A 1,153,433-nucleotide genomic window follows, 5' to 3' on the forward strand; every position below is an offset into this window, starting at 1 on the left:
CATAGTAGCAGAACCAAAATGTAATAGTATTTCATGCATTTGTGTCTGTTATATTTTTTGCAGACATATCTGTGATGGTATTATGTATGGAAAGATTTTTGCTTAAATAATGAAAAGATTTTTGCTTAAATGTTGGCACTTGTAGACTCCATTTTTCATTGTAAACAAATAAATACTTTAAGTCCCAGACTTTATAGTAAAAACAGCAGACTGTAACACTATATTACAAATTTACATGTAAAAGTTCTCAGCTATGTACTAGATACCCTTTAGTCACAGTGTAGGTTTGTTAGATAAGTAGTGGTTTAAACATGGGTGAGGCCTAGTACTGCTGAGCTTGAGAGTGTAGTTTTAAATGTCAGTTAGACTTGGCAGTAGAAAACCTGCTTGAAAAGTCTTAAACTGACCTCTTACTGCAGAAAAGTCACCCCTTACCTTTGCTGTACGTATACCATGAGCCATAATGCTATGTGATTAAAAGGTGACACATGTCCTTGAGAGTGTCACTGAGTTATATGTGCACTGGGAGACCGCTATGCCCAGTTATATATACAGAGTCCCACTCATACTGCAACTCATTCACTTACTTATAAGAGGATAGAAACACTCAGACACACAGTCAGACGTTGCAAGAGCCACTCATACACTCATGCACATTTCCAAACAGCAGCTGTGCATACTGCAGTTTCAGAACCAGTTGCTGATACAGTCAGTCACAAATGTAGGCAACTGCTGAGACAACCTAGTCTACCATCCAGAATGGTAGTCCTTTAAGCATGAATCAGGCCTAAAACACTTGACATTGACTATGTTCCTTTTAATCCTCCGCTTGATGTGGCATTATAAAGCATGCCTGACAACTGTTAAAGTGTCACTGTACTACAGAAAACACAACCAGTCAAATGAGAACATTGGATAAAATAGTCTTGACCATGAAGAAGAGAAGTCAAAAGAAAATATTTGTAAATTTACTTATATCCTGCACGTAACTTCTGCAAAATCTTCTCTTCTTAATGGCAACATGCTTCCAGTACTGAGCCTTTCTTTAATGATGAAAGCTACTTCTAAGAGAACGCACTAGCACATGCATTTGAAACATCTGGATAATGTTATGAGATAATGGATGGTAGCCCTATTCCAAAAGATGAGATGGTATCTAGAAATGTAGAGGAAGTGATAGTTGAAGAAGTAAAGGGAAGGCATAGACAGGGACCTGTCTATAAATGGAACTGTAGCAGTGTTTGCAGTATATGGCAGGAATCAATTGATTTATTTGACGTTTCCTTAATTAATTTCTTTGCAAAAGGTTAAAGAGTAAAATAGGCATATTGCAAAGATTAGATCCATGCAAAGTAAGGAAGTACACAAATGCACAAGGACATTCACTAGCATGTCTCTCAAAGAAAGTGTGCCAGAACATGTTTCATCATTTTAGAATCTTAGCTGTACACAATCAGGAAGACAAACATTTATTAGGAGGTTTCACTTTGTGAAAACACTAGCCCTATCTTTAGGAGAAATTAATAGATTTATTTTGCATGGCACAGTAGCTGAGGTAGAAAACATTTGTGAGGATGTACAGTTTTGTTTCTTTTTGTCCTGAACAAGAGTGTAGGGAAAATGAGGAGCTGGTGATGAGGGGGAGAGGAACAGGACAAGGGTATTCGTGTTGCTAACTTTAGAGAAGAAATCAGGAAGTTTAGCACTGTTTCTTCTGAGAAACCAAACTGTGTTTATATGTTGTCAATGTACTCACTACAAAAGTCAGACTCGTAATGTGTTTATTTGTACTCAAAACCTGAAGAAGAAAACATAGATAGGTGGCAAGATTATCTGTTTGTGGAGAAACGGTTTGATTTGGCCACACAGCACTGCTATGATAAGTTATAGGAAAATAAAATGCAAGCTAGAGCACTACATAGCAAGTTAAAAATAGGTCCACTACCACAAGAACTTCAAGATTTAAGTGTTTATGAATCTATTCTTCTACAATGTGTACATTCTTTCTAAACTATTGTTCGTGTAGAACCGAAAACACATTAATTACCCCCAACAGTGCCTTAGAAAGTTCTTAAAGCTAGAGTTGTATACTTGCCATTAGATTTTAAAAAGAACATTGAAAACTGAGGGGTACAGAAAGATTGTGAAGATTCACCTTCATAATTTTAGTGAATAGTGTGCCTACAAAGAGCAAAAGGATATGGCAAGAATTAGTAAATGCTGATAAAGTAGAAAAAAGCAACATTATACCTCTAACAAAATAACATTTATTGCAAAAATGCTGATATTCTTCTGGACATAAAGCATATAGAAGATTAAAAATTACCGTCAAGTGGTCAAATATAAAAGGTGGATTCATCAAGATCAGAAGAAATTCATGAACACTACAGCATCAATCCTTTTAATTCAAAAGCAGTTACTGGTGATGCAATTGATAAATGCAAGCTAAAGGAACTCCTATGAGTGTCTGGAAAAAAGGTTAAGAGGATCGCTTTTTTTCTACAACTGTTTCCCACTGGAGAAGTTGGCCACTTTGATGACCTTCCTGTATGGATATCAGCAGCTAAGTACCGCTCAACGAGATTATATTTAGAAGGTACTAGATGTCACCAGTGTATTCCCTATATGTTTAAACTTCTCTTTGAGAGTGACTTGTCTGGACTTTCATATGCTGTGGATCATATACTGAAGACAGGAATAAATCTTCAAAGCCTTTCTGCTAAGCTGGAGTTTAGCCTATTTAATTTGATGGCTTGTCAACGTAGTCCCAATGAGTATTGGTACCATCGTAATGGTGAGCTGAAATGTAGTTTAAGAAACCTAGGTGTACCTACTTGGTTCCTGGCATTCAGTTGTGCTGAGTATGCGTGGGATGATCTGCTTGAATTCTTGAGAGAAGCAAACTCCAACATTAAAGTAATTGAACTGAAGACAGCAGGAGAACTCTGTTCATTGGTTCGCACTAATGTTTGCAGATACTTCAACCATCAATTTCAAGCTATGATGTCTTTCATCTGCCACAGGACAAACCATCTTCTTTGTGAAGTAACTGATTTCTTTTGGCGTAAAGAGTACCAAGCAGGGGGCGTGGCCAAGATGGCGACCGGAGCGGAAGCATAAACTGCAGCTCTGCTCCCGGCTGACTGAAATATCCTACAAAACGGCAATTGCCGGTCTTTTTGGATCGCATGACTCCCCACTGTCTTAGTTCCTCCGGCAGTGTCTTAGACCCCGGGGGGCCAAGGGGTAAGGAGCTGTGATGCACGGAGCTCGGCCTAACGCTCAGGAAGGAGTGACCAGAGACACGATCGAGCACCCTTGCTGTTAAGTGCACTAGGCTATATCGCGGCGACGGGGGAGAGATCCGGCTGTCTTGTGCCGAGTTGCCGGAGTGCGAGGGGGCTGAGTACCGCCTCCCAAATGCAAAGGGAGCTGTGTGGAACCATGCGGGACTGCACGAGGCCCTGGACGCCGAAAGTGGCCCATTGACAATGCATGTTGGTCTGCGCTACATGCGGGCTTCTTGGCGCGTGCATTCCTGGTTGGCTACGCCCCCCTTATGATATCTGATGGCAATACTGAGGTGAGAGGCAGCGTAGAAGTGCTGCGCTGAGTACCCGTGCAGTGGAGCAATGGATTTGAAGTCTGCTGTGCAGATATTGGGGCCCTGGATTGAGTGCAAGTGGCCCTAGACCTCCTGGTGCACTCTGCAGGACACCCTACATGATCACGGGTGGGCAAGGTGGGCCCCATGTGAAATCAGTGCAGCAAGATAGTGCATGGAGTCTCTGCACAGCCCCACAGTTGTCAAACTGTGCCACACCTGGGGATTTGCCCTGTTCAGCACATAGCAGGTACGAGTCCAGCAGACCACAGATCGTGATAATAGGAGACGTGACCCTGCTGTCTCTACAGTGGGCTGCAGACCGGGACACTGGATGTCCTCGTCCCCCTGTATCGTGCCACCGGGTGTGGTGATTGCCAGGAGACCTTCATCACTGTCCGGGAGATCAAATTGGCAAGCCAAAGGCGCCAAGAGCACCCACGGGGACCATGGACACACCGGACGCCCCATCTAAAGAGCAGGACATGACCTTTCATGCACTGCACCAGATGGAACTTACACTGTGCAATCACACTTTGCAGTTGGTGAGGGTGCTGCAAGCCATCGTGGACACCAAAACTACCCTGGAATCGAAAATCGGCGAAGTTATAAGGGATGTCAACTTACTCCAGATCGACCACCACACTTTGGTTGATAGGGTTACGGATGTGAAAAAAGACTTGGTTGAGCTCTCCCCAATGGTTCGCACACTGCAAGAGAAGATGCTGCATCTATCGAAAGAAGTAGCCAGGCTGAAACGCAGGGCCGAAGAGGGTGAGGGCAGATCGAGATGAAACAACATTCACCTGGTAGGGATCCCGGAATGGGCAGAGGGTCCTAATGCCAACCTCTTCGTAGAAAAATGGCTGTCGGAGACTGTCCTGCAAGACAAAGTCCCGAAATTATTTTCGATTGAACGTGCCCACAGAGTCCCGGGTAGACCACCACCACCAGGAGCACACCCTCATCCCATGATAGCCAGGCTACTCAATTATTGGGACAGAGACCAAATACTGCAACTGTTCCGCAGGTCGGGCCCTCAGCCATTTGAAAATGCATCAGTCACGGCTTGTCCGGACTTTACTGCGGAAGTTCAGAAGAAGCGCAGCTCTTTCTACCAGGTAAAAGAGCGCTTCCATGAACACAACATCAAATTTGTGCTCCTGTTCTCTGCCAAGCTGCGGTTACAGGATGGGGCTAAGGTGCATATCTTCACTTCTCCTGAGGACTCTTGGACTTGGCTCCATGCCAAGGGCCTGGCTCAACCCACGCGTCTAGAGGCTGGGAAGAGGGGTTGGTCATCTCCCAAGGAGAAGCGCAAATGCCGTTCGTGCTCAGGAATCAAGCCCACACTGGAGCAAGTGGTGGAGGAAAGCTCTCACCTAATACGGGAGGCAACGCATTTTGCGACTGTCCCCCCCTGAGGTGACGTCGAATCAAACTGAAACTGACCTTGAGCAAGAGGCCCACTCCGAGTCGGCGGACTCCCTCTCGGGTCCGGTTCTCACCCCGCGTTCAGCTGATGACATTTAGGCTGCACCGCTCGCTCCGACACTAAAACACTTCGTAATGGGCTGTGACCTTCGGTCCCCAACGCAGATGGCTGCAGACACCTGTGGTACCTGACAGATGTGAGGTGTTGGACACATGGCATTCATCCGAGGCCACCACTGCCGGGGTGCTAAACAGTGGGTTGAACATGATCATCCGTAGGGCAGGGAACCTGAACTCCCAGAGTTGGCTTACATCACCCACGCCCCGTTCCATATGGACCTGTTCAACCTTATGCCTGCTTGCAGGATTTGTTTTGCTTGTGCATATTTAGTGCTACTGTTCAATATTGTTGTTTTTTGTTTCTTTTTCGTTGTTGTTCTCAAATGGGGTCACCCCACTGTTCTCTCATAAGATTGTTATACTATTGCCACATATTACACTCCTCCTAGACAACCGCGTACATACCATAGACACTAGGAGGCGAACACAACGATGGAGGGATATCCTGGATGTTAGTCAGGGGTCATCACAGGCTGGGTTCCATGCGCTCCCCCACCAGCTAGTGTTTTCACGTTTCCATGACCATACAGACACAAACACACGCCCCAAGCTATAACGTGCTCACATGGAATGTGAGGGAGATGGCGACTCTGCGTGGGCAACAGCGCATACACGCATATCTGAAACGACACCAGGTGCACTTCGCTGTGCTCCAAGAAATACACCTGTCCGTTGCCACTCTAGACAAAATGCGTACAACTTGGAGGGGGTAACTGTTTGGCACTGTGTCCTCATCCTCTGCCCGTGGGGTAGTGATTTGGATCGCCCCGGGAGTGCCCTATTTGTCACCCACACGCAGATTGACCTGGATGGCCAGTATGTGGTGCTAAAAGGTAACCTGGATGGTATGCCATTGTCATTAGTGGCACCCTATACACCCAATACTAATCAACACAGCTTCTTGCATAAATTATTAGCGGGGTTACTTCGAGACCCTGCAGTGGATGGCATCTGGGGCGGGGACTTTAATTGTGTCCTGGACATTCACAAAGACAGATCCTTCCCTCCGCTCCCGACTGCCCCGAGTAGTCGCATCTCGTGCGAACTGGAGGCTTGGGTGTCGAAGAATGGCTTATGGGACGTTTGGCGCAAAGGACACCCAACACAGTGTGAATATTCCTTTTACTCCCCTGTCCACAGTTTACAAACAGTGTTGGGATGGGGTAGACCACGCACTCAGATTCCTATATGGCGACCGCAGTTGGAAGCGCTATCTGACCCCACCTTTTGTACTGACATACTTTAAATTGTTGCAGCATTCAAGCTGAATATAATCCATTTGTAGAACTTCAAAAGGTGCAGTTGGTGTAGCAAACCCTCCCGCAGGAGTACGTGTCCCTTTTCCAGGATTGTATTTTAAACAGATCAAACAAGACTGTACTACTCTCTTAGCTGTACTGGAAATTTCTGGATGCTCCCAAACTTGCGTAAACAACTTCGTTATTGTTGAAGCTCCAACATGTGCCAGCCCATGTGCCATCTGAACCATAGGTTGTACAAAAGCTAAAGGCAATTTCCATTTATCCATCTGCTTATTCCGCCAACAGCCCTTATCATCAAATTCTCCATCTTCAGACCATTGCTCACATTCTTTCACAGAAGCAGATTTCTGTATATCTGATATGTCTTGTCTAGCATTATGCCAACGTTCAGCTTGTGACTTCACTACATACATAGAAGTAGTACTTCTCTGCATCGCAGTCTCACGTGCTACGCGGTCTGCAAGAGCATTACCTTGCCCTATCTTATCTGTCACTTTCTTATGTGCACTACATTTCACAATAGCTAGTTTCTTTGGATATGTCAATGCAGTCAAGAGGTTATGCACTAATTCTCTGTGCAATATCTGCATCCCGTGGGTTGCGAGAAAGCCTCTCTCCTTCCAAAGCAAACCAAAATCATAAGCCACTCCAAAAGCATAGCGGCTGTCTGTATAAATGTTCGCACATAAGTCAGTACTAAGCTCACATGCTCGTGACAAAGCTATTAGTTCAGCTGCTTGAGCTGACTTCTGTGGTATACGAGCTGTCTCCACTACCTTGTGTATTGTGGTGATTGCATATGCAGCTGAGGTCGTACCATCTGGCAACTTCAAACAAGACCCATCAACCCACAATTTCCCGTCTACATCTAAAAGGGGCGTATCTTGTAAATCAATACGACCCTTTGTCTGTTCTTCGGTAAGGAATATACAATCATGCGTTTCTTGTGACTGAGGCTGAGTCACCGGATATGGCAACAAAGTGGCTGGATTTAGTGTTGCACATCTCTTCAGTGTAATGTGAGGAGCCAGCAATGTCAACTCATATCCTGTTATACGGGCGCTAGTTAAATGTTGTGTCTTTGTTGATTTAAAAGAGCATCAACCGCATGGGGTACTAACACCAACAGCTTATGTGACAAAACTATCTCTTCACTCTGACGTATTGACACAGCTGTTGCAGCAACTGAACGAAAACACCCAGGCAGCGCTCGAGCGACAGGATCAAGTACTGCTGAAAAATATGCTCAGGGACGCTGCTTATCGCCATGTGTCTGTACTAAAACTGACAATGCACATCCATCTTTCTCATGTACGTAAAGTGCAAAAGGCTTCATGTAATCTGGAGTACCTAACACTGGTGTCGAACAAAGGGCTTGTCGCAGCTGCCTGAAAGCAGTCTCACATTCATCTGTCCATGGGAGGGGCATTGGAGTATCTTTAGTCAAAAGTGCTAGCAAAGGTTTGACAATGTGTGAAAACCCTAATATCCATTGCCTACAAAAAGAAGTAAGACCAAGGAATGCCAGAACATCTTTCTGAGTAGAGGGTACTGGTGTGTCCAAAATTGCTTGAATACGATCTGATGTAAGTGCACGGCCCTCCTTAGACAAAAGGTGACCTAAATAGGTTACCTTTGGTCTACAATATTGCAATTTCTTTTGTGACACTTTACGATGGTGTGAAGCAAGAAAAGAAAGTAAGGACAAAGTGCACTTTTCACATTGCTCAGGTGTATCAGCCGCCAACAAAATACCATCGACATATTGTATGAGAGCCACACCTTCAGGCAAAACAAAAGAATCAAGTTGTTGTTTTAACGCTTGACTATAAATACTTGGACTGTCCATATAGCCTTGAGGAACTCTGCAAAATCTATATGATCGTTTATTCAAAGTAAAACCAAACAAATATCGGCTGTCAGGATGAATAGGGATCGAAACGAAAGCATTCTTTAAGTCTATCACAGAGAACGTAGTTGCTGTCGGGGGAACCAAAGCAAGGAGTGTTGTGATGTCAGATACCACAGGATATTGTGGTATCACAATCTTATTGACTTCTCGTAAATCAATAATGAATTGGTAAATCCTAGTATCAGTATCCTTTTTCAGAATAGGAAGAATCGGACTGTTACAAACATTATACAGAACTTCCTCAACAACTCCAACTGCAATAAGATCATGCACAATTCGTGTGAGTGCTTCTTCGCCCTCCTGTGAAATTTTGTATTGAGGCAAACGTGGCAATACAGCTCCCTCCTTGACACTAATATGTATCAGTGGAATAATCATTTGTCCCACATCAGTATCTGAAGTAGCCCACAAAAGTGCTAGGGAGTGAAGCTAATGCAATATCCTCTTTAACAAGACAAACTCTTTCCATCACAGGATGATTATCATTTAAAATAACAAGCACCCCTTCAGGAGAGCATCGTATTGTAGCCCTGAAATACTTGAGCATATCAAGACCCACAATATTGTCTGGTGTATTTGGAGAAAGCAAAAATGGACATGAAGCAGTACATTTATCAACATGGAATGCAAGTGGTTGTGACAATGGGCTAGGGGAAGGTGTTCCATCGAAACCTATCGATGTAATGGTTAAGCCAGACAGGGGAGCCCTTGGAATCAATTGTTTAGACAAGGCGCTACGAGTAGCTCCTGTATCAACCAGAAACTGATCAGTAGAAACCAAAACATGTGCTGTAACATAGGGACCCCTATGATCTACTGGAACTTAAACTGATTCCTTACCCCATCCTAGGCAATCCTATGCATAAGCAGAATCTTGGAAATCAGGCTGCACATAGTTAGACATCTGGTATTGGTTCCGTCTATCAAAAGTGTTAAACCCATCCTGCTCTCGTACATTAGCATCAACCCTAGCATGATTATTCGTGCTTCTTCTAGGTCCTGAATATCCTGAGCGATTTCTCATTTGTCCCTCACCAAGTGAACACTGCTGAACACGTAGTGCTGGACAATCGGCAGCCCAATGCCCAAATTTCTTACAATACGCACACTGATCAACAGACAAATTCGAACGAGTGTAAGAAGAACCATAAGATCCACGTCCACCTCTATCACTACCTCTAAAAGGCGGACCATAAGCTTGAGCCAACATAACCTTCGTCTTTAATTCTTTAATCTTTTTGTCCTCGCTACCTTTTGCTTCTAATTCCTGACATTCATAATACTGAGCCATAGTCAAAAGAGAAACCGGAGTAGAGGTAGTCCATGAACTTTCACTAGCTTTTAGACGACTAGCTATTCCTGGTAAAAGATTTGCAACATATTTATCGACAAACAAATGTCTGCCCGCATCATCTGACAATAACTGACCGCTAAAATCATGAAATGCTTCTTCAAAGCGTGTAAAGAAATCAGAGACCGATTCATCTGCCTTTTGCTTACAAGACGCTAAAACAGTCCAATCTATCTTTTTAGGGAGAATAATCATTTTTAACTTAACTAATATGGCTGCAGGATGATCTAGAATCAACTGATATGGCTTTTTCGCAGGTTCCCTATCTCCGTCCATCTGTTCTAATTCTTTCCATGACGCCCCAAAAACTGCACGATCATCAATTTTACGAACAGTTCTCCACATATCTGGCGGTAATATCAATCCGAAAAATAAATTAATGTCAGCCAAAGTCATAGTAAAAGAAATAATTGCTCCCTCAACTTCCTCATAAAAGGCGGCTGGATTTTTCCGCGGGTCAGGTAATGCTGTTTTAAGTGCCATTACATCTGCCCTATTCCAAGGAGCATACACCCAATTATAAATAAAATAACCCTTAGCATCAACAGAAGTTTTATCATCACTTGTACCTAATCCTTTAGGAGCAACATACAAAGGTGCGGCCTCCCGCATTGGTTTAGCGTGAACTATCATAGTCTTATCTGTTCCGAAGATGGAAGCTTGCACCCCACCGGTCTGAGATGTCCGTGCAACTACATCCACAGCCCTTTTCTCCTCTTGCAAGCGGACTGCCGTAACACATAATTTCACCAACCTCCTGATTGCATCAGCCACCTGGGAGAAAACAAAAAGACCATTACGCATTTGCTTATGATCAGCTGCTACATCATCGGGCTCTAACTCATCAGAATATTTCCGATATAGTTCAATAACTTCTGAGGCAAATGCCTCAGTAAAATATAGCTGCTCCTTTTCCGTCCACCCTTTCATGTTGTCTAAAAGTTCAGAAGCAGAGACAACGCTACGAATTGTTTTACAAGCAATAGATCTAAGCTCAGACGCACGGTCAGCAGGCAACATAGAGCGACTGTCTCGCATCTTCTGTTGCTCCGAACTGGAGACCTTAGCTAACTCATGAGGGGCAGAAGGAACGACATACGGATGTGGAGGGCGATCTAGTAACAAAAAATCATTGTGTGGTTTATTAAGGATAGGATAGAGAGGTTGTCTAACGGAATATTGTCCAGTTACCTGTAATTTACGTTCTTTCTCTTCTAGCTCCTTTAAGTCATTTATTTATTTATTTCTCATTTCCAATGCTTTCACATATACATTCTTTCGCTGCTCTTTTTCAAGCAAGGCTTGCTCACGCTTCACTCGTCCACGCACTTCTTTCTCCCACATTCGTACACAGTCAAACATATCTTGCCTAGACTTTCGCTTACACATACATTGTTCCACATACTCAATCTTTCGCAAATCAAATGACCCATGCATAGGCCAACGTAACTCAGGATCCACACAAGTGTATTTATTCCTTAATGTGCTGTACATTATAGAAGAAACACCGTGTTTAACATACATATCTCTATTTGGCGTCCCCTCTGGGGGTGCCGGTTGCGATTCTTCCAGTCTCAAATTGGTACCAATACAAAAGCAACACATCCTACCAAGTGTGCTAAAAACAGGCATGCCAAAAATAGTGCAGAATATGCAGTATTATAATCAAAGTAGCACTTAAGGTTTCAAAGTAGGGCAAGACTACATTATCTCCCTGTTGGCTGTAGTCATTGATTTTGTGCATGCCTTGCCACTCCAAAGCTGATAGCTTGACAATCCAGCTATATCATAAGAAAATTGCACTCCTTGAATCTTATCCACTATACACTCTATAAAACCCCTTTCAGATACCAAAATCCCATGTATGATTTTGACTGAACTAATTATAAAGTGTTGACCACAGGGCCTGGCTGCAGGACAAACCCTGTGGACAGCCAATGCAGTGCACAGCCGTAGGCCATGCGCTGCTGTTGTTGGTAAAACATAAACGTATTAAACTTGCTTTACGCTCAAAAACCCCCAGAAGTTCACTGAAAAAAACAAAGGAACATTGCAGTTAAATATTGAATTTACTCACACAAAATAATAGCAATTCAGCAGTTTTAGTTACCAGCCCTAACTATGAGTTATGCCCCACAATGCACTGCTTATGACCTCACATATTACATCACTCCTGACATGGTCAGTGACATCACTGATGACATCTCAAAGAACACCACTGATATCACTGATGACATTGTCTACCTACAGACACTCAGACCCCATTCACAGGCCCATACAAACCTATCATAAACCCACGCTCACACTTATGCAACTACTCACATACTGTGAGAAAAGGTCTCTTTTGACATGATAGCTCTCCACTTTTTGCCTGGAAAATTAGGTGGTTTCAAACTGTGAGTGCCCTGGACCCCTGCTAAAGAGGTTCCTATATACTGAGGCCAGAGACCACAAGCCCGGTGCACCCAATAGGGTAGTAGTGCCCAACAGTACAGAGAGCTCAGTCTATCTCTAGCACATTAAATTTCCCTAGCTGGGCATCTGGGCCAAAACAAAACCTGGAGCAGGCTAGCTAATCACTTTTAGTAGCCTGGGATGTCCCAGAAGGTGAAGGATTTTTTTCAGTCCTGTATCTCCTGTCAAGCTAGAGGTAAGGCAGGAGGCCACCTTATGTCCCCCTTAGTCCCACTACCTAAGGTTGGGGTGTCCTTAAAAAGGACAGGGGTTGACATTGTTGGGTCCCTTGGCCATCATTTAGCTTCAGGAAACAGAGATAGCCTAGTGGTAGTAGATCATGCCACTAGATATCCTGAGGACATTCCTGTTAGGACCAATACTGCCCCTGCAGTGACCAAGGCCCTCCTTGGTATTTTTACTAGGGTTGGTTTTCCTAAAGAGGTACTATCAGACAGGGGTTCAAACCTTATGTCTGCATACTTGAAACACATATGGCAGGAATGTTGAGTGACATATAAGTTCACTACCCCCATACCATCCACAGACCAATGGACTGGTTGAAAGATTTAACCAGACACTGAAAGCCATGATTGGAAGACTCCCTGAAAAATGATGAAGGGAATGGGATGTCTTACTTCCATGTCTGCTTTTTGCATATAGGGAAGTGTCACAAAATGGGTGCAGGATTTTCCCCCTTCAAATTTTTATTTGGCCATCCTGTTAGGGGTCCATTGAGTCTTGTAAGGGAAGACTAGGAGAGGCCTCTCAAAGAACACAAATAAGACATTGTGTATTAGTACTTGGCATTCGTTCCAGGATGTCTGAATATATAGAAAAAGCCAGCAAAAACCTCCAGGCCGGCCAGGCGCTCCAGAAGGAAAAGTATGACCAAAAAACTGCTATGGTGGAATTCCAACCAGGGCAGAGAGTTTGCTGCTCCTAGGGCTCTCCCAGATAAGTGGTCTGGGCCCTACCCTATACTTGAAAAAAGGGGGAAGTCACCCACCTGGTTGACATTGGTAGCTGCAAGAATCCCAAAAGAACGATACATGTTAACCACGTGAAGCCCTATTTTGACAGAGTTGATACACCCATGCTCATGGTTACAGATGAAGGAAAGGATGAAAAATATTGAACCTCTCCCTGATCTCCTCTCCAGCAACCAACAACATGGTTCTGTGAATGGAGTGGTCTTGTCCGAAATTCTCACAGGACGACAGCAGGCTGATTGCATGCAAGTCCTCAACCAGTATGCTGACCTATTTACTCTGACCCCTGGTAGGACTAACTGGTGTACCCAAGATTTGGACACTGGAGACAGCTTGCCTGTCAAAAACTAAATCTATAGGCAGTCAGACCATGCCAGAGTACCATCCAAGGTGGATTCAACAAGTTGCTGGATTTGGGTGTTATTGAACCCTCTGAGAGCCCCTAGGCCAGCCCATTAGTTTTACTCCCCAAACCTCATGCCAAACAAGAGAAAAAAGAAATGAGGTTCTGTGCACACAAAGCCTTTCCTGGGTGGAGGTGATACACCTCCTCCCCCAGGGAGGCGTTACACCTCCTCCCCCAGGGAGGCACCCTGCACCAGTGGTCAGCTTCAAAGGCTGTACCACCTTTGAAATCTGACATCCACCTCTGCTGCTAGCTGCAGATGGCCACCCAATTGTTTTGCCTCCATTTTAGGTGTAAAATCAGTGGGAAACCTAGCAAGGATAGGAGGAGTGGCCATCCCCTGCCTGCACCACCCCTCAGGTGTGGCAGGCGAGGTGACCACTCCATTTAATTTTCCTCCATCTTGGATGGTAGGAAAATTGCCAATCAGGGTTAGGGATGTGACCCCTTCCACAGGAAGTGGTCACTTATTTGGTGTAGCCACCCTAGGGTAGGTGGCTCATTGGCCAATACAAGGCAGTCCCACTAATGGCCCCTAAATGAAGTCTTTAGAGGGCCTCCCTAAACCTAGAGATTAGATTCAATGGACACAACAAAGACCAGTACAAAGAAGACCCAAGGTTTGAGAACTGAAGCCCTGCTGCAGAAAGAAAAAAGAAGCCGAACCCTGCCTGCTGCCCTAGGGACTCAACAATTGTTGCTGAGGTGTCACCTGGAAACCTGAAGGACTCTGCAAAACCCCAGAACACCTTCAGCCTTATACAAATTGCCAAAAAACTCCTTTGAGAGAAGGTATCACTCCCAGCACCCTGCAGGCAAGGAACCAATGAAGTCCGGTAAAGTGACCAGCTCCTGACCATTGACCTAGACCGAGAAGCCCAACCAAATTTTGTACAGCAACCCTTAAGGACATGACCTGCCACCATGCCAAGGTTGGTGGCACTATGACTCTCCAGGGCTGTGGCATACTACTACCAGGGTACCTAATCTCCAATTTTGTACACCCAGAAGAAAAGTTCAATCCAGATTGTCAAAAGTCCAGAAGCAAGCACCAGCCGAGGAACTTCAGGACACATAAGAACCATCCCCAATAGTGGCCCTGGTGACGTGACCCTCAAAATTACCTACTCCTTACTCCAAGGACTCCAAGATGCACTACTCCTAGCTGACCTATCTGCGTTGCATGTGGGTTCCCTGGCAGCTGCATTGACAAATCAGCTGTGCTCTAGAGGTCCCTAACCACTTGTGACCACCACTCTTGAAGGGGACCTATCAGACTTACCTTTAAGTCCATCTTTTCAGTGTGTTTCCAAGTGGTCCCCTTCTCCTTTGGGTGTCAGCTCGAAGACCTTCAGCCCCTGCTCCCGCTTGAACCGGGAACCACCAGACATTCTCCAGCTGGCCCATTATACACTTCAATGACCTCAACAACAGAACAGAAGGTGACAGAGCATTGCCTGATTTTATATGCATTTGTAAAGTTTTTCCATTGGATTCCTTTGGTGCTTAATTATCCACAGAAATGCAACATTTTCTACACTTTGAAAAATCATAACTAAAAAAGTACTTACCCTATATTGGCGATCTTGTTCTTATTTTTTTTTTGAAAATATGAAGTATTTCTTAAATTGGTCTTGAGTTTTTACCTCTGGATACCAAGGTGGGTTTGCTTGCATTCTTTGCACAGTTCCTGTAATTTATGCATACTATATACAGAGCCAGACTCCTGCACATACCCATTCACACACTCATACAAGTACACTCAAAACAATCAATCATTGCAAAATGCAGTCACACACCCATTCACTAACTCATATAGCCGGTCACACAACCACTCAATCTGCAATGCAATTACTCACACACTGACTTATATACTCATAAAGCCATTTAGACAATTATACAGCCATCTACATAGCTTATACAATCTTCAGCACGTATTCTCATACTAACTGACCCACTCAAAAACACCCATACACCCACTCATACAACCACTAACTCATCAATACAACCACACACACACACAGTCGTACAGACACACAACCACAAAGAAAAAGAATCACTCACCCATACAACTACTTGTACACCCACTCAGTCACATATACAAAACAATAACACAATCACTCACTCTCCTACACAGTTACTTACACACCCACTCACTTAGGGCCCCATTATGAGGCTGGCGGGCTGGCCGTCGGCCTACCAGCTCTATGGAGAAGAGACCACTGCAGACCTGACCATCTCCCAGACTGGATTATGTCATCAGTGATATCATTCAAGATGTCATCAGTGATGTCACTGACCACGTCATGAGTGATGTAATATGTGAGGTCATGAGCAGTGCATGATGGGGGCGTAAATTATAGTTAGGGCTGGTAACTATAACTGCTGAATTTCTATGGTTTTGTGCAAGTAAATTCCGTATCTATCTATAACGTCCCTTAAACTTTTGTATTTTTCAGTGAATTTCTAAGGTTTTTATAATTCTATTTCCTGACCATAATGTCCCTGTAAGCTTCAGTGATATGTATAATTATATATTCAAAAGCGTTTCCCCTGTCAAGGCATCTTATGGCGCGGTTTTCTCCTTTCGTTTGGCGGTGCTGGTTTCTCGTCTGGGGACTCCGAATTAAATCAACAAAGGATTCTTTCCTTACTTATCCAGAAAAGACATAAACCACACTCAGAGGTCACACTCTTGGCATATATTTATTTAGAAAATTGCTTGTTCTGGCAGAGAAAGCGCTTTACGTGTTTCAGTCTCACCGACCTTGTTCACAAACATACTTTCACAGTCCGTCACCAGTGTTTATAAATCGTTACCATTACTTAAACAGAAATTACAATGTTAAGGAAAAAGGGAAAAAAAAAAGAAAAAAAGCCCCTTGTGTTGTGTTATTTATCTAAATGTGGTGAAAAAAATAATGACTTTTAAAATAACTAACATTGTCAGCAATAATTTAATGTTATAGTTTCAATAATTTTACGCTTCATTTGATGACTTTATTTTTTTTTGCCCAATGTTTCGGGGTGTTTGTGATGCATTGTGGGTTATGTAGTGCCAGACATACATGTTTATCTTTATGAGAACATTTTACCCTCCTTTTGATATTGTCTGTTACATTCGCTTAACATTTACAATAACTTTATATTTAATTTATCCACTTGGTTTTCTTCCCCAATATTCCCGTTTGGTTACAGTGCATTCTGGGTTATGTAGTGCCTTATATGCTTAATTACTTTTATTAGAGCACTTTGCTTTTCTCTTATATATCATTTTATCACCATAAAAAGATGATTCCTTGCACCCATGTTGGCTACACTTTTTATGTGCCGTTTGTTATGTTTTTAACTCACCAAGTGAAATTGTTTATTATTTCTACATGTTATATTTGTGTCTCATAATTTTTTTATGGCATACTAGAACCTTTTTCTTCCTGAAAACATCACATGTGGCTTCTCTGTTTTTCTGTTTAATCTTAACCCCACTTTGTCAGATGTTGATCTTTTTAAAATTACTTAAATATTAGTGTATGTTGCTGCATTGTTATATGACAAACTCTTACTTTGTGAAAAACCATACAACACTCATTTTTTTCATTACACTCCAATTATGAATCTCAGAAACAACAAAAATACATTCCTATACAATGATCTTATGTGCCCATCATAAATGTCCATATAATTTTTCATCGGAGTTCAGTCCCTGGGGCATCAGGATCTGTAACTCTATTACGTATTTTGATTCTTTTTGGCAAATTAATTTTTCATGGTCCCCACCACGTACCGTTTTTGGGACATGATCAAATGCAAAATATTTTAATGCTTGCCAATCGCTCTTATTTTCCAATTCCTTATGTTTTGTTACTGCATAGCTCCTATCCAAATTGACAGAATCCTTTTTCTTGTTTCACAAATCATGATCCCTAAGTATTTGAGTCCGCATGGGCACTCTTTAATATAAACAGAAAGTCTGCTTCTGCATGTTATGTGTTGCTTAATTTGTTTGATCTTTACCATTCCTGTTGTGTATTCCTTTTTGTTTATTCCAATAACACAGGCCTTGCACTTAATCCATTTCCAAAAACCAGGTTGTGTAAGCCATGATGCGCCTACATCTTCAAAGTGGCTTCTCACCAAACGATTCTTCAAACTTGGGGGCATATTTATACTCTGTTTGTGCCGAATGTGCGTCAAAAATGTTGACGCACAATCGGCACAAACCGTGCACCATATTTAAACTTTGAGGCCCTAGGCCGCGAACGCCAAAATCCCGGCGTGTGCATCATTTTCTGGATGCGGGAAACCGCCTTGCGTTAATGACCTGCAAGGTAGGCGTTCCCGTCCAAAAAATGACTTAAACACCCGTGTGTCTTATTTATGCTCCGCGCAAAAATGACGCAGAGTCGGAAAATGACTCACAACCCGATAAGCATAAAAAAATAATGCCTGGGTCAGGGCAGGCGTTAAAATGGGGCAAACACACCTGTATTTAATGAAACCACACAGAAGCAGCAGCAGAGCTCCAAAAGGAAGACATGGAGGTGCTTTTCATCCAGCAGGCACGCAGACGCAGAGCACAGGAACAGCAGCAGCTTCCATAACACCAGCAGGGACCCCAAAGGCAACGCAGAAGGCAGGAGAGGATATTCCGCACCAGGACAACCCTTATGGGACTCCGCCAACAAGACATCATTCAGAGATACAGGCTGAACTGGCAAGCCATTCACCAGCTGCTGCGCAACATTGAGCCACAGTTGGCACCCAGCTTGCAGACACCTCGCACTATTCCACCAGAAACCAAGCTGCTAGCTGTACTACACATGTTGGCAAGTGGCTCCTTTCAAACCACTGCCGCCCTGGTTGCTGGGATCTCACAGCCATCATTCTCCGCCTTCCTACCCAAGGTACTGGATGCCATCATCTTACTCATACCCCACCACATCTGCTTCCCCAACACACAGCAGAAGCAGCAGGAGAAAAAACAGGGGTTTTACCTAATTAATGGCTTCCCACACGTCCTTGGTGCCATTGACTGCACACATGTACGCCTTGTGCCACCTGCTGCAACCGAACATCTATACCGCAACAGGAAGCACACACACTCCATCAATGTGCAGGCCATTGTTAATCACCAGTGATTGACACATCCGGCACACCAAGCACCAGTAAAGGTAAGTGCACTATTGAAATGTAACCCCATATGTGTATGTACAAATGCCCGTTAGGAATTAGCAAGTAGGGCAAAGCATTGTGAGAAGTAGTCCATTCCACATCTTAGAAGCGGCACAACAATGCCTTATGCGAGTGGTAGTCCACAAACCAGAGCTGAAAGTAGCACATGGAATGAAAATATGCAGAGCGACACCCAGAAGTACACAACACCCACAACATTGTGATGAGAAGTAACTGTACATTTATTACCACTGTGTGACCTTTGGTGATACAAACATAACTGACATGCTGCACATTGTCGTTGCAGGTGGCCCAGGCTCAGCAGTTTCTGCAAGTGCCGTTGTGCACTGATGCAGATGCACTGGTATGCAGGAGTCCTAGCCCCAGCGTAGCACAACACCCCACAGGAGGCCTACGTATGCAGGTGCACAGCCTATTGAAGCAGGAGAGGGACCATCAGTCTTTGTTGGCCTGGAATCTGCTCTGTTGAAGCAGCAGCGCCTGCAAAACAGAAAATCTCTGGCACACAATTCAAACATGGGGGGGCTGCATCAGCAGTTGGAGTGCCTCAATTCGAACCTCACTAAACTGCATGAGGGACAGATCCAAGCATCTGAGAACACCAGGGAGCTGACGAGTGCAGTGAGGGAACTGTGTACTGAGCTGCGCCACGACAGAGCCAGCCACCACAGCAGGGGAGACATTTTATGGGGATGTTTGGTGATTTTTGTCGCTCAGTCAATCGCCTTGCAAATTCAACAGCCCTCATATCACGGCGTGCTGTGGCCACACAGGTGGAGGCAGCGCACAGCAGTGGGGATGTGGCACAGGGACTGGTGCAGATCACAAATGTGCTTGACAATATGCTGGGTAACCGCTCCGCCACACCAGTTGAACTGGGACTGGGGGACACTGAGGACACATCTAGCCTCAGCAGCTTAGCAGTGCCCACAACTGATTCTAGGCATCGCAGTGCCAGGCACAGCACTGCCACTGAGGCAGAAAACAGAGGTGCCAGTGAGGCCACTGCACACTTGAGTGGCTTGCGTGGCTGTAGAAAGTGAGAGTAATGGCCACAGGGGACTGTTTATCTTTGTGTCATACAGTAAACTATGATTGAATAGTGAGATACTGTTATCTGCTTTTGTTTTAAGTTAAAAAATCTTATTTTTGCTGCTAGTGAAACTGATGTTACCTGACATTAATGTAATACATTTACTAACTACAAGTACAAATGTCAGTGGAGTTGTGTTATTCTTACTTACATCTGAAATGGTTGTGCGTGATGTCAGCACGCCGTGCCTGCCCTCTGCTGCACTGGTCCTGTCTGATGGCTGTAGGGGTGGTATGGGATCATCATCCTCATCAGATTCAGAATCAGATATTTCCACAGGTATGCCCCTGGTGGAAGCTATATTGTGCAAGATTGCACAAGTAGCCACTATTCTACATGTCGTCTCCGGGATGTACTGTAGTGCACCTCCACTTTTGAGGTAGGGCATCATCATGTAGGTGCGCACTGCGTAGGCACTGTCTCCTGAAAGGAACAGAGGGTATGCTGAGTAAGTGAGCCATCTGACGTCACCATGCCATCAATGCACCAGTGTACAGAGGGTCAATACCTAGTAGATATCCTTCTCCAAACTCCCCAGCTAGCAGTCTTGTGTGAATCCCACTGTGGCGAAAGATGTACGAATCATGTGTGCTCCCTGGGTACCTGGCCACAAGATCAGTTATGATATAAGAGGCATCGCATATCACCTGTATATTCACGGAATGTTGGTATTTACAGTTGCAGTACATATACTCTGTGGGCGATGGTGGACAGATTGCAACATGTGTCCCATCTATGGCACCTAGGACGTGGGGGAACTGTGCTATCTGGTAGAAATCAATTTTTGTCTGCTGTATTTCCTGTGGGGTGTGGGGGAATCTGATGGACTGGTGTATTCTGCTCAGCATGGCGTTGATAAATGCATTGAAAAATCTAGAGAGGGCACTCTGTGATACCCCCCCCAGCTGCTGCTATGACCCCTTGATAGCTCCCTCAGGCAAGTAGGTAGAGGGAGCATAATACCTGCACATGGGTGGGTATGCTATTTGTCCTGTGTGTTGTGCGTTGCAGTATGGGTTGTAGCTCAGCTATCAGGTCAAGTATCATGGCTGAGTTCAACCTGTCCTTCTCAAATATTTCCTCCTCAGTCTGTTCAAAAAGGGTAATGCAAACTCTGAAAATGCGCTCCTGTCTCCTCCTCCCTCTCCTCAAACCTGCCAAGATCCTCATTCTCCTCGCCATTACGTAGAGTGCAGCCACTGTGGAAAAGAGCCCGAGGCATTCTGGGCCTCTTTATATAGGTTGCACTTGGTTACCACCTGGTTTCACTTAGTGGTATTTTGCATGTGCAAACAGCCATTCTGCGAAAAATTGCAATTTGCGAATTTTTGGTGCATCGGATTGTGACTTGGTTTTGCGTCTTGCATTTTGCATCTCTCAATTTATGACTTGAAATACTGAATCGCTAATTGCAATTCGGTATTTCATGTCGCAAATTGCGAGACACAAAATGCGACACGCAAAACCAGGTCGCAACGCAAAAAATTGATATTTTTACGATTTCTTATTTTTGGTCTGCGAATGCCCTTCATGCATCGCAGACCATGTTTTTGCATTCGCAAACAGCCAAATTTAGCGATTCTCACCATTTGCAAATGCAATTCCATTAGATAAATCTGGCCCAAGGTTCATTTCAGCATATGGCATACAACTAAGACACCATCAGTCAACAATGGAAAAAAAATCATCATACATGAGACAGTGGATGTTCTATTGGATTAGTACAGGAATGTATGACCAGACCCTTGACAGCAGTAACTGTTACATCACCTATCTTTGTAAGGACAATGTGTGACTAGATTTCCATCCAAGCAGCAAAGTCATAGCACAAGTGCCCCAGGTATGACAAGCATTGCTCACATGACATCCCCTGCACATGTCAGCCCATGTCCTAAGTCCTGACACACCCATGTTCCCGGTCTCACCCCACCCTTCTTCAGAGGTCCCTGGAATGGTAATATGTGTACCCAGATAATCCCTCCTCTACCCACTCCCAGACTCACAATCTAAATCCAGTGTGCTTCACCCTTTAGTATGGTATGCCATAGTCATTGTACTTCTGTCTGCATGGACATCACGTTAAATAATGCACTGGCTTGTAGTTTCTAAGACCTATTATCACTTGTACAGGGATTCCCATGTGAAAGGTACTGTTGGTCCTTTGAACTTGAATCTCACATACAGGACTTGTGAGAGACTGATGCTGCACACACCTGTGAGCACCTCCATGGAGATCAGCCATTTGAATATGCACTGCCCTTGCTGATGCTTGGAAAAGCATAGACGCTGCCATTTTATCTATAACACTGTTATGCCTTGCCGTTTAATTCAGCTGTGTAACACAGTCCTTGGGTTAATGTCTTACCTTCCAAAACACAGGACAAACACAGTTTTACATTTCAACTGTCTTGTTCCTCCTTTGGCCAGTCTCAGTCTGACCACTGTGGATTTACCTTGTGAACTGTCTGGATCCTGATTGACCCTGCATCCTGTTAGCCTGACTGGCTCCTGTCTTTGTGTTACCCTAAAGGTTCCTTGTGGCTACATTTGTATCATAGTTGCTTTCCCAAACCTTATATTCCTCCTGGGGTATTGTGTCAGGTGGGTCTACAATGCATACTCAAATACATTTTATAGCATAATCATTTTATTTATCATACCATGGATGGGAACTTGTCTCCAAATACCCGAATCATGGCCTATCCCTTGTCTGGGTCTCATGTATGCATGAGTGACAAATTGTGACAGTGTACCATGGCTGTATGCAGGGATTGGGTATGGTGCCTCCAGCAGAACCAACAATGTCAGATATTGTGCATGAAATGTCTATACATGTTAGGATCCTGACAGTCCACACGCTGATTCACATTGCTCCCAACATATTAATGGGGCGTGCATGGTGAATGGCTGTGAGAATAATCAGCACAGAGGCAATGATATTCCCAGGTGCAGTGGGAATTTTAAAGGCCAACCTGTGTACAAATGTTGTGATCACGCCAGCTGGTACAATAATCCTGAGATATTAACTGTATCAGCATACCAAGGCTGACCTGTTGACAGTCTCATAACATGTCTGCAGTGACAGGGTTGGACCATCCCCATGTGTGTTTTCAAATCCTCATTGGCTTTTCTTCTATAGATCTGCAAAGGATACTTTGTAGATACAGGAAATGGCGCCACAGACTCATGACTAGACCTGCACGTAACTGTGACAACATAGATCCCAATAATTATACAGGTGAAACATTAGCCCACACAAGACACCTCTGTGCATTTGACCACTGGAAATATGTGAACACGTGCTGCTTGGTCTGCTGGTCCTCCGCTGCCACAGGAGAGACATGGCTCAGTTATATGACCTCAACTGTGGCGTAGCAATAAAAATGTGGTTTATCTTTGGTTCTCCGTGTCACAAACACTGTACCCACATAGTATGTACCCGTGCCTGACTCATGGTGGGTCAACAAACAAGTGCCTAGGAAGTAGTATCCAACATTCCAGGACATGTGATGGCCACGTTTTGGACCATTGACATGAACAACCATCTGCTATCTATCCAGTGCATGCTTTGTCATTTATGGTGTTTATGTTACAAAAAAACAAGAAAGTGCATACAGGAGTTGTTGCTACATGTATGACTAAGACATGCCCTGTCTCATTTCCACACTGACTTGCATCTGAGGGTTGGACACAATGGGGGTCATTCTGACCCTGGCGGTCAGTGTTAAAGCGGCGGCCAACCCGCTAACAGGCTGGCGGCCTAAAAATATGAATTCTGACCCTGGTGGGAACCGCCAACACAGGCCGCCGCTTTAACACTCCGACGCCACGGCGGTACAAACAAACAGCACGGCGGTCACCGCCAACAGGCAGGCGGCAGACAATGTACCGCCCACCCTATCACGACCCACCAATCCGCCACCTTTTCCGGGGTGGGAGCCCCGCCGATAAAAACACGGCGAAAACAGACATCTCCAATGGAAAACGCTTACCTCAACACACTCCACGCGGAATCGGAACAGCATGGAACCCGAACTCCACATCCTCCCAGCCATTGCCTTCCTGCTCTTCTTCCAGGATCACAAACCTCGCCGCAGACGACAACGGTGAGTACTGCACCTACGACACAGAGGAGGGGGGAGGAGGAAAGGTTACAGGCACACACATAAGCCACACACCCACCCCCACCCTCAACCCCACCGAAATACCTACACACCTATGCAGATAAAAAAGTCAGAGTGACACCCCCAACCCCCCCCCAAAAAACAAAGACAAAAGCCAATGAATGTAAAAGTAGAACCATATAATTGCAACAATAAAGTATAGCGACCTTAGCAATATATGAAGAATGAATACACATCTAGAACTCCATCCATACAAGCAGCAAAAGTCCGGCCCACTCAATCAAAGTCCAAAGGTCCGTGGGCCAATCTGCAGCAACACATGGGCAAAGCCCACACACGAGATCCAGTCCATTGGAGAGAACACTGCTGGGGCATCACTAAAATAAAAAGACAGGCACCTCAGGGGGAAGGGAAGGGGGGGCACCTCAGCCACATGAGTCCACGACGCCAGATCCACGAAGGGCCTCCATGCCCACTGTGCCATCCTGGGGAGTGCAAAGCCACAGTCTCACAAGTCTCTACAGGGAGTGCAAAGCCACAGTCTCACAAGTCTCTACAGTGGGTGGATTGCCCACTGTTACATCCTGGGGAGTGCAAAGCCACAGTCCATCAGGTGGATTACAGAGACCACTGGTCATGGAGGAGGCATGGTGGGCAGAGTGCGTCGTGAAGGCCTGCCCGACACAGAACCGGGACTGCCAATGGGCCAGCAGTGCTTGACAGGAATGGCCCAGCGGAGCGGTGCTTGAGATGAAGGGCCCAGCGGAGCGGTGCTTGACAGGAAGGGCCCAGCGGAGCGGTGCTTGAGATGAAGGGCCCAGCGGAGCGGTGCTTGAGATGAAGGGCCCAGCGGAGCGGTGCTTGACAGGAAGGGCCCAGCGGAGCGGTGCTTGAGATGAAGGGCCCAGCGGAGCAGTGCATGACAGGAAGGGCCCAGCGGAGCGGTGCTTGAGATGAAGGGCCCAGCGGAGCGGTGCTTGACAGGAAGGGCCCAGCGGAGCGGTGCTTGACAGGAAGGGCTCAACGGAGCGGTGCTTGACAGGAAGGGCCCAGCGGAGCGGTGCTTGAGATGAAGGACCCAGCAGAGCGGTGCTTGACAGGAAGGGCCCAGCGGAGCGGTGCTTGACAGGAAGGGCCCAGCGGAGCGGTGCTTGAGATGAAGGGCCCAGCGGAGCGGTGCATGACAGGAAGGGACCAGCGGAGCGGTGCTTGAGATGAAGGGCCCAGCGGAGCGGTGCTTGAGATGAAGGGCCCAGCGGAGCGGTGCTTGACAGGAAGGGCCCAGCGGAGCGGTGCTTGAGATGAAGGGCCCAGCGGAGCGGTGCTTGACAGGAAGGGCCCAGCGGAGTGGTGCTTGAGATGAAGGGCCCAGCGGAGCGGTGCATGACAGGAAGGGCCCAGCGGAGCGGTGCTTGAGATGAAGGGCCCAGCGGAGCGGTGCTTGATAGGAAGGGCCCAGCGGAGCGGTGCTTGACAGGAAGGGCCCAGCGGAGCGGTGCTTGAGATGAAGGGCCCAGCGGAGCGGTGCTTGAGATGAAGGGCCCAGCGGAGCGGTGCTTGACAGGAAGGGCCCAGCGGAGCGGTGCTTGAGATGAAGGGCCCAGCGGAGCGGTGCTTGAGATGAAGGGCCCAGCGGAGCGGTGCTTGACAGGAAGGGCCCAGCGGAGCGGTGCTTGAGATGAAGGGCCCAGCGGAGCGGTGCATGACAGGAAGGGACCAGCGGAGCAGTGCTTGAGATGAAGGGCCCAGCGGAGCGGTGCTTGAGTTGAAGGGCCCAGCGGAGCGGTGCTTGACAGGAAGGGCCCAGCGGAGCGGTGCTTGACAGGAAGGGCCCAGCGGAGCGGTGCTTGAGATGAAGGGCCCAGCGGAGCGGTGCTTGACAGGAAGGGCCCAGCGGAGCGGTGCTTGAGATGAAGGGCCCAGCGGAGCGGTGCATGACAGGAAGGGCCCAGCGGAGCGGTGCTTGAGATGAAGGGCCCAGCGGAGCGGTGCTTGACAGGAAGGGCCCAGCGGAGCGGTGCTTGACAGGAAGGGCCCAGCGGAGCGGTGCTTGAGATGAAGGGCCCAGCGGAGCGGTGCTTGACAGGAAGGGCCCAGCGGAGCGGTGCTTGAGATGAAGGGCCCAGCGGAGCGGTGCATGACAGGAAGGGCCCAGCGGAGCGGTGCTTGAGATGAGGGTCCAGCAGAGCGGTGCTTGACAGGAAGGGCCCAGCGGAGCGGTGCTTGACAGGAAGGGCCCTGTTCGACGGTTCTGGTCACGGCGGGGCCCTGTTCAGCGGTGCTTCTCACGGCGGGGCCCTGTTCAGCGGTGCTCCTCAGGGCGTGGCCCTGTTCAGCGGTACTGGTCACGGCGGGGCCCTGTTCAGCGGTTCTGGTCACGGCGGGGCCCTGTTCAGCAGTGCTTCTCACGGCGGGGCCCTGTTCAGCGGTGCTCCTCACGACGGGGCCCTGTTCAGCGGTTCTGGTCACGGCGGGGCCCTGTTCAGCGGTGCTTCTCACGGCGGGCCCTGTTCAGAGGTGCTCCTCACGGTGGGGCCCAGTTCAGCGGTGCTCCTCACGGCGGGGCCCTGTTCAGCGGTGCTCCTCACGGTGGGGCCCTGTTCAGCGGTGCTCCTCACGGCGGGGCCCTGTTCAGCGGTGCCTGTCATGTGTTTCCAGTGAACCACACCTGGCCAATACTTGCCGCTCACTCTGCATCGGACCTTTCCGTTGCGGGGCCCTCCTGTGATGGAGTCCTGGGGCCCTGGCTCTCCTTCGATACCCCCGGAATGGGGCTGGTGGGGCCCTCATGGCCAGGTCGGCTGCTCCCTGCCTTTTGCTCCTTGCTGCCCTTGCCCTCCTTGGCAGACTGTCCGTGGCCCTTGGCTCCCTTACCCGATGTGGCAGGTGACGGTGCAAGGCTACCCTCCTTGGGGGCAGGCGTATCAGGCCTGCCGCGCCTGCCCTTCAGTTTTTTGGTCCTCTTCCCAGGGGGGGTGCTGGCTGTGCCTTTGCTGCTGGACGATGTCCCAGCCCAAGGAAAGGGCGGACTCCAAAAACCAGGCACGACGTTCTTTGGAGTTGCTGGGCTGGTGGTGGCTGAGGTGTTTGTAGAACTCTTACGGGATGGAGGGGGTGGGTCAGGTGAGGAAAAGAGGTCCACTTTAGAGTGGAAAATTTTCTTTGGAGCCATGGGAAGGGTGGCTGGAGTGGGTATGGGAGTGGAGGAAGAGGATGTGGTTGTAGGAGAGTCAAGTGTGCTGTCTTTGGGTGCAGGTGCTTGGGCAGGAGGCTGACGTGAGGTGGATGGCTGTTGTTTGGGTGCCTGCCTGCGTTTGTGTGGTTGGGAAGCGGGGGTGACAGACACACTGGGAGAGGACACAGGGGACGTGTACATGGCAGTGGGGGTGGTGACTGCACATGTGCGGACTGGTGTGGAGGGTGTGCTGGTGATGGGTGCAATGGCTGATGGTGGTGTGCTTGCAGGTGTGTGTGGAGACGTCACAGGGAGGGAGGAGGGAGACGAGGAGGTGGGGGACACAGATGAGGTAGTGGCTGTTGGCATGTCTGCATCTGGATGTTGCTTGGGTGAATGCTTGTGTCTCCTGTGGTGCTTGTGTCTGGATGAGCTGCCCTTGGGTGTTGAGGTGTGTGCAGGCTGGTCTGTAGGTGTGGATGGGATAGGCAGAGGAACAGGGGAGTGGGACTGGGTGGAGGGAGTCAGAAGAGGGAGGCTGGAGACAGGGACAATCGCTGCCGTCAGTGCTGAGGCCAGAGCGTTGAACGATCGTTGATGGGCAGCCTGACCCGAATGAAGGCCCTCCAGGTATGCATTGCTTTGATGCACCTCCCTCTCCACACCCTGGATGGCATTCAAAAGGGTAGACTGCCCAACAATGATGGTCCTCAGGAGGTCAATGACCTCCTCACTGAGGGCAGCAGGGGTGACTGGGGCAGGGCCTGAGGTGCCTGGGGCAAAGGAGATGGCCGGCTTCCTGGCCTTGCGGGCACGGGCCGAAGGCCGAGGGGCTGCTGGGAGGGCGGAGCTGGTGCGCTGGGTGGCGGCTGTACCTGTAGTATCGGTGGGCACGGATGTTGCCGCCACCGCAAGGGAGTTCCCTTCCGAGGACGTGTCGGTGTCGCTGCCGTCTCCACGGGTCCCCGTGGTGGAGCCCCCCTCGCCTTCCGTCTCACTGGTCATGTCGGAGTCCGTTGCATGGCCCTCCGGGGCCATGTGAGATGCAGCTCCCTCTTGCGCCGATGCCACTTCTCCTCCACCTGATGATGCTAATGCACACATTCACAGAAAAACAAAGAAAATGGGGGGGTGGTGGAAAACATAAAGACAAGTTGAGTTCATGCATTGGGGACACCGTTGGCGGAGAGGACAGACACAGAAGCCCCCTGCACTACACTGCGCACTTGGGTTCCACTACTCATTCAATGGGACATGCCCTACAAGCCTATGGGCGACAACTGCCCACACAGTAGACACTGGTCCATGAATCGCGTTACTAGGCACCCTACAGAGGTGGGGGGCGGGGGCACAGGACCATACTTCACAGACGGGCCTATCCTACAGAAATCGCCTTGGCCTAGAGATACCGACAGCCCTCCTCCCCCACCCAGGCACCTCCACTGCGCGCAAAATAGCTGAATGTGCTGGTACTCACCCCCTTGTGTCTGCTGTGATGTCCTCAAGCGCCCATCTAAATCGGGGTAGGCCACCGCCAGGATCCGGGACATCAGGGGTGTCAAGGTACGACTGGCACCACTGCTAGGTTGGGAGGCCATCCCCAGCAGAGCCTCCGCGGTCTTCCTGCTCCCGCGGTGGATGTCCTCCCACCTCTTGCGGCAGTGGGTGCTCCTTCTGGTGTGGACCCCCAGGGCCCGGACGTCCTTGGCGATAGCACGCCACATGTCAATCTTCTGATGGGCACTGACCTATGTGACATGTACAGGGGGGGAAGAGAAACATCATCACTTTTCTGCATGCTCGATGTGAGTGCCCCCCCCTCCCCAACCTTGCCATGTGGCACATGCTCTCATCTGTCGTGCCATGCATTCGTCATTCGCTGCCCTCCCCTCCATCGTACATCCTCCCCACTCAGCCCAGGCATTGGGCACTATGCATTGCCCCCCGTGTACTCACCTGTTGGTCTGGAGGCCCGTAGAGTAGCGCATACTGGGGGAGGACCCCGTCCACGAGCTTCTCCAACTCCTCGGAACTGAAGGCGGGGGCCCTTTCCCCAGTCGCAGCAGCCATTGTCACTTCCAGACCGAGGTCACAGCAGCACTTGCAGTATAGGTCCTCTCCTGTGGATGCTCAGGTCTCGTGTGATCAAGCAGAGAGAAAATGGCGGTTACGGCCGCAGCAGTGTGTGCCGCGGCGGTGCGTGCCGTGGCAGTGCGTGCCGCGGCGTGCGTACCGCGACCGCCGGCGCTCACCGCCATTGGCTCCTGAAACCCATAGGGTTCAATGTTGTCCAATGCGGCTTTGCGCCGCGGACTGCGACCACCTACCGCCACGGTGTGCCACGCTTGCGCAATGACCTCACTTCACATTGTCACACTTTACAGGTCAGGCAGCCGCCATTTCAAGGGCCCACATGGCTTCATTCCTACTGCGTCACACATAGCTAGGCCTTGCACCGACAATCATACTAGCCATTCAATCCCGAGAGATTCGTGTACTGGGCATGCTGTGGGCACTTACCTGTGGGTTGTTTGACTCCGTGCTCCATGTTGTCCTTCCTAGGCATCGTCCGCTGGGACTTGCAAGGAGACGGAGGAATGTTCCCGTGTACAGACCGCTGGTGGACCTGTCGACAATGGAAGAAAGACACGTCATACTCACCTACAGACTCAACCGTGCCACTATACAGGAACTGTGTGCCCAGCTGGAGCCAGACCTGATGTCACCCATCCGACAACCCACAGGGATTCCGCCTCTAGTGCAGGTGCTGTCAGTACTGCATTTTTTGGCAAGTGGATCATTTCAAACTACCGTGGCCATTTCATCTGGGATGTCTCAGCCTATGTTTTCAAAGGTGTTTTCCAGAGTGTTGTCTGCCCTGATGAAATACATGCGGAGCTACATAATTTTCCCTGAGGTGGGTGACTTGCCTACAGTGAAGGGTGATTTCTATGCCCATGGACACATTCCCAATATCATTGGTGCCATTGATGGTACCCATGTGGCTTTTGTTTCCCCAAAAGACGATGAGCAGGTGTACAGGAACCGTAAGAATTTTCATTCGATGAATGTCCAGGTGGTCTGTTTGGCTGACCAGTACATCTCCCATTTAAATGCCAAGTTCCCAGGGTCAGTGCATGACGCGTACATCATGCGAAATAGCAGCATCCCTTATGTGATGGAACAGCTACAGAGACACCGTGTGTGGCTAATTGGTGACTCTGGTTACCCAAACCTGCCTTGGCTATTGACACCAGTGAGGAATCCCAGGACCAGGGCAGAGGAACGGTACAATGAGGCCCATGGGCGGAGAAGGAGGGTGATTGAGCGGACCTTCGGCCTCCTGAAGGCCAGGTTTAGGTGCCTGCATATGACTGGTGGGTCCCTAATGTACTCACCAAGGAAGGTGTATCATATCATCGTGGCCTGCTGCATGCTTCACAACCTGGCTTTGCGACGCCAGGTGCCTTTCCTGCAGCAGGATGGTCCAGATGGTGGTGTTGTGGCCGCTGTGGATCCTGCGGAGAGTGAAGAGGAGGAAGACGAAGAGGACGACACAGACAACAGGGACAGAGTGATACTGCAGTATTTCCAGTGACACACAGGTAATAATCTACTCCAGCATTGTATTATATCTGTAACTGTAGTGGCTCTCTACTGTCTGACCTTTCACCCCAATGTATGGTAACTTAGTTGTGTATATCACTTCCTATTTCAGTGATCTGATCCCCACGGAGTGCCCTCTGTTTTTTTTCCCCATGGACTACCGCTGTGTGACAGTGGTATGTTGTCATCACAATGTAACTAGAAATGTTTTGTTGGTTATATCGAATACATTTGGTATAAATAAATAGATAGCAGAATCCAGTTGGTTGATGTGCAATAATTGTGTTTATTGAAGTTTAAAAATAGGTGTATAGTTCAAACAGGGTGATGGTGGAGGCATGTCCATGGCAGTGTCCAGACTGTCGTTCCTAAAGGTCCATTGTCCATATGCCTGTGGAAGGTGGAGCAGGGGCAGTTCAAGGTTGGACAGGGCAAACAAGTGGGACAGTGGGATGACATCCGGGGGTTTCCGTGCATGGCGGGGGTCTTGACATCCTACTCTGTCTTCTTCCTCGATCTCAGGCCTTTCTTGCGGGGTGGTTCTTGTTCTGCAGGGGGTGGGGTCCGGGAGGGCCGTTGCTGTTGTGTCGGGGCCTCCTGACCACTAGCGCCGGCGGAGGTGGTGGGCTGTTCTTCCTCCATGCTAGTGGCAGGGGCCCTTTGGGGGGCCACATGGTCCCGCAATGTGGTGACAATCTGGTTGAGTGCCACCACGATTGTACCCATTGCGGAACTGATGGTGCGCAGTTCTTCCCGGAACCCCATGTACTGGCCCTCCTGCATGGCCTGGATCTCCTGGAACCTGGCCAGGACCGTCGCCATCGTCTCTTGAGAGTGGTGGTACGCTCCCATGATGGTGGTGAGGGCCTCTTGGACAGTGGGTTCCCTAGGCCTGTCCTCCCTCTGTCGCACAGCAGCCCTCCCAGTTCCTCTTTGTTCCTGGGCCTCTGTCCCCTGGACGGTGTGCCCACTACCAGTGCCCCCAGGTCCCTGTTGTTGTTGGGGTTGTAGGTTACCCTGGGTGCCCTGTACTGGTAGACACACCGCTGCTTGACCTGTCCTGGAGACAGAAGCATGGGCCCGCTGGGTGGGTGCTGTGCTGGTGTTTCCTGAGGGGGGTAGGTCTGCTGTGGCCTGGGACTGCCTGAGGGTAACCGACTGTCCAGAGGTCCCCGATGGTCCGGGCTGGTCATCAGGTTCTAGGTCGACAGAGCTGCTGTCATCACTGGGGGCCTGTTCTGGGGGTGGGATGGACAAATCTGGACCCTCCTGGACGGTGTGTTGGCGTTCGGGCCCTGCAGGGGTAAAAGAATATGGTTATTGATTTTGTGTGTGCCGTGGCATGCGATTTGTGGGTGCCCTTGTCCCCCAGTGCTGGCAGTCCCATGTGGGAGGAGTTGTGAGGGTGGTTTGGGGGGGGGATGGGTATGTGCAGTGGTCATGCTTAGGTGATGGGTGTCCATGGTTTGTGTTGACATTCAGGGGTTTGGGTTGGGTTGGGTGGGTTGTGCTGGTGAGACATTAACAGGGAGTATGTGTGCTGGGGGGTTAGGGGTGAGGGTGGGGGTGTGGGTGTGGGTTGGCATGCTGGTGGTTGGGGGGGGTGAAGTAGTTGAGATTTGACTTACCAGAGTCCATTCCTCCGCCTACTCCAGCGAGGCCCTCAGGATGCAGGATGTTCAAGACCTCTTGCTCCCATGCTGTGAATTCGGGTGGAGTGGCTGGGGGTCCGCCGCCAGTCTTCTGCACAGCGATGTTGTATTTTGACACCATCGACCGCACCATCCCCCACGCTTTCGGATGTCTTCCCGATTTCTGGGATGCTGTCCCACAGCGTTGACCCTGTCGACGATCCTTTGCCATAGCTCCGCCTTCCTGGCTATTGTGGTGTGCTGCACCTGTGTGCCGAAGAGCTGGGGCTCTACCCTGATTATTTCCTCCACCATGACCCTGAGTTCTTGGTCCGTGAACCTGGGGTGTCTTTGGGGTGCCATGGGGTGGTGTGGATGAGGTGTGGGGTGGTGTTTGTGGTGATGAGTGTAGTGGTGTGTGGTGTTATGTGCGTAGATGTGGTGTGGGTGATGATGTTGGGTTCCTGTGTGTGTTGGGGTTTGCATTCCCTGTGCTCTCTCTCTGTGTATTGCGCCTTGTCTCGGAATTTCGCTTTGTGGGGGTTTGAGAAACTGGGGCTGATTGCAGAGGCCCCATAACTTTTTGCCCCCATTTTCCACTTTATGCTGGTGTTTTCCTGACTCTGATGGTGCCCTGGGTACTGCTAACCAGTCCCAGGGCCTGTGCTCTGTGTAAAATGGATATGCAAATTAGGCTAATTATAATTGGCTAAGTTAACCTACCTATAAGTCCCTAGTATATGGTAGGGCATGTAGGTTTAGGGACCACAGCATAGGTGGTGCACACCTAGGTGCATTGCTGAGGTGCCCAGTGTCATTTTAAAAGCAAGCCTGCCTTGCTGGCTGCTTTTAAATTAAAGTTATATGCAAATTCGACTTTGGAATTAAAGGTACTTCCAAAGTCTTAAACTACCTTATTTTTACATATAAGTCACCCCTAAGGTGTGCCCTATGTGCCCCTAGGGCTGTGTGCCATGTAACTATAAGCAGGGACTTTATTAAAATAGATTTATAAGCCCTGGTGAGGTAAAAACAGCCAAATTCGTTTTTCCCTCATTGAAGTAAATGGCCTTCATAGGCTAGAATGGGCAGATTTTATTTTAAATTTTAAAGTCTCCTTAAATGTTACATACCAAGAATTTGGTATCAAATTGATTGTTATAATAAATCCCACAACTTCCAGTTGTTGGATTTAATATAACCAGTTCAGGTAAAAAGTTTAGACTTTACCTAAAAAGTTGCCAATTTCAGCTCTGCATTGTTTTTTCTGCTGTGCTCTGATTGGCCAGCCTGCAGCAGCTTCTGCCAGGCTACTTTAATGAGGTGTGAAGTGGCCTGACTTCACACAAAGGAATGTGCTTGGGGGAGAGAATCTCCCCTCAGCAGATGGTGAGGCAGGAAGGGGGAGGGCTTCCAAACTGGTCTTCAAAGGCAGAGAAGGACATTTGCAGCACCCAGCAACACCCCCACATCCTGCAACCCCAGACAGCTAGGTGCCCCCTTGATTAGATTAGGAGAGGGCAGGAGAGGGGTCTGTTTATGATTTTTAGCCACACCAGTGGGTGGGCTCAGCCAGATCTCTCCTCCAAAAATCAGATTCATCCATTTTGGATTTTTGGAGACTGTTGCCTTCTGGGATGGATTTTTGCCACACTTCCCAGGAAGTGGTCATCACAGGGGGACGACCCTGTCCCTGATTGGAGAACCAGGGCCCCCCTGCTTTTCACCCAGGAGCAAGGATAAAACTGGCAGACCTGCACCCACGCCTCAGATCCCCTCCAGAATTCAACAAGAAAGGAACTAAAGAAGAAGAAGGACTGCCCTGCTGGACCCCTGGCCTGCACCTGGACCCTGCACTCAGAAGGACTGCACCAGCTGCACACTTGGGCTTCACCACAAGAAGGACTTTGCCTGGCTTCAACTGGTTCAAGGAGGGACTCCCTGTTTGCTACAGGTGAAAAATTGCTAACCAGAGTCCCCTGCACCAACTCCTGAAAGAAGCGACCAGCTGACCACTGCCCAGTGGCCAAAAAGGAGTTTGCGCCAGGTGCGTTCTGGGAGTTGAAGTCCGCACCCCCAAGGACCATCACAGAACTTCTGGACCCTTGGGGTGAGCTGTGGACCCCAAAAGAACCTTGAAAGAACATCTGGGTGAAGCCCCAGAAGTTTGGAAAAGATTGGAGAATTTTTGAAAAAAAGCTCCATAAAGTGACCGACCCGACGGGGAAATTCTAGCCGGCTTGCCTCAACCGCGACCCGGCCTGACTTCGTGGTTCGTCCCGGTAAAGAAAAACATCCAAAAAAGAGACTAAGTCCGAATGTAAAAAGTTGACCGGGACCTCCCAGCCATCGTATCCGAGAAGGGCTCCATGGACGTCGGATCAAGATCCAGGTTTACCCCGGTCGAAGGATTTTCATCTCGAAAAAACGACTAAGTCCGAAGGTAAAAATCACCACCGAGGAAACCGACTTCGCGTATCCGGACAAGGGCTCCAGGAGGTCGGATTCAACTGGCAGGTTCGTCCCGGGGAAGAAAAACATCAAAAAAGAGACTAAGTCAGAAGGTAACTTTTTAACCGAGGCCTCCCGCGACTTGCAGGGCTCCATCGCGGTCGGCCTGAAAGTTTGACTTTGCCCCGGTCCTGGTGCAACCAGATGACCCGATTGGCGCTTTTTGTTTCTAAGCGCTAGAAAATAATAATACTTTAAAAATTCATATCTCCGGTTCCCCTGAACCGATTTTAATCGTTTTTGTGTCATTTTAAAGATAAAAATATAAGCTATTTTTATAAATTGGTTTTGGATTTTTAAACTGTTTCCTGTGTTTTATTTAATTACTGTTTTGTGATATTTGAATGCTTTACACTTTGTCTCCTAAGTTAAGCCTTGACGCTCGATGCCAAGCTACCAAGGGTAGAGCTGGGATTAATTTACTGAGACCTAACTGTACTTATGTGGAGGTTTGTGGCTTGTTGCTAGGTGTAGGTACCTACCTGCCCTACCAATAACCCATTTTCCAACATAATTGGAAGCAGCGACGGGATCCTGTACTTGTGTTCAATATCACGTTACAGTTTTAGATAAAACAAATTAAAAATCCTTTAAATTGTCCTAGTGCAAAAATTGTTTTTAATTTTTTTTTTTTTTTTTTTTTATTAATTTGGATTAATTTCAATTATTGAATTTTTGTAATTTTTCTAAATTCTTGTTACCAATTTTTGCAAAAAGTTTTTGTTGACACAAAACTAGGGAACCATGGAGCTTGATCTGGCTAGCCTACCCACACTGACAGTAGTCCAGCTTAGGGGGTTGTGTATTGAGAGAGGGTTGCCTGCAACCACTGATCTCAGGAAGCAAATCCTGATTAAATCCCTGACAGCATGGGCTGAGGCCCAAGGGCTAGGCACAGAGGAAGCTCCAGAGGGGGAAGAAAAAGGGGAAGATGCTAACTCTAACCACTCAGGGGAGGGAAGGCATCTGAGCCTGAGTGAGGAAGAGGAAGAACGGTCCTCAGTAGATACAGTCACTAGGGGCAGACCCAAAGCTAGTGGTGGGAGAGGGGTCCTTTCAGGAGGAGAGAACCCATCCATCAGAGAAAGAGAGCTGGAGGCCCAGCTAGCATACATAGCTTTGGAAGCAGAGAAGCTGGCCCTAGAAAAGCAAAAGTGGGCATACAAAGAAAAAAGAGATGGAAGCAGCGATAAAGAAGCTGAGGTGTCCATGGGTGGGGGAGTTTGCCCCAGATTACCCAAGGGGGTGGTTCCTGCTTATGTAGAGGGGGATGACATAGATAAGTGGCTAGGGGCCTTTGAGAGGGCACTCAAAATGAGAAGGGTTAGGCCTCAATACTGGGGTTCCCTTTTGTGGGAGTTGGTCCCCAACTCAGGGAGGGATAGGCTTCTGACCTTAAGGGGGGAGGAGGCAGATTCATACCCTAGTATGAAGAGGTGCTTAGTCAAGAAGTTTGGTCTGACCCCAGAGCAATATAGAATGAAGTTCAGGGACACCCAGAAGGTCAGTACCCAGTCTTGGGTTGACTTTGTGGACATTTCACTAAAGGCACTAGAGGGCTGGATTATTGGCAACAAAGTAAATACTTATGAGGGGTTATACAATCTGATCATGAGAGAGCACATCTTGACCAATTGTATCCAAGAAAGGTTACGCCAGCATCTAGTGGACTCTAAGCAGACCAACCCTAGAGAGCTAGGGGAGGCAGCTGATGAGTGGTTGAGAACCAGGGTGGTTGTCAAGTCCCAGGGGGGAGACTCCAAGAAGGGGGGGTCAGGTCCCCAAAAACCTAAGGAGGGAGGTGGTAAGCCCACCACAGAGACTCCCTCTGTACCCCAGAACCCTAAGGAGGAGGAGAGAAAATCCCACTCCCACTCTGACAAGCAGAGACAGGGAGACCCAGGGTTAAAAAAACTCTTGGACAGTAGGGCTTGCTTTGACTGTCAGCAGACAGGTCACTTCAGAGGAGATGCAGCCTGTCCAAGGAAGGTGGTTAGCACTGGGCTGTCCAGTGTAGCCATAGAGGAGGATTCCTCAGATGATGAAGTCCTCCTAGCATTGTGCTGGGAGACAGGACCAGATGGTAAGCTGGTGATCCCTGAGGGTGGGAGTAGGCACTTCCACCACATTCAAGTGAATGGGATCCCTACCACTGGCCTGAGGGACACCTGTGCCAGTCACACTATAGTGAGTGACCGGTTAGTGACCCCAGACATGTATGTCCCAGGAAAGACAAAGAAAGTCAGGATAGCCACAGGGGAGGTCACCTCCAAACCTGTAGCCATAGTGCCCCTAGAGAGGGAGGGTATCCTTGACTGGATTAGGGTGGTAGTCAGTGCTGACCTCCCCCTAGATTGTATCCTGGGCAATGACCTCCCAGAGGTGAGTCTGGTCACAGATGGGGTGGTCGCCCAGGGCGCCCCCCCAACCCAAAGTCCTGGGGAGTCAGTCCCTACAGTTAGGAGACAGGGGTCCCCAAGAAAAGGAAAGAAGAAAAGGAAGGGTAGGCCACTCTTAAAGAGAGTTCCAGGGAGCCAAGGGCCTTCTGCCCCAGTAGGGGGGGAGCCCAGAGTTGGCACTGGTGAGGCCTCACCTGACCCCAAGGAAGTCCTGAGTAGTCAGGCAGCTGTCCAGATGCAAGGTGTTGCCCCTGCACTGACAGAAGGGAGAGTGGAAGGAGGGTGTCTGCCACAGGAGGTGGTAGCCCCCCACTCTAGACAGCAAGAGGGGTGCCAGGACCCCAAAGATGCCCCTAAAGCAGCTCAGCCACCTGTCAGTGGAGAGCTTAGGGTGTGGTTTTGGGTACTGACAGCTGTCAGTAGCCTCTGCTGGGTGCTAGCCTTCCTGGCAGCACTGTACTTGGCCTGGGAGGCAGACCCCAGGGCCAATAGCAAAGTAGGCCTCCTGACCCTATTGGTCATGGTGGGGTTGCTCAAGTGTTGGGTGACCTCTTTGGGTAAGCTAGGTGTTGTCCTAGCAAAGTTAGGAGTAGGGGAGGTGGGCACCTCACTACCCAAGTTGGCAGAGAGAGAGGAGGAAGACCCCCCTAGAGGGAAGTTTCAGTTTGAAATGGGTCCTTTCATTGTTGGGGTGGGTTCACTACCCAGAGGGAGAGACCCTGACAGGAGGATGTAAGGCAGAGTAGGCCCTGCAAAGGGACAGCCAGTTTTCTTCACTGTCTTCCTCGCCTAACAAGCCAGGAAGACTCTCCCAGGGTTGGGTTGAGTCTCCTGGGCGTGTGGGCTGGGGGGGGTTGTGTGAGAAACTGGGGCTGATTGCAGAGGCCCCATAACTTTTTGCCCCCATTTTCCACTTTATGCTGGTGTTTTCCTGACTCTGATGGTGCCCTGGGTACTGCTAACCAGTCCCAGGGCCTGTGCTCTGTGTAAAATGGATATGCAAATTAGGCTAATTATAATTGGCTAAGTTAACCTACCTATAAGTCCCTAGTATATGGTAGGGCATGTAGGTTTAGGGACCACAGCATAGGTGGTGCACACCTAGGTGCATTGCTGAGGTGCCCAGTGTCATTTTAAAAGCAAGCCTGCCTTGCTGGCTGCTTTTAAATTAAAGTTATATGCAAATTCGACTTTGGAATTAAAGGTACTTCCAAAGTCTTAAACTACCTTATTTTTACATATAAGTCACCCCTAAGGTGTGCCTATGTGCCCCTAGGGCTGGGTGCCATGTAACTATAAGCAGGGACTTTATAAACATAGATTTATAAGCCCTGGTGAGGTAAAAACAGCCAAATTCGTTTTTCCCTCATTGAAGTAAATGGCCTTCATAGGCTAGAATGGGCAGACTTTATTTTAAATTTTAAAGTCTCCTTAAATGTTACATACCAAGAATTTGGTATCAAATTGATTGTTATAATAAATCCCACAACTTCCAGTTGTTGGATTTAATATAACCAGTTCAGGTAAAAAGTTTAGACTTTACCTAAAAAGTTGCCAATTTCAGCTCTGCATTGTTTTTTCTGCTGTGCTCTGATTGGCCAGCCTGCAGCAGCTTCTGCCAGGCTACTTTAATGAGGTGTGAAGTGGCCTGACTTCACACAAAGGAATGTGCTTGGGGGAGAGAATCTCCCCTCAGCAGATGGTGAGGCAGGAAGGGGGAGGGCTGCCAAACTGGTCTTCAAAGGCAGAGAAGGACATTTGCAGCACCCAGCAACACCCCCACATCCTGCAACCCCAGACAGCTAGGTGCCCCCTTGATTAGATTAGGAGAGGGCAGGAGAGGGGTGTGTTTATGATTTTTAGCCACACCAGTGGGTGGGCTCAGCCAGATCTCTCCTCCAAAAATCAGATTCATCCATTTTGGATTTTTGGAGACTGTTGCCTTCTGGGATGGATTTTTGCCACACTTCCCAGGAAGTGGTCATCACAGGGGGACGACCCTGTCCCTGATTGGAGAACCAGGGCCCCCCTGCTTTTCACCCAGGAGCAAGGATAAAACTGGCAGACCTGCACCCACGCCTCAGATCCCCTCCAGAATTCAACAAGAAAGGAACTAAAGAAGAAGAAGGACTGCCCTGCTGGACCCCTGGCCTGCACCTGGACCCTGCACTCAGAAGGACTGCACCAGCTGCACACTTGGGCTTCACCACAAGAAGGACTTTGCCTGGCTTCAACTGGTTCAAGGAGGGACTCCCTGTTTGCTACAGGTGAAAAATTGCTAACCAGAGTCCCCTGCACCAGCTCCTGAAAGAAGCGACCAGCTGACCACTGCCCAGTGGCCAAAAAGGAGTTTGCGCCAGGTGCGTTCTGGGAGTTGAAGTCCGCACCCCCAAGGACCATCACAGAACTTCTGGACCCTTGGGGTGAGCTGTGGACCCCAAAAGAACCTTGAAAGAACATCTGGGTGAAGCCCCAGAAGTTTGGAAAAGATTGGAGAATTTTTGAAAAAAAGCTCCATAAAGTGACCGACGCGGAAATTCTAGCCGGCTTGCCTCAACTGCGACCCGGCCTGACTTCGTGGTTCGTCCCGGTAAAGAAAAACATCCAAAAAAGAGACTAAGTCCGAACGTAAAAAGTTGACCGGGACCTCCCAGCCATCGTATCCGAGAAGGGCTCCATGGACGTCGGATCAAGATCCAGGTTTACCCCGGTCGAAGGATTTTCATCTCGAAAAAACGACTAAGTCCGAAGGTAAAAATCACCACAGAGGAAACCGACTTCGCGTATCCGGACAAGGGCTCCAGGAGGTCGGATTCAACTGGCAGGTTCGTCCCGGGGAAGAAAAACATCAAAAAAGAGACTAAGTCAGAAGGTAACTTTTTAACCGAGGCCTCCCGCGACTTGTAGCCGAGCAGGGCTCCATCGCGGTCGGCCTGAAAGTTTGACTTTGCCCCGGTCCTGGTGCAACCAGATGACCCGATTGGCACTTTTTGTTTCTAAGCGCTAGAAAATAATAATACTTTAAAAATTCATATCTCTGGTTCCCCTGAACCGATTTTAATCGTTTTTGTGTCATTTTAAAGATAAAAATATAAGCTATTTTTATAAATTGGTTTTGGATTTTTAAACTGTTTCCTGTGTTTTATTTAATTACTGTTTTGTGATATTTGAATGCTTTACACTTTGTCTCCTAAGTTAAGCCTTGACGCTCGATGCCAAGCTACCAAGGGTAGAGCTGGGATTAATTTACTGAGACCTAACTGTACTTATGTGGAGGTTTGTGGCTTGTTGCTAGGTGTAGGTACCTACCTGCCCTACCAATAACCCATTTTCCAACAGGGGGTTTGTGGGTGATGTGGGTGTGTGTTTTATATGGTGATGGGTGTGTGGGAGTGGTGTTTGTATGTGTATCAGGTGTGTGTATTTCGAATTGTCCAATGTGGCTGTGTTTTGTAAAGGTGTGTCTATTTTGAGCGCGGCGGTGTGTACCGCAAATGGAATACCGCGGTTGAAAGACCGCCGCGTGGATTCGTGGGTCGTAATGGCATGGGCGTGTTTGTGTTGGCGTGATGGTGGAGGTTTGGTCATCTCCAGTTTATCGCTGACCGCTGATGAGGCGGACTTCAGTGGATGTCGGGTTTTTGCCGGTTTGGCAGTTGTGGGTCAGAATGACTGTGGCGGTTTACCGCGGCCGCGGCGGTATTATGGCGGTCTTCTGACCGGCAGTAAGTGCCTTTTACGGCCAGGGTCAGAATGACCCCCAATGTCTCCACATGCATACAAGCATATTTACTACAATGCATCTTGTGATGGTCACACAGTGGGTCAACAACAATAGTAGTAGCCAAATCACACACATTGACCCATAGGCATTGACTTATTGTACTTATGTGTGTCACCTTGCCATCCTCTCTTGACGCCAAACATGCCCAAATTCGGTAATACATATTTGTAGCCCACACGTTTGGCCATCTATTGCGTCAGTGAAGAGTGAAAATCCTGTACACCAAGTAGCGGATCATGGTCTGCAGTTGCATGATCTGTCACATGTGCCCATACACCGTAATGCCAAAAGTGGGTGCAATCAGCCTATCTCTGTATTGTCACAACTGTCATGTACGATTAAAATGAAAAATGACCCAAACCCAGTTTATGTCAGAAATTAAATGACGTACATGCGTCTAAAAATGATGCTTATGCTTAGAAATATGACGCACAATGCCCTGAAACATCCATTGGCCCTGAGCGGTAGTTTCCACACTGTACCCCCGGAAATTGGTTAAGTTGGAAACATTTTTTAACCATATGGATGCAGGGTTAATTCTACTCATGTGCGTAAAAAAAAAATGATGCGCAAACTGTAAGCGTCATAATATTTTGACGCATTACAATAAAAACGCACCGTATTTGTGGCAGGAAGTGATGTAATAGGATATCCTGTTTACGGAATTGGTACAGTGGGTGTACTTTCACTTTCACTTTGCAGTCTGTGATATTTCCTGACTGTGTGGCTGTGTCTAGAATTGTCTCTCTGTGCATTTTGTAATTTTGTCTCCAGTGTGGTCTTTACATTGTCTTTTTGTGTTTCATAACTGTCTGTGGTATCCTGTCTGAGTGTTTTTGTGGTCATTTGTGTTGTCAACATTTGTCTTTGTTGTGTTGGGAGTCTGTTGTGGGTATAGTTGGGCTTTGTTTGTTGTTCTTTTTTGCATTTTTCCTGTCCTACTTTCTCTCTATTCTCCGTTTTTTCCCATTTATCCCCTCTTTATTTTTCTGATATAATGTTGGGTAGGCCTCGTCTTGGCAGGATGGGAGAGGAGGACCTGGGTGGGTTCATTTGGCTGGTGTGCCATTTCCTACCCCTGATGATTGAGGCAGGTGGTCGTGTGATCTAAGGTTATCACACAGAGGCACGGAGGCTCCGGTGGGCAAAGGTGTTGCACCATCTGCAGAGGATATACAACACACCACGAAATGACCACCAGCTGAAGCACCGCTGGGCTGACCTTGTATCCAGGGAGCAAGATCTTCTGGACCACCTGGGCATTGTGATTGGTGGCTTGTTGGTGAGTACAAATCAGGGTAATGTGCACGTTTAAATGCTCCGTAGTGACAGTAGCTGATTTTTTCGTAATCTGCTGGCAATGTTTTTGAACATGTGGAATGCTAGTGAAACATACAGGGCCATATTTCTACTTTGTTAGCACCGCAATTGCAAGTTGTTTTGAAGCAAGAGCAGCCCAAACTTACAAAATACAATTGTATTTAGTAAGTTTGCACCGCATTTGTGTCAAACAGCCCCACAAATGTGGTGCAAAATATGTTTAGATTTGGGCCACAGTTGCCTGTGAGGTGTAGAAATTTCTGACACATTACCGTCATTTGTTGATGCAACAGCTACACTAACTTTATAAACACAACAGGAGCCAGAAAATTAGTGCAGCCTTCACGTCAATTGATGATGGCAAAGTGGCGCAAACATATGTTTCATGTGTGGTCGGTGAGTGTGTCAGGAAACAGATCATGGAATTCCCTAAAAGTTTCAGAAATATTGTGTCCCTCCATTGTTTTCAGATACATGTCTGAACTGGATTTGGACACATACGTAACAAGTTATAGCTGCTCCCAGCTAACATCTTAGACTGATATTTGGAGTTTGTAGTGCCACATTTCAATTAGGGATGGCTGACAAAAGGAATGCACATGGGTTCATATCTCTATGGTTGGTGCAACTCACCATAGCTGTGTCACATCAATTGAAGAAAATGATACAAATTGAGGGGTAACAACTGTCCCTGGCCCTCTGTACATTGTACCTGTGTTTCTAAAATTGGTCTTAGTCACAATGTCTGGGTGACTGGTATTGCAGTCCTCACGGAAAGTGGCTTTGGATGTCTCTCATGGATACACATGATGAGAGGAATACACTCCATGATTTTCTCTGCTCACTAATGAAGGAGCATGTTTGCCACCACATGATAGTTAGGGCTACTGCATGTGTGCAGATATGTGTGTATCACTCACTGGAGTCCCCGGATCTGTACATGTTTGCAGTGGTATGTAGGATGCAGTATCATCATGTCTGAGAGGCTTTACTTTCTGAGTTCACATTACACATAGTATTTGTATTTTGAATTGTTGTACAGCGCACAGACATTGAGCACTTTTCTCCCTTCCATGTCTTACAGGTGGACAGGCACCCTAAACTATTGGAGAGGTGGCTCGATTTGCGGACCCAGACATCTCCAGTAAGTGTTGATATTTATGTTCTGTGTTGTGTTAGCTGATGATGTGTGATTGACTCCTGTGTGTTGGACACATAGCAAGGTGTGATGTGCTGGTCAATCATTTGTTTTGTTCTATGAGTGGAATATCATTTTATCACCATGTTTGAGTTGGCCGATCCTTATCGTATAATCATAATTTGGGATTCTAGGTCAGTCCTGTAGGCACGGCAATGTGAATAGGGATGAGTCATGTGGATAAAACTTGAATCTAAAAAAGTGGCAGTGGACCATATTAGTGAATTAGTCAGCCAGTCAGACCCTGATTCTCCCAGAATAGGGATGCCAAAGTCTTAGCCACAGACTTCAGCTTCCCTATTCACTAATGAACATGTTTGACTGTATGTTAAACTTCCTAGCAGCATGTAGCTCCACATGTAGTGCTACGAGTATGAGGCACTTGAGTACAATGGCCTAGGTGTGCATGCAGCTCATGGCCAGAGGTGTGCTTGCATCTATCTGTATGTTGAAAGTCATGGCTTACTGGTAGTAACTGATGTGGACAAAAGTATGCATTTCCAAAGATAAGTGTTGTCCAAGGTTTAGGTGTATCCTATTTGGAGTTCCTCCTTACCTGTGGTGTGCTGGCCAAACCCATCTACAGCTTTCCAAAGCTTCCTGGGAGTCCTAGTTCTTAGAAATTATTAGTTGATTGTCCACCCCCCTCAGACACAGGCGTAAGGTTGGGAATAGGGTACCTAGGACTGATGATCCAAGTTTGGTACACAGACATGTAAATCAGTAAATCACTTGTCCAAACCTAGGGTACCCACTCATGATTAGCACATGCTTCACAGATCTTGTGGCCCTAGATTGCCATCCAGTACATAGAAATTTGTTGGCCTGGCAGTGGTGGAGGATATGCAGCATGATTTTTACCTGACAGCTGGTAGAACTATGATGCCAAAATCATTCCAGTTGTTACCCATCTTGCAGGGTTTGGATGTGCTATTTGATGATAGGACATTTGTAGGCTAATTTGCCATGTACTTCCTCAGGGACTGTCAGTGATCTGTATGATGATATGGGCTGTTACAGATACATTAGATCTAATGTCTGATTTACTTCTTGAGCCATTTCACACAATGCAGTACCTAATGTTTGGTTTTCTATTTGTCCTTACAGTTGCAAATATGACTCCCATCCAGATTCGGGAGTTTCAATGCCGGGCAATGCGATACTCCCACATTCTTGATGTTGAGTCTGGGTACTGCAACATGGCAAGAAGATATCACCATGAAAGAGCCTCCGGAGCGTGGAGGGCATTAGCACAAGGGGGACCCTCCATGTCTACCACAGCCACTACCACCAGCACCACCACTACCAGCCAGGTGGCACCAGCAGCAGCTGGGACCTTTGCGGGACCATCAACTGCAACAGCTCCCGGAGCAGTCACAGCACCACCTGCCCCGCAGCCTACAGACATTGCACCAACAAGGGACCATACTTCCTCGGCTGGCACCCAGACCACCCCTGCTGCAGCCATAGACCCTGCAGCTTTTGCAGAGATGCAAAGGAAATTGGAACGTGTCCTGCAAAAGATGACCAGATTGCAGCAGGAGGTGGCACCGGTCAACCGACGGGTGCGTGCCATTAAAAAGACCCTGAGGATGGCCAACCTGTAGGCATGAATGTGGACCTGATTCCCTCCCCTCCCTCCTCTTTCCTGGTTCTTAAACTTTGTGGGTTTAGGGGGCTTAGTGTTAGGTTAGTATAGGCTGTTAGTTTAGTTAGTAGTAGTGGGTTGGGGCGGGGGTTTCAGATTATTTCTACAGTTTTTTATTATGTGTGTCGGGCAATGTTGGGGTTTGGTGTCAAAAAAAAAAAAAGAAATTACAAAAGAAAATTTACAAAAAAATATATATTTGTTTAGTATAAGATAGTATGCGTTTAGGTTAGTATCTGTTGTCCTCCATGTGTCCCGTCTAATAAAGGGGGTGGGGGGGTTGATGTTTAGATCGTTTTGTTAAATGTGACAAGTAAGTTTACCTTAGGTTAGTTAGGGTCAGTTGTGGGTAATGTGTAGTTAGAGTAGATCAGGTTAGGTAAGGTGTTTCCCCTAGTTTTAACTTCTGTTTTTACTCTTTAATAAATATGTAGGTAACCCTTTACAGTATGTGTCAAATGATTGTAGATCAGGGCCTTGCCATGAGTGAAAGTGTCTCTTTTGTATAAGCTTTTGTGTCCCATGCTGCAACCATATCCCAACTGAGCTGATACATTAGCAGCTACCCCAAAGCTACTTAGCTGAGATTCAGCATTCAATGCACCCACCACTCACGGTTACTATGGGTCCCAAAGTGTGGTTATTTTGTGATGTATGTTTTCAATGTCACCTACTGTGCTACCAGAATTGGGATTGGGGACACTGTGTTAAGTCTGCCTGCAGCCTGATGTTCAAGCAATTACTTATAAGGTGAGTGGTAGTATGCTCTCTTGTAGTGTGGTATACATAACTCACACATATCAATTGTTACAATGTGCAGCATGGTTACTTATTTGTATGGAAACTCATACACATCCATTCATGCAGTTTGGTGTGTGTTAGGTTAAAATTGCGACAAATGTCAAATACAAATGTTTTCACTTTCAGCAACAATTGAAGGCAGTATTTTCTGGCTTAGACATCCCTTGAGGATGCGTTATTCTGTCCAACACAGCATTATACTGTATAGTTTCTATTTCCCTCAGAATTAACCCTCAGAAAGGGCAGATGATGGTATAATCCAGGCCACTGTGCATAGTTATCAGCCCACATTATTTCAGGGCAGTTGTATTGACAATCTATAATAATTGACAGGAGGCAAACATCACTGATCTACCGCACGGTTGATGTGTCACATTACACAGAGACAAAGTGGTTGTGTAAGTGCTATTTATTTTAAAAGTGCTGTAGTGCTTTATGTACATTGTCCATGATTGGGAGTCCATTATTGTGACATCTTCCATTGTGATCAGACACATGTGCAAAAGGACATGTCATTGGACAGGCTGGGGTAAAGTGTCAGACAGTGCAGAGGACAGGATTTGCCAATGAGTTAATGAGAGACAATCACAGGGCAGGCTGACAAGATAAACAGTGGGTTGCAGAACAGTGCTTGAGTACAGTTGTTGCAAGACTGGCATATTACAAAGCACAGGACCTTGGTAATATGTGGCCATGTGGCAGGGACTAGTGCTACCGGGTACTCTTACGTGTGAAGGTGAACTGCTCCATGTCTTCATCTTCTGATGTATGTGTAGTCTCCTCTGCCCTTGGTGGTGGTGGTTGTGAAGGGGCAACACACACCTCAGTGTTTGAAGACGTGGAGTCAGACATCCCTGTAGCTGCTAACTGTGGGGGTCTTAAGGGCAGTACTGCAGCAAGGAGGATCTGCTGGTTCTTAAGAATACCAGCCACATCACGGTGGTAGGCAGCCAGGTCGGCCCTGAGGGGTTCAATGTTGCATTTGTGCACACGTTGACAGGATTGCTGTTGTAGGTGTTGGGTCAACTGTATTACGGCTGTGCTGATTTCCTTCAACCTTTTTTCGACTTCCTGCTAGATAGTTGTTTGCCCTTGCATAGCTGCTGCCTGTTCTGCAGATGACATCATGCACGAACACACCCCCTCAAGGCTGGCTGCCATATTTTGCATCCCCACCGCACCTCCTTGGACAGCTCCCGCTGTACTCCAACTACATTTCTCTCAAAGCTGGTGCCAGTTTCGTCAGAGTCCTCAGCTGTGTTGGAGCTGGCAGGTCATACAATTGATGTTGTGGGTGGGTCCTCTGTGATGGCTGCTAGTTCTGTGCTTCTCCTTGTGACTGAAGGTGAGGTCTGGGGGGGTTCCAAGGACCTCTTGGAGGGTCTGCTGGCTGATGTTTGTCAGCTCATCATTCATGCCATCAGGGTAGTCCTGGACATGCACATCCTCAGGAGATCCATCGTCCTCTGCAATGAGATATGGTACAATTAGTGTGTCAGTGTTGTGGGCTTTGTAATGTGACATGCCTGCCTTCTGATTATTTTCACATTGTGATCTTGGTTCCTGTTCATTGTTCCTGCCCTTCAGATTGGCATTCTCCCAGGCCTATGCCCCACCTGCATGTCACATGTATTGTGGTCAGTTAGTGGACTTTCAGCATCATATCCTCTAGGTGTTGGTTCTGGCCAAATTGTGAATTGCCCCCTTCTTGTCCTACTCAACCCTCCGTCTATTTCCATTCTCATGGTGAGGCCTTTCACTGGCTGTGGGTGCTCTGATGGCACTAGCACCACACGTAACAATCTGGACCTGCCCCAGTCTCTCATCTTTCACATCCACCTATATGTAGTTGAGATGTAGCATATACTATGTATAGCATTGTTATGACACGATATGGATGTCAGCATTGGTAATGTGTACTGCTGATGTTGGGGAATGTGTGGTACATTGGATTGCACTGATAGTCGTAGCAGTGTCCTATTTCCTCCTCTGACTGTGCTGGTGTATTTCTGTGAACAGTTACATGTGTCCTCCCCCTCAATGCTGTTGTCTGAGCAGTATGACATTTGGGATGTTGCATGGTGTCATTGGAGCTATAGTGACCCAGGCACAGGAGGACCCTGACATATACAGCATGGGTATGACAGTAGTGCTGTGTACCTCCTAATGTTCATGACAATGGGTGAAGTTTGTGGCAACTTTTGGCAATCACATTTGACAGGACTGGAACATTTGTCTTGATCTCAGAGGATTGATAATGTTGTCATCCTGAACCCTCTAATTTGGGTGTGTTTGATCCATGGGGACGTTACTGCCATTAGCTACTTGACCTGCACACACAGCAGAGGTCGTAGTGGCAACTGTTGTCAATGTTACATTCCACTTGCAGGTATGGCCAGAGGTTGTTAATTGGGCCCTAGTTAATGTAGGGAGTATACTGGCTGACGTGTGACGGGCTGCCAGTTTTATGTTGTACCCTGCCCTCCTGACCTGGCTTAACCTTTGCAACATCCTTGGCATGGCAGCATACCCCCATGCAAAGGTTGTTGGTGTTGTGTAGTGGTGTGCCCCAAGTTTCCTCAGTACGGGCCATGCCCCTTGCCTTGCCCCTTTACCCATTCCACTCCCTGAATATCATGACTTACATGCATTGTGTAGTAGGTATGTCCACCCCCCCGGTTGCAGTTAACATTAGTGCATTTTAATTCCCCATGCGACTTACCCTGCATATGCGTTGTCTCCTGGTAGTCTGCGCTACCATGGTAATGTCTGTTTAAGTAATGGTAACAATATATAAACACTGGTGACGGGCTGTGAAAATATGCTTGTGAGCAAGGTCGGAGAGACTGAAACGCGTAAAGCTTTTTCTCTGCCAGAACGAGCAATTTTCTAAATAAATATATGCCAACAGAGTGACCTCTGAGTGCGGTTTATGTCTCTTCTGGATAAGTAAGAAAAGTAAAGAATCCTTTGTTGATATATATATATATATATATATATATATATATATATATATATATATATATATATATATATATATATATATAAATATATAATTTTTATAACTATTTATGGATGTTAATTAACAGGGTCAAAGCTGTGTGTAGTACAGGTTCAGCCACCTATGAGGGCTTGAGTGTCTCCTGAGAGAAGACATTCCTTGTGGGATTACCCACTGTGCGAAGACCATGTTCAATCAGAGTCCTGCTGAGCCGTGTGGAGTTAGTTTCCCACATGGGGTTTTGCTGTCCACAAAGTGTTCAGAACCAGGAGAAAACTGTGGGTACCCGAGCTTCAGCCATCTAAAGGGGTTTGAGTGTTTTTGAGGGAGTGGGCTGGCCATAAGGAGCTATGCACAGGGTGCAGACCATGTGCAGCTGGGGCTTGCTCACTCTGTGTGGTTAATTGCCCACAGGGAATTGGCTGTCTGCAAAGGGTTTGGAACAGAGCAAAAGCTGTATTTAGTAGGAGCTCTGCAACCTACGTGGGTTTGAGTGTCTGAAGGGAATAGGCTCTTGGTGACAAGTTGTGTACAATATAAGACCTTGTGCAGCAGTGACTTGCCCAACCAGGTACTGTTGGTTTACCACAGGGGATTAGCTGTCTGCAAAGGGTTCAGAACAGGGCAATAGTAGTGCATATTTGGTGTTCAGCCACCTAAGGGGGCTTGTGATGGAGGGAATAGGCTCTCTGTACGGGGTTGTGCTCATGGCGAAGACTGTGCACACTAAGGGCTTGCCCACTAATGTGTGGTTGGCTGTCCACAAAAGGTTGGCTATTAGCAAAGGGTTTGGTGCAAGGTCAAGGCTGTGCATGGGAGGTTGGCTGCATAAGGGGACTTAGGTGTCTGGAGGCAGTGGGATCTCTGTGAGGGGTTGCATAGCGAGACCTTGCCCACCCATGTGCTGTAGGTTCTCCACAAGGAGTTGGCTACCCCCAAAGACAAAGCCAAACACATTCCTTCTGTTCCTTAGATTGGAATGGGGCTAGTAAATCTAACAACTCAAATTATAACACTTTCCTGTTATAGCTTACATTGGAGTGGAAACAGTACATCAGTCCCCTCTAAAATCCAACACTTTAACTCATTTTCTTATGTTGTAGTGGTAATAATAAATCTGAGCCCTTCAAAGTCCAACACGTTTCCTAATTTTGATTACATTGAAGTTGTTAAAATAGTTCTGACCCCTTTAAAATCAAACACCTTTCCTGCTTTTGCTTAGACTGGAATGATAATAGTAAATCTGGCACCTCCACATTTCAACACGTTCCTTACTACTACTTATTTAGCATTGTTAATATTTATTTCATTTTATTTTTAATATTGACTAAACAGACCATAACATTAAATTATTTTTATTTTTTTATTTAATATTTTAATTTTTTGGGATTTGTTTTTATAGTTTGCTATAAGTTTTGGTTATACAAATGTTTATTCAATTTTACTTATTTTTTTTATTACTTGCTTAAATAAACATTTTGCAAAGTATTTATGTTGTTTACAATTTTATTTTGTAATTATATGAAACATAATTTAAATAATTCTAATTATATTATTATTTTAAAGTTATCTAAATTAAATTAAATATGATTAAATATTTTTAGTAGTTGTGATCAGTTTAATTATTATATTTTGATCATTGTTTTTGCAGTTTTATTTTTAGTTTTAGTTGGTTTATTTATGAATTAATTTAATAAAAATCATTTTCTTTTTTACTTCAATTATCAGTGTTCATTGTGGAGTGTAGGGAGGATTCAATTTATTTTTTTATTTGTATATCTGAAATGTGTATTTTTGAAATTTAATTTTATTTGTTTTGTATTATTTTAAATATGTTGTAATTGTTTTAGTCTGTATTTAAACATCTTGTTTAAAAAACTTAGCAGTGGGAAATAGTAAATCTGACCCCTCCAAAGTTCAATGCTTTCCCTACTTTTGCTTGTGCTGGATTTGGAATAGTAAATTTGAGTCCTTCAAAGTCTAACACTTTGCCCACTGTTGTCAGATTGAAATGGGAATAGTAAATCTGACCACTCCAAAGTCCAGCACTTTGCCTGCTTTTACATACCTTGGAGTGGAAACAGCAACTCTGACCCTTCCAAAGGCCAACACTTTCCCTCCTGTTGCTCAGATTGGAGTGGAAATAATAAAGTTGACCTCTCCAATTTCCAAAACATTCCCTACCGTTACTCAAAATGGAGTAGGAATAGTAAGCCTGGCCACTGAAAAGTCCAACACTTTCTCTACATTTGCTTATGCTAGAGTTGGAATAATAGATCTGACCCCTCCAAAGTCAACATATTCCCTACTGTTATCATTTGTTTATTTTTGTATTGTTTTTGTTACTTTAAATAATAATAATGTATGAACATTGTTTATTTTATTTCTATATAACTTGCTAATCATTTTTGTAATACATATGTATATGAATGGTTCTTGTTATTATTAATATATAATGAAATTTGTAGTTATGGTTTAAATTAATATTTTGAAAGTATATATAATGTTTAAATTTTATATTGTAATAATTCTTAAAATAAAATTAAAAATACTGTATTACTATGTACATTAAATCCTATATGCCACAACATTTTTGTTTAATTATTTTTATAGTTTACATACAAATTATGTCAACACGATATTCTGGCTCATGGAATTTCTTTGCAATTGATATAGATCACAATATTTTTCTTCGCAATATTTTGTCATACAATCAGTTGTCATTGAAACAGCTCTGTTATCGATTTCCTCATTAAAGGAGCGCAGAAGATATTTTAAGAGCTAGAGTGATCCTAAAGGAGTTAATCAGCTCTAGCCTTATTTTCAGATACTGCATCAGTCATGTCACATGATTCAAGCACAGCATTTATGCCTATTTGTCATTATGTCCCCAGTTCAATCACCACATTTGAGCCTCATTTACTTTTTTCAATTCATTACTATATTCAAAAGAATTTCTGAATAGTTGAACTTTAAAACTGAGCCATAATCAGTTATCAGATGAATGTTAATGCAGTTACAGCTTTCAACAGCAATGAAAGCCATATAAATATCCAGCAGGGACCTAAATTAATCTATTCTGTTTAACACTATTTGTAAGTCAAGCCTACCTGACAAGGCAAGCTGTCTAGTTGCAAACAACCAATTGTTAGCTTGCCAATATCTTGCAGTGGGCTTAAAGCCTGCTCATTGCTTACAATTGGTTGACTTTACTGTAACTCTTATTTGCTTGATTCTGATTCAATGGTTTTTATTGTCCAACTTTTTGTTTGTCCCTAACCGGAGCATAACCACTCTACTTCAGTTTGTTTGCTCTTCGCTTTTAGTGAACTACTCTTTGCTTTTTGCTTAGGCACTCAACAAGAGTGTATATATTGTCCAGTTGTCTCCCTCATGTGTTCCTGTCCCCTCTCACCCCATGTTGCTTGCTCTCTCGTCCATTCTTTTTTTCTCCCTGCACTGCTTTCTCTTGTATCTTTTTGCTTAAACACTCAATGAGTGTGTTTTCCAGCTGTCTCCCTTGGGCACTTTCACTCACCTCCAGCTTCATATTGCTCTTGTATGTGTGTGCTTCTCTCTACCCTACATATTCCTCTCTCTTCCATGTGCTTTTCTTCCCCACCCTGCATGCTACATATCTCTGTATCAACCATGTGCTGATGTTGTGTTCTCTCCCTCTTTTGCTTCTTCCTTGTCCTCCTTGTGCTGCTTTTTTCCTGCAACACACAAAACAAACAGCGCAGTAACCGTCCATTCATGATCGCACAAGTGCTAGTGTTCTGATATTACTATGTAGCGCTACACCTCAGAAAAAGGCCCCCCCACTCACTAACCTCCCAACATACAATGAAAACAAAATAGGGAGCACTCTCCAAATAATTGCTGATGCATTGGAATAGTATCCATATTGAGGACAGAAAGAGAATTTAATCATATGAAAGTCCATTCAGATGGGTACCGAGATTCTTCCATTTAGTTAATAAAACACACAACTAGATGTAGAGGTGAGTCTTCAAAACATTTTATTCTTCACATATTGAACATTCAGCCCAGCCAATGTGTTTCGCCCCTGAACAAGAGCTTCATCAGGGAATACAAATATATTTCTAATAATATCACATGTGCAGTATTATACTTGCAAGGTACAATATTCCAGATCAGGGATGGTCATAGGACCATCAGTGATTATTTGGAGACCTATTCTGCTTTTCCCTTTCCTTCTGTCCACCTCCTCCACTTTTACCCCACACATCCCCAACACCTGTGGTCCATTTTACTCAATTCTCACTTTCACGCTAAAAAAACTTTATTTTATATTTACTGATGGAAATGATGTCCACCATCTTGGATTGGTAAATAAATAAATGAAAACAAATGGCCCCACATCCCACGCCCTTGCCCATGCGTCTGACACAAATGTGTGCATCAGTGAAATGACATGATTGCCATCATGCTAGTTCTTCTTTGTTTTTGGCAATGCTGCACAGTAGTCCAACTCTGTACAGCACCACCAAAAGCAATTGGCAAAGTCAGTAGGTCCCAAAGGCAAAAACTATTGACTTGAACAATGCTTGTTTTGCATGGTGAGAGAGACATTAGCAGGGAGCTTTATGGTGGTTACATATTTCTTTATAATCTCTGAGGTTCCCACTTCAAATCAACTATGCTTATTAATTCTCTCTAATAGTTTTAACAGTATTTGTCACGTGCTTAAGTTGAAACTGGAGCTACGACCTCACATAGTTGGTATAAACCCTTCAGTCATGATGTCCCAAGTATGATCTAGCATCAGCACTTACCTAATTTTCTATCCCCATTTTCTTTTTCCATTAAGCTCTTTCAAACGTATTTCTCAAAAGTTCAACTTGAAAATGAAGCCAATGCATTTTCAGCTTATAGCAACACAGAAAGGCAATGAAATAAAAAGCTGGCACACACAATAATTCATTCTCTTTAATTGCATCTTTACACTGTAAAAGAGATTGTGTATGTTTACTATCTAGAAGGCTGTGCTTATTATTTTTCTAATACTTTTTAAGAGTATTTGTCAATATTATAATTTAGAAAAGAAGCCATGTTATAGGACAGTGGAATAACATTTTGTGCAAATATTTGTAATTAATCACCAATAAAGCTGCGAATGTTCTGATTACTTATTACTTGCACTCTACCTTTGCTTTGTCAGATGTCTGAATAAAAAAGAAGTTACTTATTCTTTGGCTATACCCAGTATCATTAAATCTCTCAAGGAATACCCCATTTTCTTCACAAATCCTTCAGGATCTCCTTCCTTTGGGGGACCCTTCGTTTGTTTTGGATACCTTTGTTTAACCCCTCCTCACCTATACAGATCTCTGTTGCTTGTAGAAGAATCATAGGTTTGCATCTTGATTAATTGGGTTCTCTAGTACTGAAAAACTCCAGTAATCTTACTTGCATTAGTAATGTACATGGATTGTAAAGTAGCCACTTCTCTGCACTGTGAGGTCTGTTGGTAGCCATGTGCTTTAGAAGTGCCAAAAATAGAACATAATTCTCTCCCTCCATGTTATTCACAGATCTCATGGTGTTGCCAAGGCCCAATGTGTAATATATTTTTTTGATTTGTAACATGCTGAGAGGTCAGCAGATTTACTATGCATCACCTACAGGAATGGTTCAAATAGTCAATTATCAGGCTTAGGCTGCTACACAAGCTTAGGTTCAAAGCTCACATTGAAGATAGTTATAGCTGGAAGTTTCAGGGTCAGCTTATTCAAGGAGAGGGTCCTAGTCTAAAAATATAGGGTCTGCTTATTAGTTGTAGGATTCTATGGACATATATTATTTTCTGCTTTATGATTACCAATTTAAATTTCACGTTGTACAATTGCATGACAGTGCAATTTAACCAAGCAACTATTTAAACAAGCAAGTAAAAAAGGTGCTCTTTCCAGTGCACATTGAAGGACTACTCAAAGTCATCTCTAGTAGATTACCACCTTGACGGTGTCTTCCTAACTGTTGAATTGGCAGCCCAGCAGTCAGTCCACTGAGGTCGTAATCACAGCCTTAGTAATTTAAAAAAATGCTTTCAAATCTCCAAATGAGTTTAGTACATTAGAGAAAGAGGTTTAGCATTCATAAATCCTCTGGTTTACTGAATCCCAGGATCTGTGAACACAAAAACCCTTTATACATCTGGCCCTTAGTTTTTCATGCACACTCTCATTTCAAATGTACAGTTTAAGTTTATGTTATACACCATGTTAGAAATGGGGTCTTTGGTTGGCAGTCAAGTTGCCCCCCGTCCAATCAGGGACCCTCACTGTAGTCAGGGTAAAGGAGAATCACACTCAGTTAACCCCTGCTCACACCCTTGGTAGCTTGGCACGAGCAGAAAGGCTTAACTCAGAGACAATGTGTGAAGTATTTGTACCTACACACAGTAATACAGTGAACCACTACAAAATGGCACAACACAGGGTTAGAAAAATAGTAAATATTTTATCTAACTAAACAAGACAAAATATGATAAAGAAATCCACAATCCACAATAAAAAATATGACCTTAGAGCTTGGAAACACAAAAATAGTGCGCAGAGGCACAAATACTGCAATTTGATGCTAAGTGGCATCGTGACAGAGCCATTTCCTACACTGCGACACCGTTGGCGCCGTTAACAGAGTTGTATGGATCCCCAGGTTCAGTACCATAGTAATACAAGTAGAATACAGGCCGGTGCACAAAGTCAGGGAGCAAGGTGTCGCTGAATCAGACACAGCATTGGTTCCGGTACTGTGGGGTAGAGGAGCAGAAGTGTTGTGAAGAGGCGTTGGGTCCATACTGCAGAGCGGTGGAGGTGAGGCGGCGTCAGTTGCGAGGTGTTGGTCCCTTCGTTCCGGCAGATATGAAATCCGGTAAAGTCACAATGCTGTGTGGGGACCTCACTGGATCGCAATAATATCAAAGGGCCACAGGTGATGCAGTGGCATCGGGTGTCATGGACTTCAGACTTACGACACTCTCATCTCAGCAAGGTCATGCGGGATCAGCGGCTGTGGTGATCTGAGGAGTACAGAGTTGCTAGGGTCGTCACGCCTCTGTGAGATCCACAGCTTCGGGGCAGGTGGGTTTGCGTTTTCCGTGCAGCTGGCAAACTTCAAAGGAAAGTCTCTGTTGTTCACAGATCCTGCCTTGCCAAGGCCAAGTCTCAGACACACACCAGGGGGTTGGAGACTGTATTGTGTGAGGGCAGGGACAGCCATTTCAGGAGTGACCACTCTTCCCTCCACTCTAGCACAGATGGCTCATCAGGATATGCAGGCTACACCCCAGCACCCTTTGTGTCTCTTTCTAGAGGAGATGCACAATCAGCTCAACTGTCAAACTGACCCAGACCAGGAATCCACAAACAGGCAGAGTCACAGAATGGTCTAAGTAAAAACAAAAATGGCTACTTTCTAAAAGTGGCATTTTCAAACTGACAATCTAAAAAACATTTTTACTAAAAGATGTCTCAAAGGGAATCTGCACTTTAAGAATATTTAAAGGCAGCCCTCATGTTAACCTATGAGAGAGAGATAGGCCTTGCAACCATGAAAACCAAATTTGGCAGCATTTCACTGTTAGGACATGTAAAACACATCAGTACATGTCACACCTTTAACATATACTGCACCCTTTGGGCTACCTAGGGCCTCTCTTAGGGGTGCCTCACATGTATAAAAAGGAATGGTTTAGGCCAGGCAAGTGGGTGCACTTGCCAAGTCGAATTGGCAGGTTAAAACTGTACACACAGACACTGCACTGGCAGGTCTGAACCATGTTTATAGGGCTACTAATGTGGTTGGCACAACCAGTTCTGTAGGCCCACTAGTAGCATTTGATTTACAGACCCTGGGCACCTCAAGTGCACTTTACTAGGGACTTACTAGTAAATCAAATATGCCAATCATGGAAAAGTCAAGTACACATGGGTAGCACTTGCACTTTAGCACTGGTCAGTAGTGGTAAAGTGTCCAGAGTAACAAAAACAGCAAAAACAGAGTCGAGCACACAGAAAACAACCTGGGAAGTAGAGGCAAAAAGTTAGGGGAAACCACACCAAGGATGTCAGGTCTAACACACCACTCACTGTCTTCATTTTACTCATTCTGAATTCCTATGAAAATATTTATACAAAGACGAAAATAAAGGGCTTGCAGATTACTTAAAAAAATGAATAACAATGATAGCTAGAATGCATGTGTTAAAAAATGCATGTGTTCTGAAATGTACTTATTTTATACATAATACTTGGCAATAACAACCCATAACATGTATTTATTTTTTTGCTTAGATTAATGGTGCAGGATAAAAAACACAACCATAACTAGAATAAATATAAAATGTTAAGCCCTGTATTAGGAAGTGCTAAACAAAAAAAGGTCCCTCCTGGGTGAAATGTGCCTTTCCTTCCCTGAACAACAAAGATCATTGGCATGATTAGGTATAAACTAGGTCACTGGGTTATATGCCCTAGGTAGGCCAAATTATGTGACAGGTTCACTAAATTAGCCTTGAAGATTAGGCAAATTAAGAGGCATAATTCAGCACATTCTGTGGTGATATTATTTCACTATTTTCTCATTTGGACATCACATCAAACAACACTCAGTTTTTATTGAGATCTGAAAATTGTTCAAAGGATTATGGAATACATGACAAAAGCTGTAAAACCATAACAATGTTGATAACACCACAGCTGCAGAATTGTATTTGTCTCCTGATCCTGGGTATAAATCATGGGAGGTGAACTTAAGAAAACATCTTGTCAACTCATTCGCTATTGCAGCACAATGTGTGCACACCCTCAGGTGCTAGATGGTATTCGCCATAAGCAGTAGATGGTGGAAACTGTTCACCATAAGTAAGGCTTATAAGCAAGCTCCCGATGACATTTCAATTCTGCTGACATTGTTTGCTTAGTTTCCAGGCCTGGATGGAAATATAATTCCACGCGCGCAGTTTGCAGCATTCAGGTAACTTCGTGTTATGCGTGTGACGCTTAGTTCCTGTTAAATTCTGCCATCCAGCGCATTGCAAAATTATATTCCTCTTGGCCCAAGCAAGGCTCTGTACACGAGCACTCATGTGCACAAATGAGATTTGCCTACTGCTAGCACGATATCTGATCGCCAAAGAGCCTTCCAGTGCCAATTTGTGGCTTTGGCGATCACAAGCGGCTGCGGTTGCTTCTTGAGTAGAGTGTCTACTTGAAAAGCAGAAAAATCAATTCAAACATACATTTTGGAACTGGTATTCTCCTAGAAATTACCTTTCAATTTGTTTTTTAATGCAAAGAGCATTTTTTTATTTTACTACTTTTTCTACAGGAAGTAAGTGCCCTTGAGACTCCAAATTTCTGTCCAGAAGGCTCCTCCCAGTGTTTCATCCATCCCCTGGTCACTTTTCATTTGGATTTTAACATAAACAGAGCACTCTCTTTGTCTGCAATTCCGGCTGCATGTATACTATTGGATTTTCAGGACGTTGTTTTTGTGACAAGTAAATTAAAAAACTTTAGGATAAAGGTGAATGATAGAGAGCAGGCTCCAGTAATTTTATTTGTACTTTATTTCAATTTCTAAATTAGATTTTGGTTGTGGTGAGTGACCTGGAGTTGCATTAAGGGCTTAGGGCCTGATTCCGAGTACAGCGGAAGAGATGACCCGTCCGCCAAACTTCCGAAGGGGAGGCTGCTGCTATACTGACTACCTCTCCCCGGGCCCATTACGAATTTCCTGCAGGGCTAATGGGAAGAAAGCAAGATTTCCGCTTGTCAGCCCAATGGGAAAGTGGCAGCAGCTTTGTCACTGGCTTGCAATGCTCACTGTCTGCACACTCGCAATGCTCACTGTCTGCACAGCAGACGGTGAGAATTGCGAGGGTGCTGGGCAGGGGGACCCCTGCACTGCCCATGCCCAGTGCATGGGCTAGCAGGGGCTCCCATTTGGCCCCCAGCACCTGTTCTCCACCAGGCTTTTCATGGCAGTAAAACTACCATGAAAAGGCTGGCTGAGAACCCGGTTGTAATCAGCAGGGTGTTGCTGATTTCAGCGCCGCCCTGGCTGATTCCGGCTACCATCAGCCCATCGAAGTCAAGGATCCCAGTGGAGACACTGGCAGGTTGGTGGGCCTGCCCGCCAACCTCGTAATGTGGTGTCAGACTGCCACACTCGTAATCAGGCCCCTAGTATTTTTTGCATTTCATTTTTTATCTTTAATAAGGGAAAATGGATGCACTGTTAAGTCATGTCATCCAAGTCTGTTAAATTTGCCCTATTCATTTATCTTACCAAACGGTCTAATCTGCACATGGGCCATCCAGCCAGTAATAATCATGGGTATATGAAACAACTGTATTTGTGATATGGGTTGTTTTAAAGCAGTTATGATTTAGGCCATGGATGGCACTGAATTAAATTACTTTTTTCTGCGTTTCTCTTTGTTTTTCTGCAAAAATGTATTTTGGTGGGTTAATATCATGCCTAAGCAGGATGCGTGTTGAGAAAATGTATATTGCTGAGTTAATTTTCGCTTTTGGCATTACCAAATCAATTGTAGTGATTTCTTTGTTTACCATGTCCTCCTTTGGCTAACTAGAGTGTGTCTCTGTATATTTGCCATGGGTCTCCATTTTTTCTTTGTTCTCCATGACATGTGGCTGGTGTCCATTTTTTCTAGTCAGTCTCCATCCATAGGCCTGCATGCCTTCTTGTTGTCCATGCCTCCTTGCTTGTTGTTTTTGTTTGGCCATCTGGCCATTGGCCATTTTGTGCAGCTAGTCAGTGTACTTTTGCCACAGGCCTGCATGTGTTCTTGTTCTCAATGCCTTCTTGCTTGCTGTTGTTGTTTGACCACCATGTGGCAGGTGGCCATTTTGTTCAGCCAGTAGGTGGGCTTTTGCCATAGGCCTGGATGTGTTCTTTGTTCTCCACCTCCGTTACTGTTTTGTTTGACCACCATGTGGCAGCCAGCCATTTTGTGTAGGCTGTCATTTTGCTTTTGACATAGGCCTGCATGTGTTCTTGTTCTCAGTGCCTTCTTGCCTGCTATTGTGGTTTGTCCACCATGTGGCCAGCAGCCATTTTGTGTAGGCAATCAGTGTGCTTTTGCCATAGGCCTGCATGTGTTCTTTGTATTCCATGCCTCCTTGCATGCTGTTGTTGTTTGACCACCATGTGGCCAACGGCCATTTTGTGTAGGCAGTCAGTGTGCTTCTGCTATAGGCCTACATATGTTATTTGTTCTCCATGCCTCCTTGTTTGCTGTTGCTGTTTGATCACCATGTGGACAGTGGCCGTTCTATGCAGCCAGACATTGTTCTTTTGCCGTAGGTCTGCATGTGTTCTCTGTTCTCCATGCCTCTTTGCTTGCTTGCTGTTGTGGTTTGACCATGTGGTTGGCAGCCATTTTTAGCCAGCCACGTAGTCTATTGATCTTTTTTTCCAGTTTTTCAAAGCCATTTTCTAGGGAGTTTGATAATAGAGGTCTATTCCATCTTATGTTCATTTTTTTACTTTTTTCTCTAATATGATTTTAGTAGGCTTGAGGATCATTGTAGTATATGTATGAACAGCAATGAATGGCAATTCAGTGCAATTGGGAGGCAATGAATTGCATCTCAATGGATATTTCATAGTCTCTAGTGATACACCAGCAATTTTATTTTTTACATTTTTCCTCCACCCAATGTCTGCCATAGGTCTTCTTCTCCCCCAGGCCATACCCACACATAAGCATTCATTTTGTAAGGATTGTGTCATTTTTCCATGCACCACTTGCCTGCCATAGGCACACAGTAGCATTAATTTTTTAAGGATTATGGGCCTCATTACAAATACGGTGGTTCATGGACCGCCGTACCTGCGATGGTGGTCAGACCGCCGCAACCTTGGCGGTCCAAAATCCAAATTATGATACTGTCAATCAAACTGCCAGCACATTGCTGCCACTAAATGGATCAGAGATCCCGATGGGTTGGTGGAACTGTAAGTCATGGTCAGCCACGGCAGTGCCCAGATCAGCATTGCTGTCCTGATCACGACTTTCCTTTCCACCAATCTGTTCATGGTGATGTTACCACCATGAGAAGGCTGTCAGAAAGGCAGACTTGGGCCACAGGTGGGCCCCTGCACTGCCCACGACCATGTCATGGGCAGTTCAGGGGCCCACGTCAGCACTCTGAATGCGCACTGCCTGCCATGAGTTTGCTGTGTGTGGCCGCATTGGCCTTGGCTCTCTCTCGGGGGAAAAGCCAATGCCGTCATATTGTTTCCAGCCACCCAGTAGAAATCTTGTAATATGCTGGTGGGGAGACTGCCGGCTTGGAGGCGGCCTCTCCATCGTCATATCAGTGGTCCAGCATTTGGATCACTGAGACAGTAATGAGGCCCTATGTCTTTTTTCCCTGCATCCTCTGCCCAATAGGTGCATGCCTGCATTCATTTTTAAGGATTATGACATTTTCTCTGCACCCATTGCCCACCACAGGTGCACAAGCCTTCATCTTTTAAGAATTATTCCATTTTCCCTGCACCCACCTGCCTACCATTGGTGTTTTCCCGTAGATGCACATAAAGAAAACAGTTACATCTGCATGTTATTGTCCTGACTGAAATAATATGTCATGGTGTGGATTTGAATCAATACATTATTGTTGTTAATTATTTGAATAACCTAACTAAATTATATTATATGGTCTGTACTATGAACTCTGCCTTCTTCTTCAGCCAATTGGCATAGCTTGAAGATGGCCTCAAAAAAGGTGTTACTGCCACAAAAGTGGCCAGTGAGGATGAGAAGAAGAAGCAGATTTCCACAACTGGCTTGTCACCCTCCACCTTTTTCACTAAACACAGTTGGCCTGCTCCACCATCCTCCAAGCAGCAAGCTGAGAGAAGCCCTCCCATATCAACATTGGCACCACCCCAGCATAAGCCGAGGTCTTGTCTCTCAGTGAGGCAGCCACTTCAATCATGGCACCAAGCTGTCAGTCTGAATTGGTTGGCTCAGCCTCAAACTAGGATCTAATCCTTGCTGGAAACCGAGCAAAGTGGACAAAAAGAGCCACAGCTAGCAATTGTTCTTCCTGAAGTAGGAGTAGAAAAGGGGGTTGATCTTCCTGCTGAACAAGATGTACCTCTTCTTAAACCATTGGTTTCCAGATCTCCAGCAAGCAAAAGAAAGGGTACTCCACTGTCTTCTCAAGGTCCCCCTTTTGGTGATCTGGACATGGACTGGGCCCTGGCTGAATCTGAGACCCACCATGAGAGACAAGGTAAAAATAAAGTTTCTGAAAGCCTTAGATTTATTGAAGAGGAGGAGGGTGAGCCAGCCATTGTCATCAAAGCTGGCTCAGATAACACTGGCATGACTCCTCATATTCATCATGCTCAGAGGGATGTGGCACTGGTTCCACCACCAGCTCCCCTAGCTTTCATATTTGTAAGGTCCCCACTGAGACATGCATCTACCACTACCTCAGTCGAATTCTGCACTGCAGAGAGGCAATCGTCGACACACCTACCTAACTCCAGTTCTTCGGGCATTGGCCCCGGTGGTACACTAACAAAGTTCTTCTACCCAGTTTGGCACTTCTTCACAATTAGCAACCAAGAGGTTAACAGTGCAATATGTTCTATTTGCCACACAAGCAAACACAAGTGTTCGTCAATGTAAGCCTAGTTCACACTACGGTACTGGTGGCCAAGAAATTATATGAAAAAACATCAATCTGGTGGGAGGAACACCTTAAAAAATGCCGCAGGTGGTGCTGGTGATGTGTGAGTGGAATCAGCTTTGATCATAGTGGGAGGTGATGAGGAAGAAGAGGGTGACAGTTTTACACAAAACAGCCCTACCTCCAGCAGTGCATAAGCATCAACCTCATCACCAACCTTGAAATGGCACAAAGATCAGATGGACATATTACCGCATACAGTGACTGCGCCAACATGCACATTTAGTCTACCACCTCCTGGTTCTCACCTGAAGATGCCTGTGTCAGTGGCACCACAAAAGATAAAAATCCAAACTACTTATATGGGCATGTTTAGGCAGGAGGGTCCCTATGATTTCAATCACCCAACAGCACATTTGTGCAACTGGAAGGTGGGTAAAATGTTAGCGCTGGACCGCCTTCCTTCTTCTTTTGTGGAAAAAGTGACACAAACACTACTTCCTTTTGAGATTTTCACATGGGAAGTCAGCAAGGAGGACATTATGATGACCCAAATGATCCCATTGTTGCATCTGCCACATGACCAGTTTAAAAAGATGCCACAAAGGTTTGCTATGCTAGGAGAAATGAATGAGGTGGTTAAGAGTTTAATCCTTTGCTTGACTGTTAATCCAGGGCTGCAAAGAGAGATGATGTCCTCCAAATAGCACAGCTGTGCCACAATAGTTGATCCACAGTACAAACAAATACTGGCCACTTTCATTTCTATTTCAGAAGGTTATGTTTCACCATACAAAATGTGCATTGTTGAGCAAGCGGGAGACCTGGAAGAAGAACAACTGAAATTTAGGGTGCCAGGCAAACGTTCTGGTGTGCAATTTCAACCTCCAGAGAGGGCAGTACTTTTATCCCACATCAGCCAATACAAGCAACAGCATCAGCAACAACACCAGCAACAGAAGAATCAGACCCAACCTCTAAAATGGCTTGGTTTCATGTGGTAGGGTTTAAGTTGAGTATAGAGGCAAAGGGAACAGAGGTCCAGCAAGTGGCATTTACCGCCATCCAGAGGATGGACCAAGACTATCTGGACGACCCAAAAGAGGTCTATGTCGACCAAACCCCATTGGTCTATTGGTATAGGAAGAGCTCAGCAGGCTGGCAATAAAGTATCTGTCATGGCCGGTAGCCAATGTGTCTGCTGAGTGTGTGTTCAGTGCAGCTGGCCCAGGTGTCATAGTTAGAAGTACCAGTCTCGCTCCTCAAAATGTTGAGAGATTGGCCTTGATTACATTGAACTAACACTTCATACCACACGATTCCGCTGTTCCTGAAACACCAGGGGAGGAGGATGAGGTCAACTGGTCTCACTCAGGTACATTAGCCGATCAACATCTGGGAGAACCCCCTGAGTTTGGGGACAAACCTTACTTGCCTGACTGACTAGGCAACCATAGAACTTTCAGATGATCATCAAACTGCTTTTCAAACAAATAAATGCACATATCTAGAGGAACATTATTATTTTGTGTCTGACTTATGCAGCCCCACCATTTATTCACATGATTTGCTGGACTGGAGTTGGACCATTGTGTAGTGAAGAAGCTGCGCCATTCCCTTCAATGACATTGGAGACACTGCCTGCCTCCGTCTCATGCCTATCCTTCTTTTTTTCATTCTGTAACGGGGCTGCCCAAGCAAGGATCATTATTTAACAAGACTGCCAATGTGTTGCTTCTATGGGAAATGAGGAGCAATCATAGGACAATTGTGTACCTACCACTGTGCTTGGATTGGAATAGGTAACCAATGAGTGATATCTATTGAGTGAGTGTGAGTTATGTGGTGGCAGACAGTATGAGTGTTCAACTAATTTGTAAGCTTGATTATGAGGATTTGCAATGTTTGGAGGCTGATGGGAGATTTTGCCTGAAGGTGATTGACCCTTTCACAGTTAGCTAGATTTACTTGCATGGTCCACTCTTTGCTGTACTTTTCTTTTTCAGATCCTTCAGAGACCACACTAGTTAGTTTAGTTCACAAATACAAATCTACACAAAATGCTCAAATTCCTTTACTCTTCTTGTTCATCAGTATCAGTGCACTACAAGTCTATCTCTCTTAATCTCGTTAGGATGGGGAGTCGGACTGATTTGTTATTCGGAGTCAGGAGGACTAAGGGCGGGACGACCGCGACAGCCAGAAGAAGAACATTATCTACTTCAAAGGGAAACCAACATGATGACAATTGTAAGAGTCCCACTCAGCCCTGTGGACGGGAGAGAAAGGCATTGATTTGGGAAATGATGAGTAGCAAGTGTGCTGGCTCAATTTTCAAACTCCTTTATTATGTGGTTGTGGTGGGAAGGCTGTAACTGGAGACAGATGTGTAGATGTCAGTTGCATCATCACATGAGTGATGCACTCGGGTAAATATTATGACAGTTGTGAGATTGATCAGCCAGGTACATGCATCTATTTGTGTGGGATTAGTTGTAAAATTCCTCTCAGTTATTTGCACATGAGTCATCCTGAATAATTGCAGCAGCCTATGTTCTTGCTCTGCCTCTTGGCCCATTCTTAATGTAGCTTGCCTTTTGTCCTAGCTTCTCCTTGAATCTACAATATCATTATTGTTTTACAATACACAGGCCTTCTCTTCTGCTACATGAAATGAAAGATGAAATATCCATAATGCTCCTGCTTAGTGCATACCTTACTTGACCATTTCACCACGCACCCAAGACGGACATCCCAGGAAGAATGCAGATGCACCACCCAATCTGACATTTATATATAGTTTTTTTTTTAACAATCATAATTTTTGGACCTGTGTGGGTAAGAGAACATTTAGATATATAATAACTTTGGTCTCTGGGGCTGAAGGACTGCTTGCACTTCATTTAATTGAACTGTGAGCTTCATTTCCTTCCACAACAGACTTGACTATGTGCTGCTCATCGACCTGAAGAATATTGATGTAGTGTACTGTTTGTCTTTGTCACACCTTTCCCCAACTCCCTGTTCCCATCCATTCATCAAGCCCCTAACTCTTGCCCCAGGCTGTGTGATTTATTAAGATGTGACCTAATTTATACCATGAATGGATCACACATTGGTGGGGTGGAAGTGGTGAAAGCAACACCAACTCACTGTGGGATTGTCTTATCTGAACAATACAATAGCCCACACCAGCTCCACTTACACACCCAGGCACGAAAGCGATAATATAATACCACATCATCATAGTGTCAGAACAATGTCTGACTAGTCCAAGAGATTTTTGTCATGGTGTTCTGGTCTAGGGGTGGGTGGAACATGTGGAGTTTTTGCTCTGCAGAATTCCACAGAAGTACATACAAACTCCACGAGATTCCACAGAGTTCCTCCCACCTCTAACAAATGCAATGCATTCAATGGAAAATAAGGTACAAATAACTTAGATGTGTTGTGGTTAAAACACATCTGACATTTTCACTCGTAGCAATAAGCTCAGTGTATTGTAATTTTGGCTTTATATTTTGTTTTATTCAAATTATATTGTTATAATACTCACTTTCAACACCATCCGATAGGGGAAAAAAAGTTAAAAATGAACATGAAATTATAAAAACGTTATATATTTAAGAATGTGATATCAACGTTGTTCATGTTTCCAATTTCCTAAATCTAGTAAATGTAATGAAGCTTCTGAAGTACAGACTTCCTGCAAGTCAGGTTGGGAAGGTGCCCTGTGTCACCAGAGAGGTGACAGAACATAACTTGACACTACAGAGGAGCCTTCTTTTCAAATATACAGAGGGAATCTGGTTCTAAAAAAAGCGGACATCAATCTTGCAACTGTCCTTCTCATCCATGTAATGGAAGTGCTTTTATGAGAACAGCATCATGTCACTTTCTGGAGCAGCATTTGTCGCTTTTTTTATTCATTGAGCAAACAATTTCGAAATATGTCACTTTTTACCATGTGGTTGCTGCATTAAGCTACGCAAAGTAGGCAAAAGTTAAACGGGGCGCAGAGTAAACTGAGTTAGGTAAATAAGTGTTTCAGGCAACAACGTAAAGTTTTCCACAAGGGAATTTATTGCCACTTCAAAGAGGTGCCTGCCCAGGTTTCACTGAGACATACATTGTAGGAGCAGTAGTTAGGCAAATCCTGAACCACTTGATGGTGATGGTCTGCAGGTTATATTACAACTGCCACTATGAGAGCACTCACCAAAGTGGATCCAATGTATTAATCAATTCATGAATCAAGTCAAATGAATATTACAAAAGAACACAGCATGCACACATACATAAAATGCCACCAGCAGTCAAAGAATGGTTTAGGATTTCCCAAATGGTATTTTTTTTTTAAAGATAAAGGGCCTGGTTTAGAGTTTGGTGGATGGGGTCATTCTGTGACAAACATGACGGATATCCTGTTCGCAATATTACGATTCTGCTATATCTTACAGAAATCATAATATGGCAGACAGGATATCCATCACCTTTGTAGGGGAGTCACCTATCCGCCAAACTCTAAATCAGGCCCAAAGTAATTGTTTCCAAATTATTGGTTCCAAATAAAACAAATATGCTCCTTGAACTACAGGATTACTTTGACACATAATTGAATTTTGTCAGACTTCATTTGAAAATCCATACCAAAACATTTTGCACACCTTTATCTAGGGACTGCGTGACGTTTCTATGGCTCTCTAGACATCATGACATACCCTGAAGCATGAACTCCGGCACCCCACTAGTGAATGAACTTCCACTAGTCTGTCAGAGACATTAGCGCCATCAATCACACTACAATGGCACTGGTGGTTAAGAGGAGCACAATAGGGACAGTGTAAAGGTCATAATAAATTACATAATAAGGATATTACAAAGCATAATGGTAACTTTATTGTAAACAAAACAGAAGTTTACAACATTAACATTTCACTTATTTTAATAAATGTCAAGTTTTTCTCTGGGAACTCTAGTAGTTTTCATAGTTCACAGTAACGTTTGCTTTATTTACCACTGTTTTCAATAAATTTTATATCTGACTTTCCACCCATCCGCTCCTAAAGGGAGCTGTATGCCTTGTTACCTTTTCCTTTGTCAGTACTGGGTGGGTTGGTATTGAAGTCAGCTGATTATAACAAGTCACTGTTTCCCACAAATAAAAGTATGCACTGTATGTCTTCGTGTTGAGCCTTGCCACATCACTTGTCAGGAAGGCTCTACCTTTTATCCAAGCTGCACACACCTAAAAATCATGTGTGTGCCACAGGCTAGCACAACTTCCCTCGGCACCTCCATGATCGCACTTTTTGATAATCCAATGACTAAACATCTTTCACGAGCATCAGCCCAGCAATGAACAGACCTAGCCTCTTCATGGCCACAGCTCTACTAGGCATATCAAAGGCAAAGCTGTCTATCATCATGCGTGATTTGCATCACTTGTTCCGCCACCCTACCAACAGGAGAAATGAATGCAGAGCCAGGCCCAGCTTAGTTTACATTATCAAATAATTAATGCTGATTAATTCCACCGGCAGAATTTATTACTAATTCTGCACTACAAGAGTTACCTACAATTACTAAATTCCTCCAATTCTGCTGTTGAAATAAAAAATTCTGCCCATCCCTAGTCTGGTCTCAGTCTTTGCTAATAGCCCCCTAACTCTGTGTTTTGTTTCAGTCGAGCTGACTGTAATGGATAAATAATCTTTCTGATGAATCCAACAGTTGGAGTCCACCTCACTGGAATAGGTAAGAGTGGGACCTGTCTTTGTGATGTCTTCCCTTGTAGCAGAAGAAGAAAATACTAATACCACCAACATTCATAAGAAGGCTCTTTTGGGAAACCCTGCACTAAGGTTTGTGAAGATTTTCAAGCGGTACCATTGCCAAATCAATTCAGGTAAGAAAGACCTAGAAGAACTTGTTAAATTAGTAGTTAAATATGCTTGCCTATGTTGATAGACCCCCTAATGGGCCAATACTTTCAGGTGAAAGAACAAGGGCAGATACTACATTAACTGCTATTATTCTACTGTATACTATATAATTGATTGGTGGCTGGGGGCTGCAAAACCTCATCAAATTAAATTGATTTAAAATTCACCAGTTTTCTGTTCCCAGGCAGTGTCACGATGGAGGCGGGGTATAGCTGGACTGCAGGAAGAGGTAAGTAACCTGGGGCCAGATGTAGCAAACATTTGCGAGTCGCAAATGGCCCGAATTGCAATTTGCGACCCCGCAAAATCGGAAATGAGATGCAAAAACCCCATTTCCGAATCGCAAATTGCGACGTGAGCCATTACTGACTCGCAAAATTTGCGACCCCATTGTGCGACCCGCAAATAGGTAGTCGCAATTTGCGAGTTGCAAACCATATGGAAAAGCCACTCGCAAATTGCGACTAGTTGCAAAAAGCCCATTTTGCTCACCCAAATTACCACTAACTCAGAGCAGGTGGTAACCAGAACCAAAGTATAAAAGGAGACCCAGAAGGCATCTGGGTTACTCAAAATGGCTGAAATATATGTGATAGGAAGGAGGAGGAGAGTCCACGCCGCACAGCAGAGGAGGAGGAGGAGCCAGAGACAGGAGAGGATATACAGAACCAGGCAGTCACTTTTACAACAAACCGAGGAGGAGGTTTCTGACAAATACAGACTCAGCAGCGCAGCAATCTTAGAATTAATTGATCTACTCAATCCGCAGCTTCAACGCCAGACTGTGTGCGGCAGCGCCGTCCCCACACTTGTGCAAGTGCTATGCTCACTGCACCTCTTGGCCTCGGGTAGCTATCAGGTGGTCATTGCTGTGGCAGGTGGGGTATCCCAAAGTGCCCTCTCAAGATTCTTCAGATCATTCCTAGATGCCATACTCACACACATGTCCAGATACATATACCTACCCAGGAATGAGGCAGAAATTGCCAACTTCCCATGTGTAATGGGGTGTGTAGACGGGACACATATACAAATATGCCCTCCTGCAAATCTCGAATATCTGTTCCGCAATTGGAAGTGTACACACTCACTGAACATCCAGGTGGTATGTGACGCCCATTATGTCATCACTGACATGGTAGCCACATTTCCAGGGAGTACACATGACCCTTACATTTTCAGGCACAGTGGGATACACCAACGCCTAGAACATGGGGAGTTTGGAGACGGATATCTCTTAGGTATTGCTGAAGACACCCTGAAGCCATACACACAGGTCACTGTAGAAACCATCCATGCCCTGCTAGCATTGTTAATTTCTGCCACACAGGTGACAGTGCATATGCGCTATGACCATGGATACTAACCCCGTACCTAACACCCAGCAATGAGAATGAGAGGCGATATAACAGTGCACATAGGCGGACCAGAAATGTCATAGAGAGGACCTTTGGACTGTTAGAGGCAAGATTCCGATGCCTCCACAGAAGTGGAGGTGCGCTCCAGTATGCCCCAATAACAGCTTTTAAGAAAGTTGGCGCATGCGCTATACTGCACAACATTGCCACCAGACGTGGGCTACATCTCACCTCTGAAGACCAAGATTCGGAGGATGACGAGCAAGAGCTACCACATCGACAGCCCGGGGATAGAAGCATTGCAAATCAAGGCAGACAGAGATGGGACCACATTGCAAACCAATGCTTTGGAAGGTATGTGGCAACTGTCACCACGCACACTTATGTCACACACAAAGAGCCCAGTTGTGAAGTGGATCAAACAATACTTTTTAATAAGTGAACCAATAATTAAAGAACTGAACTGTTGTTAAGGGGCTGCACATGTCCACCCTCAATGAGGACACGTTAACTCCATGTGCCTCATGTGTCCTGCAGTGTTTGTGCCTAACACCTCCTCCTGGTACGCCCAGCATGGCTTGTGCTAGGTGGGTCAGCAGACCCCTGACGTGCACTGCCACTCCGCAAGACACATTTGTCTGTGGCAGATACGCTGCTGATGGTGGACCCCTCCTCACTGTCCTGAGGTGTCTCTGCCGTGCCCCTAGCCACCTGTCTGGCCTCCAGCATGTCCACAGCGTGGCTAATGAGTCCCAGTCCCCATGCCACAATCCCTGCAAAGTGGCCCAGGTCCACCTGCAAGCTCACAGTACGGCGTGACAGCCCTGTGGTGTTCACTGCTAGACGGACAATGGATGCAGCCATGCGGTCCAATCTCTGTACCAGTTGGCGCTCACGGCGCCTTGCACTCTGTCTCTCTAACACCAGTTACGTCACCAGTTGCCGTATAGATAGTGCTAGGTCACTGACATTGTCATTCAAACGTGTGAACTGTGTGTTCACTTCTGCCTGGCCATGTGTAAAATTGTGCTCCATCTTCTGCATTGCCCCAGAAATAATTCTCAACTGCCTAGTTTGCCGGCGCTGACCAGATATGAGGGATGCCTCTGCTGCAGACATGGATGCGTCTCCTATATCCTCCTGGGACACTGCGTGGACATGGAGTCTGCGTCTGCAACGCGGTGGTGCTTCTTGGTCTTGCTGTCTCACACTGTGGCTGGGACCAGGTGCTGTGTCTCTTTCCTCCATGTCCACTTCTTCAGCTGGAGGGAACTGTGGTGGTGTGGTGCTGGGCCCTGTAGTGGCAGCTGCAGCCTCCTGCCCTGCCTGTGGCCTGCTTTCTTCACCCTGGATGGTGTGGCTGGGGGGAGTGTCTTGTGGGAGACCTGTGGGACATAGGGAACATACTGTCAGTATCTCAAATCTTTTGTATGCCTCCTAATAAACATTTGCCTATATGCTGCCTACTGTACTACATTGCCCATAATGCATCATTCTGGTGGTTGCTAGTCTGGAATGGAGCTAGCCTGGTTATGCATGCTGCTGTGTACTGAGTGGGTGCGGGTATAGCATTTATAGGTGTACACGCGTGTTTCATGGTAATCACTTTTTGATGTCCCTTGTGCTGACGTGTCCAGTACTCCCATTCCTGACACTGCCTCAGGCTTCAGGGTCTGTTCATCCAGTTCCTCCATGGCTGTGGGTGGTGGGATGGTGGATGGGCCTCCTCCTGTTCCCCTCATCTCCCTGAGGCACTCTGCCACCCTCTCCTTTGTCCTGGAGCGCAGGTCATACCACTGTTTTTTGATTTCCTCTATGCTTCTGTGGCTCACCCCTATGCCATTTACCCTCTCCTGGATGTATTTCCAGATTCTCCTCTTTTCAGTGTCTGGGTCACTCAGGGCAGCCTTTCCAAACAGCTGGTCATGGTGCTGGCAGCATTCCTCTGTCAGAACCTCAAGTTCCTTTTCAGAGAATTTCAATTTTCTCTTCCTGCCTGCACTGCCTGAGTCTTCCATTGTTGCAGCTGTTCCTCCAGGTAGTTTCTCTGCAGTTTGAATAGGGTGTGGTCCTCCCTCCTCCCAGGTGTATTTAATGACTTCCTGTCAAAAGCGACCTCGCAATCTGCGGTGCGACATCATTTGCGAGTCGCAAATTGATGTCACTTTTTTTGTAGGATCCCATTTTGCGAGTCGGAAATTGCGAGTCGCAATGACTCGCAATTTCCGACTCGCTAATTTTTTGCTTCCTACATCTGGCCCCTAGTGACAAGGGACTTCAGGTAGGGAGAGTTTAGGGGGAGCAAAACAGTACCCTCAACAATGCTATAATAAATTACACTGTTCCAACTAGCAGTAGAGAGACAGATAACAAATGATTATAAAGAAAAAAAGTAAAGCCCATTTATTTTTAGAAGTCATCCTCTTCACCCACAACATACCCACCCTCCAAGCCAAAAGTCCCAAAAAATTCATCTAAATTTGAAAAGCCCAATGTAAAACCCTTTCCCTAACTCTGTGCCCCACCCTCTCCGCCCACACCATGCCCTGCCACTAAAACAAAAAAATCACTAAAATAGGGCCTTGAGGGCATCAAGTTCTTGGGCCACATCCTGCTTTCCTTGCCGGAGCAGTGCCCTCTCGTGTGTAAGGTGTGCCATCCATTGTAGATTGTAGTGGAAAAGAAGGTGTATTACATCAGAGGAGGGGAGTGCTGTGGTCGTAAGGGTGGCAGTGGAGGACTCCTAGCTTTGGAGGTGGCAGTGGCGTGGCCGAGTTGGAGGGAGGCCTGGCTGGTGGCCTGAGGTATTCTGATGTTGGACTTGGGACTGTAAGTCCTGCTTCTCAAGTTCCAGGCCACCAGCCAGCAATATTCACCAGCCACTGGCTCTTTTACTGCCTCAGCCAGGTGGTGATCTCCTGCCATGTTGGTTGGTGGGCCGGTGCTAGTTGCCTCTAGCCATCAGCAGGAGTAGCTATATCAAGAAAGTAAGAGAAGAACAAAATACAAAAACACAAATTGTGATACTCACCTCAAAAACTAGTTTAAACTGTCTGAATTGACACTGCGCAATAGCAAAACATTGCAGTTTCTCTAGAGCCATTGGAATTTTAATTGGATGTGATGATTGATTAACTTGGTATTAATCAGTCACGCTCAACTTGGGCCAAGTTTTCTTCAACCATACATCACATCATAGCTTGGTAACAATCATCGCATTGGCTGCAAGGAATAGTTTTAAGCCAGAACACCAATATATAATACAAAAGAAAGAAAATATACCATGATTTGTTTGACAGTATTTAATTTAATAGTGATACAGAACACACACTTTGGGGGTCATTCTGACCCCCGCCGGCGGCGGAAGCCGCCGGCCTGGCGGGAACCGCCAGAAGACCGTACCGCGGTCGAAAGACCGCGGCGGTCATTGTGAGTTTCCCGCTGGGCTGGCGGGCGACCGCCAGAAGGCCGCCCGCCCGCCCAGTGGGAAACCCCCTTCCACGAGGATGCCGGCTCCGAATGGAGCCGGCAGAGTGGAAGGGGTGCGACGGGTGCAGTTGCACCCGTCGCGATTTTCAGTGTCTGCCACGCAGACACTGAAAATCTATGTGGGGCCCTGTTAGGGGGCCCCTGCAGTGCCCATGCCAATGGCATGGGCACTGCAGGGGCCCCCAGGGGCCCCACGACACCCGTTCCCGCCAGCCAGGTTCTGGCGGTGGAAACCGTCAGAACCAGGCTGGCGGGAAGGGGGTCGGAATCCCCATGGCGGCGCTGCTTGCAGCGCCGCCGTGGAGGATTCCCAGGGGCAGCGGGAAACCGGCGGGACACCGCCGGTTTCCCGTTTCTGACCGCGGCTCTACCGCCGCGGTCAGAATGCCCATGGAAGCACCGCCAGCCTGTTGGCGGTGCTTCCGCGGTCGTTGGCCCTGGCGGTCCATGACCGCCAGGGTCAGAATGACCCCCTTTGTGTTTTACAATATTTGAATTGTCTTTCCTGCCATTAATAAGCAAGGCAAATGAGCATGCATGCTGCACAATTAATAATTGACTATGCAATATCATGGAGCCATGCTGGCGGGTCTCACTACTCTCCAGCATGTTTTTGGGGTAGCCCAGATGTAGCATGTTATGTCAACTTATAATTCTGATGGCCCTGCTCTTCTCCAACTCCCTCCTCCACTTTACTACCCCAAGTCCAAACATAGGTTAAGGCTTAGGTTGATAGTCTGGCAGATGGGATACATTTTGTGGATAACGGATATCCCATCCACTGTATTACAGTACACAGTGCATAGAAGAATAAGATAAAGTATAGTTCAACAAACATAGGCCCTCATTTTGACATTGGCAGTAATCCCACTTAACGCCATGCTGACTGACATATTATGACACACACACACCAATCCGTCAATATTCAGCCACAGACACAGTTCGCTACACCAAAGGTCAGTGATAAATTGGCTGTATCCAAACCCACACCGTTACGCCAACAGAAAAACACCCACTTCATTATGACCCACGAATCACCATGGCGGACATTCAACGGCGGTAAACCATTGGTGGTACACACCGCTCAAAATACACACAAACATACAAAACAACACCACATTGGACAATTCAAAATACACACACCTGACACACTCACACCACACCCACACCACTATAAAACACACACCCACATTACCCACAACCCCTTACAAACACAAACCATTGCCAGCAGACTGACATCACGACTACAGACAAGACTAGAATGACATAACATCATCACCTATACACCACCAACGCACCTTACATCACACACCCCAACACATCACCCTATACACCCTCACCCACACTACTCATACAAAACACATGGCACCACAAAGACACCCCTGATTCTCAGTGGAGGAGCAAAGGGTCATGGTGGAGGAAATCATCCGGGTAGAGCCACAGCTATTTGGAGCACAGGTGCAGCAGATATCCATTGCTAGGAAGATGGAGCTATGGTGGAGGATCGTAGACAGGGTCAACGCCATGGGACAGCACCCAAGAACCAAGGATGACATCAGGAAGAGGGGGAACGACCTACAGGGGAAGGTACATTCCATTGCAGCAAGACACCAACTCGCTGTACAGAGGACTGGCGGTGGACCCCCATCTCCTCCCCCACAACTAACAACATGGGAGGAGCAAGTCTTGGCAATCATGCATCCTGAGGGCCTGACCGGAGTAGCAGGAGGACTGGACTCTGGTAAGTCAAATCTATACTACTACTACCCCCATTCCTGCATGCCATCACATACCCCCACCCTCACTCCCATCACTCCACTCCATCCCACACACTCCGCCATCACATCTCACTCATCCCAATGCCAAGCCCTGCATGCCATACCAATGCATGGACACTACTTACAGACCTGCATGGACACCTTTCACCAAAGCATGCACACTAGATAGAATCAGCTAGCCCACCACATACCAACTTACACAAGTAAAAGCTGCCAGGGCAATAATAATCAAAGACGGCAACCCACCAATGCACAATATGTCACACACAGAAACAATAACACTACATTCACATCCCCACAGGTACCCCGGCCAATGCCACTGGAGAAGTGGTGCCTGCAATATCCAGTCCTCCCACAGAAGAGGCCCACAGTGATGACAGCTGGATCAGGATGACCATCAGGGACCTCTGGACAGTCAGTAACCCAGCCACAGTCACACACCACCACAGGGCCTCCCCCATCTGGAAACACCACCACAGCACCCACCCAACATACCCATACCTCTGTCCCCAGGACACGTCAATCAGCAGTGTGTTCACCACTACAGGGACCCCGAGCATACCTCATATCCAAGACAATCAGGGACCTGGGGTCAGTGTCAGTTGGCACACGGTTCAGGGGACAGAGGCACAGGACAACAGGGAACCTGGGAGGAGTGCTGTACACCAGGGGGAGGACAGGCCCAGGGAATCGACTCTCCAGGAGGCACTCACCAAGATCCTGGGAGCATACCAGGATACACTGGGCCGATGCTGGCCAACGTGCAGGAGAACAGGTGGCTGCAGGAGGGACAGTACCAGGGGATCAGGGAAGACTTGCAGGCCATTAACACCACCCTGGTCTCCATTGCAGGGGTGCTGGCAGACTTGGCCAACATTATGAGAGAGGCAGCCCCACAACAGCGGGCCCATGCCACTAGCCAGACATCTGAACTGCCTTCCACCTCCACTGCCGCTAGTGGACAGGAGGCCCGCCACAGGACCAACAGGCCACCAGCACCCCTCCCCCTGCAGAAGGAGAACCACCCCGCAAATGTTCCATGCGATCCAGGCAGAAGCCAGAGACTATTGCCAAGACCCCCGCCAGGAAATGAGACTCTCCTTATTGTCACCCTTGTGTCCCACTCTGTCACCCTGTCCACCTTGAACTGCCATTGCTGCCCTTCCTATGTCCCCTTGGACAATGCACCTGTGCTACAAATAGACTGGAACTATACCCTGGACTTTCTTCCATCATCACCCCAGCCCAATAGACTTGCCCCCCTACTCCTTAGCACTTAAATAAACACCCTTTGAAAAAATACAAGTATGGAGTATTTCAAATGATTGAAGTATGTAAACGTTTAACCAGATTCAAACATTACATTTGAAATGTACAGTAATGTTCACATTGGAAAGACCTGTAGTTAGCTGCAGTGATCACACCAGAAGCGATAGTGGGGCACCAACATATGCAAAATGAGTTACCAAAGGATACAGTGAGTGGGCATAGAAGTGGAAATAACAGCATGCCAGTGACAAAGATAATCTAAATAATGACTATGAAATGTGAAGTAACACTGTCCTACCTGTGTGTCATTGGAAGTATTGTTTGATCAATGCAGTTCTGTTGTCCTCATCTTCATCCTCTGCCTCCTCATCCTCATTATCCACAGAGTCCATTGCTGCTTCACGGCCATCTTCCGCCTCCTCCTCCTGCAGAAAAGTCACATGGTGTCTCAAGGCAAGGTTGTGCAACATACAGCATGCCACAGTGATCTGGCACACTTTCATGGGTGAGTAGCGCAGGGATCTACCTATTACATGGAGGCACCAAAACCTGGCCTTCAGGAGGACAAAGGTACGGTCTATAACCTTCTTGTACACCCATGTGCCTCATTGTAACGTTCCTCTGCCCTTGTCCTGGGATTCCTCACAGGGGTCAGTAGCCATGATAGGTTGGGGTAACCTGAGTCATCCTGCAAATATGGAGGGACAACATTTAGCCACACACCATCCCATATGGCCTACACCATACCCATACATCAACATCCACTGGGTTGGAACCAGGGCTCACCTACAGTATTAGCCACACCCTGTGCCTCTGTAGTTGGGCCATCACATTAGGGATGCTGCTAGTCCTCAGGATAAAGGCATCATGCACAGACCCAGGATACTTAGCACAGACATGGGAGATGTACTGGTCCGCCAGGCACACCATCTGGACATTCATCGAATGATAACTTTTTGGATTTTGGAATATCTGTTCATTTTGCCGGGGGGGGGGACAAATGCAATATGTGTTCCATCAATTGGGGATATGGCCCATTGTATAGAAGTCAGCCTTCACTGTGGCCAAATCATCCACTTGGGGGAAAAGAGTGTAGCTGCACATGTGTTTAATCAGGGCAGACAGCACTCTGGTCAGCACTATTGAAAACATTGGCTGTGACATTACTGCTGCCAAGCCCACTGTCACTTGGAAAGAACCAGTTGCCAAGAAATGGAGCACTGATAGAACTTGCACATGAGGGGAAATCCCAGTGGGGTGACAGATAGCAGATATCAGGTCAGGCTCCAGTTGGGCACACAGATCCGTTATTGTGGCCCTGTCAAGTCTGTAGGTGAGGATAATGTGCTTGTTCTCCATTGTTGCAAAGTCCACCAGGGGTCTGTACACGGGGGTATGTCTCCATCTCCTATTCATCCGCAGCGGTTGCAGTCTAAGGGACAAAGGAGTGAGGAGCCGGTCACAAACTGAACATTGTAGCCACAACAGTACAATCCATGATGTCAATTTTAAATGTATAAGGGCATTTGTCCTGTGTGTCCAATTGTGAACTGTGATGCAGTTATAATTCAGGGCCTGCTCCCCCCTGAAATGGCATCTGCCTGCCCTGTGTGGAGGGACAAGTGGAAGTGAGGTAATTCTGCTGACGTTGTGCCCTGTTGTAGGAGCGGTCGGGAACCACCGTGCAACTCCTCATTAGATAACATTGGGGTACAGTGGCCAATTGTGATGTACGCCGGCGGTGACGGTATGCACCGCTGCAGACGTCACCGCCATTTTCTATCTGTTCTTTCACTTGCTACCTGACCTTCAACAGGAGAGGACCTACACTGCATGTGCTGCTGTGACCTGTGTCGGGGATGTATCATGGTGCTTGTGACTGGGGAAAGGGTCCCAGCCTTCACCTCAGAGGAGTTGGACTGCTGTATGGGCCCCCAGGCCAACAGGTGAGTACAATGTGAGCACAATGCATGGGGCATGAATACACTGGAGTGGTGTGTGTGAAGGGCTCGTGTAGGGGGTTGGTGGAAGTCCCCTGGGCGGCGCACAGCTTGTGGGCTGGGCCCCTTGTGTGCAAATGGCAAAGTGAAGGGATATGGTGGGCCATAAGTGTAACAGACAGGACTGTCTGACTAATAGTTTTCCCTGTGTGTATTTCTTTGCAGGTCAGCGCCCATCAAAAGAGGGGTATATGGCGTGCCATCGCCAAGGACGTACGGGCCCTGGGGTTCTATGGCAGGCGGAGCACCCACTGTTGGAAATAGTGGGAGGACCTGAGACGCTGGGCATGGAAGTCTGCGGAGGCCCAGCTGAGGAAGGACTCCCAAAAGGAAGGGGTGCCTGTTGAACCCTGACCACCCCGATGGCCCGCATACTGGTGGTGGCCTATCCTGAGCTGGATGGGTGGTTGAGGGCATCACAGCAGCCACAAGGGGGTGAGTACAGAGTCCCGTCATTACAATGTACGCCTGGTAGGGTGGTATCCGGGTGGGGGATGTGTGTCAGTGGGTACCCCTAGGCCAGGCCTGACATTACAGAGTAGGTCCCATGTTGGGCAGAGTTCTGAAGTGAAATGCCTCCTACCTAGCTTGTAGGCATCCTCTACTAGGCAGGGCTGTGTGGGTCCCAGGTATACTGCAATTGGCAGGATGTGTCCCTCTCCATACCCTGGTGGCTAGCATAGGTACTGTTAGTGATTTGTATAGTGCGTAGGCCTGTTCCCTGTGTGTGAGTGTGGTATGTATGCCAACAGTGGTGTTGGTGCAGCCATTGACCATGTGTATACTTTGTCTCTTCCCCCGCATTTTGTTTTGTCATCCTGTCCTTCTGTGCATTAGCATCATCTGGCAGAGGAGCAGAGGCACCAGCGACGGGGGGAGCTGCATCTCACAGGACCCAGGAGGCAGAGTCCACCAACCCTGAGGGCACCAGTGGGAAGGAGGGCGAGGGGAGCACCACAGCGGAGACAGTCAGGGACAGTTCGGACACAGATACCTCCTCCGATGGAAGCTCCCTGGTGGTGGCGGACACTTCTGTGACCACCCCAGCAACAGGTACATCCGCCACCCCCGTATCAGCACCGCCCTCCCAGCAGCCCCTCATTGAGTTGCCCATGTCTGCTCACGCAGGAGGGTGGGCATCTTCTCCCCAAGCACCTCAGGCCCTGCTCAAGTTAGCCCTGCTGCCTTGAGTGAGGAGGATATTGACCTCCTGAGATCCATCTCTGTCGGGCAGTCACCCATTGTGAATGCCATCCAAAGGCTGGCAGCCCAAATGCAACAGACAAATGCATTTCTGGAGGGCATTCACACTGGCTTGGCGGCCAAACAGAGATCAATCTAGGCTCTGGCCTCCTCTCTGATGGCAGCCAATGTCCCTATTTCCACTCCCCCCTCCAACTTCCTCTTCCCAATCCCATTTCCCTCAACCCCAACCTATCCCAAGCACACAGGCAGACGAGTATGCACACAGGACAACACACAAGAGTAGACATGGCAAACACAAACACCACACATCATCCCACAGACACTCACACAAACACCATCCAGATGCAGACATACCAACATCCACTGCCTCCCCTGTGTCCCCCTCCTCCTATTCCTCCACATCCCTCCCAGTTGTGTCTACACTCACACCTGCATGCACTACACCATCATCCACTACCAGCATCTCTACCACACCTAGCCGAACACACACCTCACTCGCAGACACCTCCACAACAGCCACACACACTTCCCTGTGTCCTCTCCCATTGTGTCTGTCCTCCCCCTCCCAAGGCACTCAGACACCCAACAGCCATCCACCTCACAACAGCATGCAGCCCATGCACCTGCACCCAAACACAGCAGACAGACACCTTGTACAACCATTCCCTCTTCCTCCACTCCCAAACCTTCTCCTCCTTCCCGCTCCAGTGTCCCTAAGAAGCTTTTCCTCTCCACCATTGACCTCTTCCCTACCCCTCTCCCCTGTCCTTCAAGTCTGGCCAGGGTGACAAAAATCCAAGCAAGCACTTCAGCCACCCAGTCCATGGGCACAGTAGTGTCCACACCCATTTGTGGTGGTAAAGGATCCAGGGCACCAGGCAGCCTCAAATATGGGATGCCATCCCCAAGTGCTGCCGGCAGGGAAAGGAGCCTGCCCCAAGTGCTGCTAAGATGGACAAGGTGCCATCCCCAGATTCTGGCAGGAAGGAGCCTGCCCCAGCTGCTGCCAGGAAGAGCAAGGTGGCATCCCCAGCTGCGGCCAGGAAGGGCAAGGAGCCTGCCCCACGTGCTGCAAAGAAGAGCAAGGAGTAATCCCAAGCTGCTTCCAGGAAGGGCAAGAAGCCTTTGCCAACAGGCTGGAAGGACAAGGGGCCTGGTGCTGGGACTCAGTCAGAGCCCCCACCACCAACCATAGTTCTTCGGCCATCCAAGGCTGCAGGGGATGGGCAGGAGCTTCCCTCCACAACCGCCACCAGCAGCAGCAGCACCACCACCACCACCAGTGGGCAGCCATCCGAGGCTGCAGGGGATGGGCAGGAGCTTCCCCCCACAACCGCCAGCAGCACCACCACCACCACCACCAGTGAGCAGCCATCTGAGGCTGCAGGGGAGGGGCAGGAGCTTCCCCCCACAACCGCCACCAGCAGCAGTAGCACTACCACCACCACCAGTGGGCAGCCATTCAAGGCTGCAGAGGATGTGCAGGAGCTTCCCCCCACAACCACCACCAGCAGCAGCAACAGCACCACCACCACCACCACCACCAGTGAGCAGCCATCTGAGGCTGCAGGGGAGGGGCAGGAGCTTCCCCCCACAACCGCCACCAGCAGCAGTAGCACTACCACCACCACCAGTGGGCAGCCATTTAAGGCTGCAGATGATGTGCAGGAGCTTCCCCCCACAACCACCACCAGCAGCAGCACCACCACCACCACCAGTGGGTAGCTATCCGAGGCTGCAGGGGATGGTCTGGAGCCTCCCCCCACCAGCAGCTGCAGCAGCACCACTACGACCACTGAACAGCCGTCACCACCAGCGGATGGTCTGCCTCCATGGGTTGTTGTGCGGCCTGCCCCCTGCAAATCCTGTGGGTATGACACCCTCCTTAGAGACTGTGACCTTGCACTCCCCAGGATCAGAGGCACAGGGCACGATGCCCCCTCCAGAACCTATGGGCAAGTTACCCGCTTGAGAGACTGTGGCCTTGCACTCCCCAGGACCAAGCACAGGGCATGTTGCCCTCTCCAGAACCTATGGGCAAGTCACCCACTTGAGAGACTGTGGCCTTGCACTCCCCAGGACCAAGCACAGAGCAGGTTGCTCTCTCCAGAGCATGTGGGCAAGTCACCCACTTGAGAGACTGTGGCCTTGCAGTCCCCAGGACCAAGCACAGGGCATGTTGCCCCCTCCAGAACCAGTGGATTTTTTACATCCGCCGGCTGAGGTGCCCCCCGTTCCCCGTCTCCCTGAGGTGCCTGCCTATTTTTCAACAGATGCCCCTGCAATGTTCTCTCCGTGTTGGTGCAGGAGACAGGTGGGCCCTTGGACTTTGTCATGTGGCCCTATGGCCCACACACATTGAGGACTGGGCAGTGTCCCTTGAACTGTACATATGTACATACTTTTGGATTGACTGTTGGTGTTTTTACTGTATTATATTATTACACTCACTTTCATCTATTTGTGTTGTCCTTGCATTATTCCTGAGGGGTACAGGGTGAATATGTTATCTTACTGCATCTGATTGTGTGTATGGTGTTGGGGGTGGAGGGCTGTGTTGTGCGTGTCTGTGTCACTCTCTTTTTCCTCGCCCCTCCCTTGTGTGCTAGGCGGCTGTACTTATCGTGGTTGTCTTCGCCGTCGTTGGTGTTCGTGGTGAAGCAGGACATAAAATATCATGGGAAATATTTGCAGCTCGGGCTCCATGGCATCATGGTTCTTCCCATTTGTCTCCAAAGGTGAGTTCTTTCCCTTCTGTGCTCTGTTTCCGCCAGGCTTTTGATGTCGTTGGTACCGCCACGGAAAAGGTGGCGGTTTCAGGGGTCATAAAATGGTGGGCGAAACTTTGACTTCAGCCTGGCTGCAGAGGGCTACCGCCGTGGTGCCTGTTGTTTCCGCCCTGGCGGTCGGTGTGGTAAAGTGGCTGTGATCTTTCCGCCATGGTCATAATTCACGGTAGTTACCGCCAGCCTGTTGGTGGTATTACCGCCACTTTATCACTGGCCACCAGAGTTGTAATGAGGAGCATAATCTTTTATTTGTCACTGAGTATCCCATCCACCAAAATCTAAATCAGGCCATTAGTCCCACATTACACCCAGGATTCCAACACAGATTATTCTCAAGAAATACATCACTTGACAGTGGGGAAATTGATCCACCGGGAGGTAAGTGTATGGGGATTGGGCTTGGAATAGGTTTAGCTATGGAATGGTTGGTTGGGTGTCAATAAATGATCATGTTCTATGGATTATGGTTGGTTCAAGTAGTTTTCCTCCTATCAATCAATGTGAAGAACTTCAAAGTCACAGTGATCGATCGGAGGAAAAATACTGGAACTGACAATCCGTAGTGGAAGATAAGTTCTCTTGGGCAGAAAAATGTGCAACAGTCATCACATGCCGAGATAGATTTACTTTTATAGGTAGGCTTTGACAGACAGACAGAATAATGAAGTGAAACACAAGTATGCAACTTGCCTTTGGTTTGTGGTTTGAGCATTACAGATTTTTGGCCTTATTACAAGGCTGGCGGCCCAATGACCCCCAGCCTCACTGTCGTGGTTAGACCGCCGTGGCTGTGGACGTCTGACCACCACATTACGAGGTTGGTAGGCAAACCTTCCAATCTACCGTCGTCCCCTCCAGGATCAGAGATCCCAACAGGCTGACAGTCGTTCTGGTTGTAATCACCCAGGGCGGCTCCCTGCTGATTACAACCTAGTCCTCCACCAACCTTTTCATGGAAGTTCCATCACCATGAAAAGGCTGGCAGAGAACAAGTGCCTGGGCAGTACATGGGTCCCCCTGTCCAGCATCCTCTCAATGCAGACAGTGCACAATTTAAGGGCGCTGGTGCCCCCTACATGCAGCAGCATTGCAGCCGGCTCAATTATGAGCCAGCGACAATGCTGCCGCTCCTTTCCCACCTTTTCTTATAGTGAAGGGATAGGGATCGGGATGAGGAGGATTCAGAAATATAGGAAGGGCATGAGATAAGACTAGGCTATGATTCTATGAACAGATCCTGCCATGCTGCACTCTCATGGAAACTACTAGTATAAGACATCATTGAGGGTCCATGACTATGATGACTAGTCTATGGGGGTCATTCTGACCCTGGAGGTAATTACCGCCATGGCGGAGGTCGGTGGTAGCACCGCCAACAGGCTGGCGGTGCACCGCTGGGCATTCTGACCGCGGCGGTTCAGCCACGGCCAGAAACGGAAAGTCGGCGGTGTACCGCCGACTTCCCGCTGCCCTTGAGAATCCTCCATGGCGGTGGAGCGCGCTCCGCCGCCATGGGGATTCTGACACCCCCTACCGCCATCCTGTTCCTGGCGGGTCTCCCGCCAGGAACAGGATGGCGGTAGGGGGTGCCGCGGGGCCTCTGGGGGCCCCTGCAGTGCCCATGCCAATGGCATGGGCACTGCAGGGGCCCCCGTAAGAGGGCCCCACAAAGAATTTCAGTGTCTGCTTTGCAGACACTGAAATTCGCGACGGGTGCAACTGCACCCGTCGCACCTTCCCACTCCGCCGGCTCCATTCTGAGCCGGCGTCCTCGTGGGAAGGGTGTTTCCCGCTGGGCTGGCGGGCGGACTTTCGGTGGTCGCCCACCAGCCCAGTGGGAAAGCCAGAATGACCGCCGCGGCCTTTTGACCGCGGAGCGGTCTTTCGGCGGGAACCGCTTGGCGGGCGGCGACCGCCGTCCGCCGCGGTCAGAATCACCCCCTATATCTGCCCGGCTGTTTGTTTGATTAAGAAAAAAAAAACTTGGCTGTGCGATCCTCTTTGTGTTACCACAAATCCTTTCTCCTCTAGGCACTATACAACAACAAGGCAAATTATTGTTAAAGAGGGGCAAGGAGAAGCTTAAATAAAAGAGCAGAAGAAAGGTACAGAAAGGAGAAAAATAAAGGGAAATGCAGGGATAACAAATGTCCAACATGAAAAAATAGTATGTATACAGAATGCTATAAATTTAGTAGTGGGGGATAAAAACGACATACGGGGCAGCAGAACCATTGGCTGATGGCCAGGTGGTGTGGGTGGTAGGGGTAGTCACACAGTGCTGGTGGTACCCGGAACTGAAGATGTCCTCTTGCCCTTGGGTGATTTTAGGAGGCTGGCCTGGCTTATAGTGGGTACCAATGGTACTTACACCTTGTTCCAGGTCGAGTTATCCCTTATTAGTAGATTAGTAGTGCTCTAGCGGCTTAGGCTGATAGAGGTAGCTACAGCAGAGCAGCTTAAGCTGAACTAGGAGACGTACAAAGCTCCTACTTTACCACTTATAGCATATAGGTACTATATCATAAGAAAGACAATACTCAGAGTTACTAAAAAATAAAGGTACTTTATTTTAGTGACAATGTGCCAAAAATATCCCAGAGGATAAACTCTCTTTGTAGGTAAGTAAAATACACAAAATATACACACAAACCAAAATCAAGAAAGTAACACAGTCAGAAAGTAGAGTAAACACTGTAGAATACAATAGGATGCAATAGGCCTGGGACAACACAAACCATATACTAAGAAAGTGGAATGCGAACCACGAATGGACCCCTAGGCTAGTGTAGTGTGTAGAGGGTCACTGGGAGTGTGAGAAAACACTAAGGGTGTCCAAGATACCCCACCGCAAGACCCTGGAAAATAGGAGTAAAGTACTACTATTTCCCCAGAAACACACTGAAGACGTGATAGAGGATTGTGCAAAGACCACAACAGACTACAAATCACTAAAGACAGATTCTTGGACCTGAGGACCTTCAAAGGAAGGGGACCAAGTCCAAGAGTCGTGAAAGTGTCCAGGGGGGCGGGAGCCCACTAAACCCCGGATGAAGGTGCAAAATGGCTGCCTCTGGATGGAAGAAGCTGAGGATTCTGCAACAACGAAAGATGCTAGGTACTTCTCCTTCATGCAGAAGATGTCCCAAGGAGAGCTGGAAGATGTAGAGTTGTTTCCTTGGAAAAATACCACAAACAAGCCTTGCTAGCTGCAAGAGTCACAGTTGAAGAAAAAGGGTGCTGCCCGGGCCCAGAAAGGCCAGGATGTTGCCACTTGGGAGAGAAGACAGAGGGGGCCCTCAGCGATATAGGGAGCCCAAGCACAAGAAGGTAGCACCTGTAGAAGTACTTGAACACAGGTTCAAGAAGTCTGAACATGGCAGTCATCTCAACACTGCAAAAGAGGGTCCCACGACACCGGAGATCAACTCAGGGAGCTGAGCATCGCAGGACAAAGTGCTGGGGACTTAGGCTTGGGTGTGCCTGGAGGATTTTGTGGAAATATTCAAGGAAGTCCTTGTAGCTGCAGTTCACATGGTGCATAGGATTACTGTCTGCAGAGGGGAGACAAGGACTTACCTCCTCCAAATTTGGACAGATGGACCACTGGACAGTCTGGGTCACTTGGGTCCACCACCTGTGTTCCAGGGGCCACGCTCGTCAGGATGAGATGGGTCCCAGAGTACAGGTGATGCTGAAGTTTGGTGCCTGCTGAAGCAGGGGGATGATTCCATCAACCCACGAGTGATTTCTTCATGGCTTCCAGTGCAGGATGAAGGCAGGCAGCCCCCAAAGCATGCACCACCAGGAAACAGTTGAGAAAGCCGGGAGAATTAGGCGCTACAATGTTGCTGGTAGTCTTCTTGCTACTTTGTTGCAGTTTTGCAGGCGTCCTGGAGCAGTCAGCAGTCGATCCTTGGCAGAAGTCAAAGAGAGAGGTGCAGAGGAACTCTGGTGAATTCTTGCAAGTCATTATTTGAGGAAAAGTCCACTGCAGAGACCCTAAATAGCCCTCAGAGAAGGATTGGCCACCTAGTCAGGTAAGTACCTATCAGGAGGGGTCTCTGACGTCACCTGTTGGCAGTGGCCACTCAGAGGCCTCCAGAGTGCCGTCACACCTCTTGATCCAAGATGGCAGAGGTCTGGGACACACTGGAGGAGCTCTGGGCACCACCCCTGGGGTGGTGATGGACAGGGGAGTGGTCACTTCCCTTTCCTTTGTCCAGTTTCGTGCCAGAGCAGGGACTGGGAGTTCCCTAAACCGTTGTAGACTGGCTTATGCAAGGAGGGCACCATCTGTGCCCTTCAAAGCATTTCCAGAGTCTGGGAGAGTCTACCCCTCCCCTGCTTTTAACACCTATTTCCAAAGGGAGAGGGTGTAACATCCTCTCTCAGAGGAAATTCTTTGTTCAGCCTTCCTGGGACTGGGATGCCTGGACCCCAAGAGGAGAAAACCCTGTCTGTGGGGTGGCAGCAGCGGTAGCTGCAGAGAAAACCCCAGAGAGCTGGTTTGGCAGTACCCAGGGACCATAGTGGAGCCCCAGGGATGCATGGAATTGGCTCCCCAATACCAGATTTGGCATGGGGGGGCAATTCCATGATCTTAGACATGTTACATGGCCATGTTCGGCGTTACCATTGTGAAGCTACATATAGATATTGACCTATATGTGTTGCACACGTGTAATGGTGTCCCCGCACTCACAAAGTACGGGGAAATGGCCCTGAACTATGTGGGGGCACCTTTGCTAGTGCAAGGGTGCCCTCACACATAGTAACTTTGTACCTAACCTTCAGCAAGTGAAGGTTAGACATATATGTGACTCATAAGTTACTTAAGTGCAGTGAAAATGGCTGTGAAATAACATACGCGTTATTTTACTCAGGCTGCATTGGCAATCCTGTGTAAAGGTTTGTCTGAGCTCCCTATGGGGGGCAAAAGAAATGCTGCAGCCCATAGGGATCTCCTGGAACCCTAATACCTTGGGTACCTAGGTACCATATACTAGGGGATTATAAGGGTGTTCCAGTGTGCCAATTGAAATTGGTAAAAGTGGTTACTAGCCTATAGTGGCAAATTTAAAGGCAGAGAGAGCATAAGCACTGAGGTTCCAATTAGCAGAGCCTCAGTGACGCAGTTAGTCACTACACAGGTATACACATTCAGGCCACAAACTATGAGCACTGGGGACTGGCTAGCAGGATCCCAGTGAGACAGGTAAAAACAAACTTACATACATGTAAAAATGGGGGTAACATGCCAGGCAAGATGGTACTTTCCTACAGTGATTAAGAAAGAAGACTATAAAAAGTGATACTTTGTACAAACACATTTTTTCACATACACGGCTGTTATTTTTCAATCAGATAGTCTATCCCTTGTTTGGTAATTCTAAACCTCAAACCATAACATTTTTAACTATTCATGCATTCTAAACAATGGCATTTGCGTCTCCACCCCCTTTTTGATGAGTCAAATGATTCCTCTTTTTGCGTTCTGCACATCCAGGAGATAGGGACTATGAGCTGCATAAAAAGATGAAGTCTCTGAGAAGAAGGCAAGTTAGTTACATGACAGCCCTGATATACTTTACTAACATTGTAAGAGCCAGTGATGTGATGACTAGTTGACAATCATGGCCTAAATCGTCCCCGGCAAGCACCTGCCTAGTTCACACTGGAACAGAATCCTGGCAGTATCATTAATTTGACTTCCACTAAAATTCTATGTTCAGACCTTCTTACATCCTCCTGGTCAGGCTGGCACCATGCCCCACTACTGTACTCTATCAATGGTTTCTGTTGCCCTTGTCTCTAGGGATTGTTTTTGTGCAGGGAGATGCCCTCTCATGTTGCAGCCAGCCATTCAGGGCCTTGCTTTTCCCCCAGACTGGCGGATTCTTCGTGAGTAAATCCAGGATGTTTTCACATCACTAGATATCTATTTTTCTTTTTCCTTTAATAATTTCAAAACTACATAAGTGATTAACACCAAACTACAAAGAGAGATCTTTCGGGTCCAAGGTCTAGCTTGCTGCCAAATTTGTTGTAATTCCGTTCAGCAGTGTAGGCTATAGTGATGTCTAAAATCCCTTAGAGAAATTGCATGGGGAAAATGAGTTTTGGGTCACTCCTCTTTTTCTCAATCCCCACTTGACAGATCACTCCGAAACTTTCCAGACAGCAGTTAAAGTGACCAGGACACTAGTTTAGAAAATTTCGTGAATATTTGTTAAATGGTGCCAAAGCTATTAGCAAAACAAAAAACTTTCTTTCTATGGAAACTAGATCCTAACTATAATTACCTACTGGCTATCACCAGGAAGTGTTGGCAGCCATTTTGGGAGTTTGACTCAACTGAATCCCAAAAATAAAGTAAAAAATAAAGAAAAAGGGTGCTGGGGTCAGCAAGGGAGCCTGCTAGGGATGAAAAGCATATTTGTAAAACGTTTCCTGCAAAACCACAGAGGATCCGCAGCTCCTGGGAATTTGTTTTAAAAAAAACAGTCTATCATGCTTGTTTAAAGTTTAGCCCCCTGGTGGGACAGGTCTCGGAGGCATGCAAAACTATCATTTGTGTGGAGCAGGTAAATGCAACCCCTCTCCTGAGGCTTTAAGATCCCCCAGGTACCACTACCTCCTTGAGGCTTCATTTTTAAATTGGACGGGGGCAGCGCTAACCCCCCCTCAAAGCACAATAGAGCCCCAAGGACCACCCCCTCCCCAGGTCTTTGTTGATAAATTGGAGGGGGCACTCATACCCTCTCCTGAGACTCTTAAGAGCCCCAGGGACCAACACCTCCCCAAAGCTTTATTACTAACTTAAAGGGGGCTGTGCAGACCCACCCTTGGCCCTGTAGGGCCATGGGAACCACCACGTACCTGGGGGCCAAATATATAAAATAAAAGGGGGGCTCCCCTCCTTGGGACGGGCTCTAAAATAGAAACGAGGGCATGCATGCCTCCTCTCTTGAAGCCATTAATGGCCTTGTAGACCGTCACCCCCTAGGGCCAGCTCCATATGTCCTGAGGTGCCTGCCCTTTTGACATAGAAGTCTGCTGTCACTTGGCAGGAGCCTTGAGAGCTCCTGCCAAGCGAGAGCAAACTGTAAGTCTGCTCCTAGTGGGCGGGAGCAGGAAAACTGCTCCTGCTCACGGGGAACAGATTTTTCATCAGTTTTCCTGCCCACTGTCAAGTGGGCAGAGACACAGATGAAGCTATTGCTCCCATACGCAAGAAGCAGCATGTCTTGCTGGCTGTCTCCACAGTGTACATCCAATCTAGTACCAATGTTTATGCATCAATGATAGATTGGAGTACAATCTTTTCTGCAGCGACTGTGACAAGCAGGATTTTTCCTATCCTTGCCTGGTGAGAGCAGAGTCCACCTTTCATCCTTTTAATTATTACAAGTATGCAAATGCACAAAATGACCTTGAAGCTCCTTTTTTTTGGGCTCCGCCCCGTATAGCTTAGAGGTATGTATTTTTCCTCCCATATAGGTGGTCATTACAACCCTGGCGGACGGTGTTAAAGCGGCGGTAAGACCGCCAACAGGCCGGCGGTAAAAAAATTGGAATTATGACCGTGGCGGAAACCGCCAACAAAGACAGCCACTTTAACATTCTGACCGCCACGGCGGTATAAACAAACAGCGCGGCGGTCACCACCAATAGACAGGCGGAAGACAGTGTACCGCCAACAGAATGACAACCTACCAATCCGCCACCTTTTCCGGGGCGGATTCACCGCGGATAAAAACACGGCGGAAACAGACATTTCAAAGGGAAAACGCTCACCTCTTCACACTCCACGAAGAAGGAGGGCACCATGGAGCCGGAACTCCATATTCTGCCAGCGCTAGTCTTCCTGCTCCTCTACGAGGATCATCAACACCAGCGGCGAAGACCACGGTGAGTACTGCACCTACGACGTAGGGGAGGGGGGAGGCAAAAACACAGGGACACACACAACCAACATCCCAACCCCCACCCCGACCCTCATCCACTACAACACACACACCAATGCATATCCATACATTACAGTAACACCCCCCAACCCCCCCGGAAGAATGCAAAGACAAAAGGAAATGAGTGGAACCATTGTAATATATCAAAATACATTAAGCAAAGATATACACATATATATATATACACAATAAACAAAATACACACCACGATTAGTAGTGCAGGTATTGCACAATTCATAGTCCGTGGACCACTGGGCCCAAAATGCATGGGAGAGGCCCACTCAAGATACCTGATCCAAACGGAGAGAACACTGCAGGGGCATCAGATCGAAATACAACAGGCACCTCAGGGGGAAAGGAAGGGGGGGCACCTCTGCCGGATGAGTGCACCACGCCAGACCCACGAGGGGGCTCCATGCCCATTGATGTATCCTGGGGAGTGCAAAGCCACAGTCTCTCAAGTCTCTACAGTGGGTGGGTTGCCCACTGGACCATCCTGGGGAGTGCAAAGCCACAGTCTCTCAAGTCTCTACAGTTGGTGGGTTGGCCACTGTTCAATCCAGGGGAGTGCAAAGCCACAGTCTTTCAAGTCTCTGCAGTGGGTGGGTTGCCCACTGTTCAATCCTGGGGCGTGCAAAGCCACAGTCTCTCAAGTCTCACAAGTGGGTGGCTTGCCCACTGTTCAATCCTGGGGAGCGCAAAGCCACAGTCTCTCAAGTGGATGCAGGACTCCACTGGTTCTGGAGGGGGACTGGTGCCCAGAGTGCTTCATCCTGCCAAGGACAGACGGAGTGGATGCTGTTCTCCACTGGTTCTGGAGGGGGACTGGTGACCAGAGTGCTTCATCCTGCCAAGGACAGACAGAGTGGATGCTGTTCTCCACTGGTCCTGGAGGGGGACTGGTGCCCAGAGTGCTTCATCCTGCCAAGGACAGACGGAGTGGATGCTGTTCTCCACTGGTTCTGGAGGGGGACTGGTGCCCAGAGTGAAGCACACACCCCGTGACGGTCCCAGTTGCATCACTGCCCCTGCCGCAAATGGGCTAGCGGTGCATTCCATGGCGGTCTTTGCCCTGTTCAGCGGTCCTTGGCCTGTTCAGCGGTGCTTGAGTTGCCAGTGTCAGACCTGTTCAGCGGTGCATTCCATGGCGGTCTTTGCCCTGTTCAGCGGTCCTTGGCCTGTTCAGCGGTGCTTGAGTTGCCAGTGTCAGACCTGTTCAGCAGTGCATTCTATGGCGGTCTTTGCCCTGTTCAGCGGTCCTTGGCCTGTTCAGCGGTGCTTGAGTTGCCAGTGTCAGACCTGTTCAGCGGTGCAGTCCATGGCGGTATTTGCCCTGTTCAGCGGTGCTTGGCCTGTTCAGCGGTGCTTGAGTTGCCAGTGTCAGACCTGTTCAGCGGTCCTTGCCAAGGCTGTCCTTCATTGCCCAGCAGGGCTGTGGCTGGCGGTCCTTCATGGGTCAGCTGGGCTGTGGCTTACGGGGCCCTCCTGGCCAGCTGGGCTGTGGCTGGCGGTGGCCTCATGGGCAGTGACTCTGGCAGTGGCCTCCTGGGCAGTGACTCTGGTTGTGGCCTCCTGGCCAGTGACGATAGGGCTGACGGTGGCCTCCTGGACAGTGACTCTGGCGGTGGCCTCCTGGCCAGTGATGATGGGGCTGACTGTGGCCTCCTGGCCAGTCACGATGGGGCTGACTGTGGCCTCCTGGACTGTGACTCTGGCGGTGGCCTCCTGGCCAGTGACGATGGGGCTGGCGGTGGCCTCCTGGGCAGCGGGGATGATGGCGGTCTTCTCGGCCATGCTGCTCCTCCCAGACTTTGGAGATTTCTTCTGCCCCTTCCCCACCTTGGGAGGAGTCACAGCTGAGTCGACACTCTCCCCGGGACCCCTGTGAGCGGCTTTGCTGGCTGGAGTCTTCCCCCTCTCCCGCCGGGCACTGTCCAACTTCTGGTGCTACACAGGGGGGAACTGGCTGTGCTATGGCTCCATGCCACACTGGCTGGCCTGGTGGCCTGTGCACTCCACATACCTGTAACAACAGGCACCACTGGTCCCCGAGATTTTTTGGCTGAGGTGCTAGTACGGGACCTATGAGTTGGACGGGGGGAGTGGGGGGAAATAGGTTAAGGGTGGAGAGGAAAAGTTTTTGGGAGACACTGGGACGGGTAGCTGGAGAGGGCTTGGGAGTGGAGGAAGAGGTGGTGGTTGTAGGAGGTGTAACTTTTGTGGATTTGGGTGCAGGTGCATGGGCTGGAGACTGTCGTGAGGTGGATGGCTGTTGGATGGGTGTGTGCCTGCGTTTGAGTATCTTCGGAGGGGGGGTCACAGACACACTGGGAGAGGACACAGGGGACGTGGAAATGGTAGTGGGGGTGGTGACTGCACATGAGTGGGGTGTGCTGGTGGGTGTGGTGGGTGTGCTGGTGCGGGACGTAGTGGTGGAGTGGTAGTGCATGCAGGTGTGAGTGTAGACGAGACTGGGAGGGAGGAGGGAGGAGGGAGATGAGGAGGAGGGGGATACAGTGGAGGCAGTGGATGTTGGTGTGTCTGTATGTGTGTGATGCTTGCGTGAGTGCCTGTGGGATGTGTGGTGCTTATGTTTGCCTGAGCTGCCCTTGTGTGGTGAGGTGTGTGCAGGCTGGTCTGATGGTGTGCTTGGCATAGGCTGGGGTACAGGGGATTGGGACTGGGTGGAGGAAGTTGGAGGGGGAGGCTAAACACAGGGACAATGGCTGCCATCAGTGCTGAGGCCAGAGTTTGCAGGGTTCGATGAAGGGCAGCCTGACCAGAATGAATGCCCTCCAGGAATGCATTTGTGTGTTGCAACTCCCTTTCTACACCCTGGATGGCATTCAAAATGGTAGACTGCCCAACAGTGAGGGACCTGAGGAGGACAATGGCCTCCTCACTGAGGGCAGCAGAGGTGACAGGGGCAGGGCCTGAGGTGCCTGGGGCGAAGGTGATGCCCACCCTCATGGGTGAGCGGGCACAGGGCGAAGGCTGAGGGGCTGCTGGGAGGGCGGTGCTGGTAGGGGGGGGTGGCGGCTGTACCTGTAGAAGTGGGGGGCACAGATGTTGCCGCCACCACAAGGGAGCTCCCATCGGCGGATGAGTCCGTGTCGCTGGTTGCAGATCCTGTGACCCCCGTGGTGCTCCCCTAGCCCTCCGTCCCACTGGTGTATTCTGAGTCCGTGGTGTGGCCCTCCATGGCCATGTGGGATGCAGCTCCCTTGTGTTCCGGTGCCACTGTACCTCCGCCTGATGATGCTAATGCACACAAGAACAGGGAGACCACAAAAAGTGGGGGGACGACAGAAGAAAGACTGGTTGAGTGCATGGCTTCCCGCTACAGATGGCAGACAATACAGACACAGCAGCCCCCTGCACTACGTCGCGCTGTTGGGCTCTACAGATGCAATTCCTGGGAAATGGCCTACTTGGCTATGGACGACATCTGCACACATAGATGACACAGGGGCATGAATACCTGTACTTGGCACTCTACAGTGGTGGGGTGGAGTGCCACATGGCCTGCATTACGGAGGGGCCTAGCCTACGGAACTCGCCCTGGCCTAGGGAAACCCACAGCCCTCCTCCCCCACCCAGACACCTTCACTGCGCGCAAAGTCTGCTGAATGATAGTGTACTCACCCCCTTGTGTCTACTGTGATGCCCTCAAGCGCCCATCCAACTCAGGGTAGGCTACCGCCAGGATCCGGAACATCAGGGGGGTCATGGTTCGACGGGCACCCCTCCTACGTTGGGAGGTCATCCCCAGCTGAGCCTCCGCCGTCTTCTTGCTCCAGCGGCGAATGTTCTCCCATCTCTTCCGGCAGTGGGTGCTCCGTCTGTGGTGGACCCCCAGGGCCTGGACATCCTTGGCGATGGCACGCCAAATATCCTTCTTCTGGTGGGTGCTGACCTTTGTGACATGTACAGGGGAAGAAGAGAAGTCATTACCAACTGCACCATCAAAGTGAGTGGCCCCCAAGCCTACCCTTGCCATGTGGCACATGCATTCACAGTCCTTCATGCACGCAGAACTGTGCCCCCTTCCTTCTTACAACCATCCCTCTCCACACAGGCATAGCCCATACAACATGCTCCCTGTGTACTTACCTGTTGGTCTGGAGGACCGTAGAGTAGCGTGTACTGGGGGAGGACCCTGTCGACGAGCTTCTCCAACTCCTCTGTAGTTAAGGCAGGGGCCCTTTCCCTAGACGCACGAGCCATTGTCTCTTCCAGACCGAGGTCATAGAAGCAATTGCAGTGTATGTCCTCTCCTGTCGAAGATCAGGTATCGAGTGATTGAACAGATAGAAAATGGCGGTCACGTCCTCGGCGGTGACATCCGCGGCGGTGCGTACCACCACCGCCGGCGTACATCGTCATTGGCTCCTGGGACCCATAGGGTCCAATGTTAACCAATGCAGCATTGCGCCGCGGTCTTCGACCGCCTACCGTGACAGTGTACAACGCCAGCGCAGTTACCTCACATCCCATTGTCCCAATTTAGAGGTCAGACAGCCGCCATTTCAGCAGCCCACATGGCCTAATTACCAACTGCGTCACACATACCTAGGCCTTGTCTCACAACACAAATACAGGCCACATTTTGTGTATGAATTGTGTTCTGTGTAGACTGTGGGTACATACATCTGACTTGTTTGACTGTCTGGTCGCTGTTGTCCTTCATAGGCACCGTCCGCTGGGACATGTGAGGAGATGGCGGAATCCTCCGTTGTACCGACCGCTGGTGGACCTGTCGACAATGGAGGAAAGAAGTTTGATCATCACCTACAGGTTTGACCGTGCCACAATCCAGGAACTGTGTACCCAGTTGGAGCCTGACCTGATGTCAGCAATCTGCCATCCCACAGGAATCCCCCCTCAAGTGCAGGTGCTATCAGTGCTCCATTTCCTGGCAAGTGGGTCATTTCAAACAACAGTGGCCATGGCATCAGGGATGTCCCAGCCTATGTTTTCCAACATGTTGTCCAGAGTGTTGTCTGCCCTTCTGAAACACATGCCGAGCTATATCATTTTCCCTCAGGTATAGGACTTGCCTACAGTGAAAGGTGACTTCTATGCCCTTGGACATATCCCCAACATCGTAGGTGCCATTGATGGGACCCATGTAGCTCTGGTCCCCCCCCACAGGAGTGAACAGGGGTACAGGAACCGGAAGAGTTATCATTCCATGAATGTACAGATGGTATGTTTGGCAGACCAGTACATCTCCCAGATAAATGCTGTGTTCCCTGGCTCTGCGCATGACGCCTACATCCTGCAGAATACCAGCATCCCTTATGTGATGGGTCAACTCCAGAGGCACCGGGTGTGGCTAATAGCGGACTCTGGTTACCCCAACCTGTCATCGCTACTGACCCCAGTGAGGAATCCCAGGACCAGGGCAGAGGAACGCTACAATGAGGCCCATGGGCGGACAAGGAGGGTGATCGAACACACCTTCAGCCTCCTGAAGGCAAGGTTCAGGTGCCTCCATATGACAGGTGGATCCCTATTCTACTCACCAAAGAAGGTGTGCCAGATCATCGTGGCATGTTGTATGCTTCACAACTTGGCTTTGTGACGACAGGTGCCTTTTCTGCAGGAGGATAGTCCAGATGGCGGTGTTGTGGCAGCTGTGGAGCCTGTGGACAGTGATGAGGAGGAAGCAGAGGAAGAAGACATTGACAACAGGGACTCAGTCATCCAGCAATATTTCCTGTGACACACAGGTGAGAAAACATTCCTGCCTACTACAAGTAGTTTAACACTTCTACCTCTATCCTGTCTGTCGATTTCAACCAGTATATGGTCACTGAGTTGTACATTTCCCTTACGGTTTCACAGGCGTGGTTTCCAACGTGTGTCATCTGCTTAGATTCCTCATGGACTTGAGATGTGTGACATAGGTATGTTGACATTAAATCTGAAAAAGCATTTTGTCACTGTCATTGCTAATACACATTTTCTAAATCACAGACTGACTCCAGATTGTTTTGCGCTTCAAGGGTGTTTATTGAAGTGCTCAATATTGGAGGGGGTTGTAAAATGGTGAGGGGTGATGGTGGAGGAATGTCCATGGCAGAGTCCAGTCTATTAGTCTCACAGGTGCATTGCCCATATGGGCATAGGAAGTGGAGCTGGGGCAGTTCCAATATGGACAGGGTTACAAAGTGGGACAGCGGTTTGACAATCAGGGTGGTCTCATTTCTTGGCGGGGGTCTTGGCATCGTGCTCTGTCTTGTTCCTGGATCTCAGGGACCGCTTGCGGGGTGGTTCTCCGTATCCAGGGGGTGGGGGTGCTGGTGTGGTGGTCCTGTGGCGGTGCCTCCTGTCCACTAGCGCCGGTGGAGGTGGTGGGCAGTTCATCGTCCATGCTAGTGTCAGGGGCCCCTTGTAGTGCCACAGTATCCCTCCTGGTGTTAAGTATTTCCTTCAGCACCCCTACGATGATGCCCAGGGCGGAGCTGATGGTTCTGAGTTCCTCCCTGAACCCCAAATACTGTTCCTCCTGCATGCGCTGGGTCTCCTGAAACTTGGCCAGGACCGTTGCCATCGTCTCCTGGGAGTGGTGGTATGCTCCCATGATGGAGGAGAGGGCCTCGTGGAGAGTGGGTTCCCTTGGCCTGTCCGCCCCCTGTCGCACGGCAGCCCTCCCAGTTCCCCTGTGTTCCTGGGCCTCCGTCCCCTGGACCGTGTGCCCACTGCCCCCAGGTCCCTGTTGTTGTTGGGGTGGTGGGTTATCCTGGGTTCCCTGTAGTGGTGGACACACAGCTGATTGACGTGTCCTGGGGACGGAGGTATGGGCCCGCTGGGTGGGTGCTGTGCTGGTGTTACCAGAGGGTGCAAGGTCTGTGGTAGGCTGTGGCTGTGTGAGGGGAACCGACTGTCCCGAGGCCCACGATGGTCAGGCTGGTCATCTGGATCCAGTTGGACAGAGCTGCTGTCATCACTGTGGGCCTCTTCTGTGGGTGGGGTGGAGATGTCTGGACCCTCCTGTCTGGTGACGTTGGGAAGTGGTCCTGCAGGGGTGTAAAAGCATGATTATTGCATCTGTGTGTGTCATGGTGTGCAATGGGTGGGTGGCCGTGTACCCCAGTGCTAGCATTCCTGTGTGGGGGCTTCTGTGATGATGGTTGAGGGGGGTGTTTCGGGTATGTGCAGTGGGCATGCTTTAGTGATGGGTGTCCATGCTTTGTTGTGTCATGCAGGGCTTGGTGTTGGGATGTGTGGTTTGTGTTATTAGTACATTTGTGAGGAGTTGGAGTGATAGGGGAGGCGGCGAGGGTGGAGGTCTGTTATAGCATGCAGGTAGGGTGGGTGATATGATAGATAAAGGTTTGACTTACCAGAGTCCATCCCTCCACCGACTCCTGCGAGGCCCTCAGGATGCAGAATCGCCAAGATCTGCTCCACCCATGTTGTTAGTTGTGGGGGTGGAGGTGGGGGTCCGCCCCCAGTCCGCTGTACCTCCAGGTGGTGTTTTGAGACCATGGAACACACCTTCCCCCGTAGGTCGTTCCACCTCTTCCTGGTGTTGTCCCTATTTCTTGGGTGCTGTCCCACTGCGTTGACCCTGTCGACTATTATTCGCCATAGCTCCATCTTCCTAGCTATGGAGGTGTGCTGCACCTGGGATCCAAATAGCTGTGGCTCTACCCGGACGATTTCCTCCACCATGACCCTGAGCTCCTCCTCCGAGAACCTGGGGTGTCTTTGGCGTGCCATGGGGTGGTGTGGGTGATGTGTGGGGTGGAGTGTGTGGTGATAAGTGTGGTGATATGTATTGGTGTGTGGAGTTTTGTACGTGGAAGTTGTGTGGGTGATAGTGTTGAGTGCCTGTGGCTGCTAGTTTGTGGATGGTGGTGTCTCTCTCTGGCCTTCTTTCGGATATTTTTGGTAGTAGGGTTTTGTGGGTGATGTGGGTGTGTGTTTTATATTGTATTGAGTGTGTATGTGTATCAGGTGTGTGTATTTGGAATTGTCCAATGTGGCGGTGTTTTGTATGTGTGTGTGTATTTTGAGCGCAGTGGTGTGTACCGCCAATGGAATACCGTGGTTGAAAGACCGCCGCGTGGATTCGTGGGTCATGATAGCATGGGCGTATTTCTGTTGGCATGACGGTGGAGGTTTTGTTTTCGCCAGTTTATCACTGACCTTTGGTGTGGCGGACTTGTGTGGGTGTCTGGATTTTGTCGGATTTCGAGATGTGGGTCATAATAGCTGTGGCGGAATTCCGTGGCCACAGCGGTGTGTTGGCCGTCTTCTGCACGGCGGTAAGCGGCTTTTACCGCCAATGTTGTAATGACCCCCATAGTGTTCAAAAATGTTTTAGAAATTCACTGCAAAACAAAGGTTGCAGGGACATTATAGTTAGGAAATAGAATTAAAAAACCTTAGGATTTCACAAAAAAAAACAAAGGAATTACAATTTATGGTCCTGGATAGGGTCGTACTGAAAGCAAGAGGTGGTAATAGGATGTTGGATTTAAGAAAATAGGAATCTAGGTTGATTATTAGTTGTAACACAATGGAAACTATGGGTCTGAATAAGGATGAAGAATTATCGGTGCATTTACATTGACTGATTGTGGAATATAGATGTATTTAGAATTCAATAGGTTTGAATTATATGTCGAAGTTTTGCTGTTCATTAATTAATTTTACCCCTTTTTTTCTTTCCAGATGATGTAATTAAATAAGAAGCAAAAGAGCTATTATATCTCCAGGGTACTGCTGGATTACCCACAAATACATGGATATAAATAAGATGAGTATTCTCATATGAGGCATGACTTTGTGTATAAGTAACAACTGGTTTATAATATTGGTAAATGAATAAGTATTGAGAAATTATAATTGAAATATTAAGACATGTGTACATATATATTTAGGTAGATTGTATTAATTCATAGTATAAGGAGGAGTAAATAACATGTAGTAATTAGTGGGTTTCAGTAAGGCACATTAAGTTTAATTTTAATTTTAGTTACACTGGTCACTGAAAGATAAGGTGTTAAGATGGCTGCCACTGTTTTCAGATAGTAATTGTAGTCCACTTTTTATGTTTATTATGTTAGTTATAATGGAAAGGGAAAAGGGTTTCTGAATATCTCTGTGATCAAGGGAGCAGAGTCTCCTGAAACGCGTCGGAGAATTTAAGTTTTGTCTTTTATAGTGCTTATCTGCTTGAATAAAGAACACTGGGACTGTAGCAAGTAAGTGGGTGCGACATTGTCTTCTTTTTAAGAAGTACTTTGGATGATTTAGGGGTTTGTGACCGGGTCGCAGCCTGCCGTGATGGATGCTGACTTACACAATTTTTTTAAGTATTATATGTATATACATATGTATATATATGTATATATATATGTATATATATATATATGTATATGTATATATATATATATATATATATATATATATATATATATATATATATATATATATATATATATATAAGCTTGAAATCCATTGCATTTTACATATACTTTGTATTTCGTGTAGTACAAAAATGGCCATCAGAATTTGCTGAGATTTGGTGCCTTTAGATATTAGGATACGCAGATGATTCTTTTGGTACTGCATAAGGGTGGGAATGTTGTGATTTTCTCAATCGTAGCTTAATTACAAGAGGGATTTCATCAACTTAATTACAATGCGTGTTATCGATTAGTTTCCAAGAGTGAAGTAGAACCATCTAATGCTAAATACTATGGTATGCTTGTAGAATAGAGAGAACAAAGTCTTATTGAGTGGAAATAGTACTCATTCCTAATCAATTTATTCCCAAGAACACCACTTCTTTACTTAATACCAAAACTACTTAAAATCCTCCTGGGAGACCAAATGCTTCCTCCATAGTATCTTTATTGGAAAAAACATCCAAAATATTGATCATTTCCTACACCCATTTGTTTCATCCCATCCTTCCTATATTCAGGATAGCAGGATTTATGATATTCCATGGGAGACTAATTATATCTTAATCACTCTTGATGTGAGCAGTTTCTGCACCAGAATTAAACACAGGGATGGGATACAGGCACATAAATTTTTTGAGGCCATGCTTGCTTTCTCTATTATTCCACACAGAATGTATCCTCACCAGGATCAATTTTTGTCTACAGAGTAATTGTTTTATTTTTGTCAACAAAATAAGTATACAAATTCAGGGCATGGCTATGGGCACCTGTTTTGCCAACCTCCTGATGGGGTGTTGGGAGCAGCAGGTGTCCAAAGCCTTGGGGGACTACAACACACATATTCTGCTGTGGTTACACTACATTAATGACCTGTTGCACATCTGGAAAGGTCAGAGGGGAACAGGCATCCAGTTATATTGCTAAATTGAATGACAGCACATACAACTCAAAATGTGAAGGGAGACATCAGTAATATGAGCATAGAATTCCTAGATATCAAAGTAATGGTTGAAGCAATAAACTGATATCCAAGCATGGTTGGTAACACCCTGTTGCATGCACAGAGTAGTCACCCCAAAATGCTGATAAATAGCTTCCCCTATGGGGAGTTTCTGTGGTTCTGTGGTTTCTTGCAGTTCTGATGCCACATTCCTACCGGAATGTAAAGTTAGGACTTTCAGATTTAGGAAAAGTGGTTACAAGGAATCTGTTTGAAACAGCAAATTAGAGAAAGCACAAAATGTCTCTAGATATAACTTACTAGCCCACAAACCTGTCTTCCGTATCAAAGCCAGAGTATTAGGGACACTCTCAATAGACACAGTAATATTTAGAAAACTGTAAAATACCCTCTCAGATATACCAGACAACCATTCTAACATCACCTTTAGGAAAGGGACCTTTTTACAGGATAAGCTATGCAATTATGAAGTTGTAACTAAGATCAACAAGCCTGGTGTAGTACCGGAGGGTTTTTATAAATGCGGAATGTGTAAGGCTTATAAATATAGCCACAATGTGAAACAGGACTTTTTGCCACTAAGCGGTACACAAAAATATATTGTACTATATGACATATTGCTCCACTCTACAACACTCTCCTCCACTGTACTGAATGACACTCCACTTTATGATACCCCTCTCTATGACACTCTACTTCATCCTAATCCACTCTAAAACATTCTACTCCACTATATGACACCTTACTCTACTGTTCAACACACCATTCCACTGTACAACTCAGTCCTCCAGTCTCCGATACTTGACTTCACTATATGTGACGCCATGCTACTACATCATGTACACTGTACAAAACTCTATTACACGCTACTCCACTTGTTTCCAATCTACAATATTTCAGTCTATGACAATAGACTATATACCACTCTTCTCCATGGTACTGTATAGCACTCCACATAATAACTTTCCACTTGTGACACCGGACTCTACGATTTGAAACACATTTTTATTAAAAATTAAAACTAAACATTCAATAAAAAAACTAAAGTTAAAGCTTAGTTATAGTTAGGAAAATGTATTTTTATTATACGATCCAAGTTTAAACTACACAAACTTTCAAAATGATAAATTCATAGTTATAACTTTCATTTACAATTTATCCACCACCTTCAAATTATTATATTCAGCGGACCTTGTTACACACTCTTTTCAGCCCTGCTTTTGTTGTGCTGTGCAGTCAGTACTTTGAAATGCAGGGTGAGCTAGAGCAGGACCTCTGAAGTATAAGGCATGCATATCTGTGCCTGTTCATGTATCAATTGCAGGATCTTGTAGCTACTCGTATTTTCATTGAGGCTTAAGCAGGTGGTGAGTAGCCCCTTCAATGCCTCATAGAGAGACATAGGCTCCATTGCACCCAACAGCTCCTTTTTCCTGCTTTACACCACTGATCAGTTCATCGGCCATTGTAATTGCATCCCTAGATAGTAGGTTTCATAATTTTGAGAACTAGTGCCCTCATAGTCCATCAGTTTTTTCCCACATAGTAAGCTCCACCCATGGCCTACCTGGTTCCAAAATCAATTGGCAGAGTAACACTACCATGTCTCAAAAGAATCACTTTGGTAAGAAAAGAGGTAATGGTGTGAAATAGTAAAGAACCCTTGGTAATATTAGCACCTTGGCTATGGTGATGCTGCCCACTGGTGACGGTGGTAGTGCATCCCAAAATGCCATGGACTGTCGGGCACTAGTCAGCACATGACCCACACTATAGAGCTGAGATGTGTACCTCCAGATATCAAAACTTTTCTGCCTCCCATGGTTTTGTCAAAGTAGGTGCCATCACGAAATCCGTTGCATCATCTTACTTAGTAGGAACAAGCATGATTTGTTCTAGTTTACTGCCAGCCTGGAACCCTGGCCAAATCTCTTCAATAGTTTCATCACCTCTGGTAGAGACCACTCCGGATTGCAGAGATACATCAGTGTGTCATCCACATACAGAGAAATCATGTGTGTGGTGTAGGATAAGCGGATGCCCCATCCTGGGGTCCTCTCCCAATTTGCCAATGGTTTCATCACTAGGTGAACAGGAGGTAGATAGAAGGCATCCCTGCCGGGCCAACCTCCTTATCCACCACACCCAGAACACAGTCCTGTGAGTGCAGACCCTCAGCAAGGGGTGCATGTATAACATAAGATATTGGGGCCCAATCCGAACAGGAACATCTGGAGGAATGCCAACAGATACAGCCAGAGGACCGTGTCAAACGCTTTCTCTGTGTATGTTAAGAGAATGACGGGCGTGTCCTCCTTGTGTGTTGCTTGGTCCAATACATGGGATAACAGTTAGAGGTTCAATGCCATGTGCAGCTGGGTGTGAAGCCCCCATTGATCCATAAGCCCCAGCGCAGGGAGGTGTTGTTGAATGTGAGTGTCAATAGTTTCACCAAGATTTCCCCATGGGTGTTGATGAATGACAGTGGGAGATACGACTGCATGTTGGTGGGGTAAGAGGCCATGATGAGTAGTGTCTGGACTACTCACATCTTATATGACAAATAGAATTCTGCTGGGAGGCTGTCGAGCAAGAGACTTTCCCCTTAGGAAACTATTTGATCACCATCAAAGCTCTTGCAACATTGTTGGGGCCTCTACAGCCATCTTTTGGGAAAGCTTGCGTAGATGTATGGTCTCCAAGTACCGAGCAACCTCTGATTTGTGGCAGTCAGTGGAGGGGAGTGTAAAGCACACAAGACATCATAAACTTCAGCCTGTGTATGTTTAAGCTCCCCATAGCACCTTGAATCACAACAATAGTGGGTTTAGTTTGTTCTGACTTGAGAAGCCAGGCACATAAGCATCCCGTACTATCATCCTCATGGGAAACAGCCATTACTACGCAACCGCTACCATACTTTACATTTACAATGCCTTTGGTACAACACAGTTACCGTTACAACGCATAACCTTTAAAAATGCATGTTTTAACAACTGTAATGCCTTTAAAATGCAAGTTTGTACAACACATTTCATTGTAAAAGCATGAATGGTAAAGGCATATGAGTGTTGAAGGTTTTACTTGTGAAGGTAAGTGTTTTGCAGGTAAGTATTAAGGAGCAGATTTAAGAGCCCCTAGCGTCTCGTTGCGCCACATTAGCATCATTTTTTAATGCTGAGGTGGCCCAACAAAGCTAAAATCACTTTGCCAAATTTACAAAGTGGCACAATGCATGCATTGTGCCACTTTGTAACCGTTGGCGCTATATCATGCCTGCACCAGGCATAATGTATGCAAAGGGGGTGTTCCCCCATTAGGGGGGCCGAAAACATGGTACCAAAAATATGAGAGATTTCTTTGGCTCATTTTTTTCGACACTTTTAACGTCTGTTCAGAGTAGGCATTAAAATTGTTTGCAATGGGCCTCAATGGGCTTTGCAGGATTAGTGTTCAAATTTTTTTACGCTAATCCTGCAAAGCTTTTGACGCTAATCCTGCAAAGCACTGAAATAACCTAAAAAATTAGGATGCTATTTCCCTAATTACCGCCATTGTGTGCCGTATATTAACACATGGTGGTGTTAGGGGTGCACTAAGGGGCACTAGGAAAGTGGTGCTGCACTAGGTGCAGCACCATTTTTTATACATCTGCCCCTAAGTGCTTTAAATATAAATATATATATGAATCCCCTGAGTCTAGCAAAGGATAGGGTCCACTAATGCAGCAGTCCATGCCAGGTGCTGGTTACCTAAAATATTATACAAAATTACTCCTTTTCGAAAAGGGAACAAAGCATGAACTCCAAAGTCCAGGAAAATGTCCAATTTATTGCATTGGCTTCACCAATGTGTTTCGGCCAGAGCCTTGATCACGGTTAGAGGTCCCTGGATTTACAAACTTTTAAAATGCTTCTATAGTGACATCAAAAAAGGACTAATACATAACATACAACAATGGGCGCCATCTTGGAGTGTATAACAAAAACATAATAATTAATTTTCTTACATGAATCCTAAAAGTCATGTTATCAATCCCCAAATATCATTTTACCCATAATTCATTTAGTTATATTTACAACCACTTGCGTGCTCATGTAGAAATTACTCTGAATTTAGCAAACAATATACCAAAGAAATATATATGTAGCAGACTACGATATGATATTTAATCGTGGTTAATGGCCCCTCATTGTACAAACTTTTGACTGATTGCTTTCAAAGTAGAATCAATGGGAGGCGAACATGTGACATGCAACAATGAGCGCCATTTTAGAGTGTATATTGGAAGCATGCAACAATTGGCACCATCTTAGAGTGTATATCGGAAGCATTCATTATTTTTAATTTTTAATTTCAATTTTACCAATAAGTCCTTTCGTAATATTGACAATTATTTGCATAGTCATGTAAAGATCTCTCCATGTTATCTGAAGTTATTCCAATATCCATTATCTTTAGGCTCAGTAAAAGTCATCATACTGACGGGACAGAGAAGTATGGAGAACCAAATCGACGAAATGGCAGAGGAACAAACAAGCCAAGAATAGAGCAAAGAAACAGAGACTCGCCTGTGGGAACAAGGACAAGGGACAAACAATCAACCAGATGAATGTGGTAAATCTTTCAGAACGTCTCCTTTCTAAAGAAGAAATATAACTTTTAACACTAGGTTTATCCTTCTGTCCTCTCACTACTATGAATTTTACACAGACCGGGGTAGACCTTTTTTTCTTTATGCGAAAATTGAAATTGAAAAAATGGTTTGTTACTCAAGTATGATCAGAGTCTTCAATGAAAAAGATACTGGTTCTCAGTAATTTATGTATTGACGACATTGAGACATTACACACTTTGACAATGTTAGATGATTCCTGTGAAGCTCATGATGATGCTATTTTGAATTTAGTCAACTGTGGCATTGATCCTGGGATGAGTCAGGGAAGTCATTTTAAACCCAAATCTACATTTACACCACAAGTACATTGTGAAATACTTGAGGTTTGAGAAAAGTGTCCTAGGGACCTGAAAAAACGAAGACATAAAGAACGGTACGGGCTGTGCAGGGCAAACCTGGGGCACAGCACAACACTACACCAACAACCTTTGCATAGGGGGACTCAGCCATGCCAAGGATGTTGGAAAAGCAAAGCCAGTCCAGGACAGTGGGGTACAACGTAAAACTGGACTGCTGTCACACAACAGCGTGAATTGTTGCTACATGAACTAGGGCTCAATTTCCAGTCTCAGGCCATATACGCAAGTGGTATTTACCATAGACAAACGTTGCCACTAACACCTCTGCTGTGTGTGCAGGTCAAGTAGCTAAAGGCAGTTCTGTGCCCATGGATCAAACACTCCCAAATTAGAGGGTTCAGGATGACAACATTATCAATCCCCTGTAATTAATATAAATGTGCAAATCCTGTCAAATGTCCATGTCATAGGCGCTACAAACATCAGGTATTGAATGTAATGTTATGAGGTGCACAGCAGTAATGTCATACCCATGCTGCACATGTCAGGGTCTACCCTGTGCCTGCGTCACAATAGCTGCAATGCCACCATGAAACATCTCAAGTGTCATAGTGCTAAGACAACAGCATTGAGGGGGAGGACACATGTTTCCAGCTAGTGAAACAGACCAGCACAGTCATAAGAGGAAATGCAACACTGCTATGACCATCAGTGCAATCCAATGTAGCACACATTCCCCAACATCAGAAGTACACACCACCAATGCTGACAACCGTATCGTGCAATGACAATGCCATACATAGTATATGCTAGGTCTCAGCAACATATAGGTGGATGTGAAATATCAGAGACTGGGTCAGTTCCAGATAGTTAAGTGTGGTGCAAGTGCCATCAGAACACCCACAGCCAGTGCAAGGCCACACCATGATAATGGAAGTAGAGGGAGGGTTGAGTAGGACACGAAGGTAGCAACATACAATTTGGGCAGAACCTACACCTAGAGGATGTGAGGCAGACATTTTCCCAAACTGCCTACACTACATGTGACATGCAGATGAGGCATAGGCCTGGGAGAATGCCTATATTAATGACAGGAACAATGAACAGAAACCAAGATCACAATGTGCAACTAATAGGAAGTCAGGCACCTCACATTACAAATGCCATAACACAGACACACTAATTGTACAATATCTCATTGCAGAGGATGATGTCTCTCCTGGGGATATGCCTCTCCTGGACTTCCCTGATGAAATGGATGATGAGCTGACAAACATTAGCCAGCAGATCCTCCAAGATGTTCTTGGAACCCTCCACCTTCAGTCACAGGGAGGAGCACAAAAGTAGCAGCCATCACAGAGGGCCCACCCATCACCCCAATTGTACGACCTGCCAGCTCCAACCCAGCTGAGGACTCTGACAACACTGGCACCAGCTTTGAGAGGACTGTAGTTGGAGTACAGCGGGAGCTGGCCAAGGAGGTGCGGGTGGGGATGCAAAATATGGCAGCCAGCCTTGAGGGGGGGTGTTCATGCATGATGTCATCTACAGAACAGGCAGCAGCCATGCAAGGGCAAACATCTATCCTGCAAGAACTTCAACAAAGTGTGAAGGAAATCAGCACAGCAGTAAGGGAGTTGCCACAACATCTCGCACCCCAAACCTTTCCCTGCGTGCACGAATGCAATAATGACCCCGTCAGGGCCTATCTGGCTGCCTACCACAGTGATGTAGCTGCTATACTTAAGAACCAGAAGCTTCTCCTTGCTGCAGTACTGCCCTTAATAGCCCCACAGTTGGCAGCTACCGGGATTTCTGACTCCACGTCTTCAAACACTGAAGTGTGTGTTGCCCCTTCAAACTCACCACCACCAAGGGCAGGGGAGACAGCACACACATCAGAAGATGAAGACGTGGAACAGATCACCTTCACCCATAAGAGTACCCAGTTGCACAAGTCCATGCCAAATGGGCACTTATATCCTAGGTCCTGTGCTTCTTAAAATGCCAGTCCTGCAACAGATGCTCACATGCACTGTTCTCCAGCCCACTGTTTACCTTGACACTATGCTCCATGATTGTTTCTCACTACCTCATTGGCAAGTCATTTTCCTCTGCACTGTATGATACTTCACCCCAGCATGTCCAATGGCATGTCCCATTGCACCTGTGTAGTATCACAGTAGAATGCGTCACACTAATGGACTCACAATCCTGGACTATGTAAATATTGCACTACAGCACTGTAAAATAAATAGCACTTACACAACCACTTTGTCTCTGTGTAATGCGACACATCAACTGTGTAGATTAGTGATGTATGTCACATGTCAATGGCCATAGAATGTCAATACAACTGCCTTGAAAGATTGTGGGCTGATAACTATGCACTGGGGTCTGGATTGTATCATCATCTGCGCTTCCTGAGGGTTATTACTGTAGTAAATAGAAAACTAACAGTATAATGCTGTGTTGGACTGAAAAAGTCAGCTTCAAGGGATGTTTAAGCAGAAAATCAATGTGTTCAAAATTCCCTTCTAGACAATCTTTATGTATGTGACATCTGACTATAAACTTTCCTCATACACACACACCATACTGCAGGAATGGAAGTGTATGAGTGTATGGACCAATATGTGACCTGGGAATACAATGTAAGAAATGATAGGTGTGAGTTATGTATACAATACTACATAGGATTATACCATCACTTGCATTATCACGGTTCACATGAACATCAGGCTGCAGGCAAACGTACCACAGTGCCCAAGATTTCAAATCGGGTCTCAAACGATGACAGATTGAAAACACACATCCAAACTGAACAACAAATTGGGAACCATAGTAACCTTGACTGGTGGGTGCAATGGATGGTAGATGCATAGAGAAGTCTCTTTGGTGTAGCTGTCAATGTAACAGCTCAATTGGAATTGGGAATAACCATGTCAATAATGGGATTTGGATACAGGATGGAACTGCTTCCAAATCCCATTATTGACAAGACTTCCAAGCTGTTAAAATAATAAGAAAGAGTGTTGTAGATGTAACTCCCTTTCTTCTCAATTAACTCTCATACATCAGAAAGCATAGGCTAAGTTCATTTTAACAATACCAGAATCTCTAAAGCCCTACAAAATATGAAATTAGAAACCATCTTTATCAGTGTGTTAGCCCATGTTCTTTAAATAGCTCTACTAGTGACATTGAGTACTTCATTCATAATATGTCCACTTAGACTCCTGTATATACCAGTGTAAAATCTGCATAAAGGAATACATACACAAACTCATGAAACACGTGAAAGACATACAATCCACAACTAATTTGAACATTTTGTAATTCTAGAGCTGGCATCCCATTTAATAAATTGATTTCTGAACCTGCAGCTTACTTTTTTATAGTATCAATGTAGATTATTGTTCTTAAATACTTTTTCATCTGTACCAGGGCAGTATTCTATAGTAGTCTATAGTTTTCCAGAGGTACCAGTGCAAATGTGCCCCAGCTTTTCTTGAGTTCTCTGGTGCTGGCATAATATTGCATTGATACTGATGAGTATCAAACCAGGTTTTTTCACTGATCATGCGATCAGAATTCTTTTTTTACTGGAGCATGTCTTTCAAAAGTGACGTTTTGGCAAAAAACATCACTGCACAGGTATATTAGCAATCCCATGTAATATTGTTTTATTAGTCACATGATTTCCAAACAATTCTTTTGGCATTAGCCTAATTGGAACAATACAATCTTCAACAGGTACTCAACTGCTGTTGTATTATCTTTTCCCTGAATCTCACAAATGCACTTATTGTGCCAGTATGACTGCTTTGTATATTTATGGCATGATTAAAATGCCTCTTAAAACATTCTGAACTGGTCAAGGCGTAAACACAGCAAACTAGTTACCACAAAATTAAAGACATTTTCTCAAAGGGGAAATGAATGTCTTTACAGAAATGATAAGCTGCATAAGCGTTTTTGCAGAATATATATAATTCGGATGTTAGGGTGATAATTCTTGTTGAGCTGGAGACACTGCTGGTTTTATTGTCTTAGTGCAAGAGGACACTTTCTGCTATGGACATTTAATGACTCACTAGTGGTATTTATATAATCTGAAATGGTTTAATGGTATTTGAGGGCTAAGGGTATGATTTATATGTTGGTGGCATGTGTACTCCTTCACAACAGCAACATAGTATACATATGCCAACATGAAGCTCCGCCTGCCCAATTTAAATGCGGGCAGAACTTCAGTTTGGCTGCAGCGGAGGCTACTCTGTCTTTGCCAAGGTCATACTTCTCAGACAGCTCAGCAGACTAAGGGTCATCAGAGAAGTAGCTACATATCCGCCCACCCAATTTAGTTGGTCTGACATGTAGTAATTTTTTTTATTCTTTCTTACTGCCAGGTAAAAGAGGTATAGAACAGTAAAAACATTAAAAAGCTCCTCCCGCTATGGGAGAAGAGTTCCATGGTGAGGGGGCATTATATTTTTTCTTTGCAAAAAGAAAATCTCATTTTGGGATTTTCTTTTTGAAAATAAAAATTAATACTCTTTGTTACAAGGCTGCATTCTGCTGATGCAGTCCTATAGCAAAGAGTAAAATGCATTGACAGGAACCACCATGATGGCGGTCCCTGCCTATGCTTTTTATAAATGACCGCCTGCTTGGTGGCCATTTTGAATTAAGCAGGAAGTCCCTTCATCATGGATTCCGTGTAATTCACTCTGTCCCCATGCAATAGCAGCCAGAGTCAGGGAAAGGTACTGGGATGGGGAAGCAATAGGTAAACAAACAATAAAAGAACTTACCTGCCGCTCGTTGTTCACCGCTTGCCACTCTTCATTCTTCCAGTGTGTGTGCGCACAGGCTAAGGCTCCCAGAGTCCCCTCACGTCAATCCAGATGCTGCTCTAATGCAGGTAACACCCATGAGAGCATCATAAGGATTGGACATAGCGGGTTGATTTTGTGCTACCAGGGGGACTGGGAGCCTGTGCCTGCTGTTGTTCTCCACCTAGCAATGCAGCTGGATTGGAGTTATGTCACTGCGCATGTTGGTTTGGCTGGTGCAAGACGGCGGCCAAACCGACATGCACACTGACTGCAGTGCACACCACTCCTCCACCATTTTTGTAACGACACCTAACAAAAAATTAAATCATAATGAACATGTTATTTTGTTTGCCTCTGCTGGCAGGGGGGCGATGCTCTTCCACCTTAACAGAGGAGCCACCCTTGTCCCCATGGCTGAATGGTGGGCTGTCCACCTACCGATAAATTACCCCCTGAGTCTTCACAGCTGTTGCAGTCTGAGAGCCACACCTGCTATATGGATCTGTAAGGTCTCTGAAAACTTAGCCTATAATCTCTGTCTACCTCAAGGGCTAGCTCTAATGTCTGTGGCCAGAATTTGGAAGATACATATAAGGATTCTCAGGATGCAGAATCGCCAAGACCTGCTCCACCCATGTTGTTAGTTGTGGGGGTGGAGGTGGGGGTCCGCCCCCAGTCCGCTGTACCGCCAGGTGGTGTTTTGAGACCATGGAACACACCTTCCCCCGTAGGTCGTTCCACCTCTTCCTGGTGTTGTCCCTATTTCTTGGGTGCTGTCCCACTGCGTTGACCCTGTCGACTATTCTTCGCCATAGCTCCATCTTCCTAGCTATGGAGGTGTGCTGCACCTGGGATCCAAATAGCTGTGGCTCTACCCGGACGATTTCCTCCACCATGACCCTGAGCTCCTCCTCCGAGAACCTGGGGTGTCTTTGCCGTGCCATGGGGTGGTGTGGGTGATGTGTGGGGTGGAGTGTGTGGTGATAAGTGTGGTGATATGTATTGGTGTGTGGAGTTTTGTACGTGGAAGTTGTGTGGGTGATAGTGTTGAGTGCCTGTGGCTGCTAGTTTGTGGATGGTGGTGTCTCTCTCTGGCCTTCTTTCGGATATTTTTGGTAGTAGGGTTTTGTGGGTGATGTGGGTGTGTGTTTTATATTGTATTGAGTGTGTATGTGTATCAGGTGTGTGTATTTGGAATTGTCCAAAGTGGCGGTGTTTTGTATGTGTGTGTGTATTTTGAGCGCAGTGGTGTGTACCGCCAATGGAATACCGTGGTTGAAAGACCGCTGCGTGGATTCGTGGGTCATGATAGCATGGGCGTATTTCTGTTGGCATGACGGTGGAGGTTTTGTTTTCGCCAGTTTATCACTGACCTTTGGTGTGGCGGACTTGTGTGGGTGTCTGGATTTTGTCGGATTTCGAGATGTGGGTCATAATAGCTGTGGCGGAATTCCGTGGCCACAGCGGTGTGTTGGCCGTCTTCTGCACGGCGGTAAGCGGCTTTTACCGCCAATGTTGTAATGACCCCCATAGTGTTCAAAAATGTTTTAGAAATTCACTGCAAAACAAAGGTGACAGGGACATTATAGTTAGGAAATAGAATTAAAAAACCTTAGGATTTCACAAAAAAAACAAAGGAATTACAATTTATGGTCCTGGATAGGGTCGTACTGAAAGCAAGAGGTGGTAATAGGATGTTGGATTTAAGAAAATAGGAATCTAGGTTGATTATTAGTTGTAACACAATGGAAACTATGGGTCTGAATAAGGATGAAGAATTATCGGTGCATTTACATTGAATGATTGTGGAATATAGATGTATTTAGAATTCAATAGGTTTGAATTATATGTCGAAGTTTTGCTGTTCATTAATTAATTTTACCCCTTTTTTTCTTTCCAGATGATGTAATTAAATAAGAAGCACAAGAGCTATTATATCTCCAGGGTACTGCTGGATTACCCACAAATACATGGATATAAATAAGATGAGTATCCTCATATGAGGCATGACTTTGTGTATAAGTAACAACTGGTTTATAATATTGGTAAATGAATAAGTATTGAGAAATTATAATTGAAATATTAAGACATGTGTACATATATATTTAGGTAGATTGTATTAATTCATAGTATAAGGAGGAGTAAATAACATGTAGTAATTAGTGGGTTTCAGTAAGGCACATTAAGTTTAATTTTAATTTTAGTTACACTGGTCACTGAAAGATAAGGTGTTAAGATGGCTGCCACTGTTTTCAGATAGTAATTGTAGTCCACTTTTTATGTTTATTATGTTAGTTATAATGGAAAGGGAAAAGGGTTTCTGAATATCTCTGTGATCAAGGGAGCAGAGTCTCCTGAAACGCGTCGGAGAATTTAAGTTTTGTCTTTTATAGTGCTTATCTGCTTGAATAAAGAACACTGGGACTGTAGCAAGTAAGTGGGTGCGACATTGTCTTCTTTTTAAGAAGTACTTTGGATGATTTAGGGGTTTGTGACCGGGTCGCAGCCTGCCGTGATGGATGCTGACTTACACAATTTTTTTAAGTATTATATGTATATACATATGTATATATATGTATATATATATGTATATATATACAGTATATATGTATATGTATATATATATATATATATATATATATATATATATATATATATATATATATATATATAAGCTTGAAATCCATTGCATTTTTATTATACTTTGTATTTCGTGTAGTACAAAAATGGCCATCAGAATTTGCTGAGATTTGGTGCCTTTAGATATTAGGATACGCAGATGATTCTTTTGGTACTGCATAAGGGTGGGAATGTTGTGATTTTCTCAATCGTAGTTTAATTACAAGAGGGATTTCATCAACTTAATTACAATGCGTGTTATCGATTAGTTTCCAAGAGTGAAGTAGAACCATCTAATGCTAAATACTATGGTATGCTTGTAGAATAGAGAGAACAAAGTCTTATTGAGTGGAAATAGTACTCATTCCTAATCAATTTATTCCCAAGAACACCACTTCTTTACTTAATACCAAAACTACTTAAAATCCTCCTGGGAGACCAAATGCTTCCTCCATAGTATCTTTATTGGAAAAAACATCCAAAATATTGATCATTTCCTACACCCATTTGTTTCATCCCATCCTTCCTATATTCAGGATAGCAGGATTTATGATATTCCATGGGAGACTAATTATATCTTAATCACTCTTGATGTGAGCAGTTTCTGCACCAGAATTAAACACAGGGATGGGATACAGGCACATACATTTTTTGAGGCCATGCTTGCTTTCTCTATTATTCCACACAGAATGTATCCTCACCAGGATCAATTTTTGTCTACAGAGTAATTGTTTTATTTTTGTCAACAAAATAAATATACAAATTCAGGGAATGGCTATGGGCACCTGTTTTGCCAACCTCCTGATGGGGTGTTGGGAGCAGCAGGTGTCCAAAGCCTTGGGGGACTACAACACACATATTCTGCTGTGGTTACACTACATTAATGACCTGTTGCACATCTGGAAAGGTCAGAGGGGAACAGGCATCCAGTTCTATTGCTAAATTGAATGACAGCACATACAACACAAAATGTGAAGGGAGACATCAGTAATATGAGCATAGAATTCCTAGATATCAAAGTAATGGTTGAAGCAATAAACTGATATCCAAGCATGGTTGGTAACACCCTGTTGCATGCACAGAGTAGTCACCCCAAAATGCTGATAAATAGCTTCCCCTATGGGGAGTTTCTGTGGTCTCAAAGACTTGCAGTTCTCATGCCACATTCCTACCGGAATGTAAAGTTAGGACTTTCAGATTTAGGAAAAGTGGTTACAAGGAATCTGTTTGAAACAGCACATTAGAGAAAGCACAAAATGTCTCTAGATATAACTTACTAGCCCACAAACCTGTCTTCCGTATCAAAGCCAGAGTATTAGGGACACTCTCAATAGACACAGTAATATTTAGAAAACTGTAAAATACCCTCTCAGATATACCAGACAACCATTCTAACATCACCTTTAGGAAAGGGACCTTTTTACAGGATAAGCTATGCAATTATGAAGTTGTAACTAAGATCAACAAGCCTGGTGTAGTACCGGAGGGTTTTTATAAATGCGGAATGTGTAAGGCTTATAAATATAGCCACAATGTGAAACAGGACTTTTTGCCACTAAGCGGTACACAAAAATATATTGTACTATATGATATATTGCTCAACTCTACAACACTCTCCTCCACTGCACTGAATGACACTCCACTTTATGATACCCCTCTCTATGACACTCTACTTCATCCTAATCCACTCTAAAACATTCTACTCCACTATATGACACCTTACTCTACTGTTCAACACACCATTTCACTGTACAACTCAGTCCTCCAGTCTCCGATACTTGACTTCACTATATGTGACGCCATGCTACTACATCATGTACACTGTACAAAACTCTATTACACGCTACTCCACTTGTTTCCAATCTACAATATTTCAGTCTATGACAATAGACTATATACCACTCTTCTCCATGGTACTGTATAGCACTCCACATAATAACTTTCCACTTGTGACACCGGACTCTACGATTTGAAACACATTTTTATTAAAAATTAAAACTAAACATTCAATTAAAAAAACTAAAGTTAAAGCTTAGTTATAGTTAGGAAAATGTATTTTTATTATACGATCCAAGTTTAAATTACACAAACTTTCAAAATGATAAATTCATAGTTATAACTTTCATTTACAATTTATCCACCACCTTCAAATTATTATAATCAGCGGACCTTGTTACACACTCTTTTCAGCCCTGCTTTTGTTGTGCTGTGCAGTCAGTACTTTGAAATGCAGGGTGAGCTAGAGCAGGACCTCTGAAGTATAAGGCATGCATATCTGTGCCTGTTCATGTATCAATTGCAGGATCTTGTAGCTACTCGTATTTTCATTGAGGCTTAAGCAGGTGGTGAGTAGCCCCTTCAATGCCTCATAGAGAGACATAGGCTCCATTGCACCCAACAGCTCCTTTTTCCTGCTTTACACCACTGATCAGTTCATCGGCCATTGTAATTGCATCCCTAGATAGTAGGTTTCATAATTTTGAGAACTAGTGCCCTCATAGTCCATCAGTTTTTTCCCACATAGTAAGCTCCACCCATGGCCTACCTGGTTCCAAAATCAATTGGCAGAGTAACACTACCATGTCTCAAAAGAATCACTTTGGTAAGAAAAGAGGTAATGGTGTGAAATAGTAAAGAACCCTTGGTAATATTAGCACCTTGGCTATGGTGATGCTGCCCACTGGTGACGGTGGTAGTGCATCCCAAAATGCCATGGACTGTCGGGCACTAGTCAGCACATGACCCACGCTATAGAGCTGAGATGTGTACCTCCAGATATCAAAACTTTTCTGCCTCCCATGGTTTTGTCAAAGTAGATGCCATCACGAAAGCAGTTGCATCATCTTACTTAGTAGGAACAAGCATGATTTGTTCCAGTTTACTGCCAGCCTGGAACCCTGGCCAAATCTCTTCAATAGTTTCATCACCTCTGGTAGAGACCACTCCGGATTGCAGAGATACATCAGTGTGTCATCCACATACAGAGAAATCATGTGTGTGGTGTAGGATAAGCGGATGCCCCATCCTGGGGTCCTCTCCCAATTTGCCAATGGTTTCATCACTAGGTGAACAGGAGGTAGGTAGAAGGCATCCCTGCCGGGCCAACCTCCTTATCCACCACACCCAGAACACAGTCCTGTGAGTGCAGACCCTCAGCAAGGGGTGCATATATAACATAAGATATTGGGGCCCAATCCGAACAGGAACATCTGGAGGAATGCCAACAGATACAGCCAGAGGACCGTGTCAAACGCTTTCTCTGTGTATGTTAAGAGAATGACGGGCGTGTCCTCCTTGTGTGTTGCTTGGTCCAATACATGGGATAACAGTTAGAGGTTCAATGCTATGTGTAGCTGGGTGTGAAGCCCCCATTGATCCATAAGCCCCAGCGCAGGGAGGTGTTGTTGAATGTGAGTGTCAATAGTTTCACCAAGATTTCCCCATGGGTGTTGATGAATGACAGTGGGAGATACGACTGCATGTTGGTGGGGTAAGAGGCCATGATGAGTAGTGTCTGGACTACTCACATCTTATATGACAAATAGAATTCTGCTGGGAGGCTGTCGAGCAAGAGACTTTCCCCTTAGGAAACTATTTAATCACCATCAAAGCTCTTGCAACATTGTTGGGGCCTCTACAGCCATCTTTTGGGAAAGCTTGCGTAGATGTATGGTCTCCAAGTACCGAGCAACCTCTGATTTGTGGCAGTCAGTGGAGGGGAGTGTAAAGCACACAAGACATCATAAACTTCAGCCTGTGTATGTTTAAGCTCCCCATAGCACCTTGAATCACAACAATAGTGGGTTTAGTTTGTTCTGACTTGAGAAGCCAGGCACATAAGCATCCCGTACTATCATCCTCATGGGAAACAGCCATTACTACGCAACCGCTACCATACTTTACATTTACAATGCATTTGGTACAACACAGTTACCGTTACAACGCATAACCTTTAAAAATGCATGTTTTAACAACTGTAATGCCTTTAAAATGCAAGTTTGTACAACACATTTCATTGTAAAAGCATGAATGGTAAAGGCATATGAGTGTTGAAGGTTTTACTTGTGAAGGTAAGTGTTTTGCAGGTAAGTATTAAGGAGCAGATTTAAGAGCCCCTAGCGTCTCGTTGCGCCACATTAGCATCATTTTTTAATGCTGAGGTGGCCCAACAAAGCTAAAATCACTTTGCCAAATTTACAAAGTGGCACAATGCATGCATTGTGCCACTTTGTAACCGTTGGCGCTATATCATGCCTGCACCAGGCATAATGTATGCAAAGGGGGTGTTCCCCCATTAGGGGGGCCGAAAACATGGTGCCAAAAATATGAGAGATTTCTTTGGCTCATTTTTTTCGACACTTTTAACGTCTGTTCAGAGTAGGCATTAAAATTGTTTGCAATGGGCCTCAATGGGCTTTGCAGGATTAGTGTTCAAATTTTTTTACGCTAATCCTGCAAAGCTTTTGACGCTAATCCTGCAAAGCACTGAACTAACCTAAAAAATTAGGATGCTATTTCCCTAATTACCGCCATTGTGTGCCGTATATTAACACATGGTGTTGTTAGGGGTGCACTAAGGGGCACTAGAAAAGTGGTGCTGCACTAGGTGCAGCACCATTTTTTATACATCTGCCCCTAAGTGCTTTAAATATAAATATATATATGAATCCTCTGAGTCTAGCAAAGGATAGGGTCCACTAATGCAGCAGTCCATGCCGGGTGCTGGTTACCTAAAATATTATACAAAATTACTCCTTTTCGAAAAGGGAACAAAGCATGAACTCCAAAGTCCAGGAAAATGTCCAATTTATTGCATTGGCTTCACCAATGTGTTTCGGCCAGAGCCTTGATCACGGTTAGAGGTCCCTGGATTTACAAACTTTTAAAATGCTTCTATAGTGACATCAAAAAAGGACTAATACATAACATACAACAATGGGCGCCATCTTGGAGTGTATAACAAAAACATAATAATTAATTTTCTTACATGAATCCTAAAAGTCATGTTATCAATCCCCAAATATCATTTTACCCATAATTCATTTAGTTATATTTACAACCACTTGCGTGCTCATGTAGAAATTACTCTGAATTTAGCAAACAATATACCAAAGAAATATATATGTAGCAGACTACGATATGATATTTAATCGTGGTTAATGGCCCCTCATTGTACAAACTTTTGACTGATTGCTTTCAAAGTAGAATCAATGGGAGGCGAACATGTGACATGCAACAATGAGCGCCATCTTAGAGTGTATATTGGAAGCATGCAACAATTGGCTCCATCTTAGAGTGTATATCGGAAGCATTCATTATTTTTAATTTTTAATTTCAATTTTACCAATAAGTCCTTTCGTAATATTAACAATTATTTGCATAGTCATGTAAAGATCTCTCCATGTTATCTGAAGTTATTCCAATATCCATTATCTTTAGGCTCAGTAAAAGTCATCATACTGACGGGACAGAGAAGTATGGAGAACCAAATCGACGAAATGGCAGAGGAACAAACAAGCCAAGAATAGAGCAAAGAAACAGAGACTCGCCTGTGGGAACAAGGACAAGGGACAAACAATCAACCAGATGAATGTGGTAAATCTTTCAGAACGTCTCCTTTCTAAAGAAGAAATATAACTTTTAACACTAGGTTTATCCTTCTGTCCTCTCACTACTATGAATTTTACACAGACCGGGGTAGACCTTTTTTTCTTTATGCGAAAATTGAAATTGAAAAAATGGTTTGTTACTCAAGTATGATCAGAGTCTTCAATGAAAAAGATACTGGTTCTCAGTAATTTATGTATTGACGACATTGAGACATTACACACTTTGACAATGTTAGATGATTCCTGTGAAGCTCATGATGATGCTATTTTGAATTTAGTCAACTGTGGCATTGATCCTGGGATGAGTCAGGGAAGTCATTTTAAACCCAAATCTACATTTACACCACAAGTACATTGTGAAATACTTGAGGTTTGAGAAAAGTGTCCTAGGTACCTGAAAAAACGAAGACATAAAGAACGGTACGGGCTGTGCAGGGCAAACCTGGGGCACAGCACAACACTACACCAACAACCTTTGCATAGGGGGACTCAGCCATGCCAAGGATGTTGGAAAAGCAAAGGAAGTCCAGGACAGTGGGGTACAACGTAAAACTGGACTGCTGTCACACAACAGCGTGAATTGTTGCTACATGAACTAGGGCTCAATTTCCAGTCTCAGGCCATATACGCAAGTGGTATTTACCATAGACAAACGTTGCCACTAACACCTCTGCTGTGTGTGCAGGTCAAGTAGCTAAAGGCAGTTCTGTGCCCATGGATCAAACACTCCCAAATTAGAGGGTTCAGGATGACAACATTATCAATCCCCTGTAATTAATATAAATGTGCAAATCCTGTCAAATGTCCATGTCCATAGGCGCTACAAACATCAGGTATTGTATGTAATGTTATGAGGTGCACAGCAGTAATGTCATACCCATGCTGCACATGTCAGGGTCTACCCTGTGCCTGCGTCACAATAGCTGCAATGCCACCATGAAACATCTCAAGTGTCATAGTGCTAAGACAACAGCATTGAGGGGGAGGACACATGTTTCCAGCTAGTGAAACAGACCCGCACAGTCATAAGAGGAAATGCAACACTGCTATGACCATCAGTGCAATCCAATGTAGCACACATTCCCCAACATCAGAAGTACACACCACCAATGCTGACACCCGTATCGTGCCATGACAATGCCATACATAGTATATGCTAGGTCTCAGCAACATATAGGTGGATGTGAGATATCAGAGACTGGGTCAGTTCCAGATTGTTAAGTGTGGTGCAAGTGCCATCAGAACACCCACATCCAGTGCAAGGCCACACCATGATAATGGAAGTAGTGGGAGGGTTGAGTAGGACACGAAGGTAGCAACATACAATTTGGGCAGAACCTACACCTAGAGGATGTGAGGCAGACATTTTCCCAAACTGCCTACACTACATGTGACATGCAGATGAGGCATAGGCCTGGGAGAATGCCTATATTAATGACAGGAACAATGAACAGAAACCAAGATCAAAATGTGCAACTAATAGGAAGTCAGGCACCTCACATTACAAATGCCACAACACAGACACACTAATTGTACAATATCTCATTGCAGAGGATGATGTCTCTCCTGGGGATATGCCTGTCCTGGACTTCCCTGATGAAATGGATGACGAGCTGACAAACATTAGCCAGCAGATCCTCCAAGATGTTCTTGGAACCCTCCACCTTCAGTCACAGGGAGGAGCACAAAAGTAGCAGCCATCACAGAGGGCCCACCCATCACCCCAATTGTACGACCTGCCAGCTCCAACCCAGCTGAGGACTCTGACAACACTGGCACCAGCTTTGAGAGGACTGTAGTTGGAGTACACCGGGAGCTGGCCAAGGAGGTGCGGGTGGGGATGCAAAATATGGCAGCCAGCCTTGAGGGGGGGTGTTCATGCATGATGTCATCTACAGAACAGGCAGCAGCCATGCAAGGGCGAACATCTATCCTGCAAGAACTTCAACAAAGTGTGAAGGAAATCAGCACAGCAGTAAGGGAGTTGCCACAACATCTTGCACCCCAAACCTTTCCCTGCGTGCACGAATGCAATAATGACCCCTCAGGGCCTATCTGGCTGCCTACCACAGTGATGTAGCTGCTATACTTAAGAACCAGAAGCTTCTCCTTGCTGCAGTACTGCCCTTAATAGCCCCACAGTTGGCAGCTACCGGGATTTCTGACTCCACGTCTTCAAACACTGAAGTGTGTGTTGCCCCTTCAAACTCACCACCACCAAGGGCAGGGGAGACAGCACACACATCAGAAGATGAAGACGTGGAACAGATCACCTTCACCCATAAGATTACCCAGTTGCACAAGTCCATGCCAAATGGGCACTTATATCCTAGGTCCTGTGCTTCTTAAAATGCCAGTCCTGCAACAGATGCTCACATGCACTGTTCTCCAGCCCACTGTTTACCTTGACACTATGCTCCATGATTGTTTCTCACTACCTCATTGGCAAGTCATTTTCCTCTGCACTGTATGATACTTCACCCCAGCATGTCCAATGGCATGTCCCATTGCACCTGTGTAGTATCACAATAGAATGCGTCACACTAATGGACTCACAATCCTGGACTATGTAAATATTGCACTACAGCACTGTAAAATAAATAGCACTTACACAACCACTTTGTCTCTGTGTAATGCGACACATCAACTGTGTAGATTAGTGATGTATGTCACATGTCAATGGCCATAGAATGTCAATACAACTGCCTTGAAAGATTGTGGGCTGATAACTATGCACTGGGGTCTGGATTGTATCATCATCTGCGCTTCCTGAGGGTTATTACTGTAGTAAATAGAAAACTAACAGTATAATGCTGTGTTGGACTGAAAAAGTCAGCTTCAAGGGATGTTTATGCAGAAAATCAATGTGTTCAAAATTCCCTTCTAGACAATCTTTATGTATGTGACATCTGACTATAAACTTTCCTCATACACACACACCATACTGCAGGAATGGAAGTGTATGAGTGTATGGACCAATATGTGACCTGGGAATACAATGTAAGAAATGATAGGTGTGAGTTATGTATACAATACTACATAGGATTATACCATCACTTGCATTATCACGGTTCACATGAACATCAGGCTGCAGGCAAACGTACCACAGTGCCCAAGATTTCAAATCGGGTCTCAAACGATGACAGATTGAAAACACACATCCAAACTGAACAACAAATTGGGAACCATAGTAACCTTGACTGGTGGGTGCAATGGATGGCAGATGCATAGAGAAGTCTCTTTGGTGTAGCTGTCAATGTAACAGCTCAATTGGAATTGGGAATAACCATGTCAATAATGGGATTTGGATACAGGATGGAACTGCTTCCAAATCCCATTATTGACAAGGCTTCCAAGCTGTTAAAATAATAAGAAAGAGTGTTGTAGATGTAACTCCCTTTCTTCTCAATTAACTCTCATACATCAAAAAGCATAGGCTAAGTTCATTTTAACAATACCAGAATCTCTAAAGCCCTACAAAATATGAAATTAGAAACCATCTTTATCAGTGTGTTAGCCCATGTTCTTTAAATAGCTCTACTAGTGACATTGAGTACTTCATTCATAATATGTCCACTTAGACTCCTGTATATACCAGTGTAAAATCTGCATAAAGGAATACATACACAAACTCATGAAACACGTGAAAGACATACAATCCACAACTAATTTGAACATTTTGTAATTCTAGAGCTGGCATCCCATTTAATAAATTGATTTCTGAACCTGCAGCTTACTTTTTTATAGTATCAATGTAGATTATTGTTCTTAAATACTTTTTCATCTGTACCAGGGCAGTATTCTATAGTAGTCTATAGTTTTCCAGAGGTACCAGTGCAAATGTGCCCCAGCTTTTCTTGAGTTCTCTGGTGCTGGCATAATATTGCATTGATACTGATGAGTATCAAACCAGGTTTTTTCACTGATCATGCGATCAGAATTCTTTTTTTACTGGAGCATGTCTTTCAAAAGTGACGTTTTGGCAAAAAACATCACTGCACAGGTATATTAGCAATCCCATGTAATATTGTTTTATTAGTCACATGATTTCCAAACAATTCTTTTGGCATTAGCCTAATTGGAACAATACAATCTTCAACAGGTACTCAACTGCTGTTGTATTATCTTTTCCCTGAATCTCACAAATGCACTTATTGTGCCAGTATGACTGCTTTGTATATTTATGGCATGATTAAAATGCCTCATAAAACATTCTGAACTGGTCAAGGCGTAAACACAGCAAACTAGTTACCACAAAATTAAAGACATTTTCTCAAAGGGGAAATGAATGTCTTTACAGAAATGATAAGCTGAATAAGCGTTTTTGCAGAATATATATAATTCGGATGTTAGGGTGATAATTCTTGTTGAGCTGGAGACACTGCTGGTTTTATTGTCTTAGTGCAAGAGGACACTTTCTGCTATGGACATTTAATGACTCACTAGTGGTCTTTATATAATCTGAAATTGTTTAATGGTATTTGAGGGCTAAGGGTATGATTTATATGTTGGTGGCATGTGTACTCCTTCACAACAGCAACATAGTATACATATGCCAACATGAAGCTCCGCCTGCCCAATTTAAATGCGGGCAGAACTTCAGTTTGGCTGCAGCGGAGGCTGCTCTGTCTTTGCCAAGGTCATACTTCTCAGACAGCTCAGCAGAGTAAGGGTCATCAGAGAAGTAGCTACATATCCGCCCACCCAATTTAGTTGGTCTGACATGTAGTAATATTTTTTATTCTTTCTTGCTGCCAGGTAAAAGAGGTATAGAACAGTAAAAACATTAAAAAGCTCCTCCCGCTATGGGAGAAGAGTTCCATGGTGAGGGGGCATTATATTTTTTCTTTGCAAAAAGAAAATCTCATTTTGGGATTTTCTTTTTGAAAATAAAAATTAATACTCTTTGTTACAAGGCTGCATTCTGCTGATGCAGTCCTATAGCAAAGAGTAAAATGCATTGACAGGAACCACCATGATGGCGGTCCCTGCCTATGCTTTTTATAAATGACCGCCTGCTTGGTGGCCATTTTGAATTAAGCAGGAAGTCCCTTCATCATGGATTCCGTGTAATTCACTCTGTCCCCATGCAATAGCAGCCAGAGTCAGGGAAAGGTACTGGGATGGGGAAGCAATAGGTAAACAAACAATAAAAGAACTTACCTGCCGCTCGTTGTTCACCGCTTGCCACTCTTCATTCTTCCAGTGTGTGTGCGCACAGGCTAAGGCTCCCAGAGTCCCCTCACGTCAATCCAGATGCTGCTCTAATGCAGGTAACACCCATGAGAGCATCATAAGGATTGGACATAGCGGGTTGATTTTGTGCTACCAGGGGGACTGGGAGCCAGTGCCTGCTGTTGTTCCCCACCTAGCAATGCAGCTGGATTGGAGTTATGTCACTGCGCATGTTGGTTTGGCTGGTGCAAGACGGCGGCCAAACCGACATGCACACTGACTGCAGTGCACACCACTCCTCCACCATTTTTGTAACGACACCTAACAAAAAATTAAATCATAATTAACATGTTATTTTGTTTGCCTCTGCTGGCAGGGGGGCGATGCTCTTCCACCTTAACAGAGGAGCCACCCTTGTCCCCATGGCTGAATGGTGGGCTGTCCACCTACCGATAAATTACCCCCTGAGTCTTCACAGCTGTTGCAGTCTGAGGGCCACACCTGCTATATGGATCTGTAAGGTCTCTGAAAACTTAGCCTATAATCTCTGTCTACCTCAAGGGCTAGCTCTAATGTCTGTGGCCAGAATTTGGAAGATACATATAATTATTTTTCATCTTGTCCTGTCATAATTAATCTCAGTCATACCATACAACTGGGAAGAGGGAGGGTAAAAGACAGTGGGGAGTAGAAATCAAGGAAGTTCTGTGTAAGCTACACTTAATAAAATGATACGAATGCATGTCAAACTGAAAACGTAGGGCCAGATTTAACAGAAAATGACAGAGCACGGCACTGTGCCAAATTTGGCAGCATTACCCACCGTCATTTTCACATTGCAGGGATGAGCTGTATTTACTAGAATACATGGTACACCCTGTGTTCCCCACTGCACTAGCGCTAAATTTGCTGCTGTTAGCCAACGCAGCCATCCTTGCACCATAGTGCAAGGATGGCTGTGTTGAGGGGGAGATTGTTTTGGCGCAGGGAGGAACATCTTCTTTCACAAAAACAATCTTAAATGCCGATTTGCCCTTTCTATGTGTGCTGCAGAATGCAGCACACATAGTAAGAGGGCAAAACGAGGAGAAATTAAAGCATTTCTTCTCGTTGTGCCATGCTAACATCTCCCCTGGCGTGGCGTTAGATTATATCGTTGCCTCAGGTTTATGAAAACTTGTAAATCTGAGGCAGCGTCAAAATGCAAAGGATGGTACTGTGGCAACCCAAAGCATCACCTATTGCACGCCCCTTCCACGAAAAGTGCTGCACGTGAAGGGGCCGTATTTACAAGGTGGCATTAAGCCACAAAAAGTGCCTTAACTAATACAACCATGTAAATACGGCACAGGGCATTGTGCCACCGGCGGGTCATGAAAAGTCACGCTCGGGTTGCGCTAGTGGCTCTTAAATATTCCCCTTAAACTTTTAGAAATGTCTTCAAGAACAATATTTTTAGATACGTTTTACATACCTGGTGCTGGAAATGCCTTTGTCTTTTTTCTTGGGTGTGTAGCTCTCCAAGCATCTCTGGTAAAGGTCAGATTTCTCAATTCATACCATGAAAATATTAGAATGCTAGAACTTTTTATCACGTGTACTTGAATAGTTGGCTGTAAGCTTCTCCGTTTGGTCCCATTGTTTCTACGTTTTCTTTTAGAAAGAATCGTCAGAACTAATTGGGTGGAAAATGAGCTTGCTGTCTTCGCTCACTTGCATGTGTCAATATAGCCAACGATTTCTGCTCTGCCACCGGAGGTGGAAGCGAGGAAAGGATAGTAGATATGATAGGGTATTAGTCGAAAGGAGGAGCAGCCAGTGGGTGGTCTAGATAAGTGTACGCAAGGGGAAGAGATAGCATCGCCACCAGGAAAGAGCGTAGTGTTTGTTTAGCTTCTATAAACAGTGTAGGAGAAAAGTGAGAGTATTTAATGAAAATTACAGCCTAATATTGGAAGGCAGAATTAGTTAAATTACTCAAAACAATAAGTTCATTTTGTAACAGCATGAGTGTATTTATTGACAAAGGCAGACAACGTTTGACAAAAAATAAGCATTGCCAAACAAAAATAGCTTCATATTGAATTGCTATTTCATCACTCATTTGGTGGCATTTTATGATTCATGGTTGGTGCAGAAATTCAGACTTGTTTCTCTGAGATTCTTTTGCTTAGCTATCGGGTATTCTGATGTCTGGAGAATTGCGGTATCCTAAGCTATCTAGAGAGTTGGGATCTGCTAAACAGCTTACAATAGAGTATCCCTTTGTTGAAAAATTAATACACTTTTGAAAATAAATTAGCATATTTTTCAGTTTGTTAGGACAGTCATATTGCATGGATTGATGGCTCAGGCCGTGGAAAGGAAAAAGCAAAGCAATGTTTTTTTAATAAAATACCAGATTTAACTAGGAGTGGGCGTAACCGCATAAATTCGTGTAGTGAAATCACGTGAAATGAACTAAGAATTTCGTGAGATTATTTAGAATTATGCAAGAAGTGAAATTCTGCATTTAGAGCTATTTCTTACCGTAAAAATGCCCCTGCACCTCCAAAATGGTGATGAGTGCAACAGAAATGAATAGCGAGTGAGAACAACTCCTTGCACTTGCAATATTTTCTCTTTTGTAGGATTTTTTCCCAATTTACTCCTGGCATTTAGTTCAATTTTCGTAGCAAAAACATGCACCGTGACCTCCAAAGCATATTTGCACTAAGAAATAGAGCTAAATGCAGCAGAACATGAACAGCAAGTGAAAATGGCCACTAAACACCATATTTATACTTTTTTAGCGCCGCATTTGTGTCGTTTTTTGACGCAAAAACGGCGTAAACCGACAAAATACAATTGTATTTTACAAGTTTGCGCCGTTTTTGCGTCAAAAAATGACGCAAATGCGGCGCTAAAAAAGTATAAATATGGGCCTAAATGTGCTCTTGCTGTAGTATTTGTTCCCACTAAATTACGAAAACAGGATTAATCTTGTAATTATTAGTAATTGCAAGTCAGAGTAATGCAGAATTACGAAAATTACTCTGATTACTCTAATATAATTGAAAACATCCCCAAGCCTAGATTTAACACTTTTGTAAATGAACTTAATGATTTTATGCACAACAGCCAATGTTTAAGTCTGTAAATTTGGGATTATTATTTGCTTCCAAGAGTTTGTCATGCCTATTGAAGTTGTGTTGGGTGTAGGAATCTGGAGCCAACTGACTTCCTGTATTGTAAACGATTTATTTAAAACATAATTTAACTAGCTTCTGTTGGGAAATAATAAAGAATCACTTGAAATAATCTGTGTTTTGTTCTATCCAACTAAGGCTACATAACCTCTGTAACAATTTAGCTAGTGAACAAATGTTTTGCTAATTTGCCTCCAGCTAAGTGTCTAGTGCAGGCCGCTACAATGAGCAGCTCACGAGTTAATGGTAGCTTTCCAGCCACCTGTATGTATCTCTCCTGTGTGCAGCCTCATCAACTAAAATAGAAGCTTGTGATTTGTTGAATTAATATATACATTTGGTGGTCACTGATGTAATCTTGTCTTATTTGGTTACTACTACATCTCTAACAATACAAGTAGCGAGGTAGGATTTTCACTGAACATAAGTAGCTCTTAAAGAAAAGATTGGAGACCCCTGCTCTAGTGGCTCGGAGAATATTAAAGTTCTTTGTACCTCCATCATCATTGGATGGTCAAGTGACCAGCTTCAAAGTATTTGACTCTCTGTGTGAGTTCAATCAACTCCCATGACTCGTCCTCTGTCAATTACATCTATTGTTGGACCGGGCACTTTCTGCAGGATCACACAAGAATTTTGCCTTCTTTTGCTAATCCCATTTTTTTGGGCTTTTAGGACTCTGTACATTTTACTCCTACTAATCAGTGGTAAAGTGATTGAGTTCTACCTTGAAAACATAGTAAAATCAATATACACCTCAGTGGTCCATATCATTTACTTATACGTCTCTAGTATATTGCATCCCATGTACCCAGGTCCTATAAACTAAATACTACTAATGGGCTGTAGCATTCATTGTGACACGTGTTGTGTTTTGCAAGTTATTAATGTAGAATGTAGCGTTGGAATTTTGAGTGGGAAGGTTCTTCCTTTCGGCAGTTGATGTTGGAAGTTTGCTTCGGCTGGTCATGTTGTTTATCCTGGAAAAAAAGTAGCTTTGACCAACAGCATAAGTTCATGATATGATTGATGTAAACAACTTTTCAGTGGCGACAAGGATGAGTACATACTCAGCATGATGGACTAGCCCACAGACTGCAGATTATATGGCGAGCTGTGAGTTTTTTATTTTTTTTCCCGCCTCAAAATGTATCAAATCCTAAGTAAATATAACTGGGAAGCGCCTTTTTTGGATGCGCATTAAATCAATCCAGGATGCTTTCCAGCAAAACAAATTTTAACAGTGTAGAGTTACAAGTGTATGCCGCGCGAGCACCATTGAACAAACATGTGCACCAACGAAGGTGTGGAAATCAGTGTACCCCACTTGTGTATAATGGGCATATCAATATTGGGAGGCAACGGATTACACCCACTGGCTGAGTATGCACTGCCTGAGTTCACTTATGATCCGGTGCACTTCTTGTGATTTTTTTCTTTTGGGCTTTGGCGACACAGGCACCTGAAGAGCACCAAATGTTTAAGTGACATCTCTAATGGTGACCACCTTGGTTGGGCAATATTCAGGATTCACCAATGGCAGCCATCTTACTATCCATAACCTACAGGAGGAAAAAAAGAAGGTTTGAAGACCATCACAAGTTTCTTAAGGTGTGACATTTCTAGCAGTGGCCATCTTGCTTTAGGCAACATTGAGGATTTGCCAACACTGGTAATTTTACCTTTTGCCACAAAGTGGAATTTGGGCACTGTCATCAGGAGGTGGATTTAAAAAAACAAAACAACAACAAACACTTGATGAGAAGGGATGTTTTGAAAATTACATTTTACTGAATTCAATGGTCTTCCAAGAAAACTGAAGCTTGTATTCTGGAACATGTGCGACATCAATTACTTTTTTTGTTATGTGAGCTTGTTGTTTCACTCGGTCGGACAACAGTAACTGCTTTTGTTGTGTAAGTTTGTAATGTTGAAATGAAAGGAAACAAAAAAAGGAGACCTGCTGAAAGAATTGAAAAACTATTTGAAGTTTAAATATATTTACACATTTGCTTGTACTTTATTTTGGGAACCAACATTCAATTAATTGCACTGATCATTTTGTAAAAGGGAGGTCTGACTGTGGAAATTAAGAAATGTAAGTTCGCTTTGGAAGCAGTGGAGTATTTGGGTCATAATATTTCCAGTTTTGGCATAAGACCAACGGTTAAATTAATGGGAGCTATTGACAAGGCACCATATCGTTAACACAAGGATCAACTGAGATCTTTCTTAGGTCTGGCAGAGTAGTATGCCAAATTTGTAGATCACATCTCAGATAGAGTTCAACAGAAGAGAGCATTGATGAAAAAGAGTCAGAAGTTTGAGTGGATGCAAGGACCATAAAGAACATTTGAGGTAATTAAAAAATGTAGAGTAAATGCTTTGGAACTCAGGGCATTTGATGCACAAGAGCATACTCTTGTAGCCACTGATGCCAGCTTGCATGGGCTGGGTTCAATATTGATGCACTCAAACAATCAAACAAGGGCGTGAAAGAATAGTAGCTTTTCTCTCCAGAACTCTGAGAGGTGTGGAGGTAATTGAGAAAGAGGTGTTAGCCTGTTGGTGAGGTGTGCAACATTTTAGAAATTATGTTTGGGGAACGGAATTTGTATTAAAAAAAGGACATAAACCTCTTATGGATCTATTTATTTCAAAAGGAGCAAACAAAGCAACTCCACGGATTGCAAAGTGGCTGTATCGTATTCAATAATTTTGTTTTGTTCCCAAGTACGTACCTGTAAATAGTAAGGTCAATCCTGACTGTCTTTCTCAGTTGCCAGTGCAAGAAGAGGATGTTGAGCAAGAAGATTGTGGAACCTGATAGTGTGGTGGCTGTAATAGAGGATGAATGGCAGAAGACTTTATCAAATGATGTAGTCATTCAAAGAATTATTAAGTTATTGTCTCGAGGATGGACATCATCTTGGAGTGACAGGTTGGAGTTAATTGATTATAAGTCTATTTAGTATGAGCTGTCTTATTAAAGAGGTTATTTGAGAAGAGGCAGCAGATTATTGATGCCAGTGGAATTGCAAAATAGGATATTAGAGATGCTGAATGAGGGGTATGGTGGCATGTCTGTTATGAAAAGGAAGGGTCGTGAAGACTTTTGGTGGTCCGGTTTATATCGTATTGTAGAAAGGTTTGTAAGGGGATGTGTAGTTGTGCATGTAGTAACATGGCATAAGGCAAAAGAAATACCAGTGGTACCTGTTAAATTTCCTGAGAGGGTATGGCAAAAGGTAGTCATGGATGTGTGCGGTCCACTTGAGTTGTTCAGCATGGGAAGGAAGTATGCCATTGTGCTCATGGATTACTATTCTACATGACCAGAAGTCAGCCTAGTTTATGAAGTGAGGTCTAAAAACATAATTGAATTTTGTGAATAAGGATTCAGAAGGGAGGGATAGCCTTAGGAAATGGCCAACGATAATGGTCCTCAGTTTGTGTCTGAAGAATTTGAGAATTATTTGAAACATTGTGGTGTGAGACATCAGAAAACGGGCGTGAGTCATCCACTCAAAAATGGTTAAACAGAGATGTTTAACGGGGTGTTGAGAAAAAATGTGCAACTGTCTTTGCAGAGTGGTTTGAACTGGTGTGAAGAAAGTAAGATTGGATCTATAGAACGACTTTCCACTCTAATACCGGGAAATTGCCATTTGTGCGGATGAAGGGTTGCAAGCCTTGTACGAAGGGAATCCCAGAGTGAATGAGCCATGGAAAAGGACGATGTGTCAAAAAATCTGATTTACAAAGCAAAGTACAACAGAGTAAAGAAAGATACACCACATGTGATTCTAAGAAGTTAGAGAATGAGGATGGTGTGTTTAGAGAGGGAGATTATGGCCCTCATTCTGACCTTGGCGGGCGGCGGAGGCCGCCCGCCAAAGTCCCGCCGTCAGGTTACCGTTCCGCGGTCGAAAGACCGCGGCGGTAATTCTGACTTTCCCGTTGGGCTGGCGGGCGGTCGCCTTCAGACCGCCCGCCAGCCCAGCGGGAAAGAGGCTTCCACGATGAAGCCGGCTCGGAATCGAGCCGGCGGAGTGGAAGCTGTGCGACGGGTGCAGTTGCACCCGTCGCGTATTTCACTGTCTGCGCAGCAGACAGTGAAATACATGTAGGGGCCCTCTTACGGGGGCCCCTGCAATGCCCATGCCAGTGGCATGGGCACTGCAGGGGCCCCCAGGGGCCCCGCGACCCCCCCTACCGCCATCCGGATCCCGGCGGTCGGACCGCCGGGATCTGGATGGCGGTAGGGGGGGTCGGAATCCCCGCGGCGGTGCAGCAAGCTGCGCCGCCGTGGAGGATTCAATGGGGCGGCGGTACACTGGCGGGAGCCCGCCAGTGGTGCCGGTCTGACCGCGGCTTTACCGCCGCGGTCGGAATCCCCATTGGAGAACCGCCGGCCTGTCGGCGGTGCTCCCGCGGTCCTCCGCCCTGGCGGTCTTTGACCGCCAGGGTCAGAATGAGGGCCTATGTGAGTAAAAAATGGTTCATCTAAATGGTAAGTACCAAAATGAGTGTGGAAAACTGATTAGTTTACATTTATGTTAGAGGATTACAAGAGATGGAATGTGTGAAATATTGTGAGGTGTGAGGAAGTAGGGCTGAAGAAATGGAGTGAAAGAAATGACCTTTTCACAAGCTTAGAATGGCAAGTTCCTTCTTCTGGTGGTGGAACAATAGTGGATTCTGAACAATGAACATCTTTGCCATGTGAACAGGTCAAATCAATAGAACAAGCTGAACTGTGAAGAAATGTACGTCAAAGGAGATTCCCATCAAGGTTTAGGGATTATGTGTGATGTTATATATTTTAATTTTATGAGCTGGATTTTATGTGGATGACTGAGTTTGAGAGGTAGCGTCTTCCATGTTCGAGCTGCGAGGTAGGATAAGGATCCTCCTCCTGCTGTGCTTTTCCAGACCTTGGGAAGGGGCTGCAATGGCGAGCTGGAAAGTACGGAGATGTCTTTTGGTCTCTTGGGTATGTAGAAGGCGAGGCTTGGTTGAGATATGCCGGTCCTATGTTGTGTAGTGCCTTGTAGGTGTAGATTATGAGTTTGTATTTGATACACTTGTTGACTGAGACCCAATGTAGGTCTTTGCGGTGGGAGGAGATGTGGCTGTGTCAGGGGATGTCCAATCTGGCTGCTGCATTCTGGATTCTTTGCAGTCTCATTCTTGGTGATGCTGGCATTGAGTGCATTGCTTTAGTCCAATTTGCTAGTGACAAGTGCATCAGTGACTATCTTCCTCGTGTCGAAGGGGATCCACTAGAAAATCATTCGAAGGAGTCAGAGGGTGTGGAAGACAGACGATGAGACGGCATTGACTTGGTGGGTCACGGATGGAGAGGAGTCCAGGATGATGCCCAGATTGAGTGTGTCATCTGTGGAAGCGTTTCCCAGTGTGGTGGGCCACCAGGAGTCATTCCAGGCAGAAGTGGTAGAGCCGATTACAAGGATCTCCATCTTGTCCGAGTTGAGTTTCAGGCAGCTGACTTCCATCCAGGCGGCAACTGCTCTCATCCCGTTGTGGAAATTTCTCTTGGCCTTTGCATGGTCATTTGACAGGGTGAGCATCAGTTGGGTATCGTTGGCGTAGGAGACTATGTTTAGCCTGTGTTGTTGATGATCTTGGCTAACAGGGCCATGTAGATGTTGAAAAGTGCCAGGCTGACTGATGATTCTTGGGGCACTCCACAGCATGTGTCTTTGGGTTCTGACATGAACGGCGGTAGTCTGACACTCTGGCCCTCATTATGAGCCTGCCAAATTCTGATACTCAAGCACAAAACCAACAGAAACCAGTCACAACAACTATTCCGCCAGGCCCAACAGAGACAAAAAACTGTCGGACACACCACCCTCCCTGCCATGCCTGCAATACACCACCCTCCAAATTATGGACCATGAATCACCACAGAGGACACACAACGGTGGTCATCCATTAGCGGTGCAGACTGCCGCAGTAGAATTGGGCACCGAACACCAACAGAAGCCAACATAGGCCAGATTGAAAAACCCACACCTGACACATGTACACACACAGTACACACCCTCCAACAGCACTATAAAACACACCCCCACATAACCCACAATCCTTTGCAAACACGAAAAAGTAAGTATACCTTGCCACCAAAAGATAATAAAATAACTGCATACAAAAACCACAGCCACCTATTCACCCTTCACGCATCACACACCACACACCATACCCCAACACATATCGCACTCTGCACAACACACACTACACCCACCACACAATAGGCATGTCCCGACAGAATAAACCCTGTTTCACAGATGAGGAGTTGTGGGTGATGGTGGAGGAAATCTTCAGGGTAGAGCCACAGCAGTTCGGTGCACAGGTCCAGCAGATAGCCATTGTCAGGAAGATGGAGCTATGGCAGAGGATCGTGGGCAGGGTGAACTCCGTGGGAAAATATCCAAGCACAAGGGAGGACATTCACAAGCGGTGGAACGATCTAGAGGGGGAGGTGTGTGCAGTGGCCGTCAGGCACCATGTTGCCATCATGAAGACTGGCGGTGGGCCCCCAGATCCACCCCCACAGTTGACAGTATGGGAGGAGAAAGTCTTGCCAATCCTGCATCCTGAAGGCCTCACTGGAATCACTGGAGGGCTGGACACTCACAAGTCACCATTACTACCCTACCATCACAGATACCTGCATGGCATGTCACCCCCTCACCCTGACTCCCTTTGCCCCACTCCATCCCATACAGTGAACCACCCCCATAACCACCCTCAATTGTGTACCCCTGCATGCCCTACCCACTACAAGCACACTCCTCCCAGCTCTGCATGCACACACAACAGTAATGCATGGGCAGCATGACGTACTACCAATCCCACAATCCACCAGCATACACTGACCAAAGGTGGGAGGACAACACCCAACCCATAGGGAAATCCAGAAATGCTGAATATGTGACAAACAATGATTGTAATATATCTTGTACATGTCCAAAGGTACCTCAGCCAATGTCAGCGGTGAACATGCGCCACGGCAGCCCAGGCCTTCACCAGAAGATGCCCCAGTGATGACAGCAACTCTGGGTGTCCCGATCTGGATGATATCCCTGGCCCATCTGGGACCACTGGTCGGTCAAACACCACAGCCAACACCCAGTCTACCACAGGGGCTCTCCCATCCAACTCCAATACCGAAGCAGCCACGCAACATCCCCAAACCTCAGTCCCCAGGACACGTTGATCAGTTGTGTGCCCACCTGTACAGGGACCAAAATCGATACCACACAGGCAAGACGATGAAGGTCCTGGTGTAAGTGGGAGTGGGTACCTTGTTCAGGGGACATAGGCACAGGGGGCCAGGGCCAGTGGGAGGTGAGCTCTACACCAGAGGGAGGCACAACCCAGAGAACCGACTGCTCAGGAGGCACTCACACATGTCCTGGGACCCTACCAACAATCCCAGGACAGGGTGGGCCAGGTGATTACCATCTTGCAGGAGAACCAGTGGCTACAGGGGCTACACCATCAGGAGGTCATGCAGCAGTTGCAGGGCTTTAATGTCAACATGGCCTCCATTGCAGGGGTGGTGTGTGACACGGCCAACACAATGCATGAGTACACAGCACACCAACGGGCCCCTTCCACTAGCCAGTGTACTCACCAGCCAACGACATCTGCTGCAGCTATTGGACAGGAGGACCTGCCACATCACTCACGGGCCACCAGCACCCCTCCCCCTGCAGAAGGTGAACCACTCCACAAATGTTCCCAGACACCAGTGATGGTTGCCAAGACCCAAACCACTGACAGGAAATGAGCCCCTACTGAATGTCTCCCGTGTGTGCCACTGAGACACCTTGTTCACTTTGGACTGCCATTGCTCCTTTGCCCATGGCCCCATTGATACTGGACCAGGGCTACAAACCAACTGGGCCACTACACTGAAGATTTTGTCCACCTTCACCCCGCTCAATTGCACTATCCCTTCCTTTTTGTCACTTCAATAAACACCCTTGAATACAACTGAAGTATTTGTGCTTTATCATACAACTATATGCAATGTCATGACCTGCATTATCCTGTGCAAATGTCCTGTAATGTTTAAATCCATCCAACAAATGTGTGTAAGCAGTTTGTAGTCATCACATCAGTACACAGTTGTGACCACACCAACATCTGCAAAAAGGGAAAGCATAAGTGACAGTCAATTGAGAAGTAAAGGTAGTGCTTAGCACAACACACCAGCCACACAGTATTTAACTGTAATCGAGGTATGAACAGAAGTACAGTCTTACCTGAGTGCAAGTGGAAGTACTGCTGTATCATATGTGTCCTCTTCATCCTCATCACAGTCTTCAGTGTCCTCTGCTGCCACAGGTGCAGTGTCTCCCCCCTCCTCCAGCAGGTAGGGAACATGCCATCTGAGTGCCAAAGTGCACAGCATGTAGCAAGCCACCACTATCTGGCAGACCTTCTTAGGGACATAGAAGAGGGATATGCCAGTTACATGGAGACACCAGAACCGGGCTTTCAGTACCCCAAATGCATGTTCAATGACCCTCCTTGTACACTCATGTGCTTCATTGTACCAATTTTCTGCCCGTCCTCGGATTCCTCACTGGTGTCAACAGCCAGGACAGGGTGGGTAGCCAAAGTCACCTGGAAGTGACACACATTACTCATATACAATGGCACAGAGTACTACTTCAGGTGGCATACAGTGGCATACAGTGGGTGAAGACTCAAGCTCACCTACGATACACACTCTCTGCCTCTGGAGTCGTGCTATCACCTGTGGGACGCTGCTATTCCTTAACACATAGGCATCATGCACAGATCTAGGAAACTTGGCAGTGACATGGGAGATGTATTGATCTACCAGGCACACCACCTGGACATTCAGAGAGTGGTAACTCTTCCTATTCCTGTAGACCTGCTCATCTGCCCTGGGCGGGACCAAGGCAATATGGGTCCCGTCAATGGCCCCAATCACATGTGGTATGTGTCCCATGGTGTAGAATCCAGCCTTCAAAGTTGGCAAATCTTCACTCCAGGGGAATGATATGTAGCTGCTAATGTGTTTGAGCAAGACAGCTAAAACCCTTTCTAGCACAATAAAAAACATTGGGTCATATTTATACTTCGTCTGCCCCGAATGTGCGTCCAAAATTTGGACGCATATTCAGCGCAAACCTTGCCCCGTATTTAAACTTTGACGCCCGAGCCCGCGGATGACAAAATTCCGCCGTGTGCGTAATTTTTGGGATGCAGCAACCTGCCTTGCGTTAATGATATGCAAGTAGGAGTTTCCCGTCCAAAAAATGACTTAAACGGCCGTGTGCCGTATTTATGCTTTCGGGCAAAAATGATGCACGGCCGGTAGGCAGAGCCGGAAAATTACGCACAGCCCGATTTACGTCAAAATTTAACGCCTGGGTCAGGGCAGGTGTTAAAATAGGGCAAACATACCTGTATTTAATCAGAACACACAGAAGCAACATCAGAGCAGCAAAAGGGAGACATGGAGGTGATTCTTTTCCAGTGTGCACGCAGACGCAGAGCCCAGCAGCAACAACAGCAGCTACCACAACACCAGCAGGGACCCCAAAGGCAGCGCAGAAGGCATGAGAGGATATTCCGCCCCAGAACAACCCTTCATGGCCTCAGGGAACACGACATTATCCAGAGGTACAGGTTGAACTGGCAGGCCATTCAGCAGCTGCTGCGCAACATTGAGCCGCAGTTTGCTGACAACCCGCACCATCCCAACAGAAACCAAGCTGCTTGCAGTACTTCACATGCTGGCAAATGGCTCTTTTCAAACAACTGGTGCCCTGGTTGCCGGAATACCACAGCCATCATTCTCTGCCTTTTTGCCCAAAGTACTGGATGCCATCATTGGACTTACACACTGCAGAAGCAGCAGGAAACAAAACAGGGGTTCTACCTCATTAGTGGCTTCCCACACATCCTTGGTGGAATCGACTGCATACATGTACGCCTTTTGCCACCTGCTGCAACTGAACACCTCTACCGCAACAGGAAGCACACACATTCCATCAATGTGCAGGCCATTGTCGATCACCAAGGATTGATCACCAATATCGTGGCCAAATATCCTGGGAGTGTCCATGACTCATTCATCTTCCGACACTCTTCCATCAATCAGCACTTCCAGGATGGACGATATGGCAACGGACTACTTATTGGTAAGTACAGAAACCTACTTATATACACACACTCCATAGCAACCCTCTAGGACACACAACACATTCTCCACAACAGCAAAATGTCGACAGGAACACACTGAGGTCGTTACACCGCGAGGCATGTTTCTTAGGTCACCATTGAACCTGTCACACATCTGAAACTAGTGTACAGTCTAATGTTAAGACGTCAAAGATCACAACGTTTGGAGTGGGTCGCCTAAATGTCACCTTGCAAATAGTAAGTGTCTCAATGATGTTTACATTAATCCATTACATAAGTCAAAGGTATGGGATGTCCAGGGTACATTGATATGAACGTGTTAACAACACTGTCAAATTTAACCTGTGTATGGAACTATCATCTCACCCCCACTGAAGACACAGGGACACCTGTATCACAAGTCACAATGCTAGGGAGGGCACACTGTACTGCAAATCCCAAAACATACTGCTGACAACCGGTTAGCAGCCAAACACTAGTTCAGCCAAGGAAACAACACAATGCGGATGGTACATCCTACAAGCTTAGGATGCGACATAATAACACAAAAGAGTCAAAGACAACACAAGACAACTACTGCCATGAAAGGACATTTCAATAGGGCTAGCTACATCAACATGCTCCCCTTCATTTTCTCTTGCAGCTGATCAGGGGTATGGCATCCAGCCATGGATAATGACACCTATTGACAACCCGAGTACTGCAGCAGAGCGTGCCTACAATGACGCACACAGGAGGACACGCACCATAGTCGAGAGGACCTTCGGCATCCTCAAGTCAAGGTTGCGGTGCCTTGACATCACTTGTGGTAGCCTCCTATATTCCCCGGAGATGGTCTGTAAGATCATCCTAACATGTGCTATTCTGCACAACATTTGCATAAAAAGGAACATTCCCCTCCTGGAACCTGAGCCACACATGCCTGAAGAGGAGGAAGAGGAGGATGGTGGCCTGCAACATGAGGGGGAACAACAGAACACAGCCGCTGGTTTACGCAGGCGGCAACATATCGTGAACAATTTATTTTAAATATAATCACCATCAACACTTTATGAACTAATTTAAATAAACACCTATAATAATCACCATATCATCGTTTGGCTATTCATTTTTGCACACCTTCATCTCTAACTATCAGAATAAGAGTGTTGCCTCATGGAGCATTGCTGATATACCGATTAGGACACTGAAAATCCCAGAGCTAATGTGATGCGTTTCATACAATGGTCACATACACACACACTGTAAATGACATATTTCCTGTACATTTCACATTTGAAGGGCAATAGCAGAGGACCACATCTATTTCACACATACATGTTGAAATCATGGTTCAACGCAGCATATGGCACACAACTAAGACACCATCACTCAATAAGGGGAAAACAAGCCTCATACATGAGGCAGTGGATGTGCTTTTGCATCAGTAACAGGAATGTCTGACCAGACCCTTGACAGCAGTAAGTCCAACTGCATCCAATATTTGCAAGGACTATCTGTGACCAGAGTTCCATATAAGCAGTACATAGACAGCACAAGTGCCACACATATGAGCAGCATTGCGCACATGACATTCCATGTACATGTCAGCCCATTTCCTAACTCCTGACGCACCCATGCACCTGGTCACAACCCACCTGTCTGAAGAGGTCCCTGGAATAGTAAGATGTGTACCCTGATATTCCCTCCTCTACACACACAGCTTGTCAATAGCAATCCAGTGTGCTACACCCTTTCCTATGGTATACCATTGCCATAGAACATCTGACTGCATGGACGTCAGGTCAATTAATACACTGGCTTCTAGTTTCCAAGCCCTGTTAGCACCTGTAGATTTCTTCCGGTGTGAAAATGTCTGTTGGCCATTAGAGTGCAAATCTCACCTACAGGACTTGTGAGAAACAAATGCAGCCCACACCTGTGATCACCTCCATGCACACCACCCATTTCAACATACACTGCCCCTGCTGATGCCTGGAACAGCATAGGAGTTGCCATTTTGCCAAATACACCGCTAAGCATTGATACTAATTAAGCCGTGCAACACAGCCCTTGGGTTCATTTGTCACCTTCAAAAACACAGGACATACACAGTTTGACATGTCAACTGTCTAGTTCGTCCTCCAAACAGTCTTAGTCAGACCACTGAGTATGTAACCTGTCAAATTGCTGGATCCTGATTCACCCTGCATTCTGTCAGCCTGACTGGCATCTGTCTGTGCGTCACACTAAAGTATCCCTGTGTCTACATATGTACCACACTTGCGTTAGCAAACCTTTCATTCATCAGAGGGTATTTGGGCATGTGCTTCTTCAATGCATACCCAAATACATTGTATAGCATTTTCTGCCAAATCCAAAATTCATGGCCCATCCCTTGTCTGGGTCTCATTTATGCATGAATGACAAAGTGTGACAGTGTCCCAGGGCCTTATGCAGGGATTGGGTACGGGGCCTTCAGCAGAACCAGCAACCTCTGATAATGTCCATGAAAAATCCACACATGTCAGGACCCTGACAGTTCACACACAGAATTACATTGCTCACAACATATTGATGGGCCGTGTGTGGTGAATAGCTGCGAGAATAATCAGCACAGAGTCTATGATGTTCCCAGATGCAGTGGGAAATGCAGAGGCTAACCTGTGTACAAATGTTGTAATGATACCTGTTGGAACATGATACATTATCCCACTCAGCACACCAAGGTTGCCCTCTTGACTGTCTCATCACACGTCTTCAGTGACAGGGTGGGACCATCCCCCTGTAGGTTCTCATGTCCACATCCACTTTACTCACTTTGATCAACAAAGGATACTCAGTAGATACAGGAATAGCTGCCACTGACTCATAATGAGTCCTGGACCTAACTGTGACAAATTACACCCCAAAAAATATACAGGCTCAAGATTGGACCACACACATGAACAAGACACCTATGTGCAATTGATCACTGGAAAAATGTGGACACGGGCTGCCTTGTCTGCTGGTCCACCACAGCCACTTGAGAGGTGTGGCTCAGTTATATGACCTCAACTGTGGTGTCATCATACATTTGTGGTTCACCTTTGTCTGTCTGGGCAAACAACATGGTACCCACTTCCTCAATGCATGTGTATGACTCATTGTGGGATTCACCAACTAGTGCTTAGGAAGCTGTTACCAAAACTCTAGGACATAGGATGTTGAAAATGTGGACCATTGACATGAACAAGCGTCTGCCATCCATCTGGTGCATGCTTTGTCATATGTGGTGTCTACGCTACCCTAAATCTTAGAAGTGCACATAACGGATGTTGCTACATGTATGACTAACACATGTCCTCTCTCATTTCCCCAATGACTTGCATCTAAGGTTTGGACACATGGACTTCACATTCATACAAGCATATGTGCAATAATGCATCATGTGATACACACACACTTGGTCAACAAATACATTAGTTGCTACAGCATACACATTGAGCCAAAGGCATTTAGGTATTGTACATGTGTGCTTCACATTGCTATCCTCTCCTGATGGCAAACATGCCCAATTTGTGCAATACATATATGTAGGCCACACATATGGCCATCTAGTGCGTCAGCCAACCGTTAAAATACTGTGAAAGAAGTAGCGGATCATGGTCCGCTGCAGTATGATGTCACACATGTGAACATACACCATCAACACCATAGTGGGTTCCATCAGCCCATCTCTGATGTGTCCCAAATGTAACATAACATAAAAACAGAAAAAAAGCCCAAAACCAGTTCATGCACGGAAACTTTGACGTTGCTAGCGTTATGCGTCATTTTTTGTACACCAATACAGAATTTACATCATTTTTTTGGACGCACAGGAGTGAAAATTAGGCCGCATCCAGATAATTGTACAGGCTATTTACTATTATTTGGATGCGGGCTAATTTTCACTCCTGTGCGTCAAAAAAAAATGAATCACAAACTGTATGCGTGAAAAAAATATGACACATAATGCGAAAAAGTGCGGACATTTTATTCAGGAAGTGATGTAATAGGATATCCTGTTTACAGATCATGTACAGTGGGTGTACTTTCACTTTCACTTTGCAGTCTGTGATTCTCCTAGACTGTGTGGCTGTGTTGAGAGTGGTGTCCATTGATTTTGTGCTTTTGTGTCCTGTGTGCTGTCTCTATTGTCAATTTGTGAAATAAATATTGTTGGTGTATACTGTCCTACTGTGTTTTGTGTACATTTGTCCATTTTTTCAGTGTTTTTGTTGTTTGTGGGAGTCTGTTGTGGGTAGTGGTAGTTTGGGGATAGTTGGGCTCTTTCAGTGATTAAGTTTACTTTTTGTCTATATTTGTACCCCTACTTTCCCCCTTTTCCCCTTTCTATTTCTTTAACCCCTATTCCCTTTCACATTTGTGCAATGTCTGGTAGGCCATATCTTGGCAGGATGGGTGAAGAGGAGTTGGGGGGATTCATATGGCTTGTGTGCCATTTCTTGCCACTGATGATCGAGGCAGGGTGATATAAGGGTATCACACTGAGGCAGGCAGAATCCAGTGGGGAAAGGTGCTGCATCACCTGCAGCGTGTGAATGCCAGCCAGAGGAGTGACCACCAGCTAGAGCACCGGTGGGCTGACCTCATCACCAGGGAGCAGGATCTCTTGGACCACCTGGGAATCGTGATTGGTGGCACTGTTGGTGAGTACTAATCATGTAAATGTGCACGATTAAATGCTCTGTAGTGACACTAGATGATTTGTACAATATCTGCCAGCTAAGTTGCTGACTGTGTGTAATGCTGGGAAAACATACTGGGTAATTGATGCACTATGGGAAGGATCACAATAGCCAGCTGTCAGGTAGCACGTGCTCAGCAAACTTACAGGATACTTTTCCGTTAAGTAAATTGGTGCTGCCTTTGTATCAGACAACCAAACAAAATGGGAGCCAATCATGTCTATATAGGCAACATTTACCAGAGAAGTAAAAATGTGCTAACATATTGGCTAACTTTGTTGACGCAATAGCTAGACTGACTTTAGAATCAGTACATGATGCAGAAAATGAGTGCTGGCTTCACGTCAATTGATGATAGCAAAGTGGCCCAGACATATGTCTCATGAGAGTCTGGTGAGTGTGGAAGGAAAGCGTTCACGGAAGTTCTATGAATGTTAGGGATTATTGTGGTCCTTTATCTTTTTGGATACATGTCAGATCTGGATTTGAAAACATTGTGAAAATGTGTAAGGTGCCCTCAGCTAACATCTTAGAATGGTTTTTGGAGTTAGTTGTGCCATATTCCAATTGGGGATGGCAGTCCAAAGGTATGCACATGGGTTCACATCTCCATGGTTGGTGCAAATCACCATAGCTGGGCCACATCAAATGATAAACTGTAACAACATGAGGGCATACAAAAGTCCCTGTCCCTCTGTACATTGTACCTATGTGTAATAAATGTGTCATGGCCACATAGGCTGTTTAACTGGTAATGCAGTCCTCAAGTAACCAGGCTTTGGATGTCTCTCTTGGATGCACATGATGAGACGATTACACTCCATATTTTTTTCTGGTCACTAATGACGGGGCATGTTTGCCACCACATGATAGTTAGGGCCACTGCATGTGTGCAGATATATGTGTAACTGTCACAGGAGACCCTTGCTATGTACAAGTTGGCCGTGATATATCAGATGCAGTATCATCATGTCTGAATGGCTGCCATTTCCTTATTCAGCCTACACATTGTGTATGTTTATGAAATTGTTGGTCAGTGCACAGATTTTGAGCACATTTCTTCCTTCCATGCCTTACAGGTGGACCGGCAATCTACACTGTGGGAGAGGTGGCTACATTTGAGGACCCCGACCACTCCAGTAAGTGTTGCTATGTCTGTTATGTGTTGTGTTTGCTGGTTATGGACTCCTGTGTGTTGAACGCATAGCAAGGTGTGATGCGTTGGGCAATCATTTGTCTTGTTCCATGAGTGGGATTTCAGTTTCTCAAATGTTTTGAGTTGGCCAATATGTATCCTATTGTATTATCTAGGGATTGTAGGCCATTCCTGTAGGCACCACAGTGAGTACTGTGGTGAGTCATGTGGATGACACTTGTATCAACAAGAGTCGCACTCGAAGTCAGCTCAGATTTAGTCAGCCTGTCAGACCCACATTCTCCAAGATTGGTACAACAAATTGCTTTCCAACAGACTTCTGCTTCCCTATTTACCAAGGTACTTATTAAACTGTAGGTAGAACTTCCTAGCAGCATGTACTTCCACATGTAGTGCTACAAGTATGGGGAACTTGAGTGCAATGGCCTAGGTGTGCATGCTAATCATGATCATGGGTGTTCTTGCAACTCTGTGTCTGATGTAAGTCATGCGTTACTGGAAGTATTTGTTGTTTACCAAGCTCTGCATTTCCTGACATGTGTGGCGCTATGATTGGTCAAGGGTTTGCAGACTCCTATTTGTTGATAGACCTTACCTGTGGTGTGTGTAGAGCCAAACACGTGTGGAGTTTTCTATACACTCCTCGGTGTCCATGTTGTTTGGAATTGATAGTTGTTTATCCACCCCCCCACCCTCAAACACAGGCATGGGTTTGTGAATAGGGTACCTAGGACTGATGCTACCAGTATGTTACACATACATGTGAATAAGTGACTGTTTGGTTGGAACCTAGTATACACACTCAGGTTTGGCACATGGGTACTATACTGGCAAGTCTTGTTACAACTTGCAGACCATGTGGCTTTAGTTTTGCATTCCGTACACTGACATTTGTAGCCCAGGTATTGGCGGAGGATATGCAGCATGATTGTTAGCTAATAACTGGCAGAACTCAGATGGCAAGTCAATGCCAGTTATTACCCATCTTCTAGGTTTTGGATGTGCTATGTGTGATGTGACCTTTGTAGGCTGGCCTGCCATGTACTTACTCAGGGACATTCAATGATCTGTATTGTGATATGAGCTGTTACAAGTACTGTAGATGTATTGTCTGATTGACTTCTTGTGCCATTTCACACAATGCAGTTCCTAATGTAGATTATTTGCATTTGTCTATCACAGCTGCAAACATGACTCCAGACCAGGTCCGTGAGTTCCAGCTGTGGGCCATGAGATACCAGCACATCCTGCTGGTGGAGTCGGGGTTCAGGAGGATGGCCCGTCGATACCGCCATGAACGGGCCTCCGGGGCATGGAGGGCCTTCCCACAGGGTGGCCCTACTTTGCCCACCACAGCCACCACCAGCACAACCACCACTTCAAGCCAGGTGGCCCCACCCACAGCTGGGACTGTTGTCCCTACATCTGCCGGACTTCCAGGCCCCAGCATTGCTACAGGTGCAGGACATCCCACTGGCCTTGGCTCCACACACACACAGACCTCCTCCACCGGTACCCAGACTGCCCAAGCTCCATCTGTTGACCCTGCAGCATTCCACAACATGGAACGGAAGATGGACCGTGTGTTGCGAAAGTTAAGCCATCTGAGCCGGGATGTTCGCCACATTAACCAGCGTGTGAAGTCCATCGAGAGGACCCTCCGGAGGGCCAACCTCTATACTTTTTGATATGGACATGATTCCCTCCCCTCCCCTCCCTCCTCTTTCCTTGTTCTCATACTTAATGGGCTTAGGGGGCTTAGTGTTAGGTTAGTATAGGCTGTTAGTTTAGTTAGTGTTAGTGGGTGGGGGGTCCTGATTCTTTCTATTTTTACTTATTACATGTGTGGGTGGGTGGGGGGGCTATGTTGGGGTTCTTGTGTGTTTAATAAAAAAAACAATAATAAAAAAAATATATATTTGTTTAGTATAGGATAGTATGTGTTTAGGTTAGTATGTGTTGTCCTCCATGTGTCCCGTCTCATAAGGGGGTGGGGGTGGATGTTTAGAATGTTTCGTTACATGTGATAAGTAAGTTCAGCTTAGGTTAGTTAGGGACAGTTGTGGGTAATGAGTAGTCAGGGTAGATTAGGGTAGGTGAGACTTTTCCCTCAGTTTCCTCTTCTGTGATTAGCATTTAATAAATATATAGTTAACCCTTAACAGTATGTGTTAAATGCTACTTGATCATGGGCTTGGAATTAGTGTACAGGAATGTGTTTCTATTACATTTGTGTCCTATGCTACAAACAAATCCCAACTGAGCTGTAAGATTGGCAGCTACCCCAGAGCTACCTTGCAAAGTTTCCACCATTCGTTGCAACCACCAATCACTGTTAATATGGATCCCAATGTGTTTCTGTTGATAAGTATGTTTTCTATGTCACAAACAGTGCTTCCAGACTCGGGGGTCATTACGAACCTGGCGGTCGGAGACCGCCAGGGCTAAAGTGGCGTCCGTACCGCCAACAGGCTGGCGGTATGGAGACCCATATTATGACCGCGGTGGTAGCGTTGCGGTAGCACCGCGGTCGCACCGCCAGGGCCGGCGGTTTCCCGCCGTTTTAGCCCCGGCGGTGATAATCCGCCAGGGCAGCGCTGCCCTGGGGATTATGACTCCCCTACCGGCAGCCTGTTTCTGCCAGTTTGCACCACCAGGAAGAGGCTGGCAGTAAGGGGAGTCCTGGGGCCCCAACATTTTGCAGCCACTATTTGATGACTTAGATATCCCTTGAGGAAGCATTATCCTGTCCAGCACAGCATGATGGTGTATGGTTTCTCACTACATCAGAAATGTCCCTCAGGATGGGCAGAGTATGATGCAATCATGGGCACTGTGCAGAATTATCTGACTACATAATATTAGGACAGTTGTATTGACAAGCTACGTAACTTGACAGTAGGCCCATTTCAGTTATCTACTGTACAGTTGATATGTCACATTACTCAGAGACAGATTTGTTGTGTAAGTGCTATTTATTGAAAAGTGCTGTAGTGCTATATGTACATTGTCCATGATTGTGAGTTCATTAGAGTGACATCTTACATTGTGATCCTACACAAGGGGTTACGGAAATGCATTTGACATGCTGGGGTGATGTTTCAGACAGTGCAGAGGGACATGATTTGCCAATGAGTAAGAGAGAGACAATCACTGGGCAGGCTGACAAGATATACAGTGGTAAGCAGAACAGTCATTAAGTAGAGTTGTTGGAAGACTGGCATGTTACAAAGCGCAGGACCTTGGTAATAGTTGGCCATGTGGCAGGGACTTTTCCGGGTGAATGTGATCTGTTCCATATCTTCTTCTTCTGATGTGTGTGTTGCCTCGTCTGTTCTTGGTGGTGGTGGTTGTGAAGGGGCAACACAAACCTCAGTGTTAGAAGACGTGGAGTCAGACATCCCGGTCGCTGCTACCTGTGAAGGTCTTAAGCGCAATACTGCTGCAAGGAGGATCTGCTGATTCTTCAGAATAGCAGCCACATCAGGATGGTAGGCAGCCAGATCGGCCCTGAGGGGGTCATGATTGCATTCGTGAATTCAGTGGAAGGTTTGGGGAGCGAGGTGTTGTGGCAACTCCCTTACTGCAGTGGTGAATTCCTTGACAGTTTCTTGTAGTCCTTGCAGGATGGATGTTAGGGCTTGCATAGCTGCTGCCTGATCTGCAGATGACATCATGCACGAATGCACCCCCTCTAGGCTTGCTGCCATAGTTTGCATCCCCACCCGCACCTCATTGGCCAGCTCCCGCTGTACCCCAACTAAAGTTCTCTCAAAGCTGGTGCCTGTGTTGTCTGAGTCCTCAGCTGTATTGGAGCTGGCAGGTCTTACAATTGGGGTGGTGGGTGGATCCTCTGCAATGGTTGCTTGTTCGATCCTCCTCCTTGTGACTGAAGGTGGGGTCTGGAGGGTTTCAAGGACCTCTTGGATGGTCTCCTGGGGAATGTTTATCAGCTCATCATCCATGTCATCAGGGTACTCTGGGACAGGCATATCCACAGGAGATCCATTGTCCTCTGCAATGAAACGGGGTACAATTAGTGTGTCTGTGTTGTGGGATTAGTGATGTGACATACCTGCCTTGTGATGAATCCACATTGTGATCTTGTTTGGTGTTTATTGCATCAGTCTTTCAGATGGGCATTCTCCCAGGCCTATGGCCCACCTGCATCTCACATGTATGTTATTAAGTTATTAGACTTGTCGGCATCATCTCTTCTAGGTATTGGTTTTGGCCAAATAGTGAATTGCCACCTTCTTGTCCTACTCAACCCTCCGTCTACATCCATTCTCATGGTGAGACCTTTTACTGGCTGTGGGTGTTCTGATGGCACTGGCAGCACACTTGACAATCTGGACCTGCCCCAGTCTCTGATCTTTCACATCTACTTAAATGTAGTTGACATATAGCATATCCTATGCATAGCAATGTTATGGCACGATATGGATGTTGGCATTGGTAATGTGTACAGCTGATATTGGGAATGTGTGGTACATTGGATTGCCCTGATAATCGTATCAGTGTCCTATTTCCTCCTCCGACTATGCAGGTGTATTTCAGTGACCAGTTACACGTGTCCACCCCCTCAATGCTGTTTTCTGAGCAGTATGACATTTGGGATGTTACACTGTGACCCAGGCACAGGATGGACCCTGACATATGCAGCATGGGTACGTCCTTAGTGCTGTGTAGCTCCTATTGTTGTTGACATTGGCTGATGTTTGCAACAACTATGGGCATTGACATTTGACAGTACTGAGGTCTTTGTCTTTTTTCAGGGGATTTTTGAAGTTGTCTTCCTCAACCCTCTAATTTAGGTGTGTATGATCCATGGAGAGGTTACTGCCATTGGCTACTTGAGCTGCACACAGAGCGGAGGTGGTAGTGGCAACTGTTGTTGCAGTTACATTCCAGTTGTCGGTATGGCTAGAGGTTGTTAATAGGGCCCTAGTTAATGGAGGGGGTATGGTGGCTGACTTGTGCCGGGATGTCAGTTTGACGTTGTGCCCTTCCATCCTGGCGTGGCTTTCCCTTTGCTCCATCCTTGGCATGGCAGCATGCCCCCATGAGACTATTGTTGGTGTAGAGTAATGGTGTGCCCCAGCTTCTGTCTGTGCAGGCCATGCCCCCATGCCATGCCCCTTTACCCATGCCACTCCATGTATATGATGACTTACATGCAATGTGTAGTAGGTATTCGCCCCCCCGCTGGCAGTTAACATTAGTGCATTTTATTTCCCCATGCGACTTATCCTGCATATGCGTTGTCTCCTGGTAGTCTGCGCTGTCCTGTCCTTGAATCCCTGTGACAATCTCCTCAGGGATGACGGCTGCGACCATCTCCTCCATGTGGTACAGGGCCTCCTGGTGTTCTGGACTCCCACCTCCAGTCTGCAGTGCTGCCTTCCTGTTCCTGGCCATCTTTTCCTTGGTCCTGCGCTTGCAGTTATGAAAGCGTTTCTTGAACTCGATGACTGTTCTGCCTACTTCTGCCACACTGTTGATCTTGTCGACAATTTGTTGCCATATAGCCTCTCTCCTACTAATTGGCAATTTAGAGGTGACAAACAGTTGGTGCTGGTGTTCCGTCACCTCTTTAACCAGAATTTCCTGCTCCTCTGCACTGAAGCGACACTTTCTTTTCTTCTTAAAAGTGTCCTGGTTCTTGTGTGGGTCCTCCTGGCTGGATCCTGGTCTGTTGTCATCTTCCTGGGGTCTGTAGTGGCATCTGGGTTCCATTTTGGCTCTCCTCTGCTGAAATGGCAGTGTTCGCTGGGTTTTTAGATGCTATTGCGTCAAAAAACGGCACATATCCGGTTTGCGGGGTCGAAAATCGACCCACAGTCATTTCCACCGCGTTAACGTCATTTTGATTTACGACTTGACCCTGCGGTGTGCGTCAAAATAAATGACTCCCACCTGTGGTTTGCACCGCCGTGCGTCAAAGTATAAATTTGACGCCCGCACGGTGCACCAAAATGGCATTAGCCGGCGGTATTATTTTTTATGCAAAACTGCCCCGGTGCAGTTTTGCGTCAAAAAGTATAAATATGGCACATTGTCTGTGACATTCCTGCAGCCAAGCCCACTATCGCCTGGAATGAACCACTTGCCAGGAATTGGAGCACTGACAGTACCTGTACTGTAGGGTGTATTGCTGTAGTGCTACAGATAGCAGGAATCAGATGTGGTTCCAATTGTTGACACAGATCAGTAATTGTGGCCCTGTACAGATGATAGGTGATAATGATGTGCGGTTCCTCCAGGGTAGCCAAGTCCACTAGGGGTCTGTACAAGGGTGCTTGCCTCCTCCTCTGCAGTGGTAGGTATCTAAGTGAACCAATCATGAGATGTGGGTGACTACAGGAAGGATGGACACACAATATCACTGTACACAGAGCAGTCACATCCGATTACACCAACAAGATTATAGCGTGCACTGGTGTCTTGTACCTGCAAACCGACTTCCTCAAATACACCAATACTTTTCATTGCCCATTGTCTCACAGATGTAGTCGGAGCTGTTTGTCATGCTTAGTATCATCACATTAAAAATGTCCTGTCAATTACTCTGTGCAGCAGTGCATTGGTATGAGAATTAATTTGAGTGCCGGAGTCTACAAGCAAGCCAAAGTATGTAGCAGACTGAAATTGTCTTGGTGTGTACCATCGGCATCTATGAAGCACATTAAATTGTCCACAGTGACTACCAGCATTAGGAATTGATAATGTGGGATCCATGCAGTATGTAAACCATTTCTGTTACAGAATGGAGTGTTAAGTTCATGGTGTACATTCATCTATGTTCCCATTATAGGTAGGAGCCCATCAGAAGAAAGGGTTGAGGTGTGCCTTCGCCAAGGACATGCAGATCCTGGCACCCACTGCAGGAAATGGTGGGAGGACCTGATACGCTGGGCCCAGAAGACTACAGAGGCCCAGCTGGGGATGGCCTCCCAACGAGGGAGGGGTGCCCTTCTGACCCTGTCCCCCCACAATGGCCCGCATACTGGTGGTGGCCAATCCAGAGTTGAATGGGTGCTTGATGGCAGCACAGCAGCCACAGGGGGAGAGAACACAATGTATGGTATTCTTTTTTGTTGCCTGCCGTGGTGTTTGGGTGCAATGTTCTAGTCAGTGGATGGCCCAAAATTCCGGTTTAGCTAATCTTGTGGAGTCCTGCTTAGCAATGTAGGGTGGTATGTATTTTTGGAATTGGCAAGTAGCTGGCATACCATGGTAGACATGGCTTAGTGAGTCCCAATAGGTGTGCATATGGTAGAGTTTGTTTTCATTTCTGCTGTTTTTCCCAGGCAATGGTTTGGCATGGTGGTTCATACTGCACAGTGTTAGTCCCAGTGAGTGATTGTGATGTGTATGCCATATGTGCTGTTGTTGCTGTAATTGACCCTGTGGCCTTTATCTTTCTCCCCATTCTTTCTCCTTTTCTCATCCAGTCCTTATGTGCATCAGCATCATCTGGTGGAGGAGCATGGGCACCGACTAGTGGGGGAACTGATGCCTACTGAACCCAGGAGGCAGAGTCTACCGACGCCAACGGGACCAGTGGGTTGGAGGTGAGGGGAACACCACGGGGAGACAGGAGGTACAAGATCTGACTCTGATTCCTCATCCGATGGCAGCTCCCTGGTGGTGGCAGACCCCTCTGGGACCACCCAAGCTACAACATCTTCTGCCACCCCCGTACCAGCACTGCCCTCTCAGTAGCCCCCCACCCAGTTGCATGTGCCCACTCACCCAGGAAGGTGGGTGTCTCCTTCACCCCAGGCACCTCAAGCCCTGTTTCAGTCACCCCTGCTGCCCACGGTGAGGAGGCTATTGACCTCCTGGATCAATCTCTGTAGGACAGTCAACCAAAGTGAATGCCACCTAAGGGCTGGCATCCCAGATGCAGCAATACAATGCCTACCTGGAGGGCATTTACAGTGACTTGGCTGTCCTACAGAGATTGTTTCAGGCTCTAGCCTCCTCTTTGATGGCAGCCAGTGTCCCTGGTTCTTCCATCTCACCTCCAACTACCTGTTCCCAGTCCCAAAGTCCTCTTCCCCCACCCATCCCATGTACGCAGTCAGACCAGCATGCACCCAAGACAACAGACAGGACTCGCACAGACAGGCACAGACACCACACTTCACTCCACAAGCACACACACAGGCAAAACACAGAAGCATGTACAACAACAGCCACTGCCGGCACTGTCACCCCCTCTTCCTCCTCCCTCACAGTCATGTCAACACTCACACCTGCAAGCACTGCATCTTCAGCCCCAAATCCTGCCACCTGTATAGCCTGGCCCACAGTCACCACAACAGCAGACACACAGACTAGCACCTCATTCACCACATGTGCAGTCACCATCACCAGCATCACAACCACATGCAGCACACCCACCTCACTTGCAGAAACCACCACAACATACATACACATGTCATGTTTGTCCTCTCCTACCCTGTCTGCCCCACCTCCAAAGATACATAAACGCTCCCACTCAGACACTCAGCAGCCATCCACCATACACACGCACACTGCACATGCACCTGCAACCCAAGTCCAGCACACCTACTCCTCCTACAACCAATCCCTCCACCTCCGCTCCCAAACCTCCTCCCACAACCCGCCTCATTGGACCTAACAAACTTTACCTTTCCCGCCTTGACCTCTTCCCTCCTCCTTCCGCCCTGCCCGAAAAAGGAAGGTCCCTCTCCTACAGCCTAGTACCTCCAGCTCCCGGTCCACTGATGTCTCTCCCCCTGCAGCTAAACCTGCCACTAAGGGGCATAAGAGTGACACTCCAGCCCCCTACTCTAAGCCAACACCTCCACCCCCTAAACAACGGAGCAAGGACCAATCCTCCCAAACCCAAGTCCAAAGACCCCTCCACCCCTTACACCTGAGGTGCCTGCCTACCATCAGCATGATGCCCCTGCCCAGTGGAGTGACTTGGGCTGTCAGGAGTCACCTTGGGCCTTGGACGTAGCCCTGTGGGTTTTCCCATTCACTGAACTGGCCAATGGCCCTTTCTGTATATATTTCATTTATTTTATTGTGGTCGCTGTTCCCACTGCATTACAGTGGTTGGACCAAAGGTATGTATCCTGGCTTTCTTTACTCCTGGCTTATGTTGTTGTTGAATTTCTCTGCAGACAGTTCTCGGTGTGTGTTGTGTCTGTATGGTGTGTGTTGTGCGTGTGGATGTGTCACTCTCCATTCCCTCCCTTGTGTGCTAGGCGCCTGTACTCACCGTCATTGTCGTTGCTGCTCCTGGACTGCCATCACTTGGTACAGCATTGGCAGGACTTCCATTTCAGGTTCCATGTCGGCCGCGGACTCCTCTGTGTCCTTGGAGGTGAGTGTCTCCTTTATATGATTAGTTTCTGCCAGGCTGTTCATGGCGGTGGTCCCGCCCTGGAAATCTTGGCGTTTTGCTATGTCATAATATGGTGGGCGTGCTGTGGTGTTCCGCCAGACTGAAGATGGAGACCGCCGTGGTCAGTGGACGGGTCGCACTGGCGGTTCGGGCGGTACTTTGGCTGTATAAGGGAGGCATCACCACTGTGGTCATAATAAGGTGGTCTTCACCGTCAGCCTGGCAATGGACCTACCACCATCGCCAACGTGGCAGTCAGGTGACCGCCAATGTCATAATGACCACCCCTGTGTTCTTCCGGTCAGGAAGGACCTGATCCAGTCCAGTGCTTTATCTCAGATGCCGGAATTGTGTAGTCTGGTGCAGAGGGTGACGTGGAAGACGGTGTCAAACGCAGCAGAGAGGTCAAGGAGGATGAGTGAGGCCATGACTCTGTGATCTAGTATGGTGCATATGTCATTGGTGGCTGCTAGGAGTGCTGTTTTGGTGCTGTGGTTGCTTCTGAATCCAGATTGGGATGGGTCTAGGACTTGGTGTGTCAGCAGAAATTCACTGAGTTGCTGGTTGATGGCTTTTTCTGTTACTTTGGCTGAGAAAAGGAGCTGAGGGATGGGCCTGTAGTTTTTCAGCTCCCTTGGGTAGGCAGTGGGTTTCTTGAGCAATGGGTTGATATTGGTATGCTTCCAGTCTGATGGGAAGGTGACGGTCTTGAAGGATCAGTTGACAGGTCGGCAGAGCCCAGGTGCTAGGGTGGCGCTGGCTAGGTTGAAGCTATGATAAGAGCATGGATCCGTGGGTCCTTCCAGATATGGGGACAAAGGAGACATGGGTGTGCGGCATGGTATTCCTCTCCTGAGAAAGATGTCTTGGGGCGGGAGGTATACTCAGCCCTTAATCAGGTTCAAAGAGTGCTGTACCCACTCCCTCCCTAACTTCTAAGGCTTCCTACCATGAAATAACATAAGATATGTATTTGCAAAGTGCATGTTCACCCAGAAGGGTATCTTGTGCTGAATAATAGATGTTTATTCCTCCCCTGACAATGAAAAATGTCACCATCAGAACCTCGCAGCACAATGCTCTGGACCTGTGGAAGATTCAGAAGAAGTACTTCCCTGCTGCCTCAAGGAGGAATACTGGACCTGCTTGCCTCAAACCCACTCTCCCCAGAAGGGACTGCAAGCATCAGTTGGCTGACCTCCTGATTGAGCTACAAAACAAGCTTCCAGAGGCCTTTTGTGCACCAGGCCATCTGTGGGACTCCAATGGTCAGTTGTCTGGAACCTTGGCTGGCATCGGCGTGTACTTCTACGGCCCCAGAACTGAACTGCAGATACAAATCCAGACATTTGGGGCTCTTCGTGACCATGAGTGGGCTCCTCGCATCAGCAACAATCGCCATATGTCTGGCTAACATGAAGTTCTGATGGTGACCTGTTAGTACCATCAAACATCGACTGCCCCAAACTCACACCAACTCAAAGGTCCAGCAGTGACCTGCTCTTCGAGGTGACAATTAACTCCTTGCAGACATCGCCAATGCAAACTCTGGCTGACACTCCTAGTGCAGAACTGGACTGATAGAAGGCAAACTGTTCACTGGTTCGAACCTGGTCCCCGTATCTAGCTCAGCCTGAACTTGTGACTTTGATCCTTTTCAGCTTGACCAGATAACTGGGAGTGGTGCTTTCTGCTTTTTGGTGCTGTTTTCACCTAATAGTGCCAAAATTCATAACTACATTTGTACTTACTAGATTGTTGTCATTTTGGTGTCATTTTATTTAGTAATATTTATTATATTTTACTAAATTAGTTAGGATTTTTTGTGTTGTGTTTTCACTTTATTACCGTTTGTGTGCTGTAGAAATATTTTACACATTGCCTCTAAGTTAAGCCTGGCTGCTTTTTGCCAAGCTACGAGAGAGTTAGACACAGGTTTATTTGGTAACCTTTGTGGTTGATTCTTTTCAACTAATAACTCAGTGTCTTACATCTGTGATATATTTTTCTTTAAGAGAAAAAGATCTAATAAATTCACAGTTAAAACTGCTGAAAATATGCTTTGAGGAGAAAGCTGTTCACAATAGGAAGAGAAGAGTGCCTACTTGCTGGAAGATTTCAACCAACCAGGTGAATTACTAGCCATGGTCTGTGGCCCATGCTTATCAGTGTATGTCAGGTGGGCATGGATCTGTGCTTCAGAAGTACACAAGCCTTCTGCTGCAGAGGAGGTCAGCTGTACATGCAGAGAGCCACTTGTGAGAGCCTTTTTGGCTGCGATGCTTACACTACGTGAAACACATAAGAGCCAAGACAAGCTACATATCCCAGAATGTCTAAAAACGCTCACAATTCACAACAATCGCAGCCATCTTAGATCCATACAGCACGAGCTCTTTTTGTTTCAAAGTGTTCCTTATCAGGCAATTGTGATTCTTAGGCCCATATTTACACTTTTTGATGCTAACCAGTGCCGGCGCTGGTTTGCGTCAAAAAATTTACCGCCGGCTAACGACATTCCAACCCCCCAGGTGGGCTCCTTATTTATGGATTAACATTAGTCGGTGCTGCGGGCTGGTCAGAGTAAAAAATAATTACTCTAACCAGGCAGCGCCGGCGTAGGGGAAACAGGGGTTGTGCGTCAAAAAATGGTGCATGTCAGGTTAGAGTAAAAAATCATGGCTCTGACCGGACTTGCACCATTTTGTGACACACAACCCCCATTTAAATGACACCTGTCTTAGCAAAGAAAGGAGTCATGCCCCCCTGCCCAATGGCCATGCCCAGGGGACTTTTGTCCCCTGGCCATGGTCATTGGGCACAGTGGCATGTAGGGGTGCCTAAGTTAGGCCCCCAAATGGCAATAAATAATGAAAAAAAATACTTACATCAGCTTACCTGTACTTACCTGGGATGGGTCCCCCCATCCACGGGTGTCCTCCAGGGGTGGGTGGGGGTGGCAAGGGGTGTCCCTGGGGCAGGAACGGGCACCTGTGGACTTCTTCCATGGTCCGAGACCATGGAAAGGAGCCCACAGGTCCCTGAACACCTGCCCTCACCCAGACGTAAAAAAACGGCGCACATCAGGCTAGGCACCGTTTTTTAAGGCCCGACCGCTCCTCTGCGTCAAAATGACACTGGACTATAAATAAGGCGCACAGACCTTAAAGTCATTTTTTGGGCGGGAACCTACCTTGCACATGGTTCACGATTTGCGCTGAATGTGCGTCAAACTTTATGACGCACATTCGCCGCAAACAGAGTATAAATATACCCCTTTATGTAGTATTCCTACAGTGGCTTGGAAAATTGCCAAGAAACGTCACTGTTTTCTTGGCTACTGCTAAAATAGTAGCCAAGCAAAAAGCAAAAATACATTATTATCTACCTGGCCACTGGCTGAACAGCAGAAATGAATAACTATTTAGCAGGTGGCCTTGCAAATAGCAAAGAAATATCAATACATACTGGGCTGCTGGGTAAATAGAAGACATTGGTGGTCATTACAACCCTGGCAGTCAGTGTTAAAGCGGCAGTAAAACCGCCAACAGGCCGGCTGTAAAAAAAATGGAATCACGACCGTGGCGGAAACCGCCAACATAGACAGCCACTTTAACACTCCGACCACCACGGCGGTACAAACAAACACCACAGCAGTAACTGCCAACACACAGGCGGAACACAATGTATTTCCCACTGTATTACAACAGGCCAATCTGCCACCTTTTCCGGGGCGGAATCACCGCGAACAAAAACACAGCGGAAACAGGACTTGGAAGGGAAAACGCTCACCTCTACACACCCCACGAGGAACCAGGACGCCATGGAACCCGAGCTCCAGATACTCCCAGCCTTTATCCTCCTGCTCCTCTACCAGGAACACCTATGACACAGGGGAGGGGGAGGGAAAAAAGAGTGACACACACGCAACACTCCCACCCCAACCCTCACCCACTACAACACACACACAAGTACATGTAGATTCATTACATTTACAACCCCCCTGGAAGAATGCAAGGACAAAAGGAAATTAGATCAAACTTTGTAATCTATTCAAATACAGTAATCAAAAATATATATATAAAAATATTTACACTATAAACAAATATATACACCAAGAATACAAGTCCAAGGTACTCCACCATCATAGTCCGTGGACCACTGGGCCCAAAATGCATGGGCGAGGCCCACACTCAATACCTGATCAAAACTGAGAGAACACTGCTGGGGCATCAGATAGAAATACAACAGGCACGTCAGGGGGAAGGGAAGTGGGGGCACCTCAGCCGGATGAGTGCACGACGCCAGATCCACGAGGGGGCTCCATGTCCACTGCTGTATCCTGGGGAGTGCAAAGCCACAGTCTCACAAGTCTTTCCAGTGGGTGGGTTGCCCACTGCTTTATCCTGGGGAGTGCAAAGCCACAGTCTCACAAGTCAAGAGTGGGTGGGTTGCCCACTGCTGCATCCTGGGGAGTGCAAAGCCACAGTCTCACAAGTCTTTACAGTGGGTGGGTTGCCCACTGCTGCATCCTGGGGAGTGCAAAGCCACAGTCTCACAAGTCTTTCTAGTTGGTGGGTTGCCCACTGCAGTATCCTGGGGAGTGCAAAGCCACAGTCTCTCAAGTGGATACCTTACTCCACTGGTTCTGGAGGGGGCATTGTGTCCAGAGTGTTTCATCCTGCCAAGGACAGAGGTAGTGGATGCCTTTCTCCACTGGTTCTGGAGGGGCTTTGTGCCCAGAGTGCTTCATCCTGCCAAGGACAGAGGTAGTGGATGCCTTTCTCCACTGGTCCTGGAGGGGGATTTGTGCCCAGAGTGCTTCATCCTACCAAGGACTGAGGTAGTGGATGTGATACTCCACTGGTTCTGGAGGGGGCTTTGTGCCCAGAGTGCTTCATCCTGCCAAGGACCGAGGTAGTGGATGCCTTTCTCCACTGGTTCTGGAGGGGGCTTTGTGCCCAGAGTGCTTCATCCTGCCAAGGACTGAGGTAGTGGATGTGATACTCACTGGTTCTGGAGGGGGATTTGTGCCCAGAGTGTTTCATCCTGCCAAGGACAGAGGTAGTGGATGCCTTTCTCCACTGGTTCTGGAGGGTGCCTTGTGCCCAGAGTGATTCATCCTGGTCGTGGCGGCCTCAGTAGAGTCGGAAGCTTTGGCGCTCATTGACCTGCGGTGCTGGTGGCGGCGGTGTCCTGTTCAGCGGTGCTGGTAGCAGCGGTGTCCTGTTCAGCGGTGCTGGTGGCGGCGGTGTCCTTGGCAGCGGTGCTTGTGGCGGCGGTGTTCTTGGCAGCGGTGCTTGTGGCGGTGGCGTATTGGCGGCTGTGTCCTTGGCAGCGGTGCTGGTGGCGGTCTTGTCCGCTGTGCAGGTTTTCGCCGACTTGCCTGTTTTTCTGTGCCCCTTCCCCACCTTGTATTGTGGCGCAGCTGTCTTCCCACTCCAAACTGTACTCCTGTGAGAGGCTTTGGTGGTAGATGTTTTGCCTCTCTCCCGCCGGGCACTGGCCAACTTTTTGTGCTTTTGAGGTGGGGGACTGTCCGTGGTCTGGCTCTTTGGCACACTGGCTGCCCTGCTGTATGGCGCACTCCAGAAGCCGGTTACTACTGGCACCATTGTTCCCGCAGATGTTGTGGCTGAGGTGCTGGGTTGGGACCTGGAAAGGCAGGCCCTAGGAGACTGAGGGGGAGGTGAGGGGAAGAGGTCAAGGTTGGACAGGAAAAGTTTTTTGGCCACACTGGGACGGGTACATGGAGGGGGTTTGGGAGTGGAGGAAGAGGTAGTGGTTGTAGGAGGTGTACGTTTGCTGACTTTGGGGGAAGGTGCATGGGCTGTCGGCTGTCGTGAGGTGGATGGCTGTTGGGTGGGTGTGTGGCTGCATTTGTGTACCTTGGGAAATGGGCTCACAGACACACTGGGAGAGGACACATGGGATGTGTGAATGGTAGTGGGGAAGTGACTGCACGTGAGCGGGGTGTGGTGGTGGGTGTGCTGGTGATGGAGGTAGTGGCTGAAGATGTAGAGCATGCAGGTGTGAGTGGAGACTAGACTGGGAGGGAGGAGGGAGACGAGAAGGGGGACACAGTGGAGGCAGTGGATGTTGGTATGCCTGCATGGGTATGATGCTTGCGTGAGTGCCTGTGGGATGTGTGGTGCTTATGTTTGCCTGGGCTTCCCTTGTGTGTTGAGGTGTGTGCATGCTGGTCTGATGGTGTGCTTGGGATAGGCTGAGGTACAGGAGTTTGGGTCTGGGTGGTGGAAGTTGGAGGGGGGAGGCTAGAGACAGGGACAATGGCTGCCATCAGTGCTGAGGCCAGAGTCTGAAAAGCTTGCTGTTGGGCTGCCTGACCAGAATGAATGCCCTCCAGGTATGCATTGGTCTGTTGCAACTGCCTCTCTACACCCTGGATGGCATTCAAAATGGTAGACTGCCCAACAGTGAGGGACCTGAGGAGGTCAATGGCCTCCTCACTGAGGGCAGCAGGGCTGACTGGGGCAGGGGCTGAGGTGCCTGGGGTGAAGGAGATGCCCACCCTCCTGGGTGAGCGGCCACGGGGCACACGCTGAGGGGCTGCTGGGAGGGTGGTGCTGGTGGGGGGGTGGCGGCTGTACCTGTAGATTCAGTGGGCACAGAGGGGCCTGCCACCGCAAGGGAGCTCCCATCAGAGGAGGAGTCTGTGTTGCTGGTCTCAGCTCCTGTCCCTGCTGTGGAGCTCCCCTCGCCCTCCGTCCCATTGGTGGCTTCTGACTCCGTTGTGTCGCCCTCCAGGGCCATGTGGGATGCAGCTCCCTCCTGCTCCGGTGGCGCTGCTCCTCCGCCTGATGATGCTAATGCACACAAGAACAGGGAGACCACAAAAAGGGGGGGGGAGACAGAAGAAAGACATGTTGAGTGCATCCAAAACCACTACTGTTGGTGGACACTACGGACACAGAAGCCCCCTGCACTACGGCGTACTTAGAGTTCCCTAATTAATCACAGGGACATAGGTTACAAGGCCTATGCTTGATTGCGGCACACATGGAAGTCACAGGAGCCTGACTAGGTGTAGTTGCCTCTGAACACAGGTGGGTAGGGTGCCACAGTGCCTGCCTTAAGAAGGGACCTTACCTACTAAACTCGTCCTGGCCAAGGGGAACCCACAGCCCACCTCCTCCACCCAGACACCTACAATGCACGCTGAATCAGCAGAATGAGAGTGTACTCAGCCCCTTGTGGCTGCTGTGATGCCCTCAAGCACCCATCCAACTCCGGATACGCCACTGCCAGGATCCGGTACATCAGGGGTGTCATGGTGCGACGGGCACCCCTCCCACGTTGGGAGGCCATCCCAAACTGGGCCTCCGCCGTCTTCTTGCTCCAGCGGCGAGTGTCCTCCCATCTTTTCCGGCAGTGGGTGCTCTATCTGAGGTGGACCCCCAGGGTACGGACTTCCTTGGCGATGGCACACCAAATATCCTTCTTCTGGTGGGCGGTGACCTACATGAATAGTACAGGGGAAAAGGAGAAGATATAACTGTCCGCACCGTCAAAGTCATTGTCCCGCATCCCTACCCTTGCCATGACGCACATGCACTCACTGTCGTATCATGCACGCCTCATTCTCCCCCCCCCATCTTTCATCAACACCACTCCACACAGGACCACATCCACTAGTTTCTCCAACTCCTCCGTGCTGAAGGCAGGGGCCCTTTCCCCAGACACATGAGCCATTGTCTCTTCCAGACTGAGGTCACAGAAGCACTTGCAGTGTAGGTCCTCTCCTGTCGAAGATCAGGTATCAAGTGATTGAACGGAGAGAAAATGGCGGTCACGTCCGCGGCGGTGCGTACCGTCACCGCCGGCGTACATCGTCATTGGCTCCTGGGACCCATAGGGTCCAATGTTAACCAATGTAGGATTGCGCCGCGGTCTTCGACCGCCTACCACGACGGTGTACAACGCCAGTGCAATTACCTCATATCCCCTTCTCCCACAGTACAGGTCCGGCAGCCGCCTTTTCAGGGGGCCACATGGCATTAATTTTGACTGCGTCACACATATCTAGGCCTTGCTTAAACACTAATACAGCCATATATCGATTTTCAAACATTTTGCTATAAAGTTGTGTTTACGTACCTCAGTGTTGGTTGACTCTCTGCTCGCTGTTCTCCTCCATAGAGCACGTCCGCTGGGGCAGGTGAGGAGATGGCGGCATCCTCCGGTGTACAGACCGCTGGTGGACCTGTCAACAATGGAGGAGCGACATGCAATTGTCACATACAGACTTGATCGTACCACATTCCTGGAACTGTGTGCCCAGTTGGAGCCAGACCTATGTCAACTATCCGCCATCCCACAGAAATTCCCCCCTCTAGTGCAGGTCCTGTCAGTACTCCATTTCCTACCAGGTGGGTCTTTTCAAACAACAGTGGCCATTGCATCAGGGATGTCCCAGCCTATGTTCTCCAACGTGTTGTCCAGAGTGTTGTCTGCCCTGCTGAGACACATGCATAGCTACATCGCTTTTCCTCAGGTGGAGGGTTTTCCTACAGTGAAAGGTGACTTCTATGCCCTGGGACATATCCCCAACATCATAGGTGCCATTGATGGGACACATGTGGCCTTGGTCACCTCCCGCAGGAGTGAACAGGTATACAGAAACCAGAAGAGTTACCATTCAATGAATGTGCAGATGGTGTGTTTGGCCGACCAGTACGTCTACCATGTAAATGCCAAGTTTCCTGGCTCAGTGCATGACGCTTACATTCTGCGGAATAGCAGCATCCCTTATGTGATGGGGCAACTCCAGAGGCACCGTGTGTGGCTATTAGATGAGGACATGGACCCAATACAGTGTGACTAGGTGTCTGAGGATGTCCCTAAGAGTTAGTGTGTGTCTAACAGTTGTCCCTCGACATTTGCAGGTGACTCTGGTTACCCCAACCTGTCATGGCTACTGACCCCAGTGAGGAGTCCCAGGACAAGGGCAGAGGACTGCTACAATGAGGCCCATGGGCGAACTAGGAGGATTATAGAGAGGACCTTCGGACTCCTGAAGGCCATGTTCCGGTGCCTCCATATGACAGATGGTTCCCTGTTCTACTCACCAAAGAAGGTGTGCCAGATCATCGTGGCCTGCTGTATGCTTCACAACTTTGCTTTGCGACGACAGGTGCCTTTTCTGTAGAAGGATGGTCCAGATGGAGGTGTTGTGGCAGCTGTGGAGCCTGTGGACAGTGAAGACGAGGAAGCAGAAGAAGAGGACATAGACAACAGGAACAACGTGATCCAGCAATACTTCCAGTGAGACACAGGCAAGAAGACAACACTGCCTGCTACATCTGATTTAATTCTTCTACCTCTCATCTGTCTGTCATTTTCACCCAGTGTATGGACACTGAGTTGTCACTTTCCCTTTCGATTTCACAGATGTGAGTCCCACTGTGTGACCTCTACTTTGTTTCCGCATGGACTAGAACTGTGTGACATAGGAATGTTGACATTACATTGGATATATTATTTTTCCACAGTTATGGCAGATACACATTTTCGAAAGCACAGACTGACTCCAGAGTGTTTTGTGATTTAAGGGTGTTTATTTAAGTGCTAAATAGTGGAGGGGGTTGTAAAATGGTCAGGGGTGATGGTGGAGGAATGTCCATGGCAGAGTCCAGTCTATTAGTCTCACAGGTACATTGTCCAAAGGGGCATAGGAAGTGGAGCTAGGGCAGTTTAAGTATGGACAGGGTGACAAAGTGGGACAGAAGGATGACAATCAGGGTTGTCTCATTTCTTGGTGGGGGTCTTGGCATTGTTCTCTGTCTTTGTCCTGGATCTCAGGGACCGCTTGCGGGGTGGTTCTCCATCTGCAGGGGGTGGGGTGCTGGTGTCGTGGTCCTATGGCGGTACCTCCTTCCCACTAGCGCCGGTAGAGGTGGTGGGCAGTTCATCGTCCAGGCTAGTGTCAGGGGCCCCTTGTTGTGCCACAGTGTCCCTCCTGGTGTTGACGAGTTCCTTCAGCACCCCTACAATGGTGCCCAGGGTGGAATTGATGGATTTGAGTTCCTCCCTGAACCCCAAACACTGTTCCTCCTGCAGCCGCTGGGTCTACTGAAACTTGGCCAGTACCGTTGCCATCTTCTCCTGGGAATGGTGGTAGGCTCCCAATATGTTGGAGAGAGCCTTGTGGAGAGTGGGTTCCCTGGGCCTGTCCTCCCCCTGTCGCACAGCAGCCCTCCCAGTTCCCCTGTGTTCCTGTGCCTCGGTCCCCTAACCGTGTCCCCACTACCACTGCCCCCAGGTCTCTGGTGTTGTTGGGGTGGTGGGTTAGCCTGGGTTCCCTGTAGTGGTGGACACACTGCTGCTTGACGTGTCCTGGGGACAGAGGTATGGGTCAGCTGGGTGGGTGCTATGCTGGTTTTTTCCAGAAGCTCTGCCTTGGCCTGTGCCAGTGTGGGGGAAACCGACTGTCCTGAGGTCCCAGATGGGCCGTGCTGGTCATCTTGATCCAGTTGGACAGAGCTGCTGTCATGGGTGGAGTGGACATGTCTGGACCCTCCTGTCTGATGACTTTGGGTAGGGGTCCTGCAGGGGTGTAAAGGAATGATTATTGCATCTGTGTGTGTCATGGTGTGCAAGGGGTGGGTGACCCTGTACCCCAGTGCTTGCATTCTTGTGCGGGACCTTCAGTGAGAATGGTTTAGGGGGGCGTATGGGTATGTGCAGTGGACATGCTTTGGTGATGGGTGTCCATGCTTTGGTGTTGCATGCAGGGCTTGGGTTTGGGATGTGTGGTTTGTGATAGTGGGACATGTGTGAGGAGTTGGAGTGATGGGGGTGAGGGCGAGGGTGGGGGTATGTGATAGCATACAGGTAGGGTGGGGGATATGGTAGTTAAAGGTTTGACTTTCCAGAGTCCATTCCTCCAGCTACTCCTGCGAGGCCCTCAGGATGCAGTATAGCCAAGACCTGCTCCTCGCATGTTGTTAGTTCTGGGGGAGGAGGTGGGGGTCCGCCGCCAGTCCTCTGAACTGCTATCTGGTATCTTGAGACAACGGAACGCACTTTCCCCCGTAGGTTGTTCCACCTCTTCCTGATGTCATCCCTAGTTCTTGGGTGCTGTCCCACTGCATTGACCCTGTCCACAATTCTGCGCCATAGTTCCATCTTCCTAGCTATGTTGGTGTGCTGCACTTGTGATCCGAATAGCTGTGGCTCTACCCAGATGATTTCGTCCACCATGACCCTGAGCTCCTCCTCAGAAAACCTGGGGTGTCTTTGCAGTGCCATGGGGTGGTGTGTATTGTAATGTGTGGGGTGATATTTAGAGGTGTGTTGTTTGATGTGCGTGGATGTTGTGTGAGTGATGGTGTTGAGTGCCTGTGGATGCTAGTGTTGTTTCTGGTGGTGTCTCTCTCTGGCCTTCTGTCTCAATTGTTGTCATAGGGGTTTGTGGGTGATGTGGGTGTGTGTTTTATATTGTATTGGGTGTGTGAGAGTGGTGTGTGTATGTGTATCAGGTGTGTGTATTTCAAATTGTCCAATGTGGTAGTGTTTTGTAAATGTGTGTATTTTGAGCGCGGCGGTATGTACCGCCAATGGAATATCGGGGTTGAAAGACAGCCGCGTGGATTCGTGGGTCATGATAGTGTGGGCGTATTCCTGTTGGCCTGACGGTGTCGGTTTTATTATCGCCAGTTTATCACTGACCTTTGGTGTGGCGGACTTGTGTGGGTGTCTACATTTTGGCTGATTCCGAGCTGTGGGTCATAATAGCTGTGGTGGAATTCCGCGGCCGCGGCGGTGTGTTGGCAGTCTTCTGCACTGCAGTAAGCTGCTTTTACCTCCAATGTTGTAATGACCCCCATTATGTACTATTTGAATGGCAACATTGAGATAGCAAGGAAATAAAATTATTTGCTCGTCCTCTAAACAGAAGAAATTATCGAGTATTTGGCCAGCAACTGTTCAAATAGCAAAAACACTCATTTTTCTTGCTGGTGGTTGTGTAAGTAATTAATAGTATGCACAGTTTGGCAAGTGCCATTGCAAATAGCAGAGAAGCTTCGTCATTTAGTCCTCTGCTGTCTAAAGAGCAGAAGGTATGTATTATTATGCCAGACTCAGTTTTCAACAGGCACTTACTATCATGTAGAACTCACTAGGCACCCATCTCCAAGTTAGTGCTTAACAGTTTTGAATGCAATTTGCACCAAAACAGCTCGACCTAACATGTCTAAAGGTCTCAATGACCATTTAAGAGAATGTCTGAAAGTTTCCAATTAATTTCAATCACATGGCACATAATGCTACCCCATTATAGCAAGGGCCATGACACAGCAATGTGGAATGCCCATTATGGAGCTGTCAAGTATTCCATTAATGCTCCTGCTACTTTAGGTTAACCTGAAGAGGTAGTTAGTGATAAAGATGCTTAGATCCTTTGCAAGACTAAGTGAAGCTGTTAGCCCTTCTACAGCTATTTCCACGCTCGTACTCAGATAATCACAGCAATGTACCAGGGGCCAGATATAGGGCTACCAAAAGGCTCCAGTTCTTCAGAACACTTATTTTCCTTCCTTGAGTTTTCATTAAACAAATCATTGCATTGTGGCATTAGTGAATCGTATTCATTTCAATTGAACATATCATACTAAAACACCTAAAAACAATGATTCTGTAAAATAAATGCCAGAGCTGGAAATGTTGCATTCAAGGGAAATGATGCCATCTGATATTTCAGGTGATCTTTTTACAATGCAATCAATTGCTTATGGTCCCTTATGCAAGTCGCCAACATAGTACAATTGAAAGACTTCATCCAAATCTTACAACAGAAGGAAGAAAATTATATATAAAAAAAAATAGAAGCCAGCTCCTTACCAACTGTCAGTCAAGGTTTTTTGTCAGGTAACTTCACAACTATGTTTAGTAAAAAAAATATATATATGACTAAATGACTGTTGGTGGTGATGGCATTGTCATTCAAGTCTACATCCTTTAAAAAGAAGTGTCTAGAATAGTAGATCAGGAAACTATCCTACATAATCCAATTTCTAAACATGTGATTCTTAAGGGAGCATTTCCTTCTTAGGACTGTTGACACAGTTAAGGTCCCAGACTTAGAGGTGTTGATTTTCTTCATGTTAAGTGCATTGTAGTTGTTCTTAACAAACAGTGTAGCACTGATTATATACAGAAAGTATTCAGATAACAGAGTCAACAAGTATAGCCACATAGGTGCTCTGTGGTTGAGTCTCAGCACTTCTTATATTTTCTGAATGTAAATAGGATGCATGTAGTTTTTTACCAGTCCACCTTTTGTGTTCCATAGACTGACAATGAAAATATTCTTCAATCTCTACACCAGTGTTGTGGGACTTGGTTTTAACTTAAGAATATTTGGGGGAAACTTTTAGAAATATGTGATATTTTCTCTGATTAATCATCATAAGAAGTTGAGGTAGTAAAGAGTGTGATTACTTTATTTCATTTCACTTCCAAGACTTGAAAGGTCTAACTAAATTAAAGGGATTTTAATTCCTCCACATTGCTTGAGAAGGCAATACAATCTTACCCTTTCAATTATTCCTGGGTATCCCTGTCTTCCCTCCCCATTCCCTCACTTGTCTGTATCCTGTGCAAGTGTCCCATTCATTTCCTATATTTTTCTATTTGGTGGGGCTCTGATGACTAGGGACACCCAAGTTCTGCCCATTCTGAATGATATTGGCCACTGGCCAATCAACCAAGGCTATAAAGTGACAGGTCCTAGAAACAGCAGATTAATATTGTATGGCACAAGACCTTTAACCTGTGTCACTGTGAGGAGATTGGTGATTGGCTCTCCAGATTCCCAAATGGTTTTCTCTTGCCTTTGTGGTGCATGTGTTGTGGGTACACTAGTACATCCAAGAGCTTGATTAAAGTACAGTGCTGTTGCTTGCAATATTCAGACACATTTGGGTATATTCATTATATCCTTGAATATTACATTTGCAATAACCAATGCTTGTTAAATGTCTCATTTATTATAACCAATGATTGTTGATGATGCACATTGTATTCCACCTGCTCCAACTGTAACTGCCAAAACATGTGCCCTTCACTATGTCATCTGTATTGAACATGTGCCACAACCAGAGGGATAATTGCTCATTTCCTTAACAAGAAAACAATTTCCTGTCCACCTGCTCCAACTGTAACTGCCAAAACATGTGTTCTTCACAATGTGATCTGTACTGAACATGTGCCACAATCAGGAGGATTACTGGTCATTTCCTTTTCAAGCAATCAACTGCCAAAAGGCACATGTGCACATTTGATTATTTAAGGATGCTTGTAAATCTGAGGCATTGCTTGGCTTCGTATCTATTGCTCTAATCACCTGTATCCAGTCAAGTCCCTTGACCTCCAGCCTGCCTCCAGTCGAGTTCCAGTGCAAGTCAAGTTCCTTTTTCTCCAGCCTGCCGCCAGTCAAGTTCCAGTGTTTCTCATTCTCTGACCAACTTTCAGTCGAGTTCCAATGTTTCTGGTTCTCCTCTTCCATCTTCTGCCAATGATCCTGTATTTCCTGTAAAAGAGAGAAAATAAGAAAGGTAAAAAACCCATTTTGGGTTATTATGAAATTTTCAACCAAGTAACTTTGTTGTGTAGCCATTTTAGCTGTAGTTTTAGACACGTTATTTTAGCAAACTAGACCTGCCGCTGTGCACTTTAACTTAGATATGTTTTATTCTCGCTTCATTATATTATTTTAACAATACCCACATTTGCGTCTTGTTTTATTTTCTCTAGCTAGTTGTTCTTCACCTAGGTCAACACTGCGTTCTTAAACAAGACATTTCTTTCACTCTGTAGTTTCTCAAGGCTGCAGTGAGATACGTTGCCGGCAAAAGTGGTACGCTTTGTCTCCAATGTTCACAGAGACATGTATACTCTAACGTGGGAATCCTTTCTTGGAACTTCAGCTGTTTTATTATAAAAACACTACTTTGACCCATGTACATTGGAGGGAGATTCCAGACAGATGACCACGACTGTCTGCTGATTGGTAAGTGCTTCGCTGCAGCTACATATGTAGACTACAGGCCTTTTGCTCAGATATGAGGGATGATGGCTTCCACGGGGGAACCTGAAGGGCAGAATTAGAGCTTAACATGCTGTTGTAAAATGGGTTATTGGTAAGGGCAAGTTAACTAAGGCTTAACTTAGGGGACAAAGCATAAGCATTCAAATATCACAAACCAGTAATTAAATAAAACCAAGGAAACAGTTAAAAATTCCAAAATCAATTTATAACAATAGGAAATATTTTTAGCTTCAAAATGACACCAAAATGAATACAATCGGATAAAGGGAACCGGACATATGAATTTTTAAAGTAATGCTTTGTAGCACTTAGAAATTAATAGAGCCAATCTGGTCATCTGGTCACACCTCAACCGGGGCAAAGTCAAAGGTTAAGGCCGACCGCGATGAAGCCTTACTCGGCTACAGCCCGCGGGAGGCCTCGGTCAAAAGTTTACCTTAGGACTTAGTCGTTTTTCTGGAGATTTTCTTCAGCGGGACCAAGTCGCCAGTCCAATCCGACCTCCTGGAACTCTTCCTCGGATACGAGTTGCGGAAGCGTTCGGTGGAGATTTTTACCTTAGGACATTTTTTTGAGGTGAAAATCCTTCGACCCGGGCAACCCTGAAACTTGATCTGACGTCCCTGGAGCCCTCTTCGGATACACTGCCTGGGAGGTCCCGGTCAACTTTCTACGTTCGAATGTAGTCACTTTTTCAGAGATTTTCTTCACCAGGACAGACCTGCAAATCAGGCCGGGTCGGGGTTAAGGCAAGCTGGCTAGAGTTTCTGCAACGGGTCGGTCCCTTTATGGAGCTTTTTTCCAAACGTTCTCCAAACTTCTCCAAACTTCTGGATCTTCTTCCAGATGTTCCCTTAAGGTTCTTTTGAAGTCCACAGCTCACTCCAAGGTTCCAGAAGCTCTGAGATGCTCTTTGAGGGTGCGGACTACAACTCCCAGAATGCACCTGGTGCAAACTCCTTTTTGGCCACTGGACAGGGGTCAGCTGGTCAGTTTCTTCAGGAGTTGGTGCAGGGGACCCTGGTTAGCAAGTTTCGACCTGTAGCAAACCGGGAGTCCCTCTGTGAACCAGTTGAAGCCAGGCAAGTCCTTCTTGTGGTGAAGCCCAAGTGTGCAGCTGGTGCCGTCCTCCAGAGTGCAATGTCCAGGTGCAGGTCAGGGGACCAGCAGGACAGTCCTTCTTCTCCTGTAGTTCTTCCTTGTAGGGATCTGAGGTGTGGGGGCAGGTCTGCCAGTTTTATCCTTGCTCCTGGGTGAAAAACAGAGGGGTCCTGGTTCTCCAATCAGGTGCAGGGTCCTTCCCCCTGTGATGACCACTTCCTGGGAAGTGTGGCAAAAATCAATCCCAGGGGGCAATATTCCTCAAAAATCCATCATGGTTGAAAGTGATTTTTGGAGGTTACATCTGGCTGAGCCCATCCATAGGTGTGGCTAAAAATCTTAAAAACACAATTCTCCTGCCCTCTCCTAATCTTATCAGGGGGGCACCTAATTGCCTGGGTTTGTAGGATGTGAGGGAGGTGCTGGGTTGCTCCAAATGTTCTTCCCTGCCTTTGAAGACCAGTTTGGCAGCCCTCCCCCTTCCTGCTTTTCCATCTGCTGAGGAAAGATCTCCTCCCCCAGGTACATTTCTTTGTGTTGATCCAGGCAACTTCACACCTCATCAAGGCAGCCTGGCCAGGCTGCCAGAGGCTGACCAATCAGAGCAAAGCAGCAAAACACTAAAGGGCTAAAATTGGCAACTTTTCAGGTAAAGTTTAAAACTCTTTACCTGAACAAGTTATATTAAATCCAAAATTTGTAAGTTGTGGGATTTATTATAACAATTAATTTGATAACACACTTGTGGTATCTGTCACTTAAGGGGACTTTATAAATTAAAATAAAGCCCCCCCCCCCATTCTAGCCTATGAAGGCCATTCACTACAATGAGGGAAAAACAAATTTGGCTGTTTTACCTCACCAGGGCTCATAAGACTATTTTTATAAGGTCCCTGTTTATGGTTACATGGCACCCAACCCTAGGGGCACATAGGGTACACCTTAGGGGTGACTTATATGTAGAACAAAGGTAGTTTAAGACTTTGAAAGTACTTTAAATTCCAAAGTCAAATTTACATGTAACTTTAATTTAAAAGCAGCCAGCAAGGCAGGCCTGCCTTTACAATGACACCTGGCACCTCAGCACTGTACCTATTGGTGCACTACCTATGCTGGGATCCCTAAACCTACATGCCCTACAATATACTAGGGACTTATAGGTAGGTTAATTTTGCCAAACTTTTATTAGCCTGATTTGCATATCCACTTTACACAGAGCACTGGCCCTGGGACTGGTAAGCAGAAATTTGGGGGTGCCCAGGGCAAAAAGGATGACTTTCCTACACATGCTGTACTCCAACATAGCCTAGGTAGTAACTATTCTTAACAACTGTAGTGGTAGCATTATTTTTGTGTTTTACTCTCCTTGTCACAATCTTAATCTTGTTGTGCTTCATTGTCCTAGTTTTTGCAATACATGCCTTATTTTCTAAGATGCAGTTATTTCAATAAAACCTTATTGAACTCCACTCTGCCCCTGATTGTCCTTGCATATGTGAGACTAATGTAACTTGTGTCATTTGTGTCATGCGCACGGTTGCCCAATCATCCCTGCTCTTGGATGGAGATGAGGCACTGCTAGTTAGCCGGAACAAACCTAGATTAGGCCGACAGGTGTCACGTTGTGTGGGATTAGTCTCAGTTCCCAGCAGTACAGGTGATTCTGCTGCCCAAATCCAATAGTCTCATTAGGATAATGAGAACCTACGTGACAACTTCATTTCAAGGTAAAGAAAAATTAATCGCTTAATTGAAAAAAACAGAGCTCTGTTTTTTAAATAATTTATGACAATAACAACTAGTGTGATTTATCGTTGGGGTGAGAATCCAAGATACCACTAAAAAGACATTAAGGAAAGACGTATTTCCTGTAAAAAACACTCCACTGAACATTAGGAGATTGGAAATGGAGCAGTTTATCAAAACTTTATTGGCAAGAAATTATGCCTGAACACATAGAAGCCATTTAGTCAAACTGATTGTTTTTGAGTTTGCACATTGTTTCAGACTCTGAAAGTATTGTAAAAAGTGGAAGAGACTTGTTTAGTCTTATAGAAACGTATGCACAATGTGTCAACAATAGCTGACATTATGCAATGTACAATAGTTTATGCAAGTTCAATGTATTACTGAAGTAATTGTTTTGCAGCCCTAAATCCTAGAAAAACCAAGAACCCAGTATTTTCATAAATCATAAGTCTTGATGCCCAACATGGCACACAGTCCACAGTCCAGCAGTCCAATTCTGCAGTCCACAAAGCAGAAGCTTATATTTTCTCTTTTTTTCTTCCCAAAACCCCTTCCCCTTGAGGACTGGTGAGGTACATTTGTGCCGGGGTGAATGTCGCACAGGTTGATGACCCACCAGCAGTGCCTTAATGCATGGTGAACAAGCTGGTGTGAGCTTACTGCATCCTAAGCCCACCTCCCCAAAAGCAGATATTGTTGGTGGATGAGGAGAATGCTGCCAACATAGTCCCTTTGTGACATTAGCTTTCCTCCTGCTCTATTCACACCCACCTATTCCCCACTTTCTATATTGCTATTTGTCTCTGAGATCATGAGAACGGACGGAGAGGGCTATTTGGTCTGGAATCAACAGAAAAATATTGACCATTCCTTACTGAGCTATCCTGTGAGTCTTGTTTTCAGAATCAACAAAAGAAAGAAGCATTTTGCCAGGGGTGTACTACTTTGTATTGCAAGATCTGTATAGTACTTGATGTCTTTGATAGGGCACCAAAGCACTTCTAGGTTATCAGCTATCAGTGGCCTATGTAAGAAACATTGAATATCATGCTTGACAGTGGGAAATGCACTCCAATCATTTGACAGCAAACTAGTGGTTGTGCCTAACCATGAAGCAAAGCAGGTAGCTCAGGAGAGAATGAATTATTTTTTCAGAAACACTATGGGCCACATGTACAACAATCTGGTTTTGCAACTCGCAAACTGCTAGTCTTAGCGACTCGCAATTTGCGAGTCTCAAAACCAGATGTACAACAGTGTACTTTACACTGTTTGAGATTCCCAATGGGGGCGCAAATGACCTACCACATGAATATTCACAAGGTAGGTCATAATTTGCGAACCCATTGGAAATGGCCGTCCTCACAGGGATGGTGGCCTGCTGGAGACAGCAGACCACCATGTCTGTGACTGCTTTTAAATAAGGCAGTTTTCTTTTTTAAATGCAGCCCGTTTTCCTTAAAGGAAAACAAGATGCATTTCAAAAACAAAAATTAAAAGTTTTCTTTTCAATTTTTCAGAGCAGGCTGTGGGAGCACTGCCTGTTCAGAAAAAATAATTTTGCTGCCATTCCCGTTTGAGAATGGGTTAGCACCAGTTTGAAACTGGTGCTAACTGCGATTGTTTTGTGACCGCATTCACGGTCACAAAGCAATGCTATACCCCGCTGTGACCTGCAATTAGGAAGGAAACGCCCCTTCCTAATTGCAACTTACAAACCTATTTTGCAATTCGGTAAATAGATTGCAGAATCGCAAAATAGGCTCTGTACATATCAAAATGTTTCTTTCCTGTTGCAAACGGACCGATTCTGCGAATCGGGCCGTTTGCGACAGTCAAAATGGTACGTACATGTGCCCCTTAATTCTTGGTGGTTGTGTTTGGTTGGTAGGTTGTGCATTTGTAGTATTAAGTAACATGTATTCAATCGTCTGACAGATCTAAGGAATACATAAACATGGAGTGTTGCAGAAAGTATAAGATAAACTAAGTCAAACTTGTGGTTATGTACCATCATACTCTAATCTTAGCCACGTCTGGTCATCTGTGTGTAAACCGCAGGTGTAATCTTTCCAATAATAACTAGAACTACACCATGCCAAATGCCAGATTCCTTTACTGTAACTTCAAAACAGAGAGCTTCCCACATCAGAAAGTGGTACTACCTCACCAACAATACCCTTGCCATGACTTGGGTTCTCAACATAGACAATCAAAGAATGTGATGTTACAGACGAAGAATAGCCTGGTATTAAACCAATTACACTGCCTGAATATCTCACAGTGACTGACCCAGCTTCTCCCCTAGTCCTCAGCTACCTTTCCCTTATTATGGCAACCAATATTAGGTAGTAAATCCATTTTCGGAAAAAGGTTGATATTACGACTGCTCTCTAAGTATTAGCCTAATTATTCAGAATATTCAACTTGTTGTTTTGAGGGAGGACTTCAGAAACATCAACATAGTTGATAGGACATATCCAACTATTTCATCCCCAACTATTGAATAGATAATTTTCAAAAGTAGAAAACCAACGCTTTTCAAAATAACTCTCTTTTATTGTCATTATTAACATTGTAGTTGCAAACCCAAACCCATTTAATGTATGCAGTTTATCGGAAGCTAGAAATCATATTCATATTTAAATGCAAGTACTTATTAAATTTGGTAGACATTATAAGTCACTCATTTTCCTAATAAAAAACTCTCAGAGCACAATAGCTCAGAGCTCAACAGCCAACCAACAGACAAAACAATGTATTGTTCTGCCATGTACTTATTTTAGTAAATTGAGAGAACTTTAATCCCCCAGCAAAATGAAATACTATAAAGTTCAAGTAGGAATACAGTTATCAGGCTGTAATCTCACCTACAAATCTCAGTGAAGCATTACACCACCTACAGCACATTTTCCCAGGCCTAGGAGTCCTAATGTCTAAGGTCACTCATATGAAGTTGGGGCATAGTCATCTACCAACTGTCTAATGCGTGGAGCAGTTCAACTTTTCATACCACTACGAGGCAAAGTCCACGGTTCCTATTGGCAAATTTGCTTCTGTGTGTTTCCTTTCTCTGTCTTCTGGCTCACCCCTGTTTAACCAGGTCTGAAAAGGTGTGGTTATTGTGGTGTTGGAGGGTCCCACCCTGTCCTTTCACCAGCGACTTCAATGATATGGGAGCATGAAGGCATTTTAACTCACAGCAAGAGCTGCTAGTTGGGAATTAGTGCAATAGGCCTGTTCAGAGGGTGCTAGTCTTCGGCAAGTGTGTGTTGTGAACTGGACACAAACAAGTGCTTTGTTTTAACAGTTGCAGCTCACAGGCTAGATCTCCAGTAGGTGTGTCTTCAGCAGTTGTGTCCTCCAAGTACAGATCAGAGCAGGCAGTGGTGCACCAGTCTCTTAGTGAAAGGCATAGATGACAGATGAAACAATGTTGCTCCTTAGTTGGATGTCTTGACTTTGTTCAGTGTGGGTACCATTCAGGGAAAGTGGGAGTCCCTTTATGACACATGTTGACTCTTGGCTTTGTTCCCTTCTAGTTGTTTCTGATGCCAGGAACATTATGGTCTCCTCCACAACAGTCTTTCCTACTGCAGGGCCAGTCATCTTCCTTTTATCTCTGAGAACGCAGGCAAAACTTTAGATATTAGGCAATTCATCATTCCCTCCAACAAGTGTTGCAAACTTCAGGGGATGTCATCTCACCTCCGGGACACTGGCTGCCATAGAGAGTCCAGCCCTGGTCATATAGCAGCTTTTGGGGAAATCTGCAGGCACTCCCTTCTTTAGGCTTGAAGAACCTAGAGCATGAATAAAGTGCGGTAGTTTGAGTCCCTCTGACATGAGTTAATGAAGGTCTTGCCAGACAAGAGTCTTGTCTAGTAAATGTAACACCACAGCAAGATACAGCACACATACAGCAGTGTCTCAGTGGAATCCAAAACAGACACTGCTTACTGTTTTGGTTAAAACCCACAGAACGGGTTCTTAGAGTCAACACTGATGGGCAAGACAGCAGTTTCTGAAGGGTGGAGAGGAAAGCATCCCCAAATTGAGACCAGGCTTCACAAAAGATGGCGTAGTGCACCACAGTACTCCACAACTAAACCATCTTTCCTTGAGCTCTTGTCCAGCAATGGAAAGACTGCCAGCACATAGGAGCCAGGCTTTTAAGATTGGGGTGGGGGTTAGAAGAAGGTCTTAAGGCTGATTGCCCAGTCTAAATCCACAGGATGTTAGAGCCATTTCCTTGAGCTGGAAGAATCAGGCGCTTTGGGCCCTCTCTGACCCTGTTTGAACTTCACCCTACAAAAGATGAAAGAAAAAAATTGCAGAGTGGGGAATATTCAAGTGATATGTCAGAGATGACTACTGCCTCTTTTTCTCTCAAGTAGTGTTTGCCAAAGGAAATAAAGGATGTTAGAAGTTATTCTTAAGGAGGGAGGACAAGCATTTGGGTTGCACACCAACAATGGCCATTTCCTCATCTTTCTCTCAGGACAGGGAATACTTTCTTAAGGAAGGTTAAGAAGGGAAGCATCTGGAAGAGTGAAATAATCAACACCACAAATTCAACTCATGTTTAATATCTTCTTTACTAGCGAAGGATAGGAACTATAATTAATTGAACTGAATGTCATTGGAAATATTTCCAGTTAATAAGACACAGCCATACATCAATCAAAGACACAGAACAAAAGAAAATGACAGGGCTTCTTTAATCATGGAATTTATTACAAATATTACAGGAAATAAGACACTGTGACTAAACAGAGACTTTTCTGTTACCTCCATTCTTGTGACCTACAGATCACTCATTTCACAGTTACACTTTTATACTTGTTTTATAGTCACTTACCAGACATGGGACATGGATCCACTGTCTAAGGTTTTCAGAACTAATTTGGGTTGATTGTCTTTAAAATGTTGGTTCATGTAAGTATTACAGATAGCCTTTGTACTTTGAACATATAAAAGAACACTGGTTATCATCAATGTTCCTGAAGCAGTCATCAGGCAGAGAAAAACTTTATCACCTGCAACAGGTGAAACCTCTGACCTACTGCTCCCTCTTATCATCTATGTTATGTCATCGCTCAGGAAGAACTTGTCAGCAGGTCTTTACTAACAAGGAACTCACAGAATTTCTTTTTATAGCCTTTTCTCCATCCTCCCTCACATTAGCGTTGGAGTCTCGAACGTCCACCCACAGGGATGTAGTCAGAACACTTCCACTGCCTGGAGAAATGGTACCTACTCTTCATCACAAGCAATGATGAGCCAGGGGCCACGTAAATTGCAACCCACTGGTCTCAGCATTGAGAACTTCACCACATAATGAGTCTTACCACTACACACTTGCTATACATCAGTGGCACATACACACACACACACACACATGAAAGGTTAGTACAAGGTTCTGGGAGTCACATAGACTAGTTTGCAGGGCCAGCTTTAGGATGGTGCAACCAGTGCAGCCGCACTGGGCTCTGGCCTGGAGGGGGGAAATGATCTCAGGGTGGGGTTCTGTGTGTAGCAATAACTCAAGATCTAAAAATATCTTTTGCTCAGTTTCTTGTGCATCAGCTTTCAGACAGCAATAAAAATGCTAAGTTAACTCTTGTGATTAATGTGACTGCTAGAGAGAGAGTTCATAATTTTGTCTAGTGGCAGTTTTGACCCGTCATAACATAGCACAGAGGGTTAATATGCCTGCAGGAAAGAACAGATCTGTATTTTATGTTCAAAGCTGAGTGGAATAGTAAAGCTGGTCGTTAACAGTACTTTAAAGCAAATGAAACATATGTGAGAGAAGGGCTGTGGAAAAATGAGTGGCACTTTTACCAGGTGGCAGTGGGAGAATCCAAGGAGAAAGTCATGGGGGGTGCCAAAAAAGATTGCTGCACCGGCACCACCAGCACTAAAGCCGACCCTACTACTCTGCTGGTCTTGAAACTCTGTGCTTCATTTCTTGTCTTCCAAACCCTTCAGCCTCATATGTATCTCCACCACCCTTCATCTAGCCTTCAGAGATTTACAGACCATTATTCAGGTGTATCACCACTGGTCCAGCACTAGCATAGCTGGCAATCAGGGATGTTTGTTACTCAGAAACCCTCTGTTAGTCACCTCTGATGATCTAGTTGGATCATTGTAGGAGGCTGGCCTGGCTTGTAGTGGGTACCAAGGGGTACTTACACTCTGTACCAGATCCAGTTATCCTTTATTAGTGTAGAAGAGGTGTTTCTAGCAGCTTAGGCTGATAGAAGGTAGCTATAGCAGAGCAGCTTAGGCTGAACTAGGAGACATGCAAAGCTCTTACTATACCACTGGTGTCATATGCACAATATCATAAGAAAACACAATACACAGATATACCAAAAAATAAAGGTACTTTATTTTTATGACAATATGCCAAAGTATCTCAGTGAGTATCCTCAGTATGAGGATGCCAAATATACACAAGATATATGTACACAATACCAAAAATATGCAGTAATAGCAAAAGGAAGTAATGCAAGCAATGTAGAATTATAGTAGATTGCAATAGGAGCACATAGGTATAGGGGCAACACAAACCATATACTCCAAAAGTGGAATGCGAACCACGAATGGACCCTAAACCTATGTGAGCTTGTAGAGGGTCGCTGGGACTGTAAGAAAACAGTGAGGGTTAGAAAAATAGCCCACCCCAAGACCCTGAAAAGTAGGTGTAAAGTGCACCTATATTCCCCAGAGAGCACAGAAGTCGTGATAGGGGAATTCTGCAAGGAAGACCAACACCAGCAATGCAACCAAAGTGGATTTCCGGACGAGAGTACCTGTGGAACAAGGGGACCAAGTCCAAGAGTCGCGACAAAGTCGAGATTGGGCAGATGCCCAGGAAATGCCAGCTGAGGGTGCAAAGAAGCTGCCACTGGATGGTAGAAGCTGTGGATTCTGCAAGAACGAAGAGGACTAGGAACTTCCCCTTTGGAGGATGGATGTCCCACATCGTGAAGAAGCTTGCAGAGGTGTTCCCACGCAGAAAGACCACAAACAAGCCTTGCTAGCTGCAAGGGTCATGGCTAGGGTTTTTGGATGCTGCTGTGGCCCAGGAGGGACCAGGATGTCGCCACTTGGATGAGGAGACAGAGGGGGCGCCCAGCAAGTCAGGGAGTCCTCACAGAAGCAGGCAGCACCCGCAGAAGTGCCAGAACAGGCACTACAAAGATGAGTAAACCGGAGCTCACCCGAAGACACAAAAGGGAGTCCCATGACGCCGGAGGACAACTCAGAAGGTTGTGCACTGCAGGTTAGAGTGTCAGGGACCCAGGCTTGGCTGTGCATGAAGGAAATCCTGGAAGAGTGCACAGGAGCCGGAGCAGCTGCAAATCACGCGGTACCCAGCAATGCAGTCTAGCGTGGGGAGGCAAGGACTTACCTCCACCAAACTTGGACTGAAGAGTCACTGGACTCTGGGAGTCACTTGGACAGAGTTGCTGAGTTCCAGGGACCACGCTCGTCATGCTGAGAGGGGACCCAGAGGACAGGTGATGCAGTCTTTTGTTGCCTGCGGTTGCAGGGGGAAGATTCCGTCGATCCACGGGAGATTTCTTCAGAGCTCCTAATGCAGAGAGGAGGCAGGCTACCCCCGGAGCATGCACCACCAGGAAACAGTCGAGAAGGCGGTAGGATCAGCGATACAAGGTTGCAGTAGTCGTCTTTGCTACTTTGTTGCGGTTTTGCAGGCGTCCTGAGCAGTCAGCGGTCGATCCTTTGGCAGAAGGTGAAGAGAGAGATGCAGAGGAACTCTGATGAGCTCTTGCATTCGTTATCTAAAGAATTCCCCAAAGCAGAGACCCTAAATAGCCAGAAAAGGAGGTTTGGCTACCTAGGAAGGAGGATAGGCTAGCAACACAGGTAAGAGCCTATCAGAAGGAGTCTCTGACGTCACCTGCTGGCACTGGCCACTCAGAGCAGTCCAGTGTGCCAGCAGCACCTCTGTTTCCAAGATGGCAGAGGTCTAGAGCACACTGGAGGAGCTCGGGGCACCTCCCCTGGGAGGTGCAGGTCAGGGGAGTGGTCACTCCCCTTTCCTTTGTCCAGTTTCGCGCCAGAGCAGGGCTGGGGGATCCCTGAACCGGTGTAGACTGGCTTATGCAGAGATGGGCACCATCCGTGCCCATCAAAGCATTTCCAGAGGCGGGGGGAGGCTACTCCTCCCCAGCCCTGACACCTTTTTCCAAAGGGAGAGGGTGTAACACCCTCTCTCTGAGGAAGTCCTTTGTTCTGCCTTCCTGGGCCAAGCCTAGCTGGACCCCAGGAGGGCAGAAACCTGTCTGAGGGGTTGGCAGCAGCAGCAGCTGCAGTGAAACCCTGGGAAAGGCAGTTTGGCAGTACCCGGGTCTGTGCTAGAGACTCGGGAGATCATGGAATTGTCTCCCCAATGCCAGAATGGCATTGGGGTGACAATCCCATGATCTTAGACATGTTACATGGCCATGTTCGGAGTTACCATTGTGACGCTATACATAGGTAGTGACCTATGTATAGTGCACGCGTGAAATGGTGTCCCCGTACTCACAAAGTCCTGGGAATTTGCCCTGAACGATGTGGGGGCACCTTGGCTAGTGCCAGGGTGCCCACACACTGAGTAACTTAGCACCCACCCTTCACCAGGTCAAGGTTAGACATATAGGTGACTTATAAGTTACTTAAGTGCAGTGTAAAATGGCTGTGAAATAATGTGGGCATTATTTCACTCAGGCTGCAGTGGCAGGCCTGTGTAAGAATTGTCAGAGCTCCCTATGGGTTGCAAAAGAAATGCTGCAGCCCATAGGGATCTCCTGGAACCCCAATACCCTGGGTACCTCAGTACCATATACTAGGGAATTAAAAGGGTGTTCCAGTATGCCAATGTGAATTGGTAAAATTGGTCACTAGCCTGTTAGTGACAATTTGTAAAGAAGAGAGAGCATAACCACTGAGGCAGTTAGGCATCACACAGGGAACACATACATATAGGCCACAAACGTATGAGCACTGGGGTCCTGGCTAGCAGGGTCCCAGTGACACATAACAAACATACTGAAAACATAGGGTTTTCACTATGAGCACTGGGCCCTGGCTAGCAGGATCCCAGTGAGACAGTGAAAACACCCTGACATATACTCACAAACAGGCCAAAAGTGGGGGTAACAAGGCTAGAAAGAGGCTACTTTCTCACAATCATCCCTCACTGCTGCTTCTACTCAGCGAAGTCTTAGTATCATTCTGAGCTCCCCTTTACTGATTGCCATAACCCTATGACCTTCTATGTTAGCCACTAATAAGTTTGGCTGACTTTAGCCCTCTGGTGTTCTCAAACCCTTTTTGCCATCCTTCACAGTCCATATTCCTTACTGCTCATCCACCTTTACACCCCTCTGCCAACTTTCAGTCCCTCTGCCTTCTGAGCCACCCTCAGACTACTATGGCAACATCAGACAGTGTCTGCTAAAACTCAGAGGTCAGAGTGTAACAGTCATGTCTTTCTATCTATTTTGCATGCTCTAATTTTCCAGCAAATGCTTACCAGATCTTTAAGTGGGCTGAAAAAGGTGGGCATTTCTACGAGTTGACAGCATGAGAATCATGAACAAGAACTATTTACAAAAGAAATATCCTGATACATGTGTCCTAGAATCACATTAATGTCATCCTACCCTCTATCTTCTTGCTCCTCCTTCGAGTCCTTCTATACTTCTGGTATTAGTCTTACTCCTTTTCTAAGCTCCCCTTTTCTTAGTTGTTTTGGTTCTCCTGATCCTTGTTCCAGCTCTGGTCTGACAAGCTATTATCACTCTGGTACTGGTTTCTGGAATCTGGTGCTCCTGGTACTAATTATTCTTGAACCTGGTCCTCCTGGCACTGTTACTAGCCCTTCCACGTATGGGCCCTTCCTGGCCCTTCTAAACATGGTACTACATAGCCTCCCAATGCTGAAGATGTTGGTCTGCTGGGCCCTTCTCCTAATGGCTATGTGGCCCTTGTTCTTGTAGATGGGGCATCCCTATCTATCCTGGTTTGGCTCATCCTAGCTGTCCTTATCCTGGACCCTTTCTCCCTGGTACTGCATCCACTGGTCCTGGTCCACATTATTAGATCCTCCCAGGCTATGCCTGCTCATTTTGATCATGATCTGGTGCTTGTGGTTGTCCTGGTTCCCCTGATCCTTACCATCTTTGTCCTGCATGCCCTAGTTGCTGATCCCCCTGTTCTGCTTGGCACATCAGGTCCTGGTCCCTTTGGTTCTAGACCGCTCATCCTATTAGCCCTATACCTGCTTGTCCTGATCATACAAGTCCACCTAATTCTCCTCCATGAAGTCCCTTGTTATAATGGCCCTACTTCAACTGCACCTGATCTGAATACTTCTCCTGGTCCTCCTCCATCTTGTGTTGACACTTTTGGTTCATCAAAAAATAAAGGGATTCGGAGGAGTTAAGGTCCAGTGCATACCCTCCAGTAACAGTTACTAATAATATAATGCACTGTTCCTACAGAGCAATAAGAAGAAGGCAGGGTGAGTACTAGGGAGTCCTATTCAATAGGAGCAAGTGTCCTCACACACCCAGATGGGTGTCATGCTTCATCATCGGACCAGCTCCTCATCAGACTGGCGCTGCAATGTCTGACGGGCACCACCCTTTCGTGGGGCTCTTTGCCGGAGTTCTTTTATGATGCCGCACTATCCCTCAGGTGAGTAGGGAAAACAAAAAAGGGGGAAGAAAAGGAGAGCAAACAGATAAACAGGGAGTAAAATTGGCTCAAAAACCCTCTATAAGAACTATCTTTATTGATACGGGGTGCAGGCCAAGATTAAAAACAATTACCAGGAGAGTAAGGTCGACGTGATGCTCGACCACTCTCAAACTGTATCACACAAACTCAGGTGGTCAAGAACTACAAGACCCACCTCAAAATCGGGTCGACATGTTTCGCGTCTATCCGGTCCATATAGGATCCAATGACGCTTCCTCAGGACCTAATGAAATAATGCTTCTCCAAATATAAACTCAAACTGCTCTTACCTATAACAGCTGACAGTCAAAAACAGGGAGATTAGTATCGTCAGTCACTTACATAAGTCCATTTTGACCCAGTATGTCATTCCTATTCGTCGCCCTGAAAATGTATGAAAATCATAACATTGATTAATGCTCTGGTCAGTGTAGAAGAAATCTAATATAGTAAGGTGAGTATTAAATAAAATGGCACAGGGTGATCGTGAAAAGGTAGCACGTCATGCCAGTGTAGTAAACAGATTATGCTTACCCTCCCAATTTGAGACAGGACTTCATGGGATCACGCAGACCTTAGGCCTGGTCCACCTAACAGGCTGCATGTCATATAGAAAAACATATAGTAACAGGACCGATGTGAGAGTCAAGGAAACACATACTTCAACTATCTAGAAAGGGTACCCAAGAGTCAGATACCCAACACTTAAAGGTACGTAATCAAAAAAGAGAGAAATAGTCAATGGGGAGAGAGTGGCCCCACTTAGTTGCGCATACACTCATAAAATGTAGTCGTCTCAATTGTAACAGAAAATCACGGTTTAGTAGGTAATTATCGTAACTAAGAATAGTACACTTCTAGCAGTATCCCTCACAGATACATTCAAAATCCACCAAGTCAGGGAAGACCGAACTGTCCGGTCAGTGAAAGGCTTATCTTGTGAACTGTTTGCTTATTGTTAACAGAATCAAGGTTATCGTGAGACAGTCCAAGTAATGATAATTCAGCCGAATAGCATACGACTAAAAAGTGTGTGCGAGTAAAAACGTATAAAAACGTGTAGCCCCTCGGGACTGCCAATGTGCAGTAAGCTATTACCCAATCACGCACCTCAGAAAGCTATTACCGGACACTCACTTGATTAGGGCTGGCCGTCGGGAGTTGCTCCTACCCCGGGTCGTGCTCCCGTAATGACGAGGGAGGCGTGGTCGCGGGAAAAGAAATAGAGCAAGACCCGGAAGTCGGCTAGCTCGCGCGTTGCTAAGCAACGAATGCGAGTCTAAAGATCTGCAACAACATAGTAGCAAAATCGAAGACGGACTCTGAATCGGCTACCGGCTAGCTAGTACGGCAGCCATAATGGAGTATCTCATTTAGAGATAATCCATAATGTAGGTGAATACATGAATGGAAAGGGCGCTTCCAATTGAAGTCACCCTCAGTCCTCCCCAAGCAAACCAACACTTATGTAATGAAATAGAACCGACAATAGCCGTCATAAATCATGAATATTCCTGCATTTAGGTCAATGAGTCATTGGCATCAGTACAGATGGATTTGTGTACAATAATGCTATTATCAAGAAAAGAGGTCACCTCAGGGGTAACGCTATATGTTACAAGATTGTTAGTGAATAAGCAATCTATATGCAGAGACAAAGAGAGGAGGGACAACTGGTTACATCAACACACTTTTATGTGGAAATGTTTTCTTCTTCATGGAGAGTACCTCAATACTGTTGTTATTTCAAGGGGAAAAATTGATCCATTGGATGTCATCATTTAAACCCTTTCGGTGGGTCCCAAGTTTAACCACCCAACGCTGTTCTAACTCTAATATAGTAAGGTGAGTATTAAATAAAATTAAATAAAATGGCACAGGGTGATCGTGAAAAGGTAGCACGTCATGCCAGTGTAGTAAACAGATTATGCTTACCCTCCCAATTTGAGACAGGACTTCATGGGATCACGCAGACCTTAGGCCTGGTCCACCTAACACGCTGCATGTCATATAGAAAAACATATAGTAACAGGACCGATGTGAGAGTCAAGGAAACACATACTTCAACTATCTAGAAAGGGTACCCAAGAGTTTTCCCTACTCACCTGAGGGATAGTCCAGTATCATAAAAGAACTCCGGCAAAGAGCCCCCCGAAAGGGTGGTGCCCGTCAGACATTGCAGCGCCAGTCTGACGAGGAGCTGGTCCGATGATGAAGCATGACACCCATCTGGGTGCGTGAGGACACTTGCTCCTATTGAATAGGACTCCCTAGTACTCACCCTGCCTTCTTCTTATTGCTCTGTAGGAACAGTGCATTATATTATTAGACACTTTTGGTTCTCCTGCTGCCTGTCATCCTGGTTCTACACTTACTAATCCATTTAGTCTTGATCCCCATTTACAGATCATCCTTTTCTTAGCCACCTGGCTTGGCCATCCTTGGTCATCCTGGACTGCTGTCATCCTTGTTCCCCTTGTCCTAATTGTCCTTTTCCTCTTAATTCTGGTCTTCCTTAACTGGCATATCAGATTTGAATACTCCTGAACCTCCATGACTTAATCTTCCTGGTCTTCTTGGTTGTGGTCCCACTGGTCTTCCATGCCCTGGTCCTCTTGGCTGTTGTCCTGCTCACTTTCGTTGCCTGGCCATCTGCTCCTGGGCCTGTATTCCTCACTCTTGGTCTGCTTTGCCCAGCACTGAACTTCCTATTCCTTCTCCTTACAGTATATGTTCTCTTCCTGATTCTGTGCCCACTAGCCTTGATCCTCTTGCTTCAGGCCCTCATTGTTTGGGTCTTCATGTGCCAATTCCTCCTGATCTTGGCCCTCCTGGCCATCCTGGTCTTTCCCTTCATCTAACTCTTCCTGATCCTATCTGGTCTTCTTGACCCACAACCTAATCCTTTTGATTTTATTTACACTATTTACCCATTTCTTAGTATACCAACTCCTGATCCTGCTGGTCCCCTCATTCCACCTGGCCTCTTGTGTCCTAGTCCTTTTAGACCTTTACTTTTTAGCACTTGTCCTCCTGGTTTGGACCTGCCTGGTCCTCCTGGCCCTGGGCCTTGTCATCATTATACTTCTGCCACTTCATCCACTAGCCTCGTCCCCATTAGTGCTGGCTTGTTTGGGTCTTCCTGAGATGTGTCATTTTGGTTCTGGTCCTCTTGGGCACGCAGTTCCGGTCCCCTTAGTCTTCCTGGCTCTGGCTGTTCTGTCCCCCCTGATGTTCCTTACCATGGTCCTGCTACCCCCAGCTACTGGTCCTTCTGTTCCACTTGGTACTCTAGCTCTTTGTCGTATTGCCACAGCCCCCATAGTACTCTTAGGTTTGTTGCCGGTTCTCTTGGTCCTGATCCTTCTAATGCTTCTTGCTTTGGGTCCTGATCCCCCGGGCTCTGGTCCTGGTATCCTTAGTACTGGCTCCCTCCCTTGATTATTCAGGTCCCCTTGTTTTAATGGTTATAATTCTCATACCCCTAATCGTCCTATTCTGCCCTGATCTAGCCCTGATCCTCCTGGCCCTGGTTTTCCTGCTCCTTGCCCTCATGGTTCTATGTCAACTGGACATGGTCCTCCTTGTCTGGACCTGTTTCTCATTGTCCTGGCCATCCTGTTCCTAGCCATGTATACTATTCATCCTGGTTCTGGTGCTCTTTAACCAGATCTTCCTGGGCACCCAGGTCCTCGATTTCCTGGTCCTCTTAGAGTGTATACTTCTGGCTCCTGTTGACTGGGTCCATGGTCTCACATCCCTCGTTCTCCTGGTCATGGTCCTCCTTTTTTTTAGTTTTTCATAGATGTTGTCTTGTTTGTGATTTTGTGCCATTGGTCCTGAACCTCTTGTTCCTGGCCCTTATAGTTTGCCTGGGCCTACTTCCCCTAGACCTAGTCCACTAGCCATCTTAGTATTGGTCACCTTGGCACTGGTCATCCTGCTCCATTTTGTCCTGTTGTACTGTTCAATATTGGCCATGTCTTTTAGACATCCTGGCCTTTCTTGGTTCCCCCAAACTTGGTCCATCCTGGCACTGTTCCTTTCAGATTCTCTTGGTCTTGATCATCGTGTCCTGAAGCTCCTAACCCTGAAACACCTAACCCTGGTTGTTAAAAAATGGGTTTCTGGTTGGCACAGGTATGCACCCTGTCTAAGCAGGAACCACAAGTTTAGTCAGGGTAAGTCACAAACACACCCTAAATTAACCTGTGCTCGCCATCTTGTATCTTGGCATGGAGCAGTAAAGCTCAACTTAAGAGGTAATGTGTTAAGTATTGGTGCAACACTTCAAACAGTAAAACAGTGAAAATAGCACACAAATAAATATCACACCTGGTTGCAAAGCTAGAGCTTCATTTATTGAACAAAACAAGACTAATACGACAAAAGTCCAAAAAGTAGAAGTCGCAATATGAATTTTTAAAAAGTAAACTTGGTTGTAGTTCTTAGAAGCATAAAGCTCCAATGGGGCTATCTGGTCATGCTAGACTGGGTTGAATCTGAAAAGTCAGGCCAACTGTGGCAGAGCATGGGCCAGGTACAGGGATTAGCCTCAATCCTGAAGATGTAGGCAATGCATCAGCTCCAAGCAGTGCAAAGGCAGACATGCATCAAAAATGGAGGAAAAGCATTGCACAGTCTGCAATGTTGTATTCCGGATCCTTGTCACAGCAGCTATGTGTCAGCGTCATTGGAAAAGCGCCAGTTCTGAGCAGCGCAACAGCTTTGATGTGAGGCTTTTGGACTGGAGCACTACATTAAACCTACTTTGAAGGGTCCAAGGCTGGATTGGTGCCACTTGGCAGGGCAAGACTCACAGATGACAGAGTCCAGTTGTTCTAGGTGGTGAGCTGGAAATCTTGTGTCCCCGAGAATTCAGAAGAACAAGAGGAAAGCCAGAAAGCCCTTGGAAGTTCTTGGTTCTGAGTTGGAGAGATTCAGGATCAGTCCTTCTTACTACCAGACAAGGAAGGCAGCAGGCAGCAGGGCAGCACAGCAGAGCAGGAGTCCAGATGAACCCAGCAGGGTGACAGTCCTTCTCCCTGGCAGTGTGTCTACAGGCCCAGAATTGTACTGTGTTGGTGGTGCCTGAGGGCCAATACCTATACCCAGCTGTGCCTTTAAAGTGAGGGAGACTTCTAAGAGATGCCTTTGAAGTGCTCAGAGTCCCTGTTCTTCCTGTCCTGGCTCCAGATCTATAAAGGGGGGCACACAGCTGTTTGTTTGTGGTCAGGACATAGACCATTCAGGTGTAAGTGTCAGCTCCTCCCTTCCATAATGCCCAGGATGTCCCATCAGGCTGTGGATGGCCTATCATTCTCATTTAAGCAGCCCTTGTGTGTGGATGTCTAGAGGAAATGCACAAGTGTCTAAAATATGAAAATGCCAGCTTTCTAAAAGTGGCATTTTCAGAAGTACAACTTAAAATTTGACTTGGCCGTAAGGTGTGTTTTTACATTGTGATTCCAGAGACACAAACTTGGGGGTCTCATCTCTTCACAATTGGAAACTACACTTATAAAATGTAGGAGTTTTTTTCAATACTAGGACACCTAAAACATATAAGTACATGTCCTACTTTTAAAATAGACTGCACCCTGCTCTTTGGGTGACTTTTATGTATTAAAAAGGAAGATAAGGGCCTGGAGAGAGGATTAACTTGCCAGGTTAGAGCTGCACACACAGGCTCTGCAATGGCATTCCTAAGATACTGGAGAGCAACTTAAGTAGGTGGCACAATCAGATCTGCAGGCCCACTGGTAGCATTTAATTTACAGGCCCTGGACACAGATAATGCACTTTACTAGGTACTTAAAAGTAGAATAAACATGCCAATTGTGGATAAGCCAACATTACCATGTCTTAGGCAGAGAGCACATGCCCTTTAGCACTGGTTAACAGTGGTAAAATGCCCTGTGTCATTAAGCCAGCAAAAACGAGGTCAGCAAAACAGGAGGTATCATGGCAAAATAGTTAGGGGAAACCATGCCAAGGATGCAAGGTCTAGCAATGATACTGCACGCCCTGGTCCTGAAGGCCCCCTTAGTCCATCTAGCCTATTGTGTCCTGACCCCTTTAGTCGTACTTCACCTGTTTTGGGCTGTGCTGGTCTTCTTTGTCCTACTGGTAGTGTTTCCACTGCTCCTGGCCCTCTTGGTCCAGGTTCTACTTTTTGGGCTCCTTCAGCACCTGGTTATTTTGTTGCTGGTCGTCCTGGCTATCACTGTCCAGTCCCCTTCGTCTTCCTGACTCTGGTGAGCCCTCTTAGAATCTGATTCTTCTCACCATGGTTCTGCTACCTGAGATGATTGAGCTGCTCCATTTAGTAGGCCAGGTCATGGCCCCCTAGGTCCTGAGCTTCATGCACTAAGCCCTGTTACCTTTACTTGTAGTCATGATCCTTTTGGTCCGCCTAGTCCTTCTTACTGTGACCCTCTGAATATCCTTGGTCTGCTTATCTTGGTCTCCTGGTCCTAATGGCCACTGCCCTCCTGGACCTCATCTTCATAGTCCTCCTCATTCTGGTCCTGAACCTCCTGACCCTAGTCCTTCTGCTTCTTGTCCCCAAGGTTCTGCAATAACATATCCTCACCCACCACAAATCACGGTAGCCTTCCTAGTTCTGATGGTCCAGTACTCCCAGTTCATGCTAGCCTTAGAACCTCCTGGCCTATACATCATGGTCCTAGTCTGTCTGTTTATCATTCTTATGTACTCCTCCTCTGGTCTTCTGGAACTCGGGTGTCCTGTTTTACTGACTCATGGTCCTATATCTTTTCACCTTCCTCACTATATTTCTAGTAACTAATCATTCTGCTTCTAGTCTCCATGGTCCATGTAGTCTGTTTCTCCTTTGTCTAGTCCTCCTGTATCGGTTCTTCTTGTGCTGATACCACTGGCCTTGTTAGTCCTCCGCCTTCCTGCCCCATGCTAATCTTACAAGTCCACTTGATTTGCCTGTTCCAGGATGTTCTCTGTACTGGGGGTGAATGTTTGACATTGTTCAGCATTCCATTCATCACTTGTTCTTTTTGCATTTGTCGCCCTAAGTGGGAAGGGTATGCCCAGACGTGGGTCCCGTGCTTCCCGTGCCACTGGATTCAAGCTAGACTGGCTGATGAAGGGTGAAACCCCAAAACCGGTCCCAGGATGCTTGTTTCCAGTCCAGGGAAGACCTGGCCTGGCAGTTCAGGCTGGACAGTTCCCAAGAGGAACAGGGTCAAGACTGATTTGCATATGGCTGGGTCCAAACTGGAATGGCATGGGCAGCCCAAAAAACGATAGATTTAGGCCCAGATCTCTGTACTGGGGGGGAATGTTTGACATTGTTCAGCATTCCGTCCATCATTTGTTCTTTTTCCAGGATATTCTTGTACATTTGACCCTAGTCGCTTCCGTTATGATCCTGCTTGTAATGGTCTTTCTCAGTCTGGTTTTCCTTATCCTTGTGGTTCTGGGCCTCCCAGTTTCCATGTTGTGGGTCAACCTGCTTCATGTACCCTTTATCAACCAATTTAGAGTTTAACCCTCATGGTCCTTTTAATCCTGGTTCCACTGGGTTTTGACTTCTGGCATTTATAATCCTCCTGTAATACTGTTCAAGTGTCTCCTGAGCCTGAAATCCCTGATCCTTTCCAGTTGTGGCCTTCCAGGTCCTGGTCACTTTGCTTCTACCCCTTAATTCTTCTTGATATGATCTCTATGGTACTGGTCCTCCTGTCTCTGGTCCTTTCTTCCATTGTTCTCCTGGAAATTTGGTTGGCCCACCTGGATCTGCTGCTCCTGGCCCTGGTCATCCTCGTTCTTCTGGTCCTGGTAATTGCCCTCTGGCTTCTTGTTGTGCTTTTCCGGAGCCTTCTGCTCCTTCTAATCTGGTCCTTCTGTTCATCAGGCCCTCGTCCACTGGGTCTTGATCCCACTATTTAACATCCTCCAGTCCCACCTGATCCTTCTCACCTTAGTCCTGGTAGCCCTAGCCATAGTCCGCCTCTTGTTTGTCTCTACTTTCCTCTGGACTAGGTAACCCTGATCCTTGTGGAATAGGTCTCCCTGGTCCTGTGGCTCAGGTCATCCTAGCCCTCCTGGTGGTCCACCTCCTGGTCCTTAACCTCCTTCTGATCATCATCATCATCACCCTGCGTGTCCTATTTCTTCATTCCCCAGGTCCCCCTATTTTGGCTTTCACATTTCTTTGCTGAGACAACATGGACATAAACGAGGGCCAAACATAAACTGGGCCTTACCCAACTGAAATATTTTTTTGCATATTAAAACAAAACTACCATTCCCAAAAAATATTAGGCGTCTGATTAAGATGTCATTGTGGCTGAAGGGGCCACTCATGACATGGGACCAATAAGCATCTATGCATGAAGCCCATTCTGATGGGTGAACAGAATGAACAAAGCATGTTTGTTCAGCTGGCAGCTGAGGGACTAACATTTGTCTTATGATATACCCAGATGCACTGCTTACTGGTCTCCTGCTTTCACTTCCCCTATTCCACAGAATCTTAATTTTTGTGTCTCACTCAATTTACCTTCTGAAAGTGTCCCAAAACAGTGCCCCAGTCGCTTTATGTAAGTGCCCCTCCCTCTGGGGACCACATACCACCAATGTCTCTGCATTGACTTGTTGCTTCTGGTGAGCCCGGCTCTCAAAAACCATCAAAAGGAAGTTCATGAAAATTAATAAAATACAGTGTAGGGTCTCATCGGGTTAATAATCTAGAATCTTTTAGACCATGGCACAATTTTAGTGAGAAAACTTGGATCTAACCTCTCTTAGCTGTGGCACAAAGCAGCCGGTGGTTCCAAAGAGAAAAGTGTGTTAAGTATGTATTCAGTACTAAAGCAATATTAGAGTAATAAAACAATCAAAATAGATTTCCAAACCTATTCAGTAAAAAATGGCAAAACATAACCAAATGACACCAAAATCATCAAAATCGAATTAATAGAATTGAAAATATTCGTTATTTCATTGTTTAAGTCATGAAGAAGCTCAAAGAAAAATGGGGTTATTAAAGTGAATGTTAGTCTATGTTCATTACCAAAAGTGAGAACCAGGGTCCATACTTGCATGAAAAATTAAAAGCAGTTACCAGAACTGAACTGCATTATAGCAGCTGGGAGGACTGAGTACCCTGATTGGCCAATGCCTTCTTCCTGGAGTTTTTTTGGGCTCCAAAAAGATTCATGGGAAACCGAGATCTCTACCCTTTCTTCCTGCTACTGCCAAGAGCTCTAATGTTCCAGATGCTAGATATATTTTTCCTGGTCACTCATAAAGCTCCCAGACTACTATGGAAGGCTTTCATAAGACAAGACCACTGATGACAGAGACACAAGCTCAACCATTCACCTCAAACAGGAGTTCTACATTTCATTTTGTGGTAAATTATCAGAGGAACCCTTGCTCCGGAGGCTGTTTAAAAATAGATCTCCACGGTCTATATTTTAAGCACAGACTTCAAACCAAGGGATGCCTTATTTATATGAGAGAACCTCCCCCTTGAAAACCAACCAAGCCTATTTCTAAAGTCAGCTCACCACCCCTTACTGCTAACAGAGAAAGTGTAGCAAATGGAGCACGTTAAAAGACATCTGTGCCACTACAACACTGCCTTCCTTGAAAATGTTACTCAACTAAGTTCCAGGCAGTTGTTTGTCTCTTTTTCGGGGCCATTTGATTTTCCATTTTACTACCCTTTTGCAAATTCCAAGAAAAGTAGCCATTAAATAATTGCTCCTTCCACCCTTCCTTCCAGCAAGTCGAGTGGTTTCAACACCTCATCAAAGAGAAAATTACTGTCATTTTAGAGAAGGGATCCTAGCAGGACTAAATAAAGGAATGAGCAGAATCTTGAATCTTTTCTAGAAAAAAATGTTTTCCTAAAATCATCTTTGCGATCTGTTTAACAAAAATATATGTCCACCACTGAAGTACATTTTTGATAAATATGACAATGTACATAAATTATCCCTATAGCTTCTTCCAATCCTGACCTGGGGAAAAATATTTGTACTCTCAAGCAGACATTTATCACAGAAAACAAAATACTAGGATAGCATAGGCAATTTAAATGAGCTCGTGAAATGGTTTCTCTGTATGGAAACATCAGTTTAACTATTGGGCATGCCCTACCTTTCGACTTTATGCACCTGAGACTTTGCAGACATCAAGGTACTATTTATAGTTAAATAATGACAAATGTAGGCTTTTAAAAATGTCCAAAAACATTTCCTTTGTGTAATGCCTTATGTAGTCTCACTGACAGTGCTGAAGGCAATCATTTAAATTTACTCATGTGGGTGCATCTTGGGGCATTAGTGAAACCTCAAAATACTCCTTGACAGAAGGTAGTGATATACTCTGGACAGGGAACCTAAATGTGAAGTTCCAAGTATTGTGTTTGTTCGTATACTTCACCAAAGTTAGCTCTGCTCAAATCAGTAAGGGAATGTTGTTTGAGAGGTGAGCGGCTAGGCTCTTAAAGCCCTGTCTTCATTTTATTCTTAGCTTGGGGGATCTCAAATAAGCAGGTTATTGATATCAAAGATCATGTATTGGCATATTTTTTTATTTGTTTTGTAAAGAATCTGCTGTTTGATTTACTGACAATTGGGGGCGGGGGGACAAATTTATTTTAGACCATTTCTGCCCCCCCTGGGGGCAGATCGGCCTATTGTCATTCGGCCGATCTGCCCCCGAGTGGCAGAAACCTCTAGGCGCCAGGGCAATTTTTTTTTTTTGTGTATTTTTTTTTTGTTTGTTTGTTTTTTTAGAGATGGGGAGCGACTCATTAGGCAAGGGTCGGTCCCCTGGGGGGCAAATTGTATTCAGACCATTTCTGCGCAGATCGGCCGATTTGAGGGCAATCTGCCCCCAAAGGGGGCAGAAACAACTAGAAACTGGGGATCTTTTTTTTGCGCCAATGTCATGCAAGGGGAGCGACCCCGTAGGCAAGGGTTGCTCCCCGGTGGGGTTGGGGGGGCAAATTTATTTTAGGCCATTTTTGCCCCCGGGGGGGTAGAACCCTCTAGGCGCCAGGCAAATTTTTTTGTGTGTTTTTTTTTGTGTTTGTTTGTTTTTTTAGAAATGGGGAGCGATCCATTAGGCAAGGGTCACTCCCCTGAGGGGCAAATTGTATGGGGCAGATCGGCGATTTTAGGTCAATCTGCCCCCAAGGGGGGCAGAAACAACTAGGCACGGGGGATCTTTTTTTTCCGCCAATGTCACACAAGGAGAGCGACCCCGTAGGCAAGGATCGCAGCCCGGTGGGGTTGGAGGGGCGGGGGGGCAAATTTATTTTAGGCCATTTTTGCCCCCCCCAGGGGCAGATCGGCCTATTGTTATTAGGCCAACCAGTAGGCGCCAGGGGTAATTATTTTTGTGTGTTTTTTTTTGTTTGTTTATTTTTTTAGAGATGGGGAGCGACCCATTAGGCAAGGGTCGCTCCCCTGGAGGTCAAATTGTATTTAGACCATTTCGGACAATTTTAGGTCAATCTGCCCCACGGGGGCAGAAACAACTAGGCACCGGGGATCTTTTGTTTTTTCCGTCAATGTCACGCAAGGGGAGCGACCCCGTAGGCAAGGGTCGCTCCCCGGGGGGTTTGGGGGGACAGGGGGGTCAAATTTATTTGAGGCCTTTTCTGAACCCCCGGGGGGAAGATTGGCTTATTGTTATTAGGCCGATCTGCCCCCAGCAGAGTGTAGAAACCTCCAGGCGCCAGGGCAATTTTCTTTTAGTTTTTTTTGTTTGGTTTTTTTTAGGCAAGGGTCGCTCACCTGGGCAAATTGTATTTAGACCATTTCTGCCCCCCTTGGGGGCAGATCGCCCAATTTTTGTTAGGCCAATCTGCCCCCATGGGGGCAGAAACCACTTAGGCACCAGGGATTGGTGTGTGTGTATGCGTGTGTTTTCTTTAGGGGGGCAGCCCCTTGGGTAAGGGACGCTCCCCATGGGGGCACATTCCGTTGGCCATATCTGCCCCCCTTTGGGGGCAGATGGGCCTATTTTTGGAAGGCCCATCTGCCCCCGGGGGGGGTTTGCAGAAAGCACACCAGAGGCCAGGAATGGTTTTCTTTAAAAAAATAAGAAGGTGGGGGTATGGCCATACCACCACCCCAAATAAATGGGACCAAAGTTTTTCTGCCCACCAGTGGGCAGATGAGGCAATTATCCCTGATCCACACCCCGGGGGGGGGCAGAAAGTCTACTAGATGCCTAGGAAATTTAAAAAAACAAAACATATTGGGGTCGTGGCTACCAATCAGTATGGGTCTGGTTACGCCCCCACCTCACCTGAAGGGGGTAACATCAGCTCTCCGCCGCACTCTAAAAAATCTTATCCCACAGCAAGAAAGAAGACATTTGATTATTTTGGGTTTTAGTTTTACATTTGGGCCATGAGAACTTGGCTTACTCTCAAAATCGTCCCACTTGGAATGGTGAAGGCTGCACTTTATGGATTTTGGGGGACGCTGCCATGTAGAAAAATCCACAAGACCTAGACTCCTGAAAACTAAACATCTGGGTGATTCCAGGGTGGTGTGTTTCACATGCACCCCACACCATTTTTGTACCCACAAACCCCTGCAAATCTCCAACTTTAGTGGAAATCACACATTTTCCCCACGTTTTTGTGATGGAACCTTCCAGAATTTGCAGGAAACCACAAAATTCCTACTACCCAGCATTGTCTCATCTATACCGATAAAAATTCTGCTGCTCTTGTAAGCCTAACAGAACATGGTCAGAGTCCCACAGGTCACCCCATCTTGGATTCCCCTAGGTGTCTAGTTTTCAAAAATGTGCTGGTTTGCTAGGTTTCCCCAGGTGCCGGCTGAGCTACAGGCCAAAATCCACAGGTAGGCACTTTGTAAAAAACACCTCTGTTTTCTGTGAAAAAATGTGATGTGTCCACGTTGTGTTTTGGGCCATTTCCTTTCATGGGCACTAGGCCTACCCACACAAGTGAGGTACCATTTTTATCGGGAGACTTGGGGGAACGCTGCGTGGAAGGAAATTTGTGGCTCCTCTCAGATCACAGAACTTTCAGTCACCGAAATGAGAGGAAAAAGTGTTTTTTTGGCCAACTTTTGAGGTTTGCAAAGGATTCTGGGTAACAGAACCTGGTCAGAGCCCCACAAGTCATCTCATCTTGGATTCCCCTAGGTGTCTAGCTTTCACAAATGCGCTGGTTTGCTAGGTTTCCCCAGGTGCCGGCTGAGCTAGAGGCTAAAATCAACAGGTAGGCACTTTGTAAAAAACACCTCTGTTTTCTGTGATAAAATGTGATGTGTCCACGTTGTGTTTTGGCCATTTCCTTTCGTGGGCCCTAGGCCTACCCACACAAGTGAGGTACCATGTTTATCGGGAGACTTGGGGGAACGCTGGGTAGAAGGAAATTTGTGGCTCCTCTAAGATTCCAGAACTTTCTGTAACCGAAATGAGAGGAAAAAGTGTTTTTTCGGCCAATTTGTGAGGTTTGCAAAGGATTCTGGGTAACAGAACATGGTCAGAGTCCCACAAGTCACCCCATCTTGGATTCCCCTAGGTGTCTAGTTTTAAAAAATGCGCTGGTTTGCTAGGTTTCGCCAGGTGCCGGATGAGCTAGAGGCCGAACTCCACAGGTAGGCACTTTGTAAAAAAACACCTCTGTTTTCTGTGAAAAAAAGTGATGTGTCTACGTTGTGTTTTGGGCCATTTCCTTTCATGGGCGCTAGGCCTACCCACACAAGTGAGGTACCATTTTTATCGGGAGACTTGGGGGAACACTAGGTGGAACTAAATTTGTGGCTCCTCTCAGATTCCAGAACTTTCTGTCACCGAAATGAGAGGAAAAATATTTTTTTTGCCACATTTTGAGGTTTGCAAAGGATTCCGGGTAACAGAACCTAGTCAGAGCCCCACAAGTCACCCCATCTTGGATTCCCCTACGTGTCTAGTTTTCAAAAATGCGCTGGTTTGCTAGGTTTCCCCAGGTGCCGGCTGAGCTAGAGGCCAAAATCAATAGGTAAGCACTTTGTAAAAAACACCTCTGTTTTCTGTGAGAAAATGTGATGTGTCCACGTTGTGTTTTGGCCCATTTCTTTTCGTGGGCGCTAGGCCTACCCACACAAGTGAGGTACCATTTTTATCGGGAGACTTGGGGGAACACTGGGGGGAAGGAAATTTGTGGCTCCTCTCAGATTCCAGAACTTTCGGTAACCGAAATGAAAGGAAAAAGTGTTTTTATCAGGAGACTTGGGGGAACACAGAATAGCAAAGCAAGTGTTATTGCCCCTCATCTTTCTCTACATTTTTTCCTTCCAAATGTAAGGCAGTGTGTAAAAAAGACGTCTATTTGGGAAATGCTCTGTAATTCACATGCTAATATGGGCACCCCGGAATTCAGAGATGTGCAAATAACCAATGCTTCTCAACACCTTCTCTTGTGGCCATTTTAGAAACACAAAAGTTTTCTTGAATTGCTATATACCCGGTATAGAATAAAAACCCATTGCAAGGTGCAGCTCATTTATTGGCTCTGAGTACCTAGAGTTCTTGATGAACCCCCAAGCCCTATATATCCCCGCAACCAGAAAAGTCCAGCTGACGTAACGGTATATTGATTTAATAAATCTTACATTGCAGCAAAAAGTTACAGAGTAGAACGTGGAGAAAAAAATTGCAGTTTTTTTCACCTCAATTTCAATATTTATTTATTTCAGCTGTTATTTTCTGTAGGAAACACTTGTAGGATCTACACAAATGACCCCTTGCTGAATTTAGAATTTTGTCTACGTTTCAGAAATGTTTAGCTTTCTGGGATCCAGCATTGGTTTCTCATCCATTTTGGTCACTAACTGGAAGGAGGCTGAAAGCACGAAAAATAGTAAAAATGGGGTATGTCCCAGTAAAATGTCAAAATTGCATTTAAAAATGGGGTTTTCCAATTCAAATTTGCCTGTTCTTGAAAGCTGAGAAGATCGTGATCTTGCCACCGCAAACCCTTTGTTGATGCCATTTTCAGGGAAAAAACCACAAGCTGCCTTCTGCAGCACTGTTTTCCCATTTTTTGAAAAAAACTAAATTTTCACTGTATTTTGGCTAATTTCTTGGTACCCTTCAGGGGAACCCACAAAGTCTGGGTACCTCTAGAATTCCTAGGATGTTGGGAAAAAAGGACGCAAATTTGGCGTGGGTAGCTTATGTGAACAAAAAGTTATGAGCGCCTAAGCTCGAACTGCCCCAAATAGCCAAAAAAAGGCTCGGCACAGGAGGGGGAAAAGGCCTGGCAGCCAAGGGGTTATCATGCCAAAGTATACATTGGCCAAGCAAGTTTTGACCACCTTGCATTGGCTTCCAGTAGGGAAAATAATTAAGTTCAAATCTTTGTGTGTTTTTCATAGAGCTCTATATAATAGAGGCCCCCATCAATTAAAAACCTTAGTTTCATTTTATGCCCCCACGAGAGCTCTAAGATCTTCTTCTAAAGCTTTAGTCGTGCTCCCCAAAGTAAAAAAAAGCAAGTTGGGGTGGTAGATCGCTGAAATATCAGGGAGCCAAATTGTGGAATTCGCTTCCCCTTAATATTCGGGTGATTAGTCAGGAGTTGGAATTTCGGAAGACTATTAAAACCTGGCATTTCTAATTCTAATTCAGTATTTAATTCCAAATATTATTCTTGATGATCCAGTATTTTCCTGCTTGCTATGAGGCTAGTGTCCTTCTTAGCGCTACAAAGCCTCCGGGTAGTTTGGCGCTATACAAAATACAATAACATAACATAACATCGTGCACTACCCATGAGGTTAAGCACAAGCGGTTTTAGCAGAACTTTGATCACCTTCTTGGTCACCATTTAGCTACACAACAAACCAGAGTATCCAACATATTCCACAGTGTTATATACCTAAAAGTGCACCTACAACAAAACATCTCAGAATACCAAGTCTATATACTTAATATCTCTCTGTCTATTGGTGAACTAATCACAGTTTCTGTTACAGAAATGCTGTGCAGACCATTCAGAAAACAGAATACCAAGTCGACAAATTTCATAACTGTCTGTGTAGTGGTGAATTAATAACAGTTACTGTTACAGAAATGCAGCAACAGGATTAATTATCTGCTATTCTGTGACATCCAATAACATCTGATTCTTTCTACTTCAGAACGAAAAACATCCAAATAAAATGAGAAAGTCTGGAAAACAACATGATATTGAACTTTCTGGATGTCTCCTATCAATAGTCAGACATGAGAATGCAGCCTTGTGATGAAGGTGTTCTGCAAGTAGAAGTGTTTACCTTGTGCCAAACAGAAGAATACATTATGGCCCTCATCACAACCCTGGGGGTCGGTGGTAAAGCGGCGGTAAGACCGCCAACAGGCTGGTGGAAAAAGAAATGGAATCGCGACCATGGCGGAAACCGCCAACATAGCCAACCTCTTTAACACTCCGACCGCCACGGCGGTACAAACAAACAGCATGCCGGTCACCGCCAACAGACAGGCGGAAGACAATGTACCGCCCACACCATTATGAGAGGCCAATCCGCCACCTTTTCCAGGGCGGATTCAACGCGGATAAAAACACGGCAGAAACAGGACTTGGAAGGGAAAACGCTCACATCTACACATCCCACGAGGAACCAGGACGCCATGGAGCCGGAACTCCAAATTCTACCTGCCATTCTCTTCCTGCTCCCCTACCAGGAGCACGACCGATGGAGGCGACCACCACAGTGAGTACTGCACCTACGACACAGGGGAGGGGGGAGGGAAAGAGAGTGACACACACACGCAACACCCCCACCCTCACACACAACAACATACACACAAATACATGCTGCAACATTACATTTACACCCCTCTACCCCCCTGGAAGAACGCAAGGACAAAAGTAAATGATTTGAACGATTGTAATCAGGAAAAATCCATTAGTCAAAAATATATATACACTATTAACAAATATGTACACCAAGATTTCAAGTCCATGTACTGCTTGAATCTGCGTCTGTCTGAAGAACCTGCTGCGGATGGGTATGTTGAGGTGATGAGTGCTGTTCACTCTACAAGGGGATAAGGTTGTACAGAATGGTTGCTGAGAATTGTGCTTGCTCCTCCCGGCCTTCTCTCCCCCTTTATTTTTGAAGTTTTTGCTTCCCTGTTTTCCTTTTTTCTGCCACAAATGTTTGGTCCTGCCCTTGGACTCGACGACCCGTTGGGGCCTTCCGGCAGGGGAATACTACTATACGGACATTCGGCAATGTTTTTGGTCTCCCTCTGCCTGATTCATAAGAGTTACTGAGACGTGGGGAGCTTGGAGAACCGAAGATAGATTGAAGTAACTGACTGATCTACTACTGTAAAGACCAAGGTGGCATTTTATTTATGTTGTATGTTGTTTACATAAAGTTATAAATAAATAAATAAAATAAAAAAGTCCATGTACTGCACCTACATAGTCCGTGGACCACTGGGCCCAAAATGCATGGGCGAGGCCCCCACTCAATACTCGATCCAAACGGAGAGAACACTGCAGGGGCATCAGATCGAAATAAAACAGGCACCTCAGGGGGAAGGGAACTCAGCCGGATGAGTGCACAATGCCAGCTCCACGAGGGGGCTCCATGCCCATTGAGGTATTCTGGGGAGTGCAAAGCCACAGTCTCTAAAGTCTCTCCAGTGGTTAGTGTGACCACTGCTTTATCCTGGGGAGTGCAAAGCCACAGTCTCTCAAGTCTCTCCAGTGGGTGGTTTGCCCTCTGCTTTATCCTGGGGAGTGCAAAGCCACAGTCTCTCAAGTCTCTCCAGTGGGTGGTTTGCCCACTGTTTTATCCTGGGGAGTGCAAAGTCTCAGTCTCTCAAGTGGATAACAGTCTCCACTGGTTCTGGAGGGGGCTTTGTGCCCAGAGTGCTTCATCCTGGCAAGAAGTGAGGTAGTGGATGTGATACTCCACTGGTTCTGGAGGGGGCTTTGTGCCCAGAGTGCTTCATCCTGCCAAGGACTGAGGTAGTGGATGCCTTTCTCCATTGGTTCTGGAGGGGGCTTTGTGAAAGAGTGCTTCATCCTGCCAAGGACTGAGGTAGTGGATGCCTTTCTCCACTGGTTCTGGAGGGGGCTTTGTGCCCAGAGTGCTTCATCCTGCCAAGGACTGAGGTAGTGGATGCCTTTCTCCACTGGTTCTGGAGGGGGCTTTATGCCCAGAGTGCTTCATCCTGCCAAGGACTGAGGTAGTGGATGCCTTTCTCCACTGGTTCTGGAGGGAGCTTTGTGCCAGAGTGCTTCATCCTGCCAAGGACTGAGGTAGTGGATGTGATACTCCACTGGTTCTGGAGGGGGCTTTGTGCCCAGAGTGCTTCATCCTGCCAAGGACTGAGGTAGTGGATGTGATACTCCACTGACGGTGGGCAACATGGAAGCTGTCCAAGCCCCTGGAACTTACCACCAGCCACATACGACTGACCAGAGGGGATGGCAGCCATGTCTGTGGTGGTGCCACTGGCACAGGATGTGGCGTGGCCACTGGCGGTGCTGGCAGCGGCCTCAGTAGCGGTGGTGCTTGCGGCGCTCATTGGGCAGTAGTGCTGGTGGGTGGCTCAGTGAGCGTGCTGCTGGTGGCGGTGTCCTGGGCATCGGTTCTGGTGGGTGGCTCAATGAAGGTGCTGCTGGCGGCGGTGTCCTGGGCAGCAGTGCCTGTTGCTGCGGTGCATGTGGTGGTGCCAGTGGCGGTCTTGTCCGCCGTGCAGGTTGGCGGCGACTTCCCTTTCTTCCTCTGGCCCTTCCCCACCTTGGATGGTGGCGCAGCTGTCTTGCCACTCACAACTGTAGTCCTGGGAGAGCCCTTGGTGGCAGGTGTTTTGGCCTTCTCCCTCCGGGCTGTGGTCAACTTCTTTAGTTTTTGAGGTGGGGGAATGTCCTTGGGCTGGCTCCTTGGCACACTGGCTGCCCTGCTGCTTGGCGCACTCCAGAAACCGGTTACTGCTAGCACCACTGTTCTCGGTGATGTGGTGGCTGAGGAGCTGGGTTGGGACCTGGAAAGGTGGGCCGTAGGGGACGGAAGGGGTGGGGGAGGTATAGGGAAGAGGTCAAGGTTTGACAGGAAAAGTTATTTAGACACACTGGGATGGGTAGATGGAGGGGGTTTGGGAGTGGAGGAGGAGGTAGTGGTTGTAGGAGGTGTTCGTTTGCTGACTTTGGGCGAAGGTGCATGGGCTGGAGGCTGTCGTGAGGTGGATGGCTGTTGGGTGGGTGTGTGACTGCGTTTGTATAGTTTGGGAGGTGGGCTTACAGACACACTGGGAGAGGACACAGGGGATGTGTGAATGGTAGTGGGGATGGTGAGTGCATGTGAGCGGTGTGTGGTGATGGGCGTGCTGGCGATGGACATAGTGGCTGAAGATGTAGTGCATGCAGGTGTGAGTGGAGACGTGACAGGGAGAGAGGAGGGAGATGTGGAAGAGGGGGACACAGTGGAGGCAATGGCAGTTGGTATGTCTGCATGGTTATGATGCTTGTGTGAGTGCCTGTGGGATGTGTGGTGCTTATGTTTCCCAGAGCTACCCTTGTGTGTTGAGGTGTGTGCATTCTGGTCTGATGGTGTGCTTGGGATAGGCTGAGGTACTGGGGATTGGGTCTGGGTGGAGGAAGTTGGAGGGGGAGGCTGGACACAGGGGCAATGGCTGCCATCAGTGCTGAGGCCAGAGTCTGAAAAGCTCGCTGTTGGGCTGCCTGACCAGAATGAATGCCCTCCAGGTATACATTTGTCTGTTGAAACTGCCTCTCTACACCCTGGATGGCATTCAGAATGGTAGACTGCCCAACAGTGAGGGATCTGAGGAGGTCAATGGCCTCCTCACTGAGGGCAGCAGGGCTAACAGGGGCAAGGGCTTAGGTGCCTGGGGCGAAGGAGATGCTCTCCCTCCTGGGTGAGCGGCCACGGGACACACTCTGAGGGGCTGCTGGGAGGGCAGTGCTGGTAGGGGGGGTGGCGGCTGTACCTGTAGATGCGGTGGGCACAGAGGGGCCCAACACCGCAAGGGAGCTCCCTTCAGAGGAGTAGTCAGTGTCACTAGTCTCAGCTCCTGTCCCCGCCGTGGAGCTCCCCTCGACCACCGTCCCACTGGTGAATTTGGAGTCTGTAGTCTCGCCCTCCAGGGCCATGTGGGATGCAGCTCCCTCTTGCTCCGGTGGCACTGCTCCTCTGCCTGATGATGCTACTGCACACAAGAACAGGGAGACCACAAAAAGGGGGGGAAAGAAAGTAGAAAGACATGTTCAGTACATGGAATACCTCTACCGTTGGCGGACACTACAGACACAGCAGCCCTCTGCACTACGCCATGCACTTAGAGTTCCCTAATTAATCACAGGGACATGGGGTACAAGGCCTATGCCCGATTGCTGCACACATGGAAGTCACAGGAGCCTGACTAGGGGTAGATGGCTCTTAACAATGGTGGGGTGGGGTGCCACATAGCCTGCCTCACGAAGGGACCTTGCTGCAAAACTCGCCCTGGCCTAGGGTAACCCACTGCCCACCTCCCCCACACAGACACCTCCCATGTGCGCTGAATCAGCTGAATGAGAGTGTACTCACCCCCTTGTGGCTGCTGTGATGGTCTCAAGTGCCCATCCAACTCCAGATACGCCACCGCCAGGATCCGGAACATCAGGGGGGTCATAGTGCGACGGGCACCCCTCCCACGTTGGGAGGCCATCCCCAGCTGGGCCTCCGCCATCTTCTTGCTCCAGCGGCGAATGTCCTCCCATCTTTTACGGCAGTTGGTGCTCCGTCTGTGGTGGACCCCCAGGGTCCGGACTTCCTTGGCGATGGCACTCCAAATATCCTTCTTCTGGTGGGCGCTGACCTACAGGAATAGTACAGGGGAAAAGGAGAAAATATAACCGTCCGGACCGTCACAGTCATTGGCCCATGTTCCCACCCTTGCCCTGATGCACATACACTCACCGTCGTTTCACGCACGCCTCATTTCCCCCCATCTCCCATCCACACCACTCCAAACAGGCATTGCCCATACAGCATGCTCACAGTGTACTCACCTGTTTGGCTGGAGGACCGTGGAGTAGCGTGTACTTGGGGAGGACCCCATCCATTAGTTTGTCCAACTCCTCCGATGTGAAGGCCGGGGCCCTTTCCTCAGGCACTGTAGCCATTCTCGCTTCCAGACTGAGGTCACAGCAGCACTTGCAGTGTAGGTTCTCTCCTGTCACAGATCAGGTATCAAGTGAGTGAACAGACAGAAAATGGCAGTCACGTCCATGGCGGTGCGTATCGTCACCGCCGGCGTACATCGTCATTGGCTCCTGGGACCCATAGGGTCCAATGTTAACCAATGCAGGATTGTGTCGCGGTCTTCGACCGCCTATCACGACGGTGTACAACACCAGGGCAGTTACCTCATATCCCATTGTCCCAGGGGCCACATGGCATTATTTTTAAATGTGTCACACATATCTAGGCCTTGCATACACACTAAGACAGGCACATAGCGGATTGACAAATGTGTGCAATAAAGTTGTGTTTTCGTACCTCAGTGTTGGCTGACCCTCTGCTCGCTGTTCTCATCCATAGAGCACGTCTGCTGGGGCAGGTGAGAGGTGGCAGCATCCTCCGGTGTACAGACCGATGGTGGACCTGTCGACAATGGAAGAGCAACATGTAATTGTGACCTACAGACTTGATCGTTCCACAATCCATGAACTGTGTGCCCATTTGGAGCCAGACCTGATGTAAGCTATCTGCCATCCCACAGGTATCCCCCCTCTAGTGCAGGTCCTGTCAGTACTCCATTTCCTGGCAAGTGGGTCTTTTCAAAGTACAGTGGCCATTGCATCAGGGATGTCCCAGCCTATGTTCTCAAACATGTTGTCCAGAGTGTTGTCTGCCCTGCTGAAACACATGTGCAGCTACATCGTGTTCCCTCAGGTGGAGGAGTTGCCTACAGTGAAAGGTGACTTCTATGCTCTGGGACATATCCCCAACATCATAGGTGCCATTGATGGGACACATGTGGCCTTGGTCCCCCCGCAGGAGTGAACAGGTGTACAGAAACCGGAAGAGTTACCATTCTATGAATGTGCAGATGGTGTGTTTGGTCGACCAGTACATCTCCCATGTGAATGCCAAGTTTCCTGGCTCAGTGCATGACGCTTACATTCTGAGGAATAGCAGCATCCCTTATGTGATGGGGCAACTCCAGAGGCACCATGTGTGGCTATTAGGTGAGGACATGGACCCTATACAGTGTGAATAGTTGTCTAGGTGTGGGGTTGTCCCTAAGGGTTAGTGTGTGTCTAAGAGTTGTCCCCCGACATTTGCAGATGACTCTGGCTACCCCAACCTGTCATGGCTACTGACCCCAGTGAGGAATCCCAGGACAAGGGCAGAGGAACTTTACAATGAGGCACATAGGTGAACTAGGAGGGTTATAGCGAGGACGTTCGGCCTCCTGAAGGCCAGGTTCAGGTGCCTCCATATGACAGGTGGTTCCCTTTACTACTCACCAAAGAAGGTGTGCCAGATCATTGTGGCCTGCTGTGTGCTGCACAACTTGGCTTTGCGACAACAGGTGCCTTTTCTGCAGTAGGATGGTCCTGAAGGAGGTGTTGTGGCAGCTGTGGAGCATGTGGACAGTGAAGAAGAGGAGGCAGAATGATCCATCAATACTTCCAGTGAGACACAGGTAAGAAGACATCACTGCCTCCTACATATGATACACTTGTTCTACCTCTCATCTGTCTGTCACTTTCACCCAGTGTATGGACCCTGATTTGTCACTTTCCCTTTCGATTTCACGGATGTGGGTCCCACTGTGTTACCTCTGCTATGTTTCCTCATGGACTAGAGCTGTGTGACATAGGTATGTTGACAATACAATTGACATTGCTATTTCCCTCAGTTATTGCAAATACACATTGGTGAAAGCACAGACTGACTCCAGATTGTTTTGTGATTTAAGGGTGTTTATTTAAGTGCTAAATAGTGGAGGGTGTTGTAAAATGGTCGGGGGTGATGGTGGAGGAATGTCCATGGCAGAGTCCAGTCTATTAGTCTCACAGGTGCATTGTCCAAAGGGGCATAGGAAGTGGAGCTGGGGCAGTTTAAGGATGGGCAGGGTTACAAAGTGGGACAGAAGGATGACAATCAGGGTGGTCTCTATTCTTGGCGGGGGTCTTGGCATTGTTCTCTGTCTTTGTCCTGGATTTCAGGGACCGCTTGTGGGGTGGATCTCCATCTGCAGGGGGTGGGGTGCTGGTGTCGTGGTCCTGTGGCAGTGCCTCCTGTCCACTAGCGCCGGCAGAGGTGGTGGGCAGTTCATCGTCCTTGTGAGGTGATGCAATAGATCCAGTATTACTTACACCATTACCCACCTACTAAACTGCTCTGAAATGCACTGATGTGTTTTTTTTTTTAATAACATTTGCTTCAGTTTGAAGCATTAACATTACATGGATAATGGGATATGACTGGGTATTATGCTTATGTATGTAAAATTATTCTTACATAAGTGAAGAGTGTATGAGAAATTAAGTATGAGTATCCAATCCTTGCCATTTAACAAGGAGATGCTTTGTCCACTGTTGCAGCATCTCAAGAATTGTATAACTTTGTTAACAAATGTATCAATCAACTTAATTATAAAAGGTAGAGGAACAGCTAGGAGGTCAGAGCGTTAATACGACATGACACATTTTGTGTGTTCAAGAGGTGCAGGGAACGATAGACTACCACTGTGCAATTTGCCTTGAGCCACTATTTCTTGCTGCTGTAGGAGCAGAGAGCTACGGGTGACTAGAGAGCATCATATGAACTATAGAGGGACTGAGGTGAGATTTTATAGAGACCATACTGAGTTGATTGCTGTGAGAAAACAGGGCTGATTGCAGAGGCCCCCTAACTTTTTGCCCCCATTTTCCACTTTTTGCTGGTGTTTTCCTGACTCTGATGGTGCCCTGGGTACTGCTAACCAGTCCCAGGGCCTGTGCTCTGTGTAAAATGGGTATGTAAATTAGGCTAATTATAATTGGCTAAGTTAGCCTAACTATAAGTCCCTAGTATTTGGTAGGGCATGTAGGTTTTGTGACCAAAGCATAGGTAGTGCACCCATAGGTGCACTGCTGAGGTGCCCAGTGTCATTTTAAAGGCAGGCCTGCCTTGCTGGCTGCTTTTAAATTAAAGTTATATGCAAATTCGACTTTGGAATTAAAAGTAGTCCAAAAGTCTTAAACTACCTTATTTTTACATATAAGTCACCCCTAAGGTGTGCCCTATGTGCCCCTAGGGCTGGGTGCCATGTAACTAGAAGCAGGGACATTATAAAAGTAGTTTTATAAGCCCTGGTGAGGTAAAAACAGCCAAATTCGTTTTTCCCTCATTGTAGTAAATGGCCTTCATAGGCCAGAATGGGGTGACTTTATTTTAATTTTTAAAGTCTCCTTAAATGATGCATACCAAGAATTTGGTATCAAATTAATTGTTGTAATAAATCCCACAACTTCCAGTTGTTGGATTTAATATAACTTGTTCAGGTAAAGAGTTTTAAACTTTACCTGAAAAGTTGTCAATTTCAGCCCTGCATTGTTTTTGCTGCTGTGCTCTGATTGGCCAGCCTCTAGCAGCTTGGCCTAGCAGCCTTGATGAGGTGTGAAGTGGCCTGGCTTCACACAAAGGAATGTGCCTGTGGGAAAGAATCTCCCCTCAGCAGATGGTGAGGCAGGAAGGGGGAGGGCTGCAAAACTGGTCTTCAAAGGCAGAGAAGGACATTTGGAGCAACCAGCAACACCCCCACATCCTGCAACCCCAGACAACTAGGTGCCCCCTTGATTAGATTAGGAGAGTGCAGGAGAGGGGTGTGTTTATGATTTTTAGCCACACCAGTGGGTGGGCTCAGCCAGATGTAACCTCCAAAAATCAGATTCAGCTATGATGGATTTTTAGACAATGTTGCCTCCTGGGATTGATTTTTGCCACACTTCCCAGGAAGTGGTCATCACAGGGGGAAGGACCCTGCACCTGATTGGAGAACCAGGACCCCCCTGCTTTTCACCCAGGAGCAAGGATAAAACTGGCAGACCTGCACCCACACCTCAGTTCCCTACCACATCCAACAAGGAAGAACTACAGAAGAAGAAGGACTGCCCTGCTGGACCCCTGGCCTGCACCTGGAACCTGCACTCAGAAGGACTGCACCAGCTGCACACTTGGGCTTCACCACAAGAAGGACTTTGCCTGGCTTCAACTGGTTCAAGGAGGGACTCCCTGTTTGCTAAAGGTGAAAAATTGCTAACCAGAGTCCCCTGCACCAACTCCTGAAGAAAGCGACCAGCTGACCACTGTCCAGTGGCCAAAAAGGAGTTTGCGCCAGGTGCATTCTGGGAGTTGTAGTCCGCACCCCCCCAAGGACCATCTCAGAACTTCTGGACCCTTGGGGTGAGCTGTGGACCTCAAAAGAACCTTAAAAGGACATCTGGGAGAAGCCCCAGAAGTTTGGAGAAGTTTGGACAAATTTTGTAAAAAAGCTCCATAGAGGGACCGACCCGCCGCGGCAACTCTAGCCGGCTTGCCTCAACCGCGACCCGGCCTGATTTGCTGGTTCGTACCGGTAAAGAAAATCTCAGAAAAAGAGACTAAGTCTGAAGGTAAAAAGTTGACCGGGACCTCCCAGACAGCGTATCCGAGGAGGGCTCCATGAACGTCGGATCAAGATCCAGGTTTACCCCGGTCGAAGGATTTTCACCTCAAAAAAACGACTAAGTCTGAAGGTAAAAATCTCCACCGAGGATTCCAGCATCGCGTATACGGAGAAGGGCTCCAGGAGGTCGGATTGGACTGGCAGGTTCGTCCCGCTAAAGAAAATCTTCGAAAAAAAGACTAAGGGGGTCATTCTGACCCTGGCGGTCATGGACCGCCAGGGCCAACGACCGCGGGAGCACCGCCAACAGGCTGGCGGTGCTCCCATGGGCATTCTGACCCCGGCGGTACAGCCGCGGTCAGAAACGGGAAACCGGCGGTGTCCCGCCGGTTTCCCGCTGCCCAAGGGAATCCTCCATGGCGGCGCTGCAGGCAGCGCCGCCATGGGGATTCCGACCCCCTTACTGCCAGCCCGGCTCTGGCGGTTTTGACCGCCAGAACCTGGCTGGCGGTAACGGGTGTTGTGGGGCCAATGGCATGGGCACTTCAGGGGCCCCCTAACAGGGCCCCACCAAGATTTTCAGTGTCTGCCAAGCAGACACTGAAAATCGCGACAAGTGCAACTGCACCCGTCGCACCCCTTCCACTCCGCCGGCTCCATTCGGAGCCGGCATCCTCATGGAAGGGGGTTTCCCGCTGGGCTGACGGGCGCCCTTCTGGCGGTCGCCCGCCAGCCCAGCGGGAAACTCAGAATGACCGCCTAAGTGTGAAGGTAAACTTTTAACCGAGGCCTCCCGCGGCCTGTAGCCGAGCAGGGCTCCATTGCGGTCGGCCTTAAACTTTGACTTTGCCCCGGTCGAGGTGCAACCAGATGACCCGATTGGCGCTTTTTGTTTCCAGAAGCTAAAAAAAAAAAAAATTCTTTAAAAAATCATATCTCCGGTTCCCCTTATCCGATTTTATTCGTTTTGGTGTCATTTTAAAGATAAAAATATAATATATTTTTATAAATTGGTTTTGGATTTGTAAACTGTTTCCTGTGTTTCATTTAAATACTGTTTTGTGATATTTGAATGCTTTACACTCTGTCTCCTAAGTTAAGCCTTGACGCTCGTTGCCAAGCTACCAAGGGTTGAGCTGGGTTTAAATAACTGGACCTTAGTGGAGGTTAGTGGCCTATTGCTAAGTGTAGGTACCTACCTGCCCTTACCAATAACCCATTTTCAAACAATTGCATTAGCTTAGGTAAGTAGGATTGAGTGTCGAGAACTTCTTCAGAACTGTCCAGCTACAGAGCTATTAGATACAACAGAGTAATTCATTCCTTTGCTGAGATTGTAAGAAGTCTTAGAGAGAGTTGATAAATTGTTTCAGAATAGTATGATAGCTGTAAGCACATGAGACAGACAACTGTGAGAATCTTAGTTAATGTAACAGACTGAATGTTCTTTTCTAACTTTCCCAGACTAAGAGACAGTATTATACCAACATACTACACTTTGTGGGACAGAGACGAATAGAGTAGGGACAGATTCAGGACACTGTTCATGTGTGTTTGTGTAACAATGTTTGATTAATAAAACAATATTAATTTCTTTAAAAATAAGTATTACAAAACCACAAAAAATCTCTAACTCTCTTTATTGACTCTAAAGGAACCAAATTATCAAATAAGTTTGTATCTTGAAATTATTGTTGCAGTTTATAAAGTTTCTTCAGCCACTCTCAGATAAAGATCCATACTGAGGGTCCAGCTAAAAGTAAGTGAGATATTGGTAAGGGGATGCTTCACCCAGCAAAATGAATGAGTCATTCTCTGAGTGTGTAAAATTAATCTGGAGTGAGGGTTTCTTTTCAGACAAGGGGGCTCAGCTCTGGGTATGGTCGGTACTAAAGTGGCTGCCACTCTGGTGCATGCTCCTCTATGTAACTGATGACAAAGTTCAACAGGGGATAGATATCCTTCTCCTTCTATTTGCGCACCCATTGTAGGGGATGGATCGACTAATGTCAGATTATTGGCCTCCATATCTTGCCTCCACTCTTTCACGTTACCTCCCTTGATCCCTTGCACCAGCTCTGAAAAATCTGAATGCCTGAAAGGTTGTTCACTTTTAGTCCAGTGCAAGGGAAAGCATATGTGTGAATATGGTATAAAACATAATACGTCTTGGACACTGGCCAATTCAGTGACACTGTAAATATGTTATGAACACTGGTTACTTAGAAAGGAGTCCCTGATTAACGTACGCACCTAAAATGTGAATAAATCCATTGGTTCCTCCCTTCTATACATTGGTTGATATATGCAAAATGACTGAAACCTCAGATGTATAAAACACAATGTTAAATAAATCTATTTAGTGATTGGTAAATTATATTAAATGGTTAGACTCCACTTTCTATGATTATGTCGCATTCCTGCTCATGTCTACAAAATTCTTTTGATATGTTGTGCCCTCTGTTGTGTGCCAGATATGGATGATTTTATTTGCCTAGTCTAGGGGCATGGATGGCATTTGTGCGCCACTGAACCCTGCCAAGTCTAGGAAGGTATTTTGTATCCTCTAATACATTCTCAATTTTGGGAATGACCTAAATGGAGGGTGCATGTTTTTCACCTCCATTGTGATGTCTATGGGCAAGGGGAATAATTGTACAACCTCCTTCTTCTAGCACACAGATGGTAATATAAAAATAAAAGCTTAAAATGTGCTTGCATAGTAGATAACTGCCTCAGTGCCATTATCATAGTGCTATCATGACATATGTGCCACTGCCACTTGTCCTGAACCACCTTTATCCTCTTTTTATCCCTGGTAATATTTTCCCAGGGCAGCTGACATCTGTCTTCTCTGCCCTGTTCTAAACAATGAGCAGGAAGGGCACTGGGTTAGCATTCAGGGCCTCAATACCCCGTTGAAAAATGAAGGATTAAGAGAATTGGAATAGCAAATTGCCAGCTGCCCTTTTGACTGAAACTACTGCACACTGATGCAGCAATTAGCTGCCTCTGGCATTTCTGACTCTGAAAATAATCATGGCTAAGAAACAGCCGCTCTGGTTCCCTTGTTGTTAAATGTCAGCGGGGTACCGAGTGACCATTTGGTGCTTTGTTCAATCCCCTACCCTCGGGAAAGGTGGGGAAACGGAATTAACTCTGCCTTACATCAAAATTGTGAGATGATTGGGGACTGAATCCCCCAAGTCTGTTGGTGAGGCAAAGCTGGGTGATCAAGTCTTGAATCTAAACCCTCTCCCAAAGCAGGGGTTTGGTAAATATTTGAAACCCTCTCCTGCGGGAAAAGTCACAGTTGTAAACAATACAATTCACCCTAGTGCAATGAAAGGAAAACAATAATTCCCGTCATCCTTTGACCAGGTGGTGGGTAGCAAATAGCCTTCATTATAAAGCCCAAGCACTGGGGAGAGAGGCATCATATCTCCCTGATTGTGGGAATTATTTACAAACACTCCTAGGCCTGAGCATATTGAGGAGGCATGAACTACCCTGCCCTTAGGCAAAATTAATAAGTCAACTATTCTCCCTGCCCTTTGGAAAAAGAGAGGTGGCATTAAAGTGGGGATGGATTTGTCTGCTATTAACAACCTACAGGCAGCAGCTGAGCAAGAGCATATGAAAATAGTATTGTGAAATTGAACTGAGAGCAAAGTTAACAACCACATCTCATTGCACAAAATGAGCTTCTTGATTATTAAGATAATAGAGTTAAAAACAAGATCTAGCTTTAAGTGGTCATGTAGAAGTTAAGGACTTGGCAATTACTGGTAGTAGCAATGCACAGCAAAATGGAAGCAGATGTGAAGTGGATGTTTATTAAAAGGAAGGCATGGCTAAGAAGGAGGATTGGATATATAGATCCGAGCAGCACCACACTAGATTCAAAATCAAAAGGGCTGTCCACTGCCATAAATTCTGGACAAGGTGCAAGATTTAAGCAGGCCCCCAGTATATCGCAATTTTGCAATTTGTAAAATAATCATGAAATCAGCACTTTTGGAAAAACCCTGGAAATTTTACAAAAGTGGCTTAAAAAAATGCCATTCAAAATGATGCTGATCATCCTTTTATTGTTTCTGCCTGCTAATTAGTCAATAAAACGAGGATGAGCAACGAGCAAGAAGACAGCAGAGAGTTAAGTACTTCTGTTGCCTACTTGTAATCACCTTACACCCTCCTCCAGCCAGAACCCTCAAGATACTGGTGAGAGTATGCACAAAAGAAATGGGTTCTTCCACTTCACCATGACCATGGATGGCCCTGAGGCAGGAGGCATTCATTGACTGCATCCCTGAGTGGTGACTACTGTAAACACAAAATATCTCTGATTTAATGACATGCTTGTTACACAGCACTTTTTAGAGACTAGGGGCTGTAGACAGCACAATATTTACATCTAGAAAAAAGACCCATATAGCCCCATGCTTCAAAGGCATAGGATATCAATGACTCTGTTGTGCCTCAGAAGAGCAATGTGTCTGGCTGTTGTGATAACTATGCTGCATATCTTAATTAATATCTGTGCTGGATAGCAGTTGACAAGAGGTCCTTGTTACAAAGCAGCTAATTTCTAAAAAGAAAAAGCACCTTTTACAGACCTTTATCTTACACCACCAAACAGAATTTCAGTCTCTTGCCTCCAGTTTGCTGCTCCTGGACACTGTGTAGGGTCACAAACTGTGACAACTTATTCCTTCATTTAAGGCTCTAGTTGGTCAGGCCATTATCATCCAGCAATTTCATCTAAACATTTTGCAACTCAGACAACTTAGATTTTTTAACACATAGTGAATGTCAAACTTTCTTTGCAAGAAATGTGCTGTTCTAGGAATACAAAATGATAAATGTGGAAATATCCATATAGTCAAAAGATGTTGCTTGGTTTTGATAAATCTATGTAAAATCACACTATTGTAGAATTGTTGGTTAATGCAGGCAGCTAAGGTGTGAGTGTAATGTCAAGACACTCCAGACATATAGATAGGCACACCAAGAAAGAGACATCAGTGGGATGAAGCTCCTAATGAAGAGAAGGAGTCAGGACAAATGATAGCAGGTGGAGGTTCTCTGGTGGGAACACACAAAATATATAATAGGTGAGAATGCAGCATGGTGTAGCCAACACGTTGGCCTACATAAAAAAGGCAGAGTACTGATCCTTTCTATGTAATAATTAAATAGAAGTATTAACCAAGAACATTATTGGATTAGGTGGTAACCAAAAATGTTACTTGCCTGTGTACAACATATGCAGGTGTCAAAACTGCTTTTGCAGAAGATTCAAATCAAGAAAGGTATTGGCTTGTAAATTAGTGATCTTTTGTGGTCAGATATCTGTTACTCATCAGAAACAGTGTCATATTGATTGTTGCAATACTTGTATGAGAAGACCTTTTTACAAAACTGGTGTAGAATATGCATGATCACATGGTAAACCTCCAATTATAGGGCCAATGTACAAAGATTTTGTTGTTGCAATTTCCAAATAGCAAATTTGTAGAAATTGCGAATCGCAAAATGAAAAGTACATAGAAGTGTATTCCTCTAATAGGGATTTCTACGTATTTGCAGTTGCAATTAGGAAATTGCAATTTAGGAAGTCCCTAAATTGTGATTTTATAATGGGAAATCTCAAATTAGGAAAAGTCTCACTTTGCATGCAGAATGGTGATTTCAGACCAGGCAGTTAAGAAATACAGGGTGGGATCTTAATGAAAACATTTTACAGACTACAAACAACAAAAATACATAAATATCATCCCTTTGGCTGTAGATTTCCTAGGCTTCTCTCCAGTGTATGGCATAAATAATATGTGAGAATCCACTGGCAAAGGAATGAAAGAACTAGTAGTGAGACAGGTGCAATCCTTCCTTCCTAGAGAGGTGAGAAGACCTAGACCAATATAGATATCAGAATAGGAATATCAGTGTACAAAGGATCGTACACCAGATTGGTCGGTGTTACACTACTTTCATAAAAAATACTGTCTCACAAATAATGCAAAGGTAATGACATTTTCTATGGCCATGTAACTAAGGCCATCATTATGAGTCTGGCAGACCTAGGACCGCCAAACTCGCGATGGTGGGCTGACTGCCTCCAAATCGGTGGTCCGGCTGCTTTGACGGCAGTCAGACCACCACATTATGACCATACCGAAAGTACCACATTCAGAACACCGGCACCACCAGTTTCCTTCCAGAGGAGGGGCTGCCGGGCCCGGTGGTCCTAGTCGCCAGGGCAGCGCTGCATGCAGTGCCCCAGGGGGGATTACGAGTCCCCTCTCTGCCAGCTTTTGCATAGCTGTAGCACCGGTAGCACTGGAGGCGACCTGGCTGTGGGAGTTTGACAGGTGGCCTTTTGCGTCCACCAAACTCTTAATGAGGGCCTACGTCTTTATAATATATGTAATTATATTAAAATATTACACCTGTCTAGATCCATTTGTCTGTTGTTGTGTCTTTCATGTTTTTTACCACCCACTACAGCACACAAAATGGGAGACAGGTGTAAACCACTTAGGTTAAAGGCTTACGTCACTGTGAGTGATGGCATCCTACTCCTTCAAAATGTACAGTTTCACAGAGAAAGGAGTCCCTTTCAATGTCAGGGACTACTGGCTAATATGTCCCTTATCATGAAACAAACAATTACTTAAGCGTTTAATTTTTGTTTTTTTATCTATTTATATTTTGGCAAGAGCCTGGCAGCTCCCCTATCCTTGTCACAGGGCTGTTCATGTTTCTTCATGTGTACATGTTGCATGTATAATTCAGTACTGGTGCTGATAACAAGATATACAAGCATTAGCAAAGTCAATATCCTGGTCTGTGCATGCTGGTGTGATGAAAATGGATGAAGATGGCTGACCAATAGGCATAACACCCAATGTGTTTTGGAGCTTGTGATGGTTAAATAATGCATTATTCTTTCATTCCAAGTATATGCCACAAGCATGGGCAGCCATCATTAAATGTTTTTTAATTTTGTATAAAAATGTTTAAGGATGTCAGCTTCTTCATACACATACATACACATGAACAACCGCCAACCAGTTCATTAGATCTCCTTCATAACTATAATGAAATATCAATAACAGCAATATTATGAACTGTAACACTAGTATATTTGTTCAGAGTATGAGCTGAATTGTTAAGCCCAAATAAGATGTGAACAGATAAATGACCTGTAGATGAAAGAGTAACAGCTGTAGTGATAGAACCAGTCATTTAATATGATGTTTTACAGCAGAGAAGGAAGGTTGTGTGATGGTCTACTGTATGGGAAACTACTGGTGGTCTTACTAAAATACAGTAGCAGAGGATCAGCCACAAGATCTGGAGATCCATTGGCATGGTGATGGAATCTCAACTTTGCTCTTCATATTTCTGTCTGTGCTGTTTGTATGCGACCTACCTGAAGAGTTCCAGAGGAATGTATCCTTATCCCATGCTTGAGAGATAGAGGGACTTTGTTGCTTTGTTGAAACAATGCTACATCTGCAATGGAGACAGTTGAATTAGGAGAGATATATTATTATCACAACCGTAATTAAAGGTGATTCTCCAGTTATGCACCATGCAATACCATCAAGTGTGATGTCTATTTTTTAAATGTAATCATTCTCACCTCAAAAATAGTTGTTGGTGATCTCTGTGCATCATGCATAACCCTCTACTGCATGTGTTCCATTCTGCTGCCGCAGTAGTGGTGGTAATTCCTCATCTGATTGGGCTTTGAACTCAGTGTCAATGTTCTGAAGACCCTTCTTCAAGGCTATGCTATGGAGAGTGGCACATTTGACAATGACTGTACAACATGTCTCAGGTCTGTAAAGCAGTGCTCTGCCAGTCTTGTGGAGACATCTGAACCTAGACTTCAGTATACCAAAGGTATGTTCAATGATTGATTGTGTTGCCTTATGTGCCCTGTTGTACTGCCTTTCACTTCTTGTTCTTGGATTCAATTATGGTGTCACTATCCAACAGTGCAAGACATATGCATTGTCTCCTTTAACCCCTTCGCTGCCAGGCCTTTTCCCCTCCTGTGCCGAGCCTTTTACTGGCTTTTTGGGATAGTCTGTGCTTAGGCCCTCATAACTTTTTATCCACATAAGTTAGCCATGCCAAATGTGCGTCCTTTTTGCCAACATCCTAGGAATTCTAGAGGTACCCACAGTTTGTGGGTTCCTCTGGAGGAGATCAAGAAATTGGCCAAAACACAGCTAAAATTTCATTTTTTTTTTAATGGGAAAAAAAGGACTGCAGAAGAAAGCTTGTGGTTTCTACCCTGCAAATGGCATCAACAAATGATTTGTGGTGCTAACATCACCATCTTCCCAGCTTTCAGGAACAGGCATTCTTGAATCAGAAAACCCAATTTTTCAACACAATTTTGTCACTTTGCTAGGACATACCCCATTTTGACTATTTTTGTGCTTTCAGCCTCTTTCCAGTTAGTGACAGAATTGGGTGTGAAACCAATGCTGGATCCCGGACAGCTAAACATTTCTGAAAAGTAGACACAATTCTGAATTCAGCAAGGGGTCATTTCTGTAGATCCTTCAAGGTTTTCATACAGAAAGTAACAGCTAAAATAAACAAATATTAAAATTGAGGTAAAAAAAAGGAACCTTTCTGTTCACGTTTTCTTCTATAACTTTTTCCAGCTATGGCAGATATTTTAAAGCAATATACCATTACATCTGCTGGATTCGTCTCATTGTTGGGATATATAGCGCTTGTTGGTTCATCAAGAACACTAGGTACCTAGAGCCAATAAAGGAGTTGCACCTTGCAATGGGTTTTCAGCATCTCAAGAATTTTATAACTTTGTTAACAAATGTATCGATCAAATTAATTATAAAAGGTGTCCTAGAGGAACAGCTAGGATGTCAGAGCGTTAATACGACATGACACATTTTGTGTGTTCAAGAGGTGCAGGGAACGAGAGACTACCACTGTGCAATTTGCCTTGAGCCACTATTTCTTGCTGCTGTTGGAGCAGAGAGCTACGGGTGACTAGAGAGCATCATATGAACTATAGAGGGACTGAGGTGAGATTTTACAGAGACCATACTGAGTTGATTGCATTAACTTAGGTAAGTAGGATTGAGGGTAGAGAACGTCTTAAGAACTGTCCAGCTACAGAGCTATTAGATACAACAGAGTAATTCATTCCTCTGCTGAGATTGTAAGAAGTCTTATAGAGAGTTGATAAATTGTTTCAGAATAGTATGATAGCTGTAAGCACATGAGACAGACAACTGTGAGAATCTTAGTTAATGTAACAGACTGAATGTTCTTTTCTAACTTTCCCAGACTAAGAGACAGTATTATACCAACATACTACACTTTGTGGGACAGAGACGAATAGAGTAGGGACAGATTCAGGACACTGTTCATGTGTGTTTGTGTAACAATGTTTGATTAATAAAACAATATTAATTTCTTTAAAAATAAGTATTACAAAACCACAAAAAATCTCTAACTCTCTTTATTGACTCTAAAGGAACCAAATTATCAAATAAGTTTGTATCTTGAAATTATTGTTGCAGTTTATAAAGTTTCTTCAGCCACTCTCAGATAAAGATCCATACTGAGGGTCCAGCTAAAAGTAAGTGAGATATTGGTAAGGGGATGCTTCACCCAGCAAAATGAATGAGTCATTCTCTGAGTGTGTAAAATTAATCTGGAGTGAGGGTTTCTTTTCAGACAAGGGGGCTCAGCTCTCGGTATGGTCGGTACTAAAGTGGCTGCCACTCTGGTGCATGCTCCTCTATGTAACTGATGACAAAGTACAACAGGAGATTGATAGTTTTCTCCTTCTATTTGCGCATCCATTGTAGCGGATGGATCGACTAATGTCAGATTATTGGCCTCCATACCTTGCCTCCACTCTTTCACATTACCTCCCTTGATCCCTTGCACCAGCTCTGAGAAATCTGAATGCCTGAAAGGTTGTTCACTTTTAGTCCAGTGCAAGGGAAAGCATATGTGTGAATACGGTATAAAACATAAGTCTTGGACACTGGCCAATTCAGTGACATTGTACATATTTTATGACCACTGGTTACTTAGAAAGGAGTCCCTGATTAACGTAAGCACCTAAAATGTGAATAAATCCATTGGTTCCTCCCTTCTATACATTAGTTGATATATGCAAAATGACTGAAACCTCAGATGTATAAAACACAATGTTAAATAAATCTATTTAGTGATTGGTAAATTATATTAAATGGTTAGACTCCACTTTCTATGATTATGTCGCATTCCTGCTCATGTCTACAAAATTCTTTTGATATGTTGTGCCCTCTGTTGTGTGCCAGATATGGATGATTTTATTTGCCTAGTCTAGGGGCATGGATGGCATTTGTGTGCCACTGAACCCTGCCAAGTCTAGGAAGGTATTTTGTATCCTCTAATACATTTTCAATTTTGTGAATGACCTAAATGGAGGGTGCATGTCTTTCACCTCCATTGTGATGTCTATGGGCAAGGGGAATAATTGTACAACCTCCTCCATCTAGCACACAGATGGTAATATACAAATAAAAGCTTAAAATGTGCTTGCATAGTAGATAACTGTCTCAGTGCCATTATCCTAGTGCTATCATGACATATGTGCCACTGCAACTTGTCCTGAATCACCTTTATCCTCTTTTTATCCCTAGTAATGTTTTCCCAGGGCAGCTGACATCTGTCTTCTGTGCCCTGTTCTAAACAATGAGCAGGAAGGGCACTAAGTTAGCATTCCAGGGCCTCAATACCCCGTTGAAAATGAAGGATTAAGAGAATTGGAATAGCAAATTGTCAGCTGCCCTTTTGACTGAAACTACTGCACACTGATGCAGCAATAAGCTGTCTTCGGCATTTATGACTCTGGAAATAATCATGGTTAAGAAACAGCCGCTCTGGTTCCCTTGTTGTTAAATGTCAGCGGGGTACCGAGCATTTGCTGCTTTGTTCAATCCCCTACCCTCGGGAAAGGTGGGGAAAGGGAATTAACTCTGTCTTACAGCAAAATTGTGAGATGATTGGGGACTGAATCCCCCAAGTCTGTAGGTGAGGCAAAGCTGGGTGATCAAGTCTTGAATCTAAACCCTCTCGCAAAGCAGGGGTTTGGTAAATATTTGAAACCCTCTCCTGCGGGAAAACTCACAGTTGTAAACAATACAATTCACGCTAGTGCAATGAAAGGAAAACAATAATTCTCCTCATCCTTTGACCAGGTGGTGGGTAGCAAATAGCCTTCATTATAAAGCCCAAGCACTGGGGAGAGAGGAATAATTTCTCCCAGATTGTGGGAATTAGTTACAAACACTCCTAGGCCTGAGCATATTGAGGAGGCATGAACTACCCTGCCCTTAGGCAAAATTAATAAGTCAACTATTCTCCCTGCCCTTTGGAAAAAGAGAGGTGGCATTAAAGTGAGGATGGATTTGTCTGCTATTAACAACCTACAGGCAGCAGCTGAGCAAGAGCATATGAAAATAGTATTGTGAAATAGAACCGAGAGCAAAGTTAACACCCACATCTCATTGCATAACATGAGCTTCTTGATTATTAAGCTAATAGAGTTAAAAACAAGATCTAGCTTTAAGTGGTCATGTAGAAGTTAAAGACTTGGCAATTACTGGTAGTAGCAATGCACAGCAAAATGGAAGCAGATGTGAAGTGGATGTTTATTAAAAGGAAGGCATGGCTAAGAAGGAGGATTGGATATATAGATCCGAGCAGCACCACACTAGATTCAAAATCAAAAGGGCTGTCCACTTCCATAAATTCTGGCCAAGGTGCAAGATTTAAGCAGGCCCCCATAATATTGCAATTTGGAAAATGATCATGAAATCAGCACTTTTGGAAAAACCCTGCAAATTTTACAAAAGTGGCTTCAAAAAATGGCATTCAAAATGATGCTGATCATCCTTTTATTGTTTCTGCCTGCTAATGAGTCAATAAAACGAGGATAAGCAACACGCCAGAAGACAGCATAAGTACTTCTGTTGCCTACTTGTAATCACCTTACACCCTCCTCCAACCAGAACCCCCAAGATACTGGTGAGGGTATGCACAAAAGACAGGGGTTCTTCCACTTCACCATGACCATTGATGGCCCTGAGGCAGGAGGCATTCATTGACTGCATCCCTGAGTGGTGACTACTGTAAACACAAAATATCTCTGATTTAATGACATGCTTGTTACACAGCACTTTTTAGAGACTAGGGGCTGTAGACAGCACAATATTTACATCTAGAAAAAAGACCCAATTAACCACTTGCTTCAAAGCCATAGGATATCAGTGACTCTGTTGTGCCTCAGAAGAGCAGTGTGTCTGGCTGTTGTTCTAACTATGCTGCATAACTTAATTAATATCTGTGCTGGCTAGCAGTTGACAAGAGGTCCTTGTTACAAATCAGCTAATTTCTAAAAATAAAAAGCACCTTTTACAGACCTTTAGCCTACACCACCAAACAGAATTTCAGTCTCTTGCCTCCAGTTTGCTGCTCCTGGACACTGTGTAGGGTCACAAACTGTGACAACTTATTACTTCATTTAAGGCTCTAGTTGGTCAGGACATTATCATCCAGCAATTGCATCTAAACAGTTTGCAACTCAGACAACTTAGATTTTTTAAACACATAATGAATGTCAAACTTTCTTTGCAAGAAATGTGCTGTTCTAGGAATACAAAATGATAAATGTGGAAATATCCGGATAGTCAAAGATGTTGCTTGGTTTTGATAAATCTATGTAAAATCACACTTTTGTAGAATTGTTGGTTAATGCAGGCAGCTAAGGTGTGAGTGTAATGTCAAGACACTCCAGACATATAGATAGGCACACCAAGAAAGAGACATTAGCGAGATGAAGCTCCTAATGAAGAGAAGGAGTCAGGACAAATGATAGCAGGTGAAGGTTCTCTGGTGGGAACACACAAAATATATAATAGGTGAGAATGCAGCATGGAGTACCCAACACGTTGGCCTACATAAAAAAGGCAGAGTACTGATCCTTTCTATATAATAATTAAATAGAAGTATTAACCAAGAACATTATTGGAATAGGTGGTAACCAAAAATGTTACTTGCCTGTGTACAACATATGCAGGTGTCAAAACTGCTTTTGCAGAAGATTCATATCAAGAAAGGTATTGGCTTGAAAATTAGTGATCTTTTGTGGTCAGATATCTGTTACTCATCAGAAACAGTGTCATACTGATTGTTGCAATACTTGTATGAAAAGACCTTTTTACAAAACTGGTGCAGAATATACATGATCAAATGGTAAACCTCCAATTATAGGGCCATATGTACAAAGATTTTGTTGTTGTAATTTCCAAATAGCAAATTTGTAGAAATTGCGAATCGCAAAATGAAATGTACATAGAAGTGTATTCCTCTAATAGGGATTTCTACATATTCACAGTTGCAATTAGGAAATTGAAATTTAGGAAGTCCCTAAATTGTGATTTCCTAATGGGAAATCACAAATTAGGAAAAGTCACACTTTGCATGCAGAATGGTGATGTCAGACCAGGCAGTTAAGAAATACAGGGTGGGATCTTAATGAAAACATTTTTCAGACTACAAACAACAAAAATACATAAATATCATCCCTTTGGCTGTAGATTTCCTAGGCTTCTCTACAGTGTATGGCATAAATAATATATGAGAATCCACTGGCAAATAAATGAAAGAACTAGTAGTGAGACAGGTGCACTCCTTCCTTCCTAGAGATGTGAGAAGACCTAGACCAATATATATATCAGAATCAGAATAGGAATATCAGTGTACAAAGGATTGTACACCAGATTGGTGGGTGTTACACTACTTTCATAAAAAATACTGTCTCCAAATAATGCAAAGGTAATGACATTTTCTATGGCATTGTAACTAAGGCCATCATTATGAGTCTGGCAGTCCTAGGACCGCCAAACTCGTGATGGTGGGCTGACTGCCTCCAAATCGGTGGTCCGGCCGCTTTGACGGCAGTCAGACCACCACATTATGACCATGCCGAAAGTACCACATTCAGAACACCCGCACCACCAGTTTCCTTCCAGAGGAGGGGCTGCCGGGCCCGGTGGTCCTGGTAGCCTGGGCAGCGCTGCATGCAGTGCCCCAGGGGGGATTACGAGTCCCCTCTCTGCCAGGTTTTGCATAGCGGTAGCACCAGTAGCACTGGAGGCAACCTGGCTGTGGGAGTTTCAACAGGTGGCCTTTTGCGCCCACCAAACTCTTAATGAGGGCCCACGTCTTCGAAATATATGTAATTATATTAAAATATTACACCTGTCTAGGTCCATTGGTCTGTTGTTGTGTCTTTCATGTTTTTTACCACCCACTACAGCACACAAAATGGGGGACAGGTGTAAACCACTGAGGTTAAATGCTTACGTCACTGTGAGTGATGGCATCCTGCTCCTTCAAAATGTACAGTTTCACAGAGAAAGGAGTCCCTTTCAATGCCACGGACTACTGGCTAATATGTCCCTTATCCTGAAACAAACAATTACTTAAGCGTTTAATTTTTGTTTTGTTATCTATTTATTTATTTTTTGGCAAGAGCCTGGCAGCTCCCCTATCCTTGTCACAGGGCTGTTAATGTTTCTTCATGTGTACATGTTGCATGTATAATTCAATACTGGTGCTGATAACAAGATATAATAGCATTAGCAAAGTCAATATTCCTGGTCTGTGCAAGCTGGTGGGATGAAAATGGATGAAGATGGGTGACCAATAGACATAACACCCAATGTATTTTGGAAATTGTGATGGTTAAATAATGCATTATTCTTTCATTCCAAGTATATGCCACATGCATGGGCAGCCATCATTGATTTTTTTTAAATTTTGTATAAAAATGTTTAAGGATGTCAGCTTCTTCATGCACATACATACACATGCTCAACCGCCAACCAGTTCATTAGGTCTCCTTCGTAACTATAATGAAATATCAATAATAGCAATATTATGAACTGTAACACAAGTATATTTGTTCAGAGTATGAGCTGAATTGTTAAGCCCAAATAAGATGTGAACAGATACATGACCTGTAGATGAAAGAGTAACAGCTGTAGTGATAGAACCAGTCATTTAATAAGATGTTTTACAGCAGAGAAGGAAGGTTGTGTGATGGTCTTAGCATACTGTATGGGAAACTACTGCTGGTCTTACTAAAATACAGTGGCAGAGGATCAGCCACAAGATCTGGAGATCCATTGGCATGGTGAAGGAATCTCAACTTTGCTCTTCATATTTCTGTCTGTGCTGTTTGGATGCAACCTACCTGAAGAGTTCCAGAGGAATCTATCCTTATCCCATGCTTGAGAGATAGAGGGACATTGTTGTTTTGTTGAAACAATGTTACATCTGCAATGGAGACAGTTGAATTAGGAGAGATATATTATTATCACAACCGTAATTAAAGGTGATTCTCCAGTTATGCACCATGCAATACCATCAAGTGTGATGTCTATTTGTTAAATGTTGTAATCATTCTCACCTCAAAAATAGTTGTTGGTGATCTCTGTGCATCATGCATAACCCTCTACTGCATGTGTCTCATTCTGCTGCTGCAGTAGTGGTGGTAATTCCTCATCTGATTCGGCTTTGAACTCAGTGTCAATGTTGTGCAGACTCTTCCTCAAGGCTATTTTGTGGAGAGTGGCACATTTGACAATGACTGTACAACATGTCTCAGGTCTGTAAAGCAGTGCTCTGCCAGTCTTGAGGAGACATCTGAACCTAGACTTCAGTATACCAAAGTTTTGTTCAATGAATGATCGTGTTGTCTTATGTGCCCTGTTGTACTGCCTTTCACTTCTTGTTCTTGGATTCAAGTATGGTGTCAGTATCCAACAGTGCAAGACATATGCATTGTCTCCTTTAACCCCTTCGCTTCCAGGCCTTTTCCCCTCCTGTGCCAAGCCTTTTACTGTTTATTTCGGATAGTCTGTGCTTAGGCCCTCATAACTTTTTATCCACATAAGTTACCCATGCCAAATGTGCGTCCTTTTTGCCAACATCCTAGGAATTCTAGAGGTACCCAGAGTTTGTGGGTTCCCCTGGAGGAGATCAAGAAATTGGCCAAAATACAGCTAACATTTCATTTTATTTTTAAATGGGAAAGAAGGACTGCAGATTGTGGTGTTTCCCCTGCAATTGGCATGAACAAATGATTTGTGGTGCTAACATCACCATCTTCCCAGCTTTCATGAACAGGCAGACTTGAATCAGAAAACCCAATCTTTCAACACAATTTTGTCATTTTACTGGGACATACCCCATTTTTACTATTTTTGTGCTTTCAGCCTCCTTCCAGTTAGTGACAGAATTGGGTGTGAAACCAATGCTGGATCCCGGACAGCTAAACATTTCTGAAAAGTAGACAACATTCTGAATTCAGCAAGGGGTCATTTGTGTAGATCCTTCAAGGTTTACCTACAGAAAGTAACAGCTAAAATAAACAAATATTGAAATTGAGGTAAAAAAAAGAAACCTTTCTGTCCACGTTTTCTTCTATAACTTTTTCCAGCTATGGCAGATATTTTAAAGCAATATACCATTACATCTGCTAGATTCGTCTCATTGTGGTAATATATAGGGCTTGTTGGTTCATCAAGAACGTTAGGTACCCAGAGCCAATAAAGGAGTTGCACCTTGCAATGGGTTTTCATTGTATACCGGGTACACAGCAATTCATTTGGTGAAATAGAAAGAATGAAAAATAGGTATCAAGGAAACCTTTGTATTTCCAAAATGGGCACAAGATAAGGTGTTGAGAAGCAATTGTTATTTGCACATCTCTGAATTCTGGGATCCCCATGCTAGCATGTGAATTACAGGGCATTTCTCAAATAGAAGTCTTTTTTACACACTGACTTACATTTGAAAGGTAAAATGTAGAGAAAGACAAGGGGTAATAACACTTCCATTCTTTGTTCCCCCAAGTCTTCCAATAAAAATGGTATCTCACTTGCGTGGGTAGGCCTAATGCCCGCAGCAGGAAACGCAACATGGACACATCACAGTTTTACATTGAAAACTGATGTGTTTTTTGGAAAGTGCCTAGCTGTGGATTTTGGCCTCTAGCTCAGCCGGAGCCTAGGAAAACCTACCAAACCTGTGCATTTTTTAAAACTAGGGAAATCCAGGATGGGGTAACTTGTGGCGCTCTCAGCAGGTTCTGTTACCCAGAATCCTTTGCAAACCTTAAAATTTGGCAAAAAAAAACACTTTTTCCTCAAATTTCGGTGCTGCAAAGTTCTGGAATCTGAGGGGAGCCGCAAACTTCCTTCTACCCAGCATTCCCCACATGCCCGATAAAAATGATACCTCACTTGTGTGGGTAGCCCTAGTGCCCGCAACAGGAAATGCCCCAAAACACTACGTGGACTCATCAAAATGATCAAATATACAACTACATATTTTTGCGGGGGAGGCACCTGTGTTTTTGGTCCTGGGCTCAGCAGCCATCTAGGGAACCCTACCAAACCCAGACATTTCTGATAACCAGACACCCAAGGGAGTCCAGGGAGGTATGAGTTGCATGGCTCTCTCAGTGTTTTCCTACCCAGAATCGTCAGCAAACCTCAAATTTAGCAAAAAAAGCATATTTTCCCACATTTCACCGCACCAGCACAAATTTCCTACCACCCAACATTCCCCTCAGTCTCCTGATAAAAATGATACCTCACTTGTGTAGGTGGACCAAGTTCCTGTGACAGGGAATAGCCAAAACCAAGTTAAAATTGAGGGGGAACCAAAGCGGGTCCAAAAGGGCAGTTTGAAAAAAAAGTTTTTAGGCTGACAAGTGAGGCAGAATTTTTATCGGTATAGATACGACAATGCTGGGTGGTAGGAATTTTGTGGATTCCTGCAGATTCCGGAAGGTTCCATCACATAAATGTGGGAAAATGTGTGATTTCAAGCAAGTTGGAGGTTTGCAGGGCATTGTGGGTAAGAAAATGGTGTGGGTGCATGTGAAGCACACCACCCTGGAATCACCCAGATGTTTAGTTTTCAGATGTGTCTAGTTCTCGTCGATTTTTCTACATGGCAGCATCTCAAAGTTCAAAAAGTACAGCCCTCACCATTTCAAGTGGGATAATTTTGAGAGTTAAACAAGCTCTCATGCTCCAAGCATTAAACCAAAACCCAAAATAATCAACTTTTCTCTTGCTTGTCATTGGGGGTAACATCTTTTAGAATGCAGGGGCAGAGCCAAAGACTGTTACCCACTTCACTTGGGGTGGGGGCATAACCATGCCCATACTGGTTGGTAGCCACCACCCCACTATTTTAATTTATTTTAATTCCTTGGCTTCTGGTAGGCTTTCTGCCCCCCGGGGAGTAGATTGGGGGTTATTGCCCCATCTGCCCACTGGTGGGCAGAACAACTTTTTTCCCCATTTATTTGGGGTGGGAGTAAGGTAATTCCCCAACCCTTTAAAAAAAAAAAAATCTGCCCTGGTCTCTGGTGGGCTCTCTGCCCCATTAGGAGCAGATGGGCCTTACAAAAATAGGCAGATCTGCCCTCAAGGAGGGTAGAAATGTCCAACAGTAATATGCCTCCATGGGGAGTAACCCTTGCTCAAGGAGCTGCCCCCCAAACAAAACACACACACATACACACACACACCAATCCCTGGTGCCTAACTGATTTCTGACCCCCAGGGGCATATCGTCCCAATTGAAATAGTTTTATCTGCCCCCAAGAGGGGCAGAAATGGACTAAAATAAATTGTCCCCCCAGTGGAGCGACCATTGCCTAAGGGGTCACTGCCCATTAGTAAAAAAATAAAAAATAAAAAAATCCCTGGTGCCTGGTGGTTTCTGCCTCCCTTGGGGGCAGATTTGCCTAATTAAAATAGGCCAATCTGCCCCCAAGCAGGGCAGAATTGGCCTAAAAGCAAATTACCCCCAGGGGAGCGAACCTTGCCTGAGGGGCCGCTCCCCACATCTAATTTTTTTTTTTTTTTAATGGCCCCACCCCGATTAGCTTCCAGCGCAACAGGGGCAGCCTCTGATGAGTTTGGCGCGTGATTGTGACATGACGTCATCAGACGTCACTGGGGGTGGGGTGGGGCAGGGAGTCAGAGGTGGAAGGGGAAGCAATTCCCCTTCCATCCCTCCCTGGGCAGTGGGGGAGGCCCACAGGGGGAGCACTAGCGCTCCCCCATGCTCCAGTGCCTGGACGTAATGGTTATGTCCTCGGCACAGGAGCACTGTGCTGCGGGAGGTAACCATCACGTCCGCGCCACACAAGCGGTTAATAATATGAGAAGAAGAAACCATTATGTCATGTTACAAAACACACTTATGAATACGGTATGATCCGGGTTTCCTATTCGCTTAACAAGTATTAAGCCATTGTCAACGTCACCCTGAAACAGACAGTTATGTATTCCACTGTGGCAGAGCATGAATGAGTCTTCTGAGCTGCCTGGGAATCTACCTACAAAGTCAGTTATCATGCATGAGACATCACACACTACCTGTAAAGTGTGTGAAAGTGTGCATATCCAATTTCTATATATAATATTATTTGCACAGGGGGCATATGGCAATATATGTGCCATCAACACAGTTAATTACATTGGTAAACTGTGCGACCCTGTAAAACATTAATTAGGTCTATTTCTAATATCTGGGCATATTTGATAAACATATATATTTGTTTAGTTTGCTAATCATGATGTCCAGAAACCTGTGAAAAAAACTAGAAAATGCACTTTGTGACACTCCTCCTGCCGTTGCTAAGGCTCCCTGCTGACTGCCTGAAGCCAAAGGTGTAGACAACAATATACCTGCACAGGTGGCGGAACTGCATTGCTTCTGACTGTTGAGGTCTGTAGCTGAGGTTATAACTCAGCACTTAAATCCAGGATTACCTCCTTACTGAGACTGTGCTTCTCATATACCTCCTCCTGAGTCTGTTAAAAAAGGGTGACCCTCACCCTAAACATGCTCTCCTGTCTCTGCCTCCTTCTCTGCCTACAATCCAAAATCATCATCCTTCTTGACAACACATACAGAGGCACTATTCTGAATGAGCCAGGTGCATTTTGCATTTTGAGGGATTTTTTTTAGTTTGCATCTGGATACCACCAGATCCACATTGATGGTAATTGCATTTCCTAAATGGCCATTTTGTCATTATTCACAATTGAGAAATCCTTTGTTCATAGTGTTAGCGATTCACTATTTCGAGATCCCTCTTAGGGATTTTCTATTTCACAATTTCCAAAATGCAATTTGTACTACATAGATATTGCATTTTGCACCACAGCAAATGCCTTTCGTACATTCTGAAATAGCATTTTGCATTTCCTAACGGCCTGAAATTTTGAACTGCACAGTTAAGAAATGCAAAATGCATTTGTACTTTTGGCCCATGGTCTCTAGTATTCATGTTGGTTAGTTTATATGGAGCAATTCATAATGAATCCACACAGTATAGAAATTTCAGAAAAGATTGTCTGCAGAGATAGGACCTAGGAGTCCTTTACAAGGTACAACATCTGAGAACCTATTAAATTTCAGAAAATGGAAACACATTTGTGCCGATGTTTAGAGTCAGTCTAATAGATGAAAGTCAAATGTAGTGACTGTGGAAATACCACATGAATGCTTGATTGCTTTTTCTATTGTGATTGGCTTTTTAAATGGTTTTGGATTTGCTGTGTGGAAGATACAAAATGTTGTTATATAAAATTAGGATGTAATTGTGTCTTGTAAACTGAAATAAATATTCATCGATTTACATATGGAAGGAGTTTACAGGTTATTCTGAGGTACTGAATATTAAAGGCCCAGTAATTACACAGTGATAACACTGTTCTGGGCAGGGGTCTTCAACCTTTTTTTGTAGTAAAAGCTAGTTATGTTGGTGAAAATCATCCAGAGCTACGAATATTATTAGAATTTGAATACTGACCACATCAGACAAGTTTACATGTTTGTTTTAAATATAAACTTTTCAGTTTTTATAGGCTCTGCTACTCACTACTTATGGGTAGCTCAAGAGCAACTAGCAGATCACAAGCTACTTGTTGGAGACCCATTAGGGAAGGGAAGGTTAGGAAAGGGAAGGGAAAGGGGAGGGAGAGAAGTGAAGGAGATGGGATGGAAGAGGAGAGGAGGGGTAGATAGAGTGACAAGATAAAAGGAAGGAGGGGGAGAGAAGTAAAAGATGGTTGGAGGGAGGGAATTAGTAAGTAAGGAGGAAAGGGAGAGGAAAAGAAAGGAGTGAAGTAGGGAAGAAAAGAAGGAGAGAGAACAATAGGGTTACAGGACAGAAGTAAGGTAAGAATGCATTAATAAAGGAGCATTGGAGGGAGGGAAACAGCGGAGGCATGTATTACTATGCCAAGAAACACGGTCTAAAAACGAAAATGTGTCTAAGAGTTAATACAAATTGTTTAACTGTACTTTGAACTAAAAGGTCGAATTAAATTAAACACTTCCAGTAATTAAATACCTATGCTGCCAAAAAACATATTTGAATAAAACCTGGATCTATGAGTTAGATAATGAAATACAAATTACCTAAAGGCGTCTTGCTGAACGAGAATCATACACCATTAATATTTTGACCGTTATTACTTAATTACTGACTTAATTTGCATCTGTAAAGTGTCTGCCTCCTAGTTACATGGAAAGTGAAGAGGTCCTAATAGCGATTTCTAACAAAAGTATGTGTGTTCATTTCAAATCACTACCTGGCAAAACAATGAGCTAAGATTACCCTCAGAAACATTGATCAAAGCCTGGAGAGCTTCCTAGTAATAATGTAGAAGGTTCATTATTACCACTCAGCGGTTATTCTATTCTGATCACTGCCTTCGGCTAAGGTAATTTTTACTAATAAAAGCAATAACAATGTATTACATTATATAAAAAATGCCCACTTGTCAGGAGCCTGTGTTTCACTCTGAAGCCAGCTATAAGTTTAATATCAATTAACTATGTGTCCTGCAAGCTAGTGTTAACATTGTCCTGAATCTAGCCCAGCCAGCCATCCCCCAGTGTAATTCTGTATGACAATGGACAAGTGAGAACTTTGCTCAATCTCAAAGGTGTATTGTTTACTTTTCTGTTTCCACATAAAATACTCTTTCGAGTCCTGCGAGAAGAAGGAATACATTTAGGTTTTGAAAGTTAGCTTGATTGACAAAGCTGTGGGTAAAGATGTATTCCACTTTTACATACTTAACTCATAACTCTCAATTTCTGATCATCATTCAAATTTTTGCATTTCAACAGTTTGGTCCATTTATTGAGCTGGGCCTCCACTTTCTCACATACAATCAAGCAGAGATATTAGCACTTCACATCCACTAAGCAAAACACAAAAGGATTGCTTTACTACACTTTGTCAACAGTGCTGAACAAAAACGGCACCATCTTGGCATGGACTGGGATGAGGAAAAGAGAATCACTATATTCACATTACATTAAGTAATCGAAGTCTTGCCTCCTGATCCTCTTCCTCGTCCGACCTGAGCCACAATCAACTGAATTCGATGCACATATGTCATTAACCACTGAGAACATTCAGAACCAGCAATACTGATGAAAAAACCTGAAGAAAAACACCACCAACTCAGTGTCACCCAAATCTAGGGGCATATTTATGAGGATATGGCATATTTCTACTTTTTTCTCCTGTGCTGGCAGTAGCGATGGCTCTCAATGCCATGTGTTTGGGCAGGGGGAAAATCCAAAAAGGACATGGATAAAATAATGAAAAGAAATACAAAATCGTATTTACCAGCTGCTGCCTTGCTCATCTCCTCCTGTCCCAATCCCTGACTCCCAGCAGTCCAAAGACTGGTGCACACTGTACAGGCTCCCAGATGCCAATTCTGATGCTGCTCTCATGCTGATAATATGATTACCCAGCATGAAAGAAGCGCTGGGATTGGTCTGAGTGGTGCTCAGACAGGGTCTGGGAGCTTGTGTCTGTTCTCCACCTGCCTGTGAAACACAGCTAGGGTTGGAGAAATGTTAAGTGCACATGCCAGTTTGGTCATCCTAAAACAGACTGCCAAACCAACTTGCACACTTACAGTGAACACCACTCCTCCTTCCTGAAGCTGAGGATAGCCCTGCCCCATCCTACGATTAGACTGACACAGTGAAAAATAACATGATAATGAAATTGTTCCATTAGTATTTGATTATTCAAGTTTTTCACGTTTGCCTCTGCTGGCTATCAGCAGTGGGGTGATGCTCCCCAGCCATAACAGAGGAGCTGCCTCTTTATGCTGGCACCTTTTTAGCAGCCCAGAGTGAATGCAGGCACCCTTGCACCACGGTGCAAGGGTGCCTGTTTTGTAAGAAGAATTTTTTAGCAGGAAGGAGAACCATCCTGCATAAAAAGAATCTCCTGAGGTGTGCAGAATGCAGCACACATAGCAAGAGGAAGTAGTAAAAAGAATTAGAGATATTTTTCCTTGTTACGGCTGGGAAGGTGTAGCATTTTGGTGCATTCTCAGGTCTACCACATCTGGTAAATCTCAGAATGCATCCAACATCCATGGGTTTTGTGTGGAAGCACCCACGCAAACCATGGAACACCTCCCTGGGGCAGAGTAATGCAACACAGCAATTTGTGCTGTGTTGCGTTACTCCAGATTTATGAAGCCACTCAGGGCCACACAAGGTGGCCTTGCATGACTTCCTAAATCAAATTTTTAAGTTGTGTCATGCATGCACCACATTGCGTGGTGCAAGTGCAACGCAATTGGGTTTAGAAATATTGACCCTGAACTGTAGCATAACACAATTGATTATGTGATATCCCACGTAAAAACCTATGAATATCCAAAGGAAAGGCCAACTTAACTGCTGAACAAGGCACAGACAAGCCCCCAGTAAAATGTAATATGATCCAGCTTGTTTGCTTCGGCTGAATCAGAACAAGAGACATGAGCAACCTTATTATTGAAGTATTTAGTACTACGGAGTCCATTCCTAAGAAGCGATACAAGAGGTGGACCTGTCCTGCTAATGTCTTAAAAGACATGTAACGTATGAAGTTATACCTACTTTTCAGAGGAAACCTTGGACACATGACTGGTAGAGAATTCTCGAGAAGGAGCCAGTGCCTCAGAAAAAGCCAGACTCCACAGTGTCACACTAGATTGCTTAGGGCATAATGCAAGAACCAAGAATACCAATAATAAATACTTTGGAGCATGGTGCAAATTCTGCCCTCCAAATGAAATAAGAAATATATATTTTGCATTGTGGAATCCGCATACTCGTAGTAAAGAGAGTTTGTTTTGAAACCATATGGGAGCCTGGGATTTTTTTTACTGTTCTTATTTTTAAAAAAACTGTGCCCACCCTGCTACACATAAACTACAAACTCTTACAGCAGGATCTGAGGGCATGGAACTTGGGCACAGGATGGTGTTAAGACCATGCACATTCCCCCGATCCTCCAGTGAATGTCCAAAGTATGGAAAAATCTAATGTTGCACCCAAGACTGACAACTCTCCCATGTTTGTAGTCCAGGGGAACACTTACAAACCAGAGGAAATGATTGAAGTAGGTGACCTTGCATTGAACAGCGATATTGTTTTTCATCAGATCCATTCCACTGCTCAACTACTGTATCACATGAACAAACACATCACGACATGCGTTTCAGCCTACCTATTCAACAACCATAGAAGTAGATAAAAATGAAAGAGAGCAAGGCCTGCATCCACCCGTACTGTAGGTTATATACCCTTGATTATGCCTTCTGGCAATCAGTAATTCAGCCACTGGTTCACTGTTTTGAAGCCTGAGAGACTGCGATGTGTCCGGTAATGCTTGGACGGCATGCCAACTAGACACTTGATTCCTGTTGACTCGCGCCAGTGCTTAATTTGTAAATAAAAACGTACCGTGCCCCAAACCCTCCTCTGAAACATGTGGCTGCTGCAATTAAATGTGTGAGCACGGAATATTGAGGCACCATAACTCTGAAGCCGTCTTGGGCCTCTTTAATCCATTTACAGCCACTCCCAGCCCCTTCAGCTCACTCTTGCAGCTTTGGGACATAGACTCTGACACTCTTTGTTGTAGTGTAAAAGGCCATTTATTAGGACAGGCTTGCTTGTCATAATACACAAAAGTATAACCGTAACTTGAATGATAACTTTATCTTAAAACTTGCAACTCCCTTTCTTACATCCTCACTTCAACCCACCATGTATCCTTCACTCACCCAATTTCCCCTTTCATTCCCACACATCCCCTTTTCTTCATATCCCCTGCCTGACTCGGGCCTCCCCCAGTCTGTCAACCTTCACCTGCTTCTTTTTCCCCTCCCTGGAAGGGTGGACAAGCCTGTCTCTGACTCTCTAACCTCCCCCACCTACTGCCACCTAGCACAAACCCAATTGGCGTTTTGATGCCATACCAGCAAACCCACTACAATTCATCATGCCCTTCCATCATTTTCACAACGCCAAAATCGTTCTCCCCACAGGTTAGTCAGCATGAAGCGCAACTCCATCATGTAATATGCATTCCCCATTTCCGAGAGATGCACACCATCGTCCCTGAAAAGCACCTGCTCCTCTTCTTTAACCCCCCTTGTGTCAGTACCTTAAATATCCTACGCTGAGCAGAAAACCCACATAGCCCTATTGACCTTCCTTCGGGCCCTCTCAATAGCCCCATGTTTCTGTGCTCCATGCCATTCCATTTTTGGCACAAATTCTGTCCATACTAAGCAAGTCCCATGCATGTTGAGCTTCAGCAGTACAAAATCACGTTGCATGTGTTGCACTAGGGTGAGCCCAGAGGGACGAATGAGGTAATTCTCTCCAAGATGTAAAACCAATACGTCAGGACATCCCCACGTTGGCAAAATCAATTTGATAAAAGGAAGCAAATTGCCCCACCTCATGCTGCTCTTTCCCCACCACAACACTTCATGTCTACTACTCAGGAGTCCCAGAGATCGTCCATAGACCTGTATCTCTGCGAATTGTGCCGCCCAGTGAATGAAAGAGTGCCCGACCAACCACATGATCGCCTTATGTTTCTCCAGGCCAATCATGAAACCTAGAAAGAGAAACAAATGTCAGAAAGAAAAACACAACACCCCCATCATACAATGTCACCTTCAATAATTGCTCTCTACCCCCAAATTTTCTGTACCCATCCCCTCGACCTTTTAAGACCTACATATCTCTCATAGCATTTTGAACGCCAACGACCAATTCACCTGATCCTATCCCAATCCCACCCCAACCTGGCAGCTTCCGTCACTGTGCTAATCCTAATGGAATGAGTACCGAAATTACCAGCCTGTCTACCCAGTCGTCTCAAACCCATTCTCAGCACAGACAACAGCTGGAAAGGTGTAACCTTTGTGCCATTCTCACGCATAAACACACTGTCCCTTAGACTCAACCTGTTCTCCCTGAACTTGTCCTATTTTCATACTGGGCATGCTCCTGGCACTCCCCCTTGCTCCAACAATATACACTTACCCAATTGATCTGTCTTTGAGCTCCGCAACCAGATCCTTAACCTCTCACTTTGATGATGGATCTCACTCATTTTCAAACCAACCGCTTTCCCCACCCCCAACAATTCGGACACATGAAATGCACTAAAAAACATCCATATCATACATAAATGAAACAGTGCCACTTCATTGGAATTAAAACAGCAAACTGGAAACACGTGTAAGATATCCAAAAGTAACTCAAATGTAATAGCTTCATGAACAAAAACTGCTTCTGTGCGGATTCTCCCCAACCCTTCAACATTTTGCCCAGGATACCATTCCTCGCCGGGTTCCATCCAAAAAACTACTTTCCATAAAAAGACACTCCTGCCAACTTGCCCCTGATTGTGGCGGGCGATAACCCCTTCCGAATGAAAAACACCACAAAACGCATCACCCTTGCCTCTAGCGTTCCCTGTTCCTGTTTCCAAAACCTCCCCTTGTAAAATAAAAAATCCTGAAATTCCAACCATGCCAGGCGGTAACTCCTGAGGGTTGATTCCCCTAGTGAACTGTCCACCAGTCGCATGACCGTCACGTGCCTCACTCCCAAATGTCCCACTGTCTTGTGTTCCTCTGCACTGGGTGTCAACTGCCGGAAACGCTGCCACTGCAAACAAGTCAGGGAATCTGCAATGGAATTGTTTACCACAGGAATGTGCGCAGCCTTAAATATGATATTTAAAGCTAAGCAACGCAACATAAACCTCCTGAGCAACTGCAGTATCCTCAGATCCCTAGCTCTCTGTCTGTTCACCAATTCAACCACTGCCAAGTTATCCATGTGAAACATCACTGACCTGTTCGCCAGCTCACCACCCGTACCGACAATGCCACCAGCAGAGGAAAGAATTCTTAAAATGTAATGCTTCTCCCTTGCCTCAATCATTGTGCAGGCCATGCCTCCGTGCACCAATGACCAACCCACAATAGTCCAAAACCAGCTGCTCCTGCCACGTCTGAAAAAATCTGCACCTGCCAAACAGTGTTCTCTTTCCGAAAAGACATGGAGACGCCCTTAAACAGTGTCAAAAACAGGTCCCATACATTAATGTCTTCTCGCAGACCAATGGTCAACCTAATCCTGTGATGTGGTAGGGATGCACCTCACATTGCCAATCGCATACGCCTACAAAAAGTCTGGCCGCCCCTGACCACTCTGCATGCAAAATTCAGAAGACCAAGCAGTTGTTCGATTTTACACTTCATCCTGATCCCCCTCAAAAATAGCAGAATCTCGCCCACCTTTGCCACCGGCAGGTGCTATGAGCTCTTTCGTGTCAAGTTCAATGCCCAAAAAGGTCAAAACGCAACTCAGGCCCTCTGTCTTTACGGGGTCTAAAGGTACCCCAAAATCTTGTGCCAACCACTCAAAATGCCACAGAGCCCTGCCACACAAATCTGACTGTGCTGTTCCTACAAACAGGAAATCATATAGTGTGACACCGTCTGGTGCCCACTGACCTGAACAAAATCCCACTGCAAAAAGGTGCTAAAAGCCTCAAACAGTGCACAGGAAATCGCACACCCCATGGGAAGTACCTGTCCACATACATAGCCCCCCCAACTGCATCCCCTACAAACAAAAATCATCTGGGTGAATGGGGAGCAGCCGAAAAGCTGCCTTATTGTCACACTTGGCCAGTTCTGCACCTTTCCCACAACCTTGGATTAGCCAGATAGCATCATCCACTGTGGCGTATACCACTATTGTATCTTCCGGCGTGATGAAATCATTCACCGACACCCCTTCAGACCATGACAAATGATGTATCACCCTGTGATCTCCCTTGTCTTTGCTGGTACTACCCCCAAAGGTGAGATCATCAAGTTCTCCATTGGCCAATCATGAAAGGGGCCCAAAATTCTGCCCTCTGCCACTTCCTTGCTCAATTTTGACGCCACCACCTCTGGCATGTCTATAGCTGACTGTAAAGTTTCCGCCCATCTCCTTTGTCTTGGTCCTTGGTATTCCACCCGGAAGCCATCTCTGAAACCCCATTCCAACTTCAGCGCAGTGTTCTTATCCGGGTACACAAGCAACCAAGAAAGTAACCTCTCCAACCTAATTGGAGTAGGCACCCTTTGGCCCAGTAGGTCCTTGTCCCCCCTACCCCTAGTAGACCTCCACTGCTCTGCTGGCCTGGTGAGTGAAAAACATTGCATGACCGGGTGTTTACCCCCACAATTGGAACACTCGTGTTTGAACTTACAGGGGTGCCTGGAGCAAAACCCCTTGTTGAAACTCCAACACACTCCTGAGGTGGATACCTGCGCCCTCTGAGGCATACCCACCCGTCCCTGAGCGTGACGCTGCCGAAACAGCTTATAAACTACCGGGAGACCACTAGCTGTTTCTGTAGAGGCCGCAGAATGTGAGGATGCCATTCATTGCATCCACAACTCCGAATCCCAAATCCACATCCCCCCAGGGCTTCTCAGGGTTAATGCTAACTCAGGCTGTGAACTCCTCATCATAATTTAACTATGCAAACCCTCCAAAGTGTAGCTGGATTTTCCGAATAATGTCTATGTATTTAAACATGGCAATAGACCTGTCTAGGTATTTATCGCAGAATATACTGGTGTAAATCAAAAAGGCAGAGGTCCAGTTGCCCATAGTTACTGGAACGTGAGGCCTTCTCGCCAATTCCCACTATTCTTCCCTGCACCCTTCTTTTGTCTGGATGTCCCTGTGCAATAGTTTAAAAACATCAACGTGTTCATGTTTCCAATTCCTCAACTTAGTCTTGTCTATGACATGTGAACCCAAAGGCATGGCGAGTCCCATGTATGGGAGTCACTTCTTATGACCCACCCCTCCCTTATTCTCCTTTGACTTCTCACCACTAACCCCTGCATCTCCCTCCCTGCTTTGCACCGATGTCCCCTTGTCTCCTCCTTTATCTTTCCTCCTGCCTCTACCACACCTGTAGCAGGTTCCACGTGCACGGAATCTTCCCCCACGTCAATAGATTTGAATTGTGCCGCACCAGCCTTACCCTTCAGTTCACCCCATGCCGCCCACCAGTCTCCCTTACCTTGAACCCCACGACAGTCACTGCAGCGTCCAGCCTTGGTCTACCCTTGCCTCCATCTTTGCGGGAGACCTCTTGTCCCTGAGCGGTAGATGTTGAAGCCTGCAAAACATGAAAAGAAGAGGGTGTTGCTCTGCTCCTGCGCCCCTGCCCCTTCCCTGGTCCCCCGCTCACCTCTTTTTCTCGAAGTTCCCCCTCTTCCCACTCGTCAAGATCCTCCTCATAATCCAGATCAATCATTTTGTCCTCATCTACACCCATTCCGTCATCAGCACCAGCTGTATCCACCATATCATGTTCATCATCCAACCTAAAAAAAAACTGGCGCAAGCCAGATGTGTACTTTGTGCGGTCACACGTTGTAGAGAAGGCCGCCGAAGACCCCTCTATCGCTTCCAACCAACGTCCTGAGGCCGTGTTGCGACCAGTTGACTTTGTCATCTTCCTGCCAACCTCTGATGCTGGCATTGACTCTCCGCGTCGCACCTTCCCGTGTGCGCCAGATGCTGCCGTCACGCTGCCTAGCCCACCAGCCGCACTGGCTTCTTGCACTGACTCCTGCTCATGTGGAATCCACACTCAAATACCCTTGTCTGCCCCACGCTCTACGTCAGGGCCCCCACTAACCCCTACTGATTTTCTCTTTGCCTTCCTGGACTTCCCCACAGCCTCCCCCTCTCCCTGCACAGCTTGGCCCACCTAAGTTCCGTCTCCGCCACCAATCTGTGCTGCTCCTGTATCCTGACCACTATATCAACTGACATCCAATCCGTGGTGAGGGGGTGCCGTGCCTCCAACACCTCCGTAGCCCCACTGCCCGCCTTCGACTGCACCCCCTCCCCTGTGCCAGCTTTCTCACCCCTGCCTTGCCCTGCCACCCCAAGGGCCCCCACCCTAGCACTGAGCCTCTTTCCCTTTCCCTTTGGGCCCCCCAGCCCCTGTCCCTTTCCTCCTTTGTGGCCTTTGGCTGGGTCCCCAGCCAGTGTAAGATCTAGGGGCAGCTCCAGCCCCCAGGGGTCTTCTTCCCCCTGCCTGTCCTGTGTGGGCTGTTCCCCCTGCTCAGAGTCCTGAGCCAGGGGGCCTACATCACCCCCAGATTGCCCCCCCCAAGGCCTCACCCCCAGCTCATCAGGCCGTTGAGGCGCCCCCTTGTGCCCTCCCATCTACAAAAAAGGGAGGGGGTGGATGCGCTGCCCCTTTTTCAACTTTTTCTTCCCTTCCTTGTCGGGGGAAAGGCAGGCGGCGGTTGCCGCTGGCACCCCCTGTGACGCCACGCAAGGCGCGCACATCATGCCTACCCAGAGCTTGTCAAGGACACCAAGCCGGAGCAGGTCTCCTCGGTCGGCTTTGCCTAGGGGGCGAAGCATGGCCCGAACCGCTTCTAAATCGTGGCCTGCGGCCACCGAATCCGTCCTACCCTTTCTGACGATCGGCCAACCTTCGCGCAGCGTGATCCCAGCCTATCCTAACTCAGGCCGTCCTCTTCCAGCCCGAGAGCTCCCACAGAAAGATTGGACTGAGTCGAGCTCTCCCTGGGCCCTATTCTGCGTTCTCCCATTGTGATGCTTTTTCGTTTTTCTCTACTCAGCTTTCCCATATGTGTCTTTTGCTCACAGTAAATGCTTGAGGCACAAAATTAAGTGCTGGCCCTCAAAAATAAGTGCCGGTGCTCAGCACCGGAAAAAACAAGCACAAATTAAGCACTGCTCAACGCTCATTGTAGACTATTCTTACTATCAGCGAAGGAACAAGTTACAAAGATATTCAGTTTTTCACAGGATATTTTCTGAGAAGACAACCCACGTTAACATAGTTTCCGTTACTTCACCCCTTCAGTCCACTCTTGTCTGGCCGTCCCCCACCTGTTCCAGACATTAAACGCTTGAAACACTTGCCAAGATATCATCTTTAAAATAAAAGATCTCAATTTTCCGGATCATTAATGCACTAGTCGTCTGACATTTATGACAATATTCATGGCCATATAAATTATTCACTACAAATTACCATTTCAAACGCAGAAACTGTCACTTGCCATGTACTTACAAAGTTCTTAAATAAAGCTTGGGAAATTTATGAATATGCGACAGAAGGGGTTTTCTTGAGCTGTTTTGTCTTTATGTCAGGGCATGTAATGTGTACCTGATATGAATCCATATCATGTTACAGTGTGGAAAGACCTTTTATTCATCATTGTGGTTTTTTTTTCACAGATCTTGAAATTTAAGTAACGGAATCCTTAATTCACTGTTGCCCTGCACTGCCTCTAATACAATACCCAGTACTTCTACTGATGTTATAATGCCAACGTTCTGCAAAATAGGGCTCTTTTCTCAACAGTGAAGCAGAGTGTCACAGAAGCATGCAGGTCCATGTGCAATGTACACTGAGTACAATGATACTCTGTCACTTATATCACTTTAATCCCGGTTAGGGTACAAACAGACCAAAGCAGAATTATATCGAACAAAAACTGTGCCTTTCGTGGGTGATTGCTCCTGATTTATTGCCCATAAGACCGGTCAAAAATCAGGCAGGGAATTAGGCTTAGGTGCTTACTTGCACAACACGGATCTGGCAACATTATATGCAGTTTGCATGTCATTTCCCATTCTGAGGTTTTCTATTTGAATTTGGCTCAAATTGTACACTAAGGTAGAATGAATTAGTGGGGGTGCAATCTGAGCCTACAGGTGTACACAACCTGTAATCAGGCGCTCCTTGAGCAAAAACAGAACGATTAGAACAACACCATCACTGTGTGGTGTAGCAGTGGGCTGAGATTGGCTACTATGCAGTGTGGTGGGGCAGATAATTGTTGCAGTACAGTGTGGCGGTGCGGACTATGGATACAGTGTAGGGTGGTGGGGGAGAGATAGCTACAGTCTAGAATGGTAGGAATATTATGAAGAGGCAGGTTTCAAGACCTTTCCTGAATCGCACCAAAGAAGGAGCAAGTCTGAGGTATAAAGAGGCAGGTAATGCAGCATGGTAGTGTATACATTTTATTTTGATGCATCTATGTTGCTTTCCTCGTATTTCTGGGCTGCTTGCCCCAACATTCCTTCGGTTATTCGAATTCATTATTTTAACTTATAAAGGGGCATATTTATACTCCGTCTGCACCGAATGTGCGTCAAAAATTTTGACGCACATTCGGCGCAAACCGTGCACCATATTTAAACTTTGACGCCCGAGCCCACGGACGTCAAAATCCTGCCGTGTGCGTAATTTTCTGGATGTGGGAAACTGCCTTGCGTTAATGATATGCAAGGTAGGCGTTCCCATCCAAAAAATGACACAAACACCTGTGCGCCTTATTTATGCTACCGCGCAAAAATCCCGCACGGCCGGGAGGCGGAGGCGGAAAATTACGCACAGCCCAATTTGCGTAAAAAATTAGGCGTTAAAATGGGGCAAACACACCTGTGTTTAATGAAACCACACAGAAGCAACAGCAGAGCTTCAAAAGGAAGACATGGAGGTGTTTCTCATCCAGCGTACACGCAGACGCAGAGCACAGGAACAACAACAGCAGCTTCCACAACACCAGCAGGGACCCAAAGGCAACGCAGAAGGCAGGAGAGGATATTCCGCACCAGGACAACCCTTCATGGTCTCAGGGAACATGACATCATCCAGAGGTACAGGTTGAACTGGCAAGCCATACAGCAGCCTCTGCGCAGCAGTGAGCCACAGTTGGCACCCAGCTTGCAGACACCCTGCACCATCCCACCCACCAGAAACCAAGCTGCTAGCTGTACTACACATGTTGGCAAGTGGCTCCTTTCAAACCACTGGCGCCCTGGTTGCTGGGATCTCACAGCCATCATTCTCCGCCTTCCTGCCCAAGGTACTGGATGCCATCATCACACTCACACCCGCCACATCTGCTTCCCCAACACACAGCAGCAGCAGGAGACCAAACAGGGGTTTTACCTCATTAATGGATTGCCACACGTCCTTGGTGCCATTGACTGCACACATATACGCCTTGTGCCACCTGCTGCAACTGAACATCTATATCGCAGCAGGAAGCACACACACTCCATCAATGTGCAGGCCATTGTCATTCACCAGGGATTGATCACCAACATCGTGGCAAAGTATCCTGGGAGTGTACATCATTCATTCATCTTCCGTCACTGTACCATCAATCAACTCTTCCAGGATGGACGATATGGAAATGGACTACTTGTTGGTAAGTACAGAAACCTACTTATATACACACTGCACAGCAACCCTCCAGGACAAACAACACATACACCACGACAGCGACATGTGAACAGGAACACACTGAGGTTGTGACACCGCTAGGCATGTTTGATATCCTCACCTAATGGGAGACACACCTAGGGACAAAGTACCATCCCAAATAAAAACTGATGCCCCTCCACAGACACAAGGGGAAAATGTAAAACAACACAATGACAAACACATGGCACCAACTGGCATGACATCTGTGAAGATAAAACTCCAATGACACATCAATAACACCCAAACAAACACCCTTCCAGCCAATACGTACTGTGTAAGGGGTGTGGAATGTAATTTACTGCATGTCAAACACCGTCTCACATAGCATGGTGATGACTACAATAAAGGTCACATGCAATCATTGAGGCAATTCCAATATCTCACATCACTCCTGCTCTCACATTGCCCACTACCAACAGGCAAGTGGACTGTGCGAAGAACACATCTTGATGGTACTATATGGAAGGTGCACATTCCTACACATACGCATTGTGACAAATTAACACACACACAACAGATGAACTGCTATACGGACCTTCTGAAACTCAAACCGACAACCTCACAACCAAGTTAGCCTGCTGAACTAGACCATGTGCAGTAGTCTAGGTAGACGTTACAACCTGAGTCAATTTCCCAAGGGCAGAGAAATAGGTCTGCAGTGAACTTGTCACACATGTGAAATTAGTGTACAGTCAAATGTTAAGACGTCAATGATCACAACGTATCAAGAAGTTTGGCTAATTGTCACCTTGCAAAATGTAAGTGTCTCACTGATGTTTAAATTAATCCATTGCATATGTCAAAAGATATGGGATGTCCAGGGGACATAGATGAAAACGTGTTACCACCACTGTCGAATTGATTCTGTGTATGGAATTATCATCTCACCCCCAGTTAAGACACAGAAACACCTGTATCACAAGTCACAATGCTAGGGAGTACATACTGTACTGCAACTCCCAAAATATACTGCTGACAACCGGTCAGCAGCCAAACACTCGTTCAGCCAAGGAAACAACCCAATGATGATGGTACATCCTAGAAGCCTAGGAATCAACACAATAACACAAACACAAATGAGTCACAGACAACACAAGAGAACTACTGCCATGCTAGGTGATATTAATGGGGCAAGCTACATCAACATGATCTCAATCATTTTGTCTTTCAGCTGATCAGGGGTATGGGACCCAGCCATGGATTATGACCCCATTTGGCAACCCAAGCACTGCAGCAGAGCGTGCCTACAATGAGGCACATAGGAGGACACGCACCATAGTCGAGAGGACCTTTGGCATCCTGAAGTTGAGATTCATGTGGCTCGACATCACTGGTGGCAGCCTCCTATACTCACCAGAAATGGTCTGCAAGATCATTTTAATCTGTGCCATCCTGCACAACATTTGTGTACGAAGGAACATTCCCCTATTAGAACCAGAGTCACAAATGCCTGAAGAGGAGGAAGAGGAGGATGCTGGCCATCAACATGATGGGGACCAACAAAACACAGCTGCAGGATTGCGTAGGTGCCAACATATTGTCAACAATTTCTTTTGAATCAACTCACCATCACCACTGTATTAATATATGTAAATAAACACCTATAATAATCACCATATCATGGTCTGGGTAATCATTTTTGCTCACCTTTATCTCTAACTATCAGAATAAGAGTGTAGCCTCATGGAGCATTGCTGATATACCGATCAAGACACAGAAATTTCCAAAGCAATTGTGATGCGCATTATTCAACAGTCACATTCACACACACTGTAAATGACATATATCCTGTACATTTCACCTTTGAAGGGCAATAGCAGAGGACCACACCTATTTCACACATACATGTTGGCAACATGATTCTTTGCAGCATATGGCACACAACTAAGACACCATCAGTCAATGATGGAACAAAATGCATCATACATGAGGCAGTGGATGTGCAATTGCAACAGTAACATTAATGTATGTCCACACCCTTGACAGCAGTAACTGTTACATCACCTATCTTTGCAAGGACCATGTGTGACTAGAATCCCATATAAGCAGAACATAGAGAGCACAAGTGCCACACCTATGGCAAGCATTGTGCACATGACATTCCACGTACATGTCAGCACATGTCCTAAGTTCTGACACAACCATGTTCCCAGACTCACCCCACCCGTCTTAAGAGGTCCCTGGAATGGTAATATGTGTACCCAGATATTCCCTCCTCTACACACACACACAGACTAACAATAGTGATCCAGTGTGCTTCACTCTTTAGTATGGTATGCCATAGTTATTGTACATCTGTCTGCATGGACGTCAGGTTAAATAATGCACTATCTTGTAGTCTCTAAGCCTTGTTATCACCTGTAAATTGCTTCCCATGTGAAAGGTACTGTTGGCCATCTGAACTCGAATCTCACCTACAGGACTTATGAGAAAGTGATGCAGCACACACCTGTGAGCACCTCCATGCAGACCAGCCATTTGAACATGCACTGCCCTTGCAGATGCTTGGAACAGCATAGAAGCTGCCATTTTATCGATTACACTGTTATGCATTGTCAGAGAAATAAGCTGTCTAACACAACCCTTGGGTTTATGTGTCACCTTCCAAAACACAGGACAAACACAGTTTTCCATGTCAACTGTCTTGATCTTCCTCCGACCAGTCTCAGTCAGACCACTTGAGTATGTACCTTGTGAAATTGCTGGATCCTGATTGACCCTGCATCCTGTTAGCCTGACTGGCACCTGTCTGTGCGTTACCCTAAAGGTTCCTTGTGGCTACATATGTATCATAGTTGCTTTCCCAATCCTCACATTCCTCCGGGGGTATTTTGTCAGGTGTTTCTTCAATGCATACTCAAATACATTGTAAAGCATAATCTGCTTATTTATCGTACCATAATTGGGAACTTGTCTACAAATACCCAAATCATGGCCTATCCATTGTCTGGGTCTCATGTATGCATGAGCGACAAAGTGTGACAGTGTACCATGGCCGTATGCAGGGATTGGGTATGGTGCCTCCAGCAGAACCAGCAACGTCAAATAATGTGCATGAGAAGTCCACACATTTTAAGACCCTGACAGTTCACATGCTGATTCACATTGCTCACAACATATTGATGGGCCGTGCGTGATGGATAGCTGCAAGATTTATCAGCACATGCTATGATGTTCCCAGATGCAGTGGGAACTTTAGAGACCAACCTGTGTTCAAATGTTGTAAGGACACCTGCCGGTACAAGAATCCTGAGATATGATATTACTCACCACACCAAGGTTGCCCTGTTGACAGTCTCATAACACGTCTGCAGTGACAGGGAAGGACCATCAACATGCGGGTTCTCAAATCTTCATTGGCTTTACTTCCATTGATCTCCGAAGGATACTCAGTAGATACAGGAATAGCCGCCACTGACTCATGACTAGACCTGGACGTAACTGTGACAACATAGACCCCTGAAAATATACAGGATTAACATTGGCCCACACACATGAACCAGACACCTCTGTGTAACTGATCACTGGTAATATGTGGCCAGGTGCTGCTTGGTCTGCTGGTCCGCCACTGCCACAGGAGAGTTGTGGCTCTGTCATATGACCTCAACTGTGGCGTGACATTACAAATGTGGTTCATCTTTGGCTCTCAATTCCAGGACACGTGATGGCCAGGTTTTGGCCCATTGACATGAACAACTGTCTGCTATCTATCCGGTGCATGCTTTGTCATTTGTGGTGTTTATGTAACCCAAAAACTAGAAAGTGCACACAGCGGTTGTTGCTACATGTATGACTAACACATGTCCTCTCTCATTTCCACACTGACTTGCATCTGAGGGTTGGGCACATTGACTCGATATGCATACAAGTATATTTGCAATAATGCATCTTGTGATGCTCACACAGTGTGTCAGCAACAATATTAGTAGCCTATGCACACAGATTGAGCCATAGAGGTATTGCACTTATGTGCGTCACCTTGCGATCCTCTCCTGACGCCAAACATGCCCAATTTGTGCAATACATATATGTAGGCCACACGTTTGGCCAGCTATTGCGTCAGTTAAGAGTGAAAATCCTGTACATGAAGTAGCGGATCATGGTCCGCAGTAGTATGACGTGTCACATGTGCCCATACACCGTCATGCCCAAAGTGGGTGCAATCAGCCTATCCCAGTATTATCATAACTGTAATATTACATTAAAATGGTAAAATGACCCAAACCCAGTTAATGTCTGAAATTTTGCCGCATACACGTCAAAAAATGACGCACATACGTCTAAAAATGACATTTAAGGCAGAAAATCGACACATAGGGGGTTATTCTAACTTTGGAGGAGGTGTTAATCCGTCCCAAAAGTGACGGAAAAGTGACGGATTTACCACCAGCCATATTACGAGTCCATTATATCCTATGGAACTCGTAATACGGCTGGTGGTATATCCGTCACTTTACAGTCACTTTTGGGACGGATTAACACTCCTCCAAAGTTAGAATAACCCCCATAATGCCCTGAAAGAACCATTGGCTCTGAGTGGTATCTTCCACACTGTACCTCCGAAAATTGGTTAAGTTTAAAACTATTTCGAAACATATGGATGCGGGCTCAAATCTACTCCTGTGCGTTGAAAAAAATGACGCACAGACTGTATGCGTCAAAATATTTTGACGAATGATCAAAAAAACTCCCGCCATTTTAGGCAGGAAGTGATGTAATAGGATATCCTGTTTACAGAATAGGTACAGTGGGTGTACTTTCACTTTCACTTTCACTTTGCAGTCTGTGATATTTCCTGACTGTGTGGCTGTGTCTCAATTTGTCTCTGTATATTTAGTGAATTTGTCTCCTGTGTGGTCTTTTTATTGTCTTTTTGTGATTAAAAACTTGTTGTAGTATCTTGTCTGAGTGTTTTTGTGTTCATTTGTGTTGTAAAGTATTGTCTTTGTTTTGTTGGGAGTCTGTTGTGGGAAGTGTTAGTTTGGGTATAGTTGGGCTGTGTTAGTAGTTTTTTTATTTTTTCCTGTCCTACTTTCCCCCTTTTCTTCTTTGTTCCCCTTTATCCCCTATTTCTCTTTTGGTACAAATATGCTGGGTAGGCCTCGTCTTGGCAGGATGGGAGAGTAGGAGCTGGGTGGATTCATTTGGCTGGTGTGCCATTTCCTACCCCTAATGATTGAGACAGGTGGGCGTGTGATACAGAGGTATCATGCTGAGGCACGGAGGCTCCAGTGGGCAAAGGTTATGCATCATCTGCAAAGGATTTATAAGACACCCAGAAACGAGCACCAGCTGAAGCACTGCTGGGCTGACCTTGTCTCCATGGAGCAAGATCTCCTGCACCACCTGGTGATTGTGATTGGTGGCCCTGTTGGTGAGTACAAATCATGTTAATGTGCACGTTTAATTGCTCTGCAGTGACATGAGCTGATTTTTACAATATCTGCCGGCAATGTTGTTGAGTGTGTGGAATGCAACTGAAACATACATGGTCATATTTCTACTTTGTTAAGGACCACAATTGCTAGCTGTTAGGAAGCAAGAGCGCCGCAAACTTACTGAATACATTTGCATTATGTAAGTTAGCGCCGCCTTTGTGTCAAACAGCAACACAAATCAGGAGCCAATTATTTAGATATAGGCCACAGTTGCCTGTGAGGTATAGAAATTTCCAACTCATTACCATCATTTGTTGTCGCAACAGCTAGACTGGCTTTCTAAACACAACATGAGGCTGAAAATGAGTGCAGGCTTCGCGTCAATTGATCATAGCAATGTGGCCCGAACATATGTCTCCAGTGTGTCTGGTGAGTGTGTAAGGAAACCGATCATAGAAATTCCCAAAATCTTAAGGATTATTGTGCCCCTCCTTCATTTGGGATACATGTCTGATTTGGACACATAGGTAACAAGTTCTAGCTGCGCTCAGCTAACATCTTAGGCTGGTATTTGGAGTTTGTAGTGCCACATTTTGATTACGGATGGCTGGCCAAAGGTATGCACATGGGTTCATATCTCTATGGTTGGTGCAACTCATCATAGCTGTGCCACATCAAATGAAGAAACTGTAACAAAATGAGGGCTAACAACTGTCCCTGGCCCTCTGTACATTGTACCTGTATGTCATAAATTTGTCATGGTCATAGTGGCTGGTTGACTGGTAATGCAGTCCTCACAGAAAGTGGCTTTGGATGTCTCTCATGGATACACATGATGAGACAAATACACTCCATGATTATGTCTGCTCACTAATGAAGGAGCATGTTTGCCACCACATGATAGTTAGGGCCACTGCATGTGGTCAGATATGTGTGTATCACTCACTGGAGAACCAGGGTATGTACATGTTAGCCATGCTATGTAGGATGCAGTATCATCATGTCTGAGAGGCTTTACTTTCTGATGTAATCTTACACATAGTATTTGTCTTTGGAATTGTTGTACAGTGCACAGACATTGAGCACATTTCTCCCTTCCATGCCTTACAGGTGGACCGGCACCCTACACTGTTGGCGAGGTGGCTCGATTTGAGGACCCAGACAACTCCAGTAAGTGTTGATATGTCTGTTATGTGTTGTGTTTGCTGGTAATGTGTGATGGACTCCTGTGTGTTGGACACATAGCAAGGTGTGATGCGCTGGCCAATCATTTGTTTTGTTCCATGAGTGGAATATCATTTTATCACCATCTTTGAGTTGACCAATCCTTATCCTATTGTCATATTTTGGTATTCTAGGTCAGTCCTTTGGGCACGGCATTGTGAATAGGGATGAGTCATGTGGATTAAACTTGATTCAGAAAAAGTCGCACTGGACCATATTAGTGAATTAGTCAGCCAGTCAGACCTGAATTCTCCCAGAATGGGGATGCCAAATGCTTACCCAAAGACTTCTGCTTCCCTATTCACTAATGTACTTATTGAACTGTAGGTTAAACTTCCTAGCAGCATGTAGCTCCACTTGTAGTGCTACGAATATGTGGCACTTGTGTGCAATGGCCTAGGTGTGCATGCAACTCATGGCCAGAGGTGTTCTTGCATCTCTGTGTTTGTTGTAAGTCATGGCTTACTGGTAGTAAGTGATGTGGACAAAGGTCTGCATTTCCAAACATGAGTGTCGATGGGATTGGTCAAGGGTTAGCTGTCTCCTATTTGGAGATCCTCCTTACCTGTGGTGTGTGTGCTGGGCCAAACACATGTCCAGCTTTCCTAAGCTTCCTGGGTGTCCTTGTTGTTAGAAATTATTAGTTGATGGTCCACTCCCCCCTCAGACACAGCCATAGGTTTGTGAATAGTGTATCGAGGACTGATGATACAAGTTTGGTACACAGACATGTAAATCATTGAATCACTTGTCTGAACCTAGTATTCACACTCATGTTTAGCACATGCTTACTATACTGGCAAGTCCATTTACAACTCGCAGATCATGTGGCCCTAGATTTCCGTCCCGTAAAATGACATTTGTAGCCCTGGCAGTGGTGGAGGATGTGCAGCATGATTGTTAGCTGACAACTGGCAGAACTATGATGCCAAAATCATGCCTGTTGTTACCCATCTTGTAGGGTTTGGATGTGCTATGTGTGATAGGACCTTTGTGGGCTGGCTTGCCATGTACTTCGTCAGGGACAATCAATGATCTGTATGATGACATGAGCTGTTACAAGTACAATAGCTGTATTGTCTGATTTACTTCTTGTGTCATTTCACACAATGCATTACCTAATGATAGATTTTCTATTTGTCTTAACAGCTGCAAATATGACTCCCATCCAGGTCAGGGAGTTTCAACGGCGGGCAATGAGATACCACCACATCCTTGATGTCGAGCCTGGGTACCAGAAAATGGCCAGCAGATATCGCCAATAACGAGCCTCCGAAGCCTGGAGGGCATTTGCACAAGGTGGCCCTTCTTTGCCTACCACAACCACCACCAGCACCACCACCACTACCACCCAAGTGGCACCACCAGCAGCTGGGACCGTTGCGGGAACATCCACAGCAACTGCTCCTGGCCCAAGCACAGCACCACCTGCAGGGCAGCCCACAGCCATGGACACAGAACGGGCCCATACTTCCTCGGCTGGCACCCAGCCCACCCCTGCTGCATCCATTGACCCTGCTGCTTTTGCACAAATGCAACGTAAATTGGACTGTGTCCTTAGGAAGATGAGCAGACTGCGGCAGGAGGTGCGACAGGTCAACCAGCAGATGCGTTCCATCAAGAGGACCCTCCGGAGGGCCAACCTTTAGACAATGAGACGGACATGATTCCCTCCCCTCCCTCATATTTCCTGGTTCTTATACTTTGTGGGTTTAGGGAGCTTAGTGTTAGGTTAGTATAGGCTGTTAGTTTAGTTAGTGTTAGTGGGTGGGGGTTCCTGATTATTTCTACTGTTTATTTTTGTGTGTGTGTGGGTGGGTGGGCAATGTAGGGGTTCTTGTGTTTTTACAAAAAAAAAAATATATATATATATATATTTGTTTAGTATAGGGTAGAATGTGTTTCGGTTAGTATCTGTCGTCCTCCATGTGTCCCATCTCATAAGGGGGTGGGGGGTTGATGTTTAGAACTTTCGTTAAATGTGATCAGAAAGTTTAGCTTAGGTTAGTTAGGGACAGTTGTGGGTAATGAGTAGTTAGACTACATTAGGGTAGGTACGGCTTTTCCCTGAGTTTTCACTTCTGTTTTTATTGTTTAATAAATATGTAGGTAACCCTTTACAGTATGTGTCGCATGATTTGTAGATCAGGGCCTTGGCATGAGTGTACAGTGTCTCTTTTGTATTACATTTTGTGTCCTATGCTGCAAACAAATCCCAACTGAGCTGTAACATTGGCAGCTACCCCAAAGCTACTTAGCTAAGATTCGGCCATTCATTGCAACCACCAATCACAGTTACTATGGATCCCAAAGTGTTTTTTTTTCGTGATGTATGTTTTTAATGTCACATACTGTGCTTCCAGATTTAGTATTGGGGACACTGTGTTATGTCTGACTGCAGTCTCATGTCCAAGGGAACCCTTATAAGGTGAGTGGTAGTAAGCTATCTTGTAGTATAGTGTACATAACTCACATAGATCATTTGTTACACTGTTCAGCATGATTCCATATTTGGATGTAAACTCATATACCTCCATTCATGCAGTTTGGTGTGTGTTAGCTTATATTTGTGGGCAATGTTACATACGTTAGTTTTGCAATGAAGCAACATTTTGAAGGCACTATTTTCTGGTTTTGACACCCCTCGAGGAAGCATTAATCTGTCCAACACAGCATTATGGTGTATAGTTTCTCTTTTCCTCAGAAATTATCCTCAGGAAGGGCAGAGTATGGTAGAATCCAGGCCACTGTGCATAGTTATCAGCCCACATTATTTCAGGACAGTTGTATTAACAATCTATGATAATTGACAGGAGGCAAAATTCACTGAACTACTGCATGGTTGATGTGTCACATTTTACAGAGACAAAGTGATGGTGTAAGTGATATTTATTGAAAATTGCTGTAGTGCTATATGTACATTGTCCATGATTGTGAGTCCATTATAGTGACATCTTCCATTGTGATCCTACACAAGTGCTAAAGGACATGTCATTGGACATGCTGGGGTGAAGTGTCAGACAGTGCAGAGGGCCAGGACATGCCAATGAGTTAGTGAGAGACAATCACTGGGCAGGCTGACAAGATAAACAGTGGTTTGCAGAACAGTGCTTGAGTACAGTTGTTGCAAGACTGGCATGTTACAAAGCGCAGGACCCTGGTAATAAGTGGCCATGTGGCAGGGCCTAGTGCTACCGGGTACTTTCATGTGTGAAGGAGATCTGTTCCTGGTCTTCATCTTCTGATGTGTGTGTTGTCTCCTCTGCCCTTGTTGGTGGTGGTTGTGAAGGGGCAACACACACCTCAGTGTGTGTAGACATGGAGTCAGACATCCTGGTAGCTGCTACCTATGGGGGTCTTAAGGGCAGTACTGCTGCAAGGAGGATCTGCTGGTTCTTAAGAATAGCAGCCACATCACAATGGAAGGCAGCCAGGTCGGCCCTGAGGGGTTCAATGTTGCATTTGTGCACACGTTGACAGGATTGCTGTTGTAGGTGTTGGGTCAACTGTATTACAGCTGTGCTTATTTCCTTCAGCCTTTTTTCTACTTCCTGAAAGATAGTTGTTCACCCTTGCATAGCTGCTGCCTGTTCTTCAGTTGTCATCATGCACAAATGCACCCCCTCTAGGCTGGCAGCCATAGTATGCATCCCCACCCACACCTCCTTGGCCAGCTCCCGCTGTACCCCAACTACAGTTCTCTCAAAGCTGGTGCGAGTGTCGTCAGAGTCCTCAGCTGTATTGGAGCTGGCAGGTCGTACAATTGGGGTGATTGGTGCATCCTCTGCGATGGCTGTTGTATCTGTGCTCCTCCTTGTGACTGAAGGTGGGGTCTGGAGGGTTCCAAGGACCTCTTGGAGGGTCTGGTGGCTGATGTTTGTCAGCTTGTCATCCATGTCATCAGGGTAGTCCTGGACAGGCATTTCCACAGGAGATCCATCGTCCTCTGCAATGAAATACGGTACAATTAGTGTGTCTGTGTTGTGGCATTTGTGATGTGACATGCCTGCCTTGTGATGATTTTCACATTGTGATCTTGGTTCCTGTTCATTGATCTAGTCTTTCAGTTGTTCATTCTCCCAGGCCTATGCCCCACCTGCATGTCACATGTATTGTGGTCAGTTTGTGGACTTGTCAGCATCATCTCCTCTAGGTGTTGGTTCTGGCCAAATAGTAAATTGCCACCTACTTGTCCTACTCAACCCTCCCCCTACTTCCATTCTCATGGTGAGGCCTTTCACTGGCTGTGGGTATTCTGATGGCACTAGCACCAAACTTAACAATCTGGACCTGCCCCAGTCTCTGATCTTTCAAATCCACCTATATGTAGTTGAAATGTAGCGTATACTATATAGCATTGTTATGGCACAATATGGATGTCAGCATTGGTAATGTGTACTGCTGATGTTGGGGAATGTGTGGTACATTGGATTGCCCTGATAGTCGTAGCAGTGTCCTATTTCCTCCTCTGACTGTGCAGGTGTATTTCAGTGACGAGTTACATGTGTCCTCCCCCTCAATGCTGTTGTCTGAGCAGTATGACATTTGGGATGTTGCATTGTGACCCAGGCACAGGATGGACCCTGACATATGCAGCATGGGTGTGACATTACTGCTGTGTACCTCCTAATGTGGATGACATTGGCTGATGTTTGCGGCAACTATGGACATTCACATTTGACAGGACTGGAACATTTGTCTTGTTTCAGGGCATTGTTAACGTTGTCATCCTAAACCCTCTAATTTGGGTGTGTATGATCCATGGGGACGTTACTGCAATTGGCTACTTGACCAGCACACACAGCAGAGGTGGTAGTGGCAACTGTTGTCAATTTTACGTTCCAGTTGTCGGTATGGCTAGAGGTTGTTAATTGGGCCCTAGTTAATGTATGGAGTATAGTGGCTGACGTGTGACGGGATGTCAGTTTGACACTGTGCCCTTCCCTCCTGGCGTGGTTTTACCTTTGCAACATCGTTGGCATGGCAGCATACCCCCATGGAAAGGTTGTTGGTGTTGTGTAGTGGTGTGCCCCAGGTTTCCTTTGAACGGGCCATGCCTCCGTGCCGTGCCCCTTTACCCATGCCACTCCATGTATATGATGACTTACATGCATTGTGTAGTAGGTATCCCCCCCGCTGGCAGTTAACATTAGTGCATTTTAATTCCCCATGCAACTTACCCTGCATGTGCGTTGTCTCCTGGTAGTCTGCGCTGTCCTGTCCTTGAATCCCTGTGACGATCTCCTCAGGGATGATGGCTGCCACCATTTCCTCCATGTGGTCCAGGGCCTCCTGCGGTGCTGGACTCCCACCTCCAGTCTGCAGTGCTGCCTTCCTGTTCCTGGCCATCTTTTCCTTGGTCCTGCGCTTGCAGTCATGCCAGCGTTTCTTGCACTCAATGACTGTTCTGCGTACTTCTGCCACACTGTTAATCTTGTCAACAATTTGTTGCCATATTGTCTCTCTCCTACTGATTGGCAACTTTGAGGTCACAAACAGTTGGTGCTGGTGTTCCATCACCTCTTTAACCAGGATTTCCTGCTCCTCTGCACTGAAGCAACACTTTCTTTTCTTCTTTTCCCTGTCCTGGGTCTTGTGTGGGTCCTCCTGGCTGGTTCCTGGTCTGTCTTCATCTTCCTGGGGTCTGTACCAGCATCTGGGATCCATTTTGACTCTCCTCTGCACAAATGGCTGTGTTTGCGGCGAGTTTTGACACTATTGTGTCAAAAAACACCACATATCTGGTTTGCGGTGTCGGAAATCGGCTCACAGTCATTTCTGCAGCGTTAACATCGTTTTCCTTTACGACGTGATGCTGTGGTGTGTGCCAAAGAAAATGACTCACACCTGTGGTTTGCGCCGCCGTGTGTCAAAATATAAATTTGACACCCAAACGGCGCACAGAAATGGCATTAGCCGGCGTTAATATTTTTGACACAGTTGCAGTTTTGCGTCAAAAAGTATAGATATGGGCCAAAGTGTTTGCGTTCATTATATTAAGTTTATGTGTTCTCGTTCTCACTATTAATTTTTTTTCTAGTAGCCACAAGTATGATTGAGCAGGCACAGGTGGGTGTTAGTTTATTATTTTCTACCCTCCTAACAGTTTGACTCTCATTTCTAAGCTAATCTTTCTGAGCTCAAACTCTACCCCCTCTTCAACCAAGCACAATTTACATGAGCCAGTAGCGTGGACGTGCCTGATGCCAACCTGCCTCCACCTGTCTTTGCAGTGGCCAGGCACAGAGCCCAAACTTTGCTGAATAAGGAGTATGCTCTCCATATACTTCTCTTTACAGAGACTTATTACTGTCTCTCTGTACGGCCCACTGCCCTCTTACCTCTCAAACCACTCTACTTGCTAATGATGTGTCTTCAAGTCAGTGCTTAATTTGTAAATAAAAACCTGCCGGTGCTCAAAGCCCTCCTGTTAAACACGCAGCTGCTGCCATTAAATGTGCAATCATGGAATTCTGAGACAGCGTAATCCGAAAGCCATCTCAGGCCTCTTCAATCCATTTACAGCCACTCCCTGCCTCTTCAGCTCACTCTTTCAGCTTTCTGCTTTCTCACTTTGTGACGCTTTTTTATTTTTCTCCTCTTCCGTCTTTCCCATATGTGTCTTTTGCTCGCAGCAAATGCTTAAGGCAGAAAGATAAGCGCCGGCCCTCAAAAATAAGTGCTGGTGTTCTGCACCGGAAACAACATGCACAAATTAAGCACTGCTTTAAGTACCCACCTTCTTTAAATATAAATGAATTACCCGCCTCACTTTCAACTCCTAACTGGCATCCTGTGACAGATCATCTCTATCATCCACTTTCCACTTTAAATGTGTTCTTATCAACACAGGATTTATGGTTAACCATAACACTGAACTCCATGATCTCTTGGTGGATGAGAATACCGATATTGCATTTATCATAGAGACATGACCTACAGAATACTCTACCCGACCTCATTTTAGGAATCCCCAATAATAATAATAAATAATAATATTTTATAAATCTACTTTTAACATAGAAGAACTAGATATCCCTAATCTTTTTAACTCTAAGCCTCTTTTTTCTCGTGATTAATGTTTCTCCTAAAATGACTATCACAACTCTTATGGGTTACCACTGCCAGCTCATCACATCAACTTTTCGGAGAACTTTTCTGAACTTTTCTCTCCTCTCTGCAACTAATCTAGTCATTCCCTTACGACAAGCGATTTCAATCTTTATGTAGACAGTCCTTGGGACAATAACACAAACTTTTTCTTCCAGTTTTGCTCTAATTTCCATCATACAGAGTACATAAAAGATTTGAGGGTTATGTATTAGAGTATTACAAAAAAAAATATGAACTGCTTTTGTGGTGCACACCTACTATCCTTCCAGCATTACATTGTCCAACACAAACATCACCTGCAATATATTGTCCTTACCACTACATTGTCTTTCATTACATCTCAGACAAAGACTTTGTCCAAGGTATGTATGAAGGCTGTTAAAACAATTACCTACATTTTAAATTAAACTAACAACAAAATAATGCATTATATAGAAAGGGTTAATCATTTTTAATACAATAGGAGGGAAATCATTTAAATAACTTCTAAGTAATAAATCAAAGAAGTATTGAAGAGTCACTTAATCTAGAACTTAAGGGGCTCCCCTGACACCAGACCCCCAGGTCTGACTTTCAAATGAGAACAGGCAGAAAGAAACGCCATCACCGACAATGGGACCTAGGACTCCTCCGCTGTACAAAGACAGGACAATTAAATGTCGTGAGGAGACTACTATTGCAAACGGCATGATCGATGTGTGCCGTAGTGAAAACTCATTGGTTCCAGCAAGAAAAATCCCACTGTACACCCTGAAGCTAAGACATACTCCCCTGCACCTGCAACCTGCAGAACTAGCAACGTGCTGTGTCCAGAAAAGTGCATCGCGTTGGGCTCCCCATGAGTGAGACCAAAGAAGATCGGTGACCTGCACTCTGGGAGTGGTAGTGAGGCTCTCACCAAGTTTCAAGCTGCCAGCCCCTTTCCGACGATCTCCAGTCTCCAAAGTTTCTGTGGACTGCTGTGGCCACTGCCAAGGCTTGTCTGTGGCCAGCCCGGTAACCAACAGCTTTTGGGACATCACCAACTCCAGGACAGTTCCCAGCATAGAGACCAACATCGCCAACAACAACTCTCCTGAAATCCTGCATCCTGAAGGAGGCGACTTCAAGAGGAGCAGCAAATCATCTTTGACACAACCAGATCCCATGATTGACAGCAGAAAGGCCACATCTGCACCTGGGGACGGATGTGGTGGCGATGTTCCAGCTGTGGAATACAGGTCCTGGGATCCCAAAGGCATCTACTTTCCAAAAGTAGAGTGCGAGTCCACCATGAAATGCACTTTCGTCAAGTGCTGCATTTTGACAGTGCCTGTGGATCCCGCCAGCACCAAGGACAGCCAGATCACCTCTGCACCCAGACCCCCTGGGAAAGGTAACTAAAAACTGACTTTTGAGACTTGATCTAGGGACCCGCAAGACCTTAGCTCCAAGTGGGTTCCCTGGAGCTCACCCTACAAGTCATCAATTGCACACTTTGGCCCGTATTTATACTTTTTTAGCACCGCATTTGCGTAATTTTTTATGCAAAATCGTCCCAAACTTACAAAATACAATATTTTGTAAGTTTGCACCAATTTTGCGTAAAAAAATGCTGCAAATGCTGCACTAAAAAAGTATAAATACGGGCCTAGGATTTTCCCCTTTGACTTCAATGGGAGCCAGTTGACTAGTAGACATAGGGGGTCATTACAACATTGGCGGTAAAAGGCGCTTACCGCCGTGCAGAAGACCGCCAATACACCGCCGCGGCCGCGGTAGACCGCCACAGCTATTATGACACACATCTCGAAATCCGCCGAAATTCAGACACCCACACAACACCGCCACACCAAAGGTCAGTGATAAACTGGCGGAAACAAATCCTCCACCTCCACGCCAACACAAACACGCCCATGCTATTACGATCCACGAATCCACGCGGCGGTCTTTCAACCGCGGTATTCCATTGGCGGTACACACCGCCGCGCTCAAAATACACACACATCTACAAAACACCGCCACATTGGACAATTACAAATACACACACCTGATACACATACACACACCACTCCCACACACCCAACACAATATAAAATACACACCCACATCACCCACAAACCCCTACGACCAGAAATTCTGAAAGAAGGCCAGAGAGACAGCCCAGCAACTGACAACCCCATCACACAGAGGCACGCAACACCATCACCCAGACAACATTCACGCACAAAACACCACAAACCACTACACTCACCACACTCATCACCACATACACCACCCCACACCTCACCCACACCACCCCATGGCACGCCAAAGACACCCCTGCATCTCCGAGGAGGAGCTCAGGGTCATGGTGGAGGAAATCGTCCGGGTAGAGCCACAGCTATTCGGATCACAGATACAGCACAGATCAATAGCCAGGAAGATGGAGTTATGGCGCAGAATAGTGGACAGGGTGAACGCCGTGGGACAGCACCCAAGAAATAGGGAGGACATAAGGAAGAGGTGGAACGACCTACGGGGGAAGGTGTGTTCCACGGTCTCCAGGCACAACATCGCAGTGCAGCAGACTGGCGGCGGACCCCCACCTCCTCCCCCACAACTAACAACATGGGAGGAGCAAGTCTTGACCATCTTGCATCCTGAGGGCCTCGGAGGAGTCGGTGGAGGATGGGACACTGGTAAGTCAAATCTCAACTATCATATCCACCACCCTACCTGCATGCTATCACACACCCCCACCTTCACACCCTCCCCTATCACTCAAAATCCTCACTAATCTACCATAACACTAACCACCCATCCCAACACCAAGCCCTGCATGACACAACTAAGCATGGACACCCCTCACTAAAGCATGCTCACTGCACATACCCAGACCAACCCCCCAACCATCATCACACAAGCCCCGACACAGGAATGCTTGCACTGGGGTACACGCACACCCACCCATTGCACACCATTACACACACACATGCAATAATCATGCTCTTATACCCCTGCAGAAACCCGAAGGACCGTTACCACACCAGAGGGTCCAGACAACACCACTCCACCCACAGAAGAGGCCCACAGTGACAAGAGAAGCTCTGCCCTACTGGATCTTGATGACCAGCCCGGACCATCGTGGGCCTCAGGACAGTCGGTTCCCCTTGCACAGGCACAGCCCAACACCGACCTTCCACCCTCTGGTAACACCAGCACAGCACCCACCCAGCGGGCCCAAACCTCCCCACCCAGGGCAGGTCAATCAGCGGTGTGTCCACCACTACAGGGCACCCAGGGTAACCCACCACCCCAACAACAACAGGGACCTGGGGGCAGTGGTAGTGGGCACACGGTCCAGGGGACGGAGGCACAGGAACATAGGGGAACTGGGAGGGCTGCTGTGCGACAGGGGGCGGACAGGCCAAGGGAACCCACTCTCCACGAGGCCCTATCCTCCATCATGGGAGCATACCACCACTCCCAGGAGACGATGACCACGGTCCTGGACAAGTTGCAGGAGACACTGCGCCTGCAGAAGGAACAGTATATGGGGTTCAGGGAGGAGCTCAGGACCATCGGCTCCGCCCTGGGCACCATCGAAGGGGTGCTGAAGGACATACAGCAGACTTTGAGGGACAACGTGGCACTCCAAGGGGCCCCTGACACTAGCCACGACGATGAACTGCCCACCACCTCTGCCCGTGCTACTGGACAGGACGCCCCACCACAGGACCACCACACCAGCACCCCATCCCCTGTAGACGGACAACCACCACGCAAGCGGTCCCTGAGATCCAGGAACAGGACAGAGCAAGATGGCAAGACCCCCGCCAGAAAATAATACCACCATGATTGTCCTCCCACTGTCCCACTTTGTTACCCTGTCCATAGTCGAACTGCCCCAGCTCCACTTCCTATGCCCAGATGGGCAGTGCACCTGTGAGACTAATAGACTGGACTCTGCCATGGACATTCCTCCACCATCCCCCATCACCATTTTACAATCCCCCTTCATTTTTTTGAGCACTTAAATAAACACCCTTGAAACACAAAACAATCTGGAGTCAGTCTATGATTTGGTACTTTGTATTATCAATGACAGTGTCATAATGGCTGTACCATTGTAAGGCTAACATACCTATGTCACACATCACAAGCCCATGAAGGATGCAAACAGTTGACACGTAGGTTACCACACCTGTGAAACTGAAATTGAAGGGTACAACTCAGTTAACAAATAGTGATTGAAATGGAGGAACAGTATAGAGGTAGACATGTGAAAGTTAATGTAATGTTAAACCTGAAAATGTTCTCACCTGTGTGTCACTGGAAATATTGCTGTATGACTGACTCCCTGTTGTCGTTTTCTTCTTCCTCAGCTTCATCCTCATCACTGTCGACAGGCTCCACAGGCTCCACAGCTGCTACAACACCGTCATCTGGATCATCCTCCTGCAGAAAAGGCACCTGGCGTCGCAAAGCCAAATTATGGAGCATGGAGCAGGCGATGATGATGTCGCACACCTTCTTCGGTGAGTAGAATAGGGATCCACCTGTCATATGGAGGCACCTGAACCTGGCCTTCAGGAGGCCGAAGGTGCGTTCGATCACCGTCCTAGTCCGCCCATGGGCCTCATTGTACCGTTCTTCTGCCCTGGTATTCCTCACTGGGGTCAATAGCCAGGAAAGGTTGGGGTAACCAGAGTCTCCCAATAGCCATACACGGTGCCTCTGGAGTTGACCCATCATATCAGGGATGCTGCTATTCCGCAGGATGTAGGCGTCATGCACAGAGCCAGGGAACATAGCATTTACTTGGGAGATGTACTGGTCTGCCAAACAGACCATCTGGACATTCATCGAATGATAATTCTTCCTGTTCCTGTACATCTGTTCACTCCCGTGGGGGGGGGACCAGAGCTACATGGGTCCCATCATTAGCACCTATGACGTTGGGGATATGTCCAAGGGCATAGAAGTCAGCTTTCACTGTAGCCAAATCCTCCACCTCAGGGAAAATGATGTATCTCCTTACGTGTTTCAGCAGGGCAGACAACACTCTGGACAACACGTTGGAAAACATAGGCTGGGACATCCCTGATGCCATAGCCACAGTAGTCTGAAATGACCCACTTGCAAGGAAATGGAGCACTGACAGCACCTGCATGTCAGGGGGGATTCCAGTCGGATGGCGGATTGGTGACATCAGGTCTGGCTCCAACTGGGTACACAGTTCCTGGATAGTGGCACGGTCAAACCGGTAGGTGACGATGACATGTCTTTCTTCCATTGTCAACAGGTCCACCAGCGGTCGGTACACCAGAGGATTCCGCCATCTTCTTATATGTCCCAGCTGACGGTGCCTACGAAGGACAACAGCGAAGAAGCAGTCACTATTCCTCCAGGTATGTACCCACAGTTACACACAAGACTACACCAGACACAAAACCCTTCCTGTATGTGTGTTGCGTGTAGGCCTAACTATGTGTGATGCAGAAGTTAATGAAGCCATGTGGGCCCCTGAAATGGCGGCTGCCTTACCTCTAAAGTGGGACAATGGGATTGTGGGGTAACTGCGCTGGCGTTGCACACCGGCGCGGTAGGCGGTCGTAGACCGCGGCACAATGTTGCATTGGTTAACATTGGACCCTATGGGTCCCAGGAGTCAATGAACAGGTGCGCTGGCGGTGATGATGCGCACCGCCGCGGACGTCACCGCCATTTTCTATCTGTTCAATCACTAGATACCTGACCTTCGACAGGAGAGGACCTACACTGCTAGTGCTGCTGTGACCTCGGTCTGGAAGCGACAATGGCTGTTGCGTCTGGGGAAAGGGCCCCTGCCTTCACTGCACAGGAGTTGGAGAAACTTGTGGATGGGGTCCTCCCCCAGTACACACTACTCTACGGTCCTCCAGACCAACAGGTCAGTACACAGCGAGCACGTTGTATGGGCTAGGCCTGGGTGGAGAGGGCTGGGTGGAAGAGGGAAGGTGGCAGAGTTCATAGAACATTAATGCATGGGAATGAATGGGCCACATGGCCAGAGTAGGGAGGGGGCACTCACAACGACGGCGCAGTTGGTAATGACTGTTCCTCTTTCCTTGTGCATGTCATGTAGGTCAGCGCCCACCAGAAGAGGCACATTTGGCGTGCCATTGCCAAGGAGGTCCAGACCCTGGAGGCCTACCAGAGACGGGACACCCACTTCCGGAAGAGATGGGAGGACATTCGCCGCTGGAGCAAGAAGACGGTGGAGGCTCAGCTGGGGATGGCCTCCCAACGTGGGGGTGCCCGTCGCACCATGACCCCCCTGATGTTCTGGATGCTGGCGGTGGCCTACCCGGAGTTGGATGGGCGCTTGAGGACATCACAGCACACACAAGGGGTGAGTACAACCTCATTCTGCTGACTTTGCGTGCAGTGAAGGTGTCTGGGTGGGGGAGGTGGGCTGCGGGTGTCCCTAGGCCAGGGCGAGTTAAGTAGTCAAGGCCCCTCCGTAATGTAGGCCATGTGGCACTCAACCCCACCTCAGCAGAGTGCCAAGTCGAGGTATAGTTGCCCCTGTGGCATCCATGTGCGCAGGTGTCCACCATTGCCATGTAGGCCATAACCCAGTAATTGCATGTGCAGAGTGCAGGCGCACGGCGTTATGCAGGGGGCTGCTGCGTCTGTCTTGTCCGCCAACGGTAGCGGAATGCCATGCACTAAAACTCTCTTTCTTCTGTCTCCCCCCCCTTTTCGTGCTCTCCCTGTCCTTTTGTACATCAGCATCAACAGGCGGAGGTACAGTGTCACCGGAGCACGAGGGAGCTGCATCCCACATGGCCATGGAGGGCCACACCACGGACTCAGAATGCACCAGTGGGACGGAGGGCGAGGGGAGCTTCACGTCGGCCACCGGATCACCAACCAGCGACAGGGACTCGTCCGCCGATGGGAGCTCCCCTGTGGTGGCGGCACCATCTGTGCCCCCTACTTCAACAGGTACAGCCGCCACCTCCCCTACCAGCACCGCCCTCCCAGCAGCCCCTCAGCGTTCACCCCGTGCCCGCTCACCCAGGAGGGAGGGCATCACCTTCGCCCCAGGCACCTCAGGCCCTGCCCCAGTCACCCCTGCTGCCCTCAGTGAGGAGGCCATTGACCTCCTCAGGTCACTCACTGTTGGGCAGTCTACCATTGTGAATGCCATCCAGGGTGTAGAACGAGAGTTGCAACACGGTAATGCATTCCTGGAGGGCATTCATTCTGGTCAGGCTGTCCTTCAGCGAACCCTGCAATCTCTGGCCTCAGCACTGATGGCAGCCATTGTCCCTGTGTCTAGCCTCCCACCTCCATCTTCCTCCACCCAGACCCAATCCCCTGTACCCCAGCCCATCCCAAGCACACCTACAGACCAGCATGCACACAAGTCAACACACAAAAGTAGCTCAAGCAAACATAGGCACCACACATCCCACAGGCACTCACACAAGCATCACACCCATACAGACACAGCAACATCCACTGTCTCCACTGTGTCCCCCTCCTCCTCTTCTCCCTCCTCCCTCCTCCCTCCCAGTCTCGTCTACACACACACCTGCATGCCCCACATCTACAGGCACCATGAGTCGCACAAGGAGACCCAGCACCCCATGGCGCTTACCTGCACTCACCACCCCGACTGCCATTTACACGTCCCCTGTGTCCTCTCCCAGTATGTCTGTGACACCCCCTCCCAAAGTACACAAATGCCGGCAATCACTCACTCAACATCCATCCACCTCACGACAGCCTCCAGTACCCGCACCTGCACCCAAAACAGCTAAAGTGACACCTCCGACAACCACCTCCTCTTCCTCCACTCCCAGACTCCCTCCAGCTACCCATCCCAGTGTTCATCAGAAACTGTCCCTCTGTAAAATTTACCTTTTTGCCCCCAACCCCCCCCTCCAATTCATCAGTCCCGTCGTAGCGCCTCAGCCAAAAAGCCTCCTATACCAGTGGTGCGTGTTCAAGGCTTGTGGAGTGCACCGGCCACTAGGGCAGGCAGTAGGACCCGGAGCCAAGGCACTGGCAGCCCACCCTTTGTAAAGGCTCCCAAATTGGAGAGTGGACGACGGGACTGTGTTAAGACTCCTGATGGGACAACAACTGACATGGGTTCGAAGGGGATTGGTGAGTCAGCTGTGACTCCACTAAAGGTGGGGAAGGTCCAGAGGAAGTCTGCCCAGCCTCTTGTGAGTGTAACGGCGGAGAAGTGCGCCATCATTTCCGGTGGACCAGACACAACCGGCAGACCCGTCGTCACTGGTCCAGAGACCACCGCCGGAGTCACAGCCCAGGAGGGCCCAAGTATCGTCACTGGTCCAGAGACCACCGCCGGAGTCACAGGCCAGGAGGGCCCAAGTATCGTCACTGGTCCAGAGACCACCGCCGGAGTCACAGGCCAGGAGGGCCCAAGTATCGTCACTGGTCCAGAGACCACTGCCGGAGTCACAGGCCAGGAGGGCCCAAGTATCGTCACTGGTCCAGAGACCACCGCTGGAGTCACAGGCCAGGAGGGCCCAAGTATCGTCACTGGTCCAGAGACCACCGCCGGAGTCACAGCCCAGGAGGGCCCAAGTATCGTCACTGGTCCAGGGACCACCGCCGGAGTCACAGCCCAGTAGGGCCCAAGTATTGTCACTGGTCCAGAGACCACCGCCAGAGTCACAGCCCAGGAGGGCCCCACCTGCCACAGCCCCGCTGGGCAATGAAGGAACGTCATGCCACACAGCAATGCCCAGTGTAGAGAACGTCATGCCACACACCAATGCCCAGTGTAGAGAACGTCATGCCACACACCAATGTCCGTATCAGAACCGCCATGCCAAAGCACCGCTGAACAGTCCTGAACCGCCATGGCAAAGCACTGCTGAACAGGGCAAAGACCGCCATGGTGAAGACCGCTGAACAGGGCAAAGACCGCCATGGCAAAGCACCGCTGAACAGGGCAAAGACCGCCATGGCAAAGCACCGCTGAACAGGGCAAAGACCGCCATGGTGAAGACCGCTGAACAGGGCAAAGACCGCTATGGTGAAGACCACTGAACAGGGCAAAGACCGCCATGTCAAAGCACCGCTGAACAGTCCTGAACCGCCATGGCAAAGCACCGCTGAACAGGGCAAAAACCGTCATGGTGAAGACCGCTGAACAGGGCCAAGACTGCCATGGCAAAGCACCGCTGAACAGTCCTGAACCGCCATGGCAAAGCACCGCTGAACAGGGCAAAGACCGCCATGGTGAAGACCGCTGAACAGGGCAAAGACCGCCATGTCAAAGTACCGCTGAACAGTCCTGAACCGCCATGGCAAAGCACCGCTGAACAGGGCAAGCACCGTGTAGGAATGAAAAGGCCGCCACATCAGGCATCCTTATCCCATGTGCATCTGGGACAGTGACAGGACATGAACTTTCACGGGGAGACTCATCCAGTCTGGGCACCAGTCCCACAAAGTACCAGTAGAGAACTGCATCTACTTGAGAGACTGTGGCTTTGCACTCCCCAGGATGGCACAGTGGGCAAGCCACCCACTGTAGAGACTTGTGAGACTGTGGCTTTGCACTCCCCAGGATGGCACAGTGGGCAAGCCACCCACTGTAGAGACTTGTGAGACTATGGCTTTGCACTCCCCAGGATACATCAACGGGCATGGAGCCCCGTCGTGGATCTGGCTTCGCATTCATCTGGTTGAGGTGCCCCCCCTTCCTTTCCCCCTGAGGTGCCTGTAGTATTTCGATCTGATGCCCCAGCAGTGTTCTCTCCGATAGTGGTCAGGTATTGTTTGTGGGCCTCGCCCATGCATTTTTGGACTGTTGGTGCACGGACATTGTTGTGTACATATCTGCACTACTTCTCGTATTGTATCTATAGTTATGGGTGAATTTGAAATATATATCTGTATATTTTTGTATGACATGTATATTGGCACATTACATTGTTTGACCGAATTTCGCATTGTCTATTCATTCTTCCGGGGGGATTGTGGGTTATTACTGTGATTTATTGTGAATGCATTGGTGTGTATGTTGTAATATGCGAGGGTGGGGGTGTTTGGTGGGTGTCCCCCTAACTTTTGCCTCCCCCTCCCCCGTGTCATAGGTGCAGTACTCACTGGTGTCTGCGGTGCCTACGTAGCTGTTGGTCGTAGAGGAGCAGAAAGACAAGGGCAGGGAGTATTTGTAATTCCGGCTCCAAGGTGGCCTCCTTCCTCGTGGGATGTGTTCAGGTGAGCGTTTTCCCATAGCAAAAGCTGTTTCCGCCGTGTTTTTATTCACAGTGAATCCGCCCCAGAAAAGGTGGCGGATTGGTAGGTTGTAATACTGTGGGCGGTACATTGTCTCCCGCCTGTCTGTTGGCGGTGACCGCCGCGCTGCTTGTCTGTACCGCCGTGGCGGGCGGTGTGTTAAAGTGGCTGTCTTTGTTGTCGGTTTCCGCCAGGGTCATAATTCCCTTTTTTTGTCCGCCGGCCTGTTTGCGGTATTACCGCACCTTTAACACCGTCCGCCAGGGTTGTAATGACCCCCACACTATTTTTTAATGCTTTGAAAATTCATAGCTCCGGTTGTGTGTAAATTACAAAGTTCGATTTGATGTCTACATTAAGATAGAAATCTGCTTTATTTTTCGAGATTGGTGTTGGATTTTTTTTTTTTATTCCTATCATTTACTAATTTTCTATGTTAGTGTTGTGAAATGATTTACACATGTTCCTCTAAGTAGTCTGACTGCTCTTTACCACTGTAACAGGGCTTAGCTAAGGTTTATTGGTGAGAACCTGAAGTCTACTTTTGGGTAACATGCTAGAATTACATGGTAAGACTCACCAGCTTTACCATGTAATACTGCCACTTTGCTACACTAGGTTTTCATGGCATTAAAGTTTAGTCTAAATTAATGAACGTATACCATACAAGGATAACAGTAAGCCCCATATTTATACTCTGTTTGTGCCGGATTTGTGTCATTTTTTTATGCAAATTCGACACAAACTTAACTTCATATTTATACTTTGGCGCTAGATCCGTCTAGTGCCAAAGTTATGGAGTTTGAGTCATTTTTTTGTACGTGGAAACCTACCTTGCGCTATTGACATGCAAGGTAGGGGTTCCCATGCAAAAAATTACTCTAAGGCATGTGCGCCTTATTTATCCTACGGCGTCAAAATGAAGCACAGGAGAAGGCGGGCCTTGAAACATGACGCCCAACCGGATTTGCGCCGTTTTTTAACGCCTGGTTCAGGGCAGGCGTTAAGGGACCTGGGGGCTCATTTCAATGGTGGGAGACCATGGAAGCAGTCCACAGGTGCACTTCCTTGCCACCCTCACCCACCCCTGGAGGACACCCATGGATGGGTGTACCCATCCATGGTGAGTGCAGGTAAGTATAATTTTGTTTTTTTAAGTGACATTGGGGGCCTAACTTGCGCCCCCTGACATGCCACTGTGCCCAATGGCCATGCCCAGGGGACATAGGTCCCCTGGGCATGGCCATTGGGCAGGGGGCATGAATCCTGTCTTTGCTAAGACAGGAGTCATTTCCATGGGGGTTGTGCGTCAAAAAATTACGCTAGTCAGGTTTAAGTCAATATTTGTGACTCTAACCTGACTTGCACCATTCTTTGGCACACAACTCCTAGTCTTCCCTTCGCCTCCGCTGCCCGGCTAGAGTAATTTATTTTTATGCTAACAAGGGTGCAGCGCTGGCTAATGTCATTCCATAAATAAGGCGCCCTGCTGGCGCGTTGGAATGGTGTTAGCCAGCTGTAAACTTTTTGACGCAAATCTGCCCAAGCGCTGATTTGCGTCAAAAAGTATAAATATGGACCTAAGTGTTTGAGGGGTTTCCTAACCAAGAAATATTATTTAAATTAAATTACCAAAATTGATTTAAGGACTAATCATAATGAAGACTATAGAAAAATACTGTGAATTTTTTTTTTTCAAAGAGTGTTACGTAATAAAAAATAATTAAACACTTGAAAAGGGCTACAATGGTTTTTACAATTAATAAAGAAATCATTTAAAACAAGGGAAATGTAAGAGCAATGCAAAATTAGGGCTGATGTAAAATTAGTCAATATAGTGGTATAAGAAACTTACCTGAATGAGGTACCGGTAAGCGATGTAATGAAGATGATCTGCATGAACGGCTATGTATTGGTGACTGATATAGTAACACATATCAATTTTTTCAAAAATGCATACTGAAAATAACTGTTACATATCTATCAAATTATGTAACAAACAGGGACAGCAGCATGCACATTCAGGGCCGTACATAGATTTGCCCAGGATAACACACATTAATTCCACATGCAGGAATTGTTGTTAACAGAGAATAACTTGGATTACAGGTTTTGGGGAATAACATGCAGGGAACAGAAGCTCCATGAACATTCCTTCAATTTCCCAGTGCTCTCATATAGATTTCAGGTGCTGACATTTCGTTGTGAATCCATCATAACTTGTAATCTTGATGGGGCCAGTAACACCGGCTACTGGTCTCAAAATGATAATGAGGGGCAGCTTCAGTGAGGCCCTCAGTGTCGCCTCAAAATAAAATACAACTTCCCTAAAACAAACTGTGAAACTCGGCAGGTAGTTAGGTGGTCATTCCAACCTCGGCGGTAAAAGGCGCTTACCGACGTGCAGAAGACCGCCACAACACCGCCGCGGTAAACCGCCACGGTCATTCTGACCCACAACAGGCAAACCGACAAAATACCTACATCCACAAAAGTCCGCCACACCAAAGGTCAGCGAGAAACTGGCGATGACCAAACCTCCACCGTCACGCCAACAGAAATACGCCCATGCCATTATGACCCACGAATCCACGCGGCGGTCTTTCAACCGCGGTATTCCATTGGCGGTACACACCGCAGCGCTCAAAATACACACACACCTACAAAATACAACCACATTGGACAATTCAAAATACACACACCTGATACACACACACACACCACTCCCACACACCCAATACAACATAAAACACACACCCACATCACCCACAAACCTCCACTCCTAAAGATCCGTGAACACCCACCGAGAAAAGACATCTGAGCACCCAGACGCCCAATTCACAGTCACCCAGAAATATTTTCACGCACTTCACACAACACAACAATACACATCACCACACTTAGCACCACACAATCCACCCTACACATCACCCACACCACCCCATGGCACCGCAAAGACACCCCAGGTTCTCTGATGATGAACTCAGGGTCATGGTGGAGGAAATTGTACGAGTCGAGCCACAGCTCTTCGGGACACAGGTGCAGCACACCACCATTGCCAGGAAGATGGAGCTATGGAGCAGAATAGTCGACAGGGTCAACGCTGTGGGACAGCGCCAAGAAATAGGGACGACATCAGGAAGCAGTGGAACGACCTACGGGGGAAGGTGCGTTCCATGGTATCCAGGCACAACATCCCGGTGCAGAAGATTGGCGGCGGACCCCCACCTCCTCCCCCAGAATTTACAACATGGGAGAAGCAAGTCTTGAACATCCTGCATCCTGAGGGCCTCGCAGGAGTAGGCGGAGGAATGGAGTCTGGTAAGTCAAATCTTCACTACTTCATCCCCCCCACCCCACCTGCATGCCAACTCATACCCCCACCCTCACCCCCACCCCCATCACACCTACTCCTTGCAAATGTCTCACCATCACAACCCACCCATCCCAACACCTAGCCCTGCATGCATCCACTAAGCATGGACACCCATCACCAAAGCATGCCCACTGCACATACACATACAACCCCCCCCCCAAACCACCGTCACAACAGCCCACACACAGGAATGCCAGCACTGGGGTACACAGGCACCCACCCATTGCACGCTATGGCACACACAGAACCAATAACCATACTTTTATACCCCTGCAGGACCCGAACGCCAGCTCACCGCGCAGGAGGGTCCACAAATGTCCACTCCACCCCCAGAAGAGGCCCACAGTGATGACAGCAGCTCTGTCTCCCTGGATCTAGATGACCAGCCCGGTCCATCGGGGACCTCGGGACAGTCGGTTCCCCTCAGACAGCCACAGCCCATAGCAGACCTTCCCCCCTCTGGCAACACCAGCACAGCACCCACCCAGCGGGCCCATACCTCTGTCCCCAGGACACGTCAATCAGCGGTGTGTCCACCACTACAGGGAACCCAGGCTAACCCACCACCCCAACAACAACAGGGACCTGGGGGCAGTGGCAGTGGGCACACGGTCCAGGGGACAGAGGCCCAGGGAAACAGGGGAACTGGGAGGGCTGCTGTGCGACAGGGGGGGGACAGGCCCAGGGAACCCACTCTTCACGAGGCCCTCTCCTCCATCATGGGAGCCTACCACCACTCCCAGGAGACGATGGCCACGGTCCTGGCCAGGTTTCAGGAGATCCAGCTTCTGCAGGAGCAACAGTATATGGGGTTCAGGGAGGAACTAAGAAACATCAGTTCCGCCATGGGTACGATCGTAGTGGCCCTGAATCAGGTAGTCACCACATTGCGGGACACTGTGGCACCTCAAAGGGCCCCTGACACTAGCATGCACCAAGAACTGCCTACCACCTCCGCTGGCGCTAGTGGACAGGAGGTCCCGACACAACACCAACAGGCCACCAGAACCCCACCCCCTGCAGAAGGAGAACCACCCCGCAAGCGGGCCCTGAGATTAAGGAAGAAGACAGAGTAAGATGTCAGGACCCCCGCCAGCAAAGGATACCGCCCTGATTGTAATCCCAATGTCCCACATTGTCACCCTGTCCAACCTTAAACTGCCCCTGCTCCACTTTCCACAGGCATTTGGACAATGCACCTGTGATACTGACAGTTTGGACTCTGCCATGGACAATCCTCCACCATCACCCCTCACCGATTTTCAACCACCCATCCAATTTAGAGCACTTGAATAAACACACTTGTTGCACAAAACAATCTGTAGTCTGGCTGTGATTTTGAACAAATGTATTAGACATGACCGTGCCAAAATGTTCATTCACATTGTGATGCCAACAAACCGCTGTCACACAGCTGTAGTCCATGGTGAAACAGAGCAGATGTCACGCATTGGGGCCCTCATCTCTGAAAACGGAAGGGAAAGTCACAACACAGTTACCATGCACTGGGGGAATAAGTTAGACAGTAGAGAGGTAGGAGTCTTTAAGTAAATGTAATATGCCGGTGTGTACTCTTACCTGTGTGTCACTGAAAATACTGCTGTATTACTGTGTTCCTGTTCTCTATCTCGTCAGCGCCCACCAGAAAGTCGCGATTTGGCGTGCCATCGCCAAGGACGTCCGGACCTTGGGGGTCCACAACAGACGTGGCACCCACTGCCGGAAGAGGTGGGAGGACATCCGCCACTGGAGCAGGAAGACGGCTGAGACTCAGCTGGGGATGGCCTCCCAACGTAGGAGGGGTGCCAGTCGTACTTTGACCCCCCTGATGTCCCGGATCCTGGTGGTGGCCTACCCCGATTTGGATGGGCGCTTGAGGACATCACAGCAGACACAAGGGGGTGAGTACAAACACATTCTGCTGACTTTGCGCGCAGTGGAGGTGTCTGGGTGGGGGAGGAGGGCTGTGGGTATCCCTAGGCCAGGGCGATTTCTGTAGGCTAGGCCCCTCCGTAAGGCATGGCCCTGTGCCCCCACCCCCCACCTCTGTAGAGTGCCAAGTACAGGTATCCATGGCCCTGTGTCATCTATGTGTGCAGTTGTCGTCCATAGGCTTGTAGGCCATGTCCCACTGATTGAGTAGTGGACCCCAAGTGCGCGGCGTAGTGCAGGGGGCTTCTGTGTCTGTCCTCTCTGCCAACGGTGTCACCTATGCATGCACTCAACATGTCTTTATTTCTCCCCCCCCCTTTTTTGTGATCTTCCTGTTCATGTGTGCATTAGCATCATCAGGCGGAGGAGAAGTGGCATCGGAGCACGAGGGAGCTGCATCCCACATGGCCCTGGAGGGCCATGCAACGGACTCTGAGTACACCAGTGGGACGGAGGGCGAGGGGAGCTCCACAGCGGGGACTCGTGCTGATGTCAGTGACAGCGACTCGTCCTCTGAAGGGAGCTCCCTTGCGGTGGCGGCAACATCCGTACCCCCCGCAACTACAGGTACAGCCGCCACCCAGCGCACCAGCACTGCCCTCCCAGCAGCCCCTCAGCGTTTGCCCCGTGCCCGCTCACCCAGGAAGGTGGGCATCTCCTTCGCCCCAGGCACCTCAGGCCCTGCCCCTGTCACCCCTGCTGCCCTCAGTGAGGAGGTCATTGACCTCCTGAGGACCATCATTGTTGGGCAGTCTACCCTTTTGAATGCCATCCAGGGTGTAGAAAGGGAGGTGCACCGGAGTAATGCATACCTGGAGGGCATTCATTCTGGTCAGGCTGCCCATCAGTGATCGTTCAACGCTCTGGCCTCAGCACTGACGGCAGCCATTGTCCCTGTCTCTAGCCTCCCCCCTCCAACTTCCTCCACCCAGACCCAATCCCCTGTACCTCTGCCTATCCCAGACACACCATCAGACCAACCTGCACACACCTCAACACCCAAGGGAAGCTCATCCAGACATAAGCACCACACATCACACAAGCATTCACACAAGCAACACCCACATGCAGACATACCAACAGCCACTGCCTCCTCTGTGTCCCCCTCCTCCTCGTCTCCCTCCTCCCTCCCTGTGACTCTCCACTCACACTTGCATGCACAACATCTTCAGCCACTACGTCCATCACCAGCACACCCACCAGAACACTCCGCACATGTGCAGTCACCACCCCCACTACCATTTACACGTCCCCTGTGTCCTCTCCCAGTGTGTCTGTCACCCCCTCTTCCAAACCACACAAACGCAAGCAGCCACCCATCCAACAGCCATCCACCTCACGACAGCCTCCAGCCCAAGCACCTGCACCCAAAGACACCAGACTTAAGACTCCTACAACCACCTCCTCTTCCTCCACTCCCATACCCACTACACCTACCCGTCACTCTCTTTCCAAATTGCTTTTCCTTGCCAACCTTAACCTCTTCCCAACAACTCCCCCACCCGTCCATCTCATAAGACTCCAATCAGCACCTCAGCCACCACCAAACCAGGACCAATCAAGATTATTGTCCAAGGACTGTGGAGTCCCCCACCCTCAAGGGCAGCTAGTTCTACTAGGAGCCAAGGCACGGCCAGCCCACCCCCTGAAAAGCAGCCAAAGATTGCCAGTGCCCGGCGCGAGAGGCCAAAGACACCAGGGAGCAAAATCCCTACCCTGGCTCCAGCTGGAAGTGGGGTGCCACCTGGCACACCGCCAAAGGTGGGAAAGGGCCACAGACGACCAGGGAAGGGTGGGAAGGGCAGCACGGCCGACAAGTCCGGCAGCAGTCCAGCTGGCCAGGAGGGCCCCACCAGCCCCATCCCAGGTGTGCAGGAGGACACCCAGGGGCCCGGTACTGCAGCCCAGGAGGGCCCCGCAAGCCACCAGCCAGATGGGCAGGAAGGCCCCGGAAGCCACATGTCAGGTGGCGAGTGACATCCATGCCATGGCCGGATCCGCTGACCTGGACACTCATCTCAAGCACCGCTGAACTGGGCCCTTTCTCTCAAGCACCGCTGAACTGGGCCCCTCAACTCAAGCACTGCTGAACTGGGCCCCTCAACTCAAGCACCGCTGAACTGGGCCCTTCAACTCAAGCACCGCTGAACTGGGCCCTTCATCTCAAGCACCGCTGAACTGGGCCCCTCAACTCAAGCACCGCTGAACTGGGCCCTTCATCTCAAGCACCGCTGAACTGGGCACCGCCGTCTCAAGCACGGCTGAACTGGGCACCGCCGTCTCAAGCACCGCTGAACCGGGCACTGCCGTCTCAAGCACCCTGAACTGGGCACCGCCGTCTCAAGCACCACTGAACTGGGCCCTTCATCTCAAGCACCGCTGAACTGGGCACCGCCGTCTCAAGCACTGCTGAACTGGGCACCGCCGTCTCAAGCACCGCTGAACTGGGCACCGCCATCTCAAGCACCGCTGAACCGGGCACCGCCGTCTCAAGCACCGCTGAACTGGGCACCGCCGTCTCAAGCACTGCTGAACTGGGCCCTTCAACTCAAGCACCGCTGAACTGGGCTCTTCATCTCAAGCACCGCTGAACTGGGCCCCTCAACTCAAGCACCGCTGAACTGGGCCCTTCATCTCAAGCACCGCTGAACTGGGCACCACCGTCTCAAGCACCGCTGAACTGGGCACCGCCGTCTCAAGCACCGCTGAACTGGGCACTGCCGTCTCAAGCACCGCTGAACTGGGCACCGACGTCTCAAGCACCGCTGAACTGGGCAATGCCGTCTCAAGCACCGCTGAACTGGGCACCGCCGTCTCAAGCACCGCTGAACTGGGCACCGCCGTCTCAAGCACCGCTGAACTGGGCACCGCCGTCTCATGCACCGCTGAACTGGGCCCCTCAACTCAAGCACCGCTGAACTGTGCCCCTCAACTCAAGCACCGCTGAACTGGGCCCTTCAACTCAAGCACCGCTGAACTGGGCACCGCCGTCTCAAGCACCGCTGAACTGGGCCCTTCAACTCAAGCACCGCTGAACTGGGCCCTTCATCTCAAGCACCGCTGAACTGGGCACCGCCGTCTCAAGCACCGCTGAACTGGGCACCGCCGTCTCAAGAACCGCTGAACTGGGCCCTTCAACTCAAGCACCGCTGAACTGGGCACCGCCGTCTCAAGCACCGCTGAACTGGGCCCTTCAACTCAAGCACCGCTGAACTGGGCCCTTGATCTCAAGCACCGCTGAACTGGGACCTTCAACTCAAGCACCGCTGAACTAGGCCCTTCATCTCATGCACCGCTGAACTGGGCCCTTCATCTCAAGCACCGCTGAACTGGGCACCGCCGTCTCAAGCACCGCTGAACTGGGCACCGCCGTCTCAGGCACCGCTGAACTGGGCACCGCCGTCTCAAGCACCGCTGAACTGGGTACCGCCGTCTCAAGCACCGCTGGCCCATTGGCAGAAGGGGCAGGCCCTCATCTGTGTCAGGCAGGGCTGCACGAAGCACTCTGGGCACCAGTCCCCCTCCGGAACCTGTGGAGCCTGTCATCCACTTGAGAGACTGTGGCTTTGCACTCCCCAGGATGGCACAGTGGGCAAACCACCCACTGTATGGACTTGAGAGACTGTGGCTTTGCACTCCCCAGGACGGCACAGTGGGCAAACCACCCACTGTATGGACTGTGTCGTAGGTGCAGTACTCACCGTTGTCTTCTGCGCCGGCGTTCGTGCTCCTGGTAGAGGAGCAGGAATACAATAGCTGGGAGGATGTGCAGTTCGGGTTCCATGCTGTCCAGATTCCTCGTGGGGTGTATGGAGGTGAGCGTTTTCCGTTCGAAATGTCTGTTTCCGCCGTGTTTTTATCGGCGGGGCTACCGCCCCGGAAAAGGTGGCGAATTGGTGGGTTGTGATAGGGTGGGCGGTACATTGTCTCCCGCCTGTCTGTTGGTGGTGACCGTCGCGCTGTTTGTTTGTCCCGCCGTGGCGGTCGGAGTGTTAAAGTGGCGGTCTCTGTTGGCGGTTTCCGCCAGGGTCAGAATTCCATTTTTTTAACCGCCAGCCTGTTGGCGGGTTAGCCGCCGCTTTAACACCGACCGCCAGGGTTGGAATGACCCCCTTAGTGTCTTAATTCTGAAAACATAATGGCCCATACTTATAATCTGTCTGTGCAGAATTTGCTTCAAAAATTTGGACGCAAATTTGGCGCAAACCTAACACCATATTTATACTTTGACGCCCGAGCCTGCGAACACCAAAATTCCACTGTTGTGTCATTTTCTGGATGTGTGAAACCGCCTTGCATTAATGACATGCAAGGTAGGCATTCCAATCCAAAAAATGACTTAAACACTTGTGCGCCATGTTTATCCTACTGCGCAAAAATGCCGCATGGCTGGGAGGCGGAGGCGTAAAATGACACAGCCCGATTTGCGTAAAAAAATAAAACCTGAGTCAGGGCAGGCGCTAAAATTGGGCAAACACACCAGTACTTAAGGAAAACACACAGAAGCAACATCAGAGCTCAAAAAGGAAGACATGGAGGTGCTATTCATCCAGCATGCACAAAGACGCAGAGCACAGGACCAACAGCAGCAGCTTCCACCACACCAGCAGGGACCCCAAAGGCAATGCAGAATTCAGGAGAGGATATTCCGCACCAGGACAACCCTTCATGGTCTCAGGGAACATGCCATCATCCAGAGGTACAGGTTGAACTGGCAAGCCATTCAGCGGCTGCTGCGCAACATTGAGCCACAGTTGGCACCCATATTGCAGACACCCCACATAATTCCACCAGAGACCAAGCTGCTAGCTGTCCTCCACATGTTGGCAAGTGCCTCTTTTCAAACCACTGGTGCCCTTGTTCCCGGGATCTCACAAGCCCTCATTCTCTGCCTTCCTACCCACGGTACTGGATGCCATCATCTCCCTCACACCCTGACACATCAGCTTCCCCAACACACAGCTGAAGCAGCAGGAGACAAAACAAGGCTTCTACCGAATCAACAGCTTCCCACATGTGCTTGGTGCCATTGACTGAACACATGTACGGATTGTGCCACCTGCTGCAACAGAGCATTTATACTGCAACAGGAAGCACGCACACTCCATCAATGTGCAGGCCATTGTGGATCACCGGGGTTTGATCACCAACATTGTGGCAAAGTATCCTGGGAGTGTACATGATTCATTCATCTTCCACCACTGCACCATCAATCAACACTTCCAGGATGGACAATATGGAAATGGCCTACTTGTTGGTAAGTACAGAAACCCAGTTATATACACGCAGCACAGCAACCATGAAGGACACAGAACACAAACACCGCTACATTGTCACGTGCCCAGGAAGACATTGAGGTTGTCACACTGCTAGTCATATTTGATATCCTGACCCAATGGCATACACACCTATGGACAAATGACGGATGTAACTGACAACAGATACCACTCCAGAGACACAAGGGAACAATTTCAAACCACACAGTGACAATGACATAGCCTTAACTGCCAGTACAACTTGGAAGATGAATCTTCCAACATCACATCAATAACACTCAATCACACACCCTTCCAAACAATACGTACTATGTAAGGGGTATGCAATGTGTTTCGCTGCAGGTCAAAAACCATGACACACATAGCATGATGATAATGACTCCAATGAATGGGACATTGAATCATTGAGGCTGTACCAACATCTCATACCACTCCCGGGCTGACATTGCCCACTACCAATAAGCAAGTGGGCTGTGCTAAGAACACATATTGATGAGACAATATTGCAAAGTGCACATTGCTACACATACGGATTGAGACAAATACACACATACACAACAGATGTACAGGCATATGGACCTTCTGACACGTAAACCTTCACCCCCACAACCAAGTTAGCCAGCTTACCTGGACCAGGTTCAGTAGTGTAGGTACACGTTTGACCATGAGCCAACTCGGTGAGGGCAGATAACTAGGTTTGCATAGAACTTGTCACACATGGGATATTTGTGCATTGTCAATTGTCAACACTTCAGTGCTGCCAACTTATGGAGATGTGCTGTGCCTTGTCACCTAGCCAAATCAAAGGGCCTCACTGATGTTGAACAAATTCTATTGCATATGTTAAGTTGGATGGGATGTCCAGGCCATATAGATGAAACCGTGTTACCACCATTGTGGAATTGATTCTGTGTATGGAAGTATCATGTCACCACCAGTTAAGACACATGGACACCTCTTTCACATGACATAATGCATGGGAGTACACAATGTACTTCAAGTCTACAAAAATACTGCTGACAACCGGTCAATCAGGCAAACACGAGTTCAGATAATGAAGCATCCCAATGCTGATGGTACATCCTAGAAGCCTAGGATTCCACACAATAACACAAACACAGATAAGTCACAGACAACACAAGATAATAATTGACATGCAAAGTGATAATCATGGTGAAAGCTACATCAAAAATGTTCCCTCATTTTCTCTTTCAGCTGATCAGGGGTATGGGATCCAGCCATTGATCATGACCCCATTTGTAAACCCAAGCACTGCAGCAGAGTGTGCCTATAATGAGGCATATCGGAAGACACACACCATAGTAGAGAGGACCTTTGGCATCCTGAAGTCAAGATTCAGGTGCCTCGACATCACCGGAGACAGCCTCTTATATTCACTGGAAATGGTCTGCAAGATCATTTTGACCTGTGCCATCTTGCACAACATTTGTATAAGGAGGAACATTCCCCTTTGTGAACCAGACCCACAAATGCCTGAAGAGGAAGAAGAGGAGGATGCTGTCCATCAACATGAGGGGGACCATCCAAACACTGCTGCAGGATTGCGTCGGAGACAACACATTGTACAAAACTTCTTTTAACTCTAGTCACCATCAGCACTTTCTTATCATATCTCATTAAACACCTAATCTAATCACTAAATCATGGTGTTGGTAATTATTTATGCATCACATGATCCCCAGGAATCACAATCTGAGTTTAGCCTTGTCGAGCAGTGCAGTAATACAGATTAGGATACTGAAAAAGCCACATCACATTTGTTGGGTATGAATGTGCATCCAACTTCACATACATTGTAAATTACATATATGGTGTTCATTTCACATTTGAAGGACAATGTCAGAGTAGCAAAACTATGGGACACATCCATTTTGGCAACATGGTTCATTGCAGCATATGGCACACAACTAAGACACCATCAGTCACAAGTAAAAAACCTGCTTCATACATGAGCCAGTGGATTTGCAATTCCATTAGTAACAGGAATGTATGACCACACCCTTGTTAGCAGTAAGTGTGACATCAGCTATCTCTGCAAGGAGCATGTGTGACAAGAATTCCATGTAAGCTGCAAATGGATATCCCAAGTGCCCCAAGTATGACAAGCATTGCTCACAAGACATGCCCTGTGCTTGCCATCCCAGGTTCTAAGTTCTGTCACAGGCATTTATTCAGTCTCTCCCCACCCTTCTCTAGGTGGCCCTGTAACAGGACAATATGTACCCTGATAATCCATCATCTACACACACCCAGACTCACATTTTGACTCCAGTGTGCTTCCCTCTTTAGTATGACATACCATAGTCCTGTTAGCATGATTGTTACCTGTTTTTGTGTTACCATAGAGGTTCCCTTTGGCTACATTTCTCTCATAGTTGCTTTTCATTCCCTCACTTTCCTCCTGGGGTATTGTGTCTAGTAGGTCTACGATGAATCCACAAATACATTGTGTGGTTTAATCATTTAACATATGGTATCAAAGTCTGGGATATGTACTCAAATAGCCTAATCCCGGCACTATCCCTTGCCTGTGTTTCATGTATGCATGAGTGACAAACAGTGACAGGGTGTTTTGGCTGTATACATGGATTGGGAAGGGTGGCTCCAGCACAAAAAACAACATTTGCTAATGTTCATGACTGGACAAAACATTTTTGTGACCTGCCGGTCCACACACAGATTCACATTGGCTGTAACCCAATAATGGTGCTTGTGTGGTGACTAGCTGTGAGATTAATCAGCACAGAGGCACTGATGATCCCTGTTGCAGTGAGAATTTTAAAGGCCTCCCTGTGTATTAATGTTGTGATGAAAGCTGCCGGGTTCTATTTACTGGTCCATTACATTTGTGAGCACAGTGTCAGAGCTCAAATATCCCCATGTGTGTTGTCAATTCCCCTTTGGCTTTCGGTCAATTCTGCCTTGAAGGATACTCTGTTAATGCAGGGTATGGATCCACAGACTCATGTGTAGACGTGCACTCAACAGTGACAACATGGAGGACAATAATGACACCGAGTACACATGGCCACTAACTTGAACTGGACACCTTTGTGCAATTAACCACAGAAAACATGTGAACACATGCAGCTTGGTCTGCTGGTCCTCCACTGCCACACAAGAAACATAGGTCATATATAGGACTCAAACATTGGAGTGAAATTACATTTTTGGATTGTTTTGCGACTCTGTGCCACAAACACTGTACCTACAAAACATTTTCAAATGACTGACTCATGGCTAGTAAACAAACTAGTTACCAGGATGTGTTATCCAACATTCCTGTACATGTGATGGCTTACTCATTGCCAATATCAACCATCCTGTATCTATCTTGTGCATAATTTGTCATGGGAGATGTATTGACCCAAAAGTCAGTGCAGTTCACACAGCATCAGATGCTACATGTATGAAAAAGACATATCCTGACTCATATCTACACTGAATAGTTTGTGAAGGTTATCCACATTTACAACACATGCATACAAGCACATTAATGAAAGCACGTCTTGTGACGTTCACACAGAGGCCCAACTAAAATTGAAATTGCCAATTCACAGACATTGACACAATGAGTTAATGTATTAAGTTGCGTAGCCTTGCTATCCTCTACTGATGCACAACTGGGTAATACTAATTTGTATTCAAAAGGTTTGGGTATCTATTGCGTCAGTCAAAAGTGCTCATCCGGTAAAACAACTGGAGTATCATGGTCCGCAGTAATGTGATCTGCCACATGTGCCCAAACATTAGAATACACAATGCAGGTGCAAACAGCCTATCTCTGTACAGTCACAGCTGTCATTTACTTAAAAAATATGAGAAATGACACAAACACAGTAAAAGACATAAAAAAGACGCACTGCATATCCGTTGAAAAATGACGCTCACAGCCATTATACATCCATTGGCCCGAGCGGTAATTCCTACACTGTACCCTATGAAATTGGTTACCAATGCTAAATATTTTGAACTATGGATGTGGGGTAATTTTTAAGCATTTAGGTAAAAAAAATTGATGCACAGACTGTAAGCGTCACAAAAGTTTAATGCATCATAATAAAAACGCACCACATTTGAGGCAGGAAGTGATGTATTAGGATATCCTGTTTACAGAAATGGTACAGTGGGTGTATTTTCACTTTCACTTTGCAGTCTGTGATTTTTCTAGACTGTGTGGCTGTGCTTGGAGTTTTGTCTGTCCCAATTGTGCTTTTGTCTCCTGTGTGCCATCCTATTTGTCATCTGTTTTATTTGTAATTGTCTCAGTTGTTCATTGTAAGTGTTCATTTGTCATATTTGGTGTCTATTTTTGTCTTCATACTATTGGGAGTCTGTAGTGGGTATTGTTAGTTTGGGGATAGTTGGGCTGTTTGTGGGTTACTATACTTCCATTTTCCGCCCTTCTTTCCCTTTAATTTTCTCTGTACCCTTTATTTTTACTATTATTCCTGTCATGTTGGGTAGGCGGCGTCTGGGGAGAATGGGTGAGGAGGAGCATTCATTTGGCTAGTGTGCCACTTCCTCCCCCTGATGATTGAAGCAGGTGGCAGGGTGATACAGGGGTATCACACGGAGGCGAGGAGGCTCAGGTGGTCCAAGGTGCTGTACAGTCTGCGTCACATTTTCAACACACTGCGCAATGACCACCAACTGAAGCACCGCTGGGCTGACCTTGTTGCCAGAGAGCAAGACCTGCTGGACATGTGGAATGTAAGCTAAACATACAGTGACCATGAGTTATACAATAATTGCTTCACATTACCATCATTACCGCATCAGCTGCACAAACTTACAAAACACAACTTGATCATGTAAATTAGTATTGCTTTCATGTCAATAGATGATGGTAATGCAGCTCATACATATGTTCTATCCATGGTCTGTGAGTGTACCAGTAAAGAGATGTTTTTCACAAGCTAAAGCAAGGAATTAATGTGTTCCCCAAATATTTTGAATACATGTCTGAACTGTATTCTGGCCCATGCGTACAAATGTCTTACTAAGCTCAGGTTGTGCTGCAATAAAATTAGGAATGGATGCAAAAGTAATGCTCACGGGTTCATATCTAAATGTTTGGTGCTACTTTACATAGCTGTAGGGTAAAACATGAAGCAAATGATACAAATGGAGGGATAACAAATATGCCTGGCCCTCTGTTCATTGTACCTGTGTGTTTTAAATTGGTGTTGGGCACAATAGATGGAACTGAGCTGATGCATTTGCCATCTGTGTAACTTTATAACCATGCACTTCTCATAAGTTATTGGGTCCTCATGGGATACCTGAAGTTGGGGAATGCGTGGTCACAAAGTATTACTTATGTGATGTTGTGCAAGGGACCCCTGAACAATTCCATCATACATATAAAGTCCCCAAATACTTTCAAGTTTACGTTTGGTACACCCCTGCTGATCTAGTTCAGCATATGTACAATAGCTAACTTCCCAGTATGGAGGCTATCACAGACATGGGTGTATGCTAAGATAAGAAGACCAGCATTCCTGTGACTGCTGCCATTCTGGAGGAACATGCAAATTCAAACCTACATCATCATGATTGACACAGTAGGACATTTGCTAAACATGTTTCAATAATGGGACAGTGTCAGTTTGCTGTATACCCGCTGATCTCCCAAATTGCCAAATGTAAGATGATGAATGTGGCTAACTGTGAATTCCAAAATCCAATATGGGTACACAGGGCAATGACTGACACATGTCAGGTGCGGTGACTACACCTGTGCCCATGCATTCTGTCATGGATGAACAAAATATACACTGTCAGCATATATTTCTTTGCTGTATTAATTTAGATAAATGGCCAATCCATGTTTAGCGTCAGATTATCATCAAGTAACGCACAGGATCGCTGCCATTATGGGGTCATAGGGGGCATATGTGGCTCCGGGGACACTGTACATGTAGCATATGTAACCTACGCACAACATGGCCTGCATGTAAGGGACCATAGAAAGCAAAATAAACCATGAGCTTAACTCAACCCACATGAGCAGCACACAGTAACTGATTTTCCCTTGATGCACAAGCCACAATACCTGAGTGACTGGTATTGCAGTGCACCAGGAATGTGGCTTTGCATGGCTCTCATTACAACAAATTATTAAATGGAGTACACTCCATAAATGAGTCTGCGACCAATCGAGAGGTCATGTTTGTCACCACATGATAGTTAGGGCCACTGCATGTGTGCATATGTGTGTGTATCACTAACTGGAGTGACAGGACCTATACATGTTTGCAGTGGTATGTATGTTGGAGAATCATCATGCCTGAGGGGCTGGACTTTCAGAGATAATGTCACACACAGTAATTTGACTTGAAAGTATTGTACAGTACACAGACATTGAGCATGCTTTAGAGGTGGACCTGCCCCTTACACAATCAGAGAAGTGTCTCCATTTGCAGACCCAGACATATCCAGTAAGTGTTGATATTTCAGTTCTGTGTTGTGTTTGCAGCTGTTGTGTGATTGACTCCTGTGTGTTGGACACATACCAAGGTATGATGTGCTGGCACATTATCTGATATGTAACTTGACTGGAGTTTAACTTTTTTTTCTCCATATTTGAGTTGGACAATCAGCGGCGTATAGTCATATTTTGGGATTGTAGTTCAGCCTTGTAGGCATGGCCATGTGAATGGGGAGACATTTGTTGTTACATTTCTTGTAAAGAAAAATTTGCAGAGGCCCATTTTCATGATTTAGTCAGCAAGTCATACCCTGAATCTCACAGAATAGGGATGCCAAAGTATTAGCCACAGGTGTGAGCCTCCCTGTTCACTAATGAACATGTTAGACTGTATGTTTGATTTCCTAGCAGCATCTAGCTCCACATGTTGTGCTACGTGTATGTGGCACTTGAGTACAATGTCATAGGTGTGCATGCAGCTCAGGCACAGATGGGTGCTTGCATCTATCTGCTTGTTGTAGGACAGGTATGGTTGGTATCAAATTATGTTGACAATGGTCTGCAATTACAAACATAAATGTGGATGGGATTGTCCAATGTTTGTGTCTATCCTAGTTAGACACCCTCCTTAACTGTGGTAAACTGACTAAACCCATGTACAGCTGTCCAAAGGTTCCTGGATGTCCTTGATGTTTGAAAGTGTGTGTTGCTTGTCCATCCCCCCGAGGCACAGGCTTAGGGCTATGAAATATGTGTTCTTAGGTGTGAGGATTCAAGTGTAGTACACAGACATGTAAATCATTTGTCCCAACCTAGGATACCCACTCTTGATTAGCAACTGCATACCATCCTGGCAATTCCATTTACAAATCGCAGATCTTGTGGACCTTGATTGTCTTCCAGAAGACAGTCATTAGTTGGCCTGTCACATGTGGAGGACTTGCAGCATTTGATATGTGTCTAATGGCAGAACAATGATACTTAGGGCAATTAAGTATGAACACATCTTTTTGAGCATTGCTGTGCTGTTCAACAGGACATGAGTAGGCTGCGTTGGCATGTACTTCCTCAGGGACAATCTGTGATCTGTATGGTGATATGGCCTGTTTCAGCTACATTAGATGTATTGACTGATTCTCAACAGTAGCTGTATCACACAATGATGTAACTAATGTTTGGCTTTCTCTTTTTTAACAGCAGCCAATATGGATGCCAACCAGATCCATGAATTTCAGCGGAGGGCGTTAAGTTACCGCCACATTCTGGATGTAGAGTCTGGGTTCCACCACATGGCACGGCGTTATTGCCCTGAAAGAGCCTCAGGGGTGTGGAGGGCATTTGCCCAAGGGGGCCCTTCTGTGTCCACAACGGCTACCACCACCAGCACCACCACTAAGACTTAGGTGGCAGTAAGGATGACAGCCACCACTGCAGGACCTTCAACATCCTCAGCTCCTGGACCACTGACAGCAGCCCCTGCACCTCCCCCTCCAAGCATGGCACCACCAACTGGACAACCCTCCACTACTGGCACACAGACCACCCCTGCTGCAGTCATTGACAATAGTGATTTTCGTGCAATGCAATGTGACATGCAACGGATGTTGCGCAGACTGGACAGGCTGCAGCAGGAGGTGTCACAGATAAATAAGAGAGTGCGTGCGATTAAGAAGACCCTGCAGAGGGCGAACTTGTGACTTTGATACCCTCACCCATGATTCCCTCCCCTCCCTCCTCTTTCCTGGTTCTTTTAATTAGTGGGTTTAGGGGGATTAGTAATAGGTAAGAATAGGCTGTTAGTTTAGTTAGTATTAGTGGGTTGGGGGTGGAGGGTATGATATTTTTACATGTGTTTTTTTGTGGGTGGGTGAGTGGGAGAAGATGTTGGGGTTTTTGTGTATTAAAGAAAAAAAATATATATATTTGTTTAGTATAAGTTAGTATGTGTTTAGGTTAGTATATGTTCTCCCGTCATATAAGGGGGGTTGATGTTTAGCGTGTTTAGTTAAATGCGATAAGTAAGTTTAGCCTAGGGTAGTTAGGGCCAGTTGTGGGTAATGTGTAATTAAGATAGGTTTGGTTAGTTAAGGTGTTTCCCCTAGTTTTAGCATCCTATTTTTACAGTTTAATAAATACGTAGGTACTCCTTTACAGAATGTGTCATATGCTTGGGGATCAGGGCCTTGGCATGGGTGAACAGTGTCAATTTAGTATTTGCATTTGTGTTACATCCTGCATCCAAATCCCAATTGAGCTGTCACATTGGCAGCTTCACCGAAGCTACTTCGCTAGGAATCTGCCATCCATTGCACACACCACTCAAGGTTACTATGGTTCCCAATGTGTTGTTAAGTTTGGATGTATGTTTTCAATCTGTCATACTTCGAGACCGGATTTGGCATTGAGTGTAGGAGGCTGGCCTGGCTTATAGTGGGTACCTTGTGGTACTTACACCTTGTGCCAGGTCCAGTTATCCCTTATTAGTAGATTATTAGTGTTGTAGCAGCTTAGGCTGATAGAGGTAGCTATAGCAGAGCAGCTTAGGCTGAACTAGGAGACATGGAAAGCTCCTACTATACCACTTATATCATATAGCACTATATCACAAGAAAACACAATACTCAGAGTTACTACAAATAAAGGTACTTTATTTTAGTGACAATTGGGGTCATTACAACATTGGCGCTAAAAGCCGCTTACCGCCGTGCAGAAGACCGCCAACACACCGCCGCGGCCGCGGAATTCCGCCACAGCTATGATGACCCACATCTCGGAATCTGACAAAATTCAGACACCCACACAAGTCCGCAACACCAAGGTTCAGTGATAAACTGGCGAAAACAAAACCTTCACCATCACGCCAACAGAAATACGCCCACACTATCACGACACACGAATCCACGCGGCGGTCTTTCAACCGCGGTATTCCATTGGCGATACACACCGGTGCGCTCAAAATACACACACATTTACAAAACACAGCCACATTGGACAATTCGAAATACACACACCTGATACACATACACACACCACTCCCACACACCCAATACAATATAAAACACACACCCACATCACCCACAAACCCCTACGACCACAATTACAGAGAGAAGGCCAGAGAGAGACACCACCATCAACAAACTAGTATCCACAGGCACACAACACCAGCACCCACACAACTTCCACGCACAAAACACCACACACCACTACATATCACCACACTTATCACCACACTCACCACCCCACACATCACCCACACCACCCCATGGCACGGCAAAGACACACCAGGTTCTCGGAGGAGGAGCTCAGGGTCATTGTGGAGGAAATCGTCCGAGTAGAGCCACAGCTATTTGGATCACAGGTGCAGCACACCTCCATTGCAAGGAAGATGGAGCTATGGCGAAGAATAGTCAACAGGGTCAACGCAGTGGGACAACACCCAAGAAATCGGGATGACATCAGGAAGAGGTGGAATGACCTACGGGGGAAGGTGCGTTCCGTGGTCTCAAGACACCACCAGGCGGTTCAGCGGTCTGGGGGCGGACCCCCACCTCCTCCCCCACAACTAACAACATGGGAGGAGCAGGTCTTGGTGATTCTGCATCCTGAGGGCCACGCAGGAGTCGGTGGAGGAATGGACTCTGGTAAGTCAAATTTTAAATATTACATCCCCCACCCTACCTGCATGCTATCACATACCCCCACCTTCGCCCTCACCCCTATCACTCCAACTCCTCACAAATGTACCAATATCACAAACCACACATCCCAACACCAAGCCCTGCATGCAACAACAATGCATGGACACCCATCACTAAAGCATGCCCACTGCTAATACCCATATACCCCCCTAAACCATCATCACACAAGCTCACACACAGGAATGCCAGCACTGGGGTACACGGTCACCCACCCATTGCACACCATGACACACACAGATGCACTAATCATGCCTTTACACCCCTGCAGGACCACTACTCAACGTCACCAGACAGGAGGGTCCAGACATGTCCACTCCACCCACAGAAGAGGCCCACAGTGATGACAGCACCTCTGTCCACCTGGATCTAAATTACCAGCACGGAGCATCGTGGGCCTCGGGACAGTCGGTTCCCCTCACACAGGCACAGGCCACCACAGACCTTCCCCCCTCTGGAAACACCAGCACAGCACCCACCCAGCGGGCCCATACCTCCGTCCCCAGGACACGTCAATCAGCTGTGTATCCACCACTACAGGGAACCAGGATAACCCACCACCCCAACAACAACAGGGTCCTGGGGGCAGTGGCAGTGGGCACACGGTCCAGGGGACGGAGGACCAGGAACACAGGGGAACTGGGAGGGCTGCTGTGCGACAGGGGGCGGACAGGCCAAGGGAACCCACTCTCCACGAGGCCCTCTCCTCCATCATGGGAGCCTACCACCACTCCCAGGAGACGATGGCAACGGTACTGGCCAAATTTCAGGAGACCCAGCGGATGCAGGAGGAACAGTATTTGGAGTTCAGGGAGGAACTCAGAACCATCAGTTCCGCCCTGGGCACCATCATAGGGGTGCTGAAGGAAGTACTCAACACCAGGAGGGACACTGTGGCACTACAAGGGGCCCCTGACACTAGCATGGACGATGAACTGGCCACCACCTCTGCCGGCGCTAGTGGACAGGAGGCACTGCCACAGGACCACCACACCAGCACCCCACCCCCTGCAGACGGAGAACCACCCCGAAATGGTCCCTGAGATCCAGGAACAAGACAGAGCACGATGCCAAGACCCCCGCCAAGAAATGAGACCACCCTGATTGTCATCCCACTGTCCCACTTTGTTACCCTGTCCATATTGAAACTGCCCCAGCTCCACTTCCTATGCCCATATGGGCAATGCACCTGTGAGACTAATAGACTGGACTCTGCCATGGACACTCCTCCGCCATCACCCTCACCATTTAACTTCCCCCTCCAATATTTTGCATTGAAATAAACACACCTAAAGCACCAAAAGATCTGGAGTCTGTCTGTGATTTCGAAATAGTGTATTTGCAATTACAGTGACAAAATGTTCATGAAATAGTAATGTCAACATACCTATGTCACACAGCTCTAGTCCATCAGGAATCTAAGCAGATGACACACGTTGGGACCCACACCTGTGAAACCGTAAGGGAAAGTGACAAATCTGTGACCATACACTGGGTGAAATCGACAGACAAGATAGAGGTAGAAGTGTTAAAGTACATGTAGTAGGCAGGAATGTATTCTCACCTGTGTTTCACTGGAAATATTGCTGGATGACTGAGTCCCTGTTCTGCATGTCTTCTTCCTCTGCTTCCTCCTCATCACTGTCCACAGGCTCCACAGCTGCCACAACACCGCCATCTGGACCATCCTCCTGCAGAAAAGGCACCTGTCGTTGCAAAGCCAAGTTGTGAAGCATACAGCAGGCCACAATGATCTGGCACACCTTTTTTGGTGAGTAGAATAGGGATCCACCTGTCATATGCAGACACCTGAACCTGGCCTTCAGGAGCCGGAAGGTCCGCTCGATTACCCTCCTAGTTCGCCCATTGGCCTCATTGTAGCGTTCCTCTGCCCTTGTCCTGGGATTCCTCACTGGGGTCAGTAGCCATGACAGGTTGGGGTAACCAGAGTCACCTAATAGCCACACACGGTGCCTCTGGAGTTGCCCCATCACATAAGGGATGCTGCTATTCCGCAGGATGTAGGCGTCATGCACTGAGCCAGGGAACATGGCATTCACATGGGAGATGTACTGGTCGGCCAAACATACCATCTGTACATTCATGGAATGATAACTCTTCCTTTTCCTGTACACATGTTCACTCCTGTGGGGGTGGGGGGACCAAAGCCTCATGGGTCCCATCAATGGCACCTATGATGTTGGGGATATGTCCAAGGGCATAAAAGTCACCTTTCACTGTAGGCAAATCCTCCACCTGAGGGAAAACGATGTAGCTCCGCATGTGTTTCAGCAGGGCAGACAACACTCTGGACAGTACCTTGGAAAACATAGGCTGGGACATCGCTGATGCCATGGCTACTGTTGTCTGAAAAGACCCACTAGCAAGGAAATGGAGCACTGATAGCACCTGCACTTGAGGGGGTATTCCTGTGGGATGGCGGATTGCTGACATCAGGTCTGGCTCCAACTGGGTACACAGTTCCTGGATTGTGGCACGGTCAAACCTGTAGGTGATAATCACATTTCTTTCCTCCATTGTCGACAGGTCCACCAGCGGTCGTTACACCGGAGGATTTCCGCCATCTACTCACATGTCCCAGCGGACGGTGCCTATGAAGGACAACAGCGAGCACAGAGTCAAACAACTCAGAGGTATGTACCCACAGTCTACACAGAACACCATTCATACACAAAATGTGGCCTGTATGTGTGTTGAGACTAGGCCTAGGTATGTGTGACGCAGTTGGTAATTAGGCCATGTGGGCCCAGGAAATGGCGGCTGCCTGACCTCTAAAGTGGGACAATGGGATGTGAGGTAACTGCGCTGGCGTTGTACACCGTCGCGGTAGGCGGTCGAAGACCGCAGCGCAATGCTGCATTGGTTAGCATTGGACCCTATGGGTCCCAGGAGCCAATGACGATGTACGCCGGCGGTGACGGTACGCACCGCCGCGGACGTGACCGCCATTTTCTATCTGTTCAATCACTCGATACCTGATCTTCGACAGGAGAGGACCTACACTGCAAGTGCTGCTGTGACCTCGGTCTGGAAGAGACAATGGCTCGTGTGTCTGGGGAAAGAGCCCCTGCCTTCACATTGGAGGAGTTAGAGAAGGTCGTCGATGGGGTCCTCCCCCAGTACACGCTACTTTATGGTCCTCCAGACCAATAGGTAAGTACACAGGGAGCATGTTGTATTGGCTATGCCTGTGTGGAGAGGGCTGGTTGTAAGAAGGAAGGGGGCAGAGTGCTGCATGCATGAAAGACAGTGGGTGCATGTGCCACATGGCAAGGGTAGGGATGGGGGCCACTCACTTTGACGGCGCAGTTGGTAATGACTTCTATTCTTACCCTGTACATTTCATGTAGGTCAGCGCCCACCAGAAGAAGGATATTTGGCGTGCCATCGCCAAGGAAGTCCGGACCCTGGGGGTCCACCACAGACGGAGCACCCACTGCCGTAAAAGATGGGAGGACATTCGCCGCTGGAGCAAGAAGGCGGCGGAGGCTCAGCTGGGGATGGCCTCCCAACGTGGGAGGGGTGCCCGTCGAACCACCACTCCCCTGATTTTCAGGATCCTGGCGGTGGCCTACCTGGAGTTGGATGGGCGCTTGAGGGCATCACAGCAGACACAAGGGGGTGAGTACACTCTCATTGAGCTGACTTTGCGTCCCAACCTGTGGTCCGGGGACCCCTGGGGGTCCGCGAAGCCTCCTCAGGGGGTCCGCGGCTGTTCAGAAAATATAATAATATGAACAGATTATGGGGGTCATTCTGACCTCGGCGGTAAAAGGCCCTTACCGCCGGTCAGAAGTCCGCCATTCTACCGCAGCGGCCGCGGTAAACCGCCACGGTCATTCTGACCCACAACGGCGAAACCGCCAAAATCCCGACATCCAAGGAAGGCCGCCTCATTAGCGGGCCGCGGAAAACTGGAGATGACCAAACCTCCACCGTCACGCCAACACAAACACGCCCATGCCATTCTGACCCACCAATCCACGCGGCGGTCTTTCAACCGCGGTATTCCATTGGCGGTACACACCGCCGCGCTCAAAATACACACACAGCTCCAAAACACAGCCACATTGGACAATTTGAAATACACACACCTGACACACATACAAACAACACTCCCACACATCCAACCAACTATAAAACACACATCCACATCACCCACAAACCCCTACGACCGAAGATCATAGACGAAGGAGAGAGAGACACATCGCAGAATAGAGAGCTACATCACACAGAGGCACACTACACCATCACACACACCACATAGAAGCACAAAGCACCACACACCAACACACTCTTCACCATATACACCACCCCACACCTCATCCACACCACCCCATGGCACCCCAAAGGCACCCACGCTTTTCGGACCAAGAACTCTGGGTCATGGTGGAGGAGATCATAAGAGTCGAACCCCAGCTCTTCGGCTCACAGGTGCAGCACACCACTATAGCCAGGAAGGCGGAGCTATGGCAGTGGATCGTGGACAGGGTAAACGCGGTGGGACAGCATCCCAGAAATCGAGAGGACATCCGCAAACGTTGGAACGACTTACGGGGAAAGGTGCGCTCGATGGTCTCGTGACACAACATCGCAGTGCAGAAGACTGGCGGGGGACCCCCACCCACACCACCCGAATTCACAGCATGGGAGCAAGAGGTACTAAACATCCTGCATCCTGATGGCCTCGCTGGAGTACACGGAGGAATGGACTCTGGTAAGTACAATCTCAACTACTTCACCCCCCCCAGCATGCCAATCCCCACCACCACCCTCACCCCCAACCCCCCATCACACATCTTCCCTGAGAATGTCTCCCCAGCCCAACCCACCCAACACCAACCCCTGCATGCCACCACAAACTATGGACACCCATCACCTAAGCATGACCACTGCACATACCCCCCCCCAAACACCCCCACAACACCTCCCCCAAGGGAATGACAGCACCGGGGGACAAGGGCACCCATAAATCGCACACAATAGCACACACAGAAACAATAACCATACTCTCTTACCCCATGCAGGACCCGAACGCCAACACACCGGCCAGGAGGGTCCAGAAATGTCCACCCCCCCCCCCCGGAAGAGGCACCCAGTGATGACCTGGAACCAGATGACCAGCCCGGACCATCGGGGACCTCTGGACAGTCGCTTCCCCACACACAGGCCACAGCAGACCCAACCCCCTCTGGGAACAACAGCACAGCTCCCACCCAGCGGGCCCATGGCTCTGTCTCTAGGACAGGTCAATCAGCGGTGTGTCTGCCACTACAGGGCCCCCAGGCTAACCTACCACCCCAACAACAACAGGGACCTGGGGGCAGTGGTAGTGGGCACACCGTCCAGGGGACAGAGTCCGGGGGAAACAGGGCAACTCGGAGGGCTGCTGTGCGACAGGGGGGGGAGGAGAGGCCCAGGGAACCGACTCTCCAAGAGGCCCTAACCACCATCATGGCAGCCTACCACCGCTCACAAGAGACGATGGCGACAGTACTGGCCAGGTTCCAGGAGATCCAGGCACAGCAGGAGGAACGCTACATGGGGTTCAACAATCATCTCACCAACATCTCACCAACATCTCTACCGCCATGGGGAGCATAGTCCAGGCCCTCCACCGGATAGAAGACACGTTGCGGGACCATGTGGCACCACACAGGGCCCCTATCACTAGCCCGGACCAGGAACAGCCTACCACCTCCGCCGGCGCTAGTGGACAGGAGGCCCCACCACAACGACAGGCCACCAGAACCCCACCTCCTGCTGAAGAACAACCACCCCGCAAGAGGAGCCTGAGATCCAAAAAAAAGACAGAGTAGGATGTCAAGACACCCGCCAGCATGAGATACCCCCTGAAGTCATCCCACTGTCCCACATTGCCACCCTGTCCAACCTTGAACTGCCCCTGCTCCATCCTTCCACAGGCATATGGACAATGCACCTGTGAGACTGAGAACTGGACTCTGCCATGGACATTACTCCACCCCCACCAATCACCGTGTGAATATCATGTACCATCATCTAGCACCAAAAATAAATCACGCAATGCACTGAAATCATGCTGGAGTCAGGCTGTATTATTTACAAATGTAAAACACATTACCGATCAATTATGTTCTGTAAACTTTGTGCTGAACACATACCGAGATCAATAAGCATTAGTCCATGGGCTAACCAAGCAGAAGTCACGCAGTGGGTCATACAGCACTGAAAAGGGAAGGGAGAATCAAACATCAGTTTCAAATAACTGGGGGGTCATAGACAAAGTTGAGAAGCACGAGGCATTCAGGAAAATTAAAATGGCGTGTGTGATTCTTACCTGTGTGCTACTGAAAATACTGTTGGATAACTCTGTCCCTGTTGTCTGGGTCGTCCTCTGAGTCTTCCTCCTCTTCACTCTCCACAGGCTCCATAGCTGCTTCAACACCACCATCTGGACCATCCTCCTGCAGGAAAGGCACCTGACGTCGCAATGCCAGATTGTGAAGCATACAGCAGGCCACGATGATCTGGCACACCTTCTTTGGTGAGTACATCAGGGATCCCCCTGTCATATGCAGACACCTAAACCTGGCCTTCACAACCCCAAAGGTCCTTTCTATGATCCTCCTAGTTCGCCCATGGGCCTCATTGTACCGTTCCTCAGCCCTGGTCCGGGGATTCCTCACTGGGGTCAATAGCCAAGGCAGGTTGGGGTAACCAGAGTCACCTATTAGCCACACACGTTGTCTCTGTAGCTGTTCCATCACATAAGGGATGCTGCTATTACGCATCACATACGCGTCATGCACTGAACCAGGGAACATTGCATTCACATGGGAGATGTACTGGTCAGCCAAACAGACCACCTGGACGTTCATAGAATGGTAACTCTTCCTGTTTCTGTACACCTGCTCATCGTCTTTTGGGGGGACTAAGGCTACATGGGTCCCATCAATGGCACCAATTATGTTGGGAATATGTCCAAGGGCATAAAAATCACCCTTCACAGTGGGCAAATCAACCTCCTCAGGGAATATAATGTAACTCCGCATGTGTTTCGTCAGGGCAGACAACACTCTAGACAAAACCTTAGAAAACATTGGCTGAGACATTCCAGATGACATGGCCACTGTTGTCTGGAATGAGCCACTTGCAAGAAAATGGAGGACTGACAGCACCTGCACCAGAGGGGGAATTCCTGTGGGTTGGAGGATGGGGGACATCAGGGCTGGCTCCAGCTGGGCACACAGTTCATGGATAGTGACACGGTCAAGTCGGTATCGTAGTATGATGTGGTGTTCTTCCATTGTCGACAGGTCCACCAGCGGTCGGTACACGCGAGGATTCATCCTTCTCCTCGCAAATCCCAGCGGACGGTGCCTAGGAAGGACAACATGGAGCACAGAGTCAAGATAATCACTGGTACGTTCACCACTGCTTGCATGGCACACGGTTATCTAGGTATTGAAAGGCGTGTATGTGTGGCAATGCCAGGCCTAGGCCTGTGTGTCGCAGTAGAAATTATGCCATGTGGGCCCTTGAAATGGCGGCTGCCTGACCTGTGAAGTGGGACAATGGGATGTGAGGTCACTGCGCTGGCGGAGCACACCGTGGCGGTAGGCGGTCGAAGACTGCTATACGGAGCCGCATTGGATAACATTGAAGCCTATGGGTTTCAGGAGCCAATGACGATGTGCGCTGGCGGTCGCGGTACGCACCACCGCGGTACGCACCGCCGCGGGCGTGACCGCCATTTTCTATCTGCTTAATCACTCGAGACCTGATCATCCACAGGAGAGGACCTATACTGCAAGTGCTGCTGTGAACTCGGTCTGGAAGTGACAATGGCTGCTGCGACTGGGGAAAGGGCCCCTGCCTTCACGTCTGAAGAGTTGGAGAAGCTCGTGGATGGGGTCCTCCCCCAGTATGCATTAGTCTACGGTCCTCCAGACCAACAGGTGAGTACACCGGGTGCACATGGAATGGGCGATGCCTGTGGGGAGTGGGGTGGATGTAAGTTGGTGGGGTGGGGGGCGAATGAGGAGTGCAACGCACGACAGATGAGAGCATGTGCTATATTGCAAGTTTGGGGAGGGGGGGCCAATCACATCTAACATGCAGTAAGTTGATTAATGTTTCCTTCCCACCCTGTACATGTCACATAGGTCAGCGCCCATCAGAAAGTCGAGATTTGGCGTGCCATCGCCAAGGAAGTCCGGGCCCTGGGGGTCCACGTCAGACGGGGCACCCACTGCCGCAAGAGGTGGGAGGACATCCGCCGCGGAACCAGGAAGACCGCCGAGTCACTGCTGGGGATGGCCTCCCAACCTAGGAGGGGTGCCAGTCGTACCCTGACCCCCCTGATGTCCCGGATCCTGGCGGTGGCCTACCCTGATTTGGATGGGCGCTTGAGAGCATCACAGCAGACACAAGGGGGTGAGTATCAGCACATTCAGCTATCTTTCTGCGCAGTGGAGGCGTCTGGGTGGGGGAGGAGGGTTGGGGGTGACATTAGGCCAGGGCGCTTTCTGTAGTGTAGTCCTCTCCCTTAGGCATGGCCCTGTGCTCCCGGCCCCCACCTCCGTAGGGTGACAAGTCCAGCTATTGATGGTCCAGCCTCACACATGTGCGCGCTTGTCGTCTCCTGACCTGTTGTCCGAGTCAGAAGTACTGAGTAGTGTGCCCCGAATGCACGGCTTAGTGCATGCGGCTCCTGTGTCTGTCCTCTCCGCCAACGGTGTTGACATTGCATGCACTCAACTAGGTCTTCTCTTTCTCCCCCCACCCTTCTTCTTCATCTTCTTGTGCATGTGTGCATTAGCATCATCAGGCGGAGGAGATTTGGCATCGGAGCACGAGGGAGCTGCAAGCCACAAGGCCCCGGTGGGCACAGGAACAGACACCGAGGGCCCAAGTGAGCCGGAGGGCTAGGGGAGCACCACGACGGGGACCGCTGGTGAGAGCAGCGACAGCGACACGTCCTCGGATGGGAGCTCCCTAGCGGTGGCGGCAACATCCGGGCCCCCCGCCTCTACAGGAACAGCCGCCACCCAGCGCACCAGCCCCGCCCTCCCAGCAGCCCCTCAGCCTACGCTCCGTGCCCGCTCACCCAGGAAGGCGGGCGTCTCCTTCGCCCCAGGCACCTCAGCCCCTGCCCCGGTTACCCCTGCTGCCCTCAGTGAGGAGGTCATTGATCTCCTCAGGACACTCATTGTTGGGCAGACTACCCTTTTGAATGCCATTCAGGAGGTAGAAAGGGAGGTGCATCGGAGCAATGCCTACCTGGAGGGCATTCATTCGGGTCAGGCTGCCCATCAACGATCGTTCAATGCTCTGGCCTCAGCACTGACGGCAGCCATTGTCCCTGTTTCCAGCCTCCCTCTTCTGACTGCCTCCACCCTGTCTCTGTCTCCTGTTCCTCAGCCTATCCCATCCACACCATCTGACCAGCCTGCACACACCTCAACACCCAAGGGCAGCTCATCCAGACACAAGCACCACAGATCCCACAAACACTCACCCAAGCAACACACAGATGCAGACATCCCAACAGTCACTACCACCCCTGTGTCCCCCTCCTCCTCGTCTCCCTCCTCCCTCCCTGTGACGTCGACACTCACACCTGCATGCACACCAACATCAGCCAGTGCTTCCATCACCACCACACCCTCCTGTACAGTCCGCACGCGTGCAGTCACCACCCCCACTGCCATTTACACGTCCCCTGTGTCCTCTCCCACTGTGTCTGTCACCACCCCTTCCAAGACACACAAACGCAGGCAGACACCCACCCAACAGACATCCACCTCACAACAGCCTTCCACATCTGCACCTTCACCCAATGACAGCACACCTGACTCTCCTGCAACCACATCCTCTTGCTCCACTTCCATCTCCACTTCTCCTACCTTTTACCGTGGCCCTAAAAAAGTTTTCCTGGCTAATCTTGACCTCTTCCCCTCTGATGACCTACCCCCTCCATCTGCAAAGAGTCCCAAGAGCACCACAGCCACCACCAGCCCAACTTCGGGTGTCACTGTTGTGCATGGGTTCTGGAGTCCACCCTTTGCCAGCAGTGACACCTCCATCAGCAGCAAGGACACATCCAGCCCCCCCCCCGGCAAGAGGACCAGGAAACACAAGGGCCGCCGTGCGAAGACTGACACGGCTGCCCCCAAGGAGCAGAGTTCACCCACTTCACCAGCCACAACGTCTAGGGGAGGCAAGGGCCCGAGAGCCCCATCTAAGGAGCGTAAGGGCAGCAGGGCGGAGACGTCAGCCAGCAGGAGCGCGGAGCAGGTGGGCCCCACATGCCACATCCCAGCTGTAAAGGAGGACACCAAAGGGCCCAGGACTCCGTCACCGAAGGGCCCAGGAACATCACGGTCGGAGGGCATCTGAGCACGGAGTCCAGGCCAGGTCTGGCTCCCTTGAACCTACTGGATGTGCACCGCTGAACAGGGCCCGCCGTGCAGAAGAGCACTGCTGAACAGGGACCGCCGTGCAGAAGAGCACCGCTGAACAGGGCCCGCCGTGAAGATAGGCACCACTGAACAGGGCCCGCCGTGCAGAAGAGCACTGCTGAACAGGGCCCGCCGTGCAGAAGAGCACCGCTGAACAGGGCCCGCCGTGAAGATAGGCACCGCTGAACAGGGCCCGCCGTGCAGAAGAGCACCGCTGAACAGGGCCCGCCGTGAAGATAGGCACCGCTGAACAGGGCCCGCCGTGAAGATAGGCACCGCTGAACAGGGCCCGCCGTGCAGAAGAGCACCGCTGAACAGGGCCCGCCGTGCAGAAGAGCACCGCTGAACAGGGCCCGCCGTGAAGATAGGCACCGCTGAACAGGGCCCGCCGTGCAGAAGAGCACCGCTGAACAGGGCCCGCCGTGAACATAGGCACCGCTGAACAGGGCCCGCTGTGAAGATAGGCACCGCTGAACAGGGCCCGCCGTGCAAAAGAGCACCGCTGAACAGGACCTGCCGTGCAGAAGAGCACCGCTGAACAGGGCCCGCCGTGCAGAAGAGCACCGCTCCGCTGGGCCCTTCCTGTCAAGCACCGCTCCGCTGGGCCCCGCCGTCTCAAGCACCGCTCCGCTGGGCCCCTTCATCTCAAGCACCGCTCCGCTGGGCCCTTCCTGTCAAGCACCGCTCCGCTGGGCCCGCCGTCTCAAGCACCGCTCCGCTGGGCCCCTTCATCTCAAGCACCGCTCCGCTGGGCCCTTCCTGTCAAGCACCGCTCCGCTGGGCCCCGCCGTCTCAAGCACCGCTCCGCTGGGCCCCTTCATCTCAAGCACTGTTTATGGTTCACTGTGCCCACCATGCCTCCTCCTTGACCAGTGGAGACTGTTATCCACTTGAGAGACTGTGGCTTTGCACTCCCCAGGATGGCACAGTGGGCAACCCACCCACTGTAGAGACTTGAGAGACTGTGGCTTTGCACTCCCCAGGATGGTACAGTGGGCAACCCACCCACTGTAGAGACTTGAGAGACTGTGGCTTTGCACTCCCCAGGATGGCAGAGTGGGCAACCCACCCACTGTAGAGACTTGAGAGACTGTGGCTTTGCACTCCCCAGGATGGCACAGTGGGCATGGTGGCCCCTTCGTGGATCTGGCGTCGTGGACTCATGTGGCTGTGGTGCCCCCCCCCTTCCCTTCCCCCTGAGGTGCCTGTAGTATTTTCATCAGATGCCCCTGCAGTGTTCTCTCCAAAGGACTCAGGTCTCCTGTGTGGGCTTTGCCCTTGTGTCGCTACACTGTAGCCCACGGACTGTTCCATTTGACTTTGATGTAGCGGACTAATTGCCTCGGTTCTCCATGGCAGTGTGTATAGTATTATTTTGTTATGGATATTTTGCATAGTTGCCGATACATATCAGAGTCTATTTTTTATATAAAATTTTGGTTCACAATTTAATTATGTCTTTGCATTTTTCAGGGGGGTTTGGGTGGTGTCACTGTGCATTGTTGCTCTGCATTGGTGTGTACATAGTTTGGGGGGGTGGGGGTCGCATATGTGTGTGCCCGTAACCTTTCCTCCTCCCCCCTCCCGTGTGTCGTAGGTGCAGTACTCACCGTTGTCGTCTGCGCCGGAGTTCGTACTCGTGGTAGATGAGCAGGTAGACGAGTGCAGGTAGGATGTTTAATTCGGGTTCCATGCTGTCCTCCGTACTCGTGGAGTGTGTTTTGGTGAGCGTTTTCCCGTCCGTAGTCTGTTTCCGCCGTGTTTTTATTGGCGGGGCTCCCGCCCCGGAAAAGGTGGCGGATTGGTGAGTTGTAATACTGTGGGCGATACATTGTCTGCCGCCTGCCTGTTGGCGGTGACCGCCGCGCTGTTTGTCTGTACCGCAGTGGCGGTCGGAGTGTTAATGTGGCGGGCTGTGTTGGCGGTTGCCGCCAGGGTCAGAATTCCATTTTTTAGACCGCCGGCCTGTTGGCGGGTTGGCCGCCGCTTTATCACCGACCGCCAGGGTTAGAATCACCCGCCATTGTACCCAGCTTTCAGTAATGACTCAGTAGGGAGTCCCCAGATTCCAATAATGATTCAGTGGGGGTCCCCGGGTTCCAGAACTGATAAAGTGGGGGTCCACAGAAGTCAAAAGGTTGGGAACCACTGTTGTAGGCCATTTCCCAGGAATTGCACTGTAGAGCACAACAGTTCGACGTAGTGCAGGGGGCTTCTGTGTCTGTCTTGTCCACCAACAGTAGCGGTAATCCATGCACTCAACATGTCTTTCTTCTGTCTATCCCCCCCCTTTTTTGTGGTCTCCCTGTTCTTGTGTGCATTAGCATCCACAGGGGGAGGAGCAGTGGAACCGGAGAACGAGGGAGCTGCATCCCACATGGCCATGGAGGGCCACACTACGGACTCAGAATACACCAGTGGGACGGAGGGCGAGGGGAGCACCACGGCGGGGACAGGAGCTGAAACCAGCGACACAGACTCATCCTCTGACGGGAGCTCCCTTGTGGTGGCGGCAACATCTGTGCCCCCCACTTCTGCAGGTACAGCCGCCACCACCCCCTACCAGTACCGCCCTCCCAGCAGCCCCTCAGCCTTCGCCCCGTGCCCGCTCACCCAGGAGGGTGGGCATCACCTTTGCCCCAGGCACCTCAGCCCCTGCCCCTGTCACCCCTGCTGCCCTCAGTGAGGAGGCCATTGACCTCCTCAGGTCACTCACTGTTGGGCAGTCTACCATTTTGAATGCCATCCAGGGTGTAGAAAGGCAGGTGCAACAAACAAATCCATTTCTGGAGGGCATTCATTCTTTTCAGGTGGCCCTTCACCGATCCTTTCAAACTCTGGCCTCAGCACTGATGGCAGCCATTGTCCCTGTGTCTAGCCTCCCCCTCCAACTTCCTCCACCCAGACCCAATCCCCTGTACCTCTGCCTATCCCAAGCACACCATCAGACCAGCCTGCACACACCTCACCACACAAGGGAAGCTCAGGCAAACATAAGCACCACACATCCCACAGGCACTCACGCAAGCATCACACACATACAGACACACCAACATCCACTGCCTCCTCTGTGTCCCCCTCCTCGTCGTCTCCCTCCTCTCTCCCAGTCTCGTCTACACTCACACCTGCATGCACTACCTCTACAGCCACTACGTCCCGCACCAGCACACCCACCAGCACACCCCGCTCACGTGCAGTCACCACCCCACTACCATTCACACGTCCCGTGTCCTCTCCTAGTGTGTCTGTGACGCCCCCTCCCAAGATACACAAACGCAGTCACACACCCACCCAACAGCCATCCACCTCACGACAGCCTCCAGCGTATGCACCTGCACCCAAACCCACAAAACGTACACCTCCTACAACCACAACCTCTTCCTCCACTCCCAAACCCCCTCCAGCTACCCGTCCCAGTGTGTCCAAACAACTTTTCATTTCCACCCTTAACCTATTCCCCCCTGTCCAACTCATAGGTCCCGAACTAGCACCTCAGCCACAACATCTCTGGGACCAGTGGTGCCTGTTGTCACAGGTATGTGGAGTGCACCGGCCACCAGGACACCCAGTGTGGCACGGAGCCACAGCACAGCCAGTCCCCCCCATGTGAAGCACCAGAAGTTGGCCAGTGTCGGGTGGGAGAGGGGGAAGACTCCAGCCACCCAAGCCGCTCCCAGGGGTCCCAGTGGGAATGTGGACTCAGCTGTGACTCCTCCCAAGGTGGTGAAGGGCCACAAGAAACCCGGCAAGTCTGGGAGGAGCAGCACGGCGGAGAAGACTACCATCATCCCCGCTGCCCAGGAGTGCCCCGCCAGCCCCATCGTCGCTGCTGCCCAGGAGTGCCCCGCCAGCCCCATCGTCGCTGCTGCCCAGGAGGGCCCCGCCAGCCCCATCGTCGCTGCTGCCCAGGAGGGCCCGCTAGCCCCATCGTCGCTGCCCAGGAGGGCCCCTCCAGCCACAGCCCAGCTGGCCAGGAGGGCCCCACCAGCTACAGGCCAGCTGACCAATGAAGGACCGCCAGCTCCAGCCCAGCTGGGCAATGAAGGGCTGGCAGCCCCAGCCCAGCTGGGCAATGAAGGACCGCCAACTCAAGCACCGCTGAAAAGGCAAGGACCGCTGAACAGGGCAAGGACCGCCAACTCAAGCACCGCTGAACAGGGCAAGCACCGCTGAACAGGGCAAGGACCGCCAACTCAAGCACCTCTGAACAGGGCAAGCACCGCTGAACAGGGCAAGGACCGCTGAACAGGGCAAAAACCACCAACTCAAGCACCGCTGAACAGGGCAAGGACCGCTGAACAGGGCAAGGACCGCCAACTCAAGCACCGCTGAACAGGGCAAGCCCCGTTGAACAGGGCAAGGACCGCCAACTCAAGCACTGCTGAACAGGGCAAGGACCGCTGAACAGAGCAAGGACCGCCAGCTCAAGCACCGCTGAACAGGGCAAGCACCGCTGAACAGGGCAAGGACTGCCAACTCAAGCACTGCTAGCCCATGAGCGGCAGGGGCACTGACGCAACTGGGACCGTCACATTGTGAGTGATGCACTCTGGGCACCAGTCCCCCTCCAGAACCAGTGGATTATCACATCCACTACCTCAGTCCTTGGCAAGATGAAGCACTCTGGGCACCAAGCCCCCTCCTGAACCAGTGGTGAAATACATCCACTACGTCTGTCCTTGGAAGGATGAAGCACTCTGGGCACCAAGCCCCCTCCAGAACCAGTGGAGAAATACATCCACTACGTCTGTCCTTGGCAGGATGAAGCACTCTGGGCACCAGTCCCCCTCCAGAACCAGTGGATTATCACATCCACTACCTCAGTCCTTGGCAGGATGAAGCACTCTGGGCAACAGTCCCCCTCCAGAACCAGTGGATTATCACATCCACTACCTCAGTCCTTGGCAGGATGAAGCACTCTGGGCACCAAGCCCCCTCCAGAACCAGTGGAGAAATACATCCACTACGTCTGTCTTTGGCAGGATGAAGCACTCTGGGCACCAAGCCCCCTCCAGAACTAGTGGAGATAAACATCCACTACGTCTGTCCTTGGCAGGATGAATCACTCTGGGCACCAAGCCCCCTCCAGAACCAGTGGAGAAATACATCCACTACGTCTGTCCTTGGCAGGATGAAGCACTCTGGGCACAAAGCCCCATCAAGAAACCAGTGGAGAATGTTATCCACTTAAGAGACTGTGGCTTTGCACTCCCCAGGATGCAGCAGTGGGCAACCCACCCACTGTAGAGACTTGAGAGACTGTGGCTTTGCACTCCCCAGGATGCAGCAGTGGGCAAGCCACCCACTGTAGAGACTTGAGAGACTGTGGCTTTACACTCCCCAGGATTCAGCAGTGGGCAACCCACCCACTGTGGAGACTTGAGAGACTGTGGCTTTGCACTCCCCAGGATGCAGCAGTGGGCAACCCACCCACTGTAGAGACTTGAGAGACTGTCGCTTTGCACTCCCCAGGATGGAGCAGTGGGCAACCCACCCACTGTTGAGACTTGAGAGACTGTGGCTTTGCACTCCACAGAATACATCAATGGGCATGGAGTCCCCTCGTGGATCTGGTGTCGTGCACTCATCCGGCTGAGGTGCCCCCCCCTTCCCTTCCCCCTGAGGTGCCTGTTGTATTTCTATCTGATGCCCCTGCAGTGTTCTCTCTGTTTTGATCTGGTATCGTGTGTGGGCCTCGCCCATGCATTTTGGGCCCAGTGGTCCACGGACTATGAATGGTGCAATACCTGGACTACTAATCTTGGTGTATATTTTGTTAATAGTGTATATATATGTATATTTTTGCTTACTGAATTTTGATATATTACATTGGTTACACTCATTTCCTTTTGTCTTTGCATTCTTCCGGTGGGGTTGGGGGGTGTAACTATAATGTATAGATATGCATTAGTGTGTGTGTTGTAGTGGGTGAGGGTGAGGGTGGGGGTGTTGCGTGTGTGTGTCCCTGTTTTTTGCCTCCCCCTCCACTGTGTCATAGGTGCAGTACTCACCGTGGTCTTCGCCGCCGGCGTTGGTGCTCCTGGTACAGGAGCAGGAAGACTATCGCAGGGAGGATTTGGAGTTCCGGGTCCATGGTGTCCTCCTTCCTCGTGGAGTGTGTAGAGGTGAGCGTTTTCCCTTCTAAATTACTGTTTCCGCCGTGTTTTTATCCGCGGTGTATCCGCCCCGGAAAAGGTGGCGGATTGGCCTGTCATAATAGTGTGGGCGGTACATTGTCCTCTGCCTGTCTGTTGGTGGTGACCGCTGCGCTGTTTGTTTGTACCGCCATGGCGGTCGGAGTGTTAAAGTGGCTGTCTTTGTTGGCGGTTTCCGCCACGGTCGTAATTCCAAAAGTTTTTCCGCCGACCTGTTGGCGGTTTTACCGCCGCTTTAACACCGTCCGCCAGGGTTGTAATGATCACCGATATGCCAAAAGTATCTCAGAGGATCTACTCCCTTAGGAGGTAAGTGAAATACACAAAATATACACACAAACCAAAATCAGGTAAGTAAACAATTCGGAAAGTAGTGCAAACACTGTAGAACACAATGGAATGCAATAGAAGACAATAGGCCTAGGGGCAACACAAACCATATACTCCAGAAGTGGAATGCGAACCACGAATGGACCCCAGGCCCAGTGTAGTGTGTAGAGGGTCACTGGGAGTGTAAGAAAACATTAAGGGTGTCCAAGATACCCCACCCCAAGACCCTGAAAAGTAGGAGTAAAGTTACCCTACTTCCCCAGAAACACACTAAAGTTGTGATAGGAGATTCTGCAAGGACAACAACTGACTGCAAAGCAATGAAGATGGATTCCTGGACCTTAGGACCTGTAAAGGAAGGGGACCAAGTCCAAGAGTCACGTAAGTGTCCAGGGAGGGCAGGAGTCCACTAAGCCCCGGATGAAGGTGCAAAATGGCTGCCTCTGGGTGGAAGAAGCTGAAGATTATGCAACAACGGAAGAGGCCAGGAACTTTTCTTTTGCACAGAAGATGTCCCACGGTGTGCTGGTGGACGCAGAGTTGTTTCCACGCAGAAAGACCGCAAACAAGCCTTGCTAGCTGCAAAGGTTGCGGTTAAAGAAAATGGGTGCTGCCTGGTTCCAGGAAGGACCAGGAGGTTGCCCCTTGGAGGAGGAGACAGAGGGGGCACTCAGCAGTACAGAGAGCCCACGCAGAAGCAGGCAGCACCCACAGAAGTACTTGAACAGGGGCTCAAGAAAGCTGAGCATGTCGGTCATCTCGACACTACAAAGGAGGGTCCCACGAAGCCGGTTTTCAACTCAGCGAGATGAGCAATGCAGGACAGAGTACTGAGGACCTGGGCTATGCTGTGCACGAAGGATTCCTTGCAAAAGTGTACAGAAGCCCTAGCAGCTGCAGTTCACGCAGGTCACAGGATTACTGTCTGCCGTAGGGATGCAAGGACTTACCTCTGCCAAATTTGGACAGATGGACCACTGGACTGTCTGGGTCACTTGGATCCAGCTCCTGTGTTCCAGGGACCATGCTTGTGAAGATGAGAGGGTACCCAGAGGACCAGTGAAGCAGACGTTTGGTGCCTGCGTTAGCAGGGGGAAGATTCCGTCCACCGACAGGAGATTTCTTCTTAGCTTCCAGTGCAGGGTGAAGGCAGACAGCCCTCAGAGCATGCACCACCAGGAAATAGTCGAGAAAGCTGGCAGGATTAGGTGCTATAACGTTGATGGTAGTCTTCTTGCTACTTTGTTGCGGTTTTGAAGGCATCCTGGAGCAGTCAGCAGTCGATCCTTAGCAGAAGTCGAAGAGAGAGTTGTAGAGGAACCCCGGTGAATTCTTCCAAGTCGTCTTCTGATGTGAAGCCCACAGGAGAGACCCTAAATAGCCCTCAGAGGAGGATTGGCCACCTAGTCAGGTATGCACCTATCTGGAGGGGTCTCTGATTTCACCTGCTGGCACTGGCCATTCAGAGGCCTCCAGAGTGCCCCCAAACCTCTAAAAACAAGATGGCAGAGGTCTGAGACACAGTGGAGGAGCTCTGGGCACCACCCCTGGGGTGGTGATGGAAAGGGAAGTGGTCACTCCCCTTTCCTTTGTCCAGTTTTGTGCTAGAGCAGGGACTGGGGGTTCCCTAAACCGGTGTAGGAGGGCACCATCTGTGCCCTTCAATGCATTTTCAGAGGCTGGGAGAGGCTACCCCTCCCCAGCCTTTAACACCTAATTCCAAAGGGAGAGGGTGTAACACCCTGCTCTCAGAGGAAATGCTTTGTTCTGCCATCCTGGGACTGGCCTGCCCAGACACCAGGAGGGCAGAACACTGTCTGCTGCGTGGCAGCAACTGTAGCTGCAGAGAAAACCCCGGAGAGCTGGTTTGGCAGTACTGGGGGTTTATGGTGGAGCCCCCAGGATGCATGGAATTGGCTCCCCAATACCAGATTTGGAATGGGGGGGACAATCCATGGTCTTAGACATGTTACATGGCCATATTCGGAGTTACCATTGTGAAGCTACATATAGGTATTGACCTATATGTAGTGCATGCGTGTAATGGTGTCCCCGCACTCACAAAGTCCGGGTAAATGGCCCTGAACTATGTGGTGGCATATTTTCTAGTGCAAGGTTGGCCTCACACTTAGTAACTTTGCACCTAACCTTCAACAAGTGAAGGTTAGACATATAGGTGACTTATAAGTTACTTAACTGCAGTGAAAATGGCTATGAAATAATGTGTGCGTTATTTCACTCAGGCTGCAGTGGAAGTCCTGTGTAAAGGTTTGTCTGAGCTCCCTATGGGTGGCAAAAGAAATGTTGCAGCCCATCGGGATCTTCTGGAACCCAAATACCCTGGGTACCTCGGTACCATATACTAGGGAATTATAAGGGTGTTCCAGTGTGCCAATTTAAATTGGTAAAAGTGGTCACTAGCCTATAGTGACAAATTTAAATCAGAGAGAGCAAAAGCACTGAAGTTCTGGATAGCAGAGCCTCAGTGACACTGTTAGGCACTACACTTGTATACACATTCAGGCCACAAACTATGAGCACTGGGGTTCTGGCTAGCAGGGTCCCAGTGAGACAGATAAAACACACTGCCAAATAGGGTTTTCACTATGAGCACTGGGGTCCTGCCTAGCAGGGTCCCAGTGAGACAGTAAAAACACACTGACATATACTCACAAACAGGCTTAAAGTGGGGATAACAATGCTAGAAAGAGGCTGCATTCTCACATAACCCCCCCCCCCCCAAATGAAGAACAATAAGGCTAACCTTGGCTAGTAGAGTCTTTATTGTCTAAGTGGTGATAAGTGGAGAATAGCTCTGCAATAGATTTGGTACTCCCTTTATCATCCACTATATGGTTACTTCTCTGTGGGGATGTGAACTACCCTGTTTAGAGTTGTTTAGCTAACCATCAATGTGAGGTTATATTTTCAGAGTTCCTATTACTATGTTTTAGTTTAGAGCAGTGGGATTTGTCCACTGGGCCTATATCAAGTGAAGAGAATGCTAAACAGGGGTGCTGCCTCAATAAAGCCATAGCTGGGCAAAAAGTTTGTCTATATGGCTGTAAGAGGGAACAGGGTTGTTGTTTCTCTTGAGTTGGAGCAGGGCAGGGCTGCTGTCCTATAAGCTCCACACTAGGGCAGGGTTGCTGTCCTAAGTGTTTTGAGGTAGTGCAGGGCTGATGCACTAAGGTTTCTCTGGAAGGGTTGGAGGAATGTTCCATGTTAACTTAAATGGTGCAATTGTTCACATCAGGATTAGAGGTAATTTTACCTCAGGGAGTACAGCTGTGGTAGCTGATGGTTCCCTTGGTACAGGTTCCACCCCAGGAGAGGTTTCTCCCACCACAGGAATGGTATCCTAAGTGGCAGGATGGGTAGGGGATACTTTGATGCCCTTTTCTAACTGTTTTTGGAGAAGGATCCTGAGATTTCAGGCCTTTTTCTCTCCTTTGCTTTTTCATTTTAGCTGAAATGAGAGGAAGCAATTCCTCAGGGATACCCAGCATGGATGCATGGGTACTAAACTCTACCTCAGCTCAACCTGAGGCCTCTAGGTCATTCCCTAAGAGGCAATCTACAGGTAAACTAGGTGATACCACCACCTGTTTTGGGCCAGTAACTCCACCCCAACTAAACTGAACTATAGCTAAGGGGTGGAACTGAGTGGAGTTATGGACATCAATAATCTTGTACTGTTGTCCAAAGAGGTGTTGTGCAGGAGACACTAAGGACCATATTTATACTTTTTGACACAGAACTGCAGCAATGCAGTTTTGTGTAAAAAAAAAAAAAAAATTACCGCCGGCTAACGCCATGTCTTTGCACCGCTCTGGTGTCAAATTTATACTTTGACGTACGGCGGCGCAAACCACTGGTGTGAGTAATTATTTTTTTACTCAAACCAATGCGTCACGTTGTAAAGAAAAATGACGTTAACGCGGTGAAAATGACTGTGAGCCATTTTACGATGTTGCAAACCAGATACGCTCCATTTTTTGACGTAATTGCGGCAAAAATCGACGAAAACACTGCAAAATGCGCTAAGGAGTGTCAAAATGGATCCCAAATGCTTCCTCAGACCCCAGGAAGAAGACAACAGAACAGGAAACAGCCAGGAGGACCCACACAAGACCCAGGACAGGGAGAAGAAGAAAAGAAAGTGTTGATTCAGTGCAGAGGAGCAGGAAATTCTGGTGAAAGAGGTGAAGGACCAACTGTTTGTCACCTCAAAGTTGCCAATCAGTAGGAGAGAGGCAATATGGCAACAAATTGTTAACAAGTTAAACAGTGGGGCAGAAGCATGGAGAACAGTCACCAAGTGCAAGAAACGCTGGCATGACTGCAAGCGCAGGACCAAGGAAAAGATGGCCAGGAACAGGAAGGCAGCACTGCAGACTGGAGGTGGGAGTCCAACACCGCAGGAGGCCCTGGACCACACGGAGGAGATGGTGGCAGCCGTCATCCCTGAGAAGATCATCACAGGGATTCAAGGACAGGACAGCGCTGACTACCAGGAGACAACACAGATGGAGGGTAAGTCGCAAGGGGAATTAAAATGTACAAAGGTTAACTGCAAGCGGGGAGGGTCATACCTACTACACAATGCATGTAAGTCATGATAATCAGGGAGCGGCATGGGTAAAGGGGCACGGCACGCGGGCATGGCCCGTTCAGAGGAAACCTGGGGCACAGTACTACACTACAGCAACAACCTTTGCATGGGGGTATGCTGCCATGCCAAGGATGTTGGAAAGATAAAGCCAGTCCAGGAGGGTAGGGTACAACGCAAAACTGGCCTGCTGTTACACCTTAGCTGGTATTCTCCCTACATGAACTAGGGCTCAATTAACAGTCTCTGGCCATATCTGCAAGTGGAATTTAACATTGACAACAGTTGCATCTACTACCTCTGCGGTATATGCAGGTCGAGTAGCTAATGACAGTAACGTTCCCATGGATAAAACGCACCCAAATTAGAGGGTTCAGGATGACAACTTTATCAATCCCCTGTAATCAATAAAAATGTTCTAATCCTGTCAAATGTGATTGTCCATAGTTGCTACAAACCTCAGCCATTGTCATAAACATTATGAGGTCGAGAGCACTAATGTCATACCCATGCTGCATATGTCAGGGTTCACCCTGTGCCTGGGTCACAATAGCTCCAATGATACCATGCAACATCCCATCTGTCATACTGCTCGGACAACAGCATTGAGGGGGAGGACATATGTCACCGGCTAGTGAAATTCACCAACACAGTCAGAAGAGGAAATGAAACACTGCTAGGACCGTCAGTGCAATCCAATGTAGCACACATTCCCCAACATCAACATTACACACTACCAATTCTGACATGTATTGTGCAATACCAATGCTATACATAGTATACGCTAGGTCTCAGCAACATATTGCTGGATGTGAAATATACGAGACTGCCTCAGTTCCAGATTGTGAAGTGTGGTGCAAGTTCCATCAGAACAACCACAGCCAGTGCAAGACCTCACTATGAGAATGGAAGTAGACGGAGGGTTGAGTAGGACAAGAAGGTGGCAATTCACAATTTGGCCAGAACCAACACCTAGAGGATGTGTTGCTGACAAGTCCCCAAACGGACCACAATACATGTGACATGCAGGTGGGCATGGGCCATGGGAGAATGCTAATATTAAAGAAAGGAGTAATGAACAGGAACCAAGATCACAATGTGTAACAAATAGGAAGGCAGGGATGTCACATTACAAATCCCACAACACAGACTCACTAAGGGCCATATTTATACTTTTTGATGCAAAACTGCGCAGACGCAGTTTTGCATCAAACATATTACCGCCGGCTAACTGTGTGCCGAACGGGTGTCAAATTGATACTTTAAGGCACGGCGGTGCAAACCACAGGAATAAGTCATTTTTTTTTACGCACACCGCAGCGTCACGTCGTTAACGCAGCGGAAATGACTGTGAGCCGATTTATGACACCGCAAACCAAATATGCGGCGTTTTTTGATGCAATATCGTCAAAATTCCCCACAAACGCAGCCATTTCAGCAGAGGAGAGCCAAAATGGATCCCAGATGCCTGTACAGACCCCAGGAAGATGACAACAGACCAGGAACCAGCCAGGAGGACCCACACAAGACCCAGGACAGGGAGAAGAAGAAAAGAAAGTGTCGCTTCAGTGCAGAGGTGCAGGAAATCCTGGTAAAAGAGGTGACAGAACACCAGCACCAACTGTTCGTCACCTCAAAGTTGCCAATCAGTAGCAGAGAGGCAATATGGAAACAAATTGTTGACAAGATTAACAGTGTGGCAGAAGTACGCATAACAGTCATCGAGTGCAAGAAACGCTGGCATGACTGCAAGCGCAGAACCAAGAAAAAGATGGCCAGGAACAGGAAGGCAGCACCGCAGACTGGAGGTGGGAGTCCAGCACACCAGGAGGCCCTGGACCACATGGAGGAGATGGTGGCAGCCGTCATCCCTGAGGAGATCGTCACAGGGAGTCAAGGACAGGACAGCGCTGATTACCAGAAGACAACGCACATGCAGGGTAAGTCGCATGAGGAAATAAAATGCACTAACGTCATCTACAACCAGGGGGTGGGGGAGATACCGACTACAAAATGCATGGATGTCATCATATACATGGAGTGGCATGGGTAAAGGGGTACAGCACGGGGGCATGGCCTGTACAGAGAAAAGCTGGGGCACACCATAACACAACACCAACAACAGTTCCAAGGGAGTATGCTGCCATGCCAACGATGTAGCAAAGGTTAAGCCACGCCAGGAGGGAAGAGCACAACGGCAAACTGACATCCTGTCAAACGTCAGCCACTATAACCCCTACAATAACTAGGGCCCAATTGACAACCTCTAGCCATACCGACAACTGGAATGTACCAGTGACGGCATTTGCCACTACCACCTCCGCTGTGTGTGCAGCTCAAGTAGCCAATGGCAGTAACGTCCCCATGGATCATACACACCTAAATTAGAGGGTTTAGGATGACAATCTTAACAATCCCCTGAAATAAGACAAATGTTCCAGTCCTGTCAAATGTGAATGCCCATCGTTGCCGCAAACATCAGCCAATGTCATCAACATTAGGAGCTACACAGCACTAAGGTCACACCCATGCTGCATATGTCAGGGTCCATCCTGTGCCTGGGTCACAATGCAACATCCCAAATGTCATACTGCTCAGACAACAGCATTGAGCGGGAGGACACATGTAACTGGTCACTGAAATACACCTGCACAGTCAGAGGAGGAAATAGGACACTGCTACGACTATCAGGGCAATCCAATGTACCACACATTCCCCTACATCAGCTGTACACATTACCAATGCTGACATCCATATCGTGCCATAACAATGCTATGCATAGTATACGCTACATTTTAACTACATATAAGTGGATGTGAAAGATCAGAGCATGGGGCAGGTCCAGATTGTTAAGTGTGCTGCTAGTGCCATCAGAGCACCCACAGCCAGTGAAAGGTCTCACCATGAGAATGGATGTAGACGGAGGGTTGAGTAGGACAAGAAGGTGGCAAGTCACTATTTGGCCAAAACCAACACCTAGAGGAGATGATGCCGACAAAGTCTAATAACTTACCACAATACATGTGACATGCAGGTGGGGCATGGGCCTGGGAGAAAGCCCATCTGAAAGACTGGATCAATGAACAGGAACCGAGATCACAATGTGAAATCATCACAAGGCAGGCATGTCACATCACTAGTGCCACAACACAGACACACTAATTGTACCCTATTTCATTGCAGAGGACGATGGATCTCCTGCGGATATGCCTGTCCAGGACTATCCTGATGACATGGATGACGAGCTGACAAACATCAGCCACCAGACCCTCCAAGATGTCCTTGGAACCCTCCAGACCCCACCTTCAATCACAAGGAGGAGCACAGAACAAGCAGCCATCACAGAGGAACCACCCACCACCCCAATTGTAAGACCTGCCAGATCCAATACAGCTGAGGACTTAGATGACACAGGCACCAGCTTTGAGAGAACTGTAGTCGGAGTACAGCAGGAGCTGGCCAAGGAGGTGCGGGTTGGGATGCAAAATATGTCAGCCAGCCTTGAGGGGATGCGTTTGTGCATGATGTCATCTGCAGGTCAGGCAGCAGCCATGCAAGTGCTAACATCCATCCTGGAAGGACTACAACAAACTGTAAAGGAATTCACCACTGCAGTAAGGGAGTTGTCACAACACCTAGCACCCCAAACCTTCCACTGCATGCACAAATGCAATCATGACTCACTCAGGGCTGACCTGGCTGCCTACCATCATGATATGGCTGCTATTCTTAAGAACCAGCAGATCCTCCTTGCAGCAGTACTGCCCTTGAGACCCCCACAGGTAGCAGCTACCGGGATGTCTGACTCCACGTCTTCAAACACTGAGGTGTAGGTTGCCCCTTCACAACCACCACCTCCAAGGTGACACACACATCAGAAGATGAAGACATGGAACAGATCACCTTCACACATAAAAGTATCCGGAAGCACTAGTCCCTGCCACATGGCCACCTATTGCCAAGGTCCTGCGCTTCGTAACATGCCAGTTTTGCAACAACTGTACTCAAGCACTGTTCTGCAAACCACTGTATATCTTGTCAGCCTGCCTTGTGATTGTCTCTCACTTACTCATTGGCAAATCCTGTCCCTCTGCACTGTCTGACACATAACCCCAGCATGTCCAATGAATTGTCCTTTAGCACTTGTGTAGGATCACAATGGAAGATGTCACTATAATGGACTCACAATCATGGACAATGTACATATAGCACTACAGCACTTTTCAATAAATAGCACGTACACAACCACTTTGTCTCTGTGTAATCTAACACATCAACCGTGCAGTAGACCACTGAATTTTGCCTCCTGTCAAATTACATAGCTTGTCAATACAACTGTCCTGAAATAATGTAGTCTGCTAACTATGCCCAGTGGCCTAGATTCTACCATACTCTGCCCTTCCTGAGGGTAATATCTGATGAATCGAGAAACTATACACTATAATGCTGTGTTGGACAGAATAATGCTTCCTCAAGGTATATCTAAGCCATTAAATAGTGCCTTCAAAATGTTGCCTTCATGCAAAACTAACACATATAACATTGCCCACAAATCTAAGTGAACAGTCACCAAACTGCATGAATGGAGGTGTCTGAGTTTACATCCAAATAAGCAATCATGCTGAACAGTGTAACAAATGATCTATGTGAGTCATGCACACTATACTACAAGAGTGCTTACTACCACTCACCCTATACGAGTTTCCTTGAATATCCGACTGCAGTCAGACATAACACAGTGTCCTCAATACCAAATCTGGAAGCACTGTATGTGACATTGAAGACATACTTATTGGAAAAAACACATTGGAATTCATAGTAACTGTGATTGGTGGATGCAATGAATGGTCTAATCTTTGCAAGGTTGCTTTGGGGTAGCTGCCAATGTTACAGCTCATTTGGGATTTGTTTGTAGCATAGGACACAAATTGTAATACAAAAGAAATCATGTACACTATTGCCAATGCCCTGATCTATAAGCATGTCACACATACTGTAAAGGGTTTACTACATATTTATTAAACTGTAAAAACGGAAGAGAAAACTAGGGGAAAAACCTTACCTACCCTAATCTACCCTAACTACTCATTATCCACAACTGTCCCTAACTAACCTAAGCTAAACCTACTTATCACATTTAACAAAATGTTCTAAACATCAACCCCCACCCCCTTTCTGAGAAGGGACACATGGAGGACAACAGATACTAACCTAAACACATACTATCCTATACTAAACAAGTATATATTTTTTGTAATTTGTTTATTTTTATATTTTTTATATATATATTTCTTGTTTTTTTTAAACACACAAGAACCCCAACATTGCCCACCACCCACCCACCCACACACTCAAAAAGAAACAGTATAAAAATCAGAAACTCCCACCCCCACCCACTAACACTAACTAAACTAACAGCCTATATTAACCTAACATTAAGCCCCCTAAACCCACAAAGTATAAGAATAAGGAAAGAGGAGGGAGGGGAGGAAATTATGTCTGTCAACATGTCTATAGGTTGGCCCTCCAGAGGTTCCGCTTGATTGACCGTACCCCCCAGTTTACATGTCGCACCTCCTACCGCAGTCGACTGATTTTACGCAGGACACGGTCCAATTTACGCTGCATCTCACCAAAAGCAGCAGGGTCAATAGCGGCAGCTCGGGTGGTCTGGGTGCCAGCTGAGGAAGTGTGGGGCCGTGTAGTGTCCATGGCTGTGGGCTGCCCTGCAGGTGGTGCTGTGCTAGGGCCTGGAGCACTTGCTGAGGTGGTTGCCGCTACGTTCCCAGCTGTTGGTGGTTCCACCTGAGTGGTAGTGGTGGTGGTGCTGGTGGTGGCTGTGGTGAGCAAAGAAGGGCCGCCTTGTGGGAATGCCCTCTAGGCTCCAGATGCCCATTTGTGTCATTATCTGCGGGCCATTCTTCGGTACCCAGACTCTACCTGAAGTATGTGCTGATACCTCATTGCCCGCCTTTGAAATTCCCGCACCTGGATGGGTGTCGTATTTGCAGCTGTGATGACAAATAGAAAAACTAACATTAGGAACTGCATTGTGTGAAATGGCGCAATAATTAAATCAGACAATACATCTACTGTACTTGTAACAGCTCATATCATCATACAGATCATTGATTGTCCCTGAGGAAGTACATGGCAGACCAGCCTACAAAGCTTCTATCACACATAGCACATCCAAACCCTACAAGATGGGTAACAGCTGTTTTGGCATCATAGTTCTGCCAGTTGTCAGCTAACAATTATGCAGCACATCCTCCTCCAATGCCAGGGCTACAAATGTCATTGTACGGGGTGTAAATCTAGGGCCACATGAACTGCAAATTGTAAATGGATTTGCTAGTATAGTACTCATGTGGGAAAAATGAGTGTCTATACTAGGTTCAGACAAAAGATCCACCGATTTTCATGTCTGTGTACCAAACTTGTATCATCAGTCCTAGGTACACTATTCACAAACCCATGCCTGTGTTTGAGGGTGGGGGGGTGGACTAACAACTAACAATTGCAAACAACATGGACACCCAGGAAGCTTAGGAAAGCTGGACATGTGTTTGGCTCTACACACACACACCACAGGTAAGGTGTATCTACAAATAGGAGACAGCAAACCCTTGACCAATCCCAGCGCCACACATGTCTGCATCATATACTTCCAGTAAGCCATGACTTACAACAAACACAGAGATGCAAGAACACCCCTGGCCATGAGTTGCATGCGCACCTAGGCCATTGCACTCTAGTGCCACATACTCATAGCACTACATGTGGAGCTACATGCTGCTAGGAAGTTCAACCTACAGTTTAATAAGTACAATGGTGAATTGGGAAGCAGAAGTCTGTGGGTAAGCATTTAGCAGCTCCATTCAGGGAGCATGTGGGTCTGACAGGCGGACTAAATCACAGATTAGGTCCTTGCACATACAAGTGTTATCCACATGACTCATCCCCATTCACATTGCGGGGCCTACAGGACTGACCTAGAATCCCTAAATAAGACAAGAGGATAAGGATTGGCCAACTCAGAGATGGTGATAAAATGAAAACCCATTCATGGAACAAAACAAATGATTGGCCAGCACATCACACCATGCTATGTGTTAAACACACAGAAGTCCATCACACATCACCAGCAAACACAACACATAACAGACATATCAACACTTACTGGAGTTCTCTGGTTCCTCGAATGTAGCCACCTCACAAACAGTGTAGGGTGCGGGTCCATCTGTAAGGCATGGAAGGGAGAAATGTGCTCAAATTCTGTGCACTGTCCAACAATTCCAAAGACAAATACTATGTGTAAGATTACATAAGTAAGTAAAGGCACTCAGACATGATGATACTGCATCTGATAGAGCACGGCTAACATGTACATACCATGGGTCTCCTGTGAGTTTTACACACATATCTGCACACATGCAGTGGCCCTAACTATCATGTGGTGGCAAACATGCTCCTTCATTAGTGAGCAGACATAATAATGGAGTGTATTTGTCTCATCATGTGTATCCAAGAGAGACATCCAAAGCCACTTTCCTTAAGGAGTGCATTACCAGTCAAACAGCCATTGTGCCCATGACAAATGTATGACACACAGGTACAATGTACAGAGGGGCAGGGACAGTTGTAAGCCCTCATGTTGTTACAGTTTCTTCATTTGATGTGGCCCAGCTATGATGAGTTGTACCAACCATAGAGATATGAACCCATGTGCATAACTTTGCCCAGCCATCCATAAACGAAAGGTGGAACAACTAACACCAAATACCAGTCAAAGATGTTAGCTGAGGGCAGCTTGAACTTGTTCCCTATGTCTCCAAATCCAGATCAGACATGTATCTGAAATGACAAAGGGTCACAATTATCCCTAAGATTATTAGAATTTCCATGATCGCTTTCCTTACACACTCACCAGACACACATGAGACATATGTTTGGGCCACATTGCTGTCATCAATTGATGTGAAACCTGCACTCATTTTCAGCCCATGTAGTGTTTCAAAAGTCAGTCTATCTGTTGCGTCAACAAATGTTGGTAATGATTTGGAAAATCTATACCACACAGGCAAATGTGACCTATATCTATTCATAATTGGCTCCTGATTTGTGTTGCTGTTTAACACTGATCAATATAGGGAAAGGTGCAGAAGACATTGTGACGCGAAGGGTTAATTAGCTTGAGCAGTGTAGATGAGCGTGATGCCTGCTGAAACCCCCAAACAACGTGGAAAAGTTCATTATATTATTTTCAAGCTTGTTTGTGTAGGAGACTCCGTCTCAACCTTGAGAACGAGAGAACAGGGAGAAGATGGAATGAAAACAAAGGCTGGGGAAGGGCAGAGCAGCCAAGAGACGAGTGCTGATAACATAGCTAGAAAATGCCAGAAAGAGATAGAATCCAAGCTTCGAGTTATTTAAGCACTGAAGTGCGGGTGAGGGATTTGAAGCTCGCAGATCGGGTTGCGAAAGCTGCCATGGCCCAGCGCTGCCTCCCTGTTTTGCTGTTCAGAGACTGTGATGCTTGAGGGGGAAAGAGGCCCAAGCAGGCGGTAGAGGGCTTCCCAGCATTTCGTGGACTAAATTAAGTTCCACACAGGGATGAAAGGCCTTTGTTTCTCTGCTCTATTATTATGATTGATTATTATGCTTGCACTGTGTTTATAATCTGAAGTATTCAGCTCGTTTATATTTTGCTTTCTGAACATCGTAGTGTGAGCTTGCTGCAGTAATTGAAACATGCATTTTGGTATGCAGTTAATCAAAGCTAATCTGAAGTATTCAGCTAGTTTATATTTTGCTTTCTGAACATCGTAGTGTGAGCCTGCTGCATTAATTGAAACATGCAATTTGGTGTGTAGTAAATCAAAGCTTGTCTGAAGTATTCAACTTGTTTATGTTTTGATTCCTGAACATCGTAGTGTGATGCATTTTGGTATACAGTTAATCAAAGCTTATATCTGTCAATAAACTCTTTTCTTATATATATGCATAGATGCTCTTTGTAGTGTACTCATATATAAATAGACGCTTTTCATTGCTATTCTTATTCTACTATTGTTGATGTGCTAAATACATATATTCACCTGAAATTCTAGTAAAGCTAAATTGTATTCATAATTGGCGTGTGGTCCTTTATTGAGCGTCCTTATTGACTTATACCGAACAGGTGTCAACCAGTCACCTGGATAAGACAGACACAAAGGCGGCACCAACTTACATTAAGCAAAAGTATTCAGTAAGTTTGCAGAGCACTAGCAAATGTGGTCCTTAACATAGTACATAAATGACCCTGTATGTTTCCAAAGCATTCCACACACTCAACAACGTTGCCTGCAGATATTGTACAAATCATCTGATGTCACTACAGAGCATTTAATCGTGCACATGTACATGATTTGTACTCACCAACAGGGCCACCAATCACAATGCCCAGGTGGTCCAGCCGATCTTGCTCCCTGGAGATGAGGTCAGCCCAGCGGTGCTTCAGCTGGTGGTCATCCCTTGGTGTCTGATAAATGCGTTGCAGGTGATGCAAGACCTTTCTCCACCAGAGCCTCCGTGCCTCAGTGTGATACCCCTGTATCACCGGCCCACCTGCCTCAATCATATGGGGGAGGAAATGGCACACCAGCCATATGAAACTACCAAGCTCCTCCTCACCCATCTTGCCAAGACGAGGCCTACCCAACATCTTAGTAGAAAAAGGGAAATAGGGGATAAAGGGGAACAAAGGAGAATAGGGGGAAAGTAGAATATGAAAAACTTAAACTAAACAACTAAAACAGCCCAACTAGACCCAAACCATCACTACCCACAACAGACTCCCCAAAACAACAAACACAATACAATACAACACAATTGTACATAATAAACACTCAGACAGGATGCAAGAACAATATTTTATTCACAAAATGACAAGAAATGGACCACACAGGAGACAAAAGAACAATTTAAACAGACAAAACTCTCAACACAGCCACACAGTCTAGTAGAATGACAGACTGCAAAGTGAAAGTGAAAGTCATCCCACTGTACATAATCTGTAAACAGGATATCCTATTACATCACTTCCTGCCTAAATACTTTTTATAGTTATGCGTCAAAAAATGTTGCCGCATACAGTCTGGGTGTCATATTTTTCGATGCACAGGACAAGAAATGAGCCCGCATCCATATATTTGGAAATTGTCTAACACTTAACCAATTTTCTAAGGTACAGTGTGGAAGAGTCAATGGTGTTTTCAGGGCACTATGCGTCGTTTTTCGGGGATAAGTGTCATTTTTTGACGCGTATGCGTCAAAATTGCAGGGCATTAACTGGGTTTGGGTCATTTTACCATTTTAATGTTTTGTAACATTTGTGACACAACTGAGATAGGCTGATTGCACCCACTTTGGTCTTGACGGTGTATGGGCACATGTGAGACATCATACTACTGCGGACCATGATCTGCTACTTCATTAACAGGATTTTCACTCTTGCCTGATGCACTGGATGGCCATATGTGTGGTCTACATATATGTATTGCACAAATTGGGCATTTTTGGCTGGCGTCAGGAGAGGATAGCAATGTGACGCACATAAGTACAATACCTCAATGCCTATGGCTCAATGTGTGTGCATTGGCTACTAATGTGATTTGTTGACCCAGTGTGCATGCATCACAAGATGCATTATTGCACATATGCTTATATTAATGTGAAGTCAATGTGTCCAACCCTCAGATGCAAGTCAGTGTGGAAATGAGAGAGGACATGTGTTAGTCATACATGTAGCAACATCAGTTGTGTGCACTTCCAAGATTTTGGGTAACGTAGACACCACAAATGACAAAGCATACACAGGATAGATGGCAGACGCTTGTTCATGTCAATGGTCCAAAATTTGCCAATCACATGTCCTGGAAATTTGGATACTGCTTCCTAGGCACTTGTTGGTGAACCCACCATGAGTCACGGACATGCACAGACTATGGGGGTCATTACAACCCTGGCGGACGGTGCAAAAGGTGAGGTAATACCGCAAACAGGCCGGCGAAAAAAAAAAGGGAATTACGACCCTGGCGGTAACCGCCAACAAAGACAGCCACTTTAACACTTCGCCCGCCACGGCGGTACAGACAAACAGCGTGGCGGTCACCGCCAACAGACAGGCGGGAGACAAAGTACCGCCCACACTATTACAACACATCAATCCGCCACCTTTTCCGGGGCGGATTCACCATGGATAAAAACACGGCGGAAACAGCCTTTGCTATGGGAAAACGCTCACCTCAACACACTCCACGAGGAACGACGACTCCATGGACCCGGAACTCCAAATACTAGCTGCCCTTGTCTTTCTGCTCCTGTACGAACAACAGGGACGTAGGCGCAGAACATACCGGTGAGTACTGCATCTACGACACGGGGGAGGGGGGAGGCAAAAGTTAGGGGGACACCCACCAAACACCCCCACCCCCACCCTCGCATATTACAACATACACACCAATGCAGTCAAAAATATCACATTAACAACCCACAATCCCCCCGGAAGAATGCAAAGACAAAGCGAGATCCGTTCAAATATTGTAATGTGCCAATATACTTGTCATATAAAAATATACTGAATCATATCTCGAAATCTGTCATATTTATATATACAATACAAGAAGTAGTGCAGATATGCACACAACAATGTCCGTGCACCAACAGTCCAAAAATGCATGGGCGAGGCTCACAATAGATACCTGACCAAAATCCGAGAGAACACTGCCGGGGCATCAGATTGAAACACTATAGGCACATCAGGGGGAAGGGAAGGGGGGGCACCTCAGCCAGATGAATGCGAAGCCAGATCCACGACGGGGCTCCATGCCCATTGATGTATCCTGGGGAGTGCAAAGCTACAGTCTCTCAAGTCTCTACAGTGGGTGGGTTGCCCACTGGACCATCTTGGGGAGTGCAAAGCCACAGTCTCTCAAGTCTCTACAGTGGGTGGCTTGCCCACTGGACCATCCTGGGGAGTGCAAAGCCACAGTCTCTCAAGTCTCTACAGTGGGTGGCTTGCCCACTGTGCCATCCTGGGGAGTGCAAAGCCACCGTCTCTCAAGTCTCTACAGTGGGTGGTTTGCCCACTTTGCCATCCTGGGGTGTGCAAAGCCACAGTCTCTCAAGTATTTACAGTGGGTGGTGGGTTGCCCACTGGACCATCCTGGGGAGTGCAAAGCCACATTGACGCAAGTAGATGCATTTCTCAACTGGTACTGGGTGGGACTGGTGGCCAGACTGGATGAGTCTCCCCGTGAAAGTTCCTGTCCTGTCACTGTCCCAGCTGCACATGGGAGAAGGATGCCTGATGTGGTGGCCTATTCATACCCACACGGTGTTTGCCCTGATCTGCGGTCTTCACCATGGCGGTCTTTTGGCCTTGTTCAGCTGTGCTTTGCCATGGCTGGCTATGGACTGTTTAGCGGTCTTCACCATGGCGGTCTTGGCCTTGTTCAGCGGTGCTTTGCCATGGCTGGCTATGGACTGTTCAGCGGTAGCCTGAGATGGTGGTTCAGATACTGACATTGGGGTGTGGCATGACGAACTCCGCACTGGACATTGGGGTGTGGCGTGACGAACTCCACACTGGACATTGGGGTGTGGAATGACGTTCCATCATCGCCCAGCGGGGCTGTGGGATCCTGGTCCCTCCTGGGCACTGACTCCGGCGGTGGTCTCCTGACCAGTAATGATACTTGGGCCCTCCTGGGCACTGACTCTGGCGGTGGTCTCCTGACCAGTAACGATAGTCGGGCCCTCCTGGGCACTGACTCTGGCGGTGGTCTCCTGACTAGTAACGATACTCGGGCCCTCCTGGGCACTGACTCTGGCGGTGGTCTCCTGACCAGTAACGATACTTGGGCCCTCCTGGGCACTGACTCTGGCGGTGGTCTCCTGACCAGTAACGACTGTGCTGGCAGTTGTGTCTGGACCGCAGGAAATGATGGCACACTTCTCCGCCGTGACACTCACAACAGGCTGGGCAGACTGCCTCGGAACCTTCCCCACCTTCTTTGGAGTTACAGCTGACTCACCAATCGCCTTCGATCCCATTTCACTTGTTGTCCCACCAGGAGTCTTGACACGGTCCCGTCGTCCACTCTCCAATTTCGGTGCCTTTACAGAGGGTGGGCTGACAGTGCCTTGGCTCCGGGTCCTACTGCCTGTCCTGGTGGACGGTGCACTCCAAAAACCTGGAACACGCACCACTGGTACTGGAGGCTTTTTGGCTGAGGCGCTACGACGGGACTGATGAACTGGAGGGGGGGGGGGGTGGGGGCAAACAGGTCAATTTGACAGAGGGACAGTTTCTGACGGACACTGGGATGGGTAGTTGGAGGGGGTCTGGGAGTGGAGGTAGAGGAGGTGGTTGTAGGAGGTGTCACTTTAGGTGTTTTGGGTGCAGTTGCAGGTACTGGAGGCTGTTGTGAGGTGGATGGATGTTGGGTGAGTAATTGCCGGCGTTTGTGCACTTTGGGAGGGGGCGTCACAGACACACTGGGAGAGGACACAGGGGACGTGTAAATGGCAGTGGAGGTGGTGAGTGCAGGTGAGCGGCTTGTGGTGCTGGGTGTTCTGGTGCGAGTCTTAGTGCCTGTAGATGTGGTGCATGCAGGTGTGTGTATAGACGACACTGGGAGGGAGGAGGGAGAAGAGGAGGAGGGGGACACAGTGGAGACAGTGGATGTTGCTGTGTCTGTATGGGTGTGATGCTTGTGTGAGTGCCTGTGGTGTGTGTGGTGCTTATGTTTGCTTGAGCTAATTGTGTGTGTTGACTTGTGTGCCTGCTGGTCTGTAGGTGTGCTTGGGATGGGCTGGGGTACAGGGGATTGGGTCTGGGTGGAGGAGGTTGGAGGGGGGAGGCTGGACACAGGGACAATGGCTGCCATCAGTGCTGAAGCCAGAGATTGCAGGGTTCGCTTAATGACAGCCTGACCAGAATGAATGCCTTCCAGGAATGCATTACCGTGTTTCAACTCTCGTTCTACACCCTCGATGGCATTCACAATGGTAGACTGCCCAACAGTGAGTGACCTGAGGAGGTCAATGGCCTCCTCACTGAGGGCAGCAGGGGTGACTGTGGCAGGGCCTGAGGTGCCTGGGGCGAAGGTGATGCCCACCCTCCTGGGTGAGCGGGCACGGGACACACGCTAAGGGGCTGCTGGGAGGGCGGTGCTGGTAGGGGAGGTGGCGGCTGTACCTGTAGAAGTGGGGCGCACAGATGGTGCCGCCACCACAGGGAGCTCCCATCGGCGGACGAGTCCGTGTCGCTGGATGGTGATCTGGTGGCCGACGTGAAGCTCCCCTCGCCCTCCGTCCCACTGGTAAATCCAGAGTCTGTGGTGTGGCCCTCCATGGCCATGTGGGATGCAGCTCCCTCGTGCTCCGGTGCCACTGTACCTCCGCCTGTTGATGCTGATGTACAAAAGGACAGGGAGAGCAGGAAAAGGGGGGAGACAGAAGAAAGAGAGTTTTAGTGCATGGCATACCACTACCGTTGGCGGACAAGACAGACGCAGCAGCCCCATGCATTACGCCGTGCTCCTGACCTCTGCACATGCTATTTCTGGGAAATGGCCTACATGGCAATGGTAGTAATCTGCCCACATGGATGGCAAAGGGGCAACTATACATCAACTTCCCTCTGTTTTGAGCTGGGGTAAAGTGCCACATGGCCTACATAACAGAGGGGCCTTGCCTACCTAACTCGCCGTGGCCTAGGGACACCCACAACCCACCACCCCCACCCAGACACCTCCACTGCACGCAAAGTCCATATGATGAGGTAGTACTCACCCCCTTGTGTCTGCTGTGATGTCCTTAAGCGCCCATCCAACTCCGGGTAGGCCACCGCCAGGATCCGGAACATCAGGGGGGTCATGGTGCGACGGACACCCCTCCCACGTTGGGAGGCCATCCCCAGCTGAGCCTCCGCCGTCTTCTTGCTGCAGCGGCAAATGTCCTCCCATCTCTTACGGCAGTGGGTGCCCCGTCTCTGGTGGGCCCCCAGGGTCCGGACTTCCTTGGCGATGGCACGCCAAATGTCCCTCTTCTGGTGGGCGCTTACCTACATGACATGCACAAGGAAAGAGGACAGTCATTGCCTACTGCACCATCGTTGTGATAGCCCCCCTCCCAACTCTATCCCTGTGGCCCATTCATCCCCACGCATAACTGTTCTATGTACTCTGCTCCCTTCCCTCATCCACCCAACCCTCTCCACCCAAGCCTAGCCCATCCAACGTGCTCCCTGTTTACTAACCTGTTGGTCTGGAGGACCGTAGAGTAGCGTGTACTGGGGGAGGACCCCATCCACAAGTTTCTCCAACTCCTGTGCAGTGAAGGCAGGGGCCCTTTCCCCAGACGCAGCAGCCATCGTCGCTTCCAGACCGAGGTCACAGCAGCACTAGCAGTGTAGGTCCTCTCCTGTCGAAGGTCAGGTATCTAGTGATTGAAGAGATAGAAAATGGTGGTAACGTCCGCGGCGGTGACGTCCGCGGCGGTGCGCATCATCACCGGCGGCGCACCTGTTCATTGGCTCCTGTGACCCATAGGGTCCAATGTTAACCAATGCAGCATTGCGCCGCGCTCTACGACCACCTACCGCGACGGTGTCCAGCGCAGTTACCCCACAATCCCATTGTCCCAGTTTAGAGGTTAGGCAGCCGCCATTTCAGGGGCCCACATGGCTTCAATTACTACTGCGTCACACATACCGAGGCCTACACTCAAAACCTTTCCCGGATGGGCTAATTGTCTGTTGTAGTCTTGTGTGTGACTGTGGGTACATACCTGGAGGAATGCTGTCAGTTTCTTCGCTGTTGTCCTTCTTAGGCACCGTCAGTTGGGACATATTGGAAGATGGCGGAATCCGCCGGTGTACCGACCGCTGGTGGACCTGTTGACAATGGAAGAGCGACATGTCATCGTGACCTACCGGTTTGACCGTGCCACAATCCAGGAACTATGTACCCAGTTGGAGCCAGACCTGATGTCACCAATCCGCAATCCGACTGGAATCCCCCCTGACGTGCAGGTGCTGTCAGTGCTGCATTTCCTTGCAAGTGGGTCAACAAGTGGCCATGGCATCAGGGATGTCCCAGCCTATGTTTTACAACGTCTTGTCCAGAGTGTTGTCTGCCCTGCTGAAACACGTAAGGAGATACATCATTTACCCTGAGGTGGAGGATTTGCCTACAGTGAAAGGTGATTTCTATGCCCTTGGACATATCCCCAACGTCATAGGTGCTATTGATGGGACACATGTAGCTCTGGTCCCCCCGCAGGAATGAATAGGTGTACAGGAACAGGAAGAGTTATCATTCCATGAATGTCCAGATGGTCTGTTTGGCAGACCAGTACATCTCGCAGGTAAATGCTATGTTCCCTGGCTCAGTGCATGACGCCTACATCCTGCGGAATAGCAGCATCCCTGATATGATGGGTCAAATTCAGAGGCACTGTGTATGGCTATTGGGGGACTCTGGTTACCCCAACCTGTCCTGGCTATTGACCCCAGTGAGGAATCCCAGGACCAGGGCAGAGGAACGGTACAATGAGGCCCATGGCCGGACTAGGAGGGTGATCGAGCGGACCTTCGGCCTCCTGAAGGCCAGGTTCAGGTGCCTCCATATGACTGGTGGATCCCTATTCTACTCACCGAAGAAGGTGTGCGACATCATCATCGCCTGCTCCATGCTCCATAACTTGGCATTGCGACGCCAGGTGCCTTTTCTGCAGGAGGATGATCCAGATGACGGTGTTGTTGCAGCAGGGGAGCCTGGGGAGCCTGTGGACAGTGATGAGGAGGAAGCTGATGAAGATGAAAACGACAACAGGGAGTCAGTCATACAGCAATATTTTCAGTGAGACACAGGTGAGTACATTTTCATGTTTCACATATTATTAACTTTCACACGTCTACCTCTATCCTGTACCTACATTTCACTCCCTATTTGTTAACTGAGTTGTCCCCTCCATTTCAGTTTCACTATTGTGGTAACCTACGTGTCAACAGCTTGCACCCTTGAAAGGCTTGTGATGTGTGACATTGGTATGTTGGCCTTCCAATGGGTAACCTTTTTTAACACTGTAATTGACAATACAAATTCACAATCATTGACTGACTCCAGTTTTATTAGTGTTTCAAGGGTGTTTATTTAAGTGCATAACAATGAAGGGGGGTTGTGAAATGGGGATGGGTGATGGTGGAGGAATGTCCATGGCTGAGTCCAGTCTATTAGTCTCACAGGTACATTGCACATCTGGCCATTGGAAGTGGAGCTGGGGCAGTTCCGATTTGGACAGGGTAACAAAGTGGGACAGTGGGAGGACGATCAGGGTGGTCTTATTTCCTGGCGGGGGTCTTGCCATCTTGCTCTGTCCTGTTCCTGGATCTCAGGGCCCGCTTGCCTGGTGGTGGTCCGTCTGCAGGGGATGGGGTGCTGGTGTGTTGGTCCTGTGGCGGTGCCTCCTGTCTACTAGCGCCGGCGGAGGTGGTGGGCATTTCATCGTCGTGGCTAGTGTCAGGGGCCCCTTGGAGTGCCACGGTGTCCCTCAAGGTCTTTTGAATGTCCGTCAGCACCCCTACAATGGTGCCCAGGGCGGAGCCGATGGTCCTGAGCTCCTTGCTGAACCCCAAATACTGTTCCTCCTGGAGACGCAGGGTCTTCTGCAACTTGGCCAGTACCGTTGCCATCGTCTCCTGGGAGTGGTGGTATGCTCCCATGATGGAGGAGAGGGCCTCGTGGAGAGTAGGTTCCCTTGGCCTTTCCTCCCTCTGTCGCACAGCAGCCCTCCCAGTTCCCCTGTGTTCCTGTGCCTCCGTCCCCTGGACCGTGTGCCCACTACCACTGCCTCCAGGTCCCTGTTGTTGTTGGGGTGGTGGGTTCGCCTGGGTGCCCTGTAGTGGTGGACACACCGCTGATTGACCTGTCCTGGGTAGGGAGGTTTGGGCCTGCTGGGTGGGTGCTGTACTGATGTTCCCAGAGGGTGGCACTTCGGTGTTGGGCTGTGGCTGGGCAAGGGGAACCGACTGTCCTGAGGCCCACGATGGTCCGGGCTAGTCATCAAGATCCAGTGGGGCAGAGCTGCTGTCGTCACTGTGGGCCTCTTCTGGGGGTGGAGTGGTATTGTCTGGACCCTTTGGTGTGGTGACGTTCCTTCGGGTTCCTGCGGGGGTATGAGTACATGATTATTGCATGTGTGTGTTTCATGATGTGCAATGTTTGGGTGTGCGTGTACCCCAGTGCAGGCATTCCTGTGTGGGGGCTTGTGTGGTGATAGTTGGGGGTGTTGTGGGTCTGTGCAGTGGACATGCTTTAGTGATGAGTATCCATGCTTAGTAAGGTCATGCAGGTTTTGGGGTTGGGATGGGTGGTTGGTGTCATGGGTAGAAAGGTGAGGATTTGGAGTGATAGGGGAGGGTGTGAGGGTGGGGGTGTGTGATAGCATGCAGGTAGGGTGGGGGATATGATAGTTGAAATTTGACTTACCAGTGTCCGTTCCTCCAACGACTCCTGCGAGGCCCTCAGGATGTAAGATGGACAAAACTTGCTCCTCCCATGTTGTTAGTTGTGGGGGAGGAGGTGGGGGTCCGCCGCCAGTCCGCTGTACCGCGATGTTGTGCCTGGATACCGTGGAACGCACCTTCCCCCGTAGGTCGTTCCACCTCTGCCTGATGTCCTCCCTATTTCTTGGGTGCTGTCCCACAGCGTTGACCCTGTCGACTATTCTTTGCCATAGCTCCATCTTCCTGGCTATTGATGTGTGCTGTACCTGTGAGCCAAATAGCTGTGGCTCTACCCGGACGATTTCCTCGACCATGACCCTGAGCTCCTCCTCGGAGAAGCGGGGGTGTCTTTGGCGTGGCATGGGGTGGTGTGGGTGAGGTGTGGGGTGGTGTATGTGTTGATGAGTGTGGTGAGTGTAGTGGTATGTGGTGTTTTGTGCGTGGGTGTTGTGTGGGTGATGGTGTAGTGTGCCTCTGTGTGATGGGGTTCTCTATTCTGTGCTGTCTCTCTCTGGCCTTCTCTCAGAAATTCTGGTCGTAGGGGTTTGTGTGTGATGTGGGTGTGTGTTTTATATTGTATTGGGTGTGTGGGAGTGGTGTGTGTATGTGTATCAGGTGTGTGTATTTCGAAATGTCCAATGTGGCAGTGTTTTGTAAGTGTGTGTGTATTTTGAGCGCGGCGGTGTATACCGCCAATGGAATACTGCCGTTGAAAGACCGCCGCGTGGATTCGTGGGTCGTAATAGCATGGGCGTGTTTCTGTTGGCGTGGAGGTGGAGGATTTGTTTTCGCCAGTTTATCACTGACCTTTGGTGTGGCGGAGTTGTGTGGGTGTCTGAATTTCGGCGGATTCTGAGATGTGTGTCATATTAGCTGTGGCGGTCTACCGCGGCCGCGGCGGTGTATTGGCGGTCTTCTGCACGGCGGTAAGTGCCTTATACCGCCAAGGTCGTAATGACCACCTAAGTGGGTACCATGTTATTGACACGGAAAGCCAAAGGTGAACCACAAATGTAATATGACGCCACAGTTGTGGTCATATGACTGAGCCATAACTCTCCTGTGGCAGTGGTGGACCAGCAGACGAGGCAGCACATGGCGACATATTTCCAGTGATCAATTGAACAGAGGTGTCTGGTTCATGTGTGTGGTCCAATGTTGATCCTGAATATTTTTAGGGGTCTATGTTATCACAGTTACGTCCAGGTCTCATCATGAGACAGTGGCGGCTATTCCTGTATCTACTGAGTATCCTTTGGAGATCAATGGAAGTAAAGCCAATGAGGACATGAGAACCTACATGGGGATGGTCCCACCCTGTCACTGCAGACGTGTTATGAGACTGTCAACAGGGCAACCTTGGTGTGCTGAGTGAGATCATATCTCAGGAGTAATGTTTCGGCAGGTGTCATTACAACGTTTGTACACAGGTTGGCCTGTAAAGTTCCCACTGCATCTGGGAACATCATAGCCTCTGTGTTGATTTATCTTGCAGCTATTCAGCAAGCACAGGCCATCAATATGTTGTGAGCAATCTGATTCAGCGTGTGAACTGTCAGGGTCCTAACATGTGGGGAATTTTCATGCACATTATCATAGGTTGCTGGTTCTGCTGAAGGCACCATACCCAATCCCTGCATACGGCCCTGGTACACTGTCACACTTTGTCGCTCATGCATATATGAGACCCAGACAAGGGAAAAGCCATGATTTGGGTATTTGGAGACAAGTTCACAATTATGGTACAATAAAAAAGCAGATTATGCTATACAATGTATTTGAGTATGCATTGAGGAGGCACCTGACAAAATACCCCCGGATGAATGTGAGGGTTGGGAAAGCAATTATGCTACATATGTAGCCACAAGGAACCTTTAGGGTAACGCACAGACAGGTGCCAGTTAGGCTGACAGGATGCGGGTCAATTAGGATCCAGCAATTTCAAAAGGTACATACTCAGTGGTCTGACTAAGACTGGTCGGATGAAGAACAAGACAGCTGGCATGGAAAACTGTGTTTGTCCTGTGTTTTGAAAGGTGACACATAAACCCAAGGGCTGTGTTACACAGCTTATTTTTCTAGCAATGCATAACAGTGTAATTGACAAAATAGCAGCTTCTATGCTGTTCCAAGCATCTGCAAGGGCAGTGCATGTTCAAATGGGTGGTCTGCATGGAGGTGCTCACAGGTGTGTGCTGTATCAGTTTCTCACAAGTCCTGTAGGTGAGATTTGAGTTCAAATGGCCAACAGTATCTTTCACATGGGAAGCAATCTACAGCTGATAACAGGGCTTAGAAACTACAAGCCAGTGCATTATTTGACCTGACGTCCATGCAGTCAGATGTACTAGGACTATGGCATACCATACGAAAGGGTGAAGCACAGTGGATTACTATTGTTAGTCTGTGTGTGTGTGTAGAGGAGGGAATATCTGGGTACACATATTATCATTCCAGGGACCTCTTAAAACAGGTGGGGTGAGACCAGGAGCATGGATGTGTCAGGAGTTAAGGCATGGGCTGACATGTACATGGCATGTCATGTGCACAATGCTTGTCATAGGTGTGGCACTTTTGCTGTCTATGTTCTGCTTATATGGAACTCTAGTCACAGTCCTTGCAAAGATAGGTGCAGTACGACTTACTGCTGTCAAGGGTCTGGTCATACATTCCTGTTACCAATGCTATAGCACATCCACTGCCTCATGTATGCGGCATTTTTTTCCCTTATTGACTGATGGTGTCTTAGTTGTGTGCCATATGCTGCGATGAACCATGTTGCCAACATGTACGTGTGAAATAGGTGTGGTCCTCTGCTACTGCCCTTCAAAGGCGAAATGTACAGGATATGTGTATTTTACAGTGTGTGTGTATGTGACTGTTGTATAATACGCATCACAATTGCTTTGGAATTTTCTGTGACCTGATCGGTATGTCAGAAATGCTCCATGAGGCTACACGCCTATTCTGATAGTTAGAGATAAAGGTGGGCAAAAATGATAAGCCATACCATGATATGGTGATTATTATCAGTGTTTCTTTACATATGTTGCTACAGTGGTGATGGTGAGTTGTTTCAAAAGAAATTGTCACAATATGTTGGCGTCTACGCAATCCAGCAGCTGTATTTTGTTGTTCCCCCTCATGTTGCAGGCCAGCATCCTCCTCTTCCTCCTCTTCCGGCATTTGTGGCTCTGGTTCTAATAGGGGAATGTTCCTTCGTATACAAATGTTGTGCAGGATAGCACGTTAAAATGATCTTACAGACCATTTCTGGTGCATATAGGAGGCTGCCACCAGTGATGTCAAGGCACCTGAATCTCGACTTGAGGATGCCAAAGGTCCTCTCGACTATGGTGCATGTCCTCCTATGTGCCTCATTGTAGGCACGCTCTGCTGCAGTGCTTGGGTTGCCAAATGGTGTCATAATCCATGGCAGGATCCCCTACCCCTGATCAGCTGAAAGAGAAAATGATTGGGATCATGTTGACGTAGCTTGCCCCATTCATATCACCTTGCATGGCAGTAGCTGTATTGTGTTGTCTGTGGCTCTTTTGTGTTATTGTGTTGAATCCTAGGCTTCTAGGATTCACCTTCTGCATTGGGTTGTTTCCTTGGCTGAACGAGTGTTTGCCTACTGACCGGTTGTCAGCTGTATGTTTTGGGATTTGCAGTACAGTGTGCACTCCCTAGCATTGTGACTTGTGATACTGGTGTCCCTGTGTCTACACTGGGGGTGAGATGATAGTTCCATACACAGATTCAATTTGACAGTGGTGGTAAAATGTTAGCATATATGTACCCTGGACATCCCATACCTTTCGACATATGCAATGGATTAATTTAAACATCAGTGAGACGCTTACATTTTGCAAGGTGATAATTAGCCAAACCTCTCCAAAAGTTGTGATCATTCACGTATTGACATTAGACTGTACACTGATTTCAGATGTGTGACAGGTTCACTGCAGACCTATCAAACACGGCTAGCGGTGTCACAACCTCAGTGTGTTCCTATCCACATGTTGCTGTCGTGGTGTATGTGTTGTGTGTCCTAGAGGGTTGCTGTGCTGTGTGTATATAGGTAGGTTTCTGTACTTACCAACAAGTAGTCCATTGCCATATCGTCCAAACTGTAAGTGTTGATTGATGGTACAGTGACGGAAGATGAATGAGTCATGGACACTCCCAGGATACTTTTCCACAATATTGGTGATCAATCCTTGGTGATCCACAATGGCCTGCACATTGATGGAGTGTGTGTGCTTCTTGTTGCGGTATAGGTGTTCAGTTGCAGCAGGTGGCACAAGGCGTATATGTGGGAAGTCAATAGCACCAAGGACGTGTGGGAATCCATTAATGAGGTAAAACCCCTGTTTGGTCTCCTGCTGCTTCTGCTGTGTGTTTGGGAAGCAGATGTGGCAGGTGTGAGTCCGATGATGGCATCCTGTACTTTGGGCAAGAAGGTGGAGAATGATGGCTGTGATATCCCGGCAACCAGGGCACCAGTGGTTTGAAAGGAGCCACTTGCCAACATTTGAAGTACAGCTATCAGCTTGGTTTCTGTCGGGATGGTGCGGGGTGTCAGCAAGCTGGGTACCAACTGTGGCTCAATGTTGCGCAGCAGCTGCTGAATGGCTTGCCAGTTCAACCTGTACCTCTGGATGATGTCATGTTCCCTGAGGCCATGAAGGGTTGTCCTGGTGCGGAATATCCTCTCCTGCCTTCTGTGTTGCCTTTGGGGTCCCTGCTGGAGTTGTTGTAGCTGTTGTTGTTATTGCTGTGCTCTGCGTCTGCGTGCACGCTGGATGAGAAGCACCTCCATGTCTCCCTTTTGCTGCTCTGCTGTTGCTTCTGTGTGTTCTGATTAAATCCAGATGTGTTTGCCCTATTTTAATGTCTGGCGTGACCCATATATTGCCCTATATAAAGTTTGAATATGGGGCAAGGTTTGCGCCGAATGTGCGTCAAAATGTTTGACACACATTCGGCGCAGCGAGAGTATAAATATGCCCCTAATTGTACAATATCTCATTGTAGAGGACGATGGCTCTCCTGGGGATATGCCTGTCCTAGACTTGCATGATGACATGGATGACGTGCTGGCAAACATCAGCCAGCAGACCCTCCAAGATGTCCTTTGGACCCTCCAGACCCAACCTTCAGTCGCAAGGAGGAGCACAGATACAGCAGCCGTCACAGAGGACCCATCCACCACCCCAATTGTACAACCTGCCAGCTCCAACCCAGCTGAGGACCCTGATGACACTGGCAGCAGCTTTGAGAGAACTGTAGCTGGAGTACAGCAGGAGCTGGCCAAGGAGGTGCGGGTGGGGATGGAAAATACGGCAGCCAGCCTAGAGGGGGTGCGTGCATGATGTCAACTGCAGAACAGGCGGGCAGCCATGCAGGGGCGAACATCAATCTTGTAGGAACTTGAAAAAAGTGTGAAGGAAATCAGCACAGCTGTAAGAGAGTTGACACAACATCTCCAACAACAAACGGTTCAACGCATGCAGGAATGCAATATTGAACCCCTCAGGGCCGACCTGGCTGCCTACCACAGTGATGTGGCTGCTATTCTTAAGAACCAGCAGCTCCTCCTTGCTGTAGTACTGCTCTTAATATCCCCACGGTTGGCAGCTACCGGGATGTCTGACTCCATGTCTTCAAACACTGAGGTGTGTGTTGCCCCTTCACACCCACCACCACCAAGGGCAGAGGAGACAACATACACATCAGAAGTTGAAGACGTGGAACACATCACTTTCACCCGTAAGAGTACCTGGAAGCACTAGTCCCTGCCACCTGGCCACTTATAACCAAGGTCCTGTGCTTTGTAATATGCCAGTCTTGCAACAGCTGCTCACAAGCACTGTTCTCCAGCCCACTGTTCATCTGGTCACCCTGCCCTGTGATTGTTTCTCACTATCTCATTGGCAATTCATGTCCCTCTGCACTGTCTGACACTTCACCCCAGCATGTCCAATAACATGTCCTTTTGCACTTGTGTAGGATCACAGTGGAAGGGTCACACTAATGGACTCACAATCATGGACAATGTACATATAGCACTACAGCACATTAAAATAAATAGCACTTACACAACAACTTTGTCTCTGTGTTATGTGACACATCAACCGTGATGGAGATCAGTGATGTTTACCTCAGGTCAATGATTATAGAATGTCAATACAACTGAGCTGAAAGAATGTGGGCTGATAACTATGCACTGTGGTCTGGATTGCACCATCATCTGCCCTTCCTGAGGGTTAATTCCGAGGGAAATAGAAACTATACAGTATAATGATGTGTTGGACAGAATAACGCTTCCTCAAGGGATGCCTAAGCCAAAAATTATTGCCTTCAACTTTTTCTTCAAGCCAATCTTTACGTATGTGACATTTGACCCAAATTGTTCCTAACACACACCATACAGCATGAATGGATATGTATGAGTGTACGTACAAACCTTATAAGGCTCCACTTGAACATCATGCTGCAGGCATACTTAACACAGTGTCCTCAATACCAAATCTGGTCCCAAAGTATGTGAGATTGAAAACATACAGAAAAATTTTACAACACTTTAGGATCAATAGTAACCTTGACTGGTGGGTGCAATAGATGGCAGATTTTTAGCAAAGTAGCTCTAGTGTAGCTGCCAATGTAACAGCTCAATTGGGATTTGGTTGCAGGATGGGACACAAATGCAAATACTAAAGAGACACTGTTCACCCATGCCAAGGCCCTGATCCCCAAGCATGTGACACATACTGTAAAGGATTGCCTAATTATCTATTTAACAGTAAAAAAAGGAATCTAAAACCTGGGGAAACACCTTACCTAACCTAACCTAACCTATCCTAACTACACATTACCCACAACAGGCCCTAACTAACCTCAGCTAAACTTACTTATCACATTTAACTAAACGATCTAAACATCAACCCCACCCCCCATATAAAATGAGACACATGGAGAACAACATATACTAACCTAAACACATACTATCTTATAGTAAAAAAATATTTGGGGGGATTTTTTTTATTTATATATATATATATATATTAAACCCCAAAACCCCAACATCATCCACCAACCACCCCAACCCACACACATAATAAAAAACAGATATTAAAAGCATCATACCCCCACCCCCCACCCACTACTACTAATTAAACTAACAACCTATTCTAACCTAACACTAAGCCCTCTATACCCACTAATTGAAAGAACCAGGAAAGATGAGGGAGGGGAGGGAATCATGGCTGAGGGTAAATTGTTTACAAGTTCGCCCTCAGCAGGGTCCTCTTTATGGCACCCACCCTCCTATTAACTTGTGCCACCTCCTGCTGCAGCCTGTTCATTTTCCTCAACATACGTTCAATGTCACGTTCCATCCATTGAAAATCTGCAGGGTCAATGACTGCAGCAGGGGTGGTCTGGGTGCCAGTTGAAGATGTATGTCCCGGTGTCGGTGCCATGAGTGTAGGAGGAGGTGCAGGTGGTGCTGTGATAGGTCCGGGAGCAGTGGGGGTTGACGGTCCTGCAGTGGTGCCTGCTATGGTTGGTGCCACCTGGGTGGTAGTGGTGATGATGGTGGTGGTGGCTGTGGTGGACACCGAAGGGCCCCCTTGGGAAAATGCCCTCCACACTCCGGAGGCTCTTTCATGGCGATAACGCTGTGCCAAGTTGCGGAACCCAGACATCACATCCAGAATGTGACGATAACGCATCGCCCGGCGCTGAAACTCCCAAATCTGGATGGGATTCATATTCACTGCTGTTAAAAAAAAGAGAAAACCAAACATTAGGTACTTCATTGTGTGATATAGCTCCTGAAGTAAATCAGACTATACATCTAATGTACCAGAAACAGGCCATATCATCATACAGATCACAAATTGTCCCTGAGGAAGTACATGCCAACGCAGCCTACACATGTCCTATCTAACAGCACAGCAATGCTCTAAAAGATGTGTAACAACTTGACCTATGCATCATAGTTCAGCAATTTGTCACATAAAAAAATGCTGCAAGTCCTCCACATGTGACAGGCCAACCACTGACTAATTTCTGGATGATAATCAAGGGCCCCAAGATCTGTGATTTGTAAATGGAATTGCCAGGATAGAATGCAGTTGCTAATCATGAGTGGGTATCCTAGTTTTGGACAAGTGATTTACAGATTTACATGTCTGTATACTAAACTTGGATCATCAGTCCTAGGTACACATTTCATAACCCTACCCCTGTGCCTGAGGGGGGATGGACAAGCAACAAATACTTTCCAACATCTAGGACACCCAGGAAGCTTTGGACAGCTGTACATGGGTTTGGGAAGTCCACCACAGGTACGGAGGATGTCTGTTGGACCTGGCTTTTTGACAGGGATATCCCCAAACTTTTTGCCTCCCTCCTCCTATTTTTTCTGACCTGTTGTTGTTGGCTTTTGACCTCTGGGCACTTTACCACTGCTAACCAGTGCTAAAGTGCATATGCTCTCTGGGTAAATTGTACTACTGATTGGTTTATCCATGATTGACTATTTAATTTACTGTAAGTCCCTGGTAGAGTGCACTACATGTGCCTAGGGCAGGTAGATTAAATGCTACGAGTGGGCCTGCAGCACTGGTTGTGCCACCCACCTCAGTAACCCCTTAACCCTGTCTCAGGCCTGCCATTGCAAGGCCTGTGTGTGCAGTTTCACTGCCACTTCGACTTGGCATTTAAAAGTACTTGCCAAGCCTAGAACTCCCCTTTTACTACATATAAGTCATCCCTAATGTGTGCCCTAGGTAACCCCTAGAGCACGGTGCTGTGTAGGTAAAAGGCAGGACATGTACCTGTGTAGTTATATGTCCTGGTAGTGTAAAACTCCTAAATTCGTTTTTACACTACTGTGAGGCCTGCTCCTTTCATAGGCTAACATTGGGGCTGCCCTCATACACTGTTGAAGTGGCAGCTGCTGATCTGAAAGGAGCAGGAAGGTCATATTTAGTATGGCCAAAATGGTAATACAAAATCCTGCTGACTGGTGAAGTCGGATTTAATATTACTATTCTGGAAATGCCACTTATAGAAAGTGAGCATTTCTTTGCACTAAAATCTTGTTGTGCCCTTCAATCCACGTCTGGCTAGGTTTAGTTGACAGCTCCTTGTGCATTCACTCAGACACACCCCAAACACAGGGTACTCAGCCTCACTTGCATACATCTGCATTTTGAATGGGTCTTCCTGGGCTGGGAGGGTGGAGGGCCTGCCTTGACACAATGGACTGCCACACCCCCTACTGGGACTCTGGTAGACAGGATTGAACTGAAAGGGGGCTTGGTGCATTTCTTAGAGACTCTTTGAAGTCACCCCCACTTCAAAGGCACAACTTAGTATAAAACAGGGCCTCTGCCCTACCTCATCAGACACTTGCTGGAGAAGACACCTGAACCAGAAACTACATCCTGCCAAGAAGAACTGCCTGGCTGCTCAAAGGACTCACCTGTCTGCTTTTCTACAAAGGACTGCTGCCTTGCTGTTGGCCTGCTGCCTTGCTGAACTCTTGCCTGGCTGTAAAAGTGCTCTCCAAGGGCTTGGATAGAGCTTGCCTCCTGTTCCCTGAAGTCTCAGGACCAAAAAGACTTCTCTCTTCCTCTTGGACGCTCCGTGCGCCGAACTTTTCGACGCACAGCTTGTTCCGCGGCAAGAAAAACGCCGCACACCGACGCTGATCAACGCGACGTCTTCGGGACGACCGAAACTTTGACGCACGGCCTCGCAAGGACAACGCCGCCCGACTTGCCGGGAGAAATCGACGCAACGCCTGCCGTGAGATCAAAACTTTGACGCACGGCCTCGCAAGGACAACGCCGCCCGACTCCGCAGGAGAAATCGACGCGACGCCTGCCGTGAGGTCGAAACTTTGACGCACGGCCTCGCAAGGACAACGCCGCCCGACTTTCCAGGAGAAATCGACGCGACGCCTGCCGTGAGATCAAAACTTTGACGCACGGCCTCGCAAGGACAACGCCGCCCGACTCCGCCGGAGAAATCGACGCGACGCCTGCCGTGAGATCGAAACTTCGACGCGCAGCCCCGCAGAACGACGCGCAGCCGGAAAACAAGCAGGAAAATCCACGCAAAGACCCGGGACATATGGTACTCCCCGCGAACCACAGTAAGAGACTGTCCGCGCGCCGGAAGACGACGCCCGACTCCCCGCGTGGAAAATAACGACGCAAGTCCGTGTGTGCTGAGGAGAAATCGACGCACACCCCAGTTTTCCACGCACCTCTTCTCCTGTGGCCCTCTGAGGAGATTTTCCACCAGAAACCAGGTACTTTGTGTTTGAAAGAGACTTAGTTTACTTTCTAAAGACTTAAGACACTCTCTATCACTTTTCAGTGATATCTTTACAAATTCGTATTGCAACTTTGATCGTTTTGACCTGAAGATACCCAGATAAATATTATATATTTTTCTAAACACTGTGTGGTGTATTTTTGTGGTGTTATGCTATGGTGTTGTATGATTTATTGCACAAATGCTTTACACATTGCCTTCTAAGTTAAGCCTGACTGCTCGTGCCAAGCTACTGGAGGGTGAGCACAGGCTGATTTTGGATTGTGTGTGACTTACCCTGACTAGAGTGAGGGTTCTTGCTTGGACAGAGGGCAACCTGACTGCCAACCAAAAACCCCATTTCTAACATTGGTGATCAGCGGTGAGGATAGGACTTGTGTTTGTGCAGTGACATACAGTAGCTAAGTATTTCACTACCTACCCACAGTTGAAGGTCAACTTGATTTTTCATCTTTTTTGGCTTTTGGTTCTCTGATGTCCTCCTGGATATACTATTGATATTTTGGACTTTGGATTTTGGTTTTTGCTGATAAGATCTTATAAGAATGGGATTGCTTACCTACTCATTCTTTGTTCGTACTGACCACCTCATTAAGGCTGACCTAAGGGAGCTTTGCAGAAAATGGGGCCTTCCTGTAGCAAGGAGATCTACTAAGGCGGAGATGCTCCATCACTACATAGTCTGGGGGGAGGAAAGATGGGCAGAGAGAGAGGCAGCAAGAAACCAAATGACTAAGTACCCCTCAGATGAGGAGGAGGACTACGCACATGAGGAGGAAGACTACTCAGATGAGGAGGAAAACTACTCAGAGTTGGACAGTGACCCAGAAATAGATGAATGGCTCCGAGGTCAAAGGCGACAGGAGCAACAATTAGAGGAGTATCTTGCAGAGGTTGAGGCAAAAAGACTCTTAGTCCTGGAAGAAGAAAAGATTGCAGCTCAAGAGCTGAGCTGTAAAGAGCTGAAACTGGAGGCCGGAAGGGCTGATTCCAGTTCGGATGGTGGCAGCAAAAATCTTGCATCTAGTACTACTGAAGAAGGGCACAAGCCCAGAGATTTGGTGCCCAACTTGAAGAAGGGAGTTGACACACCCCAGGCAGTTCAAGGGTATGAGGTAGTTCCCGTTATGCACAGGGTCCCTGAGAAGGATTGGGGAACTGGCACAGGGAGTCATATTCCTACTGGGGGGAGGGACACTTTACTGACTCTAGCAGAGAGTGACAGAGAAAAGGGTTCCCCCCTGGTGGACGTCCTGGATATAGAGTGTAGAGATATCCCAGAAGAGTATGGGTTGAGTGTCAGGGACAGACAGATACTGTCTCACCAGTCTCAGGAGGGTGAAGTAGAGTGCTTTTCCAAGGTTGAGTTACTGGGTGGTTGGGTGAAGGGTACTGTGGTTAATACATGTGAAGGGCAGAGTGATGTAATTGCTGGAGAGCATATGTCTGGTCCTTATTTTCCAGAGCTACGCCAACACCAGGTGGAGTGTGAGTTCTCTGACCCCAGGGAACTTACAATGGAGGCAGACTTCTGGGTGAGTACCAGAGAGTCTGAAGAGGCATTTGGGGGTGCTCCTGAAGGGAGTGGTCTAGGTGGTTCCCAACCGAGTGTGGTGGGAAAGGATTGTAGTGTCCCAGGTAGGTCCCAGGTCCTAGAGGGTTCCATGAGGGAACACCAGGAGGGAAGCCTAGCCTGTACCGTAGGGCCACCTTTTGAGGGAAGCCCTGCAGTGTCAGAAGAACTTGGGGGGGTGACTGTAGCCAGCATCCCAACAGTTCTGGCGTCTGGCAGTACCCCTCCTAGTGAGGGGGTGCAGAAGTCCAGACATAGGGTTGAGAGGGGGTTGCAGACCCCAGTGGAGGACCTTGAGAGTCAGGGGACAGCTCTGAGAGCAGAGCCCCCCAGGAATGACCCAGGTGAAACCGTTTCTGGTTTGGGGGAAACCCAGACTCTGCCGGATGGGCAGAGGTCGGGAGACCTGCGCCAACCAGACTCTTGTGTGGCCCTTGGGGACGGTGTGTCCCTTGTGGGGGGTGAGAGTGCCCCCCAAGAAGTCCTGGCAGGCCAGGCAAAGATTCAATCTCAGGGTGGTGACTCTGGGTTGGATACCCAGGTTCAGAGGTTAAACTCTGACCTGGTGGGAGGTAGATGTGCCACCCAAGAAGTCCTGCTGTGCCAGGCAATTGTCCAACCTCAGGGTGTTGACTCTGGGTTGGATGACCAGGTTCAGAGGTTAAACTCTGACCTGGTGGGGGGTAGGTGTGCCCCCCAGAAAGTCCTGGCGTGCCAGGCAATTGCCCAACCTCAGGGTGGTGACCCTGGGTTAGGGAACCAGGCTCAGAGGTTAAACTCTGACCTGGTGGGAGGTAGGTGTGCCTCCCTGGAAGTCCTGGCCTGCCAGGCAATGGTTCAACCTCAGGTTGGTGACTCTGGGTTGGATAACCGGGTTCAGAGGTTAAACTCTGACCTGTTGGGGGGTAGGTGTGCCCCCCAGAAAGTCCTGGTGTACCAGGCAGTGGTCCAACCTCAGAGTGCTGACTCTGGGTTGGATAACCGGGTTCAGAGGTTAAACTCTGACCTGGTGGGGGGTAGGTGTGCCCCCCAGAAAGTCCTGGCGTGCCAGGCAATTGTTCAACCTAAGGGTGGTGACTCTGGGTTGGATACCCAGGTTCAGAGGTTAAACTCTGACCTGGTGGGAGGTAGGTGTGCCTCCCAAGAAGTCCTGCTGTGACAGGCAATTGTCCAACCTCAGGGTGTTGACTCTGGGTTGGATGACCAGGTTCAGAGGTTAAACTCTGACCTGGTGGGGGGTAGATGTGCCACCCCAGAAGTCCTGCTGTGCCAGGCAATTGTCCAACCTCAGGGTGTTGACTCTGGGTTGGATGACCAGGTTCAGAGGTTAAACTCTGACCTGGTGGGGGGAAGGTGTGCCCCCCAGAAAGTCCTGGCGTGCCAGGCAATTGCCCAACCTCAGGGTGGTGACCCTGGGTTAGGGAACCAGGCTCAGAGGTTAAACTCTGACCTGGTGGGAGGTAGGTGTGCCTCCCTGGAAGTCCTGGCCTGCCAGGCAATGGTTCAACCTCAGGTTGGTGACTCTGGGTTGGATAACCGGGTTCAGAGGTTAAACTCTGACCTGTTGGGGGGTAGGTGTGCCCCCCAGAAAGTCCTGGTGTACCAGGCAGTGGTCCAACCTCAGAGTGCTGACTCTGGGTTGGATAACCGGGTTCAGAGGTTAAACTCTGACCTGGTGGGGGGTAGGTGTGCCCCCCAGAAAGTCCTGGCGTGCCAGGCAATTGTTCAACCTAAGGGTGGTGACTCTGGGTTGGATACCCAGGTTCAGAGGTTAAACTCTGACCTGGTGGGAGGTAGGTGTGCCTCCCAAGAAGTCCTGCTGTGACAGGCAATTGTCCAACCTCAGGGTGTTGACTCTGGGTTGGATGACCAGGTTCAGAGGTTAAACTCTGACCTGGTGGGGGGTAGATGTGCCACCCCAGAAGTCCTGCTGTGCCAGGCAATTGTCCAACCTCAGGGTGTTGACTCTGGGTTGGATGATCAGATTCAGAGGTTAAACTCTGACCTGGTGGGGGGTAGGTGTGCCCCCCAGAAAGTCCTGGCGTGCCAGGCAATTGCCCAACCTCAGGGTGGTGACCCTGGGTTGGGGAACCAGGCTCAGAGGTTAAACTCTGACCTGGTGGGAGGTAGGTGTGCCTCCCAGAAAGTCCTGGTGCGCCAGGCAATTGTTCAACTTCAGGGTGGTGACTCTGAGTTGAATGGCCCAGTTCAGAGGTTAAACTCTGACCTGGTGGAGGGTCAGTGTGCCCTCCAGGAAGTCCTGGCATGCCAGGCAATTGTTCAACTGCAGGGTGGTGACTCTGAGTTGAAGGGCCAAGTTCAGAGGTTAAACTCTGACCTGGTGGAGGGTCAGTGTGCCCTCCAGGAAGTCCTGGCGTGCCAGGCAATTGTTCAACTTCAGGGTGGTGACTCTGAGTTGAATGGTCAGGTGCAGAGGTTAAACTCTGACCTGGTGGGGGGTAGGTGTGCCTCCCAGGAAGTCCTGGTTTGCCAGGCAGTGATCCAGTCTGAGGGTACAGACCCTGGGCTGGAAGACCAGGTTCAGGGTGTCCCCCCGGACCTGGAGGGAGGGGCCACTGATAACAGTGCCCCTACCATGTTGTCTTCTGAGGAGGCCACTCCTAGTTGGAGGGTGCTGGACCCCAGAAGGGAGGGCAGAGGGAGGGAAGCCTCACCCCGGGCCCTAGTCCAACCTGAAGGTACAGTCCCCAGGTTGGAGGGCCAGTTGCCGGTTAACAGCCCTGCACTGGTGGAGGAATGGTACAGGGCGACTTCTGTAAGCACCCTGACCATGTTGGACTCTGGGGGTACCGCTCCAGGAGGGAGGGTACAGAGCCCCAGAGGGGAGGACCAGGTTCAGGCTGTCATCCCTGACCTGGTGGAAGGGAGAGTGGTTAAAGGGTGCCCAGCACCTGGGGCTAGCGCCCCCCACTCTCCACAGCCACAGTGGTTGGAGAGCTTTGAGAGGCCTGGGGCCTGGCTCTCATCCCTGGCAGCTGTCAGTAATCACTGTGGCTTGCTGTCCGGGTGGACAGAGTTATCCCTGGGGAGGGGACAAGTGTCACACCCCGGGGGTAGAGTGGGCAACACCACTGTGTTGGTCATGATGGTACTATCCTGCTCCTGGGATACATCTGTGAGCAAAGTAAGGTTAGGTGCTGCACAGATGGGATCCGCAGGTAAGGAGAAAGGTTCCCCATGGGTTGGCTTAGTGGGCCCTGAGAGTATGGACAGAGTGATCCAATTGGAGTCAGGAAGGCGAAGAACTGGAGCATGCCCCTGCTGTTGTGGGCCTGAGTCCTTGTTCTCTCGCCTCAAACAGGGAAGTACATCAGGATAGTGATTGTTCTCCCCTGGCTTTAGGCTGGTAGGGGGTCATGTTGGACCTGGCTTTTTGACAGGGACATCCCCAAACTTTTTGCCTCCCTCCTCCTATTTTTTCTGACCTGTTGTTGTTGGCTTTTGACCTCTGGGCACTTTACCACTGCTAACCAGTGCTAAAGTTCATATGCTCTCTGGGTAAATTGTACTACTGATTGGTTTATCCATGATTGACTATTTAATTTACTGTAAGTCCCTGGTAGAGTGCACTACATGTGCCTAGGGCAGGTAGATTAAATGCTACGAGTGGGCCTGCAGCACTGGTTGTGCCACCCAACCCAGTAGCCCCTTAACCCTGTCTCAGGCCTGCCATTGCAAGGCCTGTGTGTGCAGTTTCACTGCCACTTCGACTTGGCATTTAAAAGTACTTGCCAAGCCTAGAACTCCCCTTTTACTACATATAAGTCATCCCTAATGTGTGCCCTAGGTAACCCCTAGAGCACGGTGCTGTGTAGGTAAAAGGCAGGACATGTACCTGTGTAGTTATATGTCCTGGTAGTGTAAAACTCCTAAATTCGTTTTTACACTACTGTGAGGCCTGCTCCTTTCATAGGCTAACATTGGGGCTGCCCTCATACACTGTTGAAGTGGCAGCTGCTGATCTGAAAGGAGCAGGAAGGTCATATTTAGTATGGCCAGAATGGTAATACAAAATCCTGCTGACTGGTGAAGTCGGATTTAATATTACTATTCTGGAAATGCCACTTTTAGAAAGTGAGCATTTCTTTGCACTAAAATCTTGTTGTGCCCTTCAATCCACGTCTGGCTAGGTTTAGTTGACAGCTCCTTGTGCATTCACTCAGACACACCCCAAACACAGGGTACTCAGCCTCACTTGCATACATCTGCATTTTGAATGGGTCTTCCTGGGCTGGGAGGGTGGAGGGCCTGCCCTCACTCAAAGGACTGCCACACCCCCTACTGGGACTCTGGCAGACAGGATTGAACTGAAAGGGGGCTTGGTGCATTTCTTAGAGACTCTTTGAAGTCACCCCCACTTCAAAGGCACAACTTAGTATAAAACAGGGCCTCTGCCCTACCTCATCAGACACTTGCTGGAGAAGAAACCTGAACCAGAAACTACATCCTGCCAAGAAGAACTGCCTGGCTGCTCAAAGGGCTCACCTGTCTGCTTTTCTACAAAGGACTGCTGCCTTGCTGTTGGCCTGCTGCCTTGCTGAACTCTTGCCTGGCTGTAAAAGTGCTCTCCAAGGGCTTGGATAGAGCTTGCCTCCTGTTCCCTGAAGTCTTAGGACCAAAAAGACTTCTCTCTTCCTCTTGGACGCTCCGTGCACCGAACTTTTCGACGCACAGCTTGTTCCGCGGCAAGAAAAACGCCGCACACCGACGCTGATCAACGCGACGTCTTCGGGACGACCGAAACTTTGACGCACGGCCTCGCAAGGACAACGCCGCCCGACTTCCCGGGAGAAATCGACGCGACGCCTGCCGTGAGATCAAAACTTTGACGCACGGCCTCGCAAGGACAACGCCGCCCGACTCCGCAGGAGAAATCGACGCGACGCCTGCCGTGAGATCGAAACTTTGACGCACGGCCTCGCAAGGACAACGCCGCCCGACTTTCCAGGAGAAATCGACGCGACGCCTGCCGTGAGATCAAAACTTTGACGCACGGCCTCGCAATGACAACGCCGCCCGACTCCGCCGGAGAAATCGATGCGACGCCTGCCGTGAGATCGAAACTTCGACGCACAGCCCCGCAGAACGACGCGCAGCTGGAAAACAAGCAGGAAAATCCACGCACAGACCCGGGACATCTGGTACTCCCCGCGAACCACAGTAAGAGACTGTCCGCGCGCCGGAAGACGACGCCCGACTCCCCGCATGGAAAATAACAACGCAAGTCCGTGTGTGCTGAGGAGAAATCGAAGCACACCCCAGTTTTCCACGCACCTCTTCTCCTGTGGCCCTCTGAGGAGATTTTCCACCAGAAACCAGGTACTTTGTGTTTGAAAGAGACTTTGTTTACTTTCTAAAGACTTAAGACACTCTCTATCACTTTTCAGTGATATCTTTACAAATTCGTATTGCAACTTTGATCGTTTTGACCTGAAGATACCCAGATAAATATTATGTATTTTTCTAAACACTGTGTGGTGTATTTTTGTGGTGTTATGCTATGGTGTTGTATGATTTATTGCACAAATGCTTTACACATTGCCTTCTAAGTTAAGCCTGACTGCTCGTGCCAAGCTACCGGAGGGTGAGCACAGGCTGATTTTGGATTGTGTGTGACTTACCCTGACTAGAGTGAGGGTTCTTGCTTGGACAGCGGACAACCTGACTGCCAACCAAAAAACCCATTTCTAACAATGTCCAACTAGGATACACCCAATCCTTGGACAATCCCATCCACATTTATGTTTGGAAATGCAGACAATTGTCAGCATCATTTCATACCAGTAATACATGTCTTACAACAAGCAGATAGATGTAAGCACACATCTGGCCATGAGCTGTATGCACACCTATGACATTGTACTCAAGTGCCACATACACGTAGCACAACATGTGGAGCTACATGCTGCAAGGAAGTCAAACATACAGTCAAACATGTTCAATTGTGAACAGGGAGACTCAAGTCTGAGGGTAAGACTTTAGCATCCCTATTCTGTGAGATTCAGGGTCTGACTTGCTGACTAAATCATAAATATGGTCCTATGCTAAATTTTCTTAATAAAAGTTTTATCAACAAATGTCACCCTATTCACATGGCCATGCCTACAGGGCTGCATTACAATACAAAAATATGACTATATGCTAATGATTGTCCAACTCAAAGATGGAAATAAAATGATACTCAACTCAAGTAACATATCCGATCATTTACCAGCATAACCACACAACAGTAGCAAACACAACACAGAACTGAAATATCAACATTTACTGGAGATATCTGGGACAGCAAATCAAGCCACCTCCCGATTGTGTAGGGGGCAGGTCCACCTGTAAAGAATGGAATGGAGAAATGTGCCTAATGTCTGTGCACTGTACAACACCTCCAAATACAATTACTGTGTGTAAGATTAAATCTGAAAGTCCAGCCTCTCAGGCATGATGATACTGCAACCGACATCCCACTGCAAATATGTACAGACCCCGTCACTCCAGTGAGTGATACACACATATCTGCACACATGCAGTGGCCCTAACTATCATGTGGTGGCAAACATGCGCCATCATTTGTTTGCAGACTCATTAATGGAGTGTACTCCTCTCATCATGTGTATCAATGAGAGACATGCAAAGCCACTTTCCTGGAGCACTGCAGTACCAGTCACTCAGGTATTGTGGCTTGGGCATCAAAGGACAATCCTTTACTGTGTGACGCACCTGTGGGTTGAATTAAGGTCATGATTTATCATGCTTTCTATGGTCCCTTACATGTAGGGCCTATGTTGTGTCTAGGTAGCATATGCTACTTTAACAGGGTACCCTGAGCCACATATGTCCCCTATTACACCATAATGGAAGGGATCCTGTGCATTATCTGGTGACAGTTTGAGGCTAGCCATTGATTGACCAGTTTTCATATTTGGATCCAACAAGGAGATATATGTTGACAGTCTATATTGTATTCACCCATGATAGACTGCATGGGCACAGGTGTAGTCATTGCACCTGAAATGTGTCTCTGATTTCCCTGTTTACCCAATATGGGTTTTGGAAATCACAGATGAGCCACATTCATCATCTTACATTTGCCAATTTGGTTGATCAGAGGATATATAACAAACTGACAATGTGATATTATTAATACATGGTTTAGCAAATGTACCAGTGTGTCAATCATGATGATGTAGGTTTCAATTTGTGTGTACCTTCGGAATGACAGCAGTCACAGGAATGCTGGTCTACTGATCTTAGCATACACCCATGTCAGTCATAGCCTCCATACTGGGAGGTTAGTTATTAAACATATGCTGCACTTGATCAGCATGGGTGTGCCAAACAAAACTAGCAAAGTATTAGTCAACTTTATATGTATGATGGAATTGGTCAGGGGTCCCTTGCATGACATCATGCACTTAATCCATTGTGATCATGCATTCCCCAATGTCAGGTATCCCATGATGATCCCATAACTTATGAGAAGTACATGGCAATAGAGTACCACAGATGGCAAATGCATTAGCTCGGGCCAGCTATTGTGACTAAGACCAACATAAAACACAGAGGTACAATGAACAGAGGGCCATGGATAGTTGTTACCCCTCAATTGGTATAATTTGCTTCATTTTATGTGCCACAGCTATGGTAAGTTGCACCAAACATTTTGATATGAACCCGTGTACATTACTTTTGGCATCCATCCCTAATTTAATTGCAGCACAACCAATTCAAACTATCAGCCTAAGATGTTACCTGAGGTCAGAAATAACTTGTTACGTATGTGTCAGAATCCAGTTCAGACATGTATCAGAAATAATTGGGGGACACATTAATTCTTGAAAATATCTGGATTAAAAACATGTCTTTCCTGGTACACTCACAGACCATGCATAAAACATATGTTAGAGCCACATTTGCATCATCGATTGACGTGAAGGCAGCACTAATTTACAGGCTCCAGTTGTGTTTTGTAAGTTAGTGTAGCTGTTGCATCAACAAATGACGGTAATGTGTAGGAATTATTGTATATCTCAATGCAACTGTATGTTTAACTTGCATTCTACATGTCCAAAAACATTGCCTGCAGCATGTGAACAAATCTGCTACTGTCACTACAGAGCATTTAAATGTGCACATTACTCTGAATTGTACTTACCAACAGGGCCACCAATCACAATCCCCAGGTGGTCCAGCAGGTCTTGCTCCCTGGCAACCAGGTCAGCCCAACGGTGTTTTAGCTGGTGGTCGTTGTGCGGTGTGTTGTATATTCTTTTAAGATGGTACAGGACCTTTGCCCACCAGAGCCTCCTTGCCTCTGTGTGATACCCCTGCATTACACAGCCACCTGCTTCAATCATTAATGGGAGGAAGTGGCACACCAGCCAAATAACTCCCTCCAGCTCCTCCTCTCCCATCCTACCAAGACGTGGCCTACCCAACATGCTTGAAACAAATAAGTAATTAAGGGGGACAGAGGATTATGAAGGGAAAGGAGGAGAGGGAAATGAAAACTAATTAACAGTAAAACAGCCCAACTATCCCCAAACTAACACTACCCACAACAGACTCCCTACATTACAAAGACAAAAATAGACACCAGAAATGACAAAAATACACTTATACAGGATAACACAGACACTTAGGAAACACCAAAAGACAATATAAAGAGCACACAGGAGACAAATTGACAATATGCACAGAGAGACAAGTCCAAACACAGCCACACAGTCAAGGAAAATCACAGACTGCAAAGTGAAAGTGAAAGTACACCCACTGTACCAATTCTGTAAACAGGATATCCTATTTCATCACTTACTGCCTCAAATGCGGTGCGTTTTTATTTTTATGCGTCAAAATATTATAACGCTTACAGTCTATGCGTCATTTTTTTTTAATCACATGCTTAGATATTACCCTGCATCCATATTATCAATTATTTTTCATAGTTAACCAATTTCATGGGGTACAGTGTGGGAATTACCGCTCAGGGCCAATGGATATATCATGGCAGTGAGTGTAATTTTCCGACACATATGCAGCATTTTTTACGCATGTGCATCTTTTTTTACGCATATACGTCAACATTTCTGTCTTTTACTGGGTTTGGGTCATTTCTCAATTTTATTAGTACATAACAGGTGTGACTATACAGAGATACGCTGTTTGCACCTACATTGTGCATTCTGGTGTATGGGCACATGTGGCAGATCATACTACTGCGGACCATGATCCTCTAATTGTTGTACCGGATTTGCCCTCTTCACTGATGCAATAGATGCCCAAACGTGTGGAATACAAATTGGTATTACTCAGTTTGAGCATGCTGTGCGTCAATGGAGCATAGCAAGGCTACACAAGTCAATACAGTAACTCATTGCCTGCGTGTCAATGTGTGTGAATTGGCTCTTACAAATGTAGTTGTCCCACTGTGTGAACATCACAAGACGTTTTTTCTTAAATGTGCTTGTAAGCATGTGTTCTCAATGTGGCCAACCATCAGATGCTATTCAGTTTGGAAATGAGAAAGGAAATGTGTTTGTCATACACGTAGCAACAAATGCTGTGTGAACTTCCCAGGTTTTTTGGGCCATAAGCATCTCCAATGACAAACCATGCACAGCATAGATAGAAGACGGTTGATAATGGCAAAGTTCCAAGACTAGGCCATCACATGTCCTGGAATGTTGGATACCACTTCCTGGGCACTTGTTTGTGTACTACCCATGAGTCAGCCATTGGATAATGCTATGTGGATTTGGTGTTTGTGACACCAAGTCCCAAAACCAATTGACAAATGTAATGTCATGCCACAGTTTGAGTCATATATATGACCTATGTTTCTCCTGTGGCAGTGGAGGACCAGCAGACCAAACAGCACATGTGTACATATTTCCAGTGGTTAATTGCACAAAGGTGTCCAGTTCAAGTGTGTGGGCCAATCTTTAGCCTGTATCATTATTGGGGTCCATCTTGTCACAGTTACGTGCAGGTCTACTCATGAGTCTATGGAGCCATTTTCTGCATTAACAAAGTATCCTTTGCAGCTAGAAAACATACATGGGGATAGTCCAGCTATGGCACTGCAGACGTTTTATGAGACTGACAACAGGGCAACCTTGGTGTCCTCACAAAGTTAAGGAATCAGTAATTTTAAACCGTCAGGTTTCCTCACAACATTTGTACACAGGGTGGCCTCTAAAATTCCCACTGCATCCGTGAACATCAGTGCCTCTTTGCTGATTAATCTCACAGCTATTCACCACGCAAATCCCATCAATATGTTGGGGGCAATGTGAATCAGTGTGTGGACTGTCAGGGTACAAACATGTGTTGACATTTCATGCACATTATCTAAAGTTGTTTGTTGTGCTGGAGGCACCATACCCAATCCATGCATACAGCGATGGTACACTGTCACTATTTGTCACTCATGCATACATGAAACCCAGACAAGGGATGGGACATGATTAGGCTATTTGAAGACAAGTTCCACTCCATGATATGAGAAGTAAACTGATGACACTATACAATGTACTTGAGTAATCATTGTAGACCTACCTGACACAATACCCCAGGAGAGTGAGGGCATGGAAAGCAACTATGAGGCAAATGTAGCCACAGAGAACCTTGATGGTAACGCAAAGACAGGAACCAGTCATGCTAACAGGATGCAGGGTCAATCGGGAACAAAAATTAACAAGGCAAATACACAGTGATCAGACTGAGACTGGTCAAAGCTGGAACAACACTGTGGAAAATGAAAACTGTATTTGTCCTGTGTGTTGCAACGTTACACAATAACCCAAGGCCTGTTTTACCAAAGTGATTTATACAGCAATGCATAACAGTGATATACATATAATGGCAGTTCCTATGCCGTTCCAGGTAGCTTCAAGGGCAGTGCATGTTAAACTGGCTGGTCTGCATGAAGGTGCACACAGGTGTGTGCAGCTTCAGTCTCTCACAAGTCCTATAGGTGAGAATCAAGTTCAAAGGGCAAACAGTACCTTTCACATAGGAAGCAATGGACGGGAGATTACAGGTCCTACAGACTACAAGGCAGTGCATTATTCGACCGGAAGTCCATGCAGACAGAACAATGACTATGGCATACCACACTAAAGAGGGAAACACACTGGAGTCAAAATGTGAGTCTGGGTGTGTGTAGATGAGGGATTATCTGGGTACCAATATTCCATTTCCAGGGCCCTCTGAAGAAGGTTGGGGTGAGACAGAGAACATGGCAGTGACAGGACTTATGACCTGAGATGGCATGAGCAGGGGATGTCTTGTGAGCAATGCTAGTCATACCTGGGGCACTCATGCTATCCATTTGCTGCTTACATGGATTTCTTGTCACACATACTCCTTGCAAAGATAGCTGATGTCACACTTACTGCTGTCAAGGGTCTGGTCATACGTTCTTGTTACCAATGCTATAGCACATCCACTGCCTCGTGCATGAGGCAGTTTTTTCCTTAGTGAATGATGGTGTCTTAGATGTGTGCCCTATGCTGCAATGAACCATGTTGCCAACATGTTTGTGTGAAATAGCTGTGCTCCTCTGCTAGTGCCCTTCAAATGTGAAATGGACAGGATATATGTCATTTACAGTGTGTGTGTGAAGTTGGGTGTACATTCATACTCATCAAATGTCATGTGGATTTTTCAGTATCCTAATATGTATTTCTGCAATGCTCCATGAGGCTACCCTCTGATTATGATTCTTAGGGATAATGTGATGCAAAAATGATTACTCAGACCATGATATAGTGATTAGAATAGGTGTTTATTGACATAGGGTAAGACAGAGGTGATGGTGAGTAGAGATAGCCCCTTCGCTGCCAGGACTTTCCCCCTCCTCTGCCGAGCCTTTTTTTTGGCTATTTGGGGCAGTTCACGCTTAGGCCCTCATAACTTTTTGTTCACATAAGCTACCCACGCCAAATTTGTGTCCTTTTTTCCCAACATCCTAGGAAAAAAGGGCTGCAGAAGGCAGCTCGTGGTTTTTTCCCTGAAAATGGCATCAACAAAGGGTTTGCGGTGGCAAGATCACCATCTTCCCAGCTTTCAGGAACAGGCAGACTTGAACTGGAAAACCCAATTCTTCAATACAATTTTGACATTTTACTGGGACACATCCCATTTTTACTATTTTTTGTGCTTTCAGCCGCCTTCCAGTTAGTGACCAAAATTGGTGAGAAACCAATGCTGGATCCCAGAAAGCTAAACATTTCTGAAAAGTAGGCAACATTCTGAATTCAGCAAGTGGTAATTTGTGTACATCCTACAAGTGTTTCCTACAGAAAATAACAGCTGAAATAAAAAAATATTTAAATTGAGGTGCAAAAAACAGCCATTTTTCTCCACGTTTTACTCTATAACTTTTTCCTGCGAAGTCAGATTTTTTAAAGCAATATACTGTTACGTCAGCTGGACTCTTCTGGTTGCGTGGATATATAGGGCTTGTAGGTTCATCAAGAACTCTAGGTACCCAGAGGCAATAAATGAGCTGCACCTAGCAATGGGTTTATATTCTGTACCGGGTATACAGCAATTCACTTGCTGGAATATAAAAAGTGAAAAATAGGTATCAAGAAAACCTTTGTATTTCCAAAATGGCCACAAGATAAGGTGTTGAGAAGCAGTGGTTATTTGCACATCTCTGAACTCCGGGGTGCCCATACTAGCATGTGAATTACAGGGCATTTCTCAAATAGACGTCTTTTTTACACACTGCCTTACATTTGAAAGGAAAAAATGTAGCGAAAGACAAGGGGCAATAACACTTGTTTTGCTATTCTGTGTTCCCCCAAGTCTCTCGATAAAAATGGTACCTCACTTGTGTGGGAAGGCCTAGCACCCACGAAAGGAAATGGCTCAAAACACAACATGGACACATCAACTCGTTTCGCAGAAAACAGAGGTGTTTTTTGCAAAGTGCCTACCTGTGGATTTTGGCCTGTAGCTCAGCCGGCACCTGGGAAAACCTAGCAAACCAGTGCATTTTTTAAAACTAGACACCTAGGGGAATCCAAGATGGGGTGACTTGTGGGGCTCTGACCAGGTTCTGTTACCCAGAATCCTTTGCAAATCTCAAAATTTGACCCAAAAAATACTTTTTCCTCTCATTTCGGTGACAGAAAGGTCTGGAATCTAAGAGGAGCCACAAATTTCCTTCCACCCAGCGTTTCCCCAAGTCTCCCGATAAAAATGGTACCTCACTTGTGTGGGTAGGCGTAGCGCCCACAAAAGGAAATGGCCCAAAACACAACGTGGACACATCAAATTGTTTCACAGAAAACAGAGGTGTTTTTTACAAAGTGCCTACCTGTGGATTTTGGCCTCTAGCTCAGGCGGCCCCGGGGGGGCCAGAAATGACCTAAGGTGCCTCAGGACGTAACAATTACGTCCTGGGCAGAGAAGGGGTTAAAAGAAGTTTTGGACAATTTGTTGTCTCTGACGCAGTCCAGCAGTTGTGTTTGAATGGTCCCCGTCATGTTGATGGACAACATCCTCCTCTTCAGGTATTTGTGGGTCGGGTTCATAGAGGGGAGTGTTCCTCCTTACACAAATGTTGTGCAGGATGGCACAGGTCAAAATGATCTTGCAGACCATTTCTGGTGAGTATAGGAGGCTGCCTTCGGTGATGTCGAGGCACCTGAATCTTGACTTCAGGATGTCAAAGGTCCTCTCGACTATGGTGCGTGTCCTCCGATGTGCCTCATTATAGGCACGCTCTGATGCAGTGCTTAGGTTTGCAAATGGGGTCATGATCCATGGCTGGGTCCCATACCCCTGATCAGCTGAAAGAGAAAATGAGTGAGAAAATGTTGATGTTGCTAGCACCATGATTATCACTTTGCATGGCAGTTGTTCTCTTGTGTTGTCTGTGACTCATCTGTGTTTGTGTTATTGTGTGGAATCCTAGGCTTCTAGGATGGACCATCAGCGTTGGGTTGTTTCATTATCTTAACTGGCGTTTGGCTGATTGACCGGATGTCTGCTGTATTTTTGTAGAGTTGCAGTACATTGTGTACTCCCTTGGATTATGTCATGTGAAAGAGATGTCCATGTGTCTTAACTGGGGATGACATGATACTTCCATACACAAAATCAATTCCACAGTGGTGGTAACACGGTTGTACAATATCTATATGGCCTGGACATCCCATCCAATTTAACATATGCAATAGAATTTGTTAACCATCAGTGAGGCCCTTTGATTTGGCAAGGTGACAATGTACCACACATCTCCATAAGTTGTCAGCACTGACGTGTTGACAATTGACTGCACAAATATCCCATGTGTGTCAAGTTCTCTGCAGACCTATTTCTCTGCCCTTGCCGAGTCGACTCAGGTTCAAATGTGTACCTGTACTACTGAACCTGTTCCAGTTCAGCTGGCTAACTTAGTTGTGAGGTTGTCGGTTACAGTGTCAGAAGGTCCATATGCCTGTACATCTGTTGTGTATAAGTGTAATTGTCTCAAAACGTATGTGTAGGAATGTGCACTTTCAATATTGTCACATCAATATGTGTTCTTCGCACAGTCCACTTGCTTATTGGTAGTGGGCAATGTCAAAGCAGGAGTAATCTGAGATATTGTTACAGCCTCATTGATTCCATGTCACCTTCATTGTAGTCATAATCATCATGCTATGTGTCTCATGGTGTTTGGCCTACAGCAAAACACATTGCACAAACCTTACACAGTACTCATTGGTTGGAAGGGTGTTTGATTGAGTGTTATTGATGTGATATTGAAAGATTAATCTTCCAAGTTGTACTGCCAGTTAAGGCCGTGTCATTGTCATCGTGTAGTTTTTAAATTGTTCCCTTGTGTCTGTGGAGTGGCATCTGTTGTTATTTGCATCTGTAATTTGTCCCTAGGTGTGTATCCAATTGGGTGAGGATATCAAACATGCCTAGCGGAGTCACAACCGCAGTGTCTTCCTGGCCACGTGTCAATGTAGTGGTGTATGTGTTGTTTGTCCTAGAGGGTTGCTGTGCAGTGTGTATATAACTGGGTTTCTGTACTTACCAACAAGTAGTTGATTGATGGTACAGTGACGGAAGATGAATGATTCATGTACACTCCCAGGATACTTTGCCACGATGTTGGTGATCAATCCCTGGTGATAGACAATGGCCTGCGCATTGATGGAGTGTGTGTGCTTCCTGTTGCGGTATAGATGTTCGGTTGTCAGGGGCACCACGCATGTGTGGGAAGCTGTTGATTTGGTAGAAGCCCTGTTTGGTCTCCTGCTGCTTCTGCTGTGTGTTGGGAAAGCTGATGTGGTGGGGTGTGAGGGAGATGATGGCATCCAATATCTTGGGTAGGAAGGCAGAGCATGAGGGCTGTGAGATCCCGGCAACCAGGGCACCAGTGGTTTGCAAGGAGCCACTTGCCAACATGTGGAGTACAGCTAGCTGCTTGGTTTCTGGTGGAATGGTGCAGGGTGTCTGCAAGCTGGGGGCCAACTGTGGCTCAATTTGCACAGCAGCTGCTGAATGGCTTGCCAGTTGAGTATGTACCTTTTGGATGATGTCTTGTTGCCGGAGTCCCAGAAGGGTTGTCCTGGTGCGGAATATCCTCTCCTGCCTTCTGCGTTGCCTTTGGGGTCCCTGCCTTTGGGGTCCTTGCTGGTGTTGTAGAAGCTGCTGTTGTTGGTCCTGTGCTCTGTGTCTGCGTGAATGCTGGATGAAAAGCACCTCAATGTCTTCCTTTTGGAGCTCTGATGTTGCTTCTGTGTTTTTTTCTTAAAGTACTGGTGTGTTTGCCCCAGTTTAACACCTGCCCTGACCCAGGCATTATTTTTTTACGCAAATCGGGCTGATGCGTCATTTTCCGACTCCGCCTCCCGGCCATGCGGGACTTTTGCGCGGTAGCATAAATATGGTGCATGGGTGTTTAAGTAATTTTTTGGACGGGAAAGCCTACCTTGCATGTCATTAACGCAAGGTGGTTTCCCGCATCCAGAAAATGACGCATGCGGCAGACTTTTGGCATTAGCGGCTGTCATTGTATAAATATGATGCAAGGTTTGCGCTGAATGTGCGTCAAACATTTTGACGCACATTGGGCGCAGACAGAATATAAATATGCCCCTAGGTTCTCAGTCACCAAAGTAATACTGGCACCTGTGTCCCTGTAGGCCTGCGCCTCAACACCATTTATTAAAACTGACTGCCTATACGTATCCCTTCTAAGGGGACAAGCAACCAGTGTGGCAAGACCAATGCCACCAGGTGTGACAGAAACTGTCTTGGGCCTGACTACCCCAGTTTCTATTATGGACCCAAAAGTGAACCCAACTACACCCTTATTTTGACTGTTGCCAGCAGTCCCACCACTATTACCACTACTGCTACGGGCACTAGAGTTTGATGTATTAGTGGTGGTAGGCTCAGGGGCTTTACCTAGCAGGACTTATCCCCTGGCCAATGGCCTTTATTGTTACACACATAGCACCAGGGCTTTTTAGTGTGTGTGGACTGTGAAGAAGAAGAAGAAGATGATTTATCCCCACCCCCTGAAGAGTGTTTAGGATGTGAAGAAGGATCTTAGTTTTTACCTTTATCCCCATGCTTATTCTGAGATTTTTCACCATCTTTCTTCTTGCCATCCTTGTCACCCCTGTATGAGCTTTCCTGCTCACTCGTGTTCTGACCCATTGTCTGCCTTCTTTCCCAATTCTTGGGGAGAGGTCAGATCTGAGTCTACCAAGTACTGGTGTAACAAGTCAGACACACACTTTTTCAAAATATGCTCTCTCAAAATAAGATTATACAGGCTTTCATAGTCAGTCACCTTACTGCCATGTAACCATCCCCCCAAGGCCTTCACTAAACAGTCTACAATGTCTGTCCAGTCTTAAGAGGACTCTTCTGGTATCTCTGAACTTTATCCTGTATTGTTCAGTGGTTAAGCCAAATCCATCTAAGTGTGCATCTTTCAAAACTTTGTAGTTGTTGGCATCACTCTCCCTGACAGTAAGGAGTCTATCCCTACCTTTGCCAGTGAAAGATAGCCACAAGACAGCACTGCCTTTGATGGACCAACTGTACCATACAGGCCCTCTCAAGTGCACAAAATCACTTGTTTATGTCATTCCCCTCCTTGTAAGGGGGGACAATTTTATGCAGGTTTCTTGAATCTGTTTCTCTAACAGGATGACTATCAGGAATACTGCTGCTGCCACCATCGGGAACTAACCCCAACTTCTGTATTTCCCTCTCTAAATCTAGAGACTCCCTGACTAAGGCCAACTGCTGCTGTCTCAGCTTTAGTCTGGCCTCTTCCATCCTCAGCTTTCTGAGTTCGCTGTCTAGGGTGTTATCCTCAGGGTGGGAGGCTTGGGAATTCTCTGAAACAGAGGTACTGTGGGAATGGGCAGAAGTGGGCCTTTCTCTAACTACCTGAACTCTAGTTACCTAACATTTTGGAGTGAAAGGTGCCCTACTAGTGTGTGACCCCCTCCCACTACCACCTTCACTAGATGGCCTGTTAACTGAAAGGTCTTTGGACGTACCCTCCCCAGAGTCCTCAGGGACCTCCACTGGAACTATCTGGATACCCCCCTCCTCTACCTCCTGATCCTGGGTTTGACCAGTCTGGTTCTGGTCACTTTCAAGAAGAAGGCTAAGAAGGAGATCTTTGTTAGGGTTCTTACCAATCCCTAAACTCGTTTCTATACAGAGACCCCTCAAACATTTAAAGTTTAAATTGTCATAAGCTGTCTGCACAACTTTGGGAGTGGCCTCTAATACAGACATAGTTTAAAGAAAGAGTTTAGGGGAGAGAGAAAGAGTTTAGAAACTTTTTAATGAAAAGAGAAAAACATTTTCAAACTTTTCTGAAACTTTTTAGAAAGTTTCTAGAAATGAAGTTAGACTGTTTAGGTTAACTGTGCATATTTCTAAGTATTTAGAATATGGTTTTCTTATGAAAAGCACCAATGACAAAGTGGTAAAGCAGTTACAAGTACTTATCCCACTGCTGCACCACCAATGTAGGAGGCTGGCCTGGATTATAGTGGGTACCTGATGGTACTTACACTTTGTGCCAGGTCCAGATATTCCTTATTGGTAGATTAGTAGTGTTCTAGCAGCTTAGGCTGATAGAGGTAGCTATAGCAGAGCAGCTTAGGCTGAACTAGGACACATACCACTTATGTCATATAGGTACTATATCATAAGAAAGACAATACTCAGAGTTACTAAAAATAAAGGTACTTTATTTTAGTGACAATGTGCCAAAAATATCTCAGAGGATATACTCCCTTATGAGGTAAGGAAAATACACAAAATATACACACAAACCAAAATCAGGTAAGTAACACAGTCAGAAAGTAGTGCAATCACTGTAGAATACAATAGGATGCAATAGGCCTAGGGGCAACACAAACCATATACTAAGAAAGTGGAATGTGGACCACAAATGGACCCCTAGGCTAGTGTAGTGTGTAGAGGGTCGCTGGGAGTGTAAGAAAACACTCAGGGGCATACTTCTACTCTGTTTGCGCCGAATGTGCCTCAACAAATTTGACGCATATTCGGCGCAAAACTTGCCCCATATTTAAACTATGACGCCCGAAACCCACAGATGTAAAAAAATCTCTGTGTGCGTCATTTTTGGGATGCTGGAAACCGCCTTGTGTTAATGACATGCAGGGTAGGCGTTCCCGTCCAAAAATGGACTTTAAGGCCTGTGCGCCTTATTTATACTTCTGTGTCATTTTGACGCACAGGAGGGGGCTGGCCTTAAAAAACGGCACACAGCCTGATGTGCGCCGTTTTTTAACGCCTGGCTCAGGGCAGGCATTAAGGGACCTGTGGGCTCACTTCCATGGTCTCAGACCATGGAAGCAGTCCAGAGGTGCCCTTCCCTGCCCCCAGGGACACCCCCTGCCACCCTCGCCCACCCCAGGAGGACATGCATGGATGGGGGGACCCATCCCAGGTAAGTACAGGTAAGTTGAGGTAAGTATTATTGTTTAATTTTTTTAAGTGGCATGGGGGCCTACTTTGGGCCCTCCTACATGCCATTGTGCCCAATGGCCATGCCCAGGGGACAGAAGTTCCCTGGGCATGGCTATTCGGCAAGAGGGCATGACTCCTGTCTTTGTTAAGACAGGAGTCATTTCACTGGGGGTTGTGCGTCAAAAAATGGTGCAAGTCCGGTTTGAGCCATGATTTTTGACTCAAACCTGACTTGCACCATTTTTTGACGCACAACCCCCATTTTTCCCTACATCGGCGGTGCCTGGTTTGAGTAATTTTTTTTTTCTCTGACCAGCACGCATCGCCGGCTCACGTCAATCCTTAAATAAGGCGCCTGCATGGCACATAGGAATGGCGTTAGCTGGCGGTACATTTTTGGATGCAAACCAGCGCCGGCGCTGGTTTGCGTCAAATGGTATAAATATGGGCCTCAGGGTGTCCAAGATACCCCACCCCAAGTCCCTGTAAAGTAGGAGTCAAGTATTACTATTTCCCTAGAAACACACTAAAGCTGTGATAGAGGATTTTGCAAAGACCACAACAGACTGCAAAGCACTGAAGATGGATTTCTGGACCTGAGGACCTGCAAAGCAAGGGGACCAAGTCCAAGAGTCGTGAAAGTGTCCAGTGGGGGCAGGAGCCCACTAAACCCCTGATGAAGTTGCAAAATGGCCACCTCCAGATGGAAGAAGCTGATGATTCTGCAACAACGAAAGGTGCTAGGAACTTCTTCTTTGGGCAGACGATGTCCCACAGAGTGCAGGAGTATGCAGAGTTGTTTCTTTGGCAAAATACAGCAAACAAGCCTTGCTAGCTGCAAGAGTCGCAGTTGAAGAAAAATGGTGCTGCTTGGACCCAGGAAGGAGCAGGATGTTGCCACTTGGGAGAGGACACAGAGGGAGTCCTCAGCAATGTAGAGAGCCCACGCACAAGAAGGCAGCACCCGCAGAAGCACTTGAGCGTGGGTTCAAGAAGTCTGAACACAGCCGTCATCGCAACACTGCAAAAGAGGGTCCCACGAAGCTGGAGATCAACTCAGGGAGCTGAGCACCACAGGACAGAGTGCTGGGGACGTAAGCCTGGCAGTGCATGAAGGATTTCATGGAAATGTGCACAGAAGCCCTTGTAGCTGCAGTTCAACCGGTGAACTGGTTTACTGTTTGGAGAGGAGAGACAAGGACTTCCCTACTCCACATTTGGACAGTCAGACCACTGGACAGTCTGGGTCACTTGGGTCCACCACCTATGTTCCAGGGGCCACGCTCATCACGATGATGGGGGTCCCAGAGTACCGGTGACACTGAAGTTTGGTCCCTGCTGGAGCAGGTGGAAGATTCCATCATCCCACGGGAGATTTCTTTGTGGCTTCCAGTGCAGGATGAAGGCAGATAGCCCCCAAAGCATGCACTACCAGGAAACGGTCAAGAAAGCTGGCAGGATTAGGTGCTACAATGTTGCTGGTAGTCTTCTTGCTACTTTGTTGCAGTTTTGCAGGTGTCCTGGAGCAGTCAGCAGTCGATCCTTGGCAGAAGATGAAGATAGAGGTCCAGAGGAACTCTGGTGGATTCTTGCAAGTCGTTATCTGATGAGAAGCCCACAGGAGAGACCCTAAATAGCCCTCAGAGGAGGATTGGCCACCTAGTCTGGTTTGCATCTATCAGGAGGAGCTCTGGGCACCTTTCCCTGGGGTGGTATGGACAGGGGAGTGGTCACTCTCCTTTCCTTTGTCCAGTTTCGTGCCAGAGCAGGGACTGGGGTTCCCTAAACCGGTGTAGACTGGCTTATGCCAGGCAGGCACCATCTGTGCACTTCAATGCATTTCCAGAGGCTGGGAGAGGCTACCCCTCCCCAGCCTCTCACACCTATTTCCAAAGGGAGAGGGTGTAACACCCTGCTCTCAGAGGAAATGCTTTGTTCTGCCTTCCTGGGACTGGGTTGCCCAGACCCCAGAAGGGCAGAACCCTGTCTGTGGGGTGGCAGCAACTGTAGCTGCAGAGAAAACCCCAGCGAGCTGGTTTGGCAGTACTGGGGGTCCATGGTGAAACCCCCAGGATGCATGGAATTGGCTCCCCAATACCAGATTTGGAATGGGGGACAATCCATGATCTTAGACATGTTACATGGCCATATTCAGTGTAACCATTGTGAAGCTACATATAGGTATTGACCTATATGTAGTGCACACATGTAATGGTGTTCCCGCACTCACAAAGTCTGGTGAAATGGCCCTGAACTATGTGGGGGCATCTTTGCTACTGCAGGGTGCCCTCACACCTAGTAACTTTGCACCTAATCTTCAGCAAGTGAAGGTTAGACATATAGGAGACTTATACCTTACTTAAGTGCAGTGAAAATGGCTGTGAAATAACGTCTGCATTATTTCATTCAGTCTGCACTGGCAGTCCTGTGTAAAGGTTTGTCTGAGCTCCCTATGGGTGGCAAAAGAAATGCTGCAGGCCATAGGGATCTCCTGGAACCCCAATACCCTGGGTAACTAGTTACCATATACTAAGGCCAAATAAGGGGGGTCCGGTATGCCATTTGAAATTGGTAAATGTAGTCACTGGCCCACAGTGACAAATTTAAAAGCACAGAGAGCATAAGCACTGAGGTTCTGATTAGCAGAGCCTCAGTGACACAGTTAGGCACTACTCAGGCATACACATTAGGCCACAAACTATAAGCACTGGGGTCATGGTTAGCAGGATCTAAGTGAGACAGACAAAACACACTGACATATAGATTTTTATCTATGAGCACTGGGGTCCTGGCTAGCAGGATCTCACTGACACAGTAAAAAAACATTGACACACACTCACAAACAGGCATAAAGTGTGGGTAACCATGCTAGAAAGAGACTACTTTCCTACAGTATCATCCTTCATCAGCTGGGCTAGCTTGAATCCAGTGCCACAGTGAGCAAGGAACCCACGTTTGGGCATACCCTTCCCACATAGGGAAACTTTAACAACACAAAAGGATGATGGACAGAGTGTTGAAACTTTTCAAACACTCACCCTCAGACACAGATCTGGGTTCAATCTATTATTCTTTTGCTCACCATGCCACCACAGTTTGGACCCAGCTGTACACAAATCAGTCTTGGCCCTGTTCCTCATGGGAACAGTCCAGCCCAAACCCCCAAGCCAGGTCCTCCCTGGACAGTAAACAAGCATCCTAGGACCGGTTGCAGAGTATCACCCTCCATCAGCTAGGCTAGCTACAACCCAGTAGCCCAGTGAGCAAGGGACCCACGTCTGGGCATACCCTTCCCACACAGGGCAACAATAACAACACAAAAGGATGATGGACAGTGTTGAAACTTTTCAGACACTCACGCCCATTCACAGATCAGCATTTAATCCATTGTTCTTTTGCTCACCATGCCACAGCAGTTTGGGCCCAGCCATATGCAAATCAGTCTTGACCCATTTCCTCATGGGAACAGTCCATCCCGAACTGCCAAGCCAAGTCCTCCCTGAACAGGAAGCAAGCGTCCTAGGACCAGTTTCAAAAAGTTTCATCTGGGAATACCCTTCCCACTTAGGACAACTTTAACAACACAAAAGGATGATGGACAGAGTGTTGAAACTTTTTAAACACTAACCCCAGTCACAGATCTGGGTTTAATCCATTGTTCTTTTGCTCATCATGCCACCCCAGTTTAGACCGAGCAATAAGCACATCAGTCTTGACCCTGTTCCTCATGAGAACAGTCCAGCCTGAACTGCCAGGCCAAGTTCTCCCTGGACCGGAAACAAGCAACCTAGGACTGGTTTCAGGGTATCACCCTTCATCAGCTACACTAGCTTGAATCCAGTGGCACAGTGAGCAATGGACCCACGTCTGGGCATACCCTTCCGACTTAGAGCAACTTTAACAACACAAAAGGATGATAGACAGAGTGTTGAAACTTTTCAGACACTCACCCCCAATCACAGATCTCAGTGTAATCCATCATTCTTTTGCTCACCATGCAACCCCAGTCTGGACTCAGCCGTATGCAAATCAGTCTGGACTGTGTTCCTCATGGGAACAGTCCAGCCCAGCCTGCCAGGCCAGGTTCTCCCTGTACAGAAACAAACATTCTAAAACTGGTTTCAGGGAATCATCTTTCATTAGCTAGGCTGGCTTGAATCCAGTGGTCCAGTGAGCAAGGGACCCACGTCTGGGCATACCCTTCCCAGTTAGGGCAACTTTAACAACAAAAAAGGATGATGGACGGAGTGTTGAAACTTTTCAAACACTCATCCAAGTCACAGATCAGCATTTAATCCTTCGTTCTTTTGCTCACCATGCCACCCCAGTTTGGACCCAGCCATATGCAAATCAGGCTTGACCCTGTTCCTCATGGGAACAGTCCATCCCGAACTGCCAAGCCAAGCCCTCCCTAGACAGGAAACAAGCATCCTAGGACCAGTTTCAAAGTATCACCCTTCATCAGCTAGGCTGGCTTGAATGCAGTGGCACAGTGAGCAAGGGACCCACGTCTGAACATACCCTTCCCACCTAGGAAACTTGAACAACACAAAAGGATGATGGACGGAGTGCTGTAGTTTTTCAAACACTCACCCCCAGTCACAGATCTACATTTAATCCATAGTTCTTTTGCTCACCATGCCACCCCAGTTTGCACCCAGCCATATACAAATCACTTTTGACCCTGTTCCTCATAGGAACAGACCAGCATGAACTGTCAAGCCAAGTCCTCCCTAGACAGTAAACAAGCATCCTAGGACCAGTTTCAAAGTATCACCCTTCATCAACTAGGCTAACTTGAATCCAGTGACACAGTGAGCAAGGGACCATCGTCTGGGCATACCCTTCCCACTTAGGCCAACTTTAACAACACAAAAGGATGATGGACGGCGTTTTGAAACTTTTCAAATGCTCACCCCCAGTCACAGATCTAAGTTTAATCCATTGTTATTTTGCTCACCATGCTACCCCAGTTTGGACCCAGCCATATGCAAATCAGTCCTGACCATGTTCCTAATGGGAACAGTCCAGCCTGAACTGCCAGGCCAGGTCCTACTTGAACCGGAAACAAGCATCCTAGGACCAGTTTCAGGGTATCACCCTTCATCAGCTAGGCTAGCTTGAATCCAGTGGCACAGTGAGCAAGGGACCCACGTCTGGACATTCCCTTCTGTAGGAGGCTGGCCTGGTTTGCAGTGGGTACCTTGGGTACTTACACCTTACACCAAGACCAGTTATCCTTTGTTAGTGAAAGTATTAGTGTTCTAGCAGCTTAGGCTGATAGAGGTAGCTATAGCAGAGCAGCTTAGGCTGAACTAGGAGGTATGCAAAGTTCATGCAATACCACTTATGGTTACACATTACTTATACACAAGTAAAGACAATACTCAGTGTTACCAAAAATAAAGGTATTTAGTTGGGTGACACAGTACCAAAAATATCTTAGAGACAGACTCCTTCTGGAGGTAAGTATTATATACAATATATACACTAGACACCAAAATTAGACAAGTAAATAGTCATAGAGCAATGCAAACAGTAGGAAATCCTATAGAATGTAATGGGAGAAAATAGGTCTAGGGGCAACACAAACCATACACTAAAAATGTGGAATGTGAATCACAAATTCCCCCCTAGACACATGTAGTGTGTGCAGAATTGATAGGAGAGTAAAAATACAGTAAAGGTAAGTAAATTACCCAACCCCAGAGCCAGAAAAGCAGGAGTAAAGTGCTGCAAGTTTCCTTAGGACACACTTCACCTCGTTTTGGGGATTTTGCAGCAGCCAAGTAAGTGTGCAAAGAACAACTGCTGGATTAATGGATCTGAAGACCTGCAAAGGAAGAGGACCAAGTCCAGAAGTTGAAAGAAGTTCCAGGAAGGACAGGAGCCCCTGCCAACCCAGAAAAGGATGCAAAAGAAGAGTCCCCTGTTAGTTGAAGACTGCAGAAATACACCCTGGAAGATGCCAGCGGGTTCTTGCATGATGCAAAAGATGTCCCACGGCGTGAAGACTGTTGCAGACGAGATTTCATGTTGGAAGGTGCCAACAAGCCTTGGCTATGGCAAAAGTGCATTTTTCATCAAAATGGAGCTGGATGGACCCAGGATGGACCTGGGGGCCTCAACTCAGTGTGAGGAGGAAGAGGGGGCTCTCAGCACTTTGGAAAGCCCGCAGGATGCCAGCCAGCACCCGAGAAGCTGCAGGATCCGGGTTCAAAGGAGGTGCAATATGTGGTTGATCCAGCACAACAAAAGAAGGTCCGACGTCGCTGGAGAACAACTCAGCGTGTTGAGTGTCAGAGGGTGGAGTGCTGGGGTCCTGGGCCAGCCTGTGCATGAAGGAATTAAGCAAATAGTGCACAGAGGCCTCAGGAGGTGAAGAAAACACAAAACACAGGGGTACCGTCGTTCTTCGGGAAGGCAAGGTCTTACCTCCTCCAAATTGCATCAGCAGGACTTCAGGACAGTCTATGTCAATGATGTCCACCCTCTGTGTACTTAGGAGTGCGCTCATCACCGTGAGAGGAGTCCCAGTGTACTGGTCGTTGCCTTGAAAGGTGCCTGCTTGGAGCAGGGGACTGACTCCGTCACTACACAGGAGATTTCTTCAGTCCTTCTGGTGCAGGATGAAGACAGGGAGTCCCCAGAGCATGCACACTGTGGAAACTGTTGCAGTTGCTGCCTGGGAGCTGAGGTTGCTGAAGAAAAGTGTCTCTTGCAGACACTTTGTTGCAGTTACAGCATTTCTTGGAGCAGGTTTAGGTTGATCCGATGTCAGATGCTGAAGTTGTTGCAGAGGATTCCTGAAGGAAACTTGCAAGCAGAATCTGAAGAGAACCCACACAAGAGACCCTAAATAGCCCTGAGAAGGGGATTGGCTACCTTATCAGGTATGGACCTATCAGGAGGGTTCTCTGATGTCACCTGCTGGCACTGGCCACTCAGAGCCCTCCAGAGTGCCCCCACACCTTGAAAAGCAAGATGGCTGAAGTATGGGACACACTGGAGGAGCTCTGGGCACCACCCCTGGGGTGGTGATGGATAGGGGAGTGGTCAGTCCCCTTTACTTTGTCCAGTTTCCTGCCAGAGCAGGGCTGGGGGGATCCCTGAACCAGTGTAGACTGGCTTATGCAAGGAGGGCACCATCTGTGCCCTTCAAAGCATTTCCAGAGGCTGGGGGAGGCTATCCTTCAACAGCCTGTAACACCTATTTCCAAAGGGAGAGGGTGTAACACCCTGCTCTCAGAGGAAATGCTTTGTTCTGCCTTCCTGGGCTGCCCAGACCCCAGGAGGGCAGAACCCTGTCTGTGAGGTGGCAGCAGCTGTAGCTGCAGTGCAAGCCTCAGAGAGCTGGTTTGGCAGTACTGGGGGCCCATGGTGGAGCCCCCAGGATTCATGGAACTGGCTCCCCAAAACAAGGTTTAGAATGGGGGGACAATTCCATGATATTAGATATGTTACATGGCCATATTCGGAGTTACCATTGTGAAGCTACATATAGGTATTGACCTATATGTAGTTCACACGTATAAAGGTGTCCCCGCACTCACAAAGTCAGGGGAAACGTCCCTGAACTATGTGAGGGCACCTTTGCTAGTGCAAGGGTGCCCTCACACTTAGTAACTTTGCACCTAACCTTCAGAAAGTGAAGGTTATACATATAGGTGACTTATCAGTTACTTAAGTGCAGTGAAAATGGCTGTGAAATAATGTGTGAGTTATTTCACGCAGGCTTCAATGGTGTAAGGGTTTGTCTGAGCTCCCTATGGGTGGCAAAAGAAATGCTGCAGCCCAAATGGATCTCCTGGAACCCCAATGCCCTGGGTACCTAGGTACTATATGCTAGGGACTTATAAGGGGGGGTCAAGTATGCCAATTGAAATTGGTAAATGAAGTCACTGGCCTACAGTGACAAATGTAAAAACAGAGAGAGCATAAGCACTGAGGTTCTGGTTAGCAGAGCCTCAGTGACACTGTTAGGCAATAGACAGGCATACACATTAGGAAACAAACTTATGAGCACTGGGATCCTCGTTAGCAGCATCCCAGAGAGACAGGCAAAACACACTGATATACAGGTTTTTATCTATGAACACTGGGGTTCTACCTAGCAGGATCCCAGTGACACAGTAAAAACACAATGACACACGCTCACAAACAGGCCAAAAGTGGGGGGTAACCATGCTAGAAAGATGCTACTTTCCTAAACTTTCCCACTTAAGGAAACTTTAATAACACAAAAGGATGATGGACAAAGTGTTGAAACTTTTCAAACACTGACCCCCAGTCACAGAGCTAGGTTTAATCCATCATTCTTTTGTTCATCATGCCACACCAGTTTGGACCCAGTCATGTGCACATCGGTCTTGACCCTGTTCTTTATTGGAACAGTCCAGCCTGAACTGCGAGGTCAGGTCCTCTCTGGACCGGAAACAAGCAATCTAGGACTGGATTAAGGATATCACCCTTCATCAGCTAGGCTAGCTTGAATCCAGTAGCACAGAGCGCAAGGGTCCCATGTCTGGGCATACCCTTTCCACTTAAGCCAACTCTAACAACACAAAAAGATGATGGATGGAGTGTTGAAACTTTTCAAACACTCACCCTCAGTCATAGAGCTGGGTTTAATCCATTGTTCTTTTAGTCACCATACTACCCCAGTTTGGACCGAGACATATACAAATCAGTCTTGACTCTGTTCTTCATGGGAACAGTCCAGCCTGAACTGCCATACCAGGTCCTCCCTGGAACAAAAAGAAGCATTATAGGACTGGTTTTGAGGTATTAACTTTCATCAGATAGTCTAGCTGGAACCCAGTGGCACAGTGAGCAAGGAACCCACATCTGGGCATACCCTTCCCACTTAGAGCAACTTTAACAACACAAAAGAATGATGGCAGGAGTGTTGAAACATTTGAAGCACTCAGCCCCAGTCACAGATCTGGGTTTAATACATCATTCTTTTGCTCATCATGCCACCCTAGGTTGGACCCAGCCATATGCAAATCATTCTTGACCCTGTTCCTCATGGGAACAGTCCAGCCAAACTGTCAGGCCAGGTCCTCCCGGACCGGAAACAAGAATCCTAGGATCAGTTACAGGGTATCACCTTTCATCAGCTAGGCTAGCTTGAATCCAGTGGCACAGTGAGCATGGGTCCCACGTCTGGGCATAATCCTTCCCACTTAGGCAACTTTAAGAACACAAAAGGATGATGGACGGAGTGTTAAAACTTTTCAAACACTCACCCCCAATCACAGATCAGGGCTTAATCCATTCCTCTTTGGCTCACCATGCCATCCCAGTTTGGACGCAGCCATGCACAAAAATCAGTCTTGACCCTGTTCCTCATGGTAACGGTCCAGCCAGAACTGCAAGGTCAGGTCCTCCGGGCACTGGAAACAAGCATCCTAGGACCAGTTTCAGGCTATCACCCTTCACCAGCTACACTAGCCTGAATCCAGTGGCACAGTGAGCAAGGGACCAACATCTGGGCATACCCTTTCCTCCTAGGGCATCTTTAACAACACAAAAGGATGATGGACAGAGTAATGAAACTCTTCAAACACTCACCACCAGTCACAGATCTAGGTTTAATCCATCGTTCTTTTGCTCATCATGTCACACCAATTTGGACCCAGCCATATGCAAACCAGTCTTCACCGTGTTCCTCATGGGAACGGTCCAGCCCGAACTGCGAAGCCAGATCATCCATGGACCGGAAAAAAGCATCCTAGGACCGGTTTCAGGATATCACCCCTCATCAACTAAGTTAGCTTGAATCCGGTGGCACAGTAACAAGGGACCCACGTCTGGGTATACCCACCCACTTAGAACAACTTTAACAACACAAAAAGATGATGGACAGAGAGTTGAAACTTTTCAAACACTCAGCCCTGGTCACAGATGTTGGTTTAACCCTTCGTTCTTTTGCTCACCATGCCACCCCAGTTTGGACCTAGCCATATGCAAATCAGTCTTGATCCTGTTCCTTATGGGAACAGTCTAGCCTGAACTGCCAGGCCAGGTCCTTCCTGGACAACAAACAAGCCTATTAGGACTAGTTTCAAGATATCACCCTTCATCCACTAGGCGAGCTTGAATACAGTGGCACAGTGTGCAAGGGACCCACGTCTGGGCATACCATCCAACTTAGGGCAACTTTAACAACACAAAAGGATGATGGATAGCGTGTTCAAAAATGTTCACACACTCAACCACTGTCACAGATCTAGGATTAATTCATCATTCTTTTGTTCACCATGCAACCCCAGTTTAAACCCAGCCATATGCAAATCAGTCTTGACACTGTTCTTCATGGAAACAGTCCAGCCTGAATTGCCAGGCCAGGTCCTCCCCAGACCAGAAACAAACATATTTGGACTGCTTTCAAGATATCACCCTTCATCAGCTAGGCTAGCTTGAATCCAGTGGCACCGTGAGCAAGGAACCCACGTCTGAGTATACCCTTCCCACTTAGGGCAACTTTAACAACACAGAGGGATGATGGACAGAGTGTTGAAACTTTTCAAACACTCAACCCCAGTCACAGATCTGGGTTTAATCCATCATTCTTTGTCTCATTCTGCCATTCCAGTTTGGACCCAGCCATACGCAAATCAGTATGGGAAGAGTCCAGCCCAAACTGCCACGGTGGGTCCTCCCTGGACCAGAAACATGCATCCTAGGAACGGTTTCAGGGTTTCACCCTTCATCAGCTTGGCTAGCTTGAATGCAGTGGCACAGTGAGAAAGGGACCCACGTCTGGCATAACCTTCCCACTTAGGGCAACTTTAAACACACAAAAGGATGATGGACGGAGTGCTGTAACTTTTCAAACATTCACCCCCAGTCACAGAATCGGGATTAATTCATTGTTATTTTGCTAATCATACCACCCCAGTTTGAACCCAGCCATATGCAAATCAGTCTTGACCCTATTCCTCATGGAAACAATCCAGCCTGAAGTACCAGGCCACGTCCTCCTTGGACCGGAAGCAAACATCCTAGGATCGGTTTCAGACTATGATCCTTCATCAGCTAGACTAGCTTGAATCCAGTGAAACAGTGAGCAAGGGCCCCACGTCTGGGCATACCTTTCCCACTTAGGGCAACTTTAACAACACAAAAGTATGATGGACAGAGGGTTGAAACTTTTTAAACACTCAAACCCAGTCAGAGATCTGGGTTTAGTCCATCATTCTTTTGCTCACCATGCCACCCCAGTTTGAACCCAGCCATATGCAAATCAGTCTTGACCCTGTTCCTCATGGGAATAGTCCAGCCTTAACTGCCAGGCCAGGTTCTCCCTGGACCGGAAACAAGCATCCTAGGACCGGTTTCAGAGTATCATCCTTTATCGGCTAGGCTAACTTGAATCCAGTGGCACAGTGAGAAACGGACCCAAATCTGGGGATATGCTTTCCACTTAGGGCAACTTTAGCAACACTTAAAAATGATGGACAGAATGTTGAAACTTTTTAAACACTCACCTCCCATCACAGATCTGTGTTTAATCTATTGTTCTTTTGCTTACCATGCCATCCCAGTTTGGACCCAGCCATACACAAATTAGTCTTGACAATGTTCCTCATGGGAACAGTCCAGCCTGAACTGAGAGATCAGATCCTCCCTGGACAGGAAACAAGCATCCTAGGACAGGTTTCAAAGTATCACCTTTCCTCAGATAGCCTAGCTTGAATCCAATGGCACATTGAGCAAGGAACCCACGTCTGGGCATACTCTTCCCCCTTAGGCCAACTTTAACAACACAAAAGGATGATGGACGGAGTGTTGAAACTTTTCAAACACTCACCAACAGGCACAGATCTGGGTTGAATACATCGTTCTCTTGCTCATCTTGCCACCCCAGGTTGGACCCAGCCATATGCAAATTAGTCTTGACCCTGTTCCTCATGGGAATAGTCCAGCCTGAACTGCCAGGCCAGGTCCTCCCTGGACCGGAAACAAGCATCCTAGGACCAGTTTCAGAGTATCACCCTTTATCAGCTAGGCTAGCTTGAATCCAGTGGCACAGTGAGCAACGGACCCAAGTCTGGGGATATGCTTTCCACTTAGGGCAACTTTAGCAACACAAAAAATGATGGATAGAAAGTTGAAACTTTTCAAACACTCACCTCCAGTCACAGATCTGGGTTTAACCCTTTGTCCTTTTGCTCACCACGTCACCCCAGTTTGGACCCAGCCATACGCAAATCAGTCTTGACCCTGTCCTCATGGGAACAGTCCAGCCCGAACTGCCAGGCCAGGTCCTCCCTGGACCGGAAACAAGCATTCTAGGACCAGTTTCTGGATATCAACCTTCATCAGCTAGGCTAGCTTGAATCCACTGGCACAGTGAGCAAGGGACCCACATTCTAGGCATACCCTTCCCACTTAGGGCAACTTTAACAACACGAAAGGATGATGGGCGGAGTGTTGAAACTTTTCAAACACTCGCCCCCAGCCACAAATCTGGGTTTAATCCATCATTCTTTTGCTCACCATGCCACCCCAGTTTGGACCCAGCCATATGCAAATCAGTCTTGACCCTGTTCCTCATGGGAACAGTCCAGCCCAAACTGCCACACCAGGTCCTCCCTGGACCGGAAACAAGCATCCTAGGACTAGTTTCCAAGTATCACCCTTCATCAGCTAGGCTAGCTTGGATCCTGTGGCACAGTGAGCAAGGGACCCACATCTGGGCATAACCTTCCCTTTTAGGGCAACTTTAACAACACAAAAGGATGATGGACAGAGTGTTGAAACTCTTCAATCAATCACCCCCAGTCACAGATCTGGGATGGATTTATCGTTCTTTTGCTAATCATACCACCCCAGTTTGAACCCAGCCATATGCAAATCAGCCTTGACCCTGTTCCTTATGGAAACAATCCAGCCTGAAGTGCCAAGCCAGGTCCTCCTTGGACCGGAAACAAACATCCTAGGACCAGTTTCAGGGTATCACCCTTCATCAGCTAGACAAGCTTGAATCCAGTGCCACAGTTTAACAATACAAAAGGATGATGGACAAAGGAAAGTACCATCTTGCCTGGCATGTTACCCCTATTTTTACATGTATGTAAGTGTGTTTTTGCCTGTCTCACCTGCATCCTGCTAGCCAGAACCCCAGTACTCATAGTTTGTGGCCTGAATGTGTGTACCTGTGTAGTGACTAACTGTGCCACTGAGGCTCTGCTAACCAGAATCTCAGTTCTTATGCTCTCTCTGCCAATACATTTGTCATTATAGGCTAGTGACCACTTTTACCAATTTCAATTGGCCCACTGGAACACCATTATAATTCCCTAGTATATGGTACCTAGGTACCCAGGGTATTGGGGTTCCAGGAGATTCCTATGGGCTGCAGCATTTCTTTTGCCACCCATATGGAGCTCAGACAAACCTTTATACAGGACTGTCACTGCAGCCTGAGTGAAATGACACACACATTATTTCACAGCCATTTTCACTGCACTTAAGTAACTTCTAAGTCACTTATATGTCTAACCTTAACTTGTTGAAGGTTAGGTGCAAAGTTACGAAGTGTGAGGGCACCCTTGCACTAGCAAAGGTGCCCTCACATAGTTCAGGGCCATTTCCCCGAACTTTGTGAGTGCGGAGACGCCATTACACACGTGCACTACATATAGGTCAATACCTATATGTAGCTTCACAATGGTAACCCCGAATATGGCCATGTAACATGTCTAAGATTATGGAACTGTCGCCCCATGACATATCTGGTATTGGGGTTCCAATCCAATGCATTCCCGGGGCTCCACTTAGGACCCCGGGTACTGCCGAACCAGCTCTCTGGGGTTTTCTCTGCAGCTACTGCTGCTGCCACCCCATAGACAGGGATCTGCCCTCCTGGGGTCTGGGCAGCCCAGTCCCAGGAAGGTAGGACAAAGAATTTCCTCCCTTTGGAAATAGGTGTTAAAGGCTGGGGAGGGGTAGCCTCTCCTAGCCTCTGGAAATGCTTTGAAGGGCACAGATGGTGCCCTCCTTGCGTAAGCCAGTCTACACCTGTTTAAGGAACCCCCAGTCCCTGCTCTGGGGCGAAACTGGACAAAGGAAAGGGGAGTGACCACTCCCCTGTCCATCACCACCCCAGGGGTGGTGCCCAGAGCTCCTCCAGTGTGTCCCAGACCTCTGCCATCTTTGATCCAGAGGTGTGAGGGCACTCTGGAGGCCTCTGAGTGGCCAGTACCAGCAGGTGATGTCAGAGACCCCTCCTGATAGGCGCTTACCTGACTAGGTGGCCAATCTTCCCCTGAGGGCTATTTAGGGTTCCTCTGCACCTCTCTCGTCGACTTCTGCCAGAGATCGACCTCTGACTGCTCCAGGACGCCTGCAAAACTGCAACAAAGTAGCAAGAAGACTAACAGCGACATTGTAGCGCCTAATCCTGCCGGCTTTCTTGACTGTTTCCTGGTGGTGCATGCTTTGGGGGCCGCCGTGTGCGTCATTTTCTGGATGTGTTAACCCGCCTTGCGTTAATGACATGCAAGGTAGGTGTTCCTGTCCAAAAAATGACTTAAATACCTGGGTGCCATATTTATCAAACCGGGCAAAAATGTTGCACGGCTGGGAGACGGAGCCGAAAAATGACGTAAATCCCGATGCACGTCAAAAATTAACGCCTTGGTCAGGGCAGGTGTTAAGGGACCTGTGGGCTCTTTTCCATGGTGGAAGACCATGGAAGCAGTCCCCAGGTGCCCTTCCCATCACCCAGGGACACCCCCTGCCACCCAAGCCCACCCCTGTAGGGCACCCATGGATGGAGGGACCCATCTATGGTGAGTGCAGGTAAGTATTTTTTTATATAATTTAAGTAGCATGGGGGTGCCTAACTTGGGCCCCCTTACGTGCCACTGTGCCCAATGGCCATGCCCAGGGGACAGAAGTCACCTGGGCATGGCTGGAGTCATTTCCATGGGGGTTATACCTCAAAAAATGTCGCAAGTCAGGTTAGAGCCAATATTTTTTACTCTAACCTGACTTGCACCATTCTTTGACGCACAACCCCCATTCTTCCCTACTCCTCCCCTGCCCGGTTTGAGTTATTTATTTTGACGCAAACCAGGCCGCAGCGCCGGCTAACTTCATTCCATAAATAAGGCGCCCAGCTGGTGCATTGAAAAGGCGTTAGTCGGCGGTAATCTTTTTGATGCAAATCTGCCCAAGCGCTGATTTGCGTCAAAAAGTATAAATATGGGCCTTAGTGTTTTCTTACACTCCCAGCAACCCTCTACACACTACACTTGCCTAGGGGTCCATTCCTGGTTAGCATTCCACTTTCTTAGTATATGGTTTGTGTTGCCCCTAGGGCTTGTGCTTCCTATTGTATTCTACAGTGTTTGCACTACTTTCTGACTGTTTTACTTACCTGATTTTGGTTTGTGTGTATATTTTGTGTATTTTACTTACCTCCTAAGGGAGTATATCCTCTGAGATAGTTTTGGCACATTGTCACTAAAATAAAGTACCTTTATGTTTTAGTAACTCTGAGTATTGTCTTTCTTATGACAGTGTACCTATATGATATAAGTGGCATTGTAGTGTTGTGTAGCCATTTTAGTTAAGGCTCCATGCACGTTATTTTAACACACTAGGCCGCTGTGCACTTTAACCTAGGTATATTTTATTCAGCTTTGCTTTATTATTATTACAATAACCATTTTTACGGTCTTGTTTTTGCCTAAGCCAGCACTCTGTTCTCAAACAAGACATTCTTGATAACTCTGTGCTTCGTTCAAGGCTGCAGCTCGGTACATTGCCGGTGAATGTGGTAGAAGTTTAGTCTCCAACATTTGTAGAAAATACACATCCTTACGAAAGGACACTTTCCCCGAACATCAGCTGTGTTATTATATAAACAATTCCTTGTCCTTTACCCGTTAGAGGGAGATTCCAGCCAGGGAACCACAACTGTATGCTGATTGCTGAATGCTTCGCTAGAGATGCTGACACAGACCACAGGCCTTTGCTCAGGTATGGGGGTTGATGTCTTCCCAGGGGAACCTGAAAGGCAGAACAAGAGCTTAACATGCTGTGCTCAAATTACAACCTAGTTAGGAAATAGTCCATCGATCATAGTGAAAATATGATATCGTTGTATTTATGCTTCACTCTTCTCGTCACAATTTTAATACTGTCATGTTGTGTCGTCCTGGTTATTGCAGCTCATGCTTTGCTATCTAAGATACAGTTGTTTTATTAAACTCATTATTGAAACATATACTGCCTCAGCTTGTCATTTATATATGAGACTGAATTGTAAATGAGAGAACCGGATGCGACCTGAGTGACCACGACTTCCCTGAGAAGCCTAGTATGTCATGCGATCGGCTGTCCAATTATCACTATCCTTTGGTAGAGATGAGGCACTGCTAGTTAGCCGGAGCAAAACCCGGATTGGAGCGACAGGTGTCACCCGCAGTGGGTTGGACTCAGTCTCCCACACCGTGGGCGATTCTGCTGCTCAAAATCCAGTAGGCTCATTAGAATAATGAGAGCCTACATGACATGGCACAGCCAACGTTTGGTCAGGCTCTAATTTTCGGATCCTCCGGAGTATCTCTGCCTCTTTATATATATTGACACCTCAATACCGTATGCGGAGACGTCCGTGGTACTGAGGATTTCCCCCCCAGCTGCGTAAGCTATCCTATTTTGCAGCTGGAGGTTGTTCAAGCTTGAACTTTAAAAGGAAAGCCCTATTTGGTGTGCCTTCTCTGAACATAAAGTGTCACTACAATGGCGAATCCACAGCAGGTACAAATAGCGGTTAATATGAGACAACATGTAACTGCATATTTGTTAGCAAATGGCATAATGGTCCGGGGGGGTCCAGTCACATTTGTGGTGGATGCCCATGCAGCTTATAGAACATAATTTTTCTATTCTTGGGTCACATTTCCAGCAGTTGATGGGAATACAAATACATTTCACAATTATACACTTGCAAATGTGCCTGGACAATACAGAGCATACGCATGTTTAGAAGTACCTTTATCTTATCAAGAACATAATAACTGGCTTGATGGCGCCCTACCCCACACAATTTTAGCAGTAAGATTAGGTCCTCTAAGTAATGAAGGCCCTACCTGGCCTTTATTGGCCACCTATACACCACATCCTGCAGTTGCAATTTTAGCAGTAGCTGAGGTTCGTCGTTTATATACTGAATTGACAGCGATATATAGACGATTAGTACAATTTGTAATGCAAACACTAAATACAAACCCAGCACGTGCTGCTCCAGCACATCCACATGCAGCAACGCCAGGTATAAATCCTGCGTCTGTACATTCGATTATGGGGAAAGTACCCATCAAATGAAAGGAAACTCTGTTTTGGTTAGCACAAAAGATTAATGCTCTGGAGGCAGTATTCCCCCATACGGGACCTCAGGATTAACATAGAATATTAACAATGTGCTTGCCCTTTGGGATGGTCACTACAGTAGATAACTGTAGTACCTGAGGCACGGTATTTGCCGCGCTCTCTACAACCGCACATGGTACACCGACACTTGGCAATTTTCCGGAGGTGTTGAAACAAATTCATGATGAGTATGGGGCTGCCCCAGCCCTAGATTTGGGGATGCAATTGATGGGCAGTTTTGCCACAGTATCCTCAATCATTTTAAGTAATCTTAAAGGGCAAGCGGTAGCGCTTGCAGTGCGCATGAGGCTCAGTGATATTCCTCAACAGGATCAGGAACGAGAGCTGCCCAAAATCATCACAGAGACCTATTCTAGCATTTTTTTTTGTTGTCCTCATTCACCCTAGGCAATGTGTGAAACCTCCTTTGCTTATCAGCCAACACGTGGGAAGTTTTTCTCGGCCAGGGGTTACCCTCTCTTCTCGAACAATCCTTAGACTGTCCCAATTCCCTAAGGATTTCAGAGCAGGGTGTATAATCGTTGGACCAAAAGCACGGAACCGTTTCAATTTCAACATTCAGTACAGTAAAATTACATACATCAATGATCTGATTTCCAATCCAACAATGTTACCCAAAACTTCCCTCGCACCCTGTCCTTTCCCCCTGTTGATTGATCCAAATCTGCTGTGCTGAAAACATCCCTAAGCCATTCTGCATGGCCTGGCGGGGCCTTCGACATCCATTTTCTACAAATTTCTCGCCTCCCCAGCACTATTGCATAAAATACTAACTTCTTGTCACTCGATGTATCAGGCCGCCCCAGCCGATCCTGTGCTTGACCGAAGATTATCAACTGTAAGGAGGGCTCTATTCTCCGCTTCAATATACTCTAAATTGTTCCACATACTCCTTCCCAAAAATGTCGAACATCCAAACATTTCCAAAACATATGAATATCTGTTGCTTGAGCCAAACCACATTTTGGACATTTCACCTCCTGCCCACCCTTCATTTTGGATAACTTCTCAGAAGAGTTGTAAACTCTATGTATCGTGTAATAGTGGTTTTTCTTCTGCGCAGCAGGTTTCACAATACCATAAAGCAATGCTAACGACTCTTTCCACCACCTCTTAACCGACTCTTCCGGAAAGAAATCTCCCCACAATTCTGTGGGAAGATCAAACTCGCCGTCTACTCCTTCTAGGATAACCCAATACCAAGCTGACACTTTGTGGGGACCTACCAAAGGGCTCGGGGTGATCTCATCCAAAGGGTTATGCATCCCAACACCTTCCTTAATCCCCTTAGCCCATTCTCTTATTTGTAAAAACTTCCACCTAGACAGAGAACCCCCCGTTTTCAGCACCAATTCTTCCCAGGAAAGAAGATCCCCTTCAGGAAACAACTCTCTCCAGTGCTCTACTCCAGCCTGTTTTATCGGTAACGCTAATATATCTTGAAAACATTCTGGAGTACCCGGGGAATCCCAAATAGGTGTATTAAAATTATAATAGGTAAGTTTTGCCGATCGTCTAATCTGATACCAGCATTCTGCTAGTCCCCGCATAATTTTCAGCCTTATGTTTTTGAAGAATTTAGGGTCCCCGAATTTAAAAATGAAATTAGTTGACGCACCCTTGATATTAGAAACCATTATCTTGAACATTAAACCTGTGGTTGTAGAGTCCGAAGCGGAGAAAGCTCTAAAAACTTTCAAAAGAAAAGCCCAAGCATAATATTGCAGTTCAGGTAATGCCAAACCACCCTTTTGCTTACACCGACTCAACTTTCTCCTGGAAATTCTAACCCCCTTAGAATTTCAAATAAAGTCATTTATCAAGCATTGCATTTTTTCTATATATTTTTTCTGCATAGGGAGTGGAGAAGTAGAAAACAGAAAATTCCACTTTGGAAGGATAGACATTTTTACCAGATTAACCCTGCCAGTAATCGATAAAGGGAGATAGGTCCAGCCTTTTAATAGGCCCTTACCTTCCAGCAGCAATCAATTTTACCTGGTTCCTCTCTGCTATTTGATTAATGTTTTGAGGTATCAAAATTCCCAAATATCTAATTTTCTTCTTGCAGTAAACAGATTTATAATCCATGTTCCAGGCCATAATCTCTGTTTTTTCCCCATTTACTTGATACCCAGAAACCTTACCAAACTCCTCAGCCAGCCTGAGAGTCTCAGGAAATGCCGATGATAAATTGTCTGTAAAAAGCAAAAGATCGTCAGCATACAAGGCAAATTTTTTCTCCCAACCTGACAACAGAAGGGGGAGATCACCATATTCCGCCGAATCTTCCTTGCAAAGGGCTCCATATATAAATTGAATAATACAGGAGATAACGGGCAGCCCTGTCTAGTACCCCTAGCAATGACAATTGGGCCGGTAAGATTCCCATTCACAAGTATTCTAGCAGTTGGGGCTCTATAGATTTGATTTACTACCCCGCACAAATTACTTCCCAAATTAGCTTTTCTTAACAAAAACTTTAAATAGCCCCAACTTACTTGATCAAAGGCTTTAGCTGCATCAATTGTAATAATCCCCAACGGGGAATCAAACGATACCGCCAAATCTATGGCACCAATCAATTCATATGTCAACTCGTGGAGGTATCTGCCCTTTGAAAAGCCCTTCTGATCTGGATGTATTAAGTTGTTTACGACTCTATTTAATCTATCCGCTACGATTTTCCAAAACAACTTATAGTCACTATTCAGTAGTGAGACAGGTCTGAGTAAAGAGGAAGCCGGCTCCGAATTGAGCCGGCGGATTGGCAGGGGTGCGAAGGGTGCAGTTGCACCCGTCGCGATTTTCAGTGTCTGCAAAGCAGACACTGAAAATCATTATGGGGCCCTGTTAGGGGGCCCCTGCACTGCCCATGCCAGTAGCCCCACGACACCCGTTCCCGCCAGCCTCTTCCTGGCGGTGTAAACTGCCAGGAACAGGCTGGGGGGAAGGGGGTCGGAATCCCCATGGCGGGGCTGCAAGCAGTGCCACCATTGAGGATTCCCTGGGCCAGGGGTAAACCGGCGGGAATCCGCCGGTTGCCCTTTTCTGACCGCGGCTTTACCGCCGCGGTCAGAATTGCCCATGAAGCACCGCCAGCCTGTTGGCGGTGCTTCCGCGGCCCTCTGCCCTGGCGGTTTTAAACCGCCAGGGTCAGAATGAGGGCCATAATGTTTTGTTGACCGAACAAGATTGGCCACCAGAATTTGTCCGTACCTGTCCATATGGAGGAGATGTCATTAAGCCGTCCTTCTCGCCCCTTGTTCCAGAGGAACTCGCCGAATCCTATTCGATTGAATGGGCTCTGGCACAAGCACCTGCATTACACCAAAATCACGTAGGATGGGATAAAGGTAGGATGGGAACATGTAATTACAATTAAATGTGAACCTCAACCGCAATCGCAGTATCCTATAAAACAAGAACCAAAAGCACTGGTGAGAGAAATACTCACGCAAATAGAGTACCAGGGGGCAATTGAATAATCCATTATTCCCAATGAATAATCCATTATTACCAGTAGCTAAGCCAGACCATTCATATAGAACAGTATTCGACTACAGACATTCAAACAGTCATATATGCACTTATGCTATACAAAATTCACATAGCACAGCACTAATGAACAATATAGTGCGAAAAAAATACAAAACAACACTGGACATTTCCAATGTTTTTTTTCTGCCAGAATATAGCGCCTGCGAGTAGAGACTTAACAAGTTTCAGTGCACTAGGCTCCCAGAAAAAAATCTGTAGATTACCTCAGGGGTATAAGAACAGCCCAGGACTGTTCGCAGCTCGGGTCACTGCAATTTTCCACAAGATTGACCCTGAAACATTGTCCTATGTAGATGATATTTATCTTACAGATGATGAATTACTACAACATTTAAGACGGGTAGCCCGCATTGTTGTCGGATTTGCTGAATTTGGATACAAATTCAACTTCAGAAAAACAAAAATTGCCTTCCTCAGCGTCCTGTTCCTGGGATATGAGCTGTCAAGTGAAGGAATTCTTAGAGAAATGCGCACAGTGACAACCACCAAATACGATTAAAAACTCCAATCTCTATTGGGTTTCCTAAACTCTGGCAGAATTTACATTCCAGATTATGCTACACGCATAAAACCTTTATATGATCTAATAGGTCCCGATTTTTCAAGTAAATTCTGGACAATTTAACATACACACATCCTTCGAGAATTGCAAACAGACATGCTTGCAGCACAACACTTACACATGAGGGATAACAAAACACATTGGTCATCAGAGTAATAGCTGGGGCCATCGGTTTCACCTATGTGACATTCAACGAAGGTGAGACAGTCTCAATTGCATACAAATCACACTTATATTCAGCGGCAGAACAACGCTTTGCTCCCACAGAGAAAATTCTCACTGCTGTGCAGATGACTGCCATTAAAGAAAGACCTCTTGCCCAAGGAAAACACATCATTGTCGTTTCTCCGATCCCAGCCCTAAAGGCTATTACAAAAGCCAGCGTTCCAAACGCAAAAGCATTACATCCACGTTGGATACAATAGGCTACGTCTCTGACAGCCACTGATGTAGACTACATTTTTGACCCAAAGTTACAAACTCAAGAATTTTCCCAATACGAAATAGAATACCCAGTTCCAGCAAATACATTGCCCATTGAACAATATCATAGAGTCATGTACACCGATGGCTCAGCATAACTTGCAATTGGTACTAAACACCAATAAGTGGCTACATGGAGGGTGATATATTTTGTTCTCTACATACCTTTGCGCAAACCCTAGGGGATTGCACAGCACAGTTGGCAGTAGTCTCCTTCTACACTCCTCCGCGCACGCTACGCTCGACCGGACATTTCCTGGCAGCCGTCCCCCGCATCCGCAAAGCCACCGCCGGAGGAAGATCCTTCTCTTTCATGGCAGCAAAGACCTGGAACTCTCTGCCCAGCCACCTTCGCGCCATACCTGATCACCTCTCCTTCAGAAGGCAGCTCAAGACCTGGCTCTTTGAGCACTGACCCCCCCCCCAGCGCCTTGAGACCCTTAATGGGTGAGTAGCGCGCTTTATAAATGCGAATGATTGATTGATTGATTGATTGAACTAAAAGCTCTGCTGATGGCAGTGGAACACACAGATCCTGCACAGCCTACGGCGATTGTTTGTGATTCATATTATTGTGCCCAGTCCTTTACTGCCTTTACTTGCACCAGAATGGGTTCAGAGATTCCAAAGGCAACATCATCAAACACAGACTGCTGTGGGGGAAAGTAGCAGATCTGAAAGAGACGCTACCAAATGTCCACGTTGTACATACATTTGGACACCAGCGCATTGGGATACGCGTTGCTGGAAATAGATTGGCTGATGAAGCCGCAAGTCAGCAGTGGCTGTGTCTGCTGCAGCTGCAGTGACTCGTTTGAGTTCAAAACCGGACACAGACATTTGGGCGGCTGTGGCAGCTACGGCTGATGGTGCGCCCTATCCTAAAGGATTTCCTAACAAGTATCACGACCGAATGGGAGGTATGCTGAACGCTGAGGTCAGTGCTTAATTTGTAAATAAAAAAGTGCTGGTGCCCACAGCCCTCCTCTTAAACACAGGGCTGCTGCAACTAAATGTGTGAACACGGAATACTGAGGCGGCGCAATCCTGAAGCCATCTCGGGGCTCTTCAGTCCATATAAAGCCACTCGCTGCCCCTTCAGCTCACTCTAGAAGCTTTCGACTTACTCCCTTTGTGAGGTTTATTCATTTTTCCCATCCTCCGACTTTCCCATATGTGTCTTTTGCTCGCAGCAAATGCTTTAGGCAGAAGAATAAGCCCCCGCCCTCAAAAATAAGTGCCGGTGCTCAGCACCAGAAACAACAAGCACAAATTAAGAACTGACTGAGGTTAAGATACCAGGCGTAAGTGTACAAGACATTCCAAATAGAGACATAAGATCACAATTGATTAAAGCAGCGCATGAGGGGGTGGAATCAGCCCATGTTGGTGTGGCGGCTACAATTTTGATCCAGCTGGCCCGTTATTGGTCTTTACAAAGAGACCAAGCAGTATGTCCTTTGTTGTGACATTTGTCAACAAATTAAAGTTTCCACTACCAAGCGCCCGCCGCAGACACCCCTCTTAATTTCAAACAAACCGTTACAATGTGTGTACTTGGACCACTGTGGTCCCCTAACACCAGATAGTGCATACAAGTATATTTTAGTGGCTGTTAATTCATGCTCCAGATTTGTATGGGTGTGGCCACAACGCTCGGCTGACGCTCGGACTGTTATTAAAGATTTGCAAGTCTTCATCGGTACGTATGCGGTTGCGGCTTCCCATTTGGACCAGGGCTCTGCTTTCACCTCAAGGGCATTCAGGGATGCCATGGCTTTGTTGGGGGTCCAACTCCAGTACTCGTCTCCATTTCATCCCGAGGGAAATAGTGCTGTGGAGCGATGAAACCGTGATTTAAAGCAATCATTAACAGCCAGAGTCTTAGGTACGGGTCGTAGTTGGCTTTACCACCCATTTGGAGTTGAGAGAGCACTAAATAATCTGCCTAGAAGGTCCCTGGGGTGTCGTACTTCATATGAGTGCCTATTCAGAACTCAAATGTATATTCTGGATCTTGATGATCCTGGCATGGAGGCAGCAGAAACACCCTTTGACATAAATGAACGTGTCACTGTCTTACAGGAATTGCAACGGTTCAGTGATGATAATTCTTCTAACAGTACCGCCTCCACAGGAATCAAGGATGTGCCTGTAACATCAGTCGGCTGTATTCCCAAAGTTGGGGATCCTGTGCATGAGAAAGTCGCTGTGAAAAAGGAATTTGGCCCTTCCTATCGAGCATCAGTCCCAGTACTAGGGATACACAGTACCATAACTGTAATTCTACCACCGTTGGCAGGTGCCAAAGAAAATCGTTTTGTCTCCATCGACAATGTCAAACTACACCATGTGGCCGATCCTACACAGCCGACCAAGGGAAACAACCAGTAGCTCCTGAATCCCTCTCACTACTGGCGAAGAAGTTCCTCTACAAGTCATTTATACCAACACTGACACCTCTCCGAGCTTGGGGAGGGTGGAAGATGATCTTGCATTGGTTCCACTAACATCAAATAATTTAGAAATATTTGACCAAGTCGACTCAACTCCAACACAGACGGATGGTGCTATCTATAGTGTGCCACCACAGAAAACACCAACTCCACCACTGACAACGGCTCCACTATTTGCACGAACTGCCTCTGGATATTTTGCGGACTTGAACGATGACTTCTCAGACTCATTCGCCCCTTCGACAGCTGACTTGTCAAGTGCACGTAAGCTAAAAAATTGGCTTAAAGAAACGTATTTTATTTTTCCATGGAACTATCTATGGCTCTCTTTGACTCTCCTAGCCTTTTTTCTTTGGATTGGTTTTGTCATTACCTTTTTCTTACTAATAAATGGTCACTTTCTTCCTGAAAAATCAACAGTTGAACTGGTGGAGGAGGTTTGGCAGCCACATTTCTCATCACATAAGGTTCGGAGAGACTTGTCATTTGTCAACATTTCCGTAGTACCAATTCCTTATGGGATTGTTTGGGACAGAGTAATGTTTGATATATATGGTCCCATGGAAGTTATTCAAATACTGTATGTGTTCAAACTATCAATGAATGATATAGTAATACCAGGCATTGTTTCTGAGGATTGGGAAGTGAAAACAGTTGATTCCATGATGACTGAATTCTAATATTACACTGTCTTTAAAAACGAAGATGTTTACCAATTTAAAGAAAATTATGGTGATATGTTTTGCTATAATTATTATGGGCACCATTTCATACATAGAGCGAGCAGCCCCAAAACTGTTTTTAACTATACACAATGGGAACATTGTCCGACTCTACCACAGGGGAGTTCCAAAACATACTTTGAAAAGTTTGCATATTTTTCTGGGCACAATGTGAAAAATGCTGAGTCATAATATTTTAAAGTACCACCTACTAAGAATATACATATATTAATGACAAATACGAAATTTATATATTCAGAATCCTTTGTTTCCTGTTTGTAGATAGAAGGCTATGAATATTGGCTGAAAACTATTGATCTGAAAAGTGTGTAGGGAACAAGAAATTGGCAAATTAAGGGAAAGGAGGCTTTGTTTACAGGTGTCACCAGCAGTGGGTTGGACTCAGTCTCCCACAACATGGGCAATTCTGCTGCTCAAAATCCAGTAGTCTCATTAGAATAATGAGAGCCTACGTGACAGTAGAAGCTTTGCATGTATCCTAGTTCAGCCTAAGCTGCTCTGCTATAGCTACCTCTTTCAGCCTAAGCTGCAGGAACACTTCTAATCTACTAATAAGGGATAACTGGATCTGGCACAAGGTGTAAGTACCATTAGGTACCACCTATAAGCCAGGCCAGCCTCCTACACCCCCAGTCACAGATCTGGGTTTAATCCATCATTCTTTTGCTCACCATGCCTGTAGGAGGCTGGCCTGGTTTGTAGTGGTACCAAGGGGTACTTACACTCTGCACCAGGTCCAGTTATCCCTTATTAGTGTAGAAGAGGTGTCTAGCAGCTTAGGCTGATAGAAAATGGTAGTTTAGCAGAGCAGCTTAGGCTGAACTAGGAGACGTGTAAAGCTCCCACTATACCACTGGTGTCATATGCACAATATCATACGAAAACACAATACACAGATATACTGCAGTGAAACCCCGGGAAAGGTAGTTTGGCAGTACCCAGGTCTGTGCTAGAGACTCGGGGGATCATGGAATTGTCTCCCCAATGCCAGAATGGCATTGGGGTGACAATTCCATGATCTTAGACATGTTAGATGGCCATGTTCGGAGTTACCATTGTGACCCTATACATAGGTAGTGACCTATGTATAGTGCACGTGTGTAATGGTGTCCCCGCACTCACAAAGTCCGGGGAATTTGCCCCGGCTAGTGCCAGGGGGTCCACACACTAAGTAACTTAGCACCCACCCTTTACCAGGTAAAGGTTAGACATATAGGTGACTTGTAAGTTACTTAAGTGCAGTGGTAAATGGCTGTGAAATAACGTGGACGTTATTTCACTCAGGCTGCAGTGGCAGGCCTGTGTAAGAATTGTCAGAGCTCCCTATGGGTGGCATAAGAAATGCTGCTGCCCATAGGGATCTCCTGGAACCCCAATACCCTGGGTACCTCAGTACCATATACTAGGGAATTATAAGGGTGTTCCAGTATGCCAATGTGAATTGGTAAAATTGGTCACTAGCCTGTTAGTGACAATTTGGAAAGCAAAGAGAGAGCATAACCACTGAGGTTCTGGTTAGCAGAGCCTCAGTGAGATAGTTAGTCATCACACAGGGAACACATACAGGGAACACTTATGAGCACTTGGGCTCTGGCTGGCAGGGTCCCAGTGACACATACAACTAAAACAACATATATACAGTGAAATATGGGGGTAACATGCCAGGCAGGATGGTACTTTCCTACACAACCCCCCCCAAACGAAGGACAATAAGACTAGCCATGACCTTATGAGTCTTCATTGTCTAAGTGGAAATATCTGGAGAGTCCATCTGCATTGGAGTGGGTACTCCCAGGTCTATGTTCCACTGTATAGTCCATTCCCTGTAGAGATATGGACCACCTCAACAATTTAAGGTTTTCACCTTTCATTTGTTTTAGCCAAAGTAGAGGTTTGTGGTCTGTCTGAACAATGAAGTGAGTGCCAAACAGGTATGGCCTCAACTTCTTCAGTGCCCAGACCGCAGCAAAGGCCTCCCTCTCTATGGCAGACCAACGCTTTTCTCTAGGGGTTAACCTTCTGCTGATAAAAGCAACAGGTTGATCCTGGCCCTCAGAATTGAGTTGTGATAAGGCTGTCCCTACCCCTAATTCAGATGCATCAGTTTGAACAATTCATTTTTTGGAGTAACAGGGGCTTTTTAGGACAGGTGCAGAGCACATGGCCTGTTTCAGCTCCTCAAAAGCTTTCTGACAGCTTGCTGTCCACAATACCTTTTTAGGCATTTTCTTTGAAGTGAGGTCATTAAGAGGGGCTGCTATGGAGCCATAGTTCTTTATGAACCTCCTGTAATACCCAGTGAGGCCTAAGAAGGCTCTCACCTGGGTCTGAGTTGTAGGGGGAACCCAATCTATGATAGTTTGGATTTTCCCCTGAAGTGGTGCAATCTGTTCTCCACTTACAAGGTGTCCCAGATAAAGCACTTTCCCCTGCCCTATCTGCCACTTTGAAGCCTTGATAGTGAGGCCTGCCTTTTGCAGGGCCTCCAAACCTTTCCACAGGTGGACCAGGTGATCATCCCAGGTGGAGCTAAAGACAGCTAAATCATCTAGATATGTTGCACTAAAAGCCTCCAACCCTTGCAGGACTGTATTCACCAACCTCTGAAAAGTGGCAGGTGCATTTTTCAAACCAAAAGGCATTACTGTGAATTGGTAGTGCCCTCCGATGGTTGAAAATGCAGTTTTTGCTTTAGCATCCTCTGATAACTTGATCTGCCAATACCCTGCAGTCAAATCAAAGGTGCTTAGATACTTGGCAGATGCCAGTCTATCTATGAGCTCATCTGCCCTGGGTATAGGGTGAGCATCAGTGTTAGTTACCTGGTTGAGACCTCTGTAATCCACACAAAATCTCATTTCCCTTTTCCCATCTTTGGAATGAGGTTTTGGTACAAGTACCACAGGAGAGGCCCATGGACTTTCAGAGTGCTCAACCACTCCCAGTTCAAGCATTTTCTGAACTTCTTGTTTTATGCAGTCCCTGACATGGTCAGGCTGCCTACAGATCTTACTTTTGACAGGCAAGCTGTCTCCAGTATCTATAGTGTGCTCAAACCAAGAAGTGGTGCCTGGCACAGTAGAAAAGAGTTCAGAAAACTGACCCAGGAGATTTATGCAGTGGTCTTTCTGCTCAGCAGTAAGACAATCTGCTAAAACTACACCTTCCACTGGAGCATCTTGTTCTGTGGAAGAGAAGAGATCAGGGAGAGGGTCACTCTCTTCTTCCTGTCCTTCATATATTGCCATGAGCAGGGTGAGGTCAGCCCTGTCATAGTAGGGTTTAAGGCGATTGACATGGAGCACCCTAAGGGGACTCCTGGCAGTGGCCAAGTCAACCAAGTAGGTGACTTCTCCCTTCTTTTCAACAATAATGTTAGGTCCACTCCATTTGTCTTGGAGTGCTCTTGAGGCCACAGGTTCCAAGACCCACACTTTCTGCCCTGGTTGGTACTGAATCGGAACAGCCTTCTGGTCATGCCATTGCTTTTGGAGCTCTTGGCTGGCGTGAAGGTTTTTACTGGCCTTTTTCATATTCCCAGCCATTCTGGATCTTAGGCCAAGTACATAGTCCAATATGTCTTGCTTAGGGGCTTTTAAAGGTTGTTCCCAACCCTCCTTTACAAGTGTTAGAGGACCTCTTACAGGGTGTCCAAATAGGAGTTCAAAGGGGCTGAAGCCCACTCCTTTCTGGGGTACCTCCCTGTAAGCAAAAAGGAGGCAAGGTAACAGGACATCCCATCTCCTCCGGAGTTTTTCAGGGAGTCCCATTATCATTCCTTTGAGAGTTTTGTTAAACCTCTCAACCAGTCCATTTGTTTGTGGATGATAGGGTGTGGTGAATTTGTATGTTACACCACATTCCTTCCACATGGCCTTTAAGTAAGCAGACATAAAGTTGCTACTTCTGTCTGATACCACCTCTTTTGGGAAGCCCTCCCTGGAAAAGATTCCCAGGAGGGCCTTTGCCACTGCAGGAGCTGTAGTGGTCCTTACAGGAATTGCTTTAGGATATCTGGTGGCATAGTCCACTACCACCAACATAAACCTATTGCCTGAAGCAGTAGGAGGGTCAAGGGGGCCAAATATGTCAACTCCTACCCTTTCAAAGGGAACCCCAACCACAGGCAGTGGAATAAGGGGTGTCTTTGGGGTGCAACCTGTTTTGCCACTGGCTTGACAGGTGACACAGGACTTACAAAATTCCTTTGTGTCCTCTGACATTCTAGGCCAATGAAACAAGGGGACAAGCCTGTCCCATGTTTTCATCTGGCCCAAATATCCAGCCAAGGGAATGTCGTGGGCTAGAGTTAGGAGGAACTCTCTGTATTGCAGGGGAATAACCAATCTCCTGGCAGCTCCAGGTTTTGGGTCCCTTGCCTCTGTATACAAGAGGTTGTCCTCCCAGTAAACTCTGTGAGAGTCACTGACATCACATTTTGCTGTTTGACAGCTTGCTGTCTTAGACCCTCTAGTGTGGGACAGGTCTGCTGTGCCACACTCAGCTCCTCCCTGGCAGGCCCCCCTCTACCCAAAAGCTCAGCAGTGTCTGCTTCCAGCTCCTCTGGTGAAGGTTCTGCACAGGGTGGAAATTCTTCTTCCTCAGAAGTTGAATCCACTGTAGAGGGAGGGATAGTAGGTAGGGATTTACCTTTACTAACCCTAGCTTTAGGGAGCACTTAGTCCATTGTTCCAGGATCCAAGTCACCCTGTCCTTTTTGCTTTTTGGCCTGAGCCCTTGTCAAAGCAAAAATATGCCCAGGAATGCCCAGCATTGCTGCATGAGCCTCCAACTCCACTTCTGCCGAAGCTGATGTCTCTAAATCGTTCCCTAGTAGACAATCTACAGGTAAATCTGAGGCAACCACAACTTTCTTTGGACCAGTAACCCCCCCCCCCAGTTGAGATTCACAACAGCCATGGGGTGGCTAAGAGTGTTGTTATGAGCATCAGTCACTTGGTACTGGTGACCAAGTAGGTGTTGTTCAGGGTGGACCAGTTTCTTTATTACCATGGTAACACTGGCACCTGTGTCCCTGTAGGCCTGAACCTCAACACCATTTATTAGGGGAAGTTGCTTGTACTTATCCATATTAAGGGGACAAGCAACCAAGGTGGCCAAATCAATGGCACCTTCAGAGACTAACACAGCCTCTGTGGTCTCCCTAACAAGACCAACCCCAACTAAATTACCAAAAGTGAGCCCAGCTACTCCCTTGGATTGGCTATTAGTAGGTTTGCTCCCACCACCACTGCTATTATTAGGGGCACTAGGTGTAGCAGTAGGGTTTGTGGTAGTGGGAGGCTTGGTGCTTTTCTTTGGACAACTGGCATTAGTTGTCCAATGGCCTTTTACTTTACATAAATAGCACCATGGTTTCTTTTTTGATTAGAAGAGGATTTGGACCCACCACTCCCTCCAGAGTGTTTTTGTGGGCCTGATGAAGACTCATTTTTAGATTTGTCCCCACCCTTGTCTGAAGACTTACCATCCTTGTCCCCCCCTGTATGAACTTTTCTGTTTACTCTTGTTCTGACCCATTTGTCTGCCTTCTTTCCCAATTCTTGGGGACAGGTCAGATCTGAGTCCACTAGATATTGGTGTAACAAATCAGACACACAGTTATTAAGAATATGCTCTCTCAGGATTATGTTATACAGGCTTTCATAGTCAGAAACTTTACTGCCATGTAACCACCCCTCCAAGGCCTTCACTGAATGGTCAACAAAGTCTACCCAGTCTTGTGAAGACTCCTTTTTGGTTTCTCTGAACTTGATCCTGTACTGTTCAGTGGTTAAACCATAACCACTTAGGAGTGCATTCTTTAAAACAGTAAAATTATTGGCATCACTTTCCTTCACAGTAAGGAGCCTATCCCTACCCTTTCCACTGAAAGATAGCCATAGGATTGCAGCCCGCTGCCTTTGAGGGACCCCCTGTACAACACAGGCCTTCTCAAGTGCAGCAAACCACTTGTTAATGTCATCCCCCTCCTTGTAAGGGGGAACTATCTTGTGCAGATTCCTAAACTCATGCTCTTTTACAGGATTACTATCTGTAATACTGCTGCTGCCACCATGGGATCCAAACCCAAACCTCTGCCTTTCTTTTTCTAAATCTAAAGTTTCCCTGTCTAGAGCCAGCTGTTGCTGTTTAAGCCTCAACCTGGTCTCTTCCACTCCCAAGCTATTGAGTTCCCTTTCTAACATTCTGTCATCAGGGTGGGTGGGTTGCGCATGCTTAGATACAGAAGAATGTTGTAAATGAACAGAGGGAGACCTATCCCTAATAGTTGGCACTCTAACAACCTGTCCTGCAGGAGTAAAACATCTACTGTGATGAGAGCTCACATTAGTACCAGGGTTGCTAGGTGGCCTGCTAATGGGTAGGTTGGGAAGGTTGCCATCTAACACTTTTGCTGGGGCTACCCCAGAATCAGAGTGTGAACCATCTGCTAATCTCTCTCCTGATGTGCCACCTAAGGCCTTATCATTTTCAATGAGCATATTAACCAACAATTTTCTAGAGGGATTCTTCCCTACCCCTAAACCTCTATCAATGCAGAGACTCCTTGCACCTTTCCAGCTAAGGTTGTCATAAGCAGTGCTGGCCAGATCAAGAGTAGGACCTGTACCAGACATGATAGAAAAAGGTTTAAGGGACAGAAAAAGAAAGAAAAAGTTTCAGAACTTTTTAAGGAACAGAAAAAAAACTTTTTCAACTTTTAAGAACTTTTTGAAAGTTTTAGAGGTAATTTTCAGCACTTAGCAATAGAGTAAGAGGAGAAAAGCAAAACTTTTTGGTTAGGTGCACATACACTGAACTTGTTTTGTATATTTTTCTCTTATGAAAAGTACAAAATGACAAAGTGGCAAGTAGTTGCAAGTACTTATCCCACCGCTGCACAACCAATGTAGGAGGCTGGCCTGGTTTGTAGTGGTACCAAGGGGTACTTACATTCTGCACCAGGTCCAGTTATCCCTTATTAGTGTAGAAGAGGTGTCTAGCAGCTTAGGCTGATAGAAAAGGGTAGCTTAGCAGAGCAGCTTAGGCTGAACTAGGAGACGTGTAAAGCTCCCACTATACCACTGGTGTCATATGCACAATATCATAAGAAAACACAATACACAGATATACTAAAAATAAAGGTACTTTATTTTTATGAAAATATGCCAAAAGTATCTCAGTGAGTTCCCTCAGTATAAGGATAGCAAATATACACAAGATATATGTACACAATACCAAAATTATGCAGTAATAGCAATAGAAAGCAATGCAAGCAATGTACAGTCACAATAGATTGCAATGAGAGCACATAGGTATAGGGGCAACACAAACCATATACTCCAAAAGTGGAATGCGAACCACGAATGGACCCAAAACCTATGTGAGCTTGTAGAGGGTCGCTGGGACTGTAAGAAAACAGTGAGGGTTAGAAAAATAGCCCACCCCAAGACCCTGAAAAGTAGGTGTAAAGTGCACCTAAATTCCCCAAAGAGCACAGAAGTCGTGATAGGGGAATTCTGCAAGGAAGACCAACACCAGCAATGCAACAACGATGGATTTCCGGACGAGAGTACCTGTGGAACAAGGGGACCAAGTCCAAGAGTGACGACAAAGTCGAGATTGGGCAGATGCCCAGGAAATGCCAGCTGAGGGTGCAAAGAAGCTGCCACCAGATGGTAGAAGCTGTGGATTCTGCAAGAACGAAGAGGACTAGGAACTTCCCCTTTGGAGGATGGATGTCGCATGTCGTGAAGAAGCTTGCAGAGGTCTTCCCACGCAGAAAGACCACAAACAAGTCTTGCTAGCTGCAAGGGTCATGGTTAGGGTTTTTGGATGCTGATGTGGCCCAGGTGGGACCAGGATGTCGCCAATTGCGTGAGGAGACAGAGGGGGCGCCCAGCAAGACAAGGAGCCCTCTCAGAAGCAGGCAGCACCCGCAGAAGTGCCGGAACATGCACTACAAAGAGGAGTGAACCGGAGCTCACCCGAAGTCACAAAAGAAGGTCCCACGATGCCGGAGGACAACTCAGGAGCTTGTGCACTGCAGGATAGAGTGTTGAGGACCCCGGCTTGGCTGTGCACAAAGGAAATCCTGATAGAGTGCACAGGAGCCGGAGCAGCTGCAAATCACGCAGTACCCAGCAATGCAGTCTAGCGTGGTGAGGCAAGGACTTACCTCCACCAAACTTGGACTGAAGAGTCACTGGACTGTGGGAGTCACTTGGACAGAGTTGCTGAGTTCCAGAGACCACGCTCGTCATGCTGAGAGGGGACCCAGAGGACCGGTGATGCAGTCTTTTGGTGCCTGCGGTTGCAGGGGGAGGATTCCGTCGTCCCACGGGAGATTTCTTCGGAGCTTCTAGTGCAGAGAGGAGGCAGACTACCCCCACAGCATGCACCACCAGGAAAACAGTTGAGAAGGTGGCCGGATCAGCGATACAAGGTTGCAGTAGTCGTCTTTGCTACTTTGTTGCGGTTTTGCAGGCGTCCAGAGCAGTCTCTGACGTCACCTGCTGGCACTGGCCACTCAGAGCAGTCCAGTGTGCCAGCAGCACCTCTGTTTCCAAGATGGCAGAGGTCTGGAGCACACTGGAGGAGCTCTGGGCACCTCCCAGGGGAGGTGCAGGTCAGGGGAGTGGTCACTCCCCTTTCCTTTGTCCAGTTTCGCGCCAGAGCAGGGCTGGGGGATCCCTGAACCGGTGTAGACTGGCTTATGCAGAGATGGGCACCATCTGTGCCCATGAAAGCATTTCCAGAGGCTGGGGGAGGCTACTCCTCCCCAGCCCTGACACCTTTTTCCAAAGGGAGAGGGTGTAACACCCTCTCTCTGAGGAAGTCCTTTGTTCTGCCTTCCTGGGCCAAGCCTGGCTGGACCCCAGGAGGGCAGAAACCTGTCGAGGGGTTGGCAGCACTCACCAAAAAGAAGGGGAATACCCTATAACCCCAACCTGCTCAGGGTACCATCTAAACATAATCACAAAAAATAGCAGTCAGGAACAAATCGAATCAATAATTATACTAACCACAGCACTCACATTTGGTTGATCGGGTAAATTACTTTCCCATATGTATTTAATTAATTTTCAAAAAGCAGTGTGTACCTCAATACGATAACAAATAAAGAAAGAAATAATAACACATCAAATTACTAACTAATTACAAAACACATAGGGGGTCATTCTGACCCTGGCGGTCGGTGTTACAGCGGTGGCCAACCCGCCAACAGGCAGGCGGTAAAAAAAATGGAATTCTGACCCTGGCGGGAACCGCCAACACAGCCCGCCACTTTAACACTCCGACCGCCACGGCGGGGCAAACAAACAGTGCGGCGGTCACCGCCAACAGACAGGCGGCAGACAATGTACCGCCCACCCTATCACGACCCACCAATCCGCCACCTTTTCCGGGGTGGGAGCCCCGCCGATAAAAACACGGCGGAAACAGACCACGAACGGGAAAACGCTCACCTTTATACACTCCACGAGCAATCTGGACAGCATGGAACCCGAATTAAACATCCTACCAGCGATTGTCTACCTGCTCCTCTACCAGGAGCACGAACGCCGCCGCAGGAGACAACGGTGAGTACTGCACCTACGACACAGGGGAGGGGGGAGGAGAAAAGGTAACGGGCACACACATACGCGACACACTCACCCCCCCCCCCCAAATCCCCACACACCAAAGCAGAGCAACAAGTCAGATTTACACCCCCCAAACCCCCCGGAATAATTCAAAGACAAAATAAAATTATCATTAAAATAGAAGTATATTAAAGCATATTTGAACTGAAGTGAAATATGAGATATTTAAAATAAATAAATCACAACATGAACAATGTATACATAGCCCAAAAGTCCGGCACATATTGGCTACATGCTATTGTTCGTGGGCCAATGTGCATTAACACATGGGCAAAGCCCACACACGAGACCCGATTCCATTGGAGAGAACACTGCTGGGGCATCAGATAATAAAACCACAGGCACCTCAGGGGGAAGGGAAGGGGGGCACCTCAGCCACATCAGTCCACGACGCCAGATCCACGAGGGGCCTCCATGCCCACTGTACCATCCTGGGGAGTGCAAAGCCACAGTCTCTCAAGTCTCTACAGTGGGTGGGTTGCCCACTGTACCATCCTGGGGAGTGCAAAGCCACAGTCCATCTGGGGGATTACAGACTCCACTGGTTATGGAGGAGGCATGGTGCCCAGAGTGCTTCGTGAAGCCCTGCCCAACACAGATCCGGCCCTGCCAATGGGCCAGCGGTGCTTGACATGAGGGGCCCAGCGGAGCGGTGCTTGAGAGGAAGGGCCCAGCGGAGCGGTGCTTGACTTGAAGGGCCCAGCGGAGCGGTGCTTGACAGGAAGGGCCCAGCGGAGCGTTGCTTGAGATGAAGGGCCAAGCGGAGCGGTGCTTGAGAGGAAGGGCCCAGCGGAGCGGTGCTTGAGAGGAAGGGCCCAGCGGAGCGGTGCAGAGACGGCGGGGCCCAGCGGAGCGGTGCTTGAGAGGAAGGGCCCAGCGGAGCGGTGCTTGACTTGAAGGGCCCAGCGGAGCGGTGCAGAGACGGCGGGGCCCAGCGGAGCGGTGCTTGAGATGAAGGGCCCAGCGGAGCGGTGCTTGAGAGGAAGGGCCCAGCGGAGCGGTGCTTGAGAGGAAGGGCCCAGCGGAGCGGTGCTTGACTTGAAGGGCCCAGCGGAGCGGTGCAGAGACGGTGGGGCCCTGTTCAGCGGTGCTTCACACGGCGGGGCCCTGTTCAGCGGTGCTTCTCACGGCGGGGCCCTGTTCAGCGGTGCTTGTCTTGTGTTCCTAGGGAACCAGATCTGGGCAATCATTCCCGCTCAGTCGCCATCCGACCTATCGCTTGCGGGGCCCTCCTGTGCAGAACTCCTGGGCCCCTGGGTGTCCTCTGTCACACTCCAAATGGGGCTGGTGGGGCCCTCCTGGGCAGCTCGCCTGCTGCCGGACTTGTCCGCCCTGCTGCCATTGCCCCCCTTGGCGGAATCTCTGGGGCCCTTGCCTCCCTTTGTGGATGGGCCAGGTGACGGTGCAAGGGTGGTGTCCTTGGGGGCAGCCATCTCAGGCCTGTCGTGCCGGCCCTTCCCTTTTTTGGTTCTTTTCCCAGGGGGTGGGCTGGCTGTCCCCTTGTTGCTGGCCGATGTTCCTGCCCTAGGAGCTGGTGGACTCCAATAGCCCTGAACGATGGTCCTAGTAGGTGCAGGTCTTGTGGTGGCTGAGGTGCTGTTTGGACTCTTACGAGATGGAGTGGGTGGGTCAGGTGATGCAAAGAGGTTAATTTTGGAGAGGAACAACTTTTTAGGAGCAATGGGAAGGGTAGGTGCAGTGGGTATGGGAGTGGAGGGAGAGGATGTGGTTGTAGGAGAGTCAAGTGTGCTGTGTTTGGGTGCAGGTGCTTGTGCTGGAGGCTGTCGTGAGGTGGATGGCTGTTGGGTGGGTGACTGCCTGCGTTTGTGTGGTTTGGAAGAGGGGGTGACAGACACAGTGGGAGAGGACACAGGGGACGTGTAAATGGCAGTGGGGGTGGTGACTGCACATGTGCGGACTGTTCTTGTGGGTGTGGTGGTGATGGACGTACTGGCTGATGGTGGTGTGCATGCAGGTGTGAGTGGAGATGTCACAGGGAGGGAGGAGGGAGACGAGGAGGAGGGGGACACAGAGGAGGCAGTGGCTGTTGGCATGTCTGCATGTGGATGTTGCTTGGGTGAATGCTTGTGTGATCTGTGGTGCTTATGTCTGGATGAGTTGCCCTTGGGTGTTGAGGTGTGTGCAGGCTGGTCTGTAGGTGTGTCTGGGATAGGCAGAGGAACAGGGGAGTGGGACTGGGTTGAGGAAGCTGGAGGGGGGAGGCTAGACACAGGGACAATTGCTGCCGTCAGTGCTGAGGCCAGAGCATTGAACGATCGCTGATGGGCAGCCTGACCCGAATGAATGCCCTCCAGGTATGCATTGCTCCGATGCACCTACATTTCTACCCCCTGGATGGCATTCAAAAGGGTAGACTGCCCAACAATGAGCGTCTGGAGGAGGTCAATGATCTCCGCACTGAGGGCAGCAGGGGTAACTGGGGCAGGACCTGAGGTGCCAGGGGCGAAGGAGATGCCCGGCTTCCTGGCCGAGCGGACACGGGGCGAACGCTGAGGGGCTGCTGGGAGGGCGGGGCTGGTGTGCTGGGTGGCGGCTGTACCTGTTGTTGCGGTGGGCACGGGTGGTGCCGCCACCACAAGGGAGCTCCCTTCCGAGGACGTGTCGGTGTCGCTGACGTCTCCACGGGTCCCCGTTGTGGAGCCCCCCTCGCCCTCCGTCTCACTGGTGTACTCTGAGTCGGTTGCATGGCCCTCCGGGGCCATGTGAGATGCAGCTCCCTCGTGCGCCGATGCCACTTCTCCTCCGCCTGATGATGCTAATGCACACATGAACAGGAAAACCAAAAAAAGGGGGCGGAGAAGAAAGAAAGACATGTTGAGTGCATGCATTGGCGGCGCCGTTGGCGGAGAGGACAGACACAGAAGCCCCCTGCACTACGCCGCGCACTCGGGGTACACTACTCAATTATTGTGACTTGGCCTACAAGTCAATGGACGACAAATGCACACCTAGGTGAGGCCCAACCATGGATATCTGTACTTAGCACCCTACAGAGGTGGGGGGCGGGGGCACAGGGCCATGCCTAACGGAGGGGCCTAGCCTACAGAAACCGCCCTGGCCTAGAGATAGCCACAGCCCTCCTCCCCCACCCAGACACCTCCACTGTGCGCTAATATAGAAGAATGTGCTGATACTCACCCCCTTGTGTCTGCTGTGATGTCCTCACGCGCCCATCCAAATCGGGGTAGGCCACGCCAGGATCCGGGACATCAGGGGGGTCAATTGCCGTGTGGCACCCCTCCTAGGTTGGGAGGCCATCCCCAGCAGAGCATCCGCTGTCTTTCTGCTCCCGCGGCGGATCTCCTCCCACCTCTTGCGGCAGTGGGTGCCCCGTCTGTTGTGCACCCCCAGGGCCCGGACGTCCTTGGCGATGGCACGCCAAATGTCGATCTTCTGATGGGCGCTGACCTATGTGACATGGACAGGATGGAACAAGAAATATCATCACTTTCCTGCATGGTCGATGTGAGTGGCCCCCCCTCCCCAACCTTGCCATGTGGCACATGCTCTCATCTGTTGTGCGTTGCACTCCCCATTCGCACCCCTCCCCACCATCTTACTCCCACCCCACTCAACACAGGCATAGCCCATACTACGTGCTCCCTGTGTACTTACCTGTTGGTCTGGAGGACCGTAGAGTAGCGCATACTGGGGGAGGACCCCATCCACAAGTTTCTCCAATTCCTCAGATGTGAAGGCAGGGGCCCTTTCCCCAGTCGCAGCAGCCATTGTATCTCCCAGACCGAGGTCACAGCAGCACTTGCAGTATAGGTCCTCTCCTGTGGATGATCAGGTCTCGAGTGATTAAGCAGTTAAAAAATGGCGGTCACGCCTGCGGCGGTGCGTACCGCGGCGGTGCGTACCGCGACCGCCGACGCACATCGTCATTGGCTCCTGAGACCCATAGGGTTCAATGTTAACCAATGCTGCTTTGCGCTGCGGTCTTCGACCGCCTACCGCCACGGTGTGCCACGCCAGCGCATTGACCTCACATCCCATTGTCACACTTCACAGGTCAGGCAGCCGCCATTTCAAGGGCCCACATGGCTTAATTTCTACTGCGTCACACAGGCCTAGGCCTTGCATTGCCACTCATACAAGCCATTCAATGCATAGCGAATCGTGTTTTGTGCAAGCTGTGGTTACGTACCTGTGGGTTGCTTGACTCTGTGCTCCATGTTGTCCTTCCTAGGCACCGTCCGCTGGGACTTGCGAGGAGATGGAGGAATCCTCCCGTGTACAGACCGCTGGTGGACCTGTCGACAATGGAAGAACGACATGTCATACTGACATACAGATTTGACCGAGCCACTATACAGGAACTGTGTGCCCAGCTGGAGCCAGACCTGATGTCCTCCATTCGCCAATCCACAGGGATTCCCCCTCTGGTGCAGGTTCTGTCAGTACTCCATTTTTTGGCAAGTGGATCATTCCAAACAACAGTGGCCATATCATCAGGGATGTCTCAGCCTATGTTTTCTAAGGTTTTGTCCAGAGTGTTGTCTGCCCTGATGAAATACATGCGGAGCTACATTGTTTTCCCTGAGGTGGGCGATTTGGCTACAGTGAAGGGTGATTTCTATGCCCTTGGACATATCCCCTACATCATTGGTACCATTGATGGGACCCATGTGGCTTTGGTTCCCCCCAGTGGAAGTGAGCAGGTGTACAGGAACAGAAAAAGTTATCATTCGATGAATGTCCAGGTGGTCTGTTTGGCTGACCAGTACATCTCCCATGTAAATGGCAAGTTCCCTGGGTCTGTGCATGACGTGTACATCATGCGAAATAGCAGAATCCCTTATGTGATGGAACAGCTACAGAGACACCGTGTGTGGCTATTAGGTGACTCTGGTTACCCCAACCTCTCATGGCTACTTACCCCAGTGAGGAATCCCAGGACAAGGGCAGAGGAACGCTACAATGAGGCCCATGGGCGAACTAGGAGGGTTATAGAAAGAACCTTCGGCCTCCTGAAGGCCAGGTTTAGGTGTCTGCATATGACAGGTGGATCCCTAATGTACTCACCAAAGAAGGTGTGCCATATCATCGTGGCCTGCTGTATGCTTCACAACCTGGCTTTGCGACGCCAGGTGCCTTTCCTGCAGGAGGATGGTCCAGATGGTGGTGTTGTAGCAGCTGTGGAGCCTGTGGAGAGTGAAGAGGAGGAAGACAACGGGGATGACACAGACAACAGGGACACAGTGATACAACAGTGTTTTCAGTAGCACACAGGTACGAATCAACCACGCCATTTTACATTTACTTAAAGTCTCCTGCCTCTCTACTGTCTGAGTTCCCCCCCAGTTCCTGTTAACTGAGTTGTGACTTTCCCTTCCGTTTTCAGAGCTGTGGGCCCCACTGTGTGACCTCTGCTTTGTTTGCCCATGGACTACAGCTGTGTGACAGTGGTATGTTGTCATCACAATGTAACTGAACATTTTGGCACCGTTATGTCTAATACATTTGTTCAAAATACAAGCAGACTCCAGACTTTTTGAGTGCAAGAAGTGATTTAATTAAAGTGCTAAATTTAAGGAACATGATTGTAAAATGGGGATGGGTGATGGTGGAGTAATGTCCATGGCAGAGTCCAGTTCTCAGTCGCACAGGTACATTGTCCATATGCCTGTGGAAGGATGGAGCAGGGACAGTTCAAGGTTGGACAGGGTGACAATGTGGGACAGTGGGATGACATCAGGGGGTATCGTTTGCTGGCGGGGGTCTTGCAATCCTACTCTGTTTTCTTGTGAGATATCAGGTTCCGCTTGCGGGGTGGTTCTTCTTCTGCAGGAGGTGGGGTTCTGGTGGCCCATCGTTGTGTGGGGGCCTCCTGTCCACTAGCGCCGGCGGAGGTGGTAGGCTGTTCCTGGTCCAGGCTAGTGACAGGGGCCCTTTGTGGTGCCACATGGTCCCGCAATGCGGTGACTATCTGGGTTAGGGCCACGACAATGGTCCCCATTGCAGAACTAATGTTCCTCAGTTCCTCTCTGAACCCCATGTACTGTTGCTCCTGCATGACCTGGATCTCCTGGAACCTGGCCAGTACCGTAGCCATCGTCTCCTGGGAGTGGTGGTATGCTCCCATGATGGAGGAGAGGGCCTCTTGGAGAGTCGGTTCCCTGGGCCTGTTCCCCCCCTGTCGCACAGCAGCCCTCCCAGTTGCCCTGTTTCTCTGGGCCTCTGTCCCCTGGACGGTTGTCAACTACCACTGCCCCCAGGTCCCTGTTGTTGTTGGGGTGGTGGGTCAACCTGGGTGCCCTGTAGTGGTGGACACACCGCTGATTGACGTGTCCTGGAGACAGAGGCATGGGCCCGCTGGGTGGGAGCTGTGCTGGTGTTCCCAGAGGGGGTTAGGTCTGGTGTAGCCTGTGGCTGTCTGTGGGGAACCGACTGTCCTGAGGTCCCCGATGGGCCAGGCTGGTCATCAGGGTCTAGGGAGACAGAGCTGCTGTCATCACTGGGGACTCTTCTGGGGGTGGGATGGACATCTCTGGACCCTCCATGGCAGTGTGGTGGCGTTCGGGTCCTGCAGGGGTATAAGAGTTTGGTTATTGCTTCTGTGTGTGGCATTTCGTGTAATGGGTGGGTGGCCGTGTCCCCCAGTGCTGGCATTCCCTTGTGGGGGCTTTTGTGACTGTGGCTTGTGGGGGTGATGAGTGTGTGCAGTGGGCATGCTTTGGGGATGGGTGTCCATGCTTTGGGGACGCATGCAGGGCTAGGTTTTGGGATGGATGGGATGTGATGGTGAGCCATTTGCAAGGAGTTGGTGTGATGGGGGTGGGGGTGAGGGTGGGGGTATGATTTGGCATTCAGGTGGGGTGGGGGGAATGAAGTAGTGAAGATTTGACTTACCAGAGTCCATTCCTCCGCCTACTCCTGCGAGGCCCTCAGGATGCAGGATGTGCAAGACTTCCTCCTCCCATGCTGTGAATTCTGGGGGAGTAGGTGGGGGTCCGCCGCCAGTCTTCTGCACCTCAATGTTGTGCCTTGATACCATGGAACGCACCTTCCCCCGTAGGTCGTTCCAACGCTTCCTGATGTCCTCCCGATTGCGTGGATGCTGTCCCACAGCATTGACCCTGTCCACTATTCTTTGCCATAGCTCCATCTTCCTGGCAATGGTGGTGTGCTGCACCTGTGCCCCGAAGAGCTGGGGCTCTACACGAACTATTTCCTCCACCATGACCCTGAGTTCTGCGTCAGAGAACCTGGGGTGTCTTTGGGGTGCCACAGGGTGGTGTGGTTGAGGTGAGGGGTGGTGTATGTGTTGTAGAGTGTGGTGGGTGTGGTGGTGTATAGTGTTTTGTGCGTGGAAATTGTGTGGGTGATGTTGTGATTTGCCTCTGTGTGATGGTGTACTCTATGCTGTGCTCTCTCTCTCTGTCCTTCACTCGCAATTGTGGTCGTAGGGGTTTGTGGGTGATGTGGGTGTGTGTTTTATATTTAATTGGGTGTGTGGGAGTGGTGTGTGTATGTGTCTCAGGTGTGTGTATTTTGAATTATCCAATGTGGTAGTGTTTTGTAAAGGTGTGTGTATTTTGAGCGCGGCGGTGTGTACCGCCAATGGAATACCGCGGTTGAAAGACCGCTGCAGGGATTTGTGGGTCGGAATGGTATGGGCGTATTTCTGTTGGCGTGACGGTGGAGGTTTGGTCATCGGCAGTTTCCCGCTGACCTTTGGTGTGGCAGACTTTTGTGGATGTCGGGTTTTTGGCGGTTTGCCAGTTGCGGGTCAGAATGACTGTGGCGGTTTACCGCGGCCGCGGCGGTGTTATGGCGGTCTTCTGGCCAGCGGTATGCGACTTTTACCGCCGAGGTCAGAATGACCCCCATAGTCTCAAAACTAAACAAATACTATACATCAAAATGGGAAATGCCCAACGGGAAAACTCAAAAAGGTCACTATGACTCAATTTACATTGTGATCCTGCCTAAAACAAATGACCAAGGGATTAGCACCCAGCTGTAAACACCTAACAATTTTTTTAAGGTATTATGTAGTGCTTCTCATTATTCAATCTCTCAATTTAACAATTAAAACCCCTAAGTCCTGCTAGACTCATGTCGACGCGTTTCGGCCCCACAACTCGTGGCCTCCTCAAGACAGTCGAAGGGCACTGGCACCTCTACAAAAAGATACATATATATTAAATATTAAAAACAAGCAATTACACTGTATTAATTCCCTATATCTCTTATCATATATAGAGTAGCAAAGTCTGAATTTTATATTATCAAGTGAATTATCACTAGTCAGCGCTATAGTTCTCACACAAAGAAAAATGTATAATCCAAAACAAGTAACTCCCAGTTCACTGTTACCGTGAAAACGAAACAATTAATAATCACCACCATGTACCTCCAAGTGATACTTGTGCCCCCCCAACAAAGGGTTAATCCTATTCTGTGTCAAAACATACCTTTTTCTAAGAACCGGAGAAACACATTACCAACCAACGGGACACCTTGCATATTTGAATATTGGTATTGTCCCCAGGCTAAAAGAAGAAGGAAAAAATCCTAAAATAAGCAAGAGTTCACCCAACTTCATCTTATTAACAAGAACTCTCTGCTAAAATTTAAATTTAAATTTTACAATACCGCTGTTCTTCTTTGTTTAAGTAATCTTCTGATTTTACTCAGCGGTAGTGTCTCCACTCACTCAAATGCCTGTACCAACTGCCGAAACAAGATAATGAAGACAATTCAAAAACTAGTAGTCCAAGCCCTCAGTCCACTAATCATTGCTCTTACTACGAGCGGTCATACGCGAACAGCGCTTACTTACGGGGATACGCTCTCCTTTCCTCACCCTCCAGCATGGACCATTTTGATGTATTGTATTTGTTTAGTTTTGAGACTATGGCGGTCGATGGTCGCCGCCCGCCAAGCGGTTCCCGCCGAAAGACCGCTCCGCGGTCAAAAGACCGCGGCGGCCATTCCGGCTTTCCCGCTGGGCCGGCGGGCGACCGCCAGAAGACCGCCGGCCGGCCCAGCGGGACAGCCCCTTCAACAATGAAGCCGGCTCGGAATGGAGCCGGCGGAGTTGAAGGGGTGCGACGGGTGCAGTGGCACCCGTCGCGATTTTCACTGTCTGCACAGCAGACAGTGAAAATCTTTGTGGGGCCCTGTTAGGGGGCCCCTGCACTGCCCATGCCAGTGGCATGGGCAGTGCAGGGGCCCCCAGGGGCCCCACGGCAGCCATTCCTGCCATCCTGGTTCTGGCGGTGGACACCGCCAGAAACAGGCTGGCGGGAAGGGGGTCGGAATCCCCGTGGCGGTGCTGCAAGCAGCGCCGCCATGGCGGGTTCCCTGGGCCAGCGGGAAACCGGCGAGAAACCGCCGGCTCCCCTTTTCCGACCGTGGCTTTACCGCCGCGGTCAGAATCGCCCAGGAAGCACCGCCAGCCTGTTGGCGGTGCTTCCGCCGCACTCCGCCATGGCGGTCATGGACCGCCAACGTCAGAATGACCCCCTATGTGTTTTGTAATTAGTTAGTAATTTGATGTGTTATTATTTATTTCTTTATTTGTTATCGTGTTGAGGTACACACTGCTTTTTGAAAATTAATTAAATAAGTATGGGAAAGTAATTTACCCGATCAACCAAAAGTGAGTGCTTTGGTTAGTATAATTATTGATTCGATTTGTTCCTGCCTGCTATTTTTTGTGATTATGTTTTGAGGGGTTGGCAGCAGCAGCAGCAGCTGCAGTGAAACCCCGGGAAAGGTAGTTTGGCAGTACCCGGGTCTGTGCTAGAGACTCGGGGGATCATGGAATTGTCTCCCCAATGCCAGAATGGCATTGGGGTGACAATTCCATGATCTTAGACATGTTACATGGCCATGTTCGGAGTTACCATTGTGACGCTATACATAGGTAGTGACCTATGTATAGTGCACACGTGTAATGGTGTCCCCGCACTCAAAAAGTCTGGGGAATTTGCCCTGAACGATGTGGGGGCACCTTGGCTAGTGCCAGGGTGCCCGCACACTAAGTAACGTAGCACCCAACCTTTAACAGGTAAAGGTTAGACATATAGGTGACTTGTAAGTTACTTAAGTGCAGTGGTAAATGGCTGTGAAATAACGTGGACGTTATTTCACTCAGGCTGCAGCGGCAGGCCTGTGTAAGAATTGTCAGAGCTCCCTATGGGTGGCATAAGAAATGCTGCTGCCCATAGGGATCTCCTGGAACCCCAATACCCTGGGTACCTCAGTACCATATACTAGGGAATTATAAGGGTGTTCCAGTATGCCAATGTGAATTGGTGAAATTGGTCACTAGCCTGTTAGGGGCAATTTGGAAAGCAAAGAGAGAGCATAACCACTGAGGTTCTGGTTAGCAGAGCCTCAGTGAGATAGTTAGTCATCACACAGGGAACACATACAGGGCACACTTATGAGCACTGGGGCCATGGCTGGCAGGGTCCCAGTGACACATACAACTAAAACAACATATATACAGTGAAATATGGGGGTAACATGCCAGGCAAGATGGTACTTTCCTACAATGCCACCCCAGTTTTAACCCAGCAATGCACAAATCAGTCGTGACGCTGTTCTTCATGGGAATAATCCAGCCTGAACTACCAGGCCAGATCCTCCCTGGAGTGGAAACAGGCATCCTAAGACCGGTTTCAGAGTATCACCCTTCATCAGCTAGGCTAGCTTAAATCCACTGGCACAGTGAGCAAAGGACCCATGTCTGGGAATATGCTTACCACTTAGGGCAACTTTCACAACTCAAAAGGATGATGGACGGAGTGTTGAAACTTTTCAAATATTCAACCTCAGTCACAGATCTGGGTTTAATACATTGTTCTTTTGCTCATCATGCCACCCCAGGTTGGACCCAGCCATAAGCAAATAAGTCTTGAACTTATTCCTCGTGGGAACAGTCTAGCCCGAACTGTCAGTCTATGTCCTCCCTGGACCGAAAACAAGAATCCTAGGACAAGTTTCAGGTTATCAACCTTCATCAGCTAGGCTAGCTTGAATCCAGTGGAACAGTGTGCAAGGGACCCACGTCTGGGCACACCCTATCCACTTAGGGTAACTTTAACAACACAAAAGGATGATGGACAGTGTGTTGAATCTTTTCAAACACTCACCCCCGTAACAGACGTGAGATTAATCCATCGTTCTTTTGCTCACCATGCCACCCCAGTCTTGACCCTGTTCCTCATGAGAACAGTCCTGCCCAAACTACCTGGCCAGGTCCGTCCTGGACCGGAAACAAGCATCCTATGACAGGTTTCAGGGAATCACCCTTCATCACGTAGGCTAGCTTGAACCCAGTGGCACAGTGAGCAAGGGACACATATCTGGGCATACCCTTCCCACTTAGGGCAACTTTAACAACACAAAAGGATTATGGACGGAGTGCTGAAACTTTTCAAACACTCACCCCAATTCACAGATCTGGATTTGATCCATCGTTCTTTGGCTCACCATGCCACCTCAGTTTGGATTCAGCTATATGCAAATCACTCTTCACCCTGCTCCTCATGGCAACGGTCCAGCCCAAACTGCCAGGCCAGGCTCTCCCTGGACCAGAAACAAGCATCCTAGGACCAGTTTCAGGGTATCACATTTCATCAGCTAGGCTAGCTTCAATCCAGTGGCACAGTGAGCAAGGGACCCACGTCTGGGCATACCCTTCCCACTTAGGGCAACTTTAACAACACAAAAGAATGATGGATGGAGTGTTGAAACATTTCAAACATTCACCCCAGTCACAGATCTGGGTTTAATCCATTGTTCTTCTGCTCACCATGCCACCCCAGTTTGGACCCAGCCATATGCAAATCAGTCTTGACCCTGTTCCTCATGGAAACAGTCCAGCCCAAATTGCCACACCAGGTTCTCCCTGGACCGAAAACAAGCATCCTAGGAACACTTTCAGGGTTTCAACTGACATCACCTAGGCTAGCTTGAATCCAGTGGCACAGTGAGCAAGGGACCCACGTCTGGGAATACCCTTCCCACTTAGTGTAACTTTAACAACACAAAAGGATGATGGACAGTGTGTTGAAACATTTCAAACACTCACACTCAGTCACAGATGTGAGTTTAATCCATTGTTCTTTTGCTCGCTATGCCACCCCAGTTTAGACCCAGCCATATTCAACTCAGTCTTGACCCTGTTCTTCATGGAAACAGTCCAGCCCAAACCACCATGCCAGGTCCTCCCTGGACCGGAAACAAGCATCCTAGAACCAGTTTCAGAGTATCAACCTTCATCAGCTAGGCTAGCTTGAATCCAGTGACACAGTGGGCAAGGGATCCACGGCTGGGCATACCCTTCCCTCTTAGGGCAACTTTAACAACACAAAAGGATGATGGACAGTGTGTTGAACATTTTCAAACACTCACCCCCAGTCACAGATGTGAGTTTAATCCACCATTCTTTTGCTCACCATGCCTCCTCAGTTTGGACCCAGCCATTTGCAAATCAGTTTTGACCTTGTTCTTCATGGGAACAGTCCAGCCCAAACTGTCAGGCCAGGTCCTCCCTGGACTGGAAACAAGCATTCTAGGACCAGTTTCAGGGTATCACCCTTCATCAGCTAGACTATCTTAAATCCAGTGGCACAGTGAGCCAGGGACCCACGTCTGGGAATACCCTTCCCACTTAGGGCAACGTTAACAACATCAAAGGTTGATGGACGGAGTGTTGAAACTTTTCAAACACTCACCCCCAGTCACATATGTGGGTTTAATCCATCGTTGTTTTGCTCACCATGCCACCCCACTTTAAACCCAGCCATATGCAAATTAGTCTTGACCCTGTTCCTCATGGGAACAGTCCAGCCCAAACTGCCAGGCCAGGTTCTCTCTGGACCAGAAACAAACATTTTAGGACACATTTCAGGGTATCACCATTCATCAGCTACGCTAGGTGGAATCAAGTGGCACAGTGAGCAAGTGACCCACATCTGGGCATACCTTTCCCCCTTAGGGCAACTTTAACAACACAAAAGGATGATGGACAGAGTGTTGAAACTTTTCAAACACTCATCCCCTGTCACAGATTTGGGTTTAATTGATCGTTCTTTTGCTCACCATGCCACCCCAGTTTGGACCCAGCTATATGCAAATCAGACTTCACCCTGCTCTTCATGGGAACAGTGCAGCCCAATCTACCAGGCCAGGTTCTCCCTGGATCAGAAACGAGCATCCTAGAACTAGTCTCAGGGTATCACGCTTCATCAGCTAGGCTAGCTTCAATCCAGTGGCACAGTGAGCAAGGACCCGCGTCTGGGCATACCCTTCCCACTTAGAGCAACTTTAACAACACAAAAGGATGATGGACGGAGTGTTGAAACTTTTCAAACATTCACCCCAGTCACAGATCTGGGTTTAGTCCATCGTTCTTTTGCTCACCATGCCACCCCAGTTTAGACCCAGCCATATGCAATTCAGTCTTGACCCTGTTCTTCATGGAAACAGTCCAGCCCAAACCGCCACGCCAGGTCCTCCCTGGACCAGAAACAAGCATCCTAGGACCCGTTTCAGGGTATCAACCTTCATCAGCTAGGCTAGCTTGAATTCAGTGGCACAGTGAGCAGGGGATAAACGTCTGGGCATACCCTTCCCTCTTAGGGGAACTTTAACACACTCACCCCCAGTAGCAGATCTGGATTTAGTCCATCATTCTTTTGCTCACCATGACACCCCAGTTTAGACCTGCCACATGCAAATCAGTCTCAACCCTGTTCTTCATGGGAACAGGCCAAAACAAATTGCCAGGCCAGGTCTTACCTGGACTGAAAACAAGCATCTTAGGACCGGTTTCAGGGTATCACCCTTTGTCAGCTAGGCTAGCTTGAATCCAGTGGCACAGTGAGCAAGGGACCGACGTCTGGGAATACCCTTCCCACGTAGGGCAACTTTAACAACACGAAAGGATGATGGACGAAGTGTTGAAACTTTTCAAACACTCACCCCCAGTCACAGATCTGGGTTTAATCCATCATTCTTTTGTTCACCATGCCATCCCCAGTTTGAACCCAGCCATATGCAAATCAGTCTTGACCGAACTTCCAGGCCAGGTCCTCCCTGGACCGGAAACAAGCATTCTAGGACCAGTTTCAGGGTATCACCCTTCATCAACTAGGCTAGCTTGAGTCCAGTGGCACCGTGAGCAAGGGACCCTCATCTGGGCATACCCTTCCCACTTACGGCAACTTTAACAACACAAAAGGATGATGGACAGGGTGTTGAAACTTTTTGGAAAATGATTACAAGATGCTGGCCTTTGCTAACTTTTGCATTGAAGCAGACATGATAGCAGAAGGATCAATATCTTCAGTACTAGAAGGTCATATGTACAATTGTGTGAAGTACACAAGTGTGTGTATGAAACTATGTTGAGAGTGGCTTGGTTGGAGTTTATCCGCAAGGTGGAGAATAATTATTAAGAGAACGTTCAGGTAGTCTACTCTTTGCTTGAGGATGTAAATGACTTTTGCAAAAGACGTATGCCAACAGAGATTGGATGGCCTCTTGCAGAATGCTGCCTTTGTCGAAGTAATACAGCTTTATGATGTTTTCCTGGAACATCTTTGTCATGACAATGGAGATCCATCTGCATTTTGGATGACATATGTGGATATTGTTGAAAATGTCTTGCTGGCTGTGCTGCATTGTACTCGAGAAGGAAATTGGCATTTACGTCTTACTGCCATACATTCTATGATCCTATGGTATTTTGCATATGACAGGATGAACTACGTTAGATATCGTCCTGTACAGTATGCTGAAATGACATTACTTGCATTGAAACATCAAGAGATACACCACAACTTCATCAACAGATGCTTTTCAGTTCAACTGTCAGATGTCATTGTTAATCTCGAATTCCGGTCGATCAAGCGATAGAGGTAACATTCATCAAAGACACACAGACACTGGATGGCACGACAAGGTTCAACCTCAAGGCGGGTGCTGTAAAAATATATTATATGACGCCTGAACACAGAAGTTCCTTTTTGTTTCAGATAAGGAAAATGGTTCATAACAACACATCAGATCAGATAGACCCATTTGTTTGGCCATATGATCTCATTAGTCTTTCCATGGCAAAAAAGGCCACATGATCTCATTAGTCTTTCCATGACAAAAAGGCATCTCAAGACATAGGCCCTCATTACAACCCTGGCAGTTGGTGATAAAGTGGCGGTAATACCGCAAATAAGCCAGTGGTAACAACCGCCAAATTATGACCATGGCAGAAAGAGCTCAGATAGACAACCACTTTTCCACACTGACCGCCAGGGCGGAAACAACAGGCACCACAACGGTAGCCGCCTACAGCAGGGCAGAAGTCAATGTTCCGCCCACCGTATTAAGACCCTGCAATCTGCCACCCTTTCCGGGGCGGTACCAACCACATCAAAAGCCTGGCAGAAACAGACCTTAGAAGGGAAACGACTCACCTTTGAAGACACAGGGAAGAACCACGCTGCCATGGAACCCGAGCTGCAGATTTATTTCTATGATCTTCTATATCCTGCTCCACCATGAACACCAACAACGGCGAAGACGACCACTGTGAGTATAGCCGCCTAGCACGCAGGGGAGGGTGGGAGGAAAAAGAGAGTGACATACACACGCACAACACACACACCTCCACCCCCAACACCATACACACAATCAGATGCAGTAAGAAAACATATTTACCCCGCACCCCTCAGGAATAATGCAAGGACAATATGAATAGATGAAAGTGAGTGTAATAATATAAATACATCAAAATACGTACATCCAATCAAAAAGTATACACATATGTACAAATCAAGGGACACTGCCCAGTCCTCAGCATGCGTGGGCCACAGGGCCACATCACAAAGTCCAAGGCCCCACTTGTCTCCTGCAACAACACAGAGAAAACACTGCAGGGGCATCAGTTTGAAACTAGGCAGGCACCTCAGGGGGACAGGGAACGGGGGGCACCTCAGCCGGCAGATGGAACAACACCACTGGTCCTGGAGGGGCCAACATGCCCATTGCTCTTTGTCCTGGGGAGTGCATGGCCACAGTCTCTCAAGTGGGTGACATACCCACTGGCTCTGTAGGGGACAACAGGCCCATTGCTCTTTGTCCTGGGGAGCGCAAGGCCACAGTCTCTCAAGTGGGTGACTTGCCCACTTGCTCTGGAGGGAGCAACATGCCCTGTGCCTGGTCCTGGGGAGTGCAAGGCCACAGGCTCTCAAGTGGGTGAATTGCCCATTGGTTCTAGAGGGGGCAACATGCCCTGTGCTTCTGATCCTTGGGAGGATAGGGTGAGTGGGTGTCATACCCACTGGTTCTGGAGGGGGCATCATGCCCTGTGATCTTCATCCTGGGGAGGATGGGGTGAGTGAGTGCCATACCCACTGGTTCTGGAGGGGACAACATGCCCTGTGCTTCTGATCCTGGGGAGGATGGGGTGAGTGGGTGCCATACCCACTGGTTCTGGAGAGGGCAACATGTCCTGTGCTTCTGATCCTGGGGAGGATGGGGTAAGTGGGTGTCATACTCACTGGTTCTGCAGGGGGCATCGTGCCCTGTGCTTCTGTTCCTGGGGAGGATGGGGTGAGTGGGTGTCATACCCACTGGTTCTGGAGGGGACATCGTGATCTGAGGGTGTCATACCCACAGGATTTTCAGGAGGCAGGCCACACAACAGCCCATGGAGGCAGATCTAGTGAATGTCCGCAGGCAGTGACGGCTGCTCAGTGGTGGCGGTGGTGCTGCTGCTGCTGCTGGTAGTTGTGGGGCGAAGCTCCAGCCCATCCCTTGCAGCCTCAGATGCCTGCCCACTGCTGGTGGCGGTGCTCCTGGTGCTGCTGGTGGTGGTTGTGAAGGGAAGCTCCAGCCCATCCCCTCCAGCCTTGGACGGGTGCACAACCATGATTGGCGGTGGGGGCTCCGACTGAGTCCCTGCACCAGGCCCCTTCTCCTTCCTGCCTGCTGGTGCAGGCTCCTTGCCCTTCCTGGCTGCAGCTGGTGATGGCTCCTTGCTCTTCAGGGCAACAGCTGGTACAGGCCCCTTGCCCTTCCTGGCAGCAGCTGGGGATGGCTCCTTGACCTTCCTGGCAGCAGCTGGGGATGGCTCCTTGACCTTCCTGGCAGAAGCTGGGGATGGCTCCTTGACCTTCCTGGGAGCAGCTGGGGATGGCTCCCTGCCCTTCCTGACAGCAGCTAGGGATGGCTCCTTGCCTGTCCGGGCAGCACTTGGGGGAGGCACCCTTTCTGTGAGGCTGGCTGGTGGCCTGGATCCTTTACCACCACAAGTTGCTGTGGACACTACTGGGCCCGTGGACAGGGTGGCTGAGGTGCTTGCGTGGGTTTTACCCACCCTGGCCATATCGGAAGGATGGGGGTAGGTAAGAGTTCAATGGTGGAGAGGAAAAACTTCTTAGGGACATTGGGGTGGGAAGAGGGAGAAGGTTTGAGAGTAAAGGAAGAGGGAGTGGTTGTGGGAGGTGTCTGTTTGCTGTGTTTGTGTGCAGGTGCATGGGCTGGATGCTGTTGTGAGGTGAATGGCTGTTGGGTGTCTGATTGCTTGCGTTTGTGTACCTTGGGAGGAGGGGCACAGACACAGTGGGAGAGGACCCAGGGGACGTGTGCATGGCTGTTGGGGTGGTGTCTGCCAGTGAGGTGTGTGTTCATATAGGTGTGGTGGTGATGGCGGTAGTGGCTGAGGATGTAGTGCATGCAGGTGTGAGTGGAGACACAACTGGGAGGGAGGTGAAGGAGGAGGGGGACACAGTGGAGGCAGTGGATGTTGGTATGTCTGCATCTGGATGGTGTTTGTGTGAGTGCCTGTGGGAGGAAGTGTGGTGCTTGTGTTTGCCTGAACCACTCTTGTGTGTTGTCTTGTATGCATGCTGATCTGCCTGTGTGCTTGGGATAGGTTGGGGTTGAGGGGAATGGGATTGGGTAGAGAAAGTTGGAGGGGGCAGGGTGGAAACAGGGACAATGGCTGCCATCAGAGAGGAGGCCAGAGCCTGGATTGATCTCTGTTGGGCCACCAAGCCAGTGTGAATGCCCACCAGAAATGCACTAGTTTGTTGAATTTGGGCTGCCAGCCCCTGGATGGCATTCACAATGGTTGACTGCCCCACAGAGATGGATCGCCGGAGGTCAATAGCCTCCTCACTCAGGGCAGCAGGGCTCACTGGGGCAGGGTCTGAGGTGACTGGGGCAAAGGAGATGCCCACCCTCCTGGGTGAGCGGGCATTGGAAACTCATTGAGGGGCTGCTGGGATGGCAGTGCTGGTACGGGGTGGCGGCTGTACGTGTAGCTGGGGTGGTCACCACCACCAGGGAGCTTCCATTGGAGGAGGTATCTGTGTCTGAACTGTCCCCTCCAGACTCCGCCGTGGTGCTCCCCTTGCCCTCCGTCCCACTGGTGCCCTCAGCTTCAGTGGCCTCCTGGGTCCTGTGGGATGCAGCTCCCTCTGTCGCCGGTGCCTCTGCTCCTCTGCCAGATGATGCTAATGCACATAAGGACAGGATGACAAAACGAGAAAGGGGTGAAAGAGACAAAGGTAACACTGGGTCAATGGCTGCACCGACACCAACATTGGGGTACAGAGCACCCTCACACACAGTGAACAGCCCTACGCACTATGCAGTGCACTACCAGCAACGATGCTAGTCACCAGGGCATGGGGAGGGACACAGCAGCATACCTTGGACCCACCCAGCCCTGCCCAGTAGTGGATGCCTACTTGCTAGGTAGGAGGAATATCACATCTGAACCCTACCCAACATGGGACCTACTCTGCGATGTCAGGCCTGGCCTAGAGGCACCCACAGACACACATCCCCTACCCAGATACCACCCTACCATGCGTAAGTTGTAATGATGGGCACTGTACTCACCCCGTTGTTGCTGCTGTGATGCCCTCAAGTGCCCATCCAGTTCCGGATAGGCCACCGCCAGTATGCGGGCCATCAGGGTTAGTCAGGGTTCGACGGGCACCCCTTCCTCATTAGGAGGCCATCCCCAGCTGGGCCTCCGCCATCTTCCGTGCCCAGTGTCTCACGTCCTCCCACCGTTTCCGACAGTGGGTGCTCCGCCTGCCGTAGACCCCAAGGGTCCGCATGTCCTTGGCAATGGCAAACCATATATCCCTCTTTTGATGGGCGCTGACCTGCAGAGAAAATACACACAGGGAAAGGTATTTCTCAGACCATCCTGTCTGTTACACTCATGGCCCACAATACCCCTTCCCATCCCCATTTGCACGGACATGGCCTAGAACATAAGCTGCACGTCGCCCAGGGGACATCCACCAACCCGCCTACACGAGGCGTTCACACGCACCACTCCATGCATTCATGCCCCATGCATCATGCTCACAGTGTACTCACCTGTTGGTCTGGAGGCCCATACAGCAGTCCATACTGGGGTAGGACCCCATTCACCTGTCGCTCCAACTCCGCTGAGGTGAAGGCAGGGGCCCTGGTAGGTTCCAGACACAGGTCACAGCAGCACATGCAGTGTAGGTCCTCTCCTGTTGACGGTCAGGTAGCAAGTGAGTGAACAGATAGAAAATGGAGGTGATGTCCGCAGCGGTGCATACCATCACCACCAGCGTACATCACCATTGGCCACAGTACCCCATAGGGGACAATACTATCCAATGAGGCGTTGCACGGTGGTTCCCGACCGCCTCCCGCAATGGAGCACAACGTCAGCGGAATTACCTTGCTTCCATCTGTCCATCCACACAGGACTGGGGGGGGGGGGCAGGCCCTGGATTACAAATGCGTCACAGTTCATGATTGTACAATCTGGACAAATGCCAAATATACATAAAACTCAAAATCACATAATGCATTGTATTGTTGTGGCTACAATGTACAGTTTATGACCGGCTCCTCACTCTTTTGCCCCTTAGATTGCAACCACTGCGATGAAGAGATGGAGACATACCCCGTGTACAGACCCCCGGTATACTTGGCAACAATAGAGGACGGGCACATTATCCTCACCTACAGACTTGACAGGGCCACAATTACGGAGCTGTGTGGCCAACTGGAGCCTGACCTGATATTTGCTATCCTTCACTCCACTTGTGCAAGTCCTATCTGTGCTCCACTTCCTGGCAACTGGTTCTTTTCAAGTGACAGTGGGCTTGGTAGTAGGAATGTCATAGCCAATGTTATCAATAGTGCTGGCCAAAGTGTTGTCTGCCCTGAATACACACATGAGCAACTACATTGTTTTCCCCCAAGTGGATGATTTGGCCACAGTGAAGGCTGATTTCTATGCAATGGGACATATCCCCAACATAATTGGGGCAATTGATGGAACACATATTGCATTTGTGCCCCCCCCCCCCGGCAAAATGAACAGGTCTCTAGAAATCGAGATGCCCGTGTGGCAGCAGTGGACCCTGTGGACAATGAAGATGAGGAGGCAGAGGATGAAGATGAGGACAACAGAACTGCTGTGATTCAACAATATTTCCAATTACACCCAGGTAAGACAGTGATACTTCACATTTCATTGTCATTGTCATTTTATTGGTTGAGATTGTCACTGGCAGGCTGTGATTTCCCACTTCTTTGCCCACTCACTGTACCATTTGGTAACTCTTTTTGCAGATGTTGGTGCCCCACTATCACTCCTGGTGTGTTCACTGCAGCCAACTACAGGTCTATCCTATGTGCACATTACTGTACAGTTGAATTGCAATGTTTGAACCTTGTTAAACGAATACATACTTAAATCATTTGACATTGTCCATACTAGTATTTTTTCAAATTGTGTTTATTGCTGTGATAAGAAGAGAAGGGGGCAAGTGCAATGGGCTGGGGTGATGATGGAGGAACGTCCAGGGTATAGTTCCAGTCCATTTGTAGCACAGGTGTATTGCCCAAGGGGGAATAGGAAGGGTAACAATGGCAGTTCAAGGTGGACAGGGTGACAGAGTAGGACACAAGGGTGACAATCAGGAGAGTCTTGTTTCCTGGCGGGGTCTTAGCAATAGTCTCTGGCTTCTGCCTGGATCGCAGGGAAAGTTTGTGGGGTGGTTCTCCTTCTGCAGGGGGAGGGGTGCTGGTGACCTGTTGGTCATGTGGCGGGGTCTCCTGTCCACTAGCGGCAGCCGAGGTGGAAGGTTGTTCAATTGTCTGGATAGTGACAGGGGCCCGCTGTTGTGAGGCTGCCTCTCTCGTAATGTTGGCCATGTCTGCCAGCACCTCTGCAATGGAGACCAGGGTGGTGTTGATGGCCTGCAAGTCCTCCCTGATCTCCTGGTACTGTCCCTCCTGCAGCTGCCTGTTCTCCTGCACATTGGCCAGGATCTGGCCCAGCGTATCATGGAAATGTTGCTATGCTCCCAGGATTTCAGTGAGTACCTCCTGAAGAGTCGGTTCCCTAGGCCTGTCCTCACCCTGGCGCACAGCAGTCCTTCCAGCTTCCCTGTTGTCCTGTGCCTCTGTCCCCTGAACCGTGTACCCACTGACCCCAGGCCCCTGATTGTCTTGGGTATGGGGGGTGCCCTGTGGGCCCTGTAGTGGTGGACACACTGCAGATTGACGTGTCCTGGGGACGGGGACAGAGGTGTGGGTACGCTGGGTGGGTGCTGTGGTGGTGTTTCAGATGGGGGAGGCTCTGTGCTGGTGTGTGACTGTGCCTGGGTAACCGACTGTCATAACTGTGAGCCTCTTCTGTGGGGGGACTGGCTAGTGCTAGCACCTCTTCTCTGGTGACATTGGCGGGGATACCTGTGGGGATGTAAATGCAGTGTTATTGTTTGTGTGTGAGACATTTTGTGCACGGGTGGGTTGCCCTCTTAGGTTATATTTGCCCTGGCAGCTTTAACGTGTGTGAGTTGGTATGTGGTGGACTAGATGATTCTCTCCAGTGTGCATGCTTTTGTGATAGGTGTCCATGCAGGTCTGTGACTGGTGTCCATGCATTGGTGGTCCATGCAGAGCTTGGCATTGGGATGGGTGAGACGTGATGGTGGGGTGTGTGGGTAGTGGTGGAGTGATGGGAGTGAAGGTGGGGGTATGTGATGTCATGCAGGTAGGGGGTGATAGAAATAGAGAGTTGACTTACGAGAGTCCAGTCCTCCTGCTACTCCTTCCTGGCCCTCAGGATGCATGATTGCCAAGACTTGCTCCTCCCATGTTGTTAGTTGTGGGGGTCCACCGATAGTCCTCTTGACAGCTAGTTGGTGTCTTGCTGCTATGGAATGCACCTTCCCCCGTAGGTCGTTCCACCTCTTCCTGATTTCGTCCCTTGTTCTGGGGTGCTGTCCCACGGCGTTGACCCTGTCCACGATCCTCTGCCATAGCTCCATCTTCCTAACAATGGATATCTGCTGCACCTGTGCTCCAAATAGCTGTGGCTCTACCCGGATGTGTTGTGAGGTGCGTGGGTGTTGTATAGGTGATGGTAGTATGTGGCTCTGGTTGTGTGAGTCGTCTTGCTGTCTCTCTCTAGTGGCAATTATTTGTAGTCATAAAGGGTTGTGGGTAGTGTGGGTGTGGGTTTTATAGTGGTGTGGGTGTGGTGTGTGCATGGGTGTCAGGTGGGTGTTGTTTGAATTGTCCAATGTGGTACCGTTTTGTTTGTGTGTGTGTGTATTTTGAGCGCGGCGGTATGTACCGCCACTGGTTTACCGCCATTGAATGTCCGCCGTGGTGATTCGTGGGTCATAATGTCGTGGGCGTTGTTCTGTTGGCGTAACAGTGTGGGTTTTGATACCGCCAGTTTATCGCTGACCTTTGGTGGGGCGGACTTGTGTCTGTGGTTGAAAAGTGACGGATTGGTGTGTGTGTGTCATAATATGGTGAACAGATATCCGCGGTGGGGACGGTATGTTGGTGGCAGTCAGCATGGCAGTAAGTGGGATTTACTGCCAATGTCATAATGAGGGCCATAGTATTTGACATAATGAATACGCATGAAATAGGTGAACAGTGCTATAGAGACTTCAGACTTGAGCGACTTGAGAATAATCCACCTATTAAGACGTTTCATGACCCAATGAAAATGAATAAACTAAAAACCTTCACTAACATGTCCAAGAAGAAGGCAGTGAACAGCAATGGCAGGACAATCATCAACGATTTTCCGTATTTTTTTTATCTTGCCAAGGATATTTTTCATACTTAGTTGTTGGATATGTTGTTTTTTTACCTATTTGCAAGTGTCAGTATTTATTTACACCATGTGTTTTTGCTCACTATCTTTCAGTGATTTTCTGAGGGAAGATAGTGACAGGGATAGCTGCTAGCTCAATCAGCTTGCTGCCGCTTTTCCTTTCCAAATGGACGTCTCTACCACTTCTTTTGGCATGACTATTAGCAAGTCTATTAGTAGGCATCTTTCACTATTTTCTGAATCACCAACATTTTTTTGGCCATCTCCACTACTGATAGAATTACTTGTCTTCCCACTATGAGCAAGTTACAGTTCCATAAAGTATAACTGCTACTCATTCTTTTTGAGTCACATTTTCTTTGTAAGTTCATGTTTAGGTTTATATGCAATATGCTTGGGAGCTTTTTATTCATAGTATAACTACCTTTAACAATTGACTTTCCTAAAATTAGGACTTTTAAGGCCCCTTGCTATTCATGTTTTTTAACTTTCGCACATGGGGCACGAGTTTACCACGCAGACTGCATTCTATATATACATTTGCATCATCTTCTCTCTTTGTAGTTGTATCAGAGGCTAAGGCTTTGCCTCTTTGCCCTGATGATGAACCTCTGATTTGTCACTTGTGTCAGAAAATCAGATGCTTTTAGTTGGCTCTGATATTAAGTTCTTGGCTTGAAACATCTTTACCACTTATATTTACATATTTGTTTCAGGCCAAAATATTGGTTTGATTAATAAAAGTTCAATACATAATCTACATATGTAGCATCACTGCTGCCCTGCCACAATGCCGCTTTCAACTTTTCACTTTAGGCAACGTTCATACTTTTAAGTTGAAAACATTTACAATTGATTTAGTACGTATATCCCTTGATTGTTTGAATAATAATATTGATTTTTGAATTTGTCCCAATAAAGATACAAGTGTTTAGCTATAGGAGGAAAGTCAGGGTCAGCCCCTTAAGTTGAGTTTCATAGACTACTACCAGCCAATGTATTTTTTTAATCGGAAAAAAAATATATTTGCACAGTCTGGTAAATCAAAGATTACTTTTACTGGAGAAGTTTGCAACACATACAGCCAAGCAATATTGGCTTTAGCAATTCACACCACCAATATGTTACCTTCATTGGTTATGCAACAATTGGTAACCACTCTGTCAATGGGGACATCCTGGGATGACAGACAACAGGTCTTTCGTAACATCTTGAGATGAAAGTTAGAAGACACAATTACATTGTTCAGTTGCTGATTCAAGTAGACTTTGATCAAAAAAGACGTGCAAGGTTTTAAACCTGGATATCAGATTTAACATTCTGAAATGATTGGTAGATAGGGCTTTGTGTGCATAATTAGGAATTCTGCTTTCCAAACTTTTGTGTTAAATTATTTTTTATATACCCAATGTTAGATAATGACAAATATATCTGCATCTTTCTGGTGGTCAGCAGTTGGGATATTACATCTGTAAAGAAATTGTGTGTGTTGTCTGCATAGTTTTTAAAGCTATTACCCATATCACCTTGATATATCATATTCATTGATGTATTATTAGTGTTGGACCTGGCCCTTTATGCTGGGTCACCCCAGATTTGTGCCTTTCCTTGCCTTCCTTTGCTAATTTTATTGGCTTTTAGTACTCTTTTTCGCACTTAATCAATGATAAAGTGCTTGCACTCAATGAACAATGGTGAAACTGGCCTACACCTGATTGGTACATTTGAATAACTTGTAAACCCCTATTATATTGTACTACATGTACCAAGCACCTGTAAAGTAAATACTACTAATGAGTAGCATCACTCATTGTGACACCAACTCAAGTAGCCTTAAAACATGCCTTAGGCCCGCCACTTCAGTCTGTAGTTCAGATTGAAATTGCCACTTTGACTCGACAAAATAAATGGTTGGCATAAATGGTTGGCATAAACCATCTCTTTTAATACTTATGAGTCACTCCTAAGATAGACCCTAAAAGCCCACGGGCATTGTGCAAGGTATTTAAAAAGTAGGACATGTGTGTTTAAATTTTATATGTCCTGGCAGTGAAAAACTCCTAAAGTCGTTTTGAACTTTTGTAAGGCTATCTCTCCTAAAGAACAATACTGGGTTACCTTGATACACTTAATAAGTGATAATTACAGATAGGAACAAGATAGATAAATACTGTTTACACAAATAAACTGTAAATCAAAATAACCTTTAATTGTAAAGCCGGATTAGTATTCTGAAAGTGGCACTTTCAGAAAGTTAGCATTTTTCTGCCCAAACAATCTTCGCCCTTCTTCAGTTGTCCAGGGTCACATGAATATGACTGGCTCACCTGTGGTGTTTTGTGTATTGCTTCTAGACAGTGGAAAAAAACAGTCCTAAGAGCGGAGGGAGATGGTCTGCCTGGCAGGATGACTAGGAGGGGTGATGCCCACCCTGATTACACGTCAACATTACCTGCCTGCAGCACACACAAAAGAACCTCACAGCAGGCCTGCCCTTACCCTTATCACCATAAAACGTTTGGAGGCAAAAATAAGGGAAGGGGAAGAACTGACCAGAATAAGTTTAGATAGGCAAGGGAGGCCAAGGAATTCCCCACACAAAGGCTGACACCAGGTATAAAAGTGGCACCTTCAGAACCTCTCATCAGAGCACTCCTGGATCTGTACAAAATTCAGAAGAAGAACGTCCCTGCTCTCTGAAGAGAGGAGAGATTGGGCCTGCTTGCCATGTACCCAGGCTATCCAGAAGTGACTCCAAGGGTCAGTTAGCTGACCCCCTATTGAGCTATAGGGACAGAACAAGTTTCCAGTGTACTCTCTGCAACTGTTCAGCTGACTAGCGCCAACTGTACCTGCCTGAGCCCTGCTGCTGACCTCTGCTGGAGTGGGTTTTGCTCCACAAGCGGTGCCCCAGGTCTTGAGCCCTTAGTTGGCTCTGGAGTGAACTCCTCATGAGGAAAAAGGGAAGATAGAGATGTTTCAGGCTCCTCGCAAGCACAAAGTGACCGCCTTGCACTGACAGTGGCCATCTGCAGTGACTGCTAATGCAAGCTCTACACTTTCCACTGACAACGACAGCCCACGATGACCACCAAAGCAAAGCTTTAGCGACAACCAGCTTTTTGTAGTACAACCTTAAAAGTCCACGATGCATGACCTGCTCATTGCATTGACAATGATCACCTTGCGGCTTCCACCAATTTAAACAGTAACTCTTCACATGTACGTAAGAAAGTAACTCCTTAGTGGGACAAACCTCATCATTGTGTCCGACCAACATTCCATCACAGTCACCCTGAACTTGTGACACAATGAAGGGGGAAGTAATGAGAAGAAATACAGCTATTTCTGTTACATCCCTGTGAGGTAGGCACATCATTCTGGAGCAAACCCAGATTTATAAGTCTTTGTAAATCTGGGATTGCTTCAAAATACATGGATAGGGGCATGAGAATGCCCATACTGCACCCATTTAATACCTACCCTACCCAACGTAATGTAATACAATACTTTACATTTACTGAACCATGTGAAGCCACACAAAGTGGCTTTGTGTTGCTTAGTAAACATCAAAAAAGATTTTACATTTTTACTGCACCATAAAAGTGACACAAACCTGATGCAAAATCATAGTAAATTTGGACCTTAATTTGATGAAATAATCCGCTATCAATTTTGTGTTTTATGTTATTATGTCCAGATTGATAATAAGTATTTTAAGGTAATTTACATGCATATTATACATTTAAGTATTGTTATTAATCTGACTGAAGATATCGACCAACAGGTATAAATTTGCTAATAGTAATTTTACACTGATATTTTGTTGTAGGAGACTCCACCTCGATGTAAATCCCCACTTTGAAATGGTGACTAGCAAAAAAGTGGAGGGTTACACCTAGATGTAGGAGGAAATATACTTGTGAGTACATATATATATATATATATATATATATTTATATATATATATATATATATATATATATGTATATATATATATATATATATATATATATATATATAGGTGTGTATTTGTGATGAGATTTGTGAATTGGGCTCACTATAGAGATATAAAAAACGTAAACTTAACATTTAAAAATCAGCTCTTTTCCCCTTACCATTGACCGATCTTTGTGTAGGTGAACTAGGACCCTGCCCAGCGGTGCCACTAGCTCTGCTACGCATAATATCCTTCCCACTAATTGCTTCTGGCACGCTGACCACGTCCTCACTGTCCACAATTGAAATTAAGACTTCTCTCATGAGTTCATTAGCATCCTGCCACTGCTCCAGTGCAGACTTCTCTTGCTCCTTGATCCATGAACACATCATTACTTGAAAGCCCCATCTCCACCTTTGATTGAATGTTTGACAACACAGCATGAAGTGAATGTTGCAGTTTGATCCACGGGCCGCATATTGTTCCTCCTGCTTGATCTTGTAAAGGTTCTGTGTCTGTGCATCTTTTTACAAGGGATTTTCCTACCCTTACCACTGAGTACACTGCCTGCCCAACTCTCCTGCACAGATCAGAACCCTGTTGTAATGTTTCAGACCTAAGTTCCCACGTAATGGGAAACCATATTTAGACAGGTGCAAAGAGAAAAAATAGTGAGACATTGTACATTGCTTCTAATATGTTAATTTTAGTAATTAGTCGGAAGACACACTTGTTAGGTGCATGCCCCTTACATGTGCCTTACATGTGCCTTAGTGTAAGAATGTAACATTCATATCTACAAACCACACTCTAAATGGCATATTTGTCAAGTACATTTGGTGGTAATATGTGTTCACTACCATTCCCAATATGCATTGTGTTACATTATAACATCTTGGAGGGGTATATATCAACAGCTCAAGTATAGTACTTGTGCAGTATACAATGAAGGCATTATATTGCTGGGTAATGCATTCATTTGGAAGAAACATTCATTTCAGCCTATTGGGTGAGCGAGGTCTTACTAGTAGATGTGACTGAATTGTTTGTGACTCTCCCTGGGCTGCTTCAAGCTCATGCCCACTCATTGTACTGCCTCCATCATAACTGTGCAACATGGCTGCTCCCTTCTCTCACTGCAAGGAATTGGCTCTGGACCATTTCTTGCCTCTGATGGGCATATTTATTATTGTTTTGTGCCGTATTTGCGTAATGTTTTTTAACGCAAATTCAGTGCAAAACTAACTCCATATTTATACTTTGGCGCTAGACCTGTCTAGCAACACATTTATGAAGTTAGAGTAATTTTTTGGACGTGGAGACCTACTTTGTATCAATGAGATGCAAAGTAGATGTTCCCGTGCAAGAAATTACTCTATGGCCTATGCTAAAATCAAACACGGGGGGAGGAGGGGTCAAATAATGGTGCAAAGCTTGCTTTGCACCATTATTTAACACCTGGGTCAGGGCAGGCGTTAGGGGACCTGTGGGCCTATTTCCATGGTGGAACACCATGGAATAAGCAAACAGGAGACCTCCTCAGGCCTCAGTGACACCCCCACCCACACAAGAGGGTCAGCGGAGGATGGGGGACACCATCCCAGGTAAGTATAGTTAAGTACAGGTAAGTATTTTTTTTTAAGTGCCATTGGGGACCCTGAAATTGGCCCACCTACATAGCATTGGGTGCAATGGCCATGCCCAGGGGACCCCGGTCCCCTGTGCTGGCTATTGGGGTGGTGGGCATGACTCTTGTCTTTTTAAAGACAGGAGTCATGTGGTATGGATGGTTTTGCATCAGAAAATGACGCTAGGCTTTTTAGAGTAATTTCTGTTTCCTCTAACCCGCCTATCGTCATTTTTTTGGTGCAAAACCCCCTTCTTCCATTCCACTAGATCCACCATGCTAACGTATTTTTTTTTTTTTTACGCTAAACTACCCTTTGCACTGGCTTGCACCATTTCATAAATATGGTGCATGGCTGGTGCTCAGAAATGGTGCACGCCGGTGCTAAACTTTTTGGTGCTAAACTGCGTTAGTGCAGTTTTGCACCAAAAAGTAGTAATCAGGGCCTCAGTTTCTTCTGATACCAATGAAAATGCCTTCCCAGTTTGCCATGCTCATCTACTCACATATTCATTCCTCATCTGAGATTCTCCTGGCTGTCTATGGTGTAGGAGTTTGTACTGCACTTCTTTGGTTACTGCTGGATCTGTCTGGTAGTCTCCAATACTAATAATGGCACAGAGCTTGTGTGTGATGTCTTCAGATCTTCACAATGCAGCAGTGTTATTTTATGTGTGGAATGCATGTTCATCAGATGTTTCTTGGCACAAAGGTAAAATCAGACAAAAACATGCTGCAAAATAAAAAACAGACATGAATGCATTAGATAGTCTTGCCTAAAGAGCAAAGTCTTTAAATAATCCTTAAAGATAGAAAAATCAGTGGATAAGCATAGGAAAAGAAGAATAGAATTCCAGATTATAGGGGCTTGTATGGAAAACCACCGCCCCTGCTCCCATGTGTTCTGTACTATATTTTTGAGAGTCAAATAATTTCAAAGAAGTGGAACGGCATTCCCGAGTTGGATGCCTATTTGTTAGGAATTGCAGGCCCTCTATGAACAGCCTTGAAAACAATACACCATATTTTGAATGTGATTCTTTGTTCAAGTAAATGTCAATGGAGGTCCTCTGTTAAGGGAGTTTCTAGGCTGTTTAAAAATCAACCTAGTTGCTTGGTTCTGGACTATCTGTAATCTGTACAGTTGAGTCTTCAGTAAGATAACATAAAGAATTGGCATAGAAGCTGAGAAATTACCAAGCCAGTACCAAAGTGTTTAAGGAGGTTGCGCAAGAAATCTAGATATCTTTTTGATCTTCATAGAATGAAATACCTTGCTGAGATCACAGAAAACCCAGAAAGGGAGCACCCAGCCTCAGACTCAAGCATGCAGTCAGTCCCAGTGCATCATGGTAAATGCCGTAGAAGTTCATTTTTTATCCATAAAGTAAACTAAAGTTTTTCACCTTACTAGGTGCAGCAGATGCTGTAAATCTCTAGACACGTGTTTCTGGGTAAGCCCTTCATCAACAGATAGCAGCTTTGTCTGTGGGGTTACTGAAAATGCTGCTAAAAGTCCTCTCAGGTTTGCGTACCACTCACTGGCATGCAGGTGCTTCAACCAGAGCTCGTCAGCTCTTTGGCTCAAAGGAGCCTTCTTAAACAGAAAAAACAGAAAGGGAGCACCCTGCCTCACACTCCAGCATGCAGCCAGCCCCAGTGTATCATGGTAAATGCAGTACAAGTTTGTTTTTTATCCATAAAGTAAACTAAAGTTTTTCACCTTAGTAGATGCAGCAAATGCTGTAAATCTCTGGACACGTGTTTCTGGGTAAGCCCTTCATCAGCAGAGAGCAGCTTTGTCTGTGGGGTTGCCGGAAATACTGCCAAACGTCCCCTCAGGTTTGTGTACCACTCACTGGCATGCAGGTACTTCAACCAGAGCCCGTCAGCTCATTGGCTCAAGGGAGCCTTCTAAAACAGAAAAACAGAAAGGGAGCACCCTGCCTCACACTCCAGCATGCAGTCAGCCCTTGCTGAGATCACAGAACCTATTTGGCGTTCTATGGACAGATCAGTTCAGTTTAGCTGTGTTGAGTATGGAATAATTCCTGCCACCCAAGTCCAAATGAAATGCACGACAACTTAAATGGTTTTCTGGGAAGCTGATGATCCATCAAGTTTGAGTATTAATTGGGAGACATCCACAAACTTATACATTCTTCAATATATTTTGGCTAATTCTTGGATTAGTGGTCTAAAATACATGCTAAGTAAATGTGGGGATAGGGCGGAGCCCTGAGGTATCCTACACTCCACCTGTAAAGGTGGGGCCTTATAAGGGCCTTGGTGAACAGATTGTCTATGACCAATCAAGAAGGAGCTAACCCAATCAAGAGCAAGGGCACTTATGCTAACAGCCTCCACAAGGCCCACCAATAATTTACGGTTGCCTGTGGCAAAGGCTACCAATAAATCTAGTAAGACCAGGGCAGAGGTCAACATTTATCACCATCACTGCACATATCATCAAGCAGGGGTAGCGTGACTGATTCAGTGCAATGTGCAGATTGAAAGCCAGCCTGGAGTATATTAAAAAAATTCTAGGTTTCCAGATGCAAGCACAAAATCTGGGACACATGACTTTCTGAAAGTTTAGTAGGAAAGGGCAACAAAAAGATGAGATGATCATTTTTCAAGAGTGACATAGCTTTTCCTTGCTTTTTCTGGGATTAACCGGGATTAACCGGGATTACAACTGCTTCTGTAAAGGATCTCAGAAGTATACCATGCATCAAAGAATTATTCAACAAAGATTGAATGGGGTCTACAATTTTAGGTGGGAAGCATCTTAGGAACTTAAGGGGAGACATTCAGTGAAGCCGATTTCACCTTAGTCATCAATGAGAAATGACGTTCTTTGTTAAACAGAAGAAAGATGGAGAAGCAGAGGAGAGCAGAGGAAAAGTGGAAAAGTACTAACCGAGGAGACTCCTGATAACTCCTTGCCTCTAAGTGGGATACTGTCCTTAACTGTTTGCACTATTTGAACGATGCTTGTTTATTAGAGGATTGTAATACTTTATTAGTAAATAATGTGGTCTTCATATGACATAGCAATACTTTATGTTCTTTAATTTCTTTTTTAAAAAGATACCTATATTCTGTGGAGTAATCTCTACACCATTTCTGTTACAATTGGAAAAGCTTTAATTTAGCTGCTTTCTGTTCACTATTGAACCATTGAGTAGAATCAAAAAGGCTGACCACCTTAGATCTAGTTTCATTGGCATGTATGTCACTGGTTGAGAGAAGCCAAACATTAAAATAATTTTCTACGTACTAAGCATCCTTACTAACAGGTGGAATGGAATAAGACACAGTTTTTAAAACGTTCCAGTTCAACAAAGTTTCATTTAACCGAATATTTATACAAAACAGGTCTTTATTTTGGTGCTGCAAATAGGGAAGATTAAACTTATTCATATGATGGTCTACCTGAGTAGAAGGTTGGTCATCCAAACCTGATCAAAAGTATGGCCTTTTATATGGGTAGCACTGAGATAGTGATTTGAGACTGGCTACAAATGGTTATTATATCAATGTGAGCAAATGGCTTGTTGATTGAGGAATGTGTGAGCCCTTCTTAAGCAATTGCAAAAATCCCATTCAGGGTGAACCACTAAGGTCACTAAGTTACCCTGTTCTTAACCCTCTGGCAGCTTGGCATAAACGCAGTCAGGCTTAACAAAGAGGTAATATGTAAAGCATTTTTGCAGCGCACAGCAGTAAAGTGAAAACACAACACAAGAAAAATCCCACACCAATTTAGAAAAATAGATCAAGGTTTAATAAGTAAATCAAGGCCAAAATGACAACAATCTAATCCGTAGAACCAGAAGTATGAAAGTTTAAAGATTTAAGTGAAAATAGTTTCAAAATCCCAAAGTGCCACTCACTGCAATCTCGTAATCTGAGAGTGCGGGTCAGATACAGGGACCAAGTTAGTTCCGCTGAAAAGTTACCTTCTCCATCTAATGCAAAGAATTCCATTTGTGGAGTAGACAGTGAGGACCGGGGAACCGTCATCGTTGGTCGTCGATGTAGCTCGAAAAGCAAGCCAGGCACCGCGGACCTTTGTCACTGTAGCACAAAGATCCTGTTGTCATTATGAATGGTCAGGTTGGTGCTTTGCTGGGCATCTCTCCACAAGAGGACAATACTTTAATGTGAGGAGTGAAGTTGGTGGAAACTTCATGTTGGTGAGCAGTATGAGTGACAAGGTTTTAGCACGAACTGGCTTGTTTGATGTTTTTTGGGTTATGAACAGCCAAAAAACAACAATTGAGTTCCAGTGAGGCCACAAGAAGGAGCCAGGATCTGAGGAACACCACTTGGGGGTCAGTGGCCTACTCCAGCTGGATCTGCGTGCTGATTCAGGTCCCTGGGAGCCTGGTATGTTTCTGTAACTCTAAACAGGAGGTCAACAGACTAGCCCTTGAGGTCACTCTGGGAAACCTGGGTCAGGTGCAGGTCCAATCCTTCTGACATAGGATGGCAGCAGGGCAGCAATCCATCAAGGCAGCAGTCCAGCAAGACAGTAGTCCAGCAGGGCAGAAGTTGAGCAGAGTGTCAATCCTTTCAGCAGTCCTTCTTCAAGGCAGAGTCTCCACAGGTTCAGACATGTACTGAAGAGTTGATGTCTGAGGTCCAGTATTTATACCAGGTGCTTCCTTTGAAGTGGGATCAGCTTTTAGAAGTTTCTCTTTAAAGAACACAGGTTTCCTGCATCCTGTGCCCTGGCTCCTGAGTAACTACAGGGACTATACAGCCCTTTGGTATGGTGGCATGACACAGTCTATTCAAGTGTAAGTATGGCTGTGACCAGTTCCACCATCCCATGCTGCCAATAATGACCCATCCAGGCACACCTATCTATTAGGTATTGCTGTCTAGGAGGAACACAAAAAGTCCAACTGTCAGCTACATCTAAACACGTGACCCAGAGACAGGCTGCAGTCACTAAATGGCAAAGGCAGTAAAATGCCAACTTTGTAAAGGAGGTATTTTCAAAATTGTAACCAAAAATACAACTGCACTATAGGAGAAGGTTTTTCATTAGAATTCCAAAGACATCACTCATAAAGTCTTACTTGTTTGGAAGTTACAGCTTATTTAATTAAATATAATAATGTGACTCCATTGTTATCCTACAGGAGAGATAGGCCTTGCAATAGTGAAAAATGAATGTTATAGTTTTTTACTATCAGGACATGTAGCACGTAAAAGTACATGTTCAAATTTTTAAACACATTGCACCCTGCCCTCTAGGCTGTTCAGGGCCTACCTTAGGTTCAAATACATTTTCATTAACATTTTTATCATCTGCTTTACAATCATCTTTGAGCTCCGGGGTCATAGGCCGCCTGGTTGAGCAAGAAGACTAATGCAGTATAACAGAATAAGCCCCACCATCCCTAGCTCCCTTCCCTGCTCCCCTGTGTCACACCCAAAACTGGCCCCATCTCCCAGTATCTATCACCTGTGGGTCCCCTGTCTAGGTCCATGAGGGATGGTCTATCATTGCTATCAGAATGATGAAGTCATGCCTCTGACCGAGAGGTATGGAGTGGGTGTATTGCAGCACAATAGGCATCCAACATTAGTGGTGGCTTATAGGTATTAAAAAGAAGGTTTGTGCCCAGCAAAAGGTTTGTTTTGCCAGGTCAAAATGGCAGTCTGAAATTGCACACAGGCTGCAATGGCAGGCCTGAGACATGTTTAAAGGGCTACTTAAGTGGGTGGCCCAATGAGTGCTGCAGGTCCTCTACTAGTACTTAATTTACAGACCCAGGGTACATTCAGTGTCACTTTACTAGACATATACAAGAAAATTAAGGGGCAGATTTAAGAGCCCCTAGCACCTCATTGAGCCACATTAGCATCCTTTTTTTTTACGCTAATGTGGCCCTAAAAGGCCAAAATCGCTGCGTCAAATTTACAAAGTGGTGCAATGCATGCATTGAGCTACTTTGTAACCCTTTGCACTACATTATGCCTGCTCCACCATGATGTATGCAAAGGGGGGCGTTCTCCCGCTATGCTGTGCATGAAGGATTCTTGGAAGAAGTACACAGAAGCCCATGGAGCTGGAGAAGACACAGTGCACAGGGGTACTGTTGCAGCACGGGGAGGCAAGATCTTACCTCCACCAAATTTGGACAACTGGACCTTTGGACAGTCTGGGTCACTTCAGTCCACCACTTGTGTTCCAGGGAGCAGGCTCATCATCAGGAGAGGAGTCCTAGAGTACCGTCATTGTCGCAGAAGGGTGCCTGCAGAAGCAGGGAAATGACTCCATCACTTCTCAGGAGATTCCTTCGGTCCTTATGGTGCAGGGTGAAGACAGGCAGTCCTCAGTGCGTGCACACCTTGGAAACTGTTGCAAATTCTGGTTGGAGCTAAGATTGCAGGTCACGGGAGTCGTCCTGGATACTTTGTTACAGTTACAGCGGTTCCTGGAACAGTCTGCAGTTGATCCAACAGTAAGAAGCTGAGGCAGAGGATGCAAAGGAGTCCTGGAGGAAGCTTGCAAACTGAATCTGAGGAAACACCTAGAGGAGAGACCTTAAATAGCCCTGAGAGGGGGATTAGCTACCTACCCAGGTATGCACCTATCTGGACGGGTCTCTGATGTCACCCGCTGGCAGTGGTCACTCAGAGGTCTCCAGAGGGTCCCCACACCTTGAATCCAAGATGGCTAACACCAGGGACACTCTGGAGGAGCTCTGGGCACCACCCCTGGGGTGGTGACAGACAGGGGAGTGGTCACTCCACTTTACTTTGTTCAGTTTCGTGCCAGAGCAGGGACTTTGGGTCCCTGAACCGGTGTAGACTGGCTTATGCAAGGAGGACACCATCTGTGCCCTTTCAAGCATTTCCAGAGGCTCTGGTAGGCTACCCCTCCAGATGATTGAACGCGTACAAGCTTTTTGGAATGCTGACCCATATGCTAATATAGGGAGATACCGATAACTGAACAAAACGGAGGATGGGAACTCATTAGAGTAGTGCTCGGAATATTACTTTACATAGGAACACAACTTGTTACCAAATGATTATGAGGATGTTGTTGTTGGGAAGATTGATTCCTTGAGATTTTGAATGAAGCCTTGATGAAGTCAAAGCGAGTATCTTTCGCATGACGAAACACGTGGTGGCTGGATCAGTCAGAATTGAAGAACACATTCAATAAAAACAAGTGGATCTGCTGAACACAGAGATACGGACATTTGTCATATTTATTTGACACGAGTGCCTTGGATTGCATATGTGTGTTTTTTCTTGAAAGAAATGTTGTGGGGGAGTGGGGTGGGTCCTCCCTCAAGGATCACCGTGGAGACTTTGTTTGATTTTGAAATTTGGGGTGGGATATTGTGAGCGCCATTCCTATTAAACACCCTGACGGATTTTTGTATGGCTAGCCCTCCCAAGCCTGTAACACCTATTTCCAAAGGGGGAGGTTGTAGCTCCCTCCTAGCAAAGGAAATTAATTGTTCTGCCTTCCTGGGGTTGTCTGTGAGGTGGCAGCAGCTGGGTCTGCAGTGGAAACCTCAGAGAGCTGGTTTTGGCAGTACTGGGGGTCCATGGTGGAGCCCCCAGGGTTGCATGGTATAGGCCCCCTCGATACCAGATTTTGAATGATATTAGACACGTCAATTGGCCATATTAGGAGTTACCATTGTGAAGCTACATATATGTATTGACATATATGTAGTGCACACGTGTCCCCGCACTCACAAAGTCCGCGGAATTGGCCCTGGACAACGTGGAGGCACGTAAGGGTGCCCTCACACAGAGTAACTTTGCACCTAGACTTCAGTAAATGAAGGTTAGACATACAGTTAACTTATAAGTTACTTTAGTGGTGAAATGGCTGTGAAATAGTGTGTGCTGATGAAAGGTTTGTATGAGATCCTTATGGGTGGCAAAAGAAATGCTGCAGCCCATAAGGATCTCCTGGAACCCCAATGCCCTGGGTACCTAGGTACCATACACATGGACTTATAAGGGGGTCCAGTGTGCCAATCAGAATTGGAATACGGAGACACTAAAGTATAGTGACCAATTTGGTAAGCAGAGAAAGCATAAGCACTGGAGTTCTGGTTAGCAAAACTTCAGTGACACAGTTAAGCATAATGACAACACACACATAGGCCACAAACTATGAGCACTGGGGTCCTGGCTAGCAGGATCCCAGTGAGACAGGCAAAACACACTGACAAATAAGGTTTTAACTGTGAGCACTGGGGTCCTGGCTGGCAGGATCCCAGTGACACAGTAAAAACATACTGGTAAACACTCACAAACCGGCCAAAAATGGGGGTAACCATGCTAGAAAGAGGCTACTTTCTCACACTCTCCCTTTGGAAATTGGTGTTACAGGCTTGGGTGGGGTAGCCTCCCCAAGCCACTGGAAATGCTTTGAAGGGCACATTTGGTGTCCTCCTTGCATAATCCAGTCTACACCGGCTCAGGGACCCTCAATCCCTGCTCTGCCAAGTAACTGTACAAAGGAACGGAGAGTGACTACTCCAGCACTCCATCCTGTGACGCACATCTTCCTGAGTGGTTCTCCGGCGGCGTGGGAGCCTTTGTCATAGTGCTGCGAGGGGCTCCTTTTGCATCTCCTTTTTCCCCATGCTGTGGGACTCCTGTGCATGCTGCCTGGTCTTCTGTGGGCTCTCTACGTTGCTGAGAGCACCCTCTGACTCTCCCTCTTGGGTAGAGTCCACCAGGTCCCTCCTGGTCCCGGGCTGCGCCATTTTCTGCTAACCGTGAGCTTTACATGTGTCAAGGTTTGTTGGCAGAATCCAGTGACACACACCAGACTGCAATCTTCCATCCAGCGTGGGACATCATCTGTACCAACCAGGGAACCCACATCCGTCTTCTTGGGTGCAGTACTGACTGTTGTTCTTCAACATTGGTTCTTCTTTGCCACCTCCATCCGGGTTATCAGGGTATCCTGTTCTTCCTGGACTCTTCTGTGCTTCTTGGACTTGGTCCCCTTCTTCCACAGTTCTTCAGGTCCAGGAATCCATGGTTGGTGTCTTGCAGTCCCCTCTGGTTTTTGCATAATCTTCTTTCTCATGTTCTTGTGTGTTCTAGAAAAGTTACTGTGATTTACTCCTTCTTTCCTGGGCTCTGGGGTGGGTTCTATTATTTACCTTTGGTGTTTTCTAATACTCAAAGCACCCCTGTACACACAACACTTGCCTAGGTGAGAAACCGACTTTCGCATTCCACTTTCTTAGTAAATAGTTTCTGTTCCCCTGGGCCCATTCCTAACTAATTGCACTGTTTTCTAACTGTTTTTACACCTGTTTCTGCATACTCGTGTGTATATATTGTGTATATTACTTACCTCCTAAGGGAGTATAGTCTCTAAGGTATTTTTGGCATTTGTGTCACCAAAATAAAGTACCGTTATTTTTGTAACACTGAGTATTTTCTTTCATGTGTGTGAGTACTGTGTGACTACAGTGGTATTGCATGAACTTTGCATGTCTCCTAGATAAGCCTTGGCTGCTCAGTTACAGCTACCTCTAGAGAGTCTGGCTTCTGGACACTGCCTAGGTTTCACTAAAAAGGGATTACTGGACCTGGTATAAGGTGTAAGTACCTTAGGTACCCACTACAAACCAGGCCAGCCTCCTACAGGCATATATATCAAACTTTGGGCAACTAAATACTACAAGAATAGGACGGATGTAATAATTGTTGAAATAGGGTCTTTATATTATGATTTTATTGGTCTTTTAATAGTTGTGCTAAACTACAGAAAATAATTAAGGTACAATATCGTCATGTGCCTCTTGGCATGAAGCCGATATGATGTCCAACTAAGGAGTTGTCAATTGAAAGTGATACTACCAGCTGTCCAAAACTGTAGCACCACATATGCATTTACCACACATACCTTTTCCATGCATACTTTTTCCACGCATATGTTTACCACACATATCTTTACTATGCAATTTCTTTAAATAAAAATAAAACATAAACTACACAGGAAAATCATAATAAAACACACACTTACAGTACCACTATGAATTAAAATAGATACTCTCATTTAAAAAAGCCTGAATGAATTTTTTCAAAGAGGTTTTACAGAGATGGTGAAGGTTACATATGATAAGGTCACATTTGAAATTCCAAAACAAACATTCTTCTAAAGTTAATCGTCCAGTCATGATTTCAAAATACTAAATTCATGTAATCTCAAGCATATTTGGAAAACAAATTGCATTTATATCTCACAGTTTTCACAAACTTGGTCATCCACCATTTTGTGCACACCGGTACCCTGTTTTCTGATATGACCAAACAATTTTTTTAGAATAGGAGTTTCTGACAGAATTCACCTAACAAACACTGCCACTTTTGTTTTGAAGCAAGTCCTGCTACTATAAAAAAATATATAAGGACTGTAACATGGGCAGATTTTGATAGTACTAATTTGTTATAAAACAAAATTCAAAAAAAGGTATGACGTGTCTGCCTTTCACTAATGAAATCAAGTGAATTTTTAAAGGCAGGCCCACAAAACAACCAAACTGATGGGCTTGACATGGGCGTGGTTTAAAGCCCACATATAGATTACACCAGGGACAGAGCGCTTTGCGCTCGACCCAAAAAAGGACAAAATTAATTTAGAAAGAAGAATAACTTGGGCTGCAAGTCAGTAACTAAAAATAAAAAGAAGTTAAGCATAAGCATAATTGGAGGCACTAACCTAAAAGGGCATTTCAAAGGTCATTTGCAAACGGCAGAGAAAAAGATACCTCTCCAAGGGTACAACATTCATGGAATCTTCATCAGCAAAGCATCAGGTTGGCAGGGCATCTGCAAGCATCAAGAATGTGTCTGGGGCTGACCAAGACTGAGACTGACCAAAGTTCGAATGCTGGAGCTGCAATATCACCCCCCAGTTGCCCCCGATAACGAAAGCAGCTGTGGTTTGCACTTGCAATCCCCCTGCCCCAACCTGGGGAATCGACCAACAAAATTGCTAGGGCTGCTTTGGGTTCCCTGTCCAGCACTGTGATGGACACCAATCCCCCCCCCAATTAATAAATCACTTTCTCAGAAGCAGTAGTAACATTTGTATATTAAGGTTGGTAAATGTTGGAACTTGGGTTACTGAATGTGGGGGATGAAACCCTACTCAAGCAACAACTACAGTTCTTATTATAGTGGAACATAGGCAAACCTCAAATTAACCTGTGCTCAACCTGCTTAGGGGCTTTACACAAAAGCAGTCAGGCTTAACTTAGAAGCAATGCATGAAGTATTTATGCAGCACTTTAGGAGAAAACGCAACACAGGAAAAATCCCATACCAATTCAGAAAAATAGAAGGAAAAAATAAGTAAATTATTTGAGACCATAATGAAAAATATCTAACCAGTAGAACCGGTGATCTGTAAATTTTAAGTGAAAATAGTGCCTAGAAGGTCAAATTACCAACTGTGGTTATCTGGTCAGTTCAGACTTGGACAAAGTCATAAGTTCAGGCTCACCACGATGGAGCATGGGCCAGATACAGGGACCAAATTATACCCACTGAACAAAGTACCTTATATACTGGTTGTGGAGCATTGTGAGATCTCTCATCAAGGATGTTTTGTGCAGACATTGTTCCAATGAGTTACGATAAAACAAAGTCCAAAGTTGAGGATGCATTGTGCAGCAGTGGTTCCAATGAAGCCATCATTAAGCCTTGTGATGCAAGGTCCTGCATCGTCGTCAAGGATGTCCTCGACAAACGATTGCGATGTGAAGTCCTGCATCTGGGATGTGTCACCCACCAGCAGTTCCGAGGAGCTGCAGGCTGTGATGTGAGGTCTTGCATCGAGGATGCATCTAGGATGCATCGAGCTGCAAGGAGATGCGCCACACTGTGCAAGTTCTGCCCAAGAGTCCACAGCTGGGGTGGCACCAATAAGGGGTAAAGACTCACATCAGACAGAGTCCAACTGCTGGCTTTAAGGTGGTTAGAGCCTTTTCAGTCCCTGCAGCTTTGATCAGGAAGCCTGCCAAAGAGCCCTTGAAGTCACTCTGGCGATCCTGGTTTCAAGATGTAGGTCCAGTTCTTCACACTCAGGCAGCGGGACGGGTACAAACCAGGGCAGAAGATTAGAAGGCCTTCTTGCAGCAGAGGTCAGGAAGTGTACTGATGAGTTGGGTCTGAGGGTCCACTATATTGCTTTAGTGAAAGCTTTAAAGTTGAGAAGTTTATAAAGGGTTCCACCACCAGAAGTGTTTGGAATTTTCTTCTTCCCTGCAATGGCTCCAGCTTGTCTGGGGGCACAAAAGACTAGTATGAGCCCTTTGTGTGTGCTGAGGCAGCGCCATTGTGATGTGCAAAATGTGGTAGGTGACAGCTTCACACCCTATCAAGTTAGAGATGGCCTGACCTGCCAACACTTACAAGTCATTTGTCTCACTTTCTGGGAGCAATGCACAAAGACCAACTGCCAGCTACACCTAATAGTGTGACCCAGGAAACAGGGTGCAGGCACCAAATGGTTGGGAGATGAAAATGCCAACTTTCTAAAAGTGCCATTTCAAGAATTGTGACTTAAAATCCAACTTTACCATTCAAGAGGGTTTTAATTTATAATTCTTTAGATATCTACCCCAGCATTCCTACCTGCTCCCAATTAACAGTTATCACTGATCAAATGTAATAAGATAACCCAATGTTATTGTATGGGAGAGGCCGGCCTTGCAGTAGTGAAAAACACATTTAAGAGTTTGTCACTACAAGAACATGTAAAGATCAAAAGTGCATACCCAACTTTTGAAATACTCGGCATCCTGCCTTTTGGGTTGTTTAGGGCCTACCCTAAGAGTAACCAATAGGTATTTAAAAATAATGCTTAGACCTTAAAAAAGGTTTATTTTGCCAGGTCGAAATTGCAGTGTGAAACTACACACTCACAGGCTGCAATTGCAGACATGAGACAGGTTTAAGAGACTACTTAAGTGGGAGGCAGAATGAGTGCTGCAGGGCTAGTAGTAGCATTTAATATGAATGCCCTGGATACACATAGTGCCACTTTACAAGAACGTACAAGTAAACTGAATGTGACAATTGGGTGTATGCCAAATTCATCATGTTTAAAGAAGAGAGCACCAGCACTTGAGCTCTAGTTAGCAGTAGTAAAGTTGGCAGGCTCCTAAAAGCCAACTAAAATGGATTGAGAAGACAGCAGATCAAAGTAAAAATTTCTGAGGATGACTTGCAAAGAGGGCCAAGTCCAACAGTAAGAAACCAGGAAAATCATCCAAAACTGGCATTTTTCCCATTCTCAAATATAGAACTAGAACAACAAATTTCATAAAAATACACATCAAAACATTTCTGCTAGTCAAATGGCTCCCATTTAAGTCAATGGGGAAAATCTTAGGCCCATATTTATCCTTTTTGCCGCAAAACTGTGCTAATGCAGTTTTGCGGCAAAAAGATTAGCAACAGTTTGCGCTATTCCTGAGCGCCAGCCAGACTGCATATTTAAGGAAAGGCGCATGCCGGCACTAAACTTGGGCTAGCGTAAAAAAATAAATTACGCTAGCCGGGTGGGAGTGGCGGTATAGGAATAGGAGGTTGTGCATCTGGAAATAAGACAAGGCTGATTAGCGGCAAAGAAAATGCGGCTCACCAGCCTTGCCTTATTTCCAGATGCACAAACATCCTAAAACAAGACTTCTGTCTTAAAAAAAACAGGAGTCATGCCCACCACCCCGATGGCCAGCACAGGGGATCAGTGTCCCCTGGGCATGGCCATGGCACCCAGTGCCATGCAGGGGGCCCTTATTAGGGGCCCCAATAGAATTTAAAAAATAATATTAATACTTACCCTACGTACCTGGGTTGGGGTCTCCATCCTCTGGTGTCCCTCTGGTGTGAGTTGGGTTGTTCCTGGGGTTTGGGGTGGGCACCTGTGGGCCCATTCCATGGTATTTGGCCATGGAAATGGGTCCACATGTCCCCTAACGCCTGGTCTGACCCAGGCATTAAATAATGGCGCTAAGCAAGCTTACCGCCATTATGTGGGGCTGCATCCCACCCATGGGTCATTTTTGCACGGTGGATAAATATGGCGCTTTGAGCATAGCTCCCTTTTTTGGATGGGAACGCCTTCTTTGCATCTCATTGATGTAAGAAAGGTTCATGCATCCAAAAAAAGGTGCAAACTCCAATATTTTGAAGCTGGACGTGTCTAGCATCAAAATATAAATATGTTGTTACGTTTGTGCTGCCTTTGGGTAAAACAAAATGAACCAACTGTGGTGAAAACACACATATACTGTGGTGGAGTATAAATATGCCCCTTAGTGTGCAATTGGGCACTTGTAGGATGAGCTCCGGGGAACCCACTTGGAGTTAGGGACTTGCGCGTCCTTAGACGAAGTCTCAATAGTCTATTTTTAGTTACCTTGCAGAGGGGGTTCGGTGCAGAGATGCTCTGGCTGTCATTGGCGCTGCCAGGATCCGCGGGCATTGTCAAAATGCAGCACTTGACAAAAGCACACTTTGGGGTAGCCTCACACTTTTGCCTTGGATAGTAGAGGCCTTTGAGGTGACAGGACCTGGAATCCACAGCCAGAACTTCGCAACCACGTCCAGTCCAGGGTGCAGAAGTGGCCTTTCAGCTGTTAATCACGGGGCTGGTCGTGCCAAAGATGTTTCGCTTCTCCTCTTGAAGTTGCCTCCTTCAGGATGCAGGATCTCAGAAGAGGGGTTATTACAGATTTCGGTCTCTATGCCGGGAACTTCTCTGGAGTCGGTGATGTCTGAGAAACTGTTGGTTGCCTGGCTGGAAGCAGATAAGCCTTGGCAACAGCAAACAAAGTTCACGGGTACTTAGACAACTGGGGGTCCTACAGAAGGGACTAGCAGCTCGAGCCTCACTACCACTCCCAGGGTGCAGGTCAGAAATCTTCTTCGGGCCTACTCATGAGGAGCCCGACGGCTTGCACTTTTGTGGACACAGCACATCATTACTGCTCCGTCCCACCAATCAAGGGAGACTTTCTTGGCTTCCTGGTGTCCACTAGGGTCCCTCTTCTGGGACCAATTAGTTTTTTACAACACAGGCATACGTCAATCACACAGTTCAAGTAGTAGTCTCCTCAGGGTAAGACTGCCTTCTGGTCATAACAGTGCTCGACAAGCTATTGACTGGCCTGCAAATTCTTGTTTGCCTTTTTCACATACACAGCCATGCATGAGCAAAGGCCAAGCACATAGTCCACTATGTCTTGTTTGAGATGCTTGAGAGGCTTCTCACATTCTTCCCTCGCTAGTCTAAGAGGAAACCTTATAAGGTGTCCAAACAGAAGTACAAAGGGGCTGAATCCAACCCCCTTCTGAGGGACCTCCCCGTTTGAAAACAGGAGGCATGACAGTAGGACATCCCTTCTCCTTTTGAGTTTGTCTGGGAGTCCCATGATCATGTCCTTAATGGTCTTCTTGAATCTCTCCATCAAGCCATTAGTCTGGGGGCGAAAGCGGGTGGTAAACTTATAAATTACACCACATTTACCCCATATAGCCTTCAGGTATGCAGACATGAAATTTGTCAGTTAATCACAGACCCCTTCATTAGGAAAACCCACTACTGTAAAGATACCATGGAGGGTTTTTTGCTACTGCAGGAGCAGTTGCAGTCCTAAGTGGGACTGTCTGGGTACCTAGTAGCATGGTCCATTACTAATAGAATAAATCTGTTCTCAGATGCAGTAGGTGGGTCAAAGGGACCAGCTATGTCTACCCCCAACCTCTCAAAGGGAATCCCAACCACAGGTAGAGGAATTAAGGGAGCCTTTGTTGGTGTACCTGTCTTGACACTGGCTTGATAAGTTCCAGAGGAGCGACAATATTTCGTCTCTTTCTCAGACATCTGGGGCCAATAAAAATGGGCCACAAACCCGTCCCAGGTTTTGGACTGTCTCAGATGTCAAGCAAGGGGGATGTCATAGGCTAAAGTTAAGATGAGCTCCCTGCACACCTGGGGGATCACCACTCTCCTGGCTCCCCCTGGTTTGGGGTACCTGGCCTCAGTGTACAGCAAGACCTCAATCCAATAAACCCAGCGAGTACTACCAGCATCTCCTTCTTCTTTCCTTGCAGCTTGCTGCCTCAGTCCCTCAAGAGTTGGGCATCTTCTTGGCTCTTGGCAAAACTCCTCTCTGGAGGGCCCCCCTGCGCTAAGAAGCTCTGCCAGGTCAGGCCAGCCTCTTCAATTGCAGTTCCCTCCTCATGCATCAGGGCCTCACCCTGGGGTGAGTTCTAACTCTGACCCTGTGTGGACTCAGAAGCTCAGTCAGCAGCCTTCTTGTCCTTCTTCTTGCTCTGAAAGTGCTTGGTCATAGTTTGAGGCTCCAGCTCTTTACCTTTACCTTGACATGCAGCCTGTGCCCTAATTGTCACCAACATACACACAGGTAGACACAGCATCTCTGCATGAGCCCTCTTTTCTAATTCTAGTCATGCAGAAGTCTCCAGTTCCTTGCCTAACAGACACACCACTGGAATGGTAGGAGACACATCCACCTTCTTTGGGTCAATAACTCCTCCCCACTCTAAGTTCACCAAAGCCATTGGACGAAGCTAAGTCTTGTTGTCAGCATTGGTAATCAGGTGACTAGCACCAGGAATCATTTGGTCTGGGGAAACCAGTTTGGCTGTCACCATTGAGATAACGGCACCTGCACCTGTATCACCTGTATTCTTGGCCATTGTTTATACTTCTCCAGACTTGGAGGTAAGACTGTCAAGGGGACAATGTCCACCCCTCCCAGGGAAACCAAGGTAACCTCAGTGTGACATCTGGCTTCTCCAGAGTATACTTCTACTCCCATTCCAATAATAACAACACCTTTAGACTACCGCTCAGTGGGGGACTTCTTGGGGCATCTCCCCTCTTGTGCCCTCCCTGCTGACAGTCAAAGCACACACCAACCTTCTTGGGATCCCAGTTTTTACACTGACACCCCTTTCCTTTGTACTGGGAAGAGTCTCAGGGCCCACCATCCTTGGAGTTCTTTTGGGGGCCTGGGAAGGCTCTTTCTTTTTAACTTTGTCAGTGCTACCCCCTTCACTTGTTGGGAGGTCTGAGCACTCTTCTTGGAGTCACCTCCACTTCAGGCTTTGGTTTGGGTAACCCTGGACCTCACCCATGTGTCAGTTATGTTCCCCAGCTCTCTGGGAGAAGACAACTCAGAATCCACAAGAAGCTGTCAATATGTATGTGTATAACAATTGGTTAAGATGTGCTCTTTCATCAAAATATTATACAGTTCTTCATATGTGTCTACCTTATTGCCATTTATTCAGCCTTCTATTGTTTTGACTGAAGAGTCAACAAAGTCTACCCAAGTTTGGTCTTGACCTTTTTGGATATCACTAAACCTGGCTCTGTACTCCTCTGTGGTAAGTCCAAACCCTTCTAATAGGGTCTCTTTCGTGTGTGGATAGGATTTAGTAACTTCCTCAGGAAGGGTCAGAAATCTATCTCTGCCCTTAGCTGGGAATAACTCCCAAAGTAGAGACCCCAGTGCTGTGGACGTACCTTCCTCATTCTGCATCCTCTCTCAAATGCTGCAAACCCTTCGTCAATGTCATCTCCTGCACTGTATACTGGGTCGATCCATTTGGGGACCTTAGGGTCACAAGAACCCTCACTTTCTTTGTTTACTTTGCTGCCACCATCTTTGGAAACTAGTCCCAATCTTCCTCTCTTCTAGGCCAATCTCCTCTCCTTAAGCTCAAGCCTCCTCTCCTCCAGGGAGAGTTGATGAAACCTATTCTCAAGGTTTCTACTCCTCCTTCCAGTGGGGGGGGGGGTTACTCGAGTGACTTTGAATGCTTCACACTGGTGAAAGAGGTCTGGGGAAGGGTAAAGAATCAAGGTCCTCTCCACCTTCCCCTTCCCTTACTGGGGTCAGGGCTTCCTCCTCTACTCCTATGAGTTCTTCTGAGGAGGATGCCTCTTCCTGAGTTTTCTCTTCTACAAATGAGGTGAAGGCCTTTACAAGGTCCTCTCTTTTTGCAGTAGCCCTACAGCTAGTGTCCCTAGCTTTGCACCTAACCCTCAGATCATTGATCTTGAGGATGGAAAGAATAGGCTGGATAAGGCTCAGGAGAGTCTCCATTGTGCACTTGTTTATCTAAGGAGTTGTGTACTTTTTAAAACTTTTAAAAATACTTTTACCTTACTACCTTAGTTACTTTTTGAACTTGCAAACTTTTTAAAATCTATTGGAACAGGGATGTAACACAAGGCCCAAGCTATTGCAATTAAACTTGATATAAGAAAAAAATCAAAAAAATACTTTTGGGGTCTAAGGACAATTGAGGATTTCTCGCAGTGAAGTGAAACACAAGTTCAAGATCGCACCGCTGAAGCACCAATGTAGCAAAGTTGCAGCATTGTGTGGTATGTCTGGGGACTCTTACCATGTAATGCTAGCACAATACCCAGAAATGGACCTCGAGTTCACACCAGTAAACCTTAGCTCAGCCCAGGTAGTGTGGTTAAGAGCAATCAGGCTACTTAGAGGAACATGCGCAAAGCATTTCACAACACCAACATGGACGATAAGTAAATGAGACTACTGAAAAGTAATCTGACACCAATTTAGAGAAATAAATCAGATTTTTTTATCTTAATTTAGACACCAAAACAAACTATTTAAGATATACACAACCAGAGTTATGAATTTTTAAAGCATTGAAAAAATGTCTCCCATTGAAGTCAATAGGGGAAATATTAGTGTGCAATCAGTCACTTGTAGGGTGAGCTCCAGGGAACCCACTCAGAGTTAAGGTCCTGTGGGTTTCCAAACCAAGTCTTGGTAGTCAGGTTTTAGTTACCTTGTCCAGGGGATCCGGGTGCTGAGATGCTCTGGCTGTCCTTGGTGCTGACAGGATGTACCGTTGCTGTCAAAATGCAGCACTTGACAAAAGCACACTTTGGGGTGGACTCCCACTCTGCCATTGGAAAGTAGAGGCCTTTGTGGTCCGGGACCTGGATTCCATAGCTGGAATTTCACCACCACGTCCGGCGGCTCCAGGTGCAGAGGTCGTATTTAAGCTGTCAATCATGGGGCTGTTTGTGCCAAACATGCCTTTCTGCTCCTCTCAAAGTCCCCTCCTTCAGGATGTCAGGCGAGGGGTTGTTGCCAATGTTGGTCTCTATGCTGGGACTGCTCTGGAGTCTGTGATGTCTGAAAAACTGTTGGTTCCGTGGCTGGTGACAGACAAGCCTTAGCAGCAAGAAAAGTAGTACACAGGTACTTTGGCAGCTGGAGGTCATCCAGAAGGGGCTAGTGGCTCGAAACTTGGTGAGAGCCTCACTACCGCTCCCGGGGAGCAGGTCATTGATCTACTTTGGGATCACTCACGGGCAGCCCGACGGGTTGCACTTTTCTGGACACAGCACATAGTTACTTCTGCATTTTGCAGACTACTGGTCTCACCAATCAGGGGAGCTTTATTGGCTTTTCGGTGTCCACTGGGGTCCCTCTTGCTGGAACCAATGAGTTTTCACCACAGGTATATGTCAAACACTCAGTTCTAGTAGTAGGCACCTCAGGGCACTTAAGTATCTTCTCTTTGCACAGCCACGGAGTCCTAGGTCCTGTTGTCTTCTTTGTGCCTCTTCTCGTTTGCAAGTCAGAACTGGGGGTCTGGTGTCAGGGGAACCTAGAATTAGGGGGTGTTAAGGGTGTAAGAGACAGTGTCCAAGGGACTACTGGTCCCTGTGACTAATACGCCCCTGCAGTGACAACTTCCTGTAGGAGTGCATCACTTTTCTACTCAGATCCCACTCTTCCTAAGGTTTGCCAAGATGGCTGAACCTTCCCTCGGCTGTACAGACCTCCTAACCCACTCTAAAGGTGTGGCCAGTGTTTTGGAGGTCTACACCTCCTGCATAGCTAATTTTCCTGCCTGTCGACCTGCACAGGGTGGAAACGGTTTTGTCCTCGAGTGGGGGACAAAGATCTATAGATCAAGGGTGGTGGAAGCCTTTGAGGCTCACTGCCTTGTTGACTATCATGCTAGCCATCCTGGGAGGGAGGAGGTGTGACGTCCTTCCTGCTCAGGTCCTCTATCTCTGTCCTGGGGATGTGCTAGCACAACCAACAGGAGGGCAGACTCTTGAATGTGGTGGCAGATGGCTTGGGAGAGCCTGCCAAAGCAAGAGAATGCTGGTATCTTGGTAGGCATCCTTTAAGGATGCCACCAGAGTACATGCTAGTAAATCCTGGGCATGCGAATCGTGCTCAGGATTAAAAAGCACAGTGTTTGATACCAAACACTGGAGGAATCGGCCAGGCCATCATGGAGCTGGACATCTGGTGTTTGCCCGGGTGCCAGGCCATGTTATCCAAAGGACCGCCAGTTAGTAGTGGCAGTATTTCGCTTTAAATGCTATCACAGGGTCATATATGCTTGTGCATATATGTCCATGCTTATAAGACAGTGCACCCTGCCTCCTGGCTATAGGAGAGCTGCTTTAGTGGTGACTGACCTGTGTTATAGGAAGTAAGGGACACACTGCCTGCACTTGGTGTGGGCAGAGTTGAACACAAGCGGAGAAGCTGCTCATGCAGGCTTACACAGCAGCTCTTCAGGCTTCATGTTTACTTGGGTCACACAGGGTGGCACAATCTGTGCTGCAGCCCTGCTGACCTGTTTAACTTTCCTGCCTTAAGTACCACTGATACCACTTACTAGGGACTTACAGATGTGGTAAGGTCCTTGCCAATGAGTTTAAATCATTGTGGTACAATTTAAGGGAGAGGGCACTGGTACTAGGGTCTGGTTAGCAGGCCTCAGTGCACTTTCAGGTCAAAAGCAACAGCATCCAGCATCAGAAAAGCAGGGGGAGACCACCCAAAAAGGGGACTTTACAACAATGATTTATGATTAGCATCCCTGTATCCATCAGGACCACCCTATGATGCTCCAGTTTAGGAAAGAAGATGCACATCTTTAAAGAACAGTACATCACAATGCATTAACAGCCTACACAGAAGCTACCACTCCTATCACTCCTGGACTTTATGCTAGAATCTGACCACGTGCATCTCTCTGTTGCCTTCTGGCTAGGTTTGTGCTATAGAAATACCCCATTCATACACATGTACAGTGTTAAAGCAACTGTAGGCTGAATTAAACTTGTTATGTGTAAAAAGAAATCAGAGTTTTATAGATAAATTATAGTTTAGATGACAACTGTTTGAGAACCTCAAAGCATGAATGTTGGAAATGGGTTCCACCCATTTAGTAAGCCAGGATTTTTTTGTGTTTAATCACCTGTTTTTGGACCTTATCTGTGGGTTAGACCTACTACATGAGTCTCACTCATGATAAATGCATGGCAGGAGGGTGTCCAAACGTAGTGACCCCCTCTTAGGGGTTCCTACCAGGAGAGTGAGGTGGACACTGAGAAATGTTCCCACAGTGTGTAGTACAAGAAAAAGATGTGGTTCGCATGGTCCTGGTAGGTTATCTGGTTGGAAGAGGGAGCTGTCCAAGCGTGACCATAGAGGTGGGTGGTTCAGAAAGAGAATGGTTCCTGAGGTAGAAGATGTAGTGAATGGCTCACTCAGAGAAAATTAGAGTGGGGGTGGTGGACTCCCTAGATTCATGGGATGGGTTATTTGTGACATTGAAATGTCAGGGTTGGGCAGGCAAATGCTTGAGTTCAATGGAGGATGTCTCCAAGAACTGGTTTACATAAACCTGAGGTAGCACCTGTGGCAATGCCCAGACGGGTGTCCAATCAGTTAATTCCTATAGGGTCAGACCCCAAGGCTGAAGTTGGAGGCTCTGTAGATGGAGATATAATACAGGAGGTGGCTGAGGTCACAGTGCCATGCCCAGAGGGCCAAGTGGTGCCTTCTCTAGGAAAGGACTCTGAGCACTGGTATGGGGGACGGATACCACATCTATTAAGGATTGTCAATCAGAGCTGTCTTAAGTACAGGCTACAGAGCCTCAGCCTTAGTGGACTCCCATTTTGTGCCCTTTGGGTATACCAGTTGGGGAGGATGCCGAAAAGATGAAGGGAGTACAGGAGGTGGGTGAACCATCATGACCTATCCAGGTGGCCGGGAGGTGCCTGTCTTAAGTGAAGGGACACTGAGAATGTCTGGCATTAGGGAAGCATGTGTGTTAGTAATTGGTTCTCTGAGCTGTCAGAAGGCAGACTGCAGAGGTTCTGCCTTAGCTGACTCCTGCCTAGTGATAATCTTCTGTACCATCCTTGGAGTGCAAGGCCATAGCACAAGGGTGCCTGCATTGGGACTAGGCAACCCACAGTTTGTCAACAGAGGGAGAGAGCTGAAGAGCAACATATCTTTGTTTATATGGTGCTTTTCAGCTCTCTGAAAAGCACCATATAAACAAAGATATGGTGCTCTTCAGCTCTCTCATTCACGCAATGCAGGGCAATAACTTTGTTAGCTTTCCTGCATTGCATCAACTTTTGATAAATATGCCCCAAAGTGGGGGGCTATTTCTGCATGTATTGTTGCTGTGTGGCACCACTAGCATTTTATTTGCACATAGATCTTTGAAATTAATCCTTGCACCCATGGTGAGCCAGTGAAATACTTCAGAGCAGTTTTTATGAAGTTATGCTTCTGCACATTTACGTAAGCTCTTGCTCTCTTGTACTGAACATCTGCTGTCCATCAACGAAGTCTCCCTCCCTCCAAAGGCACCACTGAATATAAGAACTGGACTTCTGACTCTACCAGCTCAGCACACTTCTGGCTGAGCTGAAGTGTGGATACTCTGCCAGGAAGAAGAACTACTATACTATGCTGCTACAAGGACTGCCACTCTGCAAAACTCCTGCTCTGGAAGAACTGCCTTCTTTCTGTGCTGACCTGCTGCCATTCTTGCCTGGGTGAGAAGGACTGGACCCAAATCACTTGATCCCAGAACTAGAGTGACACCAAGGGCTTACTGGCTTGCCTCCTGTTTTTTGAAGTCTCAGGGACACAAAATGCTTCCAGCTGTTTACCTACAGCACCAGGACTCTACAAACTATGAGTCTTGCCCTGTCAAGAGGTGCTAATTTGGTCCTGGGCCCTTGAAATGGGGTATAAAGTGCTGCTCCAGCCAAAAATCAATGTATTGATGCTGTTGTGCTGCTCAGAACCAGAGCATCTCCATCGACACCAATACATCACTGATTTATTACTGCTGCTACAAGGATCAAGCACAACGCATCACCAACTGCACAGCACATCACCTACATTTCTGATGCATATCTGACTTTACGCAGCTCAGAGCTGATGCATCGCCTTCATCCCAATAATCCAAAATGACATATCACCTCCTCTGCACCTCAACAACTTATTTGATGGTGACGCAAACAAGGTACATTCCAGCGGGCCAAGGCGGATCCCTGTATACGGCCCCTGCTCCATCACAGTCAGACTGACGTTTAAGGTTTGACCCGGCCAAGCACAACCAGATAGCCCTGGTTGGTGCTTTATGCTTTTAAGCTCTATAATTCAGTTTACTCTTTAAAAAAGTAACAATTCAAGCTCTCCTTATTGGGTTGTTGTCATTTTGGCCTTGTTCTGTTCATTAAATCAAGTTCTATTCTTTCTAATCAGGTGTGGTATTTGTTTCTGTGGCGTTATCACTGTTTCATTGTTTGAAGTGTTGCACAAATACTTCACAGATTACCTCTTAAATTAAGCCTGACCTCTCTGTGCCAGGCTACGAGGGGGTGAGCACAGGTTAATTTTGGGTATTTTACCCTTACTGGGATTGTGGTTCTAGCTTGGACAGGGTGCTTACCTCTGCCAACCAGACACCCATTTTCTAAAATGAGGGAAAAGTCTAAGAAGTTTTATTTTGGATATCATAGCAATAAAACGAGGCTAGGTGTTAATCAAGGAGGGATAAAGGAGGGAAGGTCTAGAAAGGGTTATATAGATCATATTTGTCCAATAAGGTTTGGGGTGAGTTGATGAGGGATAGAAGAGGGACGAGCTAAGAAAGGATCTTAGGGAGATAATAGTAATAGAATGAGGTTTGGGATGAGTCGGAGAGTAGATGTAGAGGATATATTGAGAAAGGTATAGGCTGAGACATAGAGTAGTGCATTGGAGGGAGTTTTATGTTTTTTTCTTTCTACAGTAGGAGTAAATTAATAGATATATAAATACATAGCTTCATAGAAAGGGTATAAAGTTATAAGGAAAATAATACAGTGATATAAAATTGTATTTGGTAAAGTTCCATACGCGCAAGTATGGCTAGATAGTTAGAAATTCAGACTTTCAGGTGTTGCTGTACTTACAAGCTAACTTATTTGGGTATTTTTTTTTTATATATTTATTCATTTTCCTGTTTTTCTTAATATTTCAACTGTGAAGAACTTATAGATACGGTCATATTTACATATTGTGATAGATAAAAAATAGAAACCCATATGCATCTAATTAAATAACTTATATGCAAGCTATTCAGTGACCTACATACGTATTAAGCATAAAATAATGTGTATATATATATATATATATATATATATATATATATATATACATATATATATATTTATATATATATATAGTATTTTAACCATAAGTAACATATACATTTCTTAAACAGAACTAAATAATATCTATATATTTTTAAATAAGTAGTATATATATTTGTACAAAGAATTGCACATATCTAAATAATACATATAATCAAATGATATATATTTACATGCACAGGTATATGCTGTACATTTGTGTTTGAGTGTGGTGGTCATGAAGGAAAGGGAAAAGTCTTGAATAGTCTTCTGAAGATAAGATAGTTATCTGTGGCCCTTATGGTTGGGGTAAAGAATTCCATAGTTTGGCTGCTTGAACAAAGAAAGACATATCACCTATGTTTTTTATTTGTATGCTTGGAGTTTGAGTTAATTTTTGTTTCTTGTATGCTAGGGCTTTGAGTAATTTCTGATAAAAAGAGGTCCTGTTCCATGTATTGCTTTGTAGGTGATACAGAGCAGCAATGAAGGTTATCATCTGGCAACCAGGTAACCAATGTAGGGCTCTCAAGGCAGGGCAGATGTTGGCTTGAGGTTTAGACTAACTATTAACCATTTCACACCCTGGATGTGTGCTATACTATGAAGCACATGTGAAAGGTTTGAAGAGTTAGGAGATATTAAACGAGGAGGTGTTATGTTTTTTTAGATCAAGTCCTGTCTACCTTTGTTAGTAGATAGGGCTTTGCTTCAAGAATATTGGGTTTTTAGAATGGGAACACCATGTACCATCCACGCAAGAGCAAAAAGGTGCAAATCACTATTTGCTTTTTTTTAAGGCTACTTTCTAGTGCAAAAAAAAGATTTGTGCAGAAAATAAATACTATCTCACCATTCGTGCCGGATTGTGACCCGTTTTGTGACATTGCACTGGTGAAAGACATTTATAAATCTTCCTCATGTGTATGCCTTGGCCAACTTTTTCACCAATCTTTCACCCATATTAGTGCGTGTGACAATATTAACTTCCTATAACCACATTCTTTTATTGTTGTTAGCTTGTTCTTCCTTTTTCATTGCAGCTTTAAACTGCATAACGGTAGGCAAGGTAATGGCGAATGGGCAAAGCACTGTGGCATAGCTTTCTTGGCGTCACGCTTGCTATACATCATTGGGAAGTGTGTGATATTGCCCCAACGACATCATTTTCCTTTAAATGAAATAAAGGGGGTCATTCTGACTTTGGTGGGCGGCGGAGGCCGCCCGCCAAAGTCCCGCCGGCAGAATACCGCTGTGCGGTCAAAAGACCGCCGCAGTAATTCTGAGTTTCCCGCTGGGCTGGCGGGCGACCGCCAGAAGGCCGCCCGCCAGCCCAGCGGGAAACCCCCTTCCATGAGGATGCCGGCTCCGAATGGAGCCGGCGGAGTGGAAGGGGTGCGACGGGTGCAGTTGCACCCGTCGCGATTTTCAGTGTCTGCGTGGCAGACACTGAAAATCTTGGTGGGGCCCTGTTAGGGGGCCCCTTCAGTGCCCATGCCATTGGCATGGGCACTGCAGGGGCCCCCAGGGGCCCCACGACACCCGTTACCGCCAGCCAGGTTCTGGCAGTCAAAACCGCCAGAACAAGGCTGGCGGTAAGGGGGTCGGAATCCCCATGGCGGCGCTGCTTGCAGCGCCGCCATGGAGGATTCCCTTGGGCAGCGGGAAACCGGCGGTACACCGCCGGTTTCCCGTATCTGACCGCGGCTGTACCGCCGCGGTCAGAATGCCATGGGAGCACCGCCAGCCTGTTGGCGGTGCTCCCGCGGTCGTTGGCCCTGGCGGTCCATGACCGCCAGGGTCAGAATGACCCCCAAAGTGTTATTGAAATCTATTTTAATTTTCTTTCAAGTAAAATCCAACAAACCTGATGTTACAGTCACCTATCCGCTGAAAACGGGAGAGGACAGACAACTAAAGCACCCACTTCGCTTTTCCATGAATGATGCATGTTTCAGCATATTACCAGCAGCACCTACAAATATTTATAAACCACTCATCAAGATGTCATGACTGCATGCCGTGCTTGTAAAAGCTGTCTTTTCATGCTGTGCCCTGCAGACGTTATTACTGAAAGTCTAACTTGCTTGTTTATTGTTTTTTAATACGCTTGTTTGACAACAAATTCAAATTAGAATGACTTCTGGTTCCACTTACAATGCCGTATAAAAATCATCGTGATTAATGGGCTATAACCCTAAACCTGACAGACAAATGATAGCGGTGGGTGTTTAAGTTAAATTCCACTTGCGCTATTTTACTGAGTAACTTTAGAGGAAGTTTTTGTTTCATGAATGTTTCCTAGCTCCATTAGAACACTTTCTCTGTCATCTACAAAGCACTTTAACAAGTATTGATGGGCTTTCCAAACGACAGACGCAGGGAAACGCCTTGCTCTTTCTGTCAGTGCTGTTTTACAATGTGCTGTTTTTCTTCTTTTTAAGGTGACAACACTCATTTCCAACACTAAACACTGTGATTTATGTCCTATGAAAACGGCTTACCACAATTTAATGTTTCAGCCGAGCTTACCTTCTCGTCAATATAATCGATTAACTGTTTTTCTAAGGCTTTATCTGAGTGCAGTTTGTGCTCTAACCAATCAATACAAGAATTAATGAGTGCCAAAGAAAACAAAATTGTGAAAAGATGAGTGCGCCTCATAAGGTTTCGTTTCCATTAGCAATGGTTCAGTAATGTACAGTTTCAGAATGTAACTTCAGAAGTTTCTCCACAAACATGTTGATTTCCTTAGTAGTTGTAGTGAAGTTTTTTAATGCAAAGAAAAGCAGGAGCGAGTTGCTTGTGAGCATGAGCGTGCAGCTGACGCAGTAGACAGACTTGGAGCTGTGTGCGTGTACCTTGTTGCATCTGCTCCAGAGGCGTTTTGGAGGCACTCCGAAAGGACTTCGCCATTCCCTGTAGGTGCAGATGCCTTGACAGTGTGCCTTGCTTTCACTGTGTGTACTGGTGGAGTCTTCGGTTTATCCTCTCCTCCTGCGGGGTCGAGAGGAGAGGGCAGAGACGAAGGAGACGACAATACTGTCCTAGTGAGAGGACTATGGAATAAACTGTATTGAGGTGCGTATAAAAGTGGAAGCTAAAGAGAGAGGCAGGTGAAGCTCAGCATTAATTTCAACAGGCTGATCCCAGATGAAGCATATGAAGGCTACTACATCTGGTATGATAACTAACTGCCTGACTGATTGTTACATAAAATTCTGTGTGACCAGGTCAGGGCATAAGTCGGGGGTACACATGGGTACACGGCGTCCCCCCACTATTTTCACAAGGTAGATGCCGTCCACCCTGCCAAGTAGTTGTGCCACAATGTAACATGCTGAACTCGTCCCAGTGTAATGCTTAAACACTGCAACACACTCAATAGCAATTGCATGTTTCTCTGCTTTCCTTCTGAGCAGCAATGTGCTGGCAGCAAGGAAGGGGCTTTATTACTCAAAATTCGAGCTGTGCTCAAAACAAAGACTGAAGTTAAGTGGCCCTCAGGTCTCCTTTTGTTCTCTTTGGAGCTATCTGGAGCTTCACACCTACCTGCAAATAAAATGGAGGGGAAACGAAGGCACACAACTTGTTACTTCCCAGGTACTTAAGAGAGGCATGATTTTAACTTTGGTCAGTCAAGAGATATGCATGCACAGTAAGAATGTCAGATATGCTGGTCTGTTCCTGTATTTACACAAATAGCAATTAAATCCCACTATTTTGTTTTATTTCTTTTATAGTGCTACTTATCCGAGTGCAGGGTGTCAGAGCTCTTGACGTCATATGTACACATTATACATTGACAATAAAACATAAAAGTGTAAATCTATGTACAGGATGTGTTACATAGGATAGTGACGGTTATAAGGTGTTGGAGTTTCATTTCCTTTATAGCTCACTGTGCTGTATTAGAAGTATTACAATTTATTAACTGAAAGTAACCTCTACATAAAGTACAAATCTGTCATGATGTGCTTTTCAGGAGACATTTTAACCCTCTATGCTGCTTTGATTCAAAACTGTGACTAGACACAACACAGATCTTTCCAGCTAATGTGTTAAACCCCAGAGTTACCAATTTTATTATTCCCTGAGATTTACAGGACATACAAAACTCTCTGCAGTAGGTGCCTTACTTCATAAGATTTTTCAAAATACAGTCTTTGCAACCAATTAAGCAGAACAGATTTATTGCCAGGATTCTCCTTGTGTCAATATAAAAATAAATGTTGAAATTGAGGTCCAGATTTCATTTCAGGGATGTGTCACTATTTTGGCACAACCCCAAAGCAGCATCTAATTTGTTAATTCTGGTAATTCAGTCAAATGTACTGATTATAGGCCTGCTAAGCATACGCGTGAGGTCTTAAGATCAGATGTCACTTCCTGTGAGATTGCAGATTGTAATGCCACTTCCTGTGATGTAACTTGCTTTGATGCCATTTTTGATGTCACGCGCCATGTCATATGCTGTGATATTTCGTGCCATGATGTCACTTTTATTCTGTACTAATTGGTTCATCTCCCCACTTTTGTTTTAGGACTTGTACCCTGGAGCAGATATATTAATACGAAATAATGTTTATTTTCATACGCTTAAGTTAGCATCAGTAGGTCTAAAAAATTAATGTATAGGGCCTCTTGGCCCGGTTGCACTTACACCTGAAGAAATGTAGTTTCTAAAAGTTGTGATAGAGGTCACGTTTAACTAATAGATTAGTGGCATAGAAGTTAACATATGGCAACTTATAAATGTACATTTAAAAGCCTAACAGAGAAATTAACATATAATGTAAACATATACGTTTTTAAAATATGGCGAACATTGTGCCCTGTGTTTGTTTGGACGTCACATTTTGTCATTGAAGATGTTGTGCATTTATATCTTAGTGAACTGCTGACATGAATTAATGTTAAACAAGATATTTTTAGAGATATAGTAAAGATGAAAAATATATCATGAGAATTGAATGGAAATGAATTAACCGTGCTTATACTAATGTATATGGATTTTATGAATGCAAAGTTGAGTGCAGAGGAATAAATATACATTTCAGTTATTTCTAGTGTAGTGAACCAGTGATGTCTGCAAATAAATGAATTTTGTTTTGTGTATTTTAATTACATTGTACACATTAGCAGAACTGTTTAGCAGATAGAACGTCGGACGGTGTTAAAGCGGTGGTAAGACCACCAACAGGCCGGCGGTTAAAAATGTGCAATTACGACCGTGGTGGAAACCGCCAACAAAGACAGCCACTTTAACACTCAGACCGCCACGGCGGTACAAACAAACAGCGCGGCGGTCACCGCCAACAGACAGGCGGGAGACAATGTACCACCCGCACTATTATAACAGGCCAATCCGCCACCTTTTCCAGGGCGGATACACCGCGGATAAAAACACGGCGGAAACAGGAATTCCGAAGGGAAAACGCTCACCTCTACACACCCCACGAGGAACGAGGACACCATGGAGCCGGAACTCCAAATTCTACCTGCGATAGTCTTCCTGCTCCTCTACCAGGAGCACGAACGCTGGCGGCAAAGACCACAGTGAGTACTGCACCTACGACACAAGGGAGGGGGGAGGGAAAAAACAGGGACACGCACAACACGCAACACCCCCACCCACTACAAAACACACACTAATGCATATTAATACATCACAGTTACACCCCCCAAACCCCCCGGAAGAATGCAAAGACAATAGAAAATGAGTGTAACCATTGTAATATATTAAAATCAAGTAGGCAGAAATATATATATACACCATTTACAAAAAATATACCAAGCATAGTAGTCCAGGTAGTGCTCCAATTAAGTCAGTGGAACACTGGGACCACACAGTATGGGCGAGGCCCACACAAGATCCCCGACCATGACGGAGAGAACACTGCAGGGGCATCAGAGAGCAACTAAACAGGCACCACAGGGGAAGGGAAAGGGGGGGCACCTCAGCCGCTTGAGTGCACGACGCCAAATCCATGAGGGGGCCACATGCCCACTGTTCCATCCTGGGGAGTGCAAAGCCACAGTCTCTCAAGTCTCTACAGTGGGTGGCTTGCCCACTGTTCCATCCTGGGGAGTGCAAAGCCACAGTCTCTCAAGTCTCTACAGTGGGTTGCTTGCCCACTGTTCAATCCTGGGGAGTGCAAAGCCACAGTCTCTCAAGTCTCTACAGTGGGTGGCTTGCCCACTGTTCCATCCTGGGGAGTACAAAGCCACAGTCTCTCAAGTCTCTACAGTGGGTGGTTTGCCCACTGTTCAATCCTGGGGAGTGCAAAGCCACAGTCTCTCTAGTCTCTACAGTGGGTGGCTTGCCCACTGTTCCATCCTGCCCACTGTTCCATCCTGGGGAGTGCAAAGCCACAGTCTCTCAAGTCTCTACAGTGGGTGGCTTGCCCACTGTTCCATCCTGGGGAGTGCAAAGCCACAGTCTCTCAAGTCTCTACAGTGGGTGGTTTGCCCACTGTTCAATCCTGGGGAGTGCAGAGCCACAGTCTCTCAAGTGGATAACAGTCTCCACTGGTTCTGGAGGGGGCATGGTGCCCAGAGTGCTTCATCCTGCTAAGGACAGAGGTAGTGGATGTATCTCTCCACTGGTTCTGGAGGGGGCCTTGTGCCCAGAGTGCTTTATCCTGCTAAGTACAGAGGTAGTGGATGTATCTCGCCACTGGTTCTGGAGGGGGCCTTGTGCCCAGAGTGCTTTATCCTGCCAAGGACAGAGGTAGTGGATGTGATTCTCCACTGGTTCTGGAGGGGGCATGTTGCCCAGAGTGCTTCATTCACCCCGTGACGGACTCAGTAGTATCAGTGCCCTTGGCGCTCATGGGCCAGCGGTGCTTGAGACGGCGGTGCCCTGTTCAGCAGTGCTTGAGACGGCGGTGCCCTGTTCAGCGGTGCTTGAGACGGTGGTGGCCTGTTCAGCGGTGCTTGAGACGGCGGTGCCCTGTTCAGCGGTGCTTGAGACGGCGGTGCCCTGTTCAACGGTGCTTGAGGCGGCGGTCTCCATTGCAGGGACTCAGCTGCTGGCGGACCTTCATGGCCCAGCGTGGCTTTTGCTGGCGGTCCTTCATGGCCCAATGGAGCTTGTGCTGGCGGTCCTTCATGGCCCAGCGGGGCTTGTGCTGGCGGTCCTTCATGGCCCAGCTGAGCTTGTGCTGGCGGTCCTTCATGGCCCAGCTGGGCTGGTGCTGGCGGTGGCCTCCTGGGCAGCTGGGCTGGTGCTGGCCTCCTGGGCAGCTGGCCTTGTGCTGGCGGTGGCCTCCTGGGCAGCTGGGCTGGTGCTGGTGCTGGCGGTGGCCTCCTGGGCAGCTGGGCTGGTGCTGGCAGTGGCCTCCTGGGCAGCAGGGCTGGTGGCCTCCTGGGCAGCTGGGCTCGTGGTGGTGGCCTCCTGGGCAGCAGGGCTGGTGGTGGTAGCCTCCTGGGCAGCGGGGATGATGGCGGTCTTCTCCACCGTTCTGCTCTTCCCAGACTTGCAGGGTTTCTTGTGGCCCTTCCCCACCTTGGAAGGTGTCACAGCTGACTCCACACTCCCACCGGGACCCCTGGGAGCGGCTTTGGTGGCTGGAGTCTTCCCCCTCTCCCGCTGGGCACTGGCCAACTTCTGATGCTTCACAGGTGGGGGACTGTCTGTGCTGTTGCTCCATGCCACACTGGCTGCCCTGGTGGCCGGTGCACTCCAGATTCCGTGACTACAGGCGCCACTGGTCCCGGAGATGTTGTGGATGAGGTGCTAGTTCGGGCCCTATGAGACGGACGGGGTGGGGAGGTGTGGGAAAGAGGTCAAGGTTGGACAGGAAAAGCTTTTTTGACACACTGGGACGGGTAGCTGGAGGGGGTTTGGGGGTGGAGGAATAGGTGGTGGTTGTAGGAGGTGTTCATTTGCTGACTATGGGTGAAGGTGCATGTGCCTGGAGACTGTCGTGAGGTGGATGGCTGGGTGGGTGTGTGCCTGCGTTTGTGTATCTTGGGAGGGGGCATTACAGACACATTGGGAGAGGACACAGGGGACGTGTGAATGGTAGTGGGGGTGGTGACTGCACGTGAGCGGGGTGTGGTGGTGGGAGTGCTGGAGAGGGACGTAGTGGCTGTAGAGGTAGTGCATGCAGTTGTGAGTGTAGATGAGACAGGGAGGGAGGAGGGAGACGAGGAGGCGGGGGACACAGTGGAGGCAGTGGATGTTGGTATGTCTGCATGTGTGTGATGCTTGCGTGAGTGCCTGTGGGATGTGTGGTGCTTATGTTTGCCTGACCTTCCCTTGTGTGTTGACGTGTGTGCATGCTGGTCTGTAGGTATGCTTGGGATAGGCTGAGGTACAGGGGATTGGGCCTGGGTGGAGGAAATTGGAGGGGGGAGGCTAGGCACAGGGACAATGGCTGCCATCAGTGCTGAGGCCAGAGTCTGAAAAGCTCGCTGAAGGGCCGCCTGACCAGAATGAATTCCCTCCAGGAATGCATTGGTTTGTTGCAACTGCCTTTCTGCACCCTGGATGGCATTCAAAATGGTAGACTGCCCAACAGTGAGGGACCTGAGGAGGTCAATGGCCTCCTCACTGAGGGCAGCAGGGGTGACTGGGGCAGGGCCTGAGGTGCCTGGGGCGAAGGTGATGCCCACCCTCCCGGGTGAGCGGGCACGGGGCGAAGGCTGAGGGGCTGCTGGGAGGGCCGTGCTGGAAGGGGGGGTGGTAGCTGTACCTGTAGATGGGGGTTGCATAGATGTTGCCGCCACCACAAGGGAGCTCCCATCAGAGGACGAGTCCGTGTCACTGGTCTAAGCTCCTGTCCCCGCAGTGGAGCTCCCCTCGCACTCCGTCCCACTGGTGAAGTCCAATTCCGTAGTGTGGCCCTCCATGGCCATGTGGGATGCAGCCCCCTGGTGCTCCGGTGTCACTGCCCCTCCGCCTGATGATGCTAATGCACACAAGAACAGGGAGACCACAAAAAGGGGGGGGACGACAGAAGAAAGATATGTTTAGTGCATGCATTACCGTTACTGTTGGCGGACACGACAGACACAGAAGCCCCCTGCACTACGCCGTGCTCTTGAGTTCCACTGTTCAATCCCTGGGAAATGGCCTACTAGGCTATGGACGACATCTGCACACATAGATGACACAGGGGCATGACTAGGTGTAGTTGTCACTCTACAGAGGTGGGGTGGGGTGGGGTGCCAAATGGCCTGCCTTACGGAGGGACATTGCCTACGGAACTCGCCCTGGCCTATGGAAACCCACAGCCCACCTCCCTCACCCAGACCCCTCCACTGCGCGCAAAGTCAGCAGAATGCGAGTATACTCACCCCCTTGTAGCTGCTGTGATGCCCTCAAGCGCCCATTCAACTCCGGATAGGCCACCGCCAGGATCCTGAACATCAGGGGAGTCATGGTGCGATGGGCACCCCTCCCACGTTGGGAGGCCATCCCCAGCTGAGCCTCTGCCGTCTTCTTGCTCCAGCGGCAAATGTCCTCCCATCTTTTCCGGCAGTGGGTGCTCCGTCTGTGGTAGAACCCCAGGGTCCGGACGTCCTTGGCGATGGCACGCCAAATATGTTTTTTCTGGTGGGCGCTGACCTACATGATTTGTACAGGAGAAAGAGAAAGTAATTACCAACTGCACCGTCAAAGTGATTGGCCCCCATCCCTACCCTTGCCATGTGGCACATGCAATCACTGTCTTTTCATGCACGCCGCAATCTCCCCCCTTCCTTCTTACATCCACCCCTCTCCACACAGGCATAGCCCATACATCATGCTCCCAGTGTACTTACCTGTTTGTCTGGAGGACCGTAGAGTAGCGTGTACTGGGGGAGGACCCCGTCCACAAGTTTCTCCAACTCCTCCCATGTGAAGGCAGGGGCCCTTTCCCCAGACACTCGAGCCATTGTCTCTACCAGACCGAGGTCACAGCAGCACTTGCAGTGTAGGTCCTCTTCTGTCGAAGATCAGGTATCGAGTGATTGAACAGATAGAAAATGGCGGTCCCGTCTGCGGCGGTGCGTACCGTCACCGCCGGAGTACATCGTCACTGGCTCCTGGGACCCATAGGGTCCAATGTTAACCAATGCAGCATTGTGCCGCGGTCTTCTACCGCCTACTGCGACAGTGTACAACGCCAGCGCAGTTACCTCACATCCCATTGTCCCACTTTAGAGGTCAGGCAGCTGCCATTTCAGGGGCCCACAAGGCTTCATTTGCAACTGCGTCACACATACCTAGGCCTAGACTCAACACACATACAGGCCACTTTTTGAGTATGAATGGTGTTCCGTGTAAGCTGTGGGAACGTACCTCTGAGTTGTTTGACTCTGTGCTCGCTGTTGTCCTTCATAGGCACCATCCGCTGGGACATGTGAGGAGATGATGGCATCCTTCGGTGTACTGACCGTTGGTGGACCTGTTGACAATGGAGGAAAGACATGTTATAATCACATACAGGCTTGATCGTGCCACAATCCAGGAACTGTGTACCCAGCTGGAGCCAGAACTGATGTCAGCTATCCGCCATCCCACAGGAATCCCCCCTCAAGTGCAGGTGCTGTCAGTGCTCCATTTCCTTGCAAGTGGGTCATTTCAAACAGCAGTGGCCATAGCATCAGGGATGTCCCAGCCTATGTTTTCCAACGTGTTGTCCAGAGTGTTGTCTGCCCTGCTGAAACACATGCGGAGCTACATCGTTTTCCCTCAGGTTGAGGATTTGCCTACAGTGAAAGGTGATTTCTATGCCCTGGGACATATCCCCAACATCATAGGTGCCATTGATGGGACACATGTGGCTTTCCCCCCCCCCCCCCCCCACAGGAGTGAACAGGTGTACAGAAACCGGAAGAGTTATCATTCGATGAATGTACAGATGGTATGTTTGGCAGACCAGTACATCTCCCATGTGAATGCCATGTTCCCTGGCTCAGTGTATGACGTTTACATCCTGCGGAATAGCAGCATCCCTTAGATGATGGGGCAACTCCAGAGGCACCGTGTGTGGCTATGAGTTGAGCACCTAGAAGCAAGACAGTGGGAATGGTTGTCTGGGTCTGGGGATATCCCTCCAGGTTAGTGTGTGTCTAACAGTTGTCCCTCGCCATTTGAAGGTGACTCTGGTTACCCCAACCTGTCATGGCTACTGACCCCAGTGACGAATCCCAGGACAAGGGCAGAGAAACGCTACAATGCTGCACATGGGCGAACTAGGAGGGTGATCGAGCGGACCTTCGGCCTCTTGAAGGCCAGGTTCAGGTGCCTCCATATGACAGGTGGATCCCTATTCTACTCACCAAAGGAAGTGTGCCAGATCATCGTGGCCTGCTGTATGCTTCACAACTTGGCTTTGCGACGACAGGTGCCCTTTCTGCAGGAGGATGGTCCAGATGGCGGTGTTGTTGCAGCTGTGGAGCCTGTGGACAGTGAAGACGAGGAAGCAGAGGAGGAAGAAGACATGGACAACAGGGACTCAGTGATCCAGCAATATTTCCAGTGAAACACAGGTAAGGATACAAACCTGCCTACTACATGTACTTAAACACAACTGCCTCTCTACTGTCTGTCTTTTTTACCCAGTGTATGGTCACTGAGTTGTCACTTTCCCTTACGATTTCACAGATCTGGGTCCCACAGTGTGACATCTGCTTTGATTCCTCATGGACTAGAGCTGTGTAACATAGGTATGTTGACATTACAAACGAAAGAGCATTTTGCCCCATTTATTGCTAATACAGTATTCCGAAATCACAGACAGACTCCAGATTGTTTTGTGCTCTAAGGGTGTTTATTTTAGTGCTCAAAATTGGAGGGGTAGCAAAATGGTGAGGGGTGATGGCAGAGGAATGTCCATGGCAGAGTCCAGTCTATTAGTCTCACAGGTGCATTGCCCATATGGGCATAGTGGAGCTGGGGCAGTTTAAGTATGGACAGGGTGACAAAGTGGGACAGTAGGATGACAATCAGGGTGGTCTAATTTCTTGGCGGGGGTCTTGGCATCATTCCCTGTCTTGTTCCTGGATCTCAGGGACCGTTTGCGAGGTGGTTCTCCCTCTGCAGGGGGTGGGGTGCAGGTGTGGTGGTCCTGTGGCGGGCGTCCTGTCCACTAGCGCCGGCAGAGGTGGTGGGCAGTTCATCGTCCATGCTAGTGTCAGGGGCCCCTTGTTGTGCCACAGTGTCCATCCTGGTGTTGAGTTCTTCCTTCAGCACCCCTACAATGGTGCCCATGGTGGAATTGATGGTTCTGAGTTCCTCCCTGAAGCCCATATCCTGTTCCTCCTGCAGGCGCTGGGTCTCCTGAAACTTGGCCAGTACCGTTGCTATTGTCTCCTGGGAGTGGTGGTAGGCTCTCATGATGGAGGAGAGGGCCTCGTGGAGAGTGGGTTCCCTGGGCCTGTCCACCCCCTGTCGCACAGCAGCCCTCCCAGTTCCCCTGTGTTCCTGGGCCTCTGTCCCCTGAACCGTGTGCCCACTACCACTGCCACCAGGTCCCTGTTGTTGTGGTGGTGGGTTAGCCTGGGTTCCCTGTAGTGGTAGACACACTACTGATTGACGTGTCCTGGGGACGGAGGTATGGGCCCGCTGGGTGGGTGCTGTGCTGGTGTTTCCAGAAGGGGGAAGCTCTGTGGTGGCCTGTGACTGGGTGTGGGGAACCGACTGTCCCGAGGTCCCCGATGGGCCGGGCTGGTCATCTAGATCCAGTTGGACAGAGGTGCTGTCATCACTGTGGGCCTCTTCTGTTGGTGGTGTGGACATGTGTGGACCCTCCTGTGCGGTGACGTTGGGTAGGGGTCCTGCAGGGGTATAAAGGCATGATTATTGCATCTGTGTGTGTCAAGGTGTGCAATGGGTGGGTGACCGTGTACCCCAGTGCTAGCATTCCTGTGTGGGACCTTGTGTGATGATGGTTTAGGGGGGTGTATGGGTATGTGCAGTGGGCATGCTTTAGTGTTGGGATGTGTGGTTTGTGATGTTGGGACATTTGTGAGGAGTATGAGTGATAGGGGTGAGGGCGAGGGTGGGGGTATGTGATAGCATGCAGGTAGGTTGGGGGATGTAATAGTAAAGCTTTGACTTACCAGAGTCCATTCCTCCACCTACTCCTGCGAGGCCCTCAGGATGCAGAATCTCCAAGACCTACTCCTCCCATGTTGTTAGTTGTGGGGGAGGAGGTGGTGGTCCGTCGCCAGTCCGCTGAACCGCTAGGCGGTGTCTGGAGACCACGGAACACACTTTCCCCCGTAGGTCGTTCCACCTCTTCCTGATGTCCTCCCAATTTCTTGGGTGTTGTCCCACTGCGTTGACCCTGTCCACTATTCTTCGCCATAGCTCCATCTTCCTTGCAATTGAGGTGTGCTGCACCTGTGCTCCGAATAGCTGTTGCTCTAGCCGGACGATTTCCTCCACCATGACCCTGAGCTCCTCCTCCGAGAACCTGGGTTGTCTTTGCCGTGCCATGGGGTGGTGTAGGTGATGTGTGGGGTGATAAGTGTACTGATATGTAGTGGGGTGTTGTGTGAGGTGCGTGGAAGTTATGTGGGTAATGGTTTTGTGTGCCTGTGGATGCTAGTGTTGTTGCTGGTGGTGTCTCTCTCTGGCTTTCGTTCGTGATTTGTGGTCATAAGGGTTTGTGGGTGATGTGGGTGTGTGTTTTATATTGTATTGGATGTGTGGAAGTGGTGTGTGTATGTGTATCAGGTGTGTGTACTTCGAAATGTCCAATGTGGCTGTGTTTTGGAGATGTGTGTGTATTTTGAGTGCGGCGGTGTGTACCGCCAATGGAATACCACGGTTGAAAGACCGCCACGTGGATTCGTGGGTCGTGATAGTGTGGGCGTATTTCTGTTGGCGTGACGGTGGAGGTTTTGTTTTCGCCAGTTTATCACTGACCTTTGGTGTGGCGGACTTGTGTGGGTGTCTGAATTTTGGCGGATTCCGTGCTATGGGTCATAAAAGCTGTGGCGGATTTCCGCGGCGGTGTGTTGGCGGTGTTCTGCACGGCAGTAAGCGGCTTTTACTGCCAATGTTGTAATGACCCCCTATGTTTTTAGGCTTATTTAGATAGACTAGGCCTGAAGATCCATCTTTGCTGAAATAGTGAGAAGTGCTAATTCATCATTTTTCCTTTGACATGAATTATTTCTTAAGATTGCTTATGTTTTGCAGAATGTCTTATTGTATTAAGAGATGGCAATTGTGGTTCTGTTGACCTCGAAATGTAACTATATTTGTTCAAGCTACCGGCCGAATTACATGTATTGTTGAATTCACATGAGAACTGTTGTAAACATCCTGTGTCCCATAAGAAGAAATCTTAAATACAAATTGTCATTTCTTTAATGGAACTGTATGAATTCATTGATATGACTTTACATCTTCCCAGAGAAAATCCAGAATAGTTGCAAATCTGATGGGCATCTATAATTCTCATTGCATATTGATCCATTTGTGCAAGATCTGTCCACTCTGAGGACCAGTTAGAAATCCATGGACATTTCTAGTTAAGGAGAGACTTTTGAAAGCTTGGGATTCTTCTTCCTTGAAGGTTAGAACTGTCACTTTCTGTTCCTCTCCAAGTCTTCTGCCATTTCTAGCCTTTCATGTTATGAGTTTCCCTTTAGTCCTTTATGCCCCATTAATATATACTGTTCAGTACTAATATGCCCAACAAATTCTGAACTGATGTCCTGCTCCATTTGCAGCTCGTGGTCTGCACTGTCCCTGATGCTGTTGTCTACTGATGCTGAGAAGCTGTGAGGGCTCTCGATTGACGAATCCTCCCTTTCCGCTGTCCCATGAGGGGAGTTATATAATCTGCAACATGTGGGGTTGTAATAAAGCTTTGAAACTTAATTCAGTCTGGGTCATGTTGTTTAAATTGTTTAGATTTCTCATGTTATTGATTTGTGTTGAATAAATCTGATTACCCATCTTCACTCAGTCCAAAGATTCCATCGACCTCTAGTGTAGGTGGGATGAGTTCCGGCGTCTCACCAACGTGCTGTTTCTGAATCCAAGTTGAGAGGAAGACCCCCTCACGCTACAGCAGTTGAATGTATGATTTCTGTTTCTGTGTTTTCCTTTTCCATAATATAGTCTAAAATGTGATCTGTTCTTTGGTGTTGTTTATTTCTATATATACTTATCACATTCTAGAGGAAGCCTACTGGAGATGAGTCACTTGTTACAAAATTAATTGCTGTTCCTGATTGTAGCCACTTGGTTTGTCCATTCACATGTTAATAAGTTCAATCAAGTAACGTAATTATCCCCCTGTATATAGGGCAAGGGGATCGTTGCCTATTCATTTTGGAAGGTTTTATAGACACGCCTGTTTTATACAAAAGCATTTTGCAATGCTGCTCCTGGAAACCTCTAAAATGTGCCTTATTTGGGATGTGTGCCTGACTTTTTCTTGCTTTCATACTGAGCAGATCCTACAACAGTCTGTTATTTGACCCAAAACTTGGACTTTTCTCTTAACTTATGATATATTGATGCTTCTATAAATTGGCTGACAAATTACTCCTTTTGTCTTCTGTATTGATTCTTACTTTTAAATAAACCTTCATAGTTTTTAAATTTGAATCTTATGTTGGTTTTCTTTATTTACCTAGGGCCCTCATCCTTTGGGACGCTCACAACCCTACCCATCTAATCTGACCATTGAGGAGATAGAGCAGAGACCTGTGACTTGTGCATTAGAAATGGCAATAAAGAAACAACCTGTTCATGCAGTGCAGGTGTTCACAAAGGGCATTTAACAAGCAAATGGCTTTGTTTGCCAAGAGATCAAAGGGACCCTCAATTGAAATAAAAAAGGGTGCTGTCCCAAAACAACGCTCGGCACAAGGGCATATGCTACCATCTTTACTATCTATTACTGAGCCTTACATCTCCCAAAATGGTACTGCGCTCATATCTCCCTCAAGCTTCCAGAAAGCAGAGGTTCAAGGGGAACACACTGCTGGCCATTGGCAGGAGAGAAAAGCAAACAGCTTTAGCTCCCAAAGACTATCTGTCATACTGAGCAAGGGAGCGAATAAACAAGAAGAAATATGGGCAGGTGGAAATGACAAGGCTTTTATATATGGGTTTACCCCAAACACATAGGACAAAACTGTATGCCCAAAGGTCATATCTCATAGCCTGTTGGCTTCCTCCTCTTTTATTAATGATTATACTCTTCTAGCTGTACCAGTGAGGATCAAAGATCTATCTACTGTTCAGCCAATGACTGAACACTCTTTAGTACCTGCTGATGAATCAGATGTAAGGGAAGATCAGGAGTGGGACATAAAGATGCAATCCCATAGCCTTGGACTATGTGCTATTCCCTTGGAGCATAACATAGCTTGCACATTTATTCTGAATAGCGAGCTTATCATTTCAGAATCAATGTAATCTCTGTAAAGGATATCAACCTCCATTCTTGCTTTGCTTGAGAAATGTATATTGGGCACAGATCATGCTTCCTCGACAATGACAGAAATACTGCAGAATGACTAAAAACGTATGTGGGATTTTAATGCACAAAGTAATTGTTAAAAATGAAGCAAAGGCCCAAATGGATGAAGTAGAAGCAAATACTGCAATGGCAGAAACCATACACACTACAACTGAGACAGATATAAATGATGAATTATCAAAAAACGTTCTACTGCCAGTAAAGGAGCACAATTGCGGGAGTTCAGCAGCTGAGATGATGGACTGGATCCATGTCCTATTGTATTATATGTGGAAGAATCACAGAGACTCAAAATAAATGCCCAAAAGATCAAGAAACATGAGGTTAAAAAGCTAAAAAATGCAAGAGTTCTAGTGATACGGAATATTAATTGAGGCAACTATTTAAAGAACAGGAAGTGATCATCCTACTTACAGATGCCCTCGATATATCTTATAATGATCCTTTAGCTCCATCAATCATTATTTCTTCTGACACTGTTTAACAGAGTTGTACCCTATATTTGCCTACAAAAAAAGCTGGTACTTGACCTCCTATTAATACCAATAACAGGAAGAGGAAAACATAGAAAACTTAAAAGGGGTAGAAGCATCATATTTGATCCTGTCTTGGAAGTTATAGATTATAAGAATGTTGAGACTTTGATATAGATCAAGCCCCTGTGGAAAAACAACAGTCTCATTCATCCAAAAGAATGCAATATCCAATTTCCTTGTCCACACTACCTTCCCCTTGCAGATCCATTCCTTTTTACCACTCAAGATGGACCAATGATCTATGAAGAAGACCAGGGAACCCCTTTTTACTGTCCCCTAAGGAAAGAACAAAGTCATGAATCTCTGATATTAGACCTATTAAACTGTTTTCTGTTGTACTTGTTATTCTAGCATAAACATATTCTGCCTATTAGATATGTTCTATTTGTTACCACCATTACAATTGCTTACCTCCAAGGATCTGAATCTTCTGAGTCCTATGATCTGTGAAATCAAAAAGATGTATTATCCTTTCTCACTCATGTGGAACACACAACAACATATGGTACACAATTGCATGGATAATGCTGAGGACTTGCTGATAATAGATAGTGTTGTAGCACCCTACCAGCTAGTGGCTATTGATGAATGTGGTGGACCCTGTACAAAAGCTTACCATTTTCTACATCATAAATTGTATTTTGTTGCAAAATAGCTATTGGTTACTAAAAAAGGATGAGAGGGTTGCGCCTGATTGGACAAGATGAAAGGAATATGATAGGCAAAATTATTATGACCCATTAGGAAACGCTTAGGCTTGGTAACCCATAGTCCTTTCAAACACATCTGAATCAACAACTTTAACAGAAAGTAATGAGGAGATTTAGAGTGTCACAATCACCTAAGCCATACCAGAGCGTGGTAGACATATGGAAGAGCTTAGGATGGGAAATGAGTGAAACATTTTAAGAATTGTTGGTTGAAACATATTTAGTTTATCTTCCAAAATTGTAACAACAATCATTTATTCAGCATCTGATATTTACAGGAGACCTGAACTTCTGTGGAAGTTAGCATGGATGGATACACCATTTACTTAATTAGGTGTCTCTAAATTGAAAAAGTCTGTATAATTTTGCACCATGTTAAATACACCTAATAATATAATATATACTATGGTGGGTGGGGATTGTCTTGTGGGGAAATTCATCAACATTTTGGATATGTATGTTCCTCTGAGGAGAAATGCTAGATTTTAGCCCATTCTAGTTGCTCTTGGGGAACTGGTTCTAACAATTAGATACAACTGCAGAGAAATATTACAGCATATAATAATAATCTGGGAGGACCTCAATACCTCTTTTCATAATGACAAGCAAGGGAGTCTCATTCTGGAAGAAGATCTGTCCTGTTAATCCCATGCTCAGACAGTGATCATAATCCTCCCATTGTGCTCTCAACTAATACCAAAAAATTAAAACGCTATATCTGTGATGGATATCTTGTTAAAAGCTGCCTTATATAGTAATAGTACAAACTTTATTCGACTTTCAACAAGTCATAAAAGTATCAAATATTATAAATTTCAGTATATAATAAATAAATAAAATTAAATAGGTTAAAATAATAAAAAAGATAAAAAAACAGACAGAGTATCTAGTATATCATTACAATTTCCCAATCATCAATATTTAAATGGACTAAATAAAATTACATCACTACCCCCATAGACTTGCTTGTATTTAATACGGAGCAAAAAAAGTTAGCCAAAGTTCCACACATCTCTGTAGAGGATAACACCTGGAGGCTGGCAAACGCGATACGACACTGGGGCAAGTTGATTAACCTTAGAAGAGGCACTACTAAGCGCTTTCTCTGATTAGCATAAAATTTACAGAATAAAACCACATGAATTGTAGTTTGAAGCGCCTTTGCGTCACAGGAGCATGCCTTTAGCGTGGTATTCCAGTCGTTCATAATTGGAAAGGTAACTTAATGATGAAATGTGTCTAGTCTTAATCTAGTGAGAACGAAATGGTGACGGAGGTTTACCACATTCGCCAAATAGGGCTGCATGCCCTCCGCCGACAGCATTATTTGGTTATGGATGATGGTGGGCTTTTTTGATTCAAACTCCCATCGTAAATCTTCAAGATGCTTTAATGCCCGAATGCTCAGGTCCTTCCTAGAAATGTTTCCCAGCGATACCGGGTTTGTGTAATAGTCTTTATTACCCATGTTTCCAAAAAAGGTCATAATATATCTTAACCAGGGCACCCTCGCTGGGTATGTTGACTCCATACAGTCAATCAAGATGGCCTTGTTTAATCCAGTATATTCCGAGGTCCAAACTTTATGCCATAGCAATAATGGTTGAATCTTTATCAGGTCTGCAATAAAGGGGACCCCCAGTTCCGAGTGGATAATGTATGATGATGTACCATTTGGTACCATCAGCAGATATCTTAAAAAGTCATTTTCCACCGTCTGTACCGGGTTACAGTTGGTGTATCCCCAAATTCCAGACCCATACATAACAGCCGGAATGCACTTGGCTTTGTACATTTTGGAAAAAAGCCTTAAGGCTGCCGTTGTTTTAATAAGCTGAGCTCTTTTAATTTTCCTGCAGTTGGCCCAAGAACCCTGTTTGTCGAACATTATGCCCAAATAAGAAAAGGTTCCCGCAGTTTCAACCCTCCCATCCGCGGTAGTAGTGTTATAAATCTTACTGCGTTTCCCGCCACAGTTCATAATAAACGTTTTGGAGCGATTAACGGCAAGACCCAATTGTGACATAAATGTAATACAAGTGGTCAAAAGTTTTTGAAGAACTAGTGGGGTCCTGGCCATTAATACTGCATCGTCTGCATAGAGTAGTACTGGAACAGCACGCTTACCTATTTGGGGTAGGTCTTTGCAGTTACTAGCCAATTCATTTTCTAAGTTATTTATGTATATTGAGAATAAAAACGGGGCAAGAACACAACCTTGGCGCACTCCTCTATGTAGACCAAAAAGGCGGGTGCATTCCCCTTTTAGCCCATACCTCACTCTTGCTCTGCACCCTGTGTACATTTCTCGTATTAATTGGATTATAGCTGACTCTACCCCCATGCTGCTTAAAATATCCCATAGCTTGTCATGTAGTACACAGTCGAATGCTGATGATAGGTCGATGAAGGCCAGATGCAAATTGCCTGCTCTAATCTTTGTATACTTTCCAATAATGATACTTAAGTTCAGGCTTTGCTCCACTGTCCCAATTCCTTTCCAGAATCCATACTGGACAAGAGATAAAACACTCTTTTCTTCCGCCCATATTTGCAGTTTATTCAGGATAATTCTCCCTGCTAATTTAGCTGTTGTATCCAGCAGGGAGATAGGCCTATAACAGGCTGGGTTAAGGCAATCACCTTTTTTGTATATTGGAATAATATTGGCGTCTCGCCAAGAGAGTAAGGGGCCGCGTATACAGATGGCCCTCAGTGTCTGTGTCAGTACAGGCCCCCATAGCTGAATATTAGCCTTGTATAAATCGATCGGAACGCCATCGGGGCCTTGCGCTTTCCCTGGTTTACTTAGAGTTATGGCTTCCTCTCCCTCCTCAAGGCTAAATTGAGGGGTTATGATCGGGCGTGGACCTTCCTGCAGGCCTTGATCGTGTACAGGAACTAAGGACTTCATATCGCTAGCCAGCAAATAGATTTTAGAGAAGTGTGCAATCCAATCCTCTTCGGAAATCGCAATTTCCATCCTTGGGGAGTCTCTGTCCCCTAATGCGGGGAATTTATTTTTTTCCAGAAGAGGATATTATCTTTCGTGCAGCTTGCTGTATGTAAGGTTTCCCACAAAGATCTTTTCAAGGTCAGTTTCCTTTCCTTCAATGCTGTCTTGTATTCCTGTCTACACTTACGTATAGCAATTGGAGATCTTTTTGGGGCACTTGAGGCCTTTTTCAATTTCTTATGTGCTTGTGTACAGTTATGGTCAAACCATCCGATAGCCCTTTTTCTCCCCATCTTTCCGCCTCTAATAGTAAGAGCTTCTTTTGTGGCTTACATGATCAATGTAAAAGCACTTTAACATCGCCCTGGATCTAGGTTCTCACTTAGGCAGTCTGCAAAGGCATGGTTACAGTCACATATTAACTGTTTCAACAGAGACTTAGGGTCTATCTGAGACCATTTCAGGGTATATCCATTACGCGGCACTAATTCAATATCATTTACCAGCGTAACCCTGTCCTCCCTGGCTACTATAAGGGGAGTTAGTGAGAGGTTCAGGCTCTGGGGATAGTGATCGCTGATAGCAATGTCATGCAAAGTATAATTCGTGAGGTAGTGTGCAAAGTGGGTTGACATTAAAACATAATCAATCACAGTGTTCGCACCCCTTCCATTGTAAGTTGGTTTAAACTGTGTTTCGTCCGCGTGTAGTTCATTTACAAAGGACAGGTTATGGGTTTGGGCCAGTAAATTCATTGCATCTCCTTGAGTGTTATGTGAAGTCTTAAGCCAACATCTTCAGGATCCCAGCCACATACCTTATCTGAAATTTCTTTACAAGGGTGGACATTAAAATCACCACCCCATAACGTGAAGATCTCGTGTTTATTTTTTGCACATATTTTTTTTAGGTCGTTACCCATCTCCGTTAGGATGTTAGGAAAATCTCCTGGAGCTACATTATTGTAAAAATTAATAATGACTAAATGAGTCTTATGATCCAGGTTACTCTCTATCATTTGATAGTACGAGCTCGTGAATTGCATCTCTAGGTTCTGTAAACGTAACTTGTTAGAAATATATGTGCTCAGTCCCCCTTTTGGTCTGCCATACCTGGACTGACCGGCTGGTGTGTGAAATGTTTTATAGCCGTTAATGTGGCAGGGCTTAAAAGCCACGTCTCTTGGAAACAAATACATGAGTAATCTTCTATAAAATTCGCCCTGGTCCCATTACCTATCTTATTAGTTAGACCTGCAATGTTCCAAAACAATAGGGCTATTTCCCCTTTCTGTTTAGGGATACAGTAGTGGTCCTTTGGTAAACAGAGGGACATATCACTGCCTTATACACAATCAGTGATGCAGTAAAAGGGCAATCAGGATAAATCCTGAAAAATATAATTTCCTTGTCTTGACCTTGGTGAAGCCAGTTTACTCCAGTCTAAAAGAATTGCATATAATAGCACCAGAAAAGGTTGATGAGAGTAGGATGATAATCCTATATGAGTAAATTATCACTAAGGTATCCTTTTTCTTGACTGTTATAAAAAACTGTTAATTAGGTTAGAAATAGTAACGGTAGCTGTCCCTTTATGAAGCTTAATGTTTATGGTACTATTGAAACCAAGCCTAACAATTCATGAATATGATCCAACATCTGCTCACAGCGAATGGCAGCTTGGATATCACAGATGCAGAGGTAGAAAATGCTACTAAAATACAAAAGACAAATCCCTCGTCCTGACTTTGCACCAGTACATTTTTATGAAGCTGCACCAATGTTATGAGCTACAGTCCTAACTAATGTTTTTATACACTCTTGAGAACTAGTAACTGTTAGACCTAGCATCCTTGACATGGTTTCCCCTAACGCTTGCCTTCAGACATCCTGTTTTTGCTGACTTCGTTTTTGTTGGCCTTAGGATTCTGCACAGTTTGCCACGACTGACTAGTGCCACAGTGCTTGTTCTCTTTCCTTACAACATGTTTAATTAGCTCACACCTAATTTGCTTGTTTAATTTACTCGTATTTTACTAGTAAACTACCACTACCTGTGCTTAGGGCTTGCAAATTAAATGTTACTAGTAGGTCTGCAGCAGTGATTGTGCCACCCACTTAAGTAGCACTTTAAATAAGCCTTAGGCCTGCCATTGCAAGTTAAGTGTGTACAGTCTTAAACTGCCATCTTGACCTGTCAAAACAGACCTTTTGTCAGGCCTAAACCATCATTATTTATGCATACAGGTCATCCCTTGGTTAGGCCATGTACAGCCACAATGGCAGGGTGCAGTGTATTTAAAAAGTTGAACATGTATTTTTAAGTTTTATGTGTCCTGGAAATGAAAAACTCTAAAGTTTGTTTTTCACTACCGCAAGGCTTACTTGTCCCATGGAATAACATTGAAATCACCTTTTTACATTTTCGTAGTGTAATTTTCAAATGGAAACAAGTCACTCCGTCATGTTTAGTGTCTGTAGAATCGCAATTTAAAATCTTAACATGCTGAAGTAGGATTTTAAATTATATTTTGAAAAAGCCACTTTAGAAAGATGACATGTTCTTGCCTTAGCCATTTGGTGCATACAGCCTGTCTTCACGTCACATGACTGGGTGTGGGTGGCAAATGGGCTTTGGGTATTCCTCCTAGACAGCGGCACACAATGGGGAGCTTAGGTGCGACTGGATAGGCCATCACTGGTAGGATGGGAGGTAGGGGCTAGAGCCATCCCCACTTACACCTATATACCCTCTGTGATTAGTCTGGAGCCAGGACCAGGAAGCCAGGCATCTGTGCACTTCAAAGGCATACCTCTAGAAGCTTCTGCCTACTTCAGAGGCACAAGTGGGTATAGATACTGAACCTTAGACACCACCACATAGTACACTTCTGAATGTGTGGATATTCTGCCAGGAAGAAGGACTGATATGCTGCTACAAGGACTGCCACTCTGCTGGACTGTTGCTCTGAATTAACTGCTGCCCTACTGTGCTGACCTGCTGCCCTCTTGCCTGGGTGAGAAGGACTGGACCCGCATCTCTTGAACCCATAACCCAGAGTGACTCTGGTGCGTAGATGGCCTTACTCCTGATCTGAAAACTCAGGCACATAACACACTTTACAATGCTTCACAAACCATGCTTCAAGGTACTTTATTCGGCAGGCCTTACTGGATCCCTGTAGCCGGCCCTCACTGCATCACAAGCAGTCTAAACTTGTGACATTGTCTCAGTCCATTTCAACCAGATATCCACAGTTGGCGCTTTGTGCTTTTTTTCTCTATTTTTCTCAAAATCTATAAAATCGCCTAACTCCGGTTATACTGATTGGATTTTTATCATTTTGGTTTTGTTTTAATTATTATAGAAAGGTCTGTTTATCTTTCTTGTGTGGGATTTTTTGTGTGTGATGTTTTCACTTTATTACTGTTTGAATTGTTGCACAAATACTTTAGACATTGATTCTAAGTTAAGCCTGACTGGCCAGTGCCAAGCTACCTTTGGGTTGAGCACAGGTTAATTTGGAGTTGAGCTTAGGTTAATTTAGGGTTGGCTTGTGCCTCACCCTGACAAGAACTGTGGATGCTGCTTGACAAGGGCTCATACCCCAGTCAACTGTCAACCCAATTTCTCACAGTAACAGTCCTAGATTGTGGTGCATGACAACAATTATTGCAATACATAGGAAGTAAACATAAACCAATCCATCTGACTACTGCTCCAGATCATTATTGGGTGGAGCTGATATGCTCTATGGACAAGTTCCCTTTAACAACATACAAAATTGGGTTGAGTACGAAATGTTTAAGCTGATGATCAATTAGGTTTAAGAAGGGGTAAGGGAACAATTGACCAGGCAGTGTTTATACTTAATTTCCACAAAATATGTACAACGTAAGGAGGGTCCACTTTATTTGACATTATTCACTTAAATTTGTCTCTGACTTGGTCAATAGAAAATCATTATGACTTGCACTGGAATGACAGGGATGACGCTCTCTTCTAATAAGAGCCTTACAAAACCTACAAAATGATACTGCAACTGAGGTTTGTGATTGGCCAAATGAGAAGAGCACTGAGAAGTTTACGATTCTCACACGTGTGCGAAGGGTGCGTTTTATTTTCACAAGTCTTTCCTTTATCGTTGACTGACATTGGCCTACACCCAGAGGATCTGAAATTGGATAACCCAAGACTCTATCTGTATTACTATTTGCAGATGATGCAATCCTCCTCTCAATGACTGACCTTCCTATGCATTAACTCGTCAACAGTTTTGTTGAATATTGTTCAGAAAAGCAGTCAACCATTAATGTGACAAACACAAAAATCATCATAAAGAGACCAAAGGCTGCATTAAGATGCTCCTTTTCTGTTAAGAAGGAGACCCTAAAATGGATAAATAAAGTTTATTACTTATGATTATACCAAGATGCTAGGCTGATCTGGAGTCAACGCTGAGAAAAGACCGCTGCTGAACTAAATCAAGCTGCAGCTGTTGTCATGTCCAAACCAAAAGTGGCGAGAATTATAACAACAGTATTCTCACCACTTTCGGTTTGGACATGAGCGGTAAAAGGCACCGCAAATACAACAAAATTACTTATTGTGCCAAACACGTCTAATGCTATAAAGACTAGTGCAAGTGATAACTTAAACAATTGCACTAGTGCTCTATGCCTTCAACATGCAGCAGCCCGCAGAAGTGCAAGATGTGGTCGCACAAGTGTCAGCATCTCAGTGAGTGACAGCATGACAGTACTGAAAACCAATCAATCGGTCAGGGAGACCCTAAAGATCCTCTTCTGTCTCCACATCCTCTGCTGCTCAGCCAGTATTCGTCTCCTCCTCATCATCAGAATGGTAATCAAGGAGAATGAGTGACTCATTTGTGAAAAGCGGAACACCATTGAGTACTGCTATATATCTTTATTCCTTTGGTGCTTATTACTATTTGGCCCCGAGCAAGGTGGCTGCATAATTAGTAATAGATTTGGATCTACCGAACGCGCGTTGGCGAGTAGTACCAAAGTTGTACCTGTATTCGGTTTGATCTATAACATACAACAACGTGACTCCATGCTTTTTCAAGAACCAATGAATGATTGTCGGATAAATGATTAACACAAGTCTATGGAAGAGTGAGGATATATTTAGTTTTGAAAGAACATATTGGAGATCCAGTAAAGAAATTGAAGATAGTAAAGTGCATGATTTTGGTGGTGAATTTAACTGCCAAATACAAGAAAGGGCATATATTGAGCTATACTTTTTTTTGTGAATTATTTTGTATTTTTATGAATATATATGCCATTTCACTGAATATATTTGTGATGTTTACATATATGTAATTATATTGAAGATATTATTTCTGTTTCTGCGTTATTGTGTGTCTGTTTTTGATTCAGCCTGTGGTGTTTATGTTGTATTTATTATAGTTTGTCCGAGTCTATGTTGTGTTGTTATATATACATATTTTTTAATATATGTGGGCATTGAGTGTTCGTTCCAGTTGTGATATATAAAACAATTTTCATTATTTGTATTATGTAAATATGTTGTTGTCTATGTATATTAGGTAGGAGAGTTGTTATTGTTATAATTTGCAGTTGCTTCCCTGGTCTTCTCTCCTCATCATTTCATAGACCCCTTTTTGCAGTCTTTCGTTGTTGTCATTAGAGCCAAACCGATTAGGGGCCCGTCCCTGGGTACTTGGTTGAATATATATTGATCTAAGGCAGTAGTTGCAATGATTTATGATACTGAAGTATTAGCCAAACAGATGTTTCTGTATTTCAGAAAAATGAAAATAGATTTTTAAAAGTACTAGTGTGTTTGGGACATGTTACACCTCTTAGGCCTCTCTATTTGAAAATAGGTATTAAACCCATCTCTGATATCATTGTTCTGTCCCCAATCTTAATATTTGGCTTGCTTACTTAGGGATCAATATGTGGATATGTATTTGGAATCCCTAAGGGAGGTAGTTTCCTAGGTCAAAGCAAGAAAATTGTCTTGGTGGGATCTTGTATGGGACACCTTAACATCACTCGACTTTGAAACTGCGTGTAAAGATCCCACTGCCATTCATGGTGACTCACTCAAGATAATTAAGGAGTTATTTTAGCAGGCTAAATTCAGAGATATTTAAAATTCGATTAAGAGTGACCCTTTGGTGAATATATTTCTAACACGATGAGCTATAGCACTTTTCTGTATGATTAATATTTTTACACCTTTGTGCTTCAACATAGTGTCATTCAGTCACTTTTTACATTTCAGAGTACTTGCTAATGGGTGATATTGAAGGTCAATCATCATTTTAATCCTTGACTGCAGGGCCAACAGAAGTGAAGACTTCTGACACTAATGAGGCAGCCACAGATCAGACACACTGTGAGCATTGATAGCTGCATCAGGAACTACAGCTGCTGAGCGCACCAAATCTCTTAGGAATATCCAGTACAAATTATTTTTTAAATTTTTAATTAGAAATAATGCCAAAAACTGCTAGGCCTCAATAATAGTCTATGGTTGCGGTAGAGTGGGACCTGGCACAATTTCAGGATGACCATAATGGAGCGTTCTTCTAATACTCCAACCAGATTTGTTCTAGTCAAAGATTCTGCCTTTTGATTTATACTTTTAAGTCCCACTCAACCATAGGAGTACACTTCTAAAGCCTCCCAGGACCTCAGGGGATGCACTCAGAGACTCATGGATTGTTATACAAAAGCCATCAGCAGGGTCCAGTTCAGGTCCAGTTTCTACTGGTCAGCTGGATACTTCCAGGAAAAGTGATCTTGAAGCTTGTTGCCTCCTTGTAGTCACACAGGAGGTCAGCCAACTAAACCTTGGAGCCCACTTTTGTGTCCTGGGTACAAGAGGGAGCAGATCCTGTCCTTCAAGGCTCCTAGAAGGTCACATAGAAGGGCTCCAGCCCTCTTCTGTTTTTCCAGAGGCCCAGGAGTGTACCTTCTCTTCTTCCAGTGAGCCAGACTTGTTCTGAAGTGGGTGCCCGGTGGTGCCACATATATTCCTGGTGCCAGCTAGTAAGTGGGTATGACTCCTGGGTACTCCATCACTAATGGAGTAAAAGGTCCCTGGCCCACCTACTTTTTCAGCAGTTCCAGTTTGCTTTACTGCAAACACGAGCAAATGTCATGTGCCATGGCACTTTCAAGATGAAATTGGCTTCTGAGGACTGAGGCCCTCATTTTGACTTTGGCGGTCTTTTGCAAAATTCGCCAAAGCCACGGGCGGCAGAGGAGCACCAGTGCTGACGGTCTTCCGCCCACCATATCACGAGTACTGAAGGATTTCCACCACATTTTGGGCAGAAATCCTCCAGTAGTCGTGCTGGCGGTTGGAGGCACATGGGCAGTTCCACCACCGTCCCTGCCCACCAAAAGGACTCCACCAGCCGTATTACGAACAGTAATATGGCCTGGCAGTATCCTGATGGCGGGGCGCTGCCAGCGGTGTAATCTCCATTTGCTGCTGCACAAACTCCTAGCTGGACAAGGTAAGTAGGGTGTCTGACAAGGGTGGAGGGTGGTAGGGTGGGGGTGTTGTGTGTGTGTGTGTGAGTGGGTGCTGTCTGCATGTGTGTATGCATGTGTGTATGCGTGTGTGTATGGGTGTGTGTATGTGTGTGTGTATGCTTGTGTGAATGTATGTGTGTATGCATTGTTGAATCCGTGTATGAATGTGGAAGTGAGTGCGTGTATGGATGGTTTAGTGAGTGCGTGTATGGATATTGAAGTGAGTGAGTTTATGGATGTGAAGTGAGTGTGTGTATGGATGGTTGTGAGTGTATGTGTGTATGGATGCCTGTGAGTGAATGTCAGTGTTGGGGTATGAGTGTATGCAGAGTGCGTGAATGGGTGTATGTGGGGTGCGTGTGGGTGTTTGTGTGTGTACATGCGGGGGTGGTGGGTGCTGTACTAGAAGGGGTGCTGTAATAGAAGGGGGGTGCTGCACTAGAGCTGGGTTGAGGGGAGGGGGACGCTTTTCTGGTAGGGGGTGTAAAGTTCTGGTATGTGGGGGGGGGTATTGGGCTTGCAGGGGTTGGGGGAGTCATCTGCTGCTGACAGGAAATAAATTTCCTGTCACCGGCAGCCTTTCCACCAGGGTTTTCGTGGCGGTGCTACCGCCGTGGAAAGCCAGCTCCTAATTCCACTATCGGTCTTCAGTGGACCGCCAGGTCAGAGATGCTAATCTGAAGCCTGGCTGGTCCAACTACCCTGGCGGTACAGGTGGGGATGCCAGCCCGTCGGTGGTGAAACCGCCATTGTGGCCATGGCGGTCAGAAGACCACCAGGGTCATAATGAGGGCCTGAGTGTCTGTGTGGATGGATCATAGGCATATCACCAGTATCACCACATCTAATACTAAAATCCAGTTGGAAGCAGGAACTTTACCCACAACAAACCCAGAGACAGGAGTCTGTTATAAAAAAGCATGGTCCTTCAACAACCAGACAGGAGATCCACCAAAATTGTCATGGCACTCTGTTCTCTCTCTTTCAAGTGTGCCCCAAGTCTTACGTATGGCTTAACAGACCATTGAGGCGGGATTTGACTGTTTGATGTCACAAGATGCCCACAGCCACCACTCTGAATATTCTGTGAAGTTCAGAGGAGTCATCTCTACCCATTCATGTCAGCCTATTGTTTGCCCGTGGGGGGAATTTTGCACCTCTTTCACACCTATTTTACTGCTGGAGAATGGGCTGAGAAGTGACAGAGGCTTATGCTAATTTACCTTTTGACAGTTCAAGAAGGTAAAGGGTAACTTACTAAAAGTTACCTTTCCTTAACATTTAACTTAAATCTGGCTTCACCATTGAATTGGATTTGTAATATCTATTACAATTACTAGTTAAATTATTTTCTACCTGGTCCCATTCTCAAGATAACAGTATAAATATATTAATTTGTACTCTTGCTTTCTACAAAAGACAGCTAGACGTGTCACAGTGAAAATAGCTTTTAGGACCTTCTCGCTGTAGGGTTATTGTAACATTATTTATCTACATACCCCACCTTTAAATACCACTCACCTACCTGGTAGGCTACAGTGCTTGCATGGGGGTCACTTACTAATATTTATAAGGGAGATTATTAGCTGTCAGAAAAGGTTGTTTTAACAGTTCCCACTTCCAGTTTGTTTCGCACTGCAGAAATCAGTGGTAATCCTAAAGCCATGTTTTCTTTTGTCACACTATTGAATGGCACAATAAGTGCAGAGACCACATGCGTCAGTTAAGCTTTCATGCCACAGGGTATGCCTGCACTATATACCAAGATGTTACAGAAATGTTAAATACTCCAATTTGGGATTAGCCAATTTCTCCATGTTTTATGGATCAGAGCACATACATAGGGCACTGGACAGCAGTGACCAGTGTGCAGTGTTTAAGAACCAGCAATAAAATAGGGCACAGAAAAAGGCGGATAATCAGCAGTGACCATAAAGAAGAGAAGGATTCCTTCAGTGTTGATATGCAATAACTTACAATATATACAAATACCATAAAGATGTTTAACAAATTACAAACTGCACTCAAAAAAAGGTCCAGCTGACTCTCCAAACTTAAAGGTCCACCTGACTCCAAACACAGAGGCTAAACGCTCTGAAATGAATCAATACAGTAGTAACAAAGTATCTTTGGGAATTTCAATAGTGCAGCATTTTCAGGTATTTCCTTTAGTTACGTTGATATGAATTACTAATTTAGAAACTTTTTGCATACATTTCATGACACATCCAATGTTATGATTTGTGAGACCCATACAACATAAGTATGATTTGCATTTCTCTAAACAACTTCCCTAGAAATATCAACAATATTATTTACAGAGGTCGAAAAGTACTGATCAAAAACCTAGAATGTGGTCTTTTCTCACTAAAAATGCATTACATGGGAATACAGCATGAGTGAAACAACATGATTGATAAGCTGTAAGCTCTAGCTTGCCTGCAGTCTGACAAGGCTCAAATGTGACAGGGATACCTTCTGACTCCTAAAAAATAAGCTTTCCCTGGAAGTGTGTGTGCAGAGTGATTCATGACTGCATGTTTGGCAATTAGCTCTCACCCATAAGGCAGCAATTAAAGTTTATGAGTATTTCCTCAGAAGGAATGATCACAACCAAAAGTATCTGATCTCATCACACATCTTGATATAAGGAAAGCTAGGGCAAGTTCAACATTACATAATAGAACAATTCCTAAGATCAATTAATCAAGCTATCATTTTCCTACAAAAGCAAGATTTCTTTGATTGACCATTATGATTGGATGAAATTCTTAATACTATTAAAGCTCTCAATTCTGGGAAAGGCCATAGCTAAGATGGATTACTTGGGGAGTTTTATAAAGTTTTAGCTACTCAGTTGATACCACTTACGTAACCTTTATTTAGTGAATTTCACAATGGTGTTTTGATTGATGGTCCATTACAGACAAATTGGTTTACCCAAGCCATGTAAAGATCATGTAGACCTATCTCATTCCTAAACTACAACCATAAAATATATTCATAAGTTCTAGCAAATAGATGCTTTAAGGTTTTACAGTTCTTCAACATGACCAAACAGGATTTATGAAAGTAGAATTTTCATCAGATAATTCTAGGGTCATGTGACATATATTAGCCATTATTAATTCAAACACCTCTCCTTGGTCTTCTACTTTGGATGGTAAGAAGCATTTGAAAAAGTAAACTGGGAATTCTTATTTAAAACTGTTATAAATTAGGTTTGTGGTTGGCAGAGATATGCACCCTGTCAAAATCGGGTTTCTGGTTATAAGGGTATACATCCTGTCCAAGCATGAACCATAATCATAGTCAGGGTATGTTTGATACATATCCTAAATTAACCTGTGCTCAGCCTCAAGACAATGTATAAAGGATTTGAAAACACCACAAAAAGATTCCACACCAGTTACAAAAATAGATTATGTTTTTTATAAATGAATCAAGACCAAGACTACAAAAACCCAATAAGTAGAAGTTGTGATATGACTTTTTTAAGGAAAGAATGTGATTGCGCTGGAGCAGGACAAAGTCATTAGCTCAGGCTGCCCCTGATGGAGCACAAGCTGGCTACAGGACACAAGCAGGCCTGCAAAGCAACAGTACCTTAATCCATGTCCCTGCATGAGATGCATCAATGATTCCCATGCAGTTGAAGTGTTGCGTCGGATTTATCCACTCAACTGAGGTGTTGTGTTTGTTCCATTGAGCAAGGCTCCGAGTGCAGAACATCCAACTGCAATGCGCTGGGTTAATCTGCACTGGAGGGGCGATGAGTTGATCTTTTCCACTCAGTGCCAGAAAAAACTGTATGGATAAAATATAATGATCAGTATAGGTATCTATTGTTGTTTAATTTTCTAAAAGTATCATTTTTACAAATTGTAACAATACATCTGTCTTTGTCACTAAAGAGGATTTATTATAACAGTTTCATAGGTACTAAACATGACAGGTCTATTTCTTCTCAATCAGGAACTACAACTTAAATAAAGTAAGGAATCCCCAATGTTATCCTATTAGAGGGGTACGCCCCACAGTAGTGAAAAAATAATTTGAGACTTTTTCACTACTAGGACATGTAAGACTTAACAGTACCCTAACTTTTAGTTACATAGCACCCAGCCCAGTAGGTTACCTAGCGCATAGTGGTGGAACAGCATAATTTTTGGCTTCACCCTACATATCACAAAAGCAATACAACTGTGTAACCGACATCTTATAATCTGCGTGCCTTCACATTAATAATGTAAAGTGAAGCATCAAAACATATTACTAGAGGTTTTACTGTAGAAACTATTTATATATACACATAGGCCCTCATTCTGACCTTGGCGGGCGGCGGAGGCCGCCCGCCAAAGTCCCGCCGTCAGGTTACCGTTCCGCGGTCGAAAGACCGCGGCGGTAATTCTGACTTTCCCGCTGGGCTGGCGGGCGGTCGCCTTCAGACCGCCAGCCAGCCCAGCGGGAAAGAGGCTTCCACGAGGAAACCGGCTCGGAATCGAGCCGGCGGAGTGGAAGCTGTGCGACGGGTGCAGTTGCACCCGTCGCGTATTTCACTGTCTGCATAGCAGACAGTGAAATACTTGTAGGGGCCCTCTTACGGGGGCCCCTGCAATGCCCATGCCAGTGGCATGGGCACTGCAGGGGCTCCCAGGGGCCCGCGACCCCCCCTACCGCCATCCGGATCTCGGCGGTCCGACCGCCGGGATCTGGATGGCGGTAGGGGGGGTCGGAATCCCCGCGGCGGTGCAGCAAGCTGCGCCGCCGCGGAGGATTCAATGGGGCCGCGGTACACTGGCGGGACCCCGCCAGTGGTGCCGGTCCGACCGCGGCTTTACCGCCGCGGTCGGAATCCCCATTGGAGCACCGCCGGCCTGTCGGCGGTGCTCCCGCGGTCCTCCGCCCTGGCGGTCTTTGACCGCCAGGGTCAGAATGAGGGCCATATTCTAATGTTTAACTTTAACATGAGGATTTTCAGTTCTTGTTCACATTTACACTTGTATTTCGAAATTGCATTTATTGAACGCACATTGCCAATGTAATCATGAAATTATTTATTCACGTTTTGTATTTATCAGGACATTATCATTCTCCGATAATTGTGTGTCTAAAGTTAGCTTGACTAGGCCTTTATTTTCATGAGATGTGTTTTTCTGTGCTCGGTATGTTTCTTCTTTCACATTTGTGATTTCTTAGTTGGAGAAAGGAGTATTGTGCATTAGAGATAGAGAGGCCTGAGAAGAGAAATATTGACAAGAACAGAATGATTTAATGAGCAGAAGAAGCCTTCTATTCATCAAGTATCTGGAATGAAGGTGTTCAAGTTTAACTTGCCTGTTTGAGTTCTGTGGGATGGGAAAATCACAGAATGTTGCACATGTTCCCTCTGAGAAAGAAAAATAATTGGTTTTCTGGTGACACGTTTAGAGATATGGGTGCTCATGGAACTTTCCACTTTAAGTTACTGTTCACACTTTTAGAAATAGGGCAGATTCCTTTGGACTTGGACAGATACAAACCTCTCTGCATTCCCTTGCCCTCTGAGTGCGTAGCTTTATGCTAACACTAATTCTCCTATTTAGAAGGCTTCTACTGGAGTATTCATGACACCTACCTTACTTCATTCCAGAATCCTGTGAGACTTTTACTCTGTACTTTCACATTTTAGCTTACAACCTTAATGAGATAACCTTAGATTTGTTCATGTTTAGGAGAAGTATTGAAAATGTTCCTACCTATCGTAAAGGAAATTTTCAATTCTATTGAGGACTTAGAGGAGAGGATTATGCTTTATGCTTTCTTCACTTTTATTACAGCAGCCATTTATTTGTATCTTCAACAAACTACATTTCCCATGAAACACTGGGAATTGGTAAAAATAAACAACGGACAAGGCAGTCCAATCAGTGCACAACTGGTCAAGCCCAGAGCATCCCCTTCATAGTCCTTTGTCTCTGTCCTTAGTGCATATTGCGTTGTGCGAGTCACATCATAGCCCTTTTTTCATGACCCCTGTTTTCCAGTCTCCGTTCCTGGAAGATGAGATGGAATTACCAACGGAATCCCCAAAGAATGCCATACAAGGAATAAAATACATTTATTGAATCAGCATTAATTCACAACCATCATGTCAATACCTCTACGTACCTTGTCCTCCCCTTCCCAGACAGGAAACAAAACAGGAAACACTTTAGCCCTGCCTACTGTCCAGGTCAGGCAAATAATCACCTACCTAAGGAGAGGACTTCCTGCTAATGCATTCCCAGAGTTATCTGGCATGCTTCTCAGCTGGTTATGTTATGGGCGCACATGTGCACATTTAAAATGCTTCCTTTGACAACTTTTTTTTCTGTGCAGTTGGTGTTTTTCTGCATGTTGGTCTGCTGGTGGTTTCTGTTGATATCTACTCACTAAGGGTAAACATTCTTCAAAACGGACGCATTGTTCATCTATTGCATGTGCCTACTGCGCTTCTTTTTCCTCTGCCTTGGGGTTGTCTCTTTCGTTTCAGAAGCCTAGGTTGAACAAGGATGAGAACTTGAGAAAGCTCATTGTTAGTTTGGTGGGAGGCCTCTCTTTGGGTCAGAAGACTGCCAGTTCGGTTTTCCGCCCCCTGGCCCTATTATGAGTTTCCTACTGGGCCAGTGGGTGGAAACCTCAATTCCATTACTGTCCCAGCTGTAAACTACCCACAGTATTGACGTGGGTTCGTTATTGAGCCGGTGGCAATGTTGCAGTGTGGCAGGTGTGACAGCACCTCTCATGCTTTTCACTGCCTTTTATTCAGGCAGTGAAAAAGCACTGCTCATGCTAAGTGCACGGGCGGTGCAGGGGCTCCGAATGGGCCCTCTGCTCCCTGTCTCCACCAGCCTTGCAGTGCAGCTCTGATACATTAAGACCGCTGGCACCGCCAGGCTGGCGGCTGGCCGAAAAAGTGGTGGTTCCGTCGGACGAACAGTGGTGCTTTTGCCACGGTCATAATGTGGTTGTCTGATTGCCGCATTGGCAGCGGTCTAACCACCAGTGCTAGTCTGGCGGTCCTAGGACCGCCAGACTTGTAATGAGGGCCTTTGTCTTCCCTTAAAAAAATGAAGAAGGGTTCCAATGTTATACAGGCACAGGATCTTTACTCTAACATTTCCAGCTCCACTCCTTCTGATGAATCATCACACTGTAATGACCATAGGGGGAAGTACATTTCTAAGGATCTGTTACCTGATTTGCTGGGACATGTGAGGATGAATATGGGTTTTCCCACAGACTCTGTGCCTCGTACCTCCCAGGACACTGTGTTGCCTCAATTCTAACAATGTCCTGATGTGGCTGTTCCTGTTCATCAGTATGTTATTGCTGTGCCACGGTTTAGGGCCAAGCTTTATCCTTTGGGGGACATAGAGGCTAAATTGCCTGCCTCTGTGCACATTGATTATGTAGTAGCAAGCCTGGTGCGTAGGTCTTCCATGACGGAAGAAAATATTTTGAAGGTTGCAACTGATAAGAAGCATAACTGTTCTGTGAAAAAGGTTTATGTGGGTGCACATTTCACTTTAAGGGGTGGCAAATAAAGGGCTTATGTGGCTCATTCTCTTTTGCCTGATTTTAAAGCCTGGTTGTAAAGCCTTGTTTATCACTCTGCTAGAGGGTGGTCAGTGCACGGAGCTGCTGGAATCTCTGGAGCAGCAGACCTTCTTATCCGATATTGCCTTTGGCTCTGTGAGGGCTTCTGTACTCTCCTGTGGTGCATCCATTGCTGCCATCGTAACCTATTTTTAAAGGGTTGGTATACAGATGCTGCACAATGTTCCGTGCCCTGCGTTTGCCTTTTACAGGGTTCCTGTTGTTTGGTCATCCACTGGAGGAGAAGTTACATTGTGTATTTAATGAGTGGAAGTATTTGTTATCTCTTTGGAAGCCTCAGAAGTCTAGTTTACTTTTTGGGGGATCCTGTGTCAGGTCATTTGGTCAGCCTTCCTGCAGGCAGCCAGCAGCTTCAGGGAACCAGAAATGTCAGGCTAAGGAGTAATTTCAGAAGAAATCCCACACAGACCTGGGCACTTTCAGCAGTCCTGACTATGCCACTGACACCCTCCATGGAGTTACACTAGTGGTTGGTGGGAGACTCCAGTGGTTTCAGGACACCTGGCACCATACTACATTGGACAAGTGGGTGCTGAACATCCTAGATGTGGGTTGCCAGATGGAGTTTCCATCCTTCCCTGTTCCTTGAGCCTTGTTGTGAGGGATCGAGGCCGTCCTGAAGAAGTGAGCCATTGCTCTGTTTCCTCTTGCCCAAAAAGGATTGGTTGTGTGTATTTAATCATTTTCTGGTGCCCCAGGGTGACCAGGAGGGTTTAGGATTGTGATCAATCTAAGGTGCCTGACAAATTGGTGCAGAAGATTCCATTCAAGGTGGAGACCCTGAAACGTATCATTCCATTGATTCAGAACAGTGCTGTCCTGACCACATTAGATCTCCAAGATGCCTACCTTCATGTGCCTGTGGCTCTGGACTCAAAACAGTTTCTATGGTTTACAGTACTGGGTCAACATTGGCAGTTTTGTGTTCTGCCCTTCGGTATCCACTTGTCACTCACAGTGTTTATGGTGTTGTGGCTCTCCTTGTGGCATCTCTCCATCTTCAGGGTATCTTCATCTCCCTTACCTGGATGACTGACTCATTCAGGCTCCCTCAATTTCTGTGATGCATTTGCATCTGATGCAGACCATTCGTACGCTAAACGACATGGGTTTCCCCTAAATCTTCCCAAGTGCAATCGCCAGCCGGACACCAGGAAGTTGTTTATTGGGGCAGAATATGACACCATTCAGGGTAAGGTGTTTCTTCCTTAGTCCCGGAGGTCGAAGCTGCACGGCCTGGTGGCATCTTTGTTGGTCCGGTCATCCCCCCCTCTGGCCCAGTGGATGGAAGTTCACAGTCATATGGGGGCTGCTGTCTTCAGGGTCTCATGGCCCCATCTTCATTTGAGGCCCTTGGTGTGGCATCTCCACAAGTTTGTGAGACTTCCAGTACTGAACTTGTCCCAGTTGATCCCTCTGTCTCCTCCTGTGCTATCCAGTCTGCAATGGTGGTTGTACTCCTCGAATCTCATCAAAGGATGCCAATGCATCGCTCTCCTCCAGTGGTGCTTGTGACAGATGCGAGCCACCTGGATTGGGGTGATACGCTGGGTCCCTTGCCGGTGCAGGGGCCCTGGCTTCCCTCTGGGGCGAATTGCACTTCCATTTGTAGGGAATTGTCTGCAGTAGACAAGACCTTGTGTCATTTACAGAATCATCTTCTGGATTGCAATGTGTTTATCCGTTCCAACAACACAGTGACAGTGGCCTACATCAATCACCAGGGCAGTACACACAGTCAGTCTCTCAATCTGATAGCCTGCTCTGTTGCACAGTGGATGGAGTTTCATTTTCAGTCCCGTCCTGCCTAGCATATCGGGGGTGTACAATGTGATGGCAGATTTGCTGTCTGTCTGAAATTTCCCTCTTCCGTGGACCTGAGGATGGCTCCTTGAGTATTTCGGATGATTTGCAGGAGATTCGGATGTCCCCAACTGAATCTCTATGCCTCCAGGAAGACCTCCCTCCTGACCCTGTTCTGTTCCAGGAGCCTGAGGTGGTGAATGCGTAGGCCAATAAATGGCCTCTGGGTCTTCTGTATGCCTTCTCTCCCTTTCCCCTCATTAGTTCTTTCTGCTGAAGGTCAGTAGGAAGGGTGCTCGGTTGGAAGCAGTGTTCTCTTACTGGCCCCACAAGACTTGGTTTCCATTGCTACAGACTATGGCGGTTCTTCCTCTTTGAGTTCTACTAAGGGGTCCCCACCTGCCGGCTTGCCTGATGCTTGCGGTCTGGATGTTAAATGGAGGACTTTGATGAACCAAGGCTTGCCTGCTAATCTTATTTCTATGGTGCAGGATTCTCAGAGACAATCTATGCTTTCCTCCTATTCTAAGCATTAGGCTCATTTTGCTTCCTGGTTGTCCCTTCATGGTGATTCTCCTGTCTCCTGTACAGTTTCTGCTCTCTTGTAGTTTTTTGTGGATGAATTTGATAAGGGTTATGGCATTTCCACCTTGAAGGGTCAATGGGTTGCTATCCGGGCCTTTTGCAAACCTGGCTGTTGGTCCTCCAATGCTACCATGTTGGTCTTTCAATTGTGTAAATTTCTTTCTTTCTGCCCCTGTGGTGAATTCTTTGTTTCCACCTTGGGACCTTTCTGTGGTTCTTCATGCTCTGTAATGTGCTACTTTTGAGCCTCTGTTCTCTGTGGATCTGAGACTTCTTTCTTGTACGGTGTTTTTTTCTGGTGGCTGTTACTTCTGCTAGTTTGGTAAACTGACTGTTCTACGTTGTTCTCCTCCTTTCCTGTGGTTCCTGGAGAATGCTGTGGTCCTCTGCCTGGATCCGGGTTTTCTTTCTAAAGTTGCTTCCTACTTCCACTCTGCACAGGAACTTATCCTTCCCACTTTTTGACCTTCTTCTCTGGAAGACCTTCTGCTACACACATTGGATATTAAATGTGCCATCTCTGTTTATGTTGAATGCACTACACCTTTTCAGTCTGTTTGTGACTTTTGGTGTTGCAGGCCCACGAAAGTTGGCCTCCAAGTTTTCTCCAACTCTCTGTTGCTGGATTAAACAGACGATTTATCAGGCTTACCAAGGTGCGGGGTTGCCTTGCCCTGTGTCAGTCCTGGCCCATCCCATTCGAGGTCTCTCGGCCTCCTGGGCTGCTTTTCAAAGAGTTTCCTTGGTGGAGATTTGTCGGGTGGGACCTGGGCTTCTGACTCCACATTTATCAAACACTATCATCTGAACTGTGACTAGCCTCCTCACTGTAATTTTAGTCAAGGTGTTCCACATGCTATGGCTGGGAACTCTCAGGTCAGATTTTTGTTTAGCTGATTTTCATTCAAACGCTGTATTGTTTCCATGGCTGTGTTGTGTGTTGTTCCTTTCTGTTTTGGCATACACAAAGGCCTTCTTGGAGTTTGCCTAGGTATGCCTCATGACATCAGGACTGGGTTAAGGACGAGGGACATAGAAGTAATGACCTGATTACTTCTTAGTAATCTTATTACACTTAGTCCTACTTGCCCTCGACCCAGTCCTGCTTCCCTCCCACCCTAACAGCTCAGGCCTTTGTGGGCTTGAAAATTCAGGAAGTCCTCTCCTTAGGTAGGTGATTATATGCCTGACGTGAAGGGTGGGTGGGGCTAATGTGTTTCCTGTTTTGTTTCCTGTCTGTGAAAGGGATAACCTCATGATGGTCAGGACTAGGACAAGTAGGAAAAAGAATAATGGGGATTACCAGAAAGTAATCAGGACAGTAAAGCACAACATAGCTATGTACTCCTTAAGGGGAGGGTCTCCCAGATGTGCAATCCGTGGGTGGGATAATGCTCACTTCCTAGTCCTTAATTCTTTATGATAGCTAGGAAATGTTTAATTCTATGTCATGACTGGTGGCAAGGATTATGCTAGTTTAAAGCTTACTTACCACCAACTGAGCCAGATCTAACACTGGCTTAAAAAAAAACCTCTCTAATGTATTATCTGAGGACCAGTCTGCTGTGTTTATAATATCTTCCTGAGGGGCACCTAAACTGAACGCCTTAAAGACTGTTGCACCTCGAGTGGAGTGTGCACTAAAGATGTTTAGATCCACTCCATCCTCCTGCATGACCCATTTTACCCAGTGTGCAACGGTGAGGGAGGATACTGCCTCATACGGATTCCTGAGAGCTATTAACAATAGGCTGTCCCGCAGAGGCCTGAATTCCACCAACATTTACCCATAGGCCTTCAGCCATTGAACTGCACACAATTTAGGGGAGTCCGGAAAAGCTGGATGTTCTATGAGCCTAGTATTGCTTTTTGATGCCTACTGAGCATAAAAGACACCTCTGAGGGGGAGAAGGTTCTTCCATTAATATCCAAAGCCTGTACATCTGAGACCCACCTGCGGAAAACCATGAGGAATAGCATCACTAGCTTCACAGAGTTCTTTCCTCAACAGGTATCTTTTTGGTTGCTATGGCTGGAAAATATTGAGCACCTTATTACCATACCAAAGAGCTGAGTATCTTGACTCTGGAGGGCAGTGATAATCTGATGTGTCACACAAACGGATGTTCCACCACAGGGGACAGATTCACAGGCGCATGTCTCTCAGAGATGGCTGAACAGATGGAGCTGATTGAGTGCTACGCCATCCCCTTTATTGCTAGACTAGCCAGAAAATTCAGAACCTGAATTACATCTTTGCCCATGACATCGCAGCCCCTTCGCACACACCAAAGACACCATGTCGTCTAAGCTGACCGGTGTTGCTTGATGGTACCAGCTGACCAGGCCTTTGTCAAGAGGTCCTGAGCCTGTGTCAAAAGTTCCTGGAGCTACCATCTACCCCTGTAATGCTCCATGCCATTAGGCTGAGGGAACCCTCGAGCACCTTGTGGTGCGGAACCTAATCTGGATTGAGAAGGAGAGTCGAAAATAGGGGACGAGGGATTGGAAAATCCCAAGAAAGTTACAAAAGAACCAGAAACCACACTTGAGATCTCCAAATCTGGGTGACCAACACTATGTTGGCCGCTGAAGCCTAATCTGAGCTGACACCCTTGTAATCATTGTGAATGGGGGAAATGCATACCCCGTTTCGTCTTCCCAATCCTGCAGGAATGCATTTGTGTCCTCCACCAGGGGATCCACCCTCCAACTGAAGAACTTGGGGAGTTGGTGATCCAATCTGGAGGTGAAAATGTACACCAAAAGTGGCCCCATTTGGTCTGCAGGCTTGTAAAAACTTCCAGATTGAGCTTCCAAAGACTGGTGTCCCAGAAGTGACAGAATTGCCAATCTGCTACCCAGTTCTCCTGACTGCTGGCGTGACTGAGTTCTCATGGGCTAGACAGAATTGCCAAAAATTGCTCGCTAGGCCCATGAGAACCTTGGATCAGGGGCCACCTAGGTTGCTTAAATGCCTGACGGACTATGGCCCTCATTACAACCCTGGCGGTCAGTGATAAAGCGGCGATAAGATCGTCAACAGGCCAGCGGTAAGAAAAAAATAATTTTGGCCACGGCGGAAACCGCCAACACATACAGGCCCTCATTCTGACCCTGGCGGTCGGCGGAGAGACGGCGGTCGGACCGCGAACAGACCGGCGGTATTAAAAATGGCATTCTGACCGCGGCGGTCCCCACCGCGACCGACCGCCACTTCTCCACTCCGACCGCCGCGGCGGTCATGACCGCGGGGCTGGAGTTTGCGCACTCCGGCCCGGCGGTCGTCCCAAGACCGCCAAGGGTATTATGACCCTGCCTACCGCCGCGGTTTCTTGCGGGCGGGAACCGCCGTGCGAACCATGGCGGTAAGCACTATCGGGGCCAGGGAATTCCTTCCCTGGCACTGATAGGGGTCTCCCCCACCCCCCACTACCCACCCGAGTCCTCCCCCCACACCCTCCACCCCCCTGCCACCCCCCAGAGGTGGTACGAACCCCCTCCCCACCCCCACCCCGACATGCACATACATGCACCCCGACATGCACACACCCCCAACATGCACATATACACACCCCCTACACACACATACACAACGGGGACACATACCCGCACACATACATGCCGACATGCACACCCGCCGAACTAAACACATTGCCCATAGGCACAGCAGCACTCCCCGCCCGCATGCACGCACTCACACACCCCCTCTACACACTCACACGCACACCCCCATGCACGCACACATCACACAACACCCCCCCACCCCCTCCCCTCACGGACGATCAACTTACCTTGTGCGTTGGTCCTCCGGGAGGCGACGGGAGCCATAGGGACGTGACCGCCAACAGAAGACCGCCAACAGAAGACCGCCACACAGAAATGTGGGTCGTAATTCTGGGGGCGGTGTTCTGCTGGCGTGGCGGTGGAGGTTGACCAGTCTCCACTTTCCCGCCGACCGCCAGTGTGGCTGCTGGCGGTATTCCGGCGGAACGCTCCCAGCGGTCGGAATACGCGCAGCGGCATACCGCCGCGGTCGGCGGTCTTTACCGCGGCGGTAACTCGGCGGTCTTGCGAAAAGACCGCCAAGGTCAGAATGAGGGCCACAGTCACTTAACACTCTGACCGCCATGGCGGTAGCAACAAGCAGAAAATTCTATCATATAAACCTTTATTCTCTCTTGCACCCATGCATCATTTGTTATATCCTCCCAGGTGTGGAGAAAGTATTTGCCTCCTGTGTTTTTCTAAATAGAACCAAAAATTTTCTTCATACTCACCTTGACCTGAGTAAGATCCTATCTGGTGCTGGTGCCCCTGTGATCTTCCATGCATTGATCTGTGGGTAAAATTTTCCAGAATAAGAGTTTCCTCTGAAACGTCCTCTGCCTTTTGCATTTCTATATGGGCCTCTGTAATAGGTGTGGCCAAAAGACTGACCCCGTCTTCTAACCCTACAAATTAAACTCCCTTCTCCAAATACTTTCCTCATTGAGGTATGAGCTTTGTCTAGGGCTGTGAAAGTATGGACATGTTTTCCCAAAGACTTCACTAAATCTTTTCCTGTCGTAGGACTCCCACTGTAGTAACAATACTGCTGGATTTTGGGCAGCAGCACCACTGAGGATTTGGGACTGAGTCTGATCCCACACCATGTGACACCTGTCGGGCCTAGCCCTTCACACTAAGTAGCAGCACCTCACCAGTACCAGAGGTAAAAGTGATTTGTGGCAGCCTATCCAATGACACTCTAAGATTCCGCAGGGAAGTCCTGGTAGAACAGATCATACCCCTTTCTCTTAGTTATACAAGTCTCATACATGCAAAGACAAACGGAAGCAGGATCTTAGTTCAATTAGCTTTATTGAAGCAACTGCATGCTATGTAAAAAGGCATGAATTGTGATTTTGAGGATGATGAAACACAACTTTATTACAGCAGTGACCAGAAAAGTGAAACACAGGAAGAGTCCCGCCATATTGTCACAATTGTATACCTAATATCCCTACCTACACTACTAATTTTCTACATCAGAGCAAATAGCAGTGGTAGCCCTAATCCACCCATATCTTCTAGTGAAGGATGCCCAATCCCCATACCAGTGTTCAGAAGTAAAGAAGAGGTCTGTTATTCTGTTAGGAGTCCTCCCACATAGACAGAGCGGAAGCACAGAGTTTAATCAGAAACTGGGACGACATGCAGCATGAGATGGAAGGCTGGCTGGAATGTCCAGTCTAAGTTACTGGGGGCAGCATATCGTTTTACAATAAACATCTTGTTGTTCTGAGAACTGCCCTGATGTGTCAACACATATTTTTCTGTGTAAGGTAGACATTATACTCTCTAGACCGGCAATACTTGGCAAACCATCATGTGCAGCCTTGGAGCTTGGAAGGGCAACTGATAAAAATTATAAAACATTGCCACTAAAATGAAGCCTTGCTAAAATAATAAGAGGAATAAAATGGCAAGTGACTAGGTGGGAGGGTACAGCTCTCTGACCTGAGCTAAAATAAATGTGCCTACGTAAATGCTAAAATAACCTCACAACACTCCAAATATTAATCCTTTGGCCTCATTGCTTATTCTTTTTTGGCCAAATCACCTGATTTAGGACTTATTCTTAATAATACTGCTTTTTGTCTCTTGGCAATGAGACTTGCGTTTTCATAGCTGAGGAAGCATGTAGCCCTATAATTCCAGACTCTCAGTAGATTGATATGTAAGGGGGTCCTTATGAATATGGCAGGAAACCCCGCCGAGTTCATGCTGGCGGTCTTTTCACAGACCGCCAGCCCCCTTGAGACCCTGCCCGCCGTATAATAGACACTCTGCTGGGCCGGGACATTGCCGTCGGCTCCACGTGGAGCCGTCGCCAATGCCGCTGTGCAGCGGTGCAGCAGCACCCATCGTGCAGATCACTGCCCGTAAATCAGGCAGTGACCTGCACAATGGGGAACTGCACGGGGGCCCCGGATCACCCCTTCATCCAGTCTAGGGAAAGGGTGGAGGAACAAGGGTTCTTTATCGGCAGGGCAGCACTGCTTGCAGTGCTGCCCTGTCGGATTAAGTATTCCACAATCGTCAGGCTGCATGTCTGCGGTAGCCTGGCAGTGGTAGAGGACCGCCTGTGGCGGCACTCCCTTGTTCATATTATTGCGGTTCAGACCGTCATGTCGGTGGCGGTATTTTCCTCCATCACCTGCATGGCGGTCTGAACCACCATGTTCGTAATGAGGGCCTAAGTCTGGGCCATTCAAATATGATTTTTCGACCATATCAAAAATCCTCGCAACTGGATCCATAGTATCTAGAAACGTATCTTCACATTGCTTCAAAGATCTTTCTATGCCCTTTCTAGGATCACAACCCAAATTACACAGATAAGTTGTCAGGTCTGAGTTGAAGTTAGGTGTCATTGTCTTCTTTTCTTCGATAACAGGTTGAGAACACTCTGCCCTCATAAGATTTCACTCATTTCTTTCTAATGTTCTCCTAATTCAGTGTTTCATATAATCAGCAACATGTCCCAAAGGCCCCCACTCCAAACTCCGAAAGTGCCTAATCTCATACAGTTTGAACAATGCTTGACCCAAAGGATATTTTACTTCTTTCTTGTTTTGTTTGTACTATCAATACCTGAAAACTCATCTAACCCATCATCATACTCTAAATCAATGATATATTCTTCGATATCTGCATTTATATCATGCTCAATCCAATCAGGTTGAAAGCCCTTCCCTTTCACAGGGTTTGCCTACCTCTCTTTCATGCTGCTTTGGACACCCAAATGTGAGTCGTTAGCTACTCCTGCTTTATTTCCTGTTTTTTCAGTTGTATGTGTATGTTTCTGTTTTTTAAAGCTTTTATCTCCTGATCCTCTATTCTGAGAATCATCTTCCTCAGATAATGACCACAACTCTTCTATCAACTATCCTTTTTCCTTCATTGTATATATTCTTTACTGATTCTTGAACAGCATTTTGGATTTCTTTGCTTATTGATATTTTAATAATCTTTTCCTGCACATCCTCTGCAGATACCTTATTTTCCTCAGCTGTTTTCCTTTTTAATTTTTTTTCTATTGAATTTAAATCACTATTGAATATTGTTTTACATTTTTAATCGCTTATTCAGTGTAAAATCTGTTTATGAAAAAAAAGGTTATTTTTTGGTTAAATATTATATGTATTTGTTTGTTATATCACATGCATAACAGCTCATGTTAACTGTCAGCTGCTTAATGTGTTCCCTTGCAGAAAACAGTTGCCAGGCAATGCGTCAGTACACCCACTCAGGCTCTCGTGAAGGGACCTATTTCCCTTCAAGAACAGCGTCACCTTGCCCTCCAATATCAAAATGCCAAGAAACATGTCAACGTGTCATCCTACGCTTCAACTAATGGTCCTATATCCTTTCGAATGAAGCGTGAGATTACACCTGCTATCTCCTGCCCAACCTTCTGTAGAAAGCTTATTAAATGTCACAATGATGTTGAGATACTTACTAAGCTTAACCACATGCCAAAATAAGCGTGGGTTCTCACAGTGCTCTCGGGATTGGTGCTTTGAAAATAAACAGAAAGAGTATACATTCTAATGTTTAACCATATTCTTGTTAATAAGACGGTAAATACTGACACCACTAAACAAATGTTTCTCTAAAACTTGCTATTTATACTATAGTGTAATCTAGAAATTCTCATAATATGAAAGTGTGACCTACAATGATTTTAAACTATAAATTATAATTAACCTGAAAACTGAGTTTGTAATATCTAAAAAATAAGAATAAAGTGCCAAATAGTTCCTTGAAGACATTATTAATATTATTACAAGGTTATAAATATACTAATTATTTCAGAAGCAGCAAACAAAAGAGGAAGAGAATACAGTGCATGAGTTATATATATATTGGGTGAAGGTTCTATTGTTCCATGAATTAATGTAATTCTATTTGGGACTTTTAATAGCTGCTCAGTAGTGAATAAAGGGGTTATGCATAAGGCTAGCCTCCTTTCTTGACATAAAATCCACATATGACCCACATACCATGCAAGCAGATTTGGAGTGGTATTTAACATCAGTGTGAAGCCAATGGAGGGAGATCAAAGTTGAGTTGAGGTGGTGAAAATGCAGCAGCCCAGAGACAAGGCAGCTGTCGCATGAAGATCTGCCTTGATCTTTCATAAACCAGTGGGAAGGAAATTCCCATAATCCAGTCTGAATGGAATTAAAACCTGAGATTATCCTCCAAGGTCAATGTTTTGATGTCGTCCTAAAATCTAACCTGAGATTGGGTTTTCTTGCGTATTATATATTTATTTATTTTGTCTTTTGTGGATCACAGACGTGATATGGGAGTTGTTAGAACTGTCAATATGGAATAAGTGGACAAAGAAGAAAATAAAAGAACAGTTAGCTGTGGTCTACAACAATTGAATACATCAATGTGATATTGCAACAAACTACTACAGTTTGCCAAAGGCCAGAGTATGGAAAATGTATGTTTGATGATGTTGGTGGAATGCAATAGAGAATAAATCCATATGTAATTAGTAAATTCAGTGCTCAAGAAGGTTGTTGATAAATGGGTTTAATTAGGTCTATGAATGGAAAGAAGGCATGATGAGTAGCAACAATTCATATTGAGATCATATACATGATGATATAGTCCTCAGTTTGGAGAGAAATCGATTTTCTTTTATTTTAATTTTATATGGGAAAATATAGGCTTGTGCCAGGCACTTGCAGAATGTTCTTTGGAGCTAAACCTTAAAAGAAGCTTGCAGGGGTAGAGGCATGGTGTTGAAAATGTAGTCTCTCATCTGGTATGAAGCCGAAAGAATTGGCAGTGTCGTTAGCATTATCACTGATGAGATGATAATGTTAAGTGAAATGATGGTGCTAATCCATGAGTGAACCAGGGAGTCAGATGCTACGGGGGAGATGAGTTTCAGGTGATGTTGAATAATTGAGGTTTGAATTTTCCCTCTGGCAAGTGAGAGCAGAAATATGTTAGCTGGAGGCTACAGTTTCAAATAAGGCTCACTGTCATCAGCATATAAGGCAAATCAAATGTCTAGGTCTTACAGCAGATCACTGATTGCTTCTAATTATATTTGAAAAAGAGTGGGAGCAGTGATGGAGCCTTGGGAGACCCAATGGAGAAGCAGTAAAATATAATTGAGAAAGCGTTGATTCTAACCGACATGGGTAAATGTCAAGGCGTGGCTTAAACCTGGTAAATTTCTTTTTGAAACACTTTTTTTTGGTAAGAACACAACCAAAACGCATGTCAACACCATTAAACAGGCAGGATGCCACAACAGGTTATCGGGTAACCTCCCTCTAATAGCCCCTCCAATCCTTCTTACACCCCTCACAGACAAAGATATACGACATCCATGGACTACAATAGTAGGAATACAATTATTCTCTCACCAACAGATCGTCAGTGAGGCCCCTATAGTTCCCCGATATTTACCAGAACTTTCCCGCTTGCAGACACCTGCTGAAATCTTGACCATTGTTAAACAGACATAGGGTTTTATTTATCCTGAGTTTCCTATCATAATATGATTGAGACTAGAACCTTTAGGGCCTCATTACAACCTTGGCGGTCTTTCAAAAAGACCGCCGAGGCTGCGGGAGCCAGAATACCGCCATTTCCGGCGGTATTCCTGGCTCCCTATTCTGACTTTTCCGCTGGGCCAGCGGACAGTAACAGTGTTACCGTCCGCTGGCCCAGATGAAAAGTCACATCAACATTGCTGCCGGCTCGTAATAGAGCCGGCGGCAATGCTGATGTGCAGCAGTGAAATGCGCACGGGGCTATGCCTGGGGGCCCCTGCACTGCCCATGCAGTGGGCAGTGCAGGGGCCCCCAGTGGCACCCCAAGTCCCCTTACCGCCAGCCTTTCCATGGCGGTGTTTACCGCCACGGACAGGCTGGCGGTCGGGGACTCATTTATGTTGGAGGGGCCGGCGGTATGGCCGTGGCTATTGCGCCACGGTCATAATAGCTGGCGGAACACCGCCAGCCTGTTGGCAATGTTACCGCCAGCTTACCGCCGGCCGCCAGGGTCGTAATGACCCCCTTAGTTTCTTTAGGTATAGTGTTTACAAATGTGCCTATTTCAAATTCAGGTCAGATTAATTTCTTGGACAAATACCATGTGTAAAAAAAGTTTCTAATCAATTTTTTGATTTTAATTATCTGCCACCCTTGTGGCCAAAACAGAATCCTTGAGCAGCTAAACATAGCTTCCTATATAAAGTCCGTATAATGTGAGTGCCTGAACTAATCTTGGTTCTTAATTGTACCCACCAGGTCCGGGAGGGTCAGCAGCTAAGTCCACCCAGCTCCAACATCAGCTATCGCAGCAGGGGTTGTGTCAGCTCTCTCCGGTGCAGCAGAGTCAGGCCTGTCCCCCAGGAATGTGTTGTGGCCACCCAACTTGTCTGGCATATTACCCCAATACTTAAGGTCTCTCTCTGCATTATTATGAGCGTGAACTCTCAAAGCCAGTACTCCTCAACTGCCACCCATTCCAAGAAGTCAGTCCGCCATTTAGACAGTCAGTGAGGTTGGGCTTGTCCAGTGTATGGCTATGTATCATTGCGCCAGTACTAAACCCAGTTGATCAAATATATACCGCTTTTTTTTACCCTTCTTCAGAAGTGGCAACAGTCTGAGTAGGCCGTGTCGCAGTGTAAGCTCTACTTTCACCTTTGTCACTCTACACACCTCCTGCAGTACCTCACCCTAAAATGTTTGTAACTGAGCACAGACCTACACAACATGTCCAAAATCTGTCAGGACTGCACTATACCTAGAGCAACCCTCTGAACATGTTGGATAAGCCCTATGCAGGCACTGCGTCATAAAATTTGCTTTATAGAATATGTAAAATTGTACCAACTTAAATCAGGCATTGATGGCTACTTCTCGCACCTGTGCAAGAGTTCTATTCCATTCCCCATCTGTAAGTAGGGTCCCCAATTATCCATCCCAGGCCGCATGCTTCATTGTAATATTTGCCTGCCTCTCATTTTTTAGGGCTGCATTTAGATGGGAGATGATACCTTTGAACCTGGGACAGCTCCGACATCCAGATCTTGTAGTTGACATACCAGCATATTGAAAGAACTGTCCCAGATCTACACCTTAGCGAGTTTCAACCTCCTCTACAAGCATAAAGTTACCATTTAGGAATAGGTCTCTCACTCTCTGACCCAGACCCAAGCCATTAGAAACATCCATTGAATCTTGAATTTGCAGGAAGGGGTGCAGCAACCAAATCATAAGGAGCTTGGCACCTGGCTCCCGCTTTAATACCTTTGTGACAGCTTTTTTCCATGCTTGGGTCACCTGGGTTACAATACATGAGCAGCTTGAGAAGCTCGGGAATCACAATTCTTTCTCACACTTGGGTCGGTCATCACACCAGAATGCATCATATTACAGTATGCCCGCCAGATAATCTAGTTAGAGATCTGGGAATCTAAGTACCCCCTGACTAAGAACCAATTTCGGGATCTCCAAGCAGACCCTGCTCCTCTTACCTGCCCACACCAGGTTCACCAACAATGTATCAATATGCCGAAACAGCTTGGATGGCAGAACAAGTTCTGCATTGTATAAAGGCAGCGGGGTAATAAGACCATTTTGTTTAAGGCTACTTTACGTATTGCAGACAAGGGCAGTGTGATCTAGAATTGAACATAGGCTGCCAGGTCTCCGATTGCTCTGCCCATGTTCAGCTCGTATTGTAGACAGCGGTCATGCATTATCTGCAGACCCAGATAGCAGAAACATTGAGTTTCCAGCGGCAACCCCAACTCTGGGAGATAGGATTCATCCAAGTTAGCCAGGGCTGCCAGGGGCATAGCACGGTCTTGTGACTATCAGTGCTGGGCCTGACACTTCCTCAAATACCTCCAGCAGTAGCATCAGAAGGGGCACAGCGTGCTCCAGAAACCTCACCTAAATCAGTGTATCATTGACATACACGTATCTTGTCTCTCACCCTTATTACACAATCTTGCATCTCGGAGATAAGTTGCCAGTGGCTCCATAGCTAGGGCAAACAGGAGCAGTGACAATCAGCAGCCCTGCTGCATAGCTCTCTCGATGCTGAATGTGTCAGACACTTTACGCGGACTCCACGCTAGGTGCATTATACAGGAGTTGCACCCATGCCAGAACTTCACACTGAGCCCCATTTGTCAGAGGGCCTCCCAAAGATATGTCCAGGACAAGGTGTCAGATGCCTTCTCTATGTCTAAGGCTATCAATGCTTCCCTCAAGGGAGTGGCCTGTGTTACGTGCATCATGTGAGACAGTTGTCTCAAATTCATATGAATACCTCTTCCCAACATAAAGACACAATGAGTATTCTGAACTGGGTGTGTAACCAACCCGCTCAGCCTCAACGCCATGAATTCAGCGAGCAATTTTACATGAACATTAAGCATAGAGAGAGCAGCTTGTAAGATCCCCAGTGAGCAGGATCCTTGTCTGATTTGTGGAGAATAATTATCAGGGCTCCTGCATATAAGCCGGGAGTTCCCTGACTCTACATGCCTCGAGGAGTGTTTTTAAGGGGTGCAGAGAGGCAGATTTTGCCTGGAAATACTCAACAGGGAGCTTGTCCATTCCTGGACAGTTCCCCCGGCCATGTATCAAAGAGCCTCACCCAATTCCTCCAATGTTAGGATTTCTCTGAACCCCTTCACCTGATCCTCTATCAACCGAGGAATGGCCATGTGGCCTAGAAAACCCTCAACTCCGGGGGCTGCTGCGTGTGTCAGGCTGCATACACTCTTGCACAGTGATCACGTAATATTTGGTTAATCACCACCTGACCCATGGTTACCGTACCATCAGGTCAGCAGAGTACAAAAATAAGCGGTGAGGGGGCATTCATGTTTAAGCAGCCATGCCAGCATGTGACTCAATCAATCCCAAGACCTCTGCGACTCCCTAGCCTACTACTTCCATTGCAAGAGTGCAGACATCCACGACAGGTTCAACACCCAGACCCCCCCGGCAACCACCAACACCACAGATTCACCTCCAATCAACCTCCTGCTCTCCTGGACCCCCGTCAATGACAACAACACCATCAAAATCATGAACACCATCCACTCCAGCTGTCCATCTGAACCCTGCCCTCAACACATCCTCAACAAAGCTAGCTCCGTCATCGCACCCCAACTACGGAAGATCATCAACAGCTCCTTCGAGTTGCCACATTCCTGGAGAGCTGGAAACATGCCAAAACCAAGCCCTCCTCAAAAAACCCAAGGCGGACCCAAAGGACCTCATGAACTTCCGGCCTATCTCCCTGTACCCCTTCCCGGCAAAAGTAATTGAGAAGGCTGTCAACAGACAACTAACCCGCTTCCTCTGGGAGAATGGCACCCTGGACCCCTCCCAATCCGGATTCCGCAGGAACCACAGTACCTTAACTGCTCTCATTGCCGCCACCGACGACTTCCGAACCAAACTGGACAACTGCGATACCGCAGCCCTCATCCTCCTGGACCTCTCGGCCACGTTCAACACCGTCTGCCACCACACCCTATGCACACACCTCAGCAATGCAGGAATCCGCGACAGAGCCCTGGACTGGGTTACCTCCTTTCTCATCAGCAGAATCCAGAGAGCCCGCCTCCCCCGTCTGCTCCGAAGCTACCAAAATCATCTGCAGCATACCCCAGGGTTCTTCCCTCAGCCCAACCCTCTTCAGCGTCTACATGGCCCCGCTCGCTAACATCGCCTGATCACACAACCTCAACCTCATATGCCGACGACACCCAACTGATCCTCTCTCTCACCATGGACTCCGCCAAGACCAACCTCCATGAAGGAATGAAGGCCATCGCCGAATGGATGAAGAACAGCTGCCTCAAACCCAATTCTGACAAGACGGAAGTCCTCATCTTTGGCTCCACCCCTCCGCATGGGAGGACTCCTGATGGCCTGTCACTCTTGGAGCCGCTCCGATTCCCACCGACCACGCACGCAACCTAGGATTCATCTTGGATTCCTCATTTCCATGACTCAGCAAGTCAACGCCATCTCTTCCTGCTCAACACCCTCTGCATGCTCTGAAAGATCTACAAATGGATCCCCAATGAAACCAGAAGAGCAGTCACCCAAGCCCTCGTAAGCAGCAAACTGGACTACAGCAATGCCCTCTATGCAGGAACCACGGCCAAACTCCAGAAGAGGCTGCAACGCATCCAGATCGCCGCTGCACGCACATCACAGGCCATCTGAGAGACCTGCACTGGCTCCCAGTCAACAAGAGAATCACCTTCAAACTTCTCACCCACGCTTACAAAGCACTGCACAACACAAGACCAGAATACCTCAACAGATGGCTCTCCTTCTACACCCCGGCCCGGCATCTCCGCTCCGCCGACCTCGCCCTCGCAACCACTCCACGCATCTGGAGAACCACAACCGGCGGCAGATCATTCTCGCACCTCGCTACCAAGACGTAGAACACTGTTCCCACCCACCTGAGTCAGACCAAAGACCTCCTTACCTTCAGGAAACTTCTCAAGACCTGGCTGTTCGAGCAGTAGCAACACCCCCCTCACTTCAGCGCCTTGAGACCCTAACAGGTGAGTAGTGCGCTTTACAAAATCCTGATTGATTGATTGATTGAATCTATCGCCCTCTCTTTGCAGATGTTGTCTATAGTCCTTCCAGTCATGACAGTCCAGTCAGTCCCATATGGCCGCCTCTGTTCTATGCACCTCTGGCAAGGACTCATCTCCCGCTTCACGTCCCAGTGCTTGTCTCTGTAGCCTCCAGAGGTGCTCCTCCCCCTCCGTCAACTCCTGCTCTAATTTCCATCTGATACTATAGGTCTTGCTGAGGATTACACCATGGACCTCCTTAAGAGCCCCCCACTCTGCTCTGTGTGTTTGGGTGGGGTGCCAGTTTCTAGTAAAGAAGCCTTGTAGAGTTTTCTTCATATCTATATTATATTCTGGATCTCCCAGGGTTTCAGGCCTAAACCACCACAAGGGGACACAGGGCTGGTTTCCCCTGACTCCACACACTATTAGCAAGGGGGCATTGTCACAGAGAACCCACACTTGATAGCTTACCTTCTCAATATTAAGGATGCCCTCATTTGAGGAAACGCTCCAATCGACTATGAGCTCCATGAGTGGGGGAGTAACAAGATTTTGTGCCCATCCGGGGCGGATGGCGGTCTAGGGGACCATCCAAAACACAAATAAAATCACCTGCCCAAAGGATAGACAAGCCAATGTAGGGTAGCAATTCAGTCAAAAGAAATCTGCATCGTCAATATTAGGTGCATATACATTAAGCATGGAGAATTCACTTATAAACTTTGCTAGATAAACAGACATTTGAGGTGAGCAAATCTAGAGTGTCGCTGGTGTTGCAGGGTGCTCTTTACTGGAGCTGCTCTCCACCTAAACTTGGAAACGGTAAATATGAAAGGTTTAGTTATATAACGAAAAAGTATGTGGTGAGCATCTTATCCCACCACTTTTAATTCGGGGCTTAAAACCAAAATAAAAAATACATACGATAATGAGACACCACGCCAGCAGTAATCCTAAAATGCACATAGCCCAAAAAAGAAGAGCGTAGGTAAGGAGGAAGTAGCACAAGCGTACTCGTCTACCCAGTTACCCGATTTGCAATCCTCGCGTAGTCCGCTGTCCGTGTGATGAAAGAGAAACACTGAAGCGGGTACTTAGCAAGCCTATGTATGCTCGTTTCATAGTAGAAAGAGGACTTCCTGTGTCCTATGAAAATATTGGCATGTGTTGTATCCCTGTGTTACAATACAATTTTGTCTTCTGGTAGTAGGACAATTGGGCCACATAGTACCACCACTTACTTTCCTATTTTCACGTTTAGACACTTGTATGAAGTGCAGTTGTAATACGATTACTACCATTTATGTCTGATAGCCATTACTTTGACTGTTCAAGAGACTGGGTAGGAATGTTCCCAGAACACAATATTTCCCCTTAAATATATATATCATATAATTATTTCCGAGCAGTTGAGAAAACATTTTTATGATGGTTATTTATTATCTTGGCCAATAGACTCTTTATACTGGTTTGGTATTGGTCAGAGTCTCCCAGAGAAAGATAACCACGTGAAATCTCCATAGCTTATGGGTCTCTTCAAACCTATGTACTCCTTGGTTTCTCACTGAGCTTTCTGTTATTTCATACAGATATATAAAACAACAGCTCACATGTACTTGAAACCAGCCAGGTCTATAGGCTTTGTCGATTGCTGTTAGCTGTTTAAGATAAACCTGTATCAGAAATGATTGTGCTATGAATGATATTAAAAATATTTTAATTCTGAAATTGAGACTGTGAACTAAACATTAATGAGGCCTGCTGTATTTCTGTGCATATCCTTCGCTTTACCACCTGGTAAATACACAAAGTATGCACTCACTTGTAAGCACTGCATTTTCTTTTACTTTCACCATGTCTTCATTTTGACAACTATGTACCATGTTCACACACATTTGCACAGAATCACAGCTGGAACCGGAATACATGTTCTTTGTTCTGTGCTCTTTGCTGAGAGGCCATGGATTGGAAGACCATGGCCCTCATTCTGACCTTGGCGGGCGGCGGAGGCCGCCCGCCAAAGTCCCGCCGTCAGGTTACCGTTCCGCGGTCGAAAGACCGCGGCGGTAATTCTGACTTTCCCGCTGGGCTGGCGGGCGGTCGCCTTCAGACCGCCAGCCAGCCCAGCGGGAAAGAGGCTTCCACGATGAAGCCGGCTCGGAATCGAGCCGGCGGAGTGGAAGCTGTGCGAAGGGTGCAGTTGCACCCGTCGCGTATTTCACTGTCTGCGCAGCAGACAGTGAAATACATGTAGGGGCCCTCTTACGGGGGCCCCTGCAATGCCCATGCCAGTGGCATGGGCACTGCAGGGGCCCCCAGGGGCCCCGCGACCCCCCCTACCGCCATCCGGATCTCGGCGGTCCGACCGCCGGGATCTGGATGGCGGTAGGGGGGGTCGGAATCCCCGCGGCGGTGCAGCAAGCTGCGCCGCCGCGGAGGATTCAATGGGGCCGCGGTACACTGGCGGGACCCCGCCAGTGGTGCCGGTCCGACCGCGGCTTTACCGCCGCGGTCGGTATCCCCATTGGAGCACCGCCGGCCTGTCGGCGGTGCTCCCGCGGTCCTCCGCCCTGGCGGTCAAAGACCGCCAGGGTCAGAATGACCACCCATGTATTCTGAGCAATTTATAGAACCCCTGACGTGCAGTATGAGAAGCTCGGACTGCCTACAACCTCAACTTTAAATCCCTCAATTGTGACCGTTATAAACACCGGGATGTGATTCAGTTTAAAGTATGCTCTTTACAAGAGTAATATGCTACACAAAAAAAATACAGACACGCAACATCCTGGAAATAACTTTCTTGATCTTGCATTGCCTAAGACTGTTAAGCATGTGGAATGAATCCTGTTGTTCCCTGCTTTACTGAAAGCAGTACAGCTCACAGGCTCCATTTTCTTTAGTTTCAACCACTCTTTGCACATTGTCTCCCTATACATTACTTTCAGAAGCTCCACTGATCCCACATTCTAAATGTCTTCAGTTTATGCTGGTACTAAGTGGTTAATCACTTTTTTTTTCAGTGTGGGGATAAAGAGTCACTTGTAACTGGTGTTCGTTCCACCATCTTTGGCATTTATGAAACTTCCCCCTGCACCTGTTGTATACACTCCCCTCAACTTTACTAACTTCTTCATGTTCTGCAAAGACCTCTATCTACAAGGCGCTTAATCACTAATAGCTCGACTCACACTGTTTGCCCCTGATCTGTCCAGGGTTTTTTGGAAACTCCTTGATCTCTAGCAGTCTCCCACTGGTGAAGGGAAATGTCTGCTCTTTTACTTAGCTAGTCGCAAACCCCCGCCACTCATCAAGGTGTTGTGGTTCGTATGGGACTCTATTTTCTGATTTCAACCAGGGGGACTGCTATTGACATTCCATGGGTCCATCTGGGGAGGATGGGGGTCATGATCCTCCTCCTTTTGCATCTTTTTGAGAGACTTCCTGCTTTCCAAGAAAAGGGACACCAGTGAAGGAAATGGCAGTACTCTGCACCTTAGCTAGTGACTCTCCTCCCTGGTCCTTTATTTTAGTGCTGCGTTGTGGGGTTGCTGTGTCAACCCCACCACCCGCCAACAGTCAGAGCATTCTGATGGACGGCTACCCATTGTGAGTCACAGTGATTAAAAGTTAAAGCTCTCCCTCATGTCACAAAAGTCATCAGGATGTGGCAAGTTCAAGTTTATGAAAGTAAAGAGTGGAAAAATGAACTTAGAAAGCTGCACTGACATGCATTTTAAATGTGCAATTGCTTGTATTTCAAAAGTCGATTTAGGTGTCTTTTGGATTAAATCATATAGAAGGATAAAACTTAAGTTAAAATGTAATTTAGACTCTAGACTAACAGTGCCTATAAAACAACATTGGATTTCTTCTGATTAATGAAAGAATAATTATGTTAAAAAATGTGTGCAAGAGAAATGCCATTCTCTGTTATACTTAATGAAATGCAGTAACACATTTTTCCATTTATATGAAATGTATTACTCATATTGATGAAATATTATTAATGACAAAAATATAAGTTTGCATATTATATGTGTTTTACTTAAATGTGTTAATAAAATGCATTATATATTTTGTCTTGTGTTAGCATAAATGAGGCCTGCAGAGCTTGCATTTAGCAGTCATGTAAAAGTGCTGAATTATTTTTTCATAACGTGAAGTCTTCTTTCAGATTTAATTCCCTTGACAAGCAAATTACTTTTTGTAATAAATTCATTGTTTAACTGTGAAGAACCGTACCCATTTGTCCTTGGAAACATCACAGTGCAGGAACATGGACTGATGAGTCTGATCTGCAACAGTTTAATGACGAATGCATGTGTGCGTTCACCGAGCTGAGAGGAAGCTTGTGCGTAGCCCAGGTCTGGGAACAGCTGATTTCAACACATGTTTTTCTTTGATTTTATGTGAGAAAGATGGTGGCATATTTTTCAGCCACCCTTGATCATGGAACAGCAGCAAGGCCCAGTTGTTTAGGAGCCGTGGTAGTCTTGAGCATCAGCATTGAACAATGCGAAGGCATTGTTATGTGCCACCCACTGAATGTTTTTATTCCCCATTCAGTGGAGATTTTGTTAACCCGCACCAAGACTCAGTACCTGGCCAATGTACATTTGACCCATTATGAGCAAGTTATACTGGGTTGTTAATATAAAGACATGCAATGTATTGAAAGTAGCTACCCTTTTGCCAAATTCAGTTGAAAATGTAAGTGACCGCAAACATGAGATTGAGCATGACTGTCTCGATGTGACTGAATTGTGCACCAAACCAAGACCTCATATTCAAGATGTCCCCTTGGACGAAAATGACTATGTCATGTTCGTTGATGGCTGATGGTAACCTGAGAGCAGACTATGCAATATGCACAGTCTCAGGTGTGATAGAAGCCTCCTGGCTTCAATGAGTCTTTTCTACCCAAGTAGCCAAAGTGATTGCTATTACAAGAGCGTGCTGTGTTTTTGAACAGCTCAAAGTGAATATTTTCACTGATAGCCAATATGGGTTAGATGTTGTTCACAATTTTGGACAGTGGTGGTCCCAGAGAGGTTTCAAGACCTCTTTTGAATCATCCATCCAACAGCCGTGGTAAAGTTCATCAGTTGCTGAAAGCATTACAGTTACCTGTGAAAACTGCAGTTGTTAAAAGTTCAGCTTATCAAAAGTGATTATATATCCTTGGGCCATACCTATGCAGACGAAGTAGCAGGGATTGTGCTCTGCATTGCACTTCCTTTAATTAGGAATGAAGCTATGGAAATGATGATAAGATAAGTCAAAATTTCTGACAGCCATTGATACTTGGGTAGAAGTTAAAAGATTGCTGGAAGAAGTGACAGAGGAAGAAAAGCAAGGTTGAGTTAGATCAGAATGTGTCCAGAGGGTTGAGGATGAGGTTTGGGTATTGAGGGTAAAGCAGTGTTGCCAAATAGCTTATTGTCCCCCATGGCAAGGTATTACCATGGACAGGCTCATATAGGTAGAGATGAGATGATCAGAACATTCAGACAAACATGGCACAGCCCCTGTTTAGATTGGTTGTAGAGGCAGTGTGTCACAAATGTGTAACGTGTCCGCAGATGAATCTAGGGAAACGCACTGTGGTCACGCTGAGTCATATACGCAAATCAGGAGGACCATTCAACAGAATGCAGCTTGATTTCATTGGATTGCCAGTGTACAATTGAATGAGGTACATTTTTAGTGATGGTGTGTGTATTCTCCCATTGGCTAGAAGCTCACCCAATTTGCAGGAATGATAGCCTCACAGTTGCAAAGCTGTTATTGAGGGAGTTGATATCTCGATTCAGTTTTCCAACTTCTCGGGAATCAGACCAAGGAACAGTGAGAGCCTTAAACTATTGTGTGCGGCATTACAAGTTGAATGAAGATTGCATTGTAGTTACAGACCAGAAGCTTCAGGACTGGTGAAACAGATAAATGGAAACGTGAAGTCTCAGCTGGCAAAATATATGCATCTACAACACTGAAATGGGCAGATGCATTACCTCTTGTCCTGATGAGTATGCACAGCACACCTGACAGAAAGACAGGCTTATCTCCACGTGAGATCATAATGGGTTGCACTATGGAATTCCCAGCAGTGCCTGCAAATGCTATTGTAAATATTACAGATGATGTAGTACTGGATTATTGCAAAGGACTAGCTTGTGTGGTTTGTTTTTATCTCACTAGGTTGGGAAAGCAACTGCATAACAGCAACAAAAACTTTGTCACAATATGAGTCCTGGCACCTGGGTGTTGGTGAAAAAGCATGTAAGAAAGACATGCTTGGAACTGCATTAAAAAGAGCCGTACCAGGTTGTTCTATTAACAGTGATAGCTGTGAAGTGTGCTGGTCTTCCAAAGTGCATCCATGCAAGCCACACATGCAAAGTTCCAAGTCCTCTTGATGAAACAGCACCTGCTCCTGAAGGGTCAGTTACAGTGAGAAAAAGGGTCCAGGTTAGACAGGTTCGTGGGGACTGACAAGTGGCTAATGCAGATCATGCATGGTCTGGTGAAATTCTGAGTGAGTCAACAGCACTTGAAGGTACAGTAGGGTTTAGACAGAATCAGGTGACTCCTGCTAGCTCAAATCACATTGAAACCCCAGTCGTGCCAGGTTAAAGAGTTGTATCCGGATATCAGTGGGCCGACAAAAACCCAGAGCCAGTGATAAAAGTGCCTCCTACCATAGCTGAAGTAAATAAAGAATCAGATCAAAGTGACAGTGAAACTGAAGGTCGTGTAAGAAGGAGGCCAAAGAGAAAAAGAGTACCAAGCCAAAGATATTCTGCTCCTGAATGGACTTATTTTACAACTGATGACTAGGAGAAGGAGTTTGTTGGCTTTTTTATTAACAATTCAACTCCAGCTGAACATTTTGGAAATTGAAATTGGTTTGGAACTGAACTTTAAATTATCATTGCCTCTTGATAAACAAAGACACAATTTGCTCAAGGTGATTATAATTGATTATCAGATGGTTTATTATTACAGACATCTGAACGTTTAGTAGGAGCTTTTGAAGTTTTGTAAATAAGAGAGGCTTTTGATGAACTTTTTTTTTTTTTTTTTTTTAAACGTGTTTTTTATGTTGCTTTGCTCAAACAAAGAAAGACCTGAAAAGAGACAGTGAAATCTATTGAAAGCTGCTTTTTTTTTCTTTCCATTTTGAATAATGAAGCATAATGTGTTCTGAGTCTAGACAAGCCATGAAACCTGATCGAAGTAAGAGGATAAAATGTAAGTATGTGTGTGTAGGTTTAGCAGTATTATGTGCAATGTGATTATTTTGATGATTGTTGGATTGAGTTTGCCTGTTGAGAATGAGAGGGAGAATACTTCAGTCACAAGTGCTCTGAATTTCAAAAATGTATTCATAGATCAAGGTCCCCTAAATGAGGATGGGAGATATTTACATATTGATTGCTCTAAGGGAGATTTGACCTGAAATGTGTATTACAGATTGTTATGTGAATACATTAAAACCGTGGAGGCTCATGATTGCTACGTATGCACGTGAATCCCTTCATCAGTACAGGAAGGAGTCACTTATTACAGCTTGCCACTAACATATGGAATTTCTTGTAACTCTCTTGTATGAGCAGGAGTATTTTCAATACTTCTTTTCAACTACGACTCATGCCTATCATGAAGCATCTAGTAGCATTGATAAAGGGAAAAACATTGACACTGTAGGACGATTCTTTGAACATACCCTAACCTTTGGAACAGTGTGTGCCTATAGGAATAATTTGACTTGCATACTTAGCCCAGTAGAAAGAAAGTTCACTGGTCAGGTTGAGGAAAGAAGGAGGGTGGTAAAAGCCAAATTTTATAAGGGAGTTATAAGGGAGAGAGACCCTGCATCTGCCGCAGTGAAGAATAGCCAAGGATTCTTAGCCTTAGATTGGCAATATGTAGGGAAGCTATGTGTACGTAGATCAAAACAAAGAGAGACACACAGTTTGTAGGAACTAGTGAAGTTTTTGGTTTTAGAAGCGCATGGACTTTTATGTTAAATGGACAGGATCCCGCCATACCAGGTGTTTATTTCATATGTGGGAAAGAGTCCTTTTATAAGTTGCCAAAAGGCTGGTATGGAACATGTTGCCTGGGAGTAGTTTTTCTGAAAATGTATCATGTGGACACAGTTAATGATCCAGTCTGGGATGAGAAATCAAACTCCAGAGTTAAAAGAGGAGTGAGTGCCTCAGAGGTAGTGGTAGATATTTTTGGTGCCAAACTTACATCAGTGGGAGTAATCTTGAGTGATCTCAAGATTTGGAAGTTATCTGCAATAGTAAACAAACTAGGAGCTATATTGTTAATGGACAAAGAGATGGTTGCTATGAGATCAATGGTTTTGCAAAATCACCTTGCGTTAGACATTTTTCTCGCAAAGGAGGGCAGAGTCTTTAAACAGTTACATGTGCAACATTGCTGCACGTGTATACCTGGCAATAGTAAGAAAATAAGAAAGTACTTTGCTAATATGACTGATCTGAAAAGAGACCTGAAAAGTCTGACAGCAGGGGAAACTATTGGAAGCTGTTTTTCAGCCATTGGTAAATGGTTTGGAAACATGGGAGAGGGAATAGTAGGAAGCATTGTGAGACTGCTGTTGATTGTGGCTTTGTGTATCATAGTTACAATTAGATTTTACAAACTATACAAGATATGGAAAAAGAAAAGAGCCAAGACTAGGCAGAAGAAAGAGGAGATAGAAATGGAAACTAGGAGAACCATTTATTATTGTAACCTCAAGAGATAGGAGGATTACAGCAGACCTTATCTGTCAAGGCCAGGCCCATTCACCTGAAATCCAGGCTTCCATTTGAGCAAGCGTGAGCACCTACACCCCTCTGAACTGATCCTCCACCCTTCGAGCACCCAGGATGCAGGCAATTAGTCCAAAAGGGAGACAGCTAGAGATGGGAGGAGGAAGAGAGAAGACACTGGTCTGAAGTTTTCTTGAATGGGTGACTTGTGGGCTGCATAGTGCAGGACTGCAGTGACCTTACAAAAAAAAGCAAAACACAATTAGATGGTTGAAGTTCACACTAATCAAATCAAACAGTTACCTAAACCGGTATTGACTACTGCTGTTATTGTAGGCAGCATTCACCACAATACTTTCCTTTAGGAAAATGGGTAATAAACAAGAACTGTGAAATCAGCACAGCTCAGAATGTTACTGAAGGGAAAGCAAAAGTGCCCTGTTCTTGGTGATCTGTTACACGGAGACCAATGAGAACTAGGCCTTCTTTACCAAAAGATTATCTGAGTCACTGTGAGCCTATTGCAAGCATAGACAAATAATTGACATAACTGTTCATCAAAATCACTGCAAGCCTATTGTAAGCATAGGAGAATCTTTGGCATAATTGTTCATCAAAATTACTGCAAGCCTGTTGTGCATATAATATACAGGTACCTTGTTCCTGGATCAAACAATGCCAATAACCCAGTCTTTAGGCAAATGGGAAGCATTGTGTTTTTTTTTACTGTTTTCTCCTTGGAGTGTGGGGGCACACGGATTAATGCTTATCTCTCCTTTCTTTGTAGGGATTCTGAATGAAGCCGCTGGAGCCGGGAACCCAGAACTGCTGCAGAGCAGGAGTTCAGGGGGCTTGGTGACCTGGAACTGGAAGACAAGGAGATGATACCTGGAGGAGTCAGGACACTGGTGGGAGCCTAGACGAAGGTAAGGAAGACTTGTAGCCAAGCAGTGCGAGCTTCCACAGATACGGATTAAATAGTAAGAACTTGCACATTTGTTTTCAAAGGGCGGGACTGTGTTAAACTGTCAAACAGCTTGAACGCTCATTCATATGGGAGCTGCTGAGCCCAAATGTCAAAACACCACATGTATAAGACATGTTAACTCAAAGGGCCAGACTGAGCCCAAATGTCAAACACCACATGTACAAGATATGACTGAATAATGTGGGGGGCAAAAGTCACTGGAAATACAAATAATTAAAGGTGCCTAGAATTATCTGAGCATATGCAGAAGAGTAAAACTAAACACATAACCCCCACACTGGTCGTACAAGGACTATGCATAGAATAAAGAAGGGAGGGGGACCAGGGGGGCCATTAAGGAAACATGAATCAGTATTACATCATTCCAGAGTGCAAGTAGTTGGCCTAATGGGGCAATCAGACAATGCATGAAGCATGTGTCATAACATTATCAGAATAAGTCAAGACAATTCTGAAATGTCTCTTTGAAATGAGAATTTGGCTTTTTGTGGTGGCGTATTTCACCATCAAAGGAGGGTCTGATAGAATTAAACATTTAGGCCCTCATTCCAACCCTGGCGGTCATGGACCGCCAGGGTGGAGGGACACGGAAGCACCGCCAACAGGTTGGCGGTGCTTCCAGGGCCATTCTGACCGCGGCGGTAAAGCCGCGGTCAGAAAAGGGGATCTGGCGGTTTCCCGCCGGATTTCCCCTGGCCCGGAGAATCCTCCATGGCGACGCTGCTTGCAGTGCAGGGGCCCCCTAACAGGGCCCCATAAAGATTTTCAACTGCACCCGTCGCACCCCTGCAACTCCGCCGGCTCCATTCGGAGCCGGCTTCATTGTTGCAGGATCTTTTCCGCTGGGCCGGCGGGCGCCCTTTTGGCGGTCGCCCGCCGGCCCAGCGGGAAATTCGAAATGACCCCCGCGGTCTTTTGACCGCGGAGCGGTCTTTCGACGGGGTTACTTTGGCGGGCGGCATCCGCCGCCCGCCAAAGTCAGAATGACCCCCTTAGTGCTGTCCCTCATGTCACAAAACCTATTAGGATGTGACAAGTTTAAATTAATGAAAGCAAGTAAACAATGGAAAACTAACATAGAAAGCTGCACTGACACATTTTAAATGTGCAATTGCTTGTATTTCAAAATTCGAGTTAGGTGCCTTCTGGATTAAATAATATACTAGAAGAATAAAACTTATGTTAAAATGTAGTTTAAACTCTATACTAAAAGTGCATGTAGAACTAACACTGGATTTCTTGTGATTAATAAAAAAAGATTACTTAAGTTTAAAAATATGTGAAGGCAAGAGAAGTTTACTTCTCTGTTACATTTAATGAAATGCAGTAACACGTTTTTCCATTTATATGAAATGTATTACTCATATTGATGAAATATTATTAATGACAAATATATGTTTGCATATTATATGTATTTTACTAAAACATATTAGTAAAATGCATTTTATATTTTCTCTTGTGTTAGCATAAATTAGGCCTCCAGAGCTTGCATTTTGCATTCACGTAAAAGTGATGAATTATTTTTTCATAACGAGAAGTCTTCTTTCTGATTTCGTTCTCATGGGAAGCAAAGTCCTTGTGTAATAGACCCATTGTTCAAACGTGGAAGGATTAATTCCTTTGTCCTTGAGAAAGAACAATGCAGGAACATGGACTGAGATCGTATACATTTGTTTTAATCCTGCTTGGAGTCACATGGAAAGGAGAGGTTCCAGTGACAGACCTGGGAAGATATGTGAATGTGACAATTTGGAGTAATTTCAGTACCTCTCATTGGCTGATACCTACTCAACGTGACATGAACTATACCTTTGGTGAATCAAATTTATTTGTGTAATTTGAAATAACGATGGACATTGAACTTTAGTCATTTTTTAAGAGACTTGAGCAGCTTGCAGAGAGCTCCTGATGCTTGCATATGCCTTGCTGATTTGGATGTCATTCTGATGAACATTCTCTGAATGCTCTATTCCTTGGAGAGGTATCTTACTCCATTAGCCCTTACCCTTGAAATGCCCTTTTTAAATTAAGTAATTCTTTTATTTGCCTCTTCAGAAGACTCGTAACTGAGCTCCTGATAACCTGTTGCTTTCACTTTTCACTTATCTTTTGCCAAACTTAGTCAGTGACCTGGAGTCCAAGATTATCTTTTTCTAAATTATTTTTGACCTTTTTGTACTTTTTGTGATTTGCCCGCATGTGTTCCTCGTCACACATGTATTTCCCTAATTTGGTTAGTTGTAGGGTTGACCTACAGCCAGCCAAAGATTATTGACTATGCTAAAGTTTAATTGACTAATGATTGTGAATTCTGAACAGCGAATCATAACAGTGTCTCAGATAGTCTTATTGATGTTATGTCTTGTTCTTCTTGAATACTTAGTTTTAATAATGTTGGTTGGCCTGAATTTATTTAGACGTCTTGGTGATAATGTATCTTTATGACTTGGTTTTGCGCACTGTCTTCATGACTTTGAGTTTGTGGTTGTAATGAATCTTTTACCTTTATTCCTGATTGGAGTTTTCCTTCCATTGCCACATTGATCATGCTGTCTAAGTTGTGGTTGAAATAATTTTGTTGATGGTTTACCACACTACTTTCTGGGTCCAGAGGTCAGTTCACCACGGTGAGCATTTAATTCCTGGATGGAAAATGTGTTGCTATGAGGCAAAAAGTAGACAAATGATGTAGGGTCCATGGTTTTCTATAGTTGATGTGACCATAGTAATCTACAACATGTTCAAATGAGGACTTAAAAAAATGCATCCTTCCCAGGGCTTTAAGTGGAATGGCAAAACTGGAGGGGTCTCTAAAAGGGGTGTGGCATAGCTGTTAAAGGGCATGGCCAACACAGTTAGGAGAGTGGCCTGAACTATAGGTATCAAGGCAATGTGTGTAATTTGAAGAAATGAACGGAGTTGTAATATGTCAGGCTTACCAACTTAGAACTCTGCTACTGTACACCACTGAGTAGATTTCAAAATAGCATGTCCTCTCAGTATGCTCTTGGGGCTGAGTGGGGGGCACAGTGGTCCATCTGACTTTGTAGTGAATGCATACAGGGAAGTATAATAACAGATAGCACCAGCAATTTCCACATGGTGTCACTAGAATCCTTTCAAAGACAGGCCAGAGTTTTCTCTGCATAGACAGTATTTGTTCCTGTGCACCTGCATTATCACAGTTGTGACATTTTTAAAAATGAAAACCAATAAGTGTGTTTAAAGTTCTATTGCAGTATCATGTCCGCATCTTTGCAGCAACTTAAAATGTAAACAAACAGGGTAAATGTTTCTTGCAAACTTTGTAAGTACTCTTGGTACTAAGGAGGGAATATTGTGTTTTTTGCCATTACAGCTGATGGACACAAATGACAATTAGATTTTATGCACAGAATAATTCCTTCACTCACTGTGACATTACAATGATTGCAAAACGTTTCTTGAGGAGCAGTGCATTACCACTTTATAACAGGCCACTAATCCCAGATATCTGATAGCCCTTAAAGTACAAAGTAAACAGGACAAACAGATAAAGAGTTTTACAAACAGGCATCAGGCATGCAATACCATGACAATGTTGCTACTGCCGCTGTCGAAGTTTTTCTCTATATAATTTCAACCCCAACTCGTCCTTTCATCTTTCTGGTGCCCGGTAGCATACCAAAGGTGCTATAGCTGCTTGTGCAAGTGTGGTAATGGAAGGGTGAGTGTCCCCAGATTATGGCGGAGTGACCTTGATTCCTTGTGTCATGAGCCTTTGTGTTCCACTTCCAGGCAGGAGTTGCCCCTCGCAGCCCGCTCCTGTGCTCCCGGAGAAGCAGTAAATGGACAACACTTCCATCCCTTTGATCTTCATGCAATAGGTCTTGTTGAAGGTCTTTAGTGAATCATAGTGTTGCAAAGGCACCGGCATGCAGTGGTATAGCAAGTATGTCATGGGCATAAACACAGAGCCCAATAGGGACCTGTTTCAATGCTCCCTTTTAATAACTGCCAGTGCTCAGCACTGGCAGAACCCAGCCCACTTAAAGCCCTGACCCTTCCCTAGGTGGATCATCACACTACTACACCAATGAATGGGCAGATACAGCGAAATCTCTATATCTCACAATTAACAGTTACAAAAATAAAGGGGTGTGACGGTCAACTTCTAAATGACGCATAAAACAACGTCTTGATGCAGAATTGTTGCAGGACTTCTGACCTGGAATCTATCCAAGATATGGAGCGAAAGGGTTACAAGTCTAACATAGAGTGAACATAACAGGATTGATTGTGGCACTCTGAAGCCCAGTACCTCTTCCATGGGCCTTACTAATGTTTAATTCACAGTCTCAAAATTTCAGGATGGAAACATTTTCAATAATATTTATCTACAACAAATTTATTGTTACTTATTTATCTTAAGCAGCTAGAAAAATTGATAAACCAATAGTCCTGGCTGGTTTTAAGTGTAGGTTAATTATTGTGTTCTATATCTGGATGCAATAACAGGGAGCTCACAGAGTAACCAAAATACCAATTAGGCACACTAGGGAAACTGCAGAAATTTCGGTTACGTTCTTAAGTCAAAACATTAATTACACAAGCCATGGTACTTTTCAAGACCTACCTTTTTTTATCCTATGTAGAGTGCCGAGGGAGCATCCAAAGAGAAATGGAAGCAGGGAACATGGAGCGGAGAGAGAAGAGAGGGGAGAGAGAAGAGAGACTCTGATTTTGTTTAGGCTTTGATGAATGATATAACTAGAATGGATATTTTAGGACAAATTAAAATTAAATATGTATTTTTCAAATAAATGATTGACTGGTGAATCATCTTGCATCTTTGGATTTTGATTTATCATTCCCCTTGTGGGGGACCAGAGTCAGTTTTGGTTGATCTCTCTCCTGGGACACTCTTGTTGGGACTTTTCCCCATTGCAGTCCTGCTTGAGCCTTCTGCCCCACCGCCCCCCAGACAGTCCGGATTTGGTTTCCTCCTGGAGCAGTCAGTTCCCCTTTCTTGTGAGAAGCTGATCCCTATTTGGACTCCAAGAGGTACTGACCTCTCAGCCCTTTCTGAATTTTCATGATGATTGCTTAGTTTAGGGCTTTTCCTCTTACCCGAAGAAGAAGACTCTTGATCGAGCTTCTGACATGCTGGCGCTTTTCCTTTTTACTTACTTTTTACCAATTTTGGTTATTTATTTTTTACCAAATTCTTTTTGTCCTTTACTTTCTTTTAAGTTTTTGCTCATATGCGTTGTAGATCAACACATTAGTCTTTTTTCCAAATGGTAGGGTTTTCCTCGTCCAAGTTAACTAGCTTAGGTGACTAATTATTTTGTACGATTATCATTGAATGTTTGGTCCTTTTAATTTTAACTTGCCTCGACTTTTTCTGCCGCTTTGGTCAACCCATGTTGATTTTGTCCCTTTATCGGTTTGTCTTGAGGCTTATTTATACAATTCTGAGCATCATTTTCTAATTAAACAGTTAACATTTGTTCACCTGGAAATGTACTTGTTCGGCCAAATGGGTCATACTGTAAATTGGATTTATTAGTTAGGTTTTGTTGACAAACTGGTTCTACCCCCAGATGATTGCAAAGTTCCATAGACCTCACCTGACAAATAACTAAGGAAATGTGTTATAGCTGGGAAAAGGGAGTAAATATTCCGTCACTAGGAATGTTTAAGATTCAAAACACTAGTGAATAAACAGACACACTGCCATAAGATACAAGGGACCTTCAACATATTAAGTGACAGCCCAAGAGCTTAACCAGTTAGCCACAAGTGACTTTGTTATCCTGTCTATTACTACGTACCTGAAACATTCGAACTACACAATCTTGCTATTGTGATGCTTTGAATTCATTATATGGAGAGACCATTGCAATAACAATCTATCTTCCTCTCTCTCTCTCTCTCTCTCTCTCTCTCTCTATCTCTATCTCTCTCTCCCTCCCTCTTTCTCTGCCATTCCACTATGGAATGGAAAAAAGAGAGAGAGAGAATGAGAAAGGGAGAGATTTAAAGAGTTTGACAGGAAGAAATGAAGAGAGAGGGTGGTCTTCTTAGGCTTTGATGAATGATACACTTATAGGATGGGGTCTGACAAATCGAAAAGAAAAATGTATTTGTCAAGCAAAAAGAGTGAAATAACCTTTCACTATGTACCTTAAATATTTGAAGTTGAAAAGAGATCAAAGCAGATGAATGAACACAGATACACATAGACTGGAACCTACACCTTCTTTGTATGAAGGTTTGAGGCCTTAACCACGAGCCACAAGTGACACCTTAGTATGTGTTGCCCAGACACCTATGACATGCAGACCAAAGATGGTTATTGAAAAAAGACCTAAATGTTATTCACTGGAAATGTTTAACATTCAAAACACTAGTAAACAAATAGGCACACTGCTATGAGATACAAGGATTTGAACTTTCTACCTACTGATTGACTGTCATAGAGCTTCACCAGTAGATCACAAGTGACTCTTAAATGCTGGGCATCAACACATAACTATAACATTTGATCCAAACATCTTCTAGTGTGGCGCTTTAAAGTTATTGTTTGGAGAGACCATTGCAATAACAATATCTCCCTCTCTGTTTCTCTCTCGCTCTCTTTTTTCTCTCTCTCTTTGCCATCCCACTGTGGGAGAGTGAGAGAGAGAAAATGAAAGTTTGAGAGAGAGAGAGAGAGAGAGAGACAGAGAGGGATAAGATTGACAGAGAGAAATTGAGAGAGAGAAGAGAGAGACAGAGAGAGAGAGAGAGAGAGAGAGAGGGGTATTTTAGGCTTTGATTAATTATATAATTAGAAAAGAATATGTTTTCAGACAAATTAAAAAAATAAGTGTTTTTCAAATATATAGAGTGAGATCACCTTTAATTTGAAGTTGCACAGAAATTAAAGCAGGGAAATGAACCCTCAGTTAGAGTACCTGGGAACTTAACCTCTAGGCCACCATTGATTCTTTTTGTCCAGACGTAACTATGATATTTAACCCAAAGATGTTGCTGGGACAAAAAGGGGTACATATTCCATTCCTAGGAATGTTTAACATTCAAAACACTAGTAAATAAACAAACACACTGCCAACAGATATAAGGTTTTGAACCTTTAACCTACTGAGTGACAGTCCTAGAGCTTTAACAGTAGGTCATAAGTAGCACTTCTGCTGTGAATCATAGCATTACTAGAACATTGGAATCACACATCGTGTTAGTGTGATGCTCTGAAGTCATTGTATGGAGAGACGATTGCCATAACAATCTCTCTCTCTTCCATCCCATTGTGGGGTGGAAGAGAGAGAAAGCGAGAAAGTGAGAGATTGAGAGAGAGAAATTTAGAAAATAGATTGACAGAGAGTAATTAAGAGTGAGAGTTAGAGAGAGAGTTTTTTCAGCTTTGATGAATGATATAATTAAAATCAGATATTTTCAGAAAAATTTAAAAGAAAAATGTATTGGTCAAGTAAAAAGAGTGATATCACCTTTCGGTATGTACCTTAAAAATTTGAAGTTGAAAAGAAATTTAAGTAGTAAAATGACCCCTGAAATACCTAGACTGGACCCCCCAAATCTCATTGAGATCATCAGAGACATTAAATTAACCACTGGGCCACAGGTGACTCCTTGCTATGTGTTGCCCAGGCATACCTATGACAGTCCACCCAAACATGTTGATCTGAAATCTTTTAAATGTTGTTCACTAGGAATGTTTAAAATTCAAAACACTAGTAAATAAACAGACACACTGCTATGAGATGCAAGGAGTTCAACCTCTACCCCACTGAGCAACAGTCCAAGAGCTTTACCAGTAGGCCACAAGTGACTCAGTTCTGCTGGGCATCAAAACATGACTAGAACATTTGAACCAAACATCTTGCTAGTGTGAGGCTTTGAAGTAATTGTATAGAGAGACCCATAGTATTGCAGATGTCTAACATGTGATGTTTCCTGGTTGGATGATGGAATCGCTCAATGCAAAATCGAGAGCTTTTCAATTAATCAAAACATTTGTGGATATTAACTTATCATTCCTGGATGAATTGACAGCACTTTTTGCCTGATCCTTCTTGGGAGCAGACATCTTTTTTCCCCACTTGAATTCTCAAGCATTTGCCCTTCCCCATGGGCACTTTGCATTTTTCCCTTTTTGTGATGACCAGACTTTGCTGAATTCCTTTGCCCTTTTTGTCACTATTGTTGGTGACTATTGCATGGACTAAATTTTCGTATGGACTTCTGTAGGTATAGAACTAAGGGCCTCATTTATAAGCCCCTTGCATCGCTGTTGCATAATTATTTTATTTTTGCTGCAGGGGCACCACTAGCAGTGCACTACACTGCTCCATATTTACTATACTGACACATTGGGCCCAATGCGTCAGTTTGTAAAGCCCTGCGTCACATTACACTTGCACCAGGTATAATGTATGCAGGGTAGGCATTTCAACGGAAAAAGCCACGTAGATCTGGCACAGTAAAATTTGCAACTTTTCACTGCATCACTCTACAACTTCACAGCGTCAGAATATTACCACCTGCTCAGACCAGGCATAAAATTGACACAGGGCTTTTTCCAAAGGGACAATCCTTGCATTGCTGGAGTTTTGTGATTTTAACAATACAACTCCAGCAATGAGTCACTTTAGCTCCAACAGATTCGTTACGTGCTCCATGGAGCTTTGTATTGTATCTACAGTGCATCCATGGCATTGTTAGGGAATGTAGAGCAGGTGCAAGAAATCTGACAGATTGATGATAATGCGTCAGTTTCTAGTAAATGAGCCCCTCATTGTTTGAGTTTCCTTTACAACCATACTCCAGCCAGAAAGTTAGACTAAGGATTTTTCGGACTCTGTGAGACCACTCTATAAAGAGCTTCTAATGTTGACGCTTGCTATTTTTACTCACTTTTCACCAGTCTCAGGCAATCTACCGTTGGCCCAGATGTCCCTCTTCCAAGTTATTTCTGCCCCATTCTTGCATTTTACATTTTGTCCCCATATTTGATTGCCTGGGCACATGTCAGTTAGTGACATTCCTGTAAAGATTTCCCTAGACTGTAAATAGCTTGATTCATTTGATTTGTTTCAACGTTGAGTGGTGGTTCATGCATATTCAGTAACCACCAAGTAATACTCTTAGGGGCAGATTTAAAAGCCCCTAGCACCTCCTTAATGCCGCCTTAGCATAATTTTTTTTGAGGCAGGATATTCCCCTGTGCTACATTTGCAATGCATGCTTTGTGCCACTTTGCAACTTCTTGTGCAACATTATGCCCGTGTGCAGCATAATGTATACAATGGGGGCATTCCCATGCAGGTAGGCCCAAAAGAATGGTGCCCTATCATTCATTCTTAGTGCAGTACGTAGATGATTTGTTGGTTGCATCAAATGCCCGAGAAGCACTCAAGAGAGACACAATTGCTCTCTTCAATCATTTAGGAGAGAATGGACATAAGGTTTCCCCAGCAAAATAACAGTATTGCAAGAAAGAAGTCTTGTACTTAGGTCACCATATTGAGAAAGGGGTGCAGAACTTTTTGAAAGAAAGAATTTCAACAATAATGAAAATGTCACCTGCCACACAGAAAGAAATCCGAATGTTTTAGTGAATGGTTGGCTACGGTTTCCAGAGGATTCCAAACTTTTTCCTTTTGGCCAAGCCTTTACAGAGCCTGACACACAAGGATGTGTCTGATCCGGTACCATTGGATGACAACTGCTTACATGCCTTCACAGAGCTGAGAGAAAGCGTATGCTGAGCTCCAGCTCTGGAAATGCCTGACTATAACAAGTGTTTTCTTTGTTTTTCTGTGAGAGGGTTGGATGTGCTCTCTCAGTTTTGACTCAGCTGCATGGAAATGCGAACAAGCCTGTGGCTTATTTTTGTGCCACTCTTGGTCCAGTGGCTTTAGCGCTGCCTGATTGTTTGAAGGTGGTTGCTGCTTTGAGCTTCAGCATAGAACAGTGCGAAGGCATTGTTCCCTGAATGTTTTTATTCCACACTCAGCGAAAATTTCTGTTATCCCTCACAAAGCCCCATTACCTAACAAGTGCATGTTTGAACCACTGTGCGCAAGTTATCCTTGCGTCCTGCAATGTTAATCTTAAATGATGTGTCATTCTTAAATTATTGCCAAATCCTGTTGAAAATAGAAATGAACATGAGAATGAGGTTGAGCATGACTGTCTTGATGTGACTGAATTGTGCACCAAACCAAGACCTGACATTCAAGATGTCCCCTTAAATGAAAATTACTATGTCATGTTTGTGAACGGCTCCTGCTTAAAATATAAAGATGGTAGCCTGAGAGCTAGGTATGCAGATTGCATGACTTCAGGTGTAATAGATGCCTCCTGGCTTCGAGGAGTCTTTTATGCCCAAGTAGCCAAATTGTCTCCTCTTACCAGAGCCCACTGTGTGTCTGAACAGCTTAAAGTGACAATTTCCAACGATAGTCAGTATGGTTTTGGTGTCGTACATGATTTTGGACAGTTGTATTCCCCAAGATGGTTCATGAACTCCTCTGGATCCCCTATCCAGAATGGTGATCAAATTTACCATTGTTTAAATGCATTATAGCTGCCTGAAAAATTGCTGTCAAGTGTATAGCCCATAAAAAAACTACTGATTATGTAACCCTAGGCAATACATATGCTGATGAGGTGGTAATATAATTCACCCTCAGTGCCACCTCTTTTAACGGAGACTGGATCAGTGAAACAACTGATGAGACAAATCAACATTTCCTGTGAACTGGTGTTAATACATCAGAGGAAGTTACAAGATTGCCAGCAGAAGTGACAGAAAGACAGCAGAAAAGTTGGGTTACAGCAGGATGTGTTAAAAGAAATGAAGATGATGTTTGGGTGTCAAGTGATGGAAGAGCAATGTTGCTGAGAAGCTTATTGTCACCTATGACTAGGCATTATCAAGGGCAAGCCCATATAGGTAGGGATGCAATGATCATAACTTTCAGACAGACATGGTTTAACTCCAGATTCAGAGTGATTGCAGAAGCCGTGTGCCATCGATTTGTCACATGCCAACAGATGAATGTAGGAAAATACTCAGTTGTCACACTGAGTTACAGGTAGATCAACTGGATTTCAGCTGCTCATGTGCGATATGTATTGGTCATTGTGTGCATTTTTCATGCTGGGTTGAAGCCTACCCCAGTAGGAGAAATGATACTCCCACAATAGCAAAGCTGTAAATTAGGGAGCTGATAACCTGATTAATTTTCTCGACTTCTCTGGAGTCAGACTGAGGAAGCCATTTCAACAGTGAGGTCCTAAAAATGTTTTGTACAGCTTTGAATTAAAAGTTGAGCAAAGATTGCATTGCAGTTATTGACCTTAAGCTTCTGGACTTGTAGAACAGATTATTTGAAACTTTGAAGTCTAGACTGGCTAAAGTATGTGCATCTACCACTTTGAAATGGCCAGACATGTTGCCTCTTGTCGTGATGAGTATGCACAATACAACCAACAGAAAGACTGGGTTGTCTCCTCAAAAAATGATCGTGGAGAGAGCCAGGAGATTGCCAGCATTGCCTGCAAATCAGTAGATTTTCTCCTCGGGAGGCATCTAAATCTAGTCAATATTGGTTTTTGAGTGAATTTACTTTTCCAATGGACCCCTCAAGTATTTGTTAGTGTGAGAATCCTTTTTTAACAAAGGAAAGAAGTGCCAGAGAGACTCCAACTTCCTGTTCCAGGTCAGCATGCTCCTCCCAGTGCTTTGTCCAACTTCTGCTCTAAGGAACAAGGGTAACCCAAAGGGAATTAGGGATCTTGGGTAGTAATATGCTATAAGAAACAGAGGTCGCTGAGCAGGTGTCTCCTTTAAAATAGATAGAGATAAAGCAAAGAGCTACATCTATATACTGTGTTGCCTAATTTGTAATGAAATTATATGATATGGTGGTAGTGGTATAGTTTGATCTTTCAATGTTTGGATAAATTGTTATTTATTACATAAGTAACAGCCACACTAATATTGCCTTTGTCTGTACTATTTCAACCTGCAACAATGCAACGTTTCACTAACTACGTGTTTTTTGTTTTTTTTGCTTGGTTGCTTTCAGGTACACAAGGGAAGAAGAACCATCACTCGCAGTACTGCCAAAGAGAAGTCCTGTACAGTGATTTCAGTCCTCCCGTCGCTTTTGTTTGTTCAGCTTAGTGCCACTGCCAACTGAGAGCTTTAAGATGGACCCAAAGAAAGTTTCTCTCAAGAAAGTGGTCAGTGAGAAGAAGCAGCTTTCCACCAGTGGTGTGCTGACTGCAAACATTTTGGGGGATGTGTGCCTGCCACACTGGCCCCCGGGGAGGAACCTGGAAGCAGCCCTCCTGCACCAACAGCACCCCCCAACCTAAGCCCAAAACCATGTCTATCAGTGAGGCAGCCACTGCAATCACGGAGACGCCAATGACCAGTGATACTCAATTTGATTTGTCCCTTTTGCAAAGTAGTACCTAATCATTTCAGAAAATGGACTAAAATGGACAGCAGACTTAGCCAGCAATAGTAGATCTTCCTGAAGTTAGAGCAGAACAGGAGGTCAAGTTTCCTGCCGAGCAAGAACCTCCTCTTTTAGAATCATTGGCTTCCAGGTCTCCAGCAAGGAAAAGGAAGGGTACTACTCCACTATCTTCTCCAAGCACCACTTCTGATGAAAATGATAGGGATATTGAGTGGAATCCAACAGAGTCCAGGAGAGGCAAGGGAAAAGAAAAGTTCCAGAAAGCATTAGAATCATGGAAGGGGATGATAAGGAGGATAACGTTGATGAGCACCTCATGGAAGTGGCACAGAGGAGTCCAATATTACTATCCAACGTGCTCCAAGGTATGTTGCACAGGTAGCACTGCCACCTCCCATATTTGTAAGGCCCCATCTGAGACATGCACCAACCTCCACCTCAGTAGAAGTATGGACAGCACTGTAGATAGGCAATCAACACACCCATCTATCTCCAATTCTTCTTCAGGCATTGGCAGTGGCCCAGGAAGACAGTATTTCTCCCCAGTTTGGGACTTTTTTGCAATTAGAAAACAAGAGGAGAACATTGCAATATGCTTTATTTGCCATGTGAGTGTTTGTCGAGGTAAGCCTTGTTCACAATATTTTGCTGGAGGCCGATGACCCATATGAAAAAATATCACACAAACCGGTGGGAAGAGCACCTTAAAAGAATTACTCAACGGGGTTGTGGTGGTGATGGTGAGGAGGGCCAGGAAACATCAGCTACTACTAGTCAAATCTCGGTGTAAGATGAGGAAGAAGAGGGTGACATCCTTATGTAATGCAGCCCTGTCCCAACAATGCACAGAATCACCCGCCTCAGCGAGCTCACAATGGCACAAGAAGACTTAGAGTCAGGAGGGGGCTGGGACATATGGTGACTGCCCAATGATTCTACCATCACGACTTCTCGAAAGTCGCCTGTGTCAGTGATCCCAGAAAAGAAGAAAATCCAGCCTACTATTATGGGTTTGTTTAGGCAGGTGGGTTGCTACAATGCAACCACCCAATGGCACGTTTGTACAATGGGAAGCTGGCAAAAAATTTAGCACTGGACCTCCTCCTTTTTAGTTTTGTGGAAGAATTGGGATTCTTAGAATTTATGGCAGCCATCTGCCAGAAATGGAAGGATTCAAGTCAGGCATGTTTTGCCAGAATTGCTGTCCCAGTGCTCCATCACGATATGCTGCAATTGGTTGGACAAGCTTTGCAGCAAATTGTTGTCCACACTATCTAACTGATGACAGACATGTGGACCAGTTGTCAGGTAACTGTTTACATGTGCATCACTGCACACTGGATCTCTTTTGCAGGGGTAAAGCAAAAGCTAGCTACAGCTCTTGACCCTGAAGAAAGTTTTATGAGCGTTTTGTGGCATGTAACAGTATCCATGTTTGCCATGGAGAAATCACATACAGCTGCATACATCTTGGACTAATTTAACAGCAAGATGCCTGAATGGCTGCAACCCAGTGGTCTCCTAATTGGATTTGTTGCCACTGACAATGGCAGTAACATAGTCACGGCCATGGCAGACAGTGGCTGTTTCAGGGTCCTGTGTTTTGAGCTCTGCATCAACTTGGTTGTGCAAGACTTTATAAAAAAAGAAGACTTAGTCGACAACATACTGACCACCTGTAGACAAATCAGTACTCATTTCAGCCATTCTTTTAAAGCACGGAAGCAGATGCAAATTATTCAGCATAGAATAGGGTAGCATTTAAAGCCCTGATACAGGAGGTGCCAACACATTAGAACTTGACCTAATATATATTGCAATGACTGTTTGCGCAGTATAGACAGATCAATGACCATGTCATTCATAGAGGAGGGAATGCAGTTGGGAAAGCTATTAACATGGACATGGAGAAATGGGGCATAGGCAAATGCCTGACACAGATGCCACTCCCTTTTGAGGCTTCCACATAGGTAGGATAGCAAGGAGGACAGTATGATGGGCCAAGCTATCCCTTTATTGCATCTGCTACAGGACCAGCTAAAGTAGGTGTCTGAAATGTTCACACTCGGAGGTGTGAACAAAAACACAGAAGCACATGCCTTGGATGAGAACTTAAGATATCACTTGACTTGTAATCCAAGGCTTCAAAATTACATTATCTGTGCCACCCCACTTGATCAATGCTACAAAAATAATCTTACACTGCTCTTCCTTTTTCTGAAGGAGGTGTACAAGAGAGAGATTGGTGAGCAAGACAGACATCAGGAAGAAGAACTTAGAGTCCCACTCCACTGTTCTGAGGTGCAGCCTTCAACTTCCAGAGAGGACAGTCATCTCTCATCACAGCAGCCAACACCATCAACAAGAACACAGGCAACAACAGCAACAGAAGAATCAGGCCTATACTCTGCATTGGCTTGGTTTCAAGTGGCAGGTCTTAAGTCCAGTGCAGAGGTGAAGGTAAAAGAGGTTGAGCAAGTGGCAGCACCAATGACAGTTCATAGGGTATTCCAGGAGTATATAGATGACCCAAAAGAGGTGCATGTGGATCAAAAACCATTGGTGCATTGAAGGGGAAGATGCACCAATGACCAGAGCTTAGCAGGCAATAAAGTTTCTGGCCTGTCCTGTAGCAAGTGGTTCTGCTGAGTGTGCATTTAGTGCAGCTGTCACAGATGTTACAGTGAGAAAAACCAGTTTATTGTCTCACAACGTGGAAAGATTCATCATGATCAAAATGAACTAACATTACATATCACCTGATTACACCATTCCCGAAACACCACAGGAGGAAGAAGATGATTGGTCAGAACAAAGTGTGTTAGCCGACCAACTTCTGGGTGAACCACCTGAGTTTGAGGATGAACTCTACTTCCTGGACTGAGTATGCCAGTGCCACCATAAAGCATTTTAATAATTTCTTGTTGAACTTCTTTCTTTCTTTGCAAAAACAAAAAAAAATAGCTATTGGAACATTATGCTTGTAAAAAAATAACGATTGGAACATTATGTTTGTGTGCAGATTTATGCTGCCCCACCATTTTTCAGTCACATATATGGCTGGATTGAAGTTGGACCTGTGTGCAGTGAAGAAACTTCCATATTCCTTTCAGGAGATTGGAGACAATGCCTGCCTCCCTTGCATACCATTATCTATCCTTTTTTTGCATCACCTAGCAAGGCTGCCTCAGCCCAGAAGATGATTGATTAAAAGACTGCCAGTGCCAATGTCAAATTCCAGTGTGTTGCTAGCATCAAAAGATTTGAGGCATAAATGAAGTAAAATAAATCATCCCCTTTCTTTATTTACAAATACAGCAGGCCCACCCCTTTCCCCAAACAAATCACCCTGACCCCAACCAAGGTCCAATGAAAGTCCACAACGAAAGTCCAAAAGTCCAAAGTGCAAAAAAGCTTGGTCCCAAATTCCTTTCCCACTATCTCCACCCAAAACAAGTCTCCCTCCAACTCCAAAAAATGTTTTAAAAATGGTCAAAAGAGGGAGTTCTCCACCCAGGTCTGGAGATCATGAAGGTTTGCCCCAATTTTTGCCACCTCGCGGCCCAGGCACGCACAGTGTAGCAGGATGTAGTGCTGGAAATTATGGTCCACGCTTGAGGGGGTAGGATGCAGATGGGCTGATGCAAGCTGCAGCAGCACTGACGGTGCCACTGGTAGGTTGGATTCATTCCTCCTGTAGAGCCACCAGTCACTGATATTCAGAGCAGAGGGCCTCCAGCCTCTGCTGCTGCAGCCGGGCTGCTATCTCCAGGCAAGTAGAAGAATGTTCATTAGGACTAGCTTTAGCGAGAAAGAAAAAAGGAAAATAACAAATTATAAACAATGCTCTGTGAAAGCAATCTTTTAAAAAGTAGAGTGGCACAGTAGCAGTGAATTGCTGATCCCTTGGGGCCATTGGCATTTGATGTGGCTGATTATGAGTCACAGGACCATTGTTGTACCCACACATGAACTGAGATGAATCTGTTATGAAAGCCATGAAATATTAATCACTTGTACATAAACATGGTACATGCCAGAAGGGATTTTCAATTTTTTTGCGTGGCTGGGGCAGAACTTTGGAAATAATAAAGGACTGAAGCACTAGGAGGTGACGGAGTGAGCACCAGATGGGAAGGGAAACGCATCTTGTTTTAAGTTTGCAATGCATTGACAACTTTGTAAATGCTGCAATATCTGAAGCAGATACACATTGCACAGACAACACTATTGTACTACCAAATTGAACCATGCTACAGTTAAGTCATAGTAGCATGAGTGACTAATGGGGAGGGAGGGAGGTATGATGATGGGGGGGAGAATACATGTCTGCCTTGCTTAACAACTATAGTGAGTTAAGGAAGAAGACAGAAAATGCCCCACACTTTTAACTAAAGCTTAGATAACCATGCAAATCATCTGAAGTAGGTGAACAGACAAGTCCCTCTCCAGAAGAGCTCCCTTATTTCTTGATCCAAGCAATTATCCATTCATCTTTTCATTAATCTATTCACCATTTGATACCCACCATTTAAGCTTTACCCTTTCTCGTCCAGTCTTTCACCATCACAATCCAGCCAGTTCATCCACACTTTCAGCTATACTACCATTACCTACACATTGTTTGTTATCATCCACTCATCCCCACCCGAGCATCTTTTTACCTATCCACCCTTTACCCACTGAAGCATCCTTTCACCTCTTTCATCCATCCTTTCACCTACCCATGCATCTCCTATCACTCATCTCTGCATCCTTTCTGTTCACCCACCCATACATCCTTTCACTCATATAATTTCACACATTCTTTCCATTAGCCGTCCATCCTTCAATCGCTTTCCAACAAGCCATCATTAGTAGAATCCGTTCATTGTGAGCTTTTGTCTTCTTGTTTGCATAGAGAAGAGGACATTAAGAACTCAACTGCTGCTTTAGCTGCTAAACCATGGTGTTCAAAAGCAACACCCTTGCAGTGAGTATACTACTAATTGTCAATGAGCAAGAGCAATATGACTTACCAATGCCCATCCCTGAGGCTGCCAGTTCTTCCTCTCCGACCACTGCCGCGTCCCGTGCACTGATGCTGCTGCTGACCCTTGTACTGGTGGTTGGGGCAGCTGGAAAAGCATTACACATTTTAGATTTAAACAAAATACAACCACACTAGATCACTACAGTTCTAGTATCTTCTTCTATCATTCACTTTAGCAATGTTGTCGGTTAACTATGTTAGAAAAACCAGGTGGTCACATCAACCGCAAACGCTTTATAATGGAGGGGCAAAGCTAAGTCACTGAAGTGCAATAAAGGGGTGGAATATTTTGGTCAATCCAGGAAGATCTATGGTGAGGTCTAGGTTGGCAAATGCAATGGGCATGAGCAAGGTAAAGAAAACCTTCACAAACGTGAGTAGAAAAGCTGACTTAGGCGTGCAATCTTATCAGTAGAGTACCTAAAAATGTGTCCTCATAGTATTAAAGTACCAGTCTGCAAGATATATAAGTGGAGAAGGGAAAGCTATGATTAGTAACAAAGAAGACAGAAGCTACCTACTAGTGCAGACAAGAGGAAGTCAGGTACAGAAAAATAGATAAATGCAGGAGTAGCAAGAATTTAACAAAGCTTAGATAGAACAAAAATAAGTATAAAAAAAGGTTCGCCGGACACATTAAAATTAAAAGAAAAAGTTTGTGAAAACAGGAGAGTTGAAATGTAGGGAAATAATAATAATAATACTATAACAGGAGTACTGGACTGGCACCCTCGTTTCTTAGTCCCGCCCCTGACGTTGCCCTCTTCTTCACTTTGGGTGCTGAGGAAAGAAATAAAGAAAATACAAAATAGATTAGTGGTGCTGTTAATCTCCCAAAACAATTTTGAAAGGCAGAGGCACTGCTATAAGAAAAAAATAGCATTGTGGAACACACACAACAAATTAATAATTATTTATTCTCTGAGCCCCAACACCTCAACACCCAGCAGGACCTGCTCAACCTGCTCCCAACTGCTGGCAGAATGGAGGGGAGGTGACACTACACAAAAAGCACAAGTGCTACTACCTCCACCTTGGTAAAATGGGGATGGAGCTACACCCCTTGGCAGTGTTGAAATCTGTAGGGTAAGCGGCTAGCACTGGCACCACCACTCTGTCTGCCACCCTGCTCCTCAGTGGTGCTAAGTGGAAAAAAACAAATGGGAAGAAATAGAAGGAAGGAAGAAAGTAAAAAAATAAAAGAAGTGAAAGAAAAAGAAAAAAAAAATAAAGTATTCAAAATTCACAAAAGCACAACAAAGAAATGACAGAAATGTAAAATACACAAACACAAAGACACACACTGATGAAATAAAGGAAAATAAGGAGTGGTCCGTTCGTCAGCTTTATTTCGGTAAAAGTAAATATCATAAAAGCACACCACAATTCACAGTTTTACAAAGCAGCAAGTTATAAACAGAAGATTTCGAACATAAGAAGTTGAACTACATAAAAAGATGTTAATCATGGAAGTTTTCCTTCTGGAAGTTCGAGCCATATTATAAAATCATGTGATGGTGCAAAGATTTGCATGTTGGGCATCAAGATTCAAATACAAGCCTAACCGAACATGTCACAAAAGGAAACATTTCTATTTAAGAATATAAGAATATCCATACATTAAAAATGTTTTTAAATATTAAAAGTGTATATATTAACCATAAAAATTCTTCCTTTAAAAATCTCAAACCATATTAAAAGATCATGTAGGAATACAAACATTTTGCATGATAAATATCGAAAATCAGATACAGGCTTGGCCGGTCATATTAAATATAATAAGACATTTCTGCTTAAAAGAAAAAAAATATATATATAAAAAAAAAAGTCTAGGCATAAAAATACTTTAAGCAAAAGGTAATAGGTGCCTGCATTAAAATTCACTAATGAGTTCATCAACAACCGCTCCCCACATCTATGGTCGAGTTTACCTCAATTTGTTTAAGCATGTTCAATCTACAGTGCCAGTTGGAATCTAAGTATTTTGCCAGGCAACAAACCACTAGAACGGATGGATCAGATTAAAAAATTCTCAAGGCAAGTGGACAGTTCTTAAAACCCATTTTCCTACACAAGGGGATAATCCAACGAGCTCTCTGGATTTGGTATGCAGGACATTGAAAGAGAATGTGGGTAAAAGATTCTTCCCTGGCACAACACATTTGGCACATCTTCGAAGTGCAGCTAGTGTTGGCCCATTTATGTGTTAGGATGCGCAAAGGGAGAGAACCTACCCTAAATCTAATGTACAATGCACGTGCACGTGGAGAGAGAACTATGTCCATATATTGCGCAGATTCATAATGGCATTTTATTTGTAAGAAACTGCCCGTCATGGATGATGGTGAGACAGCAGACAGTTGTGAAAGATGCACATGGAGCCAAAACGCATCCTTCAGTGTCTGTGTTGCGTTTTTTGGAATGGATAGCGGATCCTTCCAGTAAGACCCCAAGCCAAGTAGTGTGAAAATCCCTTCTACATACACACACCACTTGATTTTTGGACTAGTATTATTGGCCATCAGGTTGACTAGCCCACATCTATAGGGAATAAGAGAGTCTAATGACCATAGACGAATCCAATACAACAAGGGCCTAAGCGCAGCAATCTGGCAAATGGGAGGCAAGTTTAGGTCCATTCGAATGGGGAGCATTGGGGTGCTAGAAGGAACTCTTAGCAGGGACCTTAAAAAAGAGTTTTCCACTTTTATCAGATCATCTAGATTACAGTGGCCCCACAGCTCGGCTCCATAAAGGGCTCCCCCCCTTGCTTGTGATTTGTAAATTTCAATTGCGGGTGTCACGGCAAAGCTGGGAGATCTAGCTGCAAATCTTATGATACCGCTCGTCCGTTGTTTCAAGCGGAATCTTCTAGTTTCAGGCCTAGATATTCAAAATCGCCAACTCTTTCCAATGCGGCGCACTCTAAATAAATGGGGCGCCGCATCCTACCTTTTTTATCCCCAAACACCATACACTTAGTTTTTGATCGGTTGATTTCCAAGCCGTGGTCATTACAAAAGGTCATAAATCTTGAAAGCAGGATTGTGAGACTTGTGGCTGTTTGGGATATCAACAAGGTGTCATCAGCAAATAGGAGGCAGGGGATCTTCTGCCCTCCTATTTTGGGGGCGTCATTGGAGCACTCCATAAGATACGGAATGCATGCGTTTATGAAAAGGAGGAAGAAGGTAGGGGCGAGTACACAACCTTGCCTCACACCACGAACAGTGGGACATTTTTCAGTTAGTTCGCCATGCTGGCCCCATCTGATTCTACCATAATTTCCAGTATAGAGATCTCTAATGATATTTAAAATAGGGCAAGGGACTCCCATTTTAGACAAGACCTCCCATAGTTTATTGCGAGGTACCAAATCGAAAGCTGATTTTAAGTCAACAAAAGCTACAAATAGGTGGCCTGAATTCACATCGACAACTTTCCATTTAATAGAGATAAAGCGAAATATCTGGTCTATTGTGCTGATTTTTTCTCTGAAGCCCGCTTTTAGGTGATTTAAAATTTGGTTATCCACTATCCATTTACTCAGCCTGCTTAACAATTGGTGGCAAAATATTTTTGGGAGATTGTCAAGGAGGCTGATGGGTCTGTAGTTTCCCGGGGAATTCCTCTCTCCTTTCTTATAGATAGGCACGATAATAGCCTCTTTCCATGAGTCAGGGTAGGATCTGGTAATCAAAATGGCATTAGAAAGCCTATTAATATATGGGCTCCAGGTATTCAGGTCCGCTTTAAACATATCAGAAGGAATCCCATCCGACCCAGGGGCCTTCGCTGCTTTTTTGGCTGTGATGGCCAGGGCAGTTTCGTTCAGTGTAAAGAGGGGCAAAGAGGACGCGGGTGAATAAGATGTTGTCAGCTGTCCCAGATTTGGGGCATCGATGGCCAATGGAGAGCCGTACAGTTCTTTAAAATGGGAAAGCCAGGCATCAGGAGTAATATGAGACTCCAAATAAGGGGCTCGGTTCTGATCACTACGAGATACCAAAATCCAAAATCGTTTGGAGTCATGAGCTCTAGCTGCCTCAAGTAGGTCACTCCAGAGCTCCTCTTCATGCTCATATTTGCTCTTATTGCATATAAAAGCATAATTACGTCTAGCATTGATGATACCTAGTCTGTCCTTTGTCCTCAAGACGCTAACCAGGGTATTTTTAGCCTCTCTACACCTCTTGTTGAACCATTTGGAGCAGGGTTGGGGGCAGGAGTTAGTCAGCGGCCTTGGGCGTCTAGAAAACAGCTCTTTCAGGGTAGTAAAAAGGTCCAAATGAAGGGACGTAACTTCAATTGGAGAAAAAGTAAGACTATGGTCAGATAACTGGTGGGAAGAAATTAGATCACACAGTTTTTCTCGGAGCGTGTTCGATTTCTCAAAGGAGTCCCATCTTACTGTGCGCCTATTGCTAGACAACTCCATAACAGCAGGTAAAACAGAAGGAAATACAGCTCCTGCTAGAAGAGGTCTCTTGTACGTAATCTGTAGAGGGGCATGATCGCTAGTGTATGGATTGCCCACTTCCACATCTAGTATGTAGTGCCAAACTCTTAAATAAAAAAAAATGTAATCTAGTTTACTACTATAGGAACCCCTGAAAAAGGTTGGTCTTGCGGGGGTGTCAGCTGGGAAACGGCCATTGCCAAGACGGAGACCATGTGATATTATAAGATCTATTACCTGCATTGCCCTAGCGCAAGGTTTGTATGAGTTTTGCTGAGTGGAATAGGGAGGAATGTTCCAAATACTATCTTCAGGTTGCATGACCTCTATAAGATCTATATTGATTTCAAGCTGAACATTAAAATCCCCTGCTATTATAATATGATATTTAAGACGAAAGTCTGAAATAAGAGTATTTAAAAGCTCAATGATAGTAGAGCAATTATTGGAGGGTCCCGGCCTGCTATAAATATTTATACAGAGAACGGGGGAGCCTGAGATTGGTTGGATAGCAATAGCCAAAATGTCATGGGAGTCCACGTATATCTCCTTTATTCCTCCCACCTCTGTCGATTTTACCCAAGTACATAAGCCCCCTACTGCCCTACCTGCTAAAGATGGCATAGCCGGTTTAAAAAAGGAACTAAACCCCTGTTTATATGTGCAGTTTTTGGCCCATGTTTCCTGGAACATACATACATTACAATTTTCAACAAATACCCCCCACTCAATGTCTGCAAGTTTGCCATTGATGCCAGCCACATTCCAGGACAAAAGTTTTGCTGGTGTCTGGGCAATAGAGCAGCTTGGTTTCATGAGAGTGTCGTCTGGAAGGTTGCTGTCAATAAACTTCTTCATACGCGGACTTGTAAATTGATTGATATTAACGAGTCGTGACCCCAGAGGGGAAGCAACACCTGGGCTAAGTGGATAGGGTGAAGAACCTGTAGCCCGTCGGTCTAGGCTAGGAATGGGGACGCAGGAATTAGTAGAGTATAGTCAATCGATGTCGGAGATGGCCCCTTGGAGATCGAAATCAGGTGCTAATTGGCCACTAGAAGTAGGGCCGGAGCTGGTGTTTGGGACAGGGTCAGATGGTACACCTTTTGGGGCCTGATGGCCTAATGGCCTGAAATCTCGATGGTCTATAGAATGGCTCGAGACCCAGCTGGCTGTTCTAGGGAGGAGGTTCGGCTTCATATAACCATCAGTGGGTCGATTGGCACTGAGAGAAATAGCAGATGGCTTCCTATTTATATTGCGTGCTTCAATATCTAGAAGACCTTTTACCAGATGGGAGTTTTTGAAATTGAGTTTTATGAAGTCTCGACAACCTGGAAGGCCATTCGCTCGTTTGGCAGATAAAATGTTGTCGTGGATGACTGAGCCACAGCCTCTAACATGTCTCAGCCAGTGCGTGGCCTTATTGGCTAGTGAGGCTTTGTCTTCTTGTGTATTTGGGGGCAGAGATGGAACATTACACATATATATATAGTTATTCTTCGTTGGGTCAAAGTTTTGAAGGAGTGGATAATGTAAAAAAGGCTAGGATTGCATAGATTCAGGTAGGGTTAAAAGTTAGGCCCAGCACCATGCACAGGTTGACAGAGAAAAAAAAATGGCCATGCCCACGTGAACAGTGTGGTGCTATTTGTGCAATTTTTTCTATGCAAGAATATGCATCATGGTTCCGATCATGAAAAACGTAGCTCGAATAGGCATGCTGAGGAATTTCGAGGAGTTCATTTTTTAAACATATAAATAAGGTATAGTGTACCAAATGCAGCACAAAAAGAAATAAAGTGCATTCAACAAAATCTCCACCCGAGGACGGGTCATTTACAGACAATTTTTCGCTTTCACAAGAGACTAAATAAATCGGTACACAGTGGGACATACTAAATCTGTTTGCAGCAGCTGCAATAAAACAAAACTTCCTTACAGTGCCTTATTTTTAAGGCTCTCAGGAGTGGTATTATTATACTCCTTCCCTGACCATGATATAATCCACAGAAAAAGGCCATAATGAACTGAGATTGAGGGAGTAACTGAATCACTTGGGCATGGTATCAGATCCTTGGAAACGTACATATTTGACGGATAAGCCACCAAAAAATTAGCTAGGCCAGCCCAAACCTAACTAAATAAAATCTCTGGTGCTGCAACGCTTTAACTAAGTATGGCTCAACTTTAGGGGTCGTACAAAGAGGAACGTAGGCCACCACCAATGCCTTACCTCCTTCATTGTTCCACCTTTCTTCCCTTATCTAGCTTGCTAGCTCACTCTTGACTACTCAAGTGACCTGTTTGTTTAGGGTCCCTGAGTTCGTAAATAGCTCAGATCTATAAATAACACCAAGAGATTCCTTCACAAACATGAGCCATTTACACTTATGTGCCCCATCAAAATTTTAAATGATTTAAATCAAAGACTGGATCAGCACAGCTTCGGGCCTAGTCCACACTGAGAGCCACAATGCTATTGGGGCCAACGTTACTGTATCTTCAAAAAATGGCAAACCTAATTCCTTGTGAACTATAGTGGCAGGAACACCACCGGGAATTGACAGCAATCTTCTAAGAAATTAGTTCTCGCTTACCTGTAGTGAGGGTGAATCATTATACCCCCACACACCTAAGCCATATATGGCAATAGAAGTGGGCCTGGCTTTAGAAATAGTGATAACTGCATCAAGTGGCATAGATCCTAATCTAGAGGCAAACTTTTGCAAAGAGGCGATTCTCTGCTGTGTAATCCTGATGGATTTAAAATGACCCGACTTACTACTACCATCAATAGACACCCCAGATAAGAAAAAGTAGTAACACATTTGAGGCGAGTATCTCTGATAAAAAAAAGGGGCAATCCTACGCCTTGGTCATCCACAAACTATGGTATATGATTTTGACTTATTAGTAGCGAGGCCGAGAGCGGCCATAAAATCAGCAACATTGTCTATCAGTTTCTGAAGGCCCCTACTTGTTTGTGCCATAAGGACACAGTCATTTTCGTACAAAAGTACAGGTTGATGACGTGTCCCTATCTTCGAACAATCTGCCTAAATATTCACTAAGAAGTCCTCCAGGTCATTAATATAAAAACTAAAAAGAAAGGGAGCCAACACCCCCCCTTGTCTGACGCCCTTCCTAATTTTACCATAAGGAGTGCATTCCCCACTGACCCCTACCTTTAACATCATTATGCCAAAACTTTTTTTTAGGATTAGCCCATCGCTTGATCAGCATTGCCCATAATTTACTCCTATGAACATTATCAAATGCTGCGCTAAGGTCCAGAAACGCCAGGTACAGGCATCCCTCCCTAGCTCTTACATATTTCTCCACCATCAGGTGAAGGTTCAGACATTGATCAGATGCTCCCAACCAGCGTTTGAACCCACAATGGGCAGCTGACAAAATACTGTGGTCAAGTGCCCTACTTTACAAATAGTCGAGAAGAATTCTACCCAGAACTTTAGCAGTGGCATCGATCAGCAAAATAGGGGGATAACAGTAAGGATCATTATGGTCACAATAATAGGTGCCCTAGACCAGGCCGCAGGTGGGGAAGTGCTGATAGCACTTCTAGAAAGATTCCCTAAAATAGGAGCCCAAAGTCCCAGGTTACTCTTAAATAGATCAACAGGGACTCCATCAGGACCTGGTGCTTTCTTTGAGTGAGACCTGTTGATAGCCGAAATTACATCTCCAAGATTAATAACTAATTTATCAATATCTCCTAGGCAGGCTACATCAATAGAGCATCAAGAGAATTCGCCCCCATTACAGTCATAAAGCTTTGTAAAATGGTCTATCCAGGAATTCTCCAGAACAAAAACCTCTGTCCCAATGTTGGAGTTAGGAGCATCAAAACGGCTCTAAATCACTTTCAAAAACTGGGATGCATCTTTTACCCCAGTGGTATGAGCTAACTTCTCCCACACCTTATTTTTCCTGGTCCTGATAGCTTCTTTATAAACTGACCTGCATTTCTTTACTTCTACTTGGCTTCCAGGGTTGCATCAGGGTTAGTACTTAAGCAAAGGTCAAACTTCTCCCTGTTGTTCCCCACCAGTTGCACCAGGAAATCTACGGGCTCAACATCCCACCATTTTCTTTGCACACCCTTATTTCTTGTTTATTCTTGTGCAATTCATATTTTTCACCACAGGGCCTTGTGAGGCTGATGTTAAGGCTAAGCACCAACAAATTGTGATCACTCAGAATACTATCAAGAACCTGAAAATCAACAACATTACTGACCCATGACTTAGATATTGCAACAAAGTCCATTACAGATCCTCTGCCTCTCCCTATGTTGCCTGATGAACAGCATGTCTTGATGACAAGTCAATGCCCTAACTTAGATCATATATCCTCAACAATCTGTTTAACTTTACCCCATACCGATTGTGCACAAAGTGCAAGAAGTTAGAAAAGTAATTGTCAGGTACCCTACATACCCTACCATCCCCGTAGCACAAGTGTTCAAGGCTACCACCATCTCTTCTAGGCTGTGTGCGAGAGATCTACAATTTGGACATTGCTTTTAACAAAGTTGTTATGATAGAAGTTAACAAGTAACATTAAGGGACACCCTTTCATAGACAATGCAATCAACTGAAAAAAGGAGAATCAGCAAGGACCTTGACTACTTTTGCCAACAGGAAGGTACTAATAAGTGTTAAGAGTCCCCCACTACAGTGCCACTAGAAGTAGCATCACCTATACGGGAGTATGCCTTCTCCTCACACCATCCCTACCTTTACTTTTAATGCTTGGGAGAACACTCCTCCCCTCCCCCCCGGAAGTCAATCGACCTCCTCTAATGGGGCATGACGAATGTGAGTGTACAGGACAAAATTATTGTTTTTAGGTGCATGAGCCCTATCAAACCATCTAGGCTGATAAAAATAGTCCAGAGGAACAGCTTGGATACTCTGTGAAACCTTCTGGTAATTATCCAGCCTAGCCAAAATCCACACCACCAAGCATGGATATCAGAAGTTGACGACCACACAATCACCGGACACCCGCTTCCAACCAGTGAACCCTCCTTACACCAATAATGCCCCTACATAGTACATCAATGGTAACACCCACAAGTGATTTGGTAAACCACTGTAACACCTTGTTCTTCAATTGATAGTCCTATTCCTTAAGTGATGAGGGAAGAGTTGGAGCATTCTTGAAAACCCCTACACAGGGCGTACATTCTGGTGGGAGCTGTAACACCTGCAAGTCTCTATTTTTAACATTAATACTAGATTCAGGCTTTGACATACTGGATGGAGTAACCCTTCCTTTCTCCCCTCGGCCCCAACTTATTGCCCTTAAAAGTCCCAGTTGAACGCTGGACACCAGTTACCTGATTCAACTTATCAATATGTTTGTTCACCCTAATAGCACCAATAGCATCTGGTCTTGGGACCATAGCTGGTACAATTTCTGTGGCTCCAGACTGTCCACTCTTCTGCCCCAAAATATCAGTTGACTTAGGTTTTAAGTACATGAGAATTCCTTTCAGGCATGTATTGATATTATTCAGAGTCGCAACAAGAGGCCCCAATACCTTTTCCAGTGCAGCCTCAAGGTCCCCAGTTTCCATATATTTAAGTTCCCTCGTTATAGCTCCTATAGGGGTAAGTAATCTGGACTGTTCCTTGCTCTGAAGACAGCCCATCGAAGTTGCAGATTTACTAGGGTCAGAGAGCTTGTTTCCAGCTGATTTAAAAGTACGCATCTGGTGTAAGCCCACTTTCTTCCTCTTTGTCATCTGGATGCACACTTTTATCAATGAGGGGCAACCATTGGCGCAATTATAATCCCCAAGGCCCCATCATTAACACAACAGTTTAAATGGTGTAACATGCTGCCTCTCAGCTCGCTTGCAGAACCCCTCTGGATATTTTCATCAATGCCCTCTGCCAACACAATATCAGATTGATCCTTTGGTGGTAAGGAGGGAATCGACATTCTCACTACACCCAGTCTCTCTTCCACTGACTTAATTTCTGTATTTAGGGCACTCATGGCAGTAGTTAAAAAGGACACAATGGAAACCACTGCCCAGTTTTCCTTTGCGCTAGGAGCAAAAGCACTTGCCTTTTTGTTATCCTTGTCTCAGAGGTGGAGTTTGATCCAGTGCCAAGCCTATCAACACCCACTGCCACATCCCTGAGCCAAGAGGGTGGGTCCAGCCAGCCTCGTCCAGATGCAGACGGGTCCGCTTTTGGCCCGGTGTTTACCCTGGCATATGCCTGGGCGTATCTGGTATATGTTCCATGCTGCTGGGGACCCAGGCTGAATTTATACATGCCTCTGGGTGCACTGATGGCATCAGCCAGCCTCCTGCCACAATCCCAGCTGGAGAATGCAGTCTTCACTATGGCAATGTGCTATGCCCCCACTTACAAACTCTGCATGCTTAGATCAAAGGTTCACAAATATTTTGCGGATACCAGTAAGCGTAGGCATGTTTGGACTTTTAAGCTGAATAGTCAGGACCCCGCCTTACCAGGTGTTTATTTTATAAGTAGGAAAAATGCCAGTTACAAGCTACCAAAAGGATGGTATGGTGCATGTTACCTGGGAGTAGTTTTTCCAAAGATTTATTATGTGGATACATTATCTAGAGGCACAGCAGGTGCCTTATTGGTAATGGACAAAGAGATGGTAGCTATATGATCAATGGTTTTGCAAAAGTATCTTGCTGTAGATATATTACTCGCAAAAGAAGGCAGAGTTTGCAAAATGTTACATGTGCAACAATGCAGCACCTATGTACCTGACAATAGTCAGTAAATAAAAAACTGCATTACAAACATGACTGATTTTAAACAAGGCAACATCACAAAACAAAATAAAATGATGAACTTTTGAAGCACTCACCCCCAGTCACAGATCTGGGTTTAATCCATCGTTATTGCGCTCGCCACGTCACCCACGTTTGGACCCAGCCATATGCAAATCAGTCTTGACCCTGTTCACCATGGGAACAGTCCAGCCCGAACTGCCAGGCCAGGTCCTCCCTGGACAGGAAACAAGCATCCTGGGACAGGTTTCAGACTATCTCCCTTAATCAGCCAGGCTAGCTTGAATCCAGTGGTGCAGCGAGCAAGGGACCCATATCTGGGCATTCCCCTGCCACTTAGGGAGCACAAAGCAACATCACAAAACAAAATAAAAGGATGGACGGAGTGTTGACACTTTTCAAACACTCACCCCAGTCACAGATCTGGGTTTAATCCATCGTTAGTTTGCTCGCCACGTCACCCCAGTTTGGACCCAGCCATATGCAAATCAGTCTTGACCCTGTTCCCCAGGGGAACAGTCCAGCCTGAACTGCTAGGCCAGGTCCTCCCTGGACAGGAAACAAGCATCCTAGGACCAGTTTCAGGTTATCACCCTTCATCAGCCAGGCTAGCGTTTGATTTGAAACAAGACCTGGAAGGACTAACAGTGTGGGAAGCTATAGGTAATGGCTTTACAGTCAGTGGTAGATGTTTTTGTATTCTGGGAAAAGGTATTGTGGGAATCATTCTGAGACCCCTATTGATTGTCATCTTGTCTGCCCTTGTTGTGGTTGAATTTTATAAGTTACACAAGAAACTGAAGGAGAAAAGTGTCAAGAGTAGAAAAAGAAAAGAGGAGATAGAAATGGAGACTACGGGAAGCCTGTATTACAGTACAGTAACATCAAGCAGTTTGATAATTTAAGATCTTACCTGAAATTAACCTCTGAAATTTTGTGCTGTCTCTTTGAAATTGAGAGTGGGAGTATTTTATGAGGTCATATTTGCCATCAGAGGACGGACTGATGCCTACATTTTAGTAGAGTCCCTTGTTCCACAAAGGTCATCAGAATTTGAAAGTTTATGCCTTATGTTAATAAAGTATTAATAGTAAAACGTAGAAGCTGCACTGACACACAATTTGATTGTGCATTTTCTTGTATTGCAGAGTTCTAATTAAGTGGTATTTGAATTAAATTACAAGTTAGAAGAATTGAATTGATGTTATATTGTAAATTACACTCTAAACTAACAGTGTATATAGAAACTCTATTTAATTTCTAATGATTAATCAACTTCAAATGTGTGCACAAATGAGAGAAATGCACTTTTCTGTTGTACGTAATGAAATTTATTAACAAAGCTTTCAGTTTAAAATGAAATGTATTATTCACATTAATGAAGTGTTATTAATGTTGAATTCATAAGTTTGCTTATCACGTATTTCATTAAAATGTATTAATTGAATGCAATGTCCTGATTTCTTGTGTTAGCATGAGTGAGGCCTGCAGAGTTTGCATTTTGTAACTGTGTTAGAATACTGAATAATGTTTTTAATGTGAACTTTCTTATTCCCATGAGAAGGCTAGATTTTGGTAATGTACCCCATTGTTTAGTCATAGAGAGAATGTATTACAGTGTCCTTGAAAGTAGTACATTGTGGAACATGGACTGACTTTGTATACAATTGTTTCACACTTGTGTGTAGTCACACAGGTGGAAGATCTTCTCATGGAAAGCTTGGGAAAGAATGCATATGTTTCAACTTGGAGTCACGTGAAAGATTATTATTAGATGATACCCCTTCGGTGTGACATGGACCTAACTTTTGGCAAATCAGAATACCTTGTGACTTTTGATATGACAGTGTCCAGTTGGACTTTGGTCAGATGCTGCCCAGATACTTGCAGACACTTTGCTGATGCTTGCAGATGCTTTGCTGATGAAGAGTCACTGGATGCTGAACTCCTTGGAGAGGTATCTTCTTCTCTGCTTTTGCCCCTTGAGATGCCTTTTGAGATTTAGAAATCTTTATCTAATCCCCTTCAGAAGACTCTTGATCGAGCTTCTGATATGCTGACACTTTTCCTTTGTATCTATTTTTCTATCCTAATTAGTAATCAATAGTCCAAGATTATCTTTCTTCAAATTATTTTCTACCTTGTGCTTTTTGTCTTTGGCCTGCATGTGTTTTGCTCCACACATGTATGTTCCTGATATGGTTAGCTGTAAGGTTTTCATTGCCCACCCTAATTTTGACTCTGCTAAATTGAATTTACTGATTATTTTTAACCTGAGTAGAACATAATTTCTGTCTTCCAGATACTTCTTTTAATATTATATCTAGTTTTTTTTAATGTTTAGTTTTGTTAATGTTAGTTCCCCTGAACTTAAATAGTCATCTTGAACAACCCTTGGTGATTATGTATCTTTATAATTTGGTTTTGCATATAATCTACATGAATTTAAGCTTGTGTTTGTAATAAAACTCCTTAAATTTATTCCTGATTGGAGTTTTCCTTCCATGGCCACATTGATCATGATGCTTAATTATTTGGGTTTATATTGAAAATGTGTTAACGGTTCTGAAACTCCACTTGCTGGGTCCAAAGACCCATCCACCTCGATGAGCATTGATTACTGCGAAGGATGATAATGTTCCAGCAGGTATATCCAGATTACTTAAGTAAAATGTTGTACATGTTGCATTATGCATTGCATGTAATTATTATTTTTTTCAAAAATAAGCATCATGTAATTACTTTATTTTCAGATTCCAAGTGAGGGTTTACACATTAGCAACAGGGAAATGATTCATTCATCTTTATTCGTATGAAAGTTAAACTAAAAACCTCTGTGCAGCACTTAATGTTATCTTCAAATGAAAGACAGTTCCCAATATTCAACCCGTCCTTCCTCTTTCCTAACATGGCAGCAAAATCAGTTCACATTTAGTCAATTTCATCATGTGATCTTCCTGATTTTGCATGAATAAATGGATAAGTTGTTTTAATTCATCTTTGAGAAGCATGCTGGCTTTCATAAATTAAAATATATTACTTCTTGTTTGTATTGAACACAAATGGGTTTCCTTTCTCGGAGGCCACAATGTATATGCTTAAGCATGTAATTCAATAAACCTGTAGGAAATGTATTAAGAGAGAAGACTCTTAGTAATTCTGAGAGTAGCTGAAAATATGCAAATTTGCAAAGTGATTAATAATGAATTCCCAGTAAGCAAAAGGGTACACACATGTGTGTATTGGTTTGTGGAAATGCTTTAGGTCTTAGATGCCCCTGCAACTGATGAAGAACTGGAACTTACTAATTATTTCATATTATCTTTATTCAATTATATGCATATGATCATAAACGTCCATGCAATAAAACAAATTCATTAAAACAAAATATATTTTTTTTAAAGCAATGATTTACAGCATTTCATAGACGATTTTAAAAAAAGAGACAACTGCAAAATATCTATCTTCTCCATTCAATATTTGTGGAAAGCACTATGCAGGTCTACGTTGCATGAATCTATATGGTTTCATAAGAGGGAATAAGACATGCTTAGAATAAATATGATAAAATCTAAAAACACAAGTGCCTGATCCAATTGGTCATCAAAAGGGCATACTCCCATGATAGAACTGTTATACTTGAACAGCTGAAAGCACAGCTGCCAATGTATAACTCCTGTTTGAAAGAAAGTCAAAGGAACCCTCTCTGAGGTACAAGGCATCTTCACTAGGTAGGCTTCAGTACCCAAAGTAGTCTTTAGCAAACAATAACTCCTAACAAGGTGTTTATGCAGGTCTGTGCCCTGCCTGTCCACACACCTGTTAATCAGAAACAATTCCTTCATGTGCAATTTATCAGACTTTGAGATGTTGGAAGGCTCAAGAAAGAGGCCAGACAACCCTAACCACACCAAAGTAGTTTTAACCTATAGGAGCCAGCGCATACTAAGACCCTTGTCGCAGCTTTGGCAGTCACCAATGACCAGAGGATTAAAACTTACATGAGTAAAAGAGAAACCACTTTAATAAAATGAATGGGCAACCAAGTTCGTCATGACAAATCAAACTGTGACGTGATAGAGGGAGATACAATAAATGACATTGACAACAATTCTCTTCAAACTGCGCAAGATGTGAGTTGGCATAGCCCCAGAACCCTGCTCCGCACAGTGCTATCAGTACATATTGCCTTTTCTATATTTCAGTTAGAGGGGCCAGGGGCTTACTCCCAATTGCCCCTGAGTAATTAAGCAAGGCTCCCACAGATTCTGTGAATTTTTGTCTCCTGACAAACAGATTGGAGCACCATTAGTTAGAGGAAACAAAAATGATCGCCAACAAAGGAAAATTAGAAACCTTGTACAATTTTTGTTATCTATAGAGAAGGCTCACAAAGAAGAATAGTGTTGACCACAAGCCATCAACTTGGATTTATTGGAGTTGGTCTCTAAAACAACTTCAGCAATAAATTTAAAAACCTCAAACTCTCTAGGGTGTGCGCTAATAAGACTACATCAAACACATGTAGTAAGGCAGGGATCAGTACAGATTTAAAATATGGCAAATCCGGTCCACATCTTGACAGATGTTTGTTCAGTTTTTTAATTTATAGAAGAAACAAGGTAGGTGCTAAAACACAGCCCTGGGGTACTCCACACTGAACTTTGAAAGGGGCCGAACATACACCATTTGGTCTGAATCGTGCTCTGGCTTCTAATTCCAAGCGTAAATTGGCAAGAAAGTGAACCAGTGTGTTATCCAATACCTTCTCTAATAAAATCACCTAAATATTTGGTGAATTAACTCAATCAAGCACAACACAACACAGCTCGATGAAATCCAGGTACATGGGGTAGTGATTTGCTCTAACATACTTACCCAAAATTAGGTGAAGATTCAAGCATTTCTCCATAGTACCCAGCCTTTCCCCGATACCCATATTGTCAGGGATTAAAGTCTCATTTACTTCAATCAAGAAATTGACCTATAGCAGCTGGGTTGCTGCTTATCCCACTTTGTAAAGATAGGTAGGATAATAAATACCAACCAAGATCGAGGTATGCACTTTTATTATTAAAAAGGTTAGTAAGCAGGGGAGCCTGCTGCTCAATATTACATGTGAGAACATCCATGGACACCCATCGGCTCCTGGCACTTCACCACAAGGACTCTCATGCAAGGAACAAGTATAATCTTGTAACTTAATAGCTAAACTTTATCAGGATCTGATTCTAGCGACTCCATTGGCCCGTCTTCCGAACTGGGCTTTGCTCAGTAAATATGTGAGAAGTGAGTAACCCACTCTCCTGATGTAATTTGAGCACTCAAACTAGATAAACTGTCTTGTCCACCTCTAATGGCTCTAACTGTACACCAAAAAGCTTTTGTATTCTAGGATTCACACATGGACACTAAACACCCCCATTTTTGTTTGTGGTGTAAAGGCTTCGTCTACTTTAATGATTCTTTGGCCCATATTTATATTTTTTTTTGCAAAACTGCGCTAATGCAGTTTTGCATCAAAAAGCTTACCGTCAGTTTACATCATTCCAAAGCACCAGCCGGGCGCCAAATTTATGCGATGGCGCAAGCCATTGCTAAACTTGGGCTACCGTCAGAAAAATTTACGTTAGCCTGGTCGGGGTGGCAGTAGGGGTGAAGGAGGTTTTGCCTCAAAAAATGACGCTAGGCTGGTTAGAGGCAAAAAAATGCTGTTAACTAGCCTAGCGTCATTTCCTGAAGCACAACCATCCATAACACATGACTCCTGTCTTAGCAAAAACATGAGTAATGCCCACCAACGCAATGGCTAGCAGAGGGGACCAGTGTCTCCTGGGCATGGCCATTGCATCCAGTGCCATGCAGGGGGACCCATGTCAGGGCCCCCAATGGCACTTAGAAAATCTTTTCAAAATAGTTACCCTACTTACATGGGGTGGGGTCCCCCAACTTCTGGTGTCCCTCTGGTGTGGGTGGGAGTGTTTCTGGTGCTTGGGGTGGGCTCTGGTGGGCCCATTCCATGATGTTTGGCCATGGAAATGGGTCCACAGGTACCTTAACGGCTGGTCTGACCCAGATGTTAAATAATGGAGCTAAGCAAACTTAGCGCCATTATTTAGGCCCGCCTCCCACTCGTGCACCATTTTTGTACGGGGAATAAATATGGCGCTACGTGCTTAGAGTTATTTTTTAGACAGGAACCTCTACCTTGCATCTCATTGACGCAAGGTGGGTTCACGCATCCAAAAAATGATGTCAACTGATATGTTTTGACACTAGACAGGTCTAGTATCAAAATATAAATATGGACTTAAGTTTGCGCCGTTTTTGTGTAAAAAAATGACACACAAATGGCGCAAATATAGTATAAATATGCCCCTTTGTATCGAACACAAACTGCTATTTTTACTGTGTCTCTAGGGTTAGATTTCAAAGCTGCCCAGAGACGCCTCCTTGAGGCCAAACAGATGGAATCAAACGGGATGACCTGGTTTGCTAACTGCTTTTAATAAGGATGGGTTGATTTCACAGCAAATATTTAAAAAGGCAGCGGTAATGACACAGTCAGTAGCAGTTTTTGACAGACCCAAATTAAAAAGATCAGGATGATGACATTGGACAACATAGCTTAAAAAGTCACCAGTATCATTGAGTTTCCAGGCTAGCTTAGGACCATCAGGGGTTAAGGCAAGTCGATAATTATCCTTCGGTAGAGGGAAGACGGATTACACCAGTAAGTGGGTTATAGTCGCTAAATGCTTCTTCGATAATTCCAATGGTAGAAGCATATATACTCATAAATACTCCATACACGAGTTGTTCTTATTAAAATACCTGCATTGTGTTAGATAATTACGAACAAAGAAAGGCCTCTGAAATTTAATGACCGCACAGTCAACCTGAATCGATTTGTGAGAGGGGCCAATCCAAGAAACTCTTCAGACATGCAATACATGATTAAACTCAGAAACATTAAAGTTCTTAGCCAACCAGTGGACCACTTTGTTCATGAACTGCTTCACATTTTACAGTAAACCGATAAACAAACTATGAACATTACCCAAAATCAATACCTATGGACAAGTTTCAGTCGGAGGGCTTAAAGCTGACAGCTTACTTAAGCCAATATCTGGATAATGCATTGAAGTGGACCTATTCTGAGAAGCAGTGTCAGGAGGAAGGAGGTTAGACGCCCTGAAGAAAACTGTTGACCTGCATGGGATCCATTGTCGGTCAAAACACGTTGACAAGAATGAGTCGATAGATAAACTATTGTACTTCATTAGATATCCAAAAACATTCAGGGGCAGGTTTACTAAGGACTGATGTCACCATAGTACCATGCAAGGCAAAGCAATCCATCAAGTCAGATTTACTATGACACGCAGAGCCACCTTGCATTGCTCTGCTTGATTAAAAACGGTGGTGTAATGCAAGACAGCGCAAGTCGCTGACTTGTGTTACTCTGCACATGGGAAGGCATTCCATGTATGGATCGTGGGTGTTCCCGCGCATTCACCCCTGGATTTTGGCGCATTCTCGGATTTACTAATACTAATAAACCCAAGAATGCATCAAAATGCTATGTTTTACGAGGTGAGAAGTAACAAGGAGAAATATTTTTATTTCTCCTTGTTTTTCCTCTTTCTACATGTGCTGTATTTTGCAGCACACTTAGAAGAAAATGCCTCAGAGGATTGTTTTTGAGCAGGAAAACCGTTGTTCAGCAGGAAATTGCACCTGAAGTGCTGACTCAGCACATGCTGCACTCGCATGAGGAACCGTTTACATGTGCTTTGTGATTAACTGTCTGGCTTTGCTCATGAGCCTACCACTGCCACCAAGGATTGGCAAAAGGTAATCCTTCAGTGCAATTAGTAATCTAAAGTGCCTGACACTACCTCTGGGGAACAGTGAAGCGTAACTACAGCAGAACATAGTACAAAATAATGCATATATCATATTCATCAGAGGGGGCCACCTCTTGATATATTATGATGTCATGAGCTCGCTGAGGCGCAAGATGTTATAACAGCAAAGCATAACATGATATATACATCGCACAATCATGGGGAGTGAGGACCACCACTTAATATACAGTGGTGATGTCCCTACGAGATCATGAGCGCACAGTGGCTCTAGATATAGCGGGAACCATGACAGGTGCCTGCACTGGCGCTTGGCAGTTCCAAGTGCGCCAGCAAAGAGAGAAAGCAGGAATGTGCCATCTGTAAATAAATATGGTGCATTACTGTCCTGTCCATTTGACACAGCACAGCAAGTTGTCTTGCTGCATTACATTGTGCCGGACTCTAGTAGGTCTGGGCCTTATGCTATAACTAGAGTTTGTACAATTAAGTGTGACAATAGATGGACTTGATTGTGGGCAAGCAACAGTCTGTTGGGACCTCAAACCAACATACTGAGATGGCCTTAGCACAGAGAAAAGATTTTCTGTTATAATCTCCACACATTAACAAATTCATACAATTTTGGTTTGATCTTGTCCCGTTTTACCACTAAAGGGAGCAAATGTTCTTTAGGCGTAGAGTGTAAACTATCCCCAAAAGCTGTAAAACCAATCCATTTGTTGCAGGTGTTTACTCACCTCTGCTGCATTGTAGGCAAGCAACTTGCCTTCTTTTCCCGTTTAACCGTGAGTTCAACAGATGGGGACTTGTCTCAAGCAGTATAAGGTAACTGTGCTAGGCTCTGTACGGGCACATCAGCTAAACCAAGGTTAGCAACAGCAATCAAAGAGGTTAAGGAAGGCAAAGATGAAACTGCCATAAAAAGAAAATCTCCTTTCAGCTATCTCTGTCTTCTTGGAAATCATCCCTTCTGCTTGTGGCAAAAAATGATCCAGTGTGGAGACCTTTGAATGAATGCATGTATTGACCATGGATTTATGCTTACCCATGTTGGTATGAATGAAAGGGGGTGGTCAGCCCATCTTCTTCCGGGCCTGAATGAGCGAACTTCCTGAATGCCCAAAAACATGCAGGTATCCGTGCAGGAGCAAAGGTTGCACTGTACATTGCTGCTGACCCCACCTCCTCTGTTCCTTTCCTCCACTTGTGGCAGGGCATTACGGCTTCATAGTCCTCAGGTCCCCAGGACGCAAAAAAATATGCAGTTATCCCCTGGAATTCCTAGACTGCATGTTTGATATACTCAGAAAAAGCTGTAGCCATCTCGCAGGAAAGTATATTAACCCCTTTGATGCAGAGGACAGCTCTAAGCCACCCTCCACACCGTACTTCATGTGCTGAGGATGACTTCAGCCCATCCTCGCACCTGAGGAAGGAATCTCTCTGGTGCAAGCACCAGATGGATTTCCTTTTTCTATTTTGAGCCTCAGCTGCTGAGGACAAGCCTCCCCACCAACCAAGGCTGTTTTTTTTTTCTGTGAAATGATGATCGGAACGCATGGTAATCCGATGTCATTATTATTCAGCTCATTTACTTTCACTGACAGTGGTGCCCGGGGCATATCTCAGCCCCCTGATCACCAGTTTGGATGGGGGCGGTGTCATAGGAAAAGGGGGAATATCCTTGTTCCAATGGTACCATTTCCCAGTAGATCCCTTCTTGAATATTGTCACAGGAAGGTGATCCCCAAGCAGGGATCCATCCACTAGACCCCAGGATCTAATTTTTTGAGGGGCACCCCTCTCACAATTGTCTAATACTCCCCCTTCCTCCCAGGCTAAATCCCACTAGAAACCAGGGATTTGTTTTTTTCGGAATGGGTGGGGGTAGCCTTCCCAGGCATGGAGCCAAGCACCCACACACCCAAATGACCCCCAACAGTCTTTCTGCCCCCCATCGGGGTGTGATAGTAGGAGTTATCCTTGAATCTGCCCTCAGCAGTTGGCAAAACGCCAACAGGAAAACACCAGGGATTTTATTTGAAAGGGGAGCACCCACCATCAATGGGCTAGTGCTCCCTACCCCCCCAGGGCCCAAAAGCCTTTCTACCTCCAGGGGGTAAATTGGAGGCTCTTACCTCTGATCTGCCCCCGGGATTTTCTAATGCAAAATGGGTGGGTGCAGCCCTCCCAGGCATCGGGCCTAGCCCCCATCCTCCTATACAACCCTCAGCAGTCTTTCTGCCTCTCATCAGGGGCAAATAGGAGGAGTTTCCCTCAAATCTGCCCCCAGTGAGGGGCAGAAAGCCCACTGGACTACAAGGGATTATATTTGATTGGAGAGTAGCCCTCATGGCCATGGCCATCTTTCCTCCTCCCCCAGAGCCAAAAGTCTTTCTGCCCCCTGTGGGGGGTGGGGGAGGGGCAGATTGGAGAGTGTGACCCTTCCCCCCCCCGGGGGGGGGGCAGAAAACCCACTAGAAACTTGTGATTTATTTTTTCATGTAGAAATGGGTGAATGTAGCCCACCTAGGCTTTGGGCCTACCCCCTTCCCTCAAATGACCCTCAATAGTCTTTCTGCCTCCCCTCCCCAGGGGACAGATACAAGATCTTTATCTCCAATCTGTCCCATTGGGAGGGGCAGAAAGCCTCCAGATGCCAGGGAGTTTTTTGTATTGCTACAAGGTGTTGGTTTGGCCTGCCCACACACTGTGGCTATCCTCCACCTTCAATATGACCCCAACAATCTTTCTGCCCACCTGGGGGCTAAAGCATCCCCATCTTCTTGACAACAAAGTAAACGTTTTTTCTGTACATATGGATAGCAGAGTTGGGCTAAGTTCTAATATCATCCTACGTAAATGCTGAATGTCTGCACTTTTTGGGTTCGGGCCATCTGCCACTTGGGAACCCTACCAAACCCAGATATTTATGTAAACTATACATCCTGGAGAGTCCAGGGTGGTATGCCTTGTGTGGATCCCACAGAGTTGTATTACCCACAAGTCCCTGCAAACCACAAACTTTGCCTACAATTGCACAATTTCCTTTCATTTCTGTGACATAAACTTCCGGAATCATTCGGAATCCACAACATTCCTACCACCCAGTGTTCCCCCACTTGTCTTGATAAAAATGCTACCCCACTTGTGTGACTTCGCTTAGTGCCCATGCCAGGCACAAATCAACCAGGGACAATGTGAGCTGCTCCATGAGAATCCTATTGACCTTGGTTTGATGCTTGCCTGTAGGGTGCAAACACTGCTACCCACCATTGCCAAATCAGATCATTTTTGGGACCACATTGCATTTTGGGGCTTTCTTTTTGGGGACCCTAGGCCTACCCACACATGTGAGGTACCATTTCTATCAGAAGACTTAGAAGAATGCTGGTTGGAAGGAAGTGTATTGCTCCACACAGATTTCATATCGTTCCATCACAGAAATGTGAGGAAAATTTATTTTTAGTCGAAGTTTGAGGTTGCAAGGGATTCTGAGAAAGCAACCTGGTGAGAACCATAAAAGTCGCCCCATCCTGGATACCCCTAGGTGTCTAATTTACCAAAATGTACTGGTTTTCTATGTTTCCCTAGGTGCCGGCTGAGCTAGGGCCTGAAATCCACAGCTACTGACTTTGAAAAATATGGGTCAATTTTGAGTACAGAAATGTTATGTATCCATGTTGCATTTTGGGCTTTTTCCTGTTGCAGGCACTAGGCTTGCCCACAAAAGTGAGGTACCATTGTGGGAGCATGGAATAGTACTATATTTATTATTACCAATTGGATTTCACTGCATTTGTGCCATCCCAATGAAAGCCAGTGTGTAAGAAAGAAGATATTTTGAAAAATACCCTCTAAATCAACTACTTGTACAGGTATCCATAAATTCAGAGATGTACAAATAACCACTGCTCCTAAACTCTATATCTTGTGCCCATGCCAGAAATACAGAGGTTATCTTGATACCTATTTTTCACTCTACATATTTCACCATATGAATTAGTCTATTCTCAGTACACTACACAATGAAAAACCATTGTATGGTGCAGCTCAGTTGTTGGTTATGGGTACCTCGGGTTCTTGGAGAACCTTCAAACCCTGTATATCTCCTCAACCAAAAGAGTCCTGCACACATATTGGTATATATTATTTTTGTAAATTGGCCATCATGACAAAAAGTTACGGATGAAAACGTTGTCACAGATGGCTGTTATTTCCTACTCGTTTCCAGTGTTTGTTTAGTTCAACAGTTAGTTACTTTGTGAAATCCTTGAGGGATCTACACTTATGACCCCTTGCTGAATTCGAATTTGTGTCTACGCACCCATGGGTTTTACACTGGTTTGCACCACAAACTGTAAGTAGGTTGCAAGCACATAAAATAGTAAAAATGGGAAACCTCTTTAAAAAATGCCAAAACTCTGGTAAAAAATAGTTTTTTTCATTCAGCTCTGCATGTCACTGAAAACTGGGAAGATGGTGGCTTCGGCACATCAAACCGTTCATTAGTGACATTTTTCTGAAAAAACCCAGACACTTTTATCCAGAGCACTTTTTTCCTACTTTTTCCAAAAAAATCAAAATATAGCTATAATTTGGCTATTTTCTTGGTCCTCTCCAGAAGAATGCACAAACCCTCGGTACTTTTAGAATCCTCAGGGTGTTTGAAAAAAGGAAATAAATTAGGAGTGGATAGCTTATGTGAGCAAAACGTTATGGAGGCCTAAATAGCCAAAAAAAGGCTTAGGAGTTGGGGGGGAGGCCAAGCAGCAAAAGGGTTAAATATAGTATAAAAATGGAAAAAGGTCAGCTCTGCCTTAGCATTGGTTGTTGGCACTATCAGACTTAGCATACAGAGATTTTCTGTTCGGTCATTTCAACGAAAGAGCAATAGTATGAACTTGCTGAAGGAGAGTTGCATTCTTTGCAGGCTTGGGTTTCTGGATCACCTCATGTCATCAGGTTTTCAAAAAAGCTACTAGAAGGAAAATTACAGTTATAAAAAGTGTGTATGATTTTGCAGGTGCTGCTTCTTGGATATATTCCGGGATTTTTTTTTCAAAGATTTGCTCTCCTGACATGGCTCAAACCATTTCCAGCTGCAGAAAACTATGGCAGCGTAACAACGCCCAAAGTCATGTCTAATGGAGTAAGTTTGTAGATTCACATAAAATGTTCTCAATGTCCTACTGTGATGCTAACAACATAAGTGGTGGTCTCATTGCCAGTCTTAAGTGGGGGTTCCTAAACTAAAACAAGCAATGCACATTCCGATCACAAATCTTCTAATTATGCTTTAATTACCGCAATGAATTTAATGAATGATCTCATGCAATCACAATTAACAGGTGTGAAAGCTAATGCCCTGTTACTGAGATACTAATCTAAGATCCTGAATGCTCTGAAGCCTTTGCTGCACTTCGTTGTTAAATTAGTAGTGGTTTCTGTAGTGTCTTGAGTGATTTAGAACTGAACATTTCTTGCTCCCCGAGGACTCCATATCAGTGTGACATGATTGATAGAATAGAATGTAATGAAAGCTTGGTTTAGAATGTTGGAGTTCACAGGTACATGTGAGGAATAAAGATGTGTGATTTATAGCTCCATGTGTGGCCTAGTCATTCAGGGGGTATCAGGCTTAAGAAGATGCTACAGTTTTGAAGAACCCATTTTGAAACAGTTACAAAGTACCCACATCTACAAAGAGCCTTGATTCATACAGTTTCACAATCACTTCCAGTGAGAGAAGGTGGACTAGGACATTTTTTAGAGAGAAACCACCTTTCAATCATCCTGCTCCAGTTGTGGGTCTGTCACTTTCATTTGCGAGAGTCACTCATTTCAGATAAACCTAAGGTCAATCCCAGACATGGCATTACCTCAGTGACACAAGATGCCACAATTAAAATAAATTGTCATAAAAATAAAAAAAACGGTGTGACATGTGGATAATTAGATTGTGAGAATCAAAGTAAGTGGCTCAAGTTTGAAACAGGAGCCCTAAAAAAAAAAAAAGCCAAAGGGCTGACTGCATCCAAATTTTATTCAATGGTTTTAAAACCAAAACAGAAGCAGCAAATAGTTCATCCTCACTTATGTAAAGGTTTGTCATGACTGCATTTTTATCCTTCAGAGAAATCAATGCTCATAGAAGTCGATGGACCTTTTGATTGTGGTAAAACCATTAAATACATTTAATTTACAATACAATAAATCTTAAACAGTATGAATCATTGAGCCACACAAGGAAAACTCCAGTCAGAAATAAAGTTAAGGAGAGTTACCACAAACTCAAAATTAAAGTCACATAAATTATTCTCAATACAAAATTATAAACAAACAGTACCACAAGGGGTTGCCCAAGGCAGCAACAGAATTGTAGTCGAACTAACATTCATAAAACCAAACTGTCAATAATCAAAATACAAAACATTAGTAGAATTAACAGTGGTAGAGACAACATGCTTTGCTCAGGCTGGGCAAACATGAACCAAATTCAATAGGCATTAACAATCTTCTAATGAGTAAAAGGAACCCTAATATAGCTGAATTAAGGACTAAAATGTGTGGGCCCAAACACAAGTGGGAAAAAAGACAAAAAATGCACAAAGGGATCAAAAGGAATTTGGAAAACAGAAAACTCAGACATTCAAGATCTAACTAAAGTGGGCAAAAGAAAGGTAAAAAGGGAAAGTGTCAGCATGTCAGGGGCTCAATTAAGAGTCACCTGAAATAGCTAGGGAGAAAATTCTAAATCGTAGCTGGGCATCTCAAATGGGCCAGGCAGAGAGGAATATACCTCTCCAAAGGGATCAGCATATATGGGTTCTTCACCAGCAAAGGTTTAGGTTGAAAGGCATCTGGAGACCTGTAGGCATCAACTCTTTCCTGTGAGAGACAGACTCCCCTCTCTGATATCTGCAATGATAATTCTCCCTCAAAGTCCAAAGGAACACTGTAATATCAAAGTTCCTATTACGCTTTGATTTGTCAGAGGAATCTGTCCACATTACATTAAAGGGGGATCATCCAATAATAGTTGATCACATGACTCCAAACTGCAACATATGCATCTATTCCGAGGGCCGTCATGGGAACATTATTCATCTGTGTGACTCCATGCAGGTTTGAAGCAATTAGGCCATCATTGGCACATCTTCCATCAGAGTGTCTCCATGCAGGTTTGAAACAATTGTATAAAATGGCAGACCGTGTTCCACAAAATTCTGCTCTCAAGGAAAAGATACATTCTCTCTGTGATTAAACAATAGGGTCTAGTACTAAAAGCTAGTCTTCTCATCGGAACGAAGACTGAAAGAAGGCTTACGTTATGAAAAGATAAATCAGCATTCCTGCACAGTCACGAGATACAACTTGCTGGCCTCACTTGAGCTAATGCAAGGAAATGTCATCAATACATAAAATTAATACAATTTAATAAAGCACATTTAATACATACACTTAAATATTCATCATTAAAAATGCTTAAATAATATGCATGTCACATTCAATTTAAATGTGCACAAATTCTCTTAACGCATAATAGATATGACAGAGTACTACATTTCTTCTATATACGCACACTTATTTTAATCAATAATCATGAGCAATTCAATATTGTTTTGATATATTCTATATCTAAGTATAAGTTACACTTTGCTACCACTTTAGCCCTGTTAACTTTATGGCCCAGATTTAAAAGAAAATGACGCTGTGCCAAAAGTGGCAGCGGTGCGCTCCGTCATTTTCACAATGCAGGGATGCGCCGTATTTAATAGAATATTGTGCACCCCTGTGTTGTCCCCTGCACCGGTGCTAAATTTGCTGCAGAGCACCAATGCAGCCACCCTTGCTCCATGGTGCAAGGATGGCTGCATTGAGGGGGAGATTGTTTTTGTGCAAGAAGGGATACCTTCATATACAAAAACAATCTTAAATTGCGATTTGCTCTTTCTACGCGTGCTGCGAAATGCGGAGATACAGCCTTACAGATAGAAATTATCATGAACAGACACACAAGTTGGTGATGGGTTCCTCAGCTGGTGGTGGGGGCCCCATGACCACTGGTGGTGGTGGTGGTGGTGGAGGTGTCACCTTGACAGCCTCCGCTAGAGTAGAGGGCTTCGTCCTCTCCATGACATGGGGCGTGGATTCCTCACCCTTTCTGGCAGGGGTTGACGGCTTCATTCCCTTCTTGCCTGGAGGTGCGGGCTACTTCCCCTTCTTGCCTGGAGGTGCAGGCTCCTTACCTTTCTTGCCAGGAGGTGTGGTATCCTTCCCTCCACGACTAGATGGTGTCACCACTGTCCCTGTGGACTGTTTGGCTGAGGTGCTGGGCTGGGTCATTGGGACCCTGCTCCTACGGGAAGGACATGGGAGGGAGGGGAAGGAAAGAGGTCAAGTTGGGCAAGATGAGGGCCACACACCGCCAAATGCCCCCCTCCTGGGACCCACGATGCCCTGCCTGAAATGGAGTGCCAACAAGCTAGGTTACCTGTATTTGATATACACCCATTACCCTAGAGTAGACCCATGCTGCAATGTCTGGCCTGGCCTGGCCTTAGGGCCAACAACTAACTCACACCCACCACCTGGATCCCACCCCACCTGCCAAATATTTGAATGATACCGACTGTACTCACCCCATAGTGGCTGCTGTGATTTCCTCAAGTACCCATCCAGCTCAGGGTAGTCCTCTGCCAGTATGCAGCCCATCACGGGGGTTCAGGTTTCGACGGGCTCCCCTTCCTCATTGAGAGGCCATCCTCAGCTGGGCCTCAGTGGTCTTCCGTGCCCAGTGTCTCAGGTCCTCCCACCGTTTCCGACCGTGAGTGCTCCTCCAGCCATAGAACCCCAGGGTCCGCACATCCTTGGCGATGGCATGCCATAATCTCTTCTTTTGATGGATGCTGACCTGCGGAGGCAATACAGACAGGAGAGCACCATTAAACAAACAGTCCAGCCTGTAACACATATGGCCCACCATACCCATTTATATCACCATCGCACACACATCGCTCAGTGCACACCATGTACACCACCACAAAACATTCCCCTGCCCCCCAACGATGACACAATGCATGCACACACATCTCCATCCATCCTTCCCACCTTCCCATCGTGCCCAATGTGTACCTTGAGGCCCATACAGCAGTCCGTACTGGGGTAGGACCCCATGCACCAGTCGCTCCAACTCCTCTGAAATAAAGACAGGGGCCCTTTCCCTGGTCACAAGGGCCATGGTGGGTTCCAGATGCAGGTCACAGCAGCACACGCAGTGTAGGTGTTCTCCTGTTGAAGGTCAGGAAACAAGTAAGAAATGACATAGAAAATGGTGGTCACGTCTGCGGCGGTGTACACCGTCACCGCAAGCGCAGATCCCGATTGGCCACTGAACTCCATAGACCCCATATTATCCAATGAGGAATTGCACAGCGATGCAAGACCGCCTTCTGCCACGACACCTCACATCCGCGGAATAACCTCACATCCAGCTGCCCCTACATACAGGACAGGTGGTTGCCATTTTTAGGGGGGGAAACAGTCATATCGACATTAACTGCGTCACAGATTAGGTGCACCAAGTATATTGAAGTTGTGGTTCCATTGTTCCAATTGTGACAGCCCACTCACTCTTGTGTCCCTTAGATACTAACCACTGCAGATGAATAGGAGACATACCCCCGAGAACAGACCCTGTCTTATCCAGGCGATTGATTGACACCTGATCTCATCGATATAAGTCAATACCGACGCACAATGAAGGACCGCACACCAATAATGCACACAACTTAGCTTTAATAGAATTTTCAGTAAAATATATGCGTTTGGCACATCAACAAAGTAGAATGCAAAATAGCAATAAAAAAGTATCTATTTATATGTGAGCAAAGACTTCAAGAAATGCACATTTCAGCTGCTGCATCATATTCACATTAAGACGTTCAAGGAAAAATAAAATATAAATGAGCAGAATACATCAGAATATAAACATAGCGCTAGTTTGTTAATCAATCAGAATAAAGCAGAGAAACAAAGGCCTTTCATCCCTGGGTGGAACTTAACTTTATCCACAATGCTGGGAAGCCCTCTCCGGCTTGCTCGAACCCCTCTCCCCCTCGAGCGTCACCGTCTAAGGACAGCACAGCCAGGGAGGCAGCGATGTGGGCAATAGCAGATTGCACAACTCCATCTGCGAGCTTCAATTCCCTCACCCGTGCCTCGGTGCTTAAATAGCCTGGCGCTTGGACTCTATTCCTTTCTCGCATTTTTTAGCTATGTTATCAGTACACGTCCCTTGGCTCCCCTGTTGTTCACTAGCCATTATTTTCCTGGCCTTTTCCTGGGCTCCCTTTCTCAGGGTTAGAGTGACCTTCGCTCTTCCCTCTCCCACACTTCCTGCTTCTTGCACATGCAGGCTGCAGATAATTTTATCTATGGAATGTTGGAAAACAAGCTTGAAAGTGACATTGTGGACTTTTCCACGTACGGTTCAAGTTTCTGCATGCATCGCGCTCATCTACACTGCTCAGACTAATTAACCCTTCACGTTACAATGTCTTCCGCACCTTTCCCTACACTGATCACTCCACCCCTTAGATGAGCATGATGCATGCGAAACAAAAAATCATTTACTTTGGCATTTCTCCAGCTAGGTTACTATAAGTACCAGTCAGCATTATTCTAAGCACTTGCATTTTAGTATAAAGTTTAGTGCATACCTATAGTCTGCATAATATAGTCATCAGTATGTATGACACAAACAATCAGTAACCAAATTAAACGATGCAACATTACATTTAGGTGGTCATTACAACCCTGGCGGTCGGTGTTAAAGCGGCGGTAAGACCGCCAACAGGCCGGCGGTAAAAAAAATTGTAATTACGACCGTGGCGGAAACCACCAACAAAGACAGCCACTTTAACACTCTGACCGCCACAGCGGTACAAACAAACAGCGCGGCGGTCACCGCCAACAGACAGGCGGAGGACAAAGTACCGCCCACAGTATCACAACAGGCCAATCCGCCACCTTTTCCGGGGCATATTCACCGCGGATAAAAACACGGCGGAAACAGGATTCCAAAGGCAAAACGCTCATCTCTACACACTCCACGAGGAACTAGGACACCATGGAGCCGGAACTCCAAATTCTCCCTGCAATAGTCTTCCTGCTCCTCTACCAGGAGCACAAACGCCGGCGGTGAAGACCACAGTGAGTACAGCATCCACGACACAGGGGAGAGGGGAGGGAAAAAACAGGGACACACACAGGCAACACCCCCACCCCCACCCACTACAACACACACACTAATACATATTAATACATGATAGTTACACCCCACAACCCCGCCGGAAGAATGCAAAGACAAAAGGAAATGAGTGTAACCATTGTAATATATTAAAATCAAGTACGCAAAAATATATATATGCACCATAAACAAAATATACACCAAGCATAGTAGTCCAGGTAGTGCTCCAATTAAGTCAGTGGAACACTGGGCCGACATGGTATGGGCGAGGCCCACACAAGATCCCCGACCATGATGGAGAGAACACTGCAGGGGCATTAGAGAGCAAGAAAACAGGCACCTCAGGGAGAGGGAAAGGGGGGGCACCTCAGCCGGTTGAGTGCACGACACCAAATCCATGAGAGGGCCACATGCCCACTGTTCAATCCTGGGGAGTGCAAAGCCACAGTCTCTCAAGTCTCTACAGTGGGTGGGTTGCCCACTGTTCATTCCTGGGGAGTGCAAAGCCACAGTCTCTTAAGTGGATGACAGTCTCCACTGGTTCTGGAGGGGGCATGGTGCCCAGAGTGCTTCATCTTGCTAAGGACAGAGGTAGTGGATGACAGTCTCCACTGGTTCTGGAGGGGGCTTTGTGCCCAGAGTGCTTCATCCTGCTAAGGACAGAGGTAGTGGATGCATCTCTCCACTGGTTCTGGAGGGGGCTTTGTGCCCAGAGTGCTTCATTCTGCTAAGGACAGAGGTAGTGGATGACAGTCTCCACTGGTTCTGGAGGGGGCATTGTGCCCAGAGTGCTTCATCCTGCTAAGGACAGAGGTAGTGGATGTATCTCTCCAATGGTTCTGGAGGGGTCTTTGTGCCCAGAGTGCTTCATCCTGCTAAGGACAGAGGTAGTGGATGTTTCTCTCCACTGGTTCTGGAGGGGGCTTTGTGCCCAGAGTGCTTCATCCTGCTAAGGACAGAGGTAGTGTATGACAGTCTCCACTGGTTCTGGAGGGGGCATTGTGCCCAGAGTGCTTCATCCTGCTTAGAACAGAGGTAGTGGATGTATCTCTCCACTGGTTTTGAAGGGGGCTTTGAGCTCAGAGTGCTTCATCCTGCCCGTGACAGACTCAGAAGCGTCAGGGCCCTTGGAGCTCATGGGCCAGCGGTGCTTGATGCGGCAGTGCCCTGTTCAGCGGTGCTTGGAGCGGCGGTGCCTTGTTCAGTGGTGCTTGGAGCGGCTGTGCCTTGTTCAGCGGTGCTTGAGGTGGCAGTGCCCTGTTCAGCGTTGCTTGGAGCAGCGGTGCCCTGTTCAGCGGTGCTTGAGGCGGCGGTGCCCTGTTCAGCAGTGCTTGGAGCGGCGGTGCCCTGTTCAGCGGTGCGTGGAGCGGCGGGCTTCTTTGCAGTCACTCAGCTGCTGGCGGTCCTCTCTATCCCAGCGGGGCTTATGCTGGCACTCCTCTCTGTCCCAGCCGGGCTTGTGCTGGCGGTCCTCTCTGGCCCAGCGGGGCTTGTGCTGGCGGTCCTCTCTGGCCCAACGGGGCTTGTGCTGGCGGTCCTGGCGGTCCTCTCTGTCCCAGCGGGGCTTGTGCTGGCGGTCCTCTATGTCCCAGCTGGGCTTGTGCTGGCGGTCCTCTCTAGCCCAGCGGGGCTTGTGCTGGCGGTCCTCTCTGGCCCAGCGGGGATGATGGCGGTGGCCTCCTGGGCAGCGGGGATGACGGCTGTGGCCTCCTGGGCAGCGGGGATGATGGAGGTCTCCTCCACCGTGCTGCTCTTCCCAGACTTTCCTGGTTTCTTGTGGCCCTTCCCCACCTTGGAAGGTGTCGCAGCTGACTCCACACTCCCACCGGGACCCCTGGGAGCGGCTTTGGTGGCTAGAGTCTTCCACCTCTCCCGCCGGGCACTGGCCAACTTTTGATGCTTCACAGGTGGGGGACTGTCTGTGCTGTGGCTCCGTGCCACACTGGCTGCCCTGGTGGCCGGTGCACTCCATATTCCGGTGACTACAGGCACCACTGGTCCCGGAGATGTTGTGGCTGAGGTGCTAGTTCGGGACCTAGGAGACGGACGGCATGGGGGAGGTGTGGGAAAGAGGTCAAGGTTGGACAGGAAAAGTTATTTGGAGACACTGGGACGGGTAGCTGGAGGGGGTTTGGGAGTGGAAGAAGAGGTTGTGGTTGTGGGAGGTGTTCGTTTGCTGACTTTGGGTGAAGGTGCATGCGCTGGAGGCTGGGGATGACAGAAGAAAGACATGTTGAGTGCATGTATTACTGCTACCGTTGGCAGACATGACAGACACAGAAGCCCCCTGCACTACGCCGCGCTCTTGGGCTCCACTGTTCAATTCCTGGGAAATGGCCTACTAGCCTATGGACGACATCTGCACACATGGATGACACAGGGGCATGACTAGGTGTATTTGGCACTCTACAGAGGTGGGGTGCCACATGGCCTGCCTTACGGAGGGACCTTGCCTTCTAAACTTGCCCTGGCCTAGAGAAACTCACACCCCACCTCCCCCACCCAGACACCTCCACTGCACGCAAAATCAGCAGGATGAGAGTGTACTCACCCCCTTGTGGCTGCTGTGATGCCCTCAAGCGCCCATCCAACTCCGGGAATGCCACCGCCAGGATCCTGAACATCAGGGGGGTCATGGTGCGACAGGCACCCCTCCCACGTTGGGAGGCCATCCCCAGCTGAGCCTCCGCCGTCTTCTTGATCCAGCGGCGAATGTCCTCCCATCTTTTCCGGAAGTAGGTGCTCCGTCTGTGGTAGACCCCCAGGGTCCGGACGTCCTTGGCGATGGCACGCCAAATATCTTTTTTCTGGTGGGTGCTGACCTACATGATTTGTACAGGGGGAAGAGAAACGTATTACCAACTGCACCGTCACAGACATTGGCCCCCATCCCTACCCTTGGCATGTGGCACATGCACTAACCGTTGTTTCATGCACGCCGCACTCGCCTCCCTATCTTCTTACATCCACCCCTCTCCACACAGGCATAGCCCATACAGCATGCTCCCAGTGTACTTACCTGTTAGTCTGGAGGACCGTAGAGTTTTGTGTACTGGGGGAGGACCCCATCCACGAGTTTCTCCAACTCCTCCGATGTGAAGGCAGGGGCCCTTTCCCCAGACACTCGAGCCATTGTCTCTTCCAGACCGAGGTCACAGCAGCACTTGCAGTGTAGGTCCTCTCCTGTCAAAGATCAGGTATCGATTGATTGAACAGATAGAAAATGGCGGTCACATCCGCGGCGGTGCGTACCGTCACCGCCGGCGTACATCGTCATTGGCTCCTGGGATCCATAGGGTCCAATGTTAACCAATGCAGCATTGCGCCTACCGCGACGGTGTACAACGCCAGTGCAGTTACCTCACATCCAATTGTCCCACTTTACAGGTCAGGCAGCCGCCATTTCAGGGGCCCACATGGCTTCATTTTTAACTGTGTCACACATACCTAGGCCTAGACTCAACACACATACAGGCCACTTTTTGGATTATGATTGGTGTACTGTGTAAGCTGTGGGTACGTACCTCTGAGTTGTTTGACTCTGTGCTCGCTGTTGTCCTTCATAGGCATCGTCCGCTGGGACATGTGAGGAGATGGCGGCATCCTCCGGTGTACCGACCGTGGGTGGACCTGTCGACAATGGAGGAAAGACATGTGATCATCACCTACAGGCTTGACCGTGCCACAATCCAGGAACTCTGTACCCAGCTGGAGCCAGACCTGATGTCAGCTATCCGCCATCCCACAGGAATTCCCCCTCAAGTGCAGGTGCTGTGAGTGCTCCATTTCCTTACAAGTGGGTAATTTCAAACAACAGTGGCCATAGCATCAGGGATGTCCCAGACTATGGGGGTCATTCTGACCTCGGCGGTAAAAGGCCCTTACCGCCGGTCAGAAGTCTGCCATTCTACCGAAACGGCCGCGGTAAACCGCCACGGTCATTCTGACCCACAACGGCGAAACCGCCAAAATCACGACATCCAAGGAAGGCCGCCACATCAGCGGGCCGCGGAAAACTGGAGATGACCAAACCTCCACCGTCACGCCAACACAAACACGCCCATGCCATTCTGACCCACGAATCCACGCGGCGGTCTTTCAACCGCGGTATTCCATTGGCGGGACACACCGCCGCGGTCAAAATACACACACAGCTCAAAACCCAGCCACATTGGACAATTTGAAATACACACACCTGACACACATACAAACAACACTCCCACACATCCAACCAACTATAAAACACACACCCACATCACCCACAAACCCCTACGACCGAAGATCATAGACGAAGGAGAGAGAGACACATCACAGAATAGAGAGCTACATCACACAGAGGCACACTACACCATCACACACACCACATAGAAGCACAAAGCACCACACACCAACACACTCTTCACCATATACACCACCCCACACCTCATCCACACCACCCCATGGCACCCCAAAGGCACCCACGCTTTTCGGACCAAGAACTCCGGGTCATGGTGGAGGAGATCATAAGAGTCGAACCCCAGCTCTTCGGCTCACAGGTGCAGCACACCACTATAGCCAGGAAGGCGGAGCTATGGCAGCGGATCGTGGACAGGGTAAACGCGGTGGGACAGCATCCCAGAAATCGAGAGGACATCCGCAAACGTTGGAACGACTTACGGGGAAAGGTGCGCTCGATGGTCTCGCGACACAACATCGCAGTGCAGAAGACTGGCGGGGGACCCCCACCCACTCCACCCGAATTCACAGCATGGGAGCAAGAGGTACTAAACATCTGGCCTCGCTGGAGTACACGGAGGAATGGACTCTGGTAAGTACAATCTCAACTACTTCACCCCCCCCCAGCATGCCAACCCCCACCACCACCCTCACCCCCAACCCCCCATCACACATCCTCCCTGAGAATGTCTCCCCAGCACAACCCACCCAACACCAACCCCTGCATGCCACCACAAACTATGGACACCCATCACCTAAGCATGACCACTGCACATACCCCCCCCCAAACACCCCCACAACACCTCCCCCAAGGGAATGACAGCACTGGGGGACAAGGGCACCCATAAATCGCACACAATAGCACACACAGAAACAATAACCATACTCTCTTACCCCATGCAGGACCCGAACGCCAACACACCGGCCAGGAGGGTCCAGAAATGTCCATCCCCCCCCTGGAAGAGGCACCCAGTGATGACAGCAGCTCTGTCGACCTGGAACCTGACGACCAGCCCGGACCATCGGGGACCTCTGGACAGTCGGTTCCCCACACACAGGCCACAGCAGACCCAACCCCCTCTGGGAACAACAGCACAGCTCCCACCCAGCGGGCCCATGGCTCTGTCTCTAGGACAGGTCAATCAGCGGTGTGTCTGCCACTACAGGGCCCCCAGGCTAACCCACCACCCCAACAACAACAGGGACCTGGGGGCAGTGGTAGTGGGCACACCGTCCAGGGGACAGAGTCCGGGGGAAACAGGGCAACTCGGAGGGCTGCTGTGCGACAGGGGGGGGAGGAGAGGCCCAGGGAACCGACTCTCCAAGAGGCCCTCACCACCATCATGGCAGCCTACCACCGCTCACAAGAGACGATGGCGACGGTACTGGCCAGGTTCCAGGAGATCCAGGCACAGCAGGAGGAACGCTACATGGGGTTCAACAATCAACTCACCAACATCTCTACCGCCATGGGGAGCATAGTCCAGGCCCTCCACCGGATAGAAGACACGTTGCGGGACCATGTGGCACCACACAGGGCCCCTGTCACTAGCCCGGACCAGGAACAGCCTACCACCTCCGCCGGCGCTAGTGGACAGGAGGCCCCACCACAAAGACAGGCCACCAGAACCCCACCTCCTGCTGAAGAACAACCACCCCGCAAGAGGAGCCTGAGATCCAAAAAAAAGACAGAGTAGGATGTCAAGACCCCCGCCAGCATGAGATACCCCCTGAAGTCATCCCACTGTCCCACATTGCCACCCTGTCCAACCTTGAACTGCCCCTGCTCCATCCTTCCACAGGCATATGGACAATGCACCTGTGAGACTGAGAACTGGACTCTGCCATGGACATTACTCCACCCCCACCCATCACGTGTGAATATCATGTACCATTATCTAGCACCAAAAATAAATCACTCAATGCACTGAAATCATGCTGGAGTCAGGCTGTATTATTTACAAATGTAAAACACATTACCGATCAATTATGTTCTGTAAACTTTGTGCTGAACACATACCGAGATCAATAAGCATTAGTCCATGGGCTAACCAAGCAGAAGTCACGCAGTGGGTCATACAGCACTGAAAAGGGAAGGGAGAATCAAACATCAGTTTAAAAGAACTGGGGGGTCATAGACAAAGTTGAGAAAAACGAGGCATTCAGGAAAATTAAAATGGCGTGTGTGATTCTTACCTGTGTGCTACTGAAAATACTGTTGGATAACTCTGTCCCTGTTGTCTGGGTCGTCCTCTGAGTCTTCCTCCTCTTCACTCTCCACAGGCTCTACAGCTGCTTCAACACCACCATCTGTACCATCCTCCTGCAGGAAAGGCACCTGACGTCGCAATGCCAGCTTTTGAAGCATACAGCAGGCCACGATGATCTGGCACACCTTCTTTGGTGAGTACATCAGGGATCCACCTGTCATATGCAGACACCTAAACCTGGCCTTCAGAACCCCAAAGGTCCTTTCTATGATCCTCCTAGTTCGCCCATGGGCCTCATTGTACCGTTCCTCAGCCCTGGTCCGGGGATTCCTCACTGGGGTCAATAGCCAAGGCAGGTTGGGGTAACCAGAGTCACCTATTAGCCACACACGTTGTCTCTGTAGCTGTTCCATCACATAAGGGATGCTGCTATTACGCATCACATACGCGTCATGCACTGAACCAGGGAACATTGCATTCACATGGGAGATGTACTGGTCAGCCAAACAGACCACCTGGACGTTCATAGAATGGTAACTCTTCCTGTTTCTGTACACCTGCTCATCGTCTTTTGGGGGGACTAAGGCTACATGGGTCCCATCAATGGCACCAATTATGTTGGGAATATGTCCAAGGGCATAAAAATCACCCTTCACAGTGGGCAAATCAACCTCCTCTGGGAATATAATGTAACTCCGCATGTGTTTCGTCAGGGCAGACAACACTCTAGACAAAACCTTAGAAAACATTGGCTGAGACATTCCAGATGACATGGCCACTGTTGTCTGGAATGAGCCACTTGCAAGAAAATGGAGGACTGACAGCACCTGCACCAGGGGGGAATTCCTGTGGGTTGGCGGATGGGGGACATCAGGGCTGGCTCCAGCTGGGCACACAGTTCATGGATGGTGGCACGGTCAAGTCGGTATCGTAGTATGATGTGGCGTTCTTCCATTGTCGACAGGTCCACCAGCGGTCGGTACACGCGAGGATTCATCCTTCTCCTCGCAAATCCCAGCGGACGGTGCCTAGGAAGGACAACATGGAGCACAGAGTCAAGATAATCACTGGTACGTTCACCACTGCTTGCATGGCACACGGTTATCTAGGTATTGAAAGGCGTGTATGTGTGGCAATGCCAGGCCTAGGCCTGTGTGTCGCAGTAGAGATTATGCCATGTGGGCCCTTGAAATGGCGGCTGCCTGACCTGTGAAGTGGGACAATGGGATGTGAGGTCACTGCGCTGGCGGAGCACACCATGGCGGTAGGCGGTCGAAGACCGCTATACGGAGCCGCATTGGATAACATTGAAGCCTATGGGTTTCAGGAGCCAATGACGATGTGCGCCGGCGGTCGCGGTACGCACCGCCGCGGTACGCACCGCCGCGGGCGTGACCGCCATTTTCTATCTGCTTAATCACTCGAGACCTGATCATCCACAGAAGAGGACCTATACTGCAAGTGCTGCTGTGAACTCGGTCTGGAAGTGACAATGGCTGCTGCGACTGGGGAAAGGGCCCCTGCCTTCACGTCTGAAGAGTTGGAGAAGCTCGTGGATGGGGTCCTCCCCCAGTATGCGTTACTCTACGGTCCTCCAGACCAACAGGTGAGTACACCGGGTGCACATGGAATGGGCGATGCCTGTGTGGAGTGGGGTGGATGTAAGTTGGTGGGGTGGGGGGCGAATGAGGAGTGCAACGCACGACAGATGAGAGCATGTGCTATATTGCAAGGTTGGGGAGGGGGGGCCAATCACATCTAACATGCAGTAAGTTGTTGAATGTTTCCTTCCCACCCTGTACATGTCACATAGGTCAGCGCCCATCAGAAAGTCGGGATTTGGCGTGCCATCGCCAAGGAAGTCCGGGCCCTGGGGGTCCACGTCAGACGGGGCACCCACTGCCGCAAGAGGTGGGAGGACATCCGCCGCGGAACCAGGAAGACTGCCGAGTCACTGCTAGGGATGGCCTCCCAACCTTGGAGGGGTGCCAGTTGTACCCTGACCCCCCTGATGTCCCGGATCCTGGCGGTGGCCTACCCTGATTTGGATGGGCGCTTGAGAGCATCACAGCAGACACAAGGGGGTGAGTATCAGCACATTCAGCTATCTTTCTGCGCAGTGGAGGCGTCTGGGTGGGGGAGGAGGGTTGGGGGTGACATTAGGCCAGGGCGCTTTCTGTAGTGTAGTCCTCTCCCTTAGGCATGGCCCTGTGCTCCCGGCCCCCACCTCCGTAGGGTGACAAGTCCAGCTATTGATGGTCCAGCCTCACACATGTGCGCGCTTGTCGTCTCCTGACCTGTTGTTCGAGTCAGAAGTACTGAGTAGTGTGCCCCGAATGCGCGGCTTAGTGCATGCGGCTCCTGTGTCTGTCCTCTCCGCCAACGATGTTGACATTGCATGCACTCAACCAGGTCTTCTCTTTCTCCCCCCACCCTTCTTCTTCATCTTCTTGTGCATGTGTGCATTAGCATCATCAGGCGGAGGAGATTTGGCATCGGAGCACGAGGGAGCTGCAAGCCACAAGGCCCCGGTGGGCACAGGAACAGACACCGAGGGCCCAAGTGAGCCGGAGGGCGAGGGGAGCACCACGACGGGGACCGCTGGTGAGAGCAGCGACAGCGACACGTCCTCGGATGGGAGCTCCCTAGCGGTGGCGGCAACATGCGGGCCCCCCGCCTCTACAGGTACAGCCGCCACCCAGCGCACCAGCCCCGCCCTCCTAGCAGCCCCTCAGCCTACGCTCCGTGCCCGCTCACCCAGGAAGGCGGGCGTCTCCTTCGCCCCAGGCACCTCAGCCCCTGCCCCTGTTACCCCTGCTGCCCTCAGTGAGGAGGTCATTGATCTCCTCAGGACACTCATTGTTGGGCAGACTACCCTTTTGAATGCCATCCAGGGGGTAGAAAGGGAGGTGCATCGGAGCAATGCCTGCCTGGAGGGCATTCATTCGGGTCAGGCTGCCCATCAACGATCGTTCAATGCTCTGGCCTCAGCACTGACGGCAGCCATTGTCCCTGTTTCTAGCCTCCCTCTTCTGACTGCCTCCACCCTGTCTCTGTCTCCTGTTCCTCAGCCTATCCCATCCACACCATCTGACCAGCCTGCACACACCTCAACACCCAAGGGCAGCTCATCCAGACACAAGCACCACAGATCCCACAAACACTCACCCAAGCAACACACAGATGCAGACATCCCAACAGTCACTACCACCCCTGTGTCCCCCTCCTCCTCGTCTTCCTCCTCCCTCCCTGTGATGTCTCCACTCACACCTGCATGCACACCAACATCAGCCAGTGCTTCCATCACCACCACACCCTCCTGTACAGTCCGCACGCGTGCAGTCACCACCCCCACTGCCATTTACACGTCCCCTGTGTCCTCTCCCACTGTGTCTGTCACCACCCCTTCCAAGACACACAAACGCAGGCAGACACCCACCCAACAGACATCCACCTCACAACAGCCTACAGCACCTGCACCTTCACCCAATGACAGCACACCTGACTCTCCTACAACCACATCCTCTTCCTCCACTTCCATCTCCACTTCTCCTACCTTTTACCTTGGCCCTAAAAAAGTTTTCCTGGCTAATCTTGACCTCTTCCCCTCCGATGACCTACCCCCTCCATCTGCAAAGAGTCCCAAGAGCACCACAGCCACCACCAGCCCAACTTCGGGTGTCACTGTTGTGCATGGGTTCTGGAGCCCACCCTTTGCCAGCAGTGACACCTCCATCAGCAGCAAGGACACATCCAGCCCCCCCCCCGGCAAGAGGACCAGGAAACACAAGGGCCGCCGTGCGAAGACTGACACGGCTGCCCCCAAGGAGCAGAGTTCGCCCACTTCACCAGCCACAACGTCTAGGGGAGGCAAGGGCCCGAGAGCCCCATCTAAGGAGCGTAAGGGCAGCAGGGCGGAGACGTCAGCCAGCAGGAGCGCGGAGCAGGTGGGCCCCACATGCCACATCCCAGCTGTAAAGGAGGACACCAAAGGGCCCAGGACTCTGTCACCGAAGGGCCCAGGAACATCACGGCCGGAGGGCATCTGAGCACGGAGTCCAGGTCAGGTCTGGCTCCCTTGAACCTACTGGATGTGCACCGCTGAACAGGGCCCGCCGTGCAGAGGAGCACCGCTGAACAGGGCCCGCCGTGCAGAAGAGCACCGCTGAACAGGGCCCGCCGTGAAGATAGGCACCGCTGAACAGGGCCCGCCGTGCAGAGGAGCACCGCTGAACAGGGCCCGCCGTGCAGAAGAGCACCGCTGAACAGGGCCCGCCGTGAAGATAGGCACCGCTGAACAGGGCCCGCCGTGCAGATGAGCACCGCTGAACAGGGCCCGCCGTGCAGAGGAGCACCGCTGAACAGGGCCCGCCGTGCAGAAGAGCACCGCTGAACAGGGCCCGCCGTGAAGATAGGCACCGCAGAACAGGGCCCGCCGTGCAGAAGAGCACCGCTGAACAGGGCCCGCCGTGCAGAGGAGCACCGCTGAACAGGGCCCGCTGTGCAGAAGAGCACCGCTGAACAGGGCCCGCCGTGAAGATAGGCACCGCTGAACAGGGCCCGCCGTGCAGAGGAGCACCGCTGAACAGGGCCCGCCGTGCAGAAGAGCACCGCTGAACAGGGCCCGCCGTGAAGATAGGCACCGCTGAACAGGGCCCGCCGTGCAGAAGAGCACCGCTGAACAGGGCCCGCCGTGCAGAAGAGCACCGCTCCGCTGGGCCCTACCTGTCAAGCACCGCTCCACTGGGCCCCGCCGTCTCAAGCACCGCTCCGCTGGGCCCCTTCTTCTCAAGCACCGCTCCGCTGGGCCCATTCATCTCAAGCACCGCTCTGCTGGGCCCCGCCGTCTCAAGCACCGCTCCGCTGGGCCCTTCCTGTCAAGCACCGCTCCGCTGGGCCCCGCCGTCTCAAGCACCGCTCCGCTGGGGCCCTTCATCTCAAGCAGCGCTCCGCTGTGCCCCGCCGTCTCAAGCACCGCTCCGCTGGGCCCCGCCGTCTCAAGCACCGCTCCGCTGGGCCCTTCCTGTCAAGCACCGCTCCGCTGGGCCCCGCCGTCTCAAGCACCACTCCGCTGGGCCCCTTCATCTCAAGCACCGCTCTGCTGGGCCCCGCCGTCTCAAGCACCGCTCCGCTGGGCCCCGCCGTCTCAAGCACTGCTCCGCTGGGCCCTTCCTGTCAAGCACCGCTCCGCTGGGCCCCGCCGTCTCAAGCACCGCTCCGCTGGGCCCCGCCGTCTCAAGCACCGCTCCGCTGGGCCCCTTCTTCTCAAGCACCGCTCCGCTGGGCCCCTTCATCTCAAGCACCGCTCCGCTGGGCCCGCCGTCTCAAGCACCGCTCCGCTGGGCCCTTCCTGTCAAGCACCGCTCCGCTGGGCCCCGCCGTCTCAAGCACCGCTCCGCTGGGCCCCTTCATCTCAAGCACCGCTCCGCTGGGCCCCGCCGTCTCAAGCACCGCTCCGCTGGGCCCTTCCTGTCAAGCACCGCTCCGCTGGGCCCCGCCGTCTCAAGCACCGCTCCGCTGGGCCCCTTCATCTCAAGCACCGCTCCGCTGGGCCCCGCCGTCTCAAGCACCGCTCCGCTGGGCCCCGCCGTCTCCAGCACCACTCCGCTGGGCCCCTTCATCTCAAGCACCGCTCCGCTGGGCCCCGCCGTCTCAAGCACCGCTCCGCTGGGCCCCGCCGTCTCAAGCACCGCTCCGCTGGGCCCTTCCTGTCAAGCACCGCTCCGCTGGGCCCTTCCTGTCAAGCACTGCTCCGCTGGGCCCCGCCGTCTCAAGCACCGCTCCGCTGGGCCCCTTCATCTCAAGCACCGCTCCGCTGGGCCCCGCCGTCTCAAGCACCGCTCTGCTGGGCCCCGCCGTCTCAAGCACCGCTCCGCTGGGCCCTTCCTGTCAAGCACCGCTCCGCTGGGCCCCGCCGTCTCAAGCACCGCTCCGCTGGGCCCCTTCATCTCAAGCACCGCTCCGCTGGGCCCCGCCGTCTCAAGCACCGCTCCGCGGGGCCCTGCCGTCTCAAGCAATGCTCTGCTGGGCCCTTCCTGTCAAGCACCGCTCCGCTGGGCCCTTCCTGTCAAGCACCGCTCCGCTGGGCCCCGCCATCTCAAGCACCGCTCCGCTGGGCCCCTTCATCTCAAGCATCGCTCCGCTGGCCCCCGCCGTCTCAAGCACCGCTCCGCTGGGCCCCGCCGTCTCAAGCACCGCTCCGCTGGGCCCTTCCTGTCAAGCACCGCTCCGCTGGGCCCCGCCGTCTCAAGCACCGCTCCGCTGGGCCCCTTCATCTCAAGCACCGCTCCGCTGGGCCCCGCCGTCTCAAGCACCGCTCCGCTGGGCCCCGCCGTCTCCAGCACCGCTCCGCTGGGCCCCTTCATCTCAAGCACCGCTCCGCTGGGCCCCGCCGTCTCAAGCACCGCTCCGCTGGGCCCCGCCGTCTCAAGCACCGCTCCACAAGGGCCCTTCCTGTCAAGCACCGCTCCGCTGGGCCCTTCCTGTCAAGCACCGTTCCGCTGGGCCCCGCCGTCTCAAGCACCGCTCCGCTGGGCCCCTTCATCTCAAGCACCGCTCCGCTGGGCCCCGCCGTCTCAAGCACCGCTCCACTGGGCCCCGCCGTCTCAAGCACCGCTCCGCTGGGCCCTTCCTGTCAAGCACCGCTCCGCTGGGCCCCGCCGTCTCAAGCACCGCTCCGCTGGGCCCCTTCATCTCAAGCACCGCTCCGCTGGGCCCCGCCGTCTCAAGCACCGCTCCGCTGGGCCCTTTCTGTCAAGCACCGCTCCGCTGGGCCCCGCCGTCTCAAGCACCGCTCCGCTGGGCCCCTTCATCTCAAGCACCGCTCCGCTGGGCCCCGCCGTCTCAAGCACCGCTCCGCTGGGCCCCGCCGTCTCAAGCACCGCTCCGCTGGGCCCCTTCATCTCAAGCACCGCTCCGCTGGGCCCTGCCGTCTCAAGCACCGCTCCGTTGGGCCCCGCCGTCTCAAGCACCGCTCCGCTGGGCCCCGCCGTCTCCAGCACCGCTCCGCTGGGCCCCTTCATCTCAAGCACCGCTCCGCTGGGCCCCGCCGTCTCAAGCACCGCTCCGCTGGGCCCCGGCGTCTCAAGCACCGCTCCGCTGGGCCCTTCCTGTCAAGCACCGCTCCGCTGGGCCCTTCCTGTCAAGCACCGCTCCGCTGGGCCCCCCCGTCTCAAGCACCGCTCCGCTGGGCCCCGCCGTCTCCAGCACCGCTCCGCTGGGCCCCTTCATCTCAAGCACCGCTCCGCTGGGCCCCGCCATCTCAAGCACCGCTCCGCTGGGCCCCGCCGTCTCAAGCACCGCTCCGCTGGGCCCTTCCTCTCAAGCACCGCTCCGCTGGGCCCCGCCGTCTCAAGCACCGCTCCGCTGGGCCCCTTCATCACAAGCACCGCTCTGCTGGGCCCCGCCGTCTCAAGCACCGCTCCGCTGGGCCCCGCCGTCTCAAGCACCGCTCCGCTGGGCCCCTTCATCTCAAGCACTGTTTATGGTTCACTGTGCCCACCATGCCTCCTCCTTGACCAGTGGAGACTGTTATCCACTTGAGAGACTGTGGCTTTGCACTCCCCAGGATGGCACAGTGGGCAACCCACCCACTGTAGAGACTTGAGAGACTGTGGCTTTGCACTCCCCAGGATGGCACAGTGGGCAACCCACCCACTGTAGAGACTTGAGAGACTGTGGCTTTGCACTCCCCAGGATGGTACAGTGGGCAACCCACTCACTGTAGAGACTTGAGAGACTGTGGCTTTGCACTCCCCAGGATGGCAGAGTGGGCAACCCACCAACTGTAGAGACTTGAGAGACTGTGGCTTTGCACTCCCCAGGATGGCAGAGTGGGCAACCCACCCACTGTAGAGACTTGAGAGACTGTGGCTTTGCACTCCCCAGGATGGCACAGTGGGCATGGTGGCCCCTTCGTGGATCTTGCGTCATGGACTCATGTGGCTGTGGTGCCCCCCCCTTCCCTTCCCCCTGAGGTGCCTGTAGTATTTTCATCAGATGCCCCTGCAGTGTTCTCTCCAAAGGACTCAGGTCTCCTGTGTGGGCTTTGCCCTTGTGTCGCTACACTGTAGCCCACGGACTGTTCCATTTGACTTTGATGTAGCGGACTAATTGCCTCGGTTCTCCATGGCAGTGTGTATAGTATTATTTTGTTATGGATATTTTGCATAGTTGCCGATACATCTCAGAGTCTATTTTTTATATAAAAATTTGGTTCACAATTTAATTATGTCTTTGCATTTTTCAGGGGGGTTTGGGTGGTGTCACTGTGCATTGTTGCTCTGCATTGGTGTGTACATAGTTTTGGGGGGTGGGGGTCGCATATGTGTGTGCCCGTAACTTTTCCTCCTCCCCCCTCCCGTGTGTCGAAGGTGCAGTACTCACCGTTGTCGTCTGCGCCGGAGTTCGTACTCGTGGTAGATGAGCAGGTAGACGAGTGCAGGTAGGATGTTTAATTCGGGTTCCATGCTGTCCTCCGTACTCGTGGAGTGTGTTTTGGTGAGCGTTTTCCCGTCCGTAGTCTGTTTCCGCCGTGTTTTTATCGGCGGGGCTCCCGCCCCGGAAAAGGTGGCGGATTGGTGAGTTGTAATACTGTGGGCGGTACATTGTCTGCCGCCTGCCTGTTGGCGGTGACCGCTGCGCTGTTTGTCTGTACCGCGGTGGCGGTCGGAGTGTTAATGTGGCGGGCTGTGTTGGCGGTTGCCGCCAGGGTCAGAATTCCATTTTTTGGACCGCCGGCCTGTTGGCGGGTTGGCTGCCGCTTTATCACCGACCGCCAGGGTTAGAATCACCCCCTATGTGTTCCAACGTGTTGTCCAGAGTGTTGTCTGCCCTGCTGAAACACATGCGGAGCTACATCGTTTTCCCTCAGGTGGAGGATTTGCCTACACTGAAAGGTGATTTCTATGCCCTGGGACATATCCCCAACATCATAGGTGCCATTGATGGGACCCATGTGGCTTTAGTCCCCCCCCCCACAGGAGTGAACAGGTGTACAGAAACCAGAAGAGTTATCATTCGATGAATGTACAGATGGTATGTTTGGCAGACCAGTACATCTCCCATGTGAATGCCAAGTTCCCTGGCTCAGTGCATGACGCCTAGATCCTGCAGAATAGCAGCAACCCTTATGTGATGGGTCAACTCCAGAGGCACCGTGTGTGGCTATTAGGTGAGCACCTGGAAGCAAGACAGTGGGAATGGTTGTCTGGGGATATCCCTACAGGTTAGTGTGTGTCTAACAGTTGTCCCTCGCCATTTGCAGGTGACTCTGGTTACCCCAACCTGTCATGGCTACTGACCCCAGTGAGGAATCCCAGGACAAGGGCAGAGGAACGCTACAATGAGGCCCATGGGTGAACTAGGAGGATGATCGAACGAACCTTTGGCCTCCTGAAGGCCAGGTTCAGGTGCCTCCATATGACAGGTGGATTACTATTCTACTCACCAAAGAAGGTGTGCCAGATCATCGTGGCCTGCTGTATGCTTCACAACTTGGCTTTGGTCCAGATGGCGGTGTTGTTGCAGATGTGGAGCCTGTGGACAGTGAAGATGAGGAAGCAGAAGAAGAAGACATGGACAACAGGGTCTCAGTGATCCAGCAATATTTCCAGTGAAACACAGGTAAGAATACAAACCTGCCTACTACATGTACTTTAACACTACTACCTCTCTACTGTCTGACGTTTTCACCCAGTGTATGGTCACTGAGTTGTCACTTTCCCTTACAATTTCACAGATGTGGGTCCCAAAGTGTGAAATCTGCTTTGATTCCTCATGGACTACAGCTGTGTGACATAGGTATGTTGACATTACAAATGAAAGAGCTTTTTGCCACAGTAATTGCTAATACACTATTCCGAAATCACAGACTGACTCCAGACTGTTTTGTGCTTTAAGGGTGTTTATTTTAGTGCTTAATATTGGAGGGGGTAGCAAAATGGTGAGGGGTGATGGCAGAGGAATGTCTATGGCAGAGTCCAGTCTATTAGTCTCACACGTGTATTGCCCAAATGGGCATAGGAAGTGGAGCTGGGGCAGTTTAAGGATGGACAGGGTGACAAAGTGGGACAGAAGGATGACATTCAGGGTGGTCTCATTTCCTGGAGGGGGTCTTGGCATAGTTCTCTGTCTTTGTCCTGGATCTCAGGGACCGTTTGCGAGGTGGTTCTCCCTCTGCAGGGGGTGGGGTGCAGGTGTGGTGGTCCAGTGGCGGTGCCTCCTCTCCAATAGCGCCGGCGGAGGTGGTGGGCAGCTCATCATCCAGGCTAGTGTCAGGGGCCCCTTGTAGTGCCACAGTGTCCCTCCTGGTGTTAAGTACTTCCTTCAGCACCCCTACGATGGTGCCCAGGGTGGAATTGATGGCTCTGAGTTGCTCCCTGAAGCCCAAATACTGTTCCTCCTGCAGACGCTGGGTCTCCTGAAACTTGGCCAGTACTGATGCCATTGTCTCCTGGGAGTGGTGGTAGGCTCCCATGACGTTGGAGGGGGCCTCGTGGAGAGTGGGTTCCCTTGGCCTGTCCTCCCCCTGGCGCACAGCAGCCCTCCCAGTTCCCCTGTGTTCCTGGGCCTCCGTCCCCTGGACCGTGTGCCCACTGCCAGTGCCCCCAGGTCCCTGTTGTTGTTGGGGTGGCGGGTTAGCCTGGGTTACCTGTAGTGGTGGACACACTGCTGATTGACGTGTCCTGGGGACGGAGGAATGGGCCCGCTGGGTGGGTGCTGTGCTGGTGTTTCCAGAGGGGGGAAGCTCTGTGGTGGCCTGTGACTGGGTGCGGGGAACCGACTGTCCCGAGGTCCCCGATGGGCCGGGCTGGGCATCTACATCCAGTTGGACAGAGGTGCTGTCATCACTGTGGGCCTCTTCTGTTGGTGGTGTGGACATGTGTGGACCCTCCTGTCCGGTGACGTTGGGTAGGGGTCCTTCAGGGGTATAAAAGGATGTTTATTACATCTGTGTATGCCATGGTGTGCAAAGGGTGGGTGACCGTGTACGCCAGTGCTTGCATTCCTGTGTGGGACCTTGTGTGATGATGGTTTAAGGGGGTGTATAGGTATGTGCAGTGGCCATGCTTTAATGATGGGTGTCCATGCTTAGTTGTTCCATACAGGGCTTGGTGTTAGGATGTGTGGTTTGTGATATTGGGACATTTGTGAGGAGTTAGAGTGATGGGGTGAGGGTGGGGGTATGTGCTGGCATGCATGTAGGGTGGGGGATGTAATAGTTAAGATTTAACTTACCAGAGTCCATTCCTTCACCTACTCCTGCGAGGCCCTCAGGATGCAGAATCGCCAATACCTGGTCCTCCCATGTTGTTAGTTGTGGGGGGAGATGTTGGGGTCCGCCGCCAGTCCGCTGAACCGCCAGGTGGTGTCTTGAGACCACGGAACGCACCTTCCCCCGTAGGTCGTTCCACCTCTTACTGATGTCCTCCCGATTTCTTGGGTGCTGTCCCACTGCGTTGACTCTGTCCACTATTCTTCGCCATAGCTCCATCTTCCTTGCAATGGAGGTGTGCTGCACCTGTGATCCGAATAGCTGTGGCTCTACCCGGACGATTTCCTCCACCATGACCCTGAGCTCCTCCTCCGAGAACCTGGGGTGTCTTTGCCGTGCCATGGGGTGGTGTAGGTGATATGTGGGGTGGTGTGTGGGGTGATAAGTGTGCTGATATGTAGTGGTGTGTAGTGTGAGGTGCGTAGAAGTTATGTGGGTGATGGTGTTGTGTGCCTGTGGATGCTAGTATTGTTGATGGTGGTGTCTCTCTCTGGCCTTCTCTCAGTAATTGTGGTCGTAGGGGTTTGTGGGTGATGTGGGTGTGTGTTTTATATTGTATTGGGTGTGTGGGAGTGGTGTGTGTTTGTATATCAGGTGTGTGTATTTCGATTTGTCGATGTGGCAGTGTTTTGTATGTGTGTGTGTATTTTTAGCGCAGCGGTGTGTACCGCCAATGGAATACCGCAGTTGAAAGACCGCCGCGTGGATTCATGGGTCGTGATGGTGTGGGTGTATTTCTGTTGGCGTGACGGTGGAGGTTTTGTTTCGCCAGTTTATCACTGACCTTTGGTGTGGCGGACTTGTGTGGGTGTCTAAATATTGGCGGATTCCGTGCTGTGGGTCATAATAGCTGTGGCGGATTTCCACGGCCGCGGCGGTGTGTTGGCGGTCTTCTGCGCGGCAGTAAGCGGCTTTTACCGCTAATGTTGTAATGACCACCTTAGTGTTTTTGTAGCTCCTGGTGCCCAGCCCAAGAAAATATCATACCAGTGGTGCTCAGTTACTTGTTGGATGCGTGAGGCAGTGTGCATAAGCTGTTTAGCATCTATGGTCATCTGTATGGCTGTATCCTTGGTGTATTTAGCTGCCACATCAAATTTAGCAAATGTGACTTGTGCGTAGTGCCTGATTGCCTCTAGTCTGGGTAGCTTAACAACAAGCGGGATGTTCCAACTGTGCTCGCATTTGCGTTTGTAATGTGGCTGTGGCAAACTTAATCGGCCAGTATAGGATGTGCGTAATCATGTCAATAATGCTGGTAATATTACAAATACACATTACTTGCTCCCCTGTGGTTTGTAAAAATCTGTTAATGAGTAACGGATGATTAGTAACATAATATATACTCTCCATCCCTATCTGATATAAGTCTCTGCCATTAATAGGATAAGGTAACCATTCACATTCTCCTGGTACTGGGTGTAGGAAGTTGCCCCAGGGGTATGTACATAGCCCCACTTTGTGCCACGGACTAATAGCCAGAGATCTAGCCAACATCTCGACAGGGAACACCCGACTTGCACATTACATTAATGACATCATGATCACTGGGGAAACCAAAGAACAGGTTTCAGACACACTGGAGAGGTTAATTGAGTACTTACAGCAGAGGGGGTGGGCTATTAACCCAAAAAATGTCCAAGGCCCTGCACAAGAGGGCAAATTCCTGGGTGCTATTTGGTCAGGGCCAGTAAAAATAATACCTCAAAAAGTGACTGATACAATACAGCAGCTAAAGGCTCCTACAACAAAAGCAGAAGCATAACGATTCATTGGTTTGATGGGATTTTGGAGACAACATATCCCTCACTTAGGATTAATAATGAGACCATTATATCAAGTCACACGAAAAAAGCATGCTTTTCAATGGGGACCTGAACAGCAAGAGGCCTTTAAGGGGGCAAAAGATGCTTTACAGAACAATTTTGTAATAGGCCCTATCACAGGTGACCCGTTTGAGTTGGAAATGATAGTACAGGATAATGTAGTGGTGTGGAGTCTATGGCAGAGGCAAGGGAAAAAGGGGGTGCCACAAGGATTTTGGTCAAAGAGATTAACACTATCCATGATTAATAACACCCCATTAGAGAAAGAACTGACAGGAGCATACTGGGCATTAGTAGAAACGGAACGCACAACTGGTGACCGGCCGGTTACATTAAGAACACGGGTTCCTTTACTAGACTGGATAAGAGAAGGAGGGGCTGGCGCTAAACTAGGCAGGGCACATGAGTCTACCATCGTAAAGTGGAAATGGTACCTGCAGCAGAGAGCAAAGCCGTGGCCAGCAGGAGTGTCAAAGTTACACAAAGAAATGCTAGGGGCAGTGGAGTTGCAGGCAATGGCCCCCTCGCCAGAACTTACTGAAATGGAACCTTCACCGTTTAAAACAGCCTCACCTTTTGAGCAACTTACTGAAGAAGAACGACAAAATGCATGGTTCACAGATGGCACAGCCCGGTACCATCAAGGAAATAGACAATGGCAAACAGTTGCATTCCAGCCTGCTAAAGAAACGCTGTTGTTGAGAGGAGGAGATAATGGATCAAGCCAGTCTGCAGAACTGCATGGGGTAGCAGCAGTAATCGAACAGACCCCCATTGGAGAGAAAGCATTTGTGTACACTGACAGTTGGGCCACTTACCAAGGACTAGTAAGCTGGGCTGCAACTTGGCGTAAAGATGGATGGAAAATCAAACGCACCCCCATCTGGGGAGGCGAGCAGCTATGGGAAGAGATGTGGAAGAAAGTGCAAATGTGTCAAATCTATGTGGGACATGTGGATGCCCATTGCCCATCGGAGACCTCTCTTGCATCTCTATTCAACAATACTGCAGATCAGATGGCCAAAACACGAACAGTGGTCATCAATGAGGAAGCCAAGGCTGCTTTAGCAAACTGGGCCCATGAAACATCAGGACACACAGGAGAATATGGCACTTATGCATGGGCACAGCAATGACAAATTCCAGTTACTAAAGAACAAGTGCAACAAGCAGTAAAGGAGTGCCTTACAGGCAACCAAATTAGACAAATGCCTCTGCAAAAGAAGCCTAGTGGGCATATCAAAAGAGGGACTCCAGCTGCCACGGTGTGGCAATTGGACTATATCGGACCACTACCAAAATAAGGAAGAAAACGCTATGGGGCATATTTATACTCCGTTTGTGCCGGAATTGCGTCGTTTTTTTTAACGCAATTTCGACGCAAAACTAACTCCATATTTATACTTTGGCGTTAGACGCGTCTAGCGCCAAAGTCCATGGAGTTTGCGTCATTTTTTAGCGTGGACACCTACTTTGCGTTAATTATATGCAAGGTAGGCGTTCCACTCTAAAAAATCGACTCCGAGGCATGTGCGTCGGATTTATACTCCCGGGCAAAATTCACGCCCAGGAGTGGGCGGGTCAAAAAAAATGACGTACGGCCGCTTTTGTGCCGTTTTTTAGTGCCTGCAAAAGGCAGGCGTTAAGGGACCTGTGGGCTCTGAAGGAGCCCAGAGGTGCCCCCCCATGCCCCCTGGGACACCCCCTGTCACCCATGCCCACCCCAGGAGGACACCCAAGGCTGGAGGGACCCATCCCAGGGACATTAAGGTAAGTTCAGGTAAGTGTTTTTTTTTTTTTTTTTTGTGGCATAGGGGGGCCTGATTTGTGCCCCCCTACATGCCACTATGCCCAATGACCATGCCCAGGGGACAGAAGTCCCCTGGGCATGGCCATTGGGTAAGGGGGCATGACTCCTGTCTTTGCTAAGACAGGAGTCATTTCTATGGGGGTTGGGAGTGAAAAAAAATGGCACAAATCGGGTTGAGGCGAAAAAATTGCCTCAACCTGACTTGCACCATTTCTTGACGCCCAAGCCCCGTATCCCCCTACGCCGGTGCTGCCTGGTGTATGTCGTTTTTTTTAACGCACACCAGACGGCGCCGGCGGCTAACGCCGGCTAACGTCATTCAATAAATACGGCGCCCGCATGGCGCTTCAGAATGGCGTTAGCCGGCGCTAATTTTCTTGACGCAAAACTGCGTTAGCGCAGTTTTGCGTCAAAAAGTATAAATATGGGCCTATGTGTTGACTATGGTGGACACCTACTCTGGCCTTATATTGGGTATGCCTTGTAAGTCTGCAGACCAGACGTCCACTTTGCGAGGGCTAAACTACCTGATAAAACATTATGGGGTACCTGATGAAATCAAAACTGATAGAGGAACACACTTTTTAGGAAAAGCAGTGCAGGATTGGGCCCAAGAACAGGGGATTCGGTGGATATTACACCTTAGCTATTATCCACAAGCTGCAGGCATGATTGAGAGATATAATGGATTGTTGAAAGTACAGCTAAAAAAGTTATCAGCACATCAGACTCTAAAAGAGTGAAGTAGTAATTTAGACAAAGCCTTATTTGAATTTAACAACAGACCAGTTAGGTAGGAGACTCCTTTCATTCGAATGACAGGGCATGACAAAACCTACACATACCATGTTTGTCTGGAAAACTGACCCTCGAGCCCGATTACCTTTGCAGGCTACTCCTGGCAGTATAGGACTGGATCTGTTAGCTCCAGAAGATGGAGACGTACCTGTAGGACAGGTAAAAACCATATCCCTAGGAATAGGAGTGAGAGTACCACCAGGAACCTATGGTAGAATTGCCCCTCGATCTAGCCTAGCAATCAAGGGAGTGTCAGTACTTGGGGGAGTCATTGACCCAGATTATAGAGGAGAAGTCAAAGTAATATTGTTGAACCAAGGAAATGCTGCTGTATCATATCAAGCACATAACAGACTTGCACAATTGATTTGTGAACAAGCGTACACTCCCCATATAGAAGAGAGATCTGCCCCCGATAGAACCCAGAGAGGTGAGGGAGGATTTGGAAGCACAGGAAAGAAAGAGTGGGTGCATCATCCGGGGAAAAAGCCAGAAGCAGGAAAGATATTGAGTCAAGGGGTAGGGAGCACGTATGTTGTACTTTTAAAGAACTCTAATGTACCTGTGTTTGTACCTGCAGTGAGACTCACCCCGCGGTCGTAAATGATGACATCTGAGTCAGTGATGTGGTTCCTGTTTGCAGTCATAATTGCAACTGGAAGAGCCATTTGGGTTTGACTGAATATAGCAGAGACTGTTGTTACGGACCTCTATGTCACTTGTGCACCACAAGCAGCTAATGTTACCGATGACAAAGGGAAGATTTCACTTTGCAACTTAAAAGTACCTGGAGGCAAGTGGATGGCTGCCAAAGCTGTGACCTGGAAGGTAATAGGACAGCAAATCTGACATGCTAATAGAATAAACGAATTTCAAGGAACACCAGCAATAGTACAAGCTTTAAATTATACCTTGATATGCAAATATTGTGATACCATCGTGCTGTTTGCACCAGCACCGACATATCCATGTAAACCCTATAATTGTTCTGACAAACAAAGTATTTTACCAGGACATATGGTGGTTGTTACAATGAACAATGAAACCAAAGGAGCTTGATATTCCAAACCACCAGCATTCATGTTTTATGTAGCTGAAAGACGCATGATTAGCAACATAGGCAACAATTTCATAGTTCAGTATAGGATAGGATTTAAGCAAGCTTTGCATACAAGCATAATTAACCATATTGTATTGCAGATAAATATTGCTAAAGGAAATATCTCAAATTATGATCCACTATGCGCACCATGGAAAATATAGATATGGCCATTGCCAAAGCTACGTATTAGAAGAGATCTAGGATCCTTGATAGCCGGAGCCACCGGAATAGGGGTAGGGGCCTTAAATTATTTTTATATTGAAGCCATTAGGAATAAGTTATCATCTACAGGATATATAGTACAGGAGAGGCCATAAAAGCCATGTCTCAATGGGGGCCTACACACTCACAGGAGGTATGGAAAATCCTATGAGGGTTGTACCGTGATTGGCAATGACATAATTTCACATATGAGCAATTTGAAAAAAAGCTTTCAAAACACACAGGCAGTGTCCAAAGGTATCCAGTGTATATTATGGCAAAGCATTGTTAATCAACAGTTTGCAGATTTTAAAGCAGAATGGGGACAGCTCCAAGGCGAGTATTGGAGAACAATTGCATTTGCCCGAGGAGATATGGGTAAGGCCCATACAGTTTCATTTTGAAGAAAAAATGTGTTATGTTCATTTCGATATAGCAACACGTGATCTTCCTACTGAAATATGATGCCCTTTTATATTGCTCCCCGTAGCAATAGGTAAAGAATGGTGGATACCTCATACTGACAAAAAGTGGATTGATCAGACAAACCACACTGTAGATCCCACCAGATGTGCACTGATCAGACCCCTTATGGACTTAGCTACACTGGAGGACAGGCACCTTATCCTCACCTCTAGACTGGACAGGGCCACAATCACAGAGCTGTGTGCTCAATTGGAGCCAGACCTGATCTCATCTATCCGTCATCTGACTGGGATCTCCCCTCTTGTGCAAGTGCTATCAATGCTACATTTCTTGGCAACTGGTTGTTTCCAAGTGACGGTGGGGTTGGCAGCAGGAACGTCACAACCAATGTTCTCAATCATGCTGGCAAGAGTCTTGTCTTCCCTGGTAAAACACATGTGCAGCTACATTTCTGTCCAGTGGTCTCTGATGAGCCAGTTAGGTCATCCAGATCCTGAATGCCAGAGTTACTGTCATCACTGGGGGCATCTTCTGCAGGGGGACTGGATAGTCGTGGTACCTCCTCTCAGCTGACATTGGCTGGGGTACCTATGGGGATGTAAGTGATGTATTATGCTTCATGTCTGTGACATATTGTACATCCCTGGCTTCCCCTCTATCGTTTCTGTTGCCCTGCCTCCTTTCCTTGTGTATGGTGATGTATTGTATGATTGTAAGCTCTCCATGCTGTGCATACATTGGTGGTGGATGTGCATGCAGAGCTGGGAGGGATTTGCATGCAGTAGGAATGCATGCAGGGCTTGGCATTTAGGTTTGTTGATTGGGGTTGTCACGTAGGCTCTCATTATCCTAATGAGACTACTGGATTTTGAGCGGCAAGATCGTTCACTGTGTGGGGGACTAAGTCTGACCCACGGCGAAGGACCTTTGTCACTCTAAATCCGGGTTTTGCTCCGGCTAACTAGCAGTGCCTCATCTCTCCCAAATGGGAGAGATGATTGGGCAGCCGAGCACATGACATCTTGGCACTTCCCAGGGAAGTCGTGGTCACTCAGGTCACAACCAGTTCTCTCATGCACAGTACGGTCCCATATATAAATGACAAAGGCAGTTTAAGTTTTAAAGATTGGTTTAATAAAACGACTGCATTTTAGATAGCAAAGCGTGAGCTGCAATAACCAGAACTACACAACACAGTAGGATTAAAATAGTAACGATGAGTGTGAAGCACAAGAATAAGGCTATCATAGTGCTGCTAGATTATTTTCTCTCTAAGTTATATTTCGGGCACAGCATGTGAAGCTCTAAGCCTGCCTTTCAGGTTCCCCTGGGAGGACATCGACCCTCATACCTGAGCAAAGGCCTGTAATCTGCATCAGCATCTGCAACAGGGCATTCAGCATCTAGTTTTAGGTTCCTGGATGGAATCTCCCTCTTGACATGTACTAGGACTAGGAAGTGTTTTTACACTAACACGCAGATGTTCTAAGAAAATGTCCTTACGTAAGGATGTGTATTTTCTATGAATACTGGACACATCAACTTCTACCACGTTTACCGGCAATGTAGCAGACTGTAACCTTGACTGAAGCACAGTGCGATCAAGAATGCATTATTTGAGAACACAGTGCTGAACGAAGCTAAACTGTGCGATAGAAGGAATTAAAACAATACCGTAAAACTGGTTATTGTAAAATAATAGTACGAAGTTGAATAAATATATCTAGGGCAAAATGCACAGTGGCCTAGTATGCTAAACTAATGTGCATGGAGCTATATTAAAAATGGCTACACTACAGGGTGGTGCACTGTGTGGGATGGAGTGGAGTGATGGGAGTCCGGGTGAGGGGTCGAGATGGCATGCAGGCATGGGGCGGTGATAGGAAGTAAATGTTGACTCACCAGTATCCAGTCCTCCGGCTACTCCAGTGAGTCCCTCAGGATGCAGGATTGCCAAGACTTGCTCGTCCGATGCTGTCAGCTGTGGGGGAGGAGGTGGGGGTCCACCGTCAGTCCTCCTGATGGCGAGCTGGTGCCTTGCTGCAATGGAACGCACCTTCCCCCATAGGTCGTTCCACCTCTTCCTTATGTCGTTGTAGGAAAGTACCATCTTGCCTGGCATGTTACCCCCATTTTTCACTGTATATATGTTGTTTTAGTTGTATGTGTCACTGGGACCCTGCTAGTCAGGGCCCCAGTGCTCATAAGTGTGCCTGAATGTGTTACCTGTGTTATGACTAACTGTCTCACTGAGGCTCTGCTAATCAGAACCTCAGTGGTTATGCTCTCTCATTTCTTTCAAATTGTCACTAACAGGCTAGTGACCAATTTTACCAATTTACATTGGCTTACTGGAACACCCTTATAATTCCCTAGTATATGGTACTGAGGTACCCAGGGTATTGGGGTTCCAGGAGATCCCTATGGGCTGCAGCATTTCTTTTGCCACCCATAGGGAGCTCTGACAATTCTTACACAGGCCTGCCACTGCAGCCTGAGTGAAATAACGTCCATGTTATTTCACAGCCATTTTACACTGCACTTAAGTAACTTATAAGTCACCTATATGTCTAACCTTTACCTGGTAAAGGTTGGGTGCTAAGTTGCTTAGTGTGTGGGCACCCTGGCACTAGCCAAGGTGCCCCCACATTGTTCAGGGCCAATTCCCCGGACTTTGTGAGTGCGGGGACACCATTACACGCGTGCACTACATATAGGTCACTACCTATATGTAGCTTCACAATGGTAACTCCGAATATGGCCATGTAACATGTCTATGATCATGGAATTGCCCCCTCTATACCATCCTGGCATAGTTGGCACAATCCCATGATCCCAGTGGTCTGTAGCACAGACCCTGGTACTGCCAAACTGCCTTTCCCGGGGTTTCACTGCAGCTGCTGCTGCTGCCAACCCCTCAGACAGGCATCTGCCCTCCTGGGGTCCAGCCAGGCCTGGCCCAGGATGGCAGAACAAAGGACTTCCTCTGAGAGAGGGAGTTACACCCTCTCCCTTTGGAAAATGGTGTGAAGGCAGGGGAGGAGTAGCCTCCCCCAGCCTCTGGAAATGCTTTCATGGGCAAGCATGGTGCCCATGTCTGCATAAGCCAGTCTACACCGGTTCAGGGACCCCTTAGCCCTGCTCTGGTGCGAAACTGGACAAAGGGAAGGGGAGTGACCACTCCCCTGACCTGTACCTCCCCTGGGAGGTGCCCATAGCTCATCCAGTGTGCTCCAGACCTCTGCCATCTTGGAAACAGAGGTGCTGCTGGCACACTGGACTGCTCTGAGTGGCCAGTGCCATCAGGTGACGTCAGAGACTCCTGCTGATAGGCTCCTTCAGGTGTTGCTAGCCTATCCTCTCTCCTAGGTAGCCAAACCCTCTTTTCTGGCTATTTAGGGTCTCTGTCTCTTGGGATTCCTTAGATAACGAATGCAAGAGCTCATCCGAGTTCCTCTGCATCTCTCTCTTCACCTTCTGCCAAGGAATCGACTGCTGACCGCGCTGGAAGCCTGCAAAACTGCAACATAGTAGCAAAGACGACTAGTGCAACTCTGTAACGCTGATCCTGCCGCCTTCTCGACTGTTTTCCTGGTGGTGCATGCTGTGGGGGTATTCTGCCTCCTCTCTGCACTAGAAGCTCTGAAGAAATCTCCTGTGGGTCGATGGAATCGTCTCCCTGCAACCGCAGGCACCAAAGAACTGCATCACCGGTACCTTGGGTCTCCTCTTAGCACGACGAGCCAGGTCCCTTGAATCCAGCAACTCTGTCCAAGTGACTCCCACAGTCCAGTGACTCTTCAGTCCAAGTTTGGTGGAGGTAAGTCCTTGCCTCCCCACGCCAGACTGCATTGCTAGGAAACGCGACTTTTGCAGCTACTCCGGCCTCCGTGCACTTCCGGCGGAAATCCTTTGTGCACAGTCCAGCCTGGGTCCACGGCACTCTAACCTGCATTGCACGACCTCCTAAGTTGTTCTCCGGCGACGTGGGACTCCTTTGTGCGACTTCGGGTGAGCACCGTTTCACGCATCCTTGTAGTGCCTGTTTCTGGCACTTCCGCGGGTGCTGCCTGCTGCTCAGAGGGCTCCTTGTCTTGCTCGACGCCTCCTCTGTCCCCTGACGCAATTGGCGACATCCTGGTCCCTCCTGGGCCACAGCAGCATCCAAAAACAATAACTGCACGATTTGCAGCTAGCAAGGCTTGTTGGCGGTCTTTCGGCGGGAAAACACTTCTGCACAACTCTTCACGGCGTGAGGGATCCTTCCTCCAAAGGGAAAGTCTCTAGCCCTTGTCGTTCTTGCAGAAACCTACGCTTCTACTGTCCAGTAGCAGCATCTTTGCACCCACAGCTGGCATTTCCTGGGCATCTTCCCATCTCCGACTTGCTTGTGACTTTTTGGACTTGGTCCCCTTGTTCCACAGGTACCCTCGACTGGAAATCCATTGTTGTTGCATTGTTGGTTTGTGTCTTTCCTGCAGAATTCCCCTATCACGACTTCTATGTCCTTGGGGGAACTTTAGTGCACTTTGCACTCACTTTTCAGGGTCTTGGGGTGGGCTATTTTTCTAACCCTTACTATTTTCTAATAGTCCCAGCGACCCTCTACAAGGTCACATAGGTTTGGGGTCCATTCGTGGTTCGCATTCCACTTTTGGAGTATATGGTTTGTGTTGCCCCTATCCCTATGTGTCTCCATAGCATCCTATTGTAACTATACATTGTTTGCACTATTTTCTAATACTATTACTGCATATTTTGGTATTGTGTACATATATCTTGTGTATATTTGCTATCCTAATACTGAGGGTACTCACTGAGATACTTTTGGCATATTGTCATAAAAATAAAGTACCTTTATTTTTAGTATATCTGTGTATTGTGTTTTCTTATGATATTGTGCATATGACACTAAGTGGTACTGTAGGAGCTTCACTCGTCTCCTAGTTCAGCCTAAGCTGCTCTGCTAAGCTACCATTATCTATCAGCCTATGCTGCTAGACACCCTATACACTAATAAGGGATGACTGGGCCTGGTGCAAGGTGCAAGTACCCCTAGGTACTCACTACAAACCAGTCCAGCCTCCTACATTGGCTGTTTTGGTTCAGTACCAACCAGGGCAGAAAGTGTGGGTCTTGGAGCCTGTGGCCCCAAGAGCACTCCAAGATAAATGGAGCGAACCCCACATAATTGTTGAAAAGAAGGGTGAAGTCACCTACTTAGTTGACTTAGGCACTGCCAGGAGTCCCCTTAGGGTGCTCCATGTCAATCGCCTGAAACCCTACTATGACAGGGCTGATCTCACCCTGCTCATGGCAACTGATGAGGGACAGGAAGAAGACAGTGATCCTCTACCTGATCTCTTCTCTTCCACAGAACAAGATGCTCTAGTGGAAGGTGTAGTTTTGGCTGATTGTCTTACTGCTGAGCAGAAAGACCATTGCATAAATCTCCTGGGTCAGTTTTCTGAACTCTTCTCTACTGTGCCAGGTACCACTTCTTGGTGTGAGCACACTATAGATACTGGAGACAGCTTGCCTGTCAAAAGTAAAATCTATAGGCAGCCTGACCATGTCAGGGACTGCATAAAGCAAGAGGTGCAGAAAATGTTAGAACTGGGAGTGGTTGAGCACTCTGAAAGTCCATGGGCTTCTCCTGTGGTACTTGTACCAAAACCTCATTCCAAGGATGGAAAGAAGGAAATGCGGTTTTGTGTAGATTATAGAGGTCTCAACCAGGTAACCAAAACTGATGCTCACCCTATACCCAGGGCAGATGAGCTCATAGATACACTGGCATCTGCCAAGTATCTAAGCACTTTTGATTTGACTGCAGGGTATTGGAAGATCAAATTATCAGAAGATGCTAAACCTAAAACTGCATTTTCAACCATTGGAGGCCATTACCAATTCACAGTAATGCCTTTTGGATTGAAAAATGCACCTGCCACTTTTCAAAGGTTGGTGAACACAGTCCTGCAAGGGCTGGAAGCTTTTAGTGCAGCATATTTGGACGATATAGCTGTCTTTAGCTCCAGTTGGGATGATCACCTGGTCCACCTATGGAAAGTTTTAGAGGCCCTGCAAAAGGCAGGCCTCACTATCAAGGCTTCAAAGTGCCAGATAGGGCAGGGGAAGGTGGTTTATCTGGGACACCTTGTTGGTGGGGAACAGATTGCACCACTTCAGGGGAAAATCCAAACTATTATAGATTGGGTTCCCCCTACTACTCAGACTCAGGTGAGAGCCTTCCTAGGCCTCACTGGGTATTATAGGAGGTTCATTAAGAACTATGGCTCCATAGCAGCCCCTCTTAATGACCTCACATCCAAAAAGATGCCTAAAAAGGTATTGTGGACAGCTAGCTGTCAGAAAGCTTTTGAGGAGCTGAAGCAGGCCATGTTCTCTGCACCTGTCCTGAAAAGCCCTTGTTACTCTAAAAAAATCTATGTCCAAACTGATGCATCTGAATTAGGAGTAGGGGCAGTCCTATCACAACTTAATTCTGAGGGCCAGGATCAACCTGTTGCTTTTATTAGTAGGAGGTTGACCCCTAGAGAAAAGCGTTGGTCTGCCATTGAGAGGGAGGCCTTTGCTGTGGTCTGGGCACTGAAGAAGTTGAGGCCATACCTGTTTGGCACTCACTTCATTGTTCAGACAGACCACAAACCTCTACTTTGGCTAAAACAAATGAAAGGTGAAAATCCTAAATTGTTGAGGTGGTCCATATCCCTACAGGGAATGGACTATACAGTGGAACATAGACCTGGGAGTAGCCACTCCAATGCAGATGGAATCTCCAGATATTTCCACTTAGACAATGAAGACTCATCAGGTCATGGCTAGTCTTATTGTCCTTCGTTTGGGGGGGGTTGTGTAGGAAAGTACCATCTTGCCTGGCATGTTACCCCCATTTTTCACTGTATATATGTTGTTTTAGTTGTATGTGTCACTGGGACCCTGCTAGTCAGGGCCCCAGTGCTCATAAGTGTGCCTGAATGTGTTACCTGTGTTATGACTAACTGTCTCACTGAGGCTCTGGTAATCAGAACCTCAGTGGTTATGCTCTCTCATTTCTTTCAAATTGTCACTAACAGGCTAGTGACCAATTTTACCAATTTACATTGGCTTACTGGAACACCCTTATAATTCCCTAGTATATGGTACTGAGGTACCCAGGGTATTGGGGTTCCAGGAGATCCCTATGGGCTGCAGCATTTCTTTTGCCACCCATAGGGAGCTCTGACAATTCTTACACAGGCCTGCCACTGCAGCCTGAGTGAAATAACGTCCACGTTATTTCACAGCCATTTTACACTGCACTTAAGTAACTTATAAGTCACCTATATGTCTAACCTTTACCTGGTAAAGGTTGGGTGCTAAGTTACTTAGTGTGTGGGCACCCTGGCACTAGCCAAGGTGCCCCCACATTGTTCAGGGCCAATTCCCCGGACTTTGTGAGTGCGGGGACACCATTACACGCGTGCACTACATATAGGTCACTACCTATATGTAGCTTCACAATGGTAACTCCGAATATGGCCATGTAACATGTCTATGATCATGGAATTGCCCCCTCTATACCATCCTGGCATAGTTGGCACAATCCCATGATCCCAGTGGTCTGTAGCACAGACCCTGGTACTGCCAAACTGCCTTTCCCGGGGTTTCACTGCAGCTGCTGCTGCTGCTGCTGCCAACCCCTCAGACAGGCATCTGCCCTCCTGGGGTCCAGCCAGGCCTGGCCCAGGATGGCAGAACAAAGGACTTCCTCTGAGAGAGGGTGTTACACCCTCTCCCTGTGGAAAATGGTGTGAAGGCAGGGGAGGAGTAGCCTCCCCCAGCCTCTGGAAATGCTTTCATGGGCACACATGGTGCCCATTTCTGCATAAGCCAGTCTACACCGGTTCAGGGACCCCTTAGCCCTGCTCTGGCGCGAAACTGGACAAAGGGAAGGGGAGTGACCACTCCCCTGACCTGTACCTCCCCTGGGAGGTGCCCAGAGCTCCTCCAGTGTGCTCTAGACCTCTGCCATCTTGGAAACAGAGGTGCTGCTGGCACACTGGACTGCTCTGAGTGGCCAGTGCCATCAGGTGACATCAGAGACTCCTGCTGATAGGCTCCTTCAGGTGTTGCTAGCCTATCCTCTCTCCTATGTAGCCAAACCCTCTTTTCTGGCTATTTAGGGTCTCTGTCTCTTGGGATTCCTTAGATAACGAATGCAAGAGCTCATCTGAGTTCCTCTGCATCTCTCTCTTCACCTTCTGCCAAGGAATCGACTGCTGACCGCGCTGGAAGCCTGCAAAACTGCAACATAGTAGCAAAGACGACTACTGCAACTCTGTAACGCTGATCCTGCCGCCTTCTCGACTGTTTTCCTGGTGGTGCATGCTGTGGGGGTAGTCTGCCTCCACTCTGCACTAGAAGCTCCGAAGAAATCTCCTGTGGGTCGACGGAATCGCCCCCCTGCAACCGCAGGCACCAAAAAACTGCATCACCAGTACCTTGGGTCTCCAAGAGAGACGAGCGAGGTCCCTTGAATCCAGCAACTCTGTCCAAGTGACTCCCACAGTCCAGTGACTCTTCAGTCCAAGTTTGGTGGAGGTAAGTCCTTGCCTCCCCACCCCAGACTGCATTGCTGGGAACCACGACTTTTGCAGCTACTCCGGCCTCCGTGCACTTCCGGCGGAAATCCTTTGTGCACAGTCCAGCCTGGGTCCACGGCACTCTAACCTGCATTGCACGACCTCCTAAGTTGTTCTCCGGCGACGTGGGACTCCTTTGTGCGACTTCGGGTGAGCACCGTTTCACGCATCCTCATAGTGCCTGTTTCTGGCACTTCTGCGGGTGCTGCCTGCTGCTGAGAGGGCTCCTTGTTTTGCTCGACGCCCCCTCTGTCCCCTGACGCAATTGGCGACATCCTGGTCCCTCCTGGGCCACAGCAGCATCCAAAAACACTAACTGCACGATTTGCAGCTAGCAAGGCTTGTTGGTAGTCTTTTGGCGGGAAAACACTTCTGCACGACTTTCCACGGCGTGAGAGATCTGTCCTCCAAAGGAGAAGTCTCTAGCCCTTGTCGTTCTTGCAGAAACCTACGCTTCTACTGTCCAGTAGCAGCATCTTTGCATCCACAGCTGGCATTTCCTGGGCATCTTCCCATCTCCGACTTGCTTGTGACTTTTTGGACTTGGTCCCCTTGTTCCACAGGTACCCTCGACTGGAAATCAATTGTTGTTGCATTGTTGGTTTGTGTCTTTCCTGCAGAATTCCCCTATCACGACTTCTATGTCCTTTGGGGAAATTTAGTGCACTTTGCACTCACTTTTCAGGGTCTTGGGGTGGGCTATTTTTCTAACCCTTACTATTTTCTAATAGTCCCAGCGACCCTCCACAAGGTCACATAGGTTTGGGGTCCATTCGTGGTTCCCATTCCACTTTTGGAGAATATGGTTTGTGTTGCCCCTATCCCTATGTGTCTCCATTGCATCCTATTGTAACTATACATTGTTTGCACTGTTTTCTAATACTATTACTGCATATTTTGGTATTGTGTACATATATCTTGTGTATATTTGCTATCCTCATACTGAGGGTACTCACTGAGATACTTTTGGCATATTGTCATAAAAATAAAGTACCTTTATTTTTAGTATATCTGTGTATTGTGTTTTCTTATGATATTGTGCATATGACACTAAGTGGTACTGTAGGAGCTTCACTCATCTCCTAGTTCAGCCTAAGCTGCTCTGCTAAGCTACCATTATCTATCAGCCTATGCTGCTAGACACCCTATACACTAATAAGGGATAACTGGGCCTGGTGCAAGGTGCAAGTACCCCTAGGTACTCACTACAAGCCAGTCCAGCCTCCTACAGTCGTCCCTTGTGTGTGGATGTTGTCCCATGGCGTTCACCCTGTCCATGATCCTCCGCCATAGCTCCAGCTTCCTGCCAATGGAGATCTGCTATACCTGTGCTCTCTACAAAGCTGTTGCTCTACCCTGACTATTTCCTTCACCATGGCCCTCAACTCCTCATCAGTGAACCAGGGGTGCCTTTGTAGGGACATGGGTGTTGTATGAAGTGTGTTGTGCAGAGGGTGATGTGTGAAGTGGTGGGGTGTGTGATGTGTGGTGTGTGAAGGATGTATGGGTATTTGTGATATGTGTGTGCAGTTCTCTCTGGGATCGGTGTGGCAAAGTGTGGCGGTCTTCTCGTGTTTGAAAAGGATTGTGGGTGATGTGGGGGTGTTTAATAGTGCTATTGGTGGGTGTGTGGGGTGTGTGTATTTGTGTCAGGTGTGTGTTTATGGTTCTGGCCAATGTGGTGTTGTTTTGTATGCGGGTGTCCATTCTGAGCACAGCAGTATGTACCACCAATGGTTTACCACTGTTGAATGTCCGCCGTGGTAATTCGTGAGTCATAATGTGATGGGTGTTATTTTGTTGGCGTAACGGTATGGGTGTTGGGACCGCCACTTTATCACTGAACTTTGGGCTGGTAGATTTGTGTATGTGGCTGTATTCTGTCGGCTTGGTGTGTGTGTGGCATAATATGGTGAACGGATATTCACCACAGTGGCGGTATGTTGGCGGCCGTCAGCGTGGCGGTAAGCGGGATTTACCGCCAATGTCTAACACATTCTGTGGGTCTAGCGGATTTGTGGTTGTGGCTGTTTTCTGACAGTTTTGTGTGTGTGTGTCATAACCTGGCGGACAGATGTTCACCTCCGTGGTGGTTTGTTGGGGGCAGTCAGTGGTGATATTCCTTTTTTACTGCCAACGTCATAATGAGGGCTTATGTCTTTATACATGCCTGGAACTATGCTGAATTGGATGGGTTCCAGGTTATACAATGTGATGGAAGTGAACACTTTCCCTTGAAATTCAAATTAGAAGGAGAGAGAAAGAAATGTGAGATGTAGTGATCCCACTACAAATGGATTACCCTAAGTGACTTACTACCAGAATGAATGATGAGAGTTTGAAGAAGCTGTCTAGCTTTCAGCAGGATCAAGTGTTAAATAGTCCCCCAATAGATAATATAACATGGAATTAAGATATAATTAGCCCTCTAGTTGATTGTTTGAGGTTGAATTTAAAGGAAAGGTAGTGGGTGAAAATAGGAACCAGAGAAAATTAATCAAAGTTAAGTGATGAATGTTGGAAATTAAAGGCGCATGTAAGACAAGGGGAAAGAAAACGTAGGAGAAGGTATAATACTGAGTGCTACTATGATCTGCAGAAGGAAATGAAAATGTATAAGATTCTTATTAGGAAACAGAAAATAGCTTATAAAAAGAAATGTTGGGGACATCTGCTTAGTGCAATAGAAACAATATGAAGACATTTTGGAAGTTCGTACACGAAGGATCATGGAAGAGTTAGGGCACTATCCATTGTATGGAGGAAGAAGACGCCTAAGAAAAACATTTGGTAGAAATATATGAGAAAAGGGTAGACAGTCCCTTGGCTGGATATAGAAGAACAATTTAGGTTCCATTTCTCAGTAAGTAACATCAGGCGCAGTATAGCATATTTAACTTTGAGTAGGGAGCTTGTCCTGATAATCTCCCCTCCATGATAATAAAGTCCCTATTAGATTGGTGGGCCAAACCTTTTGCTCCTATGTTTGATGGTAATTTTGATATGGGTGAAATCCCAGAAAACTGGAGAGAAGCTCTTATTAGGCCTAGTCACAAACAAGGAAAGTGAAATCCCCTAACAATTAGAAGATTATAAACATTTTGGACTTTGGGAAGAAGGTATTTGCAAAAATAGTTTTGGAAAGGCTTAAAGAATGGGCTGCAGAATACCATATTGTGCCTCCAGAGCAGGGTGGTTTTAAGGAGGGTCACTCTACTATTGATCACTGTTTCTCCCTCTGGGCTATTGCACATAGGTATGTATAGCAGAAGGGTAGCTTGTATTGCTATTTTGTTGACTTCTTGTTGGTGTTTGATTTAGTAGACTGGAAATGCTTATGGGCAACTTGATTAAACATGGCATACCTAAGGATCTTTTAGCCATGATTCAGGAACTCCATAGTCATATTTGGAATCAAGGTATTATAGATATGGAGGGGGCCTAACAAAGAAAATAAACATTAAAAACGGATTGAGACAGGGGTCCGTGTTGGCACCCCAATTGTTTTCTTTACATATAGTAGGTCTACCATCAGTTTTGAAGGTGGATCGTGGTGTCAGCCCTAAGATGAATGGAAAGCAGGTTGCATGTCTTTTGTATGCAGACTTTTTAATGACATTAGACTAAACTGCGATAGGCCTGCAAAGGAAGTTGGACGCATTTTGGGAATATTTTATCCACAAAACGTTGGTGGTAAAAATCGAAAAAACTAAAGTTTTGTGTCTTGGGAGGAAAACTTTAAATTTGAACTGGATGTTAGGGACATCTAAGTTGGAAATTGTGAAATAATGTATTTGACTGACTGACTGACCACATTTTCAACATGATTAGGCAAAAGGGTTGCCAGGTTCAATACATTACAGTGCATTCCCAGAGCTGGTGCTCGGCATAGGCTTTCTCTCAGCTCCGTGAAGGCACACATGCAGCTTTCATCTAATGGTACCATATCAGACACATCCTTGTGTGTCAGCCTCTGTAAAAGCTTAGACAAAAGAGAACAGTTTGGAATCCACTAGAGGCAGTAGCTGACCATTCACAGAAACATTCTGACTTCTTTCTGTGCAACAAGGGGATTCATCTGCATGATCACTGAGATTCTTTCTTGAGACACTTTCCTTGCACCTTTTTCAAGGTGGTGACCTAAATACAGGACTTCTTTTTTGCAATATTGTAACTTTTCTGAGGAAACCTTATGTGCATTTTCTCCTAAATGAGTCAAGAGAGCTATCGTATCTCTCCTGCATGCTTCACAAGTGTTTGAGGTAACCAAAAGGTCATCAGTATACTGGACCAAGATTGAATGATAGGGCATTTAAGGGATTCCACATTTTTTATCAAAATCAGATTAAAGATTGATGGTGACTCCATATACCCTTGAGGAGTTCGGCACCATGCCAAAACATGACTGCCAAATTTAAATGCAAAGAGGAATTAGCTTTCCTTATGAAGAGGAATAGAAAAGAATGCTTGGCAAAGATCAGTGACTGTAAAGTGTCTAAAATAAAATCACTGCAGGAAACTGTACCACCGGGCAACTTTGAACAGCAATCTCGTTCACTTTTCCTAGGTCCTGAACTACAGAATACTTTCCATTGGGCTTCAGCAATCCTTAAATAGAAGAGTTACAGGTGCTTCCTAAATTTTCTTTCAATCCAGCTATCTATGAGGGGAGTAATCCCTGCTAGTTTCTCAGGGTACATATTGTATGACGGTATCTTTGGATGCACTGTTGGGTACAATGTGACACTCTGATACTGTTCTACAATTTTTGCAGGGGACATCTTTTTCCTCATTTGTTTAGATCTCAATTCCTCGTGGTGTGCAGCTAATAGAACAGTTTTGCTTACACAGTAAATCACATCCAAATGAGTTTATAGGACTTGAATTGCAAACCACAAACTGGTGCCTATCTTGTTCTGCTACAGGATTTGTTAACTGTTTATTTGCGACTACTACAACCTGAATTCTTTTTCCTGAAAGGGGCAAGTTTGGCACTTCTGTTGTTCTGTCTGTGGAATGTGTAGCTCCAGTGCCAACCGAAAATGACACATTATATTCCATAATGTTGGCATTGACAGAGGGACTACATTGATCTACTCTTAAGGATGCAGCTAACATGCAGTCCTCATCATCAAAACTATCTGTTTGGAGGAATTCTGAAATCTTGTCCTCACTCAAATCTGTCAAGGGGTGCTGTGATGCCATCTGATTTACATTTGGGTTTGCAACCTAGTTCACCTGTTGCTAAAAAACAGCCATCTGCTGTTGCTGCACCATAGGGACTTGTGGCACCTGCATCTGCTGTCCTGAGGACACATTCTGTACTATTAGTCTTTGAACTCTCTGGATTTAAACTTGATTATGGCCTTGTACTCTCTACCAAATTATTCACATTATTATCTGGGCATTCCCTCTAACAATGCCCAAAATGCCTGCAAACATGACAAGGATTTCTTTTCTTCAAAGTCTAAATATCAATAACATTTCACTCTGATCTACCTGAGCACCAGGTCCTAGACCCCTCTAGGATGAACAACATTGGTCACTTGCTGTGGCACACCTTGCATTACACTTGTTTTTATCATTATCTGTTGGCTCTGATTCACTTTCTCTGCAGCTTTCAATTGCATCACCATCACTTTTTCCTTCAGCTTCTGCTGCTTCAACTCAATTTCATCACTGCAGTATTTCACATACCACAGGATCTCATCAATTGGTTTGTTCTGCAAACACATCAGGTGCTGCTGAATCATTTCGCTTATATCTGGATTCAATCCCTGTACAAATCTAAACACAAAAAGACCCATATCTTTTGGTTCTATTGTCTCTGTACACCTATTCTGTTTGAAAGCTTGCAACAGTCTTTCATAATACAAATGGATTGACTTGTTTTATTCCTGGGCTGTTCTATCAATGTTCAGCCAATTAATATCTTTCAGGGACGCTTTGTTTTTCAAAAACTCAATTAGCTTGTGATACTTTTTGATCACAACTTCAGCAGGCGCACCTGTAACTGGATCTCTTCGAGGTTCACAATCAGGCCAATCAATACTCCTTTTACATTCAGTCCACAAATCAGCTGGAACCACAATGTCAAACGATGTATTCAGCTCATTCCACAGGCACAAGCTAGGGTAATCATTAATGAATGACAAAATATCACTCCTGCTCCAGGGTACAGGAACAAAGCATCTGTTGCTCAAATGTGGATTTACCTTGAAAAAAACAAAAGAAAAGAGGTGTTTGGCAAAGCAGGAACAGTTCATTTACTTAAACATTATGGCCGGGACAACAGTTACAGAACCTGTGTCTGAGGACTGTCTCAATGTACAGTTGATCTAAGCAGTGTTTTATACATTTCTGTGAGTACCATAACACAATTACAGCATTCCTTTTAGGGTAAAGAATGTGAACAGTTGTCTTGGAGTCATAAATAAGATCCTGATAACAAATGCAGATAGGCCTCATTCTTGTGTGGATACAATAAGGGCCAGTGGATAATCTGTCCAGATGTCCGGCCTGAGGGGTGCATGATCGTGGTGTGTTACTATGTGTGCTGTGTTCTGTGGCATCTGACTTTAAGGTGTTTGGGAATGTGTGTACCCCTCTGGATTTGCGTGCTTTATTGTAGTCAATCTTCTGGGACCACTGTGGGGTCTCTGTGCCTAACTGTGGGACCAATCTTGAGTTTCTTGTTCATGCATTTGTTGCTGGCTACGTGCTGCCCTACCTGTAACCTGTTGGTCAGTAACCTTAGTCCTAGGTCTCAGAGCCTGCCTGACCACGTACTTTTGAGTCGAGGTTGACAGAGAGTTAATGACGGGTGAATTTGCTAATAGTGATATGATTTTGTTCCTACGTGCAAATGTATTATTGTACACATCAACATAGATGTTTGCAAAATTAATACCTCCACATGGTATCTCTCACATGGGCATCATTTTCACATTGTCCTCAGCTTGATTTGCTCATGCTGGAGGCATATTTGACTGATCTCTTTTCTTCACCCATTTATCTTCCAACTTATCTAATGCTCCCCATGTCTGTATGTAAGTGATCAATTTCTTAATGTGTCATTTAATTCCGGGTAATCTCATGTTAACTATGTCCTTTGAACTGAACTCTAATCTGTAACTTTTCTTTAAGGGTTTTAATTGTTCATATTTCTTGGCTAGGTCAGCTAGTCTCTCATAAGCCTGTCCTGCATGTTGGGTAACATCTTTGCACATCAACCGCAATTCGTCTTCTGTGTAAGTTTCCAATTGAGCTGTATCTAACGCTCCTAAAATCATTTCATTTAATTCTGTTTTCAATCTGTGCACACTTACTAATCTATCTCTCTCGGGTGTCTTTTCTGTTCTGGCATTGCCATTTGTCCAACCTGTTGGACCATTTGGACCCAAATTGTTTAACCAATCTGTCAGCTGCTGTGCTGAGAAAACGTGCAAACCGATATTATTTCTCTGAGGTACTTCTTGTGAGGCACTGCAATGTTCATTCGGAATCTGATCTGGTCTGAGCATAGGATAAAGTGGGTTTCCCTTAGGAAACGTCACATCAGGAGCACATCCTGCTTGATTTAACATCAGGTTAGGTTCTAAAGTTCTTGTAGAGGTCAAAGGTGGAACAAGAGAAGCTGTACTCTCCATCACTGAATTGTTTGAATATACTGATCTCTAAATACTATTTGGTGATATACCAGCAAATGTAACTGATGTTTCAGGAACATTCAGGACATTTAAATGAATGAACATTACTTCCAGAATTGCTTGAAGCATTCAAGGGAACTGTTAATGCATCAGGACACGTAGGATTTGTCTGATTTCGAAGCACTGTCATTGCATCACTTTGCCCTGCTAAGGCAGTACTGAAACTTTGTCCTGTTTGACTCAGAGTAACGTTTGACATTATCTGAACTGGAGTAAACATGGGCATGGGCTGATATTTCATACAATTTTGCATAAGCAGATTAATACAGGGTGCATTCACTGTTTCATTCTTATTTGAACCTGGAACAACTTGATTGACGACCGGACTTTGTTCGGATTGAACTGTGTTGACAGTCTGGACTAGTGGACATACCACGGGTGCTTGTGTTACTGAAATAACAGGTGTACGTGTAGCTATCTGATTCAGGGGTCTGTGCATCTGGGGCAGTTGGCAATTGGGGGTCACATTTTGTGCTGCTCCACTTGTTGTTCCTGTCTCAACTGAATGATAAGGAGGTGTACGATTCATCAAGAGCTGATTAATAAATTCAGCATCTGAATCACTGTCATATGTTACTTTCTTTTTGTTCTCAACTTCTGCGGTCTGTTCTACTTTTTCTGTCTGTTTCTTTCTTTTCTTAGGTTTAGTGCTTTCACCTTCTTCATTTGAAATAGCTGGAAACTTTCTTACTCCACTAATACATCCGCTCGCCACATGTCCTGCTCTGCATCCCATCTGGTGTCTGAAAGTGTTCTAATTGCTTTCCGCATTCTATTCTTGTATTTCACTAACATTTTTTCATGGACAACAAGCTCCAAAATACTAAGGGCTTCAAATTGTACAGGTCTTGAAGGCGGCTTCATTTCATACAGATTCACCTCAAGTTGTCCTAAGTTCTCCAATTAGAGGGTTCCATATTGGGTAAAAACTAAACGCTCTTCTTTCTCAGTAATCTTGCACCATTGTTCAAGCCAAGTACATCCATGAAGACCTTTAGTAGACAACAAAACATACCCTGGAGTTTTCCGGATGGTGTTTCTATACCCTTTTTAGCTGGAATGAATACATCTCCTCCTAACACACTTTTAAATGCCTTTAATATTGCTCAAATTCAATTGATCACAATAACCTTTCAATCAAATCAGGACATAACTTCAATCCCACAATCCTTTTCACAAGCTGGTCTCAACCAATAGCAATGCAATACTGTCCACCAATACCACCCCGGCTTCACACCAACCACCCAATACCAGGGGGCACAAAATGACGTCACACTCACTTCTTTCAGCAGCTGCAGTCGGTTCACAATTATCTCCTTCACAATCATTCTCACATATCTAATGCAAAATATTGCAAGTAAAAACCAACAGCCTGTCTGTACACCACGGGTAAGAACTCAAACACTTCAAAGCTGTACAGAGATATGCTTTCTGACTGTAGCTTTCACAATTACACAAGTGAAACTTGACCAGCAAGTCTCACTCCAGTTAATACAGATCCTCCATGTGCACTCAGGATAAACTTTGTTCCGACCAATAACTCATGTTCACTCAAGGAAACTATTGGCACTGTCAATGACGTCTCATGATGAATACCTCAATCCAGAAAATAAATTAACCAAGTGTCTTCTACACTTCAGCTTTATCCTGGGATCATAGACCATGACGGACCCGTCAACAACAACAATCACAGACATGTTTTGCAATAAGCATCACAATCACTTCAAGTATGACGATTTTCCAAAACACTTCACACCGTCACACTTCACTGCAATCTTCAAGGCAAAAGCAATGCAAGTGCAATACCCTATTAATGCTCACACACCCGTCACTTGTGAGCAAGAAGCTGGAACTTCATCAGTCTTCGGAACGGTCCATGGGACAAAATGCAGGGTGGGCACTAATTGGACTAGGCAATAACATGGGTCAGTCCTATCTCCCTAACACTATATAAGAACTGGTTCACCCCTCTAGTGGGATGGAGCCATCAGTCCGCTACCAGATTTGCTGCAACATTATCATCCTTCACAGGAAATAATGCTCATCGAGGTCAATAGACCTAAAAACCCATCAATAGAGTGTGGTAAAATCATTAAACAAATTTAATTTACAGTGCAATAAATCTTAAACAGTATGACCCATTTGGCCACACAAGCAAAACTTCAGTCAGTAAAAAAGTTACGGAGATTTATTACAACTCAGAATTAACGTCACGTAAATTATTCCCAATACGAAATTATAAACAGACAGTATCACCAGCGGTTGCCCAAGGCAATAAAAAAAGTAGTTGAACTAAAATTCATAAAACTAAATATTCAATAAAATATTCAATAACCAAAATACAAAACACTAGTAGAATTAACTGTGGTAGCCACAACATGTGTTGCTCAGGCTGGGCAAACATGAATTAAATTTAATAGGCATTAACAATCTCCAAATTAGCAAAAAGACCCCTATTGAAGCAAAATTAGGGACTAGCGTGTGGGGGCTGAACACATGCAGGCAAAAAGACAAAAAGAACACAAGGATAAAAAGGAATTTGGAGAAAGGAAAACTCGGACATTCAACATCTAATTAAAGTGGGCAAAAGGTAACCAAAAAGGGAACGCGTCAGCATGTCAGGGGCTCTGAAAAGGCTAGAGAGAAAATTCTAGATCTTAGCAGGTTATCTCAAAGAGGCCAGGTAGAGAAGAATATACCTCTTCAAGAGGCTCAGCATACAGTGTTTCTTCAATAGCAAAGGTTTAGGTCAAAAGGCATCTGGAGACCTGTCAGCTTCAACTCTCTCCTGTGAGAGACAGACTCCTGTCTCTGACGTCTGCAATGATAACTCTCCCTCAAATCCAAAAGAACACTATAATGTCAGACTTCCTAAAATGATTTGATTCACCAGGTCCATGTTACATTAAAGGGGCAGCATCCAGTAATAATTGATCACACAACTCCAAACTGCAGCATGTGCATCCATTCCCGGAACCATCATGGGAACATCTTCCATCGGTGTGACTCCATGCATGTTTGAAACAATTTTATAAAATAGCAGTCCATGTTACACAATGTTCCGCTCTCAAGGACGATAAGATACATTCTCTCTACGATTAAACAATGGGGTCTATTACCAAAGAGTAGTCTTCTCATGGGAACAAAGCCTGAAAGAAGGCTTACTGTTAGACCTAACAACCTTAGGAGGGTCACCCCCATCTTTTTGCCTGCCTCCCTCCACTTTTTGACACTGTTTTTGCAGGTTTTAGGACTCTGCACACTTTACTACTGCTAACCAGTGCTAAAGTGCATATGCTCTCTCCCTTAAAACATGGTGTTAGAAATGGGGTCCTTGGTTGCCATTCAGGTTGCCCCCTGTCCAAGCAAGGACCCTTACTCTAGTCAGGGTAAAGGAGAATCATACTCAGTTAAAGTATTTGAACCAACACACACAGTAACTCAGTGAAAACACTACAAAATGACACAACACAGGTTTAGAAAAATAGGAAATATTTATCTAAACAAAACAAAACCGAAATGACAAAAATCCACTATACACAAGTCAAGTTATGATTTTTTTAAGAATAACAGTCCTAAATCCTTAGAAAACAGTGCTAACACTGTTAGCGTGAAAAAGTATCTGGGTCGCGTCAAAATAACACCGCACGGGTGAGTGTGCGTCAGAAAAGGCCAGAGTTGCGTAGATTTCTCACTCGCAAGTGAGACCTTGCATCATTCGGGTCGGCGTGCGTCATTTTTCCTCTCCACAGGAGAACGATGTGTCGATCCGGACAGGCACCCTCAGGTCCAGGCAGGCTTTGCGTGGTTTTTCCACACCCAACAATGTTGCGTCAAAAATCCGGTTGCACAGTATCACAAAAGCGCGCTGCATGGGATTTGTGTCGTTATCAGCCTCTGTTAGCGGGTGTTGCACGTCGTTTCTCCGGCTGCATTGCATCGGTCTTCCAGCCGCGATGCAGGTGGAGCGCAGATTTCAGCCACGAAGCCGGCGGCATGTCGTTTCTCAGCCGCGTCTTGGAAGGTGCGTCAAAAATGTACCCGCACGGCGGTCTGTGCATGGATTTTTAGTCTTGGGCTGCCAGCTTTACCTTTTAAGGGCCCAGGAACTGGATAGGGCACCACTTGGCAGGGCAGGAGTCTCAGCAGAGAGTCCAAGTGCGGGGACGGGAAGTCTTTGATGGCCCTGAGACTTCAACAACAGGAGGCAAGCTCAGGACAAGTCTTTGGAGATTTCTTCCCAAGCAGGAATGCACAACAAAGTCCAGTCTTTGTCCCCTTTCCCAGGCAGAAGCAGAAACTTCAGGATAGCTCCACAAAGCACAATCACAGGCAGGGCAGCACTTCTCCTCAGCTCTTCAGTTCTTCTCCTTGGCAGAGGTTCCTCTTGATTTCCAGAAGTGATATAACTTTCAGGGGTTTGGGTGCTCTTCTTATACCCATTTTGGCCTTTGAAGTAGGCCTACCTCAGAGGAAAGTCTCTCTTGTTTGTGAGATCCTGCCTTGACCAGGCCAAGCCCCAAACACACCACAGGGGGTTGAAGACTGCATTATGTGAGGGCAGGCAAAGCCCTTTCAGGTGTAAGTGACCACACCTCACCTCCCTCCTAGCACAGATGACTCATTAGGATATTCAGACTACACCCCAGCTCCCCTTGTGTCACTGTTTAAAGAGAGGTGCAAACAGCCCAACTGTCAAACTAAACCAGACAGGGAATCCACAATCAGGCAGAGTCACAGAATGGTTTAAGCAAGAAAATGCCTACTTTCTAAAAGTGGCATTTTCAAACACACAATCTTAGAACCAACTTTACTAAAAGATGTATTTTAAAATTTTGAGTTTAGAGACCCCAAACTCCAAATGTCTATCTGCTCCCAAAGGGAATCTACACTTTAATCATATTTAAAGGCAGCCCCCATGTGAACGTATGAGAGAGACAGGCCTTGCAACAGTGAAAAACAAATTTGGCAGTTTTTCACTGTCAGGACATAAACAAAACACTTTATTATTTCTCGTACCTTAAACATACACTGCACCTTGCCCATGGGGCTACCTAGGGCCTACCTGAGGGGTGTCTTACATGTAAGAAAAAGAAAGGTTTAGGCTTGGCAAGTGGGTACACTTGCCAAGTCGATTTGGCAGTTTAAAACTGCATACACAGACACTGCAGTGGCAGATCTGAGCCATGTTTACAGAGCTACTAATGTGGGTGGCACAAACAGTGCTGCAGGCCCACTAGTAGCATTTGATTTACAGGCCCTGGGCACCTCTAGCGCACTGTACTAGGGGCTTACCAGTATGTCAAATATGCCAATCATGCAAAGCCAATTACATACACATTTTATATAGGAGCATTTGCACTTTAGCACTGGATAGCAGTGGTGAAGTGCCCAGAGTAACAAAAACAGCAAAAACGGAGTCCAGAACACATCAACAACCTGGGAAACTGAGGCAAAAAGTTAGGGGAGACCACGCCAAGAATGCCAAGTCTAACACATGGCTCGTGCCCAATTGGCATATTTAATTTATTTGTAAGACCCTAGTAAAGTGCACTGCGTGTGCCCAGGACCTGTAAATTAAATGCTTCTAGTGGGCCTGCAGCACTGATTGTGCCACCCACATAAGTAGCCCCTTAACCATGTCTCACGCCTGCCATTGCTAGACCTGTGTGGGCAGTTTCACTGCCACTTCGATTTTAAAAGTACTTGCCAAGCCTTACATTTCCCTTTTTCTACATATAAGTCACCCCTAAGGTAGGCTTTAGGTAACCCAGAGGGCAAGGTGCTGTGTGGGTAAAAGGCAAAACATATATCTATGAGTTTTATATGTCCTGGTAGTGGAAAACTCCTAAATTAGTTTTCCACTGATGTGAGACCTGCTCCTTTCATAGGCTAACATTAAGGCTACCCTCATAAACTGTTTGAGTGGTAGATTCTGATTAGAAAGGGGTAAATAGGTCATATTTAGTAAGGTCAGAATGGTAATACAAAATCCTGCTGACTAGTGAGGTTGGATTTTATATTACTGTTGGAAATTGCCTTTCTGCAGGGACCTCCCAAGACTTTTTTGCCTTCCTCCTTCTCTTTTTCTGACCTCATTTTTGCTGGTTTTAGGACTCTGCACTCTTTCCCACTGCTAATCAATGCTAAAGTGCATATGCTCTCTCCTTAAAACATGGTAACATTGGATCATACCCAATTGGACTATTTCATTTACTTATAAGTCCCTGGTAGAGTGCATTATATGAGTAAAGTAAAGTGCACTGCGTGTGCCCAGGGCCTGTAGCTTAAATGCTGCTAGTGGGCCTGCAGCACTGGTTGTGCCACCCACTTAAGTAGCTCCTTAACCTTGTCTCAGGCCTGCCATTGCAAGGCCTGTGTGTGCAGTTTTACTGCCAGTTCGACTTGGCATTTAAAAGTACTTGCCAAACATAAAACTCCCCTTTTCTACATATAAGACACCCCTAAGGTATGCCCTATGTAACCCATAGGGCAGTGTGCTGTGTAGGCAAAAGGCAGGACATGTACCTATGTAGTCTACATGTCCTGGTAGTGTACAACTCCTAAATTAGTTTTTACACTGCTCTGAGGCCTGCTCCCTTCATAGGATAACATTGGGGCTACCCTCATACATTGTTTAAGTGGTAGCTGCTGATCTGAAAGGAGTAGGAAGGTCATATTTAGTATGGCCAGAATGATGATACAAAATCCTGCTGACTGGTGAAATTAGATTTAATATTACTATTTAAAAAATTCCACTTTTAGAAAGGGAGCATTTCTCTGCACTTAAATCTTTCTGTGCCTTACAATCCACGTCTGACTGGGTTTAGTTGACAGCTCCTTGTGCATTCACTCAGACACACCCCAAACACAGGGTACTCAGCCTCACTTGCATACATCTGCATTTTGAATGGGTCTTCCTTGGGTGGGAGGGTGGAGGGCCTGCCCTCACACGAAGGACTGCCACACCTCCTACTGGGACCCTGGTAGATAGGATTGAACTGAAAGGGGATCTGGTGCACTTCTAAGCCACTCTTTGAAGTCTCCCCCACTTCAAAGGCAGATTTGGGTATATAAACAGGGCCTCTGCCCCTACCAACTCAGACACTTCCTGGGGAAGAAACCTGAACCAGAACCTGCATCCTGCTAAGAAGAACTGCCTGGCTGCCCAAATGACTCACCTGTCTGCTTTCTGTGAAGGACTGCTGCCTTGCTGTTGCCCTGCTGCCGTGCTGCTCTCTGGCTGTGGTGAAGAAGTGCTCTCCAAGGGCTTGGATAGAGCTTCCCTCCTGTTCCCTGAAGATTCAGGACCAAAGAGACTTCATTTCTTGAAGAAGGACTCCTTGTGTGGTGAAATCCAATGCACATCGTGCCAGAAACGACGCACAGCCTGCACTACGGTGAAAATGTTACCGCACGCTGAACCAGAACGACGCAGCCCAACTTCGCAATGCGAAGACTGACGCAGTGCAAGTGTAGCGACCGGAACTGCAATGCACTGCCCACCGAATTGACGGACAGCCGAGTCGGAACGACACAGCCTGACTTCCAGAGAGGAATCGACGCAGCGCCTGCCTTGCAGTAGAAAATTTTACGCAAAGCCCACCAGATTGACAAAGCTCCTGTGACTTCATCCTGCCAGTGCAGGAAATCCATGCACCATCCCCAGGGCGTCTGAAAACCCTGCAACCCGTAGAGGATCCACAACCGAGTGCCGGAAATCGACGCACAGTCGTCCCTGCATGAAAACTAAACGACGCATCACCGTGTGCGGCACGTGAAATTGACGCACACCCCTTTGTTTCCAGCTTCTGCTCCTCTGTGGTTCTTTGCGGAGATTTTTCATTCGAACCAGATACTTTGTGCTTGAAAGTGACTTTGGCCCTCATTCTGACCTTGGCGGGCGGCGGAGGCCGCCCGCCAAAGTCCCGCCGTTAGATTACCGTTCCGCGGTCGAAAGACCGCGGCGGTAATTCTGACTTTCCCGCTGGGCTGGCGGGCGGTCGCCTTCAGACCGCCCGCCAGCCCAGCGGGAAAGAGGCTTCCACGATGAAGCCGGCTCGGAATCGAGCCGGCGGAGTGGAAGCTGTGCGACGGGTGCAGTTGCACCCGTCGCGTATTTCACTGTCTGCGCAGCAGACAGTGAAATACATGTAGGGGCCCTCTTACGGGGGCCCCTGCAATGCCCATGCCAGTGGCATGGGCACTGCAGGGGCCCCCAGGGGCCCCGCGACCCCCCCTACCGCCATCCGGATCCCGGCGGTCCGACCGCCGGGATCTGGATGGCGGTAGGGGGGGTCGGAATCCCCGCGGCGGTGCAGCAAGCTGCGCCGCCGCGGAGGATTCAATGGGGCGGCGGTACACTGGCGGGACCCCGCCAGTGGTGCCGGTCTGACCGCGGCTTTACCGCCGCGGTCGGAATCCCCATTGGAGCACCGACGGCCTGTCGGCGGTGCTCCCGCGGTCCTCCGCCCTGGCGGTCAAAGACCGCCAGGGTCAGAATGACCACCTTTGTTTGCTTTTAAAAGACTTAAGACACTTTATATCACTTTTCAGTGATATCTCAACATTTACGTATTGCACCTTTGATTGTTTTGACCCACATTTATCCAGATAAATATTATATATTTTTCTAAACACTGTGTGGTGTATTTTTGTGGTGCTATATGGTGTTATTGTATGATTTATTGTACAAATACTTTACACATTGCTTTCTAAGTTAAGCCTGACTGCTCAGTGCCAAGCTACCAGAGGGTGGGCACAGGATAATTTGGATTATGTGTGACTTACCCTGACTAAAGTGAGGGCCCTTGCTTGGACAGGGGGTAACCTGACTGCCAACCAAAGACCCCATTTCTAACAATGACTATTTTGGAAATGCTACTTTTAGAAGGTGAGCATTCCTCTGCACTTAAATCCTTCTGTGCCTTACAGCCTCTCACCAATTCATATCTGGGCTGGGCTGGTTGACAGCTCCCTTGTGCATTTCACCCAGACAACCACAAACACAGGATGCTCAGTCACACCTGCACACATCTGCATACTGAATGGGTCTTCCTGGGCTGGAGGGCCTGACACTTACATTTCAAAAGACAGTGGCCTGCCCTCACAAAAAGGACTGCCAAGCCCCCTACTGGGACCCTGGCAGATAGGGTTGTACTGAACGGGGACCCTCTCCACTTCAAGCCACTCTTTGAAGTATCCCCCATGTCAAAGGCACTTTTGGGTATATAAACTGGGTCCCTGACCCTACCAATTTAGACACTTCTTGGGACAGACACTCTGCATCAGAACCTAAAACTTACCAAGAGAAGCTGCCTGGCTGACCAAAGTACTCACCTGGACTGCTAAAGGACTGCTACCTTGCTGTTGCCCTGCTGCCTTGCTGGCCTCTGGCTCTGCTGAGAAGTGCTTGCCTCCTGTTTCCTGAAGTCTCAGGGCCAAAAAGACTTCATCTCTGCAAAGAAACACCTTATGAGGCGCAAATCGGCACACAGCCTGTCGGAATCGATGCACACCATGTCCAGCAGTGAGAAAATCATTGCATTGCCGAACAGGAATGAGGCAGCCTCACTCCCCGAATGGAGATCAATGCAGTGCCAACGTTGTGACCGGAACTTCAATGCACAGCCCACTGGATCGACGCATCACCGAGCCAGAACAATGCAGCCCGACTTCCTGCAAGGGGAATTGACGCAGTGCCAGCCGTGCAGCAGAAGTTCCGCTGCATCACCCGCCAGATCTACGCAACAGCTGTGACTTTGCCGCGCATGCCCAGGATTTCCGCACATCGTCCCTGGGCATCAAAAGACCCCGCATCATAAGGAGGATTCAAGCTTGTGCACCGGAGATCAAACCAAATCCCTTGCTGCATGGAAAGGAATTGACGCACGCCTACCTTTTTCCATGCATCTCCTCCTCTGCGGTCCTCGTGTTTTTAATTTTGATGCAAAACAGATACTTTGTGCTTGCAAGAGACAATAGTTGCTTTTAAGAACTTAAGACTCTTCTTATCATTTCAAAAGTGATATTTCAACTTGTGATTATCAGATCTTGATCGTTTTGACCTTAATTTAATCAGATAAATACCCTCCATTTTTCTAAACTTGTGTGGTGTCTTTTTGTGGTGTTCTCAATGTGTTATTACATGATTTACTGCACAAATACTTTTCACAATTCCTTCTAAGTTAAATCTGTCTGCTCAGTGCCAAGCTACAAGAGGGTGGGCACAGGATATTTTGGATTTGCTGAGACAGACGCCAGAGTGAAAGGACTTCAGTCAAGCAACTTGAATAAAGTAGCTTTCGTTGGAGATTCAGAAAACTTGTCTGAAGAATTCACAAAAGTGTATTTCAGTTCCCTCTTTTATCGCGGAGTCATCTTGAAATGCAAGCAGATTCTAATGAGATTGGGCCCAGAAATTTGCAAGAATATACACACCCACTTTGTATCTTTAAATCCAACGGTAAGGCAGTAAAAGGATTGGGCAAATTTGATACTTATAATTCAAACCTGCTTTTCCTTGACTTATCAACACGGTAGATGAGTCAATTTATGACAGTAAAGATGCAATAACTACTTTGCCATCTATTTAGTAGGAATCAGGTAGACTATATTATACATCTACAATAAACTTGGATGTTAGCTGCTTGATACTGCCCAATACATCAAGAACCTTTTGCAACTCCCTTGAAACATCACAGGTTTGGTACACAAGCTTCAGGACGATGAGTGTATACAAGTAGATAACTGCAAAATTATCTGTTTTCAGGCAACTTGCTACTGTGTCCTTGTATTGTGAGTTATGAGGGATTTCATGTTCATGCACTAAAATATAAAGGGTACCCAAAGGGAGATTTGTCAATATTTGTTAAACTCTCACAGGAGTATATGCAGACAGAATGGATCTGCTTTGGTTTTAGATCAGTTTTAGATCATGATCTAGCTTTAGAAGTAAACCATAATAGAAAGTGTTCCAAGCAGATTGTGTACATCCCTTTAAATCTGTATTTACCTCATAAAGATAATACATATGTATTTAAGATCAACCTTTTGCTTCTTTTTTTAGAGTGTACTGTGAGAAGGTAGCCTCTTTCTAGCCTTGTTACCCCCACTTTTGGCCTGTTTGTGAGTGTATGTCAGGGTGTTTGTCACTGTTTTCACTGTCTCACTGGGATCCTGATAGCCAGGCCTCAGTGCTCATAGTGAAAACACTATGTTTTCAGTATGGTTGTTATGTGTCACTGGGATCCTGCTGGTCAGGACCCCAGTGCTCATAGGTTTGTGGCCTATATGTATGTGTCACTGGGACCCTGTCACACAGGGCCCCAGTGCTCATAGGTGTGCATGTATATGTTCCCTGTGTGGTGCCTAACTGTCTCACTGAGGCTCTGCTAACCAGAACCTCAGTGGTTATGCTCTCTCATTACTTTCAAATTGTCACTAACAGGCTAGTGACCAATTTTACCAATTTACATTGGCTTACTGGAACACCCTTATAATTCCCTAGTATATGGTACTGAGGTACCCAGGGTATTGGGGTTCCAGGAGATCCCTATGGGCTGCAGCATTTCTTTTGCCACCCATAGGGAGCTCTGACAATTCTTACACAGGCCTGCCACTGCAGCCTGAGTGAAATAACGTCCACGTTATTTCACAGCCATTTTACACTGCACTTAAGTAACTTATAAGTCACCTATATGTCTAACCTTTACCTGGTAAAGGTTAGGTGCAAAGTTACTTAGTGTGAGGGCACCCTGGCACTAGCCCAGGTGCCCCCACATTGTTCAGAGCCAATTCACTGAACTTTGTGAGTGCGGGGACACCATTACACGCGTGCACTACATATAGGTCACTACCTATATGTAGCTTCACCATGGTAACTCCGAATATGGCCATGTAACATGTCTATGATCATGGAATTGCCCCCTCTATGCCATCCTGGCATTGTTGGTACAATTCCATGATCCCAGTGGTCTGTAGCACAGACCCTGGTACTGCCAGACTGCCCTTCCTGGGGTTTCTCTGCAGCTGCTGCTGCTGCCAACCCCTCAGACAGGCAGCTGCCCTCCTGGGGTCCAGCCAGGCCTGGCCCAGGATGGCAGAACAAAGAACTTCCTCTGAGAGAGGGTGTGACACCCTCTCCCTTTGGAAAATGGTGTGAAGGCAGGGGAGGAGTAGCCTCCCCCAGCCTCTGGAAATGCTTTGTTGGGCACAGATGTGCCCAATTCTGCATAAGCCAGTCTACACCGGTTCAGGGACCCCTTAGCCCCTGCTCTGGCGCGAAACTGGACAAAGGAAAGGGGAGTGACCACTCCCCTGACCTGCACCTCCCCTGGGAGGTGTCCAGAGCTCCTCCAGTGTGCTCCAGACCTCTGCCATCTTGGAAACAGAGGTGCTGCTGGCACACTGGACTGCTCTGAGTGGCCAGTGCCACCAGGTGACGTCAGAGACTCCTTGTGATAGGCTCCTTCAGGTGTTAGTAGCCTTTCCTCTCTCCTAGGTAGCCAAACCCTCTTTTCTGGCTATTTAGGGTCTCTGTCTCTGGGGAATCTTTAGATAACGAATGCATGAGCTCAGCCGAGTTCCTCTGCATCTCCCTCTTCACCTTCTGATAAGGAATCGACCGCTGACCGCGCTGGAAGCCTGCAAACCTGCAACATAGTAGCAAAGACGACTACTGCAACTCTGTAACGCTGATCCTGCCGCCTTCTCGACTGTTTTCCTGCTTGTGCATGCTGTGGGGGTAGTCTGCCTCCTCTCTGCACCAGAAGCTCCGAAGAAATCTCCCGTGGGTCGACGGAATCTTCCCCCTGCAACCGCAGGCACCAAAAAGCTGCATCTCCGGTCCCTTGGGTCTCCTCTCAGCACGACGAGCGAGGTCCCTCGAATCCAGCGACACCGTCCAAGTGACCCCCACAGTCCAGTGACTCTTCAGCCCAAGTTTGGTGGAGGTAAGTCCTTGCCTCACCTCGCTGGGCTGCATTGCTGGGAACCGCGACTTTGCAAGCTACTCCGGCCCCTGTGCACTTCCGGCGGAAATCCTTCGTGCACAGCCAAGCCTGGGTCCACGGCACTCTAACCTGCATTGCACGACTTTCTAAGTTGGTCTCCGGCGACGTGGGACTCCTTTGTGCAACTTCGGCGAGCACCGTTTCACGCATCCTCGTAGTGCCTGTTTCTGGCACTTCTCCGGGTGCTACCTGCTTCAGTGAGGGCTCTTTGTCTTGCTCGACGTCCCCTCTCTCTGCAGGTCCAATTTGCGACCTCCTGGTCCCTCCTGGGCCCCAGCAGCGTCCAAAAACGCCAAACGCACGATTTGCGTGTAGCAAGGCTTGTTGGCGTCCATCCGGTGGGAAAACACTTCTGCACGACTCTCCAAGGCGTGGGGGATCCATCCTCCAAAGGGGAAGTCTCTAGCCCTTGTCGTTCCTGCAGTATTCACAGTTCTTCAGCCTAGTAAGAGCTTCTTTGCACCAACCGCTGGCATTTCTTGGGCATCTGCCCATCTCCGAGCTGCTTGTGACTTTTGGACTTGGTCCCCTTGTTCCACAGGTACCCTCAGTCAGGAATCCATCGTTGTTGCATTGCTGATTTGTGTTTTCCTTGCATTTTCCCTCTAACACGACTATTTTGTCCTTAGGGGAACTTTGGTGCACTTTGCACTCACTTTTCAGGGTCTTGGGGAGGGTTATTTTTCTAACTCTCACTATTTTCTAATAGTCCCAGCGACCCTCTACAAGGTCACATAGGTTTGGGGTCCATTCGTGGTTCGCATTCCACTTCTGGAGTATATGGTTTGTGTTGCCCCTATCCCTATGTTTCCCCATTGCATCCTATTGTAACTATACATTGTTTGCACTGTTTTCTAAGACTATACTGCATATTTTTGCTATTGTGTATATATATCTTGTGTATATTTCCTATCCTCTCACTGAGGGTACACTCTAAGATACTTTGGCATATTGTCATAAAAATAAAGTACCTTTATTTTTAGTATAACTGTGTATTGTGTTTTCTTATGATATTGTGCATATGACACTAAGTGGTACTGTAGTAGCTTCACACGTCTCCTAGTTCAGCCTAAGCTGCTCTGCTAAGCTACCATTATCTATCAGCCTAAGCTGCTAGACACCCTATACACTAATAAGGGATAACTGGGCCTGGTGCAAGGTGCAAGTACCCCTTGGTACTCACTACAAGCCAGCCCAGCCTCCTACATTGGTTGTGCAGTGGTGGGATAAGTGCTTGAGACTACTTACCACTCTTGTCATTGTACTTTTCATAAGAGAAAAATATACAAAACAAGGTCAGTGTATATACACATAGCCAAAAAGTTTTGCATTTCCTCTTTTCACTCTTTTCTAAGTGCTGAAAAGTACTTCTAAACTTTCAAAAAGTTCTTAAAAGTTTAAAAAGTTTTTTTCTGTCTTTCCAAAAAGTTCTGAAAACTTTTTTCTCTTTGTCTATCACTTTAACTCTCTCTAAAAAATGTCTGGCACAGGCCAAAAAGTTGAACTGTCCAAACTTGCATATGATCACCTTAGCTGGAAAGGAGCAAGGAGTCTCTGCATAGAGAGAGGTTTGAGTGTAGGGAAGAATCCTTCCTTAGAACTGTTAATTAATATGCTTAGAGTACAGGATAAGGCCATAAGTGCCCAATCTGTGGAAAAAGTAGCTAATGGTTCTCAATCTGATCCAGGGACTCCCCCAGGAAAAGGTTCAGGAAAGAAACTTCTCAGCCTGCCCATTACTAGACAGTCTAGCATAGTTGGTACAGAGGTTGAATCACATCATACTGATGATGTGCTCTCACATTATACTGGTAGCCAAGCTGTTAGGGTGCCCTCTGTAAGGGACAGGTCTCCTTCTGTTCATTCCCATCATACCTCTGTATCTAGAAATGTCCCTCCCACCCACCCTGATGACAGATTGTTGGAAAGGGAGCTCAATAGATTGAGAGTGGAGCAAACCAGACTGAAGCTCAAGAAGCAACAGCTGGATTTGGATAGACAGTCTTTAGAAATAGAGAGGGAAAGACAGAAAATGGGTTTAGATACCCATGGTGGCAGCAGCAGTATTCCCCATAGTCATCCTGCAAAAGAGCATGATTCCAGGAATCTGCATAAGATAGTTCCCCCTTACAAGGAGGGGGATGACATTAACAAGTGGTTTGCTGCACTTGAGAGGGCCTGTGCTGTACAGGATGTCCCTCAAAAGCAGTGGGCTGCTATCCTATGGCTATCATTTACTGGAAAAGGTAGGGATAGGCTCCTTACTGTAAAAGAAAATGATGCTAACAATTTCCAAGTTCTTAAGAATGCACTCCTGGATGGTTATGGCTTAACCACTGAACAGTACAGGATAAAGTTCAGAGATACCAAAAAGGAGTCTTCACAAGACTGGGTTGATTTCATTGACCAGGCAGTGAAGGCCTTGGAGGGGTGGTTACATGGCAGTAAAGTTACTGATTATGAAAGCCTGTATAACACAATCCTGAGAGAGCATATACTTAATAATTGTGTGTCTGATTTGTTGCACCAGTACCTGGTAGACTCTGATCTGACCTCTCCCCAAGAATTGGGAAAGAAGGCAGACAAATGGGTCAGAACAAGGGTGAACAGAAAAGTTCATACAGGGGGTGACAAAGATGGCAATAAGAAGAAAGATGGTGAAAAATCTCAAGATAAGCATGGGGATAAGGGTAAAACCAAAGATCCCACTTCAAATCTTAAACACTGTTCAGAGGGTGGGGATAAAACAAATTCTTCCTCTTCTTCCCAACCTGCACACATTAAAAAGCCTTGGTGCTTTGTGTGTAAAAACAGAGGCCATAGGCCAGGGGATAAGTCCTGTCCAGGTAAACCCCCTGAGCCTACCACCACTAATACATCAAGCTCTAGTGCCCCTAGCAGTAGTGGTACTAGTGGTGGGACTGCTGGCAACAGTCAAGCAAAGGGTGTAGTTGGGTTCACTTATGGGTCCATAGTGGAAACTGATGTAATCAGTCCCAAGACAGTTTCTGTCACACCTAGTGGCATTCGCCTTGCCACACTGGCTGCTTGTCCCCTTACAATGGATAAGTACAGGCAGACAGTTTCAATAAATGGTGTTGAGGCCTTGGCCTACAGGGACACAGGTGCCAGTTTCACTTTGGTGACTGAAAACCTAGTGCCTCCTGAACAACACATCATTGGACAACAGTATAAGATTATTGATGTCCATAACTCCACTAAGTTTCTTCCCTTAGCTATAATTCAGTTTAGTTGGGGTGGAGTTACTGGCCCAAAGCAGGTGGTGGTATCACCTAGCTTACCTGTAGACTGTCTCTTAGGTAATGACCTAGAGGCCTCAGGTTGGGCTGATGTAGAGTTTTATGCCCATGCAGCCATGCTGGGCATCCCTGAGGAATTGTTCCCTCTCATTTCAAGTGAAATGAAAAAGCAAAGGAGAGAAGGCCTGAAAACTCAGGATCCCTCTCCATCAACAGGTAAAAAGGGTATCACAGTATCCCCTAACCACCCTACCATTCAGGATACCATTCCTGTGGTGGGAGAAACCTCTCCTGGGGTGGCACCTGTTCCAAGGGAATCATCAGCTGGCATAGCTGGACTCCCTGAGGTAGAAGTACCTCTCTGTGGAATAACTAACATTGGTGACAAAAAGAGCACCATTTTAGTTAACATGGAGTATCCCTCCAACCCTCCCAGAGAAACTTTAGTGCAGAAACCCTGTACTGCCTCACAACACTTAGGACAGCATCCCTGCCCTAGTGTGGAGCTCATAGGACAGCATCCCTGCCCTGCTCCAACTCAAGAGAAACAGCATCCCTGTTCTCTCTTCCAGCCAAATGGACAAAGTTTTTGCCCAGCTATGGCTTTTCTGAGACAGCATCCCTGTCTGGCATTTCCATCACTACAAATAGGTTCAGTGGACAATTCCCACTGCTCTAAACTAAAACTTACTGATAGAAACTCTGAAAATACATCTTCACATTGTTGCTTAGCTAAAAAACTTCAAACAGGGTGGTTTACATCCCCACAGGGAAGTAACCATATAGTGGATGATAAAGGGAGTAACCAGTCTATTGCAGAGCTACTCTCTACTTATCACCACTTAGACAATAAAGTCTCAACTGGCCAAGGTTAGCCTTATTGTCCTTCGTTTGGGGGGGGGTTGTGTGAGAAGGTAGCCTCTTTCTAGCCTTGTTACCCCCACTTTTGGCCTGTTTGTGAGTGTATGTCAGGGTGTTTGTCACTGTTTTCACTGTCTCACTGGGATCCTGATAGCCAGGCCTCAGTGCTCATAGTGAAAACACTATGTTTTCAGTATGGTTGTTATGTGTCACTGGGATCCTGCTGGTCAGGACCCCAGTGCTCATAGGTTTGTGGCCTATATGTATGTGTCACTGGGACCCTGTCACACAGGGCCCCAGTGCTCATAGGTGTGCATGTATATGTTCCCTGTGTGGTGCCTAACTGTCTCACTGAGGCTCTGCTAACCAGAACCTCAGTGGTTATGCTCTCTCATTACTTTCAAATTGTCACTAACAGGCTAGTGACCAATTTTACCAATTTACATTGGCTTACTGGAACACCCTTATAATTCCCTAGTATATGGTACTGAGGTACCCAGGGTATTGGGGTTCCAGGAGATCCCTATGGGCTGCAGCATTTCTTTTGCCACCCATAGGGAGCTCTGACAATTCTTACACAGGCCTGCCACTGCAGCCTGAGTGAAATAACGTCCACGTTATTTCACAGCCATTTTACACTGCACTTAAGTAACTTATAAGTCACCTATATGTCTAACCTTTACCTGGTAAAGGTTAGGTGCAAAGTTACTTAGTGTGAGGGCACCCTGGCACTAGCCCAGGTGCCCCCACATTGTTCAGAGCCAATTCACTGAACTTTGTGAGTGCGGGGACACCATTACACGCGTGCACTACATATAGGTCACTACCTATATGTAGCTTCACCATGGTAACTCCGAATATGGCCATGTAACATGTCTATGATCATGGAATTGCCCCCTCTATGCCATCCTGGCATTGTTGGTACAATTCCATGATCCCAGTGGTCTGTAGCACAGACCCTGGTACTGCCAGACTGCCCTTCCTGGGGTTTCTCTGCAGCTGCTGCTGCTGCCAACCCCTCAGACAGGCAGCTGCCCTCCTGGGGTCCAGCCAGGCCTGGCCCAGGATGGCAGAACAAAGAACTTCCTCTGAGAGAGGGTGTGACACCCTCTCCCTTTGGAAAATGGTGTGAAGGCAGGGGAGGAGTAGCCTCCCCCAGCCTCTGGAAATGCTTTGTTGGGCACAGATGTGCCCAATTCTGCATAAGCCAGTCTACACCGGTTCAGGGACCCCTTAGCCCCTGCTCTGGCGCGAAACTGGACAAAGGAAAGGGGAGTGACCACTCCCCTGACCTGCACCTCCCCTGGGAGGTGTCCAGAGCTCCTCCAGTGTGCTCCAGACCTCTGCCATCTTGGAAACAGAGGTGCTGCTGGCACACTGGACTGCTCTGAGTGGCCAGTGCCACCAGGTGACGTCAGAGACTCCTTGTGATAGGCTCCTTCAGGTGTTAGTAGCCTTTCCTCTCTCCTAGGTAGCCAAACCCTCTTTTCTGGCTATTTAGGGTCTCTGTCTCTGGGGAATCTTTAGATAACGAATGCATGAGCTCAGCCGAGTTCCTCTGCATCTCCCTCTTCACCTTCTGATAAGGAATCGACCGCTGACCGCGCTGGAAGCCTGCAAACCTGCAACATAGTAGCAAAGACGACTACTGCAACTCTGTAACGCTGATCCTGCCGCCTTCTCGACTGTTTTCCTGCTTGTGCATGCTGTGGGGGTAGTCTGCCTCCTCTCTGCACCAGAAGCTCCGAAGAAATCTCCCGTGGGTCGACGGAATCTTCCCCCTGCAACCGCAGGCACCAAAAAGCTGCATCTCCGGTCCCTTGGGTCTCCTCTCAGCACGACGAGCGAGGTCCCTCGAATCCAGCGACACCGTCCAAGTGACCCCCACAGTCCAGTGACTCTTCAGCCCAAGTTTGGTGGAGGTAAGTCCTTGCCTCACCTCGCTGGGCTGCATTGCTGGGAACCGCGACTTTGCAAGCTACTCCGGCCCCTGTGCACTTCCGGCGGAAATCCTTCGTGCACAGCCAAGCCTGGGTCCACGGCACTCTAACCTGCATTGCACGACTTTCTAAGTTGGTCTCCGGCGACGTGGGACTCCTTTGTGCAACTTCGGCGAGCACCGTTTCACGCATCCTCGTAGTGCCTGTTTCTGGCACTTCTCCGGGTGCTACCTGCTTCAGTGAGGGCTCTTTGTCTTGCTCGACGTCCCCTCTCTCTGCAGGTCCAATTTGCGACCTCCTGGTCCCTCCTGGGCCCCAGCAGCGTCCAAAAACGCCAAACGCACGATTTGCGTGTAGCAAGGCTTGTTGGCGTCCATCCGGTGGGAAAACACTTCTGCACGACTCTCCAAGGCGTGGGGGATCCATCCTCCAAAGGGGAAGTCTCTAGCCCTTGTCGTTCCTGCAGTATTCACAGTTCTTCAGCCTAGTAAGAGCTTCTTTGCACCAACCGCTGGCATTTCTTGGGCATCTGCCCATCTCCGAGCTGCTTGTGACTTTTGGACTTGGTCCCCTTGTTCCACAGGTACCCTCAGTCAGGAATCCATCGTTGTTGCATTGCTGATTTGTGTTTTCCTTGCATTTTCCCTCTAACACGACTATTTTGTCCTTAGGGGAACTTTGGTGCACTTTGCACTCACTTTTCAGGGTCTTGGGGAGGGTTATTTTTCTAACTCTCACTATTTTCTAATAGTCCCAGCGACCCTCTACAAGGTCACATAGGTTTGGGGTCCATTCGTGGTTCGCATTCCACTTCTGGAGTATATGGTTTGTGTTGCCCCTATCCCTATGTTTCCCCATTGCATCCTATTGTAACTATACATTGTTTGCACTGTTTTCTAAGACTATACTGCATATTTTTGCTATTGTGTATATATATCTTGTGTATATTTCCTATCCTCTCACTGAGGGTACACTCTAAGATACTTTGGCATATTGTCATAAAAATAAAGTACCTTTATTTTTAGTATAACTGTGTATTGTGTTTTCTTATGATATTGTGCATATGACACTAAGTGGTACTGTAGTAGCTTCACACGTCTCCTAGTTCAGCCTAAGCTGCTCTGCTAAGCTACCATTATCTATCAGCCTAAGCTGCTAGACACCCTATACACTAATAAGGGATAACTGGGCCTGGTGCAAGGTGCAAGTACCCCTTGGTACTCACTACAAGCCAGCCCAGCCTCCTACATGTACTACTTACCCAAACTCCCCAATAATTGTGTTTTAGAGGTCTAAAAATAAGAATGGAGGAATATAGCTGAGTACTTAATTCATCTGTGGGGCATTACACTTGGTTACTCTTATCAACATGGATAGATAATGGGGTTGATAAATGAGGGTACATGTTGGCAAATTGTTTTAAATGGAAGGTTGTGGTCTGACATCCAACCACTGCCAACCCTTTGCCATTTAACTCTCTGACTACTATTAGCTTCACTCTGGCCTGATTGTTTTTGCGGGAGACAATATGTGAGCTTGTGATCATTAAAAGGATTGAAAATAACCACCTCTTGAAATTAGTGCATTTTCATTTCAATTTATGGATCACAATTCTCATGATCTGGCCCTATCATGGGAAAATCCTTCTCAATATAAACATTCTGCCTTTCTCTTTTATGGGCTTCTGGGGAAATTGGTTTGAACGAGACCATTTAAATGCTAAATTAAATCTGCAGCATGCATTGCGATGGTGTGTTATCCAGAGATACAATGTAGTATCTATAGAAATTCGAAAACAGCATATCAGTCTTGACTTTGTTATATGAAAAATATTGGGCAGATGTTAAGAAGGCTTTACAGCAGGGAAATCCATGCAGATTCTGGCATGTGATAGTCATTGACCCAGTAGCTGGCATAAATGTCAGGCCTTCCTGTGAAAGTGATTATAATAAAATTGGTTGACAAATGTGGGTTGTGGACAATTCTAGTCACTATGTTTCTGCTCGATGAGCCAAACCAATACTAAGCCTTATTTGGTCAAGCAGCAATGGGAACAAGGATACGAAATATGGCTTTTATGGTTTCCAATCTATATGAATACATTCATTAACATTGCCCTATGTTTGACAGGAAACCTCACACAAAGTGCAAGTGTTCCCAAGCAGAAGTTCATGAGTGCGTCTCTGGAGGAAATTTCGAACTCTGTAGTTCAAGCCTGTCATTTTGAAACTTTTGTTAAAACTATATACGAATTATTGGCCCCATTTTGCGGTACCAGGTCGAGGATTTTAATCCACATATTTTTTTAATTAAATGTGTTTTGAAAGAAGGATGCCGATTGCCCCCAGTTTTGTTTATTCTTTTTTCGTCTGATCGTCTACAGTAACTCTTACTCGTGGACGACTTGCTCCAAAAATCCTTGGCATCCTTCAGCCTGCATTTCATTACGCTAATGATTTACTTTGGCTCGCAAAGACTCTTAGAGGTTCTGCAAAGACCGATAGATGCTACAGTTGCCCTTTTAAAGATGATTGGGTTAACCATACAATTGAAACAAATAGTTGTCAGGACACCTCCATGGTGCCAGCCTCGAGAAGGTCTGTGAGTTTCATTATCTGGAAATGTTGCTATCCGAAAATGAGGCTCGGGTTCCTTTGTACGCCCCCAGAACACTAGGCCTATCCCTCCAAGTGTAAGTCTTATCAAACTCATGTAAAAAGCCTATCACACGTCTCTTGAATACCGTCATAGGCAAGGTCTCCTCGTGTGCCTTTTACACAGTGTCATCCTAAAGATTTTGGGGGGTCCTCTCAAAACATACTTAGGGGCCTCTAGAACAACAACTTTGAATTTTATGACACCTTTCCTGCTAATTCAAGACTAGGTGATGCCAAACAATACTAAATTATGTTACTTGTTAACAGGTTTACACTAAAACAGGTTAAATACATGTTGTCTAGAACCCCCAAAATCTTTAAGATGACACTGGGTAGACGAAGTCAGAGATAGACAGAGAGGGAACTTTGTTTAGATTGGAGAAATAGAATAGAGTTCAACTAGAGAGAAGGTTCACTTTCCCAGGGACGCCTTTGGAAGGTGGGGGCCCTGGGAAATTGCGCACTTTGCCCTTGCCTTAAAACGTTTCTGACCTTTACTGGTTGACATGTGGGGCTGGGCACTGTCAAAAAGATTACAATTATTTGCGAAGATGATAGATATGCTTGAGGGGACATTTTAGTGGTTATCTTTCAGCCTTTAAATGGTATCCCTGTTGAAGCCATCTTTGGGAACACAGATTCTGATCACTTAAAAATACGGCTTCTTACACTGCATTGAGCCCAAAACTGAAAGCACTTTTCTTAATTCGGAAGCAAGATGGTTCAAGGAAAAGCATTTTAGGTTCTTGCCATGCTAAAGTAAGCAGGTCACTCAGGCTAGATTAAAGGACCTTGAAAAGCCTCCCTCTGAAAAATCTAAAGATCCATATAGTGTTTTAAATTGTTGTTTTGTTATTGGGTTTAACGTTTGCATTTAGTTCCCAATACATAAGGTTTGTTACATGGACATGTATAAATGAACATAATTTAAACTTATACTTTAACAAGGAAGACGACACAATACAGCAAAGAACAGCAGTGCAAACTTTATTTATTGAACTTCATTGTCAGTTACCATTTATGTAAAAATTCACATTGGTTAGCGAGGGGCATTTTGATAAGTTATTCCTCGCTGAATCCTAAAATAAAACCTTTCTAATGCTGCATTTTAAAGCCTAATGAGGTTGCGCCATCCCTCGCAAACAGATTGAAGTTAAATAAAGATGTACAACAGTGTGGGTGTTCTTTTATCGAGGAATTTTAAGAAATGCTTTGCAGACATGCAATATGGTACGTATGGGCCAATATAATTGGAGAACAGGAGATAGCATTTGAAAAAAAGGTGATCGAATGTAGGGGGCAGGGGCTACCGCAAATAGGCCCGTATTTATACTTTTTGACGCTAAACTGCGCTAACGCAGTTTAGCGTCAAAAAATTTTGCGCCGGCTAACGCCATTCTGAAGCACCATGCGGGCGCCGTATTTATTGAATGGCGTTAGCCGGCGCAAGCAGACCGGCGCTGCCTGGTGTGCGTGGAAAAAAACCACATACACCAGGCAGCGCCGGCGTAGGGAAAAATGGCGCTAGGGCGTCTTAAAAATGGTGCAAGTCAGGTTGACGCAAAAAATCGCCTCCACCCGATTTGCGCCATTTTTAACGATGCCCAGACGCCATTTACATGACTCCTGTCTTAGTAAAGACAGGAGTCATGCCCCCTTGCCCAATGGCCATGCCCAGGGGACTTATGTCCCCTGGGCATGGTCATTGGGCATTGAGGCATGTAGGGGGGCACAAATCAGGCCCCCCTATGCCACAAAAAAATATTAAAAAAAAAAATATATTTATACTTACCTGAACTTACCTGAATGTCCCTGGGGTGGGTCCCTCCATCCTTGGGTGTCCTCCTGGGGTGGGCAAGGGTGGCAGGGGGGGTTCCTGGGGGCATGGGAGGGCAGCTGTGGGCTCATTTTGAGCCCACAGGTCCCTTAACGCCTGCCCTGACCCAGGCGTTAAAAAGTGGCGCAAATGCGTGATTTTTGCCCGGGAGTATAAATACGACGCATTTGCGTCGCACTCATTTTTTTGGACGGGAACGCCTACCTTGCATCTCATTAACGCAAGGAAGGCGTTCACGCTAAAAAATGACGCTCTTTACTCATACTTTGGCGCTAGACGCGTCTAGCGCCAAAGTATAAATATGGCGTTAGTTGTGCGCCGAATTTGCGTAAAAAAAAACGACGCTAATTCGCCGCAAACGGAGTATAAATATGCCCCATAATGTTTTGGAAATGTTTTGCCAAGTGGTGCATCTCATAGCACACAGAGAGTGCAACACAGGTCAAAGTTTGGTATCATTTAAATACAACTATAGTCAGAGTATCACCAAATCAAGTTTTGGTGAAACTATTAGCAGTGGGGCATTTAGAAGCGAACTGGGCTAATAGAATTGATTACATTTTTGTGGGGCCCAAATGCTATTCTCCAGAAACTCCAAAACCGGTGCTAATACCACACGACAATGCAGTGTCCCATTTTAGCATTAAAAAAAAACAAATTGACATCTTACATGTTAATTCTCATGTTGGAATAGAGGTGCGCCGTATAATCAGCAGATATAAACAGATCCAAAATTCAGTGCATACATTTTCGATGCTGTTAGCACCTATGATATTAACTGGTGCCATAAGCAGTACTTTGCGCTTGAAGGATTCGAAATTGTGGCCTTAGGTTACACACACCCCGACACTGTGGAAATACCAGTACACGGAGCGATCTTACCAGCTCATTCGTATTCATGACAAAACCAAAGGTATACTGCAGGAAGCTAAACATAATATTTCCAGATCGGCAGACTGCTTTGCAATCAGCCAGCAATTCAGTTATTTGCCATTCTTTTATACTATGATTCAGGGATGCACTGATTTACGAACTTCCTACGGTACCTCCGAATTGCCATTTTTAGCAAATCCTGCAGCCCAGCTGTAACACGTTTCTTCTAGTTTTACACAGGAATGCAGTAATCTACATACTTGTTTAGTTTAAGCACTGAGGGCCAGATGTATCAAATGATTTTGCACTCGCAAACTGCGAAATCGGCCGTTTGCGAGTGCAAAATCGTGGTCTGCAATGCATCAAAGGCATTCGCAGACCACAAAATGAAAATCGCAAAAATTGCGATTTTCTGAGTTGTGACCTGGATTCGCAAAATCCAGGTCGCAAGGCAATTCTGCAAAAAATCGCAAATTGCGATTTTTCGCAGAATGGTATTTTGCACATGCAAAATACCATTGTCTGCAACCAGGTGGTAACCTGGTGCAAAATTTAAAAATGCAGTAAAACTGCATTTTTAAATTTAATATGTAAAGCACACATGCCCTTTTGGCATGTGCGTACTTTACATGGAAAAAAAAAAAAAATTGGGGTGCACCCTGGCCTTTTGCATTTCCCAAATTGCGATTTCTGTTTCAGAAATCGCAATTTAGGAAATGCAAAAAATTCTCAGCTATGGGCCAATAGGCCCATAGCTGCGAATGGGGCCAGTATTGCAATTTGCGATTCGGTAATTGCATTTGCGATTTTTAAGAAATCGCAATTACCGAATCGCAAATGTGATACATGGCACTTTGCGAGTCGGTAATTGCGATTTCTTAAAAATCGCAATTACCAAATCGCAATGGGCCAGATTCATACATCTGGCCCTGAATGTGCAAATTAAGCCAGTCTTCATAATGCCCTGCAATTATTCATATTTGACCACCTCCTGCGTTGCACATGCGCAGTATTGCACATACAGAGCTGCATAAAGCACACACGTGTCTACTTTCCATAATGCTGTTGTAATGAACATTGTCTACAACTTATCACAAGCACCGCAGCAATGCTGAGCCTGAAGTTTCCAAACCGAAACAGCATATGCATACATTTCTCTAGTCTCCTCATTGATACACTAATGGATATTTTTAATCAAGTTCCATTATGAGCAGCAATGGAAAAATGTGTTTTCACAATGCTGCAGTAAAAGATGTTTGCTCACCTCACGGTGCTCCAGCAATGTACAATGTTTCTTAGTGTCTACAGTGATGCAGTAATTCACCTATTTGCTCATCTCCACAGTCCTGCAGTGATGTGCCTTTTGGTTAGTTTCCACAATTCCACAGATATCAGCACAGCCACGGAATGATACACCTTTTTGCTTCTTTCCACATTAGTGCAATAATGTAGACATCTGCTCATCCCCACGGTCTAGCAGTAATGGTCATTTTGTGCTTATTTTCACGATGCTGCAGTAATACAGGCATTTGCTCATCCCCACAGTGCTTCAGTGATGCAACTTTTTGCCTAGTTTCCACAATGATGCAGTAATGCAAATATTTGCCAATCCTCACATTAATACACCTTTCTGCTTTGTTTCCCAAATGTTGCAGCAATACAGATATTTTCACATTCCCACAGTGGAGCAGTGATGCATCTGTATTCTTCGTTTCCACAATAATGTTGTAATTCTGCAATACCTTACCAGTACTCTGCATCCAGGTCTTCGTCTTTGCAGGCCTATCAGTGTTGGGATGTGATACACCGTCACGCTCTCAAGACTGTGGCCTGACATGGCTGCAGAGCATCAACTAGCACAGTTTTCACGTCAATGGGTAATGTACCTATTTCCCCAGCTTACACAATATATCAGAAAATGTATCTTGTTCAGTTTACAAAATGCAGAGCCACATATTTGCCAGTTTCCATAAAGTCTCAGTAATGCATATTTTCTCAGTTTTCACCAGGTGATAGTAAACACCTATTTTTAGTTACACACACTTAATTATTTGCAGCTGCCAACTGGACCCAAACCATGAGTGCCATCTTTATCCAGACCTAGCTTTTTAGTCAGGATCACTTTGGGCTCCGGTTGACCTTGCAATTCCAGTAGTCATTTGTAAGTGTACACATAAGCAATTGGACATGCTTCAAGCATTGCTATTTTTTCACTTTATTGGCATACACATGTTGCTCCTAACTCTATAGCTGCAGACTGCTTACGCTGTTAACATATACAAAACAAATCCACGTAAATGTTCCTCTTTTCCCATACCCACATGAAATAAAGTAGGATTCTGTGCAAACATATCCTGACACTTCTAAGCATTCACCGGGACACTGCAACTACAAGCACTGCGGTAAGTGTAGTCACAACACATCAAATCGAAAATGGAACAAAAAAGTCTAGACCTGCCAGTGATGGCCATTGTGGTACAAGCATAATTATGCAACCCTCCACGAGGAGATGGATCCAATATGTAAAAGTTTCTCCTGACCATCAAGATGAAGATCTTTCTTGAACTGTATCGGAACCCTATCCTTTTGCAATTGAGGCCTTCAGATAAACCTGCATACCAATACACCATTTGCCACTTATTATATAAAACGTTCATTTTGGAGGTTTTCAATTGTATAGTTGCTTATAAATCTTTTCCAGTTTTGTACGCTTCATTAACAAAGTATTCCTTATACCCCCCTCCCCAAGTCTCTTCTGATGATCTTTAAACTCATCGCCATTTTCACCAGTGTCTTTAGTCCACTGTGCATATAAATACACTATTTACAAATATTTCTTAAAACTTAGTGAACGGTCAAACGCCCCACATGATTGTCTTAGACCTAAGCCTATTCCTTGATCTGTAAAGCTTAAAAGGGACCATTTAGCAGTACATTCACTAAATTTAAAGGAAGGAACCCACATGTTTCCCTGCATAAAAAGATCTTAAAATCATGTTTAAGCAACATTAATGCCTAAACATGCATTGCTGCCCCTCAAACTGTTACTTAAAACGTCTGCATCAAATCTTAAAGCTCCATTTACGACACTATCTCTTCCAGGAAACCCCAAAAACGGAGTCACATTTTCTATAAATCTTTTGCAACTTTCACTAATCATACTGTTATTGTGTCTACGAGCTTAATATTTGCCACAGTTTCCTTCAATTAAGACCAATGTTATTGGTCCAAAACCAATCAGATGGGAACATTTGTGTGGGAAAGGCCCTCAGTTTCCAAAAGTGGAGGGTGTCTCCCAAAACAAGCAGTCACTATGCCCTGCTCTTTACTGCTCACCAGGCACAGTACATGTGTTCTTATCCAACCCTCACCCACATGCTAATAAACATGTGCCATGCTTTATCATCGGGTCCTCACCTGGTGAGGTGCTCACCCCCAGGTGGGATCATTCTCACAGTGGGTGGGAGCACTTTGATATTTCCTATGTTCCTAATTGTATCTTAGGATAGAAACTGTTATAGATATCTCCAGGGAACACTAACTCAATTCTTTAGTAAGAAGGGTCCTGTATAACAGCATATATACTGTGCCTGGTGAGCACTAAAGTGCAGGTCATGGTGATTGCTTGTTTTGCAAGGTCATTGGTCCACTGTGCCTAAATGTGCACCATTGGCCACATCGTGCCCCAAGGTTTTTTCACAGAAAACCTTGCCCTGGAAAATTTTCTCCAAGGCCCATATTCATACTTTTTGCCACAAAACTACATTTACGCAGTTTTGCAGCAAAAAGTTTAGTCATTTAACATTGCCAGCCGGGCGCCGTATTTATTGAATGGCGCAAGCCGGTGCTAAGTTTGGGCTAGCATCTTAGAAGAAGAGGCTAACCATGTGCGGATGGCTGTAGGGAAGGAGGGGGTTGTAAGTCAGAAAAATATGCTAGCCTGGTTAAAGGCAAAACAATGCCTCTAACCAGACTAGTGCCATTTCCTGGCCTAAACCACCACAAACATGACTACTGTCTTCGGAAAGACAGGAGTCATGCCCACCACCCCAATGGCCAGCTTAGGGGACAAATGTCCCCTGGGCATGACCATTGCACCCTGTGCCATGCAGGGGGCCCCACGTTCCTCCCACCCATACATCATTTTTGCACGGGGGATAAATATGGGGCTATGGGGATAGCACCATTTTTTAGATGGGAATGCCTACCTTGCATCTCATTGAAGTACGATAGGTGCACTCATCCAGAAAATGGTGCAAACTCCTATATTTTGATGTTAGGCATATCTAACATCAAAATATAAATATGGAGTTAGTTTTGCTCTGAATTTGCGTAAAAGAATCATGCAAATTCAGCGAAAACAGGGCATAAATATGCCCCTAAATGCCTTCAAATTTTGACCAACGTTAATGGGGTATAAAGTTCACCATAGGACACAAGCTTTGGGTAAAAGATAAATGAAGAAGAGCATCTGTGAGGAAAAGTGGTTTAACATATGGTGTGCTTTAGCTACCCCACCATGTAATAATCTCACAGCCCTGTCTTGAGTCCAGTCAGGCATGTTTGTAAAATATTAGCTCACCTCTGGGTAGGTGTGGCTTCAAGCAGTCAGGCTTTAAAAAAGGAACAAGTGCACAGCATTAAGTACCAAAATAATTAGATACGAAAAACACATGACCCAAACAAAATCCAACACCAATTTATAAAAATGGATCTTATTTCAGTCTGCTTTGGGCATCCAACTCCAGTAGTTCACAAGTCACAGGGGCCAGTTAGGCATAGCAGGACACTTACCCCTCAGTCAAAGCAGCCCTCAATACAGTAACAGGATCTATGGTCCAGTCACAATAGACATGAATGCAGTGACTCTGGTGCAAGAAGGGTGCTGAAGATGCTGAGGATGCTGTGGGTGCTGTTCTGGTCAATGGGAGTCTTCCTAGAGCCACCCCTCAGACCAAAAATGTGGTTGAGTGACTTTGGCCACAGAAGTCAATGTCCTAAAAAATCCAGGTGGAATACAGCCAAAACCAGTTGTCACAGCATCTTGTGTCCATCTTGGGCGACCAAGCTGCACTTCAACAATTCTCCCAAGGTGGAAAGACTCTGATGCAATTTTTGTGTGTCAGAGTTTGGTTTCCTGGGCTGAGCTCTGGTGGTCAGCTGTGATCAAGACGTGGTGGCTATTAACTCAACCAAGGTGACCTCTTCAGCCTTTGTGGCCCTGGAGCTGTACCAGGAAGTAAACCATTTGGCTCTTGGAGTTCACCTCTTCTATCTGGTGCTCGTTGGACAACTTTTCCTCAAGTGGTGCATCACGGACACAGTCCTGTCTTTGCCAACTTAGAAGGAGCTGGTGCAATCCAATCTCTGATGCTGCCTCTCTTTGCCAGGTCCAGGTAACAGCAGGGCAGTCACTTTCCAGCCCTCTCTCTAGTGAAGAAGTGATTTGAGGTCTGGGTGCCAGGGGTGCTACTTTTTTGTCCACAACTTCTCCTTCGGGTAAGCTGTGTCTAGTAGTCAATGGCTGATGAGGACTTCCTGCAACGTGTGGAATTTAGCTATCCCAGAGTGCAACATTCTGCTGACTCCTAATATGGCAGGACCTCTCTCTCTCTCTCTCTGTGGAGCTTAGTAGCCCACGCTGAAGGTGGCTACCTGAGAGCTACAAGCCCATTGGAATACTGGTTTGGCATCTGTTTTCCCTTCTGCCTCCGACACTAACCTGTCTATCAGAACAAAAGAGGAACACCTCTCCATCTGTGTCTTACGTGCCCTTCAAAGACTTCTGCCCCAATTAAGTTTACTGTTAGACCTGTCAGCCTTAGGGTGGCATTCCCCCAAACATTGTGCTTGTTTGCCTCACATTTTTTCTGATTTCATTTTGTTGGCCTTGAAATTCTGAGCACTTTACCACTGCTGACCAGTGCTAAAGTGTATGTGCTCTCTCCCCCAAGCATGGTTTGATAGGTACATTTAAAACAGGCATATATTTTTTTTAACCTATAAGTTCCTAGAAAAGTGCAATGCATGTGCCCAGGGCCTGTAAATTAAATGCTACTAGTGGCACAAGCAACACTGCTTGTGCCACCCACTCAAGTAGCCTTTACAAAATGTCTCCGGCCAGCCATTGCACAGCCTGTATGTACAGTTGCACTGCCATGTCGACTTGACATTTAAAACCTCTTGCCAAGCCTTACACTCCTCTGTTATTACAGATAAGTCACCCCTAGGGTAATCCCTAGGTAGTCCATATGGCAGGGTGCTATGTAACTAAAAGGTAGGACATGCACATTTAAGCTTAACGTGTAATAGTGAAAACCTCCAACATTCATTTTTCACTACTGTGAGGCCTACCACTCTTATGGGTGAATAGTGCGAGTTACCCATTACATTTAATAGGCAGTAATTCTTAGTAGATATGCCATATTTAGGGCCTCATTCTAAGTTTGGCTGGAGGCGGGCGCCGCCAGCCAAACGGGAACCGCCAAATGGCCGCTCCGCGGTCAGAAGACCGCGGATGCCATTCTGGCTTTCCCGCTGGGCCAGCGGGCGACCGCCAAAATGGCGCCCGCCGGCCCAGCGGGAAAGACCCTGCAACAAGGAAGCCGGCTCCGAATGGAGCCGGCGGAGTTGCAGGGGTGCGACGGGTGCAGTGGCACCCGTCGCGATTTTCACTGTCTGCAAAGCAGACAGTGAAAATTTTTATGGGGCCCTGTTAGGGGGCCCCTGCACTGCCCATGCCAGTGGCATGGGCAGTGCAGGGGCCCCCAGGGGCCCCACGACACCCGTTCCCGCCATCCTGTTTCTGGCGGTGAAAACCGCCAGAAACAGGCTGGCGGGAAGGGGGTCGGAAGCAGCGCCGCCATGGAGGATTCCCTGGGCCAGGGGAAAACCGGCGGGAAACCGCCGGTTCCCCTTTTCTGACCGAGGCTTTACCGCCGCGGTCAGAATGGCCCTGGGAGCACCGCCAGCCTGTTGGCGGTGCTTCCGTGGTCCCCGGCCCTGGCGGTCATGGACCGCCAGGGTCGGAATGACCCCCTTAGTGCCTATGGAATTGTAATAAGAAATCCTCATTAATGGTAAAGTCAGATTTGTTGTTACAATTGTGAAAATGCCACTTTTACAAAGTTGCCATTTTCCTGCTCTTAGCCCTGTGTGCCTGCAGTATGTCTCCAATACACACCTGGACTGGGTGACAGCTGGGCTTTGTGCATTCCCTCTAGACACCCACACACAAAGGGAGGTTAGGTGTGACTGGTGGGGCACCAACAGCTTGATGGGCCATCCGGGCAGGATGGGAGGGAGGATCTGACACTTACACCGGAATGAGCTGTGTCATGCTCCAACAGAAGGGGCTTCATACCCCCCTGTAGTGAGTCTGGAACCAGGACAGGAAGAAAGGACCTCTGTGCACTTCAAAGACCCTTCTGTGAAGTCATCCCCATCTCAAAGGCTCAACTTGGTATAAGAACTGGGCCTCTAACCCTACCAACTCAGTACACTGCTGGACCTGTGAAGAACTCTGCCCTGCTGAGGAAGGACTGAACCCATCTCACTTGAACCCAAAGTGACTACAAGGGCTAGCTGGATTGCCCCCAGTTTTTGAAGTCTCAGGGACACAAAAAACTACCAACTCCCATGCTAAAGCTCCTGGACCAGTCTTGAATCAGCTCTTGACCCCAAGATGCGCCTCTCCAGTCCTGTGCTCATGAAAGTGGACTTTGGCTCCTGGAATCAAGCTTTTGGGCTCTTTGCTACCACAAATGGGTCCGCTGGCACAGGATAGGCACTTGCTTGAAGAATCAGCACAAGTCACCACATATTTGCCTGCATCACCACCTGGGACTTTGAGGCTTTGCGGACCGATGGCAGAGATGCTCTCCTTGCTCTCTACGAACTTCTTTCCCGTGAATGGGACTCTTGGCTCAATTCTCAAGGTAAAACTTCAGCAAGGTGTGCCTGGACCCACACTCCATCATGGGGTCTGCCTGAAATTTTCTTTTAACCCTGTATAGAATGACCAGATAGCCCTCGTTGGTGTGCTATGCTTTTAAACACTATGTTGGATATGGCCCTTCTTATGGGATCTCCCTGAAATGTTTGGCTTTCTTCTCCTGGTCCTTTTCTGACTCTTTTAGCTTGGCCTTAGGACTCTGGGCTTTTTCCCACTGTACTGCAGTGGGAAAGTGTGAGCGCCCTTCCTACACATGCAAAGAGGGGCGCTAAAGTGTGCTGTATCCTAGAGTGCCCTGTAAAAAAGATACACCTCATACCTGGGGTAGGTAGAGCTCTGTCTACTAGTGGGATGTCGCACTGAGCATGCCACCCACTAGAATAGCCCGTTAAGCAAATATCTGGCCTGAAGTGGCTTTGTTTGGCACTACTAACTTCATAGCGAATCCTGAGGGCACACTCTTCTACCCCTAGAGCACCCCCCTGAAGGGCAGAGAGGGCGGTAAATAGAAGGCTCGGCAGGTAGACATGGGTGTCTCATGCATGGTAGTGAAGAACCCCCATGTGGGTTTTCCCTACCTACAGGGTCATCTCTTCCCCTATGGTTTTGCTGATTCCCTACGAGGAGGCCTTAGGGCTCTGGGCACTCTCCTACTGTCAATACAGTGTGGAAGTAGACACGCCTTCCTACATATATGAGGAAGTGGCACTGGCCAGTTCATGCAAGCCTGCCCACTGGTGCACCCAACACTTGCTGAGCTTGCCATAGCAGGCCTGTGTGTGCACTTGCACCTATGGTGCTTTTAAACATGAGTAAAGCCTGTCTTCACAGGATTGTGTGTGTGCGCAATAGCCCCTATGGGGATTTTAGATATTTATTCAGCCAGTCAGGACAGGCCTTTGTGTGTGCACTGGCACCACTGATTTTTTTAAACTTGTATCCCACCTTTCTTAGTAGGCCTGTGTGCGCACTTGCACCTAAAATGCCTTTAAACATGTGTCCAGCCTACCAATGCAGGTGTGTATGTGTTCAAGAACATGCATGCCCAGAGAGTGAAGAATACCCATGTATCATTTCACTATAAATGAGAGCTGCTCTGCCCATAGGTTAACATGGGGAAAGTGCTACAATTACTCCTAGGTGCAACAGTGGATTGCAGAGGAACAGCCTAATCATTTGTAGTTTCATTAAATTCATCCTTACAAACCCCTTTCTATGGTGAAGGTGATTTTGTTAATATTCATGGAGAAATGCCACTTCTAGAAAGGGGACATTTCTCTGCCCTAAAAAGCTTTGTATGCCTTTTAATTTGACTGAAGTCCACACTGGAGGATCTGGATTCCCCAGTGACAGCTATAAAACTTGGGTACGCAAATGGATTGAAGACCTCTGTCATTTGTGGGCCTGGCTGGATAGATTAGAGAGAGAGGTTTTGACACTTGGCCTCTCGAGTCAGATCACGGCTCCACTAAAGATTAAGATCTGCATTTCACAGCCTAATGGCAGACAGGACTGAAAATATGGGGATACACCTGTTGTTCAAATGGGAACCCTCTGAACCTCCCCCAACTTAGAAGGCACACTACAGTATAACTACTGGTGCCCCACTGCAGCAAAGTAAAGGAACATGGGACAGAGACCCTGGATTGTGTGGTGCACCCTACCAGAAGAATCTGTTGTGCACAAGAAGTAATTACTGCACCAGGGAAGGACCGTGTACCCTTCCTGCATCGTGGCTGGCCTGGGCAAACTGGTTGCTGCTGTGTGGCACTTTGATGTGTACTCTCCAACGGCTTGTTGGCTTGCACCTAGTTCTCTTGTGGAGGTCTCAGGGACAACAAAGACCTCCCACACGGGACCTACACCTTCTACCTGTGTCATCTGGAGAGCGATGCCCTCTTAAGTGCCTGCATCATCTGCTGGACTTCACCCGGTAGCAGCGGTGTAAGCATAGAACTAAGAATTGTGCTTGGAGACCGGATGTGCCTGGTGCAGAGAGTTCAACATACTGTCCGCATTCAAGGAGTGGGGCCCTTCATCATGGGGCCATGACACACATAAGTGTCTTATACGCAATGAGCAGATTCACCAGTTTACGGGACCCAGCGTGGTCCTTTTTTGTCAAGCATGCTGCATTTCTCTCTTGTGACACCTGATTGCATGCCTATTGTGTGTGGTGTCCTATTCACTGGTTGTGACCCTCAGAGGTGGGGGCGCACCTGGAGCAGTGTTGTATTCTACCTCTTGTGGCAACGCTGAACTTGTGTCTCCGTGTGTGCAACTGGACTTGTCTAGTGCGGCTCAAGTCATCGCCCACCAGACGTTGTGCCTCATTCCAGGGAGGAACGCAACTGGTAACTTTCAGTCTGGGTTCTGAATTGTCTGGTGTGACTCAAGTCATCATGCACCAGATGTTGTGCCTCAATCCAGGAATTGGTAACTCTTCGTGTGCAGTTGGAAATGTCTTGTGCGACTCAAGCCATTATGCAACAGACGTTGAACCTTATTCCAGGGAGATGCAGCATTGGTCACTTTGTGTGTGCAATCGGAATTGTCTGGTGCGACTCAAATCATTGTGCACCAGACATTGTGCCTCATTTCAGGGTGGCATGGAAATTGATAATTCTGTGTGAGTGATCGGAATCATCTGGTGAGACTCAAGCTATCACGCATCAGACATTTTGCCTCCTTCCAGGACGGTGCAGATTTGGTAACTCTTCGAGCACAACGAGGACTAGCTGTGGTGACTGTTATGCCATTAATTGTGTTTGACCAATGACTTTGTGTTTCACCACTGCGCATATTAGTTGTTCAATGTTCATCAGTAGCACATTACATGTGGTATTCAGCTTAGCTGCCTATTGGCTTTAACATGGCATGAGACGTTACATTCTGTATTCAGTTTAGCTGCCTATTGGCTTTAACATGGCATTAGACATTACATTTTGTATTCAGTTCAGCTGCCTATTGGCTTTAACGTGGAGTTCGACATTGCAGTTGAGACACTGCAGATGAGCTGTGTTTTTCCACATGATGGACCAAGCTGTGTTTTTCATATTGAATTCACACCGATCCATAGCGTGATAAGAGAGAGTATATTTTGTGTTTTCCTCTCTATCCAGCCTGGGAACGAGCAAGGTTTGGAGACTTGCCCACTCTCCAGCTCTTGTTCTGTTCCCACTCTGAGCCAGCATGTTTTGACTAAGGGGCCTGTTAGCAGGCTTTTCACAGTGTCCCTGGGCAGCAGCGAGGGGGAATTTTCCAGGACTTCATTCAGGTGCGGACGCCAGCTGCCTGACGTTCTGTTTGGGTGGAAAATCTCTTTCTCGCAGTTGAACAGGAGACATCAACTTGCAGGCATGAGAAAGATGACAAGCAGTGGTAGGCCCTACGGTGATGAAATTTGACTTTTATTCTTTGCTTTGAAGGTATGCTATAATATAATCACATGTATTTCCTGTGTACATTGCAATTGAGAAGTACTTTGATATATTTTCCTTTCATTGCTGTGACTACTTTTAAACATGTGCTTCCAACCTACTAATCTCGTCTCTCAGGAACCATGTGGTGAAGCAATAATAATAAATGTTTTCTTTAAACTAAGAAGTGCATTCCAGAGAAGTTTTGTCAGCTCAGTCATAAGATAAAAGAAAGCAAAACAGTGACTCAAATTATTTTACCGAAGACTTGTGCCCCTTTCCAGGGATGTGCGGAATTGGTAACTATTTGTGTATTGGAATGCCTGGCTTGTTGGGCACCACTGTGAACAGCGTGTTCACTGCATAGCAGTGCGGAGCAAGTGAGTGGAAGTGACTGTCTGTGACTGACTACACCTCACAGCGTTGTTGTCGTACAGGTTGTGTCTGTGGCAGAGGACTATCACGGATGACATTAAGTTTTACCTGTGTGGCTTATGCCCTGGAGCAATTCTTTGTATGTACAGATTGCTGCTATCGTTGTGAACCGGGGTGCACCTTATAACTGTGTGATATTGAATTAGGGTAATTGCTAGGTTGAGTCTCATGCTGACAACGTTTCATCACCGCATGAGGCTGCTGGAAGAGAAAGTATTAGTTTTTCTCGCATGTACATACAGCTTATGCTGTTTTAACATAATTGGGCATAGTACTTCTAGAGATATTTCTAAATGTGATTTATGACCAGATTTGCATGATGTTGATGTTGTGTTGACTAAAGTGTGGGTTGAATACGAACTTTATTTACATACACTTTGTGTGAAGTTTTTGTGATGCTCTGTGTATTTGTGGTGTTGTAGTGCTGTTCCAATGCTTTATACATTGCCCCAGTGATAAGCCAGACTGCTCTGTGCCAAGCTACCCAAGGGTGAGCACAGGTTATGCAGCAAGTGTAGTCACCTACCCCTGATGGGAGTGGTGGTTCTGTCTGGCTAGGGCCTCCCCTCAGCCAACCAGAACATGCTGCCTCTAAAATATTACATCTCTGTTTATTCCTTAAAATTACATATCTCGACTTCTACTTATTGGATCTTTGTTGTTTTGGTCTTGCTCTGCTCATAAAAACGTAATCTATTGTTCTAACCTGGGGTGGAATCTTTTTGTGGTGTTTTCACTGTGTTACTGTTTGAAGTGTTGTTCAAATATTTTACACATTTCCTCTTACGTTAAGTCTGCCTAGTCTGTGCAAGCTACTGGAGGGTGAGCATAGGTTAATTTTTGGAATGTATCTGTCTCACCTTGACTAGGATTGTGGTTCCTGCTGGGACAGCATCCATAGCTATACCAACCAGAAACACAACTTCTAACATTCACGTTTTTGAATCACACTGTTAGACTTGGTGTTAGACTTTTCATCCTTGACGTGGTCTCCCTTAACGTTTTGCCTCTGTTTTCCATATTGTTGATGTGTGCTGAACTCTGTTTTTGCTCTTTTTATTACTTTGGGCACTTTACCACTGCTAACCAGTGCTAAAGTGCAAGTGCTCCTTTACAAAATGTGTTTGTAAATGGCTTATCCATGAATCGCATATTTGATATGCTAGTAAGTCACTAATAAAGTGCACTAGAGGTTCACAGGGCCTGTAAACCAATTGCTACTAGTGGGCCTGCAGCACTGGTTGTGCCACCCACATAAGTAGCTCTGTAATCATGTCTCAGACCTGCCACTGCAGTGTCTGTGTGTGCAGTTTTAACTGTAACTTCGACTTGGCAAGTGTACCCACTTGCCAGGCCTAAACCTTCCATTTTCTTACATGTAAGACACCCCCAAGGTAGGCCCTAAGTAGCCCAAAGGGCAGGGTGTAGTGTATGGTTAAGGTAGGAAATATAGGCCCTCATTACAACCCTGGCAGTCGGTGATAAAGCGGCGGTAATACTGCTAACAGGCTGGTGGTCAAAACAATGGAATTACGACCATGGCCAACACAGACAGCCACTTTAACACACCGACCGCCACAGCAGTAGAAACAAACACCGCAGCGGTAACCACCAACAGAAAGGCGGAACACAATGTACCACCCACACTATTACAAGGCACCGATCCATCACCTTGTCCGGGGCGGTACCAACGCCATCAGAAGCACAGCTGAAACAGTCTTTGGAAGGGAATCCACTCACCTCCCGACACCCAACGAGGAACCAGGACGCTATGGAGCCCGAACTACAGGTGTTACCAATGTTGGTGTATCTTCTCATATACCAGGAGTACGAAAGGCGGCAGCGATGACCACAGTGAGTACTGCACCTAGCACCCAGGGGAGGGGAGGAAGGAAAACAGAGTGACACACACACGCGACACCCCCCACCACCCACCCACAGCAACACACACACACACATATCCAATCACATCACAGATACACCCGTCACCCCCTGGTGGAACGCAAGGACCAAACGAAATGAGTTTAACTAGTGTAATATTCAAACAATCAGAAAGCCCAAGATAACCGAAAATAATCAGTATATACAAATATTTACTGCATGTACACAAGTCCGTACGCTATCCCATGAAATGTCCATGGACCAGTGGTCCCAAAAAGCTTGGGCGAAGCCCACACATGACACCTGCCTCAAAACGGAGAGAACACTGCAGGGGCATCAGGTCGGAAAAAAAAGAGGCACCTCAGGGGGAAGGGGGGAGGGCACCTCAGCCAGATGATGGGACGCCGCCACTGCTCCTCGAGGGGGCTCCATGCCCACTGCCTGGTCCTGGGGAGGGCAAAGCCACAGTCTCTCAAGTGGGTGGTTTGCCCACTGCTTTGTCCTGGGGACTACAAAGCCACAGTCTCTCAAGTGGGTGGTTTGCCCACTGCTTGGTCCTGGGGAGTACAAAGCCACAGTCTCTCAAGTCGATGACATGTTCCACTGGTTCTGGAGGGTTCTTTGTGCCCAGAGTGCTTGATCCTGCCAAGGACTGGGTTAGTGGATGCTTTTCTCCACTGGTTCTGGAGGGGGCTTTGTGCCCAGAGTGCTTCATCCTGCCAAGGATAGGGTGAGTGGATACTTTTCTCCACTGGTTCTGGAAGGGCCTTTGTGCCCAGAGTGCTTCATCCTGCCAAGGATAGGGTGAGTGGATGCTTTTCTCCACTGGTTCTGGAGGAGGCTTTGTGCCAAGAGTGCCTCATCCTGCCAAGGATAGGGTGAGTGGATGCTTTTCTCCACTGGTTCTGGAGGGGGCTTTGTGCCCAGAGTGCTTCATCCTGCCTAGGACCGTGTTAGTGGATGCTTTTCTCCACTGGTTCTGGAGGGGGCTTGGTGCCCAGAGTGCTTCATCCTGCGAAGGACTGTGTTAGTGGATGCTTTTCTTCACTAGTTCTGGAGGAGGATTGGTGCCCAGAGTGCTTCATCGTGCGAAGGACTGTGTTAGTGGATGCTTTTCTCCACTGGTTCTGGAGGGGGCTTGGTGCCCAGAGTGCTTCATCCTGCCAAGGACTATGTGAGTGGATGCTTTTCTCCACTGGTTCTGGAGGGGGCTTGGTGCCCAGTGATGCTGCACCTGGGGTGTGGAAGTTCCCATTCCCTCACCTTGGTGCCTGAGCTACGAGATTTTCAGGGAACAGGTAGCATGATACTCCATGGAGGCAGAGCCACAATCCACCCTTCGGCGACTTAGGCTGCAAACTGCTGGTAGTGCCAGTGCTGGTGGTAGTGCCTCATGTAGTGTGTGTAGGGTCCAGGACGTCTCCTGCAGTCTCGGACGGCTGCCCCCTGGGGATGCTGCTGATGTCTGCTGCAGTGGCACTGGCTGGGCAGGTGGCGGGGCAGGTGGCGGTGACTGCGGCGGTGTCTGCGGCGGAGATGCTGTCAGTGCTGCCAGTCATGCAGGTGTCTGTAGTAGTGGAGGGAGACACCAGGCGGTCTTCATCAGCCCCAGAAGGCTTCCCACTGGGGATGATGCTGGTGACTGTAGTTGTGGCAGCTGCCGTGCTGGTGGCGGTGCAGGTGGCGGTGCAGGTGGAGGGCGTTGCGGCGGTACTCACCATGGTACAGGTTGCTGGCCTGTCATGAGAAATAGGGGTCACCAGTCCCTCACCAGGAGACTCTGTGACCTGAAGTGACTTTCCTTTGCCTTGGCACTGTCCCCTTTGGTTCTGGATGAGGCCTTGCTGGGTGGGTGGTGCGTCTTTTCCCTTCTACATGCTGGCCCCTTCTTTAACTTGGCAGGTGGCGGAATCAGGTAGTCCTTAGCTTCAGTAGGTGGCACACCGGCAGCCCTGATGGGTGCCCCCTTCGATCCTCCCGGACTTGCAGGGACCACAGTGGATGCTGATTTGGTGGCTGAGGTGCTGGTCTGTGCTCTAGACATCCTGGCCCTAGGGGAAGGATGGGGGGAGGTGTAGGGAAGAGGTCAATGTTAGCCAGGAAAAGTTTCTTTGACACACTGGGAGGGGAAGATGGAGGGGGTGTGGGAGTGGAGGACAAGGTAGTGGTTATAGGAGGTGTAAGCTGCTGAGTTTGGGTGAAGGTGCAAGGGCTGGAGGCTGTTGTGAGGTGGATTGCTGTTGGGTGGATGTATGTGTGCCTGCGTTTGTGCACTTTGGGAAGAGGGCTCACAGACACACTGGGAGAGGACACAGGGGATGTGTGCATGGTTGTGGGGGTGGTGATTGCTCGTGAGTGGTGTGTTCTGATGGGCGTGCTGGTGATGGAGGTAGTGGCTGAGGGTGTAGTGCATGCAGTTGTGAGTGGAGACGAGACAAGGAGGGATCTCAGGAGGTCAATAGCCTCCTCACTGAGGGCAGCAGGGCTGACTGGGGCAGGGCCTAAGGTGCCTGGGGCGAAGGAGATGCCCAACATCCTGGGTGAGCGGGCACAGGAAATACGCTGAGGGGCCGCTGGGAGGGCGGTGCTGGTAGGGCGGGTGGCGGCACTACCTGTTGTTGCGGTGGGCACAGAGGTGCCCGCTACCGCAAGGGAGCTCCCATCAGAGGAGGAGTCGCTGTCGCTGGTGTCCCCTCCTGTCCCCGTCTTGGAGCTCCCCTCGCCCTCCGTCCCACTGGTGCCTTCAGGCTCCGTAGATTCACCCTCTTGGGCCATGTGGGAGGCAGCTCCCTCCGTCTCCGGTGCCTCTGCTCCTCCGCCAGATGATGCTAATGCACACAAGGACAGGGTGACAAAACAAGATGGGGGAAAGACAGAGGAGACACATGGTCAATGCCAGCAACACCACTGCGGTTGGCGGACACAACACACAGGTGCACTATGCACTAGGCCATGCACTAGCAGTTAGTAGGAAAAACACCTGCCATGCCTAACCCCATTTGCTGCACACCTGGAACCCACAGGACGCTGACTAGTTGTAGATGGCCACTACCACTATTGGGGTTGGAGTGCCACAGAGCCTGCCTAACAAGGGACCTACCCTACCAAGTTTGCCCTGGCCTAGGGGAACCCACAGCCCACATCCCCCACACAGACACCTTGTAAAGCACGCAGAGTCAGCTGAATGAGACTATACTCACCCCTTTGTGGCTGCTGTGATGCCCTCAAGTGCACACCGAACTCCGGATATGCCTCCGCCAGGATCTGGAACATCAGGGGGGTCATGGTGCGACGGACACCCCTTTCACATTGGGAAGCCATCCCCAGCTGGGCCTCCGCCATCTTCTTGCTCCAGTGGCGCAGGTCCTCCCATCTCTTGCGGCAGTGGGTGCTCCGTCTATGATAGACCCCCAGGGTCCGCACTTCCTTCGCGATGCCACACCAAATACCCTTCTTCTGCTAGGCGCTGACCTAGAGGAAAGGTATAGGATGATAGGAAATTACTCCCCCGTTCGGTTCGGTATAGTCATTGCCCACCACATCCCACCCATGCCCTGACACACACATACACTCACCATCCTCTCATGCAGGCCTCAGCCACCAACCCCACATGTATCTTCCATCCACATCACTCCATACATTCATGTCCCACGCATCATGCACACAGGGTTCTCACCTGTTTGTATGGAGGAACGTAGTGTAGCGTGTACTGGGGAGGACCCCATCCACTAGTCTCTCCAACTCCTCTGAAGTGAAGGCAGGGGCCCTTTCCCCAGACACTCGAGCCATTGTCGCTTCCAGACACAGGTCACAGCAGCCCTTGCAGTGTAGGTCCTCTCCTGTTGAAGGTCAGGTATCAAGTGAGTGAACAGATAGAAAATGGCGGTCACGTCCGCTGCGGTCCGTACCGTCACCGCCGTCGTACATCGTCATTGGCTCCTGGAACCCATAGGGCCCAATGATATCCAATGTAGAAATGCGCGGCGGTCTTCGACCGCCTACCGCGACGCTGCACAACGTCAGCGCTGTTACCTCATTTCCCCTTGTCCCTCCTTGCAGGTCAGGCAGCCACCATTTCAGGGTGGCACATGGCATGGCACCTAACTGCATCGCAGCACATTTGAGCAGAAATACGGACAGACAACACCACCCACTGATTTCCTCACATTACTGCAAAAACACTTGTGCATCCCATGTGGTACATGACCCTGTGCTCACCATTCTCCTCCATAGGGCACATCCGCTTCAGCAGATGATGAGATGCCGTCAACCTCCGGTGTACAGACCCCTGGTGGACCTGTCAACAATGGAAGACAGACACGTCCTTATCACCTGATAATTAAATATAATACACTGTTCCAAAGTTGACACAAGGAAAAGGAAGGGAGTCCTGATAATCAGGAGCAAAAGTCCTCACACACCACATATGGTGTCATGCTTCATCATCGGACAGCTCCTCATCAGGCCGGCGCTGCAATGCCTGACGGGCACCCCCCGAAGGGGGGCTCTTTGTCGGAGATCTTTTTATTAATGATGAAGCCGCGGAACCAAATGTGGGTCCGAAAAAGAGGAGGAAGAAGAAAAGGACAAAGTAAAATTGGCTCAAAACCCTCACTAAATGGTTTATTATTTGCTGTTGGGAGTTGGTCAAGATTAAAAGAAGTTACAAGGGAGTGAAACAAGAGATAATGCTCAGGCACTCGTACAAAAAATCAAGGCAAAGGAAGACGGTAATTATCCGAAGTCCCTCAGTATATGGTCAAAATGCGGTCGACATGTTTCGCGTCTCTTATGGTCCAACAGGATCCCCTGACGCTTCTTCAGGACCTACTAAATCATTGGATTATTCCAATTGAAAATAAAGGAAACAAATATTATTATCCCTTTTCTCAGCTCCTGCAATCTAACGCTCACAGTCAAGACGTCATCAGTCACTTACTAGATATAAAACGGACTGGCTTTTCTCTCCTATCAGTCACCCTAGATACAAGGGAAAGAAATTGAAGTTAATAAATTGCATAACTACTGCATCTCCACTCTGAGAGTAGTACACACATGTGAAGACTAAAACAACAAAAAAAAAATTTAAAATTTTTTTTTGTGACAAACTGTGCAACTCATAGTGATGAAGTGAGTGGTAGCAACCCATGCTTGTGATGTATAGGGGGGCTTACCAACTCCATTCTGAGAAAGGGTATCATGGGATCACGCAGGCCTGTTGCCCGGTTCACAGTGAATCTAGTTGCGAGATGAACATAGAAAATAAATAACAAAAGAGCAGGATGTCTCTGTTTCTAAATCATCAGACAGACCTACAACAAGGTCACTGAAAATAAGCAGAAATTCTCTGCAGTAGGAAGTGCAAAACCGGATACAGATAAGGTATAATATGCGTCCATAAGCATGCAATACAACCAAATATACACTAGTGTAGATTACAGATATAACATAATGGATTTACAAGGTGATGATAATGATCACCCTCGTGTTAGGTAAATGTAAATGATCTTGGTAGAGAAAAGACCTTAAGGGGGAGAGACCTACAGCAAAATCAGCAAGTGCCCACATAGCTTATGGTCATATCACGAGTGTTACCTATAAGTATCAATAACAGAGAGCCCGAGTAGTAAGGGGATGTAAGTTCCATTATAAATAGTTAATAAATCACAAGCCGATTCCTCCTTTGAATTATTTAAAGGGCGGCTAATCGCGCCCAGGTTTTTTAGAGAGACGTGAGAGTCCGAAAGTTTTAAATAAAATATCCAGACGAGAGGCACTTACTCGTAATGATGCCGGCGCACAGTGGTGCACCTACCCCCGCGGCTGCGTTCCCAAATGTGGCACGAGCCGGGGGATCCAAAGTATAAATAGCCCGTGTTGCGAGCGCGCGAGAGGCAATTGAGTAATCTGTTGCCAAGCGACGTCGTCAAATTAGGTAGATGTAACTTAAAAGAGAGGAAGGACTTCATCCATCAATTTGTTGTAGTTCGAGCTACCGCAGCGGCCATCTTAGACTGATGAAAAATCACCAGAAGAGTCAATAGATACATAAGTCGTAGTTAGAAAATTAAAAATGAAATAATGATTCTCCACCCAGGAGAGTTCATTGGTCACAGGAAGAACCACAGATGGTCACAAGGAGTCAGGGCAAGACTCCCTCAATCAAGATCTAGTGATGAATCTGTCCTCAAGGCCTCTTTCTCCTGATGAGACCAAGGCACTGAACAAAGGATTGGGATATGTCCCCACTCCTAAAACTGACCCTTTCCGTTTACAATGTGAACTTTCTCGGTTCTTCAGAAAAATTTGTCTTCAATTCTTTTTCAAAGACAGATCCATTGATGACTCTCCTCAGGACTCCGGTCTCAGACGACCTTTCAAGTTCATGCCTCCCACTTCCTCTATGCCCTGTGAGGTTCTGGCTTTCGAAAAAGCAGTTACCTCTGACGTTATGCATATACGACCAGAGCATAGATTTATCAATATGCCCAAAGCTGAGAATGAGGCACTCCGAGATTTATCCGTTGATACCAACATCACCATTAAACCAGCAGATAAGGGAGGTGCAATTGTGGTGATGGATACAGCTGATTATAGACAGGAATGTCTTCGCCTTCTAGGTGATTCCACTTACTACGCTCAGATTGATCAGGATCCTACAGCCAGTCTTCAAACAGAGATCCGTGGTATGATAGAGGAGGCCTACAGCAATACTTGGATATCTCAGATAATAATATTTGTTTCCTTTATTTTCAATGACTTTTGCTCCTGATTATCAGGACTCCCTTCCTTTTCCTTGTGTCAACTTTGGAACAGTGTATTATATTTCATTATCAGGTTGTCTGGAGGGCATACACTGGACCACATAATCCTCCAATCCCTTCTCTTTATTTGACGTCCTTATCACCTACAGACTTGATTGTGCCACAATCCAAGAACTTTGTGCCCAATTGGAGCCTGACCTGATGTCAGCCATCCGCCATCCCACAGGTATCCCCCCTCTAGTGCAGGTCCTGTCAGTGCTCCATTTCCTGGCAAGTGGTTCCTTCCAAACAACAGTGGCCCTGGCATCAGGGATGTCTCAGCCAATGTTCTCCAATGTGTTGACCAGAGAGTTATCTTCCCTACTGAAACACATGCGCAGCTACATCGTTTTCCACCAGGTAGAGGATTTGGCCACAGTGAAAGCTGACTTCTATGCCCTGGGACATATCCCTAACATAATTGCTGCCATTGATGGTACACATGTGGCATTTGCCCCCCTCCGCAGGAAGGAACAGGTGTACAGAAATCGAAAAAGCTACCATTCAATGTATGTGTAGATGGTGTGTTTGGCAGACCAGTACATCTCTCATGTGAATGCCAAGTATCCTGGCTCTGTGAATGATGCTTACATTTTGAGGAATAGCAGCATCCCTTATGTGATGGGGGAACTCCAGAGGCACCGGGTGTGGCTAATAGGTGAGCCCAAGGTCCCCACACATTATGAATAGGTGTCTGGGTATGGGGTAGTCGATAAGAGTTAGTGTGTGTCTAACAGATATCTATCGACATTTCAAGGTGACTCTGGTTACCCCAGCCTCTCATGGCTACTGACCCCAGTGAGGAATGCCAGGACAAGGGCAGAGGAACGCTACTATGAGGCACATGGGCGAACTAGGCGTTTTATTGAGCGGACGTTCTGCCTCCTGAAGGCCAGATTCCGGTGCCTCCATCTAAGAGATGGCTCACTATACTACTCACCGAAGAAGGTGTGCCAAATAATCGTGGCATGCTGCATGTTGCACAGCCTGGTTTTGCGATGCCAGGTGCCTTTTCTGCATGAGGATGGGCCTGATGATGGTCTTGTGGCACCTGTGGAGCCTGTGGACAGTGAGGAAGAGGAGGCAGAGGAAGAAGATATTGACAACAGAAACAACATCATCATGCAGTACTTCCAGTGAGACACAGGTAAGGGACTGGCACTGCTCATCTCATATCTGACTACTGTAGGACATTGTATAAGTCAGCCCCTATGGACCTTGACAGTTCTCTTTGGCTTTCCTTTTCACAGATCTGGGTACCTCATTCTGCCTTCTGCTATGTTTACTGCTGCCCAACATCTGTCATACATTGGTATGTGCAAATGAACATTAACTTTGATATTTGTTGAAGAAGTTGTAATAATACATTTGTGAAAGTATAGACTTTCTCCTGATTGTTTGGTGATTCAAGTGTTTTTTTTTTTAGGGGCTAGTAAGTAGAGGGGGATGTGCAATGGGCTGGGATGATGGTGGAGGAATATCCATGCTAGAGTCCAGTCTCTTGGTATCACAGGTTCATTGTCCAAGGGGGCATAAGGAGTGGAGCAATGTCAGTTCAAGGTGGACATAGTGGGACAGAAGGGTGACAATCAGGAGAGTCTTATTTCCTGGTGGGGGTCTTGGCAATGTTCTCTGTCTTGTGCCTGGATCGCAGGGACTGTTTGCGGGGTGGTTCTCCTTCTGCAGGGGGTGGGGTGCTGGTGGCCTGTTGGTCCTGTGGCAGAACCTCCTGTCCACTAGCACTGGCAGGCGTGGAAGGCTGTTCATCGTTCAGGCTGGTGTCAGGGGCCCGGTGGTATTCCACTGTCTCCCTCATGGTGTTGGCCATGTCTGCCAGCACCCCTGCAATGGTGACCAGAGTGGTGTTAATGGACTTCAAGTCCTCCCTGATCCCCAGGTACTGTTCCTCTTGCAGCCGCTGGGTCTCCTGAAACTTGGCCAGTACCGTGCCCATGGTCTCCTGGGAATGGTGGTATGCTCCCATGATGTTTGAGAGTGCCTCGTGGAGATTGGTTTGCCTGGGCCTGTCCTCCCCCTGTCGCACAGGAGTCCTCCCAGCTTCCCTGTTATCCTGTGCCTCTGTCCCCTGAACCGTGTGCCCACTGCCACTGACCCCCGTCCTGTGTTAGTGGGGTTGCCTGGGGTCCCTGTAGTGGTGGACACACTGCTGATTGACGTGTCCTGGGGACAGTGGCATAGGCCCGCTGGATGGGTGCTGTGGTGGTGTTTCCTGAGGGGGGAGGTTCAGGGGTGGTTTGGGACTGTGGCAGGGGACCGACTGTCCAGAGGCCCCTGATGGGCCGGGCTTGTGATCTTGATCCAGGCGTGCAGAGCTGCTGTCGTCACTGTGGGCCTCTTATGTGGGAGGACAGGATATGGCTGCCACCTCCTGTCTGGTGACGTTGTGTAGGGGTCCTGTTGGGGTGTAAATGCATTGTTATTGTATCTGTGTGTGCTATCTTGTGCAATGGATGTGTTTCCCTCTAATACTGTGCTTGCAATATCTCCTTGGCACTTGTGTGAGTGGTGATTGTGTACCCTGGGTGAGTCTCTCCCTTGGACATGCTTTGGTGATGGGTGTCCATGCAGGTCTGTGATGGGTGTCCATGCATTGTTGTCACATGCAGGGCTTGGTATTGGGATGTGTGGGTTGTGATAGTGGGGTATATGTGAGGTGTTGGAGTGATAGGTGCGAGGGTAGGGGTTGAGGTTTGTGATAGCATGCAGGTAGGGTGGGGGGGGGGGATATAATAGTAAAGTTATGACTTACCAGAGTCCAGTCCTCCAGCTACTTCTGTGAGGCCCTCTGGATGCATTATTGCCAAGACTTGCTCCTCCCATGTTGTTTGTTATGGGGGAGGAGGTGGGGGTCCACCGCCAGTCTTCTGGACGGCTACCTGGTGTCTGGATACCATGGAACGTACCTTCCCCGTCGGTTGTTCCACCTCTTCCTGATGTCATCCCGTGTTCTTGGATGCTGTTCCACTGTGTTGACCCTGCCAACAATTCTCCGCCAAAGCTCCATCTTCCTTGCAATGGATGTCTGCTGCACCTGTGATCTGAATAGATGTGGCTCTAGCCAGATGATTTCCTCCACCATGACCCTGAGCTCCTCCTCAGAAAACCTGGGGTGTCTCTGAGGTGCCATGATGTGGTATGAGTGATGTGTGAGGTGATGTGTGATGTGATGTGTGGTGTGTTCTTTGCAGTGCGTGGATGGTGTATGAGTGATTGTGTTGTGTGCCTCTGGATGCTGGTGTTGTCTTTGCTTTTCTCTATCTCTGCTTCTTCCACAAATTTCGCTGTAAGGGGTTGTGGGTAATGTGGGTGGGCATTTTATATTGGATTGAGTGTGTGGGTGTGGTGTGTGTATGTGTGTCAGATGTGTGTATTTTGAATTGTTCAATGTGGTTGTGATTTGTAAATGTGTGTGTATTTTGAGCACGGTTGAATGACCACCGCGTTGATTCGAGGGTCGTGATAGTGTGGGCGTATTCCTGTTGGCGTGACGGTGTGGGTTTTGGTACCACCAGTTTATCACTGAACTTTGGTGTGGCGGACTTGTGTGGGTATCTGTATTTTGGAGGATTTCTAAGTGTGGGTCATAATACACATAGGGGATTTCCGCCATGGACACGGTGTAGTGTAGCCATTTTTAATGTAGCTTTTTGCGCGTTTGCTTAAAGGATTAGGCCTCTGTGCACTTTGCCCTAGATGTATTTTACTTAGCCTCGCACTGTTATTTTACATAACCAGATTCACGGTCTTGTTTTATTTTCTTCTATCACACTGTTTAGCTTACTTCAGCACTGAAGTTCTCAAACAATATATTCTTGCTCTCTCTGTGCTTCAGTCAAGGATACAGTCTGGTACATTGCCGATAGACGTGGTAGAAGTTTAGGCCCGTATTTATACTTTTTGACGCTAAACTGCGCTAACGCAGTTTAGCGTCAAAAAATTTTGCGCCGGCTAACGCCATTCTGAAGCGCCATGCGGGCGCCGTATTTATTGAATGGCGTTAGCCGGCGCAAGCAGACCGGCGCTGCCTGGTGTGCGTGGAAAAAAACCACGTACACCAGGCAGTGCCGGCGTAGGGAAAAATGGCGCTAGGGCGTCTTAAAAATGGTGCAAGTCAGGTTGACGCAAAAAATCGCCTCCACCCGATTTGCGCCATTTTTAACGACGCCCAGACGCCATTTACATGACTCCTGTCTTAGTAAAGACAGGAGTCATGCCCCCTTGCCCAATGGCCATGCCCAGGGGACTTATGTCCCCTGGGCATGGCCATTGGGCATTGAGGCATGTAGGGGGGCACAAATCAGGCCCCCCTATGCCAAAAAAAAAAAAAAAAAAAAAAAAATCATACTTACCTGAACTTACCTGAATGTCCCTGGGGTGGGTCCCTCCATCCTTGGGTGTCCTCCTGGGGTGGGCAAGGGTGGCAGGGGGGGTCCCTGGGGGCATGGGAGGGCAGCTGTGGGCTCATTTTGAGCCCACAGGTCCCTTAACGCCTGCCCTGACCCAGGCGTTAAAAAGTGGCGCAAATGCGGGCTTTTCTGCCCCGCCAACTCCCGGGCGTGATTTTTGCCCGGGAGTATAAATACGACGCATTTGCGTCGCAGTCATTTTTTTGGACGGGAACGCCTACCTTGCATCTCATTAACGCAAGGAAGGCGTTCACGCTAAAAAATGATGCTCTTTACTCATACTTTGGCGCTAGACACGTCTAGCGCCAAAGTATAAATATGGCGTTAGTTTTGCGCCGAATTTGCGTCGAAAAAAACAACGCTAATTCGGCGCAAACGGAGTATAAATATGCCCCTTAGTCTTTAGGGTTCGAAGAAAGTACACACTCTTACGTAGGGACGTTTCTTAGAACAATGGCGTGTTAGTTATAAAAACACTTCCTAGTCCTGGTACACGTAAGAGGGAGATTCCGACCAGGGAACCACAACTAGACGCTGACTGCCCTGTTGCAGATGCTGATCCCGATCACAGGCCTTTTCTCAGGTATGAGGGTTGATGTCCTTCCGGGGAACCTGAAAGGCAGGCTTAGAGCTTAACATGCTGTGCTCAAAATAGAACTTAGAAGAGAGAACGTAATCTAGTAGCACTATGATAGCGTTATTCTTATGTTTCACTCTCCTCGTTACTATTTCAATCCTACTGTGTTGTATGGTTCTGGTTATTGCGGCTCATGCCTTGTTATCTAAAATGCAGTTGTTTTATTAAACCAATCTATAAAACTCAAACTGCCTTTGTCATTTATATATGAGACCACACTGTGTATGAGAGAACTGGTTGGGATCTGAGTGACCATGACTTCCCTGGGAAGCACTGAGATGTCATGCGCTCGGCTGCCCAATTGTCTCTTCCCTTTGGGAGAGATGAGGCACTGCTAGTTAGCCGGAGCACAACCCGGATTTGGGGTGACAAGGGTCCTTCGTCGTGGGTTAAACTTAGTCTCCCACACTGTGAATGATCCCACCACCGAAAAATCCAGTAGTCTCATTAGGATAATGAGAGCCTACGTGAAATGGCACCGCCAACTATTGGTCTGGCTCTAATTTTCGGGTCCACCAGTCTCTCTTGGTCTCATATATTATAATGATCCCTCAGTTCCTTTAATGGAGACGTCCGTGGCACTGTGGACTTCCACCGCCACGATATAGGTAATCCTAGATATAGCAGGTGGTTGTTCAAGCTTGAACCTTAAAAGGAAAGACCCCGTTTTTGGTGTGCCTTCTCTGAACCATCGCAGTTTTTCTAATGGCGAATCCACAGTTTATACAAATAGCTCTTAATATGAGACAGCCGCTCATGGCACATTTGCTTGCACATGGCCTTACGATCCAGGGGGGTCCAGTCACGTTTGTGGTGGCCACCCATGCAGCCTATAGAACAGAACTTTTTTATTCTTGGGTCACATTTCCAGCAGTTGATGGGAATACAAATACATTTCACACATATACCATTGAGAACGCGCCTGGCCAGTACAGGGCGTACGCATATCTAGAGATACCTCTATCTTATCAAGAACATAATAATTGGCTTGATGGCACCCTACCCCATACAATATTGCCAGTAAGGTTAGGTCCACTGAGTAATGATGGTCCGATCCGGCCTTTATTGGCCACATATACACCACATCCTGCGGTTGTAAACATGCCGGTGGCTGAAGTTCGTCGTTTATATACAGACTTAACGGCTACATATAGACGCTTAGTACAATTTGTGATGCAGACACTCAATACAAACCCAGCGTGTGCTGCTCCAGCACAACCACATGCAGTAGCTCCAGGCATAAACACAGCGACTGTACACTCTATCATGGGTAAAGTTCCAGCAAAACGGGAGGAGACTCCATTTTGGCTGGCACAGAAAATTAATACGCTGGAGGCGGTATTTCCCCATACGGGACCTCAGGACAAACATAGAATATTAACTATGTGTTTACCATTTGGCATGGTTCCCACAGTGGAACATTGTAATACATGGGGCACAGTGTTTGCCGCGCTCTACACAACAGCACACGGTACACCGACATTGGCAAACCTACTGGAAGTGCTTAAGCAGATTCAGGATGAATACGGGGCTGCCCCAGCCTTAGATTTGGGAATGCAACTGATGGGCAATTTTGCCACGGTTTCTTCAATAATATTAAGTAATCTTAAAGGGCAGGCTGTTGCAATAGTGGTGCGTATGTGTCATCGTGACGTCTCGCAACTCGATCAGGAGCGGGAATTGCCTAAAATAATAGCAGAAACATATTCCAGTATTGGTCGAGATAGCCTAGGGGATACACCACAGAAACCACAGTTTCAAGGGAAAATTAGTAAAGATAATACTAAACAGCAACCTGAGGGTAATAAAAAGCGCTGGGAGAAAAAACAACAGACACCTAAAAAAGAAAGGGGAGAATCTCCGTGACCGGAGACCCCGCAGATTAGGTATAATCTCAGAAACAGGTATAACTTGAAAACGCCTTTTAGATATCAATATACTGATACACGCCAATCTCGTTCCTTTCAGGACTCTTCGGAAAAGGGAAATGAGAGAGGTGGGCGCTCAGAGCGGAGAACAGAGTACTTGAAACCAAGACAGGAATCACAACGCTCTTCAGAGGTTTCTGTCAAGAGGGATGAGAAACCGATACAACAAAAACAACAGTTTAAAAAGAAAAAGGTGGCGGCAGTCTCAATTAGACATGCCACACAGGAAGAGAGTTCTCTTGAAGAACAAGACATGGGCCCTAGCACTGCTAGACAGCGCGGCAGAGGTCACAATAGTTCGCCGGAATCTTCTAGAGCATCTGGAGGTGAAAGCAACTGATGACTTCATACAAGTTGAAACGGCAGATATGCGTGTCTCTGAACCAGATAGGGTATCTACAGTGACTTTACAATTGGAAGGAGACATTGAACACACTATAAACGCAATCTTTTGGGATCGTGTAGTCAAGATATATGACATTTTGCTGGCTGAACAGGATTGGCCGCCTGACTTTGTCCGCACCTGCCCAGTTGGGGAGGAGGTTATTAAACCTTCGTTCTCACCACTTGTTCCAGGGGAACTCGCAGAGTCCTATAGCATCAAATGGGCTCTAGCACAAGCACCTGCCTTATATAGAAATCATGTAGGGTGGGATAGGGATTCTCCATATCATGTAATTCCGATTAAAGGTGAACCTCAGCCACAACCGCAATATCCGATAAAACATGAAGCAAGGGCACCGGTGAGAGAAATACTTACGCAATTAGAATACCAGGGAGTAATTGAACCCTGTGTCTCGCCGATGAATAATCCCTTATTCCCTGTAGCTAAACCGGACCATTCATATAGAATAGTGTTAGACTACAGACATTTGAACGGACATACACGTACATATGCTATACAAAATTCACATAGCGCCGCACTGATGAACAACATTGTGCGGAAAAAGTACAAAACTACTTTAGACATCTCAAATGGTTTCTTCTGCCAGAATATAGCACCTGAAAGTAGGGACCTTACAAGCTTTAGTGAGTTAGGCTCCCAGAAACAATTCTGTTGTTTGCCTCAGGGGTATAAGAATAGCCCGGGACTGTTTGCGGCTTATGTGACTGAAACTTTACACAGGTTGGACCCGGAAGCGTTGTCATATGTAGATGATATATATGTCACAGATGACGAGTTACTACAACATTTGAGACGGGTAGCCCGCATTGTTGTTGGGTTTGCCAAAATTGGCTACAAATTTAACTTAAAAAAATCAAAAATTGCCTTCCTCAGCGTCATATTCCTGGGATATGAGCTGTCAAATGAAGGTAAGAGCCTAGCGCCACAATTTTGTGAAAAATGTGCACAATTGTGTAGGAAAGTCCTCCTTTTTGCCCTGGTCACCCCCACACTTTTTGGACAGGTACTGGTGGTTACTGACTCTTGGCTGTGCCCTGGGTACTGCTTACCAGTCCCAGGGCAAGTGCTCTGTGTAAAATGGATATGCAAATTAGGCTAATTATAATTGGCTAAGTTAACCTACCTATAAGTCCCTAGTATATGGTAGGGCATGTAGGTTTAGGGACCACAGCATAGGTAGTGCACCCATAGGTGCACTGCTGAGGTGCCCAGTGTCATTTTAAAGGCAGGCCTGCCTTGCTGGCTGCTTTTAAATTAAAGTTATATGCAAATTCGACTTTGGAATTAAAAGTAGTTCCAAAGTCTTAAACTACCTTATTTTTACATATAAGTCACCCCTAAGGTGTGCCCTCTGTGCCCCTAGGGCTGGGTGCCATGTAACTATAAGCAGGGACCTTATAAAATAGTTTTATAAGCCCTGGTGAGGTAAAAACAGCCAAATTTGTTTTTCCCTCATTGTAGTAAATGGCCTTCAAAGGCTAGAATGGGGAGACTTTATTTTAATTTTTAAAGTCTTCTTAAATGATGCATACCATGAGTTTGGTATCAAATTAATTGTTGTAATAAATCCCACAACTTCCAGTTGTTGGATTTAATATAACTTGTTCAGGTAATGAGTTTTAAACTTTACCTGAAAAGTTGCCCATTTCAGCCCTGCATTGTTTTTGCTGCTGTGCTCTGATTGGCCAGCTCTAGTAGCTTGGCCAAGCTGCCTTGATGAGGTGTGAAGTGGCCTGGCTTCACACAAAGGAATGTGCCTGTGGGAGGGAATCTCAGCTCAGCAGATGGTGAGGCAGGAAGGGGGAGGGCTGCCAAACTGGTCTTCAAAGGCAGAGAAGGACATTTGGAGCAACCAGCAACACCCCCACATCCTGCAACCCCAGACAACTAGGTGCCTCCTTGATTAGATTAGGAGAGGGCAGGAGAGGGGTGTGTTTATGATTTTTAGCCACACCAGTGGGTGGGCTCAGCCAGATGTATCCTCCAAAAATCAGATTCAGCCATGATGGATTTTTAGAGAATGTTGCCTCCTGGGATTGATTTTTGCCACACTTCCCAGGAAGTGGTCATCACAGGGGGAAGGACCCTGCACCTGATTGGAAAACCAGGACCCCCTGCTTTTCACCCAGGAGCAAGGATAAAACTGGCAGACCTGCACCCACACCTCAGTTCCCTACCACATCCAACAAGGAAGAACAACAGAAGAAGAAGGACGGCCCTGCTGGACCCCTGGCCTGCACCTGGAACCTGCACTCAGAAGGACTGCACCAGCTGCACACTTGTGCTTCACCACAAGAAGGACTTTGCCTGGCTTCAACTGGTTCAAGGAGGGACTCCCTGTTTGCTACAGGTGAAAAATTGCTATCCAGAGTCCCCTGCACCAACTCCTGAAGAAAGCGACCAGCTGACCACTGTCCAGTGGCCAAAAAGGAGTTTGCGCCAGGTGCATTCTGGGAGTTGTAGTCCGCACCCCCCAAGGACCATCTCAGAACTTCTGGTCCCTTGGGGTGAGTTGTGGACCCCAAAAGAACCTTAAAAGGACATCTGGGAGAAGCCCCAGAAGTTTGGAGAAGTTTGGACAACTTTTGAAAAAAAGCTCCATAGAGGGACCGACCCGCCGCGGCAACTCTAGCCGGCTTGCCTCAACTGCGACCCGGCCTGATTTGCTGGTTCGTCCCGGTAAAGAAAAATCTCAGAAAAAGAGACTAAGGCCCTCATTCTGACCTTGGCGGTCTTTTCGCAAGACCGCCGAGTTACCGCCGCGGTGAAGACCGCCGACCGCGGCGGTATGCCGCTGTGCGCATTCTGACCGCTGGGAGCGTTCCGCCGGAAAACCGCCAGCAGCCACACTGGCGGTCGGCGGGAAAGTGGAGACTGGTCAACCTCCACCGCCACGCCAGCAGAACACCGCCCACAGAATTACGACCCACATTTCTGTGTGGCGGTCTTCTGTTGGCGGTCTTCTGTTGGCGGTCACCTCCCCATGGCTCCCGTCGCCTCCCGGAGGACCAACGCACAAGGTAAGTTGACCGTCCGTGAGGGGAGGGGGTGGGGGGGTGTTGTGTGATGTGGGCGTGCATGGGGGTGTGCGTGTGAGTGTGTAGAGGGGGTGTGTGAGTGCGTGTATGCGGGCAGGGGGTGCTGCTGTGTCTATGGGTAATGTGGGCTGTTCGGCAGGTGCGCATGTCTGCATGTATGTGTGCGGGTATGTGTCCCCGTTGTGTATGTGTGTGTAGGGGGTGTGTATATGTGCATGTTGGGGGTGTGTGCATGTCGGGGTGCATGTATGTGCATGTCGGGGTGGGGGTGGGGAGGGGGTTCGTACCACCTCTGGGGGGTGGCAGGGGGGTGGAGGGTGTGGGGGGAGGACTCGGGTGGGTAGTGGGGGGTGGGGGAGACCCCTATCAGTGCCAGGGAAGGAATTCCCTGGCCCCGATAGTGCTTACCGCCATGGTTCGCACGGCGGTTCCCGCCCGCAAGAAACCGCGGCGGTAGGCAGGGTCATAATACCCTTGGCGGTCTTGGGACGACCGCCGGGCCGGAGTGCGCAAACTCCAGCCCCGCGGTCATGACCGCCGTGGCGGTCGGAGTGGAGAAGTGGCGGTCGGTCGCGGCGGGGACCGCCGCGGTCAGAATGCCATTTTTAATACCGCCGGTCTGTTCGCGGTCCGACCGCCGTCTCTCCGCCGACCGCCAGGGTAGAATGAGGGCCTAAGTCCGAAGGTAAAAAGTTGACCGGGGCCTCCCAGCCAGCGTATCCGAGGAGGGCTCCATGGACATCGGATCAAGATCCAGGTTTACCCTGGTCAAAGGATTTTCACCTCGAAAAAACGACTAAGTCCGAAGGTAAAAATCTCCACCGAGGATTCCAGCATCGCGTATCCGGAGAAGGGCTCCAGGAGGTCGGATTGGACTGGCAGGTTCGTCCCGCTGAAGAAAATCTTCGAAAAAAAGACTAAGGGGGTCATTCCAACCCTGGCGGTCGGTGTAAAAGCGGCGGCCAACCCGCAAACAGGCAGGCGGCCAGAAAAATGGAATTCCGACCCTGGCGGGAACCGCCAACACAGCCCGCCACTTTAACACTCCGACCGCCACGGCGGTACAGACAAGCAGCGCGGCGGTCACCGCCAACAGACAGGCGGCAGACAATGTACCGCCCACCCTATCACAACTCACCAATCCGCCACGTTTTCCGGGGCGGGAGCCCCGCCGATAAAAACACGGCGGAAACAGACTTCGAACGGGAAAACGCTCACCTCTACACACTCCACGAGGAATCTGGACAGCATGGAACCTGAACTACACATCCTACCAGCTATTGTCTACCTGCTCCTCTACCAGGAGCACGAACGCCGGCACAGAAGACAACGTGAGTACTGCACCTACGACACAGGTGAGGGGGGAGGCAAAAAATTACGGGGACACACATATGCCACACACCCACCCTCACCCACTACAACACACACATCAATGCAGAGCAACAAGTCAGAGTGACACCCCCCAAACCCCCCGGAAGAATGCAAAGACAAAATAAAATGATCATTAAAAATGAAGTATATTATAGCATAATTGAAGTTAAGTGAAATATGAAATGTATAAATAAAATATATTACATCATGAACAATATATACATAGGTCAAAAGTCCGGGCCATATTGGCTATCATCCATTGTTCGTGAGCCAATGAGCCTAAACACATGGGCAAAGCCTACACACGAGACCCGATTCCATTGGAGAGAACACTGCAGGGGCATCAGATAGTAAAACTACAGGCACCTCAGGGGGAAGGGAAGTGGGGCACCTCAGCCAGATGAGTCCACGACGCCAGATCCACGAGGGGCCTCCATGCCCACTGTACCATCCTGGGGAGTGCAAAGCCACAGTCTCACAAGTCTCTACAGTGGGTGGGTTGCCCACTGTCCCATCCTGGGGAGTGCAAAGCCACAGTCTCTCAAGTCTCTACAGTGGGTGGCTTGCCCACTGATCCATCCTGGGGAGTGCAAAGCCACAGTCCATCAAGTGGATTACAGACTCCACTGGTTCTGGAGGAGGCATGGTGCCCAGAGTGCTTCATGAAGCCCTGGCCGACACAGATCCGGCCCTGCCAATGGGCCAGCGGTGCTTGAGATGAAGGGCCCAGCGGAGCGGTGCTTGAGATGAAGGGCCCAGCGGAGCGGTGCTTGACAGGAAGGGCACAGCGGAGCGGTGCTTGAGATGAATGGCCCAGCGGAGTGGTGCTTGAGATGAAGGGCCCAGCGGAGCGGTGCTTGATAGGAAGGGTCCAGCGGAGCGGTGCTTGACAGGAAGGGCCCAGCGGAGCGGTGCTTGAGATGAAGGGCCCAGCGGAGCGGTGCTTGAGATGAAGGGCCCAGCGGAGCGGTGCTTGACAGGAAGGGCCCAGCGGAGCGGTGCTTGAGATGAAGGGCCCAGCGGAGCGGTGCTTGACAGGAAGGGCCCAGCGGAGCGGTGCTTGACAGGAAGGGCCCAGCGAAGCGGTGCTTGAGATGAAGGGCCCAGCGGAGCGGTGCTTGAGATGAAGGGCCCAGCGGAGCGGTGCTTGACAGGAAGGGCCCAGCGGAGCGGTGCTTGAGATGAAGGGCCCAGCAGAGCGGTGCTTGACAGGAAGGGCCCAGCGGAGCGGTGCTTGAGATGAAGGGCCCAGCGGAGCGGTGCTTGAGATGAAGGGCCCAGTGGAGCGGTTCTTGACAGGAAGGGCCCAGCGGAGCGGTGCTTGACAGGAAGGGCCCAGCGGAGCGGTGCTTGAGATGAAGGGCCCAGCGGAGCGGTGCTTGAGATGAAGGGCCCAGCGGAGCGGTGCTTGACAGGAAGGGCCCAGCGGAGCGGTGCTTGAGATGAAGGGCCCAACGGAGCGGTGCTTGATAGGAAGGGCCCAGCGGAGCGGTGCTTGAGATGAAGGGCCCAGCGGAGCGGTGCTTGAGATGAAGGGCCCAGCGGAGCGGTGCTTGACAGGAAGGGCCCAGCGGAGCAGTGCATAAGATGAGGGGCCCAGTGGAGCGGTGCTTGAGATGAAGGGCCCAGCGGAGCGGTGCTTGACAGGAAGGGCCCAGCGGAGCAGTGCTTGAGATGAAGGGCCCAGTGGAGCGGTGCTTGACAGGAAGGGCCCTGTTCAGCGGTGCTTGTCACGGCGGGGCCCTGTTCAGCGGTGCTTGTCACGGCGGGGCCCTGTTCAGCGGTGCTTGACAGGAAGGGCCCTGTTCAGTGGTGCTTGTCACGGCGGGGCCCTGTTCAGCGGTGCTTGTCACGGCGGGGCCCAGTTCGGCGGTGCTTGTCACGGCGGGGCCCTGTTCAGCGGTGCTTGACAGGAAGGGCCCTGTTCAGCTGTGCTTGTCACGGCGGGGCCCTGTTCAGCGGTGCTTGTCACGGCGGGGCCCTTTTCAGCGGTGCTTGACATGTGTTCCCAGGGAACTAGATCGGGACAATATTTTCCGCTCAGTCGCCATCCGACCTTTCGCTTGCGGGGCCCTCCTGTGCTGGAGTCCTGGGCCCGTGGGTGTCCTCCTTCACACCCGAAATGGGGCTGGTGGGGCCCTCCTGGGCAGCTCGCCTGCTGCCGGAAATGTCCGCCCTGCTGCCCTTGCCCTCCTTCGCCGATTCTCTGGGGCCCTTGCCTCCCTTTGTGGATGTGCCAGGTGACGGTGCCAGGGTAGTGCCTTTGGGGGCTGCCGTCTCTGGCCTCTCGTGCCGGCCCTTACCTTTTTTTGTTTTTTTCCCAGGGGGTGGGCTGGCTGTCCCCTTGCTGCTGGCCGATGTTGCTGCCCTAGAAGCTGGTGGACTCCAATAGCCCTGGACTATGGTCCTTGTAGGTGCAGGGCTTGTGGTGGCTGAGGTGCTGTTTGGACTCTTACGAGATGGAGGGGGTGGGTCAGGTGATGCAAAGAGGTTAATTTTGGAGAGGAAAAACTTTTTAGGAGCAGTAGGAAAGGTAGGTGCAGTGGGTATGGGAGTGGAGGAAGAGGATGTGGTTGTAGGAGAGTCAAGTGTGCTGTCTTTGGGTGCAGGTGCTTGTGACGGAGGCTGTCGTGAGGTGGATGGCTGTTGGGTGGGTGGCTGCCTGCGTTTGTGTGGTTTGGAAGAGGGGGTGACAGACACACTGGGAGAGGACACAGGGGACGTGTAAATGGCAGTGGGGGTGGTGACTGCACGTGTGCGGAGTGTTCTGGTGGGTGTGCTGGTGATGGACGTACTGGCTGATGGTGGTGTGCATGCAGGTGTGAGTGGAGATGTCACAGGGAGGGAGGAGGGAGACGAGGAGGAGGGGGACACAGAGGAGGCAGTGGCTGTTGGCATGTCTGCATGTGGATGTTGCATGTGTGAATGCTTGTGTGATCTGTGGTGCTTATGTCTGGATGAGCTGCCCTTGGGTGTTGATGTGTGTGCAGGCAGGTCTGAAGGTGTGGCTGGGATAGGCAGAGGAAGAGGGGAGTGGGACTGGGATGAGGAAATTGGAAGGGGGAGGCAGGAGACAGGGACAATGGCTGCCGTCAGTGCTGAGGCCAGAGCGTTGAACGATTGCTGATGGGCAGTCTGACCCGAATGAATGCCCTCCAGGTATGCATTGCTCCGGTGCACCTCCCTTTCTACACCCTGGATGGCATTCAAAAGGGTAGACTGCCCAACATTGAGCGTCTGGAGGAGGTCAATGATCTCCTCACTGAGGGCAGCAGGGGTAACTGGGGCAGGGCCTGAGGTGCCTGGGGCGAAGGAGATGCCTGCCTTCCTAGCCGAGCGGGCACGGGGCGAACGCTGAGGGGCTGCTTGGAGGGCAGAGCTGGAGCGCGGGGTGGCGGCTGTACCTGTTGTAGCGGTGGGCACGGATGTTGCCGCCACCACAAGGGAGCTCACTTCCGAGGACGTGTCTGTGTCGCTGACGTCTCCACGAGTCCCCGTTGTGGAGCTCCCCTCGCCCTCCGTCTCACTGGTGAAGTCGGTTGCATGGCCCTCCGGGGCCATGTGAGATGCAGCTCCCTCGTGCTCCGATGCCACTTCTCCTCCACCAGATGATGCTAATGCACACATGAACAGGAAGACCACAAAAAAGGGGGGGGGGGAGAAAAAATTATACGTTGAGTGCATGCATTGGCGACACCGTTGGCGGAGAGGACAGACACAGAAGCTCCCTGCACTACGCCACGCACTCGGTGTACACTACTCAATTATTGTGACTTGGCCTACAAGCCTATGGAAGACAACTGCACACATAGGTGACCCAGGGCCATGGATAGCTGTACTTAGCACCCTACAGAGGTGGGGGGCGGGGGCACAGGGCCATGCCTTACGGAGGGGCCCAGCCTACCGAAATCGCCCTGGCCTAGAGATACCCACAGCCCTCCTCCCCCACCCAGACACCTCCACTGTGCGCTAACATAGCAGAATGTGCTGGTACTCACTCCCTTGTGTCTGCTGTGATGTCCTCACGCACCCATCCAAATCGGGGTAGGCCACCGCCAGGATCCGGGACATCAGGGGGGTCAATTGACGGGAGCCACCCTTCCTACGTTGGGAGGCCATCCCCAGCAGAGCCTCCACGGTCTTCCTGCTCCCGCGGCGGATGTCCTCCCACCTCTTGCGGCAGTGGGTGCCCCGTCTGTTGTGGACCCCCAGGGTCCGGCCGTCCTTGGCGATGGCACGCCAAATGTCGATCTTCTGATGGGCACTGACCTATGTGACATGGACAGGGTGAGAAAATAAATATCATCATTTTCTGCATGGTCGATGTGAGTGGCCCCCCCTCCCCAACCTTGCCATATGGCACATGCTCTCATCTGTCGTGCAATGCATGCCTCATTCGCTCCCCTCCCCACCATCTTTCATCCACCCCACTCAACACAGGCATTGCCCACAAAGCATGGTCCCATTGTACTTACCTGTTGGTCTGGAGGACCGTAGAGTAGCGCATACTGGGGGAGGACCCCATCAACAAGTTTCTCCAATTCCTCAGATGTGAAGGCAGGGGCCCTTTCCCCAGTCACAGCAGCCATTGTATCTTCCAGACCGAGGTCACAGCAGCACTTGCAGTATAGGTCCTCTCCTGTGGATGATCAGGTCTCGAGTGATTAAGCAGATAGAAAATGGCGGTCACGCCTGCGGCGGTGCGTACCGCGGCGGTGCGTACCGCGACCGCCGGCGCACATCGTCATTGGCTCCTGAGACCCATGGGGTCCAATGTTAACCAATGCTACTTTGCGCCGCGGTCTTCGACCGCCTACCGCCACGGTGTGCCACGCCAGCGCATTGACCTCACATCCCATTGTCACACTTCACAGGTCAGGCAGCCGCCATTTCAAGGGCCCACATGGCTTAATTTCTACTGCGTCACACAGGCCTAGGCCTTGCATTGCCACTCATACAAGCCATTCAATGCATAGCGAATCAAGCTCTGTGCAAACTGTGGTTACGTACCTGTGGGTTGCTTGACTCTGTGCTCCATGTTGTCCTTCCTAGGCACCGTCCGCTGGGACTTGCGAGGAGATGGAGGAATGTTCCCGTGTACAGACCGCTGGTGGACCTGTCGACAATGGAAGAAAGACATGTCATACTGACATACAGACTTGACCGAGCCACTATACAGGAACTGTGTGCCCAGCTGGAGCCAGACTTGATGTCCCCCATTCGCCAACCCACAGGGATTCCCCCTCTGGTGCAGGTTCTGTCAGTACTCCATTTTTTGGCAAGTGGATCATTCCAAACAACAGTGGCCATATCATCAGGGATGTCTCAGCCTATGTTTTCTAAGGTTTTGTCCAGAGTGTTGTCTGCCCTGATGAAATACATGCGGAGCTACATTGTTTTCCCTGAGGTGGGTGATTTGGCTACAGTGAAGGGTGATTTCTATGCCCTTGGCCATATCCCCAACATCATTGGTGCCATTGATGGGACCCATGTGGCTTTGGTTCCCCCCAGTGAAAGTGAGCAGGTGTACAGGAACAGAAAAAGTTATCATTCGATGAATGTCCAGGTGTTCTGTTTGGCTGACCAGTACATCTCCCATGTAAATGCCAAGTTCCCTGGGTCAGTGCATGACGCGTACATCATGCGAAATAGCAGCATCCCTTACGTGATGGAACAGCTACAGAGACACCGTGTGTGGCTAATTGGTGACTCTGGTTACCCCAACCTGTCGTGGCTACTGACCCCAGTGAGGAATCCCAGGACAAGGGCAGAGGAACGGTACAATGAGGCCCATGGCGTACTAGGAGGGTGATCGAGCGGACCTTCGGCCTCATGGAGGCCAGGTTTAGGTGCCTGCATATGACAGGTGGATCCCTAATGTACTCACCAAAGAAGGTGTGCCATATCATCGTGGCCTGCTGTATGCTTCACAACCTGGCTTTGCGACGCCAGGTGCCTTTCCTGCAGGAGGATGGTCCAGATGGTGGTGTTGTAGCAGCTGTGGAGCCTGTGGAGAGTGAAGAGGAGGAAGACGACAGGGACGACACAGACAACAGGGACACAGTGATACAACAGTATTTTCAGTAGCACACAGGTACGAATCAACCCCGCCATTTTACATTTACTTAAAGTCTCCTGCCTCTCTACTGTCTGTGTTTCCCCCCAGTTCCTGTTAACTGAGTTGTGACTTTCCCTTCCGTTTTCAGAGCTGTGGGCCCCACTGCGTGACCTCTGCTTTGTTTGCCCATGGACTACAGCTGTGTGACAGTGGTATGTTGTCATCACAATGTAACTGAACATTTTGGCAACGTTATGTCTAATACATTTGTTCAAAATACAAGCAGACTCCAGATTTTTTAAGTGCAATAAGTGATTTTATTAAAGTGCTAAATTTAGGGACATGATTGTAAAATGGTGATGGGTGATGGTGGAGTAATGTCCATGGCAGAGTCCAGTTTTCAGTCTCACAGGTGCATTGTCCATATGCCTGTGGAAGGATGGAGCAGGAGCAGTTTAAGTTTGGACAGGGTGAAAATGTGGGACAGTGGGATGACATCAGGGGGTATCGTTTGCTGGCGGGGGTCGTGGCATCCTACTCTGTCTTCTTGTGAGATCTCAGGTACCGCTTGCGGGGTGGTTCTTCTTCTGCAGGAGGTGGGGTTCTGGTGGCCTGTCGTTGTGTGGGGGCCTCCTGTCCACTAGCGCCGGCGGAGGTGGTAGGCTGTTCCTGGTCCATGCTAGTGACAGGGGCCCTTTGTGGTGCCACATGGTCCGCAATGTGGTGACTATCTGGTTAAGGGCCACGACGATGGTCCCCATTGCGGAACTAATGTTTCTCAGTTCCTCTCTGAACCCCATGTACTGTTCCTCCTGCAGTACCTGGATCTCCTGGAACCTGGCCAGTACTGTAGCCATCGTCTCCTGGGAGTGGTGGTATGCTCCCATGATGGAGGAGAGGGCCTCTTGGAGAGTCGGTTCCCTGGGCCTGTCCCCCCCCTGTCGCACAGCAGCCCTCCCAGTTCCCCTGTTTCCCTGGGCCTCTGTCCCCTGGACCGTGTGCCCACTACCACTGCCCCTAGGTCCCTGTTGTTGTTGGGGTGGTGGGTCAACCTGGGTGCCCTGTAGTGGTGGACACACCGCTGATTGACGTCTCCTGGAGACAGAGGCATGGGCCCACTGGGTGGGAGCTGTGCTGGTGTTCCCAGAGGGGGTTAGGTCTGCTGTAGCCTGTGGCTGTCTGTGGGGAACCGACTGTCCCGAGGTCCCCGATGGGCCGGGCTGGTCATCTGGGTCCAGGGAGACAGAGCTGCTGTCATCACTGGGGGCCTCTTCTGGGGGTGGGATGGACATCTCTGGACCCTCCTGGGCGGTGTGGTGGCATTCGGGTCCTGCAGGGGTATAAGAGTATGGTTATTGCTTCTGTGTGTGCCATTTCGTGTAATGGGTGGGTGGCCGTGTACCCCAGTGCTGGCATTCCCTTGTGGGGGCTTTTGTGACGGTGGCTTGTGGGGGAGATGGGTATGTGCAGTGGGCATGCTTTGGTGATGGGTGTCCATGCTTTGGGGAGGCATGCAGGGCTAGGTTTTGGGATGGGTGGGTTGTGATGGTGAGCCATTTGCAAGGAGTTGGTGTGATGGGGGTGGGGGTGAGGGTGGGGGTATGATTTGGCATGCAGGTGGGGTGGGGGGAATGAAGTAGTGAAGATTTGACTTACCAGAGTCCATTCCTCCGCCTACTCCTGCGAGGCCCTCAGGATGCAGGATGTGCAAGACTTCCTCCTCCCATGCTGTGAATTCTGGGGGAGTAGGTGGGGGTCTGCCGCCAGTCCGCTGTACCGCGATGTTGTGCCTTGATACCATGGAACGCACCTTCCCCCGTAGGTCGTTCCACCGCTTCCTTATGTCGTCCCAATTTCGTGGATGCTGTCCCACAGCGTTGTCCCTGTCCACTATTCTTTGCCATAGCTCCATCTTCCTGGCAATGGTGGTGTGCTGCACCTGTGCCCCGAAGAGCTGGGGCTCTACCAGAACTATTTCCTCCACCATGACCCTGAGTTCGGCGTCAGAGAACCTGGGGTGTCTTTGGGGTGCCATGGGGTGGGGTGGATGAGGTTTGTGAGTGTGGTGGTGTATGGTGTTTTGTGAGTGGATATTGTGTGGGTGATGTTGTGATTTGCCTCTCTGTGATGGTCTACTCTATGCTGTGCTGTGTCTCTCTGTCCTTCAGTCGCAATTGTGGTCGTAAGGGTTTGTGGGTGATGTGGGTGTGTGTTTTATATTTAATTGGGTGTGTGGGAGTGGTGTGTGTATGTGTCTCAGGTGTGTGTATTTTGAATTGTCCAATGTGGTAGTGTTTTGTAAAGGTGTGTGTATTTTGACTGCGGCGGTGTGTACCGCCAATGGAATACCGCGGTTGAAAGACCGCTGCGGGGATTTGTGGGTCGGAATGGCATGGGCGTATTTCTGTTGGCGTGACAGTGGAGTTTTGGTCATCGCCAGTTTTTCGCTGGCTGTTGCTGTGGCGGACTTTTGTTGATGTTGGGTTTTTGGCGGTTTGCCAGTTGCGGGTCAGAATGACCGTGGCGGTTTACCGTGACCGCGGCGGTGTTATGGCGGTCTTCTGACCGGCGGTAAGCGCCTTTTACCGCCGAGGTCAGAATGACCCCCTAAGTGTTTTAACCGAGGCCTCCCGCGGCCTGTAGCCGAGCAGGGCTCCATCGCGGTCGGCCTTAAACTTTGACTTTGCCCTGGTCGAGGAGCAACCAGATGACCCGATTGGCGCTTTTTGTTTCTAGGTGCTAAAAAATAATAATTCTTTAAAAATTCATATCTCCGGTTCCCCTTATCCGATTTTATTCGTTTTGGTGTCATTTTAAAGATAAAAATATAATCTATTGTTATAAATTGGTTTTGGATTTTTAAACTGTTTCCTATGTTTTATTTAATTACTGTTTTGTGATATTTGAATGCTTTACACTCTGTCTCCTAAGTTAAGCCTTGACGCTCGTTGCCAAGCTACCAAGGGTTGAGCTGGGTTTAATTTACTGAGACCTAACTGGACCTTAGTGGAGGTTAGTGGCCTATTGCTAAGTGTAGGTACCTACCTGCCCTTACCAATAACCCATTTTCCAACAAATTGCAACCACCTAATACGATTAAGAAACTCCAATCATTGTTGGGCTTTCTAAATTTTGGCAGAACATACATTCCTGATTATGCTACACGCATAAAACCTTTATATGAATTAGTACGTCCTGATTTTTCAAGCAGATTCTGGACAATTGAACATTCACATACTCTTCAGGAGTTACAATCAGATCTGCTAGCTGCGAAACATTTACATACACGGGACAATAAGACGCATTTGGTCATCAGGGTAATAGCTGGGGCCATTGGGTTTACGTATGTCACATTTAATGAAGGTGAGACAGTCCCGATTGGATACAAGTCCCACTTGTATTCGGCTGCTGAACAACGATTCATACCAACAGAGAAAATTCTCACTGCTGTACAGATGGCTGTTATTAAAGAAATACCTCTTGCCCAGGGTAAACCCATTATAGTTGTTTCCCCTATTCCAGCCCTAGAGGCTGTTACGAAAGCAAGTGTTCCTAATGCAAAAGCATTGCACCCGCAATGGATACAATGGGCTACGTCTTTGACAGCCACTGATGTAGATTACATTTTTGACCCAAAGTTACAGACTCAGGAATTTCTGCAATATGAAATTGAATATCCAGTTCCCGCTGACACGTTGCCTATTGATTGTTATCAAGTAGTCATGTACACCGATGGCTCTGCGCAACAGGCGGTGGGCACAAAACACCAATATTCTGCTGCATGTGCAGTAGTGAGCGGCCATATGGAGGAGGAGAAATTCTGCCCCCAACATACTTATAAACAAACCTTAGGGGATTGTACGGCACAATTGGCTGAGCTGAAAGCTCTATTGCTGGCATTAGAACATACGGATCCAACGCAGTTTACGCTGATTGTTTGTGATTCATATTGTTGCGTGCAGTCTTTAAATGAATACTACTTTGCTGGCGTTTGAATGGGTTCAGAGATTCAAAGGGCAACACCATAAAACACAGACTACTGTGGGGGAAGGTAGCGGATCTGAAGGATACGCTACCCAAAGTCCATGTTGTACATACTCTTGGACACCAACGCGTTGGAATACACGTTGCTGGGAATTCTCTGGCTGATGAAGCCGCAAAATCGGCAGTGGCTGTTGCCACTGTAGCCGCAGTGACTCGTTCGAGTTCCAAACCAGACACAGAGATTCTGGCTGCCATAAAAGCTACGGTTGATGGTACGCCTTATCCTAAAGGATTTCCTAATAAATATCAATACTTTATGGGAAGTATGCTGAATGCTGAGGTTAAAATTCCAGGCGTAGGCGTACGCGAGATCCCCAATAAAGTTGTAAGACCTCAATTGATTAATGCAGCGCATGAGGGCGTGGCATCTGCACATGCTGGTGTGGCCGCCACAATTTCGCTATTACAGGCCCGTTACTGGTGGCTTGGTCTCTATAAAGAGACTAAGCAGTATGTCCTTTGTTGTGACATCTGTCAACAAATTAAAGTCTCAACAGCTAAGCGTCCGCCGCAGACCCCCCTCTTAATATCAAACAAACCATTACAATGTGTGTGCTTGGATCATTGCTGTCCACTCACACCGGGTTGTGCATACAAATATATACTGGTGGCTGTAGATTCTTGCTCCAGATTTGTGTGGGTATGGCCACAGCGCTCGGCTGACGCTCGAACTGTTATTAAAGATTTGCGTGTCTTTGTCGGTACATATGCAGTTGCGGTGTTCCATTCGGACCAGGGCCCTGCTTTTGCCTCAAGGGCATTCAGGGACACCCTGGCTTCATTGGGGGTCCAGCTCCAGTTCTCGTCTAGATTTCATCCCGAGGGAAATTCTGTCGTGGAGCATTTAAATCGCGATTTAAAGCAATCCTTAACAGCAAGATTCTTAGGTACGGGTCGTAGTTGGCTAACCCACCTGTATGGAGTACAGAGAGCACTGAATAACTTGCCTAGAAGGTCCCTGCGGGGTCGTACTTCATATGAGTGCCTGTTCGGAACACAAATGTTTGTTCCGGATCTAGATGGTCCTGGTGTGGAGGCTGCAGAAACGCCTTTTGACATAAATAATCGTGTCACTGTTTTGCAGGAATTACAACAGTTCCGTGAAGATAACTCTTCTAAAAGTGCTGCCTCCCCAGGAATTAAGGATGTGCCAGTAATACCTACTGGTTGGATTCCCAGAGTTGGGGATCTTGTTCTCCACAGTGAAAAAAGAATTTGGCCCTTCTTATCGAGCACCAGTCCCTGTGTTGGGGATACACGGAACAAGAACTGTTATTTTACCACCGTTGCCAGGTGCCAAAGAAAATCGCTTTGTTTCTATTGACAATGTCAAGTTACAACATGTGGCTGATTCTGCACAGCAGACCAAGAGGAACGTCCAGTAGTTCCCGAATCCCTCTCACTACTGGGGAAGATGTTCCGCAAGTTATTTATACCAACACTGTTGCCTCTCCGAGCTTGGGGAGGGTGGAAGATGATCTTGCATTGGTTCCACTGACGACGAATAACTTGGAAACATTTGATCGAGTCACCATGACTACTGAAGTTCCGGGTGGTGCTATCTACAGTGTACCACCACAAGAAACACAGACTCCTCCATTGAATACGGCAGCACCTTTTACACGAACTGCCTCTGGGTACTTTGCCAACAACGATAGTCTGTCAGACTCGTTTGCCTCTTCAACACCTGACCCAGGTCCACGTAAGCTGATTTGTTGGCTTAAAGACACGTATTTTGTTTTTCCTTGGAACTATCTGTGGCTTTTATTGACTATGTCAGCATTTTTTCTCTGGAAAGGGTTTGTCGTTACCTTTTTTTCTGTTGATACATCGTCATTTTCTTCCTGAGAGATCAGCGGTTGAGCAGGTGGAGGAGGTGTTGAAGCCACATTTTTTGTCACATAAGGTTCGAAGAGACTTGTCCTTTCTGAACATTTCTGCAGTACCAATTCCGGATGGGATTGTGTGGGATAAAGTAATGTTTGATATATACGGTCCCACTGAGATAATTCAAATACCGTATGTTCTAAAGTTATCTATGAATGATATCGTAATACCAGGCATTGTATCTGATGATTGGGATGTGAAGACAGTTGATTCCATGATGACTGAATTACAATACTATACTGTCTATGAGAATGAAGATGTTTACCAGTTCAAAGCCAGTGGCATGGGCGGTGCAGGGGCCCCCATGGGCCCCAAGACGCCCGTTACCGCCAGCCTCTTCCTGGCGGTGACAACCACCAGAAACAGGCTGGCGGTAAGGGGGTCAGAATCCCCATGGCAGCGCTGCTTGCAGCGCTGTTATGGCGGATTCGCCCAGCCGGGGCAAAAACGGCGGGAAATCGCCGGCCCCGGTTTTCTGACCGCGGCTTTACCGCCGCAGTCAGAATGGGCTATGAAGCACCACCAGCCTGTTGGCGGTGCTTCCGTCATCCGTGACCCTGGCGGTCATAGACCGCCAGGGTCGGAATGACCCCCATAGTGTTGGAAAATTGTGTCAACAATGGTTAAGATCATCCTCACTAGAAGCGGTCAAGATACATCTCACTCTCCTGTCTAATAACACTGACTTGCAAGATTTTTTGTCAGGCTCGATGACACCATGTAGGAAGCGTTTCTTGTACGAAGTGTACAATGAAATATGGAAACTTTCCCAACAAGAGGCTGCAGCCCGGTTAAGGCAAATAGATCAGGAAAATTTGAAAAAGGCATTAGCTGTTGTGAATAATGGAATTCACACCTTGTCCAACCGAATATATACCATTGACAACATTGTTTCTTCTGCTATAGACATTATACGATCTGATATGTCTTCTTTATATCATGGACAAAGTCAAACGAGGTCCATTATGCAGTTGGGTTGGACACTTCAGACATTGAAGGCGGGTTGCGTTCCATGGCAGCACATCAGTGCCAGGGAGATATTTTCTTCCTTTAATTTGACACGACAACAACAACTGATGGCTAAGAAGGAGGCAACTTATGTAATGCTTAACATTGAAAAACTTGAAAAATTGCCTTTTACCGTGGCCGAGATTCCCTCAGCTGAGTGGTTAATACACAGGGTTATTAATCTGCCTATTTCTACACTACAATTCACATCTTGTTTAAAACATGTTCCGGTGGGCAGATATGAAAAGCTGGGAGATAGTTATATACATGAGGTGTGGGAGCTTCCCTACTTGTACAAATGTCTCAATGGCAAGAGAGAGGTTTTTCTTAGCGGTAGTGAATGCGAGACTTCAGTCAGCCATTCGATGATTTGTAAGCAGCTGTCCTTGCATGGGGCATGTAATGCCTCGTTGCGAACTTAGCTTGCTATCTGAAGGGAGTTCCGGTCCCCTTGATTAAACGCACATTCCAGGTGCTTTCAAACGGCAGCTACGTCCTCCTCAATAGTGGAGACTGTTGTGGCATGCAGGCCGGAATAGTTTACGTTGTTTCGGTCACCAGGGTTCTTACTTGCTGCGGGAATGTGTTATTTCCCCCCACTAAATTAAGGGAGGTAGCAGACATCTGGCCTCACATTGCTACTTCCAAGGTGAATTTCGACAAGTTAAGTAGACTAAAGACTCTATTGTTTCAGAAGCATGTGGCCCTTACATCTACACGCGAGACCTACGCACTTCAGGTGGCGAGGTCATCAGCAGAAATACAGTCCCTGTTAAATACTAACTTTCTGAGCCACTTTAGTGAACTCGTGGGACGTATATTTAATGCGACCAGCACGACTGGATTGGCGCATTTTTTCAAAGCCGTAGGTGTTGGTTTCATTCACACCTTCTCTTCCATATTTGGTTTAATACCTTCGGCTATTCATTCAATTTTCGGAAGCATTTTTGGGGGATTTCCGATCACTTTGGCTTTATTAGCTGGTATTTTGCTGTTGCTATTGTTTTTCCGCAATGGCTGTCCCGCCGCAACAAGGGAGAATGTGGGCGCTCCCATCAGTGCAGCTGTGTCGTGAACGCATGATGCAGCACTTTGGAGCAGCACTCCTGGGACATTTGGAGTGTGACTGGTCTCTGTCATTCAGACCGGTTTTGGATTGTGTGCAGCCCGTGTTTCGGTGCACTTGGTGCTCTTTTGAACATGCACTAGACGTCTGTCTCTCACAGCAACGCCCCCCAGTGGTTGATGCTGATCTGTTGATGTTCCCAATGAGGGCTCATTCCCAGACATGCGCGCTGCGGCAGCGTTTGCTTCGTGAGGCTGATTACGAGATACCCTTTGTGACGGGTTGATTTGCGATCACCCGCACACTTCCGGGACTTGTGCTGACTCTGCCCCTGGGGACCGTTGCACGACCCGCCTCCCATCCCATGATTGGTGGGACCCTCAAGATTGACGGGCCGCTGATGGGTCAAAATTGCCTCCGACAGCACTGGCGGTCGTTGATGGTGTTGAGAAAGCGGACGGACGAACACGAGAGGAGAAAGGAATCGGGCTACCGGAGGTCGACGAAGAGGAAGAAGGGTGGCGCTTCCAGACCCGGACACAGCAACTTCTGAATTCGACTCGGAGAAACCAGCCGGAGGCATCTGATAGGTCCCGCGGGCGCAGGCAGCCAGGAGGACGAAACGCTAATGCCCGCCACGCTTCTGGAGAAGCGTGGCGAACCCAGGTGCGTGGGATCACATACCTGAGTGGGGAAAAGAGAGAGAAATAGAGCGAGCGTGAGAGAGCTGTATGAAAAGGGGGGGAAGAAGGAAAAAGGAGGGGAAGAACAAGGGAATAAAGGGGGGGGGAAGATCACCGACACCCTCCCGATTTGAGCACTCTAAAGCACTTTTTATGTTTAGACTAAGGCACTTGAAAGGCACTGCACCTAAGAAACTATAGAGGCACAACGGAAAAGGAAAAGGACACTAAAGCACTGTAAAAGGCCAGAAGACCTGTTTCAGAACAGGCATACAGGAAAGGCAGCAAGCAAAAGAGAGACAGAGATACCATATCCGTTGTAAAAAGTGGAGAAAACAGGCAGAGAATAGAAAAGAGAAAGGAAAGATCAAAAACCCAAACGTGATCCCTCCACTTACCCTACGTCCTCTGTTCTCTTCACATGTACTTCCCGGGGCACCTGTACGCCAAGGAAACAAAAGAGAAAGAAGAGTGAAATCTACCACAACAAGAAATCACCCCTTCGCCCACCGCCCAAAGGAGAACACCTTTAAAACATACCTGCACCATACCTCACCGACTATCATCTTGTTCTAATAAAACACTGGTACACCTGACCAACGCTTTCGAGTATTCCTTCCACACGGGAACCGATCACACCCTTCCTGGAGGACGTTGATTTTAACTTGTTCACAGGCACTGCACGGGATGCTGCCTTGGTTGATACTGGGGCTTTGGAACACACCTGCTCCTTAATGGTCTTCGGCTTGAATTGGATTTGGTCTAAATTGACACTGTTACCTAAATTTGGCTCTTAGCCGCATGCTTATTTTTAAATTTAGGATTATTGTGCTTTGATATCCTCTTGACTTGTTGAAATTATATAAAGTTTTAATTAGTTTTTGCTTAGGGCATTTTTTAGCTTCGGCTTAAACCACTTTCTACCGACAAGGGGAGGGTGTAGTGTAGCCATTTTTAATGTAGCTTTTTGCACGTTTGCTTAAAGGATTAGGCCTCTGTGCACTTTGCCCTAGATGCATTTTATTTAGCATTGCACTGTTATTTTAAAATAACTAGATTCACGGCCTTGTTTTATTTTCTTCTATCACACTGTTTAGCTTACTTCAGCACTGAAGTTCTCAAACAATACATTCTTGCTCGCTCTGTGCTTCAGTCAAGGATACAGTCTGGTACATTGCCGATAGACGTGGTAGAAGTTTAGTCTTTAGGGTTCGAAGAAAGTACACACTCTTACGTAGGGACGTTTCTTAGAACACCGGCGGGTTAGTTATAAAAACACTTCCTAGTCCTGGTACACATAAGAGGGAGATTCCGACCAGGGAACCACAACTAGACGCTGACTGCCCTGTTGCAGATGCTGATCCCGATCACAGGCCTTTGCTCAGGTATAAGGGTTGATGTCCTTCCGGGGAACCTGAAAGGCAGGCTTAGAGCTTAACATGCTGTGCTCAAAATAGAATTTAGAAGAGAGAACGTAATCTAGTAGCACTATGATAGCGTTATTCTTATGTTTCACTCTCCTCGTTACTATTTCAATCCTACTGTGTTGTATGATTCTGGTTAATGCGGCTCACGCCTTGTTATCTAAAATGCAGTCATTTTATTCAACCAATCTATAAAACTCAAACTGCCTTCGTCATTTATATATGAGACCACACTGTGTATGAGAGAACTGGTTGGGATCTGAGTGACCATGACTTCCCTGGGAAGCACTGAGATGTCATGCGCTCGGCTGCCCAATTGTCTCTTCCCTTTGGGAGAGATGAGGCACTGCTAGTAAGCCGGAGCACAACCCGGATTTGGGGTGACAAGGGTCCTTCGCCGTGGGTTAGACTTAGTCCCCCACACTGTGAACAATCCCGCCACCCAAAAATCCAGTAGTCTCATTAGGATAATGAGAGCCTACGCGATAACAATATGTTGGCGGCCGTCAGCACGGCAGTCAGCGGACATTACCGCCAGTGCCATAGTAATGTCTTTTATATGTCCTGACAGTGAGATAATGCTAAATTTGTTTTTTCACTGTTGCAGGGCCTGTCCCTCTCATAGGTTAACATGGGGGCTACCTTTAAATCTGATTAAAGTGTAGATTTCCTTTGGGAGCGGATAGACATGTAGAGTTTGGGGTCTCTGAGCTCACAATTTTAAAATACATCTTTTGTAAAGTTGATTTTAAGATTGTGTGTTTGAAAATGCCACTTTTATAAAGTGAGAATTTTCTTGCTTATACCATATCTGTGACTCTGCCTGTTTGTGGATTCCACGTATTTGTCAGTTTGACAGTTGGGCTGGTTGCACCTCTCACTAGACAGTGACACAAAGGGAGCTGGGGTGTAGTCTGCATTTCCTGATGAGCCATCTGTGCTAGGAGGGAGGGGAGGAGTGGTCACTCATACCTGAAAGGGTTGTGCCTACCCTCACACAATGCAGTCTCCAACCCCCTGGTGGTTTTCGGATCATTGTGTGGCTGAATTTCCGATGCAAATACCACTGGGCATGTAAAAACGATGCAAGGTCTGCCCGGACCCGGGAGTGCTGACTGGATCGATGCATCGCTCTCCTGCGGAGAGAAGAAACAACACGCACAGACCCGATGAAAGGAGAAACAGCGCAAGGTCTCGCCCGTGAATGATATTGACGCATCGCAAGCCCTTTTTGATGTACACTTGCCCGTGCTGGGGTTATTTTTGACGCATCCAAGGTACATTTTCACGCTAACAGTGTTAGTGTGTGTTGAAAACTACATGAAGACTCTTTTTGCTTTTTAATTGATAACTTGACTTGTGTATTGTGGATTTTTGTCATTTTGGTATTGTTTTGTTTAGATAAATATTCTCTATTTCTCTAAACCTGTGTTGTGTCCTTTTGCAGTGTTTTCACTAAGTTACTGTGTGTGTTGGTACAAATACTTTACACCTAGCACTCTGAAGTTAAGCCTACTGCTCGTGCCAAGCTAACAAGGGGGTTAGCAGGGGTTAGCTGAGGGTGATTCTCTTTTACCCTGACAAGTTTGAGGGTCCTTTCTTGGACAGGGGGTAACCTGACTGCAACCAGAGACCCCATTTCTAACATTGGTGGCAGTGGTGGGATTGGATTTGTATTTGTACTTGACATACAGTGATTAAGTGTACACTACTGTTTTGAGTGCAGACCACTATGTGACCACATACTAGTTGTCTTGTGATTTTTGCTTTTTCTCTTTTTCTTGGATTTTTCCCTACATACATTTTTGTGGTAATCTTTGATTGACTTCTGAACTTCATTTGGGAACTTGTTTTCTGCCTTTTGGAACTTTGCACTTTTGTTGACTTTTCATCATGTCCCAGTCTGGAGGTGCATCAGTTGGAGCTGCTTTCGACCTAGAGAAATTGGAAAGCTATACCAAGGCTCAGTTTAAGCAGTTCTGTAAACGTTTTGACTGTCCCATTAAGAGCTCATCCAAGAAGGAGGAGCTGCAAAAGAGGCTGAGGGCCAGGGTGACAGCCAAAAGCACTGAAGGACACACAGAGGAGGAGGAGGTTGAGGAGGAGGAAGAGCATTCCATACACAATGGTATTGTGGGTGGGCCTGTTATACCCAGGGAGAGGGTCTCCAAGGCAGGTAGCAGTGTCTCATCCAAGGGTCTGACCCCTGAAGAATTGCAGGACAGACAGGCAGAGAGGGAGCACCAGAGGGAGTTGGAGAAAATGAGGATGGCCATTGAGGAGAAAAAGTTGTTGTTGGCTCATGAGCTCTGCTTGAGGGCGCTGGATCAGAGGATCTAGTCTAGTAGGGATGGTGGCAGCCACATCACAGAGCAGCCTGGAAGAAGGGTACACATTCCTAAAGATCTTGTGAAGGATTACAAAAGGGAGGATGACATATACTTGTGGTTCAAGGGGTATGAGTCTGCTTTCCACATGAATCTGGTCCCTGAAGCTCATTGGAGGGTGGTTCTGTGGAAGAACTTTATGGTAGAGGGGAGTAATACACTGACAGCCTTAGGGGATGTTCAGAATCTAACCTACACTATCATGAAGGATGCCCTACTCACAAGGTATGGTCTCACCCCTTAGCAGTACAAGGATAAGTTTAGATCCTACAAGAAGAAGGAATCCCAAACATAGGTGGAATGTGTTGATTCTTATTGCAAGTCACTGGATGGTTGGGTGAAGGGCAGTAAGGTAACTACGTATGAGTGGCTTTACAATCTGATTGCTTGGAAGCACTTGTACAGTTTATGTTTTCCAGAGCTGCACCAGCACCTGATTGACAGCAAGCTGACTGATCCCAGGAATCTTGCAAAGGAAGCGGACCGCAGGGAGAGCACCAGGGTCCAAAAGACGTATGGGGAGACCACGCCAGGGGTGGGCAGGGTCGCTCTCAGAAGAAAGGAGGATTAAGGGTAAACAGGGGTAGTCCTCTAAAGGGCCCCAAACTGATTCCCAGGGTTAGGATTCCCAACCTCCCAGTGAGAAGAAGCCAAATCAAATCAAATCAAATCATTAACATTTATAAAGCGCGCTACTTACCCGTGCGGGTCTCAAGGCGCTAGGGGAAAGGGGGGGGAGTTACTGCTGCTCGAAAAGCCAGGTTTTTAGGAGTCTCCGGAATGCGGAGTGGTCCTGGGTGGTCCTGAGGCTGGTGGGGAGGGAGTTCCAGGTCTTGGCTGCCAGGAAGGAGAAGGACCTCCCACCCGCCGTGGAGCGGTGGATGCGAGGGACGGCAGCGAGCGCGAGGCCAGAGGAACGGAGGAGACGGGTGGGGGCGTAGAAGCTGAGGCGGCGGTTGAGGTATTCCGGTCCCTTGTTGTGGAGGGCTTTGTGTGCGTGGGTGAGAAGTCGGAAGGTGATCCTTTTGCTGACTGGGAGCCAATGCAGGTGTCTCAGGTGTGCGGAGATGTGGCTGTTGCGGGGTACGTCGAGGATGAGGCGGGCCGAGGCGTTTTGAATACGTTGCAGGCGTTTTTGGAGTTTGGCGGTGGTCCCAGCATAGAGGGTGTTGTCATAGTCCAGGCGGCTCGTGACGAGGGCGTGGGTCACGGTTTTTCTAGTGTCGGCGGGGATCCAGCGGAAGAGCTTGCGGAGCATGCGGAGGGTGAGGAAGCAGGCGGAGGACACGGCGGTGACTTGCTTGGTCATGGTGAGAAGAGGGTCCAAGATGAAGCCGAGGTTGCGGGCGTGGTCTGCCGGGTCGGTGCGGTGCCGAGGGCCGTGGGCCACCAGGAGTCGTCCCAAGCGGATGGGGTGTTGCCGAGGATGAGGACTTCCATTTTGTCAGAGTTCAGCTTTAGGCGGCTGAGCCTCATCCAATCTGCGACGTCCTTCATGCCCTTTTGTAGGTTGGTCTTGGCGCTGGCGGGGTCCTTGGTGAGGGAGAGTATAAGTTGGGTGTCGTCGGCGTAGGAGGTGATGATGATGTCGTGGTTGCGTACGATGTCGGCGAGGGGGCTCATGTAGACATTGAAGAGTGTCGGGCTGAGCGATGAGCCTTGAGGTACGCCGCAGATGATCTCGGTGGGGTCTGAGTGAAACGGTGGGAGGTAAACTCTTTGGGAACGGTTTGAGAGGAAGGAGGCGATCCAGTCCAGGGCCTGGCCTTGGATCCCGGTGGAGCGGAGGCGGGTGATTAGGGTGCGGTGACAGACGGTGTCGAAGGCAGCCGAGAGGTCGAGGAGGATGAGGGCGACTGTTTCACCATTGTCCATCAGGGTTCTGATGTCGTCTGTGACTGAGATGAGGGCGGTTTCAGTGCTGTGGTTGGTTCGGAATCCGGTTTGTGAAGGGTCGAGCAGGTTGTTGTTTTCCAGGAAGGTGGTTCTCCAAAGGGAAGCCAGTGGCAGGGGGACCCCCACGTAAGTGTTATGCATGTGACCAGGTGAGTCATGTGAGGGTGGACCCCAAATGCCCCAAATATACACCGGCACCCACTGGTGCGCCATCCCAGGGTTTGGCCAGTGTAGCGCTTGGGGAGAAGTTGGTTCCAGGTGGGTGGGAGCCAGCTGAGATGACCATTGTCTCACTAGGGACAGTAACATGGTTGAGAGAACCCTCGTGCCTGAGATCACTAAGAAGTACTGGCAGTGGGTGACCATCAATGGACAAAGGGTGGAGGCTCTGAGAGACACAAGAGCCAGTGTGACTACAGTGAGGGGTCAGCTGGTGTCTGAAGAGCAGATTGATCCCCGAGTACTTCACCAAGTAGTTGCAGTGGGCAACTCAGAGCGCCTGTGCAGAGTGGTGCAGGTTCCCTTTGAATAGTGGGGGGGTCTCAGGTAGCTGTGAGTTCAACCATGCCATGATTGTTTGCTAGGCAATGACCTGGAGGATTCCCCTTGGAAGGAGGTAGAACACAGGTCTCAGTTGGAGATGTTGGGTCTGCCTGGGTGGGTATGCGTATCCACCCGGTCAATGGCAGCTCGTCAGGGTGTTCAAGAGGCCCTGGAGCCTGAAACAGTGGCCCAGGGGACTGCAAAAAAGAAGAAGGGCAGGGGGCGCGGGAAACTGGCCCCAGAAGTTCCCATGGTCCAGAGGAATCGGAGCCTGAGGGTGACGCCACAGAGCCTACAGGGGAACAGGTGGCTGAACTGGGTGAGGTCCCTGAGCTGTCGCAGCTGCAGCAGGAAGGGGGGGCCCACCAGGGAAGCATTCTGTGCAGCACAGAGGACATGCCCTACTCTAGAGGGTTTGCGGAAGCAGGCTGCAGACCAGGCGGCTGGCAAGGAGCCAGGATCACACCTGATTTATTGAGAGGATGACCTCCTGTATAGTGAGCCTAAGGTTCCTGAGCCTGGGTCAGCCCGTGTGCTGGTGGTACCCCAGTGCTTCAGGGCCTTCCTACTGGGATTGGCTCTTGATGTGACTTTAGCAGGACATTTGGGGCAGGACAAGACCTTTGACAGGCTTGTCACTCACTTTTCCTGGCCCCTCAGGGACTCAGATGCACATTGCAGGTCTTGCCAGACTTGTCAGTCAAGTGGCAAGAGTGGGGGGGAATGTACGATTCTACTCCAACCTTTACCTGTTGTCAGTATTCCCTTTGAAAGGGTAGGGATTAACATTGTGGGGCCTCTGGATCCCAAGACTGCCATGTGCAACAGGTTTATCCTGGTCTTGGTGGACCATGCCACCCAGGAACCCAGAAGCCATTTCTTTGAGATCAATCACTTCCCCTGTGGTGGGTCGTGCTTTGATGGGGGTTTTTACCTGCATGGGGTTCCCCAGGGAAGTGGTATCTGATAGGGGTACCAACTTCATATCCACATATATGAAGTCTCTGTGGAAGGAGTGTGGGGTAACGTATAAGTTCATCACCCCTTACCACCCCCAAAGTAATGGTATGGTTGAGAGATTCAACCGCACCTTAAAAGGCATGATCATGGGCCTGTCAGAGCCCTTGAGGCAGAAGTGGGACATCCTCTTGCCATGCCTTCTGTTCGCCTACAGGGAGGTACATCAAAAGGGACTTGGCTTTAGTACCTTTGAGCTCATCTATGGCCACCCTGTGAGGGGACCTTCAAATCTGGTCAAGGAGGCTTTGGAAAAAGCTCCTAGTAAACCCAGCCAGGATGTATTCAGTTAAATATGGTGGCTCTGAGAAACCAGACTGCTCGCTTCAGGAGTCTCGCCCAGGGGAACCTAGAAGTAAGCCAGGAGGACATGAAACGCTGGTATGACCAGAATGCCATTCTGGTCGAGTTTTAACCTGGACAAAAAGTGTGGGTGATGGCACCAGTTGAGCCTAGGGCGCTCCAGGACAAGTTGATTGGGCCTTTGAGGTGGTGGAGCGCAAGAGTGAAGTCACCTGGTGGACTTGGGGTCTGTGTGTTAACCACCTCAAGCCGCACTTTGAGCAGACTGAACTCTCCATGCTCCTTGCGACAGATGATGGAGTGGACTAGGAGAGTGAGCTTCTCCCTGACCTCCTGTCTGCAGGCGAGAAAGATGGGTCTGTAGAGGGATTGATCCTCTCTCCCTCCCTGACTGAAGAGCAGCAGAGTGACTGTCGCCACGTGTTGGGACAGTTCATCAGATGTCACACACTTGTGCATACATGATATGGACACTGCGGAGGAGTCCACCCATTAAACAGAAGGTTTACAATGTGACTGATAATATCAGGACTAGCATCAAAGATGAGGTGTCTAAGATGTGAGCCCTAGGGGTGATTGAGTTTTCTAGCAGTCCTTGGGCCAGCCCTGTGGTCTTGGTCTCAAAGGCTGCTGCTCCTGATGCCACCCCAGAACTCCGGTTCTGTGTAGACCACCGGGGTCTCAATGCAGTCACTAAAACTGACGCACACCGCATCCCCTGAGCTGATGACCTCATAGATCAGTTGGGAGCTGCCAAACACCTCAGCACGTTTGATCTGACATCTGGGTATTGGCTGAGGGGGCCAAGAGAGGTCAGCATTTTCTTCCCTAGATGTACACTTCCAGTTTAAAGTGATGCCATTTGGAATGAAAAATGCCCCTGCCACATTCCAGAGATTGGTCAACCAGATGTTGACTGGGCTGGATGACTTCAGTGCAGCATACCTTGATGACACTGCAGTGTTCAGTTCCACTTGGGAGGAACGCTTGCAACCCCTTTACAGAGTGTTGGGGCCCTGCAAAAGGCATGCCTCACTATTAAGGCAAGCAAGTGTCAATTAGGGCTGGGTTCAGTGGTATATTTGGGACACCAGCTAGGGGTGGCCAGGTGGCACCCCTACAGCCACAAATTGACACCATTCTGGCTTGGGAGCCCCCAAGACCCAGACTGAGGTGAGGGCCCTTTTAGGGCTTAACGGCTATTATCGGAGGTATGTCAAGGGATATGGTACCATTGTTGCCCCCTTGAATGAGCTGACTTCCAAGAAGCAACCCAAGAAGGTGATCTGGACAGAGGCTTGCCAGACAGCTTTTGATGCTCTGAAGGCTGCCATGTGCACAGCACTTGTGCTGAAGGCACCTGACTATTCCAAGGAGCTTGTTGTGCAAACAGACACCCCAGAGCATGGTATAGGAGCAGTACTGTCACAGCTTAATGAAGAGGGACTAGATCAACCCTTAACCTTCATTAGCAGGAGGTTACTTCCCAGAGAATGTAGGTGGAGTGCAATAGAGCGTGAAGCTTTTGCTGTGGTCTGGGCACTGAAGAAGCTAAGACCCTACTTGTTTGTGACTCATGAGGTTGCTCCCACTTTCAGCTGGGGGGGACACCTGTTAGACTTGGCATCCTTGGCATGGTCTCCCCTAACCTTTTGCCTCTGTTTCCCAGGTTGTTGATGTATGCTGGACTCTGTTTTAGCTGTTTCTGTTACTCTGGGCACTTTACCACTGCTATCCAATGCTAAAGTGCCAGTGCTCCTATGTAAAATGTATGTGTAATTAGCTGATCCATGATTGGCATATTTGATTTACTAGTAAGTCCCTAGTACAGTGCACTAGAGGTGCCCGTGGTCTGGAAATCCAATGCTACTAATCAGCCTGCAGCACGGTTGTGCCACCCACATTAGTAACCCTGTAAACATGGCTCAGACCTGCCACTGCAGTGTCTGTGAGTGCAGTTTTAAACTGCCAGTTGAACTTGGCAAGTGTACCCACTTGCCAGGCCCAAACCTTCCCTTTTTATACATGTAAGGCACCCCTAAGGTAGGCCCTAGGTAGCCCCATGGGCAGGGTGCAGTGTATATTAAAGGTGGGACATGTACTTATGTGTTTTACATGTCGGTTTACAATTCGGTTTTCACTGTTGCAAGGCCTATCTCTCTCATAGGTTAACATGGGGGCTGCCTTTAAATATGATTAAAGTGTAGATTTCCTTTGGGAGCAGATAGACATGGGAGTTTGGGGTCTCTGAACTCACAATTTACAAATACATCTTTTAGTGAAGTTGGATTTTAGATTGTGTGTTTGAAAATACCACTTTTAGAAAGTAGGCATTTTCTTGCTTAAACCATTCTGTGACTCTTCTTTTTTGTGGATTCCCTGTGTGGGTCAGTTTGATAGTTGGGCTGTTTGCACCTCTCCTCTAGACAGTGACACAAAGGGAGCTGGTGTGTAGCCTGCATATCATGATGAGCCATCTGGGCTGGGGGAGGGGAGAAGTGATCACTTACATCTGAAAGGGCTGCATCTGCCCTCACACAATGCAGTCTCCAGCTCCCTGGTGTGTGTCTTGGGCCTGGCCTGGGCAAGGCAGGATCTTGAAAACAACTTAGACTTCTCTTTGAAGTAGGCCTACTGCAAAGGCAAAAAGGGGTATAAGAAGGGCACCCAAACCCCTGAAAATTAGATCCACCTCTGGAATCAAGAGGAACCTCTGCCAAAGAGAAGAGCTGAGGAGCTGAGGACAAGTGATGCCCCTACCTGTGACTGTGCTTTGTTGGGCTATCCTGCAGTTGCAGCTTCTGCCTATGAAAGAAGACAAGGAGTGGACTTTGTGCATTCCTGCTTGAGAAGAATCTCCAAGTGCTTGGACTGAACTTGCCTCCTGTTGTTGAAGTCTCATGAACAGCAGAGACTTCTCTCTACAAGCACTTGAGCTTTCTGCTGAGAGTCCTGCCTGCCAAGTGGTGCCCTAACCTGTTTCTGGGCCCTTGAGAGGTGCAGCTGGTGGAAAAGGACAAGAAATCCATGCAAAGACCGCTATGGGGGGAAACTTTCAATGCACCACCAGGCTTGTGGCTGATAAATGACACGCTGCCAGCCTCACGGCTAAAATCAATGCTCCACCTGCAACACAGCTGGGAGATCGATGCAAGGCGGCTGGAAAAACGACGCGCAAGAGCCGCAGTGGCAGCTGCTAACAACGCAAGAGCTCACACAGCACGGTTTCTTGACACCGTGTGACCGGATTTCAGCGCAACATCACTGGGTGCAGAACATCAAGGCAAAGCCTGCCTGGACCCGAGGTGCCTGTCTGGATCGACGCATCGCTTTCTTACAGGAGAGAAGAAATGGCCACGCCTACCCAACCAAAGGAGGAATAACACACGTTCTCGTTTGCGGGTGAGAAATTGATGCATCGCTGGCCTTTTTTAGACGCAAGCTCACCCGTGCAGCTGTATTTGGACACTACCTAGGTATTTTTGAGTGCTAACAGCATTCTCACTGTTTTCTAAAGGATTTAAGGCTCTTTTTTCTTTTAAATTCATGACTTGTGTATGTCGGATTTTTATCATTTTGGTCTTGTTTTGTTTAGATAAATATTACCTATTTTTCTATACCTGTGTTGTGTCATTTTGTATTGTTTTCACTAAGTTACTGTGTGTGTTGGTACAAATACTTTACACATTCCTTCTGAAGTTAAGCCTGCCTGCTCATGCCAAGCTACTAAAAAGGTGAGCGGGGGTTAACTGATGGTGGTTTTCCTTTACCCTGACTAGAGTGAGGGTCCTTGCTCGGACAGGGTGTAACCTGAGTGCCAACCAAGGACTTCATTTCTAACACACAACTTTTGAGGTTTCCTGCCAAGTAGAAGTAAAGTCTCTTCCAGCGACAGGTTTCTATTGTGACCTTTCATGAGAGTTGATCATACGTCTCCAAAGAGGGAAGAAGTCTGTCTTGTAGGCAGCATCTGTAAATGGCCACTATGAAAGTTGGATAAAAGACTGGCAAGTTTCTGAAGCTGACTTTTACTCCAAAGTTATATTAAATTCAAATTGGACAACAAGTGTGGGTTAATGTGACGATTCTTTTGATACCTGGAAATACCAACTTTAGGAGTCCCATTCAGAAGTGAGTTGTCAGTGTATAACCAAACACTCACCAATGGAGATATTAGACTTTCCACAGTAAAAATGGCAATTTGTTTTTTTTATTGTTGGGGCATTTGAAAAGACATGCCCTACCTTTTAAGGCACAGCACCATGTCTTAGAACTCAATAGGGCTACTTTAGGGATGACTCATATATATTAAAATGGGCGATCCTGACTTTGTCTTTGATTTAAATGGCAAAGGCAAGTTAGCAGTTTAAAGCTGCTCTACCAGTGTGCAGCAGTAAGCTGGGAGACATATTATACTCTGTCACACTCAGGGTGGCACAATAAGTGCTGCAGCCCATAAGGTACACTTTGACTTACACGCCCTAGGTACCCCTGGTACCATGTATCAGGGACCTATAAGTAAGGTAACATGCCAATTGGGAAAGCCATTTAAAGATATACTTTAGAGAGTCATAACACTAGCACTGAGGTCTGGTAAGCAGGCCTTAGTGCACTCTCCGAGTCCAAACCTCAGCATTATCGATCCAAAACTTTAGGGGTGATCATCCAAAAAGAGGCTTTTCCTTACAGCATCCAATACTGCTGATAAAATTGTGTTTACTTCTATTCAAATTTTGATCATTGTTAGTGCCTCAGTGTTAGAAATGGGGTATTTGGTTGACAGTCAAGTTACCCCCGTTCAAGCAAGGACCCTCACTCTAGTCAGGGTAAAAGAGAATCACCCTCAGCTAACCCCTGCTTATTCACTTGGTAGCTTGGCAGAACAGTAGGCTTAACTTCAGAGTGCTAGGTGTAAAGTATCTGTACCAACACACACAGTAATATAATGGAAACACTACAAAATGACATAACACAGCTTTAGAAAAATAGGAAATATTTATCTAAACAAAACAAGACCAAAACGACAAAAATCCACAATACACAATTCAGGTTATCAATAAAAATGTAAAAAGAGTCTTTAAGTAGTTTTAAACACACACTGACACTGTTAGCGCAAAAATGTACCTTGGGTGCATAAAAAATAACCCCGGACTGGCAAGTGTGCGTCAAAAATGGCTTGTGGCGCATCGATTCCACTCACGGGCGGGACCTTGCGTCGTTTCTCCTTTCGGCAGGTCGGACGAGTCGTTCCTTCTCTCTGCAGGAGAGCGATGCGTTGATCCGGTCAGCACACTCGGGTCAAGGCAGCCCCTGCATTGTTTTTACACGCCCAGCGGTACTTGCGTCAGAAATCCAGCCGTACAATGATCCGAAAACCACGCAGTGCGGGTTGCGATCTCCCAGCCTCTGTCAGCGATGCTGCGTGTCATTTCTCCTGCTCCATGCGTCGATTCTTTGGTTGCATTTCCGGCGAGCATTGATTTTCAGCCGCGGAGCTGGCGGTGCTTCGTTTCTTCAGCCGCAGATCGGAGTTACATAGATCTTTTCCCCGCACGGCACTCTGTGTGTAGATTTCCTTTTCTTTAGGCTGCCAGCTTCTCCTTTTAGTGTCCCAGGAACTGGATGGGCACCACAGGGCAGAGTAGGATTCTCTTCAGAGACTCCAGGCGCTGGCAGAGAGAAGTCTTTGCTGTCCCTGAGACTTTAAACAACAAGAGGCAAGCTCAAAACCATGCCCTTGGAGAGTTCTTCTCAAGATGGAAGGCACACAAAGTCCACTCTTTGCCCTCCTACTCTACCAGAAGCAGCAACTGCAGGATAGCTCCACAAAGCACAGCCACAGGCAGGGCAGCTCTTCTTCCTCTGCTCTTTAGCTCTTCTCCAGGCAGAGGGTCCTCTTGTTTCCAGAAGTGTTTCTAAAGTCTGTGGTTGTGGGTGCCCTTCTTATACCCAATTTCTCCTTTGAAGTAGGCCTACTTCAAAGTAAAGTCTATTTTGAATGTGAAATCCTGCCTTGCCCAGGCCAGGCCCCAGACACTCACCAGGGGGTTGGGGACTGCATTGTGTGAGGGCAGGCACAGCCCTTTCAGGTGTGTGTGACCACTCCTCCCCCCTAGCACAGATGGCTCATCAGGATATGCAGGCTACACCCAGCTCCCTTTTTGTCACTCTTTAGTGTGAGGTGCAACCAGCCCAACTGTCAAACCGACCCAGACAGGGAATCCACAAACAGGCAGAGTAACAAAAATGGTATAGGCAAGAAAACGCTCACTTTCTAAAAGTGGCATTTTCAAACACATAGGTGGTCATTACAACCCTGGCGGTCGGTGTTAAAGCGGCGGTAAAACCGCCAACAGGCCAGGCCTGAAAAAAAATGGAATCACGACCATGGCGGAAACCGCCAACAAACACAGCCACTTCAACACTCCGACCGCCACGCCGGTAGAAACAAACACCGCAGCGGTAACCGCCAACAGACAGGCGGAAGACAATGTACTGCCTACAGTATTACAACAGGCCACCTTTTACGGGGTGGATTCACCGCAAACAAAAACATGACGGAAACAGGACTTGGAAGGGAAAACGCTCACCTCTACACACCCCACAAGGAACCAGGACGCCATGGAGCCGGAACTCCATATTCTCCCTGCCATTGTCTTCCTACTCCTCTACCAGGAGCACGAATGCTGGCGGTGAAGACCACAGTGAGTACTGCACCTACGACAAAGGGGAGGGGGGAGGGAAAAGAGAGTGACACACACACGCAACACCCACACCCCCACCCTCACCCATCACAACACACACACTAATACATGTTGATACATTACAGTTACACCCCCAACCCTCCTGGAAGAATGCAAAGACAAAAGGAAATGATTGTAACCATTGTAATCTATTAAAATCCAGTGCTCAAAAATATAAATACACTATAAACAAATATATACACCAAGAATACAAGTCCAGGTATTGCACCATTTAAGTCTGTGGACCACTGGGCCCAAAATTCATGGGCGAGGCCCACACTCAATACCGGATCAAAACGGAGAGAACACTGCAGGGGCATCAGATAGAAATACAACAGGCACCTCAGGGGGAAGGGAAGGGTGGCACCTCAGCCGGATGAGTGCACGACGCCAGATCCACGAAGGATCTCCATGCCCACTGCTGTATCCTGGGCAGTGCAAAGCCGCAGTCTCTCAAGTCTTTCCAGTGGGTGGTTTGCCCACTGCTTTATCGTGGGGAGTGCAAAGCCACAGTCTCTCAAGTCTCTCCAGTGGGTGGTTTGCGCACTGCTTTATCCTGGGGAGTGCAAAGCCACAGTCTCTCAAGTCTTTCCACTGTGTGGTTTGCCCACTGCTTTATCCTAGGGAGTGCAAAGCCACAGTCTCTCAAGTCTTTCCAGTGGGTGGTTTGCCCACTGCTTTATCCTGGGGAGTGCAAAGCCACAGTCTCTCAAGTGGATGTGAATCTCCACTGGTTCTGGAGCGGGCTTTGTGCCCAGAGTGCTTCATCCTGCCAAGGACAGAGGTAGTGGATGTGAATCTCCACTGGTTCTGGAGGGGGCTTTGTGCCCAGAGCGCTTCATCCTGCCAAGGACAGAGGTAGTGGATGTGAATCTCCACTGGTTCTGGAGGGGGCTTTGTTCCCAGAGTGCTTCATCCTGCCAAGGACAGAGGTAGTGGATGTCTTTCTCCACTGGTTCTGGAAGGGGCTTTGTGCCCAAAGTGCTTCATTCTGCCAAGGACAGAGGTAGTGGATGTGAGACTCCACTGGTTCTGGAGGGGGCTTTGTGCCCAGAGTGCTTCATCCTGGCAAGGACAGAGGTAGTGGATGTGAATCTCCACTGGTTCTGAAGGGGGCTTTGTGCCCAGAGTGCTTCATCCTGCCAAGGACAGAGGTAGTGGATGTCTTTCTCCACTGTTTCTGGAGGGGGCTTTGTGCCCAGAGTGCTTCATCCTGCTCGTGGCGGCCTTAGTAGCGGCGGTTATTGCGGCGCTCATGGGCCTGCAGTGCTGGTGGGTGGCTCAGTGAGCGTGCTGCTGGCGTCAGTGTCCTTGGCAGCAGTGCTGGTGGCGGCGGTGTCTTTGGCAGCGGTGCTGGTGGCGGCGGTGTCCTGGGCAGCGGTGCTGCTAGCGGTGGTGCCCTGGGCAGCGGTGCTGCTAGCGGTGGTGCCCTGGGCAGCGGTGCTGGTGGCGGCGTGGCAGCGGTGTCCTGGGCAGCGGTGCTGCTGGAGGCGGTGTCCTGGGCATTGGTGCTGGCGGCGGCGGTGTCCTTGGCAGCAGTGCCTGTGGCGGCGGTGTCCTTGGCAGAGATGCTGACGGGTGGCGGTGTCCTGGGCAACGGTGCTGGTAGCGGTTTTGTCCGCCGTGTAGGTTGGCGGCGACATGCCTTTCTTTCTGTGCCCCTTCCCCACCTTGGATGGTGGCGCAGCTTTCTTCCCACTCCCAATTGTAGTCCTGGGAGGGCCGTTGGTGGCAGGTGTTTTACCCTTCTCCCTCCGGGCAGTGGCCAACTTCTTATGCTTCTGAGGTGGGGGACTGTCCGTGGTCTGGCTCCTTGGCACACTGCCTGCCCTTTGCTTGGCGCACTCCAGAAGCTGGTTACTGCTGGCACCACTGTTCCCGCTGATGTGGCTGAGGTGCTGGGTTGGGACCTGGAAAGGCGTGCCCTAGGGGACTGAAGGGGTGGGAAAGGTGAGGGGAAGAGGTCAAGGTTGGACAGGAAAAGTTTTTTAGACATACTGGGACGGGTATATGGAGGTGGTTTGGGAGTGGAGGAAGAGGTAGTGGTTGTAGGAAGTGTACGTTTGCTGACTTTGGGTGAAGGTGCATGGGCTGGAGGCTGTCGTGAGGTGGATGGCTGTTGGGTGGGTGTGTGGCTGCATTTGTGTACCCTGGGAGGTGGGCTCACAGACACACTGGGAGAGGACACAGGGGATGTGTGAATGGTAGTGGGGCTGGTGAGTGCATGTGAGCGGGGTGTGGTGATGGGCGTGCTGGTGATGGAGGCAGTGGCTGAGGATGTAGTGCATGCAGGTGTGAGTGTAGACGGGACAGGGAGAGAGGAGGAGGACATGGAGGAGGGGGACACAGTGGAGGCAGTGGCTGTTGGTATGTCTGCATGGGTATGATGCTTGTGTGAGTGCCTGTGGGATGTGTGGTGCTTATGTTTGCCAGAGCTTCCCTTGTGTGTTGAGGTGTATGCATGCTGGTCTGATGGTGTGCTTGGGATAGGCTACAGGGGTTTGGAGGGGGAGGCTGGACACAGGGACAATGGCTGTCAACAGTGCTGAGGCCAGAGTCTGAAAAGCTCGCTGTTAGGATGCCTGACCAGAATGAGTGCCCTCCAGGTATGCATTGGTCTGTTGCAACTGCCTCTCTACACCCTGGATGGCATTCATAATGGTAGACTGCCCAACAGTGAGGGATCTGAGGAGGTCAATGGCCTCCTCACTGACGGCAGCAGGGCTGACAGGGACAGGGGCTGAGGTGTCTGGGGAAAAGGAGATGCCCACCCTCCTGGGTGAGCGCCCGCAGGGCACACGCTGATAGGCTGCTGGGAGGGCGGTGCTTGTGGCGGGGTGGCGGCTGTACAGGTAGATGCGGGGGGCACAGAGGGGCCCACCACTGCAAGGGAGCTCACATCAGAGGAGGAGTCTGTGTCGCTGATCTCAGCTAGTGTCCCCGCTGTGGAGCTCCCCTCGCCCTCTGTCCCACTGGTGACTTCAGACTCTGTTTTCTCGCCCTCCAGGGCTATGTGGGATGCAGCTCCCTCCTGCTCCGGTGCCAATGCTCCTCCGCCTGATTATGCTATTGCACACAAGAACAGGGAGACCCAAAAAAAGGGGGAGAAAGACAGAAGAAAGACATGTTGAGTGCGTACAATATCGCTACCGTTGGCGGACACTACAGACACAGAAGACCTCTGCACTACGCTGTGCACTTATAGTTCCCTAATTGTTCACAGGGAGATGGGGTACAAGGCCTATGCCAGATTAATTGCCACATGGATGTCACACAAGCCTCACTAGGTGTAGTTGCTTCTGAACACTGGTGGGGTGGGGTGCCACATGGCCTGCCTTATGAAGGGACCTTGCCTACTAAACTCACCTTGGGCTAGGGAAACCCACAGCCCTCATTCCCCACCTAGACACCTCCATTGCGCGCTGAATCAGCTGTATGAGAGTGTACTCACCCCCTTGTGGCTGCTGTGATGCCCTCAAGCGCCCATCCAACTCCAGGTAGGCCACCGCCAGGATCTGGAATATCAGGGGGGTCATGGTGCGACGGGCACCCCTCCCACGTTGGGAGGCCATCCCTAGCTGGGCCTCCGCTGTCATCTTGCTCCAGCGGTGAATGTCCTCCCATCTTTTACGGCAGTGGGTGCTCCATCTGTGGTGGACCTCCAGGGTCCGGACTTCCTTGGTGAGGGCACGCCACATATCCTTCTTCTGGTGGGCACTGACCTACAGGAATGGTACAGGGGAAAAGGAGGAGATATAACCGTCTGTACCGTCACAGTCATTGGCCCACGTTCCCACCTTTGCCCTGACGCACATGCACTCACAGTCGTTTCATGCACGCCTCATTCTCCCCGCCATCTTCCATCCACACCACTCCACACAGGCACTGCCCATACAGCATGCTCACAGTGTACTCACCTGTTTGTCTGGAGGACCGTAGAGTAGCGTGTACTGGGGAGGACCCCATCCACTAGTTTTTACAACTCCTCCGTGGTGAAGGCAGGGGCCCTTTCCCCAGACACATGAGCCATTGTCTCTTCCAGACTGAGGTCACAGCAGCACTTGCACTGTAGATCCTCTCCTGTCGAAGATCAGGTATCAAGTGAGTGAACAGACAGAAAATGGCATACATCGTCATTGCCTCCTGGGACCCATAGGGTCCAATGTTAACCAATGCAGGATTATGCCGCGGTCTTTGACCACCTACCGCGATGGTTTACAACGCCAGCGCAGTTACCTCACATCCCCTTGTCCCACCTTACAGGTCTGGCAGCCACCATTTCAGGGGGCCACATGGCATTAATTTTAAATGCGTCACACATATCTAGGCCTTGCATACACATTACGACAGGGACATAGCGGATTGAAAAATGTGTGCAATAAAGTTGTGTTTTCGTACCTCAGTGTTGGCTGACCCTCTGCTCGCTGTTCTCGTCCATAGGGCATGTGCGCTGGGGCAGGTGAGGAGATGGCGGCATCCTCCGGTGTAGAGACCGCTGGTGGACCTGTCGACAATGGAAGAGCGACATGTAATTGTCACCTGCAGACTGGACCGTGCCACAATCCTGGAACTGTGTGCCCAGTTGGATCCGGACCTGATGTCAGCCATCTGCCATCCCACAGGAATCCCCCCTCTGGTGGAGGTGCTGTAATTTCCTGGCAAGTGGGTCTTTTCAAACAATAGTGGCCATTGCATCAGGGATGTCCCAGCCTATGTTCTCCAAAGTGTTGTCCAGAGTGTTGCCTGCCCTGCTGAAACACATGCGCAGCTACATCGTGTTCCCTCAGGTGGAGGATTTGCCTACAGTGAAAGGTGACTTCTATGCCCTGGGACATATCCCCAACATCATAGGTGCCATTGATGGGACACATGTGGCCTTGGTCACCTCCCGCAGGAGTGAACAGGTATACAGAAACCGGAAGAGTTACCATTCAATGAATGTGCAGATGGTGTGTTTGGCCGACCAGTACATCTCCCATGTGAACGCCAAGTTTCCTGGCTCAGTACATGACGCTTACATTCTGAGGAATAGCAGCATCCCTTATGTGATGGGGCAACTCCAGAGGCACCGTGTGTGGCTATTAGGTGAGGACATGGACCCTATACAGTGTGAATAGTTGTCTGGGTCTGGGGTTGTCCCTAAGGGTTAGTGTGTGTCAAACCGTTGTCTCTCGACATTTGCAGGTGACTCTGGCTACCCCAACCTGTCATGTCCACTGACCCCAGTGAGGAATCCCAGGACAAGGGCAGAGGAACGCTACAATGAGGCACATGGGCGAACTAGAAGGGTTATAGAGAGGACCTTCGGCCTCCTGAAGGCCAGGTTCAGGTGCCTCCATATGACAAGTGGTTCCCTATTCTACTCACCAAAGAAGGTGTGCCAGATCATCGTGGCCTGCTGTATGCTTCACAACTTGGCTTTGCGACGACAGGTGCCTTTTCTGCAGAAGGATGGTCCAGATGGAGGTCTTGTGGCAGCTGTGGAGCCTGTGGACAGTGAAGACGAGGAAGCAGAAGAAGAGAACATTGACAACAGAAACACAGTGATTCATCAGTACTTCCAGTGAGACACAGGTAAGAAGACATCACTGCCTGCTACATCTGATACACTTGTTCTACCTCTCATCTGTCTGTCACTTTCACCCAGTGTATGAACACTGAGTGGTCACTTTCCCTTTCGATTTCACAGATGTGGGTCCCACTGTATGACATCTGCTTTGTTTCAACATGGACAAGAGCTGTGTGACATAGGTATGTTGACAATGCAATGGATATTGCATTTTTCCACGGTTATTGCAAATACACATTTTCGAAAGCACAGACTGACTCCAGATACTTTTGTGATTTAAGGGTGTTTATTTAAGTGCTAAATAGTGGAGGGTGTTGTAAAATGGTCAGGGGTTATGGTGGAGGAATGTCCATGGCAGAGTCCAGTCTATTAGTCTCACAGGTGCATTGTCCAAAGGGGCATAGGAAGTGGAGCTGTGGCAGTTGATGGATGGGCAGGGTGAAAAAGTCGGACAAAAGGATGACAATCAGGGTGGTCTCATTTCTTGGCGGGGTCTTGGCATTGTTCTCTGTCTTTGTCCTGGACCTCAGGGACCGCTTTTGGGGTGGTTCTCCAACTGCAGGGGGTGGGGCACTGGTGTCGTGGTCCTATGGCGGTTCCTCCTGTCCACTAGCACCGGCGGAGGTGGTGGGCAGTTCATCGTCCAGGATAGTGTCAGGGGCCCCTTCTTGTGTCACAGTGTCCCTCCTGGTGTTGACGAGTTCCTTCAACACCCCTACAATGGTGCCCAGGGTGGAATTGATGGCTTTGAGTTCCTCCCTGAACCCAAATACTGTTCCTCCTGCAGCCACTGGGTCTCCTGAAACTTGGCCACTACCGTTGGCATCGTCTCCTGGGAATGGTGTTAGGCTCCCATGATGTTGGAGAGGGACTCGTGGAGAGTGGGTTCCCTGGGCCTGTCCTCCCCCTGTTGCACAGCAACTCTCTCAGTTCCCCTGTGTTCCTGGGCCTCTGTCCCCTGAACCGTGTGCCCACTGCCACTGCCCCCAGGTCCCTGCTGTTGTTGGGGTGGTGGGTTAGCCTCGGTTCCCTGTAGTGGTGGACACACTGCTGCTTGGCGTGTCCTGGGGACAGAGGTATGGGCCCGCTGGGTGGGTGCTGTGCTGGTGTTTCCAGAGGGGGGAGGCTCTGTTGTGGCTTGTGCCAGGTGAGGGGAACTGACTGTCCCAAGGTCCCAGATGGGCCGGGCTGGTCATCTAGATCCAGTTGGACAGAGCTGCTGTCATCACTGTGGGCCGCTTCTGTGGGTGGAGTGGACATGTCTGGAACCTCCTGTCCGGTGACGTTGGGTAGGGGTCCTGCAGGGGCGTAAAGGCATAATTATTGCATCTGTGTGTGCCATGGTGTGCAATTGGTGGGTGAACCTGTACCCCAGTGCTTGCATTCTTGTATAGGACTTTGTGTGATAATTGGTTTGGGGTCTGTGTGGTATGTGTAGTGGCCATGCATTGGTGATGGGTGTCCATGCTTTGTTGTTGCATGCAGGGCTTGGTGTTGGGATGGGTGGGTTGTGATAGTGGGACATATGTGAGGAGTTGGAGTGATGGGGGTGAGGGCGAGGGTGGGGGTATGTGATAGCATGCAGGTACGGTGGGGGATGAAGTAGTGAAAGATTTGCCTTACCAGAGTCCATTCCTCCTGGTACTCCTGTGAGGCCCTCAGGATGCAGTATAGCCAAGACCTGCTCCTCCCATGTTGTTAGTTGTCGGGGTTCACCGCCAGTCTTCTGCACTGCAATGTGGTTTCTTGAGACCACAGAACGTACCTTCCCCCGTAGGTCGTTCCATCTCTTCCTGATGTCATCCCTAGTTCTTGGGTGCTGTCCCACTGCGTTGACCCTGTCCACGATTTTGCGCCATAGCTCCATCTTCCTACCTATGGGGGTGTGCTGCACCTGTGATCCGAATAGCTGTGGCTCTACCCGGATGATTTCCTCCACCAGGACCCTGAGCTCCTCCTCAGAAAGCCTGGGGTGTCTTTGGGGTGCCATGGGGTGGTGTGGTTGATGTGTGAGGTGGTGTGTGTTGTGATGTGTGAGGGGATGTGTTTGTGTGTGTTGTGTGAGGTTCGTGGATGTTGTGTGAGTGATGGTGTTGAGTGCCTGTAGATGCTAGTTTGTTGATGGTGGTGTCTCTCTCTGGCCTTCTGTCACAATTGTGGTCGTAGGGGTTTTTGGGTGATGTGGGTGTGTGTTTTATATTGGATTGGGTGTGTGGGAATGGTGTGTGTATGTGTATCAGGTGTGTGTGTGTATTTCGATTTGTCCAATGTGGTAGTGTTTTGTAAGTTTGTGTGTTATTTTGAGCGTGGCGGTGTGTACCGCCAAGGGCCTACCTTAGGGGTACCCTACTTGCAAGAAAAGGGAAGATTTAGGCCTGGCAAGTGTGTACACTTGCCAAGTCGAATTTATAGTTTAAAACTTCACACACAGACACTGCAGTGGCAGGTTTGAGACATGTTTTCAGGGCTACGTATGTGGGTGGCACAACCAGTGCTGCAGGCCCACTAGTAGCATTTGGTTTACAGGCCCTGGCACCTCTAGTGCACCTCACTCAATACAATTTACACAGAGAGCATATGCACTTTAGCACTGGTTAGCAGTGGTAAAGTGTTCAGAGTTCGAAAGCCAACAGCAACAGGTCAGAAAAGATAGGAGGCAGGAGGCAAAAAGATTGGTGATGACCCTGCAAAAGCAAAAAAGTCCAACACTCAGTGAGCTCAAAATGCAAACAATTTTCAAAACACTTCTTAACATTTCCTTGGATAAGGGAACCCACCTAAGAGTCAAATTTTTGGGAAATCCAATTAACCAAGTGCTTACAAGTTGGGTTTTGGTGAAATTATCCTCTTCACCCCTGATGCCAGATGAAGTTAGAATTCGAAATTTTTCCCTTCATGAGGGCAGGTGGATTTTTTTGATTTTGTGATGAGCGCCTGCTGTTGGTTGTTCTACCCATGAAGGTGGTACATCTGGGTGCAGGGAGTCAAGGCTTCGGATTCCAGAGAGGTGATTTGGTTGCTGTTAATGCGCGCTGCCCTAAGAGGCAGTGGGTGTTTTTAGAAATTCGAAGCATTAGAGGGGTACGAAGACTAAGGGGTACTAAAACAATAGGGAAATACTAATGGTGCAACTGCCCATTAGTAGACCATGAGTCGTAGTGGAACGTTATCTCACTGTCGAGCTTGGAATTTTATTTGCCAGATTTAAAGAAACTACTTCAAAATTGAATGACTGGTACAGGTTTCTAAAAAAATAAGCAACTTTGTTAAACATTCAGGGGCATATTTATACTCCGTTTGCGCCGAATTTGCGTCGTTTTTTTCGACGCAAATTAGACGCAAAACTAACTCCATATTTATACTTTGGCGTTAGACGCGTCTAGCGCCAAAGTTCATGGAATTAGCGTCATTTTTTGGCGTGAACACCTTCCTTGCGTTAATGATATGCAAGGTAGGCGTTCCCGTCTTAAAAAATGACTCCGATGCTATTGCGTCGGATTTATACTCCCGGGCAAAAATGACGCCCGGGAGTGGGCGGGTCTAAAAAACCCGCATTTGCGCCGGATTTTAGCGCCTGGGTCAGGGCAGGCGTTAAGGGACCTGTGGGCTCAGAATGAGCCCAGAGGTGCCCTCCCCTGCCCCCAGGGACACCCCCTGCCACCCTTGCCCACCCCAGGAGGACACCCAAGGATGGAGGGACCCACCCCAGGGACATTAAGGTAAGTCCAGGTAAGTTTTTTTTTTTTTTTTTTTGTGGCATAGGGGGGCCTGAATTGTGCCCCCCTACATGCCACTATGCCCAATGACCATGCCCAGGGGACAGAAGTCCCCTGGGCATGGCCATTGGGCAAGGGGGCATGACTCCTGTCTTTGCTAAGACAGGTGTCATTTCAATGGGGGATGGACGTCGTTAAAAAATGGCGCAAATCGGGTTGTGGCGCTTTTTTTGCCTCAGCCTGACTTGCACCATTTGTGGACGCCCATACGCTATTTTCCCCCTACGCCTGCGCTGCCTTGTGTACGTCGTTTTTTTTAATGCACACCAGACAGCGCCGGCGGCTAACGCCGGCTAACGCCGGCTAACGTCATTCAATAAATACGGCGCCCGCATGGCGCTTCAGAATGGCGTTAGCCGGCGCAAATTTTTTTGACGCAAAACTGCGTTGGCGCAGTTTTGCGTCAAAAAGTATAAATATGGGCCTCAACTTTATAGCTTAACACATATTTAGTTAAAATTGACTCATTGATCACAGCTTGTTTTAAACGTAACAAACGTAACAAAACAAAAACAAAACACTTGAGCAGCAATTGATAATTGAGTGTCAATTTCGTTTTGGCACCAGGACATATTTTTGTCACAGGCCGACCATGGCGCAACTTTTTGCCTTTGCCAGTTTGTGCAAAATGGTGCCTGATTGTGTGTTACAGAATGCACTGCCTTTGCACATGCTCATATAATAAATTTACCTGCAGAAAACAGATGCAGTGGCACGTGGAAGCACACTGCATACATGACTCAGAATGCACAGCAGCCTTCAAAGTAGGTATGAGCACAGTTACACTGTTTGTCCCCAGAGTATGTACTATATTGTGACATTTGCAGGGGTGAAAAGATGTCTGTGGCTCTGCGCAATCCGAATATTCCTTGCAAGACCTTAGGTGTTCACTTTCTTAATCTCTCTCTTTTATCTCTGGCACGCACTTTTTCCTCTTTCTCTCTCTTGATCGCATGTTCTTACTCTCTCTCTCTCCCGTGATCCCTCACTTCATCCTCCTTTCTGTTTCCCAATATAGTTCTCTCTCTTTCCCTCTCCTATTATCACTTTTTCTTCTGTCCAATGCACACACGTACTCACTCCGTGACATCTGCCTGAGCCTCCGGATGTCAAACTAACATGTCTATTGGTGCAAAAAATGAATGTTCATTACCAAAAGATTTTGCATGTATTGATTAGAAGAATAAAAGGACACTTTCGCTATTTCCATATTTAAACATGTGGAAGAAGTTGCTTACGCTTATAAACTGGCGTACACGTCTCCAGCAATGAATTTGTGTGCTAATTTGATTCCATAGGTGGGAGGATTTTGACTGGTGCAAACCTCTGATTGAAGGAATCTTGCACTGGAGAGCTTTAGTGCAGATGTGCAACATTGTACCATGGCTGTTTCAGTTATGGAAATTAGTAACTATTGAAGGGTTCCTGAGGGCTGTGGGGGGTAGTTAAGAAACCAAATAATGATTTTGTTTTAGGTAGTAAGAACACTACCGTTTAAAAAAAAAATATATATTTTTATTGGTTTTATGTTACAAGTATGAGATACAAACTGTTCAATTATCAGCAGCAGGATCACTTAAAGCATTATCCAGTATTAAAACCATTTAACAACCACAAACCCCCCCCTTTTGAACACATCTCGGAACACAACCAATCCTACAGTATCATTTCTTGCTGCAATTGCCTGAAGCTTAACGTGTGTAGACTATCTTTGGGGGTGTTCGCACATGACCAGCGTGGACCATATGCTACCGGGCCTGTGTGCTTTGCCTTCTGCCAGGGGCCCCATTTAGGCTAGTGGGCGCGGGAGGCTCCCGAAGTGGTACCACGCCCTGTGCATTGTTGGTGATCCTGCATTAGAGAGCTGGTGGGGCATAAATACAGGAGGAAGGGGGGGGGGGGGGAGATATTGGTGCTGTTGTGGCTGGCCACCCTGCGGGCTGTGCCTCTATTGTGGGAGATGTGGGGAGATTTATATTGCGCTTGCTACAGGTATGTATTCACCGATTCATGGGGGCATATCATCGTTTTTGGCTTCAAGTTTAGTTACCAGGGTGTCCCAGGTGGTACAACCTGTATGGTACGCCCCTCACGCGTCAGTTTCTTTAGTACCTGGTGTTCAGTGCGGGCCCACCGCAGTATTAGAGTGTACCAAGATTTACGTCCAGGAGCACTGGAGGCTTTCTAATGCATCGCTATCAATCTTTTATACATTATACAGGCAAGATCTACGAATTTATGCAGGTGTTTTTGTTTTTTAGGTCTCCCCCTTAATCCCAATAAACAAGACCCAGGGTCTGCTATCAGCTCAAGCCCCGTTACCTCGGAAATCTCCCGTATCACCTCCTACCAGGCCATTTGTACGTTGGGGCAGTCCCATACCATGTGGTAGAAGGATGCTGACGCTGCTTTGCATCTGGGGCATACTGGCTCAGAGCCAGGGAACATTCGCTTTATCCTGGCAGGGGATAAGTATGTTTGTTGCGTGTAGTTAAATTGAGTGTACCTGAATCTTGGATTTCATGAGACGCCACGGGTGTGATACAAGGCTTTTGGCCAGACCTCCTGTAGGATTGGGGCGGGAAGTACAGCATTCCATCTCTCCTGTGCTTTCTCCGCTTGTGGCTCGGGAGATTTGTTTAGGATTTTGTACAAATTGGATACTATTTTTATTGGGCCATTGTATTGTAAGAGATGATGTATCACAGGGGAGACCACTGGTTCCGAGGTGCCTGCCCCCCACATCTTTTTTATTGCGTGGCATATGGCGTGGTATGTCAGGAACTGGCCGGGGCTTATCTCTGTGAGGGTCTGAAGAGCCTCAAATGACATAAGCTTGCCATCTTCGAAGCAGTCGCCCACTGTCTGTATTCCCGCCTCCATCCATGCCCGCGACACCCTCATTCCAGCTGTAATCCCCCCATTAGGTAGTCCAATGGTATATGTGGGGAATAGGGGAGCTCGTCCGCTCCACTTTGCACAAATTTAGCCCAGCACGTGTGTGCCACCGAAAGCAGTGGGCTAACGTGTTCCGACTTAGGGTGTTTAGATGTCAACCACCCTATCAGGGGGGTCCCCTTCAACCAGGACTCCAAGCACGTGGATTCTGCCTGCGCTGGCCTGTGGATCCAATTTTTAACCCACTGCAGCTGTGCAGCTGCATAATAGCATTCGAAGTTGGGGGCTCCCAGCCCGCCCACATCTACCGGCCGTTGTAGCGTGGCTAGGGCCACACGTGCTCTGCCTCCTCCCCAAATGAGCTGCAGCAGCGCTGTGTTCAAGTTTCGGAAAAAGCTTTTGGGAATGGTTATCGGTAGGGCCGCAAAGTAGTATAGCAGTCTGGGTAGGATCAACATGTTTGCGATCGCCACCTTGCCAGGCGGCGAGAGCGAGAGCTTGTTCCAGAGCTGCAGTGAGCCTTTTATGGAGGTCAGCGCCCTCCCCAAGTTTCCATCTCTCAGGTCTTCCGTGTTGTGGTATATGTTTATACCAAGGTATTTGAACGTTTCCGGACACCACTTTAGACGCCCTATCTGAGGAGCATCCTGATTCACTGGTGACCGCTTTGCCAGAGGAAACGCGCACGACTTTTCCCAATTTACCACTAGGCCTGACAGGTCTCCAAACTCAGCCAATAAGGATATCACTAAGGGAACGAGTGCACGGCCATTTCGGATATATATTAAGGTATCGTCTGCATATAGTGAGATCGTGTGATAGAGCCCGTTCCTGGTTATTCCCCATTCGTGTTCCATGAGGCGTACTCTTGCCGCTAGAGGTTCCATTGCTATAGCAAACAGTAACGGGGATAAGGGGCAGCCCTGCCTAGTGCCCCGGAAAATCGAAAAGCTGTCGGAAATCACCCCACCCGTCTTCACCCTTGCACTTGGGCTGGAATACAGTGTCCGGACCCAGCGGATATAGTTGGGTCCTAATCCCATGCCGGCCATTGTAGCCAAAAGGTAATCCCACTCAAGCGTATCGAAGGCTTTTTCAATATCTAATGAAAGCACTATTTCCTCTTGTGTGTCACGGGGAGTATCCCCCATTATGCTCAGTAATCTGCGAATATTTAGAAAGGTGTTGCGCCTTGGAATAAAGCCATTTTGGTCTGTGTGTATCAATGAGTGCATGAGGGGGGCTAATCTGTTAGCTAGTATTTTGCCTAGTATTTTATAGTCTACGTTTAGAAGTGATAGTGGTCTATAGGATTTAACATCTGTGGGATCACGACCTTGTTTAGGGAGTACCACTATCATAGCTTCTCTTTGGGATGTAGGCAGGCATTCATTAGTCCACGCCTCTACAAACACCCTTAAAAGATGAGGTTTCAGGCAAGATAGGTGGGCTTTGTAGTATTCCGACTGGAGGCCATCTGCGCCAGGCGCTTTATTTCTGGGCAGCTGTGCAAGGGCTAATTCTATTTCATCCATTGTCATGGCGGCTTTTATTTTTTCTCTATCTATTTGTGATAATTGCGGCAGTAGTGAGTCTGCGAGAAAAGCCTCAAGTTGTGGAGCAGTGCATGAGGTGCGTTTGGTGTATAAGTTTGAATAATATTTCCTAAACGCCTCGTTTATCTCTGCCTGCATGGTGGCCATAGCATGAGCACCCACGCGTATGGCCCCTATTGGAGATTGCTGTCTGTCCTCGCGGAGCAGCCAAGCTAACATTCTACTTGATCTGTCCCCTTCTGTTTGCAGCCTTATTAGGTGATAGTTATAGTCATGACAACGGAGTTTGCTGTCGGCGTCATTATATTTTGAGCGCCTCTCTTTTAGGACAGTGTGAGGGACTTCCCCGAGTGCTACCGCTATTTCTGCTGCTCTGAGTTCCTTCTCTAGTTTGCCGATCTCCGCCTGCAAAGAGCGTATCACTCCCCACGTGGATGATATGCATACTCTGCGTACTACTACTTCATGGGCGTCCCACTCTGTCACGCGTGTTGTTGCAGACATGGCATTTATATCCCAGTATTGCCTTATAGATTCTTTCAATGTTTCGGCGAATGCCTGGTCCTGAAGTGCTTCCGCTTGGAATCGGCAGGTGGGAATCGCCTGGCGTGAACCACCCCAGTTCAGTGTTACTCTCAGTGGTGCGTGATCCGACAGAGTTTTTGCTAAATATTCCGACTCGCTGACCAGTGCCCCTATATCTCAGCTGCCCCATATTATATCTATTCTGGTGTGGATGTTGTGTGGTGCTGAGTAGAATGAGTATTCCCTTTGCTTTGGGTGGCCTAGTCGCCAAATGTCATGTAGACTCATTACGCTTGCCCAGTCCTGTAGGGGGCCTGTGGGTTTCCTATTTACTGGTGAGCTCGCTTGGGTACGGGATCTATCCAATGTTGCAGATGGTGTGCTGTTGAAGTCGCCGCCCCAGAGGGCCAGGGCCATGGGGTGAGACAATAATGTTGGAGTGAGGGTGCTGAGAAATCCCGTAGTACCACTGTTTAGAGCGTATATGCCAACCACTGCTATTTGCCTGCCATCTAATCTGCCCTCCACTACTATGTACTGTCCGCCTTGGTCTATTTTATGTGCTGTTAATAGGAATGGGACTCCTGCCGCTATCCAAACCAGCACCCGTCTTGCGTAGGCTGAGTACGTTGTGCCTATCAGTAGGCCTCCCCATTTCGTGCGCAGGTCACGTAAGTCCCCTTCTAGCATATGTGTCTCTTGTAATATGGCAATGTGCACTCCTAGTCGCTTTAGGCGTGCATGTACTCTGGTCCGCTTGCTCAGTGCCCCCAGGCCCCTAACATTCCATGTCACCATAATATACTGGTTTTTGTTGTTTATACTGGGAGGCATCATACGTAGTTTGGGGGATAAGTCTCTGCGCTTAAGATCTGAGCTTTGGTATTGGCCCACCTGGTCACTACCCTTCTGCAGCTGCTATTTGTTTGATATACAAAGTGCAGCTGTTTTTTTTGTGTTTTGAGTGATTCCGATACATGCATTACTGCTAAACTACAAACCCCAACTCCCCACGATGGATCCCCGTTGCTACCTACAACTAGCATAAAACCTAATCACACATGAACTAACCCATATCCGGTTGGATTTGCATATTGGGATTCTCATATCTTCCAGATGTGGCTCTTACAAGGGGCTCACATCTTTCCGCAGACTTAGGGGGTCATTCTGACCTTGGCGGTAAAATGCGATTAGAAGACCGCCATAACACCGCCGCGGGCGCGGGAAACCGCCACGGTCATTCTGACCCGCAACAGGCAAACCGCCAAAAACCCGACATCCACAAAAGTCCGCCACACCAATGGCCAGCGAAAAACTGGCGATGACCAAACCTCCACCGTCACGCCAACAGAAATACGCCCATTCCATTCCGACCCACGAATCCACGCGGCGGTCTTTCAACCGCGGTATTCCATTGGCGGTACACACCGCCGCGGTCAAAATACACACACAGCTCCAAAACACTGCCACATTGGACAATTCAAAATACACACACCTGATACACATACACACACCACTCCCACACACCCATTACAATATAAAACACACACCCACATCACCCACAAACCCTTACGACCACAATTGCGACTGAAGGCCAGAGAGAGACAGCACAGAATAGAGTACACCATCACACAGAGGCAAATCCCAACATCACCCACACAATATCCACGCACAAAACACCACACACCACCACACTCACCACACTCTACAACACATACACCACCCCACACCTCATCCACACCACCCCATGGCACCCCAAAGACACCCCAGGTTTTCTGACGCAGAACTCAGGGTCATGGTGGAGGAAATAGTTTGGGTAGAGCCCCAGCTCTTCGGGACACAGGTGCAGCACACCACCATTGCCAGGAAGATGGAGCTATGGCAAAGAATAGTGGACAGGGTCAACGCTGTGGGACAGCATCCACGAAATCGGGACGATATCAGGAAGCGGTGGAACGACTTACGGGGAAAGGTGCGTTCCATGGTATCAAGGCACAACATCGCGGTGCAGAAGACTGGCGGCGGACCCCCACCTACTCCCCCAGAATTTACAGCATGGGAGGAGCAAGTCTTGCACATCCTGCATCCTGAGGGCCTCGCAGGAGTAGCTGGAGGAATGGACTCTGGTAAGTAAAATCTTCACTACTTCATTCCCCCCACCTGCATGCCAAATCATACCCCCACCCTCACCCCCACCCCCATCACACCAACTCCTTGCAAATGGCTCACCATCACAACCCACCCATCCCAACACCTAGCCCTGCATGCGTCCACAAAGCATGGACACCCATCACCAAAGCATGCCCATTGCACATACCCATCTCCCCCACAAGCCACCGTCACAACAGCCCCCACAAGGGAATGCCAGCACTGGGGTACACGGCCACCCACCCATTGCACACTATGGCACACACAGAAGCAATAACCATACTCTTATAACCCTGCAGGACCCGAACGCCACCACACCGCCCAGGAGGGTTCAGAAATGTCCATCCCACCCCCAGAAGAGGCCCCCAGTGATGATAGCAGCTCTGTCTCCCTGGACCCAGATGACCAGCCCGGCCCATCGGGGACCTCGGGACAGTCGGTTCCCCTCACACAGCCACAGGCCACAGCAGACCTACTCCCCTCTGGGAACACCAGCACAGCTCCCACCCAGCGGGCCCATGCCTCTGTCTCCAGGACACGTCAATCAGCGGTGTGTCTACCACTACAGGGCACCCAGGTTGACCCACCACCCCAACAACAGCAGGGACCTGGGGGCAGTGGTAGTGGGCACACAGTCCAGGGGACAGAGGCCCAGGGAAACAGGGGAACTGGGAGGGCTACTGTGCGACAGGGGGGGGGACAGGCCCAGGGAACCCACTCTCCACGAGGCCCTCTCCTCCATCATGGGCGCATACCACCACTCCCAGGAGACGATGGCTACGGTACTGGCCAGGTTCCAGGAGATCCAGGTACTGCAGGAGGAACAGTACATGGGGTTCAGGGAAGAACTCCGAACCATTAGTTCCGCAATGGGGACCATCGTTGTGGCTCTTAACCAGATTGTCACCATATTGCGGGACCATATGGCACCACAAAGGGCCCCTGTCACTAGCATGGGCCAAGAACAGGCTACCACCTCCGCCGGTGCTAGTGGACAGGAGGCCCCCACACAACAACAGGCCACCAGAACCCCACCTCCTGCAGAAGAAGAACCACCCCGCAAGCGGGGCCTGAGATCTCGCAAGAAGACAGAGTAGGATGGCAAGACCCCCGCCAGCAAAGGATACCCCCTGATGTCATCCCACTGTCCCACATTGTCACCCTGTCCAACCTTAAACTGCCCCTGCTCCATCCTTCCACAGGCATATGGACAATGCACCTGTGAGACTGAAAATCTGGACTCTGCCATGGACATTACTCCACCATCACCCATCACCGATTTTCAAGCATGTCCCTAAATTTAGCACTTAATTAAAATCACTTATTGCACTAAAATTATCTGGAGTCTGCTTGTATTTTGAACAAATGTATTAGACATAACGGTGCTAAAATGTTCAGTTACATTGTGATGACAGCATACCACTGTCACACAGCTGTAGTCCATGGGCAAACAAAGCAGAGGTCACGCAGTGGGGCCCACATCTCTGAAAACGGAAGGGAAAGTTACAACTCAGTTAACATAAACTGGGGGGAAACTCAGACAGTAGAGAGGCAGGAGACTGTAAGTACATGTAAAATGGCGGTTTGGATTCGTACCTGTGTGTTATTGAAAATACTGTTGTATCACTGTGTCCCTGTTGTCCGTGTCGTCCCCGTCGTCTTCCTCCTCTTCACTCTCCACAGGCTCCACAGCTGCCACAACACCACCCTCTGGACCATCCTCCTGCAGGAAAGGCACCTGGCGTCGCAAAGCCAGGTTGTGAAGCATACAGCAGGTCACGATAATCTGGCACACCTTCTTCGGTGAGTACATTAGGGATCCACCTATCATATGCATGCACCTAAACCTGGCCTTCAGGAGGCCGAAGGTCCGCTCGATCACCCTCCTAGTCCGCCCATGGGCCTCATTGTACCGTTCCTCTGCCCTGGTCCGGGAATTCCTCACTGGGGTCAGTAGCCACGACAGGTTGGGGTAACCAGAGTCACCAATTAGCCACACACGGTGTCTCTGTAGCTGTTCCATCACGTAAGGGATGCTGCTATTTCGCATGATGTACGCGTCATGCACTGACCCAGGGAACTTGGCATTTACATGGGAGATGTACTGGTCAGCCAAACAGACCACCTGGACATTCATCGAATGATAACTTTTTCTGTTCCTGTACACCTGTTCACTTTCACTGGGGGGAACCAAAGCCACATGGGTCCCATCAATGGCACTAATGATGTTGGGAATATGTCCAAGGGCATAGAAATCACCCTTCACTGTAGCCAAATCGGCCACCTCAGGGAAAACAATGTAGCTCCGCATGTATTTCATCAGGGCAGACAACACTCTGGACAAAACCTTAGAAAACATAGGCTGAGACATCCCTGATGAAAGGGCCACTGTTGTTTGGAATGATCCACTTGCCAAAAAATGGAGTACTGACAGAACCTGCACCAGAGGGGGAATCCCTGTGGGTTGGCGAATGGGTGACATCAGGTCTGGCTCCAGCTGGGCACACAGTTCCTGTATAGTGGCTCGGTCAAGTCTGTATGTCAGTATGACATGTCTTTCTTCCATTGTCGACAGGTCCACCAGCGGTCTGTACACAGGGACATTCCTCCATCTCCTCGCAAGTCCCAGGGGACGGTGCCTAGGAAGGACAACATGGAGCACAGAGTCAAGCAAACCACAGGTACGTTCCCACATCTTGCACAGTACACGATTCGCTATGCATTGAATGGCTTGTATGAGTGGCAATGCAAGGCCTAGGCCTGTGTGACGCAGTAGAAATTAAGCCATGTGGGCCCTTGAAATGGCGGCTGCCTGACCTGTGAAGTGTGACAATGGGATGTGAGGTCAATGCGCTGGCGTGGCACACCGTGGCGGTAGGCGGTCGAAGACCGCGGTGCAAAGCCGCATTGGTTAACATAGAACCCTATGGGTTTCAGGAGCGAATGACGAAGTGCGCCGGCGGTCGCGGTACGCACCGCCGCGGAACGCACCGCTGCGGGCGTGACCGCTATTTTCTATCAGCTTAATCACTCGAGACCTGATCATCCACAGGAGAGGACCTATACTGCAAGTGCTGTTGTGACCTTGGTCTGGAAGAGACAATGGCTGCTGTGACTGGGGAAAGGGCCCCTGCCTTCACTTCTGAAGAATTGGAGAAACTCGTGGATGGGGTCCTCCCCCAGTATGCGCTACTCTACGGTCCTCCAGACCAACAGGTTAGTACACTGGGACCATGCTTTGTGGGCAATGCCTGGGTTGAGTGGGGTGAATGAACGATGGTGCGGAGGGGAGCGTATGAGGCATGCTTTAAACGACAGATGAGAGCATGTGCCACATGGCAAGGGTGGGGATGGGGGGACACTCACATCGAGCATGTAGAAAATTATGATATTTTTTTATGTCTGCTCTTCCTGTTCATGTGTGCATTAGCATCATCTGGCGGAGGAGAAGTGGCATTGGAGCACGAGGGAGCTGCATCTCACATGGCCCCGGAGGGCCATGCAACGGACTCTGATTTCACCAGTGAGACGGAAGGCGAGGGGGGCTCCAAAACGGGGACACGTGGAGACATCAGCGACACCGACACGTCCTCGGAAGGGAGCTCCCTTGTGGTGGCGGCAACATCCGTGCCCACCGCAACAACAGGTACAGCCGCCACCAAGCGCACCAACTCCGCCCTCCAAGCAGCCCCTCAGCGTTCGCCCCGTGCCCGCTCGCACACCAAGGCGGGCATCTCCTTCGCCCCAGGCACCTCAGGCCCTGCCCCAGTTACCCCTGCTGCCCTCAGTGAGGAGGTCATTGACCTCCTCCGGACGCTCATTGTTGGGCAGTCTACCCTTTTGAATGCCATCCAGGGGGTGGAAAGGGAGGTGCATCGGAGCAATGCATACCTGGAGGGCATTCATTCGGGTCAGGCTGCCCATCAGCGATCGTTCAACGCTCTGGCCTCAGCACTGACGGCAGCCATTGTCCCTGTCTCCTGCCTCCCTCCTCCAACTCCCTCCACCCAGTCCCACTCCCCTGTTCCTCTGCCTATCCCAGACACACCTACAGACCAGCCTGCACACACCTCAACACCCAAGGTCAGCTCATCCAAACATAAGCACCACACATCCCACAAGCATTCACACAAGCAACATCCACATGCAGACATGCCAACAGCCACTGCCTCCTCTGTGTCCCCCTCCTCCTCGTCTCCCTCCTCCCTCCCTGTGACGTCTCCACTCACACTTGCATGCACCACTTCATCAGCCACTACGTCCATCACCAGCACACCCATCAGAACACTCCGCACACGTGCAGTCACCACCCCCACTGCCATTTACACGTCCCCTATGTCCTCTCCCAGTGTGTCTGTCACCCCCTCTTCCAAACCACACAAACGCAGACAGCCACCCACCCAACAGCCATCCACCTAACGACAGCCTCCGTCACAAGCACCTGCACCCAAAGACAGCACACTTGACTCTCCTACAACCACATCCTCTTCCTCCACTCCCATACCCACTGCACCTACCCTTCCCATTGCTCCTAAAAAGTTTTTCCTCTCCAAAATTAACCTCTTTCCATCACCTGACCCACCCCCTCCATCTCGTAAAAGTCCAATCAGCACCTCAGCCACCACAACCCCTGGACCTACAAGGACCATAGTCCAGGGATATTGGAGTCCACCACCTTCGAGGGCAGCTATATCGGCCAGCAGCAAAGGGACAGCCAGCCCACCCCCTGGGAAAAAATCAAAAAAAGGCAAGGGCCGGCGCGAGAGGACAGAGACGGCAGCCTCCACAGGCATCACCCTGGCACCGTCAGGAAGTGGGGTGCCACCTGGAACATCTCCAAAGGGAGGCAAGGGCCACAGAGGATCAGGCAAGGATGGCAAGGGCAGCACGGCCGACAAGTCCGGCAGCAGGCGAGCTGCCCAGGAGGGCCCCACCAGCCCAATTCCGGGGGTGAAGGAGTACACCCACGGGCACGGGACACCAGCACATGAGGGCCCCGCAAGCGAGAAGTCGGATGGCGAGTGAACACCATATATTGGCCGGATCTGGTGCCCTGGAGACACATGTGAAGAACCGCTGAACAGGGCCCTTCAAGACAGGCACCGCTGAACAGGGCACCGCCGTCTCAAGAACCGCTGAACAGGGCCCTTCAAAACAAGCACCGCTGAACAGGGCATCGCCGTCTCAAGAACCGCTGAACAGGGCCCTTCAAGACAAGCGTCGCTGAACAGGGCACCGCCGTCTCAAGAACCACTGTACAGGGCCCTTCAAGACAAGCACCGCTGAACAGGGCAACGCCGTCTCAAGAACCGCTGAACAGGGCCCTTCAAGACAGGCACCGCTGAACAGGGCACCGCCGTCTCAAGAACCGCTGAACAGGGCCCTTCAAGACAGGCACCGCTCCGCTGGGCCCTTCAACTCAAGCACCGCTCCACTGGGCACCGCCGTCTCTGCACCGCTCCGCTGGGCCCTTCCTCACAAGCACCGCTCCGCTGGGCCCTTCCTCTCAAGCACCGCTCCTCTGGGCCCTTCCATCAAGCACCACTCCGCTGGGCCCTTCAACTCAAGCACCGCTCCGCTGGGCCCTTCCTCTCAAGCACCGCTCCGCTGGGCCCTTCAACTCAAGCACCGCTCTGCTGGGCACCGGCGTCTCTGCACCGCTCCACTGGGCCCTTCCTCTCAAGCACTGCTCCGCTGGGCCCTTCCTCTCAAGCACCGCTCCGCTGGGCCCTTCAACTCAAGCACCGCTCCACTGGGCACCGCCGTCTCTGCACCGCTCCGCTGGGCCCTTCAACTCAAGCACCGCTCCTCTGGGCACCGCCGTCTCTGCACCGCTCCGCTGGGCCCTTCAACTCAAGCACCGCTGACACATTGGCAGAAGGGGCAGGCCCGGATCAGTGTCGGACAGGGCTGCACGATACACTCTGGGCACCAAGACTCCTCCAGTACCACTGGAGTCTGTCATCCACTTGAGAGACTGTGGCTTTGCACTCCCCAGGATGGCACAGTGGGCAAGCCACCCACTGTAGGGACTTGAGAGACTGTGGCTTTGCACTCCCCAGGATGGCACAGTGGGCAGGCCACCCACTGTAGGGACTTGTGAGACTGTGGCTTTGCACTCCCCAGGATGGCACAGTGGGCAAGCCACCCACTGTAGGGACTTGAGAGACTATGGCTTTGCACTCCCCAGGATGGCACAGTGGGCAAGCCATCCACTGTCTGGACTTGAGAGACTGTGGCTTTGCACTCCCCAGGATTGAACAGTGGCCATGGAGGCCCCTCGTGGATCTGGCGTCGTGGACTCATGTGGCTGAGGTGCCCCCCCTTCCCTTCCCCCTGAGGTGCCTGTAGTTTTCCTATCTGATGCCCCTGCAGTGTTCTCTCCAATGGATTCGGGTCTCATGTGTGGGCTTTGCCCATGTGTTGAGATCCATTGGCCCACGTACAATGACAGAAAGCCAATTTTTAAGGGACAATTTACATATGTGTATATAGTTATGGGATGTTCGACTTACTTATTTACTTAGCCTTACAATATATTTGAATTCCAAGAACATATTATTTTGTCTTTGCATTCTTCCGGGGGGTTTGGGGGGCGTCACTCTGAGTTGTTGCTCTGCATTGGTGTGTAGGTAGTTGGGTGGGGGGGGGTGTCGCGTATGTGTGTGCCCGTATTCTTTTCTCCTCCCCCCTCCCCTGTGTCGTAGGTGCAGTACTCACCGTTGTCTTCTGCGCCGGTGTTCGTGCTCCTGGTAGAGGAGCAGGTAGACAATTGCTGGTAGGATGTGTAGTTCTGGTTCCATGCTGTCCAGATTCCTCGTGGAGTGTGTAGGGTGAGCGTTTTCCCGTTCGTAGTCTGTTTCTGCCGTGTTTTTATCGGCGGGGCTCCCGCCCCGGTAAAGGTGGCGGATTGGTGAGTTGTGATAGGGTGGGTGGTACATTGTCTCCCGCCTGTCTGTTGGCGGTGACCGCCGCGCTGTTTGTTTGTCCCGCCGTGGCGGTCGGAGTGTTAAAGTGGCGGTCTGTGTTGGCGGTTCCCGCCAGGGTCAGAATTCCATTTTTTTGGCTGCCTGCCTGTTTGCGGGTTGGCCGCCGCTTTAACACCGACCGCCAGGGTTGGAATTACCCCCTTAGTCTGCTAATGCCATTGGGCACCCCCGGGATGCGAGACCACTCTCTCCAACGCTGCCCGCAGTCTATCCCCCGCGCAACCCCTATAACTTAGCTTTGCTATTATATCAAAGATGCACAATGCCGGGGGAGCGTTCGCTCCGGTCCACAACAGCGCCCCAAAGTCCCTGGAGGTCTTCGAACTTCAAGTATCTTTGAAGCCGGCGGGCCAGCGGATTAGGTATATGCGACTTAAAGTTCATCTGCGGACCTGGGGGTGACCCTTGGCCCGTCCAGCTCTCCAGTTATTGTAAATGTGGAACTGGCCATGTCGGATTCCGAGCCCTGCTCTGGGGGTGTCCTGACAGTTGCAAAGTTGCTTTGCATGTGTAGAGGCGTCTCTTTCAGCACTCTTGCTCTTTCTTCTGCCGCCTGCCAGTCATTGGGCTGGCCCCTAGCGAGTCTCTTGGATCGCTCCCTTGAGGCAGAAGTTTGCCATTCCTCACCCACTTCCGCCTCTTCCCACGGGCGAGCTAGGCCCTTGGCAAGCAGCCATGTCCAAGCATCTTCAGGATTGGTGAATATGTGAATGCGGTCCTCCACTACTACCCTTAGTTTCGCCGGGAAGAGCAAGGCATATTTTATGTTGTGTTCTCGCAAGCGTTGTTTGATTTTAACGTAGGAGTTACATTGGTTCTGCACCTCCTGTGTGTAGTCTGGGTATGCGTTAATAGTCGAGTCTTCATACTTGAATGGGCCTTTATTGCGAAATTGTTGTAGTATTGCATCCCGGTCTCTATGATTCATGAATCTGGTGATCAGCGGTCTGGGTGGCTGACCAGGAGCCGGTGGTCTGCCCGGAATTCTATATGCCGTTTCCACGGAGAAAAACTTGGATGGAGCCCCATTTAACACATTCTTGATCAACCACTGCTCCAGGGAAATTTCTGATTCTGTTTGCCGCATGCTTTCTGGGAAACCCAGGAATCGTACGTTATTGCGGCGCGCCCTGCTCTCCATTTCTTCCGATCTCCTCCAGAGCACTTTCAGCTCCGCGTCCATGCGCTGAATCTGTTTTTGGTTACCTTGGGCCATTGGGGTTAATTCGGATATTTCGTCCTCAGTCGTTTTCACTCGCTCAGCTAAATTCCGATGGTCTACGCGCAGGAGATTTAAGTCTTGTGCAACTGCGTCGATTCTGTTTTCTAGCGATGATTTAGTGTCCATAATCGCCTGTAATACTTTTTCGAACTGAGCAGAGTGCGACATGAGAGTGTTTTCCAGTGACTGTAGGGACGGGCTGGGCTACTGGTTTATAGGTGTTGATCCATGGGTGCTACGGTCCTGGTTCTTGGCTGACTTGGCTCTGCCGGCCATTTTGGCTGACCCGGGGTTAACTTGCGTGCAATTGTTTCACACTGTTTGGCGCTTTCGATTCGGCAACTTAGCCGTTTGCTTTGTGTCCCCAATATGGTTTGTGCGTTGGCGCTAGGAGTGTGAGATTGTCCGACAGGAGCGAGGAAAAGTTATTCCTGTCGTTGCGTGGCCGGTGTCTGTGGTGGCGTGGTCAGTGGTAGATGCTACTGCCGCCGAGCCCCGCGTCAGTCCAACATTGAGACCCCATGTGACTATACGTGGTGCCCCTGGAGGGGGAAATGTAGCGTGTCAGTTGGAATAAAGTGCACTCACCCTCAGGGGTGGCAGGGGGCCCGGTGTCGGGGGCGGCCCCGACGAAGAGGGGGAGGTGCAGTCGACGACCAAGGCGGGCAGCGCAGTCCGGAGAGTTCAAGAAGGGGATCCGATGCCCGGGGCCACGGGCAGTCACTGCGCTGGCGCCGGGAAGTTAGATGCTTGCTGTTCATGTACAGTCCGTGGGGCCCAGGCGCGGTCCAAGCCCCCACGGCGCGCGCCAGCCGCAGGGGTCTGCGGCACGCACTGGGCATGAGCCCTCCAGCGCTGCTTGCCTCCACAATGAGGGGCACAGGACTGTTGTGGGACTGATGAGGTAGTGGGAGGAGAGGGGGGACCCAGAGGACCAGTAATGACCCGGCCACGTAGGTGCAGCTACCCCCTCCGGATCACCCCCCTTACCGCAATGTACTGGCCTGTAGATGTGCTCCTTAGCTTCCCTGCAGTCCTCCAGCCGTAGTGTTTTCTAATCCAGGGCAGGAGTGCCCTTACTGCCCAGCAAGATGAGCCCCTCCCGGGCCGCTGCGGCAATATCCAAAATGGGGCCTCGATGTCATGCTGCCCCGGTCCAGTCTCGGGTCCCTGCGCCGACCTCGCGCAGTCCGCCTGCCGCGCCGCGAGGGCCCAGGGCGCCGCCCCCAAGTCCCGGCCAGCAATGAACTGGGCCCGGTCGGCGGCCCGGAGTCAATAGGCCCGCTCGCGGTGCTCCGCCACCCCCGGCCTCATCAGGGGCAAGCCGGCCGCGCCGGATGAAGGCATGGGTAGAGCTGCCGTAGCAGCTCCACGCGATCGCCTTGGTCGGGGCGAGTTCCTCCTGGCCGGTTCCCGGCTCCGGTCCCTCGGCGCGCCCTGAGTCCAGCCCCCAACGAGCGCACCGGACCGCCCCGGGCGGGCCCCTGCCCCGAGCGCGGCCGAAGTGTCCCGGGAGGCGCCCTTCAGGATGATTTGATGTAGCCCGGGACGGAGCGCTCAGATCAAGCAACCGTACCGGACGCCATTTTGGCTCCTCCCCCAACACTACCGTTATTATGTCGGTGAAGAATGTTACTTGGATACATACATATCCGAAGTGCTGATGGGCATAAGACTAAACAAGGACAGACTTATTTGTGAGCAAAGTGGACAAAAGGAGAACATTCTGCAGATTGTGCTTACAACTGAGGCTCTGGATAGTTTTTTTTTGGGAGCAGTGAGAGTGATTTTGGAAGGACATAAAGGTGTTGTTTTGGGAGTGGTGATTAAGGGGAGAATGAAGCCAAGATGAAATTAAGCCACAGGGCTCCTTAGCCAATTGTGTGAACAGAAACAGAAAAGGACATTATTGGAACCCCAATACCTTCAATATGTATTTCTCAATGATAGTAGATTGTCTGAAATTAAGATTTTCCTAGCCTTCGTGTCTGAAAAGGCTAGATTTTATTAAAGACACGGAGGCGAGTATTATGCAGTCTTTTCTTGCTTTAATTTTAACAGCAGTCAAGAAGAAAACTACATTTCCCAACAAAATAAGAAACTACAAAGTGACATCACAAAGGAACCATCCAATAGGACGTTGAACACCACTACTAGTATCTTGACTGTGAAAAACAAGTCCTCTTTTCTTGATGTGAAAACTAAAGAGGAGAAGTAGCCAACAAGATGACATAAAAAACAGAAATCAATGTCACAAAGTCCATGAAGCAATCCTGAAGATGGCGAGTGTAGAGAGGAGTCCGGGAATGATATCCACTGATGACAGAGTCCAGTGTCGGTGGAAGTACGTCATGTAGGTTATGAAGAGCCAACGCTGGAAGAGGGAGTTGGAACTGAAATAAAAGAACAGGGAGGGTTAAACTAGTGGCGGGATAATACTCACCTCCGTGTCTTTAATAAAATCTAGCCTTTCAGACACCAAGGCTAGGAAAATCTCTACAAGACCGGAGGCTCATATTATGCATGTTTAAAGCATAGCAATAATAGAATCCGAAACATGAGAAATTGGTTTACAGTAAAAGGTTCTAAAGGTACTTTCATTATACCAGTCTGCAGAGTTGAGAATATCCTTTAAAGAGGATCCTGTCCAAAAGGCCTGAGAAGCCATAGCCCCTCTGGCAGAATGGGCTCCAAAAGAATTTATATCAATCCCAGCTAGAAACATGATCCATTTGACCCAACGAGCTAAGGTAGGTGAAGAGACAGGTTTCTCTGGTTTCTGGAAGGAAATAAGTAATTGGGAGGCAGAGGAAGATCTCATATCTGCAGTACGAGTCACATACGTTTTGAGACAATTACTAACACACAATTTGGGTTGAGAGGGAAAAAATGGATAATTGACTGATGCTAAATTAGTTTTAGTACATCTTCTAACTTGAAAATAAGCACCAAGAGGAGAGAAGAAAAAGGAGGTAACATCTAAACATCCGAAACACGTTTAAGTGAAATTAGACACAAAAACATAGTCAATTTTTTGGAAAGTTGCTTAAGAGAGAGGAATTCATTATCCGGCCAAACTGTAAAAAGTTTTAACACTAGATTGACATCCCACATAGTATTATATTTAGGAGATGGAGGGAAAACACATCTTACTACCTTTAAAAGTTGACAGATGAGAGGATGTTCACCAATCGGTCTGCCGTTGACTCTATGATGCTCAGCAGAGATGGCAGATCTGTAAGTGTTGATAGTGTGAAAGGCCTTAACCTGGGAGGCCAAAGAAGCAAGGAAATTCACAACCAATACTACATCAGCTTTAAAGGGATCTGTATTCCTGTCCATACACCAGCTGCACCAAATGGCCCATGCGGATTTCCTGGCCTGTTGGATGAGTTTGAGAGCATCCTCCGAAATTCCTGGGGTTCTCCAGGACGACCCGAAATCTTCCAAGCAATGAGGAACAAGGAATTGTTGAGAACCAAGTGATGTTGTCGACCTTGGGGATCTAAGAGGAGGTCGGGGAAGTGAGGAAGCCAGACGGGTCGGTCGGATGTACCAAGGCTGAGCCTGCCAAAATGGGGTTATTAGAACTAGAGTGGATTGGTGTCTGCGCATTTGTGCAAGGACTTGAGGAATGAGAAGGAAGGGAGGAAAAGCGTAAAGAAGAGACGATGGCCAAATCTGAAGGAAAGCATCTGTGGCAAGAGCCTGTGAGTCCGGCCTCCAACTGAAAAAGGAAGGAAGGTGAGAATTGAGGCGAGAGGCAAAAAGGTCTATTGACATTTCGCCAAAGATGGAAGTAAGATGATTGAATATTGAAGGGTGCAACTGCCAGTCGCTGGAGTCGTGAAGATGTCTGGAATACCAATCCGCAACTGTATTCAGATTGCCCGGCAGGTAAACCGCTCTGACTGAGATTTGTCGAGGGAGACAATATTCCCACATTTTTTGCCAGGGTAGACAGAATCTTGGACCTCGTGCCCCCTAGATGGTTGATATATCTGACGGCGGTTAGGTTGTCCATTCTTAGAAGAATGGTGCAGCTTACCTTGTCCTTTGTAAAGGAGCGGATGGCAAAGGAACCTGCAAGCATCTCTAAACTGTTTATGTGCAAGAAGGACTCCTTCAGAGACCATGCGCCTCCAGTCGAGAACTGGCCACATCTTGCGCCCCAACTGGTCTGACTTGCATCGGACTCTAATACAAGATCTGGGGTGGCAGAGAAGATAGTTCTTCTGTTCCAGGCGTCTAGGTGAGTCAGCCACCATAGAAGCTCTTCCTTAGACTCGGAATCTAGAACAAAAGGATCGGAATAGGCCAGACCCTTGTGAAGATGGCGAATCTTCAGCCGTTGAAGGTCGCGATAGTGTAACGGTCCCGGGAAAATGGCTTGGATAGAGGAGGCGAGGAGTCCTACTAAACAAGCCAGAGTTCTGAGGGAGATGTGAGGAAGGGACAGGGATTGACAAATTTCTTTTTTGATTAAGGAGACCTTGTGCTGGGGAAGTTGAAGAATTGAATGAGTAGTGTCTATGAGAAAACCGAGAAATTCCAATTTTTTAGTTGGAACCACTGCTGACTTCTGAAAATTGATGAGGAAACCCAATTTGAGAAGAAGATCTTGACAAAACTGTAGGTGAACGAGGAGAAGGCGTTTGTCTTGTGCCATCAAGAGAAAAACGTCCAGATAGAGAATCAGATGAACACCGTGAGAGCGGAGAAAAGCCGCGACGGGTTTGAGAATCTTGGTGAAACACCAAGGGGCGGAAGAGAGCCCGAAAGGAAGAACTCTGAATTGGTAGAAAGAGTTTTGCCATTGAAACTGAAGACATTTTCTGTGTGAGGGGTGAATTGGAACTGTGAAGTAAGCATCTTGAAGGTCCAGTCTGACCAACCAGTCGTCTTGAAGCAATATATCCCTGAGGTGGAGGATAGTCTCCATCTTGAAGTGCCAGTAAACCACAAAATTGTTGAAATTGTTTAGGTTCAGAACTAGTCGAAACTTCTGATTTTTCTTTTGGACCAGGAAAATGGTACTGAGAAAACCTGAAGTGTCGAACAGAACTGGCTTTGTGGCCTGTTTGGCGAGGAGAGACTGAATCTCGTTGTAGAGAAGTTGATTTTGTTCTTGAGAAAACACAAGTGGAAGAGGAAAAAGGGACTGAGTTGGGGGTTGATAAAACTCTAAAAGGTAACCTTGAATGGATTGAATTATCCAGGGGTCTGACGTGAGAAACAGCCATGCATTTAGAAATAGAGCTAGTCTGCCTCCTACTGGAGGAAGGACAGAATTGGAAACACTTACCCAAGATTTGTTCTCCTTTGTTGACGTAGCCCCTGTGTCGATAGCCTTTTGACCGGCGGGGGTAGAATCGTGGCTTGTATCCTGAGTAGGTGTCAAGCTGGGTTTGCTGGTTATAGGAATCTCGATTGGCATATTGACCTCTGAGGGAACGGCCGGCAAAGCGACTCCTGCCTTTGCCGGCCCTGGCAAAAACCTGAGATGAAAATATCTTTTTAATAGAAAGATGAGCTTTGTCCAGGGTGGCGAAGGTGGAGACATACTTGCCCAGCTCTTTGATAAAGGAGTCTCCAAATAATAGGCCTTTAGCTGAAGGGCCCTCATCCTTAGAGGCCAAAGATGCCAGTTTAGGGTCAACCTTGACCAGGAGACTTTTCCTTCTGTCAATGGACAATTGGGTGTTGGCATTGCCCAGCATACAGATAGCGTGTTGCGCCCGGTTAGAGAGAACCACAGGATCAATTGGAGAGTTTTCCATTTTGGCTTCCTCCGCCAAATCAAAAATCCTGGTGAGAGGACCCACCAAATCCAGAAGTTTATCCTGGCAACCTGACCAGGCTCTATCGACACCCTTCTTGGGGTCTTTACTAAATTTAGTAAAAAACATGGGTATATTAGGGTCAATCGCCGGGGTAGCAGTGATATTATCAGGTAAAGAGGGACAGGGACATTCGGATTTAAGTTTATTCAGGGTAACTTTGTCTAGAGAATGGCGTAAGAAAAAGGAAACATAGTCTGCCACATGGTCAGCAGGATACCATTCTTTTGAGTTTGGATGAACCATTAGGGAAGGATCGAACATGGGTTCACCAGAATGGTCCACCAAAATCTGAGACACCGGGTGAGCGTCACCACTGTCACTAGGAGAAATTTTGTGCCTTTTCTCCAGAGGCCCATAATGAAATGGATCCGAAGATCGTCCATATCATCTGTATGACTGGGAGAGTCATCATCATCATCAGTGTCTCTTACATGGGTAATATGGAGCGGAGAAAAAGGGGGTCCCAATTTGGATACCTCTCGGGTGGAAGGACCAGTAGAAACGCCTTCTGAGGGCCCCGGAAGGGTGGCCGCACATTTCCTGCCTTTCGTAGAGGGCATATCAGAAGCAGAGATAATCTTAGAAAGAGAGGCTTCCAAATTCTTTGATATGTCAAGCATAGAAACAGAAACTGCATGTTGGACAGAATCTTTAATAAAGGACTTTAAAGATTCCTGAAAAAATTGGGAGTCTTCTTCAATCATTATGAAGAAAGCAATTTAATATATATGCTATAAAAAACGAAGTTAAGCTGAAAAATTACAAAAAATCATGGAATATATTAACAACTGTTAAAAAAGGGGTTAAACAGTGAAACTGTGAGGGAAGGGCGTGGCCATAGGGATGGGCGTGAAGAGAAAGTCGAGGCAGAGCTATTAAAAGCAGTGCCGAGGCGGTATCTAAAGAGGAGCCCCTCCCAAGGGAGTTACACAAAGGAAAAGGGCTTCGTGTTAAAGAGCAGAAGCGCGCCCTAAATAAAAAAAGAAATGTGTGAGGAGTGCAGCTGCTATGAAGAAAAGGGCTTCGCGAGCGAAAGCGTGCCCTAAATAAACAAAGAAACGCATCTGAAGAAGACACGAGCCTGTGGTATGCGAGGAATGCAGCCGGCTGTCAAACGGTGAGGCAAATGATACGCCCGCTGCGCGTGTGCACGCGCGCGTCTACAACAGTGAAAAACAACCGTTATTAGACGCGCCGGCAAATAATGCTTAAAAGAAGAAATAAACGGTGCACGCAGGCAAGCAAAACAAATGAATTATAAGCATATAAGCATACATGCATATATAAAGTATATAATTAATATGAAATGCACCTGTCAAAACTTATCAAAGACGAAAGAATAATGGTACTTATCTTGACTGCGAGCAGCAAGAAAAGAGGACTTGCTGTTCGCAGTCAAGATACTAGTAGTGGTATTTGACGTCCTGTTGGATGGTTCCTTTGTGATGTCACTTTGTAGTTTCTTATTTTGTTGAGAAATGAAGTTTTCTTCTTGGCTGCTGTTAAAATTAAAGCAAGAAAAGACTGCATAATATGAGCCTCCGTGTCTTGTAATAAAATCCACGGTGTGCAGGGCGAAGGGCTGCGGAGCAGTCGTATATGCTGCAGAGCAGGAGTGTGTTCACCCAGGTTTTGCGTTCATGTGTGAATTATGCTTTGTAGGCAGAGTCAAGTGAATGTTTGCTAATTTTTTAATTCAAGACATGGGGAAGAGGCGAGTGGTAAATGGCCCATTGAGTACAATGACAGTTTTGGGAGATATTGCGTGCAATAAGTTGTGGTGATTTAAATAAGGAGGCAGGAGGGAGAATTGCTTGCCCTGACTTTTGTCTGTAGTCCATTATCAGACAAATACATTGCAATTCATTTGAAATAATTCAGAAATTGTAATGGGGACCATTTAGAACTGGTTTAGATGAATGCTGAGGTGAAATTGAAACTGATTGCTTAAATTTGGCATTGTAGTCTGCTATGTTTGTGGTTCAGATGTTTTCAGGGTTTGGACAGCAGTTGGTTGAGTTTTGCAGTTGAATATGTAAAATCTGTTGTGAATAGGCTAGCATAAAGGCTGGAGTAGCTAGTACTGGTTTAAAAATTCTGCCTTAAGGAATCTAGCAGGCTTGAAGACGTTTCTGCATGTCTCATCCATACAAAGATGGTTACAATGGCATCCCTTGAAGCAGAGTCCTTATGAAGGCCTTCTGCATCGTGTGCTATGACCCTGACTACTCCTACGTCACATTTACATTCTTAAAGCACAAAACTATTAGACAACTTTGTTCCAGTCCTTTGCGTTTGCTGCATGTCCCATGAAATATGCCTATGTATGCTGGACAACTTCCTATAAGAAGTCTGGACCACAGACTTTGGAATGTTTTCCCAATACATTTTTCTAGCCATCAGAAATGTATATCTTTAGAAAATGAATTCATAATCACGGAAAAGAACCAATTACTTTTATTAAAAAAATAAACATCCATCTTTTCACTCTGCTTCTCTGACCACACTTTTCAGCTGACTGATTCCTAGGCCCATATTTATACTTTTTGCCACAAAAATGCGCAAATGCAGTTTTACACATAAAGTATAGCGCCGGCTTGCGCAAATTCCTAAGTGCCAGCTGGCGGCAAATTTAAGGAAACCCTACAAGCCAGCACTAAGGGTGGGTTAGCGTCAGGAAAAATTATGTTAGCTGGGTGAGGGTGGAGGTTTGGGGGAAGGGGGTTTTGCCTTAAAAAATGACGCTAGGCTGGTTAGAGGCAAAAAAAATGCTGTTAGCCAGCCTAGCATAATTTCCTGATGCAAAACCATCCATACCACATAACTGCTATCTTATAAAAGACAGGAGCCATGCCCACCATCCCAATGGCCAGAACAGGGGACCAATGTCCCCAGGGGATGGCCATTGCACCCAGTGTCATGCAGGGGGGGGGCATTTCATTTCAATCCCCCAATGGCACTTAAATAATTTTAAAACAATACTTACCAATATTTACCCTACTTACCTGAGATGGGGTCTCCCATTCTCTGGTGTCCCTCTGGTGTGGGTGGGGGTTTTAACCATGGAAATGGCTCCACAGGTCCCCTAACGCTTGGTCTGACGTAGGCGTTAAATAATGGTGCAAAGCAAGCTTTGCACCATTATTTAGCCCCTCCTCCCACCCATGCGTCATGGTGCAAAATCCTATATTTTGACGTTAGACGTGTCTAGAGTCAAAATATAAATATAGAGTTAGGTTTGCGTCGAATTTGTGTTAAAAAAAATAACACAAATTCTGCGCAAACTGAGTACAAATATGCCCCCTAGTGTTTAGTGGCCTTCAAATATATGAAAGATCTGCAAAAACATATCAACATAACATAATAATTAAAAATGTGTGCCCACATTCAGAAATCAAGGAGAATAAAATGAGTGTTTGTTAGACTTGTGTCAGCCCAGGGTTGCCATAAACTGGCCTATACCACACATTCGCACAGCTGACGGATACACACTTTCTCAGATATTTAATGGGTCATAGAGGGCTCAGGGCCGGGGGTTTTGATGAATAAAGTCAAGTTAGGGCATTTGTAACCTGGGCTTTTGTCGCGTGAACTTTTTATCTTGTATGCCTTTAATTAAGAAATGCTTTAGTTTGATATTATTTACGTCCACCTGTGGTTACAGTTTCTAGATTAATCATTTGGTGCTATTCTCTCATTTAAAAGATGGATAGCCATCTATGTACAACATGACATTAGGAACAATTCACAATGGACAGGAAAAATAAATAACTAAAAACGATGCATCTAAGTTTAACTCAATTCCCGGTAATATAACCATCCTGCTTGAAAAATGTAAGCTCTGACTAGGATTTTAGCAAAGAACTGAACAATATTTTTCTGATCAAATTGATGAGGAGAAGGAAAACAAATTTCAAATGGTTATGCCAAACAAACAAGATTAATAAAATTATGAAAGAACTGAAACTATGGATATACATTTGCTTTATAGTTTCTAAAATGAATAATTAATTTGAAATGCGTCCATTCCAAAGGAAAAGACTCTTGGAAAGTTGGAAATATTGGTGGCTGGAGAGCATTATCCCAATCAGCTCACAATGTAACCCCATGAGATTGAAAAGGGATGCAACGTAGGGGCACGCACCAATGCACCAGCTACTCTCATTTGATGAAAGGAAGCTATCACTGAAGAACAGTTATTGAGCAACAATCATACATTACTTCCAATGGGAAGAACAAACTGTGACAAGCGGACCACAAAAGCATTTGTTTCCCAAAATGTAAGCAAATCTACCTTTTATTAACTTGCCGCAGGTGACAGTTTTCCCTAAGCAGAATTGCATTATTGTTAAAGCAATGACAATCATGGCAGGTAGGGGGGCAGTACAAACATCTCGATTTCAAAAGAAATAAAGATGAATAAGGTAAGTCATTAAGTAAGAAAAAACCAGCCATACAGTTTGAAACTGAAACTTGGTAAACATAATTGTAATTCTTTTCTTTAAGGCCTTGTTATCTATTATCATGGTTGCTGCAAAAGTAGTTGATTCCTAAATTTCTAATGGGACTGTGTGCGATCGTTTGAAGGAAGGTGAGGAGTTCGGAACGAGCTGCATTAAACAGGAGCTCTGTTTTTGTTTGGTTAACTTTACATCCCACTGTCACCCTTCTAATATAAAATCGCATCATCAGCAATGATCTAATCTTTGCCATCCCATCCCTGGAAGTCGTGATCAATGGGTTAGTGCGAATCCTGACTCCAAGGAGCTCTATAAAAAAGACGCAAAAGAGTGGAGACAACGGGCACCCCTGTGAAGTGCCAAGCCTGTTTGATGCTGATAATAATCTTGGCCTCTGCCCTACTTTAGAGTACTTGAAGCATGTTAATAATCGGGATCGGAAAACCAAATCTTCTCAAGATGAAAACAATGTATTCCAATTAACAAAGTCGAACGCCTTTTCAGCGTCCATAATTAATATTGCTGCCTTCGCCTTATTAAATGTGAAATAATCAAATGCTTGAATCAAAATATGGGTGGTAGCAGCCATCACTCTCCTGGGCATAAATTCATTTTGGTCATAGTGGATTATCATTTGATAACAAGGTGCCATTCGCTCGGCCCAGACTTTCCTGAATAGTTTATAATCCATGTTCAGCAAACCTATGGGTTGATAAGAATTGGGATCTGTGGAATTCTTATATTTTTTCAAAAAGCTCATTACCACCAATTCTTTGAAGTTCTTTGGGATTGATGCAGCTTCCTTTCTATGAGTAAAAAAAAATATTAAAAAGGGACGCAGCTCTGCCTCAAAATCCTTGCAGACTTCATTGGGAATGGAGTCACTTCCACTAGCTTTATCATTCGCTATCTTTTTGAGGGCAGCGACAATTATACTAAGCTCTACTTTTTTCAGCAATGCATTTTTTGGAGTGCTGGAAACCTGCGGTAGCAACAATGACGTGAAATACTCAGATAACTCATCTGCGGTAACTACCTCATTTTCCTCATAAATCCGCCTATATTGACCAAGGAATATCCCTGCTATTCTATCGTTTTCGGCCTACATGACCCCACTGACATAGTCTTTTATTCTAATGATTAGTTGCCTACTCTTCTGAGTGTTTGTCAGCTATGCCAAGTACTTCCCCACGTGCTGACTTTCCTCATAAAGCTTCTGCCCTCTGATAGAAAAAAAGTCCCTGAGCTCTTGCTTAGCTTTAGTGAGCTGATGGTGTGCTGACTGACAAGTTTTAAAAGGTGGGGGCAATCTAATAGCTTTAAGGATTGCCTCCTAGCGGTCTCTACTGCAATTTGGAGGCTCTGAATTTTACAAGAACGGGCCCTGGATAAATTGGCTTTGTAGAGCATCACCTGACCCCTAAATGCTGCCTTGAATGCTTCCCATACCATAAAGATAGAAGCAGAGTTCAAATTTGTCTCGAAGAATTTGTTAATAAATTGTCCCATTTCAGCTAACCAAGTTTGATCAGAGTGTAAGGATTTATCAAATTGCCATCTCGGCATTTCGCCTCTGAAGCTTCCAACATTACCTCTAGAGAGACTATAGATTGATCTGAAAGGGCGTTTGGCAATTTCTCTGTCCTCCCTCTATCCAATATCTTCATCCGAAGAAAAAAATCTATTTATGAAACTGACCGAAACCTATCAAAATAACAAGTATATTGTGTAAATTCGGGGATTACTGTGGGAGAATGAAGTGATCCAATTCATAGCAGATCTGATGTAAAAGTCCTTCAAAAGGACTCTGCTTCAATGGGATTCCAGTGCAATATTCTTTGTGTGGATGAGACATGCTCAGATTTCTTTAAGTCTGCTACATTTCACAAGGCAAAATTGTGAATCAACTTCTAGCTTTTCCAGCTTTCTTGCTAGCTTACTTACATCAGATTTTAAGTACCCAACTGCAAAACTGAACCATCAACAGCTCAAAGCCCTCAGATATGTGGAACACAAACATAACACACTAAGGCCCTCATTACAACCCTGGCGGTCGGTGTTAAAGCAGCGATAATACCGCCAACAGGCCGTCGGTAAAAAAATGGAATTACGACCATGGCGGTAACCGCCAACATAGACAGCCATTTTAACACTCCGACAGCCACGGCAGTAGAAACACACACAGCGCGGCGGTAACCACCAACAGACAGGCAGAGGACAAAGTACCGCCCACTGTATTTTAAGACGCCTATCCGCCACCTTTTCCGGGGCGGTACCAACGCGATCAAAAGCACGGCGGAAACAGTACACAGAAGGGAAAATATTCACCTCTCGACACCCAACGAGGAACCAGGACGCCATGGAGCCCAAACTACACGTCCTGCCCATTCTTGTCTTACTCCTGCTCTGTCAGGAGCAGGACAGATGTTGTCAATGACCACAGTGAGTACTGCACCTACAACACAGGGGAGGGGGGAAGGAAAAGAGAGTGACACACACACACACAACACGCAATACTCCCACCCTCACCCACAACAACATACACACAAATACCTGCAGCAACATTACACATACACCCCGCACCCCCTGGAAGAACGCAAGGATAAAAGGAAATGATTGTAATGATTGTGATCATGAAAAATCAGATAGTAAAAATTCAAAATTCTGGATATACAAATATGTAAACCAACTACACAAGTCCGGATAGTGTACCAATCATTCTCCTTGGACCACTGGGCCCAAAATGCATGGGCGAAGCCCACACATCATACCTGACTCGAAACATAGAGAACACAGCTGGGGCATCACACCAAAAATATACAGGCACCTCAGGGGGAGGGGAGACACCTCAGCCAGATGAAATCACGATGCCACTGCTGCATGAGGGGGCTCCATGCCCATTGCTGTATCCTGGGGAGTGAAAAGCCACAGTCTCACAAGTCTTTCCAGTGGGTGGTTTGCCCACTGCTTTATCTTGGGGAGTGCAAAGCCACAGTCTCACAAGTCCTTCCAGTGGGTGGTTTGCCCACTGCTTTATCCTGGGGAGTGCAAAGCCACAGTCTCACAAGTCTTTCCAGTGGGTGGTTTGCCCACTGCTTTATCCTGGGGAGTGCAAAGCCACAGTCTCACAAGTCCTTCCAGTGGGTGGTTTGCCCACTGCTTTATCCTGGGGAGTGCAAAGCCACAGTCTCTCAAGTCCTTCCAGTGGGTGGGTTGCCCACTGCTTTATCCTGGGGAGTGCAAAGCCACAGACTCACAAGTCTTTCCATTGGGTGGGTTGCCCACTGCTTTATCCTGGGGAGTGCAAAGCCACAGTCTCTCAAGTCTTACCAGTGGTTGGGCTGCCCACTGATTGGTCCTGGGGAGTGCAAAGCCACAGTCTTTCAAGTGGATAAGTGTCCACTGGTTCTGGAGGGGCCTTTGTGCCCAGAGTGCTTCATCGAAACGTAGAGAATACAGCTGGGGCATCACACCAAAAATATACAGGCACCTCAGGGGGAGGGGGGACACCTCAGCCAGATGAAATCACGAGGCCACGGCTGCACGAGGGGGCTCCATGCCCATTGCTGTATCCTGGGGAGTGAAAAGCCACAGTCTCACAAGTCTTTCCAGTGGGTGGTTTGCCCACTGCTTTATCCTGGGGAGTGCAAAGCCACAGTCCCACAAGTCTTTCCAGTGGGTGGTTTGGCCACTGCTTTATCCTGGGGAGTGCAAAGCCACAGTCTCACAAGTCTTTCCAGTGGATGGGTTGCCCACTGCTTTATCCTGGGGAGTGCAAAGCCACAGTCTCACAAGTCCTTCGAGTGGGTGGGTTGCCCACTGCTTTATCCTGGGGAGTGCAAAGCCACAGTCTCACAAGTCTTTCCAGTGGGTGGGTTGCCCACTGCTTTATCCTGGGGAGTGCAAAGCCACAGTCTCTCAAGTCCTTCCAGTGGGTGGGTTGCCCACTGCTTTATCCGGGGGAGTGCAAAGCCACAGTCTCACAAGTCTTTCCAGTGGGTGGGTTGCCCACTGCTTTATCCTGGGGAGCGCAAAGCCACAGTCTCTCAAGTCTTACCAGTGGTTGGGCTGCCCACTGATTGGTCCTGGGGAGTGCAAAGCCACAGTCTTTCAAGTGGATAAGTCTCCACTGGTTCTGGAGGGGCCTTTGTGCCCAGAGTGCTTCATCCTGCCAAGGACTGAGGTAGTGGATGTCTTTCTCCACTGGTTCTGGAGGGGGCTTTGTGCCCAGAGTGCTTCATACTGCCAAGGACAGAGGTAGAGGATCTGGCGGCGGTGCATGGGTCAGCACTTGCTGAGGGACACAGCAGGACGTCTCCTGTAGCCTCGGATGGCTACCCACTGGGGAAGAGGCTGGGGACTGTCGCCGAGGCTGTAGACGTGCCGGTAGCGGTGCAGGTGGCGGTTGTGGTGGCGGATCAGCTAGTGGTGTTCGCCACCGTACAGGTTGGTTTGGTCGTGGACAGAAGGTGTGACACTGGTCCCTCGGTCGGTGTCACCATGCCCTCTCCTGACCTGCTCTTCTGCTTTTGGCCCTTCCCCACCTTTGATGGTGTCGCAGTTGTCTTGCCACTATCCCCTTTCATTTTTGCTGAGGCCTTGGTTGCTAGTTGTTTCGGCTTCTCCCTCTGGGATGTGGGCACCTTTTTCACCTTGGCAGGTGGCGGAATGTCCTTGCCCTCACTACGTGGCACACAGGCAGCCCTGATGGGTCGCACACTCGATGACCCCGCAATTCCTGGCACCACTGTGCCTGGGGATTTGGTGGCTGAGGTGCTGGGCTGGGACCTGGAAAACCTGGCCCTAGGGGAAGGACAGGGGGGAGGTGAAGGGAAGAGGTCAAAGTTTGCAAGGAAAAGTTTTTTAGACACACTGGGACAGGAAGATGGAGGGGGTTTGGGAGTGGAGGAAGAGGTAGTGGTTGTAGGAGGTGTATGTCTGCTGAATTTGGGTGAAGGTGCATGGGCTGGAGGCTGCTGTGGGGTGGATGGCTGTTGGATGGGTGTGTGCCTGCGTTTGCGTACCTTGGGAGGAGGGCTCACAGACACACTGGGAGAGGACACAGGGGATGTGTGAATGGTAGTGGGGATGGTGATTGCACGTGAGCGGTGTGTGGTGATGGGCGTGCTGGTGATGGAAGTAGTGGCTGAGGATGTGGTGCATGCAGGTGTGAGTGGAGACAAGACTGGGAGGGAGGAGGACGACATGGAGGGGGGGACACAGTGAAGACAGTAGATGTTGGTGTGTCTGCATGGGGATGGTGCTTGTGTGAGTGCCTGTGGGATGTGTGGTGATTATGTTTGCCTGAGCCACTCTTGTGTGTTGTTGTGTGCATGCTGGTCTGGTGGTGTGGTTGGGATAGGCTGAGGTACACAGGATTGGGTCTGGGTGGAGGAAGTTGGTGGGGGGAGGCTGGACACAGGGACAATGGCTGACATCAGTGCTGAGGCCAGAGCCTGAAATGCTCTCTGTTGGGCTGCCTGCCCAGAATGAATGCCCTCCAGGTATGCATTTGTTTGTTGCAAATGCCTCTCAACACTCTGGATGGGATTCAAAATGGTAAATTGTCCAACAGTGAGGGATCTCAGGAGGTCAATAGCCTCCTCATTGATGGCAGCAGGGCTGACTGCGGCAGGGCTGACTGCGGCAGGGCTGACTGCGGCAGGGCCTGAGGTGCCTGGGGCAAAGGAGATGCCCACCCTCCTGGGTGAGCAGGCACGGGACACACGCTGAGGGGCTGCTGGGAGGGCGGTGCTGATAGGTGGGGGTGGCGGCTGTACCTGTTGATGCGGTGGGCACAGAGGTGCCCGCCACTGCAAGGGAGCTCCCATCAGAGGAGTCGCTGTCACTGGTGTATGCTCCTGTCCTCGCCGTGGAGCTCTCCTCGCCCTCCGTCCCACTGGTGGCTTCAGACTCTGTTGCTTCACCCTCTAGGGCCAAGTGGGTTGCATCTCCCTCCTGCTCCGGTGCCAATGCTCCTCCGCCTGATGATGCTATTGCACACAAGAACAGGGAGACCACAAAAAGGGGGGGGGGAGACAGAAGAAAAACATGTTCAGTGCATGCAACACCACTACCGTTGGCGGACACAACCTACAGGGAGCAGCCCTCTGCACTACGCCATGCACTATCAGTTCCTAGATATTTCACATGCCCTTGGGGTACGAGGCCTAAGCCCAATTGCTGCACACCTGGAAGTCACAGGAGCCTGACTAGGTGTAGATGGCTCTTACCACTAGTGGGGTTGGGGTGCCACATAGCCTGCCTCACAAGGGACCTTGCCTACCAAGTTCACCCTGGCCTAGGGGAACACACTGCCCACCTCCCCCACCTAGACACTTTGTTTTGCGCGCAGAGTCAGCTGAATGAGAGTGCACTCACCCCCTTGTGGCTGCTGTGATGCCCTCAAGCACCCATCCAACTCCAGACACGCCACCGCCAGGATCCGGGACATCAGGGGGGTCATGGTGCGACGGGCACCCCTTCCACGTTGGGAGGCCATTGTCATTGGCTCCTGAAACCCATAGGACACAATGTTAACCAATGCAGAATTGCGCCGCGGTCTTCGATCGCACACCGCGACGGTGTACAACGCCAGTGCAGTTACCTCATTTCCCCTTGTCCCACCATACAGGTCAGGCAGCCGTCATTTCAGGGGGCCACAAGCCATGGAAATAAACTGCGTTACACCTATCTAGGTCAGCAATACAGACAGATACCGGCACATAGCAGATTACTAATGTTTCTGCAAATAACACATTGCGATACCTCAGTGCTGGATGACTCTCTGCTCGCTGTTCTCATCCATAGGGCACGTGTGCTGGAGCAGGTGATGAGATGGTGGCATCCTCCGGTGTACAGACCCCTGGTGGACCTGTCGACAATGGAAGAGAGACACATAATTATCACATACAGACTTGATCGTGCAACAATCCAGGAACTGTGTGCCCAGTTGGAGCCAGACCTGATGTCAGCTATTCGCCATCCACAGGGATACCCCCTCTAGTGCAGGTCCTGTCTGTACTCCATTTCTGGGACATTGGGTCTTTTCAAACAACAGTGGCCTTGGCATCAGGGATGTCCCAGCCAATGTTCTCTAACGTGTTGTCCAGAGTGTTATTTGCCCTGCTGTAACACATGCGCAGCTTCATCTTTTTCCCTCAGGTGAAAGATTTGCCCACAGTGAAAGGTGACTCAATGCCCTGGGACATATCCCCAACATCATTGGTGCCATTGATGGTACACATGTGGCATATGTCCCCCCCCCGCAGGAATGAACAGGTTTACAGAAACCGGAAGAGCTACCATTCGATGAATGTGCAGATGGTGTGTCTGGCAGACCAGTACATCTCCCATGTCATTGCCAAGTATCCTGGATCAGTGCATGAAGCTTACATTTTGAGGAATAGTAGCATCCCTTATGTGATGGGGCAACTCCAGAGGCACCATGTGTGGATAAAAGGTGAGGCCAAGGTCCCAAAACAGTTGACATAGATGTCTGGGTCTGGGGTTGTCCCTAAGGGTTAGTGTGTGTCTAACAGTTGTCCCTCGACATTTGCAGGTGACTCTGGTTACCCCAACCTATCATGACTACTGTCCCCAGTGAGGAATCCCAGGACAAGGGCAGAGGAACGCTACAATGAGGCACATGGGCGAACTAGGAGGATAATCGAACGCACCTTCGGCCTACTGAAGGCAACATTCCGGTGCCTCCATCGGACAGGTGGTTCCCTATACTACTCACCGAAGAAGGTGTGCCAGATAATCGTGGCCTGCTGTATGCTGCACAACCTGGCTTTGCGATGCCAGGTATCTTTTCTGCAGGAGGATGGGCCAGATGGTGGTCTTGTGGCAGCTGTGGAGCCTGTGGACAGTGAAGAAGAGGAGGCAGAAGAAGAGGATATTGACAACCGAAACAACATCATCATGCAATACTTCCAGTGAGATGTTACTGCTTCACACATCTCATACTATTGTTGGAGCTAGCATAAGTCTGTCATTTTCACTCATTGTCTGGACACTGATTTGTCACTTTGACTTTCCATTTCACAGATCTGGGTCCCACTTTGTGCCCTCTGCTATGTTTACTCCTGGCCTACAGCTGTGTTACATTGGTATGTGAACAAGTAAATTGACATTGCTGTATTCCATTGACATTGCAATTACACATTTGTGAAAGCACAGACAGACTCCAGATTGTTTTGTGTTTGAAGTGTTTTTATTCCTGTGCAAATAAGTGGAGGGGGTTGTAAAATGGGCTGGGGTGTGGTTCCATGGCAGAGTCCAGTCTATTTGTTTCACATGTGCATAGTCCAAAGGGGCATGGGAAGTGGAGCAATGGCAGTTTAAGGATGGACAGGGTGACATAGTGGGACAGAAAGGTGACATTCAGGGGGGTCTTATTTCCTGGTGGGGGTCTTGGCAATGTTCTCTGTCTTGTTCCTGGATCTCAGGGACCGTTTGCGGGGTGGTTCTCCATCTGCAGGGGGTGGGGTGCTGGTGTCCTGTTGTTCCTGTGGCGGTGCTTCCTGTCCACTAGCGCCGGTGGAGGTGAAGGGCTGTTCATCATCCAGGCTAGTGTCAGGGGCCCGTTGGTGTGCCGCTGTGTCCCTCCTGGTGTTGAGAAGGTCTGCCAGCACCCCTGCAATGGTGACCAGGGTGTTGTTGATGGACTTCAAGTCCTCCCTGATCCCCAGGTAATGTTCCTCCTGCAGCCGCTGGGTCTCCTGAAACTTGGCCAGTACCGTGCCCATGGTCTCCTGGGAATGGTGGTAAGCTCCCATGATGTTGGAGAGTGCCTCATGGAGAAAGGGTTCCCTGGGCCTGTCCTCCCCCTGTCGCACAGCAGTCCTCCCAGCTTCCCTGTTATCCTGTGCGTCTGTCCCCTGAACCGTGTGCCCACTTCCACTGCCCCCAGGCTCTGTGGTGGTTTGTGACTGTGTCAGGGGAACCGACTGTCCCAAGGGCCCTGATGGGCCGGGCTGGTCATCTTGATCCGGGCGTGCAGAGCTGCTGTCGTCACTGTGGGTCTCTTTTGTGGGGGGACTGGATGTTGCTGGCACCTCCTGTCCGGTGATGTTGGGTATGGGTCATGTTGGTGTGTAAAAGCATAGTTATTGTATGTGTGTGTGCCATCTTGTGCAAAGGGTGAGTGACCCTCTACTCCTGTGCTTGCATTATTGTCTTGGTCCTTGTGTGATTGGTGATTTTGGGGCATGAGTGAGTCTCTGTAGTGGACATGCTTTGGTGATGGGTGTTCATGCATTGGTGTTACATGCAGGGCTTGGTTTTGGGATGTGTGGGTTGTGTTAGTGGGGTATCTGTGGATTGTTGGGGTGATGGGTGTGAGAGTAAGGGTATGTGACGGCGTGCATGTGGGGTGTGGGGGATAAAGTAGTAAAGATATGTCTTACCAGAGTCCAGTCCTCCTGCTACTCCTTCGAGGCTCTCAGGATGCATAATTGCCAAGACTTGCTCCTCCCATGTTGTTAGTTGTGGGGGAGGATGTGGGGGTCCACCGCCAGTCCTCTGTACGGCAATCTGGTGTCTGGATACCACGGAACGTACCTTCCCCCGTAGGTCTTTCCACCTCTTCCTGATGTCAGCCCGTGTTCTTGGATGCTGTCCCACTGCGTTGACCCTGTTGACAATTCTGCGCCATATCTCCATCTTCCTTGCAATGGATGTCTGTTGCACCTGTGATCCGAATAGCTGTGGCTCTACCTGGACGATTTCCTCCACCATGACCCTGAGCTCCTCCTCAGAAAACCTGGGGTGTTGTTGAGGTGCCATGATGTGGTGTGGGTGATGTGTGAGGTGGTGTCGGTTGTGATGGGTGTAGGGATGTGTTGGTGTGTGTTGTTTGAGGTGCGTGGATGATGTATAAGTGATGGTGTTGTGTGTCTGTGGGTGCTGGTGTTGTTTTAGGCAGTGTCTCTCTCTGGCCTTCTTTTGAAAAATTGGTAGTAAGGGTTTGTGGGTGATGTGGGTGGGTGTTTTATATTGGATTGGGTGTGTGGGAGTGGTGTGTGTATGTGTATCAGGTGTGTGTATTTCAAATTGTCCAATGTGGTTGTTTTTTGTAAATGTGTGTGTATTTTGAGCGTGGCGGTGTGTCCCGCTAATGGAATACTGCGGTTGAAAGACCGCCGCGTTGATTTGTGGGTCGTGATACTGTAGGCGTGTTCCTGTTGGCGTGACCGTGTTGGTTTTGTTATCGCCAGTTTATCACTGACCTTTGGTGTGGCAGACTAGTGGGTGTCTGTATTGTGGCGGATTCCGAGCTGTGGGTCGTAATACCTGTAGCGGAATTCCGCAGCCAATGTGGTATGTTGGCGGTCTTCTGCACGGCGGAAAGCAGGATTTACCACCAGGGTTGTAACGAGGGCCTAAATGACAAATTTAAATTAAGACACAACCTTATCCTAGGACACGTTCATCATTCTCGTGCCTCTGGTCTCAATGGCACAGACCACAATTTCTGAATTCTTCCAAAAGAATTACAAAGCTTTTGCCCCCTCCGGTACCCACACTAAGTGATTTTCAACTTTGGCTTAATGTGCACATTTTTTGCTATCTGACTTTTAATACCTGCTGAATTTTTATAGGCTGATTTTTAAAATTTGAAATGCACTTTACTTTGGTTTGGTGGTGGGTAGGTTTATCATTTTTGGCTTTCTGTTCAGTACCCTCAAGGCTGCCGCAGCTTGATTGGCTGATTGAGTGGAGGGGGTGTCGGCACTCACATTCTCTTCTGGCCTGCCTCTGTTGCGGACCACCATTTTGTTAGGTTGGTGGCCTAGTTGTTTTGGCTGTCTTACTTTCAGCACCCTTTGTAAGGCACATTGCAGCGTGGATGCACAGCGGATCTTGGCCCCCTGGCACCCGCACTAAGTAATTTTCAACTTTGGTTGAATGTACACATTTCTGCGAATCAGCTTTTAAAACCTGTTGAATTTGAGAGGCTGATTTAAAACATTTGACCTGCACTTTATTTTGATTTGGGGTCTATGTTTGGTGGCTGGGTCTATCACTTCCTGCATCTGTTCTTCACCCTCTGGTCTTCAGCAGCTTGATTGGCTAACTGAGCCGAGGAGGGGCGGCACTTACACTTTCTTCCAGCATGCCTGCATTGCGGATTGACATTTTGTTAGGTTGACGGCCTAGTTGTTTTGGCTGCCTTCCTTCAAAAGGCGCATGGCAGCGTGGGGTCTGTGTTTGGTGGGTGGATCTCACACTTCTTGTTTTTTGTTTAGCAACGTCCGGTCCGCAAGAGCTTGATTGGCTGATTAAGCGGAGGTGGTGCCGGCACTCACACTCTCTTCTCGCATGCCCGCCTTGTAGGCAGCCATTTTGTTAGATCGGCAGCATAGTTATTTTGGCGCTGTTCCTTTCGCCACCATTCATAATGTGCGTGGCAGCATAAACACACAGTGTACATGTGCAGCATGTGCATCACTGGTGTACCGAAGACAAGCTCATTTGTGCCTGTCCACACCTTGGTGGCACCAGGGATGCTGGGACAGAGCAGAGTCAGGCCGTGGATAGGTGCTAATCTCATAAACAGCTCTTTGATCTTCGTAAGCATTCTGCAGTCTGCCACTACACCTTGAATGTCTCACACTCAAAGGGCGAGCATTGTCCTAACTATAATTTCCAATTTGCTACCAATTTAGATACCAAGTCTCCTTCTGCCTCATTAAACGGGAGTCAGGCCCAATTTGACAATATGTGTCCAGCTCCTTTATTTCAAAAGCAGCTTCAGTGCGCCTTGTTGAATAGGCGCTAGCTAATTAAACATAAGACTAAGGCCCATGAGTTGAGTCTGGCATTGGTCCTGGACTGTCTTTTTATTGTTGAAACTTGGGCAAGGGAGGACTCTGGGACCGGAAATATGGCAGTTTAGACACATCTGTGACAAGCTCATGCCATAAAGCTAGGAATCCTAAGCGATTCTGCCAGACCCAACTGATATAGATCAGATCTGGCTTTATCATCCTGTTCCCTGACACAGTGAGAGTGCACAGGGCCAGATGACACCCTTATTACCTGATCTGGGCTGCCCAGGCCTATGACTCATGGTCCTCAGTGATGAGCTGTAGGATGCGGTCAGCACCTGCCTGGCCCCAGAGTGTGATCGCCCTGCCTGTGACCGCCTCACCACCGGAGTCGAGTGGAGGGCCAAAGTGGCTTACCTTGGGGACCCTACAGTGTCGGAGATATTGAGGCAGCAGCTCCTCCTCCGGCTTCATCCTCCCACCTGTGCACAACACATTAAGGAGGCCAATGTTAATGCCAGCTATGCAGTAGAGGTGCAGCGGGCCCTGGTGTCTGCTTGTCCCTGCTCTACCCATCAGTGGAGACCCTCCAAGACCATCAAACGCATGCTGGAGGTGAAACAGGTCCCCCGTCTTTCCTGAGTGAACCCCTGACAATGTTCTCCCTAGAAAGCATGAGAGCGTCATAGGAGTGGGGAAGCGGCTGAGGCTGCTGGACAGTGGAGCTTGGTGGACGGTGGGGCCTGCTGTCATCCCCCTGGAACACCAAATATAAAGGGGTGTCCCCATCATCTCAGAGTTCCACACCCAGGTTGGGGTGTAGCCCAGCACCCCAGTAAGGTTTACTTGTGGCACCTTGGTGGGGGGGCCTCCTGCGCATTTGCACACCTCTACCAAGATGTACTTTCTGTCCCTACCAGGTGCTCTGAGCAATGCTTGGTACGAGGCCCTGTGCCTTACACTCCTTAACCACACAGGGTGACACGTGTGATGGTTGCGGCCCCCAGGAAGTAGGGAGCACTGGAATCAGCAATATGGCCCATTGACTGGGCAGAGATTGCTGGAGTGGTTGGGGCCTCTGTTTTGCTTGCCTGATAGTTCTCCTGACCTACAATAAACAGTGCTGTTGTGCCAACCAGAGTTTTTTCGGGCTGCCCTGGTGACCTGGAAGGCAGCAAATGTGGCAAAAAATACCTGCCTGTGTTTGCTCATAATGGGGGGATTGCCCATGTGTCCTAGGTGCTCCAGAGTACAGATTAGGTGCCTAACTGACGTCACCTGCTCTCCATCACCTCCTGCCACTATGGAAAAGGATAAGGGCCCCAAGATAACTCAAGCCAATAAAATCGACCATTATATGGTCCCTAGCCAGAACATGATGGAGTATGCTCGAGGAGAGTATCCAGGCCCACATCATGCTGTGCAGACGCTGGTGACTAATGAAATCATGGCGGCTATACAGGGCACAAGGGAGTCCCTGGAGCATAAAATGGACGTAGCTGACAAAGTGGCGGAGGCTGAAGACAATATCACAACTATGCGATGAGAGATGAAAACACTCCAGGCCACTGTAACTGGACTTAGGTACAGTGCTGCATATATGGAGGATGGGCTTGAGAATGCAGAGGGCCGCTTTCAGTGCAATAACATTCACCTATTTGGTTTTAAGGAAAAGGCTGAGTGCCCCTCTGATGAACTCTTCTTGGAGGACTGGATGGTAAATACCTTGAAATGGAAACATATCCAATTTCCTCTCCTCTGAACATGCACATTGTGCGTTGGTGGTGGAGCTGCACCTTGGTGCTCCACCTGAGGTTCTCATCACCCGCCTATTTATTTATACAGACCGGGATGTGATACTCCAACATGTGTGAACTCACAGCCCCTCATGGTTTGAAGACTGACCTATTCTTATCGTTCTAGATTATACAAGGAGTGTTCTAACTCTACAAAACAATCTCTTCCCGGTTTAGCTGTGCCTGTGAGAATGTAACATGGAATACGGCCTACTGTACCTCGTCATAATCAGGGTTCAACACAATGCTACAGTTCAATTCTTTGAGTTTGCTCAAGACGCCACTGCCTGGATGGGCTCCCAGGGCTTTAGTAAAGGTACTCGATCCCCAGAACGGCAGGAGCGAGGGGGCAGGGTTTCCTCCACTCTGCCAGAAACAAGTCGAAGCCTTGGAGCCTTCCTGTCCTCTGCAGGAAGAGCAGACGGGCTGTGTTTTGGTCTGCCTGGATGGCACGCTCCAAAGTGAAAAGCCCACGGTTGTGAAACAAAATTATTTTTCTCAGCCCTAGGATCTGTTAGACATGTTGAGTGGTGTCATGGAGTTTGAGTCATTACCTCCACGAAACCTTGTGTCTGTAAATGCTTAAGTGATTTTGGAAAGGGGGCACAATGCAGTTGCTCTGGTCCTTTGTGTGACTGTCTGGCCCTTAATGTGAGTGAGTCCACAGGGAGTTGAAGGGTTATCAACGGCTATTGCTATTTACTGTTGTTAATCCTTCTTTCTTTGCATTTAAATTTGACCACAAGATAAGTACAACTGCCTATTTTTTTATGTTTCCTCATGACGGGGGATGCCCTGGGCCCAACCCCCTGAGACCTACCTTGCCTCTCTTGTGGGTTGTGGGACTTGAGGAGCTACTGTACCAAGGCTAGAACTGTCACTTTACAATTTCTCAGTTTGTAGGTTTGTTTTTCAGGAAGGGCTCTGTGGGAGTGTGTTTGGGGTGTATGGAGGAGCCATAATGGAAGGGAGCTGTGTCATGGGTCTCTGTCTGGTCTGCCTATGGGTAGGTTTAGGGGAGGGACTACTCTGGGAAATGCTCAGTTATAGTTTACAGTTGTATGGGAAGGCTTCCATGTTCAATTGACACTACTGACAGAACCTGGGAAATGTATGGTTTCTGTGGCACTTACACTACCTTACCTATTAATGCGATGGCTACTGCATCACTACAAACAAGTTTCTAACTTGGGTTGTTAGGGGCTTGAACGATACAATGAAGCAAAACAGAGCCCATGCTTATCTTAAAAGGTTTGTGATGCAAGTGGCGTTCCTACAGGAAACGCATATTTGGGGAGACTGCATTGAGGTGCTACACCGCAGATGCAGGGACAACTTTCATATTATATTCAGTCTAAGCCAGGGCAACACTTATTTGAGTGGCTCCAGTTACCCCATTCAAGCTGGTCAGGACACAAATTCACACTGAGGCACAATTTGTCCTTGTGATGGGAACCCTAGATGGCTCGACATTTGTCCTATTAACATTTATGCTCCTAATGTTGAGGATATGGTTTTCTTTGGAAGGGTGCTGACAGCTGCTAGATTGACTGATGGGATCAAGATCCTACTAGCAGGAGACTTCAATTGCCAACTGGATAGGGAACTAGATAGAACTCCCCCACAACCTCTGATGGAACTTGATATGTCAGAGGCATTGTCCCAATCGCAACAGGGACTGGGGCTGGTGAACATCTGGCAACTTCAACAACCCCACACCCATGAATAATCCTTCTATATACATGCATCATCTAACACACAGAGCCGTCTGGATCTTTTTTGGTCCAGTGCTCAGCCACGCACCGTGTACTCGACTCATCTTACTTAGGGAGGTACATCTTGGACCATTCCCCACTACTGATGCGATAGTCCATCCGGCAATCCTGGCCTAAGGTACCACTATGATGGTGGAGGCACTGATAGATCCTGCATTCTTCGCCACTCTGAGGGATGCCCTGGACCAATATATTGCTACCAACTGGGAAACCGCAAGTTGTAGAGCGGTCGAGTGGGAGGCAATCAAGATGTTCCTGAGGAGAGTCTGCAGGTCCACTTCTCTAGTCTTTAGACAAACTCTGGAAAGGGACATATCGAGAGAAGAAGTGGCGATAACTAGATTAGAAAAATCACTTTCTGCTTTGCCCAAGAACAAGGTGTGATAGGACAAGAAACGACACAGTGTGTGTGCACTGTGAGATAGATTTGAGAAACATGTGCGAGCTGTTACTGGTCGGAGACTGTATATGGTTGGGGACAAGACTGATCGCCTCCTGGCGTACCTAATACTTAACGCGCCCAGTCCTAGAGCTCACCAGTAGGGAGGTACGGGTTCTTCCCACCCAGCAAGAGATCAATGAGGTATTTGAAGACCACCTGTGGCAGGTAGATACTATGCCTTTACCCACTCTGAATACTTCACCAGGTTGCAGCTGCCGACTCTGTCAGATGCAGACAGGGAACTACTAGAAGCCCCCTCACCCATCAGGAGCTCAGGGAAGTGATTGATTCCATGAAAATGGCTATGGCACCAGGCATAGATGGGCTCCGAGAAGAGTTTTATAACGCCTTCTCAGATGTTTTAGTTGACAAACTCGTAACAGTGTGCTAGGAAGCCCACATTATAGGGACACTTCCAGACAGAATGCCATGATTGTTTTAATTCAGAAACCGGGCAAAGATATGATCTTGGTAGGCTCATATCACCCGATCACCTTACTGAATGTCGACCAGAAAATATTAAGCCAGGTGCTGGTGACTAGACGCCTCCCATTTCTCCCCCAACTGGTCCACACAGACCAGTCAGACTTTATTCCCAACAGAAATATGCTGCATAATATCCATCGACTGACACATGTGCTCCACTCTCTAGGACTGATGGATGATCCCTATGCATTGGCCTTTCTTGGTATTGACTATATATGAGGGGTATTAGAGATGATCGGCCTAGGTCAGGTGTATACAAAATGGGTAAAATTACTGATGAACAACCCCCTGCACAAGTCTGGACTGGTCGCTGTGTCCACTGCCATTTCTCTCCAACGTGTCACATCACAGGGCTGTCTGCTATCCCTCCACCTGTTTGCCTTATCGATGGAGCCTCTTGCCAGTCGTCTTCATCAGGTTCTGGGAGGCTAGGGGATCCTAATGGGGCACACAGTACATGTGGTCCCATTATTTGCTGATGACACACTAGTGTTCCTCATACAGCTTGACCTGTTTGTCCCCTTCTCCTCAATCTAATGCAGGAGTGAATGTATGATTCAAGCTAGTTCAATATGACTATATTCATATGGTCTACCTCTCACCAAGGAAACCCCATGCTATATACCAGTGGAGAAGCCCCCTTGTACACACTGTGGTGAGGGCAGTGCATATATTCTACATGCAGTGTGGGACTGCCAGGTCAGACTATGGGTCTGGGAGTATGTACTGACACATCTTAAGACAGTGACCGGCTGCACGGTTCCTAGGCAAATAAAACCATGTCTCCTGGGCTTACTCCCAAACAACCCCAAGAAAAAGCTTAGCAGGAATTGCACACTATTGGATCTCATAGTTGCCAAGCAGCGTATTGTAATACACTGGCTGAGTGCCCGACCCCGCTGATAAAGATCTGGCAGGATGACCGCATAAAATGGGCAGGAGCTGAGAAAGCTCACATGCGCTGCACTAGGTGTGATGACAAATTGCCAGATGTCCTGTTTACCTGGGGGGATGACCCATGCTCTAACAACAGTGCTAGATGACGCAATGATCCCTCCATGCGCGGACCCGTCTGCTGAGGCCCTTTGGATTATCCTCCTGACTGATTGTTTTCCTGCAGTACACTTTGCAAAGTGTGTCCTGCCCTATGGAGTTTAGTAATCTGTTCTTATGATCCTTATGCTGCATATTTAACATTTCTTCCCTTTTTGTTCTCTTCTGTGAAGCCCTAGGGGGGAGGAGAAGATGGGGGGGGAGTTGGCATTTGTTGGGGATATATACAGAACTACCTTCAGGATCCTTTGCTTATTTGTATTTAGGCACTCATTGTGAAAGACTAATATGGTGTGTGGGACAAGCAACTGTTTCACGGAATGGGCCAGTGATTGCTAGAAGAGCCCTGAACTTGTGGGGCCTGTGACTTTTTTACCTCTGCTGCTGATTATGTACCTCACTCACTCTTGCATCTTTTATGTGATACTGATTGTTATTCCTCAAAATGTTAATAAAAACATAAGGGATGCTATTCTGCCTGGATACTCAATCTCTGACAGGATCGTCAGAGAGGCTGGGAGGTGGCCTTGTGATCATAGCTAGAAAAGAGCTGGATTGTACTCTTGCTCCCATAACTTCAAATGTCACAGATAGTAAAGAGGCTTTTTTCTTTAGATTGAAGGTCTATCCTTGTCTATCGACCTCTGGGCTCGAGGGCTACATTCTTAGAATCTTGAAGGGCAAATGATTTAACCTCTCCTTGGTTATAAATATTAGGTGACTTTAACTTCTACTTTGATGGTCACCTCTGTGAGGAGACTACTTTCGTCTTAGAACGAATGTCAAGCCTAGGGCTATCCCAGAGGTTTGACATGGCCACTTACTTCTCTGGACATATTCTTAATGGTATTTTTTCTAACAACTGAAACCTGATAATTAATAGAGTTTGCTTGCTTAGCTGAACCGACCATCATGCCATCACTTTCAGCATTCCTCTTCTCTCGCCGGAAACCGAGTGTGTAAGGACCTTCCAAAGACTGTTGAATGTAGGAATGTCAATAAAATTACTTCAACCAAATTGGAAGAGGCACTTAACTCTTCCAAAGCTGACATGATTGACTCTCGAGGCTACTCTGCTGAAGGTTTCCACACTTGGGTTACGCCAACTTTGGACAGTATTGCCCTGCTCGGGACCAAAAAAGCGATGAGACACAAAGCCACTTTGCCCTTGTTTTCAGCAGAACTCTTTGCAATAAGACAGGAATGTCACAGACAGGAACGTAGGTGGAGTTATACTTCTGATCCAAAGGCTCAGTATACTGAGAAAAGGAACCACAAAGCTTTGTTGCTAAAATACAAATTGGCGATTATTTCAGCCAACCTATCTGTCTTCACTGAAAAGATCAAGGAGACAGGTAATTCCTCACAACAACTCTTGAACATAGTTAAAGATTCATCTACCCCGCCATCTCAAAGCCAGGTATCATTTTCCCAAAACATTTGTGATGGAATGGCGCTCTATTTACAGAATAAAATTCTGGATATTTACTCCTCATTTGAGCTTATCCAGGATCAGGATGGAAGTGCTCTGCTTCATATGGTGTGTTCACCCAATCAGCTCCTGGAATTCCCCTCTATATCAGTGCAGCAAACTTGGGAACCCCGGTTAAGTGTGAAATCTGGCTCCCCTATCCATGGACCACAAAAATGTTTCATCTGGCACCAGAACCAATTGTTGTCTTTCTCAGAACATGTTTGTTCACAAATTGCAATCTAGAACATTTCCTACTCCATGGAAAGAAGCTATAGTAACCCCCCATTCCTGGAAAAACTTAGTACTGATCCAGAAGCCTTTAAAAACGTTCATCCCATCTCAATACTTCAGTGGCTAGCTAAGATCCTTGAAAATTTCATTAACAAGGAACTTGTGAAATTAATTGAAGCACATGATATTTTGCATCCCTCGCAAAATGGCCTCATGGCTGGTCATAGTACAGAATCTGCTCCTGCGGTGGTACTGATACCATTACTTGCCAGGTCAATGAAAGGGATGCTGCCCTTCTGCTGCTGCTTGATCTGATGGCAACATTTGATGTGGTCTGGCCAAGCTGGATGATCCAACGGCTGCAGGAGATTGGGATTGGGGGCTAGGCTTTCCCTCTTCTATTTTCCTTCCTTAAAAACAGAGTTCAGATGATCAGTTGAGGTGGTTTCAAGGCAAAATCTTTTAGCCTCATTGGTAGAGTTCCTCAGGGATCGGCTTCTAGTCCTACTCTTTTCCATGTATATGTTGCTCCCCTGGCGGCTCTGATATGTTTGTTTGGATTTAAAGTGTTGTTTTCTGTCGATGATACTCAAATCATCGTATCTATTTCTGCTGCTCTGATGTGAGAAAATTCAATCAATGCATGATGGAGCATCACCAAGTGGATAAAAGACAACACCCTTATATTTAATACTGACAAAATGGAGGTCCTGGTCTTCAGCACCCAGGAATAGTCTGTATTTGGCGGCCGAGTGAGTATATGTCTCTTCCTACCCGGGTCAAGTCAGCCAAAAACCTGGGCATTGTATTTGACAATGCTCTCAGTTGTGAGAACCAGGTCAGTCACCCGACCAGCACTTGTTTCCTGATTATTAAAATACAGAGGAATATTTTCCCATTCATCCCAGAGAATCTGTGCCAGGTTGTCACTATAGTATTTATTACTTCACTCTTGGACTATTGTAATTCCCTTTATCTTAATATAAACAAATCATGCATCAACAAACTTCAGGTTGTTCAGACTGCAGCTGACTGCCTCGTTCTATATATTCCACAGCATGTTTTGGTATGCATTCACTTCACTGGCTTCAAGTTAAAAAGAGAATTGTCTTTAAGGCCCGATGTCTGATCTTCTTGGCTCTACATAAAAACGGTCTAAACAGATAAATTCTCTATTTCACTGGTACTGCCTGTGTAGGACACTTAGCTCCAGAACCTGGAAACAAGAGCAAGTTCCCAGATTCTGCAAGGCCAGAAGGGATGGCAGGGCCTTTTCAGTGGTGGCAGCAAGGCTTTGGAAACTCTGCCATCCAAAATTGCAAAAACTGCCTCCTTCCTGATTTTTATAAAAACAACTGAAGACTTGGCTTTACAGTGTCCATCTTGAAACTTTTGGGTTTTGTGCAGTCTATACATATATACATATATAGATACATACATACATAAATGCATACATAAATATATTTGTCTATTAAAGACTATGGATAACAGTCACACTACACCTTGTCTTAAAATTACTATGACTGCTCGATATTCTTTGCTTCTTATTACCAGCATTCCTATTGTATGTCTAAACTGATTCCCTTTGCCATGTTACCACTTGAGGCATGTAGCATATTAGTTCTTAATTTGTAGAAGGGTATATGATGATGGTTGCACTGGCATTCATTTTGGAGACTTTTGTTTCATCATCAGAAAAAATGAAGAGAGCAATAAGAAAAAAGCGGCAAAGGGAGAAATGAGGGATAAAAAAGAACCCGCACAAGTGATATGAAGAAACCTGAAGTGTGGGGTGAGGGAAAGAGGCATGAGGTGCGATCAAGGCTAGGCTGTCTTGGTATTTGCCAACCACAGTATTTGGAAATGGGCTTCTAAGTAAACTTCAGCTCATTGGACTTCACTTTTTAAACATTAATCAAAGCTTTGATTGTTAGTTAATCTCTGTCCTGTTTCAGGTTACCAACAAGATACCTCTGAATAACCATATTTTGATCCTCAGGTATACTATGCAAATTTATAATCACTATATCACTTGTTTTGATATAAGGAATAAATGAAGAATATTATTGCTACAACATAGCACTCACATACAGTTAATCAGATGGGAAGTGGCATTAGTGGGTAGAAATGAAGAAGCTCAGTTAGAGCCTGGTAGGAGGCATGTTAGCTCAATAGATCAACATAAGCTGTAGAATCTAACCCCACTCTCTGACAGAGAACCACACACCATAGTTAGAAAGCCATGACAGACAATTGGGGATCTCTGTGTCATGCTCCATTGCTGGCATTGTTCTGTTGCTGAGCGGGCATAATGGCTGGTGTGCCTGCTCTCACACATTTTTATTTTCTTAAAAGAAACTCCAAAAGCCAACATTTGTTTTCAGAAAACAAAAAAATAATAATAGGGAAGTGCAGGGAGTTTTCTCCCTACATGTGCCAGACGTTGTTAATTGTCCCTTAACAAGGATCACTATGCCTTACACGGTGGGTCAGGATGAGCACCATTGTGATCTAGCAACCCTGTGTTGGACGGGCCACCAAGTCAAGGGTTTATCAAATTGGAGCTAGCTGAAATTCTCGTAATGCACTTCCTCCAAATTTAAATATTGCCGGGAGACCACAGGTTTGGCAGGATGGGAGCATCACCTATATACAGCAGTGCTCCTGCTCTGCCAAATTCTAAAATACCTGCACAGTCATGCAGAACTGGATTAGCTTAAACATTATCTATCTAACAATTGTGCAAAAGGATATGATTCTGCAGAACCTGAAAACTATTTTCCTACTCTCTATGATGAACATCTGTGGCAGAATTGAATATTTAATTTCATCTTTGAGTCCTGTCCCTCAATGCAAGGTCACATTTTTCTGCTTGTGGGTAAAGGTGGCCATTCTGAGAATCTATCAATATATACTGTATGATCAATAACAAAATTGATAAAGGTGGTAACATTTTATCTAGGTACCCTTCAAATATAGGTGCACTTTTCACTGTCAAATACCACTAGATAAGTGGGCCTTAGGATAGTTTCTCAAGCTTTTCTTCCAAAAACCAGGCCAAGTGTGTTTCTGTGATTTAATATCATTGAGTATATGTTTGTCTGGCCTCTTGCCAGCAGTGTGAACATCTCAGGTTAAACAAAGAACTGAGTATTCTTTTCAATCTGCTATTCTGTGTTTTTGAATCTGCCACACATTGAAAAAAAGGGTGAATGACAATAAATGCCCCACTGAACACATTTCCCTTGTTCAGCAGAGTGAGGAATACAGTAGACACAAATTTATTGTACTATCCAGTACTGGAAGAGGGAGGGACTATGCAATTACCTTACCGTCAATTTATTTAAGTTACTTATGCTGGCCTGCCCTTAACAGTGTGCAGCGCCTGACAACTATACCCCTAAGAGGACCCAGAAGGCAGGCACAGCACCCAGACTTCCCTGCTGGAAAGTTGCTTTGTAATGCACTTTGTTTTGCTTGGTCTTGAGCTGTGAAAAGGTTGATGGTTAGATGGTTGGATGAAATCCTTCATGCAGCAGCAGTAGCCTCCATGGAGTGCATTATGCTGCCTGGAAAATAACTGTAGATATTTCTACAGAAATACCTAGAGATGTTACATCCATATGATAACAAAATAATAATCATAAAATGTCTAACAAGACTGTGAACAAAAATAAAACCATATAGGAGTGCCCTTCGAAAGGGGATCTGACCATTCCTCAGTCCATTGCCAATCAATGCTCCATGTCCCTAATAATACAGGCAGCACCTCTAAAGAGGCACACTCAAAACCTGTGTCCTGGCCATGTGACATAGTCTGGTGCTTATTTTGTAGACTCTGCACATTGAAACACTGTTGTGTTTTGTAGAAACTGAACCCATGGCATGGGCAGTTAAATATCACCTGTGTACTACAACACCTATTGTGCCATTACCTAGTGTGACAAAGAATTTAAGACCTACCAGTGTAGCCCAACTGCTGCTGTGCAAAACCCTGTGAAAACAACCTTTTTAACAGGTAAAAAAACACATTTTTAAATATTAGTAAGTCACCCTTACGTAAGCCCTGTGCCCACAAGGTAGGGTGCATGGTATTTAAAAGTGGGACATATAGGAAAAATGATGTTACCAAGTACCTATATAGGCAAAGACATAAAAACTATTTTCAACGTGGCAGGCCTAGGTGTCCTATGTCCAGAGCACAGATTAAAGTACTAATAATGCTAACTTTGGCATGGGACCAGTTAGAAAAAGTTAAACAACAATATAAGAGCATGTATTAAAAAACTAATTCAGTGGTGAAGTTTGCATTTTAATACATACTAGGGTAAACCAACTTTTAAAGAGTCACCTATTCCTGCCTGTAGTTCCTAAAGTCTAACTTGCGTTGGCTTTTCCATTATTTTCCAAGCCTGTACGTGACCTGAATAAGGTGTGAAAGAGGCGTGAAATTCCTCCCAGTACCACACAATAGCCTAACCTGAATGGGCAGGGCTGATTCACCTGAACTCTACTCCCTTGAATTCTGTTCTTTTGATCCTGCCAATATTTGCAGATATTTCAACCATAAATTTCAAACTGTGCTTCAGTGTTTAACCCACAAAAAGAAAAATCCTGTTGGAGAGGTAATTGATTTCTTTTGGAGAAAACAGTATCAAGCTAGAGATGCACTAAACATTCCTATACTTTTGTGGTTAAAAAATGCACCTAAGTTTGGATATGACCCCGATTAAACGGTTCTGCGGTGTATTAAACGCTATGTCACTTGCAACATACAGAAAAAGAAGAAAACAAGAAATTATTTGAACACGTTTTACACTTTTAATCATATAAGTATGGGAAATACTGTTTAAGAAAATATTGGAACAAATCCAAGCATTACTCAAAATGTTGCTTTGGATTTCCAAGAACAATTCTACAGAAAGAAAGAGTGAACATTTTAATGCCATCTGTAAGACGTGGTTACCAGCAAATCACCCAAAATACTCATGATCATAGGAGAATACAAGTATCAGAACAAATAATGTCTACACACCCTTAATGCTATATATTTGGAATGCTAACGTGGATAATTTGTTGTAGAAAACTCTACAGCAGTTGCACAGTATGTTACTTCCTATATAACAAAGGCTGAAAAAACGGATATGAAGGAAGTATGGGAAGAAATATCTGCTAGGAAAATCTTTAAGTAGAAGATTATACTGCTATAGCCTCCAAATGCTATCTCACCATGAGGTCATCAGCAATGAAGCATGTGACTGTTTGAGTTCTTCAATCTTATATGGTAAATCCTGCTTAGTCATGTGGCTTAGTTTAGGATTGTCATCATCTACAGAAGAGTTCTCAAAAGTCTACCTGAAATAGGAACCTTGCATATTTTGATCCCACTAACAAAGACTTTTAAAAAAACAATATTTTGGGCACATGTTACCCACAGATAAGTATTATTTTAGAAAAGCTATCCCTCTACGAAGTTATTCAGTTCTACATATATCTAAATAATATGGCAGAAGATATTTACGCTTGACAAGTTTCAAGTTGAAACAACCAATGAATGTTTAATATGTCATTCAAAACTTACTCTTCTTATTCACCAGAAACTGAGTTGTGACACAGGAGAAAAAAGAATTGCATTATATAGCATTTCTTCAACTATTTGAACCATGGCACAAACATAATAGGCCCCTTTTAATCTATCATAATGCATTTACTGCATGTAAAAATCACATTGCAGTATCTCCATTTTAGACATACTTAGAGATGTTGGAACTAAAATTAGATAAGGAAAATAACATTAATGCAGACATTCGATGCAATATGGCATCAACTAATAATACTTCCACTTCTAAGACACGTGACCCACCTGGACAATCACTGATTGATAATGAACATATAAGTGCCATGGACAAAGTTCAACATGCAATGGACGAAGTGAAAAAGGGCATTGAAAATTTTAATTACTTGGTATACCAACTGAATTCAAATATGCAAAGACATAAAGAGGTCAGTACAACATGGACTTGAACATGAAAATTGATCATGTGCATGTAATAATTTTGAACTCACAATATAATATGTGAGCGGCCAAGCTGGAACTGGTAAAAGCATTCTTATTGAATGGTTACAAAATTGGAACACATAAAATTAAATACTGATATATGCCAAAAACTTGGAAGAGCACTAATAATTGAAAGTTTTGACAGTAGATGAAGTCCAACTTAATTTGTTCATTTGTGGATGCAAGAAGTACTCAAAATATCTTATAAAGTCTATGATGGAGTTACATAAACAGGCAAAGAATATACAGCTCATGCTGCAATTTAGCACCAGTAGGGTGAGCAGGTCAAAAAATCAAGGCAAACAGCACCATGCATTGTGCAAGAATGTGTGACAGTTTGAGTTGATTTTGCTGCCCCTCAGGTAGAAAATCTACTCAAGGGGGGAGAAATCTACTCGATTGACAGCCCACTGACTGCAACCACTCATGACTGCCCATGTTAGAAATTTACACTAGGGGGTGCTGAACTTGCTCGCACTCTCTAGCTTGCATTTTCTAAAGCCTTATGGGAAAACTATTTCACCACCTAGAGATTGGCAGAATTTGGACACAACTCTGCATTAAAGAGTAATGTGGAGTGACCAAAATTCCACCAATTCTGCAGCCAGAGCAAATCATTCCACCCCACCCCAATGATGACCTCCTTGGAAGGAAAAATATAATTGCTTTTGCAGACTTATTACAGCTTACACCTATAAAAGGTGAATCAATTTTAAAAAAACATCTGCAGGAGCAAGGGTAAAATTCTTTGTGAAGTATACGGCATGTTAATATTTGGATACATTTTACATACAAAGAACTAACACAGAATTTTAGGCAAGCTAATGATTAAGAATATGCCAAAATATTAAAACACATTTGCATTAGCATTGTGACAAAAGAAGCAAAGATTATGCTAAGCGAATGAAATACAAGGAAACGGTTTCATAAACTTCATTCACCTGCTGAAGTAATGCATTATCTTCTTTCCCAATCACAACCTGTGGTGTGTTTATTGCCAACTGTTAAAGAATGTGTTCAAATAAATAATGAAATGCTACATCTGGAAAAATAAAAAAATGTACAGCACCCTTGTAAAGATAACGTAAAGGGTCACAGTCTTAACATACCTGTAAGCAAAAGTTTTGGAACAAAATTTCAGGATATGGAAAAATGTATGTCACATACAGCATGTTCGGAGAAAGATGTATATTTGTGTAAAAATTGTCATGTTATTTTACATCACAATTTATATGTAGAAGAAGGACTCATCAATGGAGAACCATAGTGTTTGTACTGTACTTTCTGACATCTGCAAAGAATTAAGAGATTGAATTTATTGCGGTCAAATTCGACCCTATTTAACAGCACAAAAAGATCTTTCATATCCAGCAAGATTCTTACTTATCAAAGACTTATATATGAGAAGAGAGAGGTTTTCTCTATATTTGGTTTATGCAGCAACAACACACATATCAGGAGGACTAAGTTTAGAAAATGCACTAGTTTACATTGGATCTACAGTGATCCAAGAGGGAATGGAATATGTTGCTCTGTCATGTGTATGAAAAACTACAGGGCTGTATATTATAGACTTTGATGAAACAAGAATCAATGCAGACAGTAGCTGTGTGAGTGAACACAATTGTTTGTGAAAGACATACGCTCCACATCTTGATAAATATCTCATTTTTGCTAAAGTTAAACTGTCTTTCAAAAAGAAGAATGACATCAAACTACAATAACAAATAAAGTTTTGAACAACCAAAAAAGAAAACACAAAAAACAAAACACAAAGAAATGACAGACCATTAGTTTAACAATCTGAGGCCCGTATTTATACTTTTTGACGCTAAACTGCGCTAACGCAGTTTAGCGTCAAAAAGTTTTGCGCCGGCTAACGCCATTCTGAAGCGCCATGCGGGCGCCGTATTTATTGAATGGCGTTAGCCGGCGCTAGCAGACCGGCGCTGCCTGGTGTGCGTGGAAAAAAACCACGTACACCAGGCAGCGCCGGCATTGGGGAAAATGGCGTTAGGGCGTCTTAAAATGGTGCAAGTCAGGTTGACGCCAAAAAATCGCCTCCACCCGATTTGCGCCATTTTTAACGACGCCCAGACGCCATTTACATGACTCCTGTCTTAGTAAAGACAGGAGTCATGCCCCCTTGCCCAATGGCCATGCCCAGGGGACTTATGTCCCCTGGGCATGGTCATTGGGCATTGAGGCATGTAGGGGGGCACAAATCAGGCCCCCCTATGCCAAAAAAAAAAAAAAAAAAAAAAAAAAAATCATACTTACCTGAACTTACCTGAATGTCCCTGGGATGGGTCCCTCCATCCTTGGGTGTCCTCCTGGGGTGGGCAAGGGTGGCAGGGGGGGTCCCTGGGGGCATGGGAGGGCAGCTGTGGGCTCATTTTGAGCCCACAGGTCCCTTAACACCTGCCTTGACCCAGGCGCTAAAATCCGGCGCAAATGCGGGGTTTTTTGCCTCGCCCACTCCCGGGCGTGATTTTTGCCCGGGAGTATAAATACGACGCATTTGCGTCGCAGTCATTTTTTTAGACGGGAACGCCTACCTTGCATCTCATTAACGCAAGGAAGGCGTTCACGCAAAAAAATGACGCTCTTTCCTCATACTTTGGCGCTAGACGCGTCTAACGCCAAAGTATAAATATGGTGTTAGTTTTGCGCCGAATTTGCGTAGAAAAAAACGGCGCAAACGGAGTATAAATATGCCCCTGAATGTCGTTAATTGCTACACCAATGACATTACTAATCTACTTTTATACTTACTGACAGTCAAAGAACTAATACAGCAATATGTAGAGCAATCTTTCTGCAAGACCTTGACAAATCTTAATTGACAGATTGTGTCAGAGAACCACATATGCCGCTCTACAAGTGGCATTAGAGATATGGTAGATATGTGTAGCAGTGCTATTCATTTTTCTATCAATGAACAGCAAGATGCTAAAGTATTCTGTATGGTTGTTTTCGAAATAATAGTTAACAAGACTCAACTAAGTTCTGACCTCTTTGGTGTAAGTTACTCTTGGGGAATATGAATGCTCCCATTGCTTACATTCAAGCTCCGTTGTTACAGAACTTATAAGACTTACATATAAATCAATATCTGACTGAAGATCTACTCCATTTATTATTTAAAGCTGTGCAAACAAACTTTTGTCCAAACTGTAAGTCAGTACTTTTCTCAAACCTTTGTTTAACAATGGTAACACAATGTCTGATTTAATGACTGAAAGATGAATAACAGAAAAATCAATGTATCTATTTCCAACTTTACTGATTCACAAATTTCTATATCAAGGAACACTTTTACTTGCAGTGCTATTATTTTTTATTGTGGAGAGACTGCAGCATCAGGACACTATACCATCTATTTAAGAAACAATGCAGAGCAAACAGAATGCGATGACAACACTCTTACATTTAAGCACAGACTGCCCAAAAATGGGCATGATTGTTAATTGGTCATTTTACATACAAAATTCTAACTCATGCTATTACCATTCAATGAACATAAAGAGGTATTTTAGAGTTGGACTTATATAATTCACTAGAAATGTCATTATGTGGCCTTGCATTGTTGATGACATTAGAAGAAGTATTCTGTTGTATCGTTTCTCATATATCACATTATTTAGGTGGACATGTGAGCAGTTGGGCATGCACAGCATTTGGGGTTTCTTTTCACAATATAATTGATTTAATTTCCCCAGTGTTTCATGATGACTACAACAATATGATCACGTTGACCTGCAAAGGTTAAACTGATAACATAGTTCTGTAACAAAAACGTTATTTATGTCTGGGAAACACATGAAAAGGAAAGCAAAAATGGATCAACTCATACTTCTAATTATGACATACATTTAGATATCACTGTACTTATGTGTTATAAACTTACCATTTTCTACCACTGAATTCAATATTACTTCTAAGGTGGGTTCAGAAAGCAAATTTTCCTTTACTTACAAGGAACCCTAACTTATACTTCTGAATTTTAAATTTCTTGTGTGTAATGTATGTAAATATGCATTTTCATACAATTTGCTTGCTACTACACCATTGTGAACTGGCAACTATATAATTTTACAATTTTAGATTTACAAGAAAAATAAATTATATTGCACTAAAGGTACATAAATTCCTCCAATGTATGTCGATGCACTGTGCTTTCTCACACTGTACAACCCACCAAGGCACTCCACTGTACGATATAAGACTCAAATCTATGACATGTGCGTCAACTCTACAGATCCCACTATGACACTCCACTCTACTTTACGGCAAACTACTCAACCCTACATCTTTCACTTACCTTACAATTACTTTTCATTAGTAAATTACATTCAATATTATGTTGATGCTACCTGTAAAAAAATGGTTAATATTAACACAAACTCTTTATTGTTGGAAATAAGTGGGTAGTTTTTCTTCTTTCCCTCCTTTAATTATTTCTGTACTTTTCTGTTGTATTATAACAGGTCAGTGAGACCAACAAAACCTAAGAGAAGGTGGAGAGGCTGCAGGAGTGGAAGGAATAGGAGGGAAAATCAAAACTAGCGATGTTGAGGGGAACACAAGTGAGTCAATACAAGTTGCTGATGAATATTGACAATGTTCTTTCCAGCATCTATCACTGTATGACAGAGCAGATAATAGGTGGCTGTATTATCATACTCCTCAACAATGTTCCGATCCTGCCTCAGCAGGTGGACCGGCACCATGCTGCCAGAAGCAGGTAGAGAGGGTACAACAGATGGAGTGGGTGGTGGTGGAGGGGCAGCCAATGCTGCAGAAGTGGAAGCGGCTGCAGCATCAGGAGCAGTGGCTGCTGATAGTGTTGCTGTGACAGCCTCCTGCAACTCTAGCTCCCACCTCCTTTCTGCCCGCACAAACCTTCATAAGTGCATGAGGTCGGGTGCATTCGCATACCAGATGTCCTAAATGAATATTGCTACTGCGTGTCACAAGATATAACTTTCTTGCAGAGTTGTTTCATCATGCGAGGATCATTAAGTATTTTTTCCATGGTAGCAAGGAGAAAAATTCCCAGATCACAGACTCCTTTATATTTTTGCTTCTGTCCTCATCTTCTTCCTCCTGTAGTAGAAGTTGCTATTCTTCATGTTCCTTCTCCTCCTCATTGTGGCCAGGATGTCCTTGAGCTGCCTTTCTGCCCAGGAATAAGAATCTGAAGGCTTAAAGATGCCGGCAGCAAAACAACACCACCTTACCATTAAAGGGTCAGACTGGAGATGATAAAAAGGGGTGTAATCTTCCTCTCATTTGCAACTGCCACTGTTTGAAGCAAATCATTTTTTTTTACAGTTAAAAAGCACTGCACTACTACTGCAATAACTTCTAGGAAATACTGAGGGACCAGCATGAAAAAACAAATAAACAATACATGTTAGACCTGGCTTCCTAGGCTTATTCTCCCCTATCTTTTTTTGCCTCTGCTTCCCATGTTTTGACTGTGTGCTTGATTTTGTTTTTGGTACTCTGGGCACTTTACCACTGCTGACCAGTGCTAAAGTGCAAGTACTTAATGTGTAAATTGTAGGTGGAATTGGATTTTCCATGATTGGCATATTTAATTTAGTAGTAAGTCCCTAGTAATGTGCTCTAGAGGTGCTCAGGCCTTGTAAATCAAATGCTATCTGTGAATCTACAGCACTGGTTGTGCCACCCACATGTGCAACCCTCTAAACACGGCTCAAACCTGCCACTGCAGTGTCTGTGTGTGCAGTTTTTAACTGCACATCGACTTGGCAAATGTACCCACTTGCCAGATCCAAACCTTCCCTTTTTATACATGTAAGACACCCTTAAGGTAGGCCCTCGGTAGCTCCATTGGCAGGGTGTAGTGCATGTTAAAGGTAGAACAAGTACTGATATGTTTTCCATGTCCTAACAGTGAAATACTGCCAAATTTGTTTTTCACTGTTGCAAGGTCTATCCCTCTCATAGGTTAACATGGAGACTGCCTTCAACCCTTTCACTGCCAAGCCTTTTCCCCTCCTGTGCCAAGCCTTTTTTTGGCTATTTGGTGTAGTTCGAGCTTAGGCCCTCATAACTTTTTGTCCACATAAGCTACCCATGCCAAATTTGTGTCATTTTTTTCCCTGCATCCTAGGAATTCTAGAGGTACCCAGAGTATTTGGGTTCCCCTGGAGGAGACCAAGAAATTAACCAAAATACAGCTAACAAAAAAAACACTTTTCCCTCTCATTTCAGTGCTACAAAGTTCTGGAATCTGAGAGGAGCCACAAACTTCCTTCCACCCAGCAGTCCCCTAAGTCTCCCAATAAAAATGGTACCTCACTTGTGTGGGTAGGCCTAGTGCACGCAACAGGAAATGCCCCAAAACACAACATGGACCCATCACATTTTCCCAAAGAAAACTGATCTATTTTTTGCAAAGTGCCTAGCTGTGGATTTTGACCTCTAGCTAAGTCAGCACCTTGGGAAACCTGGTAAACCTATACATTTTTTAAAACTAGACACCTATGGAAATTCAGAATGGGCTGACTTGTGGGGCTCTCACCAGGTTCTGTTACCCAGAATCCTTTGCAAACGTCACAATTTGGCAAAAAACACTTTTTCCTCACATTTCGGTGATAGAAAGATCTGGAATCTGAGAGAAGCCACAAATTGCCTTCCACCCAGCATTACCCCAAGTCTCCCGATAAAAATGTGTTGGTAGGCCTAGTCCCCGCGACAGAAAATGCCCCAAAACGCAAAATCTTTAGCAAACCTCAAAATTTGACAAAAAAACACTTTTTCCTCACATTTCGGTGCTGCAACGTTATGGAATCTGAGGGGAGCCACAAACTTCCTTCTACCTAGCATTCCTCCACATCTCCCGATAAAAATGGTACCGCACTTGTGTGGGTAGGCCTTGTGCCTGCGACAGGAAATGACCCAAAACACTACGTGGACACATCAAAATTATCAATTATAAAACTATCTGTTTTTGCAGGGATCAGGGGAACCTGCATATTTGGTACTGGGCTCAGAAGTCATCTAGGGAAACCTACAAAACCCAGATATTTCTGAAAACTAGACACCTGAGGGAGTCCAGGGAGGTGTAACTTGCATGGATCCCCCAGTGTTTTCTTACTCGGAATCCTCAGCAAACCTCAACTTTAGATAAAAAATCACATTTCCCCCAAATTTCTGTGTGGGATCACTGCACTGGCACAAATTTCCCACCATCGAACGTTCCCCTCAGTCTCTTGATAAAAGTGATACCTCACTTGTTTAGGTGGGCCAAGTGCCTGTGACAGGAAGACCAAAAGACATGTTGAAATTGAGGGGGAACCAAAGTGGATACAGAAGGGCAAAATGAAATAAAACATTTTTAGGGTGACAAGTGAGGCAGAATTTTTATCGGTATATATGTGACAAAGCTGGGAGGTAGGAATTTTGTAGATTACTGAAGATTCCGGAAGGTTACATCACAAAAATATAGGGAAAATGTGTAATTTCATGCACAGTTTGTGGTTTGCAGGGAATTGTGGGTGAGAAAATGGTGTGGGGTGCATGCGAAGCACACCAGCCTGGACTCAACCAGATGTTTAGTTTTCAGGGGTGTTTAGATTTTTCTACATGGCAGCGCCCCAAAGTCCAAAAAGTGCAGCCCTCTCCATTCCAAGTGAGACAATTTTGAGAGTTAGTCAAGCTCTCATGGCCCAAATTTAATATCAAAACCCAAAATAATCAAATGTCCTCTTGCTTGCCCTTGAGCTAAGATCTTTTAGTGTGCGCAGGAGAGCTGAAAGGCTGTTACCCACTTCAGTTGGGATGGGGGCATCTAGTAGGCTTTCTGCTCTCCCCCTCCCCGGGAGTGGATCAGGGTAATTGCCCCATCTGCCCACTGGTGGGCTGAATAACCTTTTCCCCATTTATTTGGGGTGGGGGTATGGCCATATCCCCACTCTAATTTTTGGAAAAAAAATCTTCCCTGTGTCTAGTGGGCTTTCTGCCCCATTGGGGGCAGATAGGCCTTACAAAAATAGGCTGGGGGACAGAAATGGCTAACAGTAATGTGCCCCCATTGGGAGCGACACATGCCCAAGGGGCTGCCCCCACAAACAAAACACACACACACACAATCCGTGGTGCCTAAGTGGTTTCTACCCCCCTTGGGTACAGATGGGCCTAATAGAAATAGGCTGATCTGCCTCAAAGGGGTGCAGAAATGGCCTAAAATAAATTTGCCCACCAGTGGAGCAATCCTTGCCTAAGGGATCGCTCCCCTTGCATTAAATTGTTGCAAAAGAAAATGCCTGGTGTCTAGTGGTTTCTGCCGCCCGGCGAGGGCATATTGGTCTAATAAAAATAGGCTGATCTGCCCCAAAGGTGGGTAGAAATGGCCTAAAATGAACTTATCCCCCAGTGGAGAGACCCTTGCCTGAGGGACCGCTCCCCTTCTTTGTTTACATAATGTAAACAAAGTCCCTGGTGTCTAGTGGGCATTCCTGCACCACGATCGATATGCGATCATGCTGCAGGAATGCTCAGAGAGACTCCTGTCCTGCCAAGAGGTACCCTATCCACTCCCTGGGCCCTTGAAAGGTGAAGCTAGTAGAACAAGGACTGAAATCCATGCACAGAAAACCGAGGGGGGAAACTTTTGACGTGCCATCTGCAACACAACTGAAAAAACGACTAGCCACCCGCCTCGCGGCTGAGAAATCGACGCATCACCTGCATTGCAATTGGAGAAAAATTACGCAACACCCACTTGCAGCTGCTGAACACCACGCAAACCCCACGTAGTGTGGATTTCCATCACCATGCAGCCAGGCTATGCACGCATCATCGCTGGCCATCAAAATCAATGTGAAACTGCGTGGATCCGAATTTCTCCATCCGAAAATCAATACATTGCTCTCTTGCGGGAGAGAAAAACGGCACATCGCAAACCCAACTGGAGAAGAAACAACACTCAGCCTCACTTGCGAATACGGAATCGATGCATCGTTGGCTTTTCCGATGCATGCTCGCCCATGTGGTTTAATTTTTGACGCAAACCAGGTTCTTTGTGTGACAACAACGGTTCCATCGTTTTCTATGGAGTAAGAATCTATTATTTTAAAAATTCATAACTTTACTTGTTTGTGTTGGATTTTTGTCATTTTTGGATTATTTGATTTAGATGAATATTGCCTATTTGCTAAACAGGTATGGTGTCCTTTTTGTAGCGTTTTCACTATATTACTGTGTGTGTTGGTACAAATACTTTACACATTGCCTTTGAGATAAGCCTGACTGCTTGTGCCAAGCTACCAAGGGGGTGAGCAGGGGTTGTTTTAGGAGTGTAACTCACTTACCCTGACTAGAGTGAGGGTCCCTGTTTGGACAGAGTGCAAACTGACTGCCAACCACAGACCCTATTTATAACAATACTCATATAATTGACAAACACATACTCTAGGCAGCATGTTACACCAGCCTTTGTGTGTTTTTACTGAAGAAATATATGAAAAATCTAATAATAAGTATTAATGAAAACAATGCTTTATTTGGGCTACAAATATAGCCCAGATATATCCCTACACTTATCAAATGTAGACAACAACCATAGAGACTATGACTGAGGCAACAAAGTAACAATCAATGGGCTACAAACACACCCCAATAAAACTAGATTACAGCAGAAACCATACGCATTAAAATGCCTTTAGGAAACTAATGTAAGTTTATTCATGGAAAAAATACATAAGCAAGTTTGAATGCCGCATTGCATACATGTATACATGGGCATGTATTAAAATGTTACGTTCCAATTTCATTAGCTATCCCTAAATGTGAATACAAATATGATCTACAAAGTTTAAAGCTTAGTTACAGTTAGTAAAATGTTATTTATTAAAACAAAACAACACAAACATGTTAAAAAGCACAAACATTTGAAATTGCAAAGTTATAGTTATAACTGTACATTATGGTGGTCATTCTGACCCGCCGGGGACCACGGAAGCACCGCCAACAGGCTGGCGGTGCTTCCAGGGCCATTCTGACCGCGGCGGTAAAGCCGCGGTCAGAAAAGGGGAACCGGCGCTTTCCCGCCGGTTTTCCCCTGGCCCAGGGAATCCTCCATGGCGGCGCTGCTTGCAACGCCGCCATGGGGATTCCGACCCCCTTCCCGCCAGCCTGTTCCTGGCGGTTTTTACCGCCAGGAACAGGATGGCGGGAACGGGTGTCGTGGGGCCCCTGGGGGCCCCTGCACTGCCCATGCCACTGGCATGGGCAGTGCAGTGGCTCCCTAACAGAGCCCCACAAAGATTTTCACTGTCTGCTTAGCAGACAGTGAAAATCGTGACAGGTGCCATTCGGAGCCGGCTTCATTGTTGCAGGGGCTTTCCCGCTGGGCCGGCGGGCGCTCTTTTGGAGGGCGCCCGCCGGCCCAGCGGGAAAGTTGGAATGGCCACCGCGGTCTTTTGACCGCGGGGCGGTCATTCGGCGGCCAGATATTGGCGGGCGGCGACCGCCGCCCGCCAATATCAGAATGAGGGCCTATATCTTCTACCACAGCAATACAATTTTATCAGCCACTCATGTGACAACAAACTGGTAATAAATATTTAGCAACAGCACATTAACTATAACTCTTCTCTTCTATAGGCACTGCTGATATTCTTATATATTTACCATCACTTATACCATCTTATTTTTCACTTTCCTAGAAACTCTTAGCACAGCTATTATGGCAAGTTATATGACAACACTTTGCATGCAATGCCAGCTTCCTCCCCATGGGTGAGCCGGCTGGGCCAGCAGAGGCACTGGGGCTCCCTCTCATTCCCCAGTGTGTTGCTTAGTGCGCACCCTGGGTGCCATGTGCTCCCCTCCCATTTTAAATAAAGGACGGCCTGGGGGATGGGAACCCAAGGGCCTATGAAGGCTCGTGAGGGGGCTGTGCAGCCCTTTCCACTTTATTGTTGAATTTGGCCCAGAGGATGGGGTCCCTGGGCCCTAGTAAGGTTTGGTGGTGGGGTCCCACTGGCCCCCCTCTCCTTCATTAGTTATATTTGCCCGGAGAATGGAGTTGCTGGGACCTAATGAGACTCAGGTAAGGGGGCTCTCGCCCTCCCCATACACTGCTAATTACTCCATATATTACATCAGTCATTACATCATCTGTGACATCATTGATAATATCACTGCATCATTTGCAATTACAGTATTGATGAGATAACTGTATATGGTGGGTATGTCAGTTATAGTTACCTTAGAGCACGTGTTATAGTTACTTGAAATAAATATAACTCACATCAGGTGCTGACATCTCATTATATTTATGTGGCAAACATGCAGCTGTCCCAAAAATAGCAATGTCTGGGAAGACCAGAGACTCATCACATCATGGCAGTCTTATGGTTGGTTATGAATTGCCACAAAGCGTCCTTGGAGAGGGAGGCTGCTTCTCAAACAAAACAGGACAGTATGCTTTGGAGTAGGACATCACTCTGACAGGGGCTGGTCCCAGGGAGAAGGAACTTCACCTCTATGGCTTGGAAAGACTTATGGAAGTGTCACCATATATCTGTGCCCTGTTCTAGTAGTTTTCCAAATTGTTGTATCAAAAATAAATGCTTTGAAAATAATGCCTCAGTATTATTTGCAAACAATATTACTACACAGAAACCTGCAAATCAAATCCATTAAAAAAAAAATTCCTGGCTAGTTGAGAAACGCAACCTTTCTTGTGTTTTTGCATGGCTGCAAAGGTGCGAGTCACAAAAAGCAATTTTGCATGATACTACCAAAGATAATGTTTTGCTTGCTTTGTTATCCGATTCCTATCCAATAATTTAGTAGAAAGCCATTAATCAAAACTGTGGCTTCTATCTCTGAAAGGCTTTAGCGTTTAAAAGCTTTGGGCTGAAATATGATATATTAATAGGAGTAATGATTGCAAAGGCCTCTGCTGACCTTCCAGAAGCCGAATCTGCCTACTTTGCTCAATTCATTTGTCACTTATTCATTTGTCAAACTTTAAAGGTCATAAACCAAACGGCTAATAAAAATGACTAAGGTATATGAAAACAAATTATCAATTCATAATGTTATTCCTTCACCCTGTCTATCCATAGAAGACTGTACGGTGGCTAGGTTAACGTCCTGATGACTTCGGTGTTTACTTACTGTGACTTATTTAGCTTTAGACTTAGTATGGTATGTTGTTGTTTCTGTGTAGTAAGCACTTTGTACCAACTTCATTGGAACGGTTTATATAGACTTCTCTCCACTAAAGCTGTGTAACTGGAACTATTAGAATATATTTATAGGACAGCAGGGGAGCTGGGAAGCTTTTCATTTACCAGGTTTTCATTTGTGTCTTCAAGGGGAATACTGTTTGAGGCAGGGGGCATTTGTAATAGCTAGTTTCTGTTTTAGGTTTGTCATTAAGCCCCTTTTGAGACATATTTAGTCGTTCCTGTTCTCTTCTCTAAATCAATTACTTCCATGTCTAGCAGCAGAGCCTTGTCATTCTAATGATGCTGTGTTTCCCACTGCAGCTTGCGCTGCAGGTCCCACAAATAATTAACTGTGCACTAAACTGCTGCTAGTGCATGTTCCACAGTGAACTGACAGGGCCCTTCAAGAAGAGTTAATGCACGCTATGGGAAGTTCAGTTGGGAGTTAAGGTTGAGGCAGTTGGGTTGGTGTTCCTGTTATTTCCAATCTTCATGGAATAAACCTATCGATGCCTAAGAAGATTTGTGTTGTGCGTGCTTTAAACACAATAGTTGTTTTGGCAGATACAATGAATAACAACGTCATATGTAAGGCCTAGCACAGAAGAGCTGGAACAAAATCAGAACATTACTTAAGTGTAAAACACTGTCCAAAAAGGAGATGAAAACATTAAATACAAACTAAATATAGTGTCAGTAGCCAAAAATACAAATACATTGAATATTGGTGTTACTTTGTGAGAAAACTCATTCGAAAACCCTGCTATTGACATTAAGGTCCCTATTTGTATGTAGACGGACAGGTCATTTCGTGGCAAACGCAACAGAGTAACTTGTCTGTCAAACTCTCGGTCCATCTGCCTGATCTAGTGATAGGCAGACCTCAAGTATTCCGTTGATGGAGCCCCGTTGGCTCCATCGTCAAAATATTTCCTCTGAAAGCCCAACGGACTAGGGTGCCCTCGAGGAGGAAAATTACACCATCTCGCAATTTAGAGTTGGCAGTATAATGTTTTTTTCTTCTGTCTCTTCCGAGGGACAAAAAATCAACTAATGACCCCCACATCCTGGTGAAAAAACACTCCCAGTGTGTGGGAATCATTATTAAAGGTTTGCTGGACAGTTGTCAAAATCAGTGACAGCTGTCCACCAAATTTTTAATAGATTGAAAGGAACTGCTGTGATAGCGGTCGCTTTCCCTTTACTGTGATGAGCCCTGGCTCAACTTTAATCTCTAAACTTGGCAGAGGGTGTAATATAGGGGTGATTATTATTACTACCTATATTTCCCTTCATGCTATACGCTGTTTGTATAAATCAATCTATATGTGCACTTGTGTCCAGGTGTGAATCGTTCGCAACTGCTGAGGAAACACTAAGAACTATTACCCCCTCCCCCCTGCGTCTATGTTCTGAGGGAGTGGTTGAAGCTTGGTTGAAAGGGAGGGTTTGGAAAGCAACACCCTCTTAGCGGGCTTTACCATCATTCTCACTCCTAGACCTCACTCCTCATTGTTCAGTAAAGCTTCTTGGGTCTGTCTGATTGTGCTTCTTCATTGCTCTCCTGAAAACAAAAGAACTTACTGGGAACTTTCATGGCATGACGTTGTATGGCCAAAACAGTTCTTGTTACACGGTGACTTCATGGTTCACCTCGGCGAAGTTCGGGGGGGCGGGGGGGGCAGAAGAAAGCTTGCCAAGCTCTGACAAACACTTCCAAAAGAACATGTGGTGTCTATCTATACTTTATTGGCTTTTCTACGCCTTCATCCACAGCCTATCACCTACCATCTTTTCAAATATGTAATGTAATGTAAATAACATTCTCAAAACGCACCTCCTACCTTAAATGTGTGTTGGCGCTGTGGTACACAGGAAGCAAAATGTTATCGCGAATTATGCATAACTATGCTTTTAAAGATTTGTTTTAAGTTTACAGCTGTTCATGCTCACTAATGGGGAGAGTCAACGAATTCCAGAGCTTGGATACTTTCACACAAAAAGCACGATCTCCAGTTGTACACCGTGAATTCGGGGAGTCATCAATAACAGAGCATTGGAGGATCTCAGCCTGCTAGAGGGAGAGTAATGACAGAACTTTTTTCGAACAAAAAGAAAACAGGCCCAGAGCCAGAAAAGGCACAGTGGGCAGCACACCATGAATTGAACAATATTTGCTTTGGGCTAGGTATTATCTATTGCAGCTGAGGCATAAGAAAGTCTAGATAATAAAGATAATGCCGTCGCAGCATTTTGAAATCACTGCAGACTCGTGAATAAACCTAGAGAAGACTCAAAGAATAAGGAATTACAATAGTCCATGCGAACCATAGTTGCTGCTTGAACCACTAATGGATGTTAAAGTGTTAGAAGAAATGGCAATATTTTTCATAGTAACTTCATTAAAGAAAAACAAGCAGCCAAAAGATGATTTACGTGATTGTCCAAAGACAAATTGAAAGCCCAAGTTCTGCACTGCCACAGTAAGTGATGATGATGCGTGTAAGGAGGGAAGCCAAAAACACTGTGGTAGATGAGCAATGGCCACCAGGACGTTGGTTTTGTCAGAACTAGACTTCAGCATGTTATCTGACAACCAGGAGGCTGCCATCAGCATGCATTCCTAGAGTGTCCTGAATGGATCAAGGAAATAGAAATCTGTGTATCGTCAGCATACTTCGTGATATTAACCCCAAATGAAAGGATCAGCTTTGTCAGAGTACATGCATACATACGAACACATTAAAAAGTGTTGGGCTCAGTGATGAGTCCTGAGAGAACCCCTGGCGTAAAGCCCTAACTAGGGACCTGAAAGGGGGAAGATGTACTCCTTAACTTCAAGCATTAAGAGAAGTCTTCAAAGCTAACCCCTGAATACCGATTTCCTTTAATATGGACAACAGGCTCATGTGTGATAGTATATCAAATGCTTTGGATAGAACAAGTAGCACCAAGGCTACTGCATGACCTAGATCAGCCCTTCTGCGAAGGTCTCCTAAAATGGAGACCAATGCAGTTTCCGTTCCACGTGAAGGGTGAACGCCAGATTGAGCCTCATCAAGAACCTTATATCATTCCAGAAAACTGGACATATGTTTATTACTGTTTTTTCAAGGATTTTAGCTGGGAAAGGTAAAAGTGAAATGGGCAATGAGTGCTCAAATATAATGGATCAGCAGTGGAATAATCATTGCCTTCTTCAAAGTTCCAGGGACAGATGCCTGTTCATTCGAATGATTGCAAATACCTAGCAAGGGTTTTCCAAAGATTCAGGCAGCCATCTGCCAAACGGTAGCAGGTAATGGATCAAGGGGGAACCAGATGAGATGGACTTTTGTGTCCATAAATGTTTCCTTCGTAGATAGATAACAATTCCAAAGCACAGATGTTGGAGTGTAGTTTTATAATCAAAATTAACATGGAATGTTTGTGAATTAATGCATAATGATGCTGCATAGAAAATGTATTAATGCGCTTTACTAAACGTGTGTTTGAAATGTGCCCACAGGGAGTGGCCACCAACATATACGATGATAATTGAAACTGACTAACACTGAAATATTAATGTACTAATGTATGATTTTGTATTAGTATTAAGAGTTATATGTTAAGGTTTTGCTAATTAATCACTAGGCCTTAGTTAGCATGAGTCGGGGCCTAGCTGTCCGGTTTCATATTAAATGTGTTTTTCTAACGTGCAATGTGCTGACTTGCTGAAGGACAAGGAAGGTAGGTGAAGAGTGTTCTGGGAATTAAAGTCACTTCCTGATTAGATTCTAAACAAAATAAAAGATGCAAAAATGAAGTTTTTCAAGGCTTTAAAGAGTGCTTTGAGGGGAGATGCGTACATTACAGTGAGTGTGGGGGAGCCTACACCGCCAGAGGATACTCCAGCTTATGCCGTAATGGAAGAGAAGGGAGTCGCACCATGTCTTTGGCTAAAGCATTGGTGCAAATTAACAGAGAAAGATGGGTGTTTGGCATTTCTAGAGAATGGAACCTTTAATATAGGGGTCCTAGAAAATTCGCAAAAAGCGCTAAATGAGCAGAAGCCGCCTCCGAGACCAGCTCAGTTTGAGGCGTTAGCAATTTGGGAATTAATGGCCATACGACAGAGGCAACAGAAGTTCGAGCGGAGAATGAGGAAAGCAGAAAAGACCTTAGTAGAAGCTAGATGGGATAGTGAGACCAGGATGTGGAGAAGGGAAATAATAGATGGAGTTAGGATGTTTCCGGCAATAACTCAAGAAGCCGAAACACAGGGAAGAAAGGCCACTGGTAAAACAGACAAGGGCTCTAGCAAGCAGAAGGAGACTCAGAAGTCTTGGGCAGATGCAGATGATTCGGATGATGACAAGTTTCTCAATCAGTTATTACATGATCGACCGCCACCATATGCCATGAATGACAATAGACCGAGTACTAGTGCAGGTCCTATGAATCCGACACAGAATCAGGGAGCCACAAGCACAGCACAGGCAAATAATGTTATCACATCAGCTCCGATACAGAATGGTGCTAGTGTATCCACTGCACCAGATACACAGATACAGTTGCAGCCACCACCCGTTCAGAGGCTCTACCCTGATGTCCCAGTATTAGAGACGACTATGAGTTTGATGGTGCTGCCTGATCCAGTATACACGAGATCAAAGTTAGTGCAGATTGAGCCAACTCCACAATTGCTGCCCCAGCCGCAGCAACAGGTAGTCCCGAATTACACTTCGGTCGCAGGACCGCAGTCAGTTACAGCACCTATGATGAATCAAGCTATGGGAGTTAATGCTCCACCGGGATTGGGAAACGGACCGGCACCAGACGCTATATCATTGCCAATTACCGTTGGTCCGCCAGTACCGCTATATGCCCAGGCGAAGCCTAGTGTATGTGACCAAGGGGTGATGACTCAACAGGTGATAAGAGGAGGGTTCACAGGAAGCTCCCAGGGAACGACACCGGGAGGACCGACAGCAGAGAGGTCTAGATTTTTGCTGGACTTCAGTCCGATTGGGGTTCTTTTAGAGACAATGAGACAAGCAGGTTTAGGTCTATTGACCCCACAAGTATTGGGAGCAAATACGTCACAGACACCAATAATGCAGGCTGGAAATATCTCGTTGCAAGGCTTAACAGCGCAACAGTTGACTGAGTGGTTAGACAAGCTTAACACCCCACAGACTACTCCTGCGACAGCGGAGCGACTAGAAAGAGAGGAATACCTGAATTTTGTGAGGTTGGGGGTGGAAGCAGCTGAGCTAGTTGAAGGGACTATGGGAGTGAATAGATTAGAATCATACATCAAGGCAGAACTGAGGTACCTGTGCCTGAAAATAACCAAAGAAGTGAGTAAGGTGCACCAGACGTTAGCAAACGTGGCAGATAAATACAGCATAGACTTAGACAATACTAAGCATCTGAAAAGGAGTTATAGATTGGACTTTGAACCTAAAGATTTTGATCATATGAGATCCACTGGAAGGAAGGCACACTTCAAAGAGATACTACAGACTGCCCAAGTTTGGGGAGCATTAAAGAAGTGGGAAGGCAGATGGGCAAAAAAGAGAGATAAGAGGAAAAGTGACTGCCTGGAACCGCAGCAGGCGAAAGCTGCACCAGACACGGGAACAATAAAGATGTTACCGGTGAGGGAGACAGCTGGAGGGGTTCTAGTTCATGTACCATGGTCTAGAGGTGACATCTTGTCATTCACAAATGATTATCCCAGGTTGAGGGAAAAGCCAATAGAGTGGTATCAGCAAACGGATGGGTTTGTGAAGCTTGCAAAGTGTCTCTGGGAAGACTTGAATACATTGTTTGAGATTATAGTTCCAGCTGATTTGTGACTTTAGTGCAAGAGGAGTGTGGATTGGCCAATGACGGAACCGGCAAGGGACAGGGCTACAGGAGCACTGTCTCCTGAGGTGATTAAATACTACTATAAGGTGATTGAGTTTTTGAAGCAGAAGGTGTCACCGCAGAATATTGATTGGCAGAAAATTGATCGAACGGCACAAGAAGGCAAAGAGTCGATGCTCACTATGAGAGGTTGTTAAAGGCATTCAAACAATATAGTGGCACGAATGTCATAGAACCAAAGGACATGAACCACCTTGTGTTCAGTTTCGTTGAAGGATTGAGGCCAGAGATTAGCCAGATGATTAAGAATCATTTGAACTGTGGGCAAGCAAAACCGATTGATGAAGTGTTGCAGTATGCGAAATACTGTAGCAATGAGATTGAATTGAAGCAGAGGAAGCTGAAAGAGAAGGTGATGGTGATGCAAATTAAGGCAGCTCATGCAGGGATGCAGGAAAATGGAGTACAGCAGATGGTACAGCAACAGCCTCAAGGGAACGGAATGTTCCAGCTGCAAACAAGAGGCAGAGGTCGGGAAGGTTTTGCGAACCGTGGTCCAGACTTGAATACTGTTGGGGTTCAAAATGATGTGCCGGGGATAAAAAAGATGTCACCATGCCATGCGTGCGGGGGCGTGGGACACTGGAAGCGAGAGTGCCCAATGATGGTGCAGGATGGAGTTGTTCAACAATGAGGGGTCCAAATCCAAACTTCCAGAATAACATGGTTCAGATGCAGGGTCTCCAGCCTATGCAACAAGCGCAAATGCCACGTATGCAACCTGCGCAGTTGCAGCAAATACAACAGCAGATTCCCATAGTACCTAGACAGCAAATGCAGTTGCCTTTAGCTCCGATGGGACAGCAACAGGTGATGCTTCCTCAACAGGTCACAAGTCAAACAATGAGTCAAAGCAATACAGTACAACAGTTCCCATTGTGTGGTGAGAATGGAATAAACGATGAATGGTCGGATGATTGTGCAGATAGTGAGGATTGCAGTGTCCCTAGAGGTAGATCAGAGGGGACCTTATGTGGAGGGGAAGGTGATGGGCCACAGAGTTTCCTTCCTGGTTGATACAGGAGCTACACGCTCTACAGTTAGAAGTGCAGAGGTTCCGAAATCGCCGCTTTTGGGTGTACCATAAAGGTGGTAGGAGTAGCAAATCAGCTCTTGACTAATCCGATTACAGATCTGGTTCAAGTTGAGATTGGTACCTTTCAGGGATTGCACAGGTTTGTAGTCTGTGATTCAAGTCCCGTATCCCTCCTGGGAAGAGACTCATTGTGTAAAATGAGGTGTTCGATCACCTGTTCCAGTGAGGGAATTGAGGTGCAGACAAACAGTGATGATGAAGGGGATGATGGTCAGATCTCAGAGGCAGAGACAGAGACTACGGATGAGGAATACCCTTTGATAAGCTTCTTCCCGATGTTAACAGTGACCGATCTGCCAACAGAGTTACAGGGAACAGTGACAGAGAAGATGTGGGACTTGACAGGAAAGGAAGTGGGACTGATCAAAGGAGTAGAACCAGTCAAAGTAGATGTGAAGCCAAATGCCGTGTTTCCCTAGGTACCACAGTACCACATGGCACAAGATGTCCTCATACAAGTGACGCAGATAATTGCAGACTTTGTGAAGCAAAGGGTCTTAAAAGAAATGTTGAGCAGCCCATGTAATTCACCAATAATGGGACTGAGAAAGCCTTGTGGGAAAGTTCGAATTGTCCAGGACCTGAGAAAAATTAACGAGATAGTGGTAAAATGTTGCCCCATAGTGCCAAATCCAGCCGTGATCATGTTCCAAGTTCCCTGTGATGCAGAGTGGTTCACAGTTGTGGACTTGTCCCAAGCGTTCTTTTCGGTGCCTCTTCATGAGGACAGCCAACTTCTCTTCAGTTTTAAATTCCTGGACAAGGTTTACAGTTGGTGTCTAATTCCTCAAGGGTTTTCAGAATCACCTTCCATCTTCAATCAGATATTAAAAAAGGATTTGGAATCATTGGAACTGCCTTTTAATTCGATTCTAGTACAGTGCATTGATGACTTGTTGATTGCACCCAAAACGAAAGATGACTGCAGGTATGATACTATTGCCTTACTGAATCATTTGGGAAAGAACGGACATAAAGTGTCCCCATAGAAGCTACAGTACTGTCAGAAAGAGGTGAAGTACTTAGGCCACCTAATTGAAAAGGGGTCAAGGAGAATATCCAAAGAAAGAGTGACAGCCATATGACAAATGAGTCCCCTGACATCCAAAAGAGACCTGAGGATGTTTTTGGGAATGGAGGGCTACTGTCGCCAGTGGATTCCCAACTTCTCGATTATCTCTAAGCCTTTGGTGAGGTTGACTGTCAAAGAGGTTAAGGATGGCCCGGATACCCTAACTATGTCCGAGAAAGAAATGAGGGACTTCATTGAACTGAGAGAATGCATGTGCAGGGCTCCAGCTTTAGGTATGCTTGACTGCACAAAGCCTTTTGTACTGTTTTGTCATGAACGTGCTGCTTGTTCTCTGTCTGTCCTGACACAGGTCCATGGAGGTGCAAACCGCCCAGTAGCATATTTTTCAGCTACTTTGGACCCAGTCGCAGCAGTCTTACCGGGTTGTTTGCGTACAGTTGCAGCAGTTTGTCAGAGCCTCACTCAGTGTGAAGACATAGTGATGGGACATCCCTTGACAGTAATGGTCCCACATTCAGTTTAAATACTATTGACCCGAACTAAGACCCAGCACATGACGAATGCTAGGTTGACCAAGTATGAGACAATTATACTGGGGTCACCAAATGTGTCACTCAAACGATGTACTGTGTTAAACCCAGCAACTTTACTTCCCAATGAAAATACAAATGTTGATGATGCTGAGGAAGTAGAACATGATTGTCTTGAGGTAACAGAACTGTGTACCAAACCAAGACCTGACATTAAAGATACCCAATTGGAAGAAAATGATTACTTTATCTTTGTTGATGGTTCATGCTTGAGGGACTCAGTGGGAGTACTAAGAGCCGGATACCCTGTGTGTGCAATTACCGGTATCCTGGAAGCATCTTGGCTCGAGAGAGTGTACTCTGCTCAAGTGGCTGAATTGGTTGCTCTTAGTAGGGCATGCCATTCCGCTGACAACTTGAAAGTCACTATCAATACTGATAGCAGATACGGATTTGGAATTGTCCGTGATTTTGGCCAGCTATGGTCCCAGAGGGGTTTCATGACTTCTTCTGGTTCTCCAGTGAAAAATGGTGAAAAAATTAAGGAGTTGTTGCACGCGATTCAGTTACCTCTTGAAATTGCCATGGTGAATTGCAGCGCTCATGTTAAATCACAAGACTTTGTGTCAATGGGAAACGGATATGCAGATCAAGTCGCAAGGTTTTGTGCATTGAACTGTATATCATTCAAGGATCCGTGGGAATTGCTACCGGAAACTGAAAATGAGACATGCACAGGTTATGCATTGAGGGTGGTTGACACAATGGAAGAGTTAAAATTGTTGCAGGGACAAGCCAGCAGAGAAGAGAAACACTCTTGGCTTACAATGCAATGTGTACAAAGACCTGATGATTTGTGGGTTTCAGATGAAGGGAAGATGGTTTTGCCAAACAGTCTTTTGTCACAGTTTGCAAGGTTTTACCATGGTCAAGCACATATTGGGAGAGATGCCATGATCAGGTTGTTCAAAGTCGTTTGGTTCAATCTAAAATTCAGACAAGCTGCAGAAGTAATCTGTCACAGGTGCATCATCTGTCAACAGATGAATGCGGGGAAAGGGACCGTTGGGGAATTTGAGCCACATTGGGAGAGCAGGAGGTCCATTTAGCAGGATGCAGATGGATTTTATTGAGATGCCTGTGTGTGGAGGTCTGAGGTACGTGTTGGTGATTATGTGCATCTTTAGTCACTGAATTGAAGCTTACCCTACACGCAGGAATGACAGTCTCACAGTAGCGAAGTTGCTGCTTAGGGAATTGATACCATGTTTCGGGTTCCCGATCTCTTTAGAATCAGATAGAGGAAGTCACTTCAACAATGAGGTGGTTAAACTCTTGTGTGCTGCACTGAACATTGAACAGAAGTTGCATTGTAGTTAACGTCCCGAAACCTCAGGACTAGTGGAGCAGATGAATTGTACCTTGAAGTCGAGAATGGCAAAAATGTGTGCAGCTACCAATCTGAAATGGCCAGATGCATTACCCGTAGTGCTAATGTCAATGAGAAATACACCCAACAAGAAAACAGGACTGTCTCCTCATGAAATTCTCATGGGCCGAGCTATGAGATTGCCCGCTGTGCCTGCAAATGCTCTTGTGAATATCACGGATGATATGATGTTGGACTACTGCAAGGGTCTGGCTGATGTGGTCCGCTCTTTCTCTCACTAAGTGGAAGCCACCACAATGCCACCGATAAATGATCCAGGTCACAATCTGAAAGCCGGTGACTGGGTTGTTGTCAAGAAACATGTGAGGAAGTCGTGTTTGGAGCCACGTTGGAAGGGGCCGTATCGAGTGATACTGACAACTACTACTGCTGCGAAGTGTGCGGGAATTCCAAACTGGATCCATGCCAGTCACACGAAGAAGGTGATGTGTCCAACTGATGAGGAACCTGAGTTGTTGAAAATAACAGCTACAGAAAAGGAAGTCTCAAGGACGAAGAGTAATCAAAGGGGAACTGAGACTGAAGGAGAGCCCGTTGAGGACGGCCTGGTCACTCAAACAGCAAACGAGATCCAGAAGGGTGACAGTGAGCCTATCTCAACTGAGGCACCAGGAGAACCGACACAAAGAGAGGTTCTCCCAGAAACAGACGGTTACGGGTTTAAAATTGAACCACTGACAGACCTGCAAGGCTAAGGAGGTGAAACAGAAGGAAGTCAAAGTGTTTGGACTCCTCCTGAGCCACTTGCAGATCCATCAAGAGAAAACACCATAGCACAAGAGGAGGGCATTGAACAGCACCCTGACAAGCCAAAAAGCAGAACGATACTGAAAGGAGATAAGTGGCCAGAATCGCAAACTGAAAAAGGGAAAGTAGTAATCAACTAAACAATAGACGAAGAGGTCGATACAACAAGGAAGGAAGATTTGAGCGAAGGAGAATTGCAGGGTGACCGCAAATTGAAAAGAAAGAGAATTGCAAACAGAAGATACGCGGGTCCTCAATGGGCTTATGCAACGACAGCCGAGTGGCAACAAGGGTTCTTGGCTTTTTGCTTTGATCGTGAAGTTCCAGGTCAATATTATGGTACCTGATGTTGCCCACAAAAAAGACACTGTGTTAAGGTGAAATTTGAATAAAGGGAAACCTGAGAAAAAGACCAATGAAAATTACAGGATGTGACACTGTTAACCAGAATTGACTTGATAAACCTGATTGTGACAAGCTGCTAACTGGATTGACAAAGGACCCTGGGAGTGAATGAGAAAGCTGTAAATACTTGCTGGAAAAGACTTTTGCGTAAAAGAATGATTAATCATCCTCCTATTAGTTGATTACATTTGTACTACTTAACTTTCTGATTCTTTACAGATCATGCCTAGGTCAGGAGATGACGTTGAGGGAAATAAGCGTTGTAAATATTTGGGTATTGCTTTGGGTGTTGTATGTGTGACATTCATTATAGCTATATTTGTGGAAATGCGTCTGGTAGATGAAAGTGAAGCTAACAATGCTACAGTTTCTGAAACTGCTACATTAACTCCGTGGGACAGGTTTGAACAGGATGCAAAGTATTTGCATGGCGAGAGTAATGCTAAAGGGGAATTGTCTACTAACGTTTTCTATCACTTGATGAGTGAGTATGTTGACACTATGGATGCAAAGGCTTGTTATGTGTGAACACAAATTCCTCTTTCAGTCCAGGAGGGAGTTACCTATCACAGCATGCCATTAACATACGTGATTAGTTGTAGTCTGCTACTAACGCGTTTCTATAATCAAGAAAAAGTGCAATATTTTTATTCAAATTTTGATTTAGTGTTCTTGTATGTGCCTATCATAGAGGATTTGAACAGTGTAGCTAAATATTTTGCCATAAAGCTGGTTACGGGTTTCTTCGAGCCTAGAATGACAATTAGTTCATCATATGCACACTGCAATAATTTGACATGCTTGCTTACCCCTGTAGAAAAGAGCTTTCTAGATCACACTGAAGATAGAAGGAGTGTTTTAAAGGGGAAATTAGAAAAAGGCTTGCAGCAACGATCATTCCTTAGTAATAGTAATAATGAGGTTAGGGAACAAGAGAAGCTAGCTTTAGATGCAAAACATGTAGGTAGGCTTTGCATTACGCGACCCAAGTCATATTATGACACTGTGTTTGTTGGAACCAGTGAGTGTAAGCATGTGTTTTGTTTCAGAATAAATGGATTTTCATGCTAAATGGAATGGATCAAGCGATCCCACAGGTCTATTATATTTGTGGACTTAGTGCTTATTATCGACTTTCAAAGGGATGGTATGGGACATGTTATTTGGGAATAGTTTTTTCAAAGATCTATCAACTAGACGATTTAAAGAAATTTCCGAAAGTGACATAATTGCTTCGTGCAAGACAAAATAGAGAAACTGCTGCTGGTGTAGTAGGAGACATATTTGGAGCAATAATTCCTTCAAAGGGAGTTATTTTGAACTTCGGAAAGATTCAAAAGTTGTCTACTATTGTGGATAACATGCTGACAAACTTCACAGGGGCTATACTCCTGATGGATACTGAACTTGCTGCGGAGAGGGCTATGACTCTTCAAAATAGGCTTGCTTTAGACATTCTTTTAGCGAAAAGTGGCGGAGTCTGTAAGTTGCTTAATGAGCGCCACTGTTCTGCTTATATTCCGGATAATAGTAATGAGATTAGAAGTATGCTTACTAACCTAACAAGAGATAGTGCAGATTTAAAGGAACTGAAGGAACCAGGAGTCTGGGAAAAGGTTGGAGAGGGATTTGCACGTGTGGGAAACTGGTTTAGTGGTCTTTGGCATGGGTTTTTGGGAAAACTAATACAGGGAATAGTAATTGTTTTGGCTTGCTTATTTGGACTATGGTTATTGAACAAAATTTGCGAAAGAAGTAAAGTAAAATGGGCAAAATACAAAGAAAGGAGAGAAGACAAGAAAAGGGAGAAAATGTTCAGAGCAAAATATGAAAAGGCAAAAAGAAAAGAAGAAATTGAAATGAGGGAAATGAACAAATGAAAGAAAAGTAAAGAGAGGATTTGTGTGATGACAAGTGTCATAAGAGGAAGGATTGTTGGAGTGTAGTTTATAATCAAAATTAACATGAAATGTTTGTGAATTAATGCATAATGATGCTGCATAGAAAATGTATTAATGTGCTATAGTAAACGTGTGTTTGAAATGTGCCCGCGGGGAGTGACCACCAACGTATACGACAATAATTGAAACTGACTAAAAATGAAATATTAATGAACTAATGTATGATTTTGTATTAGTATTTAGAGTTATATGTTAAGGTTTTGCTAATTAATCACTAGGCCTTAGCATGAGTCGGGGCCTAGCTGTCCGGTTTCATATTAAATGTGTTTTTCTAACGTGCAATGTGCTGACTTGCTGAAGGACATGTAGTCGTACTTTTCCAGAAGCTAGAAGATTTGTGTAACCGTAGCGAATTCTTTCTCATGAGACTCGACTTGCTCAAGGAGACATTCTTGCTGAATGCAACAGTGTAAACTTGCAACAGGTACAAGGTCACCTGAACTGGTATAGACAATGGAACTACTGACTGGGACTGTGAGAGGACCGCGAGAACATGAAATTGTACCAGACATTCTACCCGTTGGTGACGTCAATTACAGAAGCCAATAAACTACGTGAGAACTGTTATGAGGTGACAATCTTAATGAGGCGACAAGTAAACCATTGGATGGAGATAATGGTGCACAAAAACTTGCCCAATTGGAAATTAGGGGACTGTACAACAAGTTTAATATAATCTTTTGACTCCAGGAGAAAGCAGCCATTCCGAGCCATTTTCTATAGCCATTACGTGCCTTTGCTATTGCCTAGACACTTTGTCACTCTGTTTAAAGACTTTGCGGTTTATCTCTTCGGACCATCCTTACTTTGCCTTGCCCGATTCATACTTTTCTCTTCATGAGGGAAGTGTCCCTTGTTGCCCGTCTTGCTGAACTTTGCTCTGTTTCTTGGCTGATGGCGAATCAACTGATGTCCTGAGGACAAAGACTGACTCTGTATGCTGACCCATTACGGAGGGTAACTATATAATGATAAAATTGTAATTGTCTGTTTGCCTTTTCTTTCTATGTACCAACTGCTTCCTTTGAAAGAGACCATAGTTAGATGTTTTCTAAATTTGTGTTGCAAAAATTGTTTTACATGAAGCCCAACATGCTAATGCTGATTCGAGGTTAGTTAAGGAATTCACTAAACGGATGCAAATAGACAAATGACTGAATCTATGCTTTGTTGAATAATGCGCTAATGATACTCTGCTAAGATTAACCCATGTTGATGTCGTGCTTTGTTCTAATGTTTATGATTTTTGCATTGATGAAGTCTTATTTGAGTTGCCATATTATTACCGTGTTGATGTGTTTTCTGGTATTGAGACTAATAAACTTACTCGTAGAGCTGCAATCAATAGGGAATAAATAGCATAACTCATACTAAATCTGTGTGGTTATTCGCGACTGAGACGTCTTGGTGTGTTTTGATTCCTACTTATGCCATTATCCAAATTGAATCGATTTGCTATAGTGAATATTGATGATGTTATTGATCTATTGATTGATATGTTGATTAATTGTCTCATCCTGAGGTGTCTTCAATCAGGGTCAAAAGATTCATTGGCCTAAAACGTGTCCCAGACTATTTAATTATTTAAGACGGGACGCGTTATCACAGATGTAATTTTTTCCCTAGTTGACAACAACTGCGAGCTGCTTGTATGAACTCAGAATCCTAGTCGCCAGAAGCCCCAAGCACAAATGGTCGACTCTCTCATAATGTCTGAAATAATGCTTCACACCGACACTGTCATCACATTAATCATACTAAAATAAAATGCTTCAAATAGCAATTGGATTTATGATTGTGCTTGGCTATGCCATAACTGTGCGGACAGTGGCATGCCCACTTCGTTCAAACCCTAGGATTAGCGCCTACTGTAGGATGTATTTCAATGAGCCCACTGCCCTCCTCACGTCCAGAAATGTGTCACTTCTGTCTCCTGTCGTTTCTGTTTCCAAACTTTTGCTGCATTTTATAAGTTGGGCATATGAAGTAAATATGTATAATCTCTTAATTTTCCCAAAATTGCACGTAATTGCACAAGAGCAAAATATATAGTTTTCGCACACTGCTAGAGATCACAAGTACAATAGGTGTCCTTATCATTCCGGTGACAATAGTATTTCCACGGTCATGCAATATGCCATTGTGAGACGTCTTTGTTTAAAGCAGCAGTGAATGACTGCCCTTGCTAGGTGTTCTGTCCCTGTTTGGGCAACTACAGAGGAGTGGCGGTACACCTTTCGGGGGCTACTCAAGATATGAGAAATAATCGATGCATGCTTTGAAGTATACACTGTGTTGACTGGCATTTTATTCTACCTAAGCCCTCAATGCCATCAGAGGTAAGTGGATGATGGCAAATTATCTGTGCTTATGGCTGCCATGTTCCTGTGGCCTTACCCAAGCATGCATAAGGTGTTGTAAAATAGTCTTGTCCCAACATGACTCCAAAAGCCATATTCTGTCACCAGTATGAAGTCTATGACTGTGACTGCCTCACTTCGCCCTCATTGTGGTCTCACATTGGTTATTGCAAGAGGTTCTCCGCAAGCAGGGTGGGCTGTGGCCTATGCATAACTCATACTTAGCAGAGCAAGTGCTGTGTCAAAGCCATTTCACTGCCAGCCTGACTGCTGAATTGGTCATGTGCCTGCTCCATTGTCCCGCCCATACCAACTAGTCCACTACCTTTGCCACTCAAAATCTGCCTTGTTTATGTGAACCCAATTCAACCTCTGTATACTAACTACTTCATTTGGGAGGAGTCTGTTTGATCCACTCATCAGTTGCAACTGACTCTGCAAGGCAGAGGGACTTGCTGCTGGCACCTGGCCCATTACACTTGCACAGCAGCAGCAATGACTCACAGGCACATACCTCACTGTCCATAACCTGACTGGAGAAAGGAGAAGGGGACTGCAATGGGTCCAGTTTGATTGGTGGTGGTCTTCAGACTGTAGATCAAATCTTGCGCCCCTGGGTGTGAAACTAAATCCAGATACCAGCATCAGGCACCATGAGCCACAACTCGGTATGAAGATATTGGCATAGAAGTACAAACTTCCTATTTTGCTTTTCCTAAATAGCAAATCTTGAGTATTTGCTATTAAGGAAATACAAAATGAAAAGTACAAAAATAGAGATTTCCTAATTGTGATTTCTACTGACTAAGGATCGTTATTAGTAAAACGCTATTTAAGAAACAATGCACCATTCATTTTGATGGGCCTAAAGCAGGGCTTGATTTGAGCCGGTGGTTTCCAGGGCATGGTACTGGCACTTATTTTTGAGGGCCGGCCCTTATTTTTCTGCCTCGTGCATTTACTGCAAGCAAAAGACACACATGGAAAAGACAGAGGAAGAGAAAAAAGGAAAAGCATCACCAAAGGAGAAAACAGAAAGCTACAAGAGTGATATGAAGGGGCAGGGAGTATCTGTAAATGGATTAAAGAGGACAGAGATGGCTTCAGGATTACGCTGCTCCTGTATTCCGTGCTCATACATTTAATTGCAGCAGCCGCATGTTCCATGGGAGCGCTTTGGGCACCGGCATATTTTTATTTACAAATTAAGCACTGGCCTGAAGGACCATAGGCACGAATGGTTTCACATTTCCTAATTTGCAATTCCCTAATACAAACCCAAGGGTACCTACGGGCCTATGGCCCCACTGGATGCACTCCAAAAAAAGTGGTGCACATGCAAAGTATACAAATGCACTTGGGACATTTGTGAGCTACATAGCACCTTAAAAATGAATTTGGAATGGATTTTTGAAATTTGCACATGGTTGCAATCAACTCGGAGTCAATGGTAATAGCATTTCCTAAATGCTCATTTTGCATTTAGGAAATGCTTCGTACATGTGCTTAGGAAAGCTCAAATAGAATACTGTGTAGAAAATGCATTTTGCTATTGCCTATTGACCTTTGTACATGTCAAAAGGCAGCTTATCATTTCTTAACAGAGCCAAATTGTGATTCGGTCTGTTAAGAAATACTAAATGCTATCATACATCTGGCCCTTATTGCTTTAGTGTGTGTGATTAAATATTCATGTGGCCTAAACACGCCATGAATGAAAACTTGGCACTAGCTTCTCATCTTGAATCCATATTATGGATTGATGTTTTTGAAAAAAAGTGCACTTCCAGAATACACAATCTACTTGTGCATTCCTGAGCCAAATGTCCTATGTTGACTATAAAGATCACATTCAGTCTAGATCCAGCATTCACTACGAAGAACTGCAATCTATCTAATTATAATACGTGGAAGCCCACACATCTGTATAACATTCTATCTCTAATTTGTCTATCACAGTTTAGGTGTGACATAATTTGTCACCTGTGAAAATAAAAAGGCATTTTTACAAACATTTCAGACAATGCAAGACAGCACACAAAGTTGCTGCTCTGCAATATATGAAAAAGAGAGAGCAGAAATGAGCCAAATCTACTAAGATATGGTGCATTTCTGCTTCCTCCTTGCACGGGGCCACTGTGTGTATGTTTATGCAATTTTTAAAGGTGCTTGCGTTTTGGGCACAAAACAATCCACAGAGGCTTTTTTCTCTTTCTGTGTGTGTAAACTGCAACATGTATAGAAAAAGCAAATAACAAAGAAAACAAAGTTTTGCTTCTCATTACACCATTCTCCAGGAAGCATATTGTTGATCCAATCTAAAGTGTACAAACTTTTGTAAATCTGGAATTGCATCAAATTCATGGGTGGATGCACAGAAAAGCTCACACTCCACCAATGAAACACACGCCAGCTTAAAATTTAAGAAAATGCAGTGCAAGCCACTGTAGGAGGCTGGACTGGCTTGTAGTGAGTACCAAGGGGTACTTACACCTTGCACAAGGCCCAGGTATCCCTTATTAGTGTATAGGGTGTCTAGCAGCTTAGGCTGATAGATAATGGTAGCTTAGCAGAGCAGCTTAGGCTGAACTAGGAGACGAGTGAAGCTCCTACAGTACCACTAGTGTCATATGCACAATATCATAAGAAAACACAATACACAGATATACTAAAAATAAAGGTACTTTATTTTTATGACAATATGCCAAAGTATCTCAGTGAGTACCCCCAGTATGAGGATAGCAAACATACACAAGATATATGTACACAATACCAAAAATATGCAGTATAGTATTAGAAAACAGTGCAAACAATGTATAGTTACAATAGGACGCAATGGGGGCACATAGGGATAGGGGCAACACAAACCATATACTCCAAAAGTGGAATGCGAACCACGAATGGACCCCAAACCTATGTGACCTTGTAGAGGGTCGCTGGGACTGTAAGAAAACAGTGAGGGTTAGAAAAATAGCCCACCCCAAGACCCTGAAAAGTGAGTGCAAAGTGCACTAAAGTTCCCCAAAGAGCACAGAAGTCGTGATAGAGGAATTCTGCAGGAAAGACCAAAACCAGCAATGCAACAATGATGGATTTCCAGACGAGGGTACCTGTGGAACAAAGGGACCAAGTCCAAAAGTCACGATCAAGTTGAGAGTGGGCAGATGCCCAGGAAATGCCAGCTGTGGGTGCAAAGAAGCTGCTACTGGACAGTAGAAGCTGAGGATTCTGTAAGAACGACAAGGGCTAGAAACTTTTCCTTTGGAGGATGGATGTCCCACGCCGTGGAGAGTTGTGCAGAAGTGTTTTCCTGTGGAAAGACTGTAAATAAGCCTTGCTAGCTGCAAAGCTTGCGGTTGGGGTTTTTGGGTGCTGCTGTGACCCAGGAGAGACCAGGATGTCGCCAATTGCGTCAGGGCACAGAGGGGGCGCCCAGCAAGACAAAGAGCCCTCTCAGAAGCAGGCAGCACCCGGAGAAGTGCGGGAACAGGCACTACAAAGTGGAGTGAAACGGTGCTCACCCGAAGTTGCACAAGAGAGTCCCACGTGCAATGCAGGTTAGAGTGCCGTGGACCCAGGCTTGGCTGTGTACAAAGGATTCCCTCAGAAAGTGCACAGGAGCCGGAGTAGCTGCAAAACACGCGGTTCCCAGCAATGCAGTCTGGTGTGGGGAGGCAAGGACTTACCTCCACCAAACATGGACTGAAGAGTCACTGGACTGTGGGAGTCACTTGGACAGAGTTGCTGAGTTCAAGGGACCTCGCTCGTCGTGCTGAGAGGAGACCCAGAGGACCGGTGATGCAGTTCTTTGGTGCCTGCGGTTGCAGGGGGACGATTCCGTCGACCCACAGGAGATTTCTTCGGAGCTTCTAGTGCAGAGGGGAGGCAGACTACCCCCACAGCATGCACCACCAGGAAAACAGTAGAGAAGGCGGCTGGATCAGCGTTACAGTGTCGCAGTAGTCGTCGTTGCTACTTTGTTGCAGTTTTGCAGGCTCCCAGCGCGGTCAGCAGTCGATTCCTTGGCAGAAGGTGAAGCGAGAGATGCAGAGGAACTCGGATGAGCTCTTGCATTCGTTATCTACAGAAATCCCCAAAGCAGAGACCCTAAATAGCCAGAAAAGAGGGTTTGGCTACTTAGGAGAGAAGATAGGCTAGCAACACTTGAAGGAGCCTATCAGAAGGAGTATCTGATGTCACCTGCTGGCCCTGGCCACTCAGAGCAGTCCAGTGTGCCAGCAGCACCTCTGTTTCCAAGATGGCAGAGGTCTGGAGCACACTGGAGGAGCTCTGGGCACCTCCCAGGGGAGGTGCAGGTCAGGGGAGTGGTCACTCCCCTTTCCTTTGTCCAGTTTCGCCCCAGAGCAGGGCTGAGGGGTCCCTGAACCGGTGTAGACTGGCTTATGCAGAAATGGGCACCATCTGTGCCCATGAAAGCATTTCCAGAGGCTGGGGGAGGCTACTCCTCCCCTGCCTTAACACCTTTTTCCAAAGGGAGAGGGTGTAACACCCTCTCTCTGAGGAAGTCCTTTGTTCTGCCATCCTGGGCCAAGCCTGGCTGGACTCCAGGAGGGCAGAAAAACTCTCTGCGGGGTTGGCAGCAGCAGCAGCTGCAGTGAAACCCCGGGAAAGGCAGTTTGGCAGTACCCGGGTCTGTGCTAGAGACCCGTGGGATCATGGGATTGTGCCAACAATGCCAGGATGGCATAGAGGGGGCAATTCCATGATCATAGACATGTTACATGGCCATATTCGGAGTTACCATTGTGAAGCTACACATAGGTAGTGACCTATGTGTAGTGCACGCGTGTAATGGTGTCCCCGCACTCACAAAGTCCGGGGAATTTGCCCTGAACTATGTGGGGGCACCTTGGCTAGTGCCAGGGTGCCCACACACTAAGTAACTTTGCACCTAACCTTTACCAGGTAAAGGTTAGACATATAGGTGACTTATAAGTTACTTAAGTGCAGTGGTAACTGGCTGTGAAATAACGTGGACGTTATTTCACTCAGGCTGCAGTAGCAGGCCTGTGGAAGAATTGTCAGAGCTCCCTATGAGTGGCAAAAGAAATGCTGCAGCCCATAGGGATCTCCTGGAACCCCAATACCCTGGGTACCTTAGTACCATATACTAGGGAATTATAAGGGTGTTCCAGTATGCCAATGTGAATTGGTAAAATTGGTCACTAGCCTGTTAGTGACAATTTAGAAAGAAGTGAGAGAGCATAACAACTGAGGTTCTGATTAGCAGAGCCTCAGTGAGACAGTTAGTCATAACACAGGTAACACATACAGGGCACACTTATGAGCACTGGGGCCCTGGCTGGCAGGGTCCCAGTGACACATACCACTAAAACAACATATATACAGTGAAATATGGGGGTAACATGCCAGGCAAGATGGTACTTTCCTACAGCCACTACATTGCATTACATTTCTTAAAAAAGCCATGTAAGGAGGCGCAAATTGACCCTTGCATGGCTTTGTAAATTTGAATTATGGATTTGTGCTACCTTGCATCACCTTTTGTGACTCTATGACAGTGCATCTCCTTGATACATCTAGTCCATAGCTGCTTAACTATAATTTCTTATGACATCTGACTTGTGATGTCACAATGCCTGCTGACTGATCCAGCAGACTTTGTGATAGTGAAATCACACCATTGAAATAAAACTGATGTTTAAAAAAATCAAATGAATCATTAGCTCATCAGCTCTTCTGAACTGTTTCTCTTAAATGAACGCTCATGAGGCAGAATGTTAATGTTTAGCACAACAGTTTATTACATGAAAGCAGAAATCCCTCTGTGCATTAAAACATATTATGCACTGTATCAATAGCTTTGTTTGAAAGAGGCTTAGGTTTTAACTTCTTATAATAGGTTGCTGTGTTCAGCTTTGCAACACAGACTCCATATTATTTCTATATATTTTCAACTATATTTGATCATATGAACAAACAGGAGAGTCAGTGCTCTTTGGTGAAAACTAATGGTGTGACCATGTATTGTAAGAGCTAAAATGCCATCTGCCATACATTACTGTAGCAGGTCACATTGGAGTTTCATGGCCTTATAAGGAAACACAGCCTTCAGCTTCTTTCCTGTAAACAGTCAGGTAACTCCTGAGTGACTTGTAATATTCTTATAGTGTAAAGCACAATGTTTTGGGCAAAATGTCTGAACAATCAAATTTGCATTTTTTACTCTGCAACTTTTACCGAACTGCATTTTGCAAACAGCAAATTCAATAATTATTTGTTACCATTTTGTCAGAACGCTGTTCAGAGATTCATGGGGAGCAGGATTTACTGGGTCCAACCGTGTGGGGTTGAGGGCTTTTACTTCTGATGTCGTAGGGCCCGATCTACTATGGATCCAGAGCAAGAGAGGAATACTCCTTAAGTACTTGACTATCCGTGGCAGCTCAGGTCGAGCAGTCGGAGGTTTCTCAGGACAGAGATAGATAACACAGGCTTACAAGTCAAGGTACATTCAATAGCAGCGGTATACGATTGTCCAGTCAAATACTGTCTTCAATGACAAAAGTAATATTTATATGAAAACACAAAGTTAAATATGGCATATTCAAACAATACACAGAGCCCCTCAGCTAGAGTGCGAGTGTTCAATAGGCAGGCCCCTGAGTCCCATTCCCCTCTCAATAAAGGTAGTGGTTGTGAGAAAGTAATCACCCTCATTCTTCACTGATACTGGTGGTTACTGACTCTTACAAGGACCTAGGCTCTGCTAACCAGGCCCTGGGCCAGTGCTCTGTTTAAACAATATATAGTAATTAGGCATAATTATAATTGGCTCTGACAACCTACCTGTAAGTCTCTCGTAAATAGCAGGGCACGTAGGTTTAGGGATCTGTTAGAAATGGGGTTCTTTTGGTTGGCAGTCAGCTAACCCCTGTCCAAGCAAGAACCTTCACTCTAGTCAGAGTAAAAGAGAATCACCCTCAGCTAACCCCTGCTTACCTCCTTGATGGCTTGGCACAAGCAGTAGGCTTAACTTCAGAGTGCTAGGTGTAAAGTATTTGTACCAACACACACAGTAACTTAATGAGAACACTACAAAATGACACAACACAGGTTTAGGGAAATAGAGAATATTCATCTAAACAAAACAAAACCAAAACTACAAATATCCACTAAACACAAGTCAAGTTATCAATTAAGAGCAAAAAGAGTCTTCATGTAGTTTTAAACACACACTAACACTGTTAGCGTGAAAATGTACCTTGGGTGCGTAAAAAATAACCCTGCACAGGCAAGTGTTCGTCAAAAAGGGCTTGCGATGCGTCAGTTTCACTCACGAGCGAGACCTTGCATCATTTCTCCTTTTGTCAGGTCGGGGCGCATTGTTCCTTCTCTCCCCAGGAGAGCAATGCGTAGATCTGGCCAGCACTCTCGGGTCCGGGCAGGCCTTGCATTGTTTTTACACGCCCAGCGGTACTTGCGTCGGAAATCCAGCCGCACAATGATCCGAAAACCACGCAGCGCGGGTTGCGATCTCACCAGCCTCCGTCAGCGATACTGCACATCGTTTCTCCAGCTCCGTGCGTCGATTCTTCGTCGCGTTGCAGACGAGTTTTGATTTTCAGCCGCAAAGCCGGCGTCGCATCGATTTTTCAGCCGCAAATTGGAGTTGTGTCGATCTTTTCCCCATGCAGCGTTCTGTGTGTCGCTTTCTTCCTCTTAGGCTGCTAGCGTCTCCTTTCAGGGTCCCAGGAATTGGGTGGGCACCACTTGGCACAATAGGAGTCCCTCCAGAGACTCCAGGTGCTGGCAGAGAGAAGTCTTTGCTGTCCCTGAGACTTCAAACAACAGGAGGCAAGCTCTAAATCAAGCCCTTGGAGATCTTCACAAGATGGAAGGCACACAAGGTCCAGTCTTTGCCCTCTTACTCTTGCAGAAGCAGCAACTGCAGGATAGCTCCACAAAGTACAGTCACAGGCAGGGCAGCTCTTCTTCCTTAGCTCTTCAGCTCTTCTCCAGGCAGAGGTTCCTCTTGGTTTCCAGAAGTGTTCTAAAGTCTGTGGTTTTGGGTGCCCTTCTTATACCTAATTTCTCCTTTGAAGTAGGCCTACTTCAAAGCAAAGTCGCTCTTGGATGTGAAATCCTGCCCTGCCCAGGCCCGACCCCAGACACTCACCAGGGGGGTGACCACTTCTCCCCTCCCTGCTAGCACAGATGACTCATCAGAAAATGCAGACTACACCCCAGCTCCCTTTGTGTCACTGTCTAGTGTGAGGTGCAACCAGTCCAACTGTCAAACTGACCCAGACAGGGAATCCACAAACAGGCAGAGTCACTGAAATGGTATAAGCAAGAAAATGCTCACTTTCTAAAAGTGGCATTTTCAAACACACACTCTCAAAATCAACTTTACTAAAAGATGTATTTTTAAATTGTGAGCTCAGAGAACCCAAACTCCACATGTCCATCCTCTCCCAAAGGGAATCTACACTTTAATCATATTTAAAGGTAGCCCCCATGTTAACCTATGAGAGGGACAGGCCTTGCAACAGTGAAAAACGAATTTAGTAATATTTCACTGTTAGGACATATAAAACACATTACTATATGTCCTACCTTAACCATCACTGCACCCTGCCCTTGGGGCTACCCAGGGTCTACCTTAGGGGTGTCTTCAATGTATGAAAAAGGAAGGTTTAGGCCTGGCAAGTGGGTACACTTGCCAAGTCTAATTTACAGTTAAGCTTGCACTCACAGACATTGCAGTGGCAGGTCTGAAACATGATTATAAAGCTATTTAGGTGGGTGGCACAACCAATGTGGCAGGCCCACTAGTAGCATTTGGTCTGGGCACCTCTAGTGCACTTTACTAGGGACTTACTAGTAATCAAATATGCCAATCATGGATAAACCAATTACATACAATTTACACAGAGAGCATATGCACCTTAGCATTGGTTAGCAGTGGTAAAGTGCTCAGAGTACCAACAGCAACAGCTCAGACAAAATAGGAGGCAGGAGGTAAAAATATTGGGGATGACCCTGCATAAACTCAAAAGTTTAACACTATCGCAGTGGAGTTAAGACACTTATGGGTGCACTGCTGTGGTCTCTACTGTCATTTTAAATGCAGCCCTGCCTTGCAGGCTGCTATTTAAATATAATTAAGGCCACATTTGACGTAGGAATTAAAAGTACTTCCAAAGTGTCAAACTACCTTTCGTTTACTTATAGGTAAGATCTAAGGTCTGCCCTAGATCCTTCAAGGGTAGGGTGCCTTGCAATTAGAAGCAAGGTCATTATAAAGGATGTTTTACATGCCCTGGTGAGGGAAACATTGACAAGTTCATTTTAACTCATTGTAGTGCATTAGCTCTATAGGCTAACATGGGAAGGCTTTATTTGAAATAAAATGAACTGAGATGAAAATGTAATTTGTGATGCACACTAAAACCTAGGGTTGTCTAGGCACAAAAGTCTCAGAGGAGATAGCTGACTGTGGTCTAAGATTGTACATTGAAGATTTTAATGTGATAAAAGCCAGGTTTTAAGTTCTTTCTTAAAGGCTAACAGATCTGATTTGTTTTTCAGTATGATAAGAAGGGAGATCCAGAGTTTGGTTGTACCGAGAAAAAAAGCTTCTTTCATCCCAAGAAGATTTTTTTAATTTGAGACCACAAGGTTTAGAGCAGTAACCGATCTCAGTGTCCTTCTAGGAATACACCACTGAAAATGTTGCCTGAAATGTTCAGGTCCAGTATCGTGGAGTGTTCTGAAGGCAATACATAAGGCTTTCAAGTTAATACGTTTCTTGATCGGGAGCCTCTAAATGGCATGGAGCCTGGAAGAAACAGATTCATGCTTTGGAACTGCCAAAAGGAGGTGGACTGCTGTGTTTTGTATAATGTGATAGAATTTATATCCCCCTCAAAAGAAAGATTCTTATAAAAAATGACCCCTAGGTTTTTTACCTTGTCAACTGGTGATGGAAAGGAGCCAACCTCTTGTGGCCACCAGGCTAGTAAAAGGTATTACTGCTGAAAAGTAATACCTCAGGTTTGTTAGAGTTAGGTTTTAAACAATTTTGGGCCATCCAGTTTCTGACCTGGAGGAGACACTCATGGAAAAGATGGGCTGTATTTGCTGGGTTACTGGCCACTGATATTATGATTTGGGTGTTATCAGCATAAGATACTACAGAGAAACTGACAGAGATCGTAATTTACTAATGTATTAGTGGCATAAAAGTTAGCATATGGTGATATTGAATGTCCTATTGTACAGAATGCGAAAAACATGTTTCAGTGATAATTATGTAACAGTATTTGTTCCAGTTGTCTAACAAGACAGGGAACTTTAATAAGTTGTATGTGAGAAATGTTTAGCCTATCCTGTGAATTGTAAGAAAGAATTCCGAAGTATCAAACAACTAGAAAATGTAATATTTTGTCTGAACTATATGAAATCTTCAAAATGCAAATGTGCTTTCTCTGAGAAAATCCGTAGTAGTTCCAAACTTGATGGTGCCAGCAACAACCATTGGATGCCAGATCCTGTGCGTAAGATGAGCTCACCTGAAGAGCGAATCAATGGACCATGGATATCTAATTAGAGAGAGACTTGGAAACATTTAGATAGTCCGTCTTGTCACTCTGCTAGAGCCAGTCTTGATGCACAGATGATGCCAAGCTGCCCTCTGCTTATTTTGAATCTCTTTACCCCTTAGCTAATTTCTGAAGAATAAAGTCATACTTCCAAATTGCCTTATTTGCATATGCTTTTCAGTACTAATATGCCCAAATAATTCTGAACTGTTGACTTGTCCTATGTGCAGCCTGGGATTTGCACCTCTCTGATGCTACTGTCTACTGATGTCTTGTCTGATAAGTTGTTTTGGTGAAGTGTAGGGGTTGATGAAATTCCAGCGTTGTGTTACAAGTGTACGGTATGTGTTTTGAATAGGGTTTGCGCTTGCAATGCTACGGCTAAAATGAGGTGAAGTGCAATGTATGAAGTGATTCGGGAGTTTGGGTACTCCAAGTGAATGTTGTATTTTGTGCCAAAAAATTGCCCACATGGTTGTCGTTGTTGACAGGTTCTGCGAGGCCTACGACTCCGGAGTATTGTATAAGTGTATGGAGGCACTTGGTTAATTTATTGTCTGCAGTGAGGTGTTGTCTCGGTTGAGCACTGTCAACAATAAAAGTAGATGTCCCTTACGAGTGTGATTGCTATTAGGTGAATCCTGAGTGGACAAGGAGAATCTGTATCAATCAGAGTGAGATTTGCAGGTCAAATCTTACTTGCATTTGTGAGAAAGCCATACCCGGAAGAGTAAAGGCCACAGTCGAAAGTTCCATACAGCTTTCAAAGCATTTGAGTCCTACCTGTAGTGAGCAGGCAGGTTTGTTTTTTGAGCTCACAATATTTGCATTTAGATGTTTTATGTGAGAAGTGTATGAGACGGCTCTGAGGTGAATCACAGCTGCCAAGTGAAGAGAGTGTCACATCATTTTGTCTGCTCTGGGATAGGCCAGTTGGTGCGAAAAGTCATGCACGGATTGGTGGACAAGACTACACTGCAATAGGTTGAGAACAGCTTGTGAAAAGGATTGTGGAATTGAAAACTACTTACTGGTTTTGTAGAATTTGTGTTAGTGAATTTATTTCGTGTCTAAATGAAGTTTTTTAAGGAGTGCGTTGAGAGTAGATGTTTTTATTCCAGTTAAGGAGGGTGAGCCTACTGCACCTGAGGGTACACCAGCATTTCAGGTCAGGGAGGAAAGAGGAGTTTCAACATGTCTTGGGTAAATCAATGGTGCAAAATAACTGAGATGGAGGGTACCTTAGCTTTTCTCTGTTATGGAACTATTAATTTAAGAATATTAGAGAATATGAGAAGGGTGTTGTATGAATCAACTCCTTCCTAGACCAGCACAATTTGAAGTACTTGCCATTTAGGAATTAGTTGCAAGACCAAAAGTGGTTCAGCAATTTGAAAGGAGGCTGAGGAAAGCAGAAAAATGTTAGCAGAAGCTAGATGGGATGAGGAGCAGGGAATGTGGAGAGAAGATACATTACATACAGTGAAGTTTTTTCCCAGCAATTACTCTGGAAGGTGATGGAAGTGTTAAATCTAAGGCTAAAAAGAAATCTGAGAAAGATACACAGGTAGCAGACACCGAAAGTGATTCAGAGGATGAATTTATAACTCAGTTGTTGCAGAATTGTCCTCCACTGTACAATGCAGTTGAATCAGTAAATCAGAATGTAGTCCCAAATATGACCACAGCCCCAGTCCATCAAAGCCAGTTGCTGATAACTTCAAATGTTCCTACTGCAAATTTTGCACAGATACCAGCAGTTTATCCGATAGTTCCAATTGGTAAAAGAGCTCAGAATGTTCCAGTTCCAGTTATGCCACAGCCAATTCAAAATGCAAGAATGACTTAATTTGAGTCCACACCTAATATACAGACACCTGCACAGTTTGTGAACAAGAGAAAGGTGATGCCCATATATTCCCCAGTAACGACACCACAGAACATTGCCCCAAATCAGTCAAATCAGGCTTTTGGTACAGTATAAACTGGTCAAGGTAAAGGATTAATGTTTCCGCCAAGTCAAACAAATTTGTCAGGACCAGATGCATTGGCAGTTCCTGGGACTACAGGTCCAGTAGTCCCGTTGTATGCCCAGGATACTAACGAGAGTGGTCCCCAGATTCCAAATCCAATGTCAGCAATAATGTCCCCTTTAGGAACTAATGCAGAAATGAAGAAACTGAGCACTACGGTGCCAGTCATGACCCCTATGAATTTATATGGTTCCAACCAGATGCATGATAGAGTGGATCCACTTACTGATGTGACATGTCCCTCATGCTCAATGGGATCATCTGCAATGGCTCAAGAGCAGGCTACGAGAACTCCATGCAATATTCCACAGCTTACACCCAAGACAATAGAAATAACATTAGTTTACAAGGATTGACCACCCAACAATTGATTGAATGGCTAGGCATTTTGAGCAGAGCATCAGTTTCAGGAAACACGCCTGAGAGAGAAGACCTTAAACTTGGCAAGATTAAAATGGATAAAATTGGAATTAAATTAAATGATTGAGGGAACACTTGATCTAGACAGATTGGATTCTTGCAATGAAAACGAATTGCACTTCAAGTGCAAGGACGTTCCTCTTCGAGCAGGACAGATTTATGAGAAATTATCTAATTTAGTCGAGAAATATGAAATCAAGATTAATAAATCAAAACAGTTAAAGAAGAGCTACAGACTAGAATTTGACTCGAGAGACATTGCAAACATGAGATCACTTAGAATGAAAATTCACATTAAAGAACTAATCCAGAACATTCAATCATAGGGAGTTCAAAGGTCCCAAAATCAAAACATGAATCTTCCTATTGGAAAAGTACAAATGCAGGTTCCTCATCAACAAGTAAAATGTCCCAAAAAGCAAATCCAAGCCCCACAGCAAATGCAGATTCCACAAGCTCCGATGGAACAGCAGCAGATAGTGGTTCCTCAGCAGAATATGAATCAAAGAGCAAATGCAAATGTAAATCAGTTAAACACACAATACCCATTGTTACATTTATGTGATGATGAAATGAGTGAAGAATGCGTGAGTGAGAGTTCAGAAGAGAAAGAATATGTGCTGTCTGCCTGACTGGAGGTAGATCAGTGTGCTCCTTATTTGAATGCGAGTGTCATGGGTCATGATGTTTCATTCCTGTTTGGCACTAGGAGCAACTTGTTCCACTGACAGATCTGCAAAAGTCCCAAATGTGCTCCTTTCTGTAAAGACAGTTCAGGTTGTAGGAGTAGCAAACTGGATCTTTGTAAACCCCATTACAGAGCCAATTCCATTTAAAATAGGAACCCTTGAGGATTTGCACCAATTCGTAGTTTGCGATTCCAGTACTGTGAGTCTGTTAGGCTGAGACTTGCTATGCAAATAAAATGTTCTACCACTTGTACTCATGAAGAGATAGTAATTCACACCAGTAGCAATGATGAGGCATCCAGTCAAACTGATGAGATTAATTCTCTCATTACTTTGTATCCTGCCATTACAGTAAGACCTACCAGATGAGTTACAAGGCACAGTAACGTTGAGAGTTTGGGATCTCTCTGGAAAAGCAATTGGACTCATATGAGGTGTTGGATCAGTGAAAGTGACTGTTAAGCCAAATGCAGTTTCTCCCAGAACACCAACATATAACATGTCTCCAGAAGTGATTGAGGAAATTTCCTTTTTCATACAACAAGCTTTATTCGGTCATAAAACCATCAAGCAACCAGCAATAAGCACATATAAATGCAATAGTAAATACAGTGAATAAAAGCCAAGATAAAACACAAGAAAAGAAAATTAAACCCTATCAACCCCCAAGGCCAGGGCGCTAAGAATACATAGTTCAGTACGTAATAGCAGGATTCATTGGGACTAAAAAAAAACTGGCACATGTGCACCATACGTAAGAGATTGGCACCATCTGTTAACAGAGTTCATTTACAGTCTTTTAGGAGGCGGGTGCATATATGCCGGGCAGCCACAAGGAACTTGCCAACTGCCAGTACCACAACAGAAAAGTATGACTTTTTAGTATCCTAAAAGCAGTTGCATATTGTTGCATGCCCAAGTTCAAGCAGATGGGTTTTATCCATTTGCATTGAGGGAGAACACAAGCTGCCCAAAAGAGCAAAAAAGTTTCAACAGTCTCAGGGTCTATACCATAAGCCAGGCATGTATTTGATACAGGTGCTGCCCTCCATCTACTTGTCAAGGACATTAATAGGAAACATCGGTAATTAAAACTAATATATAAACTCTTGGCAAGGGGATCGAGAATATTATCTAGAAAGGGCTTGTATCGAGGATACCACTTATAGTCAAGAAATTGATTGGTCAGTCGCCCATGAGTTGTAATAAAAATATGTTTGCGTCTAACATAAGTCCAATAAACTTATTTCAAAGATACCATTTGGGCTTTCCTTAATCCCTAAGGATTCTCCCAAAAGCTCAAAAAACCCAAGATATGAAACCAGTTTGGCACATGCTTAAACTATGGGATAGAAGCTACATTAGGTTCATTTAAAAAGGCAGTAAGTGAATTTCTATAGGTACTAAGTTCCAGTGTTGTCCATATCCTTATCCAATATAACAAGGGGTTTACAACTATTATATCTAAAATCCGATTAAGACCCAGATCAAGGTAAATGGGAACTATAGCAGTGCTGCATTGGCATGCAAGTATTTCTCTAGCAAAATTGTTCTCGCAAACACACAATCTATGAGCTTCACAATAACCCCACACCTCTGAACCATATGTAGCAGCATTCTGCCCTTTAGCTGTATCAATCTTCAAGGCTGGGGTTACAGCCCTTGAACTAGTGCTTTTATGCAACCTGCAGAATAGCACCTGATCTATGTTGCAGGATAAGAGCGCACTTACTTATCTGATCCTCCCATTTGAAATTATTTGAAATCCTAACACCAAGGTGGTCTATGGAAATAACCCTGTCCAGAGGGACACCATCTATAGAAATTGTGCATCTCTTAGGTGGCCCAGGACTAAGCACCATCAGTTTTGCTAACATTCAATTCGAGTCCATGATCCATACAAAAAGCTGTAAACCTATCCATAAGGATCTGAAGCCCTTTTGGAATTTTCGAAATGAGGAGGGAATCAACCGTTAAGAGTAATATAGGAATGTTTTGGGCATTTCAATTGGTGGCATCATTCTGGCAAGAAGACAAGTCTTGCACCAACCCATTTATGTACAAGGTGAATTGCAAGGGTGCCAGGACACAACCTTGTAGAACCCCCCGCTGGATGGGGATGTGATCAGTTAATTCCCCACATTTGCTCCATCTCACCTAGGCATTTGTATCTTCATGGAGCCTCACTAGAAGGTGTTAGCGCGTCAGAGCCTTAATAAGTAAACTTACAAGGAGACGTGTTTAGGTCAATGAACCTTTGGACCACGTTCGCGGACTTCCCAGTACGAGATGTCTTTTTGGCATCACAAATCAATAGATCAATAACCCAATCAATAATCATGATAACTAATCAGCCACTAACCAATAACATTTAATAGGAGTCAATAAGTTGAACACACCATGACCTTTAGCCATGAATAACCACACCAATTTAGTTAAGTGTTATGATATTTATTTCCCTATTAGTTACAATCTAATGTAATTTCTGTTAATCTTGTTAGCAATTGATCTCATTAGGAACTCAACTAATTAGAAATAGATCGCAATCAATCAATGCATAGAGAATATTCATTCAGTATCTAGGCTCATCATTAATATGAAGCAACTTAGCAAAGTCTCAGTAATACATGATTCAACAAAGCAAGAACTCAGTCATTTGTTTAATTGCGTAGGATATTTGTGAACCCCTTAACTAACCTCAAATTAGCATTAGCATGTTGGGCTTCATGCAAAACATTTTAGCAAACATGAATTTTGAAAAAATCTAAACTATGGCCTCTATAAAAAGAGCAGTTGGTACCTAGAACGAAAAGGCAAACAGTAAATTACAATCTTTGCATCAGATAGTTACCAATCCAACGGATCAGAAAACAGCGTCAGTCTTCGTCCTCAGGACATCAGTCGGTTCACCATCAGTAGATGATAGGATGGGGCAAAGTCTCAATGTAGCATAGCTAAGGAATAGGATCTTCCCTCAAATGGAGGAGAAGTAAGTATCAGGTAAGAATGGGTAGAGGATGGTTAAAAGTATCAGGACGAAGCAAAAGAGTGAAAGTCTCCGTGAATGAGTGAAGTCTCTCCTTCGAGCTCCGTTTCTCCTTGAGTCACCCCATTAAATCAAAACTGTCTAATTAGCCTTAACTCCTCATTGGATAATAATTGGTGCATCGTTATCTCTGTCCAATATTTTCTCATGCATCTTGCCAATATTTTCCACAAACCACAGTTCTCATGTCGCGGATTGGTCCATGTTATTGACGTCTTCATCAATTGGAATGTCAGGTAAGAAAAGTTACACTTTGCGCTCCAGTCAGTGTCTCCATTGTTCTCTCCTACTACAGCTAACCTTGCACCTGTTACGAATTACACTGTTGCATTCAGCAAGAAAGTCTCCTTGAACAAGTCGATTCTCATGAGAAATAATTTACTACACTACTACACACACATAACTTCTGGAAAATTACAGCTTCGTGTCCTTCAGGAAAACAGCACATTACACGTTAGAAAAATGCAGTTTAATATGAGACCAGGCAGCTAGGCCCAGACCCTCGCTAAGCTAAGGCCTTCTAACTTAATAAGCAACTCCAAATACATAACTCTAATTATGATATGCTAATACAAATTCAAAACATTAGAACATAATTAAGTCAGAATTAACAACTTTCATTAGTCTTCATACACATTGGTAGCCACTCCCCGTGGGCACATTTCAAACGTGTGCATTATTTTCTAGGTTAACACATTTTCTATGCAGCTTTATCACGCAATATATTGCAAGCTTTTCATGTTAATATTGCTTTTAAAAGACACACTCCAACTATCCCTCCTCTGATGACTCTTTTCATCACACAAACTTAACCCACGAATTTTACATCCTAAAATTCTCTCAACTCAATTTCCTCCCTTATTGGCTTCCCCTTTGATTTTGCCCTATACAATTTTTCCCTTTGTTTTTCCTCCCTCCTCTTATTATTTTTCGCCTTCTTCAATTTTATTCTTTTACTAATTTTACATGCCACCCACAACCTAAACAGGCAAGCTATAACAATCAATATCCCCTTTATTATTTTAGACAATATCACATGCCAAATGTTACTAAGCCAATTTCCCACTGAAGCAAATCCTTTCCCAACCTTTTCCCAAACACCTGGTTCTTTCAATTCCTTCAAGTCTGTACTATCCCTAGTCAAATTAGTAAGCATACTTCTAATCTCATTGCTATTATCTGGTATATATGCACAACAATGACGCTCATTAAGCATCCTACGAACTTCGCCATTTTTCACTAAAAGAATGTCTAAAGCAAGCCTGGTTTGAAGAGTCATAGCCCTCTCCGCAGCAAGTTCAGTATCCATCAGGAGTATAGCCCCTGAAAAATTTGTCAGCAAGTTATCCACAATAGTAGACAACTTTTGAATCTTTATGGAGTTCAAGATAACTCCCACTGAAGGGATTATCGCCCCAAATATGTTTCCTACTACACCAGCAGCAGTTTCTCTCTTCTGTCTAGTACGATGTAATTCAGACAATTTCGGAAACCTTTTCAAATCGTCAAGTTGATATATCTTTGGGAAAACTATCCCCAAATAACATGTCCCATACCATCCCTTTGGAAGACGGTAATGAGCATTAAGTCCACATATGTAATAGATCCCTGGGATCGCTGGATCCTGTCCATTTAACATGAACGTCCATTTACTCTGAATCAAAAACACATGCTTACATTCGCTCATTCCCACAAACACATTGTCATAACATGACTTCGGCCTAGATATGCAAAGCTTCCCTACATGTAATGCATCTAAAGCTAACTTCCCTTGTTCTCTAATTGCACCATAACCTTAAATATTAGCAAAAAACTCCTCTTGTACCGAAACAGGAATCTGTATACACACAAAGCAATCCTTTGCATCCATTGTGTCAACGTACTCACTCAGCAAGCGATAGAAAACGTTAGTGGAAATTTCTCCTTTTGCATTAGTTCCCTCATGCAAATATCTTGAATCCAACTCAAACCTCTCCCAAGCTGTTATTGCAGTGGTAGTTTCAGGAATTGTAGCATTGTTAGTCCCACTCTTATCCTTAGTGTCATACCTACAACCACAACCACAATGAATATCACACACAATACCTAAACCAACACCCAAATATTTACAACGACTATTCCCTCTATTATGTTAACCATGATCTGTAAAGAATCAGAAAGTGAAGGATGGTTAATTCAAACAACAACAGAGGATAGTCAGAAGGAATTATTTTCTTTTTTTTTTCCTCGCAGCAAAGTCAAAACAAGCTAAAATCTTCCTTCAGCAATTATTTACAGCCTTCAGTTTCACTCCCAGGATCCTTGTCAATTCCGGTTAGCAGCTTGTCAAACTCGGTTTTCAAAAGTCAATTCAGGTTTTCAAAGTCTCATCCGCTAAATTCTCACTCTCTTTTTCTCAATTTTCAACTTTAATTTGATCTTTACACCAATTCGGTATCTTCAGCCAGACTCAGGTGTTAATGTATTGACCTGGAATTTCTCAATCAAAGCAAAACGCCAAGAACTCTTGTTGCCATTCAGCTGTCGTTGCATACGCCAAATTCAGGATCTGCGTACCTTCTGTTTGCTACTCTTTTTCTTTTCAACTTGCGATCACCTTACAACTCTCCTTCACTCAGGTCTTCTCTCCTTGTTATATCAACTTCTGCCTCTATTGCATCGTCGACAACCACTTCTCCCCTTTTCGCCCGCAACTCTGGCCACTTTTCTCCTTTCAGTATCTCTCCGGTCTTTGATCTTTCCTGTGGCAAACCTTTGCCCTCTCTTGGCTCTATGGTGTTTTCTCTTGATGGACCTGCAATCTGCTTAGGAGGAGTTTGGACACTCTGACTCTCTTCCACCTCAACACCTTCGCCTCCTGGGTCTGTCAAATGCTTTAACTTATTCCCGTAATCGTCTGCTTCTGGGAGGACCTCCCTCTGATTAGGCTCTCCTGCTGCCTCAGTTGAGATAGACTCACTGTCACCCCTCTGGGTCTCTTCTCCCTCATCTCTTACCGGAGTGACCAAGCCGTCCTTAACGGGCTCTCCTTCTGTCTCAGTTCCCCTTCAATCACTCTCCGGCCCTGAGACTTCCTTTTCTGTTGTTGGTACTTTCAAGAAGTCAACTTCCTCATCAGTTGGACATGTCACCTTTTTCGTGTGACTGGCATGGATCCAGTTCCGAATTCCTGCACACTTCACAGCAGTAGTAGTCGTTAGTATCACTTGATATGGCCCCTTCCAACGTGGCTCCAAACACGTCTTCCTTACGTGTTTCAGGTGCAGCAGCATTCGGGACCAATACCACTGAGCTGACCCAAGGACTGCTGGAGTGCTCAATAACCCCTAAGGAAAGCATTTTTGATATCTCATCCTTAATGCATGTCCTGACACTGTCAGTCACCCTGTAAACCTTCTGTTTAATAGGTGCACTGTCCCTAGTATCCACATCATGTGTGCACAAGTGTGTGACTCCTGGGATCAGGGAAAACAGTGAGGAAAACTGTCCCAACACGTGGCAACAGTCACCTTGCTGCTCCTCAGTCAGGGAGGGGGAGAGGATCACTCCCTCTACTGACCCATCTTTTTCTCCTGCAGCCAGGAGGTCAGGAAGAGGCTCACCCTCCTCCTTTACCCCATCATCTGTCGCAAGGAGCATGGACAGTTCAGTCCGCTCAAAGTGAGGTTTGAGGCGGTTGACATGCAGGACCCTTAAAGGGTTCCTTGGAGACCGCAAGTCCACCAGGTAGGTGACTTCACTCTTGGGCTCCACCACCTCAAATGGCCCAGTCCACTTATCCTGGTGAGTCCTAGGTCCCACTGGTGCCATCACCTACACTTTTTGTCCAGGTTGAAACTCGACCAGAGTGGCATTCTGGTCATACCACCATTTCATATCCTCCTGGCTTGCTTCCAGGTTCTCCTGAGAGAGACTCCTGAAGCGGGCAGTCTGGTTTCTCAAAGCCAGCATGTAACTGAATATATCCTGGGGGGGGTTACTAGGAGCTTTTTCCAAAGCCTCCTTCACCAGACTGAAAGGTCCCCTCACAGGGTGGCCATAAATCAGCTCAAAGGGACTAACCCCATGTCCCTTTTGAGGCACCTCCCTGTAGGCGAACAGAAGGCATGGCAAGAGGATGTCCCACTTCTGCCTCAAGGGTTCTGACAGGCCCATGAGCATGCCTTTCAAAGTGCGGTTGAATCTCTCAACCAGACCATTACTTTGGGGGTGGAAAGGAGTGGTGAACTTGTAGGTTACCCCACACTCCTTCCACAGAGACTTCATTTACGCGGATATGAAGTTGGTACCCCTATCAGATACCACTTCCTTGGGGAACCCCATGCGGGTAAAAAAAAAAACATCAAAGCACGACCCACCACAGGGGAAGTGATTGATCTCAAAGGAATGGCTTCTGGATACCAGGTGGCATGGTCCACCAAGACCAGGATGAACCTGTTGCCCATGGCTGTCTTGGGATCCAGAGGCCCCACAATGTCAATGCCCACCCTCTCAAAGGGAGTACAGACAACAGGTAAAGGTTGGAGGGGAGCCTTACATTTCCCCCCACTCTTGCCACTTGCCTGGCAAGTCTGACAAAACCTGCAATATGCATCTGAGTGCCTGCGCATTAAGGGCCAGTAAAAGTGGATGACAAGCCTCTCAAAGGTCTTGTCCAGCAAAAATGTCCAGCTAAAGGCACATCATGAGCCAACCCCAGTAGGAAGGCCCTGAAGCACTGGGGTACCACCAGCACACGGGTTGACCCAGGCTCAGGAACTTGAGGCTCGCTATGCAGGAGGTCATCCTCCCAATAAATCAGGTGTGATCCTGGCTCCTTGCCAGCCGCCTGGTCTGCACCCTGCTGCCGCAAACACTCCAGAGTAGGGCATGTCTTCTGCACAGAATGCTTCTCTGGTGGGCTCCCCTTCCTGCTGCCACTGAGACAGCTCAGGGACCTCCCCCAGTTCAGCCACCTGTTCGCCTCTGGGCTCTGGGGCGTCACCCTCAGGCTCCACCTCCTCCTGGACCATAAGAACTTCTGGGGCCGGTTTCCCGCACTCCCTCCCCTTCCTCTTCTTGACGGTCCCCTGGGCCACTGTTTCCCGTTGACCGGGTGGATACACATACCCACCCAGGTAGACCAAACATCTCCAAGTGAGACCTGTGTTCCACCTCCTTCCAAGGAGAAACCTCCAGGTCATTGCCTAGCAAACAATCAACAGGCATGGTTGGACTCAGCTACCTTCAAGGAACCTGACACCCCCTGCCAATTCAAATGGAACCTGCACCACTCTGCACAGGCAATCTGAGTTGTCCACTGAAACTACTTGGTGAAGGACTGGGGGATCAATCTGCTCTTCAGACACCAGCTGACTCCTCACTGTAGTCACGCTGGCTCCTGTGTCTCTCAGAGCCTCCACCCTCTGTCCAATATTGGTCACCCACTGCCTGTACTTCTTAGTGTTTTTTAGGCACAGGGGTTCTCTGGACCATCTCACTGTCCCCTAGTGAGACAAGGGTCATCTCAGCTAGTTCAAACCCACCTGAAACCAACTCCTCCCCAAGCGCTACACTGGCCAAACCCTGGGACGGCACCCCAGTGGGTGCTGGTGTACTTTTCGGCCATTTTGGGATCCCATTCACATAACCCACCTGGTCACATGCATAGCATTTACATCGGGGAATACCTGCCACTGGCTACCGTTTGGATAACCATGGCTTCTTCTCACTGGGGGGTTGGGAATTCTTACCCTGGGAATCAGTTTGGGGCCCTTTGGAGAACTCCCCCTGTTTACCCTTACCCCCCTTTCTTCTTAGAGGGACCCTGCCCACCCTTGGCGTGCTCTCCCCATACCTCTTTTGGACACTGGTGCTCTCCCAGCAGTCTGCTTCCTGCACAAGCTTCCTGGGGTCAGTCAGCTTGCTGCCAATCAGGTGATGGTGCAGCTCTGGAAAACATAAACTGTACAAGTGCTCCCAAGCAATCAGACTGTAAAGCCTCTTATATGTTGTCACCTTACTGCCCTTCACCCAACCATCTAGTGACCTGCAAAAAGAATCAACACATTGCAGCCATGTTTGGGATTCATCCTTCTTGTAGGATCTGAACTTATTCTTGTACTGCTCAGGGGTGAGACCATACCTTGTGAGTAGGTCATCCTTCATGCTAGAGTAGGTGAGATTATGAGCATCCCCTAGGGCTGTCAGTGTACCCTTTCCCTCTACCTTAAAGAGCTTTCACAGGCCCACCCCCAATGAGCTTCAGGGACCAGATTCATATGGAGAGCACCCTCATACCCCTTAACCCAGACGTATATGTCGTCCTCCCTTTTATAATCCTTCACAAGATTTTTAGGAATGTGCACCTTCTTTTCAGGCTGCACTGTGATGTGGCTGCTACCATCCCTGCTAGACTGGCTCCTCTGATCCAGCTCCCTCAAGCTGAGCTCATGAGCCAACAACAGCTTTTTCTCTTCAATGGCCATCCTCATTTTCTCCAACTCCCTCTGGTGCTCCCTCTCAGCCTGTCTGTCCTGCAATTCCTCAGGGGTCAGACCCTTAGATGAGACACTGCTACCTGTCTTGGAGGCCTTCTCCCTGGACATAACAGGCCCACTCACAATACCATTGTGTATGGACTGCCCTTCCTCCTCCTCATCCTCCTTATCTTCTGTGTGCCCTTCAGTTCTCTTGGCTGTCACCCAGGCCCTCAGCGCCTTTTGCACCTCCTCCTTCTTGGATGAGCTCTTAATTGGACAGTCAAAACTTTTACAGAACTGCTTTAACTGAGCCTTGGTATAGCTATCCAATTTCTTCAGGTCAAAAGCAGCTCCAACTGATGCATCTCCAGATTGGGACATGATGAAAAGTCAACAAAAGTGCAAAGTTCCAAAAAGCAGAAAACAAGATCCCAAATGAAGTTCAGAAGTCAATAAAAGATTACCACAAAAATGGATGTAGGGAAAAATCCAAGAAAAAGGAGAAAAATCAAAGATCACCAAACAAGGAGTATGTGGTCACGTAGTAGTCTGCACTCAAAACAGTAGTGTACACTTAATTACTGTATGTCAAGTACAAATACAAGTCCAATCCCAACCGCTGATCATCAATGGTAGAAATGGGGCCTTTGGTTGGCACTTAAGTTACCCCCTGTCCAAGCAAGGACCCTCACTCTAGTCAGGGTAAAAGAGAATCACCCTCTGCTAACCCCTGTTTACCCCCTTGGTAGCTTGGCATAAGCAGTAGGCTTAACTTCAGAGTGCTAGGTGTAAAGTATTTGTACCAACACACACAGTTATTTATTTGAAAACACTACAAAATGACACAATACATGTTTAGAAAAATAGAAAATATTTATCTGAACAAAACAAGACCAAAATGACAAAAATCCACATTACACAAGTCAAGTTATCAATTAAAAAGCACAAAGAGTCTTTGGGGGTCATTCCAACCCTGGCGGTCGGTGATAAAGCGGCGGCCAACCCGCCAACAGGCAGGCGGTAAAAAAAAAGGTATTCTGACCCTGGCGGTAACCGCCAACACAGGCCGCCACTTTAACACTCAGACCGCCACGGCGGGACAGACAAACAGCGCGGCGGTCACCGCCAACAGGCAGGCGGCAGACAATGTACCGCCCACCCTATCACAACTCACCAATCCGCCACCTTTTCCGGGCGGGAGCCCCGCCGATAAAAACACGACGGAAACAGACTACGAACGGGAAAACGCTCACCTATACACACTCCACGAGGAATCTGGACAGCATGGAACCCGAATTAAACATCCTACCAGCTCTTGTCTACCTGCTCATCTACCACGAGTACGAACGCCGGCGCAGACGACAACGGTGAGTACTGCACCTACGACACAGGGGAGGGGGGAGGAGGAAAGCTTATGGGCACACACATATGCACCCCCCCCCCAACTATCTACACACCAATGCAGAGCACCAAGTCACAGTGACACCACCCAAACCCCCCGGAATAATGCAAAGACATAATTAAAGTGAGAAACAACATTTATGTATATAAGAGGTTCTTTGAAGTCATGGTAAAATAGCAATATGAATTGTAAAAAATCAAGTAAGAACATTGCGAAACCGATAAACATAGGCAATAAGTCCTGCACAGTCACTTAAATTTCCACTGTCCGTGGGCCAAAGTGTATCAACACATGGGCAAAGCCCACACAGGAGACCTGAGTCCGTTGGAGAGAACACTGCTGGGGCATCAGATGACAAAACTACAGGCACCTCAGGGGGAAGGGAAGGGGGGGCACCTCAGCCACATGAGTCCACGACGCCAGATCCACGAAGGGTCCACCATGCCCACTATGCCATCCTGGGGAGTGCAAAGCCACAGTCTCACAAGTCTCTACAGTGGGTGGTCTGCCCACTGTGCCATCCTGGGGAGTGCAGAGACACAGGCCATCAGGTGGATCACAGACTCCACAGGTAATGGAGGAGGCAGGGTGCCCCGAGTGCAGCGTGAACACTAGCTCGACACAGAACCGGCACTGTCAATGGGCCAGCGGTGCTTGACAGGAAGGGCCCAACGGAGCGGTGCTTGACAGGAAGGGCCCAGCGGAGCGGTGCTTGAGACAGCGGGGCCCAGCGGAGCGGTGCTTGACAGGAAGGGCCCAGCGGAGCGGTGCTTGACAGGAAGGGCCCAGCGGAGCGGTGCTTGAGACGGCGGGGCCCAGCGGAGCGGTGCTTGAGACGGCGGGGCCCAGCGGAGCGTGCTTGACAGGAAGGACCCAGCGGAGCGGTGCTTGAGACGGCGGGGCCCAGCGGAGCGGTGCTTGACAGGAAGGGCCCAGCGGAGCGGTGCTTGAGACGGCGGGGCCCAGCGGAGCGGTGCTTGACAGGAAGGGCCCAGCGGAGCGGTGCTTGAGACGGCGGGGCCCAGCGGAGCGGTGCTTGACAGGAAGGGCCCAGCGGAGCGGTGCTTGACAGGAAGGGCCCAGCGGAGCGGTGCTTGAGACGGCGGGGCCCAGCGGAGCGGTACTTGACAGGAAGGGCCCAGCGGAGCGGTGCTTGAGACGGCGGGGCCCAGCGGAGCGGTGCTTGAGACGGTGGGGCCCAGCGGAGCGGTGCTTGAGACGGCGGGGCCCAGCGGAGCGGTGCTTGACAGGAAGGGCCCAGCGGAGCGGTGCTTGAGACGGCGGGACACAGCGGAGCGGTGCTTGAGACGGCGGGGCCCAGTGGAGCGGTGCTTGACAGTAAGGGCCCAGCGGAGCGGTGTTTGACAGGAAGGGCCCAGCGGAGCGGTGCTTGAGACGGCGGGGCCCAGCGGAGCGGTGCCTTTCTGCACAGCGGGGCCCTCTTCAGCAGTGTCTTTCTGCACGGCGGGGCCCTCTTCAGCGGTACCTTTCTGCACGGGCGGGGCCCTCTTCAGCGGTGTCTTTCTGCACGGCGGGGCCCTCTTCAGCGGTGCCTTTCTGCACGGCGGGGCCCTCTTCAGCGGTGCCTTTCTGCACGGCGGGGCCCTCTTCAGCGGTGCCTTTCTGCTCAGTGGGGCCCTCTTCAGCGGTGCCTTTCTGCACGGCGGGGCCCTCTTCAGCGGTGCTTGTCCAGTCATTCAAGGGAGCCAGACCTGGCCAGGACTCCCTGCTTAGTCGCCCTCTGACCGTGCAGTTGCTGGACCCTTCTGTGACGGAGTCCTGGGCCCGTGGGTGTCCTCCCTCACACCCGGGATGGGGCTTGTGGGGCCCTCCTGGTCCGCGCCCCTGCTGGCTGACTTCTCCGCCCTGCTGCCCTCGCCCTCCTTCGATGAGGCTCTCTGGCCCTTGCCTCCCCTGGATGTTGTGGCAGGTGACGGCCCAGGACTTTGCTCCTTGGGGGCAGCCGTGTCAGTCTTCTCGCGGCGGCCCTTGATTTTACGGGTCCTCTTTCCAGGGGGGGCTGGCTGTCCCCTTGCTGCTGGCCGATGTATCAGTGCTGGGAAAGGGTGGACTCCAAAACCCGTGCACAATGGTGACACTTGAAGCAGGGCTGGTGGTGGCTGAGGTGCTCTTGGGACTCTTAGCAGATGGAGGGGGTGGGTCAGGTGGGGCAAAGAGGTTAAGTTTTGAGAGGTAAAGTTTTTTAGGACCAATGTAAAGGGTAGGTGTAGTGGGTATGGGAGTGGAGGAAGAGGATGTGGTTGTAGGAGAGTCAGGTGTGCTGTCTTTGGGTGCAGGTGCTTGTGACGTAGGCTGTCGTGAGGTGGTTGGCTGTTGGGTGGGTGGCTGCCTGCGTTTGTGTGTCTTGGAAGAGGGGTTGACAGACACAGTGGGAGAGGACACAGGGGACGTGTAAATGGCAGTGGGGGTGGTGACTGCACGTGTGCGGACTGTACTGGAGGGTGTGCTGGTGATGGAAGTACTGGCTGATGGTGGTGTGCATGCAGGTGTGAGTGGAGACGTCACAGGGAGGGAGGAGGGAGACGAGGAGGAGGGGGATACAGGGGTGGTAGCCCTCCTCCCCCACCCAGACACCTCCACTGCGTGTAAAGATAGCAGAATGTGCTGGTACTCACCCCCTTGTGTCTGCTGTGATGTCCTCATGCGCCCATCCAAATCGGGGTAGGCCACCGCCAGGATCCGGGACATCAGGGGAGTCAAGGTACGACTGGCACCCCTCCTACGTTGGGAGGCCATCCCCAGCAGTGACTCGGCGGTCTTCCTGGTCCCGCGGCGGATGTCCTCCCACCTCTTTCGGCAGTGGGTGCCCCGTCTTGTGTGGACCCCCAGGGCCCGGACTTCCTTTGCGATGGCACGCCAAATGTCGACTTTCTGATGGGCGCTGACTATTTGACATGTACAGGGTGGGAAAGGAATTTTCAACATTTTTCTGCATGTTAGATGTGATTGCCCCCCCCTCCCCAACCCTGCCATGTGGCACATGCTCTCATCTGTCGTGCCTTGCACTCCTCATTCGCTCTCCACCCCACCATCTTACATCCACCATACACAACCCAGGCATAGCCCATTCAACGTGCACCCAGTGTACTTACCTGTTGGTCTGGAGGACCGTAGAGTAGCGCATACTGGGGCAGGACCCCATCCACAAGTTTCTCCAACTCTTCTGAAGTGAAGGCAGGGGCCCTTTCCCCAGTCGCAGCAGCCATTGTCTCTTCCAGACCGAGGTCACAGCAGCACTTGCAGTATAGGTCCTCTCCTGTGGATGATCAGGTCTCGAGTGATTAAGCAGATAGAAAATGGCGGTCACGCCCGCGGCGGTGCGTACCGTGACCTCCGGCGCACATCGTCATTGGCTCCTGAGACCCATAGGGTTCAATGTTAACCAATGCTGCTTTGCGCCGCGGTCTTTGACCGCCTACCGCCACGGTGTGCCACGCCAGCGCAGTGACCTCACATCCCACTGTCACACTTCACAGGTCAGGCAGCCGCCATTTCAAGGGCCCACATGGCATGATTTCTACTGCGTCACACAGGCCTAGGCCTTGCATTGCCACTCATACAAGCCTTTCAATGCATAGCGATTCGTGTACTGTGCAAGCTGTGGGAACGAACCTGTGGGTTGCTTGACTCTGTGCTCCATGTTGTCCTTCCTAGGCACGGTCCGCTGGGACTTGCGAGGAGAAGGATGAATCCTCTCGTGTACCGACCGCTGGTGGACCTGTCGACAATGGAAGAACGACATATTATACTTCGATACCGACTTGACCGAGCCACTATACATGAACTGTGTGCCCAGCTGGAGCCAGACCTGATGTCCCCCATCCGCCAACCCACAGGGATTCCCCCTCTGGTGCAGGTTCTGTCAGTACTCCATTTTTTGGCAAGTGGGTCTTTTCAGACAACAGTGGCCATGTCATCAGGGATGTCCCAGCCTATGTTTTCTAAGGTTTTGTCCAGAGTGTTGTCTGCCCTGATGAAATACATGCGGAGATACATTGTTTTCCCTGAGGAGGGTGATTTGGCCACTGTGAAGGGTGATTTCTATGCCCTTCGACATATCCCCAACATCATTGGTGCCATTGATGGGACCCATGTGGCTTTAGTACCCCCAAAAGACAATGAGCAGGTGTACAGAAATAGAAAAAATTACCATTCGATGAATGTCCAGGTGGTCTGTTTGGCTGACCAGTACATCTCCCATCTAAATGCCAAGTTCCCGGGGTCAGTGCATGACACGTATGTCATGCGAAATAGCAGCATCCCTTATGTGATGGAACAGCTACAGAGACACCATGTGTGGCTAATAGGTGACTCTGGTTACCCCAACCTACCTTGGCTATTGACCCCAGTGAGGGCCTCTTCAACGGACCAGGGCAGAGGAACGGTACAATGAGGCACATGGGCGAACTAGGAGGATTATAGAACGGACCTTCGGGGTCCTGAAGGCCAGGTTAGGTGCCTGCATATGACAGCGGGATCCCTCATGTACTCACCAAAGAAGGTGTGTCATATCATCGTGGCCTGCTGTATGCTTCACAATCTTGCATTGCGACGCCAGGTGCCTTTCCTGCAGGAGGATGGTCCAGATGGTGGTGGTGTAGCAGCTGTGGAGCCTGTGGAGAGTGAAGAGGAGGAAGACGACGGGGACGACATGGACAACAGGGACACAGTTATACAACAGTATTTTCAGTAGCACACAGGTAAGAATCCCCCACGCCATTTTACATTTACTTCTGGCCTCCTGCATCTCTACTTTCTGTGTTTCCCCCCAGTTCCTTTTCACTGATTTTGGACTTTCCCTTCCCTTTTCAGAGCTGTATGACCCACAGCGTGACTTCTGCTTTGTTTGCCCATGGACTAATGCTTATTGACACTGGTATGTTGTCATCACAATGTAAATGAACATTATTGCACCGTTATGTGTAATACATTTGTAAAGAATACAAGCAGACTCCTGACATTTTAAGTGCAATTGGTGATTTATTTTAAGTGCTGCGTATAGGTCCATGATAGTAAAACGGTGATGGGTGGGGGTGGAGTAATGTCCATGGCAGAGTCCAGTTCTCAGTAGCACAGGTGCATTGCCCATATGCCTGTGGAAGGATGGAGCAGGGGCAGTTCAAGGTTGGACAGGGTGACAATGTGGGACAGTGGGATGACATCAGGGGGTATCTTAGGCTGGCGGGGGTCTTGGCATCCTACTCTGTCTTCTTGTGTGATCTCAGGTTCCGCTTGCGGGGTGGTTGATCTTCAGCAGGATGTGGGGTTCTGGTGGCCTGTCGTGGTGTGGGGGCCTCCTGTCCACTAGCTCTGGCGGAGGTGGTAGGCTGTTCGTCGTCCGGGCTGGTGACAGAGGCCCTTTGGGGTGCCACATGGTCCCGCAATGTGGTGACTATCTGGTTGAGGGCCAGGACGATGGTCCCCATTGCGGTACCGATGTTCCTGAGTTCGTCTCTGAACCCCATGTACCGTTCCTCCTGCTGTGCCTGGATCTCCTGGAAGCTGGCCAGTACCGTCGCCATCGTCTCCTGGGAGCGGTGGTATGCTCCCATGATGGTGGTGAGGGCCTCTTGGAGAGTGGGTTCCCTGGGCCGGTCAACCCCCTCTCGCACAGCAGCCCTCCCAGTTGCCCTGTTTCCCCAGGCCTCTGTCCACTGGACGGTGTGCCCACTACCACTGCCTCCAGGTCCCTGTTGTTGTTGGGGTGGTGGGTCAGCCTGGGTGCCCTGTAGTGGCGGACACACCGCTGATTGACACGTCCTGGAGACAGAGGCATGGGCCCGCTGGGTGGGAGCTGTGCTGGTATTCCCAGAGGGGGTTGGGTCTGCTGTGGCCTGTGTCTGTGTGTGGGGAACCGACTGTCCAGAGGTCCCCGATGGTCCGGGCTGGTCATCAGGTTCAAGGTCGACAGAGCTGCTGTCATCACTGGGGGCCTGTTCTGGGGGCGGGATGGACAAATCTGGACCCTCCTGGCCGGTGTGTTGGCGTTCGGGCCCTGCAGGGGTAAAAGAGTATGGTTATTGCTTCTGTGTGTGCCATGGCGTGCGATTTGTGGGTGCCCTTGTCCCCCAGTGCTGGCATTCCCTTGTGGGAGGAGTTGTGAGGGTGGTTTGTGGGGGGGGATGGGTATGTGCAGTGGTCATGCTTGGGTGATGGGTGTCCATGGTTTGTGTTGGCATTCAGGGATTGGTGTTGTGTTGGGTGGGTTGTGCTGGTGAGACATTGGCAGGGAAGATGTGTGCTGGGGTGTTGGGGGTGAGGGTGGGGGTGCGGGTTGGCATGCTGGTGGTTGGGGGGGTGAAGTAGTTGGGATTAGACTTACCAGAGTCCATTCCTCCGCCTACTCCAGCGAGGCCCTCAGGATGCAGGATATTCAAGATCTCTTGCTCCCATTATGTGAATTCGGGTGGAGTGGGTGTGGGTCCGCCGCCAGTCTTCTGCACAGCGATGTTGTGTCTTGACACCATCGACCGCACCTTCCCCCGTAGGTCGTTCCAGCACTTTCGGATTTTTTCCCGGTTTCTGGGATGCTGTCCCACAGCGTTGACCCTGTCGACGATCCTTTGCCATAGCTCCGCCTTCCTGGCTATTGTGGTGTGCTGCACCTGTGTGCCGAATAGCTGGGGCTCTACCCTAATTATTTCCTCTACCATGACCCTGAGTTCTTGGTCCGAGAACCTGGGGTGTCTTTGGGGTGCCATGGGGTGGTGTGGGGTGGTGTTTGTGGTGATGGGTGTGGTGTGTGTGGTGGTGTGTGGTGTTTTGTGCATGGATGTAGTGTGGGTGATGATGTTGTGTTCCTCTGTGTGTTGGGGTTTTCGATAGCTGTGCTCTCTCTCTCTCTCTCTCGCCTTCTCTCCGAATTTCTAGTAGTGGGGGTTTGTGGGTGATGTGGGTGTGTGTTTTATAGTTGATTGGATGTGTGGGTGTGGTGTGTGTATGTGTATCAGGTGTGTGTATTTCAAATTGTCCAATGTGGCTGTGTTTTGTAAAGGTGTGTGTATTTTGACCGCAGCGGTGTGTACCGCCAATGGAATACCGCGGTTAAAAGACCGCCGCATGGATTTGTGGGTCGTATTGGCATGGGCGTGTTTGCGTTGGCGTGACGGTGGAGGTTTGGTCATCTCCAGTTTATCGCTGACCGCTGATGAGGCGGCCTTCCGTGGATGTCGGGTTTTTGGCAGTTTGGCAGTTGTGGGTCAGAATGACCGTGGCGGTTTACCGCGGCCGCGGCGGTAGAATGGCGGACTTCTGACCGGCGGTAAGAGCCTTTTACCGCCGAGGTCAGAATGACCCCCTTTATGTAGTTTAAAACACACATTAACACAGTTAGTGTGAAAATGTATCTTGGGTGCGCCAAAAATAACCCTGCATGGGCGAGTGTGCATCACAAAGGTCTTTTGATGCGTCGATTTCACTCATGAGCAAGACCTTGTGTCATTTCTCCTTTCGTCAGGTTGGCCGCGTCGTTTCTTCTCTCCGCAGGAGAGCGATGCGTCAATCCGGTCACCACTCTCGGGTCTGGGCAGGCCTTGCATTGTTTTTATAAGCCTAGCAGTGTTTGTGCCGGAAATCCAGTCTCGGGATGATCTGAAAACCACGCAGCGTGGGTTGCGATCGCCCAGCCTCCGTCAGCGATGCTTTCTGTCGTTTCTCCAGCTCTGTGCGTTGATTCTTCAGTCGCGTTGCAGGCGAGCGTCAATTTCATCCGCAAAGCAGGCGGCACGTCAATTTTTCAGTTGCAGATTTAAGTTGCGTCGATCTTTTCCCCGCACGTCATTCTGTGAATGGATTTCTTCCTCTTAGGCTGCCAGCTTCTTCTTTCAGGGTCCCAGGAACTGGATGGGCACCACAGCGCAGAATAGAAGTCTCTCCAGAGACTCCAGGTGCTGGCAGAGCAAAGGCTTTTCTGTCCCTGAGACTTCAAACAACAGGAGGCAAGCTCTAAATCAAGCCCTTGGAGATCTTTACAAGATGGAAGGCACACAAAGTCCAGTCTTTGCTCTCTTACTCTGGCAGAAGCAGCAACTGCAGGATAGCTCCACAAAGCACAGTCACAGGCAGGGCAGCTCTTCTTCCTCAGCTCTGCAGATCTTCTCCAGGCAGAGGTTCCTCTTGGTTTCCAGAAGTGTTCTAAAGTCTGTGGTTTTGGGTGCCCTTCTTATACCCAAATTCTCCTTTGAAGTAGGCCTACTTCAAAGTAAAGTCTCTTTTTAATGTGAAATCCTGCCTTGCCCAGGCCAGGCCCCAGACACACACCAGGGGGTTGGAGACTGCATTGTGTGAGGGCAGGCAAAGCCCTTTCAGGTGCGTGACCACTCTTCCCCTCCCTCCTAGCACAGATGGCTCATCAGGATATGCAGACTACCCCCCAGCTCCCTTTCTGTCACTGTTTAGTGTGAGGTGCAATCAGCCCAACTGTCAAACTGACCCAGACAGGGAATCTACAAACAGGCAGAGTCACAGAAATGGTATACGCAAGGAAATGCTCACTTTCTAAAAGTGCCATTTTCAAACACACAATCTCAAAATTTATTTTACTAAAAGATGTATTTTTAAATTGTAAGCTCAGAGACCCCAAACTCCACATGTCCATCCGCTCCCAAAGGGAATCTACATTTTAATCAGATTTAAAGGTAGCCCCCATTTTAACATATGAGAGGGACAGGCCTTGCAACAGTGAAAAACAAATTTAGTAATATTTCACTGTTAGGACATATAAAACACATTACTATGGCCCTCATTACAACATTGTTGGTAAATGCCGCTTACCGCTGTGCAGAAGACCGCCAACACACTGCTGCAGGAGAGGAATTCCGCTACAGCTATTATGACCCACAGCTCGGAATCCGCCAAAATCCAGACACCACCACTAGTCCACCACAACAAAGGTCAGTGATAAACTGGCGATAACAAAACCTCCACCGTCACGCCAACAGGAATAAGCCCACACTATCACGACCCACAAATCCACACAGCAGTCTTTCAACCGCGGTATTTCATTGGCGGTACGCACTGCTGCGCTCAAAATACACACACATTTACAAAACACAACCACATTGGACAATTCAAAATATACACACCTGATACACATACACACACCACTCCCACACCAATATAAAACACACACCAACATCACCCACAAACCCTTACTACCAAAATTGCGAAAGAAGGCCAGAGAGAGACACCACCAGAAACAACACTAGCATCCACAGACACACAACATCATCACTCTCACAACATCCACGTACCTCAGACAACTCATACAAACACATCCCCTCACACATCACAACACACACCACCCCACACATCACCCACACCACATCATGGCACCACAACAACACCCCAGGTTCTCTGAGGAGGAGCTCATGGTCATGGTGGAGGAAATCATCTGGGTAGAGCCACAGCTATTCAGATCACAGGTGCAGCACACCTCCATTGCTTGGAAGATGGAGCTATGGCGCAGAATCTTCGACAGGGTCAACGCAGTGGGACAGCATCCAAAAACTAGGGATGACATCAGGAAGAGGTGGAACGACCTACGGGGAAGGTGTGTTCCGTGGTCTCAAGATACCAGATTGCAGTACAGAAGACTGGCGGTGGACCCCCACCTCCTCCCCCACAACTAACAACATGGAAGGAACAAGTCTTGGCAATACTGCATCCTGAGGGCCTTGCAGGAGTAGCAGGAGGAACGTACTCAGGTAAGGCAACTCTTAACTATTATATCCCCCACCCTACCTGCATGCCATCACCAACCCCCACCCTCACCCTCTCCCCATCACTCCAACACCTCACATATGTCCCACTATCACAAACCACCCATCCCAACACCAAGCCCTGCATGCAACACCAAAGCATGGACACCCATCACCAAAGCATGTCCACTACGGATACCCACACAGACCCCAAAGCAAATATCACACAAGGACCTAGACATAAATGCAAGCACTGGAGTACAGGGTCACTCACCCATTGCACACGATGGCACACACAGATGCAATAATCATGCCTTTACACCCCTGCAGGACCCCTACCCAACGTCACCGGACAGGAGGTTCCAGACATGTCCACTTCCCCCACAGAAGAGGCCCACAGTGATGACAGCAGCTCTTTACAACTGGATCAAGATGACCAGCCCGGCCCATCTGCGACCTCGGGACCGTTGGTTCCACTGACACTGGCACAAGCCACCAAAGAGCCTCCCCCCTCAGGAAACACCCGCACAGCACCCACCCAGCGGGCCCATCCCTCTGTCACCAGGACACGTCAAGCAACAGTGTGTCCACCCCTACAGGGAAGCCAGGCAAACCCACCATCCCAAGAAAATCAGGGACCTGGGGGCAGTGGCAGCGGGCACACAGTTCAGGGAACAGAGGCACTGGAAAACAGGGGCACTGGGAGGACTGCTTTGTAACAGGGGGAGGACAGGCCCAGGGAACTCACTCTCCACGAGGCCCTCTCCAACATCATAGGAGCGTACCATCATTCCCAGGAGACGATGGCAACGGTACTGGCCAACTTTCAGGAGACCCAGCGGCTGCAGGAGGAACACTATCTGGGGATCAGGGAGGAACTCAGGTCCATGAAAACCACCCTTGTCACCATTGTAGGGGTGCTGCAGGACCTTGTCAACACCAGGAAGGACACTGTGGCACAACAAGAGGCCCCTGACACTAGCCTGGATGATGAACAGCCCACCACCTCCGCTGGCGCTAGTGGACAGGAGGCACCGCCAAAGGACCATGACACCAGCACCCCACCCCCTGCAGATGGAAAGCCACCCTGCAAACGGTCCCTGAGATCCAGGAACAAGACAGAGAACATTGCCAAGACCCCCACCTGGAAATGAGACCCCGCAGAATGTCATCCTTCTGTCCCACTTTGTCACCCTGTCAATCCTTAAACTGCCCTAGCTCCACTTCCTATGCCCCTTTGGACAATGCACCTGTGAAACAAATAGACTGGACTCTGCCATGGACATTCCTCCACCATCACCCCTGACTTTTTTACAACCCCCTCCACTTATTTGCACAAAAATAAACACCCTTGAATCACAAAACAGTCTGGAGTCAGTCTGTGCTTTCACAAATGTGTATTTGCAATAACTATGGAATATAGCAATGTCAAAATTATTGTCAACATACCGATGTAACACAGCTCTAGTCCATGAGGAGATATAGCAGAGGTCACACAGTGGGACCCACATCTGTGAAATGGAAAGGGAAAGGGACAAGTCAGGGTCCATACACTGGGTGAAAGTGACAGACTTATGATAGTTCAAACAATAGTATGAGATGTGTGAGGCAGTGATATCTTCTTACCTGTGTCTCACTGGAAATTTTGATGGGTAACGTTGTTTCTGTTGTAGATATACTCTTCTTCTTCACTGTCCACAAGGTCCACAGCTGCCACAAGACCTCCAGTTGGACCATCCTCCTACAGAAAAGGCACCAGTCATCGCAAAGGCAGGTTGTGCATCATACAGCAGGCCACGATGATCTGGCACACCTTCTTTGGTGAGCAGTAGAGAGAACCACCTGTCATACGGAGGCACCAGAACCTGGCCTTCAGAACGCCGAAGGTTCTTTCTATTATCCTCCTAGTTCGCCCATGTGCCTCATTGTAGCATTCCTCTGCCCTTGTCCTGGGATTTCTCACTGGGGTCAGTAGCCATGACGGGTTGGGGTAACCAGAGTCACCTGCAAATGTCAAGGGACAACTGTTAGACACACACAAACCCGTAGCGACAACCCCAGACCCAGACACCTATTCACAGGGTATAGGGTCCATGTCCTCACCTATTAGCCACACACAGTGCCTCTGGAGTTGCCCCATCACATAAGGGATGCTGCAATTCCTCAGAATGTAAGCGTCATGCACTGAGCCAGGAAACTTGGCATTCACATGGGAGATGTACTGGTCGGCCAAACACACCATCTGCACATTCATTGAATGGTAGCTCTACCTATTTCTGTACACCTATTCACTCCTGCGGGGGGGGTACCAAGGCCACATGTGTCCCATCAATGGCACCTATGATGTTGGGGATATGTCCCAGGGCATAGAAGTCACCTTTCACTGTAGACAAATCCTCCACCTGAGGGAAAACGATGTAGCGCTGCATGTGTTTCAGCAGGGCAGACAACACTCTGGACAACACGTTAGAGAACATTGGCTGGGACATTGCTGATGCAATGGCCACTGTTGTTTGAAAAGACCCACTTGCCAGGAAATGGAGAACTGACAGGACCTGCACTAGAGGGGGGATCCCTGTGGGATGGCGGATAGCTGACATCGGGTCTGGCTCCAACTGGGCACACAGTTCATGGATTGTTGCACGAGGAAGTCTGTAGGTGACTATTACGTGTCTCTCTTCCATTGTCGACAGGTCCACCAGCGGTCTGTACACCGGAGGATGCCGCCATCTCATCACCTGCCCCAGCGGACGTGCCCTATGGACGAGAATAGCGAGCAGAGAGTCAGCCAACACTCAGGTATCACAAATGGTCATTAGCACACATTTATTAATCCGCAATGTGCCTGTTACTCTGTCTATGCAAGGCCTACACAGGTGTGACGCAGTTATTGTTATTGCCATGTGGCCCCCTGAAATGGCGGCTACCTGACCTGTAAGGTGGGACAAGGGGATATGAGGTAACTGCATTGACGTTCAACACCGTCGCAGTAGGCAGTCGAAAACCGCGCCACAATCCTGCATTGGTTAACATTGGACCCTATGGGTCCGAGGAGCCAATGACCATGTACACCGGCGGTGACAGTACGCACCGCCGTGGACGTGAGTGCCATTTTCTCTCTGTTCACTCACTTGATACCTGACCTTCAACAGGAGAGGACCTACACTGCAAGTGCTGCTGTGACCTCAGTCTGGAAGTGACAATGGCTTATGTGTCTGGGGAAAGGGCCCCTACCTTCACTTCAGAGGAGTTGGAGAAGTTAGTGGATGGGGTCCTCCCTCAGTACACGCTACTCTACGGTCCTCCAGACAAACAGGTGAGTACACTGTGAGCATGCTGCATGGGCAATGGCTGTTTGGAGTGGTGTGGCTGGAAGATACATGGTGGGGGGAACTGAGCCCTGCATGAGCGGACGGTGAGTGTCTGTGCGTCAGGGCAAGGATGGGAACGTGGGCCAATGACTATGACGGTCTGGACGGTGAAAGATTTACCTTTTCCCCTGTACTATTCCACTAGGTCAGCGCCCACCAGAAGAAGGATATTTGGCGTGCCATCGCCAAGGAAGTCCGGACCCTGGGGGTCCACCACAGACGGAGCACCCACTGCCTGAAAAGATGGGAGGACATTCTCCGCTGGAGCAAGAAGACGGCGGAGGCCCAGCTGGGGATGGCCTCCCAACATAGGAGGGGTGCCCGTCGCACCATGACCCCCCTGATGTTCCGGATCCTGGCGGTGGAGTATCCGGAGTTGGATGGGTGCTTGAGGGCATGACAGCAGCCACAAGGGGGTGAGTACAGACACATTCATCTGACTCTGCATGCATTACGAGGTGTCTGGGTGGGGGAGGTGGTCAGTGGGTTCCCCTAGGCCAGGGCGAAGTTTGTAGGCAAGGTCCCTGGTGAGGCAGGCTATGTGGCACCCCAAATTCACATGTGGTATGAGCCATCTACACCTAGTCAGGCTCCTGTGACTTCCATGTGTGCAGCAATCGGGCATAGGCCTTGTACTCCATGGCCTTGTAAATAATCTAGGAACTATTAGTGCTTGGCGTAGTGCTGAGGTCTGCTGTGTCTCCAGTGTCCACCAACGGTAGTGGTATTGCATGCACTGAACATGTCTTTCTTCTGTCTCCCCCCCCATTTTTGTGGTCTCCCTGTTCTTGTGTGCAATAGCATCATCTGGCAGAGGAGCAGTGGCACTGGAGCAGGAGGCAGCTGCATCCCACTTGGCCCTGAAGGGCGAAACAATGGAATCTGAAGCCACCAGTGGGACGGAGGGAGAGGGGAGCTCCACAGCGGGGACAGGAGGTGACAGCAGCAACAGCGACTCCTCCTCTGATGGGAGCTCCCTTGCGGTGGTGGGCCCCTCTGTGCCCCCCGCATCCACAGGTACAGCCGCCACCCCCCCCTACAAGCAGTGCCCTCCTAGCAGCCCCTCAGCGTGTGTCCCATACCCGCTCACCCAGGAGGGTGGGCATCTCCTTCGCCCCAGGCACCTCAGGCCCTGCCCCAGTCAGCCCTGCTGCCCTCAGTGAGGAGGCTATTGACCTCATGAGATCCCTCACTGTTGGGCAGTCTACCATTGTGAATGTCATCCAGGGTGTTGAGAGGCATTTGCAACAAACAAATGCATATGTGGAGGGCATTCATTCTGGCCAGGCTGCCCAACAGAGAGCATTTCAAACTCTGGCCTCAGCACTGATTGCAGCCATTGTCCCTGTGTCCAGCCTCCCCCCTCCAACTTCCTCCACCCAGACCCAATCCCCTGTACCTCAGCCTATCCCACGCACACCATCAGACCAGCATGCAGACACCTCAACACACAAAAGTGGCTCAGGCAAACATAAGCACCACACATCCCACAGGCACTCACACAAGCATCATACCCATGTACACATACCAACATCCACTGCCTCCACTGTGTCCCCCTCCTCCATGTCTCCCTCCTCCCTCCCAGTCTCGTCTCCACTCACACCTTCATGCACTACATCTTCAGCCACTACCTCCATCACCAGCAAGCCCATCACCACACACCGCTCACGTGCACTCACCAGCCCCACTACCATTCACACATCCCCAGTGTCCTCTACCAGTGTGTCTGTGAGCCCTCCTCCCAAAGTACACAAACGCAGGCACACACCCACCCAACAGCCATCCACCTCACAACAGCCTCCAGCCCATGCACCTTCACCCAACGTCAGCAGACGTACACCTCCTACAACCACTACCTCTTCCTCCACTCCCAAACCCCCTCCATCTACCCGTCCCAGTGTGTATAAAAAACTTTTCCTGGCTAATATTGACCTCTTTCCTACACCTCCTCCCCGCCCGTCCCCTAGGGCCAGGCTTTCCAGATCCCAACCCAGCACCTCAGCCACCACATCTCCAGGCACAGTGGTGCCAGCAACTGCGGGCTATTGGAGTGCGCTAACCATCAGGACTGCCAGTGTGCCTCGGAGCGAGGGCAAGGACATTCCGCCTCCTGCAAAACTTAAAAAGTTGCCCACATCCCGGAGGGAGAAGCAGAAAACACCTGCCACCAAGGGCTCAGGGAAACCGAAAGGGGATAGTGGCAAGACAGCAGCGCCGCCATCCAAAGTGGGGAAGGGCCAGAAACTGAAGGGCAGGTCCGGAGACGGCATAGTGGCACCGACTGAGTTACCAGTGTCACATCTTCTGTCCACGTCGACGCCAACCTGTACGGCGAAGAAGACCGCCACCTACATTGCCATCTGCACCGCTATAGAGCCCACCACCAGCACCGCAGTCACTGAGCCTGCCACCAGCACCGCAGTCACTGAGCCTGCCGCCAGCACCGCCGCCACAGAGCCCGCCGCCAGCATCGCTCCCACAGAGCCCGCCGCAAGCACCGCTGCCACAGAGGCCACCGCCAGCACTGCCCCCACAGAGCCTGCCGCAAGAACAGCTGCCACAGAGCCCGCCGCCAGCACCGCTCCCACAGAACCCGCCGCAAGCACCGCTCCCACAGAGCCCGCCGCAAGCACCGCTGCCACAGAGCCCACTGCCAGCACAGCTCCCACAGAGCCCGCCGCAAGCACCGTCTGCCACAGATCCCGCCGCCAGCACCGCTCCCACAGAGCCCGCCGCAAGCACCGTCAGCGGCCCCACGACATCATGAGCCAGTGGCACCACCGCAGACATGGCTGCCATCCCCAGTGGTCAGTCGTCCGAGGCTGGTGGTGAGTTCCAGGAGCCTGGGCAGCTTCAATGATGCATCACTTTCAGTGGAGAGATACATCCACTACCTCTGTCCTTGGCAGGATGAAGCACTCTGTGCACCAAGCCCCCTCCAGAACCAGTGGAGAGATACATCCACTACCACTGTCCTTGGCAGGATGAAGCACTCTGGGCACCAAGCCCCCTCCAGAACCAGTGGAGAAAGACATCCACTTGAGAGACAGTGGCTTTGCACTCCCCAGGATAAAGCAGTGGGCAAACTACCCACTGGAAAGACTTGAGAGACTGTGTCTTTGCACTCCCCAGGATAAAGCAGTGGGCAAACCACCCACTGGAAAGACTTGAGAGACTGTGGCTTTGCACTCCCCAGGATAAAGCAGTGGGTATGGAGCCCCCTCGTGGAGCAGTGGCGTTGTGCGTTCATCAGGCTGAGGTGCCCCCCTCCCCCTGAGGTGCCTGTTTATTTTCAATCTGATACCCCTCCAGTGTTCTCTCTGTTTGGAGTCAGGTATCAAGTTTGGGCCTCGCCCATGCATTTTGGGCCCAGTGGTCTACGGACAATGATTGGTGCACTATCCGGACTTGTGTAGTTGGTGTACTTAATTGTATATACTGTATTTAGAGTTTTGAGTACTGGTTTTTTATTGATTACATTTGTTCAAATCAATTCCTTTTGTCCTTGCGTTATTGAAGGGGGGTGGGGGTTGTTTATTGTAATGTTGCAGCATGTATTTGTGTGTATGGTGTTGTGGGTGAGGGTGGGGGTGAGGGTGGGGGGGTTGCGTGTCGCGTGTGTGTGTCACTCTCTTTTCCCTTCCCCCTCCCCTGTGTTTTAGGTGCAGTACTTACCGTGGTCGTTGCCGCCGTCTCTGGAGCTCCTGATATTGGAGCAGGAAGACGATCGGCAGCAGGATGTGAAGTTCTGGCTCCATGGCGTCCTGGTTCCTCGTGGGGTGTGGAGAGGTGAGTGATTTCCCCTTCTGTGTACTGTTTCCGCCGTGTTTTTCATTGCGTTGGTTCCGCCCCGAAAAAGGTGGCGGATTGGCATCTTATGATAGGGTGGGCCGTACATTGTGTTCCGCCTGTCTTTTGGCGGTTACCGCCACGCTGTTTGTTTGTACCGCCGTGGCGGTCGGAGTGTTAAAGTGGCTGTCTATGTTGGCGGTTTCCACCGTGGTCGTAATTCCATTTTTTTTTCCGCCGGCCTGTTGGCAGTATTACTGCCGCTTTATATGCCCTACCTTAACCATACACTGCACCCTGCCCTTGGGGCTACCTAGGGCCTATGTTAGGGGTGTCTTACATGTAGAAAAGGGAAGGTTTAGGCCTGGCAAATGGGTACACTTGACAAGTCGAATTTACAGTTAAAACTGCACGCAAAGACACTGCAATGGCATGTCTGATACATGATTACAGAGCTACTTATGTGTGTGGCACAACGAGTGCTGCAGGCCCACAAGTAGCATTTGATATACAGGGCCTGGGCACCTCTGGTGCACTGTACTAGGGACTTACTAACAAAGTAAAGTATGCCAATCATGGATAAGCCAATTACATACACATTTTTTAAAGGAGCACTTGTACTTTAGCACTGGTTAGCAGTGGTAAAGTGCCCAGAGTAACAAAAACAGCAAAATCGGAGTCAAGCACACATCAACAACCTATGGAACAGAGGCAAAAAGTTCAGGGAGACGACGCCAAGGATGAAAAGTCTAACAGTGCGCACTTGGTTTTGTAAATGTATTCATAGTATTAATGTGCATTTAGGCTTTCTTAGCTTGACTAGGCCCGAAAGATTCATTCTTGCAGCAATGGACGTAAATGACTTGCTTATTCTGTTCCCTCTGACCTTTATTTTTCCCTAGGTTGCGAAAGTGATATTGAATGTCCTATTTTACTGAAAGCAGAGAGCATGTTTCAATGATAATTATGTCACATTATTTGTCCGAGCTGTCGAACAAGATAGGACATTTTTTAAGAATTGTTTGTGAGAAATATTTAGCCCATCCTGTGCATTGTGACAAAGAATTCTGACGTAACAAGCAACTAGAAAATGTAATATTTTGTTGGAACTGAATAAAATCACTGAAATTACAGTGTGCTTTCTCTGACAAAATTCGGAATAGTTGCAAACTTGAAGGTGCCAGCGATAACCAATGGACGCCAGATCTTGTGCGTAAGATGAGGCCACCTGAAGGAACAAACAATGGCCCATGAATAGTTCTAATGGGAAGATGGTGCCCATTTGCCCTCTGCTTCTTCTGAATCTCTTTATGATTTAGCTAATTTATGAAGAATAAAGTCATACTTTTAATTGCCCTATTTGTTCATGCTGTTCAGCACTAATATGCCCAACTGATTCTGACCTGCTGATGTGTCCTATGTGTAGCCCGTGTTCTGCACCACCCAGATGCTGCTGTCTACTGATGTCGAGAAAAGGTGAACGTTCTATCTGATGAAGTATTCTTGTCTGCTGTCCCATAAGGAGAGGTATAATTACATGCGATTTCTTGTTTATTTTCATCTTAGATAATTACACCAGCATATTTTATAGAGAGTAACCCTAGTCTGATGATTTTTCCAAATTATTTTTGTCTCTTCTTTTGCATTAGCCTGCATGTGTTAGCCCATTCCCGCACATGCAAGTTTAAATTCGTGTTAGAGTAAGGATGGCCCAGTTCTGCGATTGACTGTTAAAATTGTATTGCTTTGACTTCTGAAATGAATGTGCATATTGTTGTTTTGCTGATCTATGTCACTGTTTTGGAGTGTTAAACAGTATTGATGTTTAATAGGCTAAATCTCTCTGCATGTCTTGGCCAGCCAATGGTTTTCATGTGCGTTTATAACTTAGTTTTGCACACCATATATGTGACATTGATTTTGGAATTGTAATAAAGATTTGAAACTTTATTTCATTTGGACTTTGATTTAAGGTTGAGTTGTTTATGCTGTTCAGAATTGTTTATGGTTTTATATTGTTGATTTGTGATTAAGTGAATCTAACTACTACACTCTTTACCTAGTCCAAATATCCAGTCGACTTCTAGTGGTGGGAAACGTGATGATGTCTCACAAGAGTGCTTGCGGTTTCTGAACCCATGGTGGGAACAAGCGCACCAGCAAAACCATATGCCTTGATCAGCTTGGCCAGGTATTGTACATAGGTTTTAAACATGGTAGGGCTCAAAGATGAGCCCTGGGGAACACCACATGGTAAAGTAAAAACTGGGGAATTAAAGTCTTCCAGTGCTGATCTCAATTGATTAGATAAGATTCAAGGAGATTAAGATTAATCCCAATACCAGCATATGGTCTAGCAGAATGTTATGATTAACAGTATCAAATGCAGCCGATGGGTCAAGCAGGACCAGGGCAGCGTTCCCATCAGCATAAACAGTCTGCCTTATTTGCTCAGTTGCCAAGATGAAGGCGAGTTCAGTACTGTGGTGGCCTCTGAAGCCGTACTGAATCAGATCCAGAAGACCCTGATTTTTAATAAAAGTTGTTCATTCAATGTGAATTGCTTTATCTACAACTTTTGCAGGAAAGGAATCCGTGAAATTGGGCAATAGTTGTTAGGATCTTTGATATCGAGATTAGGTTTCTTCAATAAAGGAAGGATTGGGGCTATCTTCCACCTAGTAGAAAACTGGCCCGTGTTAAACTTAAACATATGGTTGAAAATAACCGTTAAATATTTGGAAATAGTTTCTGGTGCTAGATGAATAATTTTCGGAGGACAGGATCCTGGGGAGACCCTGATTTGGTTTGGATTAGAAAGGATATGACTTGCTCCGAGGACAGAGGCAAGAAGCAAGAGAGTGTGCTGGATTCCTCAGCCAAAGGGAGCTGTTGGGTAGTAGTGCACATATGAATGGATTTGTAGCGGCATAGGTAGAAGTTGTTCAATATGGTATCAAGGATTTGAGAGTGTCCTGATTTAGTTTGTCCAGAAAAGTGACTGTAAACTGACTTTGCCTTGTCCTGAAAGAAGAATGCTAAGGAGTTGCAAAACTCTTGATTGGCATTGATGTTCCTATTTTTTGGCAGCTTAATGAGTTTTTTGACCATTGCAAATAATTCATTGGTTGAATTTTTAAAAGATTAGATTTTTTGAGTGTAACAATTGGATTTTTCCTTACGAAAGTCTTTGTAAACAGCTAAAGATTGTTTGTATGCATCTCTCTCTGTGAGGCTACAGCTATGCCTCCATTTACTTTCCATCCTACAACAGGTCTGATTTTGAAGTCTCAAATTCTCTGTGAACCGAGGATTTGAGGGTGAAGATCTGCAACATTTTACTGGGGCCAGAGGTTTAAGTGAAGAATCGATCCAATGATGGTAGGCTTCCGCTGCCACATCAGGATCCCTTGGTGGCTTAGGAAGGGTTAGAACCAAGGACTGGTTGAGTGATTGAGTAGGTCTGCCTTAACAGTGTGCAATGGATGAGAAGGTCTGTGTGCTTTTAGCTAAAAAGGGGCAGAGGTATTAGTTTATATTTGAAGAGTTTTTTTTTTTTTTTTTTTTTTCAGTGAATGGTTTGTTTTTTAACATAAAATAATGTATAAATATGTAACCACTGTCACACACGGCATTTGGCCATGCGTGGCGGGGTGTGGTGTGTGACTGCATGAGGTATTTTTTCCATTGGGCTTTGGATCCGTCAATTCATTGTGGATTTACACTGGAGGTTGCATTGTGTACTACGGTGGATCCGCAGATCGACCCAAAAAAAAAAAAACGAGTAGGACTTTTTTTTGCCTATGCGGAGTCTCTTCTAGACCCCCTCCATGTGTTCTATGGCCACAGGAAACCTCGATCCTGACCCCTCATGTGTGTTTTTGTTTGTGTTTTCCCCCCGGGGGCCCAGTCAAGAAAAAAAATGGTGGCCTCAACTTTTTTTTCAGGTTGCGGCCAGCCAATCTAGGTCTTGATTTTTGCTCAGATCCCCCTGTACCTGCGGCTCTGCGGATGTGGTGTAATTCTGTTCAGAGGTTCAGTCTGTAGCCATGGCTAAAGATTGTAAAAATCCCCATGGACACAGAATGGGGAAAAATAATTTTGAGACACCTCTTTTCTTGCCCCTGCTTGAGGAATCACCCTGAAACTTTGCAGATAGCAGCTGCACTAACTTGTGTAGTAGTTTTGAAACTTTCTTGAACATTCGTCAAACTGCGCCAGAGTTATTAGCAAACCAATAAAAACTTTGCCTATGGGAGAAGTTGATCCTAACAATAACTACCTACTGAGTATTGCCAGTCGAAGATAGATAGATAGATAGATAGATAGATAGATAGATAGATAGATAGATAGATAGATAGATAGATAGATAGATAGATAGATAGATAGATAGATAGATAGATAGATGCATACATCAACATTTTTGTACTCAATATTTGAGGCAACACGATATTCCACACTCAATATTCTAGATCCACACCTGGTCAGAGAAAGAGACTGAGGCCCTCATTTTAACATTTCAACATTGGCAGAAAAATCCACCTACTGCCACGGCGACGGACTCCAAAAGACTGTTGCTGTGGCTACCTACCGTCCACCATAATATGACTGTACGCTGGTGGAATCCAGGCCACAGTCATGGTGGTAGACAGTGGTAAGCAGCAGCTTGCAGGGGGTCCTCTGGCAGGAGATGGGATGTGTCACTGCTGGCAGCAGCAGCCCCATGCCAGGAGAATGCCGCAGACCGCATCATGACCCATGATACGTGGTGGACGATGCTGCTGGCAGCAGTGCCGTGTCCCGTATCCTGCCAGAGGACCCCCTGCAAGCAGGTAAGTCAGGTTCTCCAACAGGAGAGGGGGCTTGGGGGTGTTGTGTGTGTGTGGGGGGGTGGTGGTGTCTGTTTTTGTATGCGTGCATGCGTGTGTGAGTCGTGTGGAATGCATGTATGAATGAATGGGTGTAAGTGTACGTGTATGTTGTTGTGAATGTGTGTGTGTGCTTCAATGTATGTTAGTGTGTGTTGTGGTGTGTGAAGGAATTCCCTGGCACTGATAGTGCCTACCGCCATGGTAAGATTGACACGAAAACCATGGCGGTAAGCGGGGTCATAATCCCGAGGGAGGGATTGTGACGGCCGCCTGGCTGAAGTCTCCAGCCCCGCGGCTGCTACCGCCCTGGAGGATGGAGTGGTATATTGGTAGTTTGGCTTGAGCTAAATCGCCAGTGTCATATTTTGGGGAAAGGTACTGCCAGCCTGTTGGCAGTACCTTTCCCAAAATAGTGCCGTCCGCCAGGGTCGTAATGACCCCCTTAATGTACTGCCACATTTCCATTGTACTAAGAACTTCTTTTCGCTTGCATCCTACCGAAAATGTATGTTTATTTTCCAAACATTTTGTTTTGTACCTTTCCACTGAATCTGGTATAATCCTCACTCTGACTCCCCCAATTATCACGTCAAAAATGGGGACATTGTTTTTCCCGTCTACCACATAAGCTTGTAACACAAAACAGCTTCTTAATCTCTGACAGCTACTTCCAGACAGTCATTCTCCTCATCTTTCAAACACGCTTGTAACAGAAAATGGCTTCTTATTCTCTAGCAGCCATTTCTTCCCAGTTGATCTCTTAGGAGATTCCTTTGTAACCCGCTTTTGCATTTCAAGTATGACACACTCTTGCATAACGTCATTTATGATCGCAAATTCTTCCTTTGAAACATTGCAGTTCTTATATGCCACCATAATTATTTTTTATTTCATCTTTGACTACAATCTCTTTGTTGGTTGAGGTTTCATCTTTTTTAACCCCTTCGCTGCCAGGCCTTTTCCCCTCATGTGCCGAGCCTTTTTATGGCTATTTGGGGCTGTTTGCGCTTATGCTCTCATAACTTTTTGTCCTCATACCAACACCAAATGTAATTCCTTTTTTCCCACATCCTAGGGATTTTAGAGTTACCCAGAGTTTGTGGGTTCCCTGAAAGAGACCAAGAAATTAGCCAAAATACAGCAACATTTTCATTTAAAAAAAAATAAATAAACACAGAAAAAAGGGCTGCAGAAAAAGGCTTGTGGTTTTTTTTCTCCGAAAACAGCATCAACAAAGGGTTTGCGGTGCTAAAATCACCATCTTCCCAGCTTTCAGGAACAGGCAGACTTGAATCGGAAAACCACATTTTTCAACACAATTTTGGCATTTTACTGGGGCATACCCCTTTTTTACAATTTTTTGTGCTTTTAGCCTCCTTCCAGTTAGTGACAGAAATGCATGTGAAAACAATGCTGGATCCTGGAAAGCTAAAACCATCTAAAAAGTAGTCAAAATTCTGAAGTCAGCAAGGGGTCATTTGTGTAGATTCTACAAGGTTTTTCTACACAAAATAACAGCTACAATTAAAAATAATTGAAATTAAGGTAAAAAACAGCCATTTCTCTCCACATTTTACTCTGTAACTTTTTTCTGCGATGTCAGATTTTTTAAAGCAATATACCGTTACGTCTGCTGGACTCCTCTGGTTGCGGGGATATATAGAGCTTGTGGGTTCATCAGGAACCCTAGGTACCCAGAGCCAATAAGTGAGCTGCACCATGCAATGGGTTTTCATTCTATACCAGGTATACAGCAATTCATTTGCTGAAATATAAAGAGTGAAAAATAGGCATTGAGGAAACCTTTGTATTTCCCAAACTGGCACAAGATAAGGTGTTGAGAAGCAGTAGTTATTTGCAGTCCTCTGAATCCTAGGGTCCCCATACTACCATGTGGATTACAGTGCATTTCTCAAATAGACTGCTTTTTTACACACTGTCTTACATTTGGAAGGCAAAAATGTAGAGAAAGAAAGGGGCAATAACACTTATTCTTCTATTCTGTGTTCCCCCAAGTCACCCGATAAAAATGGTACCTCACTTGCATGGTTAGGCCTAAAGCCCGCAGCAGGAAACGCAACATGACCACATCACATTTTTACATTGAAATCTGACATGTTTTTTGCAAAGTGCTTAGCTGTGGATTTTGGCCTCTAGCTCAGCCGGCACCTAGGTAAACCTACCAAACCTGTGCATTTGAAAACTAGAAACCTTGGGGAATCCAGGATGGGGTGACTTGTGGGGCTCTCACTAGGGTATGTTACCCAGAATTTTTTGCAAACCTCAAAATTTGGATCCAAAAACCTTTTCCTCATATTTCAGTGACAGAAAGTTCAGGAATGTGAGAGAAGCCACATATTTTCTTCCACCCAGCATTCCCCCAAGTCTCCTGATAAAAATGGTACCTCATTTATGTAGGTAGGCCTCGTGCCACGAAAGGAAATGCCCCAAAACACTTATGTGTACACATCAAAATTATCAAATACAAAACTACCTATTTTTGTTCCAGGGCTCAGCAGCCATATTAGGAAACCTACCAAATCCAAACATTTCTGAAAACTAGACACCTGAGGGAGTCGAGGGAGGTGTGACTTGCATGCACCCCCCACAATTTTCTTACCCAGAATCCTCAGCAAACCTCAAATTTAGCTAAATAAAACGACATCTTTCTCACATTTATGTGTGGGATCACCGCACCAGAACAAATTTCCTACCACCCAATGTTCCCCTCAGTCTCCTGGTAAAAATGATACCTCACTTGTGTAGGTGGGCCAAGTGCCTGTGACAGGGAAGAGCCTAAAACATGTTGAAATTGGGGGGGAACCAAAGAGGGTCCAAAAGGACAGATTGAAAAATAACATTTTTCGTCTGACAAGTGGGGCAGAAATTTTATCGGTATAGATGAGAAAATGTTGGCTGGTAGGAATTTTGTGGATTCCTGCAGATTCTGGAAGGTTCCATCACAAAAATGTGGGAAAAATGTGTGATTCCCAGCAAAGCTCGAGGTTTGCAGGGCATTGTGGGTAAGGAAATGGTGTGGGGTGCATGAGAATCACACCACCCTGGACTTATCAAGATGTATAATTTTCGGATGTGTCTAGGTCTTGTGGATTTTTCTACATGGCAGCACCCCAAAGTCCAAAAAGTGCAGCCTTCACCATTCCAAGTGGGACGATTTTGAGAGTTAGACTATCTCTCATGGCCCAAATGTAAAACCAAAACACAAAATAATGAAATGTCCTCTTGCTAAGATGATTTAGTATGCAGAAGACTGTTACCCCCTTCAGTTTGGGTGGGGGAATAAAAATGCCCATACTGGTTGGTAACCACCACCCCACCATTTTTTATTTATTTTTTAATTCCCTGGCATCTAGTAGGTTTTCTGCCCGCCAGGGGTGAATCGGGGATAATTGAACATCTGACCACCGGTGGACAGAACAACTTTGGCCCCATTTAGTTGGGGTGGGGGTATGGCCATACCCCACCCTCTTTTTTTGTCTCTGGTGGGCTTTCTGCCCCCCTTGGGGTCAGATGGGCCTTCCAAACATGGGCTAGGGGCAGATAAGATATGGCCAACAGTAATGTACCCCATGGGGAGTGACCCTTCCCTAGGGACTGCGCCCCCAAACAATACACAAACATACACACACCAACCCCTGGTGCCTAGGTGATTTCTGCCCCCCGGGTGCACATGGGCCTAAGAAAAATAGGCAGGTCTGCCCCAGAAGGGGCAGAAATTGCCTAAAATAAAATTGCCCCCCAGGGAGCTACCTATGCCTACGGGGTCGCTCCCTTCTGTAAAAAATAAAAAAATAATAAAAATCCCTGGTGCCTAGTGGTTCCTGCACCCCTTAGGGGCCGATCGGCCAAATTAAAATATGCCGATCAGCCCCAAAGGGGACAGAAATGACCTAAAGTAAAATTTGCATCCCCCAGGGGAGCGACCCTTGCCTAAGGGGTCTCTCCCCTTGTGTGAAATTGGCGCACAAAAAAATTACTGGCGTCTGGTGGTTTCAGGGCCAGATTGACCTAAGAAAATTAGGCCAATCTGCCCCCCTTTTTCATATATATCAAAAAAAATCCCTGGTGTCTAGTGTTTTCTGCCCCCCGTAGGCAGATTGGCCTAAACAAAATAGGCCAATCTGCCCGTGGGGGGGGGGGCAGAAATGGTCGAAAAACAATTTGCCCCAGGGGAGCGACCCTTGCCTTAAGGGGTCGCTCCCCACATGAAAAAGAACAACAAAATATGATCCCTGGTGTTTAGTGGGTTCGGCCTAATTTAAATAGGCCGATCTGCCCCCCGGGGGGGGCAGAAAAGGCTTAATAATTAATGCCCCCGAGGGGAGCGACCCTTGACCAAGGGGTCGCTCCCCTTATTATGTAAATTAAGAAAAAAACTGCCTGGTGTCTAGTGGGCATTCCTGCTGCCCGATCGCGATGCAATTGGGCAGCAGGAATGCTCAAAGAGACATTGAGGGAAAGGAAAACCCTTTTCTTTCATTTGATGCCTCTTTGTGTGCAATCCCTCCCACCCCCGGCCAGAGGAGAAACTTACATGTTTTTCCAAAGACGCGCTGAAAGCCATTTGCTTCCAGCACGACAGGAACCGTCTGATGATATCAGCACGTGATTGTGCGCTGACGCATTGGGGGGGGGGCAGGGATTATGGGTGGAAGGGCAAGGGCTTCCCCTTACATCCACGCCCTGGTGGGGTGGGGATGAATCCCACAGAGGGAGCGCTAGCGCTCCCTCCGAGTTCCGGTGCTGGGACGTAATGGTTTCATCCTTAGTAAAGGAGCACTGTTCAGTGGGACGTAACCGTTACATCTGCGGCGCAGAACCAGTTATCAACTTTAGCTGCAATGTTTTCATCACCATTAATGCCTGTAGAGGTACAGTTTCTCCTTGTAAACAAGTTATTCCTGAAAATGTATACCTTGTCACCATTCCACTCCTTTTGTAACATAAAAATTGCCTAAAATGTTCATTGCCACCAATATGCATCAAAGTCTTTGTTGTCATCTTCCGGCAAAAGTGGTGGTAAATGTTTTAGGACTCGTCTTCCTTCCAAACCTAAACAAAACTTGAGTATAGCCAATTGCCACTTGTCCATTTTAAATGCCACCACCCATTGCTGCAACATATGCCTCAAAACCCTTCATCCATTGTTCCCACTCCTCCACTTGTAGGAATGATGGTGTTTCAAACATTCCGTCAATGTTGAGATGTCCAGGAACTATTAAATAAATAGGTTTACAGAAGTCCTTCCTTAAAACTGACAATGTCTCAAAACAGAAAAGGCAGAAAAACCAAATATTTCATATAAATATATAGGTTGATTCAGGTGTTGGTCACATGTCTACACAAACCTGTTTGCAACTTCTTTTTCCATTTTTCGTTTAACTTTTTCATTGCCCTGTACAGCGCATCAAAGTACCACTACATATGTAATGTAGGATATCTGTTTGGCTTGTTTTGTAAACTAAATATCGATTAAAGAAAACTGATTATTGATTTCAGTCTATCTGTGATCCATTTTAAAGCTGCTTCATCCATATAATTTTGAATACAATTTAAAGCAGTCAACATTTCAGTAAGAATTGCTCAAATCACTTTTTGATGCACAAGCATTGATGTGCCTTTCTTGAGGGATTTCTGCTAGTTGTATTATACTTTTTAAAACTTTAGAACTTTCATTCGACTCTTACTCCTTCGTCTCATGGTTTAGAAGACAAACCATTGGGTGTGAAAGCAAGAATATCCCCTGACTGTGTGCTTGCACTTGTGACTGAACTTGATTTCGCAATACTCATGACTGAGAAAGACATGATTGCCAAAGTTGTGTCCTGTGAGTTAACGCTAGCTGTTGTGCAGTGGTGTAACACAAAATGATAGCTTACCTCCAATATGTGTAGGGGTTCTAAGTCCCCCATATCTCTGTAATATGCTTGGTATTTATTATATCATTTGTTATTTTTGTTGTTCACATTTTATGCTGTACGGTCGTGTGTCTTGTTGTCTTTTAATATTGTGTTCTCGAACTCACGCAGCATAGCTAAACTCTCAGTGTTCGAGTGTGTGAGTCAGCTGTCAGTTGGTGACTGGCTCTCTACTCGGATGGTTGTGCCTTCGCTGTCGTGGGTCCCTACTATATGGATTAAACTTTCCTCTTTGGAGAAAACCACTTTTAGTTTCCAGGATCATTTCTTCATTAAGTTGGAGTGACCTCATCTCTACAATCTCACAAATATTCATGGACCGTTGGCTGAATTAAGGACCCTCGAAGCGTTTTGGGGGGCTGAAGCATTCGGGGCCCCTGAGCACTGTAATGGCTGCAGAGATCTGAGTTACGCCCCTGATCTAGTGCACAGTTTAAGGCCTGTAAAAAGTAGGTTCAATCTTTTCATCAGTTTTACTAAGGCTCTTTAAATCTACAGAAGAGGGAACAATAGTATTTTGATAGAGCAGCTAGTCACTGGAGCTCAACAACGGATCAGAAGAAATCAGACAGCAGCTACTGAACAACCCTACATTCCTGTCAGAAATGGCTTTGGGTAAGCGTTATTTTATTGAAACATCACCATCCATGTCCATGCACTTCATAACAGACCTGTGACAAGCAGAGGGTTCTTGCATCAACCCCGAATGAGGTCGTTTCAATCAACACTATGGATTGTTGGACTGTAACACATTAATATCTGGATAATTTTAGGGTTCTGACTATGTTTGCACCAGTGGCATAACGAAACTGGGTGTCCCCCCCTGCAAAGAACATGGGGGGAGTCCTCTCAGGATTCATTCAAGCCAGGTGCTGTGCTAAAGGGACCCCCTGGAGCTCGGCCCCAGTGCGGGGGCCTTTGTTACGCCACTGGTTTGCACTGAGATATTACAGCAACTGTTTTATTACTTTTCTGTTCTTCTTTTTACAAATTATTGCTTTTAACACAGTATCTCAAAAGTATGAATACTGTGTGCGTCATCACGTTTCTATAGAGAAGCAATTCCTGTTGCCTTAATAAAAAAAGTGATTTGTTCCAGAGTCCTGGAAACAATTGCGAAAATTCTCTTTTTCTCTCTGTTGCTACTAAAATACTTCAGTTCAGATCACATAAACTTTATTTACCTGTGCTAAATTCTGCAGTGTTTGATGTCAGCACCAGACAGAAAAATATAATGTTTTATTCAAGGATGCCAGCGGTGTTTCATTGAACAAAGTGATGCCCATTTGTAAGCTTCAAACAACAGCATGGTGAAATGTTCAGAGGAGGACAGAGAGGGCTCAGGGTAGAGGTCTTAAGCCTATACTTAGGCATAGATTTACCTTCACTTAAAACTACTTAAAACAGGACCTCCACCCTGAGCCCCTCCTGCCCTCCTCCCCTCTCTATCTCCCCTATGCTGAGAGAATGCAGCCAAATTCCGTCTGTGCTGCATAAAAGAAACTTATAAATGTCTTCCGAGGTGCTTGTAAGCTTTGTCCCAAAAACCGGGGCATGCTTTTAAAATTAAGAAGGTCAGGACGCCGGAAGAGTCCTCTGAAAACCGGGACTCTTTGGGGAAACCCAGGACGTGTGGTCACCCTATCTATAACCTTAGTAATACTACGGAGGCATGAATATGATGTTATTTTCGACCCCAGCATAAGACCAAGCAACAGATGTATGCGCCTGCGGGGTGTAAAGTGAATTTATTTAAGCAGATATTTTTGTGAGTTTTTTCATACAGGACATCTAAGAAAGAAAAAGATGTGAGCCCTTTTCACTGTTTCCAAGTTGTACTTTCTAAAAATAAACAACTAACTCAGAGAATATCAGGTTAAATGAATTTTCTTTACACCCTGCAGCATAAAGCAGATACTCAGCTCTGCGCCATGCCAGATAGGCCCATTGTGATAGGGCCCATCTGCTATATATTGGCTTTTGCCTACCCTTCGCAAGAAGTACTAAAAAAAATTACAAAATGGAGACCGCTGCAACATTTGGAATGATTGAGAATGGCAGTAAAACAGTGACCGAGTGCATGCTCTGTGATCCAGCCCATAGGGTATCTTTGATTTGATGGTGATGATGAATAAGAGCTATTTGTAGGAAGCAGCCTCACGAACACTGAATTTTTACTAATAAATATTCATGTATTCCGAATGTTGAATCTGCATAGAAAATGTTCTAATATAGAAAATAACTCACAACTTGGAAAATGTGCCTACTTGAGTGGCCTTCAGAAATCAAGCATTCTGACCGCGGCGGTTCAGCCGCGGTCAGAAGCGGAAAGTCGGTGGTCTCCCGCCGACTTTCCGCTGCTTGGGGGAATCCTCCATGGCTGCGGAGCACGCTCCGCAGCCATGGGGATTCTGACACACCCTACCACCATCCTGTTCCTGGCGGGTCTCCCGCCAGGAACAGGATGGCGGTAGGGGGTGCCGCGGGGCCCCCGTAAGAGGGCCCCGCAAAGTATTTCAGTGTCTGCCATGCAGACACTGAAATACGCGACGGGTGCAACTGCACCCGTCGCACCCCTGCAACTACGCCGGCTCAATTCTGAGCCGGCGTCCTCGTTGCAGGGGCATTTCCTCTGGGCCGGCGGGCGCTCTTTTGGAGAGCGCCCGCCGGCCCAGAGGTAATGTTAGAATGGCCGCCGCGGTCTTGTGACCGCGGTGCGGTCATTTGGCGGCGGAACCTTGGCGGACGGCCTCTGCCGTCCGCCAAGGTTAGAATCAGGGCCAAAGTGTCCTTATTAATTGCTTTGAAAGATAAAATGATGTGCTCACGTTTAGATTAATGTAGTAGTATGTTATATTGATGATTAAACATTATGGTGGTCATTACAACCCTGGCGGTCAGTGTTAAAGCGGCGGTAAGACCGCCAACAGGCCAGCGCAAAAATAAATTGAATCACGACCGTGGCGGAAACCGCCAACAAAGACAGCCACTTTAACACTCCGACCGCCATGGCGGTACAAACAAACAGCATGGCGGTCACCGCCAACAGACAGGCAGAGGACAATGTATCGCCCACAGTATCACAACCTACCAATCTGCCACCTTTTCCGGGGCGGATTCGCCGTGAACAAAAACACGGCGGAAACAGGACTTCGAAGGGAAAACGCTCACCTCTACACACCCCACGAGGAATCAGGACGCCATGGAACCCGAGCTCTAGATCCTGCCAGCATTTATCTTCTTGCTCCTCTACCAGGAGCACGAACGCCGGCGGCGAAGACAACGGTGAGTACTGCACCTACGACACAGGGGAGGGGAAAAGGGAAAAAACAGTGACACACACACGCAACACCCCCACCCCCACCCTCACCCACTACAACACACACACTAATACATCATGATACATTACAGTTACACCCCCCAAACAGCCCGTAAGAATGCAAAGACAAAATGTAATATATTAAAATCCAGTACGCAAAAATAAATATACACTACTAACAAATATATACACCAAGAATAGTAGTCCAGATAGTGCTCCATTGAAGTCTGTGGAACACTGGGCCCACACGGCATGGGCGAGGCCCACACTCAATACCCGAACATGACGGAGAGAACACTGCAGGGGCATCAGATAGCAATAAAACAGGCACCTCAGGGGGAAGGGAAAGGGGGGGGCACCTCAGCTGGTTGAGTGCACAACGCCAAATCCACGAGGGGGCCTCATGCCCACTGTTCAGTCCTGGGGAGTGCAAAGCCACAGTCTCTCAAGTCTCTACAGTGGGTGGTTTGCCCACTGTTCAATCCTGGGGAGTGCAAAGCCACCGTCTCTCAAGTCTCTACAGTGGGTGGTTTGCCCACTGTTCAATCCTGGTGAGTGCAAAGCCACAGTCTCTCAAGTGGATAACAGTCTCCACTGGTTCTGGAGGGGGCTTTGTGCCCAGAGTGCTTCATCCTGCCAAGGACTGAGGTAGTGGATGTCTTTCTCAGCTGGTTCTGGAGGGGGCCTGGTGACCAGAGTGCTTCATCCTGCCAAGGACTGAGGTAGTGGATGCCTTACTCCACTGGTTCTGGAGGGGGCCTGGTGCCCAGAGTGCTTCATCCTGCCAAGGACTGAGGTAGTGGATGTCTTTCTCCACTGGTTCTGAAGGGGGCCTTGTGCCCAGAGTGCTTCATCCTGCCAAGGACTGAGGTAGTGGATGTCTTTCTCCACTGGTTCTGGAGGGGGCTTTGTGCCCAGAGTGCTTCATCCTGCTCGTGACGGACTTGGTAGCGTCAGTGCCCTTGGCGCTCATGGGCCAGCGGTGCTTGTTGTGGTGGTGTCCTTGGCAGCAGTGCTTGTGGCAGCAGTGTCCTGTTCAGCGGTGCTTGTGGCGGCGGTGTCCTGTTCAACGGTGCTTGAGGTGGCGGTGTCCTGTTCAGCGGTGCTTCTGGCGGCGGTGTCCTGTTCAGTGGTGCTTGTGGCGGCGGTGTCCTGTTCAGTGTTGCATGTTGCGGATGGGTCCTTGGCAGTGACTCAGCTGCTGGAGGTCCTTTCTGGCCTAGCGGGGCTGGTGCTCGTGGTCCTTTCTGGGCCAGCGGGCTGGCGGTCCTGCCTGGCCCAGCGGGGCTGGTGCTGGCGGTCCTTTCTGGCCCAGCGGGGCTGGTGCTAGCAGTCCTGTCTGGCCCAGCAGGGCTGGTGCTGGTGTTTCTTTTTGGCCCAGCGGGGCTGGTGCAGGCGGTCCTTTCTGGCCCAGCGGGGCTGGTGCTAGCAGTCCTGTCTGGCCCAGCAGGGCTGGTGCTGGCGGTTCTTTCTGGCCCAGGGGGGCTGGTGCTGGCGGTCCTTTCTGGCCCAGCGGGGCTGGGCCTGGCGGTGGCCTCCTGGGCAGCGGGGATGATGGCGTTGGCCTCCTGGGCAGCGGGGATGATGGCGGTCTTCTCTGACGTGCTGCCCTTCCCAGACTTGCTGAGTTTCTTGTGCCCCTTCCCCACCTTGGAAGGTGTTGCAGCTGACTCCACACTCCCACCTGTACCCCTGGGAGCGGCTTTGGTGACTGGAGTCTTCCCCCTCTCCCGCCGGGCACTGGACAACTTTTGATGCTTGACAGATGGGGGACTTTCCGGGCCGTGGCTCCGTGCCACACTGGCTGCCCTGCTGCCCTGCTGCCCGGTGCACTGAGAATCCGGTGACTACAGGCACCACTGGTCCTGGAGATGTTGTGGCTGAGGTGCTAGGTTGGGACATGGAGAGTCGGGCTCTAGGAGACTGACGGGGTACGGGAGGTGAGAGAAAGAGGTCAAGGGTGGCCAGGAAAGGTTTCTTGGGAACACTGGGATGGGTAACTGGAGGGGGTTTGGGAGTGGAGGAAGAGGTTGTGGTTGCAGGAGGTGTTCGTTTGGTGACTTTGGGTGAAGGTGCATGCGCTGTAGGCTGTCGTGAGGTGGATGGCTGTTGGGTGGGTGTGTGCCTGCCTTTGTGTATCTTGGGAGGTGGTGTCACAGACACACTGGGAGAGGACACAGGGGACGTGTGAATGGTAGTGGGGGTGGTGACTGCACGTGAGCGGGGTGTGGTGTTGTGTGTGCTGGTGATGGAAGTAGTGGCTGTAGATGTAGTGCATGGAGGTGTGAGTGGAGACGAGACTGGGAGGGATGAGGGAGACGAGGAGGAGGGGGACACAGTGGAGGCAGTGGATGTTGGTCTGTCTGCATGTGTGTGATGCTTGCGTGAGTGCCTGTGCGATGTTTGGTGCTTATGTTTGCCTGAGCTTCCCTTGTGTGTTGACGTGTGTGCATGCTGGTCTGATGGTGTGCTTGGGATAGGCTGAGGTACAGGGGATTGGGTCTGGGTGGAGGAAGTTGCAGGGGGAGGCTAGAAACAGGGACAATAGCTGCCATCAGTGCTGAGGCCAGAGTCTGAAAATCTCGCTGTAGGGCTGCCTGACCAGAATGAATGCCCTCCAGGAATGCATTTGTTTGTTGCAACAGCCTCTCTACACCCTGGATGGCATTCAAAATGGTAGACTGCCCATCAGTGAGGGACCTGAGGAGGTCAATGGCCTCCTCACTGAGGGCAGCAGGGGTACTGGGTACAACGACAGAAGAAAGACATGTTGAGTGCATGCATTACCGCTACCGTTGGCGGACACGACAGACACAGAAGCCCCCTGCACTACACCGCGCACTTGGGGTCCTCTGTTCAATCCCTGGGACATGGCCTCTTGGGCTTGGCAAAGATAAAGCAAGGCTGTGCGCTCAGAGATTCCAAAGCAGAAAAAAATATAGAATCCTTCCTGGAGGTGAATTGATGATGTACTGGAGCGTAATCTGTATCTGACTGTGACGCGCTGGTTCTATCTTCCTCTCATGGAGACACAGAGTTGAAGGTTCTCCCTTTATAAAGCACCTGTAAGCTCCGCCCGCTGAGCCACGCCCCGTCCACCCTCGTAGTAGGTAAAGGAATTCCTGCCTTTTACCAGGATGATGGACAGCTTTCCAAAACGACCCCACTGCGTTTACCGCTGATTCAGGTGGTGCGTTGTTGATGCGCAGAAGCAAGAGGACATCTCCACAAAGACGCACTAGTCACAAGGCTATGGCTGACATCTGCACACATGGATGACACAGGAGCCTGACTAGGTGTACTTGGCACTGTACACAGGTGGGGTGGGGTGCCACAGGGTCTGCCAGAACAAGGGGACCTAACTAGCACACTCGCCCTGGCCTAGGGAAACCCACAGCCCACCTCCCCCACCCAGACGCCTCCACTGCGCGCAAAAGCAGCTGAATGAGAGTGTACTCACCCCCTTGTGGCTGCTGTGATGCCCTCAAGCGCCCATCCAACTCCGGGTACGCTACCGCCAGGATCCTGAACATCAGGGGGGTCATGGTGTGACTGGCACCCCTCCCACGTTGGGAGGCCATCCCCAGCTGGGCCTCCGCCATCTTCTTGCTCCAGCGGCGAATGTCCTCCCATCTCTTACTGCAGTGGGTGCTCCGTCTGTGATAGACACCCAGGGTCTGGACGTCCTTGGCGATGGCACGCCAGATGTCCTTCTTCTGTTGGCGCTGACCTACATGAATTGTACAGGGGAAAAAGGAAAGTTATTACCAACTGCACCGTCACAGTCATTGGCCCCCATCCCTACCATTGCCACATGGCACATGCACTCACCATCGTTTCATGCACGCCTCAATCTCCCCCCCCCCAATCTTTCATCCACCCCACTCCACACAGGCATAGCCCATACAGCATGCTCCTAGTGAACTTACCTGTTTGTCTGGAGGACCGTAGAGTAGTGTGTACTGGGGGAGGACCCCATCCACAAGTTTCTCCAACTCCTCCGATGTGAAGGCAGGGGCCCTTTCCCCAGACGCACGAGCCATTGTCTTTTCCAGACTGAGGTCACAGCAGCACTTGCAGTGTAGGTCCTCTCCTGTTGAAGATCAGGTATCGAGTGATTGAACAGATAGAAAATGGCGGTCATGTCCGCGGCGCTGCGTACCGTCACCGCCGGCGTACATCATCATTGGCTCCTGGGACCCATAGGGTCCAATGTTAACCAATGCAGAATTGCACTGCAGTCTTGCGACCACCTACTGCGACGGTGTACAACGCCAGCGCAGTTACCTCTCATCCCATTGTCACACTTTACAGGTCAGGCAGCCACCATTTCAGGGGCCCACATGGCTTAGTTTTTAACTGTGTCACACATACCTAGGCCTTGCCTCAACACTCATACAGGCCAAATTTCGTATTATGATTTTTGTTCTGTGTAAGCTGTGGGTACGTACCTCTGAGTTGGTTGACTCTGTGCTCGCTGTTGTCCTTCATAGGCACTGTCCGCTGGGACATGTGAGGAGATAGCGGCATCCTCCGGTGTACAGACTGCTGGTGGACCTGTCGACAATGGAGGAAAGACATGTGATCATCACCTACAGGCTTGATCGTGCCACAATCCTGGAACTGTGTGCCCAGCTGGAGCCAGACCTGATGTCAGCTATCCACCATCCCACAGGAATCCCCCCTCTAGTGCAGGTGCTGTCAGTACTCCATTTCCTTGCAAGTGGCTCATTTCAAACAACAGTGGCCATAGCATCAGGGATGTCCCAGCCTATGTTTTCCAACGTGTTGTCCAGAGTGTTGTCTGCCCTGCTGAAACACATGCGGAGCTACATCGTTTTCCCTCAGGTGGAGGATTTGTCTACAGTGAAAGGTGATTTCTATGCCCTGGGACATATCCCTAACATCATAGGTGCCATTGATGGGACACATGTGGCTTGGTACCCCCCTGCAGGAGTGAACAGGTGTACAGAAACCGGAAGAGTTATCATTCGATTAATGTGCAGATGGTGTGTTTGGCAGACCAGTACATCTCCCATGTGAATGCCAAATTCCCTGGCTCAGTGCATGACGCTTACATTTTGAGGAATAGCAGCATCCCTTATGTGATGGAGCAACTCCAGAGGCTCCGTGTGCGGCTATTAGGTGAGCACCTGGAAGAAAGTCAATGGGAATGGTTGTCTGGGTCTGGGGTTGTCCATACGGGTTTGTGTGTGTCTAACAGTTGTCCCTCGCCATTTGCAGGTGACTCTGGGTACACCAACCTGTCATGGCTACTGACCCCAGTGAGGAATCCCAGGACAAGGGCAGAGGAACGCTACAATGAGGCACATGGGCGGACTCGTAGGATTATAGAGCAGACCTTCGGCCTCCTGAAGGCCAGGTTCAGGTGCCTCCATATGACTGGTGGATCCCTATTCTACTCACCAAAGAAGGTGTGCAGATCATCATAGCCTGCTGTATGCTTCACAACTTAGCTTTGCGACGACAGGTGCCTTTTCTGCAGGAGGATGGTCCAGATGGAGGTGTAGTGGCAGCTGTGGAGCCTGTGGACAGTGAAGACAAGGAAGCAGAAGAAGAGGACATCGACAACAGGAACTCAGTTATCCTGCAATACTTCCAGTGAGACACAGGTAAGAATACAAACCTGCCTACTACATGTACCTTAACAGTACTACCTCTCCACTGTCTGTCGTTTTCACCCCGTGTATAGTCACTGAGTTGTCACTTTCCCTTATGATTTCACAGATGTGGGTCCCACTGTGTGACATCTGCTTTGTTTCCTCGTGGACTAGAGCTGTGTGACATAGGTATGTTGACATTACAATTGAAAGAGCATTTTGACACTGTAATTGCTAATACACTATTTCGAAATCACAGACAGACTCCAGATTTTTTTGTGCTTTAAGGGTGTTTATTTCAGTGCCCAATATTGGAGGGGGTTGTAAAATGGTGAGGGGTGATGGTGGAGGAATATCCATGGCAGAGTCCAGTCTATTATTCTCACAGGTGCATTGCCCAAATGGGCATAGGAAATGGAGCTGGGGCAGTTTGAGGATGGACAGGGTGACAAGGGGGGACAGAAGGATGACATTCAGGATGGTCTCATTTCTTGGCGGGGGTCTTGGTATCGTTCTCTGTCTTTGTCCTGGAACTCAGGGACCGTTTGCGGGGTGGTTCTCCCTCTGCAGGGTGTGGGGTGCTGATGTGGTGGTCCTGTGGCGGTGGCTCCTGTCCACTAGCGCCGGCGGAGGTGGTGGGCAGTTCATCGTCCAGGCTAGTGTCAGGGCCCCTTCTTGTGCCACAGTGTCCCTCTTGATGTTGAGGACTTCCTTCAGCACCCCTACGATGGTGCCCAGGGTGGAATTGATGGATCTGAGTTCCCCTCTGAAGCCCAAATACTGTTCCTCCTGCAGCTGCTGGGTCTCCTGAAACTTGGCCAGTACCGTTGCCATCGTCTCCTGGGAATGGTGGTAGGCTCCCATGATGTTGGAGAGGGCCTCGTGGAGAGTGGGTTCCCTTGGCCTGTCCTCCCCCTGTCGCACAGCAGCCCTTACAGTTCCCCTGTGTTCCTGGGCCTCCGTCCCCTGGACCGTGTGCCCACTGCCAGTGCCCCCAGGTCCCTGTTGTTGTTGGGGTGGTGGGTTAGCCTGGGTTCCCTGTAGTAGTGGACACACTGCTGATTGACGTGTCCTGGGGACAGAGGTATGGGCCCGCTGGGTGGGTCCTGTGCTGGTGTTTCCAGAGGGGGGAAGCTCTGTGGTGGCCTGTGACTCTGTGAGGGGAACCGACTGGCCAGAGGTCCCCGATGGGCTGGGCTGGTCATCTAGATCCATTTGGACGGAGCTGCTGTCATCACTGTGAGCCTCTTCTGTTGGTGTTGTGGACATTTGTGGACCCTCCTGTCCGGTGACGTTGGGTAGGGGTCCTGCAGGGGTATAAAAGGATGTTTATTACATCTGTGTGTGCCATGGTGTGCAATGGGTGGGTGACCGTGTACCCCAGTGCTTGCATTCCTGTGTGGGACCTTGTGTGATGGTGGTTTAGAGGGGTGTATGGGTATGAGCAGTGGCCATGCTTTGGTGATGGGTGTCCATGCTTTGTTTTTGCATGCAGGGCTTGGTGTTGGGATGTGTGGTTTGTGATGTTGGGACATTTGTGAGGAGTTGGAGTGATGGGGGTGAGGGTGAGGGTGGGGGTATGTGATAGCATGCAAGTAGGGTGGGGGATGTAATAGGTAAGAGTTGACTTACCAGAGTCCATTCCTCCATCTACTCCTGCGAGGCCCTCAGGATCCAGAATCGCCAAGACTTGCTCCTCCCATGTTGTTAGTTGTGGGGGAGGAGGTGGGGGTCCGCCGCCAGTCCGCTGAACCGCAAGGTGGTGTATTGAGACCACGGAACGCACCTTCCCCCGTACGTCGTTCCACCTCTTCCTGATGTCATCCCTATTTCTTGGGTGCTGTCCAACTGCGTTAACCCTGTCCACTATTCTGCGCCATAGCTCCATCTTCCTAGCTATGGAGGTGTGCTGCACCTGTGATCCGAATAGCTGTGGCTCTACCCAGACGATTTACTCCACCATGACTCTGAGCTCTTCCTCAGAGAACCTGGGGTGTCTTTGCCGTGCCATGGGGTGGTGTTGGTGATGTGCGTGGTGGTGGTAGTGATAAGTGTGGTGATATTTAGTGGTGTGTTGTGTGAGGTGCATGGAAGTTATGTGGGTGATGGTATTGTGTGCCTGTGGATGTTTGGTAGTAGTTTGTAGTGTATCTCTCTGGCCTTCTTTCGGTAATTTTGTCATAGGGGTTTGTGGGTGATGTGGGTGTGTGTTTTATATTGTATTGGGTGTGTGGGAGTGGTGTGTGTATGTGTATCAGGAGTGTGTATTTGGAATTGTCCACTGTGGTTGTGTTTTTGTATATTTGTGTGTATTTTGAGCGCGGCGGTGTGTACTGCCAATGGAAAACCGTGGTTAAAAGACCGCTGCGTGGATTCGTGTGTCGTGATAGTGTGGGCGTATTTCTGTTGGGGTGACGGTGGAGGTTTTGTTTTCTGCAGTTTATCACTGACTTTTGGTGTGGCGGACTTGTGTGGGTGTCTGAATTTTGGCGGATTCCGAGCAGTGGGTCATAATGACGTGGCGGAATTCCACTGCTGCGGCGGTGTGTTGGCGGTCTTCTGCACGGCGGTAAATGGCTTTTGCCGCCAATGTTGTAATGAGGGCCTATGTATTTTGCTTTCTGAATTGTAGGCCTTAAGATAGCGAGGACTTGGGCCTAGTTGCACAGTCTCATGTTAAGCTGCACAATTTAAATAATTCACACAAAATGGCTGTTTAGAGAAATGAATACTTGTATTATTCCACTACGTTGACCAAATGCTGGTAAATGTTTCCTTTCTCATGAGAACTGCTTGCTCGAATGTGCTGCATTACACTGCAGAGTTTAGTGTGTGTGAAAGCAATGTTTCCAGGAGCTAACAATGGATGCACTGCCTGAAGGACAGAGAGATACAAATGTTTCACCTGATGAGCCTGACGATGAGTACAGGAGAAGAGGAGCCAATCATCGATATGTGAAAGACAGTTTAGTTATATCTTAGACTTGAAGTTCTACTTTTATTGGACTAAGTGTAAACGTATGATTCTTTGACCGATTGCCATGTGGAAAGTGTTCTGGATGGTTTTAACTTAACCAGACTGCACTGAGAAGAGAGAGAGGCTTTTTCCACTTTGATATCCTCCTGAGAGGAGCTTGTGTATTCTGTCTGAGGAGCTGAACAGTTACTGAGGACTTTAATTCTACCTTTAACATTAGTGCTTAGACTTTGATGCTGAATGCGGATCTTTAGACTATGCCAAACGATTCGGATACGTTAGAGTCCCCGGTTCTGAACCATTTCCTTTCATGGTCCGATGATGATGCTAACCGAACAGATGTCTGATTGACGAAGTGCAGTCGCAGCTTGCTGATCCATACTGAGGAAAGATTAAATGAAATGTTCTTCTTGTTGTTGTAATTTGTTTTTTGTTCCTAGCTACCAACCGCTAATTTAGATAGAGCCATCGCTAGATGTTTTTCCAAATTTGTGTGAGCCAATATTAGGTCCAGAATGTTGCCTGCCTGGAAGAAGGGGCCAGACATGACTTAGCCCCAACCACATACAGTGCAATGGTCATAGAGACAGACCAGTCCAGTGAGGCAGTTAGTGAGAATGCAAGTGAGTTTGCTAGTAGTCGAGATAGTACTTTTGAGGCCATTCTTGCAAGGGACCTGATTTTAACTGTGGAGCCATGAGGGAATCCTTAAAACCTCCCACCAACCCTCCTCATTTATTAACTATGCAAGGGACATGCAGTACTTTATATCTAGAAGAGGAGGTGAAGGCAGATCAGGAGCTGAGGTGTCATGTGTTCATGACTCCATCAAGACAAGACTATCAAGACTGGAGTGTTGGATAAGATGGAAAATGCCCAAACAATATTCATGCAAAGAGCAAGAATTCATTAGCATTCAAGGCAGCTGGAGGGGAATAACAAAGATAAGCAGAAAGGATACATTGTGAAGAGAGGAAACTGGTGGAAGGTGGGGAAAGGAGGACGAAGTGTAGGGAGTGAGTGTAAAGGGTTCAAAGGCAATAATAAAGCATTAGAAAAAGAAAGGCTAAGAGGGGTTCCATGGGATTTGAAACTTTCAGGTAGCATGAACAGGATTGAGCAACAACAGTGCATGGACAGGCAAAATGTGTGTGTTGCCGTGTGTTAGCTTTACACACTGTTGTGTAATGTAGTTCTTACTTAGAATGTAGAGTTAGTGGAATGTTTGTAGTTGAAAGAATGGAATGGGGAGGATGTGGAGAACTGGAGGAAGGGGCAGTTGGAGTTGACCAGGGTGGAGAACAGGCAGACACTGGTGTTGGCGTGCTTTCTTATTTGAATAAACTACAAGGAAACTCAATGCTGTTTGATGAGTTATACTACAAGAATTTTGGCGACGACTACATTTCAAGTCTGAAACCCTTGCTGATTCGTCTCGTCTTTGAGGCCACCCGGAGTGAGTAGCGCACCAACACCTTTCCCTTTTTGTGACTGGGCATCTCTAGAGCAGTTTATCCCGCCCGTACCGCTGCGCTGCACCGTGTGTTGTTATTATTATTTTTTTATGTGGACGAACGGACTAGCGTTGTGCTGTCTCAAGTCGTGAGACATCAACACCACGAGGCATCAACCGTCGCTCTTGTGCGATCTCGGCTGTGTTGTATTGCGTGTGCACATACAATGCTCGCGCTCAAGCTTGGGTGAAGGGCGCAAGGTGTTTTTTTAAGAGGAGCGCGCTGTTTCCACTGCTACACACGTGCCCAGGCAAAAGAGGTCTTACACAGCGCTCAGTCCACAACAAAGCTCTGCAGCAATAGCTAGTAAAGAAGCCCAAGTGTCTGCTTTACCTTCCTCGACTTCACACCGCCGCTCCTTCGCACTCACTGTGATCTCGGTGTTGTGTTCAGGGCGTGTACTAAATGCTACGTCTTAAGGGTCTTAAGGTGTATAACTCAATAGAAAAAAAAGTTCAACAAGATGGGCATTTGAATGTGTTTTCTCATGCTTTAGAAGACCTTGACAGATATTATTCAACATCAGTCTGTATTGCAATTGACAGATACAATGTTTTCAGTAGGAAACAACAGAAAACAGAATCTATTGAAGAATATGTTTCCAAGCTAAAAAAACTAGCACTTACTTGTAGGTTTGGTGGGTTGCATAATGAATTTATCAGGGATCAAATCATTATGCATGTTAATAATTCTCACATTCAAGAGAGATTGTGGGTACATGGAGAGTCACAGTTGGAGGAAGTTGTGGCTCTAGTCAAAAAAGCTGAAATTTCGAATAAATGTGCAAAGGCTATTTATTGTGAAAAAACAGAAGTACAGAATGAAGTAGTTAGCAAGGTTAAATTTAAAAGGAATAAGGAAGAAACACATAGGAAACAGGTGGAAACAAAGAATATTGAACGAAAATGTTTTCGATGTGGGAGTAAAGAGCACTTAGCATTTTACAAGAAATGTCCGGCGCAAGACCAACTGTGTGCTAAGTGTGGCATTAACGGCCATTTCGCTAAAGTGTGTAGAAGAGGTAGAAAAGTTGCAGCGGTGATCAGTAAATCCGATTCGGAATGCAATTCTGATTCTAGTGCCGATTCAAAGGGCCATGAGTATGTCTTAGGTATTAACAGTGATTTTGATGTAGAAGATTGCGTGGAAGTAAATCAAATAGAAAATTCTTGTGTATCACACTTAAGTTTACAATCTAGAAATAAGCCTGTTTGTGAAATTCTCTTGGGGGGAGTGAGTGTACTGATCGTAGCAGACTCTGGTTCCCCGTACACAATTATAAACAAGAATATGTGGGAGCATAAATTTCAAAAGGTTCTTGGCTCCACATCAAATCCAATAGATGTGTCTCCAGAGAGTTTTACAGGTGAATCCATTCCTCTGATTGGTTTTAGAGAAGTGGTTTTTGAATTCAAGGGCAGGAGAACCGTGGGCAAATTATATGTTGCTGAAGAAGGACCAGCAGTATTGGGTTGGTTGGATCAAAGGGCCTTGAATATTGTTTTGGATCCCAACGGTGTGGAACAGGTTAAGGTAGTGGGTGACTATAAAAGTTTTAGTGTTACTTTGAGGAACGAATTTCCAGAACTTTTTTCTGGGAATATTGGTGCCCTTAAGAATTTTACACATAGAATTGTGCTGAAGGATAATGCTGTACCGAAAGTCCACAAATCACGTGCTATTCCCTGGGTGATAAGAGACGAAGTAAATAAAGAATTAGAGTCTCTTCTACGCAAGGGTATTATTGAAGAGGTGGATGCCTCTGAATGGATCTCACCTTTGGTCGCAGTACGCAAAGCCAATGGGAAGATTCGTCTATGCATCGACTTGCGGTACCTAAATAACAACATAGTAGTGGAGAGGTTTCCTTTACCAAAAAGTTCTAAAATGCTTGCCCTGACAAAAGACATGGAATGGTTCACTTCCATTGACCTATCGTCCGTTTACCATCAGGTGAGATTACATGAAGATAGTAAGAATCTGACTGCGTTCATGACCTCTCAGGGTTGTTTCCGTTATGTTCGTATGCCTTTTGGACTGGCCTCAGCGGCAGCGGTCTTCCAGAAACTGATGCACAAACTGTTTAGGAATATGGAAGGTGTAGTTGTCTTTCAAGATGACATTTTAATTATGGGAAGGAACAGACTGCAACATGATAAGAGGGTTAATTGTGTATTAAGTATCTTAAGAGAGAATGGCCTGACAGCTGAATTTTCGAAATGTAAGTTTGGAGTTCAATGCTTAAATTATTTAGGACATGAAATCACTATGAGGGGTATTAAACCAAAAAAAGAGTTGTTATCAGCCATTAGGGGTGCCCCAGCTCCTAGAAATAAGGACGAATTACTGTCGTTCCTTGGCTTAGCAGAATTTTATGCAAGGTTTGTCAGGAGTTTCTCTGATAAAACGTTTAACTTAAGACAACTGCTGAAAGAAAGATGTAAATTTGTATGGACGGATGTGTTACAAGAAGATTTTGAATGTATAAAATGAGAGATTTGTGAGGGCAAAGCGTTGTCAGGGTTTGACCCTAACCTTGCTTCTATTCTCACTACTGACGCATCAAATAGAGGTATTGGTGCTGTATTAAGCCAGAAAGGTATCACTGGTGAGGAAGTTACTATAGCCTTTGCCTCTAGAGCGCTTTCTCCCACAGAAGAGAGGTACTCAGTTATTGAGAGAGAGATTCTGGCGGTTGTTTGGGGATTAGAACATTTTAGAAATTTTCTGTGGGGCTTTCACATTGAAATCAGATGCAATCATAAACCCCTAATCAAGGTGTTGACTACGGAAGGTTTGTTAAAGTCAACGGCAAGAATAGCTAGAATGTCCATAAGATTGTTGGATTTCAAATTCAATTTGGTATATGTTCCAGGAGTTAAAAATAAGGTGGCGGACTGTTTGAGCAGATTGCCCTTACCACTTAAAGAATTAGTGGGTGATGACGAAGAGTTCATGGTCGCCTGGTCAGGGAGTTATGATTGGAAGGCCATTAGTTCTGAGGTTTGGAATGAATCTGTAGCAAATGACCCCATATTAACCACGCTTAAACAGTATATTCAAGAAGGTTGGCCAGGGAAAAATGGAATGCCAGCAGAATTCAGAGTTTTCTTTGAGTTACGAGATGAGTTATCTGTAGAACAGGATAAGGTATTGAGGGGTGATAGGATAATTCCACCTGAGAAATTAAGGGACTCCATTATTAAAATAAATCATGAAGGACATCTTGGCATTGTCAAAACTAAAAAGAAAGTTAAGGAGAACTATTGGTGGCCTGGTATGGATGTCAATATTGAAAGAATTGTTAGGAGTTGTGATTTATGCGTGAATGCTGACAAATCGCTGGTGACCTTAAAACCTACTTTACATCCTGTGTCTTACCCTCAGATGGCTTGGGAAGATATAGGTCTGGATATAATGGGACCAATTGTAGAGGAGAATGTGCAGTGGTACATTATAGTAGCAGTAGACTACTTCTCAAAGTGGCCAGAGATTAAAATTGTTTCTAAAGCTAATTCAAAGAATGTTCTGATATTCTTGGATGAACTGTTTCAAAGGGAAGGGCTGCCTAGGAAGATAATAACTGATAATGGGGTGCAATTTAAGAGTGAGGAGGTTGAAGAATTTTTTGAGAGAAATGGCATATAACACAAGTTAGTTTCTGTTTACCATCCTAGTGGAAATGGAGAAGTGGAAAGGTTTAATCGAGTTATTAAAGATTCTGTACAACTAGCTAAATTTAGAAATGTTGATTGGAAAACTAGTGTTAAGAAAATGATCTGGATGTACAGAACCACCCCAACGGTAACAGGCTATACCCCTTTTACAGTTATGAGGGGTAGAATTCCATTTACAAAGGATAATCAGGGTTGGTTAAGCAAATCTAGAGTAAAAGAATGGTCACCTGTTGAAATTAAGGAGAATATTCAGAAAGCACAGGAGTTGTATAAAACCTATGTGAATTTAAAAAAAGGGGCAAGAGACGTTAGTCTGAAGAAAGGTGATGTTGTTCGGGTTAAACTACCAGGTAAAGTTAAAAAAGGTGATACTAAGTTTTCAGAGCCTAAAACAGTTCTTGAAGTATACAAAAACTCTGCCAAATTAAGTGACGGTCGTGTGTGGCATATGAGTCGTTGTGCTAAGTTATTGGGTGATGCTGTTGGGGCGAATTCTGCTGTACCTATGAAGAATTATTTGTGGCTAGACCCTGTTTATGAAGACACTTTCTCTGGAGCTGCTAACATCCTAGAAGCTGATTCGGCGTCAGAAGATGTTTTGGACAATTATGACATCCCGGCATAGGAAGTGGAAGTGTCCAAGGACCATCCGGACAATCTTGGAAGGAATGTAACCTACAGGAGCAGATTGGGTAGAATGATTAAGAAACCTTTGCATTTAAAGGACTACATTGTAAATTAGGATCTGTATTGTAAATTAGTTTACTTTGTATCATTTTCCTTCCTTTCCTTCCTTGTGATTTATGTTTTACTTATTGTTTATTTCCCAAAGGGGGAAGATGTGTTGTGTAATGTAGTTCTTACTTAGAATGTAGAGTTAGTGGAATGTTTGTAGTTGAAAGAATGGAATGGGGAGGATGTGGAGAACTGGAGGAAGGGGCAGTTGGAGTTGACCAGGGTGGAGAACAGGCAGACACTGGTGTTGGCATGCTTTCTTATTTGAATAAACTACAAGGAAACTCAATGCTGTTTGATGAGTTATACTACACACACCTAGAGCAGTAGCCTTGTTATAATGGCCCCACAGAGGGAGAAAAGGAGGTGAGTGGGCAGCACAAACTACTCTCAAATAATGAAGCTATAAGAAACGAATGAATGCAAATTGGGCAGATGGAGAAAGACTAAAGCCCTGTTACTCCTGCTGCAGGGAGAATGAGCACTTCCTTTCCCCTATGGGAAAGAAATACTAACTAATTACAGAGAAATATAAACAAAAAACAAGCTAAAACTAAAATAAAAATACATGAATGGTCAAGCTCTAATTAAAATACTAGGTAACAGAACTAAAACAGACATAGGGCCACAAAATTGTAGTAAATTAATCCACTACAATCACTGTCTAATGGTGACTTTATTGATCTTCCACCACATAGTTGAGGCTCCCTTGTCTGCCCCCTTACTCAGGACTAATTGTGACAACAGCACTCCTCAGAATCTACAGACTCCTAAGATTCTGCTTGACACCTTGGCAACAGAAGGGCAAGCACAAGGAAAAGCTCATTACAACATATCTCCTTTCTTTACATTAACAAATAAAATATACATTGTGTGACAAACTCAATTAGACCAAAATACAATATCATTTTCAAAACTTAATTACAACCGAATATGAATTTGACCTTAGATAAATTACCTAGCTATCATTTGCTGCATTGATGACCTTTCTTGCAATAAAAAGGCTACTTTTTGTTTGTTATATCTTTGCCCATCCTTCAAAACCTCATGCCAGACATGAATTTCTTGCACTTCCAAGGGTTTGGAGAACTTGCTTGCTCCTTCACATCTTCTTCCTAACTTAACCTTTTCAAAATCCCCTACTTCTACCCTTCCTTTATTAATCGCTAACGTCTTATTTCTCACGGTTCCACTCTCCCACATACATTGAATCAATAATTTGGTGTTGGCTTCTCTTCCTCACATTGTCCTAAATGGTGTCTCTCCAGTAACACAATTTTCTGTAATACTATATGCCCATATTACTCTCTCCACCACTCACTCTCTTTATGCCCTTTCCACTATTCATTGCCATCTGTATGGTTCCTTTGAGCATGTGATTCATTCACTCAGACATACCATTTCCTTGTGGATTATAAAGTGATGTTTGTACATTTTTTATCCCAAGTTGCATACTATTGTCCGTTATTAGAATTCCTGGGCAACGTTCTCTCATGAAAAGTCGTTCTAAAATTCAAACCTAACTTTCAATTTTTACATTCCTCATGAATTCAACCATTACCAATCTTGAAAAAACATCTCCCAAAACCTTCACAAACCTTTTACACTCACTCAGTCAATGGGACCTATAAAATCCAGACATACTTTCATCCATGCACTTCCACCATCACTCAATGAACTCATGTCTCCCACTCCCACTTTCAGACGTTTTTCACTCTATCTACACAACATGCACCTTTTCACTTAATTCTTCACATCCCCATCCATTGTTGGGCACCAAAATTTATATCTCTTCCTTTTTTTGTAAGAGATTTCCCCAAATAGCCTTCAAGTGCCAACAAGATCAATCTCTTCTTTACTCCTTTTGAGGGCACATACTTCTCACATTTCAACACCAAATTGTCAGTTGCCCCTCTGCTAAGTTCCTCCTATATTTTAACAAAACTCCTTAAAGAAGATCTTACATCTCCTTCACGCTTCCACCCCTCAGTAATGCTCCCCACCAGATCATTGAAATTCTAATCTTTTTTCAGTACTGGTTCCCATTCCCAACAGGAAACTGACTCAAAGTCTTCACCCAAAGCATCATCCACATTTGCTACAACACAAACTCTTTCTTTATCTCCCATCATGTTCTTTTCATCACTCAATTGTAGCCTGGACAAACAATCTGTTTGAACATTTTTCCATCCAGCAACATATTCCACTTCATATCTATTCTCATGCAATCTGGAAGCAAAACGTACAAATCTGACAGCCACTTTGTCAGCCCCTCCTCATTTCAATACCTTTTCCAATGGATTATGGTCAGTTTGTAAAATAAAATGCATCCCTATACATATGTGCTAAAATATTCGAAACCCGGGGGCGTGGTCAAGATGGCGCTGTGAAAGGACGCTCTAAAGAGAGCTCCGTCCACAGCCTGTAAAAAGATCCTGCTAAAACACCAAATTCCCAGGCGCCGCACGTGAAAACTAACAGATATGTGTGCGATAAGGCTTGCACACTAATAAAAGTCGAACAACGGAATCCTGCGCCGCCGCAAACGCGAATCGGATGACCCGCACTGGAGTTGGGGCGGCACTCGCGCTCGGGCCTACCTAGACTGGGGAGTGGCCCGGCCGATGGAGCCGTGAGAAGCAGAGGTGAAGTGCGGGAGGCTCTGGAGCGATTGCCGGGGTCCTGACCCTTGTTGCCGTCCGAGCCGCGGCTCCTCAACGTGGAACTACGGCGAGACGATTAACCTGCACAAGTAGTGGCAGCTGGAGACGAGAACGAGAACAGCAGACACTGGATTTCAGCCCAACCCGGCAGCACAGACGGAGGCGCACTCGGGCCTACCTGGACCCAGACAGGATCGCAGGAAGCGGAGGTGAGGTGAGGCGGGCCCGAGGAATAGTTGTCAAGCCACCGGGCTCTGGCTGCTGACTGCGCCGCGGCCCATCGGCAGTACTGCCGTTAGAAACAAGCGCATCGGGCATTGGATCTTAATCAAGCCCGAAAGTGTAGACATAGGCCGGGGTGCAGCGCCGCTCCACTACACTCACTGGCTGAACATATTTTGAGTACTTGGTTCAAATATCAGTTTGTCAATCCATTAAGCCAATACCCTGTTAGCCATACAGTATAGAAAACTAAACGTTAGATTAATAACTGCAGTTTTTGGAAGCGCATTCGTAACGGACTAAATAACATGATGCACCTTCAGGCATAAACAGTGTCAGGAAAAGTGGGAGAGAGCCATAAAGTGAAGAGAACAATATAAAAAAAAAGAAGGAGGTAAAGAAGATATATATAAATAAGCAAAAAAACAACAACAAAAAAAAACCTCAAAATTCACACAGAGGTTCATTTATGGAGAAGCCTACCTCAGGAGACGCGAAGCCACGTGAAAGGCGCCAGGGTGCGTGAATCGGGCAACGGAGGAAGACACGGGAGCGAAGGGAATCAAGCGACTCATAAAGTGACTCCTGCAAACACGTGCAAAGGTAACTCATTAAAGGATTGCGACCTTACTCAACCCAATAAAGTAAAACACCTTTGAATACGCTCCCACCCCCCCACTGAGCTGCGCCACACCATACAGCCGATTTCACGAGAAGGATCCACCTTCGAAAGTAGGTATCTTTGATACTACCCGCTGAAAGTAAAATTTACAATCATAAGTGTACCCTGAACTAGAATAAAACATCACATCTGCGTAGAACAGTACTGCTATTCAGTAGTCCCGAAGAAAATTAGCAATCACTATAATACACAGGGCGAATATACGTTGGCCTATAAACTGATGTGCAACGAACTCAGGATTAATATAAATATGGTGAAACCGAAACCACAAAGAAGACAAACTGAAGCTAGACCTTCAGCATTAGCATCAGACATGGACACAGAACACCACTCAAACGCTCTACACAAAGTGACAGAGACTCTAACTGCTCATTCCGCACAAATGGAAAAAGTACTCCAAGCAATACTTGACACCAGAACATCATTAGAGGGAAAAATAGACACTGTAGTGGCTGAAGTCAACACTCTTCGAATGGAACATCGGAAGCTAGCAGAAAGGGTCGTAACAGCCGAAACAAACCTTAACATAGCGCAACCGGACATAGCAGACATGAAACTCCAGCTCCAACACCAGGAATCCGAAATACTACGACTACACAAGCGGGGAAGATTGAACTCCCAAATACAGAGGCATTCTTGAAGCATTGGCTCAGAGAAAACATATTCACAAAAGACCTCCCACCGCTATTAATAGTGGAACGTGCACACCGAGTACCAGGGGGCCCTCCCCGTCCGGGAGCCCCACCAAGACCACTAATTGAGAGACTTCTAAATTATAGGGACAGGGACCAGGTACTAAAGAACTATCGCACGACAGGCCCAATAGACACAGAAAATGCAAAAATCACGGCCTACCCAGACTACACCACTGAAGTGCAACGCAAACGCACCACCTTCAACACAGCAAAGCAAATACTGAGAGACAAAAATTACTCATACTCCTTGATGTACCCGGCTAAACTGCGTGTGGTGGACAGCAAAGATCCCACATATTCCCAACATCAGAAGACGAATGGACTTGGATACACACGAAAGGTCTGATAGACCCCACAGCCGAGACCCAAACACAAAAAGAGTGGCTGACTTCCCAACCACGCCGCAAAAAAAGATCAAAACGCAAGACCGAATCGGGTCCAACGAAATCACAAGTAATGGCGGAGCAAGTTCAAGTCTTAAAGGTGGCGAACAGGTTGTCATGCATACAGCCACGATCCAACCAAGACACAAACAACTCGGACTCCGACTCAGCGAGCAGCCAACACGGCCTAATCATGTCGCCGCTCACCACAGGACCAACGTTTACTCCACGCTCAGCAGATGACCTTTAAAGCAACGCATCAGGACCCTCCTTGTGTGAATTCACGAGTGAGCCAAGCAACAATAGTAGAACAGCAAACATACCATGAGGCCTACCCTCTAAAAAACTAAAGCAAACTCAGAAAAAAAAAAAAAAGTAAAAACAAACAAGGAACACGCAAAAAAAAAACCTGTCACGACGTTCGAGCTGCAATCACAGAAGGCACAATACAGAACACAAGAAGATATGCAAATATATCCACACGGGCTGAAAACCGGAGCCACTCTGGACAATATATCAACGCCCCCCCCAACTCAATGGGTTACCGAATGGACCTTGAAGTAACTAATGTAAACAGTTGCACCAGTTGTGCCTCGCAGTCCCAAGTTAGATTAATCAATGTAAGTTTTATTATTTCTTTTACTTTATATTTCCTCTACAAGATGCTCTACACTCTAACACATGGGAGATTCTGGGGGGGGGGGCGGTCGGGACGACGTGGGACCTGGGGCATGGGCAACACACCACACCATGCAACCTACACAATATGACATCATATAACATAGTAACCTGGAACGTTAGGGGAATAGCCAACTCGACTAAAAGACATAAGATACACTCGTACCTTAAACGACACAAAGTACATATTGCTATCTTACAAGAGACACATGCTACAACACACGTACTGAGTGAAATAGATAAAAATTGGTCAGGTATAGTACATGGCACTAAAACCTCGACATACGCGAAGGGTGTATTAATATGGATAGCTCCCGGCGTACCATACGCAATCAAAGATGTACAAATAGATAATAATGGAAGATACACTTACCTGGAAGGAGAGCTAGATGGGAAACAACTAACAATAATTGGGCTATATGCACCCAAAACAGGACAAGGAGAATTCCTTCGGACCATCACTACACAAATTCCGTATGACCCGACCACACCCACTATATGGGGGGGAGATTTTAATAGCGTAATAGAGATGTCAATGGACAGATGACACCCCCCAACAAGAGACGTCCAGTGCAGGACTTTGTCCTGTGCACTCAATAAATGGTTACAAGAAAGAGAATTCCAAGATATATGAAGACGCTTACACCCCGCAGATAGAGAATACTCTTTTTACTCACCAGTACATCAACTCCATACGAGAATAGACCTATTACTATGCACTGTCAGGTTAGAACACATGATACATAGCGCAACATACCTGGCCAAAACCCTATCAGATCACTGCCCGGTGATGGTAACACTAAAATGGGGCAGACAGCCAACATGTATTCCAACATGGCACCTGCTACCCACCCTACTGCGCGACCCCCCTTTCCGAGTCAAAATAGCAGAAGAAATAGAAACCTACTTTGCAATCAACCCAAAGACAACAACATCACGAGCTATAGAATGGGATGGACACAAAGTGGTAATAAGAGGCATTTGCATGGCAACTGCAGGTGGGGTCCGTCGAGAACTAAGTGCAGAGCTGCATGATATTGAAGGGAAAATACGCAACATGGAATGCGCATTGGCCCTGGGCAGAGGCAGCAGCAACGAATTAACTAACCTCAAAAACTAATGGAACATAACTGAGACTCGCTTGGACAAATTTGACTATCGACACTACACAGCACGCCTACATGCCGAAGACGACCGCTCTAGCAGGTTACTAGCGTGGCTAGCAAAAGGGACACAGAAAGTCACACCCATAAACGCTATAAGACAAGATACAGGCACAATGGTAAACTCACAGCAAGAGATTAATGAGACATTCAAACAATACTATAGTACACTGTACGCAACCGAACCCCCCACACCTGTTACAACTGGCAGAATTCTTTCAGCACGCCCCATTGAAGAAATTACACACAGAACAAATTATAAACCTCAATAGACCAATCGAAAGAGAAGAGATATTACAGGCATTAAAACAGTTGACACATAATAAAACCCCAGGGACAGATGGACTCCCCATCGAATACTACCAGACCTTCACACCACAGATAATCGCAACATACCAAACAATGCTACAAGAAGTATACGAAAAAGGACAACTCACAGAAACACAAAGGGAGGCGACAATCGTAGTCTTACATAAAAAAGGATGCAATCCTTTAAACGTCCGCTCACACAGACCCCTATCCCTATTAAATTCAGATGATAAAATACTTGGGAAAATCCTAGCAAATCGCCTCCTACCACTAATGACTACCCTGATACACCCAGACCAATCTGGCTTTATACCAGGGCGTAATACCTTTATTAATATTAGAAACTTATTACACATCATGTCCAAGAGCCCGGTACTAGTTCACTCCCGTGTGGCGGTTTCACTAGATGTGGGAAAAGCCTTTGACACTCTGGGCTGGCCTTTCTTGATGACAACACTACAAAAAATGGGATTTGGCGCAGGCTTTATACGCTGGATATCCATAGTATATACTAACCCCAAAGCACGGATTAAAACCGGCGCTATCATATCAGAAAAATTCAACATAGGTAGAGGTACGCGACAAGGCTGTCCATTATCACCACTATTGTTTGCACTTGCAATAGAGCCACTCGCTGCAAGACTGCACAATGAAGCAGCAGAATGGGGTAACCCAGACGGCGAAGAATACCGCATAGTGTCATTATACGCAGACGATGCATTAATATACCTACGCAACTACACCGAATCCCTTACACATATATTGTAATTACTTAACACTTTTGGGGACTTATCCGGTCTGAGAGTCAACTGGGCCAAATCATGCATATTCCCCATGAGACCATCCCCAGAACCACATGTCGGAGCGGCAATCGACAATGACTTAAAGTGGGAACACATTACTTTTAAATACCTAGGAGTCCATATTTACCATAACGCCACAGACTTAAAAGAAGGCAACCTAGATAGAGCAATAAGATCAATTAAAAGCTCTATACCCTTTTGGTGCTCCCTGCCCCTCTAGCCCATGGGGAGAGTGGCTCTGGCCAAAATGATAGTGCTCCCTCGATTACTTTATTACTTTGCAGCACTACCACTAATACTACAAAAAACACTCTTCGTACAATTAACCAAATTGCTGCCTGAATTGATATGGGCGAACGGACGCAGAAGGGTGGCTGTAGCTAAGCTCTACCTCCCAGTGGAAAGGGGGTAATGTGTGTACCGCACCTCGAACACTATTACGCAGCAGCACAATTGCATTGGATTACGACTTGGCTGCAAGATCCCCCAAGTCCAGAGGGACACAAAGTGAGAACACAACTAGGACGCACAAAGATACTAGATTGGCTTATGGGGTGCATACCCATTCCACATCATAAAAACGTACTAATGACAGCTGCTGAACGCACCTGGAACCGCTACGTATTAAAGGGAACCCATGTACCACTATACTCACCAAAGATTCTCCTACTAGCTATACCAGAGATAAATAAATTACATGACACACTGGGCCTAGCGTCATGGACTGCAAAAGGTTTACAACAGATCAGCGACCTAGTTGAAGACAAGCAATATATTACATATACGAAAGTGGCAGAGACATACACTCTAGGACCAGGCAAATTCATCACTCATAGGATTGATACGTAAAACATGGGGCCAAGGTAACTCAGAACCACCAATATCACCCATACTGCATGAACTGCTCTCAGATATTGGCACGCCAACAAGCATATCCCGGATATACCACATACTACAGGCCTACCCGGAAAAAACACAAACACAAGCAAAATCACACTGGGACAAGGCCCTGCACACACCCCTCACAGAGCAACAATGGTACATGGCCCTCACAACCACATGGGAAATTTTCTGCAATGCCCATTTTAGATATACTCAACTTAATTATCTACACCAGACATATTTAACCCCACTTCGCATAAAACATATATTTCCACAAGCAACTTCCGAATGTCCACGATGCGGAACCACGGAAGCAGATTTTTTCCACATGACCTGGAATTGCCCACCGCTACTTCACACATGGCACACTGTCACACAACAGATAACCAAGTGGTCGGGTCTCTCGCTGAATCCCACACCTGAATCCTGCATCTTAGGCATACGCCACAGACGCAACAAGGACAAACAAAAACATAGATGTGCAGACCTAGCGTTCATCACCTTTAAACGACTCATTGCAACACAATGGAAGTCCCCTAGCACAGATGGACTAAAGATTTAACCCACTGGACCAACGCAGAAATACAAGTATTAAACACCTTAAGGGACATAGGGATTGTGGTTAAAAACGCAGAGATATGGGACACCTTCCTAGAACAGCTATTCGAAAAAGACGATACACGTCCACTCTAGATCACTGGCATAATACGGACATCAAACAAAAGTAACAAGACACTCTTGCTGCGAACCCCCCCCCCCATTACCCGTTGCCTCTCCCTAAAGAAAAATATATGCAACTTTTATACTGTACCCCCGACACCCCCGCGGGCCCCACCACTCCACCAAACACCCAAAAAGATGTTGTCAAGTCCTCAAATAGAGCATCTCCCTCCGTTAACATCAACCCTCCCCCCTCCAATCTTCTAAATATCTTTTCCCCTTCTCTTTTTCATTGTTTTCTTTTTATCGTTCTTACTGTGCTCATTTAACCAAATGTAACAATGATACAAGTTGTAAATCGTTAAATAATCAACAACATAAGAAGATAAGAAGCAAGAAGGTGGTAAAGGAACTCCACAACGACATTACATTTAACACTGTCTATTAAATAACTGTAAGAATTGTTCATTAAAATATTCAATAAAAAGATTTTTTTTTTTAAACAAAAAAATATATATTCGACACACCATTCTGCTGCTAAGGCCTCTCATTCAATAACACTTGAAGGAAACGCCACCAGTTTCTCCTTACCGTCCTTTACCTGAGATAAAACTTCCCCAATGCCATGTTCACCAGCATCAACGATTACAATAGTTTAATTCTTTGGTTCAAATGGAATGAGAATTTCAGTATTTGCTATCTCATTCTTGATTTTCTCTAATTAACTCTCCTGTCTTTCTTTCCATTGAAACTGGTTCCCCTTTTTCACCACCTCTCTCAAGGCCTCTGTGTTCTCAGCAAAATGTTCTACAAATTTCACATAGTAATCTATTAAGCCCATGAATGAACAAAACTTATCTTCCCCTTTGAGAGGTGGAGTCACCCATATTAATTTCACCAAGTTTTCCTTTGGCTTAATACCATGTTCTGAAATGGTGTACCCTAAATAGTCAAACTCTCTCAGTAAGAATTGACATTTTTATATACGTAACACTAAACCAGCTTTACTTAATACCTACAAAACTTTAACTAAAGTTTTATTATGATCTTTTTCTGAAGCCCCAGTAATGAAGATGTCACCCTTAAAGAAACAAACATTTGGCACATCATGAAATAATTTATCTATCATATGTTACTAGCAGCTGGTGTCAGCCCAAAAGGAATTCTTTTGAATTGGAACACACCTTTTATGGTAATAAATGCTGCAACTTTCTTGGATTTGGGATGTAATCTTATCTAGTGGCATGCTGACTTTAAATCCAGTCTTGGAAAACATTTTGCACTGTTAAATAATAACACCATTTCTGAAATATTGGGTAAAGGGAAACTATCCAGCACAATGCACTGATTCAAAGATCTAAGATTCATGTAGAATCTAAATTTACTATCTCATGTTTTGTAATAAAAACTGGAGAAAGCCATTCTGAGGCTTGCACCGGCTCAATTATCTCTTCTTTTTACATATCTTTCAACATTTATTTTGCTTCCCCATGAAATGCAATGGGAATTGCCCTCACACCATGTTTGACCAGTTTGTATCTCCTTTTATTTTTATCTCCTGTACAAAACCCTTTAACATACCAACCTTGTCCTTAAACACATTGGAATATTTCTCCAAAATAACTTTCAGCCCTTCATCATTTTGTACTCCCAATACTTATTCACTTGACCTGGGATCTAAGACCACATGCAAATCATATTGCTAATCCAGCCTAAAATAGCTAGACCATCTTGTGATACATATAACCTTCCGATCTCTCTTCTTTCTTTTAATTCAAATTTTTACTTCAGACACCCCACAATGTGGATATTCTCACCACTGTATCCTTTGGGGTGTATTTCACTGCGGTGTAATTCTGAACCAGGCCAATTTTTCCTTAACTAAGGGGTATGATTGTGTACATTGATCTGAGATCAACCGTTAACTCTATCTGCACCCCATTCACTGTAACTTTTGCTCTTGGTGTGTGCATCCCACCTCCATTCTTGTTGTCTATGCAAAGTACCATATTTTGTGTGCCGTTATCCTCTTCAACATGTGCCAACCTATTCTTAGATAAATCTTGCATCATCCTTTAAACCCTGTTTTATTACCACCGCTGTTTATTTCCTTTGTTTTTTCCACCCTTTGTTTTCCTTCTATAACACGTTTCATTTTTGTTATCAGCCATTGCAAGACCATCTTTCTTATTCACTACAATTACTTCTTTCTCTCTTCCAGATGTTTCATTTTTTTCATTGCACAAATCCGATTCCTTGATAATTTTTGCAATGGCCATTGCTTTTTACAATGTAGGATTTCTCACAGCCCACAGCCTCTCTTGCATTCTCTTCTTTTCACATTGCACTATCAATTGATCTCTGATAATTTGACCTGTCATAGATCCAAAATCACAGTTGATAGCTAACAGTGTTAGCCTTGTTACAAATTGACAACCGATTAATTAATTTTTTAAGGTTGGGTATTCTCCAACCTCCTTTAGCTTCAATATATGGAGTTTCTATGGCCCGCCCATCAGCCCCTATCACTTCCAGCAAAACTCTGAAAACATGTTGCCCTTCCTTCCCCAGAGCATTTCACAATAGAGCCATCTTCCTTTATGGGGGATATCTTAATCCATTAATTGCTTCTAAGTAAGTTTCAAAAATGCCAATCTATTCTTCCCATTCAAATACTGGTTAACCTGCCCTGGGTAAAAACATGGGAGGAGCTGCAACTGTTTGATTATGAAATCGTAATAGATTTTTGATTATCAAAAAGCATAGCCAACTAAATAATTGTTTTAAATAGTACATATTGGGGGGTACCCACTCCACGTTTTAGCGTAATACGCTATACTAATAGAGTGCATGCAGATCGCGTACCAATGTTCAATCCCAGAGAAAATCAGAAACAGAATAGTGTACTAAATCCTAAACACTGCCTTGTCAGATAACACCACATGTACATATGACCATAACATCAGATTAATTGAAATTAATAGTCCATAAAGGTGTGAGGATCACCAAAAGGTGCATACACTTGGAAATAGCATGTACTCCGGATGACGAGTGCTGTAATTACTTGACCTATGAGTCGAACCATTGTGTATATTATCTTACTACTTTCCCTCATCCATTTTCTTTTCCTCCTCCCCTTCTCATTCTAATAGAATGTTCCTGTCAGCTGAACACTGATAGTGAATCTGTTTAGATTTGGATGTGAGAGAGGTTCTTTGACTGAAAAGCTGATGGTGTATTATTAAACATTACTGAAGAACTACCAGGTGCTGTGGACTTATTATAGCACTGGCGACAAGGAGCTGTGAGGAGACAGCAACACCATCACCCCCTGCTTACTGTACTCAGTCAAGAGTCTACATTCAACATTACAACTGAAGGAGAAAACGTCAGGAAGATTATCTGCATCACACTAATTTGACTCTTCAGGACTTATCAATTTTGAAGGCAGAACCATCTTTAAATAGTAAAAAGTCAGTACACCTAACTATTTTCCAACTACAAACTCTTCAAGCAACTGTAAGTCAATTCCCTGAGAGTACTTTTCTCCAAATATTAACTTCCTAATAATGTATTTGCTACCCTGTGTTTCTCAAGAAACCTGTAGCCTGTATACACATTTTTTAACGTACTCCATCCATCGCATATTCCTAGGGATTGGAGTTAATTAAAAGCATTTCTTGTTTATTGCTCAGCATTTCTTTCCAAAAAATTCACACCATTAAGGAAACATCATATCCTACTTCATAATTTGGGAATAGAGGGATGGAAAATTTGTGAAAACATAATGCAAACTGAGGAGGATGGAGAAGAGGAAGAAGAAGACCAAACAGATGTTTATCAGGCTACTTTCAACAAACTACAAGATCATTTTGGAAAAAGAATAAATGTGGTCCTAGAAAGGCACACATTTTTCATGAGGGTGCAGGGCACAAATGAAAAAGTAACAGCTTATATTGCTGCGTTGAGAGGATTAATCCAACACATGTGAGTATGACTCTTTAACAGATTCTTTAATTCGTGATCAATTGGTCAGGTGTACCAACAATCCTAAGGTACAGGAAAAACTACTCACACAGAACTTAAATTTGAAACAATCTATTGATGTGGCAGTTGGGATAGAACACACAGGGGAGTGTATGAAAGAGATGAGAGTGAATTCTGACAAACAAACATCATCTCCTACTGAAGTGAATGTAGTAAAGAAACTGTGAAGTCCAACCTCATATAAAGCTGATGACCATTAACAAAATACCAACAAAAATGATGATTTTTACAAACAACCAGCGATGAATGAGAAAACAAAGGTGGTCATTCCAACCTCGGCGGTAAAAGGCGCTTACCGCCGTGCAGAAGACCGCCATAACACCGCCGCAGCCGTGGTAAACCGCCACGGTCATTCTGGCCCACAACAGGCAAACCGCCAAAATACAGACATCCACAAAAGTCCGCCACACCAAAGGGCAGCGAGAAACTGGTGATGACCAAACCTCCACCGTCACGCCAACAGAAATACGCCCACACTATCACGACACACGAATCCACGCGGCGGTCTTTCAACCGCTGTATTCCATTGGCGGTACACACAGCCGCACTCAAAATACACACACATCTACAAAACACAGCCACATAGGACAATTCGAAATACACACACCTGATACACATACAAACAATACTCCCACACACCCAACACAATATAAAACACACACCCACATCACCCACAAACCCCTACTCCTAGAGATTCGTGAACACGCACAGAGATAAGAGACCCGAGCACACAGACGCGCAATTCACTGTCACCCAGCAATACTACCACGCACTTCAAAATACACACCAATACACATCACCACACAATCCACCCCACACATCACCCAAACCACCCCATGGCACCGCAAAGACACCCCAGGTTTTCTGACGCTGAACTCAGGGTCATGGTGGAGGAAATTGTACGGGTAGAGCCACAGCTCTTCGGGACACAGGTGCAGCACACCACCATTGCCAGGAAGATGGAGCTATGGAGCAGAATAGTGGACAGGGTCAACGCTGTGGGACAGCACCCAAGAAATAGGGACGAGATCAGGAAGCGGTGGAACGACCTACGGGGGAAGGTGCATTCCATGGTATCCAGGCACAACATCGCAGTGCAGCGGACTGGCGGCGGACCCCCACCTCCTCCCCCAGAATTTACAACATGGGAGGAGCAGGTCTTGGCGATCCTGCATCCTGAGGGCCTCGCAGGAGTAGGCGGAGGAATGGACTCTGGTAAGTCATATCTTAACTACTTCATCCCCCCAACCCCACCAGCATGCCAACTCATACCCCCACCCCATCACACCTACTCCTTGCAAATGTCTCACCCTCACAACCCACCCATCCCAACACCAAGCCCTGTATGCGACCACAAAGCATGGACACCCATCACCTAAGCATGCCCACTGCACATACCCATCCCCCCCCAAACCACCGTCACAAAACCCCCCACACAGGAATGTAAGCACAGGGGTACACGGGCACCCACCCATTGCACGCTATGGCACACACAGAACCAATAACCATACTTTTATACCCCTGCAGGACCCGAACGCCACGTCACCGCGCAGGAGGGTCCACAAATGTCCACTCCACCCCCAGAAGAGGCCCACAGTGATGAAAGCACCTCTGTCTCCCTGGATCTAGATGACCAGCCCGGCCCATCGGGGACCTCTGGACAGTCGGTTCCCCTCAGACAGCCACAGGCCACAGCAGACCTTCCCCCCTCTGGGAACACCAGCACAGCACCCACCCAGCGGGCCCATATCTCTGTCCCCAGGACACGTCAATCAGCGGTGTGTCCACCACTACAGGGCACCCAGGTTAACCCACCACCCCAACAACAACAGGGACCTGGGGGCAGTGGTAGTGGGCACACGGTCTAGGGGACAGAGGAACAGGGAAACAGGGGAACTGGGAGGGCTGCTGTGCGACATGGGGGGGACAGGCCCAGGGAACTCACCCTCCACGAGGCCCTCTCTTCCATCATGGGAGCATACCACCACTCCCAGGAAACGATGGCGATGGTCCTGGCCAGGTTTTAGGAGATCCAGCTTCTGCAGGAGCAACAGTATATGGGGTTCAGGGAAGAACTAAGAAACATCAGTACCGCCATGGGCACCATCGTAGTGGCTCTGAATCAGGTAGTCAACACATTGCGGGACACTGTTGCACCACAAAGGGCCCCTGACACTAGCATGGACTAAGAACTGCCTACCACCTCCGCCGGCGCTAGTGGACAGGAGGCCGCGACACAAGACCAACAGGCCACCAGAACCCCACCCCCTGCAGAAGGAGAACCACCCCGCAAGCGGGCCCTGAAATCCAGGAAGAAGACAGAGTAAGATGCCAAGACCCCCGCCAGCAAAGGATACCTCCCTGATTGTCATCCCACTGTCCCACATTGACACCCTGTCCAACCTTACACTGCCCCTGCTCCACTTTCCACAGGCATCTGGACAATGCACCTGTGATACTGATAGTCTGGACTCTGCCATGGACAATCCTCCACCATCACACCTCAACGATTTGCAACCACCCACCAATTTAGAGCACTGTAATAAACACACTTATTGCATAAAACAATCTGGAGTCTGGCTGTGATTATGTACAAATGTATTAGACATTACCGTGCCAAATGGCATATTCACATTGTGATGCCAACATACCAATGTCACACAGCTGTAGTCCATGGGGAAATAAAGCAGATGTCACGCAGTGGGGCCCACATCTCTGAAATCGGAAGGGAAAGTCACAACTCAGTTACCATACACTGGGGGAAAAGGTCAGACAGTAGAGAGGTAGTAGGGGTTAAGTATATGTAATATGCCGGTGTGCATTCTTACCTGTGTGTCATTGAAAATACTGCTGTATTACAGTGTTCCTGTTCTCTATGTCGTCCTCTTCGCCTTCCTCCTGTTCACTCTCCACAGGCTCCACAGCTGCTACAACACCACCATCTGGACCATCCTCCTGCAGAAAAGGCACCTGGCGTCGCAAAGCCAGGTTGTGAAGCATACAGCAGGCCACGATGATCTTGCACACCTTCTTTGGTGAGTACATTAGGGATCCACCAGTCATATGGAGGCAACTAAACCTGGCCTTCAGGAGGCCGAAGGTCCGCTTGATCACGCTCCTAGTTCTCCCATGGGCCTCATTGTACCGTTCCTCTGCCCTTGTCCTGGGATTCCTCACTGGGGTCAGTAGCCATGACAGGTTGGGGTAACCAGAGTCTCCTAATAGCCACACACGGTGCCTCTGGAGTTGACCCATCACGTAAGGGATGCTGCTATTCCGCATGATGTACGCGTCATGCACTGACCCAGGGAACTTGGCATTAACATGGGAGATGTACTGGTCAGCCAAACACACCATCTGGACACTTATGGAATGATAACTCTTCCTGTTCCTGCACACCTGTTCACTCCTGCTGGGGGGGACCAAAGCAACATGTGTCCCATCAATGGCACCAATGATGTTGGGTATATGTCCAAGGGCATATAAATCAGCCTTCACTGTAGCCAAATCCCCCACCTCAGGGAAGACGATGTAGCTCCGCATGTGTTTGAGCAGGGCAGACAACACTCTGGACAACACCTTGGAAAACATGGGCTGGGACATCCCTGATGATATGGCCACTATTGTTTGAAATTACCCACTTGCAAGGAAATGGAGTACTGACAGCACCTGCACTAGAGGGGGGATCCCTGTGGGTTGGCGGATTGGTGACATCAGGTCTGGCTCCAACTGGGTACATAGTTCCTGTATAGTGGCTCAGTCAAGCCTGTATGTCAGTATGACATGTCTTTCCTCCATTGTCGACAGGTCCACCAGCGGTCTGTACACGGGAAGATTTCTCCATCTCCTCGCATGACCCAGCGGACGGTGCCTATGAAGGACAACAGCGAGCACAGAGTCAATCAACCCACAGGTACGTAACCACAGCTTGCACATAACACGATTCCCAATGCATTGAATGGCTTGTATGAGTGTCGATGCAAGGCCTAGGTATGTGTGACGCAGTAGAAAATAAGGCATGTGGGCCCTTGAAATGGCGGCTGCCTGACCTGTTAAGTGCGACAATGGGATGTGAGGTCAATGCGCTGGCGTGGGACACCGTGGCGGTAAGCGGTCGAAGACCACGGCGCAAGGCTGCATTGATTAACATTGAACCCTATGGGTCTCAGGAGCCAATGACAATGTGCGCCGGCGGTCGCGGTAGGCACCGCCGCGGTACGCACCGCCGCGGGCGTGACCGCCATTTTCTATCAGCTTAATCACTCTATACCTGATCTTCCACAGGAGAGGACCTACACTGCAAGTGCTTCTGTGACCACGGTCTGGAAGAGACAATGGCTCATGCGACTGGGGAAAGGGCCCCTGCCTTCACTGCTCAGGAGTTGGAGAAACTCGTGGATGGGGTCCTCCCCCAGTATGCGCTACTCTACGGTCCTCCAGACCAACAGGTAAGTACACTGGGACCATGATTTGTGGCCAATGCCTGTGTTGAGTCGGGTGGATGAAAGATGGTGGGGAGGGGAGCGATTGAGGCATGCATCAAACGACAGATGAGAGCATGTGCCACATGGCAAGGGTGGGGATGGGGGGGGACACTCACATCGAGCATGCAGAAGGTGATGATTATTCTTCTCTCCCTGTACATGTCACATAGGTCAGTGCCCACCAGAAAATCGGTATTTGGCGTGCCATCGCCAAGGACGTCCGGACCCTGGGGGTCCACCAGAGATGGGGCACCCACTGCAGGAAGAGATGGGAGGACATCCGACGCTGGAGCAGGAAGACGGCGGAGGCTCAGCTGGGGATGGCCTCCCAACGTGGGAGAGGTGCACGTCGTACTTTGACCCCCCTGATGTCCCGGATCCTGGCGGTGGCCTACCCCGAGTTGGATGGGCGCGTGAGGACATCACAGCAGACACAAGGGGGTGAGTACACTAAAATCCTGGTGACTGCGCGCAGTGGAGGTGCCTGGGTGGGGGAGGAGGGCTGTGGGTATCCCTAGGCCAGGGCGATATCTGTAGGCTAGGCCCCTCCGTAAGGCATGGCCCTGTGCCCCCGCCCCCCACCTCTGTAGGGTGCCAAGTACAGCTATTCATTGCCCTGTGTCATGTATGTGAGCAGAGGTCGCCCATAGGCTTGTAGGCCATGTCCCACGGATTGCGTAGTCAACCCCAAGTGCGCGGCGTAGTGCAGGGGGCTTCTGTGTCTGTCCTGTCCGCCAACAGTGTCGCCAATGCATGCACTCAACATTTCTTTATTTTTCCCCACCCCCCTTTTTTGTTGTCTTCCTGTTTATTTGTGCATTAGCATCATCAGGCGGAGGAGAAGTGGCATCGGAGCACGAGGGAGCTGCATCTCACATGGCCATGGCGGGCCATGCAACTGACTCGGATTTCACCAGTGAGACGGAGGGTGAGGGGAGCTCCACAGCGGGGACTCGTGCGGATGTCAGTGACAGCGACTCGTCCTCTGAAGGGAGCTCCCTTGTGGTGGCGGCAACATCCGTGCCCCCCGCTACAACAGGTACAGCCGCCACCCAGCGCACCAGCACCGCCCTCCCAGCAGCCCCTCAGCGTTTGCCCCGTGCCCGCTCACCCAGGAAGGTGGGCATCTCCTTCGCCCCAGGCACCTCAGGCCCTGCCCCTGTCACCCCTGCTGCCCTCAGTGAGGAGGTCATTGACCTCCTGAGGACGCTCATTGTTGGGCAGTCTACCCTTTTGAATGCCATCCAGGGTGTAGAAAGGGAGGTGCACCAGAGTAATGCATACCTGGAGGGCATTCATTCGGGTCAGGCAGCCCATCAGCGATCGTTCAACACTCTGGCCTCAGCACTGATGGCAGCAATTGTCCCTGTCTCTAGCCTCCCCCCTCCAACTTCCTCCACCCAGACCCAATCCCCTGTACCTCTGCCTATCCCAGACACACCATCAGACCAGCCTGCACACACCTCAACACCCAAGGGAAGCTCATCCAGACATAAGCACCACACATCACACAAGCATTCACACAAGCAACATCCACATGCAGACATACCAACACCCACTGCCTCCACTGTGTCCCCCTCCTTCTCGTCTCCCTCCTCCCTCCCTGTCACGTCTCCACTCACACCTGCATGCACAACATCTTCAGCCACTACGTCCATCACCAGCACACCCACCAGAACCCACCGCACACGTGCAGTCACCACCCCCACTACCATTCACACGTCCCCTGTGTCCTCTCCCAGTGTGTCTGTCACCCCCTCTTCCAAGCTACACAAACGCAGACAGCCACCCAGCCAACAGCCATCCACCTCACCACAGCCTCCAGCCCAAGCACCTGTACCCAAAGACACCAGACTTCAAACTCCTACAACCACAACCTCCTCCTCCACTCCCATACCTACTACACCTACCCGTCCTTCTCTTTCTAAACTTATTTTCCTTTCCAGACTTGACCTCTTCCCAACAACTCCTCCACCCCGTCCATCTAAAAAGACTCCAGTCTGCACCTCAGCCACCACAACAGCAGGCCCTGTGAAGACAGTCTGCCATGGATTGTGGAGTCCCCCACCCTCAAGGGCAGCCAGCTCAGTAGGGAGCCAAGGCACGGGCAGCCCACCGCCGCCAAAATTGTCAGTGCCCGGCGCGAGAGGCCTAAAACACCTGGGACCAAAATCCCTACCATGGCTCCGGCAGGGAGTGTGGTGCCACCTGGCACACCGCCAAAGGTGGGGAAGGGCCACAGGCGACCAGGGAAGGCTGGGAAGGGCAGCACGCCCGACAAGACCGCCAGCAGCCCAGCTGTGCAGGAGGGCCCCGCATGCCCCATCCCAGGTGGGCAGGAGGACACCAACAGGCCCGGGACTGCAGCCCAGGAGGGCCCCACCAGGCCGATCCAGGTGGGCAGGAAGGTGCAGCCAGCCACAGGTCAGGTGGTGAATGACCTCCACGCCATGGGCTGATCCGCTGAAATGGGCACTCATCCGAAGCACCGCTGAACTGGGCCCTTCATCTCAAGCACCGCTCTGCTGGGCCCTTCATCTCAAGCACCGCTCCGCTGGGCACCGCCGTCTCAAGCACCACTGCGCTGGGCCCTTCATCTCAAGCACCGCTCCGCTGGGCACCGCCGGGCACCGCCGTCTCAAGCACCGCTGAACTGGGCCCTTCATCTCAAGTACTGCTCTGCTGGGCCCTTCATCTCAAGCACCGCTCCGCTGGGCACCGCCGTCTCAAGCACCGCTGCGCTGGGCCCTTCATCTCAAACACCACTCCGCTGGGCACCGCCGTCTCAAGCACCGCTGAACTGGGCCCTTCATCTCAAGCACCGCTCCGCTGGGCCCTTCATCTCAAGCACTGCTCCGCTGGGCACTGCCGTCTCAAGCACCGCTGCGCTGGGCCCTTCATCTCAAGTACCGCTCCGCTGGGCACCGCCGTCTCAAGCACCGCTACGCTAGGCCCTTCATCTCAAGCACCGCTCCGCTGGGCACCGCCGTCTCAAGCACCGCTCCGCTGGGCCCTTCATCTCAAGCACCGCTCAGCTGGGCACTGCCGTCTCAAGCACCGCTCCGCTGGGCCCTTCATCTCAAGCACCGCTCCGCTGGGCACCGCCGTCTGAAGCACCGCTGCGCTGGGCCCTTCATCTCAAGCACCGCTCCGCTGGGCACCGCCGTCTCAAGCACCGCTGCGCTGGGCCCTTCATCTCAAGCACTGCTCCGCTGGGCACCGCCGTCTCAAGCACCGCTGAACTGGGCCCTTCATCTCAAGCACTGCTCCGCTGGGCCCTTCATCTCAAGCACTGCTCCGCTGTGCACCGCCGTCTCAAGCACCGCTGCGCTAGGCCCTTCATCTCAAGCACCGCTCCGCTGGGCACCGCCGTCTCAAGCACCGCTGAACTGGGCCCTTCATCTCAAGCACCACTCAGCTGGGCCCTTCATCTCAAGCACTGCTCCGCTGGGCACCGCCGTCTCAAGCACCGCTGCGCTGGGCCCTTCATCTCAAGCACCGCTGCGCTTGGCCCTTCATCTCAAGCACCGCTCCGCTGGGCCCTCCATCTCAAGGACTGCTCCACTGGGCACCGCCGTCTCAAGCACCGCTGCGCTGTGCCCTTCATCTCAAGCACCGCTCCGCTGGGCCCTTCATCTCAAGCACCGCTCCGCTGGGCACCGCCGTCTCAAGCACCGCTGCGCTGGGCCCTTCATCTCAAGCACCGCTCCGCTGGGCACCGCCGTCTCAAGCACCGCTGCGCTGGGCCCTTCATCTCAAGCACTGCTCCGCTGGGCACCGCCGTCTCAAGCACTGCTGCGCTGGGCCCTTCATCTCAAGCACCGCTCCGCTGGGCACCGCCGTCTCAAGCACCGCTGAACTGGGTCCTTCATCTCAAGCACTGCTCTGCTGGGCCCTACATCTCAAGCACCGCTGGCCGATTGGCGGAAGGGGCAGGCCCGCATCTTTGTCGGGCAGGGCTGCACGAAGCACTCTGGGCACTAGTCCCCCTCCAGTACCAGTGGATACTGATATTGACTTGAGAGACAGTGGCTTTGCACTCCCCAGGATGGCACAGTGGGCAAGCCACCCACTGTAGAGACTTGAGAGACTGTGGCTTTGCACTCCCCAGGATGGAACAGTGGCCATGGAGGCCCCTCGTGGATCTGGTGTTGTGGACTCATCTGGCTGAAGTGCCCCCCCTTCACTTCCCCCTGAGGTGCCTGTAGTTTTCCTATCTGATGCCCCTGCAGTGTTCTCTCCGTTGGAGTCAGGTATCCTGTGTGGGCTTTGCCCATGTGATTTTGGCCCAGTGGCCCACGAACAATGCCTGATACACATATCGGACTGGACAATTTATGTATATAAAGTTTTAGATGTGTGATATATTTAATACTGAGTCATACAATATACTCCAAAGTTTATAATCATTTCCTTTTGTCTTTGCATTCTTCCGGGGGGTTTGGGGGCTAACTGTGATGTGTTGCTATGCATTGATGTGTGTGTTGTAGTGGGTGAGGGTGAGGGTGGGTGTGTCGCATATGTGTGTCCCCGTAATTTTTTGCCTCCCCCTCCCCTGTGTCGTAGGTGCAGTACTCACCGTTGTCTTCTGCGCCGGCGTTCGTGCTCCTGGTAGAGGAGCAGGAAGACAATCGCTGGTAGGATGTGGTGTTCGGGTTCCATGCGGTCCAGATTCCTCGTGGGGTGTATGGAGGTGAGCGTTTTCCGTTTGAAATGGCTGTTTCCGCCGTGTTTTTATCGGCGGGGCTACCGCCCCGGAAAAGGTGGCGGATTGGTGGGTTGTGATAGGGTGGGCGGTACATTGTCTCCCGCCTGTCTGTTGGCGGTGACCGCTGCACTGTTTGTTTGTCCCGCCGTGGCGGGCAGTGTGTTGAAGTGGCAGTCTCTGTTGGCGGTTTCCGCCAGGGTCGGAATTGCTTTTTTTTTTCCGCCAGCATGTTAGCGGTTTTGCCGCCGCTTTAACACCGACCGCCAGGGTTGGAATGACCCCCAAAGTGTTTTCATTGTAGTAACATAGGTCATCTCGCAAACTACATACACTGCCAAGCCAGAACATCCATATGCAGAAAAAGTGGCAAGAAAAGACACTTTGCCAGGGTGTGTAGGAACTTGTATAACAAACAGGTGCATATGGTAGAATCTAACACTCCAGAGGAAGTTAAATTTGTGTTCCAAGTATCCGATGAGAACAAAAACGTGAAGCTTCCGTCATGTGAAATTTTATTAGACAATGAACCAGTAACCGAATTTGTAGATTCATGTTCTCCATACACCTTATTGGACAAGGAAACATTTGATGCGATGTTTCCCAATAGCAAATATTTACTAGAACCACCAGACATTAAACATGGGGGGTACAATGAAGATGTCATACCGCTGGAGGGTAAGGTCAAAATGAGAATCTGTTTCAAAGATAGGAGCACAGTAGGGGATGTATACATCACCAAAAAGGGGTCAAATCTTCTGGGATGGAAGCATCACAAAGATTTCGGCATAAAATTAGACCCCAATAGTCCCAATTCTGTCCTTGTAGTAAACCCTTCAATGTGTGGGGAGGAGGTTTGCACTAAATTCCCTGAAGTATTCTCAGATAAATTAGGATTATTAATAAATTACCAACATCACATTAAACTTAAATCTAAAGTAACTCCTGTTGTGTACAAAGTTAGACCAATGCCCCATCTTCTTCAAAACCCACTCAAGGAAGAGCTGGACAGGTTACTTGAGCTTAATGTAATCGAACCAATAGAATGCTCAGAGTGGTTGGCTCCAATTGTAATTGCCCGCAAGCACCAAGGGCCAGATTAGGCTATGTGTTGACCTCAGGGACTTGAATAATAACATATGGGTGGATCGTCATCCATTACCCCGGATACATGAAATCCTCACGCTAATAGACAAAGCTTCTTATTTTAGTGTGCTGGATCGTTCTTCAGCCTCCCACCAGGTGGAATTAGATCCCCCCTCCAGACATTTAACTTAATTTGTAACCCCATTAGGTGCATTTCAATACAAAAGAATGCCATTTGGGTTGGCTTCAGCCACAGCTGCATTCCAAAGAATAATGCATCACTTACTACAGGACATTTCCAAAACCATCTGTTTCCAAGAAGATATCTTAATTTTTGGGAAGGACATTGAGGAACAGAATAATACTCTCAGGGCAGTATTAAAGAAACTAAAGGAGTCAGGATTAACCATTAAAAAAGAAAAATGTCGAATTAGGGTAACCTCTGTAGATTATTTAGGCCACACAATATCACAAGAAGGCATTAAACCTAAGATTTATGTAGTGGAGTCAGTAAAAAAAGGCACCAATACCCACAGACAAAGATAATTTGAAATCCTTTCTCGGGCTTGCTGAATTCTACTGTAAATTTGTGGGAGGTTTTGCCAGTGTTTTGGAACCCTTACCTAACCAACTCAAGAAAAGTAAAACATTTCTGTGGGATGAGATGTGCCAAAAAGCATTTAATGATAAAAAAACAGCCATAATTAATGCTCCACCACTGGTAAGGTTTGACCCTAACAAGTCCATCTATTTGACCACAGATGCTAGTACCAAAGGGCTGGGGGCCATGCTCACACAAAGAGAGAATGGGACAGAACATATAATTGCATTTGCATCAAGAGCTCTTGAAGGGGCCGAATGCTGATACTCAGTGGTGGAAAAAGAAGCATTAGCCTGCTACTGGGCAGCAAGACATTTTTTGGGGGGGGTGTCCCTTTCACAATAAGATCAGACCACAAACCCTTAGTACATGCTTTCTCAACAAAAGGATCAGAAAGAACTACACCCAGAATTTCTCGTTGGATGCTGGGACTAGAAGGGTACAATTTCAAAGTACAATATTTACCAGGATCACAAAACAAAGTTGCAGATTATCTATCTCAGAATCCTCTGGTGGGACAAGATCAAGGGTTAGAAGACATTCCAGAGGACATGGTACTAGAGATAACTTTGTCAAGCGTAGGGTCTGAAGAATGGGAGCAAAGTATGGAAAATAATAATGGACTACACAGTCTCTATTCCTACATACATGAAGCTTGGCCTACACTTAAGAGCAAGTTACCCGACCACATAAGTAATTACTGGGAAGTGAGGATGGAATTAAGTGATAATGGAAAAAGTATTTGTTGGGGAAATTAAATTATACCTCCCAAAGCAATGAGGGAAAAAATAACCAGGCTAGCCCATGAGGGACATTTGGGACGCAGCCTAACAAAAAAAAGAATAAGAGAAGATTATTGGTGGCCTCACATGGATGCCATGGTTGAAGAATTAGTTAAATACTGTCTATAGCCAACTAGTAAAAAGCCTACACATTACAAAATTGGACAGGCCCCCACTGGTGTTTCAGGCTAAATTGAATGATAGACTACTGTAAACTACAAACTGAGGTCTGGTCCCTGCTTCTGCCACTGCACCTGGGCAATGCAATGTTTATGAGCATGTATGCAACTCTGTTTATTGCCTCTGCACGTGGTATTGGGTGTGATACTGATTCTGTTCATAAGGCAATGGAGAGAGAGGAGGAGTCCTGCTGAACTGTGTGAGGAAGTGCGAGGGGCATTTATTTTGTAGAAGCTACAAGCTATCTGGAGGAGCATTGGTACTTGCAACATCGTGAATGTACTTACTATCTGTCTGAGCCAACTGGATTAATGCATAAGTGGGTTCAGAGGGGATGTGGCACTGCTCTACTCTCCATTGATTGTCTCATATCCATATGATTACACTGTACAAATTTAGGGCCTCATTTCGAACCTGGTGGTCTAAGTACCATCATGTGGAGGTCGCGGTCGTACTGCCAATGGGCTGGCTGAGAAAACTGCTGAATTATGACCAAGGAGGTATTCCCTACGGAATACAGCCATACCACCAATGGCACCATCATTGCAGTCAGTCCACCACAGACGATGGTCACCTGTAGGCCAGAAGAGAACATATTACCGCCGGACAGATTCCGATGTATCACACCAAAGGTTTCCGTTGCGGTCGCACGTCCATGTAAACCCAGGTGGAAACCAACTGTATAAAAGGAGACACTCACCTCCAGGAAGCCATACTCATCCGGAGCCCCCATGGAACCAGAACTACACGTCTTCCTGCTGCTCCTGCTCACCCAATGACTTTGGAATCTGAGACAACGAAAGCAACCGTAAGAACACACACTTATCTCACACTTGTAAAATGTGTAAGTATGGACGCATGCACAACATACCAATTGTGAACAGGTGGAGAGCGACACACATACAAAACCTCACACTGACATGCACACTCACACACAGCCACATACAGGGGTGGTGCCCAGAGCTCCTCTAACCTCAGCCATCTTATTTTCCAAGGTGTGGAGGCACTCTGGAGGCTTCTGAGTGGCCAGTGCCAGCAGGTGATGTCAGAGACCCCTCCTAATAAGTCCATACCTGATAAGGTAGCCAATCCCCCTCTCAGGGCTATTTAGGGTCTCTCCTGTGGGTTCTCTTCAGATTCTACTTGCAAGTTTCCAGCAGGAACCCTCTGCAACTACTACTTCATCCTCTGACCTCGGATCAACTGCAGCCTGCTCCAGGAACCGCTGTAACAGCAACAAAGTATCCACAAGGGATACTTTTCCTCTGCAACTTCAGCTCCATCCAGCAACTGCAACAGTTTCCACAGTGTGCACGCTCTGAGGACTCCCTGTCTTCACCCTGCACCAGAAGGACCAAGGAAATCTCCCGTGAGGTGACGGAGTCACTCCCCTGCTCATGCAGGCACCTTCTAAGTCATCAACTGGTTCCCTTGGACTCCTCTCCTGGTGACGAGCATGCTCCTTGGAACACAGAGGGTGGACCCCATCAATACAGACCGTTCTGTGGTCCTGCTGTCCCAATTTGGAGGAGGTAAGTCCTTGCCTTCTCCCAGAACAACAGTACCCCTGTGCACCATGTTTTCTTCACCACCTGAGGCCTCTGTGCACTATTTGCAAAATTCCTTCATGCACAGCCTGGCCCAGGTCCTGAGCACTCTATCCTGTGGCGCTCAACTCACTGAGTTGATCTCTGGCAGCGTGTGACCTTCCTGGTAGTGCTGCACCAATCGAATTTTGCACCTCCTTTGTCCCCGTGTCCTGGGAACCCTGAGGCGCCCAGGTCCTTCCTGGGTCCAGATAGCACCTATATGATGCAAAATGCGACTTTGCAGGAAGCAAGGCTTGTTGGAGGAATCCAGCACCAATACTCACCTGCATCCAACTTCATGACGTGGGACATCCTTTACATCATGCAAGAACCCGATGCAAGAACCCGATGGCATCTTCATAGCGTGCATTTCTGCAATCTTCGTCCAACCGAGTACTCTTCTTTTGCACTCTCTTCTGGGTTGGCAGGGGCTCCTGTCCTTCCTGGAACTTCTTTTGACTTCTGAACTTGGCCTCCTTCTTTTGCAGGTCTTCAGGTCCAGAAATCCACTTTTTGTTGTTTGCAGACTTGTTTGGTTATTGCAATAATTCCAATCACGAGTTGTAGCGTGTCCTAAGGAAACTTGCAGTACTTTACTCCTGCTTTTCTGGGCTCTGGGTTGGGGTAATTTTCTTACCTTTACTGTATTCTTACTCTCCCAGCGATTCTGCACACACTACACTTTTCTAGGGGGGAATTTGTGATTCGTATTCCACTTTCTTAGTATATGGTTTGTGTTACCCCTACACTTATTTTCACCCATTGCATTCTATAGCACTATCCTAAGTCTAATTACTTGCCTTATTTTGGTGTCTAGTGTATATATTGTGTAAAATACTTACCTCCAGAAAGATTATTACCTCTAAGATATTTTTGGTACTGTGTCACCCAAATAAACTACCTTTATTTTTTGGTAACACTTAGGCCCTCATTACAACATTGGTGGTAAATGCCGTTTACCGCCGTGCAGAAGACCGCCAACGCACCGCCGCGGCCGCGGAATTCCGCCACAGTTATTACGACCCACAGCTCAGAACCTGGCAAAATCTAGACACCCACACAATTCCGTCACACCAAAGGTCAGTGATAAACTGGCGATAACAAAACCTCCACCGTCACGCCAACAGGAATATGCCCACACTATCACGACCCACGAATCCACGCAGCGGTCCTTCAACCGCGGTATTCCATTGGCGGTACACACCGCCGCGCTTAAAATACACTCACATTTACAAAACACTACAACATTGGACAAATCGAAATACACACACCTGATACACATACACACACCACTCCCACACACCCAATACAATATAAAACACACACCCACATTACCCACAAACCCTTACTACCCAAAAATTTGAAGAAGGCCAGAGAGACAGCAAAGCAAAGACAACACCTGCATACAGAGGCACACAACACCATCACACATACACATCCACGCACAAAACACCACACACCCCTAAACATCACCCCACACATCACAACACACACCACTTCACACATCAGCCACACCACCCCATGGCACCGCAAAGACACCCCAGGTTTTCTGAGAAGGAGCTCAGGGTCATGGTGGAGGAAATCATCCGGGTAGAGCCACAGCTATTCGGATCACAGATGCAGCACACCACCATAGCTAGGAAGATGGAGCTATGGCGCAGAATCGTGGACAGGGTCAACGCTGTGGGACAGCACCCAAGAACACAGGATGACATCAGGAAGAGGTGGAAAGACCTATGGGGGAAGGTGCATTCCGTGGTCTCAAGACACCACATTGCGTTTCAGAGGACTGGCGACAGACCTCCACCTCCTCCCCCTAAGGGCCTCGCAGGAGTAGCTGGAGGAATGGACTCTGGTAAGTTAAATCTTTAACTACTTCATCCCCCACCCTACCTGCATGCTATCACATACCACTACCCTTGCCCTCACCCCCATCACTCCAACTCCTCACGTATGTCCCACTATCACAAACCTCACATCCCAACACCAAGCCCTGCATGCAACAACAAAGCATGAACACCCATCACCAATGCATGTCCACTACACATACCCACACAGACCCCTAAACAATTATCACACAAGGTCCTACACAGGAATGGAAGCACTGGGGTACAGGGTCACCCACCCATTGAACACCATGGCACACACAGATGCAATAATCATGCCTTTACACCCCTGCAGGACCCCTACTCAACGTCACCGGACAGGAGGTTCCAGACATGTCCACTCCACACACAGAAGAGGCCCACAGTGATGACAGCAGCTCTGTCCAACTGGATCTAGGTGACCCGCCCAGCCCATCTGGGACCTCAGGACAGTTGGTTCCCCTCACACAGTCACAGGCCACCACAGAGCCTCTCCCCTCAGGAAACACCAGCACAGTCCCCAGCCAGCACAGGGGGAGGACAGGCCCAGGGAACCCACTCTCCACAAGGCCCTCTCCAACATCATGGGAGCCTACCATCATTCCCAGGAGACAATGGCAACGGTACTGGCCAAGTTTCAGGGGAGGAACAGTATTTGGGGTTCAGGGAGGAACTCAAATCCATCAATACCACCCTGGGCACCATTGTGGGGGTGCTGAAGGACCTCGTGAACACTAGGAGGGACACTGTGGCACAAGAAAGGGCCCCTGACACTAGCCTGGACGATGAACTGCCCACCACCTCCGCCGGCGCTAGTGGACAGAAGGCACCGCCACAGGACCACGACACCAGCACCCCACCCCCTGCAGATGGAGAACCACCCCGCAAGCGGTCCCTGAGATCTAGGACAAAGACAGAGAACAATGCCAAGACCCCCTCCAAAAAATGAGACCACCCTGATTGTCATCCTTCTGTCCCACTTTGTCACCCTGTCCATCCTTAAACTGCACTAGCTCCACTTCAAATGCCCCTTTGGACAATGCACCTGTGAGACTAATAGACTGGACTCTGCCATGGACATTCCTCTACCATCACCCCTGACCATTTTACACCCCCCTCCACAAATTTGGCACTTAAATAAACACCCTTAAATCACAAAACAATCTGGAGTCAGTCTGTGCTTTCACAATTGTGTATTTGCAATAACTGAGGGTAAGAGCAATGTCCATTGTATTGTCAACATACCTATGTCACACAGCTCTAGTCCATGAGGTAACATAGCAGAGGTCACACAGTGGGATCCACATTTGTGAAATCGAAAGGGAAAGTGAGAAATCAGGGTTTATCGACTGGGTGAAAGTGACAGACGGATGAGAGGTCAAACAATTTTATCAGATGTAGGAGGCAGTGAGGTCTTCTTACATGTGTCTCACTGGAAGTATTGATGGATCACGATGTTTCTGTTGCCTATGTCCTCTTCTTCTGCATCCTCTTCTTCACTGTCCACAGGCTCCACAGCAGCCTCAACACCTCCTTCAGGACCATCCTCCTTCAGAAAAGGCACCTGTCGTTGCAAAGCCAAGTTGTGCAGCATACAGCAGGCCACTATGATCTGGTACACCTTCTTTGGAGGCACCTGAACCTGGCCTTCAGGAGGCCGAAGGTCCTCTCTATAACCCTTCTAGTTCGCCCATGTGCCTCATTGTAGCGTTCCTCTGCCCTTGTCCTGGGATTCCTCACTGGGGTCAGTATCCATGACAGGTAGCCAGAGTCACCTGCAAATGTCGAGGGACAACTGAATGCTGCTATTCCTTAGAATGTAAGCGTCATGCACTGAGCCAGGAAACTTGGCATTCACAAGGGAGATGTACTGGTCGGCCAAACACACCATCTGCACATTCAGTGAATGGTAACTCTTCCGGTTTCTGTAGACCTGTTCACTCCTGCGGGGGGTACCAAGGCCACATGTGTCCCATCAATGGCACCTGTGATGTTGGGGATACGTCCCAGGACATAGAAGTCACCTTTCACTGTAGGCAAATCCTCCACCTGAGGGAACACGATGTAGCTGTGCATGTGTTTCAGCAGGGCAGACATTACTCTGGTCAACACGTTAGAGAACATTGGCTGGGACATGCCTGATGCAATGGCTACTGTTGTTTGAAAGGAACCACTTACCAGGAAATGGAGTACTGACAGGACCGGCACTAGAGGGAGGATTCCTGTGGGATGGCAGATAGGTGACATCAGGTCTGGCTCCAACTGGGCACACAGTTCCTGGATTTTAGCACGATCAAGTCTGTAGGTGACTATTACATGTCGCTCTTCCATTGTCGACAGGTCCACCAGCGGTCTGTACACCAGAGGATGCCGCCATCTCCTCACCTGCCCCAGCGGACATGCTCTATGGATGAGAACAGCGATCAGAGGGTCAGCTAACACTGAGGTACGAAATAAACAACTTTATTGCACACATTTGTCAATCCTCTATGTGCCTGTCTTAGTGTGTATGCAAGGCCTAGATATGTGTGACGCATTTAAAATTAATGCCATGTGGCCCCCTGAAATGGCGGCTGCCGGACCTGTTATGTGGGACAAGGGGATAAGAGGTAACTGCGCTGGCGTTGTACACCGTTGCGGTAGGCGGTAGGCGGTCGAAGACAGCGGCGCAATCCTGCATTGGTTAACATTGGACCCTATAGGTCCTAGGAGCCAAAGACGTTGTACGCCGGCGGTGACGGTACGCACCACCGTGGACTAGACCACCATTTTCTCTATGTTCACTCACTTGATACCGGATCTTCGACAGGAGATGACCTACACTGCAAGTGCTGCTGTGACCTCAGTCTGGAAGCAACAATGGCTCACGTGTCTGGGGAAAGGGCCCATGCCTTCACATCGGAGGAGTTGGACAAACTAGTAGATGGGGTCCTCCCCCAGTACACGCTACTCTAGAGTCCTCCAGACAAACAGGTGAGTACACTGTGAGCATGCTGCATGGGCAATGCCTGTTTGGAGTGGTGCGGATGGGAGATAGATGGGAGATAGGGGGGGAATGAGGCATGCATGAAACAACGGTGAGTGGATGTGCGTCAGTGCAAGGGTGAGAACGTGGGCCAATGACTGTGACGGTCCGGATGGTTATAGTTTTTCCTTTTCCCCTGTACTATTCCTGTAGGTCAGCGCCCACCAGAAGAAGGATATTTGGCGTGCCATCACCAAGGATGTCCGGGACCTGGGGGTCCACCACAGACGGAGCACCCAATGCCGTAAAAGATGGGAGGACATTCGCCGCTAGAGCAAGAAGATGGCAGAGGCCCAGCTGGGGATGGCCTCCCAACGTGGGAGGGGTGCCTGTCGCACCATGACCCCCCTGTTGTTCCGTATCCTGGCGGTGGGCGCTTGAGGGCATCACAGCAGCCACAAGGGAGTGAGTACCATCATATCCATCTGATTCAGCGTGCATTGGAGGTGCCTGGGTGGGGGGTGGGTGGGCTGTGGGTTCCCCTAGGCCAGGGCATGTTTTGTAGGCAAGGTGAGGCAGGCTATGTGGCACCCCACCCCACCAGTGTTAAGACCCATCTACCCCTAGTCAGGATCCTGTGACTTCCATGTGTGCAGCAATCGGGCATAGGCTTTGTACCCCATGTCCCTTTGAATTATTAGAGAACTCTAAGTGCATGGCGTAGTGCAGAGGGCTGCTGTGTCTGTAGTGTCTGCCAACGGTAGCGGTATTGCATGCACTGAACATGTCTTTCTACTTTCTTTCCCCCCCTTTTTGTGGTCTCCCTGTTCTTGTGTGCATTAGCATCATTAGGCGTAAGAGCTGTGCCACCGGAGCAGGAGGGAGCTGCATCCCACATGGCCCTGGAGGGCGAGACTACAGACTCAGAATTCACCAGTGGGACAGAGGGCGAGGGGAGCTCCACGGCGGGGACAGGAGCTGAGACCAATGACACAGACTCCTCCTTTGATGGGAGCTCCCTTGCGGTGGTGGGCCCCTCTGTGCCCCCCGCATCTACAGGTACAGCTGCCACCCCCCCTACCAGCACTGCCCACCGAGCAGCCCCTCAGCGTGTGCCCCTTGGCCGCTCACCCAGGGGGGTGGGCATCTCCTTCGCCCCAGGCACCTCAGCCCCTGTCCCAGTCAGCCCTGCTGCCCTCTGTGAGGAGGCCATTGACCTCCTCAGATCCCTCACTGTTGAGCAGTCTACCATTCTGAATGCCATCCAGGGTGTAGAGAGGCAGTTGCAACAGACAAATGCATACCTGGAGCGCATTCATTCTGGTCAGGCAGCCCAACAGCGAGCATTTCAGACTCTGGCCTCAGCACTGATGACAGCTATTGTACCTGTTTCCAGCCTCCCCCTCTAACTTCCTCCACCCAGACCCAATCCCCAGTACATCAGCCTATCTCAAGCACACCATCAGACCAGCATGTACACACCTCAACACACAAGAGGAGCTCTGGCAAACATAAGCACCACACATCCCACAGGCTCTCACACAAGCATCATACCCATGCAGATATACCAACAGCCACTCCCTCCACAGTGTCCCCCTCCTCCACGTCTCCCTCCTCCCTCGCTGTCACATCTCCACTCACACCTGCATGCACTACATATTCAGCCACTACGTCCATCACCAGCACGCCTATCACCACACACCGCTCACGTGCAATCACCACCCCCACTACCACTCACACATTCTCTGTGTCCTCTCCCAGTGTGTCTGTGAGCCCTCCTCCCAAACTACACAAATGCAGTCTGTTGGAAAATGGGTTATTGGTAGGGCAGGTAGGTACCTACACCTAGCAACAAGCCACTAACCTCCACATAGGTACAGTTAGGTCTCAGTAAATTAATCCCAGCTCTACCCTTGGTAGCTTGGCATCGAGCGTCAAGGCTTAACTTAGGAGACAAAGTGTAAAGCATTCAAATATCACAAAACAGTAATTAAATAAAACACAGGAAACAGTTTAAAAATCCAAAACCAATTTATAAAAATAGCTTATATTTTTATCTTTAAAATGACACAAAAACGATTACAATCGGTTCAGGGGAACCGGAGATATGAATTTTTAAAGAATTATTACTTTTCTAGCGCTTAGAAACAAAAAGCGCCAATCGGGTCATCTGGTTGCACCTCGACCGGGGCAAAGTCAAACTTTCAGGCCGACCGCGATGGAGCCCTGCTCGGCTACAGGTCGCGGGAGGCCTCGGTTAAAAAGTTACCTTCTGACTTAGTCTTTATTTTGAAGTTTTTCTTCACCTGGACGAACCTGCCAGTTGAATCCGACCTCCTGGAGCCCTTGTCCGGATACGCGATGTGGGTTTCCTCGGTGGAGACTTTTACCTTCGGACTTAGTCGTTTTTTCGAGATGAAAATCCTTCGACCGGGGTAAACCTGGATCTTGATCCGACGTCCATGGAGCCCTTCTCGGATACGATGGCTGGGAGGTCCCGGTCAACTTTTTACGTTCGGACTTCGTCTCTTTTTTGGATGTTTTTCTTTACCGGGACGAACCACGAAGTCAGGCCGGGTCGCGGTTGAGGCAAGCCGGCTAGAATTTCCGCGGCGGGTCGGTCCCTCTCTGGAGCTTTTTTCCAAAAATTCTCAAATCTTTTCCAAACTTCTGGGGCTTCACCCAGATGTTCTTTTAAGGTTCTTTTGGGGTCCACAGCTCACCCCAAGGGTCCAGAAGTTCTGTGATGGTCCTTGGGGGGATGCGGACTTCAACTCCCAGAATGCACCTGGCGCAAACTCCTTTTTGGCCACTGGACAGTGGTCAGCTGGTCGCTTTCTTCAGGAGTTGGTGCAGGGGACTCTGGTTAGCAATTTTTCACCTGTAGCAAACAGGGAGTCCCTCCTTGAACCAGTTGAAGCCAGGCAAAGTCCTTCTTGTGGTGAAGCCCAAGTGTGCAGCTGGTGCAGTCCTTCTGAGTGCATGGTCCAGGTGCAGGCCAGGGGTCCACCAGGGCAGTCCTTCTTCTTCTTTAGTTCCTTTCTTGTTGAATTCTGGAGGGGATCTGAGGTGTGGGTGCAGGTCTGCCAGTTTTATCCTTGCTCCTGGGTGAAAAGCAGGGGGGCCCTGGTTCTCCAATCAGGGACAGGGTCGTCCCCCTGTGATGACCACTTCCTGGGAAGTGTGGCAAAAATCCATCCCAAAAGGCAACAGTCTCTAAAAATCCAACATGGCTGAATCTGATTTTTGGAGGTTACATCTGGCTGAGCCCACCCACTGGTGTGGCTAAAAATCATAAACACACCCCTCTCCTGCCCTCTCCTAATCTAATCAAGGGGGCACCTAATTGTCTGGGGTTGCAGGATGTGGGGGTGTTGCTGGGTGCTCCAAATGTCCTTCTCTGCCTTTGAAGACCAGTTTGACCGCCCTCCCCCTTCCTGCCTCACCATCTGCTGAGGGGAGATTCTCTCCCCCAAGCACATTCCTTTGTGTGAAGCCTGGCCACTTCACACCTCATCAAGGCAGCCTGGCAGAAGCTTCTGCAGGCTGGCCAATCAGAGCACAGCAGCAAAAACAATGCAGAGCTGAAATTGGCAACTTTTTAGGTAAAGTCTAAACTTTTTACCTGAACAAGTTATATTAAATCCAACAACTGGAAGTTGTAGGATTTATTACAACAATTAATTTGATACCAAATTCTTGGTATGCAACATTTAAGGAGACTTTAAAATTTAAAATAAAGTCTGCCCATTCTAGCCTATGAAGGCCATTTACTTCAATGAGGGAAAAACGAATTTGGCTGATTTTACCTCACCAGGGCTTATAAATCTATTTTTATAAAGTCCCTGCTTATAGTTACATGGCACCCAGCCCTAGGGGCACATAGGGCACACCTTAGGGGTGACTTATATGTAAAAATAGGGTAGTTTAAGACTTTGGAAGTACCTTTAATTCCAAAGTCGAATTTGCATATAACTTTAATTTAAAAGCAGCCAGCAAGGCAGGCCTGCCTTTAAAATGACACTGGGCACCTCAGCAGTGCACCTAGGTGTGCACCACCTATGCTGTGGTCCCTAAACCTACATGCCCTACCATATACTAGGGACTTATAGGTAGGTTAACTTAGCCAATTATAATTAGCCTAATTTGCATATCCATTTTACACAGAGCACAGGCCCTGGGACTGGTTAGCAGTACCCAGGGCACCATCAGAGTCAGGAAAACACCAGCATAAAGTGGAAACTGGGGGCAAAAAGTTAGGGGGCCTCTGCAATCAGCCCTGTTTTCTCACACAGTCACATACCCACCCAACAGCCAGCCACCTCACAACAGTCTCCAGCCCATGCACCTTCATCCAAAGTCAGCAAACAAACACCTCCTACAACCCCTACCTCTTCCTCCACTCCCAAACCGCCTCCATCTACCCGTCCCAGTGTGTCTAAAAAACTTTTCCTGTCAAACCTTGACCTCTTCCCTTCACCTCCCCCACCCCTTCCATCCCCTAGGGCCCGCCTTTCCAGGTCCTAACCCAGCACCTCAGCCACCACATCACCAGGAACAGTGGTGCCAGCAGTAACCGGCTTCTTGAGTGTGCCAAACAGCAGGGCAGCCAGTGTCCCAAGGAGCAAGGCCAAGGACATTCCCCCAACTCCAAAACAAAAGAAGTTTCCCACAGCCCGGAGGGAGAAGGCCAAAACACCTGCCACCAAGGGCTCAGCCACGACAACCGTTGGGAGTGGCAAGACAGCTGTGCCACCATCCAAGGTGGGGAAGGGCCAGGGAAAGAAAGGGAAGTCGTCGCCAATCTGCACGGCGGACAAGATCGCCACTGGCACCGCCACATGCACCGCCGCCAAGGGCACCGCCGCCAGCAGCACGCTCAGTAAGCCCCCCACCAGCACCGCCGCTCAGGACACCGCCACCAGCAGCATGTCCGGGAGCCCCCCACCAGCACCGCCGCTTAGGACACCACCGCCAGCAGCACGCTCAGTGAGCACCCCACCAGCACGCCGCTCAGGGCACCGCCGCTAGTAGCACGCTCAGTGAGCCCCCCACCAGCACCACCGCTCAGGACACTGCCGCCAGCAGCACGCTCAGTGAGCCCCCCACCAGCACCGCTGCCCAATAAGCGCAGCAAGCACCGCCGCTACTGAGGCCGCCGCCAGCATTGCCAGTGGCCAAGCCACATTCTGTGCCAGTGGCACCACCGCAGACATGGCTGCCATCCCCAGTGGTCAGTCATACGAGGCTGGTGGTCAGTTCCAGGGGCCTGGACAGCTTCCATGTTGCCCCACCGTCAGTGGAGTGTCAGATCCACTACCTCTGTCCTTGGCAGGATGAAGCACTCTGGGCACAAAGCCCCCTCCAGAACCAGTGGAGAATGACATCCACTACCTCTGTCCTTCGCAGGATGAAGCACTCTGGGCACAAATTCCCCTCCAGAACCAGTGGAGACTGGTATCCACTTGAGAGACTGTGGCTTTGCAGTCCCCAGGATAAAGCAGTGGGCAAACCACACACTGGAGAGACTTGTGAGACTGTGGCTCTGCACTCCCCAGGATAAAGCAGTGGGCAAACCACCCACTGGAGAGACTTGTGAGACTGTGGCTTTGCACTCCCTGGGATGAAGCAGTGGGCAAACCACCCACTAGAGAGACTTGTGAGACTGTGGCTTTGCACTCCCCAGGATAAAGTAGTGGAAAACCCACCCACTGGAGAGACTTGTGAGACTGTGGCTTTGCACTCCCCAGAATAAAGCAGTGGGCAAACCACCCACTGGAGAGACTTGTGAGACTGTGGCTTTGCACTCCCCAGGATAAAGCAGTGGGCAACCCACCCACTGGAGAGACTTTAGAGAGTGTGGCTTTGCACTCCCCAGGATAAAGCAGTGGGCATGGAGCCCCCTTGTGGAGCTGGCGTCATGCACTCATCCGGCTGAGGTGCCCCCCATTCCCTTCCCTTCCCCCTGAGGTGCCTGTTTTATTTTGATCTGATGCCCCTGCAGTGTTCTCTCCGTTTGGATCGGGTATTGAGTGTGGGCCTCACCCATGCATTTTGGGTCCAGTGGTCCACGGACTATGTAGGTGCAGTACATGGACTTGAATTCTTGGTGTATATATTTGTTAATAGTGTATATATATTTTTGACTAATGGATTTTTCCTGATTACAGTCGTTCACCTCATTTCCTTTTGTCCTTGCGTTCTTCCAGTGGGGGTTGGGGAGTGTAAATGTGATGTTTCAGCATGAATTGGTGTGTGTGTTGTGTGTGAGGGTGGGGGTGGGGGTGTTGCGTGTGTGTGTCACTCTCTTTTCTCTCCCCCCTCCCATGTGTCGTAGGTGCAGTACTCACCATGGTCGTCACCACCATCGGTCGTACACCTTGTAGAGGAGCAGGAAGACAATCGCAGGTAGAATTTGGAGTTCCATCTCCATGGCGTTCTGGTTCCTCGTGGGGTGTGTAGAGGTGAGAGTTTTCCCTTCCAAGTCCAGTGTCTGCCGTGTTTTTGTTTGCGTTGAATCTGCCCCGGAAAAGGTGGCGGATTGGCCTCTCATAATGGTGTGGGCGGTACATTGTCTGCCGCCTGTCTGTTGGCGGTGACCGCCATGCTGTTTGTTTGTACCGCCGTGGCGGTCGGAGTGTGGCGGTTTCCGCTGCGGTCATAATTCAATTTTTTTTTACCGCCAGCCTGTTCTTACCACCGCTTTAACACCGACCACCAGGGTTGTAATGAGGGCCTTAGTATTGTCTTTACTTGTGTATAAGTACTGAGTGACTATAAGTGGTATTGCAGAAGCTTTGCATGTCTCCTAGTTCAGCCTAAGCTGCTCTGCTATAGCCACCTCATTCAGCCTAAGCTGCTAGAACACCACTACATTTCACTAATAAGGGATAACTGGACCTGGTGTAAGGTGTAAGCACCCAAGGTACCCAATACAAACCAGGCCAGCCTCCTACAGTGGGTGATTGTGGGTGTCTTGGGAGGAGGGGACTTGAGGTGCTGAGAGATGCCATGGTGGGCGGCTGACTGTCTGTTGGGATGGTGACTGTAGGTACGGTGGATGAGCTGCATGTAGGCATGTCTGAGGTAGTGGTGTCTGCAGATGTGGTGACTGGGGTGGATGTCTGAGGGTCTGCTGTTGTGCTGTCTGTGGGTAAGATAGGTGTAGTGGCTGGATCTGTTAATGTTGTTTCTATCAATCAATCAATCAAGGCACTTATAGAGCGCGCTACTCACTTGTGAGGGTCTCAAGGTGCTGGGGGGGGGGCACTGCTGCTCGAAAAGCCAGGTCTTGAGGCTCTTCCTGAAGGCGAGGTGGTCCTGGGTAGTCCTGAGGTGGACAGGGAGGGGATTCCATGTCTTGGCTGCCACGTAGGCAAAGGACTTACCTCCAGCGGTGGTTCTGTGGATGCGAGGGACAGCGGCAAGTGCGAGGCTGGTTGAGCGAAGTTGACGGGTGGGCGTGTAAAAGGCGAGGCGACTGTTGAGGTATTCTGGGCCCTTGTTGTGGAGGGCTTTGTGTGCGTGGGTGAGGAGCCTGAAGGTGATCCTTTTGTTGACGGGTAGCCAGTGCAGGTGTTTCAGGTGGGCAGAGATGTGGCTGTGGCGTGGTACGTCGAGGATGAGGCGTGCAGAGGCGTTTTGTATGCGCTGAAGACGTTTCTGAAGTTTTGCGGTGGTTCCTGCGTATAGGGTGTTTCCGTAGTCCAGGCGACTTGTGACGAGGGCGTGGGTCACAGTTTTTCTGGTGTCGGCAGGGATCCAGCGGAAGATCTTTCGGAGCATGGGAAGGGTGTGGAAGCAGGAGGACGAGACAGCGTTGACTTGCTTGGTCATGGTGAGAAGGGGGTCCAGGATGAATCTGAGGTTGCATGCGTGGTCTGAAGGGGTTGGTGCGGTGCCCAGGGCTGTGGCCACCAAGAGTCGTCTCAGGCGGACGGGGAGTTTCCGAGGATGAGGACTTCCGTCTTGTCAGAGTTCAGCTTCAGGCGGCTGAGTTTCATCCATTGTGCAACGTCTTTCATTCCATCCTGCGGGTTGGCTTTGGCGGTGGCTGGGTCTTTGGTGAGGGAGAGTATCAGCTGGGTGTCGTCGGCGTAGGAGATGATGTTGATGTTGTGTTTGCGAGCGATGTTGGCGAGAGGGCTCATGTAGATATTGAAGAGAGTAGGGCTGAGCGAGGAACCTTGTGGGACGCCGCAGATGATCTCGGTGGGTTCTGAGCGGAAGGGCGGGAGGTAGACTCTTTGGGACCGGTCCGAGAGGAACGAGATGATCCAGTCCAGGGCCTGTCGTTGGATACCGGTGGAGCGGAGGTGGGTTATTAGGGTGCGGTGGCAGACGGTGTCGAAGGCAGCCGAGAGGTCAAGGAGGATGAGGGCGGTTGTTTCTCCGTTGTCCAACAGGGTTCTGATGTCGTCGGTGACTGCGATGAGGGTGGTTTCCGTGCTGTGGTTGGCCCGAAAGCCAGACTGGGAGGGGTCGAGCAAGTTGTTGTCTTCGAGGAAGTTGGTCAGTTGTTTGTTGACGGCCTTCTCGATGACCTTGGCCGGGAAGGGGAGGAGCAAGATGGGGCGGAAGTTCTTCAGGTCGTTGGGGTCCGCTGTAGGTTTTTTCAGGAGAGCGTTGACTTCCGCGTGTTTCCAGCTCTCGGGGAAGGTGGCAGATGCAAACGAGCTGTTGATGATGCTCTGGAGATAGGGGGTGATGATGGCGTCGGCTTTGTTGAAGATGTGATGGGGGCACAGGTCCGAGGGGGCGCCGGAGTGGATGGTGTTCATGGTGGTTCTAGTCTCTTCGGAGCTGATGGGTGTCCAGGCGTTGAGGGTGATGGTTGGGGCTGTGAGTTCCATGGTGGTCGGCGGGGTCTGTGGTCCGAAGCTGTCGTGTAGGTCGGTGATCTTTCAATGGAAGAAAGTAGCGAGGGAGTTGCAGAGTTCTTGTGAGGGCGTGATGGAGTTGGAGCTGGCATTGGGATTGGAGAACTCTTTGACGATGTTGAAGAGTTCTTTGGTGTTGTGGGTGTTCTTGTCCAGTCTCTCTTTGAAAAGATGCCCTTTTGGTGGAGCGGATCAGCTGGTGGTGTTCGCGGCTGGCGATCTTGAGGGCTGACATGTTTTCCGCGGTGTGTTCTTTACGCCAGACTTTTTCGAGGGTACGGCAGGTTTTCTTGGATTCTTTGAGGGCGTCTGTGAACCAAGGAGGTTTCCTGATGTTGGTCTGTCTTGGGTGGCTTCTGAGGGGGGCGAGGTTGTCGGCGCAGTTGGTGATCCACTGTGTGAGGCTGAGGGCTGTGTTGTTGGCATCGGAGGTGATGGCAGGTTGGTTGTGGTTGAGAGTAGCTGTTCTGTGGAGATTTTGTTCCAGAGTCTGCGGGTGATGAGTTGTGTGCGAAGGTGGTGGGTCTTGCATTTGAAGGTGAAGTGGACACATCTGTGGTCGGTCCAGTGTATCTCGGAGGAGTGGCTGAAGGATACGTGGTTGCTGGCGGAGAAGATGGGGTCGAGCGTGTGGCCAGCGGTGTGGGTGGGGGTGTTCACCAGTTGCTTGAGTCCGAGATTGGCGAGGTTGTCGAGCAAGGTGGCGGTGTTGGTGTCATTATTCTTCTCCAGGTGAAAGTTCAGGTCTCCGAGGAGGATGTCGTCTGGCGAGGCTAGGGCGTGCGGGGAGATGAAGTCTGTGATGGATTCGCTGAATAGGGCGCGTAGGCCAGGGGGCCTGTAGACGAGAGTGCCTCTGAGGGTGGTCCTGGGGTCGGTGTGGATCTGAAAGTGCATGTGTTCGGCGGCGAGGAGGGTGTCTTCGGTGGAGGTAGTGACATTGATGGAGCTCTTGTAGATGATGGCTATTCCACCTCCGATTTGGTTGGCGCGGTCTTTCCTGGCGATCTTGTAGCCATCTGGGATGGCTAGGGCGATGTCAGGAGCCGATGAGGTGTTCATCCAGGTTTCGGTGATGAAGGCGACATCTGGTGCGGTTGAGTCCAAGAGGTCCCATAGTTCAATGGCGTGCTTGTGGACGGAGCGTGCGTTGAGGAGGATGCACTTGAGGTGGTTGTTGGAGCGTGGGCTGATGGGCGGATTGCAGGCGCGGTGGAAGGTATACTTGCAGGTTTGACAGGCGAAGGGTCCCTGGGTGCGTTTGGGGCTGGCTTGGTAGCAGGTGGTAGTACGTCCGGGGTTGAGTGCGTGGAGGGAGGCGACATCGTATCTGAGCTGGGGGTTTTGGGAGCGCTGGGGGCCAGGGGTTCTGGCACTGGGCGCGGTCCAGACACAGACGGGCGCAGATGAGCTTGCCTTTGGCGCGGCCGCGCAGCGGCCGCCATAAGAGGGAAGGGGGGAAGGAGGGGTCAGCTGGGAGGCGGGAGGTGGGAGGCGGGAGGGAGAGTAGTGAATGGAAGCGGGGCGGGGCCGCACGGGAGGCAGCGGCGGGAAAGCTGGAAGGCGGAAGGGGGAGAGCGGGGGACAGGGAAGAGTCTGGAGAACGGAAACGGGAGGGAAAAGAATGAGAGCAACAGGAGATAAAGGACAATAGGAGATAAAGTACAACAGGAGATAAAGGACAACAGGAGATAAAGGACAATAGGATATAAAGTACAACTGGGGATAAAGGACAACAGGAGATAAAGCATAACAGGAGAGGCAAAAGGAGAGCGGCAAAAGCGCAACAGGAGAGGCACAAGGAGAAAACAAGAGCACAACAGGAGAGGCACAAGGAGAAAACAAGAGCACAACAGGAGAGGCAAAAGGAGAAAACAAGAGCACAACAGGAGAGGCACAAGGAGAAGGGCAAAAGCGCACCAGGAGGGGCAGAGGAGAAAAACAGAAGCACGAGAGGAGAGGCAGAGGAGGAAGGAGTGAAAAAGGAGAAGGACGGGAGCGGAGCAGAAAGAGGAACCTAGGACTTACCAGACCAGTGGCAGGTGGAGCTGCAGTGGCGGGGAAGCGACCTACCCTAGGGTCAAGGGTTGCTGTCTCCGCCGCGCAGCGGCCGCCATAAGAGGGAAGAGGGGGGAGGAGGGGTCAGCTGGGAGGCGGGAGGCGGGAGGGAGAGTAGCGAATGGAAGCGGGGCGGGGCCGCACCGGGGGGCAGCGGCGGGAAAGCAGGAAGGCGGGAGGGGGGAAAGCGGGGGACAGGGAAGCATCTGGAGAGAGGAAACAGGAGGGAAAAGAAAGAGCGCAACAGGATATAAAGGACAATAGGAGATAAAGTACAACAGGAGATAAAGGACAACAGGAGATAAAGGACAATAGGAGATAAAGTACAACTGGAGATAAAGGACAACAGGAGATAAAGCACAACTGGAGAGGCAAAAGGAGAGTGGCAAAAGTGCAGCAGGAGAGGCACAAGGAGAAAACAAGAGCATAACAGGAGAGGCAAAAGGAGAAAACAAGAGCACAACAGGAGAGGCACAAGGAGAAGGGCAAAAGCGCACCAGGAGGGGCAGAGGAGAAAAACAGAAGCACGAGAGGAGAGGCAGAGGAGGATGGAGCGAAAAAGGAGAAGGACGGGAGCCGAGCAGAAAGAGGAACCTAGGACTTACCAGACCAGTGGCAGGGGCCTGGGCACGTGGAGCTGCAGTGGCGGGGAAGCGACCTACCCTAGGGTCAAGGGTCGCTGTCTCCGCCGCGCAGCGGCCGCCATAAGAGAGAAGGGGGGGTAGGAGGGGTCAGCTGGGAGGCGGAAGGCGGGAGGGAGAGTAGCGAATGGAAGCGGGGGGCAGGCCGCACGGGAGGCAGCAGCGGGATAGCGGGAAGGTGGGAGGGGGGAAGTGGGAGACAGGGAAGCGTCTTGAGAGCGGAAACGGGAGATTCAAGAAAGAGCGCAACAGGAGACAAAGGACAATAGGAGATAAAGTACAACGGAGATAAAGGACAACAGGAGATAAAGGACAATAGGAGATAAAGTACAACTGGAGATAAAGGACAACAGGAGATAAAGCACAACAGGAGAGGCAAAAGGAGAGCGGCAAAAGCGCAACAGGAGAGGCACAAGGAAAAAACAAGAGCACAACAGGAGAGGCACAAGGAGAAAACAAGAGCACAACAGGAGAGGCAAAAGGAGAAAACAAGAGCACAACAGGAGAGGCAGAAGGAGAAGGGCAAAAGCGCACCAGGAGGGGCAGAGGAGAAAAACAGAAGCAAGAGAGGAGAGGCAGAGGAGGAAGGAGCAAAAAAGGAGAACGACGGGAGCAGAGCAGAAAGAGGAACCTAGGACTTACCAGGCCAGTGGCAGGGGCCTGGGCAGGTGGAGCTGCAGTGGTGGGGAAGCGACCTACCCTAGGGTCAAGGGTCGCTGTCTCCGCCGTGCAGCGGCCGCCATAACAGGGAAGGGGGGGAGGAGGGATCAGCTGGGAGGCGGGAGGGAGAGTAGCGAATGGAAGCGGGGGCCGGCCGTACGGGAGGCACCGGGGGGAAGGCGGGAGGGGGGAGAGCGGGGGACAGGGAAGCTTCTGGAGAGCGGAAACGGGAGGGAAAAGAAAGAGCGCAACAGGAGATAAAGGAGAATAGGAGATAAAGTACAACAGGAGATAAAGGACAACAGGAGATAAAGGACAATAGGAGATAAAGTACAACAGGAGATAAAGGACAACAGGAGATAAAGAACAACAGGAGAGGCAAAAGGAGAGCAGCAAAAGCACAACAGGAGAGGCACAAGGAGAAAACAAGAGCACAACAGGAGAGGCACAAGGAGAAAACAAGAGCACAACAGGAGAGGCAAAAGGAGAAAACAAGAGCACAACAGGAGAGGCACAAGGAGAATGGCAAAAGCGTACCAGGAGGGGCAGAGGAGAAAAACAGAAGAACGAGAGGAGAGGCAGAGGAGGAAGGAGCGAAAAAGGAGAAGGATGGGAGCGGTGCAGAAAGAGGAACCTAGGACTTACCAGACCAGTGGCAGGGGCCTGGGAAGGTGGAGCTGCAGTGGCGGGGAAGCGACCTACCCTAGGGTCAAGGGTCGCTGTCTCCACCGCGCAGCGGCCGCCAGAAGAGGGAAGGGGGGGAGGAGGGGTCAGCTGGGAGGCGGGAGGGAGAGTAGCGAATGGACGCAGGGGGGCTGAGCCACACGGGAGGCAGCGGGGGGAAAGAGGGAAGGCGGAAGGGGGGAGAGCGGGGGACAGGGAAGCGTCTGGAGAGTGGAAATGGGAGGGAAAAGAAACAGCGTAACAGGAGATAAAGGACAATAGGAGATAAAGTACAACAGGAGATAAAGGACAACAGGAGATAAAGGACAATAGGAGATAAAGTACAACTGGAGATAAAGGACAACATGAGAAAAAGCACAACAGGAGAGGCAAGAGGAGAGCGGCAAAAGCGCAACAGGAGAGGCACAAGGAGAAAACAAGAGCACAACAGGAGAGGCACAAGGAGAAGGGCAAAAGCGCACCAGGAGGGGCAGAGGAGAAAAACAGAAGCACGAGAGGAGAGGCAGAGGAGGAAGGAGCGAAAAAGGAGAAGGACGGGAGCAGAGCAGAAAGAGGAACCTAGGACTTACCAGATCAGTGGCAGGGGCCTGGGCAGGTGGAGCTGCAGTGGCGCGGAAGCGACCTACCCTAGGGTCAAGGGTCGCTGTCTCCGCCGCACAGCGGCCGTCATAAGAGAGAAGGGGGGGCAGGAGGGGTCAGCTGGGAGGCGGGAGGCTGGAGGGAGAGTAGCGAATGGAGGCGGGGGTGGGGCCACACAGGAGGCAGCAGCGGGAAGGCGGAAGGGGGGGAGAGCGGGGGACAGGGAAGCATCTGGAGATCGTAAACAGAAGGAAAAAGAAAGCGCAACAGGAGATAAAGGACAATAGGAGATAAAGTACAACAGGAGACAAAGGACAACAGGAGACAAAGGACACTAGGAGATAAAGTACAACTGGAGATAAAGCACAACAGGAGAGGCAAAAGGAGAGCGGCAAAAGCCCAACAGGAGAGGCACAAGGAGAAAACAAGAGCACAACAGGAGAGGCACAAGGAGAAAACAAGAGCACAACAGGAGAGGCAAAAGGAGAAAACAAGAGCACAACAGGAGAGACACAAGGAGAAGGGCAAAAGCGCACCAGGAGGGGCAGAGGAGAAAAACAGAAGCACGAGAGGAGAGGCAGAGGAGGAAGGAGCGAAAAAGGAGAAGGACGGGAGCCGAGCAGAAAGAGGAACCTAGGACTTACCAGACCAGTGGCAGGGGCCTGGGTAGGTGGAGCTGCAGTGGCGGGGAAGCGACCTACCCTAGGGTCAAGGGTCTGGTGTACTGTCTGTGATGCTGGGGGCGGTGGAGGTGTCAGGGCATGTTATGACTTTTGCTGTGTTTGCAGGTGGATGTTGCTTGTGTGTGTGCTGCCGGTGTGTCTTCTGGTGCTTGTGTTTCTCTGTGCTACACTTGGACGTTGAGGTGGATGCATGCCTGTCTGTTTGTGTGCTTTGGCTGGGTCAGGGAAATGGGGATTTGGACTGGGAAGAGGAAAGTGGAGGGGGACGGAAGACAAAGGGTGATTGGCTGCCATCCGTGTGGAGGGAACAGGTTGAAAGGATTGCTGTAGGCCAAGCAGTGCACCATGAATGCCTTCCGAGACGCATTACTCTGTTGGACTTGAGTTGCCAGTCCCAGTATGGCATTCACAATGGTCGACTGACCCACAGAGATCAGCACTGGGATATCAATAGCCTCCTCACTGAGGGCAACAGGGCTGACAGGGCAGGGGCAGAGGTGCCTGCGACAAAGGAGGCACCCACACTCTTGGGTGAGCGGGCACAGACAACTGGGTGAGGAGCTTACAGGGAGGCCGGTTGTATAAAGGGGGGAGGGGGTGAAAAAACATGGTGCTTGGATAAAGATGCTGCTGGGGTGGTCCCAGATGAATCTGCCACCACCTGGGAGTGTCCACTGGAGGAGGATTCTGATGATGAAGAATAGGATCCTGTCTCCCCCGTAGCACTCCCCGTACCCTCTGGGCCATTGGGACCCTCGCTGTCGGTGGTGTAGGCACTCTGGGTCCCAAGGACGGCAGCTTACCCACTCACCTGCGCCCCGTCTCCTGCGCCTGCCGATGCTGATGCACACAAAAAGAGAGAGAGAGATAGAGAGAGTCATCATATTCTTTACACAAACATTACCAACATGCATAACTCTAGCTATACATCTCCTGCTAGGAAAGTCCCACTTAAAAAGCCTTCAGAGCCTATATCATGTCACAACAAGATACTTCCAACTTTCCTATCTGACAACAGTCTCACCCCAACAAGAGCCAACCATCTGACCACTTCTTGACATCCTATCTATTAAGCTGTTACTCAAAAGCATCATGCACATGAAGCATTGGCTAAACCAATACATATATCACGCACATTTCATCATATCAGTCTAAGGAATTGCATGTAACTGATGACACAATTTCAAGCCTACTCCGACTACACACCTTCCCAGTCCGTCATCAGAAGTCAGGTTTCATGGAAGGTAAGTCATCTAACATCACATTCGACACAGCATGTTGCCTTCCATTCACATGCCTAACTGACCATTTTGTACATAACTTACATAGGGGGTCATTCTAACCCTGGCGGTCGTCGACCGCCAGGGCTAAAATGACGGGGGCACCGCCAACAGGCTGGCGGTGCCCCGCAGGGCATTCTGAACGGCCGCGGTCAGAAGTGGAAAACCGGCGGTCTCCCGCCGGTTTTCCGCTGCCCTTCTGAATCCTCCATGGCGGCGCAGCTCGCTGCGCCGCCATGGGGATTCAGACACCCCATACCGCCATCCTGTTCCTGGCGGTTCGCCCACCAGGAACAGGATGGCGGTATGGGGTGTCGTGGGGCCCCTGGGGGCACCTGCAGTGCCCATGCCAATGTCATGGGCACTGCAGGGGCCCCCGTAAGAGGGCCCCACAATGAATTTCACTGTCTGCATTGCAGACAGTGAAATTCGCGACGGGTGCCACTGCACCCGTCGCACCTTCCCACTCCGCCGGCTCCATTCGGAGCCGGCGTCCTCGTGGGAAGGTTGTTTTACACTGGGCTGGCGGGCGGCCTTTTGGGCAGCCAGCCCAGTGTAAAACCCAGAATACCCGCAGCGGTCTAATGACCGCGGTGCGGTATTCTGGAGGGGGGAACTCTGGCGGGCGCCCGCCAGGGTGAGAATCACCCCCATAGTGACTAATATATCAGATGAATGCAGTACATGTGGTATTGTCATACAGGGGCCATCACAAATGTACACTACATGTCAGGTAAACATCTATCTAACTACTAGTAAACGATTCATCAGTTGTCTCAGCACCCACTAATCAGATACATTGTCACATATATAACACCTCTATGTACTGCAATTGGGGCCTTTCTAGCACACAAGATACATCCACAGACTACCAGCATAGTTACAACAACAAAACTATGGACACCATAAAATATGCTTGAAGGGTTCATACCATTCCAACAGACATGCTGAATAGAAGCCTCTACATGACAACATCAGAACACCTACATCACTAACAACTGCCCTGAAATGATTCCCACTACCTACATTCAGACTTCAGAATACTGGCAACACATCCCACAACACCAACAGGTGTATGTGATATGGAACATCTACAACACCATTAAGTCAGGTAGAAATAATCTGAGCCATAACCATACTTGTCCAAAAAGCCTCAGATCAGCTAAGTTAAATCTGGGAAAAAGAGCCTTAAATATCTATACAGCTGCAAAGTATCATTTGGTGCATGATGTGGGCAGCAAATGGCATATGTGGCACTCATATAGGTATGACATTGGTATATCTAGTATGGAGAATACACATGGGCTAAGGGGTAAGCAGTCTAGCCACTTGCTTTCTCTACAACAAAGACATTGGGATATAAAGAATCTGTAAATATGTCAAAGAAATACCATGAAATGTGAAGGTAAAATAGACAACATGAGTTCAACATAGTAGGGAGACCAACCTTAAATTACACATTTCCCATTATATGATTAGAACATGACAATGGAATCACCTCCTCAGGCCTCATAGGGACACTCATAAGTTGCCCTTTACAAAAGCCTGACTTGTGTGCCAGCCTCCCATGAAGTGTCCAACTATTCAAGACACATGATTACTTGGCCCTGTAACTCATCTGTCAAGCCCAATGTTGCACGTAGAACAGATCCAGTGAAATAGGAGTGTTCAGACAACTTTGAGCTACATAACCAACCCACTGGGTGAATGGACTTGGAAGCACTAGGTGGGAAGGATGACAGTGGAGGTAAACAATATATATGACTAAGTCGAGTCACACATATGACACAGTCACATGTGTATTTCCACATAAGTCATACTCTATGGTTGACATAGCTGATTAACATGTCCACAAACACAATACAATGGCCTCATCTATGTTTCTATGTGTCAACTGTAGCCCCATGTCTTCCTAGGAGACACATCAACTGTAGCACTTACCACATTGTCACAGCTGCAACATTTTTACATCATACACTTAACTGACAGAGGCAAGTACATGGGTACATGTAGTGGACATAACACTTCAGTAACAGCAATTAGGCAAACATTCCCCTTCCTCTCATTTCACACTCCTTACCAATATGCCATCTGCATGCAGATGAGGGGAGGCAGCAGAACCTGTGGATGGAAATGTTGATATGCCAAGTGATGAAGAGACAGAGGAAGAAGAAGCAGGAAACTGTAGGGCAGATCTCATTAATCAGTACTTCCACTAACTAATAGGTATGTGAAGTTCACCTATTGTCGTGATGTAATTGTGCAACCAGACGTTGATGACTAGAGTGTCACTTACTTCCTTGCATCATCTGTGAGGGTGTGGTGGGGTCCAATGGCAATGAGTGATTTGAGAATGCAGATTGAAAGTATGTACTATATTCAAGACAGAGTGGTCTACTGTATAATGTATTATAAAAGCAGATGCAAAGTTACACCTGTGAACATGACTTCTCTGATGTGAGTAATGTATTCTGCTATGCCCTATCCATTTCCTCTTTCACTATCAGGTTTGCCTAGACCATGTTTGGCTCTGCTACCTTGGCAGATGAAAGAGAATGTCAGAAGCAGATGGAATTTGCTGACAAACATGAGAAGTGGACATAACTGAAACCAGTTAATAATAGTGTTTGTGTAAGTGGGGTGTAACCAAGATTGTTATATCGCCAGGACACTGGGGTGCTAGAGTGTTTTCCAGGAGGTTGTCAAATGGTGTTTTTGTGTAAATAGATGTGTCTGTCTCATGTGTAAATGTAAGAATATAACCTCTTCCAGCACAATGGTTTCAGTAGCTTTTAAACTGGCTTGAACCTAGCTGTCTACGTGTTCCTAATTTGCAGACCAATGTGCATGTCACTGACATAGGTAAGTGGCAAGCCTACAGGTACGAGAACAATGTAAGTGTAAGATTTCAGGACTGGGTACTTCAGTAATGATCTTTGTATGTACCATGGAATAGGTGTATTTCAAGCTTTGGTATGGGTATGTGATGAGGCTTTACCACAGGTGGGTGTATAGACATAGATTTCTACTACTTTGATTTCTGTCCTGTCACATTTCTGTTGTAGTGAGCCTCCTGCTGATGGAGTCCCCATTTGCTGTCAACAACGATGGGTGTTCTATACAGAGAGACATTTTAAGACCAGAATTGGCATGCATTACTAGTGTACATGGATGATAAATGACACATACACAGGAACTTTGGTAGAGTGTGATTTATTGTGTATATCAAATAAATATCTGTGACTCTAAAGGGAATAAATAAAAAATAAATAAAGTGGTGGTTGAAGTCATGGTGGATGAAATCATTAGGGTAGCTGCTACACCAGTTGGAAACACAAGCCCTGTGTCCTTGTACCATGGCAAAATGGAGTTAGGTTTCGTAACAGTCAACAGGGTGTAGATTTGGCCCACAAATGGAACAAACCAGCAGAGGTTTACTTCCTGGCAGTGGGTTTTGACATCTGCTCCTGCTGGATGTCTGGGTGGATGATCACATTTGCAGGAGGGTTATTTAGCTAAAGAGAGAGGGGTCTCTGAGTCGTGCCCTTCCCCTGGTAGGGCCTACATTCCACAAGCAACAGCAGATGTGGAAGGGGCAGATGTAACAGTGCTAGTGGAAGGGGTTAGATGTTGGGTACAAAACCTACTCAGGGTGGCATTCATGTCCCTTAGCACCCCTGCAATGGAAGGCATTTTGTTGCTGCCACTGCCCCATGACTTCCTGGTGGTGGTCAAGCTATAGCGTTTGGATTTCCCCCAACATGGTGATGACTTGGCCCATCATGCTTTGGGAAAATAGTTAGGCTCCCAAGACTTGGGAGATGGTTTCCTGGTCTGTGGAGTTCCTTTGAGGCCCCATCCCATGGCCCATAGCTTCCCTCCCATACACCTTACCACCACATGCCTGTGCCCCTGGCACAGTGTGCCCTGTCCAAGTGGTTGCAGGTCTATCATTGTCAGGGGTGGAAAGGTGAGACTCGGGTACCTGCACTGTGGGGCACACAATAGATTGAACAGTCCTTGGGACACAGGTTTGGGGGGGAATCTACCTGAGATTTCAAACCAAGAGGGCTAGGTGGAGTTGATGTGGGCGGGGTGAGGTTGAGAGCTGTGGACTGACCAGGGGTCCCCGATGGGCCAGATTCTTTGTCAGAGTTCCGGCATGCAAGGGTGTTGTCCTCACTGGGGCCTTCATCCAGAGGGAGATGATTGTCTCTGCTATCCTCTCCATGGTGGCTGGGCAAGGTTACCTGTGGAGCGAGTAAGACACAGACTTCAGGTGACAATGGGTGTATTGTTGCAGTTGTTTGAGATGCAGACAGTGCCTAACATGATACCCAGCAATGACATAGACAGCTGCTGCACAGTAAAACTTAGAAACACATGCAACTCTGTGACTTGATTTCCATACGCCATATGAAGAGTTGTTAGACTGGGTTGGTAGTGTTAGTACTGCTGATGGCATCTGATATTGCCTGATTATATACATGACCGTTCACCTCTGTTACCTAGTGAACTGTCTGGCATGATAGATGGCACAAATAAGAGTTGCACTATGCACAATGTTGTCCTTGTAGGAACACAGTATGTGAGTAAGCAATGGACATTGTCCTGTATCTGGATGTATGCATGTGCATCAACTCAGGCAGCTAACTTTCCAACTGAGATGGGTCTATTTCTAGCTAAGGATCTTTAATCTGTAACCATAATAAGTGGCCACTCAGCTATAGCTGTGTTTTGCTTGGGATGCTACTGTGAGTGAGCCATTGCATTGCTGTCATTGACATTTACTGTCTCACACAAGTACAATCAAGATGGTGTTCATAATTAATTAGTTAAACATGTATGACACGTGATAGTGGTTGCACTTTTCAGGTTTTCACAATAATGGGATTTTGCATTCTGGGAGTTGCAGGGATATAATTAGCCACTAGTGCACATGCCATTTCCAAGGGCTGAGGGGCCAGATGTGTTACAGTCGAGAAGTGGCATGCCAGAGAAGGGTATTAGGTGATTGGGACATTGGTGTAGTGGCTAGAAAGTTAATTGGAGTGGGCTTAGGTGGTGAGGGTGCATGCAGGACAAGACAATAGTGTGAGATGTATGTTGTGAGTACTTACCAGTCTCCACTCCCCCAGGTATTCCTGTAAGGTCCTCAGGATGCAGGATGTTCAAGACATTCTCCTTCCATGCTGTGAAAGAAGGAGGAGGAGGAGGGGGCCCACTGCCAGTTTTCAGCATGGGTAGCTGGTGCCTGGATGCCATGGAACGTACCTACCTCCGCAGGTCTTTCCACCTCTTCCTAATGTCGTGGATTACTGCCTACAAAGTTCACCTTGTCGACTATCTTTTGCCACAACTCCACTTTCCTGGTAATAAAGGTTTGTTGGAGCTGTGCTCCGGGCAGGTGTGGCTGTACCCCTACAATTGCATCCACCATGACACTCAACTCTAGATCGGTGAAATGTGGGTGGTTTTGTGGGGAGATGGTTGTGATTGTGAAGACTATGTGTGGGGGTGTTGTGAGGGAAAGGGTGCAGTGTTTGGTAAAAGGGGCGGTGTAGGTGCTGTGCTGTGATGTGAGTGGAATTAGGCAGGTTGTGTGTGCTAGAGATGTGTGTATTGTGAAGGTTGGGCTGAGTGAAATGTATGTGTTTGTGCCTATAGTATAGAGAGGCAAAAATGAATGAGTTTGGGTAATCAGGCAATGTGAGTGGCCTTCTGGATTGTGGGATGTGTAGGGGTGTGTTAAGTAGTGTAGTGAGTAGGTGTGTCGGGTCTGTGGATGTGTGTCAGGTGTGGGGTGTTTAACCTGTCCAATGTGGTGGTGTGTTCTGTCTGAAGTGAGTTGAGACTGCTGCAGTTCACACCACTAATGATTTTCCACTATGGAAGAACCGCTGTCGTGATTTGTGGATCGCAATTTGATGGGAGGAATTTTGTCGGGCTTGCAGTGCTTGTGGTGGGATCGCCTCTTCTCCATCCTCCGGTGTCCGGGCGGTTTCAGAAATTTGGCTGTTTTTTGTGGTGTTCGTAGTGTGAAGCATAATATGGACATCGTATGACCACCTACTTGACAGTCTTTTCACGGCTGCCACTGCTGCATTCTTCCCAAAAGACCACCAAAATTGTAATGAGTACCTTAGTGTGCCGGTTGCCAGGCAGCTGTCTACTAATGTGGTTTACGTAATTAAAAGGTCAATAAAGATCTATGCAAACAACGGAAAATCAGTTTAAAAGTTAAAAAACAAAGCTTCCAATATGTGAGTTCTAAATCAAATAATAGATAAAATAATTTAAAGTAGAAATGGGGGTAGGCACCCCAAATATACAAGGAAACAAAAGCAGTGGAAAATGCATTGGTTTTAAAAATGTGCATATGTGATTTACAGTGCAATGGTCTTACCAGCTAATTACATTCTACAGCATAGCAGCCACCTTTGAGGACTTGCCCAAGGAGAGGCTGATGTGGGTGGTTGGGGCCAACATCTCTCATGTGATGAAGCTAAACAAAATATTAATATGCGTGCAAGGAAAAAGTGTCCAGATAATGTGTGCATCGTTTTAGAATTCCCATCCTCTAAAATAGTGAATTTCCCACCTCTAATATTCAGACTCACATATTTTTCAAGCACATTAAAAGATTTGGCCACTATTTGGTATAAAGCGGCCTTAGATTATTCTTTTACATTTCGCATAAACCTCAAAAGTATCAGGTGAAACAATTGCCAATTTTTTTATTTTCTTCACAATAATTTGGGTAAGCACTTTGACTTCACAGATATTAGGACCAGATTCAAGTGACAACAAATCTAGTGCAGCTTTATATCATGACAAAATTGTAGGTTTTAACATCCTAAAAATCTTGAATGAACTTCTTTTCCTAACAACACTTTCCAAGGATAAACATGAAGTCTACTATGATATTAATCATTTAAATTGTGACTTACTGGGAATTTAAAAGACTAACAACACATAAACAAGGTGAGCTTCCCGCAATAAAGCCAGATCACAAACCTTTCAGCAAATGAAGACTCCATGATGTGAGCAACTTAGAAAAGAGCTCGGAGCCCTGTCGATGTCACGTCAGTGTTTTTCATTGGTTCGTGGGCTTGCCTATTAAAATCTGCTTGCTTTCATTAGTCGAAGGCATGCATACGTCATGCCTTTTCCAGCATCGACCAAGTACAGAAAACATGCAAGGCTCGCTGTTTTCTGTCGGCTCGTGGACTACTTTTCCTCTATTTTCCTAGCGCGATTTCGCTTGGCAGAAGTTGAGCGCTTTACACAGTTAATTGCCCTTTTTCCGGTTACGTACATAAATGCACTTTTGCCAAGTTTTTATTACCCAAGTAGAAGCCGAGAGTCAGTTTTCCTTGCTTACTTTAGAAACATGCCGTTCCTGCTACACCACGGCATGGCGGGAGCCCAGACTGCAACCAGGGAGACTTGCTGGGCCAGACCCAAATACTCGCCCTTAAATGCTGTTCCTAACATGCCCCTTAGAACTGGGCTGCCGCCTTGTGCATTTCACATTTCACTTCCGCCCAACTGCCAAATACGCAGTACTACCCCACAGTGCCAGCATTTCTCGCCTTTGCTGACTCCCTGGCTGCGGCCCACACCAGTAACATTTGTTCAAGTGTGCTAGTACCTTCTTTTTCTATATTCATTTCCGGGTACACAGGACGGAATGACGCTGCTAATCTGTCACGGGGTATGTTCGCCAGGCCTCCTCATTGAACCCTAAGATAAGTTTGCCAGGAAATATAATAAAACCTGCAGACGAAGCCGTTAACGCCCCCTGGAATCTTTATTATTTATTCTGTTACACCTGCCACAGTGCTGCTCGTTATGTGTTATCTCTCAGCGAATGCAGACACACACACTTGTAAAAGGTGCGTAACTTCCTTGAACTGCTAGCTCCTTTCAGCAGCCTGGGCGACGTCACACGTTAATATACTGACATCTGAGGAAGAAACCGCTGAGGCATGATTTTAAATACTGTTCATTCCACCTCTCACCTCGCGAAAGGAACACAACATCCGATGTGACAAGATAGAAGGGACTGGCTAAAACCACAAGGAAGTTCCCTGACAGCTTCATTGTTTAACCTTTAGACATTTTTTATTCAAATCTTTTTGTTAAATTTCCCAAAATAGCACAATGACATTACAGCTAGCTGTAGGTGGTAAAGTGCATGTACAATGATGCATAATAGTGCTCGGAGGCTCAGAGGACGAGAGATCTTGAATATGCGGTCTAGTGTTTGCACTGGAACCAGGTCGCCGGTTGTACAGGGTGTAAGGTGTAACGAACATCCAACAAACTATAGGGTCACAACAGTAGCCTTTAGACTTTTTAAACCCCTTCTATTGTCTAGCTAAAGTTGGTGAAAATAGAGGTCAGTGAGGGTGAATCTTTGTAATTAGTAGCCCACGGAAAACATGGATGCCTCTATTTGCAGAAGTTCCCTTCACGTGATCGAAATCTGTTGATAGTGGCCTATTGTGTTCTTGAAATTGAACCTTTCCGGCAGTGTAGATTAGAGCGGGTGGGGTTGGTGCCTACGTTTTGTAAACCAGTGGGGCCCACCCAGTTTAAACTTTGCGTTGGTTACTTTAATAGGTTAGGTGACGGTTTATCTGCTTAAATGTGCATTCAGTGAAACCTTGCCTAACACTGCAAATAACATTCCTGCTGTGGTCTCATATAACAAGACTTTGGGCACTCATTAATTCGGTTACCACATCGTTGCTGGTTTGTCGGATATGTTGGGTGTATTCATTTCTCTTTTGTTGGGCCATTGAGTTATATGCCTCTGCTATACTCTCAGTCGGGTGATTGTGAGGGACAACTGACTTTTAACAGCGAAGTTGTGTTTAGTTAAATGTAGAACATAAATCCGTTCTTATCACAGTGGCACCAGTAAATATGCTCAGCTCCCTACTTTGCCTGCTTCTTAAGAACTCTACTTGTTAGTGCTGTCTGTACGTAGGTTTGGGCATTTCCAGAGTTGCATGCCGTATACAAACACAAAGAAATACAGAGTAGAGCTTGGACCAGCCCTCTCGCCCAATAGTCACTTTGGGTCACCTCTCTTCAGTTATTGATTGAAGTGTCTTATCATATTAGGATCACAAGAGAATTGAGTAGGTATGCATGTTGCTCTGGTGGCTGGAAAATGAGTTTATCATGCATCATGTTTACAGTGCAAAGTGTTACTACGCAGGGATTGAACAGTGTGGTATTAAAGTTCTATATTCAAAATATTTAAAACAAACCTTTAAGCTGGACTGCCAGTGCCTTTTGTCCTGTCCGCTTGTACCTTTTAAATACATAATTTGCAAGTTCAAGTGACAAATGTTTGAAAAGAAATAGCACTAGTGTGCATCCCTACACAGGACATCTTGGGTGTGCAAATTAACCCAACCAGGCCAGTGCCAAAGCGCTTTGACCTGTTGTAAGTATTGTGGGCTTTTAACCATGCCCATCACTTTCACTTTTTCCTAAGCTTACCTTTCAAAAAGTATTTGTTATCATTGGTAAATGCTTTACGTTTGTCTCACCTTGGGGGTGTTTTGTGACCGCCTTGAAGACTGCCCCTGTTTCATGGATAATTGGATGATTGCCGATACGTTTGACTGCAAACAAATTTATTTTTATTTTTGTGTCTCTCCTTCACGCTCATGGCGGCCATGGTGCTTTGAATCGGCTTGCTTATCTCAACTGTTTTACTTTTCATTTTACAATTTATGTGGCAAGAAAAGTCCAGTTAGGAATTTACAATGCTAATAGTTCTAACTCGAACAAACGCAAGACCCATTGCATTGCAAATGCTTGTTATAAGTGCTGGCTTTTGAGGCCCTTTGTGACTGACTATGCTTCCCTGCTCAAGAAATGGGGCACAAGATAGTTAATGGATGAGAGGAGAGTCTTATAAACACAAATGCCTTCCACGCTAAGACCATCCCTCTTGAAGGGACTAGGTAGCCGTGACCCCTTCACTCTCCTTCCGAGTTAGTCCAGGGACCATCGGAGTGGCGATAGACCTTGCAGTGGAAACCTCACAGTTGGCCGTATTCCTTGGAGCGACTACGGCTGGTAAGCACAACATTTGCTCCTCATTGTTGAATATCTATTTCCAACAGTAGTAACATATAGACCGGACGTGGTAAAATACAGGGCATATTGATGCAACATATGGTCCAACAGTGGAACTTTAGTTAAAGAGAGTATCTACAAAATGTGTGATAATAATCAGCTGAAGGAATCTGAGCACAGTACTGTTTAATTTCGAATTATTGCATTTTTGAATTTACATATTTTACAACTGAAGAAGAAATACAGACTTTACCCTCACAGTCCTCTTTATTATATGAATTTTTACACCAGTCACGAATGAGGAATGAGTGTGATTCCAGTCTGTGCAGCAGCATTACTATACGTTATGCTCCTTATCACTTTGTGCTTTCTCATAGCACTGTGAGATGAAAAAAACAAGACAGGAAGTAATTCACAAAAACTCTTTGTGATTCATAAATAACTTAACATCTGTTAAAATAGGGTAGTAAATGTTGGTAGATTGACTTATTGGCGGTGACAAATAATCTAATGACAGACCATTTTAAAAATGTGGAAATAAGGCCCGTTTATTCCTAATACAATCAATGCAGGTGGTATATTCACAACACAGAGGTTCTCTTACTGGATGGGGCTGACATCAAGATGGTTACCTTTCCTTAGGCTCTCCTACATCCCTTGGAACATCAGCAACATAAAAAAACAAGAGACAAAGCATTTAACCAACATTTCCAATGCCAATAGATAGGAATGTAGTACGGTATTGTAATGTGAAGTGTTATAAGTAGATAGCATGGGAATGGATGTGTATTTGTGTGGAAGCAAAGAATTGAAGAATATTATTGTAGAGGTTAAAAGGTCATGGGACACTTGCGCTGGCAGCCCAAACCTAAAATCCCATGTAGGCCAATGACTGCCCTAAACAGATCTGTGCTGCTGCCAGAGAAAAACACCATAGATTATCTGGTTATCTAATACACTTTAAATAGCTTTACAATGTCACATGTGTGCCCCTGAAGGTTAAATTTTGGGCAGCTGGATAAACAAACAAAATGTTCATAACTGTTTAGAGAGCAAGAACATTTTTGTGGATGCACACATCCTTGTATGCACTTGCTATCTGTCAAAATGAGCACATGTGCTGGAGACTGAACAATAAATACATGAAGTGGTGGTTAATCATGCAACACCGTGTCTTTTTGAGAGTGAAATCACAAGCTTGAGGTAGGTTCTGAAAGACCCCGGAGGCAATATTGACTGATAATCTTAGAAAGTGATAGGGCATACTCACGTGGGCTAAAATGCAGCCACCAAGCTTGATTCCCTCCAGGTGATTCTCCTACATTTTAAATACGATGACTTAAAACATGGGGCCAGATTCAAGAAAAGTGTTACTACAATACATGTGTCTCCACTTTCCTTGCGGCCTCTTGTCCACCCCCCACTGCCACGACATATGCACCATATTTAAAATACAGCACCCCATGGCGCAGGGTAGGGGACTATAGCATCAGAATTTCTTTCGCTATGGATGTACTGTTCAGGGTTAGCACACTAACTCTGAACAGTATATAGGGGACCATTGAAAACAATGGCTGAGCAGGTATTAAAAGTGCCATCTCTTAGATTTCTTTGCACAATTTTTTTGCTCCCCCTAACGGGGAAACACCCTCTTTGCATATATTATGCATGGCGCATGCATAATGTAGCGCAAAGGGTTGCAAAGTGGCTCAATGCATGCATTGCACTTTTCTAAATATGGCACAGGAAAAAGGCTACCTTGGCGGCCACCATAGCATAAAAAAATAACGCTAAGTGGTGCTAGGCTTTCTTAAATCTGGGTCATGGTATTTTACAGCACACTACTCACATAAATCTACAAAAGTCTCATAAGTTCTGAAAGTACACTCACGAAAAATTGAATTTTTTTATGGTGTGTCGGAGGTTATGAAAACAGTAGCAGGTAGTGTATTTTTCAACATAATTTCCCGAAAACAAAGTTTAAGTAGCCATCATTGATCCACATAGTTTCAAACATTTTGACGAAGCCTATTAGTTTTCATAGCATCTATCTTTACATTTCATTTACTTTCATTTTTACATCCAATCTCTCTTAAGGAGATTCACAGGCCTAGATTATCAATGGCTGTCTCTGTGGGAGCGTTAGTGTGAAAATATAAAACAAAATACACAGATCTCACCCAATACACACAATGGCTGTCTCTGTGGGAGCGTTAGTGTGAAAATATAAAACAAAATACACAGATCTCACCCAATACACAACAGAGCTAAAAAAGCGTTTACACACTTATACAGCATATGCAGCATGCATAGCAGATATGACTCATGTTAGGTGAATCTCACATTCCAGTATAAAAGGACAAAAAACAGCTTAGTTGAGAGATGCGGAGAGTGAATGGTATACGAGTAGCATACCTAAGTAGGGAGCAGTGCACTCAGGAGAACAAGGGAGTAAATGAGTGGCACGCCGCATTGAGTAAATACTTGGGGGAGATTGCTTTGACCATCCTCAGCTGGTGGCAAAGCAAACCTGACTGGTGGAGAGAGTGGTTCAGAATGAGGCAAAGCTGTGGAGCAATATTGGAGTGGTTATCCGTAACAATGTCTTGCTTCACATTGTGTGTAAATGGGCTGAACATGGCAGCTACATTGGAAAAGAGTAAAGCAGGCATCACTTTACTAGGGCGTGGACGGCCTCACCTCTTTCCTGGTCCTCATGGAGAAGCCTGGGCCCTCCAAGAAGTAAATGAAGGAAGGTGAGAAATCTGATTTCTATAGCTCTGGAGAGCTTCTAGCATATCAAGGGAAGGTGGAACCGATAAACTAGATTGCAATTTGTTTTTGGGAGATTAGCAACCCACGAATTGGCTAAGTCTGAAGTTCAAGCAAAGAAACAACAAAATACATTCTCCTCACAAGTTAAAATGGATGGTCTTCTGGGGCCACGAAAAACACTGACCACTGGTGTGAGAATCTAGGGCCCTTAAGCACGAACAACCCTACATCTAAAATCCATTTGCAGAGAGGGCATGTTTGGTGGGTGGGTAAAAAATCTGTGGCTAGATATTGAGATTTTGGCCCTCATTATGACATTGGCGGTAAATCCCGCTTACCACCACGCTGACTGCCGCCAACCTACCGCCACGCGGCTGACATCTGCTCACCATATTATGACACACACACACCAATCCGTCACTATTCAGCCACATACACAATTCCGCCACACCAAAGGTCAGTGATAAACTGGCTATATCAAATCCCACACTGTTACGCCAACAGAACAATGCTCACCACATTATGACCCACAAATCACCTCGGCTGACATTCAATGGTGGTAAACCATGGGCGGTACATACCGCTGTGCTCAAAATACACACGCACATACAAAACAACACCACATTGAACAATTCAAACTATACACACCTGACACCCATACACACACCACACCCACACCACTATAAAACACCCACCCTCATTACCCACAACCCTTTATGAATATAAACCATTGGCATGAGACAGACACCACGACCACAGACAAAACCAGAGCCACACACCACCATCACCTATACACCACACACGCACCTTACATCACAAACCCCAACACATCACCCTACACACCCTCACCCACACTACCCATGGCACCACAAAGACAACCCTGATTCTCAGAGGAGGAGCTAAGGGTCAGGGTGGAGGAAATCATCCGGTTAGAGCCACGGCTATTTTGAGCACAGGTTCACAGATATCCATTGTTAGGAAGATGAAGCTATGGCGGAGGATCGTGGACAGGGTCAACACCGAGGGGCAGCACCCAAGAACTAGGGATTACATCAGGAAGAGGTGGAATGACCTACAGGGGCACCAACTCGCTGTACAGAGGAAGGACTGGCGGTGAACTCCCACCTCCTCCCATACAACTAACAACATGGGAGGAGCAAGTCTTGGCAATCATGTATCCTGAAGGCCTGGCCAGAGTAGCAGGAGGACTGGACTCTGGTAAGTCAACTCTCTATTACTATCACCCCCCTACCTGCATGTCATCACACACCCCCACCCTCACCCTCATTCCCATCACTCCAACACCTCCCATACACCCCTCCATCACATCTCACCCATCCCAATGCCAAGCCCTGCATGCACCACCAATGCATGGACACCACTCACAGCCCTGCATGGACACCTATCACTAAAACATGCACACCAGAGAGAATCAGCTAGCCTACCACACACCAACTCACAAAAGTGAAAGCTGCCAGGGCGAATACAACCAAAGTGGGTAACCCACCGATGCACAATATGTCACACACAGAAACAATAACACTGCATTTACATCAACACAGGTACCCCAGCCAATGTCAGTGGAGAAGAGGTGCCAGCAATATCCAGTCTTCCCACAGAAGAGGCCCACAGTGATGACAGTGACTCTGGTCACCTGGATCTGAATGACCAACCTGGCCCATCAGGAACCTCTGGACAGTTGGTAACCCAGCCACAGTCACACACCACCACAGAGCCTCCCCTATCAGGAAACACCACCACAGCAACCATCCAGCATACCTATACCTCTGTCCCCAGGACACGTCAATCAGCAGTGTGTCCACCACTACAGGGACCCCAGGGCACACCTCGCCCCCAAGAGAATCAGGGACCTGTGGTCAGTTGCAGTGGGTACACGGTTCAGGGGACAGAGGCAAGGGACAACAGGGAAGCTGTGCACCATGGGGAGGACAGGCCCTGGGAACCGACTCTCCCAGAGGCTCTCACCGAGATCCTGGGAGCATACCAACATTCCCTAAATACGCTGGGCCAGATCCTGGCCAACGTGCAGGAGAACAGGCGACTGCAGGAGGGACAGTACCAGGGGATAAGAGAGGACTTACAGGCCATTAACACCACCCTGGTCTCCATTGCAGGGGTGCTGGCAGACATGGCCAACATTATGATGGAGGCAGCCTCACAACAGCAGGCCCCTGCCACTAGTCAGGCATCTGAACTGCCTTCCACCTCCACTGCCGCTAGTGGACAGGAGGCCCTGCCACAGGACCAACAGGCTACCAGCACCACTCCCCCTGCAGAAGGTGATCACCCCACAAATGTTCCCTGCGATCCAGGCAGAAGCCAGAGACTATTGCCAAGACCCCCGCCAGGAAATGAGACTCTCCTGATTGTCACCCTTGTGTCCCACTCTGTCACCGTGTCCACCTTGAACTGCCATCGCTCCCCTTCCTATGTCCCTTTGGACAATGCACCTCTGCTACCAAACAGACTAGAACTACACCCTGGGCTTTCCTTCATCATCACCCCAGCCCAATGCACTTGCCCCTCTACTTCTTAACAGTTAAATAAACACCCTTTGAAAAAATACAAGTATGGAGTATTTCAAATGATTTAAGTATGTATTTGTTTAACCAGGTTCAAACATTGCAATTCAATTGTACAGTGATGTTCACATTGGAAAGACCTGTGTTTGTCTGCAGTGATCACACCAGGAGCTATAGTGGGGCACCAGCATCTGCAAACTGAGTCACCAAAGAGTACAGTGAGTGGGCATAGAAGTGGGAAATAACAGCATGCCAGTGACAAAGATAAACAAGAAAATGTCAATGAAAGATGAAGTAACACTGTCCTACTTTTGTGTCATTGAAAGTATTGTCTGATCACTGCAGTTCTGTTGTCTTTATCCTCATCCTCTGCCTCCTCATCCTCACTGTCCACAGGGCCCACTGCTGCCACACGGCCATCTCCAGCCTCCTCCTCCTGCAGAAAAGGCACATTGTGTCTCAAGGCAAGGTTGTGCAACATACAGCATGCCACGATTATCTGGCAGACCTTCTTGGGTGAGTAGCACAGGAATCCACTTGTTAGATGGAGGCCCCAAAACCTGACCTCCAGGAGGCCAAAGTTACATTCTATTATCCCATGTGCCTCATTGTAACATTCTTTTGCCCTTGTCTTGGGATTCCTCACAGGCGTCAGAAGCCATGATAGACGTGGGTAACCTGAGTCACCTACAAATTTGGAGGGACAATCCCGTATGGCCTACACCATGCCCATACACCAACATACACCTGTTGGTAACCAGGTCTCACATATTAGCCATACCCTGTGCCTCTGTAGTTGGGCCATCACATTTGGGATGCTGCTATTCCTCAGGATAAAGGCATCATGCACAGATCCAGGATACTTAGCATTGACATGGGAGATGTACTGGTCTGCCAGGCACACCATCTGGACATTCATGGAACAAAAACTCTTTTGATTTCTGAATACCTGTTCATTTTGCATGGGGGGACAAATGCAATATGTGTTCCATCAATTGCCCCAATTATGTTGGGGATATGTCCCATTGCATAGAAGTCAGCTTTCACTGTCGCAAAATCCTCCACCTGGGGGAAGACAATGTAGCTGCACAAGTGTTTAATCAGGGCAGACAACATTCTGGTCAGCACTATTGAGAACATTGGTTGTGACATTCCTGCTGCCAAACTCACTGTTACTTGGAAAGAACCAGTTGCCAGGAAATGGAGCACTGATAGAACTTGCACAAGAGGGGGGATATCAGCGGGGTGACGGATAGCAGATATCAGGTCAGGCTCCAGTTGGGCACTCAGCTCTGTGATTGGGGCCCTGTCAAGTCTGTAGGTGAGGAGAATGTGCCTATCCTCCATTTTTGCCAAGTCCACCAGGGGTCTGTACACGGGGTATGTCTCCATCTCCTATTCATCCATAGCAGTAGCAATCTGTGGGGCAAAAGAGTGAGGAGCCGGTCACAAACTAAACATTGTAGCCACAACAGTACAATGCATGATGGTATTTGCAATGTATAAGTGGTATTTGTCCTGTAGATCCAATTGTGAACTGTGACGCAGTTATAATCCAGGGCCTGCCCCCCCTGAAATGGTGTCTGCCTGTCCTGTGTGGAGGGACAGGTGGAAGTGAGGTAATTCTGCTGATGTTGTGCGCCGTTATGGGAGGCGGTCGGGAACCGCCATGCAACACCTCATTGGATAATATTGGCCACTATGGGGTACAGTGACCAATGGTGATGTACGCCGGTAGTGACGGTATGCACCGCCGAGGAGGTCACTGCCATTTTCTATCTGTTCACTCACTTGGTACTTTACCTTCAACAGGAGAGGACATACTCTGCATATGCTGCTGTGACCTGTGTCTGGAACCTACCATGGTGCGTGTGACTAGGGAAAGGGCACCTGCCTTCACCTTGGTGGAGTTGGTGAGACTGGTGAATGGGGTTCTACCCCAGTACGGACTGCGGTATGGGCCTCCAGACCAACAGTTGAGTACACTGTGAGCACGATGCATGGGGCAGGAATGCATGGAGTGGTGTGTGTGAAGGCCTCATGTTGGGTGGGGTTGGTGGATGTCCCATGTGTGGCGTGCAGCTCGTGTGCTGGGCCCTGTGTGTGCAAATGGCGATGTGAAGGGGTATGGTGGGCCATAAGTGTAACAGGCAGGACGGTCTGACTAATACCTTTCCCTGTGTGTATTTCTCTGCAGGTCAGCGCCCATGAAAAGAAGGGTATATAGCGTGCCATCTCCAAGGACGTGTCGACCCTGGGAGTCTACGGCAGGCAGGGCACCCACTGTCGGAAACGGTGGGAGGACATGAGACACTGGGCACGGAGGACCGCGGAGGCCCAGCTTGGGATGGCCTCCCAAAGAGGAAGGGGTGCCCATTGAACCCTGACCCCCCTGATGGCGCGCATACTGGAGGTGGCCTATCCGGAGCTGGCTAGGCTCTTGAGGGCATCACAGCAGCCACAGGGGGGTCAGTACAGTGCCCATCATTACAACTTGCACCTGGTGGGGTGGTATCCGGGTAGGGGATGTGTGTCTGTGGGTATCCCTAGGCCAGGCCTGACATTGCAGAGTATGTCCCATGTTGGGCAGGGTTCTGATGTAAAATTCCTCCCACCTAGCTTGTGGGCATCCACTACTGGGCAGGGCTCTGTGGGTCCCAGGTATGCTGCAGTTGGCGGTATGTGTCCCTCCCCATGCTCTGGTGGCTAGCATTGTTACTGGTAGTGCATTGCATAGTGCGTAGGCCTGATCCCTGTGCTTGAGCGTGGTATGTACTCCAATTGAGCCAGTGTATCCTTTGTCTCTCCCCCCTTTTTGTTTTGTCATCCTGGCCTTATATGCATTAGCATCATCTGGCAGAGGAGCAGAGGCAGTGGCGACGGAGGGAGCTATATCCCACAGGACCCAGGAGGCAGAGTCCACCGACGATGAGGGCACCAGTGGGTTGAAGGACAAGGGGAGCACCACGGCGGAGACTGGAGGGAACGATTCGGACACAGACACCTCCTCTGATGGAAGCTCCCTGGTGGTGGTGGACACTTCTGTGACCATCCCAACTACGGGTACAGCCACCACCCCTGTACCAGCACTGCCCTTCCAGCAGCCCCTCATCGAGTTGCCCGTGCCCGCTCACCCAGGAGGGTGGGCATTTTCTTCACCCAAGGCGCCATAGGCCCTGCCAGAGTCAGCCCTGCTGCCCTGAGTGAGGAGGCTATTGACCTCCTGCGATCCTTCTCTGTTTGGCAGTCAACCATTGTGAATGCCATCCAGGGGCTGGCAGCCCAAATGCACCAGACAAATGCATTTTTAGAGGGCATTCACACTCACTTGGCGGCCCAACAGAGATCAATCCAGGTTCTGGCCTCCTCTCTGATGACAGCCATTGTCCCTGTTTCCACCCTCCCCCTCTAACTCTCTCTACCCAATCCCATTCCCCTCAACCCCAACCTATCCCAAGCACACAGGCAGACGAGCATGCACAGAGGACAACACACAGAGTAGCACAGGCAAAGACAAGCACCATACATCATCCCACAGGCACTCACACAAACACTATCCAGATGCAGTTATACCAACATCCACTGCCTCCACTGTGGCCCCCTCCTGCTCATCTTCCACCTCCCTCCCAGTTGCATCTACACTCACACCTGCATGCACTACATCCTCATCCACTACCCCCATCACCAGCACACCTATCAGAACACACACCTCACTGGCAGACATCGCAGCAACAGCCATGCACACGTCTCCTGTGTCCTCTCCCACTGTGTCTGTTCCTCCCTCCCAAGGTACACAAACGCAAGCACTCAGACACCCAACAGCCATCCATCTCACAACAGCATCCAGCCCATGCACCTGCACCCAAACACAGCAGATAGCCACCTCCCACAACCACTCCCTCTTCCTCCACTCCCAAACCTTCTCCCTCTTCCCGCCCCAATGTCCCTAAGCAGCTTTTCCTCTCCACCATTGACCGCTTCCCTACCCTTCCCTCCCTCCGTCCTTCACGTCTGGCCCGGGTGGCTAAAACCCAGGCAAGCACCTCTGCCACCCAGTCCATGGGCCCAGTAGTGTCCACAACCACTCGTGGTGGTAAAGGATCAAGGGCACCAGGCAGCCTCATGGAAAGGGTGCCTGCCCCAAGTGCTGCCTGGAAGGGCAAGGAGCCCTCCCCAGCTACTGCCCTGAAGGGCAAGGTACCATCCCCAGCTGCTGTCAGGAAGGGCATGGAGCCTGCCCCAAGTGCTGCCAAGAAGAGAAAGGTGCCATCCCCAGCTGCTGCCAGGAAGGGCAGGGAGCCTGCCCCAAGTGCTGCCAAGAAGAGCAAGGAGCTATCCCCAACTGCTGCCAGGAAGGGCAAGGGGCCTGCACCAGCAGGAAGGAAGGACAAGGGGCCTGGTGCTGGGACTTAGTCAGAGCCCCCAACAACAACCATGGTTGTGCAGCCGTCCGAGGCTGCAGAGGATGAGCAGGAGCTTCCCCGCACAACCACCACCACCACCACCAGCAGCAGCTGCATCACCACCACCAGCAGTGGGCAGCCATCCAAAGCTGTAGGGGATGGGCAGGAGCTTCCACCCACAACCAGCAGCAGGACCACCACCACCAGCAGTGGGCAGCCGTCCGAGGCTGCAGGGTATGGGCAGGAGCCCGGTAGGGGGGTCATAATGCCCAGGGCAGCGCTGCTTGCAGCGCTGCCCTGGCGGATTATCACCGCCGGGGCTAAAACGGCTGTAAACCGCCGGCCCCGGCGGTGCGACCGCGGCGCTACCGCCGCGGTCGTAATAAGGGCCACCGTACCGCCAGCCTGTTGGCGGTACGGACGCCACATTGCCCCTGGCGGTCTCTGATCGCCAGGGTCGTAATGACCACCATGGTGTCTGAGGGCCAGGTTGTGCAATATGCAGCATGACACTACTATCTGGCAGACCTTCGTGGGTGAGTAGCACAGGGATCCACCTGTTAGATGGAGGCACCGGAACCTGGCCTTCAGGAGGCCAAAGGTTCTCTCAATTATCCTTCCGGTTCACCGATGTGCCTCATTATAAAGTTCATCTGCCCTTGTCCTGGCATTCGTCACAGGGGTCAGCAGCCATGATAGGTTTGGGTAACCAGAGTCACCTGCAAATATTGAGGGACAACATTTAGCCACACACTATCCTATATGGCCAACGCCATAGGCATACACCATTATATACTGGGTGGGAACCAGGGCTCACCTATTAGCCACACCCTGTGCCTTTGTAGTTAGGCCATCACATTTGGGATGCAGCTAATTCTCAGGACAAAGGCATCATGCACCGACCCAGGACACTTAGGCCCTCATTACAACCCTGGTGGTCGGTGTTAAAGCGGTGGTAATACCGCCAACAGGCTGGCGGAAAAAAAAATGGGATTACGACCGTGGCGGAAACCGCCAACATAGACAGCCACTTTAACACTCCGACTGCCATGGCGGTACAAAAAAACAGCGCGGCGGACACCGCCAACAGACAGGCGGAAGACAATGTACCGCCCACCCATTCACAACAGGCCTATCCGCCACCTTTTCCGGGGCGGAACCAACACGAATAAAAACACAGCGGAAACAGTACACAGAAGGGAAAACACTCACCTCTCCACACGCCACGAGGAACCAGGACGCCATAGAGCCCAAATTGCAGATACTGCCAGCGATGGTCTTTCTTCTCCTCTATCAGGAGCTCCAACGACGGTGGCGACGACCACGATGAGTACTGCACCCACAACACAGGGGAGGGGGAGGGAAAGGAGAGTGACACACACATGCAACACGCAACAACCCCACCCCCACCCTCACCAACAACACCATACACAGAAATACATGCTACAACATTACATATACACCCCCCACCCCCCTGGAAGAACGCAAGGACCAAAGGAAATGATTTGAACGAATGTGATCATGTGAAATATCATTATCAAAATGCAAAATCCAGTATATACAATTATGTACACCAACTACACAAGTCTGGATAGTGCATCAATCATTGTCAGTGGACCACTGGGCCCAAAATGCATGGGCGAGGCCCACACTAGATACCTGACCCCAAACGGAGAGAACACTGGAGGGGCATCACATAGAAAATATACAGGCACCTCAGGGGGAGCTGGAGGGGGGCACCTCAGCCTGATGAACGCACGACGCCACAGCTCCATGCCCACAGTTTGGTCCTGGGGAGTGCAAAGCCACAGTCTCTCAAGACTTTCCAGTGGGTGGTTTGCCCACTGCTTTATCTTGGGGAGTGCAAAGCCACAGTTTCTCAAGTCTTTCCAGTGGGTGGTTTGCCCACTGCTTTATCCTGGGGAGTGCAAAGCCACAGTCTCTCCAGTCTTTCCAGTGGGTGGTTTGCCCACTGCTGCATCCTGGGGAGTGCAAAGCCACAGTCTCTCAAGCCCTTCCAGTGGGTGGTTTGCCCACTGCTTTATCCTGGGGAGTGCAAAGCCTCATTATGACCCTGACGGTAAACCCTGCTTACTGCCACGCTGACGGGTGGCAACTTACCGCCACGGCAGCGGATATCCGTTCACCATATTATGACACACACCAATCCGACAGAATTCAGCCACAGACAAAATCCGCCAGACCAAAGGTCAGTGATAAACTGGTGGTATCAAAACCCACACTGTTACGCCAACAGAACAACGCCCATCACAATATGACCCACAAATCACCACGGCGGACATTCAACAGCGGTAAACCATTGCCAGTACATACCACCGCACTCACAATGGACACCTACATACAAAACAATACTACATTGGCCAATTCAAACAATACACACCTGACACCCATACACACACCACACCCACACCACCATAAAACACACACCCACATTACCCACAACCCTTTACGAATAAAATTCATTGGCACAAGACTGATACCAAGTCCACTGACATAACTACATACACGCACCACATACACCCATACATCCCTCATGCACCCCACTTCACACACCCCAACACATTACCCAACACACCCTCACCAACACACATCACAGAAAACCTGTGGCACCACAAAGGCATCCCCATTTCACTGAGGAGGAGTTAAGGGTCTTAGTGGAGGGAATCGTCAGGGTAGAGCCACAGCTGTTTGGAGCACAGGTGCAGCAAATATCAATAGCCAGGAAGATGGAGCTATGGCGGAGAATCGTGTACAGGGTCAACGTCGTGGGACTGCACCCCAGAACAAGGGACGACATCAGGAAGAGGTGGAACGACCTACGGGGGAAGGTACGTTCCATAGCAGCAAGACACCAGCTCGCTATCCAGAAGACTGGTAGTGGACCCCACCTCCTCCCCCACAACTCATAGCATGGGAGAAGCAAGTCTTGGCAATACTGTATCCTGAGGGCCTGGCTGGAGTCAGAGGAGGACTGGACTCTGGTAAGTTAACTTTCAACAACTATCACCCCCATACCATCATCACATGTCCTCACCCTCACTCCCATCACTCCACTATATCCCACACACCCCACCATGACATCTCACTAATCCCAATGCCAAGCCCTGCGTGCTGTACCAGTGCATGGACACCCCTCACAGCCCTGCATGGACACTCAACACTAAAGCATGCACAGAGAACTAACAATCCCACCATACACCAACATACACAAGTAAAAGCTGGCAGGGCAGCACCAAACATAGAGGGGGAGCTAGGGATGTACAATATGTCAGACACATTAACTATAACACATTGTTTAGATCCCCCCAGGTACCACAGCCAATGTCACCGGAGAGGAAGTGCCAGCACTATCCAGTCCCCCAACAGAAGAGGCCCACAGTGATGACATTAACTCTAGACATCAGGATCTGAATGATCTACCTGGCCCATCAGGGACCACTGGATAGCCGGTAAACAATGCCCATTCACAGACCACCACAGAGCCTCCCCCATCAGGAAACAACACTACGGTACCCACCCAGCATCCCCAAACCTCTGTCCCCAGGACACGTCAATCAGCAGTGTGCCCACCTGTAGTGGGACCCCGGGCCACACCTCGCACCCAAGACAATCAGGGACCTGGGGGCAGTGGGCACACGGTTCATGGGACAGAGGCACAGGCCAGCAGGGACACTGGGAGGACTGCTGTGTGCCGGGGGAGGACAGGCCCAGAGAATCGACTCTCCAGGAAGCACTCTCGGAGATCCTCAGAGCCTATCAACATTCCCAGGACATGAAGGGCCAGATCCTAGACAACGTGCAGGAGAACTGGAAGCTGCAGGAGGGACAGTACCAGGGGATCAAAGAGGATTTGCATTCCATCAACAACACCCTGATCTCCATAGCAGGGGTGCTGGCAGACATGGACAACATTATGAGGGGACAGACTCACGCCAGCGGACACCTGCCATTAGTCAGTCATCTGAACAGCCTTCCACTTCCGTTGACGCTAGTGACCAGGAGGCCCCACCACAAGACTCACAGGCCACCAGCACCCCTCCCCCTGCAGATGGTGAACCACCCCGCAAATGTTCCCTGTGATCCAGACAGAAGCCAGAGACACTTGCCAAGACCCCGCCAGGAGATGAGATTCTCCTGATTCTCCCTCTTGTGTCCCACTCAGTCACCCTGTCCACCTTGAACTGCCATTGCTCCCTTTCCTATGTCGCCTTGGACAATGCACCTGTGCTAAAAACAGACTGGAACAATACCCTGGGCTTTCCTCCATCATCACTCCATCCCATTGCACTTTTCCCGCTATATATTAGCACTTCAATAACCACCCTTTGATAAAAATTGATTTCTTGAATGTCATGCATTTCAAATATGTATTGATTGAAACAGGTACAAACATTGTATATGAACTGTACATAGAATGAGCATAGAATTAACGATCTGTAGCTGGCTGCTATGATCACACCAACATCTGCAAAATGAATAGCCAGAGGGAACAGTATGTGGGCGTAGAAGTGGGAAATACCAGCATGCCAATGCCACACAGAATACAACCAAAGTCATTGAAATGTAAAGTTGCACTGTCTCACCTGTGTGTCATTGGAAGTACTGACGGATTACAGATGTTCTGTTGTCCTCATCCTCATCCTCTGCCTCCTCATCCTCACTGTCCACAGGGTCCACTGCTGCCACAGGGGCATCTCCAGTCTCCTCCTCCTGCAAAAAAGGGACATGGGGGGTCATTATGACCTTGCCGCCCGCCAGGCGGTAACCGCCGTGCGGCCGCCAATGCGGCCGCACTCACGTGGCCCCCATTATGACATTCCCGCTGGGCCGGTGGGCGCAAACCAAGTTTGCGCCCGCCGGCCCAGTGGGAATGAGGCCGCAACAAAGGAGCCGGCTCCTAATGGAGCCGGCAGTGTTGCGGCCGTGCGACGGGTGCAGTTGCACCCGTCGCGCTTTTCACTGTCTGCTATGCAGACAGTAAAAAGCTGGCCGGGGCCCTGTTAAGGGGCCCCTGCACTGCCCATGCCCGTGGCATGGGCAGTGCAGGGCCCCCCCGGGGGCCCCAGGACACCCCTTACCGCCAGCCTCTTCCTGGCGGTGCAAACCACCAGAAACAGGCTGGCGGTAGGGGGGGTCATAATGCCCAGGGCAGCGCTGATTGCAGCGCTGCCCTGGCGGATTATCACCGCCGGGGCTAAAACGGCTGTAAACCGCCGGCCCCGGCGGTGCGACCGCGGCGCTACCGCCGCGGCCGTAATAAGGGCCACCGTACCGCCAGCCTGTTGGCGGTACGGACGCCACATTGCCCCTGGCGGTCTCTGATCGCCAGGGTCGTAATGACCACCATGGTGTCTGAGGGCCAGGTTGTGCAATATGCAGCATGACACTACTATCTGGCAGACCTTCGTGGGTGAGTAGCACAGGGATCCACCTGTTAGATGGAGGCACCGGAACCTGGCCTTCAGGAGGCCAAAGGTTCTCTCAATTATCCTTCCGGTTCACCGATGTGCCTCATTATAAAGTTCATCTGCCCTTGTCCTGGCATTCGTCACAGGGGTCAGCAGCCATGATAGGTTTGGGTAACCAGAGTCACCTGCAAATATTGAGGGACAACATTTAGCCACACACTATCCTATATGGCCAACGCCATAGGCATACACCATTATATACTGGGTGGGAACCAGGGCTCACCTATTAGCCACACCCTGTGCCTTTGTAGTTAGGCCATCACATTTGGGATGCAGCTAATTCTCAGGACAAAGGCATCATGCACCGACCCAGGACACTTAGGCCCTCATTACAACCCTGGTGGTCGGTGTTAAAGCGGTGGTAATACCGCCAACAGGCTGGCGGGAAAAAAAATGGGATTACGACCGTGGCGGAAACCGCCAACATAGACAGCCACTTTAACACTCCGACTGCCACGGCGGTATAAAAAAACAGCGCGGCGGACACCGCCAACAGACAGGCGGAAGACAATGTCCCGCCCACCCATTCACAACAGGCCTATCCGCCACCTTTTCCGGGGCGGAACCAACACAAATAAAAACACGGCGGAAACAGTACACAGAAGGGAAAACACTCACCTCTCCACACGCCACGAGGAACCAGGACGCCATGGAGCCCAAATTGCTGATACTGCCAGCGATGGTCTTTCTTCTCCTCTATCAGGAGCTCCAACGACGGTGGCGACGACCACGATGAGTACTGCACCCACAACACAGGGGAGGGGGAGGGAAAAGAGAGTGACACACACATGCAACACGCAACAACCCCACCCCCACCCTCACCCACAACACCATACACAGAAATACATGCTGCAACATTACATATACACCCCCCACCCCCCTGGAAGAACGCAAGGACCAAAGGAAATGATTTGAACAAATGTGATCATGTGAAATATCATTATCAAAATGCAAAATCCAGTATATACAATTATGTACACCAACTACACAAGTCTGGATAGTGCATCAATCATTGTCCGTGGACCACTGGGCCCAAAATGCATGGGCGAGGCCCACACTAGATACCTGACCCCAAACGGAGAGAACACTGGAGGGGCATCACATAGAAAATATACAGGCACCTCAGGGGGAGGTGGAGGGGGGCACCTCAGCCTGATGAACGCACGACGCCACAGCTCCATGCCCACAGTTTGGTCCTGGGGAGTGCAAAGCCACAGTCTCTCAAGACTTTCCAGTGGGTGGTTTGCCCACTGCTTTATCTTGGGGAGTGCAAAGCCACAGTTTCTCAAGTCTTTCCAGTGGGTGGTTTGCCCACTGCTTTATCCTGGGGAGTGCAAAGCCACAGTCTCTCCAGTCTTTCCATTGGGTGGTTTGCCCACTGCTGCATCCTGGGGAGTGCAAAGCCACAGTCTCTCAAGCCCTTCCAGTGGGTGGTTTGCCCACTGCTTTATCCTGGGGAGTGCAAAGCCACAGTCTCTCAAGTCTTTCCAGTGGGTGGTTTGCCCACTGCTTTATCCTGGGGAGTGCAAAGCCACAGTCTCTCAAGTCTTTCCAGTGGGTGGTTTGCCCACTGCTGCATCCTGGGGAGTGCAAAGCCACAGTCTCTCATGTCTCTCCAGTGGGTGGGTTGCCCACTGCTGCATCCTGGTGAGTGCAAAGCCACAGTCTCTCTAGTGGATAACAGTCTCCACTGGTTTTGGAGGGGGCATGGTTCCTTGAGTGCTTCATCCTGCCAAGGACTGAGGTAGTTGATGTGATACTCCACTGGTTCTGGAGGGGGCATGGTGCCCAGAGTGCTCCATCCTGCCAAGGACTGAGGTAGTGGATGCCTTTCTCCACTGGTCCTGGAGCGGGGCATGGTGCCCAGAGTGCTTCATCCTGCCAAGGACTAAGGTAGTGGATGCCTTTCTCCAATGGTTCTGGAGGGGGCATGGTGCCCAGAGTGCTTCATCCTGCCAAGGACTGAGGTAGTGGATGTATGTCTCCACTGGTTCTGGAGGGGGCTTGGTGCCCAGAGTGCTCCACGTGCAGTGTGGCCAGAACAATACACTCACCTAGGTGTGTGTGCCACGAGATTGGCGAGGTACAGGTAGCATGATATGCCATGGGGGCAGAGACATACCCCACACTGCTGCGGCTTTGCATATGCAGGTAACAACTGTGATGACAGTGATGCTTCATGGATGCTGCCCAGAGCACTGGAACCACCACCAGCCTCGGACGACTGACCACTGGGGATGGTAGCCATGTCTGCAGTGGTGCCACTATCTGAGGATGTTGCGGGCCGCTGGCGGTGCTTGCGGCGGTGTCAGTTGCGGCGGTGCTTGCGGCGGGGTCTGTGGCGGCGGTGCTGGCTGCGGGGTCTGTGGCGGCGGTGCTGGCCGCGGGGTCTGTGGCGGCGGTGCTGGTGGCGGGATCTGTGGCGGTGCAGGTGGCGGTGTTCTCCGCTGTACAGATTGGCATCCAGGTGCACAGAAGGTGTGACACTGGTCCCTCAGTCGGTGCCACCATGCCCTCCCCTGACCTGCCCTTCAGTTTTTGGCCCTTCTCCACCTTTGATGGTGGCGCAGCTGTCTTGCGACTATCCCCTTTCGTTTTCCCTGACCCCTTGGTGGCAGGTGTTTTCGGCTTCTCCCTCTGGGATGTGGGCACCTTTTTCACCTTTGCAGGTGGCGGAATGTCCTTTCCCTCGCACTGTGGCACACTGGGAGCCCTGATGGTTGGCGCACTCCATGACCCTTCAGTTGCTGGTACCACTGTGCCTGGGGATGTGGTGGCTGAGGTGCTGGGCTGGGACCTGGAAAGCCTGGCCCTAGGGGAAGGACGGGGGGAAGGTGTAGGGAAGAGGTCAATGTTAGCCAGGAAAAGTTTTTTAGACACACTGGGACGGGTAGATGGAGGGGGTTGGGAGTGGAGGTAGAGGTAGTGGTTGTAGGAGGTGTACGTCTGCTGAATTTGGGTGAAGGTGCATGGACTGAAGACTGTTGTGAGGTGGATGGCTGTTGGGTGGATGTGTGCCTGCGTTTGTGTACTTTGGGAGGAGGGCTCACAGACACACTGTTAGAGGATACTGGGAATGTGTTAATGGTAGTGGGGGTGGTGATTGCACGTGAGCGGTGTGTGGTGATGGGCGTGCTGGTGATGGAGGTAGTGACTGATGATGTAGTGCATGCAGGTGTGAGTGGAGACGAGACTGGGAGGGAGGAGGGAGACGTGGAGGAGGGGAACACAGTGGAGGCAGTGGATGTTGGTATGTGTGCATGGGTATGATGCTTGTGTGAGTGCCTGTGAGATGTGTGGTGCTTATGTTTGCCTGAGCCACTCTTGTGTGTTGATGTGTGTGCATGCTAGTCTGAATGTGTGCTTGGGATAGGCTGAGGTACAGGGGATTAGGTCTGGGTGGAGGAAGTTGGAGGAGGGAGGCTGGACACAGGGACAATGGCTGCCTTCAGTGCTGACGCCAGATCCTGAAATGCTCTCTGTTGGGCTGCCTGGCCAGAATGAATGCCCTCCAGGTATGCATTTGTTTGTTGCAAATGCCTCTCAACACCCTGGATTGCATTCAGAATGGTAGACTGCCCAACAGTGAGGGATCTCAGGAGGTCAATAGCCTCCTCACTGAGGGCAGCAGGGCTGACTGGGGCAGGGCCTGAGATGCCTGGGGTGAAGGAGATGCCTACCCTCCTGGGTGAGCGGGCACAGGACACACGCTGAGGGGCTGCTGGGAGGACTGTGCTGGTGGGGGGGTGGCGGCTGGACCTGTTGATGATGTGGGCACAGAGGTGCCTGCCACCACAAGGAAGCTCTCATCAGAGGAGGAGGCGCTGTCGCTGGTCTCTGCTCTTGTCCCCGCTGTGGAGCTCCCCTCGCCCTCCGTCCCACAGTTGTTTCACCCTCCAGGGCCAAGTGGGATGCAGCTCCCTCCTGCTCCGGTGCCAATGCTCCTCTGCCTGATGATGCTATTGCACACAAGAAAAGGGAAAACACAAAAAGGGGGGGACAGGAGAAAGACATGTTCAGTGCATGCAACACCACTACCGTTAGCGGACACAACAGACACAGCAGCCCTCTGCACTACGCCATGCACTTATAGTTTCTAGATTAATCACATGCCCATGGGGTACAAGGCCTAAGCCTGATTGCTGCACACCTGGAAGTCACAGGAGCCTAGGTGTAGATGGCACTAACCACTAGTGGGGTTGGGGTGCCACAGAGCCTGCCTCCCAAGGGACCTTGCCTACCAAGATTGCCCTGGCCTAGGGGAACCCACTGCCCACCTCCCCCATCCAGACACCTCGTAATGCGCACAGATTCAGCTGAATGAGAGGGTACTCACCCCCTTGTGGCTGCTGTGATGCCCTCAAGTGCCCATCTAACTCCGGATATGCCACCGCCTGGATCCGGAACATCAGGGGGGGTCTTGGTGAGACAGGCACCCCTCCCACGTTGGGAGGCCATCCCCAGCTGGGCCTCTGCCGTCTTCTTGCTCCAGCGGCGCAGGTCCTCCCATCTTTTACGGCAGTGGGTGCTCCGTCTGTGGTGGGCCTCCAGGGTCCGGGCGTCCTTGACGGTGGCACGCCAAATAGCTTTCTTCTGGTGAGCGCTGACATAGAGGAATAGTACAGGGGGGAAGGAAAATCATTACCCTTCTGGACCGTCATACTCATTGGCCCACGTTCCCACCCTTGCCCTGACGCACATACACTCACCGTCCACCCATGCAGGCCTCAGCCCCCACCCCATTTCACTCACCGTCCGCACATGCAGGCCTCGGCCCCTCCTCCCCCATTTATCTTCCATCCACACCACTCCAAACAGGCATTGCCCATGCAACATGCTCACAGTGTACTCACCTGTTTGTCTGGAGGACCGTACAGTTGTATGTACTGGGGGAGGACCCCATCCACTAGTTTCTCCAACTCCTCCGATGTGAAGGCAGGAGCCCTTTCCCCAGACACTGTAGCCATCGTCGCTGCCAGACACAGGTCACAGCAGCACTTGCAGTGTAGGTCCTCTCCTGTTGAAGGTCAGGTATCAAGTGAGTGAACAGATAGAAAATGGCGATCACATCCGCGGCGGTGCGTACCATCACCGCCGGCGTACATCGTCATTGGCTCCTCGGACCCATAGGGTCCAATGTTAACCAATGCTGGATTGCGCCGTGGTCTTCGACCACCCACCGCGATGGTGTACAACGCCAGCGCAGTTACCTCATATCCCCTTGTCCCACCTTACAGGTCAGGCAGCCGCCTTTTCAGGGGGCCACATGGCATTAATATTAACTGTGTCACACCAATGTAGGCCTCAAATACACATAGTTACAGGCACATTGCGGATTAATAAATGTATGCAAATGACATTTTGTGATACCTCAGTGATGGCTGACTCTGCTCGCTGTTCTCGTCCATAGGGCACGTCTGCTGGGGCAGGTGATGAGATTGTGGCATCCTCCGGTGTACAGACTGCTGGTGGACCTGTCGACAATGGAAGAGAGACACATAATAGTCACCTACAGACTTGATTGTGCAACAATCCATGAACTGTGTGCCCAGTTGGAGCCAGACCTGATGTCAGGTATCTGCCATCCCACAGGAATCCCCCCTCTAGTGCAGGTCCTGTCAGTACTCCATTTCCTGGCAAGTGGTTCCTTTCAAACAACAGTGGCCATTGCATCAGGGATGTCCCAGCCAATATTCTCTAACGTGTTTTCCAGAGTGTTGTCTGCCCTGCTGAAACACATGCGCAGCTACATTGTGTTCCCTCAGGTGGAGGATTTGCCCACAGTGAAAGGTGACTTCTATGCCCTGGGACATATCCCCAACATCTTGGTACCCCGCAGGAGTGAACAGGTGTACAGAAACCGGAAGAGCTACCATTCTATGAATGTGAAGATGGTGTGTTTGGCAGACCAGTACATCTCCCATGTGAATGCCAAATTTCCTGGCTCAGTGCATGACGCTTACATTTTGAGGAATAGCAGCATCCCTTATGTGATGGGGCAACTCCAGAGGCACTGTGTGTGGCTAATAGGTGAGGACATGGACCCTATACAGTGTGAATAGGTGTCTGGGTATGGGGTTGCCCCTACGGGTTAGTGTGTGTCTAACAGTTGTCCCTCCATATTTGCAGGTCACTATGGTTACCCCAACCTGTCATGGCTATTGACCCCAGTGAGAAATCCCAGGACAAGGGCAGAGAGAAGTCTACAATGAGGCACATGGGCGAACTAGGAGGGTGATTGAACGCACCTTCGGCCTCCTGAAGGCCAGATTCGGGTGCCTCCATCGGACAGGTGGTTCTCTCTACTACTCACCAAAGAAGGTGTGCCAGATCATCGCGGCCTGCTGTATGTTGCACAACCTGTCTTTGCGACGCTAGGTGCCTTTTCTGCAGGAGGATGGGCCAGCTGGTGGTCTTGTGACATCTGTGGAGCCTGTGGTCAGTGAAGAAGAGGAGGCAGAAAAAGAGGATATCGACAACAGAAACAACATAATCATGCAATACTTCCAGTGAGACACAGGTAAGAAGATGTCACTGCCTCCCATATCTCATACTATTATTGGAGCTAGCATAAGTCTGTCATTTTCACTCAGTGTATGGACCCTGATTTGTCACTTTGCCTTTCCATTTCACAGATGTGGGTCCCACTTTGTGGCCTCTGCTATATTTCCTCCAGCCCTACAGCTGTGTTACATCGGCATGTGCACAAGTAAATTGACATTGCTATATTCCATGGTTATTGCAACTAAACGTTTGTGAAAGCACAGACTGACTCCAGATTGTTTTGTGATTGAAGTGTGTTTATTTTTGTGCAAATAAGTGGAGGGGGTTGTAAAATGGGCAGGGGGGGATGGTCGAAGAATGTCCATGGCAGAGTCCAGTCTATTTGTTTCACAGGTGCATTGTCCAAAGGGGCATAGGAAGTGGAGCAATGGCAGTTTAAGGATGGACAGGGTGACAAAGTGGGACAGAAGGGTGACATTCAGAGGGGTCTCATTTCCTGGCGGGGGCCTTGGCAATGTTCTCTGCTTTGTTCCTGGATCTCAGGGACCGTTTGCAGGGTGGTTCTCCATCTGCAGGGGGTGGGGTGCTGGTGTTGTGTGCCTGTGGCGGTGCCTCCTGTCCACTAGCGCCGGCGGAGGTGGAGGGCTGTTCATCGTCCAGGCTAGTGTCAGGGGCCCCTTGTTGTGCCACAATGTCCCTCCTGGTGTTGACAAGGTCCTGCAGCACCCCTGCAATGGTGACCTGGGTGTTGATTATGGACTTCAGGTCCTTCCTGATCCCCAGATAGTGTTCCTCCTGCAGCCGCTGGGTCTCCTGAAACTTGGCCAGTACCGTTGCCATTGTGTCCTGGGAATGATGATAAGCTCCCATGATGTTGGGGAGGGCCTCGTGCAGAGTGGGTTCCCTGGGCCTGTCATCCCCCTGTCATACAGCAGTCCTCCCAGCTTCCCTGGTTCCTGAGCGTCTGTCCCCTAAACCGTGTGCCCACTTCCCCCAGGTCACTGATTTTCTTGGGTTGGTGGGTTTGCCTGGGTTCCCTGTAGTGGTGGACGACACACTGCTGATTAACGTGTCCTGGGGACAGAGGGATGGGCCCGCTGGGTGGGAGCTGTGCTGGTGTTTCTTGAGGGGGGAGAGTCTGTGGTGGCTTGTGCCAGTGTCAGGGGAACCGACTGTCCCGAGGTCCCTGATGGGCCGGGCTGGTCATCTTGATCCAGTTGTGCAGAGCTGCTGTCATCACTGGGCCTCTTCTGTGGGTGGAGTGGACATGTCTGGTACCTCCTGTCCAGTGACATTGGGTTGGGGTCCTGCAGGGGTGTAAAGGTATGATTATTGCATCTGTGTGTGCCATGGTGTGCAACAGTTGAGTGACCCTGTACTCCAGTACTTGCATTCTTGTCTTGGTTCTGGTGTGATATTTGGTTTGGGGTTTGTGTAGGTATCTGTAGTGGACATGCTTTGGTGATGGGTGTCCATGCTTTGGTGTTGCATGCAGGGCTTGGTATTGGGATGGGTGGGTTGTGATAGTGAGGCATATGTGAGGTGTTGGAGTGATGGGAGTGAGGGTGAAGGTGGGAGTATGTGATGGCATGCAGGTAGGGTGAGGGGGATGAGGTAGTAAAGAGTTGACTTACCAGAGTCCAGTCCTCCTGCTACTCCTGCGAGGTCCTTAGGATGCAGTATTGCCAAGACCTGCTCCTTCCATGTTGTTAGTTGTGGGGGAGGAGGTGGGGGTCCACCGCCAGTCCTCTGTACAGCAATCTGGTGTCTGGAGACCACGGAACACACCTTCCCTCGTAAGTGATTCCACCTCTTCCTGATGTCATCCCTAGTTCTTGGATGTTGTCCCACTGCATTGACCCTGTCGACAATTCGGCGCCATAGCTCCATCTTCCTTGCAATAGAGGTATGCTGCACCTGTGATCCGAATAGCTGTGGGTCTACCCGGACGCTTTCCTCCACCTTGACCCTGAGCTCCTCCTCAGAGAACCTGGGGTGTTGTTGAGGTGCCATGATGTGATGTGGGTGATGAGTGAGGTGGTGTGTGTTGTGATGTGTGAGGAGATGTGTTGGTGTGTGTTGTTTGAGGTGTGTGGATGTTGTGTAATTGATGGTGTTGTGTGTCTGTGGATGCTGGTGTTGTTTATGGTGGTGTCTCTCTCTGGCGTGGTTTCACAATTCTGGTAGTAAGGGTTTGTGGGTGATGTGGGTGTGTGCTTTATATTGGATTGGGTGTGTGGGTGTGGTGTGTGTATGTGTGTCAGGTCTGTGTATTTTGAATTGTCCAATGGATTACCGGGGATGAAAGACCGCCGCGTGGATTCGTGGATCGTGATAGTGTGGGCATATTCCTGTTGGCGTGACGATAGAGGTTTTGTTATCGCCAGTTTATCACTGACCTTTGGTGTGGCGGACTTGTGTGGATGTCTGTATTATGGCGGATTCTGAGCTGTGGGTCGTAATAGCTGTAGCGGAATTCCGCGGCCGCAGCAGTATGTTGGCGGTCTTCTGCAAGGCGGTAAGCGGCATTTACCGCCAGGGTTGTAATGAGGGCCTTAGTATTGACATGGGAAATATACTGGTCCGCCAAGCACACCACCTGCACATTCATAGAGTGGAAACTCTTACGATTCCTGAACACCTGTTAATTCGGGGGGGGGGGGCAAATGCAATTTGTGTTCCGTCAATCGCCCCAATTATATTGGGGATATGTCCCACTGCATAAAACTCAGCCTTCACAGTGGCCAAATCCACAACTTAGGGGAATGCAATGTAGCTACACATGTGTTTTATCAGGGCAGATAACATTGGAAAGAACCAGTTGCCAGGAAATGGAGCACTGATAGAACTTGCACAAGAGGGGGGATCCCAGTGGGGTGATGGATAGCAGATATCAGGTAAGGCTCCAGTTGGGCACTCAGCTCTGTGATTGTGGCCCTGTCAAGTCTGAAGGTGAGGATAATGTGCCTGTCCTCCATTGTTGCCAAGTCCACCAGGGGTCTGTACATGGGGTATGTCTCCATCTCCTATTCATCCACAGTGGTAGCAATCTATGGGGCAAAAGAGTGAGGAGCCAGTCACAGACTGAACATTCTAGCCACAACACTACAATGCACAATGGTAATTTGAAATGTATAAGTGGCATTTGTCCTGTAGATCCAATTGTGAACAGTTATAATCCAGGGCCTGCCCCCCCCTGAAATGGCGTCTGCCTGTCCTGTGTGGAAGGACCAGTGGAAGTGAGGTAGTGGCGCTGACGTTGTGCGCTGTTTCAGGAGGAGGTCGGGAACCGCCATGCAGGTACAGTGGCCAATGGTGATCTATGCCGCCGGTGACGGTATGAACCGCCGCGGACGTGACCGCCATTTTCTATCTGATTCCTCACTTGTTTCCTGACCTTCCATAGGAGAGGACCTACACTGCATGTGCTGCATGTGTGACCTGTGTCTGGAATCTACCATGACCCATGTTACTGGGGAAAGGGCCCAGGCCTTCACATCAGAGGAGCGGGCGGGACTGGTGGATGGGGTATACCCCAATACAAACTGCTGCATGGGACTCCAGAACAACAGAGTACCCACTGTCGCAAACGGTGGGAGGACCTGAGACGCTGGGCACAGAAGACCGCAGAGGCCCAGCTGGGGATAGAATCCCAATGAGGAAGGGGTGCCCGTCATACCCTTATCCCCCTGATGGCCCACATACTGGTGGTGGCCTATCCAGAGCTGGATGGGCGCTTGAGGACATCACAGCAGCCACAAGGGGGTAAGTACAGTGGCCATCATTGAATGGAATGGCTGGAGGGGTGGTATCTGGGTGGTGGGTTCTTGTCAGTGGGTGCCCCTAAGCCAGGCCAGACATAGCCGCGTAGGTCCTCTGGTGGCTAAGGGTCTGAAGGGGAAATACTGCCTACCTAGAGTGTAAGCATCCACTACTGGTCAGGGCTGCGTGGGTCCCAGGTGTGCTGCAGTTGGCACAGTGTGCCCCTCCTCATGCCTTGGTGGCTAGCAGTATCACTGGTAGTGCAATGCATAGTGCGTAGGCCTGTACCCTGTGTGTCAGGGTGCTGTGTACGCCAACGGTGGTGTTGGTGCAGTCATTGACCCAGTGTATCCTTTGTCTCTCTCCCCCCCTTTCTTGTTTTGTCATGCTGTCCTTATGTGCATGAGCATCATCTGGCCGAGGAGCAGAGGCACCGGCGATGGATGGAGCTGCATCCCACAGGAGCCAGGAGGCAGAGTCCACCGACGCTGAGGGCACCAGTGGGACGGAGAGTGAGGGAAGCACGATGGCAGAGCCTAGAGGGGACAGTACAGACTCTGATACCTCCTCCGATGGGAGCTCCCCTGTGCTGGCCGACATCTCTGTGACCACCCCAGCTACAGCCGCCACCCCGTACCAGCACCGCCCTCCCAGCAGCCCCTCAGCGAGTTGCCCATGGCCACTCACCCAGGAGGGTGGGCATCTCCTTCGCCCCAAGCACATTAGGCCCTGCCCCAGTGAGCCCTGCTGCCCTGAGTGAGGAGGCTATTGACCTCCTGAGATACATCTCTGTAGGGCAATCAACCATTGTTAATGCCATCCAGGGGCTGGCAGCCCAGAAGCAACAATCCAATGGATTCCTGGAGTTCATTCACATTGGATTGGCGGGCCAACAGAGATCGATCCAGGCTCTGGCCTCCTCTCTGATGGCAGCCATTGTCCCTGTTTCAACTGTCCCCCTCCAACTTCCACTTCCCAGTCCCATTTGCCTCAACCCAACCCATCCCAAGCACACAGCCAGATGAGCATGCACCCAAGACAACACCCAAGAGTGTCACAGGCAAACACAAGCACCACACTTCATCCCACAGGCACGCACACAAAAACCATTTAGTTGCAGACACAACAACATTGACTATTTCCACAGTCTCCCCCTCCTCTTCCTCCTCCACCTCCCACCCAGTTATGTCCACACATTCACTACCTGCATCATCACCACATCAAGCAGAACACACACCTCACTGGCAGACACCGCCACAACATCCATGCACACGTCCCCTGTGTCCTCTCCTACTGTGTCTGTCCCCCCTCCTAAAGTATACAAACGCAAGCATTCAGACACCCAACAGCCATCCACCTCACAACAGCATACAACCCATGCACCTGCACCCAAATCCAGCAGACAAACACCTCCAACAACCACTCGCTCATCCTCCACTCCCATTTCTTCTCCCTCTTCCCAACCCAGTGTCCCTAAAAAGCAAATTCCCTTCCACCATTGACCTCTTTCCTAACCCTCCCACCTGTCCTGCACGTATGGCCAGGGTATCAAGAACCCAGCCAAGCTCCTCAGCCAAACAGTCCACAGGCCCAGTTCCATCAGCACCTACTCGTGGTGGAAAGGATTCCAGGCCACAAATACTGAAGGGGAGGAAGCCTGCACCAGGCAGCAGAAAGGGGAAGGAACCTGCACCAGCCAGCAAGAAGGGGAAGGAGCCTGCACCAGCCAGCAGAAAGAGTACTTAGCCTGCTCCAGCCAGCAGAAAGGGGAAGGAGCCTGCACCAGCCAGGAAAAAGGGTAAGGAGCCTGCACCAGCAGCTGTCACCGCCAGCTGTGGTTGTGCAGTCATCAGTGAGTGCAGGGGCTGAGCAGGAGCCTCCCACTACCACCACCACCACAGTGCAGCCTTCGGAGGGTGAAGGGGCTGAGGAGGAGCCTCCCACTACCACCACCACAGTGCTGCTGTCACTGCCGGCGGACGCCATATGATCCAGCCTCCATGGGCTGCTGTACGGCTTGCCCCCACTAGAACCAGTGGGGAAGTCACCCACCCAAGAGACTGTCTCCTTGCACTCCTCAGGACCAAGCACATGGCATATTGCCCCCTCCAGAACCAGTGGGCAAGTCACCCACCTGAGAGACTGTGGCCTTGCACTCCCCAGGACCAAGCACAGGGCATGTTTCTCCCTCCAGAACCAGTGGGGTATTCACCCACCTGAGAGACTGTGGCCTTGCACTCCCCAGGACCAAGCACAGGACATGTTGCCCCCTCCAGAACCAGTGGGGAATTCACCCACCTGAGAGACTGTGGTCTTGCACTCCACAGGACCAAGCACAGGGCATGTTGCCCCCCTCCAGAACCAGTGGGCAAGTCACCCACCTATGAAACTGTGGCCTTGCACTCCCTAGCACCAAGCACAGGGCATGTTGCCCCCTCCAGAACCAGTGGTCTTGTTTCCGCATCTGGTTGAGGTGTCGCCCCTCTCTCCCCCTGAGGTGCCTGCCTATTTGCCAACTGATGTCCCAGCAGTGTTCTCTCCGAATTGGAGTAGGGATCAAGTGGGGCCTTGGACTTTGCCCTGTGGCCATGTGGCCCCTGTGAACTGAGGACTGGGCAGTGTCCCTTTTTCGTACATTTGTACATATCTGTTGCATTGCCAAATCGAATTATTCCGTTTGATGATGATCTTATTACAAACACTTTAGACAATTCCTGTTGTCCTTGTATTATTCAGCCAATTTACGGGGATAAGTTGTTTTTCTTATGCAGCTGGTTGTGTGTATGGTGTGTGTGTGGTGCATGTGTGTGTCACTCTCGTTTTCCTCGCCCCCTTCCTAGTGTGCTAGGCGGCTGTACTCACCACTGTCGTCTTCACTGGCGGTGGTGTTTCTTGGTAGAGCATAACGTAGAAGATCATCAGGAAGACTTGTAGTGCTGGTTCCATGGCGGCATGGTTCTTCCCTGTGTCTCCAATGGTGAGTCTTTTCACTTCTGAGCTCTGTTTCTGCCAGGCTTTTGATGGCGTTGGTACCGCCCCAGAAACGGTGGCGGTTTGGCATGTCATAATATGGTGGGCAGTACTTTGTCTTCCGCCTGGCTGTAGACGGCTACCACCATGGTGACTTTTGTTTCCTCCCTGGTGGTCGGTGTCGTACATTGGCTGTCTTTTGGCGATATCACCACCATGGTCATAATTTGGCAGTAGTTACCGCCAGCCTGTTGGCGGTATTACCACCACTTTAGTAACCGACTGCCAGGGTTGTAATGAGGGCCTATACGTATTGCAATAATGAGGATTATGATGATAGCAATTGTTATGCAATCTGCTTACCAAAGTACACATTTGGGAATATACAGTACAAAATTGTGCATCAGAAAAGCAGGGTAGCTTGTTCTACAGCATTTTGAGGTTAAAAACAGTGCCTCAAATTCACTCTGAAAGCAAGTGCTTTAATCTCAATACTTATCGGGTCTCTTTTAATTCAATGAAAAAAGAGACATTCTGTAGCATTCCTTGAAGCTGGTATGGAGGAAGACATGGAGATGTAACATTTGTGTAATTATTAGAATTAACCAATTCTCCATCACTTTGTGACGAGAGACAAGGAGAACAAAAGAACATGTTTAAAATGATGACACCCAATGAGCACCCCCAAGTTACAGCTCCTATCTTGGAATGCATTCCTAGATCTCAATCTCCAATCACCTCAAGTGTGGTCTCCAGTGTCAAATACCACAGGTAGTTCCTACATGATAAGCAGGTAATCCAGTCTTTCACTTGTGTCAACCAATCAAATTGCAACTTGCCAGTACTTTTGATGTCTTTTGACTAGGATAGACTCTGATGATGATCTAGACATTTTTTGTCTAGAAGGATTTCATTACAAGACATTTGGTAAAAATGTGTTGTAATGCCACACATAGTATTACAAGTTTTGGAATTCTGGAATAGGGATTAACATACCACATTGGTGGGGAGCAAACATGCAAGTCAGGGTGTGGCAGAGCTCTCTGTCCAATGTGCCAGCCATGCGGGAATTGGGCACGTTGCCTATTTGCAATAAGCCTTCCACATTGCTATGTGATTTTGGCACAGGCACCAACATGGCTGTTGTGCTGGACATGGACATGTTATGTTATGTTGTTATGTTATGTTATGTTATGTTTTGTTACATTACAGTATGTGATGTGATTTTATGTTCTGTTCTACGTATTTGTAAAGTGTGCACTATCAGTGTAAGTGTACAGTGTAGCCATTTTGAGCTGTCCTATTCAAAAGAGGGAACTCTACTACAAAACCAACCCTGGGTTGATCTGAGGTCAGACCCCTCCTGTTGTCAGCAGAGATAGGTTGGCTGAAAATAAAACACAGTCCTAAGTCCCTGAAAGGAGGTATATTGGAAATGATATGTCTGTCTGACCAAATGGGGGAAACAAAGACAGCTTCTGGACTTTTTTCACACTCAGGAAGGATTTGTCTCATTCATTAGGGGCTTCTGAGGACTTCTACTGAGGGATCCTGAGAACTTCAAGGGAGTAAGGGCAAACTGCAAGCTAATTAAAATAGGTCTTTTAAGAATACAGAACTGCCATTTGAACAACTGTGTGAGAAAGTGGTTTGTTAGTTAGGGTGGATTGAGATCCACTACCTGTAATAAATGCACTATGTTGTTATTTTCACTTATAGATTTCAGTAATTAAAACATAAGCTCAACCCATGTAAGAAATTAGTTAAGGAGGTGAGGATCCACCCTAAATCTTAACCAGTAATCTTGTTAGGGTGATTCACTAAAGGCACTAAATTAGCCTGAGCTCACCACCTTTGTAGTTATGGCACAGAGCCAGTGCTTAATTTGTGCTTGTTGTTTCTGGTCCTGAGCACCAGCACTTATTTTTGAGGCCCGGGGCTTATTCTTCTGCCTCAAGCATTTGCTGCGAGCAAAAGTTACATATGGGAAAGACGGAGGAAGTGAAAAACGTAAAAGCGTCACAAAGGGAGGAAGTCAAAAGCTGCTAGAGTGAGCTGAAGGGGCAGGGAGTGGCTTTATATGCTTTGAAGAGGCCCGAGATGGCTTGAGGATTACGCCACCTCAGTATTTCCTGTTCACACATTTAATTGCAGCAGCCATGTGTTTAAGAGGAGGGCTTTGAGCACCAGCACCTTTTTATTTACAAATTAAGCAGTGCACAGAGCAGACCTTAGAGGGAACATCTAAAGTATTTAGGCTGTATCAAAATAGTACTAAAGTCAAAACACAAAAATCCCACATCAATTTGAAAAATAGAGTAACAAATACAGTACATTTTAATAAATAAAATTACACCAAAACAACAGAAATCCAATAAGTGGAACCGGAGATGTGGATTTTTAAAGTTGTAAGTAAAAATAGTGCCAAAGAGTTCTCAGAGTCAGCCATTGGCAAATAGTCACGGTAGTCCAGGAGCTAGGAATGATTTAATGTCGACAGAGATGGGGGTGCATCCATATATACCCCAGGTTCGACCAGGTTGCAAGTTTTACCTTCAGACCTACTGTCAAAGATCGAAGTTCATAATCTTCAGTGGGGCAAGGCAACACACTGTAGCAAGGAGGGCTTCAGGAGGTCACTGAGTGCAGTCACATTGAACCTGTTGATGTTTAGTTGGTAAGCTCTAAGATATGTGAATTTCAGGACTAGGGAAGGTTCCTCACTAGCCGGAGAACTTTGGCACCTTCGCCTGGTCAAGATTTCTTATTCGCACTTAGTGACATTTTTGAGCTTGACTCCTTGAATGGGGCAATGGTGCAGGTTTCAGCTCGTGAGGGCTCCATGAGGCATGTTTGTCTGGGCGCTTTAGTGGATAGCCATGTAGTGCTGTATTCCATAGGTGGCATTAAACGTTCCATGCCATGGGTGTATTTTGGGCACCATATACTATGGACTGATACAATCGTAAAATATGACAGCTCTGAGCTGGCCAATTTTACCATGTTTGATGTATGGGTGGATGAAAAAGTTTGCTCCGCTGGAGGAGTTTACAGAGTTTTGCCCACTCCACATTCCACTTGGAGCACGGAGTTCTGGCAAAACTCTACCAACCACTGTGCTGTGGAGTTTTTTCTCACGTGCAGCTTGCTGAGTGAGTATTTGTGTCCCCTAACCTGTTTTTCAGGCACTAAAATGCCTCCCGGTGAGAATTCTCAACAGGGGCAGTCACTGCAGGTTACGACCATTTGTGTTGAGAAAGGTGACACTTCTTGAGCAGCAGAATGAAGCAGGACCCTCTGGCATGCTGCATAATGCTGCTTGTGCTGATTTTACAGCGTGGAGCAAGCTCCTGATGATAAAAATCAGCATGAGCAGCATGACATACCTGAATTCAGACCTCTTGCAGAACTCTGTGGAATCTTTCAGAGTTTTTATGCAACTACACAGAATTCCATGGTGAAAAACTCCGCAAGTTCCTCCCAGGCCAAGTTTTAAGGCTTAGAGCACAAACCATCAAACCAGGATGCCAGCTGGTACTCCAGGGAGCCATAAAAAACTGGCAGGCCAAAGTTTGAGGAATCAAATCAGTGATCGAAGAAACAAAAGGGAAGCAAGGCATGGATCAAGAGGCATCATGAAGGGAAACAAGGCCAAAACCTAACTATGAGGAACTGGAAGCTAAGAAAACAACAATGGTGGAGGGATGGATGAATAGGTGTGAACTAAGGCATAGTGGGGAAACCACAGCAACTACACAACATGTTGCCAGTAACCTGCTCCATGTCAGAAAAGATCTTAAATATTTTCTCTCGCATCTGTGCCACGGAGATGCTAGTGATAACCTGGAAATTAGGATGTCTGCTGAAGCCGTGAAGCCTAGTGTTTGTGAGCATCCAAACTCCACTGCTCTGCCATCCTCAATTTCCAGGACTTTCCATCCCTTTGAGTAACTCAACTTCTAAATTTTTAATCCTAATATTACAGAAATATTGACTTTTATTCATAAGTGGGATTTTCCTTCTGTGCCATATTAATGTGGCCTTACTTAAAAGTTAAATACACAAGTTGAGGATAACAAATATTTAACCATATTTGGGGATCAAAGCATAAACACTCTGAACAGTTTATAAGTTCCCAAAGAGCACAGAGTCAAAGTAGACCAATAAATCCAGTCTCTATAAAGCAAAATATCTGGGTAGAAAATGCAACAAAGGTGAGTTTCCCACAGCGACTGTTTTTAAAATTGTGTGCTGTTTACAGAAATTTACTGAAAGGAGAGGCAGAAACATGACTTAAATTTTCAACTGCACAAAATCCAAAAGAGTATAAGGACTATTCATTGTTTTTATCTAAAAGTCAATGTTTTTCTTAAAATGTCCCAGTAGTGATGCCCTTAATGACAAACCTAACTCACAAACAAATCTCCGGGTTGCGAGCATGGCTTGCTCATTCCTATATATGTGCTATGTGAGTACACAAAAATGCCCAAAGTATAAATCTATGTAAACTCTGTGTGTTTTCACATTCCTCTTCAAATCTTAATGGATGTATCCCTGAGGACACAGGGTTGAAAACATCTCATATATTGTAAAGGACCTGTGCAGGGAGATGGAATGTTAGGAAGCACTACATGAAGCAGATTTCAAATGGCAAGTATGCTATGGTGTAGGAAATTACCATCTTGCCTGGCATGTTACCCCCATTTTTACTTGTGTGTCAGTTTGTTTTTGACTGTCTCACTGGGAACCTGCTAGCTAGGACCCCAGGGCTCATAGTTTGTGGTCTGAATTTGTTCCCTGTGTTGTGCCTAACTGTGTCACTGAGGCTCTGCTAATCAGAACCTCAGTGCTTATGCTCTCTCTCTGCCTTTAAAATTGTCACTGCAGGGTAGTGACGATTTTTACCAATTCTAATTGGCACACTGGAACACCCTTATAATTCCCTTGTATATGGTACTTAGGTACCCAGGGTATTGGGGTTCCAGGAGATCCCTATGGGCTGCAGCATTTCTTTTGCCACCCATAGGGAGCTCAGACAATTCTTACACAGGAATGCCACTGCAGCCTGAGTGAAATAACATCCACGTTATTTCACAGCCATTTAACACCGCACTTAAGTAACTTATAAGTCACCTATATGTCTAACCCTCACTTAGTGAAGGTTATGTGCAAAGTTACTAAGTGTGAGGGCACCCTTGCTTGCACTAGCCAAAGTACCCCCACATAGTTCAGGGCAATTTCCCCGAACTTTGTGGGTGCGGGGACACCATTACATGCGTGCGCTACATATAGGTCAGTACCTATATGTAGCTTCACAATGGTAACTCCAAATATGGCCATGTAACATGTCTAAGATCATGGAATTGTCCCCCATGCCAAATCAGGTATTGGGGTGCCAATCCCATGTATCCCCGGGGCTGCAGCATGGACCCCGGGTACTGCCAAACTAGCTCTCTGGAGTTTTCACTGCAGCTACTGCTGCTGCCAACCCACAGACAGGCTTCGGCCCTCCTGCAGTCTGGGCAGCCCAGTCCCAGGAAGGCAGAACAAAGGATTTCCTCTGAGAGTGGGTGTTACACCCTCTCCCTTTGGAAATAGGTGTTAAGGGCTGGGGAGGAGTAGCCTCCACAGCCTCTGGAAATGATTTGAAGGGCACAGATGGTGCCCTCCTTGCATAAGCCAGTCTACACAGGTTCAGGGATCCCCCAGCCCCTGCTCTGGTGCGAACTGGACACAGGAAAGGGGAGTGACCACTCCCCTGTCAATCACCACTCCAGGGGTGGTGCCCAGAGCTCCTCCAGTGGGTCCCAGACCTCTGCCACCTTTAATACAGAGGTGTGAGAGCACAATGGAGGCCTCTGAGTGGCAAGTGCCAGCAGGTGACTTCAGAGACCCCTCCTGACAGGTGCTTACCTGACTAGGTGGCCAGTCCTCCTCTGAGGGCTATTTAGGGTTTCTCCTGTGGGCTTCTCCTCAGATAACGAATGCAAGAGCTCACCAGAGTTCCTCTGCATCTCCCTCTTCGACTTCTGCCAAGGATCGACCGCTGACTGCTCCAGGATGCCTGCAAAACCGCAACAAAGTAGCAAGAAGACTACCAGCGACATTATAGCACCTCATCCTGCTGGCTTTCTCGACTGTTTCCTGGTGGTGCATGCTCCGAGGGCTGTCTGCCTTCACCCTGCACTGGAAGCCAAGAAGAAATCTCCAGTGGGTCAACGGAATCTTCCCCCTGCTAACGCAGGCACCAAACTTCTGCTTCACTGGTCCTCTGGGTCCCCTCTCATCATGAAAAGCTTGATCCCTGGATCACAGGAGCTGGATCCAAGTGTCTTTGACAGTCCAGTGGCCCTTCTATCCAAATTTGGTGGAGGTAAGTCCTTGCCTCCCCATGCCAGACAGTAATGCTGTGTACTGCGTGAACTGCAGCTGCTCGGGCTTCTGTGCATTTTTGCAAGACTTCCTTTGTGCACAGCCTAGCCCAGGTCCCCAGCACTCCGTCCTGCATTGCCCAACTCGCTGAGTTGGACTCTGACATCGTGGGCCCTTCTTTTCTGATTCTGAGTCGACCACTGTCCCCAGAAATTCTAAGTGCCTGTTCAGTTGCTTCTGCGTGGGCTCTCTGTATTGCTGAGTGCCCCCTCTGTCTCCTCCTCCAAGGGGCGACCTCCTGGTCCTTCCTGGGCCCTGGCAGCACCCAAAATACTCAACCGTGACTCTTGCAGCTAGCAAGGCTTGTTTGTGGTCTTTCTGCGTGGAAACAACTCTGCATCCTCCAGCACACCGTGGGACATCTTCTGACCAAAGGAGAAGTCCCTGGCACCTTCCGTTGTTGCAGAATATTTGGCTTCTTGCACCCAGAGGCAGCCCTTTTGCACCTTCATCTGGAGTTTAGTGGGCTCCTGCCCCCCTGGACACTTGCGTGACTCTTGGACTTGGTCCCCTTCCTTTACAGGTCCTCAGGTCCAGGAATCCGTCTTCAGTGTTTTGCAGTCAGTTGTTCTCCTTGCAGAATCCCCTATCCCGACTTTACTGTCTCTCTGGGGTAGTAGGGTAACTTTACTCCTACTTTTCAGGGACTTGGGGTGGGGTATCTTGGACACACTTAGGGGGTCATTCTGACCCTGGCGGTCTTTGACCGCCAGGGTCGCGAATGACAGAAGCACCGCCAACAGGCTGGTGGTGCTTCCAAGCCCATTCTGACCACGGCGGTAAAGCCGCGGTCAGAAAACCGGGACCAGCGGTTTCCCGACGGTTTTCCCCCGGCTGGGCGAATCCACCAGGGCAGCGCTGCAAGCAGTGCTGCGATGGGGATTCTGACCCCCTTCCCGCCAGCCTGTTTCTGGCGGTTGTCGCCGCCAGGAAGAGGGTTGCGGGAACGGGTGTCTTGGGGCCCCTGGGGGCCCCTGCACTGCACATGCCACTGGCATGGGCAGTGCAAGGGCCCCCTAACAGGGCCCCATGAAGCTTTTCACTGTCTGCCTAGCAGACAGTGAAAAGCGCGACGGGTGCAACTGCACCCGTCGCACGCCCGCAACACCGCCGGTTCCATTCGGAGCCGGCTTCTGTGTTGCAGGCCTCCTTCCCGCTGGGCCGGCCAGCGCTACCATGGGTAGCGCCGGCCGGCCCAGCGGGAAGGTTGGAATGCCGGCAGCGGTCTTTCGACCGCGTAGCGGGCAAATGGCGGTTCCCGCCTGGTGGGCGGCAACCGCCGCCCGCTAGAGTTAGAATGACCGCCTTAGTGTTTTCTTACACTCCCAGCGACCCTCTACACACTACACTAGGCCTGGGTTCCATTTGTGGTTCGCATTCCACTTTTGGAGAATATGGTTTGTGTTGCCCCTAGGCCTACTTCTCCCTGTTGCATTCTATTGTGTTCTACATTGTTTGCACTACTTTTCTAACTTTTACTTACCTGATTTTGGTTTGTGTCTATGTATTTTGTGTACATTACTTACCTCCTAAGGGAGTATATCCTCTGAGATACTTTTGGCATATTGTCACTAAAATAAAGTACCTTTATTTTTAGTAACTCTGAGTATTGTGTTTTCTTATGATATAGTGCTATATGATATAAGTGGTATAGTAGGAGCTTTGCATGTCTCCTAGTTCAGCCTAAGCTGCTCTGCTATAGCTACCTCTATCAGCTTAAGCTGCAAGAACATCTTTAATCTACTAATAAGGGATAACTGGACCTGGCACAAGGTGTAAGTACCACAAGGTACCCATTATAAGCCAGGCCAGCCGCCTGCAGGTGTAACTTATAAGTTCACTACTCCTTATCATCCACAGACAAATGGTTTGGTTGAGTGATTTAGTAAAACTCTCAAAGGTATGATTATGGGACTCCCTGAAAAACTCAGAAGGGGATGTGATGGCCTGTTGCCATGCCTTCTTTTTGCTTACATGGAGGTACCCCAAAAAGGAGTGGGTTTTAGCCCCTTTCAACTCCTCTTTGGGCACCCTGTAAGAGGTCCCCTTGCACTTGTGAAGGAGGGTTGGGAACAACCTTTAAAAGTTCCAAAGCAATACATTGTGGACTATGTACTTGGCCTAAGGTCCAGAATGGCTGAGTACATGAAAAAGGCCAGTAAAAAGATTCAGGCCAGCCAGGAGCTCCAAAAGCAATGGTATGACCAGAAGGTTGTCCTGACACAGTACCACCCAGGACAGAAGGTGTGGGTATTGGAGCCTGTGGCCTCAAGAGCACTCCAAGACACATGGAGTGGACCCCACGCATTGTTGAAAAGAAAGTTGAGGTTACCTATTTGGTAGACTTAGGCACTTCCAGAAGTACCCTTAGGGTGCCCCATGTCAATCGCCTAAAACCCTACTATGACAGGGCTGACTTAACCCTGATCATGGCAACTGATGAGGAGCAGGAGAAAGAGAGTGACCATCTCCCTGACCTCTTCTCCACCACTGAAGCTGATGGCTTAGTGGAGGGAGTGGTGCTTGCAGATTGCCTTACTGCTAAGCAGAAGGACAACTGTACAAATCATCTAGGCCAATTCTCGGACCTCTTCTCACTGATACCAGGTACCACTACCTGGTGTGAACACACAATCAATACTGGAGACAGTTTACCTGTCAAATGTAAGATGTATAAGCAGCCTGACCATGTCATAGAGTGCATAAAACAAGAGGTACAGAAAATGCTGGACTTAGGAGTGCTTGCGCCTTCAGAAAGCCCATGGGCTAGCCCAGTGGTTCTTGTCCCAAAACCTTACAGTAAGGATGGTAAAAGAGAAATTAGGGTTTCTGTTGACTACAGAGGTCTCAAACAAGTAACCAAAACTGATGCTCACCCTATACCCAGAGCAGATGAGCTAATAGATACACAGGCTTCTGCCAAGTGTCTAAGCACTTTTGATTTAACTCCATGGTATTGGCAGATTAAATTATCAGAAGATGATAAACCTAAAACTGCATTTCCACCTTTGGGGGGGGTACTATCAGTTCACTGTTATGCCCTTTGGTTTGAAGAATGCACCTGCCACTTTTCAGAGGTTGGTGAACAGTCCTGCAAGGTTTGGAAGCTTTTAGTGCAGCATATCTAGATGATATAGCTGTTGTTAGCTCCACCTGGGATGAGCACCTGGTCCACCTATGGAAAGTTTTGGAGGCGCTGCAAAAGGCAGGCCTCACTATCAAGGCTTCAAAGTGCCAGATAGGGCGGGGAAAGTGGTTTATCTGGGCCAGCTGGTACGTGGTGAACAGATTGCACCACTGCAGGGGAAGATCCAAACCATTATGGAATGGGCTCCCCCTACAACTCAGACCCAGGTGAGAGCCTTTCCAGGCCTCACAGGGTACTATAGGAGGTTCATCAAGAATTATGGGTCCATTGCAGCCCCTCTTAGTGACCTCACCAGTAAGAAGATGCCTAGAAAGGTATTATGAACAGCTAGCTGTCAAAAGGCTTTTGATGAGCTCAAACAGGCCATGTGCTCTGCACCTGTCCTAACAAGCCCTTGTTACTCCAAGAAGTTCATAGTCCAGGCTGATACTTCTGAATTAGGGGTGGGGGCAGTGCTATCACAGCTTAACACTGAGGGCCAGGATCAACCTGTTGCTTTAATCAGCAGGAGGTTGACCCCTAGAAAAAAGTGTTGGTCTGCCATAGAGAGGGGGGCCTTTGCTGTGGTCTGGGCACTGAAAAAGTTGAGGCCATACCTATTTGGTACTCACTTTATTGTTTAGACAGACCACAAACCTCTATTATGGCTTAAACAAATGAAAGGTGAAAACCCTAAATTGTTGAGGTGGTCCATCTCCCTACAGGGAATGGACTATACAGTGGAACATATACCTGGGAGTACCCACTCCAATGCAGATGGACTCTCCAGATATTTCCACTTAGACAATGAAGACTCACCTGGGCAAGGTTAGTCTTATTGTCCCTCGTTTGGGGGGGGGAGGGGTTGCGTAGGGAAGTACCATCTAGCCTGGCATGTTATTCCCATTTTTACTTGTGTGTCAGTTTGGTTTTGCCTGTCTCACTGGGATCCTGCTAGCCAGGACCCCTGTGCTCATATTTTGTGGCCTGAATATGTTCCCTGTGTGGTGCATAACTGTGTCACTGAGGCTCTGCTAATCAGAACCTCAGTGCTCATGCTCTCTCTGCCTTTAAAATTGTCACTTCAGGCTAGTGACCATTTTTATTAATTCTAATTGGCACACTGGAACACCCTTATAATTCCCTAGTATATGGTATCTATGTACCCAGGGTATTGGGGTTCCAGGAGATCCCTGTGGGCTGCAGCATTTATTTTGCCACCCATAGGGAGGTCAGACAAATCTTACACAGGACTTCCTCTGCAGCCTGAGTGAAATAACACACATGTTATTTCACAGCCATTTTTAAGTAACTTATGAGTCACCTATATGTCTAGCCTTCACTTGCTGAAGGTTAGGTCCAAAGTTTCTAAGTGTGAGAGCACCCTTGCACTAACAAAGGTGCCCCCACATAGTTCAGGGCCATTTCCCCGGACTTTGTGAGTGCAGAGACGCCATCACATGCATGCACTATATATAGGTCAATACCAATATCTAGCTTCACAATGGTAACTGCGAATATGGCCATGTAACATGTCTAAGATCATGGAAGTGCTCCCCCATGCCAAATCTGGTATTGGGGTGCCAATCCCATGCATCCCCGGGGCTCCACTATGGACGCGGGTACTGCCCAACCAGCTCTCTGGGGTTTTCTCTGCAGCTACCGCTGCTGGCACCCCACAGACAGGGTTCTGCTCTCCTGGGATCTGGGCAGCCCAGTCCCAGGAAGGCAGAACAAACAATTTCCTCTGAGAGAGGGTCTTACACACTCTCCCTTTGGAAATAGGTGTTAAGGGCTGGGGAGGAGTAGCCTCTCCGAGGCTCTGGAAATGATTTGAAGGGCACAGATGGTGCACTCCTTGCATAAGCCAGTCTACACCGGTTAAGGGAACCCCCAGTCCCTGCTCTTGCACGAAACTGGACAAAGGAAAGGGGAGTGACGACTCCCCTGTCCATCACCACCCCAGGGGTGGTGCCCAGAGCTCTTCCAGTGTGTACAGACCTCTGCCTTCTTGGATCCAGAGGTGTGAGGGCACTCTGGAGGCCTCTGAGTGGCCAGTGCTAGCAGGTGACGTCAGAGACCCCGATAGGTGCTAACCTGACTAGGTGGCCAATCCTCTTCTGAGGGCTATTAGGGTCTTTCCTGTGGGCTTTTCCTCAGATAACGACTTGCAAAAACTCACCAGAGTTCCTCTGCACCTATCTCTTCAACTTCTGCCAAGGATCGACCTCTGACTGCTCCAGGATGACTGCAAAGCTGCAACTACAACAACTACAACAAAGTAGCAAGAAGACTACCAGCGCCATTGTAGCGCCTAATCCCGCAGGCTTTCTCAACTGTTTCCTGGTGGTGCATGCTTTGGGGGCTGCCTGCCTTCATCCTGCGCTGGAAGCCACGAAGAAATCTCCCATGGGTCGAGGGAATCTTCCCCTGCTTCAGCAGGCACCAAACTTCAGCATCACTGGTACTCTAGGACCCCTCTCATCCTGACGAGCGTGGCCCCTGGAACACAGGTGGTGGACCCAAGTGACCCAGACTGTCCAGTGGTCCAACTGTCCAAATTTGGAGGAGGTAAGTCCTTGCCTTCCCTCTCCAGACAGTAATCCTGTGCACTGTGTGAACTGCAGCTGCTAGGGCTCCTGTGCACATTTCCATGGAATCCTTCATGCACAGCCAAGCAGGTACCCAGCACTCTGTCCTGCATTGCTCAACTCCCTGAGCTGACCTCCGGCTTCGTGGGACCCTCTTTTGCAATGTTGAGATGACCACCATGTTCAGACTTCTTGAACCCGTGTTCAAGGACTTCTGTGGGTGCTACCTTCTTGTGTTTGGGTTCTCTACATTGCTGAGGGCACCCTCTGTCTCCTCTCCCAACTGGCAACATTCTGGTCCTCCCTGGGCCCGGGTAGAACCCTTTTTCTTCAACCGAGACTCTTGCAGCTAGCAAGGCTTGCTTGCGGACTTTTGCCAAACAAACAACTCTGCATCCTCCAGCACTCCGTGGGATATCTTCTGCATGAAGGTTAAGTTCCTAGCACCTTTTGCTGTTTCAGAATCTTCAGCTTCTTCTATCCAGAGGCAGCCACTTTGCACCTTCATCCGGGGTTTAGTGGGCTCCTGCCCCCTTGGGCACTTTCACGACTCTTGGACTTGCTCCCCTTCCTTTGAAGGTCCTCAGGTCCAGGATTCTATCTTCAGTACGTTGCAGTCTGTTGTGGTCTTTGTAAAATCCTCTATCACGACTCTAGTGTGTTTCTGGGGAAATAGTATTACTTTACTCCTACTTTCCAGGGTTTTGGGGTGGGGTATCTTGGACACCCTTAGTGTTTTCTTACACTCCCAGTGACCCTCTACACACTACACTAGCCTAGGGGTCCATGGGTTCGCATTCCACTTTCATAGTATATGGTTTGTGTTACCCCTAGGCCTATTGCATCCTATTGTATTCTACTGTGTTTTCACTGTTTTTTTTATAACTGTTTACTTACCTGATTTTGGTTTCTGTGTCTATTTTGTGTATTTTACGTACCTCCTAAGGGAGTATCTCCTCTGAGATATTTTTGGCACATTGTCACTAAAATAAAGTACCTTTATTTTTGGTAACTGTAAGTATTGTGTTTCTTATGATATAGTACATATATGATATAAGTGGTATAGTAGGAGCTTTGTATGTCTCCTAGTTCAGCCCAAGCTGCTCTGCTATAGCTACCTCTATCAGCCTAAGCTGCTAGAACACTACTAATCAACTAATAAGGGATAACTGGACCTGGCGCAAGGTGTAAGTACCATCAGGTACCCACTATAAGCCAGGTCAACCTCCTACACGGCCTCAGTATATGTTTCGGAATAAAAAACAAGTCATGCCTTTGAAAAAAGCTTTGGGTCTCGATTCTAAAGAACTGTAAATGGCTCACAACTAAGGAGAGTGCAGAGACTCAACCATCAGTCTAGATTTCATAGCAGAACACTGGTGTTTAGAATGAGAGGCTGCTCTTGCAAAGTTAAGCAGACCAGAATCCTTTTTGTTACCTTTCAGCTGGAAAGATAACAATAGGGATTTTAACACTAAATTATTTAGTAAGGAACAAATGAATTCTCCTTAACCTATTGCGTGGTGACTTACAACATACCACTCAGCAAAAAACACAATACATGTAAGAATTGTAAGACAACAACATTATATATGAGTATTCCACATCAGTGCAGTGCTTGTGAATATGAGATCTACACAAAACAATATATAACATATATACATACCATACATTACATTAATAAGAGCCTATGAACTATTATGTGAAGAGTTAGTTAAATGGGGGCAATTTGTCAACTCCTATTTTGCCCTATGGTAGTCAGTCTGCATCAAGCTCAGAGTCATTCTGGTATTATGCTTGCAAAGTGAGAGCCACAATGCAGCAGGTAGCAGACGACATATTATTAGCCATGTCTCTGGATACAATGGGGGAGTCAAGGAGCAGCAGCCATGGTACTGAACAGGACCAAATCAGAGCTATTCCTGGTAGGTGAGTAATCAAGCTTACGATCGACACATTCTGCAAGACTACCTATTGATATCAACACTAGGAGAGAAACAAAGGTGGGAAAACACGTTAGCACAGTATACCATACTTTACATGGGAATAATGCAGGGATGGTTCCAGTAATATAAGCATCTCTGAAATTATTGAAGGCCTGTAGCATCACAAAGGGTGCAATATAAGGATCGTATAGAGCGGCAAACGAAGACTGCCCAACTTAAGAATTTATCATATCATTGTAGACTCTACTCTTACCATAAAGAGACAATTCTCCATCTCCTGTGTTGCTGCCCAGGAGGCAGAGAAGACAGGTCTTTGCTACTAAATCCCCTTATTCTAAAGAGGGGCAATACGATGTGCAAGGGCACTCTGAGATATTGTTTGAATACTGAGGACATTTCTGTAGACATTTCTGACTTATTCCTCTTTGTGAAGTTCTTATAGCTTACTTTTAAAAGATTAGAAGCGAAGAATTTAAACCTCTGCAGAAAGCTTTTATTTATTTATGTTCTTGAGGACCGCTCAAAGAGTCATGTCTTGAAACAATTTTAATTAATTGGACTATAAAATCTACTACAATATTTTCTTGGATTAGCAGACAATGCTACATGGCCACATGCATTGAAATATGCAGTAGTACTTGCAGAACAGTAGGTGACAACTGTGAGCTTACTAGTAGAACTAACTGCCATGAGCAGTGGTGAATGTAATAAGATACAATACTAGTCTCAGAAGATCATGATGATCTAAAATTGTTCATGAAGAAAATGGAGAAAGATAGCCTGACACTGAAATTATAAAGTTTAATTGTCCATATAAGCCATACCTCTCGCATCCAAGAGCAATGACCGCCAGGGCCAACGACCGCGGAAGCACCGCCAACAGGCTGGCGGTGCTTCCTGGACAATTCTGACCGCGGCGGTGAAGCCACGGTCAGAAAAGGGAAACCGGCGGTTTCCTGCCGGTTTTCCCCTGGCCATAGGAATCCTCCATGGCGGCGCTGCAAGCAGCTCCGCCATGGGGATTCCGACCCCCTTCCCGCCATCCTGCAGGAACAGGATGGCAGGAACGGGTGTTGTGGGGCCCCTCGGGGCCCCTGCACTGCCCATGCCAGTAGCACTGCCCATGCCACTGGCATGGGCAGTGCAGGGGCCCCCTAACAGGGCCCCATAATGATTTTCAGTGTCTGCTTAGCAGACACTGAAAATCGCGACGGGTGCCACTACACCCGTCGCACCCCAGCAACTCCGCCGGCTCCATTCGGAGCCGGCTTGATCGTTGCTGGGTCTTTCCCGCTGGGCGGGTGGCCTTTTGGCGGTCGCCCGCCCGCCCAGCGGGAAAGTCAGAATGACCGCCGCGGTCATTTGACCGCGGTGCGGTCTTCTGGCGGGGGAACTTTGGCGGGCGGCATCCGCCGCCCGCTGAAGTTGGAATGACCCCCATAGATCTGTTTCAGTATGTGGACTTTGTGCTGCGTTTTGTGTGCTGTACCAATAGACACCAATAGTCATGTTTCTGCCTGTACCGCAGTGCCTAAGTAAACAGCAGAGCAACTGTTGGTGTAGAAATGCCCATGGCAATGTGTGTAGAGGACCTGGGGTATAGTGTAAAACAAAGAAAAACAGCAAGCACCGCAGGGCAAATACCTGTCTTAAGAGTGTGTAAATGTTCTCCCCATAGGGAAATGTCCGCAAATTGTCTGTTTATGTTAACATTTACAAGGAAGGCATATTAATTCAAGTAACTTTCTCTTTGTATGGTTGACAAACAATCTTTAAAATACCATTAAAATACCTCAGTACTGCCTAACTCTAAACCTATTGGCAAAACCAATAGGCCTAAGTTTAATGTGCTGGCACAAACCGTGTCAGCACATTACAAAACGACACATAGGACGGAGTGGACAGACAGCGCTATAGTTGTAAATTAGTAGTCCTTCCTGCAGTTCAGTGCAAGCACTTGAGTACCAATGAAAGGATACACCTCCAGCTAGCCCATAGCATTAAGCCAAAGATGCATGCTCCACTGCACTGAGCCAACCTGTGATTTACAAAGTCCAAAGAAAATGGCTGAAAGTGGCTGGTGGAAGGAAGCTAGTGGTTAAAATGGGCAGATCCAAAGACCAGCCTATGGGCTGTCAAATCCCTAACCTAAAAATGTTAGTCCCACAGTCCCCCAGCCTCACAATGGATATTATTTTTTAAAACTGTATAGAATTTTCCAAAGCATCAGGCACACTTAAGGAATGCATGATTCTATGAAACATTATCACAACTCATATACTAATAAGTACATTTCTATTAAGAAAACAGTTTTAAGTCTGGCCCGCAAATGTATTTGATCTGTTGAAATGTGTGGAATCACAGTTCGAACAATTCAGAATTGGTTATCGCTAAAGACCTATTATATCACTTTTTCAACTATGATTTCAGCAACATTTACAGGTTCAGTCTTTCATTGCAGCCTTTTTTATACTGAAATATAAATGTCGGGTTCAAGTTTGCATCACTATGGCCCTCATTCTGACCCTGGCGGTTTGTAACCACCAGGGCAGAGGGCAGAGGAAGCACCGCCAACAGGCTGGCGGTGCTTCCGGGGCAATTCTGACCGCGGCGGTCAGAAAAGGGGAACCGGCGGTTTCCCGCCGGTTTTCCCCTGCCCCAGGGAATCCTCCATGGCGGCGCTGCATGCAGCGCCGCTATGGGGATTCCGACCCCCTTCCCGCCAGCCTGTTTCTGTTGGTTTACACCGCCAGGAAGAGGCTGGCGGGAACGGGTGTCGTGGGGCCCCCTAACAGGGCCCCATTAAGATTTTCAGTGTCTGCTTGGCAGACACTGAAAATCGCGACGGGTGCAACTGCACCCGTCGCACCCCAGCAAATCCGCCGCCTCCATTCGGAGCCGGCTTCATCTTTGCTGGGGCTTTCCTGCTGGGCGGGCGGGTGATCTTTTGAAGATCGCCCGCCGGCCCAGCGGGAAAATCAGAATGCTCCCCGCGGTCATTTGACCGCGGGGCGGTGTTTGGGCGGAATGACCCCCCTATGTAATCTCTCTACTCACAAGTAAGCCAGCAGAGGAAGTACTCTCTGATGTAAACGTGAGCCCAACATTTGCAATGCAGTACAAAAACGTAAATAATATATTAAAAGATATAACAACTGATTTCAATATGAAACCTACAACATGTATTCTCTTGAACACTCTCATAAACAATGTGAGCACGTAGCAGTAAGGTCATGCTGAATAGTGCACGTTTAATGGGGCACGGCTTCGGTCAACAATCGGAGGGGTAAAAAAAAAAGAACGGAAATCTAAACAATGAACTAGGTCAACAAAAATAGCTACTGAATTAACATGTAACAAAACATGCACTTTACAAGGTAAGGCAATACAAAACCTGAATGCAATGTAATATGGCCATACAGAAACACCATGGGGGGTTATTACAACTTTGGAGGAGGTGTTAATCCGTACCAAAAGTGACGGTAAAGTGACGGATATACCACCAGCCGTATTACGAGTCCATTATATCCTATGGAACTCGTAACTAGTACTGCTGGTGGTATATCCGTCACTTTGCCGTCACTTTTGGGACGGATTAACACCTCCTCCAAAGTTGTAATAACCCCCCATATGTTTGACAAGAATGAAACTGATGATTGTCCTACAAACAAGTTTTGTGATTGGGCACAGATGGAAAGTATGCAAATAATTATGATGTCTTCCAAATAACTGATTATTAATTGAATGAATAAAAAGGCTCCTGGTATTCAAAGTTGCCTTTAATGATTAGACCTTCATTGTGAGAGGACAGAAAATCTCGATTCGGGTGCAGAATTCCATTTGTGCCCAATTCAGGAATAAAACCTGGAATAAAATTGTGCACAGCAGATTCATTTCTCAGGTTAAACTTTGTGTAAATTGTACTGGTGAAGAGTACTCATTTGTTGTTTGAATGGAGAATGGCATCAGTTCTTGACCTGGGATCCAGCCATGGGCATCCACAGAACCTTTTTCAGGGAGGAGGGGGCGTAATTTTAACATAATCCATCACCTGACCCTTTTTGACAATGTCAAAAAGGGCAGGGGCATAGTTTGCGGCATTCCAGACTGTTTTTAGCAGGGGCCACAGCCGTACTAGTGCGGCCATAGTGTTACGCTGCACTGTGAGCCTGCACACCAGGCTGTACCTTAATCCAGGGAGGCAAGCACCCTCCTTACTCCCTCATGGTCCGGACACCCATGGACCTGGCCAAACCAGGGAAATAAGATGAATTTTTCCTATGTCATTTTCTGACACCTCTCAGCAGCGCCCACACGTTGTCTGCTTTCCGTTCTGTGCAGCAAACTACAGGGAGCATGGAGGCTTTCTTATTTTGACTTCCTGCTGAGCACAAATAAAGGAATGATTTAAAGGGCCATCAGTCCTTCTTTTGTTCAAGAATCACCCTGTCTATGGGCTAACTGGAGCCTAATAACTAGATATCAATGCAATGGAAGGAAACAAAGGCGCACAGCTTATCACTTCACAAGTACTATGACTTGGAGGAATGTTTTTTAATTTTTCCACACCCCCTATGTAAGAGATGTGCATGCACTCTAAGAATGCAAGGTGTATCTGTGTGTATAAGTAATTACACTAATTTTCATTCAAATTGCACCTACTAATTTATGTTTCACTGAGTTCTATTATAATGCTGCTCTTTCTATTGTAGAGTGTCAGAGCTCTTTACATCACACACGGGGACACAGTAAATCAAACGTGTGTAAATCAATGTAGAGGAAGTGTTACTTAAGACAGTCAGAGATATAAGTTGTGTAAATCACATATTGTCATAGCTGTAGACATAATATGTTACGAGTGAATGGTTGGGAGAAACACAAAGGCCCTCATTAAGACCTTGGCAAGATCGGACCGCCGGGCGGGTGCCAATGCGGCCGCACCTCGCCACGGCCATTTGGAGATCCCCGCTGTGCTGGCTGGCGGAAACCTAGTTTCCGCCCGTCAGCACAGCGGGGATCTCGGCCGCAACACAGGAGCCGGCGGTGTTGCGGCCATGCGACGGGTGCAGTTGCACCCGTCGCGCTTTTCACTGTCTGCATAGCAGACAGTGAAAAGCTGCACGGGGCACCCGGCGCCCCATGACTCCCCGTACCGCAAGCCTTTTCCTGGTGGTTCAAACTGCCAGGAAAATGCTGGCGGTAGGGGGACTCGTAATCCCCTGGGCAGCGCTGCAAGCGGATTACAACCGCCGGGGCCATTGTGGCGGGAAACCGCCAGTCCCGGGGGTGCGTCGTAATGCCCTTGGACCGCCAGGGTTGTAATGAGTGCCAAAGTCTGGATGTAAAACGTAATGCAGTGATTGGGGTTGTCTGTATTTGCAAGGCTTCTTAATTCCCAAAGGAACCCTTTTCTGCAATCCTAAAATAATAACAGATTGAGAAAAAACAATAAGGATTGAAACCCATGACCTACAGTTTTCAAGCAGCTCCTTGATGCTATTTAAATAGATCACTGTGCTCCATTAGAAGAATTGCAACTTATGAATCGAAAATAACAAAATTATCTTGGTGTCAAAAACAGTAGCCCACTTAGCTATCTACATAAAATAAAAATCTGAGATTTGCATGTTACACAATGTGATTTGCAGCAAGCACATTAACACTCTATGATAATCTATCATTCAAAACTTTGACTGGAAAAAACACAGAACTCTTCCTCACCAGAGGTATGTTACCCTTATTATCGACTCAAACTTGCTGGGTGCACAAAGATCTCTGCAGCAGGTGTTTAAACTCTGTAAAATATTTGAAAATGCAGCCTCGTTGCGACCAATTAATGAAGCTAGAACGGACTTGCTGCCACATTAGTCCTTGTTGCTAATTTTCTGCAGCATATGTTTTTATAAAAAGAAATATGTATATGCACACTGTCAGTGTCCGCTTTTCAACGTCCCAGCCTGTAACTCCACCCCTTCCTCTGTCACACCTTGACCCCCAAATTATAGGTTCCCTGAATAAATTGAGTAACATTTTATAATTCCAGCACTGACTGGCATGCATTATTAGCACATTATGCTCAATTCTCAGATGTGCAAATGGCAATGGAATGCACATTGTACACCAGATGAATATCGTGCACAATCACAACTTATCAGGTGTGTAATTTGCTTTCAGTAGGCTGCAAAATGTATGTCCGTCTCTGAACCTCCAAGCAATAGTTTTCTGCCTCTATTTTAGAGCTGTGCTGTCTTTAGTTCATGCACTAACTGGTAGATTTTCCAACTTTGAAGACAGTGTAGTTTTGGCAGAATGGGTGCAAGGTTATTTTCTATATCTGTGGAGTGGTATGCAAATAGTACCTGATTCGTCCCCTGGATTTTATTGTCAGCCGGCCAATAAACCCAGCCCATAGTAGTCTGTATCAATGTAAAACATAACAACAACACATTTCCAACATACCAAATAACCATTTTTATATACAGGTATGTCAATGATCAGATACCTTGGGAGCAAACACCAAGGCCACACTACTACGTTAAGTACTACATTAAACAATAATTAGCAGACTTTGGCATACTGCTAAAGAGCTGGTTCCCAAATGTCCAAAATTCTTGCAGGCACCTCCTGACCAACAAGTGATATGCACTGTACTGAAGTCCCCTACTTCACGGCAATCTCGAAAGACAGATTTGCAGGGTTGTCAATTAATATCAGGCCACCATGCGCTGCGCAGAGGAATCCTAATCATTTATATCCCAATTGCCTCATTAAAAATTGTGTTGAAACTGTTGAGAGTGAGCTGTATAGCTTGTAACAGCTAATTGTCGCTCTGCAGAGGTGGAACAACAGCCCTCCTTGAAATGCAGCCTCCCGGTAGTGTAGTTCCGGGATTTGCTAATTAGGATGAAAAATGCAAGGGTACTTTTTCTCGTTTTAGAACTATATTATGTAGACAAAATACAGGAAAAAAGTCATCCTCAAAGATTTTTTCAGCCCTTTCCTGCCTGAATTTTGTTTTGATTACCACACATCTCATGTATTTTTAACTCCTTGCTGTTTCGCCGGAAGGCATGAAAATCACTTTCTGTTTGTCGCAAATTATCAAGAAAACTGGAAGATAGTTTAGTATCGTCTGAGTCAAAATGTATGAAAATTTGAGATTTGAGGTAAAAGAGTGCCTGTTACTTTTTAATGAACATTTAGAATTGTACTGAAAGACTTTCCTGGCCATTGTAGAACAGACGACCTCAAGGGCTGCAGACTGGATCTCTTTGTAATTACATAGTATGTGCGATGGCAGTGTCCCTTAGGCCTAACCATAGACGTCTCAGCAAAGGGCAGTAGGGAGCAGAATGAGAGATGCACTGATTAACACTCCTCGCAGAGGAAGAGTAAGCTGAATCAAGACCATTTCCCAGTCCTTATTTTCTTAAAGCATTGTTGTAAGAACAAGTAACTTAGAAGTTACACAACAGCCACCAAAGCACTTAAGGACCAAGTTTTGCAGCAGTCAAGTGATAAAATGTTTTATAATATTGAAAACTAAAGCAATAATTTGCAGAATTACCATGTAGGGCTTAGAAAATACTGTTTTGAAATTCAAGGCTATATAATAGACTGCCACATTTATTCATATTAGACTTAAATAACTGAAGTAGCATTTTCTACAAAACTGACCTAGGTTGAGCATGTGAAATGTTTAATTTCTGACAAGCTGACATGTTTGCAGAGTGATGACTTAATGTGAAAGATGTTAGCTTTGAGCTTCAAATAGGCATATTATTCATAGGATACATCAACTGTATTAAAATGTTTTAGTTTAACCCTGCAAACTTTCTAATCATACAAATACTCTGTAGACTAAATGAGTAAGTAGATTCAGTTTTAGTTAGCTAATGTAGCTAGCTTAAACATGAAACTTCACTTTTCTTAAGGAAAGTGAACTATAAGGACCTGGTGGATTTATATAAAGTAGTTGTTTATGATTCACTTAAACATTGCTGTCTGTAGACAATTGTATTCCTGGTGAGAAGACAATCAAGTGTTCCTGTTCCCACGAATACATTGAAAGCTGATTGGCTTACTGGAGAAAGAAGTAGAAACATGCTGCAAAGGCCTAGAGTGTGATGTCTTTATAAATGTGTTGTTAGAAATTGGGTTTTTGGTTGGCAGTCAGGTTACCCTCTGTCCAAGCAAGAACCCTCACTCTAGTCAGGGTAAGTCACACACAATCCAAATTATCCTGTGCCCACCCTCTGGTAGCTTGGCACTGAGCAGTCAGGCTTAACTTAGAAGGAAATGTGTAAAGTATTTGTGCAATAAATTATACAATAACACAGTATAGCACCACACAAATACACCACACAGTGTTTAGAAAAATATATAATATTTATCTGGATAATTGCAGGGAAAAACGAATAAGGATGCAATGTGAAATTGTAGAGAAATCGCTGAAAAGTGATATTAAGGGGGTCATTCTGACCCTGGCGGTCCAAGACCGCCAGGGCCACGAATGACGGAAGCACCGACAACAGGCTGGCGGTGCTTCCAAGCCCATTCTGACCGTGGCGGTAAAGCCGCGGTCAGAAAACCGGGGCCGGCGGTTTCCCGCCGTTTTTGCCCCGGCTGGGCGAATCCACCAGGGCAGCGCTGCAAGCAGCGCTGCCCTGGGGATTCTGACCCCCTTACCGCCAGCCTGTTTCTGGCAGTTTTTACCGCCAGGAAGAGGCTGGCGGTAAGGGGTGTCCTGGGGCCCCTGGGGGCCCCTGAACTGCCCATGCCATTGGCATGGGCAGTGCAGGGGCCCCCTAACAGGGCCCCATGAAGCTTTTCACTGTCTGCCTAGCAGACAGTGAATAGCGCGAAGGGGGCAACTGCTCCTGTGTTGCGGCCCCCATTCCCGCTTGGCCGGCCGGCGCTAACTTGGTTAGCGCCCGCCGGCCCAGCGGGAATGTCAGAATGAGGGAAGCAGTATTTTGCCCGCATGGCGGCCAAATGCGGGTTCCCGTCTGGCTGGCGGCTATCCCCGCCTGCCAGGGTTGGAATGAGGGCCTAAGTGTCTTAAGTCTTTAAAAAGCAAACAAAGGTGGTCATTCCAACCCCGGCGGTAAAAGGCGCTTACCGCCGTTCAGAAGACTGCCATAACACCGCCGCGGCCGCGGTAAACCGCCACGGTCATTCTGACCCACAACAGGCAAACCGCCAAAATACAGACATCCACAAAAGTCCGCCACATCAAAGGGCAGCGAGAAACTGGCGATGACCAAACCTCCACCGTCACACCAACAGAAATACGCCCACACTATCACGACACACGAATCCACGCGGCGGTCTTTCAACCGCGGTATTCCATTGGCGGTACACACCGCCGTGCTCAAAATACACACACACTTACAAAATACAACCACATTGGACAATTCAAAATACACACACCTGAGACACATACACACACCACTCACACACACCCAATTAAATATAAAATACACACCCACATCACCCACAAACCTCCACTCCTAGAGATTCGTGAACACGCACCGACAAAAGACATCCGAGCACCCAGACACCTAATTCACTGTCACCCAGCAATATTTGCACGCACTTCACACAACACAACAATACACATCACCACACTTAGCACCACACAATCCACCCTACACATCACCCACACCACCCCATGGCACCGCAAAGACACCCCAGGTTCGCTGATGATGAACTCAGGGTCATGGTGGAGGAAATTGTACGAGTAGAGCCACAGCTGTTCGGGGCACAGGTGCAGCACACCACCATTGCCAGGAAGATGGAGCAGAATAGTGGACAGGGTCAACGCTGTGGGACAGCACCCAAGAAATCGGGACGACATCAGGAAGAGGTGGAACGACCTAGGGGCGAAGGTGCGTTCCATGGTATCCAGGCACAACATCGCGGTGCAGAAGACTGGCGGCGGATCCCCACCTCCTCCCCCAGAATTTACAACATGGGAGGAGCAAGTCTTGAACATCCTGCATCCTGAGGGCCTCGCAGGAGTAGGCGGAGGAATGGATTCTGGTAAGGCAAATCTTAACTACTTCTTCCCCCCACCCCACCTGCATGCCAACTCATACCCAACCCTCACCCCCATCACATCCTACTCCTTGCAACTGTATCACCATCACAACCCACCCATCCCAACACCTAGCCCTGCATGCGTCCACAAAGCATGGACACCCATCACCTAAGCATGCCCACTGCACATACATATACAACCCCACCCCCCCCAACCACCGTCACAACAGCCCCCACAAAGGAATGCCAGCACTGGGGTACACAGTCACCCACCCATTGCACACCTTGCCACACACAGATGCAATAATCATGCCTTTACACCCCTGCAAGACCCCTACCCAACGTCACCAGACAGGAGGGTCCAGACATGTCCACTCCACCCACAGAAGAGGCCCACAGTGATGACAGCACCTCTGTCCAACTCGATCTAGATGACCAGCCCCGACCATCGGGGGCCTCGGGACGGTCGGTTCCCCTCACACAGGCACAGGCCACCACAGACCTTCCCCCCTCTGGGAACACCAGCACAGCACCCACCCAGCGGGCCCATACCTCTGTCCCCAGGACACGTCAATCAGCGGTGTGTCCACCACTACAGGGAACCCAAGCTAACCCACCACCGCAACAACAACAGGGACCTGGGGGCAGTGGTAGTGGGCACACGGTCCAGGGGACAGAGGCCCAGGGAAACAGGGGAACTGGGAGGGCTGCTGTGCGACAGGGGGGGGACAGGCCCAGGGAACCCACTCTCCACGAGGCCCTCTCCTCCATCATGGGAGCATACCACCGCTCCCAGGAGACGATGGCTACGGTCCTGGCCAGGTTTCAGGAGATCCAGCTTCTGCAGGAGCAACAGTATATGGGGTTCAGGGAGGAACTAAGAAACATCAGTTCCGCCATGGGTACCATCGTAGTGGCCCTGAATGAGGTAGTCACGACATTGCGGGACACTGTGGCACCTCAAAGGGCCCCTGACACTAGCATGCACCAAGAACTGCCTACCACCTCCACCGGCGCTAGTGGACAGGAGGCCCCGACACAAGACCAACAGGCCACCAGAACCCCACTCCCTGCAGAAGGAGAACCACCCCGCAAGCGGGCCCTGAGATCCAGGAAGAAGACAGAGTAAGATGTTAAGACCCCCGCCAGCAAAGGATACCGCCCTGATTGTCATCCCACTGTCCCACATTGTCACCCTGTCCAACCTTAAACTGCCCCTGCTCCACTTCCCACAGGCATTTGGACAATGCACCTGTGAAACTGATAGTCTGGACTCTGCCATGGACAATCCTCCACCATCACCCCTCGCCGATTTGCAACCACCCATCCAATTTAGAGCACTTGAATAAAAACACTTATTGCACAAAACAATCTGGAGTCTGGCTGTGATTTAGAACAAATGTATTAGACATGACCGTGCCAAAATGTTCATTCACATTGTGATGCTAACAAACCGCTGTCACACAGCTGTAGTCCATGGGGAAACAAAGCAGATGTCACGCAGTGGGGCCCACATCTCTGAAAACGGAAGGGAAAGTCACAACACAGTTACCATACACTGGGGGAAAAAGTCAGACAGTAGAGAGGTAGGAGTCATTAAGTAAATGTAATATGCCGGTGTCTACTCTTACCTGTGTGTCACTGAAAATACTGCTGTATTACTGTGTTCCTGTTCTCTATGTCGTCCTCTTCGGCTTCCTCCTCTTCACGCTCCACAGGCTCCACAGCTGCTACAACACCACCATCTGGACCATCCTCCTGCAGAAAAGGCACCTGGCGGCGCAAAGCCAGGTTGTGAAGCATACAGCAGGCCACGATGATCTGGCACACCTTCTTTGGTGAGTACATTAGGGATCAACCTGTCATATGGAGGCACCTGAACCTGGCCTTCAGGAGGCCAAAGGTTCGCTCAATCACCCTCCTAGTCCGCCCATGGGCCTCATTGTACCGTTCCACTGCCCTTGTCCTGGGATTCCTCACTGGGGTCAGTAGCCAGGACAGGTTGGGGTAACCAGAGTCCCCTAATAGCCACACCCGGTGCCTCTGGAGTTGACCCATCACATACGGGATGCTGCTATTCCGCAGGATGTAGGCGTCATGCACTGACCCAGGGAACTTGGCATTAACATGGGAGATGTACTGGTCAGCCAAACACACCATCTGTACATTCATGGAATGATAACTCTTCCGGTTCCTGTACACCTGTTCACTCCTGCTGGGGGGGACCAAAGCAACATGTGTCCCATCAATGGCACCTATGATGTTGGGGATATGTCCAAGGGCATAGAAATCACCCTTCACTGTAGGCAAATCCCCCACCTCAGGGAAAACGATGTAGCTCCGCATGTGTTTCAGCAGGGCAGACAACACTCTGGACAACACCTTGGAAAACATAGGCTGGGACATCCCTGATGATATGGCCACTGTTGTTTGAAATGACCCACTTGCTAAGAAATGGAGTACTGACAGCACCTGCACTAGAGGGGGGATCCCTGTGGGTTGGCGGATGGGTGACATCAGGTCTGGCTCCAGCTGGGCACACAGTTCCTGTATAGTGGCTCGGTCAAGCCTGTATGTCAGTATGACATGTCGTTCCTCCATTGTCGACAGGTCCACCAGCGGTCTGTACACAGGAAGATTCCTCCATCTCCTCGCATGTCCCAGCGGACGGTGCCTATGAAGGACAACAGCGAGGACAGAGTCACGCAACCCACAGGTACGTAACCACAGCTTGCACAGAACACGATTCCCAATGCATTGAATGGCTTGTATGAGTGTTGGTGCATGGCCTAGGTATGTGTGACGCAGTTGGTAATTAGGCCATGTGGGCCCTTGAAATGGCGACTGCCTGACCTGTGAAGTGCGACAGTGGGATGTGAGGTCAATGCGCTGGCGTGGCACACCGCGACGGTAGGCGGTCGAAGACCGCGGCGCTAAGCCGCATTGGTTAACATTGAACCCTATGGGTTTCAGGAGCCAATGACGATGTGCGCCGGCGGTCGCGGTACGCACCGCTGCGGTACGCACCGCCGTGGGCGTGAACGCCATTTTCTATCTGCTTAATCACTCGATACCTGATCTTCCACAGGAGAGGACCTACACTGCAAGTGTTGCTGTGACCTCGGTCTGGAAGAGACAATGGCTCATGCGACTGGGGAAAGGGCCCCTGCCTTCACTGCGGAGGAGTTGGAGAAACTTGTGGATGGGGTCCTCCCCCAGTATGCGCTACTCTACGGTCCTCCAGACCAACAAGTAAATACACTGGGACCATGCTCAGTGGGCAATGCCTGGGTTGAGTGGGGTGGATGAAAGATGGTGGGGAGGGGAGCGATTGAGGCATGCATCAAACGACAGATGAGAGCATGTGCCACATGGCAAGGGTGGGGATGGGGGGCCACTCACATCGAGCATGCAGAAGGTGATGACAATTTTTCTCTCCCTGTACATGTCACATAGGTCAGCGCCCACCAGAAAGTCGCGATTTGGCATGCCATCGACAAGGACGTCCGGACCCTGGGCGTCCACAACAGACGGGGCACCCACTGCCGGAAGAGGTGGGAGGACATCCGACGCTGGAGCAGGAAGACGGCGGAGGCTCAGCTGGGGATGGCCTCCCAACGTAGGAGGGGTGCCAGTCATCATTTGACCCCCCTGATGTCCCGGATCCTGGCGGTGGCCTACCCCGATTTGGATGGGCGCGTGAGGACATCACAGCAGACACAAGGGGGTGAGTACAAATACATTCTGCTAACTTTGCGCGCAGTGGAGGTGTCTGGGTGGGGAGGAGGGCTGTGGGTATCCCAAGGCCAGGGCGATTTCTGTAGGCTAGGCCCCTCCGTAAGGCATGGCCCTGTGCCCCCGCCCCCCACCTCCGTAGGGTGCCAAGTACAGGTATCCATGGCCCTGTGTCATCTATGTGTGCAGTTGTCGTCCATAGGCTTGTAGGCCATGTCCCACGGATTGCGTAGTGGACCCCTAGTGCGCGCGTAGTGCAGGGGGCTTCTGTGTCTGTCTTGTCCGCCAACGGTAGCGGTAATCCATGCACTCAACATGTCTTTATTTCTCCTCTCCCCCTTTTTTGTGGTCTTCCTGATCATGTGTGCATTAGCATCATCAGGCGGATGAGAAGTGGCATCGGAGCACGAGGGAGCTGCATCTCACATGGCCATGGGGGGCCATGCAACTGACTCGGATTTCACCAGTGAGACGGAGAGCGAGGGGAGCTCCACAGCGGGGACTCGTGCTGATGTCAGTGACAGCGACTCGTCCTCTGAAGGGAGCTCCCTTGTGGTGGCGGCAACATCCGTGCCCCCCGCAATAACAGGTACAGCTGCCACCCAGCGCACCAGCACCGCCCTCCCAGCAGCCCCTCAGCGTTTGCCCCGTGCCCGCTCACCCAGGAAGGCGGGCATCTCCTTCGCCCCAGGCACCTCAGGCCCTGCCCCTGTCGCCCCTGCTGCCCTCAGTGAGGAGGTCATTGACCTCCTGAGGACCATCATTGTTGGGCAGTCTACCCTTTTGAATGCCATCCAGGGTGTAGAAAGGGAGGTGCACCAGAGTAATGCATACCTGGAGGGCATTCATTCGGGTCAGGCTGCCCATCAGCGATCGTTCAACGCTCTGGCCTCTGCACTGATGGCAGCAATTGTCCCTGTCTCTAGCCTCCCCCTCCAACTCCCTCCACCCAGACCTAATCCCCTGTACCTCTGCCTATCCCAGACACACCATCAGACCAGCCTGCACACACCTCAACACCCAAGGGAAGCTTATCCAGACATAAGCACCACACATCACACAAGCATTCACACAAGCAACATCCACATGCAGACATACCAACAGCCACTGCCTCCACTGTGTCCCCCTCCTCCTCGTCTCCCTCCTCCCTCCCTGTCACATCTCCACTCACACTTGCATGCACAACATCTTCAGCCACTACGACCATCATCAGCACACGCACCAGAACACTCCGCACACGTGCTGTCACCACCCCCACTACCATTTACACGTCCCCTGTGTCCTCTCCCAGTGTGTCTGTCACCCCCTCTTCCAAACTACACAAACGCAGGCAGCCACCCACCCAACAGCCATCCACCTCACGACAGCCTCCAGCCCAAGCACCTGCACCCAAAGACACCAGACTTCACACTCCTACAACCACATCCTCTTCCTCCACTCCCATACCCACTACACCTACCCGTCCCTCTCTTTCCAAATTGCTTTTCCTTGCCAACCTTAACCTCTTTCCAACAACTCCCCCACCCCGTCCATCTCATAAGACTCCAATCAGCACCTCAGCCACCACAAAACCGGGACCTGTGAAGACTGTTGTCCATGGACTGTGGAGTCCCCCACCCTCAAGGGCATCCAGTTCAGCTAGGAGCCAAGGCACGGCCAGCCCACCACCGGAAAAGCATCCTAAGATTGCCAGTGCCCGGCGCGAGCGACCAAAGACCCCAGGGACAAAAATCCCTACATTGGCTCCGCCAGGAAGTCGGGTGCCACCTGGCACTCCGCCAAAGGTGGGAAAGGGCCACAAGCGTGCAGGGAAGGGTGGGAAGGGCAGCACGCCCGACAAGTCCGGCAGCAGGCCAGCTGGCCAGGAGGGCCCCACCAGCCCCATCCCAGGTGTGCAGGAGGACACACACAGGCCCGGTACTGCAGCCCAGGAGGACCCGCAAGCCACGTCCCAGGTGGGCAGGAGGACACCCACAGGCCGAGAACGGCAGCCCAGGAGGGTGCCGCAAGCCACCAGACAGATGGGCAGGAAGGCCCCGCCAGCCACATGTCAGGTGGCGAGTGACATCCATGCCTGGGCCGGATCCGCTGACCAGGACACTCATCTCAAGCACCGCTCCGCTGGGCACCGCCATCTCAAGCACCGCTGAACAGGGCCCTTCATCTCAAGCACCGCTCCGCTGGGCACCGCCGTCTCAAGAACCGCTGAACTGGGCCCTTCATCTCAAGCACCGCTTCGCTGGGCCCTTCATCTCAAGCACCGCTCCGCTGGGCACCGCCGTCTCAGGAACCGCTGAACTGGGCCCTTCATCTCAAGCACCCCTGAACAGGGCACCGCCGTCTCAAGCACCGCTGAACTGGGCCCTTCATCTCAAGCACCGCTGAACTGGGCACCGCCGTCTCAAGCACCGCTGAACAGGGCCCTTCATCTCAAGCACCGCTGAACTGGGCACCGCCGTCTCAAGCACCGCTGAACAGGGCCCTTCATCTCAAGCACCGCTCCGCTGGGCCCTTCATCTCAAGCACCGCTCTGCTGGGCACCGCCGTCTCAGGAACCGCTGAACTGGGTCCTTCATCCCAAGCACCGCTGAACTGGGCACCGCCGTCTCAAGCACCGCTGAACAGGGCACCGCCGTCTCAAGCACCGCTGAACTGGGCCCTTCATCTCAAGCACCGCTGAACAGGGCACCGCCGTCTCAAGCACCGCTGAACTGGGCCCTTCATCTCAAGCACTGCTGAACTGGGCACCGCCGTCTCAAGCACCGCTGAACAGGGCCCTTCATCTCAAGCACTGCTGAACTGGGCCCTTCATCTCAAGCACCGCTCCGCTGGGCACCGCTGGGCACCGCTGTCTCAAGTACAGCTGAACTGGGCCCTTCATCTCAAGCACCGCTCCGCTGGGCACCACCGTCTCAGGAACCGCTGAACTGGGCCCTTCATCTCAAGCACCGCTGAACTGGGCACCGCCGTCTCAAGCACTGCTGAACAGGGCACCGCCGTCTCAAGCACCGCTGAACTGGGCCCTTCATCTCAAGCACCGCTGAACAGGGCACCGCCGTCTCAAGCACCGCTGAACTGGGCCCTTCATCTCAAGCACCGCTGAACTGGGCACCGCCGTCTCAAGCACCGCTGAACAGGGCCCTTCATCTCAAGCACCGCTCCGCTGGGCACCGCCGTCTCAGGAACCGCTGAACTGGGCCCTTCATCTCAAGCACCGCTGAACTGGGCACCGCCGTCTCAAGCACCGCTGAACAGGGCACCACCGTCTCAAGCACCGCTGAACTGGGCCCTTCATCTCAAGCACCACTGAACTGGGCCCTTCATCTCAAGCACCACTGAACAGGGCACCGCCGTCTCAAGCACCGCTGAACTGGGCCCTTCATCTCAAGCACCGCTGGCCCATTGGCGGAAGGGGCAGGCCCGCATCTGTGTCGGGCAGGGCTGCACAAAGCACTCTGGGCACTAGTCCCCCTCCAGTACCAGTGGAGACTGTTATCCACTTGAGAGACTGTGGCTTTGCACTCCCCAGGATGGCACAGTGGGCAACCCACCCACTGTAGAGACTTGAGAGACTGTGGCTTTGCACTCCCCAGGATATGGCAGTGGGCAAGCCACCCACTGTAGAGACTTGTGAGACTGTGGCTTTGCACTCCCCAGGATGGTACAGTGGGCAAGCCACCCACTGTAGAGACTTGAGAGACTGTGGCTTTGCACTCCCCAGGATGGCACAGTGGGCACCCCACCCACTGTAGAAACTTGAGAGACTGTGGCTTTGCACTCCCCAGGATGGCACAGTGGGCAACCCACCCACTGTAGAGACTTGTGAGACTGTGGCTTTGCACTCCCCAGGATGTCACAGTGGCCATGGAGGCCCCTCGTGGATCTGGTGTCGTGGACTCATCTGGCTGAGGTGCCTCCCCTTCCCTTCCCCCTGAGGTGCCTGTAGTTTTCCTATCTGATGCCCCTGCAGTGTTCTCTCCGTTGGAGGCAGGTATCCTTTGTGGGCTTTGCCCATGTGTTTTGGCCCAGTGGCCCACGAACAATGGCTGATAGACATATCGGACTGGACAATTTATGTATATAAAGTTATAGATGTGTGATATATTTTATACTCAGTCTTACAATATAATTCTATATTTATAATCATTTCCTTTTGCCTTTGCATTCTTCCGGGGGGTTTGGGGGTGTAACTGTGATGTGTTGTTATGTATTGATGTGAAGGTCATACTAAATATGACCTTCCTACTCCCTTCAGATCAGCAGCTGCCACTTCAACAAGGTGTGAGGGCAGCCCCAATGTTAGCCTATGAAGGGAGCAGGCCTCACAGTGGTGTAAAAACTAATTTAGGAGTTTTACACTACCAAGACATGTAAACTACACAGGTACATGTCCTGCCTTTTACCCACACAGCACCCTGCTCTAGGGGTTACCTAGGGCACACATTAGAGGTGACTTATGTGTAGAAAAAGGGGAGCTTGGGGCTTGGCAAGTACTTTTAAATGCCAAGTCGAAGTGGCAGTGAAACTGCACACACCGGCCTTGCAATTGCAGGTCTGGGACAAGGTAAAGGGGCTACTTGAGTGGGTGGCACAACCAGTGCTGCAGGCCCAATAGTAGCATTTAATCTACAGGCCCTAGGCACATACAGTGCACATTACTAGGGACTTGTAAGTATATTAAATAGTCCAATTGGGTATGATCCAAAGTTACCATGTTTAAAGGGAGCGAGCATATGCACTTTAGCACTGGTTAGCAGTGGTAAAGTGCACAGAGTCTAAGAGCCAGCAAAAACGGAGTCCAAAAAGTGGATGGAGGCAGGCAAAAAGTTAGGGGTGACCACCCTAAAGCATGTCAGGTCTAACATGTGTGTCCCCCAGCTGAAAGTGGGGAGAGCTACCCGACCTCCTGGGAGCTCTCATCGCTAAGGCAGAAGTATCTGGAGAGACCATCAGCGTTGCTGTGGTCAACCCCTGGGCGATGCTCCACCGTAAAGTCCATCCCCTGTAGGGAAATGGACCACCTCAAGAGTTTTGGATTTTCACCCCTCATCTGCATGAGCCACCTGAGGGGCCTGTGATCTGTCTGAACCCGTCTGAAGTGAGTCCCAAACAGGTAGGGTCTTAGCTTCTTCAGTGCCCAGACCACAGCAAATGCTTCTCTCTCAATAGCACTCCACCTTTGTTCCTGTGGTAATAGTCTTCTGCTAATAAAGACTACTGGTTGGTCTGAGCTCTCTTCATTTAGCTGGGCTAGAACAGCCCCTATGCCATGCTCTGAAGCATCTGTTTGCACAATAAATTCCTGGGAGTAGTCAGGGGCCTTGAGCACGGGGGCCGTGCACACGGCTTTCTTCAGAGAATCAAAGGCTTTCTGACAAGCCTCTGTCCAATTCACCAACCTAGGTTGTTTCTTGGAAGTGAGTTCTGTCAAGGGGGATACAATGGTACCATAACCCATGACGAATCTGCGGTAGTATCCAGTGAGGCCCAAAAAGGCTCTTACCTCAGTCTGTGTTCTAGGTGGTTGCCAGGCCTTGATAGTCTCAATATTGGCCTGGAGTGGCTGCACCTTGCCACCCCCTACTAGATGTCCCAAGTACACCACGGAACCCTGCCCAATCTGGCACTTACTAGCCTTGATAGTCAGGCCTGCCTGTTGCAGAGCCTGAAGCACCTCCTTGAGGTGGAGCAGGTGTACCTCCCAGATGGAACTGTAGACAGCTATGTCGTCCAGGTAAGCTGCACAGAAGGCATCTTTACCAGCTAGGATCCCGTTAACCAACCGTTGGAAGGTAGCGGGCATTTTTCAGCCCAAATGGCATCACCCAGAATTGGTAATGGCCATCAGGGGTGGAAAATGCTGATCTTTCTTTAGCCCCCTCAGTCAGGTCGATCTGCCAGTACCCTGAAGTAAGATCGAACGTACTCAGGAACTTGGCAGCGCCTAGCCTGTCAACGAGCTCATCAGCTCGCGGGATGGGGTGAGCATCAGTCCGGGTGACTGAGTTGAGACCCCGGTAGTCCACACAGAAGCGGAGTTCTGGCTTCGCACCTGGGGCAGTAGCCTTAGGAACTAATAGGACAGGGCTGGCCCAGGGACCACTGGATTTCTCAATAACCCCTAAAGTCAACATCTTGGAGACCTCCTCCTTGATGCTGGTCTTCACCTTATCCGACAACCTGTAAATTTTGTTCTTCACAGGGGGACTGTCACCTGTGTCAATGTCATGAACACAGAGGTGGGTTAGTCCAGGAGTAGGGGAGAACAGGGGGGAGAACTGCTCTAACAGCTCCTAGCAGTCCCCTCTCTGGGTTAGAGTCAGGGAGTCAGAGAGAATGACACCCCTCACTGACCCATCCCCTTCTTTGACAGCGAGGAGGTCGGGGAGAGGTTCACTCTCCTCTTCCATGCCCTCATCTGTGACGAGGAGCATACTGACCTCAGACCTCTCAAAGTGAGGTTTGAGCCGGTTGTGATGGAGGACCCTTAGGAGGTGCCTAGGGGTCTTGAGGTCCACTAGGTAAGTGGCCTCCCCTTTACGCTCCGTGATCTCAAAGGGGCCAGTCCAGCGGTCCTGGAGAGCCCTGGGCTCTACTAGCTCCATCACCCAAACTTTGTCTCCAGGCGAGAACTCAACTAGAGTGGCCTTCTGGTCATACCACTCCTTCATAACCTCTTGACCGGCCTCGAGGTTACTCTGGGCCTGCTTCCAGAAGCGTTGGGTTTGGTTGCGGAGGGCCAGCATGTAGCTGACCACATCCTGGGGAGGTGACTTGGGAGCTTTCTCCCAGCCCTCCTTAACAATGCTTAGGGGTCCCCTGACAGGGTGACCATAGAGAAGCTCAAAGGGGCTGAACCCCACCTCTTTCTGGGGCACCTCTCTGTAAGCAAACAACAGGCAGGGTAAGAGGACGTCCCACTTATGCCTCATGGCATCAGTCAGGCCACCAATCATGCCTTTCAGGGTCTGGTTGAATCTCTCAACAAGACCATTGGTTTGAGGATGATAAGGGGTGGTAAACCGGTAGGTCACCCCACACTCATCCCACATGGACTTCATGTATGCAGACATGAAGTTTGTGCCCCTGTCAGACACGACCTCCTTAGGGAATCCCACACGGGTAAATATTCCCAACAGGGCTCTGGTCACCACCGGTGCAGTCACTGTTCTCAGAGGGATTGCCTCTGGATAGCGGGTGGCATGGTCCACCAAAACAAGGATAAACCTGTTGCCCAAGGCAGTTTTGGGGTCCAAGGGACCGACAATGCCCACCCTTTCAAAGGGGGTGCCAATGACTGAGAGTGGGAGTAGGGGAGCTTTAAGCCGTTTCCCTGTCTTCCCACTAGCCTGGCAGGTGGGGCAAGCTTTGCAGAAGTTATCTGAGGCTGTCCTCATTCTGGGCCAATAAAAATGGGTGTCAAGCCTGTTAAAGGTCTTGTCTTGGCCCAGGTGTCCTGCCAGGAGGATGTCGTGAGCCAGGCCCAGTAGGAAGTTCCGGTAACACTGGGGGACCACCAGCACACGGGGTGCCCCAGGACCTGGAACCTTATGCTCACTGTAAAGGAGATCATTCTCCCAGTAAATATGGTGAGTGCCAGAGGCGTCACCTGCTGCTTGGGCTGTGGCCTGTTTCCTCAGACCCTCAAGGGTGGGGCATTCCTTCTGCGCCTTGCAGAATGCTGCCCTGGTAGGCCCCCCCTCTACTTGCCAGTCAGCAAGTTCAGGTAGGTTACCCAGGTCAGCTATGTCCTCCCCAGTTGGCTCAGGGGCCTCCGCCTCCTCAGGGGCCTCGTCCACCACAGTGGGAACATTGGAGGTGGGTTTCCCGCGCCTCTTGCCCTTCCTCTTGGCAGCCGTCTGGGCCATCTTTCCAGGCTCCAGACGCCCTTGACTCCCTTCCCGGGCAGCCATGGACAGTGTGGTCATGCAGACCCACTCAGGTAACCCTAACATCTCCAGGTGAGATCTGAGCTCTACTTCTTTCCAAGCAGTATGTTCAAGATCATTGCCTAACAGACAATCTACAGGCATGGCAGGACTCACAGCTACTTTCAGAGTACCAGAGACCCCCCCACTAAAAGGGAACCAGAGCCACCGGTAGGTGACTCTCACAATTGTCAGCGACTATGACCTGTTGGAATGTATTAGGGACTATCTGCTCTGTTGACACCAGCTGACTCTTGATAGTAGTCATACTGGCTCCTGTGTCACGCAGAGCCTCCACCTTCTGCCCATCAATGGTGACCCACTGCCTGTACTTGGAAGTATTTCGGGGCATGTGGACTTTGGGCACCATTTCTCTTTCTCCCAGCGACACTAGGGAAATCTCTACCTGCTCCCCAAAGCTATCTGGGTCCATCTCCCCCGAGCGCTACACTAGTTAACCCAGGTGTCTGTCCGGTAGTGGATGGTGCCCTCTTTGAGCACTGGGGGTCGCCTTTTTAGTGACCATACTGGTAACACTCCATGCATTTGGGGTTGGATTTCCCTGATTTATCATATGTCCCTGGCTTTTTCCCAAATGTGGAAAAGGAATGGTTGCCACCCCCTCCCTGGGAATTCTTTTGGGGGCCTTTTGAGAGTTCCTTATCTGTAAGTTTATCTCCCCCTCTTTCTTCTGTTGGGAACCCTGACCACCTTTGTGGGTGTCCCACCCAGGTACCTTTTTGGACAATCTGGTGCTAACCCAGAGGTCCGCCTCCTCAGCTAGCTTCCTGGGATTAGTCAGCTTAGTATCTACCAAGTGCTGGTGCAACTCTGTAAAAGTAGTATTGAGCATATGCTCTCTCAGAATCAAGTCATATACCCCTTTACTATCATCTACTTTGTTGCCCCGCACCCATCCATTCAGTGCCTTAATGGAAAAGTCAAAGAAATCTACCCATGTTTGTGTGGATTGTTTGGTGCTGTCCCTGAACCTCTGATGGTATCCCTCAGGGGTCAGCCCAAACTTGGCAAGTAAAGTGGCTTTCTGAAGTGGGTATGTGTTTTGATCATGTTGATCCAATGTGAGAAGTGTGTCCCTCCCCAATGGCAGCACATAACCCACATAGCTGTACCCCATTGCCCTTCAGGAACCTCATGAGCCCTTAGTGCAACTTCATAAGCAGCTAACCATTTATCTATGTCATCTCCCATCACAAAACTGGGCACCACATTTTTGGGTATACAAACCTTCTTTTCTCCAGCAGGGCCTGTCTGTACGCTGCCACCATTATTGCTGGATTCAGACTGTCTCGCCTTGATCTCCAGCTCCTTGAGACTCAGTTCATGAGCCAACAATAGTTTCTTTTCAGCTAAAGCTCTCTCAGCTTCAGCTTCAGCTCTTTTAGCTCCCACCTGTTTGGCTGCTCTTTCAGCCTTCCTTTTCTCCTGTTGGGCCTCAATTTTCAGTTTTGCCATTTACAATTGGAACTCCCTTTCTTTTCTCCTTTCCTCTGCAGTCAGGCTTTGCTCAGAGACACTGCTCCCTGGTGTGGAAGGGGGCACAATTGCAGTGGGAACATTACCCACTGATGGCAATAAATCCTCTGAGAGGCCATTTTCTGGCTCCTCTTCCTCATCACTTTCCTCTAAATGGGCTTCTGCCCAGGCCCTCAGCGCCACTTGAAAGTCATCCTTTTTGGAGGCCCCTTGGGTGGGTACTCTCATCACCCTGCAGAACCCTTTTAGCTGTTTGACAGTATGGTGATCATTACAACCCTGGCGGACGGTGTTAAAGCTGCGGTAATACCGCAAACAGGCCGGCGGACAAAAAAAGGGAATTACGACCCTGGCGGAAACCGCCAACTAAGATAGCCACTTTAACACATCTCCCGCCACAGCGGTACAGACAAACAGCGCTGCGGGCACCGCCAACAGACAGGAGGAGGACAATGTACCGCCCACCCTATCACAACACACCAATCCGCCACCTTTTCCGGGGCGGATTCACCGTGGATAAAAACACGGCGGAAACAGCTTGTGCTATGGGAAAACGCTCACCTCAACACATCCCACGAGGAACGAGGACACCATGGAGCCGGAACTACAAATCTTACCTGCCCTTGCATTCCTGCTCATCTACGACCAACAGTAACGTAGGCGCAGAACAAACCAGTGAGTACAGCACCTATGACACGGGGGAGGCAAAAGTTACGGGGACACCCACCAAACACCCTCACCCTCGCATATTACAACATACACACCAATGCAGTCACAAAAATCACAGTAACAACCCACAATCCCCCAGGAAGAATGCAAAGACAATGCGAATAGCTGTCAAACTTTGTATTGTGCCAATATACTACTCATCAAAAAATTAACAGATATATATTTCATGAAATCAGTCATAAATAAATGTACAATACAAGAAGTAGTGCAGAGATGTACACAACAATGTCCGTGCACCAACAGTCCAAAAATGCATGGGCGACGCCCACAATAGATACCTGACCAAAATCCGAGAGAACACTGCCGGGGAATCAGATAGAAACAATACAGGCACCTCAGGGGGAAGGGAAGGGGGGGCACCTCAGCCAGATGAATGCGAAGCCAGATCCACAACGGGGTTCCATGAACATTGATGTATCCTGGGGAGTGCAAAGCCACAGTCTCTCAAGTCACTTCAGTGGGTGAGTTGCCCACTGTGCCATCCTGGGGAGTGCAAAGCCACAGTCTCTCAAGTCACTTCAGTGGGTGGGTTGCCCACTGTGCCATCCTGGGGAGTGCAAAGCCACAGTCTCTCAAGCCTCTACAGTGGGTGGCTTGCCCACTGTGCCATCCTGGGGAGTGCAAAGCCACAGTCTCTCAGCGGTGCTTAGCCATGGCGGTCTTTGCCCTGTTCAGCGGTCTTCACCATGGCGGTCTTTGCCCTGTTCAGCGGTCTTCACCATGTCAGTCTTGGCCTTGTTCAGCGGTGCTTTGCCATGGCAGTCTTTGCCCTGTTCAGCGGTCTTCACCATGGTGGTCTTTGCCCTGTTCAGCGGTCTTCACCATGGCAGTCTTGGCCTTGTTCAGCGGTGCTTTGCCATGGCGGTCTTTGCCCTGTTCAGCGGTCTTCACCATGGCAGTCTTGGCCTTGTTCAGCGGTGCTTTGCCATGGCGGTTCTGGTACGGATATTGGTGTGTGGCATTACGATCTCCACACTGGACATTGGTGTGTGGCATGACGAACTCCACACTGGACATTGGTGTGTGGCATGACGAACTCCATACTGGACATTGGTGTGTGGCATGACGAACTCCACACTGGACATTGGTGTGTGGCATGACGAACTCCACACTGGACGTTGGTGTGTGACTTGACGTTCTATCATTGCCCAGCGGGGCTGTGGGATTCTGGACCCTCATGGGCTGTGACTCCGGCGGTGGCGGTGGTCTCCTGACCAGTAACAATACTTGGGCCATCCTGGGCTATGACTCTGGCGGTAGTCTCCTGACCAGTAACGATACTTGGGCCCTCCTGGGCTATGACTCTGGCGGTGGCGGTGGTCTCCTGACCAGTAAGGATACTTGAGCCCTCCTGTGCTATGACTCTGGCGGTGGTCTCCTGACCAGTGACGATACTTGGGCCCTCCTGGGCTATGACTCCGGCGGTGGCGGTGGTCTCCTGACCAGTAACGATACTTGAGCCCTCCTGGGCTATGACTCCGGCGGTGGCAGTGGTCTCCTGACCAGTAACGATACTTGAGCCCTTCTGGGCTATGACTCTGGCGGTGGTCTCCTGACCAGTGACGATACTTGAGCCCTCCTGGGCTATGACTCCGGCGGTGGCGGTGGTCTCCTGACCAGTAACGATACTTGAGCCCTCCTGGGCTATGACTCTGGCGGTGGTCTCCTGACCAGTGACGATACTTGAGCCCTCCTGGGCTGTGACTCCGGCGGTGGCGGTGGTCTCCTGACCAGTAACGATACTTGGGCCCTCCTGGGCTATGATTCTGGCGGTGGTGGTGGTCTCCTGACCAGTAACGATACTTGAGCCCTCCTGGGCTGTGACTCTGGCGGTGGTCTCCTGACCAGTAACGACGGTGCTGGAGGTTGTGTCTGGACCGCCGGAAATGATGCCGCACTTCTCCGCCGTGACACTCACAACAGGTTGGGGAGACTTCCTCGGGACCTTCCCCACCTTCTTTTGAGTTACAGATGACTCACCAATCGCCTTGGATCCCATGTCACTGTTTGTCCCACCAGGAGTCTTGACACGTTCCCGTCGTCCACTCTCCAATTTCGGAGCCTTTACAGGGGGTGGGCTGACAGTGCCTTGGCTCCGGGTCCTACTGCCTGCCCTGGTGGACGGGGCACTCCAAAAACCTGGTACACGCACCACTGGTACTGGAGGCTTTTTGGCTGAGGCGCTACGACGGGACTGATGAATTGGAGGGGGGGTGGGGGCAAAAAGGTCAATTTGACATAGGGACAGTTTCTGACGTACACTGGGATGGGTAGCTGGAGGGGCTCTGGGAGTGGAGGAAGAGGAGGTGGTTGTAGGAGGTGTCACTTTAGCTGTTTTGGGTGCAGGTGCAGGTACTGGAGGCTGTCGTGAGGTGGATGGATGTTAGGTGAGTGATTGCCGGCGTTTGTGTACTTTGGGAGGGGGCGTCACAGACACACTGGGAGAGGACACAGGGGACGTGTAAATGGCAGTGGAGGTGGTGAGTGAAGGTGAGCGGCTTGTGGTGCTGGGTGTCCTGGTGCGAGTCCTAGTGCCTGTAGATGTGGTGCATGCAGGTGTGTGTGTAGACTACACTGGGAGGGAGGAGGGAGAAGAGGAGGAGGGGGACACAGTGGAGACATTGGATGTTGCTGTGTCTGTATGGGTCTGATGCTTGTGTGAGTGCCTGTGGTGTGTGTGGTGCCTATGTTTGCTTGAGCTACTTGTGTGTGTTGACTTGTCTGCATGCTGGTCTGTAGGTGTGCTTGGGGTGGGCTGGGGTACAGGGGATTGGATCTGGGTGGAGGAAGTTGGAGGGGGGAGACTGGACACAGGGACAATGGCTGCCATCAGTGCTGAGGCCAGAGATTGCAGGGTTCGGTGAAGGACAGCCTGACCAGAATGAATGCCTTCCAGGAATGCATTACAGTGTTTCAACTCTCGTTCTACACCCTGGATGGCATTCACAATGGTAGACTGCCCAACAGTGAGTGACCTGAGGAGGTCAATGGCCTCCTCACTGAGGGCAGCTGGGGTGACTGGGGCAGGGCCTGAGGTGCCTGGGGCGAAGGTGATGCCCACCCTCCTGGGTGAGCGGGCACGGGGCGAACGCTGAGGGGCTGCTGGGAGGGCGGTGCTGGTAGGGGAGGTGGCGGCTGTACCTGTAGAAGTGGGGCGCACAGATGGTGCCGCCACCACAGGGGAGCTCCCATCGGCGGACGAGTCCGTGTCGCTGTTTGGTGATCCTGTGGCCGACGTGAAGCTCCCCTCGCCCTCCGTCCCACTGGTGAATTCAGAGTCTGTGGTGTGGCCCTCCATGGCCATGTGGGATGCAGCTCCCTCGTGCTCCGGTGCCACTGTATCTCCGCCTGTTGATGCTGATGTACAGAAGGACAGGGAGAGCAGAAAAAGAGGGGAGACAGAAGAAAGAGAGTTTTAGTGCATGGCATACCGCTACCGTTGGCGGACAAGACAAACGCAGCAGCCCCCTGCATTAAGCCGTGCTCCTGCCCTCTGCACATGCAATTTCTGGGATATGGCCTACATGGCAATGGTAGAAATCTGCCCACATGGATGGCAAAGGGGCCACTATACATCAATTTGCCTTTTTTTTGGAGCTGGGGTAGAGTGCCACATGGCCTACATTACGGAGGGGCCTTGCCTACCTAACTCGCCCTGGACTAGGGACACCCACAGCCCACCTCCCCCACCCAGACCCCTCCACTACGCGCAAAGTCAGCAGAATGAGGTTGTACACACCCCCTTGTGTCTGCTGTGATGCCCTCAAGCGCCCATCCAACTCCGGGTAGGCCACCGCCAGGATCCGGAACATCAGGGGGGTCATGGTGCTACGGGCACCCCTCCCACGTTGGGAGGCCATCCCCAGCTGAGCCTCCGCCGTCTTCTTGTTCCAGCGGTGAATGTCCTCCCATCTCTTCCGGCAGTGGGTGCTCCGTCTGTGGTGGACTCCGAGGGTCCGGACGTCCTTGGCGATGGCACACCAAATATCCTTCTTCTGGTTGGCGCTGACCTACATGAAATGTACAGGGGAAGAAGAGAAGTCTTTACCAACTGCACCGTCAAAGTGAGTGGCCCCCATCCCTACCCTTGCCATGTGGCACATGCACCCACCGTCTTTTATGCATGCACTCGAACCATTGTCTCTTCCAGACCAAGGTCACAGCAGCACTTGCAGTGTAGGTCCTCTCCTGTCGAAGATCAGCTATCGAGTGATTGAACAGATAGAAAATGGCGGTCACGCCCGCAGCGGTGCGTACCGTCACCGCTGGCGTACATCGTCATTGGCTCCTGGGACCCATAGGGTCCTATGTTAACCAATGCAGCATTGCGCCGTGGTCTTCGACCGCCTACCGCGACGGTGTACAACGCCAGCACAGTTACCTCACATCCCATTGTCCCACTTTAGAGATCAGGCAGCTGCCATTTCATGGGCCCACATGGCCTAATTACCAACTGCATCACACATACCTAGGCCTACTCTCAACACACATACAGGCCAGATTTTGTGTATGAATTGTGTTCTGTCTAGACTGTGGGTACATACCTCTGAGTTGTTTGACTCTGTGGTCGCTGTTGTCCTTCATAGGCACTGTCCGCTGGGACATGTGAGGAGATGGCGGAATCCTCCGGTGTACCGACCACTGGTGGACCTGTCGACAATGGAGGAAAGAAATTTGATCATCACCTACAGGTTTGACCGAGCCACAATCCAGGAACTGTGTACCCAGTTGGAGCCAGACCTGATGTCAGCAATCCGCCATCCCACAGGAATCCCCCCTCAAGTGCAGGTGCTATCAGTGCTCCATTTACTTGCAAGTGGGTCTTTTCAAACAACTGTGGCCATGGCATCAGGGATGTCCCAGCCTATGTTTTCCAACGTATTGTCCAGAGTGTTGTCTGCCCTGCTGAAACACATGCGGAGCTACATCGTTTTCCTTCAGGTGGAGGACTTGCCTACAGTAAAAGGTGACTTCTATGCCCTTGGACATATCCCCAACATCATAGGTGCCATTGATGGGACCCATGTGGCTTTGGTCCCCCCCCACAGGAGTGAACAGGTGTACAGGAACCGGAAGAGTTATCATTCCATGAATGTACAGATGGTATGTTTGGCAGACCAGTACATCTCCCATGTGAATGCCATGTTCCCCGGCTCAGTGCATGACACCTACATCATGCGGAATAGCAGCATCCCTTATGTGATGGGTCAACTCCAGAGGCACCGGGTGTGGCTATTAGGTGACTCTGGTTACCCCAACATGTCATGGCTACTGTCCTCAGTGAGGAATCCCAGGACCAGGGCAGAGGAACGCTACAATGAGGCCCATGGGCGTACTAGGAGGATGATCGAGCGGACCTTCGGCCTCCTGAAGGCCAGGTTTAGGTGCCTCCATATGACAGGTGGATCCCTATTCTACTCACCAAAGAAGGTGTGCCAGATCATCGTGGCCTGCTGTATGCTTCATAACTTGGCTTTGCGACGACAGGTGCCTTTTCTAAAGGAGGATGGTCCAGCTGGCGGTGTTGTGGCAGCTGTGGAGCCTGTGGACAGTGATGAGGAGGAAGCAGAGAAAGAAGACTTTGACAACAGGGACTCAGGCCCAGCAATATTTCCAGTGAAACACAGGTGAGAATACATTCCTGCCTACTACAAGTACTTTTACACTTCTACCTCTATCATGTCTGTCAATTTCACCCAGTGTATGGTCACTGAGTTGTCACTTTCCCTTACAGTTTCACAGGTGTGGGTTCCAACGTGTGTCAGCTGCTTAGATTCCTCAGGGACTAGAGCTGTGTGACATAGGTATGTTGACATTACTATTTCCTGGAAATGTTGTCACTGTAATTGCAAATTCACTATTTCAAAATCACAGACAGACTCAAGATCTTTTGGTGCTTTAGGTGTGTTTATTTACATACAAAATATTGGAGGGGGAAGTAAAATGGTGAGGGGTGATGGCGGAGGAGTGTCCATGGCAGAGTCCAGTCTATTTGTCTCATAGGTGTCTCCTGCCAGGAGAAGTCTAGTTTGATATAGGTCCTGATGAAGCGTTAGAGGATCTTTCATGACCAAAATTACGCGAAACATGTTGACCAGACTCTAGGGATCAGGTGACAATTTCCCAATACTCTAGGCTTTTAAAGTGGTTGAGCATTACTCTCATTTTCCACTTTAGTATGTTTTTAATCTTGATCATAACCCCTCTGGATAGACAGTAAACAGATTAAGTTTAGGGGTTTCTAATCAATCTTAATTCTTCTACTCTCCTGCCATATTGAGTGTCTGACCTTCATGATTTAACGGCAGCCACCATATATAAAAAGATCTCCGGCAAAGAGCCCCCGAAAGGGGAGCCCGTCAGATATTGCACCAGCCGGTCTGACGAGGAGCTTCCCGATGATGAAGCATGACACCCTTTCGGGTGTGTAAGGGCTCTAGCTCCTAAACTTTAATTGTTCACCCTAGAGTTAGGAACAGTGTACTTTTGTTATTGATTATACGTATTGGGAGTATGTACACTGGACCTCTAATCCTCCCGATCCCTCTCTTTGTTGATACTGTGAGCGTTAGTATACAGGAGTTTAGATATATTGTTTTGCTTTTTTTCAATTAGAGAAGCTCAATGATTAAGTAGGTCCTGAACAAGCGTCAGGGGATCCTGTTGGACCATAAGAGACGCAAAACATGTCGACCGCATACTAAGGATTATCGGAGTACTTCCGTTCTCCTTTATTTTGATTGTTTCTGTGTGAGTGTCTGAGCATTATCTCTGGCTTCACTCCGTTTACCTTCTTTTTAATCTTGACCATTTCCCAACAGCAAGTAATAAATTAATTAGTGAGGAATTTGAGCCAATTTTACTCTTCTTTCTTATGTATTTTCCTCCTCTCTCGGACCCACATTTGGCTCCGCGGCATCATCGAGTTTAAAAAGATCTCCGGCAAAGAGCCCCCCCTCGGGGGGTGCCCGTCAGACATTGCAGCGCCGGTCTGACGAGGAGCTGTCCGATGATGAAGCATGACACCAAATGTGGTGTGTGAGGACTATTGCTCCTGATTATCAGGACTCCTTTTCTTTCCTCCTCTCTTGTTTTGGAACAGTGTACCATATTATCTTATCACATTATACCCAAATGTGCCTTTGAAGTGGGGGAGACTTCAAAGAGTGGCTTAGAAGTGCACCAGGTCCCCTTTCAGTTCAATCCTGTCTGCCAGGGTCCCAGTAGGGGATGTGGCAGTCCTTTGTGTCAGAGCAGGCCCTCCACCCTCCCAGCCCAGGAAGACCCATTCAAAATGCAGATGTATGCAAGTGAGGCTGAGTACCCTGTGTTTGGGGTGTGTCTGAGTGAATGCACAAGGAGCTGTCAACTAAACCTAGCCAGACATGGATTGTAAGGCACAGAAAGATTTAAGTGCAGAGAAATGCTCACTTTCTAAAAGTGGCATTTCTAAAATAGTAATATTAAATTCAACTTCACCAGTCAGCAGGATTTTGTATTACCATTCTGGCCATACTAAATATGACCTTCCTACTCCCTTCAGATCAGCAGCTGCCACTTCAACAAGGTGTGAGGGCAGCCCCAATGTTAGCCTATGAAGGGAGCAGGCATCACAGTAGTGTAAAAACGAATTTAGGAGTTTTACACTACCAGGACATGTAAACTACACAGGTACATGTCCTGCCTTTTACCCACACAGCACCCTGCTCTAGGGGTTACCTAGGGCACACATTAGAGGTGACCTATGTGTAAAAAAAGGGGAGCTTGAGGCTTGGCAAGTACTTTTAAATGCCAAGTCGAAGTGGCAGTGAAACTGCACACACAGGCCTTGCAATGGCAGGCCTGGGACAAGGTAAAGGGGCTACTTGAGTGGGTGGCACAACCAGTGCTGCAGGCCCACTAGTAGCATTTAATCTACAGGCCCTAGGCACATACAGTGCACATAACTAGTACTTATAAGTATATTAAATAGTCCAATTGGGTATGATCCAAAGTTACCATGTTTAAAGGGAGAGCATATGCACTTTAGCACTGGTTAGCAGTGGTAAAGTGCACAGAGTCTAAGAGCCAGCAAAAACAGAGTCCAAAAAGTGGAGGGAGGCAGGCAAAAAGTTAGGGGTGACCACCCTAAAGTATGTCAGGTCTAACATGTGTGTTCATAGAAAAGGTTAACTCATTCCAGCCTCATTCCATTACACCCATTTGCCTAAATCCATGATGTTCTGCGATTCTACTGAGTTTCTTAAACCTCTCTTTATGAGAAGTTCTGTGTTGATTAATAACTGATATTTGACTCTGAAGCTTGATGCTTCAGCCACTCTTTTTGGAGCAATTTATGGGTTCTGACTGACACCTTTTTATCGTTCTCCCCTAAAATATCCTTATTCTTAGAATAGAGACTCTTTCCTTCATGAAACAAGCTTAATGCACTTATTCTTATATATTGATTACTCATTTTGATGTATTGATTAATGTGTGATATTGATGACATCATATGCTTTTTTTAGAAAAAAGTGCTATTAAAAAAATTATCAACAAAGCTTTTAAACTCACACCCACTCTCTTCATTGGCTGAGCACAATAGTTGAAATTATGAGGATTATTTAATTGATGTACACTCCTGGTTAATATCATCTAGTGTCAAAGGTCCATTGGCCTAAAACACTGGGATATCTCCCTGATGAGTTGGTAAGCATTACCTCATAAACTGATATTTGACTGAGATCACCACTCCTCAAAGTTGTTAGCGAGAGAATGGTTTAAATTATTGAGAAGAAGAAGCTGTAATGAATTGCTCCCCCATAGAGAGATGGCCATGTCCCATAGCCTAAAGCCCAAATTTGGAAGATCGCCAGAGCGCTGTTTACAAAGGGGTCACAGAATCGGAGGTGTAAGTATCAATAGGGTCATGTGTTGCAATTGTCTTGGTTATTGTGGTTTTATTCAAGTAGTGGTGTATGCGTATTGAATGAACTGTTAATGCTTATGTGCTTATTGTCAAGAAGTTGAAGAGGTTATAGGGATCATAAGATAAATAGAGCAACATTCTGTGCAGAAGACACAGTAGACATAAACAATCCTTTAGTTTGAAATAAACATTCCAGTGCTCTAAATGGGTCTGTTTGTGTCAGTGCTCCGCACCAGGGCAAACAAGCATTGGTAAAGCCAATGGTCTCAGTAGTGAAATCTATTGGCTTTGCCAATTAATTTATTTTTAGAATGCCACCGTAGATGTTTTGCATTCAAAGCAAGCATCTTTGAATGTATCTGTAATAACAGACCAAACCTATAAGACAGCCACAATGGATGCAGAGCATCAACGACAGCCATCTTTGGATGCAATTGTAATATTTGAACAAATCCATTCAAAGATTTCTAACGTGGATGGGCACACATATGTGGTGGATATCTTTGAATGGGCTTGTACAAATAATACAAACCAATTTCTTGTGGCAGATCTGCATGTGTGTGCATGCATACTCACTGGAGGCAGTCTTGAATGGATAAAAACCCTTTTTAAGACGGACACCTGCAAATAGCACAGCAGGCAAAAATTAAACTTAGAAAAAGACAAAGTTAAGTTGGGCAGGGTCTGGGGAAGAAAGAGATTGCAAACCAGGATGATTGAGGAGCAAGGAATATGAAGGAAGAAATATTTTTTAAAAAACTAGAGGGATGTGGAGAGGTGAGAGAAACTATGGGCAAGCTGGGGCTGAATGGAAAAGGCTGGTGCAAGGTGAAGGACCAAGTAGGATAATTAATGAAAGATATACTTTGGCAAATTAGAACACTGTGAGGCCTATAGGCTCTTGGGCAGGACAAAACCAAATATAGGAAAAGAAGCCATTGAATCAAGAGGAGACACATGGGGTAGACAATCAAACCATCCACTCCTGAGAAAGGGGTTGATCGAACTCACACTCTTGCTGCAGTTGTCTGCAGCAGAGACCTATAAAAGATATTGAGTTAAGTCCATTTGGGGCCACCTATCAATTTCAGAAAACTGTTCTGGATGAGGTAGAGCATGTAAGAATCTATAACATTCCAAAGAAAAAGAGTAATCAAATTAGAGCTCTTAGAAGTATTCTCTACAGATATGCTTGCACATCCATCAGGCTCCCTACATTAAATTAAATGCCAGCATTAGAACTCCTAGGCAGGGTATTCAACATTCCACATAAACATTTTGCAACGAGGATTCCATTGGGGTGTCAGTAGAACATTTGTGCACAAGTTAACAAGACAACTCAGAATCACAAACGTTCAGACAACATGAATACCTATAAAAAAGACACAGTGAGTAAAAAACAAACATAATAAAACTGCTTTGCTATTAACAGGAAAAAGTCTCAAGTCACTTCAGTGGGTGGGTTGCCCACTGTGCCATCCTGGGGAGTGCAAAGCCACAGTCTCTCAAGCCTCTACAGTGGGTGGCTTGCCCACTGTGCCATCCTGGGGAGTGCAAAGCCACAGTCTCTCAGCGGTGCTTAGCCATGGCGGTCTTTGCCCTGTTCAGCGGTCTTCACCATGGCGGTCTTTGCCCTGTTCAGCGGTCTTCACCATGGCAGTCTTGGCCTTGTTCAGCGGTGCTTTGCCATGGCAGTCTTTGCCCTGTTCAGCGGTCTTCACCATGGTGGTCTTTGCCCTGTTCAGCGGTCTTCACCATGGCAGTCTTGGCCTTGTTCAGCGGTGCTTTGCCATGGCGGTCTTTGCCCTGTTCAGCGGTCTTCACCATGGCAGTCTTGGCCTTGTTCAGCGGTGCTTTGCCATGGCGGTTCTGGTACGGATATTGGTGTGTGGCATTACGATCTCCACACTGGACATTGGTGTGTGGCATGACGAACTCCACACTGGACATTGGTGTGTGGCATGACGAACTCCATACTGGACATTGGTGTGTGGCATGACGAACTCCACACTGGACATTGGTGTGTGGCATGACGAACTCCACACTGGACGTTGGTGTGTGACTTGACGTTCTATCATTGCCCAGCGGGGCTGTGGGATTCTGGACCCTCATGGGCTGTGACTCCGGCGGTGGCGGTGGTCTCCTGACCAGTAACAATACTTGGGCCCTCCTGGGCTACGACTCTGGCGGTAGTCTCCTGACCAGTAACGATACTTGGGCCCTCCTGGGCTATGACTCTGGCGGTGGCGGTGGTCTCCTGACCAGTAAGGATACTTGAGCCCTCCTGGGCTATGACTCTGGCGATGGTCTCCTGACCAGTGACGATACTTGGGCCCTCCTGGGCTATGACTCCGGCGGTGGCGGTGGTCTCCTGACCAGTAACGATACTTGAGCCCTCCTGGGCTATGACTCCGGCGGTGGCGGTGGTCTCCTGACCAGTAACGATACTTGAGCCCTCCTGGGCTATGACTCTGGTGGTGGTCTCCTTACCAGTGACGATACTTGAGCCCTCCTGGGCTGTGACTCCGGCGGTGGCGGTGGTCTCCTGACCAGTAACGATACTTGGGCCCTCCTGGGCTATGACTCTGGCGGTGGTGGTGGTCTCCTGACCAGTAACGATACTTGAGCCCTCCTGGGCTGTGACTCTGGCGGTGGTCTCCTGACCAGTAACGACGGTGCTGGAGGTTGTGTCTGGACCGCCGGAAATGATGCCGCACTTCTCCGCCGTGACACTCACAACAGGTTGGGGAGACTTCCTCGGGACCTTCCCCACCTTCTTTTGAGTTACAGATGACTCACCAATCGCCTTGGATCCCATGTCACTGTTTGTCCCACCAGGAGTCTTGACACGTTCCCGTCGTCCACTCTCCAATTTCGGAGCCTTTACAGGGGGTGGGCTGACAGTGCCTTGGCTCCGGGTCCTACTGCCTGCCCTGGTGGACGGGGCACTCCAAAAACCTGGTACACGCACCACTGGTACTGGAGGCTTTTTGGCTGAGGCGCTACGACGGGACTGATGAATTGGAGGGGGGTTGGGGGCAAAAAGGTCAATTTGACATAGGGACAGTTTCTGACGTACACTGGGATGGGTAGCTGGAGGGGCTCTGGGAGTGGAGGAAGAGGAGGTGGTTGTAGGAGGTGTCACTTTAGCTGTTTTGGGTGCAGGTGCAGGTACTGGAGGCTGTCGTGAGGTGGATGGATGTTGGGTGAGTGATTGCCGGCGTTTGTGTACTTTGGGAGGGGGCGTCACAGACACACTGGGAGAGGACACAGGGGACGTGTAAATGGCGGTGGAGGTGGTGAGTGAAGGTGAGCAGCTTGTGGTGCTGGGTGTCCTGGTGCGAGTCCTAGTGCCTGTAGATGTGGTGCATGCAGGTGTGTGTGTAGACTACACTGGGAGGGAGGAGGGAGAAGAGGAGGAGGGGGACACAGTGGAGACAGTGGATGTTGCTGTGTCTGTATGGGTCTGATGCTTGTGTGAGTGCCTGTGGTGTGTGTGGTGCCTATGTTTGCTTGAGCTACTTGTGTGTGTTGACTTGTCTGCATGCTGGTCTGTAGGTGTGCTTGGGGTGGGCTGGGGTACAGGGGATTGGATCTGGGTGGAGGAAGTTGGAGGGGGGAGACTGGACACAGGGACAATGGCTGCCATCAGTGCTGAGGCCAGAGATTGCAGGGTTCGGTGAAGGACAGCCTGACCAGAATGAATGCCTTCCAGGAATGCATTACAGTGTTTCAACTCTCGTTCTACACCCTGGATGGCATCCACAATGGTAGACTGCCCAACAGTGAGTGACCTGAGGAGGTCAATGGCCTCCTCACTGAGGGCAGCTGGGGTGACTGGGGCAGGGCCTGAGGTGCCTGGGGCGAAGGTGATGCCCACCCTCCTGGGTGAGCGGGCACGGGGCGAACGCTGAGGGGCTGCTGGGAGGGCGGTGCTGGTAGGGGAGGTGGCGGCTGTACCTGTAGAAGTGGGGCGCACAGATGGTGCCGCCACCACAGGGGAGCTCCCATCGGCGGACGAGTCCGTGTCGCTGTTTGGTGATCCTGTGGCCGACGTGAAGCTCCCCTCGCCCTCCGTCCCACTGGTGAATTCAGAGTCTGTGGTGTGGCCCTCCATGGCCATGTGGGATGCAGCTCCCTCGTGCTCCGGTGCCACTGTACCTCCGCCTGTTGATGCTGATGTACAGAAGGACAGGGAGAGCAGAAAAAGAGGGGAGACAGAAGAAAGAGAGTTTTAGTGCATGGCATACCGCTACCGTTGGCGGACAAGACAAACGCAGCAGCCCCCTGCATTAAGCCGTGCTCCTGCCCTCTGCACATGCAATTTCTGGGATATGGCCTACATGGCAATGGTAGAAATCTGCCCACATGGATGGCAAAGGGGCAACTATACATCAATTTGCCTTTTTTTTGGAGCTGGTGTAGAGTGCCACATGGCCTACATTACGGAGGGGCCTTGCCTACCTAACTCGCCCTGGACTAGGGACACCCACAGCCCACCTCCCCCACCCAGACCCCTCCACTACGCGCAAAGTCAGCAGAATGAGGTTGTACACACCCCCTTGTGTCTGCTGTGATGCCCTCAAGGGCCCATCCAACTCCGGGTAGGCCACCGCCAGGATCCGGAACATCAGGGGGGTCATGGTGCTACGGGCACCCCTCCCACGTTGGGAGGCCATCCCCAGCTGAGCCTCCGCCGTCTTCTTGTTCCAGCGGTGAATGTCCTCCCATCTCTTCCGGCAGTGGGTGCTCCGTCTGTGGTGGACTCCCAGGGTCCGGACGTCCTTGGCGATGGCACACCAAATATCCTTCTTCTGGTGGGCGCTGACCTACATGAAATGTACAGGGGAAGAAGAGAAGTCATTACCAACTGCACCGTCAAAGTGAGTGGCCCCCATCCCTACCCTTGCCATGTGGCACATGCACCCACCGTCTTTTATGCATGCACTCGAACCATTGTCTCTTCCAGACCAAGGTCACAGCAGCACTTGCAGTGTAGGTCCTCTCCTGTCGAAGATCAGCTATCGAGTGATTGAACAGATAGAAAATGGCGGTCACGTCCGCAGCGGTGCGTACCGTCACCGCTGGCGTACATCGTCATTGGCTCCTGGGACCCATAGGGTCCTATGTTAACCAATGCAGCATTGCGCCGTGGTCTTCGACCGCCTACCGCGACGGTGTACAACGCCAGCACAGTTACCTCACATCCCATTGTCCCACTTTAGAGATCAGGCAGCTGCCATTTCATGGGCCCACATGGCCTAATTACCAACTGCATCACACATACCTAGGCCTACTCTCAACACACATACAGGCCAGATTTTGTGTATGAATTGTGTTCTGTCTAGACTGTGGGTACATACCTCTGAGTTGTTTGACTCTGTGGTCGCTGTTGTCCTTCATAGGCACTGTCCGCTGGGACATGTGAGGAGATGGCGGAATCCTCCGGTGTACCGACCACTGGTGGACCTGTCGACAATGGAGGAAAGAAATTTGATCATCACCTACAGGTTTGACCGAGCCACAATCCAGGAACTGTGTACCCAGTTGGAGCCAGACCTGATGTCAGCAATCCGCCATCCCACAGGAATCCCCCCTCAAGTGCAGGTGCTATCAGTGCTCCATTTACTTGCAAGTGGGTCTTTTCAAACAACTGTGGCCATGGCATCAGGGATGTCCCAGCCTATGTTTTCCAACGTATTGTCCAGAGTGTTGTCTGCCCTGCTGAAACACATGCGGAGCTACATCGTTTTCCTTCAGGTGGAGGACTTGCCTACAGTAAAAGGTGACTTCTATGCCCTTGGACATATCCCCAACATCATAGGTGCCATTGATGGGACCCATGTGGCTTTGGTCCCCCCCCACAGGAGTGAACAGGTGTACAGGAACCGGAAGAGTTATCATTCCATGAATGTACAGATGGTATGTTTGGCAGACCAGTACATCTCCCATGTGAATGCCATGTTCCCCGGCTCAGTGCATGACACCTACATCATGCGGAATAGCAGCATCCCTTATGTGATGGGTCAACTCCAGAGGCACCGGGTGTGGCTATTAGGTGACTCTGGTTACCCCAACATGTCATGGCTACTGTCCTCAGTGAGGAATCCCAGGACCAGGGCAGAGGAACGCTACAATGAGGCCCATGGGCATACTAGGAGGATGATCGAGCGGACCTTCGGCCTCCTGAAGGCCAGGTTTAGGTGCCTCCATATGACAGGTGGATCCCTATTCTACTCACCAAAGAAGGTGTGCCAGATCATCGTGGCCTGCTGTATGCTTCATAACTTGGCTTTGCGACGACAGGTGCCTTTTCTAAAGGAGGATGGTCCAGCTGGCGGTGTTGTGGCAGCTGTGGAGCCTGTGGACAGTGATGAGGAGGAAGCAGAGAAAGAAGACTTTGACAACAGGGACTCAGGCCCAGCAATATTTCCAGTGAAACACAGGTGAGAATACATTCCTGCCTACTACAAGTACTTTTACACTTCTACCTCTATCATGTCTGTCAATTTCACCCAGTGTATGGTCACTGAGTTGTCACTTTCCCTTACAGTTTCACAGGTGTGGGTTCCAACGTGTGTCAGCTGCTTAGATTCCTCAGGGACTAGAGCTGTGTGGCATAGGTATGTTGACATTACTATTTCCTGGAAATGTTGTCACTGTAATTGCAAATTCACTATTTCAAAATCACAGACAGACTCAAGATCTTTTGGTGCTTTAGGTGTGTTTATTTACATACAAAATATTGGAGGGGGAAGTAAAATGGTGAGGGGTGATGGCGGAGGAGTGTCCATGGCAGAGTCCAGTCTATTTGTCTCATAGGTGTCTCCTGCCAGGAGAAGTCTAGTTTGATATAGGTCCTGATGAAGCGTTAGAGGATCTTTCACGACCAAAATTACGCGAAACATGTTGACCAGACTCTAGGGATCAGGTGACAATTTCCCAATACTCCAGGCTTTTAAAGTGGTTGAGCATTACTCTCATTTTCCACTTTAGTATGTTTTTAATCTTGATCATAACCCCTCTGGATAGACAGTAAACAGATTAAGTTTAGGGGTTTCTAATCAATCTTAATTCTTCTACTCTCCTGCCATATTGAGTGTCTGACCTTCATGATTTAACGGCAGCCACCATATATAAAAAGATCTCCGGCAACGCCCCCGAAAGGGGAGCCCGTCAGATATTGCACCAGCCGGTCTGACGAGGAGCTTCCCGATGATGAAGCATGACACCCTTTCGGGTGTGTAAGGGCTCTAGCTCCTAAACTTTAATTGTTCACCCTAGAGTTAGGAACAGTGTACTTTTGTTATTGATTATACGTATTGGGAGTATGTACACTGGACCTCTAATCCTCCCGATCCCTCTCTTTGTTGATACTGTGAGCGTTAGTATACAGGAGTTTAGATATATTGTTTTGCTTTTTTTCAATTAGAGGAGCTCAATGATTAAGTAGGTCCTGAAGAAGCGTCAGGGGATCCTGTTGGACCATAAGAGACGCAAAACATGTCGACCGCATACTAAGGATTATCGGAGTACTTCCGTTCTCCTTTATTTTGATTGTTTCTGTGTGAGTGTCTGAGCATTATCTCTGGCTTCACTCCGTTTACCTTCTTTTTAATCTTGACCATTTCCCAACAGCAAGTAATAAATTAATTAGTGAGGAATTTGAGCCAATTTTACTCTTCTTTCTTATGTATTTTCCTCCTCTCTCGGACCCACATTTGGCTCCGCGGCATCATCGAGTTTAAAAAGATCTCCGGCAAAGAGCCCCCCATCGGGGGGTGCCCGTCAGACATTGCAGCGCCGGTCTGACGAGGAGCTGTCCGATGATGAAGCATGACACCAAATGTGGTGTGTGAGGACTATTGCTCCTGATTATCAGGACTCCTTTTCTTTCCTCCTCTCTTGTTTTGGAACAGTGTACCATATTATCTTATCACATTATACCCAAATGTGCCTTTGAAGTGGGGGAGACTTCAAAGAGTGGCTTAGAAGTGCACCAGGTCCCCTTTCAGTTCAATCCTGTCTGCCAGGGTCCCAGTAGGGGATGTGGCAGTCCTTTGTGTCAGAGAAGGCCCTCCACCCTCCCAGCCCAGGAAGACCCATTCAAAATGCAGATGTATGCAAGTGAGGCTGAGTACCCTGTGTTTGGGGTGTGTCTGAGTGAATGCACAAGGAGCTGTCAACTAAACCTAGCCAGACATGGATTGTAAGGCACAGAAAGATTTAAGTGCAGAGAAATGCTCACTTTCTAAAAGTGGCATTTCTAAAATAGTAATATTAAATCCAACTTCACCAGTCAGCAGGATTTTGTATTACCATTCTGGCCATACTAAATATGACCTTCCTACTCCCTTCAGATCAGCAGCTGCCACATCAACAAGGTGTGAGGGCAGCCCCAATGTTAGCCTATGAAGGGAGCAGGCATCACAGTAGTGTAAAAACGAATTTAGGAGTTTTACACTACCAGGACATGTAAACTACACAGGTACATGTCCTGCCTTTTACCCACACAGCACCCTGCTCTAGGGGTTACCTAGGGCACACATTAGAGGTGACCTATGTGTAAAAAAAGGGGAGCTTGAGGCTTGGCAAGTACTTTTAAATGCCAAGTCGAAGTGGCAGTGAAACTGCACACACAGGCCTTGCAATGGCAGGCCTGGGACAAGGTAAAGGGGCTACTTGAGTGGGTGGCACAACCAGTGCTGCAGGCCCACTAGTAGCATTTAATCTACAGGCCCTAGGCACATACAGTGCACATAACTAGTACTTATAAGTATATTAAATAGTCCAATTGGGTATGATCCAAAGTTACCATGTTTAAAGGGAGAGCATATGCACTTTAGCACTGGTTAGCAGTGGTAAAGTGCACAGAGTCTAAGAGCCAGCAAAAACAGAGTCCAAAAAGTGGAGGGAGGCAGGCAAAAAGTTAGGGGTGACCACCCTAAAGTATGTCAGGTCTAACATGTGTGTTCATAGAAAAGGTTAACTCATTCCAGCCTCATTCCATTACACCCATTTGCCTAAATCCATGATGTTCTGCGATTCTACTGAGTTTCTTAAACCTCTCTTTATGAGAAGTTCTGTGTTGATTAATAACTGATATTTGACTCTGAAGCTTGATGCTTCAGCCACTCTTTTTGGAGCAATTTATGGGTTCTGACTGACACCTTTTTATCGTTCTCCCCTAAAATATCCTTATTCTTAGAATAGAGACTCTTTCCTTCATGAAACAAGCTTAATGCACTTATTCTTATATATTGATTACTCATTTTGATGTATTGATTAATGTGTGATATTGATGACATCATATGCTTTTTTTAGAAAAAAGTGCTATTAAAAAAATTATCAACAAAGCTTTTAAACTCACACCCACTCTCTTCATTGGCTGAGCACAATAGTTGAAATTATGAGGATTATTTAATTGATGTACACTCCTGGTTAATATCATCTAGTGTCAAAGGTCCATTGGCCTAAAACACTGGGATATCTCCCTGATGAGTTGGTAAGCATTACCTCATAAACTGATATTTGACTGAGATCACCACTCCTCAAAGTTGTTAGCGAGAGAATGGTTTAAATTATTGAGAAGAAGAAGCTGTAATGAATTGCTCCCCCATAGAGAGATGGCCATGTCCCATAGCCTAAAGCCCAAATTTGGAAGATCGCCAGAGCGCTGTTTACAAAGGGGTCACAGAATCGGAGGTGTAAGTATCAATAGGGTCATGTGTTGCAATTGTCTTGGTTATTGTGGTTTTATTCAAGTAGTGGTGTATGCGTATTGAATGAACTGTTAATGCTTATGTGCTTATTGTCAAGAAGTTGAAGAGGTTATAGGGATCATAAGATAAATAGAGCAACATTCTGTGCAGAAGACACAGTAGACATAAACAATCCTTTAGTTTGAAATAAACATTCCAGTGCTCTAAATGGGTCTGTTTGTGTCAGTGCTCCACACCAGGGCAAACAAGCATTGGTAAAGCCAATGGTCTCAGTAGTGAAATCTATTGGCTTTGCCAATTAATTTATTTTTAGAATGCCACCGTAGATGTTTTGCATTCAAAGCAAGCATCTTTGAATGTATCTGTAATAACAGACCAAACCTATAAGACAGCCACAATGGATGCAGAGCATCAACGACAGCCATCTTTGGATGCAATTGTAATATTTGAACAAATCCATTCAAAGATTTCTAACGTGGATGGGCACACATATGTGGTGGATATCTTTGAATGGGCTTGTACAAATAATACAAACCAATTTCTTGTGGCAGATCTGCATGTGTGTGCATGCATACTCACTGGAGGCAGTCTTGAATGGATAAAAACCCTTTTTAAGACGGACACCTGCAAATAGCACAGCAGGCAAAAATTAAACTTAGAAAAAGACAAAGTTAAGTTGGGCAGGGTCTGGGGAAGAAAGAGATTGCAAACCAGGATGATTGAGGAGCAAGGAATATGAAGGAAGAAATATTTTAAAAAAAACTAGAGGGATGTGGAGAGGTGAGAGAAACTATGGGCAAGCTGGGGCTGAATGGAAAAGGCTGGTGCAAGGTGAAGGACCAAGTAGGATAATTAATGAAAGATATACTTTGGCAAATTAGAACACTGTGAGGCCTATAGGCTCTTGGGCAGGACAAAACCAAATATAGGAAAAGAAGCCATTGAATCAAGAGGAGACACATGGGGTAGACAATCAAACCATCCACTCCTGAGAAAGGGGTTGATCGAACTCACACTCTTGCTGCAGTTGTCTGCAGCAGAGACCTATAAAAGATATTGAGTTAAGTCCATTTGGGGCCACCTATCAATTTCAGAAAACTGTTCTGGATGAGGTAGAGCATGTAAGAATCTATAACATTCCAAAGAAAAAGAGTAATCAAATTAGAGCTCTTAGAAGTATTCTCTACAGATATGCTTGCACATCCATCAGGCTCCCTACATTAAATTAAATGCCAGCATTAGAACTCCTAGGCAGGGTATTCAACATTCCACATAAACATTTTGCAACGAGGATTCCATTGGGGTGTCAGTAGAACATTTGTGCACAAGTTAACAAGACAACTCAGAATCACAAACGTTCAGACAACATGAATACCTATAAAAAAGACACAGTGAGTTTCATTCATACACAAAACAAGTAAAAAACAAACATAATAAAACTGCTTTGCTATTAACAGGAAAAAATTCAACTCCTTTCACTCCATGGATCAGCAGAAAGGATCTCTAATTGATTCTACAAATTTCAGTCTCCCTCACATTTCTTCAATAGCACTCTGCTCCTTTCTGCAGTACACCCTGAGGTAGTAGTAATAAAACGTTATTTTGTACCCAGGCCATAAAAGTAGAAGTACAATAACAAGAATAATATAAAAGGTCGAAATACATAGCTTAGTGGCAGATTATCAAAATAAAGCATTGATTAAAATTGGAAAATTCATTAAAAGAAGAAAGTAAGAGAATAACAAATACATTTAATATCCGGAAGAACAAATTAATCCCTAAAAGGAAGAAAAGAAAAACGAAAAACGAAGTTCTAGCCACCATTGAGCATCATCCAATAAGAATTGTGCAGTTAAACGGGCTCTTCATAGTTAGGTGTGTTCAGTCTCATAGATGGCGATATTAAACATTTGAGAATGCTTTCTTGGTTTAGCACACATGATTACTGAACGTAAAGTTTAAATAGCGACCACAGACAACTAGGGCTCCTTTGAAAAATGATTTCTTAGTTTGGCAAACATGACTCTAAAGCACAACATTTAAGTAGCGGTCAAAGTCAACTAGGGCTCACAAACTACAATTGAAGGTAGGAAATGAAATGCAAGCAGGAATGCAAAAAAGTCTTTTTGGGTCCGCTATGGGCTCTTAATTGTGCTATAAGAAAATTATAATCGACTAGGCCCCATTTGGGAGAGTGAACCTGCTCTGCATATTCCAGCTGTTATGTTTCCATGAATCTCACGTCTAGCTTATGGCTAAAGACCAATGTGTCCACATTATGGGTGTCATTATGACCCCGGCGGTCGGTGCTAATGTGGCGGTGTGGCGGTAATGCCGCCAACAGGCTGACGGCAATGTACCACTCCGACCACCATGGCGGTAGCAGCCGTCGGGCTGGAGATGAGAATCTTTGTGCTGCCGGCAGTATTATGTCCCTGCCTGGCGGTAGGACCTAGACAGTGACAGGGAATTCCTTCCCTGTCACTGATAGGATGCCCCCTCCACCCCAAAATCTCCCAGACACCCCCACACCCCTCCTACATCCACGCCCCCAAAACACACACACATGCACGCAGACATACACTCATCGACACAAGACACGCACTCATCGACACATACATACATGCATGCATACATTCATTCATGCACACATCCGCACACACATCATAACATACACACCAACACGCATACACATTACCATACATACACACACTCACACACATTCATCCACACAATCACACACATTCATCCACGCACTCACACACCTTCATCCATGAACGCAAACAACACCACACACACACTTGCGTTCAAGCACACACTCACAAATACATGCACACACCCACACACACTCGCGTTCAAGCACACACTCACAAATACATGCACACACCCACACACACACAACACCCCCACTCTCTCCCCTGTCAGAGACCCGACTTACCTGGATCCAGGGGGTCTTCCGGCAGGGGACGGGATGGGGTGCTGCTACCTCCAGCAGCGCCCGCCAGGAGAACACCGCCAGGCTGTATTATTTGTCATAATATGGCTGGTGGCGTTCTACTGGCGTGCCGCTGCTGGTGGTTGCAGCACCACCTTACCGCCATCCGCCAGTATGGCCACAGTCAGATTTCCACCCTTCTTGTGGCGGAAATCCAGCTGTGGTCATAATATGGGGGATGTAAGGTAGCCTTGGCGACGGTCTTTTGGCGGCCGTGGCCGTGGCGGTAGGCGGTTTTTACCACCAATGTCAAAATGACGGCCTATATGATCAGCAAGCAATAATTTGTACAGTATGCCAACTTAAGCTGGACAACCTTTCATTCGAAGGGTACCCACAATTAACATAAAATCTGGGGTATGCGGTTTGTTCAAACTCACTTCAACTCATAAAACACTATTATTATCCAAGGTCTCTTCAACCCTCAACTTTTTGAGTTCCCTTTCTAACAGGTTATCCTCAGGGTGGGTGGGTTGGGAATGCTTTGACACAGATGACAAATTGGAAACCTCAGAGGGGGACCTGTCCCTAGCTGTCTGGACCCTGGTTACCTGGCCTCTAGGGAAAAAGGATGCCCTACTGTTATGGGAACCTTTCTCACTGCCAGTATCACTAGGTGCCCTGCTAGGGGGCAGACCCTTGTCAGAACCCTCCCCAGCTTCTTCAGGGGGATCCTCTGCATCAGACTGGGAAGCTTCTCTCTTTTCGAATCTCTCATTTGATGGGCCAGACTGGTTCTGGTCATCCACAACAAGCATATTAAAGAGAAACTCTTTTGTAGGGTTCTTTCCCATACATAAACCTCTATCCAGGCAGAGACCCCTTAAACTCTTGTAGTTCAAACTCTCATAGGTTGCATTAACATTTTTGAGAGTAGAATCTACAACAGACATGATAGAAAAGGTTTAAGAATAGTGAGAAGAGAGAAAAAGTTTTAGAACTTTTGAAAGCACAGAGAAAAAAAAAAGTTTTTCTAACTTTTAGAAAACATTTAGAAGTTTTAAGAAACTTTTCAGAACTTTGTAAAAAGTTTTAGGATAGAAAAGCAAACTTTTTGGGTTAAGTGTACATACACTGAACTGTTTGGTATATGATCTCTTATGAAAAGTACAAAATGACAAAGTGGTAAAGCAGTTGCAAGTACTTATCCCACTGCTGCGCCACCAATGTAGGAGGCTGGCCTGGCTTATAGTGGGTACCCTGTGGTACTTACACCCTGTGCCAGGTCCAGTTATCCCTTATTAGTATATTAGTAGAATAGAGGTGTTTGCAGCAGATTAGGCTGATAGAAGGTAGCTATTGCAAAGCAGCTTAGGCTGAACTAGGAGTCATGCAAAGCTCCTACTATACCACTTATATCATATGCACAATATCATAAGAAAACACAATACTCAGAGTTACTAAAAATAAAGGTACTTTATTTTCATGACAATATGCCACAAGTATCTCAGTGAGTACCTTCAGTAAGAAGATAAGTAATATACACAAGTTATATGTACACAAACCCAAACAGGTAAGTAAGAGTCAGAAAAGTAATGCAAACAGTGTAGAATTACAATAGGTTGCAATAGGCAAGCATAGGTCTAGGGGCAACACAAACCATATACTCCAAAAGTGGAATGCGAATCACGAATGGACCCCAGACCTATGGGAGCTTGTAGAGGGTCACTGGGACTGTAAGAAAACAGTCAGGGTGTCCAAGATACCCCACCCCAAGACCCTGAAAAGTGGGAGTAAAGTACACCTACTACCCCAAAAGAGCACAATAGTCGTAATAGGGGGATTCTGCAAGAACAACAAACACCAGCAAGGCACTGAAGGTGGATTCCTGGACCTGAGGACCTGCAAAGCAAGGGGACCAAGTCCAAGAGTCGCGATAGTGTCCAGGGGGGGCAGGAGCCCAGAACACTCCAGATGAAGGTGCAAGGAAGCTGCCTCTGGGTGGAAGAAGCTTGGAGTTCTGCAACAACGAAGATGACTAGGAACTTCTCCTTTGGATAGAAGATGTCCCTCATTGCGATGAAGGTTGCAGATGTGTTCCCACGCAGAAATACCGCAAACAGGCCTTGCTAGCTGCAAGGGTCACAGTAGAGTTTTTGGGTGCTGCTGGGGACCAGGAAGGATGAGGATGTGGCCCCTTGGAGGAGGAGACAAAAGACACGCTCAGCAACTCAGAGAGCCCCCACAGAAGGAGGCAGCACCCACAAAAGTACCCAAACAGACGCTTAGAAGATTTGTGAACCAGAGCTGGCTCAGAGTCACAAAGGAGGGTCCCATGACGCCGGAGGCCAACTCAGAGGGTTGAGCACTGCAGGACATAGTGCTGGGGACCCAGGCTAGGCTGTGCACAAAGGAAATCCTGGAAGAGTGCACAGAAGCTGGAGCAGCTGCAAATCACTCAGTACACAGGTTTGCAGTCTAGTATAGGGAGGCAAGGACTTACCTCCACCAAACTTGGACTGAAGGATCACTGGACTGTGGGAGTCACTTGGATAGAGTTCCTGTGTTCCAGGGACCACGCTCGTCAGGATGAGAGGGAACCCAGAGGTCCGGTGATGCAGTCTTTTGGTGCCTGCGTTAGCAGGGGGAAGATTCCGTCGACCCACGGGAGATTTCTTCTTTGCTTCCAGTGCAGGGTGAAGGCAGGTGACCCCCAGAGCATGCATCACCAGGAAACAGTCAAGAAAGCCGTCAGGATGAGGCGCTACAATGTTGCTGGTAGTCGTCTTGCTACTTTGTTGAAGTTTTGCAGGCGTCCTGGAGCAGTAGGCGGCCGATCCTTGGTAGAAGTCGAAGAGGGAGATGCAGAGCAATTCTGGTGAGCTCTTGCATTCGTTATCTGAAGAATTCCCCAGAGGAGAGACCCTAAATAGCCAGAAAAGGAGGTTTGGCTACCAAGATAGGTAAGAGCCTATCAGAGGGGGTCTCTGACGTCACCTGCTGGCACTGGCCACTCAGAGCAGTCCAGTGTGCCCCCATCACCTATGTTACCAAGATGGCAGAGGTCTGGGACACACTGGAGGAGCTCTGGACACCTCCCCTGGGAGGTACTGGTCAGGGGAGTGGTCAGTCCCCTTTCCTTTGTCCAGTTTCGTGCCAGATCAGGGCTGGGGGAACCCTGAACCGGTGTAGACTGCCTTATGCAGAGATGGGCACCATCTGTGCCCATCAAAGCATTTCCAGAGGCTGGGGGAGGCTACTCCTCCCCAGCTCTTCACACCTATTTCCAAAGGGAGAGGGTGTAACTCTCTCAGAGGAAATCCTTTGTTCTGCCTTCCTGGGCCAGGGCTGCCTGGACCTCAGGAGGGCAGAATCCTGTCTGAGGGGTTGGCAGCAGCCGCAGCTGAAGTGGAAACCCCGGAAAGGCAGTTTGGCAGTACCCGGGTTCTGTGCTAGAGACCAGGGGGATAGTGAAATTGTCACCCCAGCACCAGAATGGTATTGGGGTGACAATTCCATGATCTTAGACATGTTACATGGCCATGTTCGGAGTTACCATTGTGACGCTATACATAGGTAGTGATGTGTGTAATGTTGTCCCCGCACTCACAAAGTCCAGGGAATTTGCCCTGAACTATGTGGGGGCACCTTGGCTAGTGCAGGGTGCCCACACACTAAGTAATTTGGCACCCAACCTTCACTAAGTGAAGGTTAGACATATAGGTGACTTATAAGTTACTTGTGTGCAGTGAAAAATGGCTGTGAAATAACATGGATGTTATTTCACTGAGGCCGCAGTGGCAGGCCTGTGTAAGAATTGTCTGGGCTCCCTATGGGTGGCAAAAAAAAATGGTGCAGCCCATAGGGATCTCCTGGAACCCCAATACCATGGGTACCTAAGTACCATATAGAAGGGAATTATATGGGTGTACCAGTGTGCCAATAAGAATTTGTAAATTTAGTCACTAGCATGCAGTGACAAATTAAGAAAGCAGAGAGAGCATAAACACTGAGGTTCTGGTTAGCAGAGCCTCAGTGGTACAGTTAGGCACCACACAGGGAACACATATAGGCCACAAATGTATGAGCACTGGGGTCCTGGCTAGCAGGATCCCAGTGACACATACCAAACAAACTGACAACATAGGGTTTTCACTATGAGCACTGGGCCCTGGCTAGCAGGATCCCAGTGAGACAGTGAAAACACCCTGACATATACACACAAACAGGCCAAAAGTGGGGCTAACAAGGCTAGAAAGAGGCTACCTTCCTACATATTGCAACTAGTATCAATGCACACTGGGTATTGTGCCTCATTTCCTTGGAGGTACCGAACTTGCATCTCTTTGATTGTGTGTGATCAGAACTGTCTGGTGCAATTCAATATGCACCAGGCATTGTCCTCATTTCTCGAGAGGCCTGGGATTGGTAACTCTTCATCGTAAGCGATTGGAACTGTCTGGTGTGACCCATATCAACAAGCACCAGGCATTGTGCCTCATTGCCAGGGAGGCACAGATATTGCAACTCATTGTTGTGTGTGGATCCAGAATTGTCTGGTGTGACTGAGATCATCGTGCACCAGAGGCTGTACTTGGATTGCCTGGGTGCAAATCAGATCAACATGTTCCTGATGGGGCACCTTAACCTTCAGAGAGGCTCCCCTGCTGCATTCCACTTTTCATTGATTGTTATTTTTGGGCCCACTTTGTGGCGAACCATTGCTCTCCCCTCACCTGGCCCCCAATGACAGCGTGTGCCAGGTAATACTGCCCAGACCGGGCCTGGGTGGTGAGAGTAATTGACTGGGCTGAAGGAATGCTTCTGAGAGTGATTGGAAGCAGGTCAAGAGCCTGCACAACCCATTTCTTCCCTCTGGTGCTTTGCAGAACTGGACAGGTGCCGGAAGACACATTATGGAATCCTTTAATTGTACAAACTATTTCCCTCAGCTGCTTTTGTTCTCCATCCTGTGGGTGAACTTACTGAGTGATGGCCACCCCCCTCTTGTTTGTCAACCACCTTCTAATCAGTCCTGCTACCTTCCACCCCACCGTCTTCCCTGGGACCTCAACTAAGTGTCACCCTAGTTGAGAGCGTCCCACTCTCGGCAGGGTGATCTCTTTCTAATCCGCAGTGTGGGGTGGTCATGGTGGGACTGAGGGTGAAGGAGGACTTGGGCCACGGGGTCGGCATCATGCTACCAGTTGACCTGTGGGATAACAGTTGCACCACATTACAGTGCTGCGTGCATGTATGTGTCTGTAAGTGTGCTCCATATGGACCTGCCTGATATCCATAGCACTGCATAGGAGTGCTGATGAATGTGTCCGTGTGGGAGTGCTGCATGAAGACCACCTGCTAGTGATTACATCAACCGGCGATGCTGCTTTACATGTTGATTTCTTGCCAACTGGATACTACGCTTGACATTTTTTTATTGGTGTGGCCTTGGCCCACAGTGGTGCTAAAAGTGTTGTCATTATCATTGTGCATATATTACTGATATCATTGGGATCCACTGTGTGGTATTGCATTATATTAATTGCCAGGGTGGGCCTAGTTCTGACAATGTATCGTACCCCACAAGGTTGCTGGTGTGGGGGGGATTGGGGGTAATGTTGGATGTCTCCCAGGTGTGCATACTACTGAGGTCACTTTAACGTAGTTGGTCTTAGTACTACTAGTAATAATACCAAGTGTGATTTTTGCCCAGAAGTTTATGATTTTTATGTTGTGTCAATGAATGTATGTATTGAATACAAACTGTGTTTACCTACCACATGTATGAAGCCTCTTTTGTGATGCTTTATACATTGCCTCTGTGATAAGTGTGCGTGCTCAGTGCCAAGCTAGCCAATTAGTGTAATCACCCACTCCTGATGGGAGTGGTAGATTCTGCCTGGCTGGGGCCCTGCCACAGCCAACCAGACTGTGCCGTCTCCAACATTGAGTGAGGCACTGACTTCTCATTTCCTGCTGGAAAACAAAAATGACACCACATAAGCTAAAAGAGACAAAAAAAGAAAAAATATTTCAGCATGCAACCCATGCATTTCCATGCCATACATCATGGAGCAAGGGATAAGTCACTTCACCCACATTTCTGCCATTGTGCACTTCACATTTTCCTTCTGCCAGTTACAGCACAGGGCAATGTGTCATCCCACTCGAGCCATTGATCAATTATCTCAACGTTGATATTTTGCTTCCACCGTCCACAGCATATATCATGGGGTTGGAGATGAGCCCCCTTCAACCTTCACCCATACTTCCACCATTGTGTCATTTACTTTATACGTCTGCCCTCTGCAACACAGGGCAATGTGTCAGCCCGTCCAGACATTGATTGTTTAGTGTGCCATTCACATGTTACTTCTGTCCATTATAACATACATTGTGGGGCAAGCCTACTGCATTTATAGTTCTGTCATTCTGTGATTCACATTTTAAGTGGGAAGTGTATCAACCCACTCCAACCATTGATCAGCTATTGTGCCATTCACATTTTGTTTTAACCCTTTACAACATACATCGTGGGGTAAAGGGTGAACCTACTTCACCCACAGTTTTGCCAATGTGCTATTCACATTCTGCTTCCACTCTCCACAACAGAGGGCAATGAGCCAGTCTACTCCGCTCATTAATCAGTAATTGTTCCATTTGCCACGCATCTTCTGGTGTTTGTGGGCCCAAAGTAGATTGTTTTCAATTTGAGCACTGGAAAAACCCTTGAAAATGTATTTAAAGTTATATCATTATTTTCCACTAATTTTATTGACTAGTACATTTAACCAAATGTTCTTTGGGATAGAGAAATAGCAATATTTTTTTGAAGAAATGTATGATGTAGGAGTACTTCAATAAAATTCTGAAAAGGAATTTCTCTCATTCATTCCCCGTTTCAACCCTGAAATCACTTTCATGTTGTTGTTGTTCCTTGGGCAATACCTCCCTATATATATATATATATATAAATATATATATATATATATATATATATATAATCCTTACTAGGGGTGTGGACTCCCCTTGAACACAGATTCAGCACAGCCTCCAAAAAACGCCCCAAAAGCCCTCAAAACATGCCAGAAATCAGCCCCACCCACACCACAATTTGGGCCAGCATATGAGGATTTGAAACTGACAGCAGACAGTTTCCATGAGTCCACCTCACGAAAGGCAGTTCTATTGTCATGCAGCATATCTGAAAATGACTGCTGACATGGATGTTCCCCACACACACTTAGATATAGGAGGATCCAATATCACTACTGATATACACCAGGATAGTCCCTTGTCTGGAATCAGATAAGAAATTTACCTTAGAGTTGATAACACTTTAATTAAACTGCACAGTGTGGGAGCAAAGTGGTACCCCAAAATTTAGACAACCCAAAATTTTACCTGAAACTGTGTCAAAATTGCCAGTGCTGCACCCCATCTTTTTCACAGCACAGGGATGAGCTGTATTTAATTGAAAACGGTGCACCCCTGTGTTGTCCCCTGTGCTGGCACTAAATTGAGCTGCCTAGCGTCAAGGCAGGTATCTTTGCACCATCATGCAAGGATGTCTGCACTGAGGGGTTTGATTGTTTATGTGTGGGAAGGTGTCCCTTCCTGCACATAAACAATCACTAATGCAGCACACCCAGAAGTGCCAAACCTTCATTTTGAAATGGTTGTTTATGTGCAGAAAGGGACACATTCTCACACATAAACAATCATGTCTGGTATTTTGCTCTTCCTATGCGTGCCACAGAATGCAGCATGCATAGAAAAGCAAGAAACAAAGAGGAATAAAAGTATTCCTCCCCGTTGTACCTTGCTAACGCCACCCCAGGGGTGGTGTTAGATTTTGGCGCTGCCTCAGATATATGTAATCTCGTAAATCTGAGGCAGCATCCAAATGAAATGGGTGTTGCTGTGGCACACCCACAGCAACACACACTGCACGCCCCTACCACACAAATGACCGCGTATAAAGGGGCCTGTTTACAAGGTGGCGTTAAGCCACAGAATGTGGCTCAACGCCACCTTGTAAAGAAAGTGCAGGGATTAGCGTCACTAGAGCGTCACTAAAAGTGATGCAATGGTGGCGCTAGGGGCTCTTAAATATGCCCCTTAGTAGATTAAAGATGGTGTCAGCCTTTACTTTATTGCAATTTGTTCCTGCATTAAGGCTCTTCTGCATACATCAAATCGGCAGAATAAAACTACTCATTAAATAATGAGGTCCACTCAATAAATGAGTTCTAGATCAATACAAAGTTCAAGACTTTTTTTACAAAAATTCAAAGCAAGAGATACAGAGTCAGTGCCATGAAAGCTTTCAGACGCAGGATTATACAAAATATGTAAAAATCTGAAAATATTTTGTTGCCCAAATAGGCAGCAAAATTAATAGGAAATCGGCCATCATTCCTAGTAGAACAAAAAAGTATTTTGGCTCACCTCCAACATGAAAGGATTTTATATACAATTCTTGCATATTAAATCAACACTTCTGTAGTTTCATTGTGGTGTGAGCAAATGTATAATTTCTTCAACAAATCAGAGCTCATGGAAAATAAATGTCGCAGTGCCACATGTACAAAGATCCGATTTTGCGACTCGCAATTTGCAGGTCGCAAAACCGGATGTACAACAGTGTACTTTACACTGTCTGCGATTCCCAATGGGGTCGCAAATGACCTACCTCATGAGTATTCATGCGGTAGGCCGCAATTTGCAACCTCATTGGGAATGGCTACACTCACAGGGTTGGTGGCCTGCTGGAGACAGCAGACCACTATGTCTGTGACTGCTTTTAAATAAAGCAGTTTTTTTTAAAATGCAGCATGTTTTCCTTAAAGGAAAACGACATGCATTTCAAAAACAAAAATGAAAAGTTTTCTTTTCATTTTTTTCAGAGCAGGTAGCTCTGAAAAGATATATTTTTGCTGCCATTTGCTCCCATAGGGACCCCTTCCCATTTGCGAATGGGTTAGCACCAGTTTGAAACTGGTGTTAACTGCAATTGTTTTGTGACCACATTCACGGTCACAAATCAATGCTACATCGCGCTACGATTCGCAATTAAGGAGGGAACACCCCTTCCTAATTGCGACTTGCAAACCTATTTTGTGATTCGGTAAATAGATTACTGATTCACAAAATATGCTCTGTACATACCAAAATGGTTTTTTCCTGTCGTAAATGGTCTGATTATTCTAATCGGGCCATTTGCGACAGGAAAAATTGTACGTACATGTGTCCCATAGTGACTTGGCACCTAAGCACCAATCCATTTAAAACTAATTAATCAGCACCCTCTATGCTAATGTCATCCAGAGATGCTCAAACAAAATATGAAACATTAACAATAAGATGTACTTCATGTGAATAGGTCAAGTGTAGAAACAGAAGATGGGGTGACAAGTAACAATTTTACACCACACCATGGAAAGTTCATTGTGAGCAAAACAGTGCAGCAATGAAAATAAATTAATAAGACTTCTTCTTGACTGTGTGGTCTGCAGTCTCGGGGGAGAAGACGTGTGCCTGACACCAGCAAGGCTAAGTGACAGAGATGTAATCCATCTTGTCCAAGATGGCATTTTACATAGAAATGTGGCACAACTACAGCACTTTATTAAATTGCCTTCAACACATTATAAGAAATTTGTTTCAAAAGTAGTTAACCTATATAGGTTTCTAGATATAATATCATGTGTGAAAAGGCATATTAATCATTGCAAATGATACCCGAAAATATACATGTCTGAAATACTTTATCAAAAGTCAGCACACCATGGCACTTCCGCCGGCTATACTACTACAGGATGATAAGAAATGTCCATGGGAAAACCTTCTCAACCAATAGTATTAAAGTCGGAGGGTTTCCCCTTGCTAGCTGCTGTGTCATTACGTTTATGCCATGTTATACAAGTAAAGATCTTTCATGAACCAATAAACGTACAACAACCACTCGTTTTTGGTGTAACAACACAAATTCTGCTCAACTGAATGCTGTACTCTGGGTAACCAACATGTGACAGAGACATAGCCCCTCGTTGTTCTGCTTCTTAAAGCTATTTTACTGCCGATCACGTAAGGTAAAACAACAGCTGTGCTATCAAACCAGATCTAAAAATGGACGTAGATTCAGTGAGCTCATAATAGTATTTCGTTTTTGAGGTGACAAGGTCATCACACAATACTTGTTACAAGCATTTGCCAGTTGCTTCTGCATTCCCCAGCCATCAGAGAGTGTCCTGACTGCAGCAGACATTCGTGCAATACCCCTGATGTTTCATTTAGCATAGTACACATATTTGGGAGTGAGGAAAACAAAAACCATACATTGTTTAATTGTTTCTCAGAACTAATGTTGAAGTATTTTAAAGTCAGGTACAACATTATGTAACCACTTTCCTCGTCTCTGCTTAGGAAGGATGAAAGGCCGATGCTACCCATTCAGTATCAGACACCGAGCACCACCTTGCTCAGGACCAGTGACTTTTCTTCCTGTGATGTTATCTGAGCTGAAAACGAGTTGCAGGAAATACAACGTGCACTTTGAGCAAAGTGTTTTTTATTAGTGGTCTGGGCAAGAGGTAAGTTAAAAGTCTTTACAGATGCTTCATTGGAAGCGGTGTGGGTTGCGTCAGATGTTCCTGTGAGATGCGTCAAAGACCTGTCTCTACACTGAGTCAGAGCTCTGCCCCCTTTGTCTGTTGTAGCCCGCAGGCATCGACTTGCCACACATTACCGTGCTGCTTTCAGAGCTACTGGTCTGGCTGTGTTCTGTACACCGTACCCTGTTCTTCTCCCGCCATGAAACAACCGTGCATCAGACAATGCTTCATGAGTTCTCCTAATCACTAATTACAGTCGCACTCTAAGAAGAAACAATGAAATCTAGTTTTTGAGAAATCGTCTCCGGCAACACCCTTCTTGGCTATCTTCCTAATTTCCTTGAAAGTCAGACTGTGGGAAACGACGTCTCACACACCGATACCTGAATGTTCAATGACAAGTGTGGCTCATTTAGAATATATGCTACAACAACCGGAGTGCGTCTAATTTTATCTCGAACATGAGTAATACGCAAAACATTTTCACTGTCCCTGCTGTGGAGAAAATGTCTGTATTTTTGTCTCCAATCTCATGAGCTGGTTCATTACCAGGAGCAGCTTGCAGAACTTTGTTGGGGTGGGGTGGCGCGCGGTGACAGGGGTGTGGGGTGGGGGTGACATTCGTTAAAAAGAACACTTACCGGCAATGCTGTTGCTGTCACCACCGCATCACTCCTCTACTACAGGCTGCAGGCACAGGCTCCTAGCCTGCCCTGCGGCCAATTCTGACGCTGCTCAGAGCAGCATGAGGATTGAATGGGAGCCTGTTGCTGCTCTCTCCAGCTCGGCAACACAGTGTAGAGCTGGAGAAAGGCCAATTTGAATGCGTGTTTGGTCAGCCCGAGACGGCTGACCAAATATACATGCACACTGAGGGGAGTTCTCTGTGCACTTCCCTCCATGGCTGTCATCTCCAATGCCCCACCCCTTTTACTACAAAACGGTAATAAACAGTGTATTATCATTTTGTAGTAAAAGGTTTGCAGCTGCTGCGGCTGGTGGGGGGCACCGCTCCCCCTCCCTGGAGGAGGAGCAGCGCATGTTTATTACTATAATAAAGTACAGCCATGTCCCGAACACAGCATTACCTGAGAGAGCACAGAAGGTTTTTGACCAAGTGAAATTGTATTTCTCTTGCTGGAGTATGGTCTTCCTTCACAGTAATCAATGCCCTGTTGGTCAACAGATCTTTGGACCCAGCAAAAGGATGTGGAAAATCAAACAACAAATGTCAATAAAAGCCAAATCAATTTCACAGTATGACCAATGTGGCCATACAAGGAAAAAGTCCAGTTGGGAATACATTTACGGGGTTTTATTACTAACTTAAGCTCAAAGTTATGTAGACAATTCTCAAGACAAAGTTATAAAGATACAATCTCACTAAGGGTTGACCAAGGCAACAAAATAAGTTCAGCTGAACTACCATTAAGAGAACTAGACACACTACAAACACAATACAAAACATCAATATTATTATTTGATTTGACAGAAAGCAAGAATTGCTCGGTTTTAATAAGCATTAAGGTAATTCAAATCATCAAAGTTCAGCTAATTTGGACAAGGGAAACCCCTTCTGATTAGCTAATCAGGGAATAACATTTTCTGGGCGAAACACATACAGGCAAAAGACAAACAGGGCAAAAAGAATTTAGAAAAAAGGTAAAATTGGGCAACAAGTCACTAACTAAGATGGGCAAAAAGTAAGAAAAAAACATCAGCATGTCATAAGCTTGGTCAAGAGTCTTCATCTTTGGGTTAGGGAGAAATCTCTAAGTCTCAGCTAGGCATTTCAAAGGGGCAAGTGCAAACAGCATTACACCTCTCAAAGTCCAAGGGTCCCAGCATGCAGGATAAAGGGCAAAAGGAATCTGCTTCTTCTCTTCAGGGATTCTGATCAAAGTCTAGATTGGGGCAACGTCCAATAGAAATCAATCATGCGACTCCAACTTAAAACATTGGTATGGTTTCCCAGGTATGTCATGAGAACGGTGTCCATCTGTACTCTTCCTTGCAGGATTGCAACACTGATACAAATTGTCAGTCCACAGTCTTCAGTGTTCCATCCTGTAAAGGTGCACGTTAACAAGATGGCTTGGCCTTTTCTTCACAGTATCGAATACTGGACCTCGCCGGCCACACTCAGACTAAAGCAAGTGAATTAAAACAACACATTAATCATTCAAATAATACACAATTTTATACGCAAACTATACATTCAGCATTCATTAACTTTCATTGGTATTCATGTCCCAGTAACTTTAAAAGGAAATAGCGTTGTTATTACAATACCATTAATGTGGCTTAGAACTGCATTCCTCTATTTTTTTCCTATGAATTTCAAAAACCTATCATCAAAAATCAAATATTGTTTTAATGCAAACTATTAGTTTATGCTCTAAAATATAACATAATGACAGATTCATTCTTCAATCATGTAATTTAATCACAATAGCACATGGGTTTTAGTAACTAGTCTTAGGGAATGCACAACACCATGGCTTCTCAGTGTATCGCACTACAATCAAATTATTAGTACTTTGATTAACATATTGCATAAGCTGTCACACATAGATGATCACTATGACATGAGGGATAGTACTAACATTTCTGCTACATCAGTCCCCTCAAGCCACCACATACTCCAACTGTCATTTTCAATGAGAGAGCTAAACATTTCAGAGGTCGATGCAGGCAAGGTCTTTTGGACTCCTGTAATTGCCTAATGTTTCTATAGAATGCGTCCTCCGAGTATCCATCTCAATCTCCTCTTTTCTCCTTTTACTCTTGGCTCTTTTCTCTTTCAGCTTCTTGAACAATTTGAAAAGACCAACTGCAACTAGGGCATGCAAAGCAAACTCAATGGAGGGTCTCAAAATGGTTGCAACAACTCCTTTCCCTAGACTTCCAAACCACCTTCCAATCACTGAAAAAACATGACCTATTGCTTCCCAGGAGCCTGTTGCTGTTGCTTCATGTCCTGTCTCACATTTGTCATGTTTGAAATTTACTTTTTTGTCTCCTTGTTATTATCAGGAATGTAAGTGCAGCCCTGGTGGGCTTGTAACATTTTGTAAGGTCTGCCCTCTTTTGAGAGAAAAATATCTAACGCAAGGCAATTTTGTAAAACCATTAATCTCACTACAACCATTTCTGTTTCCATTAACAAAATAGAACCTGCAGTATCTGTAGATCACTCGGCTACTATTGTTGACAAATTCCTTATCTTGAGATCATTCAAGATAACACCTACTGATGGAATTATGGCTTCATAAATATCTCCAACAATCTCTGAAGCACTAGCACCTCTCTTAATTCTGGTGTTTGATTTCTCATCCCAGACTGGGACATTGAAAAGGTCCATATGATGTATCTTCAGAAAAACTACTCTCAGGTAACATGTACCAAATCAGCCTTTCAGCAGCTTGCAATAGGCATTCTTTCCACAAATGAAATAAACATCTGGTATGGCAGGGTCCTGTCCTTTCAACATAAAGGTTCAATCACTCTTAAACAAAAACACATGTCCACATTACTTAGTCCCTACAAACTCTGTGTCAGTTTGTGATCCAGGTCTGTATATACATAACTTCCCTTTGTGTTGTCAGTGTAAAGCAAGAAATCCTTGATTTCCATCTACTGAATGTGTTTAATCTTTTCACCACTATTGTAAAACTATTCCCTTTTCTACTTTACTCACCATAGCTCTTCTCCTTTTCTTATTTTTTCCAAATAACTCTTTCTCAACTGGGGAAGACTACAGGTCAGGTTATTCTTGTGGGCATAAACGGTACCAAATGTCAATGTAGGCTCAAAGAAGCCACCTGCTGTGCCAATGTTTGTGTTCTTTGCAATATTGCTCAAATGTTTCATGATAGGGACAATTGAAAACACAAGGTCATAATCTCAGTAAAAATACTGTTAATACTGCTGATACAAAAGTATTAGCAACAGGCTACAGGAAATTCCATATGTTAAGGTTAAACTATGATAGGTGATTCCCTGACTCATTGATGAAGGCAATTGTGTGCACAAGTGACAGTTCCTAGCTTCCACGGTATCTACATATTCACATAACAGTTTATAATATACATTTGTGAATAAATCACCTCTAAAACCATCAGAGTGTAAGTATGTCTTATTGTAAAATGTATCTTGACCTGTTATGGGATTTACCAAACTTGATGCACTTATAGATGTAACTTTATCGGAATCACTTGTGTGGGTAGGCTCAGTCCAATGAGCAACAACATACTGCACAACCACTAAACCTATGTCGCAACCACAAAACCAATACATGTGTATTTACACTTACTTACATCAAAAATGCAAAGCAACTTCAATGTATCTCAGTCTCTTTTCAGTCTCTTTATTTGTGAGCAAAGCAAAATCAAAAATAGTCTCTTTAAAAAGTTCAAATTATTTACAAAACGTTCCTTGATCTTCTAGAAAGTTAATCAAGAGCTTTCTCTGATTGCAAGTGTTCAGAAAGCTTCTACTAAAAGTTCAAATGTCTCTAATAAAATCACAGCTTGTAATCACTAATATTCACTGCCAAAATGCAATGTCTTTGTTCATCAAACAGTAATGAGAGTTCAAAATTCAGCTCCACCACAATCACAAACTCAAGAATATTGAAATGTATTTGAATTTTTAAAACAAAATGTTGCAAACTCCTTGTCCCAGTTATTGATAGTAAAATATGTCCATTCAGGTGCTGAGTATTTTTGGCTTGGTACTAGTTTTCTCCTTGATCTCTGATTTACTCAACCCTCAGCATCACTGTCACTTTAGTCTCCTCAGCAATTGTTGGAGGCACTTGTACAGCTGGCACTGTTTGCTCACTTGGCCAATTGTCTCCTGGTGCAGCTCTTTTATCTACAGCAACTAGTCCTTCAACAGAATCCGAGCTTTCATGAGTCAAATGATTCTGTCTCAATGCTTCTGTACCAACCACAGAAGATGACTAGCAAAGACCCCTTCAGCTGGTACTTGTGCTGTAGCAGCCACTTGTCCAGCCCCAACAGCTTGAGTAACATGATGCCTCTTGCTCACTGCAACAGGTGTTATATCATCTAGGGACCTGAAACTTTGCCATGTAGTGCTCACATGTGCCCAGTTAGGGAGACCAGCACCCTTCACAGTTGTGGTAGTTATCAAAACCACCTGGTAGAGACCTTTCCAATGCAGATCCAAGCAAAATTTTCTTATGTGCTTCTTCCCCATTACCCATTCACCTGAGCATATGTCATGGCAAAGCTCCTGCTGTGGCTGTACTGTTACTTCTCCACCCTGATAAGACAAACAACGAACCACGTCAGCCAGTCCTTTGCAATAGTCCAGCACCAAGTCATCTGTAATGTTCAAAAGAAAATTACCAGGCACACCTAGCAATTTCATGGCCCACCCCATGATGATTTCATGTTGGCACAAACCATTCTTTCTGTCGGGTGTACTGCGCATACTCATCAAGACAAGAGGCAATGCATCTGGCCATTTCAAAGTGGTGGATGCACATACTGTGGCCAATCAACACTTCAGAGTCCCATTAACTTGCTCCACCACTCTAAAGCTTCAGGTCTGTAGCTGCAATGTAATCTTTGTTCAACTTGCAATGCCACACATAATAATTTCAGGACCTCACTGTTGAAGTGGGTTCCTCAGTCTGACTCTAGAGAAGTCAGGATTCAAAATCTAGGTTTGAATATTTGCTACTGTGACACTGTAATTTCACCTGGTCGGGTAGGCTTCAACCCAATGTGAGAAAATACATACAAGTACTAAAATGTATCTTAGTCCTTTGCACAGAAGCAACTCTATGAAATACAGGTGCATCCCGTTGAACAGTTCTCCTGATCTACCCATGTGAGTCAGTGTGACACCTGTGCATTTTCTTGCTTTTTTCTGCTGGCATGTGACACACCTGTGGCACACAGCTTCTGCTATCACTTTGAATCTAGGATTAAACCAAAAACTGCCTAAAGGTTTTGATAATTGCTTCTCTACTTATATGTGCCTGTCCATGATAATGTCTAACCATGGGTGACAAAAGGCTATTGGGCAACACAGCTCTTCCATCACTTGAAACCTAAATATCATAATTTCTCTTGACGAGTCCTGCTGTAACCCAACGTTGCTGCTTCTCTTCTGTCACTTCTTCCTGCAATCTCTACCTTCCTCCCAGATATCAATAGCAGTTAACAGGAAATTTTGACTTGTCTCATCATTTGTATCATTGTTCCACTCTTCGTTAAAGGAGGTCCAGTGTAGGGTGCAGTAAAGGAAAAATAAATATATAAAATGCGCCTACAGAAATGTAATAAAAGTTTAAAAGAGTGCCCTAGAGCTGCACAGATAAGCTATCCAATCTTCTCTGATCCCCAACTAAAAATCAACAATCCTCCAGGAAGTGATGGCAGTCAAAGCTCACAATGTAGAAAAGACGTTAGTCTCTACCAAGGGTGGAGTAAAGTCTTGGAACATTCTATGGGACAAATAGCTGCTGGCATCGGGCCTAGCAGGTCCCCCTTGGAAGTAATGGTAAAATCCCCTGTGATGGAGGAGGTGGTCTCTAGAGAGGAATGGGAGTCCACTGGTAATGAGTCCACGCAACCTGCAATGACATCAGAAATCTGCTAGAGAATGTCAAGCAAGGTCCAATATGTCAGGGAGTAAATCTTTAAGATTATCTAAAGAATTTCAAGGCCTTCTACAGATAAGCCAGGAAGAAGTCTTATCTGACAGTCATGGGACTCCAGTAAGCCCCATCTTGTTGGGAGCAGTTAGAACAAGAAGCACAAAGTCATCAACAGCTGCACCCATTATGCCTTTAAGACTCTCTAAAGAATGTCAAATGAAGTCTCAAAAGTCATGGAAAGAGGTTCCAAATGTGGAGCCCTCAGCTATTCAGGCTATTGAGAACTTGACTGAAGCTAGACCTGTCAATCTAAGAATATCTCCATCCTCCTGCGCAGATGAATGGCTGGAGGATGGTTCACTGAGGGGAATTGATAAAGATCTCCCAGTAACCTCACTTGAAGGGGAAGTCCCTACCTCAGTGAGAAAAATGGGTCACGGAAACTACTGAGGGGTGGGACTCGCTTTAACCTCTTGAGTGATATTAGCTCCCCAGGTAACAAAGCTCCGGAGTGCGCCACGCTAATTATCCACCCAGGATATGTCTCCTGCAGACCAGAGGCCACTCTTAATCATGGGAATATTTTAAAAATATTCTCTGCACTTCTTGGAGTGGAAAGGATCGAATCGAAAGAAACTGAGTTTATAGCTTCGTTCCCGGAACCCATGAAAACCCAAGAAAGGTTACTAAAGTTCAGTTTTGCCAGTCAGAGACTCAAAGAAAAATAGAGGCGCACGCTAATGTGTTGTCACAATGGGCTATTTCCCTTAGTAAGTCATCCCCCACTAAATACCCCTGGATTCTGGCCAATAATTGCTTTACCCCACCTCATAAGAAGGCAGTCCTTCACAGTTCAAAAGATGCAGAAGACAGAAAGCTGGGGGGGAGTGCAACTATTGGTTATAAAGCAATTTTCTAGAAATAATAGAAAATGTAATTTGATAAGTAAATTTCATTGAAGATCCTTTGACTCTCATCAAGCTGGGGACTCCCAGAATTAATCGACCACACATTTCCCAAAATTCCAGTTCTGTTCAAGGAACATCCAGGGTTTAAAGACATTGTCGGCCAATGATGAAGTACTTCGGATTATTAGTAAGAAAGAAATAATCTGTTTACAGGAAACCTGGCAGTTAGGTCCAGCAGTGTGTCCAGATCATCTTAAATTCTTTGCTCCTGCTGAACCATCTTCCAAGAGTGGCCACCCATCTGATGGGATCTCCATTTTAACTTTTTAACTATAATTCTAGTGGTTTATATTTGATCATCATAGGGTACATTTATATCAACCCAAAGGAACTGAAGGAAAAAATAGCTATGTGTGAAGTGTCAAATATTATAAGATCTTTAAGAGGGTCACAGCTGGAGGCAATGTGGCTCCTGCCTCGTGATTTTAACATGTTTCTTCTTGACTCTGCCCAGCCATCGATTTGGGTTTAGAAGGAAGATGTAGCCTGTCACAATTAACAAGGACGTGGCAGGAAAGAGATTTGCTATGCTGCTTAATCAATTTGGGTTGACGGCATTAAATGGTAGAACTTTCTGGATATTCCTCCTGCCCGTACATTCATATCACAAAACAACTCTACTTTAATAGACTACCTTTGGGTATCAATCCAGAATTTTAACCAAGTGAGCAGCTTTGAGGTGATCCCCGACCTGTTTATCAACCATGCTATGTTAGTATGTTTCATCATGATGAGTATGCCACGGTGGCCTTTGGTGAAAGTAATTGGTGATCAAAAGGGCGTGTGGGCATTGCACAGAATCAAGTGGAGCTCTGAAATTCAAGCAAAAAACTTTGAAACACTGAAGAAGTTTCTTACAGCTGTCCTTATGGACCAGGTTGTACCTCCCTCACAGTGGTATACTTTGACTACCACACTGTTAAATCAGTTTTTCGCATACACTTGGCCCGCGTAAGGCTCCCATGCATGGGCATTCATGTGCTGAACTAAGAATGCTTAAGCGGCAGTTGAATATTCACTTGAGAAAGGGTTGAAGTATTTACAAATGGAGTGTTCTTACTTAGAGGATACGACAAACAAGAGAGACATACAAAGTAAAAGCATGAACCTTGACTAAGCAGAAAGAAGAAAGACAATGGACAGAGTTGCATGAGGTGTTAAAGCAAAAAAAACTCTAGTAAGTTTGGGAGATTAGTTAAGCAGGGATTGAGTGGTGTCTGTGTGACTGTTCAGCCTTCTACATCAGCTGAGAGTGCAATATTATGATTCACACATGGTTAGCCAGCGGGAAGAGACTTGGGGCTTTATTACGACCCAGGAGGTCTTATGATCACCAGGGTGGCGGTTGCCAGCACAACAAGCATGACTTCACAACGGCCTGGCGGTGCTGGCTGACCTAATCTGCCAGGGCAGCTCTGCAAGCAGCGTTGATCTGGGGATTACAACCCCCTTCTCTGCCAGAGATTTCATGGCAGTAACACTGCCATGAAAAGGCAGGTGGATACAAGGTGAAGGGGGCCTTAGCGGGGCCCCTGCTTTTGCAGACAGTGAACATTGCGGCAGGTGCTGGTGCACCCTACTCACTACAGCATTGCTGCTGGCTCTATTGCGAGCCGGAGACAATGCTATAAGCCATATCCCGCTGGGCCAGCAGGTGAAAACTGTGTTTCCACCCGCTGAACCGGTGGGAAACTCATAATGGGCCTGGCAAGGAGGCTGCCACACTGGCGGCAACCTACCTGTCGCTCTTTGTCCGCCAAAGTCATCATAAGGCCATTGGTCTCAGGTTACGGGGTCGCATTTTGAAAAGTGGGGCATTGGGGAGAATGAGTGGATAAAACATAACACCTTGCAATCAGTGATAGCTTCCATACGACCCACAGGTGACCCGGTCCAAATGGGTTGCCCGCTAGGCTGTTTAAAGTGGCACAAGCAGCTTGGTCACATCTCTTAGGGCCATTATTCAAGCAATGTTTTATTACAAATGATATTCTAGATGGCTGGAGGGGTTCAATATTATCCTCTATACATAAAAAGGATTCTCCTGACCAGTCGGTAAATTTTCGATTAATAGCCCATCTTGATGTAGATGGGAAATGTTGTGAGAAAGTCCTTAATTCTGAGCTCGAAGAATGGGCATCTTCAAATGCATTATTTCTGATTGCACAGTCTGGGTTTAGACAGGGTAGCAGCACAGAGGATAATTTGGCGATCCTCTCCTCTATGATTGAGGCAGCAATTAAAAAGCAAGGGCCACCATTGTATGATGACTTTATTAATTATACTACCACTTTTGATAAAGTGGATACTGCAAAACTTTGGCAAAAGCTTCATAATTGGGGTATCCCACTGCCTTTGTTGCATGCCATTATGAGCTTTTATGTGCCAACGTGGGTTAGAGTCAGACTCTCAGGGAATACAGTGACGCAAAAAATCTGGACCAACCAAGGGCTGAAACAGGTGTGTATATAGGCGCCTGTACTATTTAACCTCTGTTTGCCTTACCTTAAAAATACTTTGTCAGGAGTGAACGCCTTTCCACCTAAGCTTGCTCACATGCATGTGAAATGTCTGCAGTACGTAGATGATACTGTTCTTTTTGACCACATGGCAGTTGGTATACAAAGGTTGCTGTATGCTCTGTCACATTACTGTAATGAAAATACGATCTCCATTAATGCCTCAAAAATGATGGTTTTTGGGAGAAGGAAAGTTAGAAAGAGCAACTTTGCATTGGACCAGGTCACCATTAAGCAGGTATTTAGTTTCAAATAAGTGTTAATTTTAATGTGCGTGGCTCTCACCATGGGCATCTTGAGGCTATCAAGGGAATGGCGGTAGCAATGATTACCAACTTCCAGAAACTGTTCAAAACAAATGTCAGGACCAGACTTGACAGCAATTTTCTGAGTAATTGACTCTAAGTTCATTCCACCACTGACATATTGTTCATTGGTCTTTAATGGCAGTGAGGGTCTCTGACTACGGATGCATCCCCATCTTCACAAATTCATTTAGAATTCAACCTAAGCAAGCAAGTAATTATGGAGGAGACCACATTTTAAAATTATTACATAAAGCTTAAAGCGGCTCCCTTTGGGTCGCTAAGGGGTCTGATGTGGTCGAGCATGCAGAATGGTAAGTTTTCAGGGAAGGGATATGCTAATAAATCTATTCAGATTAAAGGAGGTGATGAAATTATTAGTCTGAGCCTTCCACAAAAGCAACCTGCCAAGCTGCTTATGAAAACTGATAGGCTGAGATCTGCAGATGACTATCGCCATGATCTGGCTACAATGGCTCATGCTGATTTATACACTTCCTTTTATGAATCTAATGGGAGGGCCTCTTATTTATCTTGCCCCTGAAGCTGAGCTGGAAAAGAGATCTATTTAGGTTGAAGTGCAGAAGCATTCACCTAAAAGCTTACAAATACAGTCATCTGCATGGCTCTGAAACCCTGCACTGTAGGCTATGCAAGTATAAATTAGAATCTTTACTGCACATAGTGTGTGCTTGTAGAAAGCTGAGGGGGCTGAGTAGTTCTTCACTGATTCCCGTCTTTCGCATGCTAGGGATCAGGAAATGTCAATTGTAGCATGTTTAAGTGGGTTACATCTTCAGTTAACTGTAAGATTTTTTTAAATTTTTGAAGGACATTGGCTCTCTCTGTCACTCTAAACAACACAACTTTTAGAGTTTACCTGGCACCTTGCAATTTTTTTTCTGATCCTTACATTTTAATAATTCTTGTTTGGTTGTAAGAATATAGTGGGAGTGACCAGTGTTATGCAACGAGGCATGTTTACTAATGAGGAGTGTAAGTTTACATTGTATGTAACAGACATTTTTAGGTGTGCTGCCCGGACTCATCTGAAAGATTAGGTAAATTAAAAATATATGTATATATATATATATTTATATATATATATATATATATATATATATATATATATATATATATATATATATATATATATATTTCACAGTACTTCTAGTACCATACAGAAGATTCCCGGACACCAAATGGAAGTCCAAAATGCTTTATTCACCAATGCTTCCTCCCAGTACAACGCATTTCAGCCGTAGCCTTGCTCACGTACATCTTGGGAGTATGTTACACACAAACTACATACCACTACCTGCCTGAACACATAGAAAGGACTACAAGGAAACGTGATTACCTTGCACTGTGCAAATATAAGCGCCATCTTAAAATGTCCATAAGCCATATCAAATGCTAAAACGATCTTATAATCACAAATCCGTCCACATTATTTGTTCTTTAGACATTATTAAATATTGTTGTATAAATAATTTAAATATTAAATAATATTAATATCCAAAAAACCCATAATATAAAAGCATTATACAAGCTGGATATCCTTATACTTAGGAACATTAAATGGCATTGCCTTGTGCAAATTCCTTAATACTAATGTGTTACTGCAGAAAGAATATGTATGTCTTGCTACCTACTAACATGTGAACACTCCCCAAACCTACCACATCTACCCAATAAGTATACTATAAAAACATCATAATACAATTAATAAAAATTCTGACAAATCCATATCCAGCAATTTTAATTAACCTAAATGCACATTCATCTCCTCACTTGAATTAAGTCCCCCCGGGCTCAAGGTACTAAGCCTAATGATAATTTTGGATTCTAGGATCCTCATCTTTTTCTCTCTATTTCCTCCCCTCATATTAGGCTTAATCTGATCTATGACTGCAAAACTCAACAGCCTCTCATCCCCATTGTGTTTTTCATGGAAATGCCTTGCCACTGGGTATGTTCGATCATAGTTACGAATAGCTCGAATGTGTTCCAGAACCCTCTTTTTAGCCTTCTGTATTGTGCTGCCTACATACAGTTTTCCACAAGGGCACATCAGGCAGTAAACATAGAAATTTGTATTGCAATTATAATGTCCTCGAATTTGATGGATCCATTGTCCATTGTCCCCAAACACTTCAGAGCAATTCCTGCTATACTTGCATGCTTTACACTGTCTACAACAGAACAAACCAACAGGATGGTCCAGAGACCTGGCTCTGACATTATCACTGGTTACTCTATTGTGGCTTAGATCCTCTCTTACTGATCTACTCTTCCGAAAAGTGATCAAGGGCACATTAGGAATAGCATTGCTTAAAACAGAGTCAGTCTGTAATATATGCCAACTCCTGTTCAGAATCTTTCTCAGGGCTTGTGACTGGTTGGAATATGTTGTGATAAATCTCACATTTTGCTCACTTTCATCAGATTCCAACCTCGGGCATAGCAAACGCTACCTCTTTATATTATCTGCCTTTCTTTTAGCTTGGAGGATTGTTTTACTGCTATACCCTCTCTCTTGGAAGCGTAAAACCATATTTTCACTTTCTTTCTGATAATCCTCCCAAGTATTGTATATCCTGGCGAGCTCTCAAAAATTCCCCAAAGGGGATACTGGCAATGAGATTTGGTGGATGGGCACTGTTCACATTCAATAAGCTATTACCAGCAGTGTATTTTCTATGTAGTTTGGTCCTTAATGATTGTTCTTGGTCCATCACATCCACATCCAAAAATTGAATCTGTTGCTTACTGCATTGTTCACTCAGATGTAAGTTATAGTCATTCCTGTTCAAATAGGCTACACAACTTCTTGCAAATTTCTCATCACCTTTCCAGATCACAAAAATGTCACCTATATAGCGGCGCCATAAAATAACCCTTTCATCATAGTCTGGTGAACTCATAGATATCTGCTTCTCCCACCAACCCATAACCAGATTCTCATAACTGGGTGCAAAGCAAGTCCCCATCGCTGTACGCTGTGTTTGTCTGTACAGCTTATCATGAACGAGAAATAAATTGTTGCTGAAACAGAAGCTGATCATATCACAAATCATCTCTGTATGCATCAAAAATGAGAGCGATCTTGCCCTCAAAAAATGTTGAATCGATGCCAGCCGTAGATCATGTTGAATGCAAGTATAAAGACTGGTGACATCCATAGTTAAAAGAAGATAATCAACTTCCCATTGGATTCCATCAATTATCCTCAAAAACTGCGTCATATATTTTATGTAAGATGGAAGACTCTCTACAAAAGGTCTCAAAAAGTAATCAATATGCCTAGAAGTATTCTCCAAGAGAGACCCTATAGCAGAAACTATAGGTCTCCCTGGGGGACTGACACTACTTTTATGTATTTTAGGTAATAGGTACAAAATGGGAATTACTGGTGAATCACATTTGAGGAACTGATACTCTTCCCAATTTAGTTAGCCTTTATCCCTCCAATCAAACAACATTTCAAAATATTGTGTATTGATTTTTTAACATCAATCAGATTTACCAGTATATAGCATGTATGATCATTTACCTGTCTTAGTCGTTCTGCTATATAGGCATCCTTATCCAAAACAACAACATTTCCTCCTTTGTCTGATTGTTTAATTACAATACTACAATCATCCTTTAAACCTTGTAATGCCTCCCTTTGTACCTTAGTCAAATTATGTTGTTCATTCATTTTCATTTGGTATCTCACTTTCTTCAATTGCTTATTGACATCCCTTTCAAAGACATCAATGGCCTCACATTGTATAGCAGGTAAAAATACAGATTTGGGTTTAAACGAAGTGGGACATGGACATGGGACATATGCCTAAGTCCACTAAGTTTAACACATGATCTTCACGGGCTTCAATGCCATCATGTAAACATGATAGCATGTGCAGTACCTCAACATCGGAGATAGTCAATGTGCTGGCAATATGCTTATCTCCTCCTTGCATCTCTGAAGTAACTTTTGTGTGAAACCATTTCTTTAATTTCAACTTCCTAACCAAATGAAAAAGATCAATTCTTGTCTGTACATAATCAAAATCAGTCCTAGGGCAGAAGGATAAACCTAATGCCAAGAGGCTGGTCTCTTGTTTGGTCTATGTTTTCTTTCATAGATTTACTACCGTTTTCATATCAGTTTCTGGGCTCTGGTTGTTACACCTATTTGCCTGAGCTCTTCTTTTCCTTGCTCGTATCTTTGCTGCCCGGTTCCTCTTCCTCTGCCTCTTGCACCCCGACCCCTGCCCCGTTGAGGAAATACTTATTTTCTTTGATCTGTCCTTCCCTGATTTAGAAGGCAGAATTGTTTAAAGAAATTAGACCTGCTTGCATTCTTATCCACAACCGGTCCTTTCTCCATGAGGGAATCAGATACATCAGACTGGTTGCCGTCTGAAGTATCACTCTCTTCTACCTCTGACATAAAATCTCTACTCTTGTTCTCAACTGTTGACTCTTTTTCATTTTCTACATACATATGATCATATTTACAGTGAAAAGTTAAAATCCTGCCAGATTGGTAATCTTTAAAGTCTCGTAAGAACTTGCGTTGTTTTTTCGACATAGGTGGTCATTACAACCCTGGTGGTCGGTGTTAAAGCGGCGGTAAGACCGCCAACAGGTCGGCGGAAAACAAAATGGAATCACGACCGTGGCGGAAACCACCATCAAAGACAGCCACTTTAACACTCCGACCGCCACGGCGATACAAACAAACAGCACGGCGGTCACCGCCAACAGACAGGCGGAAGACAATGTACCGCCCACAGTATCACAACCTACCAATCCGCCACCTTTTCCAGGGCGGATTCACCGTGAACAAAAACACGGAGGAAACTGGACTGGAAAACGCTCACCTCTACACACCCCATGAGGAACCAGGATGCCATGGAACCAGAGATTCACATTTTTCCAGCCTTTATCTTCTTGCTCCTCTACCAGGAGCACGAACGCCGGCGGCAAAGACCACGGTGAGTACTACACCTATGACACAGGGGAGGGGGGAGGGAAAAAACAGGGACACACACGCGCAACACGCATCACCCCCACCCCCTCCATCACCCATGACAACACACACTAATACAGCATGATACATGACAGTTATAACCCCCAAAGCCCCCGAAAGAATGCAAAGACAAAAGAAAATGAGTGTAACCATTTAATCTATTAAAATCCAGTATGCAAAAATATATATACACTATAAACAAATATATACACCAAGAATAGAAGTCCAGGTTTTGCACCATTTAAGTCCGTGGAACACTGGGCCCACACTGCATGGGCGAGGCCCACAGAAGGTACCCGAACATGACGGAGAGAACACTGCAGGGGCATCAGATAGAAATAAAACAGACACCTCAGGGGGAAGGGTAAGGGGGGGGCACCTCAGCAGGTTGAGTGCACGACGCCAAATCCACGAGGGGGCCACATGCCCAGTGTTCAGTCCTGAGGAGTGCAAAGCCACAGTCTCACAAGTCTCTACAGTGGGTGGTTTGCCCACTGTACAATCCTGGGGAGTGCAAAGCCACAGACATAGCAACATCCACTGCCTCCACTGTGTCCCCCTCTTCCTCGTCTCCCTCCCAGTCTCGTCTCCACTCACACCTGCATGCACTACATCTACAGCCACTACTTCCATCACCAGCACACCCACCACCACACCCCGCTCACGTGCACTCACCACCCCACTACCATTCACACATCCCCTGTGTCCTCTCCCAGTGTGTCTGTGACGCTACCTCCCAAGGTACACAAACGCAGCCACACACCCACCCAACAGCCATCCACCTCACAACAGCCTCCAGCGCATGCACCTTCACCCAAAGTCACCAAACGGACACCTCCTACAACCACAACCTCTTCCTCCACTCCCAAACCCCCTCCAGCTACCCGTCTCAGTGTTCCTAACAAACTATTCCTGGCCACCCATGACCTCTTTCCCTCACCTCCCCCACCCCGTCAGTCTCCTAGGGCCCGAGAAACCCCGCTAGTCTGGTAAGAGCAGCACAGCGGAGAAGACCGCCATCAGCCCCGTTGCCCAGGATCCGGCCAGCAGCAGGCCCGCAGGCCCAGACAGGACCGCTAGCAGTAGCCCCACAGGCCCAGACAGGACCACCAGCAGCGGCCCGCTGGCCAGGAGGCGACTGCCAACAGCAGCCCCGCTGGCCCAGACCGGACCACCAGCACCAGCCCCGCTGGCCAGGAGGCGACCGCCAGCAGCAGCCCCGCTGGCCCAGACAGGACCGGCTGCACCAGCCCCGCTGGCCCAGACAGGACCGCCAGCAGCTTAATCGCTGCCAAGGACACCGCCGCCACCAGCACTGCTGCCAAGGACACCGCCGACACAAGCACCGCTGCACAGGACACCGCCGCCACCAGCACTGCTGCCAAGGACACCCCCGCCACAAGCACCGCTGCACAGGACACTGCCGCAACAAGCACCGCTGAACAGGACACCTCTACCACAAGCACTGCTGCCAAGGACACCGCCGCCACCGCAACAAGCACCGCTGAACAAGACACCGCCGCCACAAGCACCGCTGGCAAGGACACCGCCGCCACCAGCACCGCTGCCACAAGCACCGCTGCACAGGATACCGCCGCAACAAGCACCGCTGAACAGGACACCCCCGCCACAAGCACCGCTGAACAGGACACTGCAACCACAAGCACGCTGCCAAGGACACCGCCGCCACAAGCACCGCTGGCCCATGAGCGCCAAGAGCACTGACGTTACTGAGTCCGCCACGAGCAGGATGAAGCACTCTGGGCACAAAGCCCCTCCAGAACCAGTGGAGTAAGGCATCCACTACCTCAGTCCTTGGCAGGATGAAGCACTCTGGGCACAAAGCCCCCTCCAGAACCAGTGGAGCAAGGCATCCACTACCTCAGTCCTTGGCAGGATGAAGCACTCTGGGATTGCAAAGCCCCCCTCCAGAACCAGTGGAGAAAGGCATCCACTACCTCAGTCCTTGGCAGGATGAAGCACTCTGGGCACAAAGCCCCCTCCAGAACCAGTGGAGTATCACATCCACTACCTCTGTCCTTGGCAGGATGAAGCACTCTGGGCACAAAGCCCCCTCCAGAACCAGTGGAGAAAGTCATCCACTACCTCAGTCCATGGCAGGATGAAGCACTCTGGGCACAAAGCCCTCTCCAGAATCAGTGGAGATTGACATCCACTACCTCAGTCCTTGGCAGGATGAAGCACTCTGGGCACAAAGCCCCCTCCAGAACCAGTGGAGATTGACATCCACTACCTCGGTCCTTGGCAGGATGAAACACTCTGGGCACAAAGCCCCCTCCAGAACCAGTGGAGTATCACATCCACTAACTCTGTCCTTGGCAGGATGAAGCACTCTGGGCACAAAGCCCCCTCCAGAACCAGTGGAGAAAGGCATCCACTACCTCAGTCCTTGGCAGGATGAAGCACTATGGGCACAAAGCCCCCTCCAGAACCAGTGGAGATTGACATCCACTACCTCAGTCCTTGGCAGGATGAAGCACTCTGGGCACAAAGCCCCCTCCAGAACCAGTGGAGAAAGGCATCCACTACCTCAGTCCTTGGCAGGATAAAGCACTCTGGGCACAAATCCCCCTCCAGAATCAGTGGAGATTGACATCCACTACCTCAGTCCTTGGCAGGATGAAGCACTCTGAGCACAAAGCCCCCTCCAGAACCAGTGGAGTATCACATCCACTACCTCTGTCCTTGGCAGGATGAAGCACTCTGGGCACAAAGCCCCCTCCAGAACCAGTGGAGAAAGACATCCACTACCTCAGTCCTTGGCAGGATGAAGCACTCTGGGCACAAAGCCCCCTCCAGAACCAGTGGAGATTGACATCCACTACCTCAGACCTTGGCAGGATGAAGCACTCTGGGCACATATCCCCCTCCAGAACCAGTGGAGACTGATATCCACTTGAGAGACTGTGGCTTTGCACTCCCCAAGATTGTACAGTGGGCAAACCACCCACTGTAGAGTCTTTTGAGACCGTGGCTTTGCACTCCCCAGGATTGAACAGTGGGCAAACCACCCACTGTAGAGACTTGTCAGACTGTGGCTTTGCACTCCCCAGAATTGTACAGTCGGCAAACCACCCACTGTAGAGACTTGTCAGACTGTGGCTTTGCTCTCCCCAGGACTGACCAGTAGGCAAACCACCCACTGTAGAGACTTGTGAGACTGTGGCTTTGCATTCCCCAGAATTGTGCAGTGGGCAAACCACCCACTGTAGAGGCTTGTGAGACTGCGGCTTTGCACTCCCCAGGATTGTACAGTAGGAAAACCACCCACTGTAGAGACTTGTGAGACTGTGGCTTTTCACTCCCCATGATTGAACAGTGGGTATGTGGCCCCTCGTGGATTTGGAGTTGTGCACTCAACCGGCTGAGGTGCCCCCCCTTTCCCTTCCCCCTGAGGTGCCTGTTTTATTTCTATCTGATGCCCCTGCAGTGTTCTCTCCGTCATGTTCGGGTATCTTGTGTGGGCCTCGCCCATGCAGTGTGGGCCCAGTGTTCCACGGACTTAAATGGTGCAATACCTGGACTTCTATTCTTGGTGTATATATTTGTTTATAGTGTATATATATATATATATATATTTGCGTACTGGATTTTAATAAATTACAATGGTTACACTCATTTTCTTTTGTCTTTGCATTCTTCCAGGGGGGTTGGAGGGTGTAACTGTCATGTATCATGCTGTATTAGTGTTTTTGTTGTCGTGGGTGAGGGTGGGGGTGGGGGTGTTGTGTGTTGCGTGTGTGTATCCCTGTTTTTTCCCTCCCCCCTCCCCTGTGTCGTAGGTGAAGTACTCACGTGGTCTTCGCCACCGGCGTTCGTGCTCCTGGTAGAGAAGCAAGAAGATAAAGGCTGGAAAAATGTGAATCTCTGGTTCCATGGCGTCCTGGTTCCTCGTGGGGGGTGTAGAGGTGAGCGTTTTCCCTTCGAAGTCCAGTTTCCGCTGTGTTTTTGTCCGCAGTGAATCCGCCCCGGAAAAGGTGGCGGATGGGTAGGTTGTGATACTGTGGGCGGTACAATGTCTCCCGCCTGTCTGTTGGCGGTGACCGCCGCGCTGTTTGTTTGTACCGCTGTGGCGGTCGGAGTGTTAAAGTGACTGTCTTTGTTGGCGGTTTCCCCAACGGTCGTGATTCCATTTTTTTTCCCGCCGGCCTGTTGGCGGTCTTACCACCGCTTTAACACCGACCGCCAGGGTTGTAATGACCACCAAAGTAATTTGCCATTTGTACAGCCAAATCTTTAAGCATAGGATTGACTCAGTGTCATCCTCGCAGAGCTGTAAAATTACAAAAGCCATTTACCACTCTAGGCACAGTATTACAGCTTTGAACTGGTCAAATACCGTCCAAGCCAACCTGGAATAAGTAAAACAACCCCAGACATGTGTTTCACTCTTATTAGAGCTCTTCAGAGGGGTTTAGCTTTGTCCAGACACAAGGGAGCACCCAGTATAAGTCAAAACAAGGCCCTTTCAGGGTTAGAGTGACGCATAAATTATGCAAAAACAAAGGAGAACTCTGGGAAGTTCCCAAATTTAGGTGGATAGCAGCTCTAGTACGGAGCACCCTGCAACACCAGTGACACTCTAGATTTGCCAAATGTCTGCTTATCTAGCAAAGTTTTTAAGCATAGGATCAGCACAGTGCTATCCACGCCATATATATATATATATATATATATATATATATATATATATATAGATAACATTTTTAGGTCAAAGTGTTTGGTTAGCATGATGTAACTATGTTATTAAGAAATGAATGACTTAATCAAGGCAGCATTTTTATGTTAGCCTCATCTTCATTTTCTCCTGCCGGAAGCTCATTTTGCGTTGCTCTCTTCTGATCTCTTTTATTTTCTTTTATTTGCCCATCTATGTTCACAATTATCTAGAGGCCCCCATTTCTAAAGGTATGTATGTAATCAATACTTTAATGTGCAATTCAATTTCAGGGGATCTCATGTTAACTATATATTTTGTGCTAAACTCCAATCTGTAACTTCTTTTTAATGGCTTTGATTTCTCCAAACCCACATCGTGTTTTCTCTGCTCCACATAGTGCTTCTTTCATAAGCATTTCATGAGCCTGACTTGCACATTGTATTAGGTCTTTGCACGTGAACTGCAGTTAGTCTTCTGTGTAAGTCTCCAATTGGGCTGTTTGTGACATTCCTAATATAATTTCATTTTCACACTTTCACTGATCTATCTCGCTCTCCTGTATCTTCTTTTCTCACATTGCAGTTGTTTTGCCTGTCGCACCTTCAGGACTCAAATTATTCAACCATTCACTTAATTGAGAGAGAGACTAGCCAGGAGCACCCACTCAATCTGAGACACAGAACACCATCACCCATACACCATCCACGCACCTCACAGCACACACCACAAAACATCACCCCACACACCCTCACACATACCACTCACACCACATCCATGGCACCCCAAAGGCACCCAGGATTTCAGAGGAGGAGCTAAGGGTCATGGTGGAGGAAATCATCCGGGCAGAGCCACAGCTATTCGAATCACAGGTGCAGCAGACGTCCATTGCTAGGAAGATGGAGCTATGGCCGAGAGTCGTGGACAGGGTCAACACCGTGGGACAGCACCCCAGAACGAGGGATGACATCAGGAAGAGGTGGAACGACCTACGGGGGAAGGTGCGTTCTGTGGTTGCAAGACACCAGGTAGCCGTACAGAGGACTGGCGGTGGACCCCCACCTCCTCCCCACAACTAACAACATGGGAGGAGCAAGTCTTGGCAATCATGCATCCTGAAGGCCTCGCAGGAGTAGCAGGAGGACTGGACTCTGGTAAGTCAAATCTTTACTATTATATCCCCCACCCTACCTGCATGCTATCACAAGCTCCTACCCTCACCCCATCACCCTGCCACCTCACATATACCCCATCATCACAACCCACCCATCCCAATACCATGCCCTGCATGCCACACCAATGCATGGACACCCATCACGGACCTGCATGGACACCCATCAGTAAAGCATGCACATGAGAGAGAATCACCTAGCCCACAAAATCACCACTCACACAAGGCAAAGCTGACAGGGCAATCACACCCATACAGGGAAACACATCCATGAACAAGATGGCACATGCAGATACAATAACACTGCATTTACATCCCCATAGGACCCCCACTCAACATCACCGGAGAGGAGGTGCCACCAAACATCCAGCCTTTCCCCAGAAGAGGCCCACAGTGATGACAGCAGCTCTGCACACCTAGATCACGATGACCAACCTGGCCTATCAGGGACATCTGGACAGTTGGTTACTCTGCCACAGTCCCATACCACCACAGAGCTTCCCCCCTCAGGAAATACCACCACAGCACCCACCTAGTGGGCCCATACCACTGTCCCCACGACCCGTCAATCAGCAGTGTGTCCACCACTACAGGGACCCCAGGCAACCCCACAAACACAGGTCGATCAGGGGCCTGGGGTCAGTGGCAGTGGGCACACGGTTCAGGGGACAGAGGCACAGGACAACAGGGAAGCTGGGAGGACTGCTGAGTGCCAGGGGGATGACAGGCCCGGGGAAGCCACTCTCCACAAGGCACTTGCAGGGATCCTAGGAGCAGACCACCATTCCCAGGAGACCTTGGGCTAGATAGTGGCCAAGTTGCAGGAGACCCAGCGGCCGCAGGAGGGCAGTGCCTGGGGATCAGGGAGGACCTCAAACACATCCACACCATCCTGGTCACCATTGCAGGGGTGCTGGCTGACATGGTCAACACCATGAGGGAAACAGTGGCACACCAACGGGCCCCTGACACTAGCCACACAGAAGATCAGCCTTCCACCTCCCCCAGCGCTAGTGAACAGGAGGCCCCACCACAGGAACAACAGGCCACCAGCACCCCACCCCCTGCAGAAGGAGAACCACTCTGCAAATAGTCCCTGCAATCCAGGCAGAAGACAGAGAACATTTCCAAGACCCCTGCCAGGAAATAAGACTCTCCTGAGTGTCACCCTTGTGTCCCACTATGTCACCCTGTCCACCTTGAACTGTCATTGCTCCCCTTCCTATGCCCCTTGGACAATGCACCTGTGATACAAAGAGACTGGACTCTATCTGGACATTCCTCCACCATCGCCCCAGCCCATTGCACATCTCCCTCCACCTCTTAGCACTTAAATAAACACCCTTGGAACAAATACAAGTATGGAGTCTGTCAATTGATTGCAATATGTATTAGTTTAACAAGCTGTAAACATTTCAATCCATATGTGCAGTTATATATACATTGATATAACCTGTAGTGGGCAGCAGTAAACACACCAGGAGCCAGAGTGGGCCACAGACATCTGAAAATAGAGATGCCAAAGGGTACAGAGAGAGACCATAGACATAGGGAAATCAGGCTTCCATGTCCAATGTCTAACACAAAACTGCAATATAAAGTGAAGTTACAGTGTCTTACCTGTGTGTCACTTGAAGTACTGTTGAATGAGAGAACATCTGTTGTCCACATCTTCATCCTCTGCCACCTATTCATCACTGTCCACAGGCTCCACCGCTGCCATAAGACAATCTCCAGGCTCATCCTCCTGCAGAAAAGGCACCTGACATCTCAAGGCCAGGTTGTGCAACATGCAACATGCAACAATGATCTGGCAGACCTTCTTGGGTGAGTAGTACAGGGATCCACCTGTCATATGGAGGCACCTGAACCCGGCCTTCAGGAGGCCAAAGGTTCTTTCAATTATCCTTCTTGTTCGCCCATGTGCCTCTTTGTAACGTTCCTCTGCCCTTGTCATAGCATTCCTCACTGGGTCAGTAGCCATGAAAAGTTAGGGTAACCAGAGCCACCTGCAAAGATTGAGGGATACCTGTAGGCCACACACTCACCCTTAGGAACAACCCCATACCCATATACCATCATATACTGGGTAGGGACCTTGGGCTCACCTATTAGCCACACCGGTGTCTCTGGCGTTGAGACATCACATATGGAAACCTGCTATTCCTCAAGATAAAGGCATCATGCACAGAGCCAGGATACTCGTCATTCACAGGGGATATGTACTAGTCTGCCAAACACTCCATCTGCACATTCAAAGAGTGAAAGCTTTATCTATTCCTGAACACTTGTTCTTTTCTCCGGACAAATGGGGTAAATGCTACATGTATACCATCAATGGCACCAATGATGTTGAGGATATGTCCCAGGGCATAAAAGTCTGCCTTCAGTGTGGCCAAATCCTCCACCTGGGGGAATACGATGTAGCTGCGCATGTGTTTCAGCAGGGCAGACAACACTCTGATCAACATGTTGGAGAACATTGGCTGAGACATCCCTGATGCCATGGCCAATGTTGTTTGGAAGGAACCTCTTGCCAGGAAATGTAGCACTGACAGGACCTGCACTAGAGGGAGATACATGTGTGCTGGCGGATAGCTGAAATCAAATCTGGCTCCAATTGGGCACACAGTTCTTGGACTTTGGCCCGATCAAGTCTGTAGGTAAAGATAATATGCCTGTCCTCCATAGTCCCCAGGTCCAACAGGCGTCTGTACACGGGCGATGTCTCCATCTCCTATTCATCCTCAGCGGTTGAACACTAGGGTGGAAAACGGTGAGCAGAGGGTCATATTCACATATATGTGGCAATACAAATGCTTTTCTTCCTTTACCGAAACAGAATGTGAAGTCGAAAGTCAGTTGATGTGCCAATGTCTGCTGTGACGCAGTTAGGTGCCATGCCCTGTGCCCCCCTGAAATGGCAGCTGCCTGACCTGTGAGGAGAGACAAGTGGAAATTAGGTAATTCCGCTGGCGTTGTGTACCGTTGCGGTCGGCGGTCGATGACCACCGCGCAATTTCGCATTGGTTATCATTGGGGCCTATGGGTTCCAGGAGCCAATGGTGATGTACGCTGGCGGTGACGGCACGCACCGCTCCAGACGTGACCGCCATTTTCTATCCATTCAATCACTTGCTACCTGACCTTTGACAGGAGAGGACCTATACTGCAAGTGCTGCTGTGACCTGTGTCTGGAAGCAACAATGGCTCAAGTGTCTGGGGAAAGGACCCCTGCCTTCACTTCAGAGGCTTTGGAGAGACTGGTGGATGGGGTCCTACCCCAGTATACTTTACTCCATGGACCTCCAGACAAACAGGTGAGTACACGTGATGTGTGGGTCATGAATGTATGGATTGCTGTGTGTGTAAGCATCGTGTAGGGGGGGCTGAGCGGTCCTGGGCAGAGTGCTGCATCTTTGGTGGTCAATGTCTGTGCGTAAGGGGATGGCAGGGATATTGTGGGACATGAGTGTAACAGTCCGGACGGTATAACGAATCCCTTTTTTCTATGCATATTTTCTTGCAGGTCAGTGCCCATCAGAAAAAGTGTATTTGGCGTGCCATCGGCAAGGAGTTGCGGACCCTGGGGGTCTTTGACAGGCAGAGCACCCACTGCCAAAAACGGTGGGAGGACCTGCGCCGCTGGGCAAGGAAGACGGCAGGGGCTCACCTAGGGCTGGCCTCCCATCGAGGAAGGGGGGCCCATCGCACCCTGACCCCCCTAATGTTCCGCATCCTGGCAGTGGCCCATCCGGAGTTGGATGGGCGCTTGAAGGCATCACAGCAGCCACAAGGAGGGGAATACAGATTCAGATTCATTACTTTGCGCACGTCAAAGTTGTACCTGGGTGGGGGATGTGAGCTGTGGGTGCCCCTAGTCCAGGGCAAACTATTGGTCAGGCTCTGAAACACTCCAACTCCAATAGTGTTAGTGGGCATCTACTACTGGGCAGGGTCCTGTTGGTTTCAGGTGTGCAGCCAATGGCGTTGGGCACTGTACCCCATAGGCTGGTGACTTGCATTGTAACTGGTAGTGCATGGCCTAGTGCATAGGGCCGATCCCTGTGTGTTGTGTACGCCAATGGTAGTGTTGTTGTTGGCATTGACTAAGTGTATCCTCTGTGTTCCCCCCTTTTTGTTTTGTCACCCTGTCCTTGTGCGCATTAGCATAATCTGGCGGAGGAGCAGAGGCACCGGCAATGGAGGAAGCTGCATCCCACATGGGCCTGGAGGCCAAATCCACAGACGGTGAGTGCACCAGTGGGACGGAGTGTGAGGGGAGCACTGCGACGGAGACAAGAGAGGACACTAAAGACAGCGACTCCTCCTCCGATGGAAGATCACTGGCGGTGGCGGACACCTCTGTGCCCACCCCAACAACAGGTACATCCTCCACCCCACCGTACCAGCACCGCCCTCCCAACAGCCCCTCAACGAGTTTCCTGTTCTCGTTCACATAGGAGGGTGGTTATCTCCTTCGCCCCAGGCACCTCAGCCCCTGCCCCAGTCAGCCCTGCTGCCCTCAGTAAGGAGGCTATTGACCTCCTGAGATCCCTCACTGCTGTCAACCATACTGAATGCCATCCAGGGTGTAGAGAGGCATTTGCAACAAGCAAATGCATACCTGGAGGGCATTCACCCTGGCGTGGCGGCCCAACAGAGAGCATTTCAGGCTTTGGCCTCTGCACTGATAGTAGCCATTGTCCCTGTCTCCAGCCTCCCCCCTCCAACTTCCTCTACCCAGTCCCAATCCCCTCAACACCAACCTATCCCAAGCACACCGTCAGACCTGCTTTCATCCAAATCAACACACAGAAGTGGCTCAGGCAAACACAAGCACCAAACATCATCCCACAGGCATTCACACAAACACCATCCAGAAGCAGACACACCAATATCCACTGCCTCCACTGTGTCCCCCTCCTCCTCATCATCATCCACCTCCCTCCCAGTAGCGTCTCCACTCACACCTGCATGCACTACATCCTCTTCCACTACCTCTATTACCAGCACGCCTATCACTACACATTCCTCACTAGCAGTCACCACCCCCACATCCATGCACACGCCCCCTGTGTCCTCTCCCACTGTGTCTGTGACCCCTCCTCCCATAGTACACAAACGCAAGAACACACCCACCCAACAGCCATCCACCTCACAACAGCATCCAGCCCATGCACCTGCACCCAAACACAGCAGACTGACCCCTCCTACAACCACTCCCTCTTCCTCCACTCCCAAACCTTCACCCTCTTCCCTCCCCAGTGTCCCTAAGAAGCTTTTCCTCGCCACCCTTGACCTCTTCCCTACCCCTCCCCACATCCTTCACCTCGGGCTAGGGTGTCCAGAACCCAGCTCAGCACCTCAGCCACCAAGTTCACGTCCGCTGTGGGTTCTGCAGCTTCGAGAAGCTCTAAGGAGGCACCCGTCAGCCCAGCCAGTGTGTTACCAACTCCTGCCAAGGCCAAGAAGGGTCTGCCACCAGGTAAGGGCAAAAAGGGTAGGACATCCAGTAAGGAAAAGGAGGTACAACCAGCCAGCAGGGCCAAGGCAAAGAATCCAGCTGGCAGAAGCAAGGAGGCACAACCATTTGCTAAGGGCAGGAAGGGGCACAGAACACCAGCCATGGCACTTCAGCTGTCCGAGGCTGCAGGGAAAGGGCTGGAGCCTCCCCCCTCCACTGGCAGCCCCACCACCTGCACCGCGGCCAGCATTGCCACCTGCACCACGGCCAGCACTGCCGCAAGCACTGCCACAAGCACCGCCACAAGCAGCACCATCACCAGCAGCAGCAGCCCCAGTGGGCAGCTGTCCGAGGCTGCAGGGTAAGGGCTGGAGCCTTCCCCCTCCAACAGCAGCACCGCCACCTGCACCGTGTCCAGCACTGCCACCTGCACCACGGCCAGCACCGCCGCAAGCACCGCCGCAAGCAGTACCACCACCAGCAGTAGCAGCCCCAGTGGGCAGCCGTCCGAGGCTGCAGGGGAAGGGCTGGCACCTCCACTGGCAGCACCGACACCTGCACCGGCACTGCAACCACTGTACAGCCATACCCACCAGCAGATGGACTGTAGTCCTGCATCCATGGTGTGTCATGCATCCTGCCCACAGAACATCGTGTGGATCTGACACCCAGGTGAGTGACTGTGACCTTGCACCCCCATGTGCTGCATCACTGGGCACAAAACCCCCTCCAGAACCAGTGGAAGAAGGCATCCACTCACCCTATCCTTCGCAGGATGAAGCGCACTGGTCACAAAGCCCCCTCCAGAACCAGTGGAAGAAGGCATCCACTCACCCTATCCTTGGCAGGATGAATCACACCTGGCATAAAGCCCCTCCAGAACCAGTGGAGGAAGCCATCCACTCACCCTATCCTTGGCAGGATGAAGCACACTGGACACAAAGGCCTCTCCAGAACCAGTGGAGAAGCCATCCGCTTGAGAGACTGTGGCTTTGCACTCCCCAGGACCAAGCAGTGGGCAAACCACCCACTTGAGAGAATGTGGCCTTGCACTCCCCAGGACCAAGCAGTGGGCAAACCACCCTCTTGAGAGACTTGAGAAACTGTGGCTTTGCACTCCCCAGGACCAAGCAGTGGGCAAACCACCCACTTGAGAGACTGTGGCTTTGCACTCCCTAGGACCAAGCACTGGGCAAACCACCCACTTGAGAGACTGTGGCCTTGCACTCCCTAGTACCAAGCAGTGGGCAAACCACCCCCTTGAGAGACTTGAGAGACTGTGGCTTTGCACTCCCCAGGACCAAGCAGTGGGCGAACCACCCACTTGAGAGACTGTGGCTTTGCACTCCCCAGGACCAAGCAATGGGCATGGAGGCCCCTCCAAGAGCAGTGGCGATGTAACATGTTTCGGCTGAGGTGCCCCCTCTTCCCCGTTCCCCTGAGGTGCCTGTGTGTTTTCCACCTGATGCCCCTGCAGTGTTCTCTCCGTATTGACGCAGGAGTCAAGTGTGGCCTTGGCCTATGTGTTTTGGCCCAGTGGGCCACGGACATTTTGAGTTGACATTGTCCCGCCTTTTGTAAATATTGTATAATTTGTAAATGCTGTTTTTGAATTCTAAACGTATTTATAACTATTTCTAAAATAACACTAATTTGACTCCATTCCTTTTGTCCTTCCGTTATTCCTGGGTGTATATGTAATGTTGTTCACCATAAGTCCCTGGACTGGCTCACCTCCTTCCCCTCCGAAAGAACCCAAAGAGCTTGCCTCCCTCCTTTCCGGTCTACAGCCACCAAGATCATCTGTGGGGTCCCCCAAGGATCTTCCCTCAGCCCCACCCACATCAACATCTACATGGCTCATCTCGCCAACATACTCCGCTCCCACAGCATCACCATCATTTCATAGGCTGACGACACCCAGCTCATCATCTCCCTCACTAGGAACCCAGCCACCGCCAAGATTAACCTGCACATCGGACCCCTCGACATCGCCAAATGGATGACAGCAAGCCACCTCAAATTGAACTCAGACAAAACAGAGATCATCATCTTTGGCCCCAACAAGACAGCATGGAACGACTCCTGGTGGCCCACCACCCTCGGACCACCCCCAGCACCCACCACCCACGCATGCAACCTTGGCATCATACTGGACTCGTCTCTCTCCATGACCCAGCAAATCAACGCTATATCATCCTCCTGCTTCAACACCCATCGCATGCTATGCAAGACTTTCACATGGATCCCTTTAGAAACAAGAAAAACAGTCACCCACGCCCTCATAAGCAGCAGACTGGACTACAGCAACGCCCTGTATGCAGGGACCACAGCCAAGCTTGAAAGAAAACTCCAGCGCAGCCAGAACGCAGCCGCATTTCTCATCCTCAACCTCCCTCACGATGAATATATATCCACCCACCTCAGATCCCTACACTGACTCTCCATCCACAAAATGATCATTTACAAAATCCTCGTCCACGCTCACAAAGCCCTCCACGACAATGGACCGGCCTACCTCAACGAACGAGTAACCTTCCACATACCAACTCGGCAGCTCCGCTCCACTGACCTCACCTTCGCTACAGTCCCCTGCATCCAACGGACCACCTCCGGCAGCAGATCCTTCTCCCACCTCACTGCCAAGACCTGGAACTTCCTCCCAACCAACCTACACAAGACGCAAGACCTCCTAACTTTCAGAAAGCACCTAAAAACATGGCTTTTGGAGCAGTAACTGCCAGCCCCTCCCAGCATGGCTTTTCGAGCAGTAACTGCCCCCCACCCAGCGCCTTGAGACCCTACCGGGTGAGTAGTGCGCTTAAGAAATTATTTGATTGATTGACTGTTGCATGTGTTTGTGTGTATGGTGTTCGGGGTGGGGGTGTTGCATGTGTGTGTCACTCTCTTTTTCCTCCCCTCCTCTCCTGTGTGCTAGGTGCAGTACTCACCGTGGTCATCGTCACCGGCATTGGTACTCCTGGTATATGAGCAGATACACCAGCATGGGAAAGATGTGCAGCTCGGGCTCCATGGCATCCTGGTTCTTCCTTGAGTGTCGAGAGGTTAGTTGTTTCCCTTCTGTGTACTGTTTCCGCTGTGCTTTTGATGGCGTTGGTACCGCCCCGGAAAAGGTGGCGGATAGGCCTCTTGTAATACAGTGGGCGGAACCTTGTCTTCCGCCTGACTGCTGACGGTTAACGCCGCGGTGTTTGTTGCTACCGCTGTGGCGGTCGGAGTGGTAAAGTGGCTGTATGTGTTGCTGGTTTCCGCTGTGGTCATGATTCCATTTTTTTTACTGCCGGCCTGTTGGCGGTGTTACCGCCGCCAGAGTTGTAATGAGGGCCTTAGGATTGACTGACCTGTACTGAACATTTGCACTTGTTGATTTGGAACACATTTTGACACAGTTGAATTCACACAAGGTGACTGTATCATCTGATTCACATTAGAGTTTGGCACAATCTGATTCACAATAGGACTTGGCACAGGCCATACTGTATTAAAGCTCTGGACTGGTTGATTCGCATCAGGCATTTGTGTCACTGAACTTTCAGGGAAACCTGGTGCTATCCAATTTGGGGTTTGTGCAACTGGAGCATATGCACACTCTTGGTTACATTTTGTGCAGCTTCACTTCTTGCTCCTACTTCAAGCGAATGGTACGGAGGGGGATGATTTAACAAAATCTGATTTATAAACACATCTGAATACCTCTTCTATGTCACTGTCTTTTTATCTTCAGTATCTTTTGTCTGCTACACTTTCCCTGTTTTTTTTCTTAGTCTTGGGTTTAGTGCTTTCTCCATCTTCACTAGAAATAGCTGGATACATTCTGATTCCTTCAATTAAGCTTTCTGCTCTTTATCCCATTTTGCCTCTGCAGTTGTCTCTAATGCTCTCTGTACTCTATTCTCATGCTTGTTTATTAGTTTCTGCCTTGCTATAGGTTCCCAAATATTTAGCGCTTCCAATTGTGTGGGTCTTAGAGGCAGTATCATCTCATAAAGCACTCACCTCAGATTATCTAGAATTCTTAGGTTAAAAGTTCCAAACTGGGGAAATGCTAATGCACTTTCTTTCTCAGTAATCTTGCACCATTGTTCAAGCCACATACATGCATGAAAACCTTTTTCGTGTGATATATAATGACCAGGAGTACCTTCAGGTGGGTTCTCCATACCCTCTCTAACTGGAATAAACGCATCTCCTTTCAATGTACTTTTTAACACTTTAAAGTACTTTTCGTTCTAATCAGGTAACAACTTCAACCCCACAATTCTTGTATCTTGATATTCTCCACAAATAGCAATGCAGCACTGTCCACCACTACCAGCACAGATTCACTCCAACCAACCTATACCAACACAGCACATGATGACATCACACTCACTTCTTCTAGCAATGCAGTTGCTTTGTAATTGTCCCTCACACAGTTGCTCACACACACCTAATGAAAAAATATTGTGAGCAAAAATCAACAACCTTCTGCACACTATAGGATAGTAATGGAAACACTTCAGAGCTGAACTGAAATACGCTTTGTGGCTGTAGGTTTCACAATTACACAAGGGGTGAAACTGTGCAGCAAACCTCACTCCTGTTGAGACAGATCCCCCGGGGCTCTTAGGATTCACTTAATACCAACCACAACCCACATTCACTTATAGGAAACTATTGGCACTGTCCAACCTATCATGACAAGTACCTCACTGCATACAATAAATTAACCAAGTGTCTTCTAACTTTGTGCATTCTCCCGGGATCTTAGGCCACGAAAGACCTATTAACAACAATAACAACTGCAGATATTTTCTAGCAACAAGTGCCACAATCACTTGAGTATAATGACTCCACAAAACACTTCACAGCAGGAAACACCCGAAAAAACGACTCCTTAACCACGAAGTCGTGGAAAACATTGGTTTCATTTTCCACGGCTTCCTGGTTTTCGTGCCTTAACCACACATGTGTGAACCACGTACATGCGTGGTTAAGGCACAGAAGAAGGGAGTTGACGCGGTGAAGGAGGAAGTAAGTTGGGCTGGGAATGGGGCTATTTTTGTGGGGGTAGGGTGGGGTGGGGGCTCGGGTGATTAGGGTTTAGGTGGGAGAAGGGGGTGTCAGGGTTTAGGTTTTAGGGGTGGGTTGGGGTGCTTTAGGTTTTAGGGGCGGGGTGGGGACTCAGGGTATTTTAGTTTTTGGGGGTGGGGTTGGGGGCTTGGGGTGATTAGGGTTTAGGGGGAGGGGTTTAGGTTTTAGGGGTGGGTTGGGGTGTTGGGGTGTTTTAAGTTTCAGGGGAGGGGGATTGGGGTTGTGGTAATTTTGGGGGGCTTGGGGTTGGGGTGGCTATGGGGGTGGCGGGTCGTGGTAATTTTTAGGGGCGGGGGGCTAGGGGGGAAGCATGCTGGAACCGTGCACGCTGATCACTAATGCCTTTACCAGGAATGCTTTTACAATGAGAAATCGTTGTAAAGGCATTTGTGGTAATGGCATTAGTAATACCAACAAGTTTGTTGTTCCGAACTCGTTGAGCCATGGGTGCTTGAAGCACTCGTGGTTTCGTGATATAACCCTGCACAGCATCACACTTTACTGCAATCTTCAGGCCAAAAGCAATGCAAACACAAAACTCTATTAATACTCACACATCTGTCTCTTACAGGAACAACGCTGAAACTTCATCAGTCTTCAGAGGGGACGATGGGACAGAATTTGGGTTGGGCAAAACTTGAACTGGGAATTAACATGGGACCGATACTATCTCCGCAACACTATACTTAAATTGTGCTTCCCCTTTGTGGTGCAAACCATCCCTCTGCAACCAGAGATGCACGAGCATTTTCTTCTGCAGGAATCAATGACTGACAAGGTCAACGGATCTTTGGACCCAGTATAAGTGTGTAGAAAACCAAACAAAAAAAGGCAATACAAGGCAATTCAATTTCACAGTATGGCCAATGTGGCCATACAAGGAAAACTTCAATTGGGAATAAATGTATGGAGTTTTATTACAAAGGTAAGCTTGAAGTCATGTAGACAATTCTCATGCCAAAGTTATAAAGATGCAATATCAACCATGGTTGACCAAGGCCATGAAATAATTTTAGGCGAACTAACATTAAGAAAACTAGACACTCTAATATACGCTAAATAAAATCAATAGAATTATCTGATGGGCAGAAAGCAAGCATTGTTCAGTTTTAATAAGCATTAGGGCAATTCAAATAATCAAGGTTCTGCCCGTTTGAACAAGGGTAAATTATTCAGATAGGCAAATCAGGAAATAACATGTGCTGGGCGAAACGTATGCAGACAAAAGATAAAAAAGGGCAAAACGAATATGGAGAAAGATTTTCTCTGGCAACAAGTCTCTAACTAAGATGGGCATAAAGTAAGAAAAAAGGGAAAGCGTCAGAATGTCAGAAGCTCAGTCAAAAGTCTTCTTCTTTGGTTTAGGAAGAAATCTCTAAATCTCAGCAAGACATTTCAAAGGGGTAAAGGTGAAGAGGACTATGCCTCTCACAGTCCAAGGGGGCTCAGGATGCAGGATAAAGAGCTAAAGGATGCTGATTCTTCTCTTCAGGGATTCTGACCAAGGTCCAGCGGGGCATCGGTATATTAGCAGCAGAGGGCAAGATGATTTGTCAGTTCATTAGTCCACCTGACGTTGAGGGGTAACATCCAAAAGAAATTGATCATGCAACTCCAACTTCAAACATTGGTATGGTTTCCCAGGTTTGTCATAAGAATTGTGTCCATCTGTAGTCTTCAATTCAAGATTGCAACAATTATTCAAATTGTTAGTCCACAGTCCTAAATGTTGCAACATCTCAAATTTACTATGTCTAAAACGAAAGACGTCTATTAGCAAGCTAGATTTCCCATGAGGACGAAATCTGGAAGAAAGGTGCATGTTAACAAGGTGACTTGACATTTTGTTCACCGTCACAAATACAGGGCTTCTCAGGTCTCAGTTATAGCAATGCAAGCGGATTAAAACAACACATTAATTACTCAAATAATACACCATTTTATATGCAAACGATAAATTCAACATTAATAAACTTTAATTCATCTTCATGTTACAGTAACTTTAAAACAAAATGACTTTGTTAATACATTTCTATTAATGTGACAAAACTGCATTTTTCTATTTTTAAAATAATTTTAATGCAAACTATAAGTTTCGACTCTAAAATGGAACAAAATGACAGATTAATTTTTCATTCATGTATTTTAATCTCAATAGAACATAGGCCCTCATTGCAACAATGGCTGTAAAAACCGCTGCCCGCAGCGGTGAGGGCCGCCGACATACCCTCACCGCAGCTACCATTCGTCCTCCATATTACGAGCACTGACGGACTTCCCCCACAAGAACGGCGGAAATCCAGCAGTCATCATACTGGCAGACGGTGGTAAGCTGGTGCTGCTACCACCTGCACCATCACGCTAGTAGAACGCCACCAGCCGTATCATGACCTGTGATAGGGCCTGGCGGTGTTCTGCTGGAGGTAGCAATGTCCCTTTCCGTTCCCTGCCAGAAGACCTCCTTGATAAAGGTAAGCAGGGTTTCCGACAGGGGAGGGCGGTGTCAGGGTGAGTGATGTTGTGTGCGAGTGTGAGTGCACGTGTGAATGTGTGTGTGAAGGCGTCTGTGTGTGCTGTGTTGTTTGCGTGGTAGTATGCGTGTGAGTGAATGCGTGTGAGAATAGTGAAGTGAGTGCATGTCTGCATGTTAGTGTGATTGTGAGTAAGAATGTGTGCGAGCATGTCTGGAAGTATGCATGTATGAATGTGTGTATGCCAGTGTGTGTGATTGGGTGTATGTGTGGTCCGTGTCTGCGGGTGGGTGCGTGCACGGGGGTGAGTGTGTGGAACAGAGGGGGTAGGGGGAGAAATAGTATTGGAGGGGTGGGGGACTATGGATGGAGGGAGGTGTGGTGTAAGGGGTGCTGTGACTGTAGTGGGGGAGTGATGAGTGCGTGTGTGGATGTGAGGTCAGTTGTGTGGTGTGTGTGTGTATGGAGGTGAGTGAGTGAATAGGAGGCGGATGGGGTGTTTAGATGGAGGGGGTTAGGGGCATCAGGTGAGTGTTGCGGGGTGGGGAGCCACCTACCGGTAACAGGGAAGGAATTCCCTGTCACCGGTAGGGCCTACCACCATGGTTTTTGTGGCATTGCTAACGCCACGAAAACCATGGTAGTAGGCCAGCTCATAATTCTGCCAGCAGTACTATGCCAGCCACTAGCCTGTTGGCGGTGATACCGCCACATTTACATTCCCTGCCGGGGTCATAATAACTCCCAGAGGGTTTAGTAACTAGTCTAAGGGAATGCACACCAACATGGCTTCTCAGTGCATCACATTACAATCAATTTATGAGCACTTTCATTAACATAATGCATAAGCTGTCATGTACAGATGATCACTGTGACATGAGAGAAAATACTACAATTTCTGATACTTCACTGGCATTGACGTGCAGCTGTACAGTGGCAGGATTCAGGGCTGGAATATTGGGGGAGCTATGGTCTATCATTGGCTGCCAACTGCGACCTGAAGGCTAGTTATGAATCCTGTATCAGCACTTAAATGAAAAGCATGTGATTCTAGCTAAATCTGGTGATCCAGCGTACCTTTCTGTAACTGTAAGTTCTGGTGTAATTGTCAAACAGGTTATATCACTGATCGTATGGACCGTTCATTTTTTAGTGGAAATGTATGTACCAATAGCACCAAAATTAAAATACAATTAAACTGATTTGGCTCTACAAGCATGATATTGAGGATGGTGTTCAAACTGTAACCATAAAGGTGTATTCATAGTTTAATCAAAATTACAAATCTAATCGGTTAATTGTCAAATCAGTTTATCAAATAAGTGTATATATTCATTTCTCAATTTAGTATAATTTGTATATTATACAAAGAAAATGCAAAACATTATCAAGTACAATGTACAGAAAGTACATTGGTTTTCATTAAGGAATTTTCCTTAGGTAAATAAGACATCAAGAGTGGCAAAGGGAAATTCTAATCGGAAAGTGTCACCCCACCACCCTCACCACCCCCCCAGTGCGGAGCCCTTTTTTGGCTATTAGAGCCCCATAATCTTTTTTTTCCAGATGAGGTATCCACGCCAAATTTGCATCCTTTTTTTCAACATCCTGTGTATTCTTAAAGGAACCCAGGGTTTGTGAAATCCCTTGGGGGTACCGAGAAAATAAGCAAAATATAGCACAATGTTGAATTTTTGAGACAAACAAGGAAAAAGAGCTCCAGATCAAAGTGTCTGTTATTTTTCATAAGAACTGTATCCACAAATCTTTAGCTGTATTAAAGTCACAATTTTTCCAGCTTTCAGGAACATGCAGAGCTGAAACAAAAAACATCATTTTGTACCACAGTTTTGGCATTTTGCTAAGAGGTACCTTCTTTTCTTTATGTTTTATGTTCTCAACCTACTTCCAGTTTGTGGTGGAAACCATTGTGTAACCCATGGGATATCAAGGAAAGCTGCATTACTGATAAGGAGACAAAAGACTGAATTCAGCAAGAGGTCATATGTGTAGATCCCTCAATGTTTTACCAAGAAAAATAATTGTTGAAATAGGGAAATATTGAAAAAGAGTAGATAGAAAACAGGCATTTGTGACAGCATTTTCATCTGTAACTTTTTGTCACGATGGCTGATTTACAAAGTCAGTATACCATTACGTCCACTAGAGCCTTCTGGTTTCAGTGATAAATAGGGTTTGTAGGTTCTCGAAGAACACAAGGTACACAGAGCAAACAACTGAGCTGAACCACACAATGGTTTTTCATTGAGTACTGAATATAGACCAATTCATATAGCAAAATAGGCAGTGTGTAAAATGGGCAACAAAGATACCTTTGTATTTCTGAAATGGGCACAAGAAATGGAGTTTAGGAGCAGTGGTAATTTGTACGTCTCTAAGTTTGTGGGTACCTGTACTGGCGTATGAGGCTATTTTTCTGAATATATTCCTTTTTATAAACAGGCTTACATGTGAAAGGCACAAATGCAGTGAACTCCACTTGGTAATAACAAATATTCTACTATTCTATAGTCCTACACATCTTCCAATTAAAATGGTACTGCACTTGTGTTGGTAGGCCTAGTGGCCATGACAGAAAATAGCCCAAAACACATTATGGACCCTTTTTTCCCAATGTGAGTAGCTCTAGATTTTGGTCCCAAGCTCAGCTAGCACCTAGGGAACCTAGCTAACCTATACATTCCTTAGGCCTAGACACCTAGGGGTATCCAGGGTTGGCTGACATCCATGGGTCTCGCCATGGTTTTTTTCCCAGAATCCCTTGCAAACTTCAAGCTTTGACTAAAACCACATTTTTGTCAAATTTCTCCGATGAAAAGATCTGGAATTCTTGGGGTGCCACAAACCTCCTTCCACCTGGTATTTCACCAATAAAAATGGTACCTCACTTATGTAGGTAGACCTAGTGTCCTTGACAAAAAACGGCTCAAAACGCAACATGGACGTTTCGCATATTTCCAACCAAAACTGACCCCTTTTTTTCAGGGAGAGAAGCTCTACATGTCGGACCCTAGCTCACCGAGCACCCAGGGAAACCTAGCCCACCTGTAAATTTTTTAAAACTAGACAGCTCGGGGCTTCCAGGTTGGGCTTACTTGCATGATCTCACCAAGTCTTTTGATCCAGAATCCCTTGCAAACTTCATACTTTGACTAAAGAAACACCTTTTTTGTCAAGTTCTGTCAGCTGCAGGTGACACAAAGCTCCTCCTAACTGGAATTCCCCCAAGGCTACTGATAAAAATTATACCTCACTTTTGTGGGTTGACCTAGTGCCCATGATAGAAATTGACCAAACTAAGGTCAATGGAAGTCCCCTGGCAAGGGCTTCTGCTGACCTTGGTTTGAGTTGTTTCTGTAGCCGGCACTTGGCCCAGCTGCACAAGTGGGGCAGTATTTTTGTCTTTTAACGGCACAAGTGGGGTAATTCAAAGTGGTAGGAATTCTGTGGAGTCCTGTGGAATCCAGAACTTTCCATCACAGAAATGTAAGGTAAATGTATGATTTCAGTCAGAGTTTGAGGTTTGTAGAGCATTGTGGGTAAGCAAACCTTGTGGGATCCATGCAGGCACACCACACTGAACTCCCTTGGTTTATCTAAATTTAACAAAATGTCTGTGGTCCATAGCTTTCCATAGATGGCACCAGAGCACAACCCTAAATATCGCACCCACCCCTATGGCTTATCTCTCAACATAGTGATTTAGGGCCTTTTGTGTCCTTTTCTCTTGGGCCATTCACACAAGCTGGGTACCATTCTTAACTGGAGACATGTGAGAACTCAGGGTGGTAAGAAACCTGTGGCTCCATGCAGATCTCATGTATTTCCGTCACAGACATGTGATTAAATTGTATATTTCTTACCACAGTTTGACATTTGCAAGGGCTTCTGGATAATATTACTTAATGAGAGCCACATAAGTCATGCATTCCTTGACTTCCCTAGTTGTCTAGTTTACAAAAATGTGCAGATTTGCCTAGAGGCCAGCTAGGGCCTAAAATCCACAGCAACCCATAATGAGAAAAAAATGAATTATGAGTAAGAGCCCTCTTAACACCATAGATATACATCTGGTACAAATTTTTTTAAGTTAATCCATCACTGACACAGGTTGGTTTTAGCACTTCCAGAAATTATGACTTCAAAGCACAATTACTTATCAAAGTATCTGAATACTGAAACCAAGGCTTCTGAAGATGAGTCCTAAGGCCACGTCAAGGCACCAACTGCTTTATGGACCATTCACACGCCGTTCATGCACCACACACAAGGCCTTCATACCACCTTCCTTGGGCCAAATCTAACCGATCAGTGCACAAACATCAACATACTGCCGCCATGCAAGGGCCCACCACATTCATACACCACAGTACGAAATCAGTGACTACATTTTAACACCTGTCAAGTAACGCCTCCTTTCTGAACATTACCAAATGCATGCCTAGTGAACCTTTGCTAATGGCTCCAATGAGAGTCACATGAAGCTCGGGGAGACATGTCTTACATGAGTCTTTAGCGCATTCACTGTGGTAAATCCAACTCCTTCCAGTTTGTGAATGCATGTTGGGGATGTCCGAGTATGCCTCCGACACATCATTCCTCGAACTGAGTGAACAGATCTACCTTTTTAAATAAGGCAAACATGCTGGGAAATTCTGCAGAAGTTTCCTAAAGAGAACATCATAAATCATGAAAAACTGTAGTCTTTGACACACAAGGTAGTCTGTGAGAATGTGGCATATGCCCCATCCACCGTTATGTGCAGTGCTGCGAGTGTAATACAGAAAACTAAACATCTACTAAGTTCTGACATAGGATGAACATGGCAAGCAGGTCAGGCATTTACACATATGTGCCATAGTAATTCAATATTGGGGTGAGTATGGCACCAGTGGATTTGAATCTGTAGGTGAGGATGTGTATCTGTACTACTTTTACTACCTGCCTTCTACCTATGCAATATCCCTGGGAAAGCACACCTACCATACGCTTTTCTTACCCGTTCAATTTCAATTTAAAAGAATCTTTATTCAGTTGTATATATCCATAAAAGACACTATTCGATAAAATACAACCATTGGCTAAGCGTATATAAAATAACACAAGTTAAAAACAGCCAAGTTCATCTGCAACATAAATGCTTCAAAAGATGAATTAACTCAATACCCCTTGAATAATCATGTTGCCCAACAGTATTTTAAAAAGACAAATATGATTACAGACAATTATCAGCGCTCATATAAAGTGCTTAGTGCATAGTAAAAAAAAGAAATGTAAAAGGGTCATCATTGAAACAACAATTATTAAAGTGCAAAAACATAACCATGAATGCAGATGCACATTCAAACAATATTACATGATTACTCCAAGATTTTTACCCCTCCATAATTTTCCAAGCTTGAAATGCAGCAACTCAGGTGTATTTAATAATTGTAGATGATTCAGAGCCTCGCTAAATCTATGGTCACCCAGTAAATTTAAAAGTGGTTTAAGAAATAGTCTACAGGGATAGCTAAAATAATTGCAAATAAAACATGTTGTGCAAAAGTGAATGCACAGAGGCCCCATCACAAGAACAAAGTGAAACTGGTCGCCTAAAAGCACCAAGTTGACTCCCAGAGCTCAAGAGCCGCCAAACTGTTCCAGCTCTCTAAAACAAAAAAGGCATGACCACTTCCATTGTGTGAGTTCTAAAGAGAGATGAAAATCAGGTTCCGCAAAACCAGCACAGTGCTTTTCGGCAACTGGGTGTGCAACCTTCCTTCCTTGCAAAATTCCAAGAAAAAGCTCTTCACCCTGAGTTTGTCTTCTTTCTTTATATTAATGGGGGACATATACAAAGAAGACAGCCCCAAAGCATGAAACACTGTAGAGATGTAACTCAGCCAAGGAATAGCACACCCTCTGTCCAGACTGAGACAGTCCAAGATGATGTCTCTACAGAATTGTGCTTTCGGATTAACCCATATACTTGCCTATGTCATAGTTGGACTCTTGCTCCTTAGAAAGATTGCTGGTTTAGGGGTGACAGCACTTTTGTTTTTAGGCAACTGAGTCACTCCTACAACAAGTTGCAACTGTTGGCCCAACCCTCCCAGCTCACAAGGAGTACCTCACCAAAACGAAGACAGTAAAGGTGATTTCTGGCAGCCTTATGCATGGACTCTAGATGTGACTTCTCAGGGGAGTCGTGGTGGAATGGAAGTTACACTTTTCTCTCGTAAACAATAAGTCTCATACACACAGAGGCAATGAAGAAGATGCAGGAGAGTTAACAATATATTTATTGAAATGACTGCAATCTGTGATAAACTGCATGTGCTGCAATGATTAGGATAATGGACAGTAATAAAAGCAGAACTGTGAAGATGAGAGTTGTGAATATGAAAGTTGTGACTATGAAATATGAAACCTCCCCACCATCTTACAATAAACATTACATATGAAATTCCTCCCCAAGAAAACCTAATCTCTGTCCTAACGAGAATTAGGTGTGATAAACCCTAATCTGCCACTACTGTGTCCATAGGAAGCGTCCCCCAGCCCTCGTTACCTTGGAATGAGGTCTCTAGGTCAGACTCCAATATGACATGAAGGCTGAGCTCTACAGCAAGGTGACATGCAGCATCGATGGGATTCGGAAGGAACCCCTCTAATGACTTTGTCCGTGTGAGAAGTATTTATACTGATCATGTAGGATCCCTGATGCAGGTATGTTCCTAAACAAGTGATAATGTGTCAGACTTGTGGCAGCAACTACATAAACAATCCCAAGCAAGTGTGCATTATGTCCCGGTCAAATGTAAGTCAGAAGGCGTCATGATGGCAATATCTACATACATCACTGATAATGACTCATTCTCAGAATGGCAATGATAAGCAAAAGCAAAACATTTTTTATAAGAATGTAGGCAGCTGCAAAAATACTAAAAGAAATAATAAAATAAATGGAATGAAACAGAGCATGCTAAGTGGGTAAAAGGTCAGTAGGTGACAGCGACAACAGGCCTGGAAGCCGAAGGCTAGGCTAACTCCTGTACACAGTGGGGAACTAAAATGGATTCACCACACCCACAGTAATATTGCAAGTTGAAGTTGTCTGAGTATGCCTTTTAGGCCTGTTTCCTGGAACTGAGTGAGGATATCTACTGTTTAATATAAGGCAAACATGGTAGGGAATACTGCCTAAGATCCCCAAAGTAATAAGCCAAACCAATATCCTGTGGGGTTCATTCACGGACACTTCTACCTTTGCTTTGAAAGTATGAAAACACAATTACTAACTTGTATCATACACAACATATTGAAAAAGGGTACAGGACACAATGGGGGTCATTCCAACCCTGGCGGTCGGTGTTAAACCGGCGGTAAGACCGCCAACAGGCTGGCGGTCTTACTTTGTGGAATCATGACCATGGCGGTTACCGCCATGGTCATCCACCGGTTCTCCGTTCCACCCGCCAGGGCGGAGACTACCGCTGGGCTGGAGACCTGGGTCTCCAGCCCGGCCGCCGTCACAATACCGCCGGTGGTATTTTGACCCGGCTTACCGCCGTGGATTTCCAGCAGTAGGAACCGCCATGAAATCCATGGCGGTAAGCACTATCAGTGCCAGGGAAGTCCTTCCCTGGCACTGATAGGGGTCTCCCCCATACTCTGCCCCCACCCCGACACCCTCCCTACACCCCCCACCACCTCTGCCAACCCCCAAAGGTGGCAGGGCTCCCCTCGCCACCCCGACCCCCGACATTACCTTACACATACACACCCGACACGCACGCAGGCACCACCAACACACATACACGCGCACACAACGACATACATGCCAACATCCACACACACAGTCAGACACGTACACCCACATTCAAACATACACGCACACATCCATACAGACATACCCACAGACACACACGCACTCATTCCCGAAACACGCAACCCCCCGCAAGCATACACGCACTCACACACCCCCCTAGATACACAGACGCACACCCCCATGCACCCACACAACACCCCCCGCCCCCCTCCCCTAACGGACGATCGACTTACCTGTTCCATCGATCCGCCGGGAGGGGACGGGAGCCATGGGGGCAGCTCCGCCGACACCACACCGCCAACAGAACACTGCCGCGCAGAATCACAGGACGTGATTAGCTGGGCGGTGTTCTGTTGGCGTGGCGGTGGAGCAACCTCCACTTCCCCGCCGCCCGCAAGTATGGCTGTTGGCGGCTCTCCGTCAGAAAAACGAAGGAGGGCAGCCAACGGTCATAATACGCGAGCGGCAAACCGCCACTACTGGCGGTCTTCCGCACGGCGGTCCCTCGGCGGTCTTGTTAAAAGGCCACCGAGGTTGTATACACGCCGATCGACACGGACGATCGACTTACCTGTTCCGTCGATCCGCCGGGAGGGGATGGGAGCCATGGGGGCAGCTTCGCCGACACCACATCGCCAACAGAACACCGCCGCGCAGAATCACAGGACGTGATTAGCTGGGCGGTGTTCTGTTGGCGTGGCGGTGGAGGTGGAGCAACCTCCACTTCCCCGCCGCCCGCAAGTATGGCTGTTGGCGGCTCTCTGTCAGAAAAACGACAGAGGGCAGCCAACGGTCATAATACGCCGAGCGGCAAACCGTCACTACTGGCGGTCTTCCGCACGGCGGTCCCTCGGCAGTCTTGTTAAAAGACCGCCGAGGTTGTAATGACCCCCAATATCTTCTAAGATGATGTTCAAATCGTGTACTAAAGATGTGAAAACAATCATAATATAATATAACGGGCCTGACCTAGAGTTTAGTGGACGGGTTACTCCATCACAAACGTGACAGATATCCTGTCCGTCATTTTACGATTCCCATAGGACATAGTGGGATCGTACTACAGAGGACTGGATATCCGTCACGTTTGTGATGGAGTAACCCCATTTGTCAAACTCTAAATCAGACCCTAAATTACCTTACCCTTTCCTCTTTGATAAATCTTCAGGTTCTTGAACAATACTAAAATAGACAAAAACAAGACACATTATTACTTCACCTTGTTACATACCCACCATCACAGCCTTTAGTGCTGGTGGCGCCCAGTGCGACAATCATTTTTGGCACCCTCCCCTTTACCTCCTACTCAGATTTCTTCACTACTATTCAGCAAAAGTCCCCTTCATCTCTCTATACCCCCTCTTGCACATATATTTCATTTGTTTGAAAGGACTGGTGAAGGCCGGCTTTACTAATCCACTCAGCTAGCCTAAAAAAATACAGATCTGTTCTTTGCAGCAAGCACATTAATCATCTGTGCTACTTTATGGCATGATAAAACTGCCACTGACAAACTCAGATCTCTGTCTCTAGCAGAAGCATGAGGTATTTTGACATTTTTATTGCTGCCTGAAAGCTGGAGTACAAGAAACTCTGCAACACGTGTTTTTAAATTGTAATAAATTGTAAGCTACTGCTAAACAGTGTTATATATATATTGTGAGAGGAGGCCTCTATTTGCATGGTTAGCCCCCACGTTTTTGCCTGATGTTGATGTTTTCTAGAAGTTGGTAGTGCCCGGGCCCCTGCTAAACAGGTTCCCTGGGCCAGATCTCTTTCCCTAAAATGGTTGTGATGCTTGGCACAATTGGTTATACTCTTAAATACTCCTGTAGGGTACGCCTGTATCCAGGGCAAGAGATATTAAGAGTAGGCCCCTGGGGGCATCAGCATTGATTGTGCCACCCTCAAGGGCCCTGCAGCCAGATGCACCCAGCATTGCCATTGCAGGCTGAGTTTACTGGGGCAAAAAGATAAACTCGACATCGCACACTCTCTGTGTGCCCTGTCCATCATACACTGCATATGTTATGGGTAAGCCACCCCTCTAGCAGGCCATTCAGCCCTAATGCAGGGTGCACCATACTATATATGGTGGGGCATAGCTGCATGAGCAATATGCCCCCACTGTGTCCTTGCTAAACCTAGGACATAGTGAGTGAACAGGGCAGCCATTTTAATGTATGTACTAGGCACTGGTCAAACATGAGTTCCCCAGCTACATAATGGCCACTCTGTACCCTTGGTTGTATGGTATCAAACAACTCAGAATATTAAATCCAAACTGATTCCAGTATTGAATTTAACCGTAAATGTACCCGAGGGGCCACCTTAGAGGTGCTCCCTGCAAAAGCTAACCCTAAAACACCAACTAAATTCAGTATTTAGTGGGCTCCCCTACAACGAGATTTTAGATTTGAAAAGGACACAAAGAAGATTCCAGGAAGACTAGAAAACCAGCACCAGAGAAACCACCAGGACGAGAACTGAGGGCTTGTGGCACCAGAAGAGGCGCCATGACCCCTGCTTGCTGTACCAGAGCCCCAACAATCGCGACAGCGGAGGAGCTGCACAATAGACTGACCCCAAGAAAGCCAGGGGACCTCCAGGCCTCAAGGATCACTCTAGATCTCCCTCCTGGATGAAGGTATCACTCAAGAAAACCAAGTAAACTGCAAAACACTAAGAAACCAGTGAGGAATACTTCACTGAATCATTGCTATCTCAGCGACTGGAAGTCACAGGTGGACCCAACGAAACACAGATGACAGTCCAGAAGTGCGGCCCAACTGTACTGAGTTTGGTGGTGCTGCAACCTCTGGTGGCCGAGATAGATCAATACCCTGGGTCCTGGTCAGCTGACATCGGGCCAGGAGAAAACCAGCTCCCCTGAGCTAACAAAGGATCAGGAGGAAGCCCCAGTCGAGGGACTTCAGGAACGCCCTGGACCTCCAACCAGAGTGCTCCCGTTGTCCTGCAAGCGACCCCCAAAGAGACTTACTTCTCGCTCCAGAGGACTCCGTTGCGCACAGCATCCAAGACCTCCAAAACACCCTGCACCTGGCCGCCCTGGGCCTTGCATCACGGGTTCTGCTGTGTGCCCCAGGTCCCCAACCCCTTGTGACCTCGACAGCCGAAGGGAACCAACAGGCACCGCTTTGAATTTGCAAACCAGCTCCTTTTCCGACTGGCCCATCCCGGTGGCCTTGTGCCTGTGCCAAGAACAATGCTAATGCTGCTCCTGCCGAAACTGGGAGCTGCCCGAAGCTCTCCAGTCGGCACAAGAAGCCCACTGACCCATGCGACCATCCTGCAAAAAAAGAGACTGGTAACTGAAACGTACGATTTTTAATGCATTTTTTAAAAGTGACTGCCTATTGATTCCAATAGTGCGTAATTACGCACAGAAAGACTAACTTTGCTAAAACTTTAAGAAGTCATAACAAGAAAAGTACTTAAACTATTCTAAAGATTTTGGTATTCATAATTATATAAAAATCTGAAGTATTTTTATAAATTCTGGTCTTGTGTTATTCATTGAGTGTGTGTGGTGCATGATTGGATTTGTGAGTACAGCAAATACTTAGCACATCTCCTGGATTAGCCTACCTGCTCGACCAGCTACCTTAAAAATATTAGAGCATTAGGTGGTCTGAGTTTTACCCCTGAAAACTAACATGTGGTTGTTTGGACCCTCTGCATAGTGTACTTGGTTTCTATCTATATATATCTACATATATCTATAGAAATAAATATATATATATATATATATATATATATATATATATATATATATATATATATATATATACACATTGTGGGACTTGTGCCCAATGTGGATTCTGGTGTGGATAATGGAGGTATAAAAACATGTGACTAAAGCTCACCCACGGAAATCAGCACTGAAAAAGACATGCTTAGGTCAAAATATGTCTAGCTGTTTGCTAATAAATCCTGATAAGAACGTAGAGTGTTCCTCTGTCCCTTGTGAACTTTGGTAAATAGATTAAGTACGTGCAGCCACAAGCATGGAAGGATGCGCCCGTTCTGAAAAGTGTTCAGCGGGCAAATTGTGGCTTTAGAAAATGACTCTTTAATGAACTGCTTGAACCGTCGTACGTCAAGAAGTCTGGCACATGGATCGACACTTAGGCCCTCATTACAACCCTGGTGGTCGGTGTTAAAATGGCGGTAAGACCGCCAAGAGGCCGGCAGTAAAATAGAATCACGACCATGGCAGAAACTGCCAACACAGACAGCCACTTTAACACTCCTACCGCCACGGCGGTAGAAAGAAACACTGCCGTGGTAACTGCCAACAGACAGGCGGAACACAATGTACCGCCCACTGTATTACAAGGCAGCAATCCACCACCTTTTCCGGGGCGGTACCAACGCCATCAAAAGCATGGTGGAAACAGTCACTGAAACCACTTACCTCTCGACACCCTACGAGGAACCAGGATGCCATGGAGCCCGAACTTCAGGTGCTTCCAATGTTGGTTTACCTCCTCTTCTTGGCACAGTGTCCTTTCCTTGGGATCTGCACGCTGCTGAACAAAAGGCCCACCTCCCGGCATCACCAACTCAGAAAGCTATTATAGCACAGAGTTATGATGAAGCCAGGCGGGGGAAGGGAATTAGGGTAGGGAACTGCACGGAGAGAGATCTGAAAAGAAAAGGGTAGAACAAATATGTATATACTCATTCATAGCAGTATAACTCATCAATAGACTCTTGACTAAACGCGTCTCCGTGATAGCAGATTGAGACCCCTTTTGAAGTGAAGGCGAAGCCCCTTCTTTGAATCATGAAACAAGAACGAACTACAACCTCTGAACCAAGAGATGGCAAGAGCTTTGGACTAACGCCATACTCTGAATATCAATCCTGTAACAACTATGCATTCATAACATCAGTGTTTGATCACAGCCTAGAAATTCTCAAAGACTTAAATATGTATCTCACATATTATGCTTTCCAAAAAAAACAATGAAACTACAATTTCCTTATCTCCGAAAATGCTTTCACATATACAACTTTAGACCTGAAAGTTTTACTCATTGAACTTGAAGCACTTTATTCGTTGGCCAGAAGCACCTTGTTTATTGTTCATGAAGCGCTTTGATTATTATACATGAAGCGCTTTGTTCCTTATACCAGAAAGCTCTTTTACTTGTCTTGTCTGAAGTGCTACGCTCGTTATGCTAAGGGGCACCTTACTCATGTGGCCTGAATAACTTTGATTGTTGTGCCAAAGGCGTTTTAATCATGTGGACTGAAGCACTTTGATTGCCGTACCAAGGCTCTTTACTCATGTGGACTGAAACGCTTTGATTGCCGTGCCAAGGGCGTCTTACTCAAGTGGACTGAAACGCTTTGATTGCCACTCGAAGGGCACTTTACTCATGTGGACTGAAGCGCTTTGATTGCCGTGCCAAGGGCGTTTTACTTATGTGGACTGAATCGCTTTGATTGCCGTGCCAAGGGCGCTTTAATCATATAAAGTGAAGCGATTTGATTGACGTGCCAAGGCTGCTTTGCTCATGTGGACTGTAGCGCTCTGATTGCAGTGTCAAGGGCACTTTACATGTGTGGCCTGAAGCGCTTTGCTCGTTGTGCTAAGGGGCGCTTTACTTCTGTGCTCCGAAGCGCTTTGATCGTCGCGCCAAGGCTGCTTTACTCTTAAAACTGAAAACGCTTTGCTCGTTGTTCTAAGGGGCGCTTTACCTTTGGAAGTAACAACTCACTTCAAGATTGGACTCATCAAGACCTTCCCGCTACGAGTACGACCTACTCGTATCTGAATTCACCATGGAAACAAGGATACTCCGATTTACTGTCAATCTGCCATGCAGGAAATCTGCTCTTCTTCAGAGGAACCCCCACGAGGTCTGACTGCATCAAAGTCTTCAAAATAGTGAGCAATGTGCTTGGATGTGGCTGGGCATTATAGGCCTGCCACACCCAAAGATAGATGCTGTCTCTAAAAACATGGGAATTGTAATCCCTTCATAGAATAGCACTGATAAGTGCATCTTGTCCACCAATGTCCTGACCCGGCAGCTACGTGAGCTTTACCACAGGGCAGACGACGCTGATGACCACTTTTAGAACAAGAGGGGATGACAAGTGGCGAGCATGAAGCACCTCAAATCTGTGCAGGGGAGTTTCGGGCGGGACCTGGACCGCGCACAGCCTTATTCCTGACACTTCTACCAGGAGCGTCAAAGACGGCGGCGACGACGACCACGGTGAGTACTGCACCTAGCACACAGGGGAGGAGGGGAGGAAACAGAGAGTGACACACACACGCAACACCCCCACCTCCACCCTCACCCACAACACCATACACACAAATACATGCCGCAACATTACATATACACCCCATCACACTCTGGAAGAATGCAAGGACAAAATGAAATGATTGTAACAAGTGTAATCATCGAAAATTCAGATATGGAAACAGGTCTGTAACAGATCAGTATATACAAATATGTACAGCTACTACACAAGTCCGGATAGTGTTCCAATCATTGTCCGTGGACAAGTGGTCCCAAAATGCATGGGCGAAGCCCACACATGATACCTGACTGTAAATGGAGAGGACACTGCTGGGGCATCAGTTCGAAAATAAACAGGCACCTCAGGGGGAAGGGGAGGTGGGCACCTCAGCCGGATGAAGGGATGACGCCACTGCTCCACGAAGGGGCTCCATGCCCAAAGAATGGTCCTGGGGAGTGCAAAGCCACAGTCTCTCAAGTCTCTCAAGTGGGTGGGTTGCCCACTGCTCTATCCTGGGGACTGCAAAGCCACAGTCTCTCAAGTCTCTCAAGTGGGTGGGTTGTCCACTGCTCTATCCTGGGGACTGCAAAGCCACAGTCTCTCAAGTGGGTGGGTTGCCCACTGCTCTATCCTGGGGAGTGCAAAGCCACGGTCTCTCAAGTCTCTTAAGTGGGTGGGTTACTGTTCTGCTTTCCTGCTCTTATCTCATAACCGAGCTTACAGAACCTCTCTGGAATGCACTTCTGAGTTTAAAGAAGACATTTAGGGGGTCATTCCGACGGGGACCGCGGATGCACCGCCAACAGGCTGGCGGTGCATCCATGGGCATTCTGACCGCGGCGGTACAGCCGCGGTCAGAAACGGAAAACCGGCGGTGTCCCACCGGTTTTCCGCTGCCCTAGGGAATCCTCCACAGCGGCGCTGCTTGCAGCGCCACCATGGGGATTCCGACCCCCTTACCGCCAGCCTGGTTCTGGCGGTTTTGACCGCCAGAACCTGGCTGGCGGTAACGGGTGTCGTGGGGCCCCTGGGGGCCCCTGCAGTGCCCATGCCACTGGCATGGGCACTGCAGGGGCCCCCTAACAGGGCCCCACAAAGATTTTCAGTGTCTGCCAAGCAGACACTGAAAATCGCGACGGGTGCAACTGCACCCGTCGCACCCTTTCCACTCCACCGGCTCCATTCGGAGCCGGTATCCTCGTGGAAGGGGGTTTCCCGCTTCCTTCTGGTGGGGGAACTTTGGCGGGCGGCCTCCGCCACCCGCCAAAGTTAGAATGACCCCCTTATTGTCATTAATTCTCCACTGCTAGGTTCTTGAGAGACAAAATTAGTAGATTGGAAGCACACGTTCAAAAGTAGTCGCAGCAATGAAAGCAAAATATATAAAAGTACTTCTCAGTTGCAATGTACACAGCAAATAGGTGTGATTATATTATAGCATAACTTCAAAGCAAAGCATAAAAGTCAAAATTAATCACTGTAGGGCCTATAGCTCAGCTTCATCTTTCTGGGGTCTGCAAGTTGATGACTCCGGTCACCTGCGAGAAAGAAATGTTCTACCCAAACGGGAGACAGGCAACTGACGTCTCCGTTCCTGTCTGAAGTCAAGCAGATTCAATCTACCTCTGCTGTAGTCCAGAGTCCTCCTTAAAAGCAAATTCAGTGTGAGAACCGAAGAAACTTGGAGAGTGGCCAATTCTCCCAAGCTCCTCGTTCTCAGACTGGATTGCGAGGTAAACACAAAATCTACATGCTCTTATCAGCTAAGGTCTGGTGTGAAGAACACTGCTTGGTCTATCATGTGGAAAAACACAGCTTGGAAAAACACAGCTCATACGCAATGTCTCAACTGCAATATCTAACCCCACGTTAAAGCCAATAGGCAGCTAACCTAAATATCAAATGTAATGTCTAATGTCATGTCACAGCCAATAGGCAGCTAAACTGAATACAGAATGTTATGTCTAATGCTATGTCAAAGCCAATAGGCAGCTAAACTGAATACAAAATTTAATGGCTAATGCCATGTTAAAGCCAATAGGCAACTGACCTGAATACAGAATGTAATGGCTAAGTCCATGTTAAAGCCAATAGGCAGCTAAACTGAATACAACATGTAATGTGCTACTGGTGAACAATGAGCAACTAATATGCGCAGTGGTGAAACACAAAGCCATTGGTCAAACACAATTAATAGCATCACAGTTGCCCACTGCTCTATCCTGGGGAGTGCAAAGCCACAGTCTCTCAAGTGGATAACAGTCTCCACTGGTTCTGGAGGGGGCTTCGTGCCCAGAGTGCTTCATCCTGCCAAGGACTGAGGTAGTGGATGTGATACTCCACTGGTTCTGGAGGGGGTTTTGTGCCCAGAGTGCTTCATCCTGCCAAGGACTGAGGTAGTGGATGTGATACTCCACTGATGGTGGTGCAACATGCAAGCTGCCCAGGTTCCTGAACTGACCACCAGCCTCGTACGACTGACCACTGGGGATAGCAGCCATGTCTGCGGTGGTGCCACTGGCTCAGGATGTCGCGGGGCCGCTGGCGGTGCTGGCAGCGGTGTCAGTGGTATCGGTGCTTGTGTATGGACTCTGTGGCATCAGAGCTGGTGGCGGACTCTGTGGCATCGGTGCTGGTGGCGTCGACGTGGACCTGCCCTTGATTTTCTGGCCCTTCCCACCTTGGATGGTGGTGCAGCTGTCTTGCCACTATCCACTTTTGTTTTGCCTGAGCCCTTGGTGGTAGGTGTTTTCGCCTTCTCCTTCCGGGATGTGGGCAACCTTTTTACTTTTGGAGGTGGTGGAATGTCCTTGCCCTCGCTCCATGGAACATTGGTAGACCTGTTGCTTGGCGCACTCCAAAAGCCCGCAGTTGCTGGCACCACTGTGCCCGGTGATGTGGTGGCTGAGGTGCTGGGTTGGGACCTGGAAAGGTGGGCCCTAGGGGACAGACGGGGGAGGTGTAGGGAAGAGGTCAATATTAGACAGGAAAAGCTTTTTAGACACACTGGGACGGTTAGAAGGAGGGGGTTTGGGAGTGGAGGAAGAGGTATTGGTTGTAGGAGATTTACTTTTGCTGACTTTGGGTGAAGGTGCATGGGCTGGAGGCTGTTGTGAGGTGGATGGCTGTTGGGTGGGTGTGTGGCTGTGTTTGTGTAGTTTGGGAGGAGGGCTCACAGACACACTGGTAGAGGACACAGGGGATGTGTGAATGGTAGTGGGGGTGGTGAGTGCATGTGAGCGGTGTGTGGTGATGGGCGTGCTAGTGAAGGAGGTAGTGGCTGAAGTTGTAGTGCATGCAGGTGTGAGTGGAGACGAGACAGGGAGGGAGGAGGGAGACGTGGAGGAGGGGGACACAGTAGAGGCAGTGGATGTTGGTATTTGTGCATGGGTATGATGCTTGTGTGAGTGCCTGTGAGATGTGTGGTGCTTATGTTTGCCAGAGCCACCCTTGTGTGTTGAGGTGTGTGCATGCTGGTCTGATGGTGTGCTTGGGATAGGCTGAGGTACAGGGGATTGGGTCTGGGTAGAGGAAGTTGGAGGGGGAGGCTGGACACAGGGACCATGGCTGCCATCAGTGCTGAGGCCAGAGCCTGAAATGCTCTCTGTTGGGCTGCCTGGCCAGAATGAATGCCCTCCAGGTATGCATTTGTTTGTTGCAACTGCCTCTCCACACCCTGGATGGCATTCAGAATGGTAGACTGCCCAACAGTGAGGGATCTCAGGAGGTCAATAGCCTCCTCACTGAGCGCTGCAGGGCTGACTGGGGCAGGGCCTGAGGTGCCTGGGGCAAAGGAGATGCCCACCCTACTGGGTGAGCGGCCACGGGACACATGCTGAGGGGCTGCTGGGAGGGGGGTGCTGGTAGGGGGGTGGCAGCTGTACCTGTTGATGTGTGGGGCACAGAGGGGCCCGCCACTGCAAGGGAGCTCCCATCAGAGGAAGAGTCGCTGTCGCTGCTGTCACCTCCTGTCCTAGACGTGGAGCTCCCCTCGCCCTCCGTCCCATTGGTGGCTTCAGACTCCGTTGTCTCGCCCGCTCACCACTCCCACGTTGGGAGGCCATCCCCAGCTGGGCCTCTGCCGTCTTCTTGCTCCAGCGGCGAATGTCCTCCCATCTTTTACGGCAGTGGGTGTTCCGTCTGTGGTGGACCCCCAGGGTCTGGACGTCCTTGGCGATGGCACGCCAAATATCCTTCTTCTGGTGGGCGCTGACCAAGAGGAATAGTACAGTGGAAAAGGAAAATCATTAACCGTCCGGACCATCACAGTCATTGACCCACGTTCCCACCCTTGCTCTGATGCACATACACTCTCTGTATCTTCCATCTACACCACTCCAAACAGCCATTGCCCATACAGCATGCTTACAGTACAGTGTACTCACCTGTTTGTCTGGCGGACCGTAGATTAGCGTGTACTGGGGGAGGACCCCATCCACTAGCTTCTCCAACTCCTCCGAAGTGAAGGCAGGGGCCCTTTACCCAGACACATAATCCATAGTCACTTCCAGACTGAGGTCACAGCAGCACTTGTAGTGTAGGTCCTCTCCTGTCGAAGGTCAGGTATCAAGTGAGTGAACAGACAGAAAATGGCAGTCACGTTCGCAGCGGTGTGTACCGTCACCACCGGCGTACATCGTCATTGGCTCCTGGGACCCATAGGGTCCAATGTTATCCAATGCAGGATTGTGCGGCGGTCTTCGACCGCCTACTGCGATGGTGTACAACGCCAGCGCAGTTACCTCATATCCCCTTGTCCCACCTTACAGGTCAGGTAGCCGCCATTTCAGAGGGCCGCATGGCATTAATTTTAAATGCTTCACACCTATCTAGGCCTTGCATACACACAGTGACAGGCACATTGCGGATTGACAAATGTGTGCAATAATCATTTTTTTAATACCTCAGTGTTGGCTGATTCTCTGCTCGCTGTTCTCGTCTATAGGGCACGTCCGCTGGGGCAGGTGAAGAGATGGTGGAATACTCCGGTGTACAGACCACTGGTGGACCTGTCGACAATGGAAGAGAGACAAGTAATAGTCACCTACAGACTTGATTGTGCAACAATCCGTGAACTGTGTGCCCAGTTGGAGCCAGACCTGATGTCAGCTATCCGCCATCCCACAGGAATCCCCCCTCTAGTGCAGGTCCTGTCAGTACTCCATTTCCTGGCAAATGGGACTTTTCAAACTACAGTGGCCATTGCATCAGGGATGTCCCAGCCTATGTTCTCTAACGTGTTGTCCAGAGTGTTCTCTGCCCTGCTGAAACACATGCGCGGCTACATCGTTTTCCCTCAGATGGAGGATTTGCCCACAGTGAAAGGTGACTTCTATGCCCTGGGACATATCCCCAACATCATAGGTGCCATTGATGGGACACATGACGCCTTGGTACCCCCCTGCAGGAGTGAACAGGTGTACAGAAATCAGAAGAGCTACCATTCAATGAATGTGCAAACGGTGTGTTTGGCCGACCAGTATATCTCCCATGTGAATGCCAAGTTTCCTGGCTCAGTGCATGACGCTTACATTTTGAGGAATAGCAGCATTCCTTATGTGATGGGGCAACTCCAGAGGCACCGTGTGTGGTTAATAGGTAAGGATAAGGACCCTATACCATGTGAATAGTTGTCTGGGTCTGGGGTTGTCCCTAAGGGTTAGAGTGTGTCTAACAGTTGTCCCATGACATTTGCAGGTGACTCTGGGTACCCTAAACTGTCATGGCTACTGACCCGTGAGAAATCCCAGGACAAGGGCAGAGGAACGCTACAATGAGGCACATGGGCGAACTAGGAGAGTGATCGAAAGGACCTTCGGCCTCCTGAAGGCCAGGTTCCGGTGCCTCCATATGACAGGTGGTTCTCTCTGCTACTCACCAAAGAAGGTGTGCCAGATCATCGTGGGCTGCTGTATGCTGCACAACCTGGCTTTGCGACGATAGGTGTCTTTTCTGCAGGAGGATGGTCCAGAAGGAGGACTTGTGGCAGCTGTGGAGCCTGTGTACAGTGAAGAAGAGTAGGCAGAAGAAGAGGATATCAACAACAGAAACAACGTTATCCAGCAATACTTCCAGTGAGACACAGGTAAGAAGATGTCACTGGCTCACACAGCTCATAAACTTGTTAGACCTATCATATATCTGGCACTTTCGCCCAGTGTATGGACCCTGACTTGTCACTTTGCCTTTCCATTTCACAGATGTGGGTCCCACTGTGTGACCTCTGCTATATTACCTCATGGACTGGAGCTGTGTGACATAGGTGTGTTGACAATACAATCGAGATTGCTATTTTCCTCAGTTATTGCAAATACACATTTGTGAAAGCACAGACTGACTCCAGATTCTTTTGTGATTCAAGGGTGTTTATTTCAGTGCAAATTAGTGGGGGGGGGGTTTGTAAAATGGGCAGGGTGATGGTGGAGGATTGTCCATGGCAGAGTCCAGTCTATTTGTTTCACAGGTGCATTGTCCAAAGGGGCATAGGAAGTGGAGCCAGGGCAGTTTATGGATGGACAGGGTCACGAAGTGGGACAGAAGGAGGACATTCAGGGTGTTCTCATTTCCTGGCGGGGTCTTGGCATTGTTCTCTGTCTCTGTCCTGGATCTCAGGGACCGTTTGCGGGGTGGTTCTCCATCTGCAGGGGGTGGGTGCTGGTGTCCTGTCCACGAGCGCCGGAGGAGGTGGTTGGCTGTTCATCATCCAGGCTAGTGTCAAGGGCCCCTTGTTGTGCCACAGTGTCCCTCCTGGTGTTCACAAGGTCCTTCGGCACCCCTACAATGGGACCAGGGTGGTGTTGATGGACTTAAGTTCCTCCCTGATCCCCAGATACTGTTCCTCCTGCAGCCGCTGGGTCTCCTGAAAGTTGGCCAGTACCGTTGCCATCATCTCCTGGGAATGATGGTACGCTCCCATGATGTTGGAGAGGGCCTCGTGGAGAGTGGGTTCCCTGGGCCTGTCCTCCCCCTGTCACACAGCAGTCCTCCCAGTTTCCTTTTTTTCCTGTTCCTCTATCCCCTGAACCGTGTGCCCACTGCCACTGACCCCATGTCCCTGATTTTCTTGGGTTGGGGGGGTTTACCTGGGTTCCCTGTAGTGGTGGACAGACTGCTGCTTGATGTGTCCTAGGGACAGAGGGATGGGCCTGCTGGGTGGGTGCTGTGCTGGTGTTTCCTGAGGGGAGAGGCTCTGTGGTGGCATGTGCCAGTGTGAGGGGAACCGACTGTCCCGAGGTCCCAGATGGGCCGGGCTGGTTATCTTGATCTTGATAGAGCTGCTATCATCACTGTGGGCCTCTTCTGTGGGGGGAGTGGACATGTCTGGAACCTCCTGTCCGGTGACGTTGGGTAGGGGTCCTGCAGGGGTGTAAAGGCATGATTATTGCATGTGTGTGTGCCATTGTGTGCAATGGGTGGGTGACCCTGTACTACAGTGCTTGCATTCTTGTCTAGGACCTTGTGTGATAGTTGGTTTGGGGATCTGTGTGGGTATCTGTAGTAGACATGCTTTGGTGATGGGTGTCCATGCTTTGTTGTTGCATGCATGGCTTGGTATTGGGATGTGTGGGTTGTGATAGTGGAGCATATGTGAGGTGTTGGAATGATGGGGTGAGGGTGGGGAATGTGATAGCATGCAGGTAGGGTGGGGGATGTAATAGTTAAGATTTTACTTACCAGAGTCCATTCCTCCTGCGACTCCTGCAAGGCCCTCAGGATGCAGTATAGCAAAGACCTGCTCCTCCCATGTTGTTAGTTGTGGGGGAGGAGGTGGGGGTCCGCCGCCAGTCCTCTGAACTGCAATCTGGTGTCTTGAGACCACAGAACGCACCTTCCCGCATAGGTCGTTCCACCTCTTCCTTATGTCATCCTGTGTTCTTGGATGCTGTCCCACTGTGTTGACCCTGTCTACGATTCTGCGCTAAAGCTCCATATGGAGGTGTGCTGCACCTGTGATCCGAATAGCTGTGGCTCTACCCGGACGATTTTCTCCACCATGACCCTGAGCTCCTCCTCAGAGAACCTGGGGTGGCTTTGCGGTGCCATGGTGTGGTGTGGGTGATGTGTGGGGTGGGGTGTGTTGTGATGTGTGAGGGGAGGTGTTTGTGTGTGTTGTCTGAGGTGCGTGGATGTTGTGTGAGTGATGGTGTTGTGTGCCTGTGGATGCTAGTATTGTTGATGTGGTGTCTCTCTCTGTGCTTCTTTCTCAGTTTTTGTCGCAGGGGTTTGTGGGTGATGTGGGTGTGTGTTTTATATTGTATTGAGTGCGTGGGAGTGGTGTGTGTATGTGTATCAGGTGTGTGTGTATTTTGAATTTTCCAATGTGGTTGTGTTTTGTAAATGTGTGTGTAGTTTGAGCGCGGCGGTGTGTACCCACAATGTAATACTGCGGTTGAAAGACCGCCGCGTGGATTCGTGGGTCGTGATAGTGTGGGCGTTTTCCTGTTGCCGTGACGGTGTCGTTTTGTTATTGCCAGTTTATCACTGACCTTTGGCATGGGGACTTGTGTGGGTGTCTGGATTTTGGCGGATTCCGGCCTGTGGGTCCTAATAGCTGTAGTGGAATTCCGCCGCCGCAGAGGTGTGTTGGCAGCCTTCAGCACGGGATTTACCGCCACAGTTGTAATGAGGGCCAAAGTCTTTTACTATTTGTACACCAAATCTTTAAGCATAGGTAGGTAGGTAGAAAAATACTTTATTAGTTAATAAAAACCATAAAACATCTAAAAAGGATTGCAATACCAGAAATGTCTTTGCTATTCACCCCTAGTCAGATTTAAGTCCTCTTGCATGACATGGAAAACTATAATGCCAGATACAATACAAATACTAAAATTGATCCTATGCATACAAGTGGTAGCATGTAATCATAATTTAAAAAGAGCCCCCCTAATTAGGACATCCAAAACCCAGGCACAATTTATGGGCAAAGAACAACCTGTCTTTTATGCCTACACAAAAAAAGTACAATCACAATTGAAGAACCTTGTATTGAGGGCACCTATGACCTTGGCACATTTCTTAGGTAGAGCTTGGCCTGACCCTTCCCTTGTTGGAATGAATGGGGTATTTCCCGAATTATGTCTCTCTTACACCTGGGCACATTTATCAATGCCATACGCTTCTTTCTTATTAACTCACCCCTTGCATCCATAGATCCTCACCATTAGTAGGCTATGGGATTCTAAATTGAAACAACCCCTCATTTTACTTTGAGGGGACTGGGTGGACTAGGCGAGGCTACCAGAGAGACAAAAAGTCTCAGGAACTGAACTAATCTGATTTTTAGCATTCATTGCTTGGGTTGAGTGCTGTCACAACCGCAGACCTGCAGGATTGAACTCGAAGGACTTTAAATTCTCTCCCCAGCAGTTCCCTTCTCTGGCTTACCAGAACTGGACATATGCAAACCACATGGGTTAGTGTCTCCCTAGATTGATGACGTAGTCTACAATCCTGTGGTTGCAGCCCAGGCTCCCTTTTCGATTTAGATAGGAAGTCAAGAGTTGGTAGGTCTCCCAACCTTAACCGTAAGAGGCTCTGTTTGAATTTCCAGGCTACTGGGGCAGACAGAATGGGTGATTCCTTACCCAATTCATAAGAGTTTATGACTAACCATCCATGTGACCATTTAACTAATGCTTCCATATCTTCTAGCAAGCTTAACATTTTAACCGATTTGTTTACCGCTTCATTAAAGACTGGAGCCGGCAATGAGCCAGCTGTGCTATGCTTTTTTCCCAGTACTCCTTGAAAGTGTTATTGCCCCTCTCAAGATCAATTTCCCGCCAGACTTAGGTGGTCATTACAACATTGGTGGTAAAAGCCGCTTACCGCCGTGCAGAAGACCGCCACAGCTATTATGACCCACATCTCAGAATCCGCCAAAATTCAGACACCCACACAAGTCTGCCACACCAAAGATCATTGAGAAACTGGCGAAAACAAATCCTCCACCGTCACGGCAACAGAAATACGCCCACACTATCACGGCACACGAATCCACGCGGTGGTCTTTCATCTGCGGTATTCCATTGGCGGTACACCCTGCCGCGCTCAAAATACACAGACTCTTACAAAACATCCCCACATTGGACAATTCAAAATACACACACCTGACACACATACACACACCACTCCCACACACCCATTACAATATATAACACACACCCACATCACCCACAAACCCCCACGACAAAAAATTCAGAAAGAAGGCCAGAGAGAGACACCACCAGCAAGAACAACAGAATCCACAGACACACAACACCATCACCCACACAACTTCCAAGCACCTCACACAACACACCACTACATATCACCACACTTATCACCACACACTCCACCCCACACATCACCTACACCACCCCATGGCACGGCAAAGACACCCCAGGTTCTCGGAGGAGGAGCTCAGGGTCATGGTGGAGGAAATCATCCGGGTAGAGCCACAGCTATTCGGAGCACAGGTGCAGCACACCTCCATTGCAAGGAAGATGGAGCTATGGCGAAGAATAGTGGACAGGGTCAACGCAGTGGGACAACACCCAAGAAATTCGGGAGGACATCAGGAAAAGGTGGAACGACCTATGGGGGAAGGTGCGTTCCGTGGTCTCAATACACGACCTGGCGGTTCAGCGGACTGGCGGCGGACCCCCACCTCCTCCCCCACAACTAACAACATGGGAGGAGCAGGTCTTGGATATTCTGCATCCTGAGGGCCTCGCAGGAGTAGGTGGAGGAAAGGACTCTGGTAAGTCAAAGCTTTACTATTAAATCCCCCACCCTACCTGCATGCTATCACATACCCCCACCCTCACCCCCAGCACCCCAACTACTCACAAATGTCCCAACATTACAAACCACACATCCCAACACCAAGCCCTGCATGCAACTACAAAGCATGGACAGCCATCACCAAAGCATGCCCACTGCACATACCCATACACCCCCCTAAACCACCATCACACAAGCTCCCACACAGGAATGCTAGCACTGGGGTACACGCTCACCCACCCATTGCACACCATTACACACACAGATTTAACAAACATCCTTTTATACCCCTGCAGGACCCCTACCCAACGTCACCGGACAGGAGGGTCCACACATGTCCACACCACCAACAGAAGAGACCCACAGTGATGACAGCACCTCTGTCCAACTGGATCTAGATGACCAGCCCGGACCATCGGGGACCTCTGGACAGTCGGTTACCCTCACACAGGCACAGGCCACCACAGACCTTCCCCCCTCTGGAAATACCAGCACAGCACCCACCCAGCGGGCCCATACCTCCCTCCCCAGGACACGTCAATCAGCTGTGTGTCCACCACTACAGGGAACCCAGGATAACCCACCACCCCAACAACAACAGGGACCTGGGGGCAGTGGCAGTGGGCACACGGTCCAGGGGACGGAGGCACTGGAACACAGGGGAACTGGGAGGGCTGCCGTGCGACAGGGGGCGGACAGGCCAAGGGAACCCACTCTCCACGAGGCCCTCTCCTCCATCATGGGAGCATACCACCACTCCCAGGAGACGATAGCAACGGTACTGGCCAAGTTTCAGGAGACCCAGCGCATGCAGGAGGAACAGTATATGGGCTTCAGGGCGGAACTCAGAACCATCAGCTCCACCCTGGGCACCATCGTAGGGGTGCTGAAGGAAGTACTCAACACCAGGAGGGACACTGTAGCACTACAAGGGGCCCCTGACACTAGCATGGACGATGAACTGCCCACCACCTCCGCCGGCGCAAGTGGACAGGACGCCCAGCCACAGGACCACCACAACAGCACCCCACCCCCTGCAGATGGAGAACCACCCCGCAAATGGTCCCTGAGATCCAGGAACAAGACAGAGCACGATGCTAAGACCCCCGCCATGAAATTAGACCACCCTGGTTGTCATCCTACTGTCCCACTTTGTCAACCTGTCCATAATTAAACTGCCCCAGCTCCACTTCCTATGCCCATATGGGCAATGCACCTGTGAGACTAATAGACTGGACTCTGCCATGGACACTCCTCCGCCATCACCCCTCACCATTTAACTACCCCCTCCAATATTTTGCATTTAAATAAACACACCTAAAGCACAAAATGATCTGGAGTATGTCTGTGATTTTGAAATAGTGTATTAGCAATTACAGTGACAAAATGTTTTTGAAATAGTAATGTCAACATACCTATGTCACACAGCTCTAGTCCATGAGGAATCTAAGCAGATGTCACACAGTGGGACCCACATCTGTGAAACCGTAAGAAAAAGTGACAACACTGGGTGAAAACGACAGACAGGAGAGAGGTAGTAGTGTAAAAGTACATGTAGTAGGCAGGATTGTAGGCAGGATTGTATTCTTACCTGTGTTTCACTGGAAATATTGCTGGATCACTGAGTCCCTGTTGTGCATGTCTTCTTCCTCTGCTTCCTCCTCATCACTGTCCACAGGCTCCACAGCTGCCACAACACCGCCATCTGGACCATCCTCCTGCAGAAAAGGCACCTGGCGTCGCAAAGCCAAGTTGTGAAGCATACAGCAGGCCACGATGATCTGGCACACCTTCTTTGGTGAGTAGAATAGGGATCCACCTGTCATATGGAGGCACGTGAACCTGGCCTTCAGGAGGCCGAAGGTCCGCTCGATCACCCTCCTAGTTCGCCCATGGGCCTCATTGTAGCGTTCCTCTGCCCTGGTCCTGGGATTCCTCGCTGGGGTCAGTAGCCATGGCAGGTTGGGGGTAACCAGAGTCACCTGCAACTGGCGAGGGGCAACTGTTAGACACACACTAACCTGGAGGGATATCCCCAGACCCAGACAACCATTCCCACTGACTTGCTTCCAGGTGCTCACCTAATAGCCACACACGGTGCCTCTGGAGTTGACCCATCACATAAGGGATGCTGCTATTCCACAGGATGTAGGCGTCATGCATTGAGCCAGGGAACATGGCATTCACATGGGAGACGTACTGGTCTGCCAAACAGACCATCTGTACATTCATAGAATGATAACTCTTTTGGTTTCTGTACACCTGTTCACTCCTGTGGGGGGGGGACCAAAGCCACATGGGTCCCATCAATGGCACCTATGATGTTGGGGATATGTCCCTGGGCATAGAAATCACCTTTCACTGTAGGCAAATCCTCCACCTGAGGGAAAACGATGTAGCTCCGCATGTGTTTCAGAAGGGCAGACAACACTCTGGACAATACGTTGGAAAACATAGGCTGGGAAATCCCTGATGCCGTGGCCACAGTTGATTGAAAAGAGCCACTAGCAAGGAAATGGAGCACTGACAGCACCTGCACTTGAGGGGGGATTCCTGTGGGATGGTGGATTGCTGACATCAGGTCTGGATCCAACTGGGTACACAGTTCCTGGATTGTGGCAGGGTCAAGCCTGTAGGTAATTATTAAATGTCGCTCCTCCAAGGGGGCCGAGTGCTGCGTGCATGAAAGACGGTGAATGCATGTGCCACATGGCAATGGTAGGGATGGGGGCCAATCACTTTGACGGTGCAGTTGGTAATGACTTCTCTTCTTCCCCTGTACATTTCATGTAGGTCAGCGCCCACCAGAAGAAAGATATTTGGCGTGCCATCGCCAAGGACGTCCGGACCCTGGGGGTCTACCACAGACGGAGCACCCAGTGGCGGAAAAGATAGGAGGACATTCGCCGCTGGAGCAAGAAGACGGCGGAGGCTCAGCTGGGGATGGCCTCCCAACGTGGGAGGGGTGCCCGTCGCACCATGACCCCCCTGATGTTCAGGATCCTGGCGGTGGCCTACCCGGAGTTGGATGGGCGCTTGAAGACATCACAGCAGACACAAGGGGGTGAGTACTCTCTCATTCTGCTGACTTTGCGTGCAGTGAAGTTGTCTGGGTGGGGGAGGAGGGCTGTGGGTTTCCCTAGGCCAGGGCGAGTTCCGTAGCCAAGGCCCCTCCGTAAGTACAGCTATTCATGCCCCTGTGTCATCAATGTGTGCAGATGTCGTCCATAGCTTTGTAGGCCATTTCCCATGGAATTGAACAGTGGAGCCCAAGAGCGCGGCGTAGTGCAGGGGGCTTCTAGGTCTGTCTTGTCCCCCAACGGTAGCGGTAATGCATGCACTCAACATGTCTTTCTTCTGTCATCCCCCCTCCTTTTTGTGGTCTCCCTGTTCTTGTGTGCATTAGCATCATCAGGCGGAGGAGCAGTGGCACCAGAGCACGAGGGAGCTGCATCCCACATGGCCCTGGAGGGCGAGACTACGGACTCGGAATTTACCAGTGGGACGGAGGGCGAGGGGAGCTTCACGGCGGGGACAGGAGCTGACACCAGCGACACGGACACGTCCTCTGATGGGAGCGCCATTGTGGTGGCGGCAACATCTGTGCCCCCTGCATCTACAGGTACAGCCGCCACCCCCCCTACCAGCACTGCTCTCCCAGCAGCCCCTCTGCCTTCGCCTCATTTCCGCTCACTAAGGAGGGTGGTCATCACCTTCACCCCAGGCACCTCAGGCCCTGCCCCAGTAACCCCTGCTGCCCTCAGTGAGGAGGCCATTGACCTCCTCAGGTCCCTCACTGTTGGGTAGTCTACCATTTTGAATGCCATCCAGGGTGTAGAAAGGCAGTTGCAACAAACTAATGCATTCCTGAAGGGCATTCATTCTGGTCAGGCGGCCCTTCACCGAGCTTTTCAAACTCTGGCCTCAGCACTGATGGCAGCCATTGTCCCCGTCTCTAGCCTCCCCCCCTCCAACTTCCTCCACCCAGACCCAATCCCCTGTACCTCTGCCTATCCCAAGCACACCTACAGACTTGCATGCACACACGTCAACACACAAGGGAAGCTCAGGCAAACATAAGCACCACACATCCCACAGGCACTCACGCAAGCAACACACACATGCAGACACACCAACATCCACTGCCTCCACTGTGTCCCCCTCCTCGTCGTCTCCCTCCTACCTCCCAGTCTCATCTACACTCATACCTGCAGGCACTACCTCTACAGCGGCTACGTCCCTCACCAGCACACCCACCAGCACACCCCGCTCACGTGCAGTCACCACCCCCACTACCATTCACACGTCCCCTGTGTTCTCTCCCAGTTTGTCTGTGACGCCCCCTCCCAAGATACACAAACGCAGGCACACACCCACCCAACAGCCATCTACCTCACGACAGCCTCCAGCGCATGCACCTGCACCCAAAGTCACCAAACGTACACCTCCTACTAACACCACCTCTTCCTCCACTCCCAAACCCCCTCCAGCTACCCGTCCCAGTGTGTCCCAAAAATATTTCATGTTCAGCCTTGACCTTCTTCCCACACCTCCCCCATCCCCGTCCATCTCATAGGTCCCGAACTAGCACCTAAGCCACAACATCTCCGGGACCAGTGGTGCCTGTCACCGGTATGTGGAGTGCACCGCCCACCAGGACAGCCAGTGTGGCACGGAGCCACAGCACAGCCAGTCCCCCACTTGTGAAGTATCAGAAGTTGGCCAGTGCCTGGTGTGAGAGGGGGAAGACTCCAGCCACCAAAGCCACTCCCAGGGGTCCCGTGGGAGTGTGGAGTCAGCAGTGACACCTCCCAAGGTGGGGAAGGGCCACAAGAAACCCAGCAAGTTTGTGAAGAGCTGCATGGCGGAGAAGACGGCCATCATCCCCGCTGTCCAGGAGGGCACCGCTAGCCCCAGCCCATCTGACCAGGAGGGCCCCGCCAGCCCCAGCCCAGCTGCCCAGGAGCGCCCCGCCAGCAGCAGCCCAGCTGCCCAAGAGGGCCTGCCAGCCCCAGCCCAGCTGCCCAGGAGGGCCCCGCCAGCACCAGCCCAGCTGCCCAGGAGGGCCCCGCCAGCCCCAGCCCCGCTGATCTATGAAGGACCTCCAGCCCCGCTGGGCCATGAAGGACCACCAGCACAAGCACCGCTGGGCCATGAAGGACCGCCAGCACAAGCCCCGCTGGGCCATGAAGGACCGCCAGCACAAGCCCTGCTGGGCCATGAAGGACCGCCAGCACAAGCCCCGCTGGGCCATGAAGGACCGCCAGCACAAGCCCCGCTGGGCCATGAAGGACCGCCAGAATAGCACTGCTGGGCCATGAAGGACCGCCAGCACAAGCCCCGCTGGGCCATGAAGGACCGCCAGCACAAGCACTGCTGGGCCATGAAGGACCGCCAGCACAAGCCCCGCTGGGCCAGGAAGGACCGCCAGCACAAGCCCTGCTGGGCCATGAAGGACAGCCAGCACAAGCACCGCTGAACCGGGCACCGCCAACTCAAGCACCGCTGAACAGGGCACCGCCAACTCAAGCACCGCTGAACAGGGCACTGCCAACTCAAGCACCGCTAGCCCATGAGCGGCAGGGGCACTGACGCAACTGGGTCCGTCGCAGGGTGAGTGATGCACTCTGGGCACCAGTCCCCCTCCAGAACCAGTGGAGCGATCAATCCACTACCTCTGTCGTTCACAGGATGAAGCACTCTGGGCACCAGTCCTCCTCCAGAACCAGTGGAGACATCCATCCACTACCTCTGTCCTTCACAGGATGAAGCACTCTGGGCACTAGTCCCCCTCCAGAACCAGTGGAGAGATCCATCCACTACCTCTGAACCTTCACAGGATGAAGCACTCTGGGCACCAGTCCCCCTCCAGAACCAGTGGAGAGATCCATCCACTACCTCTGTCCTTCACAGGATGAAGCACTCTGGGCACCAGTCCCCCTCCAGAACCAGTGGAGACTGTTATCCACTTGAGAGACTGTGGCTTTGCACTCCCCAGGATTGAACAGTGGGCAACCCACCCAATGTAGAGACTTGAGAGACTGTGGCTTTGCACTCCCCAGGATTGAACAGTGGGCAAACCACCCACTTGTGAGTCTTGAGAGACTGTGGCTTTGCACTCCCCAGGATTGGACAGTGGGCAAACCACCCACTTGTGAGACTTGAGAAACTTTGGCTTTGCACTGCCAGGATTGAACAGTTGGCAAGCCACCCACTGTAGAGACTTGAGAGACTGTGGCTTTGCACTCCCCAGGATTGAACAGTGGGCAAACCACTCACTTGTGAGACTTGGGAGACTGTGGCTTTGCACTCCCCAGGATTGAACAGTGGGCAAACCACTCACTTTTGAGACTTGAGAGACTGTGGCTTTGCACTCCCCAGGATTGAACATTGGGCAAGCCACCCACTGTAGAGACTTGAGTGACTGTGGCTTTGCACTCCCCAGGATTGAATAGTGGGCAAACCACCCACTGTAGAGACTTGAGAGACTGTGGGGGTTATTCCAACTTTGGAGGAGGTAGTAATCCGTCCCAAATGTGAAGGATTTACCACCAGCCGTATTACGAGTTCCATAGGATATAATGGACTCGTAATACGGCTGGTGGTATATCCGTCACTTTACCGTCACTTTTGGGACGGATTACCACTTCCTCCAAAGTTGGAATAACCCCCTGTGTCTTTTCACTCCCCAGGATTGAACAGTGGGCATTGAGCCCCCTCGTGGATCTGGCGTCGTGCACTCATCTGGCTGAGGTGCCCCCCCTTCCCTTCTCCCTGAGGTGCCTGTTGTATTTTTATCTGATGCCCCTGTAGTGTTCTCTCTGTTTTGATCGGGTATCGAGTGTGGGCCTCGCCCATGCATTTTGGGCCCACTGGTCCACGGACTATAAATGGTGCAATACCTGGACTTGTATTATTGATGTATATATTTGTTTATAGTGTATATATATTTTGGAGTACTGGATTTTAATAGATTACAATATTTACAATCATTTCCTTTTGTCTTTGCATTCTTCCGGGGGGTTTGGGAGGTGTAACTGTAATGTATCAACATGTATTAGTGTGTGTGTTGTAGTGGGTGGGGGTGGGGGTGTTGCGTGTGTGTGTCCCTGTTTTTTGCCTCCCCCCTCCCCTGTGTCATAGGTGCAGTACTCACCGTGGTCTTCGCCGCGGGCGTTCGTGCTCCTGGTAGAGGAGCAGGAAGACTATCGCAGGTAGAATTTGGAGTTCCGGTTCCATGGTGTCCTCGTTCCTCGTGGGGTGTGTAGAGGTGAGCGTTTTCCCTTCGAAATTCCTGTTTCCGCCCTGTTTTTATCCACGGTGAATCCGCCCCGGAAAAGGTGGCGGATTGGCCTATCATAATAGTGTGGGCGGTACATTGTCTCCCACCTGTCTGTTGGCGGTAACCGCTGCGCTGTTTGTTTGTACCGCCGTGGCGGTCTGAGTGTTAAAGTGGCTGTCTTTGTTGGCGATTTCCGCCATGGTCGTAATTGCAATTTATTTACCGCTGGCCTGTTGGCTGTCTTACCGCCACTTTAACACCGTCCGCCAGGGTTGTAATGACCACCTAAGTTTGCTAAGGTCCCTTTAGGGGTTAGATGTAATTTATAACAGCCCTTAATAAATACTGCCGGCCTGGCCAGTGATTGCTTTACTAGGGAAAATTCTGATCAAACTTGGGCCGGGGAGGCCGATCTAGGTAGCTGGAAGACTTGTTATATGATCTAACTAATAACTTATTCAGCATGGCCACCTCCACCCCTCTCATTATTTCTGTCCCATATCTAAGTGTTGGGATTAATTTCACTCTCATGACCATAGTCATCAGATTTACAGCCCGTCCAAGGATGGACTTTGCCAAATTACCAAAGGCACGATTTAACGCCTGTACCTTCTCCTTAATTGCTTCTCTATGTCCTGCAAACATGTCTTTTGAGTCAATCCTGACCCGTAGATATCTATATGTTGCTACTTCCTCAACATACTATCCATTGAGAAACCACTTGGGATGTGAGGTGGGTTTGCGGTTAAGCAGGATTATTTTTGATTTCCCATAGTTTATTTCCAAATCATTGGGCAGCACATATCTTCCTAGACTATTCAGGTGTCTCTGTAAGCCTACTCTGGAGTTGCTGAGCCGCAGCAAATCATCTGCATAGAGTAGATTGGATATGTGGTGACCACTGAGAGATGGGGAATGAGCTGGTTGATTATCTAGAACTGGAGATAGATCTGCTATTACAGGTTAAAAAGAAGGGGGGGCTTACACACAGCCCTGTTTCAGGCCAGTAGTAGTTTTAATAGGCCTGGATAAGTAGCAGCCGTCTCAATTTGATTTTTACCCAGGTGTTGGAATGAAGCATAATAATAGCATCCAGTATGTTTCCCAGCAACCCCTACTGCTATAATTTTGCCCACAGTTTGTCTAGAGGGACACATTCAAATGCAGCTTTGAAGTCCACAAAACACATATAGAGGGGTGTCCCTGTGGCCTTTGCTCTATTAATTATCAGAATCAATGCCATAAGGTTTGATAAAGTACCATGATTGTTTGTAAAACCTGTTTGGTTAATAGGGAGCCTTCCTTTGTCCAAGGCCCACTGTTCTAAATGCTGCAAAATTCCTATGGAAAGAAGGTCCACATTCAAAAGGGTGATTAAATGATAAATAGATGGTAGGAAAGCCTTCCCTCCCTTGTAGATGGGGTGGATAATCGAGGCCTTCCAGCTGTCCAGAACAGAATCCGTTACCAGAATGAGACTGAACTTTATAGTGAAAAAGGCCATCCATCCTGTGGTTAACTGTTTAATTAGGGCCTAGGGTAGACCATTAGGACCAGGTGCACAGTCTGGGCATGATTTTTCTATAATCTTTGTTATTTCAAGTGGGGTAAAAGTAATGGGCTCTTGTATCTCAGGCCCATACGCAGCCATCTCCCATTGAACTGGACCAGCATCTATCAATGATGATTCCTTAAAATGGCATTTCAAATATCCCACCCATGCCTCCACAGAGATATTGGCATTGTTTGCGGTCCTAGGGTCTTTCTCAATGTTGTTATCCAATCTCCAGAACCGACTAGAATTAGCTAGTGCCGCTGCATAATGTAGTTCTGCCCATAGTGTTTCTTGCTTTGATATTTAAAAAAAACAAATATCCCCCTTTAATATGCGTCCTTTCCTTCCTTAGGGTTATTAGAATTGTCCCATCTCCCGGATGTATCCGCAATTGCCTCAGGAGCCTATTGGCTCCCGATTTAATCAACCGTATTGTCTGTGGCATGAGTATAGTATTACTATACCCCGGGCATGCCCCCCTAAACCTGCCCTCCACCGGAGGTTGCTTTATAAGGTGCTTTGAGAAAGACTCCCATGTAGCACTGCCCTTCAAGGATAATTGGCCATGTTTTCCAAGTTCACAACAGCTTCCTCTGCTTGCGCTGTAACTGACTGTGAACTCCATCTTAATCGCTTGAGATTTTCAGAACGAGATCCCCTTTGAGAAGATTTGTTTCTTCCTGGGCAAGCACTTTAGCCTGGACTGAAACTATTTGTCGGTTATGATCGCTTTCCGGAAAGTCTTGAATTTTAAAATCCCTCACAAATTCAAATAGGGGAGCAGTAACCAGGGTATAGTCTAGGAGTGAAACCGACTTTTCCGTTTCTCTTGTCCAAGCCGGCGGTATATCCGACAGCACCCACCCATTTAGTGCAAAAAAGGCTGCTAGCTCACAGCTTTTAATTAGCTTTTCACCAATTTTGCCTTTCTTTCTCTCATACGATATATTTTCGGTGGGCAGGGGACCACTAGTTGTACAAGGTCCTTGCTGGGTATGTGGAATAAGTTGAGATTAAAGTCTCCTGAGACAAGCCAATAGGCAAAATTAAATTGATTTTTTGCATGGAGCAGATGTTGTAAGAGTTTGTTGGCTTCCGTCTTTTTCATTTTGGGGTAAACGAACATGTTGATCAAAATCAGGGGATCATCAATATTTTTTGCCCAGCCATCCAAGCGAACCAACAGGAAAGGCTGTTCTCCCTTCTGCTGTCCTAATCATTTCACCCCCAAGTCTAGAGCCAATGTAGGTTACTAAACCTCCTTTTGCCCTTCCAAATGTATTATGATTCAGTGCAGGCTTGCTAAATTTCTCGTATCCAATTAGAGGGAGGCTTGTAAGTGCCCATGTTTCCTTCAGCATTACAATATCAAAAGAGCCCAGGAGTTGAACAATATCAGGATCTTCCAGCTTAGACTGAAGACCCCCTATATTCCACAAGCAAATACTTAATGATCCTTGTGTCGGAGGTAACCACTGGGCTATCATTCAGTTTTTTGGGGGTATTCTTGGGGCTAGCATTGTTGGAAGCCAGGACCATTTGTCCTGGGAGCGGCCTTCTGTCAAAGATTGTCTGGTTGCAATCCTTCTTTGCCCCTCCTCTTCCCGGATTTCTATTATAAAATCTAATTGGGCTTCAGCCCCTTCTCCTGAGAGGTCTTTGCCGAATTCTCCAGTGTAAGGCTTCCCATTTGCTCACAGGCCACCTGAATGTTCGTCCTGCCCTTCCCTACACATTTCCACTCTCTCTTTGTCAAATGATACCGGAGGTGTCCTTCTGGGTCCCTAGGCTGTGTCATTTGATTAGGATGTACCGGAGCACTTCCTTGGGCAGATGGGTTTGTTGTTCTGATGGTGCTCCCCTCTATATTACTTAACCTTCTAACTAAGGATCCTCGCAGGCTGTACTGATTCACATCTGGGGTCACTAAAAGCTTGGGGCATAACAAGCAGGTCTACGGGCAATGGGATCTCCGCACTGGCTTCCATGCAAGGGGGGCGGATCTCTTTCAAAATTCCTTCAAAAATTGCTGGGAATTGCACCAAACAATCTACTATCTCCTTGCAGGAACAGATAATGAAATCATTAAGTTGGCTTTTTTGAGTCCTTGTTATTAATGAGTTCATTTATTGTAGTTTGCCATCAATTCCTGCAACAAACACAGCCAATGTATTTAACAAATCTACCTGAATGTCCATTTTGTGAGACTGGAACTGCAGGGCTGTTACTGTTGACTGCATTGAGCTCAAGATTGCAGCCTATATATCCGTTACAGGGCCCGAAATGGCAGCCAACTCAATGGGCTCACTTCTTTGGGTTACCCACAGGGTTACCTGGCGTGCACTATTAGGCTGAGTGGGTTTCCCTATGCCCCTGCCTTGCTCCAGTGCGCTTGGGGATGTCCCCTCTGGGCCTGCATCTTAGGGATAAAGGCGGGGAAATAATAGTACTTGGATTTAGGGCTCCTTGAGGGAACCTGTTGTTCCTCTTTCCCTGAAACCCTAACAACCTCGTCCTCTTCACTAGGTAGGTTGTAAGAGCCGGCCTGGCAGGGAGAGGTAGAATACTGTTTGGTCAGGCTTCCCCACACAAGGCGGCACAAAAGAGAACCCTGGCCAATTAAAAGTGACACCGCCCCCCCCCCCACATCCCACCAGGGGCACAGTCCCTGGTGTCTTTGTTGTCCTCCACCATAAATCTATTGGTTATAGTTCTACCTTCCCAAACGTCAATGATAGGGGAGAGTGGTGGTGGCGGGGGCCTGAGAGTTCCTTCTTTCTCAGGTCACCTTTTTTGATCAGGGGCCTGGTCCCAGGCCAAAACTGTAGGGAGAAGGTGTGGCTTGATGGTCCATTGTCATGCTCATTGCAAATTAATCAGTAATTTTATGGGGCTTGGTTAGAGCTACAGGATGGCCAGTTCATCTCTCCTCCTTGCCCAGGGGGACTACTCCCCCTGACTGAGCGCTGTCGGTTACTTTTGCCTTTTCTACTACCATCACAGCATTTAACATTGACGAAGATTCAGTGGGCTGGGAGCTCGGAATAAAGTCTTGTGGTGATTTTATGGGCTGGACCATGCTGCTTGGTCTCCTTTTCCGACAGATTTCAGCAAGTAATGATTCATCCTTTCTCTTCCTCTTCCTCTTGTTTGTGAATGAGGTCTTGCCTCTTATTTTACCAGACCTCTTATCCCCTTAGGCAGCAATCAATATGGGCAATGTAGACAATGTAGGCAATGCAGACAATATAGCCAATTTTGCCCTTCAAATCCTTCCAATCCCGGAAGGGAAAAAACTTCAGTACACCTCAGATGCCCACTAGACTCTAGCAAAGCTCCACTATTGCGAATGAAATAAGCTTATTTAGTCAGTTGACATTATCACTTGCTTGATTAAATCAGGTGGCTCAGTGGCTGGGAAGCTGGGAGAGTAGACTTAGTTGGTTGGTTGCTGCTTGATTTAACTAAGCTGTGGGCAGCCACGGTGGGGAATGCGGGTCGGGGCGAGCGGGTCGCACCGAACCTCCCCCCCAAAAAAACGCACCCAGACCTAGCTTGCCCACTTCCGCAGGGGGGCTGGACATACACTCAGCGGTGGGTTTCCAAACCCACCGCGCTCGCCACTTACAATCTTGCAGACCCTTACCTTATGCCTCCAGTGCCACTGCAACTCAGCTCTAGCCAAAGGATCCTGCTGGAACGACACTGTTGCCTTCTCCTTTCCTTGGGGTTGGGGCTAAAGCTGCTACCAGTACATGCTGCTGCCTATTGGCTGGCCTCAGACCTCAGGCCTCGGTCATGGTGCATGCGGCGTGGTGCATGCAGGACGTAGTGCCCGATGTGCCCCCCGATGACCACCCCGGTGCCAACTGTACACTAGCAGACTCAGGGGACAACAGAGATGGCAGGCCAAGACCAGGGACAAGGGCCGGGGGGGTGTCTCACCAGTGGGGGTTTTGGAGCCTCTCCCAACTGCACATCCGATGAAAGGGCAGCAGCGGGACATGCAGCGGTGAAGCGGTGTCTCATCCTATTCCCCCAATGCCTCTGTTTCAAAACGCCTCCGCAGTGGATTCACAGCCTGACTGAGGAGCCACGAGGGATGAGGGATGGGCGGGGCAAGCGTCAACGTAGCCGCATTGCATCTCCATCTGCCTGTCCAGCAGCAAAAACTTCCGCAGCATACCCCTGTGCACCGCCGAGGCCTCCTCTGCAACCACCATTAGGATTTATGTATATATATATATATATATACATATATATATATATATATATATATATATATACATATATATATGCAAAGAGAGAACTCTGTGTCAGGAGATTACCCATTAAATCAAACTTCCACAGGAGCAGATGCCTTTTACCCAACTCCCTCTAACCGATGTGTGCTCAGACTTATTATCTCTACCCTGCATCCGCTAGGGGGAAAAGGGGAATGGGAATAGAAAAAGAGAGACCGCCTCTAGATCCAGTTCTAGCCTGTGTTTCCCACTTGAAGATAGGATATTCAGTGTGTGCTTTTGTAACCTGCACCGTTCTTCTTATTGGGATTTCTTGAAAGGAAGGACCTGCGGTCGGGTGATAAGAGCATAGATAAGTACATTCCTACTGCGCATTCAATGGTTCAGCCATTCACATTCACCCAATTCTATTGTTCTTCTAACCTGGATCTTTTGAGAGACTAGCCCTCTCTCTAAGAGAACAATGTAAACTTAATATCTTCTTTTCTCCAGGAGTCAGAGGTATCCAAGGTTCTTTGGAGAGCAGTTCAAAGGTTCATAAATACACAATGTACTAATATCTTTTACAGGAAACGAAAACTCATTCTCAAGGTTCAGTTTTCTCAATCGAAGTCTCTAGGAATTAGTCTCAGTATTGAGGTTTGTCTCTAAGACTGGCAAGTCTGCAAGGCGAAGAGGTTTTGAATATATATGTACATATATATATTGGCATGTCTGGAAATCATACAAAAGGATTCCTTACTGCAGTTGCTTGACATTCTGTTAAGCCAAAATGAATGCTCCTCAGAAAGCCGATAGCCAATTGTTTGGAGAAGGAAGAAATTCAGCTTCCCCGGAAGGGAAAAAGTAGCTGGTGTGCATACCATAACAAGAAAAAGAATCAATTACTCAAAACTGGAAGAATTCTCTATGAAACAAAGCGCCTCAGGAACACTGCTCGTTCTCCTCAGTATGACAGTTGAAGTGCACAGCTACCAGAAAGGAACAGCTAGTGGGAAGCTTCAGCACAAGACTAAGATAGAAACACTAGGGCGCTGACCTCACAAAGATTTGAGGCCACCATCTTGAGTGGAAGTTAAACCTGTAGAAGATAGTTCTAAGAACAGCCTCTGCAAGAGCCACCGGGAGTGAGTACGCCGCTGCAACCAACGTGGATACAAGGAAAAGGGGAATCATTTTTGCTGAGAGAAGAACTTAACTAACAACACAGGCAATAGTTTTCCTGACAGTACCCCCTCCAAAGAACTCCCTCCCATAGGTTTTTTGGGGAAAGTTTTGTGAAATTGCTTTATCGCTCTTGGAGCATGCACATTTTGGAAGGCTTCACAGGACCTTTCTTCTGGGCCAAAACCTTTCCAATCATTGAGGTAATATAATGTTCCTTTTCTAAACTTTGAGTCTAAAATTCTATTCACTTCATATTCTAAATGTGAATCTGCTTGGATAGGATCTGGAGGATTGGTTGTCCTAACATTGGGAGGGCTTCTTTTAAGTAGCGAGTCATGGAATACTGGATGAACCTTAATCTGAGGAGGCAAGGCGAGTTTGACTGTTTCTGGATTTGCAATTTTCTTTATTTTGAAGGATCCTACATATCTAGGCTGGAATTTTTTGTTCCCTCAGATATGTAAATGTTGCGTGGATAGCCAGACCTTTTCACCCTCGCAATAAACAGAGTTGCCTCTCCTCTTTTTGTCAGCATGCTTCTTGTAATAGACCTTTGCCTTGGTCAAATGTTCTCTAGCGGATTGGTAGGTCTTTTGAACTTTCTTACTGAACTCATTCGTAACTGGAACTGAGCATCCCGGCCTTCCTAAGATAATGTTTGGGTGACTACCAGAGTTCAAATAGAAAGGAGAAGAACCCCTGGAGGCATGAATAGCATTGTTGTATGCAAATTCTGCTGTCTAAATGAAATCTGGACAATCATTTTCTTGGTCCAGAAGATATAAGCTTAGGTACTGCTCTTTCTCCTGGTTAACTCTTTCTGTCTGTCCATCTGTTTTGGGATGATAACTAGTAGAATAACGTGAGTCTATTCCAAGTTGTTTCATAAAGGCCCTCCAGAATTCGGAAACAAATTGGGGACCTCGATCTGAGATTACAACCACCGGAATGCCAGGAGCTCTCAATGTGTGCTGTGAAAATATCTGTGCTAACTGAGAGGCTCTAGGAACCTTATTCAGAGGGATTAAATGACTCATTTTAGAAAAGGTGTCCACAAAAACTAGGATTGTGTCAAAACCTTGACTTGAAGGTAAATATACAATCAAATCCATAGTACTGGTGTGCCACGGATATGGTTCAGTGGTAAGAGGTTGAAACTCACCTTCAGGAGCTAGTCGTGCTGTCTTTCCTCTAATGCATTTATCACAGGTTTGAATGTATTGGCTTATAGATAGGATCATGGCAGGCCGCCAGAAATAACTCTTAATTAATTTGGTAGTCTTCAAAATTCCGTTATGGCCAGCTAAAGGATCATCATGACACGCTTGTAGCGCTAGTTCTTGCAACTCACGAGTTGGCAAATATAAAGCATTTTCAACAAAAGGGAGATTTTCTAGAACCTTTCTTCCTTTCTTTTTGTTGGCCCAATCTGAAATTTCTTTGTCAGACATGGATTCTCAAACTTTCGTTTTTTATTTCAGAAAATTGTAAGGTACAAACAAACTTGCCTGCTGGAATAATTGGAATCTTTTCAGCTTCTCCAGCTCCAGATATATATTGTGCCATTTTGTTTTTTCTGATTGTGTGCTTTTCTTATTGTAACTGCTGTTTTTTGCTCGTTTTTAGTGTTTTTGCCCCTTGTGCGCTCCCCGTTCCCTGCCGCTGCCTCCCGGCGGCCCCGCCCCCCTCGCGCCCCCATTTGCCGCTCCCTCCCGCCTCCCGCCTCCCAGCTGCTCCTCCCTCCCCCCTCCCTTCTTAATGGCTGGCGCTGCGCGTCGCGAGTGAGCGACCTCTGACCTGTTTCAGGTCCTGAGCTCGCCCCCCACGACCGCAGCACCAACCTGCTGCCTCCTGCCTCCTGCCTCTGTCCCCTGACCACACTGCTGTTTGCGTGTTCGAGGCCCTCCTCCACCCGCAGGCATCCTCCTGCGCTCCATCCCTGGGGTCTAGTGGGCTCTGACTAGCTTCACTTGACCCGTGTGCCGCTTTCCGCCGTCCCGTAAGTGTTTTTCGTTTTTTTCGCTTTTTTCAGCGCCTCGCCGCCGGCGCTTCTGCCCCCTTTGTGCCCCCCTGATTGCTGTCTCCCCGATCGTATATTGTGCCATTTTGTTTTTTCTGATTGTGTGCTTTTCTTATTGTAACTGCTGTTTTTTGCTCGTTTTCAGTGTTTTTGCCCCTTGTGCGCTCCCCGTTCCCTGCCGCTGCCTCCCTGCGGCCCCGCCCCCCTCGCGCCCCCATTTGCCGCTCCCTCCCGCCTCCCGCCTCCCAGCTGCTCCTCCCTCCCCCCTCCCTTCTTAATGGCTGGCGCTGCGCGTCGCGAGTGAGCGACCTCTGACCTGTTTCAGGTCCTGAGCTCGCCCCCCACGACCGCAGCACCAACCTGCTGCCTCCTGCCTCTGTCCCCTGACCACGCTGCTGTTTGCGTGTTCGAGGCCCTCCTCCACCCGCAGGCATCCTCCTGCGCCTCATCCCTGGGGTCTAGTGGGCTCTGACTAGCTTCACTTGACCCGTGTGCCGCTTTCCGCCGTCCCGTAAGTGTTTTTCGTTTTTTTCGCTTTTTTCAGCGCCTCACCGCCGGCGCTTCTGCCCCCTTTGTGCCCCCCTGATTGCTGTCTCCCCGATCGTATATTGTGCCATTTTGTTTTTTCTGATTGTGTGCTTTTCTTATTGTAACTGCTGTTTTTTGCTCGTTTTCAGTGTTTTTGCCCCTTGTGCGCTCCCCGTTCCCTGCCGCTGCCTCCCTGCGGCCCCGCCCCCCTCGCGCCCCCATTTGCCGCTCCCTCCCGCCTCCCGCCTCCCAGCTGCTCCTCCCTCCCCCCTCCCTTCTTAATGGCTGGCGCTGCGCGTCGCGAGTGAGCGACCTCTGACCTGTTTCAGGTCCTGAGCTCGCCCCCCACGACCGCAGCACCAAGCTGCTGCCTCCTGCCTCTGTCCCCTGACCACGCTGCTGTTTGCGTGTTCGAGGCCCTCCTCCACCCGCAGGCATCCTCCTGCGCCTCATCCCTGGGGTCTAGTGGGCTCTGACTAGCTTCACTTGACCCGTGTGCCGCTTTCCGCCGTCCCGTAAGTGTTTTTCGTTTTTTTCGCTTTTTTCAGCGCCTCGCCGCCGGCGCTTCTGCCCCCTTTGTGCCCCCCTGATTGCTGTCTCCCCGATCGTATATTGTGCCATTTTGTTTTTTCTGATTGTGTGCTTTTCTTATTGTAACTGCTGTTTTTTGCTCGTTTTCAGTGTTTTTGCCCCTTGTGCGCTCCCCGTTCCCTGCCGCTGCCTCCCTGCGGCCCGCCCCCCTCACGCCCCCATTTGCCGCTCCCTCCCGCCTCCCGCCTCCCAGCTGCTCCTCCCTCCCCCCTCCCTTCTTAATGGCTGGCGCTGCGCGTCGCGAGTGAGCGACCTCTGACCTGTTTCAGGTCCTGAGCTCGCCCCCCACGACCGCAGCACCAACCTGCTGCCTCCTGCCTCTGTCCCCTGACCACGCTGCTGTTTGCGTGTTCGAGGCCCTCCTCCACCCGCAGGCATCCTCCTGCGCCTCATCCCTGGGGTCTAGTGGGCTCTGACTAGCTTCACTTGACCCGTGTGCCGCTTTCCGCCGTCCCGTAAGTGTTTTTCGTTTTTTTCGCTTTTTTCAGCGCCTCGCCGCCGGCGCTTCTGCCCCCTTTGTGCCCCCCTGATTGCTGTCTCCCCGATCGTATATTGTGCCATTTTGTTTTTTCTGATTGTGTGCTTTTCTTATTGTAACTGCTGTTTTTTGCTCGTTTTCAGTGTTTTTGCCCCTTGTGCGCTCCCCGTTCCCTGCCGCTGCCTCCCTGCGGCCCCGCCCCCCTCACGCCCCCATTTGCCGCTCCCTCCCGCCTCCCGCCTCCCAGCTGCTCCTCCCTCCCCCCTCCCTTCTTAATGGCTGGCGCTGCGCGTCACGAGTGAGCGACCTCTGACCTGTTTCAGGTCCTGAGCTCGCCCCCCACGACCGCAGCACCAACCTGCTGCCTCCTGCCTCTGTCCCCTGACCACGCTGCTGTTTGCGTGTTCGAGGCCCTCCTCCACCCGCAGGCATCCTCCTGCGCCTCATCCCTGGGGTCTAGTGGGCTCTGACTAGCTTCACTTGACCCGTGTGCCGCTTTCCGCCGTCCCGTAAGTGTTTTTCGTTTATTTCGCTTTTTTCAGCGTCTCGCCGCCGGCGCTTCTGCCCCCTTTGTGCCCCCCTGATTGCTGTCTCCCCGATCGTATATTGTGCCATTTTGTTTTCTCTGATTGTGTGCTTTTCTTATTGTAACTGCTGTTTTTTGCTCGTTTTCAGTGTTTTTGCCCCTTGTGCGCTCCCCGTTCCCTGCCGCTGCCTCCCTGCGGCCCGCCCCCCTCGCGCCCCCATTTGCCGCTCCCTCCCGCCTCCCGCCTCCCAGCTGCTCCTCCCTCCCCCCTCCCTTCTTAATGGCTGGCGCTGCGCGTCGCGAGTGAGCGATCTCTGACCTGTTTCTTGTCCTGAGCTCGCCCCCCACGACCACAGCACCAACCTGCTGCCTCCTGCCTCTGTCCCCTGACCACGCTGCTGTTTGCGTGTTCGAGGCCCTCCTCCACCCGCAGGCATCCTCCTGCGCCTCATCCCTGGGGTCTAGTGGGCTCTGACTAGCTTCACTTGACCCGTGTGCCGCTTTCCGCCGTCCCGTAAGTGTTTTTCGTTTTTTTCGCTTTTTTCAGCGCCTCACCGCCGGCGCTTCTGCCCCCCTGATTGCTGTCTCCCCGATCGTATATTGTGCCATTTTGTTTTTTCTGATTGTGTGCTTTTCTTATTGTAACTGCTGTTTTTTGCTCGTTTTCAGTGTTTTTGCCCCTTGTGCGCTCCCCGTCCCCTTCCGCTGCCTCCCTGCGGCCCCGCCCCCCTCGCGCCCCCATTTGCCGCTCCCTCCCGCCTCCCGCCTCCCAGCTGCTCCTCCCTCCCCCCTCCCTTCTTAATGGCTGGCGCTGCGCGTCGCGAGTGAGCGACCTCTGACCTGTTTCAGGTCCTGAGCTCACCCCCCACGACCGCAGCACCAACCTGCTGCCTCCTGCCTCTGTCCCCTGACCACGCTGCTGTTTGCGTGTTCGAGGCCCTCCTCCACCCGCAGGCATCCTCCTGCGCCTCATCCCTGGGGTCTAGTGGGCTCTGACTAGCTTCACTTGACCCGTGTGCCGCTTTCCGCCGTCCCGTAAGTGTTTTTCGTTTTTTTCGCTTTTTTCAGCGCCTCGCCGCCGGCGCTTCTGCCCCCTTTGTGCCCCCCTGATTGCTGTCTCCCCGATCGTATATTGTGCCATTTTGTTTTTTCTGATTGTGTGCTTTTCTTATTGTAACTGCTGTTTTTTGCTCGTTTTCAGTGTTTTTGCCCCTTGTGCGCTCCCCGTTCCCTGCCGCTGCCTCCCTGCGGCCCCGCCCCCCTCGCGCCCCCATTTGCCGCTCCCTCCCGCCTCCCGCCTCCCAGCTGCTCCTCCCTCCCCCCTCCCTTCTTAATGGCTGGCGCTGCGCGTCGCGAGTGAGCGACCTCTGACCTGTTTCAGGTCCTGAGCTCGCCCCCCACGACCGCAGCACCAACCTGCTGCCTCCTGCCTCTGTCCCCTGACCACGCTGCTGTTTGCGTGTTCGAGGCCCTCCTCCACCCGCAGGCATCCTCCTGCGCCTCATCCCTGGGGTCTAGTGGGCTCTGACTAGCTTCACTTGACCCGTGTGCCGCTTTCCGCCGTCCCGTAAGTGTTTTTCGTTTATTTCGCTTTTTTCAGCGTCTCGCCGCCGGCGCTTCTGCCCCCTTTGTGCCCCCCTGATTGCTGTCTCCCCGATCGTATATTGTGCCATTTTGTTTTCTCTGATTGTGTGCTTTTCTTATTGTAACTGCTGTTTTTTGCTCGTTTTCAGTGTTTTTGCCCCTTGTGCGCTCCCCGTTCCCTGCCGCTGCCTCCCTGCGGCCCCGCCCCCCTCACGCCCCCATTTGCCGCTCCCTCCCGCCTCCCGCCTCCCAGCTGCTCCTCCCTCCCCCCTCCCTTCTTAATGGCTGGCGCTGCGCGTCGCGAGTGAGCGATCTCTGACCTGTTTCTTGTCCTGAGCTCGCCCCCCACGACCACAGCACCAACCTGCTGCCTCCTGCCTCTGTCCCCTGACCACGCTGCTGTTTGCGTGTTCGAGGCCCTCCTCCACCCGCAGGCATCCTCCTGCGCCTCATCCCTGGGGTCTAGTGGGCTCTGACTAGCTTCACTTGACCCGTGTGCCGCTTTCCGCCGTCCCGTAAGTGTTTTTCGTTTTTTTCGCTTTTTTCAGCGCCTCGCCGCCGGCGCTTCTGCCCCCTTTGTGCCCCCCTGATTGCTGTCTCCCCGATCGTATATTGTGCCATTTTGTTTTTTCTGATTGTGTGCTTTTCTTATTGTAACTGCTGTTTTTTGCTCGTTTTCAGTGTTTTTGCCCCTTGTGCGCTCCCCGTTCCCTGCCGCTGCCTCCCTGCGGCCCCGCCCCGCTCGTGCCCCCATTTGCCGCTCCCTCCCGCCTCCCGCCTCCCAGCTGCTCCTCCCTCCCCCCTCCCTTCTTAATGGCTGGCGCTGCGCGTCGCGAGTGAGCGACCTCTGACCTGTTTCAGGTCCTGAGCTCGCCCCCCACGACCGCAGCACCAACCTGCTGCCTCCTGCCTCTGTCCCCTGACCACGCTGCTGTTTGCGTGTTCGAGGCCCTCCTCCACCCGCAGGCATCCTCCTGCGCCTCATCCCTGGGGTCTAGTGGGCTCTGACTAGCTTCACTTGACCCGTGTGCCGCTTTCCGCCGTCCCGTAAGTGTTTTTCGTTTTTTTCGCTTTTTTCAGCGCCTCGCCGCCGGCGCTTCTGCCCCCTTTGTGCCCCCCTGATTGCTGTCTCCCGATCGTATATTGTGCCATTTTGTTTTTTCTGATTGTGTGCTTTTCTTATTGTAACTGCTGTTTTTTGCTCGTTTTCAGTGTTTTTGCCCCTTGTGCGCTCCCCGTTCCCTGCCGCTGCCTCCCTGCGGCCCCGCCCCCCTCGCGCCCCCATTTGCCGCTCCCTCCCGCCTCCCAGCTGCTCCTCCCTCCCCCCTCCCTTCTTAATGGCTGGCGCTGCGCGTCGCGAGTGAGCGACCTCTGACCTGTTTCAGGTCCTGAGCTCGCCCCCCACGACCGCAGCACCAACCTGCTGCCTCCTGCCTCTGTCCCCTGACCACGCTGCTGTTTGCGTGTTCGAGGCCCTCCTCCACCCGCAGGCATCCTCCTGCGCCTCATCCCTGGGGTCTAGTGGGCTCTGACTAGCTTCACTTGACCCGTGTGCCGCTTTCCGCCGTCCCGTAAGTGTTTTTCGTTTTTTTCGCTTTTTTCAGCGCCTCGCCGCCGGCGCTTCTGCCCCCTTTGTGCCCCCCTGATTGCTGTCTCCCCGATCGTATATTGTGCCATTTTGTTTTTTCTGATTGTGTGCTTTTCTTATTGTAACTGCTGTTTTTTAATCGTTTTCAGTGTTTTTGCCCCTTGTGCGCTCCCCGTTCCCTGCCGCTGCCTCCCTGCGGCCCCGCCCCCCTCACGCCCCCATTTGCCGCTCCCTCCCGCCTCCCGCCTCCCAGCTGCTCCTCCCTCCCCCCTCCCTTCTTAATGGCTGGCGCTGCGCGTCGCGAGTGAGCGACCTCTGACCTGTTTCAGGTCCTGAGCTCGCCCCCCACGACCGCAGCACCAACCTGCTGCCTCCTGCCTCTGTCCCCTGACCATGCTGCTGTTTGCGTGTTCGAGGCCCTCCTCCACCCGCAGGCATCCTCCTGCGCCTCATCCCTGGGGTCTAGTGGGCTCTGACTAGCTTCACTTGACCCGTGTGCCGCTTTCCGCCGTCCCGTAAGTGTTTTTCGTTTATTTCGCTTTTTTCAGCGTCTCGCCGCCGGCGCTTCTGCCCCCTTTGTGCCCCCCTGATTGCTGTCTCCCCGATCGTATATTGTGCCATTTTGTTTTCTCTGATTGTGTGCTTTTCTTATTGTAACTGCTGTTTTTTGCTCGTTTTCAGTGTTTTTGCCCCTTGTGCGCTCCCCGTTCCCTGCCGCTGCCTCCCTGCGGCCCCGCCCCCCTCGCGCCCCCATTTGCCGCTCCCTCCCGCCTCCCGCCTCCCAGCTGCTCCTCCCTCCCCCCTCCCTTCTTAATGGCTGGCGCTGCGTGTCGCGAGTGAGCGATCTCTGACCTGTTTCAGGTCCTGAGCTCGCCCCCCACGACCACAGCACCAACCTGCTGCCTCCTGCCTCTGTCCCCTGACCACGCTGCTGTTTGCGTGTTCGAGGCCCTCCTCCACCCGCAGGCATCCTCCTGCGCCTCATCCCTGGGGTCTAGTGGGCTCTGACTAGCTTCACTTGACCCGTGTGCCGCTTTCCGCCGTCCCGTAAGTGTTTTTCGTTTTTTTCGCTTTTTTCAGCGCCCCGCCGCCGGCGCTTCTGCCCCCTTTGTGCCCCCCTGATTGCTGTCTCCCCGATCGTATATTGTGCCATTTTGTTTTTTCTGATTGTGTGCTTTTCTTATTGTAACTGCTGTTTTTTGCTCGTTTTCAGTGTTTTTGCCTCTTGTGCGCTCCCCGTTCCCTGCCGCTGCCTCCCTGCGGCCCCACCCCCCTCGCACCCCCATTTGCCGCTCCCTCCCGCCTCCCGCCTCCCAGCTGCTCCTCCCTCCCCCCTCCCTTCTTAATGGCTGGTGCTGCGCGTCGCGAGTGAGCAACCTCTGACCTGTTTCAGGTCCTGAGCTCGCCCCCCACGACCGCAGCACCAACCTGCTGCCTCCTGCCTCTGTCCCCTGACCACGCTGCTGTTTGCGTGTTCGAGGCCCTCCTCCACCCGCAGGCATCCTCCTGCGCCTCATCCCTGGGGTCTAGTGGGCTCTGACTAGCTTCACTTGACCCGTGTGCCGCTTTCCGCCGTCCCGTAAGTGTTTTTCGTTTTTTTCGCTTTTTTCAGCGCCTCGCCGCCGGCGCTTCTGCCCCCTTTGTGCCCCCCTGATTGCTGTCTCCCCGATCGTATATTGTGCCATTTTGTTTTTTCTGAATGTGTGCTTTTCTTATTGTAACTGCTGTTTTTTGCTCGTTTTCAGTGTTTTTGCCCCTTGTGCGCTCCCCGTTCCCTGCCGCTGCCTCCCTGCGGCCCCGCCCCCCTCGCGCCCCCATTTGCCGCTCCCTCCCGCCTCCCGCCTCCCAGCTGCTCCTCCCTCCCCCCTCCCTTCTTAATGGCTGGCGCTGGCGCTGGCATCCTCCTGCGCCTCATCCCTGGGGTCTAGTGGGCTCTGACTAGCTTCACTTGACCCGTGTGCCGCTTTCCGCCGTCCCGTAAGTGTTTTTCGTTTATTTCGCTTTTTTCAGCGTCTCGCCGCCGGCGCTTCTGCCCCCTTTGTGCCCCCCTGATTGCTGTCTCCCCGATCGTATATTGTGCCATTTTGTTTTCTCTGATTGTGTGCTTTTCTTATTGTAACTGCTGTTTTTTGCTCGTTTTCAGTGTTTTTGCCCCTTGTGCGCTCCCCGTTCCCTGCCGCTGCCTCCCTGCGGCCCCGCCCCCCTCGCGCCCCCATTTGCCGCTCCCTCCCGCCTCCCGCCTCCCAGCTGCTCCTCCCTCCCCCCTCCCTTCTTAATGGCTGGCGCTGCGTGTCGCGAGTGAGCGATCTCTGACCTGTTTCAGGTCCTGAGCTCGCCCCCCACGACCACAGCACCAACCTGCTGCCTCCTGCCTCTGTCCCCTGACCACGCTGCTGTTTGCGTGTTCGAGGCCCTCCTCCACCCGCAGGCATCCTCCTGCGCCTCATCCCTGGGGTCTAGTGGGCTCTGACTAGCTTCACTTGACCCGTGTGCCGCTTTCCGCCGTCCCGTAAGTGTTTTTCGTTTTTTTCGCTTTTTTCAGCGCCTCGCCGCCGGCGCTTCTGCCCCCTTTGTGCCCCCCTGATAGCTGTCTCCCCGATCGTATATTGTGCCATTTTGTTTTTTCTGATTGTGTGCTTTTCTTATTGTAACTGCTGTTTTTTGCTCGTTTTCAGTGTTTTTGCCCCTTGTGCGCTCCCCGTTCCCTGCCGCTGCCTCCCTGCGGCCCCACCCCCCTCGCACCCCCATTTGCCGCTCCCTCCCGCCTCCCGCCTCCCAGCTGCTCCTCCCTCCCCCCTCCCTTCTTAATGGCTGGTGCTGCGCGTCGCGAGTGAGCGACCTCTGACCTGTTTCAGGTCCTGAGCTCGCCCCCCACGACCGCAGCACCAACCTGCTGCCTCCTGCCTCTGTCCCCTGACCACGCTGCTGTTTGCGTGTTCGAGGCCCTCCTCCACCCGCAGGCATCCTCCTGCGCCTCATCCCTGGGGTCTAGTGGGCTCTGACTAGCTTCACTTGACCCGTGTGCCGCTTTCCGCCGTCCCGTAAGTGTTTTTCGTTTTTTTCGCTTTTTTCAGCGCCTCGCCGCCGGCGCTTCTGCCCCCTTTGTGCCCCCCTGATTGCTGTCTCCCCGATCGTATATTGTGCCATTTTGTTTTTTCTGAATGTGTGCTTTTCTTATTGTAACTGCTGTTTTTTGCTCGTTTTCAGTGTTTTTGCCCCTTGTGCGCTCCCCGTTCCCTGCCGCTGCCTCCCTGCGGCCCCGCCCCCCTCGCGCCCCCATTTGCCGCTCCCTCCCGCCTCCCGCCTCCCAGCTGCTCCTCCCTCCCCCCTCCCTTCTTAATGGCTGGCGCTGCGCGTCGCGAGTGAGCGACCTCTGACCTGTTTCAGGTCCTGAGCTCGCCCCCCACGACCGCAGCACCAACCTGCTGCCTCCTGCCTCTGTCCCCTGACCACGCTGCTGTTTGCGTGTTCGAGGCCCTCCTCCACCCGCAGGCATCCTCCTGCGCCTCATCCCTGGGGTCTAGTGGGCTCTGACTAGCTTCACTTGACCCGTGTGCCGCTTTCCGCCGTCCCGTAAGTGTTTTTCGTTTTCTTCGCTTTTTTCAGCGCCTCGCCGCCGACGCTTCTGCCCCCTTTGTGCCCCCCTGATTGCTGTCTCCCGATCGTATATTGTGCCATTTAGTTTTTTCTGATTGTGTGCTTTTCTTATTGTAACTGCTGTTTTTTGCTCGTTTTCAGTGTTTTTGCCCCTTGTGCGCTCCCCGTTCCCTGCCGCTGCCTCCCTGCGGCCCCGCCCTCCTCGCGCCCCCATTTGCCGCTCCCTCCTGCCTCCCGCCTCCCAGCTGCTCCTCCCTCCCCCCTCCCTTCTTAATGGCTGGCGCTGCGCGTCGCGAGTGAGCGACCTCTGACCTGTTTCAGGTCCTGAGCTCGCCCCCCACGACCGCAGCACCAACCTGCTGCCTCCTGCCTCTGTCCCCTGACCACGCTGCTGTTTGCGTGTTCGAGGCCCTCCTCCACCCGCAGGCATCCTCCTGCGCCTCATCCCTGGGGTCTAGTGGGCTCTGACTAGCTTCACTTGACCCGTGTGCCGCTTTCCGCCGTCCCGTAAGTGTTTTTCGTTTTTTTCGCTTTTTTCAGCGCCTCGCCGCCGGTGCTTCTGCCCCCTTTGTGCCCCCCTGATTGCTGTCTCCCCGATCGTATATTGTGCCATTTTGTTTTTTCTGATTGTGTGCTTTTCTTATTGTAACTGCTGTTTTTTGCTCGTTTTCAGTGTTTTTGCCCCTTGTGCGCTCCCCGTTCCCTGCCGCTGCCTCCCTGCGGCCCCGCCCCCCTCGCGCCCCCCATTTTTCCGCTCCCTCCCGCCTCCCGCCTCCCAGCTGCTCCTCCCTCCCCCCTCCCTTCTTAATGGCTGGCGCTGCGCGTCGCGAGTGAGCGACCTCTGACCTGTTTCAGGTCCTGAGCTCGCCCCCCACGACCGCAGCACCAACCTGCTGCCTCCTGCCTCTGTCCCCTGACCACGCTGCTGTTTGCGTGTTCGAGGCCCTCCTCCACCCGCAGGCATCCTCCTGCGCCTCATCCCTGGGGTCTAGTGGGCTCTGACTAGCTTCACTTGACCCGTGTGCCGCTTTCCGCCGTCCCGTAAGTGTTTTTTGTTTTTTTCGCTTTTTTCAGCGCCTCGCCGCCGGCGCTTCTGCCCCCTTTGTGCCCCCCTGATTGCTGTCTCCCCGATCGTATATTGTGCCATTTTGTTTTTTCTGATTGTGTGCTTTTCTTATTGTAACTGCTGTTTTTTGCTCGTTTTCAGTGTTTTTGCCCCTTGTGCGCTCCCCGTTCCCTGCCGCTGCCTCCCTGCGGCCCCGCCCCCCTCGCGCCCCCATTTGCCGCTCCCTCCCGCCTCCCGCCTCCCAGCTGCTCCTCCCTCCCCCCTCCTTTCTTAATGGCTGGCGCTGCGTCTGCGCCCGTCCGCGCCTGGACCGCGCCCAGCGCCACACCCCCTGGCCCTTGCGCCCCCCGCATCCGCTACTCATTCAACGAACTCCACGCCTTCAACCCCGGCCCCTCCACTGAATGCTACCGGGCATCCCCGAAGCACACTAAAGGACCTTTTTCCTGCCGTACCTGCAACTTCTCCTGCATCAGAACGACCAATCCAACTACGAAAACATCCAACCCCAACCACCTGAACTGCATCCTCATCAACACCCGCTCCGCACGGAAACACGCCATCGAGCTCTGGGATTTGCTCGACACCACTGCTCCTGACGTGGCTTTCCTGACCGAAACCTGGTGGAACGACTCCTCGTCTCCGGACATCGCCATCGCCATACCGGACGGATACAAAATCACCAGACGAGATCGAACCAACGGAATCGGCGGCGGAATAGCCATCGCTCACAAAGCTACCCTCAAAATCCACACCCACTCGGACGACACCCTCAGGACAGCCGAACACCTCCACTTCCAGATCCACACGGACCCCAACACGACCCTCAGAGGAATCCTCATTTACCGCCCTCCAGGACCAAGACCACCCTTCAACAACACCATCGCCGACCTTGCAAGCACCCACGCCCTCGCTTCCCCGGATTACATCCTCCTGGGAGATCTGAACTACCATCTGGAAAATGCCAACGACGTCAACACCGCGTCACTGACCTCCAACCTCCTCAACCTCGGTCTCCGCCAGCTAGTCAACACACCTACCCACATCGCCGGACACACCCTTGACCCCCTCTTCACCTCTAGCAACCACATTTCCTTCAGCCACACCTCCGAACTCCACTGGACTGACCATCACTGTGTCCATTTCACCTATAAGAAAACCACAGAGCAACACCGCATCCAGCTACCTCCCCACCGCCGCTGGGGCAAAATCACCCAAGAACAACTGACCAACACCCTCGTCAACAACCTTCCACCCGACGCAATCGACCCGAGCACAGCCGCCATCAACCTCCATCAATGGATCCTCGACTGCGCCAACACCCTTGCCCCTCTCAAGAAACCCACCACCACCCAAGGAAAGAGAAAACCAGCCTGGTTCACAGACGATCTCACCACCTCCAAAAGCAACTGCCAGAAACTCAAAAAGAAATGGATCCAAGAACGCACACCCGACAACCTCGCCGCCCTCAAAAACGCCAACCGCGAACACCACCAACGGATCCGCACCGCCAAGCGCGCCCACTTCACCGAACGCATCAACAACAACGCCCACGACTGCAAAGAACTATTCGGCATCGTGAAGGAACTCTCCAATCCGAAAGCCAACTCCAACGACATCCCGCCCTCCCAGAAACTCTGCGACGACCTCTCCACCTTCTTCCACCAGAAAATCACCACCATCCACGACAGCTTCATCACCGGTCCACCGCCAGACCCCACCCCCGACGTCTCCTCCCGCGACTGCCGCCTCACCGCCTGGACCCACGTGGACGAGGCAGTAACCATAGCAACCATGAACACCATCCACTCAGGCTCCCCCACGGACCCCTGCCCCCACCATGTTTTCAACTCAGCAAACGCCACCATCGCCCCCGAACTCCGCAAGATCATCAACCTCTCCTTCACTTCTGCCACCTTCCCGGACAGCTGGAAACACGCAGAAATCCAACCCCTCCTCAAAAAACCCAAGGCTGACCCCAACGACCTCAAAAACTTCCGTCCGATCTCTCTCCTCCCTTTTCCAGCGAAAGTCATCTAGAAGATCGTCAACACTCAGCTCACCCACTTCCTCGAAGACAATTCCATCCTGGACCCCTCACAATCCGGATTCAGACGAAACCACAGCGCTGAGACCGCCCTCCTCGCCGCCACAGATGACATCAGACATCAAATGGACAACGGCGAAACCTCAGCCCTCATCCTCCTCGACCTATCAGCCGCTTTTGACACCGTCTGCCACCGCACCCTACTGACCCGCCTCCAGGAAGCCGGCATCCAAGATAAAGCCCTCCACTGGATCTCATCCTTCCTCTCCGACAGAACGCAGAGAGTCCGTCTCTCCCCTTTCCGCTCCAAAGCCACCAACCTCATCTGCGGCGTCCCCCAAGGTTCCTCCCTCAGCCCCACGTTGTTCAACGTCTACATGGCCCCCCTCGCTCAACTGGCCCGCCAACATCATCTCAGCATCATCTCCTACGCCGACGATACCCAGCTCGTCCTCTCCCTGACCAAAGACCCGCTCACCGCCAAAACAAACCTCCACGAGGGACTAAAATCTATCGCCGATTGGATGAACAACAGTCGCCTGAAACTCAACTCCGACAAGACGGAAGTCCTCATCCTCGGACGCACTCCCTCGGCCTGGAACGACTCATGGTGGCCCTCCGTCCTCGGACCCCCACCCACCCCTGCCAGCCACGCAAGAAACCTCGGCTTCATCCTGGACTCCGCCCTCACCATGTCCAAACAGGTCAGCGCCGTCTCCTCCTCCTGTTTCAACACCCTCCGAATGCTCTGCAGAATTTTCAAGTGGATTCCAACAGAAACCAGAAAGACGGTGACCCAGGCCCTCGTCAGCAGCAGACTTGACTACGGCAACGCACTCTACACAGGCATCCCAACAAAGACATCAAACGCCTCCAACGTATCCAAAATGCCTCCGCCCGACTGATCCTCAACATACCCCGCCGAAGTCACATCTCCCCTCACCTAAAGGAACTCCACTGGCTCCCGGTAGACAAGAGGATCACCTTCAAACTCCTGACCCACGCTCACAAGGCACTTCACAACACCGGACCCTCCTACCTCAACACCAGACTTCACTTCTACACCCCAACACGTCAACTCCGATCCGCCAACCTCGCCCTCGCCATCGTACCCCGAATCCAGCGCAAGACATCCGGCGGCAGATCCTTCTCCTTCCTCGCCGCCAAGACCTGGAACTCTCTCCCCACATCCCTTCGCCAGACCCAGGACCTCCTCGCATTCAGAAGGCTCCTCAAGACCTGGCTCTTCGACTGATAAACCAGCAGCGCTCCCCTCCCTCCCACCCCCTCAGCGCCTCGAAACCCTGACGGGTACATAGCGCGCTTTATAAATACTATGATTGATTGATTGATTGATTGATATTATATATTATTCATTCTCAATAATTCATATGCCTTACCATTGTCAGAACCAGGTCAGAAAACTCTTATAAACCGGTGGTAAAAATTGGTAAAGCCAATAAAACTCTGCACCTCCTTCACCGTTTTAGGAGAAGGCCAATCCAGGATTGTTTGCATTTTAGCAGGATCCATGGAAACTCCATTTTCCGATAAGATGAATCCCAGGAATTCTACTTCCTTCGCATGAAAAACACACTTTTCCAACTTCACATATAGGTTATTTTACAACAGTTTCTTATGAACTGCTCACACATGATCTACGTGGTCTCGCAAATTCTGTGAGAAGATTAAAATATCATCAATGTAGACTACTACAAATTGATCTAAAAACTCTCTCAGAACATCGTTCACGAAGTGATGGAAAGCAGCCGGAGCATTACATAGCTCATAAGGCATCACTTGCTACTCGTATAGACCAAACGGGGTGCGAAAGGCCATTTTCCATTTGGCTCCCTTAGCAACTTGAATTAAATGGTACTCTCCCGAAGATCTAGTTTGGTGTAGATTTTTCTCTGAAGATGAGGTCAAAGGAGATGGTTAGATGAGGGGAAGCAGACTGTAAGGTGTTTGCCACTAATTGGGATTCAGGGGCTGGTTTGTGTTGTGAGTCAACCAGGGTTAGTCTCTTAGTAGAATGAGTTTTCTCTTTTCCTGAATTATCTTGTTTAGGCTTCTTTGGGCATTCTCTTGCAAAATGCCCAGACAACCCACAATAGAGACATAGGCCCTGATTACAACCCTGGTGGTTGGTGTTAAAGTCGCAGTAATACTGCCAACAGACTGCCGGTAACTACCGCCAAATTATGACCATGGCGGAAGGATCTCCGATAGACAGCCAATGTGCTACACCGACCACCAGGGCGGAAACAACAGCCACCACGGCGGTAGCCGCCTACAGCCAGGCGGAAGTCAATGTTCCGCCCACCATATTAAGACTCTACAATCAGCCACGTTTTTCAGGGCGGTACCAATGACATCAAAAGCCTGGCAGAAACTGAGCTCAGAAGGGAACAACCATGCCGCCATGGAGCCCGAACTGTATGTTTTCCCCATGATCTTCCATGTCCTGCTCCACCACGAACAACAATGCCGGCGAAGACGACGACGGTGAGTACAGATGCCTAGCACACAAAGGAGGGAGGGAGGAAAAAGAGAGTGACACACACATGCACCACATGCACCCCCAAACACCATACACACAAGCAGCTGCATTACTAAAACATTTTTACCCCATAACTTGGATGAATATATCAAGGACGAAAAGATTGCGAAAAGTGAATGTAATGAGAGCAACACATCAAGAAAAATAAGTTAGGCAAGATAATAGATATATACATACGTACAGGAAAAAAAGGACACAGCCCAGTTCACAATGTTCGTAGGTCACATGGCCACTGGCCAAAGTCCAAGGCCACACATGCCACCTGCATCTACACGGAGAGAACACTGCATGGGCATCAGTTGATAAATAGGCAGGCACCTCAGGGGGATGGGCAGCAAGGGGGCTCCTCAGCGGGGAGATGGAACCATACCACTGGTTCTGGAGGGGGCATCATGCCCTGCGCTTGGTCCTGGGGAGTGCAAGGCCACAGTCTCTTGAGTGGGTGACTTGCCCACTTGCTCTGGAGGGGGCAATATGTCCTCTGCTTGGTCCTGGGGAGTGGAAGGCCACAGTCTCTTGAGTGACTTGCCCACTTCTGGTTCTGGAGGGGGCAACATGCCCTGTGCTTGGTCCTGGGGAGTGCAATGCCACAGTCTCTCAGGTGGGTGACTTGCCCACTGGTTCCGGAGGGGGGCTCGTGCCTTGTGCTCTTGACCTTGGGCAGTCTTGAGTATGTGGGTGTCTTACCCACTTGTTCTGGAGAGGGCCTTGTAGCCTGTGCTATTGATCCTGAGAAGTCCTGGGTATGTGGGTGTCTTACCCACTGGTGCTGGAGGGGGCCTCGTGCTGATCCTGGGAAGTCTTGGGTATGTGGGTGTCTTACCCATTGGTTCTGGAGGGGGCCTCGTTCCCTGTGCTCTTGATCCTGGGGAGTGCAAGGTCACAGTCTCTCAGGTGAGTGTCATACCCACTGGATTTGCAGGGGGCAGGCCGCACGGCAGCCCATGGGGGCATGATTACATACCGTCCTCCGGCGGTGACGGCTAATCAGTGAAGGTGGTGGTGCTCCTGCCCATCCCTTGCAACCTCGGACAGCTGTTCACTGGAGGTGGTGGTGCTGCTTGGGGGTGGAGGCTTCTGCCTGTCCCCTGCAACCATGGACAGCTGCTCACTGGAGGTGGTGGTGCTGCTAGGGGGTGGAGGCTCTTGCCCATCCCCTGCAACCTCGGATGGCTGCTCACTGGAGGTGGTGGTGCTGCTGGGGAGGAGGCTCCTGCCCATCCCCTGCAACCTCGGATGGCTGCAAAGCCATGGTTGGTGGTGGGGGCTCCATCACAGTTCCTGCCTTAGGCCCCTTCCTCTTCTTGCCTGCTGGTGCAGGCTCCTCGCTCTTCCTGGCAGCTGGAGCAGGCTCCTTTCCCTTCTTAGCAGCTACTGCAGGCTCCTTTGTCTTCCTGGCAGCTGGGACAGGCTCCTTTCCCTTATTAGCAGCTGCTGCAGGCTCCTTTGTCTTCCTGTCAGCTAATGCAGGCTCCTTTCCTTTCTTGCCTACTGGGGCAGGCTTCATACTCCTTCTGGCAACTGGGGCAGGCTCCTTTCCCTTGAGACTGCCTGGTGCGGGCTCCTTCACCTTCAAGACATGTGGCCTGGATCCTTTTCCATCATGAGTGCGTGTGGTGACGACTGGGCCCGTGCACTGGATGGCTGAGGTGCTTCGCTGGGTTCTTCCTACCTTGCCCATACGTACAGGATGGGGGAAGGTGTAGGGAAGAAGTCAATGGTGGATAGGAACAGTTTTTTAGGGACATTGGGGCGGGAAGAGGGAGAAGGAATGGGAGTGAAGGAAGAGGGAGTGGATTTTGGAGGTGTCTGTCTGCTGATTTTGGGTGCAGGTGCATGGGCTGGATACTGTTGTGAGGTGGATGGCTGTTGGGTGTCTGAGTGCTTGCGTTTGTGTACCTTGGGGGGGACAGACACAGTGGGAGAGGACACATGGGACGTGTGCATGGCTATTGTGGAGATGTCTGCCAGTGAGGTGTGTGTTCTGCTCGGTGTGGTGATGATGCTGGTAGGGGATGATGATGTAGTGCATGCAGGTGTGAGTGTAGATGGAACTGGGAGGGAGGTGGAGGAGGGGGAGGAGTAGAAGTGGGAGACAGTCGAAATAGTGGATGTTGCTGAGTCTGCATCTGTGATGGTGTTTGTGTGAGTGCCTGTGGGATGAAGTGTGGTGCTTGTGTTTGTCAGTACCACTCGTGTGTATTGTCCTGTGTGCATGCTCGTCGGCCTGTGTGCTTGGGATGGGTTGGAGTTGAGGAGAATGGGACTGGGAAGAGGAAGGTGGAGGAGGAGAGTGGAAACAGGGACAATGGCTGCCATCAGAGAGGAGGCCAGAGCCTGGATTGATCTCTGTTGGACCGTCAAGCCAGTGTGACTGCCCTCCAGGAATGCATTAGTCTGTTGCATCTGGGCTGCCAACCCCTAGATGACATTCACAATGGTTGACTGCCCTACAGAGATGGATCTCATGAGGTCAATAGCCTCCACACTCAGGGCAGCAGGTCTCACTGGGGCAGGGCCTGAGGCGCCTGGGGCGAAGGAGATGTCCACCCTCCTGGGTGAGCGGACACGGGCAACTCAATGAGGGGCTGCTGGGAGGGCAGTGCTGGTACGAGGTTGGTGGCTGTACCTGTAGCTGGGGCGGTCACAGAGGTGTCGGCCACCACCAGAGAGCTTCCATCGGAAGAGGTATCTGTGTCAGAACTGTACCCTCCGGACTCTGCGTTGGTGCTCCCCTTGACCTCCATCCCATTGGTGCCTTCACCGTCGGTGGACTCTGCCTCATGAGTCCGGTGGGATGCAGCTACCTCCATCACCGGTGCCTCTGCTCCTCCGCCAGATGATGGTAATGCACATATGGACAGGGTGACAAAACAAGAAGGAGGGTAGAGACAAAGGATACACTTGGTCAATAGCTGCACCTACACCACCGTTGGCGTGCACAGCACCCTCACACACAGGGAACAGCCATACGCAATATTCCATAGCACTACCAGAGAAATAGTTAGCAGCCAAGACATGGGGAGGGGCACCCACCACCAAATGGAACACACCTGGGACCCATGCAGCCCTGACCAGTAGCGGATGCCTACAAGCTAGGTAGCAAGATTTTCCCCTTCTGAAACCTAGTCAGCAGGGGACCTACGCTGCAATGTCAGGCCTGGCCTGAGGGCACCCACTGACACACATCCCCAACCCGGATACCATCCTACCATACATAAGTTGTAATGATGGGCACTGTACTCACCCCAGAGCCCATCCAGCTCAGGATAGGCCACTGCCAGTATGCGGGCCATCATGGGGGTCAGGGTTCGACGGGCACCCCCTCCTCGTTGGGAGGCCATCCCCAGCTGGGCCTCTGCCGTCTTCCGTGCCCAGTGTCTCAGGTCCTACCACTGTTTCCGACAGTGGGTGCGCCGCCTGCTATAGACATCCCAGGGCTGGCGCTGGTTTGCGTAAAAAAGTATAAATATGGGACCGAATATCTTCTTTTCTCCAGGAGTCCGAGGTATCCACAGTTCTCTGGCGAAAAGTTCAAAGGTTCACATATATACAATCTACTAATGTATTTTACAGGAAACGAAAACTCCTTCTCAAGGTTCAGTTCTCTCAATCACAGTCTCTAGGAATTAGTCCGAGCACTGAGGTTTGTCTCTAAGACTAGCAAGTCTGCAAGGCAAAGAGTTTTTGAATATATAAGTATATATAAATATATATATATATATATATATATATATATATATATATATATATATATATTGGCAAGTCTGGAAATAATACAAAAGTATTCCTTACTGCAGTTGCTAGAAGTTCTGTTAATCCAAAAATAATTCTCCTCAAAAAGCCGATAGCCAGTTGTTGGAAGAAGGAAGAAATTCAGCTTGTCCGGAAGGGAAAAAGTAGCTGATGTGCACACCATAACAAAACAAATAATTAATTACTCAAAACTGGAAGAATTCTCTATGAAACGAAGCACCTCAGGAACACTGCTCATTCTCCTCAGGATGACAGTTGAAGTGCACAGCTCCCAGAGAGAAACAGTTGGAGGGATCTTCAGCACGAGACTAAGGTAGAAACACTAGAGCGCTGACCTCACAAAGATTTGCGGCCACCATGCTGAGTAGCAGTTAAACCTGAAGAAGTTAGTTCTATGAATAGTATCCACAAGAGCTACCGGGATTGACGCCGCCGCTGCAACCAAGATGGGTACAACAGGGAATCGTTTTTGCTGAAGGAAGAACTTAACAACACTGGCAATAGTTTTCCTGACACTCGGAGTAGCTCCCAAGTTTAGGTGGAGAGCAGCTCCAATAAGGAGCACCCAGCAACACCGGTGACACTCAAGTCTGTTGCTATTTGTACACCAAACCTTTAAGCATAGGATTGGCCCACTGCCATCCTTGCCGAGCTGTAAAATGACAAAAGCCTTTCACCACTCCAGGCACAGTATTACAGCTTTGGACTGGTAAAATACCATCCAAGCCAACCTGCAATGAGCAAAAGCAACGTATGAGCACATTTTATGCTTAAAGATTTTACTGAACAAATGGCAAAAGACTTTGGCCCTCATTACAACCCTGGTGGTGGTCGCCAACAGGCCGGCAAAAAAAAATGGAATCACGACCATGGCGGAAACCGCCAACATAGACAGCCACTGTGACACTCAGACCGCCACGGCGGTACAAACAAACAGCGCTGCGGTCACCGCCAACAGACAGGCGGAAGACAATGCATCGCCCACCCTATCACAACCCAGCAATCTGCCACCTTTCCCGGGGTGGAACCAACGCAAACTAAAACACAGCAGAAACAGGACTTGGAAGGGAAAACATTCACCTCTCCACACCCCACGAGGAACCAGGACGCCATGGAGCCAGATCTCCAGATACTCCCTGCAATGGTATTCCTGCTCCTCTATCAGGAGCACCAAAGACGGCGGCGATGACCACAGTGAGTACTGCACCTACAACACAGGGGAGGGGGGAGGGAAAAGAGGGTGACACACACACGCAACACGTAAAACCCCCGCCCCCACCCTCACCCACAACACCATACTCACAAATACATGCAGCAACATTACATATACACCCCCCCTCAATATCGCAAGGACAAAAGGAACTGATGTGAACAAATGTAATCAATAAAAAACAGATAGTGACATTTCAAAATTCAGTAAATACAAATAGGTACACCAACTACACAAGTCCGGATATTACTCAAACATCGTCCATGGATCAGAGTCCCAAAAGGCATGGGCGAGGCCCACACATGGCACCAGAATTCAAACAGAGAGAACACTGCAGGGTCATCAGATCGAAATGAAGTAGGGGGAGGGGAAGGGGGGGCACCCCAGCCTGATGAATGCACAACGCCACTGCTGCACGAGGGGGCTCCATGCCCATTGATGTATTCTGGGGAGTGCAAAGCCACAGTCTCGCAAATCTCTCCAGTGTGTGGTTTGACCACTGCTTAATTCTGGGGAGTGCAAAGCCAGTCTCTCAAGTCCCTCCAGTGGGCGGTTTGCCCAGTGCTGCATCCTGGGGAGTGCAAAGCCACAGTCTCTCAAGTCTCTCCAGTGGGTGGTGTGCCCACTGCTTTATCCTGGGGAGTGCAAAGCCACAGTCTCTCAAGTCTCTCCAATGGGTGGTTTGCCTATTGATGTATCCTGGGGAGTGCAAAGTCACAGTCTCTCAAGTCTCTCCAGTGGGTGGTTTGCCCACTGCTTCATCCTGGGGAGTGCAAAGCCACAGACTCTCAAGTCTCTCCAATGGGTGGGTTGCCCATTACTTTATCCTGGGGAGTGCAAAGCCACAGTCTCTCAAGTGGATAACAGTCTCCACTGGTTCTGGAGGGGGCATTGTACCCAGAGTGATTCATCCTGCCAAGGACAGAGGAAGTGGATGCCTTTCTCCACTGGTCCTGGAGGGGGCTTTGTGCCCAGAGTGCTTCATCCTGCCAAGGACTGAGGTAGTGGATGCCTTTCTCTACTGGTTCTGGATGGGGCTTTGTACCCAGAGTGCTTCATCCTGCCAAGGACAGAGGTAGTGGATGTATCTCCCCACTGGTTCTGGAGGGGGCTTTGTGCCCAGAGTGCTTCATCCTGCCAAGGACTGAGGTAGTGGATGCATCTCCCCACTGGTTCTGGAGGGGGCTTTGTGCCCAGAGTGCTTCATCCTGCCAAGGACTGAGGTAGTGGATGCCTTTCTCCACTGAAAGTCGTTCATCATGGAAGCTGGCCAGGCTCCTGGAACTGACCACCAGCCTCGGACGACTGAACACTGGGGATGGCAGCCATGTCTGCGGTGGTGCCACAGGCTCAGGATGTCGCGGGCCGCTGGCGGTGCTTGTGGAGGGGGCATTCGCGGCGGTGCTGGCAGCGGCCTCTGTGGCATCGGTGCTGGCGGCGGGCTCTGTGGCGGCTGTGCTTGCGGCGGCCTCTGTGGCATTGTGGCTGGTGGCGGGCTCTGTGGCGGCGGTGCTTGCGGTGGGCTCTGTGGCATCGTGGCTGGCGGCGGCCTCTGTTGCGTTGGTGCTGGTGGCGGGCTCAGTGACTGTGGTGCTGGTGGCAGACTCAATGACAGCAGTGCTGGTGGCGGGCTCAATGACAGCAGTGCTGTTGGCAGGCTCAATGACAGCGGTGCTGGTGGCAGTGCAGGTGGCGGTACAGGTGGCTGTCTTCTCCGCCATACAGGTTGGTGTCGGCATAGACTGAAGGTGTGACACTGGTCCATTTGTCAGTGCCCCCATGCCCTCTCCTGACCTGCCCTTTATTTTATGGCCCTTCCTCACCTTGGATGTTGGCGCTGCTGTCTTGCCACCATCCCCTTTCGATTTTCCCTGAGCCCTTTGTGGCGGGTTTTTTTCTGCTTCTCCCTCAGAGATCTTTTTAACTTTTGCAGGTGGCGGAATGTCCTTGGCCTCGCTCCGTGGCACACTGGCAGCCCAGTTGGTTGGCACACTCCAATATCCCGCAATTGCTGGCACCACTGTGCCTGGTGATGTGGTGGCTGAGGTGCAGGGTTGGGACCTGGAAAGCCTGACCCTAGAGGAAGGACGGGGGGAGGTGTAGGGAAGAGCTCAATATGAGCCAGGAAAAGTTTTTTAGACACACTGGGACGGGTAGATGGAGTAGGTTTGGGAGTGGAGGAAGAGGTAGTGGCTGTAGGAGGTTTACGTTTGCTGAATTTGGGTGAAGGTGTATGGGCTGGAGGCTGTTGTGAGGTGGATGGCTGTTGGGTGGGTGTGTGCCTGCGTTTGTGTACTTTAGGAGGAGGGCTCACAGACACACTGGTAGAGGACACAGGGGATGTGTGAATGGTAGTGGGGGTGGTGAGTGCACGTGAGCGGTGTGTGGTGATGGGCGTGCTGGTGATGGAAGTAGTGGCTGAAGATGTACTGCATGCAGGAGTGAGTGGAGACGAGAAAGGGAGGGAGGAGGACGAGGAGGAGGGGGACACAGTGGAGGCAGTGGATGTTGGTATGTCTGCATGGGTATGATGCTTGTGTGAGCGCCTGTGGGGTGTGTGGTGCTTATGTTTGCCTGAGCCACCCCTGTGTGTTGAGGTGTGTGCATGCTGGTCTGATGGTGTGCTTGGGATAGGCAGAGGTACAGGGGATTGGGTCTAGGTGGAGGAGGTTGGAAGGGGAGGCTGGACACAGGGACAATGGCTGCCATCAGTGCTGAGGCCAGACCCTGAAATGCTCTATGTTGGGCTGCCACGCCAGAATGAATGCCCTCCAGGTATACATTTGTTTGTTGCAAATACCTCTCGACACCCTGGATGGCATTCAGAATGGTTGACTGTCCAACAGTGAGGGATCTCAGGAGGTCAATAGCCTCCTCACTGAGGGCAGCAGGGCTGACAGGGGCAGGGGCTGAGGTGCCTGGGGCAAAGGTGATGCTCACCCTCTTGGGTGAGCGGCCACGGGGAACACGCTGAGGGGCTGCTGGGAGGGCAGTGCTGGTAGGGGGGTGGCGGCTGTACCTGTAGATGCGGTGGGCACAGAGGGGCCCGCCACCGCAAGGGAGCTCCCATCAGAGGAGGAGTCTGTGTCGTTGGTTTCAGCTCCTGTCCCCGCTGTGGAGCTCCCCTCGCCCTCCATCCCACTGGTGGCTTCTGACTCCGTTGCCTCGCCCTCCAGGGCCAAGTGGGATGCAGCTCCCTCCTGCTCCGGTGCCACTGCTCCTCTGCCTGATGATGCTCTTTCACACAACAGGGAGATCACAAAAAGGGGGGGGGAGAAAGAAGATAGACATGTTCAGTGCATACACCACCATTGGCGGACACTACAGACACAGCAGCCCTCTGCACTGCCCCATGCACTTATAGTTCCTAGATTATTCACAGGGCCATAGGGTACAAGGCCTATGCCCGATTGCTGCACACATGGAAGTCACAGGAGCCTGAATCGGTGTAGATGGCTTTTGCCACTGGTGGGGTTGGAGTGCCACATAGCCTGCCTCACAAAGCGACTTTGCCTAAAAAACTTGCCCTGGCCTAGGGGAACCCACTGTCATCTCCCCCACCCAGACACCTTGTAATACGCGCAGAGTCAGATGGATGTGACGGTACTCACCCCTTTGTGGCTGCTGTGATGCCCTCAAGCGCCCATCCTCCGGATAAGCCCCCACCAGGATCTGGAACATCAGGGTGGTCATGGTGCGAAGGGCACCCCTCCCACATTGGGAGGCAATCCCCAGCTGGGCCTCTGCCGTCTTCTTGCTCCAGCGGCAAATGTCCTCCCATCTTTTCCGGCAGTGGGTGCTCCGTCTGAGGTGGACCCCCAGGGTCGGGACGTCCTTAGCGATGGCACACCAAATATCCTTCTTCTGGTGGGTGCTGACCTAGAGGAATAGTACAGGGGAAAAGGTAAAACTTGAACCGTCCGTACCATCACAGTCATTGGCCCACGTTCCCACCCTTGCCCTGACGCACATACACTCACCATCCGCTCATGCAGGGCTCAGTCCCCACCCATGTATCTTCCATCCACAACACTTCAAACAGGCATTGCCCATGCAGCATGCTCACATTGTACTCACCTGTTTGTCTGGAGGACCGTAGAGTAGCGTGTACTGGGGGAGGACCCCATCCAGTAACTTCTCCAATTCCTCCGAAGTGAAGTCAGGGGCCCTTGCCCCAGCCACATGAGCCACTGTCGCTTCCAGATTGAGGTCACAGCAGCACTTGCAGTGTAGGTCCTCACCTGTCGAAGGTCAGGTATCAAGTGAGTGAACAGACAGAAAATGGCGGTCACGTTCGCGGCGGTGCGTACCGTCACCGCTGGCGTACATTGTCATTGGCTCCTCAGACCCATAGGGTCCAATGTTAACCAATGCAGGATTGCGCTGCGGTCTTCGACCGCCTACCGCAACGGTGTAGAACGCCAGCGCAGTTACCTCATATCCCCTTGTCCCACCTCACAGGTCAGGCAGCCGCCATTTCAGCGGGCCACTTGGCATTAATAATAACTGTTTCACACCTATCTATGTCTTGCACACACACAGTTACAGGCACATTGCGGATTGACAAATGTGTGCTAATGACTTTTTGTAATACCTCACTGTTGGCTGACTCTCTGCTCGCTGTTCTCATCCATAGGGCACGTCCCGTGAGGCAGGTGATGAGATGGCAGCATCCTCCGGTGTACAGACCACTGGTGGACCTGTCGACAATGGCAGAGAGACACGTAATAGTCACCTACAGACTTGATCGTGCAACAATCCTGGAACTGTGTGCCCAGTTGGAGCCAGACCTGATGTCTGCAATCCGCCATCCCACAGGGATCCCCCCTCTAGTGCAGGTCCTGTCAGTACTCCATTTCCTGGCAAGTAGGTCTTTTCAAACTACAGTGGCCATTGCAGCAGGGATGTCCCAGCCTATGTTCTCCAACGTGTTGTCCAGAGTGTTGTCTGCCCTGCTGAAACACATGCACAGCTACATCGTGTTCGCTCAGGTGGAGGATTTGCCTACAGTGAAAGGTGACGTCTGTGCCCTGGGACATATCCCCAACATCATAGGTGCCATTGATGGGACACATGCGGCCTTGGTACCCCCCGCAGGAGTGAACAGGTGTACAGAAAACAGAAGAGCTACCATTCTATGAATGTGCAGATAGTGTGTTTGGCTGACCAGTACATCTCCCATGTGAATGCCAAGTTTCCTGGATCAGTGCATGACGCTTACATTCTGAGGAATAGCAGCACCCCCTATGTGATGGGTCAAATACAGAGGCACCGTGTGTGGCTAATAGGTGAGGACAAGGACCCTGTAACGTGTGAATAGTTGTCTGGGGTTGTCACTAAGGGTTAATGTGTGTCTATCAGTTGTCCCTCGACATTTGCAGGTGACTGGGTACCCCAACCTGTCATGGCTACTGACCCCAGTGAGAAATCCCAGGACAAGGGCAGAGGAACGCTACAATGAGGCACATGGGCGAACTAGGAGAGTGATTGAAAGGACCTTCGGCCTCCTGAAGGCCAGGTTCCGGTGCCTCCGTATGACAGGTGGTTCTCTCTACTACTCACCAAAGAAGGTGTGCCAGATCATCGTGGCCTGCTGTATGCTGCACAACCTGGCTTTGCGACGACACGTGCCTTTTATGCCGGAGGATGGTCCAGAAGGTGGTCTTGTGGCAGCTATGTAGCCTGTAGACAGTGAAGAAGAAGAAGCAGAAGAAGAGGATATCGACAACAGAAACAATGTTATCCAGCAATACTCCCAGTGAGACACAGGTTAGAAAATGTCACTGCCTCACACATCTCATACTATTGTTTGAGCTAGCATAAGTCTGTCACTTTCACCCAGTGTATGGACCCTGACTTGTCACTTTGCCTTTCCATTTCACAGATGTGGGTCCCACTGTATGACCTCTGCTATATTACCTCATGGACTAGAGCTGTGTTACATCGGTATGTTGACAATACAATTGACATTGCTATATTCCATAGTTATTTGCCTAGGTTCCCTGTAGTGGTGGACACACTGCTGCTTGACGTGTCCTGGGGACAGAGGAATGGGCCTGCTGGGTGAGTGCTGTGCTGGTGTTTCCTGAGGGGGGAGGCTCTGTGGTGGCATGTGCCAGTGTCAAGGGACCCAACTGTCCCGAGGTCCTAGATGGGTCGGGCTGGTCATCTTGATCAAGTTGGAAAGAGCTGCTGTCATCACTGTGGGCCTCTTCTGTGGGGGGAGTAGACATGTCTGGAACCTCCTGTCCAGTGATGTTGGGTGGGGGTCCTGCAGGGGTGTAAAGACATGATTATTGTATCTGTGTGTGCCATTGTGTGCAATGGGTGGGTGACCCTGTACTCCAGTGCTTGCATTCTTGTCTAAGACCTTGTGTGATAATTGGTTTGGGCTTTGTGTGGGTATCTGTAGTGAACATGCTTTGGTGATGGGTGTCCATGCTTTGGTGTGGCATGCAGGGCTTGGTATTGGGATGGGTGGGTTGTGATAGTGGGACATTTGTGAGGTGTTGGAGTGATGGGGTGAGGGTGGGGTATGTGATAGCATGCAGGTAGGGTGGGAGATGTAATAATTAAGATCTGACTTACCAGAGTCCATTCCTCCTGCTAGTCCTGCGAGGCCCTCAGGATGCAGTATAGCCAAGACTTGCTCTTCCCATGTTGTTAGGTGTGGGGGAGGAGGTGGGGGGTCCTCCGCCAGTCCTCTGTACTGCAATATGGTGTCTTGAGACCACGGAACGCCCTTTCCCCGTAGGTGGTTCCACCTCTTCCTGATGTCATCCTGTGTTCTTGGATGCTGTCCCACTGCGTTGACCCTGTCTATGATTCTGCGCCATAGCTCCATCTTCCTAGCAATGGAGGTGTGGTGCATCTGTGATCCAAATAGCTGTGGCTCTACCCGGACGATTTCCTCCACCATGACCCTGAGCTCCTCCTCAGAGAACCGGGGGTGTCATTGAGGTGCCATGATGTGGTGTGGGTGATGTGTGAGGTGGTGTGTGTTGTGATGTGTGATGGGATGTATTTGTGTTTTGTCTGAGGTGTGTGGATGTTGTGTGTGTGATGGTGTTGTGTGCCTGTGGATGCTCGTGTTGTTTCTGGAGGTGTCTCTCTCTGGGCTTCTTTCTCAATTTTGGTCATAAGGGTTTGTGGGTGATGGGGTGTGTGTTTTATATTGGACTGGGTGTGTGGGGGTGGTGTGCGTATGTGTATCAGGTGTGTGTATTTTGAATTGTCCAATGTGGTTGTGTTTTGTAAATGTGTGTGTATTTTGAGCGCGGCGGTGTGTACCGCCAATGGTTTACCGCGGTTGAAAGACCGCCGCATGGATTCTTGGGTCGTGATAGTGTGGGCGTATTCCTGTTGGTGTGACGGTGTCGGTTTTGTTATCGCCAGTTTATCACTGACCTTTGGTGTGGCGGACTTGTGTGGGTGTCTGGATTTTGGTGGATTCCGGGCTGTGGGTCGTAATAGCTGTAGCGGAATTAGTGGAATTCCGCCGCCATAGCAGTGTGTTGGCGGTCTTCTGCACGGCGGTAAGCAGGATTTACCACCAATGTTGTAATGAGGGCATTTGTCATTGTGTGGTGAGCTGAATCTCACCGATTTGAATTATATATAGATATAGATATATATATATATATATAACATAATATATATATATATATATATATATATATATATATATTGCTTTCTGGAGGTCCCCAGTAGGTAGTTTTAGCCAGGACCATTTTTTCCAGAGATAGAGCTTTTTTGTTTTGCCAATAACTTTGGCATCGCTTGCCACACCTTCACAAAATGTTCAAAACTCATACCTTTATCAGTTCAGCTGAAAAAGGGGAGGTTCCAAATTATTTTTTCCCCATTTTATGTCAATGAGAATTTTTTGCAGATTTTTTAACACGCCTACAGCTTAAACTGCTGAATGGAATTACACCAAGGCCCATATTTTTATGCAAATTTTTGCTCAAACTTAACTACATATTTATACTTTGGCACTAGACCCGTCCAGGGCCAAAGTTATGGAGTTTGAGTCATTTTTTGTACATGAAAACCTACCTTGCGCTAATGACATGCAAGGTAGGCATTCCGTGCAAAAAATTAATCTAAAGCATGTGCGTCTTATTTATACTCCCACATCAAAATGACACACAGGAGGAGGTGGGCCTTAAAACAAGGCGCCCAGCCGGAATTTGTCCCGTTTTTTAACACTTGTGTCAGGGCAGGCGTTAAGGGACCGGTGGGCTCTTTTCCATGGTGGGAGACCATGAAAGCAGTCCACAGGTGCCCTTCCCTGCACCCAGAGACACCCCCTGCCACCCTAGCCCACCCCTGGAGGACACCCATCGATGGGGGGACCAATCCATGGTGAGTGAAGGTAAGTGCAGGTAAGAATATATATATATATATTTTTTAATGTAGCATAGGGGGGCCTAATTTGGGCCCCCCCACATGCCACTGTGTCCAATGGCCATGCCCAGGGGACAGAAGTCCCCTGGGCATGGCCATTGGGCAGGGGGGCATGACTCCTGTCTTCGCTAAGACAGGAGTGATTTCCATGGGGGTTGTGCGTCAAAAAATGGAGCTAGTCAGGTAAGAGACAATTTTTTTACTCAAATCTGACTTGCACCATTCTTCTGCGCACAACCCCCAGTCTTCCCTTCGCCTCCGCTGCCTGGTTACCATCATTTATTTTGATGCAAACTAGGCCGCAGCACCTGCTAACGTCATTCCATAAATAAGGCACCCGGCTGGCACGTTGTAATGGCGTTAGCCGGTGGTAAACCTTTTGACGCAAATCTGCCCTGGTGCTGATTTGCATAAAAAAGTATAAATATGGGCTCAAATTTGGCAGAAATCTAGGTCTTCATCCAGAATGCATGGTTTTTGTGATTTGTGTAAATCCCTTCAGTAGTTTTGAAGAAATTAGAGTTTAAAAAAGATATAGCTATATAAGGACGCGGATCCTCCACAAATCCAACTGTCCCCATGCTGATATGTGATTTGCTGCGAACACTCCAAGCGGGAAGTGTTGGCAGCCATCTTGGGACTCAGCTTGAGCCGAGTCTCAGAAAAAAAAGCATTAAAAGAAAAAGAAAAGGGGCCAGGGTAGGTATACCCTGACCTCTCAGCTCTGGTGCTGGGTCCCCGAGAGACCCCGCCAATGCTAAAAAGCATTTTATTTTTAAAAGTCAGGAAAAATCTGCAGATGCGGATTTGTGGATTTTTCCAACTTAAAAAAACGGCGCTTTTACCTTTTCTTTCAATTAACCCCCAGGTAGGCCAGGTACTGCGGGCATTAATAAAGGAGGGGGGTGCACAGGGACCGCCGCCTAGGGCTTCTATTAGCCCCCGGAACTGCCACCTTCCCAGATCAATCAGAATGAAAAATGTGTGTGGGGCGGAGGCCAAAAGGCTCCCTATGCCTCGGCAACCACCACCTCCCTGGAGCAAAAGAATACTTTCATATGGAGATGCTCTATGGCTTCCCTCAGAACCCCAGGGACCGCCACCTCCCCTGGGCAAAATAATGTTTAAAAATGGGGAGGCCCTATGTCCTCCCCCAGGGACCTGGGGGCTGCCACCTCCCTGGGGCTAAAAAAGAAGTTTGTGCTGGAGTGCACAACCCCCTCCCCCACTGCCCCCGAGGCAACCACCTCCCAGGGCTTACATTGTGTATTATGCAGGGGACACACAGCCCCCCACAGCTCTAGGAACTGCCACCTCCCCAGGGCAACTTACTTAAATTAAGGGAGGACCGCGCGGCCACCCGAAGCCCAGGGGCCCACCACCTCCCAGAGGCTGCAATAAAAGCATGAAAGGGGTCCATTGAGGACCCCGAGCCCCCGGTGCCACCACCTACCTCCCTGGAGAACATTTTACATGTAAGGTGGGGCCATGCGGCACCCCTCGTGTAGCCACAGATAGCCCTGGGAACCACCACCTCCCAGGGCTGGCTCCTGCTATGTCCTGAGTGCCCAACCCCAGGACATACCTGTTTGCTCTGACTTGGCAGGAGATTTGACAGTTTCTGACAACTCAGCACAAACAATTCACTTTCTGCGAGTGAGAACCGTCAAACAGCTCTCACTTGCAGAAAGTGAAATTTTCATCTTTTTCCCTGCACGCAAACATGTGCGCAGAGAAACAGATGAAAACATTGCTCCCGCAAGCAGGGAGGTGGTATTTAAAGCAGTCCCATGCTTGTGGGAGCAAAGCCGGCTCCTGCCGGATATGGGGAGCGAGGTAGGGCAGCAGGGGCCTTCAGGCTCCCCTCATGGTCCTGTCACTCGCGCTCTCTCTTCCATCCCATAAAGAAAAGGAAGAGAGAGATTGTTCTTACAATGGTCTCTCCATACAATGATTACAAAGAGTCAGACTAGCAAGACGTTTGGTAAGAATATCATGGTTATATTTGGATGCAGAACAGAGCCACTTCTGGCCTAATGGTCAAGGTGGTGTGCTGTCACTCAGAAGGTTTAAGGTTTAACTCTTAGTATCGCTTGGCAATGTGTCTGTTTATTTTCTAGAGTTTTAAATGTTAAACATATCTAGTGATGGAACATTTAAGTTTTTTCCCCTCAATATCTGTGGGTTGAATGTCATAGCTAAGTCTGGATACTGCACAATAAGGAGTCACCTCTGGGCTAGTGGTTGAGGTCTCAGACATGTACACTGTAGGTTAAGGGTGTGAGTCTGTGGTCATCTCCTGTTTAAGTTTCCTTTCAACTAAAAATATTTAAGATACAAACTGGACAAAATTGACATAAACATTTTTCTTTTCAATTTGTCTGGAAATATCTCATTCTAAGTATATAAAATTCACCAAAGCCTAAATTTCTCTCTCTCGCTCTCTCTCTCTCTCTCTCTCTCTCTCTCTCTCTCTCTCTCTCACTTTCTCTCTCTCTCTCTCTCTGCCAGGGCTGAGTGTTAAGGGGAGCTGGCTGCAGTAAATGGGAGCAGGCCAGGCACTCTGGCCAACAGATGCCAGAGACGGCCGAAGGCCATGCGCGGTGGTGATAGAATTAATGTATTGTAATGAAAATGAGTTCATGTAAAAAAAACATAGAAATTCACTGAAAAAAACAAAGGTTACAGGGATGTTATAGTTAGGAAATGGAATGGAATTAAACACCATAGAAATCCACTTAAAAAACAAAGGTTACAGGAATCTTATAGTTAGGCTCACATTATAAACATACAAAACCATAGAAATTCACCTGTTACAGAGTTATTGCAAGTAACTTTAGATCGTGCTCTAAGGTAACTACAACTCGCACCCTTGCAATGCACTGCTAATTACCCCACAAATTACGGCACTCATGACACATTTGATAACATCATTGGTAATATCAATGTAATATTTGCAGTAACATTTGTGATGGAAAAACTGTGGATGGTGGGGACACTAGTTATGGTTACCTTAGGGCACGAGTTATAGTTACTTGAGAACTCTGACAATAACAGGTGAATTTCTATGGTTTTGTACGTTTAAAATGTGAGCCTAACTATAACATCCCTTTATCCTTTGTTTAAGTAACTATATATATATATATGTATATATATGGGTATATCTCTCTCTCTCTCTAGAGATATATATATATATCTAGAGAGAGAGAGAGATAGATAGATATAGATATTGTAGTAAAGTACCTGCTTTTTGGCATGTTACCCACAATTTCTGCCTGATGTCAGTGTGTTTGACTGTGTCACTGGGATCCTGCTAACCAGGACCCCAGTGCTTATGCTCTCTCTCCTCTCAAATTTGTCACTGCATACTGGTAACCCAGTATTTCACCCCAAATTGGCATACTGGTCACCTCTTATAAGTCCCTAGTATATGGAACTTAGGTACCCAGGGCATTGGGGTTTCAGGGGAGCCCTTGCAAATGCTTCTGCAGGACTGCCATTGCAGCCTGCGTGAAATGGTTTATGCACCCTCTCACAGACATTTTCACTGCACCAGGTCACTTATAAGTGACCTATATGTCAGGCCTTCCAACCCTGAAGGTTAGGTGCAAGGTACGTGTGTGTGAGGGCACCCCTGCACTAGCAGAGGTGCACCCACATTGTTCAGGGCCATTTTCCCAGACTTTGTGAGTACAGGGGCACCATTTTACATGTGCACTGGACATACGTCAATACCTATGTCCAGCTACATAATGGTAACTCCAAATATGGCCATGTGAGGTGTATAACATCTCGGAATTGTACCCAATACCGACTTGGTTGTACAATCCCATGTACTCTGGGTGCTCTACAGTGGACCCCCAGTACTGCCATACCAGCCTTCTGAGGTTTTCCAGGCAGCCCCAGCTGCTGCCACCTCACAGACACGTTTCTTCCCTCCTGTTGCTCGAGCAGCTCAAACCCAGGAAGGCAGAACAAAGGATTTCCTTTGAGAGAGAGGTGTTACACCCTCCCCCTATGGAAATAGGTGTTCCATGCATGGGAGAGGTAGCCTTCCAGTGCCTCTGGAAATGCTTTGAAGGGCACAGTTGGTGCCTTCCTTGCATTATCCAGTCTACACCGGTTCAGGGACACCCAGCCCCTGCTCTGGCATGAAAATGGACAAAGGAAAGGGGAGTGACGACTCCCCTGTCCATCACCACCCCAGGGGTGGTGCTCTGAACTCCTTCAGGGGGTCCCTGAGTTTTGCCATCTTGGATTCCAAGGTGGCAGGGAACTCTGGGTGCTTACCTGTGTAGCAGGCCAATCCACCTTTTAGGGATATTTACGGTCTCTCTGTTGGGTGGTTCTTCAGATTCCGATTGCAAGAATCCAGCAGAAATCCTCTGCATCCTTTACTTCGCCATCTACGGATGAAACTGCATCTGTACCCTCCAGGAACTCTACAAACTGCAACAAAGAAGCAAAGATGACTTCTGCAACATTATATCTTCAGCTTCTGCCAGCAACTGCAACTGTTTCCAGGTCGTGCATCCTCCGAGGACCGCCTGTCTGCAGCCTGCACCAGAAGAACAAAGGAATTTCCCTTGAAGTGAAGGAGTCACTTCCCTGCTTCAGCAGGCACCTCTCTGCAGCGACGACCGGTGGCGTGGGTCCCCTCTCCTGACAAAGTGCATGGATCCAGCAACACTGGTGGTGGACTGAAGTGGTCCAGATGGTCCTAAGGTCCAGCTGTCCCACTTGTTGGAGGTAAGAGATTGCCTCCCCATGCAAGACAGTAGCCCTGTGCACCTCATGTTTTGCAGTTGCCAAAGCTTGTTGGCATCTTTCCTTGATGTTCTTCGTGCACCGTGTAGCTCCCACCCCCAGCACTATTTCCTGTGATGCACAGCTTCCTGCGTGATAATCCAGCGGCGTGGGAGTCCTTTGTGTAGTGCTGCATGGGCCTCCTTTTGCACGTTCTTTGTCCAAGTGCTGTGGGACTCCTGTGGGTGCTGTATGGTCTTCTGAGGGCTCTCTGAGTTGCTGAGAGCCCCCTCTGACCCCCTTCCTGGGTCCACCAGGTCCCTCCTGGTCCCAGGCAGTGCCATTTTCCCCCAACCGTGTGCTTTGCATGTGCCAAGGCTTGTTGCCGAAATCCAGTGACACAAACCAGACTGCAATCATCCATACGGCGTGGGACATCATCTGCATCAACCAGGTGGTTCCTCTTTCACACCTTCATCCGAGTTAGCAGGGGCTCCTGTTCTCCCTGGACTCTTCAGTGCTTCTTGGACTTGGTCCCCTCCTTCCACAGGTCTTCAGGTCCAGGAACCCATCATTGGTGTCTTGCAGTCTATTCTAGTTCTTGCATTATCTTCTATTGCGTGTTCTTGAGTGTTCTAGGAAACTTACTGTGTTTTACTCCTGCCTTCCCGGGCTCTGGGATGGGTTCTATTACTTAACTGAGATGTTTTCTTACACTCCCAGCACCCCTCTACACACTACACTTGCCTAGGTGGGAAACCGACTTTCGCATTCCACTATTTTAGTATTTAGTTTACGTTCCCCCAGGCATGTTGCTATCTATTGTGATTTTCACTATTTGCACTGTTTTCTAACTTTTTTTACAGCTTTAACTGCATTCTAGTGTATATACTGTGTATACTACTTACCTCCTTAGGGAGTATAGTCTCTAAGGTATATTTGACATTTGTGTCACCAAAATGAAGTACCTTTATTTTTGTAACACTGAGTATTTTCTTTCATGTGTGTAAGTACTGTGTGACTACAGTGGTACTGCATGAGTTTTGCATGTCTCCTAGATAAGCCTTGGCTGCTCAGCTACAGCCATCCCTAGACAGCCTGGCTTTTAGACACCGACTACATTTCACTAATAAGGGATAACTGGACCTGGTATAAGGTTTAAGTACCTTTGGTACCCACTCCAAACTAGGCCAGCCTCCTACAGATATATATACATATAATATATATATATATATATATATATATATATATATATATATATATATATATATATATATATATATATATATATATATATATGTATATATTCACTGACAAAAACCAAAGGCTACAGGGACGTTATTGTTAGGTTCTGAATTTACTCGTACAAAACCATAGAAGTTCAGCAATTAGAGTTAGTTTACGTAACTATAACTCGCGTCCTTGACATGCAGTTTTCTCATCAATAATTTTATTGCAAATGTTGCAATGATGATATGAAAGAAGCTATTGAAGGTGTCATCAATTATGTAATATGTGGAGTAATTAGCTGTGCATGGCAAAGACGCAAGTTATAGTTACCTTACGGCACAAGTTATAGTTCCTTCAAATAACTCTAACTATAACTGCTGAACTTCTATGGTTTTGTATGAGTAAATTCAGAACCTAACCTTTGTTTCTTCTGTCAATTTCTATGTTTTTTAATGTTTAGTAATTTTAACTACTATATGTTAATCCAACCATCGCCATGCATGGCAGGGGTTGGTTTTCAGGGACGGGCCGCAAGCCTTTAAAATCACCCAATCCTGTGCCGCTTACGGCCTTTGGCTGTGAGCAGGGATGGGTTGGCCACAGAGATTGCCTCTGTCAGTGGATCTGTGAGTGAGTCTGTGAGAGTGTGAGTGGGTCTGAAATTGGGTGTGTGAGTCTATGAGTGGGTCTGAGTGGATGCATGAGAGTCTGAGTGGATGTGTGAGTGAGCGCATGAGTCTCTTAGTGAATGTATGAGTGAATCAATTAGTGTATGAATGAGTCTGTGAATGATTTTTAAAACTTTTTTTACATATTCGCGAATATTCTCGAATATCCTTGAATATCCAAGAATATTTTTGAATACTAGAGATTATCCTTGAATATTCGAGGATATTCGTGACTATTGCGCATGTAAAAGAAATATCATTTAAACCCATAATTTGACCCTAAAACACCCCCATATCTCACCCCTTGGATCAGGATACTTCCACCCTGACCCCTTATACCATAACATAAAAAGGCAGCCGCAACATTCTAGTCAAGTTTTGGCCAGCCAATTACAGTGCTTCTATTCTTGCATATGCTTTCGTGTAAATCTGCGAATATATGCGATTTATTTGCACCCAGAGATATGCAAGTTTGGATTTTCCTTAATTTCTCATAAACTACTGAATGGATTTACATCAAATAACCATAAGTGCAATCTGCATACCGAAACTTGCTTTCTGCCAATTTTGATGTAATTCCATCTACCGGTTCGGGCCGTAGTTTTATCTAAAGGTTGTATTAGAATTAACATGGGAAACACAACTTTTTTGACCCCTCCTTTTTTTTGGCACCTGATTGACAGATCACCCTGAAACTTTCCATGCACAACAAAAATCACTTGGACACTTCTTTTAGAAACTTTGTGAAGATTTGTCAAATAGTGCCAAAGATATTTACAAAGTGGAGCAATGCATGCATTGTTCCACTTTGTAACTTTTTGCGCTACATTATGCCCGTGCCAGGCATAATGTGTGCAAAGGGGGCATCCCCCTTTTGGGTGAGCCAGAAAAATGATGCAAAGCAATCTGTCAGATTTCTTTGCATAATTTTGTTCCGACACTTGTAACGCCTGCTCAGAGCAGGCATTAAAAGGAGGCGTCCATTGGTTACAATGGGCCTCTGGGTGCTTTTCAAGATTAGTGTCAAAATTATTTAGGCTAATCCTGCAAAGTGCCAGACTAGCGCAAAAGATTCTGACGCTAGTCCCCCAACTACTGCAATGGTGTGCCGTATTTTAAATATGATGCACAGATGGTGGCGTTAGGGGGGGCGCTAAGGGGTGCAAGAAAAGTGGCACTGCACTGTGTGCAGCGCTACTTTTCTTCTATATGCCCCATAGTTCTGTTTTTTGCAGCAGGCATATTAACCCTCTATGATACTTTATGGTGAGTCAAACTAGCCACTATGCAAAACTCCCATCTCTCTCGTTAACAGGAACTTTAATCACAAGAGGTACCTTGACATCTCAATTGTTTCCTGAAGGCTAGACGCCCAAGGAACTTTTCAGCAGGTGTTTTTAAAATCGCAAGATTCAGAAAGTATTGCTAAACACAGCGCACCCCATGGGTTCAGCACCTGGTGCGGCCGTACCGCTCGCACCGCCCAAAAGCCGGCCCTGACAGCACAACGCTGCCTTTTGGTCAGGTTTATTCAATAGAACTACTTATACATGTCTACATAGATATCTGGCTTTACTGTGTACAGATAAAAAAAAAAATGTCGAATTAATTTATATTTACTGTACTTCCTGTGTTATGGAACTTTTGTTGGAAAATACACAATTTTTTCACCATCTTCTCAGACTCCATAGAGGGTTAGGTTTGTTCAACACATCATAAAAGAATCGAAACATTTGGGCCCGTATTTATACTTTTTGACGCTAAACTGCGCTAACGCAGTTTAGCGTCAAAAGATTTTGCGCCGGCTAACGCCATTCTGAAGCACCATGCGGGCGCCGTATTTATTGAATGGCGTTAGCCGGCGCAAGCAGACCGGCGCTGCCTGGTGTGCGTGGAAAAAAACCACGGCCCGTATTTATACTTTTTGACGCTAAACTGCGCTAACGCAGTTTAGCGTCAAAAAATTTTGCGCCGGCTAACGCCATTCTGAAGCACCATGCGGGCGCCGTATTTATTGAATGGCGTTAGCCGGCGCAAGCAGACCGGCGCTGCCTGGTGTGCGTGGAAAAAAACCACGTACACCAGGCAGCGCCGGCGTAGGGAAAAATGGCGCTAGGGCGTCTTAAAAATGGTGCAAGTCAGGTTGACGCAAAAAATCGCCTCCACCCGATTTGCGCCATTTTTAACGACGCCCAGACGCCATTTACATGACTCCTGTCTTAGTAAAGACAGGAGTCATGCCCCCTTGCCCAATGGCCATGCCCAGGGGACTTATGTCCCCTGGGCATGGTCATTGGGCATTGAGGCATGTAGGGGGGCACAAATCAGGCCCCCCTATGCCACAAAAAAATATAAAAAAAAATAATATTTATACTTACCTGAACTTACCTGAATGTCCCTGGGGTGGGTCCCTCCATCCTTGGGTGTCCTCCTGGGGTGGGCAAGGGTGGCAGGGGGGGTCCCTGGGGGCATGGGAGGGCAGCTGTGGGCTCATTTTGAGCCCACAGGTCCCTTAACGCCTGCCCTGACCCAGGCATTAAAAAGTGGCGCAAATGCGGGGTTTTCTGCCCCGCCAACTCCCGGGCGTGATTTTTGCCCGGGAGTATAAATACGACGCATTTGCGTCACAGTCATTTTTTTGGACGGGAACGCCTACCTTGCATCTCATTAACGGAAGGAAGGCGTTCACGCTAAAAAATGACGCTCTTTATTCATACTTTGGCGCTAGACGCGTCTAGCGCCAAAGTATAAATATGGCATTAGTTTTGCGCCGAATTTGCGTCGAAAAAAACGACGCTAATTCGGCGCAAACGGAGTATAAATATGCCCCCACGTACACCAGGCAGCGCAGGCGTAGGGAAAAATGGCGCTAGGGCGTCTTAAAAATGGTGCAAGTCAGGTTGACGCAAAAAATCGCCTCCACCCGATTTGCGCCATTTTTAACGACGCCCAGACGCCATTTACATGACTCCTGTCTTAGTAAAGACAGGAGTCATGCCCCCTTGCCCAATGGCCATGCCCAGGGGGCTTATGTCCCCTGGGCATGGTCATTGGGCATTGAGGCATGTAGGGGGGCACAAATCAGGCCCCCCTATGCCACAAAAAAATATAAAAAAAAAAAATATTTATACTTACCTGAACTTACCTGAATGTCCCTGGGGTGGGTCCCTCCATCCTTGGGTGTCCTCCTGGGGTGGGCAAGGGTGGCAGGGGGGGTCCCTGGGGGCATGGGAGGGCAGCTGTGGGCTCATTTTGAGCCCACAGGTCCCTTAACGCCTGCCCTGACCCAGGCGTTAAAAAGTGGCGCAAATGCGGGGTTTTCTGCCCCGCCAACTCCCGGGCGTGATTTTTGCCCGGGAGTATAAATACGACGCATTTGCGTCGCAGTCATTTTTTTGGACGGGAACGCCTACCTTGCATCTCATTAACGCAAGGAAGGCGTTCACGCAAAAAAATGACGCTCTTTACTCATACTTTGGCGCTAGACGCGTCTAGCGCCAAAGTATAAATATGGCGTTAGTTTTGCGCCGAATTTGCTTCGAAAAAAACGACGCTAATTCGGCGCAAACGGAGTATAAATATGCCCCTTGATGAGAGCCACTTCAGAGCCTACGAATGTTTCGCAAATGAATGTTAATCCTGGCAATGAAAGGAGGAAGTGGGCTTGAATCATTCACTCCACTGTAGTTTAGGGCAGATGTTTATACCATCCCAAGTTGCAATGATGGGCGATTTTTCACGAACTGTATGGAATTTTGAATTCAAGGTAAATACCTTCTTTAGAAAACCGTGGTTTTAGCACAGTGTTACCATGCAACCACAAATAAATATTCCTTCTACCTGTGTAATTTATATTCACCAGTTTCACTTTTTAATGCATCTGTTCATGGAAAAATCATATAAAGGCTGAGATATTACCTATCGCCATCTGCTTCTCTTCGATCTACGTCATTTATCATGCTCTATGATGAATATGTAGTCATTAATTCTAAGGCAAACATGGTGATTTAGATCTTCGCATGACCTCCACTTTTAGCAGATGCCCATCACTAATCCCTAAATAACCAAACTAAAAGCACGCTTGAACGAGGAAAACTGGTTTCAAATTGATTGTATCAATAAAAGCTAGACTGAATGGCACAAAACCAGAAATGTAACATCTTTCATGGACGCCTCACCCATGCATACTGTGCAGGATTTTTCCAACCTAGTACAAATATATGCACCCATGTATGCTTCCAGGAAAGATGAGAAAGCTTTGCAAATGCTTAATTGTAGGTTTAAAAAAAATAAAATCTCTAAATGTAAGATACTAAATAGATCCTGCAGTTTTTAGTTCTGCCAAAACACTTTATTCATAAGCACTATCCAACAAGTAAGTAGATGCCTCCAGCTCCATTCATTCGTTTATCCTTCTTTAAATGCATATTTAAATGTTAGCCTACTTTAAGAAAGAGCTGTATTTGGCAATTGCTAAGCCTCTTAATAATGGTGAACCATTGTACTGTCGCGTGGGCTCTCATTATCCTAAATGAGACTACTGGATTTCTAGGCAGCAGGATCGTTCACGGTGTGGAGGACTGAGTCTGACCCACTTGGAAGGACCTCTGTCACCCTAAATCCGGTTTTGCTCCGGCTAACTAGCAGTGCCTCATTTCTCCAAAAAGGAAGAGATGATTGGGCAGCCGAGCGCATGACATCTTTGGAACTTCTCTGGGAAGTCGTGGTCACTCAGATCCAAACCAACTCTCTCATTTACAATATGATCTCATATACAAATGACAAAGGCAGTATAAGTTTTATATAATGTTTTAATAAAATGACTGCATTTTAGATATTAAGGCGTGAGCCGCAATAACCAGAACCATACAACACAGTAGGATTGAAATAGTCACGAGGAGAGTGAAACATAAGAACAACACTATCATGGTGTTTTACAATTTCTACTCTCTCTCTCAGCTAGTTCTATTTCGAGCACAGCATGTTAAGCTTCTAACTTGCCTTTCTGAATCCCTGGGGAGACATCAGCCCTCATACCTGAGCAAAGCCTGTGATCTGGTTCAGCATCTGTAACGAGGCAGTCAGCGTCTAGTTGTGGTTCCCTGGTCGGAATCTCCCTCTTGCATGTATTGGGACAAGGAAGTGTTTTTATAACTAACATGTCAGCGTGATCACAAAATGTCCCCACGCAGGAATGCCAAAGACTAAACTCCTACCACGTCTATCGGCAATGTACCAGACTGTATACTTGACTGAAGCACAGAGTGAACAAGAATGTGTTATGGAGAACTCCAGTGCTGAAGTAGGCTAAACAGTGTGATATGAAATATAAAACAAGACCGTAGAACTGGCTATTTGAAAAATAACAGTACGAAGCCTAACAAAAGCATTTAGAGCAAAGTGCACAGAGGCTCTAAGCTGCGAGCAAATGAATAAAATACATCCAGGGCAAAATGCACAAAGGCCTAAAGCCTGAAGCTAATGTGCAAAGGATACGTAAAACTGACCACACTACAATACAAGATTTTTAAAATCTAAATAGCATATATGTTTGAGTGTCTACAGCAATTTACAAAGGATAGCTAAAAAGACAAATTAAATTAATTAGTCACCTAGTCAGTTAACTGCTCTGCCTCCCTTAGCTCCACCTCTAAGTAGAGCCCTCGTTCCCCTGAACTCCTGACCCAAGGCCATCCTACACCCTCAGGCTTCTGCCTGCGCCTCATCCCTGGTGTCTAGTGAGAGCTCTGCTTTCCTACTAGGCTGCCCTCTGCCTCTGTCCTCCTTTTCTCTGCTTCGCTCTCTGTGTGCTCTCTCTTCCGTGTCTGCCCCATTGTGTTCCTTTAGCCGTTCGCACCCCTCAGTGCTTCTCTTGACTTTTTTCTTGCCACTCTTTCTTCACTTTGCCCTCCACTCCACTCTCTCTGTTTTACTCTCACTCTCCCCCTCTCTCTCTCCCCTGCCACTGCTGCCCCTGCAGCTCTGCCCCCTCCTCTCTCTTTTGCTGCACTCCCGCCGCTGCTGCCCCCGCAGCCCACCCCCTTTCTTCATGCCATTTTCATCCCTGCTCCTGCCTCCCAGATGTCCTCTGACCCCCTCCCTACTTAATGGCAGCTGCACCGCTGGTGCACCAAAGGCAAGCCCATCTGCGCCTGTCCACGCCTGGACCGTACCCAGCGCTGGAACTCCTGGCTCTCGCCCCTCCCACAGCCGCTACACCCATCTTCACGATGACGCCATCACCCTCCACGCCCTCTACACCGGCCGCTCACCCACTTGCCATCAAGCCACCCCACAGCTCACCCGTGGACACTTCTCCTGCTGGAACTACACCTTCACCAGCCTCCATGGCGACGACCCACCTACCAAGGCAGGACACAACCATCTCAGATGCATCATACTCAACACCCGCTCCTTCCACAAACATGCAGTCGAACTTTGGAATCTACTCGACTCAGCTTCCCCAGACGTCGCTTTCCTGACCGAGGCCTGGATGAACCCCACCTTAGTGCCCGACATCGCCATAGCCATCCCAGATGGCTACAAGATCACCCGCAGGGCCCGCTCCAACAAACCAAGAGGAGACATCGCCATCGTCCACAAGAACACTCAGGGTCGCGACAAGCACCGAGGATACCATAGGCACCACCAAACACCTGCACTTCCAGTTCCACACCAACCCAAACACCACCATCTGAGGGACCCTCGTTTACAGACCCTCTCAGCCCGACAGCAGTTCAGCGACTCCATCACCAACGTCATGCAGACTACATACTCCTTGGAGACTTGAACTTCCACCTCGAGTCACCAACGACAACAATTCTGCTACCCTGCTCGACAACCTCTCCAACCTCGGCCTCAAACCACTCACCACAACACCCACCCACTCCGCAGGACACACACTTGCTCTCATTTTCTCAGCCAGCAAACACATCTCCTTCAGCCACACCACCGAACTCCAATGAACCGACCACCGCTGCATCCACTTCTCCTTCAAAAAACCCACAACACATCATCAGCCACAACAGATTCCCTACCGCAGATGGAACAAGGTCACCGGAGACCAACTGATCACCACCCTCTCCCGGAACCCACCTATCGACACTACCGACACTGACACAGCAGCCACAACCTCAGGCAATGGATCGACGAATGTGCCAACACTCTCGCCCTGATCAAAAATCCTTCCAACAGACTCACTGACAGAAAGGCCTTCCGGTTCACCGCCGACCACCAAGTAAACATGCCGAAAATTCGAAAAAAAGTGGCGCCAAGATCAGACACTGGACAACCACACAGCCTTCAAGAACACCATCAGCAGACACCACCAACTCATCCGAACCTCCAAGATAACCACCTTCAAAGAACACATCGACAACAAGGCACACAGCCACACGGAGCTCTTCAACATTGTGAAGGAGCTCTCCAACCCCGGCTCTAACGTCAATGACATCCCACCATCACAAGACCTCTGCGACTCTCTAGCCACCTTCTTCTACCGCAGGATCGCAGACATGCATGACAGCTTCAGTACTCAGATTCCCCTGTCAACCACCGACACTACAGACTCACCACCCACCAGCCTCTTGCCCTCCTGGACCCACGTCCATGACAACAACACCATCAAAATCATGAACACCATCCACTCCAGCTCACCATCCGACCCCTGCCCTCACCACATCTTGAACAAAGCAAGCTCTATCATCGCACACCAACTCTGGAATATCATCAACAGTTCCTTCAAGTCCGCCAACTTCCCGGAGAGATAGAAACACGTCGAGATCAACGCCCTCCTCAAGAAACCCAAAGCGGACCCAAAAGACCTCAAGAACTTCCGGCCTATCTCCCTGCTACCCTTCCCGGCAAAAGTCATAGAGAAAATTGTCAACAAACAACTGACCTGTTTCTTCGAGGATTCCACAGCAACCACAGCACCGAAACCGCCCTCACTGCCGCCACCGACAACATCAGAACCATACTGGACAATGGTGAAGCTGCGGCCCTCATCCTCCTATATCTCTTATCCGCGTTTGACACCGTCTGCCATCACACACTATGCACACGCCTCAACAGCGCAGGAATCCGTGACAGAGCCCTAAACTGGATCACCTCCTTTCCACCGGTAGAACTCAGAGAGTCTACCTCCTCCATTCCAATCTGACGCCATCAAAATCATCTGCGACGCACCACAGGGTTCGTTCTTCAGCCCGACTCTCTTCAACGTCTACATGGCTCCGCTCGCTAACATCACCCAATCTCACAACCTCAGCATCATCATATACGCCAATGACACCCAGCTGATCCTCTCCCTTACCAAGGACACCGCCAAGGCCAACCTCCATGAAGGAATGAAGGCCATCGCCAAATGGATAAAGAACAGCTGCCTGAAACTGAATTCTGACAAGGCTGAGGTCCTCATCTTCGGCTCCACCCCCTCCACATGGGACAACTCCAGATGGCCTGCCACACTGGGAACAGCGCCGCCACCCACCGACCACGCAAGCAACCTGAGATTCATCCTGGACTCTTCACTATCTATGACCCAGCAAGTCAACTCCTCCTCCTGCTTCAACACCCTCCGCATGCTTCGGAAGATCTACAAATGGATCCCAACTGAAACCAGAAGAACAGTCACCCAAGCCCTCGTAAGCAGCTAACTGGACTACAGCAATGCCCTCTCCGCAGGAACCATGGCCAAACTCCAGAAAAGACTGCAACACATCCAGAACGCCTCCGCATGCCTCATCCTGGACATCCCCCCAACTGCCACATCACAGCCCACCTGAGAGACCTACATTGGCTCCCCGTCAACAAGAGAATCACGTTCAAACTGCTCACTCACAAGGCACTGAACAGCACTGGACCAGAGTACCTCAACAGACTGCTCTCCTTCTGAACCCCGACCCAACAGCTTTGATCCGCCAAACTTCCCCTTGCCACCGTCCCACGCATCCGCAGAACAATCTCCAGTGGCAGATCGTTCTCGCACCTCACCGCCAAGACGTGGAACACTCTTCCCACTCACCTGCATCAGACCAAGGACCTCCTTACCTTCAGGAGACATCTCAAGACATGGCTGTTCAAGCAGTAGTACCCCCCCGAGCGCCTTGAGAGCGTCACGGGTGAGTAGTGGGCTTTAGAAATTCCCTGATTGATTGATTGAATTTTTGAGAAAAAACTTGGTGGAGTGTCATCTCCTCATTTTCCTCACTCCTATAATCACTTCCTTTGAAATGTGTGCACCTCATCAGAAATGTAACCTACTGCTCAAAGTTAAATCTTTTAAAAGGAAAAAACTCTTTCCTAAATAGTTCCCCCATCCACACAGGTGGCAAAAATAAGGAAAACCTAATTTCCAAGTCTCTCCTGCCTTTTAGAGCTATGTATAGGCACTGGATCTGTTAGTAACTATGGACAGAATCTAAACCCACATAGCCTTTGTCAGCGCAGGAGTTTTAACAAAGAAATATTAACGACATATTAATGTATTTGAGTGATGAATTTGCATAGGAAATGTAATAATCTGGAAAAATAATGCACGCATTGAAAATGTGCCAACGAAGAGTGGTTGCCAATGTTCACGAAGTATACCTATTGATGCCTTATTAAAATGAAATATTGAGCTTATGTTTGAAAGCATGTAGTAATACATCACATTTCGGGTTATGTTTTCTGTATGAGTCTTATTCATTAATTAAAAGCCTTAATTTAGCAGAAGTCTTGGCCTTGCTGCACAACCTCATTTCAAGCTGTATTTTTTAAACGTTAATAAAATGTCTGTGTAGAAAGCTGAAATGTAATTTTCCTATTGTGCTGACCTAATGCGTTCATAACCAAAGTCTTTTTCGTGAGAACTGCTTGCTAGATGATGCAGATCCTGCTAGGATCATCATTGTAATATACCATGTACGAGACTGACTTTCCCAGGCACAGAGACAATGGACATACAGACTAGAGTGTAAGCTGAAACAATATTGTTACCTGATGAGCCGGATGGATGAGGAAATGAAATGCAAATGAACCAATCGAAAACATATAGACCATGAACTTGTAGAAACTGCTGATTTGAACTTATAATTTTATTGGATAAAGTGAAAACTTACGATTCCTCAACCAATAGGGAATTGGGGAGTAACTTTAGGAGATCTAACTTAACCGGACTGCACTGACTGATGCCATCACCACTTTTGCCCATTTTCCTTACCAAAAGGTTATTCTGCCCAATTTGAGTGTCTTAAGACATGCTTAAACTTAATGCTAGAGACTTTGCCATTTTCCTGAACTCAATGCCGAGACCTGATGCCATCCTGACTAACTGATGTCCTGATGATGAAGATTGATACTGCTGCTGATACATTCTGTGGATAGGTAGTATAAAGTGATGATGTTTGTGTTTATTGCTTGATTTTCTTTCTAGGTACCAACCGCTTTATTTTTGTAAAGCCATAGCTAGATGTTTTCTAAATTTGTGTGTCTAAATTCTTTTGCATGAAGCCCAACATGCTAATTCTAATCTGGGATTAGATAGAACTTCACTGATAAGAATCAAGCTCCATAATTGATGTTTGATGCTTTACTTTGCTGAATCCCAATGTATGTGATAACATTTGAGCAACTGTTCTTATTGTTGATTTGCATCATAACACTAGAATGTGTAATAGTTCAAATAGTTGATTAGATTGTGTTTCTTTCATAGGTTTCGCCAGACTGTATTAGTTTTATATGTCTACCATTTGATATTGAGATTAATTTACGTGACCTTAGCATTGTTAATATAGGGTAATAAATATTCTAACTTTTACCTAAAGATGTGGTTATTCATGACTGAAAGGTCATGGTGTGTTACAATTACTGACTCCTATTGATCATTGATTACTAATGTCATTGATTATTATTGATTATTGATCTGTCTAGACTGGATTTATGGTGGGATCATCCTAATTGCGAGTAGAAAGGTTCATTGACCTATGTGCGTCCCCTTGTAAGTTTACTTACCAAGGTCAGGCGTGTCAACAGAGATGGTAGCAGACTGATGGTTTGTGTCCTTAGGAGCCCATCACAGATGTCCGGTATAGGTAGTACTAACAGAGATAAGTGAGATTGAAGGTTCATTTATGGTAGTTTGATAATCTTGTCTTTTGAGAATTCATTATTATTGAGATTTGGATTTGCTTTTACAAAGATGCAAATTGGAGAGAAAATTAGTCCCTAAATCCCAAAATGACTTTCCTGGAATCTTGGAGCCCGTTAATAGTTGTTTGAGGATGTTCTCGGCATTCCAGTCATAAGAGTGAATGAATTAGGTTTTTGCGCTTGCACAGCGTATGCAAATCGCAGGTGAATCGTTGAGTTTGTGAGGGTTTAGGGAGTTTGCGTACTCCAAATAAATTAGTAAAAGTAGTATGTGTACCCTGAATAATGAGAGTAGGGAAGTCGTTGAGTGCAGTGCTTTGTGCTCAAAAAGTATCCACGCGGTTGTTGATGTGCGTGGTCTAAGAAAAATGAATGAGACACTTGGTTTATGTTGTAATTTGTCTGGTTCAGTGGATCGATCGGATGTGGTTGATAAGTCGGATTGTGAGTCAAAGTGAGTGAAATACATTTTTAGACTGAGACATTGGTGAATCCTATGTGCACCAGGACAGACCCAGTGGTCAGTTGAGAGTGAAATTTGAGGGTTGAATTTTACTTGCAAATCAAGGAATCTGAGAAGGAAGGAGTAGCTGCAAAAGCGAGAGTTCCAAAGCGACTGTATTACCTTTCCTGTAGTAAACCAGCAAATTGGGGTTTGTTTATTGGTTAGTGCTGGCAATATTTTGAATTAGTTTGCGTGAAATGTTGAGTTTGGGAAGACGAGCTGTAAAACTTTATCAGCCGCAGTGTGTGGGTGTGACGTCATTTGAGCCGCGCTGGGATAGGTTGGTTAGTGAGAAGGGTTGCACATGGATTGGCTACCGTCTGTGTAGCGCAATTGGTTGGGAAAGGGGGGCGAGGAGTATTCTGGGATTAAAAGTCACTTCCTGATTTGATTTTTGAACAAAATAAAAGGCATAAAGATGACATTTTTCAAGGTTCAAAAGAGTGCCTCCAGGGGAGATGAGTACATTACAACGAGTACAGGGGAGGTTACAACCCCAGAGGGTACGCCAGCTTACATTGTAATGGAAGAAAAGGGTGTTGCATCATGTCCTTGGTTTAAGCAGTGGTGCAAGGTGACAGAAAAAGAGGGAAGCTTAGCATTTCCTGAAAATGGGTCTTTCAGTTTGAGGGCTGTGGAGAATCTAAGGATTATGTTTTATGAGTCAAAGCCCATACCGAGACCAGCACAGTTTGAGGCACTAGCGATGTGGGAACTAGTAGCCAGACAACAACAGCAGCAGAAATTTGAGAGGAGAATGAGGAAAGAAGAAAAGACCCTTGCGGAGGCTAGGTGGGGCAGTGTTCAGAGGATTTCGAGGACTGAGACACTACAGGGATTTAAGTTGTTTCCTGCAATTACACAGGGTGACGATGAAAAGGAGGGAAAGAAAGCTGCAAAAAAGACTAGTAAGAGTCCTTCAGAGAGCAGAAAAGCTAAAAAGTGTTCAACTTATGAGGAAGAATTGGATGACGATGAGTTTCTTACACAGCTTTTGAGAAATCGTCCTCCACCATATGCAGCACATGAGAGTGGTCCGAGTACCAGTGCTGATCCCACAATCCTGCTACAGTTTAATGATACAATGAGTCCGGTGCAGGTTACTCCTCTCCAGGTACAGAACACGATGCAGAGTAGTCTTAATGCACCTACTTCTCCAGAAGTACTGATACAGGTGCCACAGTCAGATGTTCTGAGAATTTATCCTGAAGTACCCATGGGGGAGAGCACTACAAAGCTAATTGTTGCTGCAGAAAAGGTTTATCAGAGACCAACATTGGTTCAGACAGACCCATCTCCGCTCTTGGTGCTGCAAGTGCCACCCCAGGTGATGCCAAGATGTTCTCCTATGACAGGGATACAGACACATCTGTCTGTATTAACTGGACAAAATATGGGAGCAACGCAACAGCAGAATTTGATTGTCAGACTTAATCGAGATGCGGTTTCAGTACCTATTACTAAAGGTCCACCTGTGCCATTGTATGCACAAGAGAAGCTCAGTGCAGGGGGACAGGGAAGTTTCAATCAGAATTTAACTAGGGGAATTGAGAATGCCCAAGCTGCCTCTCTGTGGGACAAACTTGTGATGGTTTGAGATCCCTTATAGACATTAGTTCATTTGGGATTCCTCCAGGTACTACTACAGGGTCAAATATTAGTCAGAGTTTGAAATTATTGACACCGCAGACTACGAACACAGTTGTACAAAGGGTGCCACATATTCAGGACAGTAATATCTCATTGCAAGGTTTAAATGCCCAGCAATTGACCGAATGGTTGGATAAGCTGAATCTTCCTCAGAGTGCTCCGAAGAGAGATGAGTACTTGAACTATACGAGACTACGCACGGAAGCGGGTGAGCTTGTTGAAGGGACCATGGGTATAAACAGGTTGGAGCCATACGCAGAAGCAAAATTCAAATGCCTGTGCCCAAAGATTACACTGGAATTGAGCAAGGTGCATCAAAGATTAGCAGATCTGGCTGAGAAATATGGCATAAACATTCATAAAACGAAGCATTTGAAAAGGAGTTACAGGTTAGATTTTGAAACTAAAGATTTTGAACACATGAGATCTGCCTTAATGAAAGTCCACCTTAGGAAATTGCTTCAGAATGCCCAGACTTGGGGACCATTAGGCAAATGGGAAGGCAGATGAGTAAAGAAAAGAGACAAAAGAAAAAGGGATTCTGTGGAGATGACTGTAAGTGAGCAACAGGATAGGAACCCAGTAAAGATTTTGTTGATGAGAGAGATTCAAGGAGGGAATTTTGCTCATTTTTCTTGGAGCAGGAGTGATATTCTGTCAGTTACTAATGATTATCCCAGATTGAGAGAGAAGCTAGTGGAATGGTACAAGCAGACAGATAGGTTTGCGAAACTTGTGAAATGTCTGTGGGAGGACTTCAATACATTATTCAAGAAAGTGGTTCCAGCTGATTTGTGGTTAGAATGTAACAGGAGTATAGACTGGCCAACAAGGGAACCAGAGAGAGACAAATTTACAGGTGCACCATCTCCTGAGGTAATGAAATATTACTATAATAATGTGATTGAGTTCCTGAAAATGTGAATCTCGCCTAAGAACATTGATTGGAAGAGAATCAACAGGATAGCTCAGGAAGCAAAGGAGTTGATACATGCCTATAATGAGAGATTGTTGCAAGCATTTAGGCATTACAGTGGTACAGAAAGAATTGAGCTGAAAAACAAGATTCACTTTGTGTTCAGATTTGTGGAAGGATTGAAACATGAAATTAGTTAGATGATTAAGAGTCATTTGATTTGCTGGCAAGCGAAGCCAATTGATGAAGTGTTGCAATATGCAAAATAGTGTAGTGATAAGACTGAATTGAAGCAGAAAAAGCAGAAGGAGAAGGCGATAGTGATGCAAATCAAAGCAGCACAAACAGGGATGCTGGGGAATTTTCCACAACAGCAGCCGCAGCAGGGAAACATGATATTCCAGAATTAAATCAGAGGTAGAGGTTATGGAGATAACATGACTTGTGGCCCAGATCTGAATACTGTAGTGGTTCAGAATGATGTACAGAGAATGAAGAAATTGTTGCCTGGTTATCTTTGTGGAGCCGTTGGACATTGGAAACAGGAGTGTCCGTTGATGGTGCAGGAGGGTGTTGTTCAGCAAAGTAATGATGTCAATCCATTTCAGAACATGAGGGGACTGAGAATGAGAGGTCCCAACCCAAATTTTCGGAATAATGTGAGTCAAAGGCAGAGTTGTCAACCCATACAGCAAGTGCAAATGCCACGTGTACAAATGACTCAGTTGCAGCCAGTGCAACAGCAGGTTCCTATGGTACCTAAACAGCAAATCCAAATACCTCAATCCCCAATGGAACAGCAGCAGGTGATGCTTTCCCAACAGGTCACAGGTCAGAGATGTAGTCAAAATAATGACACAATTCATCACTTCTATTTAAATAGTGAGAATGGAATAAACGATGATTGGACAAGTGAGAATTCGGATGAAGAAGCATGCATGTTTGCAGCCTCTTTAGAAGTAGATCAGAGAGGTCCTATGTAAAGGGTAAAGTCATTGGTCATAGTGGGTCATTTCTGGTTGACACAGGAGCTACACACTCTACAGTAAGATCTGCTGAAGTTCCGAATTTGCCTCTTTCAGGGAAGACAGTAAGCATAGTTGGAGTGGCAAATCAGCAGTTGACTAATCCAATTACAGATCCAGTGCAAGTGAAGATTGGGAATTTCCAGGGACTGCATAAGTTTGTAGTCTGTGATTCAAGTCCGGTATCACTACTGGGAAGAGACTTGCTGTGTAAAACCAGGTACTCGAATACCTGCTCTAGTGGCGAGATCGAGATTCAGACAAATAGTAATGATGAGGAAGACCCAGTTCCAGAACCTGAGAACCACAAATGAGGAATACCCTGTGATTGATTTCTTTCCTATGTTTAACGTTTGGGATCTAACACAGAAAGAAGTAGGACTGATAAAGGGAGTTGAGCCAGTTAGAGTTACTGTGAAGTCAAATGCAGTTTTTCCCCAGATTCCGCAGTATAACATGCTGCAGGATGTTCTTGTGAAGGTTGTCCAGATAATTTCTGATTTTATGGAGCAAGGGGTGTTGAAAGAAGTGTTGAGCAGTCCATGTAACTCACCGATAATGGGTTTGAAGAAGCCCCGTGGGAAAGTTCGGATAGTCCAGGATTTGAAAAAAATGAATGACATTGTGGTCCAATGTTGACCTGTGGTGACAAGTCCAGCTGTGATAATGTTCCAGATTCCATGCGATGCTGAATGGTTTACTGTTGTTGACTTGTCACAAGCCTTCTTTTCTGTGCCTCTTCAAGAGGATAGTCAATTTCTCTTTTGTTTAAAATTCTTGGATCGAGTCTACAGTACTGTTGGTGCAGAATTCCGCAAGGGTTTTCAGAGTCACCTTCCATATTCAATCAGATTTTGAAAAAATTATTTGGAGTAGTTGGAATTACCTTTCCAGTCGACATCGGTGCGGTACATTGATGACTTGCTGATTGCGTCCAGAACAAGGAATGAATGTAAATATGATACGAGTGCCTCACTGAATCACTTGGGAAAGAATGGATATAAAGTGTCACCACTGAAATTGCAGTATTGTCAGAGAGAAGTAAAATACTTTGGTCACCAGATTGAGAAAGGGATGATGAAAATATCCAGAGAGAGGGTTACAACAATATTGCAGATGAATCCCCCGCCTACACAGAGAGATGTCAGGATGTTTCTAGGGATGGTGGGATACTACCGCCAGTGAATTCCTTATTTTTCAGTAATTTCCAGGCCCTTGCAGAAGCTGACCCATAAAGAGGTTACTGATCCCATAATGTTAGACCAGGCTGGAATGAAAGCGTTCAATGAATTGAGAAAAAGTCTGTGCAGAGCTCCGGCTTTGGGTATGCCTGACTACACGAAACCTTTCACATTGTTTTGTCACGAGCATGATGCATGTTCTTTGTCTGTCTTGACACAGGTCCATGGAGGTCTAAACCGCCCAGTAGCATATTTTTCAGCTACTTTGGACCCAGTTGCAGCAGCCTTTCCAGGATGTTTGTTTACAGTAGCAGTGGCAGAACAGAACCTCACTCAGTGTGAAGGTATTGTGATGGGACATCTCTTAACTATCATTGTCCCACACTTGATTGAAATCCTACTCACTAAGACGAAAACACAATATTTGACAGGTGCAAGGTTGACCAAATTTGAGACAAATATTCTTGGTTCACCAAATGTGTCATTGAAAAGATGTTCAGTTCTGAACACTGCAACTTTACTCCAGAGTGAAAATGTTGAAATTGAGAAATTAGAGGATGTCAAGCATGATTGCCTTGAGGTAACCATATTGTGCACAAAACCAAGACCTTATATTAGAGATACTCGATTGGAAGAAAATGACCAAATTATCTTTGTTGATGGTTCTTGTCTGAGAGACAACACAGGGACCCTAAGAGCAGGATATGCTGTGGGCACAGTTTCTGGAATCCTGGAAGCGCCTTGGCTGCAGGAAGTGTTCTCTGCACAAGTAGCAGAATTGGCAGCCCTTACTAGAACATGCCATGTTTCAACCCAGATGAGAGTCACAATCTATACAGATAGCCAATACGGATTTGGGATAGTCCATGATTTTGGGCAATTATGGTCACTGAGAGGTTTCCTGACCTTTTCTGGTTCACCAGTGAGAAATGGCGAAAGAATCAGAGAGCTTTTGCATGTGATCTAATTGCCTGAGAAAATTGCCATGGTGAAATACAATACACATTTGAAGTCACAGGACTTCGTGTCAATAGGAAATTGGATATGCGGATCAAGTTGCAAGGTTTTGCACATTGAACTGTATATCATTTAAAGACGAGTGGGAATTGTTATCTGAAGAGAAAATTTATGACTGTGCAAATTATGCATTAGAAGTAATTAACACAATGGAGGAAATGAAAACGTTGCAGCATAATGTTGATAGGGAAGAAAAACGTTCATGGAGCAAAATGAAATGTGTACAGAGACAGGATGAGGTGTGGGTCTCAGAAGAAGGGAAACCAGTTCTGCCAAATAGTTTATTGTTCCAAATGGCGAGATGTTATCATGGTCAAGCTCATGCTGGGAGGGATGCAATGATTCGTGCTGTTAAACAAGATTGGTTCAACCCAAGGTTTAGACAAGTTGCTGAAGCAGCTTACCATTGTTGCATTATCTGCCAACAGATGAATGCAGGGAAAAAGACAGTGGTTAATATGAGCCTTACTGGAAGAGCAGGAGGTCCATTCATCAGAATGCAAATGGATTTTATTGAGATGCCTGTGTGTGGAGGTTTGAGATACATGTTGGTGATTGTTTGTATCTTTAGTCACTGGCTTGAAGCAAATCTAACACGAAGAAATGACAGTCTCACAGTAGCAAAACTAATACCCACGGAGCTGATACCACGTTTCGGATTTCCAATCTCTTTAGTATCAGATAGGAGAAGTCACTTCAACAACGAAGTAATTAAATTACTGTGTGCAGCATTGAACATTGAGCAGAAGTTTCATTGTAGTTGCCGCCCAGAAGCATCAGGACTAGTGGAGCAGATGAATGGCACTTTAAAATCCAGAACTGCAAAGATGTGTGTGTCTACAAATTTGAAATGGCCTGATGTGTTGCCTTTGGTACTAATGACAATGAGAAACACACCTGACAGGAAAAGAGGATTGTCACCACAAGGGATCCTCATGGGCTGAGCCATGGGATTACCTGCAGTGCCTGCAAATGCTCTTGTCAATATGACAGATGATTGGTATGGTGTTGGACTACATCAAAGGTCTGGCTGACTTGGTTCACTCTCTCTTTCACCAGTTGGAGGCAGTAACACTGCTACCAGTCCCTAACCCAGGGCACAACTTGAGAGCCAGTGACTGGGTTGTTATACGGAAACACGTAAGGAAAACGTGTTTGGAACCTCGTTGGAAGGACCCATACCAGGTGGTTCTAATGAGCACCACAGCTGTGAAGTGTGCAGAAGTCCCAAACTGGAGTCATGCCAGTCACACGAAGAAAGTGGTATGCCCTACTGAAGAAGAAGAATCAGAGTTGTTGAAATCACCAACAACACAAGAGCAACTCTCAGGGCCTGGGGGGTGACCTAAGGTAAACTGAGACTGAGTTTGAGCCCATTGGGGACGGTTCAGACACTCCTGTGAGAGACGAAGGAGAAGAGCTCTAGGAGGGTGATATTGAGCCCATCTCAATTGAGGCACCAGGATAGCCTAGTAAAAAGAGGGCTTTCCCAGAAGCAGATGAATCCGAGAAAGGAACAGAGCGATTGCCAGACTCTGGAGAAAAAGGAGCTGAGGTGAGTCAAAGCCACTGTGATCCAACCTCGACAGAGCCAGTTGCAGGTCCATCAAGTGAAAACACCAGAGAGCAAGGAGAAGTTACAGGTACCACATTGTAAAGAACACTGACCAAAGGTTCTCTGAGAGGAGATCAGTAGCCAGAGTTGCAAACGAAGAGAAAGGAAATAGTTGTTGAATCAACTATCGAGGAGGAAGTAGATACAACAAGGAAAGAAGATCTAAGTGAAGGAGAATTGAATGGTAATCGAAAGTTGAAAAGAAAGAGAGTAGCAAGTCAAAAATAGGCAGGTCCTGAATGGGCATATGCAACTACAAGTGAATGGCAGAAAGAGTTTTTGTCTTTTTGTTTTGATCGATAAGTTCCAAGCCAATATTTTGACACCTGAAGGGAGCCAAAGAGATCATCTGGTGGTGAAACTATTTTTGAAAGAGAAAAGAAAAACTGTTGAGAAACTGTTGAAAGTAACCAGAAAAGACTTTGATAACCTGATTTGACTTTTGAAACCTGATTTGATAAAGCTGCTAAACCTGATTTCTGACAAGCTTATCGATTTTGACAAAGGATCCTGGAAGTGAGACTGACAAGCGGTAAATAGTTGCTTTGTTTTCCTTTTTGATTTTTGCTGCAATTTTTCTAAATTTCCTCTTCTACTTTCTGATTATTTACAGATCACGAGTAACATTAGTGAGCAAGGTAGGAAGGGTAGGTGCTGTAAATACATGAGCATTGTTTTGGGAATTGTGTGTATGATACTGTTTGTAATACTAATTGTGGGAATGACTGTTCTTGGCAAGGGTAAAGATGACAATACCCCGGCTTTGGAGACAACTACTGGATTAACGGCTTTAGAAAAGTTCAAATTAGATTAGAAATATTTGCATGAGGGTACTAATGCGCAAGGGCAGCTATCTTCCAGTGTCTTCTATCGCTTATTAAGTGAGTATGTTGAGACTATGGAGGTGGAGAATTGTTTTGTGTGTACACAAATTCCTTCATCAGTTGAAGAGGGAGTTACATATCACAGTCTGCCACTAGCATATGGAATAAGTTGTAATCTGCTACTAACAAGGCTTTATAACCAAGAATACATTCAGGCCCTCATTACAACCCTGGCGGTCAAAGACTGCCAGGGCTGTTTTTTTTGGAAGCACCGCCGACAGGCTGGCTGTGCTTTTCCTTGGAATTACGACTGCGGTGCCCAGGGGATTACGAGTCCCTCTCCGCCAGCCTTTTCATGGCAGTATGAACTGCCATGAAAAGGCTGGCGGAAAGGGGAGTCGCGGCATGGCATGGGTAGTGTAGGGACCCCTGCCACGGCCCCATGGAGCTTTTCACTGTCTGCATAGCAGACAGTGAAAAGCGCGAAGGGTGCAACTGCACCCGTCGCACTGCCGCAACACCGCCGGCTCCATTTGGAGCCGGCTCCCGTGTTGCGGCCGCCATCCCCGCTGGCCCAGCAGGGTTCTCCAAATGGCCACCGCAGGAGTGCGGCCGCATTGGCGGCTGAACCGTGGATACAACTTGGCGGCGGTTGCAGCCTGCCAATGTTGTAATGAGGGCCTCAGTATTTTGTTTGAATCAAGATTTAGGGTCTGATTACGACTTTGGCAGAGGGGATTACTTAGTCCCAATTGTGATGGATATCCCGCCCGCCGAATTATGCGTCCATTACATCCTATGGAATTCGTAATACGGTGGGCGGGATATCAGTCACAATTGAGACGGGGTAATCCCCTCTGCCAAAGTTGTAATCAGGCCTGTAGTGTTTTCATTTGTGCCTATAATTAGGTATTTGAGTAAAGTAGCTAAGGATAATGACATAGTACTAGTTAGAGGATTCTTTGAGCCTATATTGACCTTTGGAACTGCTTATATTCATCGTAATAATTTGACATGCTTGCTTACACCTTTAGAGAAGAACTTCTTAGATCATACAGATGACAGAAGAAAGGCATTGAAAGAAAAACTAGAGAAAGGCTTGAAAAAGGGAATTTCTGCAAATGATTATGCTTACACTACAATAACTAAACAAAGGAAATTAGCTTTAGATGCACAACACGTAGGAAAACTTTGTGTATATAGGCCTAAATCTCGGACTGACACTTTATTTGTGGGAACGAGTGAATGCAGACATGTGTTTTTGTTTCAGAGTAAATGGATATTTATGCTGAATGGACAGGATCCAGCGATTCCTGGGATTTATTACATCTGTGATGCAAATGCTTATTCCCGTCTTCCAAAAGGATGGTATGGTACCTGCTATTTGGGAATAGTTTTCCCAAAGATATTTCAGTTAGATGACTTAAAGAAATTTCTGAAAGTGACAGAATTACATCGAACTAGACAAAGGAGGAAATCTCCTTCTGGTATTGTAGGTGATATATTTGGAGCAAAAATTCCTTCTGTGAGAGTTGTTGTCCAAGCAAGGACCCTCTCTCTAGTCAGGGAAAAAGAGAATCAGCTTCAGCTAGCCCCTGCTTACCCCCTTGGTAGCTTCACACGAGCAGTAGACTTAACTTCAGGGTGCTAGGTGTAAAGTATTTGTACCAACACACGCAGTAACTTAATGAAAACACTGCAAAATGACACAACACAGGTTTTGAAAAATAGAAATTATTTATCTAAACAAAACAAGACCAAAATGACAAAAATCCACAAGTCAAGTTATCTATGTCTTCATGTGGTTTAAAACACACACTAACACTGTTAGTGTGAAAATGTACCTTGGTTGCATCAAAAATAACCCCGCACAGGCGAGTGTACGTCAAAAGGGGCCTGCGATGCGTCGATTTCACTCACGAGCGAGACCTTACGTTGTTTATAATTTTGTCGGGTCAGGGCGCGTTGTTTCTTCTCTCAGCCGGAGAGCGATGCGTCGATCACGTCAGCACTCTCGGGTCCAGGCAGGCCTTGCATTGCTTTAACATGCCCAGCCGTGTTTGCGTCAGAAATTCAGTTGCACGATGATTCGAAAACCACGCAGCCCGGGTTGCGATCCCACAGCCTCCATCAGCGATGCTGCAGGTAATTTCTCGAGCTCGTGCGTCGATTCTTCGGTCGCGTTGCAGGCGAGTGTCGATTTTCAGCCGTGACGCCGACAGTTCGTTGTTTCTTCAGCCGCAGATTGGAGTTGTGTCAATCTTTTCTCCACATGGCGTTTATGCATGGATTTCTTCCTCCTAGGCTGCCAGCTTCTACTTTCAGGGTCCCAGGAACTAGATGGGCACTACAGGGCAGAGTAGGAGTCTCTCCAGAGACTCCAGGTGCTGGCAGAGAGAAGTCTTTGCTGTCCCTGAGACTTCAAACAACAGGAGGCAAGCTCTAAATCAAGCACTTGGAGATCTTCACAAGGTGGAAGGCACACAAAGTCCAGTCTTTGCCCTGTTGCTCTGGCAGAAGCAGCAACTGCAGGTTAGCTCCACAAAGCACAGTCACAGGCAGGGCAGCTCTTCTTCCTCAGCTCTTCAGCTCTTATCCAGGCAGAGGTTCCTCTTAGTTTCCAGAAGTGTTCTAAAGTCTGTGGTTTTGGGTGCCCTTCTTATACCCAATTTCTCCTTTGAAGTAGGCATACTTCAAAGCAAAGTCTCTTTCGAATGTGAAATCCTGCCTTGCCCAGGCCAGGCCCCAGACACACACCAGGGGGTTGGAGACTGCATTGTGTAAGGGCAGGCACAGCCCTTTCAGGTGTGAGTGACCACTCCTACCCTCCCTCCTAGCACAGATGGCTCATTAGGAAATGCAGACTACCCCCCCAGTTCCCTTTGTGTCACTATCTAGTGTGAGCTGCAACCAGCCCAACTGTCAAACTGACCCAGACAGGGAATCAACAAACAGGCAGAGTCACAGAAATGGTATAAGCAAGAAAATGCTCACTTTCTAAAAGTGGCATTTTCAAACACACAATGCTAAAATCAACTTTACTAAAAGATGTATTTTTAAATTGTGAGCTCAGAGACACCAAACTCAACATGTCCATCCGCTCCCAAAGGGAATCTACACTTTAATCAGATCTAAAGGTAGCCCCCATTTTAACCTATGAGAGGGACAGGTCTTTCAACAGTGAAAAACGGATTTAGCAATATTTCACTGTTAGGACATATAAAACACATTATTATATGTCCTACCTTAACCATACCCTGCACCCTGCCCTTGGGGCTACCTAGGGACTACCTTAGGGGTGCTTTACATGTAAGAAGGGGGAAGGTACAGGGCAGAGTAGGAGTCTCTCCAGAGACTCCAGGTGCTGACAGAGAGAAGTCTTTGCTGTCCCTGAGACTTCAAACAACAGGAGGCAAGCTCTAAATCAAGCACTTGGAGATCTTCACAAGGTGGAAGGCACACAAAGTCCAGTCTTTGCCCTGTTACTCTGGCAGAAGCAGCAACTGCAGGATAGCTCCACAAAGCACAGTCACAGGCAGAGCAGCTCTTCTTCCTCAGCTCTTCAGCTCTTATCCAGGCAGAGGTTCCTCTTAGTTTCCAGAAGTGTTCTAAAGTCTGTGGTTTTGGGTGCCCTTCTTATACCCAATTTCTCCTTTGAAGTAGGCATACTTCAAAGCAAAGTCTCTCTTGAATGTGCAATCCTGCCTTGCCCAGGCCAGGCCCCAGACACACACCAGGGGGTTGGAGACTGCATTGTGTAAGGGCAGGCACAGCCCTTTCAGGTGTGAGTGACCACTCCTACCCTCCCTCCTAGCACAGATGGCTCATCAGGAAATGCAGACTACCACCCCAGTTCCCTTTGTGTCACTATCTAGTGTGAGCTGCAACCAGCCCAACTGTCAAACTGACCCAGACAAGGAATCCATAAACAGGCAGAGTCACAGAAATGGTATAAGCAAGTAAATGCTCACTTTCTAAAAGTGGCATTTTCAAACACACAATGCTAAAATCAACTTTACTAAAAGATATATTTTTAGATTGTGAGCTCAGAGACCCCAAACTCCACATGTCCATCCACTCCCAAAGGGAATCTACGCTTTAATCAGATTTAAAGGTAGCCCCCATTTTAACCTATGAGAGGGACAGGCCTTTCAACAGTGAAAAACGGATTTAGCAATATTTCACTGTTAGGACATATAAAACACTTTATTATATGTTCTACCTTAACCATACCCTGCACCCTGCCCTTGTGGCGACCTAGGGACTACCTTGGGGTGCCTTACATGTAAGAAAGGGGAAGGTGTAGGACTGGCAAGTGGGTACACTTGCCAAGTCGAATTTACAGTTAAAACTGCACACACAGACACTGCAGTGGCAGGTCTCAGACATGATTACAGAGCTACTTATGTGGGTGGCACAACCAGTGCTGCAGGCCCACAAGTAGCATTTGATTTACAGGCCCTGTGCACCTCTAGTGCACTGTACTAGGGACTTACTAATGAATCAAATATGCCAATTATGGATTAGCCAATTACAAACACATTTTGTAAAGGAGCACTTGGACTTTAGCACTGGTTAGAAGTGGTAAAGTGCCCAGAGTAACAAAAACTGCAAAATCAGAGCCCAGCATACATCAACAACCTGGGAAACAGAGGCAAAACTTTAAGGGAGACCACGCCAAGGATGTCAAGTCTAACAATTTGATAAAGATTCAAAAGTTGTCTACTATTGTGAATAGCATGCTGACAAATTTTTCAGGGCCATTAGTTTTGATAGATACTGAATTAGCTGCTGAAAGAGCTATGACTCTTCATGCATTAGATATAATTTTAGCGAAGGATGGCGGAGTTTGCAAAATGATTAATGCTAAGCATTAGTCATACCTGATTACAGTGAAGAAATTAGAAGATTACTTACTAATCTGACTAATGAAAGTAGTGATTTGAAGAAATTAAAAGAACCAGGTGTTTGGGAAAACGTTGGAAAAGGTTTTGCTTCAGTGGGAAATTGGCTCAGCAACATTGGGAAATGGATTCTATTGAAAATATCACAGGGGATATTAATTGTTGTGGTTTGTTTAATTGGAATATGGGGAATATGTAAATTGTGTAAAAGAATCAAATTAAAAAGGTCAAAGAATAGTCAGAGGAAGGAAGAAAAGAAAAGGGAAAAATTGTTTGGAAGAAATCCACAAAGAGAACGAGAAACTGAGGGGTTTAAAATGTTTGAAATATAGTAAGTGAGAGAATTGTGTGATGACATATTTAGTCATCAGAGGAGGGATTGTTAGCGTAGGAGTTTTAACAAAGAAATATTAACAACATATTAATGTACTTGAGTGATGAATTTGCATGGAAATTGTAATAATCTAGAAAAATAATGCATGCTTTGAAAATGTGCCCACGAAGAGTGGTTGCCAATGTGCATGAAGTATACCTATTAATGCTATATTAAAATTAAATATTGAGCTTATTTTTGAACAAATTTAGTAATCATATCACATTTAGGGTTATGTTTTATGTTTTAGTCTTATTCATTAATTAAAAGCCTTACCTTAGCAGAAGTCTTGGCCTAGCTGCACAACCTCATGTCAAAATGTATTACTTAAACGTTAATAAAATGTCTGTGTAGAGAGCTGAAATGTAATTTTTCCATTGTGCTGACCTAAAGCGTTCATAACCAAAGTCTTTTCCATAAGAACTGCTTGCTAGATGATGCAGATCCTGCTAGGAGCAACATTGTAATATAAAATGTACTAGACTGAGTTTCCCAGGCACAGAGACAATGAACATACAGACTACAGTGTAAACTAAAACAATATTGTTACCTGATGAGCCGGATGGATGAGGACATTGCAAATGAACCAATCGAAAACATAGAGACCTTGAACTTGTAGAAACTTCTGATTTGAACTTATACTTTTATTGGATAAAGTGAAAACGTACGATTCCTCAACCAATAAGGAATTGGGGAGAAACTGTAGGAGATCTAACTTAACGAGACTGCACTGACAGATGTCATCGCCACTTTTGCCCATTTTCTTGACAGAAAGGTTATTCTGCCCAATTTGAGAATCTTGAGACGTGCTTAAACTTAATGCTAGAGACTTTGCCATTTTCCTGAACTCGGTGCTGAGACATGATGCCTTTCTGACTAACTGATGTCCTGATGACAAAGATTGATACTGCATGCTGGTCCATTCTGTGGATAGGTAGTATAAAGTAATGATGTTTGCGTTTATTGGTTGATTTTCTTTCTAGCTATCAACAGCTTTATTTTTGTAGAGCCAAAGCTAGATGTTTTCTAAATTTGGGTGTCTAAATTATTTTGCATGAAGCCCAACATGCTAATTCTAATCTAGGGTTAGATTGAACTTCACTAATAAGAATGAAGCTCCTGAATTAATGTTTGACGCTTTACTTTCCTGAATCTCAATGTATGTGATAACATTTTAGCAACTTTTATTATTGTTGATTTGCACCATAACTCTAGAATGTGTAATAGTTCAAGCTTTGATTAGATTGTGTTTCTTTCATTGGTTCGGCCAGATTGTATCGTTCTTATATGTCTACCATTTGATACTCAGATTAATTTACGTGGCCTTAGCATTGTTAATATAGGGTAATAAATATTCTAACTTTTACCTAAATGTGTGGTTATTGATGAGTGAAAGGTCACAGTGTGTGACAATTACTGACTCCTATTGATCACTGATTACTAATGTTATTGTTTGTTAGTGATTACTGATCTGTCGAGACTGGATTTATGGTGGGATCATCCTAATTGTGAGTCAAAAGGTTAATCTACCTATACGCATCCCCTTGTAAGTTTACTTGCCAAGGTCAGGCACGTCAACACTTTTTAGGACTTAGATACTTCACAGATCTACATGCCTCAGTCCCACCTGAAGCGACAGTGTGGGGGCTAACTTGGAGATATCAAATGATTCACCACAGTGGATGGTTATCCTGTGCTAAAGAGCCAACAATACAGGGTCTGGTTGGAAAAACTGACCTTTAGTTTAGCAATAACGTTTAGGTCACCTCTGTGCATTTTCAGTTTGAAGCAGGGAGCAGTGGTAAATATGCCCCTGGACCATTATCTTTCCTCTGCAGAGTGCTTAAAATGGACAGCAGGGCAAGCTGACAGAACAGGCCTACTGTTCAGTGATATCTGCCAGATAGTTGCCATCTGCTCATTCCCACGAAGAGGCTTGAGGGTCTTGACGTTCTTGGGCATGAGGACATTGGTTTGTTGTTCAATAGTACTTGATCCTGCCGATGGTCCATGATGATGCATGCATTATGTTAGATTTGAATGACCTCATTACCCTGACTCCTGCAACACTTGCATTTGGGTAGGAACAGGCAGAGCTGGCTTTCAGAGAGACTTTGTAAGTATTAGCAGAGGCAATTGAAAGATAAACCTGCCTCATCCCACAGATAAATATCCATTGTTGTATTAGAAACCTAAGATGGAGAACCCTCAGACCTGACAAAATGGTACCAAAAGACATGTGCATCCCTTCTCTAAATATACGCAACGTTATAAGCTCTACAGATCCCATATGGGTGGTTGCTCAAGAGAATAAACATCTTTCTCCTACCTTCTATTTGGAAACAAGAATGTATGACTTTTGACAACCACACCATTTCTGATTGGACGGGATGGCAATACCCAGGTGTTGGCAACCCTGCTGAGTTGGTGGGGCTATATGGGAATGCAAGGCATTGTATGAATAAAATTAGTTTTTTGTTCATAGCTGGAAGCAGCAGAAACCCACAGGTCAATGAAAATCTGTTCTGGGTTAGCCAATTCATACCTGCACCCAAGATTGATGATTCTACTGTCTGTCAGTCTGGTATATGCTGGAAATTCTGAACTGCTGTCTGTGAGTACTTCATTCCCTTCCACTGACATTCATGTGCTTTTTCGAGGTCTCAAAGGACAACACACAGATTGAGCAGCCATCGGAGCTTTGCAGGATGCTAGTCTCAAGTGATTTAGATCTGCCGCCCCAGAGCAACTCATGGACTAGACAAATATGTGAAGAGAAAGGAATCTGGCCTGTACCCACACAGTGGTGACTTAGCCCCTCAGACAGGTTAGACTTCATAATTTTGCCTTTTGTAAGAAATGTGCATTTACTCATGTGTTATAAAGTTGTGCACATACACAAACACATGTTTACATTATAGACTAGTTGCCATTTGTGGATGATTATTTGGATATACAGTACACAGCAAGCGGTACACATAGTCAGGGCCACAGGAATTATGTGGTTCTGCAGCCACTGTGTTTTCCGCATGATTAAGGATTTGTCACATAATCCATCACCTGCTGCATAATTATCAGACTTTTCTACAAACTTTTAGTTTCTAGCTCAAATGGATCAAGCTCTACTAAAAATGCTTTGACACTTGTTGCCACACTGTGGGAGGCCCTTTGCAAAAGTTGACTGGTTACCTTTTAGTTGCCTATAGCTGTACTTGAGTTGTAAACTGTTACTAATGAGGTGAAACCTTTACCCAGAAAATGGTAACACGTAGAAAAGACAAAGCTGTCAACAAATGTGCAGCATTATGCCACATAGCTTGCCTTTTCTTTCTGCATGACAACCCTGACGCATGATCTGGTCCACACTTGACACATAATCCCAGTGGCCCTGCATATACTTGATCCCCACTCCTATTTCTCAAGAATAAGATCTTTTAGGATGTAAAAAGATATATGTGTAAACTATTCTATAGTTAGGAAGAACATTTCACTGCAGATCAATCCTATGAGAAGATCTATTGCACTGAGCATAATACCTACACCCTCAGTAAGTTCATACACAAGGATTTTAATAAAGGGTCCAATATTATGCATAGAAAAACAACTCTGGATAGTTTTGTCTAATAATTAATGTAGTCTGTGTGCTACATAGATTATTGAGTTTGCCACTGGCTTGTAGGGTCACCAAATTTGTAAGGGGCATTTTCCTCTCAAGGCAGATATGTCTGATTCCAGGGATTAGTGATTTTTGTTACACAATTTAGTGTAAGGAAAGTAACTATGGATGGATTCATTGTGCCTCTCGCTCCTCTCTCTCTCCCTCTCTTTTTGCCACTCACTATCCTTTCTTCTGCAAGACTTGATATGCTGCTTTCACTCAGGGTAGATGTAGTCCTTAATTGTCTACTTCAAGCCGGTGTCTCTGGGATGTATGTCTGCCTGGTAGATAACTGGAGATGTAATCTTTGTGGGCGTCAGAAGAATAGTGGGTGCTCTTCCCCAAGATGAATTATTTCCTTAGTACCGACTGTACTTAGTACAGTGAAGCTAAGAGGACTGTCTTCATGTCAATTATATTATTCTGTGGTAATATGAATTATATTGATCAGGAATCACGATTTTTCAAAGACCAAACCAGTTGAAAATGACAAAATGACAACAAGGGCAAGTAAACTTACAAAAAGAGTAGTCATGTTCCATGCCAACACTCACTTGTTGAAGAAGGTTCTGGGTAATCATTTTAACCCCTTCCATTCAATATGTTGTTATCAACGTTTGTACAGAGCACACCCACACAGACAAACATGGACTTGCAAGAGACATGCTGAGTTAAGGTAATATTAAGGATAAGTAACCCGATGAGAAATAATTTTAAGGCAAACAGTGAGATAGTTGCAGGCAGTAAGGACAGCAATCAAAAAGGATCGGTCACCACTGTATTGTCTACAAAAGTAGGGTGCCTCAAATGACATAGGTCTTGCAATTAAATTAATCTCCTTGTATAGTAGTGGCCAATTCGCTATTCATGGACGTTAGGGATTGATCACAGATTGGCCTGAGTGCAGTAAAAAGAACAGAACTGGAAAATGCGACTGATGGAGTAACACATTTAAAGAGGACAAAATAGTGGCAGTAGAGACAAAGCTAAGGCTCCAAAGACAAGATCGACAATTGTATTCTGAACCTCTTCTAGGTGTCTAAGAGACCCTGGGGGAAGACTCCTGTAAATATAATTCCAATAGTCAGAATGAGAGTGCACAAGCACAGAATAATTGTAGCTTTACCACATGACTTAAGAGAACCACAATCTTCTACATAATCATGAGATGCTAAGCTCTGGGAATCAAGGAAGATGACAAAATCATATTTTCTGTGAAGTTCGCCTATTTCTTCGGGTCAGAAGGTTGCCCTGAAATATAAATATGCAGTGATGTTCATTGTTTTAGGTTTTACTTACATTACCATCCAGCAAGAGCCGGTATTGTCAGCATACATCTGTAGGAGAAAGTCTTAGGAGGGGTTCATGCAGGCAAGAGGTTCAATATAAACAATGAAGAGGCTGAGAGACAGTAGAGTTTGCTGATGCCCTTCACATGAGTGAGACTCTACATGGGTAGATGAAAGAGACCTTGCCGCTACCTGGAAGCACATGAAGAGAAATTAAATAACCTAGTCAAGACCTGTGTCTTATATCTTATTCTCTTGCAGACAATCCATCAGATTATCATGGTGAATTTGTCAAATGATACAGAGCAATATCAAAGGTTGAGGGTGCCAGCCTCTGTCACATCAGTGGCTGATCTCAGGGCATCTAGGATAGCCAGAACTACAGATTCAGAGCCCCACCCAGGGCTCAATCAAAGATGATGTTCATTAGCTAAACCTGAAGTCTATGACTTATGGCGCTGTATTGCCATATTTGATTCTGTGACTTTCACAGTGGGTGGGGATAAAGAGGTTGAACATCAGTTGCTTTTCATATTGTGCTCAAAAGTTGATTTTTTTTCAGGAGGGTGGTCATTGCATGTGCAAATGCTGCTGGCACCACTCCTAAGGAAATCAAGTTGTCCTGAATAGGCCACAATGCATAACGTCTTGAAGAAGAAGTTAAAGTAAGGCCAGGCTACGAAGCAATCAGCTTCTTGCATGATTCAATGAGCTTTTCTTCAGAGGAGGGAGAAGATACAGGTGTTTGAAGGTTGAATAATGGTTTGTGGTTTCAGTTAGAGACTGGGTAAAAGGAGGAATGCGGTAGCACTTACTGCCCCTGACATACAATACCCAAGGCTCAAAGAAGTCCCATAGAACCTGAACTGTGGTAGGAGTTACAGAAGTTGCAGCTGAGCAAAGTTAATCGACAAGGGTTACAATACTATTGTGTTTGTGGGATGCACCCAAGTTACAGTTAGAGGAGTTCCATGCACTCTGTATGTCACACTGGTTTGTATCTTCTCATTGTTAGTTTACAATGTCCATACACCATACATACAGAGAGTGTAATTTGCTTGCTACCACACTGACGTTGGTCTTGAATGCAAGATGATGCAGTGCTGCTAGTCAGAACAGGCGTGAGGTTACGGTTTCTCCTCAATAACTTTGTGGATTTTATGAATTTCTATATCTAAGCACTAATTACACATAATCCCATACTGTGGTCATGGGCCCCAAAAGTAAAAATAATAATTTGAAGAAACGTTTTGAGCTTGGAGCAGAAATCACAAGGGCTAACACTTTTCCCACCTTGGAGTATGTTTTGATGAGAGGGGCTCTTGGATCCCATTAAGTAGGGTTGAAAGGAACACTATGGCCAGAGCCGCAATGGAGGTGTATGACTTTGCAAGTAGATGGGGTGCCAAACCTCTGTTGACACTCTTGAATGTTTACCAATCTAAATGTATCTCCCAAGCTAGTTATGGATGTGGTATATTGGGTTATAAGGTGCCATCAGAGTTACAGACAGTCCAAAATAGGTTTTTGAAAAGATTGTTAGCAGTACCTCAATCTACAGACTTTTTTTTGTTCATGATGAATAACGTGCCAGGTACATTTCAGATCTTCTGACTTTGGGTCCACTATTAAAGTGTTTTATAATCTGGATTAACCCGGAATTCAAATTAAATCAAATAATAATTAAATATTGTCTATCCTTGGAGTAGGGTAACAGCATCCAATGGCTTAATTATATTAGTACCACGGTAGGTAAATTGAGTCCTCCATGAATTATATAGTTCCCCAGAAAGCATCACTAGACAACAGCTGGCCTAGGTCAAGAAACATTTTCTTTCTTTGGCTCAGGCCGAGAGAGAAGCTAGAGAGTTATGCAAACCCTTATTTCGTGCATATGTCCCGCTAAAGTGCTGTCCCAGAACTGAGCCCTATTTAGAAGCGGTCACTGTTTCTCAGCACTGGTTCCTTCTTACAATATTTAAGCTATACCTTTTGCACTGGTTATTAGCTGAACCACAGGGGTGGAATATAGTAGCAAACCTGGGAAAAGGCAGCTGTGATAGTTTCTCAACCCAAGATACCATGCATTGTGTCATGTTTTGCCATCGTTATCGCTCACTAAGACAATTTTATATAACTCTACTTTTAAAAGGGATAGGCTTTGAACAAGTAATGCCTGCCTTATTATATTTGCGGATGTTGTCAAGTGCAATAGTCTATTTTAACATGGCTAGTTTTTTAATGGTGGCAGTGAGATCAAGAAAGAGAGGACCCGCTGCAGTGGACTACTTGCAGACTCATTGATGGTATTAAATGGGCAGGATCTGTATTCTATACAACGGCTGTAAGTACTGGCTTTCAATTCATTTTTTAAGTAATCTTTTAACATCTATGAAGTTTTTATATCTTCTCGGACATTGCATTTTGTCATTTTTCGTTTTGTCATTTATGATTTTAATTAATCGATTAAAGAACAATTGACTGACTGACTGAATGCAAGTAGGATAAACCACTGGCAACATTAGGGCATCCGTGAATGTTTTAAGGTAGGTAGCAATTAACTTTTATAGACGTTCAGATGTTCAAGAGAGAAATGAGTCAGAAGCAGCAAAGACAAATATATCAAAATGGATGATTTACAAAGAAGCAAAACAGTAAAGTCAAATATGGTCTATTACCTCTGCCTTAGTAAAGTAATCATTCTTTCAAAACGGAACACGCAAGCCATTTGACCACTTAAATTGTGGACACAATAATGACATAAACTTCACTATAATCAAATTACTGTCAACTTTTCACTTTGTACACAGCAACAAAATCTAAGTATCACTCAACCATTGCGTCTGTGGTGCCCACTCATTTCTGCTACAGTTGTTTGGAAGACTGAGTAAAGAGATAATTTCCCAAGTATACCTTCACTAGTGTTGTGATCGTCATATAGAGGCAGATGGTGTTAATCTCCCCCGGGTTTTAGAAGGGTAATGGTAGAGCTGGTGACGTTTAACGAGAGGCCAGGGGAAAACGTCCTAGTGGCCAAATGACGTAGTATCCGTCTCAGCGTGGTTATTAGAGCATCCTGTGTGAGTGTGTGTGCAGCTGCGCCCTGGTGCACGACGCAACAACTAGCAACTTTGAACAGAGAGGTAGTTCGGGTAGAAGCGTGTATCTATCTCTAGATTCAACACATTCCTTCTCGAAACTGGTGATTGCCGGAGATGGTGAAAGGGGAGCATCCCTGCCCCCAGGTGATAGCGCGTCGACACACCGGAGGTTGGTGAACCTTTTGACCGAGTTGGGTTCTCCTCATCCAAGAATAGTCGGATTACTCAAATCAATCATGAACAACCACTTATAATCAATACCCAAATACTCAATTAATAATCAAACAACAAATTAGTTAAACAGAAAATCAGTAATTAGACACACCATGACCTTTCAGTCATGAATAACCACACCTGTTTATTAAAGGTTAATGAGTTTATTTCCCTATATTAACAAAGCTAGCACAATATAAGTAAGTCTCAAAATCAAATGGTAAACATATACGAACATTACTAGCTGTCCATAGCGACGGAAGAAACGCAATCTACGCAAAATCTATATTATAATGCACTCAGTTATAGCAATGCAAATCACTAATATAAGCCACTGAATTTGACTAATTGCATACATCGGTCAGCATAACAAGACTTCAATTTAGCATGGTGCATCGAATGAATACCTCAACTAACCTCTAATTAGCATTGGCATGTGGGGCTTCATGCAAAACGAATTTAGTCAACATAAATTTAGAAAACTTCTAGCTTGGGCTCTGTCAAAATAAGCAGTTGGTACCTAAGTAGGAAAACACAATGCATAATACAATTATCCTTTTATAATTACCAAATTCAATCAGCGTTCAAGGAAAAGTCTTCGTCCTTCAGGTACCGGTTCAATCAGCATGGGGCAGATTTCAAAGGGGCAAAGTTAAAGCAAGTTTCCTTGCGGCAGCAAGGAAATTGGGGTAAAAGTTATTGCATGGGCAAGATAGGGCAAAATTAAAATTAAAGTCTCTAGGGTGAGAATTCTTAAAGTCTCTTTCTCTAGGACAGAGAAAAGACATCAAATTGTCATTTAAAATGGCGTCTTGAATCTGGCTTCAAAATGGCATCAAAGAAAATGGCTGACTTCTCTTTGTCCGGTGGGTTTAAGTAGGAAAACGTTCCAAATTCTTCAGGGTCTTCCATTGGAGGGTTCATAGGGTGGCTTCTTTTTGACCAATGAATAGTGTCTTTCTCTTAGCACTCATTTATGCATAAGTTGTCCTTGGAGCTTTGGAACACAAGTTGCAACAAGGTTTGACAATTATTTCTGTATGAGTGTCTTTATTGTCTGCACCTGCAGAAACTGACCTTGCTTCAAAGGGGATGAAACTTGCCTAGCACAAAACCTTGAGATAAGTGTATTAGTCATTCTACTTGAAAAATACAGCCTTGAAGTTAAAAAATGCATCTTTGTTGATACAAGTGAAAACCACGCAGTTAAATTTGAGACCAGGCATCTAGGCCAAAGCCTCTGCTAAATTTAAGCTAAGCATATAAGAGTTTCAACAAGAAAATCATAGAATACATTTGCAATTATGACGGATAACTACATTGTCGATTCTTCATGATTAAGCTAGTTTATAATAATGGCGAACTACCTCGTGGGCACATTTTCCCACATACATTATTTTTCTTTGCTAAAATCACACTGCCTTATACGATTTTGTTACATGATATATGAATATTTGTTAGTCTTTCTTTTTCTGCTTCATCACAGGCACCAGTCATGACTTTCGTGGTTCGGCCCACAAGAAGAAGGCTTGCCTTTGTTGCACCTCTACTCTATATGCTGGAGAAGTGCAACACAAGCAGCAATGAATATAAAAACCAGGCTGTAGGAGGGAGGGAGTCACAAGAAGGTGGGGCAGGCAAACTCCAAAAAGAGCTCCCAGTACCAATTTGAGGAAAATAGTGCACATACAGATGCGTTCCTGGAGATAGAAAAATCTGCCAGTTCGAATGTTTAGCTTGAGGTTTGGAAGCCCCATTGTATTTTGTGAACACCATCAGCACACCCCACGCACAGCCTTCGATTTATTCTAGTCATACAACATTTCTCTTTACCCACTATCTCTGCATTATCCCATGTGCTAAATAAATGCCCGCCTCTAACTCTGTCTGCTGCGGCAGAATTCCATTATCAGTGAATTCCTTCATGGTTTCTCCCTTGCTAGGTGGTCTGCTCTGAGAAGGTATCCCTGCCTGTGGTTCCATATGTCTCTCGACGTTATGCATAAGGCAACAGTCATGTATACACCTGCAACGTTACAGTACAGTAAGTCTATCACCCAGTCTTTGGCAGCGAGAAAAGAACCCTTACCCCAGCAAACAAGCACTCTTATCTTGGGTAACAATGATGTGGTGGCCCAAAAGCACTTCACCTAAACTGGTATTTCTTTAACAAATCCAGCAATGCCTTATGAGGGAATGGAGCTAACATTCAACACAGCACACCAAAGATCATTGCCAAAAGTCTAATAGCTTTGAGCATAGCGGTGCCAATTGTAGGAAGGCTGTCTCCAGATTATGACATCAGTAGCAGTCCTAGGAAGCAGTTATTCCAAAACATTTCAGCCACGCTAGAGTATGTTATAGTCCATGAAGGTATTAATAGTGTACTTGTCTGTGCATGCTGCTTAAGAATATGTCTTTCATCTAGAAACAACTGTAACACCTTTGCTCATCTGACAATGTCACTCCCAGGAATACCTTGCAGCGAAACCTTGTGGTTTCCACCTGCGCTTTCTGAAAAAAATACCTGTATTATGGTGACGAGATACGCTACAACATGGAGAATCAGAAATCTCTCATGATGTTTTTATGGATGTCCTCTGCATGGTCCTGGGGCCATGTTCCCAAGTAGCATTTTGGTGTACGTTTAGTACTCCACAGTAGTGCTATTAAAGCACTACAAAATGCTATTCTATTCACAAACCTACAAGTGCAAATCTCTATCTCCACCGCTATTATTTTTTCTATGAGGAGATTTGTTTGCGGTTTTACAGAGCGCGATTTCGGCCAAAGGGAATAGAAGAGTTTAAATGAGCACCAGTTACATTACAAGGGTCAAATTCCTGTTTTTTTGTTTTTAATAACGAGGAGTTTAGATGACTTGCCCAGAATCACAGGATTTGAGCTGACACTAGAACTCGAACCCAGATCCCCAAAGTTCCCCAACTACAAAGTCAAGGGATTTGGCCAAAACGCCACGCCCTCTCCCTTAAAGCCGCACACACCTAACTTTACTATTTAGTAGTACATTTTGGAAGGGCAACGAGAGTGGTTAAAAAATAGGTCATACTTATTACAAAATAGATGGGGTTTAAGAAGGAGTAGCAAGGGCGTAAGAGAGGGTTTTAGGAGGGATTTATGAAGGGACAGACACTCACCCACAAAAGAGTAAGTCCAATGTTATTTACGTACAGCACTTCTAAAGTTACTAGCACCTCAAAGGACCCATAGAAATTAGTGGAAGTATGAGCTTAGAATAAAAACCCCAGGAAATATTGTTAAGTTAAATCAAATTATTAAAACTGTTTAGAAATATAAATAGATTTCATTTAATGGTAACACAATTATCAAAAAGTAAACATTTATTATTTTGTTTTAAAATAATTTAAAAACCTTTATAACATTTTAAAAGTAAAGAAACATTAATTTTTTATTAAAAATATAATTAAATATAGGAGGCGGGCCAAGATGGAGGCCACGTGAAACAGACTTCTTACTCCTACGCCTGCTGCCTAGATATCTTGTGATGAAGCAGAGCCATGCAGAGCATTTTATCGGCACCAGAGAGTACGGATGCCACAGTGAACATTCCGTCCCAGCTTGCAGAGCCGATCTGTATCAGAGAGGGTAAAAAAGTCAATAGCACAGGCAAAGCAGATAGTCTGCGTCAACCAATATGACAGCCGCATATTAGTGACGGCCTTCAGCAGGCCCAGAGACGGGGGTGGTGGCAGAGGCTCACCTTCCTGATGTGGCTGGAGAGAAGCCTGGCATGGAAAGCAGACCAAGCTGGATTCCAAAAAGCCAGACATCACTGTAACAGGATGGCACCGCTGCTGAGAAACCTGGGTGCATCCCCAGCACAGCAGTGCTAACTCCTGGCGAGAGCCCACAGCTCATTTTAGTGTCACAGAGATAGAGTACTAGCCACAAGGTTTGGGCACTGGCGGGCCACAATATATAGGAAAAGAGGACCGTCAATATGGGAGCTCAAGTGAAATAGCACCACTTGATTCAGGTTGATCAGACATTCATGCACCCACAAGCAGCATACAGCTTACAGCTAAGCTCTACAGCCCCAAGTGGCCCTGGTGACAGAGACCATCCCCACTCTACCTCACCACTGCCCAGTGAGACAGTATATTAATATGCTGGGGGTGTGGACAGAACTGCTAATGTCCATGCTGAAGGCACCTTGGCCTGAAAGGGACATTCTCCAGCAGCAACTCAGCCTTGTGGGGAGGGGATGGAGTCTGAAGCCTGATTGGACATGACATATGCAGCACCCTGCATGCAGGGTAATTTTGGCTCCTCCCATGTAGCAGAATATGTTTGCCATGGCAGCATCCAAGGGCAAGATGGACCACAACCTCAGAGACATACTCACCAGATCCTCTATCCCCTCTGCTAAATAGAGTTAATCACTGCCACCACTGGGTCAACAGGCCGAATATTCAATGGAACACACCTCACTGCTTATTAGAGCATTTATGGAATCCTTAGTCAACTGCCTTCAAGCAGACCTGCAAGCTGTGAAGAAAGACCTCACGCAAGATCTGAAAGACTGAAGCAGGACTTGGAGGTTCTTGGGGAAAACATGTCCACCCTGGAGAACAATGAGACTGTGCATGGTGAGGAACTGGAAAATCTCAAACAAGAGGTCCTCTGTCTGCATGAGTGACAAACAGACATACAGGCACATGTAGAGGACCTTGAGATTGGCTTACGCTACAATATTATTAGAATTAGAGGAGTCCTGAAGGTCACAGAGGGGTCAAATAGAGCTTGTTATGTGTCTGCTCTGTTTCAGCATATACTGACCAGAGGGGATTCAATGACTATCTAGCTGGACAGAATCCATTAGGTTGGCCACCCTGGTAAGGATGCTGTGTGGCTTCCGGGCATACTGGTCTGTGTTCATGACTTCCAATTCAAAGAGGAGATCATCAAAAAAGCTAGAGAGGAACATCCACTAACTTTTTGAGGTCCCGGACCTCTCCTTCATCACTTCACAGCGGTGCAGGGACCTTAGACCAATAATGACCTCCCTATAGAGCAAGGAAATAATCTACATTTGCGGCCACCCCTTTAGGATCATCTTTCACTGGGAGGGCTGCCTGCCTCAACTAAGATCCTTCTCCGAGGCCACATGGGTCCTGGGCCTCCTGAGGAAGGCCCACGTGAAGACTTTCTGAGGGCAGACTGGGAACTCAAGCAGACACAACCACCAATGGCAGAGAGTCACCAAACCCAAAAGAGGTCCAAGAACAGAATGCAAGGAAATCACACAGGAGAGGCATTCCGGTCTTGAACGAGCTGGTCTACACGAGACAGGTTCTTCCTCTCCACTGAAACACATCCAGGAAACAGAAGATTAGACAATGATTCTATCCACAGTAAAATGCTGCAGGGGATGTAGGAGGAGCCAACAGAGTCCTTAAATCTTTTAGATGATTGCTGTCTGCGCTCCAGCTCAAGAGTATAGCGCCATGCACCTTCTCTCCTTACCCATTGTGGATGGACTTGGTTCAGTTTTTTTTTTCTGTTTACATTTTAGTGTTAGTTGCAGGTCTCACTGATCAGTTCACCTTTAGTGTTACATGTGTGTCACACACATATTTCTTCCTCTCACATTAGCACACTCGTTTACAGGACATTCAGTCCCTAACTCCCAACTAATTTGCAACTCTTAGATAGAGTCATTAGCTTCCCCTGAGTATTACTGATGTTAAAGTAATTAGCGTCAACGTGAGAGGCTTTAGTCATCCCACCAAAAGATCAGCTATGCTTTATTTCTTGGAGCAAAAGGGGGGAGATGTATGTGTTCTTCAAGAGCCCCATCTGCTGACCCCTGATGAACATAGGATGAGGTCAAAGTGGTTCCCCAGGCAATGCTTCTCATCTGGAGCAGGTGTGAGGGAGGGATTGGCCATTCTGTTCTACCATTACTTTCGGAGGAAGGTCCTGGGCAAATTAGTTAATATCAATGGCAGACGTTTGGCTTTCCAGGTTTGCCTGGGCTCCCTCCACCAAACTATAGCCATGGTCCTGGAGCTCTTACTCATGGAATCCCTCCCTGGAGTTTTGCAGTCCCTCAACTTTGTGGTTTTGGTTGGCAGCAATCTAATTCTGGTTATGGCTACCAATTTACACAGGTCTAGGCAGCATTATATCCAAACAGGAGCCATCTCCTTGAGAACATCCTGCGGCTTCAGAAAGGAAGCTTCGCAGGTGTAGACAAACTATGGGTGGGACTGAAAGCTGCAATTAGAGGCAAGCTTATTGGTCTCTCAGCTACTTAGAACAACAGCAGATGGAAAAAATGGCAACAGCTGGAGGAGGCAGTGAGAGAGCTAGAAGCCATTCATAAGCACACCAGAGCACCCCGGGTATAGCGTAAATTAGATTTAGCTGGGGCTCAGCTAAAATGCCTGGATCTCGACAGAGCAGAATATGCCCTGCTGCCCCTTAAACATAAATATTATACTGGGAGATACAAATGTGGCAAACTGATAGTTCACTGTCTATGCTCTAAAATCAACAATGACAAGGTGTATACTATTTTAGGTGATCAGGGGAGTAGGTGGCAGGAGATACTAGCATTCTAGAAAACACAACAAAAAGGACAGAGGAGGATATAGAGACCAGCAAGTGCTAGCTCTCAATTATGTCAATAAGAAACATCGAAAAACCTATGGGTCTGGATTAAACAGTGGTAACCTAACAATCAGGGATATTCCTAGTTTAAGGATGAATTCCCTCACCCACCAAAAGTGGCATGCTTCATCATAGGGGATCTCCTTGCACCCTGGCAGCTCGTCATGGTGCAGGCTACTACTCCTCTATAAAGAGGAGGAGCTCAATGGATGTTTTCAGAGATGTAGTGAGTACCCCGATGGTGAGCTGCATTGCGGTGAGGTGAACAGAGTGTGTGGTAAGTCCTAGAGTAATGTAGATGGTTAAAACTGGCTACAGGGTGCACATATACCTTTACTCCTGCACCCCTGGGTCAGGATTAAACATTGAGGGACATGCAGGATTGGATTAAACCTGCTCAAGTGTGTCACCCAAAATGGTCAATATGTCTCTGCCGTATTACCCTCAGAAGAGGTGTATTCGGCATTCACCAGAGCAAAAAAAAATAACTTCTGCTCCCAAGGTGTCAATCAAAAGGAATGTATAGCATACAAAACCGAAAGTAAATAATCTATCACGCTCCTAAATTTTTAAAACGTCAGCTCAATCCAGAGGACAGAGACTGAAATCAAACTAATTTCTTCTTTATACACAATAACAATTTATTACAAATCAGTAAACTCTTTTCAAAATGATGGTGGTCATTACAACCCTGGCGGTCGGTAAAAAAAATGGAATTACGACCGTGGCGGAAACCGCCAACATAGACAGCCACTTTAACACTCCGACCGCCACGGTGGTACAAACAAACAACGCAGCGGTAACCGCCAACAGACAGGTGGAAGACAAGGTTCCGCCAACTGTATTACAACAGTCCAATCCGCCACCTTTTCCGGGGCGGACTTACTGCAAACAAAAACACGACGTAAACAGGACTTGGAAGGGAAAACGCTCACCTCTACACACCCCACGAGGAATCAGGACGCCATGAAACCCGAGCTCCAGATACTCCCTGCCTTTGTCTTCCTGCTCCTCTACCAGGAACATCAAAGACGGCGGCGAAGACCACAGTGAGTACTGCACCTACGACACAGGGGAGGAGGGAGGGAAAAAAGAGTGACACACACACGCAACACACAACACTCCCACCCCCACCCTCACACACTACAACACACACACAAGTACATGTTGATACATCACATTTACCACCCCTAAACCCCACTGGAAGAATGCAAGGACAAAAGGAAATGAGTTGAACATTTGTAATCTATCAAAATACAGTAATCAAAAATATATATATATATATTTACACTATAAACAAATATATACACCAAGAGTACAAGTCCAAGGTATTCCACCATTAAAGTCCGTAGACCACTGGGCCCAAAACGCATGGGCGAGGCCCACATAAGATACCCGATCAAAACGGAGAGAACACTGCAGGGGCATCAGATAGAAATACAACAGGCACCTCAGGGGGAAGGGAAGGGGGGGCACCTCAGCCGGTTGAGTGCATGACGCCACATCCACGAGGGGGCTCCATGCCCATTGATGTATCCTGGGGAGTGCAAAGCCACAGTCTCACAAGTCTTTCCAGTGGGTGGTTTGCCCACTGCTGCATCCTGGGAGTGCAAAGCCACAGTCTCACAAGTCTGTCAAGTGATTGGTTTGCCCACTGCTGCATACTGGGGAGGGCAAAGCCACAGTCTCACAAGTCTTTACAGTGGGTGGTTTGCCCACTGCTGCATCCTGGGGAGTGGAAAGCCACAGTCTCACAAGTCTTTACAGTGGTTGGTTTGCCCACTGCTGCATCCTGGGGAGTGCAAAGCCAGAGTTTCACAAGTGGATAACAGTCCCCACTGGTTCTGGAGGGGGTTGGTGCCCAGAGTGCTTCATCCTGCCAAGGACTGAGGTAGTGAATGTCTTTCTCCACTGGTTCTGGAGGGGGCTTGGTGCCCAGAGTGCTTCATCCTGCCAAGGACTGAGGTAGTGGGTGCCTTTCTCCACTAGTTCTGGAGGGGGCTTGGTGCCCAGAGTGCTTCATCCTGCCAAGGACTGAGGTAGTGGATGCCTTTCTCCACTGGTTCTGGAGTGGGCTTGGTGCCAGAGTGCTTCATCCTGCTCGTGGTGGCCTCAGTAGCGTCGGAGCTTTTGGTGCTCATTGGCTTGCGGTGCTGGTGGCGGCGGTGTCCTGTTTAGCGGTGCTGGTGGCGGCGGTGTCCTGTTCAGCGGTGCTGGTGGCGGCTGTGTCCTGTTCAGCAGTGCTAGTGGCGGTGGTGTCCTGTTCAGCAGTGCTGGTGGCGGTGGTGTCCTTGGCAGCGGTGCTGGTGGCGGCGGTGTCCTTGGCAGCGGTGCTGGTGGCGGCGGTGTCCTGTTCAGCAGTGCTTGTGGCGGCAGTGTCCTTGGCAGCGGTGCTTGTGGCGGCGGTGTCCTGTTCAGTGGTTCTGGTGGCGGCGGTGTCCTGTTCAGCGGTGCTGGTGGTGGTCTTGTCCGCCGTACAGGTTTTCGGCGACTTGCCTGTCTTTCTGTGCTGTCTTCCCACTCCCAACTGTAGTCCTGGGAGAGGCTTTGGTGGTAGATGTTTTGCCTCTCTCCCACTGGGCAGTGGCCATCTTTTTGTGCTTTTGAGGTGGGGGACTGTCCGTGGTCTGGATCCTTGGCACACTGGCTGCCCTGCTGCCTGGCACACTCCAGAAGCCGGTTACTACTGGCACCACTGTTCCCGCAGATGTTGTGGCTGAGGTGCTGCGTTGGGACCTGGAAAGGCGGGCCCTAGGGAACTGAAGAGTTGGGGGAGGTGAGGGGAAGATGTCAGGGTTGGACAGGAAAAGTTTTTTGGACACACTGGGACGGGTAGATGGAGGGGGTTTGGGAGTGGAGGAAGAAGTAGTGGTTGTAGGAGGTGTACGTTTGCTGACTTTGGGTGAAGGTGCATGGGCTGGAGGCTGGGGACGACAGAAGAAAGACATGTTGAGTGCATGTCGTGAGGTGGATGGCTGTTGGGTGGGTGTGTGGCCGCGTTTGTGTACCTTGGGAGGTGGGCTCACAGACACACTGGGAGAGGACACCGGGGATGTGTGAATGGTAGTGGGGATGGTGAGTGCAAATGAGCGGGGTGTGGTGGTGAGTGTGCTGGTGATGGAGGTAATGGCTGAAGATGTAGTGTATGCAGGTGTGAGTGGAGACGAGACTGGGAGGGAGGAGGGAGACGAGGAGGAGGGGGACAGAGTGGAGGCAGTGGATGTTGCTATGTCTGCATGGGTATGATGCTTGCGTGAGTGCCTGTGGGATGTGTGGTGCTTATGTTTGCCTGAGCTTCCCTTGTGTGTTGAGGTGTGTGCATGCTGGTCTGATGGTGTGCTTGGGATAGGCTGAGGTACAGGTGTTTGGGTCTGGGTGGAGGAAGTTGGAGGGGGAGGCTGGACACAGGGACAATAGCTTCCATCAGTGCTGAGGCCAGAGTCTGAAAAGCTCGCTGTTGGGCTGCCTGACCAGGATGAATGCCCTCTAGATTTGCATTGGTCTGTTGCAACTGCCTCTCTACACCCTGGATGGCATTCAAAATGGTAGACTGGCCAACAGTGAGGGACCTGAGGAGGTCAATGGCCTCCTCACTGAGAGCAGCAGGGCTGACAGGGGCAAGGGCTGAGGTGCCTGGGGCGAAGTTGATGCCCACCCTCCTGGGTGAGATGCCACAGGGCACACGCTGAGGGGCTGCTGGGAGGGCAGTGCTGGTAGGGGGGTGCGGGCTATACCTGTAGATACGGTGGGCACAGAGGGGCCCGCCACCGCAAGGGAGCTCCCATCAGAGGAGGAGTCCGTGTCGTTGGTTTCAGCTCCTGTCCCCGCTGTGGAGCTCCCCTCGCCCTCCGTCCCACTGGTGGCTTCTGACTCCATTGTGTTGCCCTCCAGGGCCATGTGGGATGCAGCTCCCTCTTGCTCCGGTGCCACTGCTCCTCCGCCTGATGATGCTAATGCACACAAGAATAGGAAGACCACAAAAAGGGTGGGAAGACAGAAGAAAGACATGTTCAGTGCATGCAATACCGCTACCGTTGGTAGACACTACAGACACAGAAGCCCCCTGCACTACGCCGTGCACTTTGAGTTTCCTAATTAATCACAGGGACATGGGGTACAAGGCCTATGCCTGATTGCTGCACACATGGAAATCACAGGAGCCTGACTAGGTGTAGTTGCCTCTGAACACAGGTGGGGTGAGGTGGGGTGGCACATGGCCTGCCTTAAGAAGGAACCTTGCCTACTAAACTCACCCTGGCCTAGGGGAACCCACATCCACCTCCCCCACCCAGACATCTACAATGCGCGCTGAATCAGCAGAATGAGAGTGTACTCACCCCCTTGTGGCTGCTGTGATGCCCTCAAGCACCCATCCAAATCTGGATACGCCACCGCCAGGATCCGCATCATCAGGGGGGTAATGGTGTGACAGGCACCCCTCCCACGTTGGGAGGCCATCCCCAGCTGCGCCTCCGCCGTCTTCTTGCTCCAGCGGCGAATGTCCTCCCATCTTTTACAGCAGTGGGTGGTCCGTCTGTGGTGTACCCCCAGGGTCCGGACTTCCTTGGCGATGGCACGCCAAATATCCTTCTTCTGGTGGGCGCTGACCTACACAAATAGTACAGGGGAAAAGGAGAAGATATAACCATCTGCACCGTCAGAGTCATTGGCCCGCATCCCTACCCTTGCCATGACGCCCAAGCACTCACCGTCGTTACATGCACGCCTCATTCTTCCCCGCCTATCTTTCATCCACACCACTCCACACAGGCATTTCCCATTCGGCATGCTCAAAGTGCACTTACCTGTTTGTCTGGAGGACCGTAAAGTAGCGTGTACTGGTGGAGGACCCCATCCACTAGTTTGTCCAACTCCTCTGTGCTGAAGGCAGGGGCCCTTTCCCCAGACACATGAGCCATTGTCTCTTCCAGACTGAGGTCACAGCAGCACCTGCAGTGTAGGTCCTCTCCTGTCGAAGATCAGGTATCAAGTGAGTGAACAGACAGAAAATGGCGGTGACGTATGCGGCGGTGCATACCGCCACTGCCGGCGTACATCTTCATTGGCTCCTGGAACCCATAGGGTCCAATGTTAACCAATGCAGGATTGCGCCACAGTCTTCGACCGCCTACCGCGACGGTGTACAACGCTAGCGCAGTTACATCATATCCCATTGACCCACGTTACAGGTCAGGCAGCCGCCATTTCAGAGGGCCACATGGCATTAATTTTGACTGTGTCACACATATCTAGGCCTTGCATAAACACTAATATAGGCATATATCGATTTTCAAAAATTATGGAATAAAGTTGTGTTTACGTACCTCAGTGTTGGTTGACTCTCTGCTCGCTGTTCTCCTCCATAGAGCACGTCTGCTGGGGCAGGTGAGGAGATGGCAGCATCCTCCGTTGTACAGACCGCTGGTGGACCTGTCGACAATGGAGGAGCGACATGTAATTGTCACATACAGACTTGATCGTACCACAATCCTGGAACTGTGTGCCCAGTTGGAGCCAGACCTGATGTCAGCTATCCGCCATCCGACAGGGATCCCCCCTCTGGTGCAGGTCCTGTCAGTACTCCATTTCCTGGCAAGTGGGTCTTTTAAAACAACAGTGGCCATTGCATCAGGGATGTCCCAGCCTATGTTTTCCAACATGTTGTCCAGAGTGTTGTCTGCCCTGCTGAAACACATGCGCAGCTACATCGTGTTCCCTCAGGTGGAGGATTTGCCTACAGTGAAAGGTGACTTCTATGCCCTGGGACATATCCCCAACATCATAGGTGCCATTGATGGGACACATGTGGCATTGCCCCCCCGCAGGAGTGAACAGGTATACAGAAACCGGAAGAGTTACCATTCTATGAATGTGTAGATGGTGTGTTTGGCTGAAAAGTACATCTCCCATGTGAACACCAAGTTTCCTTGCTCAGTGTATGACGTTTACATTCTGCGGAATAGCAATGCTAACGCGTCCCTCTATGATAATTTTATACACATTAGGACTCGTTTTAGGCCGACGAATCTTTTGACCCAGTGGTGAGACACCGTAGAACGAGATAACTAATCAATATGTCGAGTAATATATCAATAAGGTCTCCGATAGTTATCACCACAATACACTTTACATTGGATAAAGACATTAATCAAATTGTTGACGCAACCATGGCCTTTCAGCCATGAATAACCACACCTTGTGATAGCATTTTATGAGTTTTATTCCCTATTGATTACAATCTACTAGCAAAGTGTCAATCTCAAAACCAAGAAACATATAAGCATAGTCACAATATGGCAACTATAATAAGACTTCAATAATGCAATGATCATGAATAAAAGGGCATAACATAAAGTAAACATGGATCAGAACACATAGAATATCATATAAGTCTTAGTTCAGCATGGTATAATGTCAGACACGTCAGTTTGTGTCAGTCAGGGTGGTCCACCTATCCTAGCCTCTAATTAGCATCAGCATGTTGGACTTCATGCAAAACAATTTAGAACACCAATTTGGAAAACATCTAACTATGGCCTCTAGTCAAAACACAGCAGTTGGTACCTAGAAAGGAAAAGCAAGTAGACAAATTACAATAGCATTGTCATAATTACCCTCCAGGGATTGAGTCAGCATACAGGATCGGTCTTCTTCTTCAGGACATCAGTCGTATCGCCATTAGTCTAACTTAGTCTAGTGGAGAGGGGACGCTTTCCCTCATAAGGAGGAGAAGTATAAAAGCAGTCTATGTGTGAGGATAATTTACTAAGTCTCAAAGTCACCAAACAGAGTGACAGAGTTTCTGGATAAAATCGATAGCATTCCCTACCTAATTCCCTCGTCCCTTCTGTGTCATGAGCTTTTATCCCTTCTTCGCAATACCTTCCCCCAAAATTCTATTGGATATTTGCTATACTCCACTATCTTTAACCTATCAAATTAAACATTAGGTAATCCAAATTGTCGCCCCATGATAATTTATAACACTTTGATTGGTCTTCACAATTGACGTCTTCGTAGGTGGCATATCCGGGGGTTACTTCATCCTTTGGCACGTATTTCGGGTCATGAACTTCTTTATCCACGGTTAAATGTCCTTGAATATTTCTCTGGTACACTTTTTGTTTCAAATCTGTATAAAACTTATACTAAGGCAGCTAGCATGCGGATGAGAACAGGACGAATCTTGCAACATAAAACAAAGGAAAAGAACAAATGCTGGGTCATGGCCCTTTACGAGTCAGCACACTGGAAAACAGAAAAATATGCTTTAATATGAGAGCTACACAGCTAAAATCCTTAACTCACGCTAACTTATGGCCTATGGGTTTTAATACAAATGCAATATTCGTAAGTATTAATATATTCAATTAATCATGGTGCAAGCAATTATTTCTTACAGTCAACACTAGTTTATGTGCACAGTAGTAACTTCACACTTATAATCATGTTGAGAATACATTTAAGCAACTAATATTTATGATCGTTTTTCATATGCAGCATTGTTAGGTATTTATATAAGCATTTTACATTTAATATATGTAATATCTAAACTACACTCTCTCAGCAACATCCCCCTTGTGATGGGGCAGCTCCAGAGGCACTGTGTGTGGCTATTAGATGAGGACATGGACCCAATACAGTGTGACTAGGTGTCTGGGTCTGGGGATGTCCCTAAGTGTTAGTGTGTGTCTAACAGTTGTCCCTCGACATTTGCAGGTGACTCTGGGTACCCCAACCTGTCATGGCTACTGACTCCAGTGAGGAATCCCAGGACAAGGGCAGAGGAACGCTACAATGAGGCCCATGGGTGAACTAGGAGGATTACAGAAAGGACCTTCGGCCTCCTGAAGGCCAGGTTCAGGTGCCTCCATATGACAGGTGGTTCCCTATTCTACTCATCAAAGAAGGCATTGCCAGATCATTGTGGCCTGCTGTATGCTTCACAACTTGGCTTTGTGACGACAGGTGCCTTTTCTGCAGGAGGATGGTCCAGATGGAGGTGTTGTGGCAGCTGTGGAGCCTTTGGACAGTGAAGACGAGGAAGCAGAAGAAGAGGACATAGACAACAGGAATACGGTGATTCATCAATACTTCCAGTGAGACACAGGTAAGAAGACAACACTGCCTGCTACATCTGATACCCTTGTTCTACCTCTCATCTGTCACCTTCAACCAGTGTA

This window comes from Pleurodeles waltl, chromosome 7, assembly GCF_031143425.1.
Source record: "Pleurodeles waltl isolate 20211129_DDA chromosome 7, aPleWal1.hap1.20221129, whole genome shotgun sequence".
Classification (NCBI taxonomy): Eukaryota; Metazoa; Chordata; class Amphibia; order Caudata; family Salamandridae; genus Pleurodeles; species Pleurodeles waltl.